At 43.8% G+C, this 1,007,792-nt stretch overlaps 3 protein-coding genes across 7 annotated transcripts; 2 read left to right on the top strand and 1 right to left on the bottom strand.

Moving 5' to 3' along the window:
* Positions 1-32,408: 32,408 nt before the first annotated feature.
* LOC141126902 (uncharacterized) lies at positions 32,409-91,868 on the top strand. 5 transcript variants are annotated; one of them, XM_073612958.1, is made up of 5 exons: positions 32,428-32,723; positions 39,246-39,329; positions 54,548-55,077; positions 85,172-85,257; positions 91,172-91,868. In XM_073612958.1, exons 3-5 carry the CDS (start codon positions 54,604-54,606, stop codon positions 91,248-91,250), a joined length of 639 nt encoding a protein of 212 aa, XP_073469059.1. In that variant the 5' UTR covers positions 32,428-32,723; positions 39,246-39,329; positions 54,548-54,603; the 3' UTR covers positions 91,251-91,868. The 5 variants fall into 5 exon arrangements, 4 of the variants coding, with proteins under 4 accessions (XP_073469060.1, XP_073469059.1, XP_073469061.1 ...); XM_073612960.1 differs by having other exon boundaries at positions 32,433-32,723; positions 85,172-85,269; XR_012241457.1 differs by lacking the exon at positions 54,548-55,077 and having other exon boundaries at positions 32,409-32,723; positions 85,172-85,269.
* Positions 91,869-148,373: 56,505 nt separating this feature from the next.
* Positions 148,374-218,689, top strand: RAB38 (RAB38, member RAS oncogene family). The gene is made up of 3 exons (XM_073612957.1): positions 148,374-148,832; positions 181,719-181,999; positions 217,364-218,689. The coding sequence occupies exons 1-3, from the start codon at positions 148,631-148,633 to the stop codon at positions 217,514-217,516; spliced, it is 636 nt and encodes a 211-aa protein (XP_073469058.1). The 5' UTR covers positions 148,374-148,630; the 3' UTR covers positions 217,517-218,689.
* A 225,747-nt stretch (positions 218,690-444,436) lies between these two features.
* TMEM135 (transmembrane protein 135) lies at positions 444,437-967,898 on the bottom strand. Its single transcript, XM_073612956.1, has 15 exons — positions 967,693-967,898; positions 900,376-900,503; positions 875,868-875,960; positions 766,924-766,957; positions 669,378-669,443; positions 550,029-550,075; positions 479,642-479,683; positions 477,120-477,266; positions 469,527-469,596; positions 466,945-467,112; positions 466,004-466,067; positions 464,949-465,025; positions 460,444-460,542; positions 459,056-459,123; positions 444,437-453,793 (listed from the first exon to the last, which is right to left on the bottom strand). Exons 1-15 carry the CDS (start codon positions 967,831-967,833, stop codon positions 453,661-453,663), a joined length of 1,377 nt encoding a protein of 458 aa, XP_073469057.1. The 5' UTR covers positions 967,834-967,898; the 3' UTR covers positions 444,437-453,660.
* Positions 967,899-1,007,792: the final 39,894 nt, after the last annotated feature.

The following is a 1,007,792-nucleotide window of genomic DNA, read 5'->3' as shown; positions in this document are numbered from 1 at the left end:
ACATACTGGGCACAGCACATTACATGGGGGGTACTGCAATGCACAGCACATGACATGGTGGGCACAGCACATTACCATAGTTGCCAACATTGTAAAAAAAAAAAATGCGGGACACTTTTGTGGCTGTAGGTGGAGCTGTCCAATAATTAGGGGGCGGGGCATTCGTCAGCAGGCGTGGCCTAGCAAAAATAGACAAGTGCGGCGCGTTTCACGTGAAAAATGGGCGTGGTTTACGCGAAATTGTGGGCGTGGTTTAAATGGGCGTGGCTATAGAGGGTGTGGTTAGAGTCTGAAATGAATGAGGGATGGAGAGGGGGAGAGAGGGGGATGGAGAGGGAGAGAGAGGGAAATGACGGGACAGCAGCCCCAGATCCTACACAATAGAAATATGTGTATTCTAGAAAGTTTAACAATCAGCAGATAAAGATACTCCAAACACCTGGTGTTAGCACTTCAATCATCCCGGCACCATGGTTGTTATGGTCACATCAGGAGTCCCCGGCGGAGCCCCCCTCACATCAGGTGTCCCGGCGGAGCCCCCCCTCACATCAGGAGTCCCCGGCGGAGCCCCCCCTCACATCAGGAGTCCCCGGCGGAGCCCCCCCTCACATCAGGAGTCCCCGGCGGAGCCCCCCCTCACATCAGGAGTCCCCGGCGGAGCTCCCCCTCACATTAGGAGTCCCCTGTGCCCCCCCTCACATCAGGTGTCCCCAGTGCCCCCCCACTCACATCAGGTGTCCCCAGTGCCCCCCCACTCACATCAGGTGTCCCCAGTGCCCCCCCACTCACATCAGGTGTCCCCAGTGCCCCCCCACTCACATCAGGTGTCCCCAGTGCCCCCCCACTCACATCAGGTGTCCCCAGTGCCCCCACTCACATCAGGTGTCCCAGGCCCCCCTCACATCAGGTGTCCCCAGTGCCCCCCCCACTCACATCAGGTGTCCCCAGTGCCCCCCCCCAACTCACATCAGGGTCAGTGCCCCACAGGTCAGGGTGCGCACGCTCCCCCCCACCTCAGAGGTGTGTCCGCAGCATGGCTAGAACCCCCGCCCCTTTCCATATCAGACTGGCAGCGGGGCCTCTGCAGGTGGCGGGGGGAGCAGCGAGCGGAGCGGGCAGGCGGAGCGCGGCCGGCGAGCGGGCGGCGACACAGAAGCTTCGTCTAGCCCCCCAGCCGTCTTCCTGAACTTCCACAAAATGGCGGCCGGCGGAGACAATGTCTCCGCCGGCCGCTCGACCTCTAGCGGCGGCGGCGGCAGTTTCGAAAACGGGAACCGGATTTTTCGGGACATTTCCCGGGACACCACAAATCCGGGAATGAAGTCCAAGTCCCGGGAATGTCCCGGGAAATCCGGGACAGTTGGCAGCTATGCATTACATGGGGCCACTGTAATGCACATGACATGGTGGGCACAGCACATTACATGGGGGAAGCAGCAGTCTTTCCCCTAGCACAATAAAACACCTCCCTAACAAATGTACTAACCTTATCTCAACAACAGCATGGGAGATGTCCTTCCTCCGGCTCCTGCTGGTTAGGACATCAGCGCCCCCTCCCCCAGACACTGAGGAGGATCTGTGTGAGTGTAACAGATCCTATGATAGACAGAGACAGGACTCGGCTGCACTGACTAACACTTGTCTCCTCCATGTGTGCACAGAGGGCTCCTCTTCCTTCAGGAAGGCACACAGGTATTCATAAACCACTGGCATGGGCCTATATTGAGAGGAGGGGCCTGGAGCTGCAGCTCCACCAGCCCCTATTTTAATCCGGCCCTGATCTATACCTACTGTATGTCACAATATAGCACAAAGTCCTAAAGCTCCGCCCACACTAGAGCGGAAAGCCCGTGCGATTTCGAGTGCAACTTTGATGCAAATTGACACTCTCTGGCACTGAAGTTGCATCAAAGTAGTGCAGGAACCTTTTCTAAATAGCTGTGACTTTAAGTCGCATAGATTGAAATGGGTGTGTCCAAAGTCGCAGTAGTGTGAATGGAGCCTAAAGCCCCATACACACTATCAGATTTTCTGCTGATTTTTGTCTTCAGATTTACCAAAACCATATAATATGAGGTCAAACTTTAGGAGTTTCAATTTGTATGCAATCAAGCAGGCCCTTGCACTACATGGTTTTGGTAAATCCGAAGACAAAAATCAGCAGAAAATCTGATAGTGTGTATGGGGCTTAAGACAGAAATGGGTTGATTTACTAAAACTGGAGCGTGCAAAATCTGGTGCAGCTGTGTATGGTAGCCAATCAGCTTCTAACTTCAGCTTAAAGCGGGGGTCCACCTATCTATCGTTTTTTTTTTTTTTTTGAGTTCATTCACAAACTTTTCTTCTCAGCATTACATACTCACATATTGTGTGTAATATGTCTGCCTGTGTCAGATTTCGTCGGAAAGAATAACTTATATTATTCACTGCAGGCGGTTTCCATCTTCATTGTGGGCATTTGAAGCCCACAAGCATTTATTTCCTGGATGTGGTGCATGCTGTGCTCCCAGCATTCACCGCTCGTTCCCGCACATGCTCAGTGGCATCCTGGGAAGCCTGAGAGTAGCTCCCAGGAGTCTGGGAGAGGCTAGAAACACTCCTACTCCCACGGGAGGAGAACCAGGAAGTGCAAAGAAGAATAGAAAAATAAAAGGTAATTACGGCGATTTAAATTTTTTTAAACGGCATGTCAGCATCTAGGCAAGGAAGAGAATACATACAGATATTGTTCAAAATTTGAGTGGAACTCCGCTTTAAGGGAGAAGGCAGTTTTTTACATTTTGGATAAAGTAAGGGAGGGTTATGACCCCTGTCAGATTTTTTTTTTCTGTCATCTGTGTCCCATTTTGGAGATTTCCCTTCACTTCCTGTCCCATAGCCAAACAGGCAGTGAGAGGAAATCCCTGTAAATTAAGGGAATTCCTTGGGGACCCCCAGGTCACCAGAACTAGTGCCCTCTCTCTGGATGAATTCTCCTCTACTGTATTACTTTTCTGAGGAACAACCCAAAATTTGAGGATTTTCTTTCACTTTTAATGATAATGGTAAACAGAAGAAATAGAGAGGGTGAGTCTCCTTAAAGGAGAAGCTCATTTGGCTGTACTTCTCCTGTGGATCACAGGAGTGCAGTTCACTCTGCACTCCTGTGACCCATTTTTCAGCAGAGAGCTGAAGCCCGCTGTCGGCGGACATCACAGAGCCGGTCCAGGTTCAGGAAAAATTGCGACCATACGTTCGGGATCAGCCTCTCAGCGAGCCACTGAGAGCCTGCCCCCTCCACAGCCCAGCACTCCAGTGAGGGAGGGGGGTGCAAAGCACAGAGCAGTGACTGACAGTCACCACCTCATCCCTTTAAACCCAAACACACATTGATTACACAGGTTCTGTGGCTGATTAAGGTAGTAATTAAACTCACTTGGTGCCCTAACTGCACTAAATTAGTCTCAGAACCTGTGTAATTCATATGTGTTCAGGTTTAAAGGGATGAGGCGGCAACCCTAAGTCACTAGCCCTCTGCTCACGGAGCTCTGAGAACCAAGAGATCAGCAGTGTTAGGCTTCAAAATAGGCTGGGCTTGGGGCACTGAGCACTGCGCCATGAGCCCATCCAGGTGTTACAACAACGAATGAAAATTTGCTGTTGTAACACTGATCCTCAATCTGGCCAATCGAGGGGAAGTTGTGGTTTTGTTGGCCGCCGCGCCCCCCCCCCCCCCCCCCCCAAAAAAAAAAAAAAATAGCACCGGCCGCCATGGAATAAGAGGATTATTCCTAATTTCAGGACAGGGGGTGGAGCAATGGAAATCATCACTTTACACCCCACTGGCTAGATGCACGTCTAAAACTGCTGCTGTATCATGCAAATGTAGCCTAATATAGAGCCATTTACTCACCACCACATATACACCAGCGATTCTGGATGTGCATCTGGCATGTGGAGTATAGCAATGATTTGCATGTATTGAAATGAGGTATAATCCTCTTATTTTTGGGATATGTGGTGGAATAAGAATACGTTCTGTTGTAAGAAGACTTCACTGAGTTGGTTGAAGGGATTTTTGATTGCTTTAGATCTTATGCACACAGACAGTGGGAGGCTGTAAATATGCCCAGTGTAAAAGTCTGGGTGTTTTCCTACGACTGGTGAGCCTGACATACAAGTGAATGGCTGTATACTGTCTGCCATAGTCTTGTAAATGGTAATTCTTCTGCATATTGGCATCTACCCACGCCTACAACGTTTTTCACAAACTTCCACATTCAGGAGCAACGAACATGCATGTGATGTTAAACGCCGATACATGGAAGCAATGCCAGGATAAGGTCGTTTGGGGCTCAGGGTGAACATGCCAAACTGCGCCCCCCAGTGCCAGGGACAAGATTATCCAGTGCCAAGGGCAAAGACGCCAAATTGCACCCCCCATTATGTGTGAGCATATGTCGAGGAGGGGGAAAGAGAAAGCACAGGCTGCACCTCCTGCTTGCTCTCTCCTGCCATCGTTGCCACTTCCAGTGCTGAGCTGACAGAAATAGGGATGCCGCTGTCACTACTCCTGTCAGCCTTATAGTAGAAGGAACTTGCAGCGCCCCCATCCCTACAATACATGGTGCACCCAGGGCTGCTGCTTCTTCTGCCCACCCCTTGTCCTGGCCCTGGTGTCCCCCAAAGATGTGTGAGCATTATGTGTCAGCGAAATTCCCCCCACAAAAACACTGAGCACTATTCTGCATACATACCCCTAAGCATAATGTCCCTCTCCTCCCAGTACAAATCTACCCCCCCTGCTGAAATCCCCCCTCTTAGCACAAATCTTTAACCCCCCATTCCCAAATCCTCCCAGCTCACACCCCCCCCCCAAAAAAAAAAAAAATTCACCCTTCCTAGAACAAGTCCTATACACCTAAAATGTCCCCTCCCAGCACATATCTTCCCTCCTCCCCCCCCCTCCCAACACAGATCCCCCTAGATCACCACTTTTAGCACCACCCCCAAAATTCTCCTTCCCAGCACAAATCGGCGCCCCCCACCTCACATGATACCACAGTGTCCCCTCCTGGCGACCCCCGCATGGAAGCGTCGGCGTTTAGAGGACAACAGTCGTGTACAGCCATTCACTTGTATGGCAGGCCCTATGCGGCATCTGTGACTCCTTGGGTGCAGGAAACCTCCTGGCCATATTTCTCACATCTGTGTACATGAGGCCTTAGACCGGGGGTCAGCAACCAGTAGATCATGGCTAGATGACTGGTAGATCACAGTCTGGGCTTGCTGACTCGCACTTGATACCAACTGCACTCCACCTCTTATCCCAGCTAGCCATCTCCAGAGTGGTACCAGCAGCAGCAAAGAAGAAATCTTCAGGTCAAAATAGTTACATAGTAGGTGAGGTTAAAAAAATATGAAAAAATGCGGTTGTTCAGGTGCTTATCTAACAGTTTCCTGAAACTATCAATGCCCCCCCGCTGAGACCACCGCCTGTGGAAGGGAATTCCACATCCTTGCCACTCTTAGACCCCTTTCACACTGGGGCGGTTTGCAGGCGGTATTGCGCTAAAAATACCGCCTGCAAACCGCCCCTAAACAGCCTCCGCTGTTTGTTCAGTGTGAAAGCCCGAGGGCTTTCACACTGAAGCGGTGCGCAGGCAGGACGGTGAAAAAAGTCCTGCAAACCGCTTTTTTGGAGCGGTGAAGGAGTGGTGTATTCACCGCTCCTTCACCGCTCCTGCCCATTGAAATCAATGGGACAGCGCGGCTATACCGCGGCTATAGCCGCGCTGTACGAGGGATTTTAACCCTTTTTCGGCCGCCAGCGGGGGTTAAAACCGCACCGCTAGCGGCCGAATACCGCTGCAAGAACGACGGTACAGCAGCGCTAAAAATAGCGCTGTTGTACCGCCGACGCCCCCACCGCCCCAGTGTGAAAGGGGCCTTACAGTAAACAACCCTCTACGTAGTGTAAGGTTAAACCTCTTTTCTTCTAATTTTAATGAGTGGCCACGAGTCTTGTTAAACTTCCTTCTGCAAAAAAGTTTTATCCCTATTGTGGGGTTACCAGTACAGTATTTGTATATTGAAATCATATCCCCTCTCAAGCGTCTCTTCTCCAGAGAGAATAAGTTCAGTGCTCGCAACCTTTCTTTATAACTAATATCCTCCAGACCCTTTATTAGCTTTGTTGCCCTTCTTTGTACTTGCTCCATTTCCAGTACATCCTTCCTGAGGACTGGTGCCCAGAACTGGACAGCATACTCTAGGTGCGGCCGGACCAGAGTCTTGTAGAGTGGGAGAATTATCATTTTATCTCTGGAGTTGATCCCCTTTTTAATGTATGCCAATAATCTGTTTGCTTTGTTAGCAGCAGCTTGGCATTGCATGCCATTGCTGAGCCTATCATCTACTAGGATCTCCAGGTCCTTTTCCATCCTAGATTCCCCCAGAGGTTCTCCCCCCCAGTGTATAGATTGCATTCATATTTTTGCCACCCAAATGCATTATTTTACATTTTTCTACATTGAACCTCATTTGTCATGTAGTTGCCCACCCCATTAATTTGTTCAGATCTTTTTGCAAGGTTTCCACATCCTGCGGAGAAGTTATTGCCCTGCTTAGCTTAGTATCTTCCGCAAATACAGAGATTGAGCTGTTTATCCCATCCTCCAGGTCGTTTATGAACAAATTAAATAGGATTGGTCCCAGCACAGAACCCTGGGGGACCCCACTATCCACCCCTAACCATTCCGAGTACTCCCCATTTATCAGCACCCTCTGAACATCCCCTCCAAGAGTTTACATGCTATTGATGTTAGGCTAACTGGTCTGTAATTCCCAGGGATGTAGTTTGGGCCCCTTTTAAATATTGGTGCTACATTGGCTTTTCTCCAATCACCTGGTACCATTCCAGTCAGTAGACTGTCAGTAAAAATTAGGAACAATGGTCTGGCAATTACTTGACTGAGTTCCCTAAGTACCCTCGGGTGCAAGCCATCTGGTCCCGGTGATTTATTAATGTTGTTTCCCAAGTCTAATTTTAGCTCTGTCCTCTGTTAACCATGGAGCTGCTTCCTGTGTTGTGTCATGAGGATAAACAATGCAGTTTTGGTTACTGAAGCCCCCCCAATTCCCTCGTGAAGACTGAGGAGAAGAATAAATTCAATACCTTTGCCATCTCCCCATCCTTTGTAAGCAGATGTCCTTCCTCATTCTTATGGGGCCAATATGGTCTGTCCTCCCTTTTTTACTGTTTACATACTTAAAGAATTTCTTGGGATTTTTTTTGCTCTCCTCCGCTATGTGTCTTTCATGTTCTATCTTAGCCGTCCTTATTGCACCCTTACATTTCTTGTTGCATTCTTTATAAAGTTTGGTCAACCTACCACTAATGCCCCCAATACTACCCTCTGGGATATGTTCCGCGCTGACTATCTCTACCTCTGGACCCTCCTCCCCATCGCCTAGTTTAAAAACCCCTCTAACTTTTTGGCCATCTTCATTCCCAGCTGATCTGCACCGTCCTCATTTAGGTGCAGTCCGTCCCTTCTATAGTACTGGTTATCGACTGAGAAGTCGGCCCAGTCCTCCAGGAACCCAAACCCCTCCTTACTACACCAGCTCTTCAGCCACTTGTTTACTTCCCTAATCTCCCTCTGCCTTTCTGGTGTGGCTTGATGTACCGGTAGTATTCCTGAGAAGTCCCTAAAATCGTTCTTTAGGACACTCCATCTGCCTCTATTTATTTTATTTATTTCAGGTACTTATATAGCGCCATCAATTTACGCAGCGCTTTACATATACATTGTACATTCACATCAGTCCCTACCCTCAAGGAGCCTACAATCTAAGGTCCCTAACTCACATTCATACATAGATACTAGGGACAATTTAGACAGGATCCAATTAGCCTACCAGCATGTCTTTGGAGTGTGGGAGGAAACCAGAGTACTCGGAGGAAACCCACGCAGGCACAGGGAGAACATGCAAACTCCAGGCAGGTAGTGTCATGGTTGGGATTCAAACCAGCGACCCTTCTTACTGCCAGGCGAAAGTGCTACCCACTACACCACTGTGCCTCTGACTTTGTCATTGGTGCCAACATGCACCATGACAGCTGGGTCTTCCCCAGCCCCTCCCAGTAATCTGTCCACCAGATCCGTGATGTGCCGAACCCGAGCGCCCGCTAGACAACATACTGTTCGTCGCTTCAGGTCTTTGTTACAGATTGGCCTCTCTGTCCTTCTAAGAATTGAGTCCCCTACCACCAGAATATGTCTTTTCTTTCCCTTCGATTCCCCCCCACTCTCACTGGAGGAGTTCTTCCCCCGGCAGCTAGGAGAGTCCCTCAGCTCCAGCAGTGCTGGTCCCTGACTGGTCCAATGTCACTCAATGGAGCGTACTTATTGGGATGCTCCAGCCCTGGATCGGCCTCCCTGGCACTTCCCCCTCTACCCTTCCTGACTGTCACCCATCTACTCTTTGCTAGTGCCTGCACCTCTTTGTCTCCACCCGCCTCTGTGCTGGCCCCTGCCGGCATCTGCCGTATACGTTCCTGGCTCTCCTTTAGTATGGAGGGACTTCTCAGTGCTGACAGTTGCTTCCCCAGATTCAGAACCTGTGCTTCCAGGAAAACAATGCGCTTACATTTTGCACAGCAGTATTCGCCCTCGATCGGATGATCAAGGAACAGATACATGCCACAAGGTGTACAGCGAGTCGCCTCTCCACACCCGCCGGGCATCGTACCTATTAAATTTAATGAGGATTGGGGATTATACCCTGTCCAAATTACCTAACAACTAGCTTCCTGACACTAATACTCAACAAGACAATACACAGGCACTCGCAGAACTACGTGCACTCGCAGACCACTCGCAGAACTATGTGCACTCGCAGAACTACGTGCACTCACAGACCTACGGGCACTCGCAGACCTATGCTCACTCACAGTACACAGTACACAATACACAATTACTAATGAATGAAGAAATACACCAGGCATAATAGTATAGGGCTGCTTTCACACTGATGTGCTGCAGTTTATCCACACCGCGGGTGCAGTGCAGTGTACAGTATCAGCAGCTTTCCTGCAGATTTGCTGCGCTTATCCATAGACTTCTGTTATATCCTGCAGGTATGGTGCATTTTCTGAATGCAGGAGTTTTGGTGCACTTTCAGAAAGTGCACCACACTTGCAGGATATAATAGAAGTCTATGACAAACCCAGGAAAGTCGCAGATGCATCTGTGTTGCAGGTAAACTACCCCAACTGCACCCCATTTAGCTGCAGGGGTGTACACATGTCACAGCCACAGCAGGAATTATACACCCTGTCATGGTTGGTGGGTGTAGCACATGCCTAGCATGACTCATTCAAGTGAATGAGGTCGCTCTGCAAGTTCCCTGCAACCTTGTGCAGTACAGCAATCAAGGGGTTAAAGCAGGCAGTGTTGTGTTGCTTTCTCACCACCTGCTTTAACCCCTTGGACCCCACAGAAGCATGCAGGTGTGGGGCACTTGCATAGTGGCCCCATTTACTTGAACGGGTCACGATTGGCAGGCATGACCACCCACCAAAAGCAACAGGGGGCTTAATTCCTGCTGCGGCATGTGTACACCTTTGGCTGCTGCCTCAGCATCTAAAAGGGATAGGGATTGAAGGTGATAAAACCATGACTCAACCGCAGAGTTTTAACCCCCAAGTTTATGTGTGAACGAGCCCTAAGGGTGCCGCTGCCGAATGCAACCAAGGGCTCATTCTCAAGTGCGGCAGACACTGCTGCTCCTCTGAAAAGCGATCCGAGTGTGTTTGATAGGGGGTAAGGAGGTGATATGTTGCCTCCTCACCACCTGATTTAAACCCATGATTGCTGTGCGATGAATGCGATTGCTACACAGTAGTACAGCAGTTAAAGCTTTAAATCAGGAGGCAACACTGTGCCTGGTGATCTTTGACTTCTCCCATGTTGTTCAGGTAGATCTCCACCTCTTTAAGGTTGCCTACCCCTGCCTTAGACCATTGTTACCTTAACTTGTACGATTTTACTGTACCATTATGTTACAACTTGAAAATCACCACCAGGGGGCTGACGGAGGACAAGGATAAGACATTTCTAGCATGGTGGTCAATAAAACCAAACTTCCATTCTGAGTTTCAAAGCATACAGGAGATCTAGCAAGGCTGATTGGTTTTCGTGCAAGAACATTCTGTGTTTCCATTAAATGTTTTCCAGTAATTGACTTTTAGGTTCAGCTGATGAAATTATGTACAGAAATGAAATGCCAGGAAGATAGAGAAAAATAGTGTCTGAAGCACAAGGGAGCCTAATCATTACCATGTCTAAGGCTAGTGTACCTGAGGAATGTATTGACTGTTCATTGGATAATCAACCAACAGGGAAGCAGGGATACAAATACCAAAGGACAGTGATGATTAGAATGGCATTTGAGGACAATTCCAGGCAATCAATACGTTTCAGCAATTCTGAAGTCAGAAAGTACATTCACTATTCTGTGTAATCACAGATTTTACCAGGCCATTTAATAGAGATTGATGGAGTGCAATAAGAGCAAACTTCCTAAAGAATGGACTGTCTTAATTCCTGTCTTTTCACTTCCATTTAAAGCAGTGGTCTCCAAACTGCAGCCCGGGGCCATATGTGGCCATTTGCTTTACTTTATCTGGCCCTTGGGGCACTATTCCACCAACTGGCACCAATGATAGGGCACCATTCCCCCTCCTGACACCATCAATGTGGCACTATTCCTCCCATTAAAACCAAAGATGTCGTACTGATGCCCCGGCATTTCCTACTGCCACTGGTTACAGCCAGGCTTCCCCCAAAGCCTGAAGGATTCTAGTCCCGCCCCTTGCTTAGAACGTTTGGAGACCCCTGATTTAAAGAAAATAATAAATATGACTGCTTGCTTTGAGACATTTTTTATTGTGTCTTTTTTCTTTCTTCTTCCATTAATCTAGCTCTATGCGGCAAGTGTAAGGAGCCTGCAGTTCCAGCATCACAAGCAAGCATGTTCCAGGATCATTAAAGGGACTGGAGCAGACTCCTGCAGTACAACAATGTCTGGATGGAAAACTACTGAGAAGTTAGATCTTTCTTCTTTCATGCATCCCAAGACTTTTTTTAAAACTGAAGTTTAAGTATGGCAGCTTTTTCTTGTCCAGCTTGGACTAATGTAAAAATATATGTGCAATACCTGTGGCATCCCTGTGCAAGATGGAAATCACTGTAGTGAGTTTTATTAATGAATGAAATTATTAATGATTGGATGAGATGGAGAGGAGGGGTGGTGATGTCAAAAACTCCATGACGTCCAATCAAAAAACACTTTGCATTCATTGAGAAGCTGAAAAAGCAACAGCCTGTGTACACTGAGCAGAACTACAGCTGCTTGGCACAGGACCCAGAAGCTAGGGGGCAATCACTGTAGTATTGGTGCCTTCTACAAGGGTTCCCAGATTTCATGTGGATCCCACAGGTATGGTATATACACTATGACGACCCCCCTTTTTTTTGGAGGGGTCTGTGGAGGGTGCACCCCAATCTGTGCTCAAGTCTGGAATGCAGACCCACTTGTTCAATTAGTATATATACCGTCTGTATATTAATGGCAGCTTCATCATCTGTCTTGATTTTTCTTTTAGATTCCCCCTGCTACTCTTGACTTTGCTTTTCTAAGGTGTGACCATGCCCCCACTATTTTGGCGCTTCGATTGGATTACAATATCCTGGGGTTCCTTTGCAAGATGAAGGGCCAATACAGGCTGTATAGATGTCGGATTGTATATAGGAATTTCTTTCTTGACACGTAAGTTTTGATATATTCTGACGGGAATTACATAAACCTGTCAGCCTTGTAATCTATGAACTGTTCCTATATTTCATTTATTGACACTGTATTTTGCATTTGCAGAAATGGCAAATTGTCCCTGATGAAGACTATATTTATTTATACATTTTGAAACGCGTCGGACTCTCACTCATGGATGATGTTCATTTATGCAGTGGGATTCCTTTTGCCACTACTGTTAATTATGACTATTCATTGTGTTATTCATGTATTTGTTCTTTGTTCTAAATTTGTCTTTTAAATTTTGTATATGAATAAATTCAATTTAATTTTTTACACAATTCTCAATCTATCTCTAATTGCCCTTAAAATCCCACTATTTGAGGCTTTCTTTTTTTCTATGCTGCGTGGACTAGCACCACATCAGAACTACAAAATAATATATTTCCAAATTATTCTTTGCATTTTGCTGCATTCATATAGTTCTTGTACTATGCAGCCAAACAAAAAAACCTCAGTGCAATACAACGCATATACCTGTGTGCTTTGTTGCTACGAAAAGAGTTGTGCATTTTTTCATCTGTTGTAATATTTTGGCAGCACATTCATAATATACAGTATCTCACAAAAGTGAGTACACTCCTCACATTTTTGTAAATATTTTATTACATCTTTTCATGTGACAACACTGAAGAAATGACACTATTCTACAATGTAAAGTAGTGAGTGTACAACTTGTATAACAGTGTAAATTTTCTGTCCCTTCAAAATAACTCAACACACAGCCATTAATGTCTAAACCGCTGGCAACAAAAGTGAGTACACCCCTAAGTGAAAATGTCCAAATTGGGCCAAATTAGCCATTTTCCCTCCCCGATGTCATGTGACTCATAAATGTTACAAGGTCTCAGGTGTGAATGGGGAGCAGGTGTGTTAAATTTGGTGTTATCGCTCTCACTCTCTCATACTGGTCACTGGAAGTTCAACATGGCATCTCATGGTAAAGAACTCTGAGGATCTGAAAAAAGAATTGTTGCTCTACATAAAGATGTCCTAGGCTATAAGAAGATTGCCAAGACCCTGAAACTGAGCTGCAGGTTCCACTCAGAACAGGCCTCACCATGGTCGACCAAAGAAGTTGAGTGCACGTGCTCAGCATCATATCCAGAGGTTGTATTTGGGAAATAGACATATGAGTGCTGCCAGCATTGCTGCAGAGGTTGAAGGGGTGGGGGGGGGTCAGCCTATCAGTGCTCAGACCATACGCCGCACACTGCATCAACTCGACCCTATCTGACTAATGACACCACGAAGCAACTTATTTCCCGCCTTGACTACTGCAACTCTCTCCTTAATGGCCTACCCTTAAGCAGGCTATCCCCCCTTCAGTCTATTATGAATTCTGCTGCTAGACTAATACACCTCACTAATCGATCCATGACTGCTGCTCCTCTCTGCCAATCCCTTCACTGGCTTCCCCTACCCCACCGCGTAACATTCAAAATGCTAACCATAACATACTAGGCCATTCACAACATCGCCCCCATCTACATCACCAACCTTATCTGCAGATATCGCCCCAAATCGTCCCCTCCGCTCCTCCCAGGACCTCCTGCTCTCTAGCTCCCTTGTTACCTACTCCCATGCTCGCCTTCAGGACTTCTCCAGAGCCTCTCTCATCCTCTAGAACTCCCTGCCCCAGTATGTCCAATCAGCCCCATACCCACCTTTAGGAGATCCCTGAAAACTCATTTATTCAGGGAAGCCTATCCCACACCCACATAATAACTGTCCCCGAGCCACCCCATCAAATCATTCTCTGCAGCGATTACCTTTTGTACCACCACCCCCTCCCTTTAGAATGTGAGCTCTACGAGCCGGGCCCTCCTGTACCTTTTGTATTGAACTGTACTGTAATTGTGTTGTCCCCCCTATACATTGTAAAGCGCTGCGTAAACTGTTGGCGCTATATTAATTGTGACTAATAATAATAATAATAATAATCAACTCGGTCTGCATGGCTGTCGGCAAACAGTTTGCTAAAGATAAGCGGACTAAGGACATGGATTACTGGAACCATGTCCTGAGGTCTGATGAGACCAAGATAAACTTTTGGTTTAGATGGTGTAAAGTGTGTGTGGTGGCATCAAGTGAGGAGTACAAAGACAAGTGTGTCTTGCCTAGAGTCAGGCATGGTGGTGGGAGTGTCATGGTGTGGGGCTGCATGAGTGCTGCCGGTGTCTTTCCGAGAAAGTTCCCCGGCGGATAGGGACCCCCCTGTACTGGGCAGGTGCAGAGCTTGCACAGTACGAACGACTAGGAGCCGCCGAAAATAGTTACAATCAGCTGTACACGGCGCCTGCGCCCTATGTCCAGGTTCAAGCCCCACCATCCAAGTGGACCTAGAGGGCGAATAAAAAAGTGCCGAGCGAAGCGAGCCCGGGAGGGGCCCTCTTACAGGTGCCGTGTACAGCTGATTTGTATTCTTTTCGGCTTCGGCTATTTCCGCCTGCGCAGTAGAGGGGGGTCCTTATCCACCGAGGGGAACTTTCTCGGCAGAACACCGGCACTGGGGAGCTACAGTTTATTAAGGGAATCATGAATGCCAACATGTACTGTGACATACTGAAGCAGAGCATGAACCCCTCCTTTCAGAGACTGGGCCGCAGGGCAGTATTCCAACATGATAATGACCCCAAATACACCTCCAAGATGACCACTGCCTTGCTAAAGAAGCTGAGGGTAAAGGTGATGGACTGGCCAAGCATGTCTCCAGACCTAAACCCTATCACCTGTGGGGCATCCTCAAATAAAAGGTGGTGGAGCGCAAGGTCTCTAACATCCACCAGCTCCGTGATGTCGTCATAGAGGAGCGGAAGAGGACTCCAGTGGCAACCTGTGAACTGATGAACTCCATGCCCAAGAGGGCTAAAGCGGTGCTGGAAAATAATGGTGGCCACACAAAATATTGACACTTTGGGCCCAATTTGGACATTTTCACTTAGAGGTGCAACTTTTGTTGCCAGCGGTTTAGACATTAATGACTGTGTGTTGAGTCTTTTTGAGGGGACAACAAATTTACACTGTTATACAAGCTGTACACTCACTACTTTACATTGTAGCAAAGTGTCATTTCTTCAGTGTTGTCACATGAAAAGATAGAACAAAATATTTACAAAAATGTGAGGGGTGTACTCACTATTGTGAGATACTGCTGTTTGTACTGCTCTAATGCAACACACATTAACTCATGCCATAATGCATGTTAACACATGTGCATTAAAATACCAAAATCCATTATCATATGTAGAGGTTTATTATTATGCTCTGAAATAATTGTCCACCAGAGGGAGACACAAGTTAGTCTGTCCAAAAAGCCAATTAGTGTTCAAAGAAAAAAAAAAAAAAGTTGACTGATAAACTGAAAAGAGATAATAAAGAAGGAGGTGGGGACGGGGTTACCAGGTTATATCTTGCACCCATATTGTCTGATGTACATACACTTTGCGAACATATCCAGTACAAGATAATGTTTCATAACATAACAGATTGCTATCAAAGTAACAAAGATATTGGACTCAGGACATGCCATTAAAGGAGAAGTATTGCCAAAGCTCGTTTGGCTGTACTTCTCCTGTGGATCACAGGAGTGCAGTTTGTTTTGCATTCCTGTGACCCGTTTTCAGCAGAGAGTGGACTGACGGCACAGAAGTCCGACACCCGGCTTAGCCTCTCAGTGAGCCGCTAAGAGATTGAGCCAGCTGTGCCCCGCCCCCCTCCACAGCCCAGCGCTACAGGGAGCGAGGAGGGGGTAGAGCAGAGAGCTGTGACTGACAGTCAGCAGCTCTCTGCTTGGGGAGCTGTCAGAACTGAGCGATCGGCGGTGTTTCGATCGCTCGGTTCTCAGCGCAGAGGTGCCGGGGGACAGATGCTGCATCCAACTAGGCAAGTATAAATCAGGAAAAAACAAACTCATACTTCTCTTTTAATGAAAAGGTGAAAAGGTGTTAATAATTATGGGCTAAAAGCTTTCAAGTGAAATTCCGCCTTTTTTGTTAGTAGTATGTACATATATATATATTTACAGTATGTTATGGCCCCCCTGTACTCAAGAAGAGTCTGTCCGCAGTATATGCCATCTTGCCCGGTACCAGCACAATCCAAAACCCCTTAGCCCACCCAGTCACTTGTTGAGACATAGTGTAGGGTGGAAAACATAAGACTGTTTATTCAAACAAAGGCACAAAGAGATATACACTCAGGGACAACCCCCCCTTCTTTGCATAATGACACAGGGCGGAATAAACTTTACCTCCTCCAGTAACATGACACACAGGTATATTCAACTATCCAACAGGAGACCGTCTTTAGGAGAGGCTGCTGGAGAAATCCCCCCTCCCCTCTTACAGCTAATCCACATAGACATATACATCCCATAATAGGTTGCTCCCAAGGCAGACAGAAACAATAGAACAATGGGATACAGCCACACCTCAAACAATCTAGTAAAAAGTCTACAACAGTTTATGAGACCAAGCTCATACAATATTCCAGCAGTCGGAAAGGTGGAATTCATTCATCTCCCCCTATTTCTTGAGGGATATTTTTCAGAAATATTAATGTCCAAAGTGAAAGAGCCCCTTCTTTCTTTCAACACAAACCACACATATAAGATCCTGGATAACAGGGGTAAAAGGAAATACTGGGTCCGTTGTGGTTGTATGGTGAGTTTAATTAACGCAGATCAGAATGGGGTTCTTGGTCACCCTGTGCCCCTAATAGACACAGGGTAACTTACACATAGGAGGGGCCGGAGGAGCTGGACAAGGAGTTGGCAGAGCTCTCTAAAGTAAGCTGGGTTCCACAAGCCCCACCCCCCTCTGCCCAAAGTGACTACCATCACACATCTCCCATTTCGGCAGAAGACTAACACAGAAGGAGACCCCAAATGGGTTGACTTCGAAGTTAGTCTGTAGTTCCAGTCCCCCAATGCCTGTTCTTACACAGTACCCCAAAAACATTGTCCCAAACAGAGCATTCCTCACCCAGCCGACCTCTGCCTCTCTCGTAGATCATACCCGCTGCTGGGGAGAAGTGCACACTGGTCATTCCCCATAGAGTGAGTCCTTTCAGCCGCTGGAGAGAAGATAGGGTGGCTGGGCTCGGTTCTGACAGGAGGGAAGAGATTGATTCTGTGTCTCTGGAAAGCAGGGACTAGAATCGATCTCTTCCCCTATTGAAAGCAGCACACTGTACCCAAAAACACTGGCTAGGCACCCTTTGAGTATCATTAGTACAGTGACAGTGCATATTTTTAGCACTGATCACTGTATTAGTGTCACTGGTCCCCAGAAATTGTCAAAAGGGTCAGTGTACAATAGTCCACTGCAATATCGCAGTCCCGCTATAAGTCACCGATCACCTCCATTACTAGTATAAAATAAATAAATATTCCATGAATATACTGTATCCCATAGTTTATAGATGCTTTATCGTTCGCATAAACCAATCAATATACACTTACTGGGATTTTTTTTTTACCAAAAATTGTAGCAGAATACATATTGGCCCAAATCTATGAAGAGATTTGATTTTTTTACATTTTTTTTATTGGATATGTTTTATAGCAGAAAGTAAAAAATATTGTTTTTTTTTTTGTTTTTTTAATTGTCAGTTTTTTTTTGTTTATAGCAGAGGTGATCAAATACCACCAAAAGAAAGCCCTATTTGTGGGGAATAAAAGGACATACATGTTATTTGGGTACAGTGTCGCACGACTGCACAATTTTCTGTTAAAATAAGGCAGTGCTGTATCGCAAAAAATGACCTGGTCAGAAAGGGGGGGGGTAAATCTTCTGGAGTGGTTAAATGAAAGATTTTTGCCCCCAAAGTTCAGCTATAATAATTTCCTTACTGTGTTAATGAGTGGGAAAGGAGGACTAAGGAAGCAGATTCAATTTCAGCTTTAATGAGTTTAATAGAACATCTGCAGCAGAATTTGAAGCCCCTGGGCTGCAGGTTACAACTGAGCTCCCAGTGGGTGTGTAGATCTGCATTTGGGAAACTCTCTGGAATGTGAGATGGGACCACTGTTATAACACACAATGTCACAATAAAAAGTGTATAGTGGCACCATAAGGATGTATCGCAAACATAGGATCTCAAGTATAAAAGACATCATGATATAGTAAAGTCCATAGGATAGGGGAATGATCAAACAGCACCTGGCGGCAGCACCCTTTTAGAGTGAAGCAGGCAACTCTGTATATTGAAAGAGAGGAACAGAGGGGCGCCAGACTAAGTGCAGCATTAAAAATGTCAGTTTAATAAAAGGTTAAGACAAGTGGTAACTTGATCAATGGATGATTACAGGCAAGTATCATAGTAGCAGTCCATCTCAGGGCCTCTCAGGGACGTCACCGGTATGTAGGCAGCATCAAGCAGTGGCCGTGTAAACAGATGGTTGCAGAAAGCGGCCAGCGGAACGCCAGATGGCGCTGGGCCGGACGTGACGTCACTACGGAGGGCGTGCAAGTAGGTGGTAACGCGTTTCGACGCTTCTGCTTCTTCCTCAGACCTGATTGGCTGACAGGCGTGTCAGTCTAATATAGTCTAATATAGGGAAGCAAATGGAGGGTGCGAGCCCAGATTACTCGATAGTCTATTATGCAAAACGAGACTCCGGTACATCTATAGGAGTTCCTATTGAAGACCCTATAGGAGACATTTTAATAGGGTCTCCGCTTCCTGCAGCAACCTGGTTACACGGCCACTGCTCGCTGCTGCCTACATACCGGGATGTCCCTGAGAGGCCTGAGACAGACTGCTACAATGATACTTGCCTGTATTAATCATCCATCTTGTGAGTTGCTACCTGTCTTAATGTCAGGGAATCTAATAGACCAAACTGTGTGGACTGCACAGAGGAAACCCAAAACACATATAAGTGAAATAATGGTGTTTAATAAATAAGTGACAAGTAAAAGAAATATAAACAGTGCAAAACCAATACAACAAATCCACTACAAACAACAATATATACAAGGAAATGGAGATACCGTAATCGTAAACAAAGCCAGGCCAAGGTCATACACAGGGAGATCAAACCAGCAGGACAGGAAGAGGGTGGATGGATGGGATACAGGGCAGGGATCCAAGGTAACCAGGAACAGAGGGGATAGGCTCAGGATAGGGATGGGATAAGATCAGGTCAGGTCAGGACAAGGCAGATGCAGGCTCAAGGTCAAAGTAACGGGCAGCAAGGTTAGAGTGCAGGGAGAGAGAGAGAGATACCAAGGCGAGCAAGTGAGGGCTCGCCGGGTATTTATAGGGCTGACTAATTGGCTTCAAGTTACACCTGAGCGCAGGGAGTGTTGTCTGCCCCCTACTGCCAGGATCCATCCGCTGGTGGACATCAGTACTGCAGCCAAAAGATGACAGGACACCAGCAGGGAAATATTCTCCTGACAGTTCAACACTGCCAGGAGACACCTGCTGGTGGACCCCAGTACTGCATGCCAAATAATATAACTTACCAGCGAATGGACCCTTTCCTGACACTTAAAGTGGTTGTAAAGTCTAAAAATTTTTTTAACCTTAAAGCGGAGTTCCCCCACTCCCCCCCCCCAAAAAAAAATTAAAAGTCAGCAGCTACATATACTGTAACGGCTGACTTTTAATATTAGGACCTGTCTTGGAATCCAGCTATGTTGGCACCCTGTCGCTGCCATTACCGATAAGGTAACGCGCCAGTCACTACTGTGCATGCGTGAAGCGATCTGTGCTTTATGAATGGCCCGGCGATGGGGGGGAGGAGAAAGGGGACCGAACTTCTGATGTACCTCGCCGCTGCGAGGTCCAACAAACGTGGGGAAGGGTACCTTTCCGCCTAAGATGACGTCCTATGATGAAACGCGTAAGCGGAGCTTGGTACGCACTCACGTCACTTCTGGTTGCAGAGTTCCAGTCCATGGAACGCACGCTGGTCTGCAGCTCATAGTTTGAAACCAGGGCACGCTAGCTTTATACTTGACTGAGTCAAGTTATGTTTTTGTTTTGTTTTTACCTTTATACTATTTTTAATAATCCGGATTTACACTATGAGTGCCCGTCTCTTTGGTTTATGAGGATACCTCGTGGTTTATGATATGGAAGAAGCGATTACTACAGCGAAAGAGATCCACCCCAGGAGGGGCTAAAGGACCAGGATACCCCAGTATTTGCGGAGCCAAGGGGGGCACTGGCCAGAGAGGAGGGGCCAGGAGGGGACCCGAAAAGAGGAGGTTCCCGGCCGCTCTGTGCGATTCCATTGCACAGAGTAGGTAAGTATAGACATGTTTGTTATTTTTTTTTTTTTTTTAAATGCACCTTTACAATCACTTTAACCTTTTATTAAACTGCCGTTTTTTAATGCTGCACTTAGTCTGGCGCCCCTCTGTTCCCCCCTGTTATAACACGCAACACTGGGTTTTATTTGGACAATTCCACCGCAACAAAGTATCCATTGCTGAACTTGTGTTCATCTTTTTTCCGAAGAAAGTTTAAGTCGGCAATTAAAATGCACGAGATCTTTTCAGCAAAGACATGCAAATGAGCGCATTAAATCTGCCATATAATGTTTCCAATTCATTTTTAATAACACGCTATCACAGGTTGAAACAAATATGTCAATCAGACTCAGCACTGGCGGAATTTTAACTAGTGGAAGTAGCCCAGCTGTCATTACCGTAGTCAGGAGAGTAGAACATAAATATGCAGAGTATTCATGATTACTGAACTGACACGCCTCGGTGAGATCGGATCCCGTCAAGGCAGATAAAACCCGACTCTGCACCAAAATGTCAACATTTTAATAATGAACTCAGGACAAGTTGTTATTTAGGCCTCATTCACATGGGCATATGCGTCTTTTCTGCATGGCATGCAGGGTCTTGCTGGCAGAAGATCCTGCGTGAAATCTGCATCCAGGGCCTTATCGGGGCCTTATCTTATATTTTATACTTTTAAATTTTCATATTTTTGTTTAAAAACATGTTGATCAGTTGCATTTAAAGTCCCTTAGTATTTCACTGGAGGTGTTGTGGAAATGTTATTCTAGGATGTGTGTTTTATAGATTGTCATCTGTCTCCCTGTGTCTGATTTAACCAAGGAGCGCTCTAGCAGAGTGCACTTGGGTTGAATCGGGACCAGAGGTAAAAACGTCATTATAAAAACCTTCTCATGGGCTTGGAGACGTGTTCTCTGTGTGTGTGGGCGTTTGCCGGTTTGTAAGTATCAAGCGCAATGCGCTGGGCTTCTTGCCTTCAAATGTCTATGCACATTAGAGAAGCGGAGTCCTCATAATGAGAGAAACATATTATATCTCTGTTGTGGCTCTGCTATCCCTTTTTGGATACATATCTGCTTTAATAAGAGGACATTGATATCTGCCCTGTTGGTATTCTCATACCGTATATTGACAACAGCAGTAGCAATGTCCCCGCAGATCTTCTCAAGCCTGTAAAGAACAAGTAGAATGATCTTACTAGATACTGGTTGCTCTGAGCAGTATTGAGTGGGCTCCATGCTGACCAAGATGGTGGATGTGGCTGGGCGGAGGGCGGTGTACATGCCTCAAGTGGATGAGACATGTGCACTTCTCCCTCCCACTCCTGTGGATGCCCTCCCCTTTAGTGTGGTCATTTCCTGTGTGATCATTTCCTGTGTGGTCATTTCCTGTGTGATCATTTCCTGTGTGGTCATTTCCTGTGTGGTCATTTTGCATGGAGGAAGCGATTGGCTGTTGGGGCCATGACTTCCTGTTTGTCATTTCCTTTTGTTGCCAATAAACAAAAGGTGCCTGTGCTTGTGAGGACAGGCAGTCGAACGATGGAGCTCTGAACGTGAGGACGGTGACTATGTCTGTTTGCTTGGGGAAATGCAGAAGACATGGGTTTCACGGGTATAATGAGATGGATTATACCAAAAGGCTGAAAGGGCGCTTGTTATCGCAAGAGACATGGATTAGGCATAGCGTATAACGAAATCTCCAGGTCAAGGGGTACTCCATATACAATACAACATGAATCTAGGGCCAGTTCACACCAGGCAATGTACAGGATTGAGCTCTGCATTGCTGTGCGAGTCACATGCGGTTCAGTGCGATGCGATTTGAGCCCATTTATGGGCTGAATCGCACCTGGCTTGCATTACTTTAAAACCACAGAACAACTGGATGCCATGGTACTAAGTGATCTGGTGCAGGCGGGTATTTGAGTGCAGCAGCTCCAATTTGCTTTCATTACCAAGCGCAAGATTTTGTTTTTATTTTAAAAGTATGGCCCTAGAATTATTACTCTCTCCCCGATGTTTGTGGTGGTTTAATTATTTTTTAGAGAATGAGGATGATTTAGTGTCACTGATCAGGAGAAACTCCTGATCTGATAAAATGAGGTGTTGCCATTTCAGAATCAAAAATGACCCCTTTAGCTTTTGAAGTTCTATTAACCACTTAAGGACCAGCTTCGTTTTGGATTTTAGGTGTTTACATGTTTAAAACAGGTTTTTTGCTAGAAAATTACTTAGAACCCCCAAACATTATATATGTTTTTTTTTTCTAACACCCTAGAGAAAAAAATGGCAGTCAATGCAATACTTTTTTTTGCACCGTATTTGCGCAGCGGTCTTATAAGTGCACTTTTTTTTTTTGTGTTACAGAGGAGGTCTAGGGCTAGAATTATTGCTCTCGCTCTACCGGTCGCGGCGATACCTCACATGTGTGGTTTGACCACCGTTTTCATATGCGGGCGCTACTCACGTATGCGTTCGCTTCTGCGCGCGAGCTCATCGGGGCGGGGGTCTTTTAAAAAAAAATTTTAATTATTTTTATTTATTTATTTTACATGATTTTATTTATGTTTACACAGTTTAAAAAAAAAATGTGTCACTTTTATTCCTATTACAAGGAATGTAACATCCCTTGTAAAAAAAAAAAAGCATGGCAGGACCTCTTAAATATGAGATCTGGGGTCAAAAAGACCTCAGATCTCATATTTACACTAAAATGCAATAAAAAAAAAAAGTCATTGAAAAAAATGACATTGAAAAAAATGTGCCTTTAAGACGTATGGGTGGAAGTGACGTTTTGACGTCGCTTCCGCCTATCAGTGTCATGGAGACGAGTGGGTGCCATCTTAGCCTCACTCGTCTCTAGGCACAGCACAGAGAAGGACGCGATCGCCTCCGCCGCTACCGACGGCTCCGGTAAGCGGCGGAGGGCACCAGATTGCGGCGATAAAAGTGATCTCGCTGCAAATCGCCCGAAGAGACCACTTTTATCTTAAAGCCGACCGCCGCACGAAAACGGGGATACCGGGGTTATGGCAACTAGCTGCTGCCATAACAAAGATATCCGCCGCCAAAGTTTGGACGTACATCGGCGTGCGGCGGTCGGCAAGTGGTTAAAAAAAATGGAATTTAAGACTAAGTAAAAAAAAAAAAAAAAAAAAAAACCTCCCATTAGGTCACGCTGAATAATCCATTGACATCCTCTTGCTCATGTGATTCGTCACACTGATAGGGTCAGACACTCATGTCATGTGAACAGCTGATGGAGATAAAGTGAGAATTACATCCCTACAAACAGCGCATTCATCTCCCCGGTCATTCATCATGCATTTTTCCCTATACCTAACAAGCCAAAAGGTTTACTAAGTCCAAAAATACAATCCATGCTTTCCTATGGATGTCATATGGAGCTAAATGTTTTCCACCACCCTGTCTGTTTCTATGTGAAACAATGACCCCCCCCCCCCCTCCAAAGGAGCTGCTGAAATTTAATGGGCACTCCTGCTTTCCCTACTGTAGCTGCACACTCACCAATCCACCACTGGCAACAAACAGACAAACTTCTGATCCTTCAATCCTTTAAGGCCTCATTAAGATGGGCACTGAGGCCCGTAGTCCACGCAGCTTGAGCCACCAGTTGTTTTCCCTGCAGGCAGCCCATTTAAAGTGATACTAAAGGATCGTTTTTTTATTTTTTTTTTTTAAATAACAAACATGTCATACTTACCTCCACTGTGCAGCTGGTTTTGCACAGAGTGGCCCCAAACATCCATTTTCGGGGTCCCTTGGCGGCTCTTGCTGCTCCTCCCTGCAATAGATAACCCCCTAAGGGGGTTACCTTGCGGGCGCGCCCCTGTGTCCAGCATTCAGTGTCTATAGAGGCCGCATGCAGGACTCGGCCCCGCCCCCACGTCATTGGATTTGATTGACAGCAGTGGGAGCCAATGGCTGTTCTGCTATCAATCTATCCAATCAAGAGATGGGAACCCGTGGAGGGAGGGACAGCGGGGACACGCCGATGGAAATTCGGGGCTCAGGTAAGTAAAATTGGGGGGGGCTGGAGGGCCGGTGACTGCAAGGTGTTTTTTCACCTTAATGCATAGGATGCATTAAGGTGAAAAAACACAAGGGTTTACAACTCCAATGTTAGTTGCAGTTTTCAACTTAACTGCTTCTAGTTTATATTGCTTTGCAAAATTTAGCTCTATTAAAGAAGTAAGACACAGAATCAGAAAGTTTCTGTATATCAGATCCGAGCCTTAAAGGTCCCGTACTGTCAACTGAACCTGTCGGCTCTTTATTGGGGCTTTTTATAGGCTTGGTTACAAAAGCATCAGTTTGAGCAAATTTCCATATAAGGTAACAAGCAGTATAATTTCAACATACATGACGCTAGACTTACACATCTGGAAAAACTTAAGCTACGTCTTACAACTGACACGCACACATTATACAGAAAAATGAAAAACAACTTAAGTAGAACTCCAACCTATTATTTCCAACCTTATCACCAACAACAGACACAGACGTTCCACCCAATTTGACAGGGGTGTGGATAACTGGCCCCAGGGGTGTGGATAACTAGCAGCAAAAAAGATCCATCTGCTCAGCAGACATCTCAGTGACAGTCTAATATTCTTCAGTATCTTTATGCATCAAGCTAATGTAGGGCATAGTATTCTATAGGGCAGGGATATGCAATTAGCGGACCTCCAGCTGTTGCAGAACTACAAGTCCCATGAGGCATTGCAAGACTCTGACAGCCACAAGCATGACACCCAGAGGCAGAGGCATGATGGGACTTGTGGTTTTGCAACAGCTGAAGGTCCGCTAATTGCATATCCCTGCTATAGGGGTCCAACTAAAGTCCTACATAGGTGGTCTTTTAATTAGACCTCATTTAGAATACTGTGTCCAGTTCCAGAGCCCTTATGTTTTTTTTCTTTTAGAAAATACTATTTTGCCCTTTTTTCTTCTTTTCTGCCCCAAAGCTGCTGATCTTCTCCAGCTTCTTTTGGTGGTTTTCTGTCTACATGTACTCCAAGCGGGGGGCTGCATGGCAGTGTCCAGGGCGAGTTTCTTATCAGTGTTGAGCACACTTGGGTAATCTGTGTTGGCCATTTGTAGTCTCCACTAGAAGCACATGTAAAAGGGTGACAACACAGGAACACAACTAAGAGAAAGGGACAGAGCGTTGTCACCCAAAACCAGGAAATTCCCGAACAAGGACCTTGATGGCAGGATCACCGTGTATGATTTTATTGAAAGCTGCAGATGTAAAAGGTTTGAAAAGAAGTTCAAAATGACATTAACGTGTTAAAGATTATCTGAGATTTTAGTGATTGGAATTATATATATACTTGCATCTTCTTTAACCACTTGCCGACCGCCGCACACAGATGTACGTCGGCAGAATAGCACAGGCAGGCAAATGGGTGTACAGGTACGTCCCTTTTAATTTGCCGCCTAACGGGCCCGTCGCACGCCGGGGGAGCGTGCCTGCGGGTCCCGGGAACTCGATGTTCGCCAGCGGCCCGTGATTGCGGTGTGGAGAGGTATAACAGGGAGATGCCTATGTAAACAAGGCATTTCACCGTTCTGCCTTGTGACATGACAGAGATCCACTGCTCTCTGTCATCGGGAGCAGTGATCGTTGTCATGTCAGTGGAAGTCCATCCCCCCCCACAGTTAGAATCACTCCCTAGGACACACTTAACCACTTGATCGCCCCCTAGTGTTTAACCCCTTCCCTGCCAGTGTCATTTACACAGTAATCATTGGATTTTTATAGCACTGATCGCTGTATAAATGACAATGGTCCCAAAATAGTCTCAAAAGCGTCCCATGTGTCTGCCATAATGACGCAGTCATGATAAAAATCGCAGATCGCCGCCATTACTAGTAAAAAAAAAAAAATAATGATAAAATGCCATAAAACTATCCCCTATTTTGTAGACACTATAACTTTTGCGCAAATCAATCAATATACGCTTATTGTAATTTTTATTTTACGAAAAATATGTAGAAGAATACATATCGGCCTAAACTGAGGAAAAACATTTTTTTTATATATTTTTTTGGGATATTTATTATAGCAAAAAGTAAAAAATATTGCTTTTTTTTTCAACATTGTCGCTATTTTTTTGTTCATAGAGCAAAAAATAAAAACCGCAGAGGTGATCAAATACCACCAAAAGAAAGCTCTATTTGTGGGAAAAAAAGGACGTCAGTTTTGTTTGGGTGCAACGCTGCACGACCGCGCAATTGTCAGTTAAAGCAGCGCTGTGCCGAATCGCAAAAAGTGCTGTAGTCAGGAAGGGGGTAAATTCTTCTGGAGCTGAAGTGGTTAAAGGGAATTTAAAGTTATCTTAGTTTTGGATACAATAGGGAAGTGAAGGAAAAAATGTAAAATTTTGAGTCGTCATCAGAACAGTAATATAGTCCAATGGGGATACTTGTTATGGAGAAAATATTCTAGAAGGGGATTTTTCTTTTATTAGAAAGATTTCCATTTACTTCCTGTTGTGTCTATAGGATGGGAAGTGGGGGTAATTCTCTTCAAAGGGACATAAAAAGGCAGATTTAAACTATTCCTTATTCTGTCCAAAATTAAAAAGTTTTATCACTGTACAGTATCAAATCATAAGTCATAAACTGGCAGGGTAAAATAAGATTGATCATGGGGGCAGCCAGTATACTTCTACGACAACAGAGCCCCGATTTATCCCACCACCTCATTGGCAAAATGGATCATCAAAGTAACCACACCACGTATAACTTCAGGCGTGTTGCACCCTGAAGTGCTGTCAAGAACCCTGCAGGCCAAAAAGGTCTAAGTAAAAAAGAAGGAAAATAGAAAAGCAAAGGAAATTGAAGAACATATCCAGGCTAATGGCAGAAGAGACCCTCGCCCCCAAGCCCAGAGGTATCCATTAAGTTTCAAACAAAACCTGCATATATTTATAGGACAGGATACTTTTTAACACAAGTACATGGTACAACAGACACATATCAGGAATATGAAGTGCTGGGACAACATATTCTTTTCATTTTTGAAACAGGACTGACCTGAGGCAGTAGAGGCACCTGCCTTAGGGGCTGTGCTGGAGAGAGAGCTTGTCCTTCTCCCTAAGCCACCATCTTATTTCAGTGGTGATGCCGTATGTATAATGCAATGAACTATGTTGTAATGTTTTGTCAAATATGTCTACGTGGTTTCCCTGATGAAGAACCTATGGTCTGTGAAACGCGTCTGCGAAACCCAACAGAACACCTTTGGGATGAATTAGAGCAGAGACTGTGAGCCAGGCCTTCTGGTCCAACATCAGTGCCTGACCTCACAAATGCACTTCTGGAATAATGGTCAAACATTCCCATAGACACACTCCTAAACCTTGTGGACAGCCTTCCCAGAAGAGTTGAAGAAGAGTTGACACAAAAACTCTTTTGTTTTCTTTAGCAATGCCCCTTCCACTGTTAACACAATTTGGCCACACCCACTCTACGCTGTGGCGTGCTGTATGCGCCACATTTCTACTCTCCTTGGGGCACACAAAGGTGTCCCAGATCTTTTACAATCCTACAGTGTATACTACAGGAAAAAAAATCCTGTGCGTTGCTAAAGTGTTCGGGTTTGGCCTGGAGAAAAGGTGGCAACCCTATTCTGGGTCCTAAACCATGTGGACAGCCTCCCCAGAAGAGTTGAAGCTGTTATAGCTGCAAAGGGTGGGCCAAGTCAATATTGAACCCTACGGACTAAGACTGGGATGCCATTAAAGTTCATGTGGGTGTAAAGGCAGGCGTCCCAATAATTTTGGTAATATAGTGTATACAGTGGAACCTTGGTTTGCGAGTAACGCGGTTAACGAGCGTTTTGAAAGACAAGCAACTTTTTTTTTTTTTAATTCTGATCCGGTTTGCGGGTGTTGTCTCTTGTCAAGCTAATAGGGTGTGCAGTCCCGCATTTGGCCAGAGGTGCGGGGGCGCCGGGGACACTCGAAACTGTTCGGGGCCATTCGGAAATACTCGTAATCACTCGGAAATACTCGGAAACACTCGAAAATACTCCGCTCCCAAGTGTTTCCGAGGCTTTCCGAGTTCAGCCGACCTGTCCCTGAGTATTTCCGAGGCTCTCTGGCACCCCCCCACCTCTGGCCACATGCGATATTGCATGTTATAGAAGTCAATGTGGAACAAATTTTCTTCCTTTCCATTGACTTCTATGGGGAAACTCGCTTTGATATACGAGTGCTTTGGATTACAAGCATTCTCCTGGAACGAATTATGCTCGTAATCCAAGGTTCCACTCTATATCATACCTGTAGCATCCACATGAAAGCTGGAAATCCTTGTAGAAGGCACCGATCAGTGTTAATTTGGTCGACTAAAACGACTAAAACATTTTAGTCGACTAAATGAATACTATTTTAGTCAACTAAAATACGACTAAAGCTAAAACAATTGAGATGACTAAAATACGACTAAAACTAAAATCCATTTTAGTCAAAAGACTAAAATGAGACTAATGCCTCGTACACACGAGCAGACTTTTCAACGGACTAGGTTCGACAGTCTTTCCGACGGACTTTGCAGCGTAGGTCCGCCGGACTTTCAAACGAACGGACTTGGACAAACACGATCACACCAAAGTCCAACGGATTCGAACGTGATGATGTACGACCAGACTAAAATAAGGAAGTTGATAGCCAGTAGCCAATAGCTGCCCTAGCATCGGTTTTAGTCCGTCGGACTAGCATACAGACGAGCGGATTTTTCGACCGGACTCGAGTCCGTCAGAAAGATTTGAAACATGTTTTATTTCTAGGTCCATCGGACTTTTGGGAAAAAAAAGTCCGCTGGAGCCCACACACGATCGAATTGTCCAACGGAGTCCAGACCACCAGACCAAGTTTTTTAGACCAAAAACTAAAACAATTGCAGAAGACTAAAATGGGACTAAAACTAAAATGCCATTTTAGTCCTAAGACTAAAATTTACACAAGCACCAATACTACAGGTTTTGACCCGGACAGTACGGGATCTGAATCCTGTGTCCGGGTTTGAGTTCATCTCAAACCCGGACAAATCATTAAAACCGGATTGTGGCTTTCTCCGTTGCTGCCTAATGAGGAGAGGATGTAGTGCCCCCCAGTGGAGAGCACAGCAAGGACAGAATGTGATCACGGGGGACACCTCCGGCCGGCTCACGTTACACTCTTCTTTCTCAGTAACACAGACGTTGTGCTGGCTCAGCTCTGGAGGTAGGGGAGAGTATCTCCATAGTGCGCAGCTCCGTGTGTCTATTAGTCAGACAGTGTGTAGTGTCCCTGGGGTGGAGGAGGGGCTCTTCATTATTCAATGCTTTCCAGGTGTCAGGAGTAGCACAGACATGTGTCCTCCTGGTGGGGGGGGGTCTATGGGTTGTCCTCTGCTGTCACTGTCCAGTTCTCCTCTGCCCACACTTCCCCTGACTTGTCCTTAGTATAGTCTGAGCTGTGACCTGTCATATGGGGGGCTGTATGAGGTCATAGCCCAGATCTCTGCATGGATTATTCTATGAAGTTTACTCATCTTCTGCCTTTTATTGCAAGTTCTCTATAGGAGTTCACAAGTGTATAGCTCCCAACTGTCCCTGATTTCAAGGGACTGCCCCTGATTTCGAGGGACTGTCCCTGATTTGGAGCAATGTCCCTCTGTCCCTCTACCCCCCTCATTTCGGTCTGATCCATATAGCTGTATATAAAATGCACTTTTTATCTTTCAAAAAGTGTTTTCCAGTGCTAAACATTTCTTCAAAAATTCTAAATGGCTGCATTTGTACATGTTAAAAGCCGATATAAAGGAATAGTAGTGGTAAAAAAAAAAGCCCACGTGGATTTAATTAACCTTTTTTTGGGTTAATTCTCCTTTAAGGGGGTGTGGCGGGGGGGCGTGTCCCATGCCTACATAAATTTGCTGGTAGGTGTCCCTCATTCCCATCTCAAAATGTTGGAAGTTGTGCAAGTGATATGACAGCTATATGTGGTGGTGCCGGTGTATTTCTGCAGTCAGCCACTCCATGCAGCGCATGCACTTTTGCAATGCATCGCATCGCATCTGTGTAAATTCTGATAGTACAGCGTGTCACTTTCTTTTGGTGGTATTTGATCACCACTGGGGTTTTTATTTTTTGCTAAACAAACTAAAAAAGACCGACATTTTTGAAAAAAAAAAAGTTTTTCATTGTTTCGGTTATAAAATTATGTTTTCTCCTTCACTGATGAGTTGACACTGATGAGCACTGACAGGCGGCACTGATGAGGAGGTACTGACAGGTGTTACTGTAGGGCACTGATTGGCACTGATTGGCACTGATATGGGCACTGATGGGCACATACAGCTGTTTATGAGGGGGCACTGACTGGCAGGTGATGGGCACCTTTTTGGCAGCTGTGGTGGCACATCTGATGGGGCTGTGCTCATAATTAATGTGCTGATTATCATCACAGACCTCACCCCTCTGACAGGGAGAGCCGCCGATCGGCTCTCCCTGCCAGAGCGAACCGAGGAAAGCCGTTTACAGGCACTTCCTGGTTCACGCGATGATCAGCTGTGATTGGTCACAGCTGATCACGTGATAAGACGCCTCCGTCAGAGGCTCCTCTGAGATGCGGTGTGTCAGACTGACATGCCGCACTTGCGATCGCCGCGCTGCACGCTGGCATGTTGTCCTGCTGGACGTCATATGATGTCCAGTCAGGATAACAGAACCATCGCCCAGCCATCATTCTGCTATAGGCCGGGTGGGAAGTGGTTAACTAAGGTCGGCTCAGATAAAATGTTAGTTCTCTGATTATTTTCAATGTACACAAAATCATATGTACTAGAAGAGTTTTTTCTTTTAAATAATTATGCTGAGGTTTATACATGCCTGTGAGACGCTTACTTGTGGCACAGCAAAGTAAGATTATTTTAGGGACACAAGAACGCTTTTGTTTTCCTTAACAATGCCCCTTCCACTGTTAACACAATTTGGCCACACCCACTCTACGCTGTGGCGTGCTGTATGCGCCACATTTCTACTCTCCTTGGGGCACCCAAAGGTGTCCCGGATCTTTTACAATCCTATAGTGTATAGTACAGGAAAAAAAATCCTGCGCGTCGCTAAAGTGTTCAGGTTTGGACCTGGAGAAAAGGTGGCAACCCTATTCTGGGTCCTAAACCTTGTGGACAGCCTTCCCAGAAGAGTTGAAGCTGTTATAGCTGCAAAGGGTGGGCCAACTCAATATTGAACCCTACGGACTAATGTCGCATACATACGAGCGGACTTTCCAGCAGACTTGGTCCGGCGGACCGGACTCTGTCAGACAATTCGATTGTGTGTGGGCTCAAGCGGATTTTTTTTCCCCAAAAGTCCGACGGACCTAGAAATAAAACATGTTTCAAATCTTTCCGACGGACTCGAGTCCGGTCGAAAAATCCGCTCGTCTGTATGCTAGTCCGACGGACTAAAACCGACGCTAGGGCAGCTATTGGCTACTGGCTATCAACTACCTTATTTTAGTCCGGTCGTACCTCATCACGTACGAATCCATCATACTTTGTTGTGATCGTGTGTAGGCGAGTCTGTTCGTTAGGAAAGTCCGTCGGAAGTCCGCCGAAGGTCCGTCGGATAGATCGTCGGACCAAGTCTGCCAGAAAGTCCGTTCGTGTGTATGCGGCATAAGACTGGGATACCATTAAAGTTCATGTGGGTGTAAAGGCAGGCGTCCCAATACTTTTGACAATATAGTGTAGATGAGGCAAGAGTTTCTTCTTCCCCTGTCTCAGCCATTGTCACATACCTATAACAAACTTGAAGATCAGGTCTTCCAACCATATTACCCTGATATTATTAACTGCATATTTGTTCCAAGTCAAAGACTAATGCCGCGTACACGCGAGCGGAATTTCCGACAGAAAGAGTCCGACGGAAGCTTTTCATCGTATATTCCGATCGTGTGTATGCCCCATCGGACGTTTTCTGTCGAAAATTCAGATTCTATCAAATTTAGATAGAGAACATGTTCTATATTTTTCCGACTGAAAAAATTACTGAAAAAATGATCGTCTGTATGCTGTTCCGACACACCAAAAACGACGCATGTTCTGAAGCAAGTACGAATTGGAAGCTATTAGCTACTGGCTATTTAACTTCCGTTTTCTAGTCCCGTCGTACGTGTTGTACGTCACCACGTTCTGGACGGTCGGAATTTGGTGTGACCGTGTGTATATAAGACAGCTTGAGCGGAAACCTTCAGAGTTTATTCCGACGGCAAAACCGGTCGTGTGTACAGGGCAGTAGAAAAGTGGAAGACAGCCGGGTAACTAGCGCTTTTAGAAGAAAGTCAACAAAGGCAAACAGCCCAACGATTCTACACAGCTGCAATCCTGTTCCTCGCAGTATATGTCCTCTTAAAAAAAACTTGGAGCCAATCAGAAGCTGTAAATACTGTCACATGTATCATAAACAATAGGAGTTCCTGTTTTCTTGCAGATTACGAGAAGCTCAGCCACTGACAACAACCCTGAACTGAACTGCTAGATCAAAGCTGGGCAGGAGTCAAAGGTGACCGATTAGGTAAGCGCAGCTGGCAGTGAATGTGCAGCGAATGAGCGAGCAGTGAGATGGGGGAAAGAGTCCATAGATCAGAAAACTCCAACTAGTGTAAGCAGAAACACGGAAATGTGAAACCTGGGAAAGAAAGTGAAACACAAGGAAGAAAAGTGATGGATTGTAAATAAAAAGTCAGTTTTGTGGTCATTGTCCCCGAATCCCTACCGGAGTCCCATCATTGATGGCACTAAGTGTTGTGCAGTGTAGAACGGGGCTGCAATATTTTACTAATGCTTACTATTCCAACTATTTTACTGCTTTAGAACAGTATTGTGTTCTTTATATATTTTTATGTCATGGGCGTATCTAAATGGACTGTAGCCAGTATGCAAGGACTGAATACAGGGGGTTAAAGCAGAGCAGAGCTCCAAGAAAATTGTTTTTATTAAAATGTGCTGTGTAACAGTTAACTTCCTTTCGGTTTACGCAACCCCCTGGATCGCCGCCCTTCCTTTACTATTTACACTTTTATGCATCCTGGGAAGTATAACTCTCATAGTCTAAAATAATCCGTTTATACATTTTTTTTTAAATAACAGTAATTCAAAACGTTACCGCACCACACTTGTAGCCCTAAACGGAGCTAGAGAGGGTGTGAGGGATTTAACCACTTCAATACCGGGCACTTTCACCCCCTTCCTGCCCAGGCCAATTTTCAGCTTTCAGTGCTGTCACACTCTGAATGACAATTGCGCAGTGTTTTTCTTCTTCACTAAGGCCCCTTTCACACTGGATCGGTTTTCAGGCGGTATTGCGCTAAAAATACCGCCTGAAAACCGCCCCTAAACAGCCTCCGCTGTTTGTTCAGTGTGAAAGCCAGAGGGCTTTCACACTGAAGCGGGGCGCAGGCAGGGCGGTGCAAAAAAGTCCTGCAAACTGCTTTTTTGGAGCGGGGAAGGAGCGGTGTATTCACCGCTCCTTCCCCGCTCCTGCCCATTGAAATCAATGGGACAGCGCGGCTATACCGCGGCAATACCGCGGCTATAGCCGCGCTGTACGAGGGATTTTAACCCTTTTTCGGCCGCCAGCGGGGGGTAAAACTGCACCGCTAGCGGCCGAATACCGCTGTAAGAATGACGGTACAGCAGCGCTAAAAATAGCGCTGTTGTACCGCCGACGCCCCCACCGCCCCAGTGTGAAAGGGGCCTAAAGGGCACTGATAGGCGGCACTGATAATCAGGGCACTGATAGGCGGCACTGATAATCAGGGCACTGATAGGCGGCACTGATAATCAGGGCAGTGCTGTATTTTGGCCTAGGCCAACAAGGCCTAGGGCGGCACTTAGTGGGGGGGCGGCGGCCGCGCCTCCCCCCCCCCCGCACGAAAAAAGCCCCCCATCTGCCTCCTGAGTCAGTCCATTGCTTTGCTGGCCGAGCGGCTCTCACATGGAGCACACACAGCGTGTGCTCACAGTCCCCCCTCCCCTTCCCCTTCCCTTCTGCACAGACTAGAGGGAACTTGTCCTCTCCTCCAGTGTTGTGATTCCAGGGTCGGATTGTGTCTTCAGTGGGCAGACTCAGCTACAGTCTGGATATCCTGGAGGGTGAGAATAAATTAACCCTTTGTGGCCTTGCTGTGCTTTACTACTCTGCTTCAATGGGCACATGTAAACTGCTGCTTACATATATGGTTAACTCTTTACAGCTCAATATCTGCAGGCTGGTGATTCTGGAATCAATGGCATTTAACACCTTAGTGTCTACTTGTATATGTGGTTAACCTTTCATAGCTATTTGTATCTCTAAGCCCCGGTTCACATTGATACTACTTTGAAATCACGCTATTTCACTTGAAGTAGCGCGATTTCCAAGTAGCAAGGTCAGCGTGATTTCAGGTCCTACTTGATAGACATTTGTGTGGCTTCGTTCACAGATGTCTATTGAAGTCGCACTTGAAATCGGCAAAAGTAGTACAGAAACTACTTTTGCAAATCGGTGCAACGCTGCAAAATCAGTGTCGCACCGATTGGAACAGTGCCATTGCCTCCAATAGCCTCATTGCCTCCAATAGCCTGCGACTTTTCATGCGATTTGATCTCTCAAATCGCATGACAAATTGCTCCAATGTGAACCTAGGCTTAGGCTCAGTTCACACTGGCTTTGATGGGCACTGACGAGGCTGCACTGATGGGCACTGACGAGGCTGCACTGATGAGCACTAATGAGACAGCTTTGATGGGCACTGATGAGGCAGCTTTGATGGGCACTGATGAGGCTGCTTTGATGGGCACTGATGAGGCAGCTTTGATGGGCACCGATGAGGCAGCTTTGATGGGCACCGATGAGGCTGCTTTGATGGGCACCGATGAGGCTGCTTTGATGGGCACCGATGAGGCTGCTTTGATGGGCACTGATGAGGCTGCATTGCTGGGCACTGATGAGGCTGCATTGCTGGGCACTGATGTGGCTGCATTGATGGGCACTGACAAGGCTGCTTTGATGGGCACTGACGAGGCTGCTTTGATGGGCACTGACGAGGCTGCTTTGATGGGCACTGATGAGGCTGCACTTGGTACCCACTTTTAACCACTTCAATACTGGGCACTTTCACCCCCCTCCTTCCCAGACCAATTTTTAGCTTTCAGCGCTGTCACATTTTGAATGACAATTGCGCGGTCATGCAACACTGTACTCAAATTACATTTTTTTTTTTTTTTTTTTCACACAAATAGAGCTTTTCTTTGGTGGTATTTAATCACTGCAGTGATTTTTATTTTTTACGCTACAAATAAAAAAAGACTGAACATTTTTTTTTTAAAAAAAGCATTTTTTTTAGTTTCTGTTATAAAATTTAGCAAATAAGTATTTTCTTTTGATAAAATTTTGACTAAAAATGATGCTACTACATTTCTTTGGTAAAAATAACCCAAATCAGTGTTTATTTGGTGTTGGCAGTGATGGGGGACAGACAGATGTTTTATGGGGACACTGACATGGGTATGGGGACAGGGGTGACAGTGGTGCTTGGTGTACTGTTTGTGGGGTGATCTGTAACAGCTCTCTGTGTAAAATCATTCTCGCACTGAGAGCTGTCACCGATCCGCAGTCCCCCCCCCCCACTAACTGAGTATTCTTTCCCTGTAGATGTGGAAGTAAAGGTTTCAGTTCTTCTCCTTCCACACGCATTGTGTAAGCATACAGTACATTTACGACAGGGGTAAAAACCCTTCATGTTGTGAAAGAAAGACCGAATGACTGGAGGGTCAATAATATTAGGTGCAATCTGACTTCTTATAGATGGAGCTCCTCTATATATGACCCCTCCACGTTCTGGAAGCAAAGGACCCAATATATGGTCATTTTTAAGGACGTTCCAATGTCTATGTATGATATCTTTAATTTGCTTGTGTTGCACTGAGAAATTCGTTAAAAAGGACCACCTATGTTTATTTTCTTGTGTACGCCTAGGTTGTTCAGATAATAACGAATTCCTATCTATCAAAGATACTTTTTTGATCACATCATCAATATCCTTCGAATCGTAACCCTTATCGACAAATCTAGATTTCAACGTTTGAGCTTGATAGAAATAATCTGAGAGGTCGCTACAGTTACGTCTAATGCGGGTAAGCTGACTGTGGGGTATAGATTTTAGCCAGGTAGCATGGTGGCAACTATCGACTGGAATGTAACCATTCCAGTCGGTAGGTTTAAAGAACGTTAATAACGCTTATCTCCAAATCCAAGAAATGGATAGTGGAGGGACTGACCTCATATGTTAGATCAATGCCAATGTTGTTGGCATTCAACACAGTGTGGAAGGAGTGCAGAGATTCTACACTACCCCTCCATAGGAGGAGGATGTCGTCTATATACCTAGCCCAAAGGACCAATTCCGGAGGGTCTAGGGCATAGACGACATCCTCCTCCCACCGTGCCATAAAAATGTTCGCCTGGCTTGGGGCAAACTTGGCCCCCATGGCCACTCCCTTTTGTTGGAGGTAAAAATCCCCATTATACCAAAAATAATTATGTTTGGTAGCGAACCTCAACAAGTCCATAATAAATCTTTGTTGGGTTCTTGGGATGGTCTCTTCTCTCGACAAAATAATTCTACTGCTGCTAATCCTAAATCATTAGATATACAAGTATATAAAGCCGTAACGTCGGCAGTGACCAACAGTAAATCCTTACTGTAAACTATTTTACTTAATTTAGTGATAGTGTCCTTAGTTTCCCTCAAATATGATGGCGTGGATTGTACAATAGGTTGCAGATAGAAGTCGATATACTTCCCTATACGGGAAGTGATGGAATCGATGCCGCTGATAATGGGGCACCCAGGGGGTTGGCTGACATTTTTATGCACTTTAGGCAAATAATATATTACCGGGATCCGTGGGGCAATCAGAATTAAATAACTTTTCTCCTTTTTATCTAAAATCCCCAATTGGAATCCCATATCGATCAGATCAGTGAGTGATCTCTTAAAAGTGGTGGTGGGATTATTGGAGATCCTAGAGTATGTCTTAGAGTCACTCAAGATTCTGGTCATTTCTAGATGGTAGTCATCTTTATCCAAAATGACTATCCCCCCTCCCTTGTCTGCGGGGCGGATGATTAAATCCTTCCGCTCACATAATTGCTTAAATCCAATTTTTACAGTAGGATCACTGAATACCTTTTTAATAGGTAATTTCTCTATATCTTGTAAAACAAGATCTCGGAAAACTTTAATCGACAGGGCAGTTGGCCCTGGTGGATTAAAATGTGAAGGGATAGCAAGCCCTGAATGCAGAATATGTGAATTCACTTCATTTTTTGGTCTAGTGGGGTTTGAAATGATATATCGTTGAACATTGAGTTTACGCACGTACTTTTGTATGCCTATAAAAGTGTTGAATTTATTCAACCTTTTAGGGGGAGCGAACTTCAGGCCCTTCTCTAGGACCAAGAGTTCAGCCCCTGAAAGGTTGACCCTACTAAGATTAAAAATACCGTTATCTTTTAGGTTCACTTTCTTTTTTTGGGTGCGCCTCCCCCCTCTGGTTCCGCGTCTGAATCTATACCTCGTTTGTATCTCTCGGATTCCTTGGGAAAACCCCCTAAGTGGGAGGTTCCAGGTTGTTGTTGATTGTAATTGAAAGGTGACCTATTATAGTAATTAGGGTCAACCTCTCTATGCAAATATTGTGTTATGATAGTCCCGTGATCTTTCTTCTCTAAGTGGTGAATACCTATTGTAAGTATGTATAGGTGTTCTTTGTGGGTAGTATTGTTCATAATGTTCGTTTTGTCTATTTTGATAATTCCCTCTCATTAGTGGTGATCTATACTGGTCATAATTTGATGACTGATCTCTCTGTCCTCTATCTCTTCCTCTGGAACCCTTCCCTCTTCCTCTGGGATTGGGAGGGGGTCCCTTCCGGTTGGGCATAGGGGTACGGGGGAGGGAGGACTGACGGTTACCATCAGATTTGTAATGAACTATTCCTCCTCCTCTCCCTTGAACAGGTAGAGATTGTTGGTGATGTTCAGATTGGTGTTCCTGTGGGTCCAATGTGTCCATGTCTGGTGGGCCCCCACTGACGCTCACAGGCGCACCATCTTTGGTCTGCCAAATAAAAACGCCTCCATTTCTATAGTCGTTAACGTCTCTAGTATACTTTTTTGTTTCTTAATCTTTTGTTCCTTCTCCTCCTTCTCTAATTGATTTTTTAAAGCTGTGGAATGTGTAGTATATTCTGGAGAGGATTTGTGAGAGACTAATTTATCCTTAATTTGTCCTGCCCAATAGCGTACAACACGTTTTTTAGCGCCACATTTGGTTATTTATAAGAGTTTCTCCTTCCCCTGTCTCAGCCATTGTCACATACCTATAACAAACTTGAAGATCGGATCTTCCAACTATATTACCCTGATATTATTAACTGCATATTTGTTCCAAGTCAAAGACTAATGCGGAATTTCCGACAGAAAGAGTCCGACGGAAGCTTTTCATCGTATATTCCGGTCGTGTGTATGCCCCATCGGACTTTTTCTGTCGAAAATTCAGATTCTATCAAATTTAGATAGAGAACATGTTCTATATTTTTCCGACTGAAAAAATTACTGAAAAAACGCTTGTCTGTATGCTGTTCCGACACACCAAAAACGTGTTCTGAAGCAAGTACGAAACGGAAACTATTAGCTACTGGCTATTTAACTTCCGTTTTCTAGTCCCGTCGTACGTGTTGTACGTCACGTCACGCTGGACGGTCGGAATTTGGTGTGATCGTGTGTATGCAAGACAGCTTGAGCGGAAACCTTCAGAGTTTATTCCGACGGCAAAACTGGTCGTGTGTACAGAGCATTAGAAAAGTGGAAGACAGCCAGGTAACTAGCGCTTTTAGAAGCAAGTCAACAAAGGCAAACAGCCCAACGATTCTACACAGCTGCAATCCTGTTCCTCGCAGCATATGTCCTCTAAGAAAATTTGGAGCCAATCAGAAGCTGTAAATACTGTCACATGTATCATAAGCAATAAGAGTTTCTGATTTCCTGCAGATTACGAGAAGCTCAGCCACTGACAACAACCCTGAACTGAACTGCGAGATCAAAGCTGGGCAGGAGTCAAAGGTGACCGATTAGGTAAGCGCGGCTGGCAGTGAATGTGCAGCGAATGAGCGAGCAGTGAGATGGGGGAAAGAGTCCATAGATCAGAAAACTCCAACTAGTGTAAGCAGAAACACGGAAATGTGAAACCTGGAAAAGAAAGTGAAACACAAGGAAGAAAAGTGATGAATTGTAAATAAAAAGTCAGTTTTGTGGTCATTGTCCCCGAATCCCTACCGGAGTCCCATCATTGATGGCACTAAGTGTTGTGCAGTGTAGAACGGGGCTGCAATATTTTACTAATGCTTACTATTCCAACTATTTTACTGCTTTAGAACAGTATTGTGTTCTTTATATATTTTTATGTCATGGACGTATCTAGATGGACTGTAGCCAGTATGCAGGGACTGAATACAGGGGTTAAAGCAGAGCAGAGCTCCAAGAAAATTGTTTTTATTAAAATGTGCTGTGTAACAGTTAACTTCCTTTCGGTTTACGCAACCCCCTGGATTGCTGCCCTTTCTTTACTATTTACACTTTTATGCATCCTGGGAAGTATAACTCTCATAGTCTAAAATAATCCGTTTATACATTTTTTTTAAATAACAGTAAATCAAAACGTTACCGCACCACACTTGTAGCCCTAAACGGAGCTAGAGAGGGTGTGAGGGATTTAACCACTTCAATACCGGGCACTTTCACCCCCTTCCTGCCCAGGCCAATTTTCAGCTTTCAGTGCTGTCACACTCTGAATGACAATTGCGCTGTGTTTTTCTTCTTCACTAAAGGGCACTGATAGGCGGCACTGATAATCAGGGCACTGATAGGCGGCACTGATAATCAGGGCACTGATAGGCGGCACTGATAATCAGGGCACTGATAGGCGGCACTGATAATCAGGGCACTGATAGGCGGCACTGATAATCAGGGCACTAATAGGCGGAACTGATAGGCGGCACTGATAGTCAGGGAAGTGCTGTATTTTGGCCTAGGCCAACAAGGCCCAGGCCTAGGGCGGCACTTTGTGGGGGGGGGCGGCGGCCGCGCCACCCCGCACGAAAAAAGCCCCCTCTCTGCCTCCCGAGTCAGTCCATTGCTTTGCTGGCCGAGCGTCTCTCACATGGAGCACACACAGCGTGTGCTCACAGTCCCCCCTCCCCTTCCCCTCTGCACAGACTAGAGAGAACTTGTCAGCGTCTCCATTCCAGGGTCGGATTGTGTCTTCAATGGGCAGACTCAGCTACAGTCTGGATATCCTGGAGGGTGAGAATAAATGAACCCTTTGTGTCCTTGCTGTGCTTTACTACTCTGCTTCAATGGACACATGTACACTGCTGCTTACATATATGGTTAACTCTTTACAGCTCAATATCTGCAGGCTGGTGATTCTGGAATCAATGGCATTTAACACCTTAGTGTCTGCTTGTATATGTGGTTAACCTTTCATAGCTCCTTGTATCTCTAAGCCCCGGTTCACATTGATGCTATTTTGAAATCACGCTATTTCACTTGAAGTAGTGCGATTTCAAAGTAGCAAGGTCAGCGCGATTTCAGGTCCTACTTGATAGACATTTGTGTGGCTTCATTCACAGATGTCTTTTGAAGTCGCACCTGAAATCGGCAAAAGTAGTACAGAAACTACTTTTGCAAATCGGTGCAACGCTGCAAAATCAGTGTCGCAACGATTGGAACAGTGCCATTGCCTCCAATAGCCTCATTGCCTCCAATAGCCTGCGACTTTTCATGCGATTTGATCTCTTAAATCGCATGACAAATTGCTCCAATGTGAACCTAGGCTTAGGCTCAGTTCACACTGGCTTTGATGGGCACTGACGAGGCTGCACTGATGGGCACTGACGAGGCTGCACTGATGAGCACTAATGAGACAGCTTTGATGGGCACTGATGAGGCAGCTTTGATGGGCACTGATGAGGCTGCTTTGATGGGCACCGATGAGGCTGCATTGCTGGGCACCGATGAGGCTGCATTGCTGGGCACCGATGAGGCTGCATTGCTAGGCACCGATGAGGCTGCATTGCTGGGCACCGATGAGGCTGCATTGCTGGGCACTGATGAGGCTGCTTTGATGGGCACTGACGAGGCTGCTTTGATGGGCACTGACGAGGCTGCTTTGATGGGCACTGGCGAGGCTGCTTTGATGGGCACTGATGAGGCTGCATTGCTGGGCACCGATGAGGCTGCATTGCTGGGCACCGATGAGGCTGCATTGCTGGGCACTGACGAGGCTGCTTTGATGGGCACTGACGAGGCTGCTTTGATGGGCACTGATGAGGCTGCACTTGGTACCCACTTTTAACCACTTCAATATTGGGCACTTTCACCCCCCTCCTTCCCAGACCAATTTTTAGCTTTCAGCGCTGTCACATTTTGAATGACAATTGCGCGGTCATGCAACACTGTACTCAAATTACATTTTTATGTTTTTTTTCACACAAATAGTGCTTTTCTTTGGTGGTATTTAATCACTGCAGTGATTTTTATTTTTTACGCTACAAATAAAAAGACTGAACATTTTTTTAAAAAAAAGCATTTTTCTTAGTCTCTGTTATAAAATTTTGCAAATAAGTATTTTCTTTTGATAAATTTTGACCAAAAATGATGCTACTACATTTCTTTGGTAAAAATAACCCAAATCATTGTTTATTTGGTGTTGGCAGTGATGGGGGACAGACAGATGTTTTATGGGGACACTGACATGTGTATGGGGACAGGGGTGACAGGGGTGCTTGGTGTACTGTTTGTGGGGTGATCTGTAACCGCTCTCTGTGTAAAATCATTCTCGCACAGAGAGCTGTCACAGATCTGCAGTCGTCCCCCCCCACCGCACTGATCTTGGTGGGGAGAACTGTCACAGAGACATGCGTCTCTGTTTACATTGTGACAGCTGTGATTGGACACAGCCGTCACGTGATCGGGAGGGCCGATCACAGCGCCCATATCCCGATCTCTGCTCAGCTGGATTCTGTGATCATAACGATCACAGGACCAAGCCGCAGCGTGCCTTGTGGCCATGCTGCGAGCACTCGCTCTTGGGAACGTTCCTGAACGTCCACTCAGGACAAGGAAATGACCACCCGGCCGTTTATGTGCAGTGGCCGGGTGGGGGGTGGTTAATGTACAGAGAGAAAGAGGTGGAGCTCTAAAAAGAAAAGGTGGGGCCTAAAGAGGAAAGGGTGTGGTTTACAGATGACAGGGCGGGTCTTAAACAGGAAGAGGCTTGGCATTGACAGGAAAGGGTGGGTCGTATTTAAATTAGGGGGTGCACAAGTTTAGTCAGGATTGGGCAGCACAAAACCTAAATACACCTCTGAATCAGGGCACTAATAATCAGGGCACTGACAGGCGGCACTGATAATCAGGGCAGTAACAGGCGGCACTGATAATCAGGGCATTGATAGGCTGCACTAATAATCAGAGCACTGATAGGCGGCACTGATAATCAGGGCACTGATAATCAGACTGCACTGATAATCAGGGCACTGACAGCAGGGCCGTCTTTAAGGCAGGGCAAAAGGGGCAGCTGCCCTGGGCCCTGTCAATGTTGTGGGGCCCAAAACAGCTGCCTCATATTTGCCAACTATCCCAGTATAAATTCCCTTGAAGTTTTAGTCCTGTGCTGTGTCCCGATATCTCAGTGTGGAATGCTGGTACTAATGCTGCCCAGCTCTGCCTTATTGTTGTGTACAGATGACTCACCTACAGACCCTGTGTTTACATGTAAATAACCGGCATTCATAATTAAATAGCGGCGGCATTCATAAGTAAATAGCTGCGGCAGGCGGCATTAATATGTAAATGAAGGCGGCATTCATATGTATATCATGCCCTAGCAACCAATCAGTGAGCAGTATTACTGTACAGTAATCTCTAGCAACCAATTAACAAGCAGAAATCATTTGTTGTAACCTCTAGCAACTAATCAGTGAGCCATAACGTGTGCTGTAACCTTTAGCAACCAGTCAGTAAGCAGTAATAATATGCTGTAACCGCTGCCAACCAATAGCAATTGCTGCCTGATCTGATACAGTAAACTGATTTTAAAGTGGAGTTCCACCCACTTTTACAACTCTTCAGCATCCCTCACTAAACTGTGCACTGTAAACGAATTGGATATTTATTTATTTTTCTCAGCACCTACTGTATATCTGCTGTATTCATTTTTCACTTCCTCTTACCTGGCCGTGGCCCATCGCATCATTTCCTGTTTACAATGCCTTCTGGGAAGGGGCAGCAACTTCCTCTGACACTGCCCTTGCTATGGAAACCTGACCTCAAACCTATTACACTGCTTGTGCTGCACTGAGCATGTGTGAGATCTGCAAGGATGAGATCCAGGAAGAAATACAGTCTGGCTTCAGATGCCCACACTTAAGATGGCCACAGCCTGCTGTAAGTTTATAAAATAACAAACTACTGCTATAAACTACCAAAACAGACCTTAGTTTACAGACCAACTTTACTAGAATACATTAAGCTTGTGTATTATAGGGGTATTTTTATTTAAAAAGTATAATTCGGCTAAATTTGCTATTTAGTGTATGTCTCAGAGCAGATAGAGAGTGAAATTGCATTGGGGGCGGGGGGCCCCCCCAAAAAATTTTGCCCAGGGTCCAATCAGTATTAAAGACGGCCCTGACTGACAGGCGGCACTGATAATCAGGGCACTAACAGGCGGCACTGATAATCAGGGCATTGATAGGCTGCACTGATAATCGGGGCACTGATAGGCGGCCCTGATAATAAAGGCACTGATAGGCAGCCCTGTCAATAAGGGCACTGATGGGCAGCCCTGATAATCAGGGCACTGATAGGCGGCACTGATAATCAGGGCACTGATAGGCGGCACTGATAATCAGGACACTGATAGGCGGCACTGATAATCAGGGCACTGATAGGCGGCACTGATAATCAGGGCACTGATAGGCGGCACTGATAATCAGGGCACTGATAGGCGGCACTGATAATCAGGGCACTGATAGGCGGCACTGATAATCAGGGCACTGATAGGCGGCACTGATAATCAGGGCACTGATAGGTGGCACTGATAATAAGGGCACTGATAATAAGGGCACTGATAATCAGGCTGCAAATTAATAATCAGGGCACCGATAAGAAGGGCACTGATAAACAGGCTACACTGATAATCAGGGCAATGATAGGCGGCACTGATAATCAGGGCACTGATAAGGGGCACTGATAACCAGGGCACTGATAATCAGTGCCCTGATTATCAGTGCAGTCTATCAGTAGGGATGGGCCAAACACCCCCCTAACCTTAATGGTGAACCCCATTGAAGTCCATGGGAGCCGAACAGGAAAAATCTAAAGTGCCCATTTTGAAGGCTTATATGCAAGTAATTGGCCATAAAAGGAGCACAGGGGTCTAGGTACTTCCCTGGGGGACATGTATCAATAAAAAAAAAAATAAAAAACAATTTTTTTTCAGGAGCAGTGATTTTAACCACTTGCCAACTGGGCACTTAAACCCCCTTCCTAACAAGACCAATTTTCAGCTTTCTTTGCTCTCACATTTTGAATGACAATTACTCAGTCATGCAACACTGTACCCATATGAAATTTTTGTCCTTTTTTCATACAAATAGAGCTTTCTTTTGGTGGTATTTAATCACCTCTGGGTTTTTTATTTTTTGCGCTATAAATGAAAAAAATTAAAATGTAAAAAAAAAAAAAGGATTTTTCTTCGTTTCTTTTATAAAAATTTGCAAATTAGTAATTTTTCTCCATAAATTTTGGCCAAAATGTATACTGCTACATATCTTTGGTAAAAATAACCCAAATCAGTGTAAATTATTTGGTCTGTGTGAAAGTTATAGAGTCTACAAGCTATGGTGCCAATCATTGAAAATTGATCACACCTGATGTACTGATGGCCTATCTCATTTCTTGAGACCCTATCAAGCCAGGACAGTACAACAACCCCCCAAATGACCCCTTTTTGGAAAGTAGACAGTCCAATGGATTTAGTAAAAGGCATGGTGGGTTTTTTGCAGTTGTAATTTTTCCCACAATTCTTTGTAAACTAAAATTTTTTTTTCTTTTTTCACAAAACTGTCATTAACCACTTGAGCCCCGGACCATTATGCTGCCTAAGGACCAGAGGTATTTTTCCAATTTGGCACTGCGTCGCTTTAACTGCTAATTGCGCGGTCATGCAATTCTGTACCCAAACGAAATTTGCGTCCTTTTCTTCCCACAAATAGAGCTTTCTTTTGATGGTATTTGATCACCTCTGCGGTTTTTATTTTTTGCGCTATTAACGGAAAAAGACCGAAAATTTTGAAAAAAAATGATATTTTCTACTTTTTGTTATAAAAAAAATCCAATAAACTCAATTTTAGTCATACATTTAGGCCAAAATGTATTCGGCCACATGTCTTTGGCAAAAAAAATGTCAATAAGCGTATATTTATTGGTTTGCGCAAAAGTTATAGCGTCTACAAACTAGGGTACATTTTCTGTAATTTACACAGCTTTTAGTTTATGACTGCCTATGTCATTTCTTGAGGTGCTAAAACGGCAGGGCAGTACAAAACCCCCCCAAATGACACCATTTTGGAAAGTAGACACCCCAAGGAAATTGCTGAGAGGCATGTTGAACCCATTGAATATTTATTTTTTTTGTCCCAAGTGATTGAATAATGACAAAAAAAAAAAAAAAAATATTTACAAAAAGTTGTCACTAAATGATATATTGCTCACACAGGCCATGGGCCTATGTGGAATTGCACCCCAAAATACATTCTGCTGCTTCTCCTGAGTATGGGGATACCACATGTGTGGCGACTTTTTGGGAGCCTAGCCGCGTACGGGGCCCCGAAAACCAATCACCACCGTCAGGATTTCTAAGGGTGTAAATTTATGATTTCACTCTTCACTGCCTATCACAGTTTCGGAGGCCATGGAATGCCCAGGTGGCACAAACCCCCCCCCCCCAAATGACCCCATTTTGGAAAGTAGACACCCCAAGCTATTTGCTGAGAGGCATATTGAGTCCATGGAATATTTTATATTTTGACACAAGTTGCGGGAAAGTGACACAGTTTTTTTTTTTTTGCACAAAGTTGTCACTAAATGATATATTGCTCACACAGGCCATGGGCATATGTGGAGTTGCACCCCAAAATATAATTAGCTGCTTCTCCTGAGTATGGGGATACCACATGTGTGGGACTTTTTGGGAGCCTAGCCGTGCACGGGACCCCGAAAACCAATCACCGCCTTCAGGATTTCTAAGGGTGAAAATTTTTGATTTCACTCTTCACTGCCTATCACAGTTTCAGAGGCCATGGAATGCCCAGGTGGCACAAAACCCCCCAAAATGACCCCATTTTGGAAAGTAGACACCCCAAGCTATTTGCTGAGAGGCATGGTGAGAATTTTGCAGCTCTGATTTGTTTTTGAAAATGAGTGAGGTCTGCAAAATACTCACTATACCGCTCAGCAAATAGCTTGGGGTGTCTACTTTCCAAAATGGGGTCATTTGGGGGGGTTTGTGCCACCAGGGCATTCCATGGCCTCCGAAACTGTGATAGGCAGTGAAGAGTGAAATCAAAAATTCACGCCCTTAGAGCCCTTGCACACTGGGGCGGTTTGCAGGCGCTATTGCGCTAATAATAGCGCCTGCAAACCGCCCTGAAAGTGCCGCTGCTTTCATTCCAGTGTGCAAGCCCCGAGGGCTTGCACACTGGAGCGATGCACTGGCAGGACGGTAAAAAAAGTCCTGCTAGCAGCATCTTCGGAGCGGTGAAGGAGCGGTGTGTATACCGCTCCTTTACCGCTCCTGCCCATTGAAATCAATGGGACGGCGCGGCTATACCGCCGACAAAGCGCCTCTGCAGAGGCGCTTTGCGGTGGTATTTAACCCTTTCTCGGCCGCTAGCGGGGGGTAAAACCGCCCCGCTAGCGGCCGCATACCGACGGTAAAACGCCACTAATAATAGCGGCGTTTTACCGCCGACGCCGCCCCCCGCCCCAGTGTGCAAGGGCTCTTAGAAAGCCTGAAGGCGGTGCTTGGTTTTCGGGGTCCCGTACGCGGCTAGGCTCCCAAAAAGTCTCACACATGTGGTATCCCCGTACTCAGGAGAATCAGCAGAATGTATTTTGGGGTGTAATTTCACATATTCCCATGGCATGTTTGAGCAATATATCATTTAGTGACAATTTTGTGCAAAAAAAAAAAAAAATTTGTCTCTTTCCCGCAACTTGTGTCGCAATATAAAATATTCCATGGACTCGACATGCCTCTCAGCAAATAGCTTGGGGTGTCTACTTTCCAAAATGGGGTCATTTGGGGGGGGTTTGAACTGTCCTGGCATTTTATGCACAACATTTAGAAGCTTATGTCACACATCACCCACTCTTCTAACCACTTGAAGACAAAGCCCTTTCTGACACTTATTGTTTACATGAAAAAGTTTTTTTTTTGCAAGAAAATTACTTTGAACCCCCAAACATTATATATTTTTTTTAAAGCAAATGCCCTACAGATTAAAATGGTGGGTGTTTTATTTTTTTTTTTCACACAGTATTTGCGCAGCGATTTTTCAAACGCATTTTTGGGGGAAAAAACACACTTTTTTAAATTTTAATGCACTAAAACACACTATATTGCCCAAATGTTTGATGAAATAAAAAAGATGATCTTAGGCCGAGTACATGGATACCAAACATGACATGCTTTACAATTGCGCACAAACGTGCAGTGTCAACAAAATAAATACATTTTTAAAAGCCTTTAAAAGCCTTTACAGGTTACCACTTTAGATTTACAGAGGAGGTCTACTGCAAAAATTACTGCCCTTGATCTGACCTTCGCGGTGATACCTCACATGCATGGTGCAATTGCTGTTTACGTTTAACGACAGACCGCCGCTTGCGTTCGCCTTAGCGCGAGAGCAGGGGGCGACAGGGGTGCTTTTTTTTTTTTTTTTTTTTTTTTTTTTTCTTTATTATTTTTTTGCTTTTTTATCTTATTTTTAAACTGTTCCTTTCATTTTTTTTTTAATCATTTTTATTGTTATCTCGGGGAATATAAATATCCCCTTTGATAGCAATAGGTAGTGACAGGTACTCTTTTTTGAAAAAATTGGGGTCTATTAGACCCTAGATCTCTCCTCTGCCCTCAAAGCATCTGACCACACCAAGATCGGTGTGATAAAATGCTTCCCCAATTTCCCAATGGCGCTGTTTACATCCGGCGAAATCTAAGTCATAAAATGCTTGTAGCTTCCGGTTTCTTAGGCCATAGAGATGTTTGGAGCCACTCTGGTCTCTGATCAGCTCTATGGTCAGCTGGCTGAATCACCGGCTGCATTCTCAGGTTCCCTGTTGAGACAGGAGAGCCAGAGAAAAACACGGAAGACGGTGGGGGGGGGATTCCCTCCCACGGCTTGTAAAAGCAGTCTAGAGGCTAATTAGCCACTAGGATTGCTTTTACATGAAAGCCGACCGCTGGCTGAAAAGAATGATACCAAGATGATACCTAAACCTGCAGGCATCATTCTGGTATAACCACTCAAGATCGTGAATGGCGTACCTGAAGACAAAAAAATGGTTAACAATAAAGCACAGTAAACAGTAAAGTATAAAAAATTGCATACCTGAAAAGCAAACATGATAAAACATAATAACAATAAAACATTGCAGAATAGAATACAGTAAAAAAGAGCAGAACAATAGAGAGAGAGAATAGAGAGAGAGAGAACAATAAAACGACAACTATTTTTTTAAATTTTATATATTTATTTATTTTTTTTACACTTTTTTTATAACTAACTTTTATAACTGCAACCGGTTCCAGGTTCGGGTCTCTCAAAATGCGATGGCATCTTGGGAGACCCTGTGAAAGTGTGCCTAGTCTGTGCAATGCTGTACCCTACGCTAATACTCAACTAGTGAATGGTAGCGTTCAAAACATTCACCAATGCAAAAACCAGGATTGTCAGGACAGGAGGAACAATAATAGCGGGTGTCACGCCTATATCCGCGCTTGCTGCAGACACAACATCTTTTTTTGGGGGGTTCGTTGGGTAGGGGTACTCGGGAGGACATAAAGAAAATGCCTCTCATGCAGCCGACTGCACTTGGTTGGGGATGTGAATGGGGGAAGTGCGGGCGCTGCAGAAGTGGTGGGTTCCCAATTAGGATTGGCGAATGCAGCAGGAAGGGCACTATGGGCACGACGGGCCTGTGTTTGTCTTTTTGGTGGCAGCGGGACACTACTTGTGCTTGCCACCTCACCAGCTTGAACTGCACTTATGGGACTCGCCACGTCACCAAGTGTTACTGCAGTGCTGGTTTGACTACGACCGGGGTGTACTAGGCCGCTGGTGCTTGCCAGTTCACCAAAACGCTACAAAAAAAACTGTTAGCGATCGCAGGGATCAGGCCTGACTCTGCGAACGCTGCAGTTATGCATTTAGTGTTTTGTAAGTGACAGTGATCGATCAATCGATACTGCACTTGGGTGGGCTGGGCTGGGCCGGGCGGAGGGGCAAAACGCAGGTGCTAGCAGGTATCTGTGCTGATCCCGCTAACGCTGCGTTTTTGGGAACCCTAAACTGCTGGGGACGCTAGTATAGATCTGATCGGATCAGATATTGATCCGATCAGATACTATACCACTAAGGGAGGTGTACGGTGCGTGCGTGGGTGTTAGTGGTACTGGCGCTAACCTGACGCTGCCTGGGGCTGGTGCTTGCCAGTTCAGCAAACCGCTACCAAAAAAACTGTTAGTGATCGCAGGGATCAGGCCTGACTCTGCGAACGCTGCAGTTATGCGTTTAGTGCCTTGTAAGTGACAGTGATCGATCGATACTGCACTTGGGTGGGCTGGGCGGAGGGGCAAAACGCAGGTACTAGCAGGTATCTGGGCTGATCCCGCTAACACTGCATTTTTGGGAACCCTAAACTGCTGGGGACGCTAGTATAGATCTGATTGGATCAGATATTGATCCGTTCAGATACTATACCACTAAGGGAGGCATATGCTGCGTGCGTGGGTGTTAGCGGTACTGGCGCTAATCTGACGCTGCCTGGGGCGACGCATATCACCGCCAGGCGATCAGGGGGCTAAACCTTTATTCGGTAATAAACAGCGGGTGCCCTGACACTATGAAAAATAAACAAACTAATCAGCGTCACCCGTAACGGTTATACGGTGATCAGTGGTGAAAGGGTTAACTAGGGGGCCATCAAGGGGTTAAAACATTTATTGGGTATTATATGGGGGTCCCTGTCACTATAAAACGCTGACGGCGAACCTAAATATTTACCTCCCTAACTAGCGTCACCAGCGACACTAATACAGCGATCAGAAAAATGATCGCTTAGTGACACTGGTGACAGGGGGTGATCAAGGGGTTAAAACTTTATTAGGGGGGGTTAGGGGGGTACCCTAGACCTAAAGGGGGGTAACAGTACCTGTCCTAACACTGTAACTGTCACAAACTGACACCATGCAGTAATCAGAAAAAAAAAAAAAAAACTGCTGGTGTCAGTTTGTGACGGGGGGGGGGGGGGGTGATTGGGGGGTGATGGGGGGGCGATCGGGGGGGGGGGGGGGATCGGGGTGTAATGTGTGCCTGGCATGTTCTACTGTGTGTGTAGTGTGTTTTCACTCACATACCTGTCTTCTCCCCTCGGCGCCAGAACGGAAATTACCGACCCGAGGAGAGATGACATCATTTCCTTTGCTGCTGTTTAGCATACAGCAGCAAAGGAAATGATCTGATTGGCCGGCGGCGATCGCGAGGGGGGGCCACGAACGGATGGCCTCCCCCTCACCTCCGATCGCCGGAGGACATAACAGGACCGCCTCGGGCACCGGGGGGGGGTCCGATCGGACCCCCCACCTGCAGGAGGCAAATCACGTACATGTGAGGCGGTCCTTAAGTGGTTAACAGGTTATTTCTCTTACAGAGCATATGCATGCCACAAATTACATCCCAAAACACATTCTACTACTCCTCCTGAGTATGGCAATACCACATGTGTGAGACTTTTACACAGCCTGGTAGGGGTGCAACGGATCGTCATTGATCCGTGATCCGTGCGGATCAACCTCCGCGGATCGGGACACTCGCGATACGCGGAGCGCTCTGTGGCCTCGGCCATAGGAAAGGCTGCGGCTTCGGCCTAGCTCCGGAGCGGCGGCCATCTTGGTACACCCGGCAGCCGTTTACCCTGTGATCGCTCCGTCAAATGACAGAGCGATCACTTGTAACAAACCGGTTTCTCTCTCCCCCCCTGCCAATACTCTGCAATGCCCTGCCAATACTCTGCAATGCCCTGCCAAAACTCTGCAATGCCCTGCCAATACTCTGCAATGCCCTGCCAAAACTCTGCAATGCCCTGCCAAAACTCTGCAATACTCTGCAATGCCCTGACAATACTCTGCAATACTCTGCAATGCCCTGCCAAAACTCTGCAATACTCTGCAATGCCCTGACAATACTCTGCAATACTCTGCAATGCCCTGCCAATACTCTGCAATGCCCTGCCAAAACTCTGCAATACTCTGCAATGCCCTGACAATACTCTGCAATACTCTGCAATGCCCTGACAATACTCTGCAATGCCCTGCCAATACTCTGCAATGCCCTGACCATACCCTGCCAATACCTTGCCAATACCCTGCCATACTCTGCCAATACCCTGCCAATACCCTGCCAATATACCCGCCAATACCCTGCAATACCCTGCTAATATATTATTACAGTGGGGGAGATTGTGGATATTACAGTGGGGGAGATTTTTTTTTTGTTGATCCGAACCGTGACTCCTGATCCGAGGAACGACCCGAACCGTGAGTTTTTTGATCCGTTGCACCCCTACAGCCTGGCCACATACAGAGGCCCAACATGCAGGGAGCACCATAAGGCGTTCTAGGGACATAAATTACACATATCCTTTCTAGACCACCTCTTACACTTTTGAAGACCCTGGAGCACCAGGACAATGGAAACGCCCAAAAAATGACCCCATTCTGGAAAGTAAACACCCCAACGTATAATCTATGAGGTGTAATGAGTGTGGAAAGAAAATGAAAACACATTATTTTTATTTTACACAAAGTTGTCCATTTATGTGGCATGGATGAGCACTGATGTGGCATGGATTTGGAATGGATGAGAACTGACGTGGCACGGATGATCACTGACGTGGCACAGATGATTACTGATGTGGTATGTATGTGGCATGGATGATCACTGATCTGGCATGGATGATTATTGATGTGGCACAGATGAGAACTGATGTGGCACGGGTGAGCACTGATGTGGCATGGATGTGGCATGGATTATCACTGATGTGGCATGGATGTGGCACGGATGATCACTGATGTGGCACGGAGGAATCACTGAACTGCGTTATTTTTCACCTCTTGATAAGAAGTTTGTTGCAGCACTGGCACTTTAAGTACAAACTCAGTAGATAAAATATTACTAGTATTATTCACATTATTCAATATCTACCTTGAGAGATCAGACACATGTAATACTGTTTGCAATTCTTTTATATAGTTTCAATATTCTTTTCGTTTTTGAAGCCTAGCGCCACTTCATATTTGTAAACTATTGTAACTTAGATTTGGGGGCACATTGCTAAGTTGTGAGCAGCTGCTTCATATTTCTTATATTAAGTTGTAGCGCATAGGATTCTATATACATCCTCTTATTACAGTTATCTCTATATAATCTGACAAACTGTGGTAAACTGAGAAAAGCAGCACTCCATTTTTCTGCAGTCCGTGGTGTCGGCGTCCGTAGTGACACCTATCCTGACACGAGGTGATGGGGCCTTCTCTCCGGCTCCTCCCCTTCACAGTCAGCTGACTTAGTCTTCGCCCCGCGGCCCCGACGGTCATGCAGTGAAATTGAGTTGAATGGCCGGCCGGCTGCGGAGAGGCCGGGTGAGCGGCATGGGCTCATGGAGCAGCCCAGCTGCTGCAGCTGCCTTGAACATGCAGCCTGATCGCCCTAGCTCACCGGGCAGATTCTCGGTGTGCCCAATGATTGGGTCTAGCCTTGGGTGCCACCCGTGTGCGGCCTGCCCCCACACCCCCCCCCCCCTAGCAATGTCACTGGATCTATATTCAGACAAAAAAAAAAGTTGAAAAGGGAAAAAAATCCCAAACTAAACATCAGAAAAGGTGTAGACTTGATAGACCATTTGCCTGTAATTCTTCCATGTTTCTAAAATGAATGAAGCCACCTCATCTAAGCTGCAATACATAAAATTTGTCATGGATGGGAGTCCATCCCCACTAGGTGGCAAACTGGACAACCAGGATTTGGTTAAAGCAGCTGGGGCAGACAGTGTCAAAAGCCACGAAGGAGACACAGAGATTAACATACCCACTTGATTAGCAAAGGAGAAAGTCCTTGCAAAACCCGAGGTGCAAGGTCTAAGCCGTCTCCGGTCTTCTCCAGAGCTCCTAATGACTCCCAGGTTGTGGCCCTCACCTAAGCAGACAGCTACTTAGGACAGAATAGGTATGCAGTCTCTCGAAGCACTTAGATGCTGGATCACAGGTCAGTATGGAATACAGTCCAAACTAACAGGGGAATCACACACAGATATTAAGAGGTGGTAAGTATGCACAGGGCTACATGAGATGGCTGAATGCAATCTGGAGTGCATCAAGACATAGATCAGGAAGCTGGCTTGAAGTGGTAACAAGTTTCTGGTCGGAACACACAGGGAATCACAGATACAGGTATGCTGGAGTGCTCAGAGGATAATACAGGTGCCAGGATTTGGGTTGCAGGCAGGAACACACACTAGGGATAGCTGAGAGCAGAACAGTGGAGATCACAGGAGCAGGATGAAGAATGAAGGTAATAGCGGGACAGAGGAAGACAGGGAATCACTGAGAATGCTAGGAGGTGCTGGGGGGTCTTACTGCTAGCAGATAGACTTGTGGCTGGATCACCAAGCAACCCACACGCTAGCCCTTTAGGACTGTGCTTACATTAATGGGTGTATGTATAGAAGCACATAGTACAGGAACATTGTAAGTTTCAAATGAACAGTTAACAGATAACAAGAGACTACAGGCTTTGTGTAAGAACACAAACTGGTTTTGCATTGTTTTTCCATTGATTTAAAACCTTTAGCTCTGACTGCTCTCAACTGGAACCACATTTCCAGTTTTCTTCAAGAGATTAATCTGAGCATTATAAGGCTAACCTATGTTTCTTCTGTTATACCAGCTTGTTGGACAGACAAGGGTCATCTGGAGTTTGGGGAGCCTTGTTCCGGATGCTTCATGATGTTTCAAGAGAACACTGAGCAGCTGAAGACTGAGGCAGAAGGTCTCTTGTCTTCTCAGGTAGCCATGACACAACAGATATCCTGCAGCTGCATTCCTGTGTCTGATTTTAACCAAGGCCTACAATGTAAAGATTCTCTAAACGATGCCTATACTTTAATGGACGGCCATGAAGAACATTCTGCTTTGATGGAGGTTCAAGAGATTCCTGCTGACCAGAAGCTGCCACAACTCCCCCGCGAGCATGTTGTCACTATTTGTGTTCACTGCTTAATCAACCAGTATAGAGAACTTTGCCAGCCAAGGGAGGCATCTGAGATAAAAAAGACAACTATGGGCCCACAGGAGAAAAATGCCCTGAGCAAGGAGAATGTTCTAAACAGTTATCTATTTCATCAGTTTCAAGAGGTGAAAAGTGGGAGCGGTGTTGACCATGTTACTCCTGAGTGCAACAGACTTTTCGTTATGAAGGTGATATTTACCGTGTGTCTGCTGTGGACTCTCTTATATATTATTATTATTATTATTATGTAGGGTAAAACAAACTGTATGTGTAAAGGAAAAAAGGTTGCGCTGTCTGATAAAATAGCAATCAAAAATTCAACGAATAAATAAAAAAACAAGTGTATTACAGTATCAATAGTTGTCCCTAGAATTAACATTTGCAAACACAATAATTGTTTATAAATAAACACATAATATATAATCGTGCATATACTACATCTGATAATATATGAATAAATGAATATCAAGTGACTAGATACATAAAAAGTCCATATTAAATAAATTCTGATGATTTAAAGAGCGCTACTCCCAGCACCGAGTGCTCAAATCTCATAAAGTGCTCCAATGCTCCAAAAGTGCTGAAATATGTATTACCTTTTACCAGATACTCATGATCTCCAAATTTTAAGAGATTATAACAGGCAGGCATTGGGGTTAAGATGTATCCTTAAGTGACCAATCTCGTTCTCACAACAATGCTGGTCTTAATATATCCGTACACGATAGTCAACGTCCTAAACTCCAAACATTCCTATCTGGACTCTTTGGAATCCACAAATCAGCCCTCCCTTTATCCCGGGCAGTGGCAAAGAGTTTAAGCACAGAAAATAAGAAGGCACATTGCACAATATGTATACACTACACTGCTCAAAAAAAAATTAAAGGGACATTTTGAAAACACATCAGATCTCAATGGGGAAAAATATCATGCAGGATGCTCTTGAGACTGTGCTGGGAGACACAGCAAACCTTCTGGCAATGGCACGTATTGATGTGCCATTCTGGAGGAGTTGGACTGCCTGTGCAACCTCTACAGGGTCCAGGTATCGTCTTGTGCTAACAGTAGTAAAACTGACTCTAGCCAAATGCAACACCAGTGAAAAACAGTCAGAAAAGATGAGTATTTTCGGGGTGTCTTTGAATTCAATCCTCTGTAGGCTGATAATTTTCATTTACATCAAACAATGTGGCATCCTTTCGTTCCTAACACATTACCCAGTCCATATCAGTATAGATATCCTGGATATACTACTGTTAGCACAAGGTGATACCTGGACCCTGTAGAGGTTGCACAGGCAGTCCAACTCCTCCAGAATTGCACATCAATGCGTGCCATTGCCAGAAGGTTTGCTGTGTCTTCCAGCACAGTCTCAAGAGCATGGAGATTACAGGAGACAGGCAGTTACTCTAGGAGAGCTGGGCAGGGACATAGAAGGTCCTTAACCCATCAGCAGGACCGGTATCTGCTCCTTTGTGCAAAGAGAACCAGGATGAGCACTGCCAGAGCCCTACAAAATTACCTTCATCAGGCCACTGGTGTGAATGTCTCTGACCAAACAATCAAAAACAAAGCACATTGAGAGCACATTGGAACCAGTTTTGCATGAACAGAGCTGAGGGACGTCGTTAGCATCTATTGGGATCCTATTGGTGGGACATTGTGGCCAGTTTGATGGGAAGGACCTCCGTGATATACTTATCTTTGCCAACTGTTTTTATATATGATGACAACTTACCTTATCCAATTTTGGAGGGATTACCTTGGATTGTTTTACCTTTTCTTATGTGTATTTTGGCCAAATCTAGAAATACTGGACAGCAATTTAGGCAAAACTGGTACTAATGTGCTCTCCCTATGGTCTATTCCCACCATTGGAGATGGCTCCCCCTGATACCAACTATACAGGGGGTTCCCGGGTTACAAACAAGTTAGGCACTATAGGTTTGTTCTTAAGTTGAATCTGTTTGTAAGTCGGAACAGGTACATTTTTTAAGTGTAGCTCCAGCCAAAAAAACTATTTTTAAGCTTTTTGGATAGCATAGGAAAGGGTAATCACCCCTGTAACATTTGTTTTGCTGTGTGTGCCCCTGTTCAGAAGATTTCACCTCACTTTCTGTCCCAATGACAATTGGATTTTGAAAATTTTGGGTTGTTGTGGAAACAAGGATTGGTGATAAAACATCAGTGGAGGTACCTTTTCCCCAAAATAGCTCTTACAGGAGAGAATTTCCCTTCCTAGGGGTAGATCTCCTCTTACTTCCTGTTGTCTCCTTCCGTTTGTAAGTAGGAGTCGTTTGTAAGTCGGATGTTTGTAACTAGGGGACCCCCTGTAGTGATCTTTAGTAGTGCCTATTTGAATGATTTGGGTCAATACAGATGTTACACATGCTTTACAGCCCCTAAAGAAACAAAACAGGTTGAGCAACAAGCATTGTGAATAACATAATATCTGTATGCAGTGCCTTGAAAAAGTAATCACACCCCTTGAAATTTTCCACATTTTGTCATGTTACAACCAAAAACGTAAAAAAAAAAAATTGGGGATTTTAGGTGATAGGCCAACACAAAGTGGTACATAATTGTGAAGTGGAAGGAAAATGATAAATGGTTTTTAACATTTTTTACAAATAAATGTGTGTGACTTTCATTTGTATTCAGCCCCCCTGAGTCAGTACTTTGTAGAACAACCTTTCACTGCAATTACTGTAGAGCTGCAAGTCTTTTTGGGGATGTCTCTACCAGCTTTGCACATCTAGAGAGTGAAATTTTTGCCCATTCTTCATTGCAAAATAGCTCAAGGTATGTCAGATTGGATGGGGAGCGTCTGTGAACAGCAATTTTCAAGTCTTGCCACAGATTTCCAATTGGATTTAGGTCTGGACTTTGACTAAGTCATTCTAACACATGAATATGCTTTGATCTAAACCATTCCATTGTAGCTCTGGCTGTATGTTTAGGGTCGTTGTCCTGCTGGAAGGTGAACCTCCACCCCAGTCTCAAGTATTTTGCAGACTCTAACAGGTTTTCTTCTAAGATTGCCCTGTATTTGGCTCCATTCATCTTTCCATCAACTCTGACCAGCTTCTCTGTCCCTGCTGAAGAAAAGCATTCCCACATCGTGATGCTGCCACCACCATGTTTCATGGTGGGGACGGTGTGTTCAGGGTGATGTGCAGTGTTAGTTTTCCGCCACACATAGCGTTTTGCTTTTAGGCCAAAAAGTTCAATTTTGTTCTCATCTGACAAGAGCACCTTCTTCCACATGTTTGGTCCACATGGCTTCTCGCAAACTGCAAACTGGACTTCTTATGGCTTTCTTTCAACAATGGCTTTCTTCTTGCCACTCTTCCATAAAGGCCAGATTTGTGGAGAGCACGACTTATAGTTGTCCTGTGGACAGATTCTCCCACCTGAGCTGTGGATCTCTGCAGCTCCTCCAGAGTTACCATTGGCCTGTTGGCTGCTTCTCTGATTAATGCTCTCCTTGCCCGGCCTGTCAGTTTAGGTGGACGGCCATGTCTTGGTAGGTTTGCAATCTCCATTTTCAGATGATGGATTGAACAGTGCTCCATGAGATGTTTAAAGCTTGGGATCTTCTTTTTTATAACCTAACCCTGCTTTAAACTTCTCCACAACTTTATCCCTCACCTGTCTGGTGTGTTTCTTGACCTTCATGAAGCTGTTTGTTCACTAAGGTACTCTAGCAAATCTCTGAGGGCTTCATAGAACAGCTATATTTATACTGAGATTAAATTACACACAGGTGGACTCTATTTACTAATTAGGTGACTTCTGAAGGCAATTGGTTCCACTAGATTTTAGTTAGGGGTAGCAGAGTAAAGGGGGCTGAATACAAATGCGGATATTTATTTGTAAAAAAAGTTGAAAACCATTTATCATTTTCCTTCCACTTCACAATTATGTGCCACTTTGTGTTTGTCTATCACATAAAATCCCAATAAAAACACATTTACAATTTTGAGTGTAACATGACAAAATGTAGTAAATGTCAAGGGGTATCAATACTTTTTCAAGGCACTATATGAGTGTTATAAATGTAAAAAATGTATGTGTCATGGAACCATTAAAATCCCTTTTCTTCGTTGTCCCTAAAATAATACTTTTCTGGGATGAAGGTACCCTAACGCTGTAGGTGTAGTTGGCATATTCAAAGCTATAACACAGAGCTGTGTACAGTGACAGGGGATCTGGTTGTTTTTTTCAGTCCCCGCTAAGCACAACTAGATCCCCAGTAAAAAGTAGCACACAGTACACACACACACAAACACTTGTTAGGCACACATTTAACCACTTTTTCGCAGTAGATGTTAACCCCTTCCTGTCCAGTATACAGTATCTCACAAAAGTGAGTACACCCCTCACATTTTTGTAAATATTTTTGCTACAATGTAAAGTAGTGAGTGTACAGCTTGTATAACAGCGTAAATTTGCTGTCCCCTCAAAATAACTCAACACACAGCCATTAATGTCTAAACCGCTGGCAACAAAAGTGAGTACACCCCTAAGTGAAAATGTCCAAGTTGGGCCCAATTAGCCATTTTCCCTCCCCGGTGACATGTGACTCATTAGTGTTACAAGGTCTCTGGTGTGAAAGGGGAGCAGGTGTGTTAAATTTGGTGTTATCGCTCTCACTCTCTCATACTGGTCACTGAAAGTTCAACATGGCACCTCATGGCAAAGAACTCTCTGAGGATATGAAAAAAAGAATTGTTGCTCTACATAAAGATGGCGTAGGCTATAAGAAGATTGCGAAGACCCTGAAACTGAGCTGCAGCACGGTGGCCAAGACCATACAGCGGTTTAACAGGACGGGTTCCACTCAGAACAGACCTCGCCATGGTCGACCAAAGAAGTTGAGTGCACATGTTCAGCGTCATATCCAGAGGTTGTCTTTGGGAAATAGACGTATGAGTGCTGCCAGCATTGCTGCAGCGGTTGAAGGAGTGGGGGGTCAGCCTGTCAGTGCTCAGACCATACGCCGCACGCTGCATCAAATTGGTCTACATGGCTGTCATCCCAGAAGGAAGCCTCTTTTAAAGATGATGTACAAAAAAGCCTGCAGACAGTTTGCTGAAGTCAAACACACTAAGGACATGGATTACTGGAACCATGTCCTGTGGTCTGAGGAGACCAAGATAAACTTATTTGGTTCAGATGGTGTCAAGCGTGTGTGGCGGCAACCAGGTGAGGAGTACAAAGACAAGTGTGTCTTGCCTACAGTCAAGCATGGTGGTAGGAGTGTCATGGTCTGGGGCTGCATGAGTGCTGCCGACACTGGGGAGCTACAGTTCATTGAGGGAACCATGAATGCCAACATGTACTGTGACATACTGAAGCAGAGCATAATCCCCTCCCTTTGGAGACTGGGCCGCAGGGCAGTATTCCAACAGGATAACGACTCCAAACACACCTCCAAAATGACCACTGCCTTGCTAAAGAAGCTGAGGGTAAAGGTGATGGACTGGCCAAGCATGTCTCCAGACCTAAAGCCTATTGAGCATCTGTGGGGCGTCCTCAAATGTAAATGGAAAGTGGAGGAGTGTCAGCATACCAAGACATTTTGGACAATTTCATGCTTGCAACTTTGTGGGAACAGTTTGGGAATGGCCCCTTCCTGTTTCAACATGACTGTGCACCAGTGCATAAAGCAGGGGTGTCCAAACTTTTTTCAAAGAGGGCCAGATTTCATGCAGTGAACATGCCTGAGGGCCGACCATTTTGCCTGACTTTCCTTGAACCATTAAAATGAAATGCAAATTAAATATTTTATGCAAAGTTTATTGCAAACGGTATACTTTTCATTTCGTCACATGGATAACAAATCTAAACAGGTGTTAAATCACTCTGCCTTTCATATCTGAAGGCCAGAAGAAAAAAAATCCAATAAGCTGAAATATATGTCAGGAACATTGTAAAGTACATTACATATTATAATAAAGGTTGTCAACTTTTAAGTTAAAAAAATTTGAACAGGAACATAATACCAAGTATACATCTTGTGTTCAAATATATTTATAACTGATTTAGACCAGCTGACATTAACTGAGATTTTATAATATATTCATCCCAATTGAAAAAAAAAACTTGCCTCCACTAATGTGAAGGGTAAAACTGAGATCTGGACTGCAGCACATAGGCTAGGTCAGGGTCAAAGACAGTGGTTTTGATGTGCAAAATGTCCCGCAGGTGAAAGTCACTTATGCCGCGTACACACGGTCGGACTTTCTGTCCTACTTGGTCCGGCACACTTTTTGCCGGACTTTGTCCGCCAGGTGCGCCGGACTTTAAAACGGGCGGACTTGCCCACACACGACCGGACTATTGCGGCGGGCTAAGCCCACCCGTCTTTCCGACGGACTTTGGCCGGAGTTACGGCGGACTTTCAGAATGAACGGACTTGCCCACACACGGACAAGTCCGTTCATTTTGAACGTGACTCAGGTGCGACGGGACTAGAAAAGGATGTCAATCTTGCCGCTTTTATCGGCGAGGTTGACACCTTGCGAGCCCCGTCGTGGGGCATACCAGGCCCTTAGGTCTGGTATAGATTATAAGGGGAACCCCCTACGCCGAAAAAACGGCGTGGGGTCCCCCCTAAAATCCATACCAGACCCCGATCCGAGCACGCAGCCTGGCCGGTCAGGAAAGGGTGGGGACGAGCGAGCGCCCCCCCCTCCTGAATCATACCAGGCCGCATGCCCTCAACATGGGGGGTGGGTGCTTTGGGGGAGGGGGGCGCCCTGCGGGGCCCCCCCACCCCAAAGCACCTTGTCCCCATGTTGATGAGGACAAGGGCCTCTTTCCGACAACCCTGGGCATGCTGGGACTATGACGTTTTAGGGGGCGTGGTCAACATCACCCAGTGACCACGCCCCCTAAAACGTCACAGTCCCAGCATGCCCAGGGACTGTGACATCAAAAGGGGGCGGGGTCTCCGCCTATATAAGTCACAACGCAGCCCTCAGAGAGCAGTCCAGCCGGAGAGAGCGTCGTGTCAACATCTGGAGAAGAGAAGAGAAGCCCAGAAGACAAGAAGCCCAGAAGTCCGGACCTCCGCTGGCAAGAGAGCTACCTGAACACAGCGGAGGACCTGGCTGAAGAACTAGAACACCGGGAGAAGAGAGCGGAGAAGAACCAACCGGACGCCGGGGGAAAATGAACCGGAGGGACCCCCGAAGCCGGAAGAAGACCCCCGAAACCGGAGGAAGATCCCCCCCCGGAGCTGTTTAATAAAATATTTTAAAAACCTGTGTAGTGTTTTATTATTTACACTTTTTCCCTGGGTGAATGGGTAAGGGTACCATGTACCCCATACTCATTCACATAGGGTGGGGGGCCGGGATCTGGGGGCCCTCTTATTATAGGGGGCTCCCGGAATCCGATAAGCCCCCCGCCCGCAGACCCCGACAACCAACGGCCAGGGTTGTCGGGAAGAGGCCCTTGTCCCCCAAAGCACCCACCCCCCATGTTGAGGGCATGCGGCCTGGTATGGTTCAGGAGGGGGGGGCGCTCGCTCGTCCCCACCCCCTTTCCTGACCGGCCAGGCTGCATGCTCGGATCGGGGTCTGGTATGGATTTTAGGCGGGACCCCACGCCTTTTTTCGGCGTAGGGGGTTCCCCTTATAATCCATACTAGACCTAAGGGCCTGGTATGCCCCGCGCTCGCCGCAATAGGAAAATTTGTTTTTCGTATTGCAGCGAGCGCGAAATGCAATACTCTGCCCTCGCATCGTATCTGGTCCGTTGGACACGAGCGGGCTTTCCGTCGGACCAGATACACAGACGAGCGGACTTTCCGCCCGAAACTGAGTCGGACGGAAAGATTTAAAACTTGTTTCAAATCTAGGTCCGGCGGGCTTTTGGGAAAAAGTCCGCCGGAAAAGTCCGCCGGAGCCTACACACGGGCGGATTGTCCGGCACACTCTGGTCCGCCGGACCAAGTATGCCGGAAAGTCCGACCGTGTGTACGCGGCATTAGTCTTGTCCTCGCGCGGTTCTTGTTAAAGTTCATAGCAGAGAATGTCTTCTCACACATATATGTTGAGCCAAACAAACTCAGCATTTTCTTAGCCAATGTTCGAATCTCTTGAAACCGGCTCTTATCCAGTTGGCGGTAAAAGTTCACAAGAGAGAGCTGTTGGTGACGACTGCGTAACTCGCTGTCACAATTAGGGATGAGCTTCGTGTTCGAGTCGAACCCATGTTCGACTCGAACATCGGCTGTTCGATCGTTCGCCGAATTGCGAACGTTATGGGCCGTTCGCGCTAAATTCGTGTGGCGCGTCACGGCCCATAATTCACTGCGGCATCGCAGTGCATTGCTGGCTGATGATTGGCCAAGCATGCACTATGACCCGCATGCTTGGCCAATCACAGCGCTGTCAGTAGAGAGAGCTGTAATTGGCCAAAGCCAGGGTGGCTTTGGCCAATTACGGCTCAGGGCATTTAGTACACACCCCACACTATATAAGGCCGCCTGCACGGCGGCCCTGTGTAGTGTGTGTTCCGGTGTGCTGAGAGATAGAGAGAGAGAGAGACAGTGTCATTTGATTTGAGTTAGATAGATTAGGCAGAACAGTCAGTCAGTTAGCTGCACTTACAGTGTATTGTGTATATATATGCATCCCAGGTGTTGCATATATATATATACACTGTATTCAGTTTAGCTAGATCCGTTCCTGTTATCTTCTATCTAGACTATTTACATTTAATGCAGTGCGTCCTGCTCACAGTGTTCAGCTAGATCCGTTCCTGTTAAATTCCTACTGACCGGCAGGCTTGTCTGGTTACAGTATATAAAGCTACCTGAAGAAAATTACAGGTGTTCTATTTGATCCTATTAGTACCACGGTCAGGCAGCTAGACTATTTACATTTAGTACAGTGTGTCCTGCTCACAGTGTTCAGCTAGATCCGTTCCTGTTATCTTCCTACTGACAGGCAGGCTTGTCTGGTTACAGTATATAAAGCTACCTGAAGAAAATTACAGGTGTTCTATTTGATCCTATTAGTACCACGGTCAGGCAGCTAGACTATTTACATTTAGTACAGTGTGTCCTGCTCACAGTGTTCAGCTAGATCCGTTCCTGTTATCTTCCTACTGACAGGCAGGCTTGTCTGGTTACAGTATATAAAGCTACCTGAAGAAAATTACAGGTGTTCTATTTGATCCTATTAGTACCACGGTCAGGCAGCTAGACTATTTACATTTAGTACAGTGCGTCCTGCTCACAGTGTACAGCTAGATCCGTTCCTGTTATCTTCCTACTGACAGGCAGGCTTGTCTGGTTACAGTATATAAAGCTACCTGAAGAAAATTACAGGTGTTCTATTTGATCCTATTAGTACCACGGTCAGGCAGCTAGACTATTTACATTTAGTACAGTGCGTCCTGCTCACAGTGTACAGCTAGATCCGTTCCTGTTATCTTCCTACTGACAGGCAGGCTTGTCTGGTTACAGTATATAAAGCTACCTGAAGAAAATTACAGGTGTTCTATTTGATCCTATTAGTACCACGGTCAGGCAGCTAGACTATTTACATTTAGTACAGTGCGTCCTGCTCACAGTGTTCAGCTAGATCCGTTCCTGTTATCTTCCTACTGACAGGCAGGCTTGTCTGGTTACAGTATATAAAGCTACTTGAAGAAAATTACAGGTGTTCTATCCCAGCTTAGTGCAGCTACAGGCCATTAGTATGTCTGGAAGGCCAAGAAGGAGAGGCAGACAGTCACAAGCCAATAAGAGAGGGCAAGCAGGCTCTGTGTCTAGTGCTGGTCGTGGAGACGGTGCATCCTCATCAGCACGTGGCCATGGGACACGCTTGGCCTTTTTTTCGGCAGCTGGCCATGTTGAGCCGCAACATGCGGAAGACTTGGTCGAGTGGATGACCAAGCCGTCCTCATCCTCCTCATCCTCTCTCACCCATGCCCAGGGTGCTTTGTCTGGCAAAGCAGCGGCCTCTTCCCTCAGCTCAATGTCATCAGTGACTCCTTCCCTAGCTCCACCATGTCCTCATGAGGATTCCCTCGAACTGTTTGACCACAGTGTTGGGTACATGCTCCAGGAGGATGCCCAGCGTTTGGAAGGCTCTGATGACGATACTGAGCTCGATGAAGGCAGTAACATGAGCGCGGACAGAGGGGGTGCCCAAGAAGGACAGCAATCTGGCAGTCATGCTCCCCCTGCTGCAGCATACTGCCAGGTTTGCTCCAGTGATGAGGAGGGAGGGGATGATGAGGTCACTGACTCAACGTGGGTGCCTGATAGGAGAGAGGAGGAGGAGGAGGAGGAGGAGGAGGAGGAGGAGGAGGAGGAGGAGGCGGCAGCACATCACCAACGAGGCAGGATGCCCTCCAGGGGCCAGCCTAAGGGCAGCACATTGACTGCATCACACCCCAAAGCTCCACATGTGCAGGGCGCTGCAGTCTCTGCGCGTTATTCAAAAAGTTCTTTGGTGTGGGCCTTTTTTGAGACGAGTGCATCAGATCGCACCGCTGCTATTTGCAACATATGTCTCAAGCGTATCTCGCGTGGCCAAAATATCTCCCGCTTGGGTACCACATGCTTGACCAGACATATGTTGACCTGCCATGCAGTTCGTTGGCAAGCGTATCTAAAAGACCCACACCAAAGAACAAAGAGGATCTCTCCTTGCTCCTCATCAGCTGAGATTTCCAACCCCACTAGACCTTCAGTCCTCTCTGAGACCTACAGTGAGAGGAATGAAGGTGTAGAATTAGGTGTGTCACAGCCAAGTACTTGTGGGCAATCTGCTTTTGGTACACCGACGTCAGATTGTACCAGGCAAATTTCCCTGCCCCAGCTGCTGCACCGCCGAAAGAAGTTTGCTCCCAGCCATCCACATGCCCAGCGGTTGAATGCTAGCTTGGCAAAATTGCTAGCACTTCAACTGCTGCCTTTTCAGTTGGTAGACTCTGCCCCCTTCCGTGAGTTTGTGGAATGTGCGGTTCCTCAGTGGCAGGTACCCAAACGCCACTTTTTCTCACGGAAGGCGATTCCGGCTCTCTACCGGCATGTGGAAGGCAATGTCCATGCCTCGCTGGACAGGGCGGTCAGCGGTAAGGTGCATATTACCGCTGACTCATGGTCCAGCAGGCATGGACAGGGACGTTACCTAAGTTTCACGGCGCATTGGGTGACTCTGCTGGCAGCTGGGAAGGATGCAGGACAAGGTGCAGTAGTGTTGGAGGTTGTTCCGCCACCACGCCTCCAAAATGCTGATTGTGACACACCTCTCTCCTCCACCCCCTCCTCTTCTTCTTCCTCCATGGCCTCTTCCTCGGAACCAGCGGTGCTCCGTAGGCGTTCAAGGGGCTACGCAAGTACGCAGGCCAAAAGATGCCATGCGGTGCTTGAGCTGGTGTGCTTGGGGGACAGGAGCCACACTGGGGCAGAGGTTCTGTCAGCTCTGCAGGGGCAGGTTCAGAGGTGGTTGACGCCACGCCAACTTAAGGCAGGAATGGTGGTTTGCGACAATGGCACCAACCTCCTCTCTGCCCTCCGACAGGGACAAATGACCCATGTGCCCTGTTTGGCTCACGTCCTTAACTTGGTGGTGCAGCGGTTCTTGGGCAGGTACCCGGGCTTACAGGATGTCCTGAGGCAGGCCAGGAAAGTCTGTGTGCATTTCCGCCGGTCATATAATGCCAGTGCTCGGCTGACGGACCTCCAAAAGGAGTTTAACCTGCCCAAGAACCGCCTAATCTGTGACATGCCCACCAGGTGGAACTCAACGTTGGCCATGCTGCAGCGGCTGCACACGCAGCAGAGGGCCATCAATGAGTACCTGTGCGACTATGGCACCAGGACAGGGTCAGGGGAGCTTGGTTTTTTTTCCCCACGCCAGTGGGCCATGATCAGGGATGCATGCACTGTCCTGTCACCATTCGAGGAGGCCACGAGGATGGTGAGCAGTGACAGTGCATGCATCAGTGACACTGTCCCCCTTGTCCACCTGTTGGAGCACACGCTGCGTGGAATAATGGACAGGGCACTTGAGGCAGAACAGAGGCAGGAAGAGGAGGACTTCCTTAGCTCTCAAGGCCCCCTTTATCCAGACAGTGTTCCTGCGTGCCCGCCGATCACACAGGAAGAGGACGAGGAGGAAGAGGAGGAGGAGGAAGATTGTGTCAGTATGGAGGTGGAGCCTGGCACTCAGCATCAGCAGCAGTCTTTAAGGGATCAGTCCCAAGAAACACATGGACTTGTACGTGGCTGGGAGGAGGTGGCTGCGGACCATGTCGTTCTTAGTGACCCAGAGGACTCCGGACCGAATGCCTCAGCAAACCTACGCTGCATGGCCTCCCTGATCCTGCAAAGCCTGCGTAAGGATCCTCGTATTCGTGGTATCAAGGAGAAGGACCAATACTGGCTGGCAACCCTCCTTGATCCACGTTACAAGGGTAAGGTTGCGGACCTTATCTTGCCATCGCAGAGGGAGCAGAGGATGAAACATCTTCGGGAGGCCTTGCAGAAAGGTCTGTGCAACGCGTTCCCAGAGACTGGGAGGTTACAAACTCCTGTTTCTGGACAACGTGTTGCTGAGGCTTCGGTCAGTCAAAGAAGGAGCGGTGGAGAAGGTGGCCGTCTGACCGATGCGTTCAGACAATTTTTTGGTCCGCAGCCCCAAGGTATGATCGGTTCCAGCAACCATCGCCAGCGTCTGTTTTACATGGTGCAGGAATACCTAGGGGCAAGATCAGACTTGGACACCTTTCCCACCGAAAATCCTCTGGGTTACTGGGTCTTGAGGATGGATCACTGGCCAGAGCTTGCACAGTATGCAATTGAGCTACTGGCCTGTCCTGCATCCAGCGTTCTTTCGGAACGCACATTCAGTGCTGCTGGAGGCGTGGTAACCGATCACAGGGTGCGTCTGTCCACCGACTCGGTCGATCGGCTGACCTTCATAAAAATGAATGAGTCTTGGATCACCACCAGCTACCAAGCACCTGATGCTGATGTAACCGAATAATTTTTTTTGAAATCTCAGATCCCTTCAAAGACTGCCTATGCTGATGCTGAGTGACTATCCCTGAGTAATTATCCTCTTCCTCCTCAATCATCACGCTGATAGCTTGTAAGAACATTTTTGGTTCTGGGCGCCACCACCAGTGCCTAAGGCACAATTTTTCAGCCCCTGTTTAACAGGGGCGTGTAATTACAATTTTTGATGTAATACTTTGCAGCAGGGCTCGTTCCTGCATTCCAACTAGAGTGTCTGTGAGGGGTTGCAGTGTTGTGGCACCAGCACCAGTGCCTAAGGCCCAATTTTTCTGCCCCTGTCTAACAGGGGCGTGTAATTACAATTTTTGATGCAATACTTTGCAGTAGGGCTCGTTCCTGCGTTCCAACTAGAGTGTCTGTGAGGGGTTGCAGTGTTGTGGCACCAGCACCAGTGCCTAAGGCCCAATTTTTCTGCCCCTGTCTAACAGGGGCGTGTAATTACAATTTTTGAAGCAATCATTTGCAGCAGGGCTCGTTCCTGCGTTCCAACTAGAGTGTCTGTGAGGGGTTGCAGTGTTGTGGCACCAGCACCAGTGCCTAAGGCCCAATTTTTCTGCCCCTGTCTAACAGGGGCGTGTAATTACAATTTTTGAAGCAATAATTTGCAGCAGGGCTCGTTCCTGCGTTCCAACTAGAGTGTCTGTGAGGGGTTGCAGTGTTGTGGCACCAGCACCAGTGCCTAAGGCCTAATTTTTCAGCTGCTGTTCAACAGGGGCATGTAATTACAATTCTTGATCTAATATTTCACAGCAGGGCCCTGTGAGGGCTTACAGTGTTGTGGCCACAGCAACACCTAAGGCCCAAATTTCTGCTGAGTATATAGGGCAGGACCCTACTTTCAAACATCTAACTTACAAACGACTCCTACTTGCAAACGGAAGGAGACAACAGGAAGTGAGATGAAATCTACCCCTAGGAAGGGAAATTCTCTCCTGTAAGAGTTAATATGGGAAAACAAGTTCTCCTTTCCACTGATGCTTTCCAATCCTTGTTCCACAAAAAAACCCAAATTTTCAAAAAACATTTTTCATTGGGACAAAAAAGTGAGGTGAAATCTTCTGAAGAGGAGGAAAGACAGCAAAACAAATGTCACAGGGGTGATAACCCTTCCCTATGTTTTCCAAAAAGCTTAGAAAAGATTTTTTGGCTGGAGCTAAACACGTTAAAAATGTTCAAAATTACAAACAGATTCTACTTAACAACAAACCTACAGTCCCTGTCTTGTTTGCACCGCCTGTATACTGCTGTTCAGAGTATATAGGGCCTGGTGGCCCCACACCTTTCCTTATTTTAATTTGGGTGCGGGGTTCCCCTTAATATCCATACAAGACCCAAAGGGACTGGTAATGGACTGGGGGGTACCCATGCCGTTTGTCTCACTGATTTTCATCCATATTGCCATGACCCGACATGACATTAAACCCGCAAGCAGTTTTAAATGAGATTTTTTCCTTTAAAAATGACATTTGGTGCAGGGACTGTTCTAAACATGGGAAACACGCGTCACTTTACAGGCATACTATAGACACCCCCCAGGTACGATATTTAAAGGAATATTTCACTTTTTTTTTTTTACTTTAAGCATCATTAAAATCACTGCTCCCGAAAAAACGGCCGTTTTTAAAAGTTTTTTTTGCATTGATACATGTCCCCTGGGGTAGGACCCGGGTCCCCAAACCCTTTTTAGGACAATACCATGCAAATTAGCCTTTAAAATGAGCACTTTTGATTTCGAACGTTCGAGTCCCATAGACGTCAATGGGGTTCTAACGTTCGTGCGAACTTTCGGTCCGTTCGCGGGTTCTGGTGCGAACCGAACCGGGGGGTGTTCGGCTCATCCCTAGTCACAATGCAGCTCAATGAGCTCGAGCTGCAGCTGATCTGGAGCATTATCGGTACTAACAGAGAATGGAGAGGAGAAAAGGCTGATCTCCTTTTCAATAGCTGCAAAATCCTGAAAGCGCCGTTTAAACTCCCTAGCCAGAGATGTGATGTCTGCTGCATACCTGCTCATTTGCGCACTGGTATTGTCCTGTGGAAAACTGTTCATTATTTCCTGCAATGCTGAAAAATGTATAGTGTTGAGCTGTGTTTGTGACTGCCTTATGAAAAGTTGCAGCTTTGTTCCAAAGGCTTTGAGGTGTGAATAAAGTTGGTTCACCGCTGCATCTTTCCCCTGAAGACTCGTGTTCAGTACATTCAGGTGCTTTGTTATGTCAACTAGAAACCCCAAATCAGCCAGCCGAATCGGGTCAGATAGTTCTTGCATCGGTTGTCCTTTTGTTTCCAAGAATTCTCCGATTTCCTTTCTGAGAGTGTAGAAACGCTGCAGTGCAGACCCCCGACTGAGCCATCTTTGCATTGTTGTGATATAAAACATCTTCATATTCAGCCTGGATGTCCAGTCGAAACTGTTTAAACTGGTGGTGGCACAGGACTTTAGAGCGAATAAAATTAAGTCTTTACCACCGGTTTCATAACATGGTCATATTTGAGATGTTTAGCACAGAGAACTTGTTGATGAATGATACAATGGAGTTTAATAGCTTTGCCTCCTTCTTCGATCACCTTGTTACAGATTAGGGTTGCTAATCCACTTCGTTCACCAGCCATGGCAGGTGACCCATCAGTAATAATCCCGGTAAGTTTGTTCCAAGGCAGTTTCATGTCGTCTATGGCGGAATTAACAGAAACAAAGAAATCTTTTCCTCTTGTTTGGTCAGTAAGGCTCTGGAGGTCAAGTAGCTCTTCGCTCACATTCATTTCATCGTCCACCCCTCTCATAAAAATCAGCAACTGAGTCGTGTCAGATAGATCCGTGCTTTCATCACTAGCTATTGAAAAGAAGTCAAAATCCACTCCTTTGGATGTCAACTGTCTCTTAATATCTGATGAAATCTCTTCAATTCTCCCTGCTATAGTGTTTCAAGCCAGGCAAATGTTGGCAAACTCTTGCTTCTTCTCGGGACAGATATTCTCAACCATTTTCATAACGCATTCTTTGATAAAGTCACCCTCAGCAAAAGATTTGCAATTTTTAGCAATTAACGTTGCCACCTCATAGCTCACCTTTGTGGCATTTTCATTTGACTCACGGGCTCTTGTGAAAAATCGCTGTTGTGACATTAAAACAGCTTCAAGTTGCTTCAACTTTTCACTGCGTTCGCGCCCTGTTAGCTTGTCGTATGTGCTATGTCGCGACTGGTAGTGTCTCTTGACATTAAATTTCTTATAAACAGGCACAGTCTCTTGGCATATCAGACAAACACAGTGATTCCGTATTTCAGTGAAGAAATATTCCACTTTCCACTTGTCCTGGAAGCGGCGGCCCTCACTGTCAACTTTCCTTCTCTTGTTTACAGTCTCCATTTTAGAAATTGCCAGAGGTTTTGGTCTAAGTGTGTTCGTCCGATACACTAATGCACTGCCCAACAAGTATTCTCCTACCTTTTGTGATTGTGTGTGGTGAAGAGTCTGAGGATAAGTTATTTGGATACATATATTTCCTCTTCTTTACCCCCTGAGAAATCTGCCCTTTATCACTTTTGTGGCCCCCAGGCTCCGATCAGGGCAGCCTTTCTCAACCAGTGTGCCGTGGCACACTGGTGTGCCGTCAGAGGTTCTCAGGTGTGCCGCGGGATCAGGGGAGAGAAGGGCTGTCAGATGAGCCCGATCTCCCGATCCCCTGCCGAGCTGTACATCGGCACTGTGAGAAGCTCCGTCAACCATCAGCAAAGTGAAAGTAAAGTGCAGGGGAGTGTGCTCTGCTCTCTGCTTCCCCCTACAGTGCAGTACCTGGCTGAATGAGGAAACTGGAAAGGTACTGTGCTAGAAGCTAGATTCGTTTTAAAAGGGCTTTATATATGTGTCTGTGTGTGTGTGCATGTGTGTACATGTGTCTGTATGTGTGTTTGTACATGTGTGTGTGTGTATGTGTGTATGTATGTGTGTGTGCATGTGTCTGTATGTGTCTGTGCATGTGTCTGGTATGTGTGTGCATGTGTCTGGCATGTGTGTGCATGTGTCTGTATGTGTGTGTGTGTGTGTATGTGTGCATGTGTCTGGTATGTGTGTGCATGTGTCTGTATGTGTGTGTGTGTGTATGTGTGCATGTGTCTGGCATGTGTGTGCATGTGTCTGTATGTGTGTGTGTGTGTGTATGTGTGCATGTGTCTGGTATGTGTGCGCATGTGTCTGTATGTGTGTGTGTATGTGTGCATGTGTCTCTATGTGTGTGTGCATGTGTCTGGTATGTGTGTGCATGTGTCTGTATGTGCGTGAGCATGTGAGTGTCTGTCTGTATGTGTGTGTGTACGTCTGTATGTGTGTTTGTTCATGTGTGTGTGTGCGCATGTATGTGAGTGTCTGTCTGTATGTGTGTCTGTATGTGTGTTTGTACATGTGTGTGTGTGCATGTGTCTGTATGTGTGTCTGCATGTGTGTGTGTGTGTGCATGTGTCTGTATGTGTGTGTGTCTGTATGTGTGTTTGTACATGTGTGTGTGCATGTGTCTGTATGTGTGTGTGCATGTGTCTGCATGTGTGTGTGCACGTGTCTGCATGTGCGTATGTACAAGTGTCTGTATGTATGTGTCTGTATGCGTGTGTGCACGTGTATGTGTCTGTATATGTGTGTGTGCGTATGTTACTTTTAATCCTGACACTCCACCCACCCCTCATTCCTGTACCATCAGAACTGCTTTTGTAGGTCTTGTTTGTGATAGCAGCAAGGACTGCTTCTCCTCTGAAAAGCAACCTATGCGCAGATCGCTTTTCAGAGGCATTTGACAGGCGGTAAAGAGGCATTATGTTGCCTCCTCACCACCTGTTTTAATGCAGCATCACTACACCGCAACCGTGCAATGTACACAGTTGCAGGGTAGTTGCAGTTCAGCCCCATTCACCCTGGGTATACCTCCAGCTGCAGCCACAACATGTGTACACCCCCAGCTGTTGTCTCTGCAGCTAAAGGGGAAGAATTTGGGGGTGGTAAAAACAGCTTAACCATGTGCTTTTACCACCCCTTCAACCCGACATGTGAACAAGCCCTTGGTTCACATCTGTGTTGCTGCATGATGCGTGTAGTGCAGCCCATTCATTTCAATAAGCTTCCCTAACCACAAAAATTCAGGGAAGGAAATCCCGACCTTTTTTTTTTTTTAAATTGCACTGCACCAAAAGCACCCCACATTTTCTAATGTGTAAGGTACCATTAAGATTTAATGGCACCCCTAAAGAGCAGAGCATTTGTCTGTGTGTCAGGAACGAGTGCGATTTTGCGCATGTTCCGCGACACACAGTAACGTGAACAAAGCCTTGGACTGGGGTGCCTCAAGACTGAAAATACTTTTTAAGGGTGCCCCGACTGGAAAAAGGTTGAGAAACACTGGATCAGGGCAAGGATGAGCCTTTTTTTTTTTTAGTAATAGAGAAAGGTTTCCGCGCTCACGGACCCAGGCTTGCAGCCCCCCCTTTTTTAAAAACACCCTCAAAAGGGTGGATTAGATTAGAATGAGTTTATGAATAGGGGTAGGTGGCGCTACCTGTATTGGATACCTAATTGAATATATGATCTCTACTGGGTGCCCAAATGTGCACTCTAAAAATAAATAAAACAAATTGCATATTAAATATGTGCCAATATTGGTTAATGTGCCGTCCTAGTGTAAGCAAACAGCTAAATCCTTATTGTGTGAAAAGGTGTGATTACACCCACCCCCCTATAGGTGTGCTAGAGGGGTTCAATGAATACGTGAGTAAAAATCCTCTTTTAAACTAATGTGATCATTAACCATCAATCAATTACCAATTATTATTATTATAACACCTGATATAAGTGTTACCAGTTTGTCCCCCAGCAAACAGCTGGGCAGCTAAATATAGCCTATACACAGTTCATCAGCGTTATAAAACCTTAATACACCTAGAAGAATGTGAAATTGATTATTTAGAACCACATTGGATGTGCAAAAATATGTGTTAAAAGGAAAAAACGTGAAAAAATGAGTAAATCAAACAGTCAGAAAGTCAAAAAAATCAAAAAATCAAATAATCAAAAATCTATTATCTATTAATGAAAGTCCCAGCTTGCAGAGTTCCATATATTTCCACCAAATCCAAGTAATCTATGTAAGGTGACTTACATAGGGGGGTGGGTGTAATCACACCTTTTCACACAATAAGGATTTAGCTGTTTGCTTACACTAGGACGGCACATTAACCAATATTGGCACATATTTAATATGCAATTTGTTTTATTTATTTTTAGAGTGCACATTTGGGCACCCAGTAGAGATCATATATTCAATTAGGTATCCAATACAGGTAGCGCCACCTACCCCTATTCATAAACTCATTCTAATCTTTTTTTTTTTTAGTCTCTCTGGGCCCCACTTGTAATTTGCCCTTATCTCTTCTGTGGCCCCAGGCTCCGATCAGGGCAAGGATGAGCTGTTTTTTATATTTCTCTCTTGCCCCCACAAGGATGAGCTTTTTTTTATACTTCTCTCTTGCCCCCACAAGGATGAGCTTTTTTTATACTTCTCTTTTGCCCCCACAAGGATGAGCTTTTTTTTATATTTCTCTCTTGCCCCCACAAGAATGAGCTTGGTTTTTTATATATACTCTCTTTATATAACTTAGAACGTTACTTATCTTGTCCCCTGAGAAATCCCTGAGCGCCTCTCACTGATACTTACAGGGATGACGTCGGGCATGTTCACAAGTCGATGTGCCCGAGCCCGCTAGGATGCTGACAGCGCGCAGCGCCGCCGCCAATCACCGCCGCCAATCACCGCCGCCAATCACAGGCACTGAGTCACTGAGAGCTCTGCAGTGGTGGAAATGACCTAATGTCTGTTATTGGTGCGGCGCGCTGTCATCTTACCAACGGGCTTTGGAACACGCCCCAGCAACACACCCCAGCTTATCAGTGAGAGGCACTCAGGAACAGGGCACATCCATACCCTGTGGGGGCCACAATAGTGATACAAGCAAACTGCAAGTGGGGGCCGCATAAAACCAGGTCGTGGACTTTGGACATGCCTGCTGTAGGACTATTGGTCTGATTTGATTTACATATGAGATGATGGTTCCTCTGATTGCCCCCCCCCCCCCCCCCGGGGTGCATTCTGGCTAAGCACGCGCCTATAGCCGCCCACTTATTGTAGACCCTTTCTTGGGTGATACCTGTCATATATCACATTTCTATTTAAATTGCTGAGCATTACACTTATCCTGTTATTTTTGGCAGCAAGCTATGGGGTTTTTTTGTTGTTTAACTAGTTTTGGGCCGGTAGTTAAGGTATGAAATGCCTTGCCTAATGTTTTTATGCATCTTGAGCTGGGGAATGCCCAGAGGCTCTGTTATGTAACCTTTCTTTTTTCTGAAATAAATAAAAAGAATTTAAAAAAAAGAAAAAAAAAACCTTGTGGACAGCCTTCCCAGAAGAGTTGAAGCTGTTATAGCTGCAAAGGGTGGGCCAACTCAATATTGAACCCTACGGACTAAGACTGGGATGCCATTAAAGCTCATGTGCGTGAAAAGACAGGCCTCCCAATAATTTTGGTAATATAGTGTATATATCATACCTGTGGGATCCACATGAAAGCTGGAAATCCTTGAAGAAGGCACCAATACTACAGTGATTACCCCTAGCTTCTGGGTTAGGATTGCCATCTGTCCAGTTTTGACCCGGACAGTAGGGATTTGAATCCTGTGTCCGGTTTTGAGTTGGGGATGGGGACACCTCCAGCCGGCTCAGGTTACACTCTTCTTTCTCAGTAATGCAGACGTCATGCTGGATCAGCTCTGGAGGTAGGGGAGAGATCATCTGATAAGTTGCCATCTAGATAAAGGAAGGCCCGTAGACGTGGTGTATCTGGATTTTGCAAAAGCATTTGACACAGTTCCCCATAAACGTTTACTGTGCAAAATAAGGTCCGTTGGCATGGACCATAGGGTGAGTACATGGATTGAAAACTGGCTACATGGACGAGTTCAGAGGGTGGTGATAAATGGGGAGTACTCGGAATGGTCAGGGGTGGGTAGTGGGGTTCCCCAAGGTTCTGTGCTGGGACCAATCCTATTTAATTTGTTCATAAACGATCTGGAGGATGGGATAAACAGTTCAATCTCTGTATTTGCAGACAATACTAAGCTAAGCAGGGCAATAACTTCTCCGCAGGATGTGGAAACCTTGCAAAAAGACTTGAACAAATTAATGGGGTGGGCGACTACATGGCAAATGAGGTTCAATGTAGAAAAATGTAAAATAATGCATTTGGGTGGCAAAAATATGAATGCAATCTATACACTGGGGGGAGAACCTCTGGGGGAATCTAGGATGGAAAAGGACCTGGGGGTCCTAGTAGATGATAGGCTCAGCAATGGCATGCAATGCCAAGCTGCTGCTAACAAAGCAAACAGAATATTGGCATGCATTAAAAGGGGGATCAACTCCAGAGATAAAACGATAATTCTCCCGCTCTACAAGACTCTGGTCCGGCCGCACCTGGAGTATGCTGTCCAGTTCTGGGCACCAGTCCTCGGGAAGGATGTACTGGAAATGGAGCGAGTACAAAGAAGGGCAACAAAGCTAATAAAGGGTCTGGAGGATCTTAGTTATGAGGAAAGGTTGCGAGCACTGAACTTATTCTCTCTGGAGAAGAGACGCTTGAGAGGGGATATGATTTCAATTTACAAATACCGTACTGGTGACCCCACAATAGGGATAAAACTTTTTCGCAGAAGAGAGTTTAACAAGACTCGTGGCCACTCATTAAAATTAGAAGAAAAGAGGTTTAACCTTAAACTACGTAGAGGGTTCTTTACTGTAAGAGCGGCAAGGATGTGGAATTCCCTTCCACAAGCGGTGGTCTCAGCGGGGAGCATTGATAGCTTCAAGAAACTATTAGATAAGCACCTGAATGACCGCAACATACAGGGATATATAATGTAATACTGACACATAATCACACACATAGGTTGGACTTGATGGACTTGTGTTTTTTTTCAACCTCACCTACTATGTCACTATGTAACTATATATAGTGTATCTCCATAGTGTATAGCCCTGTGTGTCTATTAGTCAGACAGTGCATAGTGTCCCTGGGGTGGAGGAGGGTCTCTTCATTATTCAAAGCTCTCCAGGTGTCAGGAGTAGGGATGAGCTTCGAGTTCGAGTCAAACTCATGTTCGACTCCAACATTGGCTGTTCGCCGAACAGCGAACAATTTGGGTTGTTTGCGGCAATTTCAAGAGCCGCGGAACACCCTTTAAAAGTCTATGGGAGAAATCAAAAGTGCTAATTTTAAAGGCTTATATGCAAGTTATTGTCATAAAAAGTGTTTGGGGACCTGGATCCTGCCCCAGGGGACATGGATCAATGCAAAAAAAAGTTTTAAAACGACCGTTTTTTCGGGAGCAGTGATTTTAATAATGCTGAAAGTGAAACAATAAAAGTGTAATATTCCTTTAAATTTCGTACCTGGGGGGTGTCTATAGTATGCCTGTAAAGGGGCGCATGTTTCACGTGTTTAGAACAGTCTGACAGCAAAATGACATTTCAAAGGAAAAAAAGTCATTTAAAACTACTCGCGGCTATTAATGAATTGCCGGTCCGACAATATATGCAAAAGGGAGTTGGGACTTTAAAATGAAGCGGTTGGAATGCGGAGGGTTTAGAAAATATAAATTTAATAATCATAGTAGATATAGTACAGGGATTTCATACATATACACACATATATAGTTAATACAAAAAATGAAGCATATAGGTGGAAAAATACATGCAATGGATATATAATCATGCTAGGTAGATGGTAGTTGGAGTAAAATTGGTACAGGACAACAATGGCCTAGGGTGCCACCTGTGGCATGCCCGGTAGCTGGAATTCTAATCGCATAGTAAATGATAGTACTCATAATAGGTACCAGAGATGGTGTGCCCGGGACCTGGTATTAGAATAACGTAATACTGATATTGGTATTGATAAAATAATGATAACATCATCAAAGTGCAAGTAGTTAAGATTGAAGCATCAAGTGTATCTCGACGCGTTTCGTGGATGGTTTTCTCCACTCATCAGGAGCTGATGCAATGCGATCCTTTAAAATATATACATATAATAAACCTCCTATCTTAATAAAGAGGAGTGGAAAAAATGTTCAAAAATAGTTGGCCCAAAGACACACACTTACCAACCCTGGCACTGAGTGTGGCGCATGACAGACGGTACGGAGTGAGCCAGAGGCAACAAACCCCGGCACGGGAGCTGAGGCAGCATATTATGTCTAAATGGCAACGGGTGATGGAATAGCAGTGTCTGGATAGTGGGGTGATGTCCACGTGACAGCAGTGATAATGGAGAACTTGTCAGAAGGAAGGGATATCTGGGAACAGAATATTGGTTACAGATTGTAAATATTTGTGATTTGAAATAAATTCGTAATAGTAAGTAATAAATAAATAATGTACCCCAAGATACCCTTATGTAAGGTGTTGATAAGTAATATAATGGAAATTGTGTAGTGAACAGATAAAATTAAAGGGGTGGCTGGTGCAGATCTAAATAGGTGTAGGTAATTAAAAGGGGAGTGTTGAGAATAAAATGTGACTAATGTACAAAACGGGGTGTGCAGTAAAGCAAGGCAGGGGCATGACAGGAAAAATGAACCCATTCTCCAAAGACTTACCTGATGCTACAGGTCAAGCACAAACAGCAAGATGGAAGCAGCTAGTGTGCAAAAACCCCAGTTGGTGAGTCATGCAGGTGACGCTCCAAGCGTCAGCGCGGTGACGTCAGAGGCAACGTCCCGCGTATGACGTAGGGACCGTGGCGCCGATGTGCAGACTGGTATCCGCCCGAACTTTTGCCGGTCCGACAATACACATAAAAGTTCATTGATAAAAACGGCATGGAAATTCCCCACAGGGTAACCCCGAACGAAAATTAAAAAAAAAAAAATGACGTGGGGGTCCCCCTAAATTCCATACCAGGCCCTTCAGGTCTGGTATGGATATTAAGGGGAACCCCGGCCAAAATTTAAAAAAAAAATGGCGTGGCGTCCCCCCTCAAAATCTATACCAGACCCTTCAGGTCTGGTATGGATTTTAAGGGGAACCCCGTGCCAAAATGTAAAAAAAAATGGCGTGGGGTCCCCCCAAAAATCCATACCAGACCCTTATCCGAGCACGCAACCTGGCAGGCCGCAGAAAAAGAGGGGGGACAAGAGAGCGCCCCCCCTCCTGAACCGTACCAGGCCACATGCCCTCAACATTGGGAGGGTGCTTTGGGGTAGCCCCCCAAAACACCTTGTCCCCATGTTGATGGGGACAAGGGCCTCATCCCCACAACCCTTGCCTGGTGGTTGTGTGGGTCTGCGGAATTTTTGACAATTCCTTTATTTAAATGCTTCTTTCTTCTATCTTCTATCTTCCTTCGGTTTCTTCCTCCATCTTCTTCTTCTGGTTCTTCCTCCGGTGTTCTCGTCCTGCATCTTCATCCACGGCATCTTCTTCCCTTCTTCTCCTTGGGCCGCTCCGCATCCATGATGGCATGGAGGGAGGCTCCAGCTGTGTGACGCTTCTCCTCTTTTGACGGTCCTTAAATAACGGGGGGGGCCACCGGTGACCCCGCCCCCCTCTGACGCACGGGGACTTGACGGGGACTTCCCTGTGGCATTCCCCGTGACGCCAGAGGGGAGCGGGGTCACCCGTTACGTAACCCCGCCCCCTTCTGACATCACTGGGAATGCCACAGGGAAGTCCTGTCAAGTCCCTGTGCGTCATAGGGGGTGGGGTCACTGGGTGGCTCCGCCCCCCATTATTTAAGAACTGCCAGAAGAGGAGGAGCGTCACACAGCAGGAGCCTCCCTCCATGCCATCAAGGAAGATAGAAGAAGCATTTAAATAAAGGAATTGTCAAAAACTGTCTCTTGTCATTTTTAACAGTTTTTTTGTGAAATGGTAGGGGTACTTTTGCCACCGGGCAAGGGTTGTGGGGATGAGGCCCTTGTCCCCATGTTGGCTACCCCAAAGCACACTCCCAATGTTGAGGGCATGTGGTCTGGTATGGTTCAGGAGGAGGGGCGCTCTCTCATCCCCCCCTCTTTTCCTGCGGCCTGCCAGGTTGCGTAAAACCAGGTCGCGGCCCGCGGGCTGGACTTTGGACATGCCTGCTGTAGGACTATTGGTCTGATTGGATTTACATATGAGATGATGGTTCCTCTGATTGCCCCCCCGGGTGCATTCTGGCTAACCACGCGCCTATAGCCGCCTACTTATTGTAGACCCTTTCTTGGGTGATACCTGTCGTATATCACATTTCTATTTCTGAGCTGTGACCTTTCATATGGGGGGCTGTATGAGGTCATAGCCCAGATCTCTGCATTGATTATTTTATGAAGTTTACTCATCTTCTGCCTTTTATTGCAAGTTCTCTATAGGAGTTCACAAGTGCATAGCTCCCAACTGTCCCTGATTTTTAGGGACTGCCCCTGATTTGGAGCAATGTCCCTCTGTCCCTCTTCCCCCCCCCCCTCATTTTGGTCTGATCCATATAGTTGTATAAAAAATGCACTTTTTATCTTTCAAAAAGTGTTTCCCAGTGCTAAACCTTTCTTCCAAATTCTAAATTGCTGCATTTGTACATGTTAAAAGCCAATATAAAGGAATAGTAGTGGTAAAAAAAAGCCCTTGTAGTTTTAATTAACCTTTTTTGGGTTAATTCTCCTTTAAGGGGGTGTGGCAGGGGGCGTGCCCTATGCCTACATACATTTGCTGGTAGGTGTCCCTCATTCCCATCTCAAAATGTTGGGTGGTATGCAAGCGATATGACAGCTATATGTGGTAGTTCGCAAGTTCTGGTGCGAACCGAACGGGGGGTGTGGAGTAGCACAGACATGTGTCCTCATGGGGGGGTGGGGGGGTTGTCTCTGGGCTGTCCTCTGCTGTCACTGTCCAGGTCTCCTCTGCCCACACTTCCCCTGACTTGTCCTTAGTATAGTCTGAGCTGTGACCTTTCATATGGGGGGCTGTATGAGGTCATAGCCCAGATCTCTGCATTGATTATTTTATGAAGTTTACTCATCTTCTGCCTTTTATTGCAAGTTCTCTATAGGAGTTCACAAGTGCATAGCTCCCAACTGTCCCTGATTTTTAGGGACTGCCCCTGATTTGGAGCAATGTCCCTCTGTCCCTCTTCACCCCCCCCCCTCATTTTGGTCTGATCCATATAGTTGTATAAAAAATGCACTTTTTATCTTTCAAAAAGTGTTTCCCAGTGCTAAACCTTTCTTCCAAATTCTAAATTGCTGCATTTGTACATGTTAAAAGCCAATATAAAGGAATAGTAGTGGTAAAAAAAAGCCCTTGTAGTTTTAATTAACCTTTCTTGGGTTAATTCTCCTTTAAGGGGGTGTGGCAGGGGGCGTGCCCTATGCCTACATACATTTGCTGGTAGGTGTCCCTCATTCCCATCTCAAAATGTTGGGAGGTATGCAAGCGATATGACAGCTATATGTGGTAGTGCCGGTGTATTTCTGCAGTCAGCCACTCCATGCAGCGCAAGCACGCTTGCAACGCATCACATCGGTGTAAATTGTGACAGTACAGCGTGTCGCTTCACATAGTACTCATACCTAAGCATTGTATTGTATCATACAATATTTACATCCATACAATGTGCTGCATCATATAGCACTAACACCAATACATTGTACCGCATTGCTATACACTATGTCACATTGCACTATATTGAACATTACATGCTCTCACCAAAGTGTCCATTGTCTTAACAGTAGCTGGTTGCTAAGCAGTCCCTGACTATTTTAACCACTTCAATACCAGGCACTTTCACCCCCTTCCTGCCCAGGACAATTTTCTTCCCACAAATAGAGCTTTCTTTTGGTGGTATTTGATCACCACTGGGGTTTTTATTTTTTGCTAAACAAACTAAAAAAGACCAACATTTTTGAAAAAAAAAAAAGTTTTTCATCGTTTTGGTTATAAAATTTTGTTTTCTTCTTCACTGATGAGTTGACACTGATGAGCACTGACAGGCGGCTGTGATGGGCACTGACAGGCGGCACTGATGGGCAGCACTGATGATGAGGTACTGACAGCATACTTACCAACAGTCCCGAATTTCCCGGGACATTCCCCGGATTTAGACTCTTTTCCCAATTTTATTAATTCCCGGGGAATGTCCCGAAAATTCACTTTTTCCCGATTTTTCGCCGCCGCCGCTAGAGGTCTGCGGCCGGCGGAGACAATGTCTCCGCCGGCCGCCATTTTTGTGAAGACGAGAAGTGGAGTGGAACTGGGTGGCTTCAATAGAAGCCGAGCTGCTGCGGCGGGGGCTCCGCTGAGGACTCCTGATGTAAGAGGGGGCTCCGCTGGGGACTCCTGATGTGAGGGGGGGTTCCGCTGAGGACTCCTGATGTGAGAGGGGGCTCCACTGGGGACTCCTGATGTGAGGGGGGACTCCGCTAAGGACTCCTGATGTGAGGGGGGGCTCCGCTTGGGACTCCTGATGTGAGGGGGGCTCCGCTGGGGACTCCTGATGTGAGAGGGGGCTCCCCCGGGGACTCCAGATGTGAGAGGGGGCTCCGCCGGGGACTCCTGATGTGAGATGGGGCTCCGCTGGGGACTCCTGATGTGAGAGGGGGCTCCGCTGGGGACTCCTGATGTGAGGGGGGGCTCCGCTGGGGACACCTGATGTGAGGGGGCTCCGCTGGGGACACCTGATGTGAGGGGGGGCTCCGCTGGGGATATCTGATGTGAGGGGGGCTCCGCTGGGGACTCCTGATGTGAGAGGGGGCTCCGCTGGGGACTCCTGATGTGAGGGGGCTCCGCTGGGGACTCCTGATGTGAGGGGGGGCTCCGCTGGGGACTCCTGGTGTGAGGGGGGCTCCGCTGGGGACTCCTGATGTGAGGGGGGCTCCGCTGGGGACTCCTGATGTGAGGGGGGCTCCGCTGGGGACATCTGATGTGAGGGGGGGCTCCGCTGGGGACATCTGATGTAGGGGGGGCTCTGCTGGGGGCACCTGATGCAAGGACGGACTCTACTGGGGACACCTGATGCAAGGACGGACTCTGCTGGGACACCTGATGCAAGGACGGACTCTGCTGGGGGCACCTGATGCAAGGACTGATGGCTGGTGGCAGGCGACGTGGCAAGTGACACGCTGATTGAAGTGCTAACACCAGGTGTTTGGAGTATCTTTATCTGCTGATTGTTAAACTTTCTAGAATACACATATTTCTACTGTTGTGTAGGATCTGGGGCTGCTGTCCCTCCGTCCCTCCCTCTCCCTCCATCCCTCTCCCCCCCCCTTTCCCTCTCTATCCCTCATTCATCTCATACTCTGACCACACCCCCTTTGAGCCATGCCCATTTAAGACACGCCCACTATTTTGCGTAACCCACGCCCATTTTGCGGCGCGCAAATTTTTTTACAATGTTGGCAACTATGTGACAGGTGTTACTGTAGGGCACTGATTGGCACTCTGGTGGGCACTGATATGGGCACTGATGGACACCTACAGCTGTTTCTGAGGGGGCACTGACTGGCAGGTGATGGGCACCTTTTTGGCAGCTGTGGTGGCACATCTGATGGGGCTGATAATCAATGTGCTAATTAATCAGACCCCACCCCTCTGACAGGGAGAGCCACCGATCGGCTCTCCCTGCCAGTGCGAACCGAGGAAAGCCGTTTACAGGCACTTCCTGGTTCACGCGATGATCAGTTGTGACTGGTCACAGCTGATCATGTGGTAAGACGCCTCTGTCAGAGGCTCCTTACTATGATCGTCGATGCGGTGTGTCATGACGTCCAATCAGGATAACAGAACCACCGCCCGGCCGTCATTCTGCTATAGGCCGGGTGGGAAGTGGTTAACTTAGGTCGGGTCAGATAAAATGTTAGCTCTCTGATTATTTTCAATGTACACAAAATCATATGTACTAGAAGAGTTTTTGTTTTGTTTTGTTTGTTTTTTAAATAATTATGCTGAGGTTTATACATGCCTGGGAGACGCTTACTTGTGGCAAAGCAAAGTAAGATTATTTTAGAGACACAAGAACGCTTTTGTTTTCTTTAACAATGTCCCTTCCACTGTTAACACAATTTGGCCACACCCACTCTACGCTGTGACGTGCTGTATGCGCCACATTTCTACTCTCCTTGGGGCACCCAAAGGTGTCCCAGATCTTTTACAATCCTATAGTGTATACTACAGGAGAAAAAATCCTGTGCATCGCTAAAGTGTTCGGGTTTAGCCTGGAGAAAAGGTGGCAACCCTATTCTGGGACCTAAAGCTTGTGGACAGCCTTCCCAGAAGAGTTGAAACTGTTATAGCTGCAAAGGGTGGGCCAAGTCAACATTGAACCCTACGGACTTATGCCGCGTACACACGATCGGACATTGATCGGACATTCCGACAAGAAAATCCATGGATTTTTTCCGACGGATGTTGGCTCAAGCTTGTCTTGCATACACACGGTCGCACAAATCTTGTCAGAAATTCCGAACATCAAGAACGTGGTGACGTACAACACGTACGACGAGCCGAGAAAAATGAAGTTCAATAGCCAGTGCGGCTCTTCGGCTTGATTCCCAGCATGCGTGGCACTTTGTGCGTCAGAATTGTGTACACACGATCGGAATTTACGCGAATGGATTTTGTAGTCAGAAAATCTGAGAACCAGATCGCAAATTTTGTGCGACGGAAATTCCGATGGAAACTGTCCGATGAAGCCCCCTACACGGTCGGAATTTCCGACAACAAGCTCCGATTGCACACTTTACATACCGTGTGTACAGGGCATAAGACTGGGATACCATTAAAGTTCATGTGGGTGTAAAGGCAGGCATCCCAATACTTTTGACAATATAGTGTAGATGAGGCAAGAGTTTCTCCTTCCCCTGTCTCGGCCATTGTCTGAGTCACAAACTTATAACAAACTTGAAGATCGGGTCTTCCAACTATATTACCCTGATATTATTACCTGCATATTTGTTCCAAGTCAAAGACTTAGAAAAGTGGAAGACAGCCAGGTAACTAGCACTTTTAGAAGCAAGTCAACATAGGCAACAGCCCAACGATTCTACACAGCTGCAATCCTGTTCCTCGCAGCTTATGTCCTTTAAAAAAATTGGAGCCAATCAGAAGCTGTAAATACTGTCACATGTATCCATAAGCAATAAGAGTTCCTGATTTCCTGCAGATTACGAGAAGCTCAGCCACTGACAACAACCCTGAACTGAACTGTGAGATCAAAGCTGTGCAGGAGTGCCAACTCTACCGTCAAAGGTGACCGATTAGGTAAGTGCGGCTGGCAGTGAATGTGCAGCGAATGAGTGAGCAGTGAGATGGGGGAAAGAGTCCATAGATCAGAAAACTCCAACTAGTGTAAGCTGAAACATGGAAATGTGAAACACAAGGAAGAAAATGAATTGTAAATAAAAAGTCAGTTTTGTGGTCATTGTCCCCGAATCCCTACCGGAGTCCCATCATTGATGGCACTAAGTGTTGTGCAGTGTAGAACGGGGCTGCAATATTTTACTAATGCTTACTATTCCAACTATTTTACTGCTTTAGAACAGTATTGTGTTCTTTATATATTTTTATGTCATGGGCTTATCTAGATGGACTGTAGCCAGTATGCAGGGACTGAATACAGGGGTTAAAACAGAGCAGAGCTCCAAGAAAATCGTTTTTATTAAAATGTGCTGTGTAATGCCCCGTACACACGGTCGGACTTTGTTCGGACATTCCGACAACAAAATCCTAGGATTTTTTCCGACGGATGTTGGCTCAAACTTGTCTTGCATACACACGGTCACACAAAGTTGTCGGAAAATCCGATCGTTCTGAACGCGGTGACGTAAAACACGTACATCGGGACTATAAACGGGGCAGTGGCCAATAGCTTTCATCTCTTTATTTATTCTGAGCATGCGTGGCACTTTGTGCGTTGGATTTGTGTACACACAATCGGAATTTCCGACAACGGATTTTGTTGTCGGAAAATTTTATATCCTGCTCTCAAACTTTGTGTGTCGGAAAATCCGATGGAAAATGTGTGATGGAGCCTACACACGGTCGGAATTTCCGACAACAAGGTCCTATCACACATTTTCGTGTGTACGGGGCATAACAGTTAACTCCCTTTCAGTTTACGCAACCCCCTGGATCGCTGCCCTTTCTTTACTATTTACACTTTCATGCACTCTGGGAAGTATAATGCCGCGTACACACGAGCGGACTTTTCAGTGTCAAAGGTCCAACGGTCTTTCTGTCGGACTTTCGACGGAGTTACGACGGACTTTCGAACGACCGGACTTGCCTGCACACAAACGTACCAAGTCCGTTGGTATGAACGTGATGACGTACGAAGGGACTAGAATAAGGAAGTTCATAGCCAGTAGCTACCCTTGCATACTTTTTCGTCCGTCGGACTACCATACAGACGAACGAATTTTTCGACTGGACTCGAGTCCGTCGGAAAGATTTGAAACATGTTCCAAATCTAAAGTCCGTCTGATTTTCGACAGAAAAAGTCAGCTCAAGGTCCGGTGAAGCCCACACACGGTCGGATTGTCCGACGGATAACTTCATAGTCTAAAATAATCGGTATACATTTTTTTTAAAATAACAGTAATTCAAAACGTTACCGCACCACACTTGTAGCCCTGAACAGAGCTAGAGAGGGTGTGAGGGATTTAACCACTTCAATACTGGGCACTTTCACCCCCTTCCTGCCCAGGCCAATTTTCAGCTTTCAGTGCTGTCACACTCTGAATGACAATTGCGCGGTGTTTTTCTTCTTCACTAAAGGGCATTGATAGTCTGTACTGATAATCAGGGCATTGATGGGCTGCACTGATAATCCGGCTGCACTGATAATCAGGGCACTGATAGGCTGCACTGATAATCAGGGCATTGATGGGCTGCACTGATAATCCGGCTGCACTGATAATCAGGACACTGATAGGCTACACTGATAATCAGGGCGTTGATAGTCTGCACTGATAATCAGGGCATTGATGGGCTGCACTGATAATCCGGCTGCACTGATAATCAGGGCACTAATAGGCTGCACTGATAATCAGGCTGCACTGATAGGCGGCACTGATAATCAGGGCACTGATAGGCAGCACTGATAATCAGGGCACTGATAGGCAGCACTGATAATCAGGGCAATGATAGGCGGCACTGATAATCAGGGCACTGATAGGTGGCACTGATAATCAGGGCACCGATAATCAGGCTGCACTGATAATAAGGGCACTAATATTAAGGGCACTGATAATAAGGGCACTGATAATCAGGCTGCACTGATAATCAGGGCACTGATAGCACTGATAATAAGGGCACTGATAATCGGGGCGCTGATAATCAGGTTGCACTGATAATCAGGGCACTGATAGGTGGTACTGATAATCAGGGCACTGATAGGCGGCACCGATAATCAGTGCTCTGATTATCAGTGCAGTCTATCAGTAGGGATGGGACAAGCGCCCCCCCTAACCTGAACTGCGAACCCCATTGAAGTACATGGGAGCCGAACAGGAAAAAGTGCCCATTTTGAATGCTTATATGCAAGTAATTGGCCATAAAAGGAGCACAGGGGTCTGAGTACTGCCCTGGGGGACATGTATCAATAAAAAGAATTAAAAGACATTTTTTTTGTTTCAGAAGCAGTGATTTTAACCACTTGCCAACTGGGCACTTAAACCCCCTTCTAACCAGACCAATTTTTAGCTCTCGGTGCTCTCACATTTTGAATGACAATTACTCAGTCATGCAACACTGTACCCATATGAAATTTTTGCCCTTTTTTTCACACAAATAGAGCTTTCTTTTGGTGTTATTTGATCACCACTGGGTTTTTAATTTTTTGCGCTATAAATAAAAAAAAAACGAATATGTTGTAAAAAAAAAATAAAAATAAAAAAAAGGATTTTTCTTTGTTTCTCTTATAAAATTTAGCAAATTAGTAATTTTTCTCCATAAATTTTGGCCAAAATTTATACTGCTACATATCTTTGGTAAAAATAACCCAAATCAGTGTAAATTATGTGTGTGAAAGTTCTAGTCTACAAGCTATGATGCCAATCATTGAACATGGATCACACCTGATGTACTGATGGCCTATCTCATTTCTTGAGACCCTATGAAGCCAGGAAAGTACAAATACCCCCAAATGACCCCTTTTTGGAAAGTAGACAGTCCAATGTATTTAGTAAGAGGCATGGTGTTTTTTTTGCAGTTGTAATTTTTTTCCCCACAATTCTTTGCAAAATAAAGATTTTTTTTTCTTTTTCTCTACAAAACTTTCATATTAACAGGTTATTTCTCTCACACAGCATATGCATGCCACAAATTACACTCCCAAACACATTCACATTCTATATACACAGCCTGGCCACATACAGAGGCGCAACATGCAGGGAGCACTGTCAGGCATTCTAGGGACATAAATTACACATATAATTTCTAGACTACCTTTTACACTTTTGAAGGCCCTGGAGCACCAGGACAATGGAAACGCCCAAAAAATTACCCCATTCTGGAAAGGTATGAGCCTGAGGTATAATGAGTCTTTTGAACATATCATGTCAAGTTTTTGGAAAATGTGGAAAGAAAATGAAAACACATTTTTTATTTTTTTTTTTTAACACAAAGCTGTCCATTTATAAGATATTTCTAACACATAGCATGTACATACCAACAATTACACCCCAAAATATATTCTGCTACTCCACCCGAGTATGGCAATACCACATGTGTGAGACTTTTACACAGCCTGGCCACATACAGAGGCCCAATATGCAGGGACAGTGTTCTAGGGACATAAATTTAAAATCTAATTTTACTACCTATTACACTTTTGTGAGGCACTGATGGGCACTGTAGTGGCACTGATGGGCACTCTAGTGGCATGGATGAGAACTGATGTGGCAGGGATGATCACTGATGTGGCATGGATGGGGCATGGATGATCACTGATGTGGCACAGATGATCACTGATGTGGCATGGATATGGCACGGATGAGCACTGATGTGGCACAGGTGAGCACTGATGTGGCATGCGTGTGGCACGGGTGAGCACTGATGTGGCATGGGTGATCACTGATGTGGCATGCATGTGGCATGGATGTGCCATGGATCATCACTGATGTGGCATGGATGTGGCACGGATCATCACTGATGTGGCATGGATGTGGCAGGAATGATCACTGATGTGGCACAGATGATCACTGAACTTCTCTCTTATTCCCTCTAGCCACGATATTCATGCACAGTAAATAGTTTATTTACAGCACTGGTGTTTTTGGTTACAATACCCAGTAGGGGTATTACTTTATTTTTGGATCGTGATCAGACATAAAAATATTATTTTTATTTGCGTTATTTTTCACCTCTTGATAAGAAGTTTGTTGCAGCACTGGCACTTTAAGTATAAACTCAGTAGATAAAATATTACTAGTATTATTCACATTATTCAATTTCTACCGTGAGAGATCAGACGCATGTAATACTGTTTGCAATTCTTTATATTATTTCAATATTCTTTTCGTTTTTGAAGCCTAACACCACTTTATATTTGTAAACTATTGTATTTTAGATGTGAAAGCACATTGCTAAGTTGTGAGCAGCTGCTTCCTATTTCTTATATTAAGTTGTAGCGCATAGGATTCTATATACATCCTCTTATTACAGTTACCTCTATATAATGTGACAAACTGTGGTGAACTGACAAAGCAGCACTCACTTTTTCTGCAGTCCGTGGTGTCGGCGTCCGCAGTGATACCTATCCCAACACGCAGCGATGGGGCCTTCTCTCCAGCTCCTAACCTTCACAGTCAGCTGATTTAGTCTCTGCCCCCGCGGCCCCGACGGCCATGCAGTGAAATTGAATAAGTGGCCGGCCGGCTGCGGAGAGGCTGGGTGAGCGGCGCGGGCTCATGGAGCAGCCCAGCTGCCGCAGCTGCCTTAGACATGCAGCCTGATGGCCCCAGCCCAACGGGCAGATTCTCGGTGTGGGCCTAGCCCTGGGTGTCACTGCCCCCCCCCCCCCCCCCACACCCCCCCCTAGCAATGGCACTGGGTTTATTTTCAGACAAAAAAATGTTGAAAAAGGAAAAAAAAATCACAAACTAAACATCAGAAAAGGTGTAGACTCGATAGACCATTTGCCTGTAATTCTTCCATGTTTCTAAAATGAATGAAGCCACCTCATCTAAGCTGCAATACATAAAATTTGTTATGGATGGGAGTCCATCCCCACTAGGTGGCAAACTGGACAACCAGGATTTGGTTAAAGCAGCTGGGGCAGACAGTGTCAAAAGCCACGAAGGAGACACAGAGATTAACATACCCACTTGATTAGCAAAGGGGACAGTTCTTGCAAAACCCGAGGTGCAAGCCGTCTCCGGTCTTCTCCAGAGCTCCTAATGACTCCCAGGTTGTGGCCCTCACCTAAGCAGGACAGAATAGGAGTTGCAGTCTCTCGAAGCACTGAAATGCTGGATCACAGGTCAGTATGGAATACAGTCCGAACTAACAGGGGAATCACACACAGATATTAAGAGGTGGTAAGTATGCACAGGGCTACATGAGATGGCTGAATGCAATCTGGAGTGCATCAAGACATAGATCAGGAAGCTGGCTTGAAGTGGTAACAAGTTTCTGGTCGGAACACACAGGGAATCACAGATACAGGTATGCTGGAGTGCTCAGAGGATAATACAGGTGCCAGGATTTGGGTTGCAGGCAGGAACACACACTAGGGATAGCTGAGAGCAGAACAGTGGAGATCACAGGAGCAGGATGAAGAATGAAGGTAATAGCGGGACAGAGGAAGACAGGGAATCACTGAGAATGCTAGGAGGTGCTGGGGGGTCTTACTGCTAGCCGATAGACTTGTGGCTGGATCACCAAGCAACCCACACGCTAGCCCTTTAGGACGGTGCTTACATTAATGGGTGTATGTATAGAAGCACATAGTACAGGAACATTGTAAGTTTCAAAGGAACAGTTAACAGATAACAAGAGACTACAGGCTTTGTGTAAGAACACAAACTGGTTTTGCATTGTTTTTCCATTGATTTAAAACCTTTAGCTCTGACTGCTCTCAACTGGAACTACATTTCCAGTTTTCTTCAAGAGATTAACCTGAGAATTATAAGGCTAACCTATGTTTCTTCTGTTATACCAGCTTGTTGGACAGCCAAGGGTCATCTGGAGTTTGGGGAGCCTTGTTCTGGATGTTTCATGATGTTTCAAGAGAACACTGAGCAGCTGAAGACTGAGGCAGAAGGTCTCTTGCCTTCTCAAGTAGCTAGGACACAACAGATATCCTGCAGCTGCATTTCTGTGTCTGATATTAACCAAGATCTACAATGTAAAGATTCTCTAAACGATGCCTATACTTTAATGGATGGCCATGAAGAACATTCTGCTTTGAAGGAGGATCAAGAGACTCCTGCTGACCAGAAGCTGCCACAACTCCCCCACGAGCATGTTGTCACTATTTGTGTTAATCAGCAACACTGCTTAATCAACCAGTATGGAGAACTTCGCCAGCTGAAGGAGGCATTTGAGATAAAAAAGGCAACTATGGGCCCACAAGAGAAAAACGCCCTGAGCAAGGAGGATGTTCTAAACGGTTATCTATTTCATCATTCTCAAGTGGTGAAAAGTAGGAGCCGAGTTGACCGTATTCCTAAGTGCAGCTTCCTTTTCATTATGAAGATGTTATTTACATTCTGTCTGTTTGGACCCTCTTATATATTATTATTATTGTTCATTGACCATGTAAGATAAAACAAACTGTGTGTGTAAAGGAAAAAAGGTTGTGCTGTCTGATAAAATAGCAATCAAAAATTCCTTAAATAAATCAAAAAACAAGTATATTACAGTGTCAATAGTTGTCCCTAGAATTAACATGTACAAACACAATAATTGTTTATAAATAAACACATAATATATAATCATGCATATACTACAACTGATAATAGATGAATAAATGAATATCAAGTGACTAGATACATAAGAAATCCATGTTAAATAAATTCTGATGATTTAAAGGGAGCTGCTCCCAGTGTCAAGTGCTCAAATCTCATAAAGTGCTCCAATGCTCCAAAAGTGCTGAAATATGTATTACCTTTTACCAGATAATCATGATTCATAAATTTTAAGAGATTGGCATTGGGGTTAAGATGTATCCTTAAGTGGCCAATCTCGTTCTCACAACAATGCTGGTCTTAATATATCCGTACACGATAGTCAATGTCCTAAACTCCAAACATTCCTATCTGGACTCTTTGGAATCCACAAATCAGCCCTCCCTCTATCCCGGGCAGTGGCATAGAGTTTATGCACAGAAAATAAGAAGGCACATTGCACAATATGTATACACTACACTGCTCAAAAAAATTAAAGGGACATTTTGAAAACACATCAGATCTCAATGGGGAAAAATATCATGCTGTATATGATATCTATACTGATATGGACTGAGTAATGTGTTAGGAACGAAAGGATGCCACATCAAACTGCAAACAGGACTTCTTATGGCTTTCTTTCAACGATGTCTTTCTTCTTGCCACTCTTCCATAAAGGGCAGATTTGTGGAGTGCATGACTAATAGTTGTCCTGTGGACAGATTCTCCCACCAGAGCTGTGGATCTCTGCAGTTCCTTCAGTTACCATGGGCCTCTTTGCTGCTTCTCTGATTAATGCTCTCCTTGCCCGGCCTGTCAGTTTAGGTGGACGGCCATGTCTTGGTAGGTTTGCAAACTCCATTTTCAGAAGATGGATTGAACAGTGCTCCATGAGATGTTTAAAGCTTGGGATCTTTTTTTTATAACCTAACCCTGCTTTAAACTTCTCCGCAACTTTATCCCTGACTTGTCTGATGTGTTTCTTGACCTTCATGAAGCTGTTTGTTCACTAAGGTACTCTAACAAATCTCTGAGGGCTTCAAAGAACAGCTATATTTATACTGAGATTAAATTACACACAGGTGGACTCTATTTACTAATTAGATGACTTCTGAAGGCAATTGGTTTCACTAGATTTTAGTTAGGGGTATCAGAGTAAAGGGGGCTGAATACAAATGCAGATATTTATTTGTAAAAAAATTTGAAAACCATTTATCATTTTCCTTCCACTTCACAATTATGTGCCACTTTGTGTTGGTCTATCACATAAAATCCCAATAAAAACACATTTACAATTTTGAGTGTAACATGACAAAATGTGGTAAATGTCAAGGGGTATGAATACTTTTTCAAGGCACTATATGAGTGTTATAAATGTAAAAAATGTATGTGTCATGGCACCATTAAAATCCCTTTTCTTTGTTATCCCTAAAATAATACTTTTCTGGGATGAAGGTGCTCTTGATCTGTAGATGTAGTTGGCATATTCAAAGCTATAACACAGAGCTGTGTACAGTGACAGGGGATCTGGTTGTTTCTTTCAGTCCCCGCTAAGCACAACTAGATCCCCAGTAAAAAGTAGCACACAGTACACACACACAAACACTTGTTAGGCACACATTTAACCACTTTTTCGCCCTAGATGTTAACCCCTTCCTGTCCAGTATACAGTATCTCACAAAAGTGAGTACACCCCTGATATTTTTGTAAATATTTTTGCTACAATGTAAAGTAGTGAGTGTACAGCTTGTATAACAGAGTAAATTTGCTGTCCCCTCAACACACAGCCATTAATGTCTAAACCGCTGGCAACAAAAGTGAGTACATCCCTAAGTGAAAATGTCCAAGTTGGGCCCAATTAGCCATTTTCCCTCCCCGGTGTCATGTAACTCGTTAGTGTTACAAGGTCTCAGGTGTGAATGGGGAGCAGGTGTGTTAAATTAAAGAAGCTGAGGGTAAAGGTGATGGACTGGCCAAGCATGTCTCCAGACCTAAACCCTATTGAGCATCTGTGGGGCATCCTCAAATGGAAGGTGGAGGAGCGTCAGCATACCAAGACATTTTGGACAATTTCATGCTTCCAACTTTGTGGGAACAGTTTGGGAATGGCCCTTCCTGTTCCAACATGACTGTGCACTAGTGCATAAAGCAAGGTCCATATAGACATAAATAAGCAAGTTTGGGGTGGAGGAACTTGACCGGCCTGCGCAGAGTCCTGACATCAACGCAATAGAATACCTTTGGGATAAATTAGTGCGGAGACTGCGAGCCAGGCAGTCCACAAGAGAAAAACGCCCTGAGCAAGGAGTATACAGTATCTCACAAAAGTGAGTACACCCCTCACATTTTTGTAAATATTTTTGCTACAATGTAAAGTAGTGAGTGTACATCTTGTATAACAGTGTAAATTTGCTGTCCCCTCAAAATAACTCAACACACAGCCATTAATGTCTAAACCGCTGGCTACAAAAGTGAGTACACCCCTAAGTGAAAATGTCCAAGTTGGGCCCAATTATTGATTTTCCCTCCCTGGTGTCATGTGACTCGTTAGTGTTACAAGGTCTCAGGTGTGAATGGGGAGCAGGTGTGTTAAATTTCACTAATATCGCTCTCACTCTCTCATACTGGTCACTGAAAGTTCAACATGGCACCTCATGGCAAAGAACTCTCTGAGGATCTGAAAAAAAGAATTGTTGTTCTACATAAAGATGGCCTAGGCTATAAGAAGATTGCGAAGACCCTGAAACTGAGCTGCAGCACGGTGGACAAGACCATACAGTGGTTTAACAGGACAGGTTCCACTCAGAACAGACCTCGCCATGGTCGACCAAAGAAGTTGAGTGCACGCGTTCAGCGTCATATCTAGAGGTTGTCTTCGGGAAATAGACGTATGTGTGCTGCCAGCATTGCTGCAGAGGTTGAAGGGGTGGGGGGTCAGCCTGTCAGTGCTCAGACCATTCGCCACACACTGCACCAAATTGGTCTGCATGGCTGTTGTCCCAGAAGGAAGCCTCTTCTAAAGATGATGTACAAGAAAGCCCGCAAACAGTTTGCTGTAGACAAGCAGACTAAGGACATGGATTACTGGAACCATGTCCTGTGGTCTGATGAGACCAAGATAAACTTATTTGGTTCAGATGGTGTCAAGCGTGTGTGGCGACAACCAGGTGAGGAGTACAAAGACAAGTGTGTCTTGCCTACAGTCAAGCATGGTGGTGGGAGTGTCATGGTCTGGGGCTGCATAAGTGTTGCCGGCACTGGGGAGCTACAGTTCATTGAGGGAACCATGAATACCAACATGTACTGTGACATACTGAACTAGAGCATGATCCCCTCCCTTCAGAGACTGTGCCGCAGGGCAGTATTCCAACATGATAACGACCCCAAACACACCTCCAAAATGACCACTGCCTTGCTAAAGAAGCTGAGGGTAAAGGTGATGGACTGGCCAAGCATGTGTCCAGACCTAAACCCTATTGAGCATCTGTGGGGCATGCTCAAACGAAAAGTGGAGGAGCGTCAGCATACCAAGACATTTTGGACAATTTCATGCTTCCAACTTTGTGGGAACAGTTTGGGAATGGCCCTTCCTGTTCCAACATGACTGTGCACTAGTGCATAAAGCAAGGTCCATATAAACATAGATAAGCAAGTTTGGGGTGGAGGAACTTGACCGGCCTGCGCAGAGTCCTGACATCAACGCGATAGAATACCTTTGGGATAAATTAGTGCGGAGACTGCGAGCCAGGCCTTCTCGTCCACATCAGTGCCTGACCTCACAAATGCGCTTTTGGAAGAATAGTCATACATTCCCATAGACACACTCCTAAATCTTGTGGACAGCCTTCCTAGAAGAGTTGAAGCTTTTATAGCTGCTAAGGGTGGGTCAACTCAATATTGAACCCTACGGATTAAGACTTGGATGCCATTAAAGTTAATATGCAGACAGGCGTTCCAATACTTTTGGTAATATAGTGTATGTTATTTGCAGCAGGCAGTGCCATCTATAAAGAGAAAGGAGACACTCAGAGACTCTTTTACCAAAAAATAAATAAAAACTGTTGCCAATAGTATTGTGCTGAGTTCCGCATAAATTGTGAAATTTCGTTTTTTTTTAAACTTTGAAGAATGTGTCCCTTTAATGACAGAAGCATGGCGAACAGCCTTATACAAAAGTGGAATGTAGGGTGCAAGCCCTAAGGACTTTTAAGCCTGCTAACTTGTCAAACACTGAAATCTTTTGGTCACACTTAGCACCATGCCCCATTATAAGGCAGTGTGCCTTGTCATAGCCATCACATTATTTACGGTACAAGTATCAGTATAGTATGTGAAAATGGGGAATATGCCCCTATTAAGCAGAAGGAAACAAAATCAGCTGTAAGGTATCATATACAGTATCTTACAAAAGTGAGTACACCCCTCACATTTTTGTATATAATTTATCATATCTTTTCATGTGACAACACTGAAGAAATGACACTTTGCTACAATGTAAAGTAGTGAGTGTACAGCTTGTATAACAGTGTAAATTTTCTGTCCCCTCAAAATAACTCAACACACAGCCATTAATGTCTAAACCGCTGGCAACAAAAGTGAGTACACCCCTAAGTGAAAATGTCCAAATTGGGCCCAAAGTGTCAATATTTTGTGTGGCCACCATTATTTTTCAGCACTGCCTTAACCCACTTGGGCATGAAGTTCCCCAGAGCTTCACAGGTTGTCACTGGAGTCCTCTTCCACTCCTCCATGGCGACATCACGGAGCTGGTGGATGTAAGAGATCCTCCGACTTCTGTTTGAGGATGCCCCACAGATGCTCAATGAGGTTTAGATCTGGAGGAATGCTTGGCCAGTCCATCACCTTTATTCTCAGCTTCTTTAGCAAGGCAGTGGTCGTCCTGGAGCAGGGGCGGCGCCAGGTGGGTGCTTGGGTGTGCTGAAGCCCCCCCAAAAAATTTTGAAGCACCCTCATAGCACCCCCAAAAATTCCACTGAGGTATTGGCAAAAAATTCACACTATTTTTTTTAAATAATATTGTACCTGCTGTGAATCTTGTCTGCTACTTGGCTGGGGACTCTTTTTGAAGAGGAGGGATACAGCCGCATAAGCCAGTGATGTTTAGTTAGTCCCGGCTGAGAGGGGGGCGGATTGATTCAGAATGCTGTGCAGAGGTGCTACCTTTTAAAAGCCTCTGTGTCACATGGTGCCTCTGCATCTGGCGCGAGAAAGATGAAAGAAGAGGGGTGGAGCAGAGAGAGAGCCCAGAAGCAATGAAGGTATGATGACTGCTGAGCTGCTGGCTGTTTTCTAGATAGACCGCTGGGGAGGGAGCAGAGCTGCTGTCGGCAGAGAGCTGAGTAAGTCTGCAGTGCTCGTCATCTGACAGGAGAAGGGGGAAGAAGGGGGGTTTCCCGTTATGCAGGCAGGCTGTGGTCTGAGGAGGAATTAGGATGGTTGATGGCTGTTCTTTTTATAAGGGAGCTGCTGCTGATTGCTGAGCCTTGGGAGCCTGTCCATCCCTCTGTCCATCCCCCTGTCCGTCCCTCTGTCCATCCCACTGTCCCTCTGTCCATCCCACTGTCCCTCTGTCCATCCCACTGTCCCTCTGTCCATCCCTATGTCCATCCCACTGTCCCTCTGTCCATCCCTATGTCCATCCCACTGTCCCTCTGTCCATCCCACTGTCCCTCTGTCCCCTTGTCCATCCCTCTGTCCCCTTGTCCATCCCTCTGTCCCCCTGTCCATCCCTCTGTCCCCCTGTCCATCTCTCTGTCCCCCTGTCCATCCCACGATCCCCCTGTCCATCCCTCTGTCCATCCCTCTGTCCCCTTGTCCATCCCTCTGTCCCCTTGTCCATCCCTCTGTCCCCTCGTCCATCCCACGGTCCCCCTGTCCATCCCACGGTCCCCCTGTCCATCCCACGGTCCCCCTGTCCATCCCTCGGTCCCCCTGTCCATCCCTCTGTCCATCCCTCTGTCCCCCTGTCCACCCGACGGTCCCCCTGTCCACCTGACTGTCCCCCTGTCCATCCCACTCTCCCCCTGTCCATCCCACTGTCCCTCTGTTACACTCACAGCACACTCCTGAATAGGAGGTGGCTACAGCGGCCATGGATAGATTCATACAATGCATGAATCTATCCATAGTACACGGGGGGGGCGGCGCCCGAGCGCCCCTAATGGACGCACCACCACTGGAGCCCAGGTTGGCAACCCGTGGACCATGATCCACCAGTCGATCACATGCAGGTGACTGGTAGGTCCTGGGCTTGCCGACTTTCTGTCACTGATTGTGGATAAAGGCTGCAGCCGGCCACAGAACAAGAGAAGCAGGGCTGGAGGTTGCAGATGGCCGTGGGGACATCAAGCCTGCCTCATGAGCCAATTCCTTGTCCATAGTTCAGGTGGAATGATACCAATAGCACTCCGCCTCTCATTCTCATTCTTGGTAGCGGAATCCACAACAGCTGGAAGTGCTTCAATAAGTTAAGGTCAGTGGGCATAATAGGGCACAGTAAAAGCTATGTGGGCACAATAGCAACTATATACTGTAGGCACAATAGCATAAATATGCTAGTGAGCCCATATAGATGCACAATACCAGCTATATGGGCACAACATGGCATGTGTACACCTTTGGCTGCTGCCTCTGCAGCTAAAGGTGGTAGGGATTGGGGAAGGTAAAAGTGTGACTCGACCACCGGGTTTTACCAACCCCAATCTCATGTATAAAGAAGCCCTAAGGGTACCACAGCCAAATGCAGCTAAGGGCTGTTTTACAAGTGGAACAGGCACCACCGTTCCTCTAAAAAGTGATCTAAGAATGTTTGACAGGTTGTGAAAAGGCTGATTTAAAGCTATAACTGCTATGCATGCAATTGCAGTTTGAAAGTACAACCATTGTAGGTGTAAAGAAGTAATATATCGCCTCCTCACCACCTGCCAAACACCTCTGAAAAGCAAAATGCGCGTGAATCAGTTTTCAAAGGAGCTTGCTCCAAGTTTCTGTGCAATTCAGTGTGGTGCGATTTTGCAGCCTATTATTTGAATGGCTGCAAATCGCACCAGACTGCACAAAAAATAGTGCATGCACTACTTTTCAAAAATGCACTGTGCCAAATAACATGATGCTGCACTACCTTACCTTAACCTCTGGTAAATTTTCACCCAGTGGGTGATGGTGCACGGAAGTAGCTGCTAATAGCTCGCAGAGGATTCAATATGCTTGTAGACAATTCTAATGAACTTTTTTGATGTGAAATTCTAATAGGGGTCACTTGTGTTGCACATTGCACTTTATATGCATGCACAGATTACACTTTTATTGTTTTTAGCACATATTTAATTTATATATTTATTGATACTTTTAATGCTTTTACTACTTTCTTTGAATTATTGTGGCATATATTGAGGTGATTACCTTTGGGACATTTTGTAGGTTTTTTTTCGGGTATGGGACAACGTGCTCGACTGCATGGCCTGTTATCAATGTGTAACTGAGTTTTTAGATGGTTCTCTGGCTTCTTTGTGGCTGTTGAATTTTAATACCTAACTACTACCCACTGACTTGAGGTTATTGCTGGCCCTGACATATGCTGGAGGGTATAATTGTCGGCCTCAGTTGAGCTTATTTTACTTCACAATCTCTTGAGTGTACCTCCAGGCTCTTTTTAGCCTATACAAAGAGGGAAAGGTGGCACACTACAAGCTATAGATTGGGAAGAATCACTGACATTTGGCCACACTCAATTTAGCCACACCCACACACACACACATTTTGCGGTGTGCTTCGCGCCAGGTCAGCACCCTCTATTTTTGTTACAGCACCTGCACAGCACCCCCAAAAATTTTGGCCTGGAGCCACCCCTGTCCTGGAGGTGTGTTTGGGGTCGTTATCATGTTGGTATACTGCCCTGCAGCCCAGTCTCTGAAGGGAGGGGATCATGCTCTGCTTCAGTATGTCACAGTACATGTTGGCATTCATGGTTCCCTCAATGAACTGTAGCTCCCCAGTGCCGGCAGCACCCATGCAGCCCCAGACCATGACACTCCCACCACCAACTGTAGGCAAGACACACTTGTCTTTGGACTCGTCACCTGGTTGCCACCACACACACTTGACACCATCTAAACCAAATAAATATATCTTGGTCTCATCAGACCACAGGACATGGCTCAAGTAATCTGTGTCCTTAGTCTGCTTGTCCTCAGCAAACTGTTTGCAGGCTTTCTTGTGTATCATCTTTAGAAGAGGCTTCCTTCTGGGATGACAGCCATGCAGACCAATTTGGTGCAGACTGCAGCATATGGTCTGAGCACTGACAGGCTGACCCCCCATCCCTTTTACCTCTGCAGCAATGCTGGCAGCACTCATACATCTATTTCCCAACGACAACCTCTGGATATGACGCTGAGCAGGTGCACTCAACTTCTTTGGTCGACCATGGCGAGGTCTGTTCTGAGTGGAACCTGTCCTGTTAAACTGCTGTATGGTCTTGGCCACAGTGTTGCAGCTCAGTTTCAGGGTCTTGGCAATATTCTTATAGACTGGACCATCTTTATGTAGAGCAATAATTCTTTTTTTTTTCAGATCCTCAGAGTTCTTTGCCATGAGGTGACATGTTGAACTTCCAGTGACCAGTATGAGAAATTGAGAGCAATAACACCAAGCTTAACACACCTGCTGGGAGGGAAAATGGCTAATTGGGCCCAATTAGGACATTTTCACTTAGGGGTGTACTCACTTTTGTTGCCAGCAGTTTGACTTTAATGGCTGTGTGTTGAGTTATTATGAGGGGACAGCAAATTTACACTGTTATACAAGCTGTACACTCACTACTTTACATTGCAGCAAAGTGTCATTTCTTCAGTGTTGTCACATGAAAAGATATAATAAAATATTTACAAAAATGTGAGGGGTGTACTCATTTTTGTGAGATGCTGCATGTATCAAAAGGGACATAGTGATTTAAAAATCCAAAATAATGTGCTTTTATTGGTGATGTCACAATGGTGATGTCGCACCACGGATCTTGAGTGATCTTGAGTCCAAATGTTTTTTTGTTAACGCATGATCACATCACATCACAAGCAAGAGAGTGCAACGTTTCAGAATCCTGCAGGGACCCCTTTGTCAGGCATGTGATAGTCATTGGTGATGAGCTCCGGTGTGTTTGGACATGAGTCCAAACCTGCCTGAGCTCTCCCGCCAAGAAGCTGTCAAAGCTGACAGCCAATCATAGGTGGGAGAGGGACTTCCTCCTCTTAGTTCCTGCATGTTTATACGGCCCTTGCATATGTACGGCTGAGGGGTCAGTAATGCCTCCACCACCTAAGGTTCAGAGTTATGTCCGAATGCGCCTGAGCTCATCCCTAGTGTAGTGGTTGGCACCCAAGTTGGAATAATGGTGGCAAAGTCTAAAGGGAGGTTGCATAAATATTACCTAGTTGTGTTGATGGTATTAGTTAGTTGTGTTGAAGGTAAACAAATAACAATCACCAGCACTAGTAAGAGTGTAGAGCTGCACGATTCTGGCTAAAATGAGAATCACGTTTTTTTTTGCTTAGAATAAAGGTCACGATTCTCTCACAATTCTCGTGGCATAATATCATCTTTCACATTATACAAAAAATTGGGCTAACTTTACATCTTAGTTCTCGGCAATGTTAGCGACATAATGTCGATTTTCAAGCAGCAAGGCTGTCACTTTTGTATGGCAGCATCTACATAGGGGTGGCTGTTAGGCAGGGTGGCCGTATAAGTGTAACTTAGAAGAGCAGTGCAAGTTCTTGGTCACAGCACTGAAGACCAGAGGATGACAGAGCAGACAGTAGTGTCCCTAATCTGTCCCTCCTCAAAAAGGAACCTTTCCCTGAGCTCATTCACTGTCCCTAGCAAGCAGAGTTATTTTCCCTAACCTACCCACCTTGCTACTTCAGCAAATGTAGCAAGGCACTGGTATATTTTACTACTGCCAATACTAAAGATGGCTGCCAAAGGTCACTCAGTGTTGCAGTGTCCAATCAGACCACTGCTTCCCTGGTGAACCCTATGGAGGAACAATGTTCCTTTGAGACTCTCCTCTGCTCTATCTACACAGTGGCACAGAAACACAGCACCCAGTGCCGTATTTATAAAGGGGCAAAAAGGGCAACTGCTCTGGTCCACCTGCCAGAAGGGCCCCCCCCCCCGCTATATAAAAAAAACATAAAACAATATATAAAATCTATAAAATCTTTTAAATGTATCTTGGGAAGTAATATTTTGACCGCCATCATCTGTAAACATTATCGTATATCGTATCGTTTTCAATTTTGGCAGCTCAATCGAACCACACATAGAGCGCTATGACTGCATGTGTGTGTATGCACGCATGACCTCAAAATTATGTTGTATTGTGCATTTTAAAAATGTATGACTGCCATTGAGAATGTAAACCATACTGTGTATGAGGGGACCCCAGAATCTGAAGTTCCCCCTGCTTCATCAGATTTGATGACCCGTCAGAATTTGTAACGGAAGTGACGTTCGGTCACCGCCATCTTGCTACACCTCGCACTCCTCCACAGTAGGAGAAGGGGGCAAGCGTACATCTTCTTACACCCACATGAGTTTTGTATTACACACTTATTTTTAACATTAAACGTAGCTTATATGGTGAAGTAGAGTATTTACAAATCCGTCTGACTGTTTACATGTTGAATTATGAAATCATAGGTTTTCTGTGAGATTAGCAAACCTGTGAGATCAGCAGATTTGCCGCTGCTTTTAAAATTGAACATCTAAACAGTCCATTGGATTTCCAAATACTGTATTTCACTATATAAGCTCAGTTTACTGTTAAAACAAAGTGTGAAATGCAAAACTCCGGTGGGTGTACCAAGATGTCCGCTTGCCCCTTCTCAGTGTATTCTTACTGTGGTGGAGCAGTGCAGGGTGTAGCAAGATGGCGGCGACGGAACGTCACTTCCATTACAAATCCTGATGGTCACCTAATCTGACGAAACACCCCTGGCCCCCCAAGGCCTTAACAGCACCATTTACAGGATGGAGGACAAACTGCACCTGCCAACATTATTCTTCATGCAAGCTTCAAATCCTCTTTTGCGCATACACCCAGGTAAAGCAACAATCCACCACCTGGTGATAAGTAAGAATGAGCTTAGGATTGATCCCAAAGTGGGTTCAGACCAAACCCCCCAGCAGAAAGCTGCCACTCCTGCCTAATAAACTGCAGCAAGGGCAAACCATTAACCTACTATGGTCACATGGCCGAGAGAGCAAAGACACACAGTGTACACACCGCTGCAAGCAACTCGCAATGAAATCCACACATGTTGAAACCCCCCCCGAGTGCCAGACGGATCACAGCTGCAACAATTGTAGATAGATGAAGTAGGTGACGGCACTCCTAAGTGGATTAAAGCGAAAATTCTTTATTCAGTACACCCAGATAAAATGACAAGAAACACACACAGTTTCAGGGCAGCCAGTAAACGCGTTTCACATGTCAGTGCTTAATCTTTACTTAGTATTCCATCAATGTTCACCCATTAAACATAGCTTCCAACTGTCTCTGATTTCGAGGGACTGTCCCTGATTTGGAACAAAGTCCCTCTGTCCCTCAATTTGGTCTGATCTATATAGTTGTATATAAAATGCACTTTTTATCTAGAGGTCGACCGATATGGGTTTTTCTCTGGCCGATGCCGATGCCGATATTTAGAAATTGCGGTGGCTGATGGCCGATATGTGATGCCGATTTTTTTGGGCAGATATATTTGGCCGATTTTTTTTTTTTTCTTTTTTCCCTTCATCTCATAAAATCTAACAGTTAGACCCCTTTCACACTGGGGCGTTTTTCAGGCGCTTTTGGGCTAAAAATAGCGCCTGTAAAACGGCTCCCCTGCAGTCTCAGTGTGATATCCTGAGTGCTTTCACACTGAGGCGATGCACTGGCAGGATGTAAAAAAAAGTCCTGCAAACGGCATCTTTGGAGCGGTGTATACCACTCCTCCACCACTCCTGCCCATTGAAATGAATGTGCACCGCTGCCGAAGCGCCTGCAAAGCGTTTTGGCAGCGGCGCTTCAGGGGCGCATTTAACCCCTTCCTCGGCCGCTAGCTGGGTTATAATCGCCCCGCTAGCAGCCGAATAGCGCCTCTAAAATGACGGTAAAGTGCCGCTAAAACTAGCAGCGTTTTACCATCAACGCATGCCCGCTCCAGTGTGAAAGCAGCCTTAAGTAATACAGAATTTTTTTTCATTTAAACATTAAACAAAACAAACCTCCAATCAGTTCACTTGTATGTATAATTTAGAAAACAAAAAAAAAAAAAAAACTATCTTAAATATTAAATACACAAAAACAGGTAATCAAAACTTTTTGACGAAAAAAAATGGGCTAACTTTACTGCTTAGGTTTTTTTTTTTAATTCATTACTGTATTTTTTTTTTTTTTTAAATTGCGTTTGAAAGACCGCTGCGCAAATACCGTGTGACATAAAATATTGCAACAACCACCATTTTATTCCCTAGGGTCTCTGCTAAAAATATATATATAATGTTTGGGGGTTCTAAGTGATTTTCTAGCAGAAAATACAGAATTTTTACTTGTAAGCAACAAGTGTCAAAAAAGATTTAGTCTTTAAATGGTTAAACTGAGAGCTTCTACACACAGAGTTCAGTCTATTGATAAAAAGAACCTGAAAGATACAATGTATCTTCTTATCAGACTTGGCAGGCTGCCCAGAGGAGGAGAGAATCCTCTCCACAGATAACTTCAGGAAACTTGCATTAACTTCTATTACAGAAGTCATTTGCAAGTCATGGCTGAAGTTACAATCAGCCTTTTTTATCAGCACAATCGGCTGATGCCGATTAAGTAAAAAACGCCAAATATCGGCCGATATATCGGTCGACCTCTATTTTTATCTTTCCAAAAGTGTTTCCCAGTGCTAAACCTTTCATACAATTTCTAAATTTCTGCATTGGTAAATTTCAAAAGTCAATATAAAGGAATAGTAGTGGTAAAAAAAAGTACTTGTGGGGTTTAACTAATCTTTTTTTTTATTGTATAATTCTCCTTTAAGGGGGCGTGACAGGGGGTGTGTCCTATGCCTACATACTTTAGCTAATAGGTGTCCCTCGTTCCCATCTCAGTAAGTTGGGGGGTATGCATTAGCCACTTGCCTCCCACCATATAGTAATGTTAGGTTCAACTTTTAAATAAGTTGCTTTAAGTTTATATTGCTTTGTCAAATTATTGCTTCTATAAGAAAGATGACACGGAGTCAGGTATGTCTGTATCACAGTTCTGAGCATAAAGGACTGCTCCCTTTACTTCTTTTATAGGCAGTTCTACAAGCAGTAATCTTATCGGCATTACCAAATGAGGTTAAGGTACAAAGAGTTTCTTATCAGCGAACATGTAATGATTATTCGGCAGTTCCAAATTCCATCTAGATACAGATTGATACGTACACAGAAGAGAAAAGCACAAACAATTTAAATAGAACAATTGATACGAACACAGGTAAGAAAAAGCAGAAACAATTAAAGTGGAACTCTAAGTCATTATTTCAACCCTATCAATTTCGCCCTTTGACATCATCCTCTCCTTCCCCCTGGGTCCTCATGAATAAGTTCTAGTCAGTTTTTCCCCAGAGTCCTTTCCCTGACCGCGAGTTGTCAGAGGGGTAGAACCCATCCCCCTAGGTATTACCAACATCTTAAAATTCAAGAAGAGTTTTATAGGAGTAGGGTGATGTCAATACACATTTATCGGTATGCCCTGTCTATTCTCCTAATTTTCCTATTTATTTTCCTGTATACACATATATTTGTGATTGTAAGTGATATTAATATTAGAATAATAATTACCATTAGACTTAACAACCAGTGAAAGGTATTGGTTGCTGTAGAAGACATTCCACTAAATATATCCCACCAATGTGGTGCAGTATCCAGTTGTATCTGTGAGGAAAGATGTACTAGTCTACCTTTGTCAATAATCATTTGCTACTTTAGGATCATCTATAGCCCATTTGAAAGTTGTTGTTTCCTCTACTTCAAGTACATTAATACCAGGAGTCCATGCATATATTTGTAAAACAACAATCTTCAACAAAAAATATGTAAGTAGATATCTCATCATGTTGTTTTCTCGGGTTGTTTCTTGCAATGTGATGCGTGTATCCAGGTAGGTTTTCCTTCCAGCTTTACTGAGGTGGCTGTGGTCAAGAGTACTTGGTAAGGACCTTCAAACCTGGGTTCCAATGTCTTTCTGGTGTGTTTCTTTACATATACATAATCCCCTGGTAGCAGCGTATGTGTACCTGTTATTGAATTAGGGTCTGGAAGAGAAGAATACACACTTTTGTGGATCTTAGTTAGACGTTGTTGTAATTGTATCACATATGCAGTCAAACTATCACATTGCAATTGCATACTCTGTGGAAAGTATAAACCTAATCTAGGTGCATTCCCAAAAAGTATTTCGTATGGGGATAATCCTGTTTTTCCTGTTGCAGTGTACCTTATAGAGAATAAAGCCAGAGGCAGGCAACTCTTAACTCTTAACTCTTGCACGGCTTTTTGTATTTTTAACTTTATTGTCCCATTTACTCTCTCCATTGATCCTGAACTCTGTGGGTGGTAAGGGGTGTGAAAACTTTGTTGAACCCCTAACATGGTCATCACGTTCTGCATGATTTCTCCTGTAAAGTGTGTCCCCCTATCTGATTCTATGGTTTCAGGAAGACCAAACCTAGGTATTAACTCAGTGATCAGTTTCTTAGCTGTGGCTTTAGCTGTAGCTGATTTTACTGGATAACTTTCGGGAAAACCTGAGAATAAATTGATACACATGGGGACAAATTCAAAGGGGCCACTCTTAGGCATTTGTATGTAGTCAATTTGCAGTCTCTGGAAGGGGTATTGGGCCCGGACCTGGTGTTTCCGTGGGGTTTTTACTTTCTGTCCTGGGTTATTCAGGAGACAGATTTGGCAGGCTGCACAGTAGTTTCTCGCAGTACTACTGAATCCAGGGGCGAGCCATCCTTGGTTCACAATCCTGTACATGGAATTGGAACTGACATGTGTGGGTAAGTGAACTGCCGCTGCCATTGCTGGGTACAGAGAGGCAGGTAGGCATATTTTGCCTCCTTCCCTCCATACATTGTCAAGGTCTGGTGTTGCTCCCATCCTGACCCACTTATCTTTCTCGCTCTCCCCTGCTTGCTCCTGTAATTTACTCAGCTGCTGCCATGTTGGTTCTGGGATACTCACCTCTACCGCTGCTAAGGTCTCAGGGCTTCCTTCCCCTAGAGCTGCCTGTTTTGCAGTCAAATCTGCAAATGCATTTCCTTTTGCCTCAATTGTTTTTGCGCTCATGTGTGCCGCTATCTTCATGATGGCTACTCGTTTAACCTTTTGAAGATTGTTCAGGACTCTCTTAATCCCTTCTCCATGTTTTACAGGTGTACCTGCTGCTGTCAGATAACCTCTAGCCCTCCATATGTGGCCATAATCGTGCGCTACACCATAAGCGTAGGCAGAGTCAGTGTAAATATTCCCTTCTCGTTCTTTTAAGTATTCTAGGGCTTGTTCTAAAGCTTTTCATTCTGCTTCCTGTGCTGACATGTGGGCTGGTAAGGCCTGTGCTTCAATTACCTGCGTATCAGTCACTACAGCATACCTTGTGTGATATTTACCCTTGTCATCAGCAAACCTACTACCATCTATATACAAGGTGTACTCAGCGTTTAAAATTGGTGTATCTGTAACGTGTGGGAATCCCATTGTCTCCTGTTCCATGAGCTGAAAACAATCGTGCTGATCTACTTCTTTAAACAAAAGAGTGTCAGTGTCCTCATTTCTTTTCTCACTAGTACTACTAGTACTATCATTCCCCCTTGCCAAATCTGGTGACTGAAGAAGCAAAAAGGTGGCCAAATTTAAAGTTGTACAGCGCTGAAAAGTGACATTTGGAGGTAAGAGTAAAGTACACTGTAACCTTAATTGCCTAGCCATTGAAATGTGTTTGGGCTGTACCTGAGACAAGATTGCATGTATGTCATGTGTGGTATGCACTACGACTGGATTGTCTAGAACAATCTCTGATGACTTATCTATGATAATTGACACTGCAGCTACCGCCCGTACACAGGACGGTGAACCTCTAGATACTGGATCTAATGCTGCTGAAAAGTAAGCGACTGGTCTTTGTTTTACATGTGCCTGTGTCAGAACACCTGTGGCGTGTCCAGTGATCTCAGCAATGTACAGATTAAATATCTTAGTATAATCTAAAGTGATAAACGACTCATATGCTACTTCTGTAAGCATATACGGTACAATTTTCAAACAATCGTATAATGGCTGCATCAAAGCGCTAGCATGTGGTATCCACTGTCTACAATATGACACGATACCTAAAAACATACGCAATTGTTTGAAATTCCGTGGGGGTAACATTCCCTTTATCACTTGAACCCTCTCCTCAGTGAGATGTCTCGTACCCTGTGATATACAATGTCCCAAAAAGATAACTTTTTCCTGACACACTTGCAACTTTTCTTATTAACCTTGCAACCTTTTTCTGCCAAAAATCGCAACAAATTAAGGGTGGTGTGCAAGCTTTCAGTCTTTCACTTATCTGTGGAATTAATCCTTCCATAAACTGTCTATTGAAGGCTCGGATCGTGACTGGCAGAGCCAAATCCAATCCCTCATCTGCCATCATACTTTCCATAGATAAGTAAAATTCTGATACAGTCTGTCCTGGCATTTGTTTCATGGGTGATATTGACCCCCTCTCCTGTTGTTTTGCCTGACAGAAAGCTTCTAATCTAGCAATAAAAGGGGCCCTTGAGTCTATGTGTCTGACGTGTCCTGTCTCCAGATTGCCATCCCCCTCAGCTCGGTCTGCAGGTCTGTGTGGACCTATTTCTGTCATAAACTGGTTAAACAGGGTCAGAGTCATTTTATGTCTGCATAAATCCTCCCCATCCTGCCAGGTTGCTTCATGTGTATTCATTAACTGTGTCACAAATCTACAGAAAACAGCTGGCTTTACTATAATGCATGTATCAGTGCGTACGGGGGCTACAGTTTCTGAATGAAATTCTTGTACTCCACAAACCTGAAAAAAAACATTCTCTACCCTTAAGTACAGGATATATCTTGTGTGGTTTACGTTCTACGTCAGTGTATGGGGGTGGGATGGTTGAACTAAGATTATTTAAAATTTCAACATTTTTTGTTCTTCTATCTTTCATATCCCAACCATCACAGTCTGGATTATATTTCCACCCCTCTTCTTTTGCTCTATTTGAAACCTTAATTAAGCATTGAACCTGACGCATCCATTGCTTCTCTAACACCTCTCCTTGTCTGTCCCTTTTTATTTCACTCCATACATCCGGGTCTAAGCCCGCTGCTCCTTTCACCTTAAATTTACGAAGGACATCCTTTAAGTCCTGTGCTTCGGTTTTCCCATAAATGTTCTTAATTATCTGTGGCACCGTATAGTGCGCCACAATTCCCTGACGGGGTTTTGTGTTCCTCTGGCCCATTCTAACAGTCCTGCCTAGGTAGCGTGTGGGACACTTAGTGTACAATATAATGCGGCTACAACATACACAAGAATGAATAATTACTTTATATGCTAGCCCAATAACAAACCAGCTAAGTTACACTAGTTCCTCGTTGCCTTCCTCCTAGGGTGCTAGAATACTAAAAACCTCTTCCGGAATGAGATTTCTGAAATCGAATTACTTTATATGCTAGCCCAATAACAAATAATTACTTTATATGCTAGCCCAATAACAAACCAGAATGCGGCTACAACATATACAAAAATGCGGCTACAACATATACAAGCATTCCTTTAAGTGGCCAGGTATCCGACTAGATCTCCGGACTTTTGGAGATCTTATTCCCTCCCCGTATCTGGGAATCCCTCTCATACACTCTTATCCCTGCTTTATGGAGCAGACAGGGCTTATACTCTCAACCCGTCTATGGTTTATGAGTTAGATGTGAGGTTAAGCATAAGCGTCAGACCCCCAAGCTCACAAGCCCTCAAGTTCCCAATCATGTGAGGTAAGGCGCATTCCGTTGCTTAGTTCGGCAATCCCCTTCTAACTCATACCATCCTTGACAAGGCTCATTCACTTTCTCAACAAGACAGACAAGACAGACACAGACAACAAAACAAATAATTCCAGCAATATAAACTAAAATATGCAGTAATTCTAGACTCACCACTACAGAGGCTGGTGTTTTAAAACCAGGAGAACCGTAACTGACAGAACGGATAGGCACAAATCAGGGGAGCACAGAATATAAGAAAAATAAAGCTTTTTCTTACCTGGCCAGGTTTTTTGATCTGTGGTTCCCGGAATGCCTATTCCTTTTTGTTCCGTCAGCGTAGCTCAGCCACCTCTTATAGTATCATCGGTGAGTCCCTGTTCTTCGGGCGCCAAAATGTTAGGTTCAACTTTTAAATAAGTTGCTTTAAGTTTATATTGCTTTGTCAAATTATTGCTTCTATAAGAAAGATGACACGGAGTCAGGTATGTCTGTATCACAGTTCTGAGCATAAAGGACTGCTCCCTTTACTTCTTTTATAGGCAGTTCTACAAGCAGTAATCTTATCGGCATTACCAAATGAGGTTAAGGTACAAAGAGTTTCTTATCAGCGAACATGTAATGATTATTCAGCAGTTCCAAATTCCATCTAGATACAGATTGATACGTACACAGAAGAGAAAAGCACAAACAATTTAAATAGAACAATTGATACGTACACAGGTAAGAAAGGAGCATAAACAATTTAAATAGAACAATTGATACGTACACAGGTAAGAAAAAGCAGAAACAATTAAAGTGGAACTCTAAGTCATTATTTCAACCCTATCAGTAAAATGAAAGTGGCGGGGTGGCACTCTCGTTCTGGGACGACGTCATATGCCAGAGTTGTTCCTAGGACACCGCACAACCCCGATCTTGGTAAACAGCCGATGACGCATTTACACACTTTACCCCTGTGATCGGCTGTGTCCAATCACAGCCGCTGACATATAAACAAGGAAGTGCCGTTTATTGGCTCTCCTCGGCTCAGATTGACAGAGCGTGAGCAATCAGATTGTGAGCAATCAGCGGCATCTCCTCACAAGGGAGACCTGTACAGGTAATCAGTGCCCCGATTACAGAGCAGCCTCAGCAGTGTCCATCAGTGACACCGATCAGTGCCCATTAGTGATGCCAGTCAGTGCTGATTTCAGTGCCCATCAATGGCTGCTTATCAGTGCCGCCAATCCATGCCGCCAATCATTGCCCACCAGTGTTGCCTATCTGTGCCGCCTATCCCTGCCCATCAATGCCTCCTATCAGTGCCCGTCAGTGCTGCATATTAGTGCCTCCTCATCTGTGCCACCTAATCAGTGCCCCTAAGCACCGCCCCATCAGTGCAGCCTATCAGTGCCCATCAGTGCTGCCTCATCAGCGCACATCAGTGAAGGAGAAAAATTACTTACTTAAAAATTACTTACTTACAAAATTTACCGACAGAAACTAAGAAAAACTTTTCGAATCCAAGCGTCCGGAATCCTGCATTGGGGCCTGACACATGGATAGGGAGCCGGACGCATAGAAAAAGGGGGGGCAGCGCCCGTGCGCCCTTAATGGACGGACCACCCTGGTGCAAATGTACAGAGAACATAGTGCAACCTCCAAGATGCCATATATTCCACAATGCCCATGCAAATATTACATAATACCTATAACATATATTGTGTAAAAGTCAATCAGCGCCACACAAAATGCAATGTGCTAAATAAATTGAATATAAAATTAATATTATTGTGCAAGTGTACAATTATAGATTATAAATTCTAAATTGCATTTCTGCAGCTGCTGACTCTCAGTGTATCACTTCACCATCTAAAATATTTATTGTATAAATAGTGCAGCGCTGCCCACTCTCATGTGATTATTCAAATAAATAAACCTGCCTGCTGTGGAGGAGGTGGAGGAGGGGAGAGCCAGACCGGGCTCAACTGAGTCAACTCAGGTGAGACCACATACAGCACACACACATAACGGGCACCTTAACCCGTAAACTGCTGGGGGGAGCACAATGTTCCTGCACCACTGTCACTGCACTCTGAACTGATTTACTATCCCAGGGGCTTTCCATTCCAATGTCACCCTACAATAGGAGGGGCCCCTAGACTGGAAGTAGCAGTTTTTCCATGGAGGGGCCCCTAGACTGGAGATAGTAGTCTCTCTATAGAGGGGCCCCCAGCCCCTGAACTGGAGATGTAAGTCACCTTATGGAGGGGCCTCTGGACTGGAGGTAGCAGTCTCTCTATGAAGATCCTCCATAGACAGACCGCTACCTTCATAGAGAGATTTCCACCTACAGTCCAGGGGCCCCTCCATAGAGAGATTCCCACCTTAACCCCTAGCAACCAATCAGTGAATGGTAATGATGTTCAGTAACCTATAGCAACCAATTAGTGAGCAGTAAAGATGTGCAGAAACCTCTAGCAACCAATCAGTGAGCAGTAAGGATGTGCAGTAACCTCTAGCAGCCAATCAGCAAGCAGAAGTGATGTGCTGTAACCACTAGCAACCAATCGCAATCGCTGTCTGATCTGCTGCTGTACGTGGGGAAAAGGGAAACACTGTAACAGGGAACAAAGGAAATAAAATGAAAATATATGTCAGAACACAGCATGCCACTGTGACAAATTTCCACCATATAAGTCAGTCTCCGTTCACATCTGCGCGTTCCGGTAATGCGCACAGAAATGCACGTTTCCACCCAATCCCGGTATGTGCAAAAAATATGTGCCTCGCGCTTGTAGTGCCATTTCTTGTAAATGTCCCCCCACACATGAGACACCAATACAACAAATGTGGCAAAATACAATGGGGACGAAATGTATTCAGACCCCCTAAAATTTTTCACTCTTTGTTATATTGCAGCCGTTTGCTAAAATAATTTAAGTTAATTTTTTTTCCTCATTAATGTACACACAGCACCCCATATTGACAGAAAAACACAGAATTGTTGACATTTTTGCAGATTTATTAAAAAAGAAAAAATGAAATATCACATGGTCCTAATTACTCAGACCCTTTGCTCAGTATTTAATAGAAGCACCCTTTTGATCTAATACAGCCATGAGTCTTTTTGGGAAAGATGCAACAAGTTTTTCACACCTGGATTTGGGGATCCTCTGCCATTCCTCCTTGCAGATCCTCTCCAGTTCTGTCAGGTTGGATGGTAAACGTTGGTGGACAGCCATTTTTAGGTCTCTGCAGAGATACTCAATTGGGTTTAAGTCAGGGCTCTGGCTAGGCCATTCAAGAACAGTCACGGAGTTGTTGTGAAGCCACTCCTTCATTATTTTAGCTGTGTGCTTAGGGTCATTGTCTTGTTGGAAGGTAAACCTTCGGCCCAGTCTGAGGTCCTGAGCACTCTGGAGAAGGTTTTCGTCCAGGATATCCCTGTACTTGGCCGCATTCATCTTTCCCTCGATTGCAACCAGTCGTCCTGTCCCTGCAGCTGAAAAACACCCCCACAGCATGATGCTGCCATCACCATGCCTTACTGTTGGGACTGTATTGGACAGGTGATGAGCAGTGCCTGGTTTTCTCCACACATAGCGCTTAGAATTAAGGCCAAAAAGTTCTATCTTGGTCTCATCAGACCAAAGAATCTTATTTCTCACCATCTTGGAGTCCTTCAGGTGTTTTTTTAGCAAACTCCATGCAGGCTTTCGTGTGTCTTGCACTGAGGAGAGGCTTCCTTCGGGCCACTCTGCCATAAAGCCCCGACTGGTGGAGGGCTGTAGTGATGGTTGACTTTCTACAACTTTCTCCCATCTCCCGACTGCATCTCTGGAGCTCAGCCACAGTGATCTTTGGGTTCTTCTTTACTTCTCCCACCAAGGCTCTTCTCCCCCGATAGCTCAGTTTGGCTGGACGGCCAGCTCTAGGAAGGGTTCTGGTCATCCCAAACGTCTTCCATTTAAGGATTATGGAGGCCACTGTGCTCTTAGGAACCTTAAGTGCAGCAGAAATTTTTTTGTAACCTTGGCCAGATCTGTGCTTTGCCACAATTCTGTCTCTGAGCTCTTCAGGCAGTTCCTTTGACCTCATGATTCTCATTTGCTCTGACATGCACTGTGAGCTGTAAGGTCGTATATAGACAGGTGTGTGGCTTTTCTAATCAAGTCCAATCAGTATAATCAAACACAGCTGGATTCAAATGAAGGTGTAGAACCATATCAAGGATGATTAGAAGAAATGGACAGCACCTGAGTTAAATATATGAGTGTCACAGCAAAGGGTCTGAATACTTAGGACCATGTGATATTTCAGTTTTTCTTTTTTAATAAACCTGCAAAAATGTCAACAATTCTGTGTCTGTCAATATGGGGTGCTGTGTGTACATTAATGAGGAAATGGCTGCAATATAACAAAGAGTGAAACATTTAAGGGGGTCTGAATACTTTCCGTCTCCACTGTACGTTGTAAATTAAACAAACCGGAATGCGCCATGGGCTACTTTGCCACGCTTGTGGTGTATAGGGCAGCACACTAAAATCAATGAGCTTCTCTATGCTTGTTGGGTGTTTGCCATCCAGGTGTATGTCAGAGGTGTGACTGGGGCCTTCATCATTTCACAAACTATGGAATGCTGGGAGAACAGAAATCAGCAATTAGGACATATGCAAAAATAAAAAAAAAATAAAATGTCCAACAGTGAAAGGGTTAAAATGACTCTCAGAATGACTATCTGAGCATTCATCCCCCCCCCCCCCTTTGGCAGTGGCAGTGGGTCTGCAGACACTACACCCCTCCCCCCATTGCCCCATGTGTAATATGCTGCACCCTCTTTTAGACTGAGTCCTCACCATCCCCCACACACCAACTAAAAGATAAAAGAGAACTAAAGACAAACCTTTTTTATTTTTTAATTTTTTTTTATTTACAATAGATTAAGGCTCGATTCACATCTATTCATGTTGCTTTTGAGCGTTTCTGCAGTGCTTTTTGGGGTGTTTGCCGCGTTTTTGAACATGTGTTTTTGCCGCGTTTTTCTCGCGTTTTGCGTTTTTTTTTTTTTTTTTTACAGTTTTTTTTACACTGTGGTTGCTTAGCAACCAGCTATATACAGTGTAAAAAAAACCCCGCAAATAGCGGCAAAAACGCGGTACTTGCGTTTTGGATGCGGGTCCATTGAATTCTATTACATGCAAAACGCTGCATTTTGCATGAAAAAAAGTCCCCGACCCTTTCCAAAAACACAGAGGCACAAAAATGCATTGATGTGAACATGTTCCATAGGAACCCATGTTAAAACATTTCCATGCATTTCTGCAAAATGCAAAATGCATAAAAAAACGCATTCGTAAGAATCAAGCCTAAGGGAGGGCTATAACCCCTGGCAGGCTTTCTTTTCCATTTGTGTCCCCATTGGGGGAGGATTTCCCTTCACTTTCTTTCTCATAGCCAAAAAAGAAGTGAGAAGTGACATAATCTCTGGGTGTCACCACAACTAGTGTGCCCATTGGAAGATTTCCCCTCTAATTCCTGTTCTGGTGACAACCCAAAATTTGGAATTTTCTTTTACTTTTGGTGGTTATGGTAAACATGAAAAACAGAGAGGGTGACTCTCCCTAAAAGGGGCGAAGACGCAATAAAAACCCGACAAGGATTCTAATCCTTCTCCACTCCATCCAACACTAACAATAAGAACATCTTCCTTTATTTATAATTGAACATATGGGTGAGAAATGGAAACAAATGATTTGTGTGTGTGTAGGAAGAAGGGGGGGGGGGGGGGGGTTACTTGATTTGACAGTTAAAGGGTTGAAACAAATGAACAATATAGTTTAGTAGTGAAAGGGTTAAATCTCATTTACAATAACTGTCACTTCAAGAAAAACATGTTATTACAGGAGCCGTATCCCTATTACATCTGTATACTGAGCCTACAGGCTGAATTCACAAAACAAGGACCAGGCTCCTTTAAGAAAAATTGTTAGTTTTTTTTTTTTTTTCGCTGAGTCATCATGAGATTTAAAAACAACAACTCATGATGACTCAGCAAAAAAAAAAAAAAACTGACAATTTTTCTTAAAGGAGCCTGGTCCTTGTTTGTGAGCTTTGTGAATTCAGCCTGTAGGCTCAGTATACAGATGTAATAGGGATACGGCTCCTGTAATAACATGTTTTTCTTGAAGTGACAGTTATTGTAAATGAGATTTAACCCTTTCACTACCAAACTATATTGTTCATTTGTTTCAACCCTTTAACTGTCAAACCAAGTTTCCCCCCATCCTCCTCCCTCCTTACACACACACACACACACACACACACACACACACTCACACACTTACACTTTAACCCTTTCACTGCCAGATCATAGGTTTTCTATTTCTTGTCCATATGCTCAATTATAAATAAAGGAAAACATTTTTATTGTCAGTGTTGGATGGAGTGGAGAAGAATTAGAACCCCTGTCATGTTTTTATTGCTGTCTGCGCACCCCCTCTATGGAGAGTCACCCTCTCTGTTTTTCATGTTTACCATTACCACCAAAAGTGAAAGAAAATTCCAGATTTTGGGTTGTCACCGGAACAGGAATTAAAGAGGAAATCTTCCAATGGGGACACCCAGGGATTACAGTATATAGATGTCAGAATGGATATGGAAACCTCACTATAATTATTTTTGCTAACTGCCAATAGTCACTTTAGAGATGCAAATGAATGAAACCTATTTTGTATATTATATTTCTGTGATAGCCTATATGTCATCTGAGAAGTAATGCAGCCATCACATCTAAGCGTTGGTAGGCTGCAATATAATAAACGTTTACTTTTGGGATCAATACCGCTTTAATCACATGACCTCCGGAAGATTTTACCCCCTTTATGGCCAGGGCATTTTTTTGCTATTTAGCACTGCGCTACTTTAACTGGCAATTGTGCGGTCATGCAACACTGAATGCATTTTCATCTTTTTTTTCACACAAATAGAGCTTTCTTTTGGTGGTATTTGATCGCTGCTGGGCTTTTTATTTTTTGTGATATAAATAAAAAAGATTGAAGATTTTGAAAAAAAAAAAAAAAAAAACAATATTTTCTATTTTCTGCTATAAAACATATATTTCTTGATGAATTTAGGCCAAAATGTATTCTGCTACATGTCTGTGATAAAAAAAAACCCCAAATAAATTCCAATAACTGTATATTATTTGATTTGCATAAAAGTTATAGTGTCTGGTATAGATACTGGATTTTTTTTAATACTAGTAATGGCAGTCACCAGCAAATTATAGTTGGACTGTGATAATATGGCGGGCAATCTGATACTAGCTGACACTGGTATGGGGGATATTCTATCTGACACTGTCAATAGTGACACTAATACAGTGATCAGTGCTAATACTATACACTGTCACTGTACTACCCACTCATCAGCTTGTGCTGTAACAAATCACAGCACAGCCGGCGCGGCGGGCGCACATGCGCCCCCTACAGGGAAGCGCTGATCACGTGTCAGATACTTTTGGTGGTAATGCTAAATATGAAAAATTGAGAGGCAAAATTTCCCCAGAGGGGATGGATACAGCAATGAAAACTGACAGGTGTTCTAATCCCTCTCCACCCTATCCAAAACTGAAAAAAAAAAAGTTTGGCAGTGAAAGGGTTAAAAAAAAAGGGGAAAAATTAACTGGCAGTGAAAGGGTTAAAAAATGGGGGGTACTTTTTTTTGGCAGTTAAAGGGTTAAATAATAACAATCATAATTAAAATTTGTTTTGGCAGTGAAAGGGTTAAAATCTTGAAAAATATTGGCAGTGAAAGGGTTAAAAAATGGGGGGTACTTTTTTTTGGCAGTTAAAGGGTTAAATAATAACAATCATAATTAAAATTTGTTTTGGCAGTGAAAGGGTTAAAATCTTGAAAAATATTGGCAGTGAAAGGGGTAAAAAAAAAAAAAAAAAAAAAAAAAAAAAATTGAGGGAGAGGAAGGTTTGTCAGTGAAAGGGTTAAAAATGAGAACAGCTTTGGCAAAACTGAAAAAAAAAAAATGTTTGGCAGTGAAAGGGTTAATAAATGAAAAAGAAAATGGACTGGCAGTGAAAGGGTTAAAAAAAAATGTGGGATTTTTTTAAAACTTTTTTGGGCAAAGGGTTAAATAATAACAATCATAATTAAAATTTGTCTTGGCAGTGAAAGGGTTAAAAATTGGAAAAACCTTAGGTTTGGCAGTGAAAGGGCTAAAAAATCAGGAGAACTGCTTAGGCAAAACTGAAAAATAAAATGGGGTAAAAAAAAAAAAAAAAATGAGGCAGAGGAAGGTTTGTCAGTGAAAGGGTTAAAAATGAGAACAGCTTTGGCAAAACTGAAAAAAAAAAAAAAAAAAAGGTGGGCGGTGAAAGAGTTAAAAACTGAAAAAGAAAATGGACTGGCAGTGAAAGGGTTAAAAAACAGTGGGATTTTTTAAAACTTTTTTGGGCAGTTAAAGGGTTAAATAATAACTATCATAATTAAATTTTGTTTTGGCAGTGAAAGGGTTAAAAAATGAAAAACATTTAGTTTGGCAGTGAAAGGGGTAAAAAAAAAAAAAAAAAATTAAGGGAGAGGAAGTTTTGGCAGTGAAAGGGTTAAAAAAATTGAGAACTGCTTTGGCAGTGAAAGGGTTAAAAAAAAAAGCCCACTGTGATGTCACCTGACCGGTTGTTCATTGTACAGTGAAGACCTGTTATTGTCTCTGTCGAGTGTTTTTTGCGGTTTCATTGGATCCGATTTTATTCGATTCAGTTTTATTGCAATTTGATTCTCGCAGGCTTAAAGCGTGTTTTATTATTCTTCATAATGAAACAATTTAAATGTAAACAGATTGTTTCTCAAAACAATAACATTAGGAAACCAACCACAGGGAGCCTAGCTATGGAAGGAGGCATCAATCAACAGCTTGTAGATCCCCCAAGCAAAAAGCCCACCAAAATTACGACGACACGGGCGTTTGTACTGTGCGGCTTCAGAGCCATTATCGGATGTTTTGGTGTCGGCTGTAAAGTCAATGGACCACGCCGGGCCACAGAACATGGGGCTGGTAAGTATTGTGGATATTAATAGATACAAAAACACTTTTATTGGATTCTTTTTCCCCATTGATGACAGTCACACCCCCCATATGTACACATGTATAGGGATGGCCATAGACATTGCTGGCTTTTGTTTGTAAATATCAATCTGAAGTTTTATTTTTTAAATCAAGAGAAGCAAGCAGCTATTTTTAGATCTGTTTACATTGAGCCAAGTCCCCCCTCCCCCCTCCTCTTTTTCCAACTGTCACCTCCTAACTGACTTTTTTTTTTTTTTTTTAACAAGCCTTGCATGCCTTTTATTACAGGCTGGACTGATAATCTCTGTGCCAAGCAACAAGATGGGGATGCCAACATGGAAAGAAAAGAAAACCCCACATACACTTTTAACCCCTTGCTACCCACATAACACATATGCAAAGTTGCCAAAATTTTCCAGGGAAACGTTTTTTTTTGCTGCGCATGTAGCAAGACATTGTAAGCGGAGAATGTATTTTCAATTACAATAGGAGTCATTCTACAAGACGCACATCATTAAACCAATGCCATACGTTACAGTGATGGTGAAGATTGTTTGTTTATTTTTTACCTGCTCTGTGCAATGCTGAGAAATTAAAAAAAAAACACTCTTTACAATCACTTTAACCACTTCTCGACCGATTTTTGACACTTGTTTACAAGTTAAAATCAGTATTTTTTGCTAGAAAATGACTTAGAACCCCCAAACATCATATATATATTTTTAGCAAAGACTCTGGAGAATAAAATGGTGGTCATTGCAACATTTTATGTCACATGGTATCTGAGCAGCGGTCTTTCAAACACAGTTTTTTTTGAAAAAAAAATGCACTTTTCTAAAATTTTAAAATAAGAAAACAGTAAAGTTAGCACAATTTATTTGCATATTGTGAAAGATGATGTTACGCCGAGTAAATAGATACCTAACATGTCACGCTTTAAAATTGCACACACTCGTGGAATGGCGACAAACGACTGTACTTAAAAATCTCCATAGACGACGTTTAAATTTTTTTATGGTTTACCAGTTTAGAATTACAGAGGAGGTCTTTTGCTAGACTTATTGCTCTCGCTCAAATGATTGCGGTGATACCTCACATGTGTGATTTGAACATTGTTTACATTTGCGGCCGCAACTTACGTTTGCGTTTTCTTTGGTGCACGTGGGGATGGGGTCGCTGTAAAAAAAAAGTAATACTGTTCCTTTATAAAAACTTTCTTTGCTGTCACAAGGAATGCAAACATCCCTTGTGACAGTAATAGGTAGAGACAGGTACTCTTTATGGAGGGATCGGGGGTCTAAAAGACCCCAAATCCCTCCTTTACACTTGAAGGTATTCAAAATGGCAAAATCGATGTTGGGATTGGTTTAATGATATGTCTCTTGTAGAACAACTCCTATTTTAAATAAAAATACACCCCTCCCCCCGCTGAGTGCCCCCATAACTAGCTACTTGTCACACAGAGTGGGACTTGGCTCTGATTGACAGCTGCAGGAGCCATTGTATCTGAGCCAGTGGGGAGCAAGAGAGCCTTGGCTCTTGTGCACATTGCTGGTTCGAGATCAGGTTTAGGTATGTATTTAGGGGGGCTGGGGGGAGCTGCATGCAGAAGGTTTTTTAGAAATGCAGAAATGCACTTTAATTGAACCAAGAGAGCTGTAGTTATCATGGCTAAAAGGAAAACAAAAAAAAACACACTTGTAGGAAGCATGTACACATGATCCCAAAGGTTTTGCAAGGTGCTCCAGTCTCCCCCGAAAAAAAATGTAAAGTCAGCAGCTATAATTACTGGGGCCGTTCCACCTCCAGAAGGTTAGGTCGTTCAGGCTCCAGCAGAGTGTGACATGATCGTTCAGGCTCCAGCAGAGTGCGACACTCCCGTTCAGGATCCAGGAGAGTGCAACATTCCCGTTCAGGAATCAGCAGAGTGCAACATTCCCGTTCAGGAATCAGCAGAGTGCGACACTCCCGTTCAGGAATCAGCAGAGTGCGACACTCCCGTTCAGGAATCAGCAGAGTGCGACACTCCCGTTCAGGAATCAGCAGAGTGCGACACTCCCGTTCAGGAATCAGCAGAGTGCGACACTCCCGTTCAGGAATCAGCAGAGTGCGACACTCCCGTTCAGGAATCAGCAGAGTGCGACACTCCCGTTCAGGAATCAGCAGAGTGCGACACTCCCGTTCAGGAATCAGCAGAGTGCGACACTCCCGTTCAGGAATCAGCAGAGTGCGACACTCCCGTTCAGGAATCAGCAGAGTGCGACACTCCCGTTCAGGAATTAGCAGAGTGCGACACTCCCGTTCAGGAATCAGCAGAGTGCGACACTCCCGTTCAGGAATCAGCAGAGTGCGACACTCCCGTTCAGGAATCAGCAGAGTGCGACACCCCCGTTCAGGAATCAGCAGAGTGCGACACTCCCGTTCAGGAATCAGCAGAGTGCGACACTCCCGTTCAGGAATCAGCAGAGTGCGACACTCCCGTTCAGGAATCAGCAGAGTGCGACACTCCCGTTCAGGAATCAGCAGAGTGCGACACTCCCGTTCAGGATCCAGGAGTTTGCGACACTCCCGTTCAGGAATCAGCAGAGTGCGACATTCCCGTTCAGGAATCAGCAGAGTGCGACATTCCCGTTCAGGAATCAGCAGAGTGCGACATTCCCGTTCAGGAATCAGCAGAGTGCGACATTCCCGTTCAGGAATCAGCAGAGTGCGACATTCCCGTTCAGGAATCAGCAGAGTGCGACATTCCCGTTCAGGAATCAGCAGAGTGCGACATTCCCGTTCAGGAATCAGCAGAGTGCGACATTCCCGTTCAGGATCCAGCAGAGTGTGACATTCCCGTTCAGGATCCAGCAGAGTGTGACACTCCCGTTCATGATCCAGCAGAGTGTGACACTCCCGTTCATGATCCAGCAGAGTGTGACACTCCCGTTCATGATCCAGCAGAGTGCGACATTCCCATTCAGGATCCAGCAGTGTGCGACACTCCCATTCAGGATCTATTCTGGGCTATTCAGGCTCCAGAGGAGTGGGTCATTCAGGTTCTAGAAGGGTGGGCCGTTCAGGGGTGGGCCGTTCAGGCTCCAGGAGGGTGGGCTGTTGAGGCTCCAGGAGGGTGGGCTGTTGAGGCTCCAGAAGGGTGGGCCGTTCTGGCTCCAGAAGGGTGGGTCGTTCTGGCTCCAGAAGGGTGGGTCGTTCTGGCTCCAGAAGAGTGGGCCCATCAGGCTCCAGAAGGGTGGGCCCATCAGGCTCCAGAAGGGTGGGCCTTTCAGGCTCCAGAAGGGTGGGCCTTTCAGGCTCCAGAAGAGTGGGCCTATCAGGCTCCAGAAGGGTGGGCCCATCAGGCTCCAGAAGGGTGGGCCCATCAGGCTCCAGAAGGGTGGGCCTTTCAGGCTCCAGAAGGGTGGGCCTTTCAGGCTCCAGAAGGGTGGGCCTTTCAGGCTCCAGAAGAGTGGGCCTATCAGGCTCCAGAAGGGTGGGCCTATCAGGCTCCAGAAGGGTGGGCCTATCAGGCTCCAGAAGGGTGGGCCTATCAGGCTCCAGAAGGGTGGGCCTATCAGGCTCCAGAAGGGTGGGCCTATCAGGCTCCAGAAGGGTGGGCTGTTCACGCTCCAGCAGAGTGGGCCGTTCAGGTTCCAGAAGGGTGGGCTGTACAGGCTCCAGAAGGGTGGGCTGTTCAGGCTCCAGCAGAGTGGGCCGTTCCACCTCCAGAAGGTTAGGTCGTTCAGGCTCCAGCAGAGTGTGACATGATCGTTCAGGCTCCAGCAGAGTGCAACACTCCCATTCAGGATTCAGCAGAGGTCGACACTCCCGTTCATGAAGAGTGGGCCGTTCAGGCTTCAGAAGGGTGGGATGTTCAGGCTCCAGCATGGTTGGCCATACAGGCTCCAGAAGGGTGGGCCGTTGAGGCTCCAGAATGGTGGGTCATTCAGGCTCCAGCAGAGTGGGCTGTACAGGCTCCAGCAGAGTGGGCCTATCAGGCTCCAGAAGGGTGGGCCGTACAGGCTCGAGAAGAGTGGGCTGTTCAGGCTCCAGCAGAGTGGGCCGTCCCGCCTCCAGAAGCTTGGGCCGTTCATGCTCCAGCAGTGTGTGACACGATCGTTCAGGCTCCAACAGAGTGCAACACTCCCGTTCAGGATCCAGCAGAGTGCAACACTCCCGTTCAGGATCCAGCAGAGTGCAACACTCCCGTTCAGGATCCAGCAGAGTGCAACACTCCCGTTCAGGATCCAGCAGAGTGCAACACTCCCGTTCAGGATCCAGCAGAGTGCAACACTCCCGTTCAGGATCCAGCAGAGTGCAACACTCCCGTTCAGGATCCAGCAGAGTGCAACACTCCCGTTCAGGATCCAGCAGAGTGCAACACTCCCGTTCAGGATCCAGCAGAGTGCAACACTCCCGTTCAGGATCCAGCAGAGTGCAACACTCCCGTTCAGGATCCAGCAGAGTGCAACACTCCCGTTCAGGATCCAGCAGAGTGCAACACTCCCATTCAGGTTCCAGCAGAGTGCGGCACTCCCATTCAGGATCCAGCAGAGTGCGACACTCCCATTCAGGATCCAGCAGAGTGCGACACTCCCATTCAGGATCAAGCAGAGTGCGACACTCCCATTCAGGATCCAGCAGAGTGCGACACTCCCATTCAGGATCCAGCAGAGTGCAACACTCCCATTCAGGATCAAGCAGAGTGCGACACTCCCGTTCAGGATCCAGAAGAGTGGGCCGTTCATGCTCCAGAAGAGTGGGCCATTCAGGCTCCGGAAGAGTGGGCCGTTCAGGCTCCAGTAGGGTGGTACATTCAGGCTCCAGAAGGGTGGGCCGTTCAGGCTACAGAAGGTTGGGACGTTCAGGCTCCAGAAGAGTATGACGCTCACGTTCAGGCTCCGGAAGAGTGCGACGTTCATGTTCAGACTCCAGAAGAATGTGACGCTCATGTTCAGATGCCAGAAGAGTGTGACGCTCATGTTGAGACTCCAGCAGAGTGTGACACTCATGTGCAAACTCCAGTAGAGTGTGATGTGCACGTTGGGACTGTACCAGACATTGAGACTCCACCAAAATGCCAGAGGAACCATGGGAACATCTCCTCCGGTAAAGATGGGGGCAAGGTTAAAAGAAAGGATAAGCAGATACTGGTGGTAGGGGATTCAATTATTAGAGGGACAGAGAGGGCAATCTGTCACAAAGACTGTGAACTCCGAACAGTATGTTGTTTACCAGGTGCTCGGGTTCGGGAAATTGCAGATCGGATAGAAAGATTGTTGCGTGGGGCTGGAGAGGACCCAGCTGTTTTGGTACATATTGGTACCCATGAGGAAGTTAGAGGAAGATGGAGCATCCTACAAAATGATTTCAGGGACTTGTTGGGCTATGTTGAAGAAAAGGACCTCCAAGGCAATATTTTCAGAAATACTGCCTGTACCTCAAGCCACACAAGAAAGGCATCAGGAACTTAGGGAGCTTAATAAGTGGCTGAGTAACTGATGCAGAGAAGAGGAGTTTGGTTTCATGGAGAACTGGGCTGACTTTGTGGTCGGTTACCACCAGCTCTACAGGGAAGGACTGCACTTAAATGGGAGGGGTGCAGCTTTTTTGGGAATGAAGATGGCCAACAAGTTGGAGAAATTTTAAATTAGGTGGTGGGGAGGAGGGATCAGAGGAAGACAAGGAACATGAGATAAAGGATCTCCGAGTCAAGCCATCATCACTGGAGTGTCCTCTTAAGTCATCACTCTATGGAATTATTTTAATTAGCATCGGACTCGAAGAGAACAATATCACTAGTACTCTTCACAAACAGGAGTGCCACAGTGTTTTTTTGCAGGCGTGTGTTGGACCAGCTATGAGGGGAGGTCGAAGGGTGTAAGTCTATTCTACAGGCATATATTAGACCAGCTATAAGGGGAGTTCAGAGGCCATTATTATTTACTTCAGATATGCCTTGGACCAGCTATAAAGGGAAGGTCGGAGGCCTGTAGTCATTTTTGCAGGCGTGCGTTGGACTGGCTATGAGGGGAGGTTGGAGGCCGGTAGTCTTTTTTGCAGGTGTGCGTTGGACCGGTTATGAGAGAAGGTTGGAGGTTTGAAGTCTTTGCTGCTTGCAGGCATGCATTGGACCAGATATGAGGGGAGGTTGGAGGCTGGTAGACTTTGCTGCAGGAGTGTGTTGGACCAGCTATGAGGGGAGATCAGAGGCCATTATTATTTTCTACAGACATGCCTTGGACCAGCAATAAGAGAAGGTCAGAGGCCGGTAGTCATTTTTTCAGGTGTGCGTTGGACCGGCTATGAGGGGAGGTTGGAGGCCAATAGTCTTTTTTGCAGGTGTGGGTTGGACCGGCTATGAGGGAAGGTTGGAGGTCGGTAGTCTTTTTTGCAGGTGAGCATTGGACCAGCTATGAGGGGAGATCGGAGGCCATTATTATTTTCTGCAGACATGCGTTGGACCAGCAATGAGGGGAGGTTGGAGGCCGGTAGTCTTTTTTGCAGGTGTGCGTTGGACCGGCTATGAGGGGAGGTTGGAGGCCGATAGTCTTTTTTGCAGGTGTGGGTTGGACCGGCTATGAGGGGAGGTTGGAGGTCGGTAGTCTTTTTTGCAGGTGAGCATTGGACCAGCTATGAGGGGAGATCGGAGGCCATTATTATTTTCTGCAGACATGCCTTTGACCAGCTATAAGGGAAGGTCAGAGGCCGGTAGTCATTTTTTCAGGTGTGCATTGGACCAGCAATGAGGGGAGGTCGGAGGCCGGTAGTCTTTTTTGCAGGTGTGCGTTGGACCGGCTGTGAGGGGAGGTTGGAGGCCGGTAGTCTTTTTTTTGCAGGTGTGCGTTGGACCGGCTATGAGGAGAGTTTGGAGGCAGGTAATCTTTTTTGAAGGTGTGCGTTGGCCCGGCTGTAAGAAGAGGTTGGAGGCAGTAGTCTTTTTTGCAGGTGTGCGTTGGACCTTTTTGCAGGTGTAGGTTGGACCGACTCTGAGGGGAGGTCAGAGGCTGGTAGTCTTTTTTGCAGGTGTGCGTTGGACCGGCTGTGAGGGGAGGTTGGAGGCCGGTAGTCTTTTTTGCAGGTGTGCGTTGAACCTGCTGTGAGGGGAGGTTGGAGGCCAGTAGTCTTTTTTGCAGGTGTGCATTGGACCTTTTTGCAGGTGTAGGTTGGACCGGATATGAGGGGAGGTCAGAGGCCGGTAGTCTTTTTTGCAGGTGTGGGTTGAACCGGCTATGAGGGGAGGTTGGAGGCCGGTAGTCTTTTTTGCAGGTGTGCATTGGACCTGCTATGAGGGGAGATCGGAGGCCATTATTATTTTCTGCAGACATGCCTTGGACCAGCTATAAGGGAAGGTCGGAGGCCGGTAGTCATTTTTTCAGGTGTGCATTGGACCAGCAATGAGGGGAGGTCGGAGGATGGTAGTCTTTTTTGCAGGTGTGTGTTGGACCAGCTCTGAGGAGAGGTCAGAGGCCAGTAGTCTTTTTTGCAAGTGTGCGTTGGACCAGCTGTGAGAGGAGGTTGGAGGGCTGTAGTCTTTTTTGCAGGTGTGCGTTGGACCGGCTGTGAGGGGAGATTGGAGGCCGGTCTTCTTTTTTGCAGGTGTGCGTTGGACCTGCTGTGAGGGGAGGTCGGAGGCCGGTCTTCTTTTTTGCAGGTGTGCGTTGGACCGGCTCTGAGGGGAGGTCAGAGGCCAGTAGTCTTTTTTGCAGGTGTGCGTTGGTCCGGCTGTGAGGGGAGGTTGGAGGCCGGTAGTCTTTTTTGCAGGTGTGCGTTGGACCTGCTGTGAGGGGAGGTTGGAGGCCGGTAGTCTTTTCTGCAGGTGTGCATTGGACTGGCTGTGAGGTGAGGTTGGAGGCTGATAGTCTTTTCTGCAGGTGTGCTTTGGATCAGGTATGAAGGGAGGTTGGAGGCCGGTAGTCTTTTGTACAGGTGTGCATTGGACCTGCTATGAGGGGAGATCGGAGGCCATTATTATTTTCTGCAGAAATGCCTTGACCAGCTATCAGGGAAGGTTGGAGGCCGGTAGTCATTTTTGCAGGCGTGCATTGGACCGGCTATGAGGGGAGGTTGGAGGCCGGTACTTTCATTTGGCAGGTGTGCATTGGAGTGGAAGGTGAATTCACATATGATTGCAAATATATGCAACCAAAACCTCTGTTTTTTTAATTTAATTTTTTAACTAGTTTAGACTTTCAATGAATCTCTTCCTATGTATGTCACACTTTAGAAATTATGTTAGAGTAGAGTTAGGGACCGCACTTTACAGAGGGGCCTTGACGTGGCAGTGCGGCTTCACATATATTTGCAAATGTATTCAATGTAAACTGAACACAAGCTGTTCAAACAATTTAGACTTTTTTTCATTTTGCTGGCTAGCTGGTAAGTGTTCTGGAGGATTCTGTGTATTGTATTATTCTATGAAGTACCAAATCACATTGCAATGAATGTTAACACATGTTACATGCATTAGTCTGTTGCAGCACCATCCATGTCAAAGGTACCTCATCACATTGACCGAACACACTTCCAACACACACGTGTTGCAGCGCACCAAAGTGCACATCATAAACTGCCATGCAGTCAGAAGGATTTGCGCTTGTCTGATTTTTCTTCTGGCTGTTTTGAACACAATGCAGTGAAATGGCCAGCTTTAAAATCATATATTATTCTTGTCTGGCTACTCTTTAGCGATTCTATCTCTACTACACAATCAATTACGTTTTTTGCTCCTAACAGACTTAACTGCCCTCTATAGTCCCACCACAGGTTCACTTTAACCCCTGACCTTAAAGCCAAACTGAACTTTTATTTTAAATCGGCTCAATACAAACCAGATGCATAAAAACAAAAGTTGTATAAAGCCAGGCAGGGTGTTAAAAATCAGACACAGCCTGAATAGAAAAGCCTGTGCACTGACAGCAAGCTGCAGGAAAGATCCATTGCTCTCTGTGGGGAAGCAGCCATCTCTCTTCAGAGGTCCAACTTGCTTGCTGACGAGTCAGAACTAGAGCTACGCAATCAACAGGGAGCATGAGTTTTATTGATTTCAGTACTATAGGTCAGACTCAGCAAGGGGCATTTTAGATGTTTGCAGAGGGATCATTGCTTCTAGACAGAGAGCAAGGGCCCCACTCTGCAGCTCCTGGGGCTTGTGGCTGTTTTTTTAATCTGCAGTACATTGAATGTCTTTTTGTCATGATGCACCTAGAACATACAATATTTAGCTGATTTAAATTAAAGGTTCATTTTGGGCTTTAATGGAACAGCAAGAGACTGAAAGGAAGGTGAGTATGTGCACTTGAAGAGGATGGCAGTAAAAAATGTAATATATTAGTTTACCAGTTATTAGATGGTGGTGGCTGCATTCATTTTCTTTTTTTCCTTTGTATTCATCTGATGACCCCACCAGTAAGATAATCCCTGCTCTGGGGTGACAAAGCTCATTCACCATACTGCATGTATGGAAGAGCGTCATAGTGAACCCTAGGCAAAAAGTGTGTTAGGACTATAGGGCAGCCCCTCCCTATCTTCATAAGATAAGAGAGGTAGGTGTTCTGTAGTCCACAGAGGAGAACTCAGCAGGGCTGAGAATACTGCTTGAGGTTTCAGTGCAGCAGAGGCACAGAGCACGAGAACTTACACGCTTATTGGATTTCTGGCAGACATTTTTTTAATGGGACCAAGAGGAAGTTCAATATTAGGGTTTATATACCCTTTAATCTACGGATGTATGCCTTACAATGGCAGGAGTTGGGGGGGGGGGGGTTGCATACACTCACTCTGCCATGTCCTTTGGCCACCTGTACTGTTAAAGGGTGGGTCCATCTAAAAGTGATATTTCAATCATACGTGGAGTCTGTTCATGAGAAGTTCTATGGTATTTGGGCCACTTGAATGCATTATACTTCTAGTGCCTCACAGGCGCCCCAACCTACCACTTCTGGGTCCTCTTTATCTCTATCTTTAAAGCCGGGGAACTAAACCAATTTTGTATGGTGATGTCACAAAGTGGGATAGGCTTGCTTTAGATCTACGGATCTTTGGAACACATTTGACATTGATTTACCTGAACTAAATTACAGTGCTGATTGTTTTTTGTTTTATCTAATGGTTCTTGTTGTTTTCTACCATGTATAACCTACTCTCCACCTCCCTTGCTTCCCTTCCTATTCATCCTCTCTCCCCACCCTCCATATCTACTCCTGTTCCCATCCCCTTTCACCATCTTTTCCCGGTTATATATATAGTCGTTTAGCTCATGCACCCCTTGTATTGTTTGGAGTAGAAATTAGTTTGATTACCTGTTGTACGCAACTGAATGTACCGATCGGCCTCTGATACCATTTTTGAATGATTGTGACTTATGATGTATTGTCTTCTTGCTACCCTTTAGGGCGCTTTTCTCTTTTCTTCAATACCATATGTTTTTGAAAAATGTGTAAATAAAGATTATTTAAAAAAAAAAAAGTGGAGTCTATTGGGCTTAGCTTCCCACTGGTCTTCCATAGTGTCATCACCTTACAATAGTTTCTTGCTCTGTTCCTGCCCACAATGAGGTGTTCCTACTTCTCCTGTTGTATGCACCATCCAATGAACTGAATCACTAATTCAGGAGAGTCAACCTCCCTTGTAATGGCTGGAGCAAATGTGAAGATCTGGGATCTCACTTCTAGACATCTCAACACAAAATATAAGGAACAGTTAGGTAGCATAACGCTCCTCCAAACCGACCCTCCAAAAATGACCATACATACCATCCTCCTATACGGTCATAACACTGCCTGTGCTCCTGTCTTGTCCAGGAAATCCAAACCAACCTAGGGGGACATTTATAAAGCAATAGTATGGCTTTAGTGGTGTTTAGTGGTTCATCAGTGTTGGTCAACTTGAAAATTATGGAGAGCATCAAGTGCGGCCCCTGGTACTTCCAGAAGGCTACAATAGCATGTATGTTTATTTGTCCGTTCTGGTGTGTTGGAAATCCATTTAAATAAATCAAATGCCGACCCTGTTCTGAATGGCTTTGTGTCTGACCTATAAGCCTCACTTACAGACACTTTGGGCCACTCTGCAATGTATTGAAGTGGGAAGCTGACTTGGACAGACCCTTAGACCAACTACCTTGGAAGCAAATCTGGCTAGCCTCATCCAAGTGCTCCCAGAACATATTCGCCCAAGAGAACGCCTACAAACTTCTCTCACACTGGTATATGGCTTTTGTGCAGGTCGCCAAATTGACTCCCTTCTTATCCCCCATGTGCTTCCAGGGATGCAGGGAGCCAGGCAACCTACTTTCACATCTGGTGGTCCTGTTTAAGGGCCTTGTGTATTAAACTAATTACAGTGCCATCATCCATATGCAGAAAGAGAGGGGATAATGTAAATTAACGCAGTAGTAATTTTTACCTTCAGGTAAGCCTATAACAAGGCTTACCTGTAGGTAAAATGAATATCTCCTAAACAGGCACCGTTTAGGAGATATTCACACTGGATGCAGCCGGTGACAACACCGGCACAGGCGCTCTGGAGGTCCTGCAGGGCACCATACCGGAACTGAGGGCTCCCGCACGCATGCTCGGGGTAGTGAGGTCATCGCGGCTCTGGCAACTCACACAGCCGGAGTCCACAAACCAGGAAGGAAGACCGGGGGAAGATGGAAGCCCTGTCAGCGGTGACAGTGCATTGCTGGAGGGCTTTGTTCTATGGTAAGTATATGCGTTGCATACTAGCACATTATGCAATTTCTTTACAGGGGAACTTTTTTTTTTTTTTTTTTACTGTAGCGGTTTAAAACTGCTTTAAACAGTGTGTGTTTAGGTATCACTTTAAAATCAATAGTGACTGACCTTCTTATAAACTAAGTGTACACAGTCTGATCCATGAAATCAAAAACAAGTCCCGATTTCAACTGTGCTCATAAATATTTCACCTCTTCCAGTGGAATACTATACTCTCTTCACCACTTCATACACCCTGGTGCACATCAGATGGGCTCTCACCTCCTAGGGTGGACCTCAACGTGTTTAAACAGAGGTCTAATATAGCTCTCGTTTATAGGCAGCTTCCATATAGAATTGCTCTGCCCTAGTTCTCTAGTATCTTCCAGTGCATTCTGGGATACAGGAGCCTCCATCCTCTCTCCTGCAATGCCCAGCTAACACTTCATAAATGCTTCATTAACACACCATAAATGCTCTAGGTGGTGTTAAGGTGCGGTTACAAAGCAAGAACATTGAAAACAAAGCAGTTGCAGAGCTTTCAGCAAATTTATTGACGCTTTTAAAGTACCACTCAACTCCAGACACTCCTAGAACATATACACACATGAACCAGAAGTGACTGCTGGTGACGTCTTTCTGATTGGCTTGTTGGTTTCCCAGTGCATCCTGGGATATCTCATACCTCCAAAACACAGCAAAGCTAACGTTGAATAAAAGGTCCTCAAAAACCTCAGGTGCTATAAGAGAGCGTAGTCAGACTTCTATGGAGGCTTTGGAAATGCTTTGAAGCACCAAGAAAGCGACATGGGGTATAATTTTTGAAGCAAAGCAAACACAGGACAGTAAGGTAACCATTGTGACAGGGGCTTTGATTGGAATTCAGCGTGCTTTAAAAAAGCATGTCTGAAGAATCAGAACTCGTGTTTTAGAGACACACCTATAAAGATACCAGTATGGCTTCTCAGGGACACATGCAGGAATTTGATGTGGCTAATCCATCCTCATGGCACTCTTATGCTTTCAGGTTAGAGTTTTTCATAGAAAAAGCCAATAAGGTGGTCGATGCTGTGCAGAAAAGAGCTGTGTTACTGAGCGTTATTGGATCTAAGACTTTTGATATTATCCACTCACTGATATCTCCTACTAAACCTAAAGACTGCCCATATGAGGAAATACTGGCCCTGTTAAAAAATAATTTTTCACCCACTGAAACAGTGAGGCGTTTCCATTTCAACAGACAAAACCAACAACCAGGTGAGAGCATTGCATCATATATTGCAGAACTGCGCAAGCTATCCGAAAATTGCAATTTTGGTGCCTGTTTAGAATCCTTGCTAAGGGACAGGCTAGAGCAGTGATGGCGTACCTTGGCACCCCAGATGTTTTGGAACTACATTTCCCATGATGCTCACCTACACTGCAGAGTGCATAAGCATCATGGGAAATGTAGTTCAAAAACATCTGGGGTGCCAAGGTTCCCCATCACTGGGCTATTGTCTGGAGTACAAGATGAAGCACTGCAGAGGAGACTTCTAGCCAAACAGAACTTAACTTTTATTACTGCACAAGAGGAAGCACTTGCATATGAGGCTGCATACCTTCATTCAAAAGAAATGAAATCTTCCTCCAGCAAAGGTAATTCACAGGATATAAATCAAGTGGCAAAGGTAAATGTTAAATCAAAGGACTTTCCACCACACACTGATGTTGCAGTTCCATTTACAGGGAAGTGTTACAGCTGCGGCGGGAAACAAAGGCGTAATACATGTTGTTTTAGAAATGCAGTTGTCACACGTGCAAACGTAAAGGTCACATACAAACAATCTGTCAGACTAAAGATCAATCTACAAATGTGAATACAATACCAACGGCAGCACACTCCATTACTGCGCCAATTGTTGTTCCGAATGATGAAAGCTCTACAGGTGTTTATACAAATGACTATGTGTATAAAGTGGAAAACACTTCATCAGGACTGTGACAAGATTGTGACACAAGATGTTCCATGCAAAATGGAAGTAGATTCAGGGTGTGCATATGCCTTGATTTCAGAAGAAACGTTTACCACATTATGGCCTCACAATGCTCCTTCAATAGCACCATGTGATATCCAGTTGGTAGACTACAACAAACAAGTTGTGCAAGTTGAGGGTGCTTGCTTTGTCCCAGTGAAATATTGAAACTTCAGAGGATGCTTATGCTCAGGGCTTTTTTTTCCTCAGACAATAGGTGCAGGACCTCCCCTTTTCCGAGTCACCCCTTTTCCCCACCCCTACCCACCTCTGAGCACCGTTCCTTGGTTCCATCCCCTACCCACCTCCCAGTACCACCCCTTTTAGACAATACAGAGCCAAGTATCATTTTGTGGTGCTAAGTAATTTGTATGGAATTTGGTAATGATATCAAGAAAAGCAGTAAAATAGATCCCCTTCAGCCAGCAACAATAGATCCCCCTAACAACAATGTACAACCCACAACAAAATCCCCCCCCCAGCAACAATAGACTCCCGGAAGCATCAACAGATCTCTGCACAGGCAGCATTAATAGACTCTCTGGCAGCCTCCAACAGTAGATCTTCAGCAACAACTGACCCCCCCAGCAACATAAATCCCACCACTAGCAACAATAGGTCCCCCACCAGCAACAATAGACCTCCTCAGCAACAATAGACCCCCCTGCAAAAATAGATCCCCCAGCCGAGAGCATCAATACCCTGCAGCACACCCCAGCACCCCTTGCCATTATATACAGTCAGTCCAGGAGGTGCCGGAACTGCGTTCCCCCGCGTTCCCGCTGAAAAAAAGCCCTGCTTTTTCTGGGTAGAGAGTGGTTTGAACCCCTTGGGATTTCATTATCGGGAGTATATAATATATCTCCAGTTACTCTACAGAATGTGATAGAGGACTTTAGTGCAGTTTTTGAAGAAGACCTTGGCATGTATAAAGGCCCTCCTGTTTCTTTCAAATTAGATGCTACAGTAACCCCAATTCGTAAGAAACCGCTCAAAGTTGCATTAGCTCTCAGACCGTAGATTGATGCTGAGATTACACCTTTTGTAGAGCAAGGTATACTTGAACCTGTAACACAACCTAAGTGGTGTACTCCAATAGTTCCAGTATTGAAGCCAAATGGTGACGTTAGAATTTGTGCTGCTGACTTTAAATGTGCAATCAACAAAGCACTGCAGGAACATCAAATTCCAGCTGTACATGAAATTCTGACTACGTTAGCAAAAGGAAAGGTATTTGCCAAATTGGATATGGCACAAGCTTACCAACAACTACCTGTGGATGACGACTCTGCGGATGTACAAACAATAACACACAAAGGAGCTTTCCAAGCAAAGCGTTTGCAGTTTGGAGTTTGCACTGCTCCCAGCATAATCCAGAAATTAATAAAGGACCTCTTATCTGGACTTCTAGGTGTACTACCTTGTCTTGATGATGTTCTTATTGGAGCGGATTGCATTCAGTCTTTGGCTTCATAAATACAACTTGGTTTGAAACATTTTCTTGATGCTGGTCTCAAACTTAGAAAAGAAAAGTGTGTTTTTGGGGTAAACAGCATGAATTTCTTTGGATATAGAATTGATGAACATGGAATTCATCCAACTGATTCTAAGGTTGAAGCTATCCATAAAGCTCCAGTCCCAACAAACAAACAAGAGCTGCAAGCTTTCCTAGTTTTACCTAAAGTGGTTGTTAGGCCATTTGTATAAAATGCTCCCATCCCCTCTATATTAGAACAATAAGTTCCCCTGTGCCTGTGTTGTATCATAAATATGCTTATCTGTACTGATAACACACCTCCTTCCTACAGTCAGTTGCCTTTTCTCTCCTCTTCTCTGCTAGCTGAGAGCTCCAAGGGGGGGCAAGCACTGCCACTGATGTCAGCTGGGGAGGAGAGGAGAGACAGAGCTGAGGAGTCATGTGATCGCAGGGAGCCGATGTAATATCTGTACAGATAAGCATATTTATGATAAAACTGAGACACATGGGAACTTCTTGTTCTAATACAGAGGGGATAGGAGCTTTTCAGGTTAAGTATGAGAGCCGAGCAGACAATCAGAGAGGAGAGAGGCTACATGTTGACAGGAAGAGGGAGGGTGAGGAAGGGGGAGCTGAAGATGGGCACGGAGGAGAAAAGGAGAGCTGCGTGTGATGCAGACACGCACAGACTACGATCTCTCAGCTTAGCAGACAATGTAATCCATGTAACCCTCCGTTACATCCTAGAGACATTGCTGGTATGACTGCTAAAGATCCTGTGCTGGCCCGTGTGCTCAACTGGGTGTGGAGGGGCTGGCCCAAATCAAAAGTTGAAGAGAAGTTCAAACCATTTTTAGTGCGCCAACATGAACTGTCTGCTTATGAAGGTTGCCTATTATGGGGTAACAGAGTGGTAATTCCAAAGGCAGGACAAGCTCAAGTACTGCATGCTCTCCATGAAGGACATCCTGGAATAGTCCGCATGAAATCGTTAGCCAGAAGTTATGTTTGGTGGCCTAAAATGGATGAAGTTATTTAGAAGTGGGTACAGAACTGTGTACCATGTCAATCCATCCATCATGCTCCACCTAAAGCCTCAGTACATCCCTGGAAAGTGACTAGGTCACCTTGGTCATGGTTGCTTATAGATTTTGCAGGGCCTTTTTAAGGACAGATTTTATTTTAGTCGTCGACCTTCTGAAAATGGCTGGAATTTGTAACAGTTACATCCCGCACCTCAGCCACTGTCATAAGAGTTTTAAGGAGACTGTTTGCTACACATGGATTGGCAGATACAATCGTGTCTGATAATGGAACGCAATTTACCTCCTCAGAACTCAAAACCTTTATGGCAAGCAATCTTATTCGACATGTTACGATTGCATCATTTCACCCGTCATCAAATGGTCAAGCTGAACGTATGGTTCAGACCACCAAAGATTAATTGAAGAGAATTGTTCAAGGAGATTGGAATCAGAAACTTGCAAATTTCCTTCTTCAACAACATGTGACACCATGCTCAAGCACTGGTTGTAGCCCAGCAGAGCTTCTAATGAACCATCGTCTAAAAACATGTTTGGAACGTTTACACTCTGATCTGACATTGGAGTTACAAGAAAAGCAAGAACTGCATTTTAAAAAGGATGCTAATGTTTCTGTGAGAGTGTTTGAGCCTGACAGTGCTGTCTATGTCAGAAACTATGCTGCTGTGCCTCGCTGGATAACGGAAAAGGTTGTGGACCTTTGTCATACAAAGTACAAATTACTGATGGTAGCATATTATGAAGGCACGTTGATCAGATCCGAGAAAGAAGTAGTGGAATTGTACCTTCTGCTGGTTCTAGTGGTACTGAACATGTTGATGTTATTAAAAAAATTAATTGGTTGAAAATCAATCAATTAATTTAGGAATGAATAAAATCAATGTTAAAAATGATGATAAAGGTGGATATATAGTATATCATGATCAACAATAATATTATATGCTGTAAGGGTAAGAGTACTAGTACATGCGTATGTGGGAATAAAGGGATGCAGACCACATGTGCAAGAGAAAAGAGATATATATATATATATATATATATATAGAGATATATATATATATATATATATATATATATATATATATATATATATATATATATATATCTATATCTATATCTATATCTATATATATATATATATATATATGCACATATACACACATACACATGTACAGTACATCCACATGCAAAGGCTGCCAGACAGACACAGTAAATGTGGGGAAGGAGGGAAACCTTCTTCCCCCCTCCCCCCTTCTTCCTTTACAGCCAATCCCTGGTGGACGAGATGTGATGTCAGTACATATGGACTCGCTGCTACCTGTAGTCCTCCTCTCTCTCCTGTCTGGAGATGTACCTGAACTCAACATTTCAGCTCTACATGTGAGTGGATATTGCTTTTTATCATTAAATTGTGGTTGATACATACTCAGTGGCGCCCCTTTTTCTTGATATATCTAATTTCTAGTGGTCCTTAGGCGTCCAAGGAGAAATATTCACACTCCCAGTTATCTCAAAGACTTTGAGGTCTACTCTAGGGAGGAGTATTATGTGTTATATTGCTCTCCATCCAGTAGGGGGAAGCATTGTAAATATGTTCACCTGAGTATATTTCTGGTAAAGCTATGTATTTCTCATCTATGGTTTCTGTATTCTGTGTGTGATTAACCACTTCAGCCTGGAAGATTTTACCCCCTTCCTGACCAGAGTACTTTTTGTGATTTGACACTGCGTCGCTTTAATTGCGCGGTCATGCGATGTTGTACCCAAACAAAATTGACATCCTTTTTTTCCCACAAATAGCGCTTTCTTTTGGTGGTATTTGATCGCCTCTGCAGTTTTTATTTTTTGCGCTATAAACAAAAAGAGAGTGACAATTTTGAAAAAAAAAAAACGCAATATTTTTTACTTTTTGCTATAATAAATATTCCCAAAAAATATGATGCTCTGTCAGATATATTACGTCAGGGAATTAACATGATCCCTAAAAAAGCTTATTCCTTGGCTAGCACCCTTGCGCCGAGTTTCTTTAATCCCATCCATGAACAGTCCACCACTTGGTTGCACTTTAAGGGCACTTACAAGTGTGGCACGACTAAATGTCCCTACTGCCCCAATATTTTTGGGGGCGACATGGTTACATCCAGCAGCAACAGCAAGCTTTTTAAGCTAAAACACTTCTATAATTGCAATAAAAAAATATATGTCATCTATGTCTTTACTTGCAAGGCCTGCAATGGCCAATATGTGGGAAGCACGACCAGAAGGTTGTTGGACTGATTTCAGGAACACATTAGTAACAGTAGAAACAACAAATCTACGAATGTAGCTCGAGACTTTAATAGCCAACATCGGGGTAATATCAATTAGATTTCAGTCCAGATCATGGAGAGGGTAAAGGTTCCCAGTAGGGGTGGAGATCAGTTCAGGCTGTTGGGCAGAAGGGAGGTATTCTGGATCTTTCATTTACATACACGCATTCCTTCCGTCTTAAACTTTGAATGGGATGTTTCCCATTATCATGAGTGATCCGGATGCCTCCTTTCTGATTCTAATAGCCTCTCTGCTCCCTGGTTTGCACATTATCTGTGTCCAGTGTTTCAGCCCCCAGTCACAAGATCTCTATAGTTATGTACTGCATGTATACATGCCATTATATTGATACAGAGATTTGCATTCTGTAATAGAGTTCACACTATTCCTTGCACACACAACCCTATCCCTGAGGCATGGGACAGATCACTGTTTATATAGTGTGGTTGCTTTCATGCCACTGTACATGCAATTGCCCTTCCCATGTGTATTTATATAATGATATCTTTAAACATAATTTTTTGAGTCATTTTTCTATTATTACTATTGGGAATATTGGTTTTACTTTTACTATCTTTGGCGTTTTCGTCTCCAATTTTAGTTCATTGGGTATTTTTTGAACTGACATACTCTGTGTAGTGGGTTTAGGAGTGTCTTTAGATAGTCAGAATTTCTGTCATTCTGGATACCATATTTTAATATAGACATATATTTAGACTTGCATTATTATTATTAACCACTTGACCTCTGGAAGATGTACACTCCTTCATGACCAGGCCATTTTTTGAGATACAGCACTGGGTTACTTTAACTGACAATTGCGCGGTCATGCACGCTGGTAACCAAATAAAATTTGTGTCCTTTTCCCCACAAATAGAGCTTTCTTTTGGTGGTAATTGATCACCTCTGATTTTTTATTTTTTGCGCTATAAACAAACAAAGACCGACAATTTTGAAAAAGAAAACCATTATTTTTTACTTTCTACTATAAAACATGTCCAATAAAAAAATGTAAAAAAATAAAATTTCTTTATGAATTTAGGTCAATATGTATTCTGCTACATATATTTGGTAAAAACAAAATCCAATAAGAGTATATTGATTGTTACATAGTTACATAGTAGGTGAGGTTGAAAAAAGACACAAGTCCATCAAGTCCAACCTATGTGTGTGATTATGTGTCAGTATTACATTATATATCCCTGTATGTTGCGGTCATTCAGGTGATTATCTAATAGTTTCTTGAAGCTATCAATGCTCCCCGCTGAGACCACCGCCTGTGGAAGGGAATTCCACATCCTTGCCGCTCTTACAGTAAAGAGCCCTCTACGTAGTTTAAGGTTAAACCTTGTTTCTTCTAATTGTAATGAGTGGCCACGAGTCTTATTAAACTCTCTTCTGCAAAAAAGTTTTAGCCCTATTGTGGGGTCACCAGTACAGTATTTGTAAATTGAAATCATATCCCCTCTCAAGCGTCTCTTCTCCAGAGAGAATAAGTTCAGTGCTTGCAACCTTTCCTCATAACTAAGATCCTCCAGACCCTTTATAAGCTTTGTTGCCCTTCTTTGTACTCGCTCCATTTCCAGTACATCCTTCCTGAGGACTGGTGCCCAGAACTGGACAGCATACTCCAGGTGCGGCCGGACCAGAGCCTTGTAGAGTGGGAGAATTATCGTTTTATCTCTGGAGTTGATCCCCCTTTTAATGCATGCCAATATTCTGTTTGCTTTATTAGCAGCAGCTTGGCATTGCATGCCATTGCTGAGCCTAACATCTACTAGGACCCCCAGGTCCTTTTCCATCCTAGATTCCCCCAGAGGTTCTCCCCCCAGTGTATAGATTGCATTCATATTTTTGCCACCCAAATGCATTATTTTACATTTTTCTACATTGAACCTCATTTGCCATGTAGTCGCCCACCCCATTAATTTGTTCAGGTCTTTTTGCAAGGTTTCCACATTCTGCGGAGAAGTTATTGCCCTGCTTAGCTTAGTATCGTCTGCAAATACAAGATTTGAACTGTTTATCCCATCCTCCAGGTTGTTTATAAACAAATTAAATAGGATTGGTCCCAGCACAGAACCCTGGGGAACCCCACTACCCACCCCTGACCATTCTGAGTACTCCCCATTTATCACCACCCTCTGAACTCGCCCTTGTAGCCAGTTTTCAATCCATGTACTCACCCTATGGTCCATGCCAACGGACCTTATTTTGTACAGTAAACGTTTATGGGGAACTGTGTCAAATGCTTTTGCAAAATCCAGATACACCACATCTATGGGCCTTCCTTTATCTAGATGGCAACTTACCTCCTCATAGAAGGTTAATAGGTTGGTTTGGCAAGAACGATTCTTCACGAATCCATGCTGATTACTGCTAATGATATCGCTCTTATTACTAAAATCTTGTATATAGTCCCTTATCATCCCCTCCAAGAGTTTACATACTATTGATGTTAGGCTAACTGGTCTGTAATTCCCAGGGATGTATTTTGGGCCCTTTTTAAATATTGGTGCTACATTGGCTTTTCCCCAATCAGCTGGTACCATTCCAGTCAATAGACTGTCTGTAAAAATTAGGAACAACGGTCTGGCAATCACTTGACTGAGTTCCCTAAGTACCCTCGGATGCAAGCCATCTGGTCCGGGTGATTTATTAATGTTAAGTTTCTCAAGTCTAATTTTAATTCTGTCCTCTGTTAACCATGGAGGTGCTTCCTGTGTTGTGTCATGAGGATAAACACTGCAGCTTTGGTTACTGAAGCCCCCCGATTCACTCGTGAAGACTGAGGAGAAGAATAAATTCAATACCTTCGCCATCTCCCCATCCTTTGTAACCAGATGTCCTTCCTCATTCTTTATGGGGCCAATATGGTCTGTCCTCCCTTTTTTACTGTTTACATACTTAAAGAATTTCTTGGGATTTTTTTTTGCTCTCCTCCGCTATGTGTCTTTCATGTTCTATCTTAGCCGTCCTAATTGCACCCTTACATTTCTTGTTGCATTCTTTATAAAGTCTGAATGCTGAGGTTGATCCCTCAACCTTGTATTTTTTGAAGGCCTTCTCCTTTGCTTTTATATGCATTTTTACATTGGAGTTAAGCCATCCAGGATTTTTGTTCGCTCTTTTAAATTTATTACCCAATTGGATACATTGGCTAATGCCCTTATTTAATATGCTCTTAAAGCAAACCCATCTCTCCTCCGTATTCTTTGTTCCTAATATTTTATCCCAATTTATGCCTTTTAGCAAGGTTTGTAGTTTAGGGAAGTTGGCTCTTTTGAAATTCAGTGTCTTTGTGTTCCCTTCATGTTTCCTATTTGTGTGATTTATACTGAAACTAATTGACCAGTGATCGCTGTTACCTAAATTGCCCCGTATTTCCACATCCGTGATCAGGTCTGTATTGTTGGTAATCAGTAGATCCAGTAATGTTTTATTTCTAGTTGGTGCGTCTACCATCTGACCCATAAAATTGTCCTGCAAGACATTAAGGAACTGGTGAGCCTTAAATGAATGCGCGGTTCCCTCCGCCCAGTGTATGTCTGGATAATTAAAATCCCCCATTATGATAACACTTCCCATCCTTGCTGCTAATCCAATTTGTGATAGGAGATCCATCTCCACTTCCTCCCTCAGGTTAGGGGGCCTATAGCATACTCCCAGTATTATTTTCCCCTTAGCTTCATCCCTTTGGAGCTCTACCCATAAGGATTCCACCTCCTCTCTAGCTCCCTCAGTGATGTCATCTCTCACATTCGCTTGTACATTATTCTTGATATATAGGCATACCCCTCCCCCTTTTTTACCCTCTCTATCCTTGCGGTATAGGGTATACCCTTGAATGTTTGCCAGCCAATCATGAGAGCTGTCGAACCAGGTCTCTGAAATTCCCACAAAATCCAAATCCTCCTTGTACAACAGTATCTCTAGTTCACCCATCTTGTCCGCCATGCTCCTGACATTGGTGAACATGCCACATAGTTTAGACCGGTCGCATATCGTCCTCGTATTGGGCGTTTCGAGATTGCAACTAGGACTTGCTACTATACTCACCTTGTGTTTTTGTGCTTTGGTTAACCTACCACTAATGCCCCCAATACTACCCTCTGGAATATCTTCCGCGCTGGCTATCTCTGTCTCTGGACCCCCCCCCCCCCCATCGCCTAGTTTGGTTTGCGCAAAAGTTATAGAGTCTACAAACTATGGGGTATTTTTATCTATTGATTTAAACTAGTAATGGCGGCGATCAGCGACAGACATTCTAAAAAATAACTGACACTTTTGATACATTTGGGGACCAGTGATACTAATACAGAGATCAGTGCTAAAAAATATTCACGGTCACTGTCCTAATGACACTGGCTGGGAAGGGGCTAACATCAGGGCGATCAAAGGGTTAACTGTGTTCCTAGCCAGTGTTTTACTATAAGGTGTGATTTCCTTACAAGCCAGGTGATGCAGTAAAAATAAGCAATATGCCTCAATGTCTTCATAGTGCCAACATCCTAGCTAACCTATATTCAGCTAACAAACAATCCAACACGCAATGTCCACGCTTGGCTATTAGTGTTCCACTTTAGATGCAGGCCCATCTCTCATCACGGTCCACCAAACAATATTGAGCAAACGTCACACACCAAGTTCAGTTAAAATATCTTTATTCCACATGAAAGATCACATCACCTCAGATCCTCACTATTGTTTTACCCAGCAAAGCCCTAATGCATCAGCCAGTAGGGATCCTAGGCGGGGCGATCATTCTACAATTAAGCCCTTGTTGGGTAAAATGCATCAGCCAGTAAGGATCCTAGGTTGGGTTATCATCCTACGATTGAGCTCCTGTTGGGCAAAATGCGTAAGAGGGAGGATCCTAGGTGGGGTAATCATCAGAGACTTCCATGTGGAATAAAGACATGTCAACAGAACGTGCTCCATAACTTTTGGTTGCCTGCATTCAGGCATGTAGGACGATAAGATATTTGATCAAAAACATACCCAAAAAATTAGTAAATTAGGCACCATATCCCCTTCCTTGTCCACAACAATTCTTTTTTTTTTTAAGGAAAGAAATATAGTGACATCTCCAACCTCTAAAGGCCTAATGGTGACCTCCAAAGTCAAGGAGAGCTGACATCCTTCCTTGAAGTGTGGGTTACTAGGCATGGTGGGTGTAATGCAAGTTGGAAACATGGACGCCAGTCACTTTTTGAATGCAAGAAAAGACTGGTGAAGAGAGGGTTATGGCCAGGACACCCTTAGGCAAATGCAATAGTAATTGGCAGACTCCGAGACAAAAATAATAGGCAGTCAGCTATACAGGGCCTTTAAGCTGGATGCAGCAACTGTATTTGTAGAACTGCTGTCTCCTCTGGCAACTGAACTTTCAACAGTCAATAGAGATTTGTACATGTAACTCACAGTAACCCGTTATAGATCTTCTGTACTGTAGATCTTCAATCACTGAGCTCCCGGTCTCTCACTAGACTTCAAGATCCCAGTCGCTACTAGATCCCCTGAGCTCTTCCGCAGCTAACCCGCTGTATGATCCTCAAGCGTCATTCTGCTAACCTGCTGGGACACTGGCTTGGCACTCTGCTGAAGCTTTCCTACTTCTTCACCGTCCCCGGTTGGTGAAAAGGCTGCTCTGGTACTTCTTCAGACTTCCATACACTGGCCTCTGATAATAGGAGTGGTTGTCCGATGATGGCAACTATTCCCCCTTTACCTCTGACCTTGATCCTCACTTGCCCCTGGCGACAGGAGTGGTTGTACCTTATGGCAACTGTTTCTCCCTCACCACTGGCAACGATTAGGTTCCCCATCCGGCAGAACCTCTGCAACTTTGTTGGGCTTCCGGCCTGAAGCCCCAACCCTGCGCTGCTTCTCTCAAACCTGGGTAGGCCTCAGACAGCCTAGCAGCCAGGTGCTCCTGGGATAGGCCTCAGGCTTCTGGCCTAGCAACATGGAGCCTTGTGACACACGTACACCGATCACCTGGCTCCTCCCGAATAAATATGCTCTCCCAGCAGGCCAAAGGACCAAAGAAACACCTGCCAATTATCTGAGACAACCCATCCACTCCTAGTCTGAATTCACTATGCCCTTGTCATTCTAATGCCACAGGCAACAATGCCACCAAGTGACAGAAGAGAGAGATGCATCAAGTCCAGAGTTAGGAATAAAGTCAGTGGATCAGCCAGGCTGGTTACCACCTAGCAAACTAAATTTGTTAGCAACCCTGCCTACAACCAGGGTGCTACAGAAATGATTCCCAGCCCCTTGTGTGTCACTAAATCCTAATGCTGGAAATAACCACGTGAGCTCTGAAAGATTTTACCCACTCCATGACCAGGCCATTTTTTGCAATTCAGCACTGCTCTACTTTAACTGGTAATTGCGCAGTTATGCAACGCTGTATACAAAATGTATATAATTCTTTCACACAAATAGAGCTTTCTTTTGGTGATATTTGATCACCACTAGGTTTTTTTTTTTTTTTTAGATATAAAAGACCATAATTTTTGAAAAAAAAAAATACAATATTTTTTTATTTTACGCTTTAAACATATTTAATAATTAAAAAGAAAATTTCTTAAAAATGTTTCACCAGAATGTATTCTGCTATGTCTTTGGTAAAAAAGAAAACAACCCCATTAAGTGTATATTGATTGGTCTGCATCAAAGTTATAGTACCTACAAACTATGCAAACATACCCAAAAAGACTTGCAGCTGTAATTGCAGCGAAAGGTGGTTCTACAAAGTATTAACTCAGGGGGGCTGAATACAAATGCACGCCACACTTTTCACATATTTATTTGTAAAAAATTTGAAAACCATTTATAATTTTCCTTCCACTTCAAGGGGGTATGAATACTTTTTCAAGCTAGTGTAACAGGTCCACTGTATAAGCAGACCTTGCATTAAATATATTTGCATGCAGGTTAAGTCATGTGTATGTGTAAGCATCTGCCTTTTTCTCCAGAGGAACAGTGCCACCTTTATCCAGGGATCATCCAGAGTCTCCATCTACTTCCTGGACTGAGATACCTTGACTTGAATTGGTCACGTTGGGCACCAGTACTCTTTGCTAAGTTTTTGTAAAGTTTTTACCACAGCCACAAAGCAGAGCAATGCAACCACATGTGTGCCACCCCCTCTGGTTTGCACGTTAGGTTAAAGGGGGTGGGCAGGGGGCACTAAAAACACAAATCAAATCAACTGCCTGTCTTTACTGTCCTCCCAGACACAAGTGTACACGAGATCTAAAAGCAAATCTCACCTTTGGGATCACGTTTTATGTTGCACGCATATTTAAGGTGTAATATAAAGCATTGTCGCAATCACCAATCCCTCACCCTCAAATCGCCCCACACTTACCTGAAGAAGAAAATATTACAGCGCACACATGCAAAAAAGACATTTACCTCCAGCAAGGCTAGTTTAAAACACCTAAACATTTTCAAAAAAAACATTATCAAAAAATATGGGGATTTGGTCACACCATATTGCTATATGGTGCTAAGCCCACTTACTGCGACAAAGTACCCCATGATTAGTGGGTCCTACACTATGCATAGATTGGGAGATCCTGCTTCTCTGAACCATGAGAGCAATACACTCTTCTAAAATGGGAGAATCTTGAGGTCTCCACCCATGACACAAGTGGACACTAATTAGAGATACTTAATGAGGGAGTGGGGTGCTCCTCACCCAAAAGGATTTGGTCAGAATCCATACAATAGACAAACAAGATATTTGGGGGGCACACCCTAAAATATGCATTAAAGATGTTGCAGCCATAAGACCGTACAGTAGAAGAAAATATTACAGCGCACACATGCAAAAAAGGCATTTACCTCCAGCAAGGCTAGTTTAAAACACCTAAACATTTTCAAAAAGACATTATCAAAAAATATTGGGATTTGGTCACACCATATTGCTATATGGTGCTAAGCCCACATACTGCAACAAAGTACCCCATGATTATTGGATCCTACACTATCCATAGATTGGGAGATCCTGCTTGTCTAAACCATGAGAGCAATACACTCTTCTAAAATGGGAGAATCTTGAGGTCTCCACCCATGACACAAGTGGACACTAATTAGAGGTACTTAATGAGGGAGTGCTCCTCACCCAAAGGGATTTGGTCAGAATCCATACAATAGACAAACAAGATATTTGGGGGGTACACCATAAAAGATGGATCTCCCAATCTATGGATAGTGTAGGACCCACTAATCATGGGGTACTTTGTCGCAGTAAGTGGGCTTAGCACCATATAGCAATATGGTGTGACTAAATCCCCATATTTTTTGAAAATGTTTAGGTGTTTTAAACTAGCCTTGCTGGAGGTAAATGTCTTTTTTGCATGTGTGCGCTGTAATATTTTCTTCTACTGTACGGTCTTATGGCTGCACCATCTTTAATGCATCGTTTAGGGTGTGCCCCCCAAATATCTTGTTTTTCCACACTTATCTGATTCACAGGGTGCTCCTCAAAGTAGGACGCCAGCAGTAGGAAGGTGGTGATAGCCATGTTGGTACACCCCGCACTGGTCAGGGCTAAACCTTTAGGATTTCAAAATTAAACATCCAAACAGCATCACAGATGTCAATATACTATATTTATTTATATACGCTCACTTTATTGCTAAAATTACTGTGAAATTCAAGAGGTAGCTAAGATGTACGCTGACTTCTTCTGACTGCAGGAGTTCTTCCTTTACCTAATCTGATGGGTCGCCGATTCTGATGGAACACCGGCTTCAATGCAAAAAATAATGAATAAAAATTCCATATACAGAGTTAAAAACAATTAAATGGTAGTCCATAAAATCTAGTGAAAGTGTAGCGACCTCCCGGACCTCTAGAAGTCCAATGGTGACCTCCAGAGTCAGAGAGGGCTGACATCCTTCTGTGTAGAGTGAATTATAAGGCATGGTGGGTGTGATGTTAGATGAAGTGATGGGTGCCAGACACTTTTTGGATGCAAAGAAATTTATTGTCTCTTAAACAGAACTGTGGGAGAGGGGGTTAGGGCCAGGACACCCTTGAGTAGATTCAATGATAACTGGCAGACTCTGAGACTTCTATAAGTAGATAGCCATACAGTGGAAGGCCTCCAGCCGGACAACACTTCTGTATAGGTAGGACCTCTGTCTCCTATGGCAACAATCTTGTAACAGTCACTAATAGTAGTTGTACTTAACTAAAGGCAACACAACTAGTTCTCCTTATACTTCACAGTCTCTCACTGCAGATCTTCGCACACTGAGCTCCCAGTCTCTCTCTCACCAGACTCTCAGACTCAATCGCCACTGGATCCCCTGGGTTCTTCTAGTTTCTTAACTCAGGATCTTCCTCAAGCGTCACCCCCCCGTGCTTCTCTGCTGGGTCCCTGGCTTGGCACTCACACATACTCTTTAAGCGCCACCCCTGCTGACCCGCTAGGTCCCTGGCTTGGCACTCACAGATACTCTTCAAGCGTCACCCCTGCTGTCCCACTAGGTCCCTGGCTTTGCACTCACTGATGCTCCACAAGCGACACCTCTGCTGTCCTGCTGGGTCCCTGACTTGGTACTCACTGATGCTTTCCCACTTCTGCACTGTCCCCGGCTGGTGTGAAGACTGTTCTGGTACTTGCTTCAATTGAATCCCAATAGTCTTCGGTAGCAAAGTAGACGGTCCCTTAGTGGAGACAGCTTCCTCTCTACCTCCGACCACAGCTGGTTCCCTAGTTAACCGAACCTTTACTCCCGGTTGGACTCCAATCATGCAGTCCCAACCCTGTGCTGCTTCTACGATTTCTGGATAGGCCTCAAACCACCTAGTAGCCAGATGTCCCCGAGATAAGCCTCAGGCTTCCGGCCTAGCAGCCCGGGGCAGCACAACACAAGTCCACCCAGACAGCCGTCCAGGTGGCACAGAACAGCGATTACTTGACTCCACCGAAAAATAAATAGGCTCTCCCAGCAGGCCAAGGGACCAAAAGAAATCCCTGCCCATTGTCTGAGGTGCCCATCCATTCATGTCTGATCTTGCAAGGCCCTCCTGTCTATCTAATGCCTCCAGCATAGTGCCATCTAGTGACAGAAGAGAAAAGGTGCAGCAAGTCCAGATTTAGAGAGGAATCAATTGATCTTCTAATAATTGGCCATGGCAACTATCGCCTAGCAACTAAATTTAATAGCAAACCCTGCCTAAACATCAAGGGTGCTACAAAAGGAAGAGATGAGACCCCTGCGCCAGCTTCAGTGTGAGATAGCAGCACACCCCAGCACATTGTCAAATCCAATCCCCTTACCAGAAGAAGAAATAAAACAGGCATAAAACCAGGATCTGTGAAGCAGCACCAGCATCAAACATGAAGTGAATGGTTCTACGCCATAACAACACCGATAGGGAAACGTGCATCATGTAGATTGATTTATTACATTTTATAAACAGGGGGACTATACTTATAGCTCTTGCCTGTGCAGCATGCCCCAGAGTGAATATTCAAATCCTGTAATGTATGTAATTTTTTGCACAAATGTTGGAGCCATCCCTGCTGTTAATTAAATTGTCACTTTCAAAAATAAATTAAAAAATACATAAACTTTGTATTTTTTTTTTATTTTGTTTGGGTTTTTTTTGTCAGTTTTCCATGTCTACAATCTCATCAGAGAAATTGAAAAGTTTGTTATTTTGCTGACACATCCATTATCTGTTGCGTTTATCTTGATATACAGTACTGTACACCACGTGTTTCCTTGCAGTGTAAATTTTCTCCACTTCAAGTGTGAGGGTTTGCTATTATCACATATTGCAGCGAGCTCTGATGCCATCCCTTCCAAAGGTCTTGGTGCGTCTTTATAATTTTTTTTTTAAGTTGTGACAGTGTGTTTCTTTCTATTTGTGCTGCCCCCTCCTTCCCACACCCCCCACCCTTTTTTTTTTTTTTTTTTCTTCCTCCTGACCCTGGCAAGAATTCAGTACGGAGCATGGGATTAGTCTGCTGGGAGTTTGGGAATCAAGATGCAGAGCCATCACACAGAGCACCTCTACAAGATCCTAGTTATCGGTGACTTGGGAGTTGGCAAGACAAGTATCATCAAACGATATGTCCACCAGAACTTCTCCCCGCATTATCGTGCCACCATTGGCGTGGATTTCGCCCTGAAGGTCCTAACCTGGGACTCAGACACCGTCGTGCGACTACAGCTATGGGACATCGCTGGTGAGTAGAGAGGGTACTTGCAAGAGTTCTTAAACTTTTTTAATGTTTGCTTATGAATCGGGGGACGCTGGGGTAACATCTGTACAGCTCCAAAGACATGCTTACAGGCTTGTGCAAAAAATGTAAATGTTACTTATCAATGGGAAACCCGAACCTGGGACAATGTACCCAACCACCTTGGTGAAATTAACTTCACATTGGAAGCTCCCCTCCACATCAGAGGTCCCCCATCACATTAGAGCCCCACTTCACATTGCAGGCTCCCCCACCACATCACAGTCACCCTTCATATCAGAGGTTCCCCCATTACATAAGAGCCCCCCTTTACATCAGAGTCCCCCCTTCACATCAGAGGCCCTCTATGTCATTAGAGGGTCCCCCATTTCACATCTCAATACCCTCTTCACACCAGAGCTGACCTTCACATCAGAGCCCCACTTCACATCGCAGGCTCCCCCACCACATCACAGTCACCCTTCATATCAGAGGTTCCCCCATTACATAAGAGCCCCCCTTTACATCAGAGTCCCCCCTTCACATCAGAGGCCCTCTATGTCATTAGAGGGTCCCCCATTTCACATCTCAATACCCTCTTCACACCAGAGCCGACCTTCACATCAGAGCCCCCCTTCACATCAGAGCCCCACCACATCACAGTCACTCTTCATATCAGTGGATCCCCCATTACATAAGAGCCGCGCCCCTTTACATCAGATCCCCCCTTCACATCAGAGGCCCTCTATGTCATTAGAGGGTGCCCCATTTCACATCCCAATCCCCTCTTCACACCAGAGCCCCCCTTCACATTACAGGTTCCACCACTACATCAGAGCCCCCCTTCACATCAAAGTATCCCCTTTGACATCAGAGGAATCCATCACATCAGAGGTCCCCCATCATGTCAGTAGTTCCCCTATCACATCAGAGTCCCTCTATCACCACAAAGTTCATCCATCACATCGACGCTCCCCTGCACATCAGAATCCCCCCCCCCCAATACATGAGAGACCTTCATTACATCAGTCACCCCTATACATCAACAATCCCCTATACATTAGTGCCCCATCATACCAGAGCCTGCCCTTCACATTAGAGCCCTTCTTCACATCCCAGGCTCCCCCACCACATCACAGTTGTCCTCCAGATCAGAGGTTCACCTTTCACATCAGAGGCCCTCTATGTCATCAGAGCCCCCCCTTTCACACCACAGCCCTCTCTTCACATCAGAGTCCTCCCTTCATATCAGAGGGCCCATCATTACATCAGAGGCCCAATTCACATCAAAGCCCAACCATCAAAGCTTAACATCAGAGGTCCACCATCATGTCATTAGCTCCCATACATGAGAGCCTCTCATTACATCAGAGTCACCTTTATACATCAAAGGTCCCCTATACATGAGTCCCTTTATTATCAGAGCCTCCCCATCACATCAGAGTTCCACCTATCACAGGACCCCCCCCCCCCATAAATATGATTTAATTTTTGACTATATTACCAATGTTTTTGACCAGGATGGTAAGGCATTTGATACAGTTCCACATAATGATCTAATACAAGAGTTGTACAAGCTAGGACTTAACCCTTGGGTGTTTCAGCAGATTTGCAGTTGGCTAACGGATAGATGCCAGAGTGTGGTTGTAAATGGGTTCACTCAGAACAGAGACCACTACTAGTAGTGGTGTACCTTAAGGCTCTGTACTGGGTCCATAGGCGTGCGCACAGGGGGTGCCAGGTGTGCCTGGGCACACCCTAATCACCCTGTGTAATGCAGATTCCCCCTGCTTAACCCCCATGGAAGCTGAGGCTACAGAGAAAGGGACTGGGTTAGCTCTGCTCTGTCCTCAGTCCCTTTCTCTGCTATTTCACCAATACCTCTCAATGGGGCTCCTAACCCATTGTAAAAAAATAATATTTTTTGTTTTTAGTATTTTATTTTGTTATTTTTTACAATTTTTTTAAAATAATTTCTTCATATTATTTATTTATTTATTTTTAATGAAAAAAATATTGTTAAAAAAATAACAAAATAAAATAATTAAAACAAAAAACTGACACCAACACCATCCACTGCTCTACTGCGCATGCGAGTTTGAACTTTGGGGTGCACACCCTAATGCAAAAGGCTGCGCACACCTATGACTGGGTCCTGTTCTATTCAATCTCTATGTAAGTTATATAACTAAAGGTTTGGTGGGTAAGGCTTGATTTTTTGCTGATGACACAAGATTATGCAATAGGGTTGATATCCCTGGAGGTGTCAGGAATGAATTGGCATTGCTGGAAGATTGGTCAAGGCAATGGAAACTGCAATGCAATGTTTCTAAATGTAAAATAATGCACCTAGGGAAAATAATCCCTTGACAGAGTACAATATTGGGGGTACAGTGTTGGCCAGCACTATGGAGGAAATAGATTTGGGGGTACTTATTTCAGATGATTGAAAAATGAGCATATATTGTGACCAGGCAGTGGGAAAAGGCTATAGAATTCCCGGATGCATCACTAGCGGGGTCACTAGCAGGAGGAAGGAGGTCCTGATTGCTCTATGTAGATCTTTAGTTATCACTAGAGGCATCATCAGCAGAAGGAAGGAGGTCCTGATTTCCTTTATGTATATCTTTAATTATCACTAGAGGTATCACCAGCAGGAGGAAGGAGGTCCTGATTCCCCTATATAGATCATTAGTTATCACTAGAGGGATCACCAGCAGGGGGAAGGAGGTCCTGATTCCCCTATATAGATCTTTAGTTATCACTAGAGGTATCACCAGCAGGAGGAAGGAGGTCCTGATTCCCCTATATAGATCTTTAGACCTCATTTATAATATAGTGTCCAGTGCTGGAGATCTCACTTACAAAAAGATATTAAGATAAAACAAGACCAGAGAAGAACAACAAAAACGGTGAAAGGTCTGGGGAATAAAACATATCAGGAGAGACTTCAGGAACTTAATATGTACAGTCTCTCCAACCCCCCCCCCCCCCCCCGACACAAATCACCACTCCTAGCACGTTCCCTTAAATTTGGAACAATTCATACCCCCTGCCGCCCCCCAAATTCCCCTTCTCAACACAAATCCCCCCCCCCAATCTCCTTGTAGTGCCCCCACCTCACATAATACCACAGAGCCCAGGGCAGCCTCCCTTCCTGCCCACTCCTTGTCCTGGCCCTGTGCCCAGGCACACCTGGCACACCACCCTGTGCGCATGCCTGTGGTAAAAACGTATCTAAAGCGAAGAACAAAAATTGATGGTATTGCCGTTTACCAGTAATTAGATGTAGCGTCGAGATCCTACGGGGTAAATGACCGCGCTATATCAAGATGCAACTCAACACAGCATGAGTTTTCTTTTTTCACACTGTTTTTTCTTTATTTTAACCTGGTAATCCATTCATTAACACATTTCCAGTACTAGGGTGACAACTCTACTGAATAGCATTGGCACCCTAGGACAAGGAGTGTGTTAGGACTACATAACACTGTGCCAGGACTACATAACACCTCCCTCAAATAAATTATGTGGTATTAAATTAATTAATTATTATTTAATAGGAAGAAAAAAAACAAGCACTGCAATACATTTTACAATGCACTGCAGTGCATGACAGTGCGGGTGCACAGCGTACACCAGGGTGTGTTATGTGCACATTATCATGCTCTCCCTGGTGTGAATAAGCCCTTATAGTGAACTTGTTATTTTAGGATTTGGAGTAGAATAAAGTCAGCCTGTAATAGAAGGAGGCTGTATACTTAGTACCCTACTCAGCAGCTTGTGTGTGAAAATCTGCCTCTACTAATGCACACTGTGGTTCCTCCCGCCTGCGTCCCCACACCCTTTCATGAGCTTCCTGCACACAGCACCTAGCCAGTTAAGCTACATAGAGCAGGTGTGTCCAAAATCTGGGCCGTGGGCCAATTGTGACCCGTGTTCCGTGTACGGCCACAATGGTAATTTGGATATATACATGTTATGTGGCCCGCAACGAAAATATATATACTGTATTTATTGTTCTTCGGAGGGGACAGGGAGGGGGATGAGTGCCGTCAGATTACATACAGGAGAATCTCCTGTTTACTCGGTGGCCTCTGTAATAGGAAGTCCCGTCTCCTGGGCTGCTATTGGATGACTGTTCTTTCTATCATAGGAGGCGGAACTTTGTATTAAAGAGGCCGCCGAGTAAACAGGAGATTCTCCTGTATGTAATCTGTTGGCGTTTGTCCCGCCCCCTCTCTGTCCCCTCTGAGGCTGCAGATGGGCATGGATCAGGCTGTACTGATGGCAATGGTGAGGCTGCATTCAGAGGCTGTATTCATGGCAATGGTGAGGTTGCATTCATGGCAATGGTGAGGCTGCAACTGCATTCATGGCAATAGTGAGGCTGCATTCATGGCAATGGTGAGGCTGCATTTATGGCAATGGTGAGGCTGCATTTATGGCAATGGTGAGGCTGCATTCATGGCAATGGTGAGGCTGCATTCATGGCAATGGTGAGGCTGCATTTCTGGCAATGGTGTGGCTGCATTCATGGCAATGGTGAGGCTACATTCAGAGGCTGCATTCATGGCAATGGTGGGGCTGCATTCAGAGGCTGTATTCATGGCAATGGTGAGGCTGCGTTCATGGCAATGGTGAGGCTGCATTCATGGCAATAGTGAGGCTGCATTCATGGCAATGGTGAGGCTGCATTTATGGCAATGGTGAGGCTGCATTCATGGCAATGGTGAGGCTGCATTTATGGCAATGATGTGGCTGCATTCATGGCAATGGCGAGGCTGCACTGCATTCATGGCAATAGTGAGGCTGCATTCATGGCAATGGTGAGGCTGCTTTCATGGCAATAGTGAGGCTGCATTCATGGCATCGGTGAGGCTGCATTTATGGCAATGGTCTGGCTGCATTCATGGCAATGGTGAGGCTGAATTCATGGCAATAGTGAGGCTGCATTCATGGCAATAGTGAGGCTGCATTCATGGCAATGGTGAGGCTGCATTTATGGCAATGGTGAGGCTGCATTCATGGCAATAGTGAGGCTGCATTCATGGCAATGATGAGGCTGCACATGGCAATGGTGTGGCTGCATTCATGGCAATAGTGAGGCTGCAGATGGGCACTGATTAGACTGCATTGATGGGCACTGACTCTTATTATGCTTCACAGCTCTTTATTTAAAATGTAAGTTTGTTCCTGAAACTTCTCTCTTAGGCCCCTTTCACACTGGGGCGGTTTGCAGGCGTTATTGCGCTAAAAATAGCACCTGCAAACCGACCTAAAACTGCCTTTACTGTTTCTCCAGTGTGAAAACCCCCGAGGGCTTTCACACTGAAGCGGTGCGCTGGCAGGAGAGAAAAAAAACTCCTGCAAACAGCATCTTTGGAGCGGTGAAGGAGCGGTGTATTCACTGCTCCTAAACTGCTCCTGCCCATTGAAATCAATGGGGCAGCGCGGCTATACCGCCGCTGTAGCGGTGCTATGCGAGCGGTTTTAACCCTTTTTCGGCCGCCAGCGGGGGTTAAAACCGCACCGCTAGTGGCCGAATACCGCCGCTAAAACGACGGTAAAGAGGCACTAAAAATAGCACCATTTTACCGCCGACGCCCCCCCACCGCCCCAGTGTGAAAGGGGCTTTAAAGTGAAGGTGCGTGTTATACGCCGATAAATACGGTATATCCAAATAACACGCCCGAGCTCATCCTTATGCCGCGTACACACGGTCGGACTTTTCGTCTACAAAAGTCCGACAGCCTGTCCGACATACTTCCGACGTACCTTCGGCGGACTTGCGGCAGACTTTCTTACGAACGGACTTGCCTACACACGACCACACAAAAGTCCGACGGATTCGTACGTGATGACGTACACCGGACTAAAATAAGGAAGTTCATAGCCAGTAGCCAATAGCTGCCCTAGCATGGGTTTTTGTCCGTCGGACGAGCGGATTTCGGGGTCCGTCGTACTTACGACGTAAAGATTTGAAGCATGTTTCAAATCTAAAGTCCGTCGGATTTGAGGCTAAAAAAGTCAGTTGAAAGTCCGGAGAAGCCCACACACGATCGGATTACCAGCCAGCTTTAGTCCGTCAGCGTCCGTTGGACTTTTGTAGACGAAAAGTCCGACCGTGTGTACGCGGCATTAGACTCTTCACCAAACAGCCACAAAGGCAAGAGAATTCTTGTTGGGCAGTGTATTAGTTCATTTGCATTTAATTTTAATGGTTTTAAGAATGTCAGGCAAAATGGTCGGCCCTCACGCATGTTCACTTCATCAAATCTGGTCCTCTTTGAAAAAAAGGTTGGACAATCCTGACATAGAGCAAAGGTCCATTTATGGTCAAGGGACCTCAGCGCCTGTGTGAATGAGGCCTAACTAAACAGGCTACCAAAAAGGTTGCTGATTGACTTCTGTACAACAAGCCTATCGGATAAATGTTGTTCGATCAGCATCGCTCGCTATAGCTGACAGCGCTGATCAGTGTATTCTGTTGGCAGGGAAGTCTCCCCGTCATCAGAACACAATAGTTCAGCAGAAGTGATTTCCCCCATCCACATCGAGTGTGTGGATGGGGCAATTGGATCAGTTCTTTTCAATCAACCTGCTGGTTGAACAAAAAAAAAACCAGAATCATCTATGGACTGCTTAAAGTGATGGTAAACTCTTGTATTTTATTTCTACCTCCAGGTATGCTTATACATACAGCTTACCTGTAGGTAAAATGAATATCTCCTAAACGTGCGCCATTCGGGAGATTTTCGGTGACAGCATGCGCTTTGAATGAACAGCATACCTGTGCCGGGCCTTCTGAGCTGTGTGCCACGGTTAAGACTCCTGCGCGCATTGGCTTGAGTGACGTCTTAGCGGCCTGGCCAATCAGACGGCCGGAGTCCACGAACCCGGAAGGAAGACTGGGTGAAGATGGAAGCCTCGGCAGCGGAGACAGCACATCGCTGGAGGGCTTTGTTTTAAGGTAAGTCTCTCATAATGTGCTAGTATGCAGTGCATGCTTGCACATTATGATATTGCCTTGCAGGTGGAAATGTTTTTTGTTTTTTTTCTGAAAGAGTTTACCACCGCTTTAACCCATTCATATAAGCCCTTATGTGCTAAGGCAGGCCATAGATTATATGATTTTCTTTCCTGAAATAAAGGGTTGCAGGAAAGAAAATCACTTGATTCCCCCATCAACACAGTCAGTGTTACATACAGTAGTTACATAGTAGGTGAGGTCGAAAAAAGACACAAGTCCATCAAGTCCAACCCATGTGTGTGATTATATGTCAGTATTGGGGCAGTGTTGATGGGGGAATGCCTCCCACAGATCTATTATGTTCTCCCTGCTGGGGGGCACGAGCTCTCCCTGCTGGGAGAACACAATGATTATTGCTAGTGGCTATAGCCGCTGGCAATAATCCCATGCTAGAAATCTGACACACTGGTTGTGCTCAAGTTGTTCGATGGATCGACTTGGGTACAGTCAGCCTGACCATAGATGGATTGAATCTCAGCCTGTATCTGCTGAACTGGGCCGAGATTCCAACCATCTATAGTCAGCTTAAGTATGACCCAGCTTCCCAATACAACATTTGCAATACTACTGAGTTGGCCTGCAGCAGCATCATTCGTTCCATGGACTCGACAGGCAGAGCAGCTTAACACCAGCACTGCGCTAAGCACTTATGCAGTTCTTCAGCTCTTCATACCCGTCATTTAGGGGACACTTGTTTGCAGAGACGTGCCCTAAGTGCCCGTTTTAACTCTGTATAGACCAAGCCTGCTATCCATAATTGCTCTGGCTCAGGGCCCATAGCCGCATTCTGCACTTTCTCATTATATAAGCCAAACATAGCAAAATGTCTTCACAATTGAGGCTGAAAGAACGACATGTAAATAAATTAACACAACCGTGTTATATTTCACATGTCCTGCCAACATTTGGCTGCCAGTTTTCTCTCTGCAATTAGGCGACGTTTACTATGGTGTGTATTTCGGTAACTCTATTTAACAATCCTGACACAGAAAATCACTTTAGTTGAGAGAAATAACTATCATTATCGCTGCACTGTAAGGGCTAAAAATGTTTTCCAGTAAATCAAGTGATCTAAAGCTCATCTCCGGCATTCCACTGTCCTTCTCCCGATTTACAGCTGCTATGCATACTTCATTTTTCAATTATTTGAGCAATAAATGACTGTGACGCAGATAGGCAACATAGCCCTTGTATGGAAAAGAATGGGCCCCCCTGCTCTAAACTCATGCTAGCCCATGTCCACAGCCAAAAGCACCTACAATGGACACATGAGCATCAGAACTGAACATGAGCATCAGAACTGAACATGAGCATCTGAACTGGACATGAGCATCTGAACTGGACATGAGCATCTGAACTGGACATGAACATCAGAACTGGACATGAGCATCAGAACTGGATATGAGCATCAGAACTGGACATGGACATCAGAACTGGACATGAGCATCAGAACTGGACATGAGCATCAGAACTGGACATGGGCATCAGAACTGGACATGAGCATCAGAACTGGATATGAACATCAGAACTGGACATGGACATCAGAACTGGATATGAGCATCAGAACTGGACATGGACATCAGAACTGGACATGAGCATCAGAACTGGACATGAGCATCAGGACTGGACATGAGCATCAGAACTGGACATGAGCATCAGAACTGGACATGGGCATCAGGACTGGACATGGACATCAGAACTGGATATGAGCATCAGAACTGGATATGGACATCAGAGCTGGACATGAGCATCAGAACTGGATATGAGCATCAGAACTGGACATTGACATCAGAACTGGACATGAGCATCAGAACTGGACATGAGCATCAGAACTGGACATGGGCATCAGAACTGGACCACAGAGCAATGGAAGAAGGTGGCCTGGTCTAATGAATTATGTTTTCTTTTACATCATGTGGATAGCTTGATGCGTGTGCGTCACTTACCTGGGCAAGAGATGGCACCAGGATGCACTATGGGAACAAGGCAAGTCGGCAGAGACAGTGTGACACTTTGGGCAATGTTCTGCTGGAAATCTTGGGTCCTGCCATTCATGTGGATGTTACTTTGACATGTACCACATATCCAAACATTGTTTCTGACCAAGTACACCCTTTCATGGACATTGAATTCCTTTATCGCAGTGGCCTCTTTCAGCAGGACCATGCACCACACAACACTGCAAAAATGGTTCAAGGATGGTTTGAGGAACACAACAATGAGGTTGAGGTATTTACTTGGCCCCCAAATTAACCAGATCTCAATCCAATCGAACATCTGTGGGGTATGCTGGAAAAATAGGTCCGATCCATGGAGGCCCCACCTTGCAACTTACAGGACTTAAAGGATCTGCTAAGAATGGCTTGGTGCCAGATACCACAGCATACAGTCAGAGGTCTAGTGGAGTCCATGCCTCAATGGGTCAGGGCTGTTGTGGCGGCAAAGGGGGACCTACTCAATATTAGGTGGGTGGTCATAAAGTTATGCCTGTTTTGCTGTATATAATATATATATATATATATATATATATATATATATATATATATATATATAAAGCTATGGCTAGGTAAAACAGAAACACAGAGAAGACAGACAGACAGACAGACAGACAGACAGACAGACAGACAGACAGACAGATAGACAGATAGACAGATAGATAGATAGATAGATAGATAGATAGATAGATAGATAGATAGATAGATAGATAGATAGATAGATAATGCCTATAATGTTCAGCATTGGAATATGCAGATCATCAGCATGAATTAGGACAGCTGAAATAAAATTGTCATTTATACAATGTACACTTGTTTAAACTGCCCAGGGTCATGCGTTGTCAAATCACATGCTACAGCTTCCTGCTCAGACTATGTACAGTGAGAATAGTTAACATTCTGGACAGGCATGATGGTCAGTGATAGCAAACTTTACTCTCTTGTTAAAAAGAAGAACCGAAGTCTACCAACTTTTAGCTCTCCTTAGACATACGAGATGTCCATGGTTTGATAGTCACAAGCGTGCTGATACCCAAGCGCGTGCACTTAAAGCAGACCTTACACCCAAATACAAGGTCTACTTATGCAATACTGACCTACCTCCCTTCATATACAATTGCTGCATTACAATTGTAGAAAAAAAAAATCACTTATGGAGAAAACATACTTGCCTTATAACTTACCAGGCTTCTCCACAGTAGAGGATGAGCCTTCCAGGGAGATTCTGGTAGACATGTGCACTGCTGAAAAATGTGTTCGTTTTAGTTTTTCGGGTCATTTGTTATGATCGAAATTCGTTATTTCAAATACATTTCTAACTTCGCAAAAATTCGAATTTGTTATGTTCCATTCGTTTAGATGCAATTATCATTAATTTGAAAATTTGTAAATTCTTAAAATCGTAATTTCTTAAATTCAGAAATTTGAAAATTTGGGAATTCTTAAATTCTTAAATTCCTAAATTCAGAGATTTGAAAATTAGAAAATCCGAAAATTTGAAAATCCTAAATAATAACTAACTAATAATAACTAAACCAAATTGTACACACGCTGCACTTATCAAAATAAAAAAATAAGAAATTTCCACTAAAATATTAATAAGTGATATTGTGCTTAACGTATACAAAATCTATTAATACTATACTATACGTTAATGTGCAATAAATTTCAATGAATGAATAAATAGGTAAAAGTGCTCCAATAAGCCTGTGTATTGCAAATATTCCACAAAGCTTGTGCAATTTTCAAACATTAATAGATAATTCAACACAAACATCCATGCGGTTTAGTGTTGCATCCAAGCATATCAGTACTGCATCTATGCAATATGGTGTTAGTGCAATGTTCGAACAATAAAAAGTTAAAAAATACAAAAAAACACAGCCATGCGATTTGGTGCTACATCCATGTGATTCTATGCAATTCAGTGCTGTGTTGCTGTGCAATGATCAAATTAACAGTCCGATTTAGTGTTGCATCCATGCATTTCAGTGCTGCATCTATGCAATATGGTGTTAGTGCAATGTTCAAACAATAAAAAGTTAAAAAATACCAAAAAAACGCATCCATGCGATTTGGTGCTGCATACACGTGATTCTATGCAATTCAGTGCTGTGTTGCTGTGCAATGATCAAATTAACAGTCCACAGATCTTCCACAATCCATTCATGTGTTATTGTGAACACAAACTAAAGTGCTGTGTGCTCATACAAGTGCCCCCCCCCCCCTCCGGGTGATAGCCCCTCACCTTAGGGCTTGCGACCTTGCAATTAAGCTTGGTCAGAATGCGCCTTAGAACCTCTATGGGTTCGATGTTATATGCGGGGTCCTGGATAGATTTGCACTGGTGCCTCTGTTCCTCACAGCAGTCCCGTTTGCACCTCAATATATCAACACAAAAAGGACTTCATGGTGCAGTATGTACTAAATTTATTAAAATCATAAACAAATCCCGCAATGGGTACTCACAGTAACAAGGCGCTTAAGGGTGCCACACTAGAACAGCAGAGACTAACGGGTAACAGCGGCCGGTATGGGGTGGTGTGCTAATCTTTCCCAACAGGTTGTGTGGACGAAACGTTATACATACAACCTGTTATTAATATTTTAGTGGAAATTTCTTATTTTTTTATTTTGATAAGCGCAGCGTGTGTACAATTTGGTTTAACTATTTTACATGGTTATGAGACATGCGTAACGTTAGCAGCTGATCATTTGCAAAGATATACTATTTTGGAGACCAGAATTGGTCAATTACCTGGAGGCTCACAGGACTGCAAATTAGCAACTAATAATAACTAACTTTCAAATTATAGGGTAGTGGAATTGCCTTTCAAATTTGGCTGTTTATGAACGTAACAAATACGAATTTATCCAAAGTTACGAATTATCCAAAATAACGAATGCTGCATCTAAATGAATGGAACGTAACAAATTCATAATAATAAATAATAATAATAAAAAGTTTTTATTATTATTTATTATTATTAATTTGTTACGTTCCATTCGTTTAGGCGCTGCATTCGCTATTTCGGATAATTCGTAACTTTAGATAAATTCATATTCGTTACGTTCACTAACAGCCATATTTGAAAGGAAATTCCAATGCCTATAATTTAATAGTTAGTAATAATTATTTTTACCGGTAGTTAGTCATTATTTCGGGTTTTCAAATTTTCGTATTTACGTTCTTTTGAATTTTCGGATTTTAATTTTTTTTTTTCAAATTTACGAATTTGCGAATTCACGGAAAAATTTGTTAAACGGGTTTTCACTAATTCGAATATTTCCGAATTACCAAATTTATTGAATTTTGTCGTTAAACGAATTCAGAACGAAATGAATTGCACATGTGTAGATTCTGGGTCATGCCTGATGAAGGGGTCCTGCGAGGCTCCAAAACATTGCACTTACCCTTGTGATGTGATCTTTCTGCAAAAAAAAACCTTTGGAAGACATTTGAGGATCCTTGGTGTGTTGGCGAATATGTGCATTTATACCTTACCTGGCTTCTCCACAGTAGAGGGCTATCCTTTCAGGGAGATTCTGGGTTAGCTAAGTATCCCAAATCTTCTGAGAAGACTCTCCAGCACAGCGCAGGAGCACCTTCTGGTGAGTGCCAGGATCCTGTGTTATTAGGATTTCGCTGGAAGGATGGTGACATCACCCTTGTCTCGTTATTACAGGGAGAAGCTGGGCTTAAGGTGAGTACTGAACATTTTCTAGTCCCCTTGGGGAGAGGATGTGATTGGGTGCATGTGAGAGACAGGGACAGATCATTGTCACCTTATAACAGGAAATTCCTGAACATGAACATGTATGGCACGTTTTTTTTATGACAGTTGCAGATTTAAAAACAATAAATTACATTGAAATGACCTTAACATGTTAAAGTCTATGTGAGTCTATTTTAGCGACTGGGTGTACATCTACAGGAAAGACCGCTCACACTACATGTTGCGTCAACTTGTGAATGGACAATGCATAAAAAAATGTACATGTACTACGTAAAAAAAGTAGTGCCTCACAAAACACAGCATATGCATTGTGCTGTGTTAACCACTTGCCGACCAGTCGACGCAGTTTTACTGTGGCAGAATGGCATGGCTGGGCGAAACAACGTTATGTAACGGTGCTTCGCCCTGTGGCCACTAGGGGCGGGTGCGCCCGCTGCTCGCCCCCGGAGCCGATGCGAGTGCCCGGCAGGCACAATGACTGCCGGGCTCCCGTGATCGCTCGTGACACACCGAGAACCAGGATCTGTGTGTGTGTAAACACACAGATCCCGTTTCTCTGAGGGGAGAAGAGACTGATCATCTGTTCATACAAAGTATGAACAGCGATCTGTCATCTCCCCTACACAGTCCCCTCCCCCCTTCAGTTAGAACACAGAGAGGGAACACAGTTAACCCCTTGATCGCTCCCTAGTGGTTAACCCCTTCCCTGCCAGTGACATTTTTACAGTAATCAGTGCATTTTTATAGCACTGATCGCTGTATAAATGCCAATGGTCCAAAAAATGTGTCAAAAGTATCCGATGTGCCCGCCATAATGTCGCAGTCCCGATAAAAATCGCAGATCGCCCCCAATACTAGCAAAAAATAATAATAAAAATGCTATAAATCTATCCCCTATTTTGTAGACGCTATAACTTTTGTGCAAACCAATAAATATGTGCTTATTGTGATTTTTATTACCAAAAATATGTAGAAGAATACATATCGGCCTAAACTGAGGAAAAATTTGCTTTTAAAAAAAAAAAAAAAATGGGGTTATTTATTATAGCAAAAAGTACAAAATATTGCGTTTTTTCAAAATTGTCGTTCTTTTTTTGTTCACAGCGCAAAAAATAAAAACCGTAGAGGCGATCAAATACCACCAAAAGAAAGCTTTGTTTGTGGGGAAAAAAGGGCGTCAATTTTGTTTGGGTGTAGCCCCGCACGACCGCAGTTAAAGCGGCGCTGTGCCGAATCGCAAAAAATGGCCTGGTCATTCAGCAGCCAGATCTTCCGGGGCTGAAGCGGTTAAACACTATGCTAGGGTGTTGGGGTGCCTTTCAACTGGAATGGCACCGCATTGCGGTTTGGGCGTTGATGTGTGTTGCAGTCCTGTAGGGTCAACCACGCCAGCATGAAAAGAACGGTTGATAGACTTTTCCCTGGTGTGTCACTAGAGAAACTTGTGAATGAAAATGAAAGCCAGCCTTCCAGATTAACACTTTTCTTGTTCCCAGACTTTGTGACATTCCTCTGTAGGATTACAATAGTTTAAGCACCTCGCCGCTGAAAGCATGCTACACATTTGTTGTGCTACAGTGACTCGATATGAAGCTATAGGATTAGAACATTTTTCTTTAGATCATTTTAGGTCACAGAATGTGTGAGTGTGTGCTAATTACAAACTACGGACAAGACATATGTGCACACTAGGGTCCTATGGAAGGCTCTCATTTATACAGGTCACGGTACATGTAGTCACATCCAACTGGACTTGTTCTACAATGTTGAAGACATTTTGTAGCCCAAGCCACTTCTTCAGTTCAGGAACATCTTCAACATTACATAATAAGGTTCTCATTTATAGCGGTCATGGTATATTTATTAGTAGATCAATATAAATATTGGAAACCAAGATTGCGTGTGCTAAATGTCCACATCTCCATGTATCAGTATATATCACAAAATTCTTAAGTTGCCATGGACATTTTGTGGAGCATATAGATATAACATAGATACTACATTCTATAAAAAGAATCTTTAATTTGCGACCATTAACCACTTCAGCCCCGGAAGAATTGGCTGCTCAATGACCAGGCCATTTTTCGCGATACGGCACTGCGTCCTTTTAACTGACAATTGCGCGGTCCTGCGATGTGGCTCCCAAACAAAATTGACGTTCTTTTTTTTCCCACAAATAGAGCTTTCTTTTGGTGGTATTTGATCACCTCTGCGGTTTTTATTTTTTGCGCTATAAACAAAAAATAGCGACGATTTTGAAAAAAAAGCAATATTTTTTACTTTTTGCTATAATAAATATTCTCAAAAAATATATATAAATTTTTTTTTTTTTCCTCAGGTTATTCTTCTACATATTTTTGGTAAAAAAAATATTGCAATAAGCGTTTATTGATTGGTTTGCGCAAAAGTTATAGCGTCTACAAAATAGGGGATAGATTTATTGCATTTTTATTAATTTTTTTTTTTTTTTTTTACTAGTAATGGCAGCGATCTTCAATTTTTATCATGACTACGACATTATGGCGGATAGATTGGACACTTTTGGTGCTATTTTGGGACCATTGGCATTTATACAGCGATCAGTGCTATAAAAATGCACTGATTACTGTGTAAATGTCACTGGCAGGGAAGGGGTTAACACTAGGAGGCGATCAAGGGGTTAACTGTGTTCCCTAGTGTGTGTTCTAACTGTGGGGGATGGGACTGACTATAGGAGATGAGAGATCGTGGTTCCCAGCTCGTAGGAACTCACGATCTCTCTCCCCTCTCCTCACAGAACTGGGATGTGTTTACACACATACGTCCCTGTTGCCTCCCGTGCCCGCAATTGCTCATGGCCGGCAGTCATCGCGACTGCCGGTCACGAGCATCGCACCCCTGCTGTGCAGCGGATGCACGTGCGTCTGCTATCCCGCTTAAAGGGACCGACGTACAGCTACGACGGTTCGCTGGCTCGTGCTGACCTGCCGCAGTATAATAACGGCAGCTGGTCGGTAAGTGGTTAAAAGATCACAGTAAAAACTACTATTTGGGGGTTCACAGAATATATAACTCCAAGACAATTCACATGTAAACTGAACTCTTTTCGATGATCTTCTTCAGGAGTACATGTGAATCAAGTTAATAAGATGGAACCTACGGATGAATATTTTAAAAACAAGAGATACAATGCAATCCCCTGGACAAAACATCAAGTGAATTTTTTTCTCCCATAGAGGCGAATCTTGATATAAGGTGACCGAAAGCCACAGTTTCTCAATTAAAGAACTGTCTCAAAAATCTGCCAACATGAGATCTAATGGCCAGAATCTTCTTCATAGTATAAGACCCCATACACACTATTAGATTTTCTGCAGATTTTTTGTCTTCAGATTTACCAAAACCATGTAATGCAAGGGCCTACCTGATTGCATACAAATTGAAACTGTAAAGCCTCGTACACACGGCCCGATTGTTGTAAGACCGAGCGTTTGATTTTTGTCAAAAGGGCGTGTGCAGGATTTTGTCTAGCATACTAACTATCCGCGAATTGTCGTTCCACAAACACGAACGTAGTGACGTACTATGACAGTATAAAGAGGACGTTAATTTCTCAAGCGCCACCCTTTGGGCCCCTTCTGCTAATTTCATGTTAGTAGAGGTTTGGTGAGCGATTAGCACTTTTTTTGTTAAGTTATTTTTATTTGGATGGCAGATAGCATCTCTAATTTAATTTGTGTTGTTTTTTTTCTGCACAATAAAAAAATTGTGTAGAATAATACTTGGCCATGTGTTTCTCTTCAAATGACAGTTTGGGAGTAGGCGGTTACATTAGAAACAACCCAATGGAAAATTAACAAGGGACACCAACATAGTTGTATCTTTGATCTTAAAAACGCAGAGATAATGGTGTTGTGGTACCGTCCCCAAAAAATCTAATAACAACCATAATATTAATATTATTTATATCACTACAAAGTCCTTTGCTGGGAGCAGATGGCAGACTTTTCCTTTATAGCAATGTAGAAATAAGGAATATGAGCAAAGTCTCTTGTAGTCGGTAATAGGTAGACAGATCTCTTCAGATCACCAGACAATGATCTCTTTAGTTGGACCCTTGGCTGACTGTCTTAGCACAAAGGGGTAGCCATGCCCCTAAATCTTTTGTCTGTACTCACAAGAGTCTCAAACAGATCCTCTCAGACACGGATGCCATCCAGCCAGCTCTTCAGAAGTACCAGGGCAGTTCTTCCATTTCTGCTTCAGGCCCTCAGGTCGCCCACCTGAGGCTGCATAGCAGCAGGTGCCAGGGGTGGCAAGCCTGCCTCACCCCTGGCTGGTGCAATCCACCATCTGGGAAGGACCCAAAGCTCAGGTGTTCCCTGAATATATAAGCCAGTCCCAGAATGCTCAGGGGTACCTCCCCTGTAATTGGTCGAGACTGCACATACAGTATCTCACAAAAGTGAGTAGACCCCTCATATTTTTGTAAACATTTTAATTTTATTTCCAAATATTAAAAAAGTTTTGTCTTTTTGTCTATAATTAGAATTTGAGGGATTAACCAGGGGATTTTTTTGTGTGTGTACTTATTGGCACACTTTTGTACCCCAATCAACAATGCTTTTATACAGTATCTCACAAAAGTAAGTACACCCCTCACATTTGTGTAAATATTTTATTCTATCTTTTCATGTGACAACACTGAAGAAATGACACTTTGCTACAATGTAAAGTAGTGAGTGTACAGCTTGTATAACAGTGTAAATTTGCTGTCCCCTCAAAATAACTCAACACACAGCCATTAATGTCTAAACCGCTGGCAACAAAAGTGAGTACACCCCTAAGTGAAAATGTCCAAATTGAGCCCAAAGTGTCAATATTTTGTGTGGCCACCATTATTTTCCAGCACTGTCTTAACCCTCTTGGGCATGGAGTTCACCAGAGCTTCACAGGTTGCCACTGGAGTCCTCTTCCCCTCCTCCATGACGGCATCGCAGAGCTGGTAGATGTGAGAGACCTTGCGCTCCTCCACCTTCCGTTTGAAGATGCCCCACAGATGCTTAATAGGGTTTAGGTCTGGAGACATACTTGGCCAGTCCATCACCTTTACCCTCAGCTTCTTTAGCAAGGCAGTGGTTATCTTGGAGGTGTGTTTGGGGTTGTTATCATGTTAGAATACTGCCTTGTAGCCCAGTCTCCGAAGGGAGGAGATCATGCTCGGTTTCAGTATGTCACAGTACATATTGGCATTCATGGTTCCCTCAATTAACTATAGCTCCCCAGTGTCGGTAGCACTCATACAGCCCCAGACTATAACACTCCCACCACCATGCTTGAGTGTAGGCAAGACACATTTGTCTTTGTACTCCTTGCCTGGTTGCCAGCACACATGCTTGATACCAGCTGAACCAAATAAGTTTATCTTGATCTGAGCAGACCACAGATCATGGTTCCAGTAATCCATGTCCTTAGTCTGCTTGTCTTCAGCAAACTGTTTGTGGGCTTACTTGTGTATCATCTTTAGAAGAGGCTTCCTTCTGGGATGACAGCCATGCAGACCAATTTGATGCAGTGTGCGGCGTATGGTCTGAGCACTGACAGGCTGACCCCCCACCCCTTCAACCTCTGCAGCAATGCTGGCAGTACTCATATGTCTATTTCCCAAAGACAACCTCTGGATATGATGCTGAGCATGTGCACTCAACTTCTTTGGTCGACCATGGCGAGGCCTGTTCTGAGTGGAACCTGTCCTGTTAAACAGCTATATGGTCTTGGCTGCCGTGCTGCAGCTCAGTTTCAGGGTCTTGGCAATCTTCTTATAGCCTAGGCCATCTTTATGTAGAGCAACAATTCTTTTTTTCAGATCCTCAGAGAATTCTTTGCCATGAGGTGCCATGTTGAACTTTCAGTGACCAGTATGAGAGAGTGAGAGCGATAACACCAAATTTAACACACCTGCTCCCCATTCACACCTGAGACCTTGTAACACTAACGAGTTACATGTCACCGGGGAGGGAAAATGGCTAATTGGGCCCAAATCGGACATTTTTACTTAGAGTTGTACTCACTTTTGTTGCCAGCAGTGGAGTTATTTTGAAGGGACAGCAAATTGACACTGTTATACAAGCCGTACACTCACTACTTTACATTGTAGCAAAGTGTCATTTCTTCAGTGTTGTCACATGAAAAGATAGAATAATATATTTTCAAAAATGTGAAGGGTGTACTAACTTTTGTGAGATACTGTATATTCATGCTGCCTATTTGCCTAGTTCCCACCCATGTTCTAGAAAGCTCTACTGGTTTCTAGAAGGCAGGAGGAGCCCAGGCAAACTCAGCAGCATCAGAACACCAGGAGCAGTCCTAAATAATGAATTGCGGCATTGTGTTAAGCAGAAATTCTGAGGATAGGTTTGCCTCTAGCCCCACCGTTAGGCAGAGGGGAAAACTACACTAGTCTAACTATTTACACCTACAACCTATACTAGGAGGGTGCTACACTTGCATTAAGGTAAAACATTTTTAACTAGCAGTATGCCCCCTAACCCTCTGTTATACTTACCCAAGTCCTCACTCGATTCACTCGATCCTGTGTTGTGCTCATCTGTAGTGTCTCTCTTCCTTCTCCCCACTCCTCAGGCTTGGCTTCACTTTGTAAATGGAACCAGATTGCATTATTAATTTATATTACAAAAATGCAGTCTTCCCCCTTGTAAGCCCAATCACTAAAATCTCCTATTAGCCTTACCATGTTAAAGTAATTTCTAAAGTAATTTTCAATATTTTCTTTTAAGTCTACATACAGCTTTCATTAAAATAATACCTAGTTATCTTGACAACACTCTGCCCTTGTCTCCCTCTCCCACATTGTTCCATGTCACAAAGGCTTCCAATGGAGACTGCAAGTGGACTTTTTACCACAACATACACAGTGTCACAAGAGCCATGTACCTGATGTGAGATCGAAGTAGTGGGGAGGCCTCCCTTGCACCTCGGGTCCTTGAAGCCTCTGGAGATGGAGACAGAGACTCGGTGGACATGGAGTGGTACGGGTGCCAGGGGGGTGGAGCACCGTGCAAGCCTTAGTCCGAGATCCGAGCCGAGGTCAAGTACAGTTGGGCAATGAAGTATAAAAGGGTTAATCAGAAGAATGGTCGAGATCCAAGCCGAGGTTGGTTCCAATCTGGCAGCTGAGTACAAAAGGGGCAAAGAAGTAGAATGGTTAAAGTACAAAACCAAGGTCAATGGCAAGCAGCAATCAAGAGTAGTCAAATAGGTTTCCAGGTCACAACAAGTTTCAGACAGATCACACACTAGCACAGGAACGAGGGGGGACTGAAGATAATCCAGCAATTTGGCAATGTTTTGGCTGGGCTTTATATAGGGAAGTTTGAGGTCAAATCCTGTGCATCTCCTGGGCATTTTCCCGCCTTTTTCCTTCAGGTTGAGGTCACTTCCTGTGCTCCTCCTGGGCATTTTTCCACCTTTTTCTATCAGGTTGAAGTCACTTGCTGTGCGCATCCTGGGCATTTTCCTTCCTTTTTCCATCAAGTCCTCTGTGCAGGTGCGGGTTAGCGCACTGAGGTGTCTTTGACGCGTTCTCAGTTGGCACGGATTTCCTCTTGCGGCAACGAGCCATTGGTGCATGCGTAGTAAGCCCTGGACTCTTACACACAGTCATGGTCCATTGTTGTTACCATCAGCAAATCTGCACTGAGAAATGCCATACAGCCATCATGGATTGCATGTAGACAGGGCCACTGATAAGGCAGTACAGCCAGCCCTCCTGTACTGGGCCCGGACCCCATGAGTTCAAAAGGGGGGCCCAGGCACCTGCTGAGCTGGAGGGCCGGCTATACTGCCTTATTGCTGACACTTGTGGATCTAGTGTAGCTGAGGCTGCAGTGAAAGGGACTGATGAATCTCCATCCTCAGTCCCTTTCTCTATCTCAAATGTGAGACATCAGGGGTCTGTTTTGACCCCTGACATTTGACCAAAGCCCCCCACCCCCCCAACAGGGCAGTTAAAAAAAAAATTAAAAAATCAAATTAAAAAAAAATGTAAAATTCTAAAAATTTATTTTAAAACATTAGGAATTTGTTCAAATGTTTTATATTGCCTCCTCACCCCCTTCTTTAACCCTACACTAACACACCACAACTGCATGCTTTGCACGTGATTGCGGGGCACTTGCAAAGCAGCACTGTTCAACTGAATAGGTATTTATCGATAAGGGTATATTTTCTGCCATGGCTGAGAAGCACAGCATCGCAGTCATAAGATTTTAGCAAAAATATAATTTGATACTGTCAGATAGGTTGTATGGGGCCCCGTGACGTATAACAGCAGCCCTGCATGTAGATAGGAAGTGGTTGCAAAGAGGCAAGCACTGAGGTGCACTAAAAAATGAAAAAAAAAAGTGAAAACAAATCTTTTATTTTAAAAATGCAAATGATTAAGAGGACTGAGGGCCCATTCACACCAGATGTTGTTGCAATGGATTTCATTTTGAAAATCTGGTCACCTTCCATTCTGTCCCCAATGGGGAAAAGTATATGCAGTAGTACTTTGTCTCAAAATGATGTCTCGTAATCCAAGCCTCCTTATAATCTGAAGCTCAAGGTTTACTCGGCTTCTCTTCCTTCTTTTCTGCCGTACTCATTGACCATTCTAAATCATACAACCTTCCCTTTCAGAAATGTAGATAAAATATGAGAGAACTATTCAAAGCATGAGACAGGCAAGCACGGCCTGTGAAATGCAAATGGAGCCTGAAATATGTCAGACATTAGAGTCTATTGAAGTGATAACATGGTGTTTTTGAATCTTCGGTCTCCATGAGTAGCGATAGATGTGTAGCGGGTCACGGCAAAGCAGGGGATCCGATGTTGAGTGTTACATTCAGCCTTTTCGAGGAACAGACTTCAATGGGTGCACACAGAGCTCACCCCTGGGGAAAAGCCTAACTGGGCTATTCTGTTTCATGTTACCTTCATTTGTTCTGGATAAAAGTGTGATCTGAGCCTTGTAAAACACTGTGCGCTTACTTCAATCTGCCTAAGTGGTCTTATTCCAGAGCTGTAATAACGGCAATTAAAGTGACTCAAAAAAAAGTAATCTCTGTGACTCAGTGTGCTTCAAGAATTTCCACAAACTTTATTGCAGATCCTCTACGGCTTCTGCCTTGTATGTATTGTGTCCAGCCATAACTGGAATATTACAGAATAAATGCTAATACGTAACAAATATAAAATAGGTGTTATCCCAATTTGGTCCCAAAAGTGGAAATACGCTTTAAACTATGCAAAAAGAGCATGCACACCATGAGATAAGTCCAATTAGGTGCATGTCACCTCCGGGACTTATCTCTATTACTTATATGTGACAGGTTTTTTACACTCCTGGAGGATACACTCAGGCTGTGAAAGGAGAGAATAATACATAGCAGATATGCCCTCCCCTCTGCTGCCCATTCACAGAAGCCTTTGTATTTTGTGAATGAGTTCACAAAATACAAAGGCTTCTGTGAATGGGCAAAAGGAGGGGAGGGGCGGCCATAGCAGTTCCAGTGACTCTGCTCTTGAAGGAACTGAGACCAGAGTGAGCAGCATTGGAGTTCCGGAAGTTTTCTTCCTGGAGCCCAATAAACTTGTCAGATGTAAATAACAGCGATAAGTCTATGAGGCAGCAGACACCTCATTAGACTTAAAGCGGGAGTCCGGCAACCAATCCTTTTTTTTTTTTAGGTCATTGAGACACTTTGCTAATCCCAAAATAATACTCACAGTTTGGGTGTAATATTTCCGCCTCTGTCTGTTTTCGTACTGAAGAATAACTTAAAAAATGTGATGCTGGCTATTTCCATCTTGCTTGTGGGCATGTGAAGCCCACAAGCATTGATTTCCTGGATGCGGTGAATGCTGTTCATTCACAGCTTGTTCACACGCATGATCAATGTTTCCGCACTGAATCTTGGGAAGCCTGACACTAAGCTCCCAGGAGACAGTGCGGCGTCGGGGAAAGGCAATAAACACACCTATTCCCATGGGTGGAGAGACAGGAAGTGCCACAATAAAGTACAATATAAAGGTAATTACAGCGATAAAAAAAAATTTTGTGCGGCATTTGAACATCTATGTAATTAACTGAAGGGGTAAGATTAAGTAAAAATTTGAGTGGAACTCCGCTTTAACTCTGTTATGCCTGCAGTTTTTACAATGTAGCTGAATTCCTGGAATTCAATTTTAAGGTGCACAAGAAGAGACCAAAGACAAAAAAAAATGAAGTTGTAGGGGCAAAAGGATTAGGGACAAATAGATGAAGGCGTAACAAGGGAAAAGTGCTAAAAAAACCTCAAAGAGTATCACACAAGAGAGAGATATAATAAGTAGAACCCTGGTAAGAAATAGTGGTGGCAAAAAGGCACAATTGTACACCTAAGCTCAACTTGATTACAGCTTCAACGGCATCACGCTCTGTCAGTCTGCTCTAGGGCATACGAGAGAGGAGGACGGTGCTTAGCAGCCTGGTGCTTTACACACCTCCACCGCACTGTTTATGCCTGATTGGAGGGACTGTTTTTCTACCTAGCTTGGTACTAATGCTGTCCTACCTAACTTGGTCAGCAACATACAAAAGTACCTGGATTTCTTTTACTTTGTTAATATTTTTTACTTTTTGTCATTTTTGGTATTTTTAAAATCATATATATATTTTTTTCTGTTTGATTTTTTTTTTTTTTTTTTTTTTTAAGTTTTTAACTTTTTGTTAATTAAATTTGCATCAGCCATACCTATTATGGTTATCTAACCCCGTATTACGGGTATATGAAGTTTTAAATAAAGTATCAAACTTTATTACGCTATGGAAGCTCTCCTTTTTTATAACATTTGAGGGGAAGCAATACTTCCAAGGATTGGAAAGCATAGGAGGCATCCAACACAAAACACAGCAGCAAGGCGACCCATCCCCCAATTCAGGTGGATTACCCCAGTGTGGATTTTGGTAGCTGACTATCTGACAGATGGAACAAGTGGAGTGACCCAGCGAATTATACCAAAAGCAACATACCCCTGGTGGGGTTCTGGGAGTTGGTGAGTAAGTAACCAAAGGGGGAGCACGAGAGTCACCAGACAAATTGTTGGAGCACACAAGTCACCTGTGGGAACCTGAATAAATGAATTAACAGCAATATATGGGACGTTTGCAATATATGTAGTAGTTTTAACTGTTGAATCTGCTATATTCTGGTTTGCTCTATGCAATACAATATATATATATGTTGTTCATACAATTAAATTAGGACAACACAATATCTACATACCATCATAGAGATATATGGTTATTAATAAATGCATAGTATGGTATGCAGCCTCTGGTTTCCTTCCCAGAGGCTGTATGACACAGTAAGCTGTGCGACATTTGGTAATTATCATAAATTTCCATAATATATGAGTAGTGGATTCATACTGATCGTAGGACCACCCATACTGTAATAGGGGGTTCATACATATTGCACACCTAAGATCTATGAACATTAGTAGGGAGTGCTATACTTTAGGCTATCCCAGAGTATAACCATTTTTAGGTAGCGCCAATATACCCAAACAATTTTACTTTGAATCAACTTGATTACAGGTTCAGCTAGGGCGTAATGAATAGCTAGGTAATTCTAAGCATCAACATGTTTCGTTACTGAACCCACTGCTTCATCAGGAGACAGTGATAAGAAAATGATCAGATAGAGACAAAGACAGGAAAGAAACAGAATGAGAGAAGGTCACAGACAAAAACTGATAGTTGAATTATATTTCAAGCCAAACTGTTTTTTTTGTGGTTGTGGATGGAGTAGGAAAAGCCCCATCAGATTTTTACTGCTAGCTGGGGCTCCAAGAGATATTCTGTCATCCTGACAACAGTTTTTCTAGACAAGAAATGAGGAAAAATCTGCAATGGGGACAGAGACACAAATACAATTCTGATTGGGGTTCTAGCTTCCCCCTACTCTACAAAAGTTTTGTTTTTTTCCTGTGTTGCTGTAGATTCCCCCTCATTTCCTGTCCGGTAAAACATTATCAGCAGGAAAGCAAGTGAGGGGAAAGTGCTCTGAAGCTTATTTTACACTTTTGGTTGGGGGGTATTGTGAAAACAGGCGGTTTGGCAGGGTTACCCAGTGACATCACCAGGTGGCCCTGCCCCTTTATTTACTCAGCGGTGGAGAAAAGTGGCACTGTCATACTGCATTTTATTTACTTTTGACATTTTTTTGGTGAATGAGTAGGGGTAATATGTACCCCATACACTTTCACATAGAAGGGGGCCTGGATCTGTTGGTCCCTTTGTTAAAGGGGCCTTCCAGATTCTGATAAGCTACCCCCCTGCACCCCCACAACCATTGGGCCAGGGTTGTGAGGAAGAGGCCCTTTTCCTCATCAACTTGGGGACAAGGTGCTTTGCCGGGGGGGTCCCCCCCACCATGGCAAAGTGCCCCTCCCATGTTGAGGGCATGTGGCCTAGTATGGTTTAGGGGAGAGGGCTCACTCATCCCTCCCTTTCTGGCATGTTTGGAGAAAGGCCTGGTATGGATTTTGGGAGGGATCCCGCACCATTTTCCCTCACTTTTGTTTATTTGGAAGAAGCAGTGCATGTCATGTACACTATCTACACTATAAATCCCATAGTTAATTTCAGGAGCGAGCAAGAGAGGGTGGCTACGTTCCTACATACAGTGGGTCAATGGAGAATGAATGTAGCCACCCTCTAACAGGAAGTCAGGTCACAGCGGAAAAAAAAAAGAAATATGGAGATTTGTAGGAGGCAGAGAGCAAAAGTTAAAATGGTATTAAACTCTAAACAATATATTGCAGCTTACCAATCATTAGATGTGGTGGCTGCATTCGTTTTCTTTTCTTTTGGATTCTTCCCTCTGTTTTTACCTGGTGATGTGGCCAGTAACACACCTCCTGTATTAGAGTGCCCCCACTCTGGATGAAAGAGCACAGGGGGCACAGCAGACAGCACAGACAGCAGCATTGTTCATTTGGGAGGAGAGGGTGTTAAATGTACAAGCAGATTTAGATACACTAACAAATTGAAGCCAAATTCCAGCTCACACTTTATAATCAGTTACAGCAAACAGATTTGTTCCTTTTGAGATAAAGGTTTTACACAAATGAATCAGTGGTAAATGATTTGTCTTATCCCTGTAACTGACACATTCTGCTAGATAGCTTGCTCTTTTGAAAAACCACAGATTTACTGGCCAGATCACCAGGTGAAATATAGAAGAAAAAAAAAACATAAAAAGAAAATGAATGCAGCCACTACATCTAAGAACTGGTAAGCTACAATATAATAAATGTTAGCTTTTGGGTTTAAAGTGGTTCAAAGGCTAAAACATTTTTTTTTTTGCCTTAATGCATTCCCTGTATTAAGGTAAAAAAAAAAAAAAACACTTTGTCACTTGCTGTGTGAGTCTATGGACACACACAGCTTGGCTCAGGAGCAAGCCCGCACGTCTGCCCCCATTGCAAGCAGCTCGATATGGGGGCAGACACAGAGAAGGGGAGGAGCCAAGATCGCCGGCAGGGAACCCCAGAAGAAGGGGACTGGGGACGCTCTGTGCATTACCACTGCACAGAGCAGGTGAGTGTACAATGTTTGTTATTTTTTTTTTTTTTTAAATATTGCCTTTGCAAATGCTTTAATAAAGCTTTAAGAATACTGTACATACTGGAATAGAATCTTTTTTTTTTTTTAATCCAGACTGTAGTTTGGCTTTAATCCTTACCTTTTGTTCAGATGCTCCTTCCTGCACCCACAGCAGCTCCGCCATCGCCATCAATGATCAATAACTTTTGCACGGCAGGATCTGCTCTTGGGCTCTTTCATAAATGATCCTTATTGTAAGTAGAGTGACACATCATTCTGAGAAGCTGGCAGGCAGAGATATCATCGCAAATCATGTGGAAATAATATTTCATCCGGAGAATCCAGAGAATCAAATTATCAAATTATCCCAGCATGGCTCCTGATTCCGGTGATGAGATTTGTATTTGTAGCCTTCAAGGAATGTTCTTCCCGAATAACCCCGCTGATTTATAATGGTCCCTGTGGTCAGGTCCTAAAGCAAGAACACTAAACTGCAATACGGTACGGGACATGGATGATCAATGACTGCTGGCATGGAAGGTATATAGACAATACAATTTATTAGGGATGCACCGATACCGGTATCAGTGCCGATACCAAGCATTTGTGCAAGTATCGGTACTCACGCAAATGTTCCCAACACCAAAACCGATACTTTGTGGTGTGATTTGTGTCAATACAAAATGAATGAGTGCAAATTGCGCTGCAAAGAATCGCATGTGATTTGAACAGGAATGTGATGCTATTCCTGTCCAAATCGCATGCGATTTACCCCACCGCATCTGTTTGTGTGTGTGTGTGTGTGTATAGAAAGGTAAAAGCGCCATTTAGTGGGCAGTTTATTAAAAATGTTAAAACTCACAGTACATATCTGGCCAAATGCAAAATCTGCATAGGTGCCCTGGTTCTGCCGATGATAGCAAATCACGGCTGCTGGAGGTGCTCACAGGACTGCGCCTCCAGTGGCTGTGATTTTCTATCATCGGCGGGACTGGGACACCTATGCAGATTTTGCTTTTTTTTTTTTGTATTGACGCAAATCGCATCTCAAAGTATCCGTGCTTGGTATCGGTGAGTATTTGACCGAAAGTATCGGTATTCACCAATCAAAAAACTGAACTGGTATCGGTGCAACCCTTCGATTTATAACTACATTTAAAGGGGTTCTATGGTCACAGTATACATTCTCATTTTATAACATCAGCATTGTAATACCAATACAAACAATAGTTATATTTGACAAACCAATTAAAGCGGTGTTCCGCCCCCCAAAAGAATAAAAATTAAAAGCCAGCAGCTACACATACTACAGCTGCTGGCTTTTAACAATAGGACGGTTACCTGTCCTGGAGTCCAGCTATGTCGGCACCGCAGCTGATGTTTCCATCAGCTATCGGGTGCTGCCGCCGCCATTGCAGGTAAGGGTACTGGGCAGTGTAGCCTTACGGCTTCACGCCAGGAACCCTACTGCGTATGCCCGAAGCCAAGTTCCTCTCTCCTACTGGCCCGGCGACAGGGAGAGGAGCAGGAGGGAGCCCCGCGGTGATGTCACAGGCCGCGGCCCAGACTCCCCGAAAGGTGCCAATTGTGGCACCGGAGGGGGAGAGGAGACAAATGAGTGGAAGTTCCACTTTTGGTTGGAACTCCGCTTTAAAGATTATTTGAAATATTTCCTTTCATGTTGTGAGTGTTGCTTGGCTACTGGCCATATCTTCCTGGATGCCTTACATGCTTTGCAGTTTCTGCTCAATTCTAAGGACTACATATCCTATGGTACCTTGCTGCCTGCAAGCATTGATTCCCATACTGACTCCTCTCAGCACCTCTGTAGATCAAAAGGCAGGCTCTGTGAAATGTGTGATACAGCAGTGCCTACCCACAGGGCATAGTGACTACGTGTCACAGAACTCAAGGAAGTGAATGTGTGGGATCTTTACAAAGTGAGTTTACAAACTTCAAGATCCTTCAGATTAATAGGAGTAGGCTACAAAACTCTGGTTCGGCCGCACCTGGAGTGTGCCATCCAGTTCTGATCACCAATCCCCAGGAAGGATGTGCTGGAACTGGAGAGAGTCCAGAGAAGGGCAACTAAACTAATAAGGGGGCCGGGGGACCTATTTATGCATAGTATTTCAGTCTACTATATTTATATGCAAGACCCTAGTAGGACTGTCATATTATTATTAGCAAATGCACAAGGCAGCCCATTGATTTTAAATGAGCCGAGGTGGCTCATGTACCTTTTTGAAGGTGGAGCTTTGTCTCTTATGTTTTGCTGCATTTGGGGTGCCAATAACATTGAATGGCAACACAAGGACGACAGGTGCTTTTCGCACTGGCACAGTTACTGGCGGCTAACGGAAAGCTCCCGGTCTCTACTTGCAATTGGGGGCTTTAAGATCATGTGAGATCATGGCAGTCACATTATCAGAAACCCCCCCCCCTCTAGAATCTGAAACCCATTAAAGGAATGGGAGGTGCCGGCGCAAAGTGGTTAACCACTACCTTCCCCCCCCATTTTTTAACCACTCCCCCCTCAACCGCAAGTCTAAACAAGCCCTTATAATACAGTGGATGGACAGGAGTCTGGCCTAACTTTATAGGTTGGCAAATGATGGTATGTATGCCTGTACGCACGTAGGCTATCTGTTCCACCAACTGCTCTGAACCCGTAGGCAAAGCCAGCATTTCGATCACTTGCTTGAAAGTTGACATTTCTGCAGTTATTCATTCTATATATAGAAAAGTGAAAGCATCCTAGCAATGTACTTCTCCATACTGATGATGCATCTTGTCACAGTGATTTGTAAAAGTTGGCCTATAACAAGGCCTTTGTTGGTGGACACATCATGTGACACGACTTTGGCACTCATCTAATGAAGTTCACTCGCTGTGATCATGAGATACGCTTATGAACTCGAGATGGTTAAACTGTGCGTAGTTCAAGCCACATGCAAAGCCTTCACAGTAATGTACTGACGTAAAACTGTAGTACCTGCTGCATGGACAACAATAGTCTGCAGTGTTTACCTACCATATGCTGAATGGAATGAGCCATGCTTGCTCTGCATCATATGAGTGCAAACCTTACTAGTCAGTGGCGTAACTATAGCCATAGCAGTAGTATCCACGCAGCTGCCTATGGGCCCCGTTGGTGAGAAGCACCACTAGGGAGGTTGTTTCCATTCCATTTTGGAGGGGGGGGGGGAGTGTCGGGGCGAGGTTGATGGGGTGTCCCCTGGGTGTTTTTTCTGGGAGGAGGGGTTCCTCACCCTTGCCAATGCTTTTTGCTATACTGTATGTCCAATAAATATATTTTGTATTGAAATTGGTAGCCCTCGTAGGTATATATTCCTTTAGTGGTTGTTGTTTTAGGTTGTCTGAATTTCCACAAGAGCTGATGTCAGATTCACAGGCTGATGCTTTGGAATCATGCTGTTGCTAGTCACTTATCTCCTTTGCATCCCCCCCGCCCCGATCTATTAGTACATTGATTGCCTTCAGAGATTCGGGTCATCCTGGCCAGCACTTTGATATTAAACCTGCATGCTATGGGCTTGTTCTCATAGATAGTGTTCCTTGCTGATCCTCTAAAATGTGATGCGAAAATACTGTCTATTCATTTGAAGCCCTGGAAGCGGGGGGTTCCCATTGGCCCTACTGTGGAAATGCTGTGAAGAGGAAGTTCCCAGTGGCCCTACTGTGGAAATGCTGTGAAAATCCTGGTGGAAATGCTGTGGAAGGGAATTCTTAGTTATGAGGAAAGGTTGCGAGCATTGAACTTATTCTCTCTGGAGAAGAGACGCTTGAGAGGGGATATGATTTCAATTTACAAATACTGTACTGGTGACCCCACAATAGGGATAAAACTTTTTCGCAGAAGAGAGTTTAATAAGACTCGGGGCCACTCATTACAATTAGAAGAAAAGAGGTTTAACCTTAAACTACGTAGAGGGTTCTTTACTGTAAGAGCGGTAAGGATGTGGAATTCCCTTCCACAGGCGGTGGTCTCAGCGGGGAGCATTGATAGCTTCAAGAAACTATTAGATAATCACCTGAATGACCGCAACATACAGGGATATGTAAGGTAATACTGACACATAATCACATACATAGGTTGGACTTGATGGACGTGTGTCTTTTTTCAACCTCACCTACTATGTAACTATGTAACGGTTCTACTTTGGACATCTTCCTCTGGCTAAATTTTGTGACCAAATGCTGTTGCCAAATGCAGTAGCGGTTGGTGCTCAATACTTTGATGGGGGGGTCAAACAAACCTGCCACCCTCAGGCTCTAATCATGTGCTGAGGGGTCGGATGCATGGATTAGGGGGGCAGCGCCCTTGCGCCCGGCATGAGCGGCCGCCACTGGCCAAATTTTGTTTCTTACTTTGGCCACAAGAGTTCCTCTCAGTTCCTGTCCTGGTGTGTGCAGCGTCGAGAAGCAGGAAGTTACTGCAGGTGTGCTGATACATTTCTATATTTCTAGGTACCTGCACCAAACAGGTTTTTTTTTTTTTTTTTTTTTTTTGGGAGGGGGGGGGGGGGTTCATAAGGTTCATAATGGAATAAGGCTCCTAAAAAGCTTACCTACAAACTTATGTTTTTTCTTTTTAAGAGTGTATGCTTCTGTGTAACCCATTAAACAACAATTTAAATGTACTGTATGTAATAAAAATAAAAGGTCTACTGCATGAATTCTTTTCAGACAAGATATGTAACCAGTATTTAACCAGTATGTTGGAAAATAAGTGTGGTATGGCAAGTCTCTGATACATAGGGTTTTCTGGTTAATAACCTCTAGTTCAGGGTTTCTCAACTGGGGCTCCGAGTGAAGTCCCTAAGGCTTCCACCGCAATTTATTCACCAACTGCAGGGAGTTAATGGCTATATTACACCCCCCACCCCCAATATACACTTTCCTGACATTTCCCTTTGCATACAGAGCGGCACAGGGAAGCAACAAGTGTCTGTGCTGTCCCAGCAAGCCTTCCTCCTTCCCTTCCTGTCCCTCCCAGGTGCTTGTATGTAACATCAGATGGGATGGAGGAGAGAGGAAGGCTGGCTGGGAACAGCGCGCCACAACAGGACTTTCGCATTTGAAGGATACAGCTCAGCTAATGTAATGTGTCCTGCTGTGCTCTATGTTAATGTGTTTTACTGCCCCCAAATTAATATGTCCTGCTGCCTCCATGTTAATGTGTCCTGCTACCCCATGTAATGTGTCCCGCTGCATCCATGTTAATGTGTCCTGCTGCCCCCCATGTAAATGTGTCCTGCAGTACCCCATGTTAATGTGTTCTGCTTACCCCCATGTTAATGTGTCCTGCTGCAATCATGTTAATGTGTTCTGCTTGCCCCCATGTTAATGTGTCCTGCTGCAATCATGTTAATGTGTTCTGCTTACCACTATGTTAATGTTTCCTGCTGTATCCTATGTTAATGAGTCCTGTTGCCTCCATGTTAATGTGTCCTGCTGCCCTCATGTTAATGAGTCCTGTTGTGTTCCCATGTTAATGTGTCCTGCTGCCCCCATGTTAATAAGTCCTGCTGTACCCCCCTGATAATGTGTCCTGCTGCCCCCATGTTAACATATCTTGCTGTGCCACCATGTTATCGTGCCCTGCTGTACCCCTCATGTAATGTGCCCTGCTGCTGCCTCTCTCGCAATGTGCCCTGCTGCTGCCCCCCATGTGATGTGATCCCCTGACCTTTTGTAATGTGCCCTTGTGATCCCCTGTGCTCTGCCCTGATGCCCCCTATGCTTTGCCCTGCTGACCCCCTGTGCTCTGCTTTGCTGACCCTCAGTGTTCTGCCTTGCTGCCTCCTGTGTCCTGCGCTGCTGACACCCTGTACACTGCTTGTCTCAAGTTCAACCCAGAATTGATCATCTGTGTGCGTTTTAAATGGTACGTTTTAAAATGCGTTCTATTATTTCTTAAAATAAGTGTTGTTATATCATAGCTCGACGATCACACCTATATTCCGTGAGCTGAGCAGTAGATCTAACATAATTTTAGGGGTTCACCCAGATCTCAAACTGTTTGCCAAGGGTTCCTCCAAGGTAAAAAGGATGAGAAACCCTGCTCTAGTAGATCCAATATCAGCCTTGTCACAAGTATAAGTCAAATCTAGAATTGCCCTTGCATTTATTGGGCTGTGTATGATCACGCTTAACAATTAGTGATTTTCCCAAAGAACAAGACAGAATACATTTCAAACAATGGGCCCTGGGTGAAGCCATTGCCCCCAGCTTAACATAATAATTGTGCCAATTACCTTGTTTATTTTGCATTAATATTAAGCTCCAAGCAGATTAAAAAAACACACTCATTTGTGCAGGTGTGTATCCATTAACAAATAATTTAGTGTAAGAAATTGGTGCAAGGATCTTGATTTGACCTAGTATGAGTCTTGTGTTTTTCTCCTACAAGGAACATGTTTAGCCTTGACTAAAAGATCCAAATATTTTATGAACTCTTCCATCTTTCAGGTCAAGAACGGTTTGGAAACATGACTCGAGTCTACTATCGAGAAGCAGTAGGAGCCTTCATTGTCTTTGACGTGACAAGGCCAGCAACGTTTGAGGCTGTGACCAAATGGAAAGAGGATTTAGACTCAAAATTGACTCTGTCTAATGGCGTGCCAGTATCCACAGTACTGCTAGCCAACAAGTGTGACCAGGGAAAAGACGGCTTCAGAAACAACCTCACCAAAATGGACCAGTTCTGCAGGGAGCATGGTTTTGTTGGCTGGTTCGAGACATCAGCAAAGGTATAGTAGAAATAGACCCTGCTCTTATTATGTTAAAAAAAGGATTAATAATGTTACAATCACAGAGGACCTACTAGTAAGTGATCAATGGAGAATATACAGGTACCATATCAACTTTAAAATTGTGCAGATAGATTTGCCTGTGCAGTATATTTTATTGTACCCTTTTATAATCTGGTTAGTATGTGTCTACATTCAAGAATGACTTTCCAGGCTACACGATCATGGACATTTTTTCATGTGATCAGATTGCATCATTGTGCACTGTGGTTTAAATTCAGAGAATGAGACAAGATCCGGAGGGCACTGAGGTTATTACCCCCAGGTACACAAGATTAAGCTTTGATCAACATTAAAGGAAAAAAATAAAACATGCATCTGCTATCTTCCTTTAGCTTTCATCAATGTTTCCAGGATAAGGAGGGCACTTAAGACTTTATTCAGTACAAGATTTACTGCTAAGCACACAGTATCCCAAGATATGTGGTTAGCACATTTAAAGCATAGCTCCAGTCTGCAGCAACCTATATTTTTAAACTTCCCACTTGCTTGTAAGGGTGTATTAGTCTCTTTTGGTCCTTTGCTTTTACAGTCAATCATAGGAAGTATTTAGTTGGAGGGAGGACTCCATGGAGGGCAAGTAGAAAAAGAAGACAGAGAAGCTAGCAAAATTCCAAGTGATGAGTAGGTTTCTCCTGTCTTTGGGCACCTTTCTTCTTCTTAAATGGGCTCCTTTAGTAAGGATAAGAACTATGAAAGTACATGTTGTAGAGAAAGGACTTTACAAGTATCTTGTGGGAACTAGTTGAATATAATGAAGTATTCAGTTGATGGTAAGACACAACAGAGAGGGGAGTAGAAGAAGTAGACGGAGGTAGGCTAGCAGAAGTTCAAGTGGGGAGTAGGTTCCTCTTCTCTTTGGGCACTGTTTCTCTGAAAAAGGCTTCCTTAGTAAGGATAATGACTCTGCAAGTACTTGTTTTAGAGAAAGAGCTTTACTACTATCTTGTGGGAATGGGCTGGACACAATGATACTGCAACACGGGCCTTGGGAGGTATGCATAAATTACTTCTGTAAGCCATGAAGTTGGAATTGCCATTTAAGTGGAAATCTTATGCGAACCTGCCTAATGTTAGTAAATCAGGTAACCTCACTATGAACTATGAATGGACATCCTTTCGATTTGAAGTGGTGGAAAGATGTGAAAGTGAGAGAGAAGAAGAGATGCTTGGCATCCCTGCAGGTTTTGTCTATTACCGGGGCTGGTGTGACCAGTATCCATCCCATAACCTTCAAATGTTGTAAGTCTCATGAAGCACACCTTGTCCCTGGGGAATGTATAGGTCTGATTTGTGGAAACCCCAGAGGTACTGTGAGGTTCTGAGGGCATTGGGCTCATCCTCAGAACTAGAGCCTGTGTGTACAGATTTGCAGAAGTTCTACTTGAGGGCAGTGGCGTAGCGTGGGGGGGGGGGGGCAGGGGGACTGTTGCCCCGGGCGCAACATTTGGAGGGGCGCAGTGACAGGCGGCAGATTACCAGTATCTCTTCTCCTGCGCTGTGCAGTCTAGGGGACTGTGAGCTCTTCGCTATGATGAAGATGAAGTTGCGGCACGGCTTAGGCTCCAGCGGTAACTGACACCGCAGCGAGTGAGTGACTGAACAGTGAAGACGATGATGCCAGCTAGGGATTGTGACCGTGCGGCGTGCAGAGAGTAGGGGGAACTTAGGGCAGGTGGGGCTCTCAATTACACGTCACTCCCAACACACCGGGTCCAGGATCCCCACTCGCTCTGCCTGTTCTCTTAACCCGCCTCACAGCCCGGACTTCCGCCGCTCTCCTGAGTCTGACTCCTGCTTGTCACTGAGTGAGCTGCTACGCAGCCACGGCACTCTGACCCTGCACCGACCACCCCAGGACTGTCTGGAGAAAACCCAGGCCAGGAGGAAGAGGATGCGGCATCCACATAGACAAAAGCCATGGCCCCCTCCACGCAGCCTGCACAGACACTGTGAGTACTCACTCTGTATTGCATGGTGGCAGCCGAGCCAAGGAGGGGGGCTGAGCTGAGGGGAAGAGAGCTTTGTATTTGAGGGGGGAGATGTACACAGATGTAACTCCTCAACCCTCGCACACAGTGCACCCCTTCAACCCCGCACGCCACAAACAGTGCACCCCCTCAACACTGCATGCCACAAACAGTGCACCCCCTCAACCCCGCACGCCACAAACAGTGCACCCCCTCAACACTGCATGCCACAAACAGTGCACCCCCTCAACCCTGCACGCCACACACAGTGCACTCTCCTCAACCCTGCACGCTGTACAGAGTGCACCCCGCTCGACCCTGCACACCACACACAGCGCACCCCCTCAACCCTGCACGCCACAAACAGTGCACCCCCTCAACCCTGCACGCCACAAACAGTGCACCCCCTCAACCCTGCATGCCACAAACAGTGCACCCCCTCAACCCTGCACGCCACACACAGTGCACTCTCCTCAACCCTGCACGCTGTACAGAGTGCACCCGCTCAATTCTGCACGCCACACACAGCGCACCCCCTCCTCAACCCTGCATGCTGTACACAGAGCACTCCCTCAACCCCGCACACAGCGCACCCCCTCAACCCTGCACACCACACACAGTGCACCCCCCTCAACCCTGCACACCACACACACAGTGCACCCCCCTCAACCCTGCACACCACACACAGTGCACCCCCCTCAACCCTGCACACCACACACAGTGCACCCCCCTCAACCCTGCAAGCCGCATACAGCGCACCCCCTCAACCCTGCACACAGTGCACCCGCCTCAACCCTGCATGCCGCACACAGCGCACCCCCTCAACTCTGCACTCTGCACACAGCGCACTCTGCTCAACCCTGCACGCTGTACACAGCGCATCCCCCTCAACCCTGCATGCTGTACACAGAGCACCCCCTCAACCCTGCACGCCGCACACAGCGCACCCCCTCAACTCTGCACGCCACACACAGTGCACCCCCCTCAACCCTGCAAGCCGCATACAGCGCACCCCCTCAACCCTGCACACAGTGCACCCGCCTCAACCCTGCATGCCGCACACAGCGCACCCCCTCAACTCTGCACTCTGCACACAGCGCACTCTGCTCAACCCTGCACGCTGTACACAGCGCATCCCCCTCAACCCTGCATGCTGTACACAGAGCACCCCCTCAACCCTGCACGCCGCACACAGCGCACCCCCTCAACTCTGCACGCCACACACAGTGCACCCCCCTCAACCCTGCACGCCACACACAGTGCACCCCCCTCAACCCTGCAAGCCGCACACAGCACACCCCCTCGACCCTGCAAGCCGCACACAGCGCACCCGCTAAACCCTGCATGCCGCACACAGTGCACCCCCTCAACCCTGCATGATGCACACAGCGTACCCACTCAACCCTACATGCCACACACAGCACACTCTTGTCAACGCTGCACGCTGTACATAGCGCACCCCCCTCAACCCCGCATGCCACACACAGCGCATCCCCCCTCAACCCTGCATGCTGTACACAGAGCACCCCCTTAACCCTGCACTCCATACAAATAACATCTCTGAACCCTGCACTCTGTCACCTCCACAGTCTGTGGTGTGCAGGCAGTGAGATGATGTGCTGTAACCTTAAGCAACCAATTAGTGGGTTGTAATGATGTGCTGTAACCTCTAGCAACCAGTTAGGGAGCATTAATATTGTGCAGTAACCTTCAGCAACCAATCAGTGAACAGTAATGATCTGCTGTAATCTCTAGCAAGCAATCAGTGAGCAATAATAATTTGCAGTAACCTCTAGCAACCAATCAGTTAGTAGTAAAAATGTGCAGTAACCTCTAGCAACCAATGGGTAAGCGGTTATTATGTGCAGTATCGTCTAGCAACCAATTAGTGAGCAATAATGTGTGTAGTGGGCAGTGTAGGAATCAGGTAGTGTAGTGGTCAGTATAGGAATCAGGTGGGTCAGTGTAGTGGTCAGGTAGGTTAGTGTAGAGGTCAGTGCATAAATCAGGTAGGTCAGTGTAGGAATCAGATAGGTTAGTGGTCAGATTAGTCAGTATAGGAATCGGGTAGGTTAGTGTAGTGGTCAGGTAGGTCGGTGTAGAAATTAGGTTGGTCAGTACTACTGTACTAGTGGAAGGGACTCAGGGAGTGCTAAAAGTCCGCGGGTTAGGGGGCGCAAATTTCTTACCTTGCCCCGGGCGCTGACAACCCATGCTACACCACTGCTTGAGGGCCTTCGAAGCTGGGGGAAGCTGGGCAAAGGTAAGTATAAATGAATGTGGAGGGGATTTTCAGAGACTGTCATTTTTACTTGAATGGGTAAAGTGACAGTCTCTTTAACAAAGTATTACTAATAGGAATCAGCATCTTCTTATCCCACTGTAGTGCAACCAGGCACAGCCTACATGACAGTGGCAACTTTGCTCTAAATTCAGGAGCAGTGCAGCAGTTGACAGACCATCACAGGATGCATTTAGTGGACTTCACTGGAAGGAATCCACAAGTTATTGTGTGACATTGCAGGAGGACTAATGCCCCGTACACACGATCGGAAATGCCGCCAGCAAAACTCTGATGAGAGCTTTTGGTCGGAAAGTGCTACCGTGTGTATGCTCCATTGGACTTTTGCTGGCAGAATTCCCGCCAGCAAAAGATTGAGAGCAGTTTCTCTATTTTTCGGTCGGAAAAAGTTCCTATCCAAAAATTAGTTCATCTGTATGCAATTCTGACGCGCAAAAAAACACGCATGCTCGGAAACAATTCGACGCATGCTCGGAAGCATTGAACTTCGTTTTCTCGGCTCGTCGTAGTGTTGTACGTTCTTGACGGTCGAAAGTTCAGAGAACTTTTGTGTAACCGTGTGTATGCAAGCCAAGCTTGCGCGGAATTCCGTCTGAAAAACCATCCAAGATTTTTCCGACGGAAATTCCGCTCGTGTGTACGGGGCATAAGACTGTAATTTTTTTTTTTTGTAGGATTTTTTCCGACTGATGTTGGCTCAAACTTGTCTTGCATACACACGTTCACACAAAGTTGTCGGAAAATCCGATCATTCTGAACGCGGTGACGTAAAACACGTACGTCGGGACTATAAACGGGGCAGTGGCCAATAGCTTTCATCTCTTTATTTATTCTGAGCATGCGTGGCACTTTGTCCGTCGGATTTGTGTACACACGATCGGAATTTCCGACAACGGATTTTTTTGTCGGAAAATTTTATATCCTGCTCTCAAACTTTGTGTGTCGGAAAATCCGATGGAAAAATGTCCGATGGAGCCCACACAAGGTCGGAATTTCCGACAACACGCTCTGATCGGACATTTTCCATCGGAAAATCCGACCGTGTGTAGGGGGCATTAGTGTATATGCACAAATAATTGAGTGCTTCAGCGCAAAAGTTTTATTATATTTAATATATATTATATTTTATATATATATTACGAGGCCATAATTCTACTTTAACCTAAAGCTGCTTAATGGGAGTAACTGGAAATTCTAATCATTTCGGCTGGAGACTCTGGATATTTAAATAAATAATGGGTCTCTGGGTCGTGGGAATTCCCTCTGGGTCAGCTGCTGATTGGATGACAGGAGTAGTGACATCTGCTTAACTAAATATTCCAGCCAGGGAAGAGATGCCAGAGGAGATAAAGGAGTTGTTAGCCACATGGGAAAGGAGGGGGAGGGGGGGTTATCAAAGAGGGATACAAGCACAAGGATCACACCACTCTTCTAAGCAGAAAAAAATGGTGTTGCTCCTAATTAACAAAAACGTTTTGCAAGCCCCTTTGTTAATTAGGAGCGATCAGTTTTCTGTTCTGCCATGTCTGTCACAGGCAGCTCAAATAACATGAGAGCTGGAGCTACATACTTCAATGTTCTGCCCATTGTCCCCAGCTCATAGTGAGTGGGAGGGCTGTTAGCCTTGCAGACTCTGCTCGTGTAGTATAATCCCTGCATGGGCAGAGTGAGGGATGTGAGCTAACTACTGCCAGCTCACACCCCATATGACAGGTCACACCTTGGGGGAATCTACTGCAGTTTTCTATATGGAAACTGGCACATGTCCTCTGTGAATTAGGTGCAGACCTGTTTTTTTTTTTATTTTACTCTGAAATAGAAACTGGCACTGATAGACCTGAAACTGGTCTATCTGCTTAGGTAATGTGGTGCACGCCACTTCTGACAGTTTCCTACGCCATTATAATGATGCAGGATATCTTTGCCATTATGTGCGCCGTTATCAGCCTCAACCATTAAAACTGTTTGTTCCTCAGTGTAAAGTGGGATCTCGCTGACCATGGTTCAGGCGGGAGAGGGCAGATCAGAGATTTCAGAGCTGAACTCATTATTAATATAACTGTGTTTGGGGCCCTTGGGACTCTTAGAAATATACTGTATCTGAAGATACCTGCAGGTACCTACATCTCACCTCTGCTACTTCCTATAGTATATCATATATATTCAATTTTGATAATAATAAGACACAATGAGGCACTCGGTGAGTATTTGTAAACTGTAATCCTATATAATAGAATGCTCTCAATGCATAATGCAAAGTTTAGAGCTGCAGTCACATTTCCTTAGATTGTCTTTTTGATTCAGTTTTGTTAAACCTGATGCAGAATTGGATGAAATTGCAGAGTATTCGGCATGTGGTGGAATTATGCGTGGTCTCTGCTGTGTTCAGAGTCTTTGTTCGTGTAACATATTACTGAAATGAACATTCCTCCCTGGAATGAATTGTATTAGCGAGGTTCTATTGTTTTCAATAAATCTATTCCCAGAAACAATTGAGGTTCTTGCCGTTTGTAGCGTGCTTGGGAATAGGTCTACTGGGGTTTCAATCAGTGGAATTATTATTTTAATACCGCACTTTTTATCCTAGATATTATACATCATTGTTGTGTTTTATAAACTTTTGATAAAAAAAAAAAAAAAAAAAAAAATCCTCTCCACACTGGTGTATAGTAAGCTTCATTGCACTTTTGTTTGCATTACGTAAAATCTTTTCCAGGCCTTTTTTGTTGGATTCTCATGTAAAAGAACCCAGTTTGACGGAAATAATCTTATCAATATGTTTGAAGATGATAACTTTATTTATGTGTATACCTATACAATTATAAATATACAAGGTGGGGTGGGGGGCAGCCATTGTAGCTGCCTACATACAGTCAGGTCCATAAATATTGGGACATCGACACAATTCTAATCTTTTTGGCTCTATACACCACCACAATGGATTTAAAATGAAACGAACAAGATGTGGTTTAACTGCAGACTTTCTGCTTTAATTTGAGGGTATTTATATCCAAATCAGGTGTAGGAATTACAACAGTTTGTATATTTGTGCCTCCCACTTTTTAAGGGACCAAAAGTAATGGGACAATTGGCCGCTCAGCTGTTCCATGGCCAGGTGTGTGTTATTCCCTCATTATCCCATTTACAAGGAGCAGATAAAAGGTCTAGAGTTCATTTCAAGTGTGCTATTTGCATTTGGAATCTGTTGATGTCAACTCTCAATATGAGATCCAAAGAGCTGTCACTATCAGTGAAGCAAGCCATCATTAGGCTGAAAAAACAAAACAAACTCATAAGAGAGATAGCAAAAACATTAGGTGTGGCCAAATCAACTGTTTGGAACATCCTTAAAAAGAAAGAACGCACCGGTGAGCTCAGCAACACCAAAAGACCCAGAAGACCACGGAAAACAATTGTGGTGGATGACCGAAGAATTCTTTCCCTGGTGAAAAAAACTCCCTTCAAAACACCCTTCACAACAGTTGGCCAGATCAAGAACACTCTCCAGGAGGTAGGTGTATGTGTGTCAAAGTCAACAATCAAGAGAAGACTTCACCAGAGTGAATACAGAGGGTTCACCACAAGATGTAAACCATTGGTGAACCTCAAAAACAGGAAGGCCAGATTACAGTTTGCCAAACAACATCTAAAAAAGCCTTCACAGTTCTGAAACAACATCCTATGGACAGATGAGACCAAGATCAACTTGTACCAGAGTGATGGGAAGAGAAGAGTATGGAGAAGGAAATGAACTGCTCGTGATCCAAAGCATACCACCTCATCAGTGAAGCATGGTGGTGGTAGTGTCATGGCGTGGGGATGTATGGCTGCCAATGGAACTGGTTCTCTTGTATTTATTGATGATGTGACTGCTGACAGAAGCAGCAGGATGAATTCTGAAGTGTTTCGGGCAATATTATCTGCTCATATTCAGCAAAATGCTTCAGAACTCATTGGACGGCGTTTCACAGTGCAGATGGACAATGACCCGAAGCATACTGCGAAAGCAACCAAAGAGTTTTATAAGGGAAAGAAGTGGAATGTTATGCAATGGCCAAGTCAATCACCTGACCTGAATCCCATTGAGCATGCATTTCACTTGCTGAAGACAAAACTGAAGGGAAAATGCCCCAAGAACAAGCAGGAACTGAAGACAGTTGCAGTAGGGGCCTGGCAGAGCATCACCAGGGATGAAACCCAGCGTCTGGTGATGTCTATGTGTTCCAGACTTCAGGCTGTAATTGACTGCAAATGATTTGCAACCAAGTATTAAAAAGTGAAAGTTTGATGGATGATTGTTAATCTGTCCCATTACTTATGGTCCCTTAAAAAGTGGGAGACACATATACAAACTGTTGTAATTCCTACACCGTTCACCTGATTTGGATGTAAATATCCTCAAATTAATGCTGAAAGTCTGCAGTTAGAGCACATCTTGTTTGTTTCATTTCAAATCCATTGTGGTGGTGTTTAGAGCCAAAAAGATTAGAATTGCGTCGATGTCCCAATATTTATGGATCTGACTGTATGCAGGCACTGCTTCCAGGCTGTACTTTAGGCTGGGTTCACATTGGAACCGGCTGCGGATCGCACAGGAACGCTGTGCGTCCCTGTTCCTCATTTCAGGGCCGAATCAGGGCTGAATCTATGCCTGAGCCAAAGACGCACAGTGCAGTGCGCTCCGCAACCGCAACGGAGATATGTGAACCGGCTCCATAGGGAGCCAGTCACATTCTCCTGCTGTGCGAATTGGATGCGGGGAAACCCCCATCTAATTAGCATAGGTGTGATCCCGGCCTTACTGTTTTTTTTACCTCACTGCAATTCTATGAGTTGAATTGAAAATAATCCATTCTGTCCAGTTAAACTGGTTCTTAGGGCTGAAGGTTTTTTTACCTTCATGCATAGAATCCTTCAGTATGCAGCTCCCCCTGCAGCCCCCCTAATGATTACCCGAGCCTGATCATGATCCAGCCATGTGCACACGAGTGGCTGCTCTCCTAGATCTCTGTTTCCTTATAGGCTGAGAGACAGCATTGGGCTGTTGTCAATCACAGCTAGTGAGGAGGGAGCGGGAGGGCAGGGTTGAGCCTCGTTCTGTGTGCCTTATGGTCACATAGAGCAGGGCTTGGGAGCGAGCAGATAAGAGGAGGAGCCAGTAGCGCCGATGTGGGACCCGAGATAAGTATAAGATGTTTGTTATTTTTTTTGTAATTTTTTTTTAATAGCTTTTCTCAATCATGGTTATGCAGCTCAGCTGCCCCTGCTTTCCCCTTCTGGCAATGGGTCAGCAGCTTGGCTCCTCTTTCTCTCTCCTCCCAGAAGTGATTTAGCAGTCATCCAGCCTTCTAATCTGTATTGTAAACACAGAACTAAAGATCTTCAAAATTGCGCCCGCTCGTGGAATGGCGTCAAACTTTTACCCTCAAAAATCTCCATAGGCAACATTTAAAAAATCCTACAGGTTGCATGTTTTGCGTTACAGAGGAGGTCTAGGGCTAGAATTATTGCTCTCGCTCTAACAATCGCGGCGATACCTCACATGTGTTTGACCATCGTTTTCATATGCGGGCGCTAATCATGTATGCGTTCGGTTCTGCGCGCGAGCTCGTCGGGACGGGGCGTTTAAAAATGTTTTTTGTTTTTGTTTATTTTACATGATTTTATTTATTTTTACACTATTTAAAAAAAAATGGGTCACTTTTATTCCTATTACAAGGAATGTAAACGTCCCTTGTAATAGAAAAAAGCATGACAGGTTCTCTTAAATATGGGCTCAAAAAGTCCTCAGATCTCATATTTGGACTTAAATGCAATAAAAAAAAAAAAAAATTGTCATTTGAAAAAATGACATTAAAAAAATGTGGCTTTAAGAGGTATGGGCGGAAGTGACGTTCTGACGTCGCTTCCGCCCTGCAGTGTCATGGAGATGGGTGGGGGCCATCTTCCACTCACTCGTCTCCATACCCAGGCAGGGGATAGACGCGATCGCCTCCGCCACTGCCGACGGCTCTGGTAAGCGGTGGAGGACACTGGATCGTTGCGGGAAGGGGGGCCCCTCTCCCGCCACTGATAAAAGTGATCTCGTGGCGAATCCGCCACAGAGACCATTTTGATCCTGTAGCCGACCGCCGGCCGAACACGGGGATACCGGGGTTATGGCAGCTAGCTGCTGCCATAACAACGATATCCGCCCCCAAAAAAAGGGACGTACATCGGCATGCGGCGGTCGGCAAGTGGTTAAAGGAGAATTGTACAAAAAAACAGGATTGGTTAAACCCACAAGTGTTTTTTTATCACTACTATTCCTTTATATTGGCTTTTGGAATCTACAAGTGCAGCAATTTAGAAATCAAATGAAAGGTTTAGCGCTGGATAACACTTTTTGATAGATAAAAAGTGCATTTTATATACATCTATATAGAGCAGACCAAAATGAGGGACAAATGAGGAGGAATGAGGGACAGAGGGACATTGCTCCAAATCAGGGACAGTCCCTCGAAATCAGGGACAGTCCCTCGAATTCAGGGACAGTTGGGAGGTATGGAAGAGTGAGGTGCTAAGTTACTTTTTTGAGGATGAGCAACAATAATTGAGCTGCCAAGCTTCTAAATTACTGCAGCAAGAGAGAACAGGATCTGCTGGTAGGGAGAGCAGGAGGAGCTGAGCTGCTGAGTTATTGTTAGGAGGGGGAAGCAGAGTGAGGTGCTGTGCTACTTCTTTGAGGGTGCGCTGAGCTGCAGAGTCACTGCTGGCATTAGGAGCAGCAACTGTTGGGTTGCCGAACTTCCAAATGACTGCAGTGAGTAAGAACAGGAGAAGTGTAACTGAGTAAGAACTGCTGGTAGAAAGAGTGGGGGGAGCTGAGCTGCTGAGTTATTGCTAGAATGGGGGAGCAGGGTGAGGGGCTGTGTTACTTTTAGGCCTCATGCACACAGACATTTTATATGCCTAGTATAAAATTCCCAATGCTTTCCCATGCCTGGAGAGCCACAGTTGGTGTCTACTGCCTGTCATACAAGTGAATGGCTGTACGTGGCTGTAGTCATGTAAATATTGTTGCCTCTGTGCATCGGTGTTTATCCACACATATGTATGCAGTGTATTTTTCGTAAACTGATATATAAAAAATAGTGCAACATAATGTTGTGCAGCGCATGCACACAATATCATGTGCCTCATCTTTTACATGCGCCATATGAGATCTCAGGGGAAAGTCTTTAATTTCTCGGAACAGTGTAATATGGTACAGCATACTGTATGTGTGAGATTTAATTATCTGTAGTTAATAGAATGTATTTAGGTTTAATAAGGAAGAGGAAGGTCCTCTTTAATGGTTGATTCTTCTGTGACCATTCATGGCAATGCACACTTTTTTGACACAATAAATATAGATTAATGACTAATTGAAAGCAGTTTTTGAGCATTTTTAAGGACCACATTTCAAATGACTTCAACGAGTATTTTTCTATGGACAATCTCTTATTTTACTGTGCTGTGGTTTTCAGGAACTATAACATTCAACATGATTATTTTTTGCCACTTGAGTCTCTTTTAAAAAACATTTATCCATGACACAAGAACTTTGAAATAGTTTCTATTGCAGTACAGAGGTAGAAAGTAGCCATTAATTCTCCCTAGAGTTGGATAAGAGTACCATTTGCAGAGGTTTAAAGAGCATGAGAGCTTACATTTTGTTGAGTGCACTTATCAATAGGTCATAATTTGCTGGAGGGTCCTTGTCTGGAGTAAGCTCAGCTGTTCACACACTTTATCACGGAGGACAGGATGAAGTCCGGGAACCAGGTAGCCATTATGTTTGGTGTCTTTTCCATTGTAGCCCCTATCTTTCCCTATCTTTACCCTTCCACTCTCCCTGCCCCTAGCGAATCACAAATTTATTTCGAAAAAAACGACATTAAAGACTCCAATTATTTACTTGCATTAGCAGTCATGGGACAGGTTTAGTCCAATTCTTCACTCTTCTGGTCTGCAGATGGTGCCCTTCTTACAGTGCCCAGGTCACTTTGTGGTGATGTGGTCACTACTCATTAGTTGTTGACAGTGTCCATCATTTTGTTTCAATTCTTTATTTAAGACATACGGCAATACAGAGACCATAGTATTAGTATACATCCTCTGGATCACTTCAACGTACAAGACCATATGCACGGACATTACATTGTCCACACTATTATAAATGTATGTATAGCTATCCATACATTGGGCTTCATGATCTGGGAAGTCTCTGCATCACGCACAATTTTTGATGGTTATCATTGTGTTAACTTAGATTGTGTACAGAGTAGGTATGACCCTAGAGGTCAGGCTACTAAGGGGAATAGAAGCTAGGAAAGGGTAAAGAAAGACTGGGAGGAAGGGGGGGTGGAGAGAAAAGGGGGGGGTGGAGAGAAAAAAAGGGGGGGAGGGGGTCAGCTACCATCCAGTACCCCCAGTCCTCCCCGGGGAGCCCATCAGTTCATCCTCACTCCTTAGGGAGTCAAGTCACCAGCTCAACATGCACTTCAGAGTATACGAATTTGTGCCAATAAAACCACTTTTTGAGGTATTCCTCCCAGGGGCCCCTCTCCGTGGCCACCAAGTCCTCCATTGTACTGATTTCGGCTACTCTTTTTAACCAGACAGCTACCGCTGGTGGCTGCGTCTGCTTCCAGAACAGGGGGATGCAGCTCTTCGCTGCAGTGAGCAGGAGAGGCAGGATGGATCTTCTGTAGATTTTGCTCGGAATCTCGTGGGTGTCCATCATTTTGATCCTCACAGAGTCCTTTAGTCTTAAAGGACTGGTGTTATGAAATGAAAAGTGGACAATAACAAAACCAGTTGACAAGCAATCACTGGTTCCCAACCCTAAAAGTGGTTACCTGACGGTGGACTTGGGTAAGCAAAAAGTGCGTCAGAAGGGGTTTTTTTTTAATTGTGAATGGGTGGAAGCAGGGGGTTGGCAGGGAGTGGAAAGGGTTGAGGGGAATGATTTAATTTTGCCTGGGGATGAGCTTTAAAACCAATATTTGGTGGGTTTGATTTTGACGTTAATTCCCCTGATTATCAATCTGCAGTCAATTTAATTCGTGTGTAGCCTCTGCTCAACTATACATGTATGGTAGCTGACGGGAGTACTTGAACTTGAAGAAGGTAGCCAGGTTCTAAAGGTTCTAAACAGACATCTTTTTTAAAAAAAAGAGATTGATGTAGCCATCTGTTTGTGGTATATGTTCTTGCTTATCAAGGAGGGCTTGGATGGAGATCATAAAAGAGGACATTTTTTATCAATTGTTTAAAGTGACATAATCCAATGAAGGTGAAAAGACAAAAATAAAAACCTTACAAAAATTTTAACCAAAACTAATAGAAAAAAAAAAAGTTGGCTGGAGATAGGATTTAAAGAGAGAAGTGATTCATCTCCCCAAAGGAAGCCAATAGTGTGTGAACTGGAGTGTGATCAGATGGCACGCAGCCGTGTTTGCTTCTCATAAACCTCAATTTAGCCAAACTGGTGTAAAAGAATGAGGAAAGCGAGTAAATGTGATTTCCTGCTTCTGCTAGGAATTTTCTATGCTGCCTATTCACGCCTTATAATGACTCTAAAGACACTTGGAGGATTTACAAAGATTGGCACGTGGAGAAAAATGTGTCATTCTCTATATGCACGCTTATTTAGTGCTTTGCACACCAAGTCAATAAATGTGTTGCATGGAAATTTGTTCATATGTTGCATGATAATGGTGCCATGTCTGTCCATACACATCCAACTCTCCTCTCCCTCCCACACTTTTAGGTTTGGTTCACACTGCCGCAACTTGGGATCCGACTTGTGTGACATGTGAAATCCTATTTTAGTCAATGAGAGCTGTCTTAATTAGTACTACTGAAGTCGCTCAGACTTTAGAAAAGGTTCCTGTTCTACTTCACTGCAGGGGCGGATCCAGGGGGGGGGCAATGGGGCAATTGCCACCCCCGAGAAATCTGTTGCAGCCTGGCCGGGCAGGTGAGCTCCGCAGGCGGCTCCGCCGCGAGTGGCTCCGAGAGCGAGAGCGGGTGGCTCCACCACGGGTGGATGAGAGAGCGGGCGGCACCGCGGGAGTGTCGGGCAGCTCCGTGTGAGGGCGGGCAGGCAGCAGGCGGGAGAGAGAGTGGATTGGCCGGGCGGCTCCATGTGTGGATGGGCGGGTGAGACTGAGGCTGAGCAGGCTAGGTGTGTGTGTGTGGGGGTGGTTGGCCAATCAGCGAGCCGACGGGCAGGGGAGCAGAGAGATGACATCATCTCTCACCGCCCCCACATCTCTGCATTAACTTCCGCCCTCACTGTGCAGGTAGCGTGGGCAGCAGGGAGATTACATTATCTCTCTGCTGCCTGTCTCTGGAACAAGGAAACAAGAAACAAGCAAACCACCTTACCTGGCACGTGACACTCCACATCTGGGTGACAATCCGCATCTAGTGGCAGATGACGTGGCAAGTGACAATCCGCATCTAGTGGCAGATGGCGTGGCAAGTGACAATCCGCATCTAGTGACAGATGACGTGGCAAGTGACAATCCGCAATGTGTGGCATATGACGTGGCAAGTGACAATCCACAATGTGTGGCATATGACGTGGCAAGTGACAATCAGCATCTAGTGGCAATTGACGTGGCAAGTAACAATCCGCAATGTGTGGCATATGACGTGGCAAGTGACAATCCGCATCTAGTGGCAGATGACGTGGCAAGTGACAATCCGCAATGTGTGGCATATGACGTGGCAAGTGACAATCCGCAATGTGTGGCATATGACATGGCAAGCGACAATCAGCATCTAGTGGCAATTGACGTGGCAAATGACAATCCGCAATGTGTGGCATATGACGTGGCAAGTGACAATCTGCATCCAGTGGCAGGTGACGTGGCAAGTCACAATCCACAAGGTGTGGCAAGTGACAATCCGCATCTAGTGGCAGCTGATGTAGCAAGTGACAATCCGCAACATGTGGCAGGTGTCAATCTGCATCTGGTGGCAGGCAAGTGACAATCCACAAAATGTGGCAGGCGACGGTGGCAGGTGACACGCTCGGGGTTCCCACTGATTCTGCATTATGGTGAGTTGAATGATTTCAGTTTATATTACAATGCAATAATAGAAATAATGCGCTTCAATCATCCTGACACCATAACAACCATGGTGCTGGGATGATTAAAGCACCAACAACAGCCATTTCCCCGATAAATTGTCCACAAAAAAAATGTATATTTCTGGCAGTGCCCCTCCCGAGACTAGGCTCTGGATCCGCCCCTGCTTCACTGTGACTTCTATCTGACTTGTGCGCATAAACTTTAATGGAAGTTGCCTCCAAATCCGATCCTCCATTTTACTGATGTGATTTGGATCCGACATTACAGGAAGATTATCCAGGCATTCCCTGAAGTTGCTTCAAAGTCGCACTGAAGTCGCACTGTAAGTCGCACCACTTTTAGGTCGCGGCAGTCTAAACTGAGTCTAACCATGATTTGGTGTGGCTGGTGCAACAAGACATAGAACATATGGTGCTCAAAATATAAAATACCCTCCATTCCCAGAAGTAGCCTAATAAGGGGTAACATGTTGGAAGGAGATGGGAGCTGTGATGTGATAATCCACACTTGTTCATTTAAACCCCTATATGGTCTTGTCCACCGTGCTGCAGCTCAGTTTCAGGGTCTTGGCAATTTTCTTATAACTTAGGCCATCTTTATGTAGACCAGGGGTCTCCAAAACTATGGCCCTCCAGTTGTTCAGGAACTACAATTCCCATCATGCCTAGTCATGTCTGTGAATGTCAGAGTTTTACAATGCCTCATGGGACGTGTAGCTCCGCAACAGCTGGAGGGCCTTAGTTTGGAGATCCCTAATGTGGAGCAACAATTCTTTTTTTTTCAGATTCTCAGAGAGTTCTTTGCCATGAGGTGCCATGTTGAACTTCCAGTTACCAGTATGAGAGAGAGATCCCCATTCACTCCTGAGACCTTGTAACACTAAGGAGTCACATGACACCGGGGAGGGAAAATGGCTAATTGGGCCCAATTTGGACATTTTCGCTTAGGGGTGTACTCACTTTTGTTACCAGTGGTTTAGACATTAATGGCTGTGTGTTGAGTTATTTTGAGGGGACAGCAAATTTACACTGTTATACAAGCTGTACACTCACTACTTTACATTGTAGCAAAGTGTCATTTCTTCAGTGTTGTCACATGAAAAGATATAATAAAATACTTACAAAAATGTGAGGGGTGTACTCACTTTTGTGAGATACTGTATAAAAGCATTGTTGATTGGGGCACAAAAGTGTGCCAATAAGTACACAAAAAAAAAATTCCCCTGGTTAATCCCTCAAATTCTAATTATAGACAAAACGTTTTTTAATATTTGGAAAGAGAAAAGAAGGCTTAGAACACCTGTTATTAGTTGCTTCCTGTGTGATAAAAGTTACCTTTACTTCCTGTTCTGGAGACACAACAGGAAGTGAGACACAAGTGAGACACATTTATTTTTCATCATTTTACTGGCCAGTGGGATAAAACGGGAACTGTCATAGCAAGTTAGGACTATCTTTATATACTGTTACTAGGTAAAATTAATATATTTCTTTTATAGGATAAATTCACCTTTAGGAGCATGTTACATGTTACACCCATATTTAGAGTGGGTGCTCCTATGCACCCACCCTCCGCTGCCAGCACTCCATGGTCTGTGACAGTGAGCAGGGGATCTTCTTCCAGCACCCACTGTCATCATTTGAAACAGCGCAGCTGTGCAAGGCTCCACCCTCACGCCCACGTCATTCATTTACGGTTTTCTGAGAATGAATGAACTACAAGTACCATTGGCCACCACGGCAGATGGCTTGTAGTGCTTAATGAACTGCAAGGGCGCTGGTGAGCACTCTCGTAGTTTATTGATTCTTCTTGCAGTTCAGTAACTATGTACGGGCAGATAGCTGACTGAGTGTCTACAGGATCCCGGCATTGCATCAGCAGATTGCGGGTGCAATGCTTTACAGGCTAGAGTGTAAATAAATAGTAAATGCACATTTTTTTTTTGTTCCCTGCAAAAATATGTGCATTTATTATTTTTTTGGAAACGTATCCTTTAATTACTGACAGGGCTGGTGCAAGGATTTTTGACACCCTAGACGAAACCTCATTTTGCTGCCCCCCCCCTCTTGGCTCCACCCCTGACTCCACCCCCTTTGCCACATTTTTAATGACTGCTACTATTTTGCATGCAACACAGTCTCACCTGTGCCCATCACATACCATCAAATACAGCCTCACCAGCGCCCATCAAATGCAGACAGTCTCACCTGTGCCCATTACATACCATCAAATACAGTCTCACAAGGCTGTGCCCATCAATACTGCTTCACGGAGGGGTGGGGGCTCGGTACATACTTGACATTTGTTAGATCAGTTAATATACATACACACACACAAATTGCATGTCATTTGTCATAATAAAAGCAACAGGTTTTACTCACCACACCAAGTGAAGAGCAACGGTCTTGGGCCCAGCAATTTGTATCCGACCGACGACGTGACCCTGTGCTTGCTGCCTGTTCCTCGCTCACCTGCACCAATATAAACCTCTACTTTACCTGCCTCTGTCTGTCAGTGCCTCTTCCAGCCCAGGCTCCACCTGTCCCCAAGCCCGGAGAGCCGCCGCCAGGTGCCACGCTGCCTGTATCCCTTGATGATTTACTCCGCTCCAGTGACACGGCCAGGAGAGTGTTCTTTTCCAGGGGTGGTAGGGGTGGGGCTACTGGATCTGGACACATGTCAGAACACTTCCCGCTCTGAGGGAGAGCGGAGAGCCTCCTGGGGGTGGGGGCTGGTTGTGGTGCTGCGTGAACACATGTTAGTGTGTGTCAGAGCGGAGAGCAGAGAGTGGCTTGGGGGAGGGGGCGGAGGGATATTGTGCTGGACACATGTCAGAGCGGAGACCCGCACATGGGGGGTGCTGCTGGACACATGTCAGAGGCTCAGAGGTGGACTATAGTTGCAAGCTCTGCTCTGAGAGCGGTAGGATAACCGGCGGCCGGGCACCCTGGGCGGCAGTGCGCCCTAGACGGCTGCCTAGTGCTTCCTAGTGGTAGCACTGGCCCTGATTACTGAAAGTGTTTTGTTGATTCCCTAAGACTAAAAGGAAAGACCAGCTTAAGGGGCATTGTGCAATCAGTACCCCATAAAGCTACCTTGGCTCTTATTTTCTTGCAGCAGCAAACATCATCCGGATCTGCAAACAGTCTTTACTCACAAGCCCAGAGGATATCTGCCCAGACCTTGATTCCTGTTGCCTTCTACGGAGGTAGTAGCAGGCTGGATCCTCTAGGTCAGGGGCGTCAAACTCAATGTAATTGCAGGCCGCATCAGCAATATGGTTGCCCTCAAAGGGCCAGTTGTATCTGTGATGCCGCGTACACACGAGCAGGCTTTTCGACAGACTAGGTCCGGCGGACCGGACTCCGTCGGACAATTTGACCATGTGTGGGCTCCAGCGGACTTTTTTTCCCCAAAAGTCTGACGGACCTAGAAATAAAACATGTTTCAAATCTTTCCGACAGACCCGAGTCCGGTCGAAAAGTCCGCTCGTCTGACGGACAAAAACCGACGCTAGGGCAGCTATTGGCTATCAACTTCCTTATTTTAGTCCGGTCATACGTCATCACGTACGAATCCGTCAGACTTTGGTTGATCGTGTGTAGGCAAGTCCGTTCATTCGAAAGTCCATCGGAAAGTCCGTCAAAAAGTCTGCCGGACCTAGTCCGTCAAAGTCCGCCCGTGTGTACATGCATGAGACTATATATATGTATCTACTCATATTAAATAATTGCCTCTGCATTTGATTGTTACTAGTTTTAGAAGACTTAAAGGGGTTGTAAACCCTCGTGGTTTTACTTACCTGAGCCATTTCTTTCACGCCCTGGGGATGAGCACACCAGCACGGTCTGCTTCTCACAGGTAAGGTCTAGGTCTGTCCTAGCCCTGTCCCTTTGACGTTCTAAACCCCATTGTGTCCTGTGGGGGATACATAGAAATTTTGTAACTAAAGCTCCCGAAGAAGCGACATTTCCCGAAACATGTAGAGCCTATTCGTTCATTTTCATGCCTTCAGTTGGCCATAGATGGATCTAAAATTTCAATCCATCTATGGCCATTCCGACTTGACAGAAGTTGATCTAATGATCGACTTTTGTTGAATGGCAATGCTGGAAAACTTTTGTAGATCAGCTGATCAGTGTTTTCTGACAGCAGAGGAGTTCCATCAGAATACAATAACACAGCGGGGAGGATTCCTCTGTCTACCTCACTTGTGTGGATGGGGGAATCCGTTCTTTTTTTCGTTCGGCCTGCTGGCTGAATTAAAAAAAAAAAAAATCTATGGTCAGCTTTAGTGTGACCCTAGCTGTCTACTCCAGTTTATTTAATTGTAGACATAACATTTTCCTTTATTTTTTAGACATTAGTTCTGTGCCACATCTGCGGGAACTTGGCAGATTTTCACTGCCAGCAAACTGCTTTGGACAGATCGAGTCGCGCAGCTGACCTTACTAATATAATACAGTAAAATGTTCTGTTATGGGTTTTAGGAGATAAACACGAGAATATAAAACATTCTTTTCCATGTGTAATAATGTCATTTACTAGTTGTATTTGTCATGCTCTGCGCAAACATTTATATACTGCAGCAAATTTATAAAGGCATCTTGTATATAAAGAGACATCTACAGTCACAGCAAATCATGCAACTGCTATGGGGCCCCGCAGCATTAGGGAGCCAGTACAGTCTAGCCATAGAACAAATAAACCTGGGGCAATGTCATCAGACAGGTGATTTTGGATAAAATTTATATTTATACAGTTTAGAGATCTTTCAGAGACATTTGAGCATTTCAAAGTGGTCTCCTTAAAGGTGGCTGCTACAGTTCCTCATTAAAGTATAACTAAAGGCAAAGCTTTTTCTTTTGTTTTGGATAGAGTGGAGATAGATTCGAACCCCGGTCAGGTTTTTATTGCTGTTTGTGCTCCCATTAGGGAGATTTACCCTCTCTAGTTTTCCTGTTTACCATTATCATTGAATGTGAAAGAAAAATAAAATTCCAAACTTTGGGTTGTCCCCAGAAAAGTAATGGAGTAGAAATCTTCTAATGGGGACACTAGTTTTGATGACCTATGGGGTTCCCAAGGGATTCCCTTAATTTGCAGGGATGTCCTCTCACATCTTGTTTTGGCTATGGGACAGGAAGTGAAGGTAAATCTCCCCAATGGATCACAGATGGCAAAAAATAAACCAACAAGGGTTATACCCAGTGGCAGCTGGTGATTTTTTTTTTGGGGGTGGTGGCAAACAAACACCCCCCCCCACACTGTTTGCCGGTCGGTCTGGCACTTACCTCATCGTGGCGGGTGGCAGGCAGCATGGTGCAGCGGCTCGGCTCTGAGTAGTCTTCTCCACGGCGGCTTCCAGCTCCTCCCCTCCTCCTAGGCATCCAGTAGGATCGCCTGTCCTTTCAGCCAATCGGGTTTTTGACCCAACTCGCTTCCTGATTGGCCGGGAGGAGGATCAGTGTTACAACAGTGATTATTCATTGGCTGTTGTAACACACCTGGGTGGGCTGAGAGCGCACCATATATTGAAGCTTATTAGAGAATCTGGCTCTAATTGGTGCTTCAAAAAAACAGCCCCTCTCCGTTGGAATTCATGTGCTGATGTCCAGAAAGGGGCCGGATGCATGGATAGGGGAGGCAGCAATGGACAGGGGGGCCAGCGCCCGTGCACCCTTAATAGACGGGCCGCCCTTGCTTATAAACCTCCCTTACTCTATCCAAAATGAAAAAGAATTGGTTTTGACTATAGTTCTATTTTAAGGAATATTCAGTTTAACCCTGTCCACACTGCAGAAGGATAATACAGCAGTAACAAAGGAAGAGGTTCCACAGCCCTTATAAGCTACAGTCCTGGTTACACTAGTGCACATGTGCAGTTAAGTGTACTGAATTCTGAGATAATGCAACTTCACTAGGCACGTGTAGAAGTTACATCATCACTTGCCACCCATTGGCCAAAGAAGGAAGATGCTGGGTGCAGAATCAAACAAGATGGAGCAACAATAAAGAAAGCAGATCTGTAGCTTCATAATGTGCAAGCATGCATACAAGCATATTATGGCAAGTTTAAAAAAAAAAGGAGGCTAGATTTTAAAATTCCACTTTCTTTGTAGTTCACTTTTAAGCTTTACTTTAAAGTAGCCACCTTCAAAGACTTTCAGATGTTTTTATGAAAAGCTTAGGCAAGTTGGCAAGTTGGCAACCAATAAATATAATGTGCACTTTCATTAGGCACAGTATTGTATTGACCTGCACACAGGGTTTTGATTATAAAGTAATTTCGTACCGAATTGCTGTGCAATTATTTAACAAAAATACATTTAATCAAGATGGAATTGGGAGTAATGATTGCTATGAAAATCACAGCTCTTGTTCATCTCATAGATGGAATTAAGTGCTTGCAGGGAATGTAGTTTATGGTCTGATCTTGGGGTCAATAACACAGATGAGTCAGCACCAGAAAATATATATCTATTCATCCTTCTATAAAACAATATAGATTTATACATACATACTGTATATAGAATATATATATATATATATATATCACCACCCCTGAAAGTGCTGCTTGGTATCTTGGGTTCTCTGTGGCTCGACACCGATAACCTCCAACACCCTCGGCCCCTCTGGCACACCTAGTTGAATGGAAATCAGTGCAAGCCCTTTAATAATCACAAGCAAAGATACCTTTGACTTGGTAGAAAGCCAATACCAGGAAAAGAACACGAAAAAGTTTAGTAGTAAAGGAACTCAAAGTATTGGCATGGGTTGGAGTAAATAGAGGTTTGAGCACAACTAAACATACAAAAGGTAGGTTTAGACACACGCGCCCCCTAGTGGCCACAGGGCAAATCGACGTTACATAACGTCGTTTCGCCCAGCCGTGCCTTTCTGCCGCAGTACAACTGCGGCGGCTGGTCGGCAAGTGGTTAAAGGAGAATTGTAAAAAAAAAAAAAAACAAGATTGGTTAAACCCACAAGTGCTTTTTTTACCACTACTATTCCTTTATATTGGCTTTTGGAATTTACAAATGCAGCATTTTAGAAATCAGATGAAAGGTTTAGCGCTGGATAACACTTTTTGATAGATAAATAGTGCATTATATATACATCTGTATAGATCAGACCAAAATGAGGGACAAATAAGGAGCAAAGAGGGACATTGCTCCAAATCAGGGACAGTTGGGAGCTATGGGTAATCGTCCTAGTCTTGATGCTCTCCAGGGCTCTCTCTCTGTGGTTTCTCTGTGGTATGCCTGAGGCCTCAGCTCTAGCCGAAAGCAGGTCTGACTACGAGGGGGGGTGGGGGGATGAGAAGTGTTGTTAATTCCAGCTTCCTGCAGCAAAAGACTGCGGATTTTAAAAAAAACAGCCCGGGAAGATACTGTTTTCCCCCTCACTCCCCAGTCCCAAACCCTGCTGGGAAATATAGTCTATTGGGTGATGAGGGCCCATAATAATTTTCCCTTTACAGAGTTCAATTCCCATCATCCACCGCAGCCAGCGTCATAGTCCATTGGGTGCTGCCAGCTGATGGGAGTCGGTAGCTCCTTGAAGTCCAGTTTGTCTGTCTGCTCTCAGTGCAAAGGTTGTTGTTGTTAAGTCGTTTAGTCGTGTCTGATGCTTCGTGACCTCGTGGACCACAGCGCGCCAGGCTTTTCTGTCCTTCAGTGCAAACGTGCTACTGATAATGTCATGGCTTAGTCCTTGCAGCCTAGCATTCAGCTACACATCGTATATATTATATACATACACGTTATATTACCAAAAGTTTTGGGACACCTGCCTTTACACCCAGATAACCTTTAATGGCATCCCAGTCTTAGTCCATAGGGTTCAATATTGAGTTGGCCCACCCTTTACAGCTATAACAGCTTCAACACTTCTGGGAAGGCTGTCCACAAGGTTTAGGAGGGTGTCTATGGGAAGGTTTGACCATTCTTCCAGAAGTGCATTTGTGAGGTCAGGCACTGATGTGAATGAGAAGGCCTGGCTCGCTGTATCCTCTCTAATTCATCTCAAAGGTGTCCTATCAGGTTGAAGTCAGGACTCTGTGCAGGCCAGTCAAGTTCCTCCACCCCAAACTCGCTCATCCATGTCTTTACGAACCTTGCTTTGTGCACTGGTTCAAATCATTGGGTGGAGGGGGGATTATGGTGTGGGGTTGTTTTTCAGCGTTTGGCCCCTTAGTTCCAGTGAAGGGAAATCTTAAGGCGTCAGCATATTAAGACATCTTGGACAATTTCATGATCCCAACTTTGTGGGAACAATTTGGGGATGGCCCCTTCCTGTTCCATGAATGGTCAAACATTCCCGTAGACACACTCCTAAACCTTATGGACAGCCTTCCCAAAAGAGTTGAAGCTGTTATAGCTGCAAAGGGTGGGCCAACTCAATATTGAACCCTATGGACTAAGACTGGGATGCCATTAAAGTTTATGTGCGTGTAAAGGCAGATGTCCCAATACTTTTGGTAATATAGTATATATATATATATATATATATATATATATATATATATATATATATATATATATATATATATATATACGTTGGCAATGTGTTTTGAAGATAACATACTGTTTATAAAGTAAAAAATATAGCTGGAGAGCAGGCATCGAAGTTTTAGATCAATAGTTTTCATGATAAATTGTATAAGGGATTTGGTGCATTGCTTTTCTTTTTTAATCACATGCTATGATCATAATCCAAATTTACACAGAAACAGAAAAGAAAAAAAAATTTAATACCATCTATAAAAAAAAGAATACAGAATACTTTATTAATCAATTAAATTGTTACGACACAGGCACACGTAACAAAGACAACACAAGATCACAACAATACTGAACAAGATGCAAAAACACAACAAAATTACCAATAACAGCCATTAACACCAAATAAAATTAAAACTACACTACAAAGAAAAACATCCATACAATTAAAATACAACAGAGAATAAATAACACATATTAAAATAACAGGCAAACTACCAAATACAAATAATACACCACTTTCTCTAACACCACCCCAGATAATAACACAATACCAACATACTATAAAAAAAAAAAAAAAAAAAAAAATCTTGATCATAAACAACCAGAATTAAATCTTCACCTCCAGCCCTCACAGGAAAGAATTATATATCTTGATCCCCACAGGAAAAAAAGATTTCCTGTGTCGCTCTATGGTGCATTGTGGGTGTAACAATCTGTCACTGATGGTACTCCGCAGACTGACCAGCGTATTGCAGAGTGGGTGGGAGGAGTTGTCCAAGATTGAACGTAACTTGAACAACATTCTCCTCTCCAACACTGTTTTAAAAGACTCCAGTTCCAATCCAATAATATTACTGGCCTTGCAAATCAGTTTGTTGAGTCTGTTGGTGTGGGACACCCTAATGCCGCGTACACACGAGTGGACTTTACAGCAGACTTTGCCTGGCAGACTGGATTTCGTCGGACAATTCGATCGTGTGTGGGCTCCAGCGGACTTTGTTTTCTCAAAAGTTGGACGGACTTAGATTTGAAACATGTTTCAAATCTATCCGACGGACTCGAGTCCGGTCGAAAAGTCCGCTCATCTGTATGCTAGTTCAACGGACAAAAAAGCCACACTAGGGCAGCTATTGGCTACTGGCTATGAACTTCCTAATTTTAGTCCGGTCGTACGTCATCACGTACGAATTCGACGGACTTTGGTGGATTGTGTGTAGGCAAGTCCGTTCATTCAGAAAGTCCGTCGTAAAGTCCGTTAAAGTCCGCCGGGCAAAGTCTGCCGTAAAGTCCGCTCGTGTGTACGCGGCATAGGCCTGCTTTCCCAGCATGCCACTGCATACAAGAGAGCGCTGGCCACCACAGACTCATAAAACATTTTCAGCATTATCCGGCACATGTTAAAGGACCTCAGTCTCCTCAAAAAGTAGAGGCGGCTCTGGCCCTTCCTATAGAGCAGTGGTCATCATCAACCCTATCCTCAGGGCCCACTAACAGGCCAAGTTTTATGTATTACCTTGGGGAGATGCAGACTAGAATACTGCAATCACTGAGGAGCAAATGATATCACCTGTGATTTATTTCAGTTATCTTGCAAACCTGGCCTGTTAGTGGGGCCTGAGGACAGGGTTGATGACCACTGCTATAGAGCACCTCAGTGTTCTTGCTCCAGTCCAGCTTATTATCTATATGCACCACCAGATACTTGTAACCCTCTACTACTTCTACATCCACTCCTCAGGTAGAGATTGGGGTCACTGGTGGCTTCCTCTTTCTGAAATCCACAACCAGCTCCTTTGTCTTTATCACATTTAGATGCAAATGATTAACCTCACACCATGTGACAAAGTTCTCCACCACAGTCCTATACTCAGTCTTTTCCCCATCCCTGATACATCCCACTTCAGGCAGAGTCTTCAGAAAACTTCTGAAGATGGCAAGACTCTGTGTGGTAGCTGAAATCAGTGGTGTAGACAGTAAAAAGAAAGGGAGAGAGAACTGTCCCCTGTGGAACCCCAATGTTGCTGATCACCCTATCCGACACACAGTCTTGCAAACACACATACTGTGGTCTTCCTGTCAGGTAGTCTACAATACATGACACAAGGGAAACATCAACCTTTATTGCTGCTAGCTTCTCGCTCAAAAGATCTGGCCTGATAGTATCAAAAGCACTGGAGAAGTCAAAAAACATGACCCTCGCAGTCCTTGCTGACATCCAGGTGTGCATACATGCATACTGTAAAGTGTAAAGTGGAAGAGCCAGGGAGACATGTCACCATGCCCAATATAGAAATAGGAAGGGAGATCCCCTGTACACATGCCAACATCCCTATTCTAGGAACATGTAAAAAACGTTCCCCCCATTATGTGGGACTTTTTAGGCAATTTTGACAGTATTAAATGTTACAAAATATACTTTATTGTAATTACATCATAAAGGTGTATAATATAAACAAATGCAAATTCCAATGTGTCAATACGGTAATGTTACAATAATAAGCTCCGTACAAAAACTGCAAAACAAAAACTTATGCCGTGTACACACGATCGGAATTTCGCCCGCTAAAGACCGATGAGAGTTTTTCGTCGGAAAAATGTGACCGTGTGTATGCTCCATCGGTCTTTTGCTGGCGGAATTCCAGCCAGCAAAAGATTGAGAGCATGCTCTCAATTTTTCGGTTGGGAAAAGTTCCTATCCGAAAATGCGATCGTCTATGGCAATTCCGACGCGCAAAATCCCTTACGCATGCTCGGAAACAATTCGACGCATGCTTGGAAGCATTGAACTTCATTTTCTCGGCTCGTCGTAGTGTTGTACATCACCGCGTTCTTGCCGGTCGTAATTTCAGCAAACTTTTGCGTGACCGCGTGTATGCAAGGCAAACTTGAGTGGAATCCCGTCGGAAAAGCCGTCATATCTTTTTCCGACGAGAAATCCGCTCGTGTGTACGCAGCATTAGTTGTAATGCTAGTTAGTTGTATGGTGCTCATACAGAGTCTCTGCAAACTAAGTTAATGTATTGCAATTTTTGTACTGAGTTTATTTAAAAAACTCAGTTTATATACAATTTTTGTACTGAGTTTCTAAAAAAAAAAAAAAACTAGTGGTGTGGTGTGTACTATTTAGTGTCCCTCGCAGCCAGTGTCAGTTAGAGCCAGATCGGCCACCACACTATCACACTCACACTATAACCGCCATTACTAGTATAGAGTATGTACGAATCAGTATCTTGAACACGATCAGAACTATACTAGTGTCCCCAAAAACACAGTGTTACCAGGATCAGCCCCAATCACTGCTAGCACTTGTGACATGTAGCAGAATAAATTTAGGAAGAAATTAGATTTTATTGGATATGTTTTATATCAGAATGTAGAAAATATGTTTTTTTTTGTTTTATTTTTAATTTTCGGGCTTCTTTTGTTTATATAATAAAAAATAAAAAAACAAAGTGGTGATACCACCAAAAGAAAGCTCCGTTTGTGTGAAATAAAATGATATAAATGTAATTTGCGTACAGCGTTGCATGACCGCACAATTGTCAGTTAAAGTAGCACAGTGCTGAATAGCAAAAAATACCCTGGTAATGAAGGGGGTAAAAGCTTCCGGAGGTCAAGTGGTTAAAATAGGAGCTTGGGTTTCCTGCCAGTGGGGAAACATGGCAAAGAGACTGGGGAAACAGAGCAAGAACGAGGTAGGTAATTACTAGGGTTGCATCGATAATGGTATCGGTGCCGATACTAGGCATTTGCATTGGTATCGATACTCCTGCAAATGTACTGATACCCAAAACCAATACCTTCTGGCTTCTTTTTTTTTCAGCTGTCAGCGGGATTTACCAGCTTACAGCTGAAATGAAAAGAAAAGAATTCCGGCAATTATTGGTTGTTAAGTAGCGGCGCCGTCGCATCCTTAACAACCAATGACATTTCAGCCACCCTCCAAGAGGGTGCTACTATTAGGTAGCACTGTGGTAGGTTTGGAGGGGGAGCTGTACACTAACAGGCAGCGGGGAACTACAACTCACACCATGCAAGAGCGAGCGTCCTAGTTATTGAGCAAGCAGGCGGGTGGCCCCTCCTTGGAGCTCTATCATTGCTGGCTATGACTGCTGTAGCAGGGCTATGAAAGTGAGCCCGGAGTGTGGTCTGGAGTGAGGGCAGCGCTAGCAGAGAAGGGGCAGGACAGGACAGCAATGTCTTCCCAGACTCTGGAGCTCCTCCAGCATCAAGGAGCGCCGGAGCTGCTGGTCTTCAACTTTTCTGCTCATCATCACCATCTGGCTCTTCAGGCTTCTGCATGAGAATGGAGGGGCCATGGTGTATGGTGAGTGCATGGGGCGGCACTGGGTGGGGGGGGGGAGTGGTCAGATTACATAGACAGGAAAGAGAAGTCTTCTGAGAAGTCTTCTGCTGCATACTCATCACCGCTGTGCTTTTTCATCCTCATGTTTCCCCTACCTGCCGTCACTTACCCTCCAACTCCCCTCCCCACCCTGTTCCCACTTACCCCCCTACTCCCCCCCACCCTGCCCTCACCTCAGCCTCATTCAACTTCCTAACTCCCCACCCCAACCTCCCAAACCACCCCTCTACCTACTCTTCCTAGGCGATAGGTATCAGTAATTTCTTATCGGCGAGTACTTTAAAAAAAGTATTGGTACTGGTACTCAGTGTTCAGAAAATGGTATCGGTGCATCCCTAATAAATACTGTTAAAGGAGAAGTAGAGCCAAAGCTTGTTTGGCTGTACTTTTCCTGTGTATCACAGAGGTGCAGTTTGTTCTGCACTCCTGTGACCCATTTTCAGCAGACAGCGGGCTGAAGCCCCCCGCTGTCGACTGACGTCACAGAGGCGGTCCAGGCTCAGACAAGAGTGCGACAATGAAGTTGGGATCTGTCCACATGCCTGGAGCGGCACCCAGCTCAGCCTCTCAGCAAGCCGCTTAGAGCCCGAACCGCCCCCTCCATAGCCCAGCGCTCCAGTGAGTGTATGTGGGGGGGGGGACATAGCAGAGAGCGGTGACTTACAGTCAGCAGCTCTCTGCTCATGGAGCTGTGAGGGCTGAGCGATCGGCAGTGTTCAATCGCACGGTTCTCAGAGTTAGTGGCGCCGGGGGACACATGCAGCATCGGACTGATGCTGCATCCACCTAAGTATGATTCTTTCAAAAATAAGCATGCATCTCTTTTAACGTTATTTTGAATAAATACTACACATTTATGTCAAGTATTTAAGTGTGGAGGGGGAGGTATGATTTAAGACCCTAGGAGCTCTCTCTGCATACTGAAGATAATGGATCAGCATGACATAAAAGTAAGAAACATAAACGTATAATAGGAATGGTCAGCGATGGCAATCTATAAATTAGGTTTAATTTAACTTGAACCAAACTCCTAGTACAAACCCTGATGCAAGGAAAGCTTTTACTGCCACAATTTTACGGCCAAAATCAAAGGATCCACCTGTGACCCTAAACACCTTAGTGTGACAAAGCATGCTGGGAAGTGTAGTAGGACAGGAGGCAGAAACTAGGTTGCACAAAGCAGATGTGACAACCGCAGCAGAACATACAGCAGCGGGAAGAAAGACTTTCCTCTAATCTGCAAGGTCTACCTAAACCCTTGTGATGTTTCTAATGCTAAAAATATTCTCGCCTGTGCGTTCCAAATCTCCAGCTATCCATGTAACCTGCTGTGAAGCTCCACTTTCCCGATTGGCTCTTCTCTCTGATTAGATTTTCACAGCACTCCGAAAATGATATGTTATATAGCCGAGGAATCCGCCAGCCTGACCTCAGAACACCCTCCTGTGACTTAGTAATGCTTTTCAGGGGTTCAGCAGTATTCAGAAAACATCTATTACACAACAGGGGAGTTGTTGAACACATTTTTGTTTAGTTTTATCGATTTTCTTTTTTCCTTTGGTGCTTGTCAGGAAAAAAAATGTGAAAACTGTCGCCAACTGACTTGTTCTTGTAGTTGCAGGTTTTGGGGTTGCCACTCTGATCCTTCACTACTTGGGGAGCCATTGGCATGGAACAAGCATGTTTATATAAAATATATAGTCACCAACATTTAAAAAAAAATGTTAGGGGCACTTTTTTCATCTGTATGTCCTGAAAGCCAGTGTAGGCGCAGTAGTATGGAAATTAGGGTCCGAGGTTATTTATTAGTGGGCATTGGCTTAACAGGAATAAAAATGCGGTTGAAAAATAAGCGTGGTGTAAATTACGCTAAATATTCGGAGTGGCATAAAAGGGAGTGTGGTTAAATAGGGCCTGACATGACTTACATAGTGGAGAATGTGGTTATGTTAAATTGGGAATGTAGGTAAGGCATTGTACAGAGATCAGTAGTAGAGTAGTGCACAAAGGTCAGTAGTATGTAGAGCAGTGTACAGAGGTCAGTAGTATGTAGGGTAGTGTACAGAAGTCAGTAATATGAAGGGCAGTGTACAGAGGTCAGCAGGGCTGGACTGGGACAAAAATTTGGCCCTGGACTTCACCCAGACTGGCCCACTTTGACAGGTCTCTCCCATGCTGGCTTGCCACCCAAGCCCCCCCCCCCCCCCCCACTAGCCATTAGCCGTTCTACATTATTTCTCTTATAGGCAGTACCAGTGGGGAAGCTAGACATTATTTCACCTGGGGCAAAGAATCAGTTTGGCGCCCCCCCCCCCCCCCCAATGGAACAAGATTAGGCAGGAAAGTGAGGCCACCCTCCTTCCAGATCTTATGATGAGCTTCTAAGTGTTGACTCCTGAGCATCATGTCTGTATTCAGGCGCGCTGCATAACTAGCCAGGGAGAGGAGGTGAGCACTGCGGGGGGGACAGAGGACTGGAGGGAGGCAGCGGTCCACTGTCACTGAAATCGGCCCACTGAGCCATCGGCCCACCGGGAAACTCCCTGTAGTCCCAATGGCCAGTACATGCCTGGAGGTCAGTAGTATGTAGGGTAGTGTACAGAGGCCAGTAGTATGTAGAGCAGTGTACAGAGGTCAGTAGTATGTAGGGTAGTGTACAGAAGTCAGTAATATGAAGGGCAGTGTACAGAAGTCAGTAGTATGAAGGGCAGTGTACAGAAGTCAGTAGTATGTAGGGCAGTGTACAGAAGTCAGTAGTATGAAGGGCGGTGTACAGAGGTCAGTAGTATGTAGGGTAGTGTACAGAGGTCAGTAGTATGTAGAGCAGTGTACAGAGGTCAGTAGTATGTAGGGCAGTTTACTGGTGTCAGTAGTACTATATGTAGAGCAGTGTCCAGGGTTCAGTAGTGTCAGTAGTTTGTACAGCAGTGTACAGGGGTCAGTATTATGTAGAGCAGCGTACAGGGAACAGTAGTAGGTAGGACAGTGTACAGAGGTCAGTAGGATGTAGGGCAGTGTACAGAGGTCAGTAGTATGTAGAGCAATGTCCAGAGGACAGTAGAAGGTAGAACAGTGTAAAAGGGGTCAGTAGTATGCAGGACAGTGTCCAGAGGGCCATAGTATGTAGGGCAGCATCCAGAGCTCTGTAATATACAGGCATCAGCAGGGCAGAGGACTGGACATCAGCAGGGCAGTGGAAAGGGTCAGTAGGCCAGGGGACTGGATCAGCAGGGCAGTGGATAGGGTCAGCAGGGCAGAGGCCAGGGGTCAGCAGGGTGAATTACAGGGGGTCAGAAGGGTGAAATATGGGGGTCAGGAGCACGCAGGGCACAGTACAGGGTGAGAGGAGGGCAAAGTACAGTGGGGTCAGCAGGGCACAGTACAAGGGGTCAGGAGGGCACAGTATGGGGTGGGGAGGGAGCACAGTCTTTGGTACATAAGTGGTTTCCACCACATGCAGAGCAGCGCAGGGAAGCTGCTGTGACATATCTACCTGTTTCGGTGCACTGATCCCATTTGGCCTCCTATCTAGTCCATCTCACATGACACACACACTGCAAATGCTTGGAATGGAAGGAAGTGGCGGGCCGGTGGGGTTTGGCGCAGTACACTCGGGCATATTGCATCCTTGCATCACTCTACAGATGGGAAAGATGCCGTTTTGGCTGAAGGCTGGCAATGCCAGAGAAGCGAACGTGATCCACCCAGTGTCATCTGCTCAGCACACAGGCAGCTCACATGTGATACACCACCTGAAGAACCCAAAGAAGGCAGGCACAACCTCTGATGCCAGGCGCATGGGCCACTCATTTAAACTGCAAATACAAGGAGAAGGCAGGCTTGGGGATGTTAATGCAGTCTGAGCCGGTGTTCTGTCAAAACAGAACAGCAGTAATTGCAGATTTCGACAACTTGGCTGTTTTCACAGAACACCGGCAGTGTATACACTACAGTACACAATATAATGAGTGGACATTGTTAGTCCGCCCACTAGTAACCTCCAAGGCGGTGACAACTTTTTTACTCATTAGTCAGTGTTCTGTGAAATCGCTTGATTTTTATTAATCCAATGACTATAATTTAGAACAAAGCATTAAAAAGTTACAGGTTGATACATGGTTCTCATCATAGTATTTTTTATTTTTTTGCAAATTCTTTTTCTCATCATAGTATTTTACTATCCCAGGGTGGATGTCATTTGACGTCCTTGGATTGATTTGGCTATACCAGAATAATACCTGGGGTCAAAATTTTCAGCAGCCGATGCTCTTTAACTACTTCAATACCGGGCACATTCAGCCCCTTCTTGATAATTTTCAGCTTTCAGGGCTGTCGCACTTTGAATGACAATTGCGCGGTCATACAACACTGTACCTATATTAAAATTGTATCTTTTTGAGACAGATAGAGGTTTCTTTTGGTGGTGTCATCACTGTTTTTTTTTATTTTTTTACTAAATTACTAAACAAGAAAAGACAGAAAATGTAAAAAAAAAAAAGTTTTTCCTAGTTTCTGTTATAAAATTTTACAAATAAGTAATTTTTTTTCTTCACTGATGGGCACTGATGTGGCTACACTGATGATCAGTGCCCTAATTATTAGTGTAAACAATTTGCTGACAGCCTTACTGGTTATGGTCTCTCCTTTCCTTACACAGACACAGAGCGCGAAGAAAGGAATGCCGATTACCAGCAAGTCTGTTTAAATGTGATCAGCCGGGGGCGGCACAGTGGTGTAGTGGGTAGCACTTTTGTCTAGAAGTAAAAAGGGTCACTGGTTCAAATCCCAACTATGACACTACCTGCCTGAAGTTTGCATGTTTTCCCTGTGCCTGCGTGGGTTTCCTCCGGGTACTCCGGTTTCCTCCCACACTCCAAAGACATGCCGGTAGGTTAATTGGCTTCTGTCCAAAATTGGCCCTAGTATATGAATGTGAGTTGGGGACCTTGGATTGTGGGCTCTTTGAGGGTAGGGACCGATGTGAGTGTGCGATGTATGTGTGGCGCTATATGGGTACCTTAAATAAATAATAATATAATAGATGAGCATCTTAATGAGACACAATGTATAGGGATAGGGACAATTGTAGACACGCCCCCACACTCACTCAGGTTGAACTGGATGGACTGGTGTCTTTATTCCACCTTACTATGTAGCTGTGATTGGACACACCTGATCACATGGTAAAGGGCCACTGTGATTGGCGTTTTATCCTGATCGGTAATGAGCTCTGTCACAGAGCACGCAGGGGGTGGGGTTCTGGGAGGACGTCTATGAATGCCTTCCCAGAACTATATGGCTGTGCTATAGCTGTCTCTTCTGGCTATAGCATGGTACTAAAGTGGTTAATGTAGAAGTGATTCAAGTGACTATACATGCACTTGATCACGTCTACAGACAACGGAAGTGGGTTCCCCCCTCCCACTGCTGGCTTTCCTGAGCTCTCCTGACCTGGGCCCTTCCAGGGCACTCCATACGGTGGTATCCTGTGCACTGCACAGAGAGAGGAACTTATATTGTTCCTCCCTCTTTGTGAGATCAGAAACCGGAAACGACAAGGATTTCGACACTTCCAGTTTCAGTTTGATGTTTACTGTGCGCCCCACTGTGCTACCCTACCCCTATATTGATTATGCAGAAAGCCGTGACCATCAGTCGAAGTAGGTTAGGCTCTTAATAAAATTGCCAAAATCCTCACAATGTACAGGTTGTAAAAACCCTGTTAGGAGTTCCTTGATCAAACAGAATTTTCACTTTAATTTTGCAGGAATGTAATTTCTCTGATAAATTCATTTTGTTGTATTTTTGTGATTTTGCAGCAACCATTGGGCTGTAATCGTCTTCTTTGTGCCTCCACGCATGCATGCTTAGATCATAAATACCTCCATTCACGCTAAAGTGTATAGATCGAAAAATCTCCTCTGCTGGCTGTTGTATTTGCGGCTGTGTGAACACCTGAACAGAAATTGTATCTGACAGGATGGAGTCACTTTTTGCCCAAAAATGTTCCAGTTGTAGCACCCTCTTAGTTTAGAGCAGGCTGCTAGTCAAATTTAGTTTAGCTCAACCGTAATCAGTGGAGCAGGGGTGGATTGCTTAGGGCTACTCAGTGTTTCACAGGCTGCTGCTCTGTTACTTACCCCTGTCTTCTAGAGATTTCAGGAGCATAGTAGGAGGGAGGACAGAGTGTTGCCTAAATATTCATGGAACTCCAGCCAATCCCTGAGGAGGTGTGCCCAGAATGTAGGGAGGGGTCCATAAATAGCCTGAAGCCCTAACAGCAGGGAGAGCATTCCCTGGGTCTTGTTCTGCAGGAGGAGACCCCTGTTGAGGGGCTCTGCCCCCTGGGGCAGAAGTCTGAAAGGGAGCCAGCCTGAAGACACCAAGGTTCCAGCTACACTTAGCTGAAGGCCCTATTTGTGAGTCCAGTTCAAGGATCCAGTTGGGTCAGGAGAAAGCTCACAAGATAGAGCCAGGAGGAAGCTGTGGGAGAAAGCCCAAGTTGCCCAGGGATGGTGTGAGTCTACATATCCCTCTTTAGGAAGAGCCTGGTGGATATCGGCAGAAACCAATCGATGGTCTAAGAGGAAGACTGCTGAAAATGTCTGTCTGTGTGCGCTCTAAGGGGGAAATAGGTCTCAATCTGCCAGCGGCTCTTTAAGGGTGCGCTACACACCCTACCCCTCTAATTTTTTAGTTGAAGTTTGTTAAGGGACACCTACAGCTTGAATTTGGGCTGATTCAGCAGGAATTGACCGAAATTGGAGCTGTGTATCTTTTTTTATTTTTTTTTCCACATGTTATCTTTTTTCCACATGTTGTTTGAGCTTGTACCCACACCTGCCGTAAATTGCGTGGTTGACAATCGTAATGTAGATGTTGGTCATATGGCAGTCAATGTTTATTGAAGATCAGCAATAGTACTACAATATCATGAATGATTTTTGTATTTTCAAAAACGTTAAATTGTATATATAATATATATATATATATATATTTTTAACCTTGCCTCTTTTTTTCCCACCCACAGGAAAATATAAACATCGATGAAGCCTCCAGGTGCCTCGTGAAACACATTATTGCCAGTGAGACCGATTTACTGCAGTCTGTGGAGCCAGATGTTGTAAAACCCCAGATGAATTCTTCCAAAATACCTAGCTGTTCTGCTTGCCTTAAGTTCTAATTTTCTGTATATATATATTTTTTCTTCTTTGGAACTGTTGTTAAATAAAATCCAATAAAGTGTTGTGGTTGCAGTAACTGTGCAGAATGTTGACTCATCTCTCCTAGGAAATGTGACAGTATGGATCAAGGTCGTGTTTTGTCAGTTTTTCAAGAAACAAAACACCTTTCAGTAACTGAGTTTCAAGTGAAGACACTATAGCCAAAGAATCAAAGAATACAACTTACAAGATAAAAGCATTGTGGAGACTAGGTCCGATCATCAAAAAAAAAAGTTTTAGCGCCACCTTCAGGACATGGTATGGAAGAGCAACATGTAAAACTATAAAATTATTTCAGATGATGATTATTATTATATTATTATACAGGACATATAGCGCCAACAGTTTACATAGCGCTTTACAGCTTGAGGGTAGACAGTACAAATACCATACACTTTTATACAGTAGGAATCAGAGGGCCCTGCTCCTTAGAGCTTACAATCTATGCACTCTATATTAGGGACGACACAAAAAAAAAAAAAAAGTTCTTGTGTCCACTGTGCATTCTCAAATGCATCTCTTGGATTTACAGATTTTGGTCTGTAGTAAAAAATTAAAGCACTAATAAACCCAAAACCAATAGTGTAATTTATTGCAGCTCACCAGTCATTAGATGTGGTGGCTGCATCAGTGTCACTAGGGTTGGTGACAACTGGTGCGATAAAACATGGTGTCACCCCCCCCCTGTCTATCCTGCCCAGCGCCCTGCAGGCAGTGCACGGTCACAGGGCGCACCCCAATCTGGCCCCTGTAAAGTGTCTTCAGTATAGGATGGTATAGTGGCAGGTTAGGGTAGTATAGGGTGGTACAGGGCAGGTTAGGGGTGGTATAGAGCAGGTTGGGGTGTTATAAGACAGATTGGGGTGGTATAGGGCAGTTTGGGGTGGTATAGGGCAGGTTATGGTGGTATAGGGCAGGTAAGTGGTGGTATAGGGCAGGTTAGGGCAATATAGGGCAGGTTAGGGTGATATAGGGCAGGTTAGGGTGGTATAGGGTAGGTTAGGGTGATATAGGGCAGATTGGGGTGATATGAGGCAGGTTAGGGTAATATAGGCCAGTTTGGGGTGGTATAGGGTGGTATAGGGCAGGTTAGGGTGGCATAGGGCAGTTTGGGGTGGTGTAGGGCAGGTTAGGGTGGTATAGAGCAGATTGGGGTGGTATAGGGCAGGTTAGGGTGATATAGGGCAGATTGGGGTGTTATAGGGCAGTTTGGGGTGGTATAGGGCAGTTTGGGGTTGTATAGTGCAGATTGGGGTGGTATGGGGCAGATTGGGGTGGTATAGGGCATATTGGGGTGGTATGGGGTAGGTTAGGGTGGTATAGGGAAGGTTAGGGTGGTATGGGGCAGGTTAGGGTGGTATAGGGCAGGTTAGGGTGGTATATTGGCAGGTTAGGACTCTATGTGGTCACAGTGTGCAGTCATTTACCTCATGCTTGGGGATGAGGACACCCGGGCTGCTGTGCCCTCACCTCTTTCTCCTCCTTCAGCCGCGGGATTAGTCAGGGTGAAGTAGCCTGTGTGAGGAGTGGAGGAGGCAGCCACACCCCCAGATCCGCCCACCAACTGTGGTTCAAGGTGTAGCGGTGGCCCCAGTGTCACCCCTCTGGTAGGTGACACCTGATGTGGGCCGCCCCCCCCCCCCCCCAGGGATGCCATTGGGCTGCATTTGTTTCTTTTTTTTTTTTTCTTTTTCCCCCTCTGTTTTCACCTGGTTGTCTGGCCAGTAGAACACCTGTATTAGAGTGCCTCCACTCTGGATGAAGGAGCATAGGGGGCACCTTTGGACAGCAGCATTGTCAGTCTTGGGGGAGGGGAGTGTTAGATATATTAGCAGATTTAGATACACTAACAAATTGAAGCCACTTAACACTACAGTTACTCAAGCAGTTCTAGCAACAGTTTTTATTCTTTTGGAACAAAGGTTTGACATAAATAAATAAATATGATCATGGTAAGCACCCCTGTCAGTGTTAAATGGTTGTTCTCTACTTTAAACTGATACAATTGCATGAGAGCTTGTTCTGTTGAAAAACAACAGAACAAGATCACCAGATGAAAAGAAAGGGAAGAAAGCCTAAAAATGAAAACGGATGCTGCCATCACATCTAAGAATTGGTAATCTGCAATATATTAAGTGTTGGCTTTTGGGGTTAAAGTTTAACTTAAGTCCCATTTATACTATTGCGGTGCGTTAGCGCACACATGTTAACGCCCATTGCATTAAGGTAGCTCATTTATTTAAATGCACTAAAAAAATATGTATAAAGTATTTCTAGCAGCACACGGTATCGCAATGCACATCTGTCAGCCAAATACATTGGGGTGTCTTTCAAAAAAGGTGACACCACATTGCACAAAAGCAGATAAGGTGTGCTCTCATTCATAAATGCAATGCAATAGCATGAATGATACCCCAAACCCAAGAACAAAAATGGGATATGTTGCAGCTTACCAGTCCTTAGATGTGGTGGCTGCAATCGTTTTCTTTTTAAACATAGAACATTTTTTGCAAGTACGGAAAATACCTGGTTGATCCTGCCAGAATTGCAGAGTTCTTGTCACTTCCTGTAAAATAAACTGGAAGCAAACTGTGTTATCTTTTTTATATAAACAATCATCCCCATCAGCCCCTATGTAATGGAGATGAGCAAAGACAAACAGGCCCAGCTTGGGGAGCGACCATGGCTCCCTATTCACAGATACAGTAGAGGAGTAAATATTGGCATGAAAGAACAAGAGCAAGTATGTTACTAGCAGGATCATGGGTAAAAAAAAAAAAAGGGAAAAAAGCCTGATAAAAAGAAAACTAATGCAACCACCTCATCTAAGGCCTGATAATCTGCAATAAATGACATTTTTAGTTTTGGGTTTATATAAGTTTTAAGGTTGCCTCTGAAAATGTTTGCCTTCTGGACAGCATAGGAAGGTTTGTTTTGTTGTATAGCCATGCTGGCTGCATGTTCTCCATATTCACAGCTTCATGATTGGGGAACACTTGCACCCTTCTGCCCAACGTCAACTGTCCACTACACTCCCTTTGATGCAATGAGCACAGGTTCCTCCCATGGGCACCATAATAGAATCATCACTCAGGAGGCCTCTGAATTGGTATAACCAGCACCAGCAGTAATCTGTCCCATACCTTAGTCAGACCTTGCGTCAATGGACGTCAATAGCAGTTTCACCCAGGACCTTATTGTTTTCAGAAGTCATTGCTATTAGGAGTTAGGAGAAGACAAAATCCTCACCACCACAGCCTTTAACTTCTTTACAGGTACACAGTTGATTACATATTTATATGCTTCAGTCATCCCAAATGGCGAAGACACAGTCTTCCAGTTGCAAACAGATACCAGTACAGTTGAGAGCCGAGTTTGTCAGTTCTGAATACCGGTACCAGAAGGCTGTGAGTAGTCCTATAGTCCTACACCTCTCCTTGCTTGCTTCCCCCTCCAAAGGAAACTTAAGATTTTGAGTCCTTGAATATTACATCTTCGCTGCTTTGGTCCTCGAACTGCTTCCTATGTACAAGACGCCTATTGCAGACTCCCACCAAGCTGGTGGGGGCAACGCTGGCCCTTCATTGCTATGTATGGTACACTACACTTACTACTCTGGGGATGTCTAGTGCCTACCTAGGTACTGCCTACTCTCGCTACATGGTTTCCATCCTTAACTATGGCTACTTCTAGTGGCCAGTTTGGGGAATTGCATTGGGCACCTATTACCCTACACTTTAAAGTGGTTGTAAACCCTTACAATCCACTTTTTGCTACAGGTAAGCCTATAATAAGGCTTACCTATGGCTACCCCGGATATATCCTAAACCTGCACGGTTTAGGAGATATCACCTGTATCAGCATGTGCCAACGTCATTGGCACATGCGCACTGAAGCAATGCCATGTACGTGCCGTTGCACGTGCTTTTTTTTTTTTTTTTTTGTGTTTCATCAGTCTATCAATTAAGGGTGTGGTTAATTGCTCCCAGGTGACTATTTAACTTGTTGTAGGACTCAGTTGAGCGTGCTCAGTTTGAAGCTGTGGAGCTTGGTGTAAGTGGAGCTTTTTTAAGTGGGAGTTATAAACAAGAGTTAGAGTATACAAGTCTTGCTGTCTGTTGGTGTGTGTATTGCTGCTGTCTGCTGGTGTGTGTATTGCTGCTGTCTGTTGGTGTGTGTATTGCTGCTGTCTGTTGGTGTGTGTATTGCTGCTGTCTGTTGGTGTGTGTATTGCTGCTGTCTGTTGGTGTTTGCTGGGTTGCATTTTGGGGACTTTTCCTTTTAGTTTTTATCTTGCCTTTTGCTGTCACTTTTTAAATAGCTTTTCTTTTTTTTTTTTTTTTTTTTTTTTTTTTTTTTTGTTTCATCAGTCTATCAATTAAGGGTGTGGTTAATTGCTCCCAGGTGACTATTTAACTTGTTGTAGGACTCAGTTGAGCGTGCTCAGTTTGAAGCTGTGGAGCTTGGTGTAAGTGGAGCTTTTTTAAGTGGGAGTTATAAACAAGAGTTAGAGTATACAAGTCTTGCTGTCTGTTGGTGTGTGTATTGCTGCTGTCTGCTGGTGTGTGTATTGCTGCTGTCTGCTGGTGTGTGTATTGCTGCTGTCTGTTGGTGTGTGTATTGCTGCTGTCTGTTGGTGTGTGTATTGCTGCTGTCTGTTGGTGTGTGTATTGCTGCTGTCTGTTGGTGTTTGCTGGGTTGCATTTTGGGGACTTTTCCTTTTAGTTTTTATCTTGCCTTTTGCTGTCACTTTTTAAATAGCTTTTTTTTTTTTTTTTTTTTTTTTTTTTTTTTTGTTTCATCAGTCTATCAATTAAGGGTGTGGTTAATTGCTCCCAGGTGACTATTTAACTTGTTGTAGGACTCAGTTGAGCGTGCTCAGTTTAAAGCTGTGGAGCTTGGTGTAAGTGGAGCTTTTTTAAGTGGGAGTTATAAACAAGAGTTAGAGTATACAAGTCTTGCTGTCTGTTGGTGTGTGTATTGCTGCTGTCTGCTGGTGTGTGTATTGCTGCTGTCTGTTGGTGTGTGTATTGCTGCTGTCTGTTGGTGTGTGTATTGCTGCTGTCTGTTGGTGTGTGTATTGCTGCTGTCTGTTGGTGTGTGTATTGCTGCTGTCTGTTGGTGTTTGCTGGGTTGCATTTTGGGGACTTTTCCTTTTAGTTTTTATCTTGCCTTTTGCTGTCACTTTTTAAATAGCTTTTCTTTTTTTTTTTTTTTTTTTTTTTGTTTCATCAGTCTATCAATTAAGGGTGTGGTTAATTGCTCCCAGGTGACTATTTAACTTGTTGTAGGACTCAGTTGAGCGTGCTCAGTTTGAAGCTGTGGAGCTTGGTGTAAGTGGAGCTTTTTTAAGTGGGAGTTATAAACAAGAGTTAGAGTATACAAGTCTTGCTGTCTGTTGGTGTGTGTATTGCTGCTGTCTGCTGGTGTGTGTATTGCTGCTGTCTGTTGGTGTGTGTATTGCTGCTGTCTGTTGGTGTGTGTATTGCTGCTGTCTGTTGGTGTGTGTATTGCTGCTGTCTGTTGGTGTTTGCTGGGTTGCATTTTGGGGACTTTTCCTTTTAGTTTTTATCTTGCCTTTTGCTGTCACTTTTTAAATAGCTTTTCTTTTTTTTTTTTTTTTTTTTTTTTTTGTTTCATCAGTCTATCAATTAAGGGTGTGGTTAATTGCTCCCAGGTGACTATTTAACTTGTTGTAGGACTCAGTTGAGCGTGCTCAGTTTGAAGCTGTGGAGCTTGGTGTAAGTGGAGCTTTTTTAAGTGGGAGTTATAAACAAGAGTTAGAGTATACAAGTCTTGCTGTCTGTTGGTGTGTGTATTGCTGCTGTCTGCTGGTGTGTGTATTGCTGCTGTCTGTTGGTGTGTGTATTGCTGCTGTCTGTTGGTGTGTGTATTGCTGCTGTCTGTTGGTGTGTGTATTGCTGCTGTCTGTTGGTGTTTGCTGGGTTGCATTTTGGGGACTTTTCCTTTTAGTTTTTATCTTGCCTTTTGCTGTCACTTTTTAAATAGCTTTTCTTTTTTTTTTTTTTTTTTTTTTTTTTTGTTTCATCAGTCTATCAATTAAGGGTGTGGTTAATTGCTCCCAGGTGACTATTTAACTTGTTGTAGGACTCAGTTGAGCGTGCTCAGTTTGAAGCTGTGGAGCTTGGTGTAAGTGGAGCTTTTTTAAGTGGGAGTTATAAACAAGAGTTAGAGTATACAAGTCTTGCTGTCTGTTGGTGTGTGTATTGCTGCTGTCTGCTGGTGTGTGTATTGCTGCTGTCTGTTGGTGTGTGTATTGCTGCTGTCTGTTGGTGTGTGTATTGCTGCTGTCTGTTGGTGTGTGTATTGCTGCTGTCTGTTGGTGTGTGTATTGCTGCTGTCTGTTGGTGTGTGTATTGCTGCTGTCTGTTGGTGTTTGCTGGGTTGCATTTTGGGGACTTTTCCTTTTAGTTTTTATTTTGCCTTTTGCTGTCACTTTTTAAATAGCTTTTCTTTTTTTTTTGTTTTTTTTTTTTTTTGTTTCATCAGTCTATCAATTAAGGGTGTGGTTAATTGCTCCCAGGTGACTATTTAACTTGTTGTAGGACTCAGTTGAGCGTGCTCAGTTTGAAGCTGTGGAGCTTGGTGTAAGTGGAGCTTTTTTAAGTGGGAGTTATAAACAAGAGTTAGAGTATACAAGTCTTGCTGTCTGTTGGTGTGTGTATTGCTGCTGTCTGCTGGTGTGTGTATTGCTGCTGTCTGTTGGTGTGTGTATTGCTGCTGTCTGTTGGTGTGTGTATTGCTGCTGTCTGTTGGTGTGTGTATTGCTGCTGTCTGTTGGTGTTTGCTGGGTTGCATTTTGGGGATTTTTCCTATTAGTTTTTATCTTGCCTTTTGCTGTCACTTTTTAAATAGCTTTTTTTTTTTTTTTGTTTCATCAGTCTATCAATTAAGGGTGTGGTTAATTGCTCCCAGGTGACTATTTAACTTGTTGTAGGACTCAGTTGAGCGTGCTCAGTTTGAAGCTGTGGAGCTTGGTGTAAGTGGAGCTTTTTTAAGTGGGAGTTATAAACAAGAGTTAGAGTATACAAGTCTTGCTGTCTGTTGGTGTGTGTATTGCTGCTGTCTGCTGGTGTGTGTATTGCTGCTGTCTGTTGGTGTGTGTATTGCTGCTGTCTGTTGGTGTGTGTATTGCTGCTGTCTGTTGGTGTGTGTATTGCTGCTGTCTGTTGGTGTGTGTATTGCTGCTGTCTGTTGGTGTGTGTATTGCTGCTGTCTGTTGGTGTGTGTATTGCTGCTGTCTGTTGGTGTTTGCTGGGTTGCATTTTGGGGACTTTTCCTTTTAGTTTTTATCTTGCCTTTTGCTGTCACTTTTTAAATAGCTTTTTTTTTTTTTTTTTTTGTTTCATCAGTCTATCAATTAAGGGTGTGGTTAATTGCTCCCAGGTGACTATTTAACTTGTTGTAGGACTCAGTTGAGCGTGCTCAGTTTAAAGCTGTGGAGCTTGGTGTAAGTGGAGCTTTTTTAAGTGGGAGTTATAAACAAGAGTTAGAGTATACAAGTCTTGCTGTCTGTTGGTGTGTGTATTGCTGCTGTCTGCTGGTGTGTGTATTGCTGCTGTCTGTTGGTGTGTGTATTGCTGCTGTCTGTTGGTGTGTGTATTGCTGCTGTCTGTTGGTGTGTGTATTGCTGCTGTCTGTTGGTGTGTGTATTGCTGCTGTCTGTTGGTGTGTGTATTGCTGCTGTCTGTTGGTGTTTGCTGGGTTGCATTTTGGGGACTTTTCCTTTTAGTTTTTATCTTGCCTTTTGCTGTCACTTTTTAAATAGCTTTTCTTTTTTTTTTTTTTTTTTTTTTTTTTGTTTCATCAGTCTATCAATTAAGGGTGTGGTTAATTGCTCCCAGGTGACTATTTAACTTGTTGTAGGACTCAGTTGAGCGTGCTCAGTTTGAAGCTGTGGAGCTTGGTGTAAGTGGAGCTTTTTTAAGTGGGAGTTATAAACAAGAGTTAGAGTATACAAGTCTTGCTGTCTGTTGGTGTGTGTATTGCTGCTGTCTGCTGGTGTGTGTATTGCTGCTGTCTGCTGGTGTGTGTATTGCTGCTGTCTGTTGGTGTGTGTATTGCTGCTGTCTGTTGGTGTGTGTATTGCTGCTGTCTGTTGGTGTGTGTATTGCTGCTGTCTGTTGGTGTTTGCTGGGTTGCATTTTGGGGACTTTTCCTTTTAGTTTTTATCTTGCCTTTTGCTGTCACTTTTTAAATAGCTTTTCTTTTTTTTTTTTTTTTTTTTTTTTGTTTCATCAGTCTATCAATTAAGGGTGTGGTTAATTGCTCCCAGGTGACTATTTAACTTGTTGTAGGACTCAGTTGAGCGTGCTCAGTTTGAAGCTGTGGAGCTTGGTGTAAGTGGAGCTTTTTTAAGTGGGAGTTATAAACAAGAGTTAGAGTATACAAGTCTTGCTGTCTGTTGGTGTGTGTATTGCTGCTGTCTGCTGGTGTGTGTATTGCTGCTGTCTGTTGGTGTGTGTATTGCTGCTGTCTGTTGGTGTGTGTATTGCTGCTGTCTGTTGGTGTGTGTATTGCTGCTGTCTGTTGGTGTTTGCTGGGTTGCATTTTGGGGACTTTTCCTTTTAGTTTTTATCTTGCCTTTTGCTGTCACTTTTTAAATAGCTTTTCTTTTTTTTTTGTTTTTTTTTTTTTTGTTTCATCAGTCTATCAATTAAGGGTGTGGTTAATTGCTCCCAGGTGACTATTTAACTTGTTGTAGGACTCAGTTGAGCGTGCTCAGTTTGAAGCTGTGGAGCTTGGTGTAAGTGGAGCTTTTTTAAGTGGGAGTTATAAACAAGAGTTAGAGTATACAAGTCTTGCTGTCTGTTGGTGTGTGTATTGCTGCTGTCTGTTGGTGTGTGTATTGCTGCTGTCTGTTGGTGTGTGTATTGCTGCTGTCTGTTGGTGTGTGTATTGCTGCTGTCTGTTGGTGTTTGCTGGGTTGCATTTTGGGGACTTTTCCTTTTAGTTTTTATCTTGCCTTTTGCTGTCACTTTTTAAATAGCTTTTTTTTTTTTTTTGTTTCATCAGTCTATCAATTAAGGGTGTGGTTAATTGCTCCCAGGTGACTATTTAACTTGTTGTAGGACTCAGTTGAGCGTGCTCAGTTTGAAGCTGTGGAGCTTGGTGTAAGTGGAGCTTTTTTAAGTGGGAGTTATAAACAAGAGTTAGAGTATACAAGTCTTGCTGTCTGTTGGTGTGTGTATTGCTGCTGTCTGCTGGTGTGTGTATTGCTGCTGTCTGTTGGTGTGTGTATTGCTGCTGTCTGTTGGTGTGTGTATTGCTGCTGTCTGTTGGTGTGTGTATTGCTGCTGTCTGTTGGTGTGTGTATTGCTGCTGTCTGTTGGTGTTTGCTGGGTTGCATTTTGGGGACTTTTCCTTTTAGTTTTTATCTTGCCTTTTGCTGTCACTTTTTAAATAGCTTTTTTTTTTTTTTTTTTTTTTTTTTTTTTTTTGTTTCATCAGTCTATCAATTAAGGGTGTGGTTAATTGCTCCCAGGTGACTATTTAACTTGTTGTAGGACTCAGTTGAGCGTGCTCAGTTTAAAGCTGTGGAGCTTGGTGTAAGTGGAGCTTTTTTAAGTGGGAGTTATAAACAAGAGTTAGAGTATACAAGTCTTGCTGTCTGTTGGTGTGTGTATTGCTGCTGTCTGCTGGTGTGTGTATTGCTGCTGTCTGTTGGTGTGTGTATTGCTGCTGTCTGTTGGTGTGTGTATTGCTGCTGTCTGTTGGTGTGTGTATTGCTGCTGTCTGTTGGTGTGTGTATTGCTGCTGTCTGTTGGTGTTTGCTGGGTTGCATTTTGGGGACTTTTCCTTTTAGTTTTTATCTTGCCTTTTGCTGTCACTTTTTAAATAGCTTTTCTTTTTTTTTTTTTTTTTTTTTTGTTTCATCAGTCTATCAATTAAGGGTGTGGTTAATTGCTCCCAGGTGACTATTTAACTTGTTGTAGGACTCAGTTGAGCGTGCTCAGTTTGAAGCTGTGGAGCTTGGTGTAAGTGGAGCTTTTTTAAGTGGGAGTTATAAACAAGAGTTAGAGTATACAAGTCTTGCTGTCTGTTGGTGTGTGTATTGCTGCTGTCTGCTGGTGTGTGTATTGCTGCTGTCTGTTGGTGTGTGTATTGCTGCTGTCTGTTGGTGTGTGTATTGCTGCTGTCTGTTGGTGTGTGTATTGCTGCTGTCTGTTGGTGTTTGCTGGGTTGCATTTTGGGGACTTTTCCTTTTAGTTTTTATCTTGCCTTTTGCTGTCACTTTTTAAATAGCTTTTCTTTTTTTTTTTTTTTTTTTTTTTTTGTTTCATCAGTCTATCAATTAAGGGTGTGGTTAATTGCTCCCAGGTGACTATTTAACTTGTTGTAGGACTCAGTTGAGCGTGCTCAGTTTGAAGCTGTGGAGCTTGGTGTAAGTGGAGCTTTTTTAAGTGGGAGTTATAAACAAGAGTTAGAGTATACAAGTCTTGCTGTCTGTTGGTGTGTGTATTGCTGCTGTCTGCTGGTGTGTGTATTGCTGCTGTCTGTTGGTGTGTGTATTGCTGCTGTCTGTTGGTGTGTGTATTGCTGCTGTCTGTTGGTGTGTGTATTGCTGCTGTCTGTTGGTGTTTGCTGGGTTGCATTTTGGGGACTTTTCCTTTTAGTTTTTATCTTGCCTTTTGCTGTCACTTTTTAAATAGCTTTTCTTTTTTTTTGTTTTTTTTTTTTTTTGTTTCATCAGTCTATCAATTAAGGGTGTGGTTAATTGCTCCCAGGTGACTATTTAACTTGTTGTAGGACTCAGTTGAGCGTGCTCAGTTTGAAGCTGTGGAGCTTGGTGTAAGTGGAGCTTTTTTAAGTGGGAGTTATAAACAAGAGTTAGAGTATACAAGTCTTGCTGTCTGTTGGTGTGTGTATTGCTGCTGTCTGCTGGTGTGTGTATTGCTGCTGTCTGTTGGTGTGTGTATTGCTGCTGTCTGTTGGTGTGTGTATTGCTGCTGTCTGTTGGTGTGTGTATTGCTGCTGTCTGTTGGTGTTTGCTGGGTTGCATTTTGGGGACTTTTCCTTTTAGTTTTTATCTTGCCTTTTGCTGTCACTTTTTAAATAGCTTTTCTTTTTTTTTTTTTTTTTTTTTTGTTTCATCAGTCTATCAATTAAGGGTGTGGTTAATTGCTCCCAGGTGACTATTTAACTTGTTGTAGGACTCAGTTGAGCGTGCTCAGTTTGAAGCTGTGGAGCTTGGTGTAAGTGGAGCTTTTTTAAGTGGGAGTTATAAACAAGAGTTAGAGTATACAAGTCTTGCTGTCTGTTGGTGTGTGTATTGCTGCTGTCTGCTGGTGTGTGTATTGCTGCTGTCTGTTGGTGTGTGTATTGCTGCTGTCTGTTGGTGTGTGTATTGCTGCTGTCTGTTGGTGTGTGTATTGCTGCTGTCTGTTGGTGTTTGCTGGGTTGCATTTTGGGGACTTTTCCTTTTAGTTTTTATCTTGCCTTTTGCTGTCACTTTTTAAATAGCTTTTCTTTTTTTTTTTTTTTTTTTTTTTTTGTTTCATCAGTCTATCAATTAAGGGTGTGGTTAATTGCTCCCAGGTGACTATTTAACTTGTTGTAGGACTCAGTTGAGCGTGCTCAGTTTGAAGCTGTGGAGCTTGGTGTAAGTGGAGCTTTTTTAAGTGGGAGTTATAAACAAGAGTTAGAGTATACAAGTCTTGCTGTCTGTTGGTGTGTGTATTGCTGCTGTCTGCTGGTGTGTGTATTGCTGCTGTCTGCTGGTGTGTGTATTGCTGCTGTCTGTTGGTGTGTGTATTGCTGCTGTCTGTTGGTGTGTGTATTGCTGCTGTCTGTTGGTGTGTGTATTGCTGCTGTCTGTTGGTGTTTGCTGGGTTGCATTTTGGGGACTTTTCCTTTTAGTTTTTATCTTGCCTTTTGCTGTCACTTTTTAAATAGCTTTTCTTTTTTTTTTTTTTTTTTTTTTTTTTGTTTCATCAGTCTATCAATTAAGGGTGTGGTTAATTGCTCCCAGGTGACTATTTAACTTGTTGTAGGACTCAGTTGAGCGTGCTCAGTTTGAAGCTGTGGAGCTTGGTGTAAGTGGAGCTTTTTTAAGTGGGAGTTATAAACAAGAGTTAGAGTATACAAGTCTTGCTGTCTGTTGGTGTGTGTATTGCTGCTGTCTGCTGGTGTGTGTATTGCTGCTGTCTGTTGGTGTGTGTATTGCTGCTGTCTGTTGGTGTGTGTATTGCTGCTGTCTGTTGGTGTGTGTATTGCTGCTGTCTGTTGGTGTTTGCTGGGTTGCATTTTGGGGACTTTTCCTTTTAGTTTTTATCTTGCCTTTTGCTGTCACTTTTTAAATAGCTTTTCTTTTTTTTTGTTTTTTTTTTTTTTTGTTTCATCAGTCTATCAATTAAGGGTGTGGTTAATTGCTCCCAGGTGACTATTTAACTTGTTGTAGGACTCAGTTGAGCGTGCTCAGTTTGAAGCTGTGGAGCTTGGTGTAAGTGGAGCTTTTTTAAGTGGGAGTTATAAACAAGAGTTAGAGTATACAAGTCTTGCTGTCTGTTGGTGTGTGTATTGCTGCTGTCTGCTGGTGTGTGTATTGCTGCTGTCTGTTGGTGTGTGTATTGCTGCTGTCTGTTGGTGTGTGTATTGCTGCTGTCTGTTGGTGTGTGTATTGCTGCTGTCTGTTGGTGTTTGCTGGGTTGCATTTTGGGGACTTTTCCTTTTAGTTTTTATCTTGCCTTTTGCTGTCACTTTTTAAATAGCTTTTTTTTTTTTTTTGTTTCATCAGTCTATCAATTAAGGGTGTGGTTAATTGCTCCCAGGTGACTATTTAACTTGTTGTAGGACTCAGTTGAGCGTGCTCAGTTTGAAGCTGTGGAGCTTGGTGTAAGTGGAGCTTTTTTAAGTGGGAGTTATAAACAAGAGTTAGAGTATACAAGTCTTGCTGTCTGTTGGTGTGTGTATTGCTGCTGTCTGCTGGTGTGTGTATTGCTGCTGTCTGCTGGTGTGTGTATTGCTGCTGTCTGTTGGTGTGTGTATTGCTGCTGTCTGTTGGTGTGTGTATTGCTGCTGTCTGTTGGTGTGTGTATTGCTGCTGTCTGTTGGTGTGTGTATTGCTGCTGTCTGTTGGTGTTTGCTGGGTTGCATTTTGGGGACTTTTCCTTTTAGTTTTTATCTTGCCTTTTGCTGTCACTTTTTAAATAGCTTTTCTTTTTTTTTTGTTTTTTTTTTTTTTTGTTTCATCAGTCTATCAATTAAGGGTGTGGTTAATTGCTCCCAGGTGACTATTTAACTTGTTGTAGGACTCAGTTGAGCGTGCTCAGTTTGAAGCTGTGGAGCTTGGTGTAAGTGGAGCTTTTTTAAGTGGGAGTTATAAACAAGAGTTAGAGTATACAAGTCTTGCTGTCTGTTGGTGTGTGTATTGCTGCTGTCTGCTGGTGTGTGTATTGCTGCTGTCTGTTGGTGTGTGTATTGCTGCTGTCTGTTGGTGTGTGTATTGCTGCTGTCTGTTGGTGTGTGTATTGCTGCTGTCTGTTGGTGTTTGCTGGGTTGCATTTTGGGGACTTTTCCTTTTAGTTTTTATCTTGCCTTTTGCTGTCACTTTTTAAATAGCTTTTTTTTTTTTTTGTTTCATCAGTCTATCAATTAAGGGTGTGGTTAATTGCTCCCAGGTGACTATTTAACTTGTTGTAGGACTCAGTTGAGCGTGCTCAGTTTGAAGCTGTGGAGCTTGGTGTAAGTGGAGCTTTTTTAAGTGGGAGTTATAAACAAGAGTTAGAGTATACAAGTCTTGCTGTCTGTTGGTGTGTGTATTGCTGCTGTCTGCTGGTGTGTGTATTGCTGCTGTCTGTTGGTGTGTGTATTGCTGCTGTCTGTTGGTGTGTGTATTGCTGCTGTCTGTTGGTGTGTGTATTGCTGCTGTCTGTTGGTGTGTGTATTGCTGCTGTCTGTTGGTGTGTGTATTGCTGCTGTCTGTTGGTGTTTGCTGGGTTGCATTTTGGGGACTTTTCCTTTTAGTTTTTATCTTGCCTTTTGCTGTCACTTTTTAAATAGCTTTTTTTTTTTTTTGTTTCATCAGTCTATCAATTAAGGGTGTGGTTAATTGCTCCCAGGTGACTATTTAACTTGTTGTAGGACTCAGTTGAGCGTGCTCAGTTTGAAGCTGTGGAGCTTGGTGTAAGTGGAGCTTTTTTAAGTGGGAGTTATAAACAAGAGTTAGAGTATACAAGTCTTGCTGTCTGTTGGTGTGTGTATTGCTGCTGTCTGCTGGTGTGTGTATTGCTGCTGTCTGTTGGTGTGTGTATTGCTGCTGTCTGTTGGTGTGTGTATTGCTGCTGTCTGTTGGTGTGTGTATTGCTGCTGTCTGTTGGTGTTTGCTGGGTTGCATTTTGGGGACTTTTCCTTTTAGTTTTTATCTTGCCTTTTGCTGTCACTTTTTAAATAGCTTTTTTTTTTTTTTTTGTTTCATCAGTCTATCAATTAAGGGTGTGGTTAATTGCTCCCAGGTGACTATTTAACTTGTTGTAGGACTCAGTTGAGCGTGCTCAGTTTGAAGCTGTGGAGCTTGGTGTAAGTGGAGCTTTTTTAAGTGGGAGTTATAAACAAGAGTTAGAGTATACAAGTCTTGCTGTCTGTTGGTGTGTGTATTGCTGCTGTCTGTTGGTGTGTGTATTGCTGCTGTCTGTTGGTGTGTGTATTGCTGCTGTCTGTTGGTGTGTGTATTGCTGCTGTCTGTTGGTGTTTGCTGGGTTGCATTTTGGGGACTTTTCCTTTTAGTTTTTATCTTGCCTTTTGCTGTCACTTTTTAAATAGCTTTTTTTTTTTTTTTGTTTCATCAGTCTATCAATTAAGGGTGTGGTTAATTGCTCCCAGGTGACTATTTAACTTGTTGTAGGACTCAGTTGAGCGTGCTCAGTTTGAAGCTGTGGAGCTTGGTGTAAGTGGAGCTTTTTTAAGTGGGAGTTATAAACAAGAGTTAGAGTATACAAGTCTTGCTGTCTGTTGGTGTGTGTATTGCTGCTGTCTGCTGGTGTGTGTATTGCTGCTGTCTGTTGGTGTGTGTATTGCTGCTGTCTGTTGGTGTGTGTATTGCTGCTGTCTGTTGGTGTGTGTATTGCTGCTGTCTGTTGGTGTGTGTATTGCTGCTGTCTGTTGGTGTTTGCTGGGTTGCATTTTGGGGACTTTTCCTTTTAGTTTTTATCTTGCCTTTTGCTGTCACTTTTTAAATAGCTTTTTTTTTTTTTTTTGTTTCATCAGTCTATCAATTAAGGGTGTGGTTAATTGCTCCCAGGTGACTATTTAACTTGTTGTAGGACTCAGTTGAGCGTGCTCAGTTTGAAGCTGTGGAGCTTGGTGTAAGTGGAGCTTTTTTAAGTGGGAGTTATAAACAAGAGTTTAAAACAGGAGGTTATAACAGGGGTCATAGTACCTGTGTAGTGTGAGTATCTGAGTGTTGTCTGAGTAGTGTGTGTGGATCGTTAGTACTTGTGTATTGTGTACCTGTGTATTGTCTTGAGTATTAGTGCCAGGAAGCTAGTTGTGAGGTAATTTGGACAGGGTAAAATCCTCACTAAATTTAATAGGTACGATGCCCGGCGGGTGTGGAGAGGCGACTCTTTGTACATCTTGCCGCATGTATGCGTTCCTTGATCATCCGATCGAGGGCGAATACTGCTGTGCAAAATGTAAGCACATTGTTTCCCTGGAAGCCCAGGTTCTGAATCTGGGGAAGCAACTGTCAGCACTGAGAAGTCCCTCCATACTAAAGGTGAGCCAGGAACGTACACGGCAGGTGCCGGCAGGGGCCAGCACAGAGGCGGGTGGAGACAAAGAGGTGCAGGCACTAGCAAAGAGTAGATGGGTGACAGTCAGGAGGGGTAGAGGGGGAAGTGCCAGGGAGGCCGATCCAGGACTGGAGCATCCCAATAAGTACGCTCCATTGAGTGACATTGGTGTAACCAGTCAGGGACCAGCACTGCTGGAGTTGAGGGACTCTCCTAGCTGCCAGGGGAAGAACTCCTCCAGTGAGAGTGGGGGGGCAGCAAAGGGAAAGGAAAGACAGATTCTGGTGGTAGGGGACTCAATTCTTAGAAGGACAGAGAGGGCAATCTGTAACCAAGACCTGAAGCGCCGAACAGTATGTTGTCTACCGGGCGCTCGGGTTCGGCACATCACGGATCTTGTGGACAGATTACTGGCAGGGGCTGGGGAAGACCCGGCTCTCATGGTGCACGTTGGCACCAATGACAAAGTCAGAGGCAGATGGAGTGTCCTAAAGAACGATTTTAGGGACTTAGGAGCTAAATTGAGGAAAAGGACCTCCAAGGTAGTGTTCTCAGGAATACTACCGGTACATCGAGCCACACCAGAGAGGCAGAGGGAGATTAGGGAAGTAAACAAGTGGCTGAAGAGCTGGTGTAGTAAGGAGGGGTTTGGGTTCCTGGAGGACTGGGCCGACTTCTCAGTCGGTAACCGGTACTATAGAAGGGACGGACTGCACCTAAATGAGGAGGGTGCAGATCTGCTGGGAATGAAGATGGCCAAAAAGTTAGAGGGGTTTTTAAACTAGGCGATGGGGGGGAGGGTCCAGAGACAGTGATAGCCAGCGCGGAAGATATTCCAGAGGGTAGTATTGGGGGCATTAGTGGTAGGTTAACCAAAGCACAAAAACACAAGGTGAGTATAGTAGCAAGTCCAAGTTGCAATCTTGAAACACCCAATACGAGGACAATATGCGACCGGTCTAAACTATGTGGCATGTTCACCAATGCCAGGAGCCTGGCGGACAAGATGGGTGAACTAGAGATACTGTTGTACAAGGAGGATTTGGATTTTGTGGGAATTTCAGAGACCTGGTTCAACAGCTCTCATGATTGGCTGGCAAACATTCAAGGGTATACCCTATACCGCAAGGATAGAGAGGGTAAAAAAGGGGGAGGGGTATGCCTATATATCAAGAATAATGTACAAGTGAATGTGAGAGATGACATCACTGAGGGGGCTAGGGAGGAGGTGGAATCTTTATGGGTAGAGCTCCAAAGGGATGAAGCTAAGGGGAAAATAATACTGGGAGTATGCTATAGGCCCCCTAACCTGAGGGAGGAAGTGGAGACGGATCTCCTATCACAAATTGGATTAGCAGCAAGGATGGGAAGTGTTATCATAATGGGGGATTTTAATTATCCAGACATAGACTGGGCGGAGGGAACCGCGCATTCATTTAAGGCTCGCCAGTTCCTTAATGTCTTGCAGGACAATTTTATGGGTCAGATGGTAGACGCACCAACTAGAAATAAAACATTACTAGATCTACTGATTACCAACAATGCAGACCTGATAACAGATGTGGAAATACGGGGCAATTTAGGTAACAGCGATCACAGGTCAATTAGTTTCAGTATAAATCACACAAATAGGAGACATGAAGGGAACACAAAGACACTGAATTTCAAAAGAGCCAACTTCCCTAAACTACAAACCTTGCTAAAAGGCATAAATTGGGATAAAATATTAGGAACAAAGAATACAGAGGAGAGATGGGTTTGCTTTAAGAGCATATTAAACAAGGGCATTAGCCAATGTATCCCATTGGGTAATAAATTTAAAAGAGCGAACAAACATCCTGGATGGCTTAACTCCAATGTAAAAATGCATATAAAAGCAAAGGAGAAGGCCTTCAAAAAATACAAGGTTGAGGGATCATCCACAGCATTCAGAATTTATAAAGAATGCAATAAGAAATGTAAGGGTGCAATTAGGATGGCTAAGATAGAACATGAAAGACACATAGCGGAGGAGAGCAAAAAAAATCCCAAGAAATTCTTTAAGTATGTAAACAGTAAAAAAGGGAGGACAGACCATATTGGCCCCATAAAGAATGAGGAAGGACATCTGGTTACAAAGGATGGGGAGATGGCAGAGGTATTGAATTTATTCTTCTCCTCAGTATTCACGAGTGAATCGGGGGGCTTCAGTAACCAAAACTGCAGTGTTTATCCTCATGACACAACACAGGAAGCACCTACATGGTTAACAGAGGACGGAATTAAAATTAGACTTGAGAAACTTAACATTAATAAATCACCGGGACCAGATGGCTTGCATCCGAGGGTACTTAGGGAACTCAGTCAGGTGATTGCCAGACCGTTGTTCCTAATTTTTACAGACAGTCTATTGACTGGAATGGTGCCAGCTGATTGGAGAAAAGCCAATGTAGCACCAATATTTAAAAAGGGCCCAAAAAACATCCCTGGGAATTACAGACCAGTTAGCCTAACATCAATAGTATGTAAACTCTTGGAGGGGATGATAAGGGACTATATACAAGATTTTAGTAATAAGAATGATATCATTAGCAGTAATCAGCATGGATTCATGAAGAATCGTTCTTGCCAAACCAATCTATTAACCTTCTATGAGGAGGTGAGTTGCCATCTAGATAAAGGAAGGCCCGTAGACGTGGTGTATCTGGATTTTGCAAAAGCATTTGACACAGTTCCCCATAAACGTTTACTGTACAAAATAAGGTGCGTTGGCATGGACCATAGGGTGAGTACATGGATTGAAAACTGGCTACAAGGGCGTGTTCAGAGGGTGGTGATAAATGGGGAGTACTCAGAATGGTCAGGGGTGGGTAGTGGGGTTCCCCAGGGTTCTGTGCTGGGACCAATCCTATTTAATTTGTTCATAAATGACCTGGAGGATGGGATAAACAGTTCCATCTCTGTATTTGCAGATGATACTAAGCTAAGCAGGGCAATAACTTCTCAGCAGGATGTGGAAATCTTGCAAAAAGACCTGAACAAATTAATGGGGTGGGCGAATACATGGCAAATGAGGTTCAATGTAGAAAAATGTAAAATAATGCATTTGGGTGTCAAAAATATGAATGCAATCTATACACTGGGGGGAGAACCTCTGGGGGAATCTAGGATGGAAAAGGACTTGGGGGTCCTAGTGGATGATAGGCTCAGCAACGGCATGCAATGCCAAGCTGCTGCTAATAAAGCAAACAGAATATTGGCATGCATTAAAAGGGGGATCAACTGCAGAGATAAAACGATAATTCTCCCGCTCTACAAGACTCTGGTCCGCCCGCACCTGGAGTATGCTGTCCAGTTCTGGGCACCAGTCCTCAGGAGGGACGTACTGGAAATGGAGCGAGTACAAAGAAGGGCAACAAAGCTAATAAAGGGTCTGGAGGATCTTAGTTATGAGGAAAGGTTGCGAGCACTGAACTTATTCTCTCTGGAGAAGAGACGCTTGAGAGGGGATATGATTTCAATTTACAAATACTGTACTGGTGACCCCACAATAGGGATAAAACTTTTTCGCAGAAGAGAGTTTAATAAGACTCGTGGCCACTCATTGCAATTAAAGGAAAAGAGGTTTAACCTTAAACTACGTAGAGGGTTCTTTACTGTAAGAGCGGCAAGGATGTGGAATTCCCTTCCACAGGCTGTGGTCTCAGCGGGGAGCATTGATAGCTTCAAGAAACTATTAGATAATCACCTGAATGACCGCAATATACAGGGATATGTAATGTAATACTGACACATAATCACACACATAGGTTGGACTTGATGGACTTGTGTCTTTTTTCAACCTCACCTACTATGTAACTATGAGTGTGCCGCTACCGGCGGCTCACGTGTGCAGTGACGTCATGAGCGATGTCATCGCGGCTCTGGGCAATCACAGCGCCGGAGCCCGCGATACCCGGAAGTAAGTCCGGGAGTGATGCCGCCGGCTGGTGCTGTGAACAGATACCTTAGTGGGAGCTTCGATCTCAGGTGAGTATTACATAATGAGCTAGTATGCCTACTAGCTCATTATGCCTTTGTCTTGCAGGTCTTTTTTTTTTTTTCTGTGTGGGTTTACAACCACTTTAACCTCCTCCATCTGCTATGTTCTAGCATGATGTAAAATCAAGGTCAGACTAAGGGGCCTATTTAATTTATTTTGCACTTCCACATTCGTGCTACAGGCCTTACAGACATAAGTCCTGCAGCAGCCTGCACCCACCCAAGCTCGTTACCCAGATACATTCCGAAAAGAAGTTAGGAGAAGGAAGGAGTCCGGAAGCAATACGCCTTTTACAGCACCCTCCTAAATATGCTGCAAGTAAGGCAAATTTAGTTTTGTGGCTCTGCTGTAATCGACAGAGCAACATACAATTGCTTTGGGCTGCTGTGTGCTCTGCAGGCTGCAAGTTTGATTGCTTCCCCCTGCTTTCTGGAGACTTCCAGAATATATGGGTGGGAGAATCAGATAAGCAGACTTAATATTTATGCAGCTGCAACCAATTCATGGGGGAGGGTGCCCAGAAGGTGGCAAGGAGAGTGTATAAATAGTATGCAGCCTGAGAGAGCAGTGTTCTTCCCAAGGAGAAAAGGTTCCCAGCCAAAAGGCTGCCTCCCTTCTTGACAGTTTAGCTGAATACCCGGCTAGTTTAATTTAGGTTCCAGCTGTGCATAGCTGGGGAGGCCTATTCTGGAATATGCCACAGTCTCCTTAAGCCCATCCAAGTTACCCTGCAAAAAAAATTGAAAAAAGGCACCCCCTAGACTGTTTATTTGGGTCAGAGGAGTGAATGTTGCTGTTTGCCTGGCTGCTGCTAGCCTGCTACACAGAGGGAAAAGAACCTGGGGCACAAATCAGCATTCTAGCACATTGTGACATTACCTTCTAGGGAGAATATTTATTTTTATTTTTTTATAGTGTAGCGCACCCCCTAAGGAGTCAAAGAACTGTCCAGTGCTTTGTTTTACGTTTTATTGAGAGGAATAAACTTGGATAGGGATTAGGGTATTATGGGATGCCCACTTTATCAAAGCAGTAGAACTCTTCAGGGACACAACTATATAAAGTCTGTATATACACTTCTCCTTTGCCTCCAGCACAAATTTTGCTTGTAGAACTTAACTCCCAGGACCAGCTGGCACTGTTTGGATGGTCTGAAAGGGCTCACTCATACTGGTAGCAAATGCCCTTTACAGGCAAGGACTGCGGGCCCCTTTGGTAGTGTAAAAAGTCCTAGTGCCCAGCTGTATTCCTCCTGTGGCTACTGCTCCCAGCACCACCTCTTCAGACACTGCCAACCCTCCTGGCTGCAGCTGCCCCTTTCACTAGCCCTCCTGGCTAAGACTCCACAGTCCTCCCTGACTGACTCTGCATCCATCCCAGACTGCTTGCACCCAGTTCTCTCAGGCATGCCTCTCAATCCTCTCTGACTGCAACACTCAGCAGCCCACCTGGCTGCCTTCCTCCCGGGAGATTTGCCCAGCAGTGTTCTCCTGCTGTCCTTCTCCTTGCTCTGGTGCCTCCTGGTCATGACTCTGTGTGTCGCAAAGAGGGTCCCTTCCACACCCAAGCCCAGGACTGAGTTCACCCCCCCCCCAAGACTAGGGGGTACACTCAAGGGCCACTGACAGCCTAAAACTCCATCTCCAGCTTCCACCCGAAATCCACTGCAGCAGCTGGGCTGACTCTGAGTATCTGAGGGGACCTACCCCCTGCCAACCCATCTGTTGGGGATTGGTCAGGGCCCTCGTGAATACTCCAGGGAGCTCCTCCTCACCTACACTCCCATTCTTCTAGAATCTTCTGCAAGTTTCTAGAAGTAGGGGGATGTCTCAGAGATGCTGCCTGTGAGTCATCCAGCCCTCCCTGAGTCATTCACCTGACCAAGAAAAACACACAGGCTGCCAGCCAAGCTGAATTTACCTACACTAACAAAACAAAAACCTTAGCACTCTAGCAACACAGCTAGGGGGTGTTACTGTAGTAAAGTTTACTACCGCTTTAAACAGACCACCGGAGCATGGGGGAGAAAAGGCTGCAGGGACTTGAGGCGCAGAGGATTGGATAAACAAGCAGTTACCTCCTGCAATGTGGGCACAGCCCTACTGCAAGGAGGTATTTTAAAGGTTCCCAAAGATGGGCTTTACGGTATAAAGAATATGAAGTGTCATTTTTTTTAACACATGTCAGGTGCATTCAGGTGCTCTGCTACAGTAACAGTGGGGTGCAAGCTTTAAATACTGTTTACAGGCAAAAAAACTACAATCCAGAAGTTACATAAAGTAAACAGGGAATCTCCTATGTAATCATAATGACTGAAACCACGAACCAGAGAAACTCCCCTTGTCTGGAAAACGTCTTAGCTACTCCAGATAATAAATCCCATTCTTGTAATCTAATCATATTTCTTAAAGAAGGCTGCACTGCGGGGCCACATAATTGGAATCTGTCAAAATGTAAGGGATGATTAGCGGACATTGTGAAGAGTCCCCATGTGATGACAGTTTTCGATTTCCACACTGTGACATTAATCCTCACACTGTCCGGGTGAGGTGAGAAAACTGTAAGAATTCAGTTTGCAACAAAAAATCAGTCTTCTCCTTTAATGATACACATGAGTCAGGTTGGAGCATGTTGCACTTAAACTGACTTATGCCCCGTACACACGGTCGGACTTTCCGACGGAAAATGTGCGATCAGAGCTTGTTGTCGGAAATTCCGACCGTGTGTGGGCTCCATCGGACATTTTCCATCGGATTTTCCGACACACAAAGTTTGAGAGCAGGCTATAAAATTTTCCGACAACAAAATCCGTTGTCGGAAATTCCGATCGTGTGTACACAAATCCAACGCACAAAGTGCCACGCATGCTCCGAATAAATTAAGAGACGAAAGCTATTGGCTACTGCCCCGTTTATAGTCACAACGTACGTGTTTTACGTCACCGCGTTTAGAACGGATCGGATTTTCCGACAACTTTGTGTGACCGTGTGTATGCAAGACAAGTTTGAGCCAACATCCGTCAGAAAAAATCCATGGATTTTGTTGTTGGAATGTCCGATCAATGTCCGACCGTGTGTACGGGGCATTAGTCTGTTTGCTGGCCGGCATCCATGTTGGGCAACTTCCTGCCCTGTTCACTATATCCTTTTATCTGGGTCATTCTCGTTTTCTGAGAGGTCCTGTGCTCGTTTATTCAAACATTACCCAACCTCTGTGCCCAATTTAGTCCTGTATACCCACACTGGAGTAGAAAAGGGGGTGGCTGCACAGCACAAAACCTTTGGAAAAGTGGTTAAAATCTAACTCAGAAGTCCAAAAAATCTAGCTTTGGATAGTGTGGGGAAGGGCTAGAAAAGCTATTATGTATTATATTTAATATAATATTAAATGGTGTCCTTGTCTTTCCTGGCCTTTTTTTGGTCATACTTCTCTTATGAGTCACAGAATGAAATTATTTCTGCACTCCTGTCGCCCAGATTCAGCTGGTGGGCCAAAGCCCACTCTCATCTGCGTCACAGAGCCGGTCAATGTTCTGCAAGGATCCCAACTTAAAGTTCGGGATCCACCCAGATGCCTAACTGGCAGCTGGCTCAGCCTCTCAGCACGCCACTAGGAGCCTGAGCCAGCCGGTCTCACCCCCTCCACAGCCCGGCGCACCTGGAGGGACAGGGCAGAGAGCAGTGACTGACAGTCACCCTCTTCTCAAAGAAAACCATTCACCAGTCACATAATCACTCAGTTCTCGGTCTTATGGCACGTACACACGAGCGGACTTTTCGACCGAGCTGGTCAGAAGGACCGAGTCCGGCGGACAATCCGATTGTGTGTGGGCTTCATCGAACCTTCAGTGGACTTTTCCAGTCGAAAATCTGACGGACTTTAGATTTGAAACATGCTTCAAATCTTTCCGACGGACTTGAGTCCGGACGAAAAATCCGCTCGTCTGTATGCTAGTCCGACGGACAAAAACCAACGCTAGGGCAGCTATTGGCTACTGGCTATCAACGTCCTTATTTTAGTCTGGTCGTACGTCATCACGTACGAATCCGTCGGAACTTTGGTGTGATCGTGTGTAGGAAAGTCCGTTCCTTCAAAAGTCCGTCAAAAGTCAGTCGAAAGTCAGTCGGAAAGTCCGCCCGTGTGTACGCGGCATAAGAGATAGTAGGGGACAGCTGCAGCTTCTTTAAAGCAAAACTTCACTTTTGTTGAGAAAAATGTGTTCCCCTCTGGGTGATCTATGTACATTACAAGGATTTTAACAAACTGCTGCAGATTCCTACCTTTTTTTATTCTGAAGAAATCTCTGTGTGTCTGTCTGTGTCCATGTGGGAAAGTGATTCTAATGGGAGTGGTTTCATAATGATCATTCAGCTGCTGCACCTGCAGGGCACTAATGAGGAAAGCTGCTGGGCCTTCATCCCTTTAGACGTGATTTCCTATTGGGAGTATCTCACCAAAAATGACATTTTAGATAAGCATGAAGCAAAAATTAAAAAAAATAAAAATAAGCGTAGGGCTGGCATGACTAGGTAGCAGGGCTAACAAGCATACATAGTGTTAATTAAATTGCAGAAAGTCACATACCAGTATGGGTGGGTTGTGCAGAATTAGGAGGGGCTTTTGTGTGGTATAGGTGGGGTCAAGAGTTCTCTGGGCAGCTGGAGGTCATCGGACGAAGAAGAAACTTCCCACCTTCCCGCCCTGTGGATCGGACGGGGTGCTGTGGCTGTCGTAGTGGCCAATTTTACTCCAAAAAGGGTGTCATCTATTTATTCTCTAATTGTGGGTAACAATTAAATGTAGAGGTCGTAGTTGTACAGGAATTTGGGTGTTTCCATCTGTCTTACCATAGTCATTTTGCAGGGGATGCCTGAAATCTAATTTGTATATTAGGGCAGACTTCTGGGAAAATCAGGGAGCCAATCACACAAGCAGGAAATTATGTTTCTGGGGGCGTTCTGTACACATTCTGCATACAGAACACCTCCAGGTAGTCATATTGCATTGAATTTTCAGAAAATTACAGAGCTGCAGATTTAAAGTGAAAGGTATGTAGCCATGCCCCCCGTAGGGGTTCCTGAATGTTGTGCTTCACCCTTCATCCTGCCCAGCCCAGCATCCATCTCTCAGTCACTCAGAGACACAGACCAGTCCATAGCTTTGTTTTTTATTTTGTATTTTATTGAGGGGATTGAACTTGGGTGGTAATAGGAAATTATGGGATGCCCAGAAAGATTCAGTGCAACTTGCTTGGGATTTCTATATATACTCCTGTATATACACTCCAGTCTTCTCTCCAGCACAACTCTTGCTTAAGACCTCTTTCCCTTACTCCTCCAGTACTTCAATTGCTGCAGACCATTACCCCTCCAGACTAGCTAGCACCACAAGGTTAGGCCTGACACTAACTCAGCCAGGCCTCAGAGAAGGCCAGCTGCTACCCTGAGCCACTCCCAGCCCAGAATGAAAACAAACAGGCCTAGCAACTAGCTAGGCCTGCCTAAATTTTCCTACTCTATCAGAAAAAAATCCTCACTCTAGCATCTACCTACCTAGAGGGTGCTACAGGTAATTTTTAATAACATTCAATTACAATATGATTTGTGTCGCAATCGTATACACTATATTATTTTTTTCTTTATGTGCTATTTTTTTCCCCCACAAAAGTGGAGTTACCCTTTAAGGACAAAATCAATCCATACATTTTGTATCCCTGTAGCACAATGTAAAAATGCAGTTAATATTATTATTATTACATATAGGTACATAGTATGTACCTATATGTAATAATAAAGTTGTTATTATTATGATAATAATAATCGTTATTATTATTATTCTACAGGACTAATATATTGCCAACAGCTTGCTTTACAAAATAAAGGGAGACATACAATTAAAATTTAGTTCAATACAAAAGGGTTCAGAGGAACCTACTTGAGAGCTTACATTCAAAAAATCTGTAATATTACTGTTTATATGAGAATATATCGGTGAAGTAGTGGACATGGTAAAAAGAATTAGAATGACCGGTGACTTAGGAGTTAAACATTCTAAAGGGACCTTTATTCTTGGCTTGTTTTTGCTAAAAAACGATGTGATTGCCAGGCTGCAGTTCGAACACACTTTGAGAATGGAAATCGTGACTGCATAGAATTATGTGCTGTTGCCGCTTCTGTCTATCCCTTTACAAAAGCTCAGGATTCACGATTTTGTTTTCCAAAGACAGCATTCTCTAGAAAATTGATGTTGGCTTTATTTTCTTAAAATAACACTGTGGATGGATCAGGTGGAGGTGGTTTGAGGCTCCCAGCTGCTGTAGAACTATAGGTACAAACACATATGCCTGCTGGAAACTGGAACTCGTGCTGTGACAAGGTAATACTTGTTGTCAAACACTCATATTTCCTATAAAGATGACAATCAGAATCAGATTGGTACAACTGTAACATAAAATTCTGTTGCTCCTTCTCAGTTTTTATATTTGAGGTCCATTAGCAGATTGGGTGCCCATAAGGTCAGGGCATCCTGCTGTTATATAAAAGGCAACTGCTCCAGGGCCCACAAGGTCAGGGTACCCTGTGCATACAGAAAAGACAACTGCTCCAGGGCCCACAAGGTCAGGGCACCCTGTGCATACAGAAAAGGCAACTGCTCCAGGGCCCACAAGGTCAGGGTACCCTGTGCATACAGAAAAGGCAACTGCTCCAGGGCCCACAAGGTCAGGGCACCCTGTGCATACAGAAAAGACAACTGCTCCAGAGCCCACAAGGTCAGGGTACCCTGTGCATACAGAAAAGGCAACTGCTCCAGGGCCCACAAGGTCAGAGCACCCTGTGTGCATACAGAAAAGACAACTGCTCCATAGCCCATTAGGTCAGGGTACCCTGTGCATACAGAAAAGGCAACTGCTCCAGGGCCCACAAGGTCAGGGCACCCTGTGCATACAGAAAAGACAACTGCTCCAGGGCCCACAAGGTCAGGGTATCCTGTGGATACAGAAAAGGCAACTGCTCCAGGGCCCACAAGGTCAGGGTACCCTGTACACAGGGCTGTGTTTTGGCCTAGGGCGGCACTTTGCGGGGGGCGGCAAAATAGGCCGCCCCCCCGCATGAGAGAAAGCCCCCCCACCCGTCTGACTGATTCCCGGCTCCCGCTGCCGCCTCCCGCACACTTGCAGCCCACGGCGGCCGGCTTTCTGTAGCGTCGCCGCTGTGTATGGGCGTGCTTGGCAGAGGGTGGGGGCGTGTATCTCACGCCCCCTACTCTCTGACAAGCACGCCTATACACCGCGGTGCCGCTACAGAAAGCCGGCCGCCGTGGGCTGCAAGTGTGCGGGAGGCGGCAGCGGGAGCCGGGAATCAGTCAGATGGGTGGGGGGGGGCTTTCTCTCATGCGGGGGGGCGGCGTGTGTCACTCGCGCCCCCCATATGCAACAGGTGACAGGTGGAGCCTTAAGCTCCACCTACCCTCCCCTGCACTGCTTTCCTGCAGTGAATCTTCTCCTCGGCCCTGGGGCTGCGACGTCAGGAGGAGAGAGAGGAGCACGAGGGAAACCTCCAGGACAGCAGGTACAGTGATTTAATAAAGTATATCAGTATTATGGGCACTGGCAGAATTGGATGGGCACAGTGGCAGCGTTCGATGGGCACAGTGGCTGCGTTCGAGGGCACAGTGGCAGCGTTCGATGGGCACAGTGGCAGCGTTCGATGGGCACAGTGGCTGCATTTGAGGGCACAGTGGCTGCGTTTGAGGGCACAGTGGCTGCGTTCGATGGGCACAGTGGCTGCGTTTGAGGGCACAGTGGCTGCGTTTGATGGCACAGTGGCTGCGTTTGATGGGCACAGTGGCTGCGTTTGATGGGCACAGTGGCTGCGTTTGATGGGCACAGTGGCTGCGTTTGAGGGCACAGTGGCTGCGTTTGATGGCACAGTGGCTGCGTTTGAGGGCACAGTGGCTGCGTTTGATGGGCACAGTGGCTGCGTTTGATGGCACAATGGCTGCGTTTGATGGCACAGTGGCTACGTTTGATGGCACAGTGGCTGCGTTTGATGGCACAGTGGCTGCGTTTGATGGCACAGTGGCTGCGTTTGATGGCACAGTGGCTACGTTTGATGGCACAGTGGCTGCGTTTGATGGCACAGTGGCTGCGTTTGATGGGGCACAGTGGCTGCAATTGATGGGAACAGTGGCTGCAATTGATGGGCACAGTAGCTGCAATTGATGGGCACAGTGGCTGTGTTTGAGGGCACAGTGGCTGCGTTTGATGGGGCACAGTGGCTGCATTTGATGGCACAGTGGCTGCGTTTGAGGGCACAGTGGCAGCATTTGATGGGCACAGTGGCTGCGTTTGAGGGCACAGTGGCTGCATTTGATGGGCACAGTGGCTGCATTTGATGGGCACAGTGACTGCGTTTGATGGGCACAGTGACTGCGTTTGATGGGCACAGTGACTGCGTTTGATGGGGCACAGTGAGACCCCCCCCCCATGATAGCATTAAAACTCAGCAGCTAAAAATACTGTAGCTGCTGACTTTTAATATTAGGACACTTACCTGTCCAGGGATCCAGCGATGTCGACACCTCAGCCGATTTTCAGATTGGCTCTCGGGTTTTGCCACTATCATTCATGGTAAGGGAAACCGACCGGTTCCCTACTGCACATGTGCGAAGCGCGTTGCACTTTCTGAATGGCCCAGCGGAGGAAGGAGGAAGGGGGCAAACTTCAGAGGGGACAGCGCAGTCTCCCGGAAGTGGGGAAGGGTACCTGTCAGAAACAGGTACCCGTTCCCCCCTGAAAGGTGCCAAATGAGCCTAAAGAGGAAGGGGTATTGTTTACAGATGATAGGGTGGGTCTTAAACAGGAAGGGGTGTGGCCTCGGCAGGATGGGGTGGGTCGTATTTAAATTAGGTGGGTGCATGCGTTTAGTCAGGCCTAGGGCAGCACAAAACCTAAATACACCACTGCCTGTATATACAGAAAAGGCAACTGCTCCAGGGCCCACAAGGTCAGGGTACCCTGTGCATACAGAAAAGGCAACTGCTCCAGGGCCCACAAGGTCAGGGCACCCTGTGCATACAGAAAAGACAACTGCTCCAGGGCGCGCATGGTCAGGGCACCCTGTGCATACAGAAAAGACAACTGCTCCAGGGCCCACAAGTTTAGGGCACCCTGTGCATACAGAAAAGACAACTGCTCCAGGGCGCGCACGGTCAGGGCACCCTGTGCATACAGAAAAGACAACTGCTCCAGGGCCCACAAGGTCAGGGTACTCTGTGCATACAGAAAAGGCAACTGCTCCAGGGCGCGAAAGGTCAGGGTACCCTGTGCATACAGAAAAGACAACTGCTCCAGGGCCCACAAGGTCAGGGTACCTTGTGCATACAGAAAAGACAACTGCTCCAGGGCCCATAAGGTCAGGGTACCCTGTGCATACAGAAAAGACAACTGCTCCAGGGCCCACAAGGTCAGGGTACCCTGTGCATACAGAAAAGACAACTGCTCCAGGGCCCATCAGGTCAGGGTACCCTGTGCATACAGAAAAGGCAACTGCTCCAGGGCCCACAAGGTCAGGCTACCCTTTGTATACAGAAAAGGCAACTGCTTCATCGCCCACAAGGTCAGGGTACCCTGTGCATACAGAAAAGGCAACTGCTCCAGGGCTCCAGGGCTCACAAGATCAGGGTACCCTGTGCATACAGAAAAGGCAACTGCTCCAGGGCCCACAAGGTCAGGGTACCCTGTGCATACAGAAAAGGCAACTGCTCCAGCTCCCACAAGGTCAGGGTACCCTGTACATACAGAGAAGGCAACTGCTTCAGGGCCCACAAGGTCAGGGTACCCTGTGCATACAGAAAAGGCAACTGCTCCAGGGCCCACAATGTATGGGTACCCTGTGAATACAGAAAAGGCAACTGCTCCAGGGCCCACAAGGTCAGGGTACCCTTTGTATACAGAAAAGGCAACTGCTTCAGGGCCCACAAGGTCAGGGCACTCTGTGCATACAGAAAAGGCAACTGCTCCAGGGCCCACAAGGTCAGGGTACCCTGTGCATACAGAAAAGGCAACTGCTCCAGGGCCCACAAGGTCAGGGTATCCTTTGTATACAGAAAAGGCAACTGGTTCAGGGCCCACAAGGTCAGGGTACCCTGTGCATACAGAAAAGGCAACTGCTCCATGGCCCACTAGGTCAGGGTACCCTGTACATACAGAAAAGGCAACTGCTCCAGGGCTCACAAGATCAGGGTACCCTGTGCATACAGAAAAGGCAACTGCTCCAGGGCCCACAAGGTCAGGGTACCCTGTGCATACAGAAAAGGCAACTGCTCCAGCTCCCACAAGGTCAGGGTACCCTGTGCATACAGAGAAGGCAACTGCTTCAGGGCCCACAAGGTTAGGGTACCCTGTGCATACAGAAAAGGCAACTGCTCCAGGGCCCACAATGTCAGGGTACCCTGTGCATACAGAAAAGGCAACTGCTCCAGGGCCCACAAGGTCAGGGTACCCTTTGTATACAGAAAAGGCAACTGCTTCAGGGCCCACAAGGTCAGGGCACTCTGTGCATACAGAAAAGGCAACTGCTCCAGGGCCCACAAGGTCAGGGTACCCTGTGCATACAGAAAAGGCAACTGCTCCAGGGCCCACAAGGTCAGGGTACCCTTTGTATACAGAAAAGGCAACTGCTTCAGGGCCCACAGGCCACAAGGTCAGGGTACCCTGTGCATACAGAAAAGGCAACTGCTCCAGGGCCCACTAGGTCAGGGTACCCTGTACATACAGAAAAGGCAACTGCTCCAGCTCCCACAAGGTCAGGGTACCCTGTACATACAGAGAAGGCCACTGCTCCAGGGCCCACTAGGTCAGGGTACCCTGTGCATACAGAAAAGGCAACTGCTCCAGCTCCCACAAGGTCAGGGTACCCTGTACATACAGAGAAGGCAACTGCTCCAGGGCTCACAAGATCAGGGTACCCTGTGCATACAGAAAAGGCAACTGCTCCAGGTCCCACAAGGTCAGGGTACCCTGTGCATACAGAAAAGGCAACTGCTCCAGCTCCCACAAGGTCAGGGTACCCTGTACATACAGAGAAGGCAACTGCTTCAGGGCCCACAAGGTCAGGGTACTCTGTGCATACAGAAAAGGCAACTGCTCCAGCTCCCACAAGGTCAGGGTACCCTGTACATACAGAGAAGGCAACTGCTTCAGCGCCCACAAGGTCAGGGTACCCTGTGCATACAGAAAAGGCAACTGCTCCAGCTCCCACAAGGTCAGGGTACCCTGTACATACAGAGAAGGCAACTGCTTCAGGGCCCACAAGGTCAGGGTACCCTGTGCATACAGAAAAGGCAACTGCTCCAGGGCCCACAATGTCAGGGTACCCTGTGCATACAGAAAAGGCAACTGCTCCAGGGCCCACAAGGTCAGGGTACCCTGTACATACAGAGAAGGCAACTGCTTCAGGGCCCACAAGGTCAGGGTACCCTGTGCATACAGAAAAGGCAACTGCTCCAGCTCCCACAAGGTCAGGGTACCCTGTACATACAGAGAAGGCAACTGCTTCAGGGCCCACAAGGTCAGGGTACCCTGTGCATACAGAAAAGGCAACTGCTCCAGGGCCCACAAGGTCAGGGTACCCTGTGCATACAGAGAAGGCAACTGCTTCAGGGCCCACAATGTCAAGGTACCCTGTGCATACAGAAAAGGCAACTGCTCCAGGGCCAACAATGTCAGGGTACCCTGTGCATACAGAAAAGGCAACTGCTCCAGGGCCCACAAGGTCAGTGTACCCTGTGCATACAGAGAAGGCAACTGCTTCAGGGCCCACAATGTCAGGGTACCCTGTGCATACAGAAAAGGCAACTGCTCCAGGGCCCACAAGGTCAAGGTACCCTGTGCATACAGAAAATGCAACTGCTCCAGCTCCCACAAGGTCAGGGTACCCTGTACATACAGAGAAGGCAACTGCTTCAGGGCCCACAAGGTCAGGGTACCCTGTGCATACAGAAAAGGCAACTGCTCCTGGGCCCACAATGTATGGGTACCCTGTGAATACAGAAAAGGCAACTGCTCCAGGGCCCACAAGGTCAGGGTACCCTTTGTATACAGAAAAGGCAACTGCTTCAGGGCCCACAAGGTCAGGGCACTCTGTGCATACAGAAAAGGCAACTGCTCCAGGGCCCACAAGGTCAGGGTACCCTGTGCATACAGAAAAGGCAACTGCTCCAGGGCCCACAAGGTCAGGGTATCCTTTGTATACAGAAAAGGCAACTGGTTCAGGGCCCACAAGGTCAGGGTACCCTGTGCATACAGAAAAGGCAACTGCTCCATGGCCCACTAGGTCAGGGTACCCTGTACATACAGAAAAGGCAACTGCTCCAGGGCTCACAAGATCAGGGTACCCTGTGCATACAGAAAAGGCAACTGCTCCAGGGCCCACAAGGTCAGGGTACCCTGTGCATACAGAAAAGGCAACTGCTCCAGCTCCCACAAGGTCAGGGTACCCTGTGCATACAGAGAAGGCAACTGCTTCAGGGCCCACAAGGTTAGGGTACCCTGTGCATACAGAAAAGGCAACTGCTCCAGGGCCCACAATGTCAGGGTACCCTGTGCATACAGAAAAGGCAACTGCTCCAGGGCCCACAAGGTCAGGGTACCCTTTGTATACAGAAAAGGCAACTGCTTCAGGGCCCACAAGGTCAGGCTACCCTTTGTATACAGAAAAGGCAACTGCTTCATCGCCCACAAGGTCAGGGTACCCTGTGCATACAGAAAAGGCAACTGCTCCAGGGCTCCAGGGCTCACAAGATCAGGGTACCCTGTGCATACAGAAAAGGCAACTGCTCCAGGGCCCACAAGGTCAGGGTACCCTGTGCATACAGAAAAGGCAACTGCTCCAGCTCCCACAAGGTCAGGGTACCCTGTACATACAGAGAAGGCAACTGCTTCAGGGCCCACAAGGTCAGGGTACCCTGTGCATACAGAAAAGGCAACTGCTCCAGGGCCCACAATGTATGGGTACCCTGTGAATACAGAAAAGGCAACTGCTCCAGGGCCCACAAGGTCAGGGTACCCTTTGTATACAGAAAAGGCAACTGCTTCAGGGCCCACAAGGTCAGGGCACTCTGTGCATACAGAAAAGGCAACTGCTCCAGGGCCCACAAGGTCAGGGTACCCTGTGCATACAGAAAAGGCAACTGCTCCAGGGCCCACAAGGTCAGGGTATCCTTTGTATACAGAAAAGGCAACTGGTTCAGGGCCCACAAGGTCAGGGTACCCTGTGCATACAGAAAAGGCAACTGCTCCATGGCCCACTAGGTCAGGGTACCCTGTACATACAGAAAAGGCAACTGCTCCAGGGCTCACAAGATCAGGGTACCCTGTGCATACAGAAAAGGCAACTGCTCCAGGGCCCACAAGGTCAGGGTACCCTGTGCATACAGAAAAGGCAACTGCTCCAGCTCCCACAAGGTCAGGGTACCCTGTGCATACAGAGAAGGCAACTGCTTCAGGGCCCACAAGGTTAGGGTACCCTGTGCATACAGAAAAGGCAACTGCTCCAGGGCCCACAATGTCAGGGTACCCTGTGCATACAGAAAAGGCAACTGCTCCAGGGCCCACAAGGTCAGGGTACCCTTTGTATACAGAAAAGGCAACTGCTTCAGGGCCCACAAGGTCAGGGCACTCTGTGCATACAGAAAAGGCAACTGCTCCAGGGCCCACAAGGTCAGGGTACCCTGTGCATACAGAAAAGGCAACTGCTCCAGGGCCCACAAGGTCAGGGTACCCTTTGTATACAGAAAAGGCAACTGCTTCAGGGCCCACAGGCCACAAGGTCAGGGTACCCTGTGCATACAGAAAAGGCAACTGCTCCAGGGCCCACTAGGTCAGGGTACCCTGTACATACAGAAAAGGCAACTGCTCCAGCTCCCACAAGGTCAGGGTACCCTGTACATACAGAGAAGGCCACTGCTCCAGGGCCCACTAGGTCAGGGTACCCTGTGCATACAGAAAAGGCAACTGCTCCAGCTCCCACAAGGTCAGGGTACCCTGTACATACAGAGAAGGCAACTGCTCCAGGGCTCACAAGATCAGGGTACCCTGTGCATACAGAAAAGGCAACTGCTCCAGGTCCCACAAGGTCAGGGTACCCTGTGCATACAGAAAAGGCAACTGCTCCAGCTCCCACAAGGTCAGGGTACCCTGTACATACAGAGAAGGCAACTGCTTCAGGGCCCACAAGGTCAGGGTACTCTGTGCATACAGAAAAGGCAACTGCTCCAGCTCCCACAAGGTCAGGGTACCCTGTACATACAGAGAAGGCAACTGCTTCAGCGCCCACAAGGTCAGGGTACCCTGTGCATACAGAAAAGGCAACTGCTCCAGCTCCCACAAGGTCAGGGTACCCTGTACATACAGAGAAGGCAACTGCTTCAGGGCCCACAAGGTCAGGGTACCCTGTGCATACAGAAAAGGCAACTGCTCCAGGGCCCACAATGTCAGGGTACCCTGTGCATACAGAAAAGGCAACTGCTCCAGGGCCCACAAGGTCAGGGTACCCTGTACATACAGAGAAGGCAACTGCTTCAGGGCCCACAAGGTCAGGGTACCCTGTGCATACAGAAAAGGCAACTGCTCCAGCTCCCACAAGGTCAGGGTACCCTGTACATACAGAGAAGGCAACTGCTTCAGGGCCCACAAGGTCAGGGTACCCTGTGCATACAGAAAAGGCAACTGCTCCAGGGCCCACAAGGTCAGGGTACCCTGTGCATACAGAGAAGGCAACTGCTTCAGGGCCCACAATGTCAAGGTACCCTGTGCATACAGAAAAGGCAACTGCTCCAGGGCCCACAATGTCAGGGTACCCTGTGCATACAGAAAAGGCAACTGCTCCAGGGCCCACAAGGTCAGTGTACCCTGTGCATACAGAGAAGGCAACTGCTTCAGGGCCCACAATGTCAGGGTACCCTGTGCATACAGAAAAGGCAACTGCTCCAGGGCCCACAAGGTCAAGGTACCCTGTGCATACAGAAAATGCAACTGCTCCAGCTCCCACAAGGTCAGGGTACCCTGTACATACAGAGAAGGCAACTGCTTCAGGGCCCACAAGGTCAGGGTACCCTGTGCATACAGAAAAGGCAACTGCTCCAGGGCCCACAATGTATGGGTACCCTGTGAATACAGAAAAGGCAACTGCTCCAGGGCCCACAAGGTCAGGGTACCCTTTGTATACAGAAAAGGCAACTGCTTCAGGGCCCACAAGGTCAGGGCACTCTGTGCATACAGAAAAGGCAACTGCTCCAGGGCCCACAAGGTCAGGGTACCCTGTGCATACAGAAAAGGCAACTGCTCCAGGGCCCACAAGGTCAGGGTATCCTTTGTATACAGAAAAGGCAACTGGTTCAGGGCCCACAAGGTCAGGGTACCCTGTGCATACAGAAAAGGCAACTGCTCCATGGCCCACTAGGTCAGGGTACCCTGTACATACAGAAAAGGCAACTGCTCCAGGGCTCACAAGATCAGGGTACCCTGTGCATACAGAAAAGGCAACTGCTCCAGGGCCCACAAGGTCAGGGTACCCTGTGCATACAGAAAAGGCAACTGCTCCAGCTCCCACAAGGTCAGGGTACCCTGTGCATACAGAGAAGGCAACTGCTTCAGGGCCCACAAGGTTAGGGTACCCTGTGCATACAGAAAAGGCAACTGCTCCAGGGCCCACAATGTCAGGGTACCCTGTGCATACAGAAAAGGCAACTGCTCCAGGGCCCACAAGGTCAGGGTACCCTTTGTATACAGAAAAGGCAACTGCTTCAGGGCCCACAAGGTCAGGGCACTCTGTGCATACAGAAAAGGCAACTGCTCCAGGGCCCACAAGGTCAGGGTACCCTGTGCATACAGAAAAGGCAACTGCTCCAGGGCCCACAAGGTCAGGGTACCCTTTGTATACAGAAAAGGCAACTGCTTCAGGGCCCACAGGCCACAAGGTCAGGGTACCCTGTGCATACAGAAAAGGCAACTGCTCCAGGGCCCACTAGGTCAGGGTACCCTGTACATACAGAAAAGGCAACTGCTCCAGCTCCCACAAGGTCAGGGTACCCTGTACATACAGAGAAGGCCACTGCTCCAGGGCCCACTAGGTCAGGGTACCCTGTGCATACAGAAAAGGCAACTGCTCCAGCTCCCACAAGGTCAGGGTACCCTGTGCATACAGAAAAGGCAACTGCTCCAGCTCCCACAAGGTCAGGGTACCCTGTACATACAGAGAAGGCAACTGCTTCAGGGCCCACAAGGTCAGGGTACTCTGTGCATACAGAAAAGGCAACTGCTCCAGCTCCCACAAGGTCAGGGTACCCTGTACATACAGAGAAGGCAACTGCTTCAGCGCCCACAAGGTCAGGGTACCCTGTGCATACAGAAAAGGCAACTGCTCCAGCTCCCACAAGGTCAGGGTACCCTGTACATACAGAGAAGGCAACTGCTTCAGGGCCCACAAGGTCAGGGTACCCTGTGCATACAGAAAAGGCAACTGCTCCAGGGCCCACAATGTCAGGGTACCCTGTGCATACAGAAAAGGCAACTGCTCCAGGGCCCACAAGGTCAGGGTACCCTGTACATACAGAGAAGGCAACTGCTTCAGGGCCCACAAGGTCAGGGTACCCTGTGCATACAGAAAAGGCAACTGCTCCAGCTCCCACAAGGTCAGGGTACCCTGTACATACAGAGAAGGCAACTGCTTCAGGGCCCACAAGGTCAGGGTACCCTGTGCATACAGAAAAGGCAACTGCTCCAGGGCCCACAAGGTCAGGGTACCCTGTGCATACAGAGAAGGCAACTGCTTCAGGGCCCACAATGTCAAGGTACCCTGTGCATACAGAAAAGGCAACTGCTCCAGGGCCCACAATGTCAGGGTACCCTGTGCATACAGAAAAGGCAACTGCTCCAGGGCCCACAAGGTCAGTGTACCCTGTGCATACAGAGAAGGCAACTGCTTCAGGGCCCACAATGTCAGGGTACCCTGTGCATACAGAAAAGGCAACTGCTCCAGGGCCCACAAGGTCAAGGTACCCTGTGCATACAGAAAATGCAACTGCTCCAGCTCCCACAAGGTCAGGGTACCCTGTACATACAGAAAAGCCAACTGCTCCAGGGCCCACAAGGTCAGGGTACCCTTTGTATACAGAAAAGGCAACTGCTTCAGGGCCCACAAGGTCAGGGCACTCTGTGCATACAGAAAAGGCAACTGCTCCAGGGCCCACAAGGTCAGGGTACCCTTTGTATACAGAAAAGGCAACTGGTTCAGGGCCCACAAGGTCAGGGTACCCTGTGCATACAGAAAAGGCAACTGCTCCAGGGCCCACTAGGTCAGGGTACCCTGTACATACAGAAAAGGCAACTGCTCCAGGGCTCACAAGATCAGGGTACCCTGTGCATACAGAAACGGCAACTGCTCCAGGGCCCACAAGGTCAGGGTACCCTGTGCATACAGAAAAGGCAACTGCTCCAGCTCCCACATGGTCAGGGTACCCTGTACATACAGAGAAGGCAACTGCTTCAGGGCCCACAAGGTCAGGGTACCCTGTGCATACAGAAAAGGCAACTGCTCCAGGGCCCACAAGATCAGGGTACCCTGTGCATACAGAAAAGGCAACTGCTCCAGGGCCCACTAGGTCAGGGTACCCTGTACATACAGAAAAGACAACTGCTCCAGCTCCCACAAGGTCAGGGTACCCTGTACATACAGAGAAGGCAACTGCTCCAGGGCCCACTAGGTCAGGGTACCCTGTGCATACAGAAAAGGCAACTGCTCCAGCTCCCACAAGGTCAGGGTACCCTGTACATACAGAGAAGGCAACTGCTCCAGGGCTCACAAGATCAGGGTACCCTGTGCATACAGAAAAGGCAACTGCTCCAGGGCCCACAAGGTCAGGGTACCCTGTGCATACAGAAAAGGCAACTGCTCCAGCTCCCACAAGGTCAGGGTACCCTGTACATACAGAGAAGGCAACTGCTTCAGCGCCCACAAGGTCAGGGTACCCTGTGCATACAGAAAAGGCAACTGCTCCAGCTCCCACAAGGTCAGGGTACCCTGTACATACAGAGAAGGCAACTGCTTCAGGGCCCACAAGGTCAGGGTACCCTGTGCATACAGAAAAGGCAACTGCTCCAGGGCCCACAATGTCAGGGTACCCTGTGCATACAGAAAAGGCAACTGCTCCAGGGCCCACAAGGTCAGGGTACCCTGTACATACAGAGAAGGCAACTGCTTCAGGGCCCACAAGGTCAGGGTACTCTGTGCATACAGAAAAGGCAACTGCTCCAGCTCCCACAAGGTCAGGGTACCCTGTACATACAGAGAAGGCAACTGCTTCAGGGCCCACAAGGTCAGGGTACCCTGTGCATACAGAAAAGGCAACTGCTCCAGGGCCCACAATGTCAGGGTACCCTGTGCATACAGAAAAGGCAACTGCTCCAGGGCCCACAAGGTCAGGGTACCCTGTGCATACAGAGAAGGCAACTGCTTCAGGGCCCACAATGTCAGGGTACCCTGTGCATACAGAAAAGGCAACTGCTCCAGGGCCCACAAGGTCAAGGTACCCTGTGCATACAGAAAATGCAACTGCTCCAGCTCCCACAAGGTCAGGGTACCCTGTACATACAGAAAAGCCAACTGCTCCAGGGCCCACAAGGTCAGGGTACCCTTTGTATACAGAAAAGGCAACTGCTTCAGGGCCACAAGGTCAGGGCACTCTGTGCATACAGAAAAGGCAACTGCTCCAGGGCCCACAAGGTCAGGGTACCCTGTGCATACAGAAAAGGCAACTGCTCCAGGGCCCACAAGGTCAGGGTACCCTTTGTATACAGAAAAGGCAACTGGTTCAGGGCCCACAAGGTCAGGGTACCCTGTGCATACAGAAAAGGCAACTGCTCCAGGGCCCACTAGGTCAGGGTACCCTGTACATACAGAAAAGGCAACTGCTCCAGGGCTCACAAGATCAGGGTACCCTGTGCATACAGAAAAGGCAACTGCTCCAGGGCCCACAAGGTCAGGGTACCCTGTGCATACAGAAAAGGCAACTGCTCCAGCTCCCACATGGTCAGGGTACCCTGTACATACAGAGAAGGCAACTGCTTCAGGGCCCACAAGGTCAGGGTACCCTGTGCATACAGAAAAGGCAACTGCTCCAGGGCCCACAAGATCAGGGTACCCTGTGCATACAGAAAAGACAACTGCTCCAGAGTCCGAAAGGTCAGCTAACTTTAGCTATCTATAGCTCATTGTACATTACTGTGATGGTCAATTGGAAGTATTTACCAGTAAGTGCTAGTTGTGCCCACCCACATGGTAGTCTTATACACCTAAGTTGGAGATTTCCCAAGCTCAGGCATTATTGGCAAGGAGTTATTTTAGTGTTGAATGATCTATATGGCATAGCCTTGACTCCTGAACCCACCTTGTGTATCCTAGGGGTAGGATAATGATAATCCCACTACTTTAGATCCTAATCTCACCCTAGCAGTTGTAAGATCTTTCTTATTGCACGCAAGTTGATTGTCTCATGATGGATGTGCGCTACTAGAGCGTCTGTAGATGACTTGAAATCTGAAATGAATAAATACGTTTTATTTGAAAAGCATAAGTGCCTCCTTCAGAATAAAAGTTTGATGTGATTTGGTCCAACTGAATAGATGTGATGTTGTGTCCTCTTATTACTTTTTATTGAAAAGGTCACATTTACTGTTACTCATGGGTTAATTTATCCTACACTGCAGAGGTGTGTGGTGGTCGTACCCACATTGAATTCAGCATCAATAGACTGTGTGTTTTGTGCTGTACTATGGTTTTATGTACCTTTTTTCTTTATATGCTGTTGCACTGTCCTGCACAACACGTTGTTTCTCTGTTACTGTAAACTTGAAAAACCTCTCTAAAATTAAAAATAAAATCCGATTTAAAAAAAAAAAGATTATATAAGCTTTTAATGTTTGGGTTAAGGTCTACTGTACTCCAACACCCTGTGCTCACCAGAGAAACTTTTCTTTTGTTCTTATTTTTGAATACTTCCGAAGGCTATATGGAAAAACATGGTTTATCCTTGGAACAAAAAGTTGTTAACATAGCATAACAGTAAATATTAATGTAATATGACTTAATAAAAGCAGCATTTGACATTAATTAGTGCATGTACTGTACTGCAAGTTTGCCAGATTCATCATTCGATATTCTCACTTGCAAACTATTCTTCAGACAGTAAATCATCTCTATGCCACAATGGTGGAGTCTCCATTGATAAAGCTCATTACGTTTTCACTTGTGAAGTAAATCACACAGTATGATTACTATAACCAAACAATTTCTTGTAGCTTGGATAATTAATCTGAGAAGAATGTTCAAGATAGATCAAAGCAGAGGTCATGTTGGTCAGTGCGCTAATTTCACCCCATCGTTGGCAGGAGACATTCCTGTTATACTACAAAGCAGCAACAAGACTCAGGAATTCCACACATTTTTTTTTTTTACTTTCAGTTATTACAGTCTAATAGTGTTATACAATGAACAAAACACGTGAATAGCTAATTAAACAGTCTTACTAACATTCCAGGTCATGTAGACCAGCAATTCACTTGACAGTTTTCAGTGTGTGAGGCAGCTGGTTCAATCATCACTACCGGTGTTGTTGTAGTGTGGGCAATTCAGGACAAAGGGTCTGTTTACATTTATGGTGACCCTCAAGAGTGATGTACACTGGATCACTTTTCACAAGGAGTTTGACAGGTGGTACTGCCCGCCAAACACAACAGGGGGATAATTGATGCTGCAATGTAAACCAATGTGGCTGCGGCATGGGTATGCCCCCAAATGAGCGGCCTTTGCAGCTCAGCAGGGGGTGGTAAAAATGTAGCTCCACTGCCCTCCAACCTAGTGCTGCTAGGAGGAAGTGCTAACTTTCCCCCCCTCCCCCGTTTCCCTCTCCCCTTCCCCCCTCTCCTTATGTGTCTTTTCATCAATTCCACTTTAGGACGTTCCCACGTAGCATGTTCATCGATCTGTGATTATCCTTGATGCTGTTGGGATAAATGTTTATCCTAGGTGACGTTTGTAATTATGATGTACTGCACTTATATGTTTTTGTTTTATCCCCAAACTTTTGTTATCACAATAGTTTAAAGTTTTGCTGTAAAAGGACAATCTCTTCCCCCCCCCCCTCCATCAGGCGATGTCGGTGTTTGCCAGATCCCGGTTCTTCTCTCCGCGGCGGACATATGTTTGCCCTGGCAGCCTTTCAGGTTGCTTGTGACTCGGTGTCCGGGAACGCAATTCCCTTTGACACGGGCGCGCACTTGCGCACTAGCACACTATCGTGCGCCAGCGCAGTGCGGGCGAACAGACCCGGTGACGTCAGGGACCGCCCACGTTGGCGTGCCCTGACTTCCGGGTTGGGGAGCTCTTACAGCGGCCAGAGTTGGCTGCTGTATGAGCCTGACGGCCTCCTGACACTGAGCCAAGTTATGGATTGTTTACCTAAAGGTCAGTCTTCAGTACTCTCTCCTTTGTTGTTACATTGCTGCCTTTTACTTTCTTGCTTTTCCGTTTATGTATATACTTGGCGTTGTTCTGGCACCCACGTCACTGCTCCCTGTGCCAAGAGTGTGCCTATGAGGCGCAGAGACTTATCTTTACCCTTATGGCTGTTCAATCCTGTACTGCTCTATGGATGCCCCCCTTTCACCTTTGAGAGGGCACCGCCACCTTCAAATTACTGCTTGTTTTCTCTACTATTCATTTGTCTCCCAACCCCAGCAGTCTTGTTAGACACGAGACTGATCTGTGCAGTATCTCTTCGTCCTGTAACTGACCTTTTCTATTACCTTCCTCTTATAACTTTGTTATTGGTAATCTATATGCGTATAATTTTGCCCCTAGCTGGATTGGCTTTAATGTGATGTGCCCACCGGCCTATTTACTTGGGTGTCTGAAGTTGTAGTGCCTCATATGGCTCCACATGATTACGTTTACCTAAGCTTTCTATAATGTGAATTTCTACATTTAACTTCGGCTCATGCGTCATACAGTACTCCAATTTACAGTTGGTGAGTGCCAGCCCTTGCTACTGTCAGTGTGCAGTTTCTTCAACTCAATCAATCTTTACAACTCTTAGCACCTCTATGGGTGGTGGTTCTCCTTGTCTCCCTTTCTCTTTTTCCTCCCTCTCCCCCCCCCCCGCTTTGCCCTTCTTTCCCCTTCCCCCCTCCCCCTTTTCCCCTCCCCCTCCCCCCCCTTCTCTTTCCCCCCTTCCTCCCTTCCAATCTTCCTTCTTCCTGTTTCCTGTCTGTTTGTTCCCCCCTTATTCCAGGTTCCTTCCCGTTGCTCCCCCTACCTTACCTATCTGGTTCCCCGTCCTCTTTCCCTGTTGTGTTCCCCTCCTTTTCCCTTCCCTCTCCCCTCCTCCCCTATGTTCCATGTCTGTCTTCCCGTCTCCCTTTCCCTCCCCTTTTCTTCCCTCCCTTCCCCCCCCCTTCTCCTTTTCCTTTCCCTCCCCCCCCTCCCCCCCTTTTGACCAGTTCCTTCCCCTCCCTTCCCCTCCCCTCCCTTGTGTTCGTCCCATTCCCCTTCTATCCCGGCCTCTTCTATCCTCTTTTTCTCTCTTTCCCTGTTTCCCTCTCCTCCTCCCCTTCCCCCATTGGTCCCCTGTATATTCCCCTTCCTTTACCACCACCTGGGGTTTACCGTAATTGTATGGTAATGGCACACCTTCTCACGATATCACAGTATTGTGATGTTTACAATCCATTAATTTGATTCTTATCCATCAGAGGCTGCCTGTCATCCCCTGTGTCCACCGCGGGGGGGCTTTATATTGGGTCCTGCATTTCCACGGAAACCGCCTGAGTGGGTGAGCTTGTCCTTATCTTTACCTGAACTGTAAGAAGTGTTTTGATATGTTTGTAAATGATTTTGCTGCAATAATTTTATATATATATTTGTATATGTTAAAGCCATTTTATATCATGTTGTAGATATGTTTCTCCTGAAGAAGCAGTGTTAACCGCAAAACCGGTCGAGAATTAAAGCTTTACATACACTCCTCATCTAAAATTTGCGGAATCCACTTGCTTAGATTATGTGGATGTAGATTATGCGTCAAATTGTTTCCGAGCATGCATGATTTTTTGCACGTCCGAATTGCATACAGACATACGCATTTTCGGATAGGAAGTTTTCCCAACTGAAAAATAATGCTCTCAATCTTTTGCTGGCTGGAATTCCGCCAGCAAAAGACCGATGGAGCATACACACGGTCGCATTTTCCGACAAAAAGCTCTCATCGGAGTTTTGCTGGCGGCATTTCCGAACATGTGTGCGCGGCATAAGTCTGTGGGTTTAGGTAGAGTCCCACAGATCCAAACTTTCAAGAATAGTTTTACCCATGGATTTTTTTAAGACTCCTTTCTTGTATATTGTATTGTATTTAGGATGATTTAGGATAATTTATTGTTGGCTGAAAATATGTCTCATGTGGTGCATGATGAATTGTTTAATTTAATTTATCAAATTTTGTTAATTTCAGATTGTTCCATTTGGCAGTTGTTCCCAGTCAAAAGCCCAATGGTGTATTCACCATTTATTCTTCCCAAAAAGGGCTAATTGAAAGGAGCTCCTAACCACGGCCTCAACCTTGTGATTTGATTAAGTACTGGCTGGCTGTGTTTAGGCCATTTGGTAAAGGGGTGCTGTTAACAAAAGCTGATGGTAAATCAACAATAAATCACTAATTGTCAATTTAAAATACCAATCTTTTTGTGCTCACCACAAAATCAAACCAATGTGAACAACGTATACAATATGATGAAACTAAAGACAGCTGCAGCACACACAGCCAACTGCCCATCCAAAGTTGTATTTACCAATAGTGCCCCGCTATCAAAATTAGGATCCATGCCAATTTAGATAAAATAAATAAATGAAAATGTACGAAATAATGCGAATAAAATAAAAATACATAATACTGATAACAATATCAAAGTGTGAATAAACATGACATTTAAAACCACTGTGCACTTTCAATAATGTATCTGTATTTTAACAGTCATTAAACTACTTTCCACAATAGCATCTGAAAATAAGTCTCAGAGTCATATCGATCATAATTTTGATAGCGCGACACTATTGGTAATAATAATGGTAATTATAATTGCCAATTTGACTAAGAAATTTTAGTTTATTGGACTTTTAAATTTAATAGGGCTGACTATTTTGAAAGATTCTTGGTAATTGGTAGCTCCCTTTCCTGTTTATACTTTTAGCCATGTGCCGTATTTTGCAATGGTTTGTTGGTAATGATTTGTAAGTGCTCCAATGGTTCACTACCTTTATAATTTTCTATTCATTGGTCCAACTGATTCTCTCATTTGAAAACATCTTGATCACCCAACTACCTATCAACAGCTAAAGGGAAATAAACCAATCCCAGGTAACATGAAAGCAATAAGGAAAAAACACAAGCCACATTTAAAATTGGACCAACATAAATGTAAGCCAATACTGTACACACTGCAACACAGAAAATGGTAAACTGTCATATACCACTTATATAGCGCTCACTCTCTTTTCTTAGCCTTGAGGTATGTTTAGAAACAACTTAATGCAGTTAGGAAAAGCAAAAAAAAGCCAAAAAGGCCTTTGATAGGTTGGACTAGTACTATATACTTTCAGCATTATGACATCTGGGGGTGGGCCCACGTATGTAAAATTGGATAGAGGCATTATATTCCATCCCAGCTGCTCAGGTTTGAGTGAATGGGATCTTGTCACGACCATTTGCTTTATATAATGGAACACGGCAGGGATGCTCACACTCTTCATTGCTATTTTTGTTATCTCTAGAACCCCTCCTGCCCATGATATGAGCAAATCAAGAAATACAGAGCATAGAATTAGCTGGGACAGAACATAAGATATCTGCTTTTGCAGATATCATGTTTTATATTTCTAACCCAAGACAGACATTGCCTAATATCCTAAGGCAGTGATGGTGAACCTTGGCACTCCAGGTGCTTTGGAACTACACTTCCAATGATGCTCATGCACTCTGCAGTGTAGGTGAGCATCATGGGAAATGTAGTTCCAAAACATCTGGGGTGCCAAGGTTCGCCATCACTGACCTAAGGGAATTGGAAAGATATGAGGAAATTTCAAATTTAAAGGTTAGCACAGAAAAATCGGAAATATTAATCAATTCTCTGTTCCCCAAGACACGTTCAGGGCTCTTAGACCCCTGTATCCATTGGAATGGAAACAGAAGGGTTTGAAATATCTGGGCATAAATCTATCTAGATCTGTGATGGATTTGTATCGAGATAATTTTTTACCTTTTCTTAATAAAATTAAACAAGACTTGCATGAATATCCTGCCGGCAGGTTATCCTGGTTGGGTAGGATAAACGCGATTAAAATGGTGACTCTTCCGAAGGCTCTTTACATATATCGGGGGCCTACTTTAAAACTCTCAGGTCATTGTTAAAGAGATTTATTTGGAAACATAGAGGTCCCCGTATTGCATATAAAATGCTTGTTATACCTAAGTCAGTCTGGGGATTGTCCCTACCAAACCTTCAGACTTATCATAAGGCAGCGATGCTGGTGAGAATAGTTGACTGGACACATAGTGCCATTTTTAAAAACTGGGTTCAACTGGAGGTAATTATAAGTAAAACACCTCTAGGCCAGACTATCTGGCTGACAAGATAGCATAGAGGTTTGTCTAAAGATTTAGCCTCTATCACAGCAGAAACCCTGAGAGCCCTTGCACACTGGGGCGGGGGGCGGCGTCGGCGGTAAAGCGCCGCTATTATTAGCGGCGTTTTACCGTCGGTATGCGGCCGCTAGCGGGGCGGTTTTACCCCCCGCTAGCGGCCGAGAAAGGGTTAAATACCACCACAAAGCGCCTCTACAGAGGCGCTTTGCCGGCGGTATAGCCGCGCCGTCCCATTGATTTCAATGGGCAGGAGCGGTAAGGGAGCGGTATACACACCGCTCCTTCACCGCTCCGAAGATGCTGCTGGCAGGACTTTTTTTACCGTCCTGCCAGCGCATCGCTCCAGTGTGCAAGCCCTCGGGGCTTGCACACTGGATACACAGCAGCGGCACTTTCGGGGCGGTTTGCAGGCGCTATTATTAGCGCAATAGCGCCTGCAAACCGCCCCAGTGTGCAAGGGCTCTAAGAGTACGGGACAATATTTATAAAAGCATGAAATGGCAGTACAACAGTACCTTAATGCCACTTTCAGGTACAAGTTATTTCCCACTTGGGAAAGAGAATAAAGCCTATTTGAAATGGACAACTTCAGATTGTTTGAGATTAAAAGATGTTTTGAATGGGAATGTCCTCTGCTCATTATCATAATTAAGAGGCAGGTATGGCTCTTTAACATGGGATGCCTGGGGATTTAGGCAACTTCAGCATTTTGTGGTGAGACCACTCCGCTCAATCCATGAGCTCAACCTAATGGAGAGACTCATAGATCAGTGGGGATAATTAGACATGGTATTTCTAACATTTACAGGGTATTGATATCATCCTTGGACCCTGGGGCTTCATGTTTTGTGAATGGATGGGAGCATGAACTAACTACCCACACTCTCTCTTTTTTTCGTTTTTCTTTCCCCTATCATCTCCTTTATGGTGTGGGGCCAGTGGGCGGGAGGACTTTTAAGATCACACAAGATGCACACCTTTAGAAATTTAGGATAGTGGGTATATTTACTGATATAGAGTACCCATTCTGGGTCTAAAGGGTAAGGGATAAAAATAAGGGAGGGAATCTAAATACAGAAAAAATCCAATTAAGCTTTCTACCAGATAGGTCTAATGGTTACCAGGCCTCTCTACCTAATCTTTGCCTTTCGCATCCCCACTCCCCCACCCTCTTTCTTCTCCCCCCTCCATCAATTCCAACTACCCCTGACAAGTGTTTGTGACATGAACCAAAAATCAAGCCCTAAAACCAACCATTTGTGATGTTAAACACAGTGGACCAACTCCAGCAGATGACATGGATTCCTAAATCATCATGGACTGTGGACAATTTTGCATTTCATTTGGAATTTAAGGTCCTGGAGTCTGGAGGAAGAGTGGAGAGACACAGAATCCTAGTTGCATGTGGTCCAGTGTGAAGTTTCCATAGTCAATGATGATTTGGGGAGCCATGTCATCTGCTGATGTTGGTCCACTGTGTTTTATCAAGTCCAAAGTCAGTGCAGCCCTCTACCAGGAAATTCTAGAGAACGTCATGCTTCCCTCTGATGACCAGCTTTATAGAGATACTAATTTCATTTTCCAGCAGGATTTGGCACCTGCCCACACTTCCAAAAGTACCAATACCTGGTTTAATGAACATGGTATCACTGTGCTTGATTGGCCAGCAAACTCGCCTGACCTAAACCCCATAGAGAATCTGTGGGGTATTGTCAAGAGGAAGATGAGAGAAACCAGACCCAACAATGCAGATGAGCTGAAGGTCACTATCAAAGCAACCTGGACTTCCATAACACTTCAAAATCCTTTTTTTTAAATTGGTCTTATGTAATATTCTAATTTTCTGAGATACTGAATTTTGGGTTTTCACTAGCTGTAAGCCATATTCATCAAAATTAAAAGAAAGAAATGCTTGAAATATATCACTCTGTGTGTAACACATCTATATAAAATATATGAGTTTCACTTTTTTAATTGAATTACTGAAATAAATTAACTTTTTGATGATATTCTAATTTTATAAGATGCACCTGTATATGCACAGTTCCACCAGGACTCCTATTGGGCCCTTTGCTGATAATATCTGTTTATAAATTGGATGTATTAATCCCTTCTTATATAAAGCTTATATTATTTCCATACTGGTGTGCATCTATATGCTTATGATTAATGTTATATGCTGGTTGTAGTAGTTCTTCTGCTCCCAATTACTTTGGTTGGATTACTGATTAATTTCCCAGGAAGAAAATCCCCTCTGTCCACAGAAGTCCTGAAATGGGTGGAAGCACTGGCAACTTTATTATCAATCCCACTCTTCCACTTGGTGAAGGTTCTAGTTCTCTTATTTACCTACAGGTTTAGGGCAATATCCTGTTTGGGTAGGATCATTTCTCATAACCCCCACAAAAGAGCTACTTGTGAAAAAGGCATAAAATTCTTCAAGATTCCACTTTATTAAAAACATATAAAAACAAGTGCGTGTAAAGGCCAGCACCAGCAGTTGACGCATTTCATCAGAGCCTTCTTCGGAGGCCTGACATTTGTGGGCACTTTTAGGTTTCGAAGTAAAAAGATTCTGTGAGGTCAGAATTGAAATTTCCAATTATTGTTAATCTGTTGGAAGATTTAATTAAAGTGACATGAGCCTTCAATTTGTCATATGAAGCTATGCTTTTTAAATCACCTTTTGCTTTTTTCAGCGCCTTACATATATCTGAGCTGTTGGTACCGTCTTGTATGGCATTTTCTGGGCTCTCTGATAACAATGTTTATGTGCGTAAAAGAGCTATTTAATTAGTATAATGTCAAAGAGGGATCAGTTTGCTCGGGGTAAATGGTAGTCTGCCAGGTTTAGTTTATCAATTATACGGGTGTCATCTTAAACTTTTTTAAGTCCTGCAGATGGTACTTATTTAACTAAATTTCAGTTTGTTGGTGTTCTTAATGTGGAATTAAACTCACAAAGTTAACTGCTGCCCAAAGAAAAGCTCAAGTTAGAAATGTTCAATAAATGTTATAAAATTTTCAAATATACCAAAGTCATTTTCTGCATAAAAAGGCCTCACAAAAGAAATTATTTAGGGGATTTTTAAGTTACAAAACTATGGATCAATAACCAATTAGACCCCTATCACACTGGGGTGCTTTTCAGGCATTTTAGCACTCAAAATAGCACCTGTAAAGTGCCTGAAAAGTGCCTCTCATGCCTCTCCAGTGTGAGAGTCAGAGTGCTTATATATATATATATATATAACACACATACACTATATTACCAAAAGTATTGGGACGCCTGCCTTTACACGCACATTTAATGACATCCCAGTCTTAGTCCGTAGGGTTCAATATTTAGTTGACCCACCATTTGCAGCTATAGCAGCTTCAACTCTTCTGGGAAGGCTGTCCACAAGGTTTAGGAGTGTGTCTATGGGAATGTTTGATCATTCTTCCAGAAGCACATGTGAGGTCATGCACTGATGTTGGATGAGAGGGTCAAGCCTGCAGTTTCCGCTCGAATTCATCCCAAAGGTGTTGGGGTTGAGGTCAGGACTCTGCGCAGGCTAGTCAAAATACTCCAATCCAAACTCGCTCATCCATGTCTTTATGGACCTTGCTTTGTGAATCATTTGGTGGAGGGGGGATTATGGTTTGGGGTTGTTTTTCAGGGGTTGGATTTGGCCCCTCAGTTCCAGTGAAGGGAACTCTTAAAGCGGTTGTTTGTCCTAGTTAAAAAAAAAAAACACCTGTAAGGCCAAATCATAATGAGCTAGTATGCATCGCATACAGGTTTAGGAGATATTCATTTTACCTACAGGTAAGCCTTATTATAGGCTTACTTGTAGGTAAAAATGGTCAAGCGGTTAAGGCGTCAGCATACCAAGATATTTTGGACAATTTCATGCTTCCAAAGTTTGGTGATGGCCCCTTCCTGTTCCAACGTGACTGCGCTCTGGTGCACAAAGCAAGGTCCATAAAGACAAGGTTGAGTGAGTTTGGGGTTGATAAACTTGACTGGCCTACACAGAGTCCTGACCTCAACCCAATAGAACACCTTTGGGATGAATTAGAGCAGAGACTGCGAGCCAGGCCTTCTCATCCACATCAGTGCCTGACCTCACAAATGAGCTTCTGGAAGAATGCTCAAACATTCCCATAGAAACACTCCTAAACTTTGTGGGCAGCCTTCCCAGAAGAGTTGAAGCTGTTATAGCTGCAAAGGGTGGGACAAGTCAATATTGAACCCTATGGACTAAGACTGGGATGCCATTAAAGTTCATGTGCGTTTAAAGGCAGGCGTCCCAATACTTTTGGTAATATAGTGTATATTGTGTAATGAGGTAGCCCGGGAACATCAGTCAGCCAAGTGGGTAAAAGCAAAAAGTCCTATTGTTGGTATATTCAAATAACTTTCTTCAGCCAAAAGAAAAGCAAAACAGTGTACAGTTCTGGTCAGTGATGGGCTGCTCATTGGGGCGCAGGGGCGCCGCCCCTCTAATTCATGCTCCTGGCCCCTAATCTCCATGCAGGGTGCCGTACGGGCCCACCCACTTGTGTGACATTAGCAAATGAATATTAAATATTCACTAATGTCTTCCTGCTTCTCCTCCTGGCCAATCAGGAAGCGAGTCCTGAGACCTGATTGGCCAGGGAGTCTTAGGATCAAGCGCCCGGGGGGGGGGGAGTAGTGCGAGTATGGGGGGTCAGGTTGGTTTGCCCCCCGAAATTTCGACCACCAGCCGCTACTGATTCTGGTACAAGAAAAAGAAGCACAACACAGGTCCACTGCCACTTTCCCAGTCCTGTACTGGGTTAGGGTGGCAGACAGGCCGCAGGGGCTCAGTAATAAGTAATTGCCAGGGAGTTCACCTTGCTCGCAACCTGTGAACCACTCCACTCTGCCTCATTGACACAGGTTCTGATACCTTTCTGTTGGCTTTAAAAACTCCCTTTGCTGTGGCCTAACCCCTTCAGGACCAGAGTCCATGTAGTCAGGTTTAGGAGGTTCTTCCCTCCTGGAACTCTTTGAACCTCTGACGTTCCGGGTGGCTAATAAGATCTTATCAATTAAGAGAGCACAGACAATCAGTCTTCTTTGTCAGAAAATGCCTATCAGATGTTTGGCTCACAGAAATGCACATGCGTGCAGAGTTATTAGCAGGATACTGATCAGGCGTGCGCATAGGAATGCACAAGGCACACACACACTCAGTGCATGTTGGAGCCGGACAAGCTATTTAAGGATGCTTCTGCTCATGTTTAAGTGCTGACTGGTCTTTCAGCTATTCCCTGCGTCCTGCTGCTACTTTGCTTGTTCCCTTGTTGTTGAACCAGCTTGCCTCTGACATTTACTTGGATTCTGATTCTGCCTTGTTTTCTGTTCCTGATCCCAACTCTGTTCCTGATCACATCATTGCTTTATGATTTTGTTCCTCGCTGCCTGCCTGCTGTTGACCTTGGCTATCCCCGTGACCACACTTATCTTCCTGGCTCTGTGCCCACATCCGATTTGAATGCCTACCAGGCTGTCTTCTGTATCAGCTCTGCTCACCACAGTGAGTTTCTGTCACAAGCCTGCTGGGAGCTCTGGCAAGCCTCACATCTGGAACCTACAGTCCACGCAGAGTGCCCCTTTAACTTCGGCTGGATCTCCGTGCACAGTTACTGTTCCTGACCTGATGTCCTGCCTGGGATCGTGTCACCTGCTGCAACATCAACACCTGCCGGCACTCGTGTTTCTCCTGTCCCTCTATACCCTCTGTTCCATCTTCAGAGGGACCTGGGCTGGAGATACAAGTGAGGCCTACCTCGTCATTTCAGTCTCCAATCAGGTACGTGACACTCTTTCCAGTTATCCCAGAACCCTGCATGGGCGAGAACCCCTGGGTACTCAACCAAGTCTTCGAACTTTCCCCCTTGAAGGGACCACAACTTAAAAATTGGGGAAATATACTTGGCGTTCAGGACACATGCACACACGCTTCTTCTCTGGTGGCGGTGGTGGGTGTTTCTTTCTCCTGGACTGACAGCACCTTCATAATGACATGTAAACCCACATTCAATACAGCAGCACTCTGAGCCCAGGCTGGATGATGATGCTACTCCTTGGTGGGAGGGTCCATGACAGCCTGGGCTCCGAGTAGGAGGGTTCATAAACGGTTGCCATCATTACTCCCAGTAGACTGAGGAAATCTATTGGCAGAAAGGAATTACTGCAGGCCCTACTTCTGGAATGAAGGTGAGTATTGAAGCAAACTGCTGATTTCTTATTTTTACTCTTATGGGCAATTTATTTATTTCTTTTGCTGGAGTACAGCTTTAATTTTACTATTTCATTAACTTAGATTATGATAGGTCAGAGCCGACCCCCCCCCCCCCCCCCCCCCCGGAGCATTCCCCAGTTTGCAGGCACACTTAGAAGTACAGACGCTTCAAGAATTGCCTTATTGGTATTCTGGGCCTATAGAGGGTATGGTTCATTTCTACCAATGGGACCCCGGATGCCCCTAGCTATGCCCATATCACAAGGCAAAGAAACCAACAAAAGTCAAACATAACAAAGAGCTAACATAAAACGCATGAATCTATATTTATTATGGATGCAAAGGGCCTGGGGAAAAACCTGACTGAGCTCAGAGACGGCAGCAAAGCTTTAAACTCCATCTGCTTGGGACTGGGAGACAACGATGCTCCAGTTAATGGGTTTAGGATAAAGGAATAAAGCACGTCACTGCTTGACAATAAAGTACAAAGCAGAAGAGAATAAAAGCAATTTAAAAACATATAAAAATATGACTGTTGTGGAAATGACAGAAGCGTAAATAATTTTGAAGAATTTGTTCTCTGTTCTGCATAAAATATGGAACAGTCGACAACATTTTAAAACACTTTTTAAAGAGACACTATGAGGCTTACTGAATAAGGCAATAGAGTGCATTTTCTAGTCGGCTACGATCTGATGTCTGGGGTTGCTGCATTTTAAATTCCATTACTGTTCTTTTGTACAAGATTTTATAAAAATATTTCACACCTTGCAAGGTTGTATTGCACCATGCACACCTTGGTGTGTTGCAATATCACTCACTTTAAATGGTACCCTAATAGTGCAGATGCATTTTCTAGTCTATTGTAGTGCACTGGCAGCCTTTTCATATGAATAGCCCAATTAGAGTGCATTGGCAGCCTTTTCAAATGAATACAAAACATAAGGCACATTAACGCATTAGACCATGCCAATGTAGTAGGGTTGCCACCCTTTCTTCAAGTCCAACCTGAACACCTTAGCGGTGATTGTGATAGTGGCGGGCAATCTGGTGCTAACAGACCCTCGCTGGGAGGTACAATAACGGACTGACACTGACATCACTAGTGACACTAATACAGTGATAATTCTGTGCACAGTCACTGTACTAATGACACTAGCAGAGGAGGTCGGTTGCCACCGGGGAGAGGGCAGAGAGCACAGAAACGATGCGGAGGGCAGTTTCTTCACAGCGCATGCGCCTTATGCCCCGTACACACGGTCGGATTTTCCGATGGAAAATGTGTGATAGGACCTTGTTGTCGGAAATTCCGACCGTGTGTACACAAATCCGACGGACAAAGTGCCACGCATGCTCAGAATAAATAAAGAGATGAAAGCTATTGGCCACTGCCCCGTTTGTAGTCCCGACGTACGTGTTTTACGTCACCGCGTTCAGAATGATCGGATTTTCCGACAACTTTGTGTGACCGTGTGTATGCAAGACAAGTTTGAGCCAACATCCGTCGGAAAAAATCCTAGGATTTTGCTGTCGGAATGTCCGAACAAAGTCCGACCGTGTGTACGGGGCATAAGACATCATCGGAGCAGTGCAAAGTAAATATCTCCTAAACTGCACATGTTTAGGAGATATTTACTGTACCTATAGGTAAGCCTTATTATAGGCTTAACTATAGGTACAACTTGAAAATGGTGGTTTACAACCAGGGGCGTAACTAGAAATCACAGGGCCCCATAGCAAAATGTCAAAATGTTGTATACAGTGTTACATGTAACATACAGTGGAGTGGAGTATATGTAAATGTAGTGCACAAATAGGCCAGCAGCAGGGACTCCACTGAGCTCAGCATGCATGTTCTTCTCATAGAATAGTGAGCACACACCTACTAATACATTACAAACCTGGAAGTTGGCTGGGGGGCCCTCCCTCAGGCACTCAGTCGGGCGGCTCGGGTCACGGCCCTCGCGGGCGGGAGGAGGAGAGAAGTTTGGCTGTGGGCAATGCACTGCAGGCAGCAGGAGTCAGCCCCGGGACTGGCTGGCACTGGGCACAGGCTGCCATGGATATGCACCGCAGAATGCCGCTGGAGGAGGTGGTACAGACTCTCACTCTGGACTGGGCTCTGGCTGCTGCTCTCTCTTTGCTGCTGCGGCCGGAGGCGGAGAAGGAGTGTAGGTGGGTGGACTCGGAGCACTGCGCAGGGCAGCTCTGGGTAAGGTGGCCCTCGCGACGCTCAGCCTCTGACTGACGTCACTGGTTGCTAGACGCAAGGCGGGGCGGCCCTAGCGACCAGTTTGGCAGTGTTTATCAGGGTGGCTATGTGTCCTTATTTCATTCCGGGACACTGTATTGTCGAAAGAAGGTACCCGGGACACGGGACACAAATATGAACCCCTCCACCAGGACAAAACCCCCTCCAATATTACATACCCCCCACCAGGACAAACCCCCCTCCATTATTACAGACCCCCCCACCAGGACAAACCCCCCTCCATTATTACAGACCCCCCCATCAGGACAAACCACCCTCCATTATTACAGACCCCCCCACCAGCACAACCCCCCCTCCATTATTACAGACCCTCTAGGACAAACTCCCCTCATTATTACAGACCCCCACCCACCAGGACAAACCCCCCTCCATTATTACAGACCCCCCAGGACAACCCCCCTCTATTATTACAGACCCCCCAGGACAAACCCCCCTCCATTATTACAGACCCCCCCTACCAGGACAAACCCCCCTCCATTATTACAGACCCCCCCACCAGGACAAACCCCCCCTCCATTATTACAGACCCCCCACCAGGACAAACCCCCTCCATTATTACAGACCCCCAGGACAAACCCCCCTCCATTATTACAGACCCCCCGAGGACTAACCCCCCCCCCCTCCATTATTACAGACCCCTCCAGGACAAACCCCCCCCTCCATTATTACAGACCCCCCACCAGGACAAACCAACCCATTAGGATACATAAAAACACCCGGCGGCAGCTGGAGAAGAAGAGAGGACAATGTGCAGCCGTGCCACCCGGGTGGAGAACAGATCACAGCAGGCAGAAGTTAGACACAGAGAGGAGGAGGAGGAGGAGAACATGTGCCAAGCATGCACCGCCCCCCCCCCCCAGCGATGTCACTGCGCGGCTGGTCTCTGTCCACAGAGAGACAGCCGCTCCGATCTCCGGCTGCTCCCCTTCTCTGACAGGAGGAGGGAGGGGGGACTGGCTTTAGCAGGAAACACAGCGGCGGTGGTGATGGGCGGAGAGAGTCGCCTCTGGACAAGGAAGGGGAGAGGAGGAGGAGGAATAGGGAGGGGAGCACTCTGGTGCTCCAGGCCCCATCTCTCTGGCGCCGGGTGCACTGCACCCCGCGCACCCGCCTGGAATCAGCCCTGTGCGGGCCCCACTTGGCTGCGGGCCCCATAGCACCCACGTGGGTCACTATGGCGGTATTTCCGCCACTGTTTACAACCTCTTTAAATGTTTTATGCAGAATTAAGTTACAAAAATAAATATTAACAACAACTTTATGAGTGCCCATGAATGTAGCCTATCAGTGATCATGAATGCAGCCTATCAGTGCCCATCGGTGCAGCCTATCAGTGCCCACCAGTGCAGCATCATCAGTGCAGCTTATCAGTGCCCATCAGTGCAGCCCTATTAGTGCAGCCTCATCAGTGCTCATCAATGCAGCCTCATCAGTGCCCATCAATGCAGCCTCATCAGGGCCCATCAATGCAGCCTCACCGGTGCTCATCAATACAGCTTGATCAGTGCCCATCAATGCAGCCTGATCAGTGCCCATCAATGCAGCTTGATCAGTGCCCATCAATGCAGCTTGATCAGTGCCCATCAATGCAGCCTCACCAGTGCCCATCAATGCAGCCTCACCAGTGCCCATCAGCGCAGCCTCATCAGACAAGAAAATTTGGTTGGTTATCAGGCTGGTCAGTAAGTTGAGCAAGGAATTTCTCTGGTTTTGTTTTGCCTCCACCAGTACACCTCTACTGCCAACGCCTCCCCCAGTACACTTCTACCTTCAACACCTACCCCAATACACCTCTACCTCCAACACTTCCCTTGGTATCCCTCTACCTCCAACACCGCCTCCCCCAGTACACCTCTGCCTCCAACGCCATCTCACCAGTACACCTCTACCTCCAATACTTCCCTCCGTACCCCTCTACCACCAACGTCGCCTCCCCCAGTACACCTCTACCTCCAACGCCTCCCCCAGTACACCTCTACCTCCAACACTTCCTTCCGTACCCCTCTACCTCCAACGCTGCCTCCCCCAGTACACCTCTACCTCCAATGCTGCCTCCCACGGTACACCTCTACCTCCAACACCTCCTGCAGTCCTCCAATGCTTCCCCCCTCCCCCTAGCACACCTCTACCTTTAATTTCTCAGCATTTCTCTGCCTCCGATTGCCCCCCCAGCACACCAGTGCTGTTAACGACCCCCCCAGCACACCTCAATCTAGCTCATCTATGTTTTCAATTTTCCCCCCATCCATCATACCTATGCCTCCAATTCCACTCCCCCTTCCCATCATACCAATGTACCGATGTACCTATGCCTCCAATTTTACCTCCCCAATCCAGGATGGAACTGGAAGCATAGGCATAATGGATTGGGGGGGTGGAATTGGAGGCATGGGTATGATAGAGTAGGTGGGGGGGGGGTTGAAGGCATAGGTATGATAGAGTGGTGGGGGGGAGGATTTGAAGGCATAGGTATAATAGAGTAGGGGGGTGTGGAATTGGAGGCATAGGTATGATAGGGAGGGGGGGTGGAATTGTGGCATAGGGATGGTTCAGACCTGAGCCTCCAATTCCACCCCCCCCCCAAAATCCATTATACCTATGCCTCCAATTAACCCCCCCCCAATCCATTATATCTATGCTCTTAATCCCCCTCCTTCCTCCCAGCACATCTTGTTCAATCCACCATTAAACCAATGCCTCCAGCACATGTACTGCTTACAATCACAGCACACTTTCATAGTTACCATTCTCCTGCTGCAGCCATGGGGTTCAAGCATCGGTGCACACTGAAGGTGGACTGAGAGTGTTCAATCCTGCCCATTTAGGACTGCCTTGCAGAGACATGCATCGCCCCACTCCTTAGATGTGCGTCAGGAGGGAGGTGGAGAGGGGCAGTCCCAGATGGCTGTTTAACTCCTATTGAAAGCCCACACTGCGAGCCTATGTGGGGTGGGAATGTGCAACAGGAGGGAGTTGGAGAAGGGTGGTCCCAGACGCTGTACAATTCCAATTAAAATGGCCGTGGTGCGACCAGTGCACAGCGGGGGGGGGGGCACTGGCTTTACATTCTGAGGCAGCACAGCCCTGTCCATACTCGCCCTCCTCATTTTTTCACTCGCCAAATGCAAGCAGGCGAGTGGAAATTTTGAGGGCTGCGTCAAATGACGTCCACCCAGAACGAGAGCCGCACCGCTCCGCCGGCATTTGACGGTGGGCATGCGGCAAGTGGTTAATGTCTTTTTGTCTATATAGGTTGCATAAAAAAAAAAAAAAAATCACAAAACAAAACTACCAAAAGAAAGTCTTGTTTACACTGAAGAAAAAAAATGACATTGCTTTGTTATCCTAGATAGTGACAAAGTTATTTTAGCATTATTACAGCAACAATTAGCTGAAATGTTTAATATTCTATTTTAACTTTACTATACTATAATATGTTTAATATTCTATACTTTTTTATATTTACCAAACAAAGAAATACATATTTTATTTATTTATTTATTTAGTTAGTTAGTTGCCCTGAGCATTATGAATAAAGAATGAATACATATATAACACCACTCTAATGAAACTACTTTTATTAAAAAAAGAAAAAATCACCTCATTGTCGGCCTTTATATTGCTTACATTTTTAAAGCAAATTTCATGCAGCTGTGTATACTGAATAGAACTCACATTTGATGTGTGGGCTAATTCTTATGGGGAATTATATTTAATTCAAGCAGTGAGTCTGCCAGGTCTGAAATTAAATTGCCAATATTATCAAACAGCAAATTGCAGGTAAACTGCCCCTGTAATGATGTAAGTTTATATAATGCACAGTTATTTGTATACAGCCAAAAACAAACAAGAAAGGATTACTAACAGCACTGACTCTTCTGGGAAGGCTTTCCCCAAGGTTTAGGAGGGTGTCTATGTGAATGTTTGACCATTCTTCCAGAAGCACATTTGTGAGGTCAGGTACTGATGTTGGATGAGAAGGCCTGGCTCTAATTCATCCCAAAGGTGTTCTATCGGGTTGATGTCAGGACTCTGTGCAGGCCAGTCAAGTGGGCCAACTCAATATTGAACCCTATGAACTAAGACTGGGATGCCATTAAAGTTCATGTGCGTGTAAAGGCAGGCATCCCAATACTTTTGGCAATATAGTGTATTTCTTTATATATACAGTGAGGACGGAAAGTATTCAGACCCCCTTAAATTTTTCACTCTTTGTTATATTGCAGCCATTTGCTAAAATCATTTAAGTTAATTTTTTTCCTCATTAATGTACACACAGCACCCCATATTGACAGAAAAACACAGAATTGTTGACATTTTTGCAGATTTATTAAAAAAGAAAGACTGAAATATCACATGGTCCTAAGTATTCAGACCCTTTGCTGTGACACTCATATATTTAACTCAGGTGCTGTCCATTTCTTCTGATCATCCTTGAGATGGTTCTACACCTTCATTTGAGTCCAGCTGTGTTTGATTATACTCATTGGACTTGATTAGGAAAGCCACACACCTGTCTATATAAGACCTTACAGCTCACAGTGCATGTCAGAGCAAATGAGAATCATAAGGTCAAAGGAACTGCCTGAAGAGCTCAGAGACAGAATTGTGGCAAGGCACTGATCTGGCCAAGGTTACAAAAAAATTTCTGCTGCACTTAAGGTTCCTAAGAGCACAGTGGCCTCCATAATCTTTAAATGGAAGACGTTTGGGATGACCAGAACCCTTCCTAGAGCTGGCCGTCTTGCCAAACTGAGCTATCGGGGGAGAAGAGCCTTGGTGAGAGAGGTAAAGAAGAACCCAAATATCACTGTGGCTGAGCTCCAGAGATGCAGTCAGGAGATGGGAGAAAGTCAGCCATCACTGCAGCCCTCCACCAGTCGGGGCTTTATTGCAGAGTGGCCCAACGGAAGCCTCTCCTCAGTGCAAGACACATGAAAGCCCGCATGGAGTTTGCTAAAAAAACACCTGAAGGACTCCAAGAAGTTGAGAAATAAGATTCTCTGGTCTGATGAGATCAAGATAGAACTTTTTGGCCTTAATTCTAAGCGGTATGTGAGGAGAAAACCAGGCACTGCTCATCCCCTGTCCAATACAGTCCCAACAGTGAAGCATGGTGGTGGCAGCATCATGCTGTGGTCTCTCTCTATATATTTATATATCTATCTCTCTCTCTCTCTCTCTCTATATATATATATATATATATATATATATAAACTGCCTGCATGCCACTAACTAACCTGACTCTATCTAACTTCTCTCATTCATAAATACTATATACAGCCGCCTGTTAAGCAGCCTTGTATAGTGCTGGGACTCAGCCCCCTGAGCCCTAATTGGCTAAAGGCACCCTGCCTTTGGCCAATCATGGCTCTCACAGCAGAGCGCGCTGTGATTGGCCAAAGCATGCAGGTCAGGTGCATGCTTTGGCCAATCATCAGACATCAATACACTGCGATCTCGCAATGCATTACGAAGCGTTCTGCAGCGCTCAAATTTGCCACGAACGCCCCATAATGTTCAGGATTCGCTGAACGGGCGAACATCAGGCTCATCCCTAGTGTAAATAGGGAGGAAGTTGTTCCTTTGTTCTGTGTTCTGGACATTTTTCAAGTTGGGTATCCCATAAATTCCCTACCCCATCAAAGTTATCATCTCTTAATAAAAACAACAAAACAAGCCAAGGACTGATTTTTCCCATGTTGGAGTGAATGAAGGACATGCTAATGCCCCATACACACGATGAGATTATCGGACGAATGATCGTGCGTTTTTTATTGCATACTGATCTCAGATCGAATCTGATGAGTTTACTAAAGTCACGAAAATTCCCGCATGACAGAAATAAAATTCGGAAGTGATGTCATGTGTTGTAATGCATTTGTATTGCATTTTGGAAACGATAGCTGTACTGATTAAACGAAAATCGTACGATCTGCCATCGTACGAAAAAAAATTTCCTGCATGTCCGATAGAATACTATTGGATGAACTGTCCTGATCGGCTCTCGAAAGCTCTGTACTAACGATCCAATTATCGTACGATCGCTTCGAAAGCGGTATTTTCCGTACGACTTTCTGATCGTGTGTACGGGGCATAAGTGACTGGCTGTGCAGCAGTGGGGAACCCTAATTCAGCAGCTCTTACGAGGAATGTGCTATACCTAACCTGCCACTCACTTAAAGCTTACCCAAATGACATGGGATCCCCTATTTAAAGGCTCCCACGTTAAGATGGCCACCTCAACTCTCTTGAGAATTCAGCATCAAATCAGATGCCTACTTCCATAGAGAGGACTAATGGAGTCTCTAAGTGACAAACTTCCCTTATAGCCTCCTCTTCATCTTTAACAATGGCACAGTGCCACCTACCAGCCAGAAGAGTTCCGGTCTACAAGCCTCAGACAGCAATAAGGACCCAAGAGAGGTTCAAACCCTTTTCTAAAAAAAAAAAAAAATGTGGTTTGGAGTTACACTTTACATTATTTGGTCTTAGTTACTCAATTACGTTATTTCCTTCTAAAAAAATGCAGAAAACAGCATCCAATCATATAAATATTATGGAACTATTATCTTGGCAGCCATATGAATAGACTGAATAAAAGGTGCTATGATTTTTCTTTATTCTGTCACTTTTCATTCATCCAGAGACAATGGCACAGCTGACGTATATCCTGAAGATTTCCCGGCATCATTAAATGCGCAAAGCACTCGCGATTTCTCCCACTCGAGCCCACCACTTTTCTTATCAGCAGAGACAGAAACATTTATCAATTCCATGAAGTGATTACAATCTGAGATACATCATCTTGCTCTGTCCCATCTCAACGTATTCCGCAGATCTATTTCCCTCGGAGCCATGCCCTTGCTGTAGAGGTGGCTTTTGTCGAGTGACAGGTAGAAGAAAACAAAGAAAAATTTAACGGAGGTCACAAAGATAATCCGTAGATCCATATATTATCCTGACAAGCTGCTCAAAGCTGTAATCATAATTTTGCGGTCCAGATGAATCCGCCCGAGAAAAGAAAAATAATGGTTTTCGGATGTATTCAGCTCTGATCATCTGGGCAGCAACTGATTATTATTCCTGCACTTCCAAACTCAGTTCCTCCCCTGTGTTTGTGTGGGTTGCAGTGGCGGCTGGTGCTCAAAATTTTTGGGGGGGGCGCAAACAAACTGAAAAATTCTGAAAAAAAAACATCAATTGCAGCCACTGTGCCATCAAACGCAGACACTGTGCCCATCAATTGCATGCCACTGTACCATCAAACACAGCCACCGTGTCATATCAAATGCTCCCACTGTGCCATCAAATGCTGCCACTGTGCCCCATCAAATGCTCCCACTGTGCCCCATCAAATACTCCCACTGTGCCATATCAAATGCTGCCAGTGTGCCCCCCCGCCGTCTGCACTTACCTTGTCTCGGTGGGACAGCTCCTCGATGCTCCTCAATGCTCCTCGATGTCTTCTCCCGTCCTCTCTTCCAGTCTTCTGCTATGATTGGACACCTGATAGGCATCCAATCACAGCGCCTGTCGTTTTAGCCAATCAGGTGACGGGTAACAGATCCGAGCACCTGAATGGCGGAGAGGCGGTTTAGTGTTAGTGTTAGGAAAGCGAATATTCATTTGCTTTTCTAACACAGCTGAGTGACCTGCGAGCGCCCAGCATGGCACTCGCAGATCACCTTTTTTTAATGCCTATTAGAGCCTATGGCTCTGATCAGATGCTTCAAAAACACCCCCCGCCCCTGTATTTATGGTGCCCGGCACCCGAAAAGGGGCTGGGCGCCTGAATAGGGGGTGGCAGAGGTGGCCATAGATCAGTGTTTCTAAACTCCAGTCCTCAAGGCGCCCCAACAGGTCATGTTTTCAGGCTCTCCATTATTTTGCACAGGTGATTTGATCAGTTTCACTGCCTTCGTATTTACCACAGCTGTTTCATCTGAGGGAAATCCTGAAAACATGACCTGTTGGGGCGCCTTGAGGACTGGAGTTGAGAAACACTGCTACAGATAGATTCATGCAATGCATGAATCTATTTATTGGTGCTAGAGGGGGTGGCAGGAGAGGGGGGGGGGCGGCACCCATGCGTCCTTATGGATGCACCGCCACTGGTGGGTTGTTAGAATTTGCTTCAGCAAGCTTGAAACCCACTGGTAAGTAAATTGTCTTATGTTTAAGTGAGCTTTTTTTTCAAACTTTTTACCCTGGAGTAAGCCTTGAAAAAATGTTCAGGTCTCTGGGAACCCCTTCAAAAACCAATCCATTGGGAGGTTGGTGGGAAAAATGAACCAGTGGGAAGAAAGTCCCCCTTAATGACAGCTAAATAGGTAATTGATTTCATGCAGTTGGCTCCTCCAAGTGTTGTTGGCCCCAGAACTTTGCATGCATCATCAAATGAGAGTTCAATCAGCCACAGCTCAAGGAACCCCTAGCAAGCACTGGAGGAGCCTTAGGGTTTCACAGAACCCTAATTGAGAATGGCCGGTCTAGATTAACTGTAGTCTGCTACTGCAGATATACTCTATATGGTAAAAGATTGAGAACTCCTGTTTCATCTTGTTAGACATCCAATTCCAAAACCATAGGCATTAATATGAAGTTGTCTTCTCCTTTGTGGCTATAATAGCCTCCACTCTTCTGGGAAGGCATCTGCAAGACGTTGGAGTGTTTCTGTGTTTAAGGTATTTGTAGTTGTATTATTACACTTTACCAGAATAAAAGCGATCCTCAATCAATGGACGCTAGACAGTGTTCTTAAAGCGTAACTCCTTTTTTGTTGAGAAAAAAACATTCCCCTCTGGGTGATCTATGTACATTGCAGGGATTTTAACAAACTTTGTTGCAGATTCCTACCCTTTGTTATTCTGAAGAAATTATTGTTTGTTTCCCTGTGCCCCTATGCTGAGTGAGTCCAATGGGAGTGGTTTCATAATTATCAATCAGCTGCAGCAGCTGTAGGTCTCTAATGAGGAAAACTGCCGGGTCTGCATCCCTTTAGATGTGATTTCCTATTGGGGGCATCTTACCAAACCAAAAATGAAATTTTTATTGCAGCGGATGCCAAAAATCTGACTTGTATCTTAGTGTAGACTTCTGGGAAAATCAGTGAGTCAATTACACAAGCAGGAAATTATGTTTCTGGGGGGCGTTCTGTATACCTCATATGTACAGAACACCTCCAGGTAGCCATATTGCATTGCATTTTACAGAAAATTTCACCGACTGCAGATTGAAAAGAAACAGTCATTTTTAATAACATTCAATTACAATATGACTTGTGTCACAATTGTATATGCTATATTATTATTTATTTTTTTTTTGCTAATTTTTTTCCCATGAAAGTGGAGTTACCCTTTAAAGTGTTTGTTACCCCAGCTTTTCATATTCCTGATATGTGCCTTCTGTACCATGTACTTGTATGAGAAAGTATCCTGTTTTTTTGTATTGCTTTGTATTTGTGTGAAATCCCTGGTGTTCCTAGCAGTCCGTCTTCTTCCCTATTAAAAAATGACCACACTAAGCATGAGAGCACAGCGTAGTCTGTTCCATAGCTATGCTGGGAACTCGGCCTGCTCTCCTCCAATGATCAGACTTGCCCTGACACACCCATCTGCCTGAGCCAGCCTCTCCCACCCCCTCCACAGCCCAGCACTCCAGTGAGTGCTGGAGGGGCAGAGCAGAGAGCTGGTGACTGACAGTCACCGACTCTGTGCTCACTGAAGACCGAGAACTGGGCGATCAGCCTTTTTGACGGCTTGGTTCTCAGTTTTAGAGGCAGTGGTGGGGAAAGATGCAGCATTGGTCAACCTATGTAAGTATTACTCTTTTGGAGTTTCTACCTTCTGCTTCTAAGGTCCAAGCAGTACTTAAAGTGGTAGTAAACCACAGTTAAAGAAAAAAAAAATTCCCCTGCAAGGCAATGTCATAATGCGCTAGTATGCATCACATACTAGCACATTATGAGAGACTTCCCTCAAAACAAAGCCCTCCAGCACCACACTGTGAACGCTGAGAGGGCTTCCATCTTTACCTGGTCTTCCTTTGGGGTTTGCAGCCTCCGGCTACATGAGTGGCCGGGGGCGCCAAGACATCGCTCCCACACATACAGGTGGGGGCCACTGTTTGCAGCATGGCTGAGAGAGTGAATTTGTCTGACAAATTAGTTTGTCTTTATAACCTTTAAATGATTCCCATTAATGTTCCCCTCCATCACAGCAGAATTTTTACATATTATCTGGTCAGTAAATTGTTTTTTGCCTTTCCTACCCTCAGTAAAATGGTGAGACCAACATCTAGAGTTTGGGAAATTTTACACAGTGCAATTTCTGCTGAGAGCAAAGCTGCAATTTGCAAATATTGGGGGAGAGTTACTAAAACTGGTGCACTCAGAATCTGCTGCAGCTGTGCATGGTAGCCAATCAGCTTCTAACTTAAAGACAATAAAACTTGGAAGCTGATTGGTTTCTATACAAAGCTGCACCAGATTTTGCATGCTCCAGTTTTAACAAATTGTGAGAAGAAATATTATTTTACAAATGCTGCAAGGATGACAAAACACATCCTGGCATGCCAGAGATGACCCAAAGACATTAAAAAATAATTCATGGAATGAAATGATGAAGATCAGAATGAAAGTGCAAGTAGCTTTTCTCTCCAAAGTTCTCATTCCAGAAATACTCATTTTGCTGCTTCTGGATCATCACAACGCGTTTCTTCACCAGCAGCATCTTCAAGTAAATGTTACAAGCCAGGGCCTCCCAAAAATACACAATCCTTTCATTTATAGAGAAAATTACACCGGAAAATCAGAAGAACATTCATCAAGCTCCTACAAATGCAATATAATCTTCTGGATCAGCATTATTTATAACTGAAAATGCATATTGGCAGGAAGCTGTTCAATTATTATAAAGAAAAGTGGTGTGATTACCTGTTCTCATGTATAGTTGAAATGTTCTTAACATTTACAGCCCTTGTTATTCCATTTGTAATAATAAAAAATAGAATTTTAAAAAGCAAGCAAGCACAATGCTTTTATTTACACTGCATTTAACATTCCCAGTGTAACAAAATTACTTTCAATTTGTAAAACTACTCCACTCTAGCCACGAGCAATGAGCACATGTGGAAAAGTTCTACGAATTCATGGTTATTACTGATAACATCTATAAAGTTCTTAAAGGCATTGTACAATTTCAAATATTTTAATTGCTTTAACTATGTATTAGGTGAGTAATAATACCTGTGTTGTTTGTTTGTTTTACCTTGTAATGATGGCTCACATGTTGTGGCTGCAGTTTGTAGGGTCATGGCTGATCAATTTCCCTATGTCTATGCATTGCTTCAGCTGTCTTGTCCCTATTCTCCAAAAGGACAGGACAACTTCCTGTTCCCAGTATCCAATGGATTATCTGCCGTCAGCTCTGTGTCACACATGTGGGAGTGCTATTCTAATAAAGAAAAACATCTTCTAGCTACATGGTGAGCTCTCTGTGTATATGTGAATGTTCTGCCTGTTTGTGTCTGTGTCAGATCTAATTACTGCATAGCTCTCACCTGCAGAGCACTAGATTGTGAGAGCAGAGATTGTGGGATATATAATTTATTTACAGGAAGTGCCAGTTCTCTCACTACAGACAGATGCCATGCATTAAAGTAGTTCTAAAGGCTCAAGGTTTCTTACCTTAATGCATTCTGTGCATTAAGGTAAAATAACCTTCTATGTGCAGCTCCCCCCTCAGCCCCCCTTAAACTTACCTGAGGCCCATCTCGATCCAGCGATATGCACGAGAGCAGCAGCTCTCCCAGGTCTCTCTCCCCTCATTGGCTCACACAGCAGCAGGAGCCATTGACTCCTGCAGCTGTCAATCATAGCCAATGAACCAATGAGAAGAAAGCGGGGACAGGGGCGAGCCGCGCTCTGTGTGTGAATGGACACACAGAGCGTGGCTTTTGAACTAGCTTGCTCAAGTGCCCCCCATAGCAAGTGGCTTGCTATGGGGGGCAATTAGCAGGGGGGAGGAGCCAGGACCTCCTGCTGAGGATCAGAGCTGTTCTATGCAAAATCATTGCACAGAGCAGGTAAGTATAACATGTTTATTATTTTGCTTGTTTGCTTGTGCCACATGTCTGAACACAAACAGTAACATCAGAATGTGAAGATTTACTCTCCTATAGGCCGTGTGTACAGGACATCAAGTGACACCATGAAACTACATGATCAATGCACATCTTATGAAGATGAAAAGCACAAGGTGCAGGTAGGAAGGTTTACAATCATTTTAGGGTGCCTTTATTCAGTTTGAACACTGGCAATTGCCAGCCAACCGAGTGGAAAAACGTTCATAGCTTCTTATACTGGAGTGCAAATAACAGGCATGTGTCAGTTGTAATAATATTTTATTCTACTGCCCCTTCCTGTTAGCATTAACCACTTGCCAACGGCAATTAGTATACATACGCTGTGGTCTGAAAGTGGTTTACCGGGATTATGGATGAAGATATCATTCATAATTCTGGTACGATTTTTTTTAGCAAGCGGCCAGCTTTCTTACGAAACCAGTCTGAGCAGCTCATGAGCCGCTGGGCCGGTTTCCGAAGTGACAAGAGGGGACGTCCCACCCTCCCGCGGCTTGTCTGTGTTTCTCGGGCTTACTGGTGTGGCCGGCTGCTTCCATAGACGATCAAAGAATTAAGACTCTTTGATCAACTCCATGGCATTAGAGGATCGGAGCAAAGTCATGATGTCACTTCCGGTCCAGGCTAGAAGAAAAAAATAAATGTCTTTTATTTTTTTTATTTTAATCTTTTACTTTTAAAGGTAAAGAAAAGGTTTGGGGTCTTTTTGACCTCAGATCTCTCCATAAAAAATACCTGTCATCCTTATTACTACAGTGCCTTGAAAAAGTTTTCATACCCTTTGACATTTTTCACATTTTGTCATGTTAAGAACCAAAAACGTAAATGTATTTTATTGGGTTTTTTTGCTATAGACCAACACAAAGTGGCAACTAATTGTGAAGTGGAAGGAAAATGCTAAATGATTTTCAATTTTTTTTACAAATAAATATCTGAAAAGTGTGGGGTGCATTTGTATTAAGCCCCCCTTTACCCTGATACCACTAACCAAAATCTAGTGGAACCAATTGCCTTCCGAAATCACCTAATTGGTAAATAGAGTCTACCTGTGTGTAATTTAATCTCAGTATAAATACAGCTGTTCTGAGAAGCCCTCAGAGGTTTGCTAGAGAACCTTAGTGAACAAACAGCATCATGAAGACCAAGTAACACACCAGACAGGTCAGGGATAAAGTTGTGGAGAAGTTTAAAGCAGGGTTAGGTTATGAAAAAAAATATCCCAAGCTTTGAACATCTCACAGAGCACTGTTCAATCCATCATCTGAAAATGGCACAGCTGCAAACCTACCAAGACATGGCTGTCCACCTAAACTGACAGGCCGGGCAAGGAGAGCATTAGCCAGAGAAGCAGCCAAGAGGCCCATGATAACTCTGGAGGAGCTACAGAGATCCACAGCTCAGGTGGAAGAATCTGGCCACAGGACAACTATTAGTAGTGCTCTCCACAAATCTGGCCTTTATGGAAGAGTGGCAAGAAAAAAGCCGTTTTTTAAAGAAAGCCATAAGAAGTCTGGTTTGCAGTTTGTGAGAAGCCATGTGGGGGACACAGCAAACATGTGGAAGAAGATGCTCTGGTCAGATGAGACCAAATTAAGCTTTTTGGCTTAAAAGAAAAATGGTATGTGTGGCAGAAAACTAACACTGCACATCACCCTGAACACACTATCCCCACCGTGAAACATGGTGGTGGCAGCATCATGTTGTGGGGATGCTTTTCTTCAGCAGGGACAGGAAAGCTGGTCAGAGTTGATGCGACGATGAATAGAGCCAAATACAGGGCAATCTTAGAAGAAAACCTATTAGAGTCTGCAAAAGACTTGAGACTGGGGCAGAGGTTCACCTTTGAGCAGTACAACGACCCTAAATATACAGCAAGAGCTACAATGGAAAGGTTTAGATCAAAGCATATTCATGTGAATGGCCCAGTCAAGGTGTTGCTGTTCACAGACGCTCTCCATCCAATCTGACAGAGCTTGAGCTATTTTGCAAATAAGAATGGGCAAAAATGTCCCTCTCTAGATGTGCAAAGCTGGTAGAGACATCCCCAAAAAGACTGGCAACTGGAATTGCAGCGAAAGGTGGTTCTACAAACTATTGACCCGGGGGTCAATATTTGTAAACATTTTGGAAAACCAATTATCATTTTCTTTCCACTTCATAATTATGTGCCTCTTTGTGTTGGTCTATCACATAAAATCCCAATAAAATACATTTACGTTTTTGGTTGTAACATGACAAAATGTGGAAAATGTCAAGGGATGTTTACATTCCTTGTAATAGGAATAAAATAAATATAAAAATAAATAAATGAAAGGGAAAAAAAAATTAAAAGTAAAATAAATTTTTAAAAAGTCAGGCGCTGATGTTGGACAAAAAGGCCTGGCTCGCAGTCTTGGCTCTATATCATCCCAAAAGTGTTCTATTTGGCTTAGGTCAGGACTCTGTGCAGGCCAGTTAAGTTCCTCCATCCCTTGGCCCCTTAGTTCCAGTGAAGGGAACTCTTAAGGCGTCAGCAGACCAAGATATTTTGGACAATTTTGTGGCTCCTGACTTTGTGGGAACAGTTTGGGGATGGCCCCTTCCTGTTCCAACATGACTGCACACCAGCAAAGCAAGGTCCATAAAGACATGGATGAGTGAGCTTGGGGTGGAGGAACTTAACTGGCCTGCACAGAGTCCTGACCTCAACCCGATAGAACACCTTTAAGATGAATTAGAGCGGTGACTGCGAGCCAGGTCTTCTCTCCAACATCAGTGCCTGACCTCACAAATGCTCTTCTGGAAGAATGGTCAAACATTCCCATAGACACACTCCTAAACCTTGTGGACAGCCTTCCCAGAAGAGCTGAAGCTGTTATATCTACAAAGGGTGGGCCAACTCAATATTGAACCCTACGGACTAAGACTGGGATGACATTAAAGTTCATGTGCGTGTAAAGGCAGGCGTCCCAATACTTTTTACAATATAGTGTATTTCAGATGCAATAAATCCCAAGAACAGTGCTCAGAGATGTACAAAGACATGAACGCTGGGCTCCAATTAATATAGGGAGCACAAAGCCCCCATGTTAATAATAACATGCGCTGTGCGGTGTGAATGATCCTGTTACTTTGCTTGCATGGGAACAGCACAGGTTCACATGAAGCTGCTATATATATGGCACAGGTAAGCAGAAGGCTGTTTCCAGCACAGCCTAATTACACTGCCATTTTGCTTCATCACAGGTTCCCTTTATTGATCTGGTAATGATTTTTAGCAGAAACCGACTACGATTTGTTCCATTTTGCTACCAGATATAATTTTTTTCCAGCAAGCTGAAGAAGACATATTAGCTTTCATAAAAACAGTGGAACACAGAGAAAGCATTCATAAAACGATTCCATTCTTCTGTGAAAGCTTTGCTTCACCCGAGCAATAATAAGCCATTAACTACATCAGTTGTTGCTCCTATAGCTCTGCGAACGCGTTTCCTAGAGAACTGCGCTGCAAACGAGAAAAAATACACAGAGATGTTTGGAAAATGAAATCTTCTGTGTAATTATCTTTAATAATAATCATTTATTAGCATAAATAGAATGATCTGTTGTGTCAAAAAATACTCCAAGTGCAAAGTGGTCCATAAACACGCTAATTAATTCACTTTCTGCCATAACCGATGTATAGAAAAAGTCGTTAACAAAGAATGTGACGCTCATGTGTAGGACTCAGAATTGGCACACGTTCTAATTAATAGGAAGTAATAAAAATCAACTCATTATTGGATCTTAGAGGTTATTGTGGGGCTGATTTAAAGTGTAAAGTACATTTTCTTGTTGTCCTAAGCAACCAGCCTGCTTCTTTTTTTTTTTTTTTTCATTCTTAACAGTTGCAAGCAGAACGTTTGCTGTTGGCTATAAATCACATCCAGCACATACATTAGATGGCTTGGTGACTCTGCACAGGAAGTGAGGGGAAATCTCCCCAAATAGAGACATAAACTGTAACAGCAATAAAAAAACAACTTGACAGATATTCTAACTCAATCCCAGGCTACCCAAAACTTCAATAGAAAGAGAACCTCAATCTGATGTATGATAACAAAAGTAAAAATTTGAACAGGAGATACCCAAAAAAGGAAAAAATAAAATACAATAGCACCTTTATTCTAAAGCAATATGGCCTTTTTAAATTTCCAAATTGATATTTTTAAAATATAGTTCCAGCCCAAACTTTTTTTTGAAGACTTGAAAAGGATTAGAACATCTGTTTTTCAATGATTTAACCTCTTTGAAGAAATTTCTCCTCATTTCCCATTGCATGGGCAGTCATTGATGGCAAAGACAGAGCTAAAAACCTGACACAACTATCCTTCCTCCACTGAATTAGAAAAAAGAAAAGGTTTTATGAATGCCCCTGTCACTGCTAGCACAGCATACTAGCTCCTGCATCGGCCCTCGTTCGCCTTCTCCGACGCGGCCATCTATCCTGGAGTGATTTCCGGGTTTTGCAGCTTCGGCGCTGCCCCTTGCCCTTTTGAAGACTTGCTAGTTGAAATGCGTTTGGCCAGCGCCTCCTGCTTCCCACATTGACATTTTACATTTTTGTGATCACCTTTTTATGTCCTATGGTATTTTACCTTCAATAAACCCATCTTGGTTGACCTAAGCTATGTGGAGCTCCCTTTTTTCTTTTCTTCTCATGCTTGAACATTGATAACCATCTTTGGACCATCTGCCTGTTTGGAACGGTTCAGCGGCTGATAGCTTTGGAACCTTCGTTTGGAACCATCTCCCAACTTCGTGTCAATTGGAGTCTGCGGTCTGCAGGATACCGTCCAGTTTTGGCACCACCTCACTACTGGGGATCCAGTATCCCAAAGCCTTTTAGACACACTGCCGTATGGTATGTGCATCCAACTTATCCGGTAAGAGCACCCATCCTCCCATCTGAATATTCTCTCCTATTTTGTGGTGTATTTTCTACTTCGGTTTGAAGAGAAAGTCGCCCAACCATTCGACACTTTATATGTGGACTTTTGGTCTTTTTTATTGTTATCACTCCACAGCATTTTGGGGTTTACTTTGTTGTCATACATTATTCATTTCTTGTATCCATTCCGCCTTTGTGATTGAGGTGTTTTGGATGCTTCTATACACATTTTTATTGATTCACCTTGGCATTATTATTTAGCGCTACACTTATCTTTTGCATTTCTTCTCAGACTTAGTTTGTTTGTGTGTTAGCAGCTTCTTGTTCATGATTGCTTGGGTTTAGCGCAGTATTTTCACCCTTTTTCCACTTATTGCAGGTCAGGCTGGATGACTCACAGAGGCAGGTTTCTGGTGCTTCCCCCTGGTTCTGGAAGTTTGAAAAATTTCTAGAAGTTAGTGGATGGAGGCCAGGAGGGTTGATCTGCATACTTAGGGGAATCTGGCTAATCCCAAGGCGCACTGTCCTGGCAGGGTGGCTAGCACAGCCCCTAAATATGGATGAGTCATGCTAGCAGGGGAGTGGGGTGGCAGATGGAGTGCTGAGAGAAATCTGCAGATTTGGCAATACTTTATTCATTCTTTTATAATTGAAAGGACTCCCATTGACATATACGGTAATTCCTTAATCCTTTGATGAGTATCAAATGTATGATCATAATGCTGCAAGGCAGTACTTTTAAACCACTCAGCCATGCTGCCTGTTATTTACCAATTGTGTACTATTTTATTATTCATTCCAATTATGTTGAGTCAAAGCACTTATTCTCTTGTAGTATTATTAATGACATAAAGATGCCAATCTTGCGCCTTCTTGGTGCATGGATGCTAAGCTCCTAGGCCTGTTTGCCTAGGAACAAAGAACGTTGATTAAGACTAGCAAGTCTATCATTACATCTCATTGTAAATATTTCTAATATAGGGCATATGACGTGTTTCCACGGCTTTGAAGATAAACCAGAATTTGCCTCCCGCACTTTATGCATTCTTCATAATTGCCTATTGCAGGAACCTATTACAATATTTTATGTATATGCTAGATTATGTAAAGGATAGACTATTACTATAATAAAATGAAATCCACCTCTAAATCTCATTTATAAAGGGTTAGTTAGAAACCAGAAAAAATAGATATTGAATTATAGACATCAAATGTCCTATCACCTGTTGTGTGCAATCATTAACTGTAGGTTAGTCTTCAGTGCTTTAGTTACCCTGCTGTAATGGAAGTAGCTGAACAAACAACACCTCCCTGACATATACCATGGTGATTGGATTAATGAGACTGAGTTACCTGTGTGGTATGCTGGGCTATTATTCTGACACTTATTAGAACTGAAAAAGCGGCTTGCATAGAATATCTTTAGCATTACAGAACAAGTCCAACTGACTGTGGCTAATCACTACTAGCTACATATAACTTGGATAAATGAGAACCTTCACAGAGACGGTTTATGTAATTTGGACAACTCGAGTCAAGTAGTAAGTTAGACTGAACTTTGGGTTATGTCCCGTACACACAATCAGACATTGATCGGACATTCCGACAAAATCCATGGATTTTTTCAGACGGATGTTGGCTCAAACTTGTTTTGCATACACACGGTCGCACAAAGTTGTCGGAATTTACGATCGCCAAGAACGCAGTCACGTACACCACGTACGACGAGACTATAAAAGGCCAGTTCAGAACCAAGCGCGGCACCCTTTGAGCTCCTTTTGCTAATCTCGTGTTAGTAAAAGTTTGGTGAGAGACGATTCGCGCTTTTTCAGACTCGTGGCTTTCAGATCATTTTCTGCTGTTCAGTTTGTGCTTGTGGGTTTGTATCTGTTCTTCAGTGAGTGCAGCGAATACAATTGACTTGTCATTGTGTTTGGGTTCGTTCGTTACTGATTTTCAGGTCGCTCTTCACAGGCCTTGCTGTTCTTCAGTGCGTTCTGTTACTTCGTTCTGAGCAGCTGACCGTTTTCTAGCCATGTTGCGTATACGTACTCCTCGTAGAGTTCGTGCTGTGCGGGGGCTTGGTGTTGGGGTCCTTACCTTGACACAAGTCCAGTCCATGAACAGGGTGGGGAGGAGTTCATGGACCAAGAATGGGTTGCTCCAGCATGACCAGTTCTGTCACATGCCTTTGCTCTGTGAGATCCGTGAGAATAATCCTGATGATTTCAGGAACTTTCTCAGGATGACGGATCTCGTATTTCACCGTTTGTTGGCTTTGCAGCAGGCAGGATACCTGCATGAGGCAAGCCATCACTCCAGAGCAGAGGCTGGTCGCCACCCTGCGGTACGTTGCGAAGGGGAGAAGCCTGCAGGACCTCAAGCTCTCGACAGGCATCTCCCCCCAGGCTCTGGGGATCATTATCCCGGAGACCTGTTCTGCCATCATCCAGTTCCTGCAGAAGGAGTATATGAAGGTAAAATTTTTATCCTTTAACATCACATTTTATTGTATTTAATGTTTGATAATGTATTGTATTTCTTTCCTCATTCCCTAATTACCATGATTGTAATATCCTGTGAATGTCCCCTTTGTCCTCATGCTTGTTGAATTTTTAGGTAATTTTTATTTTTGTCCTTCATACATATTTGCCTTCACTTACCTCCCCAGCATGCTCTCCTGGCCTATATTCACCTCGTCTAGTCACTTAACAATGTATTTTGTCAGCTCCATAGTAGTGCTTTACCCTAAATACCCCCTAAAATGTGTAAAATTGTGATTTGTGCTTTAAATTCCGGCAGAGTGCCAGAGGTTTTTTTTTTTGGGTCAAAAAATCATTTGGAACCCTCCCTCCCCCCAACTGCTAACTCAGCTGATACCAATCTGCTGACTTTGCCAAACCCATGCACACTATACCTACCTCTTTTGTGGTCATATTTATGGATGAATTCCCCAAAGCATGTAGTGCAAGGGCCTGCCTGCATACTTTCAAATGGTACTGTTTGAAGTTTTGGGATCCTATTAGTATCTTGATAGGTAATAGCAGAATGTAAAAATGTGCTCAAATGTGTACAGTGTGTATTTATATCTTTGTATTATGAGACTTCTTACCTGTCCAGTGGGCTGCCAATAGTGTAAGTAAGGAGGGGCTGGCCAAAGTAATCCACATTATTTAGGCATTCATCTCTCAATGAAGTGGAGAGGGTTACCTGTCCAAAACATCTCCCTCCCCTCGTAAAATTCACAAAATGGCCCATGGGGGGGGGGATCTGATAGGTGGACCTTACACCTTTGTCTTTAAATACTCCTTAAAATAAATGTAATACTGATGTTGGCCAAGAATGTTTGTGTCTAATCTGCTTTCCATGTTTATGTGAAAAATGATTAATTTTATTTTCTTGTTTGACTCCACAGTTTCCTTCCAACCCACAGGAATGGCAGACTGTGGCCTCACACTTTTCCCAGCGGTGGGACTTTCCTAACTGCGGAGGGGCAATTGATGGGAAACACATCCACATAGTCCCACCACCCAATTCGGGGTCATACTATTACAACTACAAGGGGTTCAATAGTATTGTGATGTTGGCGATGGTGTTGGCTACTTAGGAGTTCCTGTATGTGGACGTGGGGAAGAATGGCCGGATGTCAGATGGTGGAGTCATCACCCAGACGGAGTTCTACAAGCGTCTCCAGAATGGCCACCTCCAGAAGACAATGCGGAAGGACTCCCATTCGTCTTCGTTGCGGATGAAGCATTTGCGCTGGGGGACCATCTTATGCGGCCATTCCCTATGAGGACCCTCACCCCAGACCACGAGGGATTTTAATTACCGGCCAGAGCCAGAAGAGTGGTGGAGAACATGTTTGGAATAATGGCCAGCCGGTTCCGCCTATTTCTTACACCCATACACATGGCGGAGTATAAACTCAATCATATCATCCTGGCATGCTGTGTTCTCCACAACTTTTTATGGAGAAATTCTGTGAACTATGCTGGCTCAGTTGGGCCTGAATCTGGAATTCAAGTAAATGAACCAACCCTGACGGCGCTTGAAGCTGGCCGTCCTGGCTTGCCCCCCCTGAGTGCCCGCGAGGTCGTCTAAGATACATTGAATACTTTGCAGGTAGGGGGGCCATCAATATGCCAGACAATGTCTGAGACATTTTTTATATATAAAAAAAATTTGAACAGCTAAAATATTTGCTGACATTTACTGCTTGTCTTTCTTTTAGCTGACCCTGACATACATTTGGGGAGTCCTGAAAATGGCGTGATTGTGTAACATTAGAAAGCACTGTTGGGTGTTATTTACTAAAGGCAAAGACACTTTGCACTACAAGTGCACTTGAGACTGCACTGAAACGGCACTTGTAGTGCAAAGTGGATTTGCCCTTAGGAAATAACCCCCATTGTCACAGAAACCAACAATTTTACCAACCAACAATTTGGGGAGCATTGAAAGAAGAATCCACACATTCTTGATTATCAATCTTTTTAATACAAGCACAATCACATGTGCATTTATCAAAGGTTTTTAAGGAAGGGGTTGCACCCACAAAACGCCTACATTGATCTCCAGTGATGGCAGATAGCACATGTTGACACACTGTGTGCATCTTCAAAATTTGGCTTTTCGACGCTATGTAAAAAAAAGGTGCCACAATTTTTTTGGGAAAAAAAGCCAACTACATTAGGGATTTCAAGGGGTTTTAAACTCTCCCTAAAACATCAATGATGTTCTTCATTTTGTTTTTAACATCATTGATGTTTTTCTGGATGTTTTCCAAGTCCCTATTACACCCCATGATCTCCTCGATAAGGATCTGGGCACTCTTACTGGTGAAATGTCCTTCATCAACAACATCACGATCACCTAAAAATATAGAAAAAAAAAACCCACCATGTATTATAAATATGCCGGCATCCATCTCTTACCTGAGCCTGTGGTCGCAGACACTCACCTGTTGTGGTGACTATTTCCACCACGTCTCCTTCCTCCTCCTCCTGTTGGCTTTGGGGGATTTCCACTTCCTCATGAGGTAGGGGGTCTGTGGTCTCCTCGGATGAGTGGTGTCCTCCGAGTCTTTTCTCCCCTATGTAACAAAAAAAATAGGTATACTTAGCACACAGATATTTTATGACAGAAATAGAAATATGAAACATTGCTTGGAAGTGGGGTACAATCAGTGGCGTAGCGTGGGGGGTGCGGAGGGGGCCGTTGCCCCGGGCGCAACATTTAGGGAGGTGCAATGCTGGCTGCCTCCTCCTAAATTCACTGCCCTGTGTCCCCACGCTCTGGCCGCCATGTTCAGTCTCCGGCGCCCTGTGATTGGCCGTATGGGGTCATGTGCGGCGCGGCTGGCCTGTCCATGATCGCGGTACATCCTGGAGTCCCGCCTCTGCACATGTTCAGTCTCCGGCACCCTGGGATTGGGTAAATGGGGTCATGTGCGGAGGCGGGACTCCAGGAGCAAGCGCGATCATTAACAAGCCAGCCCCGCGGCCGCACATGACACCATACACCCAATCACAAGGCGCCGGAGACTGAACATGGCGGAGCGCGGGGGACACGAAAATTCAAGATTGTGAGCCGCCGCTGTCTCCTCCTCCTGCTCCCCTCCGGACCGATGGAAAACAAAGAAGAAAAGGTGAGACTCCCTCGTGATGAGAGTCGTGTTGCTGGCCGGGGGGGGGGGGACAGTCTGGGAAGAGGGAGCAGCCAACCAGATAGAGAGTGAGTAGAAGAGCAGCTAGAGTCATGCAGTGTAGTGGTCAGTATAGAAATACTGTAGGTAGGATAGTGTAGTGGACAGTAAAGTAGTCAGTGCAGTATAGTGGACAGTATAGTATAGTGGTCAGTGTAGTGGACAGTATAGTGTAGTGGACAGTATAGTGGTCAGTATAGTATAGTGGACAGTATAGTGTAGTGGACAGTATAGTGGTCAGTATAGTGTAGTTGGCAGTATAGTATAGTGGACAATATAGTGGTCAGTATAGTGGACAGTGTAGTGGTCAGTATAGTGGATAGTATAGTGTAGTGGACAGTATAGCGGTCAGTGTAGTGGGCAGTATAGTGTAGTGAACAGTATAGTGGTCAGTATAGTGTAGTGGTCAGTATAGTGTAGTGGTCAGTATAGTGTAGTGGACAGTATAGTGGTCAGTATAGTGTAGTGGGCAGTATAGTGGACAGTATAGTGTAGTGGGCAGTATAGTGGTCAGTGTAGTGGACAGTATAGTGGTCAGTGTAGTGGACAGTATAGTGTAGTGGACAGTATAGTGTAGTGGGCAGTATAGTGGGCAGTGTAGTGGACAGTATAGCGGTCAGTGTAGTGGGCATTATAGTGGATAGTATAGTGTAGTGGACAGTATAGTGTAGTGGACAGTATAGTGGTCAGTATAGTGTAGTGGACAGTATAGTGTACTGGTAAGTATAGCGGACAGTATAGTATAGTGGACAGTATAGTATAGTGGACAATATAGTGGTCAGTGTAGTGGTCAGTATAGTGGATAGTGTAGTGGACAGTATAACAGTATAGAGGTCAGTATAGTGGACAGTATAGTGTAGTGGGCAGTATAGTTGGTAGTATAGTGTAGTGGACAGTATAGTGGTCAGTGTAGTGGACAGTATAGTGGTCAGTGTAGTGGACAGTATAGTGTAGTGGACAGTATAGCGGTCAGTATAGTGTAGTGGACAGTATAGCGGTCAGTGTAGTGGTCAGTATAGTGTAGTGGACAGTATAGTAGTCAGTGTAGTATAGTGGTCAGTGTAGTGGACAGTAGAGTGTAGGGATCAGGGTACAATTGTCTGTTTTGGCAGAGTTGCAAGATGAAGAAATATTTTTTTACTTTGTCAAGCTTGAATACTTACCTGTTTTGTACAAGCTTCACAGGTGGAGTCACCCCTATAGTATCCACTGGAGCACCTGTGTGGGACCCCCTAATAAAAAGGGTGTTCTTGTGTCCCACACTAATGCTCCAGTGTCCAGATGTGTAAACAGCTGCTGAGTGTCCTCTCCTTACACAGAATCTAGTTTGCATTTCATTCTAGTTAACAACCCATCTAGACAACAAAATTATTTGAAGAGAAGTAGGCTAGCAAAAATGTATTCAAATGCATATGTCCAAAACATGGTGTTTTCTATGCCGAACGAACAATGTTTCATACGAACGAATAATGTGCCCATGAACATGAAAGTTGCCATTTTAAACTGTACAACAGTTAAGAAAAGCACATGGAGCAGCACGAACGTTAGAAAAATAAAGAATAGGAACACAGGTCAACTACTTACTTTTTTACAGCACTCTCCTGATCCTTCTGTATTGCTCGTGCTCCCTTAATTTGTGGTCCGACCACCGCTTCCTGAGTTGAGCCTTGGATCGTCGTACCCCAAAATTCTTCTGCAGACTCTTGCAAACTTTCGCTATGATCTTGGCCTTTCTGACATTGGGGTTGGGGTAAGGTCCATACTTCCCGTCATAGTCGGCCCTCTTCAGGATGTCGACAATCTCCAACATCTCCCCAAAGGACATATTTGAGGCCTTAAATCATCTCCTCTGGGATCGGGACGTTTCTGGTTCCGGGCTTTCCTCCTCCTCGTTGCTGTAATTAGCACGTACCTGCTGTGTTCCCGCCATGTGCTCTTCCCCGCTGCGCCGAACGAGAAGGGGCGGGAAATAGACTAGAAAGAACGTCATAGGCGGGAGGAGTTTTACGCATGCGCAATGTATATAAAGCATAACACGCATGCGTATTATGTACGATCTGTGAGCGGAGGAAGGAGTATCGGAGGCGCCGATCGTGATAACAAAGGTAAGATTGAAAATTGGGCCTATACTGCTTCTAGATTGAGGCCTATATTGGGACAAGATCAGGAGACTTTAGCCTGACATTAGGGTTTGTCTTGTGTTGTGTCTTGCAGAGAAAATGGATATCTTGAAGAATCAGGAGTTTATCTGCATATTCATAGATATGTTCAGGGAGCTGCCCTGTCTGTGGCAGGTAAACCACCCTGATTATAAGAACCAAACAAAGAGGAAGGCAACACTGAATAATTTGCTGCAATTTGTGAAGCCGGTGATCCCCACGGCAGACATCACCTATTTGAAGGCCCTAATTGGTGGCATGAGGAGTACTTATCTAAGGGAGCACAAGAAGGTCCAGGATTCCCAGAGATCAGGAGCAGCAGATGACATTTATCTCCCCAGGCTGTGGTACTATGACAGGCTGCATTTTCTGGCAGGTCAGACTGAACCCAGACCAGCACTCTCCACTCTTCTTTCCACACTTCCTTCCCCCCCAGCTGAGGCTTCTGACGCCCAACCTGGGCCTTCCAGGCAACAACATGTGGAGGAGCCCAGCTTGAGCCAGGTATAGCATTCTTCTAAATATTTCTGGTTGTCCAATTAATGATGTTAAATCTATGTTAGTTTGGAGTACTAATTTCTGATTGTGATTGATCAACCAAAAACTAAAATGATGTCCCTTTTTCATACACAGGGAAGTCTCAGCCAGGAGGTGGCCAAGCAGGCTGCCCGATACCCAGGTCCCTCCCCTCCGCCTTCAACCAAAAAGTGGCAGGAAGAGGAGTACCCTGGAGGAGGCTGCAATTGGCCTATTTTGGAAGGCTACTGAGGCCCTCAGAACACCCCACAGTGTGGAAGAGGATTTTGCTGCTATAACAGCATGCAAAATGCTGCAAATTGAGGAGGGCCAATGCCTCTTATGTGAGTGTGTCATTTTAGAAGCTCTACAGAAGGGGTTGAGGGGCCAACTCACATGCGAAAGCCACATTTGTCAGCTCACCCATGGTCCTCCTCCACCTCCACCTCCTCCAGGTCCTCCTCCACCTCCTCCTCCTCCCCCAGGTCCTACTCCTCCTCCTGACACACCTCCAACACCAGAGCCACAGCCAGGAAGGAAGCGTGTAAGGAAGACCAGAGAGTGAAGGCCCTAGGTTCAGTCTGGTCTGGCAAAAGATGCAGGCTCTTGTATGACCACAGCCTGGGGACAATACATGTCATCTGCTGCTTTCATGATCTCTTGGACTTCTGGACCAGATTGAACTCCCTTATATATGGATTCCTCAGTCCACCAATTTTGCAGTTAAATAATTGATGCGTGCCCTGGGGGTCAAAGGCTTCGCCAATGTCTGCTGTTTCTCCAGCGTTGCCTTCCTCTTAGTTTGGTTATGAGGCCTTAATAAAGGAATTTTTGTTTCAATTAATACTCGCCTATGTTTTCCTTCAAAAAGGACAGTTTGTGAGGAGGCAGGTACATTTCAAAAATACTATGTAAAATTAACAAGAGACACCAACACCAAACAGCCTCCTTGAGATTAAATAATACAAGATAATAATGGTGTTGTGGTAACTTTACACACAAAACACACCCAAAAATATTCTGGTAAAAAAAAATTAAAAAAAAAAAGATTAGGCTTGAAAAAAATACAAACCAAAAAATAAAAAATTGATAATTTTTTCGTCAGATGTGACACATCAATATATTATATTGATGAAATCACAATAAATAATAAAGAAAAAAGTTTGTGAGAAGTCTGTGTGAATATTGAGCAGCAAAACTACTTCATTTTTCTAGCATTATAAAGAAGAGAGTGTGCTGCATTAAACAATTTCAAACATTGCAGCGTGACGAAAGTGCTCTATCCATTCCGAACGCTAATTTTACCAGACCGAGCAGTTCCGTCTCGGAATTTCTTCTGAGCATGCGTGGCACTTTGTGCGTCGGAATTGTCCACACGCGGTCGGAATTTGGATTTTGTTGTCGGAAAATTTTATAGCCTGCTCTCAAACTTTGTGAATCGGAAAATCCGATGGAAAAAGTCAGTAGGAGCCCACACACAGTCAGAATTTCCGACAACACGCTCCGATCGCACATTTTCCTTTGGAAAATCCGACCGTGTGTACGGGGCATTAGAGTTGACAGAGGTTTCGACCTGAAATCTAAATGATTGAGTATCACTACCACTATCACTACTGCCAGTAGAATGTATTAATACACAAAAAGGAAAAGAAAAATACCTTTGTTAATCAGCTTATACTAATTGATTAGTCCTGAATGACTTTGAAATATTGCCATAATTAAACAATTATCACCATCCATGGCAGTACATAGCAGAAAAAAAGGCTGAATTATTTCATAAAGTAATTAAAACATAATCAATTTGGGTACCAGCCCCTATTTACAACACATAATTATAATGATTCACATATGCTATATAACCCTTATACAGCGTACACGCGAGCAGACTTTTTGACCGGACTGGTCCGACGGACCGAGTCCAGCGGATAATCCGATCATGTGTGGGCTTCATCGGACCTTCAGCGGACTTTTCCAGTCGAAAATCTGACAGACTTTAGATTTGAAACATGCTTCAAATCTTTCCGACGGACTCGAGTCCGGTCGAAAAATCCGCTCATCTGTATGCTAGTCCGACGGATGAAAACCCACGCTAGGGCAGCTATTGGCTACTGGCTATCAACTTCCTTATTTTAATCCGGTCGTACATCATCACGTACGAATCCGTCGGAGTTTGGTCTGATCGCGTGTAGGCAAGTCCGTTCGTTCAAAAGTCCGTCGGAAGTCCGTCAAAAGTCTGACAAAAGTCCGCCGGAATGGCCGTCGGACTTTTGTTGCCGAAAAGTCCGCTTGTGTGTACGCGGCCTTAGTTACTAAATAATTCAATAATAGTTGCCAGTATGACAGGTGGTAATAAGCACATACAAAAGTAAATAACATTGCATAGCAAGTGGTGAGTGTCAGTGTTATCTGGTGTGCAGTGTTATCCGGCCCAGTTCAGTACAGTAAAGATGCGCTGAGCTCAGCAGATAGCACGGTTTCCTTTTTTTTTTTAACAAACTTTATTGAGATGTCACAAAGACATTTTATTAAGTTCAATTACCAGCCACGTGAATGTGAGACAGTGGATGGCCTCTCGCCATGCTGTGCAGATAAAAAGGACAGCATGCAGGACTTTTTCTCAGCGTACCCTGCGCAACGCAGTGGTGTGAACCAGGCACATAGGAGACAAGGCATTTTTCCTTATCGATTGATGGTACTGCATTGGAAAAAGCCACCCAACACAGTCCCACTGCATCTGGGGTAAATATATGGTTAAGGATTCCCCACAAATCTATTGGGGTGTGGGCGGGGGGCACGCAGGTGGAGGGGGGAGGAGACAAAAACAAAAACTGAGAACTTAAACTGAATAAATTGAGCTGGGTGCTCAGACTATAGGAATACCCACATTTATTCATTTTAGGCTCTCCCCTTTTGTTAGTGTTTACTCCCCTGAGCAGATTGATGAGGGAACAAAAGGAAGGAAAATGTTAGCTAATAGGGATGCAGGAAAAAGTAAACCTTCTCCTCTGCCCTGCCCTGCCATGTCAGGAAGTAGATGGAAATCTTTCCAAAGTTAGGGAACACCCTTTTAAGAAAGTAGTTGCCAGAACAAGTGCCCCATTGGGAAGATTTCCCCTCTATTCCTGTTCGGGCAGCAACTGAAAATTTTGGGTTTCCCTTCACTTTTAATGCCGGTGACGATGGTAGTCAGGACAACTACAGAAAGTAAATCTACCCAGGAGGGACACAGTAAAAATGACAAATTTGTGAAAATCAGCAAGGGCACCACACCAATGGGTATAGAGTCCAAAACGTCCTTAATTGAATAATTGTTATAAGTAGTTGTTCAACATGTTTCAGGGTTCAGACCCCCCCCCCCCCATCATTGGGGCTTATATAATACTTAAGATTGGCTGAATTCAATCGTACATTAATGATATTTGTAGTTCTTGATATACAACCGGCTGGGGATGTTAGTTGACTTTATACACAGATTTATCAATGTCCAGCCAATGTTAAGGCTACGTATTATATAAGGCCAGATGAGGTCTGGCCTCGTTCACATGGATGTATTCATATGTACACCCTTGCGATGGGTCCACACAAGATGCACAGGCAATTCTTGCATCTGTGTGTAACCAGTCCCATTTATGTCTGTTAGTATGCATAGGCTGCACGGACACACGTGATGTCTGCAACACCTGTGAATCCTGTGTGGACAAAAGCAAGCATAAGTACACCCATGTGAATGAGGTTTCGGAACCCCCAAAACTTGTTGGCTGTTTATACACATGATCAGATTTTCAGACGATTTTTGTGGCATGCTAGTCTCATGTCAAAAGTGAAGAGGTTACTCACAATATACGAAAATTTTCGTACGACAGAATACAACGTCAGAAGTGGTGTAATGTGTTGAATAGTTTTGTATGTATTCTTTCGTTTCTGAGCATGCATAGTCTTGCTGTTATGATTTTTTTTGTACGAAAACTGTAGTAATGAAACTAAAATCGGACGTTGAGTTCACATCCGACAAAAATTTTATAGTCTGCACATCCAGCATTTGTCTGACGAAAAAGCGAAATCGACTGTCGAAAGCACCGTACTAACGATCCAAAAATCGGCAGACAGCTCGTCGTACAAATTTTTCCATCCGATTTTCATATCGTGTGTATGGGCCTTAAGTCCCATCACTGGCCTGAATTCCCATTTGGCGTGTTTTGCACTCTTTTAGTTTTCGTTGTAGAGAGACTCTATAGAGATTGGATATTAAAAAAAAACATTTTAATTACAACACATTTACAAAATATCTTAAAAGCATATAAAAAGTGAATACAGACTTTTACAAGCAATAATCAACACAACCAACTCTAATGCCTTGTACACACGGTCAGACATTGATCGGACATTCCGACAACAACTTTTTTCGACGGATGTTGGCTCAAACTTGTCTTGCATACACACACGGTCACACAAAGTACGTCGGGACTATAAACGGGGCAGTAGCCAATAGCTTTCGTCATTAAATTAATTCTGAGTATGCGTGGCACTTTGTGCATCGGATTTGTGTACACACGATCGGAATTTCAACCAACGGATTTTGTTGTCGGAAAATTTTATAGCAAGCTCTCAAACTTTGTGTGTCGGAAATTCCGATGGAATATGTGTGATGGAGCCCACACACGGTCGGAATTTCCGACAACAGGGTCCTATCACACATTTTCCGTCGGAAAATCCGACCGTTGTGTACGGGGCATAACCGCTGGGCCAGAGTCTGTAGATGTAACAACCACTGAGATTATCCCTTAGCAGAGTGGAAGCAGAATAGCATTTTGGAGATACAAGCTCTACATGTTTCGCGATACAATGCTTCTTCAGAAGCTTATCAATATTTTACACTGAATAAATGGGAAAAAAATACAAATCGTCAAACACGATATTTTGTTTTGTAAAGGAAGAAGTTATGAGAAAATAACATCCAAACCCCCTTAAAAATTTGGTAATAAATCTCACGGTGGGGGATTACCAAATTTTCAGGCCAACAACTTAGGAACATTCTATCACACCATTTTCATTTGTTGCACGATGATCCCACTAATAGCAAATATATTCGCGAGAGATTACCTTTAGACGTGCCACCTCACTTTGAGACAGACTGACGCATAGTCATTACACCTCTGCCCCAAGTGCAGTGGCACATGCTAGAGGGACCTTTAAGTGTGGTCAGTGTACATTTTGACTGTGGAATTCCACTGGTTCCAAATTTATACTCCCAAACGGAGAAATATTTTACCCCAAATTTGAGGCAGATTGCAACACCCAAGGTGTGGTATATCTTATGCTATATAACTGTGGGGCCTTCTATGTTGGGAAGACTATTCAGCATTTAAGGCAGAGCCTCAATGACCACATTTATTACTCAGCGAACGGCAAAATGCTCACTCCCGGGAGCAGACATCTTGACCTTTATCACAAATTCAACACGTCCCTTGTCACATTCCTGGTTCTGGAGGTTACCCACCAGGACCCATGGGGTGGTGACATGGACAGACGAATACTACAAAGAGAAACCCTATGGATAGAGCATTTGAATGCTACCTATCCACCCGGAATAATTAGGTCCAATCATATAAGCCCTTTCTATGAACCAAGTAAGTTCCTTCCTTCCTTCCTTCCTTCCTTCCTTCCTTCCTTCCTTCCTTCCTTCCTTCCTTCCTTCCTTCCTTCCTTCCTTCCTTCCTTCCTTCCTTCCTTCCTCATTTTTAACAGTTGGTTATACATTAAACGTTCCTATATGTAACATTTGTATTGTATTTTATATCGTATTAATTTCCTATTGTAACTTCCAAGTATTCTGATGTTCAGATCCCCTGCTGGGGCCAGTGCATGCTGGGCTTTGTGGTTCAATGTGCGGCTGGTAAGCCGTGGCTTACGTGCCGACCTTGTGTTTGGTACGAGCCACTGTGTTTGGATGCAACGCCAGATGGTGCTCTCCTCTGGTCACGCACCCTTATGGAATGCCCTGTTTCCCCTTCTCCACTCTATGGGCTGGCAGACATCACTGGTGCAGGGCAGCCACGAGAAATTTTTGGTCCCCTTACACAGCTTTAGGCCTGGGCCCACTAGGCCTGACCACTAACATTCCCCAGGGCCCACCCACTGGCCATCCCACTGAATCCACCCACTGGCCATCCCACCGAGTCCTTCAATGCACCCACTTTTGTTTTACCGTTCTTACTATATGAAAATAAATCCATTAAGAGAGACATCTTCATATATTCAGCAAAAAGATGGTCCAACCCAGAAAAGAGACATCCCAATCCAGCAAAGAGACAAACCCATATATTCAGAAAAGAGACAGTCCAATCCAGCAAATAGAAATTTCAATCAGGCAAAGAGACATCCCAACCCAGCATAAAGACATCCACATAAATTCAGCAAAGAGACATCCCAATCCAGCAAAGAGACATCCCTATATATTCAGCAAAGAGACATCCCAATACAGCAAGGAAGGAGCCCCATATATTCAGCAAAGAGACATCCCCATCCAGCAAAGAGACAGCCTCATATATTCAGCAAAGGGACAACCCAATCCAGCTAAGAGATGGCTCAATCCAACAGAGACATCCCCATATAGCAAGGAGACTCCCCATATAGCATAGAGACAGTCCAATCCAACAAAGAGACAGCCCCAGCACAGGCCTACATCCAGCAACATTGTCAATCAATTTACCATTGTGATGTCTAACAACTTGTCTCCAGATCAGTTCACAGTGAGCACTGAGCAGTCCTGCAGGCTACACACAGTGCAGCTCTTCAATGTGTCTAAACTGCAACTGGCATGGTGCCCAAACCAGCATCTGGTCTGCAGGGAGAGGCAGAGTGCAGATGGTATCACTCCACCTTCCCCCTGCAGCTGGACCTAAGTGAGCTGCATCAGCCCCCTTTTGCCTCGTTTCCACTGAGCGGATCGGTTCAGATCGGTACAGTTTGGAAGGCTTAGAATGGTCCGGCCTATTCAAGTGAGCATTTCCACTGCAAGTCGGACCGCCAGAGGCCATACGTGGGTTTAGAAAAAATGCCTAGCATGGCGTCACACGTCCGCCAATCAGTGGAATGTATCATAGCTCCTCCCTAACCGAACCGTACCAATTTCTATGGCCCCACATCTGAAGCAGGACCCAGAATGGTGCGGTTTGGTTTGGTTGTATGGGCCGCTTTCATAATAGAAACACTCAAAATAGCGTACCGTACCGAACCGAACCGATCTACTCAGTGGAAACAAGGCATTTGTGGCCGCCCTGCTTTAGCAATTGCTAGTTACTACAGCAGCAACAACACATTGGTTGGGGCTCTGGCACCTGGGCCCCTCTGGACACCCAGGCCCTCCACATGTGTATGGGCTCCCCCCCCCCCCCGATATGCCCTGCATATATGTGTGGGAATGTTTGTACATGTGCAGTTCCACTTGGCCGGGCAGCCTGATTGGGATGCATTCAAAAGGCTCACCTGCAAGCCCTACCCTTAGACAGACACCTCTTCCATCAGACTCATACTATCCAGCCAGCAGCTTTGTTCCAACGACACAGAAAGGGTATGTACACTTCTATGCAGCACTATTCTCACTAGAAGCAAGCTCTGACCATCAGTTATATGATATAGTTACAAATAGCATAAGTATCTTTATAATCTTTTCCCTTTAGATGGCTCCGAGAGACTTGCACCTATGCATGTTCAAGACACCACCTCTGGGGGACTTAACTGATTACTGACCACCATAGCTTACAAATACTATTAACCATCCAGTGTTGTATCTCTGTAATTATTATTATTGGGCATAAACAACTGATACATGCTCATTATTTGAGGTTAGTATGATCTACAACAGAGAAAACACACATGAGTTGGAGTCAGCCGCACACCCCAATGACTTGTAGAAAGAAGATTGGAAAATTCCCCCAGAGGGTTTTTTAGCGGCATAATAATGTATAGATCATATGGTCAAGGTATATTAAAATCATTTATTGATACAAACGGCAACATACAGATTATTCATCAATTATACAAGAGAATGTGTACTCTGGTTACAGGCATGTCTCAAAGAATATTATATCAATGTATAGAAATACAGTACATCTAAGATATTAAATATTAAAAAGTATTAATTGATATCCACATCAATACCCCGACGCGTTTCAACCAATGATGCAGTCTTCTTCAGGGGGTTTGTATTCTAGTGAAATACATCAAAAACAAGGTTCATTATTCTAACACTTTGTAACGTACTAGCATCTATGTATATGTAATGTTCTATTGGTATAATTACCACTTAAAAAATGGATTCCAAGAAAATTGCCACATATCCAGAGATTCCTAAGTATCTCCTCATATGTCAATTCTCACCCTTCCAGACAGGTGCCAACACCAAGAGGCTTGCAAGGAGTCACACGTTATTGAAACAACAGAGGGGGAGGGGATGGAAGGCACCTGGAATATATTCCAATGAATAGTTGGGTATTAATATGTTTGATAATAATCATACCCCCCAATGAGCTCATCCCCACCTGTATGTACAAGTATATTGATTCTTTATTAAATAAATATATATTAAAGGAATGTAGTCTATTGAGATGTATAGTATGATACATCTACTTTTCAATTGACAATGACTATAGGTAGGGACATATTTGGTCCCTGATATATTAATGTATACCATTTATGGATATATCTATTTATATACTCCCAGACTAAACATCTAAGTTTTGCAAGCATATTACAAGCCATTGTTAGTATCCTCCTCTTGTGTGTATGCTGGACTGTTCATACTAAGGAACCTGTCTTTGGGCCGTTAGACATATTCATACTTACCCATGGTAAGCTATGTTATTTTATAAGTATACATCCCAGACACAGCGTGTGGAGACGGTGTCTGCCTTTTTCCATTTCATTCTACATATGCACTACACCTATTGAGGCATCAGGCTTTATTTTAACCTATGGATACTGGGTGTATCCCCACATCTTTCCTTTCACCCTGGTTGCATGCCTGCTCCTAGTTTTGGGATCCTGAACTCAGTCTCAATCTATGTTTTTTCTCATAACTTCTTCCCTTACAAAATAAAATGCATATATTGTGTTTGTATATTTATTTATGTGTTTTTTCCATTTATTCAGTGTAAAATATTGATAAGCTCCTGAAGAAGCGTTGTATTGCGAAACATGTAGAGCTTGCATCTGCAAAACGCTATTCTGCTTGCACTCTGCTAGGGGGATAATCCCAGTGGTTGTTCCATCTACCGACGCTGGCCCAGCGGTTAGAGTTGGTTGTGTTGATTATTGTTTGTAAAAGTCTGTATTCACATTTTATATGCTTTTAAGATATTTTGTAAATGTGTTATAATAAAAAGTATTTTTTAATATATTGGTGCCTATAAAATCCATGGTTTCTCTCTATGTATCCAATCTCAGTTAATAGGATGTGGCACTTTTTACCACTGTCTATACACCCACAGTACCATCCTGTGGTGGTGTATTATTGCTAGTTTATCGAAGTCCTATAGAGAGTGAAACAAGCTAGAGAGAGGAGCTCAAAAGTGTGATGTGAATTCTTTGGAATAAACAATTGTGGTGCACCTATCATTTTACAGTGTATTTTCTGTTATGGGTAGGTAGATGGGCAAGTAGTCAGCTGTGGCCTCTGCCAACTCGAGGAGCGCCACTACTGCTCTATTAGAATGGGGATTGAGGAGATGCAGCGATCCAATGACCACCAAATTACTTCCTCTTTTGATTTCTGGAAGTGAACAAAGTGGTAACATGACAGCTGCTTACTACTGGCACTAGAGGGAGCCCAGCACAGGACTGGTGTGTTCTCTGACATGGATTTCAGGTGCCATACTGGGAGAGCCTGTGTCTAATGAGAAAAGGGGGCAATTTAAGTTAGCATTTGCTCCACTTTTCTGGCGTAAATGTTGTCTAAGAATATCCTGCCCTGGATTCAGAAAAGCAATGTGGCAGCTAAAGCTATTATCAAGTAACAAATGCAGGTAGTTCTTAAAGGTAATTGCAACACTTTTGCATTATATTGCAATGGCTGTGAAAAATTCATAAAGAAATACCTCTGTTTCAGAGATAAGAAAACGTGTGGAAAAAAACACCTGTCATTTTGGAGGAATTTGTGTCGGCAGTGAGGAATTTGTCCTGCCCACTCTTGGTTGCTAGCATAGTGGCCGCCCTGAGTCTGTCAGCATCCTAGCAACAAAGTAGGCTCAGCTGCAAAATATCATTGGTTGCTAGGATACCAACAACCCTGAAGCCACCAGCCTTCTAGCAACCAATGAAACTTGGCTGCACAGAGTCTTTGAGACCTGTGCACAATGTAGGCTTTGCAACACATTTGTCACGTTCACTGGTGGTTGTCGTATGGTGGAACAGACATTCTTCTAAAGACTTTCTGCTCCACAGAGTTCAGTTAGATGTGGGCAGTCATCTTGGGGAGACAAGAGTTAAATAGATAGCATTTGTCTGTGTAAAGTTGCCCATACATGGATCGAAATTAAGCTGGTTCAGCAGAGACCAGTCAAATTTAAACCAAGTGTGGGCACTGTGGTTGAACAGAAGTCGATCTACCGATAGACTTCTGTTTAACCACCCTGGTGGATTTTTTTTGCTCGGTCAGCAATGAAAACTATGGCCTCCAGTGCTAATCTGTGTATTCTAATGGTGGGTAAGTCTTCCTGCTGTCAGAATAAAAAGACACAGCGGGGAAGATTCCCCCATATGTGTGGATGGGGGGAAAATGGGCCAGAGTGGGAAGAGCTTGGAGTTAGGTAACCACTTTTTAGGGACAGATAGGGCTAACCCCTCAGTCTGAACAGGTTAGAGCTCACCTTGAGTAGTCCCTAAATTATAAGACCAAAACTTTGTCTTCAGCTTGTTTGTGTTACTCGTTGTTCATCACCACCAAAAGGGATGGAAGAACATTAAGAACATTACAGTAGTGGGTGGTTCTTTGGATAAAACTCTTGTTAAAGCTGAAGTTTAGTTATGGCATTTTTTACACAGCTTCATTGAGCCAGCTTGGACCAATGTAAGTATACAATATATGTGCCATACCTGTAGGGTCTCTGTGGAAGCTGAAAAATCACATTAGTAGGCATGACTACTCCAGTGATCTTCACTAGCTTCCAGATCCTGTGCCGAGCGACTGCCCTGCTGCATGCTAAACACAGGCGGTTGCTCACTTGTCAAGAGCGCTAATCAGGGAATCCTTTGCATTTTCTCACTGAATGCAAAGCATTATCTGACTAGACGAGGAGGAGGTTGTGAAGTCACCACCCCATCTTTCCATATTCTCCAATCAGAGAACTCTACAAAGTGTTTCCTGAATAGTGCCCCCCCCTGGAACCAGGAACAAGGTATTACAGCTGAGCATTGCACTCAAGAACTAGAAAACACTAACTTAGGTGCAAACTGGAACTGAATTTTTTTGTAAATCCACAAAGAATACATACCCCACAAAATCAGATAAGAGACTGATCACATTATCCTAAACAATGCAAACTGTAAACAGTAATATCACTAGCACATCTAAGGAACAGCCAACATAAACAGTAATCTAAATAACCAGTAAGCTAGTTAAAAGAGAAGTATGGGTTTGGGGGGTTTTCCTCCATCATACTTACCTAGGTGTATGCAGCATCGGTTCGATGCTGCATCTGTCCCCCGCTTCCTCTACACTGAGAACTGAACGATCGAACATCACTGATGGCCCGGTTCTCACAGCTCCCCGAGCAGAGGGCTGCTGACTGTCAGTCAGCAGCTCTCCGCTCTGCTCCTCCACACTCACTGGAGTGCTGAGCTGTGGAGGGGCAGGGAGCGGCCATCTCAGGCTCTCAACGGCACTTGGCGGATCCAGACTCCCATTGTTGGGTTGATGTGGTGCCTGGGCTGATTTCTGTGACATCAGCAGAGAGCGGACTTCATTCCGCTCTCTGCTGAAAACGGGCCACAGGAGTGCAAAACTAATTGCACTCCTGTGACCCATAGGAGAAGCCCAGTCAAACGAGCTTAGGATGGACTTCTCCTTTAACAACTAGTCACCTAGACAAGCCTAGGTGCCTAGACAAGGTCAGTGCCCACCCAGACAGTTTGGCACCAGTGTTCAAGAAGAGCCAGGGCTGTCCAAATCTCATTAAAAAGCTTTCTTTTCACATACATCTTCTCACCGAGTTTCAAGTTGGCAGAGACCATCATGGCTTCCTTGACTGTTAAATGTGGTAATGTCCTCTTGCATTATACAGTATATAAGGACATCTTCCTGAATCTTGTAGCTCCCTCATATGCCAGGGCTCATGGTCAGTAGGCAAAAGGATACCCTGCAGTCCCCTCCAAAAGCCCCTGTCCTGCTTGGGTCTGTCACAATAAATAAAGTTCAATTTTAAAGAAATGATTGCACTGCCTCCTTCCCTTCACAATATTTTCCTTGGTAACCACCAACATGGTCCTGTACAGAGCCAGTACTCAGATATGCTATTGCAGAGACCTAGAGCTGGCATTATGGTATTATGTGCTTTCACACAGTAATTTTGCTTTATGAAAAATGTTCTTTAACAAATATTAAAAATTACATATTACAAAATTACCACTATTTTAAATTTTGAAAACATTATGTCATAAATTATACATTTCTTTAAGCAATTGTTAACATAAAAAAAAATCAGCCACCATAGGAGTCTATTGTTTATCTGATGCTATCGTTTAGATATCATCAGTCACAAAAGAAACATAAATCTAGTCTCTCTATGACATTGCGGTGGAACACAAAGAGGGATCTACAGGTGGTAGCGCTCCTTCTTAGCGTTGAACAATCAGTGTTATTTTGAGAATTTCACAATTGCATACTCGAAATCCATACACTATCTCAGCTTTCTTTCATTTAAAAGCCCACACATAGTTGAGAACAACAGCAAAACAATAGTTACACAACCTTTACTTTGCTAACTCGCATTTGGTGCAAGCGGTAGCCATGGAAACAGGGCTCGTGTTCTTCGGAGGCAGCGTGGGTGATTCACCCTCGGCAGTGGCTGCGCGCTGTGGAAGATAGTTAGTAACATCCACTGGGATTTGCAAGTTGTGTTTTTTTTTCATACAAGCCCCGAAACTGTGGTGTAGAAAGGATGGGCAGAATCAAGGTTTATACAGTGCTAAAATGGAAATGGCAATAGCTATAAATACTGTCACAATAATTGGGAACATTTCCAATGTCTTTATTATAAAACATTCTAAGTAATCCTCATTGTGAAGTCATTTATGTTAAGTTTGATTTTTTTTTGTTATGGTAGAAGTAGTCCAGTTCAATTTTCAGTTTGCTTTACCAAATTGGCCAAATTGCGCTTCATTGCGGCCAAATTAACTTCATCGCCCTGCCCCCCAGTGATGCCAACCCTGCCCCAGACAGCTGCCCGCAGGTCCCGAACAGCAACAGATTTGTATATGACCATCTTGGTTACTTGGGGGAGCCACAGTCCAGTCTGAATAATGTGTCCAGGTTTCAGCCTGCCTGACATATGATTCAAAACCCAGACTGTCCGGGTGAATCCTGGAAAGGTGGCAACCATACTAAGCAGGTAGATAAAAACAAACTGCAGCTCTGACTAAATGCGAACAGTGCCTTGCTATACATTTATGTACCTCCTGAAGCCTGACTGGAATACTTCCAGGACTCCCAGGATACTTCCAGAACCTAAGAGAGGTCTAGTCACTACTGCTCACCTTTACCATCATAGAACCCCCTCACATACTCTTTCTCTCTCCTGATGCAGTAGCTCTGAGCTCAGTGTTTGAGAGCTTATGTTCTGGCAGACTTTTCTGGCCCACTGTGACCATTCATCCCATCTCCTTGTGGGATTTCCAGAGCAAATTCTAATATTTCACTTTCACTGCTAACATAATGTTGTGTAAGTGCTGCTACAAATTTACATAGTTAGTAAGGTTGAATAAAGACACCAGTCCAACCTGAGTGAGCGTGGGTGCATGTCTACAAATGTCCCTATCCCTGTACATTGTGTCTCATTAAGATGCTCATCTATTATAGTATTTTTTATTTAAGGTACCCTATAGCGCCATCAATTTTACGCAGCGCTCCACACATACATCGCACACTCACATCAGTCCCTACCCTCAATGAGCCCACAACCTAAGGTCTCCAACTAGCATTCATATACTAGGGCCAATTTTGGACAGAATGTCTTTGGAGTGTGGGAGGATACCCACGCACGCACAGGGAGAACAAGCAAACTCCAGGCAGGTAGTGTCGTGGTTGGGATTCGAACCAGCGACCCTTTTTACTGCTAGGCGAGAGTGCTACCCACTACACCACTGTGCTGCTCCCTTCAGAAGTACTGTGTGCCCTGGGTGGTGTGATGATGCACCACCCAGGGTGTGCATCCATGACTACCAGGGCTCACAGGACATGGCTGGATGACGCTGGGTGTCGTTCAGCCTAGAAGAAAAGCAACAACCAGAAGTGGTGGGTTTTTGTGGGAAAGCACCAGAGAGGAAGTGAGTATTAAAGCCAAAGCTGCTTTTTTAATTTTTGGAAAACATTTCATACTTTGAAACATGCTACACTACTTATAAACAAATAAAAAGTAGAGTTGGTCTTTCAGTATAATTAATGGAGGTATAAAGGGACCCAATTAAATGAAGACTAATTTAGAAGGAAAACATTGTTCTGATGTACAGATTTGGTTAATTGATATTAATATATTCAGAGTGAAAGGCTGCAGAAAGAGTATATTATTGGTTAGGCAGAAGGGGAGTGGGAGTCAATGGCGTCATCCTGCTAAAAGGAGAGCTTCATTATTTTAGTGCATTTATGTCAAATGTAAACACAGAGCTCTTCTCATACAGGTCATGGGAAATTCAAGGTTAATGCAGGATATTATGTCTATATTATCTCTGTGGGTTTGTTCAGGAATGACAGTCACACATACAGATGCATCCATTCGGTACCTCACTATTGGAGATGGAGAACTACAAGCTCCAACTTACCTTTAGGGATTAAAAAAAAAAAAATACAAGTATCCGGGGGAATTTTTGGAAAGATATAGGTTTCCCACAAAAAAGCAATTGGAATTCTGTAGTTCACTCATTAAATTATTATTTTAATGATGAGTCTATATGTTTCCATGTCCATTCTACAAGGTAAAGATGGCTATGGACATCTACATGTGGTTGGAAGTGCAAAATAGTCACCTGAACCGCAGATCACAGCAGGACAACGCTGATTTCACTGGTCAGGTGAGTATGTGTATTGAAGTAAACCCAACAATTTGGGTAAGAGAGCAAAAAACAAACATTAGGGGGAGTGAATTTCCTCTTCACTTCCCAAATTTGCCCCCTCTGAGTTCATCTCTGGGATAGGAACATCACCCCATGCTTTTCACAGTCTCATTGCTTGCATTTGTTTTCAGGATGGCGGGCAAGGAGATCGGTGCAAATGTGTCGCATGTTCATTGATCTTTTGTGGCTGAATCAATAAACCAGTTTGAATACTTCTGGGTTTATTGTCAGAGTGGTGCCAAGGGGGCGGTGGAGAAGGAGACTGAGGACTCTGCATCCTTTATCTCTCTCTGCCTAATGTAGTGGAGGTAGGTCCCAGATACTGTCCTTAAAGTGATCTTTCATTTTGCCTAAGCCTATGTTGACCTCCAGTGATGCGTACAGTATATCTACCTTCCTGAGGTAAGGAAAAGCTCTGTCTAAGCAACAAGTCACCAGAGTCATAGCTTACACAGAGCTATAGACTCCCCATGGGACAACTCTAATTGGCCTAGTGCAGTCATATAGAGACTGAGTCGCATGCTCCTCCATACCTGACTGGGTATTCCCTACAGTTCCTGGAGCTGAAGAGAGCAGTGGGGGGGGGGGGGGGGGGTATATGCTGCTGGGGAAGGGGTAATAAAAATAATTTGTAGCTTTTAACTGAAAGGGGCAAAGTACAGATTTGCATACCTCCCCCTACAATTCTACAGGAATGCAAAAACTGTTGGAAGAACAACATGTAATGTAAAGTTGTTAATAAACTGAAATACTGTATGCATTATACCTATCTATGCAGCAGGTGGCACTGTGGTATTATACTGTATAGTTCTTATTCTTATATTCTATGATATAACAGGATGTATTGTCTATCTATGCTCAATGCACGTGTTTGTGTTCCCTTCCTGTCTGTCTCCATGATGATAAAAGGCATGTAATATATTTCTCCATAAAAGTAAAGCCGTTTGCTGTATCCAATAAGCTTCCAAAGCATGATTTCAATACTCAGCTAATAGGTTATGGGCCCAGGCACCCAGCAGCACCCAGGTACTGGAAAAAGGAGAATTCTGCAAGACAGTGAGTCAGTGAGTACTGTATGCAAGCTACTGAAAGATGGCAAGCGGTTCAGATGTGAAGTTTGCAATAGCAAAGCTAAACAATACCAATTACCAGCTATGGAAGCAATTACATGAACACATTGCTGAGTGGTCTTTCAGCTTGTTCCTGTTTGCCTGTTCCCTGATCTGCTTCTTGCCTACCTGTGTTTGACCCGGCTTGATCTCAACCCTTCTCTGGACTTCTGCCTGCCAGGGATGAGCTGAACACCCCTCGGTTCGGTTCACAGCAGAACATGCGAACAGGCAAAAAATTTGTGCGAACGAGCGGACACTGTTAAAGTCTATGGGATGCGAACATGAAAAATCATTTTAAAGGCTTATATGCAAGTTATTGCTATAAAAAGTGCTTAGGGACCCGGGTACTGCCCCAGGGGACATGTATCAATCCAAAAAAAACATTTCAAAAAGGGCCATTTTTTCAGGAGCAGTGATTTTAATAATGCTTAACCACTCCAGCCCCTGTTTTACCCCCTTCCTGACCAGACCCTTTTTTACAATTTGGTACTGCGCTGCTTTAACTGCAATGCTGTACCCAAACTAAATTTGCGTCCTTCTCCCCACAAATAGAGCTTTCTTTTGGTGGTATTTGATCACCTCTGCGATTTTTATTTTTTGCGATATAAACATGTCTTTGGTAAAAATGTCAATAAGTCTATATTTATTGGTTTGCGCAAAAGTTATAGTGTCTACAAACTAGGGTACATTTTCTGGAATTTACGCAGCTTTTAGTTTATGACTGCCTATCTCATTTCTTAAAGTGCTAAAATGGCAGGGCAGTACAACCCCCCCCCCCCCAAATGACTCCATTTTGGAAAGTAGACACCCCAAGGAAACTGCTGAGAGGCATGTTAAGCCCATTGAATATTTTATTTTTTTGTCACAATTGATTGAAAAATGACAAAAAAAAAAAAATTACACAAAGTTGTCACTAAATTTTATATTGTTCACACATGTCATGGTTATATGTGGAATTACACCCCAAAATACATTCTGCTCCTTCTCCTGAGTATGGGGATACCACATGTGTAAGACTTTTTGGGAGCCTAGCCGCGCGGCGTACAGGACCCCGAAAACCAATCACCGCCTTCAGGATTTCTAAGGGCGTACATTTTTGATTTCACTACCTATCACAGTTTTGAAGGCCATAAAATGCCAAGATAGCACAACCCCCCCCAAAAAATGACGCCATTTTGGAAAGTAGACACCCCAAGCTATTTGCTGAGAGGCATGTTGAGTCCATGGAATATTTTATATTTTGCCACAAGTAGCGGGAAAATGACAAAGTTTTAGGGTCCTGTACTGTGCTAAGCTCTCAAAAAGTCTCACACATGTGGTATGAAGCATCAGAATGTATTTTGGGGTGTAATTCCACATATAACCATGGCATGTTTGAACAATATATCATTTAGTGACAACTTAGTGTAAAAAAAAAAATTTTTATTTTCCCGAAACTTGTGGCAAAATATAAAATATTCCATGGATACAACATGCCTCTCAGCAAATAGTTTGAAGTGTCTACTTTCCAAAATGGGGCCATTTGTGGGGGTTTTGTGCTATCTTGACATTTCATGGCCTCTGAAACTGTGATAGGTAGTGAGGAAGTGAAATCACCATTTTATGCCCTTTAGAAAGCCTGAAGGCAGTGCTTGGTTTTCAGGGTCCTGTACATGGCTAGGCTCCCAAAAAGTCTCACACATGTGGTATCCTCGTACTCAAGAGAAGCAGCAGAATGTATTTTGGGGTATAATTTCACATGTGCCCATGGCATGTTTGAGCAATATATCATTTAGTGACAACTTTGTGCAAAAAAACAAGAAAAAAAAGTTTGTCATTTTCCCGAAACTTGTGGCAAACTATAAAATATTCCATGGACTCAACATGCCTACCAGCAAATAGCTTGTGGTGTCTACTTTCCAAAAAATGGGTCATTTGGGGGGGTTTTGAACTGTCCTGGCATTTTATGCACAACATTAGAAGCACATCACATATCATCCACTCTTCTAACCACTTGAAGACAAAGCCCTTTCTGACACTTTTCGTTTACATAAAAAAATATTTTTCTTTGCTAGAAAAATATTTTTGAACCCCCAAATATTAAAATATTATATATTTTTTAAAGCAAAGGCCCTAAAGATTAAAATGATGGGTGTTGCAATTTTATTTTTTACACAGTATTTGCGCAGAGTTTTTTCGAACGCTATTTTTTTGGAAAAAACACATTTTTTAACATTTTTTTTAAATGCCCAAATATGAAAAATGAATATGATGAAATAAAAAAGATGATCTTTTACCGAGTACATGGATATCAAACATGGTATGCTTTAAAATTGCGCACAAACGTGCAGTGGTGACAAACTATATACATTTTTAAAAGCCTTTAAAATCCTTTACAGGTTACCACGTTAGATTTACAGAGGAGGTCTACTGCTAAAATGACTGCCCTCGATCTGACCTTCACGGTGATACCTCACATGCATGGTGCAATTGCTGTTTACATATGACACCAGACCGACGCTTGCATTCGCCTTTGCGCGTGAGCACGGGGGGACAGGGGTGCTTTTTTTTATTTTGCTTTTTTATTCTATTTTGAAACTGTTCCTTTAATTTTTTTTTTTTTTTATCATTTTTATTGTTATCTCAGGGAATGTAAATATCCCCCATGATAGCAATGGGTAATGACAGGTACTCTTTTTTTGAAACAATTGGGGTCTATTAGACCCTAGATCTCTTCTCTGCCCTCAAAGCATCTGACCATACCAAGATCGGTGTAATAAAATGCTTTCCCAATTTCCCAATGGCACTGTTTATATCCGGCGAAAGTCATGAAATGCTTGAAGCTTCCAGTTTCTTAGGCCATAGAGATAATTGGAGCCATATTGGTCTCCAATCAGCTCTATGGTCAGCTGGCGGAACCACTGGCTGCATTCTCGGGTTGGGACAGGAGAGCCAGAGAAAACCATGGAAGATGGTGGGGGGGGGGACGTTCACTCCCACTACTTGTAAAAACAGTCTAGAGGCTAATTAGCAGCTAGGATTGCTTTTACATGAAAGCCGACCACTGGCTGAAAAGAATGATATCAAGATGATACCCAAACCTACAGGCATCATTCTGGTATAACCACTCAAAGTCCAGCAACATACCAGTATGTTGTTGGTCATATATTGTAATGTTCTTTTTTTCATGCAGCCTGTGGGCTGAACGAAAAAAAGAGATTGGTCGGTGGGTATGCCCACCATTAGAATACCGTTCTTCATGCACCCACTTCTAATGATGGGCATACATGCGCCATTTTTTTTTTTTAACTGTGGTGGTGAAATCACCTCCTACAGCGCTGGATTCGCTGATATTCATATCGTGAGAGCAAACGCTGTTGCTGTCAAGATAAATAAATCAGTGCTGCAGCTGAATGGCGTACCTGAAAAGCAAACAATGGTAATGATAAAACATTAACTCAACAAAACAACTTGATTTTTTAACGCAATCTGTGCCTAAAAAATATATGCCGATGCATAGGGGCAATCTGCCCCTAATGTTAGGAGCAAATCGCTCCTCCACTCCTGCCCCCATGCTTCAGCATATTAGCTCTTTTTTTTAACTGTGGTGGTGAAATCACCTCCTACAGCGCTGGAGTCACGGCTTTAAGTATCATGGGAGCAAACGCTGTTGCTGTCAGAATAAATAAACCCATGCTGCAGCTGAATGGCATACCTGCTAAGCAAATGATGGTTAACAATAACATAAAGTAACATTACAGTATAACAGTAAGACATACCATACCTGCAAAGTAAATACAATAAAACATAGTAAAAATAAAACATTACAGTTCTAAAATACAGTAACAATAGAGAGAGAACAATAGATATAGAACAATAGAGAGCGAACAATACAGCAGACAATAGAGAGCGAACAAAAAGGAGAGAACAATAGAGATAGAAGAAAAAGAAACTATTTTTGGCTTTTTTATTTATTTATTTTTTGTGTTTTTTTTTGCACTTTTATATAAACTGTAAACTGTAAACGTTCCAGATTAGGGTCTCTCAAAATGTGATGGCCATCTTTCGAGACACTTTGTAAGTGTGCCCTAGGACTGTGCAATGCTGTACCCTATGCTAATACTCCACTAGTGTGAGGTAGCGTTCGAAACATTCACCAATGCAAAGACCAGGTTGGTCAGGACAGGAGGGACAATAAAAGCGTGTGTCACGCCTATATCCACGCTTTCTGCAGACACTACATCTTCTTTGGGGTGATCGTTGTGTAAGGGTACCAGGGAGGACATACAGAAAATGCCTCCCATGCAGCCGGCTCACTGCATTTGGATTGGGAAGTTGGGTCTGGTATGAGTATTAAGGGGAACCCCGTGCCAAAAATACCAAAAAAAATGGCGTGGATGTCCCCCCAAAATCCATACCAGGCCCTTCAGGTCTGGTATGGATATTAAGGGGAACCCCGCACCAAACTTTAAAAAAAAATGGCGTTAGGGGTTCCCCAGGCCCTTCATACTCTGAACAGCAATATGTATACTATACGGCCTGCCCTATATACTCTGCAGAAAAATTGGGGCTCAGGTGTTGGTGGTGCCAGAACACTGTAACCCCTCAGAGTTACTTTTGTTGGGTGCAGAAACAGGCCCTGTTGTTAAATATTATATAAAAAAAATAAAATTTTAGGTCTCACGTTCCTGTACCTGCATTGCCTGGCTGTTGATGACCCCTTGGCTTATGTTCTGGCTACGCTCCTGCCTACTGATCCAGCATCGCAGAGTTCCAGTTCTGGGTGCCTGTCTAGTGATCTACAGCCACCAGTTCCCTGTCAAGCCTTAGCTGGTGCCACCTGCTATACCGGCCCTCGTGCCACTCTGTGTCCTACACTCCCTGTCAACTCTACCAGGGGTTTTGAACAGGAGGTGCAAGACAATTTGTAATACATGTAATGTAAAGTTATTAATAAACTGACAAAACTGTATGCATTATACCTATCTATGCAACAGGTAGCGCTGTGGTATTATACTGTATAGTTCTTATATTCTATGCTATAACAGGATGTATTGTCTATCTATGCTCAACGCACTTGTTTGTGTTCTCTTCCTGTCTGTCTCCATGATGATAAAAGGCATGTAATATATTTCTCCATAAAAGTAAAGCCGTTTGCTGTATCCAAAAAGCTTCTAAAATATGATTTCAATACTCAGCTAATAAAAACAGCTTGAAGCAAGGGTGTCATCTGCAAGTTAAATACACCTGCCAATCAAATCTGAATGATCTCAGAAGCATCTTAAACATTCGCTGATATTCATATCGTGAGAGCAAACGCTGTTGCTGTCAAGATAAATAAATCAGTGCTGCAGCTGAATGGCGTACCTGAAAAGCAAACAATGGTAATGATAAAACATTAACTCAACAAAACAACTTGATTTTTTAACGCAATCTGTGCCTAAAAAATATATGCCGATGCATAGGGGCAATCTGCCCCTAATGTTAGGAGCAAATCGCTCCTCCACTCCTGCCCCCATGCTTCAGCATATTAGCTCTTTTTTTTAACTGTGGTGGTGAAATCACCTCCTACAGCGCTGGAGTCACGGCTTTAAGTATCATGGGAGCAAACGCTGTTGCTGTCAGAATAAATAAACCCATGCTGCAGCTGAATGGCATACCTGCTAAGCAAATGATGGTTAACAATAACATAAAGTAACATTACAGTATAACAGTAAGACATACCATACCTGCAAAGTAAATACAATAAAACATAGTAAAAATAAAACATTACAGTTCTAAAATACAGTAACAATAGAGAGAGAACAATAGATATAGAACAATAGAGAGCGAACAATACAGCAGACAATAGAGAGCGAACATAAAGGAGAGAACAATAGAGATAGAAGAAAAAGAAACTATTTTTGGCTTTTTTATTTATTTATTTTTTGTGTTTTTTTTGCACTTTTATATAAACTGTAAACTGTAAACGTTCCAGATTAGGGTCTCTCAAAATGTGATGGCCATCTTTCGAGACACTTTGTAAGTGTGCCCTAGGACTGTGCAATGCTGTACCCTATGCTAATACTCCACTAGTGTGAGGTAGCGTTCGAAACATTCACCAATGCAAAGACCAGGTTGGTCAGGACAGGAGAGGCAATAAAAGCGTGTGTCACGCCTATATCCACGCTTTCTGCAGACACTACATCTTCTTTGGGGTGATCGTTGTGTAAGGGTACCAGGGAGGACATACAGAAAATGCCTCCCATGCAGCCGGCTCACTGCATTTGGATTGGGAAGTTGGGTCTGGTATGAGTATTAAGGGGAACCCCGTGCCAAAAATACCAAAAAAAATGGCGTGGATGTCCCCCCAAAATCCATACCAGGCCCTTCAGGTCTGGTATGGATATTAAGGGGAACCCCGCACCAAACTTTAAAAAAAAATGGCGTCAGGGGTTCCCCAGGCCCTTCATACTCTGAACAGCAATATGTATACTATACGGCCTGCCCTATATACTCTGCAGAAAAATTGGGGCTCAGGTGTTGGTGGTGCCAGAACACTGTAACCCCTCACAGTTACTTTTGTTGGGTGCAGAAACAGGCCCTGTTGTTAAATATTATATAAAAAAAATAAAATTTTAGGTCTCACGTTCCTGTACCTGCATTGCCTGGCTGTTGATGACCCCTTGGCTTATGTTCTGGCTACGCTCCTGCCTACTGATCCAGCATCGCAGAGTTCCAGTTCTGGGTGCCTGTCTAGTGATCTACAGCCACCAGTTCCCTGTCAAGCCTTAGCTGGTGCCACCTGCTATACCGGCCCTCGTGCCACTCTGTGTCCTACACTCCCTGTCAACTCTACCAGGGGTTTTGAACAGGAGGTGCAAGACAATTTGTAATACATGTAATGTAAAGTTATTAATAAACTGACAAAACTGTATGCATTATACCTATCTATGCAACAGGTAGCGCTGTGGTATTATACTGTATAGTTCTTATATTCTATGCTATAACAGGATGTATTGTCTATCTATGCTCAACGCACTTGTTTGTGTTCTCTTCCTGTCTGTCTCCATGATGATAAAAGGCATGTAATATATTTCTCCATAAAAGTAAAGCCGTTTGCTGTATCCAAAAAGCTTCTAAAATATGATTTCAATACTCAGCTAATAAAAACAGCTTGAAGCAAGGGTGTCATCTGCAAGTTAAATACACCTGCCAATCAAATCTGAATGATCTCAGAAGCATCTTAAACTGATATCAAAAGCACACTGCATTCACCCATTCAAGCCCATCAACACAGGCCCTTAACCACTTTAGCCCCGGAAGGATTTGCCCCCTTAATGACCAGGCCATTTTTTGCGATAGGGCACTGCGTCGCTTTAACTGACAATTGCGCGGTTGTGCGACACTGTAACCAAACAAAATTGACATCCTTTTTTTCCCACAAATAGAGCTTTCTATTGGTGGTATTTGATCACCTCTGCGGTTTTTATTTTTTGTGCTATAAACAAAAAATAATCGATAATTTTCTGCTATAATACATATCCCAAAAATATATATATAAAAAAAAATTATTCATCGGTTTAGGCCGATATTTATTCTTTTACATATTTCTGGTTAAAAAAAAAATCGCAAGAGGCGCATATTGATTAGTTTTTGCAAAAGTTATTGCGTCTACAAAATAGGGAATAGTTTTAGGGACTTTTATTTATTTTTTATTGCTTTTACTGGTAATGGCGGCGATCTGTGATTTTTAGCAGGACTGTGACATTGCGGCGGACAAATCTGACCCCAGATTACACTTTTTGGGGACCAGTGACATTATTACATTAATCAGTGCTATAAAAATGCACTGATCAATGTAAAAATGACACTGGCAGGGAAGGGTTTTAAAACTAGGGGGCAATCAAGGGGTTAAGTATGTTCCCTGGGTGTGTTCTAACTGTAGGGGGGATGGGCTACCAGGGACACGACAGAGATCACTGTTCCCGATCACTGGGAACAGAATATCTCTGACATGTCAGAACGGGGAATCGCCTTGTTTACATAGGCAGTTCCCCATTCTGCCTCTGTACACCGCGATCGCGGGTCGCCGGCAGAAACGCTATCTCCTGTGCAAACACCGACGTACACCTATGGTGGTTTGTGCAGGAGAGCCGACCTGCCGCAGTATAATGACGGCAGCTGGTCGGCAATCAGTTAAAGTGGACCTGCCACCAAATGTGTATATTATTATTATACAGGATTTATATAGTGCCAACAGCACTGTCATTAACACAGTAATAGAATGAAGTGGGGAAAAATAATAATAAAAGGTACTAAAATAATTGTAAAAATACAAAAACAAAACAAACCCATCCACACATAATGCAATCATATACCTGTAAATGCCATAGGAGGATTTCCTGCACACAATTCACGTATATTAGGCTGTGTCTCAGGAAACACCGCCGCCTCCTTGTCTGCTGTTAAAGTTCATCTCTGCTGCGTCTCTATTGCAAATGAACTCCAGTGCAGCTTCTGTAAATGCCGTGGCCAGCCGCTACATCCTGGCAGAGTCGGATTAATAATTGAGAGGTTTAATTTAAAATTGTCCTCCACTGTCTATTCTCCTAAGTTTTTCATTAGACGTTCACTATTTTTTGCTATTTCACCTTTCAGTTGTAATGACCCTGCTGGTGTATTGAAGGTAAAGCCGCACACTGGTTAATAATGCAGAGCTCAGGTCAACCAGTTATTTGGGAGCCTGCTAGTAAAAGAAAGAAGGCTATGTCCTCACCTTTATCTGGTTGTTAGAAGAAATGTGTTTACTCATTTAAAACCTATTGAGCTTAACTACATTTTCATGGACAATAAAAACAATATACAGCTTTAATTAACCACTTGACAACTGGGCACTTAAACCCCCTTCTTAACCAGACCAATTTTCAGCTTTCAATGCTCTCACACTTTGAATGACAATTACTCAGTCATGTAACACTGTACCCATATGAAATGTTTGTCCTTTTTTTCACACAAATAGAGCTTTCTTTTGGTGGCATTTAATCACCACTGGGTTTTTTATTTTTTGCGCTATAAATGAAAAAAGACCGAAAATTGTGTAAAAAAAATAGTTTTTCTTTATTTCTGTTATAAAATTTTGCAAATTAATAATTTTTCTTCATGAATTTTGTCCAAATTTTATACTACTACATATCTGGTAAAAATAATCCAAATCAGTGTATATTATTTGGTCTGTGTGAAAGTTATAGAGTCCACAAGCAATGGTGCCAAAATCTTTGCAAAATCAAGATTTTTTTTTCTTTTTTTTTTTTCACAAAAGTGTCATATTGTCAGGTTATTTTTCACACACAGCATATGCATACCCCAAATACATTCTACTACTCCTCCTGAGTATGGCGATACCTAATGTGTGAGACTTTTACACAGTATGGCCACATACAGAGGCCCAACATGCAGGGGGCACCTTCAGACGTTCTAGGAGCATAAATTAGAGATCTAATTTCTTGACTACCTCTTACACTTTTGAAGGCCCTGGAGCACCAGGACAATGGAAATGCCCACAAATGACCCCATTTTGGAAAGAAAACACCCCAACGTATAATCTATGAGGCATATCAAGTCTTTTGAACGTGTCATTTTTTTTTACAAGTTTTTGGAAAATGTGGAAAGAAAATTAAAATACTTTTTTTTACAAAAAGTTGTTAATTTATACAATATTTCTAACACAAAGCATGTACATACCAAAAATTACACCCCAAAACATTGTCTGCTACTCCTCCTGAGTATGGCGATACCACATGTCTGGGACTTTTACACAGCCTAGCCACATACAGAGGCCCAACATGCAGGGAGCACCATCAGGCGTTCTAGGGGCATACATTTCAAATCTAATTTGACTACCTATTACACTTTGAGGCACTGTAGTGGCACTGTAGTGGCATGGATGCGAACTGATGTGGCATGGATAGGCCGTAGATGGGGATGGCTAAGCATGGTTGAGCCATGAATGTGGATGGCTGTGTATGGCTGAGTATGGCTGAGTATGGATGGGATGGCTGAGTCGGTATGGCTGGTGTATGGCTGGGTGGGTATGGCTGGGTATGGCTGAGTATGGATGGGATGGCTGGGTATGGTTGAGTATGGCTGTGTATGGATGGGATGGCTGGGTATGGTTGAGTATGGCTGTGTATGGATGAGATGGCTGGGTATGGCTGGGTGGGTATGGCTAAGTATGGATGAATGGATGAGTATTGCTGAGTATAGGTGGCTGAGCATTGATGGATGGATGAGTTTTGCTGAGCATGGATGGATGGATGAGTATTGCTGAGTATGGATGGATGCATGGATCGATGGATGAGTATTGCTGAGCATGGATGAGTATTGCTGAGTATGGATGGCTGAGCATGTATGGATGGATGAGTATTGCTAGTATGCATGGATAGATTAGTATTGCTGAGTATGGATGGATGGATGAGTATTGCTGAGCATGGATGGCTGAGTATTGCTGAGTATGGATGGATGCATAGATGGATAGATGAGTATTGCTGACCATGGATGAGTATTGCTGAGTATGGATGGATGCCAGGGGCGGACTGACCATTGAACGATTAGGGCACTGCCCGAGGGCCCTGGGCCACTAGGGGGCCCCATCAGGGTTGCCAGCCTCAGTAAAACCAGGGACAGTATCTGTGTTTCTGTGTTTTTTTTACATCTGTCTGTGTGTACAGGTATGTGTATACTGTGTGATTGTATACTGTGTGTGTGTATACTGTGTGTCCCCATAATCTCTGATTGCCTGGGGGCCCCATAATCTCCTATTGCCCGGGGGCCCCATAATCTCCTATTGCCCGGGGGCCCCATGAGTTATCAGTCCGCCCCTGATGGATGCATAGATGGATGGATGAGTATTGCTGAGCATGGATGAGTATTGCTGAGTATGGATGGATGGATGAGTATTGCTGAGTATGGATGGCTGAGCATGGATGGATGGTTGAGTATTGCTGAGTATGGATGGATGAGTATTGTTGAGTATGGATGGATGGATGAGTATTGTTGAGTATGGATGGATGGATGAGTATTGCTGAGTATGGATGGATGAGTATTGCTGAGTATGAATGGATGGATGAGTATTTCTGAGTATGGATGGATGAGTATTGCTGAGGATGGATGAATGAGTATTGCCGAGTATGGCTGAGTATAGGTGGCTGAGCATGGATGGATGGATGAGTATTGCTGAGCATGGATGAGTATTGCTGAGTATGTATGGCTGAGCATGGATGGATGGATGAGTATTGCTGAGTAGGGATGGATGGATGAATATTGCTGAGTATGGACGGATGGATGAGTATTGCTGAGTATGGATGGATGGATGTGTATTGCTGAGTATGGATGGATGGATGAGTATAGCTGAGTATGGATGGATGGATGAGTATTTCTGAGCATGGATGAGTATGGATGGGATGGGTGAGTATTTCTGAGCATGGATGAGTATGGATGGGATGGGATGGATGGATGAGTATTTCTGAGCATTGATGAGTATGGATGGGATGAATGAATATTTCTAAGCATGGATGAGTAAGGATGGGATGGATGGATGAGTATTTCTGAGCATGGATGAGTAAGGATGGGATGGATGGATGGGTATTTCTGAGCATGGATGAGTATGGATGGCATGGGATGGATAAGTGCTGGAATGAGAACAGATAAGCGCTGTGGGCACTATACATCCAGCCCACAGCACTGCTGCACCTGATCTCTCCCCTCGCACTGTACCAATAGCTATGAGGAGGGGAAAGATGAACCGGACATGACGCAGGTTTGTTTGCAAGTGATCGCTCCATCATTTGACGGAGTGATCACGTGGTAAACGGCCGCTGTCAGTGGCCATTTACCATGATCTGTGATGTCCAGAGGACCCGGCGGTCACGGATATTGCCGGGTGCGCGCCCCATGCGGACCGTGGGAGCAAGATTCTGGGAGGACGTCCATATGGAAATGTTTAAAAATGTGTGTAGATGTCCTTTAACAGAGCTGTGAGATTTGGCAGTTTCAAAAGTACATTAATCACTTAAGGACTGAGCCGCTTTCTGAGATTTTACAAGTTAAAAACAGGTTTTTTGCTAGAAAATTACTTAGAACCCCCAAAAATTATACTTTTTTTTTTCTAACACCATAGAGAATAAAATGGCAGTCGTTGCAATACTTTCTGTCACACCGTATTTGCGCAGCGATATTACAAGCGCACTTTTTTGAAAAAAAAATACACTTTTTTGAATTAAAAAATAAGACAGCAGTAAAGTAAGCCAAACTTTTTTTTATATTGTGAAAGATAATGTTATGCCGAGTAAATTGATACCCAACATGTCAAGCCTCAAAATTGCGCCCACTCGTGGAATGGCGACAAACATTTACCCTTAAAAACCTCCATAGGCGACGTTTAAAAAATTCTACAGGTTGCATGTTTTGAGTTACAGAGGAGATCTAGGGCTAGAATTATTGCTCTCGCTCTACCGATCGCGGCGATACCTCACATGTGTGGTTTGAACACGTTTTCATATGCGGGCGCTACTCACATATGCGTTCGCTTCTGCACGCTAGTTCGTCGTTTTTTCTTATTTATTTTATTTTATTTCTTTTATTTTTTATTTTTACACTGTTTTTAAAAAAAACTGTGTCACTTTTATTCCTATAACAAGGAATGTAAACATCCCTTGCAATAGAAAAAAAAACATGGCAGGTCCTCTTAAATATGAGATCTGGGGTCAAAAAGACCTCAGATCTCATATTTACACTAAAATAAAAAAAAAAAAACTAAAAAAAAATGTCTCTTTAAGAGCTATGGGCGGAAGTAACGTTTTGACATCGCTTCCACCCTGCAATGATATGGTGACGGGGGGGGCCATCTTCCCCTCACTCGTCTCCATGTCAGGCTAGGGAAAATATCCAATCGCCTCCGTCGCTGCTGACGGCACCGGTAAGCGGCGGAGGGCACCGGAGCTCTGCGGGGGGGGGGGGTGCTCTCCTGCTGGTGATAAAAGTGATCTCACGGCGAATCCGCCACAGAAAAACGGATTTTTAAAACAGCTTACCTGTAAAATCCTTTTCTTGGAGTACATGACGGGACACAGAACACCATAATAATGACTATGTGGGTTATACGCTTACTTTTAGGTGATTGGACACTGGCAACCAATAGTAAGATGGTTCCTCCCATATAACCCCTCCTATACAGGAAGTACCTCAGTTTTGTAGCAAGCAATGACGATCCCAGAAAGTGGGGAGGGACCGCTGTGTCCCGTGATGTACTCCAAGAAAAGGATTTTACAGGAAAACTGTTTTAAATATTTGTTTTTCTTTATAGTACATCACGGGACACAGAGCACCATAATAATGACTATGTGGGATGTCCTAAAGCAATGCACCTGAGGGGGGGGGGACACATTATCCCTAAGCCCAACGGGCCTGGGACTATAAAGCTGCCTGCAACATGCTGTGACCAAAAACAGTCTCCTTTTGAGATCTCACATCCACCTGGTAAAACCTGGTGAACGTATGAACTGAAGACTAAGCGGCCGCTTTGCAAACCTGAGCCATAGACACCTGTTGGCGTACTGCCCATGATGCACTAATCCCTCTAGTGGACTGTGCTTTTAAATCCCAAGGTGGAACCCTGCGCTTTAATCCATACGCCTGGATAATAGTCTGGCGAATCCACCTGGATATAGTTGAACTTGTTGCCGGCTGTCCTTTCTTAGGACCCTCTGGCAAGACAAAAAAACAGTCAGTCTTCAGAAAGGTAGCCGACATCTTCAAGTAAATTTTGATCGCACTCACCACATCCAGTGAGTGAAGCGACCTTTCCTCCCTAGTCTTATGGTTTTGAAAAAAGGAAGGTAAAATGATATCCTGATTCAAATGAAATTTGGAAACCACCTTCGGTAGAAAATCCGGACGAGGGCGCATGACCACTCTGTCCTGATGAAGAATCTTAAAAGGTTCTTTGCAAAAAAGAGCGGCCAATTCTGACACCCTTCTAGCCGATGTTATAGCCACCAAAAAAATTTTGGTGGTCAATAGGACAAAAGGAATATGCCTAATAGGTTCAAACGGTTGACTCTGTAAGGCTGACAGTACCAAATTTAGGTCCCAGGGACATAAAGGTGGTTTAACCGTCAGCCTCAGGTGTGTTACTCCCTTGACAAAGGTTCGCACCAAAGAATGGGATGCAATCGGTCTTTGGAAAAAAAACGATAAGGCTGAAATCTGTCCCTTAATTGTCCCTAAAGCGAGCTGCAAGTCTACTCCTGCTTGAAGAAAGGCAAGAACTCTTCCAATTGTATACCTACGAGGGTTCCATTTCCTCTCCTCACACCAAGAAATGTACGACTTCCAGACTCTATAATAGATAGCTCTAGAAACTGACTTTCTAGCGTTTATCAAGGTAGACAAGACTGAACCCATAATACCACGGTCTTTCAATAGCCTGGTCTCAATAGCCAAGCCATCAAATTCAGCAACCGTAAAGAAGGATGGAATATGGGTCCTTGAGACAACAGGTCTGGATGACATGGAAGGACCAATGGGTCCCCTACTGCCAACTTCACAATCTCTGAGTACCAGGATCTCTGGGGCCACGCTGGGGCCACTAGGATCACTGGTTTTTGCTCCTCCTGTATTCTGCGTATTAAGTGCGGCAGAATTTGGATCGGGGGAAAGGCATATATCAGAGAATACTGATCCCAAGGAACTACTAATGCGTCTATCCCGACAGCAAGCGGATCCTTGGTCCTGGAGACAAACCTGTCCAGCTTGGCATTGAATCTGGATGCCAGCAGATCCACATCTGGGGTCCCCCAGTATTGGCAGATCTGTAGAAAAACCTTGGGGTGCAGGGACCATTCCCCTGGCAACAATTTCTGGCGACTTAGGAAATCTGCCTGCCAATTGTCCACCCCTGGGATAAACACTGCCGAAAGGAACGGCACATGTTTTACTGCCCAAGTCAATATATGGCTTACCTCTCTCTGGGCTGCCCGACTCCTGGTACCTCCCTCGTGGTTGATATATGCCACCACTGTAGAGTTGTCGGACTGGACTTTGACAGGAAGACCCCGCAATCTGGATGTCCAGAATCGCAGAGCCAGACGAGTTGCCCGAATCTCCAATAGATTGATCGGCAGGGTCCTTTCTGTCTGGGACCATATTCCCTGAACAGATGCTTCCTCTAGGACTGCTCCTCACCCGAGAAGACTGGCGTCTGTGGTTACGACTTTCCAGGCTACCGATGGGAAAGATTTCCCTCTTTTGAAGTTGCTGGTTCTTAACCACCAAGAGAGGTTCCATAGAACCTGTGGAGCCGACTTATCCCAGGCCTTTAGAATACTGTTCTGGAACACTCTGGAGTGGAACTGTGCATATAGCACTGCGCTGAAGGATGACACCATCTTGCCCAGTAACCTCATGCACAGCCGAATAGAAGGTGTTAGTTCTTTTATCACCTTCTGTACAAGTTCCACTATGGAGGCGACCTTTAAGGGAGGAAGAAACACCTTTTCTTGGGCGGTGTCCAAGACCAGACTCAGATACACCAAGGCTTGGGTCAGACAAAGAGCTGACTTGTCCACATTTAGAATCCAACCTAGTCATTGTAAAACCCGTACTGTTCTTGACACGTTTTGAACCAGTATGGGGCGAGAGCATTCCCTTAGAAGAAGATCGTCCAGATATCCTACTACGGAGACCTTCTGAGACCTTGGGAAGCCAACACTGGGGCCGGAAACTTTGTGAAGACCCTGGGGGCCGTGGCCAGACCGAAAGGTAGTGCCACAAATTGGAAATGACTGCCCTCTACACCGAAGCACAGGAACCTTTGATGTGGACCGAAGATCGGTACATAAAGGTATGCGTCCTTGATATCTATGGACGCTAAATAGTCTCCCTTTCTCAGGGATTTTATTATTGAACGAACCGACTCCATGTGGAAGGATCGGACGTCTACAAAAAGGTTGAGAGCCTTGAGGTCCAAAGTGGGCCTTACTTCCCCATTTGGTTTCGGCAAGGTGAATAGGTTTGAGTAAAACCCCTCTTTCCTCGTGCGGAACCTTACCTGCATCAGTAGATGCTGTAAAGCTAGAAATAGGCATCTTCTTTTCTCTGGATCCGACTGAACCCTTGAGTACAGAAACTGATTCGGGGGATCTCCCGGAACTCTATTCTGTAACCGTATTTTACAGTGGAAATAACCCATCTGTCTTGAACCAGTTCTTCCCTGGCCTCCCCAAACAGCCGAAGCCTGCCCCCCACCCGTGAGAGCGGGGGCGCCCCTTCACAAGGTAGACTTGGAGCTGGGCTTGGGTGACTTCTGGGTCCAGGGTTTCTTCTGACCCTGGGGTCTTTTAAAGCCAGACGGCTGAGGCCGTCGATACCGCTTAGGGGAAGAAGCACTAGGTCCTAGAGCATTGGGTGTTTTTCAAGAGGGTTGCTTCCCTTTCCTTTTAATAGGGAGTAGGGCACTCTTTCCTCCAGAGATCTTTTGGATATATTTATCCAGATCTTCGCCAAACAAGCGCTCTCCATGAAATGGAAAAGCTGCAAGTAGCCTTTTACATGGCGTCTCAGCAGACCAGTTCTTTAGCCACAAGACTCTGCGCATATGGATTGACAGTAACGCAAAACGAGACATCTGTTGAATTGAGTCCTTCAATGTGTCTACTGCAAAACATAAGGCATGAGGAATCTCCGACAATTCCTCAGCAGATTCCTCCTGGCAAGGTAGGTTCCTTACCAACCTTTTAAAGCGATCCTTTAGGGATTGGCAAATCCCAATAGCTGCAACTGCTGGCTGAACTGCTGCACCAGCCACCGAAAAGGAGGCTTTTAATAAGGACTCTAGCTTCTTATCAGCCGGATCCTTAAATACCTGGGCATTATCCACTGGACAGGTTAAACTTTTATTTACTGAAGATATAGCAGCGTCCACCAAAGGTGTCCCCCATTTCTTTCTGAACTTCTCCTCCATAGGATATAAGACAGAAAACCTTTTTGGAGGTAAGTATATCCTGTCAGGGTGCTCCCAGCCACCTGCTCCAGTAATGGATACAAAGAGAACGCTTGGGAAATTTGCTGAGGTCGCAAAGATCCCAAAGTAGAACAGGAGAGTCCAGACTCCTGAACCGGGGGTAACTTAAACCCAATTGGTACCATCTCAATTAAAGATTGGATAAATTGGAATGGGAGGCTGAAATTGGCTCTGCAGAGCCAGAGTCCTCAGCTGAGGATTCTTCAGCCTCTCCTTCCTCCCGGTCTTTTATGACCACCTCTTCCAAATCCTCTGCCCATTCTGGTTCCAGATCACCTGTACCCATCTGGCTATAAGAGTCCTGGTGCTCTAGTGACTCTCCACTTGGCCCAGGATCAGGGGAGGGAGATCTATTATGCTTCCTCCCCCCCTGTGTTACAGAGGCAATCATGCCAGCTATTTTGCCCTCAAGGCCCGCTAAGGCAGATGCCAAATCATCCTTTGTAACATAAGCCGAGGCAGGTATATTGGTAGTGGCCACTATGCCTGACAAATGCAATGGCTCAGCCAGGCAAATGCTGCAGGTCTTTCTGGAGAAACTGAGGCTGTATCAGCATGGGGTTGGGTTCTTCTGTTTTTAGAGGAGGGACTCTTACCCCTGTGCTTGCCTTGTTCCCTATACCTCATTTTCTGGAAGACATTGCTTACACACGAGGAAGAAAAGGAGTACTCCCCACAAACTATAACCAGTCTTTAACCTGTCACCACTGTGTCCAAGATCACCAGACTCACGTGCCCAAATATCGCTCTGTCTTGTCCACGAGCACGCCAGGAGCTCCATCCCTTATAAAGCTTTAGCCTGAGAGTGAGCGCACACATCAGCGATCAGCGGCACGCCCACTGCACGGCGCATGCGCCGTCCTGATGCACGTGGCGCATCCGGGATGCGCACAGCAGCGACGCACGCGCACACCAGGGGGGCACACACACGCCGGTGGCGCGCATGCGGTGGGCACGCGCCGCAAGCCAGCGCATGCGCATAGGCCAGTACTCAAAAATGCATGCCAAAACTGGCCATCTGTAATCCCAGACACAGGCTTAAGGTTTACCAGCAGTTTCAAAGGGAAATATATGTATATATATATATATATATATATATATATATATAAAAATCCCAAAGGGAGTACTCACCATCCCAAGCAGCAGGGTCTGTCTTACCAGGCCCAATCTTCCCCCATCACGGCGGGTAGCGCCTCTAAGGACCTTCAGGGACCGGGTCCCCCATATATTGGGATCCACACCCCTGGACCTGTAAAGCACCCTTTCTGGTTTACCTTGGGCAAGATTGACCAGGAATACCAACTTAACAAGGGTCCAGCGCCTATATAGGACACATTACAAGCAATACCTCGTTCTTGAACCGAGGTTTGGGTACCATCCACTTTAGCTTTTTTATGCCATCCGAATGGATCCGATTATAACATCCTCAGTGGGACATTTTTTTGAAGAAATTTGAAGAGCTGCAACAGCCATGACCATCACCTTCAAGACACTGGCGAAAAAACTGAGGTGCTTCCGGTATAGGAGGGGTTATATGGGAGGAACCGTCTTACTATTGGTTGCCAGTGTCCAATCACCTAAAGTTAAGCGTATAACCCACATAGTCATTATTATGGTGCTCTGTGTCCCGTGATGTATGATAAAGAAACCACTTTTATCTGAAAGTGGACCGCCCGCTGAAGAAGAGGATACCAGGGTTATGGCAGCTAGCTGCTGCCATAACAACGATATTCCTCTTCAAAGTAAGGCTGTATAACGACGGGGGGCGGTCCAGAAGTGGTTAAACTTTTGTACTTTTTCGCTCAGTATACATACTGCCTTTTGTGTTTTGTACCTTTTACCTTTTTCTTTTTTGTTTTTTGTTTTTTATGGTGTGTCATTTTGCTCAGGAAGAATTGAAAGCTGTACAAAGCATTTTAGCGGCTCTGCATCTGGATATTTTAACTTGAATGCCACATACAACAACTCCATCTTCAAACAATAATTCAATTATTTGCAGTCTCGATAAAAACATATTTCTGGCTGTACAGGCTATTATTACAGATATGTGGAGAGTGCTTTCCGCGCCTAATGAAAAGAAAATGAAAAAAATTATTTTTATTAGATTTGTAAACTGTATCTCTCCCATGGTGTTTAATTCAAAAATGTGTTAATCTGCCTGGTTGAGTAGCTTCCCCCAGTTACTGACAATGAGAGCAGATTATATTGCTGTACCTATTAAAATGATTTTGATGAAGGGGAACTCGGGAAAATGCTTAATGTTTGGCGTTAATCATATTTTACAGTTAAGAAATCTAGTTGGTAGGCAAATGTGTATTCTGCTACATATTTTTGGTAAAAAAAACTCAAGAAGCGTATATTGATTGGTTTACGCAAAAGTTATAGCGGCGACAAACTATGGTATATTTTTTATTTAATTTTTTACTAGTAATGGCAGTAATCAGCCACTTATAGCTGGACTTCGATATTGCAGCGGACAAATCAGACCCCTGACAGACACTTTTGACACTTTTTTTGGGGGGACCAGTGACACTAATACAGTGAATGTAAAGATCCGTGTTCTTTAGCAGGATCACAGGATCAGCACAACCCCCTCTCACAGAACCAAAAAATTGGGTGGCCTCTAAATCTCAATGTCAGTGAGTATAAAATTTAGAACAGCGGTTGTACCATCATCCAAGACTTAATGAAATAGGGGTCTGAGAGCCTGGTCCCCAGCCAAGGCTCACCAAGGACAAGGAAAGGAGCAAGTGGACTCTCTCGGTATAAAAATTTAAGAGAAATTTATTAGTACATACAGTAATACAAGACAGTAGAGTTAGGACAAAAGTGACTTGGTCATACACAGTGTTTCGACTAGTTTCGCGGGACAAACTGCTTCATCAGGAAGTACATCTGTAAATAGACACAAGATCAATGACAATGTAATCAAAGACATATAGAGAAATATATAAATTGTACAATTCAACAGTACATATGTGTAAGGGAGGGGAAAAAACAAGGGAAATGTAAGGCTGCTTACCCAAGTCCCGATGCACACAAAGAACAGGGCGTCACCAGTAGAGTCTCCCGCGGCGACTGGGGGAAATTGACAAATCAAGGGTCTGGAGTCTGAGTGGAATGGAGTACATAAGGTAAATATGCCAAAACTATTAGGTAGCAAGTGAGGGAAAGGCCCAGTGATGTGGTGACTGAGTGAATGGATGATATTGAAGATGAAGTAGTGAACTGATGAAGCGGTTTGTCCCGCGAAACTAGTCAAAATACTATGTATGACCAAGTCATTTTTGTCTTAACTCCACTGTCTTGTATTATGTACTAATACATTTCTCTTAAATTTTTATGTTCGCCTATATATTCCATTGTATCCTTCCTGTATTGTACCGAGATAGTCCACTTGCTCCTTTCCTTGTCCTTGGTGAGCCTTGGCTGGGGACCAGGCTCCCAAACCCCTATTCCCTCTCACAGAACAGAGGTCTGCCTTATTTACATAGGTAGACCGCCATTCTGTCTTTCCCCTGAATGATCGGCCAGTCCCGGTGCACATAGCATCCACCAGGCCCTCTGATTGGCTCCCGCTGGGAGCAGGTCACCAGGGGTGCGCGCAGGCACCAGACCCGGAAGTGTCTGATCACGTACAGGTATGTGATCTGGCTCAGAGCTGCCCCCCTGTCGCAGTAGGTGGTCCACAACTGGTTAACCTTTAACATCATCAACTTTCTGTCCTTGTTCTATTTAGATTCAAATAAAACAGTGCAGATTTACCAGAATCATTTAAATGAGACAAAACAAACTCCAAGCTTTTCTCCATTTACACACATTGGGATACAGAAACTCTTAATCCTGAGATAGATGTGCAATAAAAAGGCACATTACAACAGGCTGGCTGCTGCACTCTGCAGGGGGAAAGTGCCAGAACAAGATAGACTCTCCCCCTACCCCTTCCAATTTCACACTGCCAGGGTATTTAGGAACACAAAATTCTAATGAGCTTTTTCTTTTACAAGATTAAGTTAATTGGAAATCATTTTAAAGCAAGCAAAATGGCCAAGCTTGCCAGACAGGAAAATTGCCTTTCCATTAGCGTACATTTTCTACAACACGCGAGAAGACAAGGATGCTGTTATATAGCATCTGTGGAGTCAAGTTAAGCGTAGCAAAGGTGGTAAAAGCCATGGAAATGCAGTCATTACCAAAGTTATCTGTTTTAAAAGGCAACTCTAGACAAATGGATAACTGCACATTTGTAACAAGGAGAAAAAGATAGGAAGGAACTTTAATAGATGCTAAAAATATAGTGTGGGGGGAGGGGACAACCCTGCCTTAACCACTTCAAAACCAGGCATTTTATCCCCCTTCCTGCCCAGGCCAAGTTTCAGCTTTTAGCGGCTTAACACTTTGAATGACAACTGCGCAGTCATACAACACTGTACCCATATAAAAAAAATGTATCATTTATATTTTGCAAAATAAAAAAAAAAAAGTAAAAAAAAAAATGTTTTTCCTTGTTTCTGATATAAAACTTTGCAAATAAATCATTTTTCTTCATAAATTTAGGCCAAAATGTATTCTGCTACATTTCCTTGGTGAAAATAACACAAATCAGTGTATATTATTTAGTTTGTAGGAAAGTTATAGAGTCAACAAACTATGGTATATAACCACTTACCAACCGGCCCATAGCCGAATGACGGCTGCAGGGCGGTTGGATAACTCTGGGAGGACGTACTATGACGTCCTCCCGGAGAAACGGTCCCGCGCGCCCCCCGGGCGCGCACACGGGAACATCCGTGTTCGCCGGGTCCACGGGACCCGGCGCAACACGGATCGCGGTAAAGGGCCAATGACAGCGGCCCTTTACCATGTGATCGCTCCGTCCAATGACGGAGCGATCACAAATGTCAACAAAGGCTGTGCTGCAGGGTCAGCACAAGTTCATCGCTCTCCTCTCCTCACACCGATGCAGCTTGAGAGGAGAGGAGAGCTTCACAGTGCCGAACAGTGAGTTTTTTTTTATTACCAGTGCCCAGCAGTGCCACAGCAGTGCCCCAACAGTGCCACAACAGTGCCCCAACAGTGCCACAACAGTGTCATCTGTGCCACAAGTGCCATCTGTGCCACCTGTGCCACATCTGTGCCATCTGTACCCTCTGTGCCACCTCTGTGCCACCAGAGCCACACCAGTGCACACCAGTGCCCACCAGTGCCCACCAGTGCCCACCAGTGCCCACCAGTTCCCCACCAGTGCCACACCAGTGCCACACCAGTGCCACCTGTGCCCATCAGTGCCACCTGTGCCCATCAGTGCCACCTGTGCTCATCTGCGCCACTGCAGTACCACATCAGTGTCACCAGTGCCCACCAGTGCCGCCTGTGCCCACCAGTGCCGCCTGTGCCCACTAGTGCCGCCTGAGCCCACCAGTGCCACCTCTGTGCCACTACAGTGCACACCAGTGCAACCAGAGCCACACCAGTGCCACTACAGTGCACACCAGTGCCACCTGTGCCCAACCAGTGCGACCTGTGCCCATCAGTGCCACCTGTGCCCATCAGTGCCACCTGTGCCCATCAGTGCCGCCAGTGCCACATCAGTGCCACCAGTGCCACATCAGTGCCGCCTGTGCCCACCAGTGCCACCTGTGCCCACCAGTGCCACCAGAGCCACCTCTGTGCCCACCAGAGCCACCTCTGTGCCCACCAGAGCAACACCAGTGCAGCCAGAGCCACACCAGTGCCACCTGTGCCCATCAGAGCCACCTGTGCCCATCAGAGCCACCTGTGCCCACCAGAGCCACCTCTGTGCCCACCAGAGCCACCTCTGTGCCCACCAGAGCCACACCAGTGCAGCCAGAGCCACACCAGTGCCACCTGTGCCCATCAGTGCTCATCTGCGCCACATCAACCTCACCAGCTACCAGTATGGCAAAACAATTATTTACGGCCGAGGAGGCCTACCAGCGTCTCAGCATGACCGATGAGAGCAGCGGGGAGCTCTCTGAGTCTCTGTCCGATTCGGATTCGGCCTATGAACCCGTGACAAGCAGCGGGTCCGATACAGAATCAGAAGAGGAACGTGTGCCCGTGAAAAGAAGGCGTTCTGGCGTGGAGCAGCAGCCTACTACCACCTCGAGAGCAGTGCCGTCCACCTCCAGGGCAGTGCCGTCCACCTCCAGGGCAGCGCCGTCCACCTCCAGGGCAGCGCCGTCCACCTCCAGCGCAGTGCCGTCCACCTCCAGCGAAGAGCCACTGCAACAAAGGCCAGGCACCAGTAGGGTGTCATCTCAGCCCCAAAGGGATAGAGGCCATGCCAGCCTACCCTATGCCCTTCAAAACCCCCTGTGGCTTCCCCCTAATTCCGGAGCAGCAAATATCCCCCCTTTTACCGCCCAGCCAGGTGTCCAGGTGAACACCGATAATTTTGTCATGCTCGATTTTTTTAATTTGATTTTCACCGAAGACTTTCTATCATCCATTGTGGCCCAGTGCAACCTTTACGCACAGCAGTACATCGTAAGCAACCCTGGCTCTAGTTATGCCCGTCCCTTTGAGTGGAGAGAGCTTACCATAGCAGAATTTAAAATTTTCTTAGGCCTAACTTTTACAATGGGTCTCACAAAAAAAAACGAAATGTACTCATATTGGTCAACTAACCCCGTCCACCACATGCCACTCTTCTCTTCAAAAATGCCAAGATCAAGATACCTTATGATTTTGCGCTTCCTTCACTATAATGACAACACCCAGTGCCCTCCCCGAAATGACCCAGCATTTGACAAATTATTCAAACTTCGGCCACTCCTAAATTATTTCTCAGAAAAATTTCCCCAGCTATATACCCCCGACCAGAATATTTCTGTTGATGAGTCCCTTGTAAAATTTACAGGCAGGCTTGGCATCAAACAGCAAAAGGGCCCGATATGGGGTTAAAATGTATAAACTTTGCGACCGAGCCACGGGGTACATTTAGGCCTTCCGGGTGTACGAAGGCAAGGACACCCAACTGCATCCCTCTGAATGTCCAGAATATATTGGAACCAGCGGCAAAGTTGTCTGGGAGCTCGTTTATCCACTGCTTGGAAAGGGGTACCACCTTTATGTGGATAATTTTTATACTAGCTTGCCCCTCTTCCGCAATCTTCACCGGAGGGACACCCCAGCATGTGGTACTATAAGAACCAATAGAAAAGGCTTCCCGCAAAAATTGGTCAATGAAAGGCTACGCCGAGGGGATACGGTGGCTTTGCGGAACCAGGAGCTATTGGCTGTCAAGTGGAGGGACAGACGAAACGTCCACATGCTGACGACAATCCACAATGACACCTACGTGGAAGTCCCAAGAAGAAACGGCCCAATCCAGAAACCTGCTTGTATTTATGATTACAATTTATTTATGGGGGGAGTGGACTTCAACGATCAGATGATTGAACCCTACCTTCCCACAAGAAAATCCCATCACTGGTATAAAAAAGTGTCCATTTATTTTTTCAGTTTGGCCATGTACAACACTTACGTAATTTACCAAGAATCTACTGAGACCCCCGTATCCTATCTGCAATACCAGGAACAAGTAATCTCCTCCCTTTTGTACCCTGAAAGCCCACCAGAAAATATTCGCTCTGATTCCGTGAGCAGACTCCACGAACGCCACTTTCCTGACAAAATCCCCCCCCGTGAAACAGGCCACAGACGTCAGAAAAAATGCCGGGTGTGCTCCAGAAGAGGAATTAGAAGAGACACCACGTATTATTGTCCCGATTGTCCTTCCCAACCAGGCCTCTGTATAAGTGAATGTTTCCGCCGTTACCATACTTCTCTACAATATTAGGGAAGTATGGTAAACGTAATTCTCATTTCCTGTAATTTTCCTCCACACCCCTTATGCCACTGCACTGATCCTGATTTACCTCAGCCTTCTCCGGAATCGACCCTGGCCTGTTATACAACCAAGCTTCTGCCTAACACTAAAACTGTACCTACCTCTGCCTTCTCCGGAACTGACCCTGGCCTGTTATACAACCAAGCTTCTGCCTAACGATAAACATACCTCTGCCTTCTCCGGAACTGACCCTGGCCTGTTATACGACCAAGCTTATGCCTAATGCTGATTTGTACCTACCTCTGCCTGCTCTGGAACTGACCCTGGACTGTTTGACCACGTTTTTTGCCTGCCTCTTGGACTGATCATTTACCCTGCTATGCTAGTGGGAACACAGGGGTCTCACATATGTGAGGGGCTCCAGAAATGTTTTTCTGGATGAAGAAATCTAACTTTTTAGTTTTCTCATTCCCAGATTTAGGGTCTGGAGACTCGGAGGCTTCAAAGAGATTTGGGTGGGAGAAGCCTCTACCCCTGTCCCCATTCTTTCCTGGTCTGCTACTTGGACCATGTTCCTGCTTACTACCAGGACCAATATTTTGGCACTGCTGGCAATGTCTCTACGTGCACTGACCCTGGACTGTACAAGGACATTATCCCTGCCTGTACTATGGACAATATTCCTGCCCGCTGCTTGGACAATTCCATTCACTGTGGATGACCACGTCCCTGCCTGCTGCCTGGATCAGGGCTCTCCTCCTGTGGACAACTGCACTACTAAAACTACAGGTAATCTTTTGTTTACCCTTTGCTCAGCAGAATGTATTTTAGGGTGTAATTCTTGGTATGTTCATGCTATGTGTTAGAAATATGAAGGACCTTCAAAAATGTGATAGATTGTAAGGAAATTAGATGTGTAATTTATGCTCCTAGAACGCCTGAATGTGCTACTTCAATGTTGCGCCTCTGTATGTGGCCAGGTTGTGTAAAAGTCTCACACATGTGGTATCGCCATACTCGGAAGGAGTAGCAGAATATATTTTGGGGTGTCATTTTTACTATGTACTTGCTATGTGTCGGAAATATCTTAGAAATGGACAACTTTGTGTAAAAAAAATGTGTTTTCATTTTTTTTCCACATTTTCCACAAACTTCTGGAAAAAAATGAACCATTCAAAAGACTCATTATGCCTCATAGATTATACGTTGGGGTGTTTTCTTTCCAAAATGGGGTCACTTTGTGGGCGTTTCCATTGTCCTGGTGCTCCAGGGCCTTCAAAAGTGTAATAGGTGGTTGAGAGATTAGATGTGTAATTTATGCTCCTAGAACGCCTGAATGTGCTACTTCAATGTTGCGCCTCTGTATGTGGCCAGATTGTGTAAAAGTCTCACACATGTGGTATCGCCATACTCGGAAGGAGTAGCAGAATATATTTTGGGGTGTCATTTTTACTATGTACATGCTATGTGTCGGAAATATCTTAGAAATGGACAACTTTGTGTAAAAAAAATGCGTTTTCATTTTTTTTCCACATTTTCCACAAACTTCTGGAAAAAAAATGAACCATTCAAAAGACTCATTATGCCTCATAGATTATACGTTGGGGTGTTTTCTTTCCAAAATGGGGTCACTTTGTGGGCGTTTCCATTGTCCTGGTGCTCCAGGGCCTTCAAAAGTGTAATAGGTGGTTGAGAGATTAGATGTGTAATTTATGCTCCTAGAACGCCTGAATGTGCTACTTCAATGTTGCGCCTCTGTATGTGGCCAGGTTGTGTAAAAGTCTCACACATGTGGTATCGCCATACTCGGAAGGAGTAGCAGAATATATTTTGGGGTGTCATTTTTACTATGTACATGCTATGTGTCGGAAATATCTTAGAAATGGACAACTTTGTGTAAAAAAAATGCGTTTTCATTTTTTTTCCACATTTTCCACAAACTTCTGGAAAAAAATGAACCATTCAAAAGACTCATTATGCCTCATAGATTATACGTTGGGGTGTTTTCTTTCCAAAATGGGGTCACTTTGTGGGCGTTTCCATTGTCCTGGTGCTCCAGGGCCTTCAAAAGTGTAATAGGTGGTTGAGAGATTAAATGTGTAATTTATGCTCCTAGAACGCCTGAATGTGCTACTTCAATGTTGCGCCTCTGTATGTGGCCAGATTGTGTAAAAGTCTCACACATGTGGTATCGCCATACTCGGAAGGAGTAGCAGAATATATTTTGGGGTGTCATTTTTACTATGTACATGCTATGTGTCGGAAATATCTTAGAAATGGACAACTTTGTGTAAAAAAAATGCGTTTTCATTTTTTTTCCACATTTTCCACAAACTTCTGGAAAAAAAATGAACCATTCAAAAGACTCATTATGCCTCATAGATTATACGTTGGGGTGTTTTCTTTCCAAAATGGGGTCACTTTGTGGGCGTTTCCATTGTCCTGGTGCTCCAGGGCCTTCAAAAGTGTAATAGGTGGTTGAGAGATTAGATGTGTAATTTATGCTCCTAGAACGCCTGAATGTGCTACTTCAATGTTGCGCCTCTGTATGTGGCCAGGTTGTGTAAAAGTCTCACACATGTGGTATCGCCATACTCGGAAGGAGTAGCAGAATATATTTTGGGGTGTCATTTTTACTATGTACATGCTATGTGTCGGAAATATCTTAGAAATGGACAACTTTGTGTAAAAAAAATGCGTTTTCATTTTTTTTCCACATTTTCCACAAACTTCTGGAAAAAAATGAACCATTCAAAAGACTCATTATGCCTCATAGATTATACGTTGGGGTGTTTTCTTTCCAAAATGGGGTCACTTTGTGGGCGTTTCCATTGTCCTGGTGCTCCAGGGCCTTCAAAAGTGTAATAGGTGGTTGAGAGATTAAATGTGTAATTTATGCTCCTAGAACGCCTGAATGTGCTACTTCAATGTTGCGCCTCTGTATGTGGCCAGGTTGTGTAAAAGTCTCACACATGTGGTATCGCCATACTCGGAAGGAGTAGCAGAATATATTTTGGGGTGTCATTTTTGCTATGTACATGCTATGTGTCGGAAATATCTTAGAAATGGACAACTTTGTGTAAAAAAAAATGCGTTTTCATTTTTTTTCCACATTTTCCAAAAACTTCTGGAAAAAAATGAACCATTCAAAAGACTCATTATGCCTCATAGATTATACGTTGGGGTGTTTGCTTTCCAAAATGGGGTCACTTTGTGGGCGTTTCCATTGTCCTGGTGCTCCAGGGCCTTCAAAAGTGTAATAGGTGGTTGAGAGATTAGATGTGTAATTTATGCTCCTAGAACGCCTGAATGTGCTACTTCAATGTTGTGCCTCTGTATGTGGCCAGGTTGTGTAAAAGTCTCACACATGTGGTATCGCCATACTCGGAAGGAGTAGCAGAATATATTTTGGGGTGTCATTTTTGCTATGTACATGCTATGTGTCAGAAATATCTTAGAAATGGACAACTTTGTGTAAAAAAAAATGCGTTTTCATTTTTTTTCCACATTTTCCAAAAACTTCTGGAAAAAAATGAACCATTCAAACGACTCATTATGCCTCATAGATTATACATTGGGGTGTTTGCTTTCCAAAATGGGGTCACTTTGTGGGCGTTTCCATTGTCCTGGTGCTCCAGGGCCTTCAAAAGTGTAATAGGTGGTTGAGAGATTAGATGTGTAATTTATGCTCCTAGAACGCCTGAATGTGCTACTTCAATGTTGTGCCTCTGTATGTGGCCAGGTTGTGTAAAAGTCTCACACATGTGGTATCGCCATACTCGTAAGGAGTAGCAGAATATATTTTGGGGTGTCATTTTTGCTATGTACATGCTATGTGTCGGAAATATCTTAGAAATGGACAACTTTGTGTAAAAAAAAATGCGTTTTCATTTTTTTTCCACATTTTCCACAAACTTCTGGAAAAAAATGAACCATTCAAAAGACTCATTATGCCTCATAGATTATACGTTGGGGTGTTTGCTTTCCAAAATGGGGTCACTTTGTGGGCGTTTCCATTGTCCTGGTGCTCCAGGGCCTTCAAAAGTGTAATAGGTGGTTGAGAGATTAGATGTGTAATTTATGCTCCTAGAACGCCTGAATGTGCTACTTCAATGTTGCGCCTCTTTATGTGGCCAGGTTGTGTAAAAGTCTCACACATGTGGTATCCCCATACTCAGGAGGAGTAGCAGAATATATTTTGGGGTGTCATTTGTGTAATGTACATGCCATGTGAGAGAAATAACCTGTTGTGATGACAATTTGGTGTGAAAAAAAATAAAAATAAAAAAAATCTTCATTTTGCAAAGAATTGTGGGAAAAAATAACAACTTCAAAAAACTCACCATGCCTCTTACTAAATACCTTGGAATGTCTACTTTCCAAAAAGGGGTCATTTTGTGGGTATTTGTACTTTCCTGGCTTGTTAGGGTCTCAAGAAATGAGATAGGCCTCAGTACATCAGGTGTGATCAGATGTGATCAATTTTCAGTGATTGGCACCATAGCTTGTAGACTCTATAACTTTCACACAGACTAAATAATATCCACTAATTTGGGTTATTTTTACCAAAGATATGTAGCAGTATAAATTTTGGCCCAAATTTATGAAGAAAAATTACTTATTTGCAAAATTTTATAATACAAATGAAGAAAAATGCATTTTTTTACAAAATTTTCGGTCTTTTTTCATTTATAGCACAGAAAATAAAAAACCCAGAGGTGATCAAATACCACCAAAAGAAAGCTCTATTTGTGTGAAAAAAAGGACGAAAATTTCATATGGGTACAGTGTTGCATGACTGAGTAATTGTCATTCAAAATGTGAGAGCACCAAAAGCTGAAAATTGGTCTGGTTAGGAAGGGGGTTTAAGTGCCCAGTTGTCAAGTGGTTAAATATATATATATATATATATATATATATATATATATATATATATATATATATGAAAATCAATCAATCCTGATGTACTGATGGCCTATCTCATTTCTTGAGGCCCAAAAACACCAGGACAGTTCAAATATCCCCAAATGATCCCCTTTTTGAAAGTAGACAGTCTAAGGTATTTTTTGCGAGTTTTTCGAAGTTGTAATTTTTTTCAACACAAATTTTTGAAAATGAAAAAAAATGAAAAGATTGTTTTTTACACAAATTCGTTTTTTTTACATACTGTCCCTAGTGCAGTACAGCGTCATCATATTTCTGGTGTGGCGGTGATTAGGGAAAAAAATGCAATAATAATTTTTTTAATTAAAAAATTTCTTTTTTTATTACATTTTTAACAACATTTTTTTAACACACTGTGACCAGAGCAATACAGTGTTACCATATTAACACTGTACCACTCTGGGGAGATGCGCAGGATTTTTTTATTACACATTATGATTGCTTATACCAATGAATTTCGTATAAGCAACCATTTTACTGACTGAAACAGATTCATATTGTGTCTTTTGTTGTGATTAGTTGTGATTGGCCAAAGCTAATCACATTGTACAGATGTGCTGTGATTGGCCCTGTCTGTGCCATGTGATCACTGTGACCAATCACAGCTAGCAACACAATTGTATACAATTGATGGCATGAAAAGAAGCCATCCATTGTTTACAATTGTCATATGATCTGCTGTGATTGGCCACAGCGATCCCATGATACTGGGCAGCGGGCAGCTGTTGACAGATCAAGCTGCTGCGCAGCCCCAAGGCCGCACGAGCGACACCCTCTGAGAGGATGTCTTATACATCCACTCAAAAGGACGAAAAGGCCCACCCAGCCGTCAATCTGTTATAGGCCAGGCGAGAAGGTGTATAAAGTGTTAATGTGTATGTAGCACTACCCCCCCCCCCCCCCCCCCGGAAAGGCTGCTGAAAATAGAGAGGTTCTCCTTAAGTAGTACAGTGGCTGCCAGTCACAAGTACGGCTCTACACACACTGACCATTCAGGCTCAATCTAGGGAATGACTTTTTTTTATAATTTATTGCTGAGTAACTTGAAACTGGAGATGGGTTCAGAGATCAGGATACATCAAACAATATACTGTAAAAAAGTTTAACAGGAGGACAGTTTCTCACAAATTTGATCTTGGAGGTAACAAGGGATGGCCAGAAAATCAATTCCAGTCCATATAGCATCTTCTGGCACTTATATATCTTCTAGCTCTTGCACACCCAAGAGTCCAAAGCAAGGTCTGTACTCACAATGTACCGCGAGCTGTCTGCTACCCAGCATCCAAAGGGAGGTTCTCAGTGAGGAAGACAAAAGATCCTTCTCCAGACTAGGACTTCAGAATGATGCCTCCAGCAATTAACCCTTTAGCAATATTCCCCAGGCCCTCAGCCCAGTTCTTGGAGGGGGGTGGTGTTATGATGTGAGGGTTGTTTTTCAGGGGTTGGGCTTGGCCACTTAGTTCCAGTGAAGGGAACTCTTAAGGCGTCAGCATCCCAAGACATTTTGGACAATTTCATGCTCCCAACTTTGTGGGAACAGTTTGGGGATGGCCCCTTCCTGTTCCAACATGACACCAGTGCACAAAGCAAGGTCCATAAAGATATGGATGAGCGAGTTTGGGATTAAGGTACTTGACTGGCCTCCACAGAGTCTTGACCTCAACCCGACAAAACACCTTTGGGATGAATTAGAGTGCAGCCTGCGAGCCAGGCCTTCTCGTTCACATCAGTGCCTGACCTCACAAATGCACTTCTGGAAGAATGGTCAAACATTCCCATAGACACACTCCTAAATCTTGTGGACAGCCTTCCCAGAAGAGTTGAAGCTGTTATAGCTGCAAAGGTTGGGCCAACTCAATATTGAACCCTACGGACTTATTTATTTATTTAGTTAGGGTTTACATCTACTTTAAGCCTCATCAAACAATGTACATGCAAAATTGTCATGTTTAAGTGAACTTTTTGCTATAAGCTGATTATGTAACATTAGCCTAAATAAGTGAACGTACCAAACCCATAAAAAAGTTATTTAATCTGATTTGTATACCAGAATTAAAGACGTAGAGATTATGGAATCCATGACAGACTTACAGATAGAGTAGACAGACACACAGCAATACGGGAGCCGTGGCACAAGCAAATGGAACCCCCCCCGAGATTCCATGAGACCTCCCCCGCCTTGAACATTGTACTCACCTGGAGCCCTGGAGAGATGAACCCTAATATATGGATTCTTTTTTATATACCTCTTTCACTTCCCTTTTCTTTCTTTTCTTCTCTCTCTCTTCTCTTATTCCCTCCTTGAGAAGCATGGACAAAACAATTTTCATATGTCAGTCTAGATTTCTAAGGTCCGCTTGTCCTTTTTCTAGAGAAATTTGTTATGAATGCTACGCTTATATTGCCTCCTTTTTCTTTGTGTTGGTTTTTTTTTTTTTCCGTACACACAATGTTATTTTCATCAATTGTATTGTATACTTGGAAACTTAACCACTTGCCGACCGCCTCACGCATATATACGTGAACAGAGCGGCACGGGCAGGCAAAATCACGTACCTGGTACGTGATTGCCTTCCCGCGGGCGGGGGGTCTGATCGGACCCCCCCCCGGTGCCAGCGGCGGTCGGCATTTGTCTGGGAGCGTTTAGAGATGAGGGGGAGGCCATCCGATCGTGGGCCCCCCCCTGGCGATCGCTCCCAGCCAATGAGAAACATCCCCTGCCTCTGTATAGTACACAGAGGCAAAGGATGTGATGTCATCTCTCCTGGGCTCGGCAGTTTCCGTTCCGGCGCCGAGGAGAGAAGACACACACAGTAGAACATGCCAGGCATACTTTACACCCCCGATCCCCCCCCCGATCGCCCCCCGATCCCCCCCAATCACCCCTCCCCCTCCCTGTCACACTGACACCAAGCAGTGTTTTTTTTTTTTTTTCTTTTCTGATTACTGCATGGTGTCAGTTTGTGACAGTTAGAAGTGGTAGGACAGTTAGGGTTAGCCCCCTTTAGGTCTAGGGTACCCCCCTAACCCCCCCTAATAAAGTTTTAACCCCTTGATCACCCCCCGTCACCAGTGTCACTAAGCAATCATTTTTCTGATCGCTGTATTAGTGTCACTGGTTCCGCTAGTTAGGGACGTAAATATTTAGGTTCGCCGTCAGCGTTTTATAGCGACAGGGACCCCCATATACTACCTAATAAATGTTTTAACCCCTTGATTGCCCCCTAGTTAACCCTTTCACCACTGATCACCGTATAACCGTTACTGTTGACGCTGGTTAGTTGGTTTATTTTTTATAGTGTCAGGGAACCCGCCGTTTATTACCGAATAAAGGTTTAGCCCCCTGATCGCCCGGGGGTGATATGCGTCGCCCCAGGCAGCGTCAGATTAGCGCCAGTACCGCTAACACCCACGCACGCACCATACACCTCCCTTAGTGGTATAGTATCTGAACGTATCAATATCTGATCCGATCAGATCTATACTAGCGTCCCTAGCAGTTTAGGGTTCCCAAAAACGCAGTGTTAGCGGGATCAGCCCAGATACCTGCTAGCACCTGCGTTTTGCCCCTCCGCCCGGCCCAGCCCAGCCCACCCAAGTGCAGTATCGATCGATCACTGTCACTTACAAAACACTAAACGCATAAATGCAGCGTTCGCAGAGTCAGGCCTGATCCCTGCGATCGCTAACAGTTTTTTTGGTAGCGTTTTGGTGAACTGGCAAGTACCATCCCCAGGCAGCGTCAGATTAGCGCCAGTACCGCTAACACCCACGCACGCACCGTACACCTCCCTTAGTGGTATAGTATCTGAACAGATCAATATCTGATCGGATCAGATCTATACTGGCGTCCCCAGCAGTTTAGGGTTCCCAAAAACGCAGTGTTAGCAGAATCAGCCCAGATACCTGCTAGCACCTGCGTTTTGCCCCTCTGCCCGGCCCAGCCCAGCCCAGCCCACCCAAGTGCAGTATCGATCGATCACTGTCACTTACAAAACACTAAACGCATAACTGCAGCGTTCGCAAAGTCAGGCCTGATCCCTGCGATCACTAACAGTTTTTTGGTAGCGTTTTGGTGAACTGGCAAGCACCAGCGCCCTAGTATACCCCGGTCGTAGTCAAACCAGCACTGCAGTAACACTTGGTGACGTGGCGAGTCCCATAAGTGCAGTTCAAGCTGGTGAGGTGGCAAGCACAAGTAGTGTCCCGCTGCCACCAAAAAGACAAACACAGGCCCGTCGTGCCCATAATGCCCTTCCTGCTGCATTCGCCAATCCTAATTGGGAACCCACCGCTTCTGCAGCGCCCGTACTTCCCCCATTCACATCCCCAACCAAATGCAGTCGGCTGCATGAGAGGCATTTTCTTTATGTTCTCCCGAGTACCCCTACCCAACGAACTCCCCCAAAAAAGATGTCGTGTCTGCAGCAAGCGCGGATATAGGCGTGACACCCGCTATTATTGTCCCTCCTGTCCTGACAATCCTGGTCTTTGCATTGGTGAATATTTTGAACGCTACCATTCACTAGTTGAGTATTAGCGTAGGGTACAGCATTGCACAGACTAGGCACACTTTCACAGGGTCTCCCAAGATGCCATCGCATTTTGAGAGACCCGAACCTGGAACCGGTTACAGTTATAAAAGTTAGTTACAAAAAAAAAGTGTAAAAAAAAAAAAAAAAAAACACAAACAAAAATATAAAATAAAAAAAAAATAGTTGTCGTTTTATTGTTCTCTCTCTCTCTATTCTCTCTATTGTTCTGCTCTTTTTTACTGTATTCTATTCTGCAATGTTTTATTGTTATTATGTTTTATCATGTTTGCTTTTCAGGTATGCAATTTTTTATACTTTACCGTTTACTGTGCTTTATTGTTAACCATTTTTTTGTCTTCAGGTACGCCATTCACGACTTTGAGTGGTTATACCAGAATGATGCCTGCAGGTTTAGGTATCATCTTGGTATCATTCTTTTCAGCCAGCGGTTGGCTTTCATGAAAAAGCAATCCTAGCGGCTAATTAGCCTCTAGACTGCTTTTACAAGCAGTGGGAGGGAATGCCCCCCCCACCGTCTTCCGTGTTTTTCTCTGGCTCTCCTGTCTCAACAGGGAACCTGAGAATGCAGCCGGTGATTCAGCCAGCTGACCATAGAGCTGATCAGAGACCAGAGTGGCTCCAAACATCTCTATGGCCTAAGAAACCGGAAGCTACGAGCATTTTATGACTTAGATTTTGCCGGATGTAAACAGCGCCATTGGGAAATTGGGAAAGCATTTTATTACACCGATCTTGGTGTGGTCAGATGCTTTGAGGGCAGAGGAGAAAGGGTCTAATAGACCCCAATTTTTTCAAAAAAGAGTACCTGTCACTACCTATTGCTATCATAGGGGATATTTACATTCCCTGAGATAACAATAAAAATGATTAAAAAAAAAATGAAAGGAACAGTTTAAAAATTTTGGCCCAAATTTATGAAGAAAAATTACTTATTTGCAAAATTTTATAATACAAATGAAGAAAAATGCATTTTTTTACAAAATTTTCGGTCTTTTTTCATTTATAGCACAGAAAATAAAAAACCCAGAGGTGATCAAATACCACCAAAAGAAAGCTCTATTTGTGTGAAAAAAAGGACGAAAATTTCATATGGGTACAGTGTTGCATGACTGAGTAATTGTCATTCAAAATGTGAGAGCACCAAAAGCTGAAAATTGGTCTGGTTAGGAAGGGGGTTTAAGTGCCCAGTTGTCAAGTGGTTAAATATATATATATATATATATATATATATATATATATATATATATATATATATATATGAAAATCAATCAATCCTGATGTACTGATGGCCTATCTCATTTCTTGAGGCCCAAAAACACCAGGACAGTTCAAATATCCCCAAATGATCCCCTTTTTGAAAGTAGACAGTCTAAGGTATTTTTTGCGAGTTTTTCGAAGTTGTAATTTTTTTCAACACAAATTTTTGAAAATGAAAAAAAATGAAAAGATTGTTTTTTACACAAATTCGTTTTTTTTACATACTGTCCCTAGTGCAGTACAGCGTCATCATATTTCTGGTGTGGCGGTGATTAGGGAAAAAAATGCAATAATAATTTTTTTAATTAAAAAATTTCTTTTTTTATTACATTTTTAACAACATTTTTTTAACACACTGTGACCAGAGCAATACAGTGTTACCATATTAACACTGTACCACTCTGGGGAGATGCGCAGGATTTTTTTATTACACATTATGATTGCTTATACCAATGAATTTCGTATAAGCAACCATTTTACTGACTGAAACAGATTCATATTGTGTCTTTTGTTGTGATTAGTTGTGATTGGCCAAAGCTAATCACATTGTACAGATGTGCTGTGATTGGCCCTGTCTGTGCCATGTGATCACTGTGACCAATCACAGCTAGCAACACAATTGTATACAATTGATGGCATGAAAAGAAGCCATCCATTGTTTACAATTGTCATATGATCTGCTGTGATTGGCCACAGCGATCCCATGATACTGGGCAGCGGGCAGCTGTTGGCAGATCAAGCTGCTGCGCAGCCCCAAGGCCGCCCGAGCGACACCCTCTGAGAGGATGTCTTATACGTCCACTCAAAAGGACGAAAAGGCCCACCCAGCCGTCAATCTGTTATAGGCCAGGCGAGAAGGTGTATAAAGTGTTAATGTGTATGTAGCACTCCCCCCCCCCCCCCCGGAAAGGCTGCTGAAAATAGAGAGGTTCTCCTTAAGTAGTACAGTGGCTACCAGTCACAAGTACGGCTCTACACACACTGACCATTCAGGCTCAATCTAGGGAATGACTTTTTTTTATAATTTATTGCTGAGTAACTTGAAACTGGAGATGGGTTCAGAGATCAGGATACATCAAACAATATACTGTAAAAAAGTTTAACAGGAGGACAGTTTCTCACAAATTTGATCTTGGAGGTAACAAGGGATGGCCAGAAAATCAATTCCAGTCCATATAGCATCTTCTGGCACTTATATATCTTCTAGCTCTTGCACACCCAAGAGTCCAAAGCAAGGTCTGTACTCACAATGTACCGCGAGCTGTCTGCTACCCAGCATCCAAAGGGAGGTTCTCAGTGAGGAAGACAAAAGATCCTTCTCCAGACTAGGACTTCAGAATGATGCCTCCAGCAATTAACCCTTTAGCAATATTCCCCAGGCCCTCAGCCCAGTTCTTGGAGGGAGGTGGTGTTATGATGTGAGGGTTGTTTTTCAGGGGTTGGGCTTGGCCACTTAGTTCCAATGAAGGGAACTCTTAAGGCGTCAGCATCCCAAGACATTTTGGACAATTTCATGCTCCCAACTTTGTGGGAACAGTTTGGGGATGGCCCCTTCCTGTTCCAACATGACACCAGTGCACAAAGCAAGGTCCATAAAGACATGGATGAGCGAGTTTGGGATTAAGGTACTTGACTGGCCTCTACAGAGTCTTGACCTCAACCCGACAAAACACCTTTGGGATGAATTAGAGTGCAGCCTGCGAGCCAGGCCTTCTCGTTCACATCAGTGCCTGACCTCACAAATGCACTTCTGGAAGAATGGTCAAACATTCCCATAGACACACTCCTAAATCTTGTGGACAGCCTTCCCAGAAGAGTTGAAGCTGTTATAGCTGCAAAGGTTGGGCCAACTCAATATTGAACCCTACGGACTTATTTATTTATTTAGTTAGGGTTTACATCTACTTTAAGCCTCATCAAACAATGTACATGCAAAATTGTCATGTTTAAGTGAACTTTTTGCTATAAGCTGATTATGTAACATTAGCCTAAATAAGTGAACGTACCAAACCCATAAAAAAGTTATTTAATCTGATTTGTATACCAGAATTAAAGACGTAGAGATTATGGAATCCATGACAGACTTACAGATAGAGTAGACAGACACACAGCAATACGGGAGCCGTGGCACAAGCAAATGGAACCCCCCCCGAGATTCCATGAGACCTCCCCCGCCTTGAACATTGTACTCACCTGGAGCCCTGGAGAGATGAACCCTAATATATGGATTCTTTTTTATATACCTCTTTCACTTCCCTTTTCTTTCTTTTCTTCTCTCTCTCTTCTCTTATTCCCTCCTTGAGAAGCATGGACAAAACAATTTTCATATGTCAGTCTAGATTTCTAAGGTCCGCTTGTCCTTTTTCTAGAGAAATTTGTTATGAATGCTACGCTTATATTGCCTCCTTTTTCTTTGTGTTGGTTTTTTTTTTTTTCCGTACACACAATGTTATTTTCAACAATTGTATTGTATACTTGGAAACTTAACCACTTGCCGACCGCCTCACGCATATATACGTGAACAGAGCGGCACGGGCAGGCAAAATCACGTACCTGGTACGTGATTGCCTTCCCGCGGGCGGGGGGTCTGATCGGACCCCCCCCCCGGTGCCAGCGGCGGTCGGCATTTGTCTGGGAGCGTTTAGAGATGAGGGGGAGGCCATCCGATCGTGGGCCCCCCCCTGGCGATCGCTCCCAGCCAATGAGAAACATCCCCTGCCTCTGTATAGTACACAGAGGCAAAGGATGTGATGTCATCTCTCCTCGGCTCGGCAGTTTCCGTTCCGGCGCCGAGGAGAGAAGACACACACACACAGTAGAACATGCCAGGCATACTTTACACCCCCGATCCCCCCCCCGATCGCCCCCCGATCCCCCCCAATCACCCCTCCCCCTCCCTGTCACACTGACACCAAGCAGTGTTTTTTTTTTTTTTTTCTTTTCTGATTACTGCATGGTGTCAGTTTGTGACAGTTAGAAGTGGTAGGACAGTTAGGGTTAGCCCCCTTTAGGTCTAGGGTACCCCCCTAACCCCCCCTAATAAAGTTTTAACCCCTTGATCACCCCCCGTCACCAGTGTCACTAAGCGATCATTTTTCTGATCGCTGTATTAGTGTCACTGGTTCCGCTAGTTAGGGACGTAAATATTTAGGTTCGCCGTCAGCGTTTTATAGCGACAGGGACCCCCATATACTACCTAATAAATGTTTTAACCCCTTGATTGCCCCCTAGTTAACCCTTTCACCACTGATCACCGTATAACCGTTACTGTTGACGCTGGTTAGTTGGTTTATTTTTTATAGTGTCAGGGAACCCGCCGTTTATTACCGAATAAAGGTTTAGCCCCCTGATCGCCCGGGGGTGATATGCGTCGCCCCAGGCAGCGTCAGATTAGCGCCAGTACCGCTAACACCCACGCATGCAGACTACGCCTCCCTTAGTGGTATAGTATCTGAACGTATCAATATCTGATCCGATCGGATCTATACTAGCGTCCCCGGCAGTTTAGGGTTCCCAAAAACGCAGTGTTAGCGGGATCAGCCCAGATACCTGCTAGCACCTGCGTTTTGCCCCTCCGCCCGGCCCAGCCCAGCCCACCCAAGTGCAGTATCGATCGATCACTGTCACTTACAAAACACTAAACGCATAAATGCAGCGTTCGCAGAGTCAGGCCTGATCCCTGCGATCGCTAACAGTTTTTTTGGTAGCGTTTTGGTGAACTGGCAAGTACCAGCCCCAGGCAGCGTCAGGTTAGCGCCAGTACCGCTAACACCCACGCACGCACCGTACACCTCCCTTAGTGGTATAGTATCTGAACAGATCAATATCTGATCGGATCAGATCTATACTGGCGTCCCCAGCAGTTTAGGGTTCCCAAAAACGCAGTGTTAGCAGAATCAGCCCAGATACCTGCTAGCACCTGCGTTTTGCCCCTCTGCCCGGCCCAGCCCAGCCCAGCCCACCCAAGTGCAGTATCGATCACTGTCACTTACAAAACACTAAACGCATAACTGCAGCGTTCGCAAAGTCAGGCCTGATCCCTGCGATCACTAACAGTTTTTTGGTAGCGTTTTGGTGAACTGGCAAGCACCAGCGCCCTAGTATACCCCGGTCGTAGTCAAACCAGCACTGCAGTAACACTTGGTGACGTGGCGAGTCCCATAAGTGCAGTTCAAGCTGGTGAGGTGGCAAGCACAAGTAGTGTCCCGCTGCCACCAAAAAGACAAACACAGGCCCGTTGTGCCCATAATGCCCTTCCTGCTGCATTCGCCAATCCTAATTGGGAACCTACCGCTTCTGCAGCGCCCGTACTTCCCCCATTCACATCCCCAACCAAATGCAGTCGGCTGCATGAGAGGCATTTTCTTTATGTCCTCCCGAGTACCCCTACCCAACGAACCCCCCCAAAAGATGTCGTGTCTGCAGCAAGCACGGATATAGGCGTGACACCCGCTATTATTGTCCCTCCTGTCCTGACAATCCTGGTCTTTGCATTTGTGAATGTTTTGAACGCTACCATTCACTAGTTGAGTATTAGCGTAGGGTACAGCATATCACAGACTAGGCACACTTTCACAGGGTCTCCCAAGATGCCATCGCATTTTGAGAGACCCGAACCTGGAACCGGTTACAGTTATAACAGTTACAGTTACAAAAAAAAGTGTAAAAAAAAAAAAAAAAAAACACAAACAAAAATATAAAATAAAAAAAAAATAGTTGTCGTTTTATTGTTCTCTCTCTCTCTATTCTCTCTATTGTTCTGCTCTTTTTTACTGTATTCTATTCTGCAATGTTTTATTGTTATTATGTTTTATCATGTTTGCTTTTCAGGTATGCAATTTTTTATACTTTACCGTTTACTGTGCTTTATTGTTAACCATTTTTTTGTCTTCAGGTACGCCATTCACGACTTTGAGTGGTTATACCAGAATGATGCCTGCAGGTTTAGGTATCATCTTGGTATCATTCTTTTCAGCCAGCGGTTGGCTTTCATGAAAAAGCAATCCTAGCGGCTAATTAGCCTCTAGACTGCTTTTACAAGCAGTGGGAGGGAATGCCCCCCCCCACCGTCTTCCGTGTTTTTCTCTGGCTCTCCTGTCTCAACAGGGAACCTGAGAATGCAGCCGGTGATTCAGCCAGCTGACCATAGAGCTGATCAGAGACCAGAGTGGCTCCAAACATCTCTATGGCCTATGAAACCGGAAGCTACGAGCATTTTATGACTTAGATTTTGCCGGATGTAAACAGCGCCATTGGGAAATTGGGAAAGCATTTTATTACACCGATCTTGGTGTGGTCAGATGCTTTGAGGGCAGAGGAGAAAGGGTCTAATAGACCCCAATTTTTTCAAAAAAGAGTACCTGTCACTACCTATTGCTATCATAGGGGATATTTACATTCCCTGAGATAACAATAAAAATGATTAAAAAAAAAATGAAAGGAACAGTTTAAAAATAAGATAAAAAAGAAAAAAAAAATAAATAAAAAAAAAAAAAAACACCCCTGTCCCCCCTGCTCTCGCGCTAAGGCGAACGCAAGCGTCGGTCTGGCGTCAAATGTAAACAGCAATTGCACCATGCATGTGAGGTATCACCGCGAAGGTCAGATCGAGGGCAGTAATTTTACAGTAAACCTCCTCTGTAAATCTAAAGTGGTAAACTGTAAAGGCTTTTAAAGGCTTTTAAAAATGTATTCAGTTTGTCGCCACTGCACGTTTGTGCGCAATTTTAAGGAATGTCATGTTTGGTATCCATGTACTCGGCCTAAGATCATCTTTTTTATTTCATCAAACATTTGGGCAATATAGTGTGTTTTAGTGCATTAAAATTTAAAAAAGTGTGTTTTTTCCCCAAAAAATGCGTTAAAAAAATCGCTGCGCAAATACTGTGTGAAAAAAAAAAATGAAACACCCACCATTTTAATCTGTAGGGCATTTTCTTTAAAAAAATATATAATTTGTGGGGGTTCAAAGTAATTTTCTTGCAAAAAAAAAATATTTTTTTCATGTAATCAAAAAGTGTCAGAAAGGGCTTTGTCTTCAAGTGGTTAGAAGAGTGGGTGATGTGTGACATAAGCTTCTAAATGTTGTGCATAAAATGCCAGGACAGTTCAAACCCCCCCCAAATGACCCCATTTTGGAAAGTGGACACCCCAAGCTATTTGCTGAGAGGCATGTCGAGTCCATGGAATATTTTATATTGTGACACAAGTTGCGGGAAAGAGACAATTTTTTTTTTTTTGCACAAAGTTGTCACTAAATGTTATATTGCTCAAACATGCCATTGGAATATGTGAAATTACACCCCAAAATACATTCTGTTGCTTCTCCTGAGTTCGGGGATACCACATGTGTGAGACTTTTTGGGAGCCTAGCCCCGTACGGGACCCCAAAAATCAAGCACCGCCTTCAGGCTTTCTAAGGGCGTAAATTTTTGATTTCACTCTTCACTGTCTATCACAGTTTCGGAGGCCATGGAATGCCCAGGTGGCAAACCCCCCCCCCCCCCAAATGACCCCATTTTGGAAAGTAGACACCCCAAGCTATTTGCTGAGAGGTATAGTGAGTATTTTGCAGACCTCACTTTTTGTCACAAAGTTTTGAAAATTGAAAAAAGAAAAAAAAAATTTTTTTTCTTGTCTTTCTTCATTTTCAAAAACAAATGAGAGCTGCAAAATACTCACCATGCCTCTCAGCAAATAGCTTGGGGTGTCTACTTTCCAAAATGGGGTCATTTGGGGGGGGGTTTGTGCCACCTGAGCATTCCATGGCCTCCGAAACTGTGATAGGCAGTGAAGAGTGAAATCAAAAATTTACACCCTTAGAAATCCTGAAGGCGGTGATTGGTTTTCGGGGCCCCGTACGCGGCTAGGCTCCTAAAAAGTCCCACACATGTGGTATCCCCATACTCAGGAGAAGCAGCTAAATGTATTTTGGGGTGCAATTCCACATATGCCCATGGCCTGTGTGAGCAATATATCATTTAGTGACAACTTTGTGCAAAAAAAAAATGTGTCACTTTCCCGCAACTTGTGACAAAATATAAAATATTCCATGGACTCAAAATGCCTCAAAGCAAATAGCTTGGGGTGTCTACTTTCCAAAATGGGGTCATTTGGGGGGGTTTTATGCCATCTGGGCATTTTATGGCCTTCAAAACTGTGATAGGTAGTGAGGAGTAAAATCAAAAATGTACGCCCTTAGAAATCCTGAAGGCAATGATTGGTTTTCGGGGCCCCGTACGCAGCTAGGCTCCCAAAAAGTCCCACACATGTGGTATCCCCATACTCAGGAGAAGCAGCTAAATGTATTTTGGGGTGCAATTCCACATATGCCCATGGCCTGTGTGAGCAATATATCATTTAGTGACAACTTTTTGTAATTTTTTTTTTTTTTGTCATTATTCAATCACTTGGGACAAAAAAAAATGAATATTCAATGGGCTCAACATGCCTCTCAGCAATTTCCTTGGGGTGTCTACTTTCCAAAATGGGGTCATTTGGGGGGGTTTTGTACTGCCCTGCCATTTTAGCACCTCAAGAAACGACATAGGCAGTCATAAATTAAAGGCTGTGTAAATTCCAGAAAATGTACCCTAGTTTGTAGGCACTATAACTTTTGCGCAAACCCAATAAATATACACTTATTGACATTTTTTTTACCAAAGACATGTGGTCGAATACATTTTGGCCTAAATGTATGACTAAATTTGAGTTTATTGGATTTTTTTAAGAACAAAAAGTAGAAAATATCATTTTTTTTCAAAATTTTCGGTCTTTTTCCATGTATAGCGCAAAAAATAAAAATGGCAGAGGTGATCAAATACCATCAAAAGAAAGCTCTATTTGTGGGAAGAAAAGGACGCAAATTTCGTTTGGGTACAGCATTGCATGACCGCGCAATTAGCAGTTAAAGCGACGCAGTGCCAAATTGTAAAAAGTGCTCTGGTCAGGAAGAGGGTAAATCCTTCCGGGGCTGAAGTGGTTAATAAAAATTGTCAATTATAAAAAAAAAAAAAAGAAAAAGTTATTTAAATTTAAAATGATTTGAAATGCAAAGAATATGAACAATCAGTTTATATCTGGCATTAAAATCAGATCTGTAAACTAATAATTTACAAGCGCACATTAGCATGGAATGATGATTTATGTAATGAACCTAGCTTGGTTTTAGCAGCGTTGCTCGATGCCAAACTTCTGCTGGGGTCAGATAAAGCCCTGGCAAGTGATGGGATTATTGTGAGTCATGGCTGGTAGGAAAATCGTTGAATTTTTGCTAAACAATTTGTTATGAAGTGTGCTTGTTTGTGAAAGTTTCCTTCAAGTGAGAAAGATTAATCTAAAATCCTTGCAACTGAAATGTACGACAAACGACATATTAAATCAGAAATTAAAGCAGAAGGTTGGGAAATTAAATAGCAAATAAATTTACAAAAATTTAGCACGGTTATGTATTTATTAAAGTGGATGTAAGCTGAATTGTTGCATATGATAAACAATGGCCATTTTTTTTCACAATTTTCTCATCCTATGTCGGTGCTGCTGACATCCTGCAGCTAGGACCATACCTGTACAGAAATTAGGGATTTTAAATGTGCTTCCAGGAAAACATTAAGAACTGCCATGTACACCAAAAAAAAAGGATTCTTTGTATGAACCAGTCCTGAAGAAGCCTGGAGATGGGCAGCAATTCTAATGAATAGTCCTTTTGTAAATATTGTACTTTCCTTTTAAACCATGGTGCATATTTTATGGATATCTTTCACATGATTTGTATGTAAAATAAAATTAGATTTTTGTACCAATTTTTTTTTCTTTGTACATAGGGCTTCTCTATGTTTTCCTGGAATCACATATAAAGTCCCTAACTTCTGTGTAGGTATGGTACTAGTCTCTTGATGGGACGGTGCTCCCAGGAAAAGCTATAGTCCAGCTTTTATCTTTGTGTCTGATATAAAAGCACTACGTAAATTGATGGCGCTATATAAGTACCTGAAAAAATAATAATAATATAGATGCCATCATTTTGCATTCAGTTTGATTTCCTGCAATCTCGTTCAAGCCACTTTCTCTCTACTTCCCTTTCAAAGATGGCATTTCTCAGGGTAGGATTCCCGATGATGGCAACATTGGACTGTGCCTGTATGACAGAGTGACAATGCAGGAGCACAACTGGGAGACAGTGAGAGAACATTGTCATCCTATAACAAGAAGTTGCCATTACAGGATCATCAGATATTATTTTAATTAAAGATATTTCAAAATATAGCGTGGCGAGAAGCCGAGGAGGTCATATGACGCCCGCCCAGGATGGGAGATTCCATCTGCGGACGTCATATGACTATGGCCCGGTATTGAAGTGGTTAATAATAAAAATGTAATTAGTCGTAATATAAAAAAAAGGCAGCTTATTTTTCTAGTCTGTGTCATGTTGGGGAGAGTTCCCTTCATTTCCTGCTGCTCAGAATTCCTCTGATGCACTTCTCCTTCCTGTCCAGGGGCCTTCCACCCCCTTGTGAAACCTGATTGGCCCACCTTTCTATTTAAATGTATATAAACCCTAAGAAAAAATCAAATGGTAGCTTACCCCTCCTTGTGTCTTGGCCAAGAGAGGAGGAGGATGTTTAGCCCTCCTATGAGTCATGTAGCAGTCTTTGTGATTTATCCTGCTATTTAGGTCTGTTGCACATTGAGAGCAAAGTTTTTTAATAGCACAACATTCCCCATTTTTCCCAATACTTGCCCGGTGTTTCCCCCCTTTAAGAGCACTGAGCTGAAATTCCTATATAAGCTTCATGTTTGTCTATATCAAAGCTTGCACAGGACTTATAACCTTTCCCTCATTACCCAGTGACAATACTAAGGCCTCATTCACACGAGGCGGACTCCGCTTCCACGGAGCCCGCCTCGGTCCGCCGGCTCAGCGGAAGATCTCTCCGTTGATCTCCGTTGAGCCAGCGGATGACAGGTCCCTCTCTGCTCACTGAGCGGGGAGGGGCTTGTCAGGCGCCGCTGCTGCCTATGGAGGGATCGGATGAAAACGGACAGCATGTCCGTTTTCATCAGATCTCACCTGATCCGATCTGCCAGCGACAGATCCGGACGTAGGGCCATCCGTCTGCTTTTAGCGGATCGGACGGGGTCGGATGTCAGTGGACATGTCTCCGCTGACATCCGTCGCTCCATAGGCTAACATGGAGCGCCCGTTCAGGTCCGCCGTCAAAACTGACAGGCGGACCTGAACGGTCCGATCGTGTGAAAGGGGCCTAGGCCTGAAATTTGGTGCTCAGGCATTAAGCAGTGTACAGTATATAGAAATGCAGGTCAAATGCTTTCCTGTATAGTACCTGGAAGTACCCAATATTTTAAATATTATCCATACTTTAAAGAGCACCTGTGCTTAGACTATGAACATGCCAGCCAGTATTTATACGATTTTAAGCAGCAAAAGAGCTTTAAATGAAAGTGTTTGTAACCCTAAAAAAAACTAAGATCCTGTTCCTTTAAGGCATGAATAACAGCACAGTGCTTGTGCTGTGCAATTCTTCTCTTCCTAACTTGTAATAAACCTGGTCGATCCTGCCAGTTCCTGAGTCCCCCTGCATCTGCTGACCACAATAATCATGGCTGCTGAGCCCTGATTACCGTGGTCAGGTTACATGCCTCCGTCATCCGCAGCTCTTGTCTTTCCTCTGGCAGTCTCTCCCCCCTCCCTCCCAGTCCGCATGAGAGTGTTTCCCCCCCGGCCCCTCCAGCCTCTATTCTGCTGCGTAATGCAGCACATATCAATGTATCTAATGCAGATACTGTATGCAGCCAATAACAAAACTGTAATGCCGCGTACACACGATCGCACATTCCGATAACAAAATACATGTTTTTTTTTGGCTCAAACTTGTCTTGCATACACACGGTCACACAAATCTTGTCGGAGATTCCGATCGCCAAGAACGCGGTGACGTACAACACGTACGACGAGCCAAGAAACATGAAATTCAATAGCCAAGGCAGCTCTTCTGCTTGATTCCGAGCATGCGTGGAACTTTATGCATTCGGAATTGTGTACATACGATCGGAATCTACGACAACGGATTTTGTTGTCGGAAAATTTGAGATCCAGATCTCAAATTTTGTTTGTCGGAAATTCCGACGGAAAATGTTCGATGGAGCCTACACACGGTCAGAATTTCCGACAACTAGCTCCCATCGAACACCTTCCATTGGAAAATCTGACGGTGTGTATATGACATTAGTGTTTGTTAGACATAAAAAGGCAAAATACAGTTTCTGACACCGCAGCTGTGCGGTCACGTGATCCCCCTGTGCTGGCCGGCCTCGATCTATGGAGAGAAGCAGGAGGGGCAGAGATTCCCCTCTGCTGGCCGGCTGACGTCACCGGGAATCTCTGCCCCTCCTGCTTCTCTCCATAGATTGAGGCCGGCCAGCACAGGGGGATCATGTGACCGCACAGCTGCGGCGTCAGAAACGGTATTTTGCCTTTTCATTTCTAACAAACACATACAGTTTTGTTAATGGCTGCATATCTGCATTAGATACATGTAAAGTCACATAGTGACTTTACAAACAATTTCAGCCATCACTGACCTCTGTAGCAGCCGGCACCAGGGAGTCAATCAACCCAATAGATCACACCAAAATCCTGCTACTTGTTTACAGTAGAGAAGGTTTCTATAGAAAACAATGAGACGGGGCTGTTATATCAGTACTCTTGTTATGAAATTTGAAGGTTCATTTCTCCACAATGCCAACAGCTACCGAGGTCAGTGAGGGCTTCCTAAACTATTTTACTGATTGGTAAGAATATGTAAATAGTCAGTGACACCTATTAGCAAAAGTATGTAGGGATAGGACACACCCCGTGCCACGCCCCTTTAAAAGAAAATTATACAAAAAAAAATAAGATTAATTAAGCACACAAGTATTTATTTATTTTTTTTTTTTACCACTACTAATCTTTTATACCGTAAAACATTTGAGAGTAAGGCCTCTTTCACACGAGGCGGGCTCCGTTTCTACGGAGCCCGCCTCGGTCCGCCGGCTCAGCGGGAGATCAGTCCGTTGATCTCCGCTGAGCCGGCGGATGACAGGTCCCTCTCTGCTCACTGAGCGGGGAGGGGCTTGTCAGGCGCCGCTGCCGCCTATGGAGGGATCGGACGAAAACGGACAGCGTGTCCGTTTTCGTCAGATCTCACCCGATCCGATCCGCCAGCGACGGATCTGGACGTAGAGCCATACGTCTGCTTTTAGCGGATCGAACGGGGTCGGATGTCAGCGGACATGTCTCCGCTGACATCCGACGCTCCATAGGCTAACATGGATCGCCCGTTCAGGTCCGCCGTCAAAACTGACAGGCGGACCTAAACGGTCCGATCGTGTGAAAGGGGCCTAACTTGGTTTGAGAGCGTTTTGCAAGACAAGCAACATTTTTTAATAATCTTTGACTTGATATACAAGCGATGTCTTGATATACAAGTAGCATCATGTCACAATTGAGTATAAAAGAGAAGAGAGGCGCCTCTAAGTGTAGCAATACAGTTACATTTAAAGAAGGTACAACATTTAGAAACTCTCATGGTTGATGATTAAAACAGGCACATCTAAGTCTATAGACCATCCTCCGCACCACCATTGACGTCATCCCTTCCACGCTGCACCCCACGAGCGGTTCAAGCCACGCTTTCAGATCGCTCTACTGCAGGGTAGTCTTCCTGGTCACGATTGCAGACTGACAGCGGTGAGAGTCGGTGGTGTGGAGGATGGTCTATGTGGACAGCTTTACCCCGGATGCCTGCATACTTAGATGTGCCTCTTTTTATCAATAACCACGTGAGTTGGTAAATGTTGTACCTTCATTAAATGTAACCATATTGCTACACTTATGCCTCGTTTCCACCGAGCGGATCGGTTTGGGTCGGTACAGTTTGGAAGGCCTAGAATGGTCCGGCCTATTCAGGCGAGCGTTTCCACTGCAAGTCGGACCGACAGGGGCCATACGTGGGTTTAGAAAAAATGCCTAGCATGGCGTCACACGTTCGCCAATCAGTGGAATGTATCGTAGCTCCGCCCTAACCGAACCGTTCCATTTTCTATGGCCCCACATCTGAAGCAGGACCCTGAATGGAATGGTTCGGTTCGGTTGTATGGGCCGCTTTCATAATGGAAACACCCAAAATAGCGTACCGTACCAAACCAAACCGATCCGCTCGATGGAAACGAGGCATTAGAGGCCCCGCTCTTCTCTTTTATACTCTGTAGCTTCTGATGGATTTTGCTTCTAATCCCCTTGTGGAGTCTTCCATTTGTGGATGGACATTTTATGGTTATACAACCTGGTCACATTGCTATAATCTTTTTATATGGACTATAAATTGAAGGACTTATGAATAAATGGTTGTGGAATGAATCATTTGAGTTTCCATTATTTCTTATGGGGAAGTTCGCTTTGATATACAAGTGCTTTGGATTACAAGAATGTTTCTGGAATGAATGCTCGCTATCCAAGGTTTCACTGTACTGGCTTTTGAAATTTACAAATGCAACAATTTAACAAAAGTTTTAACACTGGCAAACACTTTTTGCAAGATAAAAAGTGCATTTTATATACAACTATACAGATCAGACAAAAATGAGGGACAAGTGGGGGAGAGGGACAGAGGGACTTTCTTCCAAATCAGGGACAGTTGGGAGCTATGAGTGAAGACTTGTGATGAAAATTATACAAAAAAAAGATTAATTAAGCACGCAAGTATTTTATTTTTTTTTTTTACCACTACTATTCCTTTATACTGGCTTTTGAAATTTACAGATGCAACAATTCAGAAATTGGAAGGAAGGTTTAGACACAGAGAGATAGAGGGACAGAGGGACTTTGTTCCAAATCAGGGACAGTTGGGAGCTATAAATGAGGGCTTGTTTGTAAGCTATTTTTTTGCTTGCTAAGAACATGTTATAAATGTCTATACTCCAGGCACAGGTGCACTTTGAGTTTCATGCGTACAAAAGCGTTCTGTGTAATGTGCCTGAATCTACTTCATAATACCAGATAAATCAGTAGAGACATTTCCAATTTTGTCTTTTGTAGGTCTTTCTCTCTGCAGCCTGCAATACATTAAACCTCCTGATGCAGTGTTTCCCAGCTCATTCTGAATGCTGCTACCCAACATTAAAATTATAGTCTAAAGAAGCATAATTAGAGGGGGAGGGGAAACTGTGGAGATGTGCTCATTACCAAGAATCCAAATGCTGCAGATGTTTAATGATGAAGTGTATGGGTTTGCGATGTCACAATTTATATATACGGTATATACTGCATTAAAAATAATATGTCAGCCTAAGCAACCAGGAGAGGCTGTATCTCAAACTAAAGTGTCATATAATTATATTTTTCTAAGATATGAACAGCACGTAGCAAATGCACAGCTGAATTAACAGCAATTTTAGCATTTGGATCTGGGGGAAAATTTAGCGACTGATGCCGCGTACACACGAGCAGACTTTTCGACCAGACTGGTCCGACGGACTGAGCCCGGCGGACAATCCGATCGTGTGTGGGCTTCATCGGACCTTCAGTGGACTTTTCCAGTCGAAAATCTGACGGACTTTAGATTTGAAACATGCTTCAAATCTTTACGTCGTAACTCCGCCGGACCCAGTTCCTATCGAGAAATCCGCTCGTCTGTATGCTAGTCCGACAGACAAAAAACGACGCATGCTCAGAAGCAAGTACAAAACGGAAGCGCTCGGTCTGGTAAAACTAGCGTTCGTATTGTAGGTAGCACATTCCTCACGCTGCAAATTCTGTGATCGTTGAATGCAGCGCATTAGTTGTCTTCTTTATAACGCTAAAAGAATGAAGTTGTTTTGCTGTTCATATTCACACAGAGTTCTCACAAACTTATTTCTGGATTATTTCTCTTGATCTCATGAATTATATTGTATTTTTTAAAAGCCATATCTTCATACTAATGTTTACACAATTGTTTTTTGCATTCATCAATTATTTTCTATTTATCTCCATATATCTTTTTATTTTTGGTGTAAAGTTACCACAAAGAACATTTTTTTTGTATATTTTTTGCTTTTTTTATTTTTTGGTGTAAAGTTACCACAAGAAATTTTTTGTTTTTGGAACCTCAAGGAGGTTGTTGTCCCTTGTTAATTTGACATTGTCTCTAAAAAAATCGATGTTAATAAAAACACATGGGCAAGTATTTTCATAAGATAAAATATCCATTTATTATGGTTAACAAAATAAAGATGAAGTCAACGCTGGAGAAACTTTTCGAATTTGTGAAGACTTTTGGCCCCACATCAAGTCTGTGGAAAAGAAAATTGGGATCTTGAGGAGTCCATATAATAGGGAGCACAATCTGGTCCAGGAATCCCAGAGATCAAGAGCAGCAGCAGATGACATTTTATGTCCCCAGGCTGTGGTACTACACCAGCCTGCGTCTTCTGTCAGACCAGACTGAAACCAGGTCATCACTTTCTTCTCTTTGTTCCAGCCTTCCCTCCACGCTGCCCTGCACCCTTCCCTGCAGCCCTTCTTGTAGGCTGTGGCTCTGGTGGTTGACTTGTGGCAGGAGGAGGAGGAGGGGCTTGCTCATTTATTTGGGTGTTGACAGTTAACTTGCCCTTCAGCCCATTGTGAAGGACATCAGAAAAAAGTTTTTCACACAGGAGGCGTTGGTCCTTCTCCATTTCGAGCAACCTGCTGGCTATATAGGAGCCATAGGCCTCTTCAGCTTCAGGGGGGGCTCTTGAGGAAATTTGTAGCTTCTCTCATGAGGCGCAGTGATGCCTCCTCTGTCACCATCCCCTTTCTGGGCCTTTTTGTATGAAGGCGGAGGGGAGGAACCTGCGATAGTGTGAGGCTCCTACTGGGCCCGGCCACCTCCTGGCTGACACTAACCCCTGCCTCCTCCTGGATGACACTGGGCCCGGCCTCCTCCTGGATGACACTGGGCCTGGCCTCCTCCTGGATGACACTGGGCCCGGCCTCCTCCTGGATGACACTGGGCCCGGCCTCCTCCTGGATGACACTGGGCCCGGCCTCCTCCTGGATGACACTGGGCCCGGCCTCCTCCTGGATGACACTGGGCCCGGCCTCCTCCTGGATGACACTGGGCCCGGCCTCCTCCTGGATGACACTGGGCCCGGCCTCCTCCTGGAAGACACTGGGCCCGACCTCCTCCTGCCTGCCACTTTCCACACCTTCCTCCTGACTGACCTCATCCTGTGTATATAAAAAAGGGACATAGTTTTAGTTTTTGGTTCATCAATCACACACAATTTTCAGCTCATGCCTTGCAAATTCAATGTTAATACATATAAAAGAGTATAAATCTGACACCAGCATTTTTTTAAAGCTGGTGACAAACATTTTTGGCCACTACTGTCAATTGATATGTATACATAATTTTTTGGAAAAAAATCCTTTAATAGGTAATCAATTATAACATCTAGATAACATCATTAATATTAGGTCACTAAATATGTCTAAAATGGCTCCAGATGGTCACATCTGGTTCTTCCAGGATGGAAGGCCCAGCTTGGTCCTCATCAGCCTCTGCTGGGGTGGAGGGAAGGGTTGAAAGTGATGTCCTGGCTTCAGTCTGGTCATCAAGAAAACGTAGTTTATCGTAGTGCCACAGCCTGGGTACATACAGTGGGGACGTAAAGTATTCAGATCCCCTTAAATTTTTCACTCTTTGTTATATTGCAGCCATTTGCTAAAACCATTTAAGTTCATTTTTTCCTCATTAATGTACACACAGCACCCCATATTGACAGAAAAACACAGAATTGTTGACATTTTTGCAGATTTATTAAAAAAGAAAAACTGAAATATCACATGGTCTTATGGGGTGCTGTGTGTACATTAATGAGGAAAAAAAATGAACTAATATGATTTTAGCAAATGGCTGCAATATAACAAAGAGTGAAAAATTTAAGGGGGTCTGAATACTTTCCGTCCCCACTGTATACATAATCTGCTGATGCTCCTGATCTCAGGGAAATCTGGATCTTGTTATGCTTCCTCCTATAAATATTTTGCAAGATCCCAATTTTATTTTCCACAAACTTAAAGGTTGCTTCTGGGATGAAATTCGGCACAAATGTGACAAGTTTCTCCAGCGCTGACTTCCTTATTGTTTTAATATAATATGCAGGGTGTTTGACCTCCCATAGATTCCTCATCTCCCTGTACTTCTCAATAAATTGAGTCAGAAATTCAGGGTTCCTAAACTTAGCATTCATGTTTTCTGTCAAAGATAATACACAAGACAAAAACACTAATGTTAGGCTAAACTCTCATAATCTTACTTATCCCAACATAGGCCTCAATCTTTAAGCAGTATAGGCTGCTACAAAGTTAATAAAATTTACCTTCGTTTCAGACGCTCGCAACTGCAGTTCCTCTATCCTCCGCGCACAGAATGTACGTACGACACATGCGTGATGGCTTTATACACACTGCGCATGCGTAAAACTCCGCCTGCGTCGCCCGCCCCTGACGTTCCTTTTTAACGAATATTCTCCGCCCCCTTTTTTCTACGCACAGAAAGTATGTACGGTACATGCGTGATACCTTGTATACACACTGCGCATGTGTGAAACTCCGCCTGCGTCGCCCGCCCCTGACGTTCTTTTTTAACGAATATTCTCCGCCCCTTCTCTCTATGGTGCGCAGTAGGAGCAACAATGGCGGAGACACAGCAGGTGTGTACTAATTCCTCAAGTAACGAGGAAAGCCCGGAGCCCGGAACGTCCCGATCCGGGAAGAGGAGATTTAAGGCCTCCAATAAGGCCTGAAGAGATGATGGAGATGATAGCAATTTTAAAAAAAAAGATTACGATGGGAAGCATGGACCGTACGCCCAGCCTAATTTAAGAAAGGCAAAAATAATGGAGAAAGTGGTGAAGGCCCTGCATCATCATTTTGGGGTACGGCGCTCTAAAGATCAGCTAAAGGAAACGATGGTCCGACCTCAAACTCAGGGAGCCGAATCAGTACAGAGGAATCCAGAAAGTGCTGGAAAAAAGTAAGTACTTGTCGTGTGTTCATATTCTGATTATTACCTTGCATGCTGTTCCATGTGGTTTTCTTTACTGTACAAGTTTAACTCGTTAAACGTTCGTAGGAAACATCGTTCATAGTAAACATCGTGAAAATCAGCAACAAGCAGACAATAACACACTGAATAAATCAATGTTAACTGACTAAACGCACTGAAAAGCAGATACAAACCTCACAAGCACAAACTGAACAACACTTAAACGATCTGAAAAATACGAGTCTCACAAGCACGAATCGTCTCTCACCAAACTTCTACTAACATGAGATAAACACGAGATTAGCATGAGGGGCCCAACGGGTGGCGCACAAGCTATTGAACTTCCGTTTTATAGTCTCGTCAGACCTGGTGTACGTCACCGCGTACTAGACGGTCGGACCTTTATGTGACCGTGTGTGTGCTAGTCCGTTCGTTCTAAAGTGCATCGGAAGTCCGTCAAAAGTCCGACGACAGTCCGCCGGAATGGCCTTCGGACTTTTGTTGCTGAAAAGTCCGCTCGTATGGCATGAGATGTAATAAAGAAGCACCACTGACTGTATTGCGGTTAAGGTGACGTATGGAATTCTGTGAGCTGGGGTGTAGAGGCAGTTTGAAGCACAAAACAATGAATATTGCATATAGAAGTCAGACACCTTGAAGTGTGGCACATTGGTACTCAATACAACAAATTACATTAATACAATTATTGTCATCAGTAGAATTAAATATAGCGTGAGAGTGGTGGACTTTCTCCAAGTAGAATACAAAAAGGAAATTATAGAGTGTAGAAAAATTGTCACAAACATGCAAGATAATTTGTACATTTGCCCAACAGGACAGAAGTAGGAGGAAGACTCATTTTGGGTGGAAATCCTGAAAACTCATCTTGGGTGGAAAATCTTTTTATTTTTAAAAAGTTCATTTACCCTACCCTTTTTATTTATTTATGAGGAGGAGAGAGTCTCAACTCTCTACCACCATTAAAATTTCTCCTTGATAATGTGCATATTTCCATGTAACAAACAAAGAGAGAAAACAACTAATTACTACCCATATAGCTCACATAAGCCTGGGTTTGTCTAAATTCCAACCAGCTCTTCCAAGTACTAGCAAATTTTATTTTTATTATTACTTTTTATTTTAAACCTGATTTTATCTACCTCCCTAAACCAATCCTTTATCGTCTGAATTTTTTTTTTTATAATCTTTATTTATCAAATCATTTTTACAAATATATATTATCCAAATCCATTCTTTATCTAGCAGTATATTAGGATTACATTCTATTTACTCATAAACACATAAAATCAATTCCTGACCTCTAATTACTTTCCCCCTACTTTTCCCTTATATTAAATCCATAATGCTGCTATCTTCAACCACACCACATTCATACAAACCCTCGCCCTTACATGCTCACACACACAATTACATACACCCCCCATCTTAAAAAAAAAAATCCCCCTATATAGCCCCCCCCCGTTCCTCTCTCCGTTGTCTCTATTTGATCCTGCATCCTATACCATCCTCAATAAGGACAACGATGTTCTAAATTCTTCCCATTTTTGCCATGCTGCCATTATTTGTTTTTTTAAACCTTTTTTTTCAATCGATATCATCTTCTCTTCAATGGAACGCATCTCGCTCATCTCACACATCAATTCATCTATAGAAGGCGCTGTCCTATTTTTCCACTTTCTAGCTATAGTAGTTTGTGCTGTTGTTAAAAAATATTTTAAAATACCTTTTTTTTTATACTTTTCCCTGATCCTGGAATCATTGACAATATAGATACTAATATATCTGGCTGTATATTTATTCCTGTCACAGCCAGATATATTTTATATATTTTGTTCCAGAATGTCTGGACCCCCGGACAGAAATTCCATATATGTGACAATGTGCCTTTTGCCGTCTGACATCTCCAACAAATGTCTTCACTCTCTTTATTTTATGCATATCTACCGGGCATTTATACCATCTGGCTAATAATTTATCATTTCTTTCTTGATGCCTATTAGAGATCGATATCTTATGTGTTAATGTAAATGCTTTTTCCCATTTAGCCCTAGGGATATCGATTCCCAGCTCTTCCTCCCATTTTTTTTATATAACTTATCTCCTGCTCCTTATTATTTGAGAATAAATATTTATGTACGTTGGATAATGTTTGTGTTGGCTTCTGTTCTTGTAGGAATAATATTTCTAGTGCTTTCATTCATCAATCCAGCATCCCCCCTTTCATAAGAGAGATAATAAACTTTTGAAGTTGCAAGTATTGCATCCATTTCCCATTATGCTCCATACCTAAAGCCTCCATCGAAGGAGTCTAGGAGTCTATTCACCTCCATTGTCTGTACCACCCTAGTATCATCCCTTCTCTGCCACTTTAGGAAGGTCGTGACCTCCAACGCCGGTGGAAATTCTGGATTGCTGAAGATGGATGTCATTGGGCCGATGTAAGTAGACCCTATCCCCCTCCTCACCAATCCATCCCATGCTTGCAGCGTTGATGCCACCAAAAACCAACTCCCCCCTAGGGGGCCTGTTTTCTCTCCTTATCCATGGCAGTGATTTCACCTTCATGGCCGCAATCTCCTCCTCTAATTTCACCCACTGTTTACGTTCTGCATTGTGGAACCAGTCCACTATCCTAGCCATGAATACTGATCTAAGATATATCGACAGATCTGGGAGAGCCAGGCCTCCATCTTTTTTTAGCCTGGTAAGTATTTCTCTGCTAATTCTGGCTGGTTTACCTGCCCAGATAAAACTCCCTATAGCTTTTCGTAGGAGGTTCAAGATGTTTCTTGAGGGAAATATTGGGATAGTCTGAAATATGTAGAGTATTTTGGGCAATATGTTCATTTTTATAATAGTTATCCCGCCCGTCCAAGAGAACATACCCTTGTCATACTGTTGGAGTGTCTTGATTATTCTTTGCGCTGTTGGAAGATAATTATATTCCTGGGAACACTGGGAATGAGTGTTCCCAGGTATTTGATTGCGTTATCCTGCCATTTAAAGGAAAACATTTTTTTAAGGGATTCCACAATGCTCATAGGTAGTGTTACATTCAAGTAAATTAATTAATTCGGAAGGTCTGCGCTTAGGACGAGTATGAAGGTTGGAGCCTCCCCAAAAAGCCCCCCGTAGGAGGGTTCTAGAATATAGAAAAGAAAGAAGATGTGAAGGGGCGAATGGCACTACCTATATGTCAAATAATGCTCTAACAAATCACTCTATAGTGGCTTAATATTAAAAGACACAGTGCTATTGTGGAATAAATTATAACAAAACAGTTACCATAAAGGTGATAGTGTAATAGTTATCACACCTCACCTACCCCAGTAGGTGAGTACTAAAGCCCTCTAGGTGTGGGCACCAATCCTACACAGGAGAAGTTATCACCAAAAATGTAATAACTTACAAATTAGTGTGACATAAAAATAAATACTCTCCTTATATCAGTGCAAAAAACATCCAAACATGAATATCATGATAGTATAGTGATCCTCTGCTTATAACAGTGCATATAGTGTCCAGACCCAAAATACAGGATGTGAGTAAACCCAAAAACCAAATCCAAATAAGAGTGCAAAGAATCACCAAAGTCGTACCAAAATGTAAAAAAAGTGTATACATATAGTGTCCCAATCATAAAATCAAGGTGTATATAAACCCAAGATGCAAAAAAAACAAAAAAAAATGCAAAAAATCGCACCAGAAAACAGAAAAAAAGCAAAAATCGCATCAAAATTAAAAATTGCACCAAGATGCAGTTTATTGCACCGTTTACAAAGAACACATAGGTGCATTCATCCCAATGAAGGTGACTGTTCGTATTTAGAGGAATTGTAGCAGGTGACTTTAGTGATCACAGAATCTTGACAGGTGACTTGCGTGCTCCCCCTCAAGGGTCCCCACTCACCAGATCCTACTACCCCTACAGGGGTAATGTGCATGTAGCTCCTTAGGTTGGCTGGTAACCACTGATGTCAGCCTTTGCAGTTCCTCGAGCAGCCTTGGGATATCCAGGTTGTGATTGATGTAATTTTCATAATCCTCATAAAAAAGAGAAATTGGCTCCCATAGTGCAGTATAACCAAAACTTCCATTTATTAAAAGATTATTTAAAAAAATGTATAAAAGCAAACAGACAAAAAATGCAGTTCATGCAGCGTAATGCCTAGTCCCATAGGGGCTGCACTTGCCGGTATAAAGCATAGGCAACTGAGCTGTAGGTGGACAGCGTGCACTCTGGTTGGGTTCCACCCACTCGCTCAGCTTCCTGGAAGTCACGTGATGTGGGTAGTGATGCTGTACGCGTTTCGTCATAGATGTCTTCAGCTGCGATGTCTTACCACTGCACGTCACGTATTTTATAAGGGAGAGCGGCTTGTAACCCCGCCCACTTAACACCGACACGCCCAGCTAATACTGGGAACCAGGAAACCCATACATCGCATAATGATGTTAAATAGGTGCCCATCCCGGGGCAGACCAAATATGGTTTCAGCTGAAGGTAGATAATAAACTTCATAAACACAAATCAGTTAATACAGAGACTGGGGTAAATATAGCAGTATAAGATAAATTTGTACCATTAGTATATAATCTAATTGCTCCAGAATCCCCCTAGTGGCTAAGGATAAAATCTTAAGGATAAACTTAGTAAGAGAGCAAAGCCAGATATTACCCAGTAAAACTAGATCTAGATATCCATCAACCATTGCTGATTACTTAAGCCCTTTGGCCCGTAAGGTGTAACAAGTGGCACAGTGTAGGGTTAAGGATAAAATGAAGATAAAGGTAATATATAAAGTTACAAATAAAGAAAAAAGTACCTATAGAAATATAAAAAATAAAATAGATCGCCTAGTCCAAAAGGCAGCAACTACAAATAGTTTCCTATTGAACCTGGCTCAACAATTAGCTGGCATACCTGCAATTTTTTCAGGGTCTGGGCTTCCTTGTTGATAATATAGGGTGCGATTTTTATCGCTGACCCGTAATGTTTGTTCGTTTAATAGGGTTCGTAATTCAAGTCGTTTTTCTGTTAGGTCCATTAATATCTCCCGTGCTGAATTTTGTTTATGTCGTTTTTCCAATTGAGCTATTTCTTGTATAAGCTGGGCTGATCTATTCCCTTTTGCTTTTTTAACCTAGCTCGGTGCTTAATAAATAGACCCCTCAATATACATTTCAACATTTCCCATTGAATGGATAGGGAAGTACATGATCTTTACATGATCTTGTGTAAGATTTGCTATAGCCAACCTGATCTATGAGGTACAGACCTCGTCGTATAATAAATTGTCATTTAATTTCCAGGTGCCTCTTATATTGCCGCTTGGCAAGTCCATCACCAGAAATATAGGGGCATGGTCCGACCATAGAAAACTACCTATCTCAGAGGAGGAAACCACGGCCATTCCTAACTGATTTATCATAAAGTAATCTAATCTATGATATGTGCCATGAACTTTTGAGTGATACGTATAGTCTTTCTCCAATGGATGAAAGGCCCTCCATATATCAACCAAATGGTATTTATCTAACATATCATTAAATTTCTTTTTATCGGTACTCATCTGAGGCATTGAGTTGGAGTTGATTTCTTTTTAAATGCCAATATTCTGTTTGCTTTGTTATCAGCAGCTTGGCATTGTATGCCATTGCTGAGCCTATCATCTACTAGGACCCCCAGGTCCTTTTCCATCCTAGATTAGATTTCATGTTGTCACATGAAAAGATATAATAAAATATTTACAAAAATGTGAGGGGGGGATCACTTTTATGAGATACTGTGTGTGTGTATATATATATATATATATATATATATATATATATATATATATGTGTGTGCTTGCGTGTGTGAATGTTAAAAACAGTACAACTCATCTTTTTTAACCGCTTGCCGACCGGTTCACGCCGATATACATCGGCAGAAGGGCAGATTAACGTACCTGTACGTTGCCCTTTAGGAAGCACTTTGTGGGCACGTGCACCCGCCGCGAGCTCCGTGAGTAGGATCGTGGGTCCCGCGGACTCGATGTCCGCGGGGATACCCGCGATCGTCTCACGGAGAGGAAGAACGGGGAAATGCTGATGTAAACAAGCATTTCCCCGTTCTGCCTAGTGACAGGACACTGATCACCGCTCCCTATAATTGGGAGCAGTGATCAGTGTCGTGTCACACATAGCCACGCCCCCCACAGTTAGAATCACTCCCTAGGACACACTTAACCCCTTCACTGCCAGTCACATTTACACAGTAATCAATGCATTTTTAATTGCACTGATCGCTGTAAAAAATGTGAATGTTCCCAAAATCTCGCCAAAAGTGTCCGATCTGTCTGCCATAATGTCGCAGTCATGATAAAAATCGCTGATTGCCGCCATTACTAGTAATAAAAAATATTATTAATAAAAATGCCATAAAACTATCCCCTTTTTTGTAGATGCTATAACTTTTGCGAAAACCAATCAATAAACGCTTATTGCGATTTTTTTAACCAAAAATATGTAGAAGAATACGTATCGGCCTAAACTGAGGAAAAAAATGAGTTTTTTTTTTATATATTTTTTGGGGATATTTACTATAGCAATAAGTAAAAAATAATGCGTTTTTTTTTTTCAAAATTGTTGCTATTTTTTTGTTTATGGCGCAAAAAATAAAAACCGCAGAGGTGAACAAATACCACCAAAAGAAAGCTCTATTTGTGGGGAAAAAAGGACGTCAGTTTTGTTTGGGAGCCACGTTGCACGACCGCGCAATTTTCAGTTAAAGCAACGCAGTGCCGAATCGCAAAAAGTGCTCTGATCTTTGGGCAGCCAAATGGTCTGGGGCTTAAGTGGTTAACCTCTTCAGGTCCACCCTATAGCAGTTTTACTGCTACAGGGTGGCATCTGTGTGCTGGATCATATATATATATATATATATATATATATATATATATATATATATATATATATATATATATGGTGCGCGCATGCGCACCGTCAGTGTCTCACTCCCGCTGTGATCACACACAGCTGGAGACCAGCGGCGGGTACCGTGGACTCCATATCCGCCGTCACCGATGATTCAGCAGAGAGGCAGAACAGCAGTCTACCTATGTAAACAAAGCAGATCGCCATTTTCTCAGTAGGGAAGTCATGGATCCTGTGTTCCTGCCTTCATGGATCCATGCCTTCCCCTAGTAAAAGCACCTCCCACAGTTTAGAGAAACACTGGATAGCCCCCCAATTAACCTTTTGATCGACCCTGATGCTAACCTCTTCCCAGCCAGTGTCATTAGTACAGTGACAGTGCGTATTTTTAGCAGTGATCACAGTATTAGTGTGACTAGTTCCCAAAAAGTGTCAAAAGTTTCAGTTAGTGTCCAAATTGTCCACTACAAAGTATGCAGTGCCGCTATAAGTCGCTGATCGCCGCCATTACTAGTAATATAAATAAAAATAAATACAAATATCCCAATGTTTGTAGACCAATCAATATACGCTTTTTTGGGATATTTTAATCAGAAATATGTAGCAGAATTGGCCTAAATTGATGAAGAAATTCCTTCCTTCCAGAGGTCAAGTGGTTAACACATACTTGCAAATTTATTTTAAAAATACATTAAACTAAAATTAACCTAAAATTATAACCTAAAGTTATAGCTTCCTTTTACCACATGTGTTTGTTGTTTCTTCCTCACCAATGCAGCATATGATTGGCGTATTATAACAGAAGAATGAAATTGGCACTATGAGCCTGGCATTGCTCACATGATCAGTCCAGCACTGGGTAATTAGTGCCCATGTATGCCATTGCCGGAGTCAATCTGTTCTATGAGAAAATGAACTTGTAAGGACACACAGTGCAATAGTAATCAAAATGTAATTTCACAAAGACATTAAAAAGTTAAAAAATGGGGAGATAGTAATCATCTTAATAGGTATGATACTATTTCAATTAAAATAAACTGGCAATCTCAGGGGCAATATTATATCAAATAAAATTTAATTAAAAGTCTTGGTAAGGGCCTATTAATGTCAAGATGCAGTAACTGTATATAGGCATTTGTAATAAACACAATTGTAAAAAATAATAACCTCAAATAATGTAATGTGATTACCAATTACACATAATTAGGTAATTAAATAAATATCAAATGATTGGCTTGTTTTTTTTTTACTTTGAATAGAAATACAATATAGCCAACTGTTAGAAAGTGTATAAAAACCCAAGAACAAAAATATATTATATTGCAGCTTACCAGTCCCTAGATATGGTGACTGCATTAATTCTTTTTCTTTTCAGACTTTATTTTCCATTATGTTCACCTTGGGAATCTGGGCAGTAACACACTTTGGGGGTGATTCAAAGGCAAATATACTGTGCATTGCAAGTACACTTGCTCCAGAGCTTAGTAAATGAGGTAAAACTTTGCAAAAGAATAAATTAATCACATGCAAGGAAAATAAAAAATATAAAAAAGCATTTTTTGTTTGTACGTGATTGGATGATAGAAACCAGCAGAGCTTCCCCTCAGATCTAGAGTAAGTGCACTGCAAAGTGCAATTGCAGCGCACAGTATATTTGCCTTTAGTAAATCACCCTCCCTCTGACCTAGGATGGCAAAGTGCAGGGTTTAAGGCTGTGGCAGATGGTGTTTTTTTGTTTGGAGGGTGTGGCAAATAAACCCCCCCCCCCCATCTGCTGTTTGCCGATCCACCGGCACTTACCCGATCAGTGGGCACATCGGGGATCATCGGTCAGGGGGATAGGCAGCGGCAGGCATCTTGCAGCATCTTCTGTGTCCTCTTTCCTTCTGAGATCATGGCGGCTTCCACAATGCATCTCCTCCCCTCCTAGGCTTCCAATAGGATCGCCTGACCTTTCAGCCAATCGGGAAACAGACCTGCACCTCCTGATTGGTGGAGAGGCAATTCAGTGTTAGAAAAGCAAATATTCATTTGCTTTTCTAACACATCTGGGTGGACTCAGAGCGCAATGCTCTGCGCTCCGAGACCACCCTATTTTGAAGCCTATTAAAGCCTATGGCTCTAATCAGGTGCTTCAAAAATACACCCTCGCCGCTGTAATTCAGGCGCCCGGCGTCTGAAAAGGGGTGGGCAGTGGTGTAGATGCAATGCATGAATCTATCCATTAACCATATAGGGATGTGGCGAGGATAGAGGGGGCGGCGCCCGTGTGCCCAGGGGCGGACTGACCATTCGGGCACTCGGGCACTGCCCGAGGGCCCCATGCCACTAAGGGGCCCCATCAGGGTTGCCAGCCTCAATAAAACCAGGGACAGTATGTAAAAAAATCTGTGTTTTTGTGTACATTGTGTGTCTGTGTGTATACTGTATGTGTGTGTGTATACTGTGTGGCCCCATAGTCTATTGCCTGGGGGCCCCATAATCTCCTATTGCCCAGGGGACCCATAATCTTCTCCTATTGCCCGGGGGCCCCATAATCTCCTATTGCCTGGGGGCCCCATGAGTTGTCAGTCCACCCCTGCGTGTGCCCTTAATGCACAGGCCGCCCCTGGTTAAGGGGTAAAACAGACGGTGAGGAGGCGACATAACGCTGCCACATTCCACCTGAGGATCAATCCAAAAAGGAGAATAATTGAGCCCTTAGTGTTTAACCTTTTTACTGCCACCAACATATGCCATACAGCAGTGGCTATGGGGGGGGGGTTTACACACACTTCTGGCATACCCCCGTTACTGTGGGCCCCCCTGCACACCCCCAGCATGGGGAGATCAGCATGGGACTGGCATGGCGGGCACCGCCAGGTAGGGGGGAGGAGATCAGCAAACATCCATTCACTGATCTCCCCTTCATGTTACTGACCCTGAAGTGACATGTATAATGTCACTTCCAGGTCTCGGTAAAACAAATATTGTGCGATCTGCGCTGCATTTGTTTAATTGGAGGAAAGTTGAGAAATCTTTTAGACCCCTAATGTTTCATTAAAGAGAACTTGTCAACAAAAAAATACATCACATAGGGGACTTTTTTTTCCCTATGTGATTGAAAAAAAGTTTATTCAATTTTTATTTTTTTTTTTTAAAGCCTTAAAGAAGTAACACCTAATCACTTAAAATCCACCCTCCACCAAAAATTTTTGAGCCCCCCCACTCCAACATTGACGCACACACATACATGGATAAATGTAAATGCATGCATAGGGGCACCTATGCATTAAAACGTTGATTGTGCTCCATGTTACATATAGCTGCACACACCAGAGGGAGAGCAATCATTCATCAATCTTCTTTGTTCCCTGAAGACGTCCCTTGCATAGACAAAATGCGTAGGGCGGGGTTAGTGGCCTATAACACCATTACACCCGCCAGTGTACCGCGGTGAGGTGTTGTTTGAGCCTTTTTAATCCTAAAATGCTTGTGAGTATATACGATTGAAAAAAATTGTGTTTTTTAGCAATATTACGCTATGGTCCTTTGTATTTCTTTCTGAACATTGCAGAGAATTGTAGACAGGCAGAGGAGGACCATGTGGGCATTGCAGTGGCCATTATATCCTTGAGTGATCCATAGTGGGTGTTTCTTGTACTGTTGATCTCTTATCATTTGGAGATCACATTTATCCGGTAAGAGAATTTGCACACCAAGGCGGCTTGGGACTATCTCACATGGAACTGTGTCACTTGACTTTTATTTAAGATCTCTCATTGGCCCCCTTAATGGAATCCTGAACATTTCTTTTGGGAGTGGACTTGCATTATTATTAATAAGATTATTATTATATTATATTGATTTATATTGAACACTAATTTATGTGATTTATGACTTTATTTTGTCACTTTTTTTTTCTATTAGTATTTTGAGTTTTTATATTTAGTGGTTTTGGACACGCTTTTTGTATATTGTTGTTTTTTTCCTGTATTTGTTGGTTTACTAGAATATTGTATTTGTCACAGCTTTTATATTCTGTGTGTGCAATAAATGTTGTGTATTGTGTGAGAAGCAGTTTCCTATATATTTTTTCTAATATATGTTTGTTATACATCTGTGGTGATAAACACTTTATTAGGTACACCTTGCTAGTACTGGGTTGGACCCCCTATTCCCTTCAGAACTGCCTTCATTCTTCATGGCTTAGATTGAACAAGGTGTTGGAAACATTCCTCTAAGATTTTGGCCCATATTGACATGATAACATCATGCAGTTGCTGCAGATTTGTCGGCGGCACATCCATGATGTGAATCTCCCATTCCACCACATTCCAAAGGTGCTCTATTGGAATGAGATCTGGTGACTGTGGAGGTCATTGGAGTCCAGTGACCTTGTTGTCCAGTGGTGAAATGATTTGAGCTTTGTGACATGGTGCATTATCCTGCTGGAAGGAGCCATCAGAAGATGGGTACACTGTAGCCATAAAGGGATGGACATGGTCAGCAACAATACTCAGGTAGGCCGTGGTGTTTAAACAATGCTCAGTTGGTACTAAGGGGCCCAAAGTGTGCCAAGAAAATATCCCGCACCCCATTACACCACCACCAGGCTGAACCGTTGATACAAGGCAGGATGGATCCATGCTTTCATGTTTACGCCAGATTCTGACCCTACCATCTGAATGATGAAGCTGAAATTGAGACTCCTCGGACCAGGCAACATTTTTCCAATCTTCTATTGTCCAGCTTTGGTGAGCTTGTATGAATTGTAGCCTCAGTTTCCTGTTCTTAGATGACAGGAGGGGCACCCGGTGTGGTCTTCTGCTGCTGTATCCCATCTGCTTCAAGGTTCGATGTGTTGTGCCTTCAGAGATGGTATTCTGCATACCTTGGTGGTAACAAGTGGTTATTTGAGTTACTGTTGCCTTTCTATCATCTCAAACCAGTCTGCCCATTCTCCTCTGACCTCTGACATCAACAAGCAATTTTCATCCACACAACTGCCGCTCACTGGATATTTTCTTTTTTTTGGACCATTCTCTGTATACTTTAGAGATGGTTTTGCCTGAAAATCACAGTAGATTAGTAGTTTTTGAAATACTCAGACCAGCCCGTCTGCGCACCCACAAGACGTATGAGCATTTGTGCCAGCAAAAATTGAACATGAATATGCATGCTTAATCTCTAAGCATAAATTCCCCTTCCTCCCATGACAAATCTGCCCCCCTGCTGAAATCCCCCTTCCCAGCACAAATCTTTGGGCCCCACCCCCGAAAAAAAAAATCACCACTCCTAGCACAAATCTTCTACCCCTCAAATTTCCCTTCTGAGTACATATCCTCACCCCTCCCACTCCAGCATAAATACACCCCAATCATCCTTACTAGCACAGATCCCCCCCCTAAAAAAATCCCCCCCTACCACATCACTTCTTCAGGTACAAACCCCCCAAAATCCCCCCTCCTAGCACAAATCCTCTTCTCCCATTCCCCATCCCAACACAAATCCCTCTAAATCACGACTCCCAGCACTTACACCCAAGTTTCCCCTCTTAGAAAAATTCTTACCCCTCCTAGCATAAATCCCCCCCCCCCCCTCAATTTCCTGACAGTGCCCCCCTCCCACCTCATATGATGCCACAGTGCCCAGGACAGCCGCCCCTCCTGTCCACCCCATGTCCCAGGCCCTGGAGCCTCAAAGGCATATGAGGAAGCTCAGAGGCAGGGCAGGCTAGCATTTCACCTCAGGGGCCTTGGTAGGAGTGAATCAATCTGAACAGATGGGTGCCAGTTACTTTTTAGACTAAACAAGAAATTAATTGACTCTCACTCAAATTCCTGGGAGAGAGAGTTAGGTCACATGAAACACATGGACATGGCAGACTCTAAAAGAGGGACAAATAGTATTGACAGCCTTCACGGATTGTGGATATTTAAGCCAACTGTGCATTCTGTGGATTTAGCCTCTGGCTGCAAGATACTGGATGTTTCAGCTACTAAATCCTAGGAGAGAGATCATTAAACTCCAGTCAAGGATTAGGTCTCTGCCCTGCTTCTCTGGTATCCCACTTATGCTGAGGTTCCTCCATGGTGCTACAATCCCCTTGCTCAGCATTATAGGCCTTGAACCTAGGCCTCTAACTAATCACATGGTCACCCTCTTCTCTGCCAAGATGGCTGCCTACACCTTACTATTGTCTTATCATTGTGAAGGGAAGTTTAGCTAAACAACAGTGACGCTTTGAGGATGGGAGAAGGCTGGCCAGAGTTTGCAGCCACAGGAGGTGGTGGCACAGTGGTGTAGTGGGTAGCACTCTCCCCTAGCAGCAAAAAGGGTCACTGGTTCAAATCCCAACCACATCACTACCTGCCTGGAGTTTGCATGTTCTCCCTGTGCCTGTGTGGGTTTCCTCCAGGCACTCCGGTTTCTTCCCACACGCCAAAGACATGCTGGCTTCTGTCCAAAACTGACCCTAATATATGAATGTGAGTTAGGGACCTTGGAATGCGGGCTCCTTGAGGGCAGGGACTGATGTGAGTGTGCAACGTATGTGTGGAGCGCTGCGTAAATTGACAGCGCTATATGGGTACCTTAAATAAATAATAATATAATAGATGAGCATCTTAATGAGACACAATGTACAGGGATAGGGACAATTGTAGGCATGCACCCACACTCACTCAGGTTGAACTGGATGGACTGGTGTCTTTATTCAACCTTACTAACTGTGTAACTATGTAACTATGAGGTAATCACAAGTCGCCTATCAGAGCATGTTCAGGGATCTCAGGGCGCTTTAAAAGTAACAGGATGTAGCTTTCCAACACACCCCACTTATTCAATGGGAGCAGTTGTACTACTAAAAGCCTGACTCCAAACAAAACAAGTGTTCTTTTCAGTTTTGGACACAATATGGAAGGGTTTGAAAATGATTCAGATTTAATTGCTGTGTGGGTTGCAAAGAAATATACTTAGTTAATGTCCATGTGATGCCAGGATGAAAGATAAGAGCAAATGGTGACACCAGGACAGGATGACACAAAAAGCAATAAAAACCTAAGAGGGGTTCTAACCCTTCTCCGTTCAGCTATTAAAACATGTATGTTGCTGTCTGTGTCTCTCTCAGAGATGTCCCATTACTCCCAGATTCTGTCACATGGAATAAGAGGAAATATCCCTAATCCACACAAAGAACATATAAAATCTGATGGCAATCTAAGCAGAAAGGTATGGATGGATTTGGGTTTGGTGCATGACCAAGCTTGACTAGGAATGTCAAAATTTTCCTTTTCAGCTGCCTACATCTCTAGACATGCCAATCATTTTACATACTGTTTTCAATGATGGTATATCCAAAGCTATTTTTGTTATATAATAAGTAAGGGTAAAATCTCCTTTACTTTTTGCCACTACTATTTCATTAGGGAGTATTCCCTACCCTCTCTGATCTGTAAACAAAACAGGAAGTGAGAAGAAATCTCACCAGTGGAGGGAAAATCCTCTTATAGACAGTCGTCACTATTGTGCCCATTGAAGGTTTCTCCTCTATTTCTGTTCCAACAACTCAAAATTTTTAATATTACATTTTTTCCAGGTTCAGGTTTTGGCTTTAGATACACTATATGGCCAAACATTTGTAGACACCTGCCCACGACACTCATATAACACTCAAGTAAAACCATGACGATTCAAATTTAAAACCATGCTAATTTAAAAGCATTAACATGGAGTCAGCTCCCTCTCTTCAGCTCTATCAGTCTCCATACTAGATTATGGAGTGCCTGTGGAATTTTGTGTCCATTTAGCAAAAGAGCATTTGTGAGGTCAGGTAGTGCTGTTGGATGGGAAGTTCTGGCCCTCATTTCATCGCAAACATGTTCGGTAGAGGTTGAGGTCAGGGTTCTGTGCTGGCCACCTGAGTTCCTCAAACGCTAAATGCATCAAACCATGTCTTTATGGAGCTGGCTGCACAAGGCAAATAGTCATGCTGGAACAGAAAAGGGCCTTCACCAACTGTTACTACAAAGTTGGAAGAGCTCAATTGGCTACAATGTCTCCATGCTGTAAAAATATCAGTACCTGGAAACAACCAAAGTCAAGAATGTGGAGGGTTACCACATACTTTTGGCAGTATAGCGAATTTTTTCATTATACAATATGCTCAGTTTTCATGCCCATGACCAGGGTATAGATCAGAGGTCACCCACATACCGACTCCTATCTGACCATCCTTCCAAATTCCACCTTCCTATACCCCCCCCAAAGAAAACACACTAATCTAAAGTGGGGTTAAATTGCCATATCAGCCTTTTATTAAAAATAACATACAAAATGTAAATAACAAAAACATAACAGGGTGAATCAGATCAGGTTGCAGGTCCCTAACCACTTGACCTCTGAAAGATTTACCCCCCTTCATGGTCAGGCCATTTTTTGCGAAACGGCACTGCGTTACCTTACCTGACAATTGCGTGGTCATGCAACGCTGTATCCAAATAATCTTTGTGATTTTTTTCCCACAAATAGATAAAAAAAAAACAATGTAAACAAATAAAAATTTTTCAAAAATTTAGGCCAATATGTATTCTGCTACATATTTTTGTTAAAAAAATCCCAATATATATTGAGCATATATTGATTGGCTTTCGCAAAAGTTATAGCGTCTACAAACTATGGAATATATAGTAATGGCGATGATCAGCAACTTATAACAGGACTGGGATATTGCGGAGGACAATCGAACTAATGCCGTGTACACATGAGCAGACTTCTCGTCGGACTGAACCCCGAAGTTCCGACGAAACAGACTTGCCTGCACACAATCCCACCAAAGTCCGATTGTTTCGAACGTGATGACGTACGACTGGACTAGAAAAGGAAGTTCAATAGCTAGTAACCAATAGCTGCCCTTGCGTCGTTTTCAGTCCGTCGGACTAGCATATAGACGAATATTTTTTTCTATAGGAATCGAGGCCGTCGGAAAGATTTGAAACTTGTTCTATTTCTAAGGTCCGTCAGATTTTTCGACAGAAGCCCACACACGATCGGAATGTCCGCCGGATTCGTTCCGTTGGACCTTTTCTGCCGGAAAGTCCGGTCGTGTGTACGCGGCATAACTGACACTTTGTGGGATCGGACACAACTGACACTTTGTGGGAACCAGTCACACTAATACAGTGATCAGTGCTAAAAAATATGCACTGTCACTGTACTAATGACCCTGGCTGGGAAGATGTTAAACATCTAGAATGATCAAAGGGTTAACTGTGTGCTTAGCCAGTGTTTTTGTGTATTTTGTGAGGTGCTTTTACTAAGGGATGGTATGGATTTTCTTTCCCTGCCTTGCAGGGAAAGAAAATCCATTACATCCCCGCTGTCAGAACGTAACACTGCCTTGTTTACATAGGCAGGGCTTTATCCTGTGTGTCTTCCTGATGATCGGCAGATGTCGGCGGACATCCATTGGCCGGCACCTGCTGATTGCCTTCTGCTTTGACTAATGAAAGCAGTAGTGGCGAGCTGACAGAGCACCCCCTAGGCGAAAGTGCACAATCACATACAGTATATATACGTGATCCTGTGCAGAACGCCAGCCCTGTAGCAGTAAAGTCTTAACCATATAACTAAACCTTGTATCTGTGGTACCAGTTAACTAAGTAATGCCCCCAGCCACAAAACAGCCGCTGGGACTATCCCAGCTGACCTTAGACTCTTACTGGTCTACAACTACCCAGTCACTTTGAGTTGACCAGACCAAGTAGAGGACACCATACCAAAAATGAGTCCCCACTGTTTTCCAAAAAAAACCATCAGCTTTAAATCACCTTTAGGCTGGGTTCACACTATTGTGAATTGGATGTGGGTTTCCCCGCTACCAATTTGCATGTCAGGAGATTGTGACCGGCTCTCTATGGAACGGGTTCACACATCTTCAGAGCGGCTCCGGTGCCAATTGCACAGGAGTCCTGTGGGTATTCTGGTCTGAATTCAGCCAAAACTTCGGGCTGAAATCAGACCTAAAACGGTGAACAGGAATGCACCGGACCCCTGCTGTAAGCTGCTTCATGCTGTGGTGTGAACCCAGCCTTAAGGACAACAAACTGCCACCTTGTGCTAGGACCTAAATCCAGACTATCAAGAACTGATAAATAGTTCAGGAGTGTGGCTTTATATCCTGTGTAACTATTGAGGAATATATTTAAACGAAGGGGGTTTTTTTTTGCCTGGAGTTCAACTTTAATTCCTGGGACAGTTTACCATCAAAACATCCTTCAAACTGTGTGAGAAGCCTTCCCAACTGTCCTTTAATAAACTAATCACTTTCTGCTGCATGACAAGATATTTTGAAGGCTTGAGATGCTTGTCTAATTATTACTGATTACCCGCTTGTGTTCATGTCCCACTGTGGATAAATGTTGTTTGCAATATTCATTATTGAATATCAGTTCACATTTACATACATAATGAGCTATTTCACATACATACTCCCGAAATGTGCTTCCTTGCGTACAATTAATCAATTTGATATGTCTGATGTGGTGGGTATTCTATTAATGTTCTTAATCAGTGACTCATATTTGGCTACGGCCCCTCTGGATATGCATCACCTTCCAATAATGAGCATTCGTCGAGCAGGCCTTGGTAATGCTTCATTTTATTATCAGACTTTCTTTAGCTTTATTGATTAAATTTGCTCGGCAGGACTGCCAAATTTGTTTAGATTTAATTTCTTGGCTTTGGGAGTTGTAAAATTAGATCTGGGGGCCTTTTTAGTACACTTTTTAAAATACATCTTTACTTTTAGCTTTCTTCTTTACCTTTAGCCACCTTCACATGCACTCTACCTACCCCATTCATATCTAAGATGCAGGCCCTAGTTGTAGGGGAAACAGTCATCCATAGGAGTATGGCCCTATTCATAGCAACAAATAGGGAGAGTGACACGCCTATGCAGTGAAATCATCGCCCCCACCCAAGACTATTTACAAATAATAGCAATAAATACCTTTGGAGTGGGGCTGAACATAATTTTTTCACATTGGTGGTATCTCTGGCTAGGGAAGGGGGCTTTATTTAGGGTCCCTTCATACCAATGTGGTGCATTAGCACACACTCATTGATGCCCAATGCATACAAAATGGTGCATGTACCATTTCTGGCAGTGAACCTCAGTGTATTGCTGCATGTTGTAACACGTGTCCTTCAGCAAGCTACGTTGGGATGCAATTAAGACTAAATTGCATATCATCACACCAACACATGTAACGTGCATTGCCATGTGTTGCGGTATCATGTACATTACCACAACACAAAAGTTTTAGTGGTCCAGAAATTGTGTTGGGCACCAGTATAATGTTTTGTAGCAGTTACATGGCTTACAATGACTGTCATTTTAGTCTTAGCTTTTGCTGTCTTGGCTATTTTCAACCCAAAGGGTAACTCCACTTTCGTAGAAAATTTAGAAAATAAATAAAAAATTATATAGAATTTACAATGGTTATACAAGCCATATTGTAATTTCTTGTTATAACAAATGACCTTTCCTTTTCTATCTGCATCGCTGTAATTTTCTGTATAATTGAATATAATATGGCAACTTGAAGGCCTTCTGTACACAGCTGGTGTATAGGACGCCCCCAAAAATGTAATTTCCTGCTTCGTTGAAGAAATCTGCACTAAGATACAAGTCAAACTGTAATTTTTTGTTAAAGTACTCTCTAAGGGTTAACACTTCTAAAGGCCAACACTTTTCTCATCAGAACAATGAAAGAGCACCGACTTAGTGAAGTAGCCACTCCCATTCAGAATCAGTATCCAAAGACACAAAGTGGAACAAAGAGCTTTATCTTCAGAGCAGAAAGAGGTACGAATCTGCAACAAAGTTTGTTAAGCACCCAACGGCCACTTGGTAGCTAGAGGACTTGTTGAATGATAGTGTAGAAGCTACATGGGACTAAGACACAAAGTAGATATGTAGATGCTGAGTTCCAGTATCACACCATGGTTTCTGCTGGTGAGAAGCTGTGTTCCAGGCTGGTTGGACAATGGTTGGAGGATCTTCCCATCATTGCTGTTCTTGTCTTCAAGTCTCCGGCATCGAGATGTGTAATGCATCGTGATCATCATAAGGGGCCCTGCAACGTAACCTTGCTGCAGCATTAATCTGGATGTATCTTTAATAACCATACACTGTATACCTGGGTATATGTGCTCAATTACACCAGGACCCTGGGCCCTTTACTTATATTATCTGTTTGTACATGGGATTTACGTATTATTAAACTTTTAATATATAAAGCTAATTAATAGAGCACAATTAATATTATATGCTGGCTACAGTAATTAATGTGCTCCAAATTACTTTAATTAGATTACTGGTTAATTTCCCAGGAAGGGAATTCCATCTATTCTCAGCGTCCCTGTCCAGGGTGGAGGCACTACCAACTTTATTATCAAACCCACTCTTTCACTTAGTGAAGTTTCTGATTAATTTATTTACCTACATGATTAGCACAATATCTTATTTGGGGAAGTCCATTTGTCATAAACCACAGCCCCCCCACCACCACCAAAAGAGGGCTACAGACAAATAATAATAACAGAGTTTATTGGATACTCTTAAACTATTGCCAGGGACTCTCTCCAAAAGCAGGCAAAAGCAAACAATGACACTGAGCTTAGGGAGGAAAATGGAACGCATTTTTTTTTTAACTATATGTGTGCAATATTTACATACAGGAGTTGATTTACTAAAGGCAAATTGACTGTGCACTTTTAAAGCGCAATTATACTCAACAAGGGCATTTGCTGACTTCTATCATCCAATCATGTGCTTGCAAAAATGCTGTTTTTTTTTTATTTTTCTTGCACGTGATTGAATATTCTCTGCAAACCCTCAACTCATTTACTAAGATCTGGAGCAAATGACCTTGCAGAGTGCAACTGCCTTTAGTAAATCAACCTCTGTGTGTACAGATTGTACACATAGTTAAAAAAATATGTACAAAACATGAGTTCAAAAACTTATAGGAAATGTAAAAAAAATTGTCCCCAAACCATTATAGTTTCCCTTTAATAATGAGGTGAAGACATTTGAAGAGACAGTAATTGCTTTGCATCCTGGGACTGGTACAAATAGACCAATGTCACCTGTACAGCTAACTCTATAAATCAATGAAATGAACAGATAAAATAGCATATGAAGAAAGTAGTCACCACCTGCAAGGAAAATAAATTCTGGGTCATAATAACACATCGATTGGAGTTCTTGTCTTTAGCAGGTTTAATATCTGAGGAATTGCTCTATTTTTCCCCAACCCAGTTTACTCATAGCTGCCCATTACGGCCGTTGATTTTCACCGTCCATACAGGTCAATACTTTATTTCTACCTCTGGCATTTAAAGTCATGCTTCCCTTGACACTGAGAATGATAGATGCACATCGAGCACTCATAATAAGGTAAATGTGCTTTATGTAGCTTGAAATGTCAGATCCTACACCACAAGCCATGTACAATAATATACTGATCTACGTCTCCAATATTGCACGCTTTCCCGCTCCCCTCCTAGTGCTTCATCGCGTTGTTAAAGGTTGTAAATGTTCTTTCCTCGTTATGCCATATGAATAATTAAAATAATCACCCAGTTCAGGATATTTACATGTCTGTATAGTTATTCCCCTGGGTGCTGTTGCCTTTATTTGGTGGGAAAAGGTCAGAGCTGGAATGCTAACTAAGATATATCTTCTATCCTCGGAGAGGATGTAGTGACATTATATTTACTGAGCGACACACAATGGGACAACGGGATTCATCTCTCATCTAATACGTAGCGTACATGGCATTAATATTTAACACGGAAGGAGAGAAATGACTCATCTTCGGGGCTTTATTTTTACCAAGAAATCAATGCCAGAATCAGACAAGGCTTACCAGACATGTCTTTAAAGGGCAGCTGTAATGGGAGAACAATAGAGACCAACACTGCCGACTTCCTTCGAAAATGATAGTTGTTTGGCTGTCATGACCCTCTGGTTTCAGAATGTGATGTAAGAGTGCAGTCAAAACTCCTGACATGTATAGGTGTTGGGGTCGGGGGATTAGCATGATAACCAAGCATCTGGCATTTTAACAAGGAGGTCGGGCATTCAAGCTAATGTATTTTACCCGATGACAGATTTCATTAGTGTATGTGTGGGCAAAATAATAAAAAAATAAAATATTACATCACTCTAATACAGTGGTCTCCAAACTGCAGCCCGGGGCCGGATGCGGCCCTTTGCTTGCCTTTATCCGGACCTTGGGGCATTATTGTTTCCACTGATATGAGACACTATTCTGCCATCTGATACTGACAATGGAGCACCAATTCTCCCACTGACACCACTAATGGGGCACTATTTCTCCCTATGATACCAAAATATCATAAATCATAAATAAAACAGATGCAGAATACAACCTCTAGTTGAATGAAAAAAAAAAAAAAAGACTTATCTATGGACTGACTGGACAGTCAGTCTATGTACTTAAGTTGGCTGTTGGGCTGCCTATCTGATAAACCTTAAAGACAGCCCAATGGCCAACTAAAGGAACACACGAGGCAGGCTGACAACACTGCTGCTAATTGCATTTTTAGCCTGAAAAAGGAAATACTGTTACTGGCAGGATCTCCAGGTAAGAAACTTTGCAACAGATTCAGAAAAAAAAATGCTTATAAAACCAAATACAGTGAAATAAGATGTCAAACATACAGAAAAATAGACAAAGGGTTAACTTTAATTTGCTCCATGTCCAAACATTTTCTGATAACATTATAATAGTTGAAAACAGTTTAAAAATATTTTCTAGTCAAGTAAAGTCAAATATTTTCTAGTCAGGTCTAAGTCAAGTAAATACTGTAGGCTTGAGAGACTGAGTCTCCAGGATGTGATGTCTGGACTGCAAACCACAAGCGTTTGGAACCAGACCTGCCATCCCATGGGAGTGGTGAGGGAAGTTATCACTTTTAACCCTTTGCTACACAGATCCACATATACTGCTCGCTACTTAGCAGCCCTGCAGCTATACACCACCCACCCTTAAAGAGATGGACTCTTGTGCACCACTGACAGAGGGCCCCACCGCAAGCTGGCCAACACCCATATTAAGGCGCCAGGTATTTACAACCCCACCATCTATGGGTAGCCTACTGGGAATACTTACAGATACCCACAGCTGGGGTATCAGTTCGGAGTGCATTTAAGAACATTCTCATTGCATTATTTGGTTTTAACCATGCTTATTCCAAGTTACTTTAAGTTCAGACTTGATCTAACATGTCTACAGTCCAGTTGTCTCGTCCTGTTTTAGGCCAGAGTTCATTTGATCTAATTCTGTATCTCTAAAGAGTTCTATTGTTTTGATGTCAATTTACCCACTGTTTACCTGCTTTATTATTATACAATCACTTTATCTACCATTTAGTGGTCTGTCGCCTAATTGCTGTGTATTGTCTTAAACTAGTAGCTCATTAACACTTTAGTCACACAGGTGTGAGTGAGGCTCAAGCTGCAACCACGTGTGTCAGAGGGGAACAAGCTATTTACTAAGTCATGGCAGAACAGGGAACCCATCATCACCAGCGGCTCCTGTGCGGAGTACGCGCTACAGCTTTTATCCAAGTAATTATCAGCAAATACACTAACACTCTAATCCTTTTCAGATCCACTTTCTGACATTATAGCTAGTTTGACAATGAGTACAGGTGCAGCAAGCTTAGCAAATAGTTCCTCAATTCTAACAGAGCAATGTGGATACCCAGAATAGGGCTCCTCTAGAAACAACTCAGGGGCCTCATGACAGGCTGATCATGGCACACGGTCCCTCAAAGGGGAAAGTTCACAATCAAAGGAGCTTACCCTATAGGGTCACCCACAGCGGTCCTGTTTCTAAGCTGACTTTGACTTTGCTCCTCCACCCATACTGCCTGAAGGGGTGAGAAAGCCCCTGGAACCCAACTGTCTTTATTCACACTGGTTACTGTTCCTATCCACAGTGTTTGCCTGTTCCTAACAAATGGGTTCTTCTACAGTTCCCGCTCTGGGCCCCTTTCATGGCATATTGTGCTATATGTTAAAGCGGAGTTCCAGGCTTTTTTTGTTTATTAAAGGTCAGCAGCTACAAAAAGTATAGCTGCTGACTTTTAATAAACAGACACTCACCGGTCCCACGGTCCAGCGATGCGGCCGCACGGAGCCCCGCTCCTCTCCTCGGGTGCAAAGCATGGACACGTAAGGTCTATCTGTGTATCGTATTTCCATTACTGTATTCCCTTTACTTTCTTTGTGTGTAACTTAAATTATATTTGTCCATTGGCAAAACTGTATTTGTAACATCACTGCTTTTAAGGTTGTATCATGCATAACAAATTGCACTAGTGGAAACGGAGATTAAATCACACTGAATGATCTTGTGTATGAATCTTTCTTCTTTGCAATTACTGGGCAACTGCTTGCAATTTTCTTTGCAAGCAGTTGCCCAGTCCTGGTCTGTAGAGTGCTCAGAGGCTGACATGAACTGTCACATTTTAGTGGCTGACAAAAAGTGAGAGCCACAACATAACAAGTCTGATACCCCAATAAAATGTGAATTACAGGGGGATTGTGAGGCACAGGAAGAGGAAGGCAGAGCAGCAAGGCATGGAAAGGAAATGGCCATGCTGGCATTAAGGGAGGATGTCTCCAGGCAGAAGGGACATGTTCTGTCCCTATGACGGGAAAGGATGTGAAATTTAATTTCACTGGAAGAAGCTATAGTAAGCGCACAGGAAAAGCTCCGATAATCTTTGCGGCCAGGTGGTTAGCGAAACAGTATGAACATTTGAAAGTTCAAAACACATCCCTAAAAGAAGCGCTAGAAATAACCAAAGGTAACATCAGTACTTTAGAAGCTTCTATGTCAAATTCTGAGGCTATCCACCAGCAATTAGTACCAGAAAACCAAGGATTAAAGGAGGAGGTTCATCAGTTGGGAAAAAGACTGAAGGATGCAGAAAGTGAAGTAAAACCATTATCTGTCAGCTGCCAGGAGCCGTTTGCTCAGTTCTCAGATAGAGGAGATAACAGAGCAACAGATTTGGGTATGCAAAAAACGCCCTGAGGCGATTCAGTTCGCATAGGTAGCGCTATAAGTCACTCATTCATTCATTCATTCATATTCAGTGGCGGCCCGTCCATAGGGGGCGCATGGGCGCCGCCCCCCCCAAAACCAGTCAAAAAAAAAAATGTCCCTTTAAAAAAAAAAAAAGTTTCTTTAAGAAGTGCACTGTGTTCCGGGCGGGCGCCGGACACGGTGCACTATGGAAGCGTCATGCCAATGCAATCCCGTGATTGCAGGCAAAATGCTTCATTTGCTGTTTTTTTTGTTGCCCTGTGGCGCTGTGCAGTGCGCCTCTAGATGCTGATTGGGGCATTCTGCTTCATGTCTTCATTTCTGGGCGGTGCTATCACCGGGCGGCGTGTCACTTCCTGTTTCGGCTGGTGTGAATGGAGAAGCAAGGTAAGTTAATGTGTTACTAACAGCCTTTGTCTGTCCACCGTCGTATACTCTTCTTAGTCTGTGATCTGAGGGTGGAGGGAGCCATGCTTCACCTCTGCCCTGCCTGGAATCAACCTCTGCTCCAGCCCTTCACCCGACAATCTGCTGGAGCCTTCATTACACATCTCCTGTATGTGTATATCACGGGGGCTCACAGCACTGCGTCCTACAGTCATGCTGTGCATATTTATTTATTCTCTCTCTCTCTCTCTCTCTCTCACTGAATATCTATCTATTTGTCCCATCACAGGCGAGTGACGTGTGGGGGGGGGTTGGTTGAGATTTTGTTTGCGCCCCCCTAAAAAAATGGAGCACCCTGGAAGGTAAGAGCTCTTTAAAAATTGCCCCTATATCTTGTAAACAGCCAGCTACTAATCCAGTTGTAGCCATCCCACTTGTAGCCAAACATTTTCAGTTGTCTAAAACAAAGCAGTTTGTTAAGAGATGCTGTACCACTTTAGATAAGATAAAATGTCACTTATGTGGGGTATTTGATCACATATCTAAATTCTGTCTATCCAGTCCCATTGAAAAAGTCGGTAAACATAATCCATATAGGATCACAAGACGTGATTTTGAAGTGTACTCCGCATGCTTTGCCACGTGGCCTAGGTGTAAGAAGTATGGACCACCTAGGTCATGGGTCCCATTCCAAAATCCTAAGAATGCGTCCATACAGGCTGAGAAGGGGCTAATGAAATGGAATGGATCTCTGAAAGAATTTCAACCTTACAAAACAGATGTTATAGGTTTAAGAAGAAGTACAGGTTATTATAGAAAACATGCTGATAGCTGTGATGTCTAGAGTTCGTCTTTAACCTAATTGTGTGAGTGTGTCTGTGTGGAATATGGAATATATGTTGTGTCATCTGATTTAACTTTCTGATATCTGTTGTTTCAAACTGCTGACAGCCCTTCTTTCTGACCAGGTCAGTGAGAGTGTACAGCGAACTGTATTGACATGCAAATTACCTGAGCCAAGATAAATTTCTGTAATAGTGAATTGAAATGTGTATTTACTAAAATGTGTTTGTTTTCCAGAGAGACACTTCTGGAGAGTTTCTTTGTGGTGAGGTATTGTGATTGGTAAATAAAGGGTACCGCTAAAAGGTTTATTACGAGTTGCTAATTTTTTTTCACACCATGGTGAATACATTTTTTGGGGGGAAATTAATGGTATACCATAATACAAAATCCACATGGTACTAATTACGTTGAGCTCAACAATTTTGGGGATTTTAAAAAAGTACACTGTACCAAAACAAATAAGATAGACTTTCTTTATGGAATGTAACGTATATTGGTGTTTCATATGCTAATGTATTGTTACAGGTATATAACTATTGGTTTATTTTGTTTCTAGGAGAAAAAAAAAATGAGTGTTCATTACTAAACTTTATTGGTGTTTTATCCCTCAGATTCGATAATTGGATTTCATGGCTGAAGTCCGTAATCACCTATTACCAGTGACAATATGACTGGTCTTCTCCAGTCTCCCTTAGTTTTTTTTTAAATAAGAAGTTGATTAGGACAGCAGGGGATATAAATCTGTCAATGTTACTGCGTTTATTGGTAACAGTGTTTTGGTATTATCCAGAGTTTGAATTGGATCTGTCATAGATCTGTTACATATCTGTTTCCTTTTCCCAAAGATCAGCCATGTTGATTCTTGTAGTTCCATGGATTTAACTGTTATGCCCTGTACACACGGTCAGATTTTCTGATGGAAAAAGGGCGATCGGATTGTGTTGTCGGAAATTCCGATCGCGTGTGGGCTCCATCGGACTTTTTCCGTCGGAATTTCCGACACACAAAGTTTGAGAGCAGGATATAAAAATTTTCAGACAACAAAATCCGATCGTTTAAATTCCGATCATGTGTACACAAATCCGACCCACAAAGTGCCACACATGCTCAGAATAAATTAAGAGGTGAAAGCTATTGGCTACTGCCCCGTTTATAGTCCCCACGTACGTGTTTTATGTCACCGCGTTCAGAACGATCGGATTTTCCGATAACTTTGTGCGACCGTGTGTATGCAAGAAAAGTTTGGCACAAAATCCGTCTGAAAAAATCCGATAGATTTTGTTGTCGGAATGTCCGATTAATGTCCGATCGTGTGTACAGGGCATTAAGGGTCTGCTATTACATGTTCTCTCACAAGACTTATGTTTAAGACTGCTTAACCCCCCCTGCTGTTATTGTAATTAGTTACATGCCCAGCCAGTGCTTTCTTTTCAAGCGTGGCTCTTTGCCTTAGGCTAATGAATGCAATTTCCGGTCAGTGGAGATGATCGGGCGGTGTGTGACAGGAACCAACTACAGATTATACTACAATCCATTTGAAGACGGAAGTCCATCCTTGATATCGCAACAACTACGGGGGGGGGAGTAATTGCAGTGGTTGCATCCATACGCGCATTGCCCCTGTAGGGGTGAGTGGATCCGGTGAGTGGGGACCCTGGAGGGGGAGCACAGAGTCACCTGAAGAAATTCAGAGCACCCAAGTCACCATTTGTGTTTTATGTCACACTATTTGAAGAAGAATATATGCACAATACATGGACTATCATTTGCACGTTTACTTATGAAATTTACTTGTATATGCTACATTAGCATAGTCACAGATTTATAGCATGTCCGCTGATTGCTGCTTTATTTTTCACAGCATTTTCATTTTTGTTGCAGTTTCTATTTTTACTTGGATACACTTAAGGTGACACCTTTATGTATGTGGCATAATAATTACAAGGTTCTTGTCCTCAGTATAGCTATTTAGCACCAAGGAATCATGAGAGAACCTGTAGTATGCTATTGCTTAGTTGGGTACATATGTCAATTCATTATTTTAGAATTAGATGTGTTCACTTTCACTTATATTTATACCTTTATATTGTGTATTAAGAGACTATACACCACTTAAGGTCACACACACTTCCCCACACTTACGTTGACAACCGCAAATTATCTAGGTAGCGCCAATCACCCCATTTATTCTCTATATATATTGGTTGGAGACCCCCCTAGGGGAGCTCTATTAGGGGAGGCTGCAGACCTATTGGGTATCCTAAGCGCAGTCAAATAATACTCGGTACAAAAGTAATAGCTGAATTATCTGAGATGGAGCTGGCTGAGGTGGGGTAGGTTTCCCGGGAATAAAAGAGTTTTTAGGGATCACCTAGGTGTGAAAAGGGTAGGGCCTAGCTGGATATATTGGGGCGGGGAGCTCCAGAGGTTCTGGAGCAGTCCTGATTAGGAATGAGCCGAACACCCCCCTGTTCGGTTCACACCAGAACATGTGAACAGGCAAAAAATTTGTTCGAACACGCGAACACCATTAAAGTCTATGGGACAGGAACATGAATAATCAAAAGTGCTAATTTTAAAGGCTTTTATGCAAGTTGTCATAAAAAGTGTTTGGGGACCCGGGTCCTGCCCCAGGGGACATGGATCAATGCAAAAAAAAGTTTTAAAAATGGCCATTTTTTCAGGAGCAGTGATTTTAATCATGCTTAAATTGAAACAATAAAAGTGTAATATTCCTTTAAATTTCGTACCTGGGGGGTGTCTATAGTATGCCTGTAAAGGGGTGCATGTTTCCCATGTTTAGAACAGTCTGACAGCAAAATGACATTTCAAAGGAAAAAAAGTCATTTAAAACTACTTGCGGCTATTAATGAATTGCCGGTCCGACAATACACATAAAAGTTCATTGATAAAAACGGCATGGGAATTCCCCACGGGGGAATCCTGAACCAAAATTAAAAAAAAAAAATGACGTGGGGGGTCCCCCTAAATTCCATACCAGGCCCTTCAGGTGTGACGCTTCTCGTTTTCTGACGGTTCTTAAATAACGGAGGGCGGGGCCACCCGGTGACCCCGCCCCCCTCTGATGCACGGGGACTTGACGGGGACTTCCCTGTGGCATTCCCCTTGACATCAGAGGGGGTCACCCGTTACGTAACGGTGACCCCCCCCCTAAAAATTGTTTTATTCTCTCCTTTAATATTTTTTTGTGCCCGACTTGTAATTTTTTAGTAACAGTGATCCTGTTCACCTGTTGATCACTAATATGGGAGAGGAGTTATCTATTTTTGTTTTCTTTGTTCCTCTTTATTTATTTTTTTTGTGGCTGCTGCAACAGCTGCAATGTATTATTTTTCAAGGCTTTGTTTTTATGAATACAGATTCAATGCTCTTTGACATAAAGTGAAATCTGTGTGATAAACAGTCTGGGTTGAAGCAGCATTAAACCTGTTTTTTTTTTTGCTTAATTCATTTTTTCTCTTCTTTCTCTTTCCTACTTTCTTTGTTCTTCATTATTCTTATTATTAATTACTTTGAGTGATGGTACCAGTCCATTAGAGTCCATTAGCTGATAATTTTCTTCTATATCTTTAATGGTAAATGTATTCATCTTCTGAAACTTTTGTTTGAATATCAGAGATGAGCTGTTTCTAAGAATCCAGTGGGTCCTATATAAAGGTTTCCAGAAACATACAAGTACCATATTTCACAAAGTATCCCTAGACATCCAGGTCTTATGTCTCATTGTAATTCGAAATCTCCCAGTCTGCCTACTGCTTTAACCTGAACCCTGTGAGCAGGTGTGGCGAAACCAAGGACCCGGCAATAGCAAGCAGTGTTGACTATCCCTACCATCAAGGGCCATGGATGATACTGGCTGTTGCTCAGACACTGTACCCTGTGGGGATCCCACTTTACTCGTCCACATTACACCCCTTATAAGTATTTAGTCTTAATGGCCAACCCGCTGCTCCTGTCTGGCATTCCTCCAATAGCTGCACAGTGAAATTCTCCTTCTTTTTTTTTGTATTCATGCACGACTGTCTGGAGGCCCGCCCAACCACCATCTGAAGAAGAACGATACAAAAGTAATTTCTTGAGACAATTGTGCAATGAATAAAACTCTCCTGAACTTTCCTTCACCATGCTGAAAAGTGCTGTCTTGCCGGCCGAGCCAATCGTTACAATCATTACACCATATACCCAAGTTACAGGAGTAGATATGCCAAAATCCTGCCATTGATGTTGGAGTTCCACTCTTCCAAGGCAGAGGAGCACGGAAACATAGCAGCACAGGCACTCATGGTCCGGATGTGGAGTCTCAAAGGCACCAAGGTTTTTTTGCTGTCTCAAGTCTACCTTGATGGGTTCCGGCATGTTCAAGAAAGGATGAAGAGGCCGCAATGGTGGTGGGGAAGGGTCGGAGCTGCTGTTGTGGGTGGGTACAAAATCATTGAGGGAGGGCATAAGTTCAAGAGCGGAATGGCATAAGTGGAAATATTGAGCTTCATATTTATATCAAGGGGCTTCAAGGGAACCATTGTGAGGACTTTCTAATTAAATTACCATCCCCCGTTAGATGTATATGTGTGTGTATGTCTATATATATATATATATATATATATATATATATATATATATATATAAATATCTATATAGATATAGATATATATCTATATCTATATCTATATATATATTTCCTGGACCTCCCCATGTCAGCCTACTATGGGTCAGCCCCCCCCCCTCCAGGACCACCTCTTTTCTAGCCCATAAAAGGGCGGCTGTCTGCCCACACCAGTGTTCTTTTTTTGTCTTCGCTCCGGACGCCTTTTAAGTTTATTTTTATTTATTTTTTTCTCCATCCATCCATCCATCCATCCTGTCGGGTTCAGCCTCTCCTGGTTCAGAAGACCCCCCATATAGGCTGTAAATCACCTGAGGAGGTGGGTTTCCGTGGTGCTGGGATTGTATAGTACAGTATAAATGACTGTGTATTTCTGGCAAAGGTCACTGGCAGTATAAATGGCTGTATATACCTTCGTTAGGCAGGTGCTGGCACTCTCTCCTTCCATGTTTTTGTGTGTTTAGGCAGTGGTTTGGCTCGCTGGGACTTGTAGTTCAACTCCTCCACATGTACTCCATTCAGGAAGCTCAGAGTTGAGCAGGTGAGGTCAGAGGCAGCTTCCTCTTTGGGTTGCCTAGCGAACATCAGAATGCTCACTTCTGATTTGCAGCAGGTTCTGTCCTCTAGGCTGATCTCAGTCTCCAGCTGGTCAATCTGCTACTCTGCTCTGGTAAGCCTCTTTCCAGGTCTCTCATTACTATCTGCTGTGTTACTTGTCTGTCAGGGTATTTTTATTATCCTGTACCTTCTAGGACTGGGGAATTTTGCCTGCCTGCCTAGCTGCCTTAGCACTGAAGATTTGGATGGAGAAGTTTATTTTAATTGTATTTATTTATTTTATTTATTTTTGTTTTAAAAAAAAAAATGTTGTTTATTTTTTAAAAGAGAGCACATCCTCTGTGTTTTACAGAGAGAAGGGCCCAGTGCGGGATAAACTCCCGCAAAGAGGTTTCAAATCAGCATTCCAGCCTCAGAAGAGTAAAGAGGGACTATACATGAAAAAAGTCGCATGCAGCTGGATAGACGCCTGTTGTCACAGCATTCCAGATCTCCCTCGCTCTTACCTCACTTTAGTCGCTTGGACCCAAGCCAAGAGAGGTCAAGACATCAGACGGCTCAGGACAATGCTGCGAAAGCACACCAGGTTAAATCCTACATTAAGCACGCGGTCAAGGAAGGGTTAAAGAGTGTTTCAAGGAATCCTGCTCATCCTGCTGTACCTTCACCATCTGCAGATTCAGATCATGTGTTTTCAGTGCGTTTTAACTCTGAAGTCGATAGCGTTTCGGATCCATCTGAGGCTGAGATGGTCTCAGAATCGCATTTGTTTTGATTCTTGCACTGGTTCCCCCCTTGGTGGAGGCTGTTAAGGATGCGATGAAGTGGCAGGAAGAATCGTCGCCTCCAAAGAAACAGCAAAGATACTACCCGTATTTAAAGAAATCATTACCTTCCTTCCCATTTCATTTCTGAAATTAAAGAAGTAATTGACAATGGGGTGGGGGGGCCTGAGAAGAAGCTCAATGTGCATAATGGAGTGTAGAAGCTGTAACCCTTGGGACACTACGCCTAAGGTGGATGCTTCATTACGTGTATTCGCCCGCCACATTACGCTTCCGCTGGAGGATTCAGTCTCTTTTAGGGGTCCTATGGATCGCAAAATAAACACAGACCTAAAAAGGTTGTATAGTTTGGCCGCAGCAGCCTGCAGACCGGCGGTAGCACTTTTTTTGTGCTTTTTGCGTTTTGCAGATTTGCACTACCGTCCATTTATCATGGTCTCCTATGGAACACGTTCTGTGGTGTGGTTCTGCGGAATGCGGGGAGCGCTGGGAGTGCATGGGTGTGAATCCAGCATTAGAGTGTGGGTAGTGGAGCTGGTGGATGGATGTTTGGATGAAAGTCTGGGAAGTGGCAATTCTTCTCCTTTGCAGTTTTTAAGACTGCTGTAGAGTTGTGGCTGAAGTGGCTGTCGACCAGGTCAAGATGACAGCAAAGATAATGGCTCATTCCGTCACAGCCCGCAGAGCCTTATGTTTGAAGCATTGGTCAGCCGATAAGGCTTCTCAACACAGTCTGTGTTCGGTTCCATTTGACGGCAAGCTACTCTTCGGGAAGACTTAGAATCAGCAATTCAGCGGGTTTCCGGCGGCAGATCTGGCCTAATCCCGCAGAAGAGAAAAAGACACAGCAGCCCTTTCGGTTTAACAAGGGATCCAAAAAAGGATTCAGAGAGGCCAGGGCTTACAGACAGTTTTTCAGACAGTGGGGGGGAGCCAGTTCAACCTTCCAAGCCCAGGGCCAACAAAGCTCCTAAGGCTTCAAATAAGTCCTTCTGAAGCTGTCTCCGCTTAACCCTCTCAAGTAGGAGCAAGACTAGCCCAATTCAGGGGGGGTTTGGGCGGACAAATTACACGATGCCTGGATTGTAGCCGTCATTCCATCACGTTATCGTCTTGTGTTCAGAACATGGCCCCCTTAGACCTTGTTCATAGAAACTGGACTTCCTATGGATTTGGAAAGGAGGCAATGTTTGCAAGGATATATGGGGGACTGTTGGCAGCAAGGGCCATCCTTCCGGTTCCAAGGCACGAATTGGGTCAAAGAGTATTTTCCCCTCTGTTTTTGGTCCCAGAGGCTTCAGGGGGTTTCAGACCAGTTTTTGACCTCAAAGTCCTGAATTCTTACATGAAGGTTCCACCATTCAAAATGGCTTGGAGGATAAAGTTGGGCTCACCAATTCCTCTGCCTCCTTGTCAAAATCTCCTTCTGCAGAGTGGGGCCTGACACCGTAACCGCAGGAGGATAAAGTTAATGACATTATTACAGGCTTGTAAGAATGAATGCAACCTATCACCAGATCTGGAATACTACGAAAAGGGGTTGGGACCTTGGATCTCATTCAGTATCTAACATTTTGGAGTTTCTGCAGAGTGGTCTCCAAGGGTTAGCTTATAATTCCCTGAAGGGTCAAATCCCTGCCTTGTCAGCTATTTCGTGTACAAGCTATGCTCTACATCCATTGGTGATCTGATTTTTAGGGGCAGCCATAGAAATCAGACCTCCATTGAAATCGTTTTTTCCAAAAGAGGACTTAACAATAGTCTTGGGAACATTGCTGGTTCCTCCGTTTGATCAAGCTTTCTCTTGTTCATTATTTCTTTTAACAGTTTTTTGTTTTTGTTTTTTACTAGCCGTGGCCTCGGCTAGAAGAGTCTCCGAGTTGTGCGCCTTCTCATCTAAAAAACCATATTGTTTGGTGCTTCCCAGACAAGATAGTCCTTAGGCCGATATCGAGCTTTCTACCTAAGGTGGCCACATAATTTCGTATGAACTGGGAGGTAATTCTCCCAGCCTTTCCGACGGATACAGCTGATGATGAGTGGAGTAGGTTAGACCTGGTCTCTGCGGTTTCAACCTACTTGAAATGGACTAAAAGCTTTTGAAAACAAGATGAGCTGTAGGTTTTCCCAATGGGGCCTAAAAAGGGTATGCCACAACATCCAGAGTTGATTCTTCCTGCTTTGTCAAGACCATGCATATTGCATACAAAACGTTGGGTCTTCCTTCTCCTTCAGAGATCAAAGCACATTCAATAAGGGGTATGGCAGCATCCTGGGCATACGCGAAGGTCGCCCCTAAGGTAGTTTGCAGAGCAGCAAGCTGGAGTGTGCCCAACACAAGAATTCTTTTTCCTGTTTCTCAAAAGCTGTTTGATGTCTTCAATAGTCAGGTGATAACTAAGTTACCCTATTGTTTATAGAGATAGCCATATTAGACTTTCTGTCCCCGCCTGGTCATGGGTCCTTGACATGCTAATTTATGGACTGGTTATGCTAGGATCAAAGAGGGTTGCTTACCTAACAACCATAAACATGGTAGACAGAGGGGTACCAGAAATTCTAACTATGAGCATGGTAGCCAACGAGGCTTCAGGTACAGCCAAATTTCGATGCAACTCTGAACCAATGAAAGTAGTCCAGGGGTGTGATTGTTGGGGATGGGTAAAGAGGGAACATAAAAATAAAAACTCCCATTGATGCTCCCTCTCTTAGCCTCATGATTGGGTGCAAGCATGGACATGTAAGGTCTATCTGTGTATCGTATTTTCATTACTGTATTTCCTTTACTTTATTTGTGTGTAACTTAAATTATCTTTGTCCATTGGCAAAACTGTATTTGTAACTGTCAAAAACCATGAATCAGACTGAGATAGAAGTACAGTTAAATCACACTTCTTTAATAATAATAAAAAAAGGTAAGCAGAGTAAACATAGTCAAAACATAGCCAGAGTTCAGGAACCAGAACAGATAGTCAGATAAGCCAAAACAGGGAGTCAGGGAGCCAGAGATGAGCGTAGTAGAACAGCAAGCAGGATCTGGAGCAAGAAGGAATGTCAGCCAAGCAAGTCTTTAACAGGAACACAGAAGAGCGTCTCTAGAGATGTGACCAAGGCGAAGGCAGAGATCATCTAGACTGGACGGCTTAAGTAGGCAGGACTGACGAGCAGGATATCATCGACAGGTGAGTCACTGTGGAGAGATAGGAGCTGGCAATTAGCCGACAGCTGATCGGCCAGCTCTGAGAAGTAAGGCTGAGCCTAGCCCTGACAGTAACATCACTGCTTTTAAGGTTGTATTATCTACGTTATATTTGTTAATATCTGAATATTCTAACATTTCTTTTCTGTATAAATAAATTAGATCTTTGTATTATAGCACCATTATCATTTTATTGATTTAATGGGTTATAGCTGCAACTGCATTGGTTGATTCTTATATAGACAAGGTTGTAATTACTTATGGTATATATCGTCAAGCGTATAAGTGAGGTAAGTAAACATTGCCATTACATGACAAATAGAGAGGGAGAATCTCCCTACTGGGGGCACAGACAGCAGTAGAAACCTGACAGGTGTTATAATCCCTCTGTACTCTATCCAAAACTAACAAAAAGGTTTTGCCTTTAGTTATACTTTTATGGATTTATATAGCACCAACAGTCTACACAGCACTTTTGAGTGTTAATTTTTTAAATATTGTATATACTGTTGATAGTAAGAACCAGATATAAAATGACGGATTATTGGCTGATGTTGATAGGGTTTATTTCAAGTCTATTATGCCTCGTACACATGATCAGACATTCCGACAATAAAATCCATGGATTTTTTCCGACGGATGTTGGCTCAAACTTGTCTTGAAATTCCGAACGTCAAGAATGCAGTGACGTAAAACATGTACGACGGCACTAAAAAGAGGAAGTTCAATACCAAGTGCGCCACCCTTTGGGTTCCTTCCGCTAATCTCATGTTAGTAAAAGTTTGGTGACAGACGATTTGCGCTTTTCAGCCTCCTGCTTTTCCGATACTGCTCTTCGGGTTGGGCTTGTGGGTTCGTATTTCTATTACATATTTGTTTTTCAGTGCGTTCTTGTCCGCTCGTTTGTGATTTTCAGCTCCGGCCTTTCTGTTTTTCAGTCCTTTCTGTTAGTTCGTTCTGACCAGCCGACTGTTTTGAAGCCATGAGAAATCAGCGGGTTTATAACTACCGTCTGGCCAGAGCCAGAAGAGTGGTGGAGAATGTTTTTGGGATAATGGCCAGTCGGTTCTGCATATTCCTTACGCCAATCAACATGGCGGAATATAAACTTAACCATATAATCCTTGCATGCTGTATTCTACACAACTATTTAAGGAGAAATTCAATGGACTATGTGGCCTCAGTTGGGCCTGATGCCGGACTTCAACAAGAAACCCTGACTGCGCTTGAATTTGGCCGTTCTGGCTTGTGCCCGTGAAGTAAGACAGAAGTATGTCGAGTACTTTACAGGGGGGGGGGGGGGGGGCATTGATATGCCAGAAAATGTTTAAGAAACATTTTATCAACAATTTTTGAACTTAAACTGAAAAAAGATTTCCTTTGATTTACTGCCTGGGTTTCTTTTAGCTGTCTCCTAGGTTCTCCAATGGGCTTTTCTTTTTGGACATTTTCTTCAATAGTGCAAATGTAATTTTTTTGATACATGAGGTGTCAATCTTTTCTTCAGCTAACTATTAATATGTTGTGGGTCTGCTACACAGACCTTGTTTTTGTTGTTAATGTATGTAATGCATTACTGACAAAAATATTCATCATTTTCAGCACCATGAATGAATTTTGTGGAGTCATGAAAATGGCGTGATTGTGGCAAATTAGAAAGCACTGTGGGAGTTATTTGCTAAAGACAAATACACTTTGCACTCCAACACTTAAAAGTGCACATGAAGCTGCATTGAAAGTGCACTTGTAGTGCAAAGTGGATTTGCCTATAGTAAATAACCTCCATTGTCACTGTAAACAACAACTTACTACAAAAATTGCTATTGAGCCCTGAAAGAAGAAGCCACACATTGTTGAGTAGAAAACATTTTACTCAAAGCACATTCACATTTGCGTTAAAAAGGGTTTTTGAACAAACCATCTTTGGTGTATATTTTTTTTTCACATTGTAAAGATCCTTTTTTTGGTTAAACAGGCATGTTTCAAAGCATAACATACACAACTCAGGAACTTACAAAGTTCAACTTTGATAAAGTGAAGGCAATATCAGACATTAGTATGTCCAAAATGTTTTGATATTGCCTTCATAAGATGGGGTGATGTCACCCCTGTAAAAGCCAAATTTTAAAGATGCACACAAATTGAGAGTAAAAATGGTGATTTCCCTCCTGATCCCATGTTTAAAGTCAACATGTGCTAGCTCCCATCATGGGGGATCAATGGACGTGTTTTGGGGATGCAACCCCTTCCTCTCACCTAATTGAGTTGGGAGGAAAGGGTTGCACCCACAAAATGCGTACATTGATATCCCCTGATAGCAGATAGCTCATATTGACACACTGTGTGCATCTTCAAAATTTGACTTTTATAATACTTTAAAACTTTTTTTTTTTTAATTCAAAAATACACAATAAAACGTTTCCTGAGTTGATCCTTGGATCGCCATACCCCAAAATTCCTCTGAAGACTCTTCACAACTTTAGGCATGATCTTGGCCTTTCTCACATTTGGGTTTGGGTAAGGTCCATGCTTCCCGTCATCATCGGCCCTCTTCAAGATATCCACCATCTCCACCATCTCCACCATCTCTACAAAGGACGTATTTGAGGCCTTCAATCTCCTCTGGGATCGTGAGGTTCGGGGCTCTGGCCTTTTGTCGCTGCTGCTCTCCTCTGCATGCACATGTTGTCTTTCCTCCATGTTCTCTCCCACCGCGCCGAAAGAGAAGGGGCGGGGGATAGAATACAAAGAATGTCAGGGGTGGGCGAAGTTTCATGCAGGCGCAGTGTATATAAAGTGTAACACGCATGCATCATACGTACGATCTGTGAGTGGAGGACGAAGTAACGGAAGCGACGATCGTTATAAGGAAGGTACAATTTTAAGTTGGTGCATCAGTGGCCTATACTGCTTATAGATTGAGGCCTATATTGGGTCAAGATTAGGAGAGTTTTGCCTGACATTGGGTTTGTCTTGTGTTGTGTCTTGCATAGAAAAAAGGATCTATTCAACAATGAGGACTTTATCCCCATATTCATTGATATGTACAGGGAGCTACCCTGTCTGTGGCAGGTAAACCACCTGTTTTATAACAATAAACCAAAGAGGAAGGCAGCGCTGGATCAATTGCTGGAATTTGTGAAGTTGGTGATCCCCACGGCAGACATCCCCTATTTGAAGGCCCTAATTGGTGGCATGAGGAGCACTTATAATAGGGAGTGCAAGAAGGTCCAGGATTGCCAGAGATCAGGAGCTGCAGCAGATGACATTTATGCACCTAGGCTGTGGTACTATGACAGACTGCATTTTCTGGCAGGCCAGACTGAACCCAGGCCAGCACTCTCCAGTCTTCCTTCAAGGCTTCCCCCCCCCAGCTGAGGCTTCCGACGACCAACCTGGGCCTTCCAGGCAGCAACATGTGGAGGAGCCCAGCTTGAGTCAGGTATAGCATTCTTCTAAATATTTCTGTTTGTCAAATTAATGAGGTTAAAGATATGTTAGTTTTGATAAATAAACTCTGATTTCACAAAGTGTTTTACATATCAATAGACAGTAGCGGCCACAAATGATTGGGACAAGAATGAAAAATGCTGGGGTCAGAATGATAGTCTTTTCTTTTTATTAACATTCAATTTGCAACAGTCATGAGCTGAAAATTGTGTGCGAGTGATGAACAAAAAACTAAAACTATGTCCCATTTTCATACACAGGAAAGTCTCAGCCAGGAGAAGGCTGTGGAAAGTGGCAGCCAGGAGGTGATGGGGGTAAGTGGCAGCCAGGAGGTGGCCGGGCCCAGTAGCCTGCCAGAATCCCAGGTCCCTCCCCTCGGCCTTCCACAAAAAAGTGCCAGGAAGAGGAGTAACCTGAAGGAGGCAGCAATTGGCCTATTCATGAAGGCTACTGCGGCCCTCAGAAACCCCCCCCCAGAGTTCAAGAGGACTATGCCTACATGACAGCCTGCAAAATGCTGGAAATGGTGGAGGGCCAACGCCTCTTTTGTGAGAAAGTGATGTTACAAGCCCTAAATAAGGGGTTGAGGGGCGAACTCACAAGCCAAAGCCACGTTTGTGAGTTCAACCATGGTCCTCTTCCTCCTACTCCAGGTCCTCCTCCCCACCTCCTGCCACAACTCCAACACCAGAGCCACAGCCTGGAAGGAAGCGTCCAAGGAAGACAAGAGTGTGATAGCCTGGGTTCAGTCTGGTCTGGCAAAAGATGCAGGCTGTTGTATGACCACAGCCTGGGGACAGAGATGTCATCTGCTCAGGGCTTTTTTTCTTGAAGAAAAGGTACAGAAACTCCCCCCGTCTGAGTCACCCCACCCTGAGTCTCTGCCCCCTACCCACCTCTGACCACCGTCCCTTTATTCCACCACCTACCCACCTACCAGTACTGCCCCTTTTAGAGAATACAGAACCAAGTATTGTTTTATGGTGCTAAATCATTTGTATGAAACATGCTGATGATAAAACGAAAAGCAGTAAAATAGATTCCCTGCAGTCAGCAACAATAGAATCCCAGCAATAGATCTCCACACAATAAACTCCCCCAGCAACAATGGACTCCACCCCAACAACAATAGATTCCCTGAAGCAACAGTGAACTACCCACAACAAAATATCACACCCAGTAACAAAATATTATTATTATTATTATTATACAGTATTTATATAGCGCCAACAGTTTACGTAGCGCTTATAAATATCCACCCAAGCAACATTAGACCCCCCCCAGCAGCAACAACAGATCTCCCAGCAGCCAGCATCAAATAGACCCTTCAGCAGCCAGTAAAAATAGACCTCTCCCTCAACAGTAGATCCCTTCCAGCAACATAAGATTCCCCATCAGCAACAATAGACCCTCACACAAAATTAGATCCCCATCTGTGACAATAGATCCCCCAGCAGCCAACATCAATAGACCCTCCAGCACACCCCACGCTATTACATGCATTCAGTGCTGGAGGTGCCGGAACTGCGTTTCCGCTGAAAAAAGCCCTGCATCTGCTGCTGTTCCTGATCTCTTGTAGTCCTGGACCGGATTGTGCTCCCTATTATAAGGACTCCTCAGGCCACCAATTTTTACTGCAAAATTATTGATGTGTGCCCTGGGGTACAAAGGCTTTGCAAATCTCAGCAGTTTCTCCAGCGTTGCCTTCCTCTTTATTTTGTTATGACCCAGAATAAATGGCTATTTATTTTTCACAAATACTTGCCTATGTGTTTTACTTCAAAAAGGACAGTTTGTGAGTAGGCAGATACATTTCAAAAATACAAGGTCAAATTAACAAGGGACACCAACCAACCTCCTTGAGGTAAAAAAATAAGATAATAATGGGGTTGTGGTAACTTGACACACAAAACGAGAAATAATATTATGGAGAGCACTAGAAAAATAAAAAAATGCAGATCTTGATAATAAAAACAAATAAATAAAAATACATTATTATGGAGATGTGACGAAAAATAAAATTATTATTATTCATGAGATCACGATAAATAATAAAGAAATCAGTTTGTGAGAACTCTGTGTGAATATGAGCAGCAAAACAACTTCATTCTTCTAGCATTCTAAAGAAGAAGAGAATGCGCTGCATTAAACTATTTCAAAAATTGCAGCATGACGAATGTGCTATCTCCATTACGAATGCTAGTTTTACCAGACAGAGCGCTTCCGTGTCGTAATTTATTCTGAGAATGCAAGGCACTCTGTGTGTCGGAATTGTGTACACACGATCGGAATTTACGCAAACGGATTTTGTTGTCGGAAAATTTGAGAATCAGATCTCAAATTTTGTGCGACGGAAATTCTGATGGAAACTGTCCGATGCAGCCTACACACGGTCGGAATTTTCGACAAACGGCTCCCATCAAACATTTTCCGTGGGAAAATCCGACCGTGTGTACGAGGCATTAGAATGCAAAAACAGCTCGCAGCAGGTAATGTGCAGATCAGAAGGAGGTCCAGTGCAGGTCACATGCGCCAGTAAATAAACTGTCTCCAGGGAGGGGTTGTTAGGTATTCCACTACTTTGGAGTGCTCATTACGCCCATTTTTTATGTACAATAAGGTAATGGTTCCTTTTCTTCCAAAGAGGGGAAAAAAAAACCTTTATGCACCACATCCACACTTTGGCCAATTTGGGATGAAGATCATACAAGCTTGCACCCCATTATAAAAAGTGGCGATTGAGTTTATTTTGAAATGTGGATAATTAACATAACCATTGCTTAAATCTGATATTCTGTGAAATTTAAGGGAAATAAGAAGTCTCATTTCAGTTTTCTCTAAATTCTACCAGGATAAATTTAAAAGCAAACCTAGTTTAGGGTATCAAGAGTACAAGAAAATAGATTTAAGCAGTAAAGAAACTCTAATCCCTCCTGGGTGGTCCCTATGCTGTATTCTTCAGTCACAGGTGAGGTTTAATTTAGGAACAGAATCCTGTATAGCGAGGACTATACACTCAAGTCAATTCATTGCACAAATGTATTTTTTACCTCATATTATCATTTTAGCAGCCATAGCATTCTTTGAGTTAAGGAATTATTCTTCGATGGTGAATCTATAACATCTAAGATCATGTAATCTTTAGTTATTGATAGATGTATATAAAAATCATGGAATGAAAATAAATCCCTTATAAGAATATTAAAGTTTCATTAGCTTCCAACAGTTCCCATTGTTTCCCCTGCACAAAGCTATCGCCCACTCGTTTCCTTGTCTTTCAACTGTTTCATAGATAATGGAAAATGTGATTTATTTTATCTTAGGCTAAAAACACACTGGTATGCAATCAGAAAGGGAAACTAACAGAACCTTCTAAGAGCTATTCCTAAGACCTTACATCCAATTCACTGATTGCGCATTGGGTAATTGTAGAGCACAATGTTACCTGTTCATTATTTATAGTTATTGTTCAATGAATTATGTTATCATTACAAATACAGTGTTATCCCCCAGCCATTTCCAAAGACCCCCGAGTCATTACCAAAGACCAAAGATACAAATTCAATATGGGGTTTACTTACTATAGCACCTAGTCAGAAAATGGGGGAATAAATGGTCCAGCCATAGAAAATGACTAAATCTTGTTGGAAAAGGCAGGGAATAAATAGTCACAAAATCAAATTCACTATAAGCAACATAAATCAGTGACAGACTAAACCAGTAGTCATGGTAGAAGCACGGGAATTGCACATGGAAATAATGTTTAGAGCTTAATCTCATAGATTAAATGGTTCCTAAACATGTGGTATATTGTTTGGAGATGATCTCCTTTTACATTTCTTGAAATATTGTTGTGAAAGCAGAAATATGCTTGAAAGTCTGCAAAGAGATACATTTTTTCCTGTTTTTAGAACCCTGTACTGACACAACTGAGCATGCCCAGGCTGAAAAATAGTCACAATTCTACTCTCATTTCATTTTAGCCACGTGCTATAGTAAATTCCGAAATGTGGGAATTCCCGTTCCCGGTATTTGTGAGAGCTAGCAAACTTTGTACTATTTATAGTTAGATATAAATGCATGTGTCAACCATTGATTCTCATTATATAACTGCTACTTCCACAAAAACATACATTTTAATTTTGAGATGAACTCCTTAATTCCTAAAATAAATTGTCCTTGTTGGGTTTTATGTTGCTTTGTATTCCTTTTTTTTAACCACTTCCATACCAGGCACTTTCCCCCCTTCCTGCCCAGGACAATTATTAGCTTTTAGCGCTGTCGCACTTTGAATGACAATTGCACGGTCATGCAACACTATACCCAAACTAAATTTTTATCATTTTCTCCCCACTAATAGAGCTTTCTTTTGGTGGTATTTGATCACCTCTGCGGTTTTTAATTTTCGCGCTATAAACGAAAAAAGACCGCCAATTAAAAAAAAAACTGATGGGCACTGATAGGTGGCACTGGATAGGCAGCACTGATTAGGAGCTACTGACAGGCATTACTGAGTGGCACTGATTGGCACTTTGGGGCACTGACAGGCATTACTGATGGGGCACTGATTGGCACTTTTTGGGGCACTGATTGGCACTGTTGTGGGCACTGACAGGCATTTATTTTGGGGACAGGCTGGCAGGTGTTGGGCACTGATTGGCACCTTTTGATGGGGCCTGTGCTGATAATCAATGTGCTGATTATCAGAACAGACCCCCCCCCCCTGTGACAGGGAGAGCCGCCGATCAGCTCTCCCTGTCAGCGTGAACCGAGGAAAGCCGTTTACCGGCACTTCCTGGTTCATGCTGTGATCAGCTGATCACGTGGTAAGAAACCTTTGTCATAATCTCATGAAACAGGCTTTCAAAACAAATGAACATTTATTATTTATAAAGTGTTACAAATGTAATATTATTAAAGCAGCATCAAATGTAAATGTAAACATTTCTCAGCTAACAAAACAAACTGAAAACACACACATGTATATACAGTAAATCTGTAAAGAACATAGAATACAGAATGTATTAACTTTTATTTAAGCCTTTTAGGAAAGTAATTTGCACTTTAACCACTTCAGCCCCGGAAGGATTTGCCCCCTTAATGACCAAGCCACTTTTTGCGATACGGCACTGTGTCGCTTTAACTGACAATTGGCCAGTCGTGCGACATTGTACCTAAACAAAATTGACGACCTTTTTACCCATAAATAGAGCTTTCTTTTGGTGGTATTTGATCACCTCTGCTGTTTTTATTTTTTGCGCTTTAAACAAAAAAAGGCCGATAATTTTGAAAAAAAAAAAAGTTTTTCTACTTTCTGCTATAATACATATCCCAAAGAAATATATAAAAAAAACTAATTTATTGATCAGTTTAGGCCAATATATATTCTTTTACATGTTTTTGGTATAAAAAAAAATCGCTATAGGAGTATATTGATTGGTTTGCGCAAATGTTATCGCGTCTACAAACTATGGGATAAATTTAGGGACTTTTATTTATTTTTTATTGTTTTTACTGGTAATGGCGGTGATCTGCGATTTTTAGCGGGACTACGACATTGTGGCGGACAAATCTGACCCCAAATCACACTTTTTTGGGACCAGTGACATTATTACATTGATCAGAGCTATAAAAATGCACGGATCAATGAAAAATAACACTGGCAGGGAAAGGGTTAACACTAGGGGGCAATCAAGGGGGTTAAGTGTGTTCCCTGGGTGTGTTCTAACTGTAGGGTGGAAGGTCTACCAGGCACGATAGAGACCACTGTTCCCGATCACTGGGAACAGAAGATCTCTGATATGTCATCTGGCAGAATGGGGAATCATCTTGTTTACATAGGCAGATCCCCGTTCTGCCTCTGTATACCGCGATCATGGGTCGCCGGCCCACATCAAGTCCGCCGGACCCATGGGCACGCTCCCGTGGTGAGCGCTATCTCCTGTGCAAAGACCGACATACACCTACGGCGGTTTGCACAGGAGAGCCGACCTGCCGCAGTATAATGGCGGTAGCTGGTCGGCAAGCCGATAAAGTCGCCCATAAAAGTGGCTATCAGTGCCCACAACAGTGCCAATCAGTGCCCCATCAGTAATGCCTGTCAGTACCCTTCAGATGCCACTCATTAATGCCTGTCAGTAGCTCCTCATCAGTGCTGCCTATCCAGTGCCACCTATCTGTGCCCATCAGTTCCGCCTATCAGTGGCATCAGCGCCACCTATCAGTGCCGCATATCAGTGCCCATTAGTTTTTTTTTTTCAAAATTGTCGGTGTTTTTTTGTTTTTAGTGCAAAGAATAAAAAACAAGAGGTGATCAAATACCACCAAAAGAAAGCTCTATTTGTGGGAAGAAAATTATAAAAATTTAGTTGGGGTATAGTGTTGCATGACTGCGCAAATGTAATTCAAAGTGTGACAGCGCTGAAAGCTGAAAATTGTCCTGGGCAGGAAAGGGGAAAAGTGCCTGGTATTGAAGTGGTTAAAATGTAATAACATGAGGTGCAAAGTGAGAGTTTTGTCAATTATAATGCGCAATATCTCTGAAACCAAACCAGCACATACGTTCGTTTTTGCAACACAAATCGATACAGATAACGTGCAAACAAATGCTATCTTTATTTCTAAATTTTAATAACATTGGGTGCAAAGTGGGCGGGGCTTGATGTTACATAATGTGAATTTGAATTCCAAAATCTCAAAAACCGACCCGGCTGAAACATTAATTTTTGTGGCACAAAATAGTTTTTAAGCTTAACAGCCGGCGGTCCCTCACCCTGCATCTTGGTAGCATTCTGCCGCGTGCAGTAAGCGCAAAATTTTGCATGCGCACAAGTGAGTTGTCTCAATAGGTGTAGACAACGGTCGTATGTCCATTCATTAGAAATATATTAATCTGCAAATAAAATAAACATTTTGGATGGTATGTTAAGGAATATTTAAAGCATGTGAACAATAACTTGTTCAATATTCACTCTTACTTTTCAATGGCATTGCATGGCTTTGTGGTGACTTGGAAAAATTCTTGTCATTGGTGGCGCTCTTTTGTTCTGATGAGCCTCAAATGTTTGGGAACTGCCTTGTGCAGGCTTTCAAAGTTCCAAAAGACGTTAACTTTTTAAAATATACAGCATCAAAATTCATGCACGTTTGGCAAACATATGTGTCCCGCAATTTCAGTCAAATGAAAAAATATTTTTTTTAATTAAATGTAACTCAATTAGAATATGGAAATGCACATACCTTAAAAGTTTTGTCTAGATTACTCAATATTATACATTATTTTTGTAACGGTAAAAGGTGTATTTTAAGAACGAATGAAAATTAAGGTAGGTACTTAAAATATCAAAGTAAATTAATTAACATTTATTTTTATGGTGAAAATTATGGTGACACAATTCTAATCTTTTTGGCTCTATACACCACCACAATGGATTTGAAATGAAACAAATAAGATGTGCATTTACTGCAGACTTTCAGCTTTAATTTGAGGGTATTTACATCCAAATCAGGTGAACGGTGTAGGAATTACAACAGTTTGTATATGTGCCTCCCACTTTTTAAGGGACCAAAAGTAATGGGACAGATTAACAATCATCCATCAAACTTTCACTTTTTAATACTTGATTGCAAATCCTTTGCAGTCAATTACAGCCTGAAGTCTGGAACGCATAGACATCACCAGACGCTGGGTTTCATCCCTGGTGATGCTCTGCCAGGCCTCTACTGCAATTGTCTTCAGTTCCTGCTTGTTCTTGGGGCATTTTCCCTTCAGTTTTGTCTTCAGCAATTGAAATGCATGCTCAATCGGATTCAGGTCAGGTGATTGACTTGGCCATTGCATAACATTCCACTTCTTTCCCTTAAAAAAGTATTTCGTTGCTTTCACAGTATGCTTCGGGTCATTATCCATCTGCACTGTGAAGCTCTGTCCAATGAGTTCTGAAGCATTTTGCTGAATATGAGCAGATAATATTGCCCGAAACACTTCAGAATTCATCCTGCTGCTTTTAAATACAAGAGAACCAGTTCCATTGGCAGCCATACATGTCCACACTATGACACTATCACCACCATGCTTCACTGATGAGGTGGTATGCTTTGGATCATGAGCAATTCCTTTTCTTCTCCATACTCTTCTCTTCCCATCACTCTGGTACAAGTTGATCTTGGTCTCACCTGTCAATAGGAAGTTGTTCCAGAACTGTGAAGGCTTTTTTAGATGTTGTTTGGCAAACTCTAATCTGGCCTTCCTGTTTCTGAGGCTCACCAGTGGTTTACATCTTGTGGTGAACCCTCTGTATTCACTCTGGTGAAGTCTTCTCTTGATTGTTGACTTTGACACACATACCCCTACCTCCTGGAGAGTGTTCTTGATCTGGCCAACTGTTGAGAAGGCTGTTTTCTTCACCAGGGAAAGTATTCTTCGGTCATCCACCACCATTGTTTTCCGTGGTCTTCCGGGTCTTTTGGTGTTGCTGAGCGTTCTTTCTTTTTAAGGATGTTCCAAACAGTTGATTTGGCCACACCTAATGTTTTTGCTACCTCTCTGATGGGTTTGCTTCACTGATAGTGACAGCTCTTTGGATCTCATATCGAGAGTTGACAGCAATAGATTCCAAATGCAAATAGCACACTTGAAGTGAACTCTGGACCTTTTATCTGCTCCTTGTAAATGGGATAATGAGGGAATAACACACACCTGGCCATGGAACAGCTGAGCAGCCAATTGTCCCATTACTTTTGGTCCCTTAAAAAGTGGGAGGCACATATACAAACTGTTGTAATTCCTACACTGTTCACCTGATTTGGATGTAAATACCCTCAAATTAAAGCTGAAAGATTGCAGTTAAAGCACATCTTGTTCATTTCATATCCATTGTGGTGGTGTATAGAGCCAAAAAGATTAGAATTGTGTCGATGTCCCAATATTTATGGACCGGACTCTATCTCTGGATACACGGAGCATGCTCAGAGACTTAGCTGTTTAACATCAGATAAGTAAATGGTAGATAATGCACTTGTTGCTCTCCATCTCACATAACTCTAATGCCATATACACACAATCGGACTTTCCGCCAACAAAACCATGGATTTTTGTTTGAAGGTTGTTGGCTCAAACTTGTCTTGCATACATACGGTCACACAAATGTTGGCTAACAATTCCGAACGCCCCATCACTCTTATGAGACATCGACCTACAGCTGGCAAAGTTGGGAGGAAGATGCTATTAGGGTCCCCATCCTCCAGGTTAGAGATGGGCTGAACACCCCCCTGTTCGGTTCGCAGCAGAACTCCCAAAAAAAGTTCTAACCCAAACGGCAAACCCCATTAAAGTCTATGGGAGCCGAACAGGAAAAATCAAAAGTGCCCATTTTGAAGGCTTACAGTATATGCAAATAATTGGCCATAAAAGGGGTATGGGGGTCTGGGTACTGCCCTGGGGGACATGTATAGTTACATAGTAGGTAAGGTTGAATAAAGACAATAGTCCATCCAGTTCAACCTGTGTAGGTGTACGTGTGTCAGTGTCGATAATCATATTCCACATCCCTGTATACTGTGTTCTTTAAGATGCAAAAATATGAATTATTAAAAATATCAATACTCCCTGCTGACACCACCAATTGTGGAAGAGAGTTCTACATTCTTAATGCTTTGACAGTGAAAAACCCCCTGTGCAGCTTAAGGCTAAACTGCTTCTCCTCCAATCTCATTGTGTGGCCACGTGTCCTCTTACACCCCCTGAGACTGAATAGCTTTTTTCCTATGCTGGGATCACCCCTGAGGTACCGTATATACTCGAGTATAAGCCAAGTTTTTCAGCACATTTTGTGCCTCCCGCTGTGTCACGCAGTCTGTTCAGCGGCTGTCCATTGTAACAAAGCCCACCTCCTCCTCGTCTGTGATAGAGGAACACTGATACAATGCTGGGAAGCATTGTATCAGTGCATGACACAGACTGCATGACACAGCGGGAGACACCCGCCATTTTAGTTTAGTTAAGGTACAGCTGCAGATGGGCACAGTGAGGCTGCAGATGGGCACAATGAGGCTGCAAATGGGCACAGTGAGGCTGCAAATGGGCACAGTGAGGCTGCAAATGGGCACAGTGAGGCTGTAGATGGGCACAGTGAGGCTGCAGATGGGCATAATGAGGCTGCAAATGGGCACAGTGAGGCTGCAGATGCGCACAGTGAGGCTGCAAATGGTCACCAAGAGGCTGCAGATGGGCACAGTGAGGCTGCAAATGGTCACAGTGAGGCTGCAAATGGTCACCAAGAGGCTGCAGATGGGTACAGTGAGGCTGCAGATGGGCACTGATGATACAGGTGGGCACAGTGAGGCTGCAAATTGGCACAGTGAGGCTGCAGATGGGCATTGTTTACGCACTAGCTGCTGCATTTTCCACCCTAGGCTTATACTTGAGTCAATACGTTTTCCCATTTTTTGTGGTAAAATTAGGTGCCTCGGCTTATATTCGGGTCGGCCTATACTCGAGTGTATACGGTATTTGTAAATCGCTATCTTGTTTCTTGCAAGCTTCTCTTCTCCAGCGAGAATAAATTTAGTGCTTGTAGTAGTGCCTCATATTTGAGGTCCTCTGGTCCCCTTATTAGTTTAATTTAGTTTAGTTGCCCTTCTTGGCACTCTCTTCAGCTCCAGCACATCCCTTCTGAAGACTGGTGACCAGAACTGGATGGAATACTCCAGATGTGACAGGACCAGGGTATCAGGTCACCTGAGTCCAGATGACAGATGCACCCCGTTGGGGTCGGGAGTGCACCGCAAGGTAGTGGGCCCTACGGCTGACTGCTGCAGATGGAGCTCTAGGTGATTCAGGACGTATTCTGTAGTACCAACACGGATCACACTGGGAGCTGGGGCATAAGATTTCCCAGGGCGTGGAATCTAAGAGCCAGCGGGCGTTCACCAGAGGCCCCTAGTGGTGGGGATGGATTTAGCTGCAGTCTGGCTCCAGGTCGCGACCCCCAGAGCCTCCCAGCTCACGCTCACAGTAGACTACAGGAAGGTAGAGAGGAAGCAGCAGACTGCGACAGCAAAGGATAGTCAGGAGATAGACAAAGGTCGGTGCAACAAGCAGGTAAGGATAGTCAAGGAACAAGCCAAGGTTGGGATATGAAGCAGACAAGCACAGTCAAGAACAAGCCAAGATCAGTAAATAGAATCGGATGTAGAACACACAGCAAGGAGCACACGGAAGCCAAATACACAATAATGATCAGCAGGGCTGGCTTGCAGTGCACAGGTAATATAGTGTTCCCTGATAGGGGCTGGGGTGGGGCCATGCTTAGAGGAGAGATTACTTAAGCAGCCAGGTGAAGGGCGGCTGGTCTCTCAAGCTGAACACATGGAGAGGTAAGCTGACAGACAAACATTACTGCGGATCCATGACACAGGGTTTTATAAAGTGGCAGGATTATCGTTTTATCTCTGGAGTATCAATGCAAATGTTTTTTTTTTTTTTTAAACGATAGTGGTTTTTTGAGGAGCAGTGATTTTATTGATGCTTAACCACTTCCCGCCCGGCCTATAGCAGAATAATGGCCGGGCGGTGGTTTCCTTATCCTAACTGAGCACGCAGCGCGGCAATCAGTGGTGCTGTGTGTCACTCTGACACACTGCATCTCTAATCGTGGTAAGGAGCCTCTGACACTGGCTTCTTACCACATGATCAGCTGTGACCAATCCCAGCTGATCACAGCGTGAACCAGGAAGTGGCGGTAAACGGCTTTCCTCGTGACACACTGAGAGGGAGAGCCGATCAGCAACGCCAATTTTGTTTGGATACAACGTCGCATGGCCGCGCAATTGTCAGTTAAAGTGACGCACCAAGTAACAAGTAACAACCAGCTTATCGAAGCTTTGCCCAATCAGGGTGCAAACTGCACTGTGCAGAGCGCAGTGTACTGCAGGGCATTCGGCGGGGCGAACACCTTGCAAATTTCGGGTGTTCCCCGAACGGCATGAACAGCCAATGTTCAACCCGAACTGATGCTTAGGCCGAACCGTTTGCCCAACTCTACTCCAGATATATGAGGGAGGCAGCCCATCGCACTTAGTGAAACACCTATATACCTATGTCCAACAACAAAACAAAAGAAAGTTATAATTTGCCCCTAAACTGTCATATAAAGGAATTTTTGTTTTTATGCAGTTTTCCTTTAATTTAAAACAGTACATTATTTTCATTGACGGTTTTGGGATATAACATTATTTCTGTCTCCAGCGATCTTGGCCCAGTTCCCGTACAAAATTAGTTATGAATAACCTTGGCTGAGCTATGACTTTTCATAGAATATAGTACATGATGACGTACAACAGTCTTGTCATCACTCATTGCGATCTTCACAAATTAAGTCATTTGTATTCACTCATGCTGGGAGCCCAGATTCGATCAGACATGAAATCTTTCAGGTGCGCACTGGGCCGTTGTCCAGCAATGTGATGTAGTGTCTTTCTCTCCTGTTACCAAGTGAAGAACTGAATAAAGACTGCAGCTATTAAACAAGAAGGCGAGGAGATGATGTAGTCTACAAAGCTACAAATGAACTTATTAAATTATCATTGGCTCTGGCCGCACACAGATCCTGCCTCCCTACCCTGACACTGTCCTAAAAATACCAGACCACCTGTAACCGGAGGAGGTCCAAACTTGCTTAAAGGTAAGTAATCACAGCAGGGGAAGGGGTGCAATAGCTAGGGTATAGTTGATAGTTTAGGCATACTTTGAAGGTAAACTCCAGAGAAGCAGTTAAAAGGTGGGAGCTGGTTGCTCACAAAATGGGGACTCAGGGCTGGAGACTTTACCTCTCCCAAGTTTCTATGAAGTCTCCAAGCTCCAGGACCCAATTCAGGACCTACCAAACCCTGAGAAAACCAATAAGTTTTCTCTTCATACAACACATGTCCTGGAGCCCCTCACCCTGTATGGCATTTTATACCTTTTATGATCCTGCCATCCATTCTCACTTACCAAACTACTACTTTAAAAATGAATTTCTACTGTGACATGGTGTCATAGAGTGGTGAGGGGAATCTCTGTCAGGCTTTATTGGTGGGGAACCTCCTAAATTGCGAGTTGTAACCAGAACAGGAAAAGAGGGTAAATCAATTGAAATGGGGATACTTGTTTCAATGAATGCGGTCTACAAAAGTGATTTTGCCCGCTTTGGAGATCATTTCCTACTACTGTATCTACAAGGCAGGAAGTAAAAGAAATTTTTCCCAATGGGACACAAACGACAAAAAAAAAAACCTGACAGAGGTTTTAACTATTCTCTGATCTTTCAAGAAATAATTAAAAAAAATGACTGAATATCCTTCTATTTTTTTGTTTCTTTTTGGATGGTGTAAGAAAGGGTTAGACACCTGCCAGGTTTATATTGCTATATGTACCCCCCTCATGGAAGATTCACAGTCTTGGTGACCATTGTTACTGGTACATAAACTGAAGGTAATCCAGAATTTGAGTTTTCACCAGAACAGGCACTGAGGGTAAATCTTCAAATGGGGACAACTGTCTAACACTTCCCTTCACTTTGGTAAGACACAGACAGCAAAAACTAAGCTGACGGGAAGTGTAAACCTTCCCTACAACCCATAGCTTTGACCATACATGCACCTTAAATATAGAGACTGCCACTGTAATGACGCTGTTGGGATAAGTTATACACTACAAAAGGTGAACATTGCATTCCTTGAGATGGTAGAGCAGTAGTGGTCCATTTGCTGTATATAGAGGGTCTCAAAGGGCAGTCTGTGAAATAGCCAAAGCACACATGTAATTTTAATTTATATGATGCCAAAGAACACAACGATTATAAAAACGTAGTGCTGCCCCCAAAGGAGTTGCTTGGTAAGGGGGTTCTCTGTTCTGCACCTCGACTCCAAGAACAACCTCAGCCCCTCTGACACACCTGGTTGAATCAAAGTCACTGCAAGCACTTACAGTATCTCACAAAAGTGAGTACACCCCTCACATTTTTGTAAATATTTTATTTTATCATTTCATGTGACAACACTGAATAAATGACACTTTGTTACAATGTAAAGTAGTGAGTGTGCGGCTTGTATAACAGTGTAAATTTGCTGTCCCCTCAAAATAACTCAACACACAGCCATTAATGTCTAAACTGCTGGCAACAAAAGTGAGTACACCCCTAAGTGAAAATGTCCACATTGGGCCCCAAGTGTCAATATTTTGTGTGGCCACCATTATTTTCCAGCACTGCCTTAACCCTCTTGGGCATGGAGTTCACCAGAGCTTCACAGGTTGCCACTGGAGCCCTCTTCCATGATGACATCACAGAGCTGGTGGATGTTAAGCTGGCCATACACCTATAGATTATCTGCAGATTTTCTATGGTTAGATGGAAAAAGTGGGAGATTCCTCCATCCACACAGTTTAGCGAACATGGAGAAATCTGTTGCACTTTTTCCATCTAACCATAGAAAATCTGCAGATAATCTATAGGTGTATGGCCATCTTTAGAGACCTTGCGCTCCTCCACCTTCCGTTTGAGGATGCCCCACAGATGCTCAATAGGATTTAGGTCTGGAGGCATGTTTGGCAACTCCATCACCTTTACCCTCAGCTTCTTTAGCAAGGCAGTGGTCATCTTGGAGGTGTGTTTGGGGTCGTTATCATGTTGGAATACTGCCCTTTGGCCCAGTCTTCGAAGGGAGGGGATCATGCTCTGCTTCAGTATGTCACAGTACATGTTGGCATTAATGGTTCTTTCAATAAACTGTAGCTCCCCAGTGTCGGCAGCACTCATGCAGGCCCAGACCATGACACTCCCACCACCATGCTTGACTGTAGGCAAGACACACTTGTCTTTGTACTCCTCACCTGGTTGCCGCGACACACGATTGACACCATCTGAACGAAATAAGTTTATCTTGGTCTCCTCAGACCACAGGACATGGTTCCAGTAATCCCTGTCCTGATGCCCCGTACACACGAGCGGATTTCCGCTCAAGCTCGGCTTGCATACACACGGTCACACAAAAGTTCTCGGAACTTTCAACCGTCAAGAACGCGGTGACATACAACACTACGACAAGCCGAGAAAATGAAGTTCAGTGCTACCGAGCATGCGTCAAATTGTTTCCGAGCATGCGTAGGAATTTTGCGCGTCGGAATTTGTACAGACGTACGGAATTTCCGATCGGAACTTTTTCCGACCGAAAAATAGAGAACATGCTCTCAATCTTTTGCTGGCTGGAAGTCTGCCAGCAAAAGTCTGATGGAGCATACACATGGTCGGAATTCCTGACCAGCTCACATCTGACTTTTGCTGGCAGAATTTCTGATCGTGTGTATGGGTCATTAGTCTGCTTGTCTTCAGCAAACTGTTTGCAGGCTTTCTTGTGCATTATCTTTAGAAGAGGCTTCCTCCTAGGATGACAGCCATGCAGAACAATTTGATGCAGTGTGCGGCATATGGTCTGAGCACTGACAGGCTGACCCTCCACCCCGTCAGCCTCTGCAGCAATGCTGGCAGCCCTCATATGTCTATTTCCCAAAGACAACCCCTGGATATGACGCTGAGCACGTGCACTCAACTTCTTTGGTCGAGGCCTGTTCTGAGTGGAACCTGTCCTGTTAAACTGCTGTATGGTCTTGGTCACCGGGCTGCAGCTCAGTTTCAGGGTCTTGGCAATCTTCTTATAGCCTAGACCATCTTTATGTAGAGCAACAATTCTTTTTTTCAGATCCTCAGAGAGTTCTTTGCCATGAGGTGCCATGTTGAACTTCCAGTGACCAGTATGAGAGAGTGAGCGCGATAACACCAAATTTAACAAACCTGCTCCCCATTCACACCTGAGACCTTGTAACACTAGTGAGTCACATGACACTGGGAGGGAAAATGGTTAATTGGGCCCAATTTGGACATTTTCACTTAGGGGTGTACTCACTTTTGTTGCCTGTGGTTTAGACATTAATGGCTGTGTATTGAGTTATTTTGAGGGGACAGCAAATTTACACTGTTATACAAGCTGTACACTCACTACTTTACATTGTAGCAAAGTGTCATTTCTTCAGTGTTGTCACATGAAAAGATATAATAAAATATTTACAAAAATGTGATTGGTGTACTCACTTTTGTGAGCTACTGTATAAGAACACACGTATAGCACAGCCTTGGCTGTGTCTTAGTACCAGGAAATAAACACAAGACCGTGGTAAATGAACATAAATTATTGGTACGAGTTTGAATAAATGGTGGTTTGAGCATAAATGAGCACACAGAAGGTAGGTTCAGACACAGGCTGCCATACAGTATAATCACTATGCCTAGATACCACTAGACTGGAATCAACTCATAAATCAGTAAAGTCAGCAATAAGCAGCATATATATACATTAACTACAGTGTGGATAAGGTACAATGTTCCCTGAGAGACACCTCTTGGCATTAGCAATAGGTGAAGGTCTCTGTGTTGCAGCTGTAAAGGGGCAGCCTTTAGTCCTAACAGTCGGCTAGCATTAGAGCCCAGTTGTTAAACAGTTCAGCTCCACAGAGTTGGTTATTGGAGGCACTTGGCAGGGGGGAGGAACCAGGACCCCTGGCGGAGGACCCAAAAAGAAGAGGATCGGGGCTGCTCTGTGCAAAACCTTTGCACAGAGCAGGTAAGTATAACGTTTGTTATTTTTTCTTTTTTATCCTTTCCTTTAGAATCACTTTAAGGAGGAGGAGATACTGCACAGGGATACTGCTGGAAACTATAGATCCCAGGAGGGGGGAGGACTCAAGCAGGAAGAAAAAGGATTGTTTTTACTGTCTTCCCAAGGAAAAGCATTGATTCCCAGGGCACTCACCCACCAGTGAAGTCTACTTATCTGCATCTGCAACTTTACAGCGCGGGTCAGCTGGTCAACACCTGCCTCCACAGCCTGACAGAGCGGGTTCATTGGAGTTCAAGCCATCAATCCATGAGGGGCTCTCTGCTGTCGGCATCCACGGTTAAGTGCAGGATTGGCGAGAGAATTGCCCCTCATTAACACTCTGCACAGCAGGAAGTGAGACTCTAGCTAACACAGTTTGTCCTCCAGTTTCTCAGACATTGCTGCACTTATTCAGCATATCACGAGTAGTGCCATTTCACCTATTCTGGATTGCCTTATTAACTCAGATCCATTCACCTCTTCCCTGAACTTGTTGCTTGATCTACCAATACTGTTAAACGCCTTTCACAAATTGTAGCCGGCAGAGATCTTCCTCTATCCCTTTCCCTCTTGCACTGAGAGAATCTAGAAACCCCACAGCATCACCACCGAAAGGGCCCCAACCAAGCCAGCAGAGAAAACAATTTTTTCCTTTGTTTTTGACTGCTCCACATTGTCTCATGGTACTTACATAAACTTTGTCAATTTCCATCTTCCTGCAACACTGAAGTGCTTTGGGCAGACTTAGAACTAGCACTTGAGGGCTTAAGGCAGCGTAGCCTCGGGTGGTTTATAATATCTGTCCTAGCTGCCGTTATATACTCCGGATGACTCTGTTACAGTTTAAGCTGCTTGGAAAAACCTGGGTCCAGTAACTCACAATTATCCTGTTTTTTAAGTGTATTACTACCATTGCTATTCATTTCACTCCTTATCTCTGCCTACCTTTACCTACTTTATTTTATGACAATACATTTAGTTTGTTTTACTAAATGGTCTGAAAACAGCATTATAGCTGGATACTAATGTTACTGTCAGTGAATTCTCTGTGAAATTGTTTGTTTAAATATTCAGTCTGGTGTGTCAGGGGGGCTGAGGTCTATGAGAAGGTTGAGGCCAGCAACTGAGGATCCATCTTAACCAGTGGCTCCTTTGGGGGGGTAGCGCTGCACATCAAAAACAGGAAGTGTTAGGAAATCCCTTGTGGGGGAATCCCAGAGTATCACCAGAACTAATATCTGCATTGGAAGCTTTCCCTTCTATTCTTGCCCTGGTAACAACCCAAAAATTGGGGTTTTTCTTTCACTCTCAGCGATAACAGTCGCCAGAACAAATAGAGAGGGTGTATGTCCTTAAAGGGAACACAGACAGCATTAAAAACCCAAGGGATGTTCTAATCCCTCTCCCCTCTATTCAAGACTAAAAAAAAAGTTTTGCCTTTAGTTATACTTTAGGAAACAGTTTTGCAGTAAAATGGGGATTAAACACTCCCTTGTACTCTTACTTTGCTCCAGTACTACATCCATGCTCCTGTACACACAGGCACATGAATGAAGGTGAGCAGTGCTGCAAAACTCCATAATGTCCCCCCGCCACATTTCCATCTTATATTGTGCAGTCCCCCCCATAGAGAACCCCAGAGGGCAGTGCTCCGAATATGAGAATCTTGTTCTGCATGCTTGGAGGATAGAATCAGGAAATTAGGATGCCAACAGCCAGAAAGGTGTGGCAAGAAGTGGCCAGCTACTTAAAGAGGAGCTCCAGGCTGCCCCCCCAAAAAATTAGAAGTCAGCAGCTACAAATACTGTAGCTGCTGACTTTTAATATTAGGGCACTTACCTGTCCAGGCATCTAGTGTTGTCCTCACCCGAGCGGATTCTTCAATCAGCTATCGGGTCCTGGCGCCTCCACCTTAACTAAGGGAAACCAGCAGTGAAGCCTTGCGGCTTCACAGCCAGTTTCCTACTGTGCATGCATGAAGCGTGCCGTGCTTTGTGAATGAGCTGCAGTCTTCTAGGCAGTGGCGGCCGCTCCATTAGGGGCGCAGGGGCACCGCCCCCCTAATCCGTGCGCCCAGCCCTTAATTTACAAGCGGGGAGCCAGACGCATGGATTTCAATTTTTTTTTTTAAGCACATGAATGGAGCCTGAGGCTCTAGTTGGCTTCAAAAAAGGATGGGCTAGGGGCGCAGAGAACTGTGCCCTGAGCCCACCCAGTTGTGTGACAATAGCGAATTAATATTCGCTATTGTCTTCCTGCTTCTCCTCCCAGTCAATTAGGAAGCGGGTCTTAAGACCCAACTGGCTGAGAGGAGAAGTGACCGACCTAGATGGGGTAAGTGCGGGGCTGGTGGGCGAGCGATGGGGGGTTAGTGTTTGGTTTACTGAGCGATGGGGCGGGGGTGGGGGGTTTGCTGTCCCCCCAAAAAATGGAGTACCAGCTGCCACTGCTTCTGGGACCTGGGAGATGCCCCACAAGGCTGTGGGGGAAGGAGGGAGGGCGAACTGAGAAGGAGTTGGGAGTGGGTACCTGTCAAAACCAGGTACCCGCCCCCCCCAAAAGGTGCCAAGTGTGGCAGCGGAGGGGGGGGTAGGCAGACAATCGGAGCTTCCATTTTTGTGTGGAGCTCTGCTTTAAGAAAATATCAAGATAAAAAGTTAGAGGGGTTTTTAAACTAGGCGATGGGGGGGAGGGTCCAGAGGTAGAGATAGTCAGCACGGAAGATATTCAGGTAGGGTAGTATTGGCGGCATTAGTGGTAGGTTGACCAAAGCACATAAACACAAGGTAAGTATAGTAGCAAGTCCTAGTTGCAATCTCGAAACACACAATACGAGGACAATATGCGACCGGTCTAAACTATGTGGCATGTTCACCAATGCCAGGAGCATGGCTGACAAGATGGGTGAACTAGAGATACTGTTGTACGAGGAGGATTTGGATTTTGTGGGAATTTCAGAGACCTGGTTCAACAGCTCTCATGATTGGCTGGCAAACATTCAAGGGTAGTCCGCAAGGATAGAGAGGGTAAAAAAAGGGGAGAGGTATGCCTGTATATCAAGAATAATGTACAAGTGAATGTGAGAGATGACATCACTGAGGGAGCTAGGGAGGAGGTGGAATCCTTATGGGTAGAGCTCCAAAGGGATGAAGCTAAGGGGAAAATAAGTATGGGAATATGCTATAGGCCCCCTAACCTGAGGGAGGAAGTGGAGACAGATCTCCTATCGCAATTTGGATTAGCAGCAAGAATGGGAAGTGTTATCATAATGGGGGATTTTAATTATCCAGACATAGACTGGGCGGAGGGAACCGCTCATTCATTTAAGGCTCGCCATTTCCTTAATGTCTTGCAGGACAATTTTATGGGTCAGATGGTAGACGCACCAACTAGAAATAAAACATTACTGGATCTACTGATTACCAACAATACAGACCTGATCACGGATGTGGAAATAGCAAAAAAAATCCCAAGAAATTCTTTAAGTATGTAAACAGTAAAAAAGGGAGGACAGACCATATTGGCCCCATAAATAATGAGGAAGGACATCTGGTTACAAAGGATGGGGAGATGGCGAAGGTATTGAATTTATTCTTCTCCTCAGTCTTCACAAGTGAATCGGGGGGCTTCAGTAACCAAAACTGCAGTGTTTATCCTCATGACACAACACAGGAAGCACCTCCATGGTTAACAGAGGACAGAATTAAAATTAGACTTGAGAAATTTAACATTAATCACCGGGACCAGATGGATTGCACCCAAGGGTACTTAGGGAACTCAGTCAAGTGATTGCCAGACCGTTGTTCCTAATTTTTACAGACAGTCTACTGACTGGAATGGTACCAGCTGATTGGAAAAAACCCAATGTAGCACCAATATTTAAAAAGGGCCCAAAATACATCCCTGGGAATTACAGACCAGTTAGGCTAACATCAATAGTATGTAAACTCTTGGAGGGGGTGATAAGGGACTATATACAAGATTTTAGTAATAAGAACGGTATCATTAGCAGTAATCAGCATGGATTCATGAAGAATCGTTCTTGCCAAACCAATCTACTAACCTTCTATGAGGAGGTGAGTTGCCATCTAGATAAAGGAAGGCCCGTAGACGTGGTGTATCTGGATTTTGCAAAAGCATTTGACACAGTTCCCCATAAACGTTTACTGTACAAAATAAGGTCCGTTGGCATGGAGCATAGTGTGAGTACATGGATTGAAAACTGGCTACAAGGGCGAGTTCAGAGGGTGGTGATAAATGGGGAGTACTCAAAATGGTCAGGGGTGGGTAGTGGGGTTCCCCAGGGTTCTGTGCTGGGACCAATCCTATTTAATTTGTTCATAAACGACCTGGAGGATGGGATAAACAATTCAAACTCTGTATTTGCAGACGATACTAAGCTAAGCAGGGCAATAACTTCTCCGCAGGATGTGGAAATCTTGCAAAAAGATCTGAACAAATTAATGTGGTGGGCAACTACATGACAAATGAGGTTCAATGTAGAAAAATGTAAAATAATGCATTTGGGTGGCAAAAATATGAATGCAATCTATACACTGGGGTGAGAATCTCTGGGGGAATCTAGGATGGAAAAGGACCTGGGGGTCCTAGTAGATGATAGGCTCAGCAATGGTATGCAATGCCAAGCTGCTGCTAACAAAGCAAACAGAATATTGGCATACATTAAAAAGGGGATCAACTCCAGAGATAAAACTATAATTCTCCCACTCTACAAGACTCTGGTCCGGCTGTACCTAGAGTATGCTGTCCAGTTCTAGGCACCAGTCCTCAGGAAGGATGTACTGGAAATGGAGTGAGTACAAAGAAGGGCAACAAAGCTAATAATGGGTCTGGAGGATCTTAGTTATGAGGAAAGGTTGCAAGCACTGAATGTATTCTCTCTGGAGAAGAGACGCTTGAGAGGGGATATGATTTCAATATACAAATACCGTACTGGTGACCCTACAATAGAAATAAAACTTTTTCGCAGAAGAGAGTTTAACAAGACTCGTGGCCACTCATTAAAATTAGAAGAAAAAAGGTTTAACCTTAAACAACGTAGGGGGTTCTTTACTGTAAGAGCGGCAAGGATGTGGAATTCCCTTCCACAGGCTGTGGTCTCAGCGGGGAGCATCGATAGCTTCAAGAAACTATTAGATAATCACCTGAATGACCGCAACATACAGGGATATACAATGTAATACTGATACATAATCACACATAGGTTGGACTTGATGGACTTGTGTCTTTTTTCAACCTCACCTACTATGTAACTATGTAAAAACCTATAGACTCATGTCAGGCAGCCTGTGTGTCCAGAGATTAACTGGTTCACATTCAAATGGACGATATCTTTAAGGTGTCAGCTCAGACTTTAATCAACATGTTTACATTTTCAGTGTATTATGTAAGTTATGCAATGGTTTGATGTTTGTGTTTTTCTCCTTTTACTCTATACTGAAAGTAGGTAGGTGTAATAGTGTTCTCTGCACGGTGTTCCATATATAGATTCACCTGCAATAAGTAGTTTATGGAAATGACTGCAAACCTTGGCAAGAGTATGCTTGTAGATTATGTTCCAGCCTAAATTCAAATTTATCCCATAATGTGGAAACACCCCCACCTAGTGGAATGAGTTGGATCTACATTTAAAAAAAAAAAATTATGTTCACTACTTCAAAAAGTGTACATGTGTTTATAATTATACATTTTCCCCCCAAAAGTTTGTAATTCCTGAGGATTCATTACAAACCCTTGGTAGCAATGACCCTGCATTGTCATTCCTTCTGAATGGCAATGTAATTCACCTTTCCAGTGCGCTTGAATTGCAGCACATTGCAATGTCCTGTAACACCACTGTGCATTGTGAAGCACTCAGTTGATAAAAAATAGTGCACTTACCTTTTTTGTGCATTTTCATACATTAGGCAGCCCATTTAAATGAATGAGCATCGCAGTTTGTTGTGTATGGTGCTGTGTAGCTGTAGACCAGTCAGGGTGCCCATGTAGGGTTGCCACCTTCTCAAGTCAAACCCGAACACTTTAACCACTTCAGCCTCGGAAGAATTTACCCCCTTCCTGACCAGGCCATTTTTTGCGATACGGCACTGCGTCGCTTTAACTGACAATTGCACGGTCGTGCGACGTTGTTCCCAAACAAAATTTATGTTCTTTTTTCCCACAAATAGAGCTTTCTTTTGGGGGTATTTGATCACCTCTGCAGTTTTTATTTTTTGTGCTATAAACAAAAGCACCACAGCCCCCTTACATCAGATGTGACACCAGAGCCCCCTTACATCTGGTGCGCTCACCAGAGCTCCCCCTTACATCTGGTGCCCTCACCAGAGCTCCCCCTTACATCTGGTGCCCTCACCAGAGCTTCACCTTACATCTGGTGCCCCCACCAGAGCCCCGCTTACATCTGGTGCCCCCCTTACATCAGATGTGACACCAGAGCCCCCCTTACATCAGATGTGACACCAGAGCCCCCCTTACATCAGATGTGACACCAGAGCCCTTTACATCAGATATGACACCAGAGGCCCCCCCTTACATCAGATGTGACACCAGAGCCCCCTTACATCAGATATGACACCAGAGCGCCCCCTTACATCAGATGTGACACCAGAGCCCCCTTACATCAGATATGACACCAGAGCGTCCTCTTACATCAGATGTGACACCAGAGCCCCCTTACATCAGATATGACACCAGAGGCCCCCCTTACATCAGATATGACACCAGAGGCCCCCCTTACATCAGATGTGAAACCAGAGCCCCCCCACCCATACATGAGATGTGACACCAGAGCCCCTTACATCAGATGCGACACCAGAGCTCTTGCGACACCATGCCCTGCTATGCATGAATCTATTCTCAGCCACCGTGGCCACCCCCTTTTCATACATCCGGCCCCTTTCAGAAAACAGAAGACTCCCGATTGGCCACCGGGAGGAGGGAGGAAACGGAAGCTGCTGATGCGGGTGGAGAGCAGAGGAAAGCAAAGCCATCACCGCTGCCAAGCAAGGGAAGCCGCCGGTGAAGCGCTGCATAGATGAAGTAAGTGTATCAGAACCGCCCAGGGGGGGTGTTACTGTTCCCCCCCCCCCCCCAAAAAAAAAAAAAAAATTACCACCGCCCGCCACTGCTCTTAATACAAGAAAGGACTTTGCTTGCATTGGAAAACGCAGCTTGGCATTGCATGCTATTATTGCAGAGTCCCCCGATCCTTCTCCACTATGGATTCCCCCGGTTGTACTCCCCCTAGTATGTATGATGCATGCATATTCTTAGCCCCCAAGTGCATAACTTTACATTTATCAACATTAAACCTCATTTGCCACATAGTTGCCCAATTAAACAATGCATTGAGGTCCCCTTTCAAGTTGGAGACATCCTGTAAGGACGTTATTCCACTGCATAGCTTGGTGTCATCTGCCAAGACTGAAATGTTACTTTTAATCCCAAACCCAATATCATTTATAAAGATATCACAAAGTAAGGGTCCGAACACTAAACCTTGGGGTACACTGCTGATAACCTTAGACCATTCAGAGTAAGAGTCAATAACCACTTGCCGACCAGTCGCTGCAGTTTTACTGCGGCAAAATGGCTCAGCTGGGCAAAACAATGTTATGTTACGTCACTTCGCCCTGTGGCCACTAGGGACGCGGAGGCGCCCACGCTGCTCGTACCCTGTGGTCACGATCACCGCCGGGGTCCCGCAATCGCTGCTGACACACGGAGAACCGGGATCTGTGTGTGTAAACACACAGTTTCCGGTTCTCTGAGGGGAGAAGAGACAGATCGCCTGTTCATACAAAGAATGAACAGCAATTTGTCATCTCCCCTACACAGTCCCCTCCCCCCTTCAGTTAGAACACACACTAGGGAACACAATTAACCCCTTGATCGCCCCCTAGTGTTAACCCCTTCCCTGCCAGTGACATTTTTACAGTAATCAATGCATTTTTATAGCTCAGTGCTCGAGGCGGTCGGCTTTTGTCCAGCGGCGATCGGAGGTGAGGGGGAGACCATCCATTTGTGGCCCCCCCTCGCGATCGCCGCCGGGCAATAGAATCATTCCTCTGCTGCTGTATGCTAAACAGCAGCAAAGGAAATTATGTCATCTCTCCTCGGCTCGGTATTTTCCTTTCCGGCGCCCACACACACAGTAGAACACGCCAGGCACACAAAACACCTCCCTTTACCCCCCGACCCCCCCCCATCACCCCCCCGTCACACTGACACCAAGCAGTTTTTTGTTTTTGTTTTTCTGATTACTGCATGGTGTCAGTTTGTGACAGTTAGTGTGGTAGGGCAGTTAGTATTAGCCCCCTTTAGGTCTAGGGTACCCCCCTAACCCCCCCTAATAAAGTTTTAACCCCTTGATCACCCCCATCGCCAGTGTCGCTAAGCGATCATTTTTCTGATCGCTGTATTAGTGTCACTGGTGACGCTAGTTAGGGAGGTAAATATTTAGGTTTGCCGTCAGCGTTTTATAGCGACAGGGATCCCCATATACTACCTAATAAATGTTTTAACCCCTTGATTGCCCCCTAGTTAACCCTTTCACCACTGATCCCCGTATAACCGTTACGGGTGACGCTGGTTAGTTCGTTTTTTTTTTATAGTGTCAGGGCACCCGCAGTTTATTACCGAATAAAGGTTTAGCCCCCTGATCGCCCGGCGGTGATATGCGTCGCCCCAGGCAAAGTCAGATTAGCGCCAGTACCGCTAACACCCACGCACGCAGCATACGCCTCCCTTAGTGGTATAGTATCTGAACGGATCAATATCTGATCCGATCAGATCTATACTAGCGTCCCCAGGAGTTTAGGGTTCCCAACAATGCAGTGTTAGCGGGATCAGCCCAGATACCTGCTAGCACCTGCGTTTTGCCCCTCTGCCCGGCCCAGACCACCCAAGTGCAGTATCGATCGATCACTGTCACTTACAAAACACTAAATGCATAACTGCAGCGTTCGCAGAGTCAGGCCTGATCCCTGCGATCGCTAACAGTTTTTTTGATAGCATTTTGGTGAACTGGCAAGCACCAGCCCCAGGCAGCGTCAGGTTAGTGCCAGTACCGCTAACACCCACGCACGCACCGTACACCTCCCTTAGTGGTATAGTATCGGATCAATATCTGATCCGATCAGATCTTTACTAGCGTCCCCAGCAGTTTAGGGTTCCCAAAAACGCAGTGTTAGCGGGATCAGCCCAGATAACTGCTAGCACCTGCGTTTTGCCCCTCCGCCCGGCCCGGCCCAGCCCACCCAAGTGCAGTATCAATCGATCACTGTCACTTACAAAACACTAAACGCATAACTGCAGCGTTCGCAGAGTCAGGCATGATCCCTGCGATCGCTAACAGTTTTTTTGGTAGCGTTTTGGTGAACTGGCAAGCACCAGCGGCCTAGTACACCTCGGTCGTAGTCAAAACAGCACTGCAGTAACACTTGGCAACGTGGCGAGTCCCATAAGTGCAGTTCAAGCTGGTGAGGTGGCATGCACAATTAGTGTCCTGCTGCCACCTATCACAGTTCTGGAGGCCATGGAATGCCCAGGTGGCACAAAACCCCCCCAAATGACCCCATTTTGGAAAGTAGACACCCCAAGCTATTTGCTGAGAGGTATAGTGAGTATTTTGCAGACCTCGCTTTTTGTCACAAAGTTTTGAAAATTGAAAAAAGAAAAAAAAATGTTTTTTCTTGTCTTTCTTCATTTTCAAAAACAAATGAGAGCTGCAAAATACTCACCATGCCTCTCAGCAAATAGCTTGGGGTGTCTACTTTCCAAAAAGGGGTTATTTGGGGGGGTTTTGTGCCACCTGGGCATTCCATGGCCTCCGAAACTGTGATAGGCAGTGAAGAGTGAAATCAAAAATTTACACCCTTAGAAATCCTGAAGGCGGTGATTGGTTTTCGGGGTCCCGTGCACGGCTAGGCTCCCAAAAAGTCCCACACATGTGGTATCCCCATACTCAGGGGAAGCAGCTAAATGTATTTTGGGGTGCAATTCCACATATGCCCATGGCCTGTGTGAGCAATATATCATTTAGTGACAACTTTGTGCAAAAAAAAAAAAAATTTGTCACTTTCCCGCAACTTGTGTCAAAATATAAAATATTCCATGGACTCAACATGCCTCTCAGCAAATAGCTTGGGGTGTCTACTTTCCAAAATGGGGTCATTTGGGGGGGTTTGTGCCATCTGGGCATTTTATGGCCTTCAAAACTGTGATAGGTAGTGAGGAGTGAAATCAAAAATTTACGCCCTTAGAAATCCTGAAGGCGGTGATTGGTTTTCGGGGCCCCGTACGCGGCTAGGCTCCCAAAAAGTCCCACACATGTGGTATCCCCGTACTCAGGAGAAGCAGCTGCATGTATTTTGGGGTGCAATTCCACATATGCCCATGGCCTGTGTGAGCAATATATCATTTAGTGACAACTTTTTGTAATTTTTTTTTTTTTTGTCATTATTCAATCACTTGGGACAAAAAAAATTAATATTCAATGGGCTCAACATGCCTCTCAGCAATTTCCTTGGGGTGTCTACTTTCCAAAATGGGGTCATTTGGGGGGGTTTTGTACTGCCCTGCCATTTTAGCACCTCAAGAAATTACATCAGTCAAACAGTCAAAGGCAGTCAAACTAAAAGCTGTGTAAATTCCAGAAAATGTACCCTAGCTTGTAGACGCTATAACTTTTGCGCAAACCAATAAATATACGCTTATTGACATTTTTTTTTTACCAAAGACATGTGGCCGAATACATTTTGGCCTAAATGTATGACTAAAATTGAGTTTATTGGATTTTTTTATAACAAAAAGTAGAAAATATAATTTCTTTTCAAAATTTTCCGTTTATAGCGCAAAAAATAAAAACTGCAGAGGTGATCAAATACCATCAAAAGAAAGCTCTATTGGTGGGAAGAAAAGGACACAAATATCGTTTGGGTACAGCATTGCATGACCGCGCAATTAGCAGTTAAAGCGACGCAGTGCCAAATTGGAAAAAGTCCTCTGGTCTTTAGGCAGCCAAATGGTCCGGGGCTGAAGTGGATAAATGCCAGTGGTCCCAAAAATGTGTCAAAATTGTCCTATGTGTCCACCATAATGTCGCAGTCCCGATAAAAATCGCAGATCACTGCCATTACTCATAAAAAAAAAAAAAAAATTATAATAAAAATGCCATAAAACTATTCCCTATTTTGTAGATGCTATAACTTTTGCGCAAACCAATCAATATACGCTTATTGTGATTTTTTTTTTTTTTACCAAAAATATGTAGAAGAATACCTATAGGCCTAAACTGAGGGAAAAAATTTTTTTTTTATATATTTTTGGGGGATATTTATTATAGCAAAAAATAAAAAGCATTGCGTTTTTTTCAAAATTCTCGCTCTTTTTTTGTTTATAATGCAAAAAATAAAAACCGCAGATGTGATCAAATACCACCAAAATAAAGCTCTATTTGTGGGGGAAAAAAGGACGTCAATTTTGTTAGGGTGCAACGTTGCACGACCGCGCAATTGTCAATTCTGTCTTTCATGAATCCATGCTGTCTGTTGCTTAAAATATTTTTTTCCAGCAAGAACTCATCTATGTGGTCTTTTATGAACCGCTTGTTGACCAGCTCACGCTGATATACGTCAGCAGAAGGGCACATACAGGCAGATTAACGTACCTATACATTGCCCTTTAGGAAGCGGTTTGTGGGGCGCGCGCCCACTGTGACCTCCGCGAGTGTGATCACGAGTCCCGCAGACCCGCTGTCCACGGGGAGACCCGCGATCGTCTCACTGAGAGGAAGAATGGGGAAATGTCAATGTAAACAAGCATTTCCCCGTTCTGCCTAGTGACAGGACACTGATCACAGCTCCCTGTAATCCCCCATTTTCCAATGGCTTAGCAGATGATCAAGGCAAACACATGCTTATTGCAGTTATTTCTGTTAGAGGTCTAGTTTATTCCAATTTTGGCTGTGGTATTTACAGGACTACTGGCCATCCCTGCACAGCTTTCCTTTCCAAATGTCTTTGGCGTGTTCAAGCTCCTCCAGGTTTACAGAAGAGGTGTCAGGTGGGCTTAGCCCTAGCCAGGGGTCACATCTCCACATAGAGTGTTAATTGGAAGAACAGCGTGCTTAATCCAAGCCAAAGTGGCGTGCCTCCCCTTGATGGTTCCATCCTGAAAGGCCCCGACCGGGTTAAGGTCGCAAGCTCTTCCAAGCTTGCCATTTGGTAAGCGCGCATTTTTACTATCACAGTGGTGTGGTGAAGGACTTATTGATTCCATTTATTCACGCTTCTTCTTTTTACCATCCATGATTGGTTTTGAATAGGACGGTCCAGCTGTTTTTGTAATCTATGAACTTGGAGCCTATCCCAATTTTTGGGCTTAATATTTTCACATTTTTCGTTCTGGTTTATCATATAGAACTTTTTTATCACAGCGCTGCTCCTCTTGTATTTACTTTGTTATGTGTGTATCCCACATTTTAGCGGCTGCTTCATGCTGATGTTTGATCACTGATTTGTCACATTAGATTGTTTTCAATTTTTGTTTTCAATATGTTTTTATGCACCAATTCAGCTAAGGTATAGCGCGGTGATCTGCCTTTTTTCTGCCTTTTTTCTTGTCACACATAGCCACGCCCCCCCACAGTTAGAATCACTCCCTAGGATACACTTAACCCCTTCACTGCCAGTCACATTTACACAGTAATTTTTAATTGCATTGATAGCTGTATAAATGTGAATGGTCCCAAAATCACGCCAAAAGTGTCCAATCTGCCCGCCATAATATCGCAGTCACGATAAAAAATGCTGATCGCCGCCATTACTAGTAAAAAAAAAAAAATAATAAAAATGCCATAAAACTATCGCCTATTTTGTAGACGCTATAACTTTTGCGCAAACCAATCAATAAATGCTTATTGCTATTTTTTTACCAAAAATATGTAGAAAAATACGTATCGGCCTAAACTGAGGAAAAAAAATGTTTTTTTATATATTTTTTGGGGGATATTTATTATAGCAAAAAGTTAAAAATAATGTTTTTTTCAAAATTGTCGCTTTTTTTCTGTTTATAGCGCAAAAAATAAAACCCGCAGAGTTGATCAAATACCACCAAAAGAAAGCTCTATTTGTGGGGAAAAAAAGGACGTCAATTTTGTTTGGGAGCCACGTCGCACGACTGCGCAATTGTCGGTTAAAGCGATGCAGTGCCGAATCTCAAAAAGTGCTCTGGTGTTTGGGCAGCCAAATGGTCCGGGGCTTAAGTGGTTAAACTCTTCAGTATCTTACCGGCTATAGAAGTTAAACTAACAGGTCTATAGTTACTTGGTAAAGACTTTGATCCCTTTTTTAAATAATAATAATAATAATAAATATAGGCACCACATTGGCCCTACGCCAATCCAGTGGTCCTATGCCAGTCATTAACGTGTCCCTAAAAATTTAGAAACAATGGCTTTGAAATGACATGCATTTTAATTCTTTTTTCATAACTCTAACAGTAGTGTTCTTTTTAAAGCATATTTTACAATTTTTTTTTATGTAAGTTTACATATGGAAAAGTATTCCTCCTACTGAAAAAGAAACAGGTTCTTTCATTCTCCATTTCAAGATAAAATCAATTTCCATTTCAAAAGAGCTACACATGAAAACAGCCAGGAAAAAAAGTCCTTACAGTTTGGAAGTGTAAACCTAGAGCACTATGAGCCAACACATATTAGTACAGGGAATAGACCAACATAAACCTGCCATGTTTAATGTGATTCTCTTTTTCAGTAAAAGGGGTCAATGATCTGTGCTGATTGATGAATGCTAAATAAGAGGACAATCTCTGTATCTGAAATTGGATTTCGAAGATGCAAATAAAATGTATTTTTAATAGCTATTATTATTTGGGCTATACAAATATGAGAAACCGTGTCTGCTCATACCCGGGAACAAGTTCACTTTACAGGAGAGACTATGAAGTAGACCTGTGGTCAGGCTATGGACATTCAAATATTAAAAAATTCCTAACAAGCAGTACATGAACTTAAGGCCCCTTCCACACGAGGCGGATCCGTTTCAGCGGAGTCCGCCAGCTCAGCGGGTCCATGCTGACCTCTGTAGTTGCATACATTGTGGAGTAATTCATCCTCAAAGCAGAACAGCAGCACCCTGGTATCTGTGGTTCCATGTACTTCCACTGTGGAGTCACTCATGTCAGTGATAGGAACTACAGACACCAGGGTGCCTTGGCGGGGCCTGTAGCTTACGCATGTATTTGAAAATGTGTGCAGACTAAACCCCTGTTTTTAATGCATACTGTTAGACAGGTTGATTCCGTTGTCCACGGGCTGGTCGGTAGGTAGGCTTGAAATTGATCCTTGGCCTTGTTTATATCTATTTGGCCTCCAATGCTTCTTACTGTAATGTCCAGTCGTAGGTGGGGGTAGTGGACCCCTTTTTTGCATTAAGTGTCCAATAAAGCCATTCTCTTAATTCTCATCAAGCCACACCCTGAGCACCTTTAATACAGGTTCTGACAGGCTGAAAGGGTGACCAAAAGGTATTTCTGCCCCTGGGAGCAGTTCAATAGAACAATCATACGGGCAGTAAGAAGGTAAATGAACAATATTCTTTTTTTTAATCACAGACATCCCAGAACTCCTGGTATTGTGGAGGCAGGTTGTCATATGACTGGGATTCCTTGATCGGTGGAGAACTGGTTTGACAAGGTTCTCTACTATGTTTCTCACGGACGCAAGTCCGTGCTCCCCAGTTGATGGAGGAATTATGGGTAGAAAACCAAGAAATGCCCAGGATGACAGGAAATTTGGAAGACATATCAGCTAAAAGCCTAATGTCTCATAATGGTCAGCCTCAAATTGGAGTACCACAGGCTTTGACAGCTTCCCAGCAGGGAACACACCTGAGCTCATCCCTAATCACCACCACCAGTCTCAGTTTCACCAGACCTGTGTAAGCCAGCAACAGTATTCCTGATCGACACATCACCAGACCAGTGTAAGTCAGGAACTGTGTTCTTGATTGCTACCCACACGAGTCCCTGTGTCACCAGACCAATGTAAGCCAGCAACAATGTTACTGATCTTTGCCCTACCATTGAATGTCACCAGCCAGCAACAATGTTCCTGATCGCTAGCCATACCAGTGCCAATGCAGCCAGCAACAGTTTTCCTGATCACCGATGCAGTGTCGCCTCTGGCTGACACCTATGCTGTCCCTGGCCTGTTTATTGACCATGTTTCTGCCTGCCGTCCAGACTGATCCTTTACTTGTTAGCTGACCATGTCTCTGTCTGCCTCCTGAACTGACCATATTCCTGTGAGACATGAGTCTCAGTCATCCCTTGCACTGCACTCTTGGAACCACAGGAAATCTTTTGTTCAACCTCCTGTACTTCCTTGGCAGTAAACATGGCATTCCTGGTGGCAGCTACGTACCAATAGGCTAGGCTTGCTTGGTGTACAGGATTGTGGACTATTATATGTGACACGACACTAAGAAATTCCCTCACCACTCATGCAGAAGCGAGCATTACAGTACATGGCTTTTGATACGGTGTTGGCTGATTTTTGTGATACACTGTCTCACACATGTGGTATCCCCATACTCAGGAGGAGTAGCAGAATGTGTTTTGAGGTGAAATTCTAAGTATCTTTATTACATTGACAAATTTGTGTATAAAAATACATTTGCATTTTCTTTCCTCATTTTCCCAAAACTTGTGGAAAAATCTCGAAAAGACTCACCATGCCTCTTATGCCGCGTACACATGACCAGACTTTCCGGCAGAAAAGGTCCAACGGTTTCGATCGTGTTTGGGCTTCATCTGACTTTTTCTTTCTAAAATTCTGACGACCCTAGAAATAGAACATGTTTCAAATCTTTCCGACGGAATCAGTTCCTATCGAGAAAACCGCTCGTCTGTATGCTATTCCGACGGACCAAAAACAACGGACCAAAGGGCAGCTATTGGCTACTGGCTATTGAACTTCCTTTTTCTAGTCCTGTCGTACGTCATCACGTTCTAAATGATCAGACTTTGGTGTGATCGTGTGTAGGCAAGTCTATTCTGACGGTAAGTCCGGTCGTGTGTACGCGGCATTAGAAAAAAAGATACCTTGTGGTGTTTACACTCCAAAATGTGGTCATTTTGTGGATGTTTCTACTGTCCTGGTGCTCCAGGGCCTCCAAAATGTGACAGGTAGTCAGGAAATTAGGTGTGTAATCCATGCCCCTTGAAAACCTGAAGGTGCTCAGGTTGGGCCCATCCTTGTGGCTAGGCTGTGAAAAAGTCTTACATATCCCCATGTTCAAGAGGAATATCAAAATGTGTGGTGTAATCCTAAGTGTGCCCATACAGCGTGTTAGGAATATCGAATGAATTGACAGTTTTGTGCAAAAAAACCCCCCCAAAAAAACAATTCCAAATTTTGTGGCAAGAAATGATTATCTAAAAGACTCACAATGCCAGTTAAAAAAAAAAAAATGATATAATGAAATATATAAAAAATGATTTGGGTACAGTGTTGCATGACTGGGTAATTGTCATTCAAAGTATGACAGTGCTGAAAACGGAAACATGGCCTGGACAGGAAGGGAGTTTAACATGTTGGTGATCAGTGGTTAATTTAGAATAATTGGTGGAAATTTGCTACAGACAAAAAGCACATGCAAGGGTTTTATTACAAGAATAAAGATATCTTAGAGTGCCCCCCCACCCAGGTCAGCAACGCATTGATTGTGTTCTACCTGTTGATCTTGGGGGCAAGTGACGGGTGGATCGTGTCCCTGCCTTGCCAATCCACATCTGAAATGCTCCTCCTCCTTATACCTACACGTATTGCACTGATCCCTGCCGGCCCTCCTCTCCCATCTATCCCAGATGCTTGTATGTGACATCACAAGGGATGGCCAAAAGGGGAGTGTTGGTGGTGTATTAGTGTGCCATAACGGATAGCAATGGGGGGGGGGGGGGGGGGTTCTCAGTCTGCCCTATAATTTGCTAATCTCTGTACACTGTTACACAAACAACAGACCCATGTGCTCAGCCCTACATACTACTGACCTCTGTGCATGGCTCTACATAATAACCCCTGTACACTGACCTACTTTGTACATACTACTTACTTTTGAACACTGCCTCACCTACTGCTGACCCATGTCCTCTGCCCTATGTACTATTGACCAATTACTCTCCAGACATGAAAAAATATGTGAAAGCGTATCTCAAGGCAAAGCATGTTTTACTACAGTTCTGTATACCCTATATCACATTTTTCTTTGTCTATATCCCAGTTGCAATTTTTTTCTCACTTCATGCCTGTTGGAACCATATTTCCAAGACAGGAAGTTTGTAGAATCTCTCAAACAGAGGTCCAAATAGCTGTAAAAAAACCCCCAAAAAACTATTCATTAACTTGACATAGACTTTTTATAAGCAGGGGTGAGGATTTCACTTTGTGATTTTAAATTTTGGATCTAGATCTGTTGATATAAAGTGTGTGATTTTTTTTTTTTTGGAGACATGCTTGAACAGCACTTTTTACGATTTAGCATTTGGCTGGGAACCCACCTTGCTGAATTGTGTTCTTATATAATCTGTTTTATATATATGCATTCCTGATATATGCACCCCACAATAAAGAAACTGCAAAAGCATAGGAGACCAAGATCAGTGTGAAACAGCCAGAGCAATAAACCATTGACTTGGCATTCCTAAAAGCCCTGCTGTGAGAAAATCAATTACAGGACAAAAAAAAACAAAAAACACACACATGGATTTTCCATAATGTGTGCAACTTGTGCTGTAGAGATTTTTTTCTCTTTTATTTTAATGAACTAAATTGCATTGACCTCATAAAGCCTAACACTGACTACATATGAGCTGGTTTTTCATTAAACAGGAGACCTGAGAAGCAATCTTGATATGTCTGCTCAGGCTCCTAATCAGAGCATGACTAAGCAGCTGCCAGTGTTTCCAGAATAAGGGCGCTGAAACAAAAATTAACTTTATTAAAAGCAGCACATTTACAGTGAAGTTAGCATGAAACAGCATGGATAGGGAACACCTGAGACCAAGCAGCTGTGATCAGTGTGAGGCTGTAGGGATCACTGAGCAAACAGAGACCAAGGATGACAGTGCGCGCCATCCAGCTTAAAGCATTTGTTAACCCAAAAAAAAAAAAAAAAAGATTCTGTTCCTTTAAAGCAGGGATATGCAATTAGCGGACCTCCAGCTGTTGCAGAACTACAAGTCCCATTAGGCATAGCAAGACTTTGACAGCCATAACCATGACACCCAGAGGCAGAGGCATGATGGGACTTGTAGTTTTGCAACAGCTGGAGATCCGCTAATTGCATATCCCTGCTTTAAAGCATCTTATACAGCACAGTGCTTGTTTTGTGTCAATTGGCTCCCTGTAACACCTGTAATACCTGGCTGATCCTGCCTGGCTATGCCCCCCCCCCCCCTGTAAACTGACCACGATAATCAGGACTGATGAACTCTGACACTGTGGTCCTTTTACGTGCCTCCGTCATCTGCAGCCCTGCTCTCTGGTGTCTGTGTCTCCTCTGTCCTCTTCCCCCTTTCCCTCCCTGCCTGTCTGCATGTCAGCATCCATGCATTTGAAAAAGAGGGCGAAGTCCCTGGAAACACGTCATGCACACCCCTTTTCCCGACATCTACCAGACATTTTGACAGCTGCTATCCTTGTGTGTGGCTGAGAATGCCGCTGCTACTATCTATACCTTAAAGTGGTTGTCAACCCACTTATATAAAATAAACCAATCTGTGCTCTGATATGCCAATAAATGTCTCTGTGCCTGTGTTATGTAAAAAAATATGCTTATCTGTATCTATATCAGCGCGGTTCCCGGCGCTCAGCTGATGCGCGTCTCTCTCTCTCCTTTCCTCCCCGGCTGACATTAGCGGGAGTGTTCGGCCCGGCCCACTGGAACTGTGAGTCATAAAATGAAGAGAGCCGCTCTGATATGAATACAGATAAGCACATTTTTTATATAACACAGGGACATTTATTGGTATATTACAGCGCAGATGGGATGATTTTATATAAGCGGGTTGACAACCACTTTAAGGTATAGATAATAGCAGTGCCATTCTCAGCCACACACAATGATGGTAGCTGTCAAAATGCCTGGTGGATGTTGGGAAAAGGGGCGTGCATGAAGTGTTTCCAGGGACTTCGCCCTCAATACATGGATGCCTAAATCATACATCAGCTATACTATTATACATTTGAAATTTAACAAGTCAAATAACTTGTTAAAAGTATGTTCTCTATAAAATAAAATTCACATGAAACAACAAAGCCAACTGATAGTGTTTTGTTGCTTGCCTGGGGGCAGGTTCATAGTTCTGGTGTCATTATAATCTGATTATTATTATTATAATTGGTTATTGTGATCTGCAATACCCAACTATCAGCTCACTTTAGAGTGGTCACCGGATTCCGTCACGAAAACTGAATCCTTTTACATCAGTTTGCAAGTCTTCAGTTCACATCAATATACATTTTTTTTTTGGGCAAAAGTATAAAAATATGTTTTTTGCCTATAAATGCAAGGGACATAAGTGGATGGAATGTGTTTATGTCTGTTTCTCTCCGCAAAAACAGAAAAGGACAAAAACCTTTTCCGTTTCTTTTCTCCTAGATTGTATGCTCTAACAAACAGGGCCCTCTGATGCCTCCTGTATTGAATTGTATTATAACTGTACTGTCTGCCCACATGGGGCTATATAAATCCTGTATAATAATAATACAGTATAACAGACTCAGATGTAAACAGATGTCCTTGCCCATAGTCATACAATGTGGTTCAGTCTGGATTCAACTGAAAAACCAGACAGAATGCTTTTTCTGTTATTGTTATCACACCTGTTCAATAATGTATTCACTAAATCATTCTATTTAAGTGGAGACAAGAAGTCATTCTGCTGTATGGTAACATTGTGTGCACCACATTGAACGTGGACCAGAGTTGTTTGAGGAGATTAGAAAAAAAATTATAGACCGGCATGTCAAAAAAGTAAAGGCCGTACGACCATTTGCAAGCAGCTTGAGGTTCCAGTGACTAGATTTGCAAATCTTATTAAGTAGTTCAAGGTCCATGGGAGTGAAGTCAACCTTCATGGATGCAGCCTCAAGAGGACAATCGACCCTAGATTGAAAAATGGTGGACAAAGAGCCAAGGAAACTTTCCAAAGAGATATCCACAGTATATCAGTCCACTTATAGCAGTGTCTGATGGCATCATCTGTTGATTTTTGAGCAACAGCAGGTTGAAATGAAAGACTCAGAAGGACTCCATTGGTAGAAGGAAAACATGAAAAAGCCATATTGGAATTTGCTAAAATACATTTTTTCAAGTTACAATGCTTCTGGTAATGTGTCTTTTGGGCAGATAAGACAAAACTGGAGCTTTTGGGCAAATCACATACAGCTTTATGTTCACAGATGAAAACATATTCTTCAAATAAAAGAACACCATATTGTGAAACATGGAGGAGGCTCAATTGTGTTTTGGGGCTGCCTTGAATCTGTGGAGTGCAATGAAACCTGAAGTCTATTAAGGAATTATTGAGCAAAGTGTACTGCCAAGTGGCAGAAAACTATATCGGTGTCACAGATCATTGGTTCTGGATGACCAAAAACCACACAAAGCCAAAAGCATCCAAGGATGGCTAAGAACAAAATATTGGACTATTCTGAAGAGGCCTTCTGTGAGCCTTGATCTGAATCCCATCAAACATTTGTGGAAATAGCTGATATATGCAGTCTGGAGAGGACATCGTTTAAAGCCGGGGTAGGCAACCAGTAGCCCTCTAACTGTTGTGGAACTACATTTCCCATGAGGCATTGCAAGGTTGGCAGTTACAATTACTCCCAGATGCATGGTGGGACTTGTAGTTCTACAACAGCTGGAGGGCCCCAGGTTGTCTACCCCTGCTTTAAAGAGTAATTCCACCTTTTGTTGAAAAAAAAAACATTTCCCTCTGGGTGATCTATGTACATTACAAGGATTTTAACAAACTTTGTTGCAGATTCCTACATTTTGTTATTCTGAAGAAATACCTGTGTGTTTATCTGTGTCCACGTGGTACGTGAATCTGATGGGAGTGGTTTCTTAAAGTGGTTGTTACCACGAACATGTAATTCTCTGCCAGACCCTCTATTATATCTAGTCATAACACACAGGGTTAGAGGTTTATTAAAACAAAGCTTGTAAATACTTTTTTGAAGCTATCTTCAGGCCGGTCTCGTGTATCCCGGCCGGTCTCCTACTCCGATCCAGAGCTACAGCAGGAGGGGCCATGTGACCTCCCCGGATGACGTCAGAGGAAGATTTCATCCCCTTCTGCTGCAGCCTTGGATTAGAGTAGGAGACCGGCTGGGAGTCATCTGACCGGCCTGAAGATAGCTCTAAAAAGGTATTTACAAGCTTCCTTTTAATAAAACACTAACCCTGTGTGTTATGACTAGATATAATAGAGGGGCTGGCAGTGACAATTTCTAATATTTTATTTCTACTAATAGCGGCATGGGGGGGTGGAGGCAGACACAGAGCTGACAGGCAGGGAGGGAGGGGGAGAGGGGGACAGAGGACAGAGGGATGTAAGCTGACCACAGTGGTCAGGGTTCAGCAGCCATGATTATCGTGGTCAGTACAGAGAGGGGGACACAGGAAGTGTCAGGATCAGACAGGTTTTGAGAGGGGCAGGTTAGACAGCACAAGCACCGTGCTGTTTAATCTGCTATAAGAGAACAGGATCTTTTTTTTTTAGGGTTACAAACACTTTAATTATCAACCAGCATCTGCACCTGCATGGCTCTAATAAGGAAAATTGCAGGGTCTGCATACCCTTAGACATGATATCCTATTGGGAGTATCTCACCAAAAATGACCATTTTGTTGCAGGGGATGCCAAAAATCCAACTTGTATGTTAGTACAGCCTTCTGGGAAAATAAGTAAGCTAATCACACAAGCAGGCAATTATGTTTCTGAGGGGCTTTCTGTACACATTCTGTGTACAGAACACCTCAAAGTAGCCATAATGCATTGCATTTTACAGAAAATTACAGAGCTGCAGATTGAAAAGGAAAGGTTGACTTGAGTTGCAATTGTATACGCTATATTATTATTATTATTTTTTTTTTTATTCGCTATTTTTTCCTATAAAAGTGGAGTTACCCTTTAAACCCGTGACAGCTGGAGCAGTTTGCTGAAATATAGTGGGCCAAATGACTTGATAGCAACTTTTATAAGGAGCTATAGAAATCGCAAGTTTGCAGTGACTGCTTTAAAAGGTTGTGCAACTTATCATTTTGGTACATGTCATTTTCATTTGTTTTATTGTTTTAAATATTTTATTGAATCAAAAGCAGTCTCTTTTTTATTAACTATAGAATAAACAATGAAGGATGACAATTACTTGGGTGAGTTAATTCAGAGAAAATTGAGAGTTCTTTTTTTTTTTTTTTTTTCGTGAAAGGGTACCAACAAGGTAGTCCATGGCTATACCTTACCACACACACACTGCCTCAAAAAAAAAATAAAAAAAAATAAAATAAAATAAAAAAAAGCATCACCACATGAATAAATACAAATGAACAAAATGTCTTTGTACTGAGATCATTTATTGAAATTTGATATACATATTTTAGTAAGAATTTTTTTTTTTTTTTTTTTTGTCGACAGCGGACCAAATGAATTTGGCCAGCGTATTGTACGTTTGTTAATAATATAAATGCTCTTTCATAGATCAAACGCAACATTTCTTTCAACGTGAACAATCATTGAACAGTGTACGTGGAAGAACCAAACAAGACTGACATAGATAATATCGTACCATACAAAGAAAAAAAAAAAAAAGCAGCCGCAGAGTTCACTGTATAAGAACATCATTGGTCTTTTTCCATTGTTAAAAAAAAAGAAGACAATAAAAAATATGTAAACTAATCTGACGTACTGAAAGGTCTCTGAGACTAGCAAGTGTGTTTAAACGCGTCTAGATAAATTGGCTCTTGAACCATGTTTAATTGTCCCCTTAAAGGATTGATCTACCCACAGCTTGCATTTTTAGCTTTGGTTGGATATTGCTGGTTTGAAACAACCACAGACTCCATCTGTCTGGCCTGGACCCTAGTGGCATGATCCCCGTTCTCAAATTCTCCGCTTAGACCACCTGTGGGGGCAGTTATGATAGAGTCTCTCTCTCCATGCTGATGTTTTCCTTTATTATAGATTAGAGAGCAAGACTCAATGTCAGGGGAAAACAGGAGATTTGAACTAGATAATAGACAGAAGAAGCTAGTGGCTCGTTCAGCCCACCAGCATTGACCAATGACAGAGCGTTCACAACTGTAACAGTGGCTGTAATTGGTCAATCATAAATAGATGGGTGGATGGTTCTGTTTTCTAGCCATGAACAGCTGAAGGTCAAAGTGAACATAACCCTGTTTCAAGAGAAAACCTAGAAAGCAAGAAATCTGTAGGATGTAAAGCATATTTTGTATCATATAACAAAAAACAGCAAATATATTTGTATGACATTGAGGTGGGGATCACACATATGCGGCCGCAGATTCGTGCCCGGGGTCTGGTGCCTCCCCGTTTACCGGTTCAGGCGAGAATCAGGTCAGAATTTGCACCTGAATCGGACCCAAAGACGCACAGGATCCCTTTTTGAATGTGGAGCGCGACCACCCTGGACCTGTGTGAACCGGCTCCATTGAGAGCCGGTCACACTCGCCTGTCATGCGAATTAGATGCAGGGGGAAATCCGCATATGTGTGAACCTGGCCTAAAACCTAAAGAGTAAAAAGAAAAAGATGTATTCCACTAACAACTTATGGATTTTTTTTTCCTAATTAAAAAAAAAAATTAAACATAAAACTAATAATAATCTCTACTAAATCATATATTAATTCCTCTGGTAGATACATTTCTTATCAACGACTGATCATGTGCAAAACACATTTCTAAACATATCGCTCTTGTCTTGTTCAAGATCGCTTCAGATTTTGAAGTCAAAGTTCAGTTTTTGTTGAAAACAAACCCCTTTAGGCCAACAAAATTACATTGCAAGATAATTTTCTTTTAAAAAGCTTTATCGCAGAGCCATGTCTGCTTTTGTTCTGTAGATACGGAGAAAAGCTGTCCCCGTATACTTAACTAGAAATCTTGCTGAAAGAGTACTAAAGATTGAGGTTCTGCCTTTGCTATAACGACAGATCCCCCAGCATGCCTTTAGATGTGCACTCTTTCAGCAAGGATGCAACTCCCAGCACAGTAAAAGAGGGAGAGTCCTTAGCGATAATTTGATCACAGGATTGGGGGAAAGAGGATTTGAAAAGCCCTATCTACAAGCAGTAATCTTACCTTACCCTGCCACCGAAATTTTAAAAATAGATGGAAATGTTATGGTTTTAATAAATTATAACATGTCTTCTGTTTTCATGGTGCCAGATAAGGAAAATATCCTCCAATATTGAAAGTCAGTGTCTTCCCAAAGTGAAAATAAAGTCTGGTACACACTAATGCCGCGTACACACGATCGGACATTCCGACAACAAAATCCTGGATTTATTTCCGACTGATGTTGGCTCAAACTTGTCTTGCATACACACGTTGTCGGAAATTCCGAATGTCAAGAACGCGGTGACGTACAACATGTACGACGAGCCGAGAAAAATGGAAGTTCAAAAGCCAGTGCGGCTCTTCTGCTTGATTCCGAGCATGCGTGGAACTTTGTGCGTCGGAACGGTGTACACATGGTCGGAATTTTCGACAACGGACTTTGTTGTCGGAAAATTTGAGAACCAGCTCTCAAATTTTTGTTATCGGAAATTCCGACAAAAAATGTCCGATGGAGCCTACACACGAAATTTCTGACAACAAGCTCACATCGAACATTTGTTGTCAGAATATCCGATTGTGTGTACGCGGCATAATAGTTTCTTTGCTGGGTTGAATGAAAAAACTGCTCCAGTAGGTGTCGCTGTACTAACAATCCGACATTAGTACAATGATCTCACCCGCTGAGCTGTTGTGTTCTGACAGGGGGACAGCCCCCTCCCCCGCCAGAACACTCTGATGAGCGTTCTCAGCCATTGGCTGAGAGCGCTGATCAGAAGGCAGTCGACTGGTTTTCTAGCATGCTCATCCGTCAGAAGCCGCCAAACGGCTGGCTTCTGTCGGACCAGCTATCATACACACGGGCCAAATGTCGGCCGGTTTTAATTGAACTGCCCGATGTCGCCTGACATTCGGCCTGTGTGTACTAGACATTAGAGTCCAGTATCTGCATGGGGTGCTTCGGGATTATGAGAATGCAAGACGCTTAAATCAGAACTTCTAGTAGTGTTCATGTTCATGTTTAAGGAAAAATTACCAGCAAATACAGACAATATGGCTAAGTGTTTACTGACTTTTTTGGGGTGCCTAAAGAGTAAACCAGAGGTACAGTGACAGGTACTCTTGATAACCCTTTCCCCCTTTAGCTGATACTGTGCTCCTCAACAGCGCTGTTTTCCTGCTGCAGCCCTTTGATAATATTGAGTACTTTTAAGTATGGGGGAGCATGTGACCTTCTCCCATTCCTCCCATTATACACGTGGGAGTGAGCAAAGGTTCAAAAGAAGAGCATCCTGCTTTTGGTCTTTGGACTTTCTAATGAACCCGTTACAGAAATAAATGATTGTACATGTCAGTACAAGGCCTAACACATGGACCATGCTCTATGGACTATATAAGTCCAGGACCTAAGTATTATTTCTGCTGGTTAGTGCCATATCTTAGAAATAAAAATGGCTAATGGCATCTGCCCAAATGTCAGCCCTTTTCCTGGTTACCTGGGTGGAGTGTAACTACAGGTCTCTGCTTTGTTATAGAAGTGAGTACTCTCCTCTTAAAGCTAAGGTTATTGAATGCATAGACCAGGATTTCGCAATAAGGGTTTTATGGGTCCCTTGGGTTTCTTCAGAGGTTGCTAGGGGTTCCTTGAGCAATGAGTAGTTTTCACCTCTCAGATAAGTTCCCACTGACACCATTGATGTTTTTAGCTATCTGTAATGCCCTGTACACACGATCGGACATTCCGACAACAAAATCCATGGATTTTTTCCCAACGGATGTTGGCTCAAACTTGTCTTGCATACACACGGTCGCACAAAGTTGTCAGAAAATCCAATCGTTCTGAACGCAGTGACGTAAAACACGTATGTCGGGACTATAAACGGGGCAGTAGCCAATAGCTTTCCTCTCTTTGTGCGTCGGATTTGTGTACACACGATCGGAGTTTAACCGATCAGATTTTGTTGTCGGAAAATTTTATAGCCTGCTCTCAAACTTTGTGTGCTGGAAATTCCGACGGAAAAAGTCCGATGGAACCCACACACGATCAGAATTTCCGACAAAACAATCCGATCGCACTTTTTCCGTCGCAAAATCCGACCGTGTGTACAGGGCATAAGGGGGTAATTCTTCCTAACGACTGCAAGTGTATGGAGCATTCTTCCCACTGACCATCACACTAATGTATAAGTTGGAGATATAGTCATTTTTAGCAGGGGTTCCCGGTGACTGGAAGGGTTTTTCAAGGGTTCCTCTGTGTTGGAAAGGTTGGCATAGACGCTTTACTTGATTTACTCAGCCTTACATTTCTCTGACTATTAGCCTAAATTTTTTTTATGGGGTATGCTCAGAAAGAACGGTCTTATTATGCTATATAGGGTGACTGACAGAAGGGGAATCGGCTAGACTTTCCCACTAATTCCAGAGAAAGAAAGTTCAAAATATGGAGAAGTATACCCTTGTCATAAAAACACAGACTGCTGTTGCGTATCTTCATATCTTTCCTGCCGCCTGAGATACTTCTGCATTAAACTAATCAATTCCCCATAGGTAGCTCCCTTTCTTTTCTGTCATCTTTACCATGAAGATATTTGAACTGGCACCATTCTCTGTCTACATAAAAAAAAAAAAAAACAGTGAGAGGCATAAGGTATTAAAGGCTTCTATCTACTAGATTACCTCTATATGTCACGATGCATGCCATAACCAGCAATGAGCCCTTTAGTACGAGAGAGGCAGGTAGTAGGACCACAACATAGATGTACATATATTGGTTTGATGATTAGACAGGCCTTTAGGTGCATCCTGGGCAGTCCTGCTACTTCAGGAAAGCCACCAAGGCTTTGTGGATACCTTCAATTATTTAGTCACTTTTATGGAGGAGATTAGAGACACATACAAGGAGACGTGTCACTTTTAAGTTTAATCCAGTACATAAAACATGCGGAAATTGGTGTAATCACACAAGGTAAAGCATTGGAATAAAACACTTCTGCAGCTGCTCAACAGCAACGTTGCAGTTCAGCTTTTTGATCGCAAATGTATTACGTATATTTGCACCTGAAATAAATGCCATTACAACTAAAATTTGTATAATCTGTGTAATCCTGAGATTGTCAGTTTAGAATCATTAAACTTACATTGTCAGTTGTCTGCAAAAACTTAATGTTTCCACCTTCTGGTGGCCTACAGCATTTCCAATAAACAGACAGGACTACACAATTAGTGTAAATGAAGACAAGGCCAAATGTATGAGGTCTATTTCACTGCTATCCCACCAGAATGAATAGCTGTTTACCATTAGGAAAGGAGCCTGTTAGGTGTGGGTAGTGCAGGGCTACATTTCCTACAAAGCCAAACAGCTTCCCCCTGCTTTCCAGCTACTGCAGAAGGTAAAGAGGTCCCCCGGAGCCACACATCATACAAAACACTCAAGGACTAGAAGCAGCCTCAGCCTAGACTCCGTACAGGCCACGTTCCCGATGCGAATTGCCCCGTCCAGTCCCATGACTAAGCCCAGTGGGCTGGGTGAAACGTGTCGGGGCAGTGGCATAGCCAGAGTCTAGGCTGAGGCTGCTTCTACTCCTTAAACGAGGGACCTTTTTTACTTCTTCACTGATTTCTATGGAGCTAAGGTGTGCTCTTTCCCAGTCTGCACTCCCAGCGGTTGTCAGCATACAAGGACCTAATAAAGCCTGAAACGGCACCCTCAGTTTCTTTGTATGGGTTCCAGTGACTGTGGTCTCAGTAAGGGCGGCTCAAGACAGCTTAGGAAATCAATCTCCACAGCCTACAAGGTGCTCAGGTATGTCATTACCCTAGCACAGACATTCAAGGCTGGGCACAAATGTTTCCTAGGAAGGTGAAAAGGGGCCTGAAAACTGGTATGAATTTACTAATCTGAACCAGGATGGTTGGATGCAGCCTGAACAAACTTACAATTAGATACAATGGACTCAACAGTAATTGAGTTTATACATTCTTCTTATATACACAGAATCTATTTCTAGACTGCATTAGTAAAAGGCTAGTTTAATACAGTTGTAAAAGGAGAGAGAGCCTAGAAAAAGACTTACAACTAATGGAGCCTGGACTGGAAGACACTAACACATGCTCATAGATCACCCATCTAGTTTCTGATCGTCAAAAAGTCTAAGAATGGGAAGCATCATCTTTGAGTTTATAAGATCACTGTGATCCCTTCAATGTGAAGGGCTTGGCCATTTTAAAAAATGATGTAGGATATAATTCTTAATGTAAAAGCAAAGACCACAACACATATAGTGCTGAACAGACAAACTCCTGTTACATGTGGTTCAGTTATTAACATCCTAAAACAAAGTTCCCAAACCACCGGAAAAAACAAATTAAATTCTGGTCTCATGGCTTATTTTTTTTTACATTCCCCTTTAAAGGCTGTTGCCCAGGATTAGAGGTCAATTCTTTACATCTATAGTATTTGACATTTGTTCATTTTTGTTGAACTATTCCTGCAGAAGTCACTGGGCTAGGGCAAGATGGCCATTGAAAATCTGGTAACGGGATTTACTTTCTCTGCTTCTTATTCTAAAGGTTGCCATTCAAGAGGAACGAACACTGCTGTGCTGTATGCAAGTAGCTTCTCTTGCTAGACTTAAAGCGGAACTTCAGTCATTTTTTCATCTTTCCATCTATTAAATCTTCTGCCCTTGTTGTTTTAACTTTGGATAGTAAAACTTTTTTTTTCAGCCAGTAAATACCTTATACAGCCTTCTTGTCTGGTCATTAGCCTAGGCTTATGACATCATGCACAGCTCTCTCTCTCACTCTCTCTCGTGAGAGTTTGCAAGGAAGGAAGGGGGATGAGAAATAAGAAGGCCAACGAGAGCTGCAGAGCTGGAGGTGTGCCTCTGTGTGTCTGTGTAAATCCAGGAAGTGAACAGGTAGCCGTTTCAGCTGCCCACAGTTAACATGGTTGCAGCCAGACTCAGTGAAGGGAGATTTCTGCAGCATATTTGACAAGTACAGAATCACAGTATATATAAAATAATATGCAAAGTGGTTGGAGGGAAGCTTCAGAATGGCAAAGATGGTTTTTATTACAAATTATGTGAGCAGACTGCAGTTCCTCTTTAAGTTTACCAGTAGACATTCTGTAACAGAAAAGCAAGAGCAGGGCTGTGGGACATGAAGGACTGTGAAGGCCATCTCTTACCGCCCAGACATTGCTCATCTCTCCTTATAAAGTTTAACCCATCAATCATTGTCAATAGGCAGAACATAGGGAGTCCATCAGTCAAAGTCTATAGGTGGATGAGAGTTGTTTAAAAAAAAAAATAGCTCATTAGTCTTCCTATTGGTCAGTCAGGCATCCCATGACATTAAAAGACAAATGGGTAGGGTGGGGGAGTTTGTGTTGAATAGTATTTTTGGTTTATGGTGCTCAGATGTAGTGAATATCCACTTTAATGCTTTGCAAAATTCTATCAAATTAAGTTGCACCTCCTGTTTTATGAAGCTGCCAGGATGCCATTATACTTATGTTTGCTTTGAATCATTTAGGACTCAAAAATAGACAAAATGGTCCTTTTTCTTTGCTTACGATTCTAGGTCTCATTAACAGTCAGATTTCACTGGGTAAAACTGGCTGGAAAAGATCGCAGATTACTGCAAACCTGATTGTGTAAGACTCTTGCATTAGTAGGAATAGCCTATAAAACCAGGCAAGCTGCTTATAGTCAAATAACATCCCCATAAGGAACTCTTCCTTCATTAAAAAAAAAAAGAAAAAAAGTTACTATGTGGAAAACAAATACACCATGATTGTTTTGCAAATGGTAAATCATTTTAGGAATCGAATCCCTTGACCCAAAGCTGTCACTTCACCCACCCTTCTTGCACTTGTTGATGGACAGCAAAACTTTGTAGGTTTCAGTTTCTGTTTCCACCCACTGCAGGCATTATTTGTACCTGCTGAATTATCCACTTGTTTTCATTATTGAAAATGTACCAAAATGACTGACCACAAATGAGGTCTTAGAAACATATAGGAAGCCTGTGAAGTCCATCAGCCTCCATGTGCAATGTGAAATTTTAGGTTTGAACGGATCAAGCCTTCAAAGGAATATTTCAGCCAATACGGAGCAGTTCAGTGTTTGGTAGATGGGGGTGGGTTCTACTATATACAGTATGTGCTTTTTTAACCGGGTGGGAATTATAGGAGCTCTGACTGCCGTCATGCATTTCCACTGGACCTTGGAGCCCCACTACCTCTTATAAAGTAGGAGACTGACTACTAGGTTACATTTTACATATTATAAAGGGTGTGAGTGAAATATTCAGCAGTGAGAATAAGCCCGACAACCCCACAAAAAAAGGGGCACAGATGGGGACGCAAGTGCAGAAATCTCACCTCTCGAGTCAATGAATGGTTCGTGAATAGGTGGAATGATACTCATTGTGACACATTAAAAATGTAGACTCCAAAATAAACCACATAAATCGGTATGCAGTGGGTAAAGAACACTATAACATAGAGGCCTGTATACATGAGGAATCTATTTTTGTTAAATTGGGGGGGGGAGAAAAACATTCACAGGTTTGGTGTGTTTGTCACGCATCCAGGAATCACAGCACTCAAAGCCATTCCATGCCAGGCTCAAAAAAGCCTAAGTGCCAATTTGGAGATCAGCTAAACCAGTCTGAACAATACTTATTTTACCCAAAGGCCTGAAGAAGAGAGTTCTTCAAACCCTTGAAGCATGTTGGCTGTTTTTCCCAATATTCCCAAACAATAAAGCAAGAGATTTTTTCTTGTATGCAAGCCTCATGGCTCTATATATGGTGCGCCTTGCCCACTGTATACCTATACACACTGTTGAAGGACCCCCTACCCCGACTGGTCCCTCCACAAGTTAAGCATCCAGTGGAAAACCCTCTGCACACGGGTCCTCCACAACTGAGAAAAAAAATCAACAATCATATCACCCATCCAGCATCAGCCAGCACACTCACAAAGGAGACAAGATTGACATATGACATGGTAAGAGTTGGTCCGCAGAACAGGGGTAGGCAACCGAAAGGCACATGTTCCCTACACCTCCAGAAGTTTTGCTTAAAATCTTACACAGAGCATCATACAATGCTTTAACTGGTATTAGTTCATTTTTAAATGCGATCAAGGCTATAGAAATATCTATATTATTTACAGGTCATGATTTGAAATACTCTGCTTATTTGGAATCATTTGTTGACCAGATGACAGAGGGATGACTGAGATTTTCTTTGTGCCTCTGTCTTTTATCTTTTTACAGGATTATCTCTTAATCTACCAAATAATTCATGTTTACTGAGAATTAACTCTTCTTTGTAATGGTCAGCTAAAATTAGTTAATACTGAACAGGAGCTTACAAGCCCTCACATTCTCTATTCTCTCTGGATACCCATTGTGATTGGGAGTCTTGATTTTCACATTGGCTTATGGGAAAGAAGAAAAACTCCAAGATTTCAGGAGAACTGAATCGGTAACTCTGGCTTAACCACAGTGAATCTTGGGTCCAGTTTGGGGATGAAGTTGTTGAAGTTCTTGGAGGCTTCAGAACCAAAAACATCCAAGGCTTTGCGATTCATTAGCATAAATCTAACAGGAGAAATTCAGAATAAGCATGTGAGATTGTCACATTAACAACATATACTAGACTTAATTGTATCTAAACTGGCTACATAACATAACTCTCAATTTTTAGGAGGCCACAAAACCTAAATTGTAATAATTTTTGTACAAATACAGCAGGTAAAATAAGTATTGAACACGTCACAGTTTCTCTAGGTAAATATATTTCTAAAGGTGCTATTGACAGCAAATTTTCCTCACATGTCGGCAACAACCCATGCAATCCATATATACCAAGAAACCAAAATAAATAGGTTCAGAAGTTTAGTTATGTGTAATAAAATGGATTGACACATGGAAAAAGTATTGAACACACTAGCTGAAATATATTTAATACTTCGTACAAAATCCGTTGTTGCTAATCACAGCTTCAAGACACCAACTCCTGTATGGAGAAACTAGTCGCATGCGTTGCTCAGGTGTGATTTTGGCCCATTCTTCCACACAAACGGTCTTTAAATCCTGAAGGTTCCGTGGGCCTTGTCTATGAACTCTGACCTTTAGTTCTTTCCATAGATTTTTTATTGGATTTAAGTCAGGTGATTGGCTGGGCCATTCTAGCAGCTTTATTTTATTTCTTTGAAACCAGTTGTGTGTTTTCTTGGCTTTGTGTTTGGGATCATTGTCTTGCTGAAATGTCCATCTTCATCATCCTGGTAGATGGCATCAGGTTTTTATCAAACATGTCTTGGTACATTTTTCCATATATCCTTTCTTCAATGATATGAAATCTGCCAGTACTGTATGCTGAAATACAGCCCCACACCATGATGTTCCCACCTCCAAACTTTACTGTTGGCATTGGGGTGTTTTTGGTGTGATGTGATGTGCAGTGCCATTTGACCTTCAAACATGGTGTGTATTATGGCATCCAGAGGGTTCAATTTTGGAGTCTTGCGTGGTGAGCGTGCATACAGGCTATGGCGGCTGAGTGCATTACTTATTGTTTTCTTTGAAACAATTGTTAATTCCAGGTCTTTCTGAAGCTCTCCACAAGTGGTCCATGGCTCCTGGACAACTCTTCTGATAATTTTTTTTCATTCCTCTGTCAGAAATCTTGTGAGGAGCACCTGGTCGTGGCCGGTTTATGGTGAAATTATGTTCTTTACACTTCCGGATTATGGCCCCAACAGTGCTCACTGGAACATTCAGAAGTTTAGAAATCCTTCTGTAACCAATGCCATCAGTATGTTTTGCAACAATAAGGTTGCAAAGCGCTTTGCTTTTACCCATCATGAGATGTTTCTTGTGTGACAGCTTGGTAATGAGACACCTTTTTAAAAGCCATCAGTTGAGACCGAATTAGCTGATATTCATTTGCACTGACAAGGGGCAGGATTGCTTTCTAATTACTGATAGATATTAGCTAGTGTCTTAGCCTTCCATGCCTTTTTGCACTTCCCTTTCTTCATATGTTCAATACCTTTTTTCCCTATGTCATTACATTTTTTTACACATAACCTAATTTCTGAACTTATATGTTTTGGTTTCTTTGTATGTATGGATTGCATGGGTTGTTATCGACATGTGGTGAACATTTCATGTCACTAGTACCTAGAGGTCACCAGATATAAAAGCTTAGTGTTTGCAGCAGCACTCTTCCTAAATCATTTTTATTTGACCTGTCCTTTCAAAAAATGCTTCGCATCTGTCTATTATTTATATAAATTATTTATTTTAGTAAACATTTATCATAGGGTGTAGTCCAATCACAACATTCCATTTGCAAAGCATACTGGGTTTAAATTTGTTTTTCAGGCGTGGTTCACACTTGTGCAGATGGTTTCCGTTGTGGGTTCACACCTGTTCCCACAGCCGCAACTACCCATGCAGAAAAACAAAAGAGATGTACTGGGAACCGCACTGCACTTGTGGTTTCCGTGCGGCTGCAATTTCATAAATGGAGCAGGGACATTTTCCCTGCTTTTTCAGGAGGCATGGCAGCCCATTCAAATAAATGGTTCTGCCTTGCCCACACAAAAAGCAGCTTGCAAAGCTGCACAAAAGTGAACGAGGCTTTAGTTGTATCCCAATAACATAAAAAAAAAAAAAAATACAGAAGCACTAGGATATGGGCAAAAAAAAAACTGCAGCGGGATTTTAACACTTAACACTTTAGATAAAATGAAAAAAGTTTTGTCTGAAGCTTTGTGTTTACTTTTCTTAAGAATCTCCTTCTGAATAGATTTTTATGTTTTACCATCACTGAGCCACTCCACATAATGTATGTCCATGAAGGCTCTCATTTGCCTAGGTCATAGTAGAGCTAACAGTAGTTAGACACATTTAATTGGACTTGTTCTGTAATGTTGAAGGTGTTTCATAAAATATCCAAACTACTTCTTCTAATGGAGGTCAGGGTGGAACATACACCGGAATTTATATCCACAAAGGTAGCACAGACACCTCGATCCAATCACCATTAAAAATGTGGATGTTGATTGTCCAAGAAAAGAAAGGCAAGTGGGAACCCCCTGTACTAGTTACATAATCCCACACTTTGGTGTCAGAAAGTCTGCATAGGTGTTAATCGTTTGAGTTACATGGCTAAAGGTGTGCATTGTCGTCAAATAGGCAGGGTAGAAACATTAAAACAGCATCTTATTTGAAAGGCAGATGAGTACCCCACTAAGTACCCCACAGAGTACCCACTGAGTAAGCGGCTTGCTATGGGGGCACTGATGCGCGCTCGCTCAGGAGCCCTACTGTGTGTGTTCATAAGACACATAGAGCGAGGGCAGGGCACGGCCCCATCCCCCTTGTCACTGGGTTCGATTGACAGCAGCGGAGCCAATAGCTGCATCTGAGACAATGAAGAACGAGAGAGCCTTGGCTCTCATGCACATGGCTGGATAGAGATCTGCTCAGGTAATTATTTAGGAGGCGCTACGGGGGGACCTGCATGCAAAGAATGGAGTAAGGTAAAAAACCTTCTGCATTTACAACCACTTTAAGGTGTAGAAAAACTGCTGAGTCTTAACCAGTAAATGATGGGACAATGCAACTAGAACAGAAAGTTTCCTCAATTTTCACACACCGCGTCTTGTTTATGGACAATCAACATCTGCCTTGACACAGACTGGTAATTGGATTGAGGTGCTGGTGATAGCTGTGTGGATATAAATGCTGAGGTAGATTTTTGACACTTACTGGAACTGAAGAAGTTGCTTGGATGGGCGACAAAACACCTTCAATATTACAGAACAGAAGTCCAGTTGAATGCGACTATCTACGGTATTACTAGCTATGCAAATCATGCAGGGATCAGAAAAGTACAGTAAAACCTTGGTTTGAGAGAATTTGCAAGACAAGCAAAATGTTTTAATAAATTCTGGCTTGATATACAAGCAATGTCTTGATATACAAGTAGCGTCATGTCACAACTGAGAATAAAAGAGAAGAGAGGCGCCTCCAAGTTTAGCAATATGGTTACATTTAGTGAAGGTACAACATGCCTGCATACATCTAAGTATGCAGGCATCTGGGGTAAAGCTGTCCACATAGACCACATCCCCTGCATCGCCATCGACGTTGTCCCTTCCACGCTGCGATCCACGAGCGGTTCAAGCCTTGATTTCAGATCGTTCTACTGCAGGGTAGTCTTCCTGATCACGACTGCAGACTGACAGCGGTGAGAGCCGGTGGTGCGGGGTATGGTCTATGTGGACAGCTTTACCCCGGATGCCTGCATACTTAGATGTGCCTCTTTTAATCATCAACCATGTAAGTTGCTAAATGTTGTACCTTCATTAAATGTAATCATATTGCTACACTTAGAGGCGCCTCTCTTCTCTTTTCTACTCTGTAGCTCCTGCTGGATTTTGCTTCTAATCCCCTTGTGGAGGCTTCCATTTGTGGATGGACAAATTATGGTTACACACATTGCTATAATCTTTTTATATGGACTATAAACTGAAGGACCTAAATGGTCGTGGAACGAATCATTTGGGTTTCCATTATTTCTTATGGGGAAATTTGATATACAAGTGTTTTGGATTACAAGCATGTTTCTGGAACGAATTATGCTCGCAATCCAAACTTTTACTGTATAAAGAGCTTGGAAGTCGAAATAGACACAAATACAAATATGTATACAAATATTTCCTTCCACAGGAGGATTTGCTGTATAATATGTTTTGCAGTTTAGAATGTACCTATACTCAAAATATAAATATGTGTATAAAGTTTTGCTGGTATGAATAAAGGCTCAAAAAATGCTAAAATACTTAACTTTCCTAGAGAAAATACTGTTCCCGGCTCATTTCTGGTCATATGTCTGACCTAGTTATCTGGTCAACTGATCTCTGTTAAAGGAGAAGCTGAGTCATTCTGGACTTTGATCCTCTTGTTTACCAGAAATCACATGGCAACTTAAAGCGGGATTCCGGCCACTATAATTTTTTTTTAAAAGTCAGCAGCTACAAACACTGTAGCTACTGACTTTAAATAAGTAGACTTACCTGTCCCGGGTGCCTGCGATGTCGGCTGCCCGAGGCAGACCCGTCCCTCGGCTCTCGGGTCCCGGCACCGCCATCCTAAGTAAGGGAAACAGGCAATGGAGCCTTGCGGCTTCACTGCCAGTTTCCTACTGCGCCCGTGCGAGCGGCACGGCGATCTGTGAATGGCCCCGTGGTTTTCTGGGAACACACACAGTTCCCAGAAGGCAACGGGGCCGCTCAGCTAGGAGCAGAACACGCCGCGGAATAGGAAGAGGCAGATTAGGAAGACTGCCTAGCAACAAGGGTTCAGGTAAGTTTAAAAAAATTTTTTTTTTTTATTTTTTTTTTTAATTTTTTTAAAGATTTTTCATGCTATTTTCTATTTTAGGGTGGCCCTCCACTTTAACTAGACCAGCAAAGAAAGGAGCCTAGAGCAGCACTTCCTCCAGGAAAGGTGGCATTTAAGTAGAGATCTGCTTTAACTACAAAGCCATACATGTAAAGACAAATGATCAATCCTGGATCTGGTTGCTTTGAACAATCTAATATGACAAAAATGATCTGCACAAGGTAATTTTTTTTTTTTTTTAACTCAATTGGATTTTTCATCACCCCTCATCAGGATGAAAAATTTACATCAATTTAGTGCAAGTGATGTCTGACAAATTTGACAGATTCAACTTTTTTATCATTAATAATCATTGCACTTGATTGCTACAAATATGGCCAGAATAACATCAAATGCATGCAAATACAATACTCACTGCAGATTTACATAAAAAAAACCTACCTGCCCTTTGTTAGTCTTAATAGAAACTTCCAATAAGAAGGCCTTAGATTATGAACTTCCAGAACAGCCTAAAGGACATAAAAATACAGAAATCAAATCACGTCATCTATCATTTAACCACTAGAGGGTGTTACAGGAACGTCTTATATCTGTGAACAGACACAATCTGCATGCTCCAGAAATCCATTGCACATTATAGGCTCACTTCACTAACGGTTATAGCATGCAATATTTCGATCATGTGATTCATTGAATCCAAAAATCACATACGATAATGAAAAGGTATGAATTCACGATCAGTTTATGCGGTATACACTACAAAAATATCAAACGCACGGTAAATACCACATAAACTAAAATCGATGGCATCAGCATGTCTCAAAAAAGTTGGGACAGGGCAACAAAAACCTGGCGAAGTAAGTGGTACGAACTGGAAGAACATTTTGCAACAAATGAGGTTAATTGGCAACAGTTCAGTAACGTGGTTGGTTGTAAAAAAGGGAAGCCTCGTACACAGGATTGGACTTTAAACAAACTTTTCCGTGGATTTCTGTCCAAAGGGCGTTGGCCGTAAACTTGTTATGCATACACACGGCAGGACTTTATAGGCAACAAACACGAACGTAGTGACATTTCAACGTACTGACGACACTTCAAAAGAGGACGTTCAATTCTCCGACGCCACCCTTTGATCAACTTCTGTATTGTCAGATCTTTTGCATTGGTTCTGAGTATGCATCTTTGTACTAAAGTCCAATGGTTTTTTGTACACATGATCGTTTTTTTTTTTTTTTTAATATTTTGTCTTGCATTATAGTGTTACTAAGCCCACAACAGTAAAATCAGTCTGTATATGCAGTAAAGCATGCTTGTTATACTTAATCCTCTGCATTGTGTAAAAAGACTGTTTGGTCCTGTCTTCTCTGATCATCCCCTTCTTCCACAGTCCCCAATCCATCTACTGATAGAACAGAGGCTAGGGGACAAGCTGCACATGCTCAGTTTGGTGTATATTGTTAAAGATTTTTTTTTTTCTTGGGAGGGTGCATGTGATCAGCACAGGGCCAATCAGCACTGACCAGACAGAGGGTCAGGGGTCCTGCAGCCTCACTGGACAGTCAGAGGAGAATGAAAACTCCTCCTACAAGCTTTAACCAGACACTGATAGAAGTTACACGACTGCTATATACTGCTGATGAGAAAAGGTATTTAGCAGTTTATATTTACTAAAACGATTGCATTTCCATGTTCTGTGTACTGTGGGAGACCAGATATAGTGAATGTAGGGTCCTGGGTTTAGTAACACTTTATTATTTTTTCTGTTAATCAGATGTCTTAAAACAATTTAAAACATGTAATATGAAAGTAGATTTCTCCTAAGTACTTACTGCATGGAAGCAGATAGCCGTAGACACTGCATAGATGACACTATCTGCATGGGGGAAGTATGGACACCTCCCAGATTCAATTCCCTTGAAGTACATAATCTACAAGAAAAATGGAACACAATACATTTCTTAAGGCTGCAATTTTTTTTAATAGCATTTAATAGTCAAAAATGTTAAAGTATACAGTGGGGACAGAAAGTATTCAGACCCCCTTCAATTTTTCACTCTTTGTTATCTTGCAGCCATTTGCTAAAATCATTTAAGTTTATTTTTTTCCTCATTAATGTACACACAGCACCCCATATTGACAGAAAAACACAGAATTGTTGACATTTTTGCAGATTTATTAAAAAAGAAAAATTGAAATATCACATGGTCCTAAGTATTCAGACCCTTTGCTCAATATTTAGTAGAAGCACCCTTTTGATCTAATACAGCCATGAGTCTTTTTGGGAAAGATGCAGCAAGTTTTTCACACCTGGATTTGGGGATCCTCTGCCATTCCTCCTTGCAGATCCTCTCCAGTTCTGTCAGGTTGGATGGTAAACGTTGGTGGACAGCCATTTTTAGGTCTCTCCAGAGATGCTCAATTGGGTTTAAGTCAGGGCTCTGGCTGGGCCATTCAAGAACAGTCACAGAGTTGTTGTGAAGCCACTCCTTCATTATTTTAACTGTGTGCTTAGGGTCATTGTCTTTTTGGAAGGTAAACCTTTGGCCCAGTCTGTGGTCCTGAGCACTCTGGAGAAGGTTTTTGTCCAGGATATCCCTGTACTTGGCCGCATTCATCTTTCCCTCGATTGCAACCAGTCGTCCTGTCCCTGCAGCTGAAAAACACCCCCACAGCATGATGCTGCCACCACCATGCCTCACTGTTGGGACTGTATTGGACAGGTGATGAGCAGTGCCTGTTTTTCTCCACACATACCGCTTAGAATTAAGGCCAAAAAGTTCTATCTTGGTCTCATCAGACCAGAGAATCTTATTTCTCACCATCTTGGAGTCCTTAAGGTGTTTTTTAAGCAAACTCCATGCAGGCTTTCATGTGTCTTCCACTGAGGAGAGGCTTCCGTCAGGCCACTCTGCCATAGAGCCCCGACTGGTGGAGGGCTGCAATGATGGTTGACTTTCTACAACTTTCTCCCATCTCCCAACTGCATCTCTGGAGCTCAGCCACAGTGATCTTTGGGTTCTTCTTTACCTCTCTCACGAAGGCTCTTCTCCCCCAATAGCTCAGTTTGGCCGGACGGCCAGCTCTAGGAAGGGTTCTGGTCGTCCCAAACGTCTTCCATTTAAGGATTATGGAGGCCACTGTGCTCTTAGGAACCTTAAGTGCAGCAGAAATTTTTTTGTAACCTTGGCCAGATCTGTGCCTTGCCACAATTCTGTCTCTGAGCTCTTCAGGCAATTCCTTTGATCTCATGATTCTCCTTGGCTCTGACATGCACTGTGAGCTGTAAAGTCTTAAACAGACAGGTGTGTGGCTTTCCTAATCAAGTCCAATCAGTATAATCAAACACAGCTGGACTCAAATGAAGGTGTAGAACCATCTCAAGGGCGATCAGAAGAAATGGACAGCACCTGAGTTAAATATATGAGTGTCACACCAAAGGGTCTGAATACTTAGGACCATGTGATATTTCAGTTTTTTTTTTATAAATCTGCAAAAATGTCAACAATTCTGTGCTTTTCTGACAATATGAGGTGCTGTGTGAACATTAATGAGGAAAAAAATGAACTTTTAGCAAAATGATTTTAGCAAATGGCTGCAACATAACAAAGAGTGAAAAATTGAAGGGGGTATGAATACTTTCCGTCCCCATTGTATATAGTCTAAAATGTTTTTTAATTTAGCCAGTTGTAAAAGGTCCAGGGAATATTTTTATTCAGAATTGTGTTTTGTAAAAAAAAAAAAAGCCAACGCATTTCCAGGGTTTCTGAAGGACCGTCTTCTTCAGGGCTTAAAAAGGTTAAAGAGAATGTTCTGAAGCAGGCTATCGTTTTTTCTTTCTGATAAATACTCTGTTTACCTTTCAGGATTATCCCCCCACTCCCTTAGTCTGTAATGCTCTCTCTTTTCAAGCAGATGAAGAAGGTCCTTCTGAACCATCAAACACACTGGGTTTTTTACAGAACAGTTCTGAACAGGCTACTGGATCCAATAGAAGTGGCATAACCCTTTCCTTCCTGCACAATAGGTTTTTATGGCTGCTTCTTGTTTTTTCCATTAAGGAGATTCGCCATCTTTATTTGTCCTGATGACCATTGCCAAGAGACGAGACAGAAAGTGTTTTAAAATCCCCAAACTATAGTTGTCACTATAACAGGTATAAAGAGGAAATCTTCCAATGAGGACACTTGTTTTGGTGACAACCGTCTAAGACAGAATTCCCTTCACTTTGTATAGATATCATCTCACTTACTGTTGCCTTTTCAGGACAAGTGAAGAGAAATCACCCCAACAGGACAGGAAAAAAACAAAAAACTGGTATTTCAACCCTTATCTCCTCTATTCAAACTCCCCCCCTCCAAAAAAAAAAAAAAAAAAAAAGTTTCTTTTTCTTCTTGTTATATATTCTCTTTAGCTAGTATGGAGCCTCCAACCTGACCCCCTCCATAAGAACATTATACTATCTGCTCCTGAATGTTTCTCTCGCAAATTTTGTTTAGGGGCTTGAATAGCATTCCATTGTTCTTCTGCATTTGACTTGCATCGGAAGCATGTTTTACTCCTAATTTAAAAGTCTGGAGGTTTCTATTTGCTTTGAGTATTGTGTATGAGTGTTCTGAGGCTGCATATGACTTGCTTTGCTTGACTTTTGGATTCAAGCTTTCTTTTTGAGATCCGGTCATGTTGCAGCAACAGCAATTCAAATCTTATTTCCAGCACCCATGCATGTGCTGCGTTAGAATATAAATTGCGGCATTCGGTAACAAAGCTTCCCTATTGATATAGAATGACACTTGCGCCTTGGTATTGTGTAACAATATGGTTGGGCTGCTGCAGTCCAATATTGTCCCCACAGGTGGGGCAAGGTGAGTTTTTAATGGTAAATAGACAGCGCCTGCTTCTCCTTTATACTAATTCCTCTTTAGGTTATACCCATGTTTGGTTCCTATATGTGTCTATAACCTTGGATTGATGAATTCCCAGTAAATTTACATTACTTGCATACGTGCATGTTTGTTTAAACCAAAATACAGTTAATGATACATCGTTGTATCTAAAGTGACAATTATTAAAGTGCATGAATAAATACTATATATTGCATCAATGTATAGAGAGTGACAGTAATTAGAGTGCATATGGTGATATAAGTGCAATAAAGTCCTTGTTTGTGCAAAAAAAGGTGCTACAGTGCTCCTTGTGTCCAACGATGTCAATACATCCACCCGCTTGGGGTGGTGTAAAGATCTAAACTCACCAGATGTGCTAAACTCCTTCGCTTTATAGCAAAAAAAGAGTCTTCTGTGCCTTTAGGTAATTTGCTGGGGACCAAACCCAATGTGGTATCCTCTGATGTCCTCCACTAACTCCTTTGTGGTGGATATCCTTCCATCATGGCTCCAAAGCTCCCAGGATAAATGGTGTGCAGCATGTGATGTATAGGAAAGAAAGCTCCTCATAGAATAATATCTTCAGATTTATTGTAAAAAAGCAACTTACAATATATTTAAAAGTATAAAAACTGTCTATATGACAAAACCGGCTTCACTAAAAATCATCAGCCCTACTGGTATGGAGAAGTGGTATCCGTGGAGCATATATCGTGCGTACCGCTCTCCTGGCTGGAAGTGACGTTTGAGAGTATCATCGTGCCGCGTTTCGTCATAGGGGGTGCAACGTTTTCAAAAGTTAAATGTATTTTGGTTTAAACAAACATGCACGTATGCAAGTAATGTAAATTCACAGGGAATTCATCCTTCCAAGGTTATAGACACATACAGGAACCAAACACGGGTATAGCCTAAAGAGGAATTAGTATAAAGGAGGAGCAGGCGCTGTATATTTACCATTTAAAAGCTTCCCTGTAGCTGCACTAATGGTCAGATGATTTAGATACAGAAGGCAGAGAGAAATTAATGAGCGGAGTATTCTGTACGTTATAGAGCACGTTATGTTTGAAAACCAAATATAGGAAGAGGGACTTTGTTGGTACAGAAGTAGGAGTATATATATTACACTTTTAAAACACCCTAGAAAAATGTGTATATAAAAAATATATATATTTTCCCTACAGAGACAGATACAGTTTTCCATTCAACCACACCATTTTCCCTTATCTAGTTTTTACCCCATAGATTATTGTATGTATCGTTCCTTTATGATCCTTCGCTCAGAAAATATGAAGGGAGCATGTGCCTTGTGCCAGCTGCACATATAAAACATGAAGATTCCGTCTTTTTAGAGTTAATTGAAACACTCATTATCAGTGCTGATATCTGTCACTTCATTACTCAGTTACACTGCATGCAAATATTCCCAGCTGTGTGGCTAGGGGGCTCACCTCTACCAATTTGGATGCCAGGTACATGGAGATTGTGGTGCTTTTATAAAACATCATGGAGAGCCCTGCCAGAAACCCTGGGAAAAAAGATAAACACTATGTCCGATTTAACAATTCAGGAGGAAAAAAGGAATAAGAGAGAGAAGGAACAAGAGAGAGAGAGAAGGAAAAAGAGAGAGCAAATAAAGAGGGGGAGAGAGAGGGGGGAGAAGGAAAGAGAGAAGGAAAGAGGAGAAAATAGAGAGAGGGGGGAGAGAGAGAGAAAATGAAGAGGGGGAGAGAAGGAAAGAGAGAAGGAAAGAGGAGAAAATAGAGAGAGAGAGGTGGAAGAGAGAGAGAGGTGGAAGTGAGAGAGAGGTGGAAAGAGAGAGGGGGGGAGAGAGAGGGGGGAAGAGAGAGAGAGAGGGGGGAAAGAGAGAGAGAGGGGGGGGGAAGAGAGAGAGAGGGGGGAAGAGAGAGAGGGGGGGAGAGAGAGGGGAGAGAGAGAGGGTGAGAGAGAGGAGAGAGAGGGGGGAGAGAGAGAGAGAGAGAGAGAGAGAGAGAGAGAGAAGGAGAAGGGAGAGAGAGAGAGAAGGAGAAGGGAGAGAGAGAGAGAAGGAGAAGGGAGAGAGAGAGAGAGAGAGAGAGAGAGAGAGAGAGAGAGAGAGAGAGAGAGAGAGAGAGAGAGAGAGAGAGAGAGAGAGAGAGAAGGAAGGAAGATGGGGAGAGGACAAGAGAAAGAGGGAAAAGGAAAAAGTGAGAGAATGAAAGGAGAAAGAGAAAGAAAGAAAGAAAGAAAGAAAGAAAGAAAGAAAGAAAGAAAGAAAGAAAGAAAGAAAGAAAGAGAGAGAGGGAGAGAGGGAAAGAAGGAAAAGAGAAAGGAAGAGAAACAGAAGGAAAATGTATATATATAAAGAGAGAGAGAGAGGGAAGAAAGAGAGAAGGAAAATAGAGAGAGACAGAAAGAGAGAGAAGGAAAAGAGAGAGAAAGAAGAAAAGGAAAAGAGAGAGACGGAAATGAGAGAGAGAGTGAAAGATTGATTTATTTTTACTCACAGATTTGCCATAGGACTTACCAGCAATGAGGGCATGAAGCTCATCATCCAAGTTCCGCACCCACCTCAAGAAGCAGCTGGTGCCCTGAATAAATAAATAATTATCTATGTACATTACACTATATTGGTTTCCAAGTTTACACCAATATCTGTTCCTATATTTTAAATAAACCAATAAATCCATGTTTGGAAACATCCACTTAACATTCACTTAGAGCCAGTTAAAACATAATTTTGAAAGTCTAGCTGAACACAACTACAAAGTTAGGCCTATCTTTTTGACCAAATGGACAGGATTCCAGATCCTGCAGTCACAAAACAAGTACACAAAGAGACATCAGTGCTTGTTTTCAAAAAGACTATATTATAACTTATCATATGTTTTCTAGTACACCATGGAATGGTTATTAGCCATACCCAATGTTATTAAAGAGACCTTGTCAGTCTAGGAGCCTGTCTCTCCTTCTTTCCCTCCACTACCATTACAACCTTTGTGAGTTTGTCTGGCACTCAACACATCTGGGAGTGTTGGATGCCTTTGCCCCCTGCTTTGTGCTGTGGTTTCTTCCATTGACCCCTACATGACTGCTGAGACGTGAAGTGACACAGGGGTCAGAGGAAGCAGTGACAGCATGTGGCAGGGAACACAGGCACCCAACACTCCAGCTGCAGTGCTGGAATGCAGGGGAGGTGGACAGAGGCCACCGGAGAGGTGAATTCAGGTACAATAATTTCTAGAGTCTAGAGACTGACAAGGTCTCTTTAAAGTGTATGGAAAACTTTACAATGATTTGCCCTTATCTGTTGGCCTGCTAAATATGCAATTGAAAGAATTTTGTTTGGTAAGTGCACCCCTCAATCATGTTATAAATTTAGAGATGCTCTATGCACACGTCCCACGTTACTTCAATTAATCAAAAGAAAAAAAAACGTACAGTAGTGGACGTTTATAGCCTACATACCTTATAAATACTGACAAAGGAACCCAGGAAAGCCCCCAGCTGAAAGTTCTCCTTATTGTAGAACAGAGAAAGTAATCGGGAAGGTTTTGTAAACATAACACGGAAGGCAGACGGGATCCGGAGGCAGCACTGGATCAAATACCCAACGCTGAACATTCGAATGAACCCCTGAAAAAAAATATCGTTCATACATCATTTAGAAAACTCCATTTGCAAACATAGATAGAAGAGATACCCGGCCTCGTATCCAGAATAATGTTACCGTATCAGGAGTTGAGGCATCTTGGGGGTAACAGTTTAGCAAAGGCCTTTTCTGTTCCAGCATGTCTGCGCCCCTGTGCACAAAACCAGTTCCAAGACATGGTTTAATGACTCTGGTATGGAGGAACCCGGGTGGCAGTGGCCTGCATAGAGCCGTGACCTTAACTCTACTGCACCTCCATGGGAAGAACTGGAACAATGAGTGTGAGTTTATGGCCTCACAAATTCTCTTTTTGGCTTAATTGCCACAAATTCTCACAGAAACACTCCAATATCCTATGGAGAGCCTTCCCAAAAGACAGATTGGAAGCCGTTACAGCTTCCAAAGGTAGTGAGTGGCAGATGGGGATGATGATGGGGGGGGTGTAAACTCCATAATAATGGTATGATGATCAGGTGTCCTAAAATTTTTGGCTCTATAGTGCATCATATACTGAAACCCGGTTTTAAAAATATTAAGATTCATAAACATGATAATTTGCATTAAGCTAATGTGTGTTTAAGTGAACTGTAAAAAGACGATAATTTTGCTTTAAACATACACTCGCTGGCCACTTTATTAGGTACACCTTGCTAGTACCGGGTTGGACTCCTTTTGCCTTCAGAACTGCCTTAATTCTTCATGGCATAGATTCAACAAGATGTTGGAAACATTCCTCAGATTTTGGTCCATAGTGACATGATAGGATCACACAGTTGCTGCAGATTTGTTGCGAATCTCCAGTTCTACCACATCCCAAAGGTGCGCTATTGGATTGAGATCTGGTGACTGTGGAGACCATTGGAGTACAGTGACCTCATTGTCATGTTCAAGAAACCAGTGGTGAGATGATTGGAGCTTTGTGACATGGTGCATTATCCTGCTGGAAGGAGCCATCAGAAGATGGGTACACTGTAGTCATAAAGGGATGGACATGGTCAGCAACAATACTCAGGTAGGCCGTGGCTTTAAACGATGCTCAATTAGTACTAAGGGGCCCAAAGTGTGCCAAGAAAATATCCGCCACACCATTACACCACCACCAGCCTGAACCGTTGATACAAGGCAGGATAGATCCATGCTTTCATGTTGTTTACACCAAATTCTGACCCGACCATCTGAATGTCACAGCTGAAATCGAGACTCATCAGACCAGGCAACGTTTTTCCAATCCTCTATTGAACAGTTTTGGTGATCCTGTGTGAATTGTAGCCTCAGTTTCCTGTTCTTAGCTGACAGGTAAGGATGAGCTCCAGCGTGTTCACATGCTAAACGTGCCGAGCCCGCCAGGAAGTCGGCACGACGCAGCGCTAATCACAGGTAGGGAGACATTTCCTGATCTCTGCAGCTGCATATCAGGAAATGTCTCACTGATTGTGATTAGCGCTGCGCCATGCCGACTTCCTGGTGGGCTCGGCAGGTTCAGCATGCGAACACGCCAGAGCTCATCCTTACTGACAGGAGTGGCACCCGGTGTGGTCTTCTGCTGCTGTAGCCCATCTGCTTCAAGGTTCGATGTGTTGTGCGTTCAGAGATAGTATTCTGCATACCGTGGGTGTAACAAGTGGTTATTTGAGTTACTGTTGCCTTTTATTCATCTCGAACCAGTCTGTCCATTCTCCTCTGACTTCAACAAGTCATTTTCCTCCACACAACTGCCGCTCACTGGATATTTTCTAATTTTCGGGCCATTCTCTGTAAACCCTAGAGATGGTTGGAGTCCCAGTGGTTCAACAGTTTTTTAAATACTCAGACCAGCCCGTCTGGCACCGACACCCATGTCATGTTCAAAGTCACTTAAATCCCCTTTCTTCTTTATTCTGATACTCGGTTTAAACGTCGGCAAGTCCTCTTCACCACATCTAGATGCCTAAACGCATTTGGTTGCTGCCATGTGATTGTCCCATTAGCCGTTTGTGTTACCGCGCAATTTGACAGGTGTAGCTAATAAAGTGGCCGGTGAGTGTATTTTCAAGATCACTGTAAGGTCAACCAGCAACCTGAGTTTGGACTTGACCAACTGGAAAAATTGTACGTTAAATGCAGACAGCAGTGAGTGAGTTCAACAGTCTAGGTCGAGTTAAAGGCAATTGTAACTAATTTGATTGATTAAATGCCTAATCCCAATTAACAGTGATAATGTTCATGTCTCTTGGACCAGATCTTTGGCTAAGCATACATGGGATAACATAAAAAAGGTCTGTTTGTTCGTTTGTATTAGAAATTTCATTTAACAAAAGGTCTTCAAAGAAACACGCCTGCCACCCCTGGCTGGATTCCTGGACATCTTGTTACAATTACTGCTTCCCAACCCGTGGATGTTTGGATGTTGTCAACGTACCTTAATGCAGTAAGAGATACAATTGTCTTCGTAGTGCTTGCAACATCTGTGCCTTGGCCCGTGTTTGCATCTAAACACAAAGCCATAAATTACACGGAAGAATGCGACATGTAAATAAAAATTTAAGTGTGTATATCAAATAAATAAACACGAATTCGACCGGGGTCCTTGTATTGGAAAATGCAATGATATATAGCTAGAATAAAATTTCAAGATAAACTGTTAAAATGGTTTTCGTATGATCCAGATCCAGTTAGGTTATAAATAACTCACCATTCATCACACAAGGGTCTATAGACTGACCTGGGATTCGTCTATTAAAGAGCCACTCTGCATTGCTTAGCATCCTCTAATCTTATCTGTTTGCTATAACGCAAGCAGCTCTAATGCCCCGTACACACGATCGGATTTTCCGACAACAAATGTTGGATGTGAGCTTGTTGGCGGAAAGTCCGACCGTGTGTACGCTAGAGGTCGACCGATATGGGTTTTTCTCTGGCCGATGCCGATATTTAGAAATCGCGGTGGCCGATTCCGATATGTGATGCCGATTTTTTTTGGGCCGATATATTTGGCCGATTTTTTTTTTTTTTTTTTCCCTTCATCTCATAAAATCTAACAGTTAGACCCCTTTCACACTGGGGCGTTTTTCAGGCGCTTTTGGGCTAAAAAGAGCGCCTGTAAAGTGCCTGTAAAACGGCTCCCCTGCAGTCTCAGTGTGATATCCTGAGTGCTTTCACACTGAGGCGATGCGCTGGCAGGATGTAAAAAAAAGTCCTGCAAACGGCATCTTTGGAGCGGTGTATACCACCACTCCTGCCCATTGAAATGAATTGCGCACTGCTGCCGAAACGCCTGCAAAGCGTTTTGGCAGCGGCGCTTCAGGGGCGCATTTAACCCCTTCCTCGGCCGCTAGCTGGGTTATAAGCGCCCCGCTAGCAGCCGAATAGTGCCTCTAAAATGACGGTAAAGCGCCGCTAAAACTAGCAGCGTTTTACCATCAACGCATGCCCGCTCCAGTGTGAAAGCAACCTTAAGTGATACAGAAATTTTTTTACATTTAAACATTAAACAAAACAAACCTCCAATCACTTCACTTGTATGTATAATTTAGAAAAAAAAAAAAACTATCTTAAATATTAAATACACAAAAACAGGTAATCAAAACTTTTGGACGAAAAAAAAATGGGCTAACTTTACTGCTTAGTTTTTTTTTTTAATTCATTACTGTATTTTTTTTAAAAAAAAATTGCGTTTGAAAGACCGCTGCGCAAATACCGCGTGACATAAAATATTGCAACAACCGCTATTTTATTCCCTAGGGTCTCTGATAAAAAAAATATATATAATGTTTGGGGGTTCTAAGTGATTTTCTAGCAGAAAATACAGAATTTTTACCTGTAAGCAACAAGTGTCAGAAAAGATTTAGTCTTTAAATGGTTAAACTGAGAATTCCTACACGGAGTTCAGTCTATTGATAAAAAAGAACTTGAAGAGATACAATGTATCTTATCAGACTTGGCAGGCTGCCCAGAGGAGGAGAGAAGATAACTTTCAGGCAACTTGCATTGACTCTATTACAGAAGTCATTTGCAAGTCACGGCTGAAGTTACAATCGGCCTTTTTTATCAGCACAATCGGCCGATGCCGATTAAGTAAAAAACGCCAAATATCGGCCGATATATCGGTCGACCTCTAGTGTACGCTCCATCGAACATTTGTTGTCGGACTTTCCGCCAACAAATGTCGGCTAGCAGGTTCTCAAATTTTCCGCCAACAAATTTTTTATGTCGGACTTTCTGATCGTGTGTACACAAGTCCGCGCACAAAAGCTCACGCATGCTGGGAAGCAGAAGCGGCCGGTCTTGTAAACTAGCGTTCGTAATGGGGAATTAACATACATGATGTGGCACCTTAGGAAATCTCCAAATGCAGCGCACAATTCTCTTCTTCTTTAATGGGATAATAATGAAGCTGCTTTGCTGGTGATACTGATGGAGTTATTGCAAACGAATTTTAAAAGGCTTTTTTTTTTTTTTTTCAAGTGATAAAGAATAATAATAATATTAATAATAGAGCTAAATGAAAAACACAAACAAAAAGTGCAAATTAACACTCACCAAACTTCTAACACAAAATTAGCAGAAGTAGCCCAAAGGGTGGCGCTAAAGAGCTGAATAACCACGTAGTACGTCTTGTACGTCACTACGTTCGTAATTGTTGGCCAACATTTGTGTGACCGTGTGTATGCAAGACAAGTTGGAGCCAACAACTTTCAAACAAAATTCCACGGTTTTGTTGTCGGAAAGTCCGATCGTGTGTACAGGGCATTAGATCCACGAGTTCATGCAATATATTTTTCCTCTTGAGACATCTTAATCTTATTGCTGTATCTTAGAATACTCACACTTTGTTTCGAAATAGTGCTAACTTTTATTGTAAAAACATCAGAATTGTTTTTGCCGCTTTTGCGAACTTTGTAACCTCAGTTTCTTTGTTGTTAGTCCATATACAGTGAGGGGAAAAAAGAATCTGAACCCCTGCTGAGATGTACGTTTGCCCACTGACAAAGAAATGACTAGTCTCTAATTTTAATGGTAGGTTTATTTTAACAGTGAGAGACAGAATAACAACACAAATTTCCAGAAAAACGCATTTCAAAAAAGTTATAAAATGATTTGCATTTTAAATGAGTGAAATAAGTATTCATTCCCCAATAAATCAGCAAGATTTCTGGCTCCCAAGTGTCTTATATACAGGTAACAAGCTGAGATTAGGAGCACTCTCTTAAAGGGAGTGCTCCTCTCAGCTTATAACCTGTATAAAAGACACCTGTCTACATAAGCAATCAATCAATCAGATTCCAATCTCTCCACCATGGCCAAGGAGCTGTCCAAGGATGTCGGGGACAAGATTGTAGACCTACACAAGGCTGAAATGGGCTACAAGACCATCACCAAGCAGCTTGGTGAGAGGGTGACAACAGTTGGTGCGAATGGAAGAATCACAAAATAACTGTCAACCTCCCTCGGTCTGGGGCTCCCATGCAAGGTCTCACCTCATGGAGTTCCAATGATTATGAGAATGGTGGGGAATCAGCACAAAACCACACGGGAGAATCCTGTCAATGATCTCAAGGCAGCTGGGACCATAACCACCAAGAAAACAATTGGTAACACGCTACGCTGAAATCCTGCAGCGCCCACAAGGTCCCCCTGCTCAAGAAAGCACATGTACAGGCCTGTCTGAAGTTTGCTAATGAACATCTGAATGATTCAGAGAACTGGGTGAAAGTGTTGTGGTCAGATGAGACCAAAATCAAGCTCTTTGGCATCAACTCAACTCGCCGTGTTTTGAGGAGGAGGAATGCTGCCTATGACCCCTATGCTTTGGGTTTTTTTTCTGCTAAGGAGATAGGACAACTTCCCTGTATCAAAGGGATGATGTATCATGGGTGAGAACCTCCATCCCTCAGCCAAGGAATGGAAAATGGGTCGTGGATGGGTATTCCAGCATGGCAATCACCCAAAACACACAGCCAAGGCAACAAAGGGGTGGCTCAAGAAGAAGCATATTAAGGTCCTGCAGTGGCCTAGCCAGTCTTCAGACCTTAATCACATAGAAAATATGTGGAGGAAGCTGAAGGTTCGAGTTACCAAACTAGTCAGCCTCAAAACATTAAAGACCCATTCTGCATTCATCCAGACCAGGGTTGATGTCCATTGCATGTTATCCTGGCTCGCTCTGGATTTCAGACCCCCTAGGAGCACCGGTTTGTAAGCTTCTTCTATAGGTCCAAGTACTTTCATTTAAAGTGGTTGTAAACCCTTTTGTGTGACATTTACCTATAGGTAAGACTAGAATAAGGCTTACCTATAGGTAGTGGAAATATCTCAGTTTAGGGGATATTTCACTTGTAGTGCGCCAATCTCAACGGCACATGCACTGTGAAGAAACTGATCACCGTGCCATTTCTTCCCGTGAGTGACGTCACGCGGCTCCGGCCAGTCACAGAGCCAGAGTTTGTGGCCCTGGAAAGAAAGAGGGGCGAAGATGGACATGGCCTGCACTGGGGACAGCGCAAGCTTCGTTTGTAGGTAAGTGTCATATAATGGGCTAGTATGAGATGCATACTAGCCCATTTTAATTTGCAGGCCTTGTGGGGAGCAAAAAAGAGGAAGTAAAACCCATTGGGGTTTACTTCCTCTTTAACGCTTCCCTATAACGTTGTTTGATGTGCCTAAACTGTTGAGCGTAGATAGGAGGATTAGCTGCATAAAGAGGAACTGATCTCTCCATTTTCTTCCTGCAACCGCTGAATGCCCACTTTTCCACCTCTCCCTTCCACAGGCAGCACCTGCAGGAGGAAAATGAAAAGATCAGTTCCCCTATATGCAGCCACCCCCAGCTGCTCCTCCTATCCAGGCATACAGGGGGGATGCAAAGGCCCCCTGCAGAATGGGGCCAGGTCACAATTGCGACCCCCTTTACGTACGCCCCTGGGCTACATGATGCTGAATGTCTTCCAGCCAGGAAATGAGGCAGGTTCTATCTGACTTGCACAGCTTCCAATGCACACTGTGAGAAGCTCACAGTGTGCAGTGAAATCAGAGTAAGCAATTTCAGTACAGGAGAGGAGCCGGTACAACTGTGCAAGACTGAAGGGAGTGCTGAAGTTCGGAATGAGATCTCTCTGCTGCTCAATTGCCATGCTTCAGTTATTTCATACTATGAAGCAGGCACAAGGAAGAATAAAACTTCACTCCAAATAGGTTTTATTTTAGAATTTGTTAGGACGGGGAAGAGTTAACTTTTCTGGGAGGTTTTTATTTCTGCCTGTGAGCCCATTGGGGAAATTTTCCTTCACTTCTTGTTCCTGTGATGTCCAAGCAAGGAATAAGGGGGTGCTGTAGTCACTGAGACAAGAAAGTACAGACAGTAAAAAAAAAAACATTGTGATCAGCATGGCCAATGTCTGAGATCAAGGAGGTATTTTGGGGAAAAGTGGCGTCATTTTTTTATTTTTTTTTTCTGGTTTCACAGTGGACTATTGCCGGCTGCACAAAATCCCAGCCTGAAATCAAAGATTACAGCTCAGACAGAAAGAGAGAGACAGACAAGGTATTGCTTAAAAGCTGTAACCAAACTACTATTGAGCAAAATGAAAAACATATTTCAGAGCTTAGGGAAGGGATTGGCGTATTTGTTCTGCATACGAACATGTTGTGCAATACTTATTATAGAGACTCATCCTTGTGAAAGTGGATTCCTGACATTTTCTCTCTGGATTTGAAACATTTACATGATTTATAGAGGAGATTTTGGCTGAAGTGTTGCATCTCTATTTCTAGAATGCTTTTCTCAGGATAAAGGCAAATCTGCATTCCACATAAAATGGTAGGGTCATCCCACAGAGACTGTCACTTTGCTCATGCAAGTGACAGAGAGATTTCAGAAGTCTCCCCCAACCCATGTACATTCACCTACCCCCCAGCAGTCCTTACCCTGTGTAAGCTCTTTGTCACATGTTGTTGCAGCTTACCAGGGTCGGGACAAAGGGTGGGCAGGAGGGGAAGCCGCCCAGGGCACAGCGGTAGGCTTGGGCACCCCTCGTCGCACGAAAGCTCCAGATCAGTGGCTAGCAACCAGGGGCCATAGTTTCACATCTGCTCTGAGAGCTACTGCTGTGACATTGTGCGCCAACATACCCGCTTTCCACCCGATCCACCCACAGCTGACACAAAAACACACCTTCTACCTACAAGAAAGCAAGTGATTGGCCATTCAACTCCATGACAACCATGGACAGTTGGAGCGAGAGGGCAAAGAATGGGCACAAGGTGGTAACCCACTTTATTGCATGCATTAGGAAGGGACCGCAGGTCTGCATCCTTGCCCTGGGCGCTGGATGTACCTGTCCCGGTACTGAAGCTGGCTTGGGCAGTACATTATGGCGAGAGGTAAAATGCACCCCCCCCCCCCCCATACCCAGGGATGTTGCATTGGCTTTGACACTCCACAGTGGCAGGGGAGCAGGTTCTTATTCAAGTAAAATTACCCAATCCCCCACCCCTCCATCATGGTCTCCAAGAGAAAGCAGGCGCGTTGGTTTTGACACGCCACAGTGGCAGGGGAGCAGGTCCTTATTCATAAAAAAAAAAAACACCCAATACCCCACACCCCTCTATCATGGTCTCCAAGAGAAAGCAGGCGCGTTGGTTTTGACACGCCACAGTGGCAGGGGAGCAGGTCCTTATTCATAAAAAAAAAAACACCCAATACCCCACACCCCTCTATCATGGTCTCCAAGAGAAAGCAGGTGAACACACACAAGGGGAAGGAGACCGAGGAACATCCTGGTGCTCACAGCACATTGAGGCGCTCAGCTCTGAGCACTTCCAGGATCACAGCTGTCAGATTCAAGCATCTGACATCCGAAAAGAGGCAGTTCAGTGGCTCTCTGTCCTCTGTCTGCTTAAACAAAAGTTCAAGAGAGACATTATTAGACCCCTGATGTGCCTATATAGAGGACCTTTCACTTGCACAATGCTATAAAATAGAAAGCCTTCTCATCAGGCCCTAAAGTTAAAAAAAACATAAACAATAAAAAAAAATAAAACTAAAAAAATCTTACAAAAAAAATTTAAATTGAAGGACCTCCCCTTTTTAAACATGCAATCTTAATATACCTAAAAATACCCACACCTAGGAGGCATGTGTGAAGGTAAGCACAAATTGTACAATAATATGAATCTCCATGCAAACAAGAGGCAAGAGGAATACTTTCTTGGCCATCATTAATAATTAACTCTAAATGAATGAGTTTTGTAAAGGTTGTAAAAGTTTTTAAAGCTAGTAAGACAGGCCAGGATGAAGTGTCTGCAGCTTTACTGCTAAGTCTTGTCTATTTTTCACCAATGTACTTCACACACATAGAGAAAGTATACAAATTGTCATTCTACCCACTGGAAGAATGAAAGAGTCAATTTAATTTGCAATAAAGAAATACAAAACATTTTGCAAAATCGTTTTCTCCCATGTTCTTGCTGTCCTTCAACATTTCAGACATCCTACAATCCGATAATGTAGAACTGCCATAGCAAAAAGTATATCATGCAGGTTGAATAAAGGATTTTGCTTGAAGCTCCTGTACTTCAAAAGGCCTGAAAAGAGGCTCCAGCTTTCCAAAGCCGCTTTTCAAAAGCAAAGGACACATGATCAGCAAGAGCCAAAATGAGGCAACCCTTCTCTGGCCCTTACCAGTCTATCAAGGGAAAGTTTTTCAGGCGGAAACTGGGCACCCATGTGACACTTGTTCACTCGTTTTGTTGCGGGAGGTTCTAGGGCAGTGATGGCGAACCTTGGCACCCCAGATGTTTTGGAACTACAATTCCCATGCTGCTCATGCACTCTGCAGTGTAGTTGAGCATCATGGGAAATTTAGTTCTAAAACATCTGGGGTGCCAAGGTTCGCCATTACTGTTCTAGGGTCAGAAAAATCATTTGGAAGCTTTCTCACGTTATATCAATGACTAGAAACTGCTTGAAACCCATCCGAGAACAAAGGCAACATGAAGAAGAAGCTTTACTTACACTGAGTCCATAAGTTTCTTTGTTAAAGAAAATACGTTGATCCTCTTGGATCTCTCTCCCCGCTCCTTGCTCTTCTTCCCGGTTTTGGCATACATGGCCTCAGGAAGGAGTGAATGTGCAGGAATCTCTTCCTTTCCCACAATAAATCTGGACATAAAAATGAATACATATCAGCTGTAGTACAAGAGTCCTCCTTCCACCCCATATTAACCAGTATTATAATCACAGGAAGGGGGTGAGGCACACAGTACAAGCCATTTCCTGCAGTTTTGTTCAGGAAGAGCCTGAGGGTAATGCTGCTTTATCTATGCCGAATGAATGTTGCCTATCCTAGCTTCTAACATCCAACGGACCAGTGGCGGCTGGTGGGCTATTTTTTGGGGGGGGGGCAAACAACCACCCCCCCGTCTAGGTAGGTAGGTCAGCGCACCCCAAACCCCGGCACTTACCCCATCTATGTTGGGGGCAGGTGAAATTGTACCTTCCACCCGCAGCACATAAACGCCGGAGCCTCATGCACCAGGACTGAACACCCAGTGTGCATGAGACCTTTGTGTTACTTAACTGCAGCATTATATTAATAGTCCTTTGAATTTGATTTGGGGCTTGTACTTCAGGTATAAAGCCGACTTGATCTTTACCTATGTAAATCGCTAAAAAAAAAACGTAGAATCTATTTGCAGGAATTTTAGTGAGGTGTTTATTATCATTGTTGATCAGGAAGATGGGTCTGAAGAGACATCTGCTTCATTTTTGTTTATTTTTTCCATCTCATACTAATATAGGCTATGTTATCATCTGATTAAAGGGGGATACCATTCCTTTTAGCTCTAAAAAGTAAGTCAAGATTAAAGGTGCAGAACAAAAAAAAATTGTTTCTTTTCGTTATTTAACTAATTTATGACGAATTTCGTTTAGTTAAATTTGTTTTTGGAATTAGTTTGTTCGCCTTCAAATTCCATTCTAATTTGATTCAAATTTTCTGAATTCGGGTCGAATTGAATTAAAGTAGCTCGAAACGAAAAATATTGAATCGTCATTCCAATTCAAAATTTCGCTATTTCAGATTAATTTAATTTTGTTATTTCCGGGGATTCGTTTACATATGTATTACTAATCAGGTTTATTTCAAATATGTGAAATGTTCAATATTATCCGCTTGCCCTCCAGAACATTTACCCCCCCTCCCTTCATGACCAAGCCATTTGTTTGCCACGCACACAGAGCTTTCTTTTTTGGTGGTATTTGATCACCTCTGCGATTTTTATTTTTTGCGCTGTAAACAAAAAAAAGAGCGACAATTTTGATTAAAAAAAAAAAAAACACAACAGTATTTTTTACTTTCTGCTAGAAAACACATCCAATAAAAAAAAAAATTAAAAATCTAATTTCTTCATCAGTTTAAGCCAATATGTATTCTGCTACATATTTTTTGGTAAAAAAAAATCCCAATAAGCCAATATTGATTGGTTTGCGCAAAACTTATGGCGTCTACAAACTATGATATATTTTTATTTTTTAATAGTAATGGCGGTGATCAGCGACTTATAGCGGGACTGCGACATTGTGGGGGGACAAAACTGCCACTTTTTGGGGACCAGTGACACTAATTTAGTGATCAGTGCTAAAAAATATGCACTATCACTGTACTAAGGACACTGGCTGGGATCAGGGGCGATCAACGGGTTAACTGTGTGCTTAGCTGGTGTTTTCCTACTGTGGGGGAGGTGCTTGTACTAGGGGAAGGGCTTTGATCGGTGCCTCTGCTTTGCAAAGACACAGGATCCATGCCTTCTGTAGTGATAGAACAGCGATCTTCCTTGTTTACATAGGCCAGTGATGGTGAACCTTGGCACCCCAGATGTTTTGGAGCTACATTTCCCATAATGCTCATGCACTCTGCAGTGTAGTTGAGTATCATGGGAAATGTAGTTCCAAAACATCTGGGGTGCCAAGGTTCGCTATCACTGACATAGGCAGATTGGTGTTCTTCTGATGTACCAAAGGATCTGCGGGCCCACTGACACCAATGATGGGGCACGATTCCCCCCACTGATACCAACGATGCGTCACTATTCTACCCCCTGATACCAATGATGGGGCACTATTTTTTTTCAAAATCGTCAGTCTTTTTTTTGTTTACAGCGCAAAAAATAAAAACTGCAGAGGTGATCAAATACCACCAAAAGAAAGCTCTATTTGTGGGGAAAAAAGTACCTCAATTTTGTTTGGGTACAACGTCGCACGACCGCATAATTGTCAGTTAAAGCGACGCAGTGCCATATCGCAAAAAATGGCCTGGTCATTAAGGGGGTAGATCCTTCCAGGGCTGAAGATAAAATTTATCCAGGCTGAATTCTGCAAACTATAAAACAATGAAAATATCACAACAGGCAGAGAATAGGGGCAGGTGGGCAGATCTGATGAGGAATCACATTTCTGAAGGCAATGCCAGGAGTCCAGCGTGTTAAATGCTTCATATCATTCATCCCACATTAGATGCATGCTAGCATTCCACTTACTTGAGGGCTGAGAAGGCAAATCCTTGGAGGCCATCTTTACATCTGCAATGACATAAAGGGATTCATCATTTGTATTGTCCATAAACACATTTTCATGTCACTCCGTAATTGCATTACTACAGATCTGTGATATCAGGCCTAACATAGGAAAGAGAAACAAATGGGCTTCAGTATCGGGACTGATCCTCCCAAAATTGTTGGTTGGCTTCACAAAAACTCCAGCAAACACGGACAGCTGTGACAGATGAGAAACTACATAGCACTGATCTGGTCCGCAAACTGCCCCTCCTTTATACAGACAATGGAAAATGGTAGGTAAAGCAGTAAACAACTGTTCATTTTAAAGTGGTATTAAACCCCAAACCAAAAATGAAATATATTGCAGATTACCAATCATTAGATGTGGTGGCTGCATTTGTTTTCTTTTTTTTGGGAAGTTTTCACCTGGTGATCTGGCCAGTAACAGACCTCCTGAATTAGAAAGCCTCCGCTCTGGATGAAGGAACACAGGGGGCACCTATGAATAGCAGCATTGTCAGTCTGGGGGGGGGGGGGTAGCTGTACTAGCAGATTTAGATATTTTACTTGGGTACATAGAATGAATTATGATAAAAACCTTCTGACTTTACAATCCCTTTAACAGAGGGGATTCCAGGGTTGGTGACTTTACAACCACTTGAACTTCTACATTTGTAGGAGAGCTCGCTCTTTTGAAAAAACAATAGACGTACTGGTCAGCTAACCAGGTGAAAATAAAGGAAAGAAAGCCTGAAAAAAGAAATTGCCTGCAGCCATCACATTTAAAGTGACACTAAACCCAGTAATATGAAAATAGTTCATCTGCCCACCCACAGTGCCCACAGCTTATAAATCTTCTTTTTACAATAAAACACTGCCACTATATACCTTTGTGGATGATCTGTATACCACGGTCAGTAATAACCTGCACAGTTTCCCCAGTGCTAAGAGTTCAGGAAGGAGGAGATTCCCACTGCAGCCTGTATACACGCCCACATGTGTGATGTCAATATCATGTGACCTGGCTAGCTCTGAGAACAAGTAAATGTTCTCTCCAGCATAAAAGACACAACTTAGCATGTGCAGGTCAGCTACCCTGCCTGTGTTATCTGGCATTCCCCAGATATACAATGCAAGGAGGGAAAGATCTGTGCATACAGTATAACATAGCCTTTTTATACAATGCAGAGGATTAACCCCTTAATTTCCACAGTGAGTATACCAAGCATGCTATGCTGTATATACAGACTGATTTTACTATTGTGGGTTTAGTAACACTTTAAGAAGTAATTTGAACAGTGGCGGCTGGTGTTTTTTTTCTTTTGGGGGTGGGGTATCTGTTTGTCGCCCCCCAAAGGAAAAAAACCACTAGCCCCACCCCCGGTCGGCCATCGACATCAAAGCCCCGCACTTACCCCATCTAGTAAGCAGGCAGGCCGGCAGCGTGTCCAGCAACTTTCTTCCTCCTCCACCATGCATCCCCCTCCCCCTAGGCATCCAATAGGATCGCCTGACCTTTCAGCCAATCAGGAAATGGGTATCAGATCTGCGCTTTCTGATTGGTGGAGAGGTGATTCAGAAGCGAATATCCATCTGTTTTTCTAACACACCTGGGTGGGCTCTGAGCGCAATGCTCTGTGCCACGAGTCCACCCTATTTTGAAGCCTATTAGAGCCCATGGCTCTAATCAGGTACTCTACAAAAAAAACCTACACCCGCCGATGTAATTCATGCGCCAGGTGTCCCAAAAGGGGCCGGAAGCATGAATAGGGGGTGGCCGCGGTGGCCATGGATAGATTCATGCTATGCATGAACCTATCTATTAAGCATATAGGCGGGTGGCGTGGATAGAGGGGGCGGCGTCCGTGCGCCTTTAATGGACGGGGCCGCCCCTGAATCTAAAATATTTTAAATGTTTGCTTTTGGATTAAAACTGCTATGTGATAAGCTTTAACAATATCATTAATTTTGCCCAAGCCAGCTTGTATTATGCTAAAATAATGCCAACTTTATACAAGCTCCATATCCATCAGGGGATATAAATCAGGAAAGGCAGCGGGTATACAATGCGGGTATCAATCACAGTGAGTGGTGACTGCAGTTTGCTGATTTGTTTTCGAGGACTGACTTTGTATGCGGTGTGGAAATACACAGTAAAATGCACAGTTTACTGTGTGTTACCTAAAACGCGTGGAATATAGAATTGGCACTGCAGTGCCATTCATCTTGAAGGGCAGACCTTGAAACCTCAGCACACATGCGTTTCAGTGCACTACAGCACACAGAGGAACACCATCTATGTGCTACACTTGGGGGGGAGGGTTGGGTTGGCCGCCATCTTTTTTTTTGTTCTGCATTGCATTAAAGCGAAACCAACTGGGTAATTAATATAGCATATCCAGCTATAACTGCAGCTCTGCAAATGTCCTAAAGTTTTCTCTCTCCCCCTTATCACAATAAAAATATCAAGGCAGGTATAGTTCTGATATTTTTTTCACCGAGCATTCTATAAGAGAGATCGTAGGGGGCTGGTAGGAGCCGTGTTTTGGGAAAAGCTTTTCAGATCACCAGAATATTAACAGATAGAAGAGAGAAGGGTTGATGTACTAAGGCAGTGATGGCGAACCTTGGCACCCCAGATGTTTTAGAACTACATTTCCCATGATGCTCTGGCACTCTGCAGTGTAGTGAAGCATCATGGGAAATGTAGTTCCAAAACATCTGGGGTGCCAAGGTTCGCCATCACTGTACTAAGGCAATGCCTGGAAAAAAATGCCAAGGACTGAGCAGGTAGATAGAACTCCCTATGTGCATTTCAAAGTTTAATCATTCTAATTGGACTTTAACCACTTGCCCGCCGGAAGATTTACCCCCTTCCTGACCAGGCCATTTTTTGCGATATGGCACTGCGTTACTTGAACTGACAATTGTGCGGTCGTGCGACGCTGTACCCAGATAAAGATGACGTCCTTTTTTTCCCCACAAACAGAGCTTTCTTTTGGTGGTATTTGATCACCTCTGCAGTTTTTACTTTTTGCGCTATAAACAAAAAAAGACCGACAATGTTGAAAAGAAAAAAAAAAAAACAATATTTCGTCGTTTCTGCTATAAAACATATCCAATAAAAAAAAAAAAAAAAAAAAACAATCACATTTCTTCATCAATTTAGGCCAATATATATTCTGCTACATATTTGTGGTAACAAAAAAAAAAAAAATCCCAATAAGAGTATACTGATTGGTTTGTGTAAAAGTTATAACGTCTACATAGGATAGATTTATGGAATTTTTATTTTAAAAAATTTTTTTTTACTGGTAATGGTGACGACTTATAGAGGGACTGCGATATTGCAGTGGACTAATCGGACACTAAGTGACATTTTTGGGGACCAGGGACACTAATACAGTGATCAGTGCTAATAATATGCACTGTCACTGTACTAATGACACTGGCAGGGAGGGGATTAACATCAGGTGCAATCAAAGGGTTAAATGTGTTCCTAGGGAGTGCTTTCTAACTGTGGGGGAGGTGCTTGTACTGTGGGAGGGCGGAGATCGGTGTTCCTGCTTACCAGAAGCACAGGGTCACTACCTTCTTTTCTCACAGAATGGTGATCTGCCTTGTTTACATAGGCAGACCGCCGTTCTGACTCTCTCGGGAACAATCGGCGGGTCCCGACGGACATCGCATCCGCTGGACCCGCTGATTGCCTCCCGTTGTGTTCAACAGCAGTAAGAGCGGATCGCCAGCGGCGCGCATGCGCGGCCCAGACCAGGAATCTGTGTGTGTTGTCCCAGGCAGCCCATCACAGTTAGAAACACACTGAGGGAACAGTTAACCCCCTTTGATCGCCCCTGCTGTTAACCCCTTCCCTGCCAGTGTCATTAGTACAATGGCAGTGCATATTTTTAGCACTTATCACTGTACTAATGTCAGTGGTAACCAAAAAAGTGTCAATTAGGTGTCCGATCTGTCAGCCGCAATGTCGCAGTCCTACTGAAAATCGCTGAAATCCATTACTAGTAAAAATAAATAAATAAAATAAAAATGCCATAAATCTATCCCCTATTTAGTAGACGCTATAACTTTGCGCAAACCAATCAATAAACGCTTTTTGGGATTTTTTTTTTTTTTTTTTTACCAAAAATATGTAGAATACAAATTGGCCTAAATTGATGAAGAAATTAGATTTTTAAAAAAAAAAATGATTGGGTGTGTTTTATAGCAGAAATTTTTTTTTTTTTTTTCAAAATTGTCGCTCTTTTTTTGTTTCTAGCGTAAAAAAAAAAAAAAAACACAGAGGTGATCAAATACCACAAAAAGAAAGCCCTATTTGTGGGAAAAAAAGGACATCAATTTTATTTGGGTACAACGTCGCACGACCACGCAACTGTCAGTTAAAGTAACGCACTGCCGTATCGCAGAAAAATGGCCTGGTCATTGAGGGGGGCAAGTCTTTCCAGGGCTGAAGTGGTTAAACAAGAGCCAATAAACCTAACAGCATGTTCTTGGGGTGTGGGAGGAAACCGGAGCACCCGGAGGAAACCCACGCAGGCACAGGGAGAACATGCAAACTCCAGGCAGGTAGTGTCGTGGTTGGGGTTGGAACCGAGGTTTACAGGCAGAGGAGCTATATAGAGAGGTTCCAGAGGAACCTAAAAAAAATTTTTTTTTTTGGAAATGTCTCAAAGATGCGAAACAATAATTACACATGTGACACAATTCAATGTGAAAGAGGTCTTATGTAACTGCACTTAAAATATCACCAACATCGCAATATTTTGTGAATTTGTCACAAGTAGTGCCATAGGGCGGCACAGGGGTGTAGTGGGTAGCACTCTCACCTAGCAGTAAGAAGGGTCGCTGGTTCGAATCCCAACCACGACACTACCTGCCTGGAGTTTGCATGTTCTCCCTGTGCCTGCGTGGGTTTCCTCCGGGTACTCCGGTTTCCTCCCACACTCCAAAGACATGCTGGTAGGTTAATTGGCTTCTGTCTAAATTGGCCCTAGTATATGAATGTGAGTTAGGGACCTTAGATTGTAAGCTCCTTGAGGGTAGGGACTGATGTGAATGTACAATGTATATGTAAAGCGATGTGTAAATTGAGGACGCTATAAAAGTACCTTAAAGCGGAGGTTCACACAAAAATGGAACCTCCGCTTTTCGGAACCCCCCCCCCCCCCTCCGGTGTCACATTTGGCACCTTGCGGGGGGAGCAGATACCTGTATATTACAGGTATTTGCACCCACTTCTGGGCATAGATAGCTGCAGAATCTGCGGGCATCTATGTCACTCCCCCAACTGTCTGCTGGGAAACACACGGGTCCCAGAGACAGCAGGGACTCGCGCATGTGCAGTAGGAAACCGGGAAGTGAAGCTGCAAGGCTTCACTTCCCGATTCCCTTACCGAAGATGGCGACGACAGCACCCGAGAGCCGAGAGACAGATCGGCTTCGGGCACCAACATCGCGGGCACCCTGGACAGGTAAAGCGGGATTCCGTCATAAAAAAAAAAAATTTAAAAGTCACCAGCTACAAACACTGTAGCTGCTGACTTTAAATAAGTACTTACCTGTCCTGGGTGCCCGCGATGTCGGCCGCCCGAGGCCGACCCGTCCCTCGGCTCTCGGGTCCCGGCACCGCCATCCTAGGTAAGGGAAACAGGCAGTGGAGCCTTGCGGCTTCACTGCCAGTTTCCTACTGCGCAAGCGCGAGCGGCGCTTTATGAATGGGACGTGATGTGTTGTGGGACACACACAATACCCAAAACACACCGTGCCCTATTCCCCAGAAGACAATGCGGGAAGCAGAAGACTGAAGATCACCGCGGTGTAGGAAGAGGCAGATTAGGAAGACTGCCCAGCAACAGCCATTTCACGTAAGTAAAAAAAAAAAATTTATTTTTCTTTTCCTCCATTTTTTTTTAGATATTTTTTGGTGCATTTCTTTTTTCAGGGTGGACCTCCACTTAAGAGTCCATATTTTAAAAGTCAGCAGCTGCAGTATTTGTAGCTGCTGACTTTTAAAAAAAATGTCGACGGAACTCCCCTTTAAATAATAAATAAAAATAATACAGTAAAAGCGTCAGGAAAAAAAACTATGAATTTGCTGCATGCACTGCTATTAACAAAGATAGCGTCTCAGGGATTTGGTTTTTTTTTTTTTCAATCTGGGCGCAAGTGTTCTGACTACATACAGACCGCCAGAAATGTCTCCTGAATGCCCCTTTTGTGGTTTGCAGTATTTTATATCACCTCTAGATGTCACTATACTCCACGCCGGAGTAGATGCAGAGACCGCCAGTAGCATTTTTCTTCCATGGACATTTGTACATAGAACATTGATTTTACAAGAAATCAGATCTAGAGAACAGTAAAATGTGAAGACCATTTTTATGCCTTGCTCGTGCCTGTCTGGATCGGGGGTCACACTGGGTCTGAACACAGTCACACAGAGCTCAGGTTTCTATCCAACTCACAAGTGTTGTTAACACTATTCCTGGACTATTTTTCCAATATCGGGTTTCTGCTCAGTTTGAGCGACTGACCCTGAAAATATGTGCAGATAGACGCATCGTCTCTATGCAATTCCCTGTCCTGCGCTGATTTCTGCAGAATCTTTGCAGCTCTCTTGTAATCACTACAGGAAATGAAAGAGCCACAGGTAGGAAAGTCCTGTACTTCTGCTGGTCTAAAGCTGGCAATATACACGATATTACCATAAGTATTGGGACTTTTCCGTACATTAACTTTAATGGCGTCCCAGTCTTAGTCCGTAGAGTTCAATATTGAGTTGGCCCACCCTTTGCAGCTATAACAGCTTCAACTCTTCTGGGAAGGCTGTCCACAAGGTTTAGGAGTGTGTCTATGGGAATGTTTGACCATTCTTCCAGAAGAGCATTTCTGAGGTCAGGCACTGATGTTGGACGAGAAGTCCTGGCTCACAGTCTCCACTCTAATTCATTCCAAAGGTGTTCTATCAGGTTAAGGTCAGGACTCTGTGCAGGCCAGTCAAGTTCCTCCACCCCAAACTCACTCATCCCTGTCTTTATGGACCTTGATTTGTGCACTGGTCCAAATCATCAGGTTGAGGTCAGGACTCTGTGCAGGCCAGTCAAGTTCCTCCACCCCAAACTCGCTCATCCATGTCTTTATGGACCTTGCTTTGTGCACTGGTCCAAATCATTTGGTGGAGGGGGGATTATGGTGTGGGGTTGTATTTCAGGGGTTGTCATCGGGAGCAGTGATCGCTGTCATGTCAGTGGTAGCCCATCCCCCCCACAGTTAGAATCACTCCCTAGGACACACTTAACCCCTTGATCGCCCCCTAGTGTTTAACCCCTTCCCTGTCAGTGTCATTTACAGAGTAATTAGTGCATTTTTATAGCACTGATCGCTGCATAAATGACAATGGTCCCAAAATAGTGTCAAAATTGTCCGATGTGTCCGCCATAATGTCGCAGTCACAATAAAAATCGCAGATCGCCGCCATTACTAATAAAAAAAAATTATAATTAAAACGGCATAAATCTATCCCATATTTTGTAGACGCTATAACTTTTGCACAAACCAATCAATATACACTTATTGCAATTTTTTTTTTTACCAGAAATATGTAGAAGAATACGTATCGGCCTAAACTGAGAAAAAAAATTGTTTTTTTATATATGTTTTTGGGGGATATTTATTAAGGCAAAAAGTAAAAAATATATCTTTTTTTCAAAATTGCCGTTTTTTGTTTATAGCTCAAAAAATAAAAACCGCAGAGGTGATCAAATACCATCAAAAGAAAGCTCTATTTGTGGGGAAAAAAGGACGCAAATTTTGTTTTGGTGTAACGTCGCACGACCGCGCAATTGTCAGTTAAAGCGGCACAGTGCCGAATCGCAAAAAGTGCTCTGGTCAAGAAGGGGGTAAATCCTTCCGGGGCTGAAGTGGTTAAAGTGTATCTGGGGGTATAAGGTGTAAGTCTAACGCTTTTTTGTTTGGAAATGTGAACTTACATTTTAAGTATTGCATTTATCATAGAGGCTTACACATCTGTCCAAAGGGAGGGACAACTAACAAAGAAAGTGGGACAGATTTGGTTCCAGGAGAGGGACAGTCAGTCTGGAGGTATTCCGCCCTCCTTTACTGCTCATCTCCATTACATATAGAGGGTCATTCCTTTGCAGTCCACAGAAAACAGCTGGGTAGACTTACAAAGCTGTTGGATATTTCAATTCAGTGCACAGGAAGTGACAAGAGTACTGCAATTCTGGAAAAATTGATCACCTAACAATCCGCAGTAAAGTGCTTGTAAACCTCAAACATGAAATATGAATCATGTCCCTCTATAGTGTGAACTCAGTTAAGAGCACTAAGTGTCATTTCTGTCTACTGCTTTGTTCCTCTGCTATCAGCATGAATCACTTTTGACAAATTTTCCTGACACCAAGAGAAAAACGGTGACAGGGGAGGGACCTCCAGCAGATTAACAGTCTCACTTCTGTTCCTGTGTGCTGTGTGAAGGTGGGTGTATCTTCCCTCCAATCAGCTCTCAGAGCTCTCCTCACTGAGCTCTGCAGACTGAAATCTCAGCTCTCCGCCCCCTTTTTTTCCTAAACTCTCAGATAAGCTTTTAAATTCTAGGCTTTGAATGGATGAAGAGAAGAGAAGACTGCAGATAAACAGATGCAACTTATGTAGGACGATTTGTTTTATCTCTGTGAGCCACCTGAGGCCAGTCACTTCATTCAACTGTTAGTAAACCCAGGACCCTACATTCACTATATCTGGTCTCCCACAGTACACAGAACATGGAAATGCAATAGTTTTAGTAAATATAAACTGCTAAATACCTTTTCTCATCAGCAGTATATAGCAGTCTTGTGACTTCTATCAGTGTCTGGTTAAAGCTTGTAGGAGGAGTTTTCATTCTCCCATGATTATCCTATGAGGATGCAGGACCCCTGACTGTCAGGACAGTGTTGATTGGCCCTGTGCTGATCACATGCACTCTCTCAAAAAAAAAAAAGCAATGCACACCAAACTGAGCATGTGCAGCTTGTCCGCTAGCCTTTGTACTATCAGGAGATGGTTTGAGGATTGTGGAAGAAGGGGAGGATCAGAGAAGACAGGATCAAACAGCCTTTTTACACAATGTGCAGGATTAACCCGTTAAGTTGCATGGTGAGTATAACAAGCATGCTTTACAGCATATACAGGCTGATTTTACTGTTGTGGGTTTAGTAACACTTTAAAGTGGAACTGCAGTCTGTTCACATAATTTGTAATAAAAATATCTTTGCCATTCTGAAGCTTCCCTCCAACCACGTTACATATTATTTTATATATACTGTGATTCTGTACGTGCCAAATATGCTGCAGAAATCTCCCTCCACTGAGTCTGGCTGCAACCATTTTAACTGTGGGCAGCTGAAGCTGCTGCCTGTTCACATCCTGGATTTACACAGACACACAGAGGCACACCTCCAGCTCTGCAGCTCTCATTGGCCCTCTTATGACTCATTCCCTCCTCCCTTCCTGGCAAACTCTCACAAGAGTGAGAGAGAGATCTGTACATGATGTCATAAGCCTAGGCTAATGACCAGACAAGAAACAGGAAGTGGGCTGTATAAGGTATTTACTGCCAGAATTTTTTAATTTTTTTTACTATCCAAAGTTAAAACAACAAGGGCAGAAGATTTAATGGATGAAAAGATAAAAAAATTACTGAAGTTCCGCTTTAAGTTAGGGCTGGGGAAAAAATCGTTTTGAATCTTGAATCGAGTTGAGAGGTCAAATCGATTCAAATTTTCAGCAAATCGATTTTTTTTTTTTCACCAGGACCGGCACGGACACCGCGCCGGTCCTGAGGAGCTGTGGGCAGGAGTTTTTAGGTGAAGCAGCGGCTTCAGCCTAGTCCGCGAAAAAAAAACTCAATTTGAATCGTGAATCGAGTTTTTTTTTTTTTTTTTGGAGAAAATCGCTCAGCTCTACTTTAAGTATATGTATATTACAACCACTTTAAGGATAGGGTAGGTTCACCCTTTGTAACAGGTGACACCCATATATACAGGAGGTACGGGCACACAGCTGTACCGAGTGCCTGCAGGATCCTGATATTGCACCCGCGATCCACCAATCGTGGGTGTAATGCTTTACAGGCTGCAGTGTAAAAAAAATTATAAATGCACATTTTTTTACCTGCCAAAATATGTGCATTTATTTTTTTTTACAAAAGTTGAGAGGTTTTAGTTGCACGACATTTGTAAACAAATGTGGAAGCCCCCATTGTCTAGTCAAGGCCCCTCTGTGTAGTGTGGTCCCTAACACTAATCTATAGGAACCTCCATGACAATGAACTACACTGAGGGCAGGTATTTCTTTGTATATGCAGAAAATGTACCTAGCCTCAAGAAAAAGTAAAAAAAAAGAAATCCAATACAACCACCACATCTAAGGCCTGGTAGCCTGCAACATATTACATTTCAGTTCTTGGGTTTAGATTTGACAAACAAATAAAAGCCTCCGGCTAACACTTTTTGAAGCAGTTATAGCAACCTGCATTTATTTCCTTTGGAGAAAAAAGATGAAATAATATAAAAAAAAAATGCGGAAATCACCCTTGGCAGATATATACAGTTTGTCCCAAAAATTGTCACCATCACTTTTTGTAGACAACTTAACCTGTATGTAAATGTGAAGACAAATCCTTGTCATTGGATGTCTAGCTTCACCATACCATCAATAAAGGAAGAAAGAATCCTATTGGTTTGGGGGAAGAAGAGTCTTTATTCTGTTCCAAAATTTCAGATTTACTCAGGTTAGGATAGAAGTAGCTGTACACGGGACCCAATATTCCGTCACAGATAAATGATTGGTGGGCCATGAGGACACGGTCAATATATGGTGTTTCTTCTTTTTTTTTTTTTTTTTTTTTTTACATGAAAAGGCCTTTGATTTTCAGAGGCACTGGGGTTATGTCATGTGTGTCAGTTTAGATACAAATTGCACTCTTAGTAGTTAAAGTAAAAAATATATTTCCAAAATGAAATGCAAAGCAAGTGTGCTAAACCATAAGGTGCTACCGCGTTTTTTTATTTGTGACTTTGTCCCCCCCAAAAATCTTAACCACTTCAATACCGGGCACTTTTCGCACCTTCCTACCCAGGTCAATTTTCAGCGCTGTCACTTTTTAAATGACAATTGCGCGGTCATGCCACAATGTACCCAAACTAAATTTGTATAATTTTGTTCCCACAAATAGAGCTTTCTTTTGGTGGTATTTGATCACCTCTGCGGTTTTTATTTTTTGCTAAAATAATAAAAAAAAGACCGAAAATTTTGAAGAAAAAAAAAGTTTTTTTGTTGTTTTTGTTATAAAATTCACTGATGGACACTGATAAGCTGCACTGATGGGCACCGATAAGGCGGCACTGATGAGGTGGCACTGATGAGGTGGCACTGATGGGTGGCACCGATATGCGGCACTGATAGATTTAACTGATAGGCATCACTGGTGGCACTGGCAGGTATTTTTCTTCGGCATTGATTGGCAGCTACCTGGGCACTGATTGGCAGCTGCCTGGGCACTGATTGGCATTTCCCTGGTGGTCTAGGGTGGCATATCTGGTGGTCCAGTGTGGTGGCCATCCCTGGCGGTCCTGGCGGCATCCTGGTGGTCATGGGCGGGCATCCGAGGGTGGGGGCTGCGCTGATAAACAATCAGCAAAGACCCCCCCCCCTCCTATCAGGAGAGCAGCTGATCGGCTCTCCTCTACTTGCGTCTGTCAGACACGAGTGAGGAAAAGCTGATCAGCGGGTCTTCCTGTTTACATCGTGATCAGCTGTGATTGGACACGTCTGATCACTTGGTAAAGAGTCTCTGTCAGAGACTCGTTACCTAGATCAGAGTTGCGGTGTGTCAGACTGACACGCCGCAACAACGATCGACGCGATGCGCGCCCCCGAGGGCGTGCAGTGGCTTGATATCCTGAAAGGTGTCATATTACGTCCGGTCAGGATATCGCAACCACTTTGCCGACGTCATTTTGCAATATGGCGGGTGGCAAGTGGTTGTAAAGGCAGAAGGTGTTTTCATCTTAATGCATTAACCATTAAGGAGTGTTCTGGGTGGCAGAGTGAGAAGTCCCTTCATTTCTTCTCCAGCACTGGCAGTCTCAAAAATGCTGATGAGAACATTATGAAGTGTGAGCACCGCTCTGTACAATATTCTACTGTGAGCCCAGCCTCAATCATGGAGCACCGAAAGGGAGTGTTGCCCATGACAGCTTGGGATCACAAGAAGTGGTTTAATGATACAAGAAGTGGTTTATTGATGCTGGCCATCATAAAAAACAGAAAAGAGTGTCTATAAGCCTTTAGGTATACTGACATGCAGAAAGTCACCATTTGCATAGGGTCTGCAGGACGTGAGTCCACTCCTTGTTGGGTAGAGTGTTGGGTAGAGTGTTGGATAGAGTCTTGGATAGAGTCTTGGGTAGAGTGTTGGGTAGAGTGTTGGGTAGAGTCTTGGGTAGAGTGTTGGGTACAGTCTTGGGTAGAGTCTTGTGTAGAGTTGACGGACGGAAGGGATACTGTTGAAACCTACAGCACCTTTACTCATACACTGACCTCAATTTTAATTTTATATCAGAAATGAAGGTTTTCTTCAGCATAGCGAACCATGCATTTTCTTTAGAAATAAACTAACAAGCCCACAGTATGAAAATGTATCTTTCAGTTTACCGAACGGTTCTCGGTGATCCTCATCTAAGACCAGTTCAGGGGATGATATATGAGAAGGCCTAGCTTATCACATGACAGAAAGCTGCTGTGAGATGTTTATAGGCTAACAGTAAAGTGGCTTGGGAGTGAAAATAGAGTTGGTGAACAAATTCATGACAGCAGGAGGGGAAGGAAATGTGACACTTTCATTCTAGAGATTTACATGTTCAGCATAGTAGTCGCTTCTTATAACAATCACATGTTCTGGAGCAAGACTGTTTCCCTAACCATTTCAAACACATGTTTGGATTGTGTATTTTTTCGAGGCATTAACTGATTCCATAAGTTCAATAAATTCCTGTACCGTGTGTGTTTACCATGTAATGACTTCAAGCTGTGAGTTGCTGAAAGTATGTATATGTATACTTATTACACAATGGCCTGGTTTGTTTTATTGCTAAAACCCCGCTAATCCAGAGCGTATGAGATCATGAATGCTTTTTTTTTTTTTTCCATGGTGCATTTCAGGTGGCACTTTGTTCCTGGCCTGTACTACCTGAATTTTACTTAATTAGTAGAATGCATACATTTAATAAAAATAAAATTAATATTAAGGTAAAAGAAACAATCAACCTCCAAAGAACTATTTAAGAGCCAGATGCCTGGTCACCCATCACATTCAATTGAGGTTAAAGAATAATTCCAGGTATGGTATATTTTAGGGCAGTTACATCGGTCAAATGTAATTAGACCAATGTAACCATCTATCAGAGCCGGTCCTAGGGGGTGCTAGGGTGGGCTGTGCCCCCCAGATTTTAGTTGTGCCCCCCAATTCTCAGAGTGCATCCACTGATCCATGAGCTAGTCTGATGGAGACAGTTGATGTAAGGAGGCACACTGATAGGGACAATCCATGTCAGGGGGCACTTTGATGGAGACATCTGATGTAAGGGGGGAAACGCTAATGGGGACACTGATGTAAGGGGGCCCTCTTATTGGGACACCCTGATGTAAGGAGGGGTGCTCTGATGGGGACACCTGATGTAAGGGGACGCTCTGATTGGGATATATTATGTAAGGGGATACTCTGATGGGGACCCCGATGTAAGGGGCAATCTGATAGGGACACTGATGTAAGAGGGCGCTCTGATTGGGACACCTAATGTAAGGGGACGCTCTGATAGGGATATCTGATGTAAGGGGGCACTCTGATGGGGACCCTGACGTAAGGGGGCAGTCTGATGGGGACCCTGATGTAAGGGGGCAGTCTGATGGGGACCCTGATGTAAGGGGGCAGTCTGATGTAAGGGGGCAGTCTGATGTAAGGGGGCAGTCTGATGTAAGGGGGCACTCCGATGGGGTCCCTGATGTAAGGGGGCACAGGTACTGTATAATCACCCTGATCTAATGACATCCTAACACATACTAGTGTTGACATTATGACCCCTGGCTTTTTTTTTACTACACCCCTAGATCCAGCTTTGCTATCTATATACTATACCTGGCTGATGTCCCTGAAAGCTGGAAATCTCTGAAGGAGACAGCACTACTCCAGCACACGCACAAGCAACCCATTTAGGGCTCATGTATACAGGCTTTTGGGGGTGTACAGCATTTCTTTGTTCATGCTTTTGAATGGAGCGCTATTGCATCCCATGTGTCGACGTACATTGTGGGGTTTTTTTTTTACATCTGTATTCTAAAGCAGCATTCAGGGTTGTAAAAAACAAATGCCCAAAACCTGCATTCCAGGAGTTCATTGGCATACTTTGTAAGCACATAAACTCATTCTAGTGTCTAGAATAAAATAATGTTGTCACTATAATGAATTTATGCACGTACATTGTACATTCATAAACAAGAGTATTTATGTGCCATTACATGTTTTTTTTAAGCTTTCTTCCAACTTCTTGCAGCAAGATCTAGCGTTAATTTGAGCATTTAATTATGCCCTTGTGCATGAACCCTTAAGGTGGTTCATATCCGTTCGGTGTGATGCACTAAAATGCAAATGCACTCCAGCGTGCTGCTTCTGTGTGTTTGGGCATTATTTAAATTTAAAAAAAGAACATGATTTTTGTTTGACTTAATGATTGTCGTTAATAAACCCAGGACTCTGCATTCACTATATCTGGTCTCCCACAGTACACAGAACATGGAAATGCAATTATTTTAGTAAATATAAACTGCTAAATATCTTTTCTCATCAGCAGTATGTAGCAGTAGTCTTGTGACTTCTATCAGTGTCTGGTTAAAGCTTGTAGGTGGAGTTTTTATTCTCCTCTGATTGTCCTATGAGGCTGCAGGTCCCCTGGCCCTCTGTCTGGACAGTGCTGATTGGCCCGGTGTTGATCACACGCACTCTCCCAAGAAATTTTTCAAATTGAATTGTCTCTATGCAAAGTGATTTTTAGCTTAGCGAATTCGTTTTTTAGTGCTTTGTACTTTAATCATCCAATCAAGTGCAAGCAACAATCCTGTTTTTTATGATTGGTTATTCTTTGCAAAGTGTATTATCACCTTATTCACCAAGCAAAGTGCAAGTATACTAGGAAAATGAATATTGCTCTATTCTTAAATAAATCAGAGCTGATGCATACTCTCAAATTTGCCAAAATTTCAGTTTAATAAAACACAGTTATTACAGCGGAAAGTTACCACATCGTAAATTACGCTATACAATTTTTATTTAGCTTAAAAATGAAATGTGGACAGCACGAAAAGCCAGAAGAAGGAGCTCAATATGTAAGCCATCATTCTTCATTATAACATGTGCCAAAGTGTTAAACCGCGACAAGCTTTAAAAGTGCAGCCAGAATTAGGATGCTGAAGCATCTGCACAGAGCATTTTGTGTACAGAACAATTAAACAATGGCTTTCTCCATGTACGGCAGCCATATAAATCATTTTCTCTGCTTCTGGCAGCTTGACACTCTTTAAGGCTTAATTAGTATCTAGAATTAGATGGAGTAAGTTTTGCCAGATGAAAACCGATGTGTGTTTTCAATAATGAGATATGCTGGCAGACAGGAAAAACTCAATAAAGCCGGTTAATAGGGGCTGTAATACAATAATAAATTGTTTAACGGGCTCGCTGGTCAGAGTTATACCTGAAAAAAATAGTTGCCCTAGGAAACTTTCAGCAGTTTCTTAAACTCCAAGCAAATACGATGATAACCTTTAGCTTTATACATTCCTACAGAAGTCATGCAGTCTATTTTCAGTTCATTTAGCATAATTAAAAGAAGTCTGTGTGTATGCTATGCTGTCATGTGACCAGCGAATGCTAACAAAGAAGAAGTGGAGATGCTTATCTGGAAGGATCAGATATGGTAAAACATCTGTAGACACCTGACCATCACACCCATTATATAGCCAAAGGTACATTATTATTATTATTTAAGGTACTTATATAGCACCGTCAATTTACACATCGCTTTACATATACATTATATATTCACATCAGTCCCTACCCTCAAGGAGCTTACAATCTAAGGTCCCAAACTCACATTCATATACTAGGGCCAATTTAGACAGAAGCCAATTAACCTACCAACATGTCTTTGCAGTGCGGGAGGAAACCGGTGTACCCGGAGGAAACCCACGCAGGCACAGGGAGAACATGCAAACTCCAGGCAGGAAGAGTTGTGGTTGGGATTCGAACCAGCGACAATTTTTACTGCTAGGCAAGAGTGCTACCCACTACACCACTGTGCCGCCCGACATTATGGAAAAAAATGCAAGTACCAAGCGCAATGAGATGCCAAGGGGGTTTGTGGATAACCACAGGGGTAGCTCCAACTACTCATCTGACCAGCAATGAGACTTGAGCACAAAACAACAAATAAAAGGAGTTCTCCCAGCCCTGTGAAAGTCAATAGAGCCACAAGCCCAGGAATAGATCAAATCAAAATTCACTTTAATGTAAAGTTAAAACGCGTGCCATGTAGGAGTGCCCAGACTGACAAGCCAGTGGAAAGGAAAACACATAACCCCAAAAGTTGAATGATGATTCATGATCCCAGACCCAACAGTAGGTTACACCGCCCAGGAGCCTCAGGACAGTAGGAGATGTGTGTAGATTACGGCCACCGGGGTCACTGAGATGGTGTGTCTGCCAGAAGTCTTGTGTCCAGGAACTGCATGTGATGTCATAAACCTGATGGAAGAGCGTCTGAACGTCGGCAGGTGAGGCCAAACTGGAAGTCCTGGAGAGCGCTCAAACCATGGCTTCTCTCCTTTGGTTTGACGTGGTTTAAGGGCTCTCCAAGACTTTGTTTGCCCTCACCAGCAGACGTTTGGACGCTCTCCTGCCAGGTGTATGACATCGCATCCAATTCCGGCACGCGTGACCCCGGCAGCCATAATCCACACACTTCTCCCACTGTCCTGAGGCTCCTGGGCTGTGTAGCCTACTGTTGGGTCCGGTATCATGTGTCATCCTTCAGCTTTGGGATTTATGTGTTTCTGCTCTCCATTGGCTTGATAATGTATCAGTCTGAGCACTCCTGCATGTCATGCTTCTAACTTTACATTAAAGTGAATTTTGATTTTATCTATTCCTGGGCTTGTGGGTCTATTGACTGACTTCAACAGGGCTGGAAGCGCTCCTTTATTTGTTGTTAAAGGTACATTATCCCTCTCTAAATTATTATGTTCAAGTGTTTCTAGTGAAGAGTATAAAGAGTAGAGAATGCAAGACCATTTTGGGCAACTGTGAGCTTTTAACCCTCTAAAGCAGTTTGGGGAAGGCCATCATCTGTTCCAGTATGACTGTGCCCCTGTGTAAAAAGCTAGCTCCATAAAGACTTGGTTTGATGAGTTTGGTGTTGAGGAACTTGAGTGGTCTGAACAGAGCCCTGATCTCAACCCTACTGAACTCCTTTGGAATAAACTGGAATGGCAATTTTAAGCTAGGTCTTCTCGCCCAACACCAATACCTAACTTTACAAACACTCTTTAGGCTCAATGGGCACGTATTTCCTCAGACACACTCTTGTGGAAAGACTTTACAAAAGAATGTAGGCAGGTATAATACACAAGAGGGGGCTCCATATTAAAGCAGACCATAAACCTAATTGACATCTGTGCGTGCTTGAGGCCATGCCTATGGTTTTGAAACAGGATGTCCTCTTTAATGCCCATGGCATTGGAAAAGGACGTCCAACAAGCTTACATAGATGTTATGGTCAGATGTCGGTGTCTACACACTTCTGGCAATATAGTGCATTTCAAAGCTCAGCGGCCATATAGTGCATTTACACTAGAGTGAACCCAGCCTGAAAGACCACTGAATAACTCAATATACTAATAATGCAAGCCTCTGCATGACATACAGTATGCTATGTTAGCAATAGCCGCCATAATTCTTAGTACAGATTTCCTCGATGGAGATTGTGCAATGCAATCAGAAGGTAAGAAAGCCCCTGAAAAAGTGGGAGACAACCATCTGGTTTAGGAGCAGTAGCATTTGTCACCATGGCTTATACAGTTCTTCCACTGCCAAAGTCCCATAGAGAGATAAAAATTATCAACCAGGGCCTGTACCTATTGTACTTCAGATCTTCCGGCATTGGTAACTTTAAGGAAAATTTCCCAATAAATTTTTGAGATTTTAAGAATCAAAGTTCTCTGACACAGCCATCACTTCACCTGCAAAGTTAGCTGACCCATCGCCCCCTAATAGCTGCATATCTGGCTGGAAGTCTAACTGACAGGATGATTTAAAACACTTAACCACAAGTTCCTGGCAGCAAAGTCTAAATATAAACTGTGTACCACCAGTGTGTGATGTTAAGAGTGGTGTGGTAAGTGTCAATATCTGAGTGTTTTGACACAGGTGATAGCACAATGCTAATGGCTAATGTCTCGCTCACATTCTATAAATCAACCGCTTAGCTGTTTGTTACAAGTTTAGAGACAGAAGCAGCACATTTTCTGGGAACCAAGTGTTTGGAATCATTAGAATGTAAGCAACCACTTTTACACTTCTACCTGGCTTTAATTCATTGTCTTGTACAAGCCGTCCTGCAAATTTTTACAGAATGCACTATATGGCCAAACGTTTGTGGACACCTTACCATCACAGTTACCTATATAGAGAAAAGTACAAAAGTAGAGTTATCCCTTATTTATATTTTGGGTAAAACCTCCTTTGGTGTAGCAGCCCCCCAGAGCCCCCCTTTTACTTACTAGAACCCAGTCTTTCCAGCGCTGGGAACGAGCACACCCACTCCAGCCAGTGTCTCGGGTCCTGAATGGATAGATTGATAGCAGCGCAGCCATTGGCTCCCGATGCTGTCAATCAAATCCTATGATGCGGGGTCGGGGCCGAGTCCTGCTGTCTGGACTTGGAAGCGCGCCCGCACGAGTGTCCCCAGGGAAGCGCTACCCCGTGGGGGCACTTGATGCGGGGAGGAGCCAGGAGCGCCGCGGAGGGACCGCATAGGAGAAGGATCGGGGCCACACTGTGCAAAACCCTTGCACAGAGGAGGTAAAAATGACTTGTTTGTTATTTTAAGAAAATAAAAACCGAACCTTTACAAACACCTTAAGCTGAGTACACACTAAATTAATTTTTCCTGGTTCTTGAGGAATCATCTGAAATCCACTACATGGGGGGCTTTGTCAGCCACCTCTTGCCTGACATCCTTTGATTGAAAAACTGAAGGAGCTGGGAGGAGCATTTTCGGCCACTACGAATCCAATCAGATGCAGCTATCGTTTAGGTATTCTGACAGGCGGCTGTCATAATACAACAGCTGTATAGCGTGGATGGGAGAGTGTTTTAGATAATTTGTGTTCATCCCACAGGTTGAACAAAAATATTCTATGCATTCACAACTTTACTTGCAAAGAATAATTGTAAATACTTATCTCTCTTGCTTATGTAGTTTCTCAGGGTTATGGAAGTTCTATTCAACAATCCTATTCCTCTTGTGCCAAAATACAGCCTCTTAATATTTTACATTTTTTTCACGTAAAGAAAACATTAAAAAAAAAAAAAATGTAATTTGGTAGTATACAAATAACAGCCAAATACACAAAAATGGGGGAAAAAAACAACAAATATAAAATGAATAACTCAAAGATAATAGTTAAAATATACTCAGCACTAAATAATTTTATTATAAAACCTGTATGTGAGGACACCTTTTTGATTCAATTGCTAAAAGGGATGTTCCGCTTTAACACCTTCTTCGCCCCTCCTCTTCCACTTTTGGAGTTTTTATTGATTTTTTTCAGGGGGGGTTGGTGGGTACCTAGTTTTAGCAGTTACCCACTCCAACTTTCGTTCTGACCGCCTAGTTCTCCAACCCTCACTGGAAACCCTCTGAGATACATCAGAGGTCCCAGAAGGCTGGTGGGCCATTCACAAATCGCAGTGCAGCTGGTGCAAAGTGGGAAGCCAGCTGTCATGCTGCAAGGTGTTACAGCTGGCTTCCCTTAGTAAACCTGCCAGCGCTGGGGACCTGAAGACCGGTGAAGAACTGGCCCCGGTGAGGACAGCGCTGGATCCTTAGACAGGCAAATATCCTTTTTTTATTTAAAATCAACAGCTACAGTATTTAATATAGTGTAAAAAGTTCAAAATTAATATACAGTACCTGAATATCAAATTAAACATATAATCTCATTATATAACAACGTGTTTTAACACAACAAGGTGTAAAAAGTCCACAAAAAGTAAAAATGTAAACGTTTAAATCTGTATTGAATTTTTTTTTACACCATATTGTATTGGAACACATTACTATATAATAAAGCTTATATATTTAATGGTTATTAGGGGTTATTAATATTAAACATTTTACACTTTATTTAAAAGAGTGCAATCATATATAAGGTATCTATGTATTTATTTATCTAGCAATGAGCATATTTTAGTTATTATTACAGAATTATACAGGGGGATAATTCAGTTCATCTGCATTTTGTTTGTTTGAAAGTCTTAGGGGGAGTGCAGAGTTATTTCTATATACAGCGGGTTAAAATAAGTATGGAGCACGTCACCATTTTTCTAGGTAAATATTTTTCTAAAGGTGCCATTGACATGACATTTTTACCACATGTCGGTAACAACTCATGCAATCCATACATACAAAAAAAACAAAAGAAATAGGTTCAGAAATGAAGTTATGTGTAATAAAATGGAATGACACAGCGTAAAATTATTGAACACGCTGAAATTTTTTGAACGCTTCGTACAAAATTCTTTGTTGGTAATGACAGCTTCAAGGCGCCTCCTGTATAAAGAAACTAGTCGCATGCATTGCTCAGGTGTGATTTTGGCCCATTCTTCCACACAATTAGTCTTCAAATCTTGACGGTTCTGTGGGCCTCGTCTATGAACTCTGATCTTTATTTCTTTCCATAGATTTTCTATTGGATTCAAGTCAGGTGATTGGCTGGGCCATTCTAGCAGTCTTATTTTCTTTCTTTGAAACCAACTGAGAGCTTCCTTGGCTTTGTGTTTGGGATCATTGTCTTGCTGAAATGTCCTCCCTCGTTTCATCTTCAGCATCCTGGTAAGATGGCATCGGGTTTTTATCAAGAATGTCTTGGTACATTTTTCCATTCATCCTTCCTTCAATGATACGAAGTTTGCCAGTACCCTATGCTGAAAAACAGCCCCACACCATGATGTTCCCACCTCCAAACTTCACTGTTGGTATGGGGGTGTTTTTGGGGTGATGTGCAGTGCCATTTGACCTTCAAACATGGTGTGTATTTTGACTCCACTAAAAACCTAAAATATCAGTTTTTGGGTGGATATATAGCTAAGAATACAGAAAAGACAACCATATAATGTATTGTCATACAGAAGTACCGAGGGCTTTAGAAGGCACTGAAATACATTGCAAAGTCTGGACATGAACCATGCCCCCTGTGGATGTCAGTAGCTCTTATCCGTGTTATCCTGACATGCCAAGAGTCTCTTGACATTGATAACACTTTTAAAGCAGAGCAGTTTTAGCACTCACAGTAAAAGCTCATAAATAAGATAGCAGGAGAGAGAGGGAGAGCAATTTTCTCTATCTGTGCAGCTCCATCACTGCCCTGCTGTCTTCTAATATCCCTGTCTGTAGATTCTGCAGCTAAAACAAACAGACACTGGGGAGAAAATAACATTTCCCAGAGTTTGGAATGTTTATGGGGCACCACACAGCCTATAAGGGTCACGTCTGATCTGGAAAATGCATAATATTATCATTGTTATTATTATAGAGGATTCATAAAGTGCCAACAGTTTGCACAGAGGCTTTAAAAACGAAAGGGAGACAGCCCAGTTACAATACAGTTTAATACAAGAGAGTTCAGAAGGCCCTGCTCGTGAAAGCTTAAAGTGGATGTAAACCCTCACATATACCCATTGAAGTGAAAAGCCTTAGATGATACACAGAGGCGAAACATATCTCCCTACATAAGTTTTACGTGTATATCTGCTGTCATCATCTTTCTACGCTCTTTAGAAAGTGCAGCTCGTGTTACAAATTTTGTTTCCTCATTCAGCAGTGGGTGTGGAGTTTGGGCATACACTGTATGAGAGCTGATTGGAGGAAAGGCACACACCCCCCACTCCACATAGGCAGAGGAACAAAGAAACTTGCAGAGCTGTGCTGTGAATAGACAAGCTCTCTGCTTATCTATCTTTAAGTTATTATTATTATTTAAGGTACTTAGATAACGCCGTCAATTTACGCAGCACTTTACATATACATTGTACATTCACAACAGTCCCTACCCTCAAGGAGCTTACAATCTAAGGTCCCTAACTCACATTCATATACTAAGGCCAATTTAGACAGAAGCCAATTAACCTACCAGCATGTCTTTGGAGTGTGGGAGGAAAGCGGAGTACCCGGAGGAAACCCACACAGGCACAGGGAGAACATGCAAACTCCAGGCAGGTAGAGTCGTGGTTGGGATTTGAAGCAGGGACCCTTTTTACTGCTAGGCCAGAGTGCTAACCACTACACCCCTGTGCCGCCCAGGTTCTCTCCCTGACACACATTTCCAGCTGCTGTTATCTACTGTGTGGGAGAACTTGTCAGAAGTTATCATGCTGATAAATGAGGAACGGAGCAGCACAATGACACGGCACTTAGGCCTTTGGGGAGAGGTACAGTAAGTATTATTATTATTATTCAGTATTTATATAGCGCCAACAGTTTACGCAGCGCTTTACAATATAAAAGGGAAGCAATACAGTTATAATACAATAAAATACAAGAGGATTAAGAGGGCCCTGCTCAGAAGAGCTTACAATCTAATAGGGTGGGGCAGGTGGTACAAAAGTTTGCAACTGTGGGGAATGAGCTGATGGAAGTGGTAAAAGATTAGTTGGAGACGTGATAGGCTTTCCTGAAGAGATGAGCTTTCAGGGATCGCCTGAAGGTAGCAAGAGTAGGGGATACCCGGACAGGTGGAGGTAGTGAGTTCCAGAGGATGGGAGAGGCTCTGGAGAAATCCTGGAGACGAGCATGGGAGGAGGAGACCAGAGAGCTTGAGAGCAGGAGGTCTTGAGAAGAGTGGAGAGGACGATTTGGGTGATATTTGGAGACAAGATTGGTGATTAGCTCGGGGCAGAGTTGTGAATGGCTTTGTATGTTGTGGTTAGTATTTTGAATTTAATTCGCTGGGTGATTGGGAGCCAGTGTAGGGATTGGAGGAGAAGGTTGGTAAGGTGGATAAGTCTTGCAGCAGCATTCATGATAGACTGAAGAGGGGATAGCCTATGGAGAGGTAAGCCAATGAGAAGGGAGTTGCAATAGTCAAGGCGAGAGATAACAAGGGAGTGAATGAGGAGCTTGGTGGTTTCATTTGTTAAAAAGGGGCAAATTTTAGAGATGTTACGGAGGTGAATTCTACAAACTTTTGACAACGATTGGATTTGAGGCTGAAATGACAAGTCAGAGTCTAGGATTACACCTAGTACTCTGGCGTGAGGGGAGGGACTGATAGTTGCATTGTTGATTTTGATGTAAAAGTCATGGAGGGGCACGGGCGGGGGGGGGAATATTAATAACTTTAGAGAGATTTAGAGCTCTTTCACACCGAGCCGCCCATAGCGGCGGTGGTAAAACGCCGCTATTTTTAGCAGCGTTTTACCGTCTAGATAAGCGGCGCATTTCGGCCGCTAGCGGGGAGCTTTTTTTTTTAATCAAAAGTGGGTTTATTGAGTAACAAGAGAAAAAAGGCAAAAGAAAGAGTTTTGTGTACATAGTAATCACCGAGAATAACAATACAGTTCTCAAAATATACAAATAGGTTTGTGTATATCATTATAACCCATGTCTAGTCTCATTTTTTTTTTTTTTCTTTTTTTCCCATGGTATACATATACAAGCGAGTTATTCATATCTAACTGAGTTGGCCGGTCCTCATTATGAAGACACCTCGTATGCAGTGTAGATGGGCACTGTTGACCGGAGTATCTCGATGGCCTGTATGTTCTCATGTGCAGGTGTCAGGCGACCGAACCCATTCATCCCATATTTGGTCGTATTTGAGAGGGCAACCTCTGTGTAGGTAAACCAGTTTTTTATAAGGTAGTGTGTTGTTGACTTCCACTATCCAGTGTGTGAACTCTGGAGGGTTAGGCCTCATCCAAACTCTGGCAATAACTTTACGTGCGGAGAAAAGTGTTTCGTGTATAAATACCTTTTTGAATTTATTTATCTCCGGGTCTGGTAGGATTCCCAGAAGACAGAGTTTAGGTTGTAATGTTACAGGGGAGCCCATGATGTCATGCAGGAAGCGCACCACCTGTGTCCAGTACGCCTGGATTCGGGGGCACTGCCACAGTAAATGAAAGAAAGTACCCGTGGCTTGATTGCACATTGGGCACATTGTTGTTTGGTTGCTCTTATATTTTGCTAGCTTGAGTGGCGTGAGATATGCTCTGTGGATCAAAAATATTTGAGTCAATCGGTCTGACAGCTTAGGAGACACTAATTTACATGCATCTAAGGCGTCGCTCCACTCATCGTCTGCCAGTGTGCCGACTTCTCCCTCCCACCTGGATTTCAGGGCGTAAGCCGAGGTGGTAGCCTGCGGCAGCCTCAGCATTTGGTAAAATTGAGAGATTAGTTTTTTTGGGTCAGGGCATTTCAGTGCCTCCATTAGTGGATTATTTATCAAATTAGGTTCCCCCTGCGGGAACTGTGTGTGAAAGGCATGGCGCAGTTGCATGTACCTGAAGAGCATTTGGTTTGGTAGTGCAAATTCTGTTTTCAGTCTTTCGAAAGTTTTTAACCTGCCATTATGAATAATGTGTAGTATGTAAAAGATCCCTCTGGAACTCCACACCTCGCTATCAGGTATTAAATTAAATTCTGGGAGATTTATATTATGCCATAGGGGGGTAAATTCATTAATTGAGCGGGGAGCTTTTACCCCCGCTAGTGGCCGAGAAAGGGTTAAAACTGCCCGCAATAGCGGCGTTTTGCCGGCTATATCCCAGCGCTGCCCCATTGATTTCAATGGGGAGCAGCGGTGGTGGAGCGGTAAACACACCGCTCCTTCACCGCTCCAAAGAAGCTGCAGGCAGGACTTTTCCTGACATCCTGCCAGCGCAGCGCTCCGGTGTGAAAGCCCTCGGGCCTTCACACTGGAGACAATGCTGCAGCTGTTTGAGGGTGGATTGCAGGCGCTATTTTTAATGCTATAGTGCCTGCAAAACGCCCTCGGTGTAAAAGGGGTCTTAGTTTAAGGAAGTAAACACTACAGATATATGTACCCAAGTCAGATTTCATGAATGTTGTTTACAACCACTTTAGCTTCTAAAAAGAGTGTTACGTGATACAAAAAGGTAATACCTGTGAGGATGAGCTGAAGGAGAAGGTAAAAGTTTAGTTTTATAGATGAAGGCAAAATAAGTCTCCATGAGGAGGTGAGTTTTCAGAGAACACCATACAGATTGGGGAAGGGGGTTCCTGAGGAAGGGGGAGGCTCTGAAGAAGCCCTGGAGGTGATGAGGGAGCTAGAGAGCAGGAGGTCTTGGAAGGAGAAGAGAGGACAGTTTGGGAGATATTTTGAGATTAAATTGGTGATGTAGTTTAGTGCAGAGTTGTGTAATGGAAATATTTGGAATTAATTGGTCGAATTGAAGGTAGTGGAAGAATAGGTAGAGAGGGGTGGCGAAGTGGTATGCTTCAGTCATGAATGAACACATTGAGTGATTAGTGCAGATCACTCATTGTGTTTATTCAAAAAAGGACGGGGCTGGTAAATGTCACATATTTACTGGACTCTTTCCCCACTGTCTATCCTGAAGGATCCTATTGGTCGGTGGGGATGGCAGCACTGTGGGGATAGGGAGGCACACAGGAGGAATTCTATGGTGCACAAGGAAGGTGATGGGTGTGGAGGGCGGGGTGGGAGTGAGGGACAATTACTAGAACTGATTCCCATGTATGGCACTCTCTGCAGCAGCTGAAAGGCGGCAGGAGGGAGACGAGAAGAAGTCAGCTTTTAGCTGCTGCAGAGAGACCCATACAGGTGATCAGTTCCAGTAATTGTCCCTCCGCCATGCTGATCACCCTCCCTGTCCACATCTGATTCACCCAGCTGCCTGGGCCCTATACAGGCGGATCGATTGTTCCCCTTTTATCCACAGAGCTGAGTCTGGCAGCAGCATTCATAATAGACTGAAAGTGGAATAGACCGTGTATAGGTAAGCCAACGAGGAGGGAGTTGCAATAGTCAAAGTGAGGACCCACAAGGGAGTAAAGCAGTAGCCTTGGGGTGTCATTGGTTAAGAAGGGGAGTCATTTGGGGATGTTATGGAGGTTGAAGACAAAACTTTTTTTATTATTATTTTGGATCGAGTAAGGGACAACCCAAAATTTGATATTTTTTGTGAACGGAAAATGGCAAATAGAGAGTGTGAATCTCTTTAACAGCGACATGGATGGCAATAAAAACCTGGACGATGTTCTAATCCCTCTCCACTCTGTCCAAAACGAAAAAAAAAGTTTTGCTTTAAGTTATACAGTACTTTAAGGTGGCAAGATTTGGAAAGAGATTGTACGTGGGACCAAAAAGGAGAGGTCAGAGTTCAGGATTACATCTAGATGTGCCATTATTCTAGATTAGAGCATGGAACATTTATAGAAACCCTTTCCATTAAAAAATGTGAAGCTGTTCTTATTATCTATGATAATTTGTTTTTTAGTATAAATTATATATAATGCTTGCCCTTAGGCATCGGCACTTTAGCCCAAAAGTTATTTTGCACACATGTGGTCTAAGTGATCCAAGGTTTTGATCCCTTTATAGACATGAAGATATTTCTTCATTCACTAGTTACTGTTATGAAATTGTATTGATATTTTATGTTTTAATATATGTTTTTGTTGGCTCCCCTTCCCTACTCTGGATAACTCAGGCTTACGTATATTCTGTATTTTTACATGTGTACTCTTTTTTAAACTTTTTTTTTAAATGGGGGTATATTAAGCGCAAGGGGGGTAAAAATGAGTTGTGCAAGCATAGGCTTACCACTTGATCCCTATAAAACTGAACACATATTAATTACACAGGTTCTGGGACTAATTTAATGCAGGTAAGGCACTAAATGCATTTAATTACCCCCTTAATCAGCCAGAGAACCTGTTTAATTAATATGTGTCGGTTTTAAAGGGATGATGTGGCAACGCTATGCAAGCACAATGCATAGCGTGCACAAGTCTTTTAAACTTAGAACATGGAGCAGATGCTGCTCCTAATTAACAAAATGAGTCTAAGCCCCTTTGTTAATTAGGAGTGGTCACTTGTCTATTGTGTGGCGGGACAGGCAAAGCACACAGGACATAGAACGGAGAGCTGGAGCTGCATGCTCCAGTCTTTTTGCCATCCTCATGCCCCACTCAGCTCAGAGCAGCGGAAGGCTGGGCACACCCTAATCGCCTTGTGTGGTGCATATTCCCCCCTGTTTAGACCACTGATATTTCATCCCCAAAAAAATGATACAAAAGAAAATATTTTTTTTTAAAATAAAATAAAAAAAATTACACTGTCCACTGCCCTACTGACACCATCAGTACATATACACATGCATATGTATTTGAGCTTTGGGGTGCACACCCTAATGCAAGAGGCTGCACACACCTATGCTGCTGTACCATGTACTTTTATGAGAAAGAATGCAGTTTTCTTTGTATTGCTTCCTTTGTATGAAATCCCTGGTGTTCCTGCCAGTCCCTCTGCTTTCCTATGAAAAACCGACCACACAAGCAATAGAACACACCGTGGTCAGTTCTCTAGCTAATCTGGGAATGAACAGAGGGTATGTGATAAGGTCTAAAAAAAGGGAAAAGGGTATTTATATATATTTTTTTATATCTATACACAAATTTGTTGCCCTTCATTTCTATTTTGATCTGAATGGGTTGTTTTATAAGGTGATCATTTTCAATCACTTTAAGCCTGCAGGCTCTGTACATGTAGTGTAATCACTGCACGGGCAGAGAGGGGGATGTGAGCTGTCTGCTGGCAGCCCATATCTTTTACAACAAGGTCGCATTCGGCAGGAGACTGCTGCAGTTTTTTACATGGAAAACTGCTACATTCCCTCTGTTAATCAGGTGCAGTACTGCGCTAGTTTCTATTTGACTCTGAAATAGACACTGGCGCAGGTAGATCTGAAACAGGTCTATATGCCCTGGCAATGTGGCACATGTCACTTAGTTAGCTTAGTTAATACCTCAGAATATCTGCTGGATTTATTCATTCCTATTTTTATATAATTTAGTTCACCAGCTTTTTGGTGCTTCTAGCTCAGTGGTTCTCAACTCTTGTCCTCAGGGCCCACTAACAGGCCAGGTTTGCAAGATAACTGAAATACATCACAGGTGATATAATTTGCTGCTCAGTGATTGCTGTATTCTAGTCTGCATCTCCCCCAAGGTAATACATAAAATCTTGCCTGTTAGTGGGTCCTGAGGACAAGGTTGATGACCACTGCTCTAGTTGCAACTGATTCAAAAGTGCCCATTATATTTGTTGGCTATTGATATTAGGACAGGTAATGGTTAATAAAGTGTATAAATTGTGAACGAACATACTCTTTAAAGCGAAGTTCCACCCAAAAGTGGCACGCTTCCGGGAGCCTCAGCCGCGGGTATTGACATCACCGCCTGGGCTCCCTCCTCCACCCCCCTCCTTCTGGCCCGGCCGCTGGGCCAGAAGCAGAGAGGAGCAGAGCCTCGCGCATGTGCAGTAGGGTTCCCGGCAGCAAAGCCCTACTCACAATGAAGGCGGCATGCACCCGACAGCTGATGGAAACATCAGCTGCAGTGCCAACATCGCTGGACTCCAGGACAGGTAATTGTCCGATTATTAAAAGTCAGCAGCTGCAGTATGTGCAGCTACTGGCTTTTAATTTTTGCAGTGGTGGGTGGACCTCCACTTTAATTACACCTGACGAGGTCAAATTCCAAAATGTGTAGGGCATGGCTACACAGGCTACATCACTTTCACTGGTCCTGCATGTTGTGTGGCCCATTGCCAGCCAGGCATTTGCAAAATTAGCTGTACCAGCCGAGGACCTGTCAATCGTTGCGAGCAGTATTCATAGTGCTATGTGCACTTGGAACACAGTAGTGTTTTTTTTTTTCTTCTTACTTGGTCTTAAATAAAAGGCATTATACTATTCAATCTGCCTTCATCTCTGCTTGTTTATGGTCTGTTCCTCATTGTTTTCCCCAATGGGTTTGTAGATGCATCCCCGACGATCAGTATTGGTCATTTTGGATGTTACAATATTTAAATATTATTTAGTCTATAGAAAAAGGGAGCTCTTCATTTGGTGAGTGTGGCCGACCATTTGGTGGTGGATGATTGTCTCACCTGAGGAACACTCAAGTCGTGGTTTGTGTGTTTGATTGCATAAATGAAAATCACTATTGTTAGGACTCTTGTTCATCATTGGTTATGTTTGTCACAGTTCCACATGTATTATATTTTATGAATACTGTACTTAAATTTTCGTTTGATAGTTTGTTTTATATGTGAGTGGTAAAAGGACTTTTTTTTTATATTTGAACATTGCACTGTTACTTTTGTAAAATAGCAGCACATTCAAGTGGGACAGAGTTATATTTTAAACACTTTTGTTTATATACAGTTTTCATTAAAAGAGAAGTATGTTTTTTTTTTTTTTCAGATTCATACTTGCCTAGCTGGATGCAGCATCGGTCCAATGCTGCATCTGTCCTACGCCGGCTCTAACACTGAGAACTGAGCGATCAAACACGGCCAATCGCTTGGTTCTCAGAGCTCCCTGAGCTGCAGACTATCAGTGCTCTGCCCCCCTAACTGGAGCACTGGGATTTAGCAGGGAATGGAAAGGCTGGCTCAGGCTCTCAGCAGCTTGCTGAGAGGCTGCGTCGGGTGTCGGTCCAGACATGTGGGGGGATCCCGACCATATGGTCGCCTTCCTGAGCCTGGACCGACTCTGTGACGTCAGCTGACAGCGGGCTTCACCCTGCTGTCTGCTGAATACGGGTCACAGGAGTGCAGAACTAACTGCACTCCTGTGATCCATAGCAGAAACAGACCAAACAAGCTTTGGCTGTACTTCCCCTAAATATCAATTTTATTGTAGGGATAGTGCAATGTTGGTTACATTGCTGAGCAGGGTTTACTGCTGTAAATTCATTGCCAACCATTAAGAATTGTCACTCTGTGCAAGGGAAGGGGGTTTATTGGCAGAACCACATTTATTAATGGCCTACAGTGACAAAATAATATTGGAAAAGTGCAGTAAGGTAAATGTGATGTTTGCACTGTTAGTTCCCATACTAAATAAAAACCCCGCCTAGTGCGGCCGCTTTTGCTCCATGTGACATTTTGGTCCAGAGCCTGCTCTCCTCTGTGTACAGGAGGTGGGGTCTTTATTTAGGTGTCCACATCACTGATGTGGAACTTCCTATTGGCTGTCCAGAGGTGGGGTCCTCTCTACTTTCAAAAGAGAAGTCTGCAGCGATGATGAAAAGGCTATCAACAGAAGACCGGCTAGTGTGGGCATAGCTACATCACTGGATTACCAGTTCTCCACACTCGAAAAGTCACAGACCACGGGCTTAGGTGAGTAAATCCACACTCCAGAAGGTAGTTTAAAAAAAAAAAAAAAAAAAAAGGGGGGAAAATTTTGCCCATAGATGGGCTTTAAATCTATTTAAACTAAAAGCCTTTTAACCACTTCCCACCCGGCCATCATTTTGCTATTAGGTGGTTTTGTTACCCTGACTGGGCGGCATATGACGTCCTGTCAGGATGCGCCAATCCTGTGGCTGCGATCTGTCACCGGCCTTGTCCACCGGACACAGCCAATGACCAATCCAAGTACCGGCTCGCTGCTGGTGCCATGTGACCACTGTGATGAATCACAGCAGGTCACATGACAGTTGTACACAATGGACAGCTGCCTTTCAAGCCATCCAATGTGTACAAATGTGTTGCTAGCTGTGATTGGTCAATTTGATCATATGGTACAGACGGGCCAATCCAGCCTATCTATACCATGTGATTAGCTTTGACTAATCACAGCTAGATAGGCTTCAGTAGAATGCTTGCTTATAGCAATGTATTACATTGCTATGGGCAAACGTGTAAAAACAAAACAAAAAAAACTCCTGATCACTTCTCCAGAGCAGTACAATGTTACTATGATAACATTATATTGCTCTGGTCACATGGTGTTAAAAAAAAAAAAAAATTGTAATAAAAAAAAAAAAAATATAACATTTTTATTTTTTTCGTACTAACACCAGTTAGTGTCCCTGATCACCACCACACCATTTATATGATGATGCTGTGCTGCACTGACAGTATGTAAAAAAAAAAAAAGTTTTTTTTTTTTATTTTTCCAAAAAATTATGACAAAAAATTACAAACCCACCATGCCTCCTACTAAATACCTTGGACCGTCCAAAAAAAGGGTCATTTGGGGGGTATTTCTATTGTCCTAGCATTTTAGGGCCTCAAGAAACGTCCATCAGGATTGATCAATTTCCAGATATATACCATAGTTTGTGGACTCTATAACTTTCCTACAGACTAGATAATATACACTGATTTAGGTTATTTTCACCAAAGAAATGTAGCAGAATACATTTTGAGCTAAATTTATGAAGAACAATTATTTATTTGCAAGATTTTTATAACCGAAACAAAGAAAACGTGCCCGGTATTGAAGTGGTTAATGTAAAGAATATGTGATTTACATACTACTCTATACATCAGGAGCTTACTAAACAAAGGGCCAGCTTACTGTCCTTCCAAATTTAGGGTGGGCACTATGACTAATGGAAGTAGAAAATGTCCTGGCATCAGAGGGAGTAAACAATACCCCATGATGAGTATTAGGGGGGGTAATAGTGCCCCATTGTCGGTATCAATGGGAGGAATAGTGCACCACCATTGGTGTCAATAGGAGGAATAGTGTCCCATTGTTATCAATGGGAGGAATAGTGCCCCATCATTATCAATGGAAGGAATAGTGCACCATCATTGGTATCAATGGGAGGTATAGGGCACCATCATTGGTGTCAATGGGAGGAATAGTGTCCCATCGTTGTTATCAATGGGAGGAAAAGTGCCCCATCGTTGTTATCAATGGGAGGAAAAGTGCCCCATCGTTATCAGTGGGAGGAAAAGTGCCCCATCGTTGTTATCAATGGGAGGAAAAGTGCCCCATCGTTGTTATCAATGGGAGGAATAGTGCCCCATCATTGGTATAAATGGGAGGTATAGGATGCCATCATTGGTGTCAATGGGAGGAATAGTTCCCCATCATTGTTATCAATGGGAGGAATAGCGCCCAGTCGTAATCAATGGGAGGAATAGTGTCACATCATTGGTATCAATGGAAGGAATAGTGCCCCATTATTGCTATCAATGGGAGGTATAGGATGCTATCATTGGTGTCAATGGGAAGAATAGTGCCCCATCATTGCTATCAATGGGAGGTATAGGATGCCATCATTGGTGTCAATGGGAGGAATAGTGCCCCATCGTTGTTATCAATGGGAGGAATAGTGCCCCATCATTGTTATCAATGGGAGGAATAGTGTCCCATCGTTGGTATCAATGGAAGGAATTGTGCCCCATCATTGCTATCAATGGGAGGTATAGGATGCCATCATTGGTGTCAATGGGAGGAATAGTGCCCCATCACTGGTTTCAATGGGAAGTATACGGCGCCATCATTGGTGTCAATGGGAGGAATAGTGCCCCATCATTGGAATCAATGGGAGGTATAGGGCGCCATCATTGGTGTCAATGGGAAGAATTGTGCCCCATTGCAGTGTCAGTGGAAGGAACTATGCCCCACTGTTGCTGACGGGGGGGGGGGATAATGTCCCAAGGGCCCAACAAAGGCATGTAAAGGGCCGCAGTTTGGAGTCTACTGCTATTAAATGTTTTCCTGGCCTACCTAACACAAACTAGAGACAGTGAGGGAGATTTACAAAACTGGAGCACTCAGAATCTGGTGCAGCTGTGCATGGTAGCCAATCAGCTTCTAACTTTGGCTTGTTCAATTAGGCTTTGAAAGTAAAACCTGGAAGCTGATTGGTTTCTGTGCAGAGTTGCACCAGATTTTGCACTCTCCAGCTTTAGTAAATAACCCCCCCCCCATGAGCCTTCATTACCAGTATGATAAAGATAAGCGTTCTATTAACTCTATGAGACATTACACATGCTTGTTTTCAGCACAAGTAACCCAATGAAATGTAATGAGCAGGAGATGTGATTTAAATTCAATTATCCGCCTAATTATTTCTGAAAAGTTTCACTTTTGTCCTGGTGTGAATGGTACTGCTAAGTTGGATGTCAATTAGCAGTGAAAAATGACATAAAGATTCCCCTTATCACTGGGGAGACCAGACTGAACCGCACTTGGGTACATCTGTCTTTTCTCCCTCAAATGGAAGAACAAGGTCCCAATTCATAACGGGATGGACGAGCATTATAAATCACATTTCAACTCATGAATAGCTGTCTTTTTCCTGGGAGACATTTAGACACTCATGTCCAAGTCTAAGGCAAATGACATTCGGGAAATGGGACAGTCTTCTTACAGATATCGAGCTTAGCAAACAGAAGTGAATCACAGGCAAAAAAAAAACTATGTAAAGTAGATGTAAACTGGATGACATTTAGTTTGCCAAACAACTGTGTATCTTAAAGTGGTTTTAAAGGCTCAAGGTCTGTTACCTTCGGATCCCTTTCACACGGGGTGGACTCCGCCAGCGGATCAGCCTGCTCAGCAGAGGATCTCTCCACTGATCCCCACTGAGACGGTGGATGACAGGTCCGTGCCCGCTCTGCCCGCTCTACGTATGCGGTTGTTATATAGGATGGACAGCATGTCAGTGTCGATCCGACTGTCAATCCATCAATGTGCAGGAGAGCTGATTTGTGAATGAATAAGTGACTTGTATAGCGCTACCTATGCAAACTGAATCGCCTCAGGGCGCCTTTTGCCGCTGGTGTCCATTTGTCTCCTAGGTCTCTCATTTCTCATTGGCTGAGACAGCAGCGGGAACCATTGGGACCTGCTACTGGCAATCACAGCCAGTGAGCCAATGAGGAGAGAGAGCGGGGATGGTGCCGATCTGCAGCTCTATGTGTCTTATAGAGAGGGGCTCAGGAGTAAGCACGCACCAGTGCCCGAAGAGCAAGATGCTTGCTATTGGAGGCACTGGCTGAAGAGTAGGAGCTCTGGTGGGGGCCCTGAAGAGAGGAGGCTCAGAGCTGCTCTGTGCAAAACCAATCTACAGAGCAGTTATGTATGACATGTTTTTTTTTTTCTTTTTTTTTTAAAGAGAAGTATAGGTTTTTTGTTTTGTTTTTTATTAAATATTCATACCTAGCTAAATGGATGCAGCATCAGACCGATGCTGCAGCTGTCCCCCGGCGTCTCTGCACTGAGAACCGAGCCACCGAACATCGCCAATGGCTCGGTTCTCACTCCTCCCCGAGAGAAGAGCTGCTGACTGTGCATCAGCGTCTCTCCTCTCTGCTTCTCCACGCTCATTGGATCGATGAGCTGTGGAGGGACAGGAAGAGGCAGTCTCAGCGGCTCGCTGAGACTGCCATCAATCAAGGCAGCTGGTGGATCCAGACCTGGAGGTCGGGATGAACCGCTGCCTCGACTGATGGCAGTGACGTCAGCGGAGAGCGGACTTCAGACCGTTCTCCTTTGAAAACGGGTCACATGAGTGCAAAACAAATTGCACTCCTGTGACCCAAAGAAGAAGCACAGCCTGAAAAGCTCAGGCTGGACTTCTCCTTTAAATGAGCCTTTAATGTCACTTTAAGCACATGCTCTGGTTTTTCCCATAAAAAATACTATTTTCACTTTTATTTTTTTTGCATCTCAGTGTTGCTAATCTCCTCTAGCCTTTTCCAGCCACTTTCTGTTGACATGCACTCCTCCAGTGTCAGCTCTAAATCATTGCTCTGGACTGGCATTGTGATAGTGGCTGTATGTTTGTGGTCATTTTTCCTGCTGCACAATGAATTTGGGAGCCAACAGACGTCTACCTGATGGTATTGCAGGATGGGAAAATATTAGGGTTGTCCCGATACCACTTTTATAGGACCGAGTACAAGTACCAATACTTTTTTCAAGTACTTGCCGATACCGATACTTTTTTTTAACGTCACGTGACAGTGGTTTTTTTTTTTTAAACAATGCTTTTTTTTTTTTCTTTTTCTTCTTTTTTTTAAGGGAGGGGGGGGGGGGGGGGATGAACGCTGTCTGTGTGTTTTTTTATTTACATTTTTATTATTTTTTACAATAATATTTTTTTTAATTATTTATTGCAATATGTGTTTTTTTTTAATCAGCCCTGTTGGGGGGCTTTGGCGAGATATCGGGGGTCTTAACAGACCCCCGATATCTCCCCCTTGAGACAGAGAAAGAGACCGAGGATAGAGATTCCCCAGTTCCTTTCTCTGCAGCCTCAGCTGCACTGAGAATGAATGGAGAGAGGACAGCGGCTCCTCTCTATTCATAAACTGACACATCGTAATCACAGGAGATTACAATGTTTCAGTTATGTGAATGGACAGAGTCAGCTGACTCTGTCCATTCACAAAGGAGGACATGGAGAGAGAGAGAGAGAGACAGCACAACGAAGGGGGACAGAGGAAGAGAGAGGGACAGCACAACGGAGGGGGACAGAGGAAGAGAGGGGGACAGAGGAAGAGAGGGGGACAGAGGAAGAGAGGGGGACAGAGGAAGAGAGGGGGACAGAGGAAGAGAGGGGGACAGAGGAAGAGAGGGGGACAGCGGAACGGCGGGACAGGGGAACGGAGGGGGACAGCGGAACGGAGGGGGACAGCGGAACGAAGAGGGACAGCGGAACGAAGAGGGACAGCGGAGGGGGATAGCAGAACGGAGGGGGCATGGAGGAGGATGCGGTGACAGTCAGCGGTGATCACGTGTGGGGGAGTTACAAGCACCGATCACCGCTGTATGTCGCTAAGAAGCTGAAAGCCGCGGGGGCAGAAGCTTGTAACTCCACCACTCATCGATCACCGCTGACTGTTTAGGTATCGGCGGAAGCATCGGGAGCATTTGCCCGAGTACAAGTACTTGGGCAAATGATCGGTATTGGTGCCGATACCGATACTAGTATCTGTATCGGGACAACCCTAGAAAATATCTGCCTGTACTTTTCAGCATTGAGGAGACTATTACTTCTGATCAAATTCCCAAATCCAGGAATGTAGCCTCAACATGAATTATTTTTAGTCTTTGTGCTGCTATCATTAGTGAATAGATAGCAAGGTGTGTTATATTTTCCTGCTTTAACCTTTTTTTTTTCCATTTCTTCAGTTGCTTCCTGGTTTCTGGCCTAGACCAAAATGATATCATACACCCCGGGAGTCTATATGGTAATTTTTTTTATTTTTTTTATCTGAGGAGGGGTTCTCAGATAAGCACACCCTCCTTCCTGCATGGCTGAGCTAAGGGCAGATGGATTCCAGGTAGTAACCTTTTGCACAGCAGTATCTGATTTAGGTAGGTCTGCAAATTAGTCATAGGGTAATTGTTAAAGTGGTTCTAAAGGCTAAAGGTTTTTTTTTTTACCTAATCCATTCTCTGCATTAAGGTGAAGAACCTTTCAGGTGCAGCTTTCCCCGCAGCCCCCCCATTACACTTGTGCCTGTGCACAAAAGCAGCAGCGCTGCTCTGTCTCCTGGAGTCTGTGAGAGCAGTGGGAGCCAATGTAATTCAAATCCAGTGATGGAGGAAGCAGCGGGCAAGGCTGAACTGTACTATGTGTGTCAATAGACATGCACAGTGTGGCTTGGGAATTGGGAAAGTTACATCATTTCTTTACCTGCGCAAAGGTTTTTATATAGTATATGATTTATAGGGGCTGCAGGTTATAAAGGGGATACCTTGAATGTGAGAAAATTGTGAAGAAACCGCTCCCCTACATGTTCATCAACAATAATTTAAATGAGCACTAGATATCTCCAGTGGATAAACATAGAATCAACATATATACACAAAGTGCTAATGTACAAACAATTAAACAAGATTACCCCCAGATATCTTCAGTGGGTATATAATTGTAAAGTGTCCAAAAAATCATTTAAATAAAGTGTCCATAAACTTCCATCAAAAAGAAACTTCCAATAGTGCATGAGTTGCCTTATCCAGCAAAGATGTGACTGTAGATCTTCCTCCACCAACACCTGTCACCCAGCCTACTCACCGGAATTACATGACTCCCATTACAGGAGTCACATATAGCGGATGATCTCTCAAATGCTGCAACGATTCGGTCAAACGGCTCCCAGAGCAGGTAAGTGAATACCACTAGATGTCCAGTTGTCAGCAAGGCATTAAAGGAAATAACAGCCTCCCATGGTGAAGTACTTAGCGTTTATTGCGTTAAAATAGCACTAAGATAGGTGCTTGGAGCAAAACCAGGTTGAAATTATAAAAGTGGGCGGAAGTGGCGTATCACGCTCAACCACACCCAGCACGTTTCGTCAGAACATGGCGTCATCAGGGGTCACATGACCAGATAAGTCGATTCCCTTAATATATACTACCACTGATTAAGAATATCCAATCCGATCCAATCCTTTAGATCTGTAATTAAAAAACTCTTTTTAGAGTATGCCTTACATTATTTTATTTATCTTCTACCTTTATAAGGGTATAATTCTGGTGAGTAGGCTGTATGACAGGCGTTGGCGAAGGAAGATCTACAGTCACATTTTTGCTGGATAAGGCAACTCATGCACTATTGGAAGTTTCTTTTTGATGGAAGTTTATTGACACTTTATTTAAATGATTTTTTGGACACTTTACAATTATATACCCACTGGAGATATCTGGGGGTATTCTTGTTTAATTGTTTGCACATTAGCACTTTGTGTGTGTGTGTGTATATATGTTGATTTTATGTTTATCCACTGGAGATATCTAGTGGTCGTTTACATTATTGCTTAATTTAAACGTTGATGCACCCAAAACCGAGCTTATAATATTTCCTCCCCCACGTGCCTCTTCCCCTGACTTGTCTGTCAAGAGCAATGGCACAACCATCCACCCCTCCCCACATGTCAGCTTGCTAGGTGTTATCCTGGATTCTGAACTCTCCTTTCGGCCCCACATCCAATCACTTTCCAAAGCTTGCCGCCTCAACCTCCGCAACATCTCCAAACGACGTCCCTTCCCAACCAATAAAACCACAAAGCTCCTGATTCACTCCCTGGTTATCTTTCGCCTCGACTACTGCAACTCCCTTCTCATTGGCTTACCTTTAAATAGACTTTCCCCCCTTCAGTCCATCATGAATGCTGCTGCCAGACTCATCCACCTTACAAACAGCTCAGTGTCTGCTACCCCTCTCTGCCAATCCCTCCACTGGCTGCCACTCGCCCAAGGAATTAAATTCAAAACACTAACAATAAGTTACAAAGCCATCCACAACTCTGCCCTCAGCTACATCACTAGCCTAGTCTCAAAATACCAACCTAATCATCATCTCCGTTCCTCCCAAGACCTCCTGCTCTCCAGCTCCCTCATCACCTCCTCCCATATCCGCCTCCAGGACTTCTCCGAGCCTCGCCCATGCTCTGGAATTCCCTACCCCAATCTGTTAGACTGTCTCCAAATTTATCCACCTTTAGGCGATCCCTAAAAACTTTCCTCTTCAGAAAAGCCTATCCTGCCTCCATCTAACAACTGCACTATTTTCTCCATTAGCTCATCCTCCACAGCTGTTACCCTCTTGTATAACTTGACCCTCCCTCCTAGATTGTAAGCTCTAACGAGCAGGGCCCTCTAATTCCTCCTGTATTGAATTGTATTGTAATTGTACTGTCTGCCCTCATGTTGTAAAGCACTGCGTAAACTGTCGGCGCTATATAAATCCTGTATAATAATAATAATAATGTAGGGGCGTGGTTTCTTCACAATTTTCTGTCTTGGGATTGAGCCTGCGCGAGTACCTACACAGTAGCAAGTGACTTTCTAGGTGGGGTACTCGAAGAAGGTCCTGAAGCTGAAATTGAAATACTTTGGCCACCTAATGCGAAGAGAGGACTCATTGGAAAAGACCCTGATGCTGGGAAACATGGACAGAAAAACGAGAAGAGGACAACAGAAAACAAGATGGATAGATAGCATCTCGAAACAATGAACATGAAGTTAGGCAAGCTCCGAGAGGCAGTGGAGGACAGAAAAGCCTGGCGCGCATTATGGTCCATGAGGTCACGAAGAGTCAGACACGACTAAATGACTGAACAACAATAACTCGAAGAAGGAAGGAGCCAGGAGCGCCAGTTGGGAACCCGATAAGAGGAGGATTGGAGCTTCTCTGTGCAAAATCATTGCACAGAGCAGGGAGGTATGACATGTTTGTTATTTCAAAAAGTACAAAAAGGAACCTTCAATATCACTTTAAGGCAGAGTTCCGCTTAAAAAAAAAAAAATTAAAAGTCAGCAGCTACAAATACTGCAGCTGCTGACTTTTAATAGTCGGAAACTTACCTGTCCCGTGGTCCAGCGATGGGGGGGAATAAAGCCCCGCTCGTCTCCCCCTCCTCTCTGCGGCGCCGGCATTGTCACTGTGGGCGCCTGGCTGTGGCTTCACAGCCAGGCATGCACTGCACATGCACGAGCCGCGGGGCACGCTGTGACTGGCCGGGCAATCATCTAGAACCTGTGACGTGTCCCAGATGATTGCTGAGAGGGAGGGGGGAGAGGTGATCTTCCTTCCGGCGCTGTGGTGCCCCGGGAGGAAGTGGGAGCTGGAACCCTCTAAAAATAGGGTTTCCGCTCCCCCCCCCCAAAAAAAAAAAAAAATGACATGCCAAATGTGGCATGTCAGGGGGTCACCTTCCCTTAAAGCGGAAGTTCTATTTTTGGGTGGAACTCCACTTTATGTTCATCAATGCATACCGAGGCTGCTAAATTTGGCCTAGGCCTCAATGAACTCACAAAAGGTCACAAGAAGGGTTAAAGAAAACACACAAGTGCCCATGTTTCCCCATGAACTCAGCAGTCTTAGGCACCTGACTAGTTTACCTCTGGTATAAATCACAGCTCTGAATGTGCTTAGCTTGTTTCATGAGTTGTATTTCGGTGTCTATGGCTCTCCGCTGTGGTATGTCGCTGATTCTTGTCAGGGCAGGCAGCATAAAATTCACACGCTAGCTGGATTAAGCTTGTGTCAACACAGAAAGTAAAACACTTCAAGGTATGATGAGCACAAAATGCAGGTCTGTTAATTTTACGAGGAATGACAATTGCTGTCAATGGCAGCTCCCGTGATGTGGATAAGCACAGGGTTTTTCACACTGCCGGCAAACACAACAAACCTGTCTTCGCTGGATAGACAACGCCGAGCTGTGGTCACTGGTCAGATGTTTTGTTGGTTCTAGCGGAATGTAGCTGAGGTGTACAGAATGCCTGTCTGTTAAGAGATAATATGACACAGGAAGTGTGCACTGTGATGGCGGGATGAAAGACAAGCTTCTCCAATAGAGATGTCTTTTCAAATAATGCTTCATTCAAGTATGCCAAGGGTGATTCATATATAAATGGGTAGATGGTAAGGTACAGCTCCATTAAAGAGCTTTTCCAGAAGGCAAAAGATGAATTAAACGTTAAGTAAACTTAACAACAAAATTGGAATATATTACAGCTCACCAGTCTTTTTACAGGCTAATTTCTTTTTCTTTTTTTTAGCAAATACCTGTTAATCTTGCCAGGAATGCAGTGTCTTTGTCACTTCCTGTCATCTGAGCTTGAAGCAATACAATCTTCTGTAAACTACTAATCCCATGATCCACCATGTAATGGAGAAGATTTGGGGCATAGATACACCTTTAAAGACCAACTCTAGGCAAATATTTAAAAACACCCTTACCTTACTTGACAAGTGGACATGCAACAGTATATTAATTATTTACAAGTTGTGTATTGTCACCAAGCCTGTTAATCAATCTTAACGTGGAACTCCAGGGCAAACAGCTAAGGCTCCATGCACACTAGCTCCAAAAAAAAAAAAAAACTGGATTAAAAAAAAAAAAACGCAAAAATTTAGCATTTGGGAGAATTTGAACTTCACTTGGATAGACTTGTATTATATTACACAGAGTACATAGGTCACTCGGGTTGTAAGTATTTGGTTTATTATTTTTATGGTCATTTATTTTTACACCTTTGATCATTTAAAGACAACAAGATTGGGATATTTATTAGTGCACTTGTATTTTAGTGTTTCTGAGTGCAGCTGTGAAAAGTTATGGTGATAATTTGAGCACTAAGCGCAGTTTTTTAAATGTAAAACTATCTACAAAAAAAAACAAAAAACATACTCACACACCTGCCAATCCGGTGGTGTTCTGCATAGATCTGACACTCCGCTGTTTTACACCCAGTCCCGTACCATATCTGCTCTGATAGCACCAAAAGACAGCTGTATCTTCCAGGTTCTTGCAACCGGTCCCCCTGATGATGTGGTGCATACACAGTAGAGTATCCTGAGGCCTTCTGAGATATATGCCAAGACCATCCCAGGAGGCTTCTGTCACGCTTACCCCTAGTGCTGGGGGTCAGGCACTAGAGCTGGCTTCTGTGTTGTTCACATACTGTATAACAACAGCCCCCTTTCCCATAAGGAAAGGAGGCCTACTGGTACTCGGTTGCTCCCAGGTCTAATTGACAATGCTTTAGTGCCTGGAAACCATGCCGGGGCAGGCATGAACTGAGCAAAGCAAACAGGTACTTGCAGTTGGCAGAAAGGCAGAGCGGTTCAATGACAGACCAGGTACAAGGCAGGCAAGGTTCAGAATAGTCAGGGTCAAATCCATAGTCAAAAGGCAGGCAGAGCTCAGAGAATAGTCCAAGTTCCAATCTAAAGTCATAAACAGGGGAATACAAACAGGGAGCTTGAAGCAGATGTTAACCACTTCCAGCCCAAGGATGTCATATGACGTCAATGACTGAGTGGGGATATCTGAATAAGGCCTGCAGCTGCAGGTAACCATTAGCTATCATATTTTTCGGCCGGTGATTCTCTGCACCGTAAGAATCATGGCGGCGGTTCAGCCGCTTGTTCGTTCTTACATGCGGCGGGAGGGGACATCCCCCCTGCCGCCCTCCAGTGCTTCTACCGGCTCGCCCGTGCGAGTCGGAGAATGAATCGGTCCCCACCAGAAGTTGAGCATAGAGATTTCTGGTGACCAGATGGTCCCTAGTCATCTCTATGACCCTCGGAGGCCTCGGGTGCGACGTTATGATGTCACATCTGGGCCTCTCAGGCTGAGACCTTCATTTGTCACATTGTTTTGCTTTTGTAAATGTATGTTTTTGGATCCTTAATGATGCATTGTTTGAAGCGTGGCTACAATTAATGTATGTTATAAAATTATTATTTTTACCAGCTCATTATGTATATAATACCTCCTCTCCTGAAGTTAAAAAGTCGACGAAACGCGTAGAGAATTCAGGCTCATCAAGTTTTCATCAAGTGATTGTTGATATCCATGATGCAATATTTATCTTTATAAGAGATGGTTAAAGCCAGGAAGGTGGTGTGGGTACATGCCCTTTTATATGCATATGTGATTTTTTTAAAACTATATTAGACCCAAAACCAAAAATGTAATATACTGCAGATTATCAATCATTAGATGTGGTGGCTGTAACTGTTTTTTATTTTTATTTTTTTGAGACCTTTTTCCCTCTTTTCACCTAGTGATCTGGCCAGTAACACGCCTCCCCTATTAGAGTGCCCCCAACTCTGGATGAATGAGCACGGGGGTCACAGCAGACAGAAGCATTGCCCATCTGCGGGGAAGTGTAGCAGATTTTTATGCACTAAACTGAAGCCAAACTCTAGCTCAAACTTTATGTTCAGTTACAGCAAAGTTTTTTTTTCCCTTTTTGGGGTAAAATTTTTACAGAAATAAAAAAAAGCTCATTATTATAAGACCCTCCTCCGCCAGTGTTGAATGGGTAGTCCCATCCATGTAAATCAATACATCTTAAAAAAAGCTTGTTCTTTGGTTCCCCGATCCTCTTCTTCCAGGGCAGTGATGGCGAACCTTGGCACACCTGATGCTCATGCACTCTGCAGTGTAGTTGAGCATCATGGGAAACGTAGTTCCAAAACATCTGGGGTGCCAAGGTTTGCCATCACTGTTCTAGGATCCCCGCCGGCACTCCTAGCTCCTCCCTCTTAACCAATGCCCCCCAATAGCAAGCCGCTTAATATGGGGGGCACTGGTGAGTGCTCGCTCCCAAGCCCTGCTCTTTGCAGCCAACGGCTCCCACTGCTGACTAAGCCAATGAGGAGAGAGAGACACGGGACGGCCGAAAGCACATCCTGTGGATATCGCTGGATCGAGAGGGGGCTCAGGTGAGAATTAGGGGGGCTGTGGGGGTAGCAGCACACAGAAGGTTTGTTACCTTCATGCAAAATCTTCAACCTTTACAATCACTTTAAGCCTTTCAAAATAAAAGTGATTTCTACAGTACTGGCAAATGTTCTCCAGCACTGGCATTGGTTGTTGCAAGTCTGTCAGAAGAGCGGAGAATCAGGAGACATGCACAAGACTTGACAAATTTCCTATAAATTGCACAATAAAACTATCCACTATATACTTCCTAGTGTTCCACACAGCCTAATGGTACTGTAGCTTTACAGTTGCATAAGGGTCCACTTAGACATAATAACAGCAATATTATGTGCAATGCACTGTAACCAGTTTTCCATTAAAGAACAGAACCTGCCAATGTTTATGCCGCTTGCTGGGAGCCAGTCTCCCCCTACCATACCCGTAGCTAGGACGTTATTATACTCAATAATGATTCCATCTACAGAGCCGAGCCTGCTTTCCTTTACTCCAGGATCAAAAACAGCCTAAGAGATTAAAAGTGAAATGAAATCATGGACTTCGATTGCTTTGGAAACATTCAAATATCTTGGACTAAAGTATCCTGAAATATTTCTTTTATGTTCTTGCATTTCATAACAGCAGATAGTTTAATCCTCTATGGAAATGTCTAGAATTTATGCCAATGGAAATTTGCTACAAAATCGCCTGCTGTTTCCACAATATACTTTTCAATGGCTGTGTAATATCAGAAATATGGCGCAGATGCATTGCAAAGGTTTAAATGGATTTCTAGTAAATGTAACCCCTTCTAGGCCAGATATTTGCCCTCTACAACATCCTCAATTTACCAAGCCATGGAAATTCCTGAAGAATGGCTACAGACTTATGTAGAGTACACACGGCCGGACTTTTCGACCGGACTGGTCCGACGGACCGAGTCCGGCGGACAATCCGATCATGTGTGGGCTTCACCGGACCTTCGGCGGACTTTTCCAGTCGAAAATCTGATGGACTTTAGATTTGGAACATCCTTCAAATCTTTATGTCGTAACTCCGCCGGACCCAGAAATCCACTCGTCTGTATGCTAGTCCGACGGACAAAAAACGACGCTAGGGCAGCTATTGGCTACTGGTTATCAACTTCCTGATTTTAGTCCGGTGTACGTCATCACGTACGAATCCGTCGGACTTTGGTGTGATCGTGTGTAGGCAAGTCCGTTCATTAAAAAGTCCGTCGGAAGCCTGCCAAAAATCCGTTGAAAGTCCGTCGGACCAGTCCGGTCGAAAAGTCCGCCCGAAAACACAAAATATAAAGAGCGTCAGCCCTGATACCATGTGCAATTAAGGTTTTATCAAAAGTAACCTACGGTGAGTATAGAAAAGTATCCCCCCCCCCCCTTTAAAATAATCACATTTTGTTTCTTTGCAGCCTGAAATGAAGACAGACACAGATTTTGTTTTGTCCAGCTGTACTTAGTCAAAGCTATAACACCAACATGACAGAAAAAAAATAAAAAAAAAACAGATTCACTGAGTTGGAAAAAGGATCACCCACCTTATGTCAGTATTTTGTTGAACCATCTTTTGTTTTGATTCCAGCCTTTTGTCTGTTGGGATGTGTCTCTACTAACTTTCCAAATCTAGACTTTGCAATATTTGCCCACTCTTCTATGCAGAACTGCTCAAGTTCAGTTAAATTTAATGGTGACCGTTTATGGACTGCAGTCTTCAAGCTTTCCACAGATTTTCAACGTGGTTTTAGTCTGGGCTCTGACTAGGCCATGCAAGGACATTCCCCTTTTTCTCCTTCAAACACTGTGTGGTCATTGTCATGTTGGAAGGTAAAACCTTCTTCCCATCGACACCTTTCTGGCAGAGAGCAGCAGATTTTCCCCCCATCCATTTTTTTCTCTATCCTGACAAGTGCTCCAGTCCCTGCTGCAGAGAAACACACCCATAACAGGATATTACCCCCTCCATGCTTTACTGTAGGTCACTGCCAGGTGTTTTTTCACCTTAACCACTTACCGTGTTTTGGATTTTAGGTGTTTACATGTTAAAAACAGTTTTTTTTGCTAGAAAATTACTTAGAGCCCCCAAACATTATATATGGTTTTTCTTCTAACACCCTAGAGAATAAAATGGCGGTCGTTGCAATACTTTTTTTTTGCACCGTATTTGCGCAGCGGTCTTAAAAGCACACTTTTTTTTGGAAAAAATTAACTTTTTTGAATAAAAAAATAAGACAGTAAAGCAACAGTAAAGTTAGCGCAATTTTTTTTATATTGTGAAATATAATGTTACGCCAAGTAAACTGATACCCAACATGTCACGCTTCAAAATTGCGCCCACTCGTGGAATGGCGTCAAACTTTTACCCTCAAAAATCTACATAGGCGACGTTTAAAAAATTCTACAGGTTGCATATTTCGCGGTACAGAGGAGGTCTAGGGCTAGAATTATTGCTCTCGCTCTATCGGTCGCGGCGATACCTCACATGTGTGGTTTGACCACCGTTTTCATATGCGGGCGCTACTTGCGTATGCGTTCGCTTCTGCGCGCGAGCTCGTCGGGACGGGGGGTTTTTAAAACATTTTTTTTTTATTTTTTATTATTTATTTTACATTATTTTATTTATTTTTACACTGTTTTAAAAAAAAAAAATTGTGTCACTTTTATTCCTATTACAAGGAATGTAAACATCCCTTGTAATAGAAAAAAGCATGACAGGACCTCTTAAATATGAGATCTGGGGTCAAAAGGACCTCAGATCTCATATTTACACTAAAATGCAATAAAAAAAAAAAAAGTCATTTAGAAAAATGACATTTGAAAAAATATGCCTTTAAGAGGCGTGGACGGAAGTGGCGTTTTGACGTCGCTTCCGCCCAGCAGTGTCATGGAGACGAGTGAGCGCCATCTTGGCCTCACTCGTCTCCAGAAACACCACAGAGGAGGACGCGATCGCCTCCGCCGCTACCGACGGCTCCGGTAAGCGGCGGAGGGCACCGGATCGCGGCGGGAGGGGCCCTCTCCCGCCACCGATAAAAGTGATTTTGCGGCGAATCCGCTGCAGGGACCACTTTTATCTGAAAGCCGGCCGCCGCACGAAAACGGGGATACCGTGGTTATGGCAGCTAGCTGCTGCCATAACCACGATATACCCCTTCAAAGTTTGGACGTACATCGTCGTGCGGCGGTCAGCAAGTGGTTAATGCATAGGATGCAGTAAGGTGAAAAAACACGAGGGTTTACCCCTTTAAGGTGCAAGCTTCATGCGTGTATACTTGGTTTAACACTGAGGCCTGGTTCACACCTATGCAATTTTTTAGTGCGTTTTCAATTTTGAAGAAACGCACTACAGTCCATTTAACATGGTTTCCTATGGATTGCGTTCACATCTGTGCATTTTATGAAAAGGGCCAGATGCTTTTTTTTTTTTTTCTGGTTTTTGGTTTCATAGACTTCAGTGGATCAAAAGCGTGTATTGAAAAACGCAAAATGCACCTGGAATTTGCAAACTGCAACCCTGCATAGGTGGATTACTGACCAGCAACAAGTTGCAGGTCAGAAGGCCTGATACAAAGCTATCTGAAGCTTTTCAGGTCACATCAGTGAACATAAATACACAGATTGTAGTCACTTTACGATCAGAATTACTGGAGCACTAAATAGTATTTTAAATTGTCATCCTTCTTATGTCAGGAGCCCAGAAGACCTGTGACAGGGGAGACCTCTGCTTGTCACCTGTGCTTTCCCAATGATTTGTTATGATTATTCGTCACCGCAGCTTTCAACAATTTCTTGAAATCCTTTAATAGATCCTGTATGTGCTGATTGTTTCTTAAGCAGACAATTAGAGACAGATGATAGCTGAAGTTATTTTGTTTGCCTGTTGCTGGTTTTACAAAAGCCTCAATTTAGTCAGGAGAATTATAAAATCGGTAAACAAAACGACTGACACCGACTATCTGCACTTGTCACAGATGGGCTGATCAAAGGTTCAAAGTTATTTTCGAAAGCAAGAATGCCATTAAAAAAAAATGCTGGAAATGCATCTGGCTCGTGAAATGCCACCTGCTACTTAAATATGTTACTAATCAGTGTACAATGGAAACATTTACAACTGACATTAAACACGCAATGCGGCCTAAAGTGTCTCCCCCGAGTCAAGAAAACCGCAGTATATCAACCTCTCACTTATATCGGCTGTATACCTGCAAGCAATTTTTGCATGGGACAAAAATATCCAGAAAATAAACCCGGCTCTGTCCATGGAACGCCGCAACAATGGTGACCACCTCTAGGAGGCAGCAGAGACTCAACGACTCCCCATAAGTGATGTGTAAGTGGAATACTTCCAGGAATTTATCAGCCCCTATTGCAGCCTCTTACCTTGTGTTCAAAGTTACAATGCTGCAGTTTGATCAGGGGGGGATTGAGAAGACTGAGAAAATGCTTTCTCCTGCCTGCAGCAGACTAATGACATCATTTCAGCCAAGACAAAGTCACTGGACTGGGGCACAAGTACAGCTTTTTAAAGATAAATATACAACCTTTTATGAAAACTGATATTTTTGCTGCATATTGTGAGGACTTTAAAGATAGGGTGACCAGACATCCCCGGTTTCTGGGGACAGTCCCCGGATTGAGGACACTGTCCCCGGACCAAGTCTGTCCCCAGTTTTGTCCCCGAATTGGATTTGAACAGGGGCTGGGGCAATTTCAAAGACAGCCCATGCAGAATAAAAAGAAAAAACTGCACCCTCCCCGTCCTCTACCGCTCCTACTAGCTTATGGGGGGTTATTTTTTTCCATTATCTGTGCCCCTTTCTGATGATCATGTGCTGGTCGGAGCGGAGGGACTATTTCTTCAGTTTCGGGCGCATGCCCATTCAGCTCCACTTGCATGTTCTTCTGCCTTGGCTCAAGTCCAGGCCAGCCGCCTGCCTGCTTATATCCTTGCCTTCCCTGTTGGAGTGATCTTCCTCTGCTCCCCACCCAGTAGTAGCCGGGGCTCGAAGAGTAAAGCCCCATACACACTATCAGATTTTCTGCTGATTTTTGTCTTCAGATTTACCAAAACCATGTAGTGCAGGGGCCTGCCTGATTGCATACAAATTGAAACTCCTAAGGTTTGAACTCATATTATATGGTTTTGGTAAATCTGAAGGAAAAAATCAGCAGAAAATCTAATAGTGTGTATGGGGCTTTAGACTTGACAAGCTGCGAAGCGGGCGGCGGAGACGGGCAAAGAGTCGCTGATTTCTCCCATTACTAGAAAAAAAAAAAAAAAAATGTCCCTGGATTTCATTTTAAAAATCTGGTCACCTTATTTAAAGAGGAACTGCAGTCTGCTCACATAATGTGTAATAAAAACATTCTGAAGCTTCCCTCCAACCACTTTACATATTATTTTATATATACTGTGATTCTGTACTTGCCAAATATGCTGCAGAAATCTCCCTCCACTGAGTCTGGCTGCAGCCATTTTAACTGTGGGCAGCTGAAGCTGCTTCCTGTTCACTTCCTGGATTTACACAGACACACAGAGGCACGCCTCCAGCTCTGCAGCTCTCATTGGCCCTCTTATGGTGGAAAAGATGAATATATTACTGAAGTTCCGCTTTGATGAACCTTTGGATATCTGTTTATGCCAAGAATGGCAGAGGGCTTTAGCAGAACTCCTAGCACATGCTGTTTTTTGATATAGCAATTAATTGTAATGCTGTACAAATGTATGTTTGCAATGCTGCAACCTGGTATATGTACAATGCCTCACAACCAGGGCTCAAATTTTAATGTTTAATATGTGACCGTTACTCATTTAATAAAAGACTTTTATACATTAAATAATTTGTGATATTTTGCTGTTAAAAAACCCAGTGGGGGAACTTTTCCCATTTACAATTCAGTTGGGGTGAGCAGCCTTTTCTCTCATATAGATGTCTTTCCCATTACAACCCATTATAAGGCTTACCTGTAGGTAAAATAAATATCTCCTAAACAGGCGCCATTTAGGAGATATTCACACTGGATGCAGCTGGTGACGTCACCGGCGCATGCGCTCTGAAGGTCCAGCATACAGCGCCGGACCTTCAGAGCACCGTGCCGGAACCAAGGGCTCCCACGTGCATGCGCGGGAGTGACGTCATCGCGGCTCCGGTCACTCACACAGCCCGAGTCCACGAACCCAGGAAGGAAGACCAGGTGAAGGAGGAGGCCCCATCAGCAGTGACAGCATGCCGCTGGAGGGCTTCGTCCTAAGGTAAGTATTTTATAATGTGCTAGTATATTATGCAATTGTCTTACAGGGGAAAGTTTTTTTTTTTAATTTCTTTTACTGCTGCAATTTACAAACGCTTTAAGGCAGAGGGTCGGCTGGGCAAATAGCATTTTTAGCAATGGCAGCTGCTACATTTCCTAAAGTGGAACACAGTGCTGTATACTGTAAGTATGTAGATGATGCTAAATACAGCCTATACAGCGTTCCCAGTGGGTGCATCCGTTAGTAAAGAAAATAGTTTGCCTGAGACAGTTTGGTGCAATCTAGTTGAAGTTCTAGTAAACCTGGAGCTTCAAGGATGATGCATGGGGATTGTGTTTTTTTTTTGTATTCCTCATCTTCTGGTCTGCTCAGCTATTAGGCTCAGTTTACGCTCCTGTGACCTGAAAGTCACACGACCTACTTTACCAGGTGACTTCGGTGCTACTTGAGTGCGACTTTAAAGCAACTTTGAAGAAGGGAATGCCTGGGTAATCTTCCTGTAATGTCCGATCCAAATCACATCAATTAAGATGAGGATCCGACTTGGAGGCGACTTCCATTAAAGTCTATGGGCACAAGTCGAATAGAAGTCGCCTTGAAGTAGTACAGGAACCTTTTCTAAAGTTGGAGCGACTTCAGTAGCGCTAATTAACCACCTCAATACTGGGCATTTTCACCCCCTTCCTGCCCAAGCCATTTTTCAGCTTTCAGCGCTGTCGCAATTTGAATGACAATTGCGCGGTCATACTACACTGTAACCAGATGAAATTGTTATCATTTTTTCCCCACAAATCGAGCTTTCTTTTGGTGGTATTTGATCACCTCTGCGGTTTTTATTTTTTGCGCTATAAACAAAAGAAGAGTGACAAGTTTGCCGCATGTATGCGTTCCTTGATCATCCGATCGAGGGCGAATACTGCTGTGCAAAATGTAAGCACATTGTTTCCTGGAAGCCCAGGTTCTGAATCTGGGGAAGCAACTGTCAGCACTGAGAAGTCCCTCCATACTAAAGGTGAGCCAGGAACGTACACGGCAGGTGCCGGCAGGGGCCAGCACAGAGGCGGGTGGAGACAAAGAGGTGCAGGCACTAGCAAAGAGTAGATGGGTGACAGTCAGGAGGGGTAGAGGGGGAAGTGCCAGAGAGGCCGATCCAGGACTGGAGCATCCCAATAAGTACGCTCCATTGAGTGACATTGGTGAAACCAGTCAGGGACCAGCACTGCTGGAGATGAGGGACTCTCCTAGCTGCCAGGGGAAGAACTCCTCCAGTGAGAGTGGGGGGGCAGCAAAGGGAAAGGAAAGACAGATTCTGGTGGTAGGGGACTCAATTCTTAGAAGGTCAGAGAGGGCAATCTGTAACCAAGACCTGAAGCGCCGAACAGTATGTTGTCTACCGGGCGCTCGGGTTCGGCACATCACGGATCTTGTGGACAGATTACTGGGAGGGGCTGGGGAAGACCCGGCTGTCATGGTGCACGTTGGCACCAATGACAAAGTCAGAGGCAGATGGAGTGTCCTAAAGAACGATTTTAGGGACTTAGGAGCTAAATTGAGGAAAAGGACCTCCAAGGTAGTATTCTCAGGAATACTACCGGTACATCGAGCCACACCAGAAAGGCAGCGGGAGATTAGGGAAGTAAACAAGTGGCTGAAGAGCTGGTGTAGTAAGGAGGGGTTTGGGTTCCTGGAGGACTGGGACGATTTCTCAGTCGGTAACCGGTACTATAGAAGGGACGGACTGCACCTAAATGAGGAGGGTGCAGATCTGCTGGGAATGAAGATGGCCAAAAAGTTAGAGGGGTTTTTAAACTAGGCGATGGGGGGGAGGGTCCAGAGACAGTGATAGCCAGCGCGGAAGATATTCCAGAGGGTAGTGTTGGGGGCATTAGTGGTAGGTTAACCAAAGCACAAAAACACAAGGTGAGTATAGTAGCAAGTCCTAGTTGCAATCTTGAAACACCCAATACGAGGACAATATGCGACCGGTCTAAACTATGTGGCATGTTCACTAATGCCAGGAGCATGGCGGACAAGATGGGTGAACTGGAGATACTGTTGTACAAGGAGGATTTGGATTTTGTGGGAATTTCAGAGACCTGGTTCAACAGCTCTCATGATTGGCTGGCAAACATTCAAGGGTATACCCTATACCGCAAGGATAGAGAGGGTAAAAAAGGGGGAGGGGTATGCCTATATATCAAGAATAATGTACAAGTGAATGTGAGAGATGACATCACTGAGGGGGCTAGGGAGGAGGTGGAATCTTTATGGGTAGAGCTCCAAAGGGATGAAGCTAAGGGGAAAATAATACTGGGAGTATGCTATAGGCCCCCTAACCTGAGGGAGTAAGTGGAGACGGATCTCCTATCACAAATTGGATTAGCAGCAAGGATGGGAAGTGTTATCATAATGGGGGATTTTAATTATCCAGGCATAGACTGGGCGGAGGGAACCGCGCATTCATTTAAGGCTCGCCAGTTCCTAAATGTCTTGCAGGACAATTTTATGGGTCAGATGGTAGACGCACCAACTAGAAATAAAACATTACTGGATCTACTGATTACCAACAATACAGACCTGATCACAGATGTGGAAATACAGGGCAATTTAGGTAACAGCGATCACAGGTCAATTAGTTTCAGTATAAATCACACAAATAGGAAACATGAAGGGAACACAAAGACACTGAATTTCAAAAGAGCCAACTTCCCTAAACTACAAACCTTGCTAAAAGGCATAAATTGGGATAAAATTTTAGGAACAACGAATACGGAGGAGAGATGGGTTTGCTTTAAGAGCATATTAAATAAGGGCATTAGCCAATGTATCCCATTGGGTAATAAATTTAAAAGAGCGAACAAACATCCTAGATGGCTTAACTCCAATGCAAAAATGCATATAAAAGCAAAGGAGAAGGCCTTCAAAAAATACAAGGTTGAGGGATCATCCTCAGCATTCAGAATTTATAAAGAATGCAATAAGAAATGTAAGGGTGCAATTAGGACGGCTAAGATAGAACATGAAAGACACATAGCGGAGGAGAGCAAAAAAAATCCCAAGAAATTCTTTAAGTATGTAAACAGTGAAAAAGGGAGGACAGACCATATTGGCCCCATAAAGAATGAGGAAGGACATCTGGTTACAAAGGATGGGGAGATGGCAAAGGTATTGAATTTATTCTTCTCCTCAGTCTTCACGAGTGAATCGGGGGGCTTCAGTAACCAAAACTGCAGTGTTTATTCTCATGACACAACACAGGAAGCACCTCCATGGTTAACAGAGGACGGAATTAAAATTAGACTTGAGAAACTTAACATTAATAAATCACCGGGACCAGATGGCTTGCATCCAAGGGTACTTAGGGAACTCAGTCAGGTGATTGCCAGACCGTTGTTCCTAATTTTTACAGACAGTCTATTAACTGGAATGGTACCAGCTGATTGGAGAAAAGCCAATGTAGCACCAATATTTAAAAAGGGCCCCAAAAACATCCCTGGGAATTACAGACCAGTTAGCCTAACATCAATAGTATGTAAAATCTTGGAGGGGATGATAAGGGACTATATACAAGATTTTAGTAATAAGAATGATATCATTAGCAGTAATCAGCATGGATTCATGAAGAATCGTTCTTGCCAAACCAATCTATTAACCTTCTATGAGGAGGTGAGTTGCCATCTAGATAAAGGAAGGCCCGTAGACGTGGTGAATCTGGATTTTGCAAAAGCATTTGACACAGTTCCCCATAAACGTTTACTGTACAAAATAAGGTGCGTTGGCATGGACCATAGGGTGAGTACATGGATTGAAAACTGGCTACAAGGGCGGCGTGTTCAGAGGGTGGTGATAAATGGGGAGTACTCAGAATGGTCAGGGGTGGGTAGTGGGGTTCCCCAGGGTTCTGTGCTGGGACCAATCCTATTTAATTTGTTCATAAACGACCTGGAGGATGGGATAAACAGTTCAATCTCTGTATTTGCAGACGATACTAAGCTAAGCAGGGCAATAACTTCTCCGCAGGATGTGGAAATCTTGCAAAAAGACCTGAACAAATGAATGGGGTGCGCGTCTACATGGCAAATGAGATTCAATGTAGAAAAATGTAAAATAATGCATTTGGGTGGCAAAAAATATGAATGCAATCTATACACTGGGGGGAGAACCTCTGGGGGAATCTAGGATGGAAAAGGACCTGGTGGTCCTAGTAGATGATAGGCTCAGCAATGGCATGCAATGCCAAGCTGCTGCTAATAAAGCAAACAGAATATTGGCATGCATTAAAAGGGGGATCAACTCCAGAGATAAAACGATAATTCTCCCGCTCTACAAGACTCTGGTCTGGCCGCACCTGGAGTATGCTGTCCAGTTCTGGGCACCAGTCCTCAGGAGGGATGTACTGGAAATGGAGCGAGTACAAAGAAGGGCAACAAAGCTAATAAAGGGTCTGGAGGATCTTACTTATGAGGAAAGGTTGCGAGCAGTGAACTTATTCTCTCTGGAGAAGAGACGCTTGAGAGGAGATATGATTTCAATTTACAAATACTGTACTGGTGACCCCACAATAGGGATAAAACTTTTTCGCAGAAGAGAGTTTAATAAGACTCGTGGCCACTCATTACAATTAGAAGAAAAGAGGTTTAACCTTAAACTACGTAGAGGGTTCTTTACTGTAAGAGCGGCAAGGATGTGGAATTCCCTTCCACAGGCGGTGGTCTCAGCGGGGAGCATTGATAGCTTCAAGAAACTATTACATAATCACCTGAATGACCGCAACATACAGGGATATACAATGTAATACTGACATATAATCACACACATAGGTTGGACTTGATGGACTTGTGTCTTTTTTCAACCTCACCTACTATGTAACTATGTAATAAGTTTGAAAAAAAAAAAAACACAATATTTTTTACTTTTTGCGATAATAAATATCCATTTTTTTTTTCTTTAAAACAAATTTTTTTCCTCAGTTTAGGTCAATATGTATTCTTGTATATATTTTTGATAAAAAAAAAAAAAATCGCAATAAGCATATATTGAGTGGTTTGCGCAAAAGTTATAGCGTCTACAAAATAGGGGATAGATTTATAACATTTTAATTTTTTTTATTTTTTTACTAGTAATGGCGGTGATCTGCGATTTTTATCGTAACTGCGATATTGCGGCGGACATATCAGACACTTTTGACACATTTTTGGGACCATTCACATTTATACATCGATCCGTGCTATAAAAATGCACTGATTACTGTATAAATGTGACTGGCAGGGAAGGGGTTAACACTAGGTGGTGATCGAGGGGTTAATTGTGTTTGCTAGGGAGTGATTCTAACTGTAGGGGGAGGGGACTCACTAGGGGAGGAGACCAATCGGTGTTCCTCTGTACTGGGAACACACCATCGGTCTCCTCTCCTCTGACAGGACCGTGGATCTGTGTGTTTACACACACAGATCCACGGTCCTGCTGTGTTACGGGCAATCGCGGGTGCCCAGCGGACATCGCGGGCCGCCGGGTACGCGCACCCGGTGCCCAGTGACACGGCGGGCGCACGCACCCTGGTGGGCTGGGAAAGCGAGGGCGTCATATGACGCCCTCCCGCAACGAGAGCTGCGCCACTTGGCCGTCAATTGACAGCCGGCGGTCGGCAAACAGTTAAGACAGCTCTCATTGACTAAAATGGAGTTTCCATATGTCACGTGACTTGGGGTCTCACAAGTCGCGGCAGGGTGAACCAAGCCTTAGTGAAAACAACTGGCATCCTATACGGCAGGGGTCAATAACCTGTAGATCGCGATCTCTCAGTAGATCGTAGTCTGAGCTTACTGATCCGCCATCCCAGAGCATCAAACAGAGTGCAATGCAGAGGGACTACTTGTAAAGTTGGAGCTGTAGTAGAGAGCAAGAGCCACATAAGCCGATGCCTCCTCTGTAGTGCCGGCTCCTGTCCCAACTGCACTCCATCTCTTATCCCGGCTAGCCGTCTGCAGAGTGGTGCCAGCAGCAGGAAAGAAGAGATCTTCAGGTCAGTGTAAAGCAATAGTATATGGGCTGCTTTCACACTGATGCGCTGAGGTTTACCCACACCACTTGTGCAGATTATAAACCATGATTGCCGTGCAATGCACGTGATTGCGATACGGTAGTACTGCAATTAGATGTTTAAAACAGGTGTGAGGAGGCGAAACTGTGCCCGGTGATCTTTGACTTCTCCCATGCTGTTCAGGTAGATCTCCACCTCTTTAAAGCGGAGTTCCACCCAAAATTTGAACTTCCACTTATACGATCCCCCCCCCCCCTCCGGTGCCACGTTTGGCACCATTCAGGGGGGAGGGGGGGAACGGGGACCTGTTTTTTGACAGGTCTCCTTCCCCATTTCTGGAGACAGGGCTGCAGCCCGATCTCCCAGAGATTCGGCCCCCCTCCTCCTACCCCCGCCGCCGGGCCAATTAGAAAGCGCAGCGCGCTTTGCACATGCGCAGTAGGGAACCAGCTGTGAAGCTGAAAGGCTTCACTGCTGGGTTCCCTTACCAGGAATGGCGGCAGCAGCACCCGGGAGTCGATAAAAAGATTGGTTGGGGTGCTGACATTGTGGGCTACCTGGACAGGTAAGTGAACTAATATTAAAAGTCAGCAGCTACAGTATTTGTTTTTCACCCAAGTTGGACCTCCCCTTTAAGGTTATTTACCTCTGCTATAAGGCTTACCCTGTTATCGCAATGGTTGTTCTGTACAGGCTCATATACAAATAACCACTAGAGGGAGAATCTACATACAAGGCAAAACACGAGCATTATGTACTAAATCATTAGGTTGCCTTCACACCTGAGCGTAGCATCTTTGAACGCTTTTCCAGTGATTTTTCACTAATTTTTATGTGCATTGTGTGCGCGTTTGCATGCAGCTTTTTTGGGCTTTTTATTAGCCAATAGAGAAAACTGTTATCTGTTGCATCATTTGTTGCTAGGTATTTCAGCTTTTTTTAGCTTTTCCATTAGCTTTTATTTCTTCTTTTACTATTATTCATTTATTATAATTTTTTTCGTTAGGGTAAGGAGTTTAAGTTAAGTTTAGGTTAGGATTAGGAGTTGGGGGTTAGGGTTATTTATTATTATTTTATTTGTATTATTATACGAATAAAAATAAATGAACTTCATAATATATATTGCCAATCTCATATACCTGTTAACAGTTATACATTTATGTTGTAACATTTTATCTCTTGTTAAATAATTGCATTTTAAGTATCTGCAATACTATTATACTTTGTACTCCATTCCTTTTTTTTTTTCTTTACATATACAATAAACTTTATTGTGAAAAGAAAAATAATAATAAATTAATAAATAAATGTAAAACAAATACACAAATAAAAAAAAAAAAATCATAAAAAAAAATAAATTTAATAAATACTAAGTAACAATAAATAAAATAATTAACCCTTAACTTTAACCCCTTAAAAAAATAAAATATTAAATAACTAAACACCTTAACCCTAATGCCCTGTACACACGGTCGGATTTTCCGACGGAAAATGTGTGATAGGACCTTGTTGTCGGAAATTCCGACCGTGTGTAGGCTCCATCACACATTTTCCGCCGGAATTTCCGACACACAAAGTTTGAGAGCTTGCTATAAAATTTTCCGATAACAAAATTCGTTGTTGGAAATTCCGATCGTGTGTACACAAATCCGACACACAAAGTGCCACGCATGCTCAGAATAAATTAAGAGACGAAAGCTATTGGCTACCGTTTATAGTCCAGATGTACGTGTTTTACGTCACCACGTTCAGAACGATCGGATTTTCCAACAACTTTGTGTGACCGTGTGTATGCAAGACAAGTTTGAGCCAACATCCGTCGGAAAAAATCCTGGGATTTTGTTGTCGGAATGTCCGATCAATGTCCGACCGCGTGTACGGGGCATAACACAAAATAAATTATTATTATTATTAATAATGTATTTTTTTGTTCAAGTCTGGGTGTTTGTTATTTTATTAATAATAATAATGTTTTTGATAAGGTTAACTATAATTTATGTATGTATTATTACATATTATTCATTGATTTTACTTATTTATAATGATTATTAGTTATTTGTGTATTTATTTTACATTTATTCATTCATATATTATTACTATTTTATTTTTACTTTTTTTCATTTGAGCAGAAAATCATGCAAAAACGCATGCAGAAACTGGCGCGATTCCATTAATTTCTATGGCACTACAAACGTGCCAAAAACGCACAAATCTGCCCGATTTGAGTGGAAAAAAAAAATGCTCCAGAACTTGTTTAAGCTTCAGGCGGTTTGAAGTGGAGATGTGAACCATCTCCATAGAAAATCAAAGATTCTTTTTCCCCCTCCAGCGTTTTGGAGCTTCAGGCTCCAAAACGCTCAGGTGTGAATGCAGCCTTAAAGCAATAAAAGTGAATAGACAGGTTACTTCTGGTCTGTCACAAACATTACACACTCCATGTGAAGGTACATAATACTTTCTGTACACCAAAGCAGCTTCTCATGTAGGCAATGCACACATAAGACCTCCAGATGTCATCGCGACAGGAAGGGGGCATGTAAGGCCAAACGAGGATGGTAATTTGTGAGAAAAATGTAAACTATGTGAAATGTAATTTCATACATAACCGAAGGATAACTACACTTGATTTACTATGCGCTGAATTCCGTCCATCGTAACGGGCGATTATCTGTCAATGTCTGCGGCAGAGCACAGATGACATTACGGATCGGGTTGCAGACAGGCTTCGATTTGCTGCACAAACCTGAGAATCGTGTATTTTTGTCCGCACTTCCCCTAATACAAGGTAATGACTCCTGACACAGGGCAGATTTGACAGCAGCATCCATCAAACTCCACAGTCATCAGTGTGAGGCAAAGTGGAAACAAATTCCGGACGCTCAGGTTCAGACTGAAAGTCTACCGCTCAATATGGTAAAATGTATATAAATCAGGATGGGGGAAATCCAGGCTTGAGCCCGGAGATGTCAGCTCCTCTTAATAGTTGCTCTATAGTTTTGTATTATCAAGCTGAGAACCCAAATCCTAAGCATCAATCTTACAAGAGATCCGGGCCGTCACTTTGTTTTCTTAACTTGAATGTTTTACAGGAAAGGTTTGGTGAAACCGTGAACCTCTGTTGTGAAATGGTGGTTCCCGTTGGTGGGTTTACCAAGAATTTTGTCTTGTACGGAACATAAAGAATATCTAAACCTAAGAATAAAAATGTAATATATTGCAGCCTACTAGTCCTTAGATCTGGTGGCAGCATTAGTTTTCTTTTTTAAAGTGTTACTAAACCTAGAACAGTAAAATCAGGTTGTATATGCAGTAAAGCATGCTTGTTATACTCACTGTGGAACCCTGTGCATTGTGTAAAATGGCTGTTTGATCCTGTCTTCTCTGACCCTCCCCTCCTTCCACTGTCCCCTGATAAATTCCTGATAACACGGAGTCTATGGAGTCAGGCTGCACATGCTCAGTTTGGTGTTCATTGCTAGAAAGGTTTTTTTTTTTTTTTCCTTGGGAGAGTGCATGTGATTGGCACAGGGCCAATCAGCACTGTCCAGACAGAGGGGCGGAGTCTTGCAATCTCATAGGCCAGTCAGAAAACTCCTCCTACAGGCTTTAACCAGTGCTTGGTTGGACACTGATAGAAGTCACAAGACTGCTATATACTGCTGATGAGAAAAGGTATTTAGCAGTTACAAATGGGAAGGTTCCCCCAGTGGGGTTTTTTCCGCAGCAGGGTTAGTAAATTAAAAAGATAAATTGTTAAAAAAGATTCTTTATTGGAAAGTTCTCATCATAAAATGGACACATTGACATTAAAATATGAGCTCTGGTCGGGGAAGATAGTGGCATTTAAAAGTACACTGAAAATGCAAACATAAAATTATACACAGCATTGTATATCCAATGTCTGTTGTGTAGGATTCCCGACGCGTTTCGACCTGCATAGTCAAGGTCTTCCTCAGGGGTTTAGCTTGCTGTCTACACAACAGACATTGGATAGATAATGCTGTGTATAATTTTATGTTTGCATTTTCTGTGTACTTTTAAATGGCAATATCTCCCCCGACCAGAGCTCATATTTTAATGACAATGTGTCCATGTTATGATGACAACTTTCCAATAAAGAATCATTTTTAACAATCTATCTTTTTAATTTACTAAACCTGCTGCGGGAAAACCCCACTGGGGGAACCTTCCCATTTGTATCTCATCGGGGCGGCAGCATTAATATCACTCACAACATGTGTCCTTCCCAAGGTATTTAGCAGTTTATATTTACTAAAATAATTGCATTCCCATGTTCTGTGTACTGTGGGAGACCAGATATAGTGAGTGCAGGGTCCTTTATGACCAAGACTAGCCATACATTCAGCTCTGCAAGCGGACTGAGAGAAATGCACTGATTTACACATCCATACTAAGAGCATGGATGAAGGATCTTCTTCTACTGGCTCTTGTATTCTGACAGCCAGCCCCTGTGGCTGTTAGATTATCCAAACAGTGGCTGCATCTATTGAATCCAGTTAATGTTCAGCAAATAATATTCAGCACTACTCCTCTGAATTTCAGAACGATGGGTGTCAGGCAGTAGGGTGCCAATAGGGCCGCCCACGGGAATGATCAATGATTATCCCCAGTAGTGTGTTGAGCTTCAATTGGCAGTGACTGGGAGATGCTCAAGACTGAGGGCATGATGTGGCTGTCAGGATATCTGAACAGTGGCTGAATCTATTGGATTCAGCTGCTGTTCAGCAGATCATTTTCAGCACATCTCCTTTGATTTTCAGGTTAATGGATGTCAATCAGGAGGGTGCCAACAGGGCCACCCACGGAAATGACAAATGTTTATCATCATGAGAACGCAATCCTCAGTAGGGCATTGTGCTTTTTATTGGCATAGACTGATAAAATGCTAAAGGCCGAATGCAAGACTGAGCCAAATAGCTAGCAATTTTAGAGGAAAACGTCTTGCATAAGTTGGTCATACATGTCTTGAATTTTACCTGCGTCCGGCTGAATCAGCCAATATTCAAGCCGTGAGTGGCCCTGTCAGCACCACCTGAGCTCAACAAACTTCAGCTGAAAAATCAAAGGAGCTGGGTGTAAAATTGTCAGCTAAATAATCCTGTTGATGGAATCACTGTTTGAATATTCTGACAGCCACGGATGCTGCAGCTGTCTGATTACAACAGCTGGCAGGGGAGAATCGATAGGATTTCTCTAGTTCAGCCCTCAAAAAGAAAAAAAGAGAAATATGTGTGTGTGTGTATGGTTACCATTAGAATGCCAGTCCCCCGACTATGTCATCTCTTTGATGAAACTAGTTGGGCATGGCTACAATCCTTCGTCATCACGCACGCTTGCTGACCAGCGGTTGAGTTTGGTGCAGCCACACAGCCTGCTGCTTTTTGGGATAGCAATTGTATCAGTTTTTTTTTCCTTTTAAGCCCTTGTGAATGGGCTCTTATAGACACCTGTGCTGCTTGCAGTTCTCCTTGCTGGAGAGGAAGCTGTACCCGAGGACCTGCAGTGCAAGGATCTCGCCCTGCTTTTGCTTCATTGATTCTTTAGATCTGTGCACTTGGAAACCTCTTCTGCTGCTTCTTGATCCTGGAAGTCATCAAATCCCAGTTATCATAGGGGAGGCTCTGACATGTGGAAGAAGAGCCTGGCATCTATCAAGAAGGCAGCCTTCCCTCTGAGACATGGTGCAGAGCAAGGCATGGCCAGTCAGTATCTAAGAAAAGACCAGCTGCAGGGAGTTCATAGAGTCCTTTCACCTCTAGTTGAAGGTGTATATGGTTTGGATTCAGATGCTATGCTACAACCAAATACTAATACTACAAAAATAAGCCCTAGTAAAGTTTATAAAAATTTTTTTAATCTGCTTTGTAAAAACGACAACACTGGCATAAGATGCAGTGCCCCCCCCCACCCTGCAACTATCATGTAAAATACCCCATCCACAGCTGCCGCTGACCCACGGGAGGTCTTCTCCTATCCTCCCAGCTGACGTCTGCGGCCCCTCCCTCTTCAGTGCTCGGAGGGGGCTGATATCAGCAGGGATGTCGGCTCTTCCCTCTTCTCCTCTCCTCCCAGCTGACGTCTCCCTCTGCAGTTCTCGGAGCGGGCTGATGTCAGTGGGGATCTCGGAGCAGAGAAGAGCTCAGCCAGGTCACATGAGCACCCAGGGGTGCTGTAAAAAAAAGGTACCTCTCATAAAACAGCCACAAAGGGAGACACACTGGACCCTACACCAGCACGATCTTTCCACAAAACGGACTACATAATCCTAAACGTACTTTAACCAAGATGTTTTTTTGGGGATTAAAATGATGTCAAAATACTGATACTAACAAGACAGCCCCTGAAAATAAGCCCTAGGGTCTTTTTTGTAGCCAAAATTAATATAAGACACTGTCTTATTTTGGGGGAAACACAGTACCACTCTCTAAAGATTGAGCCAACTGGTCTGCGACCCAGGCGAGTGCAAGTTGTAACCTGTCAGAACACACTTGAGTGCGAATGGCCAGCACAGTGCTATGCCATGGGCATTCTGGGAATTCAATTGTCACACCTTGTAAAAAATCTCTGTGACCGTGCGAGTTAATATCAATGGATCCAGTCAATATTGTGTCACAAATACACTGTCTTTTAATTATGCAAGGGAAAACTAAACCTGCTTTTCCCCTGGCATGGTTTGTTTCTTTTCTAGGCAAGGAAAATCATTAGAGTTTGCCATCCTCAGCATCTTTATTCAGGGTGTTTTTAATGATGCAGCAGGTTGTGTATTTGCTAAATTTTTTTTGAGTATAAACATGGCAATCGCGACCCTTTCTCACAGGATGGGATGAAGGAAAAGCCAAGTATCATTTTTTTTTTTATGACTCGGACCCATCAGTGGAGAGGAATTATTATTATTACATTTACTTACAGTGAGGGGAAAAAAGTATTTGACCCCCTGCTGATTTTGTACGTTTGCCCACTGACGAAGAAATGATCAGTCTATAATTTTAATGGTAGGTTTATTTTAACAGTGGAAGACAGAAAAAGAACAAAAACATCCAGAAAAACGCATTTCAAAAAAGTTATACATTGATTTGCATTTTAATTCGTGAAATAAGTATTTGATCCCCTATCAATCAGCAAGATTTCTGGCTCCCAGGTGTCTTCTATACAGGTAACGAGCTCAGATTAGGCGCACTCTTGTAAAAGGAGTGCTCCTAATCTCAGCTTGTTACCTGTATAAAAGACACCTGTCCACAGAAGCAATCAATCAGATTCCAATCTCTCCAACATGGCCAAGACCAAAGAGCTGTCCAAGGAAGTCAGGGACAAGATTGTAGACCTACACAAGACTGGAATGGGCTAAAAGACAATCGCCGAGCAGCTTGGTGAGAGGGTGACAACAGTTGGTGCGATTATTTGCAAATGAAGAAACATAAAATAACTGTCAATCTCCCTCGGTCCTGGTCTGCATGCAAGATCTCACCTTGTGGAGTTTCAATGATCCTGAGAATGGTGAGGAATCAGCCCAGAACTACACGGGAGAATCTGGTCAATGATCTCAAGGCAGCTGGGACCATAATCACCAAGAAAACAATTGGTAACACACTACGCCGTGAGGGACTGAAATCCTGCAGGGCCTGCACGGTCCCCCTGCTCAAGAAAGCACATGTACAGGACTGTCTGAAGTTTGCTAATGAACATCTGAATGATTCAGAGGAGAACTGGATGAAAGTGTTGTGGTCAGATGAGACAAAAATCGAGCTTTTTGGCATCAACCCAACTCACCGTGTTTGGAGGAGGAGCAGGAATGCTGCCTATGACTCCAAGAACACCATCCCCACCGTCAAACATGGGGGTGGAAACATTATGCTTTGGGGGTGTTTTTCTGCTAAGGGGACAGGACAATTTCACTGCATCAAAGGGACGATGGATGGGGCCATGTACCATCAAATCTTTGGTGAGAACCTCCTTCCCTCAGCCAGGGCATTGAAAATGGGTCGTGGATGGGTATTCCAGCATGACAATGACCCAAAACACACAGCCAAGGCAACAAAGGAGTGGCTCAAGAAGAAGCACAATAAGGTCCTGGAGTGGCCTAGCCAGTCTCCAGACCTTAATCTCATAGAAAATATGTGGAGGGAGCTGAAGTTTCGAGTTACCAAATGTCAGCCTCGAAAACCTTAATGACTTGGAGAGGATCTGCAAAGAGGAGTGGGACAAAATCCCTCCTGAGATGTGTGCAAACATGGTGGCCAACTACAAGAAATGTCTGACCTGATTGCCAAAAAGGGATTTGCCACCAGGTACGAAGTCATGTTTTGCGAAGGGGTCAAATACTTATTCATTAAAACGCATGCTGTTGCTTCTGCAGTTGCATTTTGTTAAGACCCCTTTCCACACTGAAGACCGCCCCGTGCTAGCTAAAACGAGCGCCGCTTTACCTTCGCTGTGCGGGCGGGAGTGGGGCGCTTTTAACCGCAAAGAAGGGGTTAACAAGGGGCTAGAAGCGCCCGAAAAGCACCGCTGTCAAATCACTCTGCAGGCGTTTCGGCGGCGCTGCCCATTAATTTCAACGGCAGGGGCGGTTTAGGAGCGGTGTATACCCCGCTCCCGCGCCGCCCCAATTATGCTGCTTGCAGGACTTTTTTTTCCCATCCTGCAAGCGCACCGCCCCAGTGTGAAAGCACTCTGGCTTTCACACTAGGGTGGCAGGGGATAAAACACCTGTAAAGTGCCTTCAGTGTGAAAGGGGTCTGAAGGAAGAGTTTAGATCTACATAGCACTTTCTGGAGTTCTCCTTTAGCCCACATTCACATCAGGCTGTTTTGACATGTCAAATGGCCGCCTATTGCTGGCAACGGCACCGTCCGATCCGGTTTGACGCGGACTTTGTGGCACGGCACCAATTCCAAAAAGTAGTTCCTTCACAACTTATGGTGACTTCGGGGGGCGGTTTGAATAGACAACTCTGCATGAACCAGCACAGATGTCTGTCAAATCGCGACCCCCGAATTCGGACTGAAATGCCGGTTTGAAATCGTTCAGCTGAACTCGCATGATTTTAAACTGGCCCTCAGTGTGAATGTGGGCTTAAATCTGTACCTCTTTACAGTCCTAGAATGTTGGAAAGTGCCGTTACAGTAACTAAAGCAAATAAAGATGTAGTTAACTACGTGTATATACTGTATATATGGTGTATGTAAAATAAAACAGTAAAGTGTTGCTGAGTAACAAAACACAACGAGTCTATGAATTTCCCATCCTATCAACTGCATGCATGACATATACAGAAAGCTGTGGGAGAGACCTGGAACTTGTCACTGCACACCATTCTGTGAGCTGAGCACACCAGATGGAAACACAGAAATCCCATAGATTAGTATGGGCGCTCTCAGGAGTCTGCTTAAAACTTAAACTCGTTTTGGACACAAAACAAGAGCTGTGAAAATGTGATGGCTTGGATTATATGCAGCAGCACCCATGTTTCACACAACCCCTGTGTGCTGATTTTCCTCTTCCAGTCCTGTAACATTGCAGCGCTGTAAACCTGCTCAGCATAACTTATAGGCCAAATGCACAGAGCTGTGAGGCATCTGGAATTTTCAAATTGGAGTTTCGGGTGTTCGGAAGAGAAAAGAAACTTATAAGTGAGATAATAGTGCTGCACACCCTGAAGCATTTATGAAATAAATGCCCCCTTGAAGAAGACCACAATTAGAAGGGTTGAAACGCGTAGAGGTTCAATGCGGAAGATTATTTTTTGGCAATAAAATGCTATTTTACTAAAATTTCATACAACATGTAATTTTATCTTGATCGATGGTTTTGTCATTTTCATGTGAATGCCAGAGCACAATTTTTTACAATTCTCATGTAACTGTCAAATTGCTTTTTGATACAATAAAAACATTTAAATCAAAAATCTTTAAATAAATACTTGGCTGCTAAAAAACCCCATGAGGAAACTTGTTCTTTTAACCACTTGAACTCCGCAAGATTTACCCCCCCCCCCCTTTCATGACCAGATCATTTTTTTGCGATACGGCACTGCATTACTTTAATGGACTATTGCGTGGTCGTGCAATGCTGTACACAAATACAATTTGTGTCCTTTTTTTCTCACAAATAGAACTTTCTTTTGGTGGTATTTGATCACCTCTGCGGTTTTTATGTTTTGCGCTATAGACAAAAAATACAGACAATTTAGAAAAAAAAAACTATATGTAGCAATAACTCTCGGCGGAGCTGCTGGTTTAAGCGGGCTTGTTACCTTCACTCTCAACACCCCTGCTTCACCGGCACAGAGTCTAGGGTACCGTTGAGTTTACCTCTGGACGATAAAAGTACCAACACTTGAGTACGTTTTCAATGCTTTATTGAACCAAGTAACGAAGGAAGTAGCAGGAAAGAGGCAGGAGGGAAGCTACAGGGAAGCTCAAATACCTTTCTTTAGGATTCTTGAGAAAGTCCTTTAAAGTTGAATATTGCAATCGGATGCGATCCCCTTGTGGGACACAATCTTTGCTCGCCTGGATAGGCCTCTCTCACTTGCCTAGCAGCCAGTACGTAGCAAGAACAAAAGTCTCTGCCACAGACTTGCTTGAAATAAATCTGTACAATCCTCTGCCACAGGATGTATTAAACTTTGCGGTGAATGTCAGACATAGTACTTGGACCCCTAAGCCAACCCGGCAGTACTATGCTGTAGAACTCCTTTAGGATACGTCCTCCAACCAAGTCACCAGGCCCCTCTCCAGACCAGCACTCTGCATGATCCTTCCATGACGGGTCCTCCCCTGGGATCTTCTCAGTTGTCCAGCTTCTTCACTCTGGATAGACAGCTCAGGACCATTCCTCGGCTGCTGTGGTAGGCCCCAGACATGCTTCTGGGCCCACCCACGCACCGCAGCGGCGCGGGCCTCTGGAACGGAGGACCACGAGGTAGCACCACACCAGGAGGGCCAGGTGGCTGAAAAACGGACCCCAAAACATGGAGTCTGACCCATAAATACCCTCTCCCAGAATACAACTCGGAGGACCACCTCCACCGAGTTGTCCCCGGGACAGAGGAGCACCCATACTCTTCGACACGTTGCCCTTCCAACACTAGCCAAAGGTAACAGTGACACCCACCGGCTCAGTGTGGAACCACACGCAACGTCAGCCAAGCTGGAACAGAGGAAAATCTAACTTCCCTAACGAGCAATTTACTAAATTTACCTATCAGTCTCTGCGACCCGAGCCCACCCTATATTGGAGCCCATTAGAGCCTCTGGGTCTAATCGGTGCTTCAAAAAAACAGCCCCCACCGCATTTGAATCTATGCGCCGGTGTCCTGAAAGGGGCCGGATGCATGGGTAGGGGAGGCGGTGATGAATGGGAGGGGGGCAGCGCCCGTTCGCCCTTAATGGACGGGCCGCCCCTGCTAACAGGGTTAATAGAAAATATATAGACAGGAGGTTCAGGGAAGGTGGTGAGAAAAATGCATTTCAATAAAATGCATCCTGAATGTAGTTTATGGAAAGACCAGTTAAAGTTTGAATATTGGAAAGAGGGTGTGCCGGGGGCTACTCCAAACTTGCCCCGCGACACTGTGAAAGTTGAGGACTATCTCGGTACCCAAGGACTAGGCCAAAGTAGGTATATGGGCAGCACAGTGGTGTAGTGGTTAGCACTTTCACCTAGCAGCAAAAAGGGCCGCTGGTTCGAATCCCGACCACAACACCATCTGCCTGGAGTTTGCTTGTTCTCCCTGTGTCTGCGTGGGTTTCCTCCGGGTACTCCAGTTTCCTCCCACACTCCAAAGACATGCTGGTAGGTTAATCGGATCTTGTCTAAATTGGCCCTAGTATATGTATGAATGTGTGTTAGGGACCTTCGATTGTAAGCTCCTTGAGGGTAGGGACTGATGTGAATGTACAATGTATATGTAAAGCGCTGGGTAAATAGACGGTGCTATATAAGTACCTGAAAAAAATAAATAAAATAAAATTCACAGTGCCGTATCCTAACACAAAGGATGATGGTACTCGCCACTATCCTTATAGGTAACTAATTGAGGCAATAGTCCATATTTCACAGATAAAGTTTGAATTGATAAAACACTCTGCAGTATGAAGGCATAGGTGTTTCTGGAGAAGAAACTGTACAGGAAATAAGCTCTCTGCTATCATCTCTAAAGCTTTTGTTCCTAAATCAATGGAGGAAACAGAATCTGTGAAGCTCAATTGGTTTCCCAGAATACGACCTGTAATATCAGTCGAGTCTGGTAAGAGCTCAGAGCCGTACGCGTAATAAGCTATATTGTTACGGGCGGCGAGGCCGCAGAAAGCTTCTCGGGGCAGATGGGGGCCACGGCCACTTCACAATACCACCGGCTATGTATTGTCCGGGGGGGGGGGGGGGGGGGGGGGCCTGAGAACGAGGCGCTGTTTCTTCCTTCTATTATCCAGCTATTCTAGGATGACAGGACCATGATAAATAGTCAGGTCACATCAATTCCTGTCCGGGACAAAGGGCTTCTCTGATTGACACTCGGAAACTACACAAAGGGAGGAGATTCAATTTTTCTTCCTCTGGGGATGGCTTTTGATAAAGGCGCCTGAAATTTTAGACTTTAAAAGCATCTCCCATGACTGTCGGGCTCACCTTGCAGGTAAACACCTTCCTGCTTCTCTACAAGGCACGCACGTGTAACTGGATCTTCGGTGCTGGAAGCTCAGGATGGTGGAGAGAAATGTGTTCAACCGGAGCCGTGTCAATGCTGTCCTCTGTGACTGTACTTTCACCAGCCTGCATGTGCACCGAGATCCTATCTCCCCATAATATTTATACGAACGTGGGAAATTCTCTAGGATAACAACTTTTCCTGGACTGGTGAAAACAGGCTTCTCATATTCTGTAAAGTTCATTTAAGCAAGAAAAAATAAAGCCAAACTTCCAGGGGAAATAACACAACACCCCCCCCCCCCCCCCCCCCAGCACTACAAGGATTAAATGCTTGTTTTTGTCTAGGGGAACCCGAGACAAGGATTTTTACTTACCTAATCCACCGCTCCCCCAGTAGCCAGCGCTCAAATCTTCTCTCTCCATTCTGTGGATGGTCCCTCAGCTCCCTCACGTACAATGCAGGGATGTTGGTTCTGCATTGTACTTGATGACATCACAGTGTCTGTGACTGCCAGAGCATCGGGGAGAAGAGGATGTGACTGCTGGTCACATGGGGGGAAGCCTGCAGGAGAGAAGGACCAGTATGGGCTCAATCACACTAGGAACTGCATGTGAGTTGCACAGGAATGCTGTGTGGATCCTGTGCCATTCACATGCAGTTCTATGCAGTGTGATTTCAGTCCTATCATTTTGAATGGGCTGAAATCGCACGGCACCAAAGGTAGTGCATGCACTACTTTTTTGAAACGCGCGGCAACAGCATTGCATGGTACTTTTGTGCCATGCAATTGGTGCAGTCTGGTGTGGGCAAATGCACTGCGATTGCCACCTGCATTTGGGGTGTCATTAACTTTGCACTGACACCCCCCCCCCCCCATCTGCAGCAGATCACAGGGGCAGAGCGATTGGAATGCAGTGTGGGAAGCCGAATGGGAACGCGGCTTTCCCACATTGCATTCTAGGGTGAACGGCCCTAAAAGTCCTTGTTCTGGGCACCCTAGTCATAAGCCAGCATAGTACAAAGGATGTGAACTTGATAGCATTGTTATAAATCTAATCAACACTTTGCAGCCTGAATTGATAAAAACCTTTTTTGATCCGCCTGATACGCCATTTGATTGGATCAGATTCTGATGACCATATCAGATTAGAACTCTGCCATGTGCAGTGTAATCCAAGCGAACGAATATGAAAAACTGACTGAAACAGGAATCCTATGACCAGACTGAAATGTTCCTGAGCACCGTAAAATGAAAAGCCGAGGCAAGCTGTTCCCCTTGCTTATAATTAAAGTGTATATAAAGACAAAACATTGTTTAGAACAAAGTTTAAGAAGGGTTATAAAGCCCTTTTTATTGATGGCTGGGTCCCTGGTGGGGAGATATACCCAGGGCTCCTGATAGAAATCCCCCCACTGTCAGAATACAAAGTATCCGGTGGATGGGGATCCCTCCATCCATCTCATTTGTGTGGATGGAGGAATCTGTTAGTTTTTTGTTTTTTTTTTTCAACACAGTCATTTCTCTCAGTTCCTGTTGTGTCTCCAGGACAGGAAGTGAAGGGAAATCTACCCAAGGGCAAACAAAATCTAATAAGGATTTTACATTCCACACTCAAAAATGTACTGTCTTTAGATATACCATATATTGAGAGTGATCGCTTGTGCTGATGGGTAGAAGTGCTGCATACACCACAGTATTGATAGACTATTCTGTCCACCAGTTCTTGAAGTTTGGCATTCTGAATGACTAACATATAGTAAAATGATGTGACTGAACTTACCTGAAAAAGAACATGTACAGGGCAGCAGTGATGCAAAATAATAGTACCTACAAGAAGAAAAAAAAAACAAAAAAACCCCATCAATTTACAGTGATCGACAGAAACAATCCAAGTTTTTGAAAATGCTGATAACACAAAAGAAACAACACATTATCCATGGGAAAGCTGACATAAGAAGAATAAGCATGGCTCTGTGACATTAGGGGCCTATTCACACTTGTGCATCTTGACAATGCATGGCAACACTCCGGCTCTATGTGTGTTGTGTTGCACTGCCACTGTTGTTGGTTGGGCTTATGTTACTGGTGGGGGTCAGTTGTTGCTGTAAGGAATCTAGTGTTGAAGGAGGGGTATGTTGTTGCTGGCTGTTGTGGGATCTATTGTTGTTGAAAGGCATTTATTTTTGTGTGGCAGTCTATAGTTGCTGGGGAGGTCTATTGTTGCTGGTGGGGGAACTATTCTTGTTATTATTAACAAATTCCATACAAAATTACCACTAAATGATACTTGGTTCTGTAGTCTCTAAAAGGGGCGGTACTAGGTGGCTAGGGGGTGGAACCAAGGAAAGTTGCTCAGACGTGGGTGAGGCAGAGACAAGTAGTGATTCAGAAGGGGTTGGGGGGGCAGAGACAAGTAGTGACTTAGAAGGGGGTGGGGGGGGGCAGAGACAAGTAGTAACTCAGAAGGGGGTGGGGGGCAGAGACAAGTAGTGACTCAGAATGGGGGTAGAGACAAGTAGTGACTCAGAAGGGGGGGCAGAGACAAGTAGTGACTCAGAAGGGGGGGTAGAGACAAGTAGTGACTCAGAAGGAGGTGGGGGGCAGAGACAAGTAGTGACTCAGAAGGGGGTGGGGGGGCAGAGACAAGTAGTGACTCAGAAGGGGGTGGGGGGGCAGAGACAAGTAGTTAATCAGAAGGGGGTGGGGGGCAGAGACAAGTAGTTAATCAGAAGGGGGTGGGGGGGCAGAGACAAGTAGTTAATCAGAAGGGGGTGGGGGGGCAGAGACAAGTAGTGACTCAGAAGGGGGTGGGGGGCAGAGACAAGTAGTGACTTAGAAGGGGGTGGGGGGGCAGAGACAAGTAGTAACTCAGAAGGGGGTGGGGGGGGCAGAGACAAGTAGTGACTCAGAAGGGGGTGGGGGGCAGAGACAAGTAGTGACTCAGAAGGGGGGCAGAGACAAGTAGTGACTCAGAAGAAGGGGCAGAGACAAGTAGTGACTCAGAAGGGGGGGGCAGAGACAAGTAGTGATTCAGAAGAGGGGGCAGAGACAAGTAGTGACTCAGAAGGAGGCGGGGGGGCAGAGACAAGTAGTGACTCAGAAGGAGGCGGGGGGGCAGAGACAAGTAGCCACTCAGAAGGGGGTGGGGGGGGCAGAGACAAGTAGCCACTCAGAAGGGGGTGGGGGGGCAGAGACAAGTAGCCACTCAGAAGGGGGTGGGGGGCAGAGACAAGTAGCCACTCAAAAGGGGGTGGGGGGCAGAGACAAGTAGCCACTCAGAAGGGGGTAGGGGGGCAGAGACAAGTAGCCACTCAGAAGGGGGTGGGGGGCAGAGACAAGTAATGACACAGAAGGGGGTGGGGGGGCAGAGACAAGAAGTGACTCAGAAGGGTGTGGGGGGGCAGAGACAAGTAGTGACTCAGAAGAGGGTGGGGGGGGCAGAGACAAGTAGCAACTCAGAAGGGAGTGGGGGGGCAGAGACAAGTTAGTGACTCAGAAGGGGGTGGGGGGAACAGAGACAAGTAGCGACTCAGAAGGGGGTGGGGGGGCAAAGACAAGTATCGACTCAGAAGGGGGTGGGGGGGGCAAAGACAAGTAGCGACTCAGAAGGGGGTGGGGGGCAGAGGCAAGTAGTGACTCAGAAGGGAGTGGGGGGGCAGAGACAAGTAGCGACTCAGAAGAGGGTGGGGGGGCAGAGACAAGTAGCAACTCAGAAGGGAGTGGGGGGGCAGAGACAAGTAGCGACTCAGAAGAGGGTGGGGGGGGCAGAGACAAGTAGCAACTCAGAAGGGAGTGGGGGGGCAGAGACAAGTAGCGACTCAGAAGAGGGTGGGGGGGGCAAAGACAAGTAGCAACTCAGAAGGGAGTGGGGGGGCAGAGACAAGTAGTGACTCAGAAGGGGGTGGGGGGAACAGAGACAAGTAGCGACTCAGAAGGGGGGGGGAGACAAGTAGCGACTCAGAAGGGGGTGGGGGGGCAAAGACAAGTAGCGACTCAGAAGGGGGTGGGGGGCAGAGACAAGTAGTGACTCAGAAGGGGGGCAGAGACAAGTAGTGACTCAGAAGAAGGGGCAGAGACAAGTAGTGACTCAGAAGGGGGGGGCAGAGACAAGTAGGGATTCAGAAGAGGGGGCAGAGACAAGTAGTGACTCAGAAGGAGGCGGGGGGGCAGAGACAAGTAGTGACTCAGAAGGAGGCGGGGGGGCAGAGACAAGTAGCCACTCAGAAGGGGGTGGGGGGGGCAGAGACAAGTAGCCACTCAGAAGGGGGTGGGGGGGCAGAGACAAGTAGCCACTCAGAAGGGGGTGGGGGGCAGAGACAAGTAGCCACTCAAAAGGGGGTGGGGGGCAGAGACAAGTAGCCACTCAGAAGGGGGTAGGGGGGCAGAGACAAGTAGCCACTCAGAAGGGGGTGGGGGGCAGAGACAAGTAATGACACAGAAGGGGGTGGGGGGGCAGAGACAAGAAGTGACTCAGAAGGGTGTGGGGGGGCAGAGACAAGTAGTGACTCAGAAGAGGGTGGGGGGGGTAGAGACAAGTAGCAACTCAGAAGGGAGTGGGGGGGCAGAGACAAGTTAGTGACTCAGAAGGGGGGTGGGGGAACAGAGACAAGTAGCGACTCAGAAGGGGGTGGGGGGGCAAAGACAAGTATCGACTCAGAAGGGGGTGGGGGGGGCAAAGACAAGTAGCGACTCAGAAGGGGGTGGGGGGCAGAGGCAAGTAGTGACTCAGAAGGGAGTGGGGGGGCAGAGACAAGTAGCGACTCAGAAGAGGGTGGGGGGGCAGAGACAAGTAGCAACTCAGAAGGGAGTGGGGGGGCAGAGACAAGTAGCGACTCAGAAGAGGGTGGGGGGGGCAGAGACAAGTAGCAACTCAGAAGGGAGTGGGGGGGCAGAGACAAGTAGCGACTCAGAAGAGGGTGGGGGGGGCAAAGACAAGTAGCAACTCAGAAGGGAGTGGGGGGGCAGAGACAAGTAGTGACTCAGAAGGGGGTGGGGGGAACAGAGACAAGTAGCGACTCAGAAGGGGGGGGGGAGACAAGCAGCGACTCAGAAGGGGTGGGGGGGCAAAGACAAGTAGCGACTCAGAAGGGGGTGGGGGGCAGAGGCAAGTAGTGATTTAGAAGGAGGTGGGTGGGGGTTCAGAGACAAGAAGTGACACAGAAGGGGGTGGGGGGGCAGAGACAAGTAGTTCCTGCACCAATTCAATGAGAAAAAAAATCCCTGCATAAGAGTGAATGGGTCCTAACACTTTGAGACACAATGCTGGGGTAGGTAGGCAGCAAGTGAATACAGTCCTGATCTGCATCACCATTCCAGGTTTGTGACGTGTGAAGGTCTGAAGTCACTGGATCTACATGACAGCCAGACAATTTGCATTTTTTAGCAATGGCAACCCATGACCTGTTTGCATTAATGAGGTTTTATAAATGTAACAAAGAGGGTGAGCAGAGATTTCCTGAATTTGCCCGAATACTCTCTAAACTGCCCCAAATGGCTTGGCAGAAATCTAGAGGAAATAGACTGGTCTTATCCCCTGACAACTCTTTCCCCAGCAGATGCTTTAGCTGAACGCACAACCTAAACGTTCACATATAAGAGAAGCCTAATAATAAAGTGTGCTTGGGGCATAAATAGAATCAGCCATTTCTACTGAGCAGTAAGTCTAGAGGCCTGGTGCATAGCTAGGATAAGATCACAAGTATGTCTTGAAAGGAATAGACTGGAGCCATAAAGGTTAGCAGGCTGGAAGAAAGCGAGGTGCCAGAGATTCTCCTTTTATCTGCAAGCCATATGAAATTCAAGAGATGACAGAGTGTGCTCTCTTCTCCCTCACTGTCAGCTTGGACGCCATCCTTAAGGAGACAGGGAATCGCAAAACAGCTAGGGTCCTAGGCAAAAGTATGGTATCCCTTGTCAAATTACGACACCCCTCCACAGGGAAAAATGTTAAAGGTAACAAGTCAATAAATAAATATGGGAACGTTAACTTGTTTTTGATGATGAATGCTGCATGGCTACAGCTGGCCACATACATCCACAGATTTCTCCATCCATGCTAAACAGTGTATACAGTATGAACAAATCTCCTGCTGTTTCTATTGTCAGAATACGCAAACTGCCTGCATTTTGATTGGATGCAGGTGCTGTTTAGCCAACAATTTTCCACCCAGCGACTCTGTTTCATCAATCAAAGGATCTCGGGAGGAAGGTTCCCAACAGGGCAACATCAAATTCTGGCTGGTTCAATTAGGAACTAGCTGAAATTTGCTCAGTGTATGGCCAAATTAAGGGAGGTCTGATCATACACACACATCAGACCACCCTCTTTAGTCTATGAGCATCTAAATGCTTCAAAAGGCTTTTACTAAAAGTAGATTTGCGGTGTTTTATTGAGATAGTTACAAAAAAAAAAAAAAAACTCACTGGGTCAACCATATACATTGCAAGGTTGTAGGCAAACTTCATCCACTGCATTTTCTTCCTCCTATAATCACATGATCAGTCCTAGTGCTGTAGTGTCATCAATATGCTTTATTAGAAACAAATGATCCTGTCAAGACTGGGCCTGGGCTTGGTTAGCTTACTAAGGGCTATACTGTATTTTATATTCCTGGCTTTTCTAAAAAAAACACTCGAGGACGATCGGAGATCCTGGTGGCCAGTTTCTGGCCACATTGAAGGATAAGTCAACATTTATCCAAGACCCTCCAGACAGAGCAGTAACTGGAGTTGAACCTAGTGGAAAAAATTGGCACCCTCAATTGCCTCAACCTCTGTGTGTCTGTGGAATCCACGGGATAATCCGTGTATATACAATATCATATCTCAAAATCCATCTCAATGGACTCAACACTGTAGCTCTTCTGGGAAAATTTGTCAATAAAGTGGAACTTAAGTCAGAAAATTAAGTTCTGCTACATCACGTCAGGCTGGCCCCTTTCGCAGGTATAGCAATCTAAAACATTAAAGTGGTTGTAAACCTCAGTCAGGGAATCTGAGCAAAGCACATATCTGTAGTGTTTACTTATCTCTCTCCAAAGCTCTAAGTGTCTTTCTCTCTGGTGCTTCCTTCCCCTGTTATCAGCACTTCTGAGAAGTTTTTACGACACATGAGATACATTTGTGCGAGGGGGGGGGGGGGGGGGGGGGGGGAGTGTTCCTTTCCCATAGCTCCTGTCCCTGATTTGGAGCGATGTCCCTCTTTCCCCCTCATTTGTCCCTCATTTGGTCTGATCCATATAGTTGTATATAAAATGCACTTTTTATCTTTCAATAAGTGTTTCCCAGTGCTAAACCTTTCATCTAAATTCAAAATTGCTGCATTTGTAAATGTTAAAAGCCAATATAAAGGAATAGTATTGGTAAAAAAAAGTCCTTGTGGAGTTAATTAACCTTTTTTCTACTATTTCTACTTTAAGGGGGTGTGGCGGGGGCGTGTCCTATGCCTACATACGTTTGCAAGTAGGTGTCCCTCATTACCATCTCAAAATGTTGGGAGGTATGCTTTCCTACAATTAGCTCTCACACACTGCAGTCTCTTTGCCCCCTCCTCTGTGCTCCTGACAGATGAAGAAAAATGTTAACACTTTTCTGGGGTGTAAAGAAGAGAGGACTGTAGATAAACAAGTAAAACCCATGTAGGAAGATTTGTTTCATCTTTGTGTATCAGCTGAGGCTATTCACTTCACTGAGTATATGTGAGGGTTTACATCCACTTATTTTTAAAGTGCCTACACTGCTTCAAATTCAGTGATACGCTGTCCCACCCTACTCTGCACATGCTCAGTTGCTCTTTATTTTTAGGCACTGCTGAATTTGTAGAGGCCGATCTGCTGACAGCCTAAAGATTTACTGCTGTTCAGAGGCTCTGGGCTTCAGCAAAATGGCAGCCTCCAGCAAGAAGATGCTGTAACAATGCCGGAGGCAATTTTGATTATTAATGTGGAATGTATGTTCCTTGCAAAAAAAAAAACAAAAAACATTATTTTAATGGAGTTGTTATGGGTAAAGTTCCAGAAGGACCCAGCTGTAAAGACAGTAATCCTCCCGCCTGGTACAGTTCATGAAAAGTCTACCATAACTGACCCAATGTCATCTTCCCAGCTGTTTCTCATGTTCCTCCACCAGTGATGTTTTCTTTCTAATAAAGTATTTTATTGATGATAGTACACTTTTTGTGCTGTGTTCCGCTCTCTCCCTCTACTTTGTTTACACAGATGGAGTCCCCCCTCCATAGCATGCAGCAGCAAACCTAGTTTAGTGTCAATAATATACAAAATGTCTAGTTTTTGGGCTACCCACTTGCATTTTATATATTTTATTTTTTGGATGTATTGTATATTACCTCACATTGGCTTTCTATATAGTATTGCATATTGTATATCATATATTTCAGGTTATAGTGAGTTTGATCTACTTTGTTCTCACTGAGTTGAGCGTTGTGTGCTGACCACCTTTGGGTTTTATCAGTTTCTTGTTTTTGTTTCTAGTGCTGTACACCGCTCTCGATGGCATTCCCCTTGATGTGCACCAACAATCCGGACAAATCATAATTAATAAAATAGAAGGACACTCTGAGAATGTCTGCAATTTTATTTTCCGTTCTGTATAGACTTAAAAAAAAAAAAAAAAAAAAACAGAAAACCAATGGCATGAGCAGGGGAACTTAGAATTTTGAGAAGTTTTGTCTATAAATTGCATCCTGCTGCCAGGACTGAAAGGGTAAGACATTTCAAATGTTTTTTGCAATAAAAAAAAAAAAAAAATCATAGCTGGCTGCAGAAAGAAAATGAAAGGTTACTATTGATCGCAATAAACTTAAATGACAGTTATTTTGGTTACATCACTTTTTAAAGATAGAGTTCTCCTTTAGCGTTGAGTATTAGCACCATGGAATGTACAGGCCCCTACCCAGCGTCAATATCGAATAAAAGCTGGCGAGTTGACTTTTCACGCACTTTAAAAAATGCAATTGTCGAGTCTCTTCATCTAACATTGTAGACATCATCAACTCCTTAACGCCGCTCTGTGAAAACTCAGAGTGTCAGCCGCATTTCGTGAAGTAATTTTCTCTCTGATCTACTGGATACCCTTGAAGTTGTAAGAGATACAAGAAGGGGAGATTTACTGGATGCTATTAATATTTGTACCCTCTCAAGAAACCTTAGAGCTGGGTCTTGCTCCTCCAGAGGCCTCAGCAAATCATTACAGCCCTCGCTGACAAGCACATTACGCTACATTAACACATATTAAGTATTTTACGGGAATAACAAATTCCTTACTACACTAAATACCTGTGACTATGTAGTGGGGTACTTACCCTGATGCGTGTTTTAGGTAGCTCACTAAAAACCAGTGCAGTTTCCTTGGTCCTCTCTGCTAAGAGACCAGGCTTGCAGCCTGCGTGGACCTATACCTAAAAAGTGCAGCTTTTCTACGCAATACCCTGAAAAATGTATATTTTACCTGGAATTTCTCCTGATAAGTGACTGTTCCTTGAGCCCCATAGCTGTATATCTGCAGTGTGAGATCTAGGGTACTGTAATGTGGAGATGTCACTATACTATGCTGCTCACTGCTGTCCTAGTTGGATAGGAAGCTGTACCTGAGGACCTCCATTGCAAGGATCTCCCTGCTTATGCCACATTCAGTCTGTGGATTTCTGCTTTCTTCACCTCTCCTGTCCCTTCTAAAATATTTCTCAGATCACCAGTTATTCGATCACCAGTCATTAGGTAGCAAGCTCTGATAAAAGGAAGCAAAGCTCTGCTTCTGTACCAAGGTGGCCAGCACCACATACACACATACCATCTTTCCCCGAAAGTAAGACCTATTTCCAGTTTTGCCTCTCGCTGTAATATAAGGCACCCCCTCGAAAATGAGACCTACTTCCAGTTTTGCCTTTTGCTGTAATATAAGGCCTCCCCGATAATAAGGCCACCCGGAACATAAGGACCCCGAAGCTACCGTAAAGCGTCTGACTCCTCTGGACCGTAGTGGCGGGCGCCGCCTCGCAGCTCGCTGATTGGCCGCAGCGCAGCCAGAGCTGTTCAGGCAGCGTGAGGTCTCTTTAAATCAGAGAGCCCGCGCCGCCGCCAGGACAAGCTGCCGCCTTCTGCCACCTGCTGCTCGCTCTGCCCTGATGGAGTCTGGCTGACTCACAATTAAACAGTGAGTGAGTCGTGCGGGGCAGGAGTCGGGCACATTGTGTGGAATCTGGCCGGCACACAGGGGTGACTGAGGTGGGGGGGATGTCTGATAAATGGGTGGGGGGATGTCTGGTAAAGGGGGGGATGTCTGTTGAAGGTGGGAGGGGGTAGAGACTAAATAATTCAAAAAGGGGTACTAAAATGGTAATTCCCCCCCCCTCCTCTGATCCTCCTGTGCCATTTTTATTGATTCCCCCCTCTGATCCCCCCTGTGTTATTTTAAGTGACCCCCCTCCCCCAACCTGATACCCCTGTGCCACTTCATGGAAAAATAAGACAGCCCCTGAAAATAAGACCTAGCGCATCTTTGGGAACAACAATTAATATAAGACACTGTCTTATTTTCAGGGAAACAGGGTAGTTATGGGGAAATAAAAAGCAAAATAAAAAAAGATGCACTACAGGACGTCTATTATTCTAGACCAAAACATGATATGAGACACAGAAGAGGAAAAACTGTTGGATTTAGGGCAAGATAGATGAACAATATCTTCTTGCAGAATTAAGCCAGATTGACCTCTTAGGCCATGTTGTGATTTTGTTTTTCCTTATGGAAATAACTTTTTAAAACTCATATGAATCAGCAGTTACATAGTTACATAGTAGATGAGGTTGAAAAAAGACACACGTCCATCAAGTCCAACCTATGTGTGTGATTATGTGTCAGTATTACCTTACATATCCCTGTATGTTGCGGTCATTCAGGTGATTATCTAATAGTTTCTTGAAGCTATCAATGCTCCCCGCTGAGACCACCGCCTGTGGAAGGGAATTCCACATCCTTACCGCTCTTACAGTAAAGAACCCTCTACGTAGTTTAAGGTTAAACCTCTTTTCTTCTAATTGTAATGAGTGGCCCCGAGTCTTATTAAACTCTCTTCTGCGAAAAAGTTTTATCCCTATTGTGGGGTCACCAGTACAGTATTTGTAAATTGAAATCATATCCCCTCTCAAGCGTCTCTTCTCCAGAGAGAATAAGTTCAACGCTTGCAACCTTTCCTCATAACTAAGATCCTCCAGACCCTTTATTAGCTTTGTTGCCCTTCTTTGTACTCGCTCCATTTCCAGTACATCCTTCCTGAGGACTGGTGCCCAGAACTGGACAGCATACTCCAGGTGCGGCCGGACCAGAGTCTTGTAGAGCGGGAGAATTATCGTTTTATCTCTGGAGTTGATCCCCTTTTAATACATGCCAATATTCTGTTTGCCTTATTAGCAGCAGCTTGGCATTGCATGCCATTGCTGAGCCTATCATCTACTAGGACCCCCAGGTCCTTTTCCATCCTAGATTCCCCAGAGGTTCTCCCCCCAGTGTATAGATTGCATTCATATTTTTGCCACCCAAATGCATTATTTTACATTTTTCTACATTGAACCTCATTTGCCATGTAGTCGCCCACCCCATTAATTTGTTCAGGTCTTTTTGCAAGGTTTCCACATCCTGCGGAGAAGTTATTGCCCTGCTTAGCTTAGTATCGTCTGCAAATACAGAGATTGAACTGTTTATCCCATCCTCCAGATCGTTTATAAACAAATTAAATAGGATTGGTCCCAGCACAGAACCCTGGGGAACCCCACTACCCACCCCTGACCATTCTGAGTACTCCCCATTTATCACCACCCTCTGAACACGCCCTTGTAGCCAGTTTTCAATCCAGGTACTCAACCTATGGTCCATGCCAACGGACCCTATTTTGTACAGTAAACGTTTATGGGGAACTGTGTCAAATGCTTTTGCAAAATCCAGATACACCACATCTACGGGCCTTCCTTTATCTCAGTGGTTCTCAACTCCAGTCTTCGGGACCCACCAACAGGCCAGATTTTAAGTATTACCTTGGGGAGTTGCAGACTAGAATACTGCAATCACTGAGCAGCAAGTGATATCACCTGTGATGTATTTCAGTTATCTTGCAAACCTGGCCTGTTGGTGGGTCCCGAGGACTGGAGTTGAGAACCACTGCTTTATCTAGATGGCAACTCACCTCCTCATAGAAGGTTAATAGATTGGTTTGGCAAGAACGATTCTTTCTGAATCCATGCTGATTACTGCTAATGATATCGTTCTTATTACTAAAATCTTGTATATAGTCCCTTATCATCCCCTCCAAGATTTTACATACTATTGATGTTAGGCTAACTGGTCTGTAATTCCCAGGGATGTTTTTTTGGGCCTTTTTTAAATATTGGTGCTACATTGGCTTTTCTCCAATCAGCTGGTACCATTCCAGTCAATAGACTGTCTGTAAAAATTAGGAACAACGGTCTGGCAATCACCTGACTGAGTTCCCTAAGTACCCTCGGATGCAAGCCATCTGGTCCCGGTGATTTATTAATGTTAAGTTTCTCAAGTCTAATTTTAATTCCGTCCTCTGTTAACCATGGAGGTGCTTCCTGTGTTGTGTCATGAGGATAAACACTGCAGTTTTGGTTACTGAAGCCCCCGATTCACTCGTGAAGACTGAGGAGAAGAATAAATTCAATACCTTTGCCATCTCTCAATACCTTTGCCATCTCCCCATCCTTTGTAACCAGATGTCCTTCCTCATTCTTTATGGGGCCAATATGGTCTGTCCTCCCTTTTTTACTGTTTACATACTTAAAGAATTTCCTTGGGATTTTTTTGCTCTCCTCCGCTATGTGTCTTTCATGTTCTATCTTAGCCGTCCTAATTGCACCCTTACATTTCTTATTGCATTCTTTATAAAGTCTGAATGCTGAGGATGATCCCTCAACCTTGTATTTTTTGAAGGCCTTCTCCTTTGCTTTTATATGCATTTTTACATTGGAGTTAAGCCATCCAGGATTTTGTTCGCTCTTTAAATTTATTACCCAATGGGATACATTGGCTAATGCCCTTATTTAATATGCTCTTAAAGCAAACCATCTCTCCTCCGTATTCTTTGTTCCTAATATTTTATCCCAATTTATGCCTTTTAGCAAGGTTTGTAGTTTAGGGAAGTTGGCTCTTTTGAAATTCAGTGTCTTTGTATTCCCTTTATGTTTCCTATTTGTGTGATTATACTGAAACTAATTGACCTGTGATCGCTGTTACCTAAATTGCCCCGTATTTCCACATCTGTGATCAGGTCTGTATTGTTGGTAATCAGTAGATCCAGTAATGTTTTATTTCTAGTTGGTGCGTCTACCATCTGACCCATAAATTGTCCTGCAAGACATTAAGGAACTGGCGAGCCTTAAATGAACTGCGCGGTTCCCTCCGCCCAGTCTATGTCTGGATAATTAAATCCCCCATTATGATAACACTTCCATCCTTGCTGCTAATCCAATTTGTGATAGGAGATCCGTCTCCACTCCTCCTTCAGGTTAGGGGGCCCTATAGCATACTCCCAGTATTATTTTCCCCTTAGCTTCATCCCTTTGGAGCTCTACCCATAAGGATTCGACCTCCTCTCTAGCTCCCTCAGTGATGTCATCTCTCACATTCGCTTGTACATTATTCTTGATATATAGGCATACCTCCCCCTTTTTTACCCTCTCTATCCTTGCGGTATAGGTATACCCTTGAAATGTTTGCCAGCCAATCATGAGAGCTGTTGAACCAGGTCTCTGAAATTCCCACAAAATCCAAATCCTCCTTATACAACAGTATCTCAAGTTCACCCATCTTGTCTGCCATGCTCCTGGCATTGGTGAACATGCCACATAGTTTAGACCGGTTGCATATTGTCCTCGTATTGGGTGTTTCAAAATTTGCAACTAGGACTTGCTACTATACTCACCTTGTGTTTTTGTGCTTTGGTTAACCTACTACTAATGCCCTTAACACTACCCTCTGGAATATCATCCGCGCTGGCTATCACTGTCTCTGGACCCTCCCCCCCATCGCCTAGTTTAAAAACCCCTCTAACTTTTTGGCCATCTTCATTCCTGCAGATCTGCACCCTCCTCATTTAGTGCAGTCCGTCCCTTCTATAGTACCGGTTACCGACTGAGAAGTCGGCCCAGTCCTCCAGGAACCCAAACCCCTCCTTACTACACCAGCTCTTCAGCCACTTGTTTACTTCCCTAATCCATAAGCTGGGGAAAAAAAAGTTAAAGCGGAGCTCCACCAAACAGGGCAAGTTCCGCTTTAAGCACTCCCTCCCCCGCCACATTTAGCAAGCAGTTGTTTTTGGGGGGGTGGTACCTAGTTTTGACAGGTACTCACTCCCACTTCCACTTGGATCACCTAGGCTCTCCCCCTCCCTTTGTGCAGTCTTCTGGGACATGTCACAGGTCCCTAAAGACTACCAGACCATTCAGCAGGCGTAGCGCGACTTGCGAACGCGCAGTGCGCACCGGGCTGTGAAGCTGCAAGCTGTCACAGTCAGGTGTCCACAGTTGAAATGCTGGCGCAGGAGAGAGGAGGAGGGAGGCAATTGACAGTTCGGGTGACCACATCGCTAAATCTAGGAACAGGTTAGTGTGTGTTTATTAAAAGTCAACAGGTACACTTTTTGTAGCTGCTGACTTTAATAAACACTTTTACTAAACACAAAAAGATACTAAACACCAAAACGACTGAAGCTCTGCTTTAAAGTGGTAGTAAACCACCGTTTAAAAATCCTTGACATCTTCCCCAGGTCTTCCTTCCAGGTTTGCGGTTTCTGGCTACATGAGTGGCCGGGGTCACTCCCGCGCATGCATGCAGGAGCCGCCGTTTACGGCACCAGCTCTGAAGGTCCGGCGCTGTATGTTGGACCTTCAGAGCGCATGAGCCAGTAACGTCACCGGCTGCATGCACTCTGAATATCTCCTAAACTCTGCACGTTTAGGAGATATTCATAGTACCTACAGGTAAGCCTTACTATTGGCTTGGCCTGTGGGAACAAGGGGTAGAACAGAGTTTACTACCACTTTACCAATACCTGAAAGCCATTCTATTTTCCCCTACAGGCACTGTATTACTGCAAATGTTACCAGCAGTCATTCCCAGCTGACTAACCAGGGGGAATAGCCAGGTGCAGTTTCTTTCTTCAAGAATAGGCCAGCACCGGTGTGTCTACAAATCCGTACTCAGTGCAAGAACATGCATGCTTAGATGGGACTTGCACCCCTATTTATGAGCTGATGGCTTCTAATTATGTAGCAGGCAGATCAGGGCCTCCAGTACCAACCATCAGTTTACTGCTATGTTTATTCCTGTTGCTCAGGTATCTGTCATAATACTGTTTTCAAGACAGGAAACAAGCTGACTGTGTGACATTCTCCGCGAAGGGCTAACGAGCTTCGCTTGCAGAATTTGTTCACAGAGTGAATACACAAATCATACAAGTTACAAGGATACCAGTGTCTCTAAACACCATGCATTTTCTCCACAGATCATTTTTTGCCCTTTCAAATGGCTACATTCTGCAAATAGCCCATGTCGCAGCTAAAAAAAACAGCTGTTTAGGTATCTGGATCTCTGCTCTGCAGGGCAGCACGTGTACAGTCTGAATGCTGTCCAAGCAATGCTAAAGGATGTCAAAAAGCAACAGGAACTCCTGGCAGAAACACGAGCAGCTACTCCGCGCCATGAGTCTCACATATGCACATGTGCAGCCACTGCCATTACCCACCTCCTTTTCTGAAAACTCGTAGTACAAGAGGCCACAGATTGACAGCAGATGGATAAAAAGGATAGACAGACAGAAAACGAGACAGATATGACACAGGATAAAAGACTGATAATACTGTGGACATGAGGGATAAGTATTAAAGTGATTCCGAAGGATAGGTTAAAGCAGTATTAAACCCAAAAAACAATGGAGTCAACCTTAGACAGAAATACTGTCTTGAGAGGGTAGTCTTATATGGACTAGAAGATTTAGATGAACATTTAATAGGTGATCAACTAATTAAAGCCTATGGCCTGCATGAGAGGTTCGATCAAGTTCAAGTCCAGGTATTCGGTTTTCGGCCAGACCCTTCATTCTCTTCTATGGAGCGCCAGATTAAACAGACTTGTGTCCGTTTACACCCAGCTACCTCTGGGTCCAATCCAATGCGACAAACAAAAAAAACCGAAGGGGATCAGTTCCCCTCCGTCTGGCCGGATCAGAGGGCTGTTGGGTGAAAACAGACAGCCAGTCCGTGTACATTTGGCTGCTCATAGGCGAGCTGTGTCCATGTCCACTTTGCATAAGCAGAGCAGACACAGACCTGTCATCTGGCCACTCTGCTCAGCTCAGCAGGGTATCAGCAGACCGATCCCCTGCTGAGCAAAACCAAATCCGCTCGTGTGAAAGAGGCCCATCTCCAACCATTTTTTAATCAATACAGAAACGGTTATGGATAAGGCACAAATGTGACCATCTTAAGCACCCCTTTCAGTGGCAAATGGATTGTCCCAACTCTCTGACTTCCACTTTTGCTGGACATATTGGTCTGTTAAAAGTAGTTGAAAAATAAGAAAAGGAAAATTACAAGAGGGACTCAGAAAAGTGACTGTTTTGTTAATGCTAGTGAAAGACTGTATTACAGAAGTTAGTTTTTTTTTATTTTGGCCATAGTCACACTTTAACTGTAGAGAATTCATAAATAGTATGTTAAGCTGGCCACAGATGGATCCAAACTCGGTTCAGCAGAGACCAGACAAGATTAGATCAATCTATGGAATGGCTGGTTGTACCAAGTCAATCCATCGATCGACCTGGGTAAACCAGCCTGTCAGATTTTTTTTAACATATGATTACTTCCGATGGCTATAGCCGCTATGAGTAATCATTGTGCTCTTGTACATGGAACATAGGGAGCTCTGTCCAGGAGATCTAGCCTCAATGTAGAAGGAGTAATGGCATCAGGAAGACATAGGGGTAATATACGGACACCGAAGCAGCTCTTCTGAAGAGTAGAAGAAACTCAGGCTGGCAAAGATAAGGAAGTGGAGAAGGCGATTTAAGTGCAGTATTTGGATCTTTTATTAAGCCAGCAAGATAAAATTCACTTACAAGATGAAGATAAAAACAGGCTCATCTGACCATCACATAAAGGGCCGACCAGCAGCGATAGGAGGGATGTGGCCGGTGAACCACATCCCTCCCATCACTGCTGTTCGGCCAGAGGATTCGGAGTCACAGGGACAGGAACCTAGCCCTTTAAGTGATGGTCAGATGAGCCCGTTTTTATCTTCATCTTGTAAGGGAATTTTATCTTGTTGGCTTAATAAATGATCCTAATACTGCACTAATGGGAGTACACACGGTCGGACTTTTCGGCTACAAAAGTCCGACAGCCCGTCCGACAAACCTTCGACGGACTTTTGGCGGACTTGCGGCGGACTTTCTAACGAACGGATTTGCCTACATACGATCACACAAAAGTCAGACGGATTCGTACGTGATGACGTACACCGGACTAAAATAAGGAAGTTGATAGCAGTAGCCAATAGCTGCCCTAGCGTGGGTTTTTGTCCGTCGGACTAGCATACAGACGAGCGGATTTCTGGGTCCGGCGGAGTTACGACGTAAAGATTTGAAGCAAGTTCCAAATCTAAAGTCCGTCAGACTTGCGACTGGAAAAGGCCGCTAAAAGGTCCGGGAAGCCCACACACGATCGGATTGTCCGCCGGATTTGGTCCATCGGCGTTCGTCGGACTTTTGTAGCCGAAAAGTCAGGACCGTGTGTACGCCCCATTAGAAGCGCCTTCTCCACTTCCTAATCATTGTACTCTGCTGGCTGGGAAGGGTCCCCACAACCCCCGTCAGAACACAAAAGCACCGTAGGAGGATTCCCCCATTTTCTTGCCTTCTGTGGTGAAAGGAAAGGAAATCGAATCATCTATGGCCTGCTTTAGACACACTTTATGAATTCCCCCACTGTGTTTTACCTACTAAAGGATGTTTAATTCAATTTTGCGAGTCCCATGAGCCAGGAACCCCAGAAAGATTACACAACCAGGTCCTGCATGTCACAAAACTTGAGAGAAACTCAGGGCTCCCATTGCTTAGTGACAACAGATCTCTTGATCTGTATACTCAAAATTTGACGTTAACAATTTAGAGGGTACCAAAGTCATTGAATCAGCATGATTATCAGACAACAAGCCTTGTTAGGAGAGGCCAGCAATTTCTGACCCTGAACTTCCTTATAATGAGTTTCCTTTAAGCAATACATTCTTGTTCAGAACCCACCACTGCCTGTGAATGGACAAAGTAGTATCGGCACACTGATGAGGTAATTTCCCTGCACTCCCCTGCTGTAAGCAACAGAGCCCTAATTGGCTCAGATGATTACAGGAGGCTTATGTCTAGCCAGATGTAGGTTGTTATACTAGTTCTGTAAATAAATATAATAAGACTTCTACTCACCTTGCCAGCACTCCCCTGTCAATCCGTACAAGCCCTTGGTACATATCCAGTCCATCAGGGCATGGAGGAATATCTGAAATCCTTTCTAGATGAAGTGCTTGGGCCTGATTGCCAGGAAGAAGCAACGTGAGGAGAAGGAAGCTAGCCTTGTGTAAGCTCTGACACCATCTAACACAGGGGTCTTCAAACTACGGCCCTACAGTTGTTCAGGAACTACAATTCCCATCATGCCTAGTCATGTCTGTGAATGTCAGAGTTTTACAATGCCTCATGGGATGTGTAGTTCTGCAACAGCTGGAGGGCCGTAGTTTGAGGATCCCTGATCTAACACAAGGTTTGATCACCATCTGACACAATATTTGGAGGAAAATGAAGAAATGCCTGTACAACACAACTGATATCCAAGATCCTTTATTGGACAAGCCTTCAAACTGATGAAAAGTGCTACACAGTTTGCCAACCTTGATTCACATCTTAATGAGAAACTAAACTGTCTGGAAAAGGAAATTATTTCTGGTAAGAAAGAAAAAATGTTGTGAAACAAGATTGACTATGACACCAACAATGTGTATATTTGGAAACGGAGGCGCCAATGGAGCGGGATATCCCAGTCTGCTAGTGGGAAAATTAAACATGTTAGCTTTTCAAACACAGCAGCTGAGTTCTAGGATGATACCCAAGCAGCGTCCAGTTTGATCAATCACCTTCACGATCAGCCATTGGGGGAGCACAGGCTGGCACTACTTCAGTGGCAGCAAAAAACGAGGTCCGGAGACACAAATCCCACAAGAGGGGCCGCAACAGAAATACAAAAGGACACGGCGAGGGCGCAGGAGAAGAAACCGAGGAGCAGAACAGATCCATCTTGTCGGCAACCACGCAAGTTATGAAGGACTGTTTTAATGTTTTGAATCTGTCTAATAGGATCCTTACAGATAGTGAGATGTCACTACTATCTAAAGGACTTGATTTTTGCCCACAGAGACACCTGAACTTATTTGACGCTATATTAGAAATCTCACAATTAAAAAAACATAATTTTTCAGCAGGTGATGTGGAGAGTCCTGAGTAGTCTGAGTTAACTAATACAGGACTGGATGTGGAGGATTTTGCATTTAGGGAACACTGAGCTGTTAGAGACTTGGATGATTTGTTGTCTCCCAATGACCCCCCCCCCCCCCCCCCCCCACTGTACTGGTGATGATGCCTGTATTTGACTGATGCAAGCACCATCAGACCAGTTCTCTTTAAAACAAAATAAGATTTCTATCCAGTCAATTCTCGTACTCCTGAGATGACAAGGTTCCAAAGACCTGTTGAACGGTGGGGGGGGGACAACAGAGTGGCCGGATATTTTGACCAGAGAGGAGAGACTGTCTTTAAAGAGCCAACTCCCTTGTCATTCCCAATTCTGACAAAGGGGGACTCATAGTTGTTATGGATGTAGGTTTATATAGGGAGGAGGATATCTGAGACCTATCAGATGATCGTAGCTACATCAAACTTAGAGGAGACTCCACAAAATGGTACAGAGTGGTCCTCGCTGGGTTGATTGGTAGAGGGGTTAGAGTGGGTGTCTTTGGCCAAAATGAAGCTGAGAAGTTAAAGCAGAAGTAAATCCATCCATAAAACAGTTTAATTTCCGGCACATGCTGGAAATGTAACACTCCCATTGGTTGTGCTCTCAACCAAACTCTCAAACCATCCGATGGCTGGTGTCATAACTGATCACATGTGCAGCAACATGGCAGTTGTAGATTAAACACGCCACATGTCTTGTTAAACGCCCTTCCGCGAAAAAGTTTTATCCCTATTGTGGGGTCACCAGTACGGTATTTATAAACTGAAATCATATCCCCCCCTCAAGCGTCTCTTCTCCAGAGAGAATAAGTTCAGGCATCAATTCCCTAAATGAGAGGCTGGGGGCAGTGGCTGGACAGGCAGTTACAGCCTTTAGTCCAGCAACTCCCTGGCTATTTGAAAGATACAAACCATCTCCTTAATATTCTGAAAGATCTCAAATGGAAGAGTAATTTCTCGTGGGTCACTTGTAATGTCACGAGTCTATATTCCTCCATACCCCATGACCTTGCAATAGTGTCTGCTTTATTTTATTAGGACTCGGAGACATCCACTAATTTACCTGTAGAACAGCGAGGATATATTTTGGAAGTCTTGGAGTACCTATTGTCCCATAATTATTTCACATTTGACGGGGGGGTTCTACCTCCAGTGATGCGGGGCAGCGACGGGGGCTAAGTTTTCGCCCTCCCTAGCCAATCTTTATATGGGTTGGTGGAAGCGGTCCTGCACCTTGGGGGGGGAGAACCCCTTTAGGTCATCATTTAAGATATACCTGAGGTATATTGAAGACTTGAGTATTTGAATTGTAACAACAAAAATCTTGCTTTCACTTGCCATGCTAATGATAGAGAAGTACATTTTTTAGACATTTGCCTGATGGGAGCTAACCTGGAAGTTAACTCAACTCTATATAGGAAACCACTGTCGGGCAACTCTCAACCAACCAGTTACGTAGTATATTTGATCACCTGTGGCTTATATCACATACAATATGTTGGCAGAACCAATCGGCGTCTTCATGATCGCTTCTATGAGCACCTATATAGTGTGGAGAAAAATCAATCGACTAATGTAGCACAGGTGGTGGTCTCAGCGGGGGGCATCCATAGTTTCAAGAAACTATTAGATAAGCACCTGAACGACCGCAACATACAGGGATATACAATGTAATACTGACATATAATCACACACATAGGTTGGACTTGATGGACTTGTGTCTTTTTTCGACCTCACCTACTATGTAACTATGTAGCAAAACACTTTAATATGTGCCATGACGCCGATACATCAGCCATGCATGTACAGGTGATTGACAAAATCAAGGCTCCAAAGAGACAAGGTGACATTTTCCGGCTGCTTTGCCAGAATTGTTCTGGATTTTCCATCTCCAGACTTGCATCCCACATGGGTTAAACTTCGAGTGGGATGTCAGCCACTTTTATTAATAGTTGGTATACAGTTTTCCCCGGCTGCAGCCGGCATTGTCTTGCCCATCTTATGTATATAGATCATATATGACCATATACTTACATCCTTATATTTATTTTTGGATATATATATATATATACACACACACACATTTTTTTTCTCCATCCTGGGTGTAGAATTAGAACCTTGGGTAACTATACATTTTATAGTGTCGTTGGTGTATCTGATGTTGTGGCTGGGTGGTTGGAAACTGGTTATATTTTGATCGTTCTTGTAGATACAGAATTTATGATGTTTATTACTTGTTTTCTACTATCCTCTGCCGCCCACCCACACCATAATTTTAATATGTGGTTGTGCCACCTGTTGCTTCTATATATATGTGACACACATATTGTTTATATATTGTTTTATATTTAATTTGTCTCCCATATTTCTTCTTTTTCCCCTTTCCCCTTTTTTCCCTTTCTTTTTCCTTCTTGTGGGGTTTTCTTGTATGTGGTTTCTCTGCACGTCTATTAAAGGTAACAGGAAGTCTTTAATCCATGCCCCAGGACACCTGTGTAAGGTGGAGGTGGGGCTAATTAAGGAGTATCAGTAAGACATACCTGTGTAATGATTAAGCACATTTGTATTGTGTGAAACGCGTCTACCAGGCACTCTTCTGTCCTGTAGGGTCATCTTGGCATGTCCAATAAAGGATCTTGGATATCCGTTTTGGTGTGCAGCCATTTTTTCATTTTCTACTGTCTGCAGAGGCGAGCCGGGGTGGGCACCCACCAATTCCATTAGGCTTCCTTGTCTCACCTGGAGCGGCGAGTGTTCTTTGTTCAGTTCAACATTTGGACTCAGCAATCCAAAAGAACAAAGGAGCAGGAAGGAAGCATGGAGGGCGAGAGTACCAGTGGTTGGGGGGTGGTTTTACAAGAGAAACTGTCACTTTGCCTTGATTGGGTCTTTAGGTTCCCTATGTATTCTCTATACTCAAATCTGTTTATTTGCCCTCATTTAAGCAAAAAAAAAAAAGGCCAACTCTAGTGAGTGTTCATCTCCATCACCCTGAATAAACACTAATCTCAGGAAGCAACAAGCTGCCCGATCTCTCTAGTCTGACATGTTATATAAAGAATAAACCAATTTGTCAGGTAGGAGTTTGGCATCGTGCCGGCAGCAGCGCCACACCTTTGCCTATGCAGCTGTAGGCCAGTCTCCTGCAGCCCTGCCAAACAAGAACAAAGTGTGAGCAATCTACAGGCAGATGGGATGAAAAACAAGATTAGCGTGTGATATAGAAGAAAAGATTATTAGGATTTTCATTCATTGAGTGCTGTCTCACACCGAGGATGTGACTGGAAGTGGCATCTGTTATACACGATCATGCTAAGACACATCACACCTGTCAGCGCTAGACAAGAGGTAATTCTCAGGATCACATTTTCCATATCAGCTTTTAGAAACAGTCGGGTGATCTCCGTGAAAGGTGCCGGCCTCTCTGAGACATATTTCATCAGATTATTATTGTGAAAGGCCTCCACCGAGCACACAAAGCGAAAATGATGATCTTGTCTTCCAGGTGTAAATTGGGGGGGGGGGGGGGGGGAATTAAGTGCTTATCATAAGAATGTCCTTCTGTACATTCACTCCTTTAAATACATCATCCTAATGCAATGGAAAAAGCTTGGTGTGTTCTTAGCATGTTAAAGCTAAACTTGGGTGCACGTTCAAGGACAGCGCTCTTCCTGCAAATGTGCACAAACATAACTCCAACTGTATCCAGAGACAATCCCAGCTTTCAAAACCTTGTCCTTGGGAATTTTTTTTCCTTGGTTTTCACTGCTGACTCCATAAACCAAAGGTCTTTTTTGGCAATTTGAATCCAATTAATTTAAGGGTAAATTATAAAAGTTGTCTGGTTTGTTTTATTTGAAATGTTATGTAACCCAAATCATTAAAATTCCATATAATCTGACTTTACGTCTGCAGCTTTCACTACAATAGTGCCTTAAGATCCTGCCGGAAAGGTCCTTGTTCAGCCCCTTCCTGTTATGGGGTGACAACTGTCTCCCAATTGTGGTCAGCGTTGTCACATGCATTATCAACTGGAGACTACAAGAGGCTGTACGGACACATACTGCACAGGCATGATCCACTGTTATCACCATCATGAGGAGGGTCCAGAGCACGGATGTGCAGCTGACAACGGATTGACTGTAGACAGGAAGAGGCTAAAAGAGATTGGAGGAGGTCAGAAGCATTGAAAGGATCAGAGTGGTTCTGAGTGGTCAGTGCAGTCATGTGTTGCTGACCAATCATAACGGATCTGATCTGTCCTGGCATCACTAAGATAAGAAGAGGAAGTACAGCATGGTTTTCAAATTCCCCGGACCGATGCACTGGCCTGTGTAGATGGCGAAACTGAATCCCCCACAGAGGTAAGTGTAGCAGGGACCAGGCAAGTGGGTGTGTGTGTTGCTGTGGCTATTTTAGTGATTTTTCTAGCATAAATATGGAATAACATATTAAAGTGGTTGAACCACTTGTACCTACAGGTAAACCTATAATAAGGCTTACCTGTAGGTACTGTAAATATCTCCTAAACTTACACAGTTTAGGAGATATTTACTATATACGCTGCTGCCAATGTCATCGGTGCATGAGCACTGAAGAAACGGCCCGCTGGTGCCTTTTTTAGGTCACCCATACTCCACCCCTTTTCGACAATGTCATGAAGGGGAGGGGCTTAGTCATTATCACATAAAGCGCAGGCATGTGCCCATCAACTGCAGCCTTACTGTGCCCATTAAATTTGGCCTGTACAGTATGGAAGGTGTACAGTATGTGTATATATAGGGGGTAGATGGTATTAGTGTATACAGGATGGAAGGTCGGTGTATATAAATGTATTCGGGACAGATGATGTATATCTGCAGTCAGTGATGATAGAGGAAGGTCTCTATATAGAGGAAAGTTGGTATATACAGCTACCTGTATGTGGTGGGTGTGTATAGCTGTATTCAGGACAGATGATGTATATCTGCAGTCAGTGATGATAGAAGAAGGTCTCTATATACAGGAAGGTTGGTATATATAGCTACCTGTATATAGAGACCTTCCTCCATCATCACTGACTGCAGATATACATCATCTATACAGCTATATATACAGGACAGATGATGTTTATCTGCAGTCAGTGATGATGAAGGAATACAGGAAGGACGATGGGTGTATATAGCTGTATACAGGACAGGACAGATGATATAATCTGTCCTATATCTGGCACCCCCCTTCACTGATCATACCTGTATGCACTCAGCTGCCCCCCCTCATTTGCATATATGTCAGGCCCTCACACACACATCTGTAAGCACACACACAGCTCTGCCCCCCTGTACACAAACAGCCTCCTCCCTTCACTTGTACTTACAGCCCCCACATGTAAGGTGGTCTTCCTTCTCCCAAGTTCTGTTTCCACATGTCCCTGTGAAAATATAACAGGCAGCAAAGCAAACACGAGGGGCGCACAAACAGAAAGCAGCCAGAGGTGGCAGTAAAGAGCTCTGAAAGCTCAGTGACACTGATCTGCAGCAGCTGTGGAGCCGACTCGCACAAACCCAGAGAGCCAGCACAGCTACAGATGCGGCCAACTGCAGGCCCTTGCTGATTCCAGGGGAGTCACTGCCCCCCCCCGCGCCCCTACCTGCGGACGCCCATGGGCCTGTGCTGTGGCCAGTGGCTCCCGCGGGCAATAACAGTGCCGGAGCCCGCAAACCTGGAAGTAACTCCAGTGAAAGATGTCAGCCATGAGAGTGGAGTTCAGGCGGCACTGCAGGGCTTCGTTCTAAGGTAAGTATTTCATAATGAGCTAGTATGCAATTCATACTAGCTCATTATGCCTTTGTCTTGCAGGATATTAGTTTTTTTGTTTTTCGGAGGTTTACAGCCTCTTTAAGGCCATGTATTGTTTAGAAGCCAAGATTCCCCCATTCAATTGCTAACGAACCTGTTGGACTGGTTCATGAGCTCAGGGCAGGAAGTGATGCTACAGTAAGTAGCGGGAGGGAAAAGAGTACTTGAACAAGCCATGTACACAAAGAAACTGGTAGAAGCTTTGCAGGACTCTGAGAATCATGAAGCAGTCGGGAAGATCCTGGAACCTCGAAGAAGACTCCATCACCAGGAAGAACCAAGTTAAGTAGCTGTTTAGTGCTTGCCTATCACATACATTGTACATGCTTATTTGTAGGCATATTTTGTAATACTTTGTATATCTTGAATTGTTTTCCTACAATTGTATGAACAGCATTTCTATTTATTAAAACAAATTAATATACACTACAGAGATTGTTATGCTTCCTTGATTCACCGCAAAATAACCTTAATAGACACAAAGCAAAACATTGGGGAGGGTGTAGGGTGTTCATTCACATTTTCAAATTTTCAGTGAAGGTGAACTAAAAATTTAAGGATACAAAGCAGAACTTGCATATAAATGCAACATCCACTTATCCTTTAGATCCCTACCCTGTGTAAAAACACAGAGGTATATGCAGTTCAGCAGTGTCTTCTCTTCTGAGATTTGGGATCCTTAGCTTTCCCTGGATCTCGCTGGAAAGCATCAATCAAGGGTAAGGCATATTTTTCACTATACTACTAAAGTTTGATTTTATTGCATTTGCATTTTTTGCAGAATCTGCTTAAACGTCAGCTATATCTTGCCCGTAGGCAGAGCAGAGAGAAGGCTGAGCAGTGGAAATCTAACAAAGATGAACATTATCTACCCCTTCTTTTTCAAGTCAAGTCCTCAAACAGCCAAAAGAAAAAAACAAGGGCTTCATCACACTTTTGTGTTATTAAATTGCGTGCTTCTTTTACTTTATTTGGGCATTTCTATTTGAAAACGCATGTACTGTGTGTAATTCATAGATTTCATACATCTCTGTGGCTGATACGTTTCTGTCAAAATGCAACAAAACTGCTGTTTAAAGGACTTAAAAATGAGGAGATGCCAGCTGGTTAAAGCAGCACTGATCTGATCATGCATCTTGTTTGAAGTTTCATATTGAGTTAACAAGTTACAAAACATTTAAAACAGTCAAAACATTTTTGAAGGAGGGAAAGGGCCACACACTTATGATGCCACAGCACATAAAAACTTTTTGCAGGTAACACAGACCCACAGGATGTCATCCCTCCTGTCATCAATCCATTTCAACGCACTTCACCTAAAAGGGCTTAATTGTTGAAAAGCGGTCACGTGATCCAGGGTGGGCACCCAATACAGACTGGAAGATAGAGAAGCAGTAAAAGTTTTGGAGTGACGTTACCCACTGCTGTTTCCACAAAAGTTTGGATTGCTGTCTGTGTTCTCGCTGTATAGATTCGCCCTCCTATTTGTCCAGATGACCATTGTCACTAAGACAGTATTGGGCATTAAAAAAAATTACAGTTGTCCCCGGAACAGGAGGCGAGTAGAAATTTTCAAATTGGGACTTCTATTTAAGTGGGGAATTCCTCTCAATTCTGTAGAAATTTCCTTACACTTGTTGTTTCCTCTTTGGGACAGGAAGTGAAGAGAATTCTCCCCAATGGGACACAGAAAGCAAAAAAGACACTAACAAGAATTTGAATCTTTCCCTACTCTATCCAAAACAATAAAAAAAGATATAGGCTCCATTCACACTTGTATGACTCCATAGTTGAGCCGATGCAACTTTGGATGGGTGCAACTTGGATACAACTTTGGCTTTGACCAGTGATAATGGACAATTATTGCATTGTATAACATTCAGGTACAACTTTAATGCAACTTTTGAGGGTTAACATTGAAGTCTATGGCCCTCAAGTTGCATGAAAGTCGGACCAAAGGAGTGCATGAACTACTTTGAAGTTGCTGCAACTTTAAGTTGCACATACAGTATCTCACAAAAGTGAGTACACCCCTCAATTTTGTAAATATTTTATTACATCTTTTCATGTGACAACACTGAAGATGCAGTGTGCGGCGTATGGTCTGAGCACTGACAGGCTGACCCCCTCACCCCTTCAACCTCTGCAGCAATGCTGGCAGCACTCATACGTCTATTTCCCAAAGATAACCTCTGGATATGACACTAAACATGTGCACTCAACTTCTTTAGTCGGCCATGGCGAGGCCTGCTCTAAATGGAATCTGCCCTGTTAAACTGCTGTATGGTCTTGGCCACCGTGTTGCAGGTCAGTTTCAGGGTCCTGGCAATCTTCTTATAGCCTAGGCCATCTTTATGTAGAGCAACAATTCTTTTTTTTTTTCAGATCATGAGAGAGTTCTTTGCCATGAAGTGCCATGTTGAACTTCCAGTGATTAGTATGAAAGCGTGAGAGCGATAACACCAAATTTAACACACCTGCTCCCCATTCACTCCTGAGACCGTGTAACACTAACAAGATACATGACACAGAGGAGGGAAAATGGCAAATTGGGCCCAATTTGGACATTTTCACTTAGGGGTGTACTCACTTTTGTTGCCAGCGGTTTAGACATTAATAGTTGTGTGTTGAGTTATTTTGAGGGGACAGCAAATTTACACTGTTATACAAGCTGTACACTCACTACTTTACATTGTAGCAAAGTGTTGATTCTTCAATGTTGTCACATGAAAAGATATAATAAAATATTTTGAAAAATGTGGGGGGGTGTACTCACTTTTGTGAGATACTGTATATGAATGGTTATTATTGGAAAACATGGGGAATGACTTGCAATGCGACTTCCAAAGTTGCATGACGATTCGCATAAGTGTGAATGGAGCTTTAGCTATATGCACTTTAATCTTCTGCAAGTGTCAGATTTCAGTCAGGTCATTTACTGGAAAACACTATAGAATCCCTGCAATCAATATCATTGTATTTCTTCAGATTTAGTAAACTGCAGCACACTAATAGTGAGCATGTTATTTTTTTGTTTAAAGCCCAATGAAACCCTCTTAATTTAATCCTGTAATGCAGACAGGATGCACATATCAAATATGAGTCCGTTTCCCATTTTTGTTTACAGTGACAAGTGCTGCTGGCAAGGATTAAAATACCCTGTGCTGCCAGCACATAGGAGAGTCAAAATGTGGCTTTTTCATGTAAAGTAACAGCAAGGTTCTCCTGTGGTCTGAAGCGCCCTCCAACACTACAATAATACGCAGCACTCTCGCTTTTGGAGCAGCACTGTTCATTTGAGCAGTGTTCCAGGGGTATACCGGACTGCTGGATAGTCGGGCCACTGCATTGAATGACAGAGCCATGCACTGGCTCTCCTTAGTGCTGGCAACACATGGGAGAACAAATAAAAGGAAAGTAGGAATAAAAGTGGATGAGCCAATGTTTATTACTGTAAATGTAATACATATACACTCACTGGCCACTTTATTAGATACACCTTGTTAGTACCGGGTTGGACCCCCTTTTGCCTTCAGAACTGCCTTAATTCTTCCTGGCATATATTCAACAAGGTGAATTCCTCAGAGATTTTGGTCCATATTGACATGATAACATCACGCAGTTGCTGCAGGTTTGTCGGCTGCACATCTATGGTGCAAATCTCTCCTTCCACCGCATCCCAAAGGTTCTCTATTGGATTGAGATCTGGTGACTGTGGAGGCCATTGGAGTACAGTGACCTCATTGTCCAGTGGTGAGATGATTGGAACTTTGTGACATGGTGCATTATCCTGCTGGAAGGAGCCATCAGAAGATGGGTACACTGTAGTCATAAAGGGATGGACATGGTCAGCAACAATACTCAGGTAGGCCGTGGTGTTTAAACGATGCTTAATTAGTACTAAGGGGCCCAAAGTGTGCCAAGAAAATATCCCCCAAACCATTACACCACCACCAGCCTGAACCATTGATACAAGGTAGGAAGTATCCATGCTTGCATGTTGTTTACACCAAATTCTGACCCCACCATCTGAATGTCGCAGCTGAAATCGAGACTCATCAGACCAGGCAATGTTTTTCCAATCTTCTATTGTCAAATTTTGGTGATCCTATGCAGGTTGTTGCCTCAGTTTCCTGTTCCTAGCTGACAGGAGTGGCACCCGGTGTGTTCTTCCGCTGTAGCCCATCTGTGTAAAGATTTCATGAGTTGTGGGTTCAGAGATGATATTCTGCATACCTTGGCTGTAACGAGTGGTTATTTGAGTTACTGTTGCCTTTCTATCATCTCAAACCTGCCCATTCTCCTCTGACTTCAACAAGCCCTTTTCGGCCACACAACTGCCACTCGCTGGATATTTTCTCTTTTTTCAGACCATTCTCTGTAAACCCAATAGATGGTTGTACATGGAAATCCCAGTAGAGCAGCAGTTTTTAAAATACTCAGACCAGCCTGTCCAGCATCAACAACCATGCCACGTTCAAAGTCACTTAAATCCCCTTTCTTCCTCACTCGTATGCTCAGCTTGACCTTCAGCAAGTCATCTTCACCACGTATAGATGAATAAATGCATTGAGTTGCTGCCATGTGAATGGCCGATTAGAAATTTGTGTTGCCAAGCAGTTAAACAGGTGTACCTAATAAAGTGGCCAGTGAGTGTTGTATATGTACCACGTTTGTAAGTGTAATTTGCGGCGAAAATGTATCATATTATGTGTATACGGTATAAAATTAAAATCCATAATATAAATAAAACAAACTGCTAGTTAAATATTTTGTATTATTTCGGATCACTCAATTTGCACAATATACTTCAAAGTTTTTTTTATGTTTTCCTTTAAATATATCCACATGAAATCAGATCTATTATGTGGCTGCTGACCAAAACCCCTATTTGTCAGAAAACAACTTCAATTGAGAGGGATATCTTACAGACCAATGCACTTACTTATACACTGTTCTGGTCTGCTCCAGAGAGAACAATAACCATGGAAATCACTGTGGAATGCCTACATTCAATACCATTTTATTTTTTTCAAATTTAGCTTTTATTACCCTGAATTGTTTCCTAGATTTATTTACTCCTTTATGCTATAAGGTGAAGAGTCGTCCATTTGTTACGGAACTTTCACAGCAGATGCCTCCGTGGCATAATACATGTGGAGGTCGTGACCTCTGCCCCCTGAGCAGGGCTGTTTACAACTTTGCCTTTTTTTAAATGCCGAAAAAGTTCAATGCCAAGGAAGCACTTTCTGGGGTATTTCCAAAACACTTCTAAATGAAAGTAAAGGTCATACTGGTCACATCTAAATACCAGCATAGTTCCCCGTGTGGAACAAGATGAACAAGCAGCCTCCCAGCATGCTCTGTCACTGGAGTCACGTCAAGCTGTGCAGATGATTGCTGCTGAAGTGGAGCCCCACCGTCACATGTAATTCCTCACAGCGGCCCGGGCACTTGCACAGAGGAATACTTGCCCTTTTACTATACATAGGGTTTAATTAGTCATGGCCTTCTAATAAACTGGACTAATTGGCATGGTGCTGCCAAAAGGAATCTACTACACCAAATGTTGATAACTTATTTCCATGGAGCAGGAAACGGTATGTCGGTAAAGGGTAAAGCATGGGACCAATGTCATTCCTCGTGTGCCCTATTTCCAGGCCCTTTTCTGACCTGACGCTAGATGTTTCAGCCTATTTTACCAGCATCAGCGCGCATCCGACAACTTGACTAAACGGATATGATTATTTTGCCTAAGTAAATAATTTTTTTGATTTTTCTTCAAGCTGAATTAACCACTTGCCGACCAGCCGCCGCAGAATGGCACGGCTGGGCGAAACAACGTTACGTCGCTTCGCCCTGTGGCCACTAGGGGTCGCTGCTCGCTCCCCGGAGCCGATGTGAGTGCCCGGCGGTCACGATCACCTGCGATCGCTGCTGACACACGGAGAACCGGGATCTGTGTGTGTTAACGCACAGTTTCCGGTTCTCTGAGGGGAGAAGAGACTGATCGTCTGTTCACACAGAGTATGAACAGCGATCTATCTCTTCCCCTACACAGTCCCCTCCCCCCTTCAGTTAGAACACATACTAGGGAACACAGTTAACCCCTTGATCGCCCCCTAGTGTTAACCCCTTCCCTGCCAGTGACATTTTTACAGTAATCAATGCACTTTTATAGCACTGATCGCTGTATAAATGACAATGGTCCCAAAAATGTGTCAAAAGTATCCGATGTGTCTGCCATGATATCGCGGTTCCGATAAAAATCACAGATCGTCGCCATTACTAGTAAAAAAAAAAAAAGAATAATAAAAATGCCATAAAACTATCCCCTAATTTGTAGACACTATAACTTTTGTGCAAACCAATCAATATACGCTTATTGCGATTACAAATTTTTTACCAAAAATATGTAGAAGAATACATATTGGCCTAAACTGAGGAAAAAAATTGTTTTTTATATATTTTTGGGGGATATACATTATAGCAAAAAGTAAAAAATATTGCGTTTTTTTTTTCAAAATTGTCGCTCTTTTTTTGTTTATAGCGCAAAAAATAAAAACCGCAGAGGTGATTAAATACCACCAAAATAAAGCTCTATTTGTGGGGAAAAAAGGACGTCAATTTTGTTTGGGTGCAACGTCGAACGACCGCGCAATTGTCAGTTAAAGCGACGCAATTGCCGAATCGCAAAAAGTGCTCTGGTCAGGAAGGGGGTAAAATCTTCCGGGGCTGAAGCGGTTAAACCTTTAAAACTAAAATTTGCCAGTAGGTAGAAGGGAAGTTTCTTCTGCCAAAAAAAAAAATAGGATTTTTTCATCATACTTACCTGTAAAATCCTTTTCTTTGAGTACATCACGGGACACAGAGTGAGGCTATTGTTCTTTACTTACTGGGTTATACTTCATCTCCAGGTGAATGGACACTGGTAGACCAAAGGTCTTTAGACAGGAAGTGATCCCCTTTATAACCCCTCCCATACAGGAAGTACTTCAGTTTTGTAGCAAGCACTTAATCCTCAAAAAGAGGGGCGGGACCTCTGTGTCCCGTGATGTACTCAAAGAAAAGGATTTTACAGGTAAGCATGACGGAAAAATACTATTGCCTGTATCATATATCACGGGACACAGAGTGAGGCTTATTACATTGTTATATTCCGCGCTTAGGTTCAAAAAAAGAGCTGCTGCCTCCCCTAAGGTGCTTTGATTAAAAGCACCATTGTGAAAAATATATGTGTGTGTGTGTATGGGGAAATGGCGCTGCCTATCACCTGTAGAGTAATTCTCTCCAATAGTTCACTCCTCCAAGTGAGTGTACAGAAGTTAGGTAATTTATTACTACAGAAAGAATGACCTGTCACTTGAAGGCCGACTCCACAAAGTGAGTCACTCTTCCTGGGTGAGTATGCAAATAGGTAACTTGTGCCTATTCCTGTGATCACTTTTACAAAAAGGAAAAAAAGTGTATATTTAGCCTGTGATCTATATAAAGTAAAGTGCTAATGTGACTATATTCTTTGTATATATTATTTATATCCAACACCTACTTCTGAGGTGTTCGTGCAAAAAGTGCTGTTAATCTCATTCATTCATAAAGATACATAATTGTGCAAAATCATATGTAATAAATGAATGAAGCATAGTCCATTAAGAAAGAAGTGTATCAAAAAAATACAAATGTATAAAAATGAATGTTGAGAAAAATACTAATAGATAAAGTCCAGTCTTTGTATAGTGCAAAAAAAATGCAAATTAGAAAGCGACTTGTGCTTTTCCAAAGGGACTCGTACCGGGATTTATCCACCAAAGAGCAAAGGAATCAAGTGACTTCTGTGCTCCCCTTCAGTTCCCCACTCACCAGATTCTAGCACCCCATGCAGGGGTAAGAAGTGTATACTAGGTATACTGGCTGTATCCAGAACGGGCACCTCCACCTTTAGCTCGACGGACACTGGGGTATTCTAATCCCTTACCCCCTCCTGGAGTGGATCTGGACCTGGAAAGCGATAGCCTTGAGGGGAGGGAGACACCCTGACAAAACAATAGCCATCAGACCTATACGCGGCCCGCAGTACACTGCGGCCGAAAGCCAAATCCTTGGCTGCTCAAACATCCACTTGATAACATTTTGTGAACGTATGCACTGAAGACCAGGTAGCAACCTTACAAATCTGAACCACAAATACCTGATGGCGAAAAGCCCAGGAGGTTCCTACACCCCTGGTAGAATGAGCTCTCACCCTAAGGGGAGGAGCTTTAGGTTTCAGACTATAGGCCCGAATCCACCTTGTAGACACTGTTAAAAAACTGAAGTACTTCCTGCATGGGAGGGGTTATATAGGGGATCACTTCCTGTCTAAAGACCTTTGGTCTACCAGTGTCCATTCACCTGGAGAGGAAGTATAACCCAGTAAGAAATGATAGCCTCACTCTGTGTCCCGTGATGTATGATAAAGTAAATCTTTATCTGCTTGCTGGCAATATTCTTTTCATCTGCACACTGACTGCAGTGGTTTTTGGGATAATGTAACTCTGAGATGCTTGAACGGGAGTTACCTCATCAGTGCCCTGCCCAGTGGGCGAAGCAAGAAGATGGCAGACCTGGCATGAACAAAGTGGATACAGGGAGCCTGGACCTCACATTTCTGGAGTAGAACACCCCAGAGATCCTACTTGCACAATATGTCAAATGCTGGCTGCCCTCACCATGGTTTAATACAATTTTAAAGAGGCCCTGTAACCCAGTGTTTCTCAACTCCAGTCCTCAAGGCGCCCCATCGGGTCATGTTTTCAGGATTTCCCTCAGATGAAACAGCTGTGGTAATTACTAAGGCAGTGAAATTGATCAAATCACCTGTGCAAAATAATGGAAGGACTGAAAACATGACCTGTTGGGGTGCCTTGAGGACTGGAGTTGAGAAACACTGCTGTAACCAACCCATGCCTAGTTAGATAAATATCTCTAGGTAAAGTACTAACATAAGCATATGCTACATTGCATTTGTTTCAAAGCTCTATTGTCAGTGTTGTGCAGGGGATGATTTTCAGCACAGTGAGAGCAAACAAAATTTCCAAATAAATACAGCCCCGCGTGTGCATATATGAGTACTTTAACTAGAGAGGTTAATTTCAATCGGCACACGTTGGCGACTGAGTTTCTTGAACCACCTGTCGCCTGCTAACAGCACATTACTACTAGTGGGCGGCACAGCCAGGCTGTGCGACGTACCCATACGTCATGGTGTAGAGAACTACCTGGTTTAGAGGTGTGCCCCCTGCTGATCTGTGCTGTGATTGGACACAGCACGTTTGTCAGCAGGTAACAGACAATCATTTTGGCTGTTAACCTGCTGATCGGCTGTGGTCAATCGCAGCACAGATTTGTGTGTTTGCAAAAACAAGCTCCGGCTGAATTTCTCCCTGCTGTTCAGAAATAAAAGCTAGGAGAGAAACCCAGCCAGATCAGTGAGTAAAAGCAGCACACATACACTTGTTAGGCACACACTTATCCCCTTGATTTCCCTCCTGATCACCTCTGTCACCCAGCCGGTGCCATTAGTACAGTGTCAGTGTACAGTATTATCACTGATCACTGTATTAGTGCCACTAATGACTTCAATGTCATTCAGTTAGTGTCCCTCCCAGCCAGTGTCAGTTAGCACACTATCACAGTTACACTATAAGTCGCTGATCACCACCATTACTAGTATAGTGTCTATATTGATCAGTATTTTGATGACCATCAGAACTATGCTAGTGTCCCCAATAGTATAGTGTCCCCAAAAACGCAGTGTTAGCAGGATCAGCCCACAGTCACTGCCAGCACTTGTGACATGTACACAATTCATATTGGCCTAAATTTATTAAGACATTTGATTTTATTGGATATGTTTTATAACAGAAAATAGAAAATATCTGTTTTTTTTTCAATATTTTCGGTCTATTTCAATTATAAAATAAAAAACCCAGTGGTGATCAAATACTACCAAAAACAAAAGCTCTATTTATGTGAAAAAAAAAAATATATAAATTTCATTCACGTACAGTGTTGCATGACCAAGCAACTCCCAGTTAAAATAACACAGTGCTGAATAGCAAAAAATGCCCCGGTCATGAAGAGGGTAAAACCTTCCGAAGGTCAAGTGGTTAAAAGGCACATAAGGCTTTGATTTGGTATATTGTTTAAATGAAAATCCTTTTTATTATAGACTGACAAATGCACAAACGTATGAAAAATTATATATAAGTGTGTGTGTTTTTTTTTTTTTTAATAGTGTAACTGTATCTGACAATTATAGCATTAAACAGAAGCACACTTCCTTCTGTTGGCTGGAATGTCATCTGCAGGTTGACAGCTTATTTTGTAATTGGTCCTAATCCTTAGTGGAGGACCAGAACTGTCTATGACAGCCTGCTCTGACCAGTTGCAACCATGTATAGTGTTCAGCTGCTAGCTTTCAAAGGAAGGATATAGGTTATTTTTACTCAGATCCTTCTGTATGCACATACTGACAATATGAGAGAGATGGCTTTAAAAGTCTGCTGCTACTCCTTTGGTGTCTAATCAGTGAATAATCACTGGATAATGGTAAGTAGGTGATCAGGCTGAATTTTGTAACTGCATTACAGAAAAGTTAGGTCACCAGTTCATCTGTGCTTGTTTGGAAGAACTGGATAAGGCCCCTTTCACACTGCCGCGACTTGAAAATGGCGTGATTTTGATGATGCGATTTTGCTGAGATTTCAGTAAATGCCTGTGTAAACTTGAGGTCTTTGGACCTCAACTCGCATCAAAGTTGGACCAAAGTAGTACAGGGACTACTTTAAAGTCACACAGATATGAATGGTTATCATTGGGAATCATGGGGTACGACTTGTCATGCGACTCTGATGTCCAAAGTCGCAGCAAAAGTGTGAAAAGGGCCTTAAACTCAGGGTCAGCTAGATAACATTACAAAATCTTTTGAAAGATAAAATAGCTCTCATTTATGTATGTAAATATGGTCTAAAACAGTATAGTTGGTGGCCAAATCTTCTGGAAAACACAACAATTATCAAACAGTAAATGTATCTTGAACTAGTTTGTCGGTTTCTACAAGTACTATTGTTTCCAGATATGTGAACTGTTGTGGTGTCTTCTCACATTTATTTATTGCAAAAACAAAATATACTCAGGTGCAATTATTATGCAATGACTAAAATATAAAAATAAAATACCGTATATATTCGGCTTTTGGTTAAGTGCATTTGTGTCCACCCATCATCCAATGTCTTTGGCAAGCATTACACAGTTCTGCTCTAAAGAGCAAATTTGTATGATAAGGAAGCATAGCAGATTCTAGGGGGTTAACTTGTGGCTCCTCTGATATAGCACTGCCAGCGGCCATACAGGTGTCTGCCAATTTGGCAACCCCTGGAGCATTTCTGCACGTAATAACCCAACAAACATCTGGAACTGATGTGCCAATTGACCCTGAATTTGGCTCAGTAATTGCTTCTCAATCAATTTTATTTATCTCGAAAAATTACCATTTCAATCCCTTTTATAGCAATTTGTATTTATGAAATGAATCTCTTTCCATGTCTGCAGACATCTTCAGTTGTACAAGGTTGTATTTGCTTTGATACAAAATTGCTCTTTGTGTAAGCACAGGGTGGTAAAGAACTTGAGCAGGGTATCACTTTGGAATCACTAAATACAACCAACTGACTTTTTCCCATTTTTCATGTAAATAGAGAGTTTAGCACTAGGATTCCATTATTGGTTCAGTCTAAACTCAAAAGGGTCATTTAAAACATGGACTGAAGGCTCTATGTCAACAGGCTTTAGGCTTGGGTCGATGGCATCCGTCTGGCACAATTCCGAGCTATTTTAGAATTATTTGCCATGTTCCTTGGACCTGCAGAGGACCTCCCTGCTGACCTACACTTGACCTGCTTTCATTCGATTTTGCATTCCCAAAAACATTACTAAAAATGCTAAATCCATTTGCAGTGAAAAAAAGCCTATCAACACAGGCCCTAAGGATTCGTGACCTTATGGAGATTAACTTCTTGCCGCCCGCGCTATAGCCGAAAGACGGCTGCAGCGCAGGCCTTAATTGCCTGGAGGGCATCCATGGACCCTGTGGGTCGCGTGCGGCACGCTCTGTGATCACCAAGTCTATGAGACTCGGCTGATCACAGATCCGAATAAGGGGTCGATCCCTTCCCCTTACCACGTGATCAGCTGTCAGCCAATGACGGCTGATCACGTGATGTAAACAGGAGCTCAGTAATCGGGAAAAAAAAACGATCACCGGCTTCTGTCAGAGGGACATCGGTCCCTCACTCAGAAAGCCACGGCTGTGCCCATCAGTGTCACCTGCCAGTGCCCACTGTGCCACCTATCAGTACCCACCAGTGCCCACAGTGCCACCTACCAGGGCCCACAGTGCCACCCATCAATGCCCACCAGTGCTGCCAATCAATGCCCATCAGTGTCTAATAAACAGTGCCACAGATCAGTGCTGCCTATCAGTGTCACCTACCAGTGCCCATCAGTGCCGCTCATCAGTGCCCTTCAGTGCCACCTATCAGTGCCCTTCAGTGCCAACCATCAGTGCCCTTCAGTGCCAACCATCAGTGCCCTTCAGTGCCAACCATCAGTGCCCTTCAGTGCCATCAGTGCCACCTCATCTGTGCCGCCTTATCAGTGCCCATCAGTGCCGCCTCATCAGCGCACATCAGTGAAGGAGAAAAATTACCTGTTTTTGTTTTTTTCAAAGTTTCGGTCCCTTTTTGTTTTATTCAGCAAAAAATACAAAAAAAACAGCATCAATTAAATACCACCAAAAGTAAACTCTGTGTGAAAAAAAAATGATAAAAATTTCATTTGGGTAAACTGTAGCATGACCGCGCAATTGTCATTCAAAGAGTGACAGCGCTGAAAGCTGAAAATTGGTCTGGGCAGGAAGGGGGTTCAAGTGCCCAGTAAGTAAGTGGTTAATGCTGGTCATTTATCAACTGACCTATTGTATCAGTATAACCCTGAATCAGTATGTATCAGTATAACACCTGAAAACCAGGTAATTGTTAGACACCTTTCACACTGTGGCAGTTTTTAAGACGTTTTAGCACTAGAAATACAGCCTGAAAACTGCCTCCCATGCCGCCCAAATGTGAAAGCTCGAGTTCGAAAAAGTCCTGCAAGCAGTATCTTTGGGGCGGTTTGGGAGCGCTGTATACAGAGGGACAGTTGTATAAAGAGGGACAGTTGTGGAGAAAAGAGAGATGAGTCTGCTAGAGAACTATACAGTTGGAAGAGTCAAGGAAAGAACAGGAGTGGAGTAATCCAGTGACTTTGGCAACTATCCCAGAGGCTCTGCAATGTACCTAAACATTGTGATTCAGGAAAAATGATACATCATTACACAGGCACAGGCACAGTCTGTGTATGTGCTTATTAGTCTTATTTAAAGTGTGTTATGCACCAGTGTTTTTATGTAAGTGTACAGTATATACACAGCATTAGCACAGCAACTGAGACAAGGTCATTATAATTCAATAGCAGAAGCTACATTAAAACACGAGCGCACAAAGCTTTGCTGTTACTACAAGCCTTAATTAATATTTTTATCAGGCACTATTTGGTAAATAACTACTAATGTGCAAAAGCAATTGACGTCAAACTGAGATAATGCACAGGAATTTACAAAATAAAACCCTTTTGTGTGAATAAGTTTATTTTGTATACTTAGTTATTATCACTGTAATTCCTAATCTAGACAAGAGTGCTACATTGGGGCATATAAAAGAACTAGCTCTCCTACCTTCTCTTGGCAGGATTGCCTCCCCTTCCATGACACACAACGTACCTCACCCCTACAGTGAATCTGGAAAGTATTCACAGTGCTTCACTTTTTCCACATTTTGTTACGTTACAGCCTTATTCCAAAATGGATTAAATTCATTATTTTCCTCAAAATTCTACAAATAATACCCCATAATGACAAAGTGAAAGAAGTTTGTTTGAAATCTTTGCAAATTTATTAAAAAAAAAAATCCCATTCACAGCCTTTGCTCAATACTTTGTTGAAGCACCTTTGGCACCAATTACAGCCTCAAGACTTTTTGAGTATGATGCTACAAGCACTGCACACCTATTTTTGGGCAGTTTATCCCATTCTTTTTTTGCAGGACCTCTCAAGCTCCATCAGGTTGGATGGGGAGCGTTGGTGCCCAACCATTTTCAGATCTCTCCAGAGATGTTCAATCGGGTTCAAGTCTGGGCCACTCAAGGACATTCACAGAGTTGGCCCATAGCCACTCCTTTGTTATCTTGGCTGTATTCTTAGAGCCCATTCACACAGGGGCAACACGACTTCCAGCACGACTTTGGGAGGCAACTTGGACACGACTTGAGTATGAATCACAGCACGACTTGGGGCAACTTACAACACAACTTGAAGTCGCCTCCAGGACAGGGAACTTTACAAGTGGCCAATCGGAGCTTATCAGCTGTGTGTGAGAAGGAGGGGGCTGGCTGTTTAGTGGAGGAAATTACTTTCTGTTTCTTTTCTGCTTCCTGTAAAGTTGCCTCAGTATGAACAGTGATCAGACTTGGAGGCAACTTCCATTGAAATCAATGGGTACAAGTTGCCTTCAAGTCGGATTGAAGTAGTACAGGAACCTTTTCTGAAGTCGGAGCGACTGCAGTAGTGTGCATTAAGACAGATCCATTCACTTACATTGATTTTTTCGTGTAGCGTGACTTGAGGCGACTAGGGGCGACTTGAAGTCGGATCCAAAGTTGCCCCTGTGTGAATGGGCTCTTAGGGTCATTCGTTGTCCTGTTGGAAGATGAACCTTTGCCCCAGTCGGAGGTCCAGAGCGCTCTGGAGCAGGTTTTCATAAAGGATGTCTCTCTAAATTGCTGCATTCATCTTTCCCTCCATCCTGACTTGTCTCCTGCATCCAAAAAACATCCCTACAGCATGATGCTGCCACCACCATGCTTCACTGTTGGGATGGTGTTGGCCAGGTGATGAGCGTTGCCTAGTTTCTTCCAGACACGATGCTTACCATTCAGGCCAAAGAGTTCAATCTGTGTTTCATCAGACCAGAAATTTTTGTTTCTCATGGACTGAGAGTCATTCAGGTGCCTTTTAGCAAACTCCAAGTGGGCTGTCATGTGCCTTTTACTGAAGAGTGGCTTCCGTCTGGCCACTCCACCATATAGGCCTGATTGGTGGAGTGCTGCAGAGATGGTTGTTCTTCTGGAAGGTTATCCACTCTCCACAGAGAAACGCTGGAGCTCTGTCAGACTGACCATCGTGTTCTAGGTCACCTCCCTGATGGCTGCTTCGTTGGGGTTGTGCCTCACCCTCACTTTCCTCCGCTGCTCTATCCAGCACCCAAGTCATGTCAGTGACCTCATCATCATCATCTCCTCCACCCTCATTACCACTGGAGACAACTTGGCAATACACTTCAGCTGGGGGAACAGGACTGCCAATTTGTGTACCAGTGCTCTCTCCCTCTTTATAGTTTCATGTTCCTGCCTTCCTCAACCTCAGAACCAACATCTGAATGAAGTAATGGCTGTGCATCGTCAAGGAGCAAGTGGCTGATGCTGTGTTCAAATAACTCAGCTGACTCCTCCATGCCTGATGCTGGGGCTATGGCAGAAATAGCTGTGGACAAGGAGGCAGGTTTAGCCACTCTGGCAGGTGCAGTGAACTGCGCACTAGTCTCTGCTTGGGTGATGGAGGATAAGGATTTAGCAAGCCAATCCACCACCTCCTCTGCATGTTGTGGCTGGATAGCATGGGCAACATCACTAAATAGAGGATATGATGCCCTGCCTGAGGACTGAACACGTCCACCTTTGCCTGTGGACACATACGCTGCTGGCCCTGTGCCATGGGAATGTCTGCATCTCCTTGTTTTCCTCCCAGACATGATGGGGGAAGGGGGGGGCTTATTAACAAAATGTAATAAAGATGTGTACGTGGATGCACTTTAATCAATGGAATGTGGTGTTTGTTGCACTTTAACTTGAGTACTCACTACACAGACACACTCCACTGATACAGTAAACTATACTGCAGTAAAACTGCACTGACGCACTAAAATATATGGTGTTAAACTTGCAGTAACGCACTAAACTATACTGCGTTAAACGGAAGACAACACTCTGAAATATACAACGTTAAACTTGCAGTAACGCACTGAAATATACGGTGTTAAGCGGCACCTAATGCACTGAAATATATGCTGTTAAACTTGCAGTAACGCACTGAAATATATTGTGTTAAACAGTCACTACACTCACACTGACTGAACTATCACTAGATTCACACTAATGTAAAGATAAATTGTGATCACTATATTCACACTGACTGAACTATCACTAGATTCACACTAAACTGATATTCTACACTGACAATATAATCAGTATAGCACACTGTCTAGTAGCACTGAACAGAGCCCTGTTCTATCTCTCTTCACATCGATATCACATACAAAATGGCCGCTATTGTATAATAATATCTTTATAGTGTGGGGTGGGACTAAGAGCAATGAGCCATGATTGGATAAAGTCATCATGATAGCGTCCAGTCATGGCTCTGACAATGCTCTGTGCCCTGATTGGGCAAAGCCTTCATTGCTTCAGCCAATCAGGGATGCTAATGCAAAGTGTGGCAGCACAGAGCATTCTGGTCATTCGGTGGGCCAAACAAATGGTTGAACGCCCCAAAATATCGATATGTTCGTCAAACGGGTGAACAGCCAATGTTCAGCCTGAACTCATGCTCGGGCCACACCATTCACCCATCCCTAGTAACAACCCAGGCAATTTATACATACAAAGAAACCAAAACAAATAAGTTCAGAAATTAAGTTATATGTAATAAAATGGAATGACACAGGGAGAAAGTATTGAACACGCTAACTGAAATGCATTTATTACTTTGTACAAAATCTTTGTTGGTAATGACAGCTTTAAGACGCAGGCTCCTGTATGGAGAAACTAATCGCATGCATTGCTCAGGTGTGATTTTGGCCTATTCTTCCACACAGTCTTCAAATCTTGACGGTTTTGTGGGCCTCTTCTATGAACTCTGATCTTTAGTTATTTCCATAGATTTTCTATTGGATTCAAGTCAGGTGATTGGCTGTGCCATTCTAGAAGCTTTATTTTTTTTCTTTGAAACAATTGAGAGTTTCCTTGGCTTTGAGTTTGAGATCAATGTCTTGCTGAATTATCCACCCTCATCTCATCTTCATCATCCTGGTAGATGGTAACAGATTTTTATCAAGAATGTTTAGGTACATTTTTCCATTCATCCTTTCAATGACATGAAGTTTGTCAGTACCGTATGCTGAAAAACAGTCCCACACCATGTTCCCACCTCCAAACTTCCCTGTTAGTATGGGGGTGTTTTTGGGGTGATGTGCAGTGCCTTTTGACCTTAAAACATGGTGTGTATTATGGCATCCAAAGAGTTCAATTTTGATTTCATATGACCAGACTATATTCTCCCCAGTATTTTCTCAGGCTTGTCTAAATGTTGTACAGCAAACTTTAAACAAGCTTTAACATGCTTTTTCTTCAGCAATGGAGTCTTGCATAGTGAGCGTGCATACAGACCATGGCGTTTTAATGCATTTCTTATGGTTTTCTTTGAAACAATTGTACCTGCTAATTTCGGGTCTTTCTGAAATTCTCCAAAAGTGGTCCTTGGCTCTTGGACAACTCTTCGAATAATTATTTTCACTACTCAGAAATCTTGCGAGGAGCACCTGGTTGTGGCTAATTTATGGTGAAATTATGTTCTTTCTACTTCCAGATTATGGCCCCTTGTTTCTTTTGGTTTCTTTGTATGTATGGATTGCGTGGGCTGTTACCGACATGTGGCAAAAGTTTCATGTCAATGGCACCTTTAGAAATATATTTACCTGAAAAATGGTGATGTGTTCAATACTTATTTTACCCACCGTATATACAGTATCTCACAAGAGTGAGTACACCCGTCACATTTTTGTAAATAGTTTATTATATCTTTTCATGTGACAACACTGAAGAAATGACACTTTGCTACAATGTAAAGTAGTGAGTGTACAGCTTGTATAACGGTGTAAATTTATGGTCCTCTCAAAATAACTCAACACACAGCCATTAATGTCTAAACTGTTGGCAACAAAAGTGAGTACACCCCTAAGTGAAAATGTCCAAATTGGGCCCAAAGTGTCAATATTTTGTGTGGCCACCATTATTTTCCAGCACTGCCTTAACCCTCTTGGGCATGGAGTTCACCAGAGCTTCACAGGTTGCCACTGGAGTTCTCTTTCACTCCTCCATGACGACATCGCAGAGCTGTTGGATTTTAGAGACCTTGCGCTCCTCCACCTTTCGTTTGAGGATGCCCCACAGATGCTCAATAAGGTTTAGGTCTGGAGACATGCTTGGCCAGTCCATCACCTTTACCCTCAGCTTCTTTAGCAAGGCAGTGGTTGTCTTGGAGGCGTGTTTGGGGTCGTTATCATGTTGGAATACTGCCCTGTGGTCCAGTCTCTGAAGGGAGGAGATTATGCTCTGCTTCAGTATGTGACAGTACACGTTGGCATTCATGGTTCCCTCAATGAACTGTAGCTCTCCAGTGCCAGCAGCACTGATGCAGCCCCACACCATGACACTCCCACCACCATGCTTGAATTGTAGGCAAGACACACTTGTCTTTGTACTCCTCACCTGGTTGCCGTTTTATCTTGGTCTCATCAGACCACAGGACATGGTTCCAGTAATCCATTTCCTTAGTCTGCTTGTCTTCAGCAAACTGTTAGCGGGCTTTCTTCTGCATCATCTTTAGAAGAGGCTTCCTTCTGGGACGACAGCCACGCAGTCCAATTTAATGCAGTGTGCGGCGTATGGTCTGAGCACTTACAGGATGACCCCCCACCCCTGCAATCTCTGCAGCAATGCTGGCAGCACTCATACGTCTATTTCCCAAAGACAACCTCTGGATATCATAAAATAATTGCAAACATGTGATGGGGTGTACTCACTTTTGTGAGATACTGTATATACAGTATGCATACACACACATAAAACTGTGCATTTACCTTTGTCTGGTGTTCAGATTTTACCTAAAAATGGCCTTAATGTGCCATCTGCAGTTTTCTTTTACTCCTGAGATCTACCGAATGCTCTCTATAAAGCGATCTACTATGACCTTCAAAAGTCAATGCAGTGCGTATGATTTGATTTAATTTGATTGGATGTTTCTTTTAGTAACTGCCATGTAACGTAAGCTAAAAAGAAAAAAAAAAAAAAGCCCTCTATGAAATCCTTTATCTCTCCCTAACCAACTCCAGGAACAGTACACGGAGTAAATTTACCTTTTTCACCACTGCGCTCGAAATGTAGACGCTACATAAAAGTTTTGTTGGCAGACATTAAATAGCTAAAAGGTTTCATTATCAATTGTTGCGGGACTCAATCTTGGCATGGGACCAAATGGAAATGTTAATAGGATCTTTCAGTGGTAAGTCACCAGACTGATAGCAAATGTGGTATAACATCTATGTTGGGCTAATTTATAGGCTTTGTTCCCGCAGCCAATAAAGATCTTGCAAAAGAGAGAGAGAGAGAAAAAGAAAAGAATGGCTTAACTATTCGACTACCATACTGCCGAACAGCATACTTTGAAGATCTTCTTACCAGTTGGGGTTTTTCTCCCTGTTAATTTGATGCAGGCTCTGAAAGTGCTTTGGAGAGGTCTGTGAAATTGGAAGCCTCTGTTTTTACAGTTCTTACACTTCAAAATGCTTGTCAGTGGTAATTACTTCATCTTTATCACTGGAACTCAAACCACTGCAGCTGCAGCAATATGCACCACCCCACTTTGACTGCCACTGCACAGTTTAGAAAGGCAGTCAGGGGGCAGTAAAAACGTGGATCAACTGCCTGTTTTCACCAACATCTGGCCATTCGTGTGAATAAGCATTAGAGTTCTCATCTGGCTTAAACCTTACCCTCAAACCCATCCACATGCCTCCCAGCTCCATCAAGTGAAATGACACCTAAGCCCAGGGCCAGATTTACATCTCAGGAGAGTATAGGCAGAGAATTTTTTTTTCTTGATAAATTACCGCAAAGGTCTAGGAAAAGCAACATTTCAGTAAAAAACACACTAAACTGAATTTCAGGCCAAGCAAACACAATAAACTACCCAAAGTGTGCGCCCGTGAAATAGTGACACACAGTACCCTATATTTTCTATAGGTCATCAGTTTAGTGTTACGGAGGTCTTGTTCCAGAATTATTGCTCTCACTCAGGCATGTGCGTGGCAATATGTAACAGGTGTATCGCAATCAACTTTTCCATGTGTAGGCGCCCCCAACGCATGCATTTACATTGGTATGTGCGTATATGTAGGGGTGGAGGTCCTCAATTTTTTGGGGGGGATTTTAGGTGCTTGGGTGTAACTTTTTTTTTTTTTTTCAAAATCGAATAGAAAAGCATCTCTTCCTGGCTATGCGGGCCGTGGAATGACAGAATGACCCGGAAATGTGACGTCATACACGTCCCTTTCTGGGTCACCACCAAGAAGGGGAGGAGAGCGGACGTATGTGTCCTCCCTTTCCTCCACATTTACTACACATTTATATATATTTTTCCCTTTTTAGAAACACATCAAAACTGCTTCTTTGAAACTCCTGAGGAAGGAAACATACACTATAGAAAGAACTGAGTCTTTCTATGTTATTCCGAAACATGTAGAGTGTCCTGTGCTGTTTTATTTTCACTCCAGTGAGCTGACCCTTGGGTCTACTGGGATGATCTATTACAACACTATAGCAGTTAGATCACAATTGATTGTTGTCTCCTCCATCTCTTATATTGATTCTATGTTTGTAGATATTTTGTATATTTTGTAAACAATAAAAACTTTGTGATAATCTTTTTAAACAATACTACTGTATTCTATTCTTGCACCATATAATTATTTCCTGGTGTTGTAGTGCCAATAATATCCCCCTTGGGGCACACACCCTCTTTTGGCTTTCTTCCTTATATATGGGATGTGGAAGAGACCCCCGGAAAAACTCAAACACTGGTTCCTCCCTATTTTCTTTACTCCCTTTCCTCCACCTGCCAACATCCGCCAGGTTAGTCCAAGTGGAGCCTGGAATACATGGCGGGGCAAGTACGCGGGGGGGGGGGTGTCAGTACCGGGTATGTGTGGAAGCAATGAGGTGGCAGCGCAGCCACCCGAGCTGACAGGAGTCTGCCTGTCAGTTTTACATACAATCCCACCGGACTGTGTGTGAACCACCAACCCCCCCACCTTCTCATCTGTATGACATACGGACTTGGCAGCGAAAGGGTTAAAAAATAAAAAAAAACTCACACTGACTGGCGCCCCTCTAGGGAGGCACATGCCTACAGTGCCCAGTGGAAAATCCAGCCCTGACTAAGCCTTGTGGGTCATTTCCTCAAACTTATCAAAAGCCTCAAAAAGTAGGAATGGACTTTCAAGTATTAAAAAAAACACGTTGGTCCTTTCCTGAAAATGTACTTTTTTTTTTTAATTTAAAATTTCAAATGCAGCTGTCCAAAAAAAAAAAAAAAAAAAAGGGAAAGCCACATACAGATTTGCTGAAATATAAGAAGACATATAAGAGGATGTTAAGCCTCTGAAGCAGAGAAAAGCGATAATGTCTTGTTCAGGAAAGTGATGGAAGAGACAGACTGTTACATGAAGTATCGGGCTGAGGTCTCTCTCATATTTCACAGGAGCCGGGTAATATGCAGCTGATACAAGCTGTCATCACATGGTAAAATTAACTCTTCCGTGCAATGTCAGTTCCCAATCATTAACTCATTATAGCAATTAAAGTGTAACATAGTAGGTCAGCTTTAGCTTGCCATATTATGGTCTTCTATCACAACATTAAAAGTAAATGAATGATATAGTGTAGGCAAATCCGGACGTGGTCATGATCTGACCCAAAGTCTTGGCGTTATAGGTGCAGAGCCCCAGTGTTTGCTCAGAGCGAAGGATCAGAAGTTCAGCAATCTGTTTTTTATTTCGCACAGATTCTTAGCTGATACTGTCACTTATCATCTGTTTACAACCTCCATTTCAATAGTTTTATTATTTGAAGCTACGCTTCTGTCAAAATAAAACCTTGAACTCTATAAAGTGATCCCATAGTCTACCTGTTCAGGGGTTCTGCTGTCATCCAGCCATGGTTATAACCCACTAGGCCAAGCAAAGGCTAAAAATCCCTCAGCTGCCAGTAATCTTGGGTTCTGAGAATACACACCCATGTGGAACTGCAAGCCAAGCGTTTCCAGCAATGTGTGCTGTAAATTCCCCTCTGTCTCTCGAAAAGAGAAGCTGTATAGTAGAGAGTCAAGTGACAAAAAGCTCTGTTCCATCCCGGAATACTTATGATCTTTCAGTATCAAGACACACCTTCCAACTTTTTATTATGGGATAGAAGAGCATCTTTGAGTGCCAAAATTCTAAGGTGAAAGCCATCATTCCTAGTACAACCCCAATTCCAAAACGGTTGAAAATTTCTGACGCATCTTGAAATGAAAAGTACGACAAAGAAGACCCAGGACTGTTGAGCAGTTAGGATCCTATAACAGGAAAAAATGGGACACCATTCCTCTCCCAAAACTCCAGCAACTGGTCTCCTCAGTTCCCAGACATTTACTGTACAGAGTGTTGTTATAAGAAGAGGGGATGCTACACTGTGGGAAACATGGTCCTGTCCCAACTTTTTTGAGACTTGTTGCTGCCATTAATTTAAAAATTACATTTTTTTTTTTATTAAAATGGCTCTGTTTAAACATTTGATATGTTATCTATTTTGTATAGTGAGTAAAAATATGGGTTTATGAGTTTGCAAATCATTACATTCTGTTTTTTTACATAGATTTTACGCAGCATCTCAACTCTTTTGTAATTGAGGTTGTACCTTAAATTAATGTTTCTATTGCCTGACAGCTCACTGTCATAACATAACCCAGGTGGAGTCTAAAATGTGGACGGGTCTGTACCTTGAGATCCTAGCAAGGGTGTAAAAAGAAGAAAAGTACTATGGGCCATACAGTATAAGGACATAACTGGATATAGGTTGTTATATATGTAAACCCAGGTCAATGTAATTTCAAAAGTAGTTGTCAATTTTAAAACTTCAAGTCTTGTTATAGTCTCAAAAAAGACCCTTTTCAGCAATCTCTAATAGACCATGAAATACAACGTCAAAGATACTCAAAATCTGACCTTTATTTTGCATTAAACTATTAACTGCACCACAGAGACACTCGTTATTAAAAGGATGGACTAAGGAATTTCCAGACAAAGAATTGACTGATAAACTTTTTGGAGGATGTGAAAAAAAATTGCAGTATAAGAAATAGCAAAAATTGGAGGGAAACACAATTCAAGCTTACATCACTTACATGCCCTTCCTGATTGATAAATCGGATCCCTCAACCCATTCTTGGTGTGGCACCATACGACCCACACTACTTCATAGAATGTGAAGCTGTGCCAAGATATCTACCTTCTGGAACCAAATTCTTTAAACTACATACATACTATATCGATTATCCCCTGCCTGACGAAGGAGTACGCATGCTCCAAACGCGAGCGCTCAAGCCAAGCCCACTGTTCTCCAGCATCTGACGATTCCTGCTGACGTGCCTGTTGTGATACCCTTCGGCCTGGGAGCTATGGACCCCACTGTTGTGGCCGGGGACTGTTTCATCACTGCTGCTCAGCCAGGAATCGAGGGAACATCCAGTACAGCTGAAGAGAACAAACTTTTAACCAAATGCCTGATTACCACTGCCAAAATGTGAGTGCATTTTAAAGCAAATTAAAGCTCTTTTTTAACTAATGTATAACGCTTAGAGCAGCGCTGCTCTTTTTCTCCTCTTCTCTCATTACCATAGAGTCACTTCTGCTCTCCTGAGAGCTGGTTGCCGCTCCCAACTTCAACCAGAACCTTTAACACAGGTCTGGATCCAGAAAGGAAAATGGACTAATCCCCTCAAAATCAAAACTGGATTTCTACTACCATTTTTATTTTTATTATTATTATTACTACTATCACCTATTTATCTCACCAGTGGTTCCTGCCAGCGCTCCATCCTACCCTCCATACTATATCAAGGATACAAATCGACAAAGGATCCTATGATCTGCCGTTTTTGGATGTCTTGGCCCTTCCTCCTCATCAACACCTTTAACACCAGTTACGAAACATCATGGTCTTCACTATGTTTGTCGACGGCTCACAGAATCATATTAAAATCCTGGACATAATCTATTGCTCCCAAAAAAACTCTACAGTGAAAAGGGAACTGAAATCCTAGCTGTATAAAGAATAACTGGACACAATAACACAAGCTCTTATCTCTACGAAATGTTTCTTTAACCGATGGCAAAGATTTATGGTACACTTATTATCAAACTCGGAAATATCCCAACTGATGACACCATTTCTCTATACTGAAGGATATATTAAAGCAAATATGAACAATTCTCTAGCCACTTAAAGATCAAGCCTCTTTCTGAGATTTGGTGTTTACAAGTTAAAAACAGATTTTTTTTGCTAGAAAATTAGAACCCCCAAAATTTATACATTTTTTTCTAACACCCTAGAGAATAAAATGGCGGTTGTTGAAATACTTTCTGTCACACCGTATTTGCGCAGCGGTCTTACAAGCACACTTTTTTTGGAAAAAATACACTTTTTTTTAATTAAAAAATAAGACAACAGTAAAGTTAGCCCAATTTTTTTTTATAATGTGAAAGATAAAGTTACCCTGAGTAAAGTGATACCAAACATGTCACGCTTCAAAATTGCGCCCGCTTGGGGAATGGCGACAAACTTTTACCCTTAAAAATCTCCATAAGCGACGTTTAAAAAATTCTACAGGTTGCATGTTTTGAGTTACAGAGGAGGTCTAGGGCTAGAATCATTGCTCTCGCTCTACCGATCGCGACGATTCCTAACATGTGTGGTTTGAACACCGTTTTCATATGCGGGCGCTAGTCACGTATGCGTTCGCTTCTGCACGTGAGCTCGTCGGTACTGGGCGCGCTTAAAAAAAAGTATATATTTTTTTCTTATTTATTTGACCTTTTTTTTTTTTTTACATTTTTACACTGTTTTAAAAAAAAAAAAAAAAGTGTCACTTATAAACATCCCTTGTAATGGAAAAAAGCATAACAGGGCCTCTTAAACATTAGATCTGGTGTCAAAAAGACCTCAGATCTCATATTTACATTAAAATGCAATAAAAAAAATTTTAAAAAAATTGTCATTTAAAAAAAAAAAGCCCTTTAAGAGCTTTGGGCGGAAGTGAAGTTTTGACGTCGCTTCCGCCCTGCAGTGATATGGAGACGGGTGGGGGCCATCTTCCCCTCACTCATCTCCATACCCAGGCAGGGGACAGACGCGATCGCCTCCACGGCTCCGGTAAGTGGCGGAGGGCACCGGATCGCGGTGGGAGGCCCCTCTCCCGCCGCCGATAAAAGCGATTTTGCGGCGAATCCGCCGCAGAGACCACTTTTATCTTGTAGCGGAACACCCGCTGAAGAAGAGGATACTGGGGTTATGGCAGCTAGCTGCTGCCATAACAACGATATCCTCCTTCAAAATCATCATGTAAAACGACAGTGGGCGGTCCGGAAGTGGCTAGGCAAACTAAGAATTCAACCAAGTGATTCCTAGTATCAACTATTTTACTCCAAGTGTCTGTGGAAATTCTAAGGACCCCCAACATAGTGAACCACAATACTATCAATGAACCACTGTTACTATTGCTTTATATTATTACTAATATAAAGGATTTTTCTTTATTTTATTTCTGTTTTCTTTTTTTGTTCTTTTATTTTCTCTTTCTATATTTCATAGTAGGGATGCACCAATGCCATTTTTCTAATACCGAGTATGGGTACCGATACTTTTTTTTAATACATATTACCAATACCTATTGCCCAGGAAGAGCAGGTAGAGGGGTAGTTTTGGAGGTGGGAACACAAATGACAGAGGGCAGCACAAAGTGCAGTATGACCTCAATTTAATGTATAAATAGTAAAAAATACACTCACATGTTTAAAAGCAATTCCCCACATCCTTCTGCCCCTTGTTTGGTGCCAGTCCCCTTGTCCTCCCACCCATGTGGTATCAGACCCTCCTTAGCTTCCTTCCCCTGATATAGTGCCGTTCTGTCCCTGGTACATTGCCATGTCCTGCCCCTGGTATTGTGCAAGTTTCCCCCATACCGCGCCTAGTATGATGCCAATTCCACCCCACCTTTTTTGCCGCTGGTATGATGCCACCCCCTCCTGTACCTGGTATGGTGAAAATCAACTCCTGCCTGCGGTACAGTGGCATCCCCCATCACCTGGTTCAATGCCAGTCCTGCTTCTGGTATAGTGGCAGTCCCTCCAACCCATCCTGCCCCCAGTATGATGACAGTTCCCCCATCACCCTGCCCCTGGTATAGTGCCAGTCCCTCTCCTGCCTCTGATACAGTGTCAGTCCTACCCCCTAGTGTAGTGCCAGCCCCCCTCCCCATATATCCCAAGTATGGTTCCATACCACCATCCATCCCCTGATACAATGCCAGTCCCCATCCTCTCTCTGTTTGGATCCCTCTTCACCGGTCGGGTGTCCCCTTAGATGGAGCCCGGACGGACTTCACTTACCCCTCAGCAGGCAGCCAAGGCAACAGAGCAGCTGGCTCCCCAGCACGGCACTCCACATATTGTGTTGACGGCGGGGCCTGGACATGCCAGCGGCTCCTCAGTGCTCCCGACTCTCTCGGCTTTCCCTCTTAGGCCTCTTCACGATGCATGTTAGCATCCTCTCCTCCCTCTCATGGACTGATACTTCCCCTTGCCTCCCGATACGGTCCACTCAGGGGAAGCTGATGGCTCATACGGTGAAAGCCGGTGAGAGGGGAGGAGGTGGCGTGGAGAGGAAAATTAAATGTCATTGGTTGTTAAGGACGCGGCGGCCCCGCTCCTTAACAACCAATAATTGTCAGCATTCTTTTCTTTACATTTCAGCTGTTAGTAGGGAAATCCCGCTGACAGCTGAAAGAACTGAGGTATCGGTTTTAAGTATCGGTGAATTTGCACGAGTACCAATACCCGTGCAAATGGATAGTATCTGCGCCGATAACGGTATCGGTGCAACCCTATTTCATAGTAGATCTTCTATACGGATTCTTTGGTTATATAATCAGTTGAATGCAAATGACTCATACATGCTTCCACTATAAATGAATCATTTGGTAATAGTTACCTACAGTATTTACATATAGGGTAATGTGATTAAAACTGCATGGTATTAGATACAAATACATAATATCAATGCAGGAAGGAAGGAAACATTGGTAGTGGGGTTAGATACAAGCTTTGTAAAATCTACCCCTGTTTTTGTTTGAGGCTTATAAATTGGAAATTTTCAATAAAAATATTTGAAAAAAGAAAAAAAAATACTACTTTTATTTAAATGATGTAGGAGATCCTGCCATGAAAGTACTTGTTTTGGCATTTGCTGTTATAGGGTGACCTCACTCTGTCACAATTCTTCCCCCTGTGCTGTTACCCTGTCACAGGGGTCCAATGGAGTCTACAAGTGGTCATATCAGAACACATCACACATGGTCCACTGCTGTGAAAAGCAACCCTGAAAACGCCATGCATTCATCGCTGAAGCGCATGTAGACTATAAAAGAGCAAAAATAAAACTATGTACTTAAGCGCAAGCACAGTCCTCAACACACACAAAAACCCCCTATGTCCCAAGCTGGGTCCAAGGATTAAATCTAACGTGGATCAGCTGCTTTCTGCCAAAGACGTATACCTAGGATCATCATGTAGCTACAGGCGAGGAGTAATATTGAGGCATTTTTATTGCTCAGTTTTGGGAGTTGCCATTAGTGTAGTTCCCCTTTAATTACAAATACAGAAAAATAATGACGAAGACAGCAGAATATAATGCACAGTGCACCTGGCTTTTACAAAGGACATGTATGGAATTACAACCTAGGCATTCAATTACCAAAATGAGGTTTGTGGTTTGCTGTCCAGCTAAACTGAAGGGTTTACCAGGTGGATGTGTCAATACAACACCTGAGATGTACAGATGTAGCAAAACTCAATAACAATCTATTAAAAAGGAAAGCTACCCTACTTGGCATGTACTGCACAGGGATGTGGGCCAGGAGGTCATGCTTCCCCTATAATTCCTTTGTATCTGCACAGTAAATCAATTTGTTTGACGTCTATTAGGCTTGTCCCTTTAGATTAGCACATGGCGGCTTCTCTTACGGACTTGATGGTATATTCTTTAATTGTCCAAGGCAAGAATAATCCCCCCCCCCTTTTGATAACAGGTGCACTCTTTGTGCTTTTGGTCAGAAAGCAAAGCTTTGTCAAGCAAGGTCCTTAAAAAGCAGCTGAGCTTTTGTAAACAGAAAATGTGTTATAAAGATACAAAGAGAGATGAAAGTGCCTACACCGCAACAGTACATTGTGACATCCCATGATAGCTGTACGTTAAATACAAGTCGGGTCTATTGGTTTGCAAGGGGTCCTGGGAGAGACTTTGGGAAAGACTTGTCTTCCATTTTGAATGGATGGAAATCAAGACAGCATTTATCATACAATACAATTAAGCACAAATCAAAGGACCTTAAAGGGGGTTGTAAAGGCAGAAGATTTTTTATCTTAATGCATTCTATGCATTAAGATAAAAAGCCTTCTGTGTGCAGCAGCAGCACCCCTCAGCCCCCTAACACTTACTTGATGTCCACGAGTGTCTCAGCCATCCAGATTCTCCATCCTGATTGGCTGAGACACAGCAGCGGCGCCATTGGCACCCACTGCTGTCAATCAAAGTCAGCTAGCCAATCAGGGGAGAGAGGGGCGGGGCCGGGGCAGGTCTTGGGTGCCCCCATAGCAAGCTGCTTGCTGTGATGGCACTGAACAGGAGGGAGGGGCCAGGAGAGCCGAAGAGGGACCTGAGAAGAGGATCTGGGCTGCTCTGTGCAAATCCACTGCAGCAGAGCAGGTAAGTATATGTTTGCTATTTTTATAGGAATAAAAACGAGACTTTGCAATCACTTTAAGACACAAGTGACTTATAGAAAGTTTATTTCACATTAGTGGCACTGCTTACCACCGTCCGTGGAGCATTCCACGGTATAGCAGCAGCTGCCGCCTCCTGAATGTGTGTTTTTTTTTATTTTTTATTTTTTTTACTTTTATTCTTAAAGCGTAACTCCACTATAGTTGAGAAAAAAAAACATTCCTCTCTGGGTGATCTATGTACATTGCAAGGATTTTATCAAACTTTGTTGCTGATTCCTACCTTTTGTTATTCTGCAGGAATCCCCGTGTGTTTCTCGGTGCCCCTGTGCAGCGTGAGTCTAAGGCCCCTTTCACACATATACTGTATGTCCTTTTTGACGGACTCCACTTGCTCTGCAGGGATCGATCTGTTGATATCCGCTGAGCCGGCGGATAACAAGTCCGTCTCTGCTCACTGTGCAGGGACGGACCTGTCAGAGCCCCGCTGTCCTCTATGGGGGATCAGATGAAAACAGACCACCTGTCCGTTTTTATGCAATCTGATCGACGAATGGAAAATAGGATTTCCATCTGTCTGCATTATGCGGATCGAATGTCCGTGGACATGTCACCGCTGTCACCCGACGCTCTATAGAGGTACATGGAGAGGCTGTTCAGGTCCGCCTGAAAAACTGACAGGCAGACCTGAACGGTCCGCATGTGTGAAAGGGGCCTAATGGGAGTGGTTTCATTATCAATCAGCTGTGCACCTGCAGGGCTCAAATGAGGAGAGCTGCTGGGCCTGCATCCCTTTAGTCATGATTTCCTACTGGGAGTATCTCACCAAAAATGACATTTTTGTTGCAGGGGATGCCAGAAATCTGACTTGTATCTTAGTGCAGACTTCTGGGAAAATTGGTGAGCCAATCACACAAGCAGGAAATTAAGTTTCTGGGGGGCGTTCTGTGCACATTCTGTGTACACAACACCTCCAGGTAGCCATATTGCATTGCATTTTCAGAAAATTACAGAGCTGCAGATTGAAAAGGAAAGGTCATTTTTAACCACGTCAGCCCTGGAAGGATTTGCCCCCTTCCTGACCAGGCCATTTTTTTGCGATACGGCACTGCATTGTTTTAACTGACAATTGCGTGGTCATGCGACGTTGTACCCAAGCAAAATTTATGCCATTTTTTCCCTCACAAATAGAGCTTTCTTTTGGTGCTATTTGATCACCTCTGCGGTTTTTATTTTTTGCACTATAAACAAAAAAGCAACAATTATGAAAAAAAACACAATATTTTGTACTTTGTGCTATAATAAATATCCCCCCCCCCCCAAAAAAAAAACAGTTTAGGCCGATATATTCTTCTACATATTTTTGGTAAAATATATATTATAATAAATATATTAATTGGTTTGCACAAAAGTAATAGCGCCTACAAAATAGGGGATAGATTTATGGCATTTTTATTATTATTTTTTTTTTTTTTTACTAGTAATGGCGGTGATCTGCAATTTTTAATCGGGACTGCGACGGCACATCGGACACTTTTGACACTTTTTTGGGACCAATGACATTTATACAGCGATCAGAGCTAAAAATAGCCACTGATTACTGTATAAATGTCACTGGCAGGAAAGGGGTTAAACACTAGGGGGCAATCAAGGGGTTAACTGTGTTCCCTATGTGTGTTTTTAACTGTGGGGGGGGGGATGTGGCTGACTAGAGGAGGAGAGAGATCATTGTTCTTACTTGGTAGGAACACACTGTCTCCTCTCCCCTGACAGAACCGGGATTTGTGTGTTTACACACACAGATCCCGATTCTTGCTCCATCACGAGCAATCGTGGGTGCCGGGCGGTTATCGCGGCCACCAGGCACGCACATCAGCTCCGGGGACATGCTGCGCGTGCCTGCTATAGCGTCTTAAAGCGCTAACGTACAGCTACGACGGCTTGCGCAGCTGTGCCAACCTGCCGCAGCTGGACGGAAGTGGTTAATAACATTCAGTACAATATGACTTGTGTTGCAATTGTATACGCTATATTTTTTCTTTATTTGCTATTTTTTTCCCCCCGTGTAAGTGGAATTACCCTTTAAATTGCAGAATGGCAATTTTTCATTGTGGGACCATACCTGTGACTCCTGTGTCCAGCTCGTGGTTGTGGTGCAGCCCCAATGAACTCAATGTGCGAGTGTGACAGACAGTGTCACCTGCCAAACTCTGCACCCCGTGTTAACAATGCAGTGGCCGCCAAGAAAAGCATTGAGCCCGCGGAATGTTTATAGTTCTGCTCAGACTTCAGGTGGGTTGCCATTAGGTGGAAAAACTGTGGCACAGCTGCCTGTTTTTACTGCCCTCTGGCCGCCAGTCTGAAAGAGCCCTGAGGACTATAACTTTTTTTTTTTTTTTTCAGAAAAGGCTGATGGACAAGTGACTGTCTTTTAACTGCAATACAACAGTCATAATTAAATATAAAACACTACCTTTCATCCTTAATACAAATGTATGCTTTTGCCTTAATCCCCTTTCGCCAGTATATACTTACCTTTACTTTGCTCCTCTGACATGTCACATATCACTGGAAGTAAAGGGAAATACCCAGTACTTTGGGATATGGAGAACATGTAACTCACTCCATGTCACAGTGCTTGGCTTAAAGACGGCCAAACATGGATTGAAATTTGCACGCTTCAACAGAGTCCAGCTGAATTTCTATCCATGTATGGGTAGGGAGGTTGTAGAGAAGTCCATCAACTGATCGACTCCTATACAACCACCCTGTTGGATTGTCCCTGCTCGATCATAGTTACATAGTAGGTGAGGTTGAAAAAAAAGACACAAATTCCATCAAGTCCAACCTATGTGTGTGATTATATGTCAGTATTACCTTGTATATCTCTGTATGTTGCGGTCATTCAAGTGCTTATCTAATAGTTTCTTGAAACTATCAATGCCCCTCGCTGAGACCACCGCCTGTGGAAGGGAATTCTACATCCTTGCCGCTCTTACAGTAAAGAACCCTCTACGTAGTTTAAGGTTAAACCTCTTTTCTTCTAATTTTAATGAGTGGCCACGAGTCTTATTAAACTCTCTTCTGCGAAAAAGTTTTATCCCTATTGTGGGGTCACAAGTCCAGTATTTGTAAATTGAAATCATATCCCCTCTCAAGCGTCTCTTCTCCAGAGAGAATAAGTTCAGTGCTCGCAACCTTTCCTCATAACTAAGATCCTCCAGACCCTTTATCAGCTTGTTGCCCTTCTTTTGTACTCGCTTTTACACATTTCCAGTACATCCTTCTGCCCCGTACACACGGTCGGACATTGATCGGGCATTCCGACAACAAAATCCATGGATTTTTTCCAACGGATGTTGGCTCGAACTTGTCTTGCATACACACGTTCACACAAAGTTGTCGGAAAATCCGATTGTTCTGGATGTGGTGGTAAAACACGTACGTCGGGACTATAAACGGGGCAGTAGCCAATAGCTTTCGTTTCTTAATTTATTCTGAGCATGCGTGGCACTTTGTGTGCCGGATTTGTGTACACACGATCGGAAAATTTTATAGCAAGCTCTCAAACTTTGCGTGTCGGAAATTCCTATGGAAAATGTGTGACGGAGCCTCCACACGGTCAGAATTTCCAACAACAAGGTCCTATCACGCATTTTCCATCGGAAAATTCTATTGTGTGTACAGGGCATTCCTGAGGACTGGTGCCCAGAACTGGACAGCATACTCTAGGTGCGGCCGGACCAGAGTCTTGTAGAGTGGGAGAATTATCGTTTTATCTCTGGAGTTGATACCCTTTTTAATACATGCCAATATTCTGTTTGATTTGTTAGCAGCAGCTTGGCATTGCATGCCATTGCTGAGCCTATCATCTACTAGGACCCCCAGGTCCTTTTCCATCCTAGATTTCCCTAGAGGTTCTCCCCCCAGTGTATAGATCGCATTCATATTTTTGCCACCCAAATGCATTATTTTACATTTTTCTACATTGAACCTCATTTGCCATGTAGTTGCCCACCCCATTAATGTGTTCAGATCTTCTCTGCGGAGAAGTGATTGCCCTGCTTAGCTTAGTATTGTCCGCAAATACAGAGATTGAACTGTTTATCCCATCCTCCAGGTCGTTTATGAACAAATTAAGTAGGATTGGTCCCAGCACAGAACCCTGGGGGATCCCACTACCCACCCCTGACCATTCTGAGTACTCCCCATTTATCACCACCCTCTGAACTCACCCTTGTAGCCAGTTTCCAATCCATGTACTCATCCTATGGTCCATGCCTATAGCCTGCAAATTCTCTCTGCTGCCAGAATACAATGACTCAGTGAGGAGGATTCCCCTGTCCACTTCGAATGCGTAGATGGGGGAATCAGGTCAGTTTATTTCATTCAACCTGCCGGTGAGCCACAGATAGCAGTGAAAACTCAACAGGGGTTCCAACTCTTTCTCTATTCCATCCAAAACGTAAAAAAAAGGTTTTGTCTGGATATATACTTTCAAAAATTGAGCATGTTTACAGACATTTAAGTTGAATATCACTTTTGCTCACCTATCAAATATACTTTTGGGTTTGTAGAACCAGGAAACATTTCCTGCCATCTCCAGTGACTAGTATCCAATGAACAAGTACTGCCACGCTAGTTCTGGCCTGTGAGAACTCCCTGGGGATCCCTCTGCATGCTGATTATTACACTGCATGCCCAGGCCTGGACAATGGGAGGAAAAGGAGATGGGAAGTAAAGAGGAAGAGACACAAAGCTAAATAGCTGACCATGCTTCACGTTGAGGAGAGGTAAAGCCAGCAACTTGCAACTGTCAGTGTGATGTAAGTTCCTGAGCTGAGCCATCAAGTATAAAAACGTTAAAGTAGAGAATCTGGAAGTAAAATGGAATTTATTGCATCATACAGTGGGTATAGAAACCCCCCCCTTTTTAAATAATCACATTTTGTTGCTTTGCCGCCTTAAATTAAGATAGACACAGTTTTTGTTCTATCCAGCTGTATTTACTAGTGCAACTTATAACATCCAAGTGAAAGATATAATACCAACATGTCAATAAAAAAAATGTAAAAAATCAAAAACAGAATCACTGAGTTGGAAAAAGGATCACCCCCCTTGTGTCAGTATTTTGTTGAACCATCTTTTGCTTCAGTTACAACCTTTAGTCTGTTGGGATGTGTCTCTACTAACTTTGCAAATCCAGAGTTTGTTATATATCCCCACTCTTCTTTCCAGAACTGCTCAAGTTCAGATAAATGTGGATGGTGACCGTTTGTGGACTGCAGTCTTCAAGTCATTCCACAGATTTTCAATGGGATTTAAGTCTTGGCTCTGACTAGGCAATGCAAGGACATTCACCTTTTTCTCCTTCAACCACTGTGTGGTAATTTTTGCTGTGTGCTTTGGGCAAATGTCATATTGGAAGGTAAACCTTCTTCCCATTGACTACATTCTGGCAGAGGGCAGCAGATTTTCCTCAAAAACTTGACAGTATTTTGCTCCATCCATTTTTCCTTCTATCCTGACAAGTGCTCCAGTCACTGCTGCACAGAAACACTCCCATAAGAGGATATTACTCCCTCCATGCTGTACTGTAGTAATGGTATTATTTGGATGGTGAGCTGTGTTGGATTCCTGCCAGGCATATCGTTTGGTGTCGAGGCCAAATAATTTAATTTTAGAACACCTTTTTCCAAATAGCCTCAGAAACTTCAAGGTGCGTTTTGGCGAAGCTCAATCGTGACTGCATGTGACCTTTCTTGAGAAGTGGCTTTTTTCTTGCAACCCTCCCATACAAGCCACATTTGTGGAGAATTTGTGATATTGTTGTCACTAGCACACAATAACCATAAATTCCTGCAACTGCTTCAGGGTTGCTGTAGGACTCTTGGTAGCCTCTCTGACCAGTTTCCTCCTGGCTCTTTCATCTAGTTTGTTGCAACGTCCTGATCCAGGGAGGGTCAGTGTTGTACCAAATACTGTCCACGTCTTAATAGACTTCACTGTGCTTCTAGCCATTGCTAAAGCATTTGAATTTTTTTTGTATCCATCTCCACAACTTTATCCTGGAGATCTTTTCACAGTGCGTTGACACCCATAGTTGATTGTTTGATTCAGTTGCACTACCAGGGACTTAAATGCTCCAGGAAAGCTATTTTCATGCTGAGCTAATCAAAATGACCAAAGCTGATTACAGTTAAAAGTCGAAAATGGCTTTGTTTGCCACTCAGAAGGTGATTAGCTACACCTGACTGGGTAATTTTTATGAGGGGGGGGGGGGGGGGGGTAATCCTTTTTCCAATTCAGTGATTCTGTGATTGATTTTTTTCCTTTTTTTTCTGTCAAATTGATGTTTCCCTTGGATGTTGTAAGTTGCATAAAATGCATTGCGTAAATACAGCTGGATAAAACAAAAACTTTGTCTGTCTTCATTTTAGGCTGGAAAGCAACGAAATTTGATTATTTTAAAGGGGGGGGTGTGATTCTTTTCTATACCCACTGTATATGTATTGATGGAGGTAGTGATTCACCCATACATATTAGATATGTATTGTAACGGGGTATAACCAGGCCTGCGGCACAATGGTAATTGTGGATCAGTGCTTTGGGTAGCAAAATTAGAGGACGTCCTCACTGATGGAGTGCAAAAACTTTTCCCTATATTTTTTTTTTTCTCTCTCCTTCTGCCTTCACCACGAAAAGAGAAATTCCAGTAACACCAAATGGCACAATCAATTTCCAAATTTAATCAACAACCACCTGCTACAAATAACACCCCCCCCCCTTTCCTCAATGCATTTTGGGCTGGTAGGTAACAGTTTCCTTGTGGTTGTCTGTTTGCGAATTAAAGAGGAGGTCCAGCCCCCCCCCCATAAAAGTCAGCAACTAAAAATACTGCAGCTGCTGACTTTTAATATATGGACACTTACCTGTCCAGGGAGCCTGTGATGTAGGCACCCCAGCCGATCTTTGGATCGGCTGTCAGGTGCAGCCGCCAGCATTCCTAGTCAGGGAACCCAGCAGTGAAGTCTTTTGACTTCACAACCAGTTCCCTACTGCACATGGGCGAAACACACTATGCTTTCTAATTGGCCTGGCAGCGGAAGGAGGAGGCCAAACTTCCGAGAGATGGCGCCATTTCTGGAAGTGGGCAACGGTACCTGTCAAAAACAGGTACTCGTTCCCCCCTCAAATGTGCCAAATATGGCACCCGAGGGGGCGGGGGGGTTGGTTTACGAATAAGCAGAAGTTCCACTTTTGGGTGGAACTCTTTACTTTAATGTACTGTCCACCCCCCAGGAACCTAGTTATTTGATTTTGTTCTGCCAATAAAATAACTACCCCTCCACCATCAGCTTTTTGTGTTGGCCATTTCCTTCCCTTTGTCATGTAGGCCCTTTGCCCAGATATGTCTAGGCCTCACTTTTTATTTAAAGTGTATGTCATGCCAAAACTTTTTTTTCTTAGCGTTGGATAGATTGGGGAAGGATTAGATCCCCTTTCAGGCTTGCACTGCTATTTAGGGTTCCGTTAAAGAGATTTCCTTTTACTTCTTGTCTGGCTAACCAGGTTTTACCAAACAGGACGTGAGGAAGACTTTCCAAAAGCAACACATAGATTAGACATATAGGTAGGGATAGGGGAGTTTAGAGTGCCTGTCTGCTTTTTAATCCATCACTTATAGAAGATATCCCCTTGCTTCCTGTCTGATGAAACTGTTGTCACCAGGACAGAAAGTGAGAGTAAATCTTTCAAATAGAGCAATGGATAGCCGTAAACACTAGTGAGTGGTTAAAATCTTTCTCCTTGCTATCTAGAATTTAAAAAAAATATATATAAACTTGTTGGCTTGATGTACACTTTCATTCTGCTCTACCTGTATCTCCTATAAAATGAAGACATCTGCAGACAATGAGATCCATAAGATACGGTTCCAGCTATACACACAGATACACTTCTTGGATCTCTGTGTTGCCCATGTCTTGTGTGAACCTTGCATTCGACTGAAATCCACAGATGCATCATCAAACAGCTCAAGCACTTCTCCTTGTTCCTGTGAGAGGCTTCGTTGCCTCATTAGTGATCTATGTGCAGTATGCTCAGATACATGGATGGATTCTGTGAAAGATGAAAGGATTCGACACAATTGCCTGACCACATCAGATGTGGCAATATGAAAACATCTTTCACTTTGAAATATCTACTATCAGAAAGCTATGCTATAAACAATCACAGCCTGGAGAGCTACTTCAATGCGCGCACATCTAAGTAGACATAGTTACAGTACATACTGCATTATATTGTCTTAGATTGCCTTGGGCTCACTGTTGGACTTTTTTCTTAGTTTAGCTGGGACCCTCTTCTTACAGGTAGTCCCCGAGGTTAAGAACAAGATACAGGTACATTTTTTAAGTGCAACTCCAGGCAAAAAAAAAATATTTTTACATTTTGGACAACGTAGGGAAGGGTTAACTGGCCATGCAGAGATGTTGGATTGCTGACAGGTCCACCGGAGAGTAGGTGGCAGCATATGGGGAGCATGCACGTCACACTGCCTCTGTTCTTAAAGTGATTGTAAAGTTTTTTTTTTTCTATAAATATAACAAACATGTTGTACTTACCTGCTCTGTTGCAGTGGATTTGCACAGAGCAGCCCCAGACCCTCCTCTTCTGTGATCCTGGCCCCTCCCTCCTGTTGCGTGCCCCTAAAGCAAGCAGTTTGTAATGGGGGCACTCGAGTTGCAGCTCCGTGTGTCCATTCAGACATGGAGCTGTGGTTCGGCCCCGCCCCCTCTCTTCTGATTGGCTATCTGAGTTTAATTAACAGCAGCGGGACTCAATGGCTCCATTGCTGTGTCTCAGCCAATCAGGAGGGAAACTCCCGGATGGCTGAGACACTCGTGGACATCGCTGTAGAGAGATGGGGCTCAGTTAAGTATTAGGGGGGGCTGAGGGGTGCTGCTGCACATAGAAGGGTTTTTTATCTTAATGCATATAATGCATTAAGATAAAAACCTTCTGTCTTTACAACCCCTTTAAAGAGGAGCTCCAGACTCGCCCAAAAAAATAAAAAGTCAGCAGCTACAAAAACTGAAACTGTAGCTGCTGACTTTTAATATATATCCCACTGCCCAGGGATGCAGCGATGTCCTCACCGAGCTGATTCTTCAAACGGCTTTGGGTGCAGGCGCTGGCATCTCAAGTAGGGGAAACAGGCAGTGAAGTCTTGCCACTTCCAGTTTCATGCTGCGCCTTGTGAATAGTCCCATAGTCTTCTGGGACCTGTGATGTGTCCCAGAAGACTGCAGGGAAGGAGGGGGGCCAAACTTTTGTCTCAGATTGCCTTGGTGCATCTGACCAGAAGTGGAAGCAGGTACCCCCTCCCTCCTATCCCCCAAATGTGGCAGAGGAGGGGGGGGGGGATGTAAATAAGCGGAACTGCCCCTTTTTAGGTAAAGTTCAGCTTTATTAGGAGTCGCATGTAAGTCAGATGTTGGTAACTCGGGGACTGCCTGTACTTTCTGAACCATATTTAAAGTAGTTGTAAAATCTTTTTTTTTTTTTTTTAAATAACAAACATACTTTCTTGCTCTATGCAAGGGTTTTGCACATAGTGTCCCCAAACCTCCTCTTCTGGGGTCCCTTGACATAACTCTTAGCTCCTCCTCCTCTCCAAGTGCTCCCATAGGAAGCTGCTTGCAATGGAGGCATACGTGCAAGCTTGATCCTGAGAAAGGCTGTGTGCGTCTATAGGAAAGAAAAACTGTACCCAGGTAAAGCGCTGGATCATTCCAAGACTCAGGTAAGTATCTGGGGGGGGGCTTTCCAACCACTTTAAAGAGGAGCTCCAGTCTGTATAAAAAATAAAAAGTCAGCAGCTACAAATAATGTATCTGCTGACTCTTAGTATAGGGACACATGTCCAGGGATCCCGCGATGTCGGCACCCTGAGCCGATTCGGCAATTAGTGCAATAGGGTGCAGGCTCCGACATTGTAAGTAAGTGAAAAGCCTTCAGGCTTCCAAGCAGGTTTCCTACTGAATGGTCTCGTCATCTTCTGGGATCTGTGTATGTCTCACAAGGCAGCGGGAGGGAGTAAGTGGGGCCGGAAATGTTGTAGATCGCCGATCTTACCCAGAAGTGGGAAACAGGTCAAATACATGTACCCGCACCCCCCCCCCCAAAAAGTGCTAAATGTGGCATGGAAGGGGGGGTGCAAACAAGCGGAGCTTTAAGGGTGGATTAAAGTGGTTTCCTTTATGTCTTGTTCACACTATCAGTAGGCAGCTGTGTTAAGCATACCTTACAGTGAAATGCAAGGTCCCCTCCCCTGTTAAAAATCACCTAATGTTAGTAGTTAAGTCTAACAAAGTTATATTTATAGTTACATTTACCCCTGTCTCTGCCTGTGATGCCCAAGGATAATGTTACATTTCTTAAGGATAGATCCTGGGGAATGTTCAGCAGCTGAAATCAGGCAGGAAGATGCTCTTGCAATGAACTGGAGTGTTCCCCTTTCCCCAGTAGTTTTCCAAGAAAGATGGTGACATCATTCCCATCAATGTAAATATAAATCTAACTTGTTTCTTAACTACTACCATTAGCTCATTCTAAGTGGGGAGGCCCCCTGATATTTAATGCAACTTTGCTGTCTGCTTTAATGTGCAGCGTACTAAAATACGCTAAAATAAGTGCTCCTGCAGCTGTTAAAGTTGGACTCTAGTTAAGATGGTCTGGTGACATCACAGGTTCTTCCTCATCTTCTCTGGAGGTAGTCTTTTCTGCTGCCCTGAAGGGCAGAAAAATCTGCTGACACCAAAATGAGAATTGTTTCTTATTTTGGAGAGTATAACCCAGAAGATTTTGGTGAGAAAGGATAGAAGATACCAAAAGTCCCTCCAAAGAACTAGCTTGAACAGAGCAATGTAGGTGTATATGAGTCTTAGAGAAGGAGATCAATGGACCATTGGTGGAGATGGGCTTTTACCAGCACAGGCTCTAGGATCTGGCATTTTTGGCTTTAGCATAGCTGCAAGATTTAATGGAGCTCACTGAATGCTTTCACTTGGTAACTGGAACTGCCCACTAAAACCTCCCCCAAGATGTAGACCTGTTCAATCATAAAGCTCACTCATCCCTAATCCTGTCTGAAATTCTAAAGCTGTAGGTGCTAAGGGTCTTCTATTACGGGTGCCCTTAACCATGCTCTTACCGCCACATTATTAATGTATATTTTGTCACAGAGGGGGAGAAATACCACAGCTAATGATGTAATTACATAGTTGGAATCCCGAAAAATGTGTCTCTCAAGCCCACATAGCAGAGCTGTCACCATGAAACATTTCAGCAGTGTAATTATAGTTAAACTCTTCATCTTTCATCCGCAAGCAGGAAATTCTTAATAACTCAAGAGGTTCTGCATCATTATATTTCAGATTTGGTTCCTGTGAATTCTCTCCCCGCTTTCCTGTAAAATTCTAAAGTTCTCATTCACTCAGTCAAGTATTCTGGCAGTGTAGAAACAAAGTTTTAAGGCTTGTCCAGCATACAGCACAGGGGAACAGCATGCAGGAAATGGACATTATTCTACATGGATTCTGCAGACCTGACTATAAAAAAAAACACCCCACTATTTTATGTTTTCAGAAAATCAAATTTTTTCATGATTTCAGAAAGTCTTTTTAAAAGTCAAAAAGGATAAATTAACCCTTTCGCGCAGATTAAAGGAAATCTTAATGCCGAAGCCAAATTTTGCAAGTTTGACATGTGTTAGTAAAACCACACATATCATCACAACTACTTTGTGCATCCAGGTGAATTATACTGGGTTTTCTTCAGGACAATTTGGGCTTTCAGTTGGTGGTAAATGGTAATGGAAATCTCCAGATTTTTTTTATTATAAAAGAAAAACTTGCCCAAAATAGTAAAAAAAATTTTTTATTTTAAATGTATCTGTATATTTCTTGCTACTACCATAACCTATCACCAAAGAACAACCCAAAACAAATTCTCCCGCTCCTGACGATCGCAGCGATACCACATATGTGTATGTTAGTTGTTGTATGTGCAGCGCTAAACAAAATATATTGAATGTCCATATATTAAATAGTTAAAGTCCCATGTACAATCAATCCTATTAGGTAGAAAGTCCTTATAAGGTTCCAATGATCAATCGTGACCGTGTGGTGTGCGAAAACACTCACCAGAGAGAAAATGTGAAACCACATAAAATCATAAACTTGAAGATCTGAGTATTGCTCGGTGCTTGTTAACTGTGGTATCCCTTCACCATTCTATGCACTCACCAGATATCAAATCACTATGAGCCTTGTATTAATATCCTGGAGCCTGGTGACATCAACTTCAGAGTTGTAACCAGCAGGGTGAACCTCATGGGAGACTGGGAAAAAGATGGCCGCCGCTCCCAGCATGAGAACATGGTGGTGGTGTCAGTGTGTAGGCCCCTTCCGACGCGTTTCGTGCGTAGTACATTCTCAAGGGATCTGCCTATTAGAACGTGCATGCACACAAAACGCGTCGGGAGGGGCCTACACACTGGTGCCACCACCGCCGTGTCCTCATGCTGAGAGCGACAGCCATCTTTTTGTCAGTCTCCTATGAGGTTCACCCTGCTGAGATTACTTATCTCTGAAGGCGATTTCACCAGGCTCCAGGATAATAATACAAGGCTCATAGTGATTTGATATCTGGTGAGTGCATAGAATGGTGAAGGGATACCAGTTAAAGAGCACTGAGCAATACTCAGATCTTCAAGTTTATGATTTTATGTGGTTTCACATTTTCTCTCTGGTGAATGTTTTGGCACACCACCCGGTCACGATTGATCTTTGGAACCTATTAAGGACTTTCTACCTAATAGGATTGAGTGTACATCAGACTATAACTATTTAATAACATATGGACATTCACTATATTCTGTGTAGCTCTGCACTTCTTTTGTGGTGTTATAGGTTATATTAACCTTTAAAAGTTCTGGCTGCTTGTTGAATATTTTATCAGCGCTCACTTATTTCATTTTGTAGTTGTTGTATGTACCTCGTAGTACAGCCCAGAAACAATAGTGCACATTTTGCTTTTTTTTTTAATCGCACTTAAAACACACTGACACTGATATGAATAAAAAAAAAAAAAAATTCTTTCTAAAAAATACTGGCCTTTGACCATGACCCAAACACTAACTCTGGCCTTGACCTAGATGAAACCTTAAGTGTAAGGGTTTTTTGTTTTTTTTGGCAACCCCATACACCTCTTTTAAGGCCACTTTTCAACCTGCTGCTTGCCACACGTTCTCTGAACTCTAATCGCTGCCATAAAAAAATAAAAAATAAAAAAACGAAATGCCCTTTTTATTTACCTAAATCTGTGGTTATGTCATGCTGCAGCCGTGAGTCTCATCTCTTCTTCTGTGAAGCCTTTGTACAGAAGACTTATGCCGCATACACACGGTCGGACTTTCCGGCGGACTTTCCGGCGGACTTGGTCCGGCGGACCAGAGTGTGCCGGACAATCCGCCCGTGTGTAGGCGCCAGCGGACTTTTCCGGCGGACTTTTTCCCCAAAGTCCGCCGGACCAAGATTTGAAACCTGTTTTAAATTTATCCGCCGAACTCAGTTTCGGGTGGAAAGTCCGCTCGTCTGTGTGCTGGTCCGACGGAAAGCCCGCTCGTGTGTATGCTGGTCCGACGGACCAGATACGACGCGAGGGCAGGGTATTGCATCTCGCGCTCGCTGCAATAGGAAAAACAGATTTTCCTATTGTGGTGAGCGCGGGGCATACCAGGCCCTTAGGTCTGATATGGATTATAAAGGGGAACCCCCTACGCCGAAAAAACGGCGTGGGGTCCCCCCTAAAATCCATACCAGACCCCAATCCGAGCACGCAGCCCGGCCGGTCAGGAAAGGGGGTGGGGACGAGCGAGCGCCCCCCCCTCCTAAACCGTACCAGGCCGCATGCCCTCAACATGGGGGAGTGCTTTGGGGGAGGGGGGGCCCTGCGGGGCCCCCCCTCCCCCAAAGCACCTTGTCCCCATGTTGATGACAAGGGCCTCTTCCCGACAACCCTGGCCGTTGGTTGTCGGGGTCTGCGGGCGGGGGGCTTATCGGAATCCGGGAGCCCCCTTTGATAAGAGGGCCCCCAGATCCCGCCCCCCCACCCTATGTGAATGAGTATGGGGTACATGGTACCCCTACCCATTCACCTAGGGAAAAAGTGTCAATAATAAAACACACTACACAGGTTTTTAAAATAATTTATTAAACAGCTCCGGGGGGGTCTTCCTCCGGCTTCGGGGGTTCCTCCGGTTCCTCTTCTCCCGGCGTCCGGTTGGTTCTTCTCCGCTCTCTTCTCCCGGTGTTCCAGTTCTTCGGCCGGCTCCTCTGCTGTCTTCAGGTAGCTCTCTTGCCAGCAGAGGTCCGGGCTTCTGGGCTTCTTGGCTTCTTCCCTCTTCTCTTCTCCAGATGTTGACACGACGCTCTCTCCGGCTGGACTGCTCTCTGAGGGCTCCGTTGTGACTTATATAGGCGGAGACCCCGCCCCCTAATGATGTCACAGTCCCTGGGCATGCTGGGACTGTGACGTTTTAGGGGGCGTGGTCACCGGGCGATGTTGACCACGCCCCCTAAAACGTCACAGTCCCAGCATGCCCAGGGACTGTGACATCATTAGGGGGCAGGGTCTCCGCCTATATAAGTCACAACGGAGCCCTCAGAGAACAGTCCAGCCGGAGAGAGCGTCGTGTCAACATCTGGAGAAGAGAAGAGGGAAGAAGCCAAGAAGCCCAGAAGCCCAGAGGCCCGGACCTCTGCTGGCAAGAGAGCTACCTGAAGACAGCAGAGGAGCCGGCCGAAGAACTGGAACACCGGGAGAAGAGAGCGGAGAAGAACCAACCGGACGCCGGGAGAAGAGGAACCGGAGGAACCCCCGAAGCCGGAGGAAGACCCCCCGGAGCTGTTTAATAAATTATTTTAAAAACCTGTGTAGTGTGTTTTATTATTGACACTTTTTCCCTAGGTGAATGGGTAGGGGTACCATGTACCCCATACTCATTCACATAGGGTGGGGGGGCGGGATCTGGGGGCCCTCTTATCAAAGGGGGCTCCCGGATTCCGATAAGCCCCCCGCCCGCAGACCCCGACAACCAACGGCCAGGGTTGTCGGGAAGAGGCCCTTGTCATCATCAACATGGGGACAAGGTGCTTTGGGGTGGGGGGCCCCGCAGGGCGCCCCCCTCCCCCAAAGCACCCCCCCATGTTGAGGGCATGCGGCCTGGTACGGTTTAGGAGGGGGGGGGGCGCTCGCTCGTCCCCACCCCCTTTCCTGACCGGCCGGGCTGTGTGCTCGGATCGGGGTCTGGTATGGATCTTTAGGGGAACCCCACGCCGTTTTTTTCGGCGTAGGGGGTTCCCCTTTATAATCTATACCAGACCTAAGGGCCTGGTATGCCCCGCGACGGGGCTCGCAAGGTGTCAATCTTGCCGATAAAAGCGGCAAGATTGATTTCCTTTTCTAGTTCCGTCGCACATGAGTCACGTTCAAAATGAACGGACTTGTCCGTGTGTGGGCAAGTCCGTTCATTCTGAAAGTCCGCCGTACCTCCGGCGAAAGTCCGTCGGAAAGACGGGCGGACTTAGCCCGCCGGAAAAGTCCAGTCGTGTGTGGGCAAGTCCGTCCGTTTTAAAGTCCGGCGCACCTGGCGGACAAAGTCCGTCAGAAAGTGTGCCGGACCAAGTCCGCCGGAAAGTCAGACCGTGTGTACGTAGCATTACTCTTCATTCAGTGAGCAAAGCTGCAGAGGAGTAGGAGATTGAGGACTCTTGTGTCCTCAATCCTTGTGTCATTTGTTTGCCTTACCTTGTAATGATGGGCTCACATGTTATTGTGGAAGTTTGTAGTGTCATGGCTGATTGGTTCCTCTATGTCCATATGTTCACTTACCTATCTTGTCCCTATTCACTAAAGGGATGGGTAACTTCTTGTTTCCGGCCACAGTCCATGCCTCGCCATTTCCCCTGTGTTGTATTACAAACGTGGGTGTGCTAATGTGATCAATGACTGCATGGTGAGATCTCTGGTAATTGTTCTGCCTGTTTGTGTTTGTGTCAGATTTAATTACAATTGATCTCACACCTGAAGATCACTAGACCGAGTGACCAGGGATACGTAGCTTCTTCACATGAAAATTTCAGTTCTCAGGCTACAGACAGAGGTCATGCATTAATAGACAAAAACATGGCACTGCATTAACCTGTGCAGTGCCATGCCACATGGCTGAACACAAACAGTAACAACAGAATGTGAAGATTTACTTTAAGGGCGGCACAGTGGTGTAGTGGGTAGCACTCTCACCTAGCAGTAAAAAGGGTCGCTGGTTTGAATCCCAACCACGACACTACCTGCCTGGAGTTTGCATGTTCTCCCTGTGCCTGCGTGGGTTTCCTCCAGGTACTCCGGTTTCCTCCCACACTCCAAAGACATGTTGGTAGGTTAATTGGCTAGGTTAATTGGTAGGTTGGGTTCTGTCCAAAAATCGGCCCTAGTATATGAATGTGAGTTGGGGACCTTGGATTGTGGGTTCCTTGAGGGTAGGGACTGATGTGAATGTGTACTCACTCAGGTTGAACTGGATGGACTGGTGTCTTTATTCAACCTTACTAACTATGTAACTATGTACTCTACTACAGACATGCATACAGTGCATACAGGGCAACAAAGAATGCCATGAAACGACATGCTTAATGCACATGTTATGTAGGTAAAAAACACAGGGAGCAGGTAGTAAGGTTTATAATGGCTTTAAATTACTTTCACTGAGGCTCTGCTTCAGTAAAGCAGCAGACATCACCGTACCCAGCTGTGTACTGTTACCAGAGGCACAGAACACATATTCCAGTAAGTCCTGGAGCACCCGGTGAAATTTAAGCAGTTGCCTCCAGCAGCATAGTTGTTCTATGTACAACAATGTAGCCTGCTGTAATTATAATATCTAATTAGTTTATGTGAATATTCATCTTGGGAAGGAGACGCTGTAAGACTAACAGTGCAAAGCATGTGGATGGAGTGAAACCAGATCTCCTGTGCTCCAAGGCGCCATTCTCTAGTCTCTGTCAGGATGAATGTGAACCCTGCGGAGATTGCAGGCTTCATTTTCATCAGAGAACAGTTCCAAAGAGAAAAACGTCTGGGAGAGGACAGAAAACAATTGACAGGGGCTGAAAATTAATCCGTTTGTGGTGTCACAGCTTTTTTTCATGCTTTCCCAAGATCAGTGAGCAGCGGGCAGGAGATGATAAGAAACACTAGACTTCTATGAATCAGGTTACACAACAATTAATATTATTTTCTCATAGATCTTACCTGCCCCTGCCTGATGTCACTGAACAAAATGACACCTAATGAGATATTTGGGTAAACTAATGCATTTAAAACAGGGTTTAGATTCTAAAAAACTTTTTGGAATACATTTTTAGGTTGAGGCATTTAACAAACGACTTCACTTGAAATTAATTTTTCTGAACCATGTAGGTTTTTGCCAACTGAAAGCCCTCTACAGAGGTGCCCCCCAGCCAGGCGCAGTCAGGCATGCCAGCTCTGCTGAGAGCTCAAACTATTTGTTCTCATTGGCCTTAGCATATGAAATATACCGATCAGCCATTACATTATCATGACCCACCATAACCTGACAAAGCACTAGACCTCTGAAGGTATGCTGGGGTTTCTGGCACCAAGCCATCAGTAGCAGATCCTTTTAAGTCCTGTAAGTTGCAAGGTGTGGCCTCCATGGATCACAATTGTTTTTACAGGATATCACACTGATGCTCAATTGGATTGAGATTTGGAGAATATGGAGGCCATGTCTACACCTCAAACTGGTCGTTGTGTTCCTCAAACCATTTCTTGAACTCATCAGACCAGGTCACCTTCTTCTATTGCTCTGTGGTCCAGTTCTGGTGCTCATGTAACCATTGTAGGCACTTTTGGCTGTGGACATGAGTCAACATGGAAACCATGACTGATTTGTGGCTGCTCAGCCCCATACACAACAAACTGTGCTGCACTGTGTGTTCTGACACCCTTCTATCAGGCCCAGCATTAACGTTTCCAACAATTTGAGCTACAATATTATTATTATTATACAGGATTTATATAGCGCCGACAGTTTACGCAGCGCTTTACAACAACATTATGGCAGACAGTACAAGTACAATACAATTCAATACAGGAGGAATCAGAGGGCCCTGCTCGTTAGAGCTTACAATAGCTCTTCTAATAAGGTAGGAAGGATGTTACGTTGATTGCGTCCCCATCACAACAGGAATGAGCTTGTAGCTGTTATATTGCTTGCCAACAAATCAGCACATGAGCAGTGCACTGCCCCCCCATCCACAAATCCGCACGTGCACAATAGGGCTTTGCAAGTGCAGTTGCTCCAGAGCTTAGTAAATGAGGGGAAGCTCTGCTGATTTCCATCATCCATTCATGTGCAACCAAAAATGTATTTTTTTTTTGTATGTGATTGGGTATGTGATTTGCAGAGTGAAGATTCGTTTCATTTACTAACTTCTTTGACCTCCATGACTGAGCCTCAGTGGTTGGGGCGAAACATGTCAGAGGGCATGGCTTGTGGAGTGGTGTAAGGCTGAGGTCATCTCACAAAGGTTAACAACATAGACTGGACTGGGAAAGTGGTGATTTTGTCATAGCATACATGATTGTATCTGTGACAATGGGGACGCGCTCAACATAGAAGGTGTCCTAGCTTATATGCAGGATGGCACCATGCTTTTTTTGCCCAGGCTTAGTGTGGTTGGCATACAGGTATGTAATTTATAGGAAGCTCATTTTCTCTACACTACACCATGAATAGTAAACTTCTGAGCCCCTTGACTGCAAAAAAAAAAAAATTATTAGAGATGAACTAGCACTTTAACAGATGTGAAATGCAGCTTTTCTAGTTGTTCTTTTCTACTTGCCATGCATTGCTTTATAATCCATACAAGTGAAAAGGATTGTATTGCACGATCTTCTCAATCTAATGCCAAGACTGATTGAAAAACTTTACAAGTCTGCATTGCTATTTTTTTCTTTATTTTTTGCTGGCTAGCGGGTTGGTGTGCTGGGAAATACATTTTGTTTTATTTGCTGTGTGCACAGCCCATCCATGTGCACCTTGCTCTAAGGACTGGTTATAAATTGGCTTAGTTTTTGCACAAAATTATCTCTTAATCCTGACAGAAATCCAGTGATGTCCTATGCACTCTGCAGTGGTTTTTAAAACAATATTATCAGTTCACCTCTCTGAACTATAGAACACCCTGTGCTTATGTTAAAGCCGAGTTCCAGACAAAAGTGGAACTTCCGCTCATTTGTCTCCTCTCCCCCTCCGATGCCACAATTGGCAACTTTCGAGGGAGGGGGGACAGGATACCTGTCTTTCACAGGTATCCTGTTCCCACTTCCGGGAATCCGGGCCACAGCCCGCAATTCCACCCCCGTGCTCCCTCCTCCTCCCCTCCCTGTTGCCGGGCCAGTAGGAGAGAGGAGCGGGGCCTCGCGCATGAGCAGTAGGGTTCCTGACGTGAAGCACACTGCCGGGTACCCTTACCTGCAATGACAGCTAATGGAAACATCAGCTGCTGTGCCGACATTGCGGGACTCCAAGATAGGTAAGTGTCCTATTGTGAAAAGCCAGCAGCTGCAGTATGTGTGGCTGCTGGCTTTTACATTTTTTTTTTTTGGGCGGAACAACGCTTTAAAGGAGGTGAGGAAGGTGTTCACTAGTCCTAACACACTTCCTGTCCTAGGATGACAACATTGCTTGTCATGGGGAATTTAATTAAAAAGTGCTACCTGCAGCATTTTTGAAGCGCGAACCTCAATTTTTCTGTTTAAGTGTAATGCATTTGAGAACATGTGGAAAACTACAAATGCTTTCAAGTATATCTGGTAGAAATGAGCCCGAAGTAAAACACTGAAATGTGCATGCATGACCCGATCGCCCTATAATCATTCTGACAATTACTTTGGGACAAACATGTCTCATAAGCCGAAGAGTGCACATTTAAGTGAATGGAGGAGTAGGAAGAGGAGGCTAAACAGCAGCAGTACTGGCTCATTGCAGGGGAATAAATAGTAATTGGACACATTTTTCAAACCCATCTCTCTCCTCCATAGTAACAAAGCTCAGATTGGTTCAGCTACTTACAGTATTTTTAGGCACAAATTTGCTGACTTATAGGGAACATCTAGAAACATTAATTTCACCTAAAGCAGTACCCTTAAAAATCTACCTTTTGTGAATTCTTAATGAAAAACAGTAGAGCACTTCCTACCATGAGGCTGGGCCTAGGCACTTGTTTTCTGTAGCCTCATAACTGTATATCTGCAGTGTGATATCCGAGGCACTGCTGCTTGTGACTGCAAATCCACAAATCCGCACGTGCACAATAGGGCTTTGCAAGTGCAGTTGCTCCAGAGCTTAGTAAATGAGGGGAAGCTCTGCTGATTTCCATCATCCATTCATGTGCAACCAAAAATGTATTTTTTTTTTGTATGTGATTGGGTATGTGATTTGCAGAGTGAAGATTCGTTTCATTTACTAACTTCTTTGACCTCCATGACTGAGCCTCAGTGGTTGGGGCGAAACATGTCAGAGGGCATGGCTTGTGGAGTGGTGTAAGGCTGAGGTCATCTCACAAAGGTTAACAACATAGACTGGACTGGGAAAGTGGTGATTTTGTCATAGCATACATGATTGTATCTGTGACAATGGGGACGCGCTCAACATAGAAGGTGTCCTAGCTTATATGCAGGATGGCACCATGCTTTTTTTGCCCAGGCTTAGTGTGGTTGGCATACAGGTATGTAATTTATAGGAAGCTCATTTTCTCTACACTACACCATGAATAGTAAACTTCTGAGCCCCTTGACTGCAAAAAAAAAAAAATTATTAGAGATGAACTAGCACTTTAACAGATGTGAAATGCAGCTTTTCTAGTTGTTCTTTTCTACTTGCCATGCATTGCTTTATAATCCATACAAGTGAAAAGGATTGTATTGCACGATCTTCTCAATCTAATGCCAAGACTGATTGAAAAACTTTACAAGTCTGCATTGCTATTTTTTTCTTTATTTTTTGCTGGCTAGCGGGTTGGTGTGCTGGGAAATACATTTTGTTTTATTTGCTGTGTGCACAGCCCATCCATGTGCACCTTGCTCTAAGGACTGGTTATAAATTGGCTTAGTTTTTGCACAAAATTATCTCTTAATCCTGACAGAAATCCAGTGATGTCCTATGCACTCTGCAGTGGTTTTTAAAACAATATTATCAGTTCACCTCTCTGAACTATAGAACACCCTGTGCTTATGTTAAAGCCGAGTTCCAGACAAAAGTGGAACTTCCGCTCATTTGTCTCCTCTCCCCCTCCGATGCCACAATTGGCAACTTTCGAGGGAGGGGGGACAGGATACCTGTCTTTCACAGGTATCCTGTTCCCACTTCCGGGAATCCGGGCCACAGCCCGCAATTCCACCCCCGTGCTCCCTCCTCCTCCCCTCCCTGTTGCCGGGCCAGTAGGAGAGAGGAGCGGGGCCTCGCGCATGAGCAGTAGGGTTCCTGACGTGAAGCACACTGCCGGGTACCCTTACCTGCAATGACAGCTAATGGAAACATCAGCTGCTGTGCCGACATTGCGGGACTCCAAGATAGGTAAGTGTCCTATTGTGAAAAGCCAGCAGCTGCAGTATGTGTGGCTGCTGGCTTTTACATTTTTTTTTTTTGGGCGGAACAACGCTTTAAAGGAGGTGAGGAAGGTGTTCACTAGTCCTAACACACTTCCTGTCCTAGGATGACAACATTGCTTGTCATGGGGAATTTAATTAAAAAGTGCTACCTGCAGCATTTTTGAAGCGCGAACCTCAATTTTTCTGTTTAAGTGTAATGCATTTGAGAACATGTGGAAAACTACAAATGCTTTCAAGTATATCTGGTAGAAATGAGCCCGAAGTAAAACACTGAAATGTGCATGCATGACCCGATCGCCCTATAATCATTCTGACAATTACTTTGGGACAAACATGTCTCATAAGCCGAAGAGTGCACATTTAAGTGAATGGAGGAGTAGGAAGAGGAGGCTAAACAGCAGCAGAACTGGCTCATTGCAGGGGAATAAATAGTAATTGGACACATTTTTCAAACCCATCTCTCTCCTCCATAGTAACAAAGCTCAGATTGGTTCAGCTACTTACAGTATTTTTAGGCACAAATTTGCTGACTTATAGGGAACATCTAGAAACATTAATTTCACCTAAAGCAGTACCCTTAAAAATCTACCTTTTGTGAATTCTTAATGAAAAACAGTAGAGCACTTCCTACCATGAGGCTGGGCCTAGGCACTTGTTTTCTGTAGCCTCATAACTGTATATCTGCAGTGTGATATCCGAGGCACTGCTGCTTGTGACTGCAAATCTCACCAGATCTGGAGTGAGATTTGGTGAGGTCACTACTGTGCTTCTCACCGTTCTCCTTGCTGGAGAGGAAGCCGTACCTAATTTTCACGCTAACAGAAAAAATTGTGTCTCTATTCTGGCTGTGCTGTCTGGCAGAGACATTCAATTAACAAGGGTGACAGGACAGAACTGCAAATTCTTTAGCAAATAAGACAACTCACATACAGTGCCTTGAAAAAGTATTCATACCACTTGAAATTTTCCACATTTTGTCATGTTACAACCAAAAACGTAAATGTATTTTATTGGGATATTTGTATTCAGCCCCCCCCCCCCCCCCCCCCCCCGAGTCAATACTTTGTAGAACCACCTTTCTCTGCAATTACAGCTGCAAGTCTTTTTGGGGATGTCTCTACCAGCTTTAGACATCTAGAGAGTGACATTTTTGCCCATTCATTTTTGCAAAATAGCTCAAGCTCTGTCAGATTGGATGGAGAGCGTCTGTGAACAGCAATTTTCAAGTCTTGCCACAGATTCTCAATTGGATTTAGGTCTGGACTTTGACTGGGCCATTCTAACACATGAATATGGTTTGATCTAAACCATTCCATTGTAGCTCTGGCTGTATGTTTAGGGTCGTTGTCCTGCTGGAAGGTGAACCTCCACCCCAGTCTCAAATCTTTTGCAGACTTTAACAGGTTTTCTTCAAATATTGCCCTGTATTTGGCTCCATCCATCTTACCATCAACTCTGTCAACTCATGTGGTTTGGGCTTCCCAGTATACATGTATTTCTTGTATGATATAATTGTAACAGCCATTTATTGGTAGATACTATCATGACTTTGTATACGCATGTAATTATGTAGGCCATGTTTTGTGCGCATGCACACGTAACCCTTCACATGTGATATATATCAGAATGTTTCTACACAATAAACTTGAATGTATTTTTTATATTACCCCAATCTGTCTACTGCCTCATTTAAAGTCCCACCCGGCCCCCCCTCTTTTTCTTGTACCAGGGATGGAGGCACAGTCCCATGCCTCACTCAAAGTCCCAACCCTTTCCAGCAAAAACATCCATCTTACCATCAACTCTGACCAGCTTCCCTGTCCCTGTTAAAGAAAATCATCCTCAAAATATGATGCTGCCACCAACATGTTTCATGGTGGGGATGGTGTGTTCAGGGTGATGTGCAGTGTTAGTTTTCCACCACACACAGCGTTTTGCTTTTAGGCCAAAAAGTTCAATTTTGGTCTCATCTGACCAGAGCACCTTCTTCCACGTGTTTGCTATGTCCCCCACATGGCTTCCAGTAAAAACTGCAAATAGAACTTCTTAAGGCTTTCTTTCAACAATGACTTTCTTCTTGTCACTCTTCGATAAAGGCCAGATTTGTGGAGTGCACGTCTAATAGTTGTCCTGTGCACAGATTCTCCCACCTGAGCTGTGGATCTCTGCAGCTCCTCCAGAGTTACCATGGACCTCTTGGCTGCTTCTCTGATTAATGCTCTCCTTGCCCGGCCTGTCAGTTTAGGTGGACGGTGCTCCGTGAGATGTTCAAAGCTTGGGATATTTTTTTATAATCTAACCCTGCTTTAAACTTCTCCACAACTTCATTCCTGATCTGTCTGGTGTGTTTCCTGGCCTTCATGGTGCTGTTTGTTCACTAAGATTCTCTAACAAACCTCTGAGGTCTTCACAGAATAGGTGTATTTATACTGAGATTAAATTACACACAGGTGGACTATATTTACTAATTGGGTGACTTCTGAAGGCAATTGCTTGGTTGTAACATGACAAAATGTGGAAAATATCAAGGGGTATGAATACTTTTTCAAGGCACTGTATGTGTATTTAGCTGGTAGCTGGGAGTTTAGCCTAAATCGTACCTATGATCAAAATATTAAATATTATAATCATTTCAATTATTTCTAGCCTACTCCTATCAGGCCCCTTTCATACGGCGGTTCCCATCAGTTCCACCTGTCAGAATTTCAGGCTGATCGGATGGTCCATTCACCCCTATGGAAAGGCAGGTGTAAACAGACTTCTGTCTGTTTACACCCGCCTACCTCCAAGTCCAATCTGGTCCACTAACAAAAAAAACAGAAGGAGATCTGTCCTCTTCAATTTAGGCAGATCGGATTGAAGGCTGCCCATAGAGCAGAGCAGGCTCTGTCCATGTCTGCTCTGCATATACTGAGCAGACACGGATTTGTCATCCGCTTTGTGAGCGCCCCTGCTGATCGTGACAGAGTCTGCCCTGTCTGAAAGGAGCCTTAATCTGAATGATCTTGAAGTTTGTAAACTTACTTTATGAAGATCCCACACATTTACCTCTTTGAATTCTGTGACATGTAGTCACTATTCCCTGTGAGTAGGCACTGCTGTGTCACACATTTCACAGAGCCTGCCTTCTGAACTGCAGAGGTTCTGAGAGGAGGCATTTCAGGAGGTGGAGTCAGTACAGGAGTAAGTGTTTGCAGGCAGCGAGGTACCATGGGATATGTAGTCTTTAAAAATGGAAAAACTACAAAGCAGGAAGGGAATCCAGGAAGTTGCGGAAAGAGACGTACAGGCAGATAGGCAGCACTCACAAAATAAAAGGAGATTTTTCAAGTAAGCTTATATTAGATTGTCAAATACATAACTACTGTTTGTATTGTTATTACAATGCTGATGTTATAACATGAAAGTGTATGCTGTGACTATAGATTTCCTTTAAAAAAGGAGTATGTGCAGTATTGTGGTTTAGGGGTTACTATTCTTGCCTTGCTAAGGAACAACTTGGCAAACAGTTCATTCATTTATTATCAGCAAAACAGATGCACAAGTGTAAGGCAATTAAAGACCAATGTAGTAAGCAAGTTTCTCAGTGCTCAGCTTTATTAGCTTGCAAAAATGCCAAATATAAAACCGATGTCCAAATTCCAAATACTGAATACAAAAGGTCTTGGTTGCTTACATTTTCTTACACCCGCAATGCCTTCTACTCTTTTGAGCATGGGGAATCTTGCATTGCAGTGCCAGGCTTCTGGGTTGGACTTCTCTGGTTATGTTTACTTAATTACAATTTCCACAACCCAAAAATATACTAGCAGTTTAATTGGCGCCCACTGAACCGGCCCTGAGTTCATGTGCATTTTTATGACTTTTAATGGCCTATTAGATTGTTAGCTCCTTTTGAGCTTAGATGTATGTGTTTAGTTCTATATTCTCTGTACAGCATATATACCAGTGCCATATAAACGGTATATAGGAGCAGTACATGCACACAGGTCACTGCAGTGAAGAGAGCATGGCTAATACATGGCTCTCCTAACTCACAGCCATTACCTTAGTTGCTAGCTGAACCTCCAAGAATGTGAAAAAAAAACACGTTACTGCTAGTAGTTGTTATGGCTGTCTGCGCAAGAATTCCAACACTATTTACCCGGTTTCTGGGAACCCAAAAATGTGGCAAGTATATCCATTCTAATACGGTGCCCATAGTCAAATTTGCTAGTTTGCCAGCACAAAATTCCAAAGCCGACCTTCACTATCCACGTTGCCTAGATAGAATACCCCTTCACATGATGACACATTTATCATGAAGAATGATGTCCCCCAGCTGCTGCAGCCTCCTGGGATACTCATGTAACACATCTCAGGGTAATTTACAGCATATGTGCTACTCCACGTCATCAGGGGGCTAGCGGTCTCTCCTTGGTTCTAGCAGCCATACCGCTGGTGATGCACATTGGTCCATCATCAGGGGGCCGGTTTTCTCCTCTTGGTTCCTGCAGTCATCCCGCTGATGATGCAATGTGGTCCATCATCAGGAGGCCAGCTGTCTCTTCTTGGTTCTTGCAGCCATCCCGCTGGTGATGCAATGTGGTTCATCATCAAGAGGCTAGCTGTCTCTTCTTGGTTCTTGCAGTCATCCCACTGGTGATGCACCGTGGTTCATCATCAAGAGGCTAGCTGTCTCTTTTTGGAACTTGCAGTCATCCCACTGGTGATGCACCATGGTCCATCATCAGGGGGCCAGCTGCAGGTACCAGGAAGAGACAGCCAGCTCCTGCATGACTTAAAAAAGGAAGATGGCAGAGCAAGACTAGGTGGGCAGTAGCAAAACATTGGGTACTGCACAGCAACACTGGTTTCGTTGGGCATATTAGTATGTTTATGAAGGGCAATAAAAAGATAAGGGGGTCTTTACAAAAAGAACATAAGACAGAGGGGTGAAGTTCCTCTTTAATTTTAGTTGTCAGCGTGAAACACTATCTACACTGATTCCTAGCCACGTCTGTCTGTCTAGGTGATAACTCAGCAATTCAATATGAGTGGGACTGACACAATGTACAAACGCTAAAACAGATTACAGGAAAGGAGCTTCAGAACAGAGGTGAAGAGAAGAAGCTGTGGGAAAATCGAGGGTAGAGCACAATGCTAAAGGCAATGACCTCCGTGTCACACAGATTACACGTGGAACAATGGAAAGAAAAGGAAGTATCGGGTGTAGTGGAGGGAAAAAACAGATAGCTGCAGGAAATTATGTGTTACAGCATTTAAAATGTGTTACAAGGGTTAAAGGGGAGAATGATAAAGCAGACATCCTGCAGAGATCCAAACTTAAAGTGGACCTGTCACGTCATTGCAAACTGGTTAAGGGCAGGTTGGAAAATCAGACTGGACTTTGATTATGGCCTTTTATTGTACGTGATCAGATCTAGGTCTGTGGCCAAATATAGATGTCATATACACAAATGTTACATCATGTACATATTCCAAAAAAAAAACACTGAATATCTTTTGATATGTTTAACACAAATTTAAAACAAATTTTTGAATTGAACGGTTCACTGTGGTGTAGTGGATAGCACTTTTGTCTAGCAGTAAGAAGGGTCGCTGGTTCGAATTCCAACCACGACACTACCTGCCTGGAGTTTGCATGTTCTCCCTGTGCCTGCGTGGGTTTCCTCCGGGTACTCCGGTTTCCTCCCACACTCCAAAGACATGCTGGTTGGTTAATTGGATCCTGTCTAAATTGTCCCTGGTATATATGAATGTGAGTTAGGGACCTTAGATTGTAAGCTCCTTGAGGGTAGGGACTGATGTGAATGTACAACGTATATGTAAAGGGCTGCGTAAATTGATGGCGCTATATAAGTACCTGAAATAAATAAATAAATAAAATAAGAAGATTAAAGTTTTGGAATGGCCCAGCCAGAGCCCAGACCTGAATCCCATTGAAAACCTGTGGGGTGATCTGAAGAGGAATGTGCACAGGAGATGCCCCTCGCAATCCGACAGATTTGGAGTGTTTTTGCAAAGAAGAGTGGGCAAATATTGCCAAGTCAATATGTACTATACTGATAGGCTCATACCCAAAAAGACTGAGTGCTGTAATAAAATCAGTTGGTTACTATAACAAAAGTATTAGTTTAAGGGTGTGCACACTTATGCAACCATATTATTTTATTTTTTTATTTTTACTTTTCTCCACCTAAAAGATCTCAATTTGTTTTTTCAACAGTTTGTAAGTCACGTTAAAGGTGGAAAAAGTTCTGAAATGATTTATCTTTGTCTCTTTTTTTTTTTTACATCACAGAAACTTGACATTTTAACAGGGATGTGTAGACTTTTTATATCCACTGTACAAACTATGGGATACATTTATGGAATTTCTATTTATTTATTATTTTTTATACTAGTAATGGCTGTGATCAGTGACTTAAAGCGGGACTGTGATATTGTGGCGGACAACCGGACACTTTTTGGGGACCAGTGACACTAATACAGTGATCAGTGCTAAAAATATACACAGTCACTGTACTAATGACACTGGCTTTTGTGTAATGTAGGTGCTGCTTTTACTAGGGTAAAACACAGATTTATTTTCCCTGCTTTGCAGGGACACAGGATACATCTCTTCCCCCGTCAGAACAGAGATCGGCCTTTTTTTACATAGACAGATCTCCCTTCAGTGTGTTTTACACACGATCAGCAGGTGCCGTCGGACATCCAATGCCTGGCACCCGCAGATCGGCATCTACTGTGATCAATCAAAGGAAAAGCGGCTCGCCTGCATCACGCGCGTGCGTGCCCCCTGTAGGCAGAAATGCAGAATCATGTGTATATATATATATATATATATATGTGATCTTGCACAAGAGGGCAGCCTTGTATCAGTAAATCTGCTATAGGGAAACCTGGAACTGGATATTACGAATATTTGCATAGCGGAAAAAAAACTGTTTTATAAATAAAATTTCAAAGAATGGATAAACAGACTCCAAGAAGTAACTTCACATCAGAGCCCCCCACCCTTTTTTACAGCAGAGCTCCCCCATTCACATCAGAGCCCCCCTGTTGCACATCTAAGCATCCCTTTCACACCAGAGCCCCCCTTTTAGATCAGAGTCCCCCCACCACATATGGGACAAGTTGCTGCATACTGCGTATAATCCTGCAGTGGGCCGGAGATGGCCTGGAGGGGGCCATAGTTTAGAGTCTAGGGTTTACATTTACTTTAAATTTCCCTCATCTATTTTGTTTCTCTAATAACAAAGCTGTCACTATCTTGTACCTGGGCTCCCCACTTATTCTTTATTCTACACAATAAATGCATTGAGTGCAGGTGACACCACTATTCATACTGAAACTATTGATGCAAAGGCCTGCACTTGTCCCTTGAATATTATTGGAAAGATATCAGTTACAGACTCCCATGGTACAGGGGTCATGTCTATGTATTATTTGTATCATTACCTAAACTAGCAAACAATCTCAACCACATGATGTGATTACTAGTCTTCAAGCAAATGACCTTTGACACTTTCCCACAAGAATTGTAAAGTACATGAGACTTTTTACTAAGGTGATCTGATTTAAGGGATATGAAATTTAACCACTTGCTTACTGGGCACCTAAAACCCTCTCCTGCCCATACCAATTTTCAGCTTTTAGCGCTGTCACTCTTTGAATGACAATTGCGCGGTCATGCTACAGTTTACCCAAATGAAATTTGTATAATTTTTTTCTAACAAATAGAGCTTTCTTTTGGTGGTATTTGATCACCTCTGGGTTTTTTTTAATTAAAAAAAAAAAAATAAATAATACAAAACCGTTTTATAGTTTGTTAATAAATTTTGCAAACAGGTCATTTTTCTCCTTCATTGATGTATGCTGATGAGGCTACACTGATGGGCACCGATAAGGCAGCACTGGTGGGCACTGATGAGGTGGCACTGGTGGGCACTGATGAGGTGGCACTGGTGGGCACTGATGAGGTGGCACTGGTGGGCACCGATAAGGCGGCACTGGTGGGCACCGATGAGGTGGCACTGGTGGGCACTGATGAGGTGGCACTGGTGGGCACCGATAAGGCGGCACTGGTGGGCACCGATGAGGCGGCACTGGTGGGCACTGATGAGGTGGCACTGGTGGGCACTGATGAGGTGGCACTGGTGGGCACTGATGAGGTGGCACTTTTGTGGTGACACTGTTGGGCGGCACTGAAGGGCATTGATAGGTGGCACTGAAGGGTACTAATAGGTGGCACTGATAGCTGGCATTGATAGGCAGCACTGCTAGGTGCCACTGATGAGGCACTGATTAGCACCACTGGTGGGCATTGATAGGTGGCACTCGTGGGCACTGATTCGTGGCACTGGCAGGCGGTACTGGTGGGCCCATATGAGACAGCTTCGCCTCTTCCTCTTTGGAACCAAAAGAAGCCGGTGATCGGCTTTTTTTTCTCCTCACGCTATCAGCGTGAGAAGAAAAAAAAAAAAAGATTACCGTTCTTCTGTTTACATCACGTGATCAGCCGTCATTGACTGACAGCTGATCACGTGGTAAGGGGTCGGGATCGACCCCTTACCCCGATCTGTGACCACCCGAGTCTCATCGATTCGGGTGATCACATCACATCGCACCCCGCGTGCACCCTTCAGGGGGTGTGGCGAGCATGCAAAGGGGAGGACGTCTATTGACGGCCTCCCGGCAAAGCAGATCCATGCTGTAGCCGTCATTCGGCTACAGTGCGGATCTGAAGGGGGTTAAAGCAACATGGGGCAAGGTTTGTTAAAAAAAGAAAAAGAAGATGAATACACACACAAGACATTATTTTTAAATGTATTATTATTAAGTACCTTTTTATTTTAACCAGTAGCCAACTATGATCTTTTTTTTTTTTTTTTAAACTGTCAAAAAATCTTGATATTTATTCTCTCTTTTAACCATGGCAACAGTATTTGGGAGCCAGTGCAGCACAAAGCTGCAAGCACAGAGGTGCTGAGCATCATGTCTGGGTAAGACAGACCAAGGCCTAAGGTGTAAGGCCTGAGCAGGAGTGCTGTGCCTTTAGCCAGGAAGCCTGAATGCTGGTTCTGAAGCAGGACTGCAATGCTGAATACCCCTGCGAGGGAATCTGCTGTTTATTTTTGAACTTTCTGTTTCTTTTGAATAAAGATGGGCTGCCATGCCCTTGAAAATGCAGTCAGGACTAAGCTTAATCACCCTGGATCATTACAGTATATATATATATATATATATATATATATATATATATATATATACTGTGGGGATGGAAATTATTCAGACCCCCTTAAATTTTTCACTCTTTGTTATATTGCAGCCATTTGCTAAAATCATTTAAGTTCATTTTTTTTCCTCATGAATGTACACACAGCACCCCATATTGACAGAAAAACACAGAATTGTTGAAATTTTTGCAGATTTATTAAGAAAGAAAAACTGAAATATCACATGGTCCTAAGTATTCAGACCCTTTGCTGTGACACTCATATATTTAACTCAGGTGCTGTCCATTTCTTCTGATCATCCTTGAGATGGTTCTACACCTTCATTTGACTCCAGCTGTGTTTGATTATACTGATTGGACTTGATTAGGAAAGCCACACACCTGTCTATATAAGACCTTACAGCTCACAGTGCATGTCAGAGCAAATGAGAATCATGAGGTACATACAAGGCCATTCACAACATCACCCCATCTACATCACCAACCTCATCTGCAGATATCGCCCAAATCGCCCCCTCCGCTCCTCCCAGGACCTCCTGCTCTCTAGCTCCCTTATTACCTCCTCCCATGCTCGCTTCAGGACTTCTCCAGAGCCTCTCCCATCCTCTGGAATTCCCTGCCCCAGTATGTCCGATCAGCCCCTACCCTATCCACCTTTAGGAGATCCCTGAAAACTCATTTATTCAGGGAAGCCTATCCCACACCCACATAACTGTCCCTAAACCACCCTCATCAAATCATTCTTTGCAGTTATTAACTTTTGTACTACCACCCCCTCCCTTTAGAATGTAAGCTCTACGAGCAGGGCCCTCCTGTACCTTTTGTATTGTACTGTAATTGTGTTGTCCCCCTTATACATTGTAAAGCTCTGCGTAAACTGTTGACACTATATAAATCTTGTATAATAATAATAATGAGGTCAAAAGGAACTGCCTGAAGAGCTCAGAGACAGAATTGTGGCAAGGCACAGATCTGGCCAAGGTTACAAAAAAATTTCTGCTGCACTTAAGGTTCCTAAGAGCACAGTGGCCTCCATAATCCTTGAATGGAAGACGTTTGGGACGACCAGAACCCTTCCTAGAGCTGGCCGTCCGGCCAAACTGAGCTATTGGGGGAGAAGAGCCTTGGTGAGAAAGGTAAAGAAGAACCCAAAGATCACTGTGGCTGAGCTCCAGAGATGCAGTCGGGAGATGGGAGAAAGTTGTAGAAAGTCAACCATCACTGCAGCCCTCCACCATTCGGGGCTTTATGGCAGAGTGGCCCGACGGAAGCCTCTCCTCAGTGGAAGACACATAAAAAGCCAGCATGGAGTTTGCTAAAAAACACCTGAAGGACTCCAAGATGGTGAGAAATAAGATTCTTTGGTCTGATGAGACCAAGATAGAACGTTTTGGTCTTAATTCTAAGCGGTATGTGTGGAAAACCAGGTACTGCTCATCACCTGTCCAATACAGTCCCAACAGTGAAGCATGGTGGTGGCAGCATCATGCTGTGGGGGTGTTTTTCAGCTGCAGGGACAGGACGACTGGTTGCAATCGAGGGAAAGATGAATGCGGCCAAGTACAGGGATATTCTGGACGAAAACCTTCTCCAGAGTGCTCAGGACCTCAGACTGGGCCGAAAGTTTACCTTCCAACAAGACAATGACCCTAAGCACACAGCTAAAATAACGAAGGAGTGGCTTCACAACAACTCCGTGACTGTTCTTGAATGGCCCAGCCAGAGCCCTGACTTGAACACAATTGAGCATCTCTGGAGAGACCTAAAAATGGCTGTCCACCAACGTTTACCATCCAACCTGAGAGAACTGGAGAGGATCTGCAAGGAGGAATGGCAGAGGATCCCCAAATCCAGGTATGAAAAACTTGTTGCATCTTTCCCCAAAAGACTCATGGCTGTATTAGATCAAAAGGGTGCTTCTACTAAATATTGAGCAAAGGGTCTGAATACTTAGGACCATGTGATATTTCAGTTTTTCTTTTTTAATAAATCTGCAAAAATGTCAACAATTCTGTGTTTTTCTGTCAATATGGAGTGCTGTGTGTACATTAATGAGGAAAAAAAAAAATAACTTAAATGATTTTAGCAAATGGCTGCAATATAACAAAGAGTGAAAAATTTAAGGGGGTCTGAATACTTTCCGTCCCCACTATATATATATATATATATATATATATACACAAACTGTATCTCACAAAAGCGAGTACACCCCCCACATTTTTGTAAATATTTTATTATTTATTTTCATGTTACAATACTGAAGAAATTACACTTTGCTACAATGTAAAGTAGTGAGTATTAGCTTGTATAACAGTGTAAATTTTCAGTTTCCTCAAAATAACTCAACACACAGCCATTAATGTCTAAACTGCTGCCAACAAAAGTGAGTTCATCCCTAAGTGAAAATGTCCAAATTGGTCCCAAAGTGTCAATATTTTGTGTGGCCACCATTATTTTCCTGCACTGCCTTAACCCTCTTGGGCATGGAGTTCACCAGATCTTTACAGGTTGCCACTGGAGTCCTCTTCCACTCCTCCATGATGACATCACGGAGCTGGTGGATGTTAGAGACCTTGCGCTCCTCCACCTTCCATTTGAGGATGCCCCACAGATGCTCAATAGGATTTAGGTCTGGAGACATGCTTGGCCAGTCCATCACCTTTACCCTCAGCTTCTTTAGCAAGGCAGTGGTCATTCATTCATTCAGTGTTCGTCTTGGAGGTGTGAATAATTCGCCACCGCACTGCAGCTCAGTTTCAGAGTCTTGGCAATCTTCTTATAGCCTAGGCCATCTTTATGTAGAGCAACAATTCTTTTTTTCAGATCCTCAGAGAGTTCTTTGCCATGAGGTGCCATGTTGAACTTCCAGTGACCAGTATGCGAGATTGAGAACGATAACACCACATTTAACACACCTGCTCTCTATTCACACCTGAGACCTTGTAACACTAACGAGTCACATGACACCGGGGAGGGAAAATGGCTAATTAGGCCCAATTTGGACATTTTCACTTAGGGGTGTACTCACTTTTGTTGCCAGCGGTTTAGACATCAATGGCTGTGTATTGAGTTATTTTGGGGGGACAGAAAATTTACACTGTTATACAAGCTGTACATTTACTACTTTACATTGTAGCAAAGTGTAATTTCTTCAGTGTTGTCACATGTCAAATGCAAATATTTACAAAAATGTGAGGGGTGTACTCACTTTTGTGAGATACTGTGTATATATATATATATATATATATATATATATATATATATATATATATATATATATATATATATATATATATATATATATATATATATATATATATATACACACACACACACAGTATAGAGAGAGAGAGAGAGAGAGAGAGAAATAAAATTTAAAGGAGTTGTAAAGGCAGAAGGTTTTTTATCGTAATGCATTCTATGCATTACGATAAAAAACCTTCTGTGTGTAGCAGCTTCCCAGCACCCCACACTTACCTACCTGAGGTCCTTCTCCAGCGATTTCCACGATCCCCTCAGCCATCCAGTACACTCCTCCTGATTGGCCGAGACAAAGCAGCAGCGCCATTGGCTCCCGTGGCAGTCAATCAAAGTCAGTCAGACAGTCAGGGGATAGAGACGGCGGGGCCAAGTCGGGGCTCTGTGTCTGAATGGATACACAGAGCTCTGACTTGGCTTAGGTGGCCTCTGTAGCAAGCTGCTGGCTGAGGGGCACTCAAAGGAGGGAGGGGCCAGGAGCAGAAAAGAGGACCCGAGAAGAGGAGGATCCGGGCTGCTCTGTGCAAACCAACTGCACAGAGGAGGCAAGTATACATATTTTTAATTATTTTATTTATTTATTTTTTTAAACAAGGCTTTACAATCACTTTAATGAATAATAAAAAATGAAGAAAAAAAAACACAATATAAACCCTATTTTCTTTGTAAAATATGAAACATTATGTTACGCCAAGTAAATGGACACCGAACATGTCACGCTTTAAAATTGCACACGCTCGTGGAATGGCGTCAAACTACGATACTTAAAAATCTCCATAGGCAACGTTTACTTTTTTAAAATTTATTTATTTTTACAGGTTACCTGTTTAGAGTTACAGTACACAGGAGGTCTGCCGCTAGAATTACTGCTCTCGCTCTAACGTTCGCAGTGAAACCTCACGTGTGGTGTGAACACTGTTTACGTATGCATGTGCGACTTACATATTAGTTTGCTTCTGTGCGCAAACACGGAGGGATGGGGGCGCTTTAAAAAGAAATTCTCTTATTTATTTTATTTTTTATAATTACACGTAAACATCCCTATTAAAAGAAGGATGACATGTCCTCTTTATGGAGAGGTCAAGCCCTAGACCAGAAGTGACATCATGACATAGCCTCTCTGGCCTTGGAGGACTGGAGCGATCAGAGACGATCTGGCCTCTATGGCCAGCCGCAGGACCTGTCGGATCATTTCTCAGGTGCGCTGGTAAAAATAGTAATACAGAGAAACAGCCACTTGGACCAACTTCATAATAAAAGCCAGCTGCTGTATGAAAAAAAAAAAAAAAAAAAATACTGAAGTTATGGCTGATAGTTTCAGCCATAACCCCGGTAAACCACATGCAAAGCGCAACGTGTATATGTACTTATTGCGGTTGGCAAGTGGTTAATGTTTCAATAAATATTTTGAAACAGAAAAACAAGGCTATGGTTTAGTGTCACTATAAATCCTTGCAATGTACATACAGGGGTTGGACAAATGTATTGAAACAAGTATGGCAAAATAATGAATTTGTTCCTAAATATGGTGTTGGACCGCCTTTGGCATCCAAGACAGCCTGAATTCTCCTTGGAATTGACAAATATAAGTCTTGGATGGTGGATGATGGAATTTGATACCACTATTCATGCAAAATTCGGGGTCATAATCCTGCACAATTTTTTTTTTTTGTCTCTCGATCAGTTGACCATGTCAACCGCACACTTATGCGTATCAGACGATGTTTTCCCAGAAATTGTATATGCCGCCATAACCTTTGGTACTGTACCTCGCGACACCGCAAATAAACTGCCAACTTCAGTCACAAAGGCGCCAGCTAAGCGGGCACCAACAATTTGCCCTGCCCAGTAAGCTCTGACATGACTCCGTATTACTAGCAGAGCATGCATTGAATGATAAAAGTGAGGCTTTTCACCTGTTAGCTCGGTGTCTCATCACACAGGGGAAGCAAAATAATGTTACATCACTTCCACTTTCAGAGTGAAACATGCCATCACATTATTGTCCAACCCCAGTATTTGACCTAACAGGAATGCTTTTTTTCTCCAGAAAACCTAGTTTTCCAAAAAGGGGTGTTTGGGCAGGATCAAATCACCAAACATTCTAAAAGTTTTTTTCTCTTTTGTATTACATTTTGCTTCATGAGGACCCAAAAAAACTTCCAATCTTGTTTTAACGTATGAGCTGCTAACAGAGCCAAGGAAATGGAGACGGGAGTGCTAAACAACACTTCCAAGGCAATATTTGGAAAATATTTTAGCAGAGATAAACTGAAATGGGAAAAGAGTGAACAGAGCTGCAATTCCAATAGAAACAAACAGACAGCACAATGGAAGCCGTAAGATAAAGTCGTCTGTTGGCTGCATCGATGGCCAAAACACAATGCAGGTGTTCCCATGTCCTCCAGCTGTAGAAGTTATAAAAATAAAATGACTTGGATCTCTTTACCAGATCAGACAATACGTCCAACTATGGACATAATACAGCAATGGATTTTTCAGTCAAGACAAAGTTAAAAAGTGTAAAAAGTAAATGTAAACTAACCATGAACTTTTCTTTTTTGCTACTTTAAGTCTGTTAATTATACACTGAGTGTGTTTTGTTTCATCAGTTCGTTAAAAGAGATGTACGTGAATTTCTTTCCTTGAATCATACTTACCTAGGTGGATGCAGCATTGGTCCGATGCTGCATCTGTCCCCCGGCGCCTCTAAGACTCAGAACCGAGCAATCTAATACCACAGATTGTTCGGTTCTCACAGCTTCCTGCGCAGAGAGCTGCTGATTATCATCTAGCAGCTCTCTGCTCTGCCCGCCCCCCCACGCTCACTGAAGCGATGGGCTGTGGAAGGAGTGTCCGGCTTAGGCTCTCAGAAGTTCGCTGAGAGGCTGAGCCGGGTGCCGGTCCAGGCATGTAGGCGGATCCTGAGTCCATTGTTGCGATCTTGCCCTAGACCAGCTCTGGGACTTCAGCCCGCTCTCTGCTGAAATTGGGTCATAGGAGTGCAGTTCGTTCTGCAATTGTGTGAACCACCTGGTTCTAAACCTGCACCAAAAGTGGGTACATGCGGATCAGCCTGCTGAACCTAACAAATTTCAATGTGTGTGGCCTTCCCTGTTTGACAGAAGTCCATCGGTAGATCAGTGGATCTTGATCCAGCACTGTGTTCCTCTTCTCCCCACTCTGACAGGCTTTGCTAAGAGCAACAGGAGCCATTTGCCATCCTGTTGCGGTCAGACAAATCCTGTGAAAAGGGAGCAGGAACGAAGGTGGGGCCTAGCCTCACTGTGTCTACAGACGCAAGCAGCATGGCTCGGAAATGGACCCACAAGTGTGCCACAAGAGAAAGAGGCTTCCTACGGTGGGACACTGAGAAGAGGAGAAGACAGGAGCGACCCTAGAAAAGGAGGATCAGGGCCAGTAAGTATAACATGTTTGTTATTTTGAAAGAAAAAAAAAGACTTTACAAATGCTTTAAAGCATTTGTATTGTCCGCTTGGTCATTTTTACCTACAGGTAAGCCTATAATAAGGCTTACCTGTAGGTAAAATGAATATCTTCTAAACCTGTACGGTTTAGGAGATATTCACCTTTCACGCAGCCACTGACGTCAGCGGCGCATGAGTGCTGAAGGTACGGTGACTCTTGCCGGGCCAAAGGACTCCCGCGGCTCGGGCAAGTCACAGGGTCGGAGCCCGAGAACCCAGACGAAACACCAGGGGAACATGTCAGGCCCCTCGGCGGAGCTGCGGGAGCCACGTTCTAAGGTAAGTATTTCATAATGTGCATACTAGCACATTATGCTATTGTCTTGCAGGGTTTTTTTTTCAGGGGTTTACTGCCGCTTTAAAGGCAGACCTGCAAGTAAAATGCAGGGTTCATTTAATAGGAAAAAATTAATATAATTATCTTTGTCTTCTTTTCTGCAGGGGTGTCATCACCTTCATTTTAAAGAGATCCCAGTGAAAAGTGAATGAATGTCTGAAGTCTCACAAGATTACACCCCTCAGCGCAGTGCAGGAGCGTCTTCTAGCACTCATTTCCCCAGATCCCAGTGGAAGGATGGTGACATCACCCTTGCCTAGGCACTGCAGGCATACATTGAAAGAAAGGTAAATGTGTGTGTGTGTGTGTGTATATATATATATATGTATATATATATATATATATATATATATATATATATATATATATATATATATATATATATATATATATATATATATATATATATTGTAATGTTTGGGGTATTTAGCTCAAGCGATAAATGCGTTTTAGTGCAGTGAGTCCACATCAGACAGGCATTATAGTTAAGGGCCTGGTAGCCCACGTTTATTAAACCGAAAAACAAAAGCAAAAAGGTCCATTCAGGATTCCCACGCAGGGGTTTAACTTCATTAAGCACTCCAAAAATAAGGAAAACATACCAAGCCACCTGGCTCTCTTGTCAGCAGTTCCTCTGCTTGCTCTCAACAGATTTGGCAATTCTTTACAGCCCCCTGGACTCACTGGCTTCCTCAGTCTCCCCGACTCTCGAGGCTGGCCAGCCTTTCCCAGTCCCTGGGCAAAGAATCCCATTTACATAGGCTGCAGACTCCCACAGGGCAGACCACTCTCCAGACACAGGTCTGTCTTCACACAGCAGTAGCAACAAGCTACACACACTCCACCTTCCTCCACACTCTGCTCTCACTAGCCCCTCGTTATATGGGCTGTGTGCACCTGGGCACACAACCTGCTGGCTCTCCATAAGACATGGACACAGGGTTAGAGATCCCATCCCTTTTCCCAGTGACAGGGACTATTACATATCTCCCCCCTTTGTTTCGATCCGGAGGGAGGAACACCAGCACCCGTCATGGTTGGGACACCTCTGTGCTGGCTGTCAGCCACGTAGGCCCAACCTTTTTTTCGGGTGCGCTTCCAGGTACGTCCCACCCTGGATCTTAACAGGGTCCTACATTTCCCTATACTCCCCCCTTGTTTCGCACCGGAGGGAGGAACACATAAACCAGTCACTAAGAATGGGACACCTCTGTGCCAGCCATTCGCTGCGTAGGCCCATTTCTTTTTCCGGGTATGTTTCCACCAGCACTTCACCTTGAACCATGGGCTCCCACTAATCTCTCTATCCCTTCCACCTTCTGGCCACGGGATCCTCCTTTTCCCTCCCACAGACCTACTCTCCTGGGACTGTTGGGGACCCATTTCCATGAAATCTGTCAGGGACTGACCCCTCTCACTACCTGACGCAACACTAACCAACAACATCTGTTTATCAGTTTCACTAACCCCTGTGTGGTTACCCTTGGCAACCAAATCATCTGAGATCAACACCACATACTTCTGTTTAACCTCGATAGCAATGTTCCACAAGGGGTTATTTAATTCAATATTATCATCATCATCAAGACCTCGTCACCTGGTTTGCTAGGACAGGGTCTAGGGAGGGACCATCTACAGGCAAGCAGTTACTCCCTATGGGACATTCCCGCAGTTTCACATCGCTCCCGGTTGTCCAACACTCCAATAGCGACTGTCCTACCAACACACATTTTGCGCCACATTTTTCCACACCAATCTCTTTAACCATTTCTGTGTCCATTGGTACCTCAACCAATACCTCTGAGTTGTCCGACAGTGCTCTACAGTGCTTCTCATACACTTTTTCATTACAGTTACCAACACTGCCATTTCCTGTCAAAGTGTCTCCGGGTACCTCAAACTGCACCTCCCTGCGAGTGATGGATTGAATTCCCACTACTGCTGCGTCTTTTCCGGGCCCTTCCCTTTCACGAGGTCTAGCGGGTGAGACAGCACACGCGCCATGTACCAACCACTGCTCAGCTGCACCTCGGATCGCACCAGCAGGAATGCACCTCATCACACCAGCATACGGAGAGACTTCTACTAGGTCTATCATTTCTGATTCCTTTAGCAGTTCCCCTGAACGCCTTCCGCACATAACTGTCGCTGGAAGCATTCTCGCAGAGAACTGCGAGACCACTTTCTGCAAAAGTAACCAACATTGCAGTAACCTATTTTTATCAACATTGCTTAACATCGCCTGTACCATGTGTCTCCACTGATTGGTACTACGCAGTACCAGGTCGCCCATCTGCGGTGGATACATGCAGGTATACAGCGGAAAGATTTTCACCAATTCCAACAACATCTCAGTTATTTCTAGACATGCCACATCTAAACACAGAACTCTAGGGACTTTTCCCTTACTAACGACGTGGAGGGGCTCATCCACTGTAGTCTGAGAGGATGAGACCTTGGAAGAGACCTCCACCTCCTTGGAGGTACCCACCATCACTGCCTGTTGCTCCCCTGGAGCACTGTCAGCCATATGTCTCCTCTTCCCCTCCAACTCAACAATGAGCCTCTGCAGGTCAACAATAGTCACATTGTCACCTTGACACTTGCTATTACGTAGTTGCTGGGCTGTGGACAACCCATCTGCCATGTCTGCGCCCAGAATCGTTCCTTCAGACTGGAGGGCATCAGTCTTTACAGAGGCTAGCGTACTCTTGAGCACCGGCCATTCTGTGATCCCTCCATTGGGCATAGCAGGTGTTCTGTCCACACCTTTGTTACACATCGTTGTTTCGTAAGTCTTTGTCACTTGGTCTAGTGCTGCAAGTGTTTTCTTGCACCAATCATCCAAGTCCCTTGTGGTTCCATCACCAGTGCTCCACAGCGCTGCATCAGCTGCTCTAGAAGGCCCCACAGGAACCTGGGATTCACTAGCCAAAACAGCACACTTGTCACTTCTATCTACCTCACATTGTGACAATATTTTTTTACTCACATCAACGTGAGAGATTGCATCCTCAACCAAGGCAATATGCAATACCTTATTTTGACCACCTTGCTTTGGTGGCGCTACAAACACATCTAGCTTTGAACTCTCAGCTTTTACAGGCTGAATTAACCCCTTGCCAACTGGGCTACACTTAGGGTTGTGGGGCTGTGCCCACACACACTCACTGTGTGACTCAGTCCAACCTTGTTCCACCAGAGTAGGACCAGAACCATCCTGGACAGACTCTGGCTTCATCACATGGAGACCCCCTGAGACCTCCATGGACAATCCTATGCCTCTGCCTGTCACGTGAGATCTACTCTCATCATTGGTAGTGAACACATTACCAACCTCACTCTCAGATATGAAATTACAAGAAATACATGTTTCAATGTCATTACAATCCACATCACTTTTACCCATAGTAACACTTTTGTCAGCACAATCATTAGCATTTTCATTGCATGTAGATACAACTGCCATTTTTGGGGGTTGTCTATGAGCCACCATAACCTCTGAGCGACTCTTCACAGCGCCCGCTCTCGGTAAAGGGGTACTCTTACCTATTTGGGCAGCTCCATAGCTGACCTGGGAAACTCTCTGCTTAGTCACTGCGAGCTCCTTGGAAGTTTCCCTGGGCAACCCTGCAGCACCTGTAACTAGGGAACATGGCACCAGCACTGTTTTGGTCACCCCTAGCTCAATTTTCTCAGCCATCTGCTGGATTATAGCAGGCACATGCAGAGTCCCCATGTCCTTTCCAGTCTCTAGCCCTGCAGCTAGTTGGGCTTTACGCTGCGCCTCCCCACTGCTCTGGGTAGCACACTGCAGCAAGTCCATGTCCATTTGTACTGCGGATCTCCCCACTGGACATACTCCCACTTCACTGGGTTCAGCATCATAAACTGAAACAGTCTTACCAGTTCCTGCAGCTGGTGTCATAGCCTTCACTTGAGTGCGATGTCTTTCATCTGTGGTGTCTCCACAGGCTGACGCCCCCATGTGGTCACGGAGCAATACTGCAGCCTTTCTAGACCCACTGATGCCCCCTGTAGGCAACACAAGATTCCTGTTGCTAGGGGTAACAGCAGACTTGCACTCCAAAACCGGTTGGCTATACCTCATGCAGGATGTAGACTGTTGCACCCTCCTTTCTGAGCTCACCACTTTCCCTAAGCGGCCATGACACAAAACTTTGCGTTTCTCTGCATTTCCAAAATCTTGGTCTTCCGGTGACACCTCTCCCATTCTGGAGCATTGCTGGCGGCCCATGATACGCTGGAACACTCCTCTAAAAAGAATTTCCTCTTTAAACTTGCAGTAGTCATCCTGGTCCCAATCCATCAAATGGTAAACCGACCGGTACTCTATCCATAATAAGGGTTGCAACAATTTTGGCCACCGATCCCTAGGCCATTTTCTCCTTACAGCAACTTTTTCAAATTTTTTTCAGGAAGTCCCCAACCTCCTCTGTAGGTAGCATGGGTTGCACATAGTCAGAGGCCACAATCTCAGCCCCTTGCACTGCGGCCCACTCTTTGCGATTCCGCTTGAACCATTCATTCACTGTATCGCACATCACTTGGCCTTCTGGACTGGCCCTCCTAGGTGGAGACATCTTCTCAGGCCACGCTGAGCTCACTTCCACAGGTAAAACGCCTGTATGCAACACAGTTCATCAATTTAACTTCTGCGCAATGCAGTTTGCCTGGCTGCCACACACCGCTAGCAGCAATTCCTGAAATGACTCACTACTGGCGCAGAGACCCGGACTTCACCGTCTGTTGGCCCGCATTCGAACACCACTTGTAATGTTTGGGGTATTTAGCTCAAGCGATAAATGCGTTTTAGTGCAGTGAGTCCACATCAGACAGGCATTATAGTTAAGGGCCTGGTAGCCCACGTTTATTAAACCGAAAAACAAAAGCAAAAAGGTCCATTCAGGATTCCCACGCAGGGGTTTAACTTCATTAAGCACTCCAAAAATAAGGAAAACATACCAAGCCACCTGGCTCTCTTGTCAGCAGTTCCTCTGCTTGCTCTCAACAGATTTGGCAATTCTTTACAGCCCCCTGGACTCACTGGCTTCCTCAGTCTCCCCGACTCTCGAGGCTGGCCAGCCTTTCCCAGTCCCTGGGCAAAGAATCCCATTTACATAGGCTGCAGACTCCCACAGGGCAGACCACTCTCCAGACACAGGTCTGTCTTCACACAGCAGTAGCAACAAGCTACACACACTCCACCTTCCTCCACACTCTGCTCTCACTAGCCCCTCGTTATATGGGCTGTGTGCACCTGGGCACACAACCTGCTGGCTCTCCATAAGACATGGACACAGGGTTAGAGATCCCATCCCTTTTCCCAGTGACAGGGACTATTACAATATATATATATACACACACATACACACATACATACAGTATTTCACAAAAGTGAGTACACCCCTCACATTTTTTGTAAATATTTTATTATATCTTTTGATGTGACAACACTGAAGAAATTGCACTTTGCTACACTGTAAAGTAGTGAGTGTACAGCTTGTATAACGATGTAAATTTGCTGTCCCCTCAAAATAACTCAACACACAGCCATTAATGTCTAAACCGCTGGCAACAAAAGTGAGTACAGCCTTAAGTGAAAACCTCCAAATTGGGCCCAAAGTTTCAATATGTTGTGTGGTCACCATTATTTTCCAGCACTGCCTTAATCCTCTTGGGCATGGAGTTCATCTGAGCTTCACAGGTTGTCACTGAGGTCCTCTTCCACTCCTCCATGACAACATCACAGAGCTGGTGGATGTTCAAGACCTTGCACTCCTTCACCTTACGTTTGAGGATGCCCCACATCCTCAAACATTGAGGATGCCCCCCTCAATAGGGTTTAGGTCTGGAGATGTGCTTGGCCAGTCCATCACCTTTACCCTCAGCTTCTTTAGCAAGGCAGTGGTCGTCTTGGAGGTGTGTTTGGGGTCATCATCATGTTGGAATACTGCCCTGCAGCCCAGTCTCCGATGGGAGGGGATCATGCTCTGCTTCAGTATGTCACAGTACATGTTGGCATTCCTGGGTCCCTCAATGAACTGTAGCTCCCCAGTGCCAGCAGCACTCATGCAGCCCCAGACCATGACATTTCCACCACCATGCTTAACTGTAGGCAAGACACACTTGTCTTTGTACTCCTCACATGGTTGTCGCCACACACGCTTGACACCATCTGAACCAAATAGCTTTATCTTGGTCTCATCAGACCACAGGACATGGTTCAAGTAATCCATGTCCTTAGTCTGCTTGCCTTCAAACTGTTTGCGGGCTTTCTTGCGCATCATCTTTAGAAGAGGATTCCTTCTGGGACGAGAGCCATGCAGATCAATTTGATGCAATGTGCTGTGTATGGTCTGAGCACTGACAGGCTGACCCCCCCCCCACCGCTCCAACCTCTGCAGCAATGCTGGCAGCACTTATATGTCTATTTTCCAAAGACAACCTCTGGATATGATGCTGAGCATGTGCACTCAACTTCTTTGGTCAACCATGGTGAGGCCTGTTCTGAGTGGACCTTGCCCTGTTAAACCGCTTTATGGTCTTGGCCACTGTGCTGCAGTGATCACATGGTACCTGGGTCAATCACAGCACTCTGTACTATGCGATAGCTGTGGACCAATCACAGCATCATAATAGTAAACAATGAGTCATGAATGAAAGCCATTCATGACAATTCAAACGATTGCTGTTTCAGTGATCATCGCTGTAACAATCACAGTGGAAAAGAAAAATCCCTAAACACCCCCCCCCCCCCCAGAGTAGTACAGTGACATTGAACTACTCTGATGACAGTATGTAAAAAAAAAAAAAAAAGTTTAAGAAATTGGATAAAAAATTATTTTAATTTTATTTTTTTCTTTACATACTGTCAGTAACCCTGATCACGTCCACACCAGTCATGTGATGCAATTGTACTACACTGATAACAGTGTTTAAAAAAATAAATAAATAATAAAACAAATACAGACTAAATGTTATATACGGATTTGGTTTATTTTTACCAAAGAATTGTAGCAGACCACACTTTGGCCAAAATGTATGAAGAAAGATTATTGGTTTGCAAAATGTTATAATACAAACTAAAAAAGATGTTTTTTTCCCCCCAAAAATTTTGATTCTTTCTTTTTTGTTTATATAGCAAACTATAAAAAACCCAGAGGTAATTAGAAATCACCAAAAGAAAGTTTTATTTGTGTAAAAAATAAGATATACAGGGGTTGTACAAAAATATGGAAACACTACATGATTTGCAGATCTGAAAGTGACAACATATTTTGTGTTGAAATTAGAAATGATGTAACATTCTTTTGCTTTCGCTGTGTGATGAGATACTTAGCTAACAGGTGGGAAGCCTCTGTTTTGTCATAGACTGCTAGTAATACAGAGTCGTGTCAGAGTTTATGGTGTTTCAAAGAGGGTAAATTGTTGGTGACCAATTAGCTGGTGCATCTGTGACTGAAGTTGCCAATTTATTTGTGGTGTCGTGAGGTAGAGTATCAAAGGTTATGACGGTATATACAGCTTCCAGGAAAATGTCTTTTAAAAAGCATAAGCATGGTCAACTGACCGAAACAGAGAAAAGGACATTGCGCAGGATTGTGACCCCGATTTTTGCATGAAGAGTGGTATCAGATTCCACCATCCTAGATTATATTTGTCAATTCCAAGGAGAATACAGGCCGTCTTGGATGCCAAAAGCAGGCCAACACCATATTAGGTAACAATTTCCTTCTTTTACCATACTTGTTCCATAATTTTGTCCAACCCCTGTAAATTTAATTTGTGTACAGTGTTGCAAGACCGAGCAATTGCCAGTTAAAGTAGCACAATTTATAGCAAAAAATGCCTTGGTCAAAAAGGGGGTAAAACCTTTCGGAGGTCAAGTGGTTAAAAAAAAAACACTGTTTTATCCTGCTTCAGCAAAGCACAGTTTTTCTTTCAAGTTGCTGAGCATGCTTGTAAGTAAACTTACAAAAGTAAGGATGAAATCTGAAAAAGCTAATGTGAAATTTTAAAAGACAATGTAAATAAATGGTCAAATATAAAAAAGCTACTAAGAAGTAATGATGGGGCAATCGCTATAGAGAGTAATCCAGATCTAAGTAGTTCTTGCAATGATCAGGCCACACAGGGCTTCCGTAAAGGGCGATAACAAATGCTTCCAACAGTCAGTGTTGCTCATTATCGTACACAGAAATTTTCCACCTTGTTGAAAATAAAGTTCATTTGCAGGCTCGCAGTACAGATGTCTCTTGAAGTGAAAACCATCTGTGCTGTGGGTTTGCCATTTTCCAACAACATGAAAGCAGCCCAATCTTTTTAGACATGCTAGCATGCAACACAATTCCTTCACTTCTCTAAGATTTTAAGGATGACGAAACCGGTTTTCTACCTCGGTTAGCTCTTAATTAAAACATAGGCATGAATAAGTGTAGTGATCCAGGAATGTTACAAATTGGTTGCAGAACCATGCTAAATAACCATGACCATTAATATAAATTCAGGAGTGTCCGCGGGCCATAGCTGAAGTCGTCTCCCTCTGGCACGGATCTCAGCAAACTGGGTTATTTAACTGGCATCTCTCCTGTTTTATGGGTCTAATTTCAAGGTCTGTGCTTCGAGATGACTTTATACTCATTACGTGAGCTAATAAGCATTTCTGAAATAGTTTAACAACTCTCTCACGTAAGAGAACACATTTGTAAATGGAATTTAGCATCTACGGTACTTGACACGTTGGACCAGCAGGCATTAATCTCATGTTCCTGTGAAACAGAAATCCGGTGATAGCAATTTGTTGGCTAAACTTTCTTTTATACGCTTGAAAAACTGTCCAAAATTAAGTGTAACTAAACCTAAAAGCAAAAAAATTGGTATATTGTAATAGGCCAATTATTAGATTTGAGTGCTGCATAACTTTTCTAAAGCTTTTCTTTCTTAATTTTCATCTGGTGATCAGTCAGTAACACACCTTCTGTCTTAGGGTTCCGTAGGCCACCCTGTGACTAAGGTCGGCCATACACAAAGCAAATGTGCTCAATTCCCCCATTAACACAGACAGTGTTGGTGCTGGAATCCCTCCTGCTGGGCCATTGTCCTCTCCCCGCGGGGGCAGGGGAAGCCATTCCCGTTCCCGCTGGAAGAAGACAGTGATTGTTGCTAGCGGCTATAGAAGTCTCTAGCGATAAGCACAAGAGAATCCAGTAGGCTGGTTGTACCTAAGTTGATCAACTTGGTACATTTAGCCTGCCTATTAATGGATCGGATTTCGGTCGGTTCAGCAGGAGGTTCGAAAGATGTATGACTGGCCTTAGCCCTGATGGCTAGGGCGAAACATGTCAGTGGGCATGGTTTGGCATGAATATGTATGCTGAGGCCCCTACAAACCTTCAAGCATGGGCTGCATGGGATATCGGTAATCCTTCCTCTATACACTATCCTGTCTTAGAGTAGCTACAGTCACTCCTCCACAGCATCTATGAAGGAGCATCGTAGCCACCCCTTGGATAGCAGCATAGTCAATCAGTGGAGGTAGTGCACTGATAGGCCGTAGTTACACTTTTCATTCTGGTTTCTTTTCTTTATAGGGCCTTTAATCCCAAGTGCCTACAAAAAAAGACCTCCTGGGCCCATGACAGATATTATTTTCCCCATGGAGTTCAAACTATTGTTTTTGTGGCTGAATTAAAGCCCATCTCGACTCAGGTTGCAATTCTCACCCTCAGTTCAGAGCTTCTCCAACACAAGATGTCCTCAGTCTTCTGGATTGAATGCCATCCAGCATGTATTGGCACAGGCAGAGAGCTCCACTGACTTAGTCAAGTCATCACCGCTCTCTACATCGAAAGGAGACAAAGCGGAAGAGGATCCAGCGACATCACGCAACTGGACTGGAGACTTCAGAAAAAGTAAGTATAAAAGGAAAGGCAGGAAGGGGTCGATTTGATAGGGGAACATGGGCCCAGAGTTGGACTTTTTAAGAATCCGTTTTGTTGACAGGGAGAAAACACATTTTAGGAATTACAGGGTGTGACAGACCTAGCCGGGACAGGGACTTTTGGAGAGGACTAGGGGCAAGCCTCTTACCCACTGATTATGGTCCATGGAGGAGACCAGGGATTTTGTCTGCTTCTTCCAGTCAGATCATGGTGAAGAGCTCAGTTCAGCCTCTGATCCCATGAAGAGAGAAGCTCATTCTCTAATGATGGACAACAATTAATTGGATTCATTCTCTGAATAAGGACAAAAAAGCTTCCCTTCTGGAGTGGATGGTAAGGTGTAATATTAATCTTGTACAGGTTAATGTCAGAGGGAATATGGTGGCCCTCCTGCAGAGTAGGTTGGAGAGGCTCCTTCACTTGGGACAGAAATATTTATCAATAATATCCCTCAAGAAATCTATAAAGCTAAATTAATTTCACCTTTTCGGACTGCTGGAACATTGTATGAGTTTGTCTCAGACTGTTGTAGACTGGTGCTGGACAGTCTGAGGTGTGGTGGGATCACTGTTTATTATTAAGTGTGTCTCTCCCATTGTGTGCCTACTAGGTGTGAATTCCCATTGTTAATCGAGTCACCTATTGTTTCTGTCTGTCTGCTCATATCTTGGAGATATGATTATCTAAAGTATCCACTGTACCTTGTTACCGAACCATTGTAGGATGTTTATGTTTATCATAATGTGTAATGTACTTTGTGTATTCAGGGTTGTGGGCTTGTTGCTGACTGTCTGTGCATCTAGGCCTGTTTAAGTGACTAGTTGTTAATTAGCTTACTGTTTAATTAGCTTACTGTTCAATTAGTGTAATGTTTATATTGACTATTCCTTAGCTATGTTAATTATATTCCTGTTTACAGTTTGTATTGTTAGGGTAATGTGATCAGGCTCACCTGATCTTGTATGCTATATATTTTGTGTGAATTTTCAATAAAATGAGCTCCACTTTGCACCTAAGCTAGTGTCGTCTAGTCTTTGGGTGCTCAGCTATAATACCTGGTTCCGGGGTCCAGACTGGAGGAAGCTATATAGTGATGGAAGCACCCATGCTGGGTGTTGGACAGTTCCATCACATAGGGGTTTGAGAAGCTATATACAAAATTTGAATATGTTTTTCTAAGCAAACCTGTTTAAGTATATGAACAGAATATTAATTTGAATCAATCTACTGAATGTTTTAATACTTTGTCTACACAACCAATACCTGTTATGAGAGAATTAAGGGACTGGCTGCCATTGCTGGCCACCTCCTACAAACACAAGTTTCCTGGATGTGTCTGGCTTTAATACTTTTGAGTCACAGATCGAAAAACCAAGAATGTGTCAGATAATTGTTGCACATTTCTTAATACTATACTTATTTCAGGTCAAGCAATCAGAAAGCTATTAAGCCAAAGAAAGCATCAGCACGATAGCCAGAAAACTATAATTCTCAAAAGATGTCAGCAGTGGCTGATAATCAGCTTTAAAGCAAACCCTTGCCATTAGACCAAAAAAAAAATTTAGTCAAGCTTGTCTGAATGGTCACTGACCAATTTGCTGAAAACTTTCGACAACGTCTGAAAAACTTTGAGAATGAATTTCTGCACAGTGCCTACACAGGTCAATGAGGGCTTACAGTGGTCCACTGGTGAACAGGCAACTTTTCTCTTCTACATTATATTTACTCCCTGCCTGTCTGCCCCTCTACAGTGAGCTGCACATGCGCAAATCATTGTACAAACTTGGCAATGCCGAAGCTGACTGTGCTGAATTGACATCATCCCGCCCCAGCCAATGACAGTGGCCAGCTAAAGATATCAGGGGCTGGCGGGGAGCTCTGAGATGCCATATTGCTGGACTGAAGGTGAGTATAGTTCTGCTTTCATGTTGGAATGAGTGAAGTGTTAATGCAGAACTAAACTGAACTAGTAAGAAAGTGTGAGCAGGTAGCTGCTTATTGTGGAAGAGATATGCTATGTCTCTTTTGCGATAACAAGCACTTGCGCATGCAGCAGCTCAACGTGTATTCCAGGTACACTCTGGTTGTCCAGCCCAAAAAAAACAGCCCATAGAGAAAGCCAGGGAGAAGAAGACAGCGGCCGTCAAGGGATTTAACTGCTGCATCACGAGGAAGTGAGTATTTCTGGAAGTTTAGTTCTGCTTTAAAGTTTCTGCTAGGTTATTATTGATGTCTGTGACCCCATTGGAGAGATTTTTTTTTTCTTACGTCCTTTCTCTGTGGCACCCATACAGGAAACAGGGCTGGGGCACTATAGCTGACATTCTGACATGATTTTTCAGATAATAAAAGCATTGTTAGAAATTCCAACCCTTCTCCACTCTACTACAAATGTGTTAATGTTGTTTATCCTTTTTTAAGAGATTTAGCATTACTTCCTGTCCTGAAAGGAAGCGAGGGTGAATCACCCAGTAGGAATACCTTTAAAACCTGACAGAGGCTGTAACCCTTCCACATTCTATCCAAAACATTATAAAAAGTTTTGGCTGGTGTTAGGTTTTAAAGCAGTTTTACTGTTTTTTAGGAATCTGTAATAAGAAGTAGGCAGTAAGAATAGTAGTACAAATAGAGGATCATTTAAAACTCATCTGATGATATTGTCTTTAGACATGTGCAATTCATTTCATTCCAAATTCGTATTTTAACCTGTTTAACAAATTTTTCTGAATAATTGTAAATTTGAATATTCGAAAAATCGTAAATTCAAATATTCGAAAAATCGTAAATTCAAATATTCGAAAATTCGTAAATTTGTAAATTCAAAAGTTCAAAAATTCGAAAACCCAAAAATTAAAAAAAATCTGAAATAACTAACTTCTAACTTAACTATTACTATTAAAAAATAACTATTGGAATTTCCTTTCAAATTTGGCTGTTAGTGTACGTAACAAATACTAATTTATCCGAAGTTACAAATTATCAGAAATAATGAATGCCGTATCTAAACGAACGGAACGTAACAAATTAATAATAATAACGTTTTATTATTATTATTAATTTGTTCCGTTCCATTTGTTTCGATGCAGCATTCGTTATTTCGGATAATTCTTAACTTCAGATAAATTTGTATTCGTTACGTTCACTAATGACCAAATTCGAGGAAATTCCAATACCTATAATTTAATAGTAAGTTATTAGTTAGTTATTCTTTCGACTTTTCAGATATTCTAATTTTCTAATTTACGAATTGCGATCATAACGAATGACCCAAAAAAAGCAAAAAAAAAAAAAATAAAACCCCTGCAAACGAACAAATTTCTCGGCAGTGCACATGTCTAATTGTCTTATGTGTTCAGTCTGCTGTTTAATTTTTACCATAGCATTATAAAAACGTTGTATAGAGTGTATAAAATATTTGAAATAGTATGTAATGAGAACAAATCCTAGCCAGCACTTGGGATTTAAGAAATCCAAATGGAGTCAAACTAACTTATACACAGCAAAACGATCCTTTTTCCATTTTTGAAGCAGCTAAAAAAATAAGCACAATTCTATAGAAGGTGCAGGTTGGTCCAATTACTACATGTAATGAGGGAAATGAACTGACTTTTGAAAAAAGCAGCCTGTTTTTACAGTTGAGCTAACTGGTCCTATCAATGCAGAGTAACCTAGCAAAAAAAAGTAAACAATTATGCTCCAGAAAACTTCAGTATTCTTCAAACCATCAACTCTGCCAGTGCCGCATGGTACCTTATGGCACTGCACTGTTGCTCGTTCACACAGGACGCTTTACTGCAGGTCCGTGTTTTTCCAGCACAGGGGGATGCGCAGGTGCTGTGTGCTACCCCGTGCCAGCTTCCCATTTATTTCTATTGGGACATGTGGCTGCATGGACACAGCCGCTGTGTCCTGATATGACATGCGGGTGAGTGTGGGTTCCCAAACACATACAGGGTGCGTTCGGGGACCCAGACTCGCACCCACCCATGTCATATTAAGACACAGCAGCTGTGTCTGTGCAACCATGTTTCCCGATAGAAATTATGGGACGCCGCCACGGGGATGCACACAACGTTTCCCACGGATGTTCACTCTAGATCCGTCTGTGAGTTTTTCAGATGGATCCAGACTGAACCACAATGTATGTATATGGGTGGACGGATGTAAACGGATAGTCATCTGTTTACATCCACCTACATCCGTGTCTGTTCAGGTCTTCTCTTTTTTTTTTTTTTTTTTAATGGAACAAGTCTACAGAGCCTTGAAAAATTCCACATTTTGTCATGTTGCAACCAAAAACGTAAATGCATTTTAGTGGGATTTTATGTGATAGACCAACACAAAGTGGCACATAATTGTGAAGTGAAAAGAAAACAATAAATGGTTTTTAAAATTGTTTACAAATAAATATGTGGCGAACATTTGTATTCAGCTCCCCTTGAGCCAATACTTTGTAGAACCACCATTCGCTGCAATTACAGCTGTAAGTCTTTTTGGAGATGTTTCTACCAGCTTTGCACATCTAGAGAGTGACATTTTTGCCCATTCTTCTTTGCAAAATATCTCAAGCTCTGTCAGATTAGATGGAGAGCGTCTGTGAACAGCAATTATCAAGTCTTGCCACAGATTCTCCATTGGATTTAGGTCTGGACTTTGACTGGGTCATTCTAACAAATGAATATGCTTTGATCTAAACCATTCCATTGTAGCTCTGGCTGTATATTTAGGGTCATTGTCCTGCTGGAAGGTGAACCTCCGCCCAGTCTCAAGTCTTTTGCAGACTCTAACAGATTTTCTTCTAAGATTGCCCTGTATTTGGCTCCATCCATCTTCCCATCAACTTTGACCAGCTTCCTTGTCCCTGCTGAAGAAAATCATCCCCACAACATGATGCTGCCACCACCATGTTTCACAGTGGGTATGGTGTGTTCAGGGTGATATGCAGTGTTAGTTTTCCGCCACACATAGCGTTTTGCTTTTAGGCCAAAAAGTTCAATTTTGGTCTCATCTGACCAGAGCACCTTCTTCCACATGTTTGCTGTGTCCCCCACATGGCTTCTCACAAACTGCAAAGGGACTTCTTATGGCTTTCTTTCAACAATGGCTTTCTTCTTGCCACTCTTCCATAAAGGCCAGATTTGTGGAGTGCACAACTAATAGTTGTCATGTGGACAGATTCTCCCACCTGAGCTGTGGATCTCTTCAGCTCCTCCAGAGTTACCATGGGCCTCTTGGCTGCTTCTCTGATTAATGCTCTCCTTGCCCAGCCTGTCAGTTTAGGTGGACGGCCATGTCTTGGTAGGTTTGCAGTTGTGCCATACTCTTTCCATTTTTAGATGATGGATTGAACAGTGCTCTGTGAGATGTTCAAATATTTTGGAATATTTTTTTATAACCTAACCCCACATTAAACTTCTTCAACTTTGTCCCTGACCTGTCTGGTGTGTTCCTTGGCCTTCATGATGCTGTTTGTTCAATAAGGTTCTCTAACAAACCTCTTAGGACAAAGTTACTGGAGTCAGACTGCACATGCTCAGTTTGGTGTGTATTGCTAGAGTTTTTTTTTTTCCTTGGGAACACAGGACCAATCAGCACTGTCCAGACAGACGGTCACGGGTCCTGCATCCTCATAGGACAGCCAGTGCAGTATGAAAACTCCTCCTACAAGCTTTAACCAGACACTGATAGAAGTCACAAGACTGCTATATACTGCCGATGAGAAAAGGTATTTAGCAGTTTGAGTTTACTAAAATAATTGCATTTCCATTTTCTGTTTACAGTAGGAGACCAGACATAGTGAATGCAGAGTCCTGGGTTTAGTAACACTTTAAGGATACAAACAGGGTAATAGTTTGATATATATATACAGTGCTTTAAGCAAACGCAATGTCATCCAGTGAGGACCCATTTACATCTATCTATTGTGGTGCCGTAGAAGCATTAGTGCATTCCAGTTCCATTCATTTCCAATTGCGCCAAAACACACTAAAGTGATAAACATTTAATGCAATGCACAATAACGCCTACCGTCCAATGCGTTTAAAAAACATTGCATGTTTGATTTTTCGGTCGGTTTCGGTGCGTTAGCAGTCTTTTCATTTAAATGGGCTGCTTTAACGCAAAGCACACGTAAGTTAATGCAACACAACATAATGCAACATGAACATAACCTAGTTAAAACAAAAGCAAGATCATTTCAGGGCCCTTTATACCGATATTCCGTTACAACTGCACTGGCAAATTCCCTGCAAAGTCTGAGCCATTAAAGTTACTTGGAGAATAATAATTTCCCTGTTGACTGCTAAAGCAATCATTTTACAGCCAAGGCAATCATGTCGCCGCGTCCTAATCCCTGAATTATTTAACAATGCAACGTGCAGTCTTTGCAGTATTACATCAACACCCATTAAACGGGCTATTAAATATTTCTTGCAGGATGTTATAATCATTTTTACAAAACTACAGCACGTCCAAAAAAAAAGAACGCGCTTGTATAATATCAACCATAAAAGAAAAATTTAGACGGAAGATAAATATATTTATATATATCGGCATGCAAGTACCTGTGACCTATAAACCCGCTCTGATTATTAATAATAAAATGGTATCCTGTAGGGATATCATTTGTGCTTTGCTAGACCTGGCAGAGACTGAGTAACCTTTCACTAGCAGGCAGTTTCCCCGCCAAAGACAACACCGCGGTCTTAGGCCTCCGAGCTTTCTGGTTATTCTCACAGAAAATATATATATACACTGGATGTCCCAGGGCCAGATTAAACACACACGCACAAAATTAAATTCAATCTACGCAAAGGGCAGCTCTATTGGCTGCTTCTTATACTGGAGCTCCAGCCACCAAGGCACTAAAGAATAAGCATGCCATGCCAGCCTATGGATTTGCTTTTTTTTTTTTTTTTTTTTTTTTATTATTATATTTTTAATAAATTTATGAAAAATTTAAACATACAAAAACAGAGCCTCTGGGCACTCCCCGGCTCGAGATATATAATAAACAAAACATCCCTGATTAACCACCACTCGGCATCAATTGAAGGAGCAAGAGAAAAAAATAAAATTAGAATGACAGTAAACCAAAAGAGTTTCTGTTCTGCTCCCAAAATTCAAGTTGCATGCCTTTTGCAGCCTTAATTAGGAGTATCACATCTACCTCCCCAGTTGACCACTGGGGTCTCTCAGTCCACCCTCATGCTAGATGCATGGGGAGGACAAGGTCTCATTAAATTACAATACCATCAGAGTATAATTACGTGGCTGTAGCGGAGGAATCTAGCCATATGTCCCACGCTTTATTAAACTTTAGGGGTCACCCACAGAAAACATATGTTGCTTTATAAAGGGGTATCACCTTATTTATCAGAACTTTCCAGGAGTGCAACGTGGGAGCCTCTTTGGACCTCTACTTCAGGGTAATAGCTTTGCGGGCATAAAAAAGCAAAAAAAACAATAAAGAGTCCTAAGTGCCTGACGAAGGCTCAATGCGCCCACCAGTCCAAGCAAAAAAGACATCCACAGGGATTCAACAGTGGTCAGATATGTGATAAAACCAGTGACCTCGGACCAAAAAGCTTTAATTTTCGCGCAGGTCCAAAAGATTTGAAGGAAGCCAGCAGTCTCACCTACACACCTCCAACACTGGGAAGAAACCCCGGAGCGAAGTCGCTCCATGCCAGAATGCACAGAAGGCTGAAGAGCTCTGTACAGCACAGACAGCGACTTTGACAAGGAGTATACACTCAAGGTCTGAGGTTTCTACCACACTTGGGGAAGCCCTGAATTGATGACAGTAGGTGTGGCGAAGCTGGAGAAATCTGAAAAAGTAAGCAAATTAAAGCAATGTGTTTCAGGTTATCAAAGGTGGCCAATTCTCCTCCAGTACACATATCTGTAAGAGTCTTAATGCCCTTAGATGCCCAAACTATCGGGTCGGGGATAAATTGGAATTCCTGAAGAGTCGGAGTAAACCAAAGTGGAGTATGGGGTGACCACTGGGTAATGCCTGTAGACATAGTGGATCCCCAGGCCCTGAGCACTGCCTTCATGTATGTAGTAAGCGGAAATGGGTCTCGATGGATTTGTTTTTAAAACAATTCTGTCATTAAAAAAAAAAATTATACAATAAATCAGTATACAAAAGAAGACTTTTATTAGTTGTCTGCGGGCGATGTGTCCTCAGCTTTCTTTACAGCCTCCAGCAGAAGCTTTATGCCCCGTACACACGGTCGAATTTTCCGACGGAAAATGTGTGATAGGACCTTGTTGTCGGAAATTCTGACCATGTGTAGGCTCCATCACACATTTTCCATCGGATTTTCCGACACACAAAGTTTGAGAGCAGGCTATAAAATTTTCCGACAACAAAATCCGTTGTCGGAAATTCAGATCGTGTGTACACAAATCAGACGGACAAAGTGCCACGCATGCTCAGAATAAATAAAGGGATGAAAGCTATTGGCCACTGCCCCGTTTATAGTCCCGACGTACGTGTTTTACGTCACCGCGTTCAGAACGACCGGATTTTCCGACAACTTTGTGTGACCATGTGTATGCAAGACAATTTTGAGCCAACATCCGTCGGAAAAAATCCTAGGATTTTGTTGTCGGAATGTCCGAACAAAGTCCGACCGTGTGTACGGGGCATTAGAGTGCTCTATGGTTCCTTCTGCCGGGACCTGCTCCTCTAGTGACTTAGGGACCAGCAAATGGAACCACAGTGGTCAGTAGACCATTGCTCTTGAAGACCACAAAGCAAGGACAGGAAAGGTAGGCATAAAAGTGGTTCTGAATTTAAAAGTTATATTATCCTAATGGATTCCATGCATTACCCACTTGCCTCTGGAAGATTTACTCCCCTTCCTGACCAGGTCATTTTTTTACGATACAGCACTGCGTTATGTTAACTGACAATTGGGAGGTCGTGTGATGCTGTACCCAAATCAAATGTATGTCAATTTTTTCCCACAGATAGTGCTTTATTTTGGTGGTGTTTGATCACCTCTGCGGTTTTTATTTGTTGCACTATAAACAAAAAACGTCTGACAATTTTGAAAAAAACACAATATTTTTTACTTTATGCTATACAACATATCCAGTAAAATGTTTTTAAAAAAATCAAATTTACATAGTAGGTGAGGTTGAAAAAAAAAGACACAAGTCCAACCCATGTGTGTGATTATATGTCAGTATTACATTGTATATCCCTGTATGTTGCGGTCATTCAGGTGATTATCTACTAGTTTCTTGAAACTATCGATGCTCCCCGCTGAGACCACCACCTGTGGAAGGGAATTCCACATCATTGCCGCTCTTACAGTAAAGAACCCTCTACGTAGTTTAAAGTTAAACCTCTTTTCTTCTAATTTTAATGAGTGGCCACGAGTCTTGCTAAACTCCCTTCTGCGAAAAAGTTTTATCCCTATTGTGGGGTCACCAGTACGGTATTTGTATATTGAAATCATATCCCCTCTCAAGCGTCTCTTCTCCAGAGAGAATAAGTTCAGTGCTCACAACCTTTCCTCATAACTAATATCCTCCAGACCCTTTATTAGCTTTGTTGCCCTTCTTTTTACTCGCTCCATTTCCAGTACATCCTTCCTGAGGACTGGTGCCCAGAACTGGACAGCATACTCTAGGTGCGGTCGGACCAGAGTCTTGTAGAGCGGGAGAATTATCGTTTTATCTCTGGAGTTGATCCCCTTTTTAATGCATGCCAATATTCTGTTTGCTTTGTTAGCAGCAGCTTGGCATTACATGCCATTGCTGAGCCTATCATCTACTAGGACCCCCAGGTCCTTTTCCATCTTAGATTCCCCCAGAGGTTCTCCCCCCAGTGTATAGATTGCATTCATATTTTTGCCACCCAAATGCATTATTTTACATTTTTTTACATTGAATCTCATTTGCCATGTAGTTGCCCACCCCATTAATTTGTTCAGATCTTTATGCAAGGTTTCCACATCCTGCGGAGAAGTTATTGCCCTGCTTAGCTTAGTATCATCCTCAAATACAGAGATTGAACTGTTTATCCCATCCTCCAGGTCGTTTATGAACAAATTAAATAGGATTGGTTCCAGCACAGAATCCTGGGGTAAACTGACAGATGTTTTTGTGCACTTGTACACTATGACAGATGTGGAGTGTCCATTAGGGGCACTGACATATGTTGCAATAGGACACTGACAGATGTTGATGTTGCAATGGAACACTACCCCCCCTGTGATCGGACACAGCCATCATGTGATCAGGAGGGCCAATAATGGTGCCCATGTCCCAATCTGTGATGTCCTGTGTCCAAGGGACAGAGCCATCACAGAATTGCACAGCAAAAGGCACAGCTTCTGACAGGACATACAGTCACGTTCAATCAGAGAGGCAAAGCTCCCACTCGGCCATTTATTTACAGTCGCTGGGTAGGAAGTTGTTAAAGACATTATCTGCATAGAGTTTGCATGCTCCCCCTGTGCTTGCGTGGGTTTCCTCAAGGTACTCTGGTTTCCTCCCACAATCCAAAGATATGCTGGTAGGTTTATTGGCTCCTATCTGAATTGGCGTGTGTGTGTGTAAGATAATTGTTGGCGCTATTTAAATGCCTATAATAAATACATTTTTTTAAAAACATATCAAAAGCCAAAACTTTTCTGAAATTAGACTTACAAATGGTCAAAACCCCTGACAGATTTTTGCCATCTATGTTCTATTTGAGAGATTTCCATTTATTATTATTTTAATTTTTATTATTACTATCATTATAATATAGGATTTATATAGTGCCAACAGTTTATGTAGTGCTTTACAACATAAGGGCAGACAGTACAGTTATAATACAATTTAATACAATTTAATACAATAGGAATCAGAGGGTTCTGCTCAGTAGAGCTTACATTCTAAGTGGGATGAGCTGATGGAAAAAAATAAAAGTACAGTTGTTAGATGGGGGCAAGTATAGGCCTCTCTGAAAAGAAGGGATTTCAGGGATCGTCTAAAAGTGGAAAGAGGGATTGGGGTAGAGAGTTCCAGAGGATGGGAGAGGCTCAGAAGAAGTTCTGGAGGCGAGTATGGAAGGAAGTGACAAGGGAGCTAGAGAGCAAGAGGTCTTGGGAGGAACAGTGAGAACGATTAGGTTGGTATTTTGAGACAAGGTTAGTGATGTAGCTAGAGTAGTGGATGGCGTTGTTAGTATGTTGAATTGAATTTGTCTGGCGAGTGGAAGCCAATGGAGAGATTGGCAGATAGCGGAAGCAGACACTGAGTGGTTGGTAAGGAGTCTGGCACCAGCATTCATGATGGACTGAAGGGGGGGAAAGCCTATGTAAAGGTAAGCCAATGAGGAGGGAACTGCAGTAGTCAAGGCGAGAGATGACCAGTGAACTAGGAGCTTTGTGGTGTCATTGATTAGGAAGGCGCGTATCTTGGAGATGTTGCGTAGGTTGAGGTGGCAAGCTGTGGACAGTAAATAGATGTGGGGCCAAAAGGATAGTTCAGAGTGCAGGATTACACCAAGAACTTTGGCATGCGTGGACGGGTTAATAGTTAAGCCTTCAATCTTGACAGAGAAGTCAGGGGAAGGGGCACGTGGGGGAGGAAATATTATAAACCTTTAAAGAAAGAGTTTCTCCAAAGTGAGACAGACAGTTGTCACCTGAACAAGCATACTTATTTAATGATATCCCCTCAATTCATGTTCTGTTAAAAGCTCAAATATTTGATTACATGGTTGTCCTTACCCACTACGTGCTTTACCAGAGAACAGGCAGATCCTGGACCTTCCCACAGACTGCATTCGTATATAAGCAATGCAGCTTGGTCCTGAACCTGCCACAGTGTGTGACTGGACAATAATGTAGTAGAATCAGCATTTTCCCTCTTTACAGTCCTTTCCTATGCTATATGGCCAAAAAATGAGTACACCTCTGCAAAGCAGGGGTATTGTGATTATGTTTCCTGCATTGTGGCAACAGTTGGGGACGGTCTTTTTTTTGTTTCAGCATGGCTGTGCAGAAAGTGTACATGTTATAGTCTAATGAGTTTGGTGTGTAGGAACTTGAACGGGCTGCACAAGAACCTGACGTCAACTCTACTAAACACTTTCAAGTATAATCCACAAAGGGTGGAGCCTGTTAATTAATTTAAGGTGGGAAGTGGAGAATTCCATAACAATGCCCATTGTTTTGGAATGGGAAGTCCAACAAGCTCATATAGGTCTGGTGTTTAGTTGTCCACACATTTTTTTTAATCTATTTTATTTGTTTTTCAGGTAGAAAAGGGTTATTACATACTCCAAATGAACCGACTCACACAGGGGGGTCACTTGTGCAAAGCAAAAACCACAAACACCCATACTACTAACAGAAGCTGTACCTAACAAGGGGGTTCATATACCAGTTCATAATGCCACAAGGTATGAAGGAGGGCATCTTCCTGTGGTAGGGAAGGACCACAGTAACGGAGAGGTAACAGAAAATCTTGACGGGCATTAGGGGGCTGGTTCTACAACGGTTGATTGGCCTTCAAACCAGCAGGCCCACGTTTTCTCAAATTTTTATAAACCAGGCGTTTCCAAAAAAGGACAGAGGTGGGTGAAACTTTTTTTTTTTTCCAGAGCATGGAGATCGACTTTCTAGAATGGCATAGTAATAGGCCCAGGAGTGCCCGTCCATACATTGTTTGGCCACAGAGTGAATGTTTCCACATACTCTGTTCAAAGCTGAAGCCTGATTGACTCAAGGTGCTCTCTTTAAAAGGATCCCTTTCAAAGCCTTTGTAAGACAATAAATTGCATGGTAAATGTGCATAAATGACTTGGCTTCCGAACAACCTTTCTTTTGACCAAAAATCCCAAAATGTGCATCCACATGCACAAAATCACAACTGCCAAAATTCTCCACATGCATTGTGTGAATACATAATCTGGACAAATACACAAATGTGTATTAATGATTCAAGCCTCTTATAAGCAACAGGTACTCTTGATCCCAGCAATGCCCCACATTTGTATGAGAGGCTCTATCACTCTTCCTCCCCCATTCGTACCATAATTAGTTCTCCCACAGAAAGCTGATCCCAGGTAGCACTGTTCTTGTAACACTAAACACCGTCTCTTTCATGTGAATCCTACAGCTTCCTTCATACAGTATCATCTCCGTGATGCTTCACATAATCTGCCCATTGTGGTTAAAGAGAAGACTGTACCTGAGGCTCTGCCAAGCTGGCTGATATAATTGATTCCTGGCACTGTCCTTATGTACTCCGATGTCAGAAGCTCAACCATCACAGTGTAATCCATGTGTAAACAGCAAGATAAGATTCTATCAGGGGCTGGGGAAATGCTTATTGTTTTACAATATTGTCTTATTAATTACAGAGCTCGTAGTATGAAAGGGAACATATCGTGTTTTTATATTTTAGTTCTTATGTGTAGTCAGCTTCCGGAGCTGAAGTGGTTAAAGTCACTCAAATCCTTACCCTTGCCCATTTTATCTGCTTTTAACACATCAACTTCAGGGACAACATGTTCACTTGCTGCCTAATATATCCCACCCACTTTAACGTGGCACTGTAATGGGATAATTAATGTTATTCACTTTACCTGTCTGTGGTCATATTATGGCAGATTGGTGTACAGTAAAACCTTGGATTGCGAGCATAATTCGTTCCGGAAGCTTGCTTGTAAACCAAAGCACTTGTATATCAAAGCAAATTTCGACATAAGAAATAATGGAAACGCAAATCATTCATTCCACAACCATTTATTTGTAATGCCGCGTACACACAGTCGGACTTTTCGTCTACAAAAGGCCGACGGACTAAAGCTGGCTGACAATCCGATCGTGTGTGGGCTTCCCCGGACTTTCAGTGGACTTTCAGCTGACTTTTCCAGCCACAAATCTGACAGACTTTAGATTTGAAACATGCTTCAAATCTTTACGTCGTAACTACGCCGGACCCAGAAGTCCGCTCGTCTGTATGCTAGTCTGACGGACAAAAACCCACGCTAGGGCAGCTATTGGCTACTGGCTATCAACTTCCTTATTTTAGTCCGGTGTACGTCATCACGTACGAATCCGTCGGACTTTTGTGTGATCGTATGTAGGCAAGTCCGTTCGTAAGAAAGACTGCCGCAAGTCCGCCAAAAGTCTGACAAAAGTCTGTCGAAAGTCTGTCGGACAGGCTGTCGGACTTTTGTAGCCGAAAAGTCCGACCGTGTGTACGCGGCATAAGTCCTTCAGTTTATAGTCCATATAAAGAGATTTTAGCAATGTGATAGGTTGTGTAACCATAAAATGTCCATCCACAAATGGCAGCCTCCACAAGGGGATTAGAAGCAAAATCCAGCAGGAGCTACAGAGTATAAAAGAGAAGAGAGGGGCCTCTACGTGTAGCAATATCGTTACATTTAATGAAGGTACAACATTTAGCAACTCACGTGGTTGATGATTAAAAGAGGCACATCTAAGTATGCAGGCATCCGGGGTAAAGCTGTCTGCAATCATGATCAGGAAGACTACCCTGCAGTAGAGCATGTTGAAAACGAGGCTTGAACCACTCGTGGAGCGCAGCGTGGAAGGGATGACATCAACAGAGGTGAGGAGGATGGTCTATGTGGACATCTTTACCACGGATGCCTGCATATTTAGATGTGCCTGTTTTAATCATCAACCATGTGAGTTGCTAAATGTTGTACCTTCATTAACTGTAACGCTACACTTAGAGGCGCCCCTCTTCTCCTTTATACTCAGTTGTGACATGACACTACTTGTATATCAAGACATCGCTTGTATATCAAGTCAAAATTTATTTAAAAATGTGCTTGTCTTGCAAAACGCTCTCAAACAAGTTACTCTCAAACCAAGGTTTTACTGTGTATATATACATACTCCTGTCTATGCACTTGCATATTATACAAGTACCAATTTTTGACCTGGCTCGTCTGACTCCGGTGTTTCTCCACATGCTGCCTAACAAGCCACTTTGTGCACCTACCTGCTACCAGCCAGTACCTGCTCAGCAGCTGAATGCTGCCAGCCAGTGCCTGCTTCTCATCTGTCTGCTACCAGCCAGTGCCTGCTCACCACCTGCCTGTTGCCAACCAGCACGTGCCTGTTCCAGCCTGCTGCTCATCTGCTGCCACCAGCCAGTTACCCCGCACCCTGCTGTGTTTTTTTGATGGTTACATCTGCTCTGACTTGACACCTGGTCTCTACTACCAGCATCTCATGCCACCCGTTCATTCTAAAGGGGCCCTGAGCCAGAGGTGTAAGAGAAGTCTTCCTCAACGAGTCAAGCTCATCCACCAGGTCTGTGATAAACTGTATAGTTTATTTCTTTTTTTTTCCAAATAACATTTTTTTTAGTTATCTCAGCAGGTAAAAGAACAAAAACAAAACACAGTGAATTCCGGGCATCACTAAAACAGGACTATAGCAAGTACAGACATTTTAGCCATAAGTGGTGCGAGATCGTTGCCAAGTCATACTACGGACTGTTAAATGATAACTGAGGTTTGACATAAGCTAGACGAAAGCCTATCGAATGTGAGAAAAACATAAAAGAGAAAGTAGAAGGGAAGGAGGGAAAAGAGAGAGTTGAGAGAGTAAGAAAATAAAGGAGAAGAGGGAAAGTAAAGTAGTAGCTCAACCATCGGCTCAGGGCGGGTCCTGCTGGCGATGCCACACCTCCCAGACCCTATCGTGCATTTCCAGCCTATCTTGTAATCGAGCTGTCATTTTTTCCATTAGCTCCACGTCTTTTATTTCTTATTCTGGCGTACAGAGCGTCCTGGGAGGGTGGTGAGCGCAGCTTCCAGTTGAGGGCAACCAGCCATGGTGCGGCTGTAAGGATGTATCCAAGTAGCTTCTTTGATGGTTTGGCAATTTGTAGCAGTAACACCCCAAGTTAGAAGAATTTTGGCATCATAGGGAACTGAACCTCAAAGAGGCGGGACAATAATTGCTGCGTCTTAGTCCAGAAGGGCACTATCATGGGGCAACTCCAGTAAATATGGTAGAGGGTACCTTTGTCCCCCTGACAGCGCCAACACCGATCAGAGCTAGAGGGATAGTTTACGTTGAGTATGTCCGGTGTCAAGTACCAAAAATAAAGGATTTTGTACGCATTTTTCTTGTAAAGCGTACAATAGGAGCTCTTGGCCGCCTGGGACCAGATCGTCTGCCACGTCATCGCTGGGATTTCTTCTCCTAGTATCTTTTCCTAGCATAGCATATAGGCATGTTTTAACCCGATTTGGTATAGAGTAGGGGTTAAGTAGCCGGTATATGTCAGCGATCCAACCTCGGCGTGCTGATCCCTCCAATACAATGCTCTCAAAAGGTAATGGTGCTGATAAGGCGGTCGAAGGTCTTTTCCACGTCAAGACGAAGGACTAAGGACTCCAGACCATCCCTGTTTGTCACATCAATTAAATCTATGACCTTTCTTGTGTTGTCTCCCGCCTGACGGAGAGGGACAAAGCTCACCTGATCTTTGTGAATTAAAGAAGGTAAAATCCCATTCAGGCGTATAGAGAGGAGTTTGGTAAAGATATTCAGGTCAGAGTTCAAAAGTGCTATAGGCCCATTGTATAGTTTATTTCAAACATACTGGCACCTTTAATACACACATTAGTGACACCACCGATAGGTGATTTTAACCCCTTCCCACCCACGAGGGCTGGAAGATTGGCAATTATATGACCACTGTCACAGTGGTCCCAAGATCGGAAGCCAGCCCAGCCGGCTACCAATCTTTAGTCTGGACTGAGAGCTGTCTGCAACAACCCGGTCTTTGTATTGGGAGCACGCTCTCAGCATATAAACATTGACCGCCTGGTGACACGTGTGGCCATTAAAACCCACACTTTTGCAGCCGCACATGTGCTGGGAGGTCCTAAAAAGGGTTAACTTGAAGGTAAATAACTATGCTTGCCACCAACTCTGGTCCTGTAGCCCAAAAATATATAGATACTACAAAAAAATACATATTAGTTATTAATATTGTTGTTTTTTCATTAATATTTTTCCTTTAAACTACCATTTGGGATAAGCAGTGAAACACTTGAGATCAAGGGTTGTAAAATTGGGGGATCCATACTCTTTGGAGGAACAGGAACCACACGAGGGGGGTATAGCACCGAACCTCTATATCATTTTTAAAAAATTAAACATGATTCTGCATTATTGAACCTGAAGTCAAAAAGGAAAAATCGATTTGATGTGTCTGATGACATTTGAGGAACATTATTGGTAACTGGCTCTCCATTCCATGTTTTGATTGCACCAAAGCAACAGCAAAAATCTAACTAGCTGTATCTACCATACAAATTTGTGATTTGCCCTTTATATATAAATATGTCTTATTAATGTCATACTGGTACCTTATAGCACTGGCAATGATGATGATTTTTACAGACTGGTGAAGAGGGCATAGGGGCACATTGGGTAAACCACTGAGGGTCCGTAATGGTAATAATGGTAAGAGCCCCTTCTGTAGATGGTGGACATAAAGACTTTGTAGCAGGCATAGGCGTGCACAGGGGGTGTACCAAGTGTGCATGGGCTTGTGTTGACAATTCCCCCTACTTTCCACGCTTTCCCCCCTTGTTGATCCACCCCCCCCCCCCCCCGACAATGTTGCTGCCCCCCCCGGCTGCTGCACTGCTGCAGGATGTTTTAGGATGGGTGGCAGGGGAAGGTGCTAGTAAATATGTAATTTACTGGCCCCCTTCTTTTTCTAATTGAACACACTCACTCACTGTGTCCATTCATAACTGAAGCGTAGTAAACTGTGTGTACTATGCTTCAGTTTTTGGATGAATAGGAAGCCACTTAGCACAGAGCACTTCCCATTCATTGACTGCCCCATGCAGCTGAGGGTGCAGAGAAAGGCATGTGTGTTTGAGCTTTGGGGTGCACACTAAGCAAGGGACCAATTTACTGTCCTTTAGGGGGCCAGACTGTGGCCAGTGGGAGTAGAAAATGTCCTGGTGTCTTAGGGAGTAAACAATACCACATTCTTTAGTGGGAGGAATCCTTGGTGTCAGTGGGAGGAATAGTGCCCCACTGTTGATGTGAGTGGCAAGAATTATGCCCCCATTGTTGGTGTCAGCTGTAGGAATAGTGCCCCAAGGGCCGAGTAACGGCAAGCAAAGGGCCACATCCAACCCCAGGGCATTTAGGGGTTTGGAGACCACTTCTATATAGCAACAAACACTTCCAGTAGTTTGTTCATTTATTTAAAACTCTACTTCAAAAAGAGCTACAACTGTTTAGCTAGGTGCTATGGATCTGCCGATATTCAACAGCCTCCAGGGGAACAAGTAGGACTATGCAGTGTTCACGTTGAATGTAATGACATCAGAGGGTGATGTTTTAGCAATGAAGTTGGTTGCAAAAGATTCAGGTTCATACCACATAAAGCACTCTCTTGCAAAATATGGACAGAATTGCAGCACAATGAGCATTTTAGATCCAATTATGGATGTGAATATACAAATGATGTATGAAATCACCATAAAAAGGCTTACCTCTCCATGTCTGATAGGCTTTAGATAGCCTCTGGTGACTCCCATACGGAACAACGTCTCTGTGGCCTGCACACAAATAAAGGACAAAAATTTCAGTATTCAATGTAACTCAATTGAAAAGCTTCTTGTAACAACGCAGCAAAGGCTTGGGCTACCTGCACCCCTCTAGAAGCCAGCAGGCACTTCAAGCCAATGACTAGGACTGATAATTTAACAGCTGCATGAACAGGAAGTGAGAAGATATCTTTCTAATGTGAGGGAAATGCCCTCTTAGACCTGTCATGGGAACATGTGTTCCCACTGGCAGATTTCCACTCTACTCCTGTTCTGGCAGCAAATCAAAATTCAGAATTATCCTCGCTTTTATTCCCATGACATTGGTAATGATGCCAATTAGAGAGAGAGAATGTCCCTAATGGGGACACAAACAGAAAAAAAACCTTACAATGGTTCTGTGGACCACTCGATTCAATTTAAAAAAAAAAAATGTTTTGCTTTTGGTTATATTATAAGTGCTTACGTCTGGTTTAAAGCCAAAGTAGAGTTACAAATATACAGACAGTGTATTAAAAAAGAAGTACAGAAAACTAAAAAAAAAATCAAACATTAATACTCACCTATGTGGATGCAGCATCAGGCCCCTGTGGCCTTTAAGCCCGACATTGGAAGCGATCAAAGACCGCTTCTCTTCAATGAGCAGAGAGCCAGGGATTGACAGTCACTGGCTCTCTGCTCATTGAAGAGCCCCTTCATTGCTCACTAGAGCACCATACTGTGCAAGGGATGGGAGAGGCTGACTCAGGCTCTCAGAGGCTCAGTGAGAGGCTGAGCCAGATGCTGTCCATGCATCTGGGTGGATCCCGACATTAAAGTCAGGATCTCTCTAAAGCATGGACCGGTTGAGTGACATCAGCAGACAGCAGACTGCCCGCTTTCGGCTGAAAACAGGTCACAGAACTTTGGCCCTATTTCTCCCATAACATCCTCCATGTTCATAGTCTTATCGCAACTTTCCTATTGCAGCAGTTGTACATGGTATCTAAATAAGACTGTGCAACTCAATGGGCACCACGGGCAGATGTACCACACATTGCACCCTTCAAATAGAGATTATTCCTGTCACTCACAGACATACTTCTCTAATAACAGAATTGATTATCACTTACCTTCCAACTGTGTCCTTAGCTGACAGTGACAACCCCAGTTCTATATAGGGACATAAATGTGGTCTGACCACTTACCCTACTGACTTTAAGATCACAGCCTAACATCTCATAACTATTCTCCTACAGGAGGCGGAACGAGAAGCTCCTGGAAGATTTACCCACCCAAGTAGCAATAAGGCCCCTTTTGGATCTGTTTCTTCCTCAGCAAGGGATCTGCCTGCTGATCCCCTGAGCTGAGCGGAGCTGCCAGATGATGCTCCAATTATGCAGAGCCGACACGGACAAAGCTCACTCTGCTCTATGGGCAGTCAGATGTAAATGGACCAGCTGTCCATTTACACCCAACTGCCCTCGGATCCGACCCGGCGAAATGGAGAACGAATGCCCTTCGCTTTGCTTTTGCTGGATCAGATCTGAGGTAGTTGGGTGTAAACGGACACAAGTCCATTTACATCCGACTGCCCATAGAGGAGAATAGAGGGTCCAATCAGGTCCACCTGAAAAATGGACAGGCAGCCCAATCTGACCTCTCGTGTGAAAGGGGCTTAACACAAGCTATATCAGACTTCTTCACCGACCACGCTTAGGACACAATTACTTCCCTGATTAAATGGGAAGCTCTTGCACAGAGCAGCCCCAATCCTCTTCTTCTTAGGTTCCCCCGCCGGTGCTCCTGGCTCCTCTCTCTTGACCAGTGAGCCCCCAATAGCAAGCTGCTCCAAAGCCCTGCTCTATGCATCCATAAGGCACATAGAGCCAAGGTTTAGCCCAGCCCCTCCAGTCTCTCCTCATTGGCTCACTGGCTGTCATTGATAGTAGTGGGAGTCAATGGCTCCCGCTACTGTCTCAGCCAATGAGGAGAGGGTGTCCCAGGACAGCCGAGGCTCTCGTGCACATCGCTGGATCGAGAGGGGGGCTCAGGTGAGTCTTAGGGGGGCTGTGGGTGGAGCAGCACACAGAAGGTTTTTTACCTTCATGCATAGAATGCATGAAGGTAAAAACCTTCAGCCGTTACAACCACCTTAAATGCATTCTAAGGCCTTGTTCACACAGGCGTACTATAGCATATGCCCATGCAAGGCCCGTGTTTGCTTGCAGGTGTTCCGTGCATCCCCGTGCAGGCAGTCCTATTCATGTTGATTGGGATGTAGTGGCTGCACAGACATGGCTGCTGCTCCCAATATGACAGCCGTGCGCTTGAGGATGCATGGCCGTGAACGTAGACTGCTGTCAAGTATGTTTGTGTGAACAAGGTTTATGAGGTGTTTATATCGCATATGAAGCATAGCAAAAAAAAAAAAGAAAAAGCATTTAATAAAAACCAGTCTGATGTGCCACCTCTCCCTCTGCAATGCAAGTCTGTGTAAGGACACATACTGAGGGGTGTGGCTGTTACTCAATTGTATGTATATGCCCTCCATGTGCTCCTTACTGTGAAGGCCAGTTATGGGTGTGAGCGGTGGCCATTATTTTGTTACTGTTAGTATATGTGGGTCGGGGACACTGGACACCTTTGCTGCCATTGTGCTCTTGCTGGGTGTCCAGTGTTCTCCTGTCCCTTTAAGGGGGCTAGGGCGGCCTCCTGGCTCACCTGTCTCACACCTATCCATTCAATGCATGTGCTTCCACTGTGGAGACACTTATAAATTTTGTAGTGTTAGGACTGCAAGTAATACAGGGTGCCTTGACGAGGCCTTGCAGCTTTCACATGCGTTTGCAAATGTGTGCTAACTAAACCCCTGCTTTTAACATACGGTTAGACAGGTAAATTTGGTTGGTCAGCAGACTGGTTGGTGAGTTGAGCTATGGAATTGTCTTTTTCTTGTATGTATATGCCCTCCATGTGCTCCTTACTGTGAAGGCCAGTTATGGGTGTGGGCGGTGGCCATTATTTTGTTACTGTTAGTATACGTGGGTCGGGGACACTGGACACCTTTGCTGCCATTGTGCTCTTGCTGGGTGTCGAGTGTTCTCCTGTCCCTTTAAGGGGGCTAGGGCGGCCTCCTGGCTCACCTGTCTCACACCTATCCATTCAATGCATGTGCTTCCACTGTGGAGACACTTATAAATTTTGTAGTGTTAGGACTGCAAGTAATACAGGGTGCCTTGACGAGGCCTTGCAGCTTTCACATGCGTTTGCAAATGTGTGCTAACTAAACCCCTGCTTTTAACATACGGTTAGACAGGTAAATTTGGTTGGTCAGCAGACTGGTTGGTGAGTTGAGCTATGGAATTGTCTTTTTCTTGTATGTTACTCAGCTCTGCCAGCATAGAGAAATTTCAGAGAAAAAAAAATATTTTGAGGTATTTCAAAGCAAAAATCATGGGGGGGTTGAGGGCTAGAAAGAGATTATAGTGTGGCACTTCAATTGGGCTTTAAAGCTCTGCAGATAAAGAAGCATCTTCTATTATGGCAAGCTCTTTGCAGTTGATAAAACGTCTCTAAAAGAAACAGAGAAGAATTCCCTTCTTTTGTCTTGCGGAAATGGTCTGGGTAAGCAGATAATTTGGCTGCAATTTATGTAGCTATTTGTCCCTGGGCATGTTTTACCAGTCGGTACGACAATGTTGCGGTTAAGTATTAAGCGGTATGTCTTCTTTCTTAAGATGTGATTCTATTACATGGCTCCTGAAAACACAAGGGGGGGAATGTGAGAGCCTGCTGCAACCTTTCATGTAGATCAGAATGAACTCCTTTCATCAGCTCTTCCCACCAACATTTTAAGGATGTTTCAGTCAAATTGAGTACTCTGTCAATACGGCCGGCTTGCTTTATGCCTATAGAAAACCACTGGGGTGTATAACCTTCCTTTCACCTTGACTACTGAGAGATCTTTTTTAATTCTCCTCTCCAGCACCCCAGAAACCGCCAGATGTCAAATCCATTCATGACAGACAGCAAATTTCCAGCGCTTGTAGGTTTGGCCTCTTGCGTTTCTTGTTAGGACCTCTTCTCTTCATGTGTGGAGTGCTGCTAAGAAGATTAAAACTACAAGCTTGGCTTTACAATGGTGAGGAGGGAGTACATGGCCTGAGCCGGCCACCTGCAGCTATTTGCTAATTGCCAATCTTAAGCTTCCAAGCGATCGCTTTTCTGGTATGCAAACAAAACAGACCTGGACAAGGCAGTTGAGTTTCCACGAATGGAACAATGGAAATAGTTTGCAGATCAATCCAATTTTCTATACATAAAACACACAGGTTTAAACCGTATCGAAATGCAAAGACAAAAATGTAATATATTGACATGTGCTCAGATGTGGTGATTGCACTTGTTTACTTTTTTATGTTTTATAGCTTTTTTTCTTTATTTTCACCTGGCGATACTGGCAATAATACAATTCCTGCCCTAGAGTGACACCATTCCCGCGCTGTACTGTATCTATGAAGGAGTAGAATTGCCCCCCTTGAACAAGCATAGATAGGAGGGGTTCTGTAGTCCACAAAGAGGGCTGGGAACATTTCTAACTAATAACAGTCAGAAGAGGTAGACAGAAAAGCATAAAAAAACATACAAAATAAATGTGTACAATATTATAAGAAAGCAAATACACATATATATATATATATATATATATATATATATATATATATTCCAAACTGACAATCCCAACACCATAAATAAATGAATGAAATCTTCTAGTTTGATCTTCCTTCAAATAATAGCTTCACCATAAGTGCTCATGAGGTAGATGGCAACTCACCAAAGGTGTCTGACCACTTTTTACAGTAGGTATTTTCTTTTAAAACAAAAGAAGAAGAAGTTGGAGTTACATGTTGTTATTAATTCACACAGCTTCTCAATGCGAGCTGTATTGATGGCAATAAATAGAGAAGCAACTAACATTTTTGAAGGCACCCCTCGCCTGGTCGCATCTAGGTCCCATTGGGGTGACCGGGGTAGAGGGATGGACCCACCAGTTGAAAAATACCAGTTGATATGTATGCAGAAACTCAATGAAAGTTAAGTTGTGTACTATAGAGAATGAATATCAGCACTTGTACTAACTTTGTATTGATGATATATGTTATTCATCTTTTGTATAACTGTGAAAATGAATAAAAATGTAATTATAAAAAAAAAAAAAAAAAAAAAAAAAGTGCTTTGATTGAATGGACCAGAGGAATCCCAGGTAGGCATCCCTCCACCAAGTGACCCCCTCCAAATGGCGGCTGGGGATAAGAAAACAGACTCCACCAAGGACACACAGGAATAACTCTTATGCCCCGTACACACGGTCGGACTTTGTTCGGACATTCCGACAACAAAATCCTAGGATTTTTTCCGACGGATGTTGGCTCAAACTTGTCTTGCATACACACGGTCACACAAAGTTGTCGGAAAATCCGATCGTTCTGAACGCGGTGACGTAAAACACGTACGTCGGGACTATAAACGGGGCAGTGGCCAATAGCTTTCATCTCTTTATTTATTCTGAGCATGCGTGGCACTTTGTCCGTCGGATTTGTGTACACACGATCGGAATTTCCGACAACGGATTTTGTTGTCGGAAAATTTTATATCCTGCTCTCAAACTTTGTGTGTCGGAAAATCCGATGGAAAATGTGTGATGGAGCCTACACACGGTCGGAATTTCCGACAACAAGGTCCTATCACACATTTTCCGTCGGAAAATCCGACCGTGTGTACGGGGCATTATGGTGTAGTAAGTTTTAATAAAAAATGTTTAAAAGGGTAACAAAATATTTTGCACTCACATGTGACTGTGCTATGCCCAGCATTAAAGGGGTTGTAAACCCTCGTGTTTTTTTTTCACCTTAATGCATCTCATGCATTAAGGTGAAAAAACTTCTTACAGTGACCGGCCCCCCAGCCCCCCAGTTTTACTCACCTGAGCCCTTCGATCCCTCGGTGGAGATGCGCTGGACCTCTCTGCCCGGGGTTCTCTGCTCTTGATTGGATAGATTGATAGCAGCACAGCCATTGGCTCCTGCTGCTGTCAATCAAATCCAATGACGCAGGCGCGGGGCCGAGTCCGGTATTCTGTGTCTATGCATGCAAATGCTGGACTCAGGAGCGTGCCCGCAAGGTAACCCCCCCCCCCGGGAGAGCGCTTCTCCTAGGGGGTTATACGATGCAGGGAGGAGCTGATAGCACCGCCGGGGGACCCAAGAAGAGGATAATCGGGGCCACTCTGTGCAAAATAAAATTTAAAAAAAAGCCTTTACAATCACTTTAAGGTGTCTACAGCATGTGCTGGTGGATATATCGGAATCGAGGCAGCGTGCGGTCCACGCCTCGTTCTGGATATGCCAAAAGGATGTCACATTGAGGACCCGGAAGTGAAGAGTTTGCACTTCTACGTACGTTTCACTATACTGGCATCATCAGGTAGTGGAGAGATGCCTACCTGGGATTCCTCTGGTCCATTCAATATAAGCGCATTTTGACCTACTGTAAAAAGTGGTCAGACACCTTTGGTGAGTTGCCATCTACCTCATAAGTACTCATGGTGAAGCTTTTATTTGAAGGAACATCAAACCAGAAATTGATTAATTTATTTATGGTGTTGGGATTGTCATTTTGGACTTTATATAGTTATTTGCTTTTTCAATCACCATTTGCTTTCTTATAATATTGTTCACATTTATTTTGTATGTTTTTAGCGCCAACACCTTTACATTTGATTTTTTTTTACGGTTCAGTGTTTACACCATCTTAAAGGGGCATCTATGTTTTAAAACAATACATTAGGCACCATTTTAAACCCGCCCATTATCACAGACAGAAAAGCAGGTTATGAGCTCACAAGATTTTTGAAAGGATCAACTTTTTTAATTTTTTTTTTTCTTTGTATTTAGTCCCTGTTCAACTGGAAACAAGTGTGTCTGGACTTCCACCTCTCAGGTAATGATCATCCACTTCTAACAGGGCACTCGACCTGAAAAGTTCTCTTCAACCTCCATATAGTCAGTGAAAAGGTGAGTGCCACAAGAATTTTCTAAAAATGCATCAAAACTTTATTTCAAATAGTGGGGAAAAACCAGCCAGAAGAAGGCAACATGTTTCAGCCGTTAGGCCTTAATCATGGCACCCTGTCCACAACTCTGCGATTTGTTGCACCTCAGCCTCACAACAGAAGGAATCTCATGCTTCAGATGTATTAGAGCAGATTTCCATCAGTGTATTCCACATTTAGGAAAATTAGTGAAACCAAATGTTCCCAGATACCATCATCATTCACACATGCATATATGAAGCAGCAGAGTTCTGGAATCACTGAAGATTATATACAACACAGATGTCCCAACTAGCTACTGTTAGCTACGTGTTCAGTAAATAGAAGAAAACACAGTTGGGAAACATTTTTTTTTTAATTGCATTGTTCTCTGTCTCTGAAACGTATTTAACTGATTTATGACGTGCTACTGGTCCACATTACACCACTCAGTAGCAACAATACCAGTTTCCAGGGAGTGTCAGAGTAAAAGTACAATTGAACCAGCTAGGCATGTGCTGCTAATTATTGAGAATTTATTAAAATGTAAACAAACCGCTCTCAAAGTTCAGGACCGCTTGGCGAAACGTTCTTTATTTTATGTCATTACTCCTGTTGCTGTGTGCTGCTTTTTTAAGCAGACACTTTTGTGAATTGCACTATAGCAGTGGCGGCTGGTGCTCAAAATTTTTTTTGGGGGGCGCAAACAAACTGAAAAATTCTGGAAAAAAACATCAATTGCAGCCAGTGTGCCCATCAATTGCAGCCACTGTGCCCATCAATTGCAGCCACTGTGCCCATCAATTGCAGCCACTGTGCCCATCAATTGCAGCCACTGTGCCCATCAAATTCAAGCACTGTACCCATCAATTGCAGCCACTGTGACCCCCCCCCCCCCGGCTGCATTTAACCAGCACCCCCGCCCGCCCGCTGTCTGATCGCCACTTATCCCATCTTGGTGGCGGCTCAGGCAGCAGGTGACGGCGGCGAGCTGTTGGACAGGCAGCGGGTCAGGCAGCAGCGAGCTGCGAGTCAGGCGGCGGCTCCTGTGTCCTCCATGCTTCTGTCATTCATCTCTACATTCTTCCTGCTAGGCGTCCAATAGGATTGTCTGTCCTTTCAGCCAATCAGGTGATGGGTACCAGAACCACATATCCTGATTGGCGGAGAGGCGGTTCACTGTTAGAAAAGCTAATATTAATTTGCTTTTCTAATACACCTGGATGGGCTCCGAGCGCAATGCTCTGCGCTCTGAGTCCACCCTGTTTTGAAGCCTATTAGAGCCTATGGCTCTAATCGGGTGCTTCAAAAAACACTCCCACCGCTGTAATTCACACGCCAGGCGTCCTGAAAGGGGCCAAATGCATGAATAGGGGGTGGCTGCGGCGGTCATGGATAGATTCATGACTTAAAATGGGACCTGCACTATTTTTTCCAACCATCACTGAAAGGTATTAGAAGGGTTAGTAGCCAGTTACCCTTGCTGTGTGTCAATCCAGCCTTTTTAAAACCGGGTTTTAATTTGCGCCGTAAGTCGTAGAGCTTCTGTTATGTTTCCGCTTACACTTGAAGGCAAGTTGCCTACTGTATTCATGTTAGCCAGACTAGTGTGGCTTCCCAGGTTAAGGGGAGAAGAAGATAACTCTGCTTGACATTTCTGCTCACATTCGTGGGCTTTTGGAGTCCAGCCTCCTCTCCTGTGACAAATAAAAAGTCATAGGTTCGGGACTTAAGAGAGTGTGGGTGAGCAGGCCAATGGACAGGAACCTTTCAGGACATGCTGAGACTTGTAGTTCATCTACGGTACATCAGCCTTCAGAATACACCCGAGTCATGAACTTCCCCAATCGAGTTGTGCCAGCAATGGACTTCACCGACAAGGACTTTACCTATGCAGGTATCTTGGGGCAGCCACTGTTCGTGTTAGATAGGAAAAGGACATTCTGCTATGTTGTGTTTATCATGCTGAACATTTAGTAAAAAGTCATTAACCGCACAAAGCCTGGTCTGAAGGTACTCAAGGGGTGCATGTTGGGTCATGGAGCACATACAAGGGTCTGAGTCTACTAGAGCACACCAGAAGGTGTTCATAACAGCACAGTAACAACAGGTTAACTGCAGCCAGTCAATGGCGTGGTACCTGGTAAGGTGACAGTAGCAGGGAGGTCCGGGTCTACGGCTTCCTCCCTAGCGGTCCATCTCCTTCAGTCCCAAGGAGCAGATAAGCTTTACAGAGAGTTAAGGCCTTATCACTAGGTACAGAGGAACAAGAGTTACGTAAGCATGCATGAGGTCCATGCTTCGTGCTTGGTGGGAGCCCATTTTGTTACCAGGAGTGATGTAGCAGAGGTATGCTGACTGGTGGAGCAGGCATAGGCTCTGCGTGTCCCTCCTAATGCAACACAAGCACCTGTTCAAGCGTGTAGAATACGGGACGCTATCTTTGGAAGAACTCCACATGACACTGCACGCAAGTGGCTCATCTCTGAGTTGGGGGACTGCCTTAATGTTTGACATTCACATGACCACAGCCCTTGTCTGGTCCTGGAACTAAAGAGCACGCCTTCGGGCAAGGTATAATCTGGCATTTTAACAAATGACCCTTCTTGCCGGCTGGTGTAGCCCAGAACACCACACCCTGGGGTAGGCCTCCCGTGTAACCCACACTTGGCGCCCAAAGAGTTAATGGTGAACACATGGAGATGGTGTCATCCACCTACTGCAACGCACACACCCTACCCTTACACGAGAGTACTGCAGGTGTCAACTCTCCACCACATCTGTGCTTACCCATTCACAACCCTCATTTTGTAAATGGCCCAGCTGTAAGAATTAGGCCCGTTTCACACAGGCTTCAGCTTGTATAAGAGCGGTGTGAATAGTAAGCTTTTACAAAGCATTTGTAGAGCATTTAGCAAGCTTTTAAAGAGCCCTTCAGGTCCCGTTTGTAAATGTTACACACAGATCTTTATGGGAGTGCTAATTTCCACTTTAAACAAGCCGCTACCAGGCTTCAGCACAACTTAAAGCTTGTTGAAAGCCCGTCAAAGCCAGCTAGCAGCTTGCTTAAAGTGATGAGCAGCACTCCCATGAGGAGCTATGTATAACATTTCCAAACAGGAGCTGAAGGGAGTGTTAAAAGCTTAGAGAAAGTCCTGGAAGCTTCCCGAAAGCTTGGCAAACACTTACTGAATATTTTATTAAAAGCTTGCTGTTCACACTGCTCTTATACAAGCTGAAGCCTGAAACAAGCTGTAATGGTATAATGAAATGACACACAGAAGGAGTAACTAGCTACTAACTCCTCTAAAAGGACTCAGATGATGGTGCCTGGGGTTCCTCCCTAATTCTCTAATGTGTGGGGATAACTAGGTGTAGCCTAAAGCCTACAGATTTAATGTACATTGAAATGTTTCTATTTTGTTTATTTGTATGTGGTAGCTGGGAGCCATGATTCATACTTTGGTATTATTATTTTATTGCATTTTATTTTATTTTTTGTTTTCCTTTAATGCTAAAATTACAGATACAAGGGGCAGAGGTGTAACATGTGCCGTATGTGACTGCATACTTAAGCTACCATCTGGGAGTCTTCGTGTTCAGATGAACACTGGGTAATCTTTTTGTTCTTGGAAGATCAAATTCACTAATACCAAAAAGAAAAATTCAACCTCAATTACAAAAAAAATTGGAAAATCTGCATAAAAACAAAATGCAATAATTTGCAAATCTCATGAACTCATATTTAATACACAATAGGAAACAGAAAACCAAAAAATCAAATGTTTAAACTGAGTAAATGTACCAATTTACGAAAAAAATAAGGTAAGTTGAAATTGATGGCAGCAACACATCTCAAAAAAGTTGGGACATGGCAACAAAAAGCCCTGTAAGTAGTAAAAGTAGTAGTAAAAGTAAAAGTAAGTGGTACTAACAAAAATAACTGGAAGAACAATAAGCTTGAACTAATTAGGTTAATTGGCAACAGGTCAGTAACATATTTGAACATAAAAAGAGCATCTTAGAGAGTCAGAATTTCTCAAAAGAAAGATGGGCAGAGGTTCACCAATCTGTGAAAAGCTGCATCTACAGAACTGTCGAAATTTTGTCTTAATAATGTTCCTCAACCTAAAATTGCAAAGACTTTAAATACCTCATCATAGACAGTATATAATATCAAAAGATTCTGAGGATCTGGAGAAATCTCTGCCTGCAAGAGACAAGGCCGAAACGCAATACTGAATTCCCGTGATCTCTGGGCCCTCAGATTTTTTTTTCTTTAAAAATAACAAATGTGTTATACTTATCTGCTCTGTGCAGTGGTTTTGCACAGAGCAGCCCAGGTCCTCCTCTTCTCGTGTCCCTCGCTGGTGCTCATGGCTCCTCCTCCTGGCTCCTCCCTCCTGCTGAGTGCCCCCACAGCAAGCAGCTTGCTATGGGGCATACAAGCCGAGCTGCTGCTTTGTGTGTTCATTCAGACACAGAGCTGCGGTTAAGCCCCGCCCCATCTCTTTCCTCAATGGCTCACTGACTTTGATTGACAGCAGCGGGAGCCAATTGTGCCACCCTGTCATCTCTGTCAATGAAGAGGGAGAGTCCCGGGCAGCCCAGACTCTCATGCAAAATCGCTGGATCGAGATGGGCTCAGGTATGTATTTGGGGGGCTGCTGCTGCTGCACACAGAAGGTTTTTTATCTGAATACATAGAATGTATTCAGATAAAAAAAAACTTCTGACTTTACAACCACTTTAAAAAAAGGCAAGATTCTGTAATGGACATCACTGCATGGGCTCAGGAATACTTTCAAAAATCACTGTCTGTGAACACAGTTCACCGTGTCATCCAAAAATGCAAGGTAAAGCTCTATTGTGCAAAGAAGCCATATCTGAACATGATCCAGAAACACTGATTACTTCTCTGGGCCAAAGCTCATTTAAAACGATCTGTTGCAAAGTGGAAAATGGTTCTGTGGTCAAGCGCATCAAAATTTGACATTCATTTTTGGCAATCATGGGGGCTGCATCCTGTGAACTAAAGAGGGGAGGGACCTTCTGGCTTGTTATCAGCACTCAGTTCAAAAGTCTGCATCTCTGATGGTATGGGGGCATAAGTGCGTATAGAATGGGCAGCTTGCACACCTGGAAAGGTACCATCAATGCTGAAAGATATCCAGGTTTTGGAGCAGCATATGCTCCCATGCTGGTTGACATCTTTTTTCAGAGAAGGCCTTACTTATTTTAGCAGAACAATGCTAAACCATATATTTCATCTATGACAACAGCATGGCTTCATAGTAGAAGAGTCCGGGTGCTTAACTGACCTGCCTGCTGTCCAGACTCTTCACCAATTGAAAATATTTGGAGCATCTTGAAACGAAAAATATGACAAAGTAGACCAAAAATTGTTGAGCAATTGGAATCCTGTATCAGGCAAGAACAGGACAACATTCCTCTCCCAAAACTCCAGCAACTGGTTTCCTCAGTTCCCAGACATTTACAGTGTTGATAAAAGAAGAGGGGATGCTACACCATGATATTCATGGCCCTGTCCCAACTTTTTTGAGATGTGTTGCTGCCATCAATTTCAAAATGACCTTATTTTTTTCTTAAAATGGTACATTTTCTCAGTTAAACATTTTATATGTTTTCTATTTTCTATTGTGAATAAAAATATGGGTTTATGAGATTTGCAAATCATTGCATTGTGTTTTTATGTCGATTTTACACAGCGTCCCAACATTTTTTAAATGGGGGTTAATTATTGTGTTGACGTTATCTCTGCAACATTCAGTGGAACTTGAATGGAACACTGGAGGGTGTATGCTGGCCCATGATTTCTGATTGTGCTGTACACAGAGATAGAGGAGTTGATTTACTAAAGACTGTACATTTTGCAAGGGAATTCTCACAATCTGAAATGCTGGGGGGGGGGGGGGGGGCTTTGGCGAAATATCAGGGGTCTAGATAGACCCCTAAAGTCTTACTTTTGTGACAGAGAAAGGGACTGGAGAAGTACATTCCCTAGTTCCTTTCTGTAGCCTTAGCTTCACAGAATGCATTAACAGGAAGAGCTCTGCACAGCATGCCTGTTCAATCATAAATGGAAGCATAGTAAACAGTTTACCATGCTTCTGTTGTGAATGGACACAGGAGTGATCAGTACCAAGAGGATGATTGGTGCGGGGGGGGGGCAATTAGAGCAACTGATCCCCTGTATGGGGAGGGAAGAGAAAGGGAAGCTGGCCTTCAGCTGCTGCATACAGGTGATTGATGTGACAGAGAGGCCACACAGGCCCCCTTGGAGCACGGCCCAGATCGCAATTGCGCCCCCCCATGACCCTACACTAATCAGAACCCGGTTACCTCTTTCATGGCCAGGATGCAGTGATGTGGAGGTGCATGATATTGGGAAGAGGTGGCACTTCCCGGTAATGACACATGCCCTCTGGCCTCCTCCTAATGATAGATGACCCCCTACTTCAGAAGCCCCCTTCAGGTAATGACTCCCCCTCCTGGTAATGACACGTTCCTCAAGTAACTCAAATGAGCCACCTCTCCTCCTGTAAAGACAGGTTCTCCCCATTCTGATACATTCTACACATTCTCTCTCCCCCCCCACACACTGGTTCTGCTCAACCATAGTAAAATCTGAGGCCTCTGGAGCAACCAGCCGTTTGGGGGCCACTCAGGAGGGGTTAAGGGATTTTTAAGCAATTTTTGAGGATTTTTCTGTTAGCGTAGGCAGGTGTTTTGTGGAGAAGTAGGGGGCGGTGTCTGTCGTCTACCAGCTTTCGGTGTTGTGGGGTGAGCAGGTTGGGGGAGGTGGACATCCTCAGCTTGAGGTTGGTAAAGAGGGTTCTCAATAGGTGACATGGACCCAAGTGGTATCTTACCTCACCATTAATACTGTCCAGTCTCCCGGGCGGCTCTCTTCTCCTCCTGCCTCACTCAGAACTGTGACAGCTCTGTATCCGTTCCTGGCCGGGTGTCAGCATTGATACTTCCCGTCCTCCCTCCATTAGCTCCTCTCTGGCTCAACAGGTCAGGACTCGAAAATTATGCCAAAAACTCAGAGATTCTCTTTAGCCAATGAGAGCGGAGGGGTGTGGATTGGAAGGCAAAATGGAAACCCAGCACCAGAACCATCCCACCACTCTAGTGCGAGACACAAGCCAGACCTGAGCCAGACTCTGGGAATTTGTGGAGTTGTTGGGGTAAAGTAATAACACAGGGAGGCCGCATGGGCCCCCTGGAGCATGGGTGGGGTCACAATATCGACCCCATGCGACCCCTATTGCTACGCCCATGGCTAGCATTAAGCCTGCCATAAACCTCTCGAATTATGGGCCATTGCCTGCTAAATAAGTAGAAATTCGAGCACAGGGTGACTCTATCGGCACCAGCTGCGGGTGTTGGCTGTCAGAACATAATGAACGGCACGGAAGATTCCTTAATCAATGCGGATTAGCATGGGTGAAAGAATCTATTAAATTTCTCTTGTTCAGCTGTGCATGGCTAGCCTGAACCTCTCGCTTTAAACTTTGAATCGGTGACCTCAAATAAGTCAGTAAGGGCTTTGGCTTTCACCTAATCAGAATTTTTGGTGATCTAGAATGTACTGTAGCCAGCGGGTCTGTACAGAAGCCAGGCAACCAGTTTTTCAGAAGCAGTTCAGTGTCTCATTCAGTTTAAACAAAATCTCAGTCAACACGAAGGCATCAATTCTGACAGACATGTACTCTTTAACCAGTGAAAACAGAACTCTGATTACACTTTTGCACATTGGTCTTTGCTTTATTAAACAAGCTCAGATCAGATGTGTCATTTAGAGGTTTAATCTGAACGTGGCTGTTTTTCCCACGTGCTGCAATCGGATCAAATCCCACAACAGAATGCATCCAATTCACAAGCCTCTCTCCCCATTGTGTTAATTTGGTTTCCTCTGAGAAATAACTGTGTTCCCCTTGAGTATATTACAAGTGGCTCAGCTCAGACACTCCAGGTTTCTGGAAACGTAATCTGGCTATTGTTTCTCAGAGAATGGCAGTCTCCGGTGAATGAGTCAACCTTTTGATCTCCATGTACAAGGGGGATTATGAGATATGGGTCCCAGTGTTCTGTTACTTTCAGATTTCAGATATCCCGGGAAGAAGACAACTTTTTATGTCCCACTGCAGGCCGGAGAAAGGTATTGTAAAACCTAAATACAGGGGGTGAAATGTTACAGGATTGTCATGTAAACCACACAAAGTATCGGCTTTGATGAACAGGTCACTGGACAAGTCAGCAGTTATTACAACGGAGAAGAAAGTGAATGATAATGTTCAGTAGGCACAGGGCTTTGAGAGCCAAGCTCTTCAAAGGCAAACTACAGGGAACTTTCACCCAGTACGCATTCGAAGTTATTATTGTAACATTAACAAGCAATTCCAGGCAGCTAGAGAAATAAATCAGCGAGCTTCTAACATTATCCACGAAAAATTGCAAATGTCCTACAGTTAGAAAGCCTGCTAGGTTAACGGTAATCTGGGATTTATGTGGACCTCTCACACATGGGATGGATGGGTCTGCTTCCCGATGCCTGTGCTATGGAACTTCCCTCTTGTTTAGAACCTCACTAATCAGATTCAAAGGCAGCATTACATTTGACTGGTGGTTCTAAAAAAAAAAAAGGTGGATGTATCAAGATTTTTGTACGGACAAGACAACAAGATGTCAAAATGGTTTTAGTTCTAGACACTGGTATTTTACAGCACTGAGCTCACAATTCTGAGAAAAAAAAAAAGTTAGAACCCAGCTGTGCCAATTTTTTGTTTTTTACATAGTCCTCAAGCTAAGGTTTAAAACACAAAAGCAACTCTTGCTCCAATGCTCACCTCCCTCTATCCTCCATGCTATCCTCTGTAGTTATAAGGAAAACAACAAAAGAAGCAGGCTTAGCACATATATTCACCCCAACAAGGAGGGCGATTACTCATGGATCCTATACCGTGTGGGGGTGCTGTTGCCGTAACTAAGCATATAACAAAAACAATGGGTTCGGGTGTAGAGCACCAGAAAAGAGTTACTAATGGCAACAAAAAACGATCCTTTTAAGAGTATCAAAAATTCATATTTGTTAAGTTAATTTAAGACAAATTGGAAAAATGATAGGCCAAATGTCAAAAAGGGTATAACAGCTTCACTATAATGGCCAATAGAAAATCACTACAGTAATTGATGCATCACACATACATGTAAACAAAAGACACTACATATAACAATTAAAAAGGAGCGTCCGGACGCCGCAATAGCAAAAGACCGGTTAAGGTGTCAGACGAAATACATCATAATAATATTTAAAGAAAGAAGTGCTTATATAAAGTGACAACTTAATCTGTGTGTGGCTCCAGGGAGGAATGGATAGGGAAAGGAAAGAGGAGGCTGACTGGTTATGAGGTAGCTTATGAAGGGGCAAAGAGTGCCCTAAGGTGCATGGTACTAGGAGACATAAGTTCTAATCTTTCCATCCGGGGAAACGTAGCTTGGATAGTCTTAAACCAGGTATTGGTAGGAGTGTATCAAGTAGGTCATATATATATAAGCAAGAGAAGGTTTTTCTGGAAAGTCCCAGTAACACCGGTTTTGAGGGCGACAAATAAGTCCTCAGTTAGGATCGTGTTTAGTCCCGGTGTTATATACACTCTTGGTAGGTGTTATGGCACGTACACATGGGGGGAATGTCCGACAGAAAAAGTCCAACAGAAGTTTTTCAACGTCTATTCCGATCGTGTGTATGCCTCATCAGACTTTTTTTACGAAAATTCTGACGGACCTAGAAATGGAACATGTTCTAAATATTTCCGACGGAACCAATTCCTATCGGGAAACCCGCTCGTCTGTATGCTGTTCCGACGGACCAAAAACAACGCATGCTCTGAAGCAAGTACGAGACGGAAGCTATTGGCTACTGGCTATTGCACTTCCTTTTTCTAGTCCCGTCGTACGTGTTGTAAGTCACCGCGTTCTGGACGGTCGGACTTTGGTGTGACCGTGTGTAAGCAAGACTGCATGAGCGGAATTCTGTCTGAGAAACCTTCGGAGTTTATTCCGACGGCAAAACCGGTCGTGTGTACAGGGCATTAGGCTTTTAGTCAAAATGTCCTCAGTCTTTTGGGGTAAATGATGATGCACATAATTCAGCCCAGAGGATAACAAAAACAATGGGTTCGGGCGTAGAGCACCAGAAAAGAGTTACTAATGGCAACAGAAAACTGTCCTTATAAGAGTATCAAAAATTCATATTTATTAAGTTAATTTTAATAAATTAACCAATCGTGAGATCGTGGTGGATTGGGGGATGTGAGGTTTCATATGTACAAGTTCTGTATTTTAAGTCACCTGTTATGGATTAAATGCTTTTGCCCAGTATTAGAGGTACTTTACTGCTCATGCAGTGTAAATGCTGATGGCCTCCGTTCTCTTGTAGTCATATCTGTCTAAAATTAACTTAATAAATATGAATTTTTGATGCTCTTAAAAGGACAGTTTTCTGTTGCCATTAGTAACTCTTTTCTTATGCTCTACACCAAACCCATTGTTTTTGTTATCCTCTGTAGTTAGCCTTTACCGTCACTCGATTTCCTTAGTCCTCTGGGCTGAATGATGTGCATTATCATTTACCCCAAAAGACTGAGGACATTCTGGTGAGTGCAGGGCATCAAGGACCCACCCTCTGAGGGGTGTCATCAACCCAGATCACTCTCCTCATTCCTGAGGAAGAGGACCATGTGCACCACATGACTGGCCTGAAGACATCTGAAAAAGATTGGTGTAAAAAAAAAAAATGTTAAAAATCAAGCCAGGGGAAGGTGGTGGTGGTGGTGGTGGTGGTGGTGGTGGTGGTGGGGGGGTGTTGACAAACTAGCTAGGCTTTAAAGAAGAACTATGACCTGACCATGGACATTTAAATATTAGGATTATTTAGTTATTTTTAGGAATACCGAACACAAATCCTCACTGACCTCTGTACCTGCAGGCACCATGGATCAATTATTCCTCAATATCTTCAATAGAAACAATGAAATTGTTATAATGATGTGCGGGAGGCGTCACCTCAGTGGCTTTGACAACTGTTTTCCTCCTGCTAGAGGTTTTTAATGTGCATGTTTGATGGGGCAAATGCCTTGGATTGTTTTTGTTTTTTATTGTACTTGAATTTTCTTTGCTTTTCTGTTCCCGCTATTGCGGTTTTTACACTGTTGTGTACAACTTTATTGTAAAAACTCAATAAAAAGTACTATGCAAAGAAACAATGAAATTGTTCACATTAGGTCCCAGAACACCATTCTCTATCCTCCTATGCATATCAGAGATTTTAAGACTGCAGGCTGCTAAGTCTCTACAAGAGAGGAGAGGACAGAAGGACCTGAGTCAGTGGCGGAACTACCAGGGTCGCAAATGGTCACACTTGCAACCGGGCCCTGTCATTCCACCACTGTCGGGGGGCCCCAGCAGGGTTGCTGGCCACAGGCTCTGAGGTGGGAGCATCTCTTTTATACAGCCCAGAGCCTGCACTAACAGTTCCTCCTCCCTTGCATGGATGGGACAGGAGAGAGCCTATCTGCTCCTTCTCCTCCCAACCCTCTCCTCCTGTGTGCCCTGCAGGAGTTGTGAAGCTAAGCAGCTGAATTTGCTCATTCATCTGCTGGGCATCACACTTTTTTACTTTTGTAAAGGGTAGCCTTGGTTAGTGTCTACTTTGCCAAGTTTCTTTCTTTGTATAGTTCATTTTTGTGAATGTATCCTTATGTTCAGATATATCTGGAGTAAAGATGCTATGATTGTACTAGAATGAAGAAATGGCATCTAATAAATTGTATATAGCCCACCAATAATTAGGGGTGAAATAAATAATCAGTCCACCCAAAACTGATTAGCAGATGCCAGCGGGTTGACTCATCCACTGATGAGATTATTCAGAAGCCACAAATCAAAGTAATACATAACATACCATAGTAACCCAAGTAAAGGACTAACAACTATTTTAATTGCAAACTATAAAAGACAGAAAACGAAAAAAAAGCTAAAGCCTGCTGTTTACACAGTTCACAGAGCATGTAAACGTCTCTCTCTGAAAAGTGACAAATAGCATGCACGCAGTGGCTAAAGTTACCCGAGCCATATAAATCCTCTGGGAAGAAGAGAGCTTGGCCTTTGGCTTTCAAGGTGCCAAGTCATTTATATATTGTGTTCCACTTCCTTACATAGGAAGCAAATGAGGCAGAAGGCCATTATTCTGTCGACTATTCATACCAAACTTTGTTAGCGGCTCAGGGTGATAGAAAACCGATAACGAGTCTAATTTTTTTTTTTTTAACTGATTACAAGATAAAATAATGCAGGCATGACAAAACTAATCACATATTAGCACTTCTAGAAGAGAAAGAGCCTAAAAATGTTGAGGTCAAGCCTACAGATAAGAGGGAGATGTCTAAAGAGCGAGAGATATTGAGAGAGACCCCCTCCATTCCCCTTTATATTACCCATCCCCCTTCCCATACAAACTCAACTGCTTTGGCAATGATAAAATGTATTTGGTCCTGCCAATCAAGCTTATTTGAAAGAGAGAGAGAGAGAGAGAGAGAGAGAGAGAGAGAGAGAGAGAGAGAGAAATTGCGAAAGAGATATTGAGAAAGAGAGCTAGAGATATAGGGAGAGAGAGATAGAGAGATATCGAGATAGAGAGATATCAAGAAAGAGATAGCGAGAAAGAGAGATTGAGAAAAAGAGAGAGATAGAGAGATATTGAGAAAGAGAGAGAGAGAGAGAGAGAGATACAGATATTGAGAAAGAGAGAGAGAGAGAGAGAGGGATATTGAGAAAGATATTGAGAAAGAGAGAGAGAGAGAGAGAGATACAGATATTGAGAAAGAGAGAGAGAGAGAGAGGGATATTGAGAAAGATATTGAGAAAGAGAGATGGAAAAAGAGAAAGAGAGAGATCGAGAAAGAGAGAGTTAGAGAGAATAATTGAGAAAGAGACATATCGAGAAAGAGAGAGTTATAGAGAAAGAGAGAGAGAGAACGATTTTGAGAAAGAGAATTATCGAGAAAGAGAGAGTTATCAAGAAAGAGAGGGAGAGAAAGATATTGAGAAAGAGCGATATTGAGAGAGAGCGAGATATCGAGAGAGAGAGCAAGATATTGAGAGAGAGCAAGATATCAAGAGAGATATTAAGAGAGTTATCGAGGAAGAGAGAGATAGAGAAAGAGAGAGTTATCGAGAAAGAGAGAGAGAAATATCCAGACAGAGTTATCAAGAGAGAGAGATATTGAGAAAGAGAGAGAGAGATATCGAGAAAGATATTGAGAAAGAGACTTATTGAGAAAGAGAGAGAGTTATCAAGAAAGAGAGAGAGTTATCGAGAAAGAGAAAGGGAGAGAAAGATATTGAGAAAGAGAGCGAGATATCGAGAGAGAGATATCGAGAAAGAGAGAATTATCGAGAAAGAGAGAATTATCAAGAAAGAGAGAATTATCGAGAAAGAGAGCGAAAGATATCGAGAAAGATATTGAGAAAAAGAGAGAGAAAGATATTGAGAAAGAGAGAGATATCGAGAAAGAAAGCGGTTTTGAGAGAGCGAGATATCGAGAGAGAGACATTGAGAAAGAGAGAGAGATATTACCAACAGACTGGCTGGTATTGTAAACTTGCTGGTGCAGGACCATAATATCCAGATAATAAGCAGAGGTGGTGTATTCTGCTAATTTTTCTGCACAGAACACGAGGCAGTGAAGTGTATGCAGTATAGCACTTTTGCACACAATCGCAGCAGGGAAGGGTGCTGAAGGGGGGACTTGACTTCTGCAACCAAGAAATCAAGAAAAATGTATCATCTATGGCCAGCCCTACATAATAATGACATTTAAGTAAGAAACACCATTCAATATCTGCATATCTCAAAAAAGTTCCTTATTTGTAGACAGTGTCCCAATTCCTCTCTCCCTTGTGCAGCCTCAGCTGTTACTCTTTTTGGTCGGATATGTACATATATAATACACGGTATATACAATTTTTTCACAAAGTGTGTTATCCTATACTAAACTTTTTATCCAAGGTGGTGGAGAGACTAGGGGGTGACCTCACACTCTATAACTTGTTCAATCAAAAAACGCTTCTCATTCATTCACACAATGTAAAGCATTCTCTAAATGGCACCCAAGCTAAATGGCTGACCTCCTCTGTTCAGAATGTATCAGGCCGATGTTCAGTTAAAAGAGCCAACTCGTCAAAATCTCAAACCACGTCACTTCAAGGTACTCTCCAACAGCAATTGCAGATTTCCACAACTTGGCTGTTTTCACAGAACACCGGCAGCATATATACTATGGTACACGATGAGTTGGCTGTTTGGACAGAACACCGCCTAATGAGTAAAAAAGTTGTTGCCGCCTTGGAGACAGTCCTGTTGTTGGTTACAAGTGGGTGGACTAACAATGTCCACTCATTATATTGTGTACCGTGGTGTATACACTGCTGGTGTTCTATGAAAACAGCCACGCCGCCGAAATCTGCAATTACTGCTGCTGAAGGGTCACTGGAAGTGACGTGGTTGGAGATTTTGGCGAGTTTGCCGTTTTGGCAGAACACCAGCCACTCAGCATGGGACCCGGAAGCAACTGGAGGTCACTGGAGTAGTGGGTGCCTACTTTAACCACTTGCCTACTGGGCACCAATGGGCACTGATTGGCAGCACTGGTGGCCACAGATTGGCAGCACTGATGGCTACAGTCGGGACTGCACTGATAATCAGGGGCTTTTAGTAATAGCCTGACCATGGTTCTGGGCTCTACCCCGGCAGATAGGAAGTCTGAGTACCAGGAGTCAGGAGGGCTCCACGTGGGAGCCAGTGCAGCAAAAGACTGCTACCTATATGCACCAAGGTGGTCGGTGAAAGAGTCTGTACGAGACAGACAAGGGCCTGGAGTGTAAAGCCAGAACAGCAGTGCTGCAAGTGAGAGCCAACTAGGCTGAATGTCATTTTGTGGATGGAAAAGGCAATGCTGAAAGCCCCTGCGAGGGAAACCTATGTTTGTTTGCTGAACTTGCTTTTTTTTAATAAAAATAGGCAAACAAAGCCCTTAAAAAGAAGAACCAGCGAGAGGTGGTGTCCTTAAAACTCTACATTTGATGCTAGTCCTTTACACCATACACAGTTATATTGGTCCAAGCTGATCCTAAGTAACTATGTAAAAGTACACCATGCCTGGAATTCATCTATAAAGTACATCTAAAGCCAAATCTTTTTTTTTCCCCCGATTCTAAATAGAGAAGTGAAGAGTTAAAACAGCTGCCAGTTTTTTTGCCAGTCTGTATCTAATTAAGGAGAACTATCTTCACGTCCTGTCCTATAGACTTAACAGGAAGGGAAAGTGTATGTAAGGGAATTCCCCTGCTTATGTCACCATTGGAAGCTTTCCCTTCTCTGCCTGTTCTGGTGGCAATTCAAAAATTCTGGATTTACCCTCACTTTTTATTCCAAGCGAGGATGGTGATCAGGACAGTTAGAGAGTGTGAACGGGGACTCAAACAGCAATGAAAGCTTTAGGGCCATATCACACCAGAACATGGTGTGGGAAATGCACGTTATGTGCACAATTCACGCACCACAGTGGATCTGCTTGTGGGTGCCAATGTATTATTCTTTTCTTGTGCAGGGATCAGCAGACACAGACACCTCCTGATCCCACGTGATAGTGTGGACACCCCCTTGAAGGATCATCCAGCTGCCACCTGCTTCCCAATATCATCTTGAGGGATCCACTAGCATCCGGTCTTCTCTTGGACTTTCATCCTTACTACTCTTCTGGAACATCTACCATCACCCACCACCCAAGCCTGATTTGACCCAGTTGGGCGTATGCCCTCTCGGGTCTACGTGATCTGGTAAGCCTCCCTATTGTTGGTGGTGGTGTGTTTCTTCTGTGTTCACTCCAGATGTCACATATTTGATATGTTCCTCACACAAAGTCACTGAAAATTTCATCGACCATTTTACGAGTCTTATATGCATGGAGGACTTTTCTTTTAGGTTTTTTCCCGATACCTTTCAACATTGGTTAGACATTGTTTTTATGTTGAACTTTTAGCGCTACACATATTTTCTGTTTTACTATTATATGCCCATATCATATTGGTCGTGTTAGCTGCTTATTCCTCTTTTTTTGGCAGCGCAGAATTACTTGTTACCCTTCTCGCCAATGTATTATTAAAGGCACCCCAAATGCAGATCACATACACAGTACGTTTTCAGGCAACAAATGGCATTGGTTTTGCAATACCATGAGGTTTGGTGCAGTACTATCCACTATCTAAAAAAAAAAAAGTGTTGCCTTTATTATACTTTAATGGCATTTACATGCATTTAAATGAATATCTAAAAAGAGCAATATACAGTCACTTTATGAACCACTAAAATATTATTTCCCGAGAAAAGAACTCAGTTTAGATTTAGATGGATTTTTAGATACAAAGCATCAGCATTTTGTAGACGGTCCATCAAGGCTGTTGACAAAGTGGATATTTTATGAAGGGCAAGCCTTTTTTACATGAGAAAGTGCTCAGTGCCAAAGGAAGTATTCCCCATAGACACGGAGAAGTCATATACCGCTGTATTTATATTGTAAGATATTTGGAACACATAGTGCTGAACGAAATGCAGCTAAGAATAGGACTCATGCACAAAATACTTGGGCCCCTAGATAATAATTTGACTTTAAATCCAGCACAGATGGCTTCAATTTCTTCTTCATAGTTTTTCCATCAACTAAGTCAGAGAAAAAAATGTTCTTGTGTGGATGGCCAACAAAAATGGATGTGCTAAGTGCTGAGAGGTCCCACAGCCCCTCTCCTCAGCAACTTTTACAAGACGATGTGCTGCGTGAGCATTTAACCCCATGGCTTAAAGTACAGGTTGAGAACCTTTACAAGGTCTGGTCTTAGAGCCCCGATTGCCTTCCTGAATTTGAAAATCCTCGGTGATACGTGATCTATTGCCCTCTGGGAACGTCTTTGTTGCACTTAATCATGCAGCAGTTTGTAGGAGCACCACATTGCTTATGCTGAAGTATGGGTATCCCCATAGCTGGAAAAAAAAGGCAGCAGCTCAGATGAATTAAAGCAAGTGGAAAATGGCTTATGTGTATTTGCTCAGCAGGTAAAGCTGAGGGCTGGCCCACCATCTCCTGCCTCCAGATCCATAGTATTGGTAGCTGATGTTCCCCAATGTACGCCAGGGCCAACAGTGAGCTGTGTGAGGCTTCCCACTGAATGTAAGGCCAATAAGTGAGATGGGAAGAGTTGGGCAAGTCTTAGTTTCTCCCCTTCAAGTTGCCTAGTTTTAAACAGGGGGTTTTTGTTTTATTCACGATGCCATTTTACTTTTTTTTTTTTTTTTTTTAAGATATCTATTTCAATCCTGGGCATTTTCTGGCACTTTATGTTTACATGTAACAATCAGAATTTTTTGCTAGAAAATTACTTAGAACCCCCAAACATTATATATTTTTTTTTCAATCAGAGGCCCTAGAGAATAAAATGGTGGTTGGGGTATTTGTGCAGTGTTTTTTTTTAACTCAAATTTTTGGGAAAAAATACACTTTTTTTCATTTACATGCAAACAAAAAAACAATATATAACCCATTTTTTTTTGTATGAGATTACGCCGAGTGAATAGATACCAAACATGTCACACTGTAAAATTGTGCGCCCAATGGTGACAAACAAGGTCAATTTTACTATCCAAAGGCAATGTTTTAAAAGCCTTTACAGGTTACCACTTTACATTTACAGAGGAGGTCTGGCACTAGAATTACTGCCCATGATCTGACGTTCGTGGTGATACCTCACGTGTGTGGGATGATTGCCGTTTGCCTGCAGAACGAACCTGTGCGCAAGCATGGGGGGGGGGGGGGTACTTTACTTTTTTATTATTATTATTTTTAATTTATTTTATTTTTACACCATTGCTTTCATTTTTTTTTATCACTTTTATTGCTGTCACAAGGAATTTAACATCCTTGTGACAGCAATAGACATGTGACATGTACTCTTTATGGAAAGATCTGGGGTCTTTAAGACCCCAAATGCCTCCTCTGCTCTTAAAAGCATTCAAAACTCCAAGATCTGTGTTTTTGAATGCTTTCAATTTTTTTTTTAAATGGCGCTGTTGACATTTGGGTAAACTGGAAGCGATGTCAGGTCATTGCTTCCAGGTTAGCATAGCAAAGAGCTGATCAAAGCCGATCCCGGCTTCATTCAGCTGTCCAACCAGCCAGCAGATGTACTGACTGGTCGCTCGGGACACCGAAAGCAAGCCTTATCCCGGTAAAACCACCCAAAGCTCACCGATGTACCCACACGTTCTCGGTGTAGAGCCGGTGGGGGACAGCTGCAGCATTGAGTTGATGCTGCAGCCATCTAGGGGAGTATATATGTATTTTATTTTCCATTCCTGAGCACCATTCCCCCTTCTGGTCATTCAGGTTATGTCACAGGTCCGTCCTTTTCTCCTAGTGGTAGTAATGGGCAGGGTAGATTTGATTTAAATCAAGTCAATTTAAATCATAATTTAAATCACTAGTTAAAAGGCTTGATCTTAATCAACCCCATTTAAATCATAATTTTTAAAGAGCAACTGTCATCACCTCCTCTGACCCGCTGTTGACTAACCGACAGTCCCATTCACTTTAATGGCACAACAAGGTGAGGGACGTGGCGGCAGCAGGTGAGTGGATGCCTGCTAACAGGCGCTGCCATGATGGTTCTGAAATGACAGGTGCTCTTTAAATGTAAGGACTTATTCTTGCTGGTAGTTAGAATCTTTAATATTTGCAAACAAAATGAAGGTTTCCTATTTAGAATAATAAGCTGTCAGGTTAGTAAAACAGCAATATCAGAATCGATTCAATGATGCAGTTTGTAGTGTACATAGATTTGCAAAACAATGGGATAAAGAAATATTCCTGAACCCTGTTTTATCTCATGGGTACTGTGAAATTGTGTGAATGCATCAATGCAGTGCATGTTATCTCAGCTTGCAGAGGTTGGATTCATTGAATGAGTTTACCAAAAATGTAAAATATGTAAATATTGCAGAATATACAGCCTCATGCTACATAACTAAACTCCATTTCATGCTGAATAAACTAAATTATTAATGTATCTTAAATAGAAAACTATCTCTAGATAGATTTTTACTCAAAAAGCATTTTATTAAAATAAATGATAAAATTTTGTTCGATTTTTTTTTCCACCCTGGTGATGGGTAGCTGTTACTGGTCAGTTCATTGCTGTAATACTCTGTTCCCTGGCCGGAGTGATGACAGCCTAGGCCAGTGATGGCAAACCTTTTTGAGCCCGAGTGCCCAAACTGCAACACAAAACAAAACTAGGCCCTGGGCTCACCGGAAATGGGTTGAGTAACACTGGCAGTCATTCAACTTGGAAGACTAGTTACATCTAGTGGTGTAGAAGACTTCCAATGGGAGACACTGCCAGATGGAAGGTAGGTATTGTAGCAAGCACTGTATTTTTTTTTTTTTTTGCTTTTTTGTTTGATAATAATACCAGGCAGAGGATTTTTTTTATTCAGTTGGAGTTCTTCTTTAAAGCATGATTATTAATTACCTAAAACTACACAGAGATATTCAGGACGAAGACAAAAGGATGATTCACAGCTCTCCTGAAAGCCCTTTTTCTTCATTCAAGGAACTTGTTACTACAAACCACAAAACTGGCTCAGATTTCCTGAACATTAAAATTAATTAGTAGCAAAGTGCCCCCGAGTGATTTAGTTCATTGAAGAAGAGTCATTGAAGAGTTCTGCCTGTGTGCTAGAAGTCATAGAAGATACTGAAATAGGTGGGTTGAAGGTAACATAGGCAGCATGGTTGCTGGTTCTTTGCCCTTATGCCTTGAAGGTCCGATGTCTTAAAGTGAAGTCCCGTTTGGTAGCAGACACCACAAGATCCCTGATATTACAGTGTCTTTATAAGCCAGAAAAACCTGTTCTGTGCCCCTTTCTAATTTAGTTTCACTTGTTATTGGCACATGAATGTTTGTGATTTCATGGCTGAGCTCATTCAACTGTATTGTCGAATGTAAGTGCCCTTACTAAGCCTTGAGGAAGGTTCATTGGAAAATGGAATGGTAGTAAGCTGGGCTTAGTCATGAAAGTCCATGAAAGTTGAGCCCCAGTAACAAACTAAATCATATATGGGCATACAGCAGTCTTTTCTGACTCATTGTGACATTGTGTGTGAAGGTTGACCCACTGATACTAATCTCACCAGTGATCCCCCGGTGCTCCTTCCTTCATCACATCTACCACCACAATTCCTGGTGTCAGAGCCTAGAAAGAATTCTGATAGAGGTTCTAAGCCTTCTCCACTGTACCCAAAACCAGAAAAAAAAAACTTTGACATTCCACTTTAAGGTCTGGTTTACATCTGCACTAACATGCCTCTGAAAAGTGATCGACAGTCAGCTCAGAGGCTCTTGAATGCTTATTTTAAAGCGAAACTATACTCATAACAATATATATATATGTATAAAATCTTGTGAGCTGCCAAAACGAAAAACTCAAAAAACAAAAAAATCCAAAAGCCCAGAAAAATAAAAAATACTATGAAATAGATGCCAGTACTCCGCTTTCTCAAAATGTGACAATGTAAACATTTATACCCAATGTGCGGCGCTAAGTATTATGCAATATACTAAAACTCTAAAAATGGTAATATAAAATAAACAAACAGATAATAGGATAATTAAGACAAATATCCCCAATTATGGTGCAGGTGCTCATTAGCAGATGAAAAAAGTGCAAGTGCTCAGTGTGTGTTATACAAGTCCTTAAAGAGGGAGTCCACCTAAAAAAAAAAATATTAAAAGCCAGCAGCTACAAATACTGCAGCTGCTGACTTTTAATAAATGGCCACTTACCTGTCCCTGGGTCCAGCGATGTCGGCAGCCGACACCGATCACTCGCTCAACCCTTGGCAGCTGCCGTCGCCATCCTAGTTGAGGGAATCAGGAAGTGAAGCGTTGCGGCTTCACTTCCCGGTTCCCTACTGCGCATGCGCGAGTCGCGCTGCGCGTCGTAACTGGTCCCCACCATCTCCTGGGACCTGTGTGTTTCCCAGGAGACAGCGCGGAGGGACAGTAAGAGGCATAGACTCCCGTGGGAGTCTATGCCGGAAGTGAGTGCAAATACTTGCCTTAGACAGGTATCTGCACCCCCCTGAAAGGTGCCAAATGTGACACCGGAGGGGGGGAGGGTTCCGAAAAGCCATTTTTGTGTGGAACTCTGCTTAAATATTGATAAGCAAGAAAAAAGTCCATAAACATATCAAAGAAAAAAGGTGAAACAAATGGTGTCTTCATGCAATGTGCACTCTCCCCCTTCAGGTATGCTCTCTCCTTAAGGGCTTTAAAAACAAGCTTGTAGTAAATGGTAACAGCTTAGATGGTCGTCATCCATATAGTGGCTGGTTAATGGTAAGCACAGATCCCATATTCACTCCACCTCCCGGTAGGAACGCTGATCAATAAAGCCACAACTTCCGTCTGGTATTTTCAAAGATCACCTCATATGCATACAGGGAATAATAGAGGTGTGCAGTAGTGTAATTCTGTTTAAAAAGATTTAATGGCAACTAAAACCTCATCACATTACACTCACATTTAATAGATTTAAAAACCGCATTGAGCTGTGTTGGTGTTAAGGGTGAAATAGTCATCTGTATCCCGGCATACGGCATTTCCCCTGTCCTATTTTCTCCACAGCACTTCCTAGTTCCTTGTGCATCAGTCAGCCAGACTCCTCAGAGGGTGATGTGAGGGGTGGCAGGGGACACTGCTATGTGGGTGGCCCTGCCCATTACAGTGTCCTCTGCCCTCTTCAGGTCACCCCCCACACACACACACACACACACCCTCCCTCCCATAGCAGTGTCCTACCAGCCGAAAACAGAGGGCCGCGCTTGCCAACATTTTTCATGTTGGCAAGCTGGTGATTGGTTTCCATGTGTCCTATCAACCAATTACCTGTGGTTTAACATCATAGGCTACTTTGGGCGGCTCCTCCTTCTGCCCTCCTTCCTGGGCTGGGCTGGGCTGCCTCCTGCTCACCGCTGTTCACTGATGACAGCGGCGGGGGCAGCTTGCGGGAACGGGACATGTGGTAGGGCCGGCCCTAACAAGCGGGCCGGGTAAATAGCCTTGGCGGGCCCCTGGTTTAGATCAAAGCATATTCATGTGTTAGAATGGCCCAAAGTCCAGACCTAAGTCCAACTGAGAATCTGTGGCAAGACTTGAAAATTGCTGTTCACAGACGCTCTCCATCCAATCTGACAGAGCTTGAGCTATTTTGCAAAGAAGAATGGGCAAACATTTCACTTTCTAGATGTGCAAAGCTGGTAGAGACATCCTCAAAAAGACTTGCAGCTGTAATTGCAGAGAAAGGGGGTTCTACAAAGTATTGACTCGGGGAGGCTGAATACAAATGCACACCACACTTTTCACATATTTATTTGTAAAAAAAAAATTGAAAACCATTTATCATATTCCTTCCACTTCATAATTATGTGACACTTTGTGTTGGTCAATCACATAAAATCCCAAAAAAATACATTTACGTTTTTGGTTGAAACATGACAAAATGTGGAAAATTTCAAGGGGTGTGAATACTTTTTCAAGGCACTGTATTGTCATAGTTTATTTCCTGTTATGTCTCTAAAACATGAAATGAAGTGAAAGCAACAAGGCCTCATGCACACAGAGCTTAAAAAAAATGCCACTTATACAGGTGTTCAGTGTGTTTTTTATCCCTGTAAAAGCATTCTACATTGCCATTTACTGGCGTATATGAAGAGGAGCGTTTACAGATTGAAAAGAAAATGCACCAAAGGCATGTTCCGAGTGTCAAAATGAGAGCAGCGTCTGTCCGTGCAGCTGCTGAGTCTTAATTGAATGGGACTGCCTGCGTTCTATCAGAAAGCCACTACCCATCAGAAAGTGCAACTGAAATGATGTTCCATCACGGCCATCTTGGTACACCCGCACTAGTCTGAACTTTTTACACCCACTGAAGTCTTGCATTTCACACTTATTTTTACCAGTAAACTTTAGCGTATATTGTGAAATACAGGATTTTGAAATCCGTCAAGCTGTTCTGATGTTGAATCCTAAAAGCCGCTGTGATCTGTCCGATTAGCAAACCTGTGAGATGAGCAGGCTTGCCACTGCTTTTAAAATTCAACATCAAAACAGTGTCACGGATTTCAAAATCCTGTATTTCACTATATAGGCTCAGTTTACTGGTAAAAATATGTGTGAATAACAAACAAAATTAAAATGACTGCGCTATCAGAAAATCAAGTGAAAATTGGAAAATGGAAACCAAGCTGCAACTTCTTGTGAGATACACACAAAACCTTTGAATAATTAAGTTGCCCTAGATTTTTTAAGTGTAATGAAAAATATATATATAGAATGAGTATCATTAAAAAAGTCCATCAAATCAAAGATGAAAATTATAACATAAGTGTACTGAATATCACAGAAAAAAGTCCATAAAAACAAAGATGAAAAATCGGTGTGAAGCTGACAAACAATACACCCAAGGAATGTGATAGGAGAGAGATGACTTCCACCACTACACACACTGCCGCCTACAGATTTCCAATGATCTCCTATCATGGGAGATCACACACGCTTTTGGCTTAATACCCAGCCCGGGCCTTTGGTAAACACAGCAATGGTCTCAGCGTCTTCCTGGGTAATAGCACTCAGAGGTATAGATTGTCATACGATCCCCATAAAGAAATAAAGACTTCCATAGTGTAAAATCTTTTTGGTGATTTAATAAGTAAAAAAGTATTGGACTTACAATTAGATGACATGTATAAAGCATAAAAAACAAGCCGGCCGGCTCTCAAATGCAGCCCATCACTCCGGGACCTGCGTGAACACGGTGACATCAGCACGTCGCTCCTCCCTACGCGTTTCGTAAGAACTGACGTCATCCAAGGGCAGGGGCGGCGTGCTGACTCACCGTCTTATATTCATCTCCATAACAAGAAAACCACAACCCACTCTGAGCTTTGAGTGGCGGCTTCACCAAATTGTTCATTTTTGGAAAGGGCAAAAGCCCACACTTCACCAAATCCTCCATTTTGGAAAATGGCATGCCCTCCATCATAGGGAATAGACCGCTAACAGCTAACTGACAGAGCGATCCTTCTCATCTAAACTCTAAAAGGGATAGCTAAAATGTCCTGACTCTATTCAATTGGGCGCCAACGTATGCTATTTACAACGTCGGTGACATAAGTTCACTGCTCGCCGTGCAACCCTCAATAGGACCTCATAAAAAGAATTTATGATGCTACCCTACCAATTTGGATCGGGAATAGGTCTGTCTGCTGGTTAAACGAATGAATACTTCCACAGGTATAAAAAATGTGAGCATTTAACAGAGAAAATTATGAAAAGGGAAATTGTAAAAAAGGAAAAAAAGTTTCCTCCTGCTGTTTGACTGACCGGAAAAAAATTCCGGTCTCAGATAAAAAGAGATGAAACACCTCCATGGGGAAACCCGACCCTAAGGGTTTAGCGACCCCTGCTGGTAGTTTCTCCAATTGGAAATTATAATGACCACCTATATCAGTGGTTCTCAACTCCTGTCCTCGGGACCCACCAACAGGCCAGGTTTGCAAGATAACTGAAATACATCACAGGTGATATCATTTGCTGCTCAGTGATTGCAGTATTCTAGTCTGCATTTCCCCAAGGTAATACTTAAATTCTGGCCTGTTAGTGGGTCCTGAGGACTGGAGTTGAGAACCACTGACCTATATCCAGAAGCCTGGTGGCCTCTAGCGGTAGTTTTCCCAAAGTAAAAATAGACTGATCTCTGGAGCCATAAGTTATGAACGACCACCAAAATTGAGATAGTTGTTCCCCACAGGCCAAAACATCCAGAAAGACCTCTAATATATATGGAAGACTCAGCCTTAAAATAAATGTAAAAAAAAGATTCCCTTTGATTATTGAAAAACAATATTGAATTCAATTAGCTTTTGTTAATTTTGGTTCATATTTCCAATTTATTTTTTTTTTTTATGTTTCAGACACACACTTTGTTAGTCTTTGACTACCTTTTCATTTAAATCCAATTATTTTGCTTCACATTGCATGCTGACAGTGCTTATTTGATCTGGATCCTTGGGCGGCTGCCCACGTAATTTCCGGGAGCTGCGATGCACTCCGCGAGATCTCCGGGCCCCCCTTTTGGGAGCGTTGGACGTCTCTGCGCTGTGCGTCAACATTACGGCATGTGCAGCGTGCGTGTGGTCTCCTTTCCACGCCATCACGCCACTAGCCTGACCCATCTGTGGCTCGTAGGGTTTTCCTTTTGGCGCCAAGCTTCGGATGGTTCTCCGTTCTGGTGTTGGCTCCTCCCCCTACTGAGCACGCCATACGTGGCGTTTGGGAGTGGTTGTTGCATATGGGTCCCTATAAGTCTTGTTTGGAGCAGACTGTCCATCGTGAGGGTCCTCCCTGACATCTTGGCGATATATATTATATACCCTATACCATGGTTTCTTATGGTCGAATACCAGGTAATATATACAAGTTTTTGTGCTTACAACTCCAGGTTGCTGTTATTTTTAAGTACCTAGTAGTTGGCACTAATGCTAATTACACACCATATATTGATATTCTCCATAAAAGTCTCCTTAGATGAGCCCATTTACCCTTCACAACTATACCTCAGGGACCATCGCTCTATGGAAATTTGTCTTCTCCCTACACGGCCATGCCTCACACTACCACAGCTCCCGGAAAAGATGCCCCTATAGGGGTTTCCAGTTCTCATTTCTTGCACATCCGCATGGCGATTGTGAGTATTTTTCTGACAAGGTTAGATTCCTTGATCCACATTCCTCTTTTAATTTGCTGTTTTTATTTTTATTTTTCATTTTTATTTTTTCTTATGCAGTGACTTTGAAACCCTCGTGTTTCATTTCATTTAATTTCAGATATTTACATTGCTGCACCTGAAGAGTGGATAAAATACTTCACAAAACGCGTAGAGCCTTGTTTTACAATGTTTATACCAATCTGGTTATTATTCATATGTATAATCTTAGATGTTCATGAAGTTTATTTATTCTGTTGCAATAGGAAGTTCTCAATTTGTGTAGGCTCAATCCCTTCCACTGTCATGTTCAATCATGTTCCTTTTGTGTATATTAATGAATTATATTGTAACCTATTTAATGATTCTTATGAATTTTATGGTATGTTAATAAAGTACCTTGTCTTGACCCCTGACTGATGTCTACGTGCCTCACTCAAAGTCCCGCACTGTCTCCTTTATTTTGTCATATATATAGGGATGAGACCATATTAGGTCTCTTCCTCATCTAAAGTCCCAATTTCTCCCCTTTTCTCCCCCCCTTGTTTAAATAAATGTAGGAACAGGAGGACAGATTTTTTTTGTTTCATCAAGCACTTCTGTGGAACATTGGATTGAACCATTCATTACCTGTAACACGACGGGTGTAGTCTATTTGCTGCAATGCCCTTGCGGGTTGCAGTATGCGGGCAGGACCAAGTGTACCTTGCAGGTACGTCTTGGCGAGCATATTGCTAATATCAAGAGGGGCTTCAGATACCACTCAGTTTCTAAATACTATGCCATGCATCAAAATAGGAATCCAGCTAATAAACTTTTTGTGGGCATAGATTTAGTGCTCACTGGTGGGGGAGCTCCTTGGTAAGAGAGCTGTCGAGATTTGAAATGTTGTGGATACATAGGGTACGTTGTTATACTCCTTTCGGTCTTAACGTAGAAGTGGATGTTCATAGATAACTCTTGATCATCGAAACCATCTTACACTGTAAACCTGATTTGAGTTTTGCGATGGCAGCACCGGTTAAAATATTAAGAACAAATTTTAAAATAGTAAGAACTAATTTTGGGTATGAGGGAGAGCAACCCTTATGTCCACTTAATGTTAAAATAAAGAAAATAAAGAGTATTTTTTCGTTTTCCAACAATTAAGAAAGATCTTTTTTGTTTTTCAATAATCAAAGGGGATCTTTTTTACATTTTAAGGCTGATAGTCTTCCATATTAAAGGACTTTCTGGATGTTTTGGCCTGTGGTGAACAACTATCTCAGTTTTAGGATTATTCCACATTTTCTCTATCTGAGGTGGTCGTTCATAATTTATGGCTCTAGAGATCGGTCTGTTTTTACTTTGGGAAAACTACCGCTAGAGGCCACCAGGCATCTTGATATAGGTGGTTATTATAATTTCCATTTGGAGAAACTACCACCAGGGGTCGCTAAACCCTTAGGGTCGGGTGTCCCCATGGAGGTGTTTTATCCCTTTTTATCTGAGACCAGAATTTTTTTCCGGTCAGTGGAACGGCGGGAGAAAACTTTTTTCCTTTTTTATAATTTTCTCTGTTAAATGCTCATATTTTTTATACCTGTGGAATTAATCATGCATTTAACCAATAGACAGACCTATTGCCGATCCAAATTGGTAGGGTAACATCATAAAGTCTTTTTATGAGGTCCTATTGAGGGTTGCACAGCGAGCAGTGAACTTATGTCACTGACATTGTAAATAGTATACTTTAGCGCTCAACTGAATAGAGTCAGGACATTTTAGATACCCCTTTTAGAGTTTAGATGAGAAGGATTGCTCTGTCAGTTAGCTGTTAGCGGTCTATTCCCTATGATGGAGGGCATGCCCTTTTCCAGAATGGAGGATGTGGTGAAGTGTGGGCATTTGCCCTTTCCCAAAATGGATGATTTGGCGAAGCCGCCACTCAAAGCTGAGAGCGGGGTGTGGTTTCCTTGTTATGGAGATGAATATAAGGCAGCGAGTCATCACGCCGCCCGTGCCCCTGGACGTCAGTTCTGATGAAACGCGTAGGGAGGAGTGACCTGCTGACATCACCACGTTCACGCAGGTCCCAGAGTGACGGGCTGCATTCGAGAGCCAGCTGGCTTGTTTTTTATGCTTTATATATTTCATCTAATTGTAAGTCCAATACTTTTTTACTTATTAAATCACCAAAAAGATTTTACACTATGGAAGTCTTCATTTCTTTATAAATCATATGACAATCTATACCTCTGATATTACCAAGGAAGACGTTGAGACCATTTCTGTGTTTACCAAAGACCCGGGCTGGGTATTAAGCCAAAAGCGCGTGTGATCTCCCGTGATAGGAGATCATTGGAAGCTGGTAAGCGGCAGTGTGTGTAGTGGTGGAAGTCATCTCTCCTATCACATTCCTTGGGTGTATTGTTTGTCAGCTTCACACCGATTTTTCATCTTTATTTTTATGGACTTTTTTCTGTGATATTCAGTACACTTATTTGTTATAATTTTCATCTTTAATTTGATGGACTTTTTAATGATACTTATTCTATATATATTTTTTTCATTACACTTAAAAAATCTAGTCCTGCTTAATTATTGAAGAATTGAAAAGAATGTGTGAAATGCAAGACTTCGGTGGGTGTAAAAAGATGTCCAGTTGCCAGTGTTTCATCAGATTAGGCGACCCGTCAGAATATGTAAGGGAAGTGATGTTCCGTTGCCGCCATCTTGCTTCACCCCGCACTCCTCCACAGTAAGGATACAGTGAGAAGGCGGCAAGCGGACATCTTGTTACACCACCAGAAGTCTTGCTTTTCATACTTATTTTTAACAGTAAACTCAGTTTATATAGTGAAAATCAGTATTTTGAAATCCGTCTGACTATTTTGATGTTGATTTTTCAAAGCAGCGGTGTTCTGTCTGATCAGCATACCTGTGAGATCAGCAGGCTTGTCGCTGCTTTTAAAATTCAACATCCAAACTGTCAGACGGATTTTTAAATACTGTATTTCACTATATAAGCTGAGTTAACTGTTAACAATAAGTGTGAAATGCATGACTCCGGTGGGTGTAACAAGATGTCCGCATGCCGCCTTCTCACTGTATCCTTACTGTGGACGAGTGCAGGGTGTAGCAAGATGGCGGAGACGGAACGTCACTTCCGTTACAAAATCTGATGGGTCCGAATGTAGGCTTACTGCAAGCGAGTGTGGGTGTATCAAGATGGCCACGACAGAACATCACTTCCGTTGCATTTTCTGATGAGTAGCAGCTTTCTGACAGGACACCTGCACAGGGATGCGTAGAACACCGGTACATCCTCGTGCGGATAAACACGGCCCTCACACGGGCGTAAACTGTAGTACACCTGTGTGCACAAAACCAAAGTCTTAACTATTTTACTGTAACAAGCACTGATAGATATATATGAATTTGCAGCGGTTCATGTGGGGAATTGCCCTACAGGCACCTTAGAATTAAATTTTTTTTTTTACTCGTGTTCCTCATTTTTTCTCTCGTCCATTACAAATGGCTCAGGAAAAAACACTTTACAATAAACAGGAAGTGAACATGGCGACTGACGTCCCTGGAGAGAATCTGACCAAACACAATACTTTGCATTGTGCTTTCCTAATAAACTCCGTGTTTTAACAACACCAGGTTCATATAAAGAATGCCCCATACCGTACGCCCCATTATTAATCATAAATAAGAACCAGCTTCCTCTAATTAAAACTGCACAGGCAGAGGCCAAGGTGAATCCACCAACTGCTGAGAGAATTTATTAGCTTCACTGGTTATAAAAAGTCTACCTAATTAACAATGTTCCTAATACTAATGAGTGTACTGCTATTGTTCTAGTTTATATGCATCTACACGACAGACTCAATGAACACATCTTATAAAACTGAACCCCAGGCAAAGAGCTAAATATACACATGAACAACATATACTGCATGGGATCTGTTTTGCATACCAAAGGATTTTTTATTTATTTTTTGTCCATCCAGTCATGAAACTTACTCAGCTCTGCCACGCAGCACTTTCAGGTGGATGACACCACTAAGACCCCATACACACTATTCAATTTCTGCGCATTTACCAAAACCATGTAGTGCAAGGGCCTGCCTGATTGCATACAAATTGAAACTCTAAGGCTACTTACACACTGGAGCGTTGGCAGCTTGCGAGGTACTTTTAACTCCCGCTAACGGCCAAAAAAGGGTTAAAAGTGCTTTGCCGGCGCTGCCCATTGATTTCAATTGGCAGGGGCGCTTTAGGAGCAGTGTATACACCGCTCCTACGATGCCTCAAAGATGCAGCTTGCAGGACTTTTTTTGGCGCCCTGCCAGCGCACCGCTCCAGTGTGAAAGCACTCGGGCTTTCACACTGGAGAGACAGGAGAGGCTCTTTACAAGCGCTATGCAGGCGCTATTTTTAGCAATATAGCGACTGTAAAGCGCCTCAGTGTGAAAGCAGCCTTAAAGAGGAGTTCCACCCAAAAATGGAACTTCCGCTTTAAGGGAAGGTGACCCCCTGAGATGACACTTTTGGCTTGTCATTTTGGGGGGGGGGGGGGGGAGCGGATACCTTCATTTTAAAGGGTTGCAGCTCCCACTTCCTCCTGGCGCACTGCGGCACCGGGAGATCACCTCTCCCCCCTCCCTCTCGGCAATCATCTGGGACATGTCACAGGTCCCAGATAATTGCCCGGCCAGTCAGGGCGTGCCGCGCGGCTGCGTGCCTGGCTGTGAAGCCCACAGTGACAATGCCGGCGCCGCAGAGAGAAGGGGGGGACGAGCGGGGCTTCATTCCCCCACATCGCTGGACCCCGGGACAGGTAAGTGTCCGATTATTAAAAGTCAGCAGCTGCAGTATTTGTAGCTGCTGACTTTTTTTTTTTTTTTTTTTTTTTTTTTTTTTAAGCGGAACTCCGCTTTAAGGTTTGACCTCATATTATATAGTGGTTTTGGTAAATCTGAAGAAAAAATCTGCAGAAAATCTAATAGTGTGTATGGGGTCTAAGGCTGAATTTATGCTACAATGAACAGCTGCTCGAGAGGTAAGCCGCAGAGGTTTCCTCTGCAGAACTTGTTTGTTGCAGTAGGGGGCGATGTGGTGTGTAAGGATGAGCCCCGGCGTGTTCGCACAGCCCACGTGCAGAGCCCACCAGGAAGTCGGCACTGCGCTGCTCTAATCACAGGTAGTGAGACATTATCCCGATGCGCGGCTGCAGAGATCAGGAAATGCCTCACTGCCTGTGATTAGCGCAGCGCAGTGCCGACTCCCTGGCGGGCTCTACATGTGGGCTGTGCGAACATGCCGGAGTTCATCCTTAGTGGTGTGCGATTCAGTGTAGCACACAGCTCCCTCCTTTTTTCTTTTCCTCACTGAACTTTATTTGAAGTGTACAAAAGTACATGTTACAGTGACATGTGATCCTGTACAGTGTGCCGCAAAAAAATGCAGCCTATCTGCATTTTATCACAGCTCGCTGCAGCACAGCTCCAGGCTGCACTACAGTGAGAATGGGACATACAGAAAACAATGGTTTTGTGTGTGTCTCTTTGCAGTGACTGCTTTTTTACAATGTAGTAATAAGGAGGTCACCACGCACAGGGGTTGATTTACTAAAACTGGAGAGTGCAAAATCCGATGCAGCTCTGCATAGAAAACAATCAAACATGAGGACAGGAAAGACCTGGGAACCATCATGTGACTGCTGAAAAGAAATGATTAACCGCTTGCCGACCATCTCACGTATGGGTGCGGCTCTCCTGTGCCGGATCACGTACCTAGTAAGTGTTCCAGCACTTCCGGGTAGGGGGCACGGCGGCTGTGCTGTGATTAGTCACAGCACAATCCGATTAGCGGGTGCCGGAAAATTATTGACTGCTGGCACCCGCTACTTGGCATGGAGGAAGCCAGGACAGAGCTCTGTCAATGTAAGCAATACAGGTCTGTCCTGTCAGCGTCAATGTGCCGGTTTTTGTTTCCCTGCTAAGCAGGGAATAAAAGCCAGCACATCCCAAAATAAAAGCACCTCACAGTAAACATACCAAGCACTGTTAGGCATACATTTAACCCTTTGATTGCCCTAGATGAACCCCTCCCAGCCAGTTTTGATTAGTACGCTGACAGTGCATATTTTTAGCACTGATCACTGTATTAGTGTCACTGGTTCCCACGAAGTGTCAGTCTGCCCGCCATACTATCAACGTCCTGCTATAAGTTGCTTTTTGCCGCCATTACTAGTATATATAAAAAATTCAGTAAACATCCCATAGTTTGTAGACGCTAAAACGTTTGTGTAAACCAATCAATATACAGTTGTGCTCATAAGTTTACATACCCTGGCAGAATTTATGATTTCTTGGCCATTTTTCAGAGAATATGAATGATAACACAAAAACTTTTCTTTCACTCATGGTTAGTGTTTGGCTGAAGCCATTTATTATCAATCAACTGTGTTTACTCTTTTTAAATCATAATGGCAACAGAAACTACCCAAATGACCCTGATCAAAGGTTTGCATACCCTGGTGATTTTAGCCAGATAACATGCACACAAGTTGACACAAAGAGGTTTGAATAGCTTATAAAGGTAACCATCCTCACCTGTGATGTGTTTGCTTGTAATTAGTGTGTGTGTATAAAAGGTCAATGAGTTTCTGGACTCCTGACAGACCCTTACATCTTTCATCCAGTGCTGCACTGACGTTTCTGGATTCTGAGTCATGGGGAAAGCAAAAGAATTGTCAAAGGATCTGCAGGAAAAAGTAGTTGAACTGTATAAAACAAGAAAGGGATATAAAAAGATATCCAAGGAATTGAGAATGCCAATCAGCAGTGTTCAAACTCCAATCAAGAAGTGAACACATGTGCCAAAGCTTGGAAACAACCCAAGGTTTCCGTCAAGGCCGCTACGCGTAAAATATCTTGGATTATGTCCCAAGAGAAACTCTCCAGCATTCTCCACAACACCAAAGCGAAATTTGAAGTCATTTGGGAACCTTGGACGAAGTATATGGGCATATCCCTTATACCAGGAGTTCAACCGTAAAATTCCTCGGTTTACAAAGGGAGGCGTGGTCCTCTCCCGTTGATAGGCTCTCTACTCTTTTCCTCTCTTCTCCACCCCCTCTCTTTTTTTTCCTCTCCCCTCCCCTCTTTGAACCCCCCTTCTGCTTAACCCTCTAAGGTACTAGGAAAGCTCCCCCGATGTAAGCGCAATCAGTCCCGCAGAGGGAGGTCTCTTCCTCCCGGGCTAGCAAATCAGGTTATAGCAACCTCATTGTTTATCCTAGACCCCAGGCCTAACTGGCGAACATTTGATATGGGTGTCTCGTTGAGATTCGGCCGGGCACAGCGTGATCCCTTTTGGGGTGCCGGTGGAACCTCTTCTTTCCCCTCCCCAGTACTGGCCGCAGGCCGGGCGGATTAAACATAACTGGAAGAGTTACAGTAGCATCTTAGGTACCTGTCGATGTGTATGATGTGTGCTAGATTCTTACTTTATGTTTTAGGCTTGTCTTGCATCCCCCTCAGGGGAACGTAATGTAATGTTTTGCTTTACTTCTCATTATTTTATATTGTTTATATTTTTGGAAAACCAATAAAACTTTTTGAAAGTAAAAAAAAAAAAAAAAAGAAGTGAACACGTGACAGTCAAATAAAAATTTACTTTCAGATAAATGTTTCAAGAACAACTAAAAAATGAATGAAATTAAGGTGAAGACCGGTGGATTTTAGCAAAATGCATTGAATTCAATAGGAAAGGTGACAATGGGCTTTAAAGAAGAATTCCATGTATGAATATTTTATACATAGTTACATATCCGGCTTGGACCAATTAGTAATGTGTTATCCCAATTCATGCTGATTCCAACCATGTAAATAGCTGAACGTTCCCTTTGATTTTGATGAGCAATATTTTACCCGGATGTATTTATGGATTAACACAGAAGATGAACAAAGCACTGAAACCGTGATTGATAGGGATGGAAGATACGGGAATATATATGTTTGCCATTTGCCGCCCGGCTTTCTGGAACGCATTATGCTGCACCACCGTTTCACAAGGGCCACCCAGCTATAAACACAGAATAATTTGCGTCTGTCTTGTTTGTGATCATTTTTTTTTATTGCTACTTCAGTTTCAGATGTCAGCCTAATCACTTCCATATTCTGATTAAAATATGGATTGAAACCACATGGAGGGAAGACTCATTGGAATCAATAACACACTCTAAACCTTTACAATGGCTATATAGGGGTTGATTTACTAAAGGCAAATCCACTTTGCACTACAAGTGCAAGTGAAGCGCAGTCGCTTTAGATCTGAGGGGAAGATCGAAATGTGGGGAAGCTCTGCTGATTTCCATCATCCAATCATGTGCAAGCTAAAATGCTGTTTTTTATTTTCCTTGCATGTCCCCCTCAGATCTGCAGCGACTGCACTTCCAAGTGCACTTGTAGTGCAAAGTGGATTTGCCTTTAGTAAATAAACCCCACAGTCTCAATACGTAGAGTCTCTGGAGGTGGTTTTAGGACAGACAAAGTTCCCAACTTTTAATTAATTTTATCCTTTCCCAAATAAACACAGTGAGGAAGTTTGTCTTTGTCCAAAACAAATCAGGCCTAAAAATAAAACTCAAATCTATTTTTTTAAGCATTCATTTTATCTTGGTAATTAAAAGCTGAACTTCAGGCAGATATAAAAAAAAGACACCCAATTAATCCAGTTATGCATTCCTTCACCTCTTGCCGACCATCCGCCACAGTTTTTACTGCGACAGAATGGCACGGCTGGGCGAAACGACGTTATGTTACGTCGCTTCGCCTTTTGGCCACTAGGGGTGCACAACCCCGATGTGTGTAGCAGTCCCCCTAATACTTACCTGAGCCCCATATCTCTATCCAGCGATGTCCACGAGTGCCTTGTCAGTCCAGGACTCTGCCTCCTGATTGGCGGAGACACAGCTGAGGCGACATTGGCTCCTTCTGCTGTCAATCAAACTCGGTTAGCCAATCAGGAGAGAAAGGGGGCGGTATAACGGTATTTGTTATTTTAATATATAAAAAAAAAAACGAGACTTTACAATAACTTTAAGCTGTCTGTGGATTCTAACAAGGCAGCAAGTGGTCATTCCATCTGCCCAGACTGGGGCTAAGGAGGTACAGTATGTTGCACATATCAGAATTTGAAACAGAACAAAGAGAATTCTAAGACCCCTTTCACACTGGGGCAGTTTGCAGGCGGTATTGCGCTAAAAATACCGCCTGCAAACCGCCCCTAAACAGCCTCCGCTGTTTGTTCAGTGTGAAAGCCCGAGGGCTTTCACACTGAAGCGGTGCGCTGGCAGGACGGTGAAAAAAGTCCTGCAAACCGCTTCTTTGGAACGGTGAAGGAGCGGTGTATTCACCGCTCCTAAACCGCTCCTGCCCATTGAAATCAATGGGACAGCGCGGCTATACTGCGGCAATACCGCGGCTATAGCCGCGCTGTACGAGGGATTTTAACCCTTTTTCGGCCGCCAGCGGGGGTTAAAACCGCACCGCTAGCGGCCGAATACAGCTGCAAGAACGACGGTACAGCAGCGCTAAAAATAGCGTTGTTGTACCGCCGACGCCCCCACCGCCCCAGTGTGAAAGGGGCCTTAATCTTTTTGTCACATAAAACCAGTATAGATGTGCATTTCAACTGTGTATTTTAATTTTGTTTATAAATAAAAAATACAGTCCAGAAAACATAAACAAATAATGGCTCTGGTGCTTATTTATAATGCTTTATACTCTTTGTGAATTGGTAACACTGTCTACACAATACATTATGCTTTTATTGTCATCTTAGACAACTATGTTCATGCAGGGACATGGAGCTGTACGCGGTTTCCCTGGGGCTGTATTTGCGGGGGCTTAGCAGCCCATTTGTTTGAATAGGCTGGTGTACCTACGAAAAATGCAGGGAAAAGGTCTCGGCACCTTTTCCAAAATCCCAGCCACAGGGAACTCCTTAGTGCTATGCGGTTCTCAGCACTGGAAAATGCACTGAGGTTTGCAGTGCATGGGAGTGCCATTTAAGATTTATTCGATTATTAACACCACCGTGCATCTGCTAACAGCAGTGCATTTTTTTCTAAAGGTGCAGGAAAGCGTGCGATTTACATGCAGTCCCGCACCCAAAGAAGATTGATCCTAGCCTTATTTCTAATAACTGTTAAAATCCTGTTTTATTTTGTGCAATTACGAATGAATCAACCCCTTTTTTTTTAAACAATCAACTGAGCTGGCTGTGGGTCTCCTCCTTATTTTCACAGCTCTTAGTGTGAAACAGCCATTCCACATATGGAGGAGGTTAAATTGTCATGCCCCCTTGCCCTTTATAATGCCCTAAAATGAATAACTCAAATCCAAGTTCACCGAATAGACCCCATAAATCGCCTCTTCTCAAGAGAATAAATTCTCAAATCTTTCCTCATAGCTGAGCTCCTTTATGCCTTTTATAAGTTTGGTTACCCTTCTCTGCACTTTCTCCAGGTCACCTTTTTTGTGAACGAATGCTTTGTAGAGCAACACAATTATGTCTCTCTCTGGAGTTTGTTCTTGTAATTGATCAGCTATAGAAAATTTACAGTAGGTACAAGAAGGATCGCCCTTGTCACTCTACTGGGGTATAACTGACATTTGCAGTTCAGTCTATCATTTGTGAGTGTTTGGATGAATAGGGGAACAAAGTCTTCCAATGGGAAGATAAGGAGCTTCTACAAGTGGGAAAGTAAATGGGACACCGAGGAGTTGTGAAATGGGAAGATCAGTTTTTAGAGCAGGTATCTACCAAGTAGAGCTATCAGAATGTGCCTGATTTGGTATGAAGTCTAATGCCACATACACACGGTCGGATTTTCCGTCAACAAATGTTGGATGTGAGCTTGTTGTCGGAAAGTCCGACCGTGTGTACGCTCCATCGAACATTTGTTGGCAGACTTTCCACCAACAAATGTTGGCTAGCAGGTTCTCAAATTTTATGCCTTTGTTTTCGGACTTTCCGATCGTGTGTACACAAGTCCGTTGCACAAAAGTTCACGCATGCTGGGAATCAAGCAGAAGGAGCCCAAAGGGTGACGCACTGGCTATTGAACTTCCTTTTTATCGGCTTGTCGTACTTCTTGTACGTCACCACGTTCACATGTTCGTAATTGCTGGCCAACATTTGCGTGACCGTATGCATGCAAGACAAGTTGGAGCCAAATCCATGTTTTTTTTTTTTTTTCGGAAAGTCGGATCGTGTGTACACGGCATAAGGGTGTGCATCTAATGCCGCGTACACATGGTCGGAATTTCGGCCCGCAAAAGACCTATGCGAGTTTTTCGTTGGAAAAAGCGACCGTGTGTATGCTCCATCGGTCTTTTGCTGGCGGAATCTCCGCCAGCAAAAGAATGAGAGCATGCTTTAAATTTTTCGGTCAGGAAAAGTTCCTATCCGAAAATGCGATCGTCTGTGGCAATTCCGACGCGCAAAATCCCTATGCATGCTCGGAAACAATTCGATGCATGCTCGGAACCATTGAACATAATTTTCTCCGCTCGTTGTAGTGTTCTACGTCACCGCGTTCTTGACAGTCGTAATTTCAGCGAACTTTGGCATGACCGTGTGTATGCAAGGCAAACTTGAGCAGAATCCCGTCGGAAAAGCCGTCATATCTTTTTCCGACGGGAAAACCGATCGTGTGTACGCGGCATAAGGGTAGTGAGAGCAGGTTTTGAATTTCTTCTTGCCTTAACCATCCATAGGGTGGTAGGAAATGGAGAAGTCAGACTTTGTGCACAATACTTTTAAGAAGTTTCTTATCTGTGCCGGTTGGGAAGTCTGGACCCCCCTGGATCGGGGTCATGGGTGAGGCGCAATGGGAGAATAAGGGCTAGGAAAAGGTCTGGGTGATGACCTGTACAAATGGCTCCTATGGTTGGGTAAGATTTTAAGGGCCAAAAGGAGACATAAAAGAGGTAGTGGGTATAATCTTGCTCTAGTTTGGTCCACTGTTTTGGTATTTGAGCATCTACACCAGTTTAACACTTAGGATAGGTGATGTGCCTTGTAGTATTTAGAGGGGTCAGGGAGGTCTATGCCTATTACATTTTTTAAGGTTAAGAAGAGAACAGTGTGCGTGTACAGACAAATGTCAGTAGTGGGAAACGTTATGTGTGGAAAGTATAACTGTGGGATGTAAAAAGGAAACCTATGGATCAGGTATAAGATCTCCGGTTAGGTGGCTATCTGAAGAGGTATTTCTTCTCCTAAACCAGGGGTCATCAAACTATGGCCCTCCAGTTGTTCAGGAACTACATTTCCCATCATGCCTAGTCATGTCTGTGAACGTCAGAGTTTTACAATGCCTCATGGGATGTGTAGTTATGCAACAGCTGGAAGGACGTAGTTTGCAGATCCCTGTGACCTAAACCAATGAATTGCCCCTGAAGAAGGTGGATAAGTAATGACCTTCGGTAACTTTTCCTGGACATAGGTGTTAAAGTGAATGTAAACCCTCTCCTCTACCCAGTGAATTGAACAGCCTCAGATGATACACAGAGATGAAACAAATCTCCCTACATAAGTTTTACGTATATATCTGCTGTCTTCAGCTTTCTATATTCTTTATAAAAGGAACATCCTGTTAGAATTTTTACTTCCTCTTTCAGCAGTGGGAGGGGAGTCTTGGCATACACTGTGTGACAGCTGATTAGAAGATAGGCACACACCCCCTCCACATAGGCAGAGGAAAAAAGAAATATGCAGATCTGTGCTGTGAATAGATCAGCTCTCTGCTAATCTATTTTATAGCAACCTCCCCAACACAAATTTTCAGCTGCTTTTATCTCCTGTGTCGCAGAGCTTGTCAGACGTTATCATGCTGATAACAGAGGAACGAAACAACAGAAAGACGCGGGACTTAGAGCTTTGGAGAGTGATAAGTAAACACTACAGATACTTGTGCCTAGGTCGAATTTCATTAAATCGGGTTTACATCCACTTTAAGTTTAAGAGGACAGCCGCTCGGCTGTTAGTGAGAGTAATGTCTGTGAGTTGCAATATTTTTTGGGTGACCCATTGCCAAAAAAGGGGGCAGAGTTGGTCACTCCCAAAATATATGCAGTAAAGTCCATTTATGTGTCTCACATCGCCAGCACAAGCCACTTTGATCCAGAAATAATTTGGAAAGGATTGTACATGTCCTGTACCAACGTATCATATTATAGTACATTTATGAGTGTCTCCAGGAGTAAAAGGACCCACGTTGGGTGTATCACTGGCCTGCAAGTAAGAGGTGAGTTGTTTGGAAACTTCAGTCATTATCACCTGGTCCTAAGGAAGGTCCTTCTTCAGTGTCCAAAAAGGTTAGTTTATGGTAAGGTGGTGAGAGGTTAAAGCCATTGTAAAAGGTCTTTTTTTTTTAAATAACAAACATGTCTATACTTACCTGCTCTGTACAATGGAATTGCACGGAGCAGCTGCGAGCCTCCTCTTCTAAGGTCCCCTTGCCGTCACTCTTGGCCTCTCCTCTCTGTCCAATGCCCCCATGGGAAGCACTCGTGAATGCTCACACCTGAGCCCCGCTGTTGCATCCATTGACACAGACAGTGAGACTCAGCCCAGCCCCCCATCTTTGGCTTTGATTGACAGCACCGGCAGACAATGGCTCCCGATGCCCCAGCAAAGCCAATGAGACCCAGAAGTGAGGGCAGAGAAGAGCTGCAGATGGCACAGCGCAGGATCAAATGAGGGGTCAGGTAAGTAAAAAGGGGGGTGGAGGGGGGATGCTGATGGATAAACATTTTTTACCTAAAAGAGGAACTGCAGTCTGCTCACATAATTTGTAATAAAAACATCTTTGCCATTCTGAAGCTTCCCTCCAAACACTTTGCATATTATTTTATATATACTGTGATTCTGTACTTGCCAAATATGCTGCAGAAATCTCCCTCCAATGAGTCTGTCTGCAACCATTTTAACTGTGGGCAGCTGAAGCTGCTGCCTGTTCACTTCCTGAATTTACACAGACACACAAAGGCACACCTCCAGCTCTGCAGCTCTCATTGGCCCTCTTATGACTCATCCCCTCTCACTTCCTGGCAAACTCTCACCAGAGTGAGAGAGAGAGAGAGTTGTGCATGATGTCATAAGCCTGGGCTGTATTTACTGGCAGAAAAAAAAGTTTTATTATCCAAAGTTAAAACAACAAGGGCAGAAGATTTAATAGATGGAAAGTTGAAAAAATGACTGAAGGTCCACTTTAATGCAAGGAATGCATTAAGGCAAAAAATACTAAAGCCTCTTATACACACTCAGATTGTTGGCCAACAAAGCGTCAGACTTTTGTCCGAAGGGCGTGTGCCAGGAACTTGTCTCGCATAGAAACGGGACACAATTGTCGTCCATCAAACATGAACGTAGTGACGTACTGGACTGGAATTTTTAGCTCTTGAGCGCCGCCCTTTGGGCACCTTCTGCTAATGTCGTGTTTGGTGAGCATTGATTCCGAGCATGCGTGTTTGTACTTTGGACTTTTGTGTGACGGACTTGTGTACAGACGAGACGAAAATCTGGCAACAGACCAAAAATTTACTAGCCTGCCATCCAACATTTGTTGGTGGAAAGTTGGACAACAATTGTCTGATGGAGCGTACTAGTGGTCAGATTTTAGGCAGTCTGTCCTCACACATTCCCTGCTGAAAATCCGATCGTGTGTACGAGGCTTTAGGCTTTAGAACCACTTTAAGAAAACATGGATTGGCAGATGGTCAGACAATAGGTTAGGTTCAAACACTCTCGGCAGTTCTTTGTGAGGGATATAAAAATAAAATAGTCTAGGCATTTGATGCAGTAAGGAAAATAACGTATGGGCCCAATGGATGGGGTTGGCAAAGCACTAGGTGTCTACTAGTTCAGAATTCGGATTTTAGTTTCCTAAGGTGCAAAAAGGGGAGTCTGGAAGCCCCCCTGGAGACTGCTACGAGGGTGCTTTCTGTGTTTTAACCCCTGCTAGGCTATTTCCTTTTTAAATACCGTATTTATCGGCGTATAACACGCACATTCATTTTAAGAGGGAAGTTTCAGTAAAAAAACTTAAATTTTAAAAAAGGAACTTTGAAGCAAAATAAGGGTCAGTGCCCATCTGCAGCCTCACCATTGCCATCAATGCAGCCTGATCAATGCCCATCTGCAGCCTCATAAGTGCCATCAATGCAGCAGCCTCACCCTTGCCATCAATGCAGCAGCCTCACCATTGCCATCAATGCAGCAGCCTCACCATTGCCATCAATGCAGCAGCCTCACCATTAGGGGTGCAACGGATCGTCACGGATCAACCTCCGCGGATCGGCACACCCGCGATCCGCGGAGCACTCTGCGGCCTCGGCCATAGGAAAGGCCGCGGCTTCGGCCTAGCTCCGGAGCGGCGGCCATCTTGGTACACCCGGAAGCAGCCGCTGTCTCGTCAGGAAGTGACGTTTCATCGCCGCCATCTTGTTACACCCCACACTCCTGCACAGTACAGTAATGATAGAGTGAGAAGGGGGCAAGCGGACATCTTGTTACACCCACCGGAGTTTTAGATTTAAAAACTATTTTCAACACAAAACCGAGCTTATATGCATAAATACAGTATTTGTAGATCGGACAGACTGTTTAGATGTTAGATTTTAAAAGCAACAGCAAACCTGCTGACCTTACATGGTTGCTAATGTGACAGAACACCTCTGATTTTCACATTTAATGTTAAATGTGAAAATCAGAGGTGTTCTGTCACATTAGCAACCATGTAAGGTCAGCAGGTTTGCTGTTGCTTTTAAAATCTAACATCTAAACAGTCTGTCCGATCTACAAATACTGTATTTATGCATATAAGCTCGGTTTTGTGTTGAAAATAGCTTTTAAATCTAAAACTCCGGTGGGTGTAACAAGATTTGTGTGTTTTTTTGTTTTGTTTTTTTTGCTGATCCGAAAATGATCCGATCCGTGACTCTGATCCGAGGATCGATCCGATCCGTGAGTTTTTTGATCCGTTGCACCCCTACTCACCATTGCCATCAATGCAGCAGCCTCACCATTGCCTTCAATGCAGCAGCCTTACCATTGCCATCAGTGCAGCCTGATCGATGCCCATCTGCAGACTAGAGGGGACAGAGAGGGGGGCGGGACGAGCGCCGACAGATTAAATACAGTGAGAATCTCCTATGATAGACAGAACAGTGGTCCAATGGTGGCCCAGGAGACGAGACTTCCTATTACAGAGGCCACCAAGTAAACAGGAGCTTCTCACTGTATGTAATCTGACGGCGATCGTCCCGCCCCCTTCCAGGCAGCAAAAATTGGCGTATAACAGGCGCACGCTATTTGCACCCAATTTTCAGGGTGAAATAGTGCGTGTTATAATAACAAGTAACAATAAATACAGTATACCCTAGAAAAGGAACCTATATCCAGTCGATAGCTGCCATTGCTAGTTCTCCAATTTTTCTGCTTTTATCAGTGGCTAACAGAGTTCAGCGTTTTGCTGATCTATGAGCAATGTGACCTAGGCTTAATAGGACTATGGAACTAGCAAGGCCTGAAATGTTTAAACATGCTGCCATCAAAACGTGGGTTACATTAAGAATGATCTAAGTGGCTGTATGTGCTGTGATGTCATTGTGTGTGCAAGCAGCATGTGCACCTTGAGAACAGCCAAAAAAAATAATTTCTTTGTTTTCTTACTCATAGTGATGTCACCAGAAACAGTGGCCAAAAGAAAACAACTGATTTACCGATGATGAGAAACTAAGTACTAAAAAATAAAAAAAATTTTTTAAAAAAGAGTTCTTTTAAAAAACAAGGCAATGCAATTGTATTTGCCTGCATGTTGATTTGAAAGGGACCTAAAATGTAAGGTAACAGACAGACTTACACTACGAGAAGAGTAGTAAAATGAAAGCGTTCTTTAGTAACTCAAGCAGGAAATATGCTCTACTGGGCAAATCTGGCTGCATTATATGCAAATAACTGATACCACAGATTCCTTTTAATTATTACTTCTGTTTGTGGAAATTAGTTTTAAGTGCCTATTTAATTGATGACGACAGAAAAAAAAAAAAGAGGGAACAGAATGGGTTATGAAAAAAACTGAGACAACAAAGACTTTTTATTCAAGCATATTGTATAAAAAGTAATTTCAACGATTTTACAAGAATATAAAAGAATGAGGTTGTTCTAAATAAGAAGTTCTTTTCCTTTCTGATAAACGTGATGACGTATAAACGCTTTACTCTTAAAGGGTAAGTTCACCTTTACAGAAAATATGAACGTACACTGGACCCCTCCATATCCCTCCCCCCCGGTCACGCTGTACCCGAAGCCGGCGATCACCCGCTAGGAGACATCGGGTCGCTGCTTCACCGGTCCAGGGGGATTTGAAATCCATGCGGCTTTCTCTCTTCTTCTCCAGTACTGACGGGATGGGCTAGGCCGATTTTCTGTAAAGGTGAGCGTACCCTTCAGGGTCGGTTCACACTGGTGCGACATACACTCCGACTTTGGGAGCACATGTCGTATGACGTGTGTAAATCAGTGATTCCCTATGAGAGCCGTCTTAACTGGTCTGACACAAGTCGGTCCAACTTTGAAAAAGGTTCCTACACTACTTTTGGTCCTACTTCAGCCCACTGAATATCATTGAAGTCAGATCAAAGTTGTATCCTTGTCCTAACCATCCAACTTGTGACATCTGACAGAGATTACAGCAGCAGTAAAAGAAATTTATGTCACACTAGGATTGTTTTGATTGGTCAAAGGACATTTCAGACTATCCCAAAGTCGGAGCAAAATCGTATCCTGTTCATTCAAGTCGGATGGAAGTAGGACGGATGTCTCAGGGCAAAGTAGGATGACAGTCGTACAACAGTCGAGTCGTACCAGTGTGAACCCAGCCTTAGGCCTCATGCCCACGGGCGACTGTACTGGCTGCAAAAGCAAATTGGCATTAAAGGGTAAGTTCTCCTATACAGAAAATTCTGTAAGGTGAACTTACACAGGTGCCCCTCCTCACGCCCCCCACCCCCACCCCCCCCCCCGGTCCCACTGACCTGGACCGCCACTATCCCCGGTTCTAAGCCCCGGTATATCCGCGCCAGGAGCCCGGGGGGTTAGAAATCCTCTCTGCTGAATGTCCAAAACGTCCCTCGCCACATGGGCGGCGCTGACCAATCAGCCGTCCTGTCAGCTATGGAGAAGACTCGAGGAAGGGGAGAGGATTTCTAAGCCCCGAGATCCTGACGCGGATATACGGGGGGGGGGGGGGGGGACCTATGTAAGTTCACCTTACAGATTTTTCTGTAAAGGTGCACTTACACTTTACATAGAAATCTTGAATAACCCTAGATTTGGACAGTGGGGCAAAAAAGTATTTAGTCAGCCACCAATTGTGCAAGTTCTCCCACTTAAAAAGATGAGAGAGGCCTGTAATTGTCATCATAGGTATACCTCAACTATGAGACACAAAATGTGGAAACAAATCCAGATAATCACATTGTCTGATTTGGAAAGAATTTATTTGCAAATTATGGTGGAAAATAACTATTTTGTCAATATCAAAAGTTGATATCAATACTTTGTTATATATCCTTTGTTGGCAATGACAGAGGTCAAACATTTTCTGTAAGTCTTCACAAGGTTGTCACACACTGTTGCTGGTATGTTGGCCCATTCCTCCATGCAGATCTCCTCTAGAGCAGTGATGTTTTGAGGCTGTCGCTGGGCAACACGGACTTTCAACTCCCTCCAAAGGTTTTCTATAGGGTTGAGATCTGGGGACTGGCTAGGCCACTCCAGGACCTTGAAATGCTTCTTACGAAGCCACTTCTTCGTTACCCGGCAGTGTGTTTGGGATCATTGTCATGCTGAAAGACCCAGCCACGTTTCATCTTCAATGCCCTTGCTGATAGAAGGAGGTTTGCACTCAAAATCTCACGATACATGGCCCTATTCATTCTTTCATGTACATGGATCAGTCGTCTTGTTACCTTTTCAGAGAAACAGCCCCAAAGCATGATGTTGCCACCACCATGCTTCACAGTAGGTATGGCGTTCTTTGGTTGCAACTCAGCATTCTCTCTCTTCCAAACATGAAGAGTTGTGTTTCTACCAAACAGTTCTACTTTGGTTTCATCTGACCATATGACAGTCTCCCAATCCTCTTCTGGATCATCCAAATGCTCTCTAGCAAACCTCAGACGGGCCCGGACATGTACTGGCTTAAGCAGGGGGACACGTCTGGCACTGCAGGATCTGAGTCCCTGGCGGCGTAGTGTGTTACTGATGGTAGCCTTTGTTACGCTGGTCCCAGCTCTCTGAAGGTCATTCACTAGGTCCCCCCATGTGGTTCTGGGATTTTTGCTCACCGTTCTTGTGATCATTTTGACCCCACGAGGTGAGATCTTGCGTGGAGCCCCAGATCAAGGGAGATTATCAGTGGTCTTGTATATCTTCCATTTTCTAATTATTGCTCCCACAGTTGATTTCTTCACACCGAGCTGCTTGCCTATTGCAGATTCAGTCTTCCCAGCCTGGTGCAGGTCTACAATTTTGTTTCTGGTGTCCTTCGACAGCTCTTTGGTCTTCACCATAGTGGAGTTTGGAGTGTGACTGTTTGAGGTTGTGGACAGGTGTCTTTTATACTAATAACAGGTGCCATTAATACAGGTAATGAGTGGAGGACAGAGGAGCCTCTTGAAGAAGAAGATACAGGTCTGTGAGAGCCAGAAATCTTGCTTGTTTGTAGGCAACCAAATACTTATTTTCCACCATAATTTGCAAATAAATTCTTTCAAAAATCAGACAATGTGATTGTCTGGATTCGTTTCCACATTTCGTCTCTCATAGTTGAGGTATGCCTATGATGACAATTACAGGCCTCTCGCATCTTTTTAAATGGGAGAACTTGCACAATTGGTGGCTGACTGAATACTTTTTTGCCCCACTGTAGGTCTCCAGAAAATGAATCAAACCTTTGGACTTTATTATGCATTTACGGATTTACTCAGTGGAATGAATTAGAAGTGTTCATCTAATTTATGTTTTATCGGTGCAAATCGGCTGTTGCTTTGCACCTCCTACAGTAAACGTGTGATACTGTCACCAATGTGACGATAAGAATCTAGGAAACAATAATTCATTGATTTAGTGATTGTGTGCTTAACCACTTCCCGCCCGGTCAATAGCATATTGACGTCCGGGAAGTGGTTGCGTTATCCTGACTGGGCGTCATATGACGTCCAGCAGGATAACATGCCGGCGTGTGCCCGCGGGGGCGCGCAACGCGGCGATCGGCGGCGGCGTGTGTCCCTCGGACATAGCGCTTCCCCGATCTAAGTAAACAGCCAATTTTATTGGCTGTTTACCCCGTGATCGGCTGTGTCAAAGTCACAGCTGATCACCTGTCACAGCAAACTCGGCGGCGCGCTGCCGAAGGCATCCAGAGCAATGATCGAGGAAGGCGAGTGTCCCTTGGACACAGCGCTTCCCCGATCGGTAAACAGTCAATGAAATTGGCTGTTTACCAGGTGACCGGCTGTATCCAATCACAGCCGGTCACAAATGTAAACAAGTCAGTAGCTGTTACTATCTGATCCCTGCTCTTTCCTCACACACCGATCGTGAGAGGAGAGAGCAGGGATCAGTGAGTGAAATCAGTGTCTGTCTGACATTACTGTTTTGTACTGTACTGTGCACAACACGGCCCCCCCCCAATAAAGAGGACCTGTCAACCAGCCCATCTGTCAACCAGCCCATCTGTCACAGGCCCACCGCCATCGGTACCGCCACACAGGCTACCAGTACTGCCATCGGTACCACCACCAGTAACGCCACTAGTACCTCCATCAGGCCCACCATCTATACTGCCACACAGGCCGCTACCAGTATCGCCACTAGTGCCGCCATCGGTACCACCACCACCCGTACCACCGTCAGTACCGCCATCGGTACCACCACCTCCCATACCGCCATGACCACCCGTACCGCCATTGGTACCACCACCTCCTGTACCGCCACCGGTATCACAATCACCACCTGTACTGCCACCACCACCCGTACCGCCACCGGTACTGCCACCACCACCTGTACCGCCACCGGTACCACCACCCATACCGCCATCTGTACCACCACACAGGCCCGCCAATAAGCATTGCCATAATGTCCCAAAGGGTTTACACACCTGAGGAGGCATATGAGATTCTTGCCATGTCGGATGATGAGAGCAGCGGGGAGCTCACATCATCTGGTTCGGAATACGAGCCAGTGGAGGATAGTGGATCAGAGTCCGAGTTCGCGGAGGAAACCGTCCCTCCCAAAAGAATGAGATCAGGACCAAGATCAGGACCAAGATCAGGAGATCTGCCCACCACCAGCAGCACCAGACCCCAGGAAGAGGAGCCCAGTACAAGCACTGGAATTACCACCAGCAGCGCCAGACCCAAGGAAGAGGAAGAGGAGCCCAGTACAAGGACTGGAATTATCCGCCCAACCCGAAGAACCCAGCCCCAGTCCTACCTTACCGATGCCCTGGCAAACCCCTTATGGTTGCCTGCCAACTCAGGACCTGCTATCATCCCTCCTTTCACCGCACAGCCAGGTGTGCAGCCCGACACTACCAATTTTTCTGAATTCGATTATTTTTCTTTATTTTTCCCACAAGATTTTCTGCAGAATATGGTGGATCAAACTAATTTGTATGCATCCCAATTTATTGCTGCCAACCCCAATTCTTCCTACGCCCGCATGTTCCAGTGGCGATGTGTCACACTGGATGGATTTAAATTGTTTTTGGGCCTAAGTTTTAATATGGGGCTTACAAAAAAGAAGAAAGTCCATGCATACTGGTCCACCCACCCCATCCAACACATGCCCATATATTCCGCTGTCATGTCCAGGACAAGATACAACATGATTATGCGTTTTCTCCACTTCAATGACAATTCCCAGTGCCCTCCCCGAGATCATCTCAACCATGACAAATTGTACAAGATACGCCCCCTAATCAATTCCTTTTCCCAGCGATTTAGAGAAGTTTTCATCCCAGACCAAAAAAATTTGTGTGGACGAGTCCCTCATACATTTCACTGGCCGACTGCACTTCAAGCAGTATATACCAAGCAAGAGATCCAGGTATGGGGTGAAGTTAAATAAATTATGCGATCGAGCCACTGGATATGTCTTCACATTCCGGATCTACGAAGGCAAAGATTCCCAGCTCCAGCCCCATGATTGCCCCATATATATTGGAACCAGTGGGAAAATTGTCTGGGAGCTAGCATACCCCCTATTCGACAAAGGATACCATTTATATGTCGACAACTACTATACCAGCCTGCCCCTTTTTCGTCACCTTGATAGTAAAAAAACCCCGGCCTGTGGCACTTTCAAAAAAACCGTAAGGGATTCCCACAAAATCTGTTGGCAAAAAAATTAAGAAAGGGAGAATCGGCATTCACGAGGAACGAGGAGGTGTTGGCCATGAAGTGAAGGGACAAGAAAGATGTCCACATGCTCTCTACCATCCACAATGACACCGTGGTGGAGATCCAAAGAAGACGCGGCCCCATTGTAAAGCCCGAATGTGTCCACGACTACAATATGTATATGGGGGGGTGGATTTAAACGATCAAATGCTACAGCCCTACTTATCAAACAGAAAGTCCCGTTACTGGTACAAGAAAGTTGCGTTTCACCTTTTTCACATGGCCCTTTTTAATTCGTTTGTCTGCTACCAAGAAGCAACTCAAAACCAACAAGTCACCTACCTCAAGTATTTTGAATCGATCATCACTGCCCTCATTTACCAACAAGGTCCCGTTCCAGGAAGCATTCGCTCGGATGGTGTGAGTCGACTTCACGAGCAACACCTTCCCTATAGCATTCCCCCCCACAGAATCTGGAAGAAGATGCCAAAAGAAATGCAGTGTATGCAGCAGAGGAGGAGTAAGAAGAGATTCCAGCTATTATTGTCCCCAATGTCCCTCCCAACCTGGCCTGTGCATCGGAGATTGCTTCAAAAATTATCATACATTCATCCAATATTAGTTCCCTGTATTATTACCAGACTGCCATTTCCCCATTTGCCTGCTACCATGTTAATTAACTGACCCTGGCCTGTTTACCGACGATGTCTTTGCTTGCCGATTTAAACCACGTTTCTGACTTGCACGTGTACCAACCTCAGCCTGTTTACCGACGATGCCTCTGCCTGCCGATTTAAACCACGTTTCTGACTTCCACGTGTACCGACCTTGACCTGTTAATCGACCATGTTTTTGCCTGCCACTTGGACTGATCTTTTGGCCATCTACTTTAGTACACAGGGGTCTCACATATGTGAGGGGCCTCAGAATAGCGTTCTGAGTAGAGAAAACCAGTTTTTCGTTTTCTGTGCTCCCAGAACAGGGTCTGGTTGCCCGGAGGCTTCAAAGCGATTTGGGTGGGAGAAGCCTCTACCCCTGTCCCTAAGCTTGATGGTCCTTCCTGCTGCCTGGACCAATACTTTGGCTGTGCTGACCATATTGCTACCTGTAAAGACCCATGACATTATGGACCATGTTTCTTCCTGCTGTTTGGACCAATACTTTGGCTGTGTTGACCATATATCTGCCTGCTGCCTCTACTGACTTTGGACAGTATTTCTGCCGGGACACCTCTGCCTGCTACCTGGACCTGTGCTTTGGCTGTGCTCTGGCTGCGCTCTGGCTGTGCTGACAGTATCTCTGCCTGTATGAACTATGGACAGTATTCCTGCCTGCTGCCTGGATGATTGCTTTTGCTGTCGCTGACCTCATTTCTGCCTGCTGCCTGGACCGATGCTCTCCTCTGTGGACCACTGCACTTCTAAAACCACAGGTAATCTTTTGTTATTTGGTATGTACCTGCTATGTGTTAGAAATATGAAGGGCCTTCAAAAATGTGATCGGTAGTCAGAAAATGATATGTGTAATTAATGCTGCTAGAATGCCTGGAGGTGCTACTTGGATTTTGGGCCTCTGTATGTGGCCAGGCTGTGTAAAAGTCTCAAACATGTGGTATCGCCATACTCAGGAGGAGTAGCAGAATGTATTTTGGGGTGTCATTTTTGCTATGTACATGCTATGCGTTATAAATATCTTATAAAGGGACAACTTTGTGTAAAAAAAAAAATGCATTTTCATTTTTTTTCCACATTTTCCAAAAACATCTGGAAAAAAATGAACCGTTCAAAAGACTCATTATGCCTCATAGATTATACGTTGGGGTGTGTGCTTTCCAAAATGGGGTCATTTTGTGGACAATTCAATTGTCCTGGTGCTCCAGCGCCTTCAAAAGTGTAATAGGTGGTTGAGAAAGGATATGTGCAATTTATGCTTGTAGAACGCCTGAAAGTGCTACTTCAGTGTTGGCCCTTTGTATGTGGCCAGGCTGTGTAAAAGTCTCACACATGTGGTATCGCTATACTCAGGAGGAGTAGAGGAATGCATTTTGGGGTGTCATTTTTGCTATGTACATGCTATGTTTTAGAAATATCTTATAAATGGACAACTTTGTGTAAAAAAAAAATGCATTTTCATTTTTTTTCCACATTTTCCAAAAACTTCTGGAAAAAAATGAACCGTTCAAAAGACTCATTATGCCTCATAGATTATACGTTGGGGTGTGTGCTTTCCAAAATGGGGTCATTTTGTGGATAATTCCATTGTTCTGGTGCGCCTTCAAAAGTGTAATAGGTGGTTGAGAAAGGATATGTGCAATTTATGCTTGTAGAACGCCTGAAAGTGCTACTTCAGTGTTGGCCCTTTGTATGTGGCCAGGCTGTGTAAAAGTCTCACACATGTGGTATCGCTATACTCAGGAGGAGTAGCAGAATGTATTTTGGGGTGTAGTTGCAATTATGCATATGCTGTGTGAGAGAAATAACCTGTTAATATGACCAGTTTGTGTAAAAAAAAAAAAAAAAAAAAAAATCTTAATTTTCCCAAGAATTTAGGGAAAAAATTACAGCTTCAAAAACTCAACATGCCTCTTAGTAAATACATTGGACTGTCTACTTTCCAAAAAGGGGTCATTTGGGGGTTATTTGTACTTTCCTGGCTTGTTAGTGTCTCAAGAAATGAGAAAGGCCTTCAGGTGAGATAGTACATCAGGTGTGATCAATTTTCAGTGATTGGCACCATAGTTTGTAGACTCTATAACTTTCACAAAGACCAAATAATATACATTAATTTGGGTTATTTTTACCAAAGATATGTAGCAGTATAAATTTTGGCACAAATTTATGAAGAAAAATGACTTGTTTGCAAAATTTTACAATAGAAACTTAAAAAAAAGTACGTTTTTTTCAAAATTTTCGCTGTTTTTTTGCTTATATCGCAAAAAATGAAAAACCCAGTGGTGATTAAATACCACCAAAAGAAAGCTCTATTTATGAGAAGAAAATGATAAACATTTTGTTTGGATACAGTGTAGCATGACTGAGTAATTGTCATTCAAAGTGTGAGAGCGCTGAAAGCTGAAAATTGGTCTGGGCGGGAAGGTGCATAAGTGCCTGATATTGAAGTGGTTAAAAATTGTCATAGATTTTTTTTTTTTTTTTTAAGTTGTTTTGACATTTTAGCATTACAATAACAAATATAATTTCCACATTGCCCGACATGAACGGGATTTATGATTATGCATGTATACATTCATGTATAGCGCTTTATTTTCCGCTTTGCTCTTTAGCTTAAATATCCCCAGGTTGATTACTTTTCTGATCCACATCCTGTTTGTCCACAAAAATAATATTTACGGACAGAAACTCAGCGAAATTAGTTTAAAACATCCGTGAAACTTTCATGAGAGATTAAGCTTGTCCAGTAAGAGGGTATCACAAGTTGCATACACAATGTCAATCAATACCTCCACTTCAAAGAACCCAACATTGACATCAGCCCAAACAAAAAAAGAAGAAAATGGATTATATTCCCTCCCGAATGGAAGAAGAAAGTCTGCGGAAAGTATAAACCATCAGATGATTGCAATTAAACCATGCTTGGCCCCAGGCTTCGTTTTAGCAGAAGGGCCACACGTTATGTGATGGGCGGCCAGTGGGGAATAAGAAAAATAATAAGCTCAAAAGTTTTTAGTAAGGATTTTGAAGTTTGTTTTTCAACTTCAAGGCAATTGATAACAAATTGTTTTCATTTTTATGTTTGCTTCAAAAGGGCCGCAGCAAGTGTGGTCCAACTGCTTGACACATTACTTTGAGCACCGGTTGCAATTTAAGGGAAGAGCTGAGGCTGCCTCATATTACTACTAAGTAAAGGGGAGATCCGGACATTTGATAAATGTTTGAACAGACTATATACTGTGTGCGATTCAGAGCTTTTTAACAAAAGTGGACAGAATATACTTTTTTTTTTTCTAACTATGCACCGGTATATTTTCTTCCTGTTGTCAGACTTTAGTGTTCATTTTGTACTACTAAAGCCTCGTACACAAGATCATATTTTTGGACGACCAAATGTCCATTTTTTGTGGCATGCTAGTCTCATGTCGAAAGTGAAGAGGTTACTCACAATACGAAAATTTTCGTACGACAGAATACGTCAGAAGTGATGTAATGTGTTGAATAGTTTTGTATGTATTCTTTCATTTCTGAGCGTCTTGCTCTTATTATTTTTTTCATTTGAAAACCGTACTAATGAAACGAAAATCGGGACGACGAGTTCACATCCGACAAAAATGTTATAGTCTGCACATCCAGCTTTTGTCTGACGAAAAAGCCAAATGGGCTGTCGAAAGCACCGTACTAACGATCCGAAAATCTACAGACAGCTCGTCGTACAAATTTGTCCATCCGATTTTCGTATTGTGTATACGGGCCTTTAGTTTCATCCCAGGTGATGGGTTGAAATACGTTTTGTCAAATGCCCATATGTTCAGTGCATCGGGAAAGTATTGGGAAATACTGGCTCAAATCCAACCATGGACGTAATATGCATGGGAATATTGTAGAAAATATTTCACAGAAGTGATACTGATTGCTGAGCGTTATTCAACCTGGAAGAGGAGCATAACACATGCCTGAGTTATATTTTTACAATAAAAAAATTACTTTTTAAACTATTGCACAGGTTTTCTCTTCTTATTTATAGCTTCTGAATGGTGATAATTTTAAGTCTTTATGAAGTATCTATCGAGCAGAGCAGAAGCAGGAGCCATTCCTGGTAGGGTTGAAATATCTTTTTTTTCAGGAGATGAAATACAACTTATTGGGAAACCCTGGAAAAATACTAGTAAGTGAACTGACACAATTTCAACACAGGTTCCACATAGTGGCATAATTAGAACCTTAAGGGCCCGATGCAAGAAACCATGAAGGGCCCCCCTGACCCCCGTCTGGGGCCCTTCCCTCCGAGACCGATGACAGGGCCCGGTCGTAAGTGCGAACTTTGTGACCCTGGTAGTAACTGGTGTCAGTAGGTTTTTTTTTGTTTTTTTTTTACAATCTATTAGGAGAAATATTAGGGGTCTAAACAGACCTCTGATGTTCCACGTTTGAGACAGAGAGAGAAGATTGAGGATACAGCCCTCAATCTCCTTCTCTGCAGCCTCAGTTGCACAGAATAAATGGGCATGAATAGCTCTGTACAGAACTTCCCGTTCATTCACAAACTTAGGCATAGTACTGTGTTTACTAGATTTCGGTTATGAATGGACAGTCAGTTATCAGTATGGACCACCAACTCTGTTCATTCAGGCAAGGAAGGGGCCGTTAAATGACACTTTACCGGCACCTTCCCCGCTCTCCATCCTGACAGATTCCCCCCCAGCAGCCGCCGGGAGAGGGGAGGGGGGAGCTCGGCACAACTGTGGGGAACGAGGGGGGTGGCCAGGAGAGAGCACGGGGGGAGGGCTGGAGAGCACACAGGGGGCAGCAGCAAATAGTTGGATAGCTGGACAGGAGGGGCAGCTGCATATAGAAAAACCGATCTCTCAATTTTCCTCCTGCAGCCGCTGAATGCCTGCGGGGGGAGAGGAAAGCAGGCATTAAGAGGCTGCAGGAGGAAAATTGAGAAATCGGTTTGATGCAGCCGCCTCCGCCGCTCGTCCTTTCCAGGAGTATAGGGAGGCCACACAGAGCCCCGTAGCATGGGAGTGGGTCACAGTTGCGACCCCTGTAGGTAGGTCCCTGGTTCTACATCTGATGGCTGTTATTATATAGTGACTGCCCATTTAGTAAATTAGCAGAATGAACAAAAATTATTTTTAATAAAAGTAAAGCAAATCCCCACACAAAAGGGACAGTGGCCTCTTTAACATAAAAAAGCACCATGATAGCCAAATAATTAGAATGCTCATTTTGCAGAGATTGGAACATAGGTTAACTCATTAATAGGGACATAAGGTCAAAAAGCAAAACAATAAGGCAGAGAGCGCACTAATAGTGTAGTAATAATTTTAATCCAAGCCAAGAAAGCAATAAAAATACACACACAAGAGGAAATATAAAATTGCTTATCTGAAGCCCTGGATCGCTTCCCATATCGAGTCCAGAAAGGACTCCTAGCTGTGGCCGGAAGCCTGGGTTGGAACTATCAGGTATCCGGGATGCTGGGATCGGCTCAGTGACACCTGCTAACACAGCGTCTCAAGTGCAGCATCCAGCGGCTGAGAGGAGGTGGAGTTTCTCCCACTATTCCTTATCACAATATGCTTACATTTTGTAACTCACCTGCCACACCATTTAGCTGGCAGGAGCAAAAGGGAAGCCCTGTGCAAGTTGTGAGTCACTTGAGTCGTAGCTTACAGGGCTATGGACTGCCCATGTGAATGGGCTTGCACTGTTTCATGGAGTGAGTCACATGCTCCTCCATTTCCAGAAGTACCGGGGGGGATTTCATAGATTCCCAACACTGATTAAAAGGGTGGGAAGTGAAGCATAAGTGAATATAGGAGCTGGGCACAGGGGAGGTAAATCAAATCTGTTGCTTTGCTATGAATGGGTCTTAAAAATGCACATTTAGCTGATGCAAGCACATATCTTTACAGAAGGATGTTTGGTACCAAAGCTCTTTTGGGGATCACATGCCTAACTGAATGCCTGACCACTGTCTCATATCTGTTGGTAGCTTTACTATTAGGCTGAACAGCATGAAATGTGAATTAAGCCATTAGAGACAGACAACAAATAGTTAATTTTAACATGCCGAGAAGATAAGTGATAAAAGCCAAGAAGGCAAAACATGTTAGATATGCGTTTTGTGGAGGGATTATGCTGTAGTGAGTTTTCCTACCACCTTTCCAGTGGTGGTTCTGCCTTTCATCAAGCTGACATTTACAAGCCAAGCTAGAGGCCGTCTTCCTTGCGTTTCTAACCTTATTACAGACGCTAGGATCAAGTCACAAGCCTCATTCCAAAAGCTCCCACTAAATACCAATAAGGCGATCCGCATCAATTTCTTACTCCATCACCTCATAGTGTTTCCAGGGAGGAGAAAGTTCCCACGTCCCAAGCCTTGATGAGTGTTCATGATGGCTGGAAAAACTAGAAATATTCTCAGAGCTTTCAATGGAAATAATGGATGTTCTGGCCACATTCTCTGGCTTTCACAAGCTAGTCTGGATACCTTCAACCACACTGGCCAGTCATGGAACGGCACTTGGCATAGCCTACAGTTATTAAAGGAATTTTCTACATTCTCTATAGATTTTTCGTACTTCTGTATTTCTTAAAGGGATCCGTGTAAAAAGCACAGAAGAAGCAATGGTTTTAAAGGCTTACTTGTAGTGTTTTTCCTTTTCATACATTTTTTTTTCCATTTGCAATGTACCTTTAAGATTAAGATTAAGAAAAATGTCACTACTCCAAGACAGTCAATACCTTAACAACAATAACCACCCTCCTTGGGCATTAAGCCCTCTCCTCTTCTGGGAGTTCAGCATCTCCGCCTTATGTTTCCATCAGAGGAGCGAAGAGGAATACTATATAGAGCAGTGGTTCTCAACCTCTCTAGTGCCGTGACCCCTTGATAAAATTTCACAAGTTGTGGGGACCCCCTAACAGTAAAATTATTTTCGTAGCGTGGGTTGTCAGCAGCCAAGGTAAGACAAGTAATTTGCGCCCCTAACCCACGAACATTTAGCGCTCCCTGAGTTCTTTCCAGTCATAGGGTATTAAAACCCCTCATGGAACATTTTAGGATGTACCACTCTTTCTCTTTTCTCCTTTCTTTCGCTTTTATCTCGCTCTCTATCCTAATTTCTTGGGGTTTTTTTCCCCATCCCTCTCTCTAGCCATCTTTCTTATTCTTTCTCTCTCTTTTTCTTTGTTCCTCCCCCTCTTTTCCTCTCCCTTCCATGTATTTTTTATTTTTATTCCTTCTCTTACTCCTTGGTGGTGGGACGAGTGGCAGTGCTGGCGGGAGGTTGGGATCAGTGGCAGTGCTGGGGGAAGTTCTGATCAGCCAACTTAGGTGCTCTTGATCAAGGTCATCTGCTGATCTGAGAACTGTAGTGGGGACTTTTAATGGCAACTATAGTCGCAGGTAGTGTTACTCACTATGTCTCCAACTTTGTGGTGTCTCGTAGCAGTGAAACCTATGCTGAAATCAGGAGATAGGGCCCCTACCACTTCACATTCCTCAACAGTCAGCTGACCTCAAGTCTCTGCCCCCCAGTCATGCCGTGAACTGAATGAGCGGATCCGAAGAGGCTGAGTTGGCAGCTGCGGGCTCTAGAAACAGCCCTGCTGGGCGGCCACAAAAAGGCTGGGAGAACAGTGCTAGCTTCAGGAACAGCCCATGATTCAGTGACCCCTGTCAAATCATCATTTGACCCCCAGGTTGAGAACCACTGATATAGAGGGTCACTTGAATGACATCTGTGAGTCTGCTGAGGCTTCTGACATCACATCCAAGATGGCGGATCCCAACAGCAGTCTCAGGACTTTGGATGTCTAAAGAAGGGAGGTTTTTACCGGTAAACAACATATATAACATACTCCCATGTAATTTTATGGGAAAATTCTTGTTAAAAAGAATTTTACTTCAAAATGAAAAACCTTTCAATAAAAATTACCCGATTAAAAATAAAAAAGTAAAAATAAAATAAAAAGCATGGTCTGGCAAGTAAGCCTGTCAAAATATACTCCACAATGTTCTTGCATTTGTCTTTCATTAGGAGAGACATGCATTCACAAATGGTGAAATTTTAATTAACAAAATTATTTTGGATTTCTAGAGGATAACAGGTGAGCGGGCATTGTCTAAGGCAGTCATTCTCATCCAGGATTCCATGGAACCCTCTGGTTCCTCCAGAAGTTGCTACGGGTATCTTGAACTGTGGCTGATGACCTCCCATTTGATGGTGCCTGCCGAGTTCCAGGACCAGAGCCATTTGGCAAAGTCAGCAGCATGATGCCAATTATCTTTTGCATTCTGACCACCACTATATGGGTTGGATCCTCCTTACTGACCACCACTGTAAGGGTTGCATCCACCTTACTGACCACCACTGTATAAAGTTGCATCCTTCTTACTGACCACCACTGTATGGGTTGCATCCTTCTTACTGACCACCACTGTATGGGTTGCATACTTCTTACTGACCACCACTGTATGGGTTGCATACTTCTTACTGACCACCACTGTATGGGTTGCATACTTCTTACTGACCACCACTGTATGGGTTGCATACTTCTTACTGACCACCACTGTATGGGTTGCATACTTCTTACTGACCACCACTGTATGGGTTGCATACTTCTTACTGACCACCACTGTAAGGGATGCATCCTCTTTACTGATCACCACTGTAAGGGATGCATCCTCCTTACTGACCACCAATGTATGAAGTATTTTTGCTATTGTCCCTTGATTAAATGGCTAGTCCGGGTTCCCCGATACCTGAAAATTATTTTAGGGGTTTCTTTGGGGTATATAAATTCAGAAAAGCTGGTCTAACATTTCAAGAGGTAATAAGCACCTGTAAGCATTACACCTGCCCATTACCTGGCATGAATGTACTTAAAGCGAAACTTCACTCTCTAAATCAACATTGGCCATTTTTAATCCTCATGCAGCTAGTTAGTAAAAAGACAGCAAAGTATATCATATTTACTTGTTTTAAACCTTTTTTTTTTTTCATTTCTTAAGTTGCTTCTTGGTTTTAATACCTAGGTAAATGTCGTCATACATCCCGAAGAGCCATCAGGAGGAGAGGAGGGGCTTTCTCAGCGAAGCATACCCTTCTGCATGCATGTTTGAGCTAAGGGCAGATGGATTCCAGGAAATAAATGCTACATGAATCATCTGCCCTTACTCAAGATGGCCACGACCAGAAATGTTGGGGGCAGTTTTTCAAGGTATAATTATTATTATTATAATACGGGATTTATATAGCTCCAACAGTTTGTACAATGCTTTAAAATAGAAAGAGAGACAATACAGCAACAATACAATTCAATACAAGAGGGTTAGGAGGGACCTGCTACTCCCAGCTTACAATCTAATAGGGAAAGGCTGGTGAAACAAAAGGTAGAACTGTGAGCGATGAATTGATGAGGGATGTAGAAGATTCAGTTGTTAGCTGAAGGCAGGATAGGCCTCCCTGAAAGTGGTTGTAAACCCTTACAACACACTTTTTTGATTTTGATTTGATTTGATATGGGATTTGTATTGCGCCAAATGCGCTCCGTTTTTGCTACAGGTAAGCCTATAATAAGGTTTACCTGTAGCTACCCTGGATATCTCCTAAACCTGAACGGTTTAGGAGATATCGCCTGTATTTGTATGTGACGTCATCGGCACATGCACACTGAATCAAACTGAAGCTTCAGTGAGTGTGCCATTACCGGCGGCTCCCGTGCTCATGCGCTAGAGTGACGTCATTGCGGCTCCGGACAATCACATCGTGGGAGCCCGCGATACCCGGAAGTAACTCCGGGAGCAATGTCAGCCGCCGGAGCGGTGTATGAGGACGGCTGCAGGGGCTTCAATCTCAGGTAATTCATTCATAAAAAGCTGGTATGCTATGCATACTAGCTCAATATGCCTTTGTCTTGCAGGTGTTTTTTTTTGTCCTAGGGTTTACAACCACTTGAAGGAGATGGGTTTTCAGGGATTTCCTAAAAGTGAACAGAGTAGGAGATAACGGACAGATTGGGGTAGGGAGTTCTTAGCAAAATAAAGCATGGAGACTAGCTTTTTTTTTTTTTTTTTTCACTATTGCTTTACTTACATTTTTTCTTCTTCTACTTCCAGTGATGAGGTAGCCCCAGCCACATCCATCACCCCTGGGAAAGAAATGTCAAAACTGCCTTCAGGGAAATCCCATATCTAAACTGTGTGATCTTGCACTATTGTCATACTGCGCATGCGTGAAATGAAGTGCATGATGTCATGCTCTTCATCTCACAAATGTACTGTATGACAGTACAGGCACCTGTTGAGGAGAAAAAAAATACTCCCCGATATTTCAGGGAAGGGTTAACCCACCCAGCAGATACCTGTAGTGTCGTAGGCCTGTGCTTCCTCTCGCGCATGCGCAGCATCATGGGCATTTTTAAAGCGGCGGCGTGGGAATATGGGCCCAGACAGCAAAAAGGGAAGACAAAAATAGGTAAGTATTAAAAAAAAAAAGTCACAAGGATATAGGTAAGTATAGATGTTTATTTCTCCCCCTAGTCAGGTTTAAATGTTTACAAAGGAGGGACTGGGGTACTGGGGTGGAAGGTCCTCCTTAAAATGAAAATCCTGAACTTTATGTTATAACATGTAATAATCCTCACTATCAGAAGATATGTCAAAATGGACAATACCTGAGAAGAGACAGATGGAAGCAGGCATTCATGGACTGCACTGCATACTAGTTCTGTGAATCGAATGCCTCGTACACACGATTGGACTTTGCGACAACAAAACCTCAGGATTTTGTTTGAAGGATGTTAGCTCCAACTTGTCTAGTATACACACGGTCACACAAATGTTGGCCAACAATTACGAACAGGGGAACGTGGTGACGTACGGCGAGTCGAGAAAAAGGAAGTTCAACAGCCAGTGCGGCTCCTTCTGCTTGATTCCAAGCATGCGTGAACTTTTGTGCGTCGGACTTGTGTACACGCGATCGGAAAGTCCGACAACAAATTTTGTTGGCGGAAAATTTGAGAACCTGCTAGCCAACATTTGTTGGCGGAAAGTCCGACAACAAATGTTCGATGGAGCGTACACACGGCCGGGCTTTCAGCCAAAAAGCTCACATCCAACATTTGTGGTCGGAAAATCCGATCGTTTGTACGGGGCAAAAGCCTATGACAATCCGTACTGCATACATGATGATTCTGCTCTTCTGCCTTACTATGTTACATAGGCCTGGAATCTCAGGATTTTAAAAACTTCTTCGACTATTAGGAAGGGTGTAGACGGCTAATTGAAATGTCATCGGAGAACTGTAAGTGAAAACGTACGCTATCTCCAATCACAGAAAACAGCTGTTACTAATCTTTCTGGCAGAATCCTGAGCGGCTATTGACTCTAAAAATCTACAATTACACAATAAGACCCCCTTTTTTTTTTTCTGCTGTGAAAAAATTAGAGCTAATCCAGAGGCAGTCAGATAGCCTATTTGATTAGCATTTCAGGCTGACTGAGTAATGAGCGTGAGCAAAGTTTTATTGCTCTTTTAAATAGGAGCGTTGCAATTCATTTTTGGCTGTGAAATTGCTAACAGACACAACCTAATCTAATCCAGCGTTGGAATCGGTGAAAGGGTCAAAAAGGCAAAAGAGAAAATGGGGAGAATTAGCGCAATAGTGCTGCAACACGGGGCGCGCTGTATGCTACGGCAGAAAAACTCTGCCTAGTCCATGGAACTAGCAATTAAAGCCGAATTACAGGCAAATGGCTAAACATACAGATGAAATGCATTTATAAGAGCGTTTTTTATTTGCAAAAATATGTTGTATTTCTGTCCATCCAGTTATGAAACGTATACAGTTCTGCAGCAAAAGCACAACCTTGTATACTAGGGCGGGTGGTCTGATTTGTCTCTGCTGCAGTGAAGTAACATGGAAGTCAGCTAAAACGTCGTTTTATTATTGCATGTGATCAACAGTCAAGAAAGCCAACCCGTTTCGGCCATCAGGCTTTAAACTTGGCTGACGCCCGAAACGCATTGGCTTTTTTGACTGTTGTTCACATGCAATAATAAAACGGTGGCTTAGCCAACTTCCATGGCACCAGCCTTTCTCCCTTATTTGCATGGATTACATGGAGGTTTGCAGAGACTTCCCTGGCTGAGTGCGGTGTTCTTGAGGCTCACCAGGCATTACACAGGAGGTAGTAGCTCAGATACACCTGTCCAAGTAACATACAGGTATCATACCTCCCCTCAGTCTGGAACTGGACAATTAACTGATTCAGCCCCGGAAGATTTAGCTGCTGAATGACCTGGCCATTTTTTTGCTATACGGCACTGCGTCGCCTTAACTGACAAGTGGGCGGGCGTGCGGCGCTGCACCCAAACAAAATTGACGTCCTTTTTCCCCACAAATAGAGCTTTATTTTGGTGGTATTTGATCATCTCTGCGGTTTTTATTTTTTGCGCTATAAACAAAAAAAAGAGCGACAATTTTGAAAAAAAAGGCTATATTTTGTACTTTTTGCTATAATAAATATCCCTATTTTTTTTTTTTCTCAGTTTAGGCCGATATGTATTCTTCTACATATTTTTGCTAATAAAAATCGCAATAAGCGTATATTGATTGGTTTGCGCCAAAGTTATAGCGTCTACAAAATAGGGGATAGATTTATAGCATTTTAATTATTTTTTTTTTTTTTTACTAGTAATGGCGGCAATCTGCGATTTTTATCGGGACTGCGACATTATGCTGGACACATCGCACTTTTGACACATTTTTGGGACCATTGGCATTTATACAGCGATCAGTGCTATAAAAATGCACTAATTACTGTAAAAATGTCACTGGCAGGGAAGGGGGTTAACACTAGGGGGCGATCAAGGGGTGAATTGTGTTCCCTCTCTTTGTTCTAACTGAAGGGAGGAGGGGGACTGTGTAGGGGAGATGACAGATCGCTGTTCATACTTTGTATGGACAGACGATCAGTCTCTTCTCCCCTCAGAGAACCGGAAACTGTGTGTTTACATACACAGATCCCGGTTCTCTGTGTGTCACCAGCGATCGCGACCGCCGGGCGCTTGCAGCAGCTCCAAGGGCGATCAGCGAGAGCATCGGCCCTGGGGGCGAGCAGTCGTTTTGCCCAGCCGTGCCATTTTGCGGCGGCTGGTCGGCAAGTGGTTAAACTCCACTTTTGTTGAGAAAAAGACATTCCCCTCTGGGTGATCTATGTACATTGCAAAAATTCTAACAAACTGTGGCAGCTGCAGGGCACTAATGAGGAAAGCTGCTGGGTCTGCATCTCTTTTAAACGTGTTCCTATTGGAAATATCTCACCAAAAATGACATTTTTGTTGCAGGGGATGCCTGAAATCTGACTTGTATCTTAGGCAAACTTGCACAAGCAGGAAATTATGTTTCTGGGGAGTGGTCAGTACACATTCTGTATCTAGAACAACTCCAGGTAGCCATATTGCTTTGCATTTATAGAAAATTACAGCGGCTGCAGATTGAAAAGGAAAGGTAATTTTTAATAGCATTTAATTACAATATGACTTGTATCGCAATTGTACATATTATTTTTTCTTTACTTGCGATTTTTTTCCCTCCACGAAAGTGGAGTTACCCTTTAAATGAGAAGCAGACTATTTGCTGGGTGTCCCTGTACCTTTAAGCAGGGGCGGGCTCCCTCCAGGCAAACCTGCCCTCAATCTATCCATTACTGTATATGTGCTCCTACTTGCGCTTGTGCTGGCAACATACATCTCTATAAGTTATACTTTATTTACTTCAAGGACTCATTTGTATTCCTTTGATGGCTACATACTAGTATGATATGGCTCTCCTGCTAATTAAAACTGTATGCCCTACAGCTGGGCCAACTAGGCAACATACTAGATGTGGTGTGGTAGCTATTGCCTTAGTTTTGTATCCCAAGCATATCTGCCATCTGCTGTTTGGTTAGCCGTCAATTATCGTAATGGGATTTGGCCTAAGTTAGGCAGTGATCTTGTGGATGCATTATACACTAAATTACCAGAAGTATTGGGACACCTGCCTTTACACGCACATGAACTTTACTGTCATCCCAGTCTTAGTCCGTAGGGTTCAATATTGAGTTGGTCCACCCTTTGCAACTATAACAGCTTCAACTCTTCTGGGAAGGCTGTCCACAGGGTTTAGGAGTGTGTCTATGGGAATGTTTGATCATTATTCCAGAAGTGCATTTGTGAGGTCAGGCACTGATGTTGGACAAGAATGCCTGGCTCGCAGTCTCCGCTCTAATTCATCCCAAAGGTGTTCTATTAGGTTGAGGTCAGGACTCTGTGCAGGCCAGTCAAGTTCCTCCACCCCAAACTCGCTCATCCATGTCTCATTGGGTGGGTGTTTTTCAGGGGTTGGGCTTGGCCCATTTAATTCCAGTGAAGGGAACTCTTAAGACATCAGCATACCAAGACATTTTGGACAATTTCATGCTCCCAACTTTGTGGGAACAGTTTCGGAATGGCCCTTTCCTGTTTCAACATGACTGCACACCAGTGCACAAAGCAATGTCCATAAAGACATGGATGAGCGAGTTTGGGGTGGAGGAACTCGACTGGCCTGCACAGAGTCCTGACCTCAACACAATAAAACACGTTTAGGATGAATTAGAGCGGAGACTACGAGCCAGGCTTTCTCGTCCAACATCAGTGCCTGACCTCACAAATGCACTTCTGGAATAATGGTCAAACATTCCCATAGACACACTCCTAAACCTTGTGGACAGCCTTCCCAGAAGAGTTGAAGCTGTTATAGCTGCAAAGGGTGGGCCAACTCAATATTGAACCCTACAGACTAAGACTGGCATGCCATTAAAGTTCATGTAAAGGTAGGTGTCCCAATACTTTTGGCAATATAGCGTATGTGTTTATTAAACATGTTCTCAGGTTGAGTCGATGTAACGGAGCTTCAAGCTGCTTACAAGATTGGCTCCAATTGAAAATATGCCTATCCCTAAGCTCTTATCCTATATTGCTGGGATATAGATCAGAGTTTTTCAAACTTTCTAAACAAAGGGCTAGTTTACGGTCCATTGGGCTTTAGGGGGGGACTGTAGACAGTAAGTAGAAAACACACTGGCATCAGTGGGTGCAAACACTGCCCTGTCATTAGTTTTAGTGCAAGGAATGGTGTGCCATTATTTGTGTAGAGGGGAGGAATAGTGACCCATCATTGGTGTAGAGGGGAGGAATAGTGACCCTTCATTGGTGTCTATGGGAGGAATAGTAACCCATCATTGGTGTCTATGGGAGGAATAGTGACCCTTCATTGGTGTCTATGGGAGGAATAGTGACCCATCACTGGTGTCTATGGGAGGAATAGTGACCCATCACTGGTGTCTATGGGAGGAATAGTGACCCATCATTGGTGTCTATGGGAGGAATAGTGACCCATCATTGGTGTCTATGGGAGGAATAGTGACCCATCATTGGTGTCTATGGGTGGAATAGTGCTGCAAGGGTCGGATAATAGCAAGCAAAGACCACATTCAGCCCGTGGGTCACAGTTTGGAGACCACGGATATAGATATAGATCATTGGGTTTATAAGGTCATATAGTTACTGGCTGTTTTGCTTTTTATATGTTTCTAAATGCTTTTGGGATTCCATTATAATTCTAGGGGATATTTAGCAAATCAAAAGGTATAATTTTTAAAATATATTTTTGATATGTAAGTTTCTTTCTTGCATTTTGACAGACGCCTGAAGTTCTTTCTAGGTGTATGGTATTTATTATTGTTTTTGGAGTCAAGATATCCCTTTTTCTCCTTATATACAGGTTCTTTGTCTACCATTTAAAAAAAAATGTGTCTGTACCCCTCTTATGGAGTCTCATCCTCTCTTTTTGTCATGTTTGCTATTATCACCACGAGGGAAAGTGAGAGAAAATACAGGAATAAAGGTAAAATCTTCCAATGGAGATATTAGTTCTGGTGACTACCATGGATTATCACACTTTGGAGGGAGGTCATGTGACTGGACCTGAGCGAGCTAAAAATAGGTAAGTATATACATCTTTCTTACACAGGTTAATAAGTATAGTAGTTGGGGGGGGGGGGGGGGGTGTTAAGAGTATTTAAGATTAGGCTGGAATTCCACTTTTAAAGTGTTACTAAACCCAGGACCCTGCATTCACAATATCTGGTCTCCCACAGTACACAGAACATGGAAATGCACTTATTTTAGTAAATATAAACTGCTAAATACCTTTTCTCATCAGCAGTATATAGCAGTCTTGTGACTTCTATCAGTTCCTAGTAAAGCTTGTAGGAGGAGTTTTCATACTGCACTGAGCTGACCTATCAGGATCCAGGACCCCTGACCCCCTGTCTGGAAAGTGCTGATTGGCCCTGTGCTGATCACATGCACTCTCCCAAGAAAGAAAGAACTCTTTATCAATACACACCAAACTGAGCATGTGCAGCCTGACTCCAAAGGTTCTGTCTTTTTCAGACCTGTTCTGGAGTCAGTGAAAGAAGGGGGGGGATCTGTGCATACAGGATCAAACAGACTTTTTTTACATTATGCAGAGGATTAACCCCTGTTGTGGGTTAAGTAAAAAAACTTTAACTCATACTTGCTCCAGATTAGTAACTTAGGTTGGCCATAGATGGTTTGAATCTCGGCCGGTTCAGCAGGAACCATGCATGGGCAGGTTGAATGTACAAAGATTGTTAATCGATCAACTTGGGTACAACTTGCCTGCTGGATTTTGCATGTGATTATCGCTACCGGCTGGTATAGCCACTAGCAATAATCACTGTTTTCTCCCGACGGGAGGTTGCAAAAAAGAAATTTGCTCCATCTATGGGCTTCTTTAGAAGACAGAGGATTATTATGGCAGCCAGTCAATACAGCTGCCCCTGTAATGTTCTCAGCACAAAGCTGGAACCAAAGCCATTTAAAGTGTACATCCTGCCCAAACTTTTTATTTTTCTAAACCTAAAAAAAAAAAAAAAAAAATTGCCTGGACTTGCACTTTAAAAATATGTAAGGATTTGCTGAATTTAAATTGGAAAAAAACACTGTACATGTGTCTGAGATGCATTTATGTTTTTTTTATCCCGGTCTATTTGAAGTTACGCCTTAGTGAAATAAGGTTGCTATGGGCTCCTGCACCTCTTTGCCCACAGGACATACATCTTTTTTTCCCCCCTACAATCTATGCAGTATCAAAACAATAAAACACCTAGCTTTTAAAGCAGGCTAACCTCTGACCAAATGTCATTTAACATAAACGATGGACGTTGTTTTCTCTTTTGTAAAGGCCCAAGGAAAATGAGACACCAGAAAGAAAAAAGTGCTCATCTGTCATCGCAGGCTGACAAATAGTGTGTTGCCTGCTTCTCATTAAGCTGAAAGGTACAGGCATTTTAGAGTACTTAATCATCTGTAATCCATCCTTCATCCGCAGGATGAGGACACATTACTCCAGTGAAATGGAGCAGCAAGTGTATCTATAGGGAGACATACATCGCTGAGGAGTTTTCAAATAGTTCTTGTTTCTCTGACCGGTGAAGTACCCTCCGGCCCCATTAAAGCAGCTTGTGACAAGGACTGTACTATATACGGTTTTATTATTTATTCACCCCAATTTAATGTTGAAAAGTCCCATCATGCAAGATTTATCTCATGCATGCTAATTACAGGACAGTGACTCGTAAAGTTCTGAGACCAAAAACAAAGGCTAGCATTTTCAGAAGGCGGTAATGTCAGAAAATTTGTCACTAGTATTATTATCAGTGGCGGCCAGTCCATAAGTGTCCATAAGTGTTGTCCCCCCCCCCCCCCAATGTTTGCCAACAAGAAAGCTAATCATAGTGGGTGACAGTCAGGAAGGATAGAGGGGGAAGTGCCAGGGAGGCCAATCCAGGGCTTTAGTATCCCAATAAGTACGCTCCATTGAGTGACATTGGTGAAACCGGTCAGGGACCAGCACTGCTGGAGCTGAGGGACTCTTTTAGCTGCCGGGGGAAGAACTCCTCCAGTGAGAGTGGGGGGGAAGCGAAGGGATAGACAGATTCTGGTGGTAGGGGACTCAATTTTTAGAAGGACAGAGAGGGCAATCTGTGACAAAGACCTGAATCTCCGAACTGTATGCTATCTACCGGGCGCCCGAGTTCGGCACATCACGGACCTGGTGGACAGATTACTGGGAGGGGCTGGGGAAGACCCGGCTCTCATGGTGCACGTTGGCACCAATGACAAAGTCAGAGGCACATGGAGTGTGCTAAAGAACGATTTTTATGTCCTTAGGAGCTAATTTGAGAAAAAGGACCTCCAAGGTAGTATTTTCAGGAATACAACCGGTACCATGAGCCACACCAGAAATGCAGAGGGAGATTGGGGAAGTAAACAAGTAGCGGAGGAGCTGGTGTAGTAAGGAGGGGTTTGGGTTCCTGGAGAACTGGGCCGACTTCTCAGTCGGTCACCAGTTCTATATAAGGGACTGACTGCACCTAAATGAGGAGGGTGCAGATCTGCTGGGAGTGAAGATGGCCGAAAAGTTAGAGGGGTTTTTAAACTAGGTGACAGGGGGGGGGTTCCAGAGGTAGAGATAGTCAGCAATGAACATATTCCAGAGGGTAGTATTGGGGGCATTAGTGGTAGGTTGACTAAAGCACATAAACCCTAGTCTTATTTGTAATCGCGGATCACCCAATAAGAGGATAGTATGCGACCGATCTAAACTACGTGGCATGTTCACCAATGCCAGGAGCCTGGCGGACAAGATGGGTGAACTAGAGATACTGTTGAACGAGGAGGATTTCGATTTTGTGAGAATTTCAGAGACCTCGTTCAACAGCTCTCATGATTGGCTGGCAACCATTCAAGGGTATTCCCTTTATTGCTGGGATAGTGAGGGTAAAAAAGGGGGAGGGGTATGCCTATATATCAAGAATAATGTACAAGTGAATGTGAGAAATGACATCGATAAGGGAGCTAGGGAGGAGGTGGAATCCTTATGGGTAGTGCTCCAATACGATGAAGCTAAGGGAAAAATAATACTGGGAGTATGCTATAGGCCCCCTAACCCGAGGGAGGAGGGGGTGACGGACCTCCTATCACAATTTGCATTAGCAGCAAGGATGGGAAGTGTTATCATAATGGGGAATTTTAATTATCCACACATAGACTGGGCGGAGGGAACCACGCATTCGTCTAAGGCTCGTCAGTTCCTAAATGTCTTGCAGGACAATTTCATGGGTCAGATGGTAGACACACCAACTAGAAACAAGACATTACTAGAGCTACTGATTATCATCAATACAGACCTGATCATGGATGTGGAAAGTGGGGAGTACTCGGAATGGTCAGGGATGGGTAGTTCTGTGCTGGGACCAATCCTGTTTCATTTGTTCATAAACGACCTGGAGGATGGGGTAAACAGTTCAATACTAAGCTAAGCAGGACAATAACTTCTCCGCAGGGTGTGGAAACCTTGCAAAAAGATCTGAACAAATTAATGGTGTGGGCAACTACATGGCAAATGAGGTTTCACATAGAAAAATATAAAATAATGCATTTGGGTGGCAAAAATATGAATGCAATCTACTTACTAAGGGGTGAACCTCTGGGGGATTCTAGGATGGAAAAGGACCTGGGGGTCCTAGTAGATGATAGGCTCAGAAATGGCATGCAATGCCAAGCTGCTGATAACAAAGTAAACAGAATCTTGGCATACATTAAAAAGGAGATTAACTCCAGGGATAATTCTTCCGCTCTACAAGACTTTGGTCCGGCCGCACCTAGAGTATGCTGTCCAGTTCTGGGCACCAGTCCTTAGGAAGAATGTACTGGAAATGGAGCGAGTACAAAGAAGGGCAACAAAGCTAATAAAGGTTCTGGAGGATATTAGTTATGAGGAAAGGTTGTGAGCACTGAACTTATTCTCTCTGGAGAAGAGACGCTTGAGAGGGGATATGATTTCAATTTACAAATACCATACTGGTGAGCCCACAATAGGGATAAAACTTTTACGGGGAAGGGAGTTTAATAAGACACGTGGCCATTCACTAAAATGAGAAGAAAAGAGGTTTAACCTTAACCACTTACGGACCGCCCGCCGTAGTTATACGTCGGCTGTTTGAAGAGGGATATCGTTGTTATGGCAACAGCTAGCTATCATAACCCCGGTATCCTCTTCTTCAGCGGCCGCTCCGCTTTCAAATAAAAGTGGTCTCTGCGGCTTCGCCGCAAGATCAATTTTGTCGGCGGCAGGAGAGGCCCCCCGCTGCTCTTCGGTGCCCTCCGCCGCTTACAGGGGCCAGCGGCGGAGGTGATCACATCCTTCTCCCTGTTAGGTAGGGAGATAAGTGAGGGGAAGATAGCCATACCATTGCAAGGTGGAAGCAACGTCAAAACGTCACTTCTGCCCATAGCTCTTAAAGCAAAATTTTTTTTTTTTCAAATGACATTTAATTTATTTTTATTTTATTTCTGTAAATAGGAGATCTGAGGTCTTTTTGACCCCAGATCTCATATTTAAGAGGTCCTGTCATGCTTTGTTTCTATTACAAGGGATGTTTACATTCCTTGTAATAGGAATAAAAGTGACACAATTTTTTTTTTTCAAAAAAGAAGAAGTGTAAAAATTAAAAATAAAAGGTAAAATAAATAAGAAAAAATGCATATATTTTTAAACGCGCCCTGTCACGCCGAGCTCACGTGCAGAAGCAAACACATACGTGAGTAGTGCCCGCATATGAAAACGGTGTTCAAACCACACGTGAGGTATCGCCACGTTAGAGCGAGAGCAATAATTCTAGCTCCAGACCTCCTCTGTAACTCAAAACATGTAACCTGTAGAATTTTTAAAATGTCGCATATGGAGATTTTTAAGGGTAAATGTTTGTCGCCATTTCACGAGCGGGCGCAACTCTAAAGAGTGACATGTTGGGTATCAATTTACATTATCTTTCACAATATAAAAAAAAAAAAAATTCGGCTAACTTTACTGTTGTCTTATTAAAAAAAGTGAATTTTTTCAAAAAAAAAGTGCGTTTAAGATCGCTGCGCAAATACATTAAGACAAAAAGTATTGCAACGACCACCATTTTATTCTCTAGGGTGTTAGAAAAAGTATATATATATAATGTTTGGGGATTCTGAGTAATATGGTTTTAGCGGGGGGCATCGATAGTTTTAAAAAAAACTATTAGATAAGCACCTGAACGACCGCAACATACAGGGATATACAATGTAATACTGACATAAAATCACACACATAGGTTGGACTTGATGGACTTGTGTCTTTTTTCGGCCTCACCTACTATGTAAAGATATATTTTTTTTTTTTGTAAAGATATATTTTTAAATAAATGATATGACTAACACTTTTAACATCGATAAAAAATGTTAGTCATGTTATAATTTATTTAAAAATAAATAATGCCATGTGTGTGCAGTGCACTGTGCGGGGCACCAGACTAACAGAAGTCTATTTGGTCCGTCAATTTTTAACAAGCATGTGATTAGATCCTGAGGCTCCAAGTGGCTTGTTTTACGTTGTCCTCAGAGCGCAGAGCACTGCGCCCCAAACCCTCCCACTTTTGATTTTTATGAATCAAAATTCGCCATCGCGTCACTCCGGCTTTCTCTCCGGCCAATCAGGAGGCTGAAGATTTGGAAGACGGAAGCTGCCGGGTATCAGGGGAGCCGTGACAGCCCAGGCTGGAGGCATAGTTTGCAGGTAAGGACCTGAAGGGATTTGTTTCCCCCCCCCGTGCTGAAAATGCCCCCCTCGGCTTATACTAGAGTCAATTACATTTTCCAGACTTTGGGGCCCCGTATCTCGGGGCCACCTGGTGGTAGGAACCCCAAATTTGGTGTGCAAACCCAGTGGAACTAGCACTACAACATATCCAAAGCTTGGTTCCTAGCACTAAGTGGCCCCGAGATACGGGGCCCCAAATTCAATTCAATGACATTAAATGTCATTCTCTGCTGCAGAAAAGTGCTTGACATTTTCCGAACCGAATTTGGGGCCCCGTATCTCAGGGCCACTTGGTGCTAGGAAACCCAGCTTTGGATATGTTGTAGTGCTGGGTTTGTGCACCAAATTTGGGGTTCCTAGCACCAAGTTGCCCTGAAATACGGGGCCCCAAAGTCGGTCAACTGTGTCCATCTGCAGCAATGTCATTTTGGGACCCTTTGGGTCCAGAGACCCCACATTTTGGCTGCAGCTAGAGGGCATCTAGGAACCCTTAACTACCGAGTTTGAAGTTCAGGAGACCTATGGCTGCAAATGGGCACAGTGAGGCTGCAAATGGGCATTGTTGACCCTCTTTGCCACTTACAGTAGCTGTGCATTTCTCACCCTAGGCTTATACTCGAGTCAATAAGTTTTCCCAGTTTTTTGTGGTAAAATTAGGTGCCTCGACTTATATTCGGGTCGGCTTGTACTCGAGTATATACACAGTATTTTTATTTAAAGCATAACTCCACTTTTGTTCAGAAACAAACATTTCCCTCTGGGTGATCTATATACATTACAAGGATTTAAACAAACTTTGTTGCAGATTCCTACCTTTTGTTATTCTGAAGAAATTCCTGTGTGTTTCTCTGTATTCATGTGGGAAAATGCATTTAATGGGAGTGGTTTCATAATTATCAATCAGCTGCTGCACCTGCAGGGCACTAATAAGGAAAGCTGCTGGGCCTGCATCCCTTTAGACATGTTTCTATTGGAAGTATCTCACCAAAAATGACATTTTTGTTCCAGGGGATGCCTGAAATCTGACTTGTATCGTAGTGCAGACTTCTGGGAAAATCTCGTGAGCCAATCACATAAGCAAGAAATTATGTTTTTGGGGATGTTCTATATATATAGGTGGTGTTCTATATACATTCTGTGTATAGAACACCTCCAAGCAGCCATATTGCATTGCATTTTCAGAAAATGACTGCGGCTGAAGATTGAAAAGGAAAGGTCATTTTTAATAACATTCAATTACGATATGACTTGTGTCGCAATTGTATGCGCTATATTATTTTTTCTTTATGTGCTATTTTTTTGACCACGAACGTGGAGTTATCCTTTAAGTCTTCTTAGCTTTTAAATACATGTGATTACATTTTCACAATTTGAGAAAAAAATTCCCACAAATCAATGCCCCGCCAGTCAGCTTGGAACTCAACAAGGAGATCCTCTTGCAGAGGTCCCTTGGCTTCTCTGGGGTGAAGAAGTCATTTCATTGAAGGAATTTCTCCTAATAAAAATTAAGTTTGCAGATTTAATAGCAATGGGTAGAAGAACATGGCCAAGAAGCAGGGTCAGTCCCCCCTGCATTCTCCATGCCGTAGCTAAAGCCTGTCAGTCACAAAGCCGGCAAAGCGACAACAAATCAGAGTCCTCGGTTGTCCTCATTCCTCTCCCCCTAGAGACTGAGCCTGATTGTTTGGGAAATATGAAAACGGTACTGTTTCACTGGGATCCCAGAGAGCTGAAAAACAGCTGCATGAAATAAAGTTTGGCAAGCCAAGCAAGTATACTATAGGGAGAAGGCTTTGTATATTGCATTGCAATAAACTGGCAAGCAACAAACTGTTTATTCATAACATATATAATAAGGACTATATATATTAAGTAAACTTTACTGGCAGGTCAAGCATTTCAGCATTTTATTATCGTTCCTGCTGCTTAAAATTGCACAAGAAAAAAAATTGTGCAGGGAAATGCAAAGACTTACAATTAAGAAAAGCTGCAGTACTCAGTGGTAAAGAGATAACACACACACAGTAACCTACTAAAAGGCTGGTTCACGCCAGGCCGATGTGATAGACCGTTTAAAAACCTAGAGAAGTGGAAATGCAAATCTTAATGAAATCTATATTTCCAGTAACAAAATACACAATTGTTGCTCACAAATGCAACATGATCTAAAAAAAATTATTTTCTTTCTTGAGAGAAACATGGAGATGCCATTGCTAACTTCACATTCTGTAAATGCATCATCACAGTGATGAGCTTATAGACGTGTATGGGGATAGAAAAGAGTGGGTAAGATCCAACACTACCTGAAATTGATTGAGCTTCGCCAGTTCAGAACGGTGTGGCATTCCGGCATAGATGGGGCAATGAAAGCTGCTGCAGGTGTGCTGGTACCTGTGCCTTATACCTACTGCCAGCTTTATTTTTTTCATGGTGGCAGAGTCCCTTTGAAAGTAAGGCCAGGTTCACACTGGTACGACACGACAGTCGTACAACTGTGGATCCGACTTTGCCCAGTGACTTCATGTCCAACAACTTCCGTCCGACTTCAATGAATGGGATCCGACTTTGATCCCGACAGTACCAGGCTCTTCAGAGTCTGGAATCTTGAGGAGGAACCCCTTGCCAACATTTGAAAAAAAAAGGCGTAGGGTTCCAACCAAAGACCATACCAGACTGAAGGGTCTGGTATGGATTTTAAGGGGAACCCCCACACCAAAAAAAAAAAGTGTGGGATCCCCCAAAATCTATACCAGACCCTTAACTGAGTATGCAGCTTGGAAGGTCAGGGAAAGAAGGGGGAGACGAGCAAGCGCTCCCTCCTGGACCATGCCAGGCCACATGCCCTCAACATGGGGGGGTGGGTGCTTTGGGGCGGGGGGGTATCTCTGCGCCACTCCCACCCACCCCAGAGCACCTTGCTTCCATGCTGATGGGGAGAAGGGCCTATTCCCGACAACCGTGGGTGGTGGTTGTTGGGGTCTGTGGGTGGGGGGCTTATCGGAATCTGGAAGATCCCGGCCCCCCACCCCATGTAAATGAGTATGGGGTACGTTGTACCCCTGCCCATTCACCCAAAAAAAAAGTGTCACAGAAATAAAACCAGCACTCAGGTTTTTGACAACTCCTTTATTGAAGCAGCTCCAGCGTCTCTTCTGCCTCCAATTTCTTCTCCCTCCGGTGATGTCTTCATCCTCCAGTTCTTCTTGCTGCGCTGATGTTTTCTTCCCCTGGTTCATCCTCCGGTTCTTCTCGCTGCGCTGTCTTCTTCCTGATTTCAAAGCGCCTCCTGGCGCTCACGTGACTCCTCTGCTCTCTCCTCCCCTCCTCCCGGCTGATGTCAGCAGGAGATCTCAATCTCAGCCACTCCCACTGGACCTGTCAGATGGGGAGAGGAGAGAGCCGAGGAGTCACATGAGCCCCGGAAGGCGCTGTGAAATCAGAAAGAAATCTGCATTTTTTTTTTAGGACACATGTTATCCAACAGAGTGTAGCAGCTCCCCCTCAGCCCCTCTAATACTTGACTGAGCCCATCTTGATCCAGTGATGTTGCAGGACAGTCTCGACTGCCTGGCACTCTCCCTCCCCATTGGCTGAGATGGCAGTGCGGCGCCATTGGCTCCCGCTGCTGTCAATCAAAGTCAGTGAGCCAATGAGGGGAGAAAAGGGGCCGGACCAAGCCGCGGCTCCGTGTCCGATTGGACACAGAGCAGCGGCTCGGGTTCACCCATAGCAAGCTGCTTGCTATGGGGCACTCAGGAGGAGGGAGGGGCCAGGAGTTCCTGGCAAACACTCGGGAAGAGGAGGATCTGGGCTGCTCTATGCAAAACCATTTCTCAGAGAAGTATAACATGTTTGTTTGTTTTGTTTTTTTTTTTTAAACAAAAAAAATTTTAATATCACTTTAAAGAATAGAGATTTGAAAAAAATTAGCCACATGAAGCAGAGTACTATGATGACTGCCCAATGTTTTAAAGGATAAGTTCACCATTTCGAAAATTTTACACGTTACACCCATATTTAGGGCGATCTGCTGATTGCAGGTGCAATGCTTTCTAGGCTCCAAAAACAAAAAAAAACTAAATGCACATTTTTTAATTGCAAAAAAAATTTGAATTTATTATTTTTGTATTAAAGGGTGAGCATATCCTTTAAATAAATCAGCAGACCCATAGAACTACATCTTGAGGAGCAGCAGAAACACCGTTGTGTTTGCCCTGCAAAGCAGGAAGCAGTGCCTTAGTTTATAATGAACAAATATGGCCTCTCACATTTAAATATAAGATTACAATTTATTTTGGAAAAAATTAACACATTGATAGAAACATTTACAAGCCAATCTCCTTTACCCATATCTAAAACTCATTAAAAAAATGATATTCCCTTTAAACGAGTGACTCTTCTAATTACAGTATATCTATTTACAAGTAACAAGTAAACTGGCAAAGATGAAAATTGCTGCAGCAAGCACTCCCGACATTCTATCAATGTTCAACAGGCTAATGGATATTAAATGAGTCAAGCAATTGTAGTACCTGCTGTCCCCAGGGCAGACCACCCACCCAATCAATCAAGGGGACCAAGCTTCAGAAGTGGTCAGTGTAGAAATAATGGAAGGTTTGTTACAATTCCTATGCAGGATCAATTGAAAAGGTTCATAAACATTTCCATTCTCCTGGTCGTACAATAGTGCCTTTGTGCACATATGGAATCCTAATGACCTGCATTGAGGGCCAGCACACACTAAACGTATAGGGAGTAGCTTTCCATTGTGCCTGTGTCATACAAACAGTGACTAAGGATTGGGACAAGTGTCTGCTGTCTCGGGCGATAATTCACATGTTATGAATGCCCACTCTGTGCAAGCAGGCCTCTTCCTGAAAATATTAATGTTCATGGAGGTTTGCTTGTGGGCAGTGTAATATTAATATGTATTTTAGGGCTGTAAAAACAAGACGTGTGTGAACACAGACCAGGGGAAAGACAGGAGGGGAGGGGTCCACCTTTAGAGGTCAACTGCTCGGGAAATGAGACAATGGCGGTATTGGTAGCAAGCAGCCATTGTAATATGTCTAAATTAAATTTGCAAAAGCCCTGGTGGGATTCTGTGGACCCTAAAACACTTTTGTTTGCATTATTGCCTTTTAGCTTGACATCAGCATAGCTACCATCTGTTCCACTTATAAAAAGCAACAAGTGATATGAATCCACAAAGTGCTAATGCTAACAAGAACACTCTGAAAAGTCTGTAAAGTCAGGAAGCCCACTTGTTTTACCTTAATCAGAGGCTCTTGTGGGCACAGTGGCTTTATTTGGTGGGCACAGTGGCTTTATTTGGTGGGCACAGTGGCTGCATATGATGGCACAGTGGCTGTATTTGGTGGGCACAGTGGCTGAATATGATGGGCACAGTGGCTGTATTTGGTGGGCACAGTGGCTGAATATGATGGGCACAGTGGCTGTATTTGGTGGGCACAGTGGCTGCATATGATGGGCACAGTGGCTGCATTTAATGGGCACAGTGGCTGAATTAGATGGGCACAGTGGCTGTATGAGATGGGCACAGTGGCTGCATTTGATGGGCACAGTGGCTGCATTTGATGGGCACAGTGGCTGCATTTGATGGGCACAGTGGCTGCATTTGACGGGCACAGTGGCTGCATTTGATGGGCACAGTGGCTGCAAATGATAGCACAGTGGCTGCAAATGATAGCACAGTGGCTGCAAATGATAGCACAGTGGCTGCAAATGATGGCACAGTGGCTGCAAATGATGGCACAGTGGCTGCATTTAATGGGAAAAGTGGCTGAATTTGATAGGCACAATTGTTGTTTTTTAAAAAAGTATTCAGAATTTTTCAGTTTGTTTGCGCCCCCCCAAAAATTTTGAGCACCAGCCACCACTGCTTGTAATCCTGTACTGGCGGGATCTTACAAGAACTTCTGAGAACAACTCACACAGGGGCGGCCTGTCCACTAAGGGCGTACGGGCGCCGCCTCCCCTATCCATCACTGCCACCCCCATCCATGCGTCCGGCCACTTTCTGGATGCCGGGCTCATGAATTCCAATGGGGGGTGGGTTCTTTTTTTAAAGGGGGGTTGGGTGGCGGGTGCACTGTTTTCCGCCCCCCCCCCCCCCCCCCCCCCCAAAAAAAAACATTATCACCAGCCGCCACTAAACTCACATGATCCTCTATGTCTGCAGAGTCTGAGCGTTATTAAAGCAAACCTGTAATGAGAAAGGATGGAGGCTGCCATTGCTGACTTCTGATTACAAAAGTTCCCTAACCATCATGCTGATCCAATGGCTTTAGTAAGAACAATTTAAATTCATAATCCCAAAATAAGTATACAAATTAGGAGTTCTGATTTAAAGTGTAACCACCCCCCCCACACAAAATTTAGGAGCATGCAGGCATTTTATTGCAGAAAAGACATACAGTGGCATTCACACAAAGGTGAACCCACGGACTAATTAATTCAATGAAAGCTAATTGGAGTCAGGATTTTGCACACCTGGGGTCCAAGTAATAAAATGAGTTTAGAGGTGAGGTGTAGAGCAACTTTGATTGATAAAAAGCACTCAAACCTATTATGATTGCTGTTCATGTGATGTGGAGGAATAGGATGCTCCTCCATACAACAGACCTCTTATGCCCTGTACACACGACCGGTTTTGCCGTCGGAATAAACTCTGAAGGTTTTTCCGATGGAATTCCGCTCAAGCTGTCTTGCATAGCTGTCTTGCATACACACGGTCACACCAAATTCCGACCGTCAAGAAAGCGGTGACGTACAACACGTATAACGTCTTGTACTTGCTTCAGAGCATGCGTTATTTTTGGTGCGTCGGAACAGCTTACAGACGAGCGGTTTTTCCGATAGTAATTAGTTCCATAGGAAAAATATAGAACATGTTCTCTATCTAAGTCCATCTGAATTTCCGACGGAAAAAGTCCGATAAGGCACACACACGGTCGGAATATACAATGAAAAGCTCCCATCGGACTTTTTCTGACGGACATTCCACTCGTGTTTACGCGGCATTAGGTATCCTGGTTCTATAGGCCACCAATCCAAAAGATCAGGCAAACAGCTGGAGGAAGCCTAGTATGCACTTCATAGAAAGATAAGCTGAACTCTAGTAGAACCTAAGAAACAAAGAAGGCACCAAGAGCAATAAAACCAGTGTTTATTAGAAATAACGGTTGAAAACACTTACAGGAAAGGTATGTAGATCTAGCTCATCAATCCTATGCAGATGTATAGGCAGGTCTCCTGTCACAGCTTTCTCCTCTCACATCCGACCAGCAGCTATGGGAAGGTGTATCAGTGTAGGCAAGATGGCAGCCGCACTTTCAGGACCAGCATGGAACGCACGCACCGAAAGTGACATCAAAGGGGTGGTTACGCATTTTGGAGCAAGCGCAGAGCTCCTTTGTCAAACCTAAGCTCTGTGCAATGCTCCAAAATGCATAACCGCCCTTTTGAGGTTACTTATGGTGTGTGCGTTCCACGCTGGTCCTGAAAGTGCGGCAGCCATCTTGTCTACACTGATACACCTTCCCATAGCCGCTGGTCAGGTGTGAGAGGAGAAAGCTGTGACAGGAGACCTTCCTTTACGTCTGCATGGGATTGATGAGCTTGATCTACACACCTTTCCTGTGAGTGGTTTTAACTCTTATTCCTAATAAATACTGGTTTTATTGTACTTAGAAGCGTCTTCACTGTCTCTTATGTTCATAGGATGTGAACCATGCCATGCAAAAAGGAGTTCTCTGAAGACAAAATCAAAAGTAGTTGCTATGCATAAAACTGGAAAGGGATACAAAGCAATCTCAAACTGTTTAGACATCAGTCGACAGCTAGACAAATTGTCTATAAATGGAGACAGTTTAGCACTCTGGCTACTTTTCCTAAAAGTGGGCACTCAGCAAAGGTGACTCCCAAGGCACAACGCAGAATCTACAATGAGGTAAAGAAGAACCCATGAGTAACAGCTAAAGACTTGAAGACATCACTGGAACTGGCAAACATCCCTGTTCATGAGTCTACCATATGGAAGTCTTTGAACAGGCAAGTTGTCCACGGCAGAACACCACACAGGAAGCCGCAGAAGAAGCAGCTGCTCTTCAAACAAATAGCATTGCTACGTACCTGAAGTTCGCCAAAGAGCTCCTTGGCAAACAGCAACGCTACTGGGAAAAAATTTTGTGGACTGATTTTAACCACTTCAGCCCCCAAAAAATTGGCTGCTTAATGACCAGGCCATTTTTTGCGATACGGCAATGTGCCGCTTTAACTGACAATTGCGTGGTCGTGCAACGCTGTACCCAAACAAAATTGATGTCCTTTTTTCCCACAAATAGAGCTTTCTTTTGGTGGTATTTGATCATCTCTGTGGTTTTTATTTTTTGCGCTACAAACAAAACAAAAAAAAGAGCGACAATTTTGAAAAAAACACAATATTTTGTACTTTTTGCTGTAATAAATATCCCCAATTTTTTTTTTAAAAAAGCGAATTTTTTCCTCAGTTTAGGCCGACATGTTTTCTTCTACATATTTTTGGTAATAAAAATCGCAAAAAGCGTATACTGATTGGTTTGCGCAAACGTTATAGTGTCTACAAAATAGGGGATAGGTTTATGGCATTTTATTATTATAATTTTTTTTTTTTACTAGTAATGGCGGCGATCTGCGATTTTTATCGAGACTGTGACATTATGGCAGACACATCGGACACTTTTGACACATTTTTGGGTGGATTGACAATTATACAGCGATCAGTGCTAAAAAAAATGCACTGATTACTGTATAAATGTCACTGGCAGGGAAGGGGTTAACACTAGGGGGCGATCAAGGGGTTAACTGTGTTCCCTATGTGTGTGTTCTAAATGTGGGGGATGGGACTGACTATAGGAGATGAGAGATCGTGGTTCCCAGCTCGTAGGAACTCACAATCTCTCTGTCCTCTCCTCACAGAACTGGGATGTGTGTGTTTACACACATACGTCCCTGTTCTGCTTCTTGTGCCCGCGATCGCTCGTGGTCGGAGGTCATCACGACCGCCGGTCACAAGCATCGGCACCCCGTTGTGCAGCGGGCGCGCGCCCCTGCTATCCCGCTTAAAGGGACATACGTATAGCTACGACGGTTCGCAGTATTGTGCAGACCTGCCGCTGTATAATGACGGCGGCTGGTCGGCAAGTGGTTAACAAAAGTTAAATTGTTCGGGAAAAATACTCAGCACTATGTATGGCATAATAAGGGCACAGCTAACCAACACCAAAACATCATCCCAACTGTGAAGTGTGGTGGAGGGAACATCATGATTTGGTATGCTTACCAATTTAACCTACGGGATAATAGCTTTGGTGGCTGTCTGCAAGCTGAAGCTTAGTAGAAGTTGGATGATGCAGCAGAACAATGACCTAAGCATCAAAGTAAATCCACCACAGACTGGTACCTTACAACGAAGCCCTCCAGTGGTGCACTGTCACCGCTGGCGGGGCTTCCATCTTCCCAAGGTCTTCCTTCCAGGCTCACTGGCTCCGGTCCTATGAATGGTTGGGCCATGATGATGATGATGATGATGTAACGCCCGTGCACATATGTGCATCACGGTTTACAACACAGAGCACTGAAGGGACGGCATGGGTATGTTGACCCTTCAGAATGCATGCGTGGGTGACTTCACCAGCTGCATCCAGTACGATTATCTCCTAAACAGTGACAGGAGATATTCACTGTATGCACTGGTGGGTCTTGTTATAGGCTTACCTGTAGGTACAACTTCAAAAGCGGTTCAAGAGAGCCGTTCACACCAGACACCCAACAAATGTGTCTAAGCTGAAGCAGTTTTATAAAGCGGAATGGTCAAAAATTCCTCCTGAACATTGTGCAGGTCTGATCCAGAGCTACGCGACAGCTTATGGTGAGGCAGCAGCTGGGGTGTTGTCAGCCTGCAACTGGATGTGCCGTTATTAGAAGGTTCCCTGAGTAAAAAACTTTGCAACAGATGCACAAACAATTATTTGCGAATGAAAAAGGGTATACCATGAAACACGATGCCAAACATAGGGAAAATTAATATAGGGTTTACGTACACTACATGCAGCAGTGGACGAGCACCAAAGTGGCAGTTTTTCAACAGGGTAAAATAAAGGTAAATATAGAACTTTTTAATTACAGGTATGTACTTCTTTACAAGTGATAGGGTCACTTTAAAGTGCATCTAAAACCAACGTTTTTTTTTTTTTTTTTTTAGATAGAGCTGTGAAGGGGTAAAACCTCTGTCAGGTTTTTGTCGCCGTCTGTGTCCCTACTACAGGAGGCAAGGTAAAGTCTTCCAATGGAGAAACCTGTTCTGGTGACAACCGCATGAAAATGGTGAACTTTTTATAACAGTCTGCATATTTATTTTGAAAATTGCTAGGAGGCGGAATTGTGGGGAAATAAAGTTAAAAGTGGTGGTTTCCTTAAAAAAAAAAAAAAGTAATAATAAATGTAAGTGAAATGTAAAAAGCAGAAGTCGTCTGAGCTCCAGCCACAGATGCTCAGGTATTTGGCCAGCACAGAATGGGTTGAGTAAACCTAGAAAGGACATTTTACCTCTCAGAGACTGGAACGGCAAAGCAGTGTAGCATAACAGCAAGAGACAAAGTACTGAATGTTTCCCCTAACTTCAGCCAAACTTCCTGTTCTAAAGTGATGGATGAGGTTTCCTGGGGCCGGCATGCCAAAACCAATTAGCCATGTCAAGCCACAAAACATGCCCGCCACAATCCGACTCCACTGTCGTATAAGTTACAGGGAAAGGCTCGCGCCTTCCAGACTCACATGAGCTCCAATTGGAAAATCTGTCATTTAAATGATTTATTGCCTCTACACGGGTCACAAACTGAAGGCTAACACTCTGATATGACTAAAATGCCAGCTTTCAGACCAGTAAAAAAATGCTTAATGTTCCACAACATAGCATGAGATATAAAAGTTATCAAAACCATCACATTAACATTCTAATACTACAGAAAGAACACATTATTAGACACAATTAAAGGGTTAGTCAATCCAAAACCGATATTCGGGTTTTTTGCTAAGCACGGAAGAGTAAGGCCTCATCTACGCTCGCGGTCGGGGAGGCAGTAAAACCCCTTATATATAAAGAAGAAAGTGTAATACATTTTCCATACCGCGCTCCTAAATATAGACAAACATATATATTCTGCTTGATTTGGGCCCTTTCACACTGGGGCGGTGGCGGCGGTAAAACGCAGCTATTGTAAGCAGCGCTTTACCGTCAGTATTCGGCCGCTAGCGGGGGCGGTTTTACCCCCAGCTAGCGGCCGAGAAAGGGTTAAAAACCACCGCAAAGCGCCTCTGCAGAGGCGCTTTGCCGGCGGTATAGCCGCGCTATCCCATTGATTTCAATAGGCAGGAGCAGTGAAGGAGCGTTGTCCCATTGAATTCAATGGGCAAGAGCTCTCCTTCACCGCTCCGAAGATGCTGCTAGCAGGACTTTTTTTCCCGTCCTGCTAGTGCACCGCTCCAGTGTGAAAGCCCTCGGGGCTTTCACACTGGAGACAAAGCAGCGGCACTTTCGGGTCGGTTTGCAGGCGCTATTATTAGCGCAATAGCGCCTGCAAACCGCCCCAGTGTGAAAGGGCCCTAATAACAATATATAAAGTCCATAAAACCACCACCATATGTCTCCAATAGTGAATGGGAGATTTCTACTTGGCAATAGTGAAAAATGTATGGTGCCTTCTTCCACCAGATACTAGGCAAACATGCTACTCACCGGACAGACATGACACCCATTACATGTAGTCATATAAAGCATGGGTAATAAGAGATCTATCCTCCAATGAGAAACGGCCCAAGACAATACAACCGCCAACAGAGGTTTGTAAATCATGTATGTCAAGGGAAAAAAAAAAAAAAAAAGGAGAGAGCTCCTCATAGTGTACCTTTTACATTTTCAGTTCAGTCAATCTTGAAATGCAAATAAAAACAAGCAGGCACGCCGATCGTGTTCCACCTGCGTTCCAGAGAGATGGCGGAAGTGACGTGTCACGCACTAACTGACCCAACGCGTTTTGTCAGCAACATCTGCCGTGATCGATAAAACCCCTTGATTGAGCCATATATTTACTGCCTCTCAACCATCCTCGTTAGCTAGAAAGTCAGCGGTCAGAGGTTAACACATGCTACGGCAGGAATTATACCCCCCCCCATGAATGGGCCCACACTGCAACCACCCCACATCCACACACACTGTGCAAGTCTGGCGTTTGGGGGATTAAAACAGGTGGTGAGGAGGCAATACAATGCCCCCACCTGTCAAATGTGAGCGAGGCAAGGCTAGTGCACTCAGTTCCTGGGTCTGCTCTCTTGTAGTAGACATTATGAGGGGTTCCCACCATCCCTGCTTGGATTTTACTATATACTGTGGAGAATGTAGCATGAGGGGCTGGAACAGAATAGTTAATAATAATGCAACCATCAATCTCTCCCCTCAAGCCAGGGTACTAGGTGTAATCCTAGACTCTGACCTGTCCTTTTAGCCCCAAATCCAATTGCTGTCAAAAGCTTGTAGACTTCGCCTCCGTAACGTCTCTAAAATTTGCCCCTTTTTAACTAATGAAACCACCAAGCTACTCATTCACTCCCTTGTTATCTCCCTTCAGTCCATCATGAATGCTGCTGCCAGACTCCTCTACCTTACCACCCCCTCTCCACCAATCCCTCCAATGTCTATCGATTGCCCAGCAAATTAAATTCAAAATACTAACTACAACATAGAAAGCCATTTAAGACTCTGCCCCGAGTTACATCACCAATCTTGTCTCCAAATATCATTCAAACCGTCCTCTCAGCTCCTCTCAAGACCTCCTGCTCTTAGACTCTCTCGTCTCCTTCTCCCATGCTCGTCTCCAGGACTTCTCCAGAGCCTCTCCCATCCTCTGGAACTCTCTACCTCAATCTGTCCACACAACTGTCACCTACTCCCCCTCCTCCCCACACCACCCACTGCCCTTACCCTGGATGCGGGCGGTGAGAGCAGCGGTGGGAGCTGATGCGGCCATCTTCCAGCCCTGTCCTTAATCGTGGCGGGCTCTGGGAAAGCTGCTCCGATGTCCTCTCCTGGAGCAGTTTCCGCGGTGCGTCTCCTCTCTGCTCCTTCCGGCGCTAGGCATCCTATAGGATCGCCTGACGTTTTGGCCAAATTGGGAAGCGGGTTTCATACCTGCTTCCCGATTGGCCGGGAGGAGGATCAGTGTTGCAACAGCGAATGTTCTTTCACTGTTGCAACACACCTGGGTGCACTCCGGTCGCATCCTCTGCGACCCAAGCCCACCCTTTTTTGAAGTCTATTGGAGCCTCTGGCTCTAATCAGGTGCTTAAAAAAAAAAACCTGGCCCCTGAAAGGGGCCAGACACATGAATAGGGGGCAGCCGTGGATAGATTCATGCCCAGGCGCCTCTAATGGACGGGCCGCCACTGCTCCTCGTTTTAAGTAACACAGTAGAAGAAGTAAAAGGGCTGGATGCGTTTCTAAATGCACAAAATTAGAAGTTGCCACTAAAGAGGACATGTACTGTGGAAGCAGTGTCTAAATAGGGAAAGCAGAGGGCAAAAGTTTAACCACCAGTAATGCCTGTAGTCTACTTGAAGCTACTCACTTACCGTGGCTTTGTTTCACACTGTGTCTCTGTGTGGAAGCAGATATCTTGGTGGAGGAGCAGAACGTTGCTTACTGGTGTCAGGGCTGCTCCGTGATCTTATGACTGGAGGGGTAATGATCAAGCAGCAAGAGAGGTAGGGAAAGCCCAGATCCATTGAAAAAATGAAGCAGAAGTAGGGAGATCCTTGCACTACAGGTACTCCAGTAAGGAGAACAGTCAGAAGCACTGTAGTGTCACCACCAAATATAATTTTGATTTTCGTGAGACTAGTAGTAAAAGGCAGCAGTGCCTTAGATCTCACAGATTTACAGTTATGAGACCACGGAACAGGTCCAGTCAGGAGGTACATTACTATTTTTCAAGAGGACTTTAAAACAAGATGAAGATTTTTTTTTTCAGGGTAACACTTATACAAAACTATTAAATTTGTCTATCACATACATTGCATATACATATAATGTAGAAAATATTCACTTCTTGAGTCTATGCAATAAGAACAATATTGTTTAAGGCTGATCCAGGGAGTTATCCTATTTCCTTTCGGGATTAAGATGGATTTTATCCCTGTGGGAGTAAACTGAAGCATGTTATACAAGGTTTTTTTTTTTGTTTGTATTTCATTGCATCAACTGAGTGAGGGTTTATGGTTTTGAGGTGGCTCATTCATTCAATTTTTATTATTCCTGTCCTCTGCAGAAGTCAGTTGGTTTCCGTATGAGAAATTGGATTATCAGATATGAAAACATAATATGAACAATAGCATGACAGCAGTAATAACATTCCTAAATTCGGTGTGAACACAAATGTTAAAGACCTGCAATGTTCAGCACGTCAACCCTCAAAAAGCTGCTGCTACACTACAGTAGTTTGTAGGTGACAAAGAGAACCTCATGGCCTTCCCGGGATCTGCAGGTCCATAAATTTCTACCTCTGGAAGATTGATCTTCATAGAGTAAAATAAAAAAATAAAATACAAACCGGTCAAAAGAGCAAACACAGAGGGGCCCCAAAAAGGGCCTTCATTGCTACCCTCATCAATTTTCTGCCTCTTCCCACATCTTATTCAACTGTCACCTTCCATGATCGTGTAAACATGTGTCACTTATAAGCGGCTATGACAATCAGAAGGCATACGAGTGCGTTTCCCTCTCTGTGTTCACAGGAAGAGGGCCCTCATGCCTTGATAAGAAACTTGTAAAGCAGGAAACAGATGCAGATGGAGCAATGGAAGGGTTCTAGGTGTGACACTTGGACTCGCCTATTCTACGGAGTTCACAACCGTTCTGAAAACAGGGTGTAAGCAAAGATTTATGCTCGGGTCATTTCCATGGTTATGTTTCACCCCAGGTGAACTGATGAAAGACATCTTATGGGGATGGATCCAGATTAGTTCAGCTTCCAATCAACAGGATGACAGCAATAAGGGTTATGTGCAAACTGGCGACCAGATACGTTTCCTGACTCTAGAAGTTGTGTTTGCATTGCATCGTAAAATTCTCTCCCTGCAGTTCACCGATGGCTCTATTAAAATCTGTGATGTCATCAGCCCGCCTCTCCGTCTCAGTCACTGATAGGATGCAAAGCTCCCTGTGAAAGGATGAGTGGCGCTCAGACCGGGTCAAATTCTTTCCAGGAGTGGGAAAGGAAGTCCTCCTCCCACCGCGGGAACACAGAGCTGTATACTGTATATAGCTGATGCTACATACAGCTTATACAACGCACACAGCTGCTGCAACTGTTAGTCAAGCAAATAGTTTGGACTGATTAAAATGAAAGGAAACAGAGATAAGCTTTAAAAGTGACTACAGCAATAATAGTAAAATAATGACATTACATTATGTAATTCTAACCTAGAGCAGGGGGTCTCCAAACCTGAGGACCGCATGTGGCCCTTTGCTAGCCTTTATCTGGCGCTTGGGGCACTATTCCTTCCAATGATATGGGGCTCCATTCTTCCCAATGATATGGGGTACTATTCTTCCCACTGATGCTTACTATGGGGTACGATTCCTCCCCCTTATACCAATGATGGGGCACTATTCTTCCCACTGACGCCTACTATGGGGTACGATTCCTTCCCCTTATACCAATGATGGGGCACTATTCCTCCCACTAAGAATGATGGGGCACTATTCCTCCCACTAAGAATGATGGAGCATTATTCCTCCCACTAAGAATGATGGGGCATTATTCCTCCCACTAAGAATGATGGGGCATTATTCCTCCCACTAAGAATGATGGGGCATTATTCCTCCCGCTAATAAGAATGATGCGGCACTATTCCTCCCACTAAGAATGATGGGGCATTATTCCTCCCACTAAGAATGATAGGGGATTATTCCTCCCATTAATAAGAATGATGGGGCACTATTCATCCCACTAATAAGAATGATGGTTCACTATTCCTCCCCCTTATACCAATGATGGGTCACTATTCCTCCCACTAATAATAATGAAGGGGTCAATATTCCTCCCACTAATGCCAAGGATGGGGCACTATTCTCCCACTAATGAGACATTATTCCTCCCACTGATACCTATTATGGGGCACAATTTTTTCCACTGATACCAATGATGGGGCACTATTCCTCCCACTGATACCAATGATGGGGATAATTCCTCCCACTGATACCAATGATGGGGCACTATTCCTCCCACTGATACCAATGATGGGGCACTATTCCTCCCACTGATACCAATGATGGGGGTAATTCCTCCCACTGATACCAATGATGGGGGTAATTCCTCCCACTGATACCAATGATGGGGGTAATTCCTCCCACTGATACCAATGATGGGGATAATTCCTCCCACTAATAACAATGATGGGGAACTCCTCCTGCTAACCACCAACCCTGCGGCCATATTTATTCTCGCTGATGATGGGCGCAGGACACATTTTCAGCCCCCAATGGCCACAATTCAGCCCCTGTAAAGTTTGAAGGACAGTAAACTGGCCCTTTGTTTGAAAAGTTTGGAGACCCCTGACCTAGAGTATAGCTACACCCCTTAGCTTTCGGGCAGCAGAAAGCTGTATAGAATGCAGTCAAGGCCAATAGGGAGGGATCTTCCAATTTACAATAAACTGATGCAATAATATTTTCCTAGAGCAATCCAAACACACACACACACTGGTGTGTTAATTATTATGACTGTAGTAGGTACATTGTAAGCTCCTCTGAGCCAAGGGCTGTTACAAATGGTTCTATGTATTGTGTAGAGCTTGATATAGAGTTCTTTACAGATCAATGTTTCCCCATTTCTATACCATTTCTATACCATACAGTCCCCTCATGTATTACTTATGCCACAATTTATATACTTCTCATCAAGAAGCAATATTAAAGCATTAACAGAAAAAGGGGGTGAGCAGCATAAGAAAACGTAATAACGTAAAAGAGATAAAAGGGCTCTGGAGGGCCGCACAAAAAGCATCAAAGAGCTGCATGCAGCCTCCAGGTCGCAGGTTGAGTACCAGGTCTGTAGAGTGCTGCAGAATACATGGGCACTGTAAAAATAGATAAAATTAACATGCTGCAGCTATTAGACAATGGCCATGGAATATGTAGGAGCACTTTTACCATCAATACTATTAATGGAGGTACTGCATTCTCTTAAAACCAGAGAAATCATGCAAAAAAAACAAACCAAAATACGATATGATATTCTGAATCCGGAACATACGGGGAAAATAAAAAATAATGATGTTATTGTATATAAATTAGAAAACGTTACCATGATGAGTGACAAGTGTCAGCCTTATAAAAATACAGGTGAAGCACATCAATAACTTTATTTGTCTCTGTTTTGTTTACATTTGCATGACGTGTATTAAAACATAAACTTGCTGCAGGTATGACAGTGAAAACATTATGGGTTCTCACATTTCTATCCTCTAACTTCTCTACATGATCCTGGCCTCATACTCTAATCAGTTACTCTAATCAGTGTCCTGTCTGAGCTTGTTGGGGTGAAAAGAGGCCCTTAGCCAGTTTTAGGTGAGAGTTACTACAATGCTGTACATGCTTATGCCGCGTACACATGACTGTTTTTTTCCGTCAGAATAAACTGACGGTTTTTCCGACGGAGTTCCGCTGAAACGGACTTGCCTACACACGTTCACACCAAAATCCGATCGTTTAGAACGCGATGATGTACGACGGGACTAGAAAAAGGAAGTTCGGTAGCCAATAGCTGCCCTTGCGTAATTTTTGGTCCGTCGGAATAGCATACAGATGAACGGTTTTCCCGATAGGGATTGATTCCGTCAGAAAGATTTAAAACATGTTCTATTTCTAGGTCCGTCAGAATTTTCGAAAGAAAAAGTCAGACGAAACCCACACACGATCAGTATATCTGATGGAATGATTCCGCCTGACCTTTTCTGCCAAAAAGTCCGGTCGTGTGTACGCGGCATAAGGCCTCTTTCAAATGGGCCAGAAGTGGGGCAGTTAAAATAAGCAGACGATCTGCAATATTACTGTCCCTAACCATCCACCTGAAACCTAACTTGGCAGCCGGAGGGTATTGCACACGTCGCGATACTTTGCGTCTGCGACAAATGTAACTCGGCAGCGCTGCCTGTCAAACTTACCCCCTGGGGTTAACAGGACAAAGCCACAACTGCAAGCCAAATGTGGTCTCTCAAGGCAAAATCCTCCTTTGGCTAAAAAAAACACAAAACAAAACAAAAAAAAAAACAAAAAAAGGATGTCGGAGTATTGCCTCTTGGATGCCTGCAAACTGTTTCTGAAGAGTGATCCAGCACAGATTGCTTTCCCCGGGGGCAGCAGGGACTAGCTGCCGCCTGTGTTAAAGATACTATTTTCACATATGTGGTCACTGTAAGACATAGCAATAATTCAGTAAGTGAACCCTTAAAGCGGGTCACACATGGTTTGAGCCTTCCCCACCGGCAGAAAACAATGATCGGAGTTGCTGACTATAGCTGGCGACACCGATCGTTCAAGAAAAACCTGATAGGCTGGCTGGTTGTACACCCAACAGGTTCAACAACAACAACAAAAAATGTAACGTGTATACCCTGAATAAGTGCTGGGGTTAGTGGGTTTTTTTTTTTTGAAAATGTTAAATTTTAACGAAAAGAGGGGAGAACGATATTGGAAGTGAGATAAACGCTGCACGCCGCCCCTGTTAGGTATCAATTGGAAAGGTTCCCCATGGGGTTTTGTATTGCAGCAATACATTTTTGTTAATGTATTGCTGCAATACAAAACCCCATGGGGAACCTTTCCAATTGATACCTATGGGGTTTTGTATTGCAGCAATAAATTAACAAAAATTTTTAAAAAAGTATAAATTTTATTTAGAAAAAAATTCCATAAAAGAGGTCTCTTTTATGGATTTTTTTTCTAAATAAAATGTATACTTTTTAACATTTTTGTTAATGTATTGCTGCAATACAAAACCCCATGGGGAACCTTTCCAATTGATGTTTAATTTTAACATTTTAATATTTTAAGAGCTGAAAGAACTTCATCAAGAGCTAAAAGGTGCCAAGAAAAATTAGATTCAGGTTTAAATGGCTTTTGACCCCCCCTCTTTCTAATAACATACAGAGGGGTCTCTAGTGATTCCCCCCTTCCCCTTTAATCAGCAGAAACCTATCCCACTATTTCTCACACAAGCTGTGAGAACAAAGATCTGTCCCTATCCATAGAACATAGTAATATCTGAGTGAGAGAGACCACAATATCAGACTTTACCAGCTGGTACAGAATATTTATTGGCTTTGGGTCGCAGCTCATGGGTTGCAACATGATGGTCAAATGATTTGAAAGTCTATTTGTAATAAAATATACACTTCACTGACATACTCTATATTCTTTTTTTTTTCTTACCTGGTTGGCCATGTATATGGTCAGAAGGCCCCTCCTGAAAAACAACAAATACACAGATTAAAGTACCGTAACAAATGAGAATGAATATCAAAAGTAGCATACGCTTTACACAACAGAACATGTCACAGAATAATGTCTCTCTATAAGTGACAAATAGAACTACCCCTTAATTCCTCTGCCTCTGTATTCATTGCATAGGATTGTCAAGTATGAGCAATGCAAACAAATCATCTAATTCAATCAAATGAGAATTGCCCGCTTCGTTCAGTTCCGTATTCGTTTTTTACCGAATTTTGACAAATTCATTAATTCGGAAATGTCCAAGTTAATGAAAACCCGTTTACCTAATTTTTCTGAATATTCGGAAATTCGAAACCCCAAAAATTAGAAAATCTGAAAATAATAACTAACTAATAATAACTTAACTATTACTAACTATTAAATTATAGGTATTGGAATTTCCTTTAAAATTTGTCTGTTGGTGAACGCAACAAATGCAAATTTATCCGAAATAACGAATGCAGTATCCAAACAAATGGAACGTAACAAATTAATATGAATAACAATAATAATAAAAACTTGTTATTATTATTATTAATTTGTTCCATTCCATTTGTTTAGCTGCGGCATTCGTTATTTCCGATAAATTCGCATTTGTTACGTTCACCAACAGACAAATTTTAAAGGAAATTCCAATACCTATAATTTAATAGTTAGTTAATTAGTTAGTTATTCTTTCGAATCTTGAATTTTCTTTCTTATTTTCAGATTTTCAAATTTACGAATTGCGAATGACCGGAAAAACTAATGAAACGAAAATGAACACATTTTTTAGGAGTGCACATGTCTATTGGCCGCGGTCTGTCTAACCCAGGTGCATTAACCAGTGCTTCCAATTGTCAGTGGGAGAATGAAAGGGACAGAGCAGACCAGAGCACTTTTTGCAATTCAGCACTGGGTCGCTTTAACTGACATTTGCGCGGTCGTGCGACGTTGCACCCAAACAAAATTGACGTCCTTTTTTTCCCACAAATAAAGCTTTCTTTTGGTGGTATTTGATCACCTCTGCGGTTTTTATTTTTTGCGCTATAAACAAAAAAAGAGCAACAGTTTTGAAAAAAAAAAACACATTATTTTTTACTTTTTGCTATAATAAATATCCCCAAAAAATATATAAAAAACCAAATTTTTCCTCAGTTTAGACCGATATGTATTTTTCTACATATTTTTGGTTAAAAAAAAAAAAAAAATCGCAATAAGCGTATATTGATTGGTTTGCGCAAAAGGTATAGGGTCTACAAAATAGGGGATAGATTTATAGCATTTTTATTATAATTTTTTTTTTTTTTACTAGTAATGGCGGCGATCTGCGATTTTTATCATGACTGCGACATTATAGCGGACACGTCGGACAATTTTGACACATTTTTGGGACCACTGGCATTGATACAGCGATCAGTACGATTAAAAATGCATTGATTACTGTAAAAATGTCACTGGCAGTGAAAGGGTTAACACTAGGGGGCAGTGAAGGGGGTGTGTCCTGGTTTGTGTTCTAACTGAAGGGGGGAGGGGACTGTGCAGGGAAGATAACAGATCGCTGTTCATACTCTGTATGAACAGACGATCGGTCAGTTCTCCCCTCAGAACCGGAACCTGTGTGTTTACACACACAGTTCTAGGCTCTCTGTGTTTCAGCGGCGATCGCGGGAGGCCGGCAGTGATCAAGACCGCTGGGCACTCGCATCGGCTCGGAGGGCAAGCGGCCACAGGACGAAGCGACGCGTGCGCCCAGCCGTGCCATTCTGCCGCAGTACAACTCATCATGGCAGATTAGGACACTCTGGGACTAGTTCTCAGAACCTTTGTTCTCTATAAAGTTGGTCACAGGCCTGCAAATGGGTGGGTGGGGGTGGGTTAGATCATGTGGGGGACCCCTAAGCATGTATGTTGGGTTTTCCACAGCATACAGGTTTAGCCAAGTGGTGAGGGATGGACAGGTAAGCAAGCAGATAATGCCATGTCTGCCTTATTTTGGGTGAAACAAAAGCAATCAGAGAAAGCTTTGAAGCCAATATACTATCACACCATTTGTAGTCAGAGGACTTTATGTGGACATATAAAAAGGCTGAGTTTCATATTAAATTCCATTTAAAACATATACAAAAATAGCGGCACAACTACATGAAAATTTCAGTGCAGAAACCGAAAATTTAGGATGCTCTTGGCCAGAGTCAAAATGGATTGTTTAAAAAAATATATATACTGTATATTTTTTTTTATGTGTATTATATTCGGCTTTTTAATTAATATCATGAATTTAAATGAATATGAATTTATTGTCGGACATTTCTGGCACTTTCTGAAGTGGTGCTAAAAATCCTGCTTGCTGCATTTTTGGTCAGTTAAAAAAAAAAAAAAAAAAAAAAACGCACCAAAAAGGCACCTTCCCATTAAAATGAATTGAAAACACAGCAAGAGTGCACCCGTGTTGCATTTTTGATGCATTTTTTGAGTCACATACCTATGAAAAAACTTTCAGCACAAAGCAGAAAGCCCTATTTTCGGCTGATACTTTTCGGCAGCCAAAATTTCTGTGTATCACTATACAAAAAACATGTTAAAATACTCTCCACTTAGTGATTCACAACATGCATAGATTCCAAACACATTTCACATGTAGGCTTCTCGATGCGTTTCAGAAATCATGTAAAGGAATCTGAAGGATATAAGTATATCCATTAACATATTTACTTCCAGTGAATCATATTTCTTGATACCTCTGAAAAGATCTTGAGTGGGTTCCTCTGTACTGGTACAGTATGTTGTATGTGTTGATTTTGATATACATCATACATTTTATCTGTGAAACTTTTATGTTTAATTATTATACTTATACCCTTCAGATTCCTTCACATGTGCTCCTGAAGAGGGATTTACAAAATGCGATGAGCCTGCATGTGAAATGTGTTTGGAATCTGTGCATGGTTTTAACCACTAAGTGGAGAGTATTTTAACATGTTTTTGTATATGTTTTAAATGGGATTCAATAACATTGTTCCTATGACACTCAGCCTTTTTATATATGTCCACATAAAGTCCTCTGACTACAAATGGTGTGATAGTATATGTGATGTTTAGGGACGTAGACATGTGGCACGCACAGTCTGGGATCTCTATCTCTTATAAGGCTTTGAAGCCTATCCAATCATTCTGTACACCCAACAGCAGTTGTCATAAAGGTGCCTGCTGCCATACACTTAAAGCGTTTGTTAATCCAAAAAAAATAAATATATATACATATATATATCGATCCGGTTTCTTTAAAACATGTTATAGAGCACAGTACCTGTGCTGTGTGATTTGCCCCCCCCCTGTTACACCTATAATACCTGGCTGATCCTGCCTGGGTATGCCATCCCCCCCCTGCAAACTGACCACAATTATCAGCGCTGCTGAGCCCCGACACCGTGGTCAGTTTACGTGCCTCTGTCATATCCAGCTCTCCTCTCTGCTCCTGTGTCCTCCTCCCCTCTCCCCTCTCTCCCTGTCAGCTCCGTGTGTGACTGTGTGAGCCGCCCTTCCCCTCCCCTTCTATCACCAAAAATGAAAGAAGTCCTGCGAGCCACCACTGCCTAGATGCCTGAATTAAAAAATTACCTAAAAGCTGCTAGCGTTAAACACGTCACATATACCGTGCAAAAACAAATGAATAAATTATATACGCTGCGCTAAAAAGTGATATTAGTTGTAGTGTACACCAAAAAGTGTGTATATTGCTTCCAAATTAAATATTGAATCAAATGAATAATAAATAGATTAAATACTTATATGAGTAAATACATAAAATAAATGCATATTACATATAATGGCAAACTCAATTTAAAAGTGCTTGGTGCATAACTGTGTTTAAAATACCAAAGACATATACAAATAATACAGCAAAGTGCTCCTGTGTAGTTATAAAATGTCCAAAAATGTAATTAATGACCGTGCTGGAAAAAGCAATACAAGCAAAATGTTTGGTTCATGTCATATGTCAAGGTGCTCATGTGCATACGAGTAGCATCCAGCTGCGTCACTAATAACGTGATAATATAGTCCGTGTAATTTGAAAAACAAATTGGTACGTGATCCAAGACGTGCTAGGGTGTCATCACTCAGGTGCCCCCCCTAGGTAGTGAACGCTCACCTTAGAGCGTGTGACTTTGCAAAGCAGGCATGTGAACCACCTCTGGGCTCTTTAGTAGTGTCAGGCTCCTGGGCTCCTCAGCACATCCATCCGGGATCTCCTCTGCTCCCACTTGCAGCAATGTCTTCCCCTTCTATCACCATTCCGAGGAGCTCGCACATTACTGCTCCCAATCACGGCCAGCCCCTCTGCTAGGATTACATGATGTATATACTATATGCCATTTTTCTAAAATTCTTCTTATAAATACCGCTTTTCTTATCCCCGATCAGCGGTCTTCCTCCGATGTTTGTATTAAAGAGGAAGATCAGGTGACCACTCGGCAGACGTCAGAGGGAGAGCTCAGCACCTCCCTCTGTAATACATACATCAGAGGAAGACAGCGGCAGGCGGTCACATGACCGCTGATCGGGGATAAGAAAAACAGTATTTATAAGAAGAATTTTAGAACATGGCATATAATATATATATACACACACATCATGTAATCCTAGCAGAGGGGTTGGCAGTGGCTGTGTGCACTGCCTTAACCTCACTGGCGGTATGATTATTTCAGATTTTTGCATCTCAAAGCGGTACAATTATTTTGCATTGAAATTTGGCGTTTAATATTGTAGGCCTGTAATTCTTAGCAATAACACATTTAAATCTGTCCACCAAGAGTCTAGTAGATATCCCGGGTATGATGAAGTTTGAAACACAAAATCATAAATTATAATATAATAAATAAATATAAAAAATTATAAAAGAATAATAATATAATAATGATAAAATAAATTTCCCCTCGATTCACTATCGCTCAATTCTGCAAGCGTTCTAATTTACTATCGCTGTTTTCTAGCTGGTCTAAAACCACTTTTGACGTAGAGGGACACTTTTTGGTTGCTATGGACAATCTCCAGTTTCCAGGCAGAAAGAACAGTATATATAATATAAAACTGCATGCAGGGCACTGGACAAAGCACTGGGGACAAAAGGTATGTGAAAGAATTTCATACAGTACTGTAATCTGTAAGATTACAGTGTACTGTATGTGTTATGAATTTTCACTTTTTTGAATTCGCCGCAAGGCTCCGCCCCCGTGCGTCGCGACGCTCGCAGGGAACGGAGCCCGGCACAGAGAGGCTTTGGGAGGAGGACGGAGCCCGCAGACACAAAAGGGGGACATCGCAGGATCCTGGGGACAAGGTAAGTAACCTGCACCAGGCTCCTGAGATGCAATCCCGCGTGTGGCTCGGGGTTACCGCTAATGGTGCTGAAATTTAACCCCGAGCCACACTCGGGCAAACCGCCAGGGAGGCTACCAAACACTTTAAGCCAATCATAGACGGTTTGAATTTTCGGCCAGTTCAGCAAGGACTGGCCAAGATTGGAACCATGTATGGGCAGGCTGAATGTTCCCAGGTTTATTCACTGATTAACCTTGGGTACAACCAGCATGTCGGATTTTCAGGATGCGATTATTGCCAGCGGCAATAACTGAAGGGAAAGTTAAAACATCTTCTTGTCTATGGCCTACAGGCTATATACAAAGACTGCCAAGGGCTACAGGCATCCACTGAGGAGGTTTAAAGCAATGTTCCCAGGCCTGGTAATAAAGGAATGTTTTTGGATCCAGGGTGGTAACAGCTGGCAGAACACATAAAGTAAACATTGTCCTGGTGCCTTAGTAAGTATAGTTTAGTGAGAATGAAAAGGGTTAAGTGAAATCTGGGTCTGAGGCCCCTCATTTTTTTTTCCCCGTGACTGTTAGTTTCCAGGCAGATATTTCAGCGGTAACGCAGACTTGGCTGTCCGGGAGGATACAGCTGCAAGTCAGAGGCCAGTACAGAGGAAAAGGTAGAAGCGAACATGTTCCTCCTATTTTTTACCTAGTCACACACGAGGACACGAGGAGCAAGCACAGTGCACGGCATGTGACAAAACCAGCCAAACACAACGGAATGCGCCCAGATATAAGGAAATAGGAACAGACTCAGGATATCTAAGGGAAATAAATATGCATTTCTTTTAATCAAGTCACTGTTTTAAAAAAGCATGAAGTATTGAGATCACAAAATGCAGCTAATTGTAGCAATTATCTTTGTGATGGCAGAGCAGCCAGTCCAGCACCTGACACAATAAAATATTTTAGGGGCAATTAAAGTGGTTCTAAAGCCTTAGGCCGGGTTCACACTGATACGACAAATGCTCCGACATTGGGAGCTCATGTCGCATGACATGTGAAAATCAATGCAACCCTATGGGAGCCATCTTAACTGGTCCAACACAAGTCGGTCCGGCTTTGAAAATGCTCCCTGCACTACTTTGGTCCGACCTTGATCCTAAATCAGCCCGTGGAATATCACTGAAGTCGGATCAAAGTCTGATCGCCGTCTTGACTGATCCGACTTTGGCATGCGACTTGTGCTCTGATGATTTTGAAGGGGAACTCCACGACAAATAAAAAAAAGAAAAACGGCATTGGTTCCCCTTCCAAGAGCATACCGTGCCCTTCGGTCTGGTATGGATTTTAAGGTAACCCCCACGCCGAAAAAACGCCCCTCCCAAAATCTATACCAGACCCTTATCCAAGCACACAGCCTGGCAGGTCAGGAAAGGGGGTGGGGACAAGCGAGCCCACCCCCCCTCCTGAACCACACCAGGCCACATGCCCTCAACATGGAGGGCGACTGCTTTGGGGCAGAGGAGCCCTGCGCCTCTCCGACCCCAAAGCACCTTGTCTCCATGGTGATGAGGACAAGGGCCTCTTCCCGACAACCCTGGCTGTTGGTTGTCGGGGTCTGCGGGCGGGGGCTTATCGGAATCTGGAAGCCCCCTTTAACAAGGGGCCCCCAGATCCCGGCCCCCCACCCAATGTGAATGAGTATGGGGTACATTGTACCCCTACCCATTCACCTAAAAGAAAGTGTCAAAAATAAAACACATTACACATGTTTTTAAAGTAATTTATTAGGCAGCTCCGTCACCTCTTCCGATCTCTTCTCCCCTCTCCGGCTCTTCTGTGTCCTCCGGTGACGTCTTCTGCCTCTGATGGTTCTTCTCCCCTCTCCGGTTCTTCTCCGCTCTCTCTCTGGTTCTCTCTCTGTTCACTTTCTTCTGCCGGGTCTCTTCCGCTACCTTCTCCCTCTTTTGCTCCCTCTTTTGCCCGGTCTTCTCCGCTGTCTTCTCCCTCTGTTTTTCTTCCGATGTTGACTCGACACTCTCTCCCACTCTAATGCCGGGTGCCACTACTTATATTGGCATGGGGCGGGGTCACCGGAGGCACGCCTGTTATGATGTCACCGCCCATCATGCCCCAGGTGGTGATGTCATAAGGGGTGGGGCCTCCGAATGATGGCACACCACCCTTATGCCAATATAAGTAGTGGCACACCACGCACCCGGCATTAGAGTGGGAGAGAGCGTCGAGTCAACATCGGAATAAGAACAGAGGGAGAAGACAGCGGAGAAGAGCGAGCAAAAGAGCGAGAAGATAGCGGAGGAGACCCGGCAGAAGACAGCAGACAGAGGGAGAAGAACCGGAGAGAGAGCAGAGAAGAACTGGAGAGGGGAAAAGAACCAACAGAGGCAGAAGTTGTCAGCGGAGGACACAGAGGAGCCGAAGAGGGGAGAAGAGAGCGGAAGAGATGGAGCTGCTTTAAAAACATGTGTAATGTGTTTTATTTTTGACACTTTTTTTTTTTAGGTGAAAGGGTAGGGGTACAATGTACCCGATAATCATTCACATTGGGTGGGGGGGCAGGGATCTGGGGGCCCCTTGTTAAAGGGGGCTTCCAGATTCCCATAAGCCCCCCGCCCGCAGACCCCGACAACCAACGGCCAGGGTTGTCGGGAAGAGGCCCTTGTCCTCATCAACACGGGGACAAGGTGCTTTGGGGTGGGGGGGGCGCAGGGCCCCCCTGCCTCAAAGCACTCGCCCCCCCCCCCCATGTTGAGGGCATGTGGCTTGGTACGGTTCTGGAGGGGGAAGCTTTGCTTCTGTAAATTATTTTTTGTAATAAACTATTTTGGACTTGTTTGCTGCAACACAAAACCCCTTAGAGAAACTCTCTCCATTTTTTGTACTCACATACTATGTAATTAATATATTATGGATTGTATTGGTTGCACTACACTGGCTGTTGTCAATGTTATGTTATATTGAGGCAAGTATAACATGTTTATTATTTAAAAAAAAAAAAAAAATACGAGACTTTAGTATCACTTTAAGTAAGTGTGCGGGTCACACTGAAGGGAGAATATTATTAAGAGATGTAGCACAAAAAGTGAAGTTGTCCTTTAGTCACAGTTGATCGGTGTATAAAATGTCAAGTCATCAAGATAAATTCCTCTTTCTCTAGGTTATAGTTTACAGATCACTTCTTAGACACTTCTTTTTTATCAATGGCTCCCTGTGTACAGGAGGATTAACGTGGAAGCCGGGCACATGCCTGTGTAAATTAGCGTTTATTTAGCTATGGTCTAGAAAGAAAAATAGACCGATTGTAAACAGGTGTTATTAAATGCGGAGTGCGGTTTATTCTATGAATTGCGAGCGGTGTGATTATACAAGCTGCAAAAATATGCCTGCAATCCGGATTGGAAATGTTTTGTCTTAAACCAGTTAGAACTGAAGGCCTTGTAAAAACATTGTCACTGTGTAAATCCCATGATATCTGCTGTTTTTCTCGTGTGACACGGCGTGACAAAACAAACTCTTCCTGCCCGAGGTTTTCTACAGAACTGTGTAACAGCAGGCTTATGATGATTGAGAAAGCGCCATTCACACTGCTGCTGCTGGCTAATTACTGGCTATTCAGGGGCTTAACATGTGCTTAGGTTGGGATGATGCTGGTTATGTTATGGTTATACCTTTAATGACACAGCGCTGAAGAATGTGCAAACTCAAGCTCTATTTTTTTTTTTTTTTATCGGAAGGTGCAGATATCCATATAGCTAGGAATATAAGAGAGCTGTTTGTACAACAGCGTAGATATCACTCCGCTCTGTGAAAAATGCTACAGAACCAAGACGAGAAATATCGGGAAATATGGGCTCCTTATATGTTATATAGGGAACAGAATCCCTATATAACCATTGTAATAAATGAGATTCCAGGGGGGGGGGGGATGTTTTTTTTTTTTTTCCTCCCTTATTTTTCTTTCTTTTACATTTTCTAGCTCTACTTTCTAGTTTCTTTTTTTTTTTTTTTTGTGTTATCTTTGCCTTTTGAAGATAACCGGAGTGGATTTGGGTTAAGAAAAAATGGCACAAAGGTTGGGTTGTTATAAATAAGATTAATATGAAAGTATGAATAGGTAGGATAAGTTGAAGATTAGGAGTTTGATTGGGGAAGAGGAAAAAAAGAGAAGGAAGGTTGTGTTGAACTGATGTACTTGTGAAAATGTTTTATTACCTTTGTGAAAGAAAATAAAGAATTTAAAAAAAAAAAAAAAGCTACAGAACGTGTTGCTGTTCTAAAAATGTAGAATTACAATAAAGACATGAAAAATCAATAATACCAACAAACAACAATAAAAGAAACACAACTGTATCATTAATTTAAGGCTGAAACGACGAATCAATTTAATCGACAACTAATCGATTATGAAAATAGTAATCGATTAATTTCATAATCGATTAATTGGCCAGTAACATAATGGGGTTTAAAAAAACTAAAATGAGCCCTTTATAGTACAAAAAGAGCAAATAATCGTTACTGTAAATATTACTTTCACAGTTCTACAGTGAAAAAAATTAATCACTTACAGTAGCGATCTGCTTTTTTTTTGTACTATAAAGGGCTAATTTTAGTTTTTTTTTAACCCCCATTATGTTATTAAACATCTTAGACCTGGTTCACATGTATGTGTTCTTTTGGTGCTTTTTGCAGAAAGGCACTACAGTTTATTTACATGGTTTCCTATGAGACACATTCACATCTATGCTTTTTTCAGCTGCCGCGTATTTGGAAAGGGTCAGGGACTTTTTTTTTTTTTTTTTACGCAAAACGTTGCTTTTTTGGTTCAATATACTTCAATGGAGAAGCTGCAGAAAGCATTTTTGCAGCAATTCGTGTTTTTTAAACTGCCCAACAAATTGGCCAAAAAAAATTGCAAAAACGCAAATCGCAGCAAAATCACGTGCGCAAAAATCAAAACGCACAGCAAAAAACACTGTAGAAATGGATCGAAAGCAAACTGCATAGGTGTGTACCAAGCCTTATGCTGGCCACACCGATCAATTTTCAGACAAGAATATTCAGACGAAAAATCTTTGTACATTCGCTGAATGAAAGAATGCTGTTTGAAATTTTCACTTGTTTTTACCATTCTGTTTTTAAAATGAATGTAATTTCTGAACGAAAACTACATACACTGTCTTAAAATTCCTTTGACCAAGAAGTTTTCTATTATTTCCGAATTGTCCTGTCACTGTGGTTGAAAATGAATGTCGATTTGACCCCACTAATGATTAGAAAATCAAAAAAAAAAATTTTATTGCCGAGTCTGATGATATTTACCAAATTCACCCTTTAATAGTATATACAGTATATCTCTTCTAATAGTATATACAGTATATCTCTTCTAATAGTATATACAGTATATCTCTTCTAATAGTATATACAGTATATCTCCTCTAATAGTATATACAGTATATCTCTTCTAATAGTATATACAGTATATCTCCTCTAATAGTACATACAGTATATCTCTTCTAATAGTATATACAGTATATCTCCTCTAATAGTATATACAGTATATCTCTTCTAATAGTATATACAGTACATCTCCTCTAATAGTACATACAGTATATCTCTTCTGTCTGTTATTGTCAGAGTGGATTAGATATTTTGCTCCCTAACCATATAGTTGGTTATTTATATATTTACAACTGCATATAGAGATATTTAAGAATAATTTGCCTTTTTTTTTTAAACTTTACACATTAACTAAATTATACACCACACTTTTTTAAGGTTATTAACCGATTAATTGAAACAATAATCGGCCAACTAATTGATTATGTAAATAAGCCTTAGTTGCAGCCCTACATTAATTATAATAAAACAACTCAAAAAATGTTTCAAAGAGAACCAGTTGCAACTGGGGTTAAATGGGACCTGGACTTAGAAAGTAAGATTTCCTACCTCATAGGGCATGGCTAGAAATGCTATAGCCCGTCTCCAGGGTTCCCCCTTTCCCCAGCTGCATTATATGCTTTTATAATATTGTATGTTATTTTATAATATTCTTATGTACTTTTCTTTTCCATAAGTCTTCAGGCTGGTCATGTGACCCTCTTGGCCCTTTGCCTCTGCAGATTCATTTCCAGTGGTGGGCAGCGTTCAAAGATGCAAAGGATGGGGGTGATGTGAGGACATCACTGCCACTCTCTGCATCATTGTACGTTACTGCAAGTCGCCGTGATGATTGTGTCATTGCATAGGCACTCCTGTGTCTTGAGCCTCACAGCTCTATATCTGCAGTGTGAGAGCATCTAAACCACTGCTAGCTATCATTAGATTTGAAGGGCGCTGCTCACTGATGGCTGGCTGGAGAAGACACTGTACCTGAAGGCCTACAGTGCAAGTATTTCTCTGCTTCTAAAAGAAGTCATTCGGTGGATGTGTGCTTTGTGCATCTCTCCTGCTTCCTGAATATTGCCCCCCACCAGTCATTAGATCCCCAGACACCAACTCAGACAAGAGGAAGCAAAGCCCTGATTCTACCATGATGGCCAACTTCACACAGAAGCACAGTGTAGAACAAGGAATGATAAGTTAGTAATGAGGGAATAGACCACCTGCAGGAAGCTTACAGGCAACACCAATAGCTTTTTTTGTCCCCTGCCTGTCTTTTTATCAGGGGTCCCCAACCCCCAGGCCACGGACTGGTACCGGTCCATGGCCTCTTTTCAGCCAGGCCACAAAGGCTTTTGTGTCAACGGTGCGGCCGAATAGAGAGATGACAACATCTCTGTCCACCAGCCCTGCATCACCGCTGTCCCGGCCTCACAGCCGCGAAGGCTGCTCTTTCACAGGTGCGGCGGGCGGGCAGAGAGATTACATCATCTCTCACCACCCGCCCTTACTCTGGAACCCAGCCAATGTGGCAACGGTGGCAAGTGACAAGCTGCATCAGGTAACAAGTGACAAGCTGCATCTGGTGGCAGACAACGGTGGCCAGTGACACACTGCATCTGGTGGCAGGCGACGGTGGCAAGTGACAAGCTGCATCTGGTGGCAGGCGACAGTGGCAAGTGACAAGCTGCATCTGGTGGCAGGCGACAGTGGCAAGTGACAAGCTGCATCTGGTGGCAGGCGACAGTGGCAAGTGACACACTGCATCTGGTGGCAGGCGACGGTGTCGAGTGACATGCTGCATCTGGTGGCAGGCGACGGTGGCAGGTGACACGCTGCATCTGGTAGCAGACGACGGTGACAGGTGACATGCTGCATCTGGTGGCAGACAACGGTGGTCAGTGACACGCTGCATCTGGTGGCAGACAACGGTGGCAGGTGAAACGCTGCATCTGGTGGCAGACAACGGTGGTCAGTGACACGCTGCATCTGGTGGCAGACGACGGTGGTCAGTGACACGCTGCATCTGGTGGCAGATGACGGTGACAGGTGACACGCTGCATTTGGCGGCAAACGACGGTGGCAGGTGACACACTGCATCTGGTGGCAGACGACGGTGGCAGGTGACACGCTGCATCTGGTGGAAGACATCGGTGGCAAGTGACACGCTGCATCTGGTGGCAGATGATGGTGGCCAGTGACTTGATGTATCTGGTGGCAGCCGCTGGTGGCAAGTGACACGTTGCATCTGGTGGCAGACGCTGGTGGCAAGTGACACGTTGCATCTGGTGGCAAGTGACACATTGCCTCTGGTGGCAGGCGACAGTGACAAGTTGCATCTGGTAGCAGCTGACGGTGGCAAGTGACAAGCTGCATCTGGTTAAAGTATTTCATTTTATATTACAATTTAACAATAGAAATAATGCACTTCAATCTTCCTGACATCATACCAACCATGGTGTTGTGATGATTGAAGCGCTAACATAAGCCATTGCCCCAACAAATCGGCCGTGGACACTTCCTCCATTCGCCACCCCCGCCACATCCCGACCCCCACGTCCTTGGAATTCTACTTCATTAAAGGATCCTGGAACAGACATGCTGGTTTACATTGGACAAACAGCACCTCTGTAGGAGGGCATCAAACACTTGGCAAACATTCCCAGACTCTCTGTAAAACATCCAATTCAAGTAATCTTTTTTCCCCCAAAAAAAACGCAAAAATGCCATATTGGAGAGGTTCTACAGACTTCACCTTCACTGCTCCATTAAAAAAAAGACCGGATTGGACAAACATTGTCAGGTGACTGTAGACACCATTTCTCTTGTGAACTTGATAAAATCCATCATAATTTTCCTTTAAATAGAAAGCTTTTGTTCTACTCAGAATATATGTGGCCTCTGGACCTTCCCTAGTGTCCACAATAGCAAACAAAGGCTTTTCCAACTGGCCATCTACAAACGGGATTTAAGTGCAAAACCTTTTTTCTTGCCTGTTTGCACAGCATGTCTGTTTTTAGCATTGTCCACACCCCAGGAAATCCTCATCACAAGGGACTATGCTGAAGGCATTCCATTTATGTCAGCCAACCAAACATAACCTAACCTTACACTTTTTTTTTTTTTTACAGGCAGGGAATCCACTTGTTTCCTAATATTGAAAGGTTTCCTCTAATTCTTTCTTCTTTGACTTCTTAATTTCTTCATTTAAGATAAAATGTGTCCCCCTCCTTTTCTATTGCTTCCTTTTGTTAGTTTTAGAAAAATTTGTTTTGTTAGAGAGAGACGTGTAAAGGATTGCCAAAGTGAGTTTAGGCTACTGGAACAGTTAAAAAAAAGTTTTAAAAATATTCAAGTACCAAGAAAAAATGGGATTTTAAAGGTGACACACACACACAAACATATAAATTAATATAAGCTGCGCGCTCCCGGCACAGTTGCCGCAGCCTAACCGAAAGCTCCCGATCGCTTCTTTCAGCCAATCACGATGGTCGCGTGATCTTAAACCCTGCCCCACCTCCCGAAATCCTAAACCTCTTAAAGGGCTGGGAGGCACCGGCGCAAAGAGGTTAAGTTTAGATACGTGATAAGTGGAGTTTTGGGTTACAGTTCATATGTTTTCCCAACTATCCTGCTTTGCGGAAAAATACCGGTTGTTAACAATCATATTTTTTGCATCATGGGTGGTTCTCCATGTTAAATATTTGTAAATAAAATGGCTAATAAAAATATAACTTCAGATTAAAAATCATTCACTTAAAGCGGAGCTCCACCCTGTTTTACAAGTTTTGCTCAATCACATGCCAGGACTATATTCAGTTATAAACGGATATTTTTTATTTTATTTTTTTTCGTTTGTACCTGTGTTTTTTTAATGTCCATCTCTGCTTCCTGTTTTAGCTCCCTGCGGATATGGGCGGGTCATCTGCGGCTATTTTGCAATTTCCTTTGTAGCTGCAATGTCTCCTGGGAGCTCCTGTCATTATTCCCAGGAGTCATTGCGGAGGCCTGCCGCGAGTTCTCGCGGGATTTCGATGACGACGCCCGCCCGTTGTGATGGCAACCCTGAATTTTACAGGGCTGCTCACCGTAAATACTGAGCATGTGCGGGAAATAGCGGTGAATGCTGGGAGCTCAGCATTCACCAGATCCCGGAAATCCATGCTTGTGGGCTTCATATGCCCACAAGCAAGATGGGAACGGTCACGATCGAGATTTATAAATATATATTTACAACGAGAACGGACAGCAGCAGCTTAAAACAACTGAAACAGTGAGTGTCACTTTATGATTGTACATGTCTCAGAATGATTTAAAAAAAAAAAAAAAAAATGGGAATGGTCGCAGGAACCCCGCTTTAAAGATCCTCTATGTAATAAGGATGTTCCTACCCACCGAACTGATTTCTGAATTTTAAAAAAATGCAAAGCCCTATCTCAATGCCCCTTTTTACTTACCTTAAGTCAGTGGTTCTCAACCTCAGTCCTCAAGTACCCCCAACAGGACATGTTTGCAGGTTTTCCTTTATCTTGCACAGGTGCTTTAAATCAGAGTCAATGGCTTGGTATTTTGAACAGCTATTTTATCTAAGAGAAATTCCCAAAACATGGCCTGTTGGGGGTACTTGAGGACTTAGATTGAGAACCACTGCCTTAAAGTGGTTGTAAACTCCCCTGCCCAACTTTGCCGCATGTAAAGCGTTTTGCAATCACTTACTTGTAAGTGGCTTTAAAAATTTCAAAAACTGTGCTGTTTAGGAGATATCGCCGACATCTGTTTCAGTGACGTCACTCGCGCAAACCCATTTTGTTCCTCATTTACGGCACACTCAGCAAGTCTATGTGTGTAAACACACACACACAGATCCACGTCCTGTCAGGTGAGAGGAGACCGATCATGTGTTCCCAGTACAGAGGAACAGCGATCGGTCTCCTCTCCTTGTGAGTCCCCTCCCCCTACAGTTAGAATCACTCCCTAGGTAACACACCTAACCCCTTGATCGGCCCCTAGTGTTAACCCCTTCCCTGCCAGTGACATTTGTACAGTAATCAGTGAATTTTTATAGCACTGATTGCTGTATAAATGTGAATGGTCCCAAAATGGTGTCAAAAGTGTCCGATATGTCCGCCGCAATGTCACAGTCACGATAAAAATCGCAGACTAGTAAAAAAAAAAAAATAAATAATAATAAAAATGCCATAAAACTATCCCCTATTTTGTAGACACTATAACTTTTTGCGCAAACCAATCAATATTTTTTTTTTACCAAATATTATAATATAAAATATTATATTATTTTATCTTATATTATATTTATATTAAAAAAATTTTTACCAGATTTTTTTTTTTTTTACCAAAAATATGTAGAAGAATATGTATCGGCCTAAACTGAGGAATTTTTTTTTTTTTTTTTTAAATTGGGATATTTATTATAGTTACATAGTTACATAGTAGGTGAGGTTGAAAAAAGACACACGTCCATCAAGTCCAACCTATGTGTGTGATTATGTGTCAGTATTACATTACATATCCCTGTATGTTGCGGTCATTCAGGTGATTATCTAATAGTTTCTTGAAGCTATCAATGCTCCCCGCTGAGACCACAGCCTGTGGAAGGGAATTCCACATCCTTGCCGCTCTTACAGTAAAGAACCCTCTACGTAGTTTAAGGGTAAACCTCTTTTCTTCTAATTGTAATGAGTGGCCACGAGTCTTATTAAACTCTCTTCTGCGGAAAAAGTTTTATCCCTATTGTGGGGTCACCAGTCCGGTATTTGTAAATTGAAATCATATCCCCTCTCAAGCGTCTCTTCTCCAGAGAGAATAAGTTCAGTGCTCGCAACCTTTCCTCATAACTAAGATCCTCCAGACCCTTTATTAGCTTTGTTGCCCTTCTTTGTACTCGCTCCATTTCCAGTACATCCTTCCTGAGGACTGGTGCCCAGAACTGGACAGCATACTCCAGGTGCGGCCGGACCAGAGTCTTGTAGAGCGGGAGAATTATCGTTTTATCTCTGGAGTTGATCCCCCTTTTAATGCATGCCAATATTCTGTTTGCTTTATTAGCAGCAGCTTGGCATTGCATGCCATTGCTGAGCCTATCATCTACTAGGACCCCCAGGTCTTTTTCCATCCTAGATTCCCCCAGAGGTTCTCCCCCCAGTGTATAGATTGCATTCATATTTTTGCCACCCAAATGCATTATTTTACATTTTTCTACATTGAACCTCATTTGCCATGTAGTCGCCCACCCCATTAATTTGTTCAGGTCTTTTTGCAAGGTTTCCACATCCTGCGCAGAAGTTATTGCCCTGCTTAGCTTAGTATCGTCTGCAAATACAGAGATTGAACTGTTTATCCCATCCTCCAGGTCGTTTATAAACAAATTAAATAGGATTGGTCCCAGCACAGAACCCTGGGGAACCCCACTACCCACCCCTGACCATTCTGAGTACTCCCCATTTATCACCACCCTCTGAACACGCCCTTGTAGCCAGTTTTCAATCCATATACTCACCCTATGGTCCATGCCAACGGACCTTATTTTGTACAGTAAACGTTTATGGGGAACTGTGTCAAATGCTTTTGCAAAATCCAGATACACCACGTCTACGGGCCTTCCTTTATCTAGATGGCAACTCACCTCCTCATAGAAGGTTAATAGATTGGTTTGGCAAGAACGATTCTTCATTAATCCATGCTGATTACTGCTAATGATATCGTTCTTATTACTAAAATCTTGTATATAGTCCCTTATCATCCCCTTCAAGAGTTTACATACTATTGATGTTAGGCTAACTGGTCTGTAATTCCCAGGGATGTTTTTGGGGCCCTTTTTAAATATTGGTGCTACATTGGCTTTTCTCCAATCAGCTGGTACCATTTCAGTCAATAGACTGTCTGTAAAAATTAGGAACAACGGTCTGGCAATCACCTGACTGAGTTCCCTAAGTACCCTCGGATGCAAGCCATCTGGTCCCGGTGATTTATTAATGTTAAGTTTCTCAAGTCTAATTTTAATTCCGTCCTATGTTAACCATGGAGGTGCTTCCTGTGTTGTGTCATGAGGATAAACAGTTTTGGTTACTGAAGCCCCCCGATTCACTCGTGAAGACTGAGGAGAAGAATAAATTCAATACCTTTGCCATTTCCCCATCCTTTGTAACCAGATGTCCTTCCTCATTCTTTATGGGGCCAATATGGTCTGTCCTCCCTTTTTTACTGTTTACATACTTAAAGAATTTCTTGGGATTTTTTTTGCTCTCCTCCGCTATGTGTCTTTCATGTTCTATCTTAGCCGTCCTACTTGCACCCTTACATTTCTTATTGCATTCTTTATAAAGTCTGAATGCTGAGGATGATCCCTCAACCTTGTATTTTTTGGAAGGCCTTCTCCTTTGCTTTTATATGCATTTTTACATTGGAGTTAAGCCATCCAGGATTTTTGTTCGCTCTTTTAAATTTATTACCCAATGGGATACATTAGCTAATGCCCTTATTTAATATGCTCTTAAAGCAAACCCATCTCTCCTCCGTATTCTTTGTTCCTAATATTTTATCCTAATTTTTTCCCTTTTAGCAAGGTTTGTAGTTTAGGGAAGTTGGCTCTTTTGAAATTCAGTGTCTTTGTTTTCCCTTCATGTTTCCTATTTGTGTGATTTATACTGAAACTAATTGACCTGTGATCGCTGTTACCTAAATTGCCCAGTATTTCCACATCTGTGATCAGGTCTGTATTGTTGGTAATCAGTAGATCCAGTAATGTTTTATTTCTAGTTGGTGCGTCTACCATCTGACCCATAAAATTGTCCTACAAGACATTAAGGAACTGGCGAGCCTTAAATGAATGCGCGGTTCCCTCCGCCCAGTCTATGTCTGGATAATTAAAATCCCCCATTATGATAACACTTCCCATCCTTGCTGCTAATCCAATTTGTGATAGGAGATCCGTCTCCACTTCCTCCCTCAGGTTAGGGGGTCTATAGCATACTCCCAGTATTATTTTCCCCTTAGCTTCATCCCTTTGGAGCTCTACCCATAAGGATTCCACCTCCTCTCTAGCTCCCTCAGTGATGTCATCTCTCACATTCGCTTGTACATTATTCTTGATATATAGGCATACCCCTCCCCCTTTTTTACCCTCTCTATCCTTGCGGTATAGGGTATACCCTTGAATGTTTGCCAGCCAATCATGAGAGCTGTTGAACCAGGTCTCTGAAATTCCCACAAAATCCAAATCCTCCTTGTACAACAGTATCTCAAGTTCACCCATCTTGTCCGCCATGCTCCTGGCATTGGTGAACATGCCACATAGTTTAGACTGGTCGCATATTGTCCTCGTATTGGGTGTTTCAAGATTGCAACTAGGACTTGCTACTATACTCACCTTGTGTTTTTGTGCTTTGGTTAACCTACCACTAATGCCCCCAATACTACCCTCTGGAATATCTTCCGTGCTGGCTATCACTGTCTCTGGACCCTCCCCCCCATCGCCTAGTTTAAAAACCCCTCTAACTTTTTGGCCATCTTCATTCCCAGCAGATCTGCACCCTCCTCATTTAGGTGCAGTCCGTCCCTTCTATAGCAAAAAGTAAAACATGGTGCTTTTTTTTCAAACTTGTCACTTTTCTTTTGTTTATAGCGCAAAAAATAAAAACCGCAGAGATGATCAAATACCACCAAAAGAAAGCTCTATTTGTGTGGAAAAAAATGATAAAAATGTAATTTGGGTACAGTGTCGTATGACCGCGCAATTGTCATTCAAATTGCAACAGCACTGAAAACTGAAAGTTGGCCTGGGCAGGAAAGGGGTGAAAATGCCCTGTATTGAAGTGGTTAACTTCATGTGCATGTGTGCTCTTATTGGTTTGCCGGGTCGTTGCCATGGTAACGGTATACTAAAACAAGGCTTGGTTAATCTTTACTGAGCATGCCTGAGATTCTGGCTTTGACAGAGAGGAAAGGGCGGAAGTACAGATGAGGCTGGAGTCGGAAGGCAACCGCAAACATGGCGCTGGCTTAGGCAGGAACAGATAAAAAAGAAACCAAGCTGCAGAAAAAGTAAGAAAGATCCTAGAATGCTAATTCCTATCCTGGTGAGTTTATAAATGCTATACATAGCGGCCATGTGATTACTGGGAATATTTCTTCTGCGTTTACTTCCTCTTTAAGCCACAATCACATGACCCTTCAACCCAAAGTCTTCTCCTCTTCTGTTTACTTCCTGCTTGAGGTCCTTCTTTGGGGGTCCACATCACTGCCTGAGTGATATGGACACTTTCTGTTGTATGTTTGGCAGCGAGGTCCTCTCAGGAGAGACAGGAGAATGAACATCATCACAGGTGGATGGCAGGTGGTTTTGGGCACCATCACAGCTCTGGCTTTGTGATCCCCAGTGATCCCTGGATGGAGCATTTAGGTGAATATTTCTGGCTTCACAAGGTAAGGGGGAAAAAACGACTGTCAGGATGGGTTAGAGAGAGTTGGAGGGAGAGAAGGGTAAATTATAGTTTTATACCGGATTGGGGCTTTAAATAAAACAGACCCAAAACCATTATAGTTTCCCTTTAAGGTGCCTCTTCCCAGGCTTAGTAATATTTGTGCTTGCTGGATCACATTCTTATATGCATTCCCCAAGCACCAGTCATCTTACAGCGCTCAAAAGAAAAAGAATGATCCATTATGTTACAGATTATGTGTGTAGTAAATAAAATTATTTGTGTGCATCTACAAGGTAAATTGAAGCCCAAACAAAAGGAATGAAAAAGCTCAGTAATTATAGTTCTATAATGACATATCCTGCTGCACAGAGTTTAAGCAAACAGGTCATGTGAACAGGATGAATCATGGTCATTACTCCTTGAAGACATATAGGTATTTGGCACGCAGCAACAGTCATCCTGGAAATGCAGAAATTACCTAGACCAAGAGAAAAATTCAGTTGGGAAGGGTCGTACAGAAAGAAAATTACCAACAAATGCGGATTAAATATAGACCTTGAAACTTGATGATAGCTTGGTGCAAAGTCTACTGAATTCCTGAAAGTCAATACATTCACCTTTACGAAGGAAAAGCTACAATTCAGGTAAAATGGCCAGTAATTTGGCACTTGATACGAGCAGGAAGTCATAACTTTAAAGTAACTGCTACTCCGGTTTCACACACTTTACACGACATTACAATACCATTAATGAAACAAACCTATGAATGCAATTGCTTTCATGGGTTTGTTTTACATTCACTCTTATTTTAAAAACGATCACGTCACAGCCGAAGCCCCGTCTACCTATTCACATAGACCAGGGGTCTCCAAAGGGTGGCTCTTTGCTTTCTTTTATCTGGTATTTTGGGCACTATTCTTCCCACTGAAACGAGACAGCATTCTGCCAACCGACATTAACAATGGGGCACTATTTCTACCACTAGCACCAACGACGGGGCACTAGTCCTCCACCTAATACCAAACGTGGTGATGTTTACGCCCACTGATGTCAGGAAAATTTCCACTCCCGCTGGCCACAGTCCGGCCTCTCTAAAGTCTGAAGGACGATAAACTGGCACTTTATTCAGAAAGTTTGGAGACCACTGACGTAGACTAAAATATAGATTTCAATCACATGACCACCGGAGCTCCGCCCACCCATACACGTACACTCACTGGCCACTTTATTAGGTACACCTGTTCAATTGCTTGGTAGAAGAGGAAGAAAGGAGACATAAGTGACTTTGAACGTGGCATTGTTGTTGGTGCCAGACGGGCTGGTCTGAGTATTTCAAAAACTGCTGATCTACTGGGATTTTCACACACAGCCATCTCTAGGATTTACAGAAAATGGTCCAAAAAAGTGCAAATATTCAGGGAGCGGCAGTTGTGTGGAGGAAAAATGATTTGTTGATGTCAGAGGTCAGTAGAATGGGCAGACTGGTTCAAGATGATAGAAAGGCAACAGAAACTCAAATAACCACTCGTTACAACCGAGGTATGCAGAATACCATCTCTGAACGCACATCGAACCTTGAAGCAGATGGGCTACAGCATCAGAAAACCACCCTGGGTGCCACTCCTGTCAGCTAAGAACAGGAAATTGAGGCTACAATTCGCACAGACTCAACAAAATTGAATAGAAGATTGGAAAAACGAGTCTTGATTTCCAGCTGCGACATTCAGATTGTAGGATCAGAATTTGGCATAAACAACATGAAAGCATGGATCCATTCTGCCTTGTATCAACGGTTCAGGCTGGTGGTGTAATGGTGTTGGGGATATTTTTTTGGCACACTTTGGGCCCCTTAGTACCGAGCATTGTTTAAATGCCACGGCCTACCTGAGTATTGTTGCTGACCATGTCCATCCCTTTATGACTACAATGTACCCATCTGATGGCTCCTTCCAGCAGGATAATGCACGACGTCACAAAGCTCCAATCATCTCACCACTGGTTTCTTGAAGATGACAATGAGGTCACTGGACTCCAATGGTCTCCACAGTCACCAGATCTCAATTCAATAGAGCATCTTTGGGAATGCTATGAAATGGGAGATTCACATCATGGATGTACAGCTGATAAATCTGCAGCAACTGCCCGATGCTATCATATCACTATGGACCAAAATCTCTGAGGAACGTTTCCAACACCTTGTTGAATCTATGCCATGAAGAATTAAGGCAGTTCTGAAGGCAAAAGGGGGTCCAACCCAGTACTAGCAAGGCGTACCTAATAACGTGCCCAGTGAGTGTATATGCAAGCACAAAATACTAACTACAACATACAAAGCCATTCACAACTCTGCCCCGCTACATCAGCAATCTTGTCTCCAAATATCACCCAAATCGTCCTCTCCGCTCTTCTCAAGACCTTCTACTCTCAAGCTCTCTTGTTTCCTCCTCCCATGCTTGTCTCCAGGATTTCTCCAGAGCCTCTCCCATCCTCTGGAACTCCCTACCTCCACCTGTCTGGCTATCCCCTACTCTTGCTACCTCCAGGTGATCCCTGAAAACTCATCTCTTCAGGAAAGCCTATCACGTCTCCAACTAATCTTCTACCACTTCCATCAGCTCATTCTCCACAGTTACAACCTTTTGTACCACCTGCCCCACCCTATTAGATTGTAAGCTCTTCTGAGCGGGGCCCTCTTAATCCTCTTGTATTTTATTGTATTATAACTGTATTGTCTCCTTTTTATATTGTAAAGTGCTGCGTAAACTGTTGGCGCTATATAAATCCTGTATAATAATAATAATAACATGCACATAGGTTTAATGTCACTTTAAGGACTGGTAAGATGCAGTATATTGTTTTTGTGTTTAACACTGCTTTAAATTTCTCTATCCGATACCTTTATGTGTTTTACATGCCATGATCTTTGTGTTAGTTGAATAAATTTAAACCATCAACTGGTCTGATGACTCCTCCAAGGAGTTACACATAAACAAATCTGTTCCTCGTCCACATACAAACTCCAGAGACAAATGACCTGCTCTCTCCATTTCCTCAAGTAGTAGCCGGAGTTTGTTATGGTCTTCAGAGCCAAGACAGCTTAAGCCAATAAAGTAAAAAACATTTTTCTCTGACTCCATCGCTTGTTTCGTTATCCAGCAGATGCCAGGGATCTAAACTCTGCTCCTAATGCCTCTTCTGAACCCGGCTGTACATCTGGTAGTTCTCAATCCACATACTGCTTGAATCGGGCGTGCAAGATCTTGAGCATTACCTTATTAGCATGTCAGATAAGTGACACTACTCAGTCACTAGAGCACTCTGTAGAGCACTGGAATTCTAGTGTCAGGATACCTAATATACACAAACCTGTGCAGGCTCTATGGCTCAACAAGTAGTGAAGCAAGGATGAGGATAGCAGTCCTGGAGCTTAAAGTGTTAGTTCACCTTTACAGAAAAAAGGTGAACTAACACTGTTAAACCCCCCCCCTCCCCAGTCCTTGCTGTACCTACTCTGGTGGCTGCTGAGCTGTCAGCGCCCATGCAGCGGCCCAATGATTTAAAATCCTCATCCCTCTCCCTCTTATGTGTCTGCCATTTCCCTGACGAACCGGAGCAATTCTGACTGATCAGCAGTGATACAGAGCATCCATCAGAGTCGACAGTTCAGCACTGACAGTACAGTGAGGACCGAGAGGGGGGGGGTCGCTGTACAGTCCTCGTTTACCTTTTAATTTTTTCTCAACAGGTGAACTAAAGCCTCGTACACACGATCGGACTTTCCGACAACAAAACTTTTGTCCGAAGGGTGTTGGCTCAAACTTGTCTTGCATACACACGGTCACACAAATGTTGGCCAACAATTACGAACGTAGTGACGTACTACGTGTTTTTTCAGCTCTTTAGCGCCACCCTTTGGGCTCCTTCTGTTAATTTCGTGTTAGTAGAAGTTTGGCGAGTGTTGATTCGCGCTTTTCTTTTTCGCGTTTTTCATTTATCGCTTTTCATTTCGTGCTTTTCAGTTAGTTTCTGAATGGCTGTTCGTCAACCAGACATGTTGCGGAATAGGAGGAGATAACGTGTTCTTTATTGTTGGCTTTGGAGTTATTGCTTTGACACCATTTGTTTGGTTGAATAATGATTTGATTTGGTAAATTTTCTATATTTTTGGATGCATAGAATCCACTTTTTTGTTATTTTCTATTGGCAGATAGCATGTCCAATTTTTTTTTTTAATGCACAATAAAAAAATTGTGTAGAATAATACTTGGCTATGTGTTTTACTTCAAATGACAGTTTGGGAGTAGGCAGTTACATTTTAAAAAATACAATGTAAAATTGACAAGGGACACCAACATAGTTGTATCTTTGTTCTTAAAAACTACGGGATAATGGTGTTGTGGTAACTTGCCCAAATAAATAAAAAAAAAAAAAAAAAAAAGCATAATAATATTATTCTTGATATCACTAGAAAAAAAAAGCCTTTGAAAATCAGTTTGCAAATTCTCCATCAGTATCACCAGCAAAGCAGCTTCATTATTATCCCATTAAAGAAGAAGAGAATTGTGCGCTGCATTTGAAGATTTCATAATCTGCCACGTCACGAATGTTAATTCTCCATTATGAATGCTAGTTAACAAGACCGACCGCTTCTGCTTCGGAGCATGCGTGTTTGTACTTTCGACTTTTGTCCGATGGACTTGTGTACACACGATCGGAAAATCCGACAACACACATTTGTTGGCGGAAAATTTGAGAACCTGCTATTCAACATTTGTTGGCGGAAAGTCCGACAACAAATGTCTGATGGAGCGTACACACGGTCGGACTTACCGCCAACAAGCTCACATCCAACATTTCCCGTCGGAAAATCCGATCGTGTGTACGCGGCACAACTCTTTAAGGTCAAACCGTTTTTTTTACATTTTTTTGCCATCTGTATTCTATGTGTAACAGGTGGAACTGGAAGATTTCCTTTCTGTTCCCATCCTAGTGACAGCTTAACACCTTGGATTTTCCCTCAATTCCAGTCTCGGTGACCGTGGTCACCAGGAAAAATATAAAGTGATTTCCCAGCGGCACACAGACATTCATAAAAACCTGACAGAAATTTTAACCCCTGCCTACTCTAATCAAACCAAAAGAAAAGTTTTGGTTTTAGATATGTTAAAACCTAACTCCGGGTATACGTCATCCACTTATGTCACCCCTTCCTCCTTGGAGCAACCTTAGCACCCTTCCAAAAAAAAAAAAAAAAAGATGATATACTTCCCTTTTCCACATGTCCAGCTGGGTTTGACAACAGCAGAGATCTTCTTTGCCCTTTAGTGGTGGACAGATCCTAAATGCTGCAGAGAGTAGTGCCACAGAGACCTTCGTTCTGTGTGTCCAGGGTGGGGGCGGAGCCTTGACACCCTGGGCTCACAGTAGATCTGTTAAGTGGTGCTGAGCGTCATTCAACTTGAAAGAGAAGCAGCACCCTATTGTTGGGTCGGTGAGTCTGCGGGGACAGTGCCAACAATCAGGTAAATAAAGCAGCCCAGGTTTTTTTTTTTTTTTTTTGAGGAGGTGTGGGGGGATCCATTCATTTTTTTTGTAGAAATGGGCTTTAATTCTTTACAAGCTAGAAATTGTATCTCCAATATTTCTATCCAGACATTCATTTATTTCTGCTCATTTCATCTACGATTGTGCCACCTATCCCTAAGTATTAAAGCAGAAAAAGTTATCCGGATGGCCGCACTCCAACAAAACTCTGTTTATTAATGACAGTTCATAGAGTAAAAAGAATAAAACAGATGGTTAACGCATTTCGCTATGAGTAAGCACCAGTAGTTAAAATGTGAAACGCGTTAGACATCTGTTTTATCCTTTTTGCTGTATTGACTGTCATTAGTAAAGAGATTTTTGTTGGAGTGCGGCCATCCAGATAACTTTTTCTGCTATATGCATACTGAGCCAGCACCTGTATCTGATGAATGAATGAATGAAAGATTTGTAGAGCGCTGCAAATGCGAACTGAATCGCCTCAAGGCGCTAGAATGCGTTCTCTGTAGCCAGCTTCTTAGAAAAGGAAGGTCTTTAGTTTTTTCCTGAAGGCCTGATGGTTTTCTTCCATGCGCATGTGGGTTGGAAGAGCGTTGCATAGTCGAGGTCCTTGGTGGGGGGAGGAAATATTGTGGCTCAGACACCTGGAGCGGGTTTCCCTGTTTGTATCCCTAATTATTATTATACTGTATTTCACCTGCTCAATGTAACCCAACAAGGGCCTGAATCTTTGGATAAATACATGAGAAGTATGATCTTATAAACACTTACTGTATACAGTATGTATTCCCTGCAAGCATGAGCTCCAATTAATTTTTAAATACTGCTAGTACTAACATATGTACTGGGAATCTGTCTTGATATTATTATACAATACCCGGCACGCAAGACCTTAGACCACTGGTATGGGAACCAAGTGATGGGAATATGTGACTGGATCTCTGAAAAATTAAAAAAATATGTATTTAGATTAGAACAGTCTTTCTCAAACAGGGTTCCGTGGAAAACTAGAAATTGCTCGGGATTCCTTGAGCTGTGAGCAATGGTAGATGTACAGTATCTTCGACCTTATGGTATTGGCTTCGTTATCGCACCAATCGCTTGGCAGATTCAGCATGGGATCAGTGTATTCTCAGCTGTAATATGTTGTTTTTTGTCAGTAAGGGGGCATTTTTACTACTAATCATTTATGTAAAGAGGTACTAAACTCACACTAAAGATAAGGATTGAATGCTTCACTAATTAATATAAGGGGTCCTTTTCCCACTGACCACCGATGTAAGGGGGCTTTCCTTTGTTTCCTTTCTGAGGAAGCAAGGGAGTGTTCAAAAAGATCTGCTCAAATATACCACAGTTTACTTTTAATGTATTGTGATCATTCGTATGGTACTTTGTGATTTGCTGTATAGATGAATGAATACTGTATAAATATTATATGTCAAACACAAGGCCCGCGGGCTGAATCCGACCCGCCAGGCCTTGACACGTGACCCTCGCACCCAGTTTTGCAGCCGGAATGTGGCGGATCTCCATTCCCGCCACCTCCAGCTCTCACCCCCTGCTGTCATATTGTAAACACAGAAGCCTTCTGTATTTACAAGAGACAGCTTTGCACTTCAGCTCCTGGACCGAACAGATCCCTGCAGGTGCTCACAGCGAGCCATGATGGGGACAGATCTCCAGAGCGAGAGAACGATCTCCCTGCAAGGCATGCCACCTACACAGGGAGGTACTAGAGCCGGGCCAGGTAGGAGAGAGATGCGACACATGTACACAGCACACCCCTAAACCCTGCACTCCATACGTAGCACACCCCTAAACCCTGCACTCCGTACATAGCGAACCCCTGAACCCTGCACTCCGTACACAGCACACCCCTGAACCCTGCACTCCGTACGTAGCGAACCCCTGAACCCTGCACTCCGTACGTAGCGAACCCCTGAATCCTGCACTCCGTACGTAGCGAACCCCTGAATCCTGCACTCCGTACGTAGCGAACCCCTGAACCCTGCACTCCGTACGTAGCGAACCCCTGAACCCTGCACTCCGTACGTAGCGAACCCCTGAACCCTGCACTCCGTATGTAGCGAACCCCTGAACGCCGTACAGAGCGAAATCCTGAACCCTGCACTCCGTACGTAGCGAACCCCTGAACCCTGCACTCCTGAACTCTGCACATAACACACTCCTGAACTCTGCACTCTGTACATAACACACTCCTGTACTCTGCACATAACACACTCCTGAACTCTGCACTCTGTACATAACACACTCCTGTACTCTGCACTCTGTACATAACACACTCCTGAACTCTGCACTCTGTACATAACACACTCCTGAACTCTGCACTCTGTACATAACACACTCCTGAACTCTGCACTCTGTAAATAGGGCATCAGATAAAACCAGCCCTTTGAGGGCAATCATACTGCTAAAACAGCCCACGATTAAATTGAGTTCGACACGCGTGATATAAATGAACAAGATAATATCTTTTTGATTTGGCTTTAGCTTGGCTGTTTTGTTCATATCTATCCATATGTAAAGTAAAACCAAGCTATTGATATCTTTTGAAGTCCTATTGGTACCTAAAAACCTGGTGGTGATGATAAGGATTTCAACAGTCTAGTGAAGGTGGTGTGGGGACATATTGGGCAATCCATTGGGGCTTGTTCTGTAATTGTAAAAAGGTTAAGATCTGAGAGATGGACAGCCAGCACTGTGAGCCGATCAGGCACCAAAGAACTGAACAGCCCAATGTTTTCAGGCGCAGGGAGCTTGGTTACAGGTGGAAAGATCACAGGGATGACCTACTGCCAGTCCATTATTCCATCAGTATTCTGGGGTGGAGAGGTGACAAAGCTCCACTGCTCATCTGCCTTAAAAACTAAAAAACTACAAACAGGCAGAAAAGACATGGAATCTCTTGTCTGCAATAAAGTACACTTACCAGCCTATTCACAATCCTCTGTGGAATGTACACTGAGCTGCACATGCAGAGCTCAGTTCACATTGCAGCACTCTTCCATTATGCCAGGATGACTGCATTCCCTCATCACAAGTGATTTAAGGTGATTTTCTGTGGCAAGCACAATCCCCAGAGATACCCAAAGGTTAAAAATACATTGGGAACATGATGGTTCTTTCTGAATCATTGTAAAGTTTATATGGCTATAGAATATGGCTTGCATTTCCCACTATTCACACTATTATGCAAGCAAAAAAAAAAACAGGAAAAGCCATTCTTCTACAGTAAAACATGAAGTAACTAAAATAAGCACAGCCACTAAAGAAAAGAGTTCTTTGGCCAGTATAAATGTGTTATAATAATTACCTCCTATCCAAAAAAAAAAAAAAGTGTCCAAGCTTTAATAAAATAAAAAAAGGAAGAGAGAGAATGGCAGCAATGTAAGATAGAGATCTGTAACTGTGACTTTGAAATAACAAAGCCCTTATGGCTGATGTTTAAATCTTAGTTAATCTTTCCCACCCACCAATTTCCTCCTGACAGTTGGTTTCCAGCTGTGAGACGCTGGAGCAAAAGTTCACCTCAAAGCGGCGAGGGCAGATTAACTTTCATAGCAAGATATGTATAATCAGACAGCAAGTCACCGCTGGGTTTGTTTGCACTGCAGTGTTATGTCTCACAACACGTATACAGACGCTCAGCTGGACACCCGCGTGGACAGCGAGCACAACTAAAATTGACAGGCAATGCATTGCTCCAACACAAATAACGTGTGTGTGTGTGTATAATATCTGTATATACATACAGACATACACAAGTGCACGATCATATTTGAAGGTACACTTCAGTCAAATACAAAAATGTTAAAACACTTGCTGCTGTTGCAATGCCATGTATTGTTAATAGTAGGGTTGTACTAGGGTTGCGCCGATACCGAGTATTTGCACAAGTATTGGTACGCCTGCAAATGCATCAATACCTGAAAACGATACTTTCAGGCTCGGTTCTTTGAGCTGTCAATGGGTCTCCCCTGTTGACAGTTAAAGTGTTAAAGAAGTCCGGATTGGAGCTGTGAAAATAAAAAAAAAAGTAGCTGGCAATGTCTATTAAAGTGGAGGGCCACCCTGAAAAAAAAAAAAATCACCAAAAATCCTAAAAAAAAAAAAAAAAAAAAAATTAAACTTACCTAAACCCTTGTTGCTAGGCAGTCTTCCTAATCTGCCTCTTCCTATTCTGCGGTGAGTTCTTCTCCTCGGTGAGCGGCCCCGTTGTCTTTTGGGAACTGTGTGTGTTCCCAGAACACCACGGGGCCATTCACAGAACGGAGCGCCGCTCGCGCATGCGCAGTAGGATACTGGCAGTGAAGCCGCAAGGCTCCACTGCCCGTTTCCCTTTCCTAGGATGGCGGTGCCGGGACCCGAGAGCCGAGGGACGGGTCGGCCTCGGGCGGCCGACATCGCGGCACCCAGGACAGGTAAGTACTTATTTAAAGTCAGCAGCTACAGTGTTAGTAGCTGCTGACTTTAAAAATTTTTTTTTTTTTTTTAGGACGGAATCCCGCTTTAACAACATTGCTCAGCCCCTGAACCACTTAAAAAAAAAAAAAAAAAGAAAGAAACATTGTTTCTTTTTGTATCTTTCTGTTTCTTCATCTGAAGATCAAAGGGATGAACAAATGTTCCTCTGTTTAACCCCTTATTAACTCTTAATTTACTCTAATCAGCCTTAATTAACTCTCTACTCTCCTCCATTTAATTATTATTTTTCTGCTTTTTTTTTTTTTTTTTTTTCACGTCTATTTTATAAACGATAAACAATTAAAACTTTTTTTTGTTTGCTTTGTTAGTGAATATTTTTGCACATATATATCAGTGTTTTTTTTACAATTTAACTTTTAAATATTTATAACATTTTTTTTTTATAATTTTTTTTCTCAGCCTTGTTGGAGGGAGGGGCTTTGGTGAGATATCCCCTTTGAGACAGGGGAAGGGACTAAGGACACAGATTCCCCCAGTCCCTTTTTTCTGCAGCCTCAGCTGCACTGGGGATGAATGGACAAGAGATAGAGGCTTCTCTCCATTAATAAACTGAAGCGTTGGAAACTGCTCAGTTATGAATGGACAGTCAGTGATCACTGACTCTGTGCATTCGGAAAAGGAAGGAGCCGGTAAATGTCATTTACCGGCTCCTTCCTCCACTCTCCATCCTGACAGATTCGGGACAGGGGGGGGGCCGGAGGAGCAGGAGCCGAAGAGCACACAGGGGGACCTGGAGGACAACATGGATCGGGACCTGGAAAAGGACACGGGGAGCAGAGGGGGACCTGAAGGAAGACACAGGGGACATGAGTAGCACAGAAGGGGACCCGGAGCAGGACACAAAGACCCGGGGAGCACAGAGGGGGACTCGGAGGAGGACAAAAGGGACAGTCGGTGTGGCAATGGGGGCAGTTACAAGCACAAATCTCCCTGACAGCTGCGGGAGGGAGAGGAGCAGAAGCGCCTGTCAGAAAAGCTATACAGGGAGATCGATGCTTGTAACTGCCTCCACCGCTGCACCGATCATGCCTGAGGCTGCCCCAGTTATTGGATCACGCACCAAAGCATTTGCATGAGTACAAGTACTCATGCAAATACGCGGCATCGGTGCAACCCTAGTAAATGGTACCCCAAATGAGGCAAGCAACACAAGTTTTTGCATGCAAAAAACACAGCAAACAATATGCAAACCTCAAAAAGATACTTGCGCTTCTTTGCGACATTTGTCACTTTTAAGGTAGCCCATGAATATGCATGAAACGCACACGCCCGACACACTACGTAGTATGATTCGGACTAAAGGGTGCCATGGCATGACTATCTCTCAGTCAGCCTGAGGCAATCAATCAATTTATTCCCTTAACCATGCTAACAGCGTGGATGGAGGAATCTCCACTGTTGGCTACTGTATTCAGGCAGCGGTGGCACCCACTGGCATTGCCGAACAGTGATTGCATCTCATAGAATTTTCGGGTGATCATTTCCACCTGGCCTGCATTGTAGTTGTCTTCCTCCGCTGTCCGGGTGCTACACAGCACCATAATAAAGTAAAAAGGTGAAAAACATCAGGCTTTGAGGGGGTAAATAACTCACTGACTCACCAGTATGGTGTAGTATATGCCTAATGGAGATGTAAAAAAGAAAAACAGCTGTATAGTGCAGACTGTCAAAAAGTAGGCAATGATTTACCATGCAGTGTAGTATACAAAAAAGTTTATTGAAACTCGTTGAAGAAATATTGTGGAATTACATCCATGTAGAAAGAAAAAACATACCTTCCAAAAACTGAACAACAAAGCATGCAAACAACAAAACAAATAACAATCCGGATTGTTGCCCAGTGTGATAGAGGGAATCAAAGGTGCTAACTGGAAATATAGAGCTACCAATTAGATGTATGTGTATAATCATGCATCAAGTGTTGCTGTGAAGAAAAAACTATTCTAATGGAAGAAAACACTAAGGGGGGGGGGGGGGGGGGATTATAACATAACAGCAAGTAGAGAGGTAGTGGATTGATCTCATGGCTAGTCTATATCAGGGGTAGACAACCTTAAAGAGGTGGAGATACCTGAACAACATGGGAGAAGTCAAAGATCACCGGGCACAGGGTCACCTCCTCACACTGGATTTAAACCTCTAATTGCGTACTATCATGTTGCAATCAGGTGCATTGCACAGCAATCATGGGTTTAAATTAGGTGGAGATGAGGCAACATATTGCCTCCTAACCACCTGTCAAAAAAACTTGGATCACTTTCCAGGAAAGCAGCAGTGCCTGCTGCACTTGTGAATGAGCCCTTAGTTGCATTAGGCAGCGGCACCCTTAGGGCTCGTTCACACGTAAATTTAAGGGGTGGGGTGATTTTACCACCCCCAATCCCTACCTCCATTGGTGTACACCTGCTGCAGCAGGAATTAATTCTCCTGTTGCTTTTGGTGGGTGCTACCGCCTGCCAATCACAACTAGTTCAAGTAACTAGGGCCACTCATCAAGCGCCCCCCAAGTGCATGCTTCTGTGGGGTCCAAGGAGTTAAAGCAGGTGGTGAGAAAGCAAACGCAATGCTGCTATTATGCCCAGTGTACTGATTCACACTGACCTGAAGATCTCTTTTTTCCTGCTGCTGGCACCACTCTGGAGACCGCCAGCTGGGATAAGAGATGGAGTACAGTTGGCATCACTCCGCATGGGACAGGAGCCGGCTCTAGAGGAAACATTGGCTTATGTGGCTTTTACTCCCTACTACAGCTCCAAGTTTACAAGTTGTGCCTCTGCATTGCACTCTGTTTAATGCTCTGGGGTCAGCAAGCCCAGACCAGGATCTACCAGTCACCTGTCCGAGATCTACTGGTAGATTGCGATCTACAGGTTGCTGACCCCCAATCTGTATGCATGGGGAGGGAATTTCCCTTTAAATTAGCCGTCCATCGCTGTGATGTATTAGCTAAAAAATTAGAGATTAACTCTGTATCTAATTCTAGTTTAAGCGGTATGTATAGAATAGAAGGCACCATTATTGCTGCATCCATGGGAGCTACACAGCACCAGCATCTTGGTCCTCTTTATTTAATACAAGTATTTATACAGTGCCGTCAATTTACGCAGCACTTTACATCTATATACATTGTACATTTGCATCAGTCCCTGCCCTCAAGAGCTTACAATCTCAGGTCCCTAACTCACATTCATAGATACACATACTAGGGGCACGTTAGACAGGAGCCAATTAACCTACCAGCATGTCTTTGGAGTGTGGGAGGAAACCCACGCAGGCACAGGTAGGTAGTGTCGTGGTTGGCATTCAAACCATTGACCCTAGTGCTGCTAGACAGAAGTGCTAACCACTTTCGAGTTCAGGCAGCTAGTTCCAATGATGCCCTTTGGATACTGTCCCTCAGACTTTGGGGGGGGCCAGACTGAGGCCTGTGGGAGTAAAAAACGTCTTGATGTCAGTGGGAGTAAACAATGCCCCATTGTTGGTGTCAGTAATAGGAATAGTGCCCCATCATTGATGTGATTAAGAGGAATTTTGTCCCTTCATTGGTGTTAATAGGAGGACATACAGTATGCCCAATTGTTGGTGTCAGTGGGAATCATTGCGCCCCATTTGTTAATGTCTTTGGGAGAAACTGTGCTTCATTGTTGGTGTCATTGGGAGGAATTATGACCCTCCATTGGTGTCAGTGGGAGGACATATGCCCATTTGTTGGTGTAAATGGGAGGACACATGACCAAATGTTGGTGTCAGCGAATGGAATAGAGCCCCAAAGACCAGATAAAAGCAAGCGAAGGGCTGCACCCGGCCCCCGGGCCATAGGTCGGGGACCACTGACTTATTATTATTATACAGGATTTGTATAACGCCGACAGTTTACGAAGCACTTTACAACATAAGGACAGACAGTACAATTACAATACAATTTAATACAGTAAGAATCAGAGGGCCCTGCCCATTAGAGCTTACAATCTAAGAGGGAGGGTCAAGAGATACAAAAGGTAATAACTGTGGGGGATGGGCTGATGCAGAAAATAAATGTATAGTTGTTAGGTGCGGGCCAAATAGGCTTCTCTGCAGAGATGAGTTTCAGGGATTATCTGAAAGTGGACAGAGTAGGAGATAGTTGGAAATATTGGGGTAGAGAGTTCCAAAGGATGGGAGAGGCTCTGAAGAAGTCCTGGAGGTCATCAAGTACCATCCGGCCAGCCTGGAGTTGGGTTTTTCATTGATGAAGTGATGTTTAAAAGTGTTTTCCACCTGGATTTTGAATTAGTTTGCAAGATAACTAATACATTGCTTTTTTGAGTTGTGTGGTTGACTATTGGGAACTATTGTGGTTGACGTCATGAGAACGTGACAACGTCTTTTACGACGAAACGTACGTCGGAAGGCCGACGCACTGACGTCATCAAGCTCATCTTGGCTCGAACGGGCGCTCGCAGACCGGCCGGCTGCTTCTACTTGTGATGTTACTTTCGATCTTGATTTTAACTGCGATCCTTAAGTGTAAGTGGATACTTATTTTTTAATAAATATTTTATGCGGAATTACACTATGGGTTATCCATCTTTTATCCCTCAGAGTCCTCTCTACTGAATACGTGGATACACGGAGGGTTCCTGTCTGCCTCTCTCTAAAGGAGATCGATTATGAGGTCCCCCTAGGACTGATTTTACAAGCTGTAACAAAGCTTGCCTCTGGTAAGCGTTTAATTTTACAGGTGGTGGATTCCTCACTGGGTGTTTGTCGCTGATTCATTTCATCACCGTGTGCACAGTGTTTATGCATTCAAGGATTCTGCTCTTTTATGGACTTAGTCACATTAATTTCCTTTAATGGTTTACACTAGTTTTTCATTTACCAACGATTTGGATTTGGGACTTTCTCTCTGATATTATCACTGAAGTCTAATCTCTATATATTTGTGATTTTCAGCTTAATTCACTTATTTAAACTTTGTAAGTGTTCAATTATTTCATTGAGAGCGCGGTTATTTAGACTATATTTTATGTTATGTTATTTGTGTGTGCCCCACAATTATAACTGCTGCTTTTTTTAGAATTTATACTTGGGGAAGCGCTGTAATTTTTTGTTTATTATTCTTGAATCTACAGATGAGATACAGAAAGCAATAAACCCCGGCAACCACATATACTGTTAGAAATGTGTTCATTTGAGAAAAAAAATCCATCCTGATCCTTGGAATTCTTTCACCAGTATATTTGAAAATGAACTTTGATTTGACCCAATTTGCCATTAGAAAATTGTATGAATGTTCTTAAAATGAAAAAAAATTTGAATGAAATTTTACAAGCATATACCCAGCTTAACTCTTGCCTACTCTATGTTGACTTGAGTTTTGACTTTAGATATATTTTAGATCAGGGGTCTCCAAACTTTCTAAACAAAGGGCCAGTTTACTGTTCTTCAGACTCTGGCCATCGCTAGTACAAAATGTCCCAGCATCAGTTAGACTAAACAATTCCCCATCACTTCAGAATTGTGCCCCATGAATGGTGTCATTGGTAGGAATTGTGCCCCATCATTGGTGTCATTGGGGGGAATTGTGCCATATCATTGATGTCATTGGGGGGAATTGTGCCATATCATTGGTGTCGTTGGGAGGAATTGTGCCCCATCATTGGTGTAATTGAACCCGTTGTTGGTGTCATTGAAAGGAAATGTTCCACATCATTGATGTCATTGGTAGGAATTGTGCCCCATCGTTGGTGTCTTTGGGAAGAACTGTACCATTCATTGGTGTCAATAAAACAGTGTCACAAGGGCCAGATAAAAGCAAGCAAAGGGCCACATCTGGCCCCCAGGCTGCAGATTGGAGACCACTGCTTTATATTACTATGTACCAAAGTACTACCAGTGTTACCTGTGTTAGCTCTGTACAATGCAACTCTGCTACAGATTTGTGTTCTCTGTTCAACAGACATCTTAAAGCGGAGTTCTGCACATACTGCTGATATTTAACATTGGAACACTTACCTGTCCTGGAGTCCAGCGATGTCGGCACCGCAACTGATGTTTCCATCGGCTGGTTGGGTGCTGCCGCCGCCATTGCGGGTAGTGGAACCCGGCAGTGTAGCCTTTCCGGCTTCTCGACCAAGTCCCTACTGCATATGTGCAAAGCGCGCTGCGCTCTCTCACTGGCCCGGGGGAGTGGAGGGAGAAAGGAGGAGGAGGGGGACAAAGCTGCCGACGTAATTCGCTGCTGCCCGGTCTCCCGGAAGTGGGTACAGGGTACCTGTGAAAAACAGGTATTCGCTTCCCCCCTCCCCCACGAAAGGTGCCAAATGTAGCACTGAAGGGGGGGGTCATTGGAATCAGATAAGCAGAAGTTCCACTTTTGCGTGGAACTCCGCTTTAAAGCGGTTGCAAACTGCTAGGTGCCTTTTTTTTTTATTCAGACCTGCAAGGTAAAGCCATAATGTGCTAGTATGCATACTAGCACATTATGTGAAACTTATCTGAAAACAAAGCATTCCTGCGATGTGCTGTCATTGCTGGAGGTTGCTTTCATCTTCACCCGTCTTCCTTCTGGGTCCGCAGACTCCAGCTGTGTGACTGCCTGGAGCCACGATGACGTCACTCCAGCTCTGCGCGGCGTAGCCAATGTTTATGGCACAGGATTCTGAAGGAACGGCCCAGGTGGCCCTTTCTTCAGAGCGCATGCGCCAATGACGTCATCGGCTGCATATATAGTAAATATCTCCTAAACTGAGCATGTTTAGGAGATATTTACAGTACCTATAGGTAAGCCTCATTATAGGATTACCTATACTGTAAGTACAAGGCAAAGATTAAAGTATAACTAAAGGCAAAACTTTTTTTAAAGTCTTGGATAGAGTGGAGATAGATTAGATAAAGTTTTCTGCTTTTATTGCTGTCTGTGCCCCCCGTTAGGGAGATTTGTCTTGTTTATCATTGAAAGTGAAAGTAAAAGAAAATCCCAAATTGGGGGTTGTCCCCAGAAAAGTAATAGAAGGGAAATCTTTCAATGGGGACACTAGTTCTGGTGACCTGGGGGTCATCAAGAGATTCCCTTAATTTGCAGGGATTTTCTTCTCACTTCCTGTTTGGCTATGGGACAGACAGTGAACGTAAATCTCCCCAATGGGACACAGCGGCAAAAATAAACCTTACAGGGTTTATAACACTTCCTTACACTATCCAAAATAAAAAGAAAAGTTTTGCCTATAATTATACTTTTAAGTTTACAATCCCTTTAAAAGAAGAAAATAACATTTTGAAATGTCTTTTACCTTGATCTTGAGGGCCACAAAAATATCCCAGGAGGGAAACAAGTACCTTCTGGCCACTAGATCCTGGTAACACAAGTGTGACTCAATGCTCAGCCTGCTCCTACTGCTTAAAGGGTTCCGAAACCCTCATTTTTTTGTTTTTTTTTAATATAAAAAACATATCATACTTACCTTCACTGTGCAGTTGGTTTTGCACACAGTGGCCCCGATCCTCCTCTTCTGGTTTCCCTCAGCGGCGCTCATGGCTCCTCCTCTTCTTGAGTGCCCCTTCGGAGAAGCGCTCCCCTTCGGGACACCCGTGCGGGCGCAGACAGCAGGACTCAGCCCCGCCCCCTTGCGCCCGCCTCATTGGATTTGATTGACAGCAGCGTGAGCCAATGGCTGCGCTGCGATCAATCTATCCAATCAGGACACGAGACACCGGCCGGAGCTGGCGTGCTCATTCCGGTCGTGGGAATTACGGGGCTCAGGTAAGCAAAAGGGGGGCTCGTGGGGGGGAGGTTTGGGGGCCGCTACATGACAGGAGGTTTTTCACCTTAATGCATAGAATGTATTAAGGTGAAAAACCATGAGGGTTTGCAACCCCTTTAGGCATGAACAAAAATCTTATTGGTGCCTAAAAACCTCCAGTAATGTCTTTTTTCAGCGAGCGTTCAGCAAAGAAGAAAATCTGAACTCTAATCAGCTTGACAAGTTGAAGCACCAGAATAGAGAGGAATAATGTGACACATCCAATCAATTTGCTTGCTGGGCTCACCCGACGTGTGGGGACAAGCTCCTTCCCGGGACACATGTAATACGACCGCAAGATGCCAACTTGCTCGTGTTTCCTACAACTTGGATGTGGCTCAAATCATCTTCATTTTCACAATACGCAACAAAATCTCCAATGAATCTCTCATACTTAAGTTTAATTAACCGGCTGTAATAGATGGCTTAGTAGGCCCATTTACCCTTCGCTGGAGATCAGTGGGAATGCAGCTGCTCTGCCCGGGGAACGCCTTGTATTAAATGAATGGCAAGAAGCATGTGTGGGGATAGAGAAGCCATCCATATGTTTTGTATGCTCACTGGGTATTTTGCCTTTGTCAGGACCAAATAGGGTTTCTGAGGATACCAGGTTTACCACAATGAACCCACTGGATACATGTAAATATGTAAATGAAACCTGTGTTGAAAGAAATATGAAGGCTGTCATTCTGTCTGGCCCTCTATGACTTTATTTTTCTATGGATCACTGACTTGCACAAGTATGCAGCAAGAGAAGTCAAAACTTCAGGACTGCGTACTCAGAAAGCCCTGAAACTAACATTTTCAGCAGGTCAGTAGTGGCTAACTATACACTCAATCTCTTGCGCTCAAAAGTGGTGCTATGGGTCTAACAGGCCTTATGGTCCTCCGGCTTATGGTTACAATGCTGAAAAGCCTTGCAGCCCTCCTGGGACTATGGATATCCCTTCATGTGCAGAACTACAAAACAACATCATGGAGAAGGATCTGGGGGGAGAGGTATGGACTCCAGAGAGAGATATCATTTTGCCCCTGTACAAATCATTAGTAAGACCTCATCTGGAATATGCTGTTCAGTTTTGGGCACCAGTTCTCAAAAAGGATATCAGGGAACTGGAGAAAGTGCAGAGAAGGGTAATCAAACTGATAAGAGGCATGGAGGAGCTCAGCTATGAGGAAAGATTAGAGGAACTGAATTTATTTTCTCTTGAGAAGAAGAGATTAAAGTGGTTATAAACCCTTACAGACCACTTTTACCTACAGGTAAGCCTAGATTAAGGCTTACCTGTAGGTGCAAGAAATATCTCCTAAACCTACATGGTTTAGGAGATATTTGCAAAAGACAGGCACTGCACACTGAGCGTGCCGTTTCTAATGGCGATCGTGCCGTTAATGACTTCATTGCGGCTCCGGCCAATCACAGCGCCGGAGCCATGATACACTGAAGGAAGATGGACGCTTCATAGAAGAGGGGACAGCTGTGACAGGTAAGTGACACATAATGGGCTACTATGCGAAGCATAGTAGCCCATTATGCTTTACCTTTGCAGGGAAACAAAGAGGAAGTAAAACCCATCAGGGTTTACATCCTCTTTAAGGGGGGATATGATCAACATGTTTAAATACATAGATCAGGGATAAGCAATTAGCGGAGCTCCAGCTGTTGCAGAACTACAAGTCCCATGAGGCATAGCAAGACTCTCACAGCCACAAGCATAACACCCAGAGTCAGAGGCATGATGGGACTTGTAGTTTTGCAACAGCTGAAGGTCCCCTAATTGCATATCCCTGACATAGATGGTCCATATAGTGAACTTGTTGTTGGGTTATTCACTTTAAAGTCATCACTCTTTACGTCTAGAGGAAAAGAGATTCCATCTCCAAATACGGAAAGGTTTCTTCACAGTAAGAGCTGTGAAAATGTGGAACTGACTCCCTCCAGAGGTGGTTCTGTCCAACTCAGTTGTTTGACTTAAAAAAGGCCTGGATTCTTTCCTAAATAATACATAATATAACTGGGTACTAACATTCATAGGTAAAGTTGATCCAGGGAAAATCCGATTGCCTCTCGGGGGATCAGGAAGGAATTATTTTCCCTGCTGTAACAAATTGGGTCAAGCTTTGCTGGGTTTTTCTGCCTTCCTTTGGATCAACCGTGGGTATAGGATTGTGTATATGGGATTGTATGATTTTTTTTTTTTATTTATTGGTTGAACTAAATGGGCTTGTGTCTTTTTTTTATAATACACTATTAATAGATAAAAGCAATGGTATACAAAGGTTAAGTACAGCGCTGCGCTGGAAGTAAACTAAAACAGCAGCCAACACACCGGTAGACTCAGGATCAAAATAGCAATAGAAAATTCAAAAGTGTGGCGCTATAAGCTCTGTAAATAAGTGATGAATAAATATATCAAAATGATAAAAAAAATCCTAAAAATTAAGTGACTTCAAAGCAAACATTTCAGTGTGAACCAAAAAGTGCCACGTGAATAGATGTAACTAGTGAACAAAGTAATAACACTTGTATACATTCACCAATTCAAATGGTAAGTGAAAAAAACATCAAAAAATGGTATTAGATATAAAGTCCATATCACAGTAGGTGAAATAAAAAAGCAAAAAGTCTGTGGTAACAGTGCATAGGCGATGATAAACAAGTGTCTCCTGAGCATGCAGAGGGATTGTTTAGACCCGGCAACCTGGCAGATAAATGGACCGTAGGGAGACCAGAAGTGCACGGAAGATTGAAATCAGTGCCAGGACCATCACCAGAAATCATGGAGGCTTACCAGAAATAGTGGCCTGAAATAGCATATGCCATACAGGTCAAAAGGGCTTGATGACCAACAGGTCTGGGTATTTTATCTGGTCAGATGTCATCACCACACAGAAAGGGGGAAGAAATCAGCACGGCTTCCTCATCAATGGATACACCATAAGCCAAGCGAATGATTCGTGCTGCATGTGAGGGGTAAAAACACTCACATAGCGTGATAACGTTTAAACTTGGATTTATTTAAAATTTAAGAATAAAAAACAAACTCACATTGTCAGAAGATTGGAATAGCATGTAAATAGTATAGCGGTAGTCGTGAGGGGTCCACCCGACATGTTTCAACTAAACAGTCATCATCTGGGTTGTGGAACCCCCTCACCCCACCGCTCTATATATAGGTAAATGATGACCCCCACTGGAAGTGTCCGAAACCGGAAGTGCTTCAGATGACCTTTATTTTCGGTTCAAAGGGGCATATAATACAAATGCGCTTATAATTCCATATAATCTGAAAGGAACTGTGTGTATAGGGACTTATAGTTTATTATAAGTCCCGATTTTTATTAAAAAGGTGCGGATGCAGCTTGGCATTGGTCCGGTTATTTAATCCGGAAACCAAGCCTCACTGTCAGTGCCTCTATCTGATGAGTGGGAGCGCAGCGGTGCCGCCGCGCTCCACACTCAGTACCAAGCCTCGTTTTCATGTGGCGCGATGACGTCACGCGCATATCAGAATAACGACGGCAATGCGCTCCAAGCTTCATCAGCCAAGCCTCGTTTTCAGTCCGCCATCAACCACAACTGATATTGTCACAACACTACAGGAAGTGGAGCCCGGCCTCAGTAAGGGGCCGGAATAAACCACCAAGGTGTCACCAGAGGTGGACATGCACAGAAAAGCATGATGCTTGGATGTATAGGAACTTGGGCAGTTCAAAATATATTATAAATGCCTAAAAAAATCTAAAAAAATATAATTAACATGGAAATAAATTACATTAAACGTGAAGAATAATAGATTAAAAAATGAGTTTTTGCCCTGGCTATATTTCTGGTAGGGTTCGAGATGATATATTCTTTGGACATTGATTTTTCTAATGAATTTATGAATGTCAATGAACGTGTTAAATTTGTTAAGTTTGTGTGGGGGGGCAAACTTGAGCCCCTTATTCAGAACACTCTTCTCCTCCTGTGTGAGAATAGTGTCGCTCAAGTTAAATACCCCCTGACACGTTAAGTTCTTTTTCGTTTTTCGTCTCTGGACCCTCCTCCCTCCTCTGGTCCCTCTCTTGTTTCCGGACCTCTTTTTTTGTTCAGAGTGTCCTCGCGAAAACCCAGAGTAGCACGTGGGTCTAGATAAGGTTGTTTGTAAGGGGATGGGTCGTACCCAGCACTGGGGAACGGACAGACGTTCTCATTGTAATGATCACATAACGGGGAATATAGCACGTGTGCAACTATCGGGATCGTGTATTTGGTAACTTGCCCCGTGGCAAACAATATGTGGGCCGTACCATTAGATCTTTTACTGTACGTGTCTCGGAGCATATTATTCTTATCAAAGCAGGCAGCACTAAACATACTGTCCCTAGGCATTACAGGGAGTGTCATGATAGAAACCCTGCTGGTACTCAGTTTCTCATCATAGATAGATATACGGCTCCCTGGCGGGGGGGGGGGGGTCGACTCTTAGGGGTGTCTCCCGTTTAGAGACATACTGGATATACGAGTTGGGGTCCCATTTTCCGCAGGGTATCAACGTTGAATGGGACATCAACTCTTTCATTAATCAGGCGTAAATACATTTCTGATCTCTCCTTTTTCCAAACTGAATATGGGCACATACCACTTATTTTAGCCCGGTTATTGACAGGATTTTTTAATCAACATATATAACTATGGATTGTACAATTTATCATACTTATGGTTTTTCGATTATTTCCATATACTCTATATGTGTTTTGGGCATCTAAGCTGTTTAATGGATTGTACTGATGCCCCCTATTGGCAGTGTCTGGTGTGAAAGCTATGTTTGAGCTTTCACACTTTGAACGTAGTGAGTACGCTCCCTTTTTTAATAAATTCATTCCATAAAAACTCATTTTTTAATCTATTATTCTTCACGTTTAATGTAATTTATTTCCATATTAATTATATTTTTTTAGATTTTTTTTAGGCATTTATAATATATTTTGAACTGCCCAAGTTCCTATAAATCCAAGCATCATGCTTTTCTGTGCATGTCCACCTCTGGTGACACCTTGGTGGTTCTTCCGGCCCCTTACTGAGGCCGGGCTCCACTTCCTGTAGTGTTGTGACCCTATCAGTTGGGGTTGATGGCGGACTGAAAATGAGGCTTGGCTGAAGAAGCTTGGAGCGCATTGCCGTCGTTATTCTGATATGCGCGTGACGTCATCGCTCCACATGAAAACGAGGCTTGGTACTGAGTGTGGAGCGCGGCGGCGCCGCTGCGCTCCCACTCATCAGATAGAGGCACTGACAGTGAGGCTTGGTTTCCGGATTAAATAACCGGACCAATGCCAAGCTGCATCCGCACCTTTTTAATAAAAATCGGGACTTATAATAAACTATAAGTCCCTATACACACAGTTCCTTTCAGATTATAGGGAATTATAAGCGCATTTGTATTATATGCCCCCTTGAACCGGAAATAAAGGTCATCTGAAGCACTTCTGGTTTCGGACACTTCCAGTGGGGGTCATCATTTACCTATATATAGAGCGGTGGGGTGAGGGGGTTCCACACCCCAGATGATGACTGTTTAGTTGAAACATGTCGGGTGGACCCCTCACGACTACCGCTATACGATTTACATGCTATTCCTATCTTCTGACAATGTGAGTTTGTTTTTTATTCTTAAATTTTAAATAAATCCAAGTTTAAACGTTATCACGCTATGTGAGTGTTTTTACCCCTCACATGCAGCACGAATCATTCGCTTGGCTTATGGTGTATCCATTGATGAGGAAGCCGTGCTGATTTCTTCCCCCTTTCTGTGTGGTGATGACATCTGACCAGATAAAATACCCAGACCTGTTGGTCATCAAGCCCTTTTGACCTGTATGGCATATGCTATTTCAGGCCACTATTTCTGGTGAGCCTCCATGATTTCTGGTGATGGTCCTGGCACTGATTTCAATCTTCCGTGCACTTCTGGTCTCCCTACGGTCCATTTATCTGCCAGGTTGCCGGGTCTAAACAATCCCTCTGCATGCTCAGGAGACACTTGTTTATCATCGCCTATGCACTGTTACCACAGACTTTTTGCTTTTTTATTTCACCTATTGTGATATGGACTTTATATCTAATACCATTTTTTGATGTTTTTTTCACTTACCATCTGAATTGGTGAATGTATACAAGTGTTATTACTTTGTTCACTAGTTACATCTATTCACGTGGCACTTTTCGGTTCACACTGAAATGTTTGCTTTGAAGTCACTTAATTTTTAGGATTTTTTTAATCATTTTGATATATTTATTCATCACTTATTTACGGAGCTTATAGCGCCACACTTTTGAATTTTCTATAGATAAAAGCAAACCTGATACTCACAAACACATTAAATTGACAAGCATAACAGAAACCCAAGAAACAACTGTCTCCAGATCAGCAGGGCATGTCCTGTGATGCAGGAAGACACATTTCGAGGGGGGCAACCCCTCTTCTTCAGAGCCAATCCTGGCTCTGAAGAAGAGGAGTTATCCCTCTGAATGCATACAACACATTGGACGCTTAAAAGGGTCTTCCTGCATCATAGGACATGCGCTGCTGATCGGGAGACTAGGTGACATTGACTAAATATTAGCTTGTGTCCACATAAATGCACTGACGCCGCCCCTTTTGTTACGTGTGTTGCGGGGCGCGAAATGACCTGGCCTACAGCTGATTGGACTTCAAAAAAAAAAAAAAAAGCATAACGCTCATCTCTAATCAAGACACGTGAATGAAGAAACATTTGCTAGTAAAATAATTTGGTTTATCCGTTTCACATTTTCGTACTCTTTCTGGGTTGATCACTCCCTTTTCTCTGTTTATGTATTTTTTCTGATCTTTTATAATGGATTCGGCTGAGTGAAATGTCAAACTTGGTAGCAGATATTTTTAGAGGGCTGTTAAAATTCCCATGAAGAATAAGTACACAAAAATGATTGTCTAAACCAACAAATCCTTTTTTCCACCACTATTTGTCCTTTATCCTGGCTTTTCAAAATAACTTTAAAGTTGAATAAAAGATTTTGGCTGGGTTCACACTGCTGCGATACGATTTTGATCCGACTTTCAGTACGATTATGTAGTGCTACTTGGATGCAAGTTTGATGCACCTTTGATAAGGTTTGCACAGTCTATGGGGCCAAAAATCACACTGGAATTGCACCAAAGTAGTACAGGAACCTTTTCCAAAATCTCTCCGTGCCGAGTCACATCGATGTGAATGGACATCACTAAAAACATCAGGATTTCCCTTGTCATGCAATTTTGTGTGACTCAAGGTCGCATCTGAAATTGCACTAATGTGAACCAGGCATTAGTAACCCTTTATGTAATTAAATCGTACATTTTTTTTATAGAAGTCTGTACATCTCACTCAAAAGAGGGACAACTAAGAAGGAAAAAGGGACAGAGGGATTTGGTGAGGGACAGTCACTTCAAATAAGGAACAGTTGGAAGTTTGGGTAGATTTAGATGTGCATTTAAATCCTCCCCTGTGGAAGTCACGTGACCGAGACGATGCACGTTGAGCGGAGTCGGATGACTGATAGCCGTAACCGGAAGTGACGTGGGAGCCGCAGCCCCGCTGTTTCTCTTATGCCATTTATACTTTGCTTTGATGTAAGTGCAACATATTCTTAATAAAATTGATTTAAGAAGCTTGCTGGACTGTGGGGATCCCTTGTGCTTTATGAGTCCACTTCCGGGAGGAATTAGGATCTCTTAAAGGGCCATGCACCTATAAAAATTGGATGTGGTGTTAAAGGGGTTGTAAACCCTCATGGTTTTTAACCTTAATGCATTAGTGCTTCCTGGCTCATTCCAAGGTATTGCAGGGTGGGGGAAGGATCAGCTGATCTGTACTGCTAGACCGAGGAGCTGGAGTGACATTAGGACAGAGATTGGCCGGGATCTACACACAGACACTCAAGCACAGATGACCGTGTAATTGGGAGCCCCGAAGGGAAAGTTTGGCACCATCATATGGAGCCTGATCTAACAACATAAAGAATCAGTACCTTCAACACGCCTGGAAATTGGAGACCCGGAGCTGTAATCCCGGCTTCACCACAGGAGATCTATAAGGCTGATTATACTTCTTACTGAGGTAAGAGCTCTGGGAGCATTAAGCTATTGCAAAGTCACGAAGATTGTGTTCAGAAGAATCTGTTTATTTCTTTTAGAAGAATCGATTCACCACCTCTGGATATTTTGGATTTGACCACTGATTTCATAGTCATACGTGTTTAACTGGTTTTAGCACATTATAGATTAATTATCAACACTATTCATGATTTAGGAAGTTGCGCTGATCACTTCTACTTACAATGCATTCTATGCATTAAGGTGAAAAACCTTTCTTACCTGAGCCCGATCTTTCCAGCGACGGGGACGAGCACAGCAGCTCCAGACACTGTTTTGGGTCCTCATTGGATAGATTGATAGAAGCAGGAGCCACTGGCTGCTGCTGCTGTCAATCAAATCCAGTGACGTGGGAGATGGGGGGGCGGGGCAGCAAGTCCTGCTGTCTGTGTGAAGGGACGCAGCAGCAGGACTCGGGAGCGCGCCCACACGAGTGCCCCCATCGAAAGTGGCTCTCCGTCTGGGCATTCGAGAAGAGGAGGAGCCAGAAGCGCTGATGGGACACCCCAGAAGAGGAGGATTGTCCCGCCCTGTGCAAAACCCTTGCACAGAGGAGGTAAGTAGAACATGTTTGTTTTTTTTTTAAAAACTAAGCTTTACAATCACTTTAAAGTGTTTGTAAAGTCTAAATGTTATATTACTGCCAGCCCCTCTATTAGAGGCTGGCATACCACACTATGTAAGTCATTTTTAAAAACAAGCGTTGTAAATACCCATTTAGAGCTGTCTTTAGGACGGTCATGTGACTCGCGGCTGCTTTACGGCTCCGATACATGGCTTCTGCGGGGTGGCCAAGATCTCCCTCTGATATCAGCCGGGGAGATCACGTGGCCTCCTGCAGAAGTCCTGTCTCGGAGCTGTAAAATGGCCGCGAGTCACGTGACCGGCCTGAAGACAGCTCTAAATAGGTATTTACAATGCTCGTCTTTAGAAATTACTTACATAGTGTGGTATGCCATCCTCTAATAGAGGGGATGGCAGTGACCATTGTAGGTTTTTTATTTTTAATAATATCGGTGGGGGGGGGGCGGAGGGGAGACAGAGACAGAGAGAGGGAGCTGACAGGCAAGGAGGAGAGGGTAAGGGGGGAGAGAGGAGAGCAGAGAGGACAGCTACGTATGACAGAGGGACGCACTCTGACCACGGTGGTCAGGGCTCAGCAGCCATGATTTTCGTGGTCAGTACAAAGAGGGGGATACAGGAAATGGCAGGTTCAGCAAGGTTTTCTTTTACAGTTTAGAGGGGGCAGATTACACAGCACAAGCACTGTGCAGTTTAGTCTGCTTTAAGGGACCATGATCTGATTTTTTTTTTTTTTTTTGGGTTAACAAACACTTTAAGTATCTTAAGTGGTAATTTGAGAAGAAATTTGAAGTGTAACCTTATCCAAGTGGGATCTACAACAAGCCCTGCGTGGAAAAGGTGTGTTTTGACCTGACACTGTACAGGTCCACTGTTAAAGGTAAGAAAATAAGTGAACGGTGGTGAGATTCATAACTTTTATCAATATTGATTGGATCACCAGAGGTGGAAGATAAGAAGAAAATATACATTTATATGGACATTGAGAGCTTAATTCACATTTTCTGTGTTTGATGTATATCGTATTAGCAGTATATCAAGAGTTGGTTAATGATTATTAATAGCAGTATGTTTATATATATTTTGGAGTGTTACTATATGATATATGGCAATCAGCGCGTATTAACTTAGGCCCCATTCACACCTGAGCGTAGCGTTTTCAGGCAGAAAATCACGCAATTTCACCGTGATTTTGACACATTTTTACCGCAATTTTGTACAGGTCAAAAAGGTCACCAGTGTAAAAAGCAGAAAAACGCCTGAATCTGCCTAAAAAGGAAGTTCCAGAACTTGTTTGAGCTTCAGGCGTTTTGGAGTGGAGATGTGAACCATCTCCATAGAGAATAATTGTTTTTTTTCCCCTCCAGCATTTTGTAGCTTGAGGCTTCAAGCTACAAAACGCTCAGGTGTGAATGGGGCCTTATAGAGGGAATAGGTGCTGTCCACCAATCGCTACAAATTGGGTAATTTTTGCTGTGGCTGTGAAGCATCGTGGTTACGGCATGTAAACAACCTTATCTGCTGCTATGGAAGCAACCTAATGGGGTGGTGGTTGGCAGGCGGCAAAAATGCGCCTCCAATTGTAAGTCTGACTGAGACCTTATGTATATTCTGTGTGGCCCTTTGGTGTTTTCAGGGGCTGTACTTGAGGCCTCTTATATCTAGTACGTTGACCGCTGCTGCCTTTATGGTTTTGTTACTTTCAGCCGCTCTCTTTCACATATACAGTATGTCTAAAACCATTAAAAACACTACAAATTCCCTTCAGAGTTTACAAAAACAAAATGTAAAAGGGTAAATAGCAGCTGATGTTCTGTAAATATATTGAGTACTTTGGTGTCGGTGCTCTAAACAGCAGCTGATCAGATTTTCATTTTTCTACTACAGCCAAGTTTAAAATTTTCCTTGTCAAAAGAAGTTTATTGAGTATACAATGTTATAAAGATACATAAAGTAAGTTTACAAGGATCTATAAAGTAAGCTCATTGTTTTACAGTAGGGTTTATATAGGTAAATATCATGAAATTTCAAATATTAAACATTGGGTTTACGTAAACCTAAATTAAAGATATATATCATTTCCTTAGTTACTTTTGTAGGTATTTAAATGATTTATACCTACTATACATATTGTTTACAAGTAGAGTGTATATAGGTCAAATAAATTCTGATAATGAGCTTTAATCGTAAGGTGGAGAAAAGGAAAGAGAAAGAAGAAAAAGGGTTGAAAGGTAGAGGTATGGTCCACAAGGTTGTCCCGCTCGTCAGTTTATTATTCTTTTTAGTTCTCTTTGAAGCCTTAGAATGGGTGTCTCTGTAAGTCATTTAATCTGTTACCATGGCAACAGGACAGAGTCATTGAAGTTTGACAGGAACTGTTGTTTTATCCAAGGATGCCAAAGTTTTTCAAATTTTGGAATTTGATTTTGATCGATGGCTACCATCTTAGCATGGGACATTGTATTATTCATTCTGTGAATTGTTTCTGCTAGTACCAATGTAGGAGATTTCCATGCCTTGGCCACTGTTTGTTTTGCAGCCGTTATTAGTTGGATCATAAGTTTGAATTGAGAGAGTGTTAACCATTCCGGTTTTAGATTAAGTAAAGTTAAATATGGATCTGGTTGTATTATTTTTTTAAATATTTTAGATGCAATCACGAAGACTTCCTTCCAGAAGGTTTGGATTACTGGGCACGTCCACCATATGTGTAAATATGTGCCTATTTCTGGGCATCCTCGAAAACAAAGAGCTGAGGTATTAGGTGAATATTTTGCCACTCTAGCGGGTACAAGGTACCAGCGAGTTAGGACTTTATAATTTGTCTCCAGTGCTAAGATGTTGGGTGAAGATGACTTAGATGTGAGCCATATGTTAGACCAGTCCGTGTCTTCTAAAGTTCGTCCCAGGTCCTCCTCCCACCTCTGAACGTAAGAGGGTCTATTAAGATTTGCTACTCCATATAATTGATTATAAAGTGATGAAATTGTACCTTTAGCAAATGGATCTTTTGTACAGATTGATTCAAAAATGGATAATTGGGATAATGGTGTATCCCCCTTTAGGAATGGTGTATAGAAATTTTTGATTTGGAGATATCTAAATATCTCAGAGTTTGGTAGATCATATTTTTCTCTAAGCGATGGGAATGAAAGGAATGATTTAGATGCTATGAAGTCGCCAAGTTTAAAATTTTAAAGGCCAAACTACATCAAGCTATTTCAGGTTTGGCTGGTCACAGTTATGCAGAAACACGAGCTGACGCCTTTCATTTCTAGGATATTCCAGCGGTAATATTTTTACCTGGAGTAGTCCCCTCCTATCCTTTACAGCCAAGAAAGCTGCCATCTTAGCCTCCGTTTGTCTGCAGTTGCCATAATGTTGCACATGTGGTCAGTTAGGACATCGTCCCTTTAGTGGATTGACAGTTTAGTTGAGAGCACAAGCAACAGTTATCATTCACGGCACGCCTTGAATGTAATCATTTTGGGAAACCGTTAAAGCACAACTTAATGTAAACAGTCTGGCACACTGCACTCCAATGGCCAATCAAAACATTCAGAGATTTGCACGCGGAAGTGCCCGGGAAAAAGATGCCGAGGAGAGACCTCATGGGTGTCGAACCATTGGAAGTTACGTGTGCCTTTAGTTCCGCTTTAGATCGATTTGTTTAGTTCCACTTTAGGCTGGCCATACAGTCTGACTGTACAAGCTTTGTACTGTATGGTGGCTGTTCACGAATGAAGACTGGTCGTCACTGCTCGTTCTTTATAAGCAGGGTTACCAGTCTTGCTACCACTCCTTATAAAACTAGGAGATGCAGGATTCTGGCACTGCTACACTTACAGCCACATAGAGCAGCCTACTGTAGTCCTGTGAGGAGCGCTCTACATCCCTGGGATGTGAAGTAGAGCACTGGACAGATCTTTCCTCCTAACCGTCATGAGATTGAAGGGCTATATCTGGACATCCAACGACATCATTGGGACATAGTTCTGTAACCAGAAAACAAAATCCTAAGGGGGGTGAAAGCATTTTTGTTTTAAGCCAATTGGTCAGCTTTACGAGGTATGGAGAACCTCAACTATGGCCACTGGCATCACTCAAGGGCTGCTCATTATGTGAGTGCCTGCAGACATATTTACGGAGATGATGATCTGAGATTTGACATGCAAGACTTGTTTGCCCACTGTAGACATGCTACTGAAGACAGCGGGAGACTGGGTATGTGTTATGCCGCGTACACACGGTCGGACTTTTCGTCTACAAAAGTCCAACGGACACCGACGGACTAAAGCTGGCTGGTAATCCGATCGTGTGTGGGCTTCTCCAGACTTTCAGCAGACTTTTTCAGCCTCAAATCCGACGGACTTTAGATTTGAAACATGCTTCAAATCTTTACGTCGTACCTACGACGGACCCCGAAATCCGCTCGTCTGTGTGCTAGTCCGACGGACAAAAACCCATGCTAGGGCAGCTATTGGCTACTGGCTATGAACTTCCTTATTTTAGTCCGGTGTACGTCATCACGTACGAATCCGTCGGACTTTTGTGTGGTCGTGTGTAGGCAAGTCCGTTCGTTAGAAAGTCTGCTGCAAGTCCGCCGAAAGTCCGCAGGAAGTCTGTCGGACAGGCTGTCGGACTTTTGTAGACGAAAAGTCCGACCGTGTGTACGCGGCATAACATGAAACTAGTCAAGATCACTACAATCACTCCTTTACAAATAAATGACTGCTGGGTCCAAGGGCCGCACAACAAGTACCAAATGGCTGCACACGGCCCTTGGGCCACAGGTTGGGTACCAGGGCATTAAGATATACATGGAGAGAGGAAAGTAGGGAAAACAATGGGGACATCAGCAGGCGTTCCTCTGGCCGGTCAAGAACTCCCTGATACAGATACATGACTGGGGACTGAGCCATGATCAGGTTGTGCTGTCTTGTTTGGTAATGACTTGCAGCATCTAGTCACATTGGACACTACATTCTTTGTCATCTGCAAGCTGCTGAATTTGGTGCAGCAACACATGCACTGTATGCTATTCTGCATCTGGCAAGTTTGTATACTTCCAGGTAAACAGTCATGACCATAATAGAAAAACATAACACACAAAAAGACACTGCAGGGTACCATCAGCTAACCTAAACTAGTATCCACAGAGCCCCTGGGTTTGTCCCCCTTTGGCAACCCCCATGACGAAGTCGTAGGACGAAACGGATCAGGGCATGGCTATGCGGCAAATGGAGGCGACCTTTATCCCGGAACCGGGAGTGACATGTTGATGTGACGGAGAGGTCCAGGCAGGGTGAGCGGAGGTGGAATGATCTTCACCTTACATGGTTGAAGTTGCTTAATGTGAAATGAGCGTTACACTTAGTTGCATTGTGAGTTATATTTTAATACAAGCTTACAATAATATAATAAAGACTGTGTTTTTAGCATACTTCGCTATTGGGGGCTGCTTTCTTTCCCTACATGTGGTATGAGTTTTACCAAAACTCTGGAGAAATGATGCATCGATATCGATATTTCCTGTGGAGTGATATTGAGCGTTATACAGTGGTGTAGTGGGTAGCATTCACGCCTAGCAGTAAAAAGGGTCGCTGGTTCGAATCCCAACCAGGCCACTACCTGCCTGGAGTTTGCATGTTCTCCCTGTGCCTGCGTCGGTTTCCTCCGGGTACTCCGGTTTCCTCCCACACTCCAAAGACATGCTGGTAGGTTAATTGGCTTCTGTCTAAATTGGCCCTAGTATATGAATGTGAGTTAGGGACCTTAGATTGTAAGCTCCTTGAGGGTAGGGACTGATGCGAATGTACAATGTATATGTAAAGCGCTGCGTAAATTGACGGCGCTATATAAGTACCTTAAATAATAAAATAATATGCCAATCATGTAGATGAGAGGCAATTTGATTCGGGGAGTGTATATCTAAAGAGGAGCGGTGTCTCACAGCACACGTGGTGATCATCGGATTCACTTCAGAGGAGGTTTGGGTTTTTGTGGAACTTCAGAGGACTTTTCAGTCATATGTTACACTTTAAAGGAATTTCAGTCTTATATTGTATGTGAGCATTTTGGAAACGTTTTTCACTTTTATTTCATGTATTTATATAGAACACTCATTTTTCACTAGTTGAAAGTTTACTTATTCACAAGGACCGAAGAAATAAGTGTGACTCAGAAAGCTTTTTTGCCTGACAGATATTCACAAACATACAATCTTCTGTAGAAGAATCTCCGCAGTGGAGAGAGGAAGTAAGACCCAACGATTAGCCAATTACAGGTCGTTAAGCTTGTGATTTAGCAAATCACTCCTTCCTTTGCCGCAGGCATGAAAATCTCAGACAGTAAGCTCTCCCTGACAAGTAATAAATATGTATTTAGGCAGGCGGTAGCTCCTTTCTCGTGGTGACTTTTGGAATTTGTTACCCAAAGGGTTCAAACACTGATCTGTGTGTTACGAAGCATATTACTAATCAAAACATGAAATCAATGTGCAAGTCCGATAAAGGAAAAGAAAGCTTGTTGTCTGTGACTTCCTCTACGGGCAACAGGGTTCTGAACACAGTCCAGGAATCATAAGCTACATGCAGTTAACCAGAAATGACTCATTAAAGACATTTTTATAACCTTTTCTTCCAGAATTGTGTTCCCTTGGCAGTTTGGAAAATTCCCTGTCGTTACTATAATGTACTCCACCCTTTGGCTGATAATACTGCAAGTGAAGTGGAAGATGGGATTGCTGTGCCAGCCTGGCAACATAAGGGCAACAATATACCATCCAGGCTACATACATACAGTCTACAGAGCGAAAAATGTTCTCATAGCCCAACATACGAACAGACAGATGGATTAACAGGTACGGTATCTCACAAAAGTGATTACACCCCTTACATTTTTGTAAAATGAAATGTACTGTGACATACTGAAACCGAGCATGATCCCCCTCCCTTCGGAGACTGGGCCGCAAGGGCAGTATTCCAACATGATAACGACTCCAAACACACCTCCAAGACAACTACTGCTTTGCTAAAGAAGCTGAGGGTAAAGGTGATGGACTGGCCAAGCATGTCACCCAGACCTAAATCCTAATGAGCATCTGTGGGGCATCCTCAAACAGAAGGTGGATGAGTGCAAAGTCTCCAACATCCACCAGCTCTGTGATGTGGTCATGGAGGAGTGGAAGAGGTGGCAAGCTGTGAAGCTCTGGTGAGCTCCATGCCCAAGAGGGTTAAGGCAGTGCTGGAAAATAATGGTGGCTACACAAAATATTTTTTTCATTTAGGGGTGTACTCACTTTTTGTGCCAGCAGTTTAGACATTAATGGCTGTGTGTTGAGTTATTTTGAGGGGACAGCAAATTTACACTGTTATACAAGTTGTACACTCACTACTTTACATTGTAGCAAAGTGTCATTTCTTCAGTGTTGTCACATGAAAAGATAGAATGAAATATTAACAAAAATGTGAGGGGTGTACTCACTTTTGTGAGCTACTGTATGTAAACAGATGGTTATAATCTAGGAGTCATGTAGCCACCCTGCCTAAAACATCACAGCTGGCTCCTGTCTTGGTGCCTGTGCTACATTTGTCTGTGAAATGGCCGACTGCACCCAAAATCTAAATTCAATTGTCTGGAGATTGAATGATTTGACACTAAACTACACTAATAAAAGAGATAACACATAATGTAGATGCAACCAACAGCTTACCAGTCCTTAGATGTGGTGGCTGCATTGATATTCTTTATTTTCATCACATGTTCCTGCCATTGACACTTCCAGTTCTAGAATGATAACTCATTATATTGCTTCTATGGAGGACAAATGTTGTCATCCTTGGACAGGACTACAGAACACTTACCCCACTCCCTTAATAACAATGCGGGAGGTGTTCTGTAGTCTACAGGGATAGCTGAGAACCCTAGACGTACGCACAGGGTGTTCCGGATGTACCCGGGCACACCTGAATCACTCCGAATGGCACAGATTCCCCCTGTTGCCCTGCACCCCCCGCGCACACACACAGAGCACTGTCGGCTTCCTTCCTCTCTCCCACCAGATGCTGCTGTGGGCACACAGAGATGTTCCACAGTGAGGGAAGAGGCCAGTAAATACGTCAATATGCTTTCTAAATGAACACAGTTAGTGATTGGTACCGATCGCTCCTGTGTGCCCTCATAACTACAGCATAGTAAACTGAGTTTACTATGCTGCAGTTTGAGAATGAACCGGAGGCCGCTCAGCACAGAGCACTTCCCATTCATTCACTGTCCAGTGCAGCTGAGGCTGCAGAGAAAGAGACTGGGGAATCTCTGTCTTTAGAAGTGGTGGGCGCTCCATAAGGGGCGCCGCCTCCCCATCCATGCGTCCGGCCCCCTAATTTAGATGCAGGGCGCCGGATGCATGGATTCCAATGGAAGGGTTGATTTTTTTTTTTAAGCATGTAATTAGAGCCAGAGGCTCTAATAGGCTTCAAAAAAGGGTAAGCTTCGTGTCTATTTGTCTCCCGCGGGCGTGGGGGAGTGATCACCTTCGTTCATCTCTCTGTGGGGGGATATTAGTAATGGGGCTTCTACCACACCTGTAAAAAAAAAAAAAAAAAAAAAAAAGAAAAATAATATTGTAAAAAATAATAAAAAAATAGTATATAAGGATTGATGAACCATCCGTGTAGCCAATCCCATTTGAAGAAGTCTTTTCGACGAAACATGTCTTGGGCATGGTTACACGGCATTCCATCGCACTGACATTAGATGCCGCTGTCTGAGGAGGACTACACCGATCGGATGGCTGGGCCTTAGAAGGTTGGGTGAGAGATACACCAGTTTACACTTCAGGTCCGCTGTGACCGCGGTGCACCGTTGGATCACTGATCCTCTTGCTTGCTGTGGATTTTTTTTAAAGGCTTTTATGTTTCAGTTTAAAAGTGAGTGTAACCATTGAAGTGTGTTTGAAGTGATTTTAATAAATCTGTCAAAATGGTATCACGCTATGTGGAGCACTTTATTCATTTTTTCACATATGGAGCTGGCTTGATTGGATTCACGGTTCATCACATGCAACCCAGGTGTGGTTCAATTGCTGTTTTGCCGAACATGAGAGTGGGAGGCTATACAATCTGGTGAGTGCACTCTTCAGAGGGAGTGGTGTCACTATCATGGTGGTGTGGTGGAAGAGTAGAAGATTTTTCACACAAGAAGATTGAAAAACAACTGTTGAACTTATTCATTCATTTCTTGTAATTTATTATTTATAGTGACACTTTTCACTTGGGTGTTAAAGAAATTTCTTTTCATGATAAAAATAATATTTTTCATGACACTATTATTATTTTTATGTATAAGTAGAGGGTCATAGGCATTATGCTGCTCTGAATATAAACGACTGTGCAAAAAATTCGTGTACGAAGAAAAAGAAAAAAAGAAATAATTTTTCCACAGTGAAGTGAAAGATAATCCTATCTTATCTCCAGGTTACATATTTATGAAAAATATCAAAATGTGTGGTGTACCAACATATAAGAAAACGTTCATATATTAATGAAGATAAAAAATTTTTTTTTTTTTTTTTTTTTTTAAATGAAAAAACACAAAAATAACGTGATAAACTTAAAGTGTCCACCTTCTAAAGAAATATAAATTCAATCTTAGGGGATATGAAAATGTCCCAAATTTCAGAGATGTGGCCGCAAAGTAGATCTGAAAATATTCTATTCCCAATGATCTATCATGCAAACAAGGCGGATTCCATGCAATGCAAATATTCCATAAATGTGTCCTCCATAATGATATGATCAACACAAAAGATAAGGTACTCTTACCAACTTTGGTGGACTCACGGGCCGTTGGCGGTGAGTCAAAAAGGCTTACACTGTCTCAGAATGAAGGACAGTATGGAAGCAGGTTATGTGCTGGTGAACTTCCTCCTCCAAATGGAATGCCTGGATCCTGTCCAGATGGTCTGCACGATCTCAGTTTAAGTCAGGAGTGGTAACCATGTATAAAGAAAGAAAAAAGGAGCCTCCACATGGTGTAAATCCAACAATTCAATTGGCATTTATTCGATCAATCACGACCATTAACAGTCCATAGAAAATATATAATAAAAATATAGAATCGATTCCAGTATTAAAAGACAAGCGTGGTATGGGTGGCTGGATACAGCAAGGAGACCCGACGCGTTTCGTCTGAAGAGACTTCTGCTGGGGTCTCTTCAGACGAAACGCGTCGGGTCTCCTTGCTGTATCCAGCCACCCATACCACGCTTGTCTTTTAATACTGGAATCGATTCTATATTTTTATTATATATTTTCTATGGACTGTTAATGGTCGTGATTGATCGAATAAATGCCAATTGAATTGTTGGATTTACACCATGTGGAGGCTCCTTTTTTCTTTCTTTATACATGGTTACCACTCCTGACTTAAACTGAGATCGTGCAGACCATCTGGACAGGATCCGGGCATTCCATTTGGAGGAGGAAGTTCACCAGCACATAACCTGCTTCCATACTGTCCTTCATTCTGAGACAGTGTAAGCCTTTTTGACTCACCGCCAACGGCCCGTGAGTCCACCAAAGTTGGTAAGAGTACCTTATCTTTTGTGTTGATCATATCATTATGGAGGACACATTTATGGAATATTTGCATTGCATGGAATCCGCCTTGTTTGCATGATAGATCATTGGGAATAGAATATTTTCAGATCTACTTTGCGGCCACATCTCTGAAATTTGGGACATTTTCATATCCCCTAAGATTGAATTTATATTTCTTTAGAAGGTGGACACTTTAAGTTTATCACGTTATTTTTGTGTTTTTTCATTTTAAAAAAAAAAAAAAAATTTTTTATCTTCATTAATATATGAACGTTTTCTTATATGTTGGTACACCACACATTTTGATATTTTTCATAAATATGTAACCTGGAGATAAGATAGGATTATCTTTCACTTCACTGTGGAAAAATTATTTCTTTTTTTCTTTTTCTTCGTACACGAATTTTTTGCACAGTCGTTTATATTTAGCGCTACACTATTTATGTTTATGTAATTTGCACAATTTGGTCGTATTGGAGTGTTGGCTGCTATTTTATGTTTCTGATTGGCGCGGTATTCCCCACTCCTCATTATGCTGCTCTGACCCATTATTTTACACAATTTATATTAGCGCCGCTATCTCTATCTGTACACGTGTGAGAGGTATAGTTTTGGGATTCTGATCAGTTTACGTATTTATTTAAGTGGCAGCTTTTTTCACTGTACACTGTGTATGTACACATATTTTGTATCCATTTACACATCTTTTATATAGCTTTGCACTTTTCTTTGGCGCAGTGGAGTAAGAGAGATTCAGGGGCGGTTTATTTGTATATCTCTTGCTACAAACCATTATCATAATAAAAAAATATTGATGCCATTTACTGCTCTGACACTGTCCATGTTTTAATACATTTTGAAATGTTCGTTTATATTTATTTATCAGCACGTGTGCGTCTGTGTGTGTGTGTGTGTGTGTGTGTATGTGTATGTGTGTGTTAACAATGGGGCTTCTACCATACCTGTAAAAAAAAACCTGAAAAATAATATTGTAAAAAATAATTTAAAAAAATAAAATAAAACTATAAAAAAAAATACTGACGCCATTCACTGCTCTACTGACACTGTCCATGTTTTAATACATTTTAAAATGTTTGTTTATATTTATTTATTAGCACGTGTGTGTCTGTGTGTGTTAGTAATGGGGCTATTACCACACCTGTAAAAAAATAAAAATAAATCAAAAATAATATTGTAAAAAATAATAAAAAAAATAAAATACAACTATAAAAAAATACTGAGGCCATTCACTGCTCTACTGACACTGTCCATGTTCTAATACATTTTAAAACGTGTGTTAATATTTATTTTTGAGCACGTGCGTGTCTGTGTATATACATGTTCATGTGTATTTGAGCTTTGCGGTGCACACCCTAATGCAATGAGCTGCGCACACCTATGCTGAGAACAAAGCTAACAGTCAGCAGAGGCAAAGAGCACAGTAAGCTGTTTTCTCACAAGATTATTGGCAGGATCAGCAAAGCATTTATTTTGTAATTATCACACAAATATAATAAAATGCTTTCCAATGGTATAATAAAGCTAAATTAAATTAAAAAAAAAATAAAAACTGTGAGGCAGGCAGGGTTTTTATGAGTAAAAAGACCCTGTTGGTCTCTCTTGTGTCATAAATGCTTCTTCCTTCTTGTCAGCTGTAATTCACACTTCAGCGTAGATTTACGGCACTCCTCTATGCCGTAATGATTTGACTCCTGTGTGCATGTATGGGAGTGATGTCATTGCGGCCCAGCCATTCAAGTGGCTGAACATACAGAACCCAGTCCATTAGTTATACAGCGCTGTGTGATCTGTAAACCGTTCGAGCGTAGGAGGTGCATTGCTCCTAACCTGGCTCACATTTGGCCTACATGCACATGTAAAGGGATACAGGGAGCTTACAGCTTGTTTTTCTTTCATTCTCTTCAGCACATCTGCCTTTCAATTTGCTTCATTGACAGTTTTTGCTATATAGAAATATTAGTATCAGGCCTCTCCCTGTGCTTAAACGTATGAAGGTTGCTGTTGTCGTATGGGCTTTTTTTATTCTACCAAGAGAAGAAATGTCAAGTAGTTGTAAATATCAGAATTCTTGCTCCGTCACAAAGTTTTGTCAATTTACTGTTCTGATGGAGCAACAGTATTTATCAGCATTATCCTCCACGCCCAGTATTTTTCTTATTTAACCACTTAAGGACCAGAAGATCCCCCCCCCCCCCCCCCCTTTAATGACCAGGCCATTTTTTTGCGATACGGCACTGCGTCGCTTTAACTGACAATTGCGCAGTCGTGTGACGTTGTACACAAACAAAACTGACGTCCTTTTTTCCCCACAAACAGAGCTTTCTTTTGGTGGTGTTTTTTTTTTTTTTTTGCGCTATAAACAAAAAAAGAGCGACAATTTTGAAAAAAAAATAAAAAAATCAATACTTTTTGCTATAATACATATCCAAAAATATTAAAAATGTAAAAGCTAATTTCTTCATCAGTTTAGGCCATATATATATATATTTTTCTACATATTTTTGGTAAGAAAAAAATTGCAATAGGCGTATATTGATTGGTTTGTGCAAAAGTTGTAACATCTACAAAACAGGGGATAGATTTACAACATTTTTATTATTTTTTTTTTTTTTTTTTACTTGTAATGGCGACGATCTGCGATTTTTAGCAGGAATGCGACATTGCGGCGGACAGATCGGACATTTTTGACACTTTTTTGGGACCAGTGACATTTATACAGCGATCAGTGCTAAAAAAATTGCACTGATTACTGTATAAATGACACTGGCAGGGAAAGGAGTAACACTAGTGGGGATCAAGGGGTTAAATGTGTTCCCTGGGAGATGTTTCTAACTGTGGGGAGATGGGACTGACTGGAGGAGAGAGATCTCTCTTCTTGATCACTGTGTGAACAGCAGATCTCTCTCTACTACTCCCCTGTCAGAACGGGGATCTGTTTGTTTACATTGACAGATCCCTGTCTGGCTCTCTGTGGAGCGATCTCAGGTGGCCGGTGAACATCGCGGCCGCCGGCCACGAGCATTGGCTCCCCCACCATGTAGTGGGCCAGCACGTGCCTGCTATAGCTCTTAAAGGAGCCAACGTACCGATACGGCGATTCGTGGTAACGAGCTGACCTGCCGCAGTATAATGACAGCTGGTCGGCAAGTGGTTAAAAAAAAGGAAAGAAAAACGATACATACCTTTTTCCTACAGTCTTCTAGCCAGCCCAGTGATGTCATTGCAGCTTCCTCCAGCGGCAGCGGGCATTTTACTTGGGCTGAGTGACAATCATGTAATTGACATGTGAGCACTGCTTAGCTCAGGAGTACTGTGAGCACAGCCTGCATGATGACCCTAAGGGGTGTGTAAACAACAAGCTGGCTGGGTTCAAAAGTAGTGGCAGCACTGGACCAAGAATGAACCCGGTACATAGAGAGGGTAATTAGATACTGCAAAAAAAATGGAGTTGGAAAAAAAATATATAAGAAAAAATAGGAGCTATACATTAAAACAGAACTAAACCCTCCTATTCTGTACAGCCAAGGAAGCTGCTTCTGTTTGTTCTGCAACTGCCATGGTGCTCCACAGTCATTTGATGGTTTGACAGTGTGGTTGAGAGCACAACCAAAGTGACAGTTATGGCAACTTCCGGGAATGTAACTATTTTTTTAAACTGTTCACACTGCATGCCGATGAGGCTCACAGCAGGGGACCTGTGGGTCCTGGTTCACAGTTTCAGGCCTGATTTCAGCACGAATTTTGGGCTGAATTCAGACCTAAAACAAACCAAAAGACGCACAGGGCTCCAGTGCAAATTTGCACCGGAGCCGCATCGGAGATATGTGAACCGGCTCCATAGAGAGCCGGTCACATTCTCCTGCTATTGCGAATTGAATGTGGGGATACCACATCCAATTCGCACTAGTGTGAACCCGGCCTTAAATCAAAGGGGTTTAGTACTGCTTTAAATGGTAGGGATAAAAGCCAGAGCAAGAACATAAAAACCCCAAAACTGGTTAGCTGAATTATTTGCATAGCTTCCAAATAATCCATGCCTGTGAGAAAATTTTAGAACCTATGCCATCCTATTTGAAACATCCATGCAACTTACAGGACTAACCCGCCCCAGTAGCAACTGCAAAGATGTGATAATCCCAATTAAATGATACTAAAGTCAAAGGCAGCAAATGATACACAGGATCACCTTTACTTTCCAATTAAACAACACTGCTATCACAGCTGAAATTATGCTTAGGAACAAAGCCAAACTGTGAAATTTAAACAAGAAGGTTGTTTATGGACTTCAAATTTCAACATAAAAAGGTCCAAAACTGACAATGCATATAAAAGAGCTCTTCTGCTAGATAGCACTCCCTAATGCATCACAATGCAAGAGATAAACCTTCAGGAAGGCGAAGAGAATTTCGAGGGGCTGCTTGTCCAGTTTGGTGTCCATTCCTGCTCCTCTCCCAGGGTATCCTCTGACAATTTCAGTGGCTTGGTTTATTGACCTCTTCTTCGTATCCCTTACAGTCCAAAGACGCTCCTCGGTAATCCAAGTATCGCTTCAATGACAGCTGTGGTCTTGTAGAGCATTCTCAAGAAGAAGCAGGACACTCTGCTGTCACTTGTAATCTGCATTAACGAGTGCATTTGTTGGCACTTCACACTCCTGTCCGCTCAAATATTTATTGTAAGCCTTGCCATGGTGATTGACCAGCCTTGCTGGAAACCAGATACGTCTCTTGCTTGGTATATATCTTTCGCAAGCTTCTGGGGTCCAGGCTACTGACTCAGTCAATTCCGAAAGATCCCATTAAGATGCAAATTCACCTAAATCTACAGAAAGGAATAATATAGTGGGGGGTCACAGATATCTTCCCTTGAATGGAACTATCTACCTGTCCAGTAAACACTAGAGCAACGAGGTCCAACAGAGAGCAGCAGTGTTTGTGCCATGCTATGCTCCTTCCCTCTAGCTTGGTCTATTGGTCTTGGGCTTTTCTCCTCCATCATGTCTCTGTGCAATGTTGCCAGACCCTCATATTGGAGAGTTCTGGACGATCCTTCCTTCATGCTGTGACCGATGGTGGTGTCCCCGCAGAGTGGATTTCAGACATAAGCTTTATTAAAGCTTACCTTTGGTAAGCATACATCTTTATAGGTGGTGGATCCTCCTCACGAGGTGTTTTTTGTCCATTATACTTTCAATCACTCCAGGTGGAATTATTTGCAATAAGGACTGTTTTTACCTTAGTGCCGGTTCACACAGGGGCGGCACGACTTGCAGGTCGCCTCAGCGAGGCGACCTGCAAACGACTTCCGAGGCGACTTGCAAAACGACTTCTGTACAGAAGTCTATGTAAGTCGCCCCAAGTCGCCCCCAAAGTAGTACAGGAACCTTTTTCTAAGTCGGAGCGACTTGCGTCGCTCCTATTAGAACGGTTCCGTAGCACAGAACGGGAGGCGACTTGTCAGGCGACTAGGTCGCCTGACAAGTCGCCCCTATGTGAACCGGCACTTAGAGTCACTATCAATTACGGACTTACTCTTTTTTATCACTCCTTATAATTTATCTGTCCATAATCACAATTTTTATAAATTATTTAATCAATCACAATTATGTCGTGTTGATATTTGTGTTCATAATACAATTATGTTGTTTTGTTTATAACACTATATTTGAGATATTTGGTTGATGGGAATTTATTCACTATAGATTTTTTAGCGCGGTTCTATTGACTGTTTTAGCTTGGTCTATTCACTGGAAGATTTTGCAAAACATTGGGAACTCTTCCTAAGTAATTAGTGCTTTTCATGGCAAAGGGAAACTTTGCAACTCTGATCGGAGCGATTGGCATTTTTTTCCTTTGTTGAACTTGGTACAGACAAATACCGGAAGCTTTAAACTGCCTTGAGCGAGTCTGGGCTTCTGATATGTTTCTGTTTTTTTTTTTAGCTCTTTCACTGCCATCGGCATTAGGCTTATGGCTAAACAGAACTGCTTGCAGTTGGACAGCTCAACAAGCCTTATGCCACGTACACACGGTCGGACTTTACGGCAGACTTTGCGACGGACTTTACGACAGACTTTCCGAATGAACGGACTTGCCTACACACAATCAACCAAAAGTCCGTCGAATTCGTACGTGATGATGTACGACCGGACTAAAATAAGGAAGTTCATAGCCAGTAGCCAATAGCTGCCCTAGCGTGGCTTTTTGTCCGTCGAACTAGCATACAGACGAGCGGACTTTGACCGGACTCGAGTCCGTCGGATAGATTTGAAACATGTTTCAAATCAAAGTCCGTCCAACTTTTGAGAAAACAAAGTCCGCTGGAGCCCACAGACGATCGAATTGTCCGACGAAATCCCGTCTGCCGGGCAAAGTCTGCCGTAAAGTCCGCTTGTGTGTACGCGGCATTACCTTGGCTGCATTCCCTTCTGCTATAAACTCATGTCCACTTAAACAACCATGAACTTAGAGTAGAAGGGGCTATAGCTGCTGGCAGTGATTGCATGCAAAAAAAATCAAACAGGCTGGTTGTACTGAAGTTGATTGATGGATCGACTTCAGTACAGCCAACCTGCAAAAAGATGGATCTAATTTCGGGCAGCCTCTGCTGAACCAGCCGAGATTAGATCCATCTATGGCCGACTTAAGTTTGCCCTAGTATGTGTATGTATGTGTAGCACCCTCTACCAATAGGTGGGTGCTAGTAATAGGTTTTACTAGGAACTGTCAGCACAGGCAAACTAGGCCTGTCTGTTTTGATCTGAAGGCTGGGAGTGGTCAGAGTAGAAGTGGGTGTTACCACCTGTGCTCCAGTTCTGGGGCACCTCCCCTGCTTCCAGGGAGAATATTCTGGGAGAGGGGCTGGGCCTAGAATTGGAGTGGCAGGCAGCTCATGTTGGAACCCTGACCAATCCCCAACTGGCATTGGCAGGGGGCAGGTCTCCTATATAAGCTGAGGTAACATGCCACTGGTGGGGGGAGATGTTGGCTGAGTGAAGTGAACGATGGAATACTAGGCAGCAGCTGGAGGGCACCCCCATCTGGGGGGGGGGGGGGTGTACTGATCGCAGGAGGAGGCCCAGGGAGAGCTGTGAAGGAACTTTGCCTCTACACGTTCATTGGCAATGTCTTTATCATCACACAGTGGCTGATAAAGAACTCCTGGAGCAGAGGGACAGGTGAAGCTGTCAGAACGTATGGTCTGGTCAAGCTCTCCATCCAGGACTCAGGGCAGTGAAAGGTCGGTGAGTGTTACCACAGTGGAGGGCTGGATGTCCCAGGAAGTCTGTGAGGAAACTTTGCTTCTACACGGTCATTAGCAAAGTCTTCATCATTTACAACGTGAATGATGAGGAGTCCTGGATCAGAGGAGAGACTGTGGGTTGATGTGTCAAATCGATGTGGCCTGATGGCACAGGATTTGCAAGCTGGGCTGGCTGGGAACAGTAGTCCACCATCCAAGAGAATGCTTTTAAACTACTAGGCCTCAGGCCTAGTAGCAGCGAGCAACCAGAGCCTGCTTAACCACTTGACGACCGCCTCACGCCGATTTACGTCGGCAAGGTGGCACGGACAGGCAAAATCACGTACATGTACGTGATTTGCCTTCCGCGGGTGGGGGGTCCTATCGGACCCCCCCCCCGGTGCCCGAGGCGGTCGTCTTTTCTCCCACGGCGATCGGAGATGAGGGGGAGGCCATCCGTTCGTGGCCCCCCCCTCGCGATCGCCGCCGGCCAATGAGAACATTCCTTTGCTGCTGTATGCTAAACAGCAGCAAAGGAAATGATGTCATCTCTCCTCGGCTCGGTAATTTCCGTTCCGGCCCGAGGAGAGAAGACAAGTGAGTGAGTGCACAACACACACACACACAGTAGAACATGCCAGGCACACAAAACACCCCGATCCCCCCCCCGATCGCCCCCCCAATCACCCCCCCCCCTGTCACAAACTGACACCAGCAGTTTTTTTGTTTTTTTTTGTTTTTTTTTCTGATTACTGTATTGGTGTCAGTTTGTGACAGTTACAGTGTTGGGACAGTTACTGTTACCCCCCTTTAGGTCTAGGATACCCCCCTAACCCCCCCTAATAAAGTTTTAACCCCTTGATCACCCCCTGTCACCAGTGTCACTAAGCGATCATTTTTCTGATCGCTGTATTAGTGTCGCTGGTGACGCTAGTTAGTGAGGTAAATATTTAGGTTCGCCGTCAGCGTTTTATAGCGACAGGGACCCCCATATACTACCTAATAAATGTTTTAACCTCTTGATTGCCCCCTAGTTAACCCTTTCACCACTGATCACCGTATAACTGTTACGGGTGACGCTGGTTAGTTCGTTTATTTTTTATAGTGTCAGGGCACCCGCCGTTTATTACCGAATAAAGGTTTAGCCCCCCGGTCGCCCGGCGGTGATATGCGTCGCCCCAGGCAGCGTCAGATTAGCGCCAGTACCGCTAACACCCACGCACGCAGCATACGCCTCCCTTAGTGGTATAGTATCTGAACGGATCAATATCTGATCTGATCAGATCTATACTAGCATCCCCAGCAGTTTAGGGTTCCCAAAAACGCAGTGTTAGTGGGATCAGCCCAGATACCTGCTAGCACCTGCGTTTTGTCCCTCCGCCCGGCCCACCCAAGTGCAGTATCGATCGATCACTGTCACTTACAAAACACTAAACGCATAACTGCAGCGTTCGCAGAGTCAGGCCTGATCCCTGCGATCGCTAACAGTTTTTTTGGTAGCATTTTGGTGAGCTGGCAAGCACCAGCCCCAGGCTGCGCCAGATTAGCGCCAGTACCACTGACACTCACGCACGTACCATACACCTCCCTTAGTGGTATAGTATCTGAACGGATCAATATCTGGTCCGATCAGATCTATACTAGCGTCCCCAGCAGTTTAGGGTTCCCAAAAACGCAGTGTTAGCGGGATCAGCCCAGATACCTGCTAGCACCTGCGTTGTGCCCCTCCGCCCGGCCCAGCCCAGCCCAGTCCACCCAAGTGCAGTATCGATCGATCACTGTCACTTACAAGGCACTAAACGCATAACTGCAGCGTTCGCAGAGTCAGGCCTGATCCCTGCGATCACTAACAGTTTTTTTGGTAGCATTTTGGTGAACTAGCAAGCACCGGCCCCAGGCAGCGTCAGGTTAGCGCCAGTAACGCTAACACCCACGCACGCAGCATACGCCTCCTTTAGTGGTATAGTATCTGAACGGATCAATATCTGATCCGATCAGATCTATACTAGCGTCCCCAGCAGTTTAGGGTTCCCAAAAACGCAGTGTTAGCGGGATCAGCCCAGATACCTGCTAGCACCTGCGTTTTGCCCCTCCGCCCGGCCCAGCCCAGCCCACCCAAGTGCAGTATCGATCGATCACTGTCACTTACAAAACACTAAACGCATAACTGCAGCGTTTGCAGAGTCAGGCCTGATCCCTGCGATCGCTAACAGTTTTTTTGGAAGCTTTTTATTGAACTGGCAAGCACCAGCGGCCTAGTACACCCCGGTCGTAGTCAAACCAGCGCTGCAGTAACACTTGGTGACGTGGCGAGTCCCATAAGTGCAGTTCAAGCTGGTGAGGTGGCAAGCACAAGTAGTGTCCCGCTGCCACCAAAAAGACAAACACAGGCCCGTCATGCCCATAGTGCCCTTCCTGCTGCATTCGCCAATCCTAATTGGGAACACACCGCTTCTGCAGCGCCCGTACTTCCCCCATTCACATCCCCAACCAAATGCAGTCGGCTGCATGAGAGGCATTTTTATGTCCTCCCGAGTACCCCTACCCAACGAACCCCCCCAAAAAGATGTCGTGTCTGCAGCAAGCGCGGATATAGGCGTGACACCCGCTATTATTGTCCCTCCTGTCCTGACAATCCTGGTCTTTGCATTGGTGAATGTTTTGAACGCTACCATGCACTAGTTATTAGCGTAGGGTACAGCATTGCACAGACTAGGCACACTTTCACAGGGTCTCCCAAGATGCCATCGCATTTTGAGAGACCCGAACCTGGAACCGGTTACAGTTATAAAAGTTAGTTACAAAAAAAGTGTAAAAAAATATATATATATATAAAATAAAAAAAAATAGTTGTCGTTTTATTGTTCTCTCTCTCTATTCTCTCTCTCTATTGTTCTGCTCTTTTTTTACTGTATTCTATTCTGCAATGTTTTATTGTTATTGTTATTATGTTTTATCATGTTTGTTTTTCAGGTATGTAATTATTTATACTTTACTGTTTACTGTGCTTTATTGTTAACCATTGTTAACCATTTTTTTGTCTTCAGGTACGCCATTCACGACTTTGAATGGTTATACCAGAATGATGCCTGCAGGTTTAGGTATCATCTTGGTATCATTCTTTTCAGCCAGCGGTCGGCTTTCATGTAAAAGCAATCCTAGTGGCTAATTAGCCTCTAGACTGCTTTTACAAGCCGTGGGAGGGAATGGCCCCCCCCCCCCCCACCGTCTTCCGTGTTTTTCTCTGGCTCTCCTGTCTCAACAGGGAACCTGAGAATGCAGCCGGTGATTCAGCCAGCTGACCATAGAGCTGATCAGAGACCAGAGTGGCTCCAAACATCTCTATGGCCTAAGAAACCAGAAGCTACGATCATTTTATGACTTAGATTTCGCCGGATGTAAATAGCGCCATTGGGAAATTGGGGAAGCATTTTATCACACCGATCTTGGTGTCATCAGATGCTTTGAGGGCAGAGGAGAGATCTAGGGTCTAATAGACCTCAATTTTTTCAAAAAAGAGTACCTGTCACTACCTATTGCTATCATAGGGGATATTTGCATTCCCCGAGATAACAATAAAAATGATTAAAAAAAAAAAAAATGAAAGGAACAGTTTAAAAATAAGATAAAAAAGCAAAAAAAAATAAAGAAAAAAAAAAAAGCACCCCTGTCGCCCCCTGCTCTCGCGCTAAGGCGAACGCAAACGGCGGTCTGTCGTCAAACGTAAACAGCAATTGCACCATGCATGTGAGGTATCGCCGCGAAGGTCAGATCGAGGGCAGTAATTTTTGCAGTAGACCTCCTCTGTAAATCTAAAGTGGTAACCTGTAAAGGCTTTTAAAGGCTTTTAAAAATGCATTTATTTTGTTGCCACTGCACGTTTGTGCGCAATTTTAAAGCATGTCATGTTTGGTATCCATGTACTCGGCCTAAGATCATCTTTTTTATTTCATCAAACATTTGGGCAATATAGTGTGTTTTAGTGCATTAAAATTTAAAAAAGTGTGTTTTTTCCCCAAAAAATGCGTTTGAAAAATCGCTGCGCAAATACTGTGTGAAAAAAAAAAATGAAACACCCACCATTTTAATCTGTAGGGCATTTGCTTTAAAAAAATATATAATGTTTGGGGGTTCAAAGTAATTTTTTTGCAAAAAAAAATAACTTTTTCATGTAAACAATGAGTGTCAGAAAGGGCTTTGTCTTCAAGTGGTTAGAAGAGTTGGTGATGTGTGACATAAGCTTCTAAATGTTGTGCATAAAATGCCAGGACAGTTCAAAACCCCCCAAATGACCCCATTTTGGAAAGTAGACACCCCAAGCTATTTGCTGAGAGGCATGTCGAGTCCATGGAATATTTTATATTGCGACACAAGTTGCGGGAAAGAGACAAATTTTTTTTTTTTTTTTGCACAAAGTTGTCACTAAATGATATATTGCTCAAACATGCCATGGGAATATGTGAAATTACACCCCAAAATACATTCTGCTGCTTCTCCTGAGTACGGGGATACCACATGTGTGAGACTTTTTGGGAGCCTAGCCGCGTACGGGACCCCGAAAACCAAGCACCGCCTTCAGGCTTTCTAAGGGCGTGAATTTTTGATTTCACTCTTCACTGCCTATCACAGTTTCGGAGGCCATGGAAAGCCCAGGTGGCACAAAACCCCCCCAAATGACCCCATTTTGGAAAGTAGACACCCAAAGCTATTTGCTGAGAGGTATAGTGAGTATTTTGCAGACCTCACTTTTTGTCACAAAGTTTTGAAAATTGAAAAAAGAAAAAAAAAATATTTTTTTCTTGTCTTTCTTCATTTTCAAAAACAAATGAGAGCTGCAAAATACTCACCATGCCTCTCAGCAAATAGCTTGGGGTGTCTACTTTCCAAAATGGGGTCATTTGGGGGGGGGTTTGTGCCACCTGGCCATTCCATGGCCTCCGAAACTGTGATAGGCAGTGAAGAGTGAAATCAAAAATTTTCACCCTTGGAAATCCTGAAGGCGGTGCTTGGTTTTCGGGGCCCCGTACGCGGCTAGGCTCCCAAAAAGTCCCACACATGTGGTATCCCCATACTCAGGAGAAGCAGCTAAATGTATTTTGGGGTGCAATTCCACATATGCCCATGCCCTGTGTGAGCAATATATCATTTAGTGACAACTTTGTGCAAAAAAAAAAAAAAAAAAAGTGTCACTTTCCCGCAACTTGTGTCAAAATATAAAATATTCCATGGACTCAATATGCCTCTCAGCAAATAGCTTGGGGTGTCTACTTTCCAAAATGGGGTCATTTGGGGGGGGGTTTGTGCCACCTGGTCATTCCATGGCCTCTGAAACTGTGATAGGCAGTGAAGAGTGAAATCAAAAATTTACACCCTTAGAAATCCTGAAGGCGGTGCTTGGTTTTCGGGGCCCCGTACGCGGCTAAGCTCCCAAAAAGTCCCACACATGTGGTATCCCCATACTCAGGAGAAGCAGCTGAATGTATTTTGGGGTGCAATTCCACATAGGCCCATGGCCTGTGTGAGCAATATATCATTTAGTGACAACTTTTTGTAAATATTTTTTTTTTTTTTTGTCATTATTCAATCACTTGGGACAAAAAAAAATAAATATTCAATGGGTTCAACATGCCTCTCAGCAATTTCCTTGGGGTGTCTACTTTCCAAAATGGGGTCATTTGGGGGGGGTTTGTACTGCCCTGCCATTTTAGCACCTCAAGAAATGACATAGGCAGTCATAAACTAAAAGCTGTGTAAATTACAGAAAATGTACCCTAGTTTGTAGACGCTATAACTTTTGCGCAAACCAATAAATATATGCTTATTGACATTTTTTTTACCAAAGACATGTGGCCGAATACATTTTGGCCTAAATGTATGACTAAAATTTAGTTTATTGGTTTTTTTTTATAACAAAAAGTAGAAAATATCATTTTTTTTCAAAATTTTCGGTCTTTTTCCGTTTATAGCGCAAAAAATAAAAACTGCAGAGGTGATCAAATACCATCAAAAGAAAGCTCTATTTGTGGGAAGAAAAGGACGCAAATTTCGTTTAGGTACAGCATTGCATGACCGCGCAATTAGCAGTTAAAGTGACGCAGTGCCAAATTGGAAAAAGACTTCTGGTCCTTAGGCAGCATAATGGTCCGGGGCTCAAGTGGTTAAGGACTTGTTCAGAGTGAGTCCTTATTATTCAGTAGAAGAGGATGTGACATTACTTCACTTTAGGATAAGTTGTGTGCAGGAGGAAAGAAGTTTTGTGCAGGAGGAGAAGAAGTTCTGGGACCATCACTTTTACATGGTCAAGAATGATGTCCTCATCCTTTACACGGTAATGGATGGGGAATTCTTGGAAGGAATAGTCTGCATGGAGATGCAGGAGGAGAATCATACTCAATCATAAATGCACATCATCTCTTTGGGCTCTAATGTGTGTAATATGTAAAATATGATGGCAATTGAAACATCCTATGGGCATCCCATATACCTTTTCCCCAACCAAGTTGTACCCTCCCAATAAACAAAAAAGCAAAACCAACAAAAATAGGATTTTTTAAAACAGCTTACCTGTAAAATCCTTTTCTTTCGAAGGACATCACGGGACACAGAGCCTCAGTAATTACTGATGGGTTAAATGGGTATCACTGGTGATTGGACACTGGCACACCCTATCAGGAAGTTCAACCCCCTATATAATCCCTCCCCCTTGCAGGGATACCTCAGTTTTGTAGCCAAGCAATATAGTGTATTAGAAGAGGGGCGGGACCTCTGTGTCCCGTGATGTCCTTCGAAAGAAAAGGATTTTACAGGTAAGCTGTTTTTAAAAATCCTATTTTCTTTCTCGAACATCACGGGACACAGAGCCACAGTAATTACTGATGGGATGTCCCAGAGCAATGCTAGGTCTGAGGGGGGGGAACCATGACCAAGTAGGGTGCAATCAGACCTGAGGACCCTGTACCGCTGCCTGCAGCACACTACGCCCAAAGGAGATATCCTCATGCCTTCTCACATCCACCTGATAGAATCTGGTGAATGTATGAACTGAAGACCAGGTTGCGGCCTTGCAGATTTGAGCCATAGAGGCCTGGTGATGCACTGCCCAAGAAGCACCAATAGCCCTTGTGGAATGTGCCCTGATCTGAAACGGAGGAATCTTCTGTTTCAAACCGTAAGCTTGAATGATCAACTGTCGAATCCATTAGAAATGGTAGCTTTTGACGCTGCCTGTCCTCTATTGGGACCCTCTGGCAGCACAAACAAAACATCCGTCTTGCGGATCTGAGCAGTTGCCCCTAGATAGGCCTTAACTGCTCTTACTACATCTAACGAATGTAGAGATCTCTCTTCCGGAGAACAGGGATCTGGAAAAAAGGAAGGTAGAACAATGTCTTGGTTTAAATGAAAATCAGAAACTACCTTCGGTAAAAAACTAGGATGAGGGCGAAGTACCACTCTATCCTTGTGTATAATCAAATAAGGCTCCTTACAGAAAAGAGCTGCTAATTCTGATACTCTTCTAGCAGAAGAGATGGCCACCAGAAAAATTAATTTCCTTGTCAACAAGACCAAAGGAATCTGACTTATTGGTTCAAAAGGCTGTTTCTGTAACACAGCCAGGACCAAATTCAAGTCCCAGGGGTTTAGGGGCGCTTTAACCGGAGGATTAAGACGCATCACCCCCTGCATAAAGTTTCGGACCAAAGAATGAGAAGCAAGTGGCCGCCGGAAAAAATACTGATAAAGCAGAGACCTGGCCCTTGATGGTACTCAAGGCCAGCTTCATCTCTAATCCCATCTGTAGAAAATCAAGGATTCTACCTATGACATATTTCCTGGGATGCCAACCTCTGGATTCACACCAGGTTATATAAGCCTTCTAGACTCTATGATAAATCATCCTGGAAGCTGGCTTCCTTGCATTAATCAAGGTAGATATGACAGGACCTGAGAGCCCACGACTCTTCAGAACGTGGGTCTCAATAGCCAAACCGTCAAATTTAGCGTTTGTAAGGCAGGATGGAACACTGGACCTTGAGATAACAGGTCTGGGCGTACCGGTAGGGTCCACGGGGAACCTACCGTCATCCTTACTATTTCTGCATACCAAGTCCTTCTGGGCCAAGCGGGGGCCACCAGAAGTACCGACTTCCTTTCCTGCCTGATCCTGCGAAGGAGTCGTGGTAGTAGCAGAATAGGCGGGAATGCGTAAATCAGTGAGAACTGATGCCACGGAATCACCAACGCATCCGTCCCGCATGCAAGAGGATCTGTCTATCTTTTTGTTGAATCGGGATGCAAAGAGATCTACATCTGGAACCCCCTATCTTTGGCATATGGCCCAAAAGACGTCCGGATGCAGAGACCATTCCCCTGGAAGTAACTGCTGGCGACTTAGATAGTCCGCCTGCCAATTCTCTATTCCCGGGATGAAAACTGCCGATATGCATGGCACATGCATCTCTGCCCAGACTAAGATCTGGTTCACCTCTTTTTGAGCAGCTCGGCTCCGGGTGCCTCCCTGATGATTGACATAAGCCACTGCTGTGGCATTGTCGGACTGGATCCTGACCGGACAACCCTGTAGCCTGATAGTCCAGGCCTTTAGAGCTAGATGTATCGCCCGGATCTCCAGAATGTTGATGGGTAAGGTCCTCTCTGTCTTGGACCATACCCCTTGGACCGCAGCCTGTTCCAGAACTGCTCCCCAACCTGACAGACTGGCATCTGTTGTTACCACCGTCCAGGTAACCGGTAGAAAGGATTTCCCCTTCTGCAGGTTTTCGGGTATGAGCCACCAATTGAGGCTCTGACGCACCGCATGCGACAGGTGCATCGGAAAGTCTAATGCCTGAACCTTCTTGTTCCAGGTCGACAGAATACTGTGTTGCAGCATTCTTGAGTGAAACTGAGCATAGGGAACTGCTTCGAATGAAGACACCATCTTCCCTAGTAGCCTCATACAAAGGCGGACTGAGGGACCCTTCTTGGTCCTTACTGTCAGAATCAGCTCTCTCAAAGCAGTGATCTTTGTCTGGGGTAGAAATATTTTCTCCTGGCTTGTATCTATAATCAGACCTAAATACTCCAGTCTTCTTACTGGTTTAAGGAAAGACTTTTCTAAGTTGAGGATCCAACCCAGGTGTTCTAGATACCTGACCGTGGTCCTCAAGTTTCCATTCAAAGAGGCTACCGACCGGTCTATCAAGAGCAGGTCGTCTAGGTATGCTATGACAGCTATACCCTGAGCCCTTAATCTGGCCAGAGGAGGAGCCAAGATCTTTGTGAACACTCGAGGTGCAGTGGCTATCCCGAAAGGCAGAGCAACAAACTGGAAATGGCGCCCTCCTACCTCGAAGCGCAGAAACTTCTGATGAGCAGGAAAAATGGGCACATGCAGATATGCATCTCTGATGTCTATTGATGCCAGAAATTCTCCTCCCTGCAGGGTGGGAACTACTGTTCGAATTGATTCCATGCGGAAGGATTGAATCCTTAGGAATCGGTTCAGATCCCTTAAGTCCAGAATGCGCCTGACATCCGCATTTGGCTTTTGGACCGTAAAAAAGGTTGGGATAGAAGCCCAATCCCTGGTCCTTTGCGGGAACTATCATAATGACCTCCTGCGACAAAAGTTGCTCTAACGCTAGAAGGAGCGACTGCTTCTTCTCTGGGTCTCTGGGAACATTTGATCTGAGGAACCGAGGAGAGGGGAATTCCTGAAACTCCAGCTTGTACCCTAAGGTTACCGTGGAGATTACCCATCTGTCCTGGAAGTCCTCCTGCCAGAGCTCTGAGAACTGTCGCACTCTTCCCCCCACTCGAGTGAGTGGGGGCGCCCCCTCATGCAGAGGTCTTAGTGTTTTGCCTAGTAGGCTTCTTTCCCCAGGACTTCTTTTGTCCCTGGGGTTGACTCTTGTCTCTGGACCCCGATGGAGGCGGCCGTCGAGACTGCCTGGAGGCTGAAGCCCCCGGCGCTGGGGAAAGAGTCCGTTTGAAAGAGGGACACTTACTCTTCTTCTTGACAGGTAAGAGAGTGCTTTTCCCACAAGAGATTCTCTTGATATAGTTATCCAAGTCCTCTCCAAACAACCTTGCACCACGAAATGGAAACCCAGCCAGTAGCGTCTTACATGGTGCTTCGGCTGACCAATTTTTCAACCATAGGATTCTACGTATATGCACCAACCCCAGTGAAAGACGGGAGGTTTGCACGATAGAATCTCTAATGGCGTCAACCACAAAGCATAAGGTAACTGGAAGGTTAGCAAACCCCTGGGCCTGCTGTTCAGGTAATACTTTGATGACCTGCTTAACATGGTCTCTTAAGTATTGACAGACTCCAATCGCTGCTACTGCAGGTTGGGCCACTGATCCTGCTAAGGAGAAAACATCCTTCAATAGGGATTCCATCCTTTTATCTACAGGATCCCTGAGCATCTGAGCATTGTCTACAGGACAAGTCAGGCTATTATTTACGGAGGAAATGGCGGCATCAATAGCCGGTATTCCCCACATTTTAATAAACTTTTCTTCCATCGGATAAAGTGTTGAAAACTTTCTCGGCGGAAAAAAACGTTTGTCTGGGTGATCCCACTCAGAATAAATGAGCTTTTCAAGTAAAGTATGAACAGGAAAAGCATGTGCTGCTTGGAAAGGTTTCAGTGACCCCAAAGCAGAAGAGGATTCTTTAGCAGTTTCAGGTATGGGCAACTTAAATGTGGAGCGGACCAATCCAGTGAGGATCTGCACTAAGACTTTCTCCTCTTGGGAAGTCGCAGAGGGTCCCTCTCCACCTGATTCCTCCGAAGAGGAATCATCCGTCCCATCCTGAACCTCTGAAAGGGATTCATCTCCTTTATCCCAGAGCTCCTCTGTCTGAGGGTCTTGGGGAACAGAGGAAAGCCTAGTGCGTTTTCTTCCACTGAGGGAAGACGTAATCACGGCCATTAATCTTTCCTCTAGACCATTAATGGTTGAGGAAAAAACCTCTTGTGTAATATATACAGGGGCTGAAGTGCCAGAAGCAGGTGTAGCCCCTGACCCCGATGGCTCTCCCTGGCTAGCCGTCCCTGGCCCATCTTTAGGAGGGGAGGATATTGCCAACAGGTGGCCCTCAGAACCTGAACGAGATCCCCTAGTGTCTCTGGTTCCTGGGGTGCTTGAACCTCTTCTACCCATAGTGCAAAGCAACAAGGTGTGAGGTATACAAATGAACACTGCCCGCTGAGCGATGTAGTCTGGCTAAAAGCCTTGCTACCCAATGCTCAGTCTGGTGTTACTTCAGTAAATGCTGCCTAGGAGAATGCCTGTGTCCCACCTTACATGCGACCGTCAGCTCTGTGTCTCTCAGAAGGCTGAGTGCACCTGTACAGAGTGCCTTTAATAGCCTGCAGCTGGCCTGAGTGGGAGTTTAAGCACCTGTGCTGACGTCCCGCCCCCTCCTCTACCGCCCCCCCCCCTCGAGTTTTGAAAAAAACGAGCGTTTCCCGCACTGCCGACTCTCCTGTCATGCTTCTGGAGAAAGGCTGGGGATGGGGGGGGGGAGGGAGGGAGGCTGGTCACAAGATCTGCCTGAACGGCTATCTTCAGAGATGGTGGCCATTAGGCCGCAGAGCCCGGGTGGTATAACCACTTTCTAGACCCCTGTGGCCCCTCTCTAGCCTGGGGGGGGGACATTCAAACATGAGAAATCCTCCTTTCCATCTTACCTGTTTGCAGCCTGCTTGAGACGCTGGGACATAATCAGCGATGAAAACACCTGAGACAGACAGTCAGCATGTGCAGCTTTGTGCTCTTGGCAGCCCCCGGTGGTCACAATAGGCATAGCATGCATTTACCTTAAAGGAGAAAAGCCACTAGAACTCAAAAATTCTGTGGAATCTCCTCTTACCTTATCCAGCCGCAGGGTGCTGTTTACACAGACCCAATCTTCACCTCTCACGGTGGGCTCCGTTTGAAAAAACCGTCAGAGACTGGGGCCCCCTACGAATAGGGGGATCCAACAGTTCTGGGACCGTAAAGCACCTCGCCAGAAATTAGGATGTTTAAAGCCATTTTCTGATCTGCGGGGTCCAGCTCTCTAAAAAGAGAAGCATTAGGGGGAGGGATTATATAGGGGGTTGAACTTCCTGATAGGGTGTGCCAGTGTCCAATCACCAGTGATACCTATATAACCCATCAGTAATTACTGAGGCTCTGTGTCCCGTGATGTTCGAGAAAGAAAGACTGTTTATAGTCTCTGGAAGTGATGTATGAAGTCTGGCAGCGGGGTGAATTGGTGGTTTGTCTGTTACTAGTGGCAACTACACCACTACATGTGAATGCGAGATAGGCCTCATTCACACGAGACGGATCCATGTCAGCGGAGTCTCTCCATTTATCTCCGCTGAGCTGGCAGATGACAGGTCCGTCTCTGCTCACTGAGGGGGGTGGGGCCTGTCAGAGCGCCACTGATTCCTATGGAGAGATCGAATGAAAATGAACAGCATGTCCGTTTTTAACATCAGATCTCAGCCGATTTGATCCGCCAAGACGGACGGCGAACATATCGCCATACGTCTGATTTTAGCGGTTAGGGGATGGCAGACGGGTGTCAGCGGACACCCGCCTGCCCATAGGAGTCAATAGATGGCCCACTCAGACCCACCTGAAAAACGGACAGGCGGATCCGAGCGTGCTTGCCATGTGAAAGGGGCCATAGGGACCTTAAAGTGATGGTAAAGTCTTGTGTTTGTTTTTTTTTTAAATAACAAACATGTTATACTTACCTCCTCTGTGCAGTGGATTTGCACAGAGCAGCCCTGATCCTCCTCTTCTCGAGTCCCTCTTCTGTGTTTCTGGCCCCTCCCTCCTCTTGAGTGTCCCCAAAGCAAGCAGCTTGCTGTGGGGGCACCCGAGCAGAGTCACAGCTCTCTGTGTCCATTCAGTCAAGGAGCTGCGTAGAATGCATGAAGATAAAAAAACTTCTGCCTATACAATTCCTTTAACCACTTAAAGGGCATCATTTTGAGACTTGGTGTTTACAAGTTAAAATCATTTTTTTTTTTTTGCTAGAAAATAACTTAAAACCCTCAAATATTATATATTTTATTTCAGACACCCTAGAACTGTGATGGCGAACCTTGGCACCCCAGATGTTTTGGAACTACATTTCCCATGATGCTCATGGACTTTGCAGTGTAGTTGAGCATCATGGGAAATGTAGTTCCAAAACATCTGGGGTGCCAAGGTTCGCCACCACCGCCCCAGAGAATAAAAAGGCAGTCGTTGCAGCACTTTATGTCACACCGTATTTGCACAGCAGTCTCACAAGTGCAATTTTTGGGGAAAAAATTTAAATTTAAAATTAAAGACAACAGTAAAGTTAGCCCAATGTTTTTTTTTTATATTGTGAAAGATAATGTTACGCTGAGTAAATTGATACCCAGCATGTCATGCTTCAAAATTGCGCCAGCTCGCGGAATGACGACAAACTTTGACCCTTAAAAATCTGCACAAGCGACATTTAAAATTTTCTACAGGTTACCAGTTTTGAGTTCAAAGAAGGAAACTCCGCTCCAGGTGAGCAATCATTGCAGTCCAAATAGTGCTGGGTGCAATACCACGGCTCGCCACCGAAGATAAATGAACAGAAGAAAACGGCTGCACACCAAAGAAATAATCCAACGTGTAAAATTCCAAAACATGTCAGTAGACAGCCACAAGGTGATGCCTTTCACTCTGAAGAAGCAGAAGCACTGTGTTCAGTGTGAAACGCATCACCTCCTGGGTCCTCTACTTTGTTCTTGTGGCTGTCTACCGTCATGTTATGGAATTAAACACGTTGGATCATTTCTTTGGTGTGCAGCCGTTTTCTTCTGTTCACTAGTATAGTGTTACAGAGGAGGTCTAGGACTAGAATTATTGCTCTCACTCTAACGATCACGGCGATACCTCACATGTGTGGTTTGACCACAGTTTTCATATGCGGGTGCGATTTACGCATGCGGTCGCTTCTGCGCGCGAGCTCGGCAAGAACGGGAGCTTTAAATTTTTTTTCCCCTAATTTTACTTTTTATTTTTACACCGTCTTTTAAAAAAATAAAAATAAATTGGTTCACTTTTATTCCTATTACAAGGAATGTAAACATCGCTTGTAACAGAAAAAAAAAGCATGACAGGACCTCTTTAATATGAGATCTGGGGTCAAAAAGACCTCATAAATGAAGATAAAAAATAAACAAATTAAATGTCTGTTTTTTTTTTTTTTTTTTACAAAAAAAAATTTAATTTCCCCTTTAAGAGCTAAGGGTGGAAGTGACGTTTGACTTTGCTTCCGCCCTTCAATGCTATGGAGCCGAGTGGGGGCCATCTTTTCCTCACTTAGCTCCAGTACCGATCAGCTCTGCCGCTACTGACGGCTCCGGTAAGCGGCAGAGATGACCAGAGCGCTGAAGGGGGGGCGCTCTCCCGCCCCCGATAAAAGTGATCTCGTGGAGAATCCGCCACTGAGACCACTTTTATCTGAAAGCCGACCGCCCACTGAAGAAGATGATACCGGGGCCATAGCAACGGTATTCCTCTTCAACCAGGTGTCGTATAATGATGGTGGGCGGTCGGCAAGCGTTTAAAGGAGTTGTAAAGGCAGAAGGTTTTTTTTAATCTTAATGCATTCTATGCATTAAGGTAAAAGAAAACCTTCTGTGTGTAGCAGCCCCTCTCACCCCCCTAATTACCTACCTGAGCTCCCTTCTCTCTCCAGCGATGTTCACGATCCCCTCGGCCATCCAGGACACTCCTCCTGATTTGCTGAGACAGAGCAGCAGCGCCATTGGCTCCCGCGGCTGTTAATCAAAGTCAGTCAGCCAATCAGGGGAGAGAGAGGGGGTGGGGCCAGGTCGGGGCTCCGTGTCTGAATAGATACATAGAGCTCTGACTCGGCTTGGGTGCCCCCTGTAACAAGCTGCTGGCTGAGGGGCACTCAAAGGAAGGAGGAGCCAGGAGATGCAAAGAGGGACCCGAGAAGAGGAGGATCTGGGCTGCTCTGTGTACAACCAACTGCACGGAGGTGGTAAATATAACGTATTTGTTATTTTTTTTTAAAAAAACAAGACTTTACCATCACTTTAACGAGCCTTTACAATCACTTTAAAGTATATGTAAACCCTCACCTTTTAAAAACAACACATTCAGTTTAAAATAAAAATGAAAGGCAAAATATTTGTGCATAGATAAAAAATAAAAACATTATAAATACCTTTTCCCCCACTTTTTTATAAGTGATCACATACCCTCTGTTCTCAGATACTTAACTCACGCAAAAGGGGAAGTTCCACTTGTTTGCATCCTCCACCCTCCTCCTGATTTTGATAGGTACCCACTCCCACTTCCAGTCAGATTTGTTGCAGATTCCCCGTTCGCCCACAGTCTTCTGGAACACATCACAGGTCCCAGAAGACTACGGGACAATTCACAATCTTGCGCAGTAGGAAACTGGCTGTGAAGCCATAGCTATGACTAAGCACCGGCATTAATGGTGTGAAACGCGTTAGCTTTTTATCCAATGTTTGTACGGACTATCGTTTAATAAAAGGTATTTACTTTTGGAGTGCGGCCATTCGGGCAATTGTTCTTTTCTATGAATTTGCATACTGAGCCAGCACCCTTTATCTGTCGAGGGAGGTGAAATAATTGGCTGTGTAACTTGGAGCGGTGAAGCTGTTTGTTAGCAGCACACTGGTTCTCCCAGTGAAAGACTGTGCAGGGGGGGGCCGTGTCAGGACAGGTCTGATCATTGGAGGAAAGCACACAGAGTTCCCAGCACAGCTAGAGAACTGACCACGGGTGTGTTCTCCTGCCTAGTGTGGTCAGTTTTTAATAGGGAAGCAGAGGGACTAGCAGGAACACCAGGGATTTTACACACAAGGAAGCAATACAAAGAGGACAGGATACTCATGGTACAGCAGGCACATATCAGGAATATGAAATAATGGGTTTACATATTCTAAATTGTAAGCTCCTTGAGCGCAGGGACTGATGTAAATGTCAACTTATAAATGCTTGTAGTAAACATATCAAATAATAACTTCTCCCCATTTTTATTGTCTGAGGTAAAAGAATTAGCATATTCTGAAAGTTTATAAAGATTTTGCACATGCCAACTAACTGCTCTTATTATTTCCAAAGATATGATAGCAATTTCTGCGGGGAAAAATAATTTGTTCCAGTTTAAAGCAAGGTCTTGTTTCTATCACATTCTTATATAAAGAATCACAAGGGTCAGCATGAGCAGAGCACCACCGCCAAATCTGAACTTGCTGGAAGCCAAAAATAAATGGACTGAGATAAATCAAAAGGTTTATGACTGTTTACTCATTTCAATGCTTCAAACAACTCAGGATGGCAATAAAAGGGTCTGATACTGATCAAAAGGTCCAGGGTGTCTAGGGCTACTTTAGCAGGTAAAGTAGCACTCCTAGCACACAGTCCTGTCAGTCTAAAACCAGCCATAGATGGATCGAATCTGGGCCTGTTCAGCAGGGACCCGCTGAGATTTGTTCCATCTATAGGCAGGCTGGTTGTACGGAAGTTGATCCATTGAGTGACTTCAGTACAACCAGCCTGTCTTGATTATTTTGCATGCGACTGCAAAAAAAGCCCGTTTACAACACACCTCTACAACACCTTGACATGCCTCACTGGGCTTTTTTGTGGCATTGGCACAGTAAAGGCTTCTTCCTGGCAACTCAACCATGCATGTAATTTTTGTTCACGTATCGTTGAATTGTGCTCCTTAAAAACAACCACGCCATCATTTTCCAGAGCAGCCTGTATTTCTCCTGAGGTTACCTGTGGGTTTTTCTTTGTATCCCGAACAATTTCTCTGGCAGTTGTGGCTGAAATCTTTCTTGGTGGTCTTTTGACCAATCTGTATTGCTTTAACGGTAGGGCAGAAAAGTGTGGTCAGGGTCTGGACATGCTGTTCGACAGCGGTGAGGGGTTGAACAAAAACTACAAATCCTTTTGCAAGTAAAACAGCTCACACATATGTATTCCAATTACATATATACTGTAGTTGCATGCCTAAAGTTCTAATTTTACTGTAATGGAGGGTCTAGGACTTGGCCGTACTGTCTGGCAGTGGTGTCAGCAACAAAAGATGTGCTGGACAGAATTACAAATCTTTTGGCAGCTATAGGAATTCATATGCGTGTTTTTTTTTTTTTTTTTTTTCTGCTTGCCAGACGTTCGGCTTTAAAGTTCAGCATACAAACAACTAAAAAAAAACACTAGAAGTTCTCGCAGATCCAGAGAGATGTGACTATTATATGTACAGTGTCATATAAAAGCAAGCCATACACAGAACGATGTCACGCTTCATAAATGAACGCACGCGGTGAGAAACGCACACACACCAAGAATCATTTTTCAGGAATTCGTAAAGTAATATGTAAAACATTGCAAACGACATTGTTACATTGGTACCAGTTACCTACAGTAATTACATTGTTATATCTTAGTTTGGACAGCTGTACTCCTTATCAATACAGCTTATCACCTAGCCAGAGATTTTTTTTAAGTATCCTTTCAATTCAATTATGCTTCCAGCATGACTAAGAGCCTGCAAGCCTGCTATGTGCTACAACAAGATAGGAGTTTTATCAGTACATTAAACAATTAAGTATTGAGTAAATACGACAAGTATGAAAAGTCAATACTGTCACATAATGTCAATGATAAAGGGCAGAAATTCACACTGAATGCAATATATGAAGAGACCAGAAATGATAAAAGCTTTTGCTGAGCAAATGACTTAAAGGGATTGTACACCTTTGTGTTTTTTCACCTTAAAGTGGTTCCCTGAACAACCACTTTTACCTACAGGTAAGCCTATATTAAGGCTTACCTGTAGGTCCAAGAAACATCTCCTAAACCTCCACGGTTTAGGAGATATTTACAAAAAAGCCGTGCGCTGAAGTCTACGGCGCATGCCGTGACTGGCGGCTCTCGCGCGCATGCGCGGGAGGGACGTCATGTGACTCCGGCCAGTCACAGAGCCGGAGTTCGCGGCCCCGGATGGAAGAGGGGATGAAGATGGACGCTCGCTGCTAGTGGGGACAGCGGTGACATCGCAGGCTTCGGTGTCAGGTAAGTGACACATAATGGGCTACTATGCAATGCATAATAGCCCATTATGCTTTACATTTGCAGGGAAATAAAGAGGAAGTAAAACCCACCAGGGTTTACTTCCTCTTTAATGCATCCTATGCATTAAGGTGAAAAAACACCTGTCAGTGACCGGCCCCCCAGCCCCCCCGTTTTACTTACCTGAACCCTCGAACTTGACCCAGCGGGGACGCGCTGTCTCCCTGCCCGGGGTTCTCGGCTCTTGATTGGATAGACTGATAGCAGCGCAGCCATAGGCTCCCGCTGCTGTCAATCAAATCCAATGAAGCGAGCGCCAGGGGGGTGGGGCTGAGTCCAGCATTCGGCCTCTATGGACGCTGAATGCTATACTCGGGAGCGTGCCCGCAAGGTAACCCCCTCGGGGAAGCGCTTCTCCTAGGGGTTATCTGGTGTGGGGAGGAGCCGCGAGAGCCGCCGGGGGACCCCAGAAGAGCAGGTTCGGGGCCACTCTGTGCAAAACGAGCTGCACAGTGGAGGTAAGTATGATATGTTTGTAAAAGTACATTTAAAAAAAAAAAAAAGGAGAAGTACAGCCAAAGCTTTAATATCCTGTGACCCGTTTCACCGATCAATGTAATAATGTCACTCATCCCCAAAAAGTCAGGTTTGTCCGCTGCAATGTCGCAGTTCCGCAAAAAAAAAAAAAAAATCACAGATTGCCGCCATTACAAGTAAAAAGAATAGAATAAAAATACAAGTCCCTAAGTCTATCCCATAGTTTGTAGACGCGATAACTTTTGAGCAAACCAATAAATATACGCCTATTTTACCAAAAATATGTAGAAGAATGTATATCGGCCTAAACTGATGAATAAATTTGTTTTTTGTATATTCTTTTTGGATATGTATTACAGCAAAAAGTAAAAAAAAAAATGTTTTTTTCAAAATTGTCGCTCTGTTTACAGCACAAAAAATAAACACCGCAGAGGTGATCAAATACCACCAAAAGAAAGCTCTATTTGTGGGGAAAAAAAGGACGTCAATTTTGTTTGGGTACAACGTCACAAGACCGCGCAATTGTCAGCTAAATCGACGCAGTGTCTGGTCATTAAGGGGGCAAATCCTTCTGGTCCTAAAGTAGTTTAAAAAACAAAACATACATCTCTTTTAATAGCAGTTATTTTATATCTTCACATCGTCAGCTATAGGCTCAGTTCACATTGGTGCGATGCGTGAAACCTGCGAATCCACTGAATCACACCTGACTCACAGGCAGTTCACAGTGCCCTATGCGAAGCACTGGGAGTGTCAATAGAAAGTAAATGGCATCCCCACAACGGTTTGCACATCGCAGTGTAAACTGTCAATTCGGACAGGAATCGGAATCGCGTGGGTGTGAACACTCATGCAATCCAAAAAAAGGGTCCTGCACGACTTTGGTCCGAATGCGATGCAAATTCAGCCATATAATCCGTATGGCTGAGTTCGCATCCAGCAGACATCGCATGTGATTTGCACAGCAGTGCAGTGCGAATCACATACGATGTCCGACATCGCACCAATGTGAACCCAGCCTTAAAGTGTCACTAAACCCACATTATAAAAAAATATCAATAAAAGGTGTATTACATGCTGTTCATACTCACTCATGAGATTCTGCAACAAAAATGGCTTGATCCTGCTGCTCTCTATCTCCCCTTCTGTTCATGTCCCCAATTCCCCGATTTTGCAGCTGCACATGCTCAGTTTTCAGTGAGTTTCTATGCTGAGTATTTCCTCCCGATCACATCTGATCAGCCCATGTGACTCACAGATGATGGGTGTATACACAGTGGTAAAGTACAGCCCACTCCCTCCCTCCTCCTCCATGCCCACTAACCAGCTAAACATGATGGGGCGGGATATTACATGTAGATTAATGGAGGCTTTATCTCCCTCCTATTCTAAGACACAGGCTGGAGGGGTGTGACACGGCCTGTGACTGGCAGAAATCCACCCACACCATGTAATGTCCACAAAATAATAAATATTTGATTTCAGATATATATTTGTATGACGATTTAAAACAATTTATTGATATTAATTATTTATTTTACTCTGCATTCCAAAGGCTGTTTTTTTTGGTTTTGTTTTTTAACAAGTGACCAGCAGCAGAGAACTAGAAGCTCCTCCTGCTTATGTTTCCCTGCAGACATAAAATATGAACAATGCATATCCCTCTATAGTGTGTACTTGTCTCAGTCCGGAGCACCAAGTGTCATTTCTGTCTGCTGCTTCATTCCTCTTCTCTCAACATGAATCACTTCTGACAAGTTTTCCTGACACCAAGAGAAAAATGGTGACAGGGGAGGGATCTTCAGCTGATTGACAGCCTCAGATCTGATTTTCTGTGCTGTGTGAAGGGAGGTGTGTCCCTTCCCTCCAAATCAGCTCTCAGAGCTCTCCTCACTGATCTCTGTAGAGTGTAACTTCAGTTCTCCACCCCCTTTTTTGACAGCTCAGATAAGCTTTATAAATTCTGCACTTTGAATGCGTTAAAGAGAGAAGACTGTAGATACACAGGTACAACTTATGTAGGAGGATTTGTTTCTGAGGCCAGTCACTTCGCTGGGTATATGAAAAAGGTTTACAACCACTTAAAAAAAAAATAAAAAAACTCCTAATTGCTGCAGTTTCCAGCAAAATGCACCTTCCACAAAGATGAATGGTATAATGCATGGCAAAACACACCATAAAAGCACCTAAAACACACCACATCTAACATGCAGAGAGGGAAGAAATAACTCCAATGGCAGTGTGCAGCCTAACATGATGTAAGGCATGTGATTGACAGATGATGTGGTTTGTTTAAATTGTGCTATAAAAGCCACTAATGAGTGACACGCGCATCTCCTGGCATAACGATAACCCTTCATTTCTAGAGAGTGTTTTATTTTTTTCCTACACAGCTCCTTTGATGATATTTGAAGCATACTCTTGTGAAGTGGTGACATCTCCAGGACTAAAGAAGAGCCGTTTCTTCCACACACACATTTTTGCACTAAGCAGCCAGTCCTGTCTCCAGAAAACATTGAGCTTTCCAGTCAAAGCCTGCGTCTCACATTTCCCAGCACCTAGGTCATATCTGGCACAACAAGAGGTACAGCGGGGACTTGAAATTGCTGTCTTAAGGTCAACATTAAAGCTTTCCAAGACACAGGCCTACAATGTGATTTCCACTCCCTAACAAACTACAAAACTTCTTCCAAACCCTGCCTGCCGAGTCCGCCAGCTGCTCCAACCACAGGGGTATAGGGGGAAGGGGTTCGAGTCTATGCAGGAGCAGGATTCATGGGAAATATGAAAAGGTCCAACCATTGGGAATAGATAAAATAATGAGAACTGACAATCCAAACTCTGAAGGCAGGGACAGGTGGGAAGGACAGGATGCAGAACCAAAGGGACATGACCCCCGAAAATGTGCAGAGTAGCTGAATCTGGCACATAGCAGTAGATGACATAAAAATGTGCTAGCATTCTTCTATAGCGTGTATATGAAAAGGTACAGAAGTCTACAGATTTTTAACCAGGAACCTCTTCTACTACAGGGTTTCTCAACCAAGGTTTCAGAGGTTACTAAGGGTTCCTTAAATTATGAGCAATTTCTGCCTCTCAAATACATTCATGTAAGGAGGTAATTCTTCCCAACGGCCACAAGTGTAGGAAGCATTCTTCCCGCTGACCATCACACTAATGCAGGGGTCTCTAAACTTTTTAAACAAAAGGCCAGTTTACTAATCTTCAGACTTTGAGGGGCCGGATTAGGGCCAGTGAGAGTAGAAAATGTCCTGGCACTCAGTGGGAGTAAACAATGCCTCATCTTTGGTGTCAGTGCGAGGAATTCTGCCCCATCGTTGGTGTCAATGGAAGGAATTCTGCCCCATCGCTGGTGTCAATGGAAGGAATTCTGTCCCATTGATGGTGTCAATGAAAAGAATTCAGCCCCATCGTTGGTGTCAATGCAAGGAGTTCTGCTCCATCGTTAGTGTCAATGGGGTTGAGAAAGGGGTTGGGAAAGGCTGCTCTACCGTAAAGACCCGACAGAGGTTCCAACCCTTGTCCAGGCTACAGGATGTCTACAATTTACAAGCCGACCCCAATGCACTGTCTAATTGGGCAACTAAGTGGCAAATGAGGTTTAATGTTGATAAATGTAAAGTTATGCACTTGGGGGCTAAGAATATGCATGCATCATACATACTAGAGGGGGGAGTACAACTGTGGGAATCAATGGTATAGAAGGACTTGGGGGTTTTTGGTAGATCATAAGCTCAATAATAGCATGCAATGCCAAGCTGCGGTTTCCAAAGTGAGCAAAGTCCTTTCTTGTATTAGGAGAGGTATGGACTCCAGAGAGAAAGATATCATTTTGCCCCTGTACAAATCATTAGTAAGACCTCATCTGGAATATTTCAGTTCAGTTTTGGGCACCAGTTCTCAAAAGGGATATCTGGGAACTGGAGAAAGTACAAAGAGCAACCAAACTGATAAGAGGCATGGAGAAGCTCAGATATGAGGAAAGATTAGAGAAACTGAATTTATTTCCTCATGAGAAGAGGAGATTAAGGGGGGGTATGATCAACATGTACAAATACATAAGGGGTCCATATAGTGAACTTGGTGTTGAGTTATTCACTTTAAGGTCATCACAGAGGACAAGGGGGTACTCTTCATGTCTAGAGTAAAAAAAGATTTCATGTCCATATACGGAATGGTTTCTTCACACTAAGAGCTGTGAAAACGTGGAATAGACTCCCTCCAGAGGTGGTTCTGGCCAGCTCAGTAGATTGCTTTAAAAAAGGCCTGGATTGTTTCCTAAATGTACATAATATAACTGGGTACTGACATTTATAGGTAAAGTTGATCCAGGGAAAATCTGATTGCCTCTCGGGGGATCAGGAAGGAATTTTTTCCCCTGCTGTAGCAAATTGGATCATGCTTTGCTGGGGTTTTTCTCCTTCCTCTGGATCAACTGTGGGTGAAGGGTTGGGTATATAGGATTGTGTTTTTTATTTTTTTTGGTTGAACTGGATGTCTTTTTTCAACCTGACTAAGTAACAAGCTAAAACTGCCAAAAAGCAAATGAATAAAGAGAAAACAAAAAATGCGGTATAAGAGTTCCTTCAGAACGACTGGACTAGAAGAGGAGAAAACAACAAGAGTGTTAGAAAGGAGGAAAAACATATCAGACAAGAGAAGAGAAATGAGGAGACTGAAGAGGGTAACAGAAGAGAAAGTCAGCAGAACAAAGCCAGGAAGGAGATGACAAAGAAGCTGTAGGACAAGAAATAATTAGTGATGACAGTGACAAATAAACAGAGGAAAAGCCCAGGCTACATGAAGGGAGATGATAAAAACAGACAGTGAACTGCAATTATTATTATTATTATTATTATACAGGATTTATATAGCGCCAACAGTGTACACAGCGCTTTACAATATAAAAGGAAAATAATACAGTTATAATTCAATAAAATACATGAGGATTAAGAGGGCCCTGCTCAGAAGAGCTTACAATCTAATAGGGTGGGGCAGGTGGTACAAAGGGTTGTAACTGTGGGGATTGAGCTGATGAAAGTGGTAAAAGATTAGTTGGAGACGTGATAGGCTTTCCTGAAGAGATGAGTTTTTAGGGATTGCCTGAAGGTAGCAAGAGTAGGGGAGAGCCGGACAGGTGGAGGTAGCGAGTTCCAGAGGATGGGAGAGGCTCTGGAGAAATCCTGGAGATGATCATGTGAGGAAGAGACGAGAGAGCTTGAGAGTAGGAGGTCTTGAGAAGAGCGGAGAGGACGGTTTTGGTGCTGTTTGGAGACAAGATTGGTGATGTAGCTCGGGGCAGAGTTGTGAATGGCTTTGTATGCTGTGGTTAGTATTTGAATTTAATTCGCTGGGTGATTGGGAGCCAGTGTAGGGATTGGAGGAGAGGGTTGGCAGACACTGAGTGGTTGGTAAGGTGTATAAGTCTGGCAGCAGCATTCATGATAGACTGAAGAGGGGATAGCCTATGGAGAGGCAGGCCAATGAGAAGGAGTTGCAATAGTCAAGGGAGTGAATGAGGAGCTTGGTGGTTTCATTTGTTAAAAAGGGACGAATTTTAGAGATGTTACGAAGGTGAATTCGACAAACTTTTGACAACGATTGGACTTGAGTCTGAAATGGCAAGTCAGAGTCCAGGATTACATAGTACCCTGGTGTGAGGGGAGGGACTGATAGTTGCATTGTTGATTTTGATGGAAAAGTCATGGAGGGGGGCACGGGTGGGGGGGAATATTAGTAGCTAAATTTTAGAGAGATTCAGTTTAAGGAAGTGGTGCGACATCCATGCTGATATGTCAGTTAGTAAGTTAGTAATGTGAGAGGAGACTGAAGGCGTAAGGTGAGGAGTAGACAGATAGATTTGGGTGTCATTGGCATATAAGTGGCATTGGAAGCAGTGGGTGACCAAGGGAGGAGGTGTAGATAGAGAAAAGAAGGGGTCCAAGAACAGAGCCTTGGGGGACCCCCACAGAAAGGGGCAATGGAGAGGAGGAGACAGAGTTGTAGGTGACACTAAAGGAGCGCTGTGATAGATAGGCAGAGAACCAGGATAGACCAGAATCTCGGAGGCCAAGGGAATGTAGTTTATTGAGAAGCAGCGGGTGGTCAACAGTATCAAAGGCCGCAGAGAGGTCAAGTAGTAGGAGTATGGAGTACTGACTGTTGGTTTTAGCAGTTAGTAAATTGTTAGTGAGTTTTAGTAAGGCAGTTTCTGTGGAGCACTGCGAGCCAAAGCCAGACTGTAAGGGGTCAAGAAGGTAATTTTCACTGAGGTAGGAGCTAAGCCTTCTAGAAGTTTAGAGATGAATGGGAGCAATTAAATGGGTCTTAGGTTGTTCAGGTTGGTGGGGTCCAGTGAGGGCTTTTTAAGTATGGGAGTGATCTGCGCATGTTTTAGAGGGAAGGGGAAGGTGCCACTAGAGAGGGAGAGATTAAAGATGTGAGTGAGGGAGCATAGGATAGAAGAAGAGGGTGGCCGTAGTAGTTGTAAGGGAACAGGATCTAAGGGACAATTGGTTAGGTGGGCATCTGAGAAAAGTTTTGTAACCTCTTCAGTAGTAGCCAATTCAAAAGAGGAGTGTTGAATGTGCTGTTAGGCAAGGTATGTTGGGTGGGGAAGATGTACGCACAGTGGAGGTGTCCTCAAGAATTGCATCAATCTTGTCTTTGAAGTGATTGGCAATCTCTTGGGCAGTGAGCGGGTTTGTGGGTAGCGGGAGTGGGGGACGAAGCAGAGAGTTAAAGGTTGAGAAGAGCCGACGGGGACTGGATGACAAGTTATTAATAAGAGAGACAAAGTAGGCTTGTTTGGCAGCATGGAGGCAGGAATTGTATTTTAGAAGAGCAGATTTATATAGGGTGAAGTCTTGCAGGCATTTGGTTTTACGCCACAGTCTTTCAAGATCACGGCAATGTCTCTTGTGATTTCTAGTGTTGTCAGTTTGCCAGGGTTGTAACGGTCGGGGCCTGATTCTGCGTGTGGTTAGAGGAGCATCTAGTGATGATGAGAGTGAACAGTTGTAGACAGAGGTGGCCAGGTCAGGACAGGACAGGGGAGAGATTATGTCATATACGTGGTCAGTAGCAGAATAGAGAAGAGAAGGGTTAAAGTGGCGAAGGTTTCTACAAGTAATTGTTTGCTGCTTGGAGGGATAGGTGGTTGGAGGCAAGGATACAGTGAAACTAATGAGGTTGTGATCAGAGAGAGGAAAGTGGGTGTTGGTGAGGTTTCCAGGGTTGCAGAGATGGGAGAATACAAGGTCAAGGGTATTACCATTGGAGTAGGTGGAATTATGTGTCCATTGGGTTAGGTCAAAAGATGAGGTTAAGTCGAGAAGTTTAGCTGTAGTTGGGCTGTTAACATTGACAGGAATGTTGAAGTCACCAAGAATTACAGTGGGTATTTCAGAGGAGAGAAAGTAGGGTAGCCAGGCAGCAAAGTCATCAAGAAAGCGCGATACTGGTCCAGGAGGCCGATAAATTGCTACAATCCTCAGAGAAATGGGAGAAAACAGACAAATACAGTGCATCTCAAAAGAACAGAGGGATAGAGAGGGTGGGACAGGAAGGACTTGGAAGGTGTTTTGTGGGGATAAAAGGAATCCAACTCCACCTCCTTTCTGTCTGTTGGGTCTGGGGGAGTGAGTCCAATGGAGACCACCATGGGAGAGGGCAGCAGGAGAAGCTGAGTCAAAATTTTGAAGCTGTAAATCTAAAGCAGGACTCTAGCCTAGACCAGAACATTTCTATATATTCTAATGGCAGAATTCTTTAGACCTTTGGAAAGAAACTACTGACAATGCTGCTCCTCTGAACCTTAAAGGATTAGTTCACCTTTACCAAAAATTTGCCTATGCAGATAAGGGGCCCCTGTAAATAAAAAACAAACTGTGCAGCTTTGACCAAAGTTAAAGTGGTTGTAAATGTAGCAATAACTCTCGGTGGAGCTGCTGGTTTAAGCAGGCCTGTTACCTTCACTCTCCTTCCCTCTGTTTCACCGGCACCAGGTCTAGGGTTCCGTTGAGTTTACCTCTGGACGACACACGCACCAACACTTGAGTATGTTTTCAATGCTTTATTAAACCATCAACGAAGGAAGTAGCAGGAAAGAGGCAGAAGGGAAACTGTAGAGGAAAACTCAAATACCTTTTTAGTAAGATTCTTGACAAATGTCCTTTGGGGTTGGATATTTCAGTAGAATGCACTCCCTTGGTGGGACACACTCCTTGCACGCCTGGATAGGCCTCTCTCACTAGCCTAGCAGCCAGCACGTAGCACGAACAAAAGTCTCTGCCACAGACTTGTTGGGGATGAACCAGTACGATCCTCTGCCACAGGATGTATTGGGTTTTTTTTGTGGTGAAAGTCAGTCACAGCGCTTGAACCTTTAAGCCAACCCGGCAACACTATGCTGTATAATCACTTTAGGATACGTCCTCCAACCAAGTCACCAGGCCCCTCTCCAGACCAGCATGCTGCATGATCCTTCCATGACGGGTCCTCCCCTGAGATCTCCTCGGTCATCCAGCTTATTCACTCTGGATAGACAGCTCAGGACCATTCCTCGGCCTCTGTGGTAGGCCCCAGACAAGCTTCTGGGCCCACCCCTGCGCCGCAGTAACGTGGGCCTCCGGAACGGAGGACCACAAGATAGCTCTCTAACGCATACCTGTCGGCCAGGAGGGCCAGCAGGTGGCTGTAAAACGAACCCCAAAATATGGCATCTGTCCCATAAATACCCTTTGCCCAGAATGCAACTCGGAGGACCACCTCCACCGAGTTGTCTCCGGGTCAGAAGAGCATCCATGCGCTTAGACACGTTGCCCTTCCAACACTAGCCAGCGGTAACAGCGACACCCACGGCTCAGTGTGGAAACACACGCAACGTCAGCCAAGCTGGAACAGAGGCAAATCTAACCTTCCTAACGAACAAGTTACTAAATTTACCTATCAGATGGTAGATCGCAAATCTACCAGCGCTACATAAACCTCAGACATTAAATATGAACAAAGCATATCCCTCGATAGTGTGTACGTGTCTCAATTAAGAGCACTGAGTGTCATTTCTGTCAGCTGCTTCGTTCCTCTGCTATCAGTCACTTCTGACAAGTTTTCCTGACACCAAGAGAAAAAAGGTGACTGGGGAGGGATCTCCAGCTTATTGACAGGTTCTGCTCTGTTCCCGTGTGAAGGGGGGTGCGTCCCTTCCCTCCAACCAGCTCTCGCTGAGCTCCCCTCACTGATTTCTATGAAGTGCAACTTCAGCTCTCAGTCTCCGTGCCCTGTTTTCTGACAGCTCAGACCAGTTTGAAAAATGATAGACTTTGAGCGGATGTAGAGAAGAGAATACTGCATATAAATAGGTACAACTTATGTCAGATGATTTGTTTCATCTGTGTATTACCTGTCACTTCACTGGGTATACATAAGGGTTTAACAATCACTTTAACCAGTTTGGCTCCAGAGCAATTTTTTTTATTTTCCGCATACATGTAAAGATCTTAATTTTTGGCAATAAAATTAATTAACCCTCCAGAATATTACATAGTTTCTGAAAGCAGAGGCCCTGTGTATAACAAAAAGGTGAAAGTTGCAAATTTTTGTTTCACATGATGTTTGTGCAACTGTTTCATAAACACAAATTTTCAGGAAAAAATATAATAAAATTAATTTTAGTGCAAAACCACGCCATATAATACCCATTTTTGGTTAAAATATAAAAGATGAGGTTGCATCAAGTAAATCGATACCAAACATTCCATGTCTTAAAATTGCGTACACCCACGATATCGCCATAAATGATGGTGCCCAAAAATCCCCATAGGTGACACTTTAAAAGCCTTCACAGCTCATCAGTTTAAATTTAGCTGGTAGCTCTTGTGCTAGAATTATTGTTCTTACTCTGACATTTGCAGAGATATGTCACACATATGGTGCCACTGCGGTTTACATTTTTTTTTTTTTTTTTACTTGATTGCTATCACAAGGTGTTACCATTGGGCAGGTGACAGGTAGTCTTTATGAAGCTATATAGACCCCAATATCTCCCATACACATGTGTAATTTGTTTTGTGACCAATTCATTTAACGCATTTCGACAAATTCGTTAATTCGGAATTATCCGAATAAACGAAAACCCATTTAACAAATTTTTCAAAATATTCTAAAATTCATAAATTCTAAAATCTGAAAAGGCGAAAATCTGAAATAATAACAAACTAATAACTTAACTATTACGAACTATTAAATTATAGGTATTGGAATTTCCTTTCCAATTTGGTTGTCAGTGAACGTAACGAATTTGAATTTATCCGAAGTTACGAATTATCCGAAATAATGAATGCCGTATCTAAACGGAATAGAACGTAACGAATTAATAATAATAAATAACAATAATAATAATGAAAACTTATTATTATTATTAATTAATTCCGTTCCATTCGGTATATCTGTCTTACTTTCATGCAGGATCATCATCCTGGTTAGGCCTGTCAGGCCGTCTGACCTGATCCTTTAAGGACTGGCAGACTCCAATTGCTGCGACAGCTGGCTGAATAGCTGAACCGGCCAAAGAAAAAGAAGCCCTTAATAAATAGTCACTCCAGTTTCTTGTCAACAGGGTCCTTCAAGCCCTGTGCGTTATCCATCGGACAAGTCAAGTTCTTGTTTAAAGAAGAGACTGCCACAACTCCGGCTGCCATGTTCCATTTCAACTTTTCCTTCATGGGATAAAAGAGGGAAAACTTCTAAGGCGGAACGAAAATCCTGTCAGGATGTTCCCAATCAGCATATACCGCCTGCTACAACAGGGGGTGCAAGGGGAAAGCATGTGCAGCCTGAGGAGGCCTCAGGGACCCCAAAGATGACCAGGGGGGCTTAGGAACGTCTGCAGAACGTAGCTGAAAGGCAGAATGAACCATCTCGGTAAGAGTCTGGATCAAAAGCCTCTGCAACTGAGAGGCTGATACCAACTGGACATCTTCTGGCCCAGATTCCTCAGAACTTATCTGCCTGGCCCTCCACAGAATCCTTAGCATTTAGTTCTTCCCCTTCATCAACCCATTCCTGCTCCAAGTTAGGAGGATCAGGGGAGGGGGATCTGTCATGCTTCTTGCCACCCTGCGAGATGGAGGCAATCATGCCAGCAATCCTTCCTTTAACCCGGCTAGAGCTGAGGACGGATCATCCCTGGTGGCAAAGGCTGAAGCAGCAGCGTTGACAGTAGCCACCATACCAGACAGACGCAGCGGCTCAGATTGCTCAGAAGCCTCTGGTCTCTCAGGGGATACAACACTAGGGTTTCGACTAGGCTCCTCAAGAGCTACTGACGACACAGATGTGCCTTTCCTTGCAATGTTAGCCCCGCTCCTTTTTTTTTTTAAGACATTGTGAGCCACAAAAAGGGAGTACCTGGGTTTAGTATTCACACCACCCCAGAAGAGAGACCCCTTAATAGGGCTCACCAAGCCCCTATGCAACAATCTTGCTAAGCACCTTAGCCTGCCAACCCACACCTGGTGACTCACGTGACCCATGTAAGGAGGAATGAACTGCCGTTTCTACTCACTGAGCAGCCCTATCCATGCAGGTATGCAGAGTGACATTTAATTTTATGCCCCTATAAAATACTGGTCTTCTTCCATCCAGTTTACAACATACAGAAACTTCAATGGGGGTGAACAAAGCAGGAACTTCTTGAGACTGTGTTTTCTTTTATTATTGGAATGTTCATATGCACATCACTGGAGCAATTGTAAGTTTGGAAACGTGCTATTTATGGAATTGAAGTTTTGTTATTTGTATGAACGGTCATTGATCTTGATATTTTGCATTATAGATATATTATCTCCCTTACCCTTGATGAAGGAGAGAAAACTCTGAAACGCGTCAAGTGGCGTATATCACTCGATAACATCATTCTCTTCAGTTGATATATATTTTTATTGCTCAGACTACGTACATTCCATGTTATCTGTTCTAATTAAATAAGTGTTTATTATAAAATTATTTTCTTACTTACTTAGGTACTATGAGTCAATTGCCTATAAAGAACCAATTCAGGGCTTTGTCCACTTTTTATTGCTGAAATGGTGACTGGTTCAGAGCCTGCTCTGTATCCCACAGCTGTCCCTTGGAAGCGCTGCATGTCATCCACTCTCTGCTTAAATAAGATGGCAGTGCTCCGGGATGCTCTGCTCATGCCCGCACGCACACACGTGCGCAATCACAGCAGACGTGCGCTGTACAGCTGCAAACTTGCGCGCGCTATGGCAAACCATCATGCGCAATGGCGAACATTCATGCGTGTCCATCCACAAGAAAACAGCCAAGTCAACAAGAAAAGGTACTCTTATCCAAAACACCAGCAGCTAACCCAAACTCCCCCCTGCTAGTTTGGCAGATACACACATGGGACACCCCACAATAAGTAAAATAAGGGGGTTTCACTTACCTGTCCAGGCACAGGGCAACCTTAGAGACTAAGAGCCCAATCTTCACCCATCACGGCGGATTCTGTCACTTGGGGACCTTCAAGGACTGGGTACCCTTTTCATATTTTAGGGTCCACTCCCTTGAACCTGTACAGCACCCTGCAGGAATGCCTTAGCTCTGTAGTGTCCAGGATTCCACTACGCAGGGTCCAGCGCCCAAAGGTTGCGTTACAGGCAAAACCTCACAGGATCCTTGGATCTTCTTTGCGAGGCTCGGGTACCATTTATTTAAGCATATAAGCTTTTCTTCAAATGGATCCAATTGGTCAGTCCCTTGATTCACTTAAGAACCATTTTGGGACTCAAGACCTAGAGCCCGATAGAGCTCAAACGTGCCAATCCACCTTGCAGACACTGGTAAAAAACTGAAGCACTTGCTGTATGGGAGGGGTTATATAGGGGCGGACTTCCTGTCTAAGTCTTTGGTCTAACAGTGTCCATTCACCTAGAGATGGCGTATAACCCAGTAAGTAAGGAATAATAGCCTAACTCTGTGTCCTGTGATGTACGATAAAGAAAATACTTTTTTATTGGTCTTATGTAATATTATAATTTTATTGAATTTTGGGTTTTCACTAGCTGTAAGCTATATTAATCAAAATTAAAAGAAAGAAATACTTTAAATATATCACTCTGTGTGTAAATGAATCTATATAAAATATACGAGTTTCACTTTTTGAATTGAATTACTGAAATAAATTAACTTTTTAATGATATTCTAAATTTTATGAGATGCACCTGTATATTCAGGGAACATATGATCTCTGGGTCCTTCCCAAATAGTGGAGTGAGGTAGGCTTACCACCCCTAGCACTTGCTACCATGCCACCTCAACTAGGCGACCTGAGGGCCTCAAGCTAAAGTAGAAGAGTGACCCTGGTGCTTCTGAAGAGCTGACTGAAGGGGAGCTGTGCAGAGTACAGACCAAAGATGTAGGGTCCTGTTCTATTTGGCTACCCCTTGTGCTAGTACAGTCAGCTAAGGGTCCAACTAAAGGGATCGCTGGTTAGTAATCCAAAGAGCTTTGTCCACCTGTGCTTCAGTAGAAGAGGCTTTGCTCATGCTCTTTATTTCTGCACTTCTACACAGAAGTCTGCCATCTGCTCCCAGCAAGGGACTTCACCTACTGCTCAATTCTAGATCAGCTAGTCCTCAATCTGTGCATAGTTTTGTTCCTACTACAAATCCCCTACCCTATCCAAGTTTCTCCAAAATAAAACAACAAAACAACACCCCTAGACTTGTCTTTGACTACATCATGCCTAAGAGTGTGTGCGCCTGGTTGCAGAAAATACCTTGTGCCTGGCTGCCAGTGAAGTAGTAAGGACTATCTGGGTAATACTTAAGCGGCTCCTAGGGGGATAGCGCTACAGGAGCATCCCCAGGTCTGAGCAATGTGGAACATTTCAGTGCAACATCCACTTCGGCAAAGGCCAAATAATGCTGTACTGTTTCACAGCAGTTGCACCATAGATAATAAATCTTATGAGGGCAAATTAACACATGCAGATCCACTAGCAATAAATAGCTTACTATTAATTACAGCTGGCGGTGGAGTGGCAGATGCTACCAGGCAGGACGTGGTAACGGGGGACAGATGTCCCTCTCAAGTGATCTGATTCTCTAGGAAAGAAACACCCCATGCATGGGAAGAGATAGGAAATGCTGAGTGAGCTCCTCTCGGTTATTTGAGACAACGCTCCCACATTGCATCGAGCACCTGTTAAGTCTTCACATTCTATCACTGGCTGTTGTCACAGCCCCAGTGGAGCAAAGCCAGCTATCTCCCTATATACATAACCAGGCATTGTATAATACATGGCCTGCAATGAGCATAGAGGAATTGCTAGAAGTACAATATATACATCAAAAGTGTATCGTCCTGGTGTTGCTGGGGCACACAAGGCCACCCTACTGTGTACAATCTTATAGCTGTATGTAAGGGGTTGCTCTAGGAACACCTAATCCTAGAGCATCTCTAGGGACTACAGGTACGTACACTTACCAGCCACTGTAGGTACAAATTGCTAGTACCGGGTTGGACCCACTTTTCCCTTCAGAACTGCCTACATTCTTCCTGGCATTGATTTAACAAGGTGTTGAAAACATTCCTCCGAGATTTTGGTCCATATTGACATGATGGCATCACAGTTGCTGCAGATTTGTCAGCTGCACATCCATAATGCAAATCTCTCCTTCCACCGCATCCCAAAGGTGCTCTATTGGATTGAGATCTGGTGACTATGGAGGCCATTGGAGTACAGTGACCTCATTGTCATCTTCAAGAAAGCAGTGGTGAGATGATTTGAGCTTTGTGCATTATCCTGCTGGAAGGAGCCATCAGAAGATGGGTACACTGTAGTCATAAAGGGATGGACATGGTCAGCAGCAATACTCAGGTAGGCCATGGCGTTTAATGATGCTCAGTTGGTACTAAGGGGCCCAAAGTGTGCCAAGCAAATATGCCCCACACCATTACACCACCACCAGCCTGAACCGTTGATACAAGGCAGGATGGATCCATGCTTTCATGATGTTTTTACACCAAATTCTGACCCTACCATCTGAATCTCGCAGCTGAAATCGAGACTCATCAGACCAGGCAACGTTTGTCCAATTTTGGTGAGCCTGTGCGAATTGTAGCCTCAGCTTCCTGTTCTTAGCGGACATGAGTGGCACCCGGTGTGGTCTTCTGCTGCTGTAGCCCATCTGCTTCAAGGTTCGATGTGTTGTGCGTTCAGAGATGGTATTCTGCATACCTTGGGTATAACAAGTGGGTATTTTGAGTTACTGTTGCCTTTCTATCATCTGGAACCAGTCTGCCCATTCTCCTCTGACATCAACAAGGTATTTTCATTCACAAAACTGCGGCTCACTGGATATTTTATCTTTTTCGGCCCGTTCTCTGTAAACCTGAGAGATGGTTGTGCGCAAAATTACCATGACACGTTCAAAGTCACTTAAAGTGGTTGTTAAGCCACTCTAACATGTATACACAATCAGCGCTGCCTCCTATTGCAGTGTCCCCCTCTGTATGTGATTTATAAAAATAAATGCTGCAAATACCTCATTTCACAGCCGAGATTGCGATCACATGTTGGCCAGCTCTCTCCTTTCTTCCTCTGAGAGATACAATGGGAGGGGCTGAGATTCCCCTGTTGACGTCAGTCTGGAGGGTAGGAGGAGGGAAGGAGGAGAGAGCTGGCTGGTCATGTGATCGCAATCTCGGCTGTGAAATTAGGTATTTGCAGCGTTTATATTTATAAATCATACACAGAGGGGGACACTGCAATAGGGAGGCAGTACTGATTGTGTACACAGGTTAGTGTTATGCAAGCAGCAGGAGGGGGGAGAGGCAGCACTGTCACAAGCAGAGAGGGGAGGGGAGGGGGGGAGGGGGAAGGAGGACACAGGAGCAGAGAGGAGAACAGATAGCAGGGCTGAGGATGATGGAGGCATGTAAACTGACCACGGTGTCTGGTCTCAGCAGCAATGATACACTGTGGTCAGTTTACATAGGGGAGGGCAGAAACTGGCAGGAACAGCCAGGTTTTTTTTTAGGTGTTACAGGGGGCCAAATGACACAGGACAAGCACTGTGTCATACAACATGTTTTAAAGGAGCAGGATTCGTATTTTTTTGGGTTAACAAATGCTTTAAATCCCCTTTCTTCCCCATTCTGATGCATGGTTTGAACTTCAGCAAGTTGTCTTCACCACATCTAGATACCTAAATGCATTGAGTTGCTGCCATGTGATTGGCTGATTAGCAATTTGTGTTACCAAGCAATTGAACAGGTCTCATGCACTATGGGCATCAAAAATGCTTTTTTTCCTGCCTCTAAACACTCCTCCATGTTAGCCTATTTGTCTCCCCCTCCCAGAGTCAGCATGTTCACAAGATGAGTGTTTTTGACGCTAAAAACTGCCCGATGCGCCTAAAGGCGTGTAGACACATGTAAACGCGCCTACATGCGTTAACACTAGGCACGTCCAGCACTTGAGCGTTCATTTCATTGGCCAGAATAAAATATTGAGAATGAACGTCCAAGTGTTTGGAGCGCCTGAACTTGTTTGTAAAAACGCGGCTTTAGGCTCATTTTTGACACCGCTTTTCTCCTGCCAGGAGAAAAGCATTTCGAAAAGCTAGGAAAAGCTCAGTGTGCATGGGTCCTAAGAAATATAATGGTGTTCTGCCTCCACCGCCAGCAGACTGATGAGGTCAACCCTCTGCTCGCTTTGCTCTCTCTCCTCCTATCAGTATATTTCTTGTCAACTGGGTAGCACCAGTTAATTTAGAGCCCAGGGCGAACATGCCAAATTGCGCCCCCCGCCCAAATGTATGAGCATTACGTGTCAGCAAAAATTCATCACCCCATAAAATCAAGCACTAACCTGCATGATTACACCCCAAAGCATACATTCACCCTCCTCGCAGTACTAATTCGCTCCCCTACTGAAATTCCCTCCTTCCCAGCACACATCTTTGCCCCCCATCCCCCCCAGCTAAACTCCTCTCTCTCCAGCACAAATCCCCAACTTAGAAAAATCTCCCCCTCCTAGCACAACCCCCGAGCACAATTCCTCTCCTCCCCACTCCAAATCCCCCCCCCAGCACAGATTCCCCTCCCCAATTCTCCCTCCTAGTACAAATACCATCCCCCCAAAGTTCCCCTTCTAGCACAAGTACCCCCCAATCATCCATAAGAGCACAAGTACCCCCCAATCATCCATAAGAGCACAAGTCCCCCCAAAAAAAAACGAAATCTCCTCCTTGCAGAAATCACGTTTTTTTGTTATTTTTTTATTTTTTTTAGCACAAAACACCCCAAATCCACCTCCTAGCACAAATCCTGCCCCCCACCAACACAAATCACCACTCCTAGCACACGTCCCCAAATGTCCCCTCCTAGAACCATTCTTACCCCCTGCCGGCTCACCACCCCCCCCCCCCAAATCACCACTCCAAGCACACCTCCCCAAATTTCCCCTCCTAGAACCATTCTTACCCCCTGCCGCCCCCCCCCCCCCCCCCCCCAAATCACCACTCCTAGCACACCTCCCCAAATTTCCCCTCCTAGAACCATTCTTACCCCCTGCCGGCTCCCCCCCCCCAATCACCACTCCTTGCACACCTCCGCAAATGTCCCCTCCTAGCACCATTCTTACCCCCCCCAATTTCCTCCTCCTAAAACAAATCCCCTCCCCCCAATCTCCTCATGGTGCCCCCCCCACCTCACATGACACCACAGTGGCCAGGGCAGCAGCCCTTCCTGCCCACTTTTTGTCCCGGCACTGGGTAGCACATCTGATTATCTTCTGTACATCTTGCTGTAGAAGGTGTCACTTACTTACATCATCGGTACCACTGATGCAGAGAGTTGTATACTTGAAAGGGGGATGGATTGTTGAGACTATGATGGATGCAAGAAGATGCAGTCTCACCCAGAAACACTATAAAAAAAAGCCCTGTGTCTGGGTGCCGGGGATTCTGGGAAGTGCTGGAAGCACTAGAGGGAACCCCCTGTGTGCAAATAACACTCCAAGGTTTCACTCGTCATTTTAGCTGAAGTGCAGAGATATATTTGACAATGTGTTTGGCTGTCCTCTCTACCGCTGCCATTAATCAAGCTGTATGGAGTCAGATTCCATAAACTTTTCGCTGAAATCAAAGAAGAATTCAGAGCGTCAGTCCTACCAATGCTTTCTCCCTGAATCATAATGCAAGAAAGCTGTGCTCTGAGTTTAGCTTAAAGGTATAGTCCACTTTAAAAAAAAATACATGAATCAACAATGAATAAGACATGTGCATATATTAAAATTTGCAGTGAAGCCTGCAGAGCACCGGAACCACAAAACAGTAGATCATGGGTGCAATGCACAGGCTCTAAGTCTGAATGGAGGTACGGACCTTCTGTTATGGAGCTGGAGGAGGTAAACAATGGACCGGGATTAAAAGGGGGAACTAGAACCGCGTCTAGACCCTGTTGTAATTGTTTATATTTAGCTAATTATTGTATTGCCACAGCGCTGTCACTCAGAGACACCTGTGCCAGATGGAATGAATGGGATGATGTGGCTGTATTGGTGAAACCACACACAAGTGCACTAAATGAAAAAAAAAAAAAATTCAAAATACTCCACCAATAAGCATTCTGTAATCCAAGTAAATGGGCAAAGCAGTTTGAGGATTGTGGTGGGGGGTTTGGGGGATGTGACGATTTTTCATGTTACACCCTAAATCTGGTAGACCAGGGTTTCTCAACCCGTGGTATGTGCACCAAGGGCAGGGGGTACGTCGCTCAAAGCTGGCGCCCCCATAAGCAGAGCTCAGTCCTGCAGGAATGCCGTTCCTGGATCCCATCCTGGCCACGCCGTGCAGTCCTCCCACATCTCCTCCCTTCTATCCGCCTCCTCTCCTTGTGTGTGACACAGCGGTGATCTCCCAGACCACACAGAGCTCTGGTCTGAATTGCTCTGCGGTGTAAGTCCCGCCTCCTAGACAGGTGCTCTTGTAATAGACGGAACACTGATCCAACTGAATCAGTGTGAAGTGTATCATAGGAGGCGGGGCTTTGTTACAGCGGCCGCCCGGGCAGCCAACATAAATACAAGCTCTGTGACACAGCGGGAGATCATGATCCAGGCACTGGTAGGTTGCATTTGGTGGGCACCGCACTTGTAGGCTGCATTTGGTGGGCACTGGTAGGCTGCATTTGGTGGGCACTGATAAGCCTGCATTTGGTGGGCACTGCACTGGTAGAGCTGCATTTGGTGGGCACTGCATTGGTAGGCTGCATTTGGTCAGCACTGCACTGGTAGGCTGCGTTTGATGGGCACTGGTAGGCTGCATTTGGTCAGCACTGCACTGGTAGGCTGCATTTGATGGGCACTGGTAGGCTGCATTTGGTGGGCACTGCACTGGTAGGGCTGCATTTGGCAGGCACTGCACTGGTAGGGCTGCATTTGGCGGGCACTGCACTGGTAGGCTGCATTTGATGGGCACTGGTAGGCTGCATTTGGTGGGCACTGCACTGGTAGGGCTGCATTTGGCAGGCACTGCACTGGTAGGGCTGCATTTGGCGGGCACTGCACTGGTAGGCTGCATTTGGTCAGCACTGCACTGGTAGGCTGCATTTGATGGGCACTGGTAAGCTGCATTTGGCGGGCACTGATAAGGCTGCATTTGGCGGGCATTGCACTGGTAGGCTGCATTTGGTGGGCACTGGTAGGCTGCATTTGGTGGGCACTGATAAGGCTACATTTGGTGGGCACTGCACTGATGAGGCTGCATTTAGTGGGCACTACACTGGTAGGCTGCATGTGCGCGCATGTGTCTACCAGTGTGTTAATTTCAGATTATGTGCGTGCTTGCAGCATGCACACATACAATGATATTGCACACATACAAAAACCATCACAAACACACACAGAAATCAAGATAATCATACTGACATTACACACACAGAGAAACCATGACAACCAAACAATGGAAATTACTTTCTCGAGACAGGGCTACTTAGGAAACTTTTTTAGACCTGCAGGGGTACTTCACCATAAAAGGTTGAGAAAAACTGTGGTAGACTATGCAAACTAGCATGTACTCTGTATAAATTACATGGATAGACATACTGTATAAAATGTAAGTTTTTTTTGCATTTAAATACCCTTTAAATCATTTTCAAGTCTGCACTAGGGACGTGAAAGTTGGAAGATGACTGGTCACTAGAATTGTACGATTAATCGTAAAAAAAATCCCGATCTCGATTCAACCCCCCTCACGATCTTAATCCGGCATTTCCACGATTCATGTAACAAGTGCAGAGCTGTTCTCTGCTCAGAGCTGTCAAAAAAAAAAAAAGGCAGCCGGCAAAATACAAGGTTGAGGGATCATCATCAGCATTCAGACTTTATAAAGAATGCAACAAGACATGTAAGGGTGCAATAAGGACAGCGAAGATAGAACATGAAAGACACATAGCGGAGGAGAGCAAAAAAAATCCCAAGAAATTCTTTATGTAAAAAGTACATAAGGGAGGACAGACCATATTGGCCCCATAAAGAATGAGGAAGGACATTTGGTTACAAAAGGATAGGGAGATGGCGAAGGTAGTGAGTTTATTCTTCTCCTCAGTCTTCACAAGGGAATCGGGGGGCTTCAGTAACCAAAACTGCAGTGTATATCCTCATGACACATCACAGGAAACACCTCCATGGCTAACAGAGGACAGAATTAAAATTAGACTTGGGAAACTTAACATTAATAAATCATCGGACCAGATGGCTTGCACCCGAGGGTACTTAGGCAACTCAGTCAGTCTACTGACTGGAAAGGTACCAGCTGATTGGAGAAAAGCCAATGTAGCACTAATATTTAAAAATGGCCCAAAATACATCCCTGGGAATTACAGACCAGTTAGCCTAACATCAATAGTATGTAAACTCTTAGAAGGGGTGATAAGGGACTATATACAAGATTTTAGAAATGAGAACGGTTTCATTAGCAGTAATCAGGATGGATTCATGAAGAATCGTTCTTGCCAAACCAATCTATTAACCTTCTATGAGGAGGTGAGTTGCCATCTAGATAAAGGAAGGCCCATAGACGTGGTGTATCTGGATTTTGCAAAAGCATTTGACACAGTTCCCCATAAACGTTTACTGTACAAAATAAGGTCCATTGGCATGGACTATAGGGTGAGTACATGGATTGAAAACTGGCTACAAGGGCGAGATCAGAGGGTGGTGATAAATGGGGAGTACTCTGAATGGTCAGGGGTGGGTAGTGGGGTCCCCCAGGGTTCAGTGCTGGGACCAATCCTGTTTAATTTGTTCATAAACGACCTGGAGGATGGGGCAAACAGCTCAATCTCTGTATTTGCGGAAGATACTAAGCTAAGCAGGGCAATAATTTCTCTGCAGGATGTGGAAACCTTGCAAAAAGATCTGAACAAATTAGTGGAGTGGGCAACTACATGGCAAATGTGGTTCAATGTAGAAAAATTAAAAATAATGCATTTAGGTGGCAAAAATATACTTAATGTGAAAAAGTGCAGCGCTAGAAAATTATTTAGAATAATGTGTAAAATTATTTTAAAAATCTAGGATGCCACGTGAAATTACCATATGAAAAATAATTATAATAAAGTAATAATATAAATATATAAGTGACTCATGTATTTAGTCCATAAAAAAGTGATGTAGAAAATGTGACATTTATAAAGGTAGAGAGTGTGTTGATAGAAGATCCACCACCGCTCAAAAGGGAAGCTTACCAGAACAAGTGGACCCAGATGGGCATATACCCACTAGGTACATCAGGTTTGTAAAGTGGGGATCCTTGGTGGCAGAGTGACGCCTGATTGGACCTATCCACATCCAATACTTCTTTACAAGCACCCGGGCCACCTTGAACCGTGCCTTCTGTGGTAGCTGCCACCAAGGATCCCCACTTTACAAACCTGATTGACCTAGTGGGTATATGCCCATCTGGGTCCACTTGTTCTGGTAAGCCTCCCTTTTGAGCGGTGGTGGAACTTCTATCAACACACTCTCTACCTTTATAAATGTCACATTTTATACATCACTTTTTATGGTCTAAATACATGAGTCAGTTATATATGGACTGGGTTCATGCAATTTATATTATTACTTTATTATAATTATTTTTCATATGGTAATTTCACATAGCATCCTAGATTTGCAATTTTTAAGGTTGTAATATTTTTAATAATTTTACACATTATTCTAAATAATTTTCCAGCGCTGCACTTTTTCACAATAAGTATATTTTCTTGCAAGATTTTGTAGCGCTGGTAGATTTGCAATCTACCGCATGTTAGGTAAATTTAGTAAACTGTGTGTTAGGAAGGTTAAAAGTTCGCCTCTGTTCCAGCTTGGCTGACGCTGTGGGTGTTTCCGTGCTGACCGGTGGGTGTCGCTGTTGCCACTCGTCAGGGTTGGAAAGGCAACGTGTTGAAGCGAATAGATGCTCCTCTGTCCCGGAGGCACGCTCGGTGGAGGTGGTCCTCCGAGTTGCATTCTGGGCGAAGGTATTTATGGGACAGACGCCATATTTTGGGGTTCGTTTTACAGCCACCTGCTGGCCCTCCTGGCCGACAGGTATGCGTTAAGGAGCTGCCTCGTGGTCCTCCGATCGGGAGGTCCAGGATACAACGGCGCAGGGGTGGGTCCAGAGGCTTGTCTGGAGCCTACCAGCGTTGCTGAGGAATGGTCCTGAGCTGTCGGTCCTGTGTGACGAAGCTGGACAAGCAAGGAGATCCCAGGGGAGGACCCGTCTTGGAGAGATCACGCCGCATGCTGGTCTATAGAGGGGCCTGGTGACTCGGTTGAAGGACGTATCCAAAAGTAACTATACAGCATAGTGTTGCCGGCTCGGCTTAAAGGTTCAAGCACTGTGACTGACTTTCACTACAGCAGATCTATACATCCTGTGGCAGAGAATCGTACGGATTTCATTCCCAAACAAGACTGTGGCAGAGACTTGGATTCGTGCTGCGTACTGGCTGCTAGACCGGTGAGAGAGCAAGGAGTGTGTCCCATGAGGGGAGCGCATTTCAAATAGTATTTGAATTATACCAAGACCCTTTTTGCCAAGAGAACTCTTTCAGGCTGGATTCACACCTATGCAGTTTTAGTGCTTTTTGCATTTTACAGATTTGCAGTTAACATTGTTTCCTATGGAACACGATCTGTAGTGCAAATCTGCAAAATGCAAAAAGCACAAAAAATGCATAGGTGTGAATCCAGCCTCAGAGAATGTTTGAGTTTCTTCTGCGAGTTTCCTTTCTACCTCTTTCCTGCTACTTCCTAAGTCGTTTGTTTAATAAAGCATTGAAAACGTACTCCAGTGTTGGTGCGTGTGTTATCCAGAAGTAAACTCAACGGAACCCCTAGACCCGGTGCCAGTGAAACAGAGGGAAGCAAAGTGAAGGTAACAGACCAGCTTAAACCAGCAGCTCCGCAGTGAGTTAGTGCTACAATTTGATCACTTGTTGTGTGTCAGCTTCTCATTTTTACAACAGCGCGATATATACATTTTTTTATTTCTATAGGTGGTAAAAATATGAATGCAATTTATACACTGGGGAGAGAACCTCTGGGGGAATCTAGGATGGAAAAGGACCTGGGGGTCCTAGTAGATGATAGGCTCAGCAATGGCATGCAATGCCAAGCTGCTGCTAACAAAGCAAACAGAATATTGGCATTAAAAAAGGGGATTAATTCCAGAGATAAAGCAATAATTCTCCCGCTCTACAAGACTCTGGTGCGGCCGCACCTGGAGTATGCTGTCCAGTTCTGGGCACCAGTCCTCAGGAGGGACGTACTGGAAATGGAGCGAGTACAAAGAAGGGCAGCAAAGCTAATAAAGGGCCTGGAGGATATTAGTTATGAGGAAAGGTTGCGAGCACTGAACTTATTCTCTCTGGAGAAGAGACGCTTGAGAGGGGATATGATTTCAATATACAAATACTGTACTGGTGACCCCACAATAGGGCTAAAACTTTTTTGCGGAAGGGAGTTTAACAAGACTCGTGGCCACTCATTAAAATTAGAAGAAAAAAGAGGTTTAACCGTAAAACTACATAGAGGGTTCTTTACAGTAAGAGCGGCAAGGATGTGGAATTCCCTTCCACAGGCGGTGGTCTCAGCGGGAGGCATCGATAGTTTCAAGAAATTATTGGATAAGCACCTGAACGACCGCAACATACAGGGATATACAATGTAATACTGACATATAATCACACACATAGGTTGGACTTGATGGACTTGTGTCTTTTTTTCAACCTCACCTACTAAAAAAGTTTATGACAACATTGCTCAGCTCTGAGAGATAAAAAGAAACATTGTATCATTTGGTTCTTTTAGATCAAATGGATGAACTTCGGTCTGCAAATGAGGGCAGTTAAACCACTTAAAGACTAAGCTTTTTTTATGATACTTGTTGCTTACAAGTTAAAATCAGTATTTTTTGCTAGAAAATTAATTAGAACCCCCCAAACATTATGTTTAATGAATTTTATTAGAAAAAATGTTTACAATATATGCCTATAAAACAGTGGCAGATCATATTAAGACAAGTATGCTTACAGTTTGACAACTATGAATTATCACACTCGACGTGTGATGCAAACTGGAAGGTAATGTTATATAACAGTATTGAAGCATGTATAGAAGTTATATTAACTAAACCTTTTCAGGTGGTTTATAGCAAATAAGTAATGTCATATATCCTGTCAACTGAGCAGGAATGGGTATTTCAAAAAATAAAGGGCCAATCGGCCCAACTTACACAACGTAAAATATGGTCTTGTAGGTAATACCTAATATGGTCAAACCTTTAGCGAGGACATAAGGTGGATATTAGGAAGGAGACAATAGGAAGGGAATAGAAGGGGAAGAAGAGGGAAAAAAAAAAAGAGAAGAGGGGAAGCCAATGGGAGGTTATGCAGAGTGAATAATAAGGTTTCACATTTTTGAAGAGATGTATGGGTCAAACTCTGAAGAGTATCTGAAATAGGACCACACTATCCACATAAGCTTGCAGGATTCAGTCTTTATCCTCCTCCCATGCAATCATACGCTCCAATTGCTCAATTTTATCCATTTCATAAGCCCATTCACCTAGCGATGTTGCTTTGAAATGTCGCCAGTGTCTTGCTGTTAGAACCCCCCAAGCATTAAATAAATATTATATATATATATATATATATATATATATATATATATATATATATATATATATATATATATATATATATATATATATATATATATTTTTTAGCAGAGACGCTAGGGAATAAAATGGCGGTCGTTGCAATATTTGCGCAGCGGTCTTTCAAAAGCAATTTTTGGGGAAAAAATACACTTCAATGAATAGAAAAAAACTAAACAGTAAAGTTAGCCCAATTTTTTGTAAAATGTGAAAAATGATGTTAGGCAGAGAATTGTCATCTTTTTTCTAAGCAAAAAAAAAAAAATTGTGATTTTCATTTTATCCAGAATCGTGGAGCTCTACTGGTCATTAAAGGGAACAAGAAATGTTCATGTCAGTACCCTTTTTATATAAAAGCCCCTTACAGTTTATATCAGCAAAGCTTAAAATAGATGAAGACTCACCTGCTTTTTCTCTCAATAAGAATAGCAACATAGGATGCAGGTAAAGCTGCTCCAAACCCTGGAGTCCAGAAGTAGAATTTCCCTAAAAGTTTCCTGTAATAGAGAGCTACAGTTAAAGAGAGTCTGTCACAAGTTTATATCAGTGCATTAAACAATCTTTGAATAGATACTATACAAACTTCCATTACAGTGACTGTTTTATATTGTGTAGTTTGGACCAGAGGTCTCCAGACTTTCTAAACAAACGCCAGTTTCCTGTAGTACAGACTACAGGGGGGGGCAGACTGTGACAATTGGGAGGAATAGTGCCCCATTGTTGGTGAAAGTGGGAGGAATAGTGCACCATTGCTGGTTTCAGTGGGGGGAATAGTGCCCTATTGTTGGTGAAAGTGGGAGGAATTGTGCCCCATTGTTGGTGAAAGTGGGAGGAATAGTGCCCCATTGTTGGTGAAAGTGGAAGGAATAGTGCCCCATTGGTGGTGAAAGTGGAAGGAATAGTGCCCCATTGGTGGTGAAAGTGGAAGGAATAGTGCCCCATTGGTGGTGAAAGTTGGAGGAATAGTGCCCCATTGCTGGTTTCAGTGGGAGGAGGTGCCCCATTGTTGGTGTCAGTGGGAGGAATAGCGCCCCATTGTTGGTGTCAGTGGGAGGAATAGTGCCCCATTGTTGGTGTCAGTGGGAGGAATAGTGCCCCATCGTTGGTGTCCGTGGGAGGAATAGTGCCGCATTGTTGGTGTCAGTAGGAGGAATAATGCTTCAAGGGCCAGATAAAGGCAAGCAAAAGGTCACATCTGGCCCCCAGGCCGCAGTTTGGAGACCACTACCTACAGCATTTTATAGGTTTGTGTCATAGGTGTGGGTCAATGATCCTCCATCTGTGTCTCTTTATTCTATTTGATCTTGTTCACAGGTATCTCTAACACAGGTTGTTAAATCTGGAAAACAGTGTGCTTTACTTTGCTTCCTCTGCTAATATAGGCAAAATGCGAAAACTATTAGTTCTGTTATGATCATGTGAACAGCCTGGCCCCACCCCCTGCATGTTGCGTTTACACATCCTTTAAATTGAAACTTCACTCTCTCAATCAATGTGAACTATTTGAAATATTCAAGCTGCTAGCATTAGAAAATAAACAGGAAAGTCAATTACATTTACTTTTTGAACCTTTATTTTTTTTTAACATTTTTCCAGTTGCTTTCTGGTTTGTGGCCTAGGACAAAGGGTGGGCCAACTCAATGTTGAACCCTATGGACCAAGACTGGGATGCCATTAAAGTTAATGTGCGTGTAAAGGCAGGTGTCCCAATACTTTAGACAATATAATGTATATATTGTACATTCACATCAACCTCTGCCCTCAAGGAGCTTACAATCTAAGGTCCAAAACTCATATTCACACATAGCCATACTAGGGCCAATTTAGACAGGAGCCAATTAACCTACCAACAAGTCTTTGGAGTGTGGGAGGAAACCAAAGTAACCGGCATAAACCCACACAGGCACAGGGAGAACATGTAAACTCCAGGCAGGAAGTGACAACCACTTTAGCCACTGTAACATTGGGGTTGATTTAATAAAACTGTAGAGTGCAAAATATGGTGTAGCTGTGCATGGTAGCCAATCAGCTGCTAACTTCAGCTTGTTCAATTACCGTATATACTCGAGTATAAGTCGAGTTTTTCAGCACATTTTTTTGTGCTGAAAGTGCCCCCCTCGACTTATACTGGAGTCAAGCAGTTTTCTGCAGCAAAAAATTTCATTTTCCGAACCGAATTTGGGGCCCTGTATCTCAGGTCCACTTAATGCTAGGAACTCCAAATTTGGTGTGCAAACCCAGTTGAACTGGTATCATAACATATCCAAAGATGGAGTTCCTAGCACTAAGTGACCCCGAGATACGGGGCCCCAAAATCGGTTCGGAAAATGTCATTCTCTGCTGCAGAAAAGTGCTTGACATTTTCTGAACCGACTTTGGGGCCCCGTATCTCAGGGTTTCTTAGTGCTAGAAACCCAAAATTTGGTGTGCTAGAAACCCCAGCTTGGATATTTTATGGTGCTAGTTCCACTGGGTTTGCACACCAAATTTGGGGTTCTTAGCACTAAGTGGCCCCAAGATACGGGGCCCCAAAATCGGGCCAACTGTGTCCATCTGCAGCAATGTCATATTGGCACCCTTTGGGTTCAGAGACCCCAAATTTTGGCTGCAGCTAGGGGGCATCTAGGAACCCTTAACTACCAAATTTGAAGTTCGGGGGACCTATGGCTGCAAATGGGCACAGTGAGGCATGCAAATGGGCACAGTGAGGCTGCAAATGGGCATTGTTGACCCTCTTTTCCACTTACAGTAGCTGTGCATTTCTCACCCTAGTCTTATACTCGGGTCAATGAGTTTTTCCCATATTTTGTGGTGAATTAGGGCCTTGACTTATACTCGAGTATATACGGTAAGCTTTGACAAAATAAAAAACTGGAAGCTAAAAGGTTTCTTTGCAGAGCTGCACCAGATTTTGCACTCTTCAGTTTTATTAAATCTCCCCCACTATGTCATGGCAGCTATGAGATCCCTGGTTTAATTCTCAGAACACACTTGACCTACGCATCAAGACATTCTTCCTGTGTTTTTATGGCTTTCCTCCCAAGGGCCAAGCACCTATTGGTAGGTAAACTGGTTTCCAACCACAACTGTATCTAGCATGTGCCTCTGTAGGATAGATAGATAGTAGCAGGGAATATCAGAAAACACAAATGGTCAATTACATCTGGAAGCACACAAGTAGAAAAAAAAAAAAAAAAAAAGGAAATTTCTACGCCAACTGGACATTCTGAAATCATAAGACATGCCCATAAAACAAATTTCACGTGAGATGTGTTTGGTGAAAAATGGGTTACAAACCATGTGCAACATTGATTTTCATAGGGGTTGACCAGGGATTCAGGTCACTTCTCCTGAAACAATGGTCCTTTGTATCCACCAACCTCTGTAAACAAGTCTCTGTACCTCTTGGACCAGAGACAATCACTGTGCACTTCAAACTTCTACATCCTCTGGACTGGAATATTTCAGCACAAAGGAAATGGTGGAAGTTTATGAAAGTGCCGACTTTCGTTGATTGCACAGAGTAAATATTGAGCAGAGATAAAAAGCAATAAATCAGCACAATAATAAAAACAGACATTGCTGAGGGATTGCTATTAATCTGCACTGGTGAGGCTGTCCAATCCCTTCCTGAGCCACCTCTTCTGTATCCTAGTAGGTACTGATATACAGTGCTCAGCATAAATAAGTACACCCCTTTTGAAAAAGTAAGATTTTAATCACTATCACAATGAACACAAAAATAATTTCCAAAAATTGGACAAAATTGAGTTTTACAGAACATTTGATGAGCTCATTACATGAAAGCAAGGTTAATAATATAACTTAGATGACAAAAATCTTCAGTTTGACTCAAACTAGTTGAATGCAAAAAGGAATACACCCCACAACAAAAAAAACGACGCCATCTAGTATTTTGTATGACCTCCATGTTTTGTAAGGACAGCACCAAGTCTTCTAGGCATGAAACAATTTGGCAACACATTGCAACATCTATCTTTTTTCCATTCTTCAAGAATGACCTCTTTTAGAGCCTGAATGCTGGATGGAGAGTGATGTTCAACTTGTCTCAGAATTGTTTCAGAATTCCCCATAGGTGTTCCCCGATTGGGTTCAGATCAGGAGACATACTTGGCCACTGAATCACTTTCACCCTGTTCTTCTTCAGAAATGCAACAGTGGCCTTAGATGTGTGTTTTGGATCATTGCCATGTTGGAAAAGTGCATAGCGACCAAGGAGTGATGGTAGCATCTTCTCTTTCAATATAGGGCAGTACGCCCACGTTCACAGCGGCATCTATTGCCGGCAATGGCACCGTCCGAATCGGTAAACGGTGCCATACAATAACTATAATATATGTGAGTCCATCCTTCAGTGCCAGTCCATAAAGATAAGCATGTATAAAATCTGTGAATCGTGTAATCCCATACACCACAAACAATCCTGTGTGTGTCGACCTTTGTTCACCATGTTCTAGCCTAGACCTTTAAAAAAGCCCATTGGGCTCTACCCGTGAGGAGGGCAGTGACATAATCATGCTGGATGGAGCCAGGTGGAGCTGTGCAAGCCAAGGCTAGTATTGAAATATGCCTGTATTTGACTTCTGCACTACGGTTTTTTCCTCTTGCCTCCTACATATATGACACTACACAGAGCCGTGGACTGGATTTGGTAAGTCAGTGGAAGTAGTACCACTTTTACACTGCAAAGGCGCATACTGACCTCCTTTAGGTAGTGGGGTCCACCCAAGCAGGTGAGAAGACACTCTTAGGTGGGGTAAAGAGCACCATGGTGAACAAAGGTGAACAAAGGTCGATACACACAGGATTGTTTTGGTGTATGGAATTACACAATTCACGGATTTTAAACATACTGTATCTTTTTGAACTGGCACTGAAAGATGGACTTACTGATATATATATATATATATATATATATATATATATATATATTTAAAAAAAAAATTGTGTGTATATAATTAGTTCTTTTATTTTATTAATATTTTTATGATCACTGACGAACTTTATATATTAAATTAATCTATGCACTTAACTAATTGAAGGAGAGCACTGCACCCTTGATGGTAGTATATATTAATTGCATTTGCACAGACTGGTTGGATGCAGACTGGTGTTTAGTTGTCTCTTATATCATTTAGTTTTGCAGCACAGTGTTCTTAGATTTAGCTATAGGGATAGCACGGAAGGTTTATGTATATTACAGTAAAACCTTGGTTTGAGAATGTTTTGCAAGACCAGCGAAATCTTTAAATAAATTTTGACTTGATATACAAGCGATGTCTCAATATACAAGCAGCGTCATGTCACAACTGAGTATAAAAGAGAAGAGAGTCGCCTCTAAGTGTAGCAATATGGTTACATTTAATGAAGGTACAACATTTAGCAACTCACATAGTTGATGATTAAGACAGGCACATCTAAATATGCAGGCATCCGGGGTAAAGCGGTCCACATAGACCATCCTCCGCACCACCATTGACGCTGCACGAGTGATTCAAGCCTCGTTTTCAGATCGCTCTACTGCAGGGTAGTCTTCCCGATCACAATTGCAGACTGACAGCAGTAAGAGCCGGTGGTGCGCAGGATGGTCTATATGGACAGCTTTACCCCGGATGCCTGCATACTTAGATGTGAAACTTTTAATCATCAACCATGGGAGTTGCTAAATGTTGCACCTTCATTAAATGTAACCATATTGCCAGACTTAGGCCTCTTTCACACGGGGGATCCGTATGTCCGTATTTCATCCTTCCGTTTTCAGATGAAAAACGGACATACATGTATCCCTATGGAGCGTCGGATGTCAGCGGTGACATGTCCGCTGACATCCGACCCGCTCCGATCCAAAAAGTGTAACGGAGGAAAACCCTACTTTTCCATCCGTTTTCGGATCGGATCGGGTGACGACGGACACTACGGTCCGTCATCATCCGATCCCCCATAGGGGAGAGCGGCGCTCTGACAGGTCTGGACCGGTCATCTTCCTGCTCAGCGGGGATCGCAAGCGGGTGTTCACGGGGCGGATCATCACTGATTCGCCCCATGTGGAGGAGCCCTTAGAGGCTCCTCTCTTCTCTTTTATACTCTGGAGCTCCTGCTGGATTTTGCTTCTAATCCCCTTGTGGAGGCTGCCATTTGTGGATGGACATTTTATGGTTACACAACCTATCACATTGCTATAATCTTTTTATATGGACTATAAACTGAAGGACCAATGAATAAATGGTTGTGGAACGAATCATCTGAGTTTCTATTATTTCTTATGGGAAAATTTGCTTTGATATAAGAATGCTTTGGATTACAAGCATGTTTATGGAATTAATTATGCTCGCAATCCAAGGTTTAACTGTATACAAGAATACCTTCTGACACCAAGAGAAAAAAGGGGAGAGTGGAGGAATTTCCAGCTGATTGACAGCCTCGGCTCGGTTGCTGTGTGTTGTGTGAAGTGTGTGTGTGTGGGGGGGGGGGGGGGTGGCGTCTCTCCATTCAGCTCTGCAGAGCGCAGCTTCAGCCCTCTGCCCCCTTTTTCTGAATTCTTAGACAAGCTTTAAAATTCAGCACTTTGAACGGATGTAGAGAAGAGAGAGCCACAGATAGACAGATAAAATCTATGTAGGAGGATTTGTTTCATCTCTGTGTATCACCTGAGCCCAGTCATTTCACTGGGTATATGGAAGGGTTTACAAACTCTTTAACATGATTACAAAAGGGGCACAAGGAGAACCTTTTAACCACTTGCCGACCGTGCACTGTAGTTTTACTGCTACAGTGTGGGTCGGCTGCGCAGTAGTAGCATGTATATTTTATATATATATATATATTTTGCATTTCTGTGTAGGGGGCGCGACCCCTGGTTGTGCTGTCACTGGCTCCAGCACATTCTGATCACTGGTTCCCAGCCAAAGATTTATGGCCGGGACCCACCAATTGACAGAAGAGAGCTTTGTGCATGTAAACCACACAAAGCTCTCTTCTGACAGCGACGATGTGCCGGTTTTTGTTTCCCAACAAAGCAGGGGATAAAAACTGGCACATCCCTTAGTAAAAGCAGCACACAGGAAAAAAAAAAAAAACAACTTTACAAATAGTTAGGCACACATTTAACCCTCTGACCACCCCTGGTGTTAACCCCTTCCCTGCCAGTGTCATTAGTACAGTGTCAGTGTATATTATTAGCACTGATCACTGTATTACTGTCACTGGAGAGGCCAGTGGCAGTTAGCCAGTTCCCACAAAGGATCAGTTAGTGTCAGATTGCCTGCTGTACTATCGCAGTCCCACTATAATGCGTTGATCACCGCCATTACCAGTATAAAAAAAATAATAATTCTATAGTTTGTAGACGCTATAACTTTCACGCAAACCAATCAATATAAACAAAGACATGCAGCAGAATACAGTTTGGTCTAAATGTATGAAGAAATTTGATTTTCTTTTTTATTGGATACATTTTACAACAAAGTAAAAATTTGTATTTTTATTTTTTCAAAATGTATGTACTTTTGTCATTTATAGCGCAAAAAAAAAACCCACTAGTGAACAAATACCACCAAAAGAAAGCTCTATTTGTAGGGGAAAAAATGATATAGATTTCATTTGGGTATAGCCATGACCGCGCAATTACCAGTTACAGTAACGCAGTGCTGAATAGCAAAAAAATGGCCTGGTCATGAAGGGGGTAAATCTTCCAGAGCTGAAGTGGTTAATCTTGTTTTCCGTCACCCCCAGTCTTGTTATTGTAAGATTCTGTTAATTCTCTGGCAAATCACAAACGCTGCTCCTTCTGCTGCCTTAGAGATGTTCTAATCCGAAATTACAACCCACAACTCTTTGCTTAAGGCCGGGTTCACACTGGTACCAAACGACAGCGATATTATTGTCGATCCGACTTTTGCCCTGCCACTTTATGTCCGACTTCCATGAATGGGATCCAACTATACCAGGGCCTTTGAGTCTGGTATGAATCTCGAGGGAGAACCCCACGCCAAAATAAAGATAAAATACGGGGGCTCCCCATATCCACAAGACTATACCAGACCCTTCGGTCTGGAATGGATTTTAAGGGGAACCTCCACGTTAAAAAAAAAAAAAAGAAGAAAAAAAAAAACCACAGCGTGGGGTCCCCTCCGAAATCCATACCAGACCCTTATCCGAGCATGCAGCCCAGTAGGTCAGACAAGGGGGGACGGCAAGCACTGCCCCCCCCCCCCTTGCCTCCCTCCTGGACCATACCAGGCCACATGCCCTCAACATGGGGGGGGGGGGTCGGAAGATTCCTCAATTGGAATCTGCAGGCCCCCTTTAACAAGAGGGCCCCCAGATCCCGCCCCTCCATGCGAATGAGTATAGGGTACATTGTACCCCTACTCGTTCTCCCCAAAAAAGTTTCAAAAAGTCCTTTATTAAAACTGAAGAATGTCCCCCAACGTAGCTCAAAACGTGTCTTCTTTCTCCAGTGATGTCCTCTCCCTCTGATTCTTCTGCCACTTCTTCTCCCTCTGCTGTCTTCATCCTCTGGTTCTTCTGCTGGCTCTTCTCCTTCCGATGTCTTCTCCCGATGCTGGCACCTGCTGTAGTGTTGGCTCCACCTGTCTGCCATTTCTTTTAAATGCTATGGGGCGTGGTCATCTGGAGACCCACCCCCTTGTGACGTCACCTACCCATCATGCCCTGGGCGGTGACGTTAAGATAAGTTAAGATGATTACTCGACATGGATGTGACTTACATTCAAATCAATGGGCTGAAATTGTGCCCAAGTCGAACCAAAGTAGTGCAGGGACCTTTTTCAAAGTCAGACCGACTTGTGTCAAAGCAGTTAGGATGTCTCTCATAGAGAATCATTCATTTATACAGGTCATGCGACGTGCTCCCAAAGTCGGAGTGTATGTCGCACCAGTGTGAACCGACCCCAAGCCCTGGTTTACAGTGAGCTGCAGGAATGAAGCTGTGCGAGTTCAAATGAACTTGCACGATTTCACTCCCCATGTCAGTCCCGATTTCACAGACATTTGTGCGGGTTTCTGCACAGATGTCAATGAAAATCACACCCCAAAATCGCAAAAAGTAGTACAAAAACTACTTTTAGAAATCGGTGTGGCGCCACAAATGCAGCATCGCACTAATTAGGATGGTGCCATTGCCGGCGATTGCCGCCGATTAGATATGTGATTTGACTTGTCAAATTGCATGTCAAAATGCACCAATGTGAACCAGGGCTAAAGGGTAATTCCACCTTTGTGACCAGGTTTCATGTTACACCCATATTCCTCCTTATACTGCAACTGCAATGGCCAGAAATGTACACACGTGCGACAAAAATTGTGTTGAAGCAGGCAGTACCACCCTCTAAATGTTACCCATTCTACTGAATAGGGACACCCTGCAACTGTGTGCACTGCATGTAGTTGCAGTGTGCTAGTGTAGGGTTCAAGGGGTTAAAGCAAGTGGTAAAAGAGGCCTAACAGAGACCCTGAGGGATATAATTGCCAGTTAGTTTGACTCTCAGACATCCACCAAAAACTACGTATATGGGTGGAATGACCCTTAAATCTTATAAGCATTAAAAATACATATGAGCGCTCCTATACGAAAGCCCCAACTGTTTAACTATGAGTGTATTAGAAAAGTAGACAAAAGACATTTATTCTTTTCCAGGAGCAGATATATAAAAAAAAAAAAAATAGTAAAAATGTTACCATATCCATGAGAGGTGAAACTTTTAACGACAAGGTTTTTAGTGCGTTTCCCTGGACTGAAGGAAACCCTATAGGCTATGTAAAAAAGGTTCAGGCACGCTACAGGTCTCTGCAATCAGAAATCTTAATCCATCACAGCTGCTCCTAGTTACGCAAAGAGCCACAGTCTTTGGCAGGAATTTTACAGCCACTCTCCAGGCCCTAGACATTGCTCCCCTGTTTCCAAGACGTCCTGATATTGATTATTTGGGGGTTTGAGAAATGCCAATCAATCAGCTGATGTCATGCTTTCTGGGTAAAAGAACATAAACGAGGAAGTTGCTGAATGACACCGTATCGCGTTTCACTTGGTCCAGAGTTTGTTGTACTGTGAAACTAAGAAAACAGATGTGTCTTGTTCTGCTGGAGCCACGATTCAATTTAGAATAGTGCAACACTCTGGTATCTGTTGCCTAGTCTGGAAGACTCATTAAAAAGGACAATTTCAAAAAAGACAGACCAAAAAAAAAAAAAAAAATCACACCAATAAGTTTGCATAAAAGCTAGTTATGTTCCACTTGTTAGTGCTTTGTTTTAGAGGGGAGCTCCAGAAGTTCCTGTATGAATTCTTATTCTTCAGAGATTCTTTAAGTCAAGTCCAAACTGAATCATAAAAGACAGGGACCTTATAGACACTAGAGATGGCAAGTCAGATGTGCAGATACAATCCAACAAAGAATATAGCAGCATACAAAGGCTAAAAACAATCAAAACATATCCATATCGTTGCCTTTTACAATGTATTTGAACAGGCAAGCATTGGATTTTCATTCAAATAATCTGGCTACAAATAAAGGTGCTATACTGTATTGCATAACAACACATGGAAAATCTGCCTTTTCAATAATTTATTAAAAAAAAAATCAACCAACTCTGAACCATAACATTTCTACCACCATGCTTCACAGTTGGTATGAATTTCCTTTTCTAAAATGTAGTCTTCAGTTTGGACCAAACATCTCTATCTTTGATTCACTAGCCTACAGCACATTGTTCCAGAAGGTCTGGTTTTTGCCTTTACTCTTTTTTGACAGAAAAGCCTTTTTTGTAATCTGGCACACATCCTATGCAGGTTAACCACTTTAAGACCAGCTGCACTGCGGCAGGTTGGGATTCCTGGACGAATTCGCTGTCATTGTACGTCGCATGTTATCTGAGGAAGGGGTTAAACCCCGAAACATGTAATCGTATACCGCTCAAGGTCCGGCACCTGCTGTGATACTCATCACATCTGCTCTGATCCATTTGATCCATCAGACTTTGCCAAAGTCTGCCTGCAGTTGGAGCGTGTGACGTGGCCAGGGAGGAGTCCTGTGGTGCCTGGACACCTTGTAGCTCAGCCTCGTACCCGCTTGCCCCTCCAGCATTCATCTCTGGCCTCGCCTGCCGCTGCAGCAGCTCTGACATTTTCCACTCTGGTCATACAGTGATCGTGCTTCCTGGATCTGGACCCAGCCTTTCCCCTCCCTGATGTAGCGCGGCTTTGGTTATGGTCACCATCCCCAGCTGTTGGAAAGTGTCTTCAGTCTTCCCATTTTTGGTCTGCCACCCCCTCTGTCCACAGCCCTCACGGAAGGAGGACAGCCATTTCTCCACCACCTTTGGCTCCATTGCTGGCACTATCAGAGTGAGCTTGGCCATTCTGACAATTTTTCCCATTTGTACTGTGTATTGGGGTTACATGTTTTATCAGCAATAAACTTTTAAATTTCACATGGATTCAATCCCCAATTGATTCCTTGCCACCTCCTGGATCTGCGTTTCCCAATTCTGTTGTTTTTATACTATATGGCCAAAGGTTTGTGGACATCTAGTTGAGCTTGTTGGACATGGAGTGTCTCTGCCCACTTTGCAGCTGTAACAAATGCATTCTATGCATTAAGGTGAAAACCCTTTTGTGCTGCAGCTGCCCCCCCAGAGCCCCCCTTTTTCTTACCTGAGCCCAATCGTTCCAGCGACGGGGGCGAGCACAACAGCTCCAGCCGCTGTCTCAGGTCATCATTGGATGGATTGATAGCAGCAGGAGCCATTGCCTCCCACCGCAGTCAATCAAATCCAGTGACACGGGAGCCGAGGGGCAGGGGCAAGTCCTGCTGTCTGTGTCAATGGACACAGCAGCAGGTCTCGGAAGTGCGCCCGCACGAGTGCCCCCATGAAAAGCAGCTCTCCGTGAGGGCACTCGAGAAGAGGAGGAGCCAGGAGCGCTGCTGGGGGACCCCAGAAAAGGAGGATTGGGGCCACTCTGTGCAAAACCTTTGCACAGGGGGAGGTAAGTATAACATGCTTGTTATTTTAAAAAAAAACACAAAAAAAAACAGCAAACAGGTGGAAGAAGGTGCTCTGGTCAGATGAGACCAAAATTGAACTTTTTGGCCTAAAAGCAAAACGATATGTGTGGCGGAAAACTAACACTGCACATCACCCTGAACACACCATCCCCACCGTGAAACATGGTGGTGGCAGCATCATGTTGTGGGGATGCTTTTCTTCAGTAGGGACAGGGAAGCTGGTCAAAGTTGATGGGAAGATGGATGGAGACAAATACAGGGCAATCTTAGAAGAAAACCTGTTAGAGTCTGCAAAAAATTTGAAAAGGGGGCGGAGGTTCACCTTCCAGCAGGACAACGATCCCAAACATACAGCCAGAGCTACAATGGAATGGTTTAGATCAAAGCATATTCATGTGTTAGAATGGCCCAGTCAAAGTCCAGACCTAAATCCAATTGAGAATCTGTGGCAAGACTTGAAAATTGCTGTTTACAGACTCTCCATCCAATCTGACAGAGCTTGAGCTATTTTGCAAAGAAGAATTGGCAAAAATGTCACTCTCTAGATGTGCAAAGCTGATAGAGACATCCCCAAAAAGACTTGCAGCTGTAATTGCAGTAAAAGGGGGTTCTACAAAATATTCAGGGGGGCTGATGTGCGCCACACTTTTCATATATTTATTTGTAAAAAAAAATTTTGAAAACCATTTATCATTTTCCTTTCACTTCACAATTATGTGCCACTTTGTGTTGGTCTATAACAGTGGTCTCCAAACTGTGGCCCAGGGGGCCAGATGTGGCCCTTTGCTTGCCTTTATCTGGCCCTTGGGGCACCATTTCACCAATTGACACCAATGATGGGGCAACATCCCCCTTACTGACACCATCAATGGGGCACTATTTCTCTCAATTGAACCAATGATGGGCACTGATGTTGGGGCGTTTTCTACTCCCACAGGCCCAGCCTGGCCCCCCTAAAGGCTGAAGGACAGTAAACTGGCCCTTTGCTTATAAAGTTTGGAGAACCCTGGTCTATAACATAAAATCCCAATAAATTACATTTTACATTTTTTGGTTGTAACATGACAAAATGTAGAAAATTTCAAGGAGTGTGAATACTTTTTCAAGTCACTGTATATGCGGTGCGAGAAATGCAGTGAATCCTGTGCGTTTCACCGAATTTAAACCGAATGGCATTCATGTGAACCGCAGGGGGCTCTGTGTATTTCTTCCCTCCTGTCCTTGTAGTTGCCTCCATGTATCCATTCACTTGAATCCTCCAATCTCTTCATAATTAGATTTGTACTTTGAGAACAACTGATTTGGCTTTGAATGTCACCACCTATTGGTTGGACATGTCTTTTATTTATCTATTCTACAGTTATGTATAAGAATTTACCATTTCTATAGCACTATCTACACATATACTGTATGTTGAATAATGGATTGATTAAAGCACCCATATGGATTCAATGTAACTCCATCCCCAACATTTTATTTTAATTTTGTGTAAAGGTGGAAGAGTATAATCTTCTGTTGGGTTTTTATCTCTGGTCTGTGAACAATGGGGTCACTGGGACAAGAAGCGATGAGCAATCTACACTGGGAAAAAAACACAGAGGTTCTAGCATTTCCCCATCCTCCTTTTTTATTGTCATTGTATTCTTGTGTCAAAGGTTTTCCTTTAGTCAACACTGTCGCCCATAAGTTAGGAAAACAAGTAAGGAAAATATATCATCCACAGACGGCAAAAACATTCTGACAAAGGGTGGGAAAGAACAAAACCTATCTAAAAATAAGCGTTTTAAATGGAGTTACACTTTAAATTAATGTAGTATATGGTTGGAGGTCAGTTCTGGCAAAGAGACAACTAAGCCATGGCTTATCTGCAAGTGACTTCTATCATCCGTGGCACACATTGGTCATTACGCCATTTCAGGTCCTTTCCGGTAACTGTCCATTATTTGTAGGATTGTTACATTTCTGCTGTTTCTCCCGATCTTGTCTCTTGTGTGTGAACTGTAACCTAACATCCTTGTAATTGATTGTTATGACTCGGAAGAGTCTGCTCAGTATAATTCTCAGATGTGTTTGTTTATGGCCGTATTGAGAAACACGCCAGTCAGTGTTGAAATACTGAGACACGGATCCGCTCACACCGTCTCCTTACTGGAAGATCACATGCATCTGCAAATACTAAAACCGCGGCTAAAATACGCCATTTACAGGCAGATTACACATGGGGAGTCACAAATAAAAATCTATTTTTTCCTGAGTAGCTTTTAGAATGTTGTAGATCTAACAAAGGGTTGATCCGGGATTCAGTGGATGTTGGATCTCAGATGAAACATTATTATTAAATAGGATTTACATAGCGCCAACAGTTTACACAGCACTTAATTATTATTATTCAGGATTTATAGAGCGCTAACAGTTTGCGCAGTGCTTTACAACACATGAAGGCAGACAGTACAGTTACAATACAATTCAATACAGGAGGAATCAGAGGGCCCTGCTCGTTAGAGCTTACAATCTAGGAAGGAGCTTCTGCTACTAAACATCTTATGCTGGCCATACACGTATCGATTTTTGGACAAAAATATTCATATTCTTGTTACTAAAAAGGAAATGATCAGCCTCTAAAAGATACAAACCAAAAATATAGAATTAATAAATTGTACCATCATCCAAGATTTAGTGGAATAGAGGTTTGGGAACCTGGTCCCCAACCAAGAAGGTAACCCCTTCAAATGGGACTTTAACAGACCATCCACTCAATAATGAATAAAATATCATCTTTAATAATGTAGAATAAAAAACATATAAAATCTACATATGACAAGAGTGCATAATATGTATCACATGGAAAACCACAACAAAAACAAAAACTGTACACATGAACGTCATACAATGTAAATGCCCTGATGCCCGACACGTTTCCGGTATGAAATGTTCAAATACCTTCCTCAGGGGCTGAGGGTTCAAAAAGTTTTTTTACATATATATTGGTTCCAGTCTGATGATTCCATGTATAGGCAGGCACTGAAGATAGAAAGGTCCGTAATAGTATTGCATGGCTGTCAGACTGTACATATTGGGCAAACTTTTAAGTGCATAATGTCTGCAATATCCTGTAGTCTATGCCAATGTAGTACCCATAGGGGTATGGGGGACAACCAGTCACTGAAGCCTGGAATATTAGCTGAGTGACCAAGGGATAAATATCCAGATGTCACTATGATACCTACTGGCCACGGGAAAGCTACCAAACAATCTTCTTGCAACCGCCACTGCTCCATTACTCTCGCTGTTTCACTGCACCCACTGGTTGCATAGTAGAAACTTGCTATGATCAAGTCCCTTCTCCTCCCCCCTCCTCCTCTCACCCCATCCCCTTCATTACCCCCTCCCTCTCCCTCCTTCCCTCCTACCGCCGTATACACACTCCCTTCTCTACTCCCTAACGAAACTGATCTTGTATCCTTCACATACTGTCCCATGTCCGAACCAACTTCACAGGAAACTGGTCACCCACCCATCCACAGCAAGTTCCCTCACAAGGGGTGGATGGCTATCGGGCAAACCAATGCAGGATATAGTATGCTTGACATGGACAACTACCTACTGACACTAGTTGAAACCACATCTATCAATGTGTTCTCTTACTGTGAAGAGGCACTCACATCCCATGTTAACGAGGTCAGGCAATAGTGCCTTATTAATTTGTATGTTTTCATTTTTGTACAAAGCAATGTAATTTACATGTTTGTTTAAATCTTGTATCCTTGAAAACTTTCAATAAACTTCTTTCGAAAAAAAAAAAAAATATCCAGATGTCCCTGGAACGATGTGTCTTGCAGGTGTCGCAGTCTGGCGTGTAGCGTGCTGTAGCTTAATCCGTGCATCGGTCCCCGACCAAGGTTCGCCATTCGCCTCATTCCCACTTCACATTTCCACTACTTCACTGGCACCTTTTCATTCTTCTAATATGTTTTGGTAATTTTATTTCTTGAACTCCATTCCACCCAGACTCAAGCCCAATGATTCGTTAATTTCCCCCAGTCGCCGCGGGACGCTCCACTGGTTACGCCCTGTGCACTGTTCGCACCGGGACTTGGGTAAGCAATCTTTTACCTTCAGCATGTTCTCCTTCCCCACCACCACTCAACCGTACAATTTTCTACAATACGTTGAATACATTTCTGACTATTATGTCAACTGACTTTGTCTATTTACAGATGTATTTCCTGATGAAGCGGTTACCCTGCAAAACTAGTCGAAGTCCTATGTATGACCAAGTCACTGTCTTTTTAATTTGTATTGCTATGTTGTCTGTATTAATACATTTTCGTTTCTTTTTACGATTGTTTATATTTCTTATTTGTACCATTGCTACACTGTACCAAGATAGTCCACTTGCTCTTTTTCCCCTGGCGAACCTTGGTTGGGGACCAGGTTCCCAAACCTCTATTCCATATTCGTACATTTGATAAATGGATAAATGTTTGAAAATTTCACTTACTTTTAACATTCAATTTTAAAATGAATACAATTTCTGAATGAAAACCACATACACTGTCCGAAAATTCATTCAGTCGAGAAAAGTTTTCTGTTCTGCTCCTGTGAATTTTCCTGTCATTGTGGTTGAAAACGAATGTTGTTTTGACTCCACCAACAATTAGAAAATCAAAATGAATACTCCTAAAACAATCATTTTCGAAGGAAAAATGTGTTCATGTATGGCCAGCATAAGTAACAGCAGGCACAGGTAGTTTGTATCATGACACCTGCTTATGACAAGGGAGTCCGCCATACATAATATTATATTACAGTTCTGTCTGAAAATCTGCAAAACAGTGTTTTAGGTCTTTTTAAGTTTGAGTCTGATGATATGTGCCAGATTCAACCTCTAATAGTACGAGGGTTCTTCAAAACATTTCCATTTCCTCACTTTTTCTTAAAAGCGGAACTTCAGTCATTTTTTCATCTTTCCATCTATTAAATCTTCTGCCCTTGTTGTTTTAACTTTGGGTAGTAAAACATTTTTTTTCTGCCAGTAAATACCTTATACAGCCCACTTCCTGTTTCTTGTCTGGTCATCATGCACAGCTCTCTCTCCCTCTCTCTCACTCACTCTCCTGAGAGTTTGCCAGGAAGGGAGGGGGGGATGAGTCATAAGAGGGCCAATCAGAGCTACGGGGCTGCAGAGCTGGAGGTGTGTGTCTGTGTAAATCCAGGAAGTGAACAGGCAGCAGCTTCAGCTGCCCACAGTTAAAATGGATGCAGCCAGACTCAGTGGAGGGAGATTCCTGGAGCATATTTGGCAAGTACAGAATCACAGTATATATAAAATAATATGCAAAGTGGTTGGAGGGAAGCTTCAGAATGGCAAAGATGTTTTTATTACAAATTATGTGAGCAGACTGCAGTTCCTCTTTAAACTCTATTCAATATAAAAAAAAAAAGTGCGGAAACTTTTTGAAGACTATATATTTACATAGAAGACAGAAGATATAAATATATATCTTCTGTCTTCTATGTAAATATATAGTCTTCAGAAAGTTTCTGCACTATCTGGTATTCTCAGAGTGGATTTAATATTTTGTTCTCTAACCGAATAGCTGGTTATTTCTATTAACCACTGCATATAGGTCTTAAAGAATAAATTGCCTTTTTTAATCTTTACATATCAACTAAGTTATACACCAAATTTTTTTTAGGTTTTTATCTGATTAATCGAACCAATAATCGGCCAACTAATCCATTATAAAAAGAATCATTAGTTGCAGCCCTAAATGTAACCAATCAGCCTCTAGGTGTGAGCCCATGTTCACACTGCCCGCGACTTTAAAATCGAACCCCAGCGTGACTTCGGCACAACTTGCATGCCACTTCTTTAACAGAAGTCAATGCAAACAATCTAAACGGAGACAGTACAGTTACAATACAATAAAATACAAGAGGGTTAGGAGGGTCCTGCTCATAAGAGCGTACAATCTAATGGAAAAATAGAACTAATGGTTCAGAATGGAGTTTTCTGAAGAATGAGGAAGTGTTACTATAGGTCAGCAGCCAGGGTGTCTCCACTTAGTTTCAACTGCAACAACTGTGCATGTCTATTCAAGATCTGTGTTTTCTGCTAGATACTGCAACGATTTCAAGTGTGTTGGTGTCTGCAGACGAAGCTGACTGGCTGCTACCAGGGAGAAGCAGCGATCACAACTATCCCAGATGACGAAGATTTCCTCCCTAGTAACCTGGCACTGGTTTCCTACCATCTCCCCTTTCCATTCACTTATAATTGTAAATGTCGGTAGAGCTGGTAGACAGAAAAGCTTGCTATGAGGGTGGAAGGAGTGAACCTGCACAAAAACAACGGCCCACTTCTATTTCTGGGCGGTTTTAGACCTGGGTTGGTGCTTAAAGCGGTAGTAAACCCATCCAGTTAAATTTCCAGCACATTACTCATTATAAACTAGTCAACTAGTTGCTGTGTGTAGATGGCTTCCTACCTTCTTAGTTTCAGTGCAATCGTTCATTTTCTGAGCAATGACGTCATCGGTGCATGCACAATTAGTCCCATTTTTCCGGCAAGCTCTTCATGCCGGAAAAATGGTGTTTGCGTGTCGGGGCTATGTCATTTCCTTTGCTTGGCGTCACCCCCCGACATCCCACGAAACTAGCTTCCCATTCACAAGCAGAGTGTTAACCTCATGTGACTCAATATGTCACAGGGGCTTGTAGGCACGACGAGCGCAACACAGGAGAGAGCGGTATTACACAGGAGAGAGCCGTATTACACAGGAGAGAGCAGTATTACACAGGAGAGAGCCGTATTACACAGGAGAGAGCCGTATTACACAGGAGAGAGCAGTATTACATAGGATAGAGCCGTATTACACAGGAGAGAGCCGTATTACACAGGAGAGAGCCGTATTACACAGGAGAGAGCCGTATTACACAGGAGAGAGCCGTATTACACAGGAGAGAGCCGTATTACACAGGAGAGAGCCGTATTACACAGGAGAGAGCCGTATTACACAGGAGAGAGCCGTATTACACAGGAGAGAGCCGTATTACACAGGAGAGAGCCGTATTACATAGGAGAGAGCAGTATTACACAGGAGAGAGCCGTATTACACAGGAGAGAGCCGTATTACACAGGAGAGAGCCGTATTACACAGGAGAGAGCGGTATTACACAGGAGAGAGCGGTATTACACAGGAGAGAGTGGTATTACACAGGAGAGAGCGGTATTACACAGGAGAGAGCGGTATTACACAGGAGAGAGCCGTATTACACAGGAGAGAGCCGTATTACACAGGAGAGAGCGGTATTACACAGGAGAGAGTGGTATTACACAGGAGAGAGCGGTATTACACAGGAGAGAGCAGTATTACATAGGAGAGAGCAGTATTACATAGGAGAGAGCCGTATTACACAGGAGAGAGCCGTATTACACAGGAGAGAGCCGTATTACACAGGAGAGAGCCGTATTACACAGGAGAGAGCCGTATTACACAGGAGAGAGCCGTATTACACAGGAGAGAGCCGTATTACATAGGAGAGAGCAGTATTACACAGGAGAGAGCAGTATTACACAGGAGAGAGCAGTATTACACAGGAGAGAGCCGTATTACACAGGAGAGAGCGGTATTACACAGGAGAGAGCGGTATTACACAGGAGAGAGTGGTATTACACAGGAGAGAGCGGTATTACACAGGAGAGAGCGGTATTACACAGGAGAGAGCGGTATTACACAGGAGAGAGCCATATTACACAGGAGAGAGCCGTATTACACAGGAGAGAGCGGTATTACATAGGAGAGAGCGGTATTACATAGGAGAGAGCGGTATTACATAGGAGAGAGCGGTATTACATAGGAGAGAGCGGTATTACATAGGAGAGAGCAGTATTACACAGGAGAGAGCAGTATTACACAGGAGAGAGCAGTATTACACAGGAGAGAGCCGTATTACACAGGAGAGAGCGGTATTACACAGGAGAGAGCGGTATTACACAGGAGAGAGCAGTATTACACAGGAGAGAGCGGTATTACACAGGAGAGAGCGGTATTACACAGGAGAGAGCCGTATTACACAGGAGAGAGCGGTATTACACAGGAGAGCTGCAATGCTGTACTGCGCACGTGCGAGATTATGAAAACAGAGAGGGACCAAGGCTGCTTTCACACTGGGGCGGGCTTTGACGGTAAAACACCGCTAATTTTAGCGGTGCTTTACCGTCATTTTAGCGGTGCTATTCGGGCGCTGGCGGGTCGCTTTTAACCCCCGCTAGCGGCTGAATAAAGGGTTAAATGTGCCCGCGTATTGCAACTGACGAAGCGCTTTGGCAGCGGTGCCTATTCATTTCAATGGGCAGGGGCGGTGGAGGAGCGGTGTACACACCGCTCCTTCACCGCCCCAAAGATGCTGCTTGCAGGACTTTTTTTAACGTCCTGCCAACGAACCGCCCCAGTGTGAAAGCACTCGGGCTTTCACGCTGGGACTGCAGGAGAGGCGTTTTTCAGGCGCTATTTTTAGCCCAAAAATGACTGAAAAATGCCTCAATGTGAAAGGGGTCTAAGGGCGGAAGTCAGAATGTTGTTGGATGCGGAAGAAAGCAGTCACTATGGCGGCGGCTACAACTGAAAAGGAGCTTTCAGAAAAATAATATTTTTTCAAGTAAGAAGTATTAGATATGCTTTGCTATGGCGGCGCTTTGATTCATAATAACTTTATACATTGCATTATATGAAACAAAGGGTTGAAGCAACTGAGTTTACTAACGCTTTAAGATTTTCATTTGCACCTCCTACCATGCAGAGTTTATAGCGATCCAGAGCTGTCCACACAATTGGGATGGTGTTACTGGTTACCTGAACAAGCAACCATTGCTCATCCCCTTCGGGATATTGTAAAGTATAGCTCCCAACTGTCCCTGGTTTCGAGGGACTGTCCCTGATTTGGAGCAATGTCCCTCTTTCCTCCTCATTTGTCCCTCATTTTGGCCTGATCCTTATAGTTGTATATAAAATGCACTTTTTATCTTTCAAAAAGTGTTTCCCAGTGCTAAACCTTTCATCCATATTCTAAATTGCTGCATTTGTACATTTTAAAAGCCAATATAAAGGAATTGTAGTGGTAAAAGGCCTTGTGGATTTATTTAACCTTTTTTTTGGTTAATTATCTGTTAAGGGAGTGTGGCAGGGGGCGTGTCCTATGCCTACATACGTTTAGTAGGTGTCCCTCCTTCCCATCTCAAAATGTTGGGAGGTATGTGTAAAGTGAACCTGTGTTTTGTCTAGGCAGAGTAAAGCAACAGGTTTCTTTTAATGCAGACCTCCATATATAAATATAGGAGGAAGGAAAAGCCCTGTATAAGGTACGAGTCGCTGGAGTCCTAGCTGCAGAAGGTTTTACCCCCTTCATAACTAGGCCATTTTTTGCGATACGGCACTGACATCTGCACCGTCATGCAACGCTGTACCCAAATAAAATGTACGTTCTTTTTTTCCCACAATTAGAGCTATCTTTTGGTGGTATTTGATCACCTCTGTGCTTTTTGGGGGTTTTTTCGCTATAAACAAAAAAAGATCGACAATTTTGAAAAAAGCAAAACAATATTTTTTTACTTTCTGCTTGAATACATACCCAATAAAAGAATGTAAAAAAATCTAATTTCTTCATCAATTTAGGCCAATATGTATTTTGCTACATATTTATATTTTTTATATATATATATATATATATATATATATATATATATATATATATATATATATATATATATATATATATATATAATCTTTATTTATATAAAGAAATCCCAATAAGGGTATATTGATTTGTTTGCGCAATTGTTATAGCGTCTACAAACTATAGGATATTTTTATGTGACCCTTTTGACACTTTTTTGGGGACCAGTGACACTAATACAGTGATCAGTTCTAAATAATAAGCACTGTAACTGTACTAATGACACTGGTTGTAAGGGGTTAACATCAGGGGCAGGGTTAAATGTGTTCCCAGGGAGTGATTTCTAATGGGAGGAGTTGCTTGTACTGTAAGAAGACAGAGATCCGTGTTCCTGTTTAGCAGAAACACAAGACCTCTGTCTTCTCCTGTCATAGAAAGGCAAACTGCCTTGTTTACATAGGCAGACCGCCATTCTGTCTGCCTCGGGAATGATCGTCGGGTCCTGGCGGACCCATTGATTGTCTCCCGCTGTGTCCGATAACAGCGGGAGCGAGTCGCCGGCGGCACGCGCCCCAGACCCGGAAGAAGAAATTACTTACAGGTACGTGATTTTGCGCTAAAGAGCCACCCTGCCACAGTATGTATGTGGGGGGGTTAAAGTGGAACTTTAGTCAGAAGTTCTGATAGATCACTTTAGGCTGGCACCTTTTGCAGTTATATGTAAAACATAAGTGCCTATACTGTGTAAAATCCAGTAATACACTCTCACCCTTCTCTGTACATGCTCAGTTGCTCTCCATTCTTGGCACTGTGACTAAAATCAGAGCCACTAGAGGCCGATCAGCTGACAATTTTAAAGTGGTTCTAAAGGCAGAAGGTTTTTTTATCTTAATGCATTCTTTGCATTAAGATAAAAAAAACCTTGTGTGTGCAGCAATCCCCCTCAGCCCCCCTAATACTTACCTGAGCCCCATCTTGATCCAGCAATGTTGCATGAGAGTCTTGGCTGTCTGGGACTCCCCCCCCAAATGGCTGGGACAGAACAGCGGGGGTGCCAATGGCTCCCGCTGCTGACAAAGTCAGTGAGCCAATGAGGAGAGGGGGAGAGGCCGAGCCGCAGCTCCGTATCTGAATGGACACACAGAACAGCGGCTTGGCTCGGGTGCCCCTATAACAAGCTGCTTGCTGTAGGGGCACGGGCAGGAGGGAGGGGCCAAGAGCGCTGGTGGGGGACCAGGAGAAGAGAAGAATTTGGGCTGCTCTGTGCAAAACCACTGCACAGAGCTAGTAAGTAGAACATGTTTGCTATTTTTAAACAAAAGAAAAAACAAGACTTTACTATCACTTTAAGATTTACTGTTGCTAAAGAGGGAAGAAAGCAACAGGAAGGACACAGAATGTGCTTAGGGAACACAAATTAGCAGGGAGAAAAGGAAAGCAGGAAAGGTGACAGGACAAAGTCTGCTGCCAGGGAGACACAAATAAACCTTACAAAGACTGTATCTTATCTAATCTCCCTGATATTCTCTCTTTTCTCTCTCATGGGTAGTCTGTGAACTTCAGCACTGTACAGCTGGAAATAGTTGGATTGAATCTCAACCGGTTCCAAGTAGGGACTGGCTGAGATTCGATTGACCCATCCACTGACTTCAGTACAACCAGACTGTCAGATTTTCTGTATGCGATCACTGCCAGCAGCTACAGCCACCAACAGTGTTCATTGAACTCCCCGCCAGCGGAACACAATAGCGCTGTGGGAAAGATTCCCCCATAAACACTGACTGTGTTGATGGGGGAATCAAGCAATTTTCTTTCCTGCATCTATGGCTTGCTTAAAGCCTCGGTCAGCCTTCTTCTCTATCTGAGCAAAGACATACAATCAAGGCAGGAAATGTATATAATTTAATTGAAGAAAGTGACAAATCGTTTTTGAGACCAAGGAGAGGAGGAGAGTTTCTAATAAGAAAGTGACTGTTCTGAGTCTTAACAAAACGGCGGCCTCCAACAAGAAAAAACAAGAGCAAGGCTGGAGGCAATTTCCAGAACACACTAATTTCAGTAGCATAACTATTAATGTGGAACATATGTTCTTTGCTAAAGAACATTAATTGTTATCAAACTGTTATGGGCAAAGTTTCACCTTAAAGCGGAATTCTGCTTAAAAAAAAAAAAAGTAAAAAGTCAGCAGCTACAAATACAGCAGCTTCTGCCTTTTAGTAATCGGACACTTATCTGTCCAGGGATCCAGCGATGCGGGGAAATGAAGCCCCGCTCATCTCCCCCTCCTCTCTGCGGCACCGGCATTGTCACTGTCACTGTGGGCTCCCGGCTGTGGCTTCACAGCCGGGCACCCACAGCGCATGCACGAGCCACACCGCGACTGGCCAGGCAATCATCTAAGAGCTGTGACGTGTCCCAGATGATTGCCGAGAGGGAGGGGGAGAGGTGATCTCCCTTCCGGTGCCACGGTGTGCCAGGAGGAAGTGGAAGCTGGGACCCTCTAAAAAGACCGCCCCCCCCCCCAAAAAAAATTACATGCCAAATGTGGCATGTCAGGGGGTCACCTCCCTTAAAGCGGAAGTTCCATTTTTGGGTGGAACGCCTCTTTAAGAAGGAATGTGGACTCCCTGTGTATAAGTGAATTGGCCTGGATCTGTCATATGAGGTGTTTTTTTTTTAGCTCCTAGTTATAAATGGAGCAGCAGGAGGGTAAACGAAAGGTAAGCATATGCTGCTGGGAAGGAGGGCTAAAGCAAACCTAACAAAGCCAACTAAAAGTTTGCTTTATGCTGGCCCAAACAAAATGATTGCACATTTAGAGCCGGTAAGTTGTAAATGTATGCATTTATTGGCACTTATCACAGTGCATGAAAAACCATGTGGTGTGTTGCTGTGCCATCTACTTTGAATGGCACTCTGACACACCTAAACATTGCAGGCAGTGGGGTAGCTTCCTGGTGCCTACTGCACTCCTTATAAGTGTCAATAAAAAGTATAGGGGTGGGAGGTAAAAGCTGCTCCTTTTCTTTCTTAATCCATCTCTACCCGAGCTGTTGCAATGAACCATAGCCTCTGCTTACCCTTCAGGTGAATACTGACAGATCACACACATTAACATGCTTCTATCAACATCAGCCTTCTCCTTGGCATGAAGGCGCTTTTACAGCACACAAATGTACATACTGACCTTAGTATACAGAAGAAGGCAATGTAGAGGCTGCCGTTGGCGGTTAAAAAAGACGTGGAGCGCAGGAGTTCAGGTAGTAATCTGTGCATGTAGTAATCAAGTTTTCTCCTCCGCAGGAGTGCGGCTGCCTGAAATAGAAGACAAAAAAAAAAAAAAAAAAAAAAGAGTATTAGGAGGACTAGACATGGAAGAAAAAGATCAAAACTAAGTCTACCAGGATCCTGAGAACATTTTCTGAATAATATACAAAAAAAGCCTGTGAGTTACAGCCTTAAAAATAAACTATAGCAGTTCAAATGTTTCGAGGCCAGCAAAGCCTCTTTCTCAAGTCAAAACATTTTGGCTTGAGAAAGAGGCTTGGGCGGCCTCAAAACATGTAGCCCCACCCTCTGACACCACTTCCAGTCTGTTCTGCATCCCATGGGAGTTCGGCTTCCATCTTTTTTTTTTGGTTTCTGCTTCCTCCATCCAGTCGGGATTTGGGCCCTACTTGTGGACAAGGCTGCAAGTTTTAAAAGAGGCTCCACGCTCCACATGTTACAGACAGCTGCTGACCAAGGTGGTATTAAAAAATGCACCATGTGAGTTGCTAATTTACATGCCCCTAATACTGCCTGTATGTTACTGACCTCAGTCTGTTGCGCCCTGGTGTGTCTTCTTGGCTCTACAGGTTACCCACCAGCCCACCTAGTATGTTCGCTTGGACCAAGGTGTTCTGCTATGCTGAAGATTACTAACTTATTGAGGAGCGAGTTCTTTTATATGTTTGTGTAAGTTGCCAATTGTCTTTCACGATTAATATTGCACTTAGATCACACCCCTCTCCTCTCTCTATCTGTTCACTCAGAGCCACTTCAATCTCTAAGAAGGTAATGCATCAACTGAGGCCAGCAAGAAATCGCCCTGGATGTTCCAATTGAACTTATGGACTTTTTGTTGAACATACATCATTAGTATACGAGGTATGTCTAATAAATAACGAGACTGTGATCCCACCCAGTAAACAAAGCAGTCAAAACCGGTTATAACTGCAAGCGTGGTGACCTTGTTTGAACATGTTTGAACCTGCATGACAAGCAGCAACACTCTATGACGTTCATGCATGTATGTTTTTGATGGCTTTATGTATTGAATCCATTTACGCATACTTATACACATACCACTAATGTGTTTATCACATGCAATTTTTATGCATTTTTATGCACGATTATGGTTTGTTGGTTGAAACAACCCAATTTATTTATTTGAGGTGAGCTATTTTCTTTATCTACCATTGGGGTGTCTGAACACTTATGATTGATAGCAGCTTTACTTTATTTTAATTTTCAATCACTTGTTTATTTCTATTTTTTTTTACTCATTGGTTAATTCATTTAGCGCTTGAGTTTTTCACATTTCACACTCTAGGACGTTTAGTTGATTGTGAGGCGCCATTTAGTTTGGTTGTGTTTTCTGCAGTGTGCCGAAAAAATGCTAAGTTTAAAAGTTGAACAACGTGTCAATTTGAATTTTTTTGTAAAACTGCACAAACAGAATGTTTTCAAATGCTTACTACAGCTTATGGCAGGGGTAGGCAACCTCGGCCCTCCAGCTGTTTTGAAACTACAAGTCTCATGAGACGTTGCAAGACCCTGACAATCACAGGCATGGACTCCTAGAGGCAGAGTCATGATGGGATTTGTAGTTTCACCACAGCTGGAGGGCCGAGGTTGCCTACCCCTGGCTTATGGGAATGACAGCCTGTATCATGCATGTGTGTTTGAGTGGCACAAAAGATTCAGTAAGGAACGCGAGAATGGATTCCCAAAATTAAATCAGTGCTTAAAAGGGACACGTTTTGAGTCTGTTGATGCTGTAAAGAAGAAGAAAATAGCGCATGTGCTGAAACAGCTGACAGAAATTGATTTTCTCCATGCCTTCGACCAGTGGAAAACAGGAAAACAAGACTAAAGCAACGTATTAGTGCAAATAGGGAATATATTGAAGGGGACAAGCAATAAATTTGTCTCGTTATTTAAATAGACACACCTCGTACACACGACACTCATTGCGCCATACCCCCCCCCCTTTTTTTCTATCGAAGAAAATCTTCGCTAGAATGTTCTCCATATGAAAAGTCATCTGTACTGAATCTCATTTATGAAGCTCTTTGTTAGACAGCACCGGGAATGGGGATGTTGTGCCCAAAAAAAGGCAAACAGAAAGCAAAGGAATAACACAGTGCACTTAAAGGGGGATTTCGGCCAGCAAAAATTTTTTTTTTTTAAGTCAGCAGCTACAAACAGTGTAGCTGCTGACTTTAAATAAGTACACTTACCTGTCCTGGGTGTCCGCGATGTCGGCCGCCCGAGGCAGACCCGTCCCTTGGGTCCCGGCACCGCCATCCTAAGTAAGGGAAACAGGCAGTGGAGCCTTGCGGCTTCACTGCCAGTTTCCTACTGCGCACGCGCGAGTGGCGCTCTGTGAATGGCCCCGTGGTTTTCTGGGAACACACACAGTTCCCAGAAGGCAACGGGGCCGCTCACCGAGGAACAGGACAAGCTGCAGAATAGGAAGAGGCAGATTAGGAAGATAAAAAGGCCTGGAGGTCCACGGAAGACAGTGGTGGATGATGGCAGGATCCTCTCTATGGTAAAGAAAAACCCGTTCACAACATCCAGACAAGTGGACACTCCCCAGGAGGTGGGTGTATCATTGTCAAAGTCTACAATCAAGAGAAGACTTCACTAGAGCAAATACAGTTCTGGAAAAGCATTCTTTGGACAGATAAAACTGAGATTAATCTGTACCAGAATGATTAGAAGAAAAAAAAAGTGTGGAGAAGGCTTGGAACAGCTCATGATCTAAAGCACACAACGTCATCTGTGGTCACATGGTGAAGCTTGCAGTGGGGTGGCATGGGCATGCATGGCTTCCAGTGGCACTGGGTCATTGGTGTTTATTGATGTGACCGAAGACAGAAGCAGCCGGATGAATTCTGCAGTGTTTAGAGATATACTGTCAGCCTAGATTCTGCCAAATGCAGTTGATGGGACGGCGCTTCGCAGTACAGATGGACAATGATCCAAAACACACTGCAAAAGCAACCCAGGAGCTTTTGAAGGAAAAGAAATTGAATATTCTGCAATGGCCAAGTCAATCGCCTGATCTCAACCCAATTGAGCATGCATTTTACTTGCTGAAGGCAAAACTAAAGGCAGAAAGACCCACAAAAAACAACTGAAGACAGCTGCAGTTAGAGAATGGCAAAGCATCAGAAAGGAGGAAACCCAGTCTTTGGTAATGTCCATGGGTTCCAGACTTCTGGCAGTCATTGCCAATGGCGACCCTAGGGGGGGGGGCAGAGGGGGCCCTGACCCCCCCAACATTATGCTGTGCCCCACCATGTGCCCCCCCCAAAAAAATTTTTTTTTTTTTTTTTACAAAAAATCAATGTCTAAGAGGGAGAGAGTCCCCAGTCAGCTCCTGCGGGTGATTCCTCCCCCCTCCCCTGCTCGCTGACACTGCATAATGCGAGCGTTCACACAACCACGGCCGCCTGATCTGCTCGAGCCAGCGAGTTGCAGGAAGGACTCCACCAGGACTTTCAGTTACTGAAAAAACAGACTGATTTCTCCCGTCCTTAGGACAGGAGGACCAGCCTGTAAATTCCAAGAGATGCCAGACCAGAGCTGTCAATAGCAGGGGCAGGACAGCAAGAGGAGGCTGGGGAACCCCACAGTGGCAGAACACCAGGGCCCGGAGGCAAGACAACCTTTGCAACCCTGATAGTTCTCCCACTGCTTTGAATCCTTATATTTTCTTGATATGCTGGTGACATATATCTCTTGTTTTCTGCCACCCTGGGGGACCCCAATACAGTAGGAAGGGAGCTCACTGCAGAACATGTGAAAGGGCCCCAGGATATATATATATATATATATATATATATATATATATATATATATATATATATATATATGCATTTTATAGTTGCCCCCCTACTTTTGTCCCTGTCCCCCCATATGCCCCCCCTAAATTTGAAAGCTGGAGACGCCACTGGTCATTGCCAGTAAAAGATTCTTAACAAAATATGGACCTAACTGTATATCCACTTTTGCAGCCAAATTGAGATACATAGCTTCAACTAATTTTAAAATATGTAGACAGTACAAATTAACAAAAGGGTTAAAGATCTTTGTTTAACCCCTTGGCGCCGACCGCAGCTGCAGGCATCACCCTGGTACCATTTTTTTAGAGCCAGCGGTTGGATTTTTAGTGATAGCAACCGATGCGGCTAAAAGCCGATTGGCTGTTATCCTAAAGGAGCGGGAGAACATCCCCCCTATCGCCGCTCTTCCCGGGCCTCCCCGTCCCACCGGGGGACCTGATCCACATCCGGCGCGTTCGTCGGCTAGACTGAGACTGGAACGAAGCTGAAAACGGCTTTGTTCGAGTCTCCTATGTAGAAACATGGAAGTGGCGTCACAGCGTCACTTCCGGTTTACTCAGCTGCCAATGGCGCCCATTTTTTTAAAAATGACAGTATTCAGAATCGCCAATTTTGGCGATCTGAATACTTTTATGTGCAAAGGAGGGATTTGGGGTCTTTTAGACCCCCGATCCCTCCCTAAAGAGTACCTGTCACAAGGGATGTTTACATTCTTTGTGACATCAATAAAAGTGATCAGAATTTTTTTTTTTAAAGTATAGTGTAAAAAAAAAAAATATATATATGTATATAAGAAAAAAAATAAAATAATTTGAAAGCGCCCCCGTCCCCACGTGCTTGCGCAGCAAAGAAAGTCACGCCCCCATATGTAAACTGTGTTCAAATCACACATGTGAGGTATCACCGCAATCGTCAGAGTGAGAGCAATAATTCTAGAAAAAGACCTTCTCTGTGATTCTAACCTGGTAACTGTTAAATTTTTTTAAAAGCGTCGCCTATGGAGATATTTAGACACCATAGTCTGTCGTCATTCCACGAGTGTGCGCAATTTCAAAGCATGACATGTTAGGTATCTATTTACTCGGTGTAACATCATATTTCACATTATACAAAACAATTGAGCTAACTTTACTGTTTCATTTTTTTTTAATTCATGAAAGTGTCTTTTTTCCCAAAAAATTGCTTTGAAAGACTGTTGCGCAAATACCGTGTGACATAAAATATTGCAACGATCGCCATTTTATTCGCTAGGGTCACTGCTAAAAATATATATATTAAATATATAAAAATACAGAAATATTTATAATATATATATATATATATATATATATATATATATATATATATATATATATATATATATATATAAAAATACAGATTTGAACTTGTAAGCAACAAATGTCAGAAATAGGCTTAGGCATGAAAGGGTTAAAGTTGTTCTAAAGTCTTACAGGTTTTTTACCTTAATGCATTTCCTCCATTTAGGTAAAGAATTCCCCACTAAAGCCTGGTACACACAGGCCGAATTTAGTCGACATTCGGCCTGTGTGTAAAGCAGCCTGTTCGGCTTCCGTCAAGCAGGCATACTGGAAAAACAGCAGTTGATCAGCATCCAATCAGCTCTTGCAGCCAATGGCTGCAAGCCTTAATCGGTGTGTTCTGGCGAGCACAATAGCTCAGCTGGAAGATCACTGTACTAACATTGCATAGTTAGTACAGTGAGCTCCTCCTAAACTCCTCCATTTTTTTTCATTCAACTTGCTGGGTTGAACGGGAAAAAAAACAAGGAGCTTACCCGGCTTAACTTTTTCCCTACAACCGACCATGTGACCACAAAGCTTTGGGTCTTCACCCTTTCTGAAACAGCTACTACAAGTTGGTGGGAAGACATTCTTCTTCCTGTCGACAAGTGATAACGCACTGGACTCTTCTCCTCCTCGACAATGAATAGTGCAGTGGACTCTTCTTCCCCTCAATAATGGATAGAGCAGTGAACTAGTCTCCCCCTCAACAATGGATAGAGCAGTGAACTAGTCTCCCCCTCAATAATGGATAGAGCAGTGAACTAGTCTCCCCCTCAATAATGGATAGAGCAGTGGACTTTTCTTCTCCTCAACAATGAATAGAGCAGTGGACTCTTCTCCCCCTCGACAATGGATAGTGCACTGGATTCTTTTTCCCCTCATCAATGGATAGTGCAGTAGACTCCTATTCCTCTTTGACACTGGATGGAGCAGAAGACTCTTCGTCCCCTTGACAATTAATAGAGCACTGGACTCATCTCTCGCTTTGGGAATGGACAGAGCACTGGACTGTTCTTCCCCTCAACAATAGATATAGAGCAGTGGACTCCTTTCCCCCTCGACAATGAATAGTGCAGGAAACTCTTCTCCCACTTCGACAATAGATGGGGCAGTGGAATCTTCTTCGTCTCGACAATGTATACAGCACTGGACTCTTCTTCCCCTCAACGAAGGATAGAGCACTGGACTCTTCTCCTCCCATGACCAAGGGAGAGAACAGTGGATGCTAATGAGTGATGTCACTGTGCTATTCAATTCATCCCCATTGTTGGTCCCCCACATTACAAAGTGGACAGCAATTTGTGATAAAGGAGAGGCAGAGCCATAGGATGAAAAGGGGAGGAAATATTTATGTGTCAGTTAGTAGTTGGTCATTTTCCACTAATAAGGCTTAGGTGTACATTGTAGGCACTTATAAACCAATCTGCCCCTAAGGGCCCTTATAGATAGCTCAAATTTCAGTAGACTCCTGCTGAATTGGCCAAATGCAAGCTGTGGGTGGTGTTGCAAATACCATTGGGCTCAACCAAAGTTGATTAAAATGTTGACTGGGATAGGTGGAAATTTATCAGATCAATAGCTGTTTGGCATCTGCAGCAGCCATGGGTGCTGCAGCTGCCTGAATACAATGGGAATATACATCGTTATCACGGATGAAAGCGTTGATTGATTTTGTTCTCCCTCTTCAGCAGGTGGAAAGGCCAAAAATCAAGCTGGCTATGCCTGTCTAAAATCTGTCCCTTGTTATTCAGAACAATAGGGGTCCTACGTATAATCCTGTTCCAACTAAAGAACTAGAAAAATTTGAAATATTTCCATTATAAATCAATTTCAGGTATGCTGAATGGGAGCACAAATATATAGTGGGGGGACTTACCACATTTGGCTGAAAATGTGGAAATGCATTTCAACACGGTCAGTATATCTTTTACATGGTCACAAATGACATTGGTTTATAACAAGTGCCTCTGTATGTGTTTCTTAACAGACATGAATGATATTTTACTTGGGCTTGGACTCTTACAATGAGAAACATGACAGCAATGGCCTTTTTTTCCATTGCTATGGACACAGACCAGTAACAGTGAATCTAGAAATATTTGTTCACTTCAAAAGAAACACAAGTATTGAGCCGCAGCACTTGCTCCATTCGGTGAAGTGCTCCATTCACACATTCTATTAATACCCACAACTCCACTTTACAAGAAAGAGAATTTGGCTATGAGGTCAGGGTTTGCTCAGACCAGTCTCTCCTGGTGACATTTGTAACCTGCACACCCTTGTTCAACAGGGGACAACAGCTCTTATCTCAACTGTCCTTCAATGTAACCTATAGATAACTAGAGAATTGCCAGCAATTAGCACAAAATAAAAAAACTCAGCCAAGAGAATGTCATATTAAGGTCAAAGACCAATAGTTAAAGATGGTCCAATATCTGGCCAACGTGAAAACCTCCTTTACACATATGAATTGCAGTGTCCGTTATTTAGACTGATGCTCCAATACAAAAGTACAGTAAGCGCCAGTGGGGTTAAGCTGCAACACACATACCACAAAATGCTTAGAGTTTTCTCTTATTCCCCCTGCAAAGTCCCACGCATACCTGTTGATCCTACCAGTGAAATCCACCTTAATACAGCTTCTTGTGACAGGGTGGCAATTATGCTGATTTTGAATTTAGAGCATGTTCCTGCTTGTACTACAGTTGGATGAAAAGGCATTGCAGGGGTTGTGGCTATCACTTGGTCGCACTTAGTCCTGCCCACTGCTTTCTGGATTGACAGCATTGCATCTGTTGCTGAACCCCTTTCCCACTGTGAGCTGCAGTGCCATACTAGATAGCTGTCAGCAGCGTGTCCTTGATAGCTGCTTGTCCTCATTCTAGCATCCTGGTTCTGGTTGTGATATATTCTCCCTGTCTGTCCACCTGCAAGGTGATTGATGGGGCTAGTCTCTGGCTGGAGACCAAACCTGATTTAGGCCAGCCAAGCCTGCAGTCTCATGCTTGTGATAGTGTGTTTAACACGTGCTCCAAGCTCCCTGCTTGTATGTGCTGCTCTGCTGTTTGTATCCTCCTGTTTTATGACCTCGGATTGGACTATTTTCTGAACTCTGCCTGTCTTTTTGACTACAGATTGAACTGGACTATTCTGAACCTTGCCTGCCTTGTACCTGGACTGTCATTGAACCACTCTACCAGCCAACTGCAAGTACCTGTTTGCTGTGCTCAGTTTGTGCCTGCCCCGATGTGATGAACAGGCACTATAGCATTGTGTATAAGACCTGGGGTAACCGAGTACCGATAGACCTCCTTGCCTAGAGTTTGCATATTCTACTCAGGCCTGCGCGTGTTTCCTCCCATGCTCCAAAGACATGCTGGTAGGTTAATTGGCTCCAGTCAAAATTGGCCCTAATGTATGAGTGTGAGTTTGGGACCTTAGATTGTAAGCTCCTTCAGGGCAGAGACCAACGTGAATGTACAATATACATATACAATATACATACACAAGTTTGAAAAAAAAAAAAAAAAAAAAACACAATATATTTTACTTTTTGCTATAATAAATATCCCAATTTTTCTTTGGGAGGATAGGAGATCCCACCTGTGGACGTTATATGACTATACGTGGGTAATGAAGTGGTTAAACAGCGCTAAAGCGCCGCTAAGACGAGCGGCGCTTTAGCGCTAACACGGCCACGGCTCAGTGTGAAAGGGGTCTTTACTGGCATCCCGTTTTAAAAAATAGAAAGTATTCAAAAATGCACATCTTGATGTTTTTAATACTTTCAAGTGCAAAAGGAGGGGTTTGCGGTCTTGTAGACCCCAGATCCCTCCATAAAGAGGACCTGTCACTGCCTATTACTGTCACAAGGAATGTTTACATTCCTTGTGACAGCAATAAAAGTGATAAAAAAAAAATGTAAAAAGACAGTGTAAAAATAAAAAGTTTAAATCTACAGAATATCGGTACCTGAGATATTGGCCATCGGCCTGAAAGGCAGCGTAAGAATCGGTATCGGTCTTGAAAAAACGATATGGGTCGACCCCTAATAGGGGCACACATGCAGGCTTGAATCCAAACCACGCTGCCTGCGTGCATAGATACAAACAGCATGGCTCAGCCCCGTACCACGCTCCCATGTCACAGGATTTGATTGACAGCAGTGGAAGCCAAGCTTCTGCTGCCTCAGTAAAGCTTGTGAAAAAGGGAAGAGATGACAGAGCCGTTACAGAAAGGGGGGGGGGGGTGATACTGCTACCTAAACATAATTTGCCTTAATGCAGGGAATGCATGAAGGTAAAAAAATGTTTAGGTTTAAACAAAGGGTATAAATCTACTTTAAGATGATAATTTTTCAGTTTTAGACTTTTACAGTTCAACAAACAAAAAAAGCGTTTGCTACCATGTTCCCTGTAAAAGACATGACAGAATAATCCCGCATCAAGCAAAACACATTTTCATCACATTGTATTAAGCTCCTTGTCTAACCAGCCTATCTCTCCACTCCGCACAGCGCATATGTGAATGATCGCAGATAGAGATGTCAGAGAAGAAAGCCGATCGCCCTCAGCTCACTTTATAACACACACTGTATACAAACAATTCTCACTCTGGATTACATAACTTTACACATCTCAAACTTCGCAGCGTAGACTTTATAACACATGCCAAGTTTGCTTTTAAAGGAAAAAGGACATAAAATGCTCAAGCATGTCAGAAACACTTAGGGCCTTATTAAACGAAAAATTTATAAATAAAAACAGCAAAAATACAAAAGCCATCTTAAGGTAGAACTAAAAGGCAACACAATATCTATTTTGTTTTGGATAGAGTAAGGGAGGGTTATAACCCCTCTCCGTTTTCTTTGCCATCTGTGTTCGAAAGGGGAGATTTCCCCCCAAATTGAAGGAATCCCGTTGTATCGTCACATATGGCGACCCATCACATTTGGCTGCCCGCTGGACTGCGCATGCGCGACGTCGCCACATGCGTTCCAACACTTTTACGACAAAACTGCACACTAAAACCGTCAGAAAGCGTGACGGAAGTGACGTTGAACTGCGCTTGCACAGTTATTATGTGGCTCCACCCCTAAGTCCAGGTTCAAGCCCCACCATCCAAGTGGAGTTAGATTATAATTATGCTGAGCGGGCCCTGTTGCAAAGTGGTGTCTTACAATCAATAATTATACAGAAGAAGAGCTTGTCTGTAACGTCACTTCCGTGACATTATCTGACAGTTTCACTGCTCCGTATTGTCGTAAAAACTTTTGGACCGCATATCGGCAAGTTGCGCTTGCGCAGTGCGAAATTTCTCTGCGGATCGTCACTTCCGTAGCCAAATGTGATGGGTCGCCATATGTGACGAAACACCGGCATGTCACCAGAACTAGTGTCCCCATTGGAAGATTCCCCTCTATTACTGTTCTGATGGCAACCCAAATTTTAGGATTTTCTTTTACTTTCACTTTTGATGATAACGGTAAACAGGACAAAAAGAGAGGGGAATCGCCCGAATGCTTGGTACACACAACCCAGCGGGCTGAACAAAAAAAAAAAAAAGAGGAGCTTGCTGTACTAACCATGGGATGTTAGTACAGTGATCTCCCCGTTGAGCTATTGTGCTCTGACAGGGCGACTACCCCCCCCCCCTACAAAAACACACTGGTCAGTGCTCACAGCCCCCCCTGCCCTAAAGCATATTCAGCCGTCAGTGGGGAACCCTGCACAAAACTCCAGCTCAATAACGTTGTTTTAATTTGCATAAGTACCAAACACAAACGAAAATTCTGTACTGTACTATACAATGATGTGCAGTGCTTCGGTCGGGTGGGGAGAGCTGGTCGTCAGTCCGAGCGGTCGTTAAACAGGTAAGTAGTTGAACAAGGAGTATCTGTACTTCATAAAATAACTCATGCGGTATTTTAGTAGCGTTTTTTGCGAATGCCAAAAAACTTTTGGAAAAATTAGAGTATTATTTTACCACATTTTTTAATTGGAACAATACCGCTTTGTGAATGGAGCCCAGTATCCCTGATCACCGCTAGTATGACAGTGACAGTATTTTAAAAAAAATAAAAAATAAAAAATTGTGGAAAATAAAAAATTATTTAATTTCTTAATTTTCCAAAACAATTTGACCAAAAATGACAACTTCAAACAACTTGCCATGCCTCCTACTAAATACCTTGGACTGTCTATTTTCCAAAAAAGGGTCATTTGGGGGATATTTGTACTGTCCTGGCGTTTTGGGTCCCTTTTTCAGTACATCAGGATTGATCAGTTTTCTAATATATATATTATTAGTTCATAGACGCTATAAATATTTTTTACCAAAAACATGTAGCAGGATACATTTTGGCCTAAATTTACGAAGAAATTTGATTTTATTGGATAAGTTTTATAACAGAATGTAGAAAATCTTTTTTTTTTTTTTTTTCTTAATTTTTGGGCTTTTTTGTTCATATAATAAAAAATTAAAAAAAACCCAGTAGTGATCAAATACCACGTAAAGAACGCTCTATTCGTGAGAAAAAAATTATATAAATTTAATTTGGATACAGTGCTGGTTAAAGCGGCTCTTCAGTCATTTTTTCAACTTTCCAGCTATTAAATCTTCCTCCCTTGTTGTTTTACTTATGGATAGTAAATACCTTATACAGCCCACTTCCTGTTTCTTGTCTGGTAATAAGCCTAGGCTAATGACATCATGCACACCTCTCTCTCTCTAACTCTTGTGAGAGTTTTCCAGCAAGGAAGGGGGGGATGAGTCATAGGAGGGCCAATCGGAGCTGCAGAGCTGGAGGGGGCTGGATGAGGGCAGAGATAACAGGAGACTGCAGAGATCCATGGAGATTCATCCAGAGAGGAGAAATGTGCAGGCAAGTAGAGGTGAGTGTGTGTCTGTATATATGTGCCGCTGCTCCCAATCTCAGAAGATCAAGAGAGAAAAGACATAAAAAAACAATTGGGGAGCGCTGTTCCAAGGGGTGGCAAATATGCAATAATGAAAAATCCATATATGTGAATTTTCCATTATTGCATATTTGCCATCCCTTGGACCAGCACTCCCCCAATTGCTGTTTTTTAAAGCTTTATTATAAGCTTACCTGTAGATAAAAGTGACAAAGCGAAGTTTACTACCACTTTAAAAACCACCTTACTTCCATCTTCCTAATTGACTCTAACGCATTTAGCCTAAATCGAGAATTTTTCCAGAGTATTCTGATCTGTGCCAAAATTTTGACTAGAAATAATTTATCCCTATTAACAGAGCTGTACTGAGGTCCCGCAGATGGAGCCACAAAAATACGCATTTCGAAGGTTTGGGTTCAAGGCCTTGGAGAAGGGAGGGATAGGCAGGCTAGACAGATGCAGAAGACTGAAGCCAGGCTAATTTAGAGGCAATCAGAAGGTAGGCTGTATACGGTTCAGAGGCAATACCAAACCAAAATAGTCATGTGTTTCTGGAGAGCGCCTTAAAAAAAATATGCAGTTCACGTTTTTTTTTAGCTTAGCTGCTCTCAGAATAAGTAATGTTTTGGTAAAGCGACCATGGTTCTCACAGCTGCCGTTTTCATTGCTGCTCATGAGCCATTAATTTGGTGAATAACAAGCGCCGATAGCGGCCTCATTAGTCAAGGAACAGGCCGGGTTTTAGTCACAACAGCCATAACACATAAATTAACTTGGCTGAACGGAACGACCTTTGCCTACACTCCATAAGAAAGTTCCATCGACTCCCAGGTGGATTTCAGGAATGAAGCTGTTTAAATCCAATATAAACTAACTAAATAATGATTTCCACTGCACTGGCTCTAATGTCTGTGGAGGAATGTGTGAAAGAAGGCATGTTGTTTTCATAGTAACTAATAGCCCCAGAGGTTTTTGTCCTGAGTTTTTTTGAGCGAACCTGCAATTTTAAAAAGCCTAAAACTAATAGCATGGATTAAAGGGTCTGTCCACCCAAATATGATATTTAAGGTTTTGGTGGATGCTGGGAAATTTAAACCATCTAGTGGTTTTCTATACCCCTTAGCTAGTCTGGTGACAAGAACTCTACACTTGAGTTCACAGGTCTGCCATGGCTGCTGCAAGGGGTTCCACCCCCGCTGACAGATTTTTTTTTTTAATTTATTCTGCATTATGAAGAACAGTTTAGGAGACGGAGGATCACACAAAAGGTCTATGGCACATATGTCAAACACAAGGCCAGCAGGCCTTATCTGGCCTGCCAGGCCTTGCCATTTGGCCCTTGCACCCAGTTTTGCAGCCAGAAAATGGCAGGGAAATTGGGGTTGCACGTTGTGCATAGCACACCACTATACCCTGCACTCTGTACACAGCACACTCCAAACTCTACACACTATAAGTAGTGTACTCCTGCACCCTGTATGTAGCGTACTCCTGAACCCTGTACCCTGTATGTAGCGTACTCCTGAACCCTGTACCCTGTATGTAGCGTACTCCTGAACCCTGTATGTAGCGTACTCCTGAACTCTGATATAGTGCACCCCTGAACTCGGCACTCTGTACATAGGGCAACCCTGAACTCGGCACTCTGTACATAGGGCAACCCTGAACTCGGCACTCTGTACATAGGGCAACCCTGAACTCGGCACTCCTGAACTCTGCACTCTGTACATAGGGCAACCCTGAACTCGGCACTCTGTACATAGGGCAACTCTGAACTCGGCACTCTGTACATAGGGCAACTCTGAACTCGGCACTCTGTACATAGGGCAACCCTGAACTCGGCACTCTGTACATAGGGCAACCCTGAACTCGGCACTCTGTACATAGGGCAACCCTGAACTCGGCACTCTGTACATAGGGCAACCCTGAACTCAGCACTCTGTACATAGGGCAACCCTGAACTCAGCACTCTGTACATAGGGCAACCCTGAACTCGGCACTCTGTACATAGGGCAACCCTGAACTAGGCACTCTGTACATAGGGCAACCCTGAACTAGGCACTCTGTACATAGGGCAACCCTGAACTAGGCACTCTGTACATAGGGCAACCCTGAACTAGGCACTCTGTACATAGGGCAACCCTGAACTAGGCACTCTGTACATAGGGCAACCCTGAACTCGGCACTCTGTACATAGGGCAACCCTGAACTCGACACTCTGTACATAGGGCAACCCTGAACTCGGCACTCTGTACATAGGGCAACCCTTAACTCGGCACTCTGTACATAGGGCAACCCTTAACTCGGCACTCTGTACATAGGGCAACCCTGAACTCGACACTTTGTACATAGGGCAACCCTGAACTCGGCACTCTGTACATAGGGCAACTCTGAACTCGGCACTCTGTACATAGGGCAACCCTGAACTCGGCACTCTGTACATAGGGCAACCCTGAACTCGGCACTCTGTACATAGGGCAACCCTGAACTCGGCACTCTGTACATAGGGCAACCCTGAACTCGGCACTCTGTACATAGGGCAACCCTGAACTCGGCACTCTGTACATAGGGCAACCCTGAACTCGGCACTCTGTACATAGGGCAACCCTGAACTCGGCACTCTGTACATAGGGCAACCCCGAACTCTGCACTCTGTACGTAGCGCACCCCAGCTACAACCAGCCCTTTGAGGGAAACTATACTGCTGATGTGGCCTGCAATTAAATAAAATTTGACACCCCTGGTCTATGGGAACATGCAAATCTTCAGAAATTTTACCAGTAACAATGAACTGGAGCTCTTGTGGTTAGATATACAAGAAGCCAGTAAGTGACTCAACTGGCTGCACTTATACATTTTTGAACTGTAACTCCACTATCATAAACTTGATGAAAATTAATGTGATTTAGCAAGGAACATACATTCCACATAAGTAATTATGCTACCACAATTAGTGTGTGTTGTAAGTTGCCTCCAGCATTGCTCCCGTTTCTTCTTGCCAGAGGCCGCCATTTTGCTGAAGTCCAGAGCCCATGAGCAGCAGTAAATCTTTAGGCTGCCAGAGGATAATCCTCTATGGTCTGATTTTTGACACAATGCCAAAAATGGAGAGCAACTGAGCATGTGCAGAGCAAGGTGAGTGTATTATGGATTTTAACCACTTGACCTCTGGTTTTACCTCCTTCATGACCATACCATTTTTTGTTATTCAGTACTGTGCTACTTTAACTGCCAATTGTGCGGTCAGGCAACACTGTACCCAAATTAAATTTATATTATTTTTTCACACATATAGAGCTTTCTTTTAGTGGTATTTGATCACCACTGCATTTTTTGTTATATAAACAAAACAAAAAAATGATATTTTCTACTTTCCATTCTAAAATATATCCCAAAAATTGTTTTTTTTTTTTTTAATCAATTTCTTTATAAATTTAGGCCAAAATGTATTCTGCTATATGTCTTTAGTAAAATAAAATCCCAATAAGTGTATATGCATTGGTTTGTGTGAAGTTATAGCATCTAAAACAGTGGTTCTCAACCTGGGAGTCGGGATCCCCTCGGGGGTCGAATGATGATTTGCCAGGGGTCACCAAATCCTGGGCTGTTCCTGAATCCCGCACCACTCTCCCATCCTTTTCATGGCCGCTCAGCAGGGCTGTCCCTGGAGCCTGCGCCGCCCAGCTGGGCTGTTCCTGGAGCCCACGGCCGCCCACTCAGCCTCTTTGCAGCCGCCCATTCAGTTCACGCCATGGCTGGGGGGCAGAGACTAGAGGTCAGCTGACTGGTGAGGAATGTGAAGTGGGAGGGGCTAAAGGAGATCCCATCTACTGATTGCTGCATAGATGTCACTGCTACGTGACACCACAAAGTCGGAAACATAGTGAGTAACACTACCTGTGATTATAGTTGCCATTAAAGGTCCCCACTACAGTTCTCAGATCAGCAGATGACCTTGATCAAGAGCACCCAATTTGGCTGATCAGAACTCCCCCCAGCATTGCCACTGATCTCACTCTCCACCAACACTGGTACTCATCCCATTCCCCCCCCCCCCCACCAAGGAGTATGAGAAGGAATAAAAATAGAGAATACATGGAAGGGAGAGGAAAAGAGGGGAGGGACAAAGAAAAAGGGAGAGAAAGAATAAGCAAAAGAACAAGAAAGAAGGCTAGAGAGAGTAAGGCTATGTTTCCACTAGTGCGTCCCCAAAGTCGCGCGATTTTGCAGCGATTTTTTACCGCGATTTTACCGAGACTTTTTACCGCGATTTGAAGCAATGCCTGTATCTATGGACCTCAAGTCGCATCAAAGTGGGACCAAAGTAGTGCAGGGACTACTTTGAAGTCGCTGCGACTTGAAGTCGCACAGATATGAACGGTACTCATTGGAAATCATGGGAAACAATTTGTCATGCGACTTTTCAGTCCCAAGTCGCATGAAAAGTCGCACTAGTGGAAACAGAGCCTTATAGGGGGAAAAAAACAAGAAATTAGGATAGAGAGAAATTAAAGGGAAATAAAGGAGAACAAAGAGAAAGAGTGGTATATCATAAAATGTACCATAAGGGGTTTCAATACTGTACGAGTGGAAGGGACTCAGGAAGCGCTAAATGTCCGTGGGTTAGGGGTGTAAATGACTTGTCTTACCTTGAGTGCTGACAACCAACGCTACAAAAATAATTTTACTGTTAGGGGTCCCCACAACTTGGGAAATTATATCAAGGGGTCACGGCACCAGAAAGGTTGAGAATCACTGATCTAAAGCTATGGTATATATATACTGGAATTTACTTTGCAGGGAGAAGAAACAGCCAGATCTCTGATCTGTTTACAGAGCCCTGTGTGTATGTAAACAAATATTTTATATATATATATATATATATATATATATATATATATATATATATATATATATATATATATATATAAATATAAATATATAAAGCAGTATAATTGGCCGGGACCTGTTGACAAAATCCCGCTGTAGCCAGTAACAGCGTGGATTAGCAGGAGGTGCACGCATGCACGCCCCCAACCTGAAACAAGTTGGATGATGTAAATGTATGTGATCCAGCCTGCCTGTGCCGCCCTAAATGTACTGTGGCAGGGTGGCAAGCGGTTAAACAGTATAAACACTTAATTTTAAAGTTTTTCAAAACTCTACCTGCAAAAGGGGCCAGTCTGAACTGATCTACCAGGACCTAAAGTGGTTGTAAAGCCACTTTGTCATGATCATACATTCCCATCTGTTAGATAACGTTATGTGCCCCACTGTATGTGCTGTATAAAAAATATGCCGATTTCTACCTTATTTCAGAGAACCTCCCTGTGCTCACGGGACTGCTTACCACTCTCCCCTCAGTCAGCTAGAGCGGGAGGGGCCGAGAACTCCCGCTGACGTCAGCCGGGTGGAGGGTAGGAGAGCGGCGGGCGGTCACGTGAGCGCCGCTCTGAAATAAGGTCAAAATCTGCATATTTTGTATACAGCACACAGTGGGACATCTATCATTATCTAACAGAGGGTAATGTATGAAGAATATAACCAAGTTATTATAGCAGCAGGAAGGGAAGGAGTGGGAAGCAGAGCGGCACTGTCCCTAGCTGACGGGCAGGGAGGAGAGGGGAGAGAGGACAGAGGAGAGCTGCAGATGACGGAGGCACATAAACTGACCACGGTGTCAGGGCTCAGCAGCCATGATAAACCGTGGTCAGTTTACAGGGGGGAGGGTAAAACCAGGCAGGATCAGCCATATTTTTTAGATTAAACAAAGGGGCCAAATTACACAGCACAAGCAGTGTGCTGTATAACATGATTTAAGGGAACAGGATCAATTTTTTTTTTTTTTTACGGTTACAAACACTTTAATTTTCTGACCAAAGTTCCACTTCAATTCCAGCTCCAAGAAAATTAACCCTTACAGTAGGGCTGTGCCTGTGCTGCAGAGATTAACCTTTTCCTGGCGACTTGGCGGCCCTATGAAAACACTTTTCTGTGCTGAGAGCGCACGCCCTGTGCACTCCCAGCACAGTCACAAGAGGGGACTGGAAAGCTTCCAATGTATAATTGCAATTTTCTCAGGAGCTTTCTGACCATGACCCGAATGCCCGCCATTTAGAAGCTCTTGGGCCAGGAGGAGACGGCGGGAAGGGGTTAATGACATCTGTCCTGCATACTTTAACAAAAGTTTTAGGATATGTGCATTACATCCGGTTTCCACAATGGTTAAGGGCCCATGCACACTTGTATATTTTGTCACACACGGCTACTCTATGTGTAGTGTGTTGTGGCACAATGCACATACCATGTGTTCTGGTGTGTTGCCGTGCTAAAAAAAAGGAACACGTGCTTTTTTTTGATCCGTTGCAATGCCCTTAACTGTATTTTTATTTTGTAGCTTTAAGAAGCTGAATGTTTGCCATCCAGCAATCAGTAATAATAACGTAATCTTTACAATCTGAAACCTTTAATAACCAAGCTTTGCTCCAAAGAAAGAAAAAAAAAGTCTTCTCGGGAGGTTGTGCGGGCTTTGCTGGCTTTGTCAGGAACAACCAATCGGTTTTGGCCAGTGTCTTACCCGCTGTAGATTCCAGCATCAGTAACGGCTGCCAAACCTAAATGAAAAAGGTCTCCTAAGTAAGATGAATATGGAATGTTCTGCCAGTTATCAAGTTGTGAGCGTTGTTTATTATCTCATGTTAAAATAAGAAAAAAAAAAAAAAAAGTCTTTCGCTTGGAATAATTTGCAATATTTTATTCTATGCCAGAGGAATCATTCTAAGACCATGGCAGTTATATTTCTAAACAGGCCTTGGCAATGGAGTTGAATGTGCAGCACCGTGCAGTTTGAAGATCTGAAACTCTCGTACTGTTCTTAAAATGTTATGCTATAAAACAGCATTTCATCAATCACAACAAGCCAGTTCACGTAAATTAAAAACAGAACTAGCATTTTGTTGCGTTTGTTTATGCTGCGCCACCCTTGCGGGATTATCGCCTGAAATATTATTGCTAAGCAACGCCATTAAAGAGGACCCTCACCCCAATGTAAAAAAAAAACAAAAAAAAAAAACAGTTAAAAAGTTTTCTTTAACGATGTGCAGAAAGGCTGAACTCTAGGCAGGTAAATGGCAAAAATTAATGCAGAAATGTTTTCAATAATAGAGAATTAAAGTGGTTCTAATGGTTGAAGGTTTTTTTTTTACCATTCTATGCATGAAGGTAAAATAACCCCCCCCCAATACTCAGGCCCTGATCTAGAGCTGTTCACTAGCGCCTCAGCTTTCTGGGGACTCTCCCTCCTCATTGGCTCCCGCTGCTGTCAATCATAGCCAGTGAGCCAATGAGGAGAGAGAGGGGGCAGGGCCGAGCAGCAGCTGTGTGTGTGAATGGACATGCAGAGCAGCGGGTTTAGAGCGAGCCTGCTTGGGTGCCCCCAGAGTAAGCGGTTTGCTCTGGGGGCACTTGGCAGGAGGGAGGTGACAAGAGCGCCAGTGGGGGACCCGAGAAGAGTGGGATCGGTGCTGCTCTGTGCAAATCCAACTGCACAGAGGAGGCAAGTATAAAATGTTTGTTCTCTTTTGTTTTTTTAAACACGCCTTTAATATCACTTTGAATTAATTTTTTCAATGCAGGCAGTGTAAGTACCTTAACTTGATTTTATATCAGCCTCTTGCAGAGCAAAGTTCAAACTGGGACAGGAGATCAAGAGAAGCAGTACAAGGAGCCAATCATCAATTGTGCTGCAGTGCTCATGCGCTAGCAAGGAACATGCTGATAGGATTGATTGACACCAGACCTTTTCTTATTTTTTAATGCTGATAGGAGCAGAGAGGAGTGACAGAGAGGTTTGTGTAAATCTCAAGACTGTATGGATGGAAATAACTTTAACAAGTATTTGTATTTCCATCTGTGTAGTTAGTGGTTTTTCCTATAGTTCAGCTTTATATTGTATTTAAACCCAAGAACAAAAATTGATAGTATTGCAGCTTGCCAGTTCTTAGATGTGACTTCTGCACTAGCTTTTTTTTTTTCTTTATTTTAAAGCGCTTGTTAACCCAAAAAAATACATTTTTGATTCTGGTCCCTTAAAGCAGATTACACAGCAGAGCGCTTGGTTCTATGTAATCTGCCCCCCTCTAAACTGTAAAAAAAAAAAAAAAAAAAAAAACCCTAAACCTACCACTTCCTGTATGCCCTCTCTAAACAGACCACGATAACCAGGGCAGCTCCGCCCTGATCACCGTGGTCATAGTGCCTCCCTCTGTGATAGGCTGTCTGCTCTCCCCCCTCACCCCCTCCCTGTCAGCGCCCTCTCTGTCTGTCTCCGGCCCGGCCCCGCCACTGTTATTTTAATATTAAAATATAAAATTTGTCACTGCCAGCCTCTCCATTAGAGGCTGGCATAGCACACTGTGTATGTTTTATTTAAAAACAAGCGCTGTAAATACTTAATATCAGCTGTCTTCAGGCCGGTCATGTGACTCGTGGCCGCTTTCCAGCTCCGATGGGTGTCTTCTGCGGAGGAGACGAGCGGCCACGTGATCTCCCTCTGACTTCAGAGGGGGAGATCAAGGCCCCTCCCACAGAAGACATCTATCGGAGCTGCAAAGCAGCCGCGAGTGATGAGACCGGCCTGAAGACAGCTGATATTCAGTATTTACAGTGCTCGTTTTTAAATATAACATACACAGTGTGCTATGCCAGCCTCTAAAAGAGGGGCTGGTAGACGCTTATATATATGCCTTAACAAACACTTACATTTTTTTCTTTCCTAAAGTAAAAAGATGTTATACTAACCTGCTCTGTGCAATAGTTTTGCACAGAGCGGCCCCGAAACTTTATCTTCTGGGGTCCCCCATAGGAAGCCGGCTGCTGTGGGGGCACTCACGCAGGCTTGATCCTGAGCCAGGATTGTGCATCCATAGAAACACACATAGAGTGTCTCACCTTGCCCCCTCCTCACAGGATATGATTGACAGCTGCAGGAGCCAATGGCTGCCCTTAGAGCCTCCTGTGAATAGAGGAAAAGGGGAGAAGAGCTACTGCAGATGGAACAGCGCTGGATCGAGAGAGAACTTTTTTTTTTTTTTTTTACCTTAAAGTGTTATTAAACCCAGGACTCTGCATTTAATATATCTGGTCTCCCACAGAACATGGAAATGCAGTTATTTTTAGTAAATATTAACTGCTAAATACCTTTTCTCATCAGCAGTATATAGCAGTCTTATGACTTCTATCAGTGTCTGGTTAAAGTGGGGTTCCACCCAAAAAACAAAAATACCTGGAAAAATTCTAAAAAAAAAAAAAAACAAAAAAAATTTGGATATTTTTTTTTTTTTCACTTACCTCTAAATGCCTGTTGCTAGGTGGTCCCTCGTAGTCTGCCTGTTCCTTTGCCTGGGCTGGTGACATCACTTCCCCCTCGGCACAGGAAGGGCTCCGCTCTGCTCCCTCCCTCCTGTCAATCATCTGGGACCCATTACAGGTCCCAGGTGATTGAGCGGCCAAATACGGCACGCAGCGCCTCTCGCGCATGCGCAGTGGGTGCCAGGCTGTGAAGCCACAGCCCGGCGCCCACAGTTAAAATGCCGGCGCCCACGAGCGGAGGGGGGGGGACGAGTGGGGCTTCGATCCCCCGCATCGCTGGACCCAGGGACAGGTGAGTGTCCAATTAAAAGTCAGCAGCTGCAGTATTTGTAGCGGCTGACTTTTAATTTTTTTTTTTTTTTGACGGCCCCCCTGGGTGGAACTCCTCTTTAAAGCTTGTAGGAGGAATTTTCATACTGCACTGAGCTGTCCTATCAGGATCCAGGACCCCTGACCCTCTGTCTGGACAGTGCTGATGGGAGAGTGCATGTGATCAGCACAGGGTCAAAGAAAAAAATAAACTCTCTAGCAATACACACCAAACTGAGCATGTGCAGCCTGACTCCAGTAACTCTGTCTTATCTGGACCTGTTCTGGAGTCAGTGGAAGAAGAGGAGGATCTGTGCATACAGGATCAAACCACCTTTTTACACAATGCAGAGGATTGTGTAAAACCCCTTAGGTTCCACAGTGAGTATAACAAGCATGCTATGCTGCATATACAGACTGATTTTACTGTTGTGGGTTTAGTAACACTTTAATTCAGGGTATGCATTAAGGTATGCAATCGTCCAATAACCTGATCGTTAGTACACAGCTTTCGAGGGCCGATCAAGACAATTCATGCAAAATTATCGGATGGGACAAGCACAAACATTTTCTTGTACGATACCAGATTGTACGATTTTCATTTAATCAGTACCATTGTCGTTCAAAAATACAATACAATACATTATATTACTTCAGAATTGTTATCCTGTCATACGAGAATTTTCGAACCTTAAGTATCAGCTCACAAGATTTATAGCTGGGTGAACAGCAAATTTTTTGCATTTGTTGAAAAGATTTAATAAAGCACTTTCAATGGTGTATTACATGCCCTTTTGGGTGGAGCTTTTTTTTTTACAGACCATAAAGTCTAGTATACACATGCCGGTCCAAAAAAAAAAAAAATTGTCCGACATTCCATCTGTGTGTATGGCAGCGGTCCGTTCGGCCAGCTTCTGTCGGGCAAGCATGCTGGAAAACCAGCAGCCAACAGGCTCCCGAAAAAGAACTCATGGTGTGTACTAGGCTTAAGGGTCCTTTCACATGGGTGGTCTTCCCGGTGGACTCCGCTTTGCTCAACGGGGGATGCCCGCTGAGCAGGCGGATGACAGGTCCGTCTCCGCTCACTGTGCAGAGATGGACCTGTCAGAGCCCCACTCTCCTCTATGGGGAAATCGGATGAAAACGGACAGGTGGTCCGTTTTCATCCGATCCAATTGACGGATGGAAAAAAGGGTCACCATCCGTCTGGATTTCACGGACAGGATTGAATTGGATATTGGCGGATGTCAGCAGACATGTCACTGCTGACATCCGCTGCTCCATAAAAGTGAATGTAGTGTCTGATCAGGTCCGCCTAAAAAACGGACCTGATCGGAAAGCCCATGTGAAAAGGGCCTACAGGAGCAAATAGGGCTGGTATCCCACCAGCACAAACTTACTACTAGTCTTTTACTATCACTCCACAAGTACACTATAAAGCCGCGTACATACGGTCGGATTTTCCGACGGGAAACGTTCAACGTGAGCTTGTTGTCGGAAATTCCGACCGTGTGTATGCTCCATCGAACATTTGCTGTCGGAATTTCCGCACACAAATGTTTGAGAGCAGGTTTTCAAATTTTCCGACACCAAAACTTGTTGTCGGAAAGTCCGATCGTGTGTACACAAGTCCGCGCACAAAAGTTCACACATGCTCTGAATCAGGCAGAAGGAGCCACACTGGCTATTAAACTTCCTTTTTCTCGGCTCGTCGCACAGTACGTTTTGTAAGTCACCGCATACTCACGTTCGGAATTTTTGGCCAACATTTGTGTGACGGTGTGTATGTAAGACAAGTTTGAGCCAACATCCTTCGGAAAAAAATCCACGGTTTTGTTGTCGGAAAATCCGATCCGGTGTACGGGGCATTAGAGTTGATTTACTAAAAATGGAGAATGCTAAATCTGGTGCAGCTGTGCATGGTAGCCAGCTTCTAAGCTAACCTAACCTAACCTAAGCTTGTTCAAATAAAAGTGGTTGTACACCCTGTGTATATTACAGCCTTTATTAAGGCTTACCTGTAGGTGCTGGAAATATCTCCTAAGCCTTCACGGTTTAGGAGATATTTACAATAAAGCCGTGCGCCAATGTCTACGGCGCATGCACACTTTAGAACGGGTAGATTGTGCCGTTTCTAAATGCGTGGGAGTGACGTCACGCGACTCCGGCCAGTCACAGAGCCGGAGTTGGCAGCCCCGGAAGGAAGAGGGGTGAAGATGGACGCTCGCTGCTAGTGGGGACAGCGGTGACATCGCACGCTTCGGATTTAGGTAAGTGACACATGATGGGCTACTATGCGATGCATAGTATCCCATTATGCTTAACCCTTGCAGTGAAATATAGAGGAAGTAAAACCCATCAGGGTTTACTTCCTCTTTAAGCTTTGATTAAATTTAAAAAAAAAACTGTAAGCCAATTGGTTTCTATGCAGAGCTGCACCAGATTTTGGACTCCAGTTTTGGTAAATCAACCGCATTGCTTCCAGTTATGGAGAAGCGTGCAACTTCATGTGCCTGCGCTGGTGAGGAAGGGGTGGTGAAATGTTTGGTGGACTAGCTGCAATTGTCTACAAATTGGTCTGCCAAAGACCCTCCTTCATTGTATAGCAAGAGCCATCGATTTGGCTCTGGACAGTGGAATCAGAATTTGCTACTGCTCACAGGTGGGGGGGTTGTATTTAGCTTTTTTTTTTCTTGTGGTTGACCCAGCTCTGATGGAAATCTGAGGACAAAACCTCTTCCAAAGAAAATAAAAAGCTTTTGGGCAGGAAATTGGCTTTAATATACTTTTAGAATAGAACCTCAAAGTATAGTAAAACAACTTTAACTAAATGTTGTAGTGCCCAACTTTTCCCTTACTGTGTATTTGGTCTCGAGAGACAGAAAGAAAAATGTTGAGGAAACAAAGTGATCGTGAGCTTTAGAAATATGCTGTCAAGACCAAAATCCACTGATGGAGAACGCTAAAGCCCGCTGGAATTTAAAGTCCCGACATAAGTACAATGCATTAGTTGTTATTATGTCTGCCACGACAGCTTTAGACATTAACGTTCAGTGAGGAATTTGGTGCAAAATCCAGTCTTTCATTGGATTACTATAGGAGAACTATACAAATGTAGTCTGCCAGCTTTTTACAACATCACATTCGAAAGACATTTCATAGAACTTTGAAAATGTTTCTTGAGATATCAGATATTGCCTTTCTGTATGATGTTTCTAGCGTTGCTGGAGATACGTTGCTAAATATTGCCTGATGTATACACCGCAGATGACATTCCAGTTTCATTACCATGACAAATACAAACTGGCCAAGAAAATCAAACAGAGGGGCTTGAGTATGAATCATTCCACAGAAGAGTTTTGGGAATCTGATCATACTCAAACCCAGTTTTTCTTATTTTCGTAGATGAGAAAGATTAATGCAAATGATATGAAAGACTGTAAGCATAACTAATCGAATACTTATTCAAGTCGTAAGAGGATTGGGAATGTAAAATAAATAAATCACTCTTCTAAGAAAGCGTCCTTAGGCAGTCTATCAAATATCCCCTTTTTGGTTTTCAGCAAGAAATTGAAACCTGAAAAAGGACATTTTAGACTAAAGCTGCCCAGACAACTCAATAGCTTAGAGCAGTGGTCTTCCAACTATGGCCCGGGGGGGCCAGATATGGCCCTTTGCCTGCCTTTATCCGGCTCTTGGGGCACTTTTTCTCACACTGGCACCAATATTGGGGCATAATTCCTGCTACAGACACCAACAATGGAGCACCATTTCTCCTATTGACCCCAACGTTGGGGCACCATTTCTCCAATTGACACCAGTGTTGGGGTACTATTACCCCCACTGACGCCAATGACGGGGCACAATTTCTCCCACTGACACCGACGACGGGCACTATTCCTCACACTGACATGTGCAATGGGGCGCAATTCCTCCCCCTAATACCAAAGATGCATTCTACTCCAAAATGGCTCTCTTAAGTCTGAAGGACAGAAAACTGTCCCTTTGTTTAGAAAGTTTGGAGACCCCTGGCTCAGAACAACTGACTGAAACATTGGCCTTATGATGTATGCATTTTGCAGTACATGATAGCCCAGCAGTCTCCACTTACTGCTCATAGCATACCGCCTATCATTTATGTTACCCACTGACTTGTTCACTAGCACACAATGCTGCATCCACACCCTCTGATTTGATTTGATAATTGTCCTAGTATGAACACTTGTCCTTAGATATTCTTGTTTCCCCTTCTGCAGTCTGCCCTCAAGTTCTGCTTAACCACAGACTATGCCTATACACTGCTTGACCTTTAGCCTAAGACCCCTTTCACACTGGGGCGGTTTGCAGGCATTATTGCGCTAAAAATAGCGCCTGCAAACCGCCCCAAAACAGCCACTGCTGTTTGTTCAGTGTGAAAGTCCGAGGGCTTTCACACTGAAGCGGTGCGCTGACAGAAGAAAAAAACTCCTGCCAGCCGCATCTTTGGAGCGTTGAATTGAAATCAATGGGACAGCGCGGCTATAGCCGCGCTATACGAGCGGTTTTAACCCTTTTTCGCCCGCCAGCGGGGGGTTAAAACCGCACCACTAGCGGCCGAATACCGCGGTAAAGCAGCGCTATAAATAGCGCTGTTTTACCGTCGACGTCCCCTACTGCCCCAGTGTGAAAGCAGCCTTAAGCCTAGTACTCACAGTCAGAAGACATTACAATACGCTACAACACATTACATCACTTCTGAAGTTGTATTCTGTTGTACAAGAATTTTTGTAACTTGTGTAACCTCTTAATTTACGTTGATGAAACTAGCATGCAAAAAAAAAAAAAAAAAAAAAAAAAAAAAAAAAACTTGGTCACCTCCCCGACTAAGGCCCTTCTCTCCCAATCTCTCAGTTTGGTTGGGCGGCCCGCTCTAGGAAGAGTCCTGGTGGTTCCAAACTTCTTCCATTTATGGATGATGGAGGCCACTGTGCTCATTGGGACCTTCAATGCTACAGAAATATTTCTGTACCCTTTCCCAGATCTGTGCTTCGATAAAATCCTGTCTCGGCGGTCTACATACAATTCATTGGACTTTGTGGCTTGGTTTGTGCTCTGACATGCACTGTTAACTGTGGGACCGTCTATAGACAGGTGTGTGCTTTTCCAGATCATGTCCAATCAACTGACTTTACCACAGGTGGACTCCAATCAAGTTGTAGAAACATCTCAAGGATGATCAGTGGAAACAGGATGCATCTGAGCTCAATTTTGAGTGGCATGGCAAAGGCTGTGAATACTTATGTACATGGGATTTTTTTCGTTTTTTTTATTTTTAGTAAATTTGCAAAAATTTTAAACAAACTTTCTCCACGTTGTCATTATGGGGTATTGTTTGTAGAATTTTGAGGAAAATAATGAATTGAATCCATTTTGGAATAAAGCCGTAACATAACAAAATGTGGAAAAAGTGAAGCGCTGTAAATACTTTCCGGTTGCACTGTAAGTCCAGGGGAAGGGTTTGGTTAACATTAAAAGAAACACCTGGGCTGATGTTAGGGACAGCTGACCAATGAAGAGTTGGGGTCAGAATGGGCAGAACCACAGGTGAAAGAGGTTTTCCCTTAACAGTAGGAAGAAGCCTATTTAAAGTTTTAGCCATTATCTGTGACCAGCACTGTCGAGATGAGCTGGTTATTAGTGGAGGTCCTATTGAAGATACTCATAGAGCTGAATAGGTAGCTATGGCAGCAATTCTTCTAACAACAACTCTTTCTGCGCAGGGCTGATCAAAGATAAGCTCTTAAAGTTTCAAAAAGTCCTCTGCCCACCTAGCAGATGTCTGTAAATCAGAGAACAGCCCCCCTGCTGCGAGTGGTTGGAAAGAGCTTAAAGAAACCCTTTCCTTTTCCAGTGCTACGGAATCCACTGCCAAATATAAACTGTTCATCTTTTTAAAAAACTCACTGGTGCATAATCAGTGAACAAAAAATTTGCTCCAGTCTATCCCGAGACCCAGTTATTCCCCATAGGATGCTGCCATCTTGCCAGCTGTCAATTATAGTTTCCACATTAGAGACACCTCTTCTCGTGAAAGGCACATGTCCCCGATATGTGAAAGGCAGTAGGCATACATCAGAATCAAGGTGAAGTGTTTAGACATGGAGATGAGGGATTAGCTGATGATTTTAAGAAAAAAAGTTCAAATTTGTCTGCGTATTTTGAGGAGGGGCAAAGTGTGTTGGAAACAAGCCGATGAAGTGGTTATTAAAAGTAGAAAAAAAGATCACGTGCCATGAGAAAAGAAACGTTCACTTTTCCTATTGCTGGAGAACGTCTATAACAATAATCTGTAGTCAAATCTGGAAATAAAACCTTACAGGGGCCAATGACCTATTTGCAGAGTAGCTCAGTTTTTTATTCAGACGTTGATGAATCTGGAAGGCCTTCCATGGTGCATGACGTAAAAACTGCCAATACCAAGAAGCTTCTGACGGCACATATTTCAGATTCAAACCTGCCTTGGAAGTGTGGATGTGACCGAAGACACGAGAAGCAGAGATAGAGATGATTACATAGTACAGGCTTTATAGGAAGTCCACTCTTACTGCCCTTGTACTGATCCCGTATAGAGGAACGAATGCTTGTTTTGTTCTGGATAATATTACTCCGATGTATCATATTTTACAGTTCTGAGAGGACTAGTAGTAAATTTCCAACCACATTTGGAAGCCACATTTTCCATAATATTACAAAATAATAGCTGGTTTCCCAAAAAAAAAAAAAAAAAAGATATCCACTTTAGAAGTCACAGAAAATTAGTAGGGATCGAGACCGCTCTGGTATTGATATTGGCTATGAATAATCCCTCTATGCTACTATTGGTAATACATCTCCATCTCAAGACCATGTGGGTAGGTTGTGCGACAACCTACATATTACCAAAATTACACAGGAAAGACACATTGTTTTTTTTTTAATACAGCTGGACAGTGCAAAATAAGGCTCAAACCAATCTGCTTCCAGGTTTTATTGCCAAAGCTCAATTGAACAAGCCGAGGTAAGAAGCCAATTGGTTTCTATACAGAATTGAGCCTGATTTTGCACTCTCCAGCTTTAGTAAATAAACCCCATTATATTTTGGAAGGTGCACAATATTATAGGAGACACGGATAATGATAAAGGGAAGTTGGTTACGGGTCAAGGTGTCCCCAGAATGAAATTCATGGCAAGAGACAACCAGAAAAGATCCAAACCAAACAGCCACACAAATTATACAATGCGCTTAAATGGAAAACTAGTCAAGTGCATTTAAATATCCTGTATTCCGAGCCAGTCCCAATAAACTTTGATGACATTGCCCTAAAATCTATTTACATAATTGCTATTTCCATTAATAAGCAGGTTGCTGAGCACAACTATTGAGAATAGATGAATGGCCACAATGAAATTATAGAGTTATTGGAGCCTCATTGTCTGTGGAAATGACAAATGCTGGTAATCATGGCTACCAAACAGGGAATTGTTTATCCTGTAGTTTGCCTTCATAATAGAGATATAAATGGCAGTATATATAGTGGTGAAGTTTAGGTAATAGGGTCAGAAGTCAGATGAGAGAAGTACATTTGAACTCCAATATACTACATACAGAGATAGTACACCTGTGTGGATACAGCAGTGGCCAAAAGTTTTGAGAAAGACACAAAGTCATTTTCACAAAGTCTGCTGCTTCAGTGTTTTTAGATCTTTTTGTCAGATGTTACTATAGTATACTGAAGTATAATTATGAGCATTCCATCAGCATCAAAGGCTTTTATTGTCAATTACATTAAGTTTATGCAAAGAGTCAATATATTTGCAGTGTTGACCCTTCTTTTTCAAGACCTCTGCAATTCTCCTTGGCAGGCTCTCAATCAACTTCTGGGCCACATCCTGACTGATGGCAGCCCATTCTTGCATAACCAATGCTTAGAGTTTGTCAGAATTTGTGGGGTATTTTTTGTTCACACGCCTCCTGAGGACTGACCACACACTCAATTGGATTAAGGTCTGGGGAGTTTCCTGGCCATGGACCCAAAATTTTGATATTTTTTTACTCCCCCAAGCCACTTCGTTATCACTTTTGCCGTATAGCAAGGTGCTCCATCATGCTGGAAAAGGCATTGTTCATCACCAAACTGTTCTTGGATGGTTGGGAGAAGTTTCTCTCGGAGGATGTTTTTGTGCCATTCGTTACTCATGGTTGTGTTCTTATGCCGCGTACACACGACCGGACTTTTCGTTAGAATAGACTCCGACGGCAGAAGGTAGAATGCCCATCAATCTGGGAGTGGGTTGATGCAGTGGAAGGTATTAGATATATGGAGGAAGGAGGTTTTGGGAGGGAAGCCGAACCAGCAGGGGGGGGAAATAACTGGCAAAAATGGAAGGATTTTAAAAAATTATGGAGCATTACTGAAGGTCTCAGAACTAAATTTGATTAAAAGAGAGATATTAACTAATGTGCACGGGGGGGGGGGGGGGGGGATGGGGAGGGGTAGGGGAGAGGGGTTATGGGATGGGGATTTGGGGGAAAAGAGAAAAGAATTTTTGTAAGAAGAAGTTTGTATTGGTTTAAGTAAATAAAAGTCATGTATATCTGTATAAAAGCTACAAATGATGTGAAAAAAGAAGAGACATAGATGACACTGACAAAGTGGATTAAGTCTCTAATATAATCACTGAGGTGGCAAAAAAAAAAAAAAAAAAAAAAAAAAGAATAGACTCCGACAGTGTTTCCGACAGAGTTCCGCTGAAACGGACTTACCTACAAACGATCACACCAAAGTCTGATCGTTTAGAACGCGATGACGTACGACGGGACCAGAAAAACGAAGTTCAATAGCCAGTAGCCAATAGCTGCCGTTGCGTTGTTTTTGGACCGTCGGAATAGCCTACAGACGAGTGGTTTTCCCGATAGGAACGGATTCCGTCGGAAAGATTTGAAACATGTTCTATTTCTTGGTCCTTCAGAATTTTAGAAAGAAAAAGTCAGATGAAGCCCACACACGATCGGAATGTCCGACGGAATGATTTCGTCGGACCTTTTCTGCCGGAAATTCCGGTCGTGTGTACGCAGCATTAGGCAAAATAGTGAGTGAGCCCACTCACTTGGCTAAGAAGCAACCCCACATATGAATGGTCTCAGGATATTTTACTGTTGGCATGACTCCAGACTGATTGTAGTGCTCACCTTTGCTTCTCCAGGCAAGGTTTCTTCAAGATGCTCCAAACAAAGGGATTCATCAGAGAAAATGACTTTACCCCAGTCCTCAGACGTCCAATCCCTGTACCTTTTGCAGAATATCAGTCTAGTGTTTTTCCTGGAGAGAAGTGGCTTCTTTGCTGCCCTTCTTGACACCAGGTCATCCTCCAAAAGTCTTCTCCATACTGTGCATGTAGATGCCCTCACACTTGTCTGCTGCCATTCCTGAGCAAGCTCTGGACTGGTGGTGCCCCGATCCCGCAGCTGAATCAACTGTAGGAGATATTCCTGGCGCTTGCTGGACTTTCTTGGACGCCCTGAAGCCTTCTTCACAAATGCAGTGGAAATGTTTTTTTATGGGATTAAGTTCATTTCATGGCAAAGAGGGGTTTTGCAATTAATTGAAATTCATCTGATCACTCTTCATAACATTCTGCAGTATACGCAAATTGCCATTATAAAAACTGCGGCAGCAGACTTTGTGAAAATGAATATTTGTTTCTCAAATCTTTTGGCCACGGTTGTAGACCCCGGTTGTTTCTTTTCCTATAACTCAGGGATTCCAAACATTTGAAACAAAGGGCCAGTTTACTGCCCTTCAAAAGGTGGCTGGACTGTGTCCAGTGAGAGTAGAAAATGCCCCACTATTAGTAGGAGTAAAGAATGCCATAGGCTTGGTGGTCAGTGGGAGTAAAAAAATTACACTGTTGGTGTTAGTGTGAGGAATAGCGCCCCATTATTGGTGTCAGTGGGAGAATTAGTTCTCCATCTCTGTTGTCAGTAGGAGGAATAGTACCCCATTGTTGGTGCTAGTGAGATGAATAGTGCTCCGTCTTTGGTGTCAATGGAAGGAAGTGTGCACCAAGGGCCGAATAAAGGCAAGCAAAGGGCCACATTCAGCCCGCAGGCCACAGTCTGGATACCACTGCTATAAATAAAAAGGCAAGGAGTATTTGATACCAAGAAATCCTTGCTCATATGTAGAACATTGTGGAAGGCAGTGATGTGGTAGAAAAATACCTGATTGGCTGCCATTCTCGACATCTGCCAGCCAACCACCAGACTAACATACAACTTTTTATGTGCTGCATATCACCATCATGCTTCTGGTTTCCATTAGTTGAAGATTTGTAACTGAATAAGGAACAACTGTCAAAGAGGGCATTTCCCTCACCTCTTGTTGTATAGGGCACGATGTGAAGGCAAATCTCCCTAATGGGACACTAACTGGGGTTTTGACCTTTCCCCACTCTATCATCCAAAAGGGAAACCTTTTTTGGTTTTAGAGATATTTTCAGTTATTTAAGTGGTTCTGAAAATATTTTTTTTTTTAATCTCAATGCATTCCCTGCATTACTGTAAAAAACATTTTGCCACTTGCTTTAAACCCCCCCCCCCCCCCCACAATACTTCCCTGTATTGATCCAGGGCTGTGCCCATCTGATGGTCTTCTGTCTCTTCACCTCTCTCTCACAGGCTTGGCTGAGAGTAGTGGGAGTCATCGGCTCCTGCTGCTGTCAGTCAAATCCTGTGAGCAGAGAGTGGTAGGGGGAGCCGAACTACGCTATGTCAATAGATGCACACAGCCCGTCTCAGGATCGAACCCACCCCATCTGTCCCGATAGCAACCACTTGTATGGAGGCAGACACAGATAAGAAGGAGCCAAGATCGCCACCAGACGACCCCAGAAGAGGAGGTTCAGGGGCTGCTTAGTGCAATATCATTGCACAGAGTAGGTGAGTATAACATGTTTAATGTTTTAATAAGAAAAAAAAAAATCCTTTAAAGCAGCTTCAAAGATGCAAGCTTTTGAAAATGATTAGGGTTCTTCCTTAGGTATTGTACAGTTCTGAAAATGGTTCAGACAACCAAACATTCACACATACAGAAACAAAGAGAACTAAATAAAATACAACCATTAAAAATGTGCAAACATTAAAGTGACCATTGCTTTAAAAAAATAATAAACAAACAAAAAAAGGAAAATGAAAACTCCCTGCAAAGAAAGCGTTCATTTCAACGTTCAGTTTAAATCAGCTAAATACATTCCAGGTGCAGCAAGACAAAGGTGTTCAAAGTCTATGGTGTCCTTTACACTGATGCATATACCGGATTCCAGCAGCAAGATTCAGCCGATCCTTGCAGCTGGAATGACAGGTGCATGTAAAAAGTGTCAGTTGCACAGCTGCTATAAAGTAATGACAGGCTCTATGGGGAGATCGGATGAAAACGGACCGCCTGTCCTTTTCATCCGATCTTCCAGACGGATGAAAAATAGGGTCACCATCCGTCTGGATTTCAGACAGGATCGGATATCGGCGGATGTCAGCGGACATGTCACCGCTGACCTCCGCCGCTCCATAGAGGTGAATGAAGTGTCTGATCAGGGCCGCCTGAAAAACTGCAAAAAAGCACAAGTCCCGATACATGGGCTGCTACTTTTAGCCAGCCGGCTTTACTTTATGCTATACAACTTATTCTTTGATGCATGTGCAACCTACTTTAACAGCTTCAGCCCCGGAAGATTTTATCCCCTTCCTGATCAGAGCACTTTTTGCGATTCGGCACTGCGTCAATTTAACTGACAATTGCGCAGTCGTGCGACGTTGCACCCAAACAAAATTGACGTCCTTTTTTTTCCCACAAATAGAGCTTTCTTTTGGTGGTATTTGATCACCTCTGCGAATTTTATTTTTTGCGCTACAAACAAAAAAAAGAGCGACAATTTTGAAAAAAACGCAATATTTTTACTTTTTTGCTATAATAAATATCCCCCAAATATATACATAAAAAACATTTTTTTCGTCAGTTTAGGCCGATATTTTTCTACATATTTTTGGTAAAAAAAAAAAAAAAAATTGCAATAAGTGTATATTGATTGGTACGCGCAAAAGTTATAGCGTCTACAAAATAGGGGATAGTTTTATAGCAATTTTATTATTATTTTTTTTTCCTAGTAATAGCGGCGATCTGCGATTTTTATCGGGACTGCGACATTATGGCGGACACATCGGACACTTTTGACACATTGGGACCATTGGCATTTATACAGCGATCAGTGCTGTAAAAATGCACTGATTACTGTAAAAATGTCACTGGCAGGGAAGGGGTTAACACTAGGGGACGATCAAGGGGTTAATTGTGTTCCCTGTGTGTGTTCTAACTGAATGGGGGATGGGACTGTGTAGGGGAGATGACACATCGTTGTTCATACTCTGTATGAACAGACGATCAGTCTCTTCTCCCCTCAGAGAACCGGAAACTGTGTGTTTACACACACAGATCCCGGTTCTCGGTGTGTCAGCAGCGATCGCGTGATCGTGACCGACGGGCACTTACATCGGCTCCGGGGGAGAGCAGCGGGCATGCACGTGCCCCTAGCGGCCACAGGGCGAAGCGACGTAACATAACGTCATTTTGCTCAGCCATGCCATTCTGCCGCAGTAAAACTGCGGCAGCTGGTCAGCAAGTGGTTAAAATAATAAACACTGAAGAATTTACACTATGGAGGCCTTATCTCTTTTTGGGCTCACATGTGATCGAATCCATTTTCGGGCAGTGGAAGCTTGACAGTGCAATCCCCCTGGACAGTCAAAGACCCTGTTTGGGTATATAGTGACAAGCGTGAAAGACCTCCCGTAACAGAAGGTCATGAGGAGCTGGTAAGCGGCCATTCTATGAGGTGGAGGCTTTTCTTGAAAATTCACAAATATTTTGGTGAAAGTGTAAAGGATTTATTGGACTTCGTCACTTTATGGACTTTCTTCCTTCTTTGTTAATGTGCATATGAACACAAATCCATTAATATTACACAACCATTTAATTTAATTTAGCGCAATTTATTTTTAATTTACCGCCTGAAAAACTGACAGACAGACCTGATCGGAGAGACCGTGTGAAAGGGGCCTAAGTGATTATCTGCAATCAGGGAGCGAGCCTGGATGAAGTCAGGGACGGGTGTCCGAGCCTGGATGAAGCCAGGGACGGGTGTCCGAGCCTGGATGAAACCAGGGACGGGTGTCCGAGCCTGGATGAAGCCAGGGACGGGTGTCCGAGCCTGGATGAAGCCAGGGACGGGTGTCCCAGCCTGGATGAAGCCAGGGACGGGTGTCCCAGCCTGGATGAAGCCAGGGACGGGTGTCCCAGCCTGGATGAAGCCAGGGACGGGTGTCCCAGCCTGGATGAAGCCAGGGACGGGTGTCCCAGCCTGGATGAAGTCAGGGACGGGTGTCCGAGCCTGGATGAAGCCAGGGACGGGTGTCCGAGCCTGGATGAAACCAGGGACGGGTGTCCGAGCCTGGATGAAACCAGGGACGGGTGTCCCAGCCTGGATGAAGCCAGGGACGGGTGTCCCAGCCTGGATGAAGCCAGGGACGGGTGTCCCAGCCTGGATGAAGCCAGGGACGGGTGTCCCAGCCTGGATGAAGCCAGGGACGGGTGTCCCAGCCTGGATGAAGCCAGGGACGGGTGTCCCAGCCTGGATGAAGTCAGGGACGGGTGTCCGAGCCTGGATGAAGCCAGGGACGGGTGTCCGAGCCTGGATGAAGCCAGGGACGGGTGTCCCAGCCTGGATGAAGTCAGGGACGGGTGTCCGAGCCTGGATGAAGTCAGGGACGGGTGTCCGAGCCTGGATGAAATCGGATGCATCCAGGCTCAGACACCCCTTCACAGATTCTTGGCACTGGAATTCAGTTTATACAGGTAAACGCCCATGTGATGGACACCTTAAGCCTTGTTCAAACAAGTGAATGATGGTGGATAGGTTGCTGCAATCAGAGGCCGCTAAGTGCTGCCTCTGTGCAATAGGCACCTACAAACTGCCCAATTAGCAGCAACCAGTTTGTGTTCATTAAGAAAAGCTGTCTTTGGAAGCAAATCTGACCATCACTGCTGCTGTTTACACACACTGCGTGCAGCTGTTTCTCTACCAGCCACCGCTATGGAGTCTAAGGGCTAGTTCACACTAAGTGCACTGAGTTGCATGGATCTACATTATTCAACAAAGGATCTACACAAGGCCACACAGAAAACAATTGCTCTTTATGTGTTCTGTTCACACCATACACGTGCATTTTTACACGGCGCAATGCAATTGCACCACAGCGTGTTGCAACAAGTTGTGGAGAACAACATTTACCAACGTCTTTTTTCCAAAGCAAAAATTAAAAAAAAGTGCAATGCTTTGGATCAATGCACCGCCCTTAGACGATGGCACACCAACCAGCACACAGGTTAAATGGAGCATAACATGTGCGAGATGGAGTGAATGGGTCCTTACAAGAATGCAGCAACAGCCTGAATAGACTAGCCTATACCTTGCCAGCATGCGGCAGAGAAAGACCCTCATTCTCAGTGTGGAAGCAGTGGTCTCTCTGCAGAAATTCAACACTCCCCCCTGCCCCCTTAATTAGAGGTGACACGCTCCAATCAGCTGCTGGCATAAGCTTTGATGTCTGAGCAAAGTCATTACAGGTTTCCTTCAATGCCAGTGGTCACCATCCTTCCAGATAGAAAAAGAAGAGGCAATTTAATTTCAGCATTGTCTGACTTACAGAGCACAGTCTGTGTTGTAGCTCAAAGGCAGGAGACCATTGTCAAGAAGATTTTGTGGTTTTTCAGGTATTTAGTGAGGATGACGCATGATCCGTTATCTATAATTTCTTCAACAAGGGTAGAGAGGAAGAAAACAAAAAAAAAATAAAAAAATAAAAGACACACTAAAATGATTACAGATTTAATGTCATACAGCCAAAAAAAAAAAGTTGGCAGTGATAAAAGTACCAAACTCAAAAAGGACATTTATGGCTCACAAAGAAATGAAAATCTGTGTGATCATAAAAAACAAACTGACTCATGAAAAAAGCCAGAAACACAAGCCTTTGCGGTACTTAGTAGTATAAAATACAATGGCTTAAAAGGAGAGCTCCAGTCACTTAAACATTATTGATAAATGCATATAACTTTATTTTATGTTTAATTTTTTTTTTATTCGGAGTTGCTGCAGGACCTTCAGTGAAGCGCTGTTAATTTTGGTGTCAAATTTCGATTCAGTTTTAGTCATAGTCTTTTGACTAAAATGCTATTTTAGTTATAGTTGTATGTTAGTCATCTGAATTGTTTTAGTTTTAATCGTATTTTATTTATTATTATTATTATTATACAGGTTTTATATAGCGCCAACAGTTTGCGCAGCGCTTTACAACATGAGGGCAGATATTACAGTTACATTACAATTTGGTACAAGAGGAATCAGAGGGCCCTGCTCATTAGAGCTTACAATCTAAAAAGTATTTTAGTTAATTAAATCTTAAGTACCCACCTGAACCTCCGCTTTCCTCGGAGCTCCACCTGTTTGTTACATCCCCAGCCCCCCCCAACTCTATCGGCAAGCTATATTGGCTGAGGGACGCAGGCTCCTGCTCTCTGCCTGCGAGTTCTGGAACAATGCCCTGCAAACCACAGAAGAGGAACTCCTCCGTCAGATTTGTGTCTGTCTGGATGTGATGTGGTGAGGGTTTCCCCTCTCAGTAAGGTAACAGTGCTTACCACTGTGTAACATAACAGCCTCCCCCCAGACCGTCCAGTTCTCTGCCCTGTGCGCTCCCTCACTCCCATTTACTTCCCCACCCCCACTTGCAGCCTGGCATTTTTATATTATAAAGTTGCACTTCTATTTGTCAAAAAGCAATATTTTTGTTTATAAATAAAACCAAGTTTCATAAACAAAGACATTATGTATCACAACGACTAATCTGAGGCTCGGCTCACACAGGGGCAACCCGACTTACAGCGCGACTTTGCAAGGCGATTTGGAGGCGAATTCAGCGCGACTTTAAGCAACTTACAACGCAACTTAAAGTCGCCTCCAGGACAGGCGACTTTGGCTGTGGCCAATCACAGAATAATCAGCTCTCTGGGAGGGAGGGATTTGCCCGGGTAAACTAATTTCTTTTCCTGTAAAGTCGCTTCAATATAGATGGAGATCCGACTTGGAGGCAACTTCCACTGAAATCTATGGGTACAAGTTGCCTAGAAGTCGCCTTGAAGTAGTATAGGAACCTTTTCTGAAGTCGGAGCAACTTCAGTAGTGTACATTAAGATGGCTCTCATTCACTTCATCGGATTTTCTTATGTCCAGTGACTTGGGGCGACTTGAGGTCTGACAAGTCGGATCCCAAGTCGCTGTAGTGTGAACCGGCACTTAGTCTGTAGTGCATGTTCAACCCTTAATACCATAAATAATAACACGTTATTCAATTTTTTACTCCAGGGGTATATAATAATTTTGGCAATTCTAGAGAATTATGTAAATAATGTATTACAATTTAACGAAATGTAGATTGTAGTAGACTAAAATATACTGGAGATTTTAGTTGACTAAATGAACATTGGAATTGATTTTCATCATAGTTTTCATCAACTGACTTAAAGTGATTGTAAAGGTTTTTTTTTTTTTATTTTAAATAACAAACATATACTTACTCCCACTGTGCAGTATGTTTTGCACAGAGTGGCCCCGTACCTGCTCTTCTGGGGTCCACCAGCGGCTCTGGCGGCACCTACCCGCATCAGATAACCCCCTAAGGGAAGCACATCCGCGAGGGGGTTACCTTGCGGGCACGCTCCCGACTCCAGCATTCGGGGTCCATAGCCACCGAATGTATAACTCGGCCCTGCCCCCCGCGTCATTGGATTTGATTGACAGCAGTGGGAGTCAATGGTTGCGCTGCTATCAATCTATCGACTCAAGAGCCGAGAACCACGGGCAGAGGAAGAGCGCGTCCCCGGTGGGACAAGTTCCAAGGCTCGGGTAAGTAAAATGGGGGGGCTGGGGGGCCGGTGACTGCCAGGTGTTTTTTCAACTTAATGCATAGGATGCATTAAGGTGAAAAAGCATGGGGGTTTACAACCCCTTTAATTCAAATTTTATTTTCATTTATTTTTCATCACTGAAAACATACAGCTGATAAAAATATTTTGTCTACAAAATAAAACACTGCAGTGAATGTCTAAAATCCATGTAACTCAGGGGACAATTCTAATCAAGCATTTTGTGAATGCAAGGGGGTTATGAGGGGGTGCTGATAAGTACAGAGCCTTACCCAGAAAATATTGAACTAGGAAGCTGTATATTGCAGGGTGTACTGACCAATTTGTCTATATTCAATGGTACAAAAATCAACTAGCTATGATTTTAACCTATCTTTCTTTTTCAGGTCCAAATTGAACATGGCAGCACCTCCATAAAAATTCAATGTGGAAGAGCATAGGACTATAATCAAGGTCCTGTTTCTCCAAGGGAAAGATACAAAGCAGATCCATGATGAAATATCATAAAATTTGGGTGACAGTGGCCCTTCATATGCAAAATTGGGTTGTCAATTTTAACCACTTGCCGACCGCCTAACGTAGATATACGTCGGCAGAATGGCACGGGCAGGCAGAATCACGTACCTGTACGTGATCTGCCTCCCGCGGGCGGGGGGTCCGATCGGACCCCCCCCCCCCGGTGCCAGCGGCGGTCGACATTTGACTGGGAGCGTCGGGAGGCGAGGGGGAGACCATCCGATCGTGGCCCCCCCCTCGCGATCGCTCCCAGCCAATCGGAATCCTCCCCTGCCTGTGTGTAGTTTCACACAGGCAGAGGATGTGATGTCATCTCTCCTCGGCTTGGCAGTTTCCGTCCCAGCGCCGAGGAGAGAAGACATGTAAGTGCACAACACACACAGTAGAACATGCCAGGCATACTTTACACCCCCGATCCCCCCCCCGATCACCCCCCCCCCCCGTCACAAACTGACAGCAAGCAGTATTTTTTTTTTTTTTTTCTGATTACTGCATTGGTGTCAGTTTGTGACAGTTACAGTGTTAGGTCAGTGAGTATTACCCCCCTTTAGGTCTAGGATACCCCCCTAACCCCCCCTAATAAAGTTTTAACCCCTTGATCACCCCCCGTCACCAGTGTCACTAAGCGATCATTTTTCTGATCGCTGTATTAGTGTCGCTGGTGACGCTAGTTAGGGACGTAAATATTTAGGTTCGCCGTCAGCGTTTTATAGCGACAGGGACCCCCATATACTATCTAATAAAGGTTTTAACCCCTTGATTGCCCCCTAGTTAACCCTTTCACCACTGATCACCGTATAACCGTTACGGGTGACGCTGGTTAGTTCGTTTATTTTTTATAGTGTCAGGGGACCCGCCGTTTATTACCGAATAAAGGTTTAGCCCCTGATCGCCCGGCGGTGATATGCGTCGCCCCAGGCAGCGTCAGATTAGCGCCAGTACCGCTAACACCCACGCACGCAGCATACGCCTCCCTTAGTGGTATAGTATCTGAACGGATCAATATCTGATCCGATCAGATCTATACTAGTGTCCCCAGCAGTTTAGGGTTCCCAAAAACGCAGCGTTAGCGGGATCAGCCCAGATACCTGCTAGCACCTGTGTTTTGCCCCTCCGCCCAGCCCACCCAAGTGCAGTATCGATCGATCACTGTCACTTACAAAACACTAAACGCATAACTGCAGCGTTCACAGAGTCAGGCCTGATCCCTGCGATCGCTAACAGTTTTCTTGGTAGCGTTTTGGTGAACTGGCAAGCACCAGCCCCAGGCAGCGTCAGGTTAGCGCCAGTACCGCTAACACCCACGCACGCACCGTACACCTCCCTTAGTGGTATAGTATCTGAACGAATCAATATCTGATCTGATCAGATCTATACTAGCGTCCCCAGCAGTTTAGGGTTCCCACAAACGCAGTGTTAGCGGGATCAGCCCAGATACCTGCTAGCACCTGCGTTTTGCCCCTCCGCCCGGCCCAGCCCACCCAAGTGCAGTATCGATCGATCACTGACACTTACAAAACACTTAACGCATAACTGCAGCGTTTGCAGAGTCAGGCCTGATCCCTGCGATCGCTAACAGTTTTTTTGGTAGCATTTTGGTGAACTGGCAAGCACCAGCCCCAGGCAGCGTCAGGTTAGCGCCAGTACCGCTAACACCCACGCACGCACCGTACACCTCCCTTAGTGGTATAGTATCTGTACGGATCAATATCTGATCTGATCAGATCTATACTAGCGTCCCCAGCAGTTTAGGGTTCCCACAAACGCAGTGTTAGTGGGATCAGCCCAGATACCTGCTAGCACCTGCGTTTTGCCCCTCCGCCCGGCCCAGCCCAGCCCACCCAAGTGCAGTATCGATCGATCACTGACACTTACAAAACACTAAATGCATAACTGCAGCGTTCGCAGAGTCAGGCCTGATCCCTGCGATCGCTAACAGTTTTTTTGGTAGCGTTTTGGTGAACTGGCAAGCGCCAGCGGCCTAGTACACCCCGATCGTAGTCAAACCAGCACTGCAGTAACACTTGGTGACGTGGCGAGTCCCATAAGTGCAGTTCAAGCTGGTGAGGTGGCAAGCACAAGTAGTGTCCCGCTGCCACCAAGAAGACAAACACAGGCCCATCGTGTCCATAGTGCCCTTCCTGCTGCATTCGCCAATCCTAATTGGGAACCCACCACTTCTGCAGCACCCGTACTTCCCCCATTCACATCCCCAACCAAATGCAGTCGGCTGCATGAGAGGCATTTTCTTTATGTCCTCCCGAGTACCCCTACCCAGCGAACCCCCCCAAAAAAGATGTCGTGTCTGCAGCAAGCGCGGATATATGCGTGACACCCGCTATTATTGTCCCTCTTGTCCTGACAATCCTGGTCTTTGCATTGGTGAATGTTTTGAACGCTACCATTCACTAGTTGAGTATTAGCGTAGGGTACAGCATTGCACAGACTAGGCACACTTTCACAGGGTCTCCCAAGATGCCATCGCATTTTGAGAGACCCGAACCTGGAACCGGTTACAGTTATAAAAGTTAGTTACAAAAAAAAAGTGTAAAAAAAAAAAAAAAAAAACACAAAAATATAAAATAAAAAAAAAATAATTGTCGTTTTATTGTTCTCTCTCTCTCTATTCTCTCTCTATTGTTCTGCTCTTTTTTACTGTATTCTATTCTGCAATGTTTTATTGTTGTTATGTTTTATCATGCTTGCTTTTCAGATATGCAATTTTTTATACCTTACCGTTTACTGTGCTTTATTGTTAACCATTTTTTTGTCTTCAGGTACGCCATTCACGACTTTGAGTGGTTATACCAGAATGATGCCTGCAGGTTTAGGTATCATCTTGGTATCATTCTTTTCAGCCAGCGATTGGCTTTCATGTAAAAGCAATCCTAGCAGCTAATTAGCCTCTAGACTGCTTTTACAAGCAGTGGGAGGGAATGCCCCCCCCCCCAACGTCTTCCGTGTTTTTCTCTGGCTCTCCTGTCTCAACAGGGAACCTGAGAATGCAGCCGGTGATTCAGCCAGCTGACCATAGAGCTGATCAGAGACCAGAGTGGCTCCAAACATCTCTATGGCCTAAGAAACCGGAAGCTATGAGCATTTTATGACTTAGATTTCGCCGGATGTAAACAGCGCCATTGGGAAATTGGGAAAGCATTTTATCACACCGATCTTGGTGTGGTCAGATGCTTTGAGGGCAGAGGAGAGATCTAGGGTCTAATAGACCCCAATTTTTGCAAAAAAGAGTACCTGTCACTACCTATTGCTATGATAGGGGATATTTACATTCCCTGAGATAACAATAAAAATGATTTAAAAAAAAAAAAAATGAAAGGAACAGTTTAAAAATAAGATAAAAAAATAATAATAATAAAGAAAAAAAAAAAAAAAAAAAAAAAAAAAAAAGCACCCCTGTCCCCCCTGCTCTCGCTCTAAGGCGAACGCAAGCGTCGGTCTGGCGTCAAATGTAAACAGCAATTGCACCATGCATGTGAGGTATCACCGCGAACGTCAGATCGAGGGCAGTAATTTTAGCAGTAGACCTCCTCTGTAAATCTAAAGTGGTAACCTGTAAAGGCTTTTAAAAATGTATTTAGTTTGTCGCCACTGCACGTTTGTGCGCAATTTTAAAGCATGCCATGTTTGGTATCCATGTACTCGGCCTAAGATCATCTTTTTTATTTCATCAAACATTTGGGCAATATAGTGTGTTTTAGTGCATTAAAATTTAAAAAAGTGTGTTTTTTCCCCAAAAAATGCGTTTGAAAAATCGCTGCGCAAATACTGTGTGAAAAAAAAAAATGAAACACCCACCATTTTAATCTGTAGGGCATTTGCTTTAAAAAAATATATAATGTTTGGGGGTTCAAAGTAATTTTCTTGCAAAAAAAATGTATTTTTTTTATGTAATCAAAAAGTGTCAGAAAGGGCTTTGTCTTCAAGTGGTTAGAAGAGTGGGTGATGTATGACATAAGCTTCTAGATGTTGTGCATAAAATGCCAGGACAGTTCAAAACCCCCCCAAATGACCCCATTTTGGAAAGTAGACACCCCAAGCTATTTGCTGAGAGGCATGTCGAGTCCATGGAATATTTTATATTGTGACACAAGTTGCGGGAAAGAGACAATTTTTTATTTTTTTTATTTTTTTTTGCGCAAAGTTGTCACTAAATGATATATTGCTCAAACATGCCATGGGAATATGTGAAATTACACCCCAAAATACATTCTGTTGCTTCTCCTGAGTACGGGGATACCACATGTATGAGACTTTTTGGGAGCCTAGCCGCGTACGGGACCCCGAAAACCAAGCACCGCCTTCAGGCTTTCTAAGGCCGTAAATTTTTGATTTCACTCTTCACTGCCTATCACAGTTTCGGAGGCCATGGAATGCCCAGGTGGCAAAAAACCCCCCCAAATGACCCCATTTTGGAAAGTAGACACCCCAAGCTATTTGCTGAGAGGTATAGTGAGTATTTTGCAGACCTCACTTTTTGTCACAAAGTTTTGAAAATTGAAAAAAGAAAAAAAAATTTTTTTTTTCTCGTCTTTCTTTATTTTCAAAAACAAATGAGAGCTGCAAAATACTCACCATGCCTCTCAGCAAATAGCTTGGGGTGTCTACTTTCCAAAATGGGGTCATTTGGGGGGGGTTTGTGCCACCTGGGCATTCCATGGCCTCCGAAACTGTGATAGGTAGTGAGGAGTAAAATCAAAAATGTACGCCCTTAGAAATCCTGAAGGCAGTGATTGGTTTTTGGGGCCCCGTACGCGGCTAGGCTCCAAAAAAGTCCCACACATGTGGTATCCCCATACTCAGGAGAAGCAGCTAAATGTATTTTGGGGTGCAATTCCACATATGCCCATGGCCTGTGTGAGCAATATATCATTTAGTGACAACTTTGTGCAAAAAAAAAAAAAATTTGTCACTTTCCCGCAACTTGTGTCAAAATATAAAACATTCCATGGACTCAACATGCCTCAAAGCAAATAGTTTGGGGTGTCTACTTTCCAAAATGGGGTCATTTGGGGGGGTTTTATGCCATCTGGGCATTTTATGGCCTTCAAAACTGTGATAGGTAGTGAGGAGTAAAATCAAAAATGTACGCCCTTAGAAATCCTGAAGGCAGTGATTGGTTTTCGGGGCCCCGTACGCGGCTAGGCTCCCAAAAAGTCCCACATATGTGGTATCCCCGTACTCAGGAGAAGCAGCTAAATGTATTTTGGGGTGCAATTCCACATATGCCCATGGCCTGTGTGAGCAATATATTATTTAGTGACAACTTTTTGTAATTTTTTTTTTTTTGTCATTATTCAATCACTTGGGACAAAAAAATGAATATTCAATGGGCTCAACATGCCTCTCAGCAAATTCCTTGGGGTGTCTACTTTCCAAAATGGGGTCATTTGGGGGGGTTTGTACTGCCCTGCCATTTTAGCACCTCAAGAAACGACATAGGCAGTCATAAATTAAAGGCTGTGTAAATTCCAGAAAATGTACCCTAGTTTGTAGGCGCTATAACTTTTGCGCAAACCAATAAATATACACTTATTGACATTTTTTCTACCAAAGACATGTGGCCGAATACATTTTGGCCTAAATGTATGACTAAAATTGAGTTTATTGGATTTTTTTTAGAACAAAAAGTTGAAAATATCATTTTTTTTCAAAATTTTCGGTCTTTTTCCGTGTATAGTGCAAAAAATAAAAACGGCAGAGGTGATCAAATACCATCAAAAGAAAGCTCTATTTGTGGGAAGAAAAGGACGCAAATTTCGTTTGGGTACAGCATTGCATGACCGCGCAATTAGCAGTTAAAGCGACGCAGTGCCGAATTGTAAAAAGTGCTCTGGTCAGGAAGGGGGTAAAACCTTCCGGGGCTGAAGTGGTTAAAACTGCCCATTTCGGTGTTGAAATTGAGAATCCCAGTGGAAGGCCTGTTTCTGTGCCTGCAAAAGTCAAAAGTTTTGGGATCCACTTTGCTGCAAGCTTTCCCATTTCCAAGTCGTTGTGGATAATGACACCAACTCTCTCACATGATATTCCAAGATATGTAGCAATACTTTTGACTGATATTCGGCAGTCCTCCGTGATCGTGTCATGGATGGCTTTCACATTTGCAGGCACAGAGACAGAAACAGGCCTTCCACTGGGCTTCTCACTTTCAACACCGAAATGGCCGAAAAGCTCCCACTTCCGCTTGGGCCGCCTAGGTGGCCCTTTCTCCCTGCAATCTTCTGGGACACATCACAGGTCCCAAAAGATTGCCCGGCTATGCAGGACAGCGCAGTGAGACATGCGCACCCGGCTGTGAAGCTGCAAGCTGTCACAGTCGGATGTCCACAGTAGTATTGCCAGCGCCGTAGACGCCACGTCGCTGGATTGTGGGACAGGTGAGTGTCTTTATTAAAAGTCAGAAGATACACTTTTTTTGTAGCTGCTGACTTTTAATAAACGAAAAATTGACTGGAACTCCACTTTGAATTAAAAATAACCTCACTCCCTTTAAAAGTGCACTAATCCGGTGCACTACAGGGTACAGGCATTCACACACACTGTTGCTGGGAGGTCAGGAGGGATTACAATCCACAGCTTTCAAACAGCCCTGTAAAGTTCCCTGTACTGTCTCTGTGCTGACCAGTGGCAGCTGGTGGTCAAAATTTTTGGGGGGGCGCAAACAAACTGAAAAATACTGAACCTCCCCCATTAATTGCAGCCTCACTGTGCCCATCAAATGCAGCCACTTGTGCCCGTCAAATGCAGCCACTTGTGCCCGTCAAACGCAGCCACTGTGCCCGTCAAACGCAGCCACTGTGCCCATCGTATGCAGCCACTGTGCCCATCGTATGCAGCCACTTGTGCCAATCAAATGCAGCCATCACTTCACTAACCCACCCCCCACAATGCACGGGCCGCCACTGGTGCTGACAGACAGTTCCCTGGCATTCCTGTTTGCACCTTTCTGTTGTTAAAATTACTGTGTTTTAATAAATCCTGTGTTACAATCAATGAAGTGCCCCACTGTATATGCTTTTTATATGGAACTGCATACCGAATTTCACAGTACAATACATTCCGCTCATGTGACTGCCCGGCCCGCCTCTCTCCTCTCCTTTCACGTCTCATGTTTCTCCTGAGTCCTGACGTCAGCGGGGAATTCTCAGCCTCGCCCGCCTCTCTTCTGATCTGATAGCTACAGTCAGCAGGCGGGGCTGAGAATTCCCCGCTGACGTCAGGACTCAGGAGAGACATCAGACGTGAGAGGAGAGGTGGGCTGTCACATAAGCGGGATGTTTTGTACTGTGAAATTCGGTAAAACATTCCCTATTTTTTTAAAAAGCACATACAGCGGGGCACTTCATTCATTGTAACACGGGATTTATTAAAACAGTAATTTTACCAATACGCTCGGAGCGCTCTTCCAGGAGGGGCGGGGCAAGTCGGTATGAAGTCACCCGGCAATCGATTTTCTGGTCGTATGCATCGATGCCGCATCGGGGACAACCGAATCGCGATGCATCGATTCATTTCAGCACCCCTACTATTCAGGCATACATTTATATGAAATATTGGGGTTGGTTTACTAAAGGCAAATAGACTGTGCACTCTGCAAGTGCAGTTGCAATAATTTTCTCCAGAGCTTAAGTCGGGTACACACTTAAAGCTCCGGTCGGAGACACTGTACTAACTATGCAAGGTTAGTCCAGCGATCTCCCCCTCTGAGCTCACAAAACTCTGATCAGTGCTCTCTGCCATTGGCTGAGAGTGCTGATCAGTAGTCAGTCGGCTGCTGATTTTCCAGCATGCACTTCCCACAGAAGCGGGCCAAACAGCCGTCTACTTTCGGACAGACTGACATACACACAGGCAGAATGTCGGCTGTTTTTTTTTGGAACTGGCAAATGTCTCCCGACATTCTGCCTGTGTGTACAGGACTTTAATCAATGTGGTGACGCTCTCCTGATTTCCATCACTCAATCATGTGCAAGCAAAAATGCATTTGTTTTTTTTTTTTTTTCCTTGCGCCTGATTGGGTTTCTTTACAAAGGGAAACTTTACCACACTGACATTTACTAAAAAAAAAAAAAAAAAAAACTGCAAGGCGCACAGTTGAAACTGCACAGTCTATTTCCCTTTAGTAAATCCATCCCATTATTTCTTTCCCAAATGTGTAAATCAGTGCACAGTCGATAACTGCTGCCCGTCTCCTTTCAGCCCAGTGCTCCAGTGAGTACTGGAGAATCAAAATAGGAGAGCGGTCACTGACAGTCACTTTTTCATAACCTCATACTTCTTTTTTAGGCCCCATTCACACCAGAAGGCAGTGTGGGAAACCCATGTTCCCTGTGTGTTTGCCACACCGCATTCAAAGCGCCCTGGATGGGAGATCTGTTGCGGGAGTCAATGTAAACCTAACGACACCCCAAATGCAGATTGCAAATGCACTGTGTCTGCCTGCACTGTATTGCATGGTACTGCAGCACCATGTGATAAAGTTGTAGTGCAATTTTATAAGTCCTGCATGCGCTACTTTTGGTGCGCTTCAGTGCGATCTCAGCCTATTTAAAAGAATGGGCTGAAAACTGAATTGCACATGAATGCGTGTGAACCGACACCTACAGAGGAAAAAACTTTGGGGTTGATTTACTAAAACTGGAGTGTGCAAAATTTGCTGCAGCTCTGCAAAGAAACCAATCAGCTTCCAGTTTTTGTTTTTACCAAACCCACAACAGTACAATCAGGCTGTATATTCAGTAAAGCATGCTTGTTATACTCACTGTGGAACCTAAGGGGTTAATCCTCTGCATTGTGTAAGAAGGTTGTTTGAACCCGTCTTCACTGATACTCCCCTTCTTCTCTTGTCCCCAACATCTCCTGATAAGACAGCCTTTGGAGTCACTCTGCATATGCTCAGATTGGTGTGTATTGCTAGGGAGTTTTTTTTTTTTCTTGGAAGGGTGAATGTGATCAGCACAGGGCCAATCAGCACTGTCCAGACAGAGGGTCAGGGGTCCTGCAGGCTCATAGGACAGTCAGAAAACTCCTCCTACACTGATAGAAGTCACAAGACTTCTTCCCTAAACCAACTGAGCCAACTTCCCTAAATGACGAACCTTGCTAGAAGGCATAAACTGGGATAAAATCTTAGGAACAAACAACACGGAGGAGAGATGGGTTCACTTTGAAAGCATATTAAATAAGGGCATTAGCCAGTGCACCCCAATGGGCAATACATTTAAAAGAGGGAACAAAAGTCCTGGATGGCTTAACTCCAATGTAAAAATGCATATAAAAGCAAAGGAGAAGGCCTTCAAAAAAATACAGGGTTGAGGGATCATCATCAGCATTCCGACTTTATAAAGAATGCAACAAGAAATGTAAGGGTGCAATTAGGGTGGCCAAGATAGAACACGAAAGACACATAGCGGAAGAGAGGAAAAAAATCCCAAGAAATCCTTTAAGCATGTAAACAGTAAAAAAAAGGGAGGACAGACCATATTGGCCCCATAAAGAATGAGGAAGGACATCTGATTACAAAGGATGGGGAGATGGCGAAGGTATTGAATTTATTTTTCTCCTCAGTCTTCACGAGGGAATTGGAGGGCTTCAGTAACCAAAACTGCAGTGTTTATCCTCATGACACATCACAGGAAGCACCTCCATGGTTAACAGACAGAATTAGAATTAGACTTGGGAAACTTAACATTAATAAATCACCGGGACCAGATGGCTTGCACCCAAGGGTACTTAGGGAACTCAGTCAAGTAATTGCCAGACCATTGTTCCAAATTTTTACTGACAGTCTACTGACTGGAATGGTACCAGCCGATTGGAGAAAAGCCAATGTAGCACCAATATTTAAAAAGGGCCCAAAATACATCCCTGGGAATTACAGACCAGTTAGCCTAACATCAATAATATGCAGGCTCTTGGAGGGCATGATAAGGGACTATATACAAGATTTTAGTAATGAAAACGGTATCATTAGCAGTAATCAGCATGGATTCATGAAGAATACTTCTTGCCAAACCAATCTATTAACCTTCTATGAGGAGGTGAGTTGCCATCTAGATAAAGGAAGGCCCGTAGACGTGGTGTATCTGAATTTTGCAAAAGCATTTGACACAGTTCCCTATAAACGTTTACTGTACAAAATAAGGTCCGTTGGCATGGACCATAGGGTGAGTACATGGATTGAAAACTGGCTACAAGGGCGAGTTCAGAGGGTGGTGATAAATGGGGAGTACTCAGAATGGTCAGGGGTGGGTAGTGGGGTCCCCCAGGGGTCTTTGCTGGGACCAATCCTATTTAATTTGTTCATAAACGACCTGGAGGATGCTAACGAAGCAAACAGAATATTGGCATGCATTAAAAAAAGGATTAACTCCAGGGATAAATCAATAATTCTCCCGCTCTACAAGACTCTCGTCCGGCCGCACCTGGAGTATACTGTCCAGTTCTGGGCACCAGTCCTCAGGAAGGATGTACTGGAAATGGAGTGAGTACAAAGAAGGGCAACAAAGCTAATAAAGGGTCTGGAGGATATTAGTTATGAGGTTGCGAGCACTGAACTTATTCTCTCTGGAGAAGAGACGCTTGAGAGGGGATATGATTTCAATATACAAATACCGTACTGGTGACCCCACAATAGGAATAAAACTTTTTTGCAAAAGGGAGTTTAACAAGACTCGTGGCCACTCATTAAAATTAGAAAAAAAGAGGATTAACCTTAAACTACGTAGAGGGCTCTTTACTGTAAGAACGGCAAAGATGTGGAATTCCCTTCCACAGGCGGTGGTCTCAGTGGGGAGCATTGCTAGTTTAAAAAAACTATTAGATAAGCACCTGAACGACCGCAACATACAGGGATATACAATGTAATACTGACATATAATCACACATATAGGTTGGACTTGTGTCTTTTTTTCAACCTCACCTGCTATGTAACAGCTATATACTTTTGATGAGAAAAGGTATTTAGCAGTTTATATTTACTAAAATAATTTCATTTCCATGCTCTGTGTACTGTGAGAGACCAGATATAGCGAATGCAGAGTCCTGGGTTTAGTAACACTTTAAAAGGAATTTTTTTTTTAAATAACAAACACGTCTATACTTATCTGCTTTGTGCACCTCTTTTATTCGGGTCCCCCGCCGCCGCTCCTGGCCCCTCCCCTCTGTCCAGTACCCCCCATGGGAAGTACTCGTACGTGCGCGTACCCGAGCCCCGCTGCTGCGTCCATTGACAGACAGCGGGACTCGGCCCCACCCCCCGTCACTGGCTTTGACTGACAGCAGTGGGAGCCCCGGAAGTGACCTGGAAGTGAGGAGAGAAGTGAGGAGAGAGAGGACCTGCAGGTGTGCACGATGCTGGATCAAATGAGGTCTCAGGTAAGTAAAAGGGGGGTGAGGGGGTATGCTGATACCTAAATATTTTTTTACCTTAATACAAGGAATGCATTAAGGTAAAAAATGTTTAGGCTTTACATTCACTTTAATTGAACAAGCTGAAGTTAGAAGCCAATTGGCTACCATTTTTTGCACTCTCTAGTTTTAATAAATCAACCCCTTCATTTCAAATGAACACAACTACAGATGATGCATTTACTGCCGATTTTTAATTTTGGCCATAGTTCTCCCTTCGATCACGAGCTATTCACTTTTAAATATAGTCCCAAAACTATAATAATGAATTACTTACCACAAGATTACTAGTCTTGTAATGTTTTCCCTAATACATGTAACCCAGCAAGCTGATCATGGCTGGAGAGGTTTATTTTGTAAGTAGTGGGGAAGAGATGGGAGTTTCAGAACGGTGCCATAAACAGCAGAAAGTGGTGACATTGTTCCAAAAGGAAATACAAAAGACGTTTATTTTATGTGCCAAGCTGGAGGTTTGTTTGTTTTTTTTTTTTTTTGCGCATATCAAAACAACATCCCTAACCAAATAGCTAAATAATAATAATTTAGACTTTAAATACAGAACTGCAATACCTTAATGACCCTTCACACAAAGCGGGTGACTGTTCAAGCCATCACCGAATTCATACAGAACCGTTCTGACCGAGAGAACGACTCCGCCGGGAACACCAACACTCGGTGTCAAGTCACCGCACCACAGCAAGATATATAAATACATTTATTAGGTGTTGATGAGGCTTATGAATTCTGTAATGGAGCAGAATAAATGTACAGCAAAAAATAGAACTATTTACATCAGCTGCATAGACCGACAATGCCGCTCTTATTTCACCGAAGTGATATTTGTGAAGCTGAACTCCAAACTGCTCCAAACCCAGCAGAAGTACAGAGTGTTGCCTGACGGAGGATCTGTAAAGCTGTTCAGCTACTCTTCTGATTTAGGCACCTCTGCCAGACAGGTTTGTGTAATCATGTAGGCCCCTTTCACACTGGGGCGGTAGGGGGCGGTAGGGGGCGTCGGCGGTAAATCAGCGCTATATTTAGCGCTGTTTTACCGCGGTATTCGGCCACTAGCGGTGCGGTTTTAATCCCCCGCTGGCGGCCGAAAAAGGGTTAAAACCCCTCGTATAGCGCGGCTATAGCCACGGTATTACCGCGGTATAGCCGCGCTGTCCCATTGATTTCAATGGGCAGGAGCGGTTTAGGAGCAGTGAATACACCGCTCCTTCACCGCTCCAAAGAAGCGGCTGACAGGAGATTTTTTTCTTCTCCTGCCAGCGCACCGCTTCAGTGTGAAAGCCCTCGGGCTTTCGCACTGAACAAACAGCGGAGGCTGTTTAGGGGCGGTTTGCAGGCGCAATAACGCCTGCAGACCGCCCCAGTGTGAAAGGGGTCTTACCCATTTTTATTATTCCTGTTACGTTTAAAGCCGAACTCTTTAACCACTTCAATACCGGGGACTTTCGCACCTTCCTGCCCAGGGCAAATTTTCAGCTTTCAGCGCTGTCACCTTTTTAAATGACAATTGTGCGGTCATGCCACACTGTACCCAAACTAAATTTTTTTTTATCATTTTGTTCCTACAAATAGAGCTTTCTTTTGGTGGTATTTTATCACCTCTGCGGTTTTTATTTTTTGCTAAACGACTAAAAGAAAACTGAAAATTTTGAAAAAAAAAAAAAAAAAAAAAAAAAGTTTTTCTTTGTTTTTGTTATAAAATTTGGTAAATAAGTAAGTTTTCTCCTTCACTGATGGGCACTGATGAGCTGCACTAATAAGGCGGCACCAATGAGATTGCACTGATAGGTGGCACTGATAGGCGACACTGAAAGGCTGCACTGATGGGTACTTATGGGTGGCACTGATAGACGGCACTGCTGGGCACTAATGTACACTGAAAGGCTGGCACTGATAGATTTCACGGATAGGCATCACTGGTGGCACTGGCAGGCATTTTTCATTGGCACTGATCCGCAGCTGCCTGGGCACTGATTGGCATTTCCCTGGTGGTCTAGGGTGGCATACCTGGTGGTCCAGAGTGGTGGACATCCCTGGTGGTCCTGGGCGGGCAGCTGGGGCTGCGCCGATAAACACTCAGCACAAACCACGCCCCCGTCAGAAGAGCAGCCGATCGGCTCTCCTCTACTCGCGTCCGTCAGACGCGAGTTAGGGAAAGCCGATCAACGGCTCTTCCTGTTTACATCGTGATCAGTCGTGATTGGACACGGCTGATCATGTGGTAAAGAGTGTCTGTCAGAGACTTTTTTACCTAGATCGGAGTTGCAGTGTGTCAGACTGACACACCGCAACAACGATCGCGCATGCTGTAGCTGCTGACTTTTATTATATGGACACTTACCTGTCCAGGGAGCCCGCGATGTCGGCACCTTCGGATCGACTGTCGGGTGCTGCCGTTGCCATCTCCACTAAGGGAAACCGGCCTTGAAGCCTTTCAGCTTCACGGGCGGTTCCCTACTGCGCAAAGCACGCTGCGCTTTCTGATTGGCCCGGCGGCGGAGGAAGGAGGAGGGGGGGCCAAACTTCCGAGGGACGCCGCCACGGCAGCGTCTCCCGGAACTGCGGACAGGGACCTGTTAAAAACAGGTCCCCATTCCCCCCTGAAAGGTGCTAAATGTGGTACCAGAAGGGGGGAGCAATCACAAAAAGGGAAGTTCCACTTGTTTCTTTTCCTAATTATTCAAGCATGGCATCAGGGAGGGAGAAAGCGTCGGTAGAGAAAGCTGGAGTCTGACTTCATTGATTTGTTTTTTGTAATTTAATGGTTATGTAATGTACTGTATATATATTTTATTGATTTGCTTTTTTGTTGCTATCTTTGTAAGATGACCTTGGGTGTTCTGAAATACATTATATTGTAGTTCCCGAATTCCATGAGCCAGCTTGAAAAAAGAAGCCCGGCTGCCATGTCATCCACAGCGCGCATGCTCAAGAAACGTGTCGCTTTCCAGTGACATCATCCATCCTCGCCTGTATACCAACTGCTCCTCAAGCCTCGTTTTGAGCTGTCTCCACCGCGGCCGGCTTCTTACCATCAGCGGTGCTGTAGCGAGAAAAGCGCTTCCCCCTGGCAGCATTGGACTGTCAAACTGATGACCAGATCACCCCCTTGCTGGGACTTATCAATGCCCATTTATGACTTCTCAAATGTGAGTTGCCTGTATTAAGTGTCTATTAAACTTTTCCTATATCTGCACCCAGAGGCGCCTCTCTCTCCTCGTGTTTTTTCAGTGTAACTGGAAAATGGTTTATGGCAGCCCTAAGTGTTGGACCCTCCACTACCATCCCTTATAGTCCTTAGACTTTTAACCACTTCCAGACCACCACACACCGATATACGTCCTGATTTTGAAGCTAGCTGTCATAACCCCGGGATCCTCTTCTTCGGCCGGCGGTCTGGTTTCCGATAATAGTGGCCTCTGTGGCGGATTCACCGCAAGATCACTTTTATCGGTGGCGGGAGAGGGACCCCCCCCTCCCTCCGCCGCTTACCAGAGCCGTCGGCAGCGGCGGAGGCGATCGGATCTTCTCCCTTGCTGGGTATGAGATGAATGAGGGGAAGATGGCCACCAGTCTCCATACCCTTGCTGGGCCGAAGCGACGTCAAAATGTCACTTCCGCCCATAGCTCTTAAAGGGCCTTTTTTTTTTTTTTTTTTTTTTTTAAATGACAATTATTTATTTTTTTTACTGCATTTTAGTGTAAATGTGAGATCTGAGGTCTTTTTGACCCCAGATCTCATATTTAAGAGGTCCTGTCATGTTTTTTCTATTACAAGGGATGTTTACATTCCTTGTAATAGGAATAAAAGTGGCACTTTTTTAAAAAAAAAAGAACAATGTAAAAATAAAAAATAAAAGTTAAAATAAATAATAAAAAAAAAAAAAAAAAAAAATTTTAACCGTGCCCCGTCCCGCCGAGCTTGCGTGCAGAAGCTAACGCATACGTGAGTAGCGTCCACATATGAAAACAGTGTTCAAACCACACATGTGAGGTATCGCTGCGATCGGTAGAGCGAGAGCAATAATTCTAGCCTCAGACCTCCTTTGAAACTCAAAACATGCAACTTGTAGAATTTTTAAAACGTCGCCTATGGAGATTTTTAGGGGTAAAAGTTTGTGTCGCCATTCCACGAGTGGGCGTAATTTTGAAGCGTGACATGTTGGTTATCAATTTACTCAGCGTAACATTATCTTTCACAATATAAAAAAAAAATTGTTTGGTGTGACAGAAGGTATTGCAACGACCGCCATTTTATTCTCTAGGGTGTTAGAAAAAAAAAATGTATAATGTTCGGGGGCTCTAAGTAATTTTGCCGGTGGCACTCCTAGCTCCTCCTCCTCGAGTGCCCCCCACGGAGAGCCACTTTTCGGTGCGGGCGCGCTCCCGAGTCCTGCTGCTGCGTCCATTGACACAGACAGCAGGCCTTGCCCCACCCACTGGCTCCCGTGTCACTGGACTTGATTGACAGCAGCGGGAGCCAATGGCTTTTGCTGCTATCAATCTATCCAATGGAGGACCTAAGACGACGGCTGGAGCTGCTGGGCTCATTGCTCATCGCTGGAACGATCGGGTTCAGGTAAGAAAAAAAGTGGGCTCTGGGGGGGACTGCTGCACCACAGGAGGTTTTTCATCTTAATGCATAGAATGCATTAAGGTGAAAAACCGTGAGATGTTACAACTCCTTTAATTATTAGATTAATTAGTAAAAATAATTTTGGGGGGAAGAGGATGGCTTACGATCACTAATGAGATCTACAATTCTCTGCCATCATCACACAATAGATCTCTTCTGCAGTAGTCCATTGCCACAAGCTTAGTCAAAGCCTGAGCCAGCAGCCCCGGCTCACAGGAAATCCTTAGAATATTACAGACTGAATTAAGAGATTTTACCAAAAACCACAAAGCAGAAGCGCTGTGATTGTGATAAAGGATTCTGAATGATTCAGCTCTTGGGCTAACAGCTGGATGGACTCTGTATGTCACCGACAGCCTGCAATTCGAAATCTCCCCGCCATTTTAACCACTTCATCACCAGGCACTTTTACCCTCTTCCTGCTCAGGCCAACTTTCAGCTGTCGCACTTTGAATGACAATTGCGCGGTCATGCAACACTGTACCCAAAGAAAATTTTTATCCTTTTTTTGAAACAGATAAGAGACTTCTTTTGGTGGCAATTAATCGCTACTGGGTTTTTTTATATTTTGCTAAACAAAACTAAAAAAAAAGACCAAAAATATTGAAAAAACCCTGAATATAAGCCGAGGCACCTAATTTTACCACAAAAAACTGGGAAAACTTATTGACTCGAGTATAAGCCTAGGGTGAGAAATGCGCAGCTACTGTAAGTGGAAAAGAGGGTCAACAATGCCCATTTGCAGCCTCACTGTGCCCATTTGCAGCCATAGTTCCCACAAACTTCAAACTTGGTAGTTAAGGGTTCCTAGATGCCCCCTAGCTGCAGCCAAAATTTCGGGTCTCTGGACCCAAAGGGTCCCGAAATGACATTGCTGCAGATGGACACAGTTGACCAACTTTGGGGCCCTGTATCTCGGGGCCACTTGGTGCTAGGAACCCCAAATTTGGTGTGCAAACCCAGTGGAACTATCCCTACAACATAGCTGGGGTTCCTAGCACGAAGTGGCCCCGAGATACGGGCCCCAAAGTCAGTTCGGAAAATGTCATTCTCTGCTGCAGAAAAGTGCTTGACATTTTCCGAACCGACTTTGGGGCCCTGTATCTCGGGGCCACTTGGTGCTAGGAACCCCAAATTTGGTGTGCAAACCCAGTGGAACTATCCCTACAACATAGCTGGGGTTCCTAGCACGAAGTGGCCCCGAGATACAGGGCCCCAAAGTCGGTTCGGAAAATGTCAAGCACTTTTCTGCAGCAGAGAATGACATTTTCCGAACTGACTTTGGGGCCCGTATCTCGGGGCCACTTGGTGCTAGGAACCCCAGCTTTGGATATGTTGTAGGGATAGTTCCACTGGGTTTGCACAGCAAAATGGGGTTCCTAGCACCAAGTGGACCCGAGTTGCAGGGCCCCAAAATCGGTTTGGAAAATGTCATTCTCTACTGCAGAAAAGTGCTTGACTCAAGTATAAGCCGAGGGGGGCATTTTCAGCACAAAAAAATGTGCTGAAAAACTCGGCTTATACTCGAGTATACAGGGGGTCCCCGGGTTCCAAACAAGATAGGGACTTTAGGTTTGTTCTTAAGTTGAATCTGTTTGTAAGTCGGAACAGGTAAATTTTTTAAGTGTAGCTCCAGCCAAAAAATCTATTTTTAAGTTTTGTAGATAGCATAGGGAAGGGTTAACACCCCTGTAACATTTGTTTTGCTGTCTGTGACCCTGTTCAGAAGATTTCACCTCACTTTCTGTCCCAATGACAATTGGATTTTGAAAATTTGGGGTTATTAGGGAAATAAGGATTGGTGATAAAACATCAGTGGAGACACCTTTTTCCCATATTAACTCTTACAGGAGTGAATTTCCCTTCCTAGGGGTAGATTTCCTCTCACTTCCTGTTGTCTCCCTCCGTTTGTAAGTAGGAGTCGTTTGTAAGTAGGGGACCCCCTGTATACGGTAAAAACTTTTTCTGTTATAACATTTTGCAAATAAGACATTTTTCTCTTTTGCGGATGTGCACCAATAAGCTATGCCACCGATGAGACTGCTCTGATGAGGAGGCATTGATTGGCAACACTGGTGGGCATTGTTGGGACTGCACTGATAATCAGGACACTGAAAAAAAGAAAAGCTGATAACCAGCTTGTGTTTACATTTGTGATCAGCTGTCATTGGACTGTGATTGGTCACTGTGATTGGCCCTTTACCCTGGTCTGTGATCGGCTGGGTCTGAAGGACTTGATCAAAGCAATCAAAGGTTGTGCAGGCAGCGTGACCACTGGAGGGCATCAAGATACCCTCCCGGCAAAGTAAACCCGCACTGTAGGCGTCATTCAGCTATAGCGTGGGTGGGAAGGGGTTAAAATAAACTCTCTCGCTCTCAAAAAAAAAAAAAAAAAAATTATATATAGATATATCTATATCTATATCTATATCTATATATAGATAGATAGATAGATAGATATCTATATCTCGGGCACCCCTGCAAGTTAATGCCATATTGTGCTAGTACCCACTGCTGCATACTAGCACACTATGGTCAGTGTTAATTTTGAGGTCAAATTTCTAATTTGGTTTTAGTCATAGTCTTTTGACTAAAATGCCATTTTAGTTTTAGTTGAATTTTAGTTATCTGCGTTGTTTTAATTTTAGTCATATTTTAGTCAATTAGAATGGGTTAAATTTTAATGCATTATTTAAAGTGATTGTAAGGGTCATTTTTTTTTTTTTAAATAACAAACATATCATACTTACCTCCACTATTGCAGCTCGTTTTGCAGAGTGGCCCCGAACCTGGTCTTCTGGGGTCCCTCAGCGGCTCCTCCCCACATCATATAACCCCCTCGGAGAAGCGCCCTCCCGGGAGATTACCTTGTGGGCGTGCTCCGAGTCCGGCGTCCATAGAGGCAGAATGCAGGACTCGGCCCCCCCCCCCCTGGCGCCCACTTCATTGAATTTGATTGGCAGCAGCAGGAGCCAATGGTTGCGCTGCTATCAATCTATCCAATCAAGAGCCGAGAACCCGTGGAGAGAGAGGCAGCGCATCCCCGCCGATTGAATGAAGGGGTTCAGGTAAGTAAAAATGGGGGGGGGGGGGGGCTGGTGACTGCCAGGTGTTTTTTCACCTTAATGCATAGGATGCATTAAGGTACAAAAACACGAACCTTTACAACCCCTTTAAGCATTTCTCTAGTGTTGCCAAACTCATTATATACTCCTGGAGTAGTGGACATGCACTACAGACACAGATTTAGCCATTGTGATATACAACCCCTGTTAATTTTTATATGTCAAATTTCAATTTAGTTTTCGTCATAGTCCTTTGACTAAAATGCCATTTTAGTTTTAGTCTTGTTTTAGCCGACTAAAATAGCGTTATTTTTGTTGACGAAATTAACACCGATTATGGCAGACTTACCTTTAATAACAAAGGACTCTAGCGGCATGCTGTCGCAGCTGCTAAGGCTTCCTTCTTGTACTGGGTCTTCCTTCAGGCTGCATTCACACCTGAGCGTTTCAAAGCCGCGTGTTTATACCGCAATTTTGCCGCAATTTTGTTCAGGTCACCAATGTAAAGGGCAACAAAACGCCTGGAATCTGCCCCGAAGAAGCTCGTGTTCTTTTCTGAGCTTAGGGTGTTTTTCAGGCATTTTGCTTCAGGTGACAAAATGCTCAGATATGAACAGGTGCCATTGAAATTAATGGGATTTTGCTTGTTGGGTGTTTTTTCGGGCGTTTTACGAGCTGAAAACGCTCAGGTGTGAACGCAGCCTCAGGGTCCGCACACTCCAGCCATTTGAATGGCTGGGCCGTGATGACACTCCTCCCTATGGGAGTCACAATCGCGGCACAGCACTTTGAATGGAGGGTGCCCTCAGTGTGCAAATGCGCTGGTGATGCTGAAATTGTGAATATCTCCTAATAATAAATTATTTAACCTTCAACCTCTGCAGCAATGCTGGCAGCACTCATACATCTATTTCCCAAAGACAACCTCTGGATATGATGCTGAGCACGTGCACTCAACTTCTTTGGTGGACTATGGCGAGGCCTGTTCTGAGCGGAACCTGTCCTGTTAAACCGCTGTATGGTCTTGGCCACCATGCTGCAGCTCAGCTTCAGGGTCTTGGCAATCTTCTTATAGTCTAGGCCAGGGATATGCAATTAGCGGACCTCCAGCTGTTGCAGAACTACAAGTCCCATGAGGCATAGCAAGACTCTGACAGCCACAAGCATGACACCCAGAGGCAGAGGCATGATGGGACTTGTAGTTTTGCAACAGCTGGAGGTCCGCTAATTGCATATCCCTGGCCTAGGCCATCTTTATGTAGAGGAACAATTCTTTTTTTCAGATCCTCAGAGAGTTCTTTGCCATGAGGCGCCATGTTGAACTTCTAGTGACCAGTATGAGAGATTGAGAGCGATAACACCAAATTTAACACAGCTGCTCCCCATTCACACCTGAGACCTTGTAACACTAACGAGTCACATGACACTGGGGAGGGAAAATGGCTAATTGGGCCCAATTTGGACATTTTCAGTTAGGGGTGTACTCACTTTTGTTGCCAGCGGTTTAGACATTAATGTCTGTGTGTTGAGTTATTTAGAGGGGACAACAAATTTACACTGTTATACAAGCTGTACACTCACTACTTTACATTGTAGCAAAGTGTCATTTCTTCAGTGTTGTCACATGAAAAGATATAATAAAATATTTACAAAAATGTGAGGGATGTACTCACTTTTGTGGGATACTGTATATATATATATCTTCTGTTATTCTCAGAGTAGATTCAATATTGTGTTCTCTAACCGAATAGCTGGTTATTTATAGTAACCACTGCATATAGATCTTCAAGAATAAATTGCCTTTTTTTAATCTTTACATATCAACTAAATTATACACCAATTGTTTTTTAGGTTTTTATCCAATTAATCGAACCAATAATAATCGGCCAACTAATCCATTATGAAAATAATCATTAGTTGCAGCTTCTAGGTGTGAGCCCATGTTCACACTGCCGGTGATGTTGAAGTCGGACTCCAGCGTGACTTCGGCGCAACTTGCATGCAACTTCTTTAAACAGAAGTCAATGCAAGTTGTACCAAAGTTGGACCAAAAGTAGTGCAGGAACATTTTCTAAATTGGAGCGACACAAGTCGCACCGATTAAAACAGTTCCATTGCACCAAATAGGGTCCGTCTTCTGATGCAACAAGTGCTCCAAATTCGATTGTCGCATTAGTATGACCCGGGCCTTACTGTCAAAGTTTAATGCTCCATTCACACCTTGGCATTCCGTTTTGCGGGTGGAATCGCCGCGATTCTGCCCACGATTCGCAAATGCCGCAAATCGCGGGATGCCCTTGCGATACCCTTTACTTTGAATGGCACCAAATTGAGGCGCGATTTTACCGCAATTGTCGCTGACGAATTGCGGTTAAAAACGCGTAAACAGAATCAATCCAAAAGCAGTTCTTCCACTTTCTTTTGTGCGTCCCACGATTCTGTTTGCGTGTTTTTACCGTGATTCGTCGGGCGACAATCGTGGCGAAGACACGGCGCGATTTTACCACGATTGTCCCTGACGTATTGCGGTAAAGACACGCAAACAGAATCGCGGGATGCCCCACACCCAATAGAGGTTCTTGCACTTTTTTTTAGGGCGTCCCACGATTCTGCTTGCGCAGTGTTACCGCGATTTGTTGGGCGACAATCGTGGCGAAGTCGCGGCGCTATTTTACCACGATTGTCCCTGACGAATTGCAGTAAAAAAAGCGCAAACAGAATCGTGGGACGCCCCACGCCCAAAAGAAGTTCTTCCACTTTTTCCCACGTTTCTGTTTGCGCATTTTTACCGCAATTCGTCAGCGACAATCGTGGCAAAATCACGATTTGGTGCCAATCAAAACAGCGGGGATAGCAAGGGCGTCCCGCGATTTGAGGCATTTCCGGATCGCATGGGGAATCGCGGCGATTCCACCCGCAAAAATGGAACACCGAGGTGTGAATGGAGCTTAAGACCCGGTTCACACTGGTGCGATGCGAGAACACTGCAAATCCACTGCGGGTTCCTGCATAGCACCGACTCGCATGTCAGTTCACACTGCCATATGCGAATCGTTGGGGGGTGTCAATGCATTGCTAACAACACCTCCCAGTTCAGCTTGCATATCGCACTGCGAACTGACAGTTCGGACCAGAATCGGATCGCATATGTGTGAGCACACATGCGATCCGATTCTGGTCCGAACAGAAAAAAAGGGTCCTGTGCGTGTTTGGACCGAATGCGGTGCGATACCAGCCATACTATCTGTATGGCTGATATCGCACCGCACAGACATGGCATGTAATGTGAACAGCAGTGCGCTGCGAATTACATGCGATGTCTGGCATCGCACAAGTGTGAACAGGGCCTATATGAATGAGTTGAAGACAGAAGCTGATTGGTTACTATGCACACAGCTGCAACAGTTTTAGTAAATCTCCCCCTCCGTGTCCAAAGTCGCATGTGAAGCCGCACTAGTGTGGACGGAGCCCTAATCAGATGACATTTTCCACCATTTCCACCATTTTTTACCATTGTTTACAGACGACAACAGCTAAGGGGGCTCACCATTCCCAACAACAAGCAAGTACTTTCCTACTAAATGATTTTTATTTATGTCTGCGATTGGGTGACCATGCACAGCGATGACGACTACAGCTGAAGGACCACAAAAATGTGCAATCTCGGCCTGCAAACAGCACTAAACATCTTCCTCGGCTCTCACAATCTCCCGGTGTCGACTCTTGACCTGTTAAAACAGTGCATTTCATTCATCGATATCTGTGAACTGTGGACGGTGACCCTTTCCCTAGATAGACATGCTTGCCAAGTGACAGCTGTAATTTGGAAAGGGGTCAATGTATCAAGTCAAGGACACACGCATGCAGAGACGGAACTGACAGATCCAACTAACATACAATGCAAATAAAAAGTCACATTCACGCTTTCCAAGACTAAATCTCTGTTCATATAAAATGCAAAAAAAAAACAAAACAGCCAGGCTCCGAGCGGTAGTTCCACATTCCACAGTGGAAGCAGCATGCAGATACAAACCGAGGTCTATCCCCTGCAAAATAAGCATTTTTTTTTTTTTTTCACTGTAAGCCGAAGCCAGCCTGAAGGGGCCATTTACGAAGACTGGAGAGAAGTGGATCTGGTTCTGCGGGTTGCCTTATGGTTTTCCAAAACAAAATTACGAGAGGACTTTTCTGCAAAGATGTCTGACGTTTGTTCAGTCTTTAGCGCCGGTTCACACTTATGCGAATTCTATGCGGATCAGATGCAATCCGAAAAAGCACAGATTTCGCAATATCATGTATAAAAAAAAAAAAAAAGCATTATTACCAATGAAGGCCGTTCACATATACAGGTGCATCTCGAAAAATTAGAATATCATCAAAAAGTTCATTTATTTCAGTAATTCAATTCAAAAAGCGAAACTCGTATACAGTGCATTCGGAAAGTATTCACAGCGCTTCACTTTTTCCACATTTTGTTACGTTATGACCTTATTCCAAAATGGATTCATTATTTTCCTCAAAATTCTACAAACAATACCCCATAATGACAACGTGAAAGAAGTTTGTTTGAAATCTTTGCAAGTTTATTAAAAAATAAAAAACAAAAAAAAAAAATCCCATGCACAGAAGTTTCCACAGCCTTTGCTCAATACTTTGGTGAAGCGCCTTCGGCACCAATTGCAGCCTCAAGTCTTTTTGAGTATGATGCTACAAGCTTGGCACACCTATTTTTGGGCAGTTTCTCCCATTCTTCTTTGCAGGACCTATCAAGCTCCATCAGTTCTGACGGGGAGAGTCGGTGCACAGCCATTTTCAGATCTCCCCAGAGACGTTCAATCGGGTTCAAGTCTGGGCTCTGGAAAAATGAAAGAAAAAAAAATCCCATGTACATAAGTATTCACAACCTTTGCCATGACACTCAAAATTGAGCTCAGGTGCATCCTGTTTCCACTGATCATCCTTGAGATGTTTCTACAACTTGATTGGAGTCCACCTGTGGTAAATCCAGTTGATTGGACAAGATTTGGAAAGGCACACACCTGTCTATATAAGGTCACAAACCAAGCCATGAAGTCCACGGAATTGTCTGTAGACCTCTGAGACAGGATTGTATGGAGGCACAGATCTGGGGAAGGGTACAGAAGTTCCCAATGAGCACAGTGGCCTCCATCATCTGTCGATGAAAGAAGTTTGCAACCACCAGGACTCTTCCTAGAGCGGGCCGCCCGGCGATCGGGGGAGAAGAGCCTTATTCAGGGAGGTGACCAAGAACCCGATGGTCACTCTGACAGAGCTCCATTGTTTCTCTGTGGAGAGAGGAGAACCTTCCAGAAGAACAACCATCTCTGCAGCACTCCACCAATCAGGCCTGTATGGTGGAGTGGCCAGATGGAAGCCACTCCTCAAAAAAAGGCACATGGCAGCTCGCCTGGAGTTTACCAAAAAGGCACTTGAAGGACTCTTAGACCACGAGAAACAAAACTCTCTGGTCTGATGAAACAAAAATTTGAACTCTTTGGCCTGAATGGTAGGCGTCATGTCTGGAGAAAACAAGGCACCGCTCATCCCCTGGCCAATACCATTCCTACAGTGAAGAATGGTGGTGGCATCATGTGGGGATTTTTTTTCAGCGGCAGGAACTGGGAGACTAGTCAGGATGGAGGAAAAGATGAATGCAGCAATGTACAGAGACATCCTTGATGAAAACCTGCTCCAGAGCACTCTGGATCTCAGACTGGGATGAAGGTTCATCTTCCAACAGGACAACAACCCTAAGCACACAGCCAACATAACAAAGGAGTGGATACGGGACAACTCTGTCCTTGAGTGGCCCAGCCAGAGCCCAGACTTGAACCCAATTGAACATCTCTGGAGAGATCTGAAAATGGCTGTGCACCGACGCTCCCCGTCCAACCTGATGGAGCTTGAGAGGTCCTGCAAAGAAGAATGATGAGAGAAACTGCCCAAAAATAGGTGTGCCAAGCTTGTAGCATCATACTCAAAAAGACTTGAGGCTGTAATTGGTGCCGAAGGTGCTTCACCAAAGTATTGATCAAAGGCTGTGAATACTTCTGTACATGGGATTTTTTTTTTTTGTTTTTTATTTTTAATAAATTTGCAAAGATTTCATACAAACTTCTTTCATGTTGTCATTATTCGGTATTGTTTGTAGAATTTTGAATAAAATAATGAATTTAATCCATTTTGGATTAAGGCTGTAACATAACAAAATGTGGAAAAGGTGAAGCGCTGTGAATACTTTCCTGGATGCACTGTATGTCTTCACATTGGTCCGTTGCGCTTCCATTCTAGTGTTAAAAATCTTGCTTGCTGCATTTTTGGCCAGAAAAAAAAAAGCACCAAAAACGCACCTCCCCGTTGAAATGCACTGAAAACGCATCAATAACGCACCCGTGTTATGTTTTTGATTTAGTTTTTGAGTCACATGAGACCTATGAAAAACACACCATAAGCACAGTAATGCTTGGTGGTAATGCACACTGTGAGAAGCTCACAGTGTGCAGTGACATCAGAGGAAGCCATTTCAGTCCAGGAGAGGAGACTGTACAACTGTGCGAGACTGAAGGGAAAACTTGGAGGTCGGGTTTAAAAAAAAAAAGTAATAACAATCAGCTGAAATTTAAAAAATGTTATAATCGATTGAGATCAATAATGGAACCTTTAGGGCTCATTCACATATTTCAGTCATGTGACACCACAATGCACCATTACACATAGATATATGGGGGCCGTGCTACTGTTGAGAAGGAAGGAGGGATTTGTGATTGTATAAACAAATTATTAATGAAATAATTTAAAAAAATGAATGAATGGCGGGATAAATAAAGGATGGTTTAATAAATGAATGAAGGAAGAAAGAAATGAGTGAACCCTGGAATGAAGAAAGAATGGGTAAAGAAATGAATGGTGAAAACGAATAAATGAACAAACGGTGGCATGAATATATAGATGGAGGATGGGTAAATACATGAACAATGGAATGAATGAATGAATGAATAGGGAAATGAATACATTAATGAATGGTGGAATAAATAAAGAATGGTGGAATAAATAAAGAATGGTTAAATAAAGAAAATGAATGAACAGTGAAATGAATAAACGAATGAATGGTGGAGTAAATGAATGAACAGCTGAATTAACGAATAGTGAAATGAATAAAGGATGGTTAAATAAATGAATGGGGGAACAAAGAAATACATGAACTGTGGAATGATTGGTGCAATGAATGAACAGTGGAATTAATACATAGAAGAATATTGGAATGAATAAGGAATGGTTAAATAAAGGAATGGTGGAATGAATAAAAGGAAGGTTATATAAACAGTGGAATTATTAGTCACGCCATGGGACGAAGTGACGCCATGGGACGAGGTGACGCCATGGGACGAGGTGACTCCATGGGCTGAGGTGACACCATGGGACGAGGTGACGTCATGGGACGAGGTGACGCCATGGGCTGAGGTGACACCATGGGACGAGGTAAAGTCATGGGACGAGGTGACTCCACGGGACGCGGTGACACATTATGGGACGAGGTGACGCCATGGGACGAGGTGACGTCATGGGACGAGGTGACATCATGGGACGAGGTGACGTCATGGGACGAGGTGACGTCATGGGACGAGGTGACGCCATGGGACGAGGTAAAGTCATGGGACGAGGTGACTCCACGGGACGCGGTGACACATTATGGGACGAGGTGACGCCATGGGACGAGGTGACATCATGGGACGAGGTGACGTCATGGGACGAGGTGACGTCATGGGACGAGGTGACGTCATGGGACGAGGTGACGTCATGGGACGAGGTGACGCCATGGGACGAGGTAAAGTCATGGGACGAGGTGACTCCACAGGATGCGGTGACACATTATGGGACGAGGTGACACCATGGGCTGAGGTGACACCATTGAACGAGGTAAAGCCATGGGACGAGGTGACTCCACGGGACGCGGTGACACATTATGGGACGAGGTGACGCCATGGGACGAGGTGACGTCATGGGACGAGGTGACATCATGGGACGAGGTGACGTCATGGGACGAGGTGACGTCATGGGACGAGGTGACGCCATGGGACGAGGTAAAGTCATGGGACGAGGTGACTCCACGGGACGCGGTGACACATTATGGGACGAGGTGACGCCATGGGACGAGGTGACATCATGGGACGAGGTGACGTCATGGGACGAGGTGACGTCATGGGACGAGGTGACGTCATGGGACGAGGTGACGTCATGGGACGAGGTGACGCCATGGGACGAGGTAAAGTCATGGGACGAGGTGACTCCACAGGATGCGGTGACACATTATGGGACGAGGTGACACCATGGGCTGAGGTGACACCATTGAACGAGGTAAAGCCATGGGACGAGGTGACTCCACGGGACGCGGTGACACATTATGGGACGAGGTGATGCCATTTCTGCTTCTCTGGTCAGGACTGGTCCCCGGTGTGGAGGAGGGGAGCCCGACCTCCTCGTATCACACCAATATTGGAGAGGTCTGGCTGCCTCTGTAGTATTGTAATGTGTTTTTTATAAGACAATTTCTATGAATTAATTGTTAATAAAATGTTTATTTCTTATGATTGGTGCCTAGAAAGTCCATTTCTTCACTTCCAGTATTTGACCTCCTGGTATCAGAGGAGGGACTACAACTCCCAGCAGGAAGGTCACACTGATCTGTGTACATCTCTCTCTCCTGACAGAAGAATGTCCCCTCCCGGCTCCCATACTCCTCCCCTCCCCCCCCCTCTCACCAGGTACAGGGGCGCATAGATCTTCAAGGACTCCTCCATGGCGCCCTGTGTGATCTGCAGGTAGGAGGTGAAGCAGGACGGGTTCCATGTGTGGCCGATCTCATAACAGCTGTGCGGGATGGACTTGCTGAAGGCCGCCATGTTGAGGTAGAGGAGCTGTCAGGAGGAGGAGGGGGAGGAGTGGGAGAATGGGGAGAGGGGGAGGAGCCAGCAGACGACTCGGGGTTACTGCAGTGCAAAGCCCTGGACTCCTCAGGACGACGGGAACGCGCACGCACGGCGGCAGAGGGGCGGGGGCGCGCTTCCTTACTGGCTGAGGGGAGCTGGATGGAGCAGAGTGTGTCTTGTGATTGTACAGGAGCTGGTCCACTTTGTTCCTGATAACTCCAAAATACTTCTCAGTACATGCCTGGAATCCTCACACAACCTATGTCACTAAATCACCACTGACATGACCTGTAATAAATCACCTCACATGACACAGGGGACCCCCCAATAAATCACTACACAGGGTACCCCCCAATAAATCACTACACAGGGTACCCCCAATAAATCACTACACAGGAGACCCCCAATAAATCACCTCACATGACACAGTCCCCTGTGTCATGTGAGGTGATTTATTGGGGGTCCCCTATGTCATGAGAGGTGACCTATTGGGGGTCCCCTGTGTCATGTGAAAGTGATTTATTGGGGGGTTACCTGTCATATAGTCATTTATTGGGGGGTCCCCTGTGTCATGTGAGGTGATTTATTGGGGGGTCCCCTCTGTCATGTAGTGATTTATTGGGGGTCCCCTGTGTCAAGTGAGATGATTTATTGGGGGTCCCCTGTGTTATGTAGGGTAATTTATTGGGGTCCCCTGTGTCATGTGAGGTGATTTATTGGGGGTCCCCTGTGTCATGAGAGGTGACCTATTGGGGGTCCCCTGTGTCATGTGAAAGTGATTTATTGGGGGGTCACCTGTCATATAGTCATTTATTGGGGGGTCCCCTGTGTTATGTAGGGTGATTTATTGGGGTCCCCTGTGTTGTGTGAGGTGACCTATTGGGGGGGTCCAGACTTCCCAATATATCACCTCACATGGCAGGGGACCCCCAATAATTTACCTCACATGGCACGGGGAACTCCAAAATAAATCACCTCACATGGCAGGGGACCCCCCAATAAATCACCTCACATGACACAGGGGACCCCCCAATAAATCACCTCACATGTCACAGGGGACCCCCCCAATAAATCACCTCATGTCACAGGGGACCCCCCCAATAAATCACCTCACATGACAGGGGACCCCCCAATAAATCACCTCACATAACAGGGGACCCCCCAATAAATCACCTCACATAACAGGGGACCCCCCAATAAATCACCTCACATGACAGGGGACACCCCAATACGTCACCTCACATGACAGGAGACACCCCAATAAATCACCTCACATGACAGGAGACACCCCAATAAATCACCTCACATGACACAGGGGACCCCCCAATAAATCACCTCACATGACAGGAGACACCCCAATAAATCACCTCACATGACACAGGGGACCCCCCAATAAATCACCTCACATGACAGGAGACACCCCAATAAATCACCTCACATGACACAGGACACAGCTCCTACTTAAGTGTATGAAGTTCATAAAGCGTGTCAGGCTTCTCTCGCTCACACAATTGATTGCAGGGCCAACCTAAGCGCAGATTTGGTCTGGTTGAGCAGGAATCCGCCAAAATGTGAGCCATCTATGGCCAACCTTACAAAAGCCATGAATGTACATTATATGGAGCATACGCAACCTTTACAAAAAGTAAAAACTGCCGGAATAAAGGGAAAGTAGCTTTTTAGGGGAAGAGACACACATTAAAGTTTAACTAAAGGCAAAACTTTTTCTTTAGTTTTTGATAGAGTGGAGAGGGGTTAGAACCCCTATCAGTTTTTATTGCTGTCTGTGCCCCCATTTAGGAGACCCCCCCCCTCTATTTGTGTTGTTTACCGTTATCATTAAGAGCCGGTTCACACGGGGGCGACTTGTCAGGCGACCTAGCCGCCTGACAAGTCGCCTCCCGTTCTGTACAATGGAACCATTGCGTCGCTCCGACTTAGAAGAAAGGTTCCTGTACTACTTTGGGGGCGACTTGCATAGACTTCTATACAGAAGTCGTCTTGCAAGTCGCCGCGGCAGTCGTGTGCAGGTCGCCTCGGTGAGGCGACCTGCAAGTTGTGCCGCTTCTAATGTGAACCGGCGCTGAAAGTGAAAGTAAAAGAAAATCCCCAAATTTGGGTTGTCCCCAGAAAAGTAATAGAGGGGAAATCTTCCAATGGGGACACTAGTTCTGGTGTCTTGGGGGTCCTCAAGGGATTTCCTTAAAGTGGTTCTAAAAGCAGAATTTTTTTTTTACCTTAATGCATTCTATTCATTAACCACATGCTGACCGCCCACCGTACATATACTGCAGCAGGGCAGCCGCTCTGTGCTACATCACATACCTAATAGGTGATCTGACACTAACGGGCCTGGGGTGCGCGTGTGCACTGCCGGCCGCCCACTTCTGCTGTGATTATACACAGTGGGAGCTGATCAGCAGGTATGGGGGACTCAATGTCCACCGTCACAGGCCGATGCTTCAGTACATCAGGCAGAACGGTAGTCTGCCCATGTAAATAAGGAAGATCACCATTCTGTCAGTACATAATCTATGGATCCTGTGTTTCTGTAAAGCAGAAACACCGATCCATGCCTTCCACTAGTAAAAGCACCTCCCCCACTACACTGAATCACAGGCTAGGCACACAGTTAACCCTTTGATCGCCCCTGATGTTAACCCCATTCCCTGCCTGTGTCATTAGTACAATGACAGTGCATATTTTTAGCACTGATCACTGTATTAGTGTCACTGGTCCCCAAAAAGTGTCAGTTAGTGTCCGATTTGTCAGTCGCTGATTACTAGTAAAAAATAACTAAAAATATCCCCTAGTTTGTAGACGCTATAAGGCCCCTTTCACACTGGGGTGGGAGGTGCATTATTAGCGGTGCTTTACCGCCGTTTTGGCGGCGGTTTTCGACCACTAGCAGGGCAGTTTTACCCCCCGCTAGCGGCCGAGAAAGGGTTAAAAACCACCGCAAATCGCCTCTGCAGAGGTGCCTTTGCCGCGCTGCCCCATTGATTTCAATGGGCAGGAGCGGTGAAAGAGCGGTATACACTCTTTTTTTCCTGTCCTGCTAGCGCACTGCTCCAGTGTGAAAGCCCTCAGGGCTTTCACACTGGACACACTGGAGACACAGCAGCGGCTGTTTTGGGTCGGTTTTGGCTATTTTTAGCGCAATGGCACCTGCAAACCGCCCCAGTGTGAAAGGGGTCTAGGCGTAGAATGCATGTTGGCCTAAATTGATGAAGAAATACAATTTTTTACATTTTTTTATCAGATATGTTTTGTAGCAGAAAGTAAAAAATATTGTTTTTTTTTTTACAAAATGTCAGTCTTTTCTCGTTTATAGCGCAAAAATAAAAAGAGGTGATCAAATACCACCAAAAGAAAACTCTATTTTATTTGGGTACAGTGTAAGCACAACCGCACAATTGTCACTTAAATTAACCCAGTGCCGTATCGGAAAAAATGGCTTGGTCATGAAGGGGGGTAAATCTTCTGGAGGTCAAGTGGTTAAGATAAAAAACTTTCAGTGTGCAGCAGCCCCCCTCAGCCCCCCCTAATACTTACCTGAGCCCAATCCAGCGATGTGCACAAGAGTCTTGGCTGTCCGGGGACTCTCCCTCCTCATTGGCTGAGACAGCAGCAGGCACCATTGGCTCCCACTGCTGTCGATCAAAGTCAGTGAGCCCGTGAGGAGAGAGAGGGGGCAGGGTCAAGCCGCAGCTCTGTGTCTGAACGGACACACAGAGCAGCGGCTCCAGAGCGATCGCAGAGCACGCTGGATGAACGCCCCAGAGGGCGAACGGGGGGGGGCGTGGTTCCGGGAGGAATGCCCTTCCGACACAACAGAGCTGCGCTGTAGCCATCCTTTGACTCTAGCGTGGGTTTGAAGTGGTTAACTTACTTTTATACATACACATACTAGGGACAATTTCGACAGGAGCTAATTAATCTACCAACGTGTCTTTGGAGTGTGGGAGAAAACCCGAGTACCCAGAGGAAACCCACGCGTAGTGCCATGGTTCTGATTCGAACCGACGACCCTAGTTCATTAGCTTTCTTTTGCATTTGAATGCAGCTTTTTTTCAAATATATGTGTTTAAACAGAAGATGCAGCCAAAGGCCGCATTTGGTTTGCTTTCCTGCAGTGCAAATGCATCATAGATAGGACATACTACATCCAAAGAAAAGCAATGCAAAGCAGGTTAAAAACAGCCTCAGAATTGCACATCAAATACTGGTAAACAGCGTCTGTGTACACAAGTCTCTACACATAACAGCACATATTATCAAAAGTAAGTTCGATAGGAAATACGTCAGCTGACATCCAGGTCAAACTAAATAAAACAAACCAGCATGAAATTTTGGCATTTTGTCAGTGTTGTCATTTTTCATTTGGCCAGCCGATCCCATCTACATTCACTGTACCATGTGGTTTTGCATACTTTAACCACTTAAGGACCGCCGCACGACTATGTACGTCCAAACTTTGAACGGGGATATCGTTGTTATGGCAGCAGCTAGCTGCCATAACCCCGGTATCCCCGTTTTCGTGCGGCGGCCGGCTTTCAGATAAAAGTGATCCCTGCGGCGGATTCGCCGCAAGATCACTTTTATCCCGCCGCGATCCGGTGCCCTCCGCTGCTTACCGGAGCCATCGGTAGCGGCGGAGGCAATCGCGTCCTTCCCCGTGGTGTGTCTGGAGACGAGTGAGGCTAAGATGGCGCCCACTCGCCTCCATGACACTGCTGGGCGGAAGCGATGTCAATTTTTTTTTAAAACAGTGTAAAAATAAATAAAATATTTTAAAATAAATAATTAAAAAAAAAAAAAAAAATGTTAAAACCCCCCCGTCCCGACGAGCTCATGTGCAGAAGCGAACGCAAACGCGAGTAGCGCCCGCATATGAAAACGGTGGTCAAACCACACATGTGAGGTATCGCAGCGACCGGTAGAGCGAGAGCAATAATTCTAGCCCTAGACCTCCTCTGTACCGCGAAATATGCAACCTGTAGAATTTTTTAAACGTCGCCTATGGAGATTTTTGAGGGTAAAAGTTTGACGCCATTCCACGAGCGGGCGCAATTTTCAAGCGTGACATGTTGGGTATCAATTTACTTGGCGTAACATTATATTTCACAATATAAAAAAAAATTGGGCTAACTTTACTGTTGTCTTATTTTTTTATTCAAAAAAGTGAATTTTTCCCAAAAAAAGTGCGCTTTTAAGACCGCTGCGCAAATACGGTGCAAAAAAAAGTATTGCAACGACCACCATTTTATTCTCTAGGGTGTTAGAAGAAAAACCATATATAATATTTGGGGGTTCTAAGTAATTTTCTAGCTGAAAAACCTGTTTTAAACATGTAAACACCCAAAATCCAAAACGAGGCTGGTCCTTAAGTGGTTAAAAGTAGATAGGTAAGTAAAGGTTTGGAAGGCTCTGTAGGACCCAGAAATGGTTGAGCTATGCTTTAATTCACAGGTTGCCCTAGAGAGCTTTCTTCTCTACTACTACTCTACTCCTCTACTACTTCTCTACCTGGCTACTTTCTCCTCTGATTCATTAAGAATTGCTGCCCGCTAACTATTCTTGTGGTAGCATTTCCTGTTGAGGAGACTGGTTATCCCTAGCAAGCTATTAGTGCAATGGGTGACTGGTCTCCTCAAGACCCACCACCTGTTCTGCAGGATGCACCTCTGTGAGGTAGGGCATCCTGTCAACTACGTAACAGAGGCACCACCAAAAGATGATCTTAAAAGACCTCATTCAGATGTCTGAGAAGATTTTTTTTATCTTCCCCTAAAGGAGCCAGGTAGGTAAAAAAAAGTGACCCTCTAGAGCAGCAAATTCTCAACCAGGGTTCCATGAAACCCTTGAGTTCTTCCAGAAGTTGATAGGGGTTGCTTGAGCTGTGGCTAATTGACTTCCCATTTGATGGTGTCTGCATAGTATCAGGGCCAAGGCCATTTGGCAGAGCCAGAAACATGACACCAATTATCTTTTTAGCTGACTGTATGGATAGCATCCTGACCACTGCTGCAGAGGTTGAATATTTCCTCCTGACCAACAACGTAAAAGGCATCTTTGCCATTGACCCCAGTTTAATTGGTTTTTGGTTTTAGTAAGGGTCCCCCTAGAACTGAAAATTATTTTAGGGGTTGCTTTGAGATAAAAATTTTGAAAAATTCTGCTCTAAAGAGATGGGGGAGATTTAGAGAAAAAAGACTTGCCAGCAGATGGGCTTAAAAGAGAGAAGATATAGAAAACCATACCTGCTACAGCTCACTTTCCCTTCTGTTACGGCCAAATAACCAGAAAAGTTCCAGCTATTCCCCCTCCCGCTTCATACATATTCCCATTCAGCAATGAGAGAGCCCATCATAGTGTTGGGCCAATAGGAATATAAGGGAGCAGGCAAACACCAACACTAACTCTAGCTGCTTTCACTTTATACCTGATAGTGCTATGCTGAACATTATCGTGCATTGCGTTGAAGCTGACCAACCATAGATAGGGCGATTTTCTTTCCCACAACCACAGGTTGCAGGAAAGATAATTGCTCTATTCCCCCATCAACAGAGACAGCCATTGTGTTCTCCTGGTGGATGAAACCATCCCTGCTGGGAGAACACAGTGATTTTTGCTGGGGGCTATAATAGCCGCTAGCAATAATTACATTACAGGCTGGTTGTACCCAAGCTGATCGATCGATCAACTTTAGTACATTCGGCCTGCCCATACATGGTTCAAATTTCGGTCCTTGCAGAACCTGCTGAGATTCGAACCATCTATGGCCAGCTTAAGGCAACCCATTTATCCAAAGACAGCAAAAAAAATGCAGAAAGAATTTATGGCAGCATACTGCAACGCACATGAGTGTGTTTTTGCACTGCGATACAAGGCATGTCTGTTGGCAAGGTGTTTAGAAGTACCTTTCACTTTGATTGGTACCCCATCGCACCAATGCACTTGGCATGTGTTATCGTGTGTTGCAATAATGCTAGCTGAACCACTGACCTGTAATAGGAATGCAGATCAGAAAGTCAAACTGAAGTCAGAACTCCTGTATATTTGCTTAGGTCAGTGACTTGGAAAAGTACTGTAGCTATTACCAGCCAGACAGGTGACTAACATTTTCAGACATGGAGGTCGGCAATGGCACCCTGAATAATTCCACCTTTTCCTAAAACGTCAGGTAATTGCGATCTTTAAGTTAGAGATGATCAGGATTAAAGGTTGCTGTACCTAACAGTGTAGGTCACTTTGGAGCGTCCACTTAGTACGTCAGTGTCTCTGAATGCCATAAAACTATGCACCCCATTACAAATGCCATAGTTTAACAAGCACACCCTGAAGTCAGCACCTAATCTGTGCCCCTTGGCATGGGTATATTTAAAGATAAGTTGTCCACCCTGGTAGTTTTTTGGTACTTTTGCAAATTTCCATCACCAAGTAATAAAGGTAAAAGCCTGCTAAAGATAAAAAAAAGTATTGCCTACAGTAATGATATCCCCAAGTCCATCTAAACATTGAAGTAAACCGTAAATCAAAAAGTGAAGGTTTGCTATGGTTCGAATATCGCCCAGTTCAAACCATGTATGGGCAGGCTGAATGCACCCAAGTTGATCGATTGATCAACTTGGGTACAACCAACCTGTCGGATTTTACATGCGATTGTTGCTAGCGGTTATTGTACCCGCTAGCAATAATCACTGTGTTTTCCTGGTGAGACTTAGACTTAGCCATTATGGGCTCATGTACACCACAATCCCTGCATTCAGTATGCAGTTCCACATGTGCATTTACATGCGTTCATGGTACATTTGGAGCTTTTTTACATAGGTGGCTTGGGGCCAGTAAAACCAGGCAAATAAGCTGCGGTTTTGCTACCCATCCAGGTGCTAACATTACTGCCTGACAGGGCCGTACACATGCCACGGCCGTGATGCTTTACTTTGCGGCCACATCGTTTTCAGCTCTGGCTGTGGAGTTTAAAAGGCAGCAAACACACCCATTCAATTAAATGGGAGTGCACTACAACTGCAAGCCAAACGCTTAGCTCACAGTTGTGGTGTGAATTTTACAGCAAAGTCCCCCTTGGGATTGAAAAAAAAAAAAAAAGCAGACACATAGGAGGCAGCAGGATTGCTCCTGAATGCCTGCCAACCGCTGATATACCCACCTCTAAAAAGCAATCCACCGCAGATAGAGTGAGCACTGCCATGTGTCTTAAAGAGCACTAACAACAACTTACAAAGCCACCCACAACTCAGAATTAGACATGTGCAGAACGGAAATTTTTTTTTCGTTTCGGATAGATTCGTTATGTTACTAATTTCGCTCCGTTATGTAATTCGTTTAGTTTAGTTTCAGAATTTGTTCAGTTTCGTTTTTGTTAAATTTTGTTCCGTTAAAATTTGTTTTATCACATGACATCAGAAGGGGGCGGTGCCACCGAGTGACATAACCGGTTGGCCCCTTGCCTATATAAGGACTGTCAAAGCCGAAGAGAGGCCATATGGCAGGTAGCCTCTTAGGAGGCAAATCGTTTTTTGCAATTTTTCTATTTTTCGGGTCGGCAGCCAATGTGATGGACGATGGATTTACAGCGAGGGACACTATTTTATTTTTTCTTTTACAATAAAGTACAAGTCAAAAACAGTTTCCTGTGGTTTCTTACTTTTTGACACTTTTTTGGTGAATGGGTACTGGTATGATGTACCCGACACCTATTCACATAGGGGGGGGATGGGATCTGGGGACCCCTTGTTAAAGGGGGCTTCGAGTTTCCGATAAGCCTCCCACCCGCAGACCCCAACAACCACAGCCCAGGGTTGTTGGGAAGAGGCCCTTGTCCCTTGACCCCCCTGCCCCTGTCACGTACCTGGTAGGTTGTGAGCCTGAAGTGCAGGAAAAGACCTCCCTTACAGCTCCCACTCCCGTTCCCCTGGAATGGAGACAGAGGGCTAGGGGTAAAGAGTGGTATGGGTGCCTGGCAGGATCAACAGTTGCTGAAAGTCCAGTAGTGGTGGCACCCTCTGGAGTCAGTAGTCTGAGGTGCAGACTGAGGACAGAGACTGGAATGCAGGACTGGAACCAGGAACAACAGCAGGTATAGCAGACTGGAAGCTGGACTGGAACCAGGAACAACAGCAGGTAATAGCAGACTGGAAGCTGGACTGGAACCAGGAACAACAGCAGGTAATAGCCTGGAACGCTGGACTGAAACAACAGCAGAAGATAGCCTGGAACACTGGGCTGGAACACAGCAGAAGGTAGCCTGGAACACTGGGCTGGAACACAGCAGAAGGTAGCCTGGAACGCTGGACTGGAACCAGGAACAACAGCAGGTAATAGCAGACTGGAACCAGGAACAACAGCAGGTAATAGCAGACTGGAAGCTGATGAACACAGCGGAGGGTCAACAAGCCGGTGGTCAGTAACGTTCGGACAGCAGAGGTACCAGGGATAATGCAGAGGGATGGTCAGGCAAGCCAAGAGGGTCTGGTGCAGGCAGATAGCAGGATCGTCAAACAGGAAGCCGGGTCAGATAACAGGATACACAGATCAGATCAGGTAACACTCACAGGACGCTGTAGAGCAGACAGCGGGGATGGAGTGTGACAGGCAGGTTTAAATAGCCCGCCTGACACCAGCGGGAGTGCGCGCGCTTGCCCGTGCGTGACCGCACCCGTGAATGCGCGCGCATGCGCAGTGGGACCCGTGGCCGGGTTCCCGTGCGCCTGGGATGCCGGTTACTGGCAGGATCTTCATGACATTGCCCCCCCCCAAGGGGCAGCCTCCGGATGCCCCTTTGAAAAAATCTCTCTGGATGAGCTGTTTTAAAGGCTTGTAACAGGTCTTCAGCATGAATATTATCCTCTGGTTCCCAAGAATTCTCCTCTGGGCCAAACCCCTTCCACTTTATTAAGAATTGATTTTGGTTACCTCTTTTCCTGTGGTCCATGATAGCCTCCACCTCGAATTCCTCTTCCCCATCTACCAGGATTGGATCAGGAGGATCCGTACTTCGACCTGGAAATGGGTTGGTAATAGATGGTTTAAGCAAGGACACGTGAAAAACTGGATGTACCTTTAGTGAATCCGGGAGTTCAAGTTCATATGCAACTTCATTAATTCTCCGTTTAACAGGGAATGGTCCAAGAAATTTGGGACCCAATTTCTTGGAAGGGCAGGCCAACCTGAGGTTTATGGTGGACAACCATACCTGATCCCCAGGTGCAAGTAGGAGCTCACCTCGCCTCTTTTTATCGAAGGTTGCTTTGTTGTACTCCTGGGTTCTGGTCATGGTGTCCTGTAAAACTTGGTTGTTAGAGGTAAAGAAATCCAATTTCTCCTGGACTGTGGGTACTGTGCATTCTGGAAGAGAATTTGGTAAAAATGAGGGGTGGAAACCATAATTCGCAAAAAACGGAGTTTGCTTGATAGCAGAATGAATAGAATTGTTATAAGCGAATTCGGCCAATGGTAAAACAGCAATCCAATTATCTTGGGCAAAGGAAGAAAAACAGCGCAAATATTGTTCAAGGGTCTGGTTTGTTCTTTCTGTTTGCCCATTAGTCTGGGGATGATAAGCCGATAAAAATGAGAGTTCATGGGCTTTAGGTGACAAAGGTATTTGGTGTTGGATGGCAAAACGAGAATCCATGAAACAGCTGCAAACTCCTGAGTCAATAATGGCGGTGATTTGTAGATCCCTCCCTGGAAGCTGTAGCAGAAGAGGAAGAGCAAGGTGAGTGGTATTTTTAACCAGAGGTGTCACATAGTCAGTAGATAGGGATAAACACTTACGGAGCTTAAGGGGACAGTTCCTGACATAGTGCCTGGGTTCCCCACAATACAGGCACAAGTTATTTGCTCGACAACGTTGTCGTTCCACTGGGGTGAGTGAAGGCCCCAGGACTCCTAATTGCATTGGCTCAGGTAAGTTAAGCGTGGAGGTAGGTGGTGTTGATGATGGGTGATGGGGAACCTTAGGGGTAACCCAAGTTGGACGAGAAGACCCCATAGCTCTCTCAGACCTGCGCTCTCGTAGGCGTCGATCGATCTGGATAGCTAGATCGATTAAAGCATTTAAAGTCTGTGGTGTACCCACCCTGGCCAATTCATCCTTCAGAGGATCAGAAAGTCCCAACCGAAATTGATAACGGAGAGCCACATCGTTCCAGTTAGTATCCGCACTCCATTTCCTGAATTCAGCCACATAATCCTCTGCTGCTCTGCGACCTTGTTGAAGGGTGTGTAGAGCCGCCTCTGCAGTTACAGATAGCTGGGGGTCATCATATAACTGGCCTAGTGCGTCAAAGAAAGTGGAGAGGTTGGTCAGAGATATGTCCTTTTGCTCTAAGAGGCGATGGGCCCAGGTTTGGGGGTCACCAGAGAGTAGAGAGATTACGTAGCCCACCTTTGTAGCCTCCAGGGAAAAGGTACGTGGCTGAAGAGCAAAAAATAGTTCGCAGGAGTTGCGGAAGGCTCTGAACTTATGGCGATTTCCGAAGAAACGTTCAGGTGTGGGAACCTTAGGTTCCGGAGGGAGCATCACCACCGTTGAGGAAGGCCCAACTGAAGAAGCAGGAGCAGAGGAAGCTCCCTGGGCCCCAATGGGGTTAGACAGGGTTAACACTCGTTCCTCCAGTCTGGTGTATCCTTGCTGCAGATTTTTGACTGCTTCAGTCAATCCTGCCAGGTGTGCACAGAGTTCTTCCATGGGAGACGTTCCCTGCTCAGGCTCAGACATGGCTGTCTGCCCCTGTCACGTACCTGGTAGGTTGTGAGCCTGAAGTGCAGGAAAAGACCTCCCTTACAACTCCCACTCCCGTTCCCCTGGAATGGAGACAGAGGGCCAGGAGTGAAGAGTGGTATGGGTGCCTGGCAGGATCAACAGTTGCTGAAAGTCCAGTAGTGGTGGCACCCTCTGGAGTCAGTAGTCTGAGGTGCAGACTGAGGACAGAGACTGGAATGCAGGACTGGAACCAGGAACAACAACAGGTATAGCAGACTGGAAGCTGGACTGGAACCAGGAACAACAGCAGGTAATAGCAGACTGGAAGCTGGACTGGAACCAGGAACAACAGCAGGTAATAGCAGACTTGAAGCTGATGAACACAGCGGAGGGTCAACAAGCCGGTGGTCAGTAACGTTCGGACAGCAGAGGTACCAGGGATAATGCAGAGGGATGGTCAGGCAAGCCAAGAGGGTCTGGTGCAGGCAGATAGCAGGATCGTCAAACAGGAAGCTGGGTCAGATAACAGGATACACAGATCAGATCAGGTAACACTCACAGGACGCTGTAGAGCAGACAGCGGGGATGGAGTGTGACAGGCAGGTTTAAATAGCCCGCCTGACACCAGCGGGAGTGCGCGTGCCCGTGCGTGACCGCACCCGTGAACGCGCGCGCATGCGCAGTGGGACCCGTGGCCGGGTTCCCGTGCGCCTGGGACGCCGGTTACTGGCAGGATCTTCATGACAGCCCCAAAGCACCCACCCATTTTGAGGGCATGTGCCTGGTATGGTTTAAGAGGGGGGTGGTGCTCGCGGCCCCCCCCCCCCCCCCTCTTTTCTGACCTGCTAGGCTGCATGCTCAAATAAGAGTCTGTTATGGATTGTGGGGGGGGGCACCACGCCGTTTTTTTTTTTTTTTTTTTTTTTTGGCGTGGGGTTCCCCTTAAAATCCAAACCAGACCCAAAGGGCCTGGTATGGACTGGGGGGGACCCTACTCTGTTTTTTTTTTTTTTTAAACATTTTTCTATTGCTCGAGAATTGCCAGCATTCTTTATCTTTTTTTTTTTTTTAACAGCATTTTTTATCTCTGCATTCATCTGTCAGTGGGGAAGCCCGCTGACAGATGATGACTTATGATTGTTAAGGACACGGGCAGCCAGCTTCCCGGCCCGCAGCTTAACAACCAGCTATTTCTTCACACAGAATTCAAATCCGTAAATCATTTTTCGACTGATCCGTATTCTAACCATTCTGAAAAGTTGAAATTAATTAGAGAACTAAACTAATTTTAACGGATTTCAATTAAATTCGTTGCTATTCGTTACTATTTCATTCGGAGATTCAGATACATCCGAATCTCCGAATAACCAAAAATTAGGCAGAATTTGTATTCCAACTGAAATGAATTGCACATGTCTACTCAAAATACCAACCAAAACATTCTCTCCGTTCCTCTGAAGATCTCCTGCTCTCTAGCTCCCTCATCAACTCCTCCCATGCTCGCCTCCAGGACTTTTCCCAAGCCTCTCCCATCCTATAGAACTCCCTACCCCAATCTGTTCGACTATCACCTACTCTGTTTGCTTTTGGACGATCCCTGAAAACCCTTCTCTTCAGAGGAGCCTATTCTGCCCACACCTAACAACTGTTTTCTTTTATTTTCTCTATCAGATCATCCCCAAAAAGCTATTGCCGTATTTATCGGTGTATAACACGTACTTTTTCTCCCAGAAAATCAAGGGGAAATCCTGTGTGCCTGTTATTCGCCGATACCTGCTGCCCAGGGGTGGAAGGAGGGGATGAGCGCCGGTAGATTACACACAGCTGCGATCTCCTGTGTATCCGGCACTGTCACACACAGTCCCGCCCTACTGCTCTGTCCATCATATGAGGCAGGCGGGACTGTGAGTGACTGAGCGCCGGATACACAGGAGATCGCGGATCTGTGTCATCCAGCACTGGCGCGGCTGCAATCATCTGCAAAGGCTGCAATCATGGGCATGCTAGAGGCTGCAGATGAGCATGTTAGAGGCTGCAATAATGGACACATTAGAGGCTGCAGATGGTCATGTTAGAGGCTGCAGATGGTCATGTTAGAGGCTGCAATAATGGGCACATTAGAGGCTGCAGATGAGCATGTTAGAGGCTGCAATAATGGACACATTAGAGGCTGCAGATGGTCATGTTAGAGGCTGCAGATGGTCATGTTAGAGGCTGCAATAATGGGCACATTAGAGGCTGCAGATGGGCATGTTAGAGGCTGCAATAATGGCCACATTAGAGGCTGCAGATGGTCATGTTAGAGGCTGCAGATGGGCATGTTAGAGGCTGCAATAATGGGCATATTAGAGGCTGCAGATGGGCATAGATCAGGCTGCATTGATGAGCACTGGTGAGGCTGCAGAGCACTGACCCTTATTTTAAAATTTAAGGTTTTTTTTTCTGAAACTTCCCTCTTATGCCGCGTACACATGATCGGAATTTCCAATGGGAAACTTTCGATGTGAGCTAGTTGTCGGAAAGTCCGACCGTGTGTACGCTCCATCGAACATTCACAGTTGGAATTTCCGCACACAAATGTTTGAGGGCAGGTTCTCAAATTTTCCGACAACTTCACTTGTTGTCGGTAAGTCCAATCGTGTGTACACAAGTCCGTCGCACAAAAGTTCACGCATGCTCGGAATCAAGCAGAAGGAGCCGCACTGGCCATTGAACTTCCTTTTTCTCGGCTCGTCGTACGTGTTGTAGGTCACCACGTTCTTGACGTTCGGATTTTCCGACAACATTTGTGTGACTGTGTGTATGCAAGACAAGTTTGAGCCAACATCCTTCGGAAAAAAATCCATGGGTTTTGTTGTCGGAAATTACAATCGTGTGCATGCGGCATTAATTAGGGTGCGTGTTATACGCCGGTGCGTGTTATACACCGGTGCATGTTATACGCCGATAAATACGGTACCTTTTGTATCACTTGACCCTCCCTCCTAGATTGTAAACTCTAGTGAGCAGGGCCCTCTGATTCCTCCTGAATTGAACTGTATTGTAGCTGTATTGTCTGACCTCATGTTGTAAAGCACTGTGCAAACTGTTGGCGCTATATAAATCCTGTATAATAAAAAATGTGTAAAAAAAAAGAAAAAAAATGCAGCATGCTTCACTTTTTTTTAATGCACACAAAAGCACTGCAAAGGTATATATTAGACTCAATAAAAAAAAACATTAATTTATCTTGCGTTTGCGTTTATACTGCGTTTAAAAGCGCTTTCGACTGCTCTTGTTGTAAACAAGTCCTTAAATGTTATTAAAACTTAGTTCTGCAAAAAGTGATTACCGTATATGACCACAAACTCACCAAAAAAAAAAAAAAATGTTCAGTTTGTTGACACCTATTAACAAAAACAGTCTATGGATATTTTCATTCGGCAGAAGTTCCTTCGCGCACAAGCCCCTCTATGTTGTCCATTTGCCCACAGAAATGCCTTTAGGAGGACGATCGCAAGTTGCCTAGCTACCAGCCGAAAGTGAATGACTGGAAATTATCGTTTTATTTTTAATTTGAAGACGGGTAACAAAGCCGCATCTTATTATCCCTCGCTGCCAGACAATCTGGACCGCATTGCTATTCAGATTACAAACCAGTTGAACCCCCCGTGACAGTGACGGGGTCACTCCCGCTCCGCAGAATAGAAACCAACACACATTGCTTTACAGTTGCTTAGCAGGACATTCTGGCAAGGAATACATTGATGCTCATCTGTTGCTCTTTGCTCTCTTTTTGTGCCCATGATACAAAGTGTTTCCCCTGCTGGGCTGCCTGAAATCTCTGCCTTGCCTCCCTTGTCTGGCCTGTAAAAAAAGTCAAACTGGCAGGAAGACTGGAGCGGTGACTTATTGTTGGGCTTGAATATTAAAATCTTGGAACCTGTCAACTGTACAGCCAAGCACATTAGAGAAGCAACGCCATACGATAATTAATTTGGGCTTTATCTTTTCTTTCCATGGAGGAACCCAGAAACATCTTGCTTGTGATGACTATTTTTGCATGTGCAGATTTTTTTTCGCCCATTGAGACGTGTCTGTGCGTATAGCTCCTAATTTATTCATTTTTCAGTTAGACGGTTTTCTTTGGCACAAAATTTGTTTTTCGGTTATCAGACGGGCAGGGAGGCGAACAAGTCCAATATTTGAGGCGATCTCATGGGAGCTTAACCACTTCAGCCCCGGGAAGGATTTACCCCCTTCCTGACCAGAGCACTTTTTGCAATTCGGCACTGCGTCGCTTTAACTGACAATTGCACGGACATGTGACGCTGCACCCAAACAAAATTGACATCCTTTTTTCCCCACAAATAGAGCTTTCTTTTGGTGGTATTTGATCAACTCTGCTGTTTTTTTTTTTTTTGCGCTATAAACAAAAAAAGAGCAACAATTTTGAAAAAAAAGTAATATTTTTTACTTAGTGCTATAATATATATCCCCCAAAAATATATAAAAAAACACATTTTTTTCCTCAGTTTAGGCCGATATGTATTCTTCTACATATTTTTGGTAAAAAAAAATTGCAATAAGCGTATATTGATTGGTTTGCGCAAAAGTGATAGCGTCTACAAAATAGGGGATAGTTTTATGGCATTTTATTATTAATTTTTTTTTATTAGTAATGGCGGCGATCTGCGATTTTTATCATGTCTGCGACATTATGACGGACACATCGGACACTTTTGACACTATTTTGGGACCACTGACATTTATACAGCGATCATTGCTATAGAAATGCACTGATTACTGTGTAAATGACACTGGCAGTGAAGGGGTTAAACACTAGGGGGCGATCAGGGGGTTAAGTGTGTCCTAGGGAGTGATTCGAACTGTGGGGGGGGGGGGAATGGGCTCACTACAACATGACGGCGATCACTGCTCCTGATGACAGGGAGCAGTAGATCTCTGTCATGTCACAAGGCAGAACAGGAAAATGCCTTGTTTACACGCTTGTTTGCCTTGTGACATGATCGTGGGCACCCAGCGGACATCGAGTCTGTGGGACCCGTGGTCACGGAGCACGCGGCGGGGGTCGTACCTAAAGGGGACGTACCTATACGCCTATTTGCCCAGCCGTGCCATTGTGCCGACGTATATCATTGTGTGCTGGTCGGCAAGGGGTTAAAGTGGTTGTAAAGGCAGAAGGTTTTTTTATCCTTAGGCCCCATGTACACTGCTGCTGCTAAACGGATGTTCAGAGGCAGTTGGACACTTTTTTCAACTGCCCCTGAACTCATCCAATGTTATCTTATGTGTACATATACACAGGTTCGTTTACGGTCATTTTTAGGCAGTTGCATTTATAGGCCTTTTTTTTAAGGCAAAAAAATGAGTTCAGATGCCGAAGTTTCCGATGTTTCAGGTGCTAAATGCGGTTAGTCGCGTTTTGTTTATAGGCGTTTTTAGTTTTTGCCCATTTTTTTTAGAAACGCTTCTAAACGCAAACGCAGCTAAACGGATGTTTTAAATGTCGGTTACTATCTGTCAAGTTAAATCGTTCAGGAGATGTTGTAAAAACGTCCCGTGTACATGAAGCCTGAGGCCCCTTACACACTGGGGCGGTGGGTGCGTCGGCATTACCGTCAATTTCGCTGCGTTATTCGGCCGCTAGCGGGGCGCTTTTACCCCCCCACTAGCAGCCGAGAAAGGGTTCAAAACAGCCAAGAAAGGATTAAAACCACCCGCAAAGCGCTGCTGCAGTTGTAAAGTCTCAAGGTTTATCTCCCACCTGACTGCTCTTGCTGACATGACCCATGCCTATTTATGAGGTGCCTACCTTCTTCCAGCCCCTTTGCTGGGGACTGGCTGAGGCCCTCATTAATATCCCAAGCATCTCCTCCTAGCTTCCGCCCTCTGGAAGCTTCTCTAGGTTCCAGAAAACAGGAGGAGGCACCAGAGGTGCTGCTTGCTGAGTCGTCAAGCTTCCCTGAGTCACTCAACCTTGACCCAGATTCAACCCAGGAATGGCTCTCAGCCAAACAACATTTTCCTACACTAACAAACCTATTTACAGCTAGCACACTAGCTAGAAAAGTGTTTCTCAATCTTTTTACCTTCGTGGAACCCCTGGCAAAAGTCTGAAATCTCAGGGAAATAATTTTCGATCAGCGAGCTGTAGATATAACAGTTATTTTTAGAAATAACATATTAAAACTTACCTCCTTAATGTGAAACTTGTGCTTGCTCAACAGATGCTCAATTCTGGGTCAAACTGGAGATATGCTGTGTACAGGGGGTCAGCAGGGCAGAGCACAGGGGATCTAAGAGGAAACAGTATGGGGAGGGGGTAAGAGAGCACAGCACAGTACAGGGGGGCCCAGAGAAAACAGTACAGGGGGGCCAGGAGAGCACAGCACAGTATCGGGGCCAGGAGAGCACAGCACAGTATGGGGGCCAGGAGAGCTCAGTAAAGTGGGGACAGGAGGGAACACTGTAGGGGGGCCAGGAGAGAACAGAATGGGGGGGGGTGCAGGAGGGACCAGTATAGGGGGAATGAATGAATGAATGATTTGTAAAGCGCTGCAAATACGAACTGAATCGCCTCAAGGCGCTAGATGCATTCTCTGTTGTCAGCTTCTTAGAAGAGGAAGGTCTTGAGTTTTTTCCTGAAGGCCTGATGGTTTTCTTCCATGCGGATGTAAGTCGGATGAGCGTTCCATAGCCGAGGTCCTTGGACTGCAAATCTTCGTTCTCCCTTTGCTTTGTAGCAGTATTTGGGAATGATGAGGAGGTTTTGGTTAGCTGATCGAAGACTGCGATTGGGTGTGTAGTGTTTTATTTTCTCTCAAAGATATAGAGGAGCGTTTCCTTGTATGCATTTGTGGGTGAGGCAGAGGGTCTTGAATGTGATCCGATTCTTTAGGGTTAGCCAGTGTAGGCTCCTCAGGGATGGGGAAATGGATTCCCAGGGTTTTTTTCCTGTTAACAGTCTTGCCGCCATGTTTTGGATGAGTTGTAAGCGCGCAAGCTTATATTGGGGTAATCCTACGTAGAGCGAGTTTGCGTAGTCGAGTCGGGAATTAATGATTGTTCCAACTACTGCTGCTTTGTCCTCTTCTGGGATGAAGGGGATGAGTCTACGTAGCAGGCGGAGGAGATGGTGAGATCCGCTGACTACTGATCCTATTTGTGCATCCATTGTCATTTCTGAGTCAAAGATGACTCCGAGACTCTTGGCTTTGGTGCTTGGAGAGATGGTCTGTCCGAAGACGGTAAGAGGTGTCCACGGAGTCTTAGTTTTGGGATTTTTGTTAGCATGTAGGAGAAGAAGTTCTGTTTTTGAACCGTTGAGTTTGAGGGAGCTAATGGTCATCCAGTCATCTATCAAAGTGAGGCATTTCTCTAATTGCTGCTGATGGTCTTTTTGTCCAGTGATGCGAAGGTAGAGTTGGGTGTCATCAGCGTATGAGTGGAAGCAGAGGTCGGTTTTTCTGATGATATTGAGGAGTGGGCGGATGTAGATGTTGAATAGCACTGGTGACAGGGGTGAGCCCTGAGGGACTCCACAGGAGATTGCCCGGGTTTCCGAGGTGAATGCTCCTAGTTTCACTATCTGACAGCGATTCTTTAAGAAGGATGCAAACCATTTTAGACCAGAATCTGTGGCTCCTGCTACTTCTGTGAGGCGGACAAGTAGAGTATTGTGGTCCACTGTATCAAATGCTGCACTGAGGTCTAATAGTACCAGGAGACACGATTCTCCGTCATCTGCTGCTTCAAGGGCGTCGTCCCATATTTTGAGAAGTGCTGTTTCTGTGCCATGGCCTGGGCGGAAGCCTGATTGCAGAGGGTCCAGGAGTTGGTGTGTGTCCAGGTGGCGTTTTAGCTGTTGTACTACTGCTTTCTCCATAATCTTGGAGATGGTGTTGAGGCTTGTTATCGGTCTGCGGTAGTTAGGGTCCTTAGGGTCGAGATTGGGTTTCTTTAGCAGGGGTTTGACGATGCCTTGCTTGAGGGTGGTTGGCACAATCCCTTCTTTGAATGATTGATTTATGAGGTGTGTTATGGTAGGGGCCAAGATGTCGGAACATTCTTTCAGGAGTTTTGTGGGAATGATGTCGTTTGGTGATGTGCTATCTCGAAGGCTTCTGATGATGTTTTTAGTCGTGTCAGTGGTGATTGGGGTCAAAGCGAAATTCGGTGGTTGTGTGATGTTCGTGTCGATATCCTCTTTGGTTGAGTGAGGTTGGTTGTTATTTTCTGATGAATTGATTTCCGAATGTTGTCGATTTTGTCGATAAAGAAATTTGATAACTCATTGAATAATTCTTGAGTATCGTTTGCTGGGGGCTCTAAGCAGGTTGGGTTCATTGACTGGGCGACTATTTTGAATAGTTCCCGCGACCGGTTTAAGGCAGTTGAGATGGTGTTCGAGAAATGTTCTTTTTTGGCTTTGAAGATTGCTTTGTGGTATTTCACAGTGAGTGCTTTGTAGTTAGTATGGTTTTCTTTGGTAGGGAAGGAAAAAACCATACAGGGGGACAGGAGGAAACAGTATGGGGGGGGCCAGGAGAGAACAGCATAGTACAGGGGGCCAGGAGAGAACAGAATAGGAGGGACCAGTATAGGGGGCCAGAAAAGAATAGTACAGGGGCACAGGAGGAAACAGTATGGGGGGCCAGGAGAAAACAGCATAGTACAAGGGGTCAGGAAAGCATAGCACATCAAAGAGGGGCCAGGAGGGAACAGTACAGGGGGCAGGAGGAAACTGTAAGGGGGACCAGGAGAGAACAGCATAGTACAGGGGGCCAGGAGAGCACAGCATAAGGGGCCAGAAGGGAACAATACAGGGGGGCCAGGAGGGAAAAGTACAGGGGGCCAGGAGAGAATAACACAGTACAGGGGGGCCAAGAGAGAACAACACAGTACAGGGGGGCCAGGAGAGAATAACACAGTACAGGGGGGCCAGGAGAGAACGACACAGTACAGGGGGGCCAGGAGAGAACAACACAGTACAGGGGGGGCCAGAAGAGAATGACACTGTACAGGGGGGCCAGGAGAGAACAACACAGTACAGGGGGGCCAGGAGGAAACAGTATCGTTCAGGGGAGCTGCGGTTGAGAAACACTGAGCTAGAAGGTGCTACAACACTATTCTTTTTTTGTTTGTTTAACCCAGCAGGCTGAACGAAAAAACTGAAGAGCTTGGGAGGAGATCCTGTACAAACAATCTGATGTTAGTACAGCGATCTCCCTGCTGAGCTATTGTGTCCTGACAGGGACCCTCCACCCCAAAAACACACCAATCAGCGCTCTCAGCCATTGGCTGATTGGCAGGCAGGGATTTAACATAAAGGAAACAATACAAAGAGAATAGGAGACTTTCTCATACAAGTACATGGTACAGCAGGAACACATCAGGAATATAATGTGTTGGGGTAACAAACGCTTTGATTGAACAAGGTGAGGTTAGAAGCTGATTAACCACTATGCACAGCTGCACCAGATTTTTCACTCTTCAGTTTTAGTAAATCAACCCCTTAGGCTTCATGTACACGGAACGTTTTAAAACCTCTCCTGAACGATGTAACTCCACAGACAGTAACCGATGTAAAAAAACGTCCGTTGTGCCACGTTTACATGCCACGTTTAGCTGCGTTTGCATTTAGAAGCTTTTTTTTGCATTGCAAATAGTCAAAAACTTATCGCCATTAAAAACGCCTATAAAGGAAACGTGGCTAACCGTGAGTTACCGCTTTTACACTCGTTTACAAGCTGTTACAGGCATTTGGCGATTGCCTTTGAACATCCGTCCTGAACGCATTTTTTTGCTTGCCTAGAAACGACTATAAATATAAACGACCCTGTGTACATGGATAGATAAGATAACAGAGGAGAGTTCAGGGGCAGCTGAAAAAAACACTCAACTGCTCCTAAACGTCCGTTTACCAGCAGCAGTGTAGATGAGTGTCAATTCTGTGTGCTTCCTACTTTCCTCTACTATCTGTCACTTCTGACAAGTTTCACTGGCACCATGATTAAAAGGATCTCCAGCACACAACCTGTGATTGGCAGCCTCAACTCCTGTGCGCTGTGTGAAGAGGGGTGTGTCCCTTCCCTCCAATCAGCTCTCAGGGCTCACCTCACTGAGCTCTGCAGTGTGTAATTTCAGCTCTCTGCCCCCTATTCTCTGGCAGATCAGGCAAGCTTTATAAATTCTGGACTTTGAACAGATGTAGAGAAGAGAAGACTGCAAATAAACAGGTCCAATTTATGTAGGAGGATGTGTTTCATTTGTGTATCACCTGAGGTCAGTCACTTCACTGGGTATATGGAAGGGTTTACAACCACTTTAATACAGTCCTCCAGATATACATATTTTTACTGTCCTTTCACTTTTCCTCTGATCTCTTCAACCACCAAGAAGTAAAGAAAAGCCCAATGTAATGTAAGCTACCACTGGAGACTACCCTGATTTGCTCAGAGCTGTCACATGTAGTAGACTTGTTTCTTCATGCTTCTGCCACTGAATGAAGTGTCAAGGTACAGTCAGGTCCATAAATATTGGGACATCGACACAATTCTAATCTTTTTGGCTCTATACATCACCACCATGGATTTGAAATGAAACGAACAAGATGTGCTTTACCTGCAGACTTTCAGCTTTAATTTGAGGGTATTTACATCCAAATCAGGTGAAGGTTGTAGGAATTACAACAGTTTGTATATGTGCCTCCCACTTTTTAAGGGACCAAAAGTAATGGGACAGATTAACAATCATCCATCAAACTTTCACTTTTTAATACTTGGTTGCAAATCCTTTACAGTCAATTACAGCCTGAAGTCTGGAACGCATAGACATCACCAGATGCTGGGTTTCATCCCTGGTGATGCTCTGCCAGGCTACTGCAACTGTCTTCAGTTCCTGCTTGTTCTTGGGGCATTTTCCCTTCAGTTTTGTCTTCAGCAAGTGAAATGCATGCTCAATTGGATTCAGGTCAGGTGATTGACTTGGCCATTGCATAACATTCCACTTCTTTCCCTTATAAAACTCTTTGGTTGCTTTCGCAGTATGCTTCGGGTCATTGTCCATCTGTACTGTGAAGCTCTGTCCAGTGAGTTCTGAAGCATTTTGCTGAATATGAGCAGATAATATTGCCCGAAACACTTCAGAATTCATCCTGCTGCTTTTGTCAGCAGTCACATCATCAATAAATACAAGAGAACCAGTTCATTGGCAGCCATACATGCCCACGCCATGACACTACCACCACCATGCTTCACTGATGAGGTGGTATGCTTTGGATCATGAGCAGTTCCTTTCCTTCTCCATACTCTTCTCTTCCCATCACTCTGGTACAAGTTGATCTTGGTCTAATCTGTCCATAGGATGTTGTTCCAGAACTGTGAAGGCTTTTTTGGATGTTGTTTGGCAAACTGTAATCTGGCCTTCCTGTTTTTGAGGGTCACCAATGGTTTACATCTTGTAGTGAACCCTCTGTATTCACTCTGGTGAAGTCTTCTCTTGATTGTTGACTTTGACACACATACACCTACCTCCTGGAGAGTGTTCTTGATCTGGCCAACTGTTGTGAAGGGTGTTTTCTTCACCAGGAAAGAATTATTCGGTCATCCACCACAGTTGTTTTCCGTGGTCTTCTGGGTCTTTTGGTGTTGCTGAGCTCAACGGTGCGTTGTTTCTTTTTAAGGATGTTCCAGACAGTTGATTTGGCCACACCTAATGTTTTTGCTATCTCTCTGATGGGTTTGTTTTTTTCAGCCTAATGATGGCTTGCTTCACTGATAGTGACAGCTCTTTGGATCTTATATTGAGAGTTGACAGCAACAGATTCCAAATGCAAATAGCACACTTGAAATGAACTCTGGACCTTTTATCTGCTCCTTGTAAATGGGATAATGAGGGAATAACACACACCTGGCCATGGAACAGCTGAGCAGCCAATTGTCCCATTACTTTTGGTCCCTTAAAAAGTGGAAGGCACATATACAAACTGTTGAAATTCCTACACCGTTCACCTGATTTGGATGTAAATACCCTCAAATTAAAGCTGAAAGTCTGCAGTTAAAGCACATCTTGTTTGTTTCATTTCAAATCCATTGTGGTGGTGTATAGAGCCAAAAAGATTAGAATTGTGTCGATGTCCCAATATTTATGGACCTGACTGTAGTTACTGCTGGAGTGGAGGGATTACAGTAAACCTTTGTCCTGTATGCCAAAATACTGGTTAACTTTAAAGAGGAACTGCAGTCTGCTCACATAGATTGTAATAAAAACATTTTTGCCATTCTGAAGCTTCCCTCCAACCACTTTACATATTATTTTATATATACTGTAATTCTGTATTTGCCAAATATGCTGCAGGGATCTCCCTCCACTGAATCTGGTTGCAGCCATTTTAACTAAGGGCAGCTGAAGCTGCTGCCTGTTCACTTCCTGGATTTACACAGACACACAGAAGCACACCTCCAGCTCTGCAGCTCTCATTGGCCCTCTTATGACTCATCCCCCCTCCCTTCCTGGCAAACTCTCAGGAGAGTGAGAGAGAGAGCTGTACATGATGTCATAAGCCTAGACTTATTAGCAGAAAAGAAACAGGAAGTGGGCTGTATAAAGTATTTACTGGCAGAAAAAAAATGTTTTACTATCCAAAGTTAAAACAACAAGAGCAGAAGATTTAATAGATGGAAAGATGAAAAAACGACTGAAGGTCCACTTTAAAGTCCAAACTCCAACTGTATGGGAGCTGTTTTACCAGTCAAAATTTTTTTTCACCAGCCAATCCTGAGAGTTACACAGCTCCGCCACACAGCACAGCCACAATGGCACCCTGAAAATGCTAATTTCCTGGTGTTGCACTTACCCCTTAGTAGTGCCTGGAAATGTTGGGTTCTCCTACTTTTCCAGTGATGACCAGCCCTTTAACCAGAACCGAAAACACACTGACATATCAATAGCAATAAATGAGCTTTAGTAAAACTAAAATAAGCCTTAAGGAATAACAGATTAGCAACAGTACAATAGCAGAAATATAGTAATTCAGTAATGTAACAAAATGAATATTGTTGGTGTTCGTCTTCTTTACTGCCAGTGAAAGGATTTGCCTGAAATGCACTTGGCGAGTGAAGAACGATGGTGCAAGCAGGGGTGGCCTGTGCAGTAAGGGCGCACGGGCGCCGCCCCCTCTATCCTCACCCCCCCCATATGGTTAATATGCATTGCATGAATCTATCTATGGCCACCGCTGCCACCCCCTATTCAGGCGCCCCCTTTTCGGATGCTGGGTGCCTGAATAACAGCGGCGGGGGGTGTATTTTTGAAGCACCTGATTAGAGCCATAGGCTCTAATAGGCTTCAAAATAGGGTGGACTTGGAGAGCAGAGCATTGCGCTCGCAGTCCACTCAGATGTGTTAGAAAAGCAAATTAATATTTGCTTCTCTAACACTGAAACGCCTCTCCGCCAATCAGGAAGTGCAGGTCTGTTACCCATTTCCCGATTGGCTGAAAGGTTAGGCGATCCTATTGTATGCCTTGGAGGAGGGGAGGAGACACATGGCGGAAGCTGCCATGATCTCAATAGGGAAGAGAACACGAAAGATGCTGCAAGATGCCTGCCGCAGCCTGTCCCCCTGCCTGATCATCCCAGATGTGCCCGCTGATCCCAGATGTGCCCGCTGATCCCAGATGTGCATGATGATACCCGATGTGCCCGCTGATCGGGTAAGTGCTGGTGGACCGGCAAACAGTGGGGGGTTGAGGTGCCGCGCCCCCCCAAACAAAACCGCCACTGGGTGCAAGTAGCAATAAACAGTCAATGTAACAGTTATCCCCAATATGTAGCAAGAAGGAATGCAGCTAACTATGGGGCCTTACTGCCCTAAACTAGACCCTAGCTATTCACTGGCCAGTCTACGCAAAATCTGTCAATTTACATTGGAGTGCTCAGAAGTCACCTGTGAAGGTATTTGGAAAAATGGGGATCTTAGGGGATGCACTGGATACCTTCAGCTGCCATTGCGCCTTTGCTGGGTGTCTCGTGCGTTCCTATACCCTTAAGGAGGGGTGGGCTCCCTCCAGGCATACCTGCCCCTAATCTAGACATTTTTCTCATAAATTTTTAGCTATTCGGAAATTCGGATTCAAATTCCCAAATTACTATAGTAACGAATTTTAATGGATCCGAAATAACGAAACAAAATTTCGGACGAAATTCAAATTCGAATAGTTTTCTATTTAAATTTGAATAGTTTTCGAATTTGAATAGTTTCAACATTTTAATAGTTTTTGAATTAGAATAATTTCGAATTCTAACAGTTTTCCAATCAAATTTGAATTTCCAAAGAGAATAAAATAGAATAGAAAATAGAGGAATATAATAGAAAATAATATAATATAAACAATTAGAAAAGAATAGAATTGAAAATAAAAGAATAAAATATAATAGAGTAAAACAGGACAGAATACAAAATAAAAGAAGGGAAAATAAAGGGAAAGAATAGAATAGAAAAGAATAGATAAAAATAGAATAAAAAAGAAGAGAAAATAAAGGATTAGAATAGAATATAGAATAGAATAAAATAGAATATAACCATCTTCTGAAATTTGAATACAATAGAAAAGAATAGAATAGAAATAAATAGAATAGAAAAAAAATAGAAGAGAATAGCATAAAATAGAAAGAACATAACCTTCTTCTGAAATTCAAATTTAAAATAGAATAAATTCAAATTCAAATAGAATAGAAAAAATAGAATAGAAAGGAATAAATAAATAGAATAAAATAGAAAGAATATGCCATTTCCCAAAATTCGAATAGAATAAATTTGATTAGAATAGAAAAGAATAGAATAAAATAGAAAATAAAAGAATAGATTAGAAAAAAAACAATAGAATACAATAGAAAGAATATAACTATCTACCAAAATTCAAATAGAATAAATTTGAATTGGAATAGAATAGAAAAGAATAGAATAGAAAATAAAATAACAGAAAATAATAGAATAGAATAGAAAAAACAATAGAATAGAAAATAAAAAATATAACCCTCTTCCAAAATTCGAATTTTGAATAGCATCAATTCTATTTCAAATGGAATTAGTTTCAAATGCTTCAATTCTATTCGAATTCAAATGCATTTTACATTCGAATCTTTTCAAACTTTTCAAATTCGGAAAATTCAAATCAATTCGAACTTGAGAAACGAATTCCGAAAACGAATTCAACGAATTTAGCTAAACAAATTTGTGTAACTACCGAATCGAAATAAAACTAGTTTTTACGTTCTGCACATGTATACCTTAATCTATCACATTTTTGCAAATGGGTGCAAACTAAACCCCTGGTTTTTAACGTAAACTGTGAGACAAGGTCAATTCGGTTTGATGCCGGCTGGTAAATTAGCTGGCAATTTTTGTTTGTTTTTTGATATGTGTCGCCCTTTTATAGCTCCTTGCTGCAAAGGCTGGTTATAGGTTGGGGTGGTTGCCATTTTTTTGTACTGGTGGAAAAAAGTATCTTCACAGCGTCCCAAATAACAAACAGGGAAAGAATGCAGAGGCCCCTTTTAGGAAAGCTCCACCATGGGCTCTGGTGCCTCCAAACAGGTGTAAGCAAAGTTCAATACAGCAAAGGATGGGCAAAGGCCACTCACTATTCTAATGTCTGATGGATGTCCACCTGGATATAGTCTGTTCTCTGATGCTCCATCTTTTGACTGGATGAACGTGGATAAAATGTAGGCCACAATGTCCCTGATGGGTGGTGTGCAGGATGGCTGATCAGGGTCTACATCTTTCCCCTTCTCTCGCAGTCCATGGCACGTGGGTCTCCCCCTCCAGCTTGAACATTACTCTGGCTTATGTTCTAGGGTTCTCTCTGGTGCCTAATGGTTTTACAGAGGGCGGAGAAGGAAGCAGGCCAATATATTCTGCCCTCCCTAGACATTCACCTTCCTCTTCTGCAGCCAGGACTTTCACTCTCATATACCAGCACAGCAATGCCTTACCTATTCCTGGGGACATTGAATGGAGTTACAGTTGAGGCTGCCACTGTGGCCATTCAGAGCCCTCCTACCTTGTGCTTCCTCTTGCAAGCCTGTCAGTTACCTCCTGGATGAAGGAGCAAGCTGGCAGCTGCGATGCCTAAACTGTGTGGCTCCCCAGCCATAAAGGAGCCACCAGGGCTACACAGGCCTTTACTGTCTAGCTTCAATACTTTCTAAGTCACTGACCTGGAACAAGTATGCAGATCATGAAAATTAGAGTACAGTCCCAAGTCCTTGACTTCATGCTAATTTCGGGTCAAAAGACTTGTTGAAGCTAGAGTGTTGGCAAGAGTGTTAAATATCTCCATAGGCGATGCTTTACATTTTTTTTTACAGGTTACCAGTTTAGAGTTACACAGGAGGTCTAGAATTGTTGTTCTTGCTATAATGTTCACAGCGATACCTCACAAGTGTGTTGCGAACACCATTTAAAGTATCTCACAAAACTGAGTGCACCCCTCATATTTTTGTAAATATTTTTTTATATGAATTATATGCCATGTTGAACTTCCAGTGACCAGTATGAGAGAGTGAGAGCGATAACACCAAATTTACCACACCTGCTCCCCGTTCACACCTGAGACCTAACACTATCGAGTCACATGACACCGGGGAGGGAAAATGGCTAATTGGGCCCAATTTGGTCATTTTCACTTAGGGGGTGTACTCACTTTTGTTGCCAGCGGTTTAGACATTAATGGCTGTGTGTTGAGTTATTTTGAGGAGACAGCAAATTTACACTGTTATACAAGCTGTACACTCACTACTTTACATTGTAGCAAAGTGTCATTTCTTCAGTGTTGTCACATGAAAAGGTATAATAGATATATATTATATATATAATAGATATAATAGAATATTTACAAAAATATGAGGCTATATATATATATATATATATATATATACAGGGCTATCAGAATTGTTAGAGAATAAAAATCACACACATAGGTTTGACTAGATGGACCTCAATCTTTTTTTTTTCTTGTTTTATACCCCTCTTCTATTCAACTGTACAGTAATATTCAGTTTGTACACAGGATATACCAGAATTCTCATCCCTCTGATCTTGCAATTGTCTCAGAGCTGCTAATGGGCGTCTACTTAAATCATTTGTTCAATTTCCCATACATCTTACCAGTGGCGGCTGGTGCTCAAAATTTTTGGGGGGTGCAAACAAACTGAAAAATTCTGAAAAATACTGAAAAAAAACATCAATTGCAGCCTCACTGTGCCCATCAAATGCAGCCACTGTGCCATAAGGAGCAGCCACTGTGCCCATCAAATGCAGCCACTGTGCCCATCAAATGCAGCCACTGTGCCCATCAAATGAAGCTATTGTGCCCATCAAATGCAGCCAGTGTGCCATCAATTGCTGCCACTGTGCCCATCAAATGCCGCCACTGTGCCATCAATAGCAGCCACTGTGCCCATCAAATGCAGAAACTGTGCCCAACAAATGTAGCCACTGTGCCCATCAAATGCAGCCACTGTGCCCTTAAAATGCAGCCACTGTGCCCATCAAATGCTGCAACTGTGCCCATCAAATGCTGCAACTGTGCCTATCAAATGCTGCCACTGTGCCCCATCAAATGCTGCCAGTGGGCCCATCAAAAGTTGCCACTGTGACCCCTCCCGTCCGCTTACCGTCTGACCGTCACTTACCCTATCTTGGTGGCGGGTCAGGCAGCGGGTGATGGCAAAGAGCTGTGGGACCTTGCAGCAGCTCAGGCAGCGGCGAGCTGTGTCCTCCATGCGTCTCCTCCCCTCCTCCTAATAGACGTCCAATAGCAGCACCTGTCCTTTCAACCAATCAGGTGACGGGTAACAGACCCGCGGTTTCTAATTGGCGGGAGAGGCAGTTCAGTGTTAGAAAAGCGAACATTCATTCGCTTTTCTAACGCACCTGGGTGGACTCAGAGCGCAAAGCATTGCGCTCTGAGTCCACCCAGGTGCATTAGAAAAGCGAGTGAATATACCACCTTTTTTGAAGCCTATTATTGCCTACGGCTCTAATCAGGTGCTTCAAAAATACACCCCCGCCGCTGTAATTTAGACATCCGTTGTCCGAAAAGGGGCCGGACGGCTGAATAGGCGGTGGCGGCGGCGGCGGCCATGGATTGATTCCTGCAATGCATGAATCTATCCATTATTCATAAAGGGGGGTGGCTGGAGAGAGGGGGCGGCGCCCGTGCGCCCTTAATGGACACACCGCCACTGCAGGAAGCATCATGTAAACAGGGGATGTTTTATTCTTTTCACAGACAGAGTTTATTTTTTTTCTGAAATATGTAACCGGACTTGCTTAGAAGGGTTCCTTAAGAGCCGCTTATATAGCTATAAATTTTAACTTCTTTTCAGATCAGATTTATACAAATGATCAGGTTTGGAATGCATGACACTGGTCTCATTATTATGAAGGATAGTCTTGTGTGGCTCCCTATTCATAATGTTATTTCGACACAACTAAAAGACAACACGCTATCTCTGTTCCAATTTTTTCTTACCTGTAAATTGTTGAAAACTCAATAAAAATTATTGAAACAGTAGAATGCCTGACAGTTTCATTAGGTATTTGCAGTTACCCACCTGTATCGGTACTTTTTCTTTATGCAGAGAAAGAAATCCCCCGTTGTTTAATAATTTTCCTGGCTCAGAGTTGCTCAGATATAATAACCTGTGGAAGGGGAATTATACACTGGCACTAAAATGCAGATTTGTGCACTATTATGCCGCGTACAGACGATCGGACATTCCAACAACAAAATCCTGGATTTATTTCCGACGGATGTTGGCTCAAACTTGTCTTGCATACACACGGTCGCACAAATGTTGTCGGAAATTCCGAACGTCAAGAACGCGGTGATGTACAACACGTACGACGAGCCGAGAAAAATGAAGTTCAATAGCCAGTGCGGCTCTTATGCTTGATTCCGAGCATGCGTGGCACTTTGTGCGTCGAAATTGTGTACACACGATCGGAATTTCCGACAACGGATTTTGTTGTCGGAAAATTTGAGAACCAGCTCTCAAATTTTTGTTGTCGGAAATTCCAACAACAAATGTCCGATGGAGCCTACACATGGTCTGAATTTCCGACAACAAGCTCCTATCGAACATTTGTTGTCGGAAATTCCGACCGCGTGTACGTGGCATAATGCCCCGTACACACGGTCGGACTTTGTTCGGACATTCCGACAACAAAATCCTAGGATTTTTTCCGACAGATGTTGGCTCAAACTTGCCTTGCATACACACGGTCACACAAAGTTGTCGGAAAATCCGATCGTTCTAAACGCGATGACGTAAAACACGTACGTTGGGACTATAAACGGGGCAGTGGCCAATAGCTTTCATCTCTTTATTTATTCTGAGCATGCGTGGCACTTTGTCCGTCGGATTTGTGTACACACGATCGGAATTTCCGACAACGGATTTTGTTGTCGGAAAATTTTATAGCCTGCTCTCAAACTTTGTGTGTCGGAAAATCCGATGGAAAATGTGTGATGGAGCCCACACACGGTCGGAATTTCCGACAACAAGGTCCTATCACACATTTTCTGTCGGAAAATCCGACCGTGTGTACGGGGCATAAGACTTAAGCTGGCCATACATTGACAGATTTTCTAATGTTTGTAGAAACATTCCTATGAAATCATCAAATTTTGATGTCAATTGCGCGGCCATTCAACGCTGTACCAAATAACATTTGTGTAATTTTTTTCCCCGAAAATACAGTAGAGCTTTCTTTTGGTGGTATTTGATCACCTCTGCGCTTTTTATTTTTTGCGCTATAAACAAAAAAATCGACAATTTTGAAAAAAACCTATATTTTTTACTTTCTGTTAAAAAAACACATATAAGAAAAATATATCTAATTTCTTCCTAAATTTAGGCTAATATGTATTCTGCTACATTTTTTCGGTAAAAAAAAATCTCAACAAACGTATATCGTTTGATGTACATAAACGTTATAGTGTCTACAAATTGTGGGATATAGTTATGGAGTTTTTCATTCTTTTTTTTTTACCAATATTGGCGGAGAACAGTGACTTATAGCGGGATTGCGATATTGCAGCGGACAATCGGACACTAATTGAGACTTTTGACACTTTGCGGGAACCAGTGACACTAATACAGTGATCAGTGCTAATCATATGCACTGTACTAATGACACTGGCTGGGAAGGGGTTAAACATCTAGGGCGATCAAAGGGTTAACTGTGTGCCTAGCCTGTGTTTTTGTGCTTGTGCTTTTACTAGGGGAAGTGATGGAGTTTTTTCCCTGCTTTGAAGGGACACAAAATTCTTCCCTTACTCCAGTGGCGGCTGGTGCTCAAATTTTTTTTTGGGGGGGGAGGGGGGCGGCGACAAACAAACCTAGCCCCCTTAGTGCGCTGCGCCCCAAGCCCACCCTTTTTGAAGCCAATTGAAGCCCCAGGAGGCTCTAATCATGTGCTTAAAAAAAATAAATAATGATTGAAATCCATTTGTTCAGCTCTCTGCATGGAGATTAGGGGGGTGGCTTAACTGCGACCTTTATGAGCGGCCACCACTGCCTTCCCCACGGTCAGAACAGAGATCTGCCTTGTTTACATAGGCAGAGCTCCGTGTCTCTGCCAGACAATCGGCGGGAGCCAGCGGACATCTAGTGCCCAGCACCCGCAGATCGGCTTCTGCTGTGATTAATCACGGCAGAAGCGGCCCGCCAACGGCGCGAGTGCGCCACCTAGACGGAAGTGCAGAATTACACTTATATATGTGATTCTGCAGAATTATATATATGTGATTCTGCACAAGAGGGCCCCCCTGAAGCAGCAAATCTGCTATGAGGCGGTCCAGAAGTGGTTAACATTATGTGTTGGTGTAGAAATTGCTCATCTGAGAAAAAATTTACATCCTGTTCCTTTGAATTTTCTAATTCAATGCAGTTGAATACGAACGTCGCTTTGACCCCATTAGTCACTAAAAAATCAAACAAATGTAAAGCCAGCCATAGACGTATTTTGAATCCATCTGTGGGCAGGCTAGGCTGGTTGTACTGAAGTGGATCTAGGCGGGGAAACCTCCCGCTGTCGGAATACAATAGGACAGCGGAATGGATTCGCCCATCAACATTGAGCCCACACTTGTGTAATGTAGACACCGCATGTGATTCGCACAGGAACCTCACCACATTCCTGTGCATATCACAAGCAATGTCTGAGCGGTGCGATCTCAGCCATACATTTTGTATGGCTGAAATTGCATCGGCACCAAACTGGTGCAGGGCCCTTTTTTCCCCGTACCTGAATCACAGTGTGAATGTGTGGACGCCATGCGATTGCCATGCAGTGTGGGAAATGCACAGGATTCCCTTCCCTTTAGACCTGCGATCACAGTGTCTGGCAAGGGGAAATTTTTCAACATCAACAATCCTTTGTGGCCCCGAGATGTCATGTGAAGCTGATACTGTGAACAGATGTACTATAACAAACCACGTCCTTCAGGAACATCCATCTCTCATCATACCAATGAATCTTTGCAGCACAATGGCACACCTAGCATGATTCTAGGGTTGCACTGATACCACTTTTTAAGACCGAGTACAAGTACCGATACTTTTTTCAAGTACTCGCCGATACCGATACTTTTTTTAAATGTCATGTGACAGTGGCACTAATATGCAGCACTGATGACGCGTGGACTGTGTCAGTAATATTTTATTTTTATTTAATTTTTTTGTACAATTTTATTTTTTACAATTATTTATTTTTTACTATTTTTTACTTTTTTTTTTTTTTTTTGCTTTTTGTTTTTTACAATGCTTGCTTTTTTTGGGGGGGGGGGGGGTGGTGGGGGTGGATGGTGTCAGTGTGTTTTTTATTTTATTATTTATTATTTTTACAGTTTAACCTTTTAAATATTTATTTATTACAATTCTTTATTTTGTTTTTTTTTTGTTTTTTGTCAGCCCTGTTGGGGGGCTTTGGTGAGATATCAGGGGTCTTAACACCTGACATCTCCCTTTTGAGACAGGGAAAGAGACTGAGGGCACAGATTCCCCAGTCCCTTTCTCTGCAGCCTCAGCTGCACTGGAGATGAATGGACAGGAGACAGAGGCTCCTCTCCATTTATAAACTGAAGCATCATAAACACAGTTTACGATGCTCAATTATGAATGGACAGTCAGTGATCACTGACTCTGTTCATTTGGAAAAGGAAGGAGCTGGTAAATGACAGATTTACAGCCTCCTTCCTCCACTCTCCATCCTGACAGATCGAGGACAAAGGGGGCAGAGGAGCACGGAGGGGGACAGGAGCAGAGCACGGAGGGGCACAGGAGCAGAGCACGGAGGGGCACAGGAGCCGAGCACGGAGGGGGACAGGAGCAGAGCACGGAGGGGCACAGGAGTGGAGCACGGAGGGGGACAGGAGCAGAGCACGGAGGGGCACAGGAGTGGAGCACGGAGGGGGACTGGAGGAGCCTGGAGGAGCATGGAGAAGGACACAGGTGTGGCGGTGGGGGGAGTTACAAGCACTGATCCCCCTGTATAGATTTCAATAAAGCAGCTGAAAGCCGTGGCAGGGAGAGGAGGAGAAGCGGCTGTCAGCTGCTTTATTGAAATCCAGTGTCAGTGACGTCACCGGCTGCAGCGACACTGAATATCTCCTAAATGGTGCACATTTAAGAGATATTACTTGTACCTACAGGTAAGCATTATTATAAGCGTACCTGTAGGCACAAGTGTCCAATGAGAGTTTGCTACCACTTTAAATGTGTCACAACACCTGTCCCAATTATGTATTGTTGTTAAGTGTTACTAAACCCAGGACCCTGCACTCACTATATCTGGTCTCCCAGAGTACACAGAACATGGACATTCAATTATTTTAGTAAGTATAAACTGCTAAATTCCCTTTTTGTTATCAGCAGTACATAGCAGCAGGAACAGCCGGTCCATCAGGGGACCCCCCCCCCCCCAGTTTGCATGTGGGGATGCATGGAGGGCGCCAGACTCATAGGTTTCTAAGAGTTTCGTTTTTTTTCCAAGCCACATGATTAGAGCCGGAGGCTTGAAAAAGGTTGGGCTAGGGACGCACGGCACTGCGCCCCGAACCCACCCACTTGTGACACTAGCAAATCAATATTCGCTATTGTCTTCTGGGTTCTCCTCCTGGCCAATCAGGACAGGAGGCAGATCAGGTTGGCCAGGAGGAGAAACCAAGGAAGCCACGTAGGGGCTGAGTGCAGGAGTCCGAGGAGGGGTGAGTGCAGGGGACTGTGGAGGACTAAGTGCGGACCTGGGGGGGGGTTGTTTGCCGCCCCCCCAAAAAAAAGTAGAGCACCAGCCGCCACTGTCTTGTGACTTCTATTAGTGTCCGGTCGAGCACTGGTTAAAGCTTGTAGGTTTTCATTCACCTCTGACTGTTTTATGAGGCTGCATGACCCCTGACCCTCTTTCTGGACAGTGCTGATTGGCCCTGTGCTGATCACATACACCCTCTCAAAAAAAAGAAAAAAAATAACTCTCTAGCAATACACACCAAACTGAGCATGCGCATCCTAGAGCTCTGTGCTATCAGCAGATGGATTGGGGGTGGTAAAAAGAAGGGGAGGATCAGAGAGGACAGGATCAAACAGTCTTTTTACACAATGCTGACGATTAACCCCTTAGGTTCCACAGTGAGTATATCAAGCATGCTTTACTAATTTTACTGCTGTGGGTTTAGTAACATTTTAAGGGCCCAATATACTGCAAGAAAACTATTTGACATTGGTAAATCATATAGCCCTCTTTGGTATAGGTCTAATGCCGTGTACATACAGGCGGACTTTTCGACCAGACTGGTCCGACGGAGCGAATCCGTCGGACAATCCGACGGTGTGTGGGCTTCATCGGACCTGCAGCGGACTTTTTGGGTCGAAAATCAGATGGACTTTAGATTTAAAACATGTTTCAAATCTTTCCGACGGATTTGAGTCCGGTCGAAAAATCCGTTCTTCTGTATACTAGTCCGACGGACAAAAACCAACGCTAGGGCAGCTATTGGCTGCTGGCTATGAACTTCCTTACTTTAGTCCGGTCGTACCTCATCACGAACGAATCCGTCGGACTTTAGTGTGGTGGTGTGTAGGCAAGTGCGTTCGTTAGAGAGTCTGTTGGAAGTCCATCGAAAGTCCGTCGGAAAGACCGTCGGACTTTTGATGCCGAAAAGTCCGCCGTGTTTAAACAGCATAAGAGGGACAATGGTGATCTTAACTTGCTCTGTTGATATCCCAAATTGAGTAAATACTGGGAGGACTTCTTACCTATTATTAATAGGGTCTTCCAATTTACAATCCCCGAGGATCTACCTACTATCCTTGGTTTGCTGGATATTATATCAATGGACACCAATATTACAACAGCAATTTCAAAAGCTCTTTTTCAGGCTCTAAAGCCTGCTCTTATCTGCTGGAAGTCCCCACATTCCCCATCATTATCTGAAGAGATTAGCCATATGAATCATACTCTTAAACTCCAAAGGTTGATCTACTCCTACTGAGGCAGTACTTATAAATTTGACAAGCAGTGGACCAATTGGTTAAATACTCTGATACTGAATCTAACCAACCGTACAAATGCTAACCATGCCTAAATTGCTCTATAACTCTTCTTTCCACCTTGCAAAAGTGGTCTTACACCTTGCTCTCTGATAGTTGTCCTCCTCCTCGGGTAACCCTATATCATGGTTTCTAGTAGATTCTTTGTAATAGCTATTAGACAATGTACTCTCTTGACATTTTATTCCTACTGCATATCTTTGTACCAACATTATTGTGTCAACTTATGTGCCGAAATATGTGATACTGTTCATTGTATCTTTTTTTTTTTTTTTTTGCGGATTAATGTAAAAAGTCTTTCCTATTTAAACCTTTTGTCCGGTAAAATGTTACGAAAGCTGTTAAAAAAACTGTGCATATTTTTAAAACTGTGTTCATTTTTCTAGCTTATTTGGATGTTTCTTCATGGGAAATTCCCGTTCTCTCTCTCTCATTCTCTCTCTCCTTCCCCTGCTCTACTGACATAGTATAGTAGAGTAAAGGGGTCTATTACACAGACTGGAAAACGGAAAATTGTAAAAACACACTGAGTCTAGGAAGAATTCCAGGAATCCACCATAGGCACCAGGCCTGATTGCAGAAATGACTTATAACCATACTGTCATATTTTATATCTTAATAACAATTGTAGGCATGCAGAAGATAAATTGTGGGGTATTAAAACAGTCGAGACCATGCCAGATGAGAGAATGCTGGAAAAAATATTAACTTTTTATTGCCTTTTTTTTTCTATTTAGACATTCTAAGAGCAGAACACACCTAAAGATTTTTAACTACTTTATTAAAGGAGAACACCAGACTATGAGTAACGTCTGCCAACGGAATTGTAATCCTAGTGAGGAAACTGCTCAAGTCTTTAATAGACAAGAAAATGGGTGGTGAATGTATGTCCGGTCAACATTGTTATTTCTTTTTTTAGATTTAGGGCTCTTGCACAGGGGCTGGCTGAGACCTGGGCAGTCCAGGTGCAGCATACAACCGATCTTGGTTGCAATCAATGGCCCACATTTGTGGGAATATTTTGTAGTATCCTGTCCCATAGAAAATGTTGATTCTGAAAGGAAAGTAAAGGTTTTGACAGATCTGTTAGGATGTACTCATTTATGCTGAGCACTGTACTTTAAAGAATAGGTAAACCCAACATTTCATATTCCTGATATGTGCCTGCTGTACCATGTACTTGTATAAAAAAAAAGTATCCTGTTCTCTTTGTGTTGCTTCATTTGTGTGAAATCCTGGTGTTCCTGGCAATTCCTCTTCTTTACTATGAAAAACTAGGCATGAGAGCACAGCATGGTCAGTTTTCTAGCTGTGCCGAGAACACAGCCTGCTCTCCTCCAATGACCAGACTTGTCCTGACAAATCTTCCCCCTGCACAGCCATTCACTGGAAAGAACCAAAAGGGGAAAAAAGTATTTATATTAATCACATTGTGTTGCTTTTCAAACTAAAATGAAGACAGACACGGTTTTTATTTTATCCAGCTGTATTTACTCAGTGCAACTTATAACATCTAAGTGAAAGATATAGCACCAACATGTCAGCAAAAAATGAAAAAACTTAAAAAACAGAATCAATGGGTTGGAAAAAGGATCACTCCCTTGTGTCAGTATTTTGTTGAACCACGTTTTGCTTTAATTACAGCCTTTAGTCTTTTGGGATGTGTCTCTACTAACTTTGCACATCTAGACTTTGCAATGTTGCCCACTCTTCTTTGCAGAACTGCTCAAGTTCAGTCAAATATCCCCCCACCAGTACAGAGCTCTTCCCCCAAATCCATCCCCCCACCAGTACAGAGTTGTCTCTCCAATCCCCCACCAGTACAGAGCTCTTCCCCCAAATCCATCCCCCCACCAGTACAGAGTTGTCTCTCCAATCCCCCACCAGTACAGAGCTCTTCCCCCAAATCCATCCCCCCACCAGTACAGAGTTGTCTCTCCAATCCCCCACCAGTACAGAGCTCTTCCCCCAAATCTATCCCCCCACCAGTACAGAGTTGTCTCTCTAATCCCCCACCAGTACAGAGCTCTTCCCCCAAATTCCCCCACCAGTACAGAGTTGTCTCTCTGATCCCCCACCAGTACATAGCTCTTCCCCCAAATTCCCCCACCAGCACCAAGCTTTCCCTCAAATGTTTCCCATCAGTACAGGGCTCGCTCCCAAATTCCCCACCAGTGCAGAGCTTTCCCTCAAATGTCCCCTACCAGTACAGGGCTTTCCCCCAAATTCCCCACCTGACAAGGTGCAGAGGTGGGGTGGTGACATCAGAGAACACTTCGCATTCATTGAGAAAATGCAAAGTGTTCTCTGAAACCCCCCCAGTAAAAAGCTCTCCCCTCAAATTCACCATCCCTCCCTATTACAGAGCTGTCCACCCAAATATTCTCACCTGTACAGAGTTCTCCCCCCAAATCCACGCCCCCCCACCAGTACACAGCTCTCCTAAATCCATATCCCCACTAGTAAAGATCTCTCTCCCAAAATCCCCCACCAGCTCTACCCCAAATCGATCCCCTCAACAGTACAGAGCTCCCTACTCAAATCTCCCCACCAGCACAGAGCTTTCCCTCAAATGTCCCCCACCAGTACAGAGCTCTCCCCTAAATTCCCCACCTTCTCTGACGAGGTGCAGAGCTGGGGTGGTGATGTCCGAGAACACTTCGCATTCATTGAGAAAATGCAAAGTGTTCTCTGAATAGCGCCCAGAATAAGGACCCAAAAGCTAGTGAAGATTACTGTAGTAGCTGGGATCCCACAGGATCCCACGGGTATGGTATATACATATTACATTGGTCCAAGCTGGTCCAATGTAATATGTAGAAATTTGCCATGCCTGGAATCCATATTTAATCAATTTTAGATGATTATTTGGAGTTAGATTCAGCAAGTGCTTGTAATGCCTTCTTCTTGCGTTGGGATACTCTGCTGGTGCAAACACAATCTAAAACATGGGATTACAGTTTTTAGAAGGGAAGAGATTTCTTGTCCTTACCCTCTCCGGATCTAGGGTTCAGCTCAGTGTTTATGAGACTGTGTATGTCAATGAATGGTATTTATATCATCCTGCAATTCCCAGTGACAAAATGCAGTCTGCGGAGGGTAATATAAATACAAATAAGTCTGTGCTATGTAAAATATGTGACAAGCATACTTTTTTTTACATTTTCCTATTTAAATATTTTATTCCTTTTTCATAACAGAAGTTTGAGAATATCACCCCGTAAATGACATAAGGGACTAATTGATTGTGTGTGTCTGTATATATATATATATATATATATATATATATATATATATATATATATATATATATATATATATATATCTATATACACACACAGTATGTCACAAAAGTGAGTACACCCCGCACATTTTTGTAAATATTTTATTATATCTTTTCATGTGACAACACTGAAGAAATGACACTTTTCTACAATGTAAAGTAGTGAGCGTACAGCTTGTATAACAGTGTAAATTTGCTGTCCCCTCAAAATAACTCAACACACAGCCATTAATGTCTAAACCACTGGCAACAAAAGTGAGTACACCCCTAAGTGAAAATGTCCAAACTGGGC

The sequence above is a fragment of the Aquarana catesbeiana genome, linkage group LG02 (assembly GCF_042186555.1).
Source record: "Aquarana catesbeiana isolate 2022-GZ linkage group LG02, ASM4218655v1, whole genome shotgun sequence".
In the NCBI taxonomy this organism is placed as follows: domain Eukaryota; kingdom Metazoa; phylum Chordata; class Amphibia; order Anura; family Ranidae; genus Aquarana; species Aquarana catesbeiana.
Note: the sequence above shows the minus strand (reverse complement) of the source record. Positions and strands in the feature narration are given on the sequence as shown.

What these genes read in the sequence shown, in the direction of transcription:
- LOC141126902 (XM_073612959.1), top strand. Translation starts at nt 54,604, where the DNA reads ATGATGTTTCAAGAGAACACTGAGCAGCTGAAGACTGAGGCAGAAGGT. An exon ending in ACAGACTTTTCGTTATGAAG is followed by an intron (nt 55,078 to 85,171) that starts GTGATATTTACC and finishes GATTTCCTGCAG; the next exon opens with ATTACGAGAAGCTCAGCCAC. An exon ending in TGCCAACTCTACCGTCAAAG is followed by an intron (nt 85,258 to 91,171) that starts GTGACCGATTAG and finishes CTGTTATACCAG; the next exon opens with CTTGTTGGACAGCCAAGGGT.
- RAB38 (XM_073612957.1), top strand. Translation starts at nt 148,631, where the DNA reads ATGCAGAGCCATCACACAGAGCACCTCTACAAGATCCTAGTTATCGGT. An exon ending in ACAGCTATGGGACATCGCTG is followed by an intron (nt 148,833 to 181,718) that starts GTGAGTAGAGAG and finishes TCCATCTTTCAG; the next exon opens with GTCAAGAACGGTTTGGAAAC. An exon ending in GGTTCGAGACATCAGCAAAG is followed by an intron (nt 182,000 to 217,363) that starts GTATAGTAGAAA and finishes TCCCACCCACAG; the next exon opens with GAAAATATAAACATCGATGA.
- TMEM135 (XM_073612956.1), bottom strand. Translation starts at nt 967,833, where the DNA reads ATGGCGGCCTTCAGCAAGTCCATCCCGCACAGCTGTTATGAGATCGGC. An exon ending in AGCCTATCAGACATGGAGAG is followed by an intron (nt 550,076 to 669,377) that starts GTAAGCCTTTTT and finishes TTCTTCTTGTAG; the next exon opens with GTACTATTATTTTGCATCAC. An exon ending in GCTTCATGCCCTCATTGCTG is followed by an intron (nt 465,026 to 466,003) that starts GTAAGTCCTATG and finishes CTTTTTTCCCAG; the next exon opens with GGTTTCTGGCAGGGCTCTCC.